The sequence below is a fragment of the Eulemur rufifrons genome, chromosome 20, assembly GCF_041146395.1.
Source record: "Eulemur rufifrons isolate Redbay chromosome 20, OSU_ERuf_1, whole genome shotgun sequence".
NCBI lineage: Eukaryota > Metazoa > Chordata > Mammalia > Primates > Lemuridae > Eulemur > Eulemur rufifrons.
Window position 1 is genome coordinate 31,330,511 of NC_091002.1, and position 1,104,766 is coordinate 32,435,276.

At 38.2% G+C, this 1,104,766-nt stretch overlaps 3 protein-coding genes and 1 non-coding gene across 5 annotated transcripts; 2 read left to right on the plus strand and 2 right to left on the minus strand.

Annotated features, from left to right (window-relative positions):
* Positions 1-389: 389 nt before the first annotated feature.
* HAO1 (hydroxyacid oxidase 1) lies at positions 390-50,590 on the minus strand. The gene is made up of 8 exons (XM_069496674.1): positions 50,413-50,590; positions 44,555-44,706; positions 29,680-29,935; positions 21,975-22,150; positions 10,538-10,629; positions 3,124-3,282; positions 2,944-3,013; positions 390-1,083 (listed from the first exon to the last, which is right to left on the minus strand). Exons 1-8 carry the CDS (start codon positions 50,547-50,549, stop codon positions 1,013-1,015), a joined length of 1,113 nt encoding a protein of 370 aa, XP_069352775.1. The 5' UTR covers positions 50,550-50,590; the 3' UTR covers positions 390-1,012.
* A 12,434-nt stretch (positions 50,591-63,024) lies between these two features.
* Positions 63,025-97,643, minus strand: TMX4 (thioredoxin related transmembrane protein 4). The gene is made up of 8 exons (XM_069495925.1): positions 97,395-97,643; positions 86,243-86,358; positions 79,317-79,362; positions 77,582-77,710; positions 74,704-74,749; positions 68,779-68,880; positions 66,869-66,932; positions 63,025-65,714 (listed from the first exon to the last, which is right to left on the minus strand). The coding sequence occupies exons 1-8, from the start codon at positions 97,568-97,570 to the stop codon at positions 65,344-65,346; spliced, it is 1,050 nt and encodes a 349-aa protein (XP_069352026.1). The 5' UTR covers positions 97,571-97,643; the 3' UTR covers positions 63,025-65,343.
* An 81,624-nt stretch (positions 97,644-179,267) lies between these two features.
* On the plus strand, positions 179,268-831,750 carry PLCB1 (phospholipase C beta 1). 2 transcript variants are annotated; one of them, XM_069495451.1, is made up of 33 exons: positions 179,268-179,739; positions 198,336-198,413; positions 387,946-388,014; positions 600,613-600,750; positions 618,006-618,085; positions 619,857-619,910; positions 621,157-621,232; positions 629,119-629,219; positions 630,455-630,621; positions 657,170-657,316; positions 667,771-667,928; positions 679,355-679,437; positions 685,770-685,854; positions 687,204-687,381; positions 691,740-691,807; positions 693,556-693,652; positions 695,887-695,971; positions 697,558-697,682; positions 701,256-701,410; positions 703,981-704,145; positions 705,516-705,615; positions 706,648-706,752; positions 707,738-707,847; positions 717,384-717,516; positions 719,810-719,863; positions 723,739-723,958; positions 730,921-731,101; positions 742,953-743,029; positions 743,140-743,229; positions 743,716-743,773; positions 744,275-744,361; positions 751,940-752,057; positions 828,481-831,750. In XM_069495451.1, the coding sequence occupies exons 1-32, from the start codon at positions 179,641-179,643 to the stop codon at positions 752,036-752,038; spliced, it is 3,522 nt and encodes a 1,173-aa protein (XP_069351552.1). In that variant the 5' UTR covers positions 179,268-179,640; the 3' UTR covers positions 752,039-752,057; positions 828,481-831,750. The 2 variants fall into 2 exon arrangements, with proteins under 2 accessions (XP_069351552.1, XP_069351551.1); XM_069495450.1 differs by lacking the exon at positions 751,940-752,057.
* LOC138401309 (small nucleolar RNA SNORA25) lies at positions 548,332-548,460 on the plus strand. Its single transcript, XR_011236468.1, has one exon. It is a non-coding gene; the product is annotated as a small nucleolar RNA SNORA25 (small nucleolar RNA).
* Positions 831,751-1,104,766: the final 273,016 nt, after the last annotated feature.

The following is a 1,104,766-nucleotide window of genomic DNA, read 5'->3' on the forward strand; positions in this document are numbered from 1 at the left end:
TGAGGCAAGTCACAGGGCAATACACCAGGCACCTGGGAGGGTGCACTCTTGCCCTCTGGCTATCCCCATACCCACAGAAGCGTGGCATGAAATAGCAAGTAAAAGACATCATGACAGGTTAAGAGAAAAACTGTGAAAAGAAGGAAAAGGGTTGGTTTTGTCTGCTTTCTGAACAAGGGGCCCACATTTTCACGTGGCATAGCCCTCACACATTACATAGCTGTCCCTGCATGTGCTACCAGCTAGAAAGAAACAAAAAAGAAAAGAAAAGGAACAAGGAGGTATAGGAGAATTAATGGGATATGCAGAAGGAGACTGGGGAGGTAATTAGGATTTAGAGATTAAATGGTTGAATTTCATATTTTTACAAATGGATCAGATATAGTCTTTTCAAAAAAATCCTTTATTTCTTTCTGATTAAGAAGTAATATACATCATAAAACATTCTGATATAGTCAGACATTGAAGATGTGATTGGAAAGCTACATTCAAAGAAGTATCACAAATCACCACCATCCATTCCAGTTCCATCCAGTGATACCTTCTCAGTGGTGTGAATCAGGCACTTCCAACCCTTTGAACTTGATCTTACAATTTAAGAACCGCTGCTTTAAAGATGTTTAAACACAATGCCAGTTAACACACAGTGAGATCGTTATCTTTTTACCTGGGCATTCACTACTTCCAGTTTTACCAAAGGCTATCTTTTGTTTTCCAGCACTTTAGCCTGCCAGGGGATGACGCTGTCTAAACACATTTTCAATGTTTTCTTTTTAACAGTTAATATATTTCCAGGATGCAAGTCCATTTCTTTCTAAAAGGTTCCTAGGACACCCATTGAAAAGTCAAAAGCAATGAACTAAAAGGGATTGCTATTTTGTCGGAGAAGAACGACACCCTTTGTATTGAAGTGGGGAATTACAGACTGTGGTCACCCTCTGCACAGTGTCTCTTTGTCAAGTAATACATGCTGAAAAAAAAAATAATACAGATGGGAAAATATTGTGCACTGTCAGATCTTGGAAAGGGCCAAAGGATTTTTCCTCACCAATGTCTTGTCGATGACTTTCACATTCTGGCACCCTGAAAAAATAATGCATACATTTAATATGAAATGAATGCAATAATAATCAGGCAGGTAATCGTTTTCCCAAGGAATGTAAAATTTGACAAATGTAAGGTTTATGATTCAAGGTAGGCTTGCCAAATCTTATGTGGCATGAGACCATTTTTATTACCTAAACAGCCCTTAACACAAAATGACTGGCACATATTTTTATTAACACAAAGAGTATATTCTTTCTGCCACATTTAATAGAGAGTCAGTGGCTGAAAGCTCTCTTTTAGGATATGTCTGTAGCAAATTAAAATGCGTAGTGAGGATTCACAGAATGGCATTCTTCTCATTGAGGCTCTGTCTGCACAGACCCGGCACAGTAGTGAGTAGACCATTTATCTCAGGAGTTCTATCTACGCGGACAATCCGGATCATAGGGATTACAGAAAAGGAAACCCTCTTTACCTTCAAAAATGGGGCAGCTGATAGTTAACTCAAGGCCATTCTTTGCAGCTAGAGGTTCATTGTGAGTAAAATTCAAACTAGTCACTAGTAATAATGGCACAGCTGATTGACTTATTTATTTATTCTTTCAACAAATATTCATTGTGTGTGTGCCAGGCACTGCTCTAGGCACTGGAAATACTGCAGTGAGGGCAACAAAGACCCCTGCCTCATGCATGTTACATTTTAAAGCAGAGACAGATAATACATAATGCATATAATTTAAAAGATAAATTATATGATAGATGATATATAGAAGATGATAGGTGCTATGGACAAAGAATGAAATAAAATAGAGAAAGAAAACTGAAAGTTGAATAGCTGAGGGGAGGAAGGATTGCTATATTAGATAGTCAGTGTGAGCCCCTTTGAGAAAGTACCTACAATGCACGCGAAAGCTTGAAGGACATGAGGAAGTTATTCACGTAGCTATGAAGCTTGGGGAAGGGCATCCAGGCAGAGGGAACAGCGAATGCAAAAGCCCCAAGGCTGAAACATGTCTGATATAGCCATGGGAGTTCAAGGAGGCACATGGGGCCCGGGGGGAGTACAGAAGGGTGACAGTAGCAGGAGCTGCAATCAGAAAAATAACGGGGGTCAAACCACAGGTGGCCTTGTAAACCACTGCAAGGACTTTGGCATTTACTCCAAATAAACCAAGAGCCACGGGAGGGCTCTGATCAGAAGAGTAACATGATCTGAATTCATGTTTAAAAGGATCATTCTGGCTGCCATGATCAGAATAGACCCGGGAGAGAGGAGGCAGGCAAGAAGAGAGGTGCAGACGCACAACATCCACAGGTAGAGAGCTAATGATGGCTCCAGTGGGGCCAGATTCTGATTATATTTTGAAGACAAAGCCCCTGTGGATGTGAGGGTGTGAGAGAAAAGAAGAGTCAAAATGACTCAAGATCCTCCACCTGAATGACTGAAACTATGGGCTTCACCTGATCGGAGACTGGAGAGACTACAGGTGGAGCAGGTTGAATGGAGAACGTTAGCAGCTTAGGTTTGAACAGGTCGAGTTCGAGACGCCACTTAGACATCCAAGTGAGGTGTTGACTACCAGTAAGATTCATGTGTTATGAGATGAGAAAGAGCATGATGTAGCATCTACCCTTAAGTACTTCTACTCACCAAAAGATTCCTAATGAGGCTGTCAAAGATAGAGGCTAAGTGACTGCCATAGATGTGCACACTGTAGAGCTTCTTAGTTCAAAGAGAGCTCTGCACTGGAGCTATAAATACAGACTTGACTCCAATTTAATATGCCCCAAAGGATTCCACCTTCTTCCCTTTCCAATTCACTTCTCTCCACCAAGGAGCCTGACTTACAGACCACAGTAAAAAAAGAAAGTTGTAAATGAGAATGGCGAGCTTACCACTCAGAGCCATGGCCAGCCGAAATTCTTCCTTTAGTATCTCAAGGACATCTTGGACACCTTTCTCCCCCTAACCAAGTAAAAGATAAAGAACTACTGGGTAAGTCAGCCTGACTTGTTTCATTCATTTGTTTCACTGTCCAATCATCCTGTTTTATACATTTATCTTTGTCTAATTACCTGGAAAGCCAAGCCCCATATGATCGGTCTCCCCACAAACACAGCCCTGGCACCCAGGGCCAGAGCTTTCAGAACATCAGTGCCTTTCCGCACACCCCCATCCAGGAAGACTTCCACCTTCCCTTCCACAGCCTCCACAATTTCTGGCAGAGCATCAATCTGGGGAGAGAAGAAGTCAATAATGTAACACTATTAACATTGAATTGTTATTCAGCTACACCTCCAAAACCACAGATGCATCCAACTAGGACTTAGAGTTGAAGCTAAGTAGGTTTGGGGTCTGCAATAAAATTATTTCCCTCTGAAAGAAAAGAGGTACAAAGGCTAGCACATCAACAACAACAACAAAAACCAGCTAAATTTGAAAATGGGTGGTTTGCTTCTTTCAAAGTCCAAGGCTTTTATTTCTGTTCCTGATATGTAAATTCAAAGATCATAACCAAAAAAATTAGAAACATAATTTTAAAATATTCTTTTACAGCAATTTTTTATAAAATTCATATAAGTAAATGAAGTATCTTGTTGATATAAATTATTCTTAACATTACTCATTGCAAATCAATTGTTAAAATTCATACTCAGATAATAGTGCAAGCAGTGGTGTATAAAAAATGCAAACACAGCTAGAAATAAAAAATTTAGTCTCTGATTTCCTCATCCAATCTACTTTGTATCCAGTCATATGTTAGAGAACTCTTTGTGAAAATATTTTTCTTGCTTTTATTTTTGTTTCATCTCAAAGTATTAAGGGGGTACAAATGTTTTTGGTTCCACGGATCACTTTTATAATGCCTTGAGTCACAGCTGTAAGTGTGCTCATCACCCAAATAGTGTTCACTGTACCCATTAGGTAGGTTTTTGCCCCTTTCCTCCTCACCCCTCCCCCCGACTTGATTTCTTCTAAGTTTGACATTCCTCTGTGCACATGTAGGCTCATCGGTTAGTTCCAGTTTAATAGCAAGTACATGCGATATTTATTTTTCCCTTCTTGTGATACTTCACTTAGAATAATGGTCTCTGGTTCCATCCAAACTGTTGTGAAAGGCATTACTTTATCCCTTTTTATAGCTCAGTAGTACTTCACGGTATATATATATATATATATATATATATATACCACATTTTGTTAATCCACTCATGAATTGATGGGCACAGGTTGATTCCACATCTTTGCAATTGTGATGTGATAAACATTTGGATGCAGGTGTCTTTTTTATAAAATGATTTTTTTTTTCCTTTGGGTAGATACCCAGTAGTGAATTGATGGATTGAATGGTAGGTCTATTTTTAGTTCTCTGAGGATTCTTCATCCTGTTTTCCACAAAGGTACTAATTTGCAGTCCCACCAACAGTGTGACCACATGTACCTTGAAGCTCTTGGTCTTCATTGACAATTGATGATGGGCTCAGGTTAGCACTAGAGAATCAAGATCCTCATAGAGGTTGATTTGGTGGATTGCATTATTGTTCCTGATCCTTCACACATCTCAAAATCCACTCCCTTTCCAAGGCAACTTCACAGTTTCTCCCACTAAAAGGAACAGAGCACATTTGCCCATTCCTTGTCTTTGACCTTGGCTATGTCACCCACTTTGGCTAACAATACGTGAGCAGAGATGGCAGAATGCCATTTCTGAGCATGGGCCCTAAGCAACCTCATATATTTCTACTTACTCTTTTGCAACTTGCCACTTGCCATGAGAAGAGCATCCTCCAGGTACTGTTTCCCCTCCAGCTTGGGCCCCAGGATAAATATTTAGGAAACAGAGCTATCAAAGCCAAATGCAGCTGGACTTAAAACTTGGAGCACAGCCACCTAGCTAGTACCAAGCCTAGATCAGTAGACACTAGTTGACAAAAACTTTCCTGGGAATAAATGATTATTGATTTAAATCACTGAATTTGGGATCATTTGTTTCATAGCATAATATCGCAGTAGGTGACACAATTGGCTACTTTGATGTAGATCTTTGCATTTGAGAACAGAAACAATTCACAAGGCAACCTATATATAAATCAAAATCTGTAGAAATGATCCACATTCATCCCAAAATGTTAAAATATAAAATTAAGTCCAGTTCCCATTTAAAATGTATGCTGAAGAAGCTACCATACACTCGAGCACACTTTTTCCAGAACTAATTATGCTGAAATCACTCAAAGGCTTTCCCACTTCTCCTCTAAAATTTTAGAGGCTAAACTTAAAGAGAGTTTTATGTAAAAGGCTAAAGACCAAACACAAGTACAGATTTAGAGGAAGCGAAGGCAGCACTTGGCATGTGCCCCTCAATGTTTGGCAGGTAATGTGATTTTCCCCTTTTCCTTTGGCTTCTCTGCCTTGCCAAACGTGCTGTGGATCCACTTACATATGTCCCTTTACCTATACATAGTCCTCCTTTTACATTCAGGCAAGTTACATCAACATATAAATGCTACAATTTCCAAGCGATGATGCAAGCTATAATTAAGCATATTTCCCCATTTGAAACCAGAGCCAAAGAAAAATATTAGCTAGCTTGGGTTCAATACACGTTTTCAAAGTCAGGCAAATCAAATCTGTTCAGGTTATTTCCAGTGCCTCACCTGGCCTAAAAGTAGACTAATAAGGATACTTACAATGTGAATCCTGGGTTAAAACACAGAGCCTAGATTGGTGTTTCATGTGTCCATGAACAAGAACTTTTATCCACTGCTGAGCATTTCTATCCTCCCCTTTTTCTTTCAGTGGCTGCAGTGTTAGTAGGCATATATTATGCAAAATAATTCTGATCAGAACAGATTAAATAAATAAATATAGTAGACAAACCCATCACTTTAGGGCCCTGTTTCTGTTTCCTTCTTTTCAGTTTGCTACAAGTCTGTGAGATCATTTATTTCGCTTGTTATTTCTTTCTTTGGTGCTTCTTTAGAAAACTAATGAAACTCCACTGGAGTTAATCTCCAGAAAACATGGTGAGATCCTTACCTAGGGTGGCTCCTCTGTCCCTCTATTCACTGATTTATCAAAAACTTGGTTGAGGACCTGGTATATTCAAGGCACTAATGTCAGGCAGGGTAAGGGACATGAAAAGAATCCCACAGCGATCTGACTCTCAAAGGGAATCCTCTTTCTCCTTCTTGCCGAAGTCACCCTCTTCCAGGATGCTCCCTGCCCAACCTCACCCTGCCCCCACCCCTAAACAAAATTTATACTCACAGGGAATTCTCACCTTTCCACCGTCCCATAGCATCCATTGTTATACTACTCTTGATTTCTGACATTTTAGGTATGCAAACCTTTGTGTAAATTAAAGCAGTTAAACATAAACAAAAGCAGATAAAAAACAGAGCTGCTTAGTGAAGAATGAAGGAGACAGAGTCCAAGCCACCGTCCATAAATCCTCCCCGACTCTATCCCACCCCACCCATCGCACTGCACTAGGCAGCCCTGGCAGGGTTTCTACTAAGCACACTTAGAAAACTCACAGGTTCATATGCATTTAGCAGATTGTTTGCAATCGCAAAAATGGTAGTGATGATTTCCCACTCTATCTACATTTCCTCGTGGCATCATGGGGGAGGGGTGTGTAGTACAAGGGAGGAGGGTTCTGTTCCCCGTTCCTGGAAGCTGAATTGGCCTTGCCTTGCTTTCAGCAATAGAATGTGAGAGAAGTGACAGTGCCAGTCCCAAGCTTAGCTCTCAAGAGGCCTTGCATACTTCCGCTGATGCTCTAGGAAACGTGCCACCTAAGAGAACAGACCCACCTACATGCTGGGAGACATGTGATAATGCAGAATTGTCCCTGCTGAGCTCATCCAGCCCTAGCCTGTCCCAGTGGACGCAGCAGCTGACCACAGGCAGGTACCAGTGAGCCCAGCCAAGACCAGAAAAGCCCCCCCACCAAAAGATCTCAGCCCAAATTGCCAATGCACAAAATTGCAAAATGGATAAATGGATATTGTTTTTCAGCCAGTAAGGTTCAGAGTAGTTTGTTACACAGCGAAAGGCAACTGATAGATTAAATGTTTCTCAAAGATGGAATTGCATTGAACTCTTTTTAAGAGGAAAAATAAAATCTCTTAGAGTTCACAGAACATGCCCAAGGGCTCAACTTGAGAAACATTGACTGACTTAACAACCCAAATGCTTATTCTCTGAAAATGTTTTGCCATTGGAAATATTCACTGGAAAAGAACATCACATTTTTAAGCTTGAGGTAGTTTAGGTCCAGTTAGCATCCAAGTAAAAATGTGAAATTGAAAAAAAAAAATGCTCCTAGGATTCAAACACTCTGGAGAATGTCTTTAAACCCCAGTTTGAGAAGATCTAGTGCTACGGATTTTAGAAATCAATTTGATTCTATCCCATTACTTTCTAATTACTTCAAGGCCAATCTGGATCACATTATCACCATGAGGACAAGGACCTTGACATGACCTTATTTTTTAATTCCTTTTGGTTAAAGCAGAGGCCCGGCAGCAGTTTTCAGAAACTATGTATTAAGATGAACTGAAGTTAAATTCCTGTTCTAAAACTCTGAATGATAAGTACTTCCCCATACAATGGAACTCAGTGATTTATAGAAATGGAGAAATCTTATAGTTCACTTTCTTTTTGAAACCAACACACCACTTTGAAAATGCTCAAGCTGAAAAGTCTGACTTGCTCACCCAGCTCTGACCCCTTAAGAGAGGCGAGACAAGGGCTCGACACCAAGACTCCCATTTCAGTGCTCTTCCCATGACATCATGCTGCCTCTGTGGCTCTGACTTATGATGTAACAGAATCTGCAGGACAGCGAGTCCTTCTGTGCATCTACTGAAAAGCTTCACACTGCAGCTGCCTGCAAGCCTTTTGCCACCCACTGCAAAACCCACACACTGAGGCAAAGACACCCTTCACCATAAACCAAATCTGTTCTCACATTGCTCTCGCCATTGCGAGCCTAAAATTTGCTCTTAAGTGGGAGGCAAAATTCAAGGCAGTATCTCCTCCCGTGCATACAGCACGCAAAGGGGAGGGTTATTGTTTTTTTAAAAACAGTCTCGGAGACCACAACTCAAAAAGCCCTTTTAGATGTTTCCATATCCCCTCAGCCAGAGGGAAATAAACCACACCATTTAGATATTTTTCCCTTAGAATTTAGTTAGATTTGATTTCAGTAGATTTATATTTTATTTTTAGAAAACAAACTTAATTTGGCCTGCACACTAAGTCTATGTCTTCATACACAAGTGAGGCATAAATTTGAGAAAGAGCCTTGAGCTGTGACCAACTTCTCCACCCTCCTCGGAGGAGGGCTTCACTTTCCACCTCTGTTTACCTGCAGGCAACATTTAATATCTTCTAAAAAGACGTGTCTCTGGGCGTAAAGCTGAGTTGGAAAGGGCGGACAACTTCCAGGTTCATGATTTTAAATTCTTGACTATATAACCCTACAGTGTATAAAGACTTGGTTCGTTCTCACCCTTAGTGTTTTAGAAAAAACTGCAAATGTAATATGCATACACAACATTCCCTGCCTTCCTTTGATTTACCATAAGACCTACAAAACTGATCTATGAATGTGGCTAAATCAACCTGCTAGTGAGTTCAATGAAACAATAATCCACTACTGCTTGGCTGAATTACTTGTTCTACTCTTCTTCCAGTGGTTTGGATAAATTCAATTGGTCATTCCAATTACAGTCATCCATATAATAACTAGGACTGAATGGTTCTAATAAAAGGGAGAAACATATTAATATATATATACATATATATATGATGATTCAGTTCAGAGAGAGGTGGAGGTCTGGAAAGTTCATCTACATTATTTAGTAAATATTTTTTTAAGCTTTGTTATATGATGCTAGTTGACTTTGCCTATGTAACTCAAATTATAAAACATCACAGTTTAAAGGCACCAAAGAAATCATCAAATTGATATTTAAACTTTAAAAGATGAGGAAACCAAGGTTCAGAGTGGCTATCAATTCCCCCGTTCTTCAGTGGTCCAGGCACCCCTTCTCTGTTTCCTTGATGGCTAAATTATGATAACCACTAAGGCCCCCTAATTGGTCTTCCTGCCTCTTGTCATGCCAAAATCTAATTTATGAGACTCACTGCAAGTAAATCAAGGCTCTTCTGTTGCATAGCCAACAACTCATAGTATTCAGGAATCTCCTCTCTTATCTCCAGAGAGATATATTTCCCAGGACTCCCCCACTCCCACCAGATTCTGCAAACAAAATGGATTGCTCGGTATTCCCCAAGCACATCTCACTCTTTCCTGTTTCACATTTTCTGTTCACAACCCTAAAAACAGAGGTCCACATAGAGACAGAGCAGAGATTAAAAGTAGCTGCAGCATCATTGCCTCCTCTACAAAAAATCTTGGCTAAATCCCCACAAGGGGAGAGCATGTAAGGGAACCACTTTTAATATCCACTTATGCTCCTGGCCCCATCCTGGACCCTGGATCCATAAAATCTGTGTCTGTCTTCATGGCTTTTTATGCACTTCTGTCCATCAATTCTTGATCTTAAAATCTACCCCAGTGCCTCTGCTGGCTTCCTTAGATTTAGGCCTTTTGGGGGGGCTAATTGCTTGCTCTACACCACAGTTCTAACTCAGTCTCACATCTTTAGGCCAGTTTAGTTCCCTTTTATATCTAGATTCTGGATCCTGATTTTCCCAGCACAATGTATGCAGTGTCCAAAAACCACAGGTGCATGTTGGAATCCCCTGGATAGCTTTAAAAAATATTGGTGCCTGTGCACCCCACCTCCCTGCCAGAGATCCTGACGAATTCATCTAGGGTATAGCCTGAGCATCAGAATTCTTGAAAGTTCCCCAGGGAATTCCAATGCACAGCCCAGAAGGTTCACAACTCAACCAGAGTGGCCTAGTGCAGCCCACTGCCCCTCCTCTAGGCCATGGGACTCCTTTCCCCATCCCCGCCACCCTCTCTCTGCAGCTTTGCAACCCCCACCTCCACAGGAAATTCCGAACTGTCCCTCCTCCTGACTTCTTGTCACAATTGTACCCTGATCCTAAACTCCACCAAAGCCTTTGGTAAGCCCCACGATTCTCTCTTAGCTCATCTTCTTTGGACTGTCATGGCATAATTTTTTTTTCATACTCCAGTTTATATTATATCTATCAGTGTACCTGTGAATACAAGAATAATCCCAGCCCACAAATACCTTATTATTTAACAGGGACTTTCATATGTTTACAATCAAATGTATTGGGCTAATTAAACATAAATGTAGTAGATATTTTAGGTGGTTATGACCCACCAAACTCAAAATCTAAGATCTCACATATTCACACATATTGCAGCCTGAGTGATCACACAAAAATACACACACACATAAGGCAGACACAGAGAGAGAACGGCGATTGAAATGGGAACCCCAAAGAGAAATCCCAGCATTTGCCAAAACTCACAGTGGCTGGTACCCCATCGAGTTGTCGAGCCCCGTGATTCGACACCAAGATCCCATCCAAACCGTGTTTAACTGCCTCCCTGGCGTCATCCCCTGGAAAGAGCAAAATAACAAGACAAACGCCTTATAGGAACTGCATCTTGACAGAAGACTTGAGTTCAGAGGCCTCAGCATCCCAGTTAAAGGGAGGCTGACCCCCACACACACATATACATCTTGCTCAATATTCTTAAGCATAAATATATACCCCAGGGTTAGATCTAGAATATTAGTGGTAGTTTATTTGGCCAAAAAATGTTAGCACTTGTAGCGATTTAATTATGAAATAAAATTATCAACAAATAGTAAATTGACATGAAGTTTAAAAATTTATTTATCTTTATAAAGTTGCTAAATTTTTTTTAATTAATATGATCATATCAATTTATCAGTTAGCAGAATCATTCCTCTGCAATACAGAGAGCATAAAACAATATATGAATGGCAAGTACTTTAAGTGTAACAGGCAATGAACAAATCTATTTCAAAAACATTCTTTAGTACAAATTTGTTATAACTTCAGTAGCTATTTTAAGTTATATTATTCTATAATTGTACTTTGCTCATTGAAATATATAAAAATAATATTCAAATTCTACACTACATCTATAATCATGCTCCAAAATATATTGATTTCCAAAAGTTCAATTTTAATATAGATTAATGTTCTCTTAAATCAATGTCCAAAATCGTAAAAAATATTTTATATTCTAAAGTATTATTTTCAGCATGCTCCTAGTAACAAACCATTTGCTAACAGAATCATGAAAACAACACTGGGTCTCAAGTTTAGCACTCAAAATGCAATACTATATAAAACCAATTGGTTCAAGGTCACAGTAAAAATCAGACTTTGGAAACTTAAGAAAATGCATACAGAATATTGTAAATATCTATAAATTCAGCAATGGAGATCAAGGCAGACTTGAGGAAGAATAATTTAGAAATTGGCCGGGCGCGGTGGCTCACGCCTGTAATCCTAGCACTCTGGGAGGCCGAGGCGGGTGGATTGCTCAAGGTCAGGAGTTCGAGACCAGCCTGAGCGAGACCCCGTCTCTACTAAAAATAGAACGACATTATATGGACAACTAAAAATCTATATAGAAAAAAATTAGCCAGACATAGTGGCGCATGCCTGTAGTCCCAGCTACTCGGGAGGCTGAGGCAGTAGGATCGCTTAAGCCGAGGAGTCTGAGGTTGCTGTGAGCTAGGCTGACGCCACGGCACTCACTCTAGCCTGGGCAACAAAGTGAGACTCTGTCTCAACAAAAAAAAAAAAAAATAGAAATATACAGAGGAGAATCTGTAATTCTTATTGTTTTTAAAATTTTATGTTAAGATACCATTTTCCAAACTGTGTTTCATGGAATATTAGTTTTGAAATATTCCCATTTAAAAAAAACGATGGCGACTTCTCAGGCCTTTCTCTCTCTCTCAGGGCCTGAGAACCTCGCCAAAATAAAAAAATTAAAAAAAAAAAAAAAAACAATGATAGTAATACTTTTCTTCTAAACTAATTGCTTTATGAAAATGTTAAACCTACGTGTTATGGACTGACTATCTGTGTCTTCCCAAGATTCCTATGTTGAAGCCCTAACCACCAACACGATGGTATTTGGAAATGGGGTCTTTGAGAGGTAATTAGAATTAGATGAGTTCATGAGGGTGAGCCCCTCATGGTGGGATTCATGCCCTTTTAAGAAGAGATATCACAGAACACTCTGTCTCTCTCTCTCTCTCTCTCTGTGCTTGCACAAAGAAATCATGGGAGCACACAGAGAGAAGATAGCAGTCTGCAATCTAAGAGGAAAGCCCTCACCAGACACTGTCTCTCCTGGCACCGTGAGCCCAAACTTCCAGCCTCCAGAACAGTGAGAAAACACATTTCGGTTGTTTAAGCCACCCAGTCTATGGTTATTTTGTTATGGCAGCCTGAACTAATTAAGACACCATATTATATTATTATCTGTACTACTATTTGAGAATCTACCTTTAAGAAATGCCACAACAAATTCTAAAATGCAATGAAATAGTATGAAAGATCATCTGATACATGAATTGTCAGTGTTTACCAACTATTTAGTATTGTATCTATTCACTTGCAGCCTGGTGTTTTGTCATATATTTTGTTACAGGTTCCATATGTAGTTGGCAATCTATATTTATTTTATATTAAATATAAGGGCTAATGTTCCCATGAGACTGTTTTGGCTGTCGGTTTTAATCCAAGCATGCATTACATTTTGTGAAATCTCATTGGTAACTTCTGAGCCATTCATGGGGAAAAGGCCCAAGATTGAAAGATGACTTTTTTCCCCACCCCATTAATTGCTTAATATTTTATATTTTATTGCTATTTCACATTTTATAACACATGTTTTATAATACAGCTTTCTTTTCCTGGATTTCTAATTGCCTTTTGTTTTCTTTTGTTTTCTTTTTTTTTTTTCTTTTCTTTTCCTTTTCCCTTATCATGAGACTTTTGAATATCCTCAAGTTCTTAAAATCTTTCTATCTTATTCCATATAACCTATTTAAGTTGGCATATTTTCCTCCTAGGGGCAAGCCCTGAAGCCCTCTCCCCTCCTGCTCTGCTCTCCTGCAGCAACTCTCAATACCTACTGTCTACCTTCATCCTATAGGATTGCTCCTGTTCTCTCTGGGTTGAATATCTTGTAGCCTGATGCATGTGCTCATTTGGTTTCTGTTCCCATTTATTTGTAGTACATTCCTTTGTAACTTCCTAGAAAAGGATCCCAAAGAGGTAAACTTAGAGAGCACTTGAATAGCTCCTCTTGTGTTTGAAGGATAACTGGATTGGACAGAACACCCTGTTGTCCTCAGAACCTTAGAGATGTTACTCCATTGTCTTCTCGTACCCACTGATGATGTGAAGACTGCTGCCAGTGTGACTCACATTCCTTTATAAGTAAAATGTTTTATGTTGATTTTTTTCTCTTTAGACACATTATATTTCTAAAATTTCATAAGGAATGTGATAAATTGTGATTCGTTTTCTCATTCTAATAACTTGTATCAGCAGTATTTATAAATTTCTAGTCTTTAACAATTGCCTGCCCCCCTGCCTCTTTCTTTTGTTTTTCTGTCTGAAACCCTATCAGTTGGATCCTGGACATGTTACAGTGGTCTTCGTGTTCCTCATTCATTTAATCATATTTTCTTTCATTTATCTTGTTGTTGTTTTACATTTGGGGAAATGTCATTAACTTTATTGTTCAACCATTCAATCATTTCATTTTTTACTTCAGAAATCATGTTTTTAATCTTTTAGAGCTCTTTTTTATCCTCCAATTTTCCTATTTTTAAAGAAATCAGAAGTCGTATTTTCCCAATGTTAATCATTGGGATCTTTTTTTATATTCCAATTTTCTTTTCATGGCAGACTCTTTTTATTTACATATAATATATTTTCTACATCTTTGGGACAATCATTTGGTTTTTTTAAAGTTCTTTTCTCTTTTTTTGTCTCTTTCTTTTGGGATCAGCTTTTCTATAGATTTGTCTTGGTGTTTTATATTTTGGTGTTTCTGATATGACTTGTGATGCTAAATTTTCCATTTATATTTAAGGAAGAAAAGGTTTGAGAAGCTGCAATAGGATTCCTGGGCTGTTTTGTAAATCAGTTTCATTCCTGCCAACTCTTTGCTGGAGTGGAAATGCCTTGTGGGAAAAGGCAGGAAATGTCAACTAAGAGGGAATTGGACTGTGAGGTACTGAAGTGTCAGAATGAGGACAGCATCATGTCATATTAGAAATGCCACCCACCCACATGTCATCCCAGCCATCCATTCATTTCTTTAGAAAGGATCATGCTGCTTCCTTATTGAGCGGTGAACACCAGGTTGCCCCTTGTTTCCAAAGCAGTGGGGCGGGGAAGGATTGCTGGCTTGTAGACAAATTTCCCAAACAGATTTTCCATTAATCCTACTGCTTTCATTCTCCATTCCCAACCCTCTTCTACTTGCAGATTACACCCCGAGCCTCTCAGGCACTCCATCACATAATCTGCCCTTGTCTCCTCTATGGTTCTCCAATAGCCCATCTTAAAATGCAGTTTTCTTTGCATTTTCTTCCTACCAACATACTCCCATGCATTTTGTTTCTTTCATAAATTCCTTAAAACTTCTCTCCTGGTTGTGCCCCTTATCTTCCTTTGCTTTGCTGTCATTGGCTTAAATAAATTTGAATTTCTGTGCTTTAATTTTAGTGTGGTCTTCAGTTTGATAAGAGGATATGCATGAATTCAGCCCATCATTTTGAACCAAAAGCCTGATACACTATCATGCCCAACATATTTGAAGAATGTCTCTCTAAATCTATGGCCTTAATGCACTGCTGTCCAGTAGAAATTTCTGTGATGATAAAAATGTTCTAGATCTGTACAGTTCCACACAGTGGCTACTAGCCTCATGTAGCCATTGAGCAATTGAAAAGTGGTGGTATTACTAAGAAACTGGAATTTTGCCTTTATTTAATTTTAATTAACTTATATAGCCACATGTGGCTAGTGGCTGCCATATTGTACAGCTCAGCTTTAAAGTTTACATGATCTTACCTATTCTAATAAAGACATGTAGTATGACATTTTTTAAATATCTAAATGTACCCATAAATAACCTTAGTAAACAGTATAAAATTATATTCTGAATTGGTGTTGTTTTCTCTGGTTATCTAGTTGCATGCATGATACTAAACATCAAGTCAAATGTTAAAAAAAAAAAGAAACAAAAAAAATGTTTAACATGGTATTTTTGAACCCCATAACTGAGCATGTGTGCAGTCCTCCAATTTATATTCAGATGTCTGCCATATATAGCAATTATATAGCTACAATTCGCATTTTGAGAAATCAAATATTATCAATAAATAGATCCTATACAGTATGAAGAAGTGATTAACTGCTTAGGGTAAGTCATCAGACCACCTGGACTTAAATCCCACATCTGCTATTCGTTTAACTTGTGCATCATTGTCCTAAACCGTAAAATGAAGACAATATTACTAATACACATAAAATAAGCTTCTGGATTAAATAAGTTGAATGATTGTTTAGAAAGTGCCTGACACATGTGGAGCACTCAGGTAAATATTAACTATGATTATTATTATTTTCCTCTGATTGTTGCAAGTAGTATAAACTAAGAAGAGGAGTAGGTGAAAGAAGATTCATTTGCAGTATGATTTTGGAAAATCCATTTGAGTTCTGTTTGTAACAATAATATTTCATCCTAGTCAGGATTTCAATTATAAAGGGCCTTCCGTTTGAAGTAATTGCTACTTAAGTAATAGTTTGTTATCCTCCATCATTTCAAGTGGTTTTCGTGTTTTCCAGGCAGTGCTGGGAATACAGAGGGCAATAACTGAATGACAGAATGGTTTACTTAAAGGATAGGATCATGAGTATCTAGAAAAGCAAACACAGTAAGGATAATTTGTGAACAGATATAAGTCCCTTTCATTAGCTGCTTATGAAACCTTGTCCACAGTTTTTCATTTTATTTCAACCCAGAGAGAAAAGCAATTTTGCATTAATGAGAGAGCCAAAATGTTCTTACACAGCACAATGTTCATGAATCTTTAATATTTTCATTATTCCTTAGTGTTTACTGGTGTGGCATTCCATATTTGTTGATTTGCCATTAAATATGTTGACCATTTGAGAAAGTCAGTAGTCAACAGGCAATAGTACCTGTTTGCTCTCCTATTAATATATTATCTCCATATTTAATTTAAAAGAACAAAGAAAAATGTAAGTACTCATGATTTATCCTCAAGTTCTTGGAGCTTTTGGCCTAGGACTCTGTTTTGACTTATAGGAGTTTAGTGACTAAATCCTAGATACACGGCAGCAGGTTTGAATACAACCATTGAGTGAATATTCAACGACAGTATCCTGAACAAATGTATACAGACATTCCTTGTTGTATTGTGCTTTGCTTCAAAGAACTTCAAAGATATTGTTATTTTTACAAATTGAAGGTTTGTGGCAACCATGAATCCAGCAAGTCTATCGGTGCCATTTTTCCAACAGCATGTGTTCATTTTGTGTCTCTGTGCCACATTTTGGTAATTCTCACAGTATTTCAAACTTTTTCTTTATTATTATATCTGTTAGGCTTGATGTTATTATTGCAATAGTTTTGGGGTGCCACAGACCATGCCCACATAACATAGTGAAATTAACTGATAAATGTGCATGTTCTCACTGCTCCATTGGCCATTCCCCCATCTCTCTTTCCTTCCTCAGGGCTTCCTATTCCCTGAGACACAACAATATTGAAATCAGGCCAACTAAGGACCCCACAAAGGCCTCTAAGTGTTTAAGTGAAAGGAAGAGTCACACATCTCTCACTTTAAATCAAAAGCTAAACATGATTAAGCTTACTGAGGAAGGCATGTCGAAAGCCAAGATAGGCTGAAAGCTGGGCCTTTTGTGCCAAACAGCCAAGTGTGAATGCAAAGGAAAAGTTCTTGAAGGAAGTTAAAAGTGCTATTCCAGTAAACACATAAATGATAAGGAAGCAAAACAGCCTTATTGTTGATATGGAAAAAGTTTTAGTGGTCTGGATAGATCAAACCAGCCACAACATTCCCTCAAGCCAAAGCCTAACTCAGAGCAAGGCCCTAAATCTCTTCAATTCTATGAAAGCTGAGAGAGATGAGGAAGCTGCAGATGAAAAGTTTGAAGCTAGTAGAGGTTGGTTCATGAGGTTTAAGGAAAGAAGCCTTCTCATCTCTAAAATAGAAAGTGCAAGGTAGAGCAGCAATTGGTGCTGGAGAAGCTGTAGCAAGTTATCTAGAAGATCTAGCTAAGATAATTGATGAAGGTAGCTACACTTAAACAACATATTTTTCAGTGTAGCTAAAACAGCCTTATATTGGAAGAAGATGCCATCTAGGACTTTCATAGCCAGAGAAGATAAGTCAATGCCTGGCTTCAAAGCTTCAAAGGACAGGCTGACTTCACTCTTTTTAAGAGCTATACAGCTGGTGATTTTAAGTGGAAGCCAATGCTCATTTACTATTCCAAAAATTCCAGGGCCCTTAAGAATTATCCTAAATCTATTCTGCCCGTGCTCTATAAATGGAACGATAAAGCCTGGATGACAGCACATCTGTTTACAGCATGGTTTACTGAATATGTTAAGCCCACTGTTGAGACTTACTGCTCAGGAAAAAAAAAAAAAAAAAGATTGCTTTCAAAATATTACTGCTCATTGACCATGCACCTAGTCACCCAAGAGCTCTGATGGAGATATATAAGGAGTAACGTTGTTTTCATGCTGTGAATACAACCTCTACTCTACAGCCCATAGATCAAAAAATAATTATGAATTTTAAGTCTTATTATTTAAGAAATACACGTTGTAAGGCTATAGCTGCCATAAATTGTGATTTTTCTGATGGACCTGGGCAAAGTAAATTGAAAACCTTCTAGAAAGAATTCACCATTCTAGATGCCATTAAGGACACTTATAATTCATGGGAAGAGGTCAAAATATCAACATTTATAGGAGTTTGGAAGAAGTTGATTCCAACCCTCATGGATGACATTGAGGGGTTCAGGAATTCAATGGAGGAAGTCACTACAGACATGGTGGAAATAACGAGAGAACTAGAATTAGAAGTGGAGCCAGGAGATGTGACTAAATTGCTGCAATCTTACGATAAGACAGATGAAGAGTTGCTTTTTATGGATGAGCAAAGAAAGTGGTTTCCTGAGAGAGAGTCTACTCCTGGTGAAGAGGCCGTGAACATTGTTGAAATGACAACACAGAAGTTAATATGTATTACATTAACTTAGTTAATAAAACAGGGAAGAGTCTGAGAAAAGTAAATCAATGCAGCAAACTTCCTTGCTGTCTTATTTCAAGAAATTTCCACAGCTACCCCAGCTTTCAGAAACCACCACACTGATCAATCAGCAGTCATCAACATTGAGGCAAGATCCTCCACTAGCAAAAAGATTAGGACTCATTGAAGTCTCAGATGATTGTTAGCATTTTCTTAGCAATAAAAGATTTTTTAAATTAAGGCATGTATCTTGTTTTTTAGCCATAATGCTATTGCACACTTAACAGAGTACAGTATAGTGCAAACATAACTTTCATATGTACTGGGAAACCAAAACATTTGTGTGACTCGCTTTATTGAGGTTGTCTGGAACTGAACCCACAATATCTTCAATACTAAGAATCTGTATGCCTGTATATGAAAACAGCCAATTAGAGAACAATGTCTCAGCACCAGAAAGCCACAATGGAAGTGAGACAGTGTAGTTTTAAAATTAAAAAAAAAAAAAATTAAAAGAAAAAGAAAAAAGAAACTCTAAAAAGCATTATGCCTTTGCTCATAAAAGCCATTTGTTTGTTAGCATTTGAGTTCTGAGGAAGACCAAATCCTGACTCATGTTTGAAGCTTGTGTCAAAAGCTCTTCAAGGGCAGTTTAACCACAGAGAGAGATTACATCTTGCATTCCCATTTGCATCCATTAAAATTTCAGTTCTTAAAATAGTGGTGAAGATGGGATGTTTCATCTAGGTCTTTCCAGGTGCTCATGATTTTATGTTTCTGCAAACACAATCTGCACTTTTCTGGTAAAACAAAACTGAGAGAGGATGAATGACTCTCAGTCAGTGCATGGGACTTCTGCATGAAGACCTGTGGAATGGATTTCCTAGGACTTGCCATGTCACCCCTGCCCCCATATCCACATAGAGCATATGTGTTACTTGATGCAATTGTTGTCATAGAGATGATTCTTGTTTGTTAAATAAATGAAACAAATAGTTACAGAAAACTACACAATGTAAACTGTACGTGTATAAATAAGCGATTTCCTTTCAAATTGCAAATGTCTTTCTTTCTCTTGCATTTTGCCTTTCTATCTAATTATATAGACTTAACATAGTTTTCACTGAGAATTTTAGTCAGTAAACATTTGGTCTGTCTACTATGTGCAAAACATATGAAAACATACAGAAACAAGCCCTATGTTCCATTTGGATGAAAAGAAAAGGGAGGTGGTGGTGATGGTGGTGGTGGTTCTACGTAAGGTGATCACAGAATGAAGTTCTAGAAGCCAAAATATTCGTGACATAACCCATGATAGTAAATCTAATTCAATGGATCTGCTTCATATCCTAAAGGACAAAGTTACAGGAAATGATATGAATCGGAAATCCTAAATTGAAAAGTTGGTTAAAAATGAAATCACTCCCTCCTTACATGTGTTCTCTGTTAACTGAGATAATTATGGGACCACACTATTGTTACCCTTCCTTAGTGTTTCAAGCTAGTCCACCTGGGCCATCTCTGTCATTAACTGTCTCAGTGTTCTAATTTAATTAGAGCTTCTCAGTCCCCTCCTTGCCATTCCTCTAGGGCAGCCTACAATCAGCTCTTTCCTGAGCAACATTTCCTAAATGTCTTCCCACACCACAATTTTGCCACCTTCATCTTTTATTCCGAAATGAAAACTTTTCTAACCCACTCCTTCTTTTTTTTTTTTTTTCATAGAGTGCCGTGGCATCATCATAGCTCACTGCAACCTCAAACTCCTGGGCTCAAGCAGTCCTCCCACCTCAGCCTCCTGAGTACCTGAGACTATAGGTGTGCATCTCTACATCTGGCTAATTTTTCTATTTTTTTGTAGAAATGGTGTCTCACTCTTGCTCAGGCTGGTCTGGAACTCCTGGCCTCAAGTGATCCTCCCATCTCAGCCTCCCAAAGTGCTAGGATTACAGGTATGAGCCACCACACCCAGCTTAACCAACTCTTGTAATTGTCTACACCCCCTTTTTTAGGCTACACCCTTATATAGATTTCTATCTCAGTGCCTTTAACATTGTATTGCACCCAAAATGCTTATTTATATGTCTGTGTCCTACTAGACTCACCTTTTGGCCAAGGATTTCAAATTATTTTATTTCATAAAGCAATTTTAGCATGCAGTGTGATGAATGTTTATGGAATAAATGAGTGAATAAAAAGATGGATGAATGAATGGCTGGCACAGAACTTACAGGTTAATGTTTTTTAGTATATATGGCTGGATGTGGCCACAAAAAATAGCATTAATAACCATGGATGATCGTATGGATGAAAGGAAGGTAAGTGAAACCATTGCTTAAAGGTGTCTGTAAACCAAGATATACTCACTGAAGTTATAATCCACAGAATTTTGAACTAAGACAATGATCAATAGGAAACAGTATAACAATATTTTCTTAAAAGCACAGAATAATGTTTGAGATGGTAGATATGCTAATTACTCTAATCTGATCACTATACATTATATGTTATCAAAATATCACTATGTGTCCCATAAATGTGTACAATTATTATATGTCAACTGAAAAATTAAATTTAAAAAAATCACAGAATAAGATAGTTCTGGATTTAAACACATCTCCACTACTTAAAAACTTGCACTAGGTCCATTCTTTTACTTTTATGAGCTCATTCCTGCATACATAAGATTAAATAGTCAAAATAGGCAGCATGCCTAGAACTATATAAATAGAGGCCACGTGACTCACACATATTCAAGAAAAACCTATGAAAAAAGTTTTGATTCAAAGTTGTTGTTAGACCCTGAGATAAGTTAATAGACTCTCATCCCAGAGTCACTCACTCAAACACTTCAGTTTTAAAAAAAAATGTTTTGGCAGTTATCTATATAACCATATTTATTGAAAAAAAAAAAAGGTTTTTCTAAGGCAAGAAAACATTTTTGTGGGTAAACACATTCACACTCCAAAATTATTATAGTCATTGGTACCTCCCTGAGGGATTCGAATACATATGGATGCTGGGGAAACAGTCAAGTTTCTTATTATCCATGGCTTGATAATTGAGGATTTTACGATCCTAGTCAGCCATTCTCTACATTGAGGTGATGTGGGTTTGATCACACTCAAAAATTAGTCCTAGCCATTGGTACTTGGAAGGAGCACAAGATAAAGAGAAAATGTTGTTAAAACAGGTTGACTGTCCTAATACCATCCTTGGGGCATCTCTTTGATCTGAAAGCGTCTGTCGTAGCTTTCAGGTAAAGCAACGAACTCAGGACATTCTACCAAGATCTTGCCAAGCTCCACGATTCAGTAACAGCTATAAAATAAAGCAATGGCATCACAATACTTTGAAAAAGCTCACTTTCTAAAATTCACGAAAGTCATTCTATTTCAGAATATTGCCTAAGAACAAGGAGGTATTTATGCAATAACATGAAAAGACAGAATTGAGAGTTGGAATGTCTCTTTTGATTTCCATGTTAATATTTCCTGATTAGTTATTTTCCCTTAAAAATATCATGACCATAACCACAAAGGATCATAAAATCAGTATGGCTTCAAGTAGAAAAATAAACAAACCTCTCAAAATTCCCTTTGCAACAATAGGCAGTGACGTCAGTCTTCTCAGCCATTTGATATCTTCCCAGCTGATAGATGGGTCTATTTCCTTAGATACATATGCAGCAAGTCCACTGTTGTCTCCAAAATTTTTCTTAGGAGAAAATGCTAAATCGCTGGTTTCAAAATTTTTCATCCTGAGATAAAGAGATGCATAAAATGAGGAATTTCCCAAAGTTAGAGATATCTTTACAATGATTCACTCAATGAAAAAAGAAGTTACACTTTTTGAATCAATTGGCTGTTCACTCCTCAACCATTGTTAAGTTGATTGCATGCATATTTTCCATATTTTTGATACAGAATTCTAGTCTAACTGTAACAATATATAGTGGTCTTAATTGGTCACCCACAGTTTATTTTGCAACTCAGGCTGCGTTTATACAAACAAATCAATTCCAAGGAAAAATATGTGGCTAGGTACAAATATCTCCTTTTTAAGCCATTTGTGAATATAGACAATAGACTTGATGCTATTTTCTGCCATCATTGCAAATTAATCACTATGAAAAACATTTGTATGGTGCTTTATAATTTACAAACGGCTTTCATATACCAAAATCATTATAAATTTTTCTTTAAAAAACTTGTAAAAAGTAAAATTGATACTCCACAATTCCCATTCTAAATAGAAAATAAAAACAGACTTGCACCACAAGTTGCCCTAACTATAAAGCTCACGAATGGCAGCATTTGGGCTCCAACCTGGGTCTCTTGACTTGACTCCTAATTATATTCTCTTCGCTCAGATCTAAGTTGCATCAGCTATTGCCCCTAACCTCAAGCAACTTCCAATGCCCTTGTAGAAAATTCTAGAGGAGATTGAAACTTCAGTAACATGTGTTAACACCTTCTGTCTGTTGCTGCTGCAGACGCTTTCCTGTCTTGCTCTTGTGGTGGTGGTGGTGGTGGCCATGTTGTTTTTTCTTGCTCCTGGAGCCTGAGTCAACTCCCCCACAGCAGACTGGAAGCACCAGGGATGTTGAAGTGCAAATACCCCAGCTCGCTCGCCCCCATGTAGACTAACTCTGAGATGAATTCTACATAAACACCCAGAATCTTCTAGCAGGATCAAGCTGCAGTAGCCCCCACAGCTGTAGCTGTCTTGATAACATGCCCTTTGATTGATGTTTTCCCTCCCTTGTTCCATTTTTCTGCTCCTTTGCCTTTCAAATGAATTACTTACACTTAAATCATAAGCTCACAGTCTGCTTCTAGGGAGACCCAAACCCAGACACAACACCACTGAGTTGCTGCCTTCCCCTGTGTTTAATTTTGTTGACCCAGGTTAGCCCAGTATTTCGCTAACTCACCTCTAAGATTCTGCTGGTGGCTGGCTCACCCTATGCCAGAAGTCTTTTCTCTTGGCCTAACATCCTGACTCGATTTTGGCAGTTCCCCCAACTAGGGCAAACACTTTTCTACCTGCACCTCTGACCACTAGCTAGATGGATGGCTACCTTGATACACAATGGCATCATCCCTATGACTTAGCTGCCCATAGCCCCAAATCCAGTTGAGAACTCTGTTCCTGAAATGCTGTCTTTGAATGACAACAATGACCTGGATTTGCCTTGCTCTTCTGCATATTACAAATTACCCTGCCAGCCAGTCTCTGTTCTGGGTAAAAGTAGGGCTCTATATAGATGTCTGACTTGGTCCTAGTTCTTTCTTCCCCGCCACCAGCTCTGCCATTGAACATGGAAAAGATCTTGGAGCCATGACTATAAAAATTTATGTATAAACCGACAAGTATCTAGGCATGCTAATTTTTTTATAGATGGAAGTCTCCCTATGTTGCCCAGGCTGGCCTCAAACTCACAACCTCAAGCAATCCTCCCACCTCAGCCTCCTGAGTGGCTGAGACTATCTACAGGCATGTGCCACTGCGCCTGGTTTAGGCATGTTATTTTTAAAAATTTTTTAAAGCAATCGTGACTTCCTTTGATAGAAAACTGTTTGATGTTTTTACATTTTAGTGTATTTCAGCTAATGTAACAGATTGTAGTTTGGGTGGCATATATTATCATAAGGACATGAACATTCATATCCCATATTACATAATTAGAGCTGTTGACAAAGTTTTCTTAATAAGGATTGAATAGTTAGTCCTAGAGTTTCATGGACTCAGCGGGCCACTAAAGATCATAGAAAGTTCCAGTGAGAGGCATATGGATACCCATCTAATTTGGGGGCCTTGGTAGGGATTTCAGCTGAAATGCTTGGGCATTTTTTTTTCCAATCAAGTCACTTAGGGTTATACATTTTATCACAGGCCTTGGTCTTCTGTGGTCACTCTAACTTAAAGTGAATTAAGCTAATCTTCTGGTCAATAAATATATTCTCATTATGGAGACCTATTTCATTACTTACAGATAATATTAAATGATATTAAATTCCAAACTTTTAAATGATAGTCTTAATAAGAAGAAGTCCAATCTGTCTACCCATAGCAAGACCAGAAAAAGAAAAAGAAAAACATCTGTATGTGTATATACTCTGCGTGGCACCCCACCCCCATCCCAAACAAGCTACAGTGTTTCAGCAGGGGTGGGGTGAAAGGGTGAAATGGATAGGAAAAAACAGAAACATGGATAAAATTATATAAATAACTGTTGTTATTCTTGGACGGTGAAATGCAGATCAACACTTGAATGAATGTTGCCTTACAGAAATTTCAGTGCACAATGAAGCCTTGTTGTGACTCTCAAACTTTGTTCAAAGCCAGAAGCCAAGAAAAAGTTTTCAGATATCTTGACAGAGACCCACGATGGAGTGTTTTACCAATGGCTCCGAAGGAAACCTCCATGAATGCTATTTTTATTCGGATTATGACATATATATATGTATAAAACATTTAAAGCGGCTTCTGATAACCTAAGTATTCCATTTCGTAAGGAAGGAAAGGGGAGACATCAAAATAATAACGTACTTAAGGTTTCATTCCCCGAATCCTGATCTGTTTCATGCTGCAAAGGCAAGGGACAAAATTTCTTCCTTGTAGGGTACTTATGTAGACCTTGAATGGCCTTCAAATATGCTTTTTAATCAAATGTAGAAATTGGTTTAGCTTTTAGTAAGTTATCATCAAAAAAATAAAACAATAGTACAACCACTAAATAAAGTTTAACATTATTAAACAACCAATAGTAACAGTAATAATGAGTATTGAGTAATACCCAATATTATTTATTATAAATACTGATAACCTGACGTTAAATGTAAAGCCACATGTCTCTATATTGGGTAACTAAAAAATAAAACAACCAGTAGAACCCACAATATCAACACATTATGAAAAGAAAGAGAAATTCAGAGAGATGTTCATAATCCATATAGGAGTTGATGCGGGCCTCCAGACTTTAATTCTGTGGTTAATTCTTGTATTGAGAACACAGACCTGGTGATTTCTTCCTCGACGTGGCTAGGCAGTTAGAAGAAAGATTCAGGGCATGAACTTTAAATACAAATCCTTGTCAAACTTCTTACTGGTCATGTTATATTAGGAAAATCTCATATGTTCCAGTACATTTTTATTGATTGATTCAATAATTACTCATTGAATACCTACTACATGTCAGTATTTCAGATATTTAGGATATACTAGTAAATAAAGCAGTCAAAAATCTCCAACCCCAAGAAACACAATCAATAAGTAAATTATGACGCATGATAGAACATAAGTACTATACCAATGGTACTTTTCTTTATATAAGAAAAAGAAATAAAGAATAAAAAAATAAAGAAAAATTATGACAGAGTAAGAGGAATGTTGAGTTGCCAGAGCATCAAGTTGAAATTTCAAATATGGTAACCAGGGTTGGCTTCATTGGGAAGCTACCTGGAGGAGGAAATAAGGAGAGTGGTGTTATTATATTTGTTTTTTAGTGCTGCTTTAACAAATGACTCCAAATGTGGAAGCTTAAAATGACACAAATGTATTATATTATAGTTCTGCAGCTCAGAAATCCAAAATGGTTCTCGTTGGACTAAACTCAAGGTGTCAACAGGGCCGCATTCCTTTTAGAGAATCCAGGGCAAGACCTATCCCCTTGTCTTTTCCAGCTTCTAGAGACCATCTGCTTTTTCTGGCTTCTGGCCGTCCCTCCAACCTCTACTTCTACCCTCTCATCTCTCTCCGACTCTGCCACTCATGCCTCCCTCTTATAAGGACTCTTTTAATTACATTAAGCCTACTGGGATAAAACAGGACAATCGCCTCATCGCAAGGTCCTTAACTTAATCACATCTGCATAGTCTGTTTTGCCATGTAAAGTAACAAGTTCCAGAGATTAGGACATGGACATTTTTGTCCTACCACAATTATCAATGTGAACGTTTTCCTAACCAAAGTGTTGCAAGGCTGCTGGGCTACATACCAAGTCCTCCACTAAGCTCTCTCTTCCCCACCCCCAGTCATATTATGTCCCTGTCCTGGTCTCTACCATTGATTTTTATTGTGGTTCCCAGTAGAGAGACAAGTAGATCCCTCTCTAACGTCTAGCCTTAAAGGAATTGAGGATGTTATTCATGCAATGATTTGGGACAAGAATGTTACAGGCAGAGGAAACAGCAAAGGCTAAGGCCCTGGGGCTCGAGCAGGCCTGGCATGTGGCAAGCACTGAATGGCAGCCAGAGTGGAAGAGCGAGGATGGGAGTGCCAGGCAATAAGGCAGAGAGACAATGGGGCCCACCCACATCGCACCCAGCAGGCCTCTTTTACCCTCAGAGATTTTGGAAGACAGTGGCAGCCTGATGTGCTTTGGGGTGATCTCTTAATAAATCACTTCCGGTCTTAGGAAAACAGGTCACTGGGCAAATCGTAGAAAGGGGAAGCACTGTAGTTTACCTTGATCTTAGTCAATGATCGGAAATTACTTTTCTCCTCTTTAAACCGTCCTGGCACTGAACTAAAGAGCCGAACTTCAACCCTGAGAAAGGAGCCATCTCCATGGGGAATGGGAAAAGCAAAGACCCCTGGCTCAAAGGCTCAGGAATCAGTCTGGCAAACTGGCTTCATTCCTTGCTCCTTCCGAGAGCAGATGAGAACTCTCCTCACTCCCTCTCAGTTTCGGGAACCTCCATGTCATTAACAACGTACACACACGCATGTGTTTTGCATATGGGCCAAGCAGAGACTACAGAAACTCTGAACTCTTGCTGGTCGCAGATGCCAGGAGTCGGGCAGGAGGAAGTAGCAAGAGCTGGAAGGAGCCACTGCGTTACAGACTCATTCTCCTCTGGATTTCCTGCCTCTCTCGCCTGCCAAACCTCACTTCTGAAAAGCCAGGCTTCACCTTCCATGAGTCAGGTCGGTTGCGGAAAGAAACCAATTTCATATCAGAGTGTAACAGATGAGCTTTTTGGGTGTATGTGGCCTCAAGCGGAAGCCTGGACCTGCCATGAGAGCGCTCTGCCTTCGAGAGCTGAATGCGGGCTGCTGAGGAACTGACCAGAAGGTGCTGGCCTGCTCTGGAGTCCACTAGCACAAACAGCGCCTGTGTGTGCTCCGGAGGGCTGGGGTGCACCCAGCTGCAGGGTGTTTCCCGTGTTCCCTGTAACCTGGATATGTTGCTCATGATTTGATCATCTTCAGACCGGACATGTGACAAGCCGGGAGGCCGCAGCCAGTCCTGTGCACACCGACAGCTGAAAGGGGTCTTTGTTTTATGGCCCTTCACGTCATCTGGGCAGGAGCCCAGGAGCAAAAGAAAAGGGGAAAAGCAACTCAACCTTCCCGCCACTCACCGAGTGACCTTGGCACCGAAGGGACAGGAGGTACCAGTCAGGATTAACAGCAGCGCCATCTCCCCCACCTGAGTAGATACCTCTCAAAACACATTTTGCCGTCCCAAACAAGAAAGTGCTTCTTAGGTTTCAAAAAAACCAAACCAACCAAAAAAACCTCCCTGTATTTATTATTATTATTGTTAGTAGTAGTAAAAGGACAAGGAAAAGGAAGACCAAATTCCTTTTCAAATGGCCAAGGGGAAACAATGAGGAATGTTTCCTGTAAGAAGCCTAGATAGTGGGAAAATAATTATTTTAGAAAGTCGAAAAAAAGGTGAGGTAGTCAAAATAGAGAAATAATGTAAATACAGATTTCTTATTAGGGAAATTTAAAGTCATCAGCTTTCTGATGAATTTGGCAAGGCATAAGACTATGTCAGGGGCTTTCAAAAGCAGTTTATGTAACCTAATCATTTGTACCCCCATAATATTCTGAAATAAATTAAAAAAAGAAAGAAAAATACCAGCATCAACAAATTAAACTTTTATATACTAAAAAAATAAATAAATAAAAATTTAAGAAATAAAGACAGGGCATTTGGGTGACCCTGTGTCTGGGATATGTGGGGCTGTGTTGGCAGGTCTGGCAGGAAGAACACTTCCCCTGTTTTGTCATTGCCCCACTGCAGGTATAGACATGGAGGAACTAATATGACAATTACATGACATGCATACAAGACTGTATACAAACTTCTATGGCAGTTGAGATGAACCTCAAGCTGAATATAATACATATGAAATTCCTGGCATCCACTACTCTTCTTGTCCTCATGTGGAATGCTGATCTGATTTTGAATCTTTTAGTTTTTGAAGCTTTTAGAAGAGTACACACAGTATGTTTACATGTGGCTTCTTTCATCTCTTCTCTTTTATCTTTTTTCAATCTTCTTAGCCCTAGTTTTTACAAGTACAATTAAAACACAGACAGAGTAAGTAATGGCCTATGGAGAATGAGGGCTAGATGCCCAAGAAGGGATCTGTCATACTCTGATGGGTGTTTTGGGGGTTCCATCACAAAAATGTCCTTCCTTAAAACTAAGAGTTCTATCGCTATTCAAATACATATAGCCCTGAGGGCTATTACACATCAAATCTGAATTGATTTGAAAACCCCAAGAGCACACTTGGGAAATGGAAGAAGAAAAAAGTGATGGGGAAAAGAGATGTATAGCTTAGGGAGTTTGAGATCTTTCCCAGCAAAGTACACTGACTTCCCAGATTTGACTCAAGATGATTCTAATCATAAAATAATACAAGGAAAGAGACAATTCACTACTGATGTACAGTATGGATGAATGACCTGATAAAACTATCATAGTTTAATTTAAGATTATTCAATACATTGTTTTTGCTAAGATGAATGAGTGAGTGAATGAAGGAATCTTGATCCATGGATCAACGACAATGAAAGAAGAATATTGCTGAACGCAGAAGTAGAAGACCAGGCATCAAAGTTGTGGCTTCTTTCACCTCCACTCTTTTCTCTTTTTTCAATTTCTTTAGCCTTAGTTGTTCCAAATGCAATTAAAAATAAAATTTAAAGGTGGATATTTGACTTCAACAAAGAAATAGAGTATCAGGATCGCAATAACAAATTGTTGCTTGGGTAAATATCTTCCATCTGTATGGCAACTCATCCTTCCCAAAGCCCTTAATGCACTCTGGTACAAAAATTTACTTGACTTTTTCAAGGGTATGCACAATTGCTGTCTTTGCTTTTTGCTTCAAATAAGTGTCACCCACAAAAGAAGTGTAATTTGCCAGAGATTACCTGGATATTTAGCAATGACGCCATCTGTAAGAACCAGATACTCTCATTCCTAGACAAGATCCCTTTCAACCCAAACCAGCTCAGGGCCAACGTGATCATGGTTACCTGAGTTGTGGCGGCAGCTTGAATCTGTTGCGCACATCGTCGAAGCGGTTGCCCAGGTAAGGGGTGTCCACTGTCAGGAATATGGCCTTGTAGCCCATCCGCTCTGCCCGCCGCACTAGCTGCTTCGTGACCTCACGGTCCTTGTAGATGTACAGTTGCAGCCAGCGAAGTGCCTCGGGACCAGCCTCTGCCACTTCTTCAATGGAGGAGGTGGCCCAGGTACTCAACATCATGCCAGTTCCCAGGGACCGACAGGCTGAGAAGGAGAGGAGATGATCAAGGCAGACCCGGCATTGCTCCCCCTCCCAAGCCTTCAGGTTGCAGGTCAAAGGGTAAAGACTCGATGGGTAATTTGGCAATATGAGGTTAAATCTTTTAAAAGTTAGAAATACGCATTCCTTTCCACACACTGTGTATTGCTCCTGAAGGAAAAAATGAGTCAAATAGGCAAAGATAGGCTATATGTATGTAAAAAAATTGGGAACAACCTGAATGTTCAGCCTTCAAGGAATGATTAAACTATGGCTCATCTATAAAATGAAATATGTATACCCATTAAAGGTAATGTTATTGTGATGCTTAATTTTATGGATCAACTTGGCTAGGTTATGGTACCCAGATATTTGGTCAAACACATCTGGATGTTGCTGTGAAGGTATTTCTTAGATGGGCTTAATATTTAAATCAGTAGACTTTGAGTAAATCAGATTATCCTCATAATGTAGACTGTCCTCATCCAATCAATTGAAGCCCTCAAGAATAAGACTGGCCTCCCCTGAGGAAGAGGAAGAGGGAATTATGCTGCAGATTGTGTTCAGACAGGAGCTGTAACATCAGCTTTTCCCTGGGATTCTAGCCTGCATACCTACCCTGCAGATTTCGAACTTTTCACCCTTCACAACTGGGTGAGCTAATTCCTGAAAATAAATACCTACCTATCTATGGAGAAATATGTAAAGATAGGTAGATAAATGTAGATATGTAGGTATAGACATAGACATATGTGTGTGTGTGTATAGATATAGATATCTCCAGAGAGAGAGAAAAAGAGACGGGAGAGAGAGAGAGAAAGAGATATCCTATTGCTTCTTTTTCTCTGTAAAACCCTGACTATTACAATTATAAAGCAATATTTACAGACATAGAAAGATGTATAAGATATATAGATATATTAAGGAATGAAAAATTCTGCAAAATGACAGGTATAACATGATTCCATGTTTGTACAAACGTAATTATTAGTATATGAATATAAACAAACAAAATGCCAATGATGGGTGGGAGAATTATGGGTAAGTTTAATTTTTTCTTCTTTTAATTTTTCTATTTTATCTTTATTAAAGATAAAAGCTTTATTAAAGATATAGTCTACCATTTATGTTGTCTTTCAAAATTTCATAAAATGTGCATGCTATAAATATCACAAGTAGATTCACATTCTTTTGAGCAAGGTAGCAGTTACAGCCTTTTGATAAAGGTAGCAAGAAATGAGCAAATAAATGAAAAATTAAATAGAGTCATCTAACCAATATAGTTTTCCAGAATATTTGAAAAACATGGGTGATAGGCTTTCCTTCAAAAATAAGTGGTAAAATTGGAGTCAGCTTTAGTGGAAGAGAAACCGATACAGCATTTATAGGCCATGTGCAGAACACACCAAGAGATAAATTATCAGTGTATATAACTGTCTATGTGACTCCAGATAATTTAACATATCTGAGTGCTCACCATGTATCCAATGGGAGTAAACACAGTTGTCTAAGTGACACTCTTATAATAAAGGTGAAAATCAAATTAGTCACTGTTTATAAAGTTACACTGAGATGTTAAAAAGCTTCCATGATGCTTGAACTTTAGAGGACAAACTCCCCTGGAGGGAGAATTCTCCTGGAGGGTTTGTGAAATCACAGATGTCTGGGTCCCACCCGCAGAGTTTTCTGGTTCAGTAGGTCTGAGATAAGGCTCAAGAATTTGCCCTTCTAACCAGCTCCCAGATTTTGCTGATACTGCCAGTGTTGGATCACACTCTGACATTTAAAGAACATCATAACCATTTCATAGTAAAAGTCTACGTTCAAATAGTAATAAAATGAATTTCTTTTTGAAAAATGTAACTTTTCCTATGCCTTTCAAGGTGTTTTTCATCCATATTCTCCAGGTCACATACAGAGAACCACTCAAGATGACAGGACATCTTATTGTAGTTAATACGAAGGCCTCATATAAGCCAGCAGCAGCTCTGCCAATAGGATATCAAAATCCACAAAAAAAATCTTGACTTCATAAGAAATATCTACAGGCATTCCACACAGATTGCAAAAATGCCACAAAACAATGCACACATAATATCTACTTCACCTAAACTGTCTAAAGTTGCAGGAATTGTCAACCCTCACAAATATTCTACCCAAATCACTGGGATATGCATGTCCAGAGAGAAGCAAGGTCAACCCATGCCACCTATTTCCTGAATCTACCTGCTCTGATACAAATAGCTCCAGGAGTTATTGCTGCTCAATGTTTACTTTCCAATGATTAAATCATATGTGGCTGAAATTTTGAATTGGAGTTCCCAAAATTCTAAGTTACCACTGTTTCCAGTTATAGGCATCTAATAAATCTTTGGTGATATAATAAATTATCCCAAGAGAATTCTCCTGGATATAGGGAGAATATCAGAGTCTGTGCTGACATATTATCATTTGAGGCTAAGATATTACTCCTAGGACAATTCAGAGGAGCAAAACTTAGAAGGCTCCCTGCTCTCTGGAAGAAATATCAGTGATCACTGTGATCTCAATTCACTTGGGATTATTTGCTGTGATAATGAAAATTGTTGATGAATTATATCCCTTATTTTCAACACAGTTTTATGCTAAAATAAGCTAAGGGAGTCTGGGATTTTACGAATTTTATGAATAAGATAGCATGGTCAGACTTCCTTTCAAAGTTCTAATTATAGTTATCCTAGTCTAACTATAATTAGTGCTTGAAAGCACAAATGTTTAAGTCCTTTTACTCTCCCTATCCATTTTCCACAATGCAACTCTCCTCCTGCTCTCAAAAGTAGGAACTGACCAGGTTCATTTTACAAAGGACAGGGATTAGCTTTTATTTCTGTTCCCAACTTGTGGCTGCTAATTGTACTGTAAATGAGAACTTCAATGACGTGTGTTGCATTTTTACAACATCTGGCAAAATGGAGCTCAGAGCTGAGGTGATGTTATTATAAAGGCAAGGCCTGGCTCTTGCATGATTAAGGTCCTTAATGTTGATCTAAGTCAAAAAATCTTGGCTTTTGTAATAGTTAGCACAGTTTAGAGATAACATATCCAGGAGCTTATCCCATCCAGTAAACATTGATTCCATATGGCATCCCAGGACTCTATGTCCTATAAGGAGATAATTTCTGCATTCCCAAGGTGTACCTTCCTTTGGAGATCCAGGAACAAGATAATAGCACATAATCCAGGAAGTACAACAAAAATATACCTTTCCTCACCCCCCACCTTCCCACCTGTTTACAGATTTCTATGGAGGGAAATGCAGAGTAAGTCTAAGAGGCTGTCAGCATTTCCATGGTCCAGCCCTCAATCAATAACACTGGAAGAAAAATTCAGAATTTCTCAGTATATATTTTCTTGTTTTTTACTCTTCCATTTGTAATCAACTATAAATATAATTATATGGAAATGAATGAAAGTAATATCATTGTTTACTGCTACCCCTACCTCCCCCTCAAAAAAAATGGGCTATGGGCTAATGGAAAACATAATTCTTTCTGTATTAGAGAATAAAAGTTACACTCAGACCCATCCACAATAAAGTTCTTATTAGAGTTAAATCACATGCCCTAGGGTGGGAAAATGCTACAAGGGTCTGCAATAACCTAGTATAAGTGTGGTTCTGACTCCCCAAACTGCCATTCAGTAGAGGGTTAGCTGAATTTCCTATACTAGAGAACCTGTAATCAACTCTTGAGGTTTGTATCAACTCATATTAAACATGAATGCAGTTACCTTTGGAACTGACACAAATCCTAAACTCTAATGTGCAGTCATTTATTAATAAATGGGCTAGAACAGGCAAATGGCTTTGCAAACCAGCACGATTTGGTAATGCCTTCTCTGTGGCTGAGAAATGCAATTGTGCTTTCAGAGTCTGGCAGAATTTTTTGTTTTGTTTCATTTTTGTTTTTGTCTTTGGCATTGAGCCTTAATGAAAACATTTATTTCTGATCCAGGTAATCTGGATGTGAAGGAGCAAAGATAAAAAAACCTATTGAGTACTTAAATGTTAAAGACCTGGATGCTAAGTCTGCCCTAGGTTTTTAAACGAAACCTACTCTGAACACACCACTCTCATTTGTCTAGAGTCTTCATCTGACTTCCTGTTCATTTCAGACGGTCATTCTGAAATGGACAAGGTCTTCAGAAGGGGATTGATTGTATTCAGGCTACATCCAATACTGTTTCATGTTTGAGGATTTAAACTAACCTTTGACTGGTAACCAACAGGCCCTTTCATACCATGCTCTGTCCAGGGCTTCTCAAGATTTGGTGAGCACAGGGATCATGTGGGGATGTTAACAAATTTCAGACACTGACCCAGTAGGTCTCAGTAGTGGGACCTGAGATCTGCATTTACTACAAGCCCCCTAATGATGCTGATGCTGTTGTTGTTCCCTGGACCATACTTTAGAACGATGAGATAGATATTTTCTTTCATGAGAAAATGGGCTACATGTGATGGCGTAAGCAAAGACAGGGCCTCATAGAAAATGGGAGGGAGCATCTAAGCAGTGGTGGTGGAGTGGGCCGAGGTGGTCACGTGGCTTGCCACTTGCCAGCCATACCCCGCTGATGCATCTGTCTGTCTTCTCTGTTGGTTCCCCTCCAGAGAGGGCACAGGTACTATGCCACATTTGCTCATACATTCATCCCTAATTAAAGTCAAAGAATTAAACTGTGTTAGAGTGGCAGCCCCTTAGCACACTTAACCATCATCATATGTATTTTATAAGCTTTTATAAGGATTTGTCCAGCTTTCAGATTTCAGATTAGAAACAAAAAATAAATGAAAAAATAAAAATAAAAATGGCAGAAGATAAGATGAAGAGAGAGGTTACTCAGAGATGAGAAGGCACAATTTACCAATTACAAAATAGCTTCCAAATGTTTCATGTAATTTCCAACAATCTTACACAAAGAAATAAGATGATGGATCATCCAGTAGAACTAAAGTCCATCATGCTAAGCTTGACAAGGAAGGGAATTATAACACATTTGAGAAGGACGTTCATCTATTGCCACCATCATCCCCACCAAACAACGATAAAGAAAAATATAAAATATTAGTTATCATTGGCAGTAAATGTCCATTATTTGGAATATTAATTCATGTGGGACAAATCATATGCCCAGATTCCAGCTGAACAATTAAGCTGCATGTTACCTTAGGTCCAAATGATTTCTTTGAAAATAATTCTCTTTTATGGAAAAGGAGAGTTGAGTTTCCAAAATTATGGTTTCAAAGGAAAAAGGTGAAGGAAGAGAAAAGAGGTAATATGTTCAAAGGGCCTAAAATTGTTGTTGTTGTTTTTAGGTGCATTTGATTAAAAAGCTCCTGCATAACTTAGTCACCAAAACAGCTGCACTGAAAATAATTTTGTTGAGTAAACTCATTTTGTCATCTGCACAGGAAGCCATTACATAATGCGGAAAATATTCAATGACCACGTACCAAGCAGTTGTGTGGTTCTAAACTCAGGGTCTGACATACTGAAGTGTTTGCATAACTGCACACCATTGCGTGTGTCAGGCTTTCTTCACAGAGGTACTACCTTTATACAGGTTTGTTAAATACACAATTAACAGTGTTGTGTAAATGTCTAAAATTACAGTTGAGATTCCCCAGAAAAATAAGGTTCTGCAGTCAGTGATGTAAGAGAAGAACAAAACTTCCACTATAATTATGCTTGAAATACTTAGAAGTGGTCAAACAAATCTTAATTTACAATTTATGCAAGTTAACCAATTTAAACGTTGCCAAGAAAGGTCAGGAAACTAGACTTAATCTTCCCAGTGCTTTCATGTTGGTCCATAATCTGAATCTGGAGTGGTATAATCTTGAGTGATCACACTGCTATACCTCTAGACCTCTTTCCTACTGTATGCAAATATTTGCAAGAAAAAAATCAGTCCCAGTGACATCTTAGCTCTCCCTTCCTTGCTTCTACTTTATCTCTGGGGCAGAACTCTGCAATGGACTAAAACTTTAGCTCTACTGTAATGATTCCAGGGTTACTATTCTGTCCTCTTTTTTGAATTGTCAATTTCTGGCATAATTGGCAGATCACATGGAGACCACAACACAGTGATAGAACTTTTAATGATGGTTTCAAGAAGTATCATGTTTGCACACAACTTCAATCAACATCCCAGAATTTAGCAGCTTTGATGTTGGGATACACATGTGAGCCTCGGAATTCCCACTATCACATTTTAATGTCATCAGGTACACTAACAATTCAGAGAAGAAGCGATCTCATGCTCTTAAGAAAGCCACCCAATAGCTTAACTTTTGGTGCAAAATCCTAGAAATCATACTATTTGATAATGGTCTTTATGTATTTGTTTATTTATCTTTTTTTTTTCTTTCCTGAGACAGAGTCTCTCTCTGTTGCCCAGGCTAGAGTGCCATGGCATCAGCCTAGCTCACAGCAACCTCAAACTCCTAGGCTCAAGCAATCCTCTTGCCTCAGCCTTCTGAGTAGCTGGGACTACAGGCACGCCACCACACTCGGCTATTTTTTTCCATTTTTGCTCAGGCTGGTCTCGAATTCCTGACCTCAAGCAATCCTCCCATCTTGGCCTCCCACAGTGCTAGGATTACAGGCATGAGCCACTGCCGACCCAATAACCATCTTTAATATAGCTAGATTCTAATTTTTGGATAGGTATTTTTGATTAACAATGTTTATCTCACTGAAGAGTAATCTCTACACTGAAGCTACCATTTTAATGAAAATACTTTAGAGATAAATTATGTATTTTATAGACACACAATATAGTATATATGCATGTATATAAAGGAGGTCCATAATCTTTTAATGCAGATATATGTATATGGACTGAGTGTGCATGCACACAGAAAGAGTATGACCACTGGCTTTTTATTGTTGTTGGAAAAGCAAGTCCCAAACAAAAAATTGAGCTGAAATTGGTTGGAATAAAGGTGAAACAAAATATGAACTGATTTTTTTTTTTTACTACAATGACACCAAGAGGTATTCCCTTGCAAATATTTTTCTAATGTAATTTGGAAAAAACTTTAGTGAATCTTTTCTCCTGTATTCCTCCCTACTTTTGTTTCTTCTTAGTAAAAATGGACAAAATAATAGATGAGACAAATAACTTGGTCACACTGTAGCGTAAAATAGACCTAAGTTCGAAACTGGCACCAGGCATTGTTCAAGGTCTTCCTTCTCCTCCACTGTCAAATGAGAATGAGAATTTCCTCACAGGTCTATTGTAAGGATTAATCACAGGGACATAAAGTCCAAGCATTACACCTGGTACATAAAAGGCACTCCACTTCAGAGAGAGTAAAAAAAAAAAAAAAAAAAAAAATTAAAGCAAGCTTTGCCTTGATTAGGTAAAATTGAGAGTCATGGGGATATTTTCCTAGTAGGTAGACTGAAATGTGTATCTACTTGGTCACCTAGTACAACACATAAATATATAAATCAATAAAGCTTTCAAAAGTACATCGTTTGAGTTTGGAGCAAAGGAAATGACAATTTTTCCTGTTGAATGGTCTTTCACTCAGTGTTAAGGTTGATCACTTAATCTTGGAAAATCCAGAAAATTCAACAGCTAAAGATCTCACCTACACCCTAATTCAGTTCTTTGGGGTCTGTGTGGCTCTTTGTGTTACTCTGCAGTCTGCTCCACCTGCACCTTAATAGGTGGTCAAGGCAGAGCTGAGTCCCAAAACTTCACTTTGGAATGTTCTGCCCTTTTAGGCTCAAAAAGAAAGTGTTTAGATTTAATGGTTTTATGGCCCATCAAATCCTGTGTGGTAGCTTCTAATTGCATCCAGGGGCTGGAATTTCTTTTAAACTTTTTTTTTTTTTTTGACAGTTTAATAAGAATTTGCTAATATGCTGAGCATTCCTGGAACGCATTAAGTAGGTTTTAATTTTTCTCTATATGAGGTCCCAGCACTCCCTCATGTGGTATTTGTCTACATAACAAGTCAGAAGCCAAAGGATAAATGAATATTTAATCTCTTTTTCTCTTTATTTTTGATTTCCCGTGTTTAAAAGTAGAAAAAAGAAGCTCATGTAGATCCATGGAAAAATGAAGTAAAATTTTACTATAGCCATTGTGCAAAAAACATGAGAGATTTCTATGACAGTGTTCTTAAAGCATCAAGTGTCAGAGTAAAGTGTTTTATTAATTGGTTTTTTGAGAAGTCAGAGATCCTATACTAGTCTTGCAAGACTGAAATTTAACATGATACCACTTATGTTATATGCTTCTAGCATTTATGTTTATCTTACCATTTCCTTCAATATGTTAAATATTTGTAGAAATGATTCTATAGTCTCCCCCTGAAGAATATAAAGGACAAAACTCAAAAAAATCAAAACAAAAAAATAATCTATTAGAGTTTCAAATGGATATTCCATTATAAGTAGAGGCACTAAATATTATAGCAATTGACAATTATTAAAATGTTGATTAATCTACAGCAACAAATCTTTTATTCATAACATGATGCATGAAAAACTGTCCTTCATCCGGTGTTTTCCAGTTATTTTCCTTCCACTTTAAAAGAGTTTTAGGAATTTTAATTCTTGCTTGTTTGTAACTCAAGACTTTTTTAATGCTCCCAAATTTTCTAAACAGCTCAGATTTCCTAATAATTTCATTTTCTGTAACTTATTTCATCTTCTCAAAGTTAAAAGGGTAAAACTATTAAAACATAGATGTTTGCAATTAATATTCTAAGACGATAGCATAGGGCTTCCCTTAGGGTTCTTGCTGCAGTTAATGACTTTTGGAACTATCAGTAACTGTCATATTATAGACAGTATTGCCTAAGTGATTAATAATATGAGCAAGGTATTTAACCTCTCCAAGCCTTAGTTTCCACACCCACAAGGCTTAGCGAAAGATCCTCAGGGCTCTGGGCTCATTTTAAGTTGGTAGTAAGGGACAGATGAGATGAAAAAGTCAAATTTCCTGGTGCACATTAACTGCTCAATAAATGTTGGTTATCATTGTTTTTCACAAGACTTTGAAGTATCATTTTCTAAGTTTATGCAGCATTTATTAAACACCTATTTGTGTTTTCAGCAAGATCCAGAGATAATGACATATCTCCTTCCTCTCCTGTATTCCAAGATTGCAGCATGAGAAATGGAAATCAAATGAAGACAAGGGCTGACATAAAGTGTGGTGGAAAGAAGTGTGATTTCAGAAATATAAGAAAGGGCAGCTCAGTACTTAGAATCGTTTGCCTCTCTTTCTGTATTTGACAAAATATTAAATGGGAACAAAAATAGTATATTTATTTACATACTAAAAAAATTGTAAAGGTCATCCACTCCTGTTGGGAATTTTCTGGTTTTGTTTTTGGAGTTGCTTTCTCATCGTGGAGGGTTTTTTTTTGTTTGTTTGTTTTTAACTTAGTAGAAGAACTCTTTCTTTAAAGACCTCTTCATCTGAAACCCAACACTAGCAGCTGTATGCACAGTGTCACACCTAAATTCCCTAATATCCCTGGAAACAACCACAGCCCCTCTGGGACATGGTATGCAAACCAATGGTCTTGCTTAAGCAGCTCACTTTATCAATGAGGAAGCATAATCCCAGAGAGTGACAATATCCTGCCATAAGAAGTGAAACCAGTCAGTGGTGAATTACCACATAAATCAGATGTCCCAGCTGGACAGCCCAGGGGACACTCGGAGCCCACAGAAGTGTTTGCTTTGGCCCACACATTGCTGCCCCAAACAATGTTTTAGGGAATTTTGATTTATTGGCCAACATTTAAAAACCAGAAGATTGTACATAAAAATCAAGACTTCTGGCTTCTCTTAAAATTTGTGAAGTTTTGGAAACCTCACTCCCTTGGGCCAGCAAGAGCTAAGATGTGGCCGCCCCCGGTAGATGGAACATGCAATCTCAGGCTTGCTGTAGTGTCCACCCGGAGCCTGCACTGTTATTTTCTTAACTTCATCCCTCTTTGCACATTCGCATTACAAGCCTGGCCCTCAAAGGCATTTTTGAGATTCCTGCATAAAGCTGAAAACAAAAATATTTTTAGCAAAAAAAAAAAAAATAAATAACTTTTACTTCCACTTAGGTGTAAATGGAGTGTCCTTTTCTGAAGATGAGTTTTTATGTGAGAAAGCGATTTGGGGACTTTGGGTTCGGAGGGGGCTAATAAAAGTGTGTATGTCCTATTTCTATAAGCTTCTCTAGCATGTATTTCATGAATCCTCACAAGAAACCCTGGAGGTGAGAGTCCTTATTCATCTAGGGTTACCAGATTGAGCAGACAGACAGAACACTGAGTTACAAATGATTTGTTGTTTATCGGAAATCCAACTATCACTGACCCCTTGTGTTTGATTTGGCAACCTGATATCCATCACCATTTTCAAATGAAAATAGTGTGGCTTCATTGGTCACTCTGCAACCACACAGCAGTGTGGAAGAGAGGAGTTCTGTCCTCGGACCCAGTTCGTATGGGGCTTGTGCCCCACGGTGGTGAGAGGAAAGGCAGATGCTCCCATGACGTCAGGCTCTGGGAGGAAGTCGGGACAGTCAACTGGGACTAGGTGAGACTAGGTGAGATAGAGTGAGACTATGGTGGTGTGGCAACTCTCAGAACTTTCTGGAGGCCCATTCTAATTACTCAGGCCAGATCATTGTCTGTGGACTCAAATGCCTTTCACTTACTCTCACTGACCATGCTGACACGGGGAACACTTTTCCAGAGAGATTGCTAACCAACTTCTGTCTCTGAACTTGGCCTCAACTTGCCTTCCCACCAAGGGGCTAAGTCCCTAGAAACAGGAAAACGTAGGTGCCAGATAATTAGGAGGGTAACAACAACAACAACAAGAAAATCCTCCAGAACATCTTCCCTAGATTTTCCAAGGATCAGACTTGCTTGAGAAGATTTCCATGTTCTTTCTGGGAATGATGAAATCAATCAATACCTTCATTTTCTGAAAGAAAAGTAATGTTTTTGTGCTCTTGCTTAATGTTGCCTGTGGCTACCTATATAGTCTTCAGCGAGCTATTACCCTGGTTTGCACACCTCCAGAAGCCAACAGTGACACAAAGAGGTGAGAGCAAGTCATCTTATTTGGAAATGATCTCAAGATGAGTGGAAGGAGTGAGGAAGTGAGAGAGGCAGGAGAAGGCAGCCAATAAAGGAGCACGTGTCAATGGGCAGGTAAATTCTGTGGGCAACTGGGGCTCAACCCTTTGAGAAAACACTGGGTGATGCTACTGGAAAAGGTTTCAGTTACCCTGATCAAAGTGAGTTGAGGTATTTATCCACCAACTGCTGCACATCACTGGCTGAGGGACCCACTCCCAACCCACCTATACATGGGCTCCTGTTGCCAGAGAAACTGTCAGGGAAAAAGCAGCAGGTTCTGACAGCAAGGGGAAGTAGCAAAGGGATACATCCAGGGCACCAACAGCATCTGGTACAGCCATTTCTTCTTTCTTTCCACGTAACCCATTATTCCCCAAACCCACCAACCAAGGACTACTCTTTGTTACAAGCTAATGGCCATTGGCTCGCAGGATACACCTAGATATTAAATAGGCAACAACTCGTAGGTGGTCATTGGAACATAGACGAAAACCTCGAGTGTTGAAATCCTTGAGGGATGTTTCCAGTACAAATGCAGAATATAAACTGATGTTGCTGCCGTGAGCAGAACATGATGGAGGATTTTAGATGCTTGAGGGCAACGTGTGTAAACTTTCATTGCCATCCCCAGTTCCTCTGTCACCTCAATGTCACTACACCCTCCTTGTTCTGCCAGTTCTACGTTATCTATTATGCATTTCACTTTCTGGGGGGCCTGCTTTGCCTGGACCTAAAACTATAAATTAATTACTTCTAGGGGGGTGTCATGGGCTTCTCTTCATGACACTTTAGAGGATTTGCTGGAAATTAAGGACAACACAAAGTGGTTGAGAGCCCAGATTCTAGAGACGAATGACTGGATCTCTGTCATTTATGAATCGCGTGACCCTGGGCAAGCTACTTGTCTGGCATGTGCCTCAGTGTCTCATGTGTAAAATAGGCTTAATAATATGACCTGTCCCTTTGGGCCGCTCCGAGGATTCAATGCTTGTAATGTACATAGAATGGTTCCCGGAACACAGTCATTGCTTTATAAGTGTTTGTTAAATAAATCTAAATGGATAAGCTTCTAACAGGCATTTAATATTCCCCCATGGTTAGTGCTGGGGGAAACAATGCTGTATAAATGACTCCTTCCTGGGCTATCACATCATAATTTCAAAGTAAGCTTCCTTCTCCTCTTTCTGCTCAGCCCAACACCACCAAGAATAAGCACCAGTGGTCTTCAAAACCATCAAAAGTGAGTTGGGGAGTAAAGCTGGTCATTGACTAGCTAAGGAAACCAGCTTTCTCTGGAATGCTAGCTATTTGCCCACATAATGAGGATCTGTAAAATATAAAATAAACTAATATATGTATAAATAATTTGCTTGCTGCATGGTGTCCTACCAGGTGAGCTCTGCTTACTGCCTTCTCTGCTTCCTTCTCTCATTTCCATTCAAACAATAGTTTGTAAGTATGGACCAAAAATCAGAAGAATATAAAGCCAGGATTAATCTCATCGCTCATAAAGAAACTGTGGTCAGCATCTTGGTCTTTAAAACTAAGTATATTTTAGGATCTATTAATAACTATTGTTCGTAACTGCTTTTTAAAAATATTATTGTAAAATCTTTCTATGCCATTACACTCTTTCTATGATATAGTTTTTTAAATTGTATGCTATATTTAATGTACCCTACTTTTTGCAACCTATCTCCAATAATAGGACATTTGGTTGTTTTTTTTTTTTTTCCCCTAATGTTTCTCCTATTAAAAATAACAAAGGCATGAAAATCCTTGCAGAAATGTCTTTCCTCAAAAATCATAATTATTTCCTTGGAAATTTTAGAGGAGAATTTATGGCATCACATGAAATTCATAGTTTTAGAGCTTTGATATCGAGTGCCAAGTTATTTTTTAAAAATATTGTTTCACTTTATACTTTTCCCATCAGTGTTTGAAAATGCACATTTTCCCCAATCTAATCATACTGTATAATCTTAAAATAATAAATTTCTATCCATAAAATAAAATATATGGTTATAATTTACATTTCTTTGCTTATTAATGAAATTTAATATTTTTCTTATGTTTATTGGCCATTTTTATGTATCCATTTGTGAATTTTCTATTTATATCTTTTTCTCACATCTTTTTGTCCCTTTTGGGTCATACATTATTTTTTATTCAAATAAAGGATTTTACATAGAAAGGACATTAACCCTTTTCAGTCTCATATTTTTTCAATTTTTTTCAGTTTGTCATTTGCTTTCAATTTTTATAGAAATGTGAGAGCACTGACGTTTTAGTTTTTTTATGTCCATTTGTTTGCTTTTATTTTAATGGTTGTTGCCCTATAGCATCATGCCTGTAAAGGCCTTTCTTATCCCAACTTTAAATAGACATATACACACTTAGTATTTTCCTTTTCTTTTTTTTCTTCTCCCTGCCTATGTTTCAGAATTACCATAGAGAGATAGCTGAAAACCCAGAGCTATGTATCTGTGTATGGTCCTGCAATTAAAGAAGCTGCCAGCCTCTGACCTAAGTCTATCGAGCAAAACTTCATTGTACCATTCTGATATCCCTGGCAAAATTTTGTGTTAGACATTTCAAGAAGGAAGGCAAATTCATAAAATCCTTAATTCTTAAAACCGAAATGCTTTAAAATAGTATTTGGTTCATGCTCTTTTGATCTGCATTTCCTGCCTTGCTTAGCATGCAAAGAATTCATTACTAACTGTAATATGAGTTTCTGAAGCAGAATTTGGGGAGAGTTATTACTATGCATAGCCTTTCAAATGCTCATAGTTGCCAGGGAACTGGAAAGTTAATAAATTAGCCCTAATAAGAGATTTCTTTCCATCATATTTGATTTTCTCATCGCTCCGTACTAAGGCAGCTGGAAATGCTCTATTGGGAATATAACTCATCCATAAAAAGGAGTCATAATCCAAAACCATGGAAGAAAACAACCAACCAGGTTGCTGCATTTGTTCTTTCACTGTGGGAACACTTTGGCTTAGTAGAAGCAGAAAGGCTTCGAGATACAAGGTGGTCATAAGGTTGAATCCAGTTTCTGTGACTACCTGGCTACCTTGGGTGCGTCCATTTCTCAGATCTCCATTTCCTGAGATGCTGATATTAACACTCAGAATATAACAGTTACTGAGCCACTACTCTGTGCCAGGCATTTTGTTTGTGTGAACTCATTCAATCCTAACAGTAACCCAATGAGGTAAGTACTATTTTTAATCCCCAATTTACAGCTGAGGAAACTAAGGCACAGAGAGAGTACCTTATCCAGAGTCCCACAGCTAGAAAGTAGACGAGCAGGAATGCAACAGGCATTTCAACAGTAGAATTAATGAGCTTAATTTTTCTGAGAGTAAAAACATCCAGGGAAGCATTTGCTCGGTGCATACAGAGAAGGAAGTTGCTAAATGTTAGCTCCCTTCTGTCCCTATGGTGAGGACCCTCTTCCTACCTCGCACAGTTGCAAGTTCCCCATCCTCGTGAGCCATGCGCTGCATGGCAGTGGCCCCCACACATATGGGCATGCTGACCCTCTGTCCTAGAACGGAAGTGGACAGGTCTATTTCAGCAACATTCCGGAGCATCCGTGGATACAGCTTCCATCTAGAATAAAAAAAAAAAAAATTTTAGAATTTCAAAAACATAATCAAAGTTTTGACATTATATTTTAGTTAAAAAGAAAAAAATATTGTTATTTTTTCCCATCAAGCAAATTTTTTTATAAAGCTAAAGAAAAAGAGCCAATTTTAATGTTTGTTAGGATAGAAAGTTAACAATAAGATGATAATGAAATTCCCAAGGAATGTATTTTATTAAAGTACGATTAACATACAGTAGAATTCACCCATTTTAGTGTACAGTTTTGTAAATTTTGACAAATGCATAAAATGATTTAACTGTCACAACAATCAAGAAAGATCTAGAAAGTTTCAATTATACTCAAAAATGTCTTCATTTGCTTTTGTAGTGAAACTCTCCAATTCAATCCCCTGACAACCACTGATATGTTTTTTTTTTTGTTTTTTTTTTTTGTCCTGATAACTTTGCTTTGCAAGAATATTGTAGAAACAGAAACATGCAGTATGCAACCTTTTGAGTCTGGCTTCTTTCACTTAGCTTAATCCGTTGCATATTGTTGCGTGTATCAGTAGTTTGTTTCCTTTGGTTGATAAATTGTTTCCATTGCACAAGGGTACAACCATTTGTTTATCCATTCCCAGGCTAAAGGACATTTGGAATATTTCCAATTTGGAGTAATTGTTAATAAAGCTACTACACACATTCACTTACAGGTTTTTGTGTGAACATAGTTTTCATTTCACTTCCAAAAGCCATTTTGAAGATGGTACACAAACGCATAGAGGTTAGATTATAGTTGAAGAAGATAGGCTATGTCTACTTTGTCTTCTTTTTGTATGACAGGCAGTAGCTTCAGGCAATTACTTTGAAAATTACAATTTGGTTTCTTCAAAATTCTTGAGTTCTATGCTGTATTCATTGAAGTATGATAATAAATGAAGATTTTTTTTAGTTTAATTGAACATTTTCCTCAAAAATGTTATTTGACAGGAACTGAAATTTTTAAAGAGTTTTTGACTTCTCAAAATTATTCTAAATTACTTTTTCTGTGACTCTTCTGTGTTGAAATGAAAAGTACCAATAAACCAACAACCAAAAATGCACTAGTAAAATTTATTGGAGAACTAATTCTCTTTCCTCCCAGGAAAATTTACATCTCCTATTTGTTGGGGTTTATTATTCTCCTCATTAGTGCTGTTTAAAACTGCAGAAAATACAGCCCTATTTCTAACATGCATCAGTATAATAAACGTGTTGTATAGACACACATAACATCCCTAACCAGGACTCACCTTTCACTACCTAGATTTAACTCTGTTTCCAGAGAGATCAAGATTTTTTAGTAAATATAGTGTTATATGATTTAGTAATGGAGTAACCCCCAAAAAGTCCTTAACTGAAGCATACTTCCTGGAGCGGAAGAAGAAATTCTGCCTTCATGTTGCTTTGTGGAGTAGCTGCGGGTCTGTAATCTAACCCTTCCTCACATAATAAAGTAAAAACATCCAGTCCTTGAAAAGCATAATAAAGAAGTTTTACTGTGTGATTTCTATGCTATTCCTTTGAACATCATAATTGTCATTATTTTATGTCACACCACATGCTCTGTTGCTGGAAGTCTTTTCTTCTCGACTGACCCTCACAGCATGATTCTTTGATCTCCATTTTGAAGGGAGAGAAGCAGAAGCCTTGAAGAGAGTTTTTATTACCAATCATCTCTAAGTGTGTTATTAGAATGAGAGAAAACGATTTTAATAGCAGCGATCGGCATGCCAGCCTTGGAAGGCATTAATATTTACTTAGAACTGGAGAAACAATGAAAGCTTTTATGAAGAGAACACACAAGGCCTCAGGCCCCAGCTCTGTGTGTGTGTGTGTGTGTGTGTGTGTGTGTGTGTGCGTTTGTGCAACAACAGAGACGTTTTTAAACGGCAAACTCCCATTTATGAGGCAAGGCTGCATCGCTTTAGCCCCAGACAGTAGTTTGACATTTGTCCACGTGGTGGCGCAGTCACTTTACTATTAATAACTGCGATCTTGCTTCCCCATAAAACACTATTTTCTGCTCCAAGGATATTACAGAGACTTATCAACTAATGCACAAAATGAAATTCCTAGGCAAAATTAGATAAAACTCAATGGAATTACAAAACGTATGTTCTCTAAAGAGTCCTCCATGTTTTGAAATTTTTCAAATAGCAATTACAGCAACTTTATCAGATAGTTCAATAGCAGCTTTTTACTCCAAATTTAAGTAACTTTCCCACAATGATACATAAAATAGTACCTCACCTTAATATTGGACTGTGCTCTAAGGGAGTCTCCACTTTGTAAAAAGGATATGAAGATTGTCAAACAGTTGAACCAATTAAATAATACATCTCAAATTTAACTTATCAAAAAATCAGGTGATATGCACACTCCCTGTGAGGTAGCTACTCTGTTGAAGGCAGACATTCACGCATCAGCCAGCTTTAAAGCTTTGTGTTGTTTTTTAATCACACCAACACAGTTAATTAAAGTTTTGTAAGTTTTTGTCCTGTCCCGAAGTTACTCAGTACACATGTAGGATGGGAATACTCACGCAAGTACCATGTAATTCACATAACGCATGCGGTACTTTGCAGTTCACAACTTGGAAGTCACCAAGCCTTCCACATCTCACAAAGTTTCTAGAATTTCTAGGGCTGCAGAGGTGGTCAGTCTGCTTTGGCTCCAAATTGCATTCCAGTATTCTCTACATTGATTTTTTTATTCTAAATATTTAAAACATATAAACCAAAAAGCACCTTAGTCACCTGTTATGTATACTAGCTGAATGATTTTGTGACATTTATGCCTATGAGACGAATACTGAAAATGTCACTAAAAGTTGATATTGTTTCTCAAATGTTAAAGTGAGAGAATAATATCACTTTTACCCGTTGGTTATTTAAAAGAAAACAACACAATTTTCAGTGTCAATGGGTGATGTGGCAGAAAAGAGATGAACTTCCTTTTTTGAAATCATGGGGCTTCTAAATACCTAAATTGTAGAATATTTTTCAGTAATAATTTCAGAAAAAAAAAAAAAAAACCCAAAACATGTGCAGACCATAGTTGAGAAGGCTACTTTGAATTAATGTGTAAGAGAAACAAAATACTGTTCCTTTTCAAATTAGCCTCAATCAGTTCAGGCCATTGCAAAATGTAGCAAGCAGACATTTGCCCTATCTTGTCATATTTGAAGTGAGAAATTTTGGTCTTCTGGGTGGTTCCATGTATTCATCTTTTTGTAATTTTTTTCTTTTGCCACAATAATATTAGAGTCTTTAGTCTTATTCAGAAATGTTTCCGAGCAATTTCTGGGTCATATGACTGGCCCATATCCCCAGAAGTCTGAAATGTTGTTGTCAGAGCTGAGCACAGAGATAAAAGCTGTCACTGTGAATGACCTTTTGTTGTACTTGTGGGAAGGAGAGGTGTACATATTTCATAAATGTCTTTGAAATACCCCGACCTTGTGCCACAATGGGTTAGCTGAAGTTTGGTCAAACTGTTCTTTTCATTTGGATCAGAATGAGAAATTTCAGGTTGATTTGCTTCATGCCAGAAACCCAAAACCAACACAACCCTGGCAGAAAGTCTATTCTTAGTTGCACGTGACCGGCTAGATGATATGGGGTGAGGAATCAAGGGTCAAGTAGCAAGTTACACAGCAAAAGAGGAATTGAGATGTTAGCTAGGTAACAGCCCCTAACATCTGTTGCCATAAAATCTCAGGTAGTTGATAATAAAAAAAAAAGCATCAGCTGTCTGCCAAAGAAAGTTGATTAATACATTTTTTTTCTTTTAAACTTAAACAAAAGGGAATGATCAAAGTTCATGGAAAAGGTAGTATTGCAAACTCATTCTCATTATCTGTGTCCTGTCCCTGAGTTATTCAGTACACACATAGGACGGGAATACTCACTGCAGTGCCGTGTTATTTACATAGGCATGAGGCACTTTGCCAGTTCACTACTTGAAATTCATCAAGCCTTCTATATCTCACAAAGTTTCTATTATAGAATTTCTAGGGCTGCAGAGGTGGCTCATCTGTTTTGCTGCACCCCTTTGCTCCCTCTCTGAGACCTCCACTGGGACAAGTGTTTTGGGTCCATTTTGCATCAGGTCCGTCCAACAGCATTATGGAGGTCAGTGTGCATCCAGTGGAATGTAAGCTCCTGTGGATAGGAACTTTGTCTGGTTCATGGTGCTATCCTCAGCATGTAGTACAGAGTCCAGCCTGTAAGACCCCTAATCATCCTGAGTTAATTAACTAGAAGGGAGTGGAGGGGGCGCAGGAGTGAGGAAGGCTCTATGTAAATGAAATAGTCACTTGAGCACTGTGACCTGAGCAATGTGGAGACACCAACTCGTAAATCTGTCGAGGGTCTGGAATTTCCTTCTTTCAAATGACCTATTTGGGTTAAGGAGACCACTCAGAGGCAAACCACATCACTTGGTGAGTACAGCTGAAGTTGACCCAAGAAAGGGGTATCTCTCAAGAGCAGAAACTTTTAAATGAGTCCAAAATATTAAATAATGATTGGAAAAGATCATGCAGAATCTGACACCCCTCTCCTCTTAGCCAACTCTCCCTTCTCATGATTCACCCAGCATGCGATGAGCTCATTTGGGTTCCAGGGAAAAACCTAAGACAAAGTCAAGGCTTGAAGAGTTGAGAGAGGCCCAGCCCTTCACCCTGTCTCCATTCTCTGATGTGTGAGTGAATCAGTGCTGTCTACGAGGACTTGCCTTAGTTAGAACAATTTCATTCCTCCTAATTTACACATAGAAAAGTGATTTTGAGTAATTTTATTATAGTCTAAAGAAGAAATCAGGAAGGAAAGCCAATCCTCTCCTCCTGCATATTTTCTGCCTTTTTAAAATTTTGCACCATCAATGAGCACCCACAATATTTATTGCCTTTACTAAGAGCTATAATGTTAGATGGTTAAAACTGCAAGAGGGTGGTATAGTGAAGATACTCCTCCCCTACTCCAGCAAATAAACCATTTTTATCACTGCTGAAAGAAAAACATCCCTTAAAAGTTATTTTATTTCTTGTTTTTATTACAAACAGAAAACATAAACCATGACACCCACCATCTTGTGCTTTGAAGTATGAAAGTCAAGGGAAAACTAATTTAGGAAGAGAAATGAAGCGCTCTGGAGGAGGGATGAAACAGCAAGGTTGAGAGATTAATGCTACATAGACAAATTGAAATCTAAAGTGAAAGTTTAGACAACGGTAATCAAAATGAATGATAACATGGAAAGCCAGCAGGATGGGAACATTTGAAGCAACAATCCATTCTGGTTCAACCAGATAAGATAGTTATCTTGTGTTTAATGCTGTTTCCTACACCATGAACATAAACACTCACTGCTGTACTCAGAGAAAAAGAAAATGGAGTCATCAGAATTTATCACTATTTTTCTATATGTAGTTAAATTAATTATCATCATACTTCCAAGTGAGGTAACATAGGGTCAACTTTTACAGTCAATTGTTTAAGATTCCCAGGTTGGAATATTTTTAAACAACCTAAAAGCCAAGATTTCTCGTAGCCCCAAGAATTTTTCTTCTCTCTACCAAGCACAAAGATAGACAAATAATTCTTCATCAACATAAAACTAGATTTTATTTTGGTATAATGTCTTTGTGTAATTTTAAACGTAACTTTAAAAAATAGATTTTCTTACCTGGAAAATGCTGCCATATTATCAGCCAAGGTTTCCTGATCATTTGCCCCAGACCTATAATAGTCATATATAGACTTTTGAAGTGTGGATTTAGCATGTTGTTCATAATCATTGATACAAAGTAGTCGGGGGAGCATTTTCGGTTTGTTGCAACCCCAGATGTTGTTTTGGCTATTCTTCTTCATGCATTGCCTTCTACACCCTGACTGTTCCGTTATTTGTCAATTATTAATAGACTTTTGCCAAAGTTCAGGTTTAGTTCTTTGTTGATTATGTCAAGTAGACAAGCATTATATGCCTAGACTTTTACATTTCATTTTGCAGACTGTCTGCCAAAGAACAAACAAGTCCCAAGAAGTTGGGGTTGGAGAGACAGTAGGTGGGGATATTCCTACCCCTCATGGGTGCTTCCTTCACCTCCCAAATAATCCCTTGTATTAGAGTGCTTGTCTCACAGTTTTCTTTTGGTGAAACTCAAACCAAGACAAGGAGAGAAATATTAACAACTGCCCAGACGAGTGACTGTGAGGACCAAAAGATGTATCAGTGAAACGCTCAGCACATAGTAGGTAGAGTTGACCCTTGAACAACACAGGTTTGACCTGCATGAGTCCACTTATATGTGGATTTTCATTTGCCTCTGCCACCCCTGAGACACCAAGAGCAATGCCTCCTCTTCCTCCTCCTCCTCAGCCTTCTCAATAGGAAGACTACAAGCATGAAGACCTTTATGATCCACTTCCACTTAATAAATAGTAAATACATTTTCTCTTCCTTGTGATTTCTTAATATTTTCTTTTTTTTAGCTTATTTTATTGTAAGACTACAGTGTATAATACATATACAAATATGTGTTAATCAACTGTTATCAGTAAGCCTTCTGGTCAACAATGGGATATTAGTAGTTAAGTTATGGGGGAGTCAAAAGTTATACACAGGGGACCAGCACCCCTAACCCCCACAGTATTCGAGGGTCAACTGTATTCGGTAAATATCACCCACCATCACCTTCATAATATATTTTGCCAACAAATTTTTCCAAAAGTCTTTTGCTTAGCCAATTATGTAAGTACAAACCCCTAACATGCAAAAAATTGGGATATTTGGACTTCTGGAAGGCCACTGCTGTTCTTCAAGTTGATCCTTTTCAATATTTTTTTGCTAGATTTGCAGGTAGTTCAATTTTTTTTCCTATGCTTTCAAGAGAAATGCCTTCCCGAAATAATGTATATTTATATAGCCAAATCTTTTAAACAACTCCCTTATCTGTACTTTACAAATCTTCATAGAATACAAAGGATAGGGTGCAAGATCATAATATAAGGGTCCTCTAAATTTATTTTGGAAAAGGAAAATAGTCTAAGGTGAAGAAGAATACTAGGGGCCAGTATGTAATCTGTGACTTGGTTTAGACCTGTGGCTACAGAGTATACACAGAGCCCAGTCAACTATCCTATAAAATTCCCATGCCGTGTATCACAAAAAGGAGCAAGAAAGAGACTATCAATCAAATCCATTTCCACTACTGACAAAGCAACTAGAAACCAAAGATTTTAGTTCCATAGCGGTCCATTGGGAAAACTGGGAATGAAACCACAACCAAAACTATAAGCTACGCTTTCCCAACAATAATGATATACACAGTATCTAAAGAGTAGACAGTTTTAAATTAATCAAAATAGCTTTATGCTGTTAGGAATGACATTGAATTATACAATACATAGGTTTGTTCTTAAAATTCACAAATGCTTACCTTTTGCATCAGTGTAGTGATAGGTCAAATGACATAATTGCTATCGGGATGTGAAAACTCCGTTAATAAGATAAACAACATCTAGGCCGGGCGGAGTGGCTCACGCCTGTAATCCTAGCACTCTGGGAGGCCGAGGCGGGTGGATCCTTTGAGCTCAGGAGTTTGAGACCACCCTGAGCAAGAGCGAGACCCTGTCTCTACTAAAAAGTAGAAAGAAATTAGCTGGACAACTAAAGATAGATGGAAAAACTTAGCCGGGCATGGTGGCGTGTGCCTGTAGTCCCAGCTACTTGGGAAGCTGAGGCAGGAGGATTGCTTGAGCCCAGGAGTTTGAGGTTGCTGTGAACTAGGCTGATGGCCGCAGCACTCTAGCCCGGGCAACAGAGTGAGACTCTATCTAAAAAAAAAAAAAAAGAGATAAACAACGTCTAAATAACTCAGTTTCACAATTAACAAAATCATTATGAAAAGTTGATCTAAGGGATCTTAACTCCTGCTGAGAACTGATTCAAATTTTGCAGATTAAAGCAAGACCTTTTGCTTACATATTTATTCACTTGCAATTTTAGCCATTATTAAAACTATTAGCACCTTACAACTAATATAATTGGGATGAAGAGGTAAGTTAACATTCTCTAATGAACCTTAAGCAAACCAAGTCCTGGTGAAACTAAAGAAAACACATAAAGGCCAATGGTTCTCAAAGTGGGTCCCAGACCAGCAGCATCAGCATCACCTGGGAACTTGTTAGAGATGCAAATTCTCAGGCTCCACCCTAGTCCTACCAAATCAGAAACTCTACAGCCATTTGTGCTGTAAGGCCTTCCAGGTTATTTGACGCACAATATTGCCTGAGAACCATGGTTTTGGCAAGATGGAGAATAAAGAAGGATTTTTTAAAAAGAGCTGTCAATTTAAAAAAAAATTCCACTCTCCTTATGAACTATTATAACCCAGCAGTTTATTTGAAGTACCATCTTAGTGGGCAAACTCTGAAATGTGGTCCCCACTTGGCTTAATTTATCTCTTGGTAGATAGGACTAAAAGAAGAGATTGGCGTTTAGAACAGCTTTTGTTAATTTGTGATCATTACATTGTTTAAATGGCTCACCATTCTTTTAGAGACAACACATTCTATAAAACTCCTCTCTAGGTCCCTGTGAAGTGAGATGCTGAAGAGGCACATCATAGCAAAAAAAGTTCAGGGTTTGTTCAAGTCACTAAAGGCTGCATTTGCACACCCCTCCACCTCGCCACAACCACCACCAAGTGTGGGGATCAATCCGGGTGGTAAAATGCCAATGTGGATGGTATCCGCAGGGTTTAGGGCCCTCCTGCACAATGGCCAAAAGAATAGGGTTTGGGGTTTTTGTTTCAATTAATGCAATCTTAACTCCGACCCTCCCTAATATCCCAATAAATATTATCCTCTGCAGAATAATGCTCCAACATCTCCACAACCTTTGGATTTTTTTTTCAAACCATCTTGAGGAACTCTCTCCTGCTTATTTATTGCAAGGGAAACTCAAACATGAACTAGAAGGAAGCAATGAGAACTCCACATCCTTAACTGAATGTTCATCATCATTTGTCTTAAGATGCAATATAGGCTATTGCTTTGAGAATTTCCTATTTTCTGATTTTGTCTTTTTAGGAGGCTTTGATTTTAAATGAGGGATAGGGTTTGGTTGAATCTTAATTATTTCCATGAGTGTAGGCACTAGAAGAGGCTAAGTTTTACAATGTCTCAAGTACCAATGGATAGCGAGATGCCAGGGTATCCTAAACTGCTGGAGAGAGTGCCTCTTACAAAGGTAAAAACTATTTGATTGCAGTCTTACTATACATCTTTATATACGTTTTTTATTTTTGGTAGAGATGGGGTCTCACTTTTGCTCAGACTGGTCTCAAACTCATGACCTCAAGCAATCCTCCCATCTAGGTCTCCCAGAGTGCTAGGATTACAATTGTGAGCCACCACGCCCAGCCTCCATTACTTTCCTGACATTTCAGGAACACATTGTAAAATATGCTTATAATATTTTATCTCACATCTGCAGGTGCTTTGTAAAAGACTTTTTATTAAAACTAGTCCACATATTTCCAAATGCTTTAATTATGGTTCTTTAATTTAATTATGGCCCTTTTATTGTATAGAAATGTAAAAGTTTAATTTAGTCAAATGTATCAATAATGTTACTGATGGTTTGTTTGGGCTTTTTAGTCTCATTTAGAAAAATCCCTCAAAGGTCTTAAAAACATTCTCCCATATTTTCTTCCATATGGAACTGATCTTTGTGCACTACGGTGGTTGCTATTTTGTATCTGTAAGCAAAATGAGCCAAATATTTGGTTAAAAAAATATATCCAACTCCTTGTTTCAAGGCACATAGTGATATTGCATGTTCTGTTCCCTTATGTATGGGGACATGCTGGTTCTGGCCCATATGAACAGTTCTGAATGAATTATTAGTGTCTGGTAGCCATCAAATTGGGGTTGAAGCATTTGATTGCCAATGCGAGACCCTTCCTATCTCTCCTCTCCTTGGCAGATCAGCAAGCTCTGTCCTCACGGTGGCTGCTTCGTCAGCATGGGTGGTGATGAGAAGAGCCCTAGGCAACATATGACTGGCACATAGTGTGATCACACATTATATCTTTGTCATTCTAAGTCACATAATGTATCCCAATCTAACTGATCCATACAAGGCCCAAGGTAGAAATTAATTTATTTTTCCAAATAAATAACCAATGGTCTAACCATCACTGACTGAATAAACCAGATTTCCAAACTCGTTCAATAATATTCATTAGGACAGAAATATTTCATATTATGAATGTAACCAATATAAGCTAAACCATGTTCTTTTGATTAACAAAAAACTAACTTTAAAAAAAAAACTAACTTTATGCCACACTATTTCCTATGTAGATGTAGGATATTCCCAAAGTTAATAATGAAAAAAGATAAATAATGGATGCTATAAAGTATGTCCTCTGTGAGCAGTGTATAGAAATCTCCAAAGGGGGCTATTCTTAAAACACAGTTGTACTTGGAATCAGTGAGCAAGAGCAGATTGGTTAATAATTGGATGCCATGCTCTCTGATTTTAGAGATTAGGAATCAAAATGAAATGATCTTAAAGAGTGTTTTGTTTGAACTATTGTCTTCTGCTAGGAGGAAAAGCTCTTCATATTTAAAACAACACAATTTCTTCAGGTAGATAATTTGAATCTACACAGGAAAGACAGCTCTACCCGAAAGGTGATGCTGAAAGGAAATCAGTGCACGTGGGTGCACATCCCAGAATAGATTCTCATTCTGCAGGCACCTTGTCTGAGAGGGTGAGACACAGACACGTGTATTCTTCTGAAAGGCATTCAACTATTTGATCCTCGTACAAGTGTTATAGATGATTAATAGTATGTTTCTTGAAAATCAAATCTGACAGCCAAATAGCCATGTCAAATGAAAACTCCTTTTAGCATATTTGAAAACTAGAAAATTTGGGGGACCAACATATTTTGGAAATTAGTAAAATATGAGACTATTTATGTGAAATGTACTTAGAAACCACGCAAATTTATTAAAAGCAAACGGACTTAGAAAAAGGAGCAGACTGGATAAATTTCTATCCTTCCTTTCCTTATTTTGTTGCTAAATATAAAAAAAAATAAAAGTCAGTCTTTTCAGATATGTAAAAACGCTTTTTTATATTCTGATACTTCAACTCAATTGCTGGGAATATCATTTGTGACAAGCAAAGGTAGCCGCCCATTCATAAAGGACAGCTTAAGAGGAAAGAAGTGTTTATCTTCTAACTTATTACCATTGAGGGAACTGTTTGGCAGGAATGGTGTTTCTTTTATCTGCTCTGGGACCATTGGTAGTGAATGTTCCCTATGAGATTTCAGACCAACATAAGTCAGTTTTGTGTGGATTGATATTCAATTTTATAAACTCTTAATGAAATCGTGTAGGCCTTATAACATGCCGATAGCCTCAACATAATCAGGAAGACAAAGACTTCTTTTCAACTTCTGTGCAGCACCTAAACGAAGCGTATCAGTTGGCTAATTAAGGAAGATAAAAGCAGATCATTTTTCAGGTGTCTCAGGGTTATATACCTCTGTACAGCCCCGGCACCAGGCAATCCCTTTAGTAAAAAGAGAAATCACAGGTTTTGCATGGCTGCCTTTCTTTGGTTAGGTGGAGACAATATTATTATATAATGAAACCTTGTAGCTCTTTTCCTTTCTAAGCCATGCTTTATCTACTGTAGAATAACTCTTGAAAGTTAAGTACACATGTATTTAAGAGTCCTATTTTACTCTTCCTTGTTTAAGAGGAGAGAAGTCACCGAAAAAAGGATAGGTTGAAATGTTGACAAGAACATGGTAAATTTGCAACAGAAAGACACTTGGAAAAAAATTTCATTTTAATATGCTTTGTATCAAGTGGCTGTCAAGTTATTATCTAAGGCAATTGTCCCCTCTCAGCTGTTAGGTCACTTGAAAAAACAAAAACGATGCATTAGCCTTGTTTTCTCACAAGTACTCAGCCCACACCCACTTCTACCTTTTCTGCTCTCTTAGTATCTACGTTCATCTCTCCAGTTCCACAGTAGTCAGACAGCAGCGGGAAGCAGGCCAGCTCACAGCTCTTAGCCCTTTTACCTTAATGGGATTTTCCAGAAATCATGTGAATAGGGATCATACAAATTGTTCTTCCCCTTCAGCTTGGAGTAACAGGAAAGTGTCTGCTAATGAGATTTCAGCATTGATAGACATCAGTATTATCCAGAAAGGAGATGGCATCATTTGCAATGCTCAGGAAACAATTTCTTAATGGATAATCAGGTTGGAAAACCAAAGGACTTAAAAATTATAATCACACGGGCAGGTTTTTATTTTAACTGATTTTTCTAAGCATAAATAAAATGTGTTTTTTTGGTTCTTTCAGTCTGGAGTCAGTACTGACTGCTGCAAAAATCAACATTGAATAATGTTAAATAGCTCCTGCCCATAAAGGATACATAAGTTCTCAAAATGTTTAGATACATAGAAAATGAGCAGTACCTGGAATTCAAATTTGACTAGTGAGACACATAATCTTTATATCTGCCTCTTTTCATTTCCCTTGATTGGCACAATTAGAGAAAAGCAGTCCTAAAGTAGCTTCCCAAACTGGGTTCCATGGATAACTAACAAATATTCCTTCACAGAAAGTGCCTATATGTAGGAAAAAAATATGTGGTTCAATGGAAAACTATGATTGTTTAGATCACAACAGGTTATCTGATGCTAGTTGTCACTATCTTTGAGCTATTTTAGAACTGTGTAAGTTGTAGATGTCTGATGGAAATGCAAAATAACACAAACATTCAATCCATAACAGCAGTTTAACCCCATTAATTTCATCTTTCATGATCATTTACCCCTCGTGCTCTGGCCAAAACCTAGGAAACCTTACTAATTCTTTTTCCCTTTTACCATCTACATCTAATCCAGAAACAAGTCCTACTGACTTTGACATTAAATTATATCCCAATTCCTACCATTAAACAAAACATGTATTCCAACTGCTCTGGTCCACGCCACCAACCTCTCTCACTTGAACTGTGGACCACAATGAAACTTAAAAACTTAAGTCAATCCATGTTACTTCCTGGCTTTCAAGCCTCAAGTGGCTTTTCATCACACTTAGAATAAAACCCATGTTCTTACTAGGTAAACGTCACAGTGTTAAATAATCTGCCTCTCCCATCATATACATTTTTGCTTGAAGATATCAAACCTATTCTAGCTCCAGAGCTTTTTATCTCTAAGAAACTCTTATTGTGTAGACTTTTCTAGGGCTGACTCCTTCTCCTTCCAAAATTCTGGGCAAGTGGCACTTTTTCAGAGAAGCCTTCCTTGATTACCTTATTTAAAATTGCATCCTCCTTCCCTAGCTCTGCTCCTTATCCTGCTTTATTTTCTTCATAGTACGTATAAGTATAAAAACATCTGAAATTATATTATCAATTTATGTGTTTATTTATTATCATTGTCCCCTACAAAAATATGAGCTCCTTGAAGTCATAGGTTTATTTCTCTTTTCCACAGCTGAATCCCCAGTGTCCAGAACTGAGTGAGGTATACAGGCTGCCATGGCAGCCCGAATAATGCTCCCACACTCCTGCCACCATCTGTTCACATTCTAATCCCTAGAACCTGTGAATATGTCAGCTTAAATGGCCAAGAGACTTTGCAGACGTGATTAAATGAAGGACCTTAAAATGAAGAGATTATCCTGAATTGGGCCCTCAATGTATTCACAAGGCTTTTGTAAGAGGGAGGCAACAAGGTGTATGTGGGGGAAGGCAGCGATGGGATGATGAAAGCAGAGATTGGAGTGATAAGACAGGAGCCAAAGAATGCTGGCAGGCTCCAGAAGCTGGAAGAGGAAAGGAACAGATTCTCCCTGAAGCCTCCAGAAGGAATGCAATCTGCTGACACTTTGGAGTTTAGCCTCTTCAGACTCATAACTTCTGGCCTCCAGAAATGGAAGATCATAAATTTGTGTAGTTTAAGCCACTAACTTTGTGAAAATTTGTTACAGTAGTATAATTGCAAACTAATATAGATGTATTCCACAGATATTTGCTTAAGGAACTGGTTCCTTAACAGAGGCAATATACAGTCAGGTACTGAATAACAATGTCTCGGTCAACACATGTACGGATAGACTGCACATTCAATGGTGGTCCCATGAGATTATAATATCATATTTTTACTGTACCTTTAATATGTTTGGATATATTTAGATACAGGAATACTTGCCACCATGTTACAAATGCCTGCAGTGTTGATCATAGTGACATGCAGTCCAGGTTTGCAGCCTAGGAGCTATAGGCCACATATAGCCTAGGTGTATAGCAGGTTATCCACCTAGGTTTATGTGAATTCACTTTATGATGTTCACAGAGCGATGAACTTGCCTAATAATGAATTTCTCAGACTGTATGTCTGTCATTGAGCAACACATGACTGTAACAATGATTTAGAACACAGACTATGAACTAAGATTTATTGGCTTCAAATCTTACCTTTTAGATTAACAAGATAGTACCTGTGAAGCACTTTATACAATCACACAATAAATGCCAGCTATGTTGTGTCTCATAGTTCAAAGAGAAGTTCTAGCCCTGTGTTTCTTAATCCCGGCTGCACATTCAAACCACTTGAAGAGGTATAAAATGCTCATGCTTTACCTCACAAAGGCGGAGCCAGCGACATAATTTGCAGGGCTCCATGCAAAATGAAAATGCAGGGCTCTTACTCACAAGCTATTAGTAATTTCAAAACTATAACAGCAGCATAGCATTTAAACCCAGCATTCGGCCCTTTCTAGGCATGGGGCCCTGAGGGACTGCACAGGTCATATTCCTGAAGCCCACGTTGCTCAAACGATTGTGAAATCAGGGTAGTGTCCCAGTATCTGTAATGTTTAAAAGCAGAGCTATTCTAGTATAGAACCACAGGTGAGAGTCACTGATATCGTCCAACAGTATCATTTAATAAATCAAAAACACCGAGGCCCATGTTCAATGCTGGCTTCCCACAATAGCTCCAAAACCACCTGTCAAGAAGACCAAGTTGAGCTTATTGTTTACTTGGTAACAGAGTCCTACCTCAACAGAGTCTTAATTGCATCTTACTGGGGGGATTGGCAAACTTGGGATATTTGTCAAAAACTGGAAATCTCAAATGTGAAACCTGCTATAAGTAAATGTTAGACAGCAAAGCCTTCCTTGACCCAGACCCCAGAAAAACCTGCAGGAAGCAGAGCCACGGCTGCCTGGGATGCCCGACCTGGACTCTGTGAAACAGTAATAACATTCTTGTTCTTAAAGACCCTAAGATCTGGGGGTCTATTAGCACAGCCTAGACTAGCCTAATACAGTTATCAATTTCAAGAAGTTCACATGTTCTAAGAAAAGAATTCCTATTATAATAAAACATATCTCTTAAAGAGCCTTCAAGATTAAAGCAAAGTAGAGAGTTGAATTTTATAAGTCAGCACTGTTGGTTTCAAAGCTGCAGGCTTTGCTCCCACCAAGGATGGATAATCAAGGTCATGTAGGCGGATCCAGCATAACAGATAACAGATTTCTCTGCATAGACAAAGAAGCATTCTGAGCTAGTTCCTCTGAGGGAGGAACTTGGTGGCATGCAAGTTTAATAACTGTCTTCTTACTACACATCCTCCTATATCTTCCAAAAGGAAAAATCAAATCTGCGCTTTTTCATTCTCTGAGGGTGTTTAAAGAAGTCACCTCACCTCCTTTCTGCTTTTCCACTGTGCTAGTGGTTGGGAGGGTTAGATGTAGAATGTTTCCTGAAAGCCCTAGGAGACCAGGTCAGCCCACAGTGTCTTGGAGGATTAGCAGCATCCCTTGCCATCTGCTGCAGCCCTGGCCTCCCCTAAGACCTCAGGACAGAGGGAGACCAAGAGGTCAGGACAAAGAGTTTCTACAGGTGACACAATGGGCTGTGATCCTTGAACTCGTCTTCAGTTTAGTGCACTTTCCAGAGCAGCTAAAGGGCACATGGTTTGGGTTTCACCAAGCCAGGCAGGGACAAAGACAGAGAGAGAGTACGAACAGACTGATGGACACAGAGGAAAATTATTTTAACAAAGTAATATTTTTTACTGCCCAGGCAAATGGCTTTTGTGAAAATACTTATATGAAAAGCAATATGCCACTGTTTTTACTTATTCATCACTTTCATTAAGTTTTGATGCAAATGGGAATTTACAATAAAATGAAAACATTTAGGATCAAGGATTATGTACAATACTGAGATCAAATGATTCGTGATTCAGGCAATGTACTTGAAACACATTATCTTGATTTCTCATTCCAGTTGCTGCAGATGCTGTCTGAGGAAGCAGAGAATACACGAAGAGAAAAATAAATACACTGGGCTAAATAAATCAAGACTATTACAAAGAATATAAATAACAAATTTATAACACATTGCAGTACACATAAGCAATGTTTTTAGTATAAAAATTGTATTTCCACGAAGCTGCCTAATAAAAAATATGATTAAACTACTTTGGAAACATGTCAAAGTTGTATGAGTCACACATACAGAGTGTCACAGTCTACGTAAACCTTTACTGAGGAGAAGCCATCTGAAGGCCACTTCCTAGGCTGAAGCTATCAGAACCCTTGCAAGTGACCTTTCTGCTTCAGGACAGCTATTCAGAAAGCTGCCCCATCAGGGTTCATCAGACTTGACACCACATTTGGCTTTTTCAAGACAAGCTATAATCTTCTCAAGGGAATCAAAACATAGGACTGAGGTAAAGAGATATTACAGAAAAAGGAACCTTTCTGTTGGCACAAAAGATTGCAGGAGTACTTTCCAAAATGTTGGTGTATTTGACAGGATGGGTCAACCACACATTTGTAATACTGGCAGACATAACACGCAACACCAAGATGAAGGACATAGATAACCTACTGATAGACACTAGCCAAGCACGAGTCTCCCCCTTCTTTCTCACTTCACACCAAAGATTTTATGCTGAAATATAAGTTTACCCTATCTTCTCCACCTTTCTATTTTTTTAAATTTTTCTTTAGATTCTTCCATGTTTCCCATCCTGTAAAACAACATATTAATACAAGCTCCACTCCTGAGGGACTCGGTAATAAAAAGTCACATGGTAAGTACTCGTGTTAAAAATCATTTTTATCATCTACCCTGAAGGTGTTACAAGAATCAGATTCTGCAGACTTAAATATACCCAAATCATGTTGCAAAATCATAGCTAGCAACAAAGGTTTTGGCCATAAAAAGTCAAAATTTGCCTTTCTCCACTGTCAAAAGCCAACCCAGTTGAAGCTTATTTACTTTTTACTACAGTAGTTATTTTGAAGTTATGCAGTTCAAGAGGCCTGTGGCTAACAGACAGGGCTCCTGTGCGCAAGATGAGACTGTATGTGCCCATGCAGTGCAAGACCCTGTGAACTCTCCAACCCCACCCAATGATTATACTTCAAAGGGAAAGAAAGAAGTGGGATTGCTGGCATGTTGCTTCAATATGAGATCTCTAAGTAAGCTGAATTGGTTTAGCAGATATAGCAAGAGATGAATAATCAAAAAATAAAAAGGTAATCAGAACTTGCAAATTTTCCTTCTAATCAAAGAAAAGGCATCTGCTCCAACTACCCACACATAAAGCACTGCACATCCCCACTCCAAAATCCAGTTACTTTCATTTCATTCTCTTAATTTTAATTCATACAAACTACCATACTGTAATTAAATATCTGGCATTGCAATAGAGGGAAGCCTGATTTTTAATTTTTTTTTTAAATCACAAGCATGTTTCCAAGCACTTGACTTCTAGATTAAATATATTATCTACAGGAAAAATCTCCAAAGTCTTATTGAAATGTTGATCTAATTTCAAGTTTAAATTATTTTAGGTTGATTTTTTTTCCTTCAGTTTTATATTTGTTAAGTATTGAAAACAAATCTAAAGCCTTCAAGTGGAAAGAAATTAAATCAGATGTGTACTTATCAGGCTGATTGGTAAAAAATAACCCATCATTTGCCAGGATGTTAAAAAAGGGAAAATCAGGAGAAAATGGTTCCAATGGATACATACTTAAACTTTTAACGGGTCCTCTTCTCTAAGATGTTTTGTGTCTCACCCTCCATTTTTTTTTTAAAGTATTGCTGAAAAAGAAAATGCATTTTTCTTATTACATAATTAGATACAGGTCGAGCATCTCTTAACCGAAATGCTTCGAACCAGAGATGTTTCAGATTTTTTTGGATTTTGGAATGTGTGTATATACATAATGAGATATCTTGAGCATAGGATCCATGTCTAAACATGAAATTCATATACACCTTACTCCTATAGCCTGAAGGTAATAGAAGATTTTAATCTTGCACATGAAACAAAATTTTGACTGTGTTTTTACTGCAACTGGTCACATGAGGTCAGATGTGAAATTTTCCACTTGAGCCATCACAGCACTCAAAAAGTTCCATATTTTGGAATATTTGGGATGTCAGATTTTCAGATTCAGAATACTCATACTATTTGGAGACTAGTTGGAAACTGACCTTACATTTAGCAAATCCAAGGTAGATTGTATTTCTGCATGCCTTCTCCTCTAGTCAAATACTCCACTAAAAAAAATATAAGAATAATTCAATTTTGGAGGAGAGAATTATACAGAAAAACTAAACTATAAAACTTACTCTGTATCTTGGACCTTGAACTTACTGTTCTCTGAAAACTTTGTTTCAGGTGATTAAGAGAGAAAGAAATCCAGGGACAGGAGGGAAGGCCCAGCTCAGCTCTGATCCAGAGAAGATTCCTGGCATCAGGGAGACGGAAGTGCCATGACCAGAACTGTGGCACTTTGGGTGAGGATGTGTCAGAGACCGACATGGCAGGAGGGGCAGAAATGGGTCCCTGTCAAGGTTCTCCCAGGCCATCAGTTCTGTGATGTACTCAACCTTGAGGCTGAACTGCTGAATGAACAGCACGATAACTGGTGACTCTTAACAAACTTCACTGTGCTGGGCAAGGAGGCTATTAAGTAACTGAGTTGGAAAGATGAAAAATAACTGTTTCTAAAAATCGATACTGTCAGAAGAATAACCTCCTTTGTGCAAGGTTTGCAATAGTCTCATTCAACCACAGGAGGGCAGAGAGTTTCAGAACCTCTCCTCACCAGTGAGCCCCATGTTCACGGTTAATACAAGGAAAGGGTTATCTAAACAGCCAGATAGAAATATACTGCATGTTCCTTTTTAAAGATGACAGAAACTTTTAGAATTTCATATACCTGTACTCATTATTTTTCCTGGACCCAAGGGGCATAGAATCAACTTTAGGCATCTTTCATATGCCTGGAATCTAATTTCATGAATTTATTCTGAGACATAAATCAGGTAAGAGAGAAGTAGACGGATGGATTTTTAAAGGAAACTGGGCTCCCTAGATACATATAGTTGATTGAGTATTGAGACATTTATAAAGATATAATTCTTTAGATTATGAAAGATGGAAACAAAATCAAATCTTTCATTTCCAGATACTGACTTTCATTAATTCTTTCACCAAAAGCACATCACCGAAGGAAAACCAGAAATGGTTTTCCAGTTATTATTAAAGTGGTTCAAGAGCCAGGGAACCCCTTGAGATGGAAACAAAACAACACAGTATTCGAGTTTTCTTCACAAGACTACCTTGTGCTGGCAATACTTAGAGGGCTTCTGGCTTCAAAAAGAATATTGCTAAAGAAACTTCTTGGAAAAAACTACTACATTTTGGCCAAAAAATATAAAAGATCTGTCCTGTAAAATCCCTACTTCCTTTTGAATCTCTTATGGTTACAACATTTCGTTCGAGATGTTTGGCAGTCACAACTTCTTGGGTTGTGGTTGCTGATTATCTAAACCCTTAAGTCAGAATAAACATGGTTGATGTAAACCTGGCTGCTAAGTCCTCTCACCAAGGAACAACTGTGCAGAGTGTGGGGAGCCTGTAGGCGCAGGGGGAAAGAGTTGAAAAAAAATTAAAGGTAAGGAAAAAAACACCACAAAGGAGACTTAGAGGTTTGGGATGATTTCAGAGCCCTTTTCTAAATCCAGGGCCCTGTCAATCTCTGTCTCTAAAAGTGTTCATGCACTATGGTGCCTGATGTTTCCCGCAATTTGACGAAAATAAAAACACAAGACAAGGAAGCAAGACTTCTGCTGCACAGTGAGGATGCTCAGAGCCAAGGCTCCTTTGTTTTCATTTTATGGGGCCTGTGGCCTTGTCTCTAGAAGGGGCTAAGGAGGGCTGGGGGTGGCCTCCTCTGGTCAAGACTCGCTAGCCCCAAGTGAGTGAACTTATCCCCATCCCAAGTCCGTGAACAGATCCTAACATCACCATCATGTTTGTCTTTCCATATCATGATTGTCATACCTGAAAGATTCTCCTTAGCATACATGACGCTTACTGGCATGAGACCACATGACAAGAGATCATCTTTTAAGCAAGAAGCTTGCTTATTTAGAAAAAAATTAAGGGTTTGGTTTAAACTGCAGACCAGAGGGAAGCTGACATATTCTTTTGGTCTGTATTCTTAGAAACAACGTCATTAACCCTATGGTCCCTTATCAGCATGCTGACTTTTGCGCTGCCTCAATGAGTCCTCCCCCTGCTCTGCGTCAGCTGAGCGGGGCTGCTCAGTGGTGTCTTCTTCAGGCTCCTCAGGTTCCACCTCCCCCTGGGCCGCGCTGCCCTCTCTCTGCGGTCCCTGGTCATTGGCATCACTCCTCTCCTCATACACCCCAGAAGCCGGGTTGTCTTCTTCCTCTTCTTCCTCTACTTCGTCATCATCACCAAGGTCTTCTTTCTCTTCTTCATCATCTACAAGGCTGTCCTTGTTTTCTTCTTCATTCGAGTCATCTTTTTCCTCCTCTGCATCCTGCAACTGTTCAGCCCTTTGAGCCTCCTCTGACCTCTGATTCTGCTCTGTGGAGGGAAGAGAGAGGAACAGCCTCTGAATAAACAATGGTAATTCCGTAATCAGCTGAGTGTGTTCAGCTATGAAATGAAAAAATGGAGGAAGTGAAAGTTTTTCCACACTGGAGCTGTGCTATCACACAGGACAACTGGCATCTGCCTAGCCCCATTCAGGGCTTCTCCGTCCCTCTCTGGAAATTTCACTGACCACGTGGACTTTGGCAGAGCATGTAGGCAGGGACAGCAAAAGTTCCTTCATGCTCTGTATTTTGTACCTTGTGGAAGGCTCATTGACCCCCACTGGTCATGGCAATGGGTTCAGAAATGAGACAAGCTGAGCCAATCCAAGTACTCCCCAGGCGTTCTAGGCCAGAGTAAGGAGGAAAAGCCTCTCTTTCTTCAAGGACTGTTAAATAGAGAAAATGTGAGCTGGGACTGTGGACAGCCACTGAATGAGCCACCGGGGGCAGAACCCCAACATCACTTGGGCTGTGCGTGAAGCTAGAACATCTCTGGACTTTTCAGGGATGTGAGCTAATACATTTTCATTTTTTTCCCGAAGATGCTTTATACTGGATTTCTGTCACTTTTAAGAATTCTAAGGATCATAATATATTTTCTAATAATCTATGGAAATCTCAAAGCCTCAAAAACTTCAAGAACTAAAAAGAAATATGAGAACTCCCACATAAAATTCAATAATTACAAAGTCTCATAAAAGTCCTTATGCAGTCTCAAAGAGTCAGGAAGAACGACATGAGAATCCAGGGCCGCTTGGTCCCAGAAACAGTGTGGACCAGTGTGAGGATTTGGGGAAACTGCTTTTAAAGGACTCAGGAGAGGAACTGGCACATGTGGGTTTCCCTCCCTCCCTTCTAGGTCTAGTTTGAATGAAGGAAATGATGTCCCTGATTAATGAAGAGCACAGGCCTAAAGGGAAAAAACAATTGCCAGAATGAAATATTCCTTAATTTAAGAGAGGAAAAAAATATTTTTGTTCAAATCTACCTACTAATTATAGAACATATTTTAAGGAATTTGGTAGTGGTGATGGTTTGGTCAGCTAGCAAATCAGAGGGAAAATCCACTGTCTATGTGAGCACAAAAGGGCACATCACAGAATTCCAAAAATACTCTATGTCGCATGAGCTTATTGTACTTACCGGAACGTTCGGATGAATGCCTTGGAAGTGGCACATAGAAACATTCTGATATTATCACCAAGATCTGAAGGGAAAAAAATGATTTTACGGTGAGTAGATAGGACATTTATTACCAAAGGGCCTCAAAATTAGGCCTTGCTTCTATAACCAGATATTCTCAGACAAATAATTAGCAGCTGGTCAAAAATCTTCAGCATAGACAAAGATATAATTAAGAATTTCCTACTTTTCAAATGTGGCAGAATACAGAAAAATATTAATTTAGAATGGGGGTCACAAAGTCAAAAGTCCACAGAGAGCTCTTTATAAATAGATGAATCAATCAGCTATGAGAAAATAGACATTATCAGCCAAGTCTAAAACAAGTCTTTTTAAAAAAAAACACTATTCTGGACAAACACAACTCTTCTGTACATGAGGTGCTCCTCACCAACGGGCAACCCTCACTGAGTGGAAGGACATTTCGGGAATGTTACAACCAGCGGTGGGGTGGGGAAGGATCCAGTGTGGCAGTTTGTTTGAAGGAGGGGACATGTAAGGCCCTGCGCCACACAGGCAGGAGAGGACGGGTGGCACCAGCTGCCTGGCTGCTAAAGCTACACCAAGCTGGATCACCACGGGGGCTCTTGGATCCAGAGAAAGCCCTAAATGCCAGGCTGAGGAGATCAGGAGGTGGAGCAATGAGATGCAGGGAGCTTCTGTGGGTTGGGGAAAAACAGGCTGTAATTTGAGCAGCAAAGAGAAAAACATTTCCATCTGAAAAGGCTGAGGTTGAAAACCTTACATTTTTAATGTGACAGTCACGGATTTACCAGCTATTCGCAGGACATAATGTTTTTTACAATTTTTGTTATTTTTTATTTATAACTGACACATAATAACTATATATTTATGTAAGTGCATATATTTATGGGATACAATGTGACGCTTCAATGCATGTATGCCCAGTATAACAATCAAATCGGGGTAATTACCATACCCATCACATTAAACTTATTATTGTTTTGCTAAATAAAGTTATCTTCCAGCTTCTTATAAAAGAACTTTAAGATAATCTTACTTAAAAGTTTGTTCTTTTATATAAATTTTTAGTAATCATCAATTATTCCTATCATATAGTGTTTAGGAGCTCTGCGATTAGTAACTTCTTATCCTAATACTAGTTTAAAATATATTCAAACTGATCAAGAGAAGGTTAAGAGAAAGACAAAAATTATTTATAACAAAAAATAAAATATGCTAAAACATTTATAGTTGCCTATATAGTTACGTAACCAAATATATTATTCCAACTCTCATCTAAAACAACTAGGGATAAAATGGACAGACACATACTAGATACTGATTTTCATTCCCAAAGAAGACATGATGATGTGCTTTGATTCTTAAATGTTTTTTCCACAGCAATGATTATGTTGTTTTATCTACATTATCTTACAAAACCCACCTCGAGAAAACCAGAGTGTATGTATAAGCAGCTGGTCAGGATTAGAAGTTCAATTGGAGGCTATGAACAAGAAAAATATCTTGCATCTACCCAAAGGAACAAATTCAAAACTTCAGCCTTGTCACCACAGTGTTCTGATCAAGTAGGCAAGGTATGAAATCACAGCTGATTTGGTTGTCTTGGAAACTATCAATTCAAATAGTGTCTATTTATCTTTTCATCACTACATTATGAATCTTCAGAATAGGCAAGGACCGTATTAGGGGACAATAATTTAATGAATTTTCCATTATATCTCACATTACAATTGAAAGCAGTATCAAAAAAGCAAACATGATTTAACTGCTTAGATTACACGCAAAAGAATATTTGTTCATGTGCTTTTCCTTTCTTGGCTGCCTTTTAGTTTTACATGAAATCCATTTTGCTTTAAAGACAGGAAAAAACATTGGTTATCTCTTACCAGACCCATGAAAAGGCCCAAAACCAAGGTAGCTATGACGAAAAAGACATAAGAACACCAAGCAGGAATTCCAAGGGTCCCTATGAAATAGTTGTGAAGATGCTGTAATCGGAAGAAAACAAAAATATTTACTTGTCATGAAATTCACATGTAACATTTGAATCTCCTTTTCTAGCTATAACTCAAATCTGCAAATCATCTGTACATATATAAGTTCCCCAAAAGGTTTATATATCTAAAATGATTCCTAAAAAATAAGTCAAATTTTATTATACTGGAAACTGAGACTAATAATCAAGGTCATATCTAGTAAGAGTTACTTCCTTATAGTTCATGATCTGGACAGAAATCTAACAGATTTGCTAGTTCTCTTTTCCATTATGACAGATTTTTTTTGGTCTCCTTCCCCTAATAATTATATATATCTCAATGTTTATTCATAATATGGCATGCATAAAAAAATTAAATTTCTTTGGCCTTTATCAATTTTCAACTAAAACCGAATTCCGATTCACAGAACACCAACAATTTAGAATGCCTCTTTTTTCTAATCAGATTCTCTTGGCTCTACATCTATCCATCCTTAAAAAGGTTTATTAAATTATCAGAAAACATAAAATGTAACATTAGACAGCAGAAATATTTTTTCTGGCTAATGTATTATGAGCAAATGAAATCTCATCAGTCTTTGAGGAGAGTGAACATCCCTTCGTGCTTACTGCTCACTGTTCCTCTGGACTCCATTTGATGACAAGCACTTTCAAAATGAGTGAAGAGGAACAATCTTAGCTAGAAAGTATTCACATACTAAATCAAACAGCAATTATATATATGAACCTGCTAGTTCAAAGTCAAAGCCACTTAGACAGAGTTGCAGGAGCCATGCTTCCCCATGAGGAAGGATTTAGTGAGCTGTTTTAGACTCACACAACTTCAAAAAATAGCCATTAACTATAATCCAAACAATTACTAGACACAGGACAAAATGGCTCCAAGTTAAATATCACCAGCAAGAAGAGATAATGACTGAATTCCTTGCCTAAAACCAATAAGGTTAATGAAAATGAGTCCAAGTGTTTATGTTATTTTCATATTTCTCAAAATCTAAATAATTCTCACTGGTTTCTTAGTTTATGTAATTTATACAGTTAAATAATATATTTTATTCTGGCTCAATTCTTGAGGCAGGGTCTTCCTATATCTCCAGGCTGGTCTCACACTCCTGGGCTTGAGAGATCCTCCTGGCTCAGCCTCCCAAGTGGCTTAGACTACAGGTCTGAGTCACTGTGCCTAGCTATTCTGGCTTAATTTTGAACGATAAATAAATAAGCAAAAAAGCTTGGTAACTGATCTAGAATAATCTGTGTTCTCTCTCTACAATTTCTTACTTAGCAAAAGAGATAACTCTAAAGACTCAGCAAGTATTTTCAACACTGACACACATAATCCAAGTATTCAGTATTTGTTGAATGAAGAAAAGATGTATCAAATACTTGGACTATTCATAGGAAATACAAACTCTTGATTTGCAAAACTGTCATCTGTCCTCTGCTGATAGCATTAATATTAGTCTGTGCTCAGCCAGGAAATTGTTTTTGTTAAGCGTAACCTAGTATTTTACAACCCAGTAGGTAAAAAGGGTATTTGAGATGTCAAAAGATTGTTTCATTCAAACTCTTTTCAATAGAAGTTCTAAATCTATTGTACAATTCCCTACTTTGGAAAACACTGTGTATTAAACACAGTTTATGCTTTTCTTGATGACTCAGTGACATCATCAGGATTAAACCCTGAAATATGCCAAAGAATTAGATGTTGAAAGCCAGTCTGTCTCAGTGCATTCTGGAACTTACTTTATAAGGATCTGGTGATTTACCTTACTCAAATGGTTGGCATGAATAATGTACAGTTTGGGGATGAATAATGCGCAGTTTTAAGTGTTCATCTGCACAGTGTCTTATACACTTTCTGTAAAATCATTAAAGCAACCTTCAAGAAACTTTCTATTTTTAAGTTTTCATTAAATTATTTGCTTTTGAATCATTGTATTCTGAGTCAAACACTTCTTAGTACTTTCAAAACAACCTCTTATTTTAATACACTCTACTTCAATTTTCTTGTATCAACTTAACTCTTTAGGGGATTTAATTGAGTTTCTTAAAGAAACCCTGCCATCTTGTGGTCTTTTAGGTAATTATTACTAAAGACCCATTAGTCAAGCTCTATTTTCAAAACTGCAGACATAAATCTTTATCTGTTCACTTTGTCTGAGTCCGCAATGGCTTTGGAGCCATTTAGAATGTTAGTATTTGTGGTACTTGAAGTTTTGTTTTATACACACACACACACACACACACACACGTTTCCAAAGGAATAACTGATTAAAACAAATCTAATTCAGTTTTAGATTTTTGTGTTTCTGTTTCTTTGATTGCCAGGCAAATTGACAGTTTTTACTTGTAGAAAATACTGATTCTTGTTCAGTATTATATGTGTTCATTACAAGGAATTATCCTATTCTGTTTACTGAAAATGCACTAAAATGTCACCCGATATGCATGATACCTTAGACCAAACATAACTCCTGAGTTCAAAGCAATTCAGCTATGTGGGTGTACCATCACTGGAAGATCCAAGATTACTAAGGACCAGCTTTTACCTCCAGAATGTCAGACCTGGCAAGTTAGCTTCACTCCTAAGGCAGAAACTCAAGGACTTTAAGGAATCACTAGTTCAGTAGGCTCTGATCTTCTAGATACTGCTATTGTTTTAATTGTTGTCATCACAGAAAAATTAGAAATTATAGAAAAAGATAAAAGGTTTTTTAAAAATCAGCCATAATTCCAATATCAGAGAAAACTACTATTGATCTCTCTCTACTCATTTTCCTATATATTAATATATAGGAAAACTCCACACAAACATTAACACTATACGTACTTGTTTTATCTTTTCCTGTGGAAATACTTGTATGTACCTGGTTACCCATGCAGCGGAAACTATTGCTGAAGACTGACTGTCTTCTATCTGTCTACGTATCCACAAAATCTCAAGGGTAAAATAGACTGTGGATAGGTATCAAAAATCCTGCCTCACTGGCATTAGCCAGTCTACATCCTCCATTCATCTCTTTATCTTCTTTCCCTGAGACTTTATACTCTTTTGGTTCTATCCCCACCCCCACCCCCCAGTATCTGTCTGTCTATCTGTCTCTCTCTCACCATGTGCAGTGTTTCTTCTGTTCATTGTTAATAAAGTTGCACTGCAGTTTTATATTATCTAGGCATGAGTTAAAAACAGATTATATGCCCCACAGCTATATAGTCAACACCGATTTGAGGATCCCAGACAAAAGGAAGAACCAGCTAAATGAGCGAACTGAGCAAGCAGGGTAGTTAGCGAGGAGGATTGGGTAAGCGGCTCCATAAGGACAACAAAGCAAGACTGTATGTAGAGACTGAAGTAGGAACCGGAGACCTGATGGGTAGCCAGGGACTGGGTCTCACCAGGCCAGAAACCATAGACTTTATGAATAAGAGGACAAGAGCCAGATTCTAGAAACACAGGTGGTAAGAGCCCTATCAATGTATTTGATAAAAGGATGAGGACTTATTTGTAGGAATAAAAGAAACCACAACAGTTGTCAAGAGGTTTGGGGAGGCTGGATGCTGAGATAGAGGGCAACAGCAGATTTCTACTACAGACTATTAAGGTAATGTACATACATACAAGGAGATCAAAATAACCTACAAATCTACCATTTATGTTCTTTTATGTACACCTCTCCCGTGCCTTCCTTAACACCCACACCCATACACAAACACTGTCTACAATCAGAACAAATGTATTAGTTAGTGGTTCCAATAAATATAAATGGATTAAATTCATCAGTTGAAAGAATTACTTCTTGCTATATGCTTTTCACAAAATTCTATTAAAACATAACTAAAACATAATGACAACAAGAAGGTTTAACATGGAAAAAAATATTCTAGACAAATGCTAAATAAAACTAAAAAATATGGTATTAATACTAGACAAAACTGACCTTATAAAATATAAAATGTAATTATTTGTATATCAAATTTTATAGTTTATCTTATAAAATGATCTATATTTGGTTCCCTTTGGAAATATCTGGAAATAAATTATAAATCTATATTTACATACCATATATATTCTACTTGTCATCACTAAAAAGAACATCTTAATTAGTTGTTCAGAAATGGGTCATATTCTATTCTCCAAATCCGTATGTGCTACTCATGGCTGGGCACTGTGTGTACAAAGATAAAACACTCACTCCTGGCCCTGACACACCCTAAATGTCACACATTGTACTCATTTGCATAACATAATGAAAAACTATAACTTCTAATTTAAACTCTTATTTATCTAAATGCTAAATGACAAGCTATATGAGGTCAGAGCAATGATATATCTTCCGTAATACTGTCTTTGAAAGTAAAACTTCTCTTTCACAACCAATGAAGGCCATGATCAATTTCCATCTAGGCTTTTCTTAACCTGAAGAACAAATTCATCTCTTGATCTGCACTTATCATAGGTTCTACGCTAAGATCTTGCTGTCAATGCTGCCTGATTTCCCTCTATTACAATCATCCTGTTGAAGCAGACATTATAATGCGACAAGGCTCAGACAGCTCTCAGGCTACATGACTTTGACAACCTTGATTGTCAACATAATGCGGAAGGCAGAATCCTTTACTCTCAATTCCCAATTTCTAATTCACAATTCTCAGCCCTTGATTAAAATTCTCACAAATGTACGAAAATAGAAGAAAACCACATGAAATTCAAACTATCCTGAAAAAGGGAAAATGCTAGTTCTTATTTAATGTGATAAACAAATGCCAACAAAACATTAAATTTTAGCCAAAAAAAGACTGCATCCAAGTATCCCATTAGCCACTGTTGTAAAAAACAAAACCACCAACCAAAAAAAACCTATAGTGTATATTCTATCTCACAAAGTAGAACATATACTACAACTGAGAAAGTGGGACATAAAAGCTTGTTCTTAAATGTCCCTCCACATGTATCACTGTACCTGAGAAAAACAGTCTTCATGAACTCCCTGAATATTAAGTTTCAAACATGACACCATAAGCTACAAGGCATAGCTTAGAAAACATATATAGGAAAACCCATTTCTAAGATTTTTTTTAATATTTTGAGCTATATTTAATTCCAGAGCAATTTTATTAAATCTGGTTGTATTTAGCCCCCCTCCACAGAGGAAGAACAAAAAAAATATGGGATATATTCAACATTATATAATAGCTCAACATTTTTATCTGAATAATGGTTTGAACCCACTGAAATAACTCAGTGAAATTACACGATCACACGTAGTGGGAGTCTACAAACTTCTTCTTAAAGGCCACGTTGTAAATATTTTAGGCTTGTAGGCCACAGCTCTGTGTCTCTGTCACAACTAACCGATTCTACCATCATAGCACAAAAGCAGTCCTAGACAATAGGTAATGAATGAATGTGGCTGTGTTCCAATAAAACCTTATTTACAAAAATAGGCAGCACACCCACAGGCTGTAGTTTGCCAACTCATGATACACAGAACCACTTTCAGGCATAAACAATCTTTGATCTGTGTGGAGATATGCCAATGGGAAAATAAGACGAAGTGAAACCACACAGCCCTTTTGCTTTGATGGAAGGATTTCATCACTGGTCTAAGAAAATATGACTTTGACACAGTAGTTACAGGTCCTTATTCAATTACCACTGCGAACCCCACATGAGAGTAGCTGTGTGGCTTAAGAAGAAAAGGGAGTCTATAAAAGCATTTATAAAGGCTTGTTCTCCAAAGCTTAAAAGCTACATTTTTATTCTTAAAAACCTCTCTGCAAATATAACTATAAAGTTTTATTTAAGATTACTCACCCATATCTTCCCAGAGATGCTAAAAAGGCCAGCCATTCCAGACATCCTAAAAAAAGAAAAGAAAGAGTACCACTGATCATGTATACTATGAAAAAACAAAACAAAACAAACAAAATTCAGGTCAGGAGGACTGCACCTCCACTGAGCCCTCCACTTCTTGCTATATGTTGTCCTCGTTCCTGGATTTCACTTCTGTTCTTACAGAGCTTAGCTTCCATGGCCATCATTTGAATCATGCTGCTGCAAATACATTCCAATTCCTTGGCACTTTCTCCCTCCATTGTACCTACCTGGCAAAAACTTCAACCCTAAGCAGCTAAATGTCCCTGGGGGAAAAAAAAAATAATCACATGACCGGTGACTGTTCTCACTGCTTCACAGTCCCAAACCGAAACAAACTGTCAATACTGCCCAGCTCTACTGCATTTTCCAGGCTCTGTGATAACAGCTCACATCCTTTTCTTCAAAACTTACACATCCTCTCCTCCTCCTATACCCTCAGCTAACAAACACTCCTCATATGTCACTGTGAAATCAGAAGCCATTATGTGATCTTGCTTATCTTCCCACCCCCAAATCTGAGCCTGGTGTACATCTGCATCCACCTTCTCTTGTAACCACAGAGAAAGTCTATCTGCCCTACCACAGTCCAGTTCCTCCCCTGTGTGCCTTGCATCCCATCCCTTTTGTCTTGTTAATGACTTGGTTCTTCCTCTCAACCCCTCTTCCTGCATGAACAATTGCTCCCTCTCTGCTGGTTCAATCTCATTGGCATATGTGCTCTTTTCCATCTTTTAAAAAGAGCATCCTTGGACCTCACATGGTCCTCCAGCTTCATAGACAAATTTCTCCAAAGAGTAGTCTACACTTGCTGTTTCTTCTTCTTCACCATATCTTCAACCCATTCAAATCTGCCTTCCATCCTCACCACTGCACTAGCACTACTTGTCAAGGTCATGATGACCTCACCTTGTTTCATTCAATGTCTATGTCTGATATCTGATCTCCCTTCACTTCTTGGTAACATGGAACACAAGGGATCACTCCCTCCTTCTTGAACACCTACTGGGCTTCTGGAAAATGGCACATCCCAGGTGTCCATGCTGCCTCACCAGTACTCATTTTCAGTTTCCTCCTTCTGACCCCTTCTTAACCTAACTGCTTAATTTGGGAGTGGCTCGTGGCTCAGTCCCAAGCACTCTTCTCTTTTTCCTTCTTTCTAGGTGTTCCCCTTACTTCTAAGGCTTTCAATGCTGCCCATATGTTTTGTATTTGTGTTCCTGAATTTTCCATGGAGACCCACCTCCATACATTCATTCTGGCAGCATTATATAATCTGCATCTCAAACTCAACATATCCAACACAGAACCCTGGATCTTCTCTTGCCCACATCAGTAACTGGTACCAAGATCTACCAAACCAGACACCAAGAAGATTTTACTTGTGAATCCTTCCTATCCTCCACCTTGGCCAAGTCTACCTTCAAAACGTATTTTAGATCTACTCATTCTCTCCTTCTCCACTGCTGCCACCTGATACACCTGATACAAGCTACAGTCCTGAGGTTGGACACTACAACAGCCTTCTAACTCACCTCATCCATCCTTGCCCTCTCCAATCCTTTCTTCTGAGAGTCAACTTTTCCATATACTGATAACCTCCAAGCTCCTCACCATGGCCCCAGGCCCTACATGATCGGGCTTCAGGCCTGCCTCTCTTATTCAGTTTAGACTACTCCCCCTCCCTTTCACTGTGCTCAACCCTGGCCACCACTCTGCTCCCCAAACACACCAAGCTCTTTGCCGAGTTGGGGCTTATGCGCATGCTATAGCCATTCCTGGGAATATTCTTCCCCCCGCTCTTGACCTGGGCTAGTTCCTTCTACTCTTCAGATGATACCTAGAGGCCTCTCCTCAGAGCAACCTCTCCTAACCCCTCCATCTAGAGCAGGTCTATGACCCCACAGTTATTCCCTGTCTTGGTAAAGTATGTTGTTTTGTTAACTGTCCTTGTCCAGACTATGATTCTTTGTATCCTCAGTTTTTTGCTTAATCTGTCTTACTTTAAGTTACCAGAGGAGAATGGAAGGACCAGGTCTGTCTTATTCACTGTTGAATACCTAACATCTAGAACAATATCTGGTATAAAATCAGTGCTCAAACATTTTTAGAATGAAATGCCAGAAGTAAGCTGCTTTTAGAGTAAGCCATGAGTTTCCTAGGTATTAACACAGATGCCTATGTGATTTATTCCTAAAATATTGTACAATTTGTTCTCATTTTAGTAGTACCTTTATAGATAAGAATATAAAATTAATTACAAATATGACAGTTCATTTAAAATTAAAACTGTGGAAAAAGTTATTATGGTTTGGCCTTATCTACCTCACCAAGTGTTAGACAGTTTGCCGTCACGGTCCGAGGTCACCCCCAGCAGTATTCTTCTAGGCACCAAAGACACCATAGGTTTTATTTTCTACATAAGATGCAACAGCAATTCTATCATGAACTATATTCAAGTTACGCCTCCATCTTATCAATAATTATAGGAAGGAAAGAATGGTAAATGATATCCAATACCATCTTCTATAAAGACAAAATAGTCAGCATGGCTTAGTGTAAAAGCTGGAGGAGAGGATCTCTATATAACCCACCCAAATCTGGCTACTTAATTCCCAGTAAACTAAAAACTAACTGAAACAAATGTGCTGTGCGTCACAAAACCAGAAATACCACATGGTCCAAGAGAGGCCCATGTGTGGTCCGGGTAATTAGAACTGATGTGAAGAAAAATATAGACTTTCAAGGCCCATAGGCAGTTTACTTGATACCTCTTTTTTATTAATAATGCCATGCTGTTAAAAAATTAACAAGTTACGTTAGAGAAGCTGGGGATTTCCATCCAGTCAGAGGTTCAACTGATTGCCATTTCTTCTCTAAGATATAATTTTGCAGGTCTTCAAAGATTCCTGGGCCACGGTAACGGCGGAATATCCCATCCTTTGCACTATAAATTATAAAAACAAGTAGAAAATAAATTAATTAAAATAACAGGTGTTACAGATAGTAAAAACAAAAATAACTATTGGTCAGACACATGAACTGCACTTGAATTTTAAATTGGCTCAAATGAAGAAAAAAGTATAGTTAGGCATACATCAGAGAGCATGCATACTACAAATCAGAAATTCTTAAACAGAAAGCATTAAACAATTTATTTTATCATTGCATAATGTGTGACTAAAAGCAAAGTTCTTGGTAGTGTTTACTTTTCTAAGTTACTTTTCATTATTTTTGCTAACAATTATTTTAGTTTTTCTCTCATAATAACAAAATAGCCATTGTTATCAAGGTAAAAAGTTGTATCCACATTTCCAAATTCATGTTATTCACGTCCCTCCCCTCAAAAATCAACAAAAACCTCTTGGTCTCATCCACCTTCAGCCTTCCCTCCCTCTTGCCTTCTTGCCACAATCAAGTTTCCCAGAAGAGTCTACACTTGCCATTTTCTCCTCTTTGTTACTCATTCACTACTCAGTGTGGTCAGAGGTTCTGCTCCAATGACTCCACTGAAACTGCTTGTATTGGAGTCTCTAATGACCATCAGTGCCATAATCCACAGAGCACTCTCCTGCCATTTTCCCTTCACCTGTCATTGGCATTATCCACTACTGAACACCACTTTCTTCCCCCTTTGAGTTGGCTTTTATGACACGAGCTCTCTGGACTTCCTCCTACTACTATGATCATTCCAACTCAGGTTCCCTCACTAACTGTCTCCTTAATTTTAGTCAACCCCAGGTTCAATCCTTGACCTGCTTCTCTTCCCAGGATATGTGTTTTCTCTAGATACAATTCAACCATTATCTATCTCAATACTGAAGAATTTCCAGTATGTACCGCCAATCTAGATCTTTGTTCTGAGCTCTAGATCCTGACATCAAACTGTCACCTAAACTTTTCCATTTGGAATTAGCATAGGTACTTCACACTATCTCTTCCATTTCTGCCTCTATCTTCCAAACTTTATCTTATCCTAATGGCTCCTTATCTTGAAGGCCAGCAAGAGCTTTTACTAGTTATACCTGGCCTGCTGGTAGTCACCACAGACTTTTCCTTCCCATGGCTAATCAGTCAGCAAGTCCCAGTGATCCCACCTCCTAAGTATCTCTGAAATCCATCCCTTCCTTTCTCTCTCGGCTGCCACTTCCTGAGCCTAACTATACCCGTAGACCAGCCAAACAGAATCAGTTATAGTTCTCAAAAAACATCTCATTTTCTCTTGGGCTTTTGTATGCTGTCTCCTTTACCTGGAAAGACCTACTCAGTTTGTTGGCTTAACCCATTCCTACTTATCTATTAAGAATCATCCTACCTTTGATATCATCGGAGAAATTTTCTCTGACCACTGCTCCCCACTACACCCTGCTGAAATCATGTCCTCCTTTACCATAACACTCCAGGCATCCTTCTCGTATCCTCAGAGCAGACCGGTCTTTCCCCTCTCAAACATTAAGCTGAATGAGTGGCGGCCGTGGAAAACAACTTAGACTTCCTGGCACACATCTACTCATTTCTAACCTTTGCAAGAGCAGAAGATTATTTAAACTTACTGAAAAAAGGCTGGGAGGGTGGTGACAAAGAAGCGGCCACTCAAACCTACAAGAAGCATAAACAAAACAAAAGATCACAAGTCAAGTCCAAGCACTTAAGTTCCAAGAAAAAGCATCTTTGAGATTGCTTTCATAATCACATGAAAATCACTGCAATTATTGAGTCAAATACACTATTTTTTGTATTAAAGAAAGTTCATTTCTTACTCATTTTTATTAACACTTTCTAATCACTGACACAACTTGGTTATCTTCAATGTGTTACTCTGGAATTTCCTGGTTTGTGCATCACTTTGGAAGTGTATGGAGGGTAAAAGGATAGGATTTAGAGTCATACAATATGGGTTAAATATTAACTTCCCCATTTAATTATTTAATCTTTCTGAGTCTCAGTCAACTCATCTGGAAAATAAGTATATTAAAGCCTAAATGTTCTGAAGTTAGATTAGGTCTAGTATAATAGAGCTTAGCACAGTGCCTGGCACATAGTGAAGGACTCAATAAACTATCGGTATTATTACATCAGTTGTCAGTTTCAAAAGAATAAAGAATGCAAAATACTAAAGATCACATACAGTCTTTGCATACTTACAAAATTTCCAAGTACAATATATTCCATCTATTGTACTTGGAAATTTTATATGTACGTGAACTATATTTTTTTCAAGTTGTCTTAACAAACTTTTACTGAACACAAAGTACTTACCAAATGCTATGTTACATGCATGTAAAGACAAATAAAACCCTTGGTTACTTAGCAAATATTAACTAAGCACCTACTTTGTTCCAGGGACTGTGACAACTGCTCAGGACTCATAGATGAGCAAAAACATGTACAGTTTTTATTCTCACAGAGCTTATAGTCTAGTGGCAGAGGGAAATAATTTAATCAAATAATCACAATCAGAACTATAAACAGAGAACAATGATATCAGGAAAAAGCGGCATGCAACAAAAACCTGAATGAGACTAGGAGTTAAGAACAGATCCCTGCCCTTTAAATGTTTATAAATAAATAATATTTACAAATAAATATATTTATGTAGGCACCAAAAATGAGTAAAGAGAAGGACAGGTAAAGGATCCTCCTGGCCAGCATGGAAAAATGACATTTTAACATTTCTCATCACTCTGCCTTTTCCATGGAAGAACAGCCCAGACAAATCAAATATCTTATCAAACCAAGTTGCTCAAATTTTACTTTGAACAATTCTTTGGTAACTTGCAATTCAAAACACTGAAGCTGTACTTTTAATGACATGGAAATTTGCTTTTACCCATTTTATAAATTAAATCCATATTCAGTATAATAATTTATTAATTAATGATAAGTTTTCTCAAAAAAGGGTTCTCTATTTTATTTCGTATCAGACCAAGTGGACTCTAAAAACATCCCTATGATACTTAAAAGGAAACACAGTACTCAGAGTTAACTAAAGTCAATGTCATGAAAAGAAACATTTACTATATAAATTTGTCATTGTACATAGAAAAAAATAGTTGTATTTGCAGTAACAAAAACACAAGTGACCTGAAATGAGGTTAACTGAGGATTGCAACAAGAACCTCTGTCTAAGGACATTTTCACCTCTGATGATGCTTGGAATTCCACTCTAGTGGGGAACAAGGGATCCCACAGTATACTTCTAACTACAAATTACCAGGGAAAAAAATATTGATATTCCTAAGTGATTAAAAATTATTACGTCTTTGGTTTAAAATAATTTTTACAAACAGTTTCATATCTCACTTCTTTCCTAGCTATAGATTCTTATGACTACCCAAAATTTTTATTTCAGGAGAGTTATGATTTTAGGGAAGTATTTTATTTGTATTGCCTTTTAAAATGGAATGAACAAAATAAATAACTCATCACTTCTGGAAGTGTTCTACTTAGATTTTATTTTTATTGAAATAAACAGAGTTTCTAATAAATGTTAAATAACACAAAGCATATTTTTAAATTTTCTCTCTAAAATCCTTCATATATTCTTAGTCATCATTGGCTATGGCAATAAATAAAAAAGCAAAAAAAAAAGTGGAAAACATATTTCACTGCAAGAACTTCAAAAAGGGTGGAAAAACCAAGTATACTTCTAAGCTTATAAATAAAAAAGACAAAAGTCTGATCACAAAGCCTCCTAAAATTTCTGCAAGTCTTTTTTACTTTAAGGGTCATTTCCACTTTAAAATGAAGACTGTAATGCAACATGGGAAAGGTATAAATCCGGAATGTAAAAGAAAATTTAATTTTTTTTTATCAGAAAACATACTTTAAACATACGTAGCAAAAGAGAATTAAAAGCTTAGAGAAAGTAAAGAAATTATGGTAGGAAATTATATTTTGATATGTAAAAAACACAACAGAAATTGTTTAATGACTAAGAAGACAGAGATAGCTAATACTGTGTGTTCTACTATTTATTAGCTGTGTTACCTTGGGTATGTTGCTAAACATCTCTGAGCCTCAATTTTCTAAAACAGAGATAAACAGTTTGTTCTTCATATGGTTGTTATGAAGCTAAAACATATGGAGGTGTATAATATAATTATAGGCTGAAGTAAATGTTCACTAGATGTTAGTTATCATCACCAAAGACTAGCAGAAGGAAAACCATGAAAAGAAAGTATAACTAAACTTATTTTGAGATTGAAATAAAGTTGGCAATAGAATACAAAAGAAAGACTATTTTTATAATTATAAAATTAAAAATGTAACACTAACTGAAGTATACCACACTAAATTGGATTCTGTATTAAATTGGAGGTTTTAAACAGAATGCTTATTCTTGACTGTGGTAGGGGTCTAGTTTACCTCTAATCTACCGAAATAGCCATCACCAACAGGTGATCTATAAGCAGATGCTGTTTTCCTGCCCTTGACAACTAAGCCCTTCTGTATGGAACAGAAGGTTCAAGTACATACTCATTAAATTTAATTTCCTAAATTCAACTCAACTGAAACATCACCTGATCTATGCAATATTAAACAGGCAATGTAATGTAACCTAATCTAAGGCCTGCCCTTTCCTTGACTTGTACATCTCAGCTGAAAAAAGCAAATTGCATATAATCTCTTGATAATTCTGAAATTTTATTTTCTGTTTAAAATACCTAAAAGGATCTCTTATTAGACATACTGATGGAAGAGTTAATATACTCTTACTGATACCTAAAGAGTATGCATGAACACTTCAAAAATTCTTGTATTTTCCTCTTTTTAAATTTTACTTGCACGGAAAAGTATTCAAATTATTCCTTACTAGCACTCCTGTAGCAAGGCTATAAAGAATATACTTATGGAGATCTGTAATGGAAATTTGAATACAGAAATATCAAGTAAAGGACTTAATCATGGAGAACATAATGTTATTTCAATGGTTTTCTGCTGCTCATTTAGGACATTAGATTTTGTAAAAATGAAGTAAATACTCAGATTGTTTCCAAGATGGGGCAAGCTGCCCTGGTGGCTTGCCAGTGAGTTAGTACAACATAAGATACCTCTCTTCACTTGGCTTCCATATGCTCCTACTTCTCCCTGTCCTCCTTCCTCACTGGCTACTCCTTTTCCTCTGCAGCAACTTCTTTTCTTCTTCTGAACAGAGTGCCCAGTTCTCACTTCTCTAGCACACAGCCCCTAGGTAATCTCAATTCTTCCCCTAGCTTCAAACACCATCTACACTGAAGACCGTCAAATTTATATCACTAATTCATCTCTACCTGGATGTCTAGTCAACATCCCAAACTTAACCCCTGTCCCAAACCTGCTCCTCCTCAGTCTTTTCCATTTCCTGTCTTTCCACTATATCCTACAACCAATCCAGCGGGAAATCTAGTATCTCAAAGCCATCCACTTACCATTACTGCTACAAGTCCAAGCCACCATCTTCTCACTCTGGACTACCTGCTTCCATTTCTGCCTTCCTGCAGTCAATGTTTTCACAGAGTAGCCAAAGGAATTATTTTAAAACATAAATCATATTATGTTATTCTCCCTGCTCAAACCTTCCAGTAGCTTCCTTTCAATCACACCTCATATAAAATCTAAACCCCTTGCTATGGCCAGTAAGACCCTACACAGTCTGGTCCCTAGCTACCTCTCCATTCCCATTTATCTTGAGTACCCTACTAGTTGTCATATTGTTCCTCAATTACACCAAGGACACTCCCACCTGCACCTGGTGTTTGCTCTGCCTGGAATGCTCTTCCCCCAAGACTTGCTAAAGTTCAATTTATCAAGAACTCTAGTTAAACAGTCCTTACCTAGCCATCATATTTTTAAAATTAGCTCCAATCATTTTCTACATTTTTACCCTATTTTATTTTTCTCCATAGCTCTTGCCGCAATCTCACATTATTTGCCTATTTATTTCCATTACTATTTATCTCCTTCACTAGAAAGTAAGCTTAATAAGGAGCCAGGCCTCTGTCTCCCTCATTCACCTCTGTATCACTGGCATCTAGAACAGGGCCTGGTGTGTGGTAGGAACTCATATATTTGTTAAATAAACATGTTATTTCTAATTCCTATTAAAAGATTAATTGAAAGCATTAGATTTGTAATTCAAAGCAAAATTATAAACTTGAAACAAATATAATCTGAAGTGAAAAATTCTCTAGGCCATTCCAACAATTATGCATGTAGAAGAATTTTGCCTCCTAATCTTTATTTATGAGTTGCATTTTTTAAGTTTTTATCATTTAAAAGAATTCTAAAGCCTCTGCCTTTAAAAAAACTTGTTCTAGTACATAAAATAATTAATAACTTTTATTTTATTGGATTCCTACAGAATACTGGACAGAAGTTTTTTCCTTCTTCAATGAGTATTTCAAGTATATATAGTTTAGATTTATATAAATTATGAGTCAAAACAATGTTTTTAAAATATTTCTTTAATTTCTCTCTTACTTCATTATCAAAAATCATCTATTCCCAATGGAAAAAATAGTTACATATATATTTTTAGATGAAAAGACTATATTTAATTCAACATCAGATTTGTGAACCCATCACAAAGCTGCTTAATCCTTTAAATTCAAATCATGCTGTAAATTCATGGCAGGTATACAAAATGACTGAAATGTGAATAGGCCAGCTGCATTTTTAAGAAACCCATCATAAAATGTGCCTGGTACCCACTAATTTACAAGTCTTCCACCTGATTTTATTGGACTCAAAGTACTAAAAGATGAAAACAAGTTTTTAGCAAAAATGTAATTGCAATGATTTGGTGTCCAAACAGAATAACTCACTATGACAGCCAAAACCATGAACTAATAACTATAATTGTCCATCTCTAAATAGAGGATGGGCAGAGGTGGCTTTGTTTCAAATGCTTACAAATATGGAGGCTCAAGGACTCATGCCTTTTAATAGAAATCTCTCCCCAATTTTTTTTGATTTTTTAAAAATTATTTTTGAGACAGGATCTTGCTCTGTCACCCAGACTAGACGATTACAGTGACGTGATCATAGATCACTGTACCCTCAAACTCCTAGGCTCAAGTGATCCTCCTGCCTCAGCCTCCTGAGTAGCTGGGACTACAGGTGGGTACCACCATGCCCGGCTAATTTTTCCTTATTTTTCATAGAGACAAGGTCTCACTATGTTGCCCAGGCTAATCTCAGTGATCCTCTCACCTGGGCCTCCCACAGTGCTGGGATTATAGGCATGAGCCACCGTGACCAGATGACACATCAATTTTAACATACACCATCCATTTTGTTATCCAAGTAATTGGTCTTCATTACTTTGTGATTTTTGAACTCACAGTAATTATAGAAAGGTGAATAATTATATTTTTATGTCTATCTTCTTTTTTCCCCGGTAAAGGATACAGTAGGTAAAAATTGAATGTCAATAAGAAAAGATGACCATTAAAATTTGATAATAGCCATATTTTAGAGATTTAGATCATAGAAGGCCAACTTTTCTTCTCAATTTATACATAATACACAAAGTTATTTTAAAACTACAAATTTATTGTATGTATTTTTTTCAGAATTTAAAACAGTTTCTCCTATCTCTCTCCACTCTTCGGGGTAAAAGCAATTCTTTCTTTCTCCTAAAAAATTAAATCATTGGCAGATGATAAGTGTAAATGGAATGACAGAATTAGAAATTCATCATTCTGGAACCCATAATGGAATATCTGCTTCAGGCAAGATCATCATGGATCTTAAAACCCCAAAGTATCACCTTACACATTACTTGCTAATCACAAACTGGGATTATTTCTTCATACTCAAGATATTTAGTGTCACCATCTTAACCAAGTACTCAAATTAACATCATTAATGTGACAGCATGTGTCATCTGATGAGATGCAATATGAAATCACAGTATCATCTATGAAGGATTCTTGCCATACATGTTTGGCCTGAATCATACCTCTAGATTTGAACTTCCAGTTTATATAGAAAATGCAGAGAATACTGTATATATTCTTGTAAGTTAAATGTCACCATAAGGAAACACCTAAGAAAATGTTGGCTCGTTCTCTTCAGAATATCAATGTTATGAAAAAAAATGGGGGATTATCTAGATTGAGAGAAACTAAAAAGACGTAATAACCAAATGCAATTTATGAACCCTGACTGGATCCTGGTTCAAAAAACTATAAAAAGACACATGGGAAATAATTAGGAAGATTTTAACATGCTAAAGAATTGAAGGATAAATTATCATGATGTCTACAACTTTCAAATGGCTCAGCAAAATAAAAATATAAACATATATGCACATATGTATGTGCAAACTCACTCATAGACAGACCCAGGTATGCCAAAATGTAATCCACTGATTAAAGGTAATCAGTTCACAGATAATCAGTTATCCTAGTCTTTCAACTTTTCTATATACTTCAAAAAATTCAAACTAAAAATCTGTTAAACTTTCACATTTAATGTTGAACATTTACAGTACCTGGCTCCTGAATGACATCTACCTTCCCCACACTGATCTGAAGTATTTCACCATTCTTTGCAAAAGCCTCCCATTCTGAATCAGTCTGCTGGCAGGATGGACACCACGGGGCGTAACTATAAGAGAAGAATAGCTAATCAATATAAACATATGGAAAAATATGTAAAATAAAGAGAGTATTTAAATTAAAAAAATAAACTCTTAACTAAAGAGAACTATAAAAGCAAGCTTTTCCAAAGTCATTTGATATAAAGAAACAGAAGCACATCCCTCCCCCTAGGATTTAATGTATAAATGTAAGTTCCATAGGAAAAATTTAGTCAAAGTTTGAAAATATGTTCAAGAATTATTGTAATACATAAAACAGTTTATTTCAATGTTATTCTTACAATTTTGTCACTCTCCAGATAGCTTTTGATCTTTGAGGGTAAGCAGTTTTTATTCCTCCACTGAGTGGGACAATTTTTGCAAGGCTGTCCCTAAACTAGCCAAACCAGTTTCAGATCTACCCAAACTAGAGATCTGATGGGCAGAGACCAGATGTAGTGCTTGAGAGTCATCAAGAATGTTTCCAAACATCAGATTTGTGGCACTTCAGAAACATTCTGAAAAGGAAAGTAGAAACTACAGGCTAACTCAGTTCTACCCAACACCTTCTTAAATAGAAGGGGCGTTAGAAATACCTGGGCCTTCAAGCTAGAACCCTATTTTTCAGTTATTTTTCATTCAATAAACATTAAGCATTATGCTAGAAGCTGAAGATACAATTAGGAATGACACAGACTTGGTGCCTCCTCACTTTGTGGATCATCGATTCCAAAGATGAATAGAGATAAGCACAGGGATAAACACAATCCAGGTGGCAAATGCTACGACTGAGCGTGTGGAACGGATGCTATGGAGATGCTGAGAAGCTGGTGTATCTCAGGAGGGCCCAGAGAGAGAAACCTCTGTGCTGAGATCTCAAGTAGGAGTTAACAGCCAGAGAGGGTCAAGGAATGTTCTAATCTAAGCACAGAGAAAAGGACGTGTAAAGGCTCAGAGCACTAAGAGAGCAGGGTGAAGACATCATCCATGGTCTTTAAAAAAGTTGTATAAGGAGGTAAGATCTCATTCAAAGCTCCAAGAATTATGATCAGATTTACATTTTGGAAAAATCTCTCCTATAGCCCTGTGGATAACCAATCAAGGAAGGACAAGATGGAAGCAAAGAGAACTAGAAGCCTGGACAGTAATCCTGGCAATATGTCAGTGGCCTCACTTTGCCCTCCCATGTCCTGGAAAACTTCACAAATAAACCATAAAGCTCTGAAGTTCTCCAGGATTTAATCTGTACATGTTAAAATGATCCAGAGAAGTCTGCTGCTTAGAAAGTGCAGTGAACAGTAGTCCCTAAAAAGATTAGTCCAAGCCCTGGTACCTGTGAATGTGACCTTACTTGGAATAAGAGTCATTGCAGGTATGATTAAATTAAGGATCTCAGGATGAGATCATCCTGGATTTAAAGTGGGCCCTATATCCAATAACGGCTGTTCTCATAAGAGGAAGAAGAGGAAGATTTGACAGAGAGATACAAGGAAAGGCCATGTAAAACTGGAGGCTGAGACTGGAGTTATACAGTTACAAGCCAAGGATTGCCAACAGCCACCAGAAGCCAGGGGAGGGGCATGGAGTGAACACTTCCATAAAGCCTCCAGAGGGAACCAACTCTGCCAACACCCTGAGTTTGGACTTCTGACCTCCAGAATTGTGAGAGAATAAATTGAAGTTGTTTCAAGCCATCAGATTTGTAGTAATTTGTTATAGCAGCCTGAGGAAACTAGTATAGAAAGGAAGACATCATTTGAAATTAGAAGAAATCGAGATCGCATAAGCCTTATAGAGATTTAAAGAGCTGGCAAGGCTATGCTTAACATGAAATATCACCAACAAACAACAACATATGCTGGAAATCCATTTTATAACACTAACATGACATGATTGAAAGGAAAATTAACATTTACAGAACAATGTCACAAAAATACATTAGTACAAGCAGAAAAACATTTTGTTTTGCTTAATAATACCCAGAAGATTAAAACAACAGATAAAATAAATCTATCAATGCTCATAAAATAGAACAGAAAAAAAAATCATCAGGCACTTTGAATAGTATTTCAGGATGCCACCAACAACTAGACATATTTTTTAAATCTGTTTAAAATTTTTAAAAATCTGTTAACTCAAGTCAAAATATTGAGGGAATAAATAAACCAGACATTTGAAAAAGACTTGATATTACTAAATTGTTCATGTACAACGGGTAAATGTTAAAGCGTATAATATAAATTATACCACCAAGGGAAAGAGGGCAAGAGGTAGAGATGAAACAAGATTGGGAATTTACTGATAACCATGGAAACTGGATGATGGGTAATGGCGATTCACTATATTACTCCTATTTTTGTGTCCATTTAAAATTTTTCATAATAAGATGTGATTAAATAGAGAAATATACTAACTTGTGGATGAGTAGGCTGAGCAATGTAAAATGGCACTTTCCTCCTATTTATTTGCCACTTTTTCCATTCCTAAACTGCTTTTTATAAAATGTGGCACCTATTATTTCTACATTAATGGAGGAAAGGGATAGCAGAAAACGACAGAAAAGAATGCCTGCCAACAACACCATACACACACACACACACACACACACACACACACAATGCCTTAGGAAAGGAAACAAAGTAAGGCAGAAGGGTATGAAACTAAGGAAATACTGTAACAAGATTTAGGCTCAAAGGTGCCTTTCAGGTCATCACTCACAAAATTTTTTATAATAAAATCTTGAACTGTGCAGAAACATGTTTATAAGTACCATTCAAATATCGATGCAATGATACACATAAACCAACTTTGCTAAATAACAAAACAAATATAAAGAACTGAAATCAGGCAAGATTTTGATCTTTCACATTATCTAAGGTAATGGAGGGAGGAATTAAAAAGCCAAGACTAGGGAAACGAAGGCATTTATTTTAGGCTAAGTATTGAAAATTAGGCAGAACCCAGAAGAGAAAGGGCTGCCCAAAGCCAAAGCATTCATTTCTCTCTCCAGCTAAGCACCAGAAGCAGCAACACATAGGAAGCACAGTTGTTCACCGTCTCTAACTGCACCTTTAGAAAAGACTATTATATAGCCAATCCCAAGATCATTCTAAAAGCTCATAATCTTCCCATTACAGCTCACTGCCCAAGACCTGGGATCCAGGAGACATGCACCAGAGAATAATCTGTTGGCATCTTTGAACATAGATTTTTTTTTAAACATTTATGTCTCTACATTTCCAAGGCAAAGTATATTCTTGGTTTACAGTGAGTGCTCAATAAATTTTGGCTAAATAAACAACTATATAAACTTCAATGAAAATTATATTTCTTAATCTGAGAAAATAGTTATTTTCTACATATTTTCTAAATATCCAAATGGCAATGAGGTTCTGTCAGATAGCTGTCAAACTTTAGGAATAAAAAAAAGGGAAGCATTGAATTAAGTACATTTCAAGAGGTATTTTAGAATATGGGATAAGAGTTATGCCAGACGAATCAGAAAGACCAACCAGGAATTAACCATGTGACTTTGGCTTGATTTGGCTTCCTCAACTGTAGCTACCTTAGAAGATTGGATGACACATGCAAAACAGGCACATATTAGACCAGTAATTAACACAAATTAAATCTGCAGTATTCTGTTTGGTATCCAAGACACTTTTAGGATGGATTAGTTCATCTGATTTTGCAACATCACTGCCAAACAGACAAAGGTTTAGAGACTTGCTTAAGGTCATCTAAGACCACTCAGAGAGCAAGAACCCAGACAAAGGTATTTCTGTGATAAAACTCTTCAAGGAAAATAAGACTCCACACCAACAACCAGAGGGAGGGAGGGAGTGAGAGGGAGGGGGAGGAAGAGAGAGAGAGGGAGAGAGAGAGAATAAGAGAGAAAGTAACAAAAATAAGGAAGAAATCTTGAAGTACAAAATAATGAACTTTAGATCTTCTTTATTTCCCGAGGACTCTGTTTTACAAATAAGTCTTGGACACATTTGCTACATCAGTAATTATCAAATCATGCAAATTTCATAATTTTGAAAACTCCCAATCCCTAATATCTAGATAGGTTATTATATAAATTGGGTTTTTGGTGAAATTGACCTTCAGATATACAATTATGATACACCCTCAGATATGCCATTGAGGTAATTTTAGATATGCCATTTTCTATGTAGCTGCTACCTGCTGGTATGCAGCATTGTTAATGCCATTATTTCAGAGATTTAATCAGAGCTGATAGTGTTGGCATGTACCAAGATGTTCTTTCAGTGGTGGAGATAAGCCAGCTCTGAGTCTTTGGTGTGGGAGCTGGTCCATTGTTGCTGCAGCTTTTTAAATTATTAGTATTATTTTGTATCTAAAGGGTGGTAATTTAGATAGGAATTTAGAATCTACTGTAAGTAAAATACCTCCAGGAGTGAAATAAATGCAAGGATAAGTCATGAGACCTTCATGCTCTTCTCTTTCTCTCTCTCTCCACTCTGTGAGGGTGTAGACATATATATGTGTGTGTATTTAATTTATGTGCACATATATAATTTACATATGCATGCATGTGTGTATGAATAAAACTCATCAGAAAGAACTGAACATGATCTTCATTTATATTACTTAAAACTAATTCACAGTAGCAGTCTTCTCCTAAGAACTGTTGATATAAAAGATCTGACTGCCATAACTTTGTCTCCTATAAATAGTCTTTCTTTGATTTAAGAGCCTTCAGCCTTCAGCTCCATTATCATCATAGAAACTATAAACCAGTATCTTTTCTATTTAAATTTTTTGCAAGGTCACAGTGGTATATAAAATTAGAAACTTCATAAAGACATTTGAAATATATTCTAGACAGCCAAAATACTGTTAAATTATACCAACTTAGATATCAGTCCAAGGTTTTTAACCATTTCTGAGAAAGCAAATTCACGAGGAAGCTTTTGTTGTCCTTGTTAGTATTCACGCACAAAGTACACTGAGGTTCTGCTAGATGTAAGGTGGCTGAACGACCTTGAATCCTTTATTGTAAGAACTCACTGAATTTGGTAGGCTATTATATAAATTGGTGTACTAAACATTTCAAAGGAAGGACTTACTTAAATATATTGGGTAGAAAGAAACTTTTACTAAAAATAAATTTTTATTGACCAGTGATGCCAATTTTTCTTCTTCTGTCTTGGCTGTAATTTTACCAGTGTTTCTCAGTACATTCTCTTTTCTCAGTACATTGCCCTGACTTCTTATCCTTGCAGAAATGAGATGGTCAATGATAGATAGTCAATTTTCACTTAGTAAAACTTACTTTGATCAAAGTGCTCAAAATACTCTGTGACAATGAAGAGGGAAAAGGTACACTAGGTTCATCTTTCTACAACTTAATAAATAAACCTAAATCAAAATGTCAACAAAAGATGCCCCAACTACATCAAGTGTTATTCTTTCTTCCGGAAAATATGGAATGACTCAGGAATTGAAAGCTTTATGCCTGCGGTCCCCAACCTCCAGTGCCTGTTAGGAAGCAGGCAGCACAGCAGGAGGTGAGCAGCAGGTGAGTGAGCAAAGCTTCATCTGTGTTTACAGCCAGTCCCCAGCACTCACATCACCCCCTGAGCGCCACCTCCTGTCACATAAGCAGCAACATTAGATTTCCATAGGAGTGTGAACCTGACTCTAAACTCCACATGCGAGGGATCTAGGATGCACACTCCTTATGAGAATCTAATGCCTGATGATCTGAGGTGGAGCTGAGGCGGTGACGCTAGCCCTGGGGAGCGGCTACAAATCAAGATTATCATTAGCAGAGAGGTCTGACTGCACAATAAATGTAATGTGCTTCAATCATCCCAAAACCATCCCCCCACCCTACCCCCCATCAGTGTGGAAAAATTGTCTTCCATGAAACCAGTCCCTGGTGCCAAAAAGGTTGAGGACTGCTGCTTTATGTGCAAATGTATTTCTTTAGAAAATCATTGCTGGACCATGTCATCACAAAAGGTAGAGAAAAAATAAAAATTGACAGCTCTGTGAAAATCATGACACCTGCTAGAGGAAGTGGAATTCACTACTTTCACTAGAATGAACGTTCCATGAAGGCAGTAACCACTGCATCGCTTGTACCTAGAACAGAGCCTGGTGGGTCCTACGCCACAATAAATGTTACTGCAATGAGCAGATGGGAGACGATAGTGATTATACTTAAAACTTAAGAAAATACATACAGATGTTCCTTCTAGGGATATACTTGTAAAATCTCTTGATTAAAGAAACAATTGAAGTCTATTATTCACTCATTCCTTCAGTTAAAAAGTATTTATTGAACACCTACTACTTGTTATTAATAGGTATTAAGACTTCGAAAATAAACAGGGAAGAAGAAAAACCTTGTTCCTCTACTTAAAAGCTTGTAATGGAAGAGTCAAAGAAAAACTTAGCACTAAAGCATATAAATAAATTTAAAATTACTAGTTGTGGTAAGGACCATGTTAGATACAACCAAGGCATAGTGAAAAGGAATATTCTTGGGGTATAGGGAAGGCAGGGTGCCTATCTATGTGGTGAGCAGCATCAGGAATAAGCATGTAGTAAAAAGGCTCTTCATTAACAGAAACTAGAGAGATGGTAAAGCATGGATGGGCTTCTGAATCCTACAGGAACAAGGCCTCCTGTCGTGGGTCAGGGTGCTGGCCAGCTGAGACCTAAGCAAGGCTTCCTCTAGGCTCTCCTATGACCCTCCCAGGATTGAATCCGGGCCTGCAAACCTCAGGCCTGCATTCTAGTTCTGGCCTTGTCCACTTACTGAGGATTTGACCTTGGCCAAAGCTTTAACCTTTTCAAGTTTTCATCTCCTCTAGTCTGAATGCGAATGATAATACTGCACCACATTTTTAAGATGAGCAAATAAGGTAACATTTGAAATATGTGATGTAAGCAATGTAACTGTTTAATATGATTGTGATGGTGATGATGGTGATGATGATGATGATGACAGAGGTGATGTGGATGACAAGTTTTAATGAGGCTTTACACCCTTTGTGGAAACTATCTAAAATCAAATATTTGCATCTTTTTAAATACCCGTCACAGTGCCTAGAGAGCAGTGGCTTTCAATTAGAGGTATTTGGAAGTATGCACAGGGAATGGGGGTTGTAATATTTTTGCTGTCACAGTACTACTGGAATGTAATGGGCTGGGATGCCTAAGGTTCTGCAATGTGTGGGCCATCCTCATACACCAAGGAACTGTCCAACCCAAAATGCCAATAGTGCCCTGGTGAGAACCACTGTTGAATGTCAAACACAGAGGAAGCATTTAGTAAACATTTGCTAGGTCAATTAGCATGACTTATACTATTTATTTCCTTCAGAGCACCCTTGAAATCAAGGCTGCAGCTCATTCACCCTCACTTTCCCAGATCCCCAACCCACATAACCAGCATTTAATGACTCTGAAACATTCAATCAATAAATCAAGACAATCTATTAAACTATGAGAAATTATAACTATTTGACATGGGCAAATTAAGGTAATCATGTTCAACACATTCTCTTCAGGTATAAGAAGGATACTGGGAAGGCAATACTAAAACCTAGATGTCCTAGGAAAATAAATGAGGCTTTGCTCCATCACCAGGTTTTTAATTTCAATTTTGAAACATGAGTATCCTAAGAACAAAGAGAGAAAAAGCAGTGCTTTAAAAAGATCTATATGCTTTACAGAGGTAAATTAATTTAACTCAAAGATACAATTTTCCTCTGGATGTCAGTTTGAAAGTAGGTGGGTCAAAATTAAGCCACTTGGATTTCTACTTATTTCTTTTGGGGGGGGGGGGAAGCCAACAGAACAGTACACAGAATGTATCATACTGCATACTTTTGTGTTTCAAAAGAACAAAAGTAGTATTCTCAAGGAGATATATCACGAGCCGAGCCAAGCAAGGGTTTAAAATAGCAAAAGGTTGCAAAGTAACTGAAGCAGAGTATAAACAATGGAAATAGAGACAAGTAAGCATCAAAAGGTATTTTAAAGATTAGATCATTTTTCCTAATTCAGATAAAGGGCAAACTTTGCATTCAGAAGTTAAGGGAGTGGAAAAACACAGCAAGCCAAATTATAGGGACATGGCAGAAATACGGATAAACACTATAAAACAATCTATGAAAGGAAACAACAGGAAAAGTGAGTATACAATAAGGTCATAACATTAAAAAAATGTAAGTAGCAATAGGAGAATTTTTCAGATTTTTAAAGGTTTCAGAATATTAATAGAAATGGAGAATTACTGCATACATATGTTTAACTGATACTGAACTGACTCCTTAATACAGAAGTGCTTTTCTAAAACTGAAAATTCAATTGCAAGAATCTAAATTATTGACTGTTTGAAAGACAAAGAAAATATAACCAAATAAATCTCCTAATAGGAGATTTTCATGTCTCAGAGCTGCCAAACACTGCTAAGTCCTTAAAAATAAATTAAATTCTCTATACCAATATAACCAGAAATTGCAATACAGGGGCTTTATATGACATAGGATATAAAAGAAAAAAAAATTCCCAGAAGGTAGCGTGTAAGCAAATGAACAAATAAAGAACTGTCTTTCAAAGTAAAGTCAATTTTTTCATATCAGAAAGCTTCCTAAATACTTTCCCCTGCGCAGGGCCGTTTGCATCCTGCCTAGCTGCGTTATATTCTGTACTGTGTACAATAAAGAAGTTTGCTTTTCGTTTAAAAAAAAAAAAAAAAAAAAGAAAGCTTCCTAACTTGCTTCTTTGGAGAAAGAAATACATCCTCTGCAGACTCCTAAAAGTTTCCATTTATTATGAGCAGTTCACCTGAACAATGTGTTAACATGGAGCTAGTATCAACATACTTTGTTTTTCTGTTATATACATCAGGAAAAGAAATCTGTTAACTTATTGTCGGTTTAATGAATTCTTACAGACTTATAGTAGGCCTACAATGGTAGGCCTACAATGGTAGAGAATATAACGAATTTTGTATTTTTTTAAAGTTTTGGATTTTTTCAGAGGGAGGAGAGGGAATAATGCAAAAAAATAGAAAAATAGATCACAAATAGACAAGACCCATAATATTTCTTCAGGATGAGCACTTAGATTCTTAGGTACAAAGAAATTGGATGTAATGGTTTAAAGCATCTTTCCTTTACAGGTTGCTTCCTATCTACCTATCCTAAAGTATACTTGATGAAAAAAGAACTTCAACTAAAATGACCTCAAGTGTCTACAGAGGTTATTTCCAGATTGTAAGACTCACTTTGCATCACAGCTCAAGTATATTCCATACAATGGGACACAGAGCAAGCTTGGAGCAATTGATTACTATGCCTAGGCTTGTGTATTTATAAAAAAGTAAAATTTGAACCATCAACATAGCCAAACATAGGAGTTGGTGGTGGTCACTCATTTATAAACTTATTGCAGCCTTAGTGTTCTTAATTCTTTTACTTTAGAAAAAAATAGCGATTCTAAAAGGAACCATAAAAAAGTTGACATCATGAAATATAAGGAAAACTTTCTGATTTGATTGTCAGCATGTATAGACACAAACTCTGTTTTAACCAGAAAACTGACATATAGGAAAAGTCCACTCTGTAAGGATCTACTGGAAAAAAGAACTTTCTGTAGTATTGGATGACAAAATGCATAGTTTCTCTAAAACTCTTACAATTACAAACATGGCAGTCCTAATATAAAGCTCCACTTACTTACAAAGTTTCTGTCTTAAATGGAATATGACCTCCTTATTTCCATCCAGAGTATTAATAGTTAAGTGGAGTATTTTAATAAGTTGTTCATGTCTATACCTCTAATAATTTCATTGGTTTATTATGAAGACAAGGGTATCTCATTCTGAGGTCTTAACTATCTGCTTTGTGACCAAAAGGTAAATGTACATTTTAAGGGATACTATGCGTTAAATTCTGTAAGCAATGTAATCTGCTAAGTGACACAACTTTTGGCCCTGATCTTACATTGAGGTTTTCACTCCATAGGCAACTGCTTGAAATCTAAACTGAAAGAATAGAAATTTGTTCTTGGATAAATAAAGGAAAGATATAATTTTGTGAGTGTCTGTGTCCTCAATGTAAAATTAATTATAAAATAGTAGTGATCAAGTATACATATTGCCTGAGACCACAGGCTAAAGATAATCTCAGTGATTATTTCTCCATTCTTCATTTTCCCTGCAAGCTCACTATGATGGTCTCTCAAGTCTATTCAGACACCTGCCCATTGTCAACATCAAGCCTCCTTTCAAATGATCATTTCCTTACCATAAGAAGTTTAATTTTAAGCTACAATCAACAAATCCCTGTCCTTCACCTAACATAAAAATATAGTTTCCCATCTCCTTCAAACAAAGACACTACCCACCATTTACCTTCTATTGTTCAAAAGGGACAAATTTTTAATGTCCATTTTTATGACATCAGCACAATTATGATAATCTACCCAGAAAGTCCTACCTCTAAAAATGAGAACACATATCAACATTTATTTGAAATCTCATTTTAAAACTTAAAAGGCACCCATGTGTATGTTTTATTTTCACAATGACATCTCAAGGTCTTCAAAAGGGAGACTACGATATTTTATATTATACAAATGGCCTGCCTTCACTGTGCTGTAATTATTCACTGAACTAATAACTTGCCTAGCCTCTGCTACGTATTCATACTGTACACAAATGTCATTGATTGACTGCGCTTTCTCTTCCGCATACCTATAAAAGCACACATTTTCTTGCAGATCTTCTCCCTTCCCCCCTTCCCCTGGCAAGTTGCTCCATCCCTAAAACACTTTTCCTCAAAGCAAGGGGCCAGCAAGGCAGGAGATACTTTGCACCCAAAGCTGTCAGAGAAAAGGCTGGGTGCGCATGCGCAGCGCGAGAGGCCCAACCCCGGCGCCGCAGGTCGTTTGCAAGGCGGGTCCGGGGCCCCAGGTCGAGTCAAGCGGCAGCGCGGGATCTGGAGCTGCCCCCTCGGGTTTGCGGGGTGGCGCCCGCGAGGACAGTGTGGCGTGCGGGGCGGGCGGGCACACTCACAATTTTAGCATCCACTCGCCCTCCATCACAAGCGTCCAGTTGGAGGCGGTCATGGGCTGGACCCGACTCTGCTCCGCCGGCAGCGCGGCCTGCTCGGGGCTCGCAGTGGCCGCCACCGCCGCGACCCAGGCGGCCAGGAGCGCCCTCAGCCGCGGGCCGCAGCGCCCGCCCGCCATGTTAGGGCGCTGGCCGAGGCTCCTCGGCACGGGCTGTGAAGAAGGGGAGCGGCTGGGACCGCAGCCTCGCTCGGCCGCCCTTCGAAGTCTTTCCAGGCAGTCGGAGACGCCCGGGCCGCCCCGCCTCCGCCCAGCAGCGTAGACTGACCCCACTCACAACGCTACAGCGAGCGCCGCCTCTTATCGGCCCGTGCCGGTCGAGGCCACGCCCCCTCCCGCCTCGACTTGCCGTTGCCCTGGGTGTCGGTTGCCCTGGCAACGGCCACCCTTTATTCCTGACCGCTAAACCCACAATAAACAGATGACCCAATGTTGCTTAAGTTAGAACATGCACCACTGGTGCTCAGGCTCCAGTCGGCGGAGGGTTGGCGCGTGTGGGCCTCTCTACAGAGAAACGTGGCCAGTAATTTAAAAATCCATCGCCTCGTCAACAGCAGCACAAACAACAGCAGCGGACTGCAGGGTAGACTTATGTTTGATGAAAAATGGAGGGACGTGGTGAGCATCTCTTGCTCGAAGGAAGAGGAAAATTTAAGTACTCTTTGCATGTGTATGTTGAAACATCGGTGCCTGATTGGGGATAATGAAGAAATTAGGCTATGCAATTGCATTGTTTTACAAAATAATAATTTTAATTTGATAGAAACTTTTAGTACATGGGCACTAACAGATAAAATGAATCAGTTAAGAATATTGCCACTTGCAATAAAATGGACCTCGCATTTCTCTCAGCTACAGTTTTGTCAGATTTAAAATGAGAGTGGCCTTAAATGATTTCCACATTTCTTTCCAGGTACACATTAGATGAATCCATACCTTGAGACCACTGCACCATTAGTATGTAATACTGGATTACCATTAGACCTCGGCAAAGCTTTTGGAAAGGATGCTTTACATTCCTTTACTAGGTGTGCAAACCCATGAAACTGGGTAATGTGGTTAATAGACCATGAAAAAGATGTAATTTCTCTCTTGGACTTAAAACAGAGACAGCAATCTGAGAGTACTTTAGGGCACATAAGATCGATCTTCAACCAGTACTTATAAGAGAGGAAGATTAATTTTGCCTGCAGAGAAGATCTAGCCTGAATTAGGTGTTAATTAGCAGTAGCTAAAAACTGTGGGCCCAGCCCTTGTCATCAACATATAACACTCAAGGGTTTACAGACTATTATAAATTAGGAAAATGTCTTTGTAATGAATGCTACTAAGATTCACTGTTATTATGTATAAACACATCAATCCTATAGACTCAATGGGAAACATTTTACTGTGCCTATAAGAAGAAATGGTTCACAAACAGGAATTCTATCATTCTTTCCAGTGGAGCTTTTTTTGCGTGTGTAAAATTTGTGACTTTTAAAAAATTCTTAAAAATAGCATGTGATATTAAGTAATTATGTTAATTTTTAACTATGATAAACGTGTGATAACTATATTTTTAAAATTCTTTATTGGTTACAAATAGTGAAATATTTATGGGTGAAATAACATGCTGTCTAGAATTTGTTTTAAAATACTCCAAAAATAAAATGTGGGGACTGGAGGGAAGATGGATGAAACAAGTGTGGCACAACATCAGTCAGTGTTGAAACTAAGTTCCGTTTGCTCTCTTATCTACTTTTGTGTGTGTTTGGGAAATTTACAAAATGAAAAGTTAAAAAGAAAGAGAGCATCTGAGATGCAAAAGAAATTTCTTGCTGAAGGGCTTCCTATTTCTAACACAAATTGTGTGTTTGAGGATTGCATTCTTGGCCTTCAGACTGAGGTTAAGAAATATAGAAAGAATGTGTGGGAGAGTTTGTGGTGAGGAGGCACAGACCAGGATAAGGAAACGGTTGTTGTCAGACCATGATAGGCATCTCAGCCCTGACATTTCCTAGCCATGTGACTTGAGGATAAAATTAGTTAACACCAAGGTTCTGTTGAAAAGCAAATAATAAACGAACCTGCTCTAAAAGGCAGCTGTAAAGTTTATATGAGGTAACCATAATGCTTAGCACATGGTATGGCTCAAAAGAGCTTATTTATTATTATTTAGAGGCAACAATATGCTGTAATGTTCCCAAGCCTATTTTTCCTATACTGAAGTCAAATTCAGTTAGCATGATACACAGTGTCCTTCACAATCCAGCTTCAGTTTTGCCCACCTTACGTTCCACCATTTCACAATCCCCTGTGCTCCAAAAAGCTACTTGCCATTTCCTAAGCATGCTATGAGCTTTTATGCTTCCTTGCCTCTTTGTTCTGCTTAGAACGCTAGTTGCCTAGTGAATTTAGCCTCTCTCATGTAGCTCACATTGTACCTCTTACAGCACATGTAGAATGAGCTGCTGTCTCTTCTCAGATTTTCTATATAACTCTTCTGTATAACTCTAACATAACATAGTGTAATTCAATTACGTGTAGTTATCACGCTCTCTCTTCACTTCTCCAGCCCCTACTAGGAACTCTTCAAGGTTAAGGGCACTACCTTGTATATCTTTGTGTCTCCTGCTTGGCAGTACTTGGGGTAAGCAGCTTCTGACGTGGTGTTCATGCCCTTGTGCCATCCTCTTTTCTTGAATGCGAGTGGGGCCTAGTGATTCACTTCTAATAGAATATGGCAAAAGTCACAGGTTATCACTTCTGAGATAAGATTACAAAAAGCTGCGACTTCCACCTTGCTGGAACCCTTTTTCCTTCTTGCATGCTCACTCTGAGACTCTGTATGGAGAGCTCCATATGACAGGGAACTAAGGGCATCCTCCAGCCCATGTCCTAAGAACCGAGGCCTCAGTCCAACAGCCCTCAAAAAACTGAATCCTGCAAACAACCACATGAATGACCTTCTAGAAGCAGATCTTTCCCCAGTGCTCTTGAGTGAGCCTTATGAATGACACAGAATGAGGGCACACAGCTTAGCTGAATCCTCTGCTCACAGAAATTGTGAGATAATCAACGTTGATTACCCACTAAGATTTGGGATGTTTTGTTATGCAACAATAGGTCAGTGTGCAATCATTTTCATGTTTGAAGCATGGATTTATAGTTTCAAGAAGATTGGTACCTGGTACTTAGAAAAAGAGCTTTTGTCCTGAAAGTAGTTTGCAATAGTACCACTGCAGTGCAGCCATGGTTACTCGAAAATACACAGATCCTAGTACGATAAGGAATTCCTTGAACTCTGATGAGGTAACAACATAGCAGGAGAGAGGGGAGGAGTTTGGTCGATGCATATTTAGTTCCCCTCTCTTTCTCTACCCTGCAGAGGAATGTGCTTCTACACATACACCACCACCCCCCTCCTTTTTTTAAGAGACAGGGTCTAGCTGTGTCACCCAGGCTAGAATGTAATGGAGTGACCATAGCTCACTGCAACCTTGAATTCCTGGGCTCAAGTGATCCTCTTGTCTCAGCTTCACCTGTAGCTAGGACTACAGGTGTGTGCCACCATACCCATCTAATTTTTTTATTATTATTATTATTATTTGTAGAGTTGGGGCCTCACTATGTTGCCCAGGCTGGTCTCCAACTCTTGGCCCCGAAGCGATCCTCCCACTTCAGCCTCCCATTCCACACCCCTTTGAAGTTAGGCATACCAATATAAGTAGTTCTGGAAAATAGGCTACAAACAAAAGCAGAGGGTGTGTATCTCTTCCCTGGTTGAAGTATTTAATCACTGGTGAAAGATACCCCAGTGTTCCCTTGTCCTGCTGTGGAAATTTTAGAGAAAAGAGTATGATCTAGGGGTCTACAAGACCAAAGTTGCCTGAATTGCTGAACTGCCCTATGAAGAACAGTTGCACTGGGTGGTCCCCTGGATTCTCAATGGACTTCACATAGGCAAGAGATAAATTTTCAGTGGGATAGCCTATTCAGGTCAGCTACTGCTGCATAGACAACCACCCCAAAACACATTATACATGGTTCTGGGGTTAACAAGCTCAGCTAGGCTGTATTTGCTTATATTCCTTCATAGGGTGGCAGGCACCTGGAGGCTAAGGCTAAAGTTAGTTGAAGTCGTTTGCATTCACGTCTGGCACCTGGCATAGGCTGGCCAGAACAGATGGGGACTGATCAGGCAACTCTCTTATCCATACGGTCTCTCCGTGTGGCCAGCTTGGGCTTCCTTACAAAATGGCAGTTTCAGGGCTGTCATGCTTTGTCTAGAGCAGGAGTTCCAAGAAGCCCAGGTGGAGCCTGCATTGTTTCAGAAGTCTGAGAATGTCACCTCTATGGGATTCAGTTGATCAAACAAGGCACTAAAGGCCAGCCCAGACTAAAGGGGAGAGGAATTCTATTACTCCTTAACAAAAAGTAGCAAAATAAATTGCAGCCATATTTAATCTATCAAAAAAGCCACTCTGAAAGTTTGGAATTGTTTGTCATTGAAACATAATCCAGTCTATTCTGACTAACCCACTGTCTTTCGTTGACAACTTATTCAGAAGTAGCTGAAAGGGATTATTTTGGTTTTTTTCTTTTCTTTTCTTTTCTTTTTTTTTTTTTTTTTTTGGTTTTTTCCTTTAAGGGAGTAATATTTCCAGAGAGCAGAGTAGGAGCTACCACTCCCCCTTTGCCTTCTGTAAGCAGGGCCTGTGAGATGCATGTGTGGGCAAAAGGTATTGCAGAGAAAGATTTTCAAGCCCTTGGCAGACAGATGGTCTGATGCCTTGGTACTTAAATACTCATGGGACTTCTCAGAATTTTTGTTAAACTTATTCAAAAAAGTGTTTAGATTTGTGTAAATAGATCTATAAAGATCAGATAACTATCTTTTAAACTCCTTTTAGCCTTGAAGATTTGATATAAGAAAACAATTTACCAAGGGAGATAAGAATTTATTTTCTAAGGGTAGAAACTTTTAATGCATAGTTATTATTAGCAAAGACTTTGATAAAATTGGCAACTCAGGACTTGATATTAAGAAGATAATCAATGAGAGATAAGGAGAGTGTATTCAGATTACAAACTCTATAATAATAGGGTATAGAAATAATATACAATGATTTTCTTATTAAGGATGGTGAAACTGGTATGGAAATATTAAATAACCTAAGCAATGCTGTAAAATTAGTCCATAAAGTAATAATAGTACAGGAATTTAATTACACAAACAGATTTGCTAAATGCCTTACAGGAACAAGAGGTGGAAGAGAGAATTTAAATAGGACACAGTAATATTTCCTAGAACAGATGGCAGAAGAAACCATGAAGAATGGAAATACACTGAATTATACTCAGGCTTGTGACTGGAAATGAATTCAGAAAGAGACTTGAGAAAACTCTAAGAAAACAACCCCAGGACCATGTCGTGGTGAAAGAAAATCAACTGATTATTTTCAGAACTAACAAGTGAGCTCAGGAAAAGAGTGACTGCCTGCAAGAGAAGCATATACACATCAGTTCTCTTCCTACACACCAGTTGGAATTAATTTTAAAATCTAATAAAGTCAAAAAGTGAATTCAATAGTTAAAAAAAAAAAAACTATTTTTTAAAAAAATCCTAATAGAAATATTCAAGGCATAGGAAAAAAGCCAGAAGACTTTATATGGCATGGATGTCATTTACTCCAAATTAGTCTGTGAATTTAATGCAAAAATTATTGAAATCCCACCAAGGTCTTTTTTATAGAGGTCTAAAACATCTATCCTAAAACGTTAATGCTTAAGAATAACCAACAGGATTTTGAAAAGGAGCAATGATGTAGGTCTTGGTCCACTTAGGACCAAAATCTGCTATAAAGTTACAATGAAAGAGGGAGGTACTGGCATAAGAAGCAGCACATAGATAACTGGATCAGAGTAAAAACTGAAGAAACAAAGCCATGTATATAGGTATTTATACATCTTAAAGGTGGTAAATTAGTAAGAATGAGGTAGACTTAGACCATAGTAACAAACAACCCCTAAAATCTGAGAGGCTTAATTTACAAAGCTCATTTCTCTGTCATGAAAATTGCACCTTGGATCCAAGAGACTCTCCAGGGAAGCTGTACATTGGGCAGTGTCTACACACACACACACACACACACACACACACACTGCTTCCATCTTACAGTTCTGCTGTCTCAACATGAGACCTCTTCCATGACCATATCAGGAAAAGAAATGTAAAGAGCTACAAGGAGCTTTTTTGTTTCTTTATTCCACAGGTATAAGTTCAGTTCAGTTCAGAGTCCATTGGCCAGAATGAATCATAAGACCTTGCCTAGGTGAAAAGAAAGGGGGTCTTCCATGGAAACTAAATATTGATGAACATAATAATGTGCGCAAATGACATTTCATATCAACGGGGGAAACTGGACTAATACACAGCAGTGTTAGGACAATTTTCTCTTTGCCAAAAAGAAAAACTATATCTCTACCTCAAGCTATATCCAAAATAAATTCTAAATCTACTCAAGCTATCTCCAAAATAAGTTCTAGATCTACTAATAAAAAAGCATAGAATTTAAAATGCTCTTGAAAAAGGTTTTGGAGAATAATTTTATAATCATCTAGTGGGCAAAGCCTTCTTAAGTAACACATGAAACACAGAAGTCATGAAAAAACTGTGAAATTTTCCACACAATGAGAAAAAAATTTATGCAAAACCAAACTGGGTGAAATGATCTAAAATGCATACAGCACAGAAAGGTTTAATATATCTGAAAAATTCAAGAATTTCTACAAATAATTAAGAAAAAGACATACAACACAATGGGAAAATAGAGACGATTATCAATACCTACAGAAGAAGAAATAACAAAAGGCAGATGACTATGAAAAGCAGCTTGTGTAAATTGCTACTCAAGAATGTATATTTTGTAGTTACTGACACAGTTTATTTGATGATTGTCTTTGACTCTCCTTAAGGTTAAACCAATTGTGATTAGGACTAGCTACTCCAATATTGTAAAATCATCAGTGGACTAAAATTACGACAGCTTCCATTTTGTAACTACTTCTCCCCGCCATCACTTTTTATATTATGCACCTTGATTACATGATATTTGGGAACACAGCTTATGTGTGTAGATTTTAAAGTAAGACTAAATGGAAACTGGAACAAAAGGAGCATAACTTTTACTCTATAGCAATTGTGTGCCTCAAATATGGCAAACTTTACAAAAGGGGGAAAAACTCAACTTCAATGTATAAAGATTCCTTATAATGTTTGGTGCTCTCTAATAATCAGTAGGCCCTGTGGTAGGCTCTGTGAGATCAGGAAATATAGGAATCTCCACTCTTAATTAGGCAAGACAACTGATAACATGTTAAATAATAAAAGTTAAATAATGTTTGGAAAATTGCAACACAAGAGATGTTATGAAGGACATATGAAAATTGCTAAACAAATTTATTCATATACTATGTGTTTAGTGATTTAGAGCACTTCAGAATAAGAAAACGGATATATCATGGAAGATGTTGAACTTCAGAACTACTCAGTTATGTAAGTAGGAATAGAACAGATGAAGAAAAGTGGCAGAGAAAGTTTCAAGTGGGGAAAATGGCATGATAACAAGAAAGTGTAAAAACCTGAAAAAAAAAAAAAAAAAGAAAACTAAAAAAATCTAAACCATGTTTATTATGAACAAACATCTGTTCTCGTCTTTTGGCATTTGAGGGTTCAGAAATCAGGAACTGTATTTATGCACTTACCACATTTAGTCAAGATTTATTTTTACTGAAGAGAAGAAACTGGAATGGAACAAAGATGTCCATTGAGTTTATTGCTTTGCTCCAAGGCAATAAAACAGGTTAACTAAACCATCAGTTCTTGTATGTCTACCAAGAATTCACTTTACTTTACAGATCTCATTTTAGGAAATATTTCTTGATATTTGAACCAAATATCTTTCAACGTACTTAAATCATGTTAAATCATTTTTTAGACTTTGTTTTGTTTACACTTCAGTGAAGGTAGAAAACAACTGTTCACCATTTACTGAACATAATTTTATAATCCTGACATAATCTTTGCCCTATTTGAAGCTCCTCTCCATTTGTCTTCAAGTAAAATTTTGAAATCCAAAAGTAAAGATAAGCATTAAAATATTAGATAATGTGAGCCCTAAATTCGACATCTTGTATTTATCTAATAAAATAATTGGGATCATTGCTAGGCAGTAATTTGTATGTTAAGATATACTCTGTAAGAGAAAACATAACTAAAATGTAACTAAAACAAAAGTCCATATTTCATATAAATCAGTAGTACAATTTACTACCAAAGCATAAACATAATACTTGAAAATTTTAAATGTAGTGGGATAGAGTCTATGTAACACCATTTAGCCTAAACGCCAGTGAGTAGCATGTTGGTAAATGTTTAACAACCCTCCCTGAGGCCAAGCAGCCCTGATTGGTTGAGTTTGCCGATTTCCATGGTGTTAAGTACACTCCTGCTATGGCTGATTTCAAATGACCCATTCGATAACCATCAGCTAGTAAAATTTCTGAAATTTATCAATTAGTTCTTGCAGCATCCTACAAGGTGACTCCAGAACCACACTGTGAACACTTATAGTAATATACTATCACTTAACAAAGGCTTACCCTGTACTTGCTATACATATTAATGGGATGGATTAAAAACTCTAAAATACATTTATAAAATATATGAATATAAGGGTGTGTGTATGTGCTGCATATTTATGAACTTAAAAAATAGCACACTTGGCTCAATCTCTATGCTTTTAGGCACTTATTCAATTTCGTTTTAAAATATTTTTTAAAACATGACCAAAGAGCACATATGTTGTTAAGTGAATTTTTGTATTGTGTATGAATGTTACTGGTGTTGAATTACTGCTTGCGTCTGTTGCTACACACACACACACACACACACACACACACCCTTGACTTTTTAAATGACTCGATTTAGTACAGGTGGTTGGGCTGTGGCAATGATATCCTTTCCAACGTAACTAAATGACGCTTTTCCTATGTTCCATGGCAGATTTATGGCACTGCCTAAACTCTAATGAATCACAACATTAATTTTTTTCTCTAAATGCACTTACATAAAAGACAACATGTACTTTAAGACATCTGTAATGTAAAACATGCCCTGTGTTGTCAAGTTTTCAGCTCTTACCTTTTTTTTTTACCAATAAAAATGAGAATAAATCTAACTAACTTAAAAGTACTTGTTTTCCCAGATCAAAGGGCCAGAAATATTAGGCTAATTTTAAGATGTTTAATTTGAAAATAGAAGTGTTTTCAATTTCCATTGATCATATTTTATGCTAGGCAAAAGGGAAAATTTTCATCAGCTCATTGAAGGTGACTGAAAATCCTCCTTCTATAAAGTAGTGGCCTCTAAAACTCTCACCGAATAAAGGAACTAGGGAATAAAAGCAAACCCAAACCCAGGATTTGGGTGAGCATCAGAAAATGCTCCTGGGAGAAGGGACACAAATGTCCCATCATTTTTCACTTACGTAAAAGGTGGTAGGTTCAAGTAAACATTGTGTTGCCTGTTGTGACACTAATTCTTGTAGAAGTGGAGGTTTTCCTAAGAGAACTACTACACCAGAGGTTCTCAGGGGAGGGTGGCAGGTGTCTTTGCTCCCCAGGGAACATTTGGCAATGTGTGGAGACATTTTGATTGTCAGACCTTGGGGTGGATAGTGTTACTGTCATCTAGTGGGTAGAGACCAAGGATGCTGCCAAATGTCCTGCAATGCACAGGACAGCACTCCACAATAAAAAGCCAAAATGCCAACAGAAACTTTGCACTATACCCAAACATTTGCACACGTGTAAATTACACAAGTGAAGACGTGGAGCTCCACCAGCACCACTGAAGCCCTTCACAAGGTCCTCCCCAATCATACTACCCTCCATCCCCTCTGGAGGTGATCTCTGTCTCAACTTATGTGACAATTAGTTCCCTGCCTACCGTTACAGTTTTTTCTATCTATGCACATATTACTAAATATTAGAGAAGAATATTGCCTGTCTTGAATTTTATATGAATATAATTTTTAGATGAATGTTATATTTTCATTGAGTATTCTTTAGCATCTTACTTCTTTCACCCAACCTTATGTCTCTGAGGCTTACACATATTGTTGAATGCAGCTGTGGTCTCTTTTTTTAAATTGTTGCATACTTTTGCACTGTATGAACAGAATACAATTTATGCATTCAATTTAATGTAGATAGATGTTTAGATTGTTTCTGTTTTGAGACTACCAAAGACAATGCTGCTGTGACCATTCCTGTACATTCCTGAACCTTGGGACAGATGTGTACCAGTTACTCTACATTATACACGTAGCTTTGGGATACTAAATCCCAGGGCATTTGCATTTTCAACTTTACTAGATAGTACCAAATTCTTTTCCAAAATGGTTATACCAATTTATACTTCTACAAGCAGTATATGAGAATCCTTGTTAAATGATATCTTCTCCAATATTTGCTATTATCAGATCTTTAAATCTACCAGGCTGGTAGGTCTGTAATGATATCTTATTGGGATGTTTATCTATTTATCTGATTCCTGAAAAGATTGGTAATCTTTACAAATATTTATTAGCCAGTTCTCCTCGTTAATGAACGGCCAGGTCTGTCTTTTGTTCATTTTCTTCTACTGGGTTGTCTAATGTTTTCTTATTGATTTGTAGGAGTTCTTTATATAGTCTGGAAATTAGTTCTTTGCCAGTTACATGTAGTTTGTTCTTCACTAATTTCATGCTGTCATTTTGATTAATAGATTTTCTTAAAGTCTTTCGTGTATTTACCTACACTTTCCTTTTTGTTATTATCTTTTGTGTCATATTTAAGAGATTTTTTCCTAATGTAAGGCCACAAAGCTATTTCTCTTATACTACACCAAAAGCTTTCCAATTGTGCCTTTAATTTTTAGGCCTTTACATTCCTTAAATTTTTTCTGACATGGTGTGAGATATGAGTTTAACATAATTTTTTCTTACATCGGTCCCTAATTATCCCAGAAACACTTCATGAACTCTCATAACTTTCCCTAGTGATCTACCACTCTTCCCTATTGTCATTGAGCAAGTATTTGTACATGTATAATTCAATTTCTGACATGTCTATTCTGTGTCGTTGAATTATTTATCTTTCTAGTATTAATGCCATACTGTTTAATTAGTATATTTTATGACACATCTTCATATCTGTTAGAGAAACCCCTTCGAACCCCTTTGTCTATCTTTTTCATGAGTTCTTCCAGTATTCTTGTTTTTCTATTTTGTCATATACATTTTATTATAGAATTATTTGATTTTAGCCAATCCTAAAATCAACCAAGCACACAAACAAAAACTGCTAGGATTTTTTTAATTGAGATTATGTTGGGTCTATGAATGAATTTACAAGAACCGACATTTAAATAATATGGAGTTTTTCAATCAATCAACAAGGTAGAACACTTCCTTAAATACACTTTATTTACTGTCTCTCATTAAAGCTTTATGATTTTCTCCATGGAGATAATGCAATTTTTTGTCCTATTTACTACCAATGAATCCATTTTTAAATGCTATTTTAAATGGTCTCCGTGTAATTTTTTTTTTTTCTAACTCTGTTTCTGGTACATAAAAATACAGATGTTTTTGTATGTCAGTTTTGCATATACTTAACTTGCTAAGCTCTTGTTAAACAAACAAACAAAAATGTCTGAGGTTTTGTGGCAGGAAGAGTTCTAAGACGGTCCCCAAGATTTCTGCCCTCTGGTGTACGCTCCCTTTGCATGTGGGCAGGGCCTGTGAGATGACGGGATCTGGTTTAGTCGTGTGGCAAAGTTGAAGGGATTTTGCAGATGTTATTAAGTTCTTCGATCACTTGATTCTGAGCTAACCAAAATGGAGCTTATTCTGGATGGGCCTGAAAGGTCTTAAGGAGAGACCAAGCACTTTCTGAAAGAAAAAGACTCTCCTACTAACCTTGAAGAAGCAAAGCAGCTGCCCTGTGAACCGCCTATGGAAAGAGGTGCCCTCTAGCAGCTGAGAACCTCGGTCCTACAACCACAAGAAGCTGATTTCTGCCAACAGTTTGTATGAGCTTAAAGAAGAGCCCTGAGCTGCAGATGGGAACACCTAGGTCAACGGAGGAAATGAGCAGAGAACCCTGCTACATCCTGCCTTGGCTCCTGGCCCGAGGAAACAATGAGAAAATAAATGTGCATTTTTTAAGCCAGTAGATTTGTGGTAATTTGTTACACAAGCTTCTTTCTTTTAGGGTTTTTGATACACACAAATGTAAATGAATAATGAGATTTTTATGCCTTCCTTTCCCATCTTTATTCTATTTATGTCTTACTCTTTTCTTACTGCTTTAAGACTCTAACACAAAGTTGGCTAGAAATGGTAGTGCATTATTGTCTAGTTCTTTATAACGAAGGGAAAGTTTTAAATGTTGTGATGTTAAGTGTAATATTTACTGTAGGTTTTTCTGTAGATGCTTTTTAACCAGACTGAGCAATTCTTATCTATTTGCAATTTGCTAAGAATTTTTGTCAGGAATGAATATTGACTTTTATCAAACACTTCTTCTGGACCTTCTAAATATAGCATGTAATTTTCTTCCTTCAAATAGTTAGTGTGTTTAATTATATTATCAGACAATCTAATGTTAAAGCAGACTTTCATTCCAGGAGAAGGGAGGTGGGAGAAGTAGTTTAGTCATAGTGCTGTGTCCTTTTTATAAATTTCTGCATTCAGCTTACTAATATTTGGTTTAAGATTTTTGCATCTATGTTAATGACTAAGAATGATTCTTAATTTTCTTTTATTTTTCTGTCTTTTTTTGTGTTTTGTTATCAAGAATATGCTAGTCTCATGGAATGAATTCTATGGAAGAGTTGTGTAAGATTGCAATATTTTTTTTCTCACATTTGTTATGGAAATGAGTGGTAAAATATCTAAATCTGGAGGACTCCTGAAGAATTGGATGTAGTGTCTTCAGGTTGTAAGAATAGATGTGTTGAATATGCTAACACATAGAGACACCCAAATATAGCAGCTAAAGATGTTTAATCAGTTGATCACTGTTGTAGAAACATATTTGCAGAAATTGAATGAAACTATAAATTAATGCTTCCTGAACATATTTGAATACTAAACACTTCATCAAGTTTAATTTGTGAAATAGCATTTATTTTGTTAATTTAAAACTTTCTTCTTTCATTCAAAGATCCAAGAGAAAGAATTTGTTTATTATAGTGTTTCATAAACACTAAATCCTGAATGATGTATCAAATACATGCTGAACTTAAATATTGAATTGGCATACATCAGTTAGTTAATAAATGCTACTTATGTAATAAAGCTCCAGATTTTGCATTCATGACCATAGAAAAGTATAAGCCATGTGGTTCAGTTATGAAGCAAGTAGAGTGCAATGCCATACTCAGAAGTAATGTCAAAATACTTGTATTTTTCAAGTCTTTAGAAAGTGACACTTAAGCCACATAGTGCTTCTTACAAAAAACCATAAAAATAAAATTCTATTTCTTCTCCTATTCAATACCTTCTACATCAAAGCTGTTCTTAAGTCTCTCTCTGGCACACATACACACACACATGCACACCTGAAAAACATAACCATTTTTCTTAGACCTTGGCCTCCTGCTCCTTTGTTGCTTCAAAAAGAGCCCCCCCAAGTTATAAACTCACTCAAGAATAGGACAGGAGGCCTGGCAAGGTGGCTCATGCCTGTAATCTTATTACTTTGGGAGGCCAAGGCAGGAGGATTGCTTGAAGCCAGGAGTTCGAGACCAGCCTGAGCAAAAGCGAGACCCAGTCTATACAAAAAATGGGAAAAATTAGCCATGGTGGCATGCGCCTCTACGCCCCCATACTCAGGAGGCTGAGGCAGGTTGAGCCCAGAAGTTTGAGGATGCAGTTAGCTATGATCATGCCACTGCACTCTAGCCCATGCAACAGAAAAAGAGTCTGTCTCAAAACAACAACAGCAACAACAACAAAAACCAATGGGAGAGGAGAAGAAACTACTGGAGGAGACAAGGCTGACGTTACTTCAGCAGCCAAGGAGAAGGCTGGAAACTAACTCATTCACATGAGCCTCGTGGATTTCTTGTCATACATTGATAGACCACACCATTTATAAAGGCAAATTATGGCATGCTAACAGAAGCAATTATATATACATATTTGGTAATTTTAACTTATATTTCTGAAGATTTTTCTAAGAAAAATGTTTTCATTTGATTGATTTTTTTTCTTCAGTGGAACACCTACCAATTTTCTATAGAATACTTGGTTTCTGAGAAACACAATTTTCAGAAAATTTACTGTTTATAAAGCATCATTTAGTATTTAGACACCATTCTTAATGACTTCTTCCAAATCACCATCTTTAAGGTGACTTACAAATGTCCTTGTTGAAAATTTACTAAAAAACAAAATTTTTAGGTGGGCATGTAGTCCAGTGTCAAACATATAGAACATTTTTGAAATGTTTTCTGGCTTTAATTCATTACAGGTCTTTATGACCTTTAGTCATGTGAGTTGAAATGGATAATTTCAGCTTTACATATATCAAGCCATAAGCTCAGATCTGCAAATGATCAGCTGAGGTTTTAGTGAGAAGAGCTTAGTAAAAGAAGTTGCAGTTGATTATTTGTCAGAAATTAAAGTCATAACTTTATATATTACTGGTGGAAAATATTTTGCAATCTCTAAAATACAAAATTTAGAATATATGTAGAGCACTTCCATTTGTTAGTATGGAATTCTGTTTTCAAAGAGGACTGATTATGGATTCATGAACAAATCAGAAGAGAGTAGTAGAGGTTGCCATGGGTGCTCTGAAGTAGATTTGCTTACTTTGTGGTACGTCGTCGAGCTATATATCCTTGTGGTTTATACACTTTTCAGTATTTGTATGTTAACTTTAAAGCATTTGAAAATTCATGTTGTTGAAGTTTATTAACATGAGATTAATGTTGATCCTATTGGAGAATATAACAAATTAAGTTACAAAATAACATGTTTAGTATGATATGATGTTTGAAAAATATGTGTGTTTGATCACAAAGAAAAAAATCCTTGAAAGATATACACCAACAATTTCATAGTGGTTAATAAAAAGTGTTATAGTGTGTGCTATATAGCTAATATAGTTTGTAGATGTTACTATATTAGTACATAGAGAACTTCTTTAATGCTTTATGTATTTATGAATAATTAATCAATTTTCCATTGATGGCATTTAGGTTATTTCTAAACTTCTACTCTTACAAACAAGGTTGCAATCAATAACCTTGTACATACACTGCATTGCGTATATGTAAATACATCTATAGAATAGTTTTCTAGAAGTAGAATTTCTGACTTAAAGGAAATATGCATTTCTAACTTTGACAGCCTTGGCTCTCCATAGCAATGGCCCTCCATAGAGACTGTCTCCACTTATGTTCCCATGAGCAATGTATGACAGTGCCTGTTTCCACGCATCCCTGCCAATGCAAATTGTATTTATTTCATTTCCCCCACCCCACAAATTTTTGCTTAATGCAAGAAATGTAAAAACCACAAAAAACAAATATTGGGGGTATTATAAGTGATTCCTTCCCCCTTTGTCTTTTTTTGGCTTTGTTTAGATTTTCAAATTAACAGGAAAAAATCAAGTTACAGAACAGTATGCATAACATACATTGGTATAAAAACGTTGGAAAAAGAATAGAAGTATGTATTTACGTATAAGCATAGATGTCCTTTAGAAGTTGAGATAACACAGACACTGTCATGAACCAGAGAGGTATTTCCCAACATCAAGCGTTATTAAGAATGGCAAGGGCCTACAGGATCCAAATGCTCAGAGGATGGAGAGAAAGGCCTGCAAAGTCCCGGTGGCTCCACAGGTACCATTACCTAGACAGGCAGTCTCTGGGTCAAGTTCACAGCAATGTGAAGGGTTTCCATTTTACACCCAGGTATAGCCCAAGCCTAGCCTACCTGAACATGCTGCTGAGAGCCCCACCTCAATGGTTCAGGACTCTGTTTACTACAGGCTATCCTTAGCCAGGAACGGCCTCCTAATAGCCTTTCAGAGACAATGCCTCTTCCTCCTACAAATATTCATAAGTCTATTTATCTTGAAGTCCAGATGACTTGAAGGTTAGATCAGATCCCCTGGGGACATACCCCTTTGTGAAGGAAGAATTGAGTAGATCTCAGGCAGCTAACTTAACTCCTTCCTCCTAGAAGGATATGTGACAGTATTCTGGGGAAACTGAAGAGGTGGGATCAGGGTAAAATGGAGATTTTAAACTGAATATCCTTCTGTTCCATAGGAGTGGACTAATTCAAAACAGATTAAATACATGCAATTAGCAAAAGTAATAAAGTGGAAGCATGCAATTTATAACCAATACAACACGATATTTCTGGATGCTAATTTTGTCCATATTCGTGGAAAATTATTCTATGTTATGCTTAACCATTGCCAATTTAATTTTGGTAATGGAATATTTGGCACAGGGAAGATTGGAATCGAGCAGGAGAATGTGACAAGATTAAAATCCTTTGGCTAAGAACATTACAGATTCTTGTTTGGTTTTGGAGACCTGCCTAATAAAAGCCTCCCCCCGCCAACCTCCAGAAATATATTAGTGGATTTTATAATTTTATGTGCTTTCTGAATGAATTAATGACATTACCATTTTTAAGTTGACCATTTGTATTTTATCGTGCTTCCTGAATTAAAGCAGAGGCTTCAGGACAAAACCATCCTGTCTTTGTTACTTTATTGCCTTAAGCAAGACATCACTTTTTTGTCTTGGGTGCAGGTACAGTATGGTACAGTGAAGAAAGCCAGACAGACCTAGGGTTTGGACTGGATTTGGCCTGTCATTGCTATTTATGTGACTCAGCTTCTCTGATTTTCACTAATATTATCCCCATCTGCAAAATGAGGATATCAATACCAACTGTTTTAGTCCAGGTTCCCCAGAAAACAAAACCTATGGCCAGGTTGAAAGCACTACTGGTACTTAATTTGAGGCATGGGGATGAAAATATGGAGCAGCAAGAGCAAGGGAAAGAGAAGTGAGGCACAAGAGGTCTAGAGCCATGACAATCAGCAGATGTGTCCACCTGGCACAAGATTTCCTGGATCACTGAAAAATCCTGAATCCATGCATCAGATCAGTTCATCAGAAGGAGGAGGAACAGGGAACACAGCTGGCTGAGCTTCACATGTCTCCTCTTTGCTGCTGGCCAAAGTTTGCCTCAATGGACTTTAACTCCACACACTGCCTACAGGTGTCCTTTGGCCCCTTCCACTGCCTCTTGGAATGCCGTATGCCAAGTCCTGGGTGTGATGTTTCACTGAAGTCCTCAAGTGGCTGGAGGAGTCCGAACTCCAGATGGATCTGCCTGGCTACTTTGTGGTGGCCACGGGGGAGGTTCCAGCACTCATGGGACAAGTAACTGTCAGCCCCAGGAGGTGAGCATGAGCCAAAGCAGAATTGGCATGGCATGGGGGTGACTGAGATATGGCAGGTAGCTGAGCTTCTGGAAGGTGGCTCCCAGGGAATTGAGGACATGTATAATAACATTTGCATCCCATATGCTAATCTGGCCTTTTTTGTGTGTGTGATGGCAAAAAAAAAAAAAAAAAACTGTTTCATGCCTGATACATAGAGGTGCTCAACAATGCTAGTTCTCACAAATGGATATAACAGCTATTCTATTTACCTCTTAGGGATATGATTAAAATTAAGAATACGTTAGGTATATTTATTCTTTGAACACTTAAAAATCTCCTTTAGTAATCACCTAGCTTTAATAATCAGCAATATTTTACACATCCCATATTTATTGCAGGACAATTCACAGTAGCCAAGTTATGGACTTCCCCTAAATGTCCATCAGCATATGAATGGGTAAAGAAAATGTGACATATATACACAATGGAATGCTATTCAGCCTTAAAAAACAGTAAATTCCTGTCATTTGTGGCAACACTGATAACCCGGAGGGATATTATGTTAAATGAAACATTAAGAAGTCAGGCACAGAAAGATAAATATTACTTCTTGCTTATATGTGGAAGCTAAAAACCATTGAGGTCATAGAAGTAGAGCGTAGAATTGTTATTAGAGGCTGAAAAGGGTAGGGGAGAGAGGAGGATGGGAGAGGTTGGTTAATGGATACAAAATTAACAATATTGTGAATATAACTAACGACTCTGAGTTGTACACCTAAAAACTATACAAGTGGCAAATTTTATGTTATATATATTTTACCACAATTAAAAATATGATTTTAAAAACTTAAAAAATAGGTTACTGAGATAAATTTTGATCTCTTTTAGGAAAAGAATGAATAGAAAGAATTGTTCATGGACTGTGAGACTGTACTACCAAGATAGAGCAGAGAGGAAAAAGAGGAAGACGATTATGACAAGAAGTGGGAGAATAGTCATTGGGTTTTGATGACATCGAGTTTGAGATGATCACAGGCTATTGGTACTGTGATTCCAAACAATGGAGAAATATGTTCGGAAATCCTTAGCATTTAGCTGTAGTTGAAAAAATAGTATAATGATAATTAAAAATTGAGATGATTTTAGGAAAGCCTAAGTTCCTCTTAGGCTAATTTGGTTACATTATAATTTTAAAAAAAAGATGGAAAACAGCTTACTTATTAACAGCATTAATAATTCTTTTTGTGACTTTTCTCAAAATAGAAAAATTAGAGTGAACATTGTTGTGCCACTTCATAGCAACAATCTACTTTAGTCTTCTTTTGTTTACTGCCAAAAATTTAATTAGCTACATAATCAAGGGTCGTCAATGTTGAGTCTATTTACTCCAGAGGACAATGGGCTTTTGTAGGGTGGTTCTGAGAATTAACTTACTTATGTGCCCTTTGCCTTCTGTGGGAGAAGGGATTGTTGCTGGGACCCCTAGATACGTGAATTTGGATATTACCAGAAAAGATTAATTGGCTTTACCCTGGAATGAACTCACTGTGATGGTGTCCCAAGCCAAAGTTCAAATGAGGTAATACATGAGAAAATCCTGATATCATTTAAAGCTCTATGTAAATATTATTTACTGTTATTATTATTGTTATGACAAAGCAAGGCTGGGTCATTGGATCAGCTTGCATCACTAGCACAAACTTGTTAAAAGGGACCTTAGCTGTGTGTTATTTTTTTTTCTTTTTGTGATACTAACAGGTTTCTGTAAGGATTAGGGGACTCTGATACAGTTTATTAACAATACAAAAAAAAAAAAAAACCAAACAAAAAAAACTGTGTCATTAGTGTATTTGGGGAATCTCAACCTCAGTAGTAATAGCATTTTGGACCTGATATTTCCTTTTGTGGGGGGTTGTCCTGTGCATTTTAAGATGTTTCTAGCATCCTTGGCCTCTACCCACTAGATGCCAGGTCCATCTCCCCAGTACTGACAGTCAAAAATATCTCCAAATGTTGTCAAATGTTCCCGGGGCAGGAGACATGGGGTAAAATTGAGTCCTGTTGAAATACTCCTGCAGGTATTTATATCTTTACTCTTTTATAACAGAGATAAACAGTGTTCAAGAGCAATGTTCTAATTGTCACCCAATTGGACTACTGTCCTCCAGAGATGGTTGTTTTCTTTTTTATTCATTTTGGATGCTGGTGCTAAATTTCCAAGTGTCGTGATTTAAAAAGAAATTTTATGCCCTTCTTATTTATTTCTAGGATGAGGGGAGGATAACATTTTTGCTTTCCTATGTAACTCTTTTTGAAAATGTGCAGTAAGAATTTCCTCAAAAATAAAATTATTACCCTTCAAAGGAAAAAAAAGAAAATATAATAGAAATTATTTCTGAAGCAACAATTACCCTTGATGTGCTAAGAGGAAAATGAAAATTGTTCCTCAAGTGATAATAAATTAGGTTTTTCACCAAGTGAAATGATGCATAAACACATTTTTATATTCCATTGATGTGATTTCTTTCCACACCCTTCTTCTAGAGTTTAAATAAGGAATTCATAACTAACATATTAAAATGAACTCCCACACCATTCACTCTACTGTATACTGGCCAAAAATAAAGAGAGAAAATTGCATCCATGGCATCCAATTCCTGAGAGTAAGATTGAATGCTCCTAGGCAGATGGGGTTCTGAAACTTCCTGATTGGTTTTAGCTGCTTTTTATGACTTTTGCCACTAGATGGCAATAGAGTTTATAAATAGGCAGTCAATTCTTGCATGTTGTGGGCTCTTTTGAGTATTCCATTATTCACGCGTTGATTTGTATACTTTTAAATTATCCTTTACTATGCAAATACAGTCATGAGTCAGATAACTGCAAGGTACTATGAATTCCTAGAAGACAGAAACCTTTTTCTCTATTTTTGTGTAATCTTTAATACCTCTATGTAGATTTAAAGCACTATAAACACACATTAAATATATGAATTTTAAGGAATATAAAAGGCAAGTGTTAAACAGCAACATATTTAACTTTGTTCACTGTCTTATAAATAAAAGTCAATTCCAGAACTCGCTGACATTCCCACTTGGAGAAGAAACTTTTTGTTTACCCATGCAGTATAGAGTCTGACAAACAACAAGAACTCAATAAATATTTGATTGTCAAATGGAACTAATGTATTTAGTTGGCTCTCATTTCTCCTTCGTTCTTCTTAAGCTAATCATTAGCTCAATAATATGCTATGTCTTTAAAGTCAAAATTAAATGACTATTGAATTTGCCACTTGTAACAGGGTACCAGATTCAATCATTACACTGAACTGAGTCTTTGTTGCATCTCACTCACTCCCAGCCTCTGACAACTACCATAGTCTAAAATATTCCGGAAGGCCATATCTATGTAATCAAACAATATGCAGCTGTTCATGTTTGGCATCTTTCATTTATCACAGTACGTTTGAGAGCCATTCATGTTGCTGCATTCCCTTTTATTCCCAAGTAGTATTCCATTGCATGAATGCACCAATATTCTTTTATCTGTTCACTCACCAAGGGAAATTTGGGTTGATTTCAACAGAGAACATTTTAAAAATAGCAGAATAAGGTAAAAATGAATCTTGGTATAGAGTCTTTAATTTCCTAACTTCACATTTTCAGGTCACTCTGAGTTTCTTGTAGTAAAATTGAGAAATCATCAATCTGAAGGGAATGATGCAAGTTTTGGGGGAGCAATGAACTCTTTCTAATCAATCCTTTTCCCACTGAATTCCCTCTGGTTTGATACAATTGCTCGTTTCTCAACGAGCATGACTATGGAAAGCGGAGTGTGGAAAGAGGAGTATGTTCTCATCGGTGACAGGTGGCTTCATAACAGTTGGGTAAACAAAGGATTATCCAAGAGCATAACTTTAAAAATTGGGGGCAGGGGCTGGGTCAGAGGATGGAACAAACACCCTCTTGGGCTGACTTTTAAGCTTCAGTTCCTTAAATGATGCTGTTGATTAGACAATCGCGGACGTGCTGCAGGACAGAGAGTGAAGAGGGAAGGGCAGTGGGAGGCACCATAGAGAAAGAACCTGGAAATTTCCGTTTTTTCCATTATCCATCTCCCTCTCTGCAATAATCTGAGCAAGTCATTGCACATGCTGTGCATGATTTCAATAGGTTAGAAACTTATTTTTAAACCCATTAAAAATAAGCCTGTGTCAGCATTGTCTCCATGACCCCTGGCCTTTAAAACAACTGAGAACAATGCTGCCTTGCTCATTTTTCTCATGCTGTTGTAGCATTTGACATAACACAGGTGTGCCGCAGACGTTTCATTGTCAGCTCAACATAATGCACCTGCACAATTCCCTAATTTCACTGTCAATGCAGAAATCGTTTCTTCTTTGTTAAAAAGCTCTCGATACCATTGTAAGTAATGCGAATGCATACTGAATTTGAGTCAAATAATACATGTGCCTTTCCCACTAACTTTGAGTCCTTAAAAAGCAAGATCTGAAAAATAAGAGATGTGCCCTGCAGTGAGTCTTTCTATACTAAGTTTTGTGACAGCCAATATTTCTAAAAAGAAAAAAATAAGAAGAAAAGAAAAAAAATGTTCTCTATTATGCTTGAAGCCTCAAGTTGTATGTCTTTTATTTATATCTAGTCGTTTTCATTTTGTAATAGTTCTTTCCTTAAAGGAGTTTCCATCGAAAAATGAAACGACTATACATTTAGATACATATGCTGAACATCTGCTGTCTTTTTTCCTTTCCCACCTAGCTCCCCACTAATGCTGGGGCTTCATTAATAACTCTCATCAGCAGTGTCTTGGTTAGCTACACAGTGAGACACTTACAGAGTTATTCATAGTTACCTGAATCAGGATCACAAAATACATACTTATTTGTCTACGCTGATCATTTGTGTGCAAGAACTGGGAATGAAAACAGATTCCCTTATTTTCATTACCTGTTAAACTGGTATGTATAAATAAATGCATATAAATAAAATAAATACATATCTACTTTATAAACTATATATCTATTAAATACACACATAAACACAGACATAAATACATGTGTATGTATAATGTGTGTGTATCTATTAAAATGCATATCATGCCTGGAATTCCCATGGTTGAACCCTGAGTGGCTTCTCTCCCATGACAGTACCTGTCCCAGCTCCTCTACCTGTCTGACTACATCCCTTACCTTCCTTTCTTGCTTCCTTCACTCTGGCCCACCAAGCCTTCTCTTAGCTTCTTGAACACGCCAACATAATTTCTGCATCCTGGTCTTTGCCCTAGAAGTTCTCTTGGCCCCAGAAAGCTCTTCCTCTGATGTGAGCAATACCAAGTGCCTCTTGTCTTGCACATCTCAGCTTAATATCACACACTTAGAATGGCTTTTGTTGGCCAATTTAACATAGCTACCCAGTCATTCCCATTCTCTTACATTTTTCTCAGTTTTCACTGTGTTAATCACTGGCATATCATCTGCCTTCCTGTAACAGAGTTGTAGATGCCTCTCTCATTTCTTCTCATTCCACGTGGTTCCCTCACCATGTGGAATAAGGCCCGTGACTTCCCGGCCTAAGTGAGCACCTGCTCCTCCCTGCCTGGGGGCTTTCTCTGCCCACAGGGACATACTTGACCTGCACAAGGGGGCAGGCCAATCGCCAGCAAGTTCATGTCCCAGGAGCAGCTCTCGATCAATGATGGTTAGAAGGTGAGGGGCCCCAGGGCAGGACGACTCCGAGGTGTCATTTGTGAAATATCCCAGAGATCCACAGCAGCCGTGGGCCCCAACTGTCATAGCAGTAATAGCTCTTTAACACACTTTTATTGTCTTCCTTCCCTTCCTTACTTGCCCTCTCCTCTCCCCATCCCCATCACCTCCTGAGTAAACCATTTGTGCCCACAGACTTATTTCAGGATCTGCTTCTGAAACCATCTGACCTAAGACACTCCCTCAACTAGAATATAAGAAGCTCCTCTAAGAGCAGAAACATCGAACCTACTCATCATTAACCACCCCCTCCCCCAGAGCTGGGCACATGCTGAGCACAAGATAGACACTGAATAAGGAATAAGTGAATAGTAATAAATTGAATAAGTGATCACATGGGTATACATACATGTGTGGTAGGATATAATATGGATATCATTTTTTCTTTTCCTTTTTTTTTTTTGAGACAAAGTCTCATTCTGTTGCCCGGGCTAGAGTGCCGTGGCATCACCCTAGCTCACAGCAACCTCAAACTCCTGGGCTCAAGCAATCCCCCTGCCTCAGCCACCCGAGTAGGTGGGACTACAGGCATGCGCCACCATGCCTGGCTAATTTTTTCTATATATTTTTAGTTGTCCAGATAATTTCTTTCTATTTTTTTTTTTTCCAGTAGAGACAGGGCTCTCGCTCTTGCTCAGGCTGGTCTCGAACTCCTGAGCTCAAACAATCCACCTGGCTCAGCCTCCCAGAGTGCTAGGATTACAGGTGTGAGCCACCATGCCTGGCCTAATATGGATATCTTAAGAGATCCTTTCCCTGAGTCATTGTAGTTTCTCTGTTCGTCTTAAAACCTGCCTATCTCCCAATATAGGAAAGCTTTTTATTGCCGTGGGTCCCAAGTGGCAAAGAGAAAACAAAAGCCTCCAGAGGACATGGAAAAAAAAAAAACTATTTGAAACTTTGGGAATACTAAATTGACTTAAACTGTGTCTGAAAGTTGAGGATTTGATTTCTGAGAGGGGGATTTTTTGAATGAGAAAAGCCTGTTGGAACATTCACATTGTGAGAGAGGCCCTGAGTGAAGTTGCAGAGAGTGAGGAAGACAGGTTGGGGGACCTGATAAGTTCCCATGAACTGCATTCTTCCAGGAATATTTCTCCACCTACCTTTCTCTGCTTCAACTTCGCAGAAAAGAGAGACACTTGGATTCCTGGAGATTTTCAGTGGCTTTAATAAAGTCCTTTGTTAATATCATTCAATCGAAAATAGTTATCAAACATCCATGATATATTTCCAGGGACTATTTTAGCATGGGGGTTGTCATTATGAGCTATTGAATAGCACAAAATCCCTATCTCTATGGAGTTTACATTTGAGTGGTCAGAGGAAATTTAATGAGCAAATTTTTAAAATGACACAGACAATAATATCACTGGTGAAAATAAGAGAAAGAGGTAGAATGAAATGATACTATTTTATATAGGGAGGTGAGGGCAGGTCTCTCTGATGAGATGATACTTGAGCAAAGGCCTAAAGGAAATGAAGAAGTAAGCTCTGTAGATATCTCTGGAAGGAGAGCATTTGAAGCAGATGAAATAGGTCAGGGCCGAGGATCTGAGGCTGGATGGTGGTTGGCATGTTTGAGCAGCTGCAAGGGGATTCTGAGGCTGAGCTGGGTGAGGGAGAGCAAGAGTGAAAGATGGGACCAGAGACATAGCCAGGGCTTCTTGGTGTGGAGTTTAAACTCTCCATTATTTCCAAACCATCTTTATTTTACCTCACGTCAATTAATCTGACAATCGTGCATTAAGTGAAGAGCTACTTTGTGATGAAGTCGCTTCATGGCCACAAGATGGCTGCTGTGCTCCAGCCTCAGGTTGCAATGTTGAGTAAGACAGCAAATATTACTTTTATATATATCATTTCAATTGAAGAACAACATGCATATTGAAAAGTGCAAAAATCTTAAGCGTGAAGCTTGATAAATTTTTGCAAACTGAACACATCAATATAACCAATATCCAGATCAAGAAATAAAACACTATTCTGTCTCAAAAGGGTGCCCACTATTCTAACTTCAACCATCATGCATTATATTTACCTCTTTTTGAACTCTATATAAATGGGATCAAATATGTATTGTTTAGCTCACCTGACTTCTTTTGCTTAACATTTTGTTTGTAAGATCCATCTATGTTATTGCACACAGTTATATTTTGTTCCTTCTCTTTGCTGTGTATGAATTATGTTAAATATACCACAATTTTTTTTTTATCAATTCTGATATTGGTGGGCATTAGTATTTTTTCAGTTTGGGCTACCACAAATAGCGCTGCTATGAATATCCTTGTCCACATTTTTTGGTGAACTTATATGCACATTTAACTAGGAGTAAAATTGATGAGTTAAAAGATATGGATTTGTTTAGCTTTCATAGAATTTGCTGAAAGTTTTTCTAAAGTCATTTACCAATTTTTGCTCCCATTATGAGTGTACAAAATTTCTATTGGTCCATCTTAGACAACTGGTATTGTGTGTTCTATGTAGAGATATAGGATTGTGGTTTAGTTTATAATGTCTTGATGAATAATAAAGTTGGCACCTTATTTTTTGCTGGCAATTAAATATTTATACTTGAAAAACAGCTTAAAAATCATTATAAAAGAGGTTTTGAGACTACTAATAGTACCCACCTCACAGGGTGGGAAAGGACTGCATAAAAATGTCCATGTGAGAACACTTAATATGATGCCAATCAGAGAGTATGAGATTAATTAATATTATATATTATGTACTATTATCCTTATTTTATGAGAAAAAAGAAAGAATAGCCTCAAAAATGTGGTGATAATATTTGGTGCTAAATATTCCATTTGAAGATGAGCTCCAGAAGCACTGCTGAGTGAAAACAAAGGTGAGTCACTTCCATAGAAGTAATAGAAAAAAATATAGCACTGGAACAGAAATAAACTGATCAAAATAACTTCAGAGGCTGCACGATTTTTATTTCAAATTATAAATACAGTCTTAAACGTCAAAGTGAGAGTCAAAATAATGACATTAAATAAAGCTTCATCTTTAACAGCTTACATGCATTTTGTTAACATATCTTATTGAGCTAGATATTTTCATCTTTGGCTTATGAATTCATGTTCTTTGAGGACATATAATATGGATTTGGCTATATTGAATGCAATTCATGTGAGGCTTATTTTCACAATTATCACCATTATGTACGAGTTGAGTCATTACGTGAAGTATGGACTGAAGTAGGCAAACCCAATGCATAGGTAGAAGAAAGGGAAATCAACACGGTGGAATGCTAATACCAGAACTTTGCATCTGATCTCTACCTTAAAGGGTGAGTAGGATTTATTGGAATCAAGGTCAAAAAGGACATATCAAACCATTAAAATAATAGCCACAAAAGAACTGACAAAATATTGCACATGTGATGTTCAGGGGATCATGAAGTCTGGAAGTACAGATATCCAATAGGTAAGTAGAGGGATGTAGTCTGCAAGGACATAAGGGAGCTAGATTATGATGGATCTTGACATGGGCTGGATTTGGTTCTGTAGCCTTTAGGGGCTTGTAAAATAATTCTGAATTGAGAAATGAGAAATGATATATACATATTATGGGAAGGTGACCCTAGGAATCTTGCACATAATAAATTTAGTGGCATTAGAGTTTGGAGTGACAAAGCTTTAAAGAGTTTGCAAGAGAAGAGGTGGTATATGACAAGAGCCTGACTGTAGGTGATAATCGAGAAAAGGCAAAAGAGAAGATTAATTTGAAATATATATATTTGAAATAGACTTGATGAACCCTGACAAAACCTGTTGGATGAGAAGAGTTGAAGAGTGGTCAAAGAGGGCATGGAGGATTCTAGGCTAATTCTAGTACTTTCTAATTCTATCAAGTATGAACAAAACTGGATGGAGACCAAATTCAGGAAGAAAATGATGAGTTTAGTTTGGAATATTTTGATGTTGATAGTTTAATTCTTTGACATTTGTTAACATAATGGAGATAGTAATTAAAACTAATGGAAAATCAAAGGTGGAAGCAATTTTGACTATGCCTGAAGCATTTGTAGGGCAAAAGATAAATTAGAGGAGGGGTCAAAAAGATAAACAGTAACAAGTGTGGGATAAATTTATGAGGCAAACATGTTTGGACAATGAAATGACAAATTAACATTATGTAAAGATGACATGATGTATCGTAGAGGATGAAAACATAATTTAATGCATAGGTTTTTCTATGTATACGTAGATTCTCCTTCCTGGTGTCTTCATTTCAACCTAATCAATGAAGAATGATAAACACCGTAACAAGAGAGTAATTAAGAAAAAACATAATAATTAACTATATCCATATTTTTAATAATCTCAAAATTGAAAAAAGAGATCTTCCTAATGAGTTGTTATTCTTTTGTCAGTTTTTTGTATTACTATGATTCATTCATTCAAAATTTTTTTTTAAATTTCTTACTATTTTTCCAGGAACTATTTTAAGCACTGGTATCAGTGCACACAACAGACTCCAAATCTCAGTCCTCCCCAAGAACGTTTTGATGGTTATCCAGAAAGTAATTTCTCCAAAATTCACAGCAACTTCTCTATTTGTTTACCTTCTCCCTCGCCTTGTGAAAGCCACCTATGGCTAAACATACTCATGATTATAATATACAACCTGCATTAGGCTTGGCAATTACCATGGCCAAGAGACACCTGTCTAATAGAGATAAGTGGGTATTAGGATTTCAGCACAACGCTGCTAATTGTAAAATGCTAAATAAACATTTAATGTGCCTCACGTAATTCAGTAAGTGAGGCCTGTATTTTATGAATAGAATTTAATTCACATTCATAACTGTTCTAATTTTTCACGTCATGAGAGCTTTTGACATTGCACAGTTCATTTTCCCAGAAAGGACAGTGAGTCCTTAAAATAATTATATAACTAAACTTGGAGTGAACCAGCTCTTCTGTCCCTGCTAAAATTTAGATGTACTCATCGTATTAATAGGTTTTGGCTCATTTCTGCTTCTTTACTTCCATCTTTTAAGAATAGATCTTGTTCTCAGTGGTGTACATTGTGAAAAGATAAAAGACGTATTTTAAATAAATCCTACTGTTGCTTTTAACTATTATTTCCTCTTAGAATTTGGTTCTGAGATCTCACACAGTTAAATCATAAAATAGATGACATTGAGGATACTTCATCATTATGAGAAACTCCCTGATATAATGTTGGCTCACACTGTCAAAACTGGCTGATATTTTATTATAATTTAGTCCCAGAAAAGTTCCCAGGATTAAAAATAAATACAACATATCCTTTTCCTCAACTGGTCATTAAAACCTGAAATGTTTACTATCAACATATTAGTAAATACTTATTTGAAAATCAAATTTGGACATGTTATGATCTTATTTGAACTATGGTCTCTATGTATAATATTTTAACTCTTGCTTTGAAAATTCATTGTTATTGTTACTTATTTTCTGCTGGCTTAACTCAGTTCTTCACTTCAGTAAGATAAATTCCTGTCAGAATATCGGGATTCACAGAAATACAAGTTGCTTGAAATACAAAATTTCACTGAAATAAAATAAAGCACTTCAAAATAGGCATCTGGATGAAGTCCAGAATTTAAAAAGATATTCTCACCTTAAATGAGCATCATTTCTGTTCAATAAAATTCTGTTCCTTTGTATTTATAGATTTTACAGATGCCTTGAAATATGTACTTTTCCTCTGAGAGAACATGAAGAAAGCTAAATATCTACAGGAATTCCTGAGAAAGTATTTCTTAAACAAAACTATCTATGTGGAGAGGGGGAAAAAAACAGAAAGAGAATAAATATATTTTTGTTATTCTCAACACTGATTAGTTTCTCTTGAAAAGGTTCCAGTAGAGGAAATCATAAAATAAAATTACAAATAAGGTAGCTTGATAAAATTATTATGCATGAAAAACTTCCTCTGCAGTGTGTTCCAGATGAAAGGAATTTATATCCATATTTCAATGTTGATCATACATGCACTACATAATCTGTTCCATTTCATTATGCATTCCACAACCTCAGATTAGATCTTGAATCTTTTTATACACTATTCCTCCAAGATTTTGTTTGTAGTATTGGATTATTTTTTTTAAAAAAATATATGATTAAGATGCTTTGTAGCCCCTTTAATTTTTAACTCCACACTCTAAATTATAGGTGCACCATGTCTATATTTGATGGTTGCATAAAAAACATTACATGGTCATGCTTAAAAGAAATGAAGTGCAGAGTATTTTTCTCACTCTACTGAAGGTCAAAGTTTATTTCTCACTCTACTGTAGTTCAAAGTTTATTTCTCACTTTGCTGAAGTTCTAAATTTACTTCTCACTTTACTGAACACTGCAAGATATAAACAACTCTCTTTAAAAATAAACCACCAAGAGTGTAGTGGAGATGAGCTGTGCTGTGATATTTCTTTGAGTGAAAGTCTATCATGTGACTAGAGCTTCCACAGTCTTCAAAACAAGTTGATTGCATGTGTTGTTTAAAATATCTGAAAAATATTGAGGCATGCACATTTTAACCTTGGCTTTGGATTTTAAGAGTGAGCTGAAACCATCCTAATTGTGCAAACAATCACATGCTTCACTGAGGCTATCGGGAAGGTACTCAATAGTTTATGTCTCCTGCTACCCTACCATATTTCCAGGCTGCAAGGTCTAGGTGAGCAACAATCCAGTTACTTGTTCCCACAGCACCCATTGTTGGAGAAGGTCATAGGCTTTTAGCTGGAGGTGAGAGACAGGGGTCTTATATCACTTTCTTCTGAGAGCTACAATGTCACATGTTTAACTGTATCACATGAGATGGAGACATTCAGACTTCTTGTTTTGGAAACCAAAGCAAGAAAACCATCAAATGATACTGTAACTAAGGAGAATGACTTTAAAGAAAATGATTTCCTTTCAATGGGATGTAAAATTTCAGAGACAATAATAAGACTTAAGTATAAAGACAATTTCTGTTTTTAACTGGCTACATACACAAAAAAATTCAGCAAGTAGATTGCAGATGCATTATTTTAGAAGCTTTAAATAGACAATGCATAGCTCAAAAACATATTTACGAATTCTTAATTTTTGAAAAGTATCTTCTTTTCATAGTAAAATTCATAAAGCTACTTGATGTTCATTTTATAATGGCTTCCTTCTTATTTTCTAAAGACTCAAACTGTATAAAAATTAAAGACAAGTAAATGTGTAATTATTATATGTTAAAGTTTAGAAAACAACTATTTTCTTTATTTACAGTAAGATATGCAAAATGCTTTTGCATGTCCACTAAGTGCTAGGTATTTGGTTGTAGAAATCTATATCAAAATTTCTTCATTAAAGTGAGAAAATGGATGCCAAATATATAAGTAATATCATAAGGTAGGATGTGCTTTTTGCAGATAGCTAGTATAGACAGTAAATACAATGTGAATTTAAAGTAGAGAAATTTCTTGAGATCAGGGAATCAGAGAAGGTTTTATGAGAAAGTAAAGAAGGAGATAGTATGCTAAAGTGAAAAATTAGTCATTTATTCGTTCAACAGACTTTTTATTTTTTAAAATTTTACTTGTGCAAATTTATGGAGCACATGAGAAATTTTGTTACATGTATATAATGCATAGTGATCAAGTCAGGTATTCGGGGTGTTCATCACCCTAGTACAATACATTTTTGTTAAGTATAGTTGCCCTACTCTGCTATCAAACACTGAATTGATTCCTTTTATTTTACTGTATGTTTGTACCCTTTAACCCACTTTTATTCATCCTTCCGCCTTCCCCCAATACAGCCTTTCCAGTCTCTGTTATCTATTTTTCCACTCTGTAACTGCATGTCTTCAAATCCTTTAGCTCCCACATATAAGTGAGAATATACAATAGTTGTCTTTTTGTTCCTGGCTTATTTCACTTAAGATAATGACCTCCAGTTTTATTCTTATTGCTGCAAATGACATGATTTCATTTTTTTTTATAGCTAAATAGTATTGTACTGTGTGTATATACACCACATTTTCTTTATTCGTTTATTGATAGACCTTTAGGTTGATTCCATATCTCTGCTATTTGAGCGTTTGAGTGCAGGTATTCTTTTGATATATTGATTTCTTTCCCTTTGAGTAGATACCCAGTATAGGATTACTGGATAGAATGGCAATTCTATTTTTAGTTTTTTGAGAACTCTCCATACTGTTTTCCATAGTGGTTATACTAGTTTATGTTCCCAACAACAGTGTATAAGAGTTCCCTTTTCTCTGTAACCCTGTCAACATCATTTATTTTTTGTCTTTTTAATGAGAGATTGACTGGGGTAAGATGCTTCCTCATATCGTTTCGATTTGCCTGTCTCTGGTGATTAGTCATGTTGAGGGTTTTTTCATATTCTTGTTGGTTATTTGTATGTCTTCTTTTGAGAATAGTCTATTCATATCCTTTGCCCACATTTTAATAAGATTATTTGTTTTTTTTCCTGTTTAGTTGTTTGAGCTCCTTGTATATTATGGATATTAGTCCTGTCAGATGAATAGTTTGCAAATATTTTACCTTATTCAACAGGTTGTCTCTTCGCTCTGTTGATTGTTTCTTTTGCTGTGCAGAAGACTGTAGGAACAATACTAAATGAGGTATGGTTGTGGCATGACAACACTTAGAGTTTGGTAGTTTCACAAATCATTTATTGCCACAATAATGCTGCATAATGATGATAATAAAACTTTGGCAACATACAGCAATAAATATTCATTTAGTTTATAAATTTATGGTTTCAATTGATCTGGGCTGGGCTCAGTTGTTCTCACCTGGTCTTGTTCATGTGTCTGAGGTCATCTATGTATTGTTTCGGCTGCTCTGTTGATCTTGGTGGAGCTCACTCCTATGGATTGAGGTAAGGGGGAGCTGGATGTTCGCTGATGCCTTCAGCTAATATGATTGGGACATATTTCATTCTTCAGCATGCGAGTTTCTGCTACGTCATTTTGACTAATATCCCATTGGTCAAAACAAGTCACATGGTCAAGCCTGGAGTCAGACTAGGAGGACACAACAAGATTACAAGGCAGGGAGCATGGAAACCAAAATGGGCAAAGCTTTGGGGCCACTGATGCAATCCCTCTACCAAAGTGACTGAAATAAGAACTACAAGGTTTGAATGCTTAAGGAAGAGACACAACACATTCCTTTGGGAATTAAGAGCAGAAACAGGATAAATTCAAGCTGTGATGGGCTCGTGAAAATTTTTCAAGGTAAATAGTATTTAAGTAGCATCTCAAAGAAAGAGTGAGGTGAGGGAGAATTTCAATAGGAGATTTAGTGAAGCAGAGACACAGAAGTAGAGAAGCAGTCAGCTGAGCTAGCAGACAAAATGGGGACCAACTTGACTCCAGCCTAGTTTAGGGTAGGGAAGTACTGAGAAGCAAGATTTCCAAAGTGGGCTCAGGTGGGAGCCTGAATGGTTTGTCACACTTAGCTAAGTGGTCTGGATTTCATCCTGTAGGCAATAGGAGCCTTAAAGTTTGCAAACAAAGGCACACATTTTCTCAGGATAGCTGACTTCCAAAGTGGAACACGTGTCCCCCTATATAGATTTGCTACTGCTTATGCCCAAACTATTTATTAGACCTAACCAGAGCACGCACTCTGCATGGATTTTTAGAATAATAATATAGACGGAGGTAGAACGAGTTAAGATATTAAAGGAAACTAATGTGTGCAATTCTGAAAATGACTTCTCAAGTAAGTTGTGGCTCATTATTATTTCAGACACTGATTTCTCAAAGTCTTAACATTTTCTACTTAAGACAAATAGGAAAAATAAAGACGATTCCAGATACATAGGACTTGTGACTACTAGTTGGAAAGTAGAAACTGGAATAAAATACAAAGGAATTTTAAAACAAGATATACTTTCCTACATAATATACAATATAACGAGAGGGAACTGAAGAGAAAATGAATAGTTGTGATAATTGTATGTGAAAGAGGTATATGTGAGAGTTTTGGGATTACTAGCAAGAGGGGCCGAAGTCTTGTGGGATTGAATTTTTAGTGAACCACATTGTAATTTCATTTTTACTTATTCTAGGACAGCATAGGACAGGGTTGTTTGTATTATAGAGTAAATGCCATCAGTACTCTGTCTACAGCCCTCAGGTCTTATCCCTTCTGTGCCTGCTGGCTGCTTGCAACTGCAAGTATCCACATCACTTGGCTGGAGAGCATTCTCCAAACTGCTGATGTCCTTTCTGCTTCACTGCCCATGCTCATGGCTGGCTGAAAACGACAAGGAATTAACACCCTTTGGGAGCAGCCCTCAGCCAATGACTGAAAGAACTGGTCTTCCTTGCCCCTCAATTGGGGTAACTGTTGGGTGTGTGTTCCTCACTGTCTCCTAGAGTTCCCCAGCAAGACTGAGTTTCAATAAATTCACAGTGGTGGCTTGCTTGTTAGCACACTGTTTATTGGAGTCCTTCTCCTCCTTGTCTCACTTCTCTACTCCCCTACTTCTCTCCTAGATCACCTCCCAGATGAACTTCTTGCACTCAAATGCTTGTCTTGGAGTCTGCTCATGCAGGAACCCAAATGAAGGCAGATGGGATATGTGTAATTGATTTAATGTTGGCCAATGCACTCATGTTTGACTAGCATGTGTGTACATGGAAGTGACAGGAATAACTAGAGAACACCTGACTGAAATGCAAAAACTCTACCGAGCCACATTTTTACTAATTTTCTCTCTTAAGATGCTGAAGGCCCCCCTTTATCTGCATCGATAGATTCAGAAGAGTATGTTTTATGGTCAATGATATTCCTTTCTAGCTTATTCTAATAAAATTGAAGGCTACTGAAAGTGATTTTATAATAAAAGGTAGAAAATTTTATTCTGAAAAAACAGAGTTCACTTTGCATTGCTTTTGTTGTCCAGGCATTACCAAACTTAAGATGAAATATAACAACTTAAGGAGCTATATTCCATAATTGGTAATGAGAGAGAGCCATTAGCTTAAGTGAAAGACAATTTTACAGGCATTGGACTCATTTTGTAGTCTTTCTTTTTCAGCCACTAAATTTCCAGAGAGCATCACAAATTTGATTTTATAAGAATGATCTCAGAGTACACTATTATTTTTACACTTTCTTGTGAACTAATTCTCCCATCTCATGTTAAAATTAGCAGACATAGAAATCAAGGCAATCACTATTACAGAGGCATATATGAGAAAGTGTATTCACTGGTCATAGTTAATTATACCTCATGGATTCCAGATTATATAACTGCCAGAAAATAGCCTTTTAATCCAAGAATCAAATCTGCTTATTTTATTTTATTTGTTTATTTCAGAATATTATGGGGGTGCAAATGTTTAGGTTGTATATATTGCCTTTGCACCACCCGAGTCAGAGCTACATGTATGCCCATCCCCCAGACAGTGCACATCACCCATTAGGTGTGAATGTACCCATCTTCTCCTCTCCCCACCACCTGACCGACACCCAATGAATGTTACTTCCATATGTGCACATAAGTGTTGATCAATTAGTATGAATTTGATGGTGAGTATATGTGGTGCTTGTTTTTCCATTCTTGTGATACTTCACTTTGGAGAATGGGCTCCAGCTCCATCCAGGATAATACAAGAAGTTAGTTACCATTGTTTTTTGTGGCTGAGTAGTACTCCATGGTATACATATAGAACATGTTACTAATCCACTCATGTATTGATGGGCACTTGGGTTGTTTCCACATCTTTGCAGTTGTGAATTGGGCTGCTATAATAAACATTCTAGTGCAGATGTCATGTTTATATAATGCCTTTTTTTCCTTAAGGTACATGCCCAGTAGTGGGATTGCTGGATCAAATGGTAGTTCTCCTTTTAGTTCTTTGTGGTATCTCCATTTCACTTTCCATAGAAGCTTTACTAGTTTGCAGTCCCACCAGCAGTGTATGAGTATTCCTATCTCTCTGTACCCTTGCCAACATTTGTTGTTTTGGTAATTTTTGATAAAAGCTATTCTCACTGGAATTAAGTGATATCTCATTGTTGTTTTGATTTGCATTTCCCTGATGATTAGAGATGCTGAGCCTTTTTTCATATGTTTTTTGGCCATTAGTCTATCTTCTTTTGAAAAGTTTCTGTCCATGTCCTTTGCCCATTTTTTAATGGGGTTGTTTGATTTTTTTCTTGCTGATTTTCCTAAGTTCTATATAGATTCTAGTCATCAGCCCTTTATCAGATGTGTAATGTGCAAATATTTTCTCCCATTCGGTACATTGTCTATTCACTCTAGTGATAGTTTCTTTGGCTGTGCAGAAGCTTTTTAATTTGATCAGGTCCCATTTACTTATTTTTGTTGATGCTGTGATTCCTTTTGGAGCCTTCTTCAAATGGTTTTCTCAAAATGAATGACCTTTTAAAAAGCAATAAATGAATTAAAAATTTTCCCTATTTTAACCTCATAAAATTACATTTTAAATTATATTTACTTGCTAAAGAAATTTCCCACACTTTTCAAGTCACTTTGTTACCAACACATTGCAGCTTCCTTCCCACAAGCACACAGAAGAGTAACAAGTAAAGAAAAGACCTAGAAAGTGCTGGAAAATGGACCTCTATTAAAATGACCAGGACAAATAAAAAAGTATGACCCTGTCCTCAAAGGAAGGAGTGGAGAGACAACCCGTAAAAAGTGTAATGACTTCCTTCCTATCCCTAGAACATCAAGAGTATGCCTGTCAAAAATTAGATTGATGTCTTCCTTAGCTGTAAAATATAATGGCTACATTAAATCAAGATTTGAAGAAACAATTTTCAAATATTAGTAATTCTTATGTAGCATAACCCAATTAAACAAATCCCTTTGAAAAGTGAGCAGTGTCTGTCAGAGATCCAATTTTCAAAGTTGCTATTATGAGTTATATTTTACAGATAACAAAATTGAGAAGTTAAGAAACTCTCCCAAAGCTGATAATTCTGGATCTAGAAAATGTGCCCCTTACCATTATGCAATAACTAAGGAGAAGCAGGACCCAGGAAGAATGTGGCATGCCATCTGCTAATTTGGAAAGGAGATGGAGAGATTGGGAACATAAGGTACTGCCTGCCTGGGCTGTGGCAACTCTTCTGAACAGAGAAGAAATCAGTCTTAATTTCATTAGATTAGTTTCAATTATTCATAATTTATGGTCCATTCTCAAATTTATGAAAAGAATAAAAATTCAAAACAGATATTGCCTTTGAAAATATAAAAAGTATTTTTACATCATTTGTTATATCTTTGTTCTGTGGCCACTTTTATATATTTAGGAGGAAACACAAACAAGTGAGGGAAATCTCATTTCAGAAACTATTCAGTATTAATACTTTCCAACCTTCCATTACTTTAGGTCAACCTTGAAAGCAAAATATCTGATTTCATGGGAGTTTTTATGTTAATGAAATGACTGTGATAATATCTAACTAATCATCAAAAGGGACAGTAATTCATAATTTTATTGAGTTCCATTATTATTATTCCCATTGTTTGTTTGGCTATATCTTTGAAAGATAAATAACTGGGAAAAAACATAAGCCATGAACATATTGTAAATCCTTTAGTGGTATTATTTACTTCCTATAAAAAGCAACATGCTGTCGTTGTGCCAAATCTACTGATTAAACAGCATCAAAATTTTAAGAAATTCTGGTACTTTATCTAGTGGTAGCTATACACTCATCAAAGAATGAAAAACATTAGGAAAAAAATTCATAGGACTTCTATGCTGGTACCATTTTTTTTCCTAGTGACAGGAAGACCGGTCACAAAGATAAGGAATATATGCCTAAGATTAAGTCAGAAAGTCATCAAATGATCCAGGACAAACCAACTGGACAGTTAATCAGATTCATGATACAACTATAATAATTGAGAGACTTTTTTTTTTAAAAGATAGAGTAATAAGGGTATCCAAATAGAGAAATAGACCAAAAGGGAAAATAAAGGTAATAAAATCATGCATGAGGCAATGATATATGAAAATAATGGTACTGCAATTTTGCACGAGCAGGTATTGGGATTTTTTTGTATAAAAAGGTAATTTGTATTTCACATCATAAAATAAAATAAAACCAGATGAAGGCTAGCTTTAAAACAAAACTACAAGATAAAAGCCTAGCCTATTATCTTTACTACTTCAGAATATAGAATGACTTTTGAACAAAGAGATAAAGCAACATTTAAAACAATAATCAGAGGTTATTATCATAAGTAAAAGACTGATACATTGAATTGCATGATAATTAAAAACATCAGTATAAATAAGACACTGCAATAGGCAGGTTCTAAGACAGTCACCTACTATCCCTCTCTGTCTTGACATTCATGACTTTGAATAGGCCCCTCCCCTGGAGTAACTTGCTTCTAATCAACAGAATACCTCCACATTGAGGCCCTATCTTTGTGGTGATTAGATCACAAAGGATTCTAACTACCACCTGGCTAGCCCACTCTCTTCCTTGCTTGCTTTGATGAAGCAAGTTACCACGTTGACTTGTTAACAGCCAGGTAGGAACTAAAGCCCTCACTCAGTTCAGCACTCAATACTACCCGAACCACATAAATGAGCTTGGAAGCTGATCCTCCCTCAGTTAATCCTTCAGTGAGCTTCAGTCCTGAGTGACACCCTGATTGCAGCCTCCTGAGACACCCTGAAGCAGAGAACTCAGTGAAGTCATGTCCAGATTCCTGAGCCACAGGAACTGCGAAATAATAAATCTGTGTAGTTTTAAGCTGTTAAATTTGTGGTAATTTGCTTCACTGTGATGGATAAGCTAATACAGAGACCGTGAGGGGATAAATGTAGTGGAACAAGGAATTGCAACACATGTTACACTCAAAGGCTTACTAGTATCAGGATTACATAAGAAACTCTAACACGTTAACATAAAATGACAATATAAAAATGGGCAAATGAAATGATTAGGCAACTCATAACAGAAACTTGCACTGACAATAAACATGAAACAATGGTTATTTTCCTAGCATTCAAGGGAACAAAACCTAAATAACAAATAATGTATTGTTTTTATTTAATTTACTTTGATAAGGTTCAATGTGACCTAAGTATATGGAAATAAGAACTCACATACACTGCTGGTAAAAGTATAAATTGTCACAACTGCTCTTCAGTGCAATTTAGCAGCATTTTGTAAAAATTAAAAGATGCATGCTGATGACCCAGCATTTCCATTTCTAGGTATACGCTCAAGAAGATATGAGCGAGAATATTTATTTTGACTTTTTTTCCAATAGCAAAAAACAGGAAACGGCCTGAGTGTCCATCAGTATTGGAATGGCATAGTCAGGGTTTGAAGATGGATAAAGCAATTAAAATAAATAAATTGTGTCTATGGTATTTAAATAGATCTCAAAAAAGAACATTGAAAGGAAGAAGAAAAATGAAGAACATGATTCATTGCATGATATTATGTAATTTTAAAAACCCTTCAAAATTATTAGGTATTATTTGATAATATGTAATAATAATTTTATTATTATTATTAAAATCAACCATATTTATCATAGCCATGGCCTTAAGAAAAGAAAGAGAAGAGCGGTTCTGGGGAAAATCTAAATGTTAGTATTTTATTTTTATATCTATTTTTATTTTATTCTTTCAAGTGAATCATATAATCTATACAAAATGTCAACATGTTGAAATATTGGTGGTCACAAAGATGTTTGTTATCCTTACCTTTTTGGAGGGGTATTATTTTTCAAAATAAATATATTAAAGATAAAAATGATTGTGTGTGGCAATTATTTCCTCGCTATATGAGTGATACCCAAGAGAGCCACTGATAGGAGATTTCCAGAAAACTGCCTAAATTGATACATGACATTTCTGAGTGCTGTCAGTGAAAATTGCTATGAAGAAATGTCTTTGATTGAAGGCCTAATCACATACTATCACATGTCAGACAGGAAAGGTGGTATATGAATATGTGCTTTTAACATTAATACAGTCATTTTCTTCACGCTAACAGATTCAAAGACAAATAATCCTCACTATCAACTCTAACTCACAATTCACATTTCATTGCTCTAATTTGATTACAAGCTTTATCACATGGTTCTGTTGATCTTGGCCAGGCTCACTGGTGTACCTAATGTCAAGTTTGGGGTTGGCTAGGGACTAGATGATCTAGCATGGCTTCAATAGGACCATTTGGATCCAGTCCACATGTCTCTCATCCTCCCCCAGCTTAATCGAAACGTGTTATTATGACAGTGGCAAGGGTCCAAGAAAGAAAGTGAAAATACTCAAGGGCTTTTCCAAAGCTCGCTTAAGTTAAGCCACCTGTCCAAGGCCAGAATCAGTGCAGAAGAGCACTACCAAAGTGAGTAGATACCAGGAGGTGTGAAAAATTTGGGACATTAACACAACCAATCACCATACATGCTTAAAAATAGTCATGGCTTTTCTTGTAGTTCTTATAATAAGACTTACTAAGTTGGCCAACTTTGGAAATCACCACACTATTATTATTAGATAGGTAACACTATTATTTGTTGTACAAATAACACTCTTCATTCAGGCCCCAGATTATTGTATTTTATTTCCCACTTATCAATACTAGAAATTCTGAAAGTGAGTTTACTCCTCTCTACAATTGTAAGTCCACTCCATTAGAGACTAGGAATATATGAGTGCTCATAAATATAAGCAAAAACAATCCAGTCCATGTTGGCCTTAGAGCATTGTAGGGGTTCCAGCTGCCAGTAAAGGTTGCCATCTCCTAATTTTGAAGCAAATTGTGGATGGTGGGATGGCACTTTGCCTGGTGCTAGATTTTCCTCAAGGTTAAACTGACCCAGTGAGCGGAAGGTTTGCATTCTTTTAGACCCTTACCTAGACATTTTCCAGGTGCTACTGGGCTCCAGAATGATGAAGAGAGCCCCAATTTGCTGTCAGTTACCCTTTAATGGAAATTAAGACCACAGTGGAAGAGAGTTTCTAGGGGCTATGATACCTTTCGTTGATACTATTCTGCAGAAGTATGTCCTACAGGCAGGTGAGTTGCTATCCACACTAGTGAAAGGATGCTTGCTGGTCAGAGAAAAACGTGGTGAGGAGAGACAAAAGCTACCATCAAATCCATAGCTGAAAATATTCTCGGCTATTTTAGGATCAATTGAGAAGAGACATAAATCATGGCTAATATAATTCTCAGTGTCCATCCTTTTTAGTTCATACACAGTGACTTCTCTGCCTTCAGGCAGACATCGCTTTACTATTTAAATAATTCTTAGGTTCTCTATTAGCTCTGTTGAATGTTTCCTTGGCTGTGCAGAAGCTTTTTAATTTAATCAAGTCCCATTTATTTATTTTTGTTGTTGCTATGATTGCCTTTGGGACCTCCTTCACAAATTATTTGCCTAGGCCAATATCTAGAAGAGTTTTTCTAATATTTTCTTCTAGAATTCTTATGGTTTCATGTCTTAGATTTAAGTCTGTTATCCATCCTAAATTAATTTTTGTGAGTGGTGAGAGATATGGATTTTGTTTCAATCTTCTACATGTGGCTATCCAATTTACCTAGCACCATTTATTGAATAGGGATTCTTTTCCCCAGTGAATATTGCTGTCTACTTTGTCAAAAATCAGATGGCAATATGTGTGTGCTTTGTTATCTAGGTCTTCTGTTCTGTTCCGTTAGTCTACGGTTCTATTTTTGTGCCAGTACCATGCTGTTTTGGTTACTATAGCCTTGTAGTATAGCTTAAAGTCTGGTAAAGTGATGCCTCCAGATTTGTTCCTTTTGAGCATTACAAATTTGCCTAAATGATAAGCATTTAAACACACTTTAAAATTTCTTTTAATTTATTATATCAGAATATTATGGGGGTACAAATGTTTTGGTTACATAAATTGCTTTTGTATCACTTGATACAAATGTATAAGTTTATAAGTGTGCCCATCCCCCAGATAGTGAGCACTGTACCCTTTAGATGTGAATTTACCCATTTCCTCCTCCCCCCTCCCACCTGCTTGATTTCCAACGAATGTTATTTCCCTATGTGCACATAGGTGTTGATTGATTATGTCCAATTTAATGGTGAGTATATATGGTGTTTGTTTCTCCATTCTTGTGATACTTCACTTAGAAGAATAGTCTCCAGTTCCATCCAGGTTAATACAAGAGGTATTAGTTCACCATTTTCTTTATGGTTGAGTAGTAGTACTCCACGGTATACATATACCACATTTTATTAATCTACTCATGTATTGATGGGCACTTGGGTTGTTTCTTCAGCTTTGCAATTGTGAATTGTTCTGCTATATACATTCAAGTGCAGGGGTCTTTTTTATAGAATGTCTTTTTTTTTCCCATTGGATAAATACCCAGTAGTGGGATTGCTGGATCAAATGGAAGTTCTACTTTTGGTTCTTTGAGGTATCTCCACACTACTTTCCACAGAGGTTGTACTAGGTTGCAGCCCCACCAGCAGTGTATGAGTATTCCTATCTCTCCATAACCACATCAACATTTTTTTTTTTTTGGACTTTTTGATATAAGCCATTCTCAGTAGAGTTACGTGTTATCTCATTGTGGTTTTGATTTGCATTTCCCTGATGATTAGATATGTTGAGCATTTTTTCATGTTTGTTGACCATTAGTCTATCTTCTTCGAAAAGTTTCTGTTCATATAAAATACACTTTCAAAAAACATTTTGATCACCCCAGTCATTGGATAAGCAGAGAAAAAATAAGTAGCGGGCTCTTTGAGTTTAGCTGTACAACCTTCAGAGGATTGAAAGGGCTTCATTCAGGATCCCAAGTTAGTCTCCCACATTCCCACACATAAATCTCAGTCCAAAGCACATTCACTACAAATTCACACATGACAAATAATAATAGATCTATATGAATACATATGAATAATATATATTCAGTATTAATCCATCCAGGATAGTCATTTGCTCAGCACCTACCTTATGCCAGATATAGTACCAAGGACCAGACACAGGATGACAAATACATCATAATTGCTGTTCTTGAGCTCCTGTATGGTTTTTAGATAGGAATAGCTGTAGAAAAAAATGAGCATCTTGCCATTGTTTGTAATTTTGCAGAAATATAAACACATATTGTTCATTATCAGAGTTCAGAGTAAGAACATGGATAATTTGTGGACAATGCACAAAGCTAAAGCAGTTTTTAGGCCTGCAGAGGTTCTTTAAATGGAAGTTTCAGTGTGGAATTTATCAGAGGCAGGGCCATTGTGTACTTGGAAGTGATAACTAAGAGTTAGTCAGCTCCTGGCTTTTTCTTTTGAGATAACTCAGATGACTGTGATTTTGCCAAAGTTATAAATGGCCTGAAGGCCCTTTGCGGAAACATATTTTATTTACCATGAAGTGTAAGTTTCATATTTTCTATTTTGGTAAATTTTATGAATGTCAACTAGAAGCAGCCATTTTGGAGAAGAAAGATGGGCACATGTTGAGGAGTGATAGCTGTCTCTTTGGATCTTCTTTGGTGGTGCCTTTTCTAAACTACATTTTTGGAAATTCTCCATATGGCCAATTATTAACTGATAGAATATTCTTTCAATTGATGTCTACATTCAGTAATAAAATGATTATTAAATTATCCCACATTTTTGTGCAATAATTTCACTTTGAGTCAGCCTTGAAAACTATAGCAATGAGCATTAGCATATTATTTCACTTTCAGTAATTTGAAACATAAAGTGATACCAATTTCAATGATTTATACTGAGACCTAAAATTAAAGAGACAGGCAGAGATGGGGAGAGAAAGAGATAGTGAGAGAGAGAGACAAAGAGACATGGGGCGGGGGTAGAAGGAAGGGAGCGGGGAGAGAGAGAGAGAGAAGAAATGAATTTCCTATCTAGATTCCAGAGATATAAAAGGGCTTAATTCTTTAATGATATTAGAAGGAAATAACTTTTCTTCCCACTCACTAGAGTGACCCTTGAAATATGGAAAGAATCTATTATCATTATTTTAAAGGCCTGAAGCACAACAGTATATTTAAAAGCATATGCCTGACACTTTTAGAAAGTATGAGACATTACAAAAGAATGCAAGTCATAAAGCAGAATCATTTTTCAACATTTAAGGAGTGGATTTCATACACTTAGGGAACTGGGAACTGGTATAAATCAGTCCCCAATAATTAATAGTACACTTGGCAAAAGTGATAAAAATAAAAAAAAATTCCTGAAGACAGCCAACCATGGGGAATCTTATATGGTCAGAAAAAGCAATAACTTTTAGGAAGCCAACCGGTAGGTCCGGTCTACATTTTTAGAGAGCCTTTGTACACATGGTTTAGTATTTCATGTAAAAGTCTTCAAAAATTAATATGGTCATTTTCCAGGATGAAAATAAAGCTAATCCTCCACTATGTAAACATTTGTTTTTATATGTTTATTCTGATAAACAATAGGAACATTGGGAGTTGAGTCACCACACAGAATAAATTTTTGCCATTGATTGAAAGGACATTTGTTTATTTTGCAAAGTTTTTAAAAATAGATCTTCAATTAAAAGGACAGCATTCCCAGCCTATTTCTGAAAATGGTCAATTTTCTAGTTAATTACTGGATAAGATGTGTTCTGCTAGAGGGCATTGGTCATGAACTCCCTTTGACTCTCAGAGAAGTCAAGCAGCCACATTCCTCTGTCTGCCTCTCCACTGAAAATCACCACTGAAGTCAGAATGCTGAACAGTCAGTTATCCGGAGTCTTAAATGCTGAGAATGAAAAAATCTAATGTGGTGAGCATTTACATCTTTCCTGCCTTCTGGAAATGCCTGTCTGATCTTCCATGAGCATGCCTAGGAGGAATATGAGCAACAGGGATTTTTAAATTTGTTAGGTAGAAGTAATGCTTCCACTTAATTATTCATTTATAGTTCCCCCATGGCTTTTAAATAATTTTTATTTTATTTATTTTAATTTCATGGACTCATTTACGAATTCTATTGTGAAATTTTGTTTCTAAAATAGCAAATAAAACTAAAGTGCTTTTGAATGGTCACCAATCCCAGCCCCTTCATACCGTGTGTTTTTAATTCCTTTCGCTGTGTGAGTCTGTGTGGATGTGTGTATGCATTCACATATTATAAAAATATAAGTAACAAGTATAGTTAAACATATTTTCCATATAGTTTGGCCATTTGCATTTCCTCTCCATGAATTTATTATCTGTGAAATTCAAATAAAGAACTTATACAGAAATATAAATACGTAGCGATTTTTGATACATGAATGGTTTCATATGGTGTATCACTGTATAAGTTACTTAGAAAAATTTTAGAGATCTTTCCTTGTCAGAATTACAGAGAACTACCAATTTCTTTTTAACTGCTGGATATATTCCATGAAGGAGATTTAACAGGTTTTATTTCAACGTTCCCTTTTTGTGCCTCTTTGCACACGTGTCAGATTTTTCTAGCATAACCAGAAGTAGAATTGTTTAGTCAAAGGGGATACATATTTTAATTCTAATTTTAAAGGAATTCTGCCAAATTCTCCTTCAAAATGGCAGAGCCAAATTATTTTCACCAGTCATGCATGAAAGTTAATGTTTCTCCCACCTTTGCCAACACTTGAGGCTGACAAATTTTTAAATTTTTGTCCAACTGATGCAAATTATTGCATCAAATTTGTTAAAATGAACATATTTTCCATGGTTATTTACCAGTTGAATTTCCTACCTTGAATTTCCTATTTATAAAATTCAAGTGAAAAAATGTAATGATTATGTTGATGGATATTATAATATTATTTTTGTCTAACTTTTAGCTATATTTTGTGAAAGTATTTTCTTGTCAAATTGCAGAAGTCATTTATAGACCCTGAATATCATTTAATTTGTGCTACATATGATTTCTTCTATTTTAAGACTTGTCTTTTAACTTTAATAATAGCATTGTAAATGCTAATAATAGCATTTGTAAAATTTTACAAAATTTTAAAATTATATGATTTAAATTTATAAACTTTTTATTTATAGCATCATCAGTCCTTTTCCAAAATCATACACACACTCTCACTTTTGTTAAGATTTTGTATATATATATATATATATATATGTTGATTTTAATCCATCTGGAATTAATTTTTGTGAGTGGTGGGTGGGAGACAGGGTTTGAATGTTATTTTTTCCAGATGGAAAATCTGTTGTCCCAATGTCATTTAGTGAATATTTCATTCCCTTGCTGATAGTAGACGCTACCTCACTTACATAGGAAATTCTCATAGAGATGCTTGTATTCATGATTCTTTCATTTGTCCCATCTAATTTCTTAAATTATACCACTTACAAATATTAGAAATTTAAGTATTATTGGTAACAATTAATTATGCTCTTCACTCATTTAACAATGTATTGAGTATTTATTATGTGCCTGTCACACTATTCTAAGCCCTGAGAGAGCAATGAACAAAACAGGCCCCGTCCCTGCACTCACGGCTGTTATGGTCTGTAGGGGCAGGGAGGGCCAGAGGGCACCACACAACCAGCAGGTGTGAGACAGCTGAACCGCAAAACGTCAAGTGTAAAAATTGTTCACCTTCTCTTACACAGTGTTAGAGAATATAAATCCATTTTAATTCCACCAAATCTTTGGAAGGTATTTTTTGTTTTGTTTTTGTTTGTTTTGACTGACTAACATTTCTAAATTCCACATCAGAGACAATCAATATGCAAAACTTTGAAACTAGAGGTAAAGTAATGGCAGGTCCTTTTCCCTCAAAAAATTTAAAATGGATCTGAGGAAATGAGATATCCATAATCAAAAAGACATGATGTAAATAGACAAATGGAATAGTAAATGAGAGACTTTGTGATAGTATAGCACTATTTTCAAGTTAATAGAATAACTATAAAAACCATGCCAATCTTAGGTACCAGGTCATTGTGATGTGGAAAGGCTGAGACTCTGACTCTAGTTATGAACATGCAAATAAGTGGACATAAAGGGCATGGCATTCTTCTTGATCAGGGGAATGTCCCAATTCCTTTTATTTGTTTTATTAAAATGAAAAAAAGGACATGTGTCATCAGAAGATAGGCTTAAAAAAGTAGTATAGAGAGAGCTATGAGAGGGTCTTCAACAGCCAAAAAGTTTGATTGTATCTTATAAACACCAAGGGAAATCAAATGAAAACTTTTCAGCAGAAGGTCATGGTCAATGTGTGGTTTCAATGAACCAATGGTCCTGGAAAGGCAGGACTGTTCAACAGTCCTTGAAGGCAAGACTGTTCTAGACGACAAAAATCTGTCTTCTTCACCTCAACTTTCCTTTTATATTTTTCTCTTCTTCCCAAGGTGCTAAGTAACCTTGGGCTGATCTTTTTCTCTGTGGTAGCACCCTTTGGTATTTTGAACACTCCAGAAATACTAAATGCTCTTCTCTACTTCTCAACCCCCATGGAAATATTAAATAACCTCTGCCAAATGTATAATAAATCTAAAGAAAATCCATATGCCTGGATTATCATGGCTGTCCTTGAACATTCCTGGCTTGTAAAATACATTGGCATTTAACATAATTTGCTGAAGAAGGTCAGGAGACGAAGATCCCTTTACTTGAAAGTATGTAAGAATTTCAGTTTCTGGGGTAGTCTGGGAGGAGAGGAGCTTTGGTCTCAGGGAAAGCTTCAGGTCCTGTGGTAGCATCTATAACAGCTCCCAGTGATCCGCACCTCTGGGTTTTCATTTGTTTATGTCATCCCCTTAAGTGTAGGCTGGACTTAGTGACTTGCCTCCAACAAACAGAATATGGCAAAGGGGATGGGCTATCACTTCCAAGATTAGGCTATAAAAGACTGGTTTCCATCTTGCTCATTCTCTCTGGCTCTCTCTCTTTCAATTAATGCAAGCCCACTGCCATGTTATAAACTGAGCTACAGAGAGGACCAGATGAGAAGGAACTCGAGAAGGACTCAGTCCAAACGCCAATGAGGAAATGACACCTGTCAACCACCACCTGAGTGAATTCTCCCCCAGTGAGCCGACTGCAGAGTTAGCTTGATTGTCAGCCTTGTAAGAAACCTTGAGACAACACTCGGCTAAGCCACTCCCAAATTTTAACCCACAGAATCTGTAAGATAATAAATAATTAGCTGTTTTGAGCCACTATGTTTTGGGTGATTTTTTTATCCAGCCTACATAACTAATAGAGGCTACCTCACAGCAGAACATTCTGTGGGTATTGCAGGAATCATAGAATCTTGGGATAGAAAGAAACTTTAAAATCAGCTAGATCCATGCCCCATTAGATGTTTGGAGACCCTTATGATATTTCTGCTCATGATGGTCAAGTTGCACTTGAACACTTCCCATGTTGTGAACATTTTAACACAATTTTCAGTTAGGTTTTCGAATTTCCCCTATAATAGTCACATGACAATGATGAACTTTCATGTCTTTAGGATCAGCTATCATTAATGTTGGCTTTTCATTTGGGATACAGAAAATTAAATTATTGGTTCAGACTGATGGGAAAGAAAAAGTGTGTTATTTAGGAGAAAGTCATCATTGGGCTTGGTCTAATGAGTCTATAGTCAAGTTTCCTGTGTAAAACATGTAAGCTCAGGAAATTGAAATGGAAAATGTCAACATAATTGTGCTCTGTGACCATGATAGAGAGTGAAAAATGAATTGTCATTGCAGTTGAATAAATAACCACAAGTATTTAAATAAAAAAGATAAAACATATCTGACTAATTGCATAGACACGTCAGTGATTTGGCTTCTTTGGGAAGAAAACCTGCACAATGTAATCCAGCTCATAAAATTACATAAAATTCTAAAGCCAGTTCATAAACTGCTCTTCATTAATAACAAGGCTGGGACAGCTGCAGTGCATCTTGGAATCCCCACAGCATTTCCCAACTACGTTGCTAACAAATTGAAGTCATACACCCAAATGTGGTGAGGCAATCCACTCAATAAATAGCAGCTGTGAAAGACCGGTCAGCCTAAACAGACTCTAAAGATAATTTAACTTGCAAAGACAATTGAAAAACAATATGGCATTCCTGGATGATTTATGTATCCGAGGCTATTGATAGCCTGCTCTTACCCCCTTGGGACTTACCCCTACACTAGGAAGGCTGCTTATTGCAAACACCTGCTACTCTTTGCCTGCGAGCTTTAATTCTGACTCATGCTCAGGGCAAATCAGACGTGCCAGAGGGAGGATAATGTTCTGGATGCAAGCTTCAACCAACATTGGAGCAGAAGGTAGGAGATAGATATACTATCTTCATTGCAGTTCTGTTGGCATAACTCTAATGCATGTTCTACATTTCTCCCAGAGCTGCCCCCCTCCAATCCCGCCCCCCGCATTTAAGCAGCAGTTGCCCACAATGGTAACTGCTTGATAATGTGACCTTTACTGCCTAAATATCCTTCCTTTTCTTATTTTCCTACTCCACTACCAGTGTTTCCAGAGATCACTTCTAGTAATTACTGCTGCTCCTGAGATCACCCAAATAAATCATTTGGACTCAAATCCATGTCTTGGGTTCAGTTCCTGAGGGAACCAAACCTAAAACCACTTACTTGGCCATTGCATATTTAAATCAGGTGTCACACTTTGGAAGAATTAAGGAAGGCTTATACCCACTGAAATGCTCACTATTAGACCACACAAAATGCAACAAGTTTTCCTGAATGAGGAACAAAAACCAGGCTTGGAATGTTACCCTATGAATTATTGTTCCATTTCCTCTTTCCTATCTTCAACTGGAGGTAGTGCCAGAAGTCCTCGAGTGTTTTTATTGCAACAGAGATTTCCAATATAGACTTCAAACCTTCACGAAACAGGTTAAAATATAGTATTCTTCAACCCAAGAAGACTGTGGATTTATAAAGAAAGGTTCACATTAACAGTAATCATAACTTATGGAATACTTATTATGGGACAGGAAACGTGCCATGTGCCCCTTTTATATACTTATCCATTCTCTGTTCAAAATAACCTTAGGCTTTCAATACGGTTCTTACTGTATTTTTTTTTTTTTTGTCTTTTTGTAACAGCTTTATTGTTGACATAAAATCTTCACATATGTAAAGTACAATTTGGTAAGTCTAGACATATGTATATACCCATAAAACCATTATCGCAATCAGGATAGTGAATATATCTATGACTCCTAGATATGGGAGTTTCCTCATGATCTTTTGTATTAATTCCTGTCTGTGATTTAACACTTCTCCCCACCTTCCTCAAGCAACAGCGGTGTAGATTAGCTTATATTTTCTAGCATCTAACAAAAATGAAATAATACAGAATGTACTCTTTTATTGCTTGACTTCTTTCATTCATAAGTATTTTGAAATGCATCCATATCATACATATCTATAATTCATTGATTTTTATTGCTGAATTTATTCTGTTGTATGGGCATATTACAATTTGTTTTTCCATTCATCTGTTGAAAGACTGCAATTTACTTACTCATATACCTGTTGACTTATTCTTTCTAGCTTTTTATTACTGCAAATGGGAACATTAATGTATAAGATTTTGTATGTATATATGATTTCATTTTGGGGGTATAAATATTGAAAAGTTAAATGTCTGTATTGTATGGTAAGTGTATGTGTAAAATTTTAAGAAATTGTCATTGTACTATCTTATGTTCCCACCATCAATATATGACAATTTCAGTTCTTCCACATCCTCACCAACACTTGATATGGTTAGACCTACTATTTTTAGCAATTGTTATAGGTGTGTAGTAGTCTCATTTATTTTAATTTGCATTTCTCTCATGATTGATGTTGAGCATCTTTTCAGCTGTTTATTTTCCCTCTGTACTTTTTCTTTGGTGAAATTCCTGTTCAAATAATTTCCCCATTTTTATTTGGTTGGGTGCTTTTTTTTAATCATTTGAGTTTGAGAGTAATTTATTTATTTTAGATACAAATCCTTTATCTGATCTATGATTGGCAAATATTTTCTCACCGTCTGAGGTTGTTTTTCATTCTTTTGTCACTGTTTTTTGAAGAGAAGAATTTTTTAATTTTAATGAAGTCCAATTTGTCAATATTTTATTTTATGGATTATGTTTTAGGCATCTTATCTAAGAACTTTTTGCCTAACCAAAGTTCACAAAGATTTTCTCCTATGTTTTCTCCTAGTTGTTTTAAAGTTTTACATTTAACATTGAGATCTATAATTCATTTTGAGTTAATCTTCATATATGGTAAGAGATATGGATCAAAGTTTATTGTTTTGTTTAGATATCCAGTTTATCCAGCACCATTTGTTAGAGACCATCCTTTCTTCACTGAGATGCCTTTGCACCTGTTCCTAAAATCAGTTCTTGAGATATGTGTGGGTCTATTTATAAAATGTATATTCTGATCTATTGATATCTTTATCTATCTTAACACAAATGTTACACTGCCTTGATCATTATAGCTTTACAAGTATTGAAATACAGTAGTACTAGTGCTCCAAATGTGTTCTTCTTTTTGAATTATTTTGGCTATTTTGGGTCCTTAGAATTTTCATATGAATTTTTGAATAATCTTGTCAATTTCTACTAAAAATTCCTACTGAGATTTTCGTCAGGACTGCATTGAATCTACTTATCAAATTAAAGAGAGTTGCCATCTTAACAATACTGATAATTTTGATACACAAGTACAAGGTGTCTTTCTATTTATTTAGGACTTCTTTAATTTATCTCAGGAATATGTTGTACTAGCTAAAACTTTAGTTTTCAGGAGCAGGACTTCCACATCTTTTTTCAGACCCATCCTTAATATTTCACATTTTTGGTGCTATTATAAATGGTCTTATTTCAATTACTGAATATTTATTACTCATATATAGAAATATGATTGATTTTTGTGTATTGATCCTTTATCCTGCAACCTTGATAAACTCACTTATTAGTTCTGGAAGATTTTTTTGTATATTTCTTTGGATTTGCAATATATTTAGCTAGTTGTCTTTCAGTGAAGATAGTTTTGCTTCTTCCTGTCCAATTTGAACAATTTTAATTTCTTTTTCTTGCTTTATTCAGTAGATGAAACCTTCAGTATAAGAGTGAATAGAGGTGGTGGTAGTGGACATCCTTACTTGCTTCTGATCTTAGGAAGAAAGCATTTAGTCTTTCAACATTAACTATGATGTTAGCTGTAGGTTTGTGGTAGTTGTCCTTTATCAGGTTAGGTAACTTCCCTTATATTTCTAGTTTGCTGAGAATTCATATTAGATGTTAGATTTTATCAAGTCCTTTGCATCCATAGAAAAGATCATGGGGTTCTTCTTTTTCATTCTATTAATATGATGGATTAAGTTATTTATTTATTTATTTATTTTGAGACAGGATCTCCCTCTGTTACCAGGGACTAGAGTGCAGTGGCATCATCCTAGCTCCCTGCAACCTCAAACTCCTGGGCTCAAGCAATCCTCCTGCCTCAACCTCCCCAGTAGCTGGAACTATAGGTGCATGCCAGGATCAAATCATTTGCTAAATAAAAAACATAATACATCATGACCAATTAGGGTTTAGCACATGAATGCAGGGTTTATTTAACATTAAAAAGATCAATCAGGTGGGAGTCCAAGGCGGGAGGATCACTTGAGGCCAGGAGTTGGAGACCAGACTGAGCAAGACTCTGTGTCTACAAAAAATAGAAAAATTAGCTGGGGATGGTGGTGCGGACCTGTAGTCCCAGCTTCCCAGGAGGCATGATGCCACTGCACTCTACCCAGGGCCACAGTGTGAGACTGTCTCAAAAAAAAAAAAAAAAAAAAATTTTCTTGTTGGAGATGAATTCTCTCAGCTTCTATATATCTGAAAAAAATATCATTATTTCACCTTTGTTTTTGGAAGATATTTTCTCTAAGTATGGAACTCTGGGTTAATAAGTTTGGGGAAGATGGGGCAGGTTTCATTATTTTCAAGACATTGCTCCATTATCTTCTCTCTTGCATTGCTTCTGAGAAGAAATATGCTGCTATACTCACCTTTGTTCATCTACACTGATATGGCATTTCTCTTCTGCTACTTTTAAGATTTTCTGTTTATTATTGATTTTGAACAATTTGATTATGTTATACACAGGTATACATTCTTCATTTTTCTTATATTTGGTGTTCATTGAACTTCTTGCATCTGTGGGTTTTTAGTATTTGTCAAATTCGGGAAAATATCAGTTTTATTGTTTTAAAAAACTCTCTCCGTTTCAGTCTCTTTTTACATGTATAAGTAAGCCACTTGAAGTTGTTCCTTAGCTCTTGGTATTTCCTTTTGGCAGTTCCTATTGCTATGTCTTCAATTCTCCAACAATTTATTCTGTAATGCTCAATCTGCTGTTAATCCTATCCAATGTATTTTTTGTCTTAGACATTATTGTTTTCATTTCTTGTTGTTTAATTTGCACTTTTAAAAATTTTTCACTTCTCTACTTATCTTTTTGAATGTATGGGAATTGCCTTAATGTCCTTATCTGCTGATTCTAATTTCTGGGTCAGTTCTGGATTTTTCTTCTCATTATACTCTTATTTCCTGTTTCTTTTCATGTCTAGTAATTTTTGATTGGATGGCAGGCATTGATTGCAAATATTACCTTTTTGTGTGTAAATGTTTTTATATTGCTGTAAATATTCTTCACCTGTTTTCTGGAAGAGAGTTAAATTACTTGGAAACAGTGTAATCCTTTAAATTCTTGCATTATAATTTATTAGATGGCTCCATAGAATATTTAGTGTAGGGTTAATTATTCCCCACTACTGAGGCTCACTATTGAGTACTTTCAAGGTACTGTAGCTAATGTTCCATAAATTTTGATGCTCTTTTTGTCTGGCTACAGCCACTATTCCCAGCCCTGTGTTAGTTACTGATAATGTTCTTTCTAATTCTTTCAGATGATTCCTTTTCTGTTCTCAGGCAATTTCTTTATATGCATGTGTGCTGATCTGTGCTCTGCTGGATACTTAAGGGAAGCCCTCTGCATATCTCTAAAGTTCACTTTCAATTTAGCTCTCTGTTTTCAACACTATGTCAAGAGAACTCTAGCCAACTTGTTTTCTCCAGACACAGTTCCCTCTCCTCAACTCATGGAATCCTCTAGGCTCTCCCTGGGATTCCCCTTCTCTGTGTCCTTGGTTTCATGTCTTCCATTCTTGAGTGTCTCAAACCAGTGTCTTAAAAACCATAGTTTATATGTTTTGCACAGTTGTTTTATTATTTCAGTTGGGGAGATAAAGCTGTTACCTGTTATTCCATTATAGCTAGAATCAGAAGTTCCCTATAATTCTTATTGCAATTTAACTAATGAGTAAACTAAAATACAAGAAGTATCTTGCTTAAGTTCACACACTATTAAGTGGCAAAGTCAGAATTCAAACATAGATTTTCAGATTCCAGAGCATTCATTCTTGACTGGTACACTCTACGGTTTATGTAAATCATATGCCACTCCTTGCTACCTAGTTAGTAGTCAACAAATATTACTCATTTTAATATTATTGGTAATAACAAGAGAGCTATTAAAGTAAAAAAAAAATTACATGGAACTAAATTTTTTTTTTAAAGATCAGATTACTTACACACAGGCAAGGGACTCTAGCTCACATAAACTAATTACGTAAAGGATAAAAGTAATTCCAGTATAGACATTAAAGAGTTGTTTTCAAATAGCTAAAGTTGAGCAAGCAAAAATGGACCTAAATCTTAACAAAGTGAATTCAGATCAGGCTCTAAGAAGTTCTAACTGTGAAACATTTTAGAACCCTTTTCTTGGGTTACCCAAAAGTTGTGAATCAGATAAAGACATGCACATCAGTAAAGGTGTTCTCCAATAAGAGCTCCCCTGACAGTCAGTGACTTAGACCTTATCAAGGCTGATTCATGGAAAATGTAATTAGCTCACTTTCTGGAGATCACGTGAATGAGAGGCCCAGATGATTATGTAAAAATTGTATCAGAGTTAAGAGGCGAAAACAAGGTAGATACTGCCAATAGTCTATTGTCACATTTGTTTTATTTTTTAAAATGGGTCATCATCATCATTTTGTTTCTGATGAATATACAAAAGTATGTATTAGACTAGTCTATACATATATACACACCCACACATACAAAAACACACACATATACACACATATATAAGGCTGAGAAACTCATAATTGACACCTTTCAATCTCTCTTCTAGTCGTGTGATTCTGATTGATTCTAACCCTTTCTCATAGATTGTCTTAGCTGGCAGGTACTACTCCTCATTTGGCAGCTGAGAAAGTGATGTTTATTGCAAACCTTGACATAAGAAAAAAATACTAAAACAGTTCCTCTTCTTCCCAATCTGCCTCCATGCAGCTAGAGATTAGAATTAATTTGTGTAAAACATCTGGCACAATACCTAGTACAGAGTAGGGACCTAACAACTGGCACCTTACATTTCCATAAATGAAAACTTTAGGAGAATAAATATATTATTTAGAGAGAGAATAAAGTATATTTAGAAAGAAAGAGAAAGAAAGAATGGGGGAGGATAGTGTAGCATGGCAGTCAGTAATTTTACTTCCACTCAGAAAAAGGAAAATGGGTAGAAGGTATAGATCAGACAGTGAAGAACATAAGCAATCCATTCTTCTGTTTGATCGAGAACAAATTAACAACTTATCCAAAGGCCCTAAAAGTGACAAGATATTCAATAAACATGTCTAACCACTATCTCAATGGATTCCTGGGGCAATCTTTATTTTCAAGAGGATTGTGAGGCTGCTGAATCAAAAAAGTGAAATGCAAAAGTAAAAGTTTCAATAGGATTTGGGGGAGGAGAGAGGGAAGAATTAAATTTTAAAGTAGATATTTCCAGATAAATGATGTCAGGCTTGGAGGACAAGTGCCTTTCTCATTATAATATTTCCCATGCTGACTTTCAGGGCTTTATTCTAATTTTCTTAATAATGCTTCACATTTTAAAAAATGTTTTGTCGAATTATCATCACGACAGGTATTGAGTATTTAAAAGGTTACAAGTATTTAATGGAATACTCACATAATTTTACCAGATAATTTTATATAGTAAATATAAACTTCCTATTACTTTTTCCTTTAAAAAAACTACCTTCAAATATCTTGTATCATATCTCATATCACCATCACCATGCAATTTTTTGACTGAGATTTGCTCTCTTTTTCTGCAATCGATTAGTAGTTTTGTTTCCAAGTCTACACACTGAGCCACTCACATCTGTAGTGCCCTTGTGTTTTTTCCTCACCTTTTCAGACAATAGAAATATGATCATTACAGGGGATGGGCTGTTATCTGCAACTCCCAGGAGATACAGTTCCATAGATATTCTAAATATTTCATCACAGGCCACAGCATTGTACATTTAGGAAAGAACTGGAGAGAATCGAGTGCCCACCTGTGCAAGACAGTTTTGTAACTGCAAAAATTATTCTGGAGAAATTACATTTTTCCTCCTCTTTCTTATCATTTAATAGCATGCTTTGAAGTGCCTACACCCGCTGGGGAGATATGTTCTCTGTCCAATGGGGTTACTGCTGAGAAAGGGCCCTCGCTGACCCTTTCATCAAACCCACATCAACTCTTTTTTAGACCTCGTTTTTAATCATATATGTATTTAGCTCTGAATTGAAAAATAATGGTATCCGGGACTGAGTGACTTAGCAAACAAATGATGCGTGGAAATTACACAGCCATGTACTGTCTTGAATTTTCTCACAAAATTGGCTTAATGAGATGGAGATGACAATTAACTTTTTCCAATTATCATTTCTCTAATTCAACATCCAGTTCCTGAGTGTCAAAGAAAGCACCACACATCATTCAGGGGTCAACAAATAAATGCTACGACCAGAGTTTTAATGGTCTCACTTTCTCTTTTTAAAATGAATTTTAATATTTCCCTTTCAAAATATTAAGCCGGTGGGCACTGCTTTGCCTTTGCTCCAAAAAATGCAGGGAAAACAGTATCTTTCAGACATCTGAGGACTTCAAAGAACATCTTTATTTTTATCTAGATGAGAAGAACCACAACAGTCTAAACCCCTGGCATTTGGGGTCGAGGGAACTGTATTTGAATCTTGACTCTTCCCTTCCTAGCTGAGGGGCACTCAGCAAATTGCATAGTCTCTGGTTCATTTTCTATAAAATGAGAGTAATATTAGCTGTTTTTTACAGAGCTGTAATGAGGGTCAGTTGCATGAACATATGTAAAATGCCTGACAATGAATATTAATTCCTTTTATTTTCATGGTAAACATAATACTGTGAGTTCAAATCGTATTCACTGCCACAGTTAGAGCATCAGGGTGGTATTAATATTTACCTGCCGGGATATATGGGTTCTAGTGACATGCAGGTTAATTTACTATTATGAGGAATCTTGTCCTCTCTGAGCAGATTTTCTCCAAGGAACTTTCATAATTCATCTTAGTATTTCTCAAGCCATTACAGTCTTGAAGGCATCTAACTTCCATGGGATATACAGAAAAAAAAAAAAAAAAAACAACAGAGAAATACTTGATGGTTTAGCCAAAGCTTAGCAGATTCTTTGACTCCACTAAACTACCCCCATGGAATGCTCTGATTCAACCCTACTTTTAGTTTCTGGATGCCCTAAAACCATGCCTTATCCTCTAAGTCTGTGAAATCTAACATTTTAAACTAAATGTACTTTAGTAAAAAATAACTTGTACATACCATCTTTAAAACATATTTATTTATAAATGATGTATATACATGTCTATGCTAATGCAGTTCACCTATTTTAAAACATAGATTAAAAAAACATAGAAATAAAAGTCCTAATATTTTCTTGATATGTTACAATAGATCATCTTGCACATTCCTTGGTGAGCATTTTCTTTGATACAGGGTGTTTTTCCTGTTGAAACGTGTGATGGTGGGGAACGAATTAGGCAGAGCAGTTTAATGCTAGAGACTAGCATTGCTTTGTTATAAGTTGTGATAATGTTATAAGGCTATATGTTGGCCATATTTGTAGAGTAACAGATTCTTCTATTCTCATTTTATAGACAGCCAAGTCAGGCTTCTTTACTTTGCCAACAAGAACTGGAGGAAACTGGGCTCTTGGCTAAATGCCAGCCAAGGCTTTTACCAGCTTTATACTTTTGTAACCAAACATTACATCGTGTCCTTTGAGATTTACAAAATTGGCTTGAATCCCTACACTGAGTCCTGTGCAAATTTTCCTGCCCTCTCTAAGATTTCCGCAAGTTCCATGGAGAGTTTACATCCCCATGGTTGCCTCTCCCTTCACTTTCTTATTCTTGTGAAATTCTCTGTCTTGTTTACTTCTTGTTACCCTGCAGGAGTTTTCTCCTCTCTCCTTGTACCCACTCAGGGGAGGAACATGGGGCATCAGTATAGGAGAGGATGATAACAGCTGGGGGAGGGGGAGGTGTTACATTACAGCACAGAAGAGCAGATATTTACAGATAAATATTACTTATGCTGTGATCCCCCCACCCAACATACACGTATTTATTTGTCTCTCTACTGAATTTTCCTGCACTGAATTTTTTCTTAAATTTCTTTGGCCTTCCTACACAGTGATATGTCAATCCTTCCCAAGATTACCCATCCATCGCTCACTACCTTGGGCAAACCTCTTCAACGAGGTGAATTCCAGGACAAAGGGCACTAGCATCTGAGTTTGCAACAGTACTTCAAATAACAATTGTTGATCCTGTGTCATTGCACACAGATGTGTTACAATCAGTTGTGAAGTATGATGCAAGTAATTTATTCCTAGCAGACTGTGAATAATATTTATTATTACTAATGAGAATGCATTCAAGGTTACTCCCACAAAAAATGTCATTTTTATTCTTTTGAATTGTAATATAAATTTATAGAGTAGGAAACAAAGGGGTAGAGTTCCAACAAGCATGCCAGAAATTGTGCATAAAATGGGTATATCCCTGAGAATGTATCTGATATGTGAACATCAACCACCATTAAAGGTTCAGCAGGGAAATGTTAAGTCTCACTTATTGGGACCAATGGGTCTCCAGTATGGGGTCCATAATAAAGTGAGAGGATTCAGTGGGGCAAAAAGAAAATATTACAACTTACATTGATACTTATTTTTATCTCATGCTTTAAAATCTTTACAGTTTATTTTTGTATGTATGTAATGTACATATGCAGAGGTTTTAAAATACAGCCATAAGTTCTATAACACTTCCCTCATCAAGAGGTGAATCTATGTCTCCTAATTTTACTTGAATCAATAGAGCATGACAGAAGGAAAGCTATGTGATAGCCTTCCAAAGCTAGGTCATAAAAAGCCATGCAGGCTTCACCTTGTTTGCTGGAACATTTGCCCTTGCAACCCTGAGACACTATGTAAGGCGTCCAAGTACCCCGAGATCACCATGCCATGAGAAAGCACAACCTACAAGAAAAGTGCTCATGTAGGCACTCTGGTCCATCAGAAATCCCACGTACTAACTGATGAGCACACATGTGCATAGAGGGAAGTAAATCTCAATGGAAATCAAGCAGGGGTGAGGGGGAGGAGGGAATAGGCAAAAACCTACCTAATGGGTACAATGAACACTATCTGGGTGATGGGCACACTTTTAACCCTGACTCAAGCATGACAAAAGCAATCCATGTAACCAAAAACATTTGTACTCCTGTAATACTCTGAAAAAAAAAATCCCAAATGAACCTAGTCTAGGCACCAGACATGTGAGTGAAGGCAAGCCTTCAGATGATTCCAGACATCAGCCTTTTGAGTTTCTTCCAACAGGTATTACAGAGCCCAGACAAACCATCCCCTGTCCAAATTTCTGACTCAAAGGCTACATGAGCATAAGAAAAGTCTGTTGTTTCATACTATTAAGGTTTGTGGTGGTTTTCAATGCAACAAAAGATAATCTGAAATCTAAACAATACAATATATTCATATATTAGTATGTGTAAATAATGTATAGATAGATCTATGTTGGGATGGTATATAAAAAATAATTTTACTGACGAGGTACAGGGTCAAGAGGTTTGGAGAGCACTGAGCTAGACAGTAGATACTGAACACAGGGCATTCAGAAACGAAATGTACAGACAGGAGGGTTATGAAACTAGATAGGCTAATAGATGCAAGTCTAGGGCTGAACAGCAGAGAGAAAATACTGTTTTCAAGCCAGTGGTCATAAATCAAACTTGGCAAAATGCAAGAATCAAAGACTCCAGAGCAATCAGGTGAAACAAATCCAATTGCATATGTGGAGAATTAGGTGAAAGGTCTCAGAGACTTTGAGGTGACCTAGAGACGAAGGCAAATTTTCAGTGCTGTCAAGAGCTCTCATGTGCTTCCTATTAGAGTAGAAATAAACTTCAGGCCAGTGAAGCAGTGGAAGCAGGTGAGTGAATGCACCAAACTGCAAAGCAGAACAAGAGAGACCTGTCACTTTCTCTTAGGACTCTGCATATTTCCTTCAAGGTACTGAGACATAATTCACATATCACAAAATGTTACCCATTAAAGTGTGCAGTTCAGTGGAGTTTTTTTTTAGCATATTCATAAAGTAATACAACTTTCGCCACTAATTCCAGAATATTTCATCACTCCCAAAAGAAACTCTGTACCCACTAGCAGTCATTCCACATTCCCTCCTCCTCCCAGATGCCAGAAATCACTAATCTACTTTGTCTCTAATGATTTTCCTATTCTGGATATTTCCTATAAATGGAATCATACAGCATGTGGCCTTTTGTGTCTGTCTTGCTTCACTTAGCATAAAGTTTTCAAGTTTTACCCATGCAATCGTGGGTATCAGTATTTCATTCATTTGTATAGCTGCATAATATTCCATTGCATGTATATACCACATTTTGTTTATCTACTCGTTGATTGATGAACATTTTGGTTATTTCCACTTTTGGCTATTATGAATAATACTACTATGAATATTTATGTTCAAATATTTGCATGAACATATGTTTTCATTCATCCTGGCTATATACCTAACAGCAGAATCACAGGATTCTACATATAGTAACTTAATTTTTAACTTTTTGAGAAAGTTTTTGTTTTCCAGAAAGGTTGAAAATTTTACATTCCCACCAGTAATGTATGTAGGTTCTAATTTATACACATTCTCACAAACATTTGTCACTTGTTATTATCTGTTTTTTTATTATTGTCATTCTAGAGTTTGTGAGGTACTATCTCTTTGTGGTTTTGATTTGCATTTCTCTGATTGGCTAACGATATTGAGCATCTTCTTATGTGCTTATTGGGCATGATTAAGTTAAGTTTAATTTATCTTCTTAAATGCATCTCTTCTGCAGTACATGGTAAAACTCATGAAGGCAAAGACCATGTCTGTTTTGTTCACCTTTTTACCCTAGTGCCTGCCGTACAGAAAGAGAGCTTTGTCTATTCAATGACTGAGAGATTGATTAGGCAAATGAGTGAATGGGAAAGACCTGGATGGCATATTCTCTGCTACTGCTAAAAGGATTCAAAGTTGCTCAACATTAATGGTATGGGGAAAAAAACAATAGGTTTCATCAGTCTGCCTAGATTCACTTTGTCTTGAAATTCTAGCTCAGGATTTCCTTCCAGTACCATGGATTCAACCAATAGTAATTCCACAATGCTGTGTCAGTACTTAGGCTGGTCAGTTTTTCCCAACATATTTCAGCAAGGGGGGAGAAATTCATCTCATCCATCATCAAATCTGACAGTGATGTTTGTTTGCTGTGGGAAATGACTCCCAGATGCAACACTATCATTGTGTGTTCACTCCAGGATCTGCCACACTTGGTCATAGAGCCTAGAGATGGTGATAGTCAAAGACTTATCTATGTGATGCTTGTTCAGCCAACATCGTCCATGTAGCTGAAGCTGGATGATCTGCCACAGAAGATGCTTAATGTCACTGGGAGACCGCTGATTTAAGTTTATGGCTGATCTGTCTCTGTTACAGATCTCTTGCTTTTATTTCATAGCATGGATAATCCACAGCATTTGTAATTTTAGCATGCCACTTAATAACTCAGGAATATTGAGGGTGATTCAGCCAAAATGGATGACCCATTCTTACCAGATGACCACTTTCCTTTCACTATGACTATTATAATAGATGAAATTCCTATATACTCTTGGAGACAGAGGATTAGAAATAAGCTGTTCTTCGTTCCCAAAAGCACCAAGAGTTACCTGCTTGCCTTGCACTAAAACAACAATAATGGATGAGACCAGAGTGTTCACTCTTTTACTTTTAAAATTTACTGCAGCTGACAAAAGCTTTTTACTGCCAGCTCTTCGATAGACTCTCTCACTGTCTGTAATCATAACGGCTACCTTGCTTTGTGATAAAGTTCAGGCCTTGTCTTTCAAGATGTAGACCCAGCAGGATGGTAAAGTTAGATGATGATAGTTCTATTTTTGAAGAATTTAATGGGTGACTTTGTTTTTCCATTGAGCAGTTGTGATATAAATCTACTTGACTCCGTCAGGAGCACTGGAAATACTGGTTTGTTTTTTGACTTTTGGACATTGGAGAAGTCCCAGTTCCCCACAACTTTTAAATTTTCTATATAGCAGATTTGTAGGAAGTCAAGTTGTTCCATTGCCACTCACAATATTATTATCTACAGATGATGAACCTGACTCCTCCAAACATTGCTTTTTAAAAGGATGCCAGCATATTTAATATGAGGTTGAACTGGCTACCTCTTATGTTGTTTTCCTCAATAAACACAAGGAAAAGTCGATGTCCATGCATTTTCCAACACTGCCTAGTGAACTGCAGGGCGTCCTTTATACCATCTACCAGCAGTAAAACTTTCTGAAATATGCAGTTATCACTTAGGTCAAAGAATGTAATACATGTTTGATGTGCTGAAAGAACCAATGAAGCATCCTAACTTTTTAGAGATACTTTTTAGAAATACATTTCCACAAACTACTGTTGAGGCCATATATGAATGAGTTCACCTGTTGAGGAGATTGAGCTGTATACCATATATGTTGAGAAAAACGTGAAGGTGTTGACTACTACTACTGTTACACGAACTACTAAATCTTTTTCCAGGGGACTGTCATTGGAAAATCTCATGCTCACATTATCTTGTAGGGGGACCTAGCACTGGATTGAATCAATCTCTTTACTAGCCAAGAGATTTTGGATGATAAAAAGGCTTGTCCCCAAAGAAATAGTTTTCTATTATGCATAGAGTGGCTAGGAAATTGCATTTGACTGTGAGAGTTTCTGTTTTTATATTCTATAAAGTCAGCTGGCACTCAATAATATTTTGGAACAATGACTGGATATTCTTTGATGAAGTACTAGAGTTAGAACATCCTGAAATTCCTTTGTTGTTTGGGATTCATCTTAAAACTTCATCAATCATTGTGCAAAAAAAAAAAAAAAAACCTGGAAATTCACATTCAGTGCCACATAATAGCTTAATTTCAACTGATTTATACTAGTGTCTGTTGGAATTTTTCAGTGGTGTCTTATATCATCTCTCAAGAAGTGCTTATGTCAACAGTATGCTTGAAACAACTCACACAGACTTGCAAGGGCCAATTGGGTGCATCTCTTCATGACTCAGCATTCAGTTGGTTCACATTGGTAACTTGCAATCAGTAATGGGGAGAGTATTTCCACCACAGAAACTAGCAAAGGAGTGCTGGTTGTTTTTTGATATTGATTTCAGGTACAAATCTCTTCATTTATTCAGATCTCAGTGAGCCTTTTGGGCAGAAGACTTGTGTTCTCATCTGACAGTGGGAAAATTTCTTATATGGCAGTGGCAATTATTGTGATCGTTTCTGTATTTCACCAGTCCTCAACTCTCCCTCCCCAATTTCTGTTTTCTCTCTCTGGAACTTATACTATGTGTCTGCTGTGCTTCCTCAACTGACCCTTGATTATTTTTACCATTTTTTTAAAACAATCTTCCTTTTTTATTCTTTATATTTGTGCTATTAGTCTCAGCATTTCGTAGTCTGTGCTTACCTAACACAATAGGCAGAGTGTATTGAGTTTAACATAAGTCAGATCATAACATTCTTCACTTGAATCCCATTTCTCCCCATTTTTCTGAGAACAAAACCGAAAGTCCTTGCAATTGATACAGAAACATACATGATCTGCCTCTGGAACCTCTCTGGCTTCACTTCCCACCACTCTCACTGTCACGCATCCCACTGCAGGTTCACAGCCTCCTTGCTCGAGTTCCCCAGGTCACTCCTGCCTTATAGATTTTGCACAAGCTATTCCCTCTCCCTGCAACACTGTTGCCCCTGGATACTCTCTTAAGCCCACTCCATCATCGCTCTCAAGTCTTTGCTTATATCTTAATTTCACAATGACATTGACATTATATTCCCATTTAATTCCAAACCCTGCCCGTTCCCCTAGTATTTCCCATGTCCATTTCCCTGCTTTCTTATTGTTGCCTAACATACTCCGATTTTCACTTGTTTATGTATTTATTGTCTATCTCTTGAAGCTAGAAGGTCAGCTCTGCAAGGATACCATTCTGTGTCTGTTTTGTTTGCTAGTATAACCCAAGTACCAGAACCCAAGACCAGAACCAGGTACATAGTAGGTATTGAATTAAAATTCCTTGAATGAATGAGTACCTTTATGGCCTTGAAAATTAAATGATTTGGTTTTCTTTCAGCTTTTCAATTAAATATTTTATTCAGTAATTCTATTTAAAATTTATATGAACACTTTCTTTTTTCGTAAATTATTCCTTAATTGTAGCTTCTTGTTTTTGTTTTACAGTTGCAAAATCATCTCATATTACTCTGAAAATAGTAATTTGAATATTTCAAAGTTCTTTTTTTGAATTTTCTTAAGAGAAAAGGTGAATGCTAATTTCTAATTTTTTCAGTCATTTTCATTTCAAGTTATATGGCAATATGCAATAATCAAGACTTGATTGTCAGTGCCAGGTACTTATTAATAAATCAAATTAGCTTAAGCAAAGCAACAATTCTTTCTTTTCCTGCTGTTGTAATTGAAAAGTCCTTGAGTATATCTGTCTTCATTCATGGCTGAATCATGTATCTCACTGTCCAATTTGGGATGGGCTCCATCCTCATGGTTGACAAGATGGCTACCAGCAGCCTAAGGTTTTCATCTGTCAGTTTACCAACTCCAATGGTACACAGAGTCTTTGGTAGTTGCAGCAAAACAGTTTCAATGAAGACCTTGATTGGCCTGGCTTGAATCACACTACTAATCTTAAGCCAAACCTTGTGGCCAAGTACTTGGGATTCTCTGATTTTTCAGACCTGAGTCTCATGTTCCCAAGGCAGAGAGAAATAAAGATGAACAACTAAACAACCTCACTTAAACTACATGGATTAAGTTCCCCAAAAGGAAGAGAGATTTTTACTACTATAAGAAAAAAAGGAAGCAAAACTGTGTATCAGACACGATCTTTATGCAGTTTGAGAATTGAAAATGATTCTTATTTTTTGATCAGATTATCTTCAGCTGTAATGTCAGATAAAGATATAGAAGATCTTACCTTTAGGGATAGAATACACCTCGTTAACTATTTTATTAATTGCTTTTTGAAGTAGTAGAAGCAGAACATTATCTTCAATCCCCTATCTGGGCCGTTATTTATGATGCAATGGAATCACCAATATTCCATTGACTCTATGACTTAACTTTTATAGTCTATCATAAATACTGCTTGCTGAACATGAGATTAAATTCATATGATTAGATGTTCAAGATACTTGTTTTTATTTCTATAAACCCATGCTAGGCAACATTTTGCCTGGAGAGCAATAGTATCTAAGTTTCTGATATTGCCAGAAAAGCACTATAATTAATTTGTTTTAAAGTATGAGATTTAAAGCAAGTAACAAAATAACAAAATATTAACATTATAGTAACACTTCTACTAATAATAACTTTGCAGTTGAATATTAAGTATTTCCAAATATTTTCACCTAAATTATCTAATCACTTGGTATCTCATCTCATAAAGTTGCCAGGATCGATATCATTGTACTTATTTACAAAACAGGAAAAGTGAAGGTCACTGTAGGTAAATATAATACTTAGGCTTACCACCACATAGCTTTTATCATATTGTATTAGGGATCTTTGTTTATGTTTCCATCTTACCTATTAGGATTAAGAGCTACATGAGGGAAGATAACTTCTATTATTTATATTTGTATTTCCAGGTCCTAGCTGGTGCCTGACATATATCTATGACAAAAAAAAAAAAATCTTCTAAATAGAATTTAGCTGCCTATGGTCACAAAGCTAAGTCACATATGGCAGGGACTAAAAACAAGTTCTTGTACTTTTCAGGACAGCATGTAGACTGTTCATTGAAATGCAGTCAACACATCACATGTGATTTTAAATAAGTGAACACAAAAACCTTGAGTCTAGGGAGATGCTGTCCAACAGAGTATGAGTCAAGGGTTCTGGCAGGAAGTAGATGACACATGCAAGCTGGGTAATTGATGCAGCTGATAAAGGGATTATTACAAAAGTTAGGAAGGAAAACAACGGATCATGCATGTCCCTGGGCCTAGTAATACATCAGGGAGCTGCTATCACTCCTAACCCTGAAGCAGTAAGGAGGAGTGGTTCTCAGAACCTCTGGAGAGAGCTGTGAGGGCAACTTGATAGGAGTTTGACAGTAGGTGGAACCAGCAACTGTACTGGGATCTGACTGGCAGGAAGCCAGGAGAGTAAATACTCTGACAGCACTCTCCTTCCTTCCTCCTGTCTCATCCTGATGCACCTTCTATCCGAAGCCAATCAGAAGACAGAAAGCAAGGAACCCCTGTTGAGAAATCAATCCAGGTTAGCATCCCAGAGGCCAGGGCGGAGAGCAGGGTAGACAAGGATAGGCATTGGATCCAGACGGGTCAACAGAAGACCCCCTACATGGAGAGTTTGCTAACTCTAGCCTTTATTGATAGAAGTGAAAATTCACTTGACTACTTAGCCTACGCTTGATTGGAGACTAAGGAAGCTGATGTACTTGGAAGGACCTGGTGTGCTAATCGGGCTGCTGCCAGTCTTTGGAAGAGTAACTTGTTCTCGTGAAGAGGCATAAACAGATGGGGTCCACAGTTTAACTCACCACTTACACTGCATGCAGCTGTCAGTTGTGGCTACAGTCCTGGGTTCCAGAGGGTTGCAAGCTGTAATTTGTATCCAAGATCTTCCGGAGAACAACTGGCATTCTATTTGCACAATAAGTACAGGCTCAATCCTTCCACACTGTTAGTATCAAAGCATATTCTTCATTAATTGAATGTGACAGTACATTTACCCCTTCTTTTCCAGAGAACAAAATACTGATTCAAGGATTGTTCTGACTATGAACTCCAAACAACACACAGAAGCCAATGAATCAGTTTGGTCTATTTCTTCATGAATAGATTCTTCTGTGCAGTTCGTCACAGTGAGTACTAACTTGCAAAGTCTCAACTCTTCTCACCCGGGCTAAGACAGGAGTAGTCTTCCCTTTAACTTACTTGGCATGGCTTTTCCTCTTGGGCCATGATGATCTCAGCTGCATTAGTGTGCAACTTGTGCACATAGAATATTAAGGAAATGACCTGAATAAGTCCCTTTCAAGTAAAGGGTCGAACTTAGGCTTCTGGTATTGGCATCTGAAAACTGGGATGAACCACATCTGGTTCCATCATTGAATGACCCTGTGAACTCATTAATCCCTCTAAACTTTGGCATTTCCATCTATGGAAAAAAATATTTAACTTCCCTTCCTATATCCTCAGAGTTTTGAAATCTCTGACGTGCTACATAATTATGAGCTGTTATAACCATATAATATATAGTTATCAAACATATACATTAATATTAAATATCTGGAAGGGTACACATTTGCCTTTTGTTTTCTGCAGAATAGTTCATGGGGCTCTTGATGTAGTGTGTCTTAACCAGACTAACGGAAAGGTATTTTTATTTCAACATATCATGAAAAGTTGCATGAAAATGGAAAAGTCCCTTACTGGTATTAAGATTCAGAATTCTTATGTGAGAAATGGGGATGATGAGAACATTTGCCTCCAGAATTTCTATGGAGCTAAAAGAAAAGAATAAACACTTAAAAAAAAAAATCAAGTCACAAAAATGAAAGTTACTCCTGAGGTTAGTGTAAGTGATGAGTCATAACATTTGATATGTCAATTTATTTTCATGTTACGTAAATAGTGTTTGGTTACCCTTGACTAATATTAGAGTCAGAATCCTAGTCTGTGAAAATGGAATGTTTTAAGATTTCTGAAAGGAACATACAAAAGTCATGACCTGAATAACTCTGGTAAAGTGGAAGCAAACCCTGGATTTGCAAAAAGGAAGAACACAAAGAACTGATTAAAAACAAACAAAAAAGCTTCTATAAGTTTAGTAAGATTTCAGTTCAATAGTTAGGGATATCCATACTCCTATCATTCATCTACTGCTGTAACAATGCTGTGTTGTAAACTACCCCAAAACTCAGTAGTTTAAAACAGCAGACATTTATTTCTGCTAATGAGTATGTAGGTCAGCCGGACAGGTCATTTGGCATTGGCTGGACACACTCATATGTCTGCAGTCAGATGTGGATTGGGAAAGGCAGCTCCATTGACCTTGGCTGGGCTGTCTCATGTTTGGGGGTGGGCTGGCTCTAAGCTGGTCTAGAATGGGCTCAGCTAGAGTGACTGAGCTTTTCTCCATTGATTTCTCACATCCCTCCAGCAGGCTAACCCGGGCTTATCCTCATGGTGCCTGGGCATGGCTGAGGCTTAGGCTCAGAGCTGGCATATTTCACTTCGGCACGATGCTTCTGAACTAATCAAGTCACAAAACCAGTCCAGATGAAAGAGGTGGGCAAAGAGACTGCACTGCTGGATGGGAGAAGCTAAAAATTACATTGAAAGGGCATAGACACTGGGAAAGGTGGAGAATTGGGGCCATTTTTATATTCAGTCTACAACACTACTTGAATTTCCTTATGAGCAAGACTCAAAGGCTTATAAACATCCCGAAAGCTTCAGAAATTTAGACATTGCTATGCTAGCATTGTACTACAACATACAGGCTGTGTAGAGCAACCCAAATTTGTACTTAGAGGGATCTATAAGATATGCCAACAATTTTTATGAATGTATGAGTTTAGCTGACGTACATATTCTAGTATCTGAGACATCCCATTTGTGTCACTTGAGCAAATAGATCAGATGCAATAACTGGTGGTATGACCCCCTTCTTAGCCATCCTTGTAACAGAATTAAGTTGCTATTTATTTTACATATTGGATTTGATTTAGGAATAAACTTACATCAATTTCTTAAAACTTTCATCTTATTGCTTATATTTTTAGGGGGAGGAAAGTTATTTTTACTTACTATATTTGGAAACATGGGCGTAATACAAAGGGCAGTTGTATAGCACATTTGCTTGTATCTCTAAACACCAAAAAGTGTCTGTGGGGATATATTTACAACTCTTTGCTTCTGCAGCTGCAGACATTTTCTTCACTTAAACGTGGAGCTCTAAAGGGGAATTCAGATCAATGATAGTAATATTTTATTGCTTGGCCTTGTTAATAACAAAGATTTCGCTTGCCTAAGTTGAATATGGAGAAAATAGAATTAAATGATACTATTGGATAAGTAAACTAAAAGCATTACAATGAAATCACTTAAATCACTACAGAAAATGTAAAATTATATAATTAAGAAAACTATCACCACTCTCGCCGATGGTTTTAGATATTTCAGAATACAGCTGAGGCAGTTTCTCAGCCAGAGTCACTCCCAAGACAAGATTTGTAGTTATTAATATAAAAAGTAGCAGTCATGCATTTAGAGGAGGTGACAGCTTTCTAACCAGTCATGAAGTGGGAAAATGATCTTACATATTATGCTTCAACTTGCAATGTTTTTACTGGTTCTATCTCGTCAGACTTTAAAAGGTGAGAGTATTATATGTGTTCTGTATATAGGAGTTACATGGGGAAACTGCTAGTACTCCAATACTTCACTGTCCAAAGTTCTAGTTAGAATTCTTGTTTCTCTCACGTGTTCATTCTCTTCAGACTGATGAACTACTTTTGAACCCAAAGGCCTGTGCCAATCTGCATGTCATGTGTGGAGATTAAAATCTTGTGCAGCCTTAGGTTTAAAATTCCATTTTGGCTTTTATTAGCCCAACATTACTGATTGTCTATCTTAACCTCTTGTTCATTGAATTTATATATTTATTTAAGTGGGATATTTATAACACTTGAAAATAATAATCATTTTTAAATCCCATGTTGGAGAAAGCCAAGATTTGGGTTCAAATTCTGGCTCCTACATTACTAATTATATGACATTGGTAAGGGGTTAGTTCACCTCTGAGCTTCATTTTTCTCACCTTTAAATTGGAGATAATCACTTTACTTATAAGATAGTTGTGATGGTACAGTGAGGTAATGTGCATAAATTAAACATGTGGTAAGAATTTTGTAAATAATGATAGCCATATGTCACAATTGAAAATATACCAATATCCTAATCCATGGAAGAATATTGCTGGGGAGTAGACCAATATAAGAGAAAAAAAAACTAAAAAATATTGATATTGAGGTTCCCCACCCAGTAGCCCAGTCTGGTGACTTTACAGTATGAGCCACACTTCGTAAGCCTGCCTGTGCACTTACAACTTTCAATTAGAGTTTTTTTTCTTGCCCATTCTTTAAAATACACTGGCAGCCAAAGATCATGAGATATTTGTGAGAAGAGTCTGAAATGAAGAACAGAGACAAAGCAAGCAGGAGGAAGCAACGAGGTGGAACAGAGACTGCCATTGGAAGAGAACATTTAAAATAAAAAAAGCAGACTAACCTTGTGGAGAGAACTGGAAATGAGACCAGGATGCTATAAAAATGATCATCCAGAGAACAAAAAGAGCTCTTTAAAATAAAAAATGATAGCAGATAGGAAAACTGAAGCAGAAGAGTTGGGAGGTAAATGTAGAAAATTCCATAGAAAGCAGAGCAAAAATATAAAAACATGGAAGACAGGAAAGAAAAGATAAGGAAATTAGGGGACCAATCTAGGAGGCCCAAGATCCAAAACACAAGGCATTCTGGAAAGAGAGAAAATGGAAGAGAGGAAGGAATCAATGAAATAATTCTAGAACACTTCGCAGAACTCTAAGACATGATTTTCTAAATTAAAAGAGCCCAATTAAATTAAATGAGTTTAGCACAGTGAATAAAAATAACCCAGACCACAGTCCAAAAGTCATATAAATTCAGAACACCGGGCACAAAGAGGAGTTTCAACAAATGTCCAGAAAGGAAAACAAACAAATAAAAAAAAAGCAGGTTTCACATGGAAGATCAAGAAAGACAATCAGATGTCTCCAAAGCAACACTGCTAAAAGACAAGGTGAGAAAGAAAGCCTTTCCAATTCTGAGAGAAGAGGATTTCTAAACTAGAATTTTTCTGTTCAATTAATCAAGCAGGGCAGAGCAAAGGCGTTTAAGCACATGATAGCTATTAAATAATTTACCTCCTTTGCATAATTTCTTAGGAAGCTACATACAGATAAAATCCTTGAAAACAAGAGGGTTAAGCAAAAATGCAGAAGACTAGAATGAGAAGTTCTAACACAGCAAGGAGGCGAGGGGGACTCTCAGCCTGACGGTGACGGGGACGTGCAGACGACGTGGTGCGGAGACTCGGAGGGCACAGAATCCAGACTGGAGCAGGGCAGAAGTCTCCAGAAAAGATGTCTTCAAAAAGAGATTGAGAGAATATATTCAACTTGTTTGCACGTATCACAAGGAGCTTTCGACAACTGAGGCTCTGTCTGTCTTGAAACAGCAGTGAGTACAGAACAAATTGATCAAATGATAAAACGAGGCCACAGAACAAAACATTGTACAGGAAATGAAAAGTAATTATGGCAGTTGCATAACTCAGACTCAGCTGTGTATACATATATATGCATTTTTATAATACTATATAATTATTACATTAGTATGTAAATAATCATAATTATGTATCATATACTATATATCATGTGTATAATATATAATAACAACCATGTCAACATGAAATATTGAGCTAACCAAAATTTAGATAAATTCATGTTTATGATGGGATAACGAGAGGAGGGCAAAGATGGGGAGAGGATGGTGAACAAAAAGCAATTTCCTCATTTTCTGTATTGAGAAGTCAATAAATAGTGAACAGAGTGAATCAGTAAGTAGTAATATAAACATATCATTTAATGAGATGGAGCTAAATGCCAAAAGACTCAACTGAAATGAAAGTACTTACATGGGAAGAGAAGGAAGTTGGGTGGGGGTAGGACAGCAGACCACTTCTATTTATGAGTCTTTGTAGATTTATTTGATCCTTAAAAATTAAATGCTGTACTATTTAATGAAAAAAATCTAAGGGTCAAACCAATGTATCTATGGCATTACTCTCATTTGTTCCCATTTTGAAAAATAAAGCCAAATATTTCCCAAAATAAACAGATTTGTAGGAACTTTTAAACATGAACACATTCACATACACACACACACACACACTTTTCATTATCACCATACTCAAGCAACTATTTTCTAGATGTGACACATATTATTCTGTGTGAGTATTGTAATTCTTTGTCTAACCTTTATCTGTAGATTTTATCACACATTCTTGAGAATCCAAACCTGTTAAGCAACCTTACAGCAGAGGCTAGTTAACAAGAAAACAGTGACTAACCTTTTCCTTCTGCAGCCTCCCCCTGGAATAAAAAACAGAGTACAAACATAGGATATATCCTATTATTTTAAAAAAAAATGCTTCCAAAAATGGACCAAAATAATAATTGGTTTCATCAAAATTTATAAAAGCCTTTGATTAAATAAAGGATCAAAAATTAAATACATACAGAGGAGGCAAATAATTATGTAAATAGTTAATTTCAATATTTAAAAGTTCAAATATCAAGTATTAGCAATTTATAATCCTGTAGTTTCCTTCTTCTGAGTAGCACTGGTCATTGTACTATGATGATAAAAATCAATTTTCTCAATGTCTAGGGATGAAAGAGGGGAAAGCATTAGGACAAATTAATTCTCTGAGTATAGAAATTAAGTCATTTGTTAGCTTTTCTCATGTGGTTCAATCTTGATTTTCTACCACAGCACATAAAATCATATTCTAACATGAATGATTGGGTGATCAGTGTGTTTCCTGTAGAATATGGTATCAACATGGATTTTTTTGCCCAACTTCAGTAATCTGTCAAAGCGCAGCATGTTACTCCATTATAGAGAGCTGACCTCAGCTACTCTGTAAAGAATATACATCTCAGGAAATGAGGCTTAAGATAGATGCCTAAATGGCACTGTGATTATTTTATGCATAATAAAATAGTGAAATTCTCTACAATGCCAAGATATTCCTTGATAAGAAATGAGTTACTAAGGAAACTGGAACTAGGACTCCAGAACACTAGAGAATCACTTACCTGACTGTGGCACTAACAGATTGCACAGGTGTTTAACAACTCCAATGTGCACAGCGATCTTTGGGGGCTTGTGGCTAAAATGTACCCTCTGATATAGCAGGCCTGGGGTGGGACCCAAGATTCTGTACCTCCAAGAAGGTCCCAAGAAATGCTCATGCTGCTGGCCTGTCAAGGACACATTGAGTACCATAAACTTCTCATTAACTAGATTGCTAGTTTTCATATGTTGGCACAGAAGAGAGAAATCTACTTATTGGGTCCAATAAATTGCCTACCTATCATAGGAACTCAAATAACATATTCTGGGTAACTAAGTTATCCTTGGAAATATGTGAGACAGAAGAGAAACCCCAGAGAACAGGCCTTAGCATGTTTAATGAGAGCTAGACTATTATCTATATATTTCATTTATATAAATAATGCTTATGAGAAGTGCTATTTTAATAACTGACTTTCTCAAATATTTGCAGATAAGATTAATTTGCATAGTTTTAAATCAGAGACTCCAAACATTATTTTATCAGGGACATATATTTTGCAAGGTGAGTACCTTAGATTTTTCTTTATTGTGGGTTTTGCTGTTGCCAGGCTACTTTTGTTGCTATGAGGTTGTTATGGGCCAGAATTTTATATTCACTTATCTTTACCTAGTTCAGTCTGTTGTCTGTCTTCATATTTAAAACATATTCAGCTTCCTCTACTGTATCATGTGGGTTTATTTGTTTATGGTATTATAGTGGAATTAATTAAAGCTACATATTATATACCATAGGGAAATAAATGATACATTCATAAGGCAATAAATGCACAATTATTTTAAAGAAGACAGTGAAAATTTTAAGAAATCTTGAAATTATTTCTTCCTGTAGAACAGGAGTTTTCAAACTATAGCCCATGGGCCAAAGCCAGCTTACCACCTGTTTTTGTAAATAAAGTTTTATTGGAACACAGACACTTTCATTTACATGTCAGTTTTCAGTCTACAATGGTCTAGAGTTGAGTAGTTGTGACAGAGATGACATGGCCCACAAAACCTAAAATATTTACTCTCTGACCTTTACTGAAAATGTTTACCCACCCTGCCACGCAACTAAAGACTACATTCTAGTATATTAATATGAAAAAGTAATAGGAGACAGCATTATAATCTTCACTCGGTAAGATCAGAATTAGACTAGAGGATGATCACAAATCTTACCTTGTTTTACTCTTTGGAAGATGCAGTGGCAACATAGCTCAAATAACAGCATATAATTTGGTAGGGAAGGGGGAGATACTCTTTATTCTTTATTTACAATTTAATATTTCTTTTTTTAACCTGCTCTCCCAAAAAGGGACTACTTGCTATTAAAGTTTTTTAAATTTTTTTCTCTGTAGTCAAGTAAAAGGAAGTGTTTCATTCATCTTCATATCTATGATTTAAAATTTTACTACAATTTTAAGTAAACCATTTTCCAAGTTATTTTTCTTTGTCTATTTGTAACATAATCATTGCCATCTGTTGCTTGGCTTAGCTGTTCTTTCCTGCTCTTTGTACATGTTTGCATCTGTGCAACCTGATATTTAATATGTACCAGTGGGGGTAATATATAGTAGGGAAATGCATATACATTTATAAACTATCTGTATTTACCCACCATACAGATACATGTACACGTCGAATTCAATTTAATCGATTCAAAAGTCGAGTGCGTTAAACTGCTAACCTGGCACCTCTTTGTGTGAACGCAAAATCCCAGCTCAACATTATTCTTTATCTATATGATTCAGTGTGGCTTTGCAAAACTGGGTCAACCACGAATGCGGGATTATTTATTTATTTCAGTCTTTAAAATATGAGAAAAACTGGAATATATTTCTTCCTTTTGAGTCGTGCTATTTAGTTCGATAAAAAATGAAATTGTCCAAAGCCTTGTTCTGTCAATTCCCTAACAAATAGCAACATTAATGGAAAAGATGGTATTCCAGTTAGGAAAAAGTAAAAATTTATAATATAGTATCTCTAAATCACCATCAATTGGCATTCATGGTGACATCCACTCTAATTATGTAGCTGCTATAGTCACATTGGGACCAATTTTTAATAAAACACATCACTATGCTAGCTCCCTTATTACCTACTCTTTCAAATACTTTGAGTACAACTCTTCTCCATGAAAACCAATGTTTCTATCCTGATCCTGGGGAGACCAGGGCAAAATTATTTCAAATTTTGGTGGAATGAATGAGAACCAGTAATTTCTTTAGGATCAGAACCCTGGGGAAATACACACACACACACACACACACACACACACACACACAAAATAAATAAATAAAAGGGACATTTTTCCCAACTTGCTGGTGCAGAGCCTTGAAAGGCAATTAGAGAACTGATGTGGAACGAAGCAATAGCACTGGAAGCTGCCAGTGTTTGGTGTTTGCTTCTACATCAGTGAGGGTAGGGTGTGGCTGCATAGGATGAAAAACCCTGAATTATAGGGGCTTAAACAAGATAGAAGCTTATTTTTTCTCTCATTTAAAAATCTAGGTGATCCAGGGCAGTGTGGTGGTTGGGAGGCCCAGAGACATCTTTCTGCTCTACTAGTCTAGCACCTTGGCTTTCATTCTCAAGGTCACCTCATGGCTGGTGCTTCAGGCTTCAAGTGGGCATGCCAGGCACCAGGAAGGAGGAAGAGGGGAAGTGAACGAAGCGCATTGCTAGTCCAAGTTAGATTGGAGTCCTGCTACTAACGGACACTAGGAGAATGGACACTGAACAGCATCTAGAAATCTCTTAACAGAGCCTCTTCGAAAAGTCACTCTCACCCCCCTCCTTTGTATGTATGTTTTAAAGAATAATGTGGATAATATAACCAACAATTCTGTGGAAGGGTTTGCTTTCAGTTCCCTAAGGGGGGCCAACTGTAATGGAATGAGATAAAGTCAGAAAGAGAAGTCCTGGTCATGCTGTTGTTTGCAAAGTCATATTGTTTGTTAAATTTCCTGGACAACTGTGATAGGATGGCTGTCGATATTTTATAGCTGTCACTGTATCGGTAATAGTAATTGAAATCTTTGTATAAGAAGGGGAGGCATGGAAATGTAAATTTTAACTTCAGCTTAATTTGGAAGAGGATGATTACCCCCAAACCAACCAAAAGGCAAAAAGATTTAAAAAAAAAAAATGAGAATTTGTTCATAGTGCTCAAAATTGTGAAAATATCGCTTCTGGGCTTGTTTATCCTACATGTATCTTTGACTTTATATCCTTCAAACTACCATCTCTCTATTTCAAATAAATTTCCTATAGATTCTGTTGCCTACAACCATAGATATCACCAGACCCAAAGCTCAGTGGTTTTATTTGAAGTGAGAAAGAATTGGGGGTGTGCTGATGTTTATTTTTATAGAACAGGGAAGATACATATCTGGAAGATAAACTGACTCGTGGAGATTATATTTTGATATTTGTGTATCTCAGTCACTCTGTCTGAGAGTCTAGAGATGTCAGGGAGGGAAATGGGGTGAGGGGAATGCTTCTTTCGAGTCCTGAGGGATTATTTTGCAGTCCTCCCTTCCTAACATCTGCATTTTCTGTGAAATCCAAATTCTGCTGAGAGTGTCTCTCCTTAACCATTTTTGGATCTGAGATTCCAAATTCTTTTTTTTCTCAAAATTGCCTTTAAGGCAATCAGCCAGATTTCAATGAAAGCCTTTTGCTTTAAATGAAGAATAACTTAGAGCTTAAATGAATATAAGGTCATTTTTCTTGTTTTTCAGGAAGAGAAAAAAACTGTTTTTGTAATGTAACTACAGCAATCTGAAAGCTTTTTTTCTTTGGTGTGATAAAATTTAGAGAAATGTATTGTTCTATTAAGAAAGGGTTCAAATAAGAGCCTCCAGGAAGGAAAGCATGGCTCTTTTCCATGTGTGGGTGATAATTTTAAATCATCTTCCTTTGAGTCTCTGCCCATTTCAGTGTTTGTCTTGATAACAGACCTCCCTGATAAGAACTTGGCTGTTTCATCATGGTGCAGTTTCGTATTTACCACGTAAGATGTATAAACCTTATGTCTTATATGAATGTGAAATGTAATGATAATTATGATGCCAAGGACATTTAAATTCTTGGCTCAAATACCTTATAAATGTGTTTCTTTTTCCCATAATTGTACTGGGCAGGTGGACAAGTCATCAGAGTGACCTCCTTCCATAGAGTGATTCAGGGCCTCAGGCTAACAGAAGCTCAGCCTTCTTCAACATGTGGCTTCCAAAGTCACTCCTTCCAAGGAGCATCTTTATCCTAGCCAGCCGGCCAGGGAGAGAGCATGGATCTGCACACATGGGGTGGGGTGGGTATGTGTCAAAGACTCTTTACTGTAACCCAGACGTGGTTATTAATATAAAGCTGGTTCTGGGCAGTTTTTCTCTGTATCTCTCTGTTATTTCAGAAAAGACAGAGTTAAAGGAACCCTGATGCTTAGATGCAATTAGAACTCATTTAGTCATGATGGAAAAGAGCTTTTCAATTCTAGAAGGTTAGAGATGAAAATGAATGTGATTAAAGTTTATAGAATCAATGCAGCCACAAAGAATTTGACTAAATCACAGACCACAGAATTAGGATGCTATCTTTGAAGACTTAAAGAGTTATTCTAGGGCACATAAAGGCACTGTAGTACAATTCTAGAATAACTGTAAGTGTGTTAACTGCTATTAATTAACACTATGTGATAAGGACTTGAATATGTGATTTCATTTAAGCTTTATAATAACTCTTTAAGATAGTTTAGTGTTGTGGTTAAATATACAGGCTCTAAGGCAAAACTAACTGATTTGAATTCTGGTTCTTTTACTTACTAGCTGGAAAATTTTGGACAATTTAACCCTTCTCTGACTCAATTTCCCCAACTATAAAATGGAGATAAGAATAGTAACCCAGTTCATAGGGTTAATGTGAGGATGAATGTATTAAATGTGTAAAATTCTTAGAACAGTGCCTGGCCATAATAAGCTTTCATCATGTTTATTATCTCCTCATTTACATAGTAAGATATTGTATTCCCAGGGTCACATAGCTAGTGGTCAGTTGAACTGGCTATTAAAAGGTATATCTATTCAAATCAAAATACCTAGTTTTCCCACTGTGGCAGGCCTCAAGTGAGTTATAAACTGATATGAGACTGGACTACATTTAGTTTCTAGGGGGACTGGGACTATTTATAATAATATAGTGTGGTTAAAAGTGGAGAGAAACTAACTCAGATCTGCCTTGTAAGTTCTAGAAGTGCCAAGAGTCAACATCCTAAAGTCAGACTTTCTAGATCTCAATCTCAGTTCCAAGTTGCGTGACCTTGAGGATGTTAATTCATCTCTCCAAGCCTCAGCTTTATATTAAGTAAAACAAGGGACACTAATATTATCTGCCAGATCAGCTGAGGGTAACAATAAGGCTTAAAGAATGAAGACATTTATTATATCACTTATCAAAAAGTCTAGAGATAGTACAAACGGTTAGAAATCTCATGAAGGACCACTGTTTTTTGTACCTTTCTACTCAGTGTCCTCTTTACATAACAGTATACCAGAGAGATTGAGAGAGAGACAGAGAGAGAGAGAGAGAGAGAGATTTCCCTGAAGCCTTCCCCCAATCCATTGATCAGAGCTGGGTCCTTTATGTATCTCTCAAGCCAGTCACAAAGGAGAATGGAATTATTGTAATTGGTTTATACCAATCATAGTTCATTCCCCAGAAAGAGAGAAGGATCACCTTTCCTAAGCATGGTTGCCACCTAAATTAAATCAGAGTTTGCTTACAAGAGAAAGAGGGTGGAGAGTGCTATTGATTAGTAAGGATTATGTTATTGAGTGTCCTGGAAGTGCTTAGCTTAGTGCTCTGGCCTCCAGTGAGTGCTCAATAAAGGTTAGCTTTGCCAACTCCCCGAGGCTGACATTCCAGAGGGGGCAATTCTGTGCTCTCCCAAAACACAGACTTTCCTATTGTTTCAAAAAACAGAACATAACACTGAACTTGATGGATCGCAGGCCTGGCTCACACAATTTTGGATATTCTTACAGGTCCTTTTGCATGGCAAAAATCCCTACCCTTTAAAAACATTTCTGTCTTGTATCCTTAACAAATGATGTGGAAAATAAGGGAGTTAAACCAAGCTGCTTCAGGCCTCATCCTTCCTGGTGAAGGGATTTATCCCCTAGTACTCCTGTATCAAGCTGCATTATTTTGCTGGCAGAAGAAGCTTCTGCCACCCATGTTTGTCTTGAAGACAAACCCTAGTCAGAATTCTACAGCTTCAGTCTCCTTTTAACATTCATATTCACAGCAACATCTGGGAGGACTCAAAAATGCTAGATGAAATACTCAACCATCCATTGCCACAATAATGGTGCATAACAAATGACCCCAATATCAACTCAGTGGCATTCAACAATGAGCTTTTATTGTCATCCTTATGGGTTTGCAAATTGGCAGGGTTCTGGAGGATCTGGGATGGTTTCCATTGGATTTGTCTCCAAGCTGCAAATTGGGCTTAGGTCTGTCCTGTATGTCTCCTTAGACCAGAGGTTCCCTGAGGCATGTTTATCTCATGGCAATGATAAGATACCCAAGAGGGCAAGCCCAACCTCCCAAGCATATTTTGAGCATTTGCTCATGTCACATCTTCAAACGTTCCATTGACCAAAGCAAGTCACATTATCCAACATCAATGGGGTGGATAAATACACAGGTTGTCTAATTGAAAACTACAAGGTCATAAGGCAAAATGTGTGGACATAGGGAGGGGCAAGGAGCAGGGAACAATAATGCAATAAGTCACCACAAGGAGGCGCAATCTCCCTTCTCATTTTGCTTAGAGTCCATTTCTAACCCTCCCAACTCTTCTTTCAGTGGGCAGAGCCCTGGTCTGTCTTATCTTCTGAAACCACTCTGATAAATACACCCTATTTGCCCAATAATCTTTCTAGTGGATAACAAAGAGATTGAGAGAAAAAAGAAAAGGAAAAGAAAGGAGAAGACAATCTGGTAGGATCACTTGTAAGGACAGCTGAGCCCTTTAAGCCAAGTTTTTTTTTGCAGTCCTCCAAGTAAGGAAAATCAGTGTGAGAATGTGATGTAACTAGCAAGAAGGACTATGAGTAGCATATTCAGGTTTAGGGACATGTGATCAAAATGAAACAAGTCTGTCTTTCATGAAATTTTTTGTGGCAATTGGCTTCCAAGGACAGGGCAAGGATCCCCAAAGAGAGTTGGAGGTCTTGTTCACCAGGTTATCCATGGTGATATAACAGTGCCTAGCACATAGTTGGTGATAAATAAATATATTTTAAGAGCAGCTATTAATGCAAATTTACTCATCAGATTTTTGGTATCTTTGGACCAAGTTTATAAACACTGGGCCTTGGAGACCCTGGGGGGCAGAAGGCAGGGAGAATAAAGACTTAAGAGACAGCCATGTTTCTCTCCTTTTTTCCCCCTTCATATTATGTTCATTGTTTTAAAAATCAACTTTTTTTGAGATACAATTTAGTTACAATAAAATTTACTCATTTTAGGTGTACAGTTCTATGAGTTTTGACATATGTATACACACATGATATGGAATATTTCCAACACCCCCAGAGCTCCCTTGTACATCCTCCCTATCAATATCTGCCATAGGCAGATCCATGTTGGCCATAGGCAACCATGGATCTTCTTTCTGTCGACATAGAATATCTTGCCTATTCCAGAATTCCTACAAGTGGAATCATGCGGCATACAGTCTATTGTATCTGGCTTCTTTCACTAAGCTTAAAGTCTATACAATTCGTCCATGTCCTTGCAAGCCCCTTCCTTTTTATTGTGGAATGGTATTTGTGGAATTGTTTATCCATTCACCTGCTGATTGTCATTTGTGGTTTCCAGTTTGGGGCTATTAGGAAGAAAGGGATTAACATTGTTAGACAAGTCTGTGTGGGATATGTTTTCATGTCTCTTGAGCAAGTATCTAGGAGTGAATTTTCTGGGTTGTATCATAAGTAAATGTTTACCTTTATGAGAAATTCTCCGAAGTGGCTTTACTATTTTATATTCCCTCCGGCAGTGGATGAGAGTTCCAGCTACTCCACAACCTCTCAAACACTTGGTATTACCAGTCTTTCAAATTTTATCCATTCCGGTCTGGTCTTGGTCTTCTTTCTTTCCTTCCTTCCCTCCCTCTTCCTTTCTTGAAATGAGAAATGTTTGCTGAATGAGTGAATACAAACATTTCTGGACCTATGTTCCTAAATGAGCAAGTTTCTATCGCTAAGACAGCTCTCTCTCTCTCTCACACACACACACATACACACACACTGTGCACTTAAGGAGACGATGGGGCGAGGGGACCTTCTCTCTTCCTTAGGAAATAAAACCTTTGCTTCCCTTAGGATCTCCTTTCTATCTCAAAAGCACAACTCAACCCTTTTCCCAGACTGACTTGAAGATCAGCGCGCTGCAAACTCTCAGGCGCGGCGAGGTTTCTCCAAAGAGCTCTTACTCCAAGCCTCTCACCTGCGCTCTTCTCTGCTGCTAAATAGTAATTGTCTTTTCGAGAAGCTGGTTTGTGGCCGGCGCTGGAGAGCTCCGGCTAGAGCGGAAAGCTGTGGGTTGTCTCTCTGATCCCTCCGGACGGCCCCGTTTTCCCACCCGGTTAAGATCCAAAGACGCTCCCGGGCTCGCGCCCAAGTTCACGGCTCCCGGACACCCCTGGCACCCCTGCAACCAGGGCACCGGGCATGCTCAGAGGGCGAGCGGGAGGCAGGCGTTGCCTGCAGTGGGGCCCAGGAGCCAGCAGGTGCCGCTGCGTCCCCGCTTCCAGGCGCCTGACCCAGCGCGCAAAGTTGGGCTGGGAACCGCGGGGGGAAGGAAGGACCGAGCGAGCGAGGGTGGCGGGGAAGAGAGGGCGGGAGGAGGAGGGAGGAGGGGAAGGAGCGGGGGCGGGGGGCCGCCGGGCGTGTGTCACTCGCTCTCTCCCTCTGTGTATAGAGGATGTGCTGAATGGTGCGCTTTGAGGCGGCGGCAGAGGAGGAGCAGGATCTGGCGGCGGCTGCCAGCCTAGGCTGCCCGGCTCGGCTTCCCTTAGCCTTCCGAGGCTCCTCATCCACCGCGGGCTCCCGATCCCACGTCCCGCCCGGGGCATGGACCTGCGCTGCGCCCCGGAGCGCCCCGCCTGCTGAGCGGCGCCCGAGGGAGGTGCGGAGGCCGGGAGGCCAGGGAGGCCGGCCAGGGATCAGAGTCGAGCGCCTTCGGAGCAGAGAAAGGAGCCCGCGCCCCGCGCCCAGTCCCTGCCGCACTCGCCCGGGCTGCCCGGAGCCCCGATGAGCCCAGATGGCCGGGGCTCAACCCGGAGTGCACGCCTTGCAACTCAAGCCCGTGTGCGTGTCCGACAGCCTCAAGAAGGGCATCAAATTCGTCAAGTGGGATGATGTAAGTATTGGGGCGGCCCGGATCGGGGCGCTGGCCCGGGCACTGGGCAGGGCGGGCGGCGTGGGGGTGGGGCGAGGGGCGCGTTATGCAATTGCCGCCCTGGGAGCGGGCAGGGGCGGCCTCGGGGCGCACAGGTTGGCATATGCCAAGGGAGATGGCAAAGGACAGGAGCTTTGCGCGCGCTCCTGTATCCTCGGGGTTTAGTAATTGACATCCTTTCTGGGGCTGGCAAGCGCCCCCTGAGGGTCTTAAATCTTTTGGGCCACTGGATCAAGAGGGCAGGCTTTACTTGGTGATGGGTCCTGAGAGTTTGGAAAGTGGGGAATGTGAAGTTGGGACCCGCTGGAAAGCTCCGGGTGTGAACAAGACGCGCCCTTTCTCCGCCTGCGATGGCACCCCCTCGCCTCGTTACTTCTTTTGCCCCCTTTCAAGAAGGAACGGCCTGGAAGTCCGAAAGTGTTTAGTGACTGCTAACCCTCTTAGCGCTTTTGTGGGAGCCCACGCGCCAGAGGGCACAGTAGTCCAGCCGACAGGTGGTCGCTGATACCAAACTTCAGCGCCTAGCTCCAGAGTGAGGGTCCCTGAGAAGGGCTGTGGGGGGGGGGGGGACACTTGAGGAGGCTAGTGAGCAAAAGGTGGGGGCCTGGAGGGGTCGTAGAGGGCTCAATGGACCTGTAGGCAGATGTGGAGGGCTAGTTTTTGAGAACTGAGCTGGCTGGAGTCTTTTGCTTGAAACAAACACCAGATGTTCCCTCTAGATTTACCTTCACCTTTGGCCAGGTCAGAGCCTAGCCCAGTGCCAGGGTCTCCAGTGAGTGCTTCACGTGCAGTCCAGACCCAAGAACTTCAAATGACTTCTCCCTCCCCCCTACTCCAGTTGCCTTCAAAACACTTAAATTCAGGGGGGATTACTATCCCCCTGAAAACATTCGATTCTTGGGATGGAGAACATTATGGTATCAATTTTATGTCCTAGGTGTCATTCAAAAGGTTTGATAAGAACATCCCACTGAAATAAACCCGAGCTGCCAGGCTCCAAGGAAATTTAGGTCCAAATGACTAATACATCTCTTAATCAGGAGGAATTAGAGGAGAATGAGGCGTTCTTCTTGCTGAAAAGATTTTCCACCTAGTAAATTATAGCCTGTTATCCTCTAGGGTATTTTTCTTTAATCTTCTTAAGCCATTTTCCAGTGTCTGAAAACAATTTAAATATTCCAGGTAGCGAATCCAATTACTTAGCTGAGTGCGTCTGTGTCTATATTTTGTCCAGCTGGAAGTGCAAACGGAACTTGGAGTATGAGCTACAGCTTCCTTGAAAGCGAATGCCAGTTATTAAATGCTGTAGGCAAGGATGTAGACATGCATCTTTTTACCATGGACTTCAGATTTTCCTTCTTTCAGTCCTGGTCTAATTGGACTGGATGTTTTTGTAAATGGAAGAGAATCTAAACAATAAATTCAGACACAGATGACATGCTTTGTGTCAAGGCGGAAAAAAAAAAAAAAAAAGAAAAGACAAATCAACAATAAATATAACAGTCTTACCCATCTTGAGATCCTTGACTAGAGAGCTAATGTGATGATGAATTGACCAAGAAAGAGAAGGAAGGGCAGAGGGAAAAGAGAGAAAGAGATTTCACAGAATAAAAAAACAGGGAGTTTCAGCCCAAGCTTTGGATTTCTATACACTGATGATTTTTAAACCATGTTTTAAATAATTCTCCATAATTTCTTGTTTGGGAGAAAATAGCCAATGTCATTTTGAGAGGAAGGCCTTCTATGAAAACACATTTTGATATATCAAGGTAGATTGTTTTTATTATGTGCATTTATGTAATAAATATTTCTTGCTCACCTATTAGTGCCAGCCCTAAACTAGATCCTGGGATGGTGAAGAACGTAGACAAAATCCATTCTGTAATGGACCTTACGTGCTGGGTGGAGGAGACAAAAATGATCAAAATCCCTAATGAATGGTGCATTGAGACTAATGGAGAGGGCCCTGGTCAATACCATCCGATGAAGAAGGTGAAAAGAACTCCCTGTGAGCACTGCAGCAGTGAGTTTCTGAGGAAGCCCCTATGGGCAGGATGTAGGGCAGGCATTAAGGAGAAGGCCAGTAGAATCACAGCTCTTTTAAAAAAGAAACGTAGGCTGCACCCAGGAGTCAAGTTATCTGGCATATGATGAGCTGTCCTGCAAGTTCTTTGCCTCTCTTGGTCTCCACTGTGAACTGTGGGCTGCAGGGGACCCAGACTTTCTCCAAATTGCCTTTATCCTCCTCAGATATCACCTCCTTTGCTCTTCCTAGCTCATCTGTGCCCTTCCAGAATCAAGCAGTTCAGGTTATCTGCCTATTGACATTGCATCACAATGAGAGTGTGACAGAAGGAACTAGATCTTGAGTCAAAGGCTTGTGTCTACCTGCTAGTTCTCTCACCAGTAAGCTATGTGACTTTAGGTGAATCACTTACCCTCTCTGAAACTGTGCTGCTTCTTGTGCAAAACTGTGTTGAGGCCACATTCCCTGTTTCATCTAATAGTTGGGAGGAGCTATCAGGATAAGGCAGCACTTTATTCACATTGGAGCATGCATCAGAGCCATCTGGAGGGCTTGGTGACTCTTAGATTGCTGGGTCCCACCCTTTGTTTCTGATTGGGAAGGTTTGGGGTAGGGCCTGAGAATCTACATTTCTCATATAACCTGGTGATGTTTATGCTGCTGGTTGGGGAAACCACACTGTGAAAACCACTGGGATATGACTTATAAACAAACTTGGAAGGTACAACAGACAAATAGCATAATCTCCTCGTCCTGCCTAAATTTTCCCTGGTTTGTGGATTTAATTTTATTTCTCTGTTTGCATTTTGAGAAATTCATCCAATTTACCACCTAAGAGGTAGAAAGACCTCAATGGCGTAATCATGGACGATCTTTTTAGATCGTCTAGAATGTTTTATGAAGTATCCCTGATACCCAGATTGGCTTAAATCACATTCATACATTTCTTCTGAATTGTTTATATGCAATGAAAAAATTATTATCATTTTTTAATTTTTCACCTGCTTCTAGTTGGATTGTTAAACAGGGAAAGGAAAGAGAGAAGCTTTTTGAGAGGCCACCTAGTCTGACTTTGTATCTTTGGGCAGGGAGGCTGCTGTGTCCTTCCTCTTGGCACTTGCATTGGGAAATACCTGCTGTCTCCTGCCCCAGGGGTACATCCCCATCTGCTTGTGTAGAGGAAAAGTAAATGCTACAAACAACTTAAAAATCTCTCAAATATCTAATCTCATTTATAAACTGTAGAACCCGCTTTCTGTTCTGTAAGAAGGCTAGGCAAACTCATAAAACATTCTCCATATCCCTTCAGAAAGCATAACACATAGCAGGGTATTCAAAAATGATGAGTTTGGGGTTACTTAGGATTGTGAAGAGATCATCTCTTGTACTTTAATCAATTAAAGCACCATAATCACTGGTCCTGTTGTCCTGACCACCATGTGGAATGGAAGATGTCACCCAGACAGTGCAGTGCCATGCATAATTTGTTGGCCACCCACCAACAAGTCATACTGAGGCTGCGAATGCTGCAAGGGTGATAGTCAAAAGCTTTGACATAGGCACTGACCGATCACAGCAGACAGCAGGTGTGTAATAGAGTAGGGCCCTGGAGACATCCTCTTGCACCCTTTTAACCCTTTTGCTGCCTGATCATGGGGATGTATGGGGGTCCCCAGGGTCTGTAGGCGGATGGGTGGGAGATCTGGAATATTTCAATGTTTTAAAACTAGTGTTGGTGTATATAGTCTGAACATGAAGGCTAAAACTGTCCTCCTGAACTTGGCAAGGAGATAAAGGACTGACCTATTAGCGGGACCTCTTTTATTAATGATATTAAAAATGCCACTTTATACCCTTGCTTTTGTTTTGCATTTGTGTATTATCAGGCTCTGGTGATGGGAGGTGGGTGTTATTGGAGAATTCTGGTGAGATAAGCAGTAAAAGGAGTTACTTTCTCCATCTAGCCAGGGAGCTTGGGAGATTTTGAGACTGGTCCCTTTCTCTTCTGGACCCTTGACCTTGCTCCATATGAGACAGGACATGGAGGGAGAAAGAGGAAGAAGGAAAAACTGTACAGTAGGCCCCCTAACCCCTGAGTCACCTCTGTTTTCCACAGCTAAGGACCCTGTCTATTTGTTCTACAACTTCTGGGGAATGGAAAGGTATTCGTTTTTTTGTTCTTTCTTTTTTTTTACTCTCACCTTCCAAATTCAGATCTTACTGTGGGCAAGTTGCTTACTGCATCCCATCTCAGTTTCTTCAACTGTAACTTACAAATTGTAATGTTTCCTACCTCACAGAACAGCTGTTAAGGTGAAATGAGCAAATGCATATTCTTTGCTTTGTATAGTGCCCAACACACAGGCGACCCTCAGTAAAACATTTTTAATAAGTTATTGTCTCGTAGTAGTAAAAGGGATGTGAATTTTATCAAGGTGGTCAGTATGTGTTACATGACTCTTATTCTAAAAGTGGAACGGTCCAGAGCTTACTCCCATTCCCTTTAATGTGTGTGTTGATTTTATAATTTGGAGGGGGAAAACAAGTCAGGTTTATTTGCCCCTTTTAAAAATTTTAGGTATTTCAGAGCAAATGAATCTTCTTAATTCAAAGCAGGACCCACTCTCTCTAAAGCAATTCAGTTTACAAATCATCTCAAAGTTTTATTTCTCCTTAAATTCCAAATGTACATGTATAGTCTCATATTGTACATCTGTCTTTCAGGCATAATCTAACATTCAAAAGTCGTAATTACTAGGCTAAGTGGTTTGAGAAGTCTGAGGAAACTCAGAGGTTTGAATTTGCATTAATGTCCTGTGGATTTGAAACAAGTAACTCCCTTCTTTACCACCACAACCCCCCCCCCCACACACAGAAAAACCCCACAGCTAAAACAGGTAATTAAAAAAAACCACTAGTATATATTGTACATTTCTCAGCATCCTATACAAAAACTTAGAACTTTTGCATTATGTGGAATCTGCAGTTCCAGTTTCCAAAATGATGACATGATGACACTTTGAAGATGGATGAGGGAGCAGAGCGGAAGGGTTATGAAGTGGGGATGTAGTAACATTCACCTGGGAAAGGGTATGGGAAGCAGGGAGAAAACAACCCTGAGTTGGTAGCCATTGGATACAGATTGGGACACCACAGAGTGCAAGGCAGATTCTAGACTGGAGGGTTAGCAGGTCCCCTCTAAAGTGCCTCTTAAATATACCCAGATATGTCCACTCTTCATATCCAAAGAGCTTTGTGAATTTCTCATTGACAGTCAGTAATTACTATAATCTAAATGTAAGATTATAACTTTTTCCAGGTGAGTCAATAAAGCTATCTTAAGGTTTTTCTTTATTAGTGTGTAACATGCATACAGCAAAACATGCAAATCGTATGTCCAGCTGGGTCAGTTTTCACAAAGTGAACACTCCTGTGTCACCGGCACCAGATCAAAATAGAGCATCACTGGCCCAGGAGTCCTGAGCACTCTCTTCCTGTCCCTACATCTCCTCCCAAGAGTATCCCTTATCCTGACTTTTAACTCCATAGATTGGTTTTACTTGTTTTTGATCTAATAAAGCTATTTTTATTTTCAGTGAAAACTAAACAAAACCTCTTCAGCCTAAAGCACTTTTATTATTGCTGAATTGACCTTCTAGAATACTAACAACAGAAGTGACTTATCTTTAGTTTAGATGGCCCTTGATTAGGTCCTTATCTGTCCTAAGTTGAAATCTGGCAAGTGTAGTAGGTATAGAAAATGCCCCCAGGGAGGAAACAGTTAAACAAAGCTCTAGTAATTTAGAGAGGAAATGTAATGCCTACAGGCTGTTATTGACATTGCAAAGCAGACTAGTATAGTGCTACTGTTGCTAGAATATATTTTTCCCTCACAGGTTTTCTCTCTTATCTTGCCTGACACTGATACTTCGTACCTATGGTCCATTAGGATAATTTGCTCTGGCTATTAGCCTCCCTTGAAAGTTTAGCCTATCAATAAATAGCTTCAAATTATATTTACCTGCAGTGATATTTAAATGGGACAGGAACATTTTACTTTTTTAGGTTGAACTTGGTAACCCATAGTTAAATGTTTCCTTATCAGAATTGTTTCATGTTATCATGAACAAGAAGTGCCAGCAGAAAATAGAATGAGATTGATTGTGCATTGTTGACTACGGCTGTGGGTCCCCACTTAAATAACAAATCCTTGGTAACTGAAAATGTTAGTGTTCCTGTTACCCAAGTTAATATTAGGTTCATGCAACCTTTCAGATCTTATCATAAATCCTATGTGCTCAGACAAATGTCACAATCTATTCCGTCTAATCCTTTCCCCATCTACTCTGTGTCCCATCCCCTCATCAGAGCCATGTGCATCAGTAGCCAAAGGAACTAGAGACATATTTCTCACATCATTTGCATATACAACCCTAAAAATCAGCCATTGATTTTTGTAAAAATCTAGCAGAAATAGGATATTAAGAGTGCTTAGGGTCTTTAAGAGTCTTTCTGGTTCCCCTCTGATATGTTTAAGGTCTAATATTCAATTTTATTATTTTTACTATGTGTTAACTTAAATTTTGGAAATTTTTACTTTAATTTTATTCTGAAAAAATGTTTTGGTATATGTATTATTCACTCACTAAATCTGTATATTTATCAGGAAACTAAATTATTATAAATTGGGAAACAGACTATGATAATTAGGAAAACCTAGGTATTTAGTATTAGCATTAACAGCATCCTACGTCTGTTTTTTTTATTTCAAGGGCTTTGTTAGTTCACATTGTTTGGTTAATGTTTCATATTTTTTTATTGCATTGGTATTTCATAAACAAGTTCAGGAAAAATGGATTACTTAGCAAAGGAAACAGCTGAACTAGTCATGGTGGCTATCAATGCATAACATTTGGTATCTAGAAGATCAAGAGATTGTTTTGCCATTTTTAAAAAACCCCAATTTTTTTTTTTTTTTGGCACTTGTGTATGAAATAGGTAAAGGAAAGCTAATTTTGATTAATTTTATAGAAGAGGCCATAGGGGCACAAAACTCTGGAAAACCACAGAGCAAATCAGTAATTGGTATGCTGGATTGAAAAAAAAAACACAATTAAAGATGCTGACCATGATGCTCCTCAGGTGTGCTGTGTTGGAGATGGTTGAGTCTCACTTAGCATCCATTCCTACATCCTCTTAGTAGGACTTCCTATAATACAAAGTTTGGACATCTAAAGCTACATTTACCAGACTCCTTTGAGGCTAACATTCTGGCTGGAAATTAAGTTCCACCAAATAGGTGCACACACATGAGATTTGGAGGGTGGAAATGTTAAGGAGGCCACCTTACTGCATCTTTTGGGTAGTTTCTACAGATACACGAGATGTTAAAAGAGGTGACGTCTCCTGTAATAGTTCTCCAATGTCTCCAAAAAGCAATGGTGGCAGTGGCCACTCCTGTTCTCACTTCATGCTTCATTGTCTTCCACTAAGCTGGCTTGTTTGAGACCCCTGCAGTTCTTTCTTGACTTCTCACCTTCCTGCATATGGTGGAGATCATAGCTCTCCTCAAGGGTTAGTGCTACAGTGTTCTGGGGTCATTGATGCCAACCCAGCCTGAAGCCTGCTTCTCCGACCCTTGCAGTGATTTTGTCAAGTGTTTAACTACCTGCATTAAGTCCCTTTATCTTCAAAGTCCCAGAGAAGTTTTTGTTTCCTGCATTAAACGCTGCCTGATATGGTCTTTCATGGCTCCAGGATCTGAACATCCTGTGTAACTTTCTCCTTCAATGCTACAGTTGAGTAAAATGGAGTTTTGCTATAATATTGCCCGTGGAATTCAATATCAAGAGTGAGACCTAGTAGCAGGCGCTTATTCTTGTAAAGCACTGTTATGTATTTACATTTACCCCTATTCAATTATGAAGTCCACCTTGGGTGGTAGGAAAAGAGCAAGTGTTCTTTTCCATTTTACATAGAAGTAAATCGAGGTTAGTCACTTGTGATTTGTCCAAGGACATACGACTAGTTAGAGCCAGAATCAGAATTTAAAATAAGATCTTCTGGTTCAGTCTAGGGTCCTTTCCAGTCTACAATGACATCCCCAAACAGGATCCTTTTTCTAACAAAAAAAGCTTTTAATAAAGTCCAAATGATTACAAGTTGAAAGAGATTCATTGACTTTTCCAAATAATCTTTCTGATTTTAGGATTCATACAAATGAAGCTTAGATCTCTATAAACTCGTCCCTTTTGCCTAGTGTCTTCAAAATAGCTGTTTTATAGTGTATATACAAAATCCATTTTTGTCTACACTATGCAAGATGTGTAAACATGGGAAAATGTCACCTCTGCTTTGAGGTGCAGAGGCCAGTGTGTGCTCTAGAATCTTTACAGATGTTCTACATCAGTTGGGCAATGTAGAAACATGCATATGGAAAGATAGCTATTCTGGAATGGTGTTAAAACAAAGATCATTTTTTTACACTGCTTAATAAGTGATACTTTTGTTTCTAGCAGGACTCATTGCATCTGCTACTCTACCTTTTTTCTCTTCCCCAAATACTGGCAAATGTTGTATTTTGCTGGACTCCTATTAACACTAGTCTAATGACTTCTCATGGACATCAAGGTGTGTCACCTGCTCCCAAGTAAGATGTAGAATGGCTTGGAATGCAAGCTAACATCAACTTGAGAGGCTAGATCTAGATTATCTGTGCAGGGAGGTGGATATCTCTTGCTTATATTATAACTAGACCAAGGCTTCTGGAGGGCTATAGCTTTATATTATTTGTCTTCTTTCCCTAGGGGAGAGCATAGGCCTGACACTGTGGCACAGGTAGGTGCTGGTGCTCAGAGAATATTTGTGGGATGAGACGTGTCTGGCTCACAGTGACTTCACCCAGAGGAGTGTGCAGCCTTGAGGCAGACCCTGAGGGTGGTCAGGCTCCCACTAGACCTTGTAACCTTTGCAGTGATGTGTGGTGTGGATGGGAAAGCCCTGCTTTGTGTCCTTCCAGTTCATCTGAAATCTCCTGGAGCCCTAAGGGACTCTGTGGCCTTCTTAGATGGGGTTTCTCCATGTGAGTTTGTGAAGGAAAATGTCATTGGTAATGTAGAGCTGACTGTTGTCAGAGTATTGATTTCATTTAAGGTCTAAATATGGCTTAAGGTTGAGTGTGTACTCCATTGCAATTCACTGTTGGGTGAAAATGAGGATGCTTGATGTATTTACATGTTATACTCTGAATGTTACCCTTGGTTCCTGTTTTCTGAAAAAGATGCTTATACATACGCTTATACATACATACACATATTGCAGTGAATATGGCCATTAAAGAAATTCAGGAGTGTTAAAAGTGACAGAACAAAAGAATGATTGTTGCGAAGACACTCTATCCGATGATGATTCATAGAAAGAAAAATGAATAGATGCACTTTATTGCTAAAGGGAGAAATTAGCAAGTAAAAGATATGGTGCTAAAATGTTATTTATAATAAAACTTCTGCCCACATTATTCCCTCTGTACAGAGACAATGGGAGTCACTAGGACAGTATTCTTAACTTTCTCCCTTCCCTACTCCTAGTTTGATGTACTTGAGCCACTTCCATTCTTCTAGCTGCCCTCCTGCCCTTGGGAAAGCACCTCTCCATTTATATTCTGGAGCCCATCCTTCCTGGCCTCTCTGAATCCTGGCTTCATTATTGTCTACCACCACCCCTTCTCTTCTGACATATCTGTGTACATTTACCCTCTGTTTAGGCTCTTCTAAGAACATATCAATATGCCTCTACTCATAAAAATCCCAACATAAACACCAACACAATGCCACTCAGCTCTTTAGTTACTGCACCCACCCTCATCGTCTTCCCTCCACTAGGAAAGTGCAAATTATACTCATCATCTCCCTGTCCTCACCTCCCACCAGCTCCCTCTCAGCCCAGCGCTCCATAGGGTTTCCTGCCCTCACCACTGCTCTGGAAATTCTCTTGCTGTGGCTACTCACAACTTGCCAAGTGCTAGCCCCCATTGGTATTTTTCAGAATCTACCTTTTCTTTTTCCCCTGCAGTATCCTTCCACCCATCTATCTATTCATTCATTATTTATACTTTAAAAATGTATTGATGCCTCTTCAAATCCAGACTTTGTACTAGTGTTGTGGATGTATGATGATAAGTGATTCAGTAGCTACCTTCATGGAGTTTGTGTTCTATTTGGGGAGATTGATGCTAAACAAAAAGAAATATAATTATTTCATTAGAACTGTGGTAAGTGCTACAGGAAAAAAAAAAAAGTACAAGCGAATATAAGAAGCATGGAAGGTTCCCTGAAAAATTCTATTTATGAAAAGACCTGAGTTGTAGGTAGTTCTTAGGCCAACATGAGTAGGGGGAGTATTTTGGGCAGAGGGACACCAGGTGTGGGCATTGCAAAGAGGCAAGGAACACGGGACCTTGAAAGACAGAACTGGAATATGCAAGTAGAGAGTGTGGCTCCCATAATGCCGGATGGATGGCAAGGGCCTGCAATATATTGCTTAGGTCCCTGCAAGATTTTAGATTTATGAAGTCAACAGGAAACCATTAAAGCCATGTTCTCATCCTTGGCAGTATTGACATTTGTGTCCAGTAATTCTTTGTTGTGGGGTCTGGCCTGTGTATTGTAGGATATTTAATAGCATCCTTGGCCTCTACACACTGGATATCAGTAGCAATCCCTGGTGATGATTACCAAAATTGTCTCCAGACATTGCCAAATGTCCCCTGGTGTATAAAATTGCCCCCACTTGAGAACCACTAGTTAAAATGAAATGCTGTGCTCTTAATTGATTTTAAAAGTATAAGGCCACTTCACACACACACACACACACACACACAAACACACATGGCCAGTAAGCACATGAAAAGATGTTTGATGCCATTAGTCATCAGGGAAATGCAAACTAAAATCACAATGAGATGTCACTGCATACTCACCTGAGCTATGTCTTGCTGAAATTATCGATTTTCTCATCTGATGCCCCTACTAAGCAATGAGCAACTGGTTTGATCGGGGATCTGAGCTTTCATTTTGTTTCCTAATAGACTATCCAAAGTAGCTAGCATGGTGTTTGAAGAACCATGCTTCCTACTTTTCACTACATTGTGTCAAAAAGGTCTTTTGTACTTGTTCATAAAAGGCAAGTGTCTTAATGGTGTGTCTCTCCCCTGTTTTGCCTCCTCTATTCTGGACCTTTTTAACCTCCTCTGCTTGTCTTTATTTGGGGGAATTTCAGACTGGACACACCGCTGGAGGAAAATTCTTACTAATGCTGATGCACGTGGAAGTTTTACTTCGCTGTCTTTAATCCAACACTCTAGATCCAAGACTACCCTTACTGTGTTTTTATTTCATAGTCAGGGCTGCATTGCTCATGTTTGAGGGGCATCACATCTGATTTCCTGTGACCCTTAGATTTCATCTTCCCTCATGCAGCTGTTTTCTCCCCATCCTATATATCTACTGTATTTGGCTCTATTGCTTCCTGTTGCAAGTCTTGGGCAACATCGGTTATTCTTTTTCCTGGTTGACTCTGTAATATTGATTAGGTTAGAGGTGCATGTCCTGTTCATGTAATAGCATAAGAACCTGAGAATCATGGTGCACTCATAATTGTGGTTAAGCCTTGGCTAATAGACTTTCTGACAGTGGTGCTGAGGAATGTGCTGTGGGTCTGTACATGGGTCCTTGACGTTAGCCTTGGGAGTTTAGGGTTCTACTTTGTTGTAGTTTACTGGGGCTGCCATAACAAAGTGCCACAGATTGGATGCCTTCAACAGCAGAAATGAATTTTCTCACAGTTCTAGAGGCTACAAGTTGCAGATCAAGGTGTTAGCAGGGTTGCTTCTTTCTGAGGGCCGTGAGAGAAGGGTCTGTTCCAGGCCTCTTTTCTTGGATGGTCAGATGGCTGACTTCTCCCTGTGTCTTCACATCATCTTCCTTCTGTGCATGTCTGTGTCCAAATGTCCTCTTCTTATAAGGACACCAGTTATATTGGTTTAGGGCCCATCCTTAAGACCTTCTTTTGATTTAATCACATCTTTAATGACCCTATCTCCACATAAGGTCACATTTTGAGGTATTAGGGATTAGGACTTCAGCATATAAATTGGTGGGGGGGAAACAATTAAATCTGTAACATACCTCAACCTGGTAAAGTGTAGCTCAGGAGGTGGCTCTGTTAGCTATTTGGCTCTATTAGCTCTATTAGCTCTATTAGCTCTATTTAGCTATTTGAAGAATTGACACTTAGAGAAGCAACTAGATTTATTTTGCACTACCTCGATGTTAAAAATTAGATGGTAGCTGCATACCATGGAGAAAAACTAAAAATATATAATAGGAATTGTCTGGCAAAAGAACCAAGATTGTTTCGTGAGAAAGATTTGCCTGTTAAGGTGTATCCACATAAAGGTTTGGAGCTGCACTGTCTAACAGAAATATACTGTGAGCCACATAGGACACTTTTGAATTTTTCTAGTAGCCACATTAAACCAAGTAAAGAAAGAAGCAGATGGAATTCATTTTAATAATGTATTTTATTTAATCCAGTATATGCATTTTGACATGTAATTAATATCCAAAAATTATTAGTGAGCTATTTTATATTCTTGTTTTCATTCTTAATCTTTGAAATCTTGTAGCACATCTTGGTCATGGTAAGATGTACCCACATTTCAAGTTCTCAGTAGCCACGGAGAGCCACAGTGGCTCTTGTATTGGATTGTGCAAGTGTAGAATATGCATTCTCAGCAGGGTCATATCACCTCCAAGAAAATTAAAAGTGGTTCTTGGGGAACAAAAATCTCTGCTTAATCTATTTTTCTTTTGTATAAAGCACAGATATACATACACCATGTAAACAGATATTTAGGATATTTATAATATTAGGTCATTAAATATGGAATGTCATATTTTGAATAAAAAATTTAGTTTATTGTATCTCAGACAAGAAGCAGTACAATTAATCAAAATATGTGCCTAAATTATTGACACAGTTTTGCCTTCTTAACGGTATTGTTTATATCCAGCAGTAAAGAAGCCTGGAGAGCAAGTGGCGATGAAATTGCAAAAGGCATTTTCCACAGCTTGTTAGAGAATTGAATATTTTTCCTTTCAAGAAGTGGTCCAAAGCCTGGAAGAAGTGGTGGTAGTCAGTTGGTGCAAGGTCTGGTGAATATGGTAGATGACAGAGAATTTCCAAGTCCAGCCTTTGCAATTTGAGCAGCATTGTTTGTGCAACATGTGGTCCAGCATTGTCTTGCAAGAGGATTGGCCTGTCTCTATTGACCCATCTTGGCTGCTTAATTGCAAGCATCCTCCTCATTTCATCCAGTAGACATACACTGTAATGGATTGACCATGTTTCGTGAAGCTGTAGTGGATAATACCAGCAATGGACCACCAAACAGACACCATTAGCTTTTTTTGATGAATATCTGGGTTTGGACTGTGTTTTGGCACTTCATCTGTATCCAACCATTATGCCAAACACTTGCAATTATCAGAAAGAATCTATTTTTCATCACACAGAACAATATGGTATAGAAATGGTTTGCCTTTATGTCAGACAGCAAAGAAAGGCAAGCTTCGAGCTGACTTCTGTTCTGATGTTTAATTCATGTGGAACCCATCTATCCAGCTTCTTTACCTTGTGAATTTGTTTCAAATTGTCCAGTATTGTTGGAATAGTAACGTCAAACCTTGCTGTTAATTCACACATAGGTTGAGATGGATTCACTTCCACTACAGCTTTCAGCTCATCATTATCCACCTTGGTCTCAGGTCACCCATGTGGCTCATTTTCAAGATTAAAATCACCAGAACAGAACTTCTCAAACCATCGATGCACTGTGCCACATCCTTCCTGAACACTTTGTTGATATTTCGAGCTGTCTGTGCTGCATTGGTTCCACGATGGAACTCATATTCAAAAATAACATGAATTTTTGATGTATCCATGGTTTCACAAAAATTGCTCTAAAAAAAATTTGAAAGATAATCCCAAGACAAGCCATGTGTTTGAAAGAATAAGGATATACCTTCACAATAAACATAAAACAAGAAGTGTCAAAGTGAAATGTCAAAGATACCAACTGTCAAACTTAGTACTTAACGAAATTAGACATTTCATACTTAATATTAAAATTTCATGGTAGATGACTAGGAATATAAAGGTCTACAAAGGTTCCTTAGTAGGGCAATAATGGAAAAATATTGAGAACCACTGCTAGAGAGCATGTTCTTAAAGGTTTAATTTCCAATGCTGGGATTCCTTGGGCAAGTTAGTTAGCTGGGATTCTTTGGGCAAGCTAGTTAGTAGAAGCCTTGATCTATTTATCAATAAAATTGGAATAATTGCAATGTTTACGTCTTACATTATTATAAGTATTAAAGGAAAAAATACAAGTGAAGTTCCCCACAGTGATCAGCTCAGAGCAAATGTTGAGAATGTATCAGTTATTTTTTTGCCAGGGATTCTGGTATTAGAAGGGAGTTTGGAATACTAGTACCTTTGTCATTTCCTCTCAGGTTTTTTTAGGGTTTATTATTCGTTTATATCAGTGAATTGCTGAGCAAATCATTATAGTAAAGAGTTATAGGATTTTAGTGTTAATGTTGATCCCAGTGACACTTTTTTCTTAATGAAATGTTTCTCATTGTTTTGGATGTTGAGGTTTTGTTAAGGCCCTTCACTTTGTGCCTTGACTGTTCTTTATTTGGCCTATAGACTGTTTAGAGATTCGCGTAAATTGCAAAACAATAGCTTCTTAATTATTGTATTAGTCTTCACTATTGATGATATAGGGATGAGAGTAAAATGGTTTCTATCAAATAAAGGGGAATAAATGGAAATTTACTCTGCATCATCTGCTATTACTAACTCAAAATCGGTATGTTTATTGTTCTCTCTTTTTTTTTTTTAAAGGCAAATGTTCTTTGGGAAAAATCTCTTGTAACTTTAAGTAAATGAAAGTTGAATTCTTAGTTTGAGGCAATGTACTTACAGGTTTACCTACACTCTAAGCTCACGGGTGCTTCTTGGAGCTTTACATCATTCTATTCCTCACCCAAAGCCTCTCCCAGTGTAGGCAGGCCCACATCAATGATTTTCAAAGTGTGGTCCCTGGACCAGCGGCATTAGCATCACTGTGAAAGTATTAGAAGTGCAGATTCTTAGAGTCTCTCCCAGACCTACTGAATGAGAGACTCCAGGGAAAGGGCCCAGCAATCTATGTTTTAACAAGAACTGTCAGTGAATCTAATGTACCCAAGAGTTTCAAAACAACCATCTTATGGAACACACATCTTAAAGATATTGTTGGAGATATAAAGAATAAAAAATAGTGTTGTCTTTATCATTCTACAGTAATATGTTCCAAGAGTCACAACCTGTCTGCAGTTCCCTTGGAAATGAAGAATGAACATATATATCAAACTCCAAACCTACACATATGTTCTGACAATTTAAGAATATTTATGATCTGGGTTGAGTGGCTACTTTGGTATGGGGAGAATATAGACACTTGCAGCTGTGTAGGAGGTGGGAAAAAAAGCAGGTGGAATTGAAAATGGAGATTCATGTATTTCTGGGTCAAATCCTACTTTGCATGGCAAGAATGCCAAGTTCCAGCTGATCTTGGAATGTTTGAGGTGATTATGGAGGAAGCAGGCAGGGAGCCTAGATAAATGATCACTTAACAGAGGAACTGTAGCCGGAAGAGTGAAGTCAAGAAAATATTGAACAAAGGAGCTTTAATTTTGAAGGAGTAGAAGGAGTAAGCTAGAAATAGCAGTATGTGAAACAAACTAGGCAGCCCACTACAGTGTTCCAAAATATAAATTTTGAGTAGTTTTGTTCTACTCACTTAAATGTTTGATGACCTGGGATCCTTGCAGGGAACTGCCACCAAGATTTTGATTAGACTCTTGTCAGATGCTCTGATAAGAAGAGGAGAAACTAACCTGAAAGTAATCAGTTACAACCTACAGTTAATTCCAAAATCATCTGGAAGTGGGAATGTGTGCTGTGTACAGTCTGTCAGAAACTTTTTATTTTGCCCACCTCTAGAAGAGTAGGTAACAAAACAGGATTGAAAATATTGCTATGATTTATTGGAAATATTGCTGTGAACTGTTATGCATATAATCTGATAGAAAAAGCCTAATTTTTAAAATATTCTTTCATTATATTATCAGCTTGTTTCCAAATGTCTTCTTTTGACATTTAAAAGTAATTTTGAAATTTTAAAGTCTAGCTGAAGTTCCATGCAACAACACAATTCTTATAAAAGATATTTTTCAAACTGCATGTTAAGAATGTATGTTAAGAATATCAAGATAAAACAGGATGGCAGTTTCTCAAAAAATTAAACATTGTACTACTGTATGATACAGCAATTCCACTCCTGGGTGTATACCGAAAAGAATCGAAAGCAGAGACTTAGAGATATTTGCATCACCTATGTTCATAGGGGCATTATTCACAATAGCCAAAGGATGGAAACAACCCAAATCAATGGATAGATGGATGGATAAACAAAACATGGTATACATAAATGGAATATTATTCAGCCTTAAGAAGGAAGGAGATCTGACACATGCTACAATATGGATGAAATTTGATAACAATATGCTAAATAAAATAAAGGAAAAGGGACAAATATTGTATGATTCCATTTACATGACTACCTGGAGTAGTCAAATTCACAGACACAGAAAGTAAGAATGAGGTCTTTGTGGCTGAATTGAGGAGAGAATGGGTGTGGAGTTTTAGTTTGGGAAGATGAAAAATTTCTGGGGATGGATGGCGATGATGATAGTGTAACATCGTGAATGTATTTAATACCATTGAACTGTATACTTAAAAATGGTAAATTCTATGCTATGTATATTTTATCACAATAAAAGAAGAATATCAAGATTTAATTTTTGATAATTTTTTGATACAAAAATTTAATATTTTGATACATCTTTTTTTGTTGTTTTTTTGAGACAGAATCTCACTCTGTTGCCCAGGCTAGAGTGCTGTGGCATCAGCCTAGCTCACAGCAACCTCAAACTGCTGGGCTCAAGCAATCCTCCTGCCTCAGCCTCCTAAGTAGCTGGGACTACAGGCATGTGCCACCATGCCCGGCTAATTTTTTCTATATATTTTTAGTTATTCTGCTAATTTCTTTCTATTTTTAGTAGAGACGGGGTCTCGCTCTTGCTCAGGCTGGTCTTGAACTCCCTGAGCTCAAACGATTCACCTGCCTCGGCCTCCCAGAGTGCTAGGATTACAGGCGTGAGCCACCGTGCCTGGCCTGATACATCTGTTTTTAAATATAATCCACTAGATTAATAATAAACATTTTTGGGTGGCAAACATTTGTCCAGGTTCTTTACCCAAGTTATCCTATTTAATTCTCACAACAATCCTTTAAGATGGGTATTGTGATTGTCCCTCACCTTTTCTTTCAGTTGTGTAAAATGATGTGTTGAGAAAGGACAGGCAGGAATTTGAACCCAAGAGGAGACAGGCTCCTTAGCCAGGGCTACAGTAGAACTTAACATGTAGATGAAAATCATTAATACAACTCTACCCAGTAGGAAAATTTCCCAAATTCGAAAATTTTCTCTGCAAGTTCTAATTTTCATTATAAGTTCTTTTGATCAGATAGGAAATATGACATATGATAGTTATAATGTATATGAAAAAGTTGAAAAAAGCTAGCAATTTATGTTTCTACAAAATGTAATTCCTGCAAAGGCCTGAGTATTTCAGTATAAAAATCTATATCCAGTGACATGTATTGTCTTGTGCAGATGGTATGTCTTTATGAAAATTGCTGAAAGAAAAGAACACATATTTTAGAAATGTTTAATATTATTGTTATAGTGCATGCAATTTTTGATTTATGCTATGTATGCTTTAAACTCAGAAGACTATGATGTTTTATTTTAGCATGTGAAATTTAAATTTGCAACAAGTTTGTGTATATCTTTCTGAGTATGTAGAAGTTGGCCTTATTTACTGTTACCTTGGAAACGATGCCCAAATGCTATGCTTACTCTCTTTAGTACAATTAAAAATCATTTTATGGAGCAAATGTAATTTAAAATATTATCCTTAGGCATGAATTTTAATTAATATTAATCATATAATGTATGTAATGATATTTAGTGTTAAAATTATTTCGAAAGTTAAATATAGGTTTTTAATAGAAAACATGTCAATGCCTTTAAAAACTTGCCTTAATCAATAAATGCATCACTGACTTTTTCCTTTATAAGTTATGTACAAATATTCTGATTATTGGGAAATTGCCTCAGTTAAATAATTAATAATCTGTGAAGTTAAAAATGCCATGTCTAATTTTTTGGAAATCTTTCTTAGTAATAGACAACCTTGGAGAATCTCTTAGCAATTATTAATTTTTAAATAACTCCTGGGTAGATTTTTTGACAGCGATATATGTTGATATGCATGTTTTTTCTTACATTTCTAGGACTCAACTATTGTTACTCCAATTATTTTGAGGACTGACCCTCAGGGATTTTTCTTTTACTGGACAGATCAAAATAAGGTAAGAAATGAAATATATCTTTCTTACATTTTATGGTTGGTTACTGCTTGGCAAAGTATTTATGTGTTTTATTTGTATAAGTATATCCATTTCACAGATGGCCCTTTGCAATTTAAAGGTTCTACTTTAAAAGAATATGTAAGGCCAAAGGTCTTAGAATTTTTCAAGGACAATTACTTTGAAATAGTAGATTTTTAAAATCCTAGGACACTTGATATTTCTCAGTTCTGTATATGTTATTTGTTAGGACAAGAACACGGAAATGTGAATTACATTTGACATAGAACATAATTAGCTGGCGTTACTAATTTAAGTCCTCACCCATAAAGAATGAATAAAAATGATAAGAAAATGACATTTGATCCCAATAACCATACACTTTGCTTTTCCTTTCTCTCCCTTCTCCCCTGTGCCGTTCATTAAGGGCTCTCCCAGCATCAGCAGGAATTTGGCCTTGTTAATTTGTTCATGTCAGAAAACCAAGAATAAAATTTCTTTAGCTTATTCCTGCAGTTTTCAGGAATTTCTTCCTAAATTAGCTTTCTGCCCACAATACCATGAATTTGGTATCTCATTTATTATGAAACCAATTGATGATTCTGTGTTGAATTATTAAAAAGTAGAATGTCTGCCGATCATAAGATTTATTTGGAGTTTAATGGGCAGTTAAACAAGAATATTCATAGAAAGTGGTTATTATTTCAAGAACCATTGACACAGTTCTACACTTGAACCTCAGAGGCCACGGAATATAGAATATTTTTATCTCCTAAGTTCTGATCTATAGAGAGATGGGATAGGGTTTATTAAGAGTGCAAAATACATGTTGATACCAATAGAATAGCAATAGTATTATACCATTAGATTACCTGGGACCTCCACAGTTACTAATGAAGGGAGAGTGAATTGTTAGCTCTTTCAAAAATCTGCATTAGTCCTTATGTCCAAAGTTCCCTTGGCCAGGTGCAGTGGCTCACACCTGTAAACTCAACAGAGGAGTTTGAGCTAGGATCGCGTGCCACTGCACTCCAGCTTAGGTGACAGAATGAGATCCTATCCCTGGAGTGTTCAGCCTCTCCTGCTGCTGCCTTTGAGACAACCTCAGTTAGACCTGCAAGGAGTAGTTTGGAAGTGGCCTTGTGCAATGGTGTGGAGAGGGCAGTGTGGATCCTAGGGGAAGCTCTTAGGGTGTTGGAAAGTAATATCTGGTCCCAGGGTTAGTCCTGAGTGGGCCTGTTTACACATCATCCAAAAGGCAAATTTCAGCCTTGTGGTTCTGGAGTTACTTTCTGCATATGTGTGCCCTGAAGCCATCTGTGGACACAGATGTGGGGGGGTAAACCATAGACCCTATGCTAATGTCAAAAATTGTATTTGAGTAAGAGTTCATACTTAATGTTCATGTTTATTATTGGGTGTGTTAATCACTTGGCTTAGACATTCTGTTGGGTTTCCTGCTGTTATGTGTAGAACAATGGCTTACAAGAGGTTTTGTTTTTTGTTTTTTTCCTCCTCCTAAAGGCTATTTTTAGCATTGTTGAAGCTTTATTCATGAAAGATGTATTTATAATGCCTAGAGCATTTCTAAAGGTTGAGTATTTGTACAAGAGACCAAACTGTCAGTTTGATTTTTCAACTTGTAAATCAAGTTTCTATAAAAGCAGCAGAAGATATTTTGGGGTTTTTAAATAATTCATGGCAACTCAGTTAAGCTCCCCTCTAAGACCAATCATAAATATTTCTTTGCTTAAGAAACAGAGTGTAGGACTGAGGCCTGTTTGTCGTATCTCTATTGTGGACCCAATATTTCCAACCATGCTTATGTTCAAATCAAGGATAATATGTTTCGAGTTCTTATACCAACCTTTTTCTCTTAGTTGTAATGCTATTTATGACCAATTGAAACAGATAATTTGGTGGCAGTTCCTTTTATCTCCTTGTGACTTTTCTTTTCATGGATATTAATCTTACAGTGCTAGCCAAGAGATGGTAAATTTTACTTTTCACTTTTTAAATACCTAAGTCATCCCTCAGTCATTTATCAGAGTTTGGAGACTTATTTTCTAGTCAATGATCATGTATCTTAGAATCCAAAAGACGAGAAGATTTAAGCAAAAAAAAAAAAAAAAAATTAAACTTACTGTGCTTTCAAGTTTGTCATTTTCCTTCTGGCTTTAAGCCTAGTCCTGGAACCAAAATGAGTGATTCATCTGCTTTTAGAAGATGGATGACTGTAAGTGAGAGAGTAAGTGTATGATAGAAGAAATGACTAGAAGAAATGGCGCATGTAAATGGAGGATGGCACACCAAGCTTTAGTCGCTGTTTTTGCATAAAATCATTTGAAGGTACATGGCTGTATCTACATACAATCGTGATGTTATTGAGAGGATTACATTCTTTAAAATGTTTTTTCTGGCGATTAGTTTTAAGACTCTGCCACATGTATAATAGAGACCGTGTTTCAGAGAAAAATATATAATAACCTTTAAGTTTATCCCTTGAATGTTGCACACTGTGTTTTGCACTGGTGGGGAAGCGTGCATTGGTATTTATGGTAATATGCTTTTCTTCTCCCTTGAGGCTTCCTCCCAACATGTTCTCCCTTTGTTGCATGAAGCTTATACCAAAACATTTTGATCAGCAACCACCTGAAACCTAATCTGCTCACGGGCAAGCTGAGTGGCTCTAAGAAGCCCTTTGTAAAGAGCATTATTACAAGAGTTTTTGTTTTGTTTTTAACAGCATAGGAGGAAAAGCGTCATGTTTTACAGTGTCTTACATGTGTCTTTCTCTTGTCATGGCTACATCAGACCTTGTACCAGAGCCGCTAGTTTCAAGCCACTGCCTTTCCCTTCTGTAAACAATGACATGCTGCCTTCCCCTCCTTTGATTTGTCACCATAGAAATGATAGGTGACAAAGAAGACAGAAAGCACAGCTGATGGATTTAGGAATTAAACACCAAAACTAGCAAGTAATTTTTAGGTAGCAGAAATGTGCTTTAGTGAAACACGGACAGAGAGTTTGGAGTTGGTGGAAGCAGATATGTATGAATATCATTTTTAGGGATATGTGTTCATACTCTGTACCAGCTCTGGTCTTATTTTAATAATTCTTTCCTCTTTAGTGTTGGCTCTGTAAATCTTATTGAATATAATTGGCAAAAACAAGTTTCTGAACATGACTATTTTAAGCACGGTGGTTTTTCTTGTCTAAATGTTGATTATGTGAAGAGGATGAGTTTGTAAATCGTGGGTGAGAAGGGACTTTAGCACGGTCTGTGTATTTGAGAGGGTGCCTGCATTAGGCTGTGACTTTTTGTTGGATCTGTGCCACGGGGGCACCAGAAGCCACACAGGAAGCATTAGCCCTGAAAACCATGTGAACCGTAAGAATCTGAGCACAATTTTGAAAGAAAGGCTAAAGAAGAGAAAAGGGTCAATGTTGAAGCGTTAACAAGAACCTATCCTGCTAGAATATGAAACAAAATAGGCCTTTGCCTTGAAACTCGATGCCTGGCTTGTGTGCCAAAGTTGGTGTAAAAATAAAACTAGTTGCTACTAGTTCGGATCCAAGAAGTTCAATTTAGTTCAGTAAACCCTTCCTTGTATCCCGAAAACAGGAGCTTGGGGGAAGGGAGGAGGAAAAAAACATAATTAAATTCAAAAAGGAACGAGAGGAAAAAACACATTTTAAATGAAAGACTCCTACAACTTTTTTTTTTTTTGTTACAGATTTTATTTTTTTTTTTAATTTTGCAGATAATGTACAAATATCTCCTTTTTGTAAAAGGGTAAAGTGCTATAAATATCTTTAAACTAGACTCTCCCATTAACCCCAATCCTACTCCTTTTTCCAGAGTCAACTGCTGGTGACAGCGTCATGGTTTCTTCCTAAGTCTCTTTGTAATGAATTGGTGCACGTGTGACTATGGAAACATTTCATTTTGTTTTGTTTATATCCATTTTTATCCCAAGTCACATCATATTATTTTTATTGTTCTACAACTTCCCTTTCACTTTATGGTATATCTTAGAGAACTTTTCAAGTTAGTGCCTGTGTATGTATCTACCTCATTCTTTTAAATTGCTCTGTCGTATCTCAAATAATGGATTACCAATTTTATTTGATAATAAAAAAATTCTCATTGATGGATTCTTGGTGTTTGTTTATGATTTTGAGCAACAGCAAACAATCCTATAATATAGAGTAACAGCGAGGTGTATCCCTCTCTGGGTATACGGCCAGGTAGGGGTTCCCTAAGGAGAATGCTCAGAAGTGCAATTGCTGATTGAGGCTATACCTATCCAAAATTTTGTTTAATGGCTTTGCCATTTTATAACCCCATCTGTCTTATATGAAAGGAACTTATCTGAAAGGGTTTTCTCAAGCTCAACCAACACCGTTAGGAAACATTTTCATTTTTCCAATTTGATGTGACCATTGTATCTCTCTTTGTTTTAATCTGTCCTTGCTTGATTTGCTAATAAACTGTGTGCATTCCTATACATTTTTGTCCATTTCTGTTTTTCTTACATGGATTGCCTATTTATATCCTTTGTCCTTGTGTTGAGAGCTCTCTATGTATTCTAGATGTTACTCCTTTAGCTGTTATAAATGTTGCAAATACTTTCTTACTGTGGCTTGTTTTTGACTTTTTTAACATCTAACTTACATAACAAAAGACTACTTAAAGCCTTAAACTTTGATGCAGTCCCATTTCAACCTCCCTCACCCCACCTTTTTGCTTTATTTAAGGTCTCATTCAGCCTCCTTATCACCATCCTTGTTATTAATATAGGATTTTATTCCACGTATAATGTATTTTGAGGACTGGTGTGAGGTGGAGCTCTAATTTCAATTTCCTTAAATGGGTAGCCCTATGCTAGGTGGCTCCCTGTTCTTTCAAGTGACATGATGGTATTAAATATTAGCTGTGATCGCACCCTCCCTCTTGTGGCTTTCTTCCGGGGTCAGAGTGTGAAGGGTGTAGGAGGTGGGAGCTGCAATGGTAGGTCCCTCAATGTTGATACTCTCACATGTCCCCCACTGCTGACATCTGCTCCGTATGGTTTGGAGGGCCTGCAGGCCCCTTCCTATGTTTTAATTCCTTTGGACTTCTGGGTCATCATTTCCTTCTTCATTCATATCCCATTTATCTTCTGCCTTTCATATGTTTTGGTTCAACAAGTGCAACCCTTTTTGTTTACCCGTGATCCTTGATTATAGACATAAATTTATACCTGCATACTTAGTCATTTCTAGGGATGTAGGACAGGAGAGATTGGCTCTACCATCTACTCCATTTGCCATCTTGTCCTGGCTTGTGATTTTTGCATGAGACACCATTCGGGATCTTTGTAAAGAGTGATGATTAAGTTTCTATTAACAGCAACCATAGATAGTTTTCTCTTATAATCTTAAATTTCTATACAGAGTTCAAAACAAAGTTTAAAAGTTAAATATTTACATAAGCCACAGTGACATTTTTCAGCATGAGTCCAGCGTTCAAAAATATTTTGAACAATGCATCATAAACCTCAACAAGAAAATCAAGTAATTTACTGTTAAAAAATAGTCCGGCCTCCATAAAGAACCACTGGGCACCACACGTTTCATTGATGATTGTTTAGCAGTGGAGCTTCTTTTTGGGACACACTTCTGTCGTGTATCCTAGAAACATCAACGTTGACCTTTCTTGTGTATGGTAAATGGGATCTGTTATTCAAGAGTCCACTTAGTGATTGAGTGCAGTGATGTGGTTATAAATTTAGAAGATAGACTTTGTTCATTTTTATTTGGTAGCTTCCCCTAATGGCTGAAACCATTACCCTAAAAACAGCAAAATTCATGTGGGAATTGCTTTGTGAGGGCTAAGATTATTGCTTGGCTTGGAACAGCACACCAGTCATTGCTGACTAACCAGCAGAATTTATGAAATAAGTCTTTTCCTTCACCTTCCCAGAACTGCCTTTGTGATTACTGATGATATTAATAGCTAGAGTAGACAGTGCCCTGTCCCAACCTTCCCCCTCACCACTCCATGGGATGCTAACTGGACTCCAACAGCTGGCCAACACCTATGTTCTTTTGCTTTTTCTGGCCACTAGAACTCCCTTTGCCACCCATGCGGCTGCCCAGAAGTTCCTAGCTATTAACACACACCCTGACCAATGGGATTTGGTGGATAAACACCACAGCTTCCTCATCTCTTGGGGGGCGGATAACTCAAAGATGCATGTTTTGTATTATTTTCCAGAGCTCTCCAGTGGGATTAAGCCCAGTTAACTGGCTTGAAAACACACCCTTTATGGTCTTCCTTCCTTCTCTGTCTAACTTCTCCACTCATAATATGTCCTAGAACCACCTCTAAAATAAACTACTTTTACTAGAATCCTCATCTGGGAACTGCTTAATACAGATGTGTAATGTTTAACAACTTAATATAGATGCCCCCTAATGGGGTGTTAAAAGGATTCCTTAGTTAAGAGACATTCACTGGAACATATTAGGTGTGAATACTTTTAAGCCAGGGCTGGTTTTCCCAAAACAGTCCTAATTTGGGAAGCCCAAAACTGGTCAAGAAAACCAGCTTTGAAGTTGTTGTGATAGATGTGGGTTTGAGTTCTGGCTCTGCTGTGTATTTAATGAGTCACCTCCAGTGAATCGCTTCAACAATCTAAGCCTCAGCTTCCTCATCTATAAGATGGGTATTACTTTCTTAGAGTTATTTTGAACATTGAATGTGAAAAATGAAGTGTATAGCATAATGCCTAACTTCTCAATCCTTTGTGGTGGCTTTTATTCCTGCTATATTATAAATAAACAGTAAATCTCTGACCAAACAATTGTCCCTAACAGTTAAGGGACTAGAAATGTGCTGTTTTGAAATCCAAGTGACCATTTATTTTTGTGTATATACATATATGTTTTATGCCTTTCTTCTTTAAGGCAACAGTGACTTGTTTTCTGTTTAGACTCTGCTGTGGTCTGTTGATCTAAAGCATTGAAGCTTAGGTCTGTTTGGGCAAACAAGATGTTTATTTATGTATCTGATAATGTTTTGGGAACAGAGCCATAGAAAGCAAAAGAAGGGATTTATTGTTTAAAAGACTTTTCCTCTGTGGATAATTCGCTAATAAATACTTCATCATAGGTGAAATTTTCTTGGACCATTGGGAATTTGAACCATCTGATGGAGTAAACTTTAAGATGATTTAAAGGACTTCGATAGAAGAAAATGATATTATACACAAGAAGAATTGGATACTACCATATTTATCTGTGTCCTTTTTCCTAAAATAATTACTTTAGAGTTATTACAACTACATTGGCATCAGGCAGCTCCTTCTCCTCCATACTGACCAGGTCCTTAGAAATTAAACTTTTGGTGTTTTTGAGCATAGTTTAGATAGTCAGAGATGGGTCAAAGTGCTGAGGAACTAGACTATCCTCACCAAGTCAACTTTCAGGTTAAGTTCCATTTTTCTCAACATTATCTTCTTTTCTCTGTCATGATCCCAAAGGTTTTAATTCAATGAACTCTGGCCAATATGGGATAGCCAAATGTTATGATTGCTTACTCTATGTGGACACTTACATAAGAATAAATGTTATTGGAATGGAATCTTTTACAAATTCTTCTAGGAGGATGTGATTCATGATTTTTTGGTAGAATTTTTAACCAAAGTATAGCCTCTTGAAAGTGTATTTTAAAATCAGGTTAGTCATTATGAGATGGCATCATTGCAGTTTCTTCGGAATCATTTTTTAAAGTGTTAATGCGTTAATATTACTTTTATGTCCCCATCACCGCACTTCATCATGTGATGAATAACAACAATGCTCATTTTAATACATTGTAACCAGAGTTGAGAAACATACACTACTACCTTGGCTTTAATTCAAAATTCATTACTCCTAATATAATTTAATTATAAAATTATGCCTCCATTTTATGAGTTGCTTATATTTAGCTCTTCCCAGTATTGTAGGAGAAATTAAAGTGGATATTTTCCATGCTATGAAGCTATATATAATTATGATATTGGACTTTTTGATACCAAAAATGGTCTGAGATGTTGGATTGAAAGAATATGTAGAGAAATGCATTTTGTATATTGTTCATAATTTTATTTCCTGTCATGGAGAAAATCCATTTGCCTTTGTTGTGAATAGCATTCCCAGATATTTGGTATTAACATAATGCTGTGCTCCTTTGTTTGAATTACAGATGTGTAGACAGAGTGAGTGTTTTGGTTGTTCTCTAGTTCATTTTCTTGCCAGTTCAAGATCGTTTGGTCCTACCGATGGGGCTCTTGTCAAGCTTTTCCTATATTTACTCAGCAAGACAAGGTTCTTTTTGCCTTTGGTAAAATAAATTTAGATTACCAGTTTAGTTATTTAAGCATTTACCACACAGGCAAAAAGACTAAAAGAAATACTACAATCAATTATTTTCTTCTATTTTTCATATTTTATCATTGTTTACTTAAATAATTTTAAAAGGCAAAAATGTAAGCCTTGATCTATTCATTTATTAGGAAATTGATACTCACATATTATAAACGAGTTTCTCAAGTCTAGGGAAATATTTAATATTCAGTAATTCAGTCTGCACATCCCTCTTCATTATTGTTACTTTAGTCGTTGTCATCAGCACCAAAAACAGCAAACACATATGTTGTGTTTTCCACATGTGAGGACTATTCTAATACATACATATGTATAGTATTAATATGTATATTTATTGTATACATAATTTACTATATATATTTATATAGTCTATATGTAGAATATATGGTGTATATACTTGTATATATATAGTATGTATATAAGCGGTGTATATATACTACATACTATGTAGTATATACTACATACTATGTAGTATACTACTACATAGTATATACTACATAGTATATACATAGTATGTATATACTGCATATACACATACATAGTGTGTTTATATACGCATATATATGGTGTGTGTATATACACAAACACACTAATCATTTCTACAAGCCTATGAAGAACAGTGCCACTGTTATCCACATTTAAAAGTGAGTAACTTGAAGCACACACAGAGGTTAAGTAATAATCCCCCCAGTTGTACAGCTGGTTAATGGCAGAGTTAGGGCAGTTCTATATATCCCAGCTCTTAACTTTCTGTTTTTAAAGAAACTGTGTAATGTGTAAAGTTAAGTTTACCTGCAGGATTTTTCTCTTAGGTTTGTTTGAGAAACAAACCTCAATAGACACGGTACATTTGCCAGGAAGAGGCAAACAGCTTGAAGAAGAGATTAAGCTGCTGCACATTGAAATCAATGGGGAGTTTCAAGAAAATGCTGCTGCCTGGGCCCCACCCCCAGAGGGTCTGACTTCATTGTTCATTGGTCTGGGGTGTAGTCAGGGGCATTGGGCTTGGTTTTTTTTTTTTTTTTTTTAAACTCCTCATTTGATTCTAATGTGCAGTCAAGGTGAACACAGGGATAGAAACCAAGCTGACATTACAAATTAATTCAGTAAACTTCCTGAAAGGATGTGCTCACTCTGCCTTTCCTGTCTGTGGTGTGGCCTACTTTCTATCACGAGTAATACTCCACGTGAGCACCTACAGGCCCTACAAGATTCTGAATTATTTTACTATGATCCGATCATATTCCCTGTACTGTACTTAGTAAGGCAGGAAATTACTAGCATTTCTTAGAATGATTCTCAATATTGAAGATTCAATCAAAACAGATATTTTTTGTTATATTCTGTTGATTAAAATTCATTTAGCTTCCCATTCCCTGAATATTCAGGTATTAGCCATTTGTTTGATTCTTACCAAAAGTGTCCTCAGCATTCAAGCCCTGTTTATTACCTTTTGTGTTTTTCTAGATCCTCAATTAGATCAATGTGTTGTTTAAATTCCATACTCAAATTAGCTGCACCCTTGAATAAGTGAATCTGGTTGTAAGAATTATTTTATGTAATTACTGCATTTTATGTCAAAATTTTTATTTATGGATACAGAAGCAGATGTTATCTTATTAAATTGCAACATTATGTCATTGTTTATCAATTAATAGAACTCCTTCTTTTATTGACATATACACCTAACAAGGGAAACCAGACAGAGCCAGATAATTCCAGGTGTGACAGGAAGCTTGCCATTTAATCACCTCCACATAATACATTTAACGGTAGTAAAATTCACATTTCTCCCTTTATTATGTTCAGTTTTTACATGCTGCCTTCTGTAGAGAAGGACTGTGGTGAGAATGATTTTCTATGAGATTTTTCTCCAACATTGTGCAAAATTCCCCACTTACTTAGAGACTGTGGTCCAGAAATTATACTGTGTCCTGGCAAACAATGCACCTGTTTGAAATGAATGCTTCATTGAAAAGTTTTATGGGGCAGAACTAGTTGTTATGCTAAGAAACTAATGACTGTGCTCGTATACATAATGGAATCTATTTTTAGATGAACATTTGTTCCTATAGCAGGGCTTCATTATGCAAGAGGACAGCAGTTTCAGCACTATATTGTGAATATTTAGATGTTAGCATACCAGAGTAGGTGCGTCCTTAGATATGCTGTGACTTTTTCATATACTTTAGCCCCGGCATAGTTCATAACTAGAGGGAAAAAATGAAAGCAAAAACAAAATCAAAATTCCAAAATAGTGTCAGGTTGCTGGTGTTTGTAAGTTGAGTTCTTCAAGCAGCTGACTACAAGGCATGGATTCAAGCTCAAGTGGTTTACTCAGGAGGTGGCCCCAGGAAACATGGACAGGGTAGTGGGGAAGTGTATAAGGGAAGGCAGCCAATAAAGGGTGAGTTATCAGGTAAGTTACCAGGGTAGACAAGTGAGGCTACATTGCCCTGGGGAGCTCTGGGAGACAGAGCACAGGGGTGAGGGAGCTGCGGTACCAGTTCCTACCAGCGGGTGATTAAGGGCAGCTCTCCCATGAGTTATCTCCTCTGCTCTTCTGCCACCCTCTCCTGGTGGCTAAAGAGCCACTAGGTGAGCAGGCCCCAAGAGGCTATCAGCAGGCCTGCATGGGAACGCAAGCATGGCACACCACCAGCAGTAGCCGCTCTGGTGGCTTTAATTTCCAGTAAGTCAGACTTTATAAATCTATATCACAGCATGCAAACTGGAGGCTAAACCCATTTGCAGACAGACCTTGCTTAGCCTGTGAAGTACATTAAACACATAAACATGAATTACCAGCATGTAAAAGTCTGGGGATTTCACATACACATCTGGATTTCTCAACAAATCCAAGGCACGGCAACACTGGCCAACATACCCCCATGGCAACATTTGGCTGGAACAGAGCAGCAGCTGTCTGCTTTAGACAGGGCATGTGGTGTGCAATCTGCCACAGTCCCCACCAGGCCAGCCTACCCTAATTTGCATGACCTTTTAGGCTCATTTAGACATTTGAGTGTACATATCATGACTCTCTATGGTAACATCCTATATCAGAAGCTTCAGTGAGCTAACAATGATAAAGCTTCATATGGAATGAAGTTAATTCTGTCACAGTGGGCCTATTGCAGTGCTGGGGCCTAGAGCTGAGTTTTACGGTGTAGCGACGGCTGAAGGTCAGTGTATCCACGTCCTGCTCAGAATTGCCGTAAGCAAAGCAATGATGCCCCGAACCTGCTTCTTCTCTGTGAAATATGGACCTGAGCCCTGGGATCCCTCTCTGCTTTAAAAGGCTATTATTCTAAAATGACTTTCACGTGGCATTGTGCTAGGTAAGATTTATACATATGACTCTTTGGCAAAGGATTTCATGTTGAAATGGGCCATTAATCTAGGGGAAATTAAGAATGGTGGGTTCCAAGACACCAGATAGCATGACTTTCCTTTGTGGAATGGATGGGATTAACCTCACTTCCAGCTCAAGGCAGTGAGCATTGACTTGTTTAGCCCACCAGCGTAGCCCACTCTTCCCTCACATACAGCTGTAGTGTCGGACATGGTAGCCTCTACACATGTGTCCCTGTTGACATTTCAGTTTTAATAAATTAAATTAAATTAAAAATTCAGTTCCTCAATCCCACCACTCACATGTCAATGGTTTCATAGCCACCTCTGCACAGGTGCAGTTATATAACATTACCATCATTGCAGAAAATTTTATTGGGCATCACTGCACAGAGGTCAGATCAGGAATGGCTCTTAGGAGTCAAGGCAAAGTTTCTGTGCAATGAGAAGTTTCCTTGAACTTATTATGGAGAAAGGATCTTTCTCTCTCTTCTGCTGGATTATGTGCTACAAGGATATAATATCTGAACCTGCTTTTGCTATTTATTTATTTATTGATTGATTGATTTTACTCATGGAAGAAGATATTGGGGAAGCTCAGATACCACTTTGGGAGCTGAAGGGGGAAGCTAACCCTGCAGAAGACAAACCAGTGAAGAATCAAGTACTTAGTGATGTCATCTGGGCCCCCGGATCAGTCCATTTCAATTCCCTTCGTTGTCTAAGCCAGTTTCAGATGGAGTGTCTGTCCCTTTGCAGTCAAGATTACGAGCCGATACACAGGACACTCATTTATTTGAAGGAAGGCAGGCACTCAGATATTAAGGATCCAGCTACATCTGGTCCATAAACATGAAAGAGAAATAAAAGAGGGAAATAGAATTTGTGAAATCTTTATATACTCATTGGCTACAATTCCATGAACATTATTGTTTTGTATATTTTTCTCATTTGGGTGTTAGCTATCAAGGATAATTTTAGTGACTTCTAGCCATCACGAGGGAAGAGTATGTCTTTTTTTTTTTTTTTTTTTTGAGACAGAGTCTCGCTGTGTTCCCCGGGCTAGAGTGCCGTGGCGTCAGCCTAGCTCACAGCAACCTCAAACTCCCGGGCTCAAGCAATCCTTCTGCCTCAGCCTCCCAAGTAGCTGGGACTACAGGCATGCACCACCATGCCTGGCTAATTTTTTTCTATATATATAATTTTAGCTGTCCAGATCATTTCTTTCTATTTTTTGTAGAGATGGGGTCTCGCTCTTGCTCAGGCTGGTCTCGAACTCCTGAGCTCAAATGATCCGCCCACCTCGGCCTCCCAGAGTGCTAGGATTACAGGCGTGAGCCACCACGCCCGGCCATGGAAGAGTATGTCTTGAGAAACATGGGGAAGAGTGAAAATTGTACAAAGAACATAAAAGTTTCTGGCAATTTTGTATATTAACCTAATAGTCTTAATTGTACTAGGATGATTTTTAGGGAGGAAGAGTAGAATTTATTGATACACTGTTGCGTTGCATACATTGTGCCAATGTACCTTATGTGAGCTATTGTATTAATTCATCATTTGATTTTTCCCATTTTGCACTGATGAAACTGAAGCTATGGGTAGGGTGGTTCTTTCCCTGGAAGGCTCTCTCTAACTTTACAAGTTTGGAATGAAAACACCTCTTGCACTCTGAGAATACCTCATGCTTTCTTTCACTTTAGCACTTTTAATGCTGTGTTCATTCTGTGAGGCTCCTTTTACTTGCCCAACAGATGATGGAGCCCTGGAATTCAGGGACCTTACCCCATTTGTTTGGCATTTCTAGGACACTGCTAGTATACAGTCATTGCTCAATCAGTGTTTGTCAAAGGAATGAGACTTACAAAGGCTCTGCATCTTGTCTAGGGTTACAGGTCACTAAGTGGTGGAAAGCCAGCTCTGTCAGCGTCCAAAGCCAATGCCCTTTCCTACTACCGCTCATTCACTAAAACCCTCTCCTTGTTTACATCTCCAGCTGCCTTGCTCTTAGCAGTTTTTGTGACCTTTTCCTCCTGGAGAAGAGAGAAAGCATGGTAGGCTATCTCTGCCTACTTCCTGCCTCCGGCCCCGGAGGCCCAACCTCGTCTTCAGCTTCCCTCTTCTGCTGTCTCCCTCCTCCCTTCCCAGGCCATCCCTACTTTTTTGGCCCTGGACCCTGGCTTCTCAGTGATTTTACACTCACATTTATCCCTTCTCTTTCCTGTGTTCTCAATATATCCCCTGTAGCTAGACCTATGCATCAATCAATATTTAAACATGACATGCCTCTCCTATCTTAGAAGAAAACCCTGTACCCCTGTCAGCCCTCACTGGCTGCTTCCTTATTTTCTCCTTTTCATTCACGGCACATTTTTGGAAGGCGTACCTATACTCTGTCCACTATTTTCACTTTTCATCCATTCTTCAATCCATATCAACCTCCATTCTGTACTCTTCACTCCTCCAAATTACTCTTTTTAAAGTCACCAATGATCTTCACATTTCAAAACATATGGGCCATTGTTTGCTCTCTTGGTGCTTGATCTTTTGTCAGAATATTATGTTGTTGATCACCCTGTTTTCCTTGAAACATTTTATCTTCTTGACTTTCTTGCTCTTATACTTTTTCCAACCTCCCTGGCCACTCATCCTCATTCTACTTTGCTGGCTCTAAGTTTTGGTCCTTTTCTATTTACTTTTGAGGGAATCTCACCTGCACTTACAGCTTCATTTACCATCTGGACACATTGGTTCCTAGTTTTACACCACCGTCCAATACCCTGTTCCAAGTGCTTCCAAGATTAGTACTGTGCTCTTCCCTCCCTTCATCCCTGACCTGGTCTTGCTATCTTATTGAACCCTTCACAGAGTTGCACAGTTCTGAACCCTAGAAGTCTTCCTCCACCTTCCCATGAAGCTCTTGGCCCCTTGCCTTTTGTGCTCCAGTCTCTCCAGCCCCTCTTCCATTTCCTAGATGTGGCATATTCCTTTCTGCTTGAAGTCTTCACATTGCTTTCACTCTGCTTGGAATATATGTTGTCTCCCCAGGGCATGACCCCCTCCCCTGCTTCACCACACTTCTCACAGTTGTAATCAAATATTTTTTTACATAGTTATGTATTATCCAGCTCCCCTATTAGGATATTGATTCAATGAGAGCAGAGTCCAGTGTTGTCCTGGTCAATGTTTAACTGTTTCCCAGTGTTCCAGTGGGAGAAATGATTTGTAGCATTTGCTGATTCCCCTGGTGTAAATACTCCCACCAGGTCTGATTTCAAGCTGCCAACATATGGTCACTGAACACATATCTGGGAAGTGCAGGGCACTATTGGCTCTCATAAGCTTACACGCTCGCCCCAGCACAGGGCAGATGTGTGTCTGTCTTTACTGCTATATTCTCAGTACTTGGGGCAGTGCTTGACACATTGCAGATACTCAATAACTATTAGTGGGTGGGATAAATGCAGTGTTTTTATTCCAACTAGATGTATGATAAAAAAAATGCTAATGTTTCAGACAAAAATAACAAAAAATCCTTCATTTTAGAATTGGACCAAGCCTTAAGGTTTATCACATTCAGTCCCGTCATTTTTCTCTGTTGGAATTGAGGGGTCAGGAAGCGGGATCTACCACAGTCCCATAAAAGAGCTCAAGGTAAAATGTACCTCTCTTCATAGCCAACCAATACTCCTTCCACTGTACTACAATGTCATTTCTTTTTTTTTTTTATTTCATCTTATTGTTATGGGGGATACAGAATTGCAGGTTATATACGTTGCCCATGTACCGCCTTTCCCCCCAAGTCAGAGCTCCAGGTGTGTCTGTTCCCCAGGTAGTGCACGTTGCACCATCATGTAGGTATATATCCCTCCCTTCCCCACCGCCCCTTCCCGAGTCAGCACCTTCCAGCGTTACCATTCCCCAAACGGTGCGCAATGCACTCATTGTGTAGGCATACATCCATCCCCTCCCCCACCCCCCACCTCAGTCTGATATCCGATTGGTGTCGTTTCCAGATGTGTATTTAGGTGATGATCAGGGAAACCAATTTTCTGGTGAGTACATGTGATGCTTGTTTTTCCATTCTTGGGATACCCCATTACAATGTCATTTCTAAAAGGAAAGTAATTTCTTTTCTGCTAGTGATTTAGTTCTGGTTGTATTATTTGATAATGATGTACATACAATTAAATAAATTTGCTTTATAAAACAAAAAGCAATATGTGATCATTTCAGTTAAAATTATGAATTATCTGTCAAGAGGGATATTTCTCTTTATCTCTCCCCTCCCCTTAATATTCTGATATAGTTGTTTATAGAACAAAGGTATTAGTCAGCTTTCACTATGTGGCAAACCACCCTAAAACTTAGTGTCTTAAAACAACCACCATTTATTTAGGTCATCATTCTATGGGTTTACCATCTGGTATGGGCTCCAGGGGATGATTTTTCTGGTCTTAGCTGGGCTCCTTCTGGCTTCTTCAGTTACCTGTGGGATGGATTATGGTTCTGCTGTTATGTCTGGCCTCCCCTGTCTGGGGCTGTGGCTGGGATGGTTGCGCTGACTTGGTCTGGTCCATGTGGTCTCTCATCCTCCAGCAGGCTAATCCAGATTTTTCTTGTAGTGTGCTGGCAGAATTCTGACAAAGAGTGGAACTGCAAGGCCCTAGAAACAGAATTGCCATACTGGCAATTGTGCCACATTTTCTATACCAAAGCAGATCATTCAAAAGGTGGGAGATAGATATCACCTATTGATGACAAGGTCTGCATAGTCACCTTGCAAAGAGACATGTATACATGGAGGGGAATAATTTTGTGGATGTTTTTGCAATCAATACAAAAAAGTTTTTTTTTCTTCAAATCAGTGGAAGATTCTCTATAATAGTAGAGTGTTTCAGTGGGAAAGTATGGATCAATGGCTTCCTCCTCTTTCTGAAATATCGAGGCAATATGAAATACCTCACCCAGGGAACTGAGTACACCCAACATTAGAGCCCTTACATTGCTGTGAGGTAGAGTTCTCTCCGTATGCTAGAGTTGGAGGTCTTCGATTGATGTTCTAATAGGAAAAGATCCCTGTGAGGTTACAGGGAAGTAAAGCCGCTTTCCAACCCAGTGCTCAGCAGGCTGCATGCTCCTAGCAATAGTTCTTAAAACAAGATAGTGTTTTCAGACATACTGAGGAATGAGGCAGGGTAGAGGCAATTGCAACAAGAGAGGGAACACTGAAGTCATCTTTGAGGCTACCGATTCGTTGTTATCAATCTCTCACTTTGTTGTGTATTTTTTTTTCTATTCCTAAATGATTTTGAGGTGATTTTTCTTTGCCTGATATATTTTTTTCCCCTGGTATCCTGTTGGGAACATGGAAATAATTCAAAATCTATAAAAACATTAGGAGATGGAAATTAAACCTCAGGATTCTTCACTGTTGAAAAATGATCATGGGCAATTTTCCATGGTAGAGAGGTAGAAATCATTTCAGACCTCTTTTTCTCGCTTGGGCCCACAACATGCATTTTTCTGGGATGAGAAACATGAGTGTGACCGAGGGAGAGTTTGGTAGGTTTTGTCAGTGAAGCATGGCGAGGGATCAGTCCTTACCCTGAGCTCATCTTTTTTTAAGCTGAGTGTGCTCTGGGAAGATGCAGGCATCAGCATACTTATATCCCACGGAGCCAACAGGACATGCGGTGAAAGGGAAGGAAAGCCATTATCTAGAGAATGTATATTGGATGGGGAGCCACTGGGGTTAAAAAAATTCAGTTTATTGCCATCTCCTCACTTTGTGCTGTATGGACGTGGTTCATGACCTCTACAATTGTTCTTTTGTAAGATACTCTGTGTAAGATCATAGTCTCTGAAATCCAACTCTCTGGGCTCAAAACCTGGCTCCAACATGATATGTATCTCTGAGGAAGACATTTAATCACTCCGAGCTTCAGTTTTCCCTTTTGCAAAACAGGAATGATAAATGGGAATCTTTTATTAAATGAAGAACACATCTGAAATACCTGGCACAGCATGTAAGTGCTTCATACTTGCTATCTGTTTTCAGTAGAAATTTTAGTAAATTTGAATATATATTGTGTGAATTTGAACTAGGACTGGTATTCAGAGACTTCTGATTTGTATTCTGAGTCTCTTTGTACCCAATTTGATTGAAAAATTAGGGCCCCCAAGGAATGTTGATTCTCAGGTTCCATATATACTGAGAAGTTACAGATATAGTCCTTGATTGGAGGATTATCTAAGAGTATATCCACCCAAACTCCCAGGAAATCTGGAATACAGATTTTGGTGCCTGAACTTAGAGAGACCATGGTGCTTGTGACCTATATCTGCAGTTACTCCTGGCCCATTGAACCTTAGGAGTGGAAAGCTGCAGGGGAGAAAATAGTTTGTCATCCAAACCAAGGTTCCGGAGAAAGCTGGAGGGCCTGACTGCCGGGCTGGCCCTAGAGAATTAGAGTAAATTCTCTGACTTTTTGAGAACAGGTGCCAGGACTGATTTCTCTTTGTGTCAGCAAGGCATCTTCTATTAAAAGACTGGCGTTAGGGTCTTCATCAAGATGGCCTGAGACTATCAATTCAAGGGACACTGATTTTGTCCCTCTGTTGGCCAATGTCAAGGTTCTGTTCAGGTTCCCTTTGATTCCTATGCACCCAGCCTGTGTATTTTTGAGTGCCAGTGTTGTGCTCTTCCTTGCTGTATCTGAGAACTTTAGCTGGGGAGATCTGCTCAAAGTAACATATTATTTTATCTATCATAAGGACAAATGGAAAATCTTACTCTGGCAAAAAAATGGCATATATTTCTTTTTTTTTTTTTAAGCTTTTTTCAAAGCTTAAAGTAGCTACACATGGATATTTACAGAGCACATGCAACAAACTCTGTTTAAAAACAGAGGTAAGAAAAGAGGAGCACATGAAAATATAACTGGAATAATCACAGTTTCATTCAAAATTTAAGTGGGAGAATTAAAATAGGAAATAATGTCATTTGCAGATTTATTTTAAATCATATCTGAATTTTTAGGTTTGCAAGATCTGGGTAGAATAAAAAAAGCGTCATTGCATAGGACTTCTTAGGAAAATAAATCAATAAATCACTAGGAAATAGGCCATGCAGTGAGCATTATTTGGTTTCTGCTGTTTGACCTAGAAGAAGCAGATTATATTATAAGGCTATGTACTTGGTACATACAATCAAGGTGACCTTTAATCTCTGACTTTATATAAACATAAAAACCATGAATATAAAAGACTGAGTTAAAGAAGAAAAAAATAAAAAAAGGAGGCCTGAATCTATTAGGTTCAGCCATTTGAAATTGCCATAATTATAGGTCAAAAATGGTCCAACATGGACAATTTCATATTGTCCAACAATACAGTCATTCTGAAAGAGCATTAGTATTACTTTTGCCAAAATGACCATCTAATGATGACAGTTTAGAACCTGACATTGATGTGGCAACCATGAGTTAACTTCTCTACTTAATGGATATGATTTTATTCTAATACATTAGTATATTGTGCAACATTTTATAAATAATGGGAGAGAGTATGCTACTTTCAAGAATATGCATAGGCTTCTCACATTTAATTATATACATTTAAGTGAGTGCAAATATAACTTTTGCTTAAGAGTTCAGTTTTGAATTGGAGTTTTGGGAAAATAACCTTCAAAAATTTCTCATATATCATTTTATTTGTTCATGATTTATGTTCTTTTTTTGTTGTGTGGAAGAGGAACTGATTTAGGTTGCTTCTTTTGCAGTATAGGGTGGTAGTTAAAAGTCCAGACTTTGAACCCTATCTGACTGGGTTTGAATCCCAGCTCTATGACTTGTGAGTTGTGTGACTTTGAGCAAGTGACTTAACCTCTCTGCACCTTAGTTTTCACAAATATAAAAAGAGGATAATAATAGTACTCCCTTGAAAAGTTGGGATGGGGATTATATGAATTAATACAATGGGCTTGGATCAGTGCTTGTCATGTTGGCAGCACTATGTAGGTGTTATGATCATTATTTTTCATTGTAGTCTCCTTTATGAAATTTGTGTACATGGGCTGTCTGGAGGATGACTCTTTGTCTTTTAAAATGAGAAGCTGTGCTACTTCTCCTACAGTACCAGAAATTCATCTGTGGGAGTGTCGCTTTGTCATTAGAAAGGCCACACAAGCCAGGTGAACTGACACGGTGGATCTTCCTTAATCAGTTCCCATTTTGTGTGGATTGGTTGGTGGAAATAAACTACCTCTAACTGTTCACTTAGCTGGGAACTATCTCATCTGTTACTGCCTTTTGTGTGTTCTATCGCGGTTTCTTTTCAGGTGTGTTCTTTCCCACAAAGCAGTTTGACATAACCATTCTAAACCACAGTAAGTGATGATTGGGTCTGTGTATATGAATGTGCACCCTAGGATCCATTCATTTATTCAGCACAGTTTTACTGAGCATCTATAAGTGTCAAACACTCTTCTGTGTCAGATGTATTGCAGGTAATAACCAGCCACCCAAATGCATAGTGAGTTAGCTGGCCTGCTATTGAGAGTGGTGACAGTGATGGTGTGAGTTCATGGAGGGAATAGTAGTAAGTATTTCACATAGGTGCTCAAGGAAGTCATCTCTGATCAGCTGATCTTTGAGCAGAGAGTTAAAGGCTCTGGGGGGTCAGCCATGTGGCTATCTGGAGGGAGAATGGTCCAGGCAAAGGATTTAGTAGGTGTGAAAATGTGTGATTCAGGGATAGTTTGATGAACAGCAGAGGCCAGTTGGCTGGAACAGAGTAAATGGGGTTTGGTAGCAGTAATAGGAGAGGAGGTCAGAGAGATCGCTGGAAGGCAAGGGCAGATTATGTTGGGTTTTTACAACCATTGTAAGGACTTTGGCTTTGCTCTGAATGAAATTTGAAGCTGTTGTAAGGTTTTGAACAAAGGTGTGTTGTGATTAGACTTGTGTTTTTTAAAAAAAGATAACTCAGACTTCTGATCTAGACAAGATGGCATAGACACATTTCTTTTTGTTCTTCTCCGCTAAGTACAACTGTAAATCTTGGAAGTAAGTCCAAGAGACAGCCAGCAGAGAACTATGAAAGGTGCTAAGAGGAAGGCAGACTGGTTATGGCATCAGGACTAGAAAGACAACAGAGTGGCTGGGTGTCTTATGTTTTCCCCAACTAATAGAAGAAGGTGATCCAAGTCCAGCATTTCACACCTTGACCTAGCAACAGAAGGTGGCCCAGGGAAGCTCCTTTCTGCTATGGATTTCATGGATGTCTTACTAATGTCACCAGGGGAGCCCCACACCACTGGCGAGGGGATCCATCGGGACCTCAGCTAACAGTAAGTAGCCAGGGTGAATGCTCTCCTTTCTGGCCATGCCTGAAACTTCTTTCTTCATCAAGAGGCACAACATGGAGGTGGCTGGCCAGGTTGTGCCAGAAAAGGAGAGGCCACCGCAACACACAGCCTGACCTGGGCCACCTCTTGTCCCCAAGGGCCTGAGATGCCTATCCCATATCCTGAGACACTAGGACTTCTGGGTGGCAACAATAAGAGGGATTTTACTGGAACAAGCACTTGGCCCAGGGAGCCTACTTGTTTCCCTATACCTGAGACTCCCCTCCCTCACCGAGAAACACTGGAGGGCCAGACTGAAGAAACCCCTCTGCCCCCCTCTGCCACAGGGACCTGTAGAAGACCCACCAGTATCATACAAACCAAGCAGATCAAAATAACACAGCACAGGCTCTGAAAATTAAACAGTAATTGTAATGACAGCCCACAAAAGTAGATGAGGACTCGTGTGATGAGCTTAACTAGGGTTGACCGCCTGCTAAAATAAAAGATTTAAATGGGATTCAAAGTCTTTTAACATAATAAACAAAATGTCATGGGTACTACTGAAAATTGCCAAGAACCAGGAAAACCCTACTTGAATGAGAAAAGTCAGTCAACTGATGCCAACACCAGTATGAATCAGATGGAATTATCTGACAAGGATTTTCAAGTAGCTGGGAAAATCAGCATATTTAAGCAGCTGCATAAAAATGATTCAACAATCAGTTTACAAATTCTTTAGAAACAAATGCAAAAATAGAAAACCTCAGCAAAGAAACAAATGTTTGGAAGGACCACCAAATGAAAAGGATAAAACTGAAAAATACAGTGGCCAAAATAAAAGCTGAACAGGCTCAACAGTAGAGTGGAGATGGCAGAAGATAAGGTCAGTGGTTGGAGGAAAAATTAATAGAATTTACCCAATCTGCAGAACAGAAATAAAATAGATTAAAAAACTGAACTAAAGCCCAAGGACCTGTGAGACAATAACAAAGTATCTAAAATTTCTATCAATGAAATCTCAAAAGAGTCCCAAAAGAATTAGGCTGAAGATGATTCAAAGAAACAATGGCTGAAAATGTCCCAAATTTGGTGGAAGACATAAATTTGCAGATTCAAGAATCTGAGCAAATCTCAAAAGGATAAACCTAAGGAAATCTATACCAAGATACATCATATTTAAAGTTTTGAAGGCAAAAACAAAGAAAAAGTCTTGGAAGCAACCTAAGAAATAATGCATTACCTATGGAGAAACACCAATTTAAATGACAGCAGATTTCTCATCAGAAAACATGGAGACCAGAAGGCAGTGGCGCATCTTTCAATTGCAAAAAAAAAAAAAAAAAAAATCTGTCAACAGTGATATCCATGCCTGGTAAAAATATCCTTCTGGAGTGAAGTGGCAATAAAGACATTATCAGATGAAGAAAAACTAAAAGAATTTATCACTTGCAGACCTACCCTTAAAGATTGACTAATGGAATTTCATGAAACAGAAAGGAAATGATCAAGCAAGTTAACTTGGAGAATCAGAAAGCAAAAACAATGGAAAGAGCAGAAATATGCATGCACGCAGTAGGTCATCCTTTGCTTTGTCAGTTTTGTAAATTGTATTTTATGGTTGAAAAAAAATTATGTCACCATCTGATACCCAGTATGGGGCTATTTTGAAAGCCGAGGAGGAAAAGGGGACCCAAATTTGAACTGAGATGATTTCCACACTTTAACTAAAGTGGTTAAAATGTTGATACCCATAGACTGTGGGAAGTCCATAATGTATATTGCAGTAGCCAGAGCAACCACTATGAAAATTATATTTAAAATGCTTTAAAAAACTACAAAGAAATCAAGACAGGATCTTAAAAAAACGTTCCAGTAACCCCCAAGAAGGCAAGAAAAGGAAAACAGTGGAATAAGAACCAGAGTAAACAAACAGAAAACAAATGATAAAAAGGCAGAGTTAAACTCTAACATATCAATGCTTATCTTAAAGGTAATAGCAGAGAGAACCCAGAAATAGACTCACACAAATCCACTCAACTGATTTTTGAAAAATGTGCAAAATCAAGTCAGCAGGGGAAAGGATAGTATTTTCAACAGATGCTGCTGGAGAAATTGGATATCTGTAGACAAAAAATAAGAACAAATAAAAATAAACAAATAAGTAAATAAAACAAAATCTCTGCATAAACCTTACACTTTATATAAAAATGAATTCAAGTGGATTATGGGTATTCAGGTAAAACATAAAAGACTATAAAACTTTTAGGAAAACACATAGGAAAATCTTTGGAATGTAGAACTAGGCATAGTTCTTAGACTTGACATCAAAACCATGATCGATACAAAGAAAAATTGAATCTCATTAAAATTAAAATCTTTTCCTTGTGTAAGACCCTGATAAGAGGATTAAAAGATAAGCTACAGACTGAGAGAAAGTATTCGTAAACCACGTATCTTACAAAGGACTTGTACCTAGAATACATGAAGAACCTTAAACTCCAAAGCAAAGCAAAACAAAACAAAACAAAACATGCCGAAAACAAAAACAAAAAACTTAAACTAAATGATTCATCCATTCATTCATTGTCAAAATGGGCAAAAGGTCTAGGTAGACAATCCACCAAAGAGCATATACAGATGGCACATAAGCATATGAAAAGATGTCAATATCATTAGCCATTAGGGAAATGCAAGTTAAAAAACCAGTGAGATATCACTGTACACCTGTCAGAATGGCTAAAATTAAAATTGTGATATTACCAAATGTTGGCAAGGATGTGGAAGAACCAGAGCACTGGTGCATTGCAGGTGGGGATGTGAAATGGTACAGAATTCTGGAAAACAGTTTTAAAGTTGCTTATAAAACTAAACATGCAGTTACCATATGACACAACAATTGTACTCTTGAGCATTTATTCCAGAAAAATTAAAAAGTACGTTCACACAAAAATAGGTACACAAATGTTCAAAGCAGCTGGAGTATATTATTTTTTACAACTGCATGTGAATCTATAATTATTTCACTAAAAAATTCAATGAAATAAAAAGGACCCTGAAGGTAGCACCTGGGGGTTCTCATTAATATTTTTGACTTCAGAACATCTCTAGACAGAAATGATAATGTATCGCTTTCCTAGAAATGTTTCACAATGTGATATCATCACTACTCCCTTCTCAGTAATTGGTAGAATTACATGTATAGGAAAAAATCTTAGGGTATATCAATGTTAGTTGGTGTTATAATGAAATTAAAATAATTTCACAGTAATGTGCAAATGCCTGGCATATTTAACTCTTTGGGGGATGCATAAATAGGACTTTTAGAACAACTGGAATATATGATGCATGCTAATTTAATTAACATTTTTTATTTAACTTTACTTGAAATTAAGCATAGAAAAAGAAGCTGAATTTAATCTAAAGGGCTGAATTCCAGTAACAGTTTCATTGTAGAATAAAGTTGTTTCTAAAGGATCCCACTAAAGTTAAGAAAAAACGATTATGAAGAAATTGAAGTTCAAATCATTACTTAATGTAACTAGAATTTTTCTCTTTAGCCATATCTAATTCTTGCTAAGAAAGATGAAGAAATTAGATCATGTAGGCTTCTTGTACACTTTACCCTCTGTGCCCCTAAATTATTAGTTATAATATTTTTACATTTTTAAGGCTTCTACTATGCCAAGATGCTCTGTGGTAATAATTCCTGAAATTGTTTAAGGTCAATTTTGTCACAAATACTGCAATTCAATTAAAATATAAAATGCAAAAAGTCATTAAACTATAAAAAAGGAAACCCAAACCCATTTATAAAAGTAGAAATGCAGATTAAAACCACACTGATTTTCTATTTCTTACCTATCAGATTGTCAACAATCTAAAAGTTTGACAACGCCTTTTAATGGTAGGACTGTGGGGAAACAGGCCTTATCATGCATTGCTGGGAAAAGTACAATTAACACCGCTCTTATGGAGGGTAATTTAGTAATCTCTACCAGAACTATAAATACATTTAGCTTTGGACCCAGTCATTTCTCTTCTGGATATCTGTCTTTTTATGTATATATGCACATGTACAAAAATAACACTTGTACAAGCTTAGTCATCTTAGAGTTGCTTATAAAATCCTAATTTAGAAACAACCTAAGTGTCCATCAATAGGGGACTGGCTAATACATTATGGAACATTCATATTCAATGGAATATTTTGCAGCCAGGGAAGCAGGGGAAACAGTTGGGGAAGGGATAAAGGAGAGATCATTGTATAGATGGAGAAAGTTCTCTAAAGCATATTGATCAGTAAAATGTTCATGTCCAAAAAGTGTGACTACAGGAGATAAGAATGTATTTGTTTGTGTTTGCATAGATAGGAGGACAGATATTACATTAAGGAAAAGTGTTTACTTGGTGTGGGAGGGGATAGGACTGAAAGGGCACTGGTAGACTGGTCACTCTACCTCTTTAAATTGTTTCGATTTATTAATCAGTGACCATTACTTATAAAAAAGAATGCTATTAAAATTTAGATAACAAAATCAGTAAATGCATAGGACCACTACTTATTTTTTGGTGGTGGTGGTGCTGTGTGTGCCTTTGTACATATACGTATGTTGAAACTAGATGTGCTAAAGCCTTACATAGTTCATTACTGTATGAATCAGTTATTTATGTAACCAACAGCCACAGAATCTCTGTGGCACTGAACAGTGATCATTATGACTAGCACTCTTGTTTGTGGCTTGGCTGGGATTTGGCTGATTTAGACTGGGCTCACATGGCTTCAGATCAAGCTTTGTATTAGGCCTGTTTTGCTGCAGGCTCTGGGTGTGGAGTAGGCTCTCATCTTCCCAACATGTGTTTGTGGTGGGGCCCAGGCTTAAGGGCTAGCAGCCAACTGAAGAAGGATCTTCTTATGGATGGCAAAACACAAGAAAACAAGACCAACTGCACAAGCACATTTGAAGTCTTTGCTTGCATTAATGCACACCTGCCTTTGGCCAAAGCAACTTACGTGGCCAAGCCCAACGTCAAATGGTCCAGTGGGGGGAACTGCAAAGGACATGGACACAGGGAGGGGAACAATAATGCAATCTAACACAATCACAATTGTTGCTTTCCATAAAAATAAAATAAATATAAAAAAACTTGGGCTGTGTTTATACGCCTTTCATGTTTTATGTTTAATTTTAACTAGGAGGGAAGATGCATTTTCCTGTTAAAATTAAATTGGAAATGAAAAGAAGGGTAATGTGGATATCTAGACAAAAGGAAATGTATAGCATGGTAATTCTCTGATAAGAGTTGCCACCAACTGGTAAACAACTTCCAAAGTTTTTTCTGGAAGCATCCTGGGAATTGTCCATTTTCATTCACATTTGTAACCTCTAACCTATTAAGAGGGAAGTATACTTTGATGTTTTTCACTTTCAAAGATAGGCTTAACCAACTATGTTTGAGTCTTATAACATGAGCTAAATAGTCATAACATTAACACATCAGCCAGGAGTATATCAGGAAATGGAATCTCAGGAAGAAAATTTATAATTTATAATTCTTAAAGTATTGTGTAGTTGACTGCTACAATTAGTATATGATGAACCAACTTGTGATTTGATTGGTAATTCAAATATTTTGTAAGTGTTTCAGAGGAAAAGAATTCTGTAAAGCAAATGATTTAGAAATTAAAATGAGAAGTGTCCCAAGAGGTGAGTAGTTGTAATATGTATTTAAAAGTAACGTTGCCTACTCTTCCTGGTAACCACTATTTTATTCTCCATCTCTGTAAATTTGAATATATTTTTTTAGGATTCCACATGTGAGATAATGTAATACTTTTTTCTATGTCTGGCTTATTTTACTTAGCATAATGTCTTCCAGATATTTTATTGGGGATTTTTGCTAAATGAGTAGATTATAGCTGCACTTGCCAAAGGCGGGGCGTGGGAATGGGTACCTGTATGAGATGATGGCTATGTTAATTTGTTTCAGTATAGTAACCATTTCACTATATATATGCAATATTATAGCATCTTTTTGTATACCTTAAATATACACAATAAAATTTTTTTTAAATGTTGCCTAGATGGACATGATGTAAGATTTCCTTTATTAGTATTAGAAAGGATTTTAATTGTACATGTAGACACAAGACATTTCCATTTGAATTTTATGTAGAAGCAAAGATATTACACAGGAACATGTGTCTCTATTACTTCTACACCCTAGAGGTTGGCAGGCACACTTTTATCCAGTCATAGGAAACACAATGAACTTGTGGTTGAACATACTAGAATCTTCTATCAAATAGTAAAATTTGTCAACACCGTAACGTTTATCATCCATATCTTCTTAAGAAGCATGACTATGACAATGTCTTTAATTTTCAATCACCCATATTTTCTCCAGTCATATTATTCATGGTGAGATCCATCCAACAAACATATCTATTTTAACTTGGAAGAATTTAAGGACTGACAACTTCCCACTTCTTTGGTATTTGTCATACTTAGAGTCCCTTAGAAACCTCAACACTTAGCCATTTCCCATGCTTCAAGGGAATGTTTTGCTAGGAGAAAAAGTTTCCACAAGTATAAAAGAGAAGGAAAAAGAAGTGTAGTTTTAATAGAATGTTCAAGATTCAAGGTCATATAATGTGAAAACTAGGTAGCATGTTCCTAGCATGTCCTGAATTGGTAGTGAACATGTGGCCTCACTGATTTTCTTTTCCCCATATACTGATATATATATAAATATATGAGAAATATAGATTCCACACTCACTACTAAAGTCAGAGTTCTCATGTAAGTTTCAATCACAGAAAACTGAAATTCAAATGACAGGTGAAACCAATAGTAGCATGTTTCGGAAGTGTGGTCTGCGTTCTCCTGTTTTGTTCATAGTATATGTTCCTATGCCCTTTTCGTGAACCTGGTTGATCATTAAGCTGGTCAGAGTGTATGAACTACCTGAAATTCTCAGATAAGTAGTTTCTTAATAATCTCCTTTTGTATTCGCTGTTAAAAGCAGTTAGTGTTATTTTTGCTTGATTACGTGGAACTGTTCAATTATATACTTTCTTTTTAAACTAATTGTTCCTAAATACCCTACTGTGATTTTGAACTTTGAAATGCCTTAACCTTCCCCATCAGGGACAAGTAATATTTTGCAGTTAGTGAGCTTGATACTTGCATATAACTTTGTGTTTATGATGGCAGAACAAAGTGAAGATTTCAGACAGTTATCTTGACGGTTAGGCCTCCAGATGGGCTGGCTGCTCTGTTTACAGGCAAAGCAAGCCGGACGTTGAGATGTCTACAGACAACCTGTTAAGTACATAATGGTCCGGATTGCCTTCTATTCTCAGCACCCAAGCCACTTGCTGGTGTAAGTTGGCTATTTAAGGGTGAGCATTAACTCTCATAGGTCACCAGGGAACCATTTAATAAGTAACCAGAGGCCTGGAGATGTTCATGTATTCCTCTAAATGCCCTGGTTTTGTTACTGGTGCAGTTCACTCAAGGTCACTCTGTGGTTTCAAATATTTAATGTCCTTCCCAAGTGACCTGGGTCCAGTGGAGAAGCCGGCTGATTTATTTGTAGTCGGCTAGTACATAGTAAGCTAATCGAGTTCGTAATAATTATATTCTGGCAAGAAAAAGCTGATCAACAGAGGTAATGGGAGTTCAGAGAAGCCAAAATAAATCTGAATTATGATAAAACAACCTCATTAGATAAGCATGTATACATTATATATTCATAAGGATTTTGAACTGAATACCTTTGTGGGTATTTTTTTGATAATTTTTATTTTGATATAATTTGGTGACTTTTATTTTGATATAATTTCAAACTTGCAAAAAATTTGTAATACAAGGAACAACTATACATCCTTCACACAGATTCACTGTTTGTTTCTAATTTTTCCCATCTGTTTCATTATTCTATTTACCAAGATATAATTCTACATAAAAAGTTATTTTTCATGAACCATTTGAGGATAAGTTGCAGACATGATACCTCTTAACCTCTAAATAATTTAGTGTTTATATATTCTAAAAGCAAGGACATTTTTTTACATAACCGCAATGCATAATAATCAAACTGAGGAAATTTATAATGATACATACAATTATCTAATTTTAGTTATGCTTTTAATAAATTATATGGAGAAAAGACAGGGAGATGAAAATGAATGACCACAATTCCAAAATGCCATAGTGTCAATTGCATTGAGACAGATTATTATGCTACGTAATGGTGAAATAAAGCTGACTTAATTATTTGACAATCACACATTAGGCTAACGGAGAACTATTAACAACACACTTAGCAAGAGAGTCTGTGTAATAATGTAAGCAATGTGGATAAGGCATATTATTTGAATTTTGGATTTCAAAAAATATCCATTTTTTCAGACTTTCTAATGGTCCACTTTTGTAGCAATAATTAAGAAGGTTAAATCCCTCTTCCAGAAGACTTTAGGGATGTGCCTGTCCATTAGAATTATCTGTTCTCACCTACCTTGTGTGTGTTTGTATAGTCTGTTTCAAGAGGAGATATTAGGTCTGGTAGAGTTCTCTTGCCCAAGAAGCTAATTCAGAAAACGTATTCACTGGGCGAACTGCAGACTGTTACATGGTGGGGTTAGGACGAACACTAAAGAACAACATAAAGGATAGGTGAACCAGTAGCACCACCCACTACTGAGGATGGTTAGAGATGTGGGAAGAGAGCCCTCCTTTATTTCCACCTCCTGAGTATCTTAACATCAGCATCTCTATAGTGGCATTGGGAATTTTTTAAAAAAGAATGCAACATCACCTGCACCCTCAAGTCAGTTATAGAGGTAGGACATGCATCATTCCTAAGGCAATAATGGAGGCAAGACTGCACTCATGTCACTTACAAGGCGTAAATGGTATTTTAGTGGCACCAGTGTATGTCCCTAAGAATTTAGGGGACGGACAGTGTATCTGAAAGACAGATAGAGAAGACTTATGGGAAATTGGATATGTAGAAAGGAAGGAAGAGAACATTCTAAGAAATGGTATAAATAAAAATATATAGCTGCTGGGAAGCAGATAACTGCTGAGTGGTGGCCGAATATGATGGGGGTGGTAATGTGTATATCAGAGATTTCCAGTTTGTTGCCAGTTCTCATGAAGGGAGGATGCCTGTTAAGGAAATCATCTCTAATATCTAATTAGTAGAACAGGATATATCTAAGGAGTAGATGCTGCTTTTCAGATATCTGATTACACCTAAGACTTTGCTAAGACATTTGTTCATGCACATCTTACCATAGTGAAGTCCAGCCCAATAATTTCTGCCTTTGCAGGTAATGTTTATGGCATATGTAATAGTATATAATATGAGGCTGATAGGGAACATTCAGAACAAAGAGGACTGTTAACTTGACACATATTTTGTAGGAGATGTCATGGGAAAACAGGCATGTTCCCATATTGCCAGTGGGAGTATAAATCATTACAATACCCATGGAGGGCAACTTGGTGATATTTATCAAGGTTACAAATACACCTTTTGCCCTGGAAGTCCAGCTTCTGTAATTTATCTTCTAGAGTCACTTATGCACAATGCAATAAAAAGCAGAAGATTAAAACCCAAACCAAATATTTGAAAATGGGAACTGGTCACATAAACCCTGGTAGATCAGCCATGGAATACTATGCAGCTGTAAAAGAAAAATTTAAGGAAAGAGAAGGAGTAGGAGGAAGAGGAAAATGTGCTCTACGTGCTGTTTTAGAAACATCTCCTGGAACAAAGGCAGGAATAATCTCATTTGCGTATATTTGCATAAAGAAGCTAGAAGGAGATATAAAAAACTGAATAAAAGTGTTTTGTGGTGGGTGGAAACTGGCAGATGGGGATGGGGTGGGTGTGAAAGTCTTCCCTGTGGCAACTTTTTTGTACTTTAAAATTTTTGTACTGTGTTTATGTCCTAGTTAATGAAAAAAAAACTGAAAGAACTCTATTGTGTTCTTATAGGGTTTGAAAGGACTACTAGTTTTCCACCCGAACAGCTAATCTCCCAATTGTTTTGATTTTAAACCAGGATGTTATCCTCTAGACTTAAAATAATGTTTTCCTAGCTTCCCTTGCAGCTAGGTGAGGTTTCCAGATCAATGAGATATAATGAGAAGTGTGGTGTAGTACATCTCAGTGCTTTCTAAATGGATCTATTCAGCCATGAGGTTCTTTCTGTCTTGCTTTCTTCTTCCTGAATATGGATTTGATGTCTAGAACCTCAGCAAACATCTTGGACAATGAGGGGAACTTGATATTGGAAACCATGTGGTAAGAGGGCAGAGAAAGACCCATGAGTCCCTGGTGACACTATGGAGCCACCACACTGGCTGCTTCCTGGGTTCTCTCACATCAAAGCTCCTATCTTGTGTGCACCACTTTATTTTGATCTTTGTGGTGTTGATTAGACATTGAAATCTGATCCAGCATTTGCCCCCAGTGGAGGAGAATAACATTTTCCTTTAAGATCTTTTCTTTCATGAACTTTGCTGGGACACTCTAACCTTCTGCCTTTATTGGAAATCTAGTTCCTCTTTGGGATGATATAATTATGGCTTGTGATAAGTGTTTCATGAAATATGATTATTATCTGTCCATGTGTTTTGCAGTCCAAAGAGCCAATGTTAGAAAAACTCCCATAAGTGGATCCTCTCATTTTTCTTTTTAATGTAGATATACAGCTGAATTTTCAATATTTCATATGCAGTTAAAATAACCATACTTGTGTCAAAGTAAATGTTCAGATTCTCAATCATGGATTTAAAGATGTGGAAATACATCCATTTTTAGGGATGGTACATGTCTGTTTTTGGTTTGTTTTGTTTTGTTTTTTGAGACAGAGTCTCACTCTGTTCCCTGGGGCTTAGAGTGCAGTGGCACAGCAAACTCAGACTCCTGGGCTCAAGCAATCTTCATGCCTCAGCCTCCTGAGTATTTGGGAATACAGGCACAGGCCACCACACCTGGCTTTTTTTTTTTTCTATTTTTAGTATACACAGGGTCTCGCTCTTGCTCAGGCTGATCTCAGGCTCCTGACCTCAAGAGATTCTCCTGCCTCAACCTCCCAGAGTGCTAGGATTACAGGTGTGAGCCACTGCACCTGGCCTACATGTCTGTTTTATTACCACATCTATTAAGGCAAAAAAGTATGAAAAGTAAGTAATAGGGAAAAAATATGGAAACATGAATGAAATTTATTTTTTAGATTTATGGGATGTTTGCTCAGATGATAGTGAGGAGGACTGATATATTTTCAGCCAGACATCTATTGATGTGACTATAATAAATAAACTATAGCTACCAAGTAAACATTAACCTTTTTATCAAAAATATTTGGTAGTAAAAAGATATGTCATTGTCTCATTGCTGAAAGACTTGTACTTTCTCATAATAGAATGGGAAAGGAATTTCCATCAGCTGGTTGCACAAGTACCTCTGTCTTACATTAGATATCTGTCTAAACCAGCTTTGCTTACTTAAAAGCAATGTATAAACACCATTAAAGTGCAATCTTAATAGTCTAAGGAGGCTAACAAATTCAACTGGTATTTCATAATACCTAATTTCTTTTAGACCTGGGATCACTTCTTTGGGGCCCCTTACACAGATTCTAAATTGCATACCTGATTCAGCAGCCTCTTTCTCTGCTTCAGTAGAAATAATATTCCAGACTAATTTTTACATGATTACTCTACATTAAGGAGATGGGCTTTCTTACATGCTATTAGTAGAAAACATTTTAGAAAAGTGAAGAAGAAACCATGCAAAATGAAGATGATTTTTTTGAAAGAGGCTTAGAAGATATAGCAATAATTTGTCTTTATGTTATTCAAAATAAAGTGCTGCTGTAGACTGAATGTTTGTGTCTCCTTTGCATCCAAATTCATACATTGAAACCTAATTCTTGACATGAGGGTATTTGGAGTTGGGACTTTTGGGAGATGGGTCATGAAGGCAGAGCGCCAACGAATGAGAAGAACTCTTTGAAAAGAAACCCCAGAGAACTTACTAGCCCCCTCTATCATGTGAAGTCATAGCAAAAGGGTGGCCTTGTATGAACCAGACAGAAGTCTGTACCAGACACTGAATCTGCCAAGGCACCTTGCTTTTGAACTTCCCAGCCTCCAGAAGCATGCAGAATAAATTTATGTTGTTTATAAGTTGCCAAGTCTATGATATTTTTATTATGGCAGCCCAAACAGACTGAGACTGGCTCCTTTTCCTCATCATAGGTCTAACTATAATACATTAATAATTAAAACACTAAGATAGAGGTAATATGGCCTTTATACTGTACATATTCTTTATCTATTATGTATTCATAATTCAAAAGATATTGATCATCTACTTTGTGTTAGAACCTTGGAGCTTGACATAATAGAGTTGGTCCCTGATGTCATAGAGCTTTGTAAGGGAGTCTTGTAATGAATGAATTCCTCAACAAATCCTGTTAATTGCAAACTGAGATAGGTACTAGGGAGGGAAAGCAGGCCATTCTGTGAGTGTGTTACAGAACAGCCTGATCCAAGCTGTGGGCTCAGAGAGCCCCAGGGAAATGGGAGCTGAGGTCTAGGAAAATGGGGGTGCAGATGGGGTGCACCTTGGGTTTTAAGTATATGAGTCCTTTAGTGCTTTGCAATGTGAGGGAGCTTTATCTTGTTCATCTGTAGAGCTTTACAGTGTGAGGTCAATGAAGGTGGAGCTTAGAGAGCAAGAGGAAGGGACAGGTGAGTTAAGAGGCAGAGCTAGGTGGGGCAAGACCACTTAAGGCCTTAGGGATTTCATTCTTTGTTATTTATCCTTCAGTCAAAGGGAAATCATTGAAAAGTTTTGGAAAGACAGTGAGTAGGAGAAAGAAGGTTCAAAGCAGTTAGAGTGGATGCCAGAGCTAGTAGCCAGAACAGACAGCTCCTTCAGAAGAAACTAGATATTTGACAGTGTTGCTAACACCAGGTGCCTCAGCTAATCCTTCACATCTCGTTCACATCTGAAGAACTGAATGATAGTCTTTGTATTTTCCAAATGCAATTACAAATCACATTAAGTGAAAGCAACAGTGTTTTCTTTTATAATTATATGGCAAACGTGTGTGTGTGTGTGTGTGTGTGTGTGTGTAGTATATACTTGTTTTTAATAAGAAGAATATTTTCTTGACAATGAACATGGAGCAATATTATAGTTTTAAAAAATTGAACAATATCCCCTTTTGTGGATGATCCACACTTCATTTAATAGGTCCCATATTGATGAAAATTTTGCCATCGTCAACAATATAGCAGTGAATATCCTTGTATGTTGATATTGCATTTTTTTTTATTTCAATAGGTTTAGGGCATACAAGAAATTGTATAGTGGTGAAATCAGGGCTTTTAGTGTACCCATCACCTAAATGGCGCACATTGTACTCAGTCCGCCCAGATGTTTCCCCTTGGATAAAAGTCTAAAATTGGAATGATTAAATCATATATATAAACGTTTGAGTCTTTGGTTACATATAGTTAAATTGACGTAATTGACATACAGAATAAGACTGCTTTAATTTCAGCTTCCACTTCTAATGCATGAAAATGTTCATTGCCACGAATGTTTGCCAAAATAAGAAATTTTTGACAATATGAAAATATATCATTGCCTCAATTTTATTTCTTTGATTATTTTGAAGTTGAACCTCCTCATATAAGTTGTTTTTCCTTTTATTTCATCATTTTTGGTGATTTTTTTGTTACATTTTACTTATTTTTCTATTAGGTTGTATGTCCTATTCTTACTGATTTTATATATTAAGGATATTAATGATTTGTCAGGCATATTGCAAATAGTTTTTCTAGTTTGTAATTTATCTTTTAACTTTAAAACATTACTTATGAAATAATTAAAAATAAATAACATAATGGAGATCTTTGTACTTACTATTCATATTTAATATATAATAATGAAACAAATACTTGTAAGTGATTAATGTGGTAGGTAATATCCTAAGCATTTACACATATTAATTCATAAAAATTATTTATAGTATGTCCTGTTATCATCTCTGTTCTGCAAATGAGCATACCCAGGCACAGAGAGGTTGAATATATCACCTAAGCTCATATAACTATTGAGTGGAGAAACTGCAATTCAAAGCTAGGCAATTGGCTTTAGAATTTATGTTGTTGGCACTGCATTTTATTATAAGTTACAAAAATGTTTTTATTCTGGGTATTAATTATTTGTCAGATCATTTACATTGCAAATATTTTCTCCCTCTTGGAAGTCTCTCCTTTAATTTTGTTTATGTTGTCTTTTGATATGCAGAAGTATGTCATAACCATTATATGGCCGTAATAATGTGGTCAATCATCAATCTTCTCCTTCCTGGCTTATGTTTTTTGTAGCACACTTAAGAAATCCATTCTTATGCTTATGCCATAAATATTGGCTCCAATATTTTCTTCTAAAAATCTTGAATTTTTACCTATAACATCTAGAGCATTAATCTATATATAATTAATTTCTATGTATGATATGAGATAGGAACTTAATTTTACCTCTTTTGTTATAGAAAGCTTATAACTTCAGTAATATTTATTAAGGCTTTGAACTCCTCAGTTTATTTATTTCTAGATGTTTTTAAAATGTTATTGTTACAGAAAATGAAATTGTTTTGTTTATTACCTTGCCAAGATTGGTTATTCTAGTGTGTAGAAATGCTATTGGATCTTAGAATATTGATCTAGTAACCAGTAATCTTGCTCAACTATCTTTTGAATTTTAGTAGTTTTTCTGAAGATTCTCTTGGATTTCCTATGTAGAAAAGTAATCTATCTTTAATCTATATACAATCATGTATTTTCTCAAACCTTTTTATCATTTAGTTTTTTTTCTTGTCTGCTTGAATCATCTTGGGCCTCTGATAAAATACTGAATAAAAGCAGAGCTGTCTGGGCCTGTATATTTCCCCCGATCTTAGAGGGTGAAAATATCTTAAGATATTAATATTAGGATCTCAATGTTAGATTTTCAAAATATATTCTTTAACACATTAAAGAACTTATTTTTATACTTGATTTGCTAAAGTCTTTGGGAAAATTATAAATAGGTTAAGTTTTGTCAAATGACTTCTGCGTATATTGAAAGGAGCTTTTCTCTTCTCAGATTTTAGATTAGACCCTACTTGCTCGTTGCTGAAAGCTGCTGGCTAATATTTTATTTTGCATCTATATTCATAAATGATACAGGCCTGGGATTATTTTTTCTTGCACTTTCCTTATTCAATATCAAGATAATATAGCTTCATAAAATGAGCTGGATAAATTGTCTTGTTTCTTTATTAGTTATTTAATATTTTTTATGTTCACAATGCTTCTCCATCATTTATATTTAGTTCCTGTCTTGTGTGTTGTACTCATCAAGAAGAGGATCCCCCTCCCTCAATATTATAAAAATAGTCACCTTTCTTTTTGTATATTTTAGATATTGTGGGTTTCTCTTTAACCTTTAAATCTTAGATAACATAGAGTCGGTTCTTCCACATCCATGATCAAGATGGGGTTATACAATCCTTATTTTAAAACCAGTGGAAAAAAATCCAGAGATCTTTTTAGAGGAAGCCTCAAATGTATTCTTCATGATACCAGCTGGGGTGCCCAGGAGAATTGCTGTAGGTTTCAGGCTTAAAATAAACCTGAGTCTCTACCTAATTCAACAATATGATTCGCTACTTAATGCAGAAGTAAGTCTTCATCTCAAAATATAACTAGAGAAGAAAAAATTAATTCCAGAAGCTTTCTAACTCATATAGGCTTTCTAACTCATAACTCAGTCAGAACTAAGGACTTACTTTAGCAAGCAGTTGGAATTCCCAAGCATACCAAAGCAAGGTATAGATAGGTAGCCTGAAAAGCAATGTGTGATGTTTTTTAAAGCAGCATCCACCTCTGGAGCAAAATTTCCTCTTTCAGGTTTACAATCAATGATGCTATTAATGACATGATTTTTAAACAAATGTTGAATAAACTTAAAGGAAAATGCTACTTACTTTTAAATGAACAGAGACATGAAGAATACAGTTTACCTACAGCATGAATGAAGAAGTATAGAGTTTTTGCCTGTGTTGTGTTTTGTAGGTCCTTCTTGATTCTTGCCTATTTTGAATATGTATGTTAGAATGAAGGTTTCCGACATAGCTAACCTTACTATTAATTTTATTCTCAGCTACTATATTAAAAAGTCAGTATTTGGAAATGTTGTTCTTTTCTTGTTGGCACTTACTTATCTTTTTGTTTTTATTAATGTTGCTATTATACTGTTTGGAACTTTAGCCATTGTTTATGTGTTGTGTGTGCATGCCTGTGTGTATACTTTCTGCATGGTCTGTTTCTACAATGATATCTCTCTGTCTGTGGATACCTGTAGCAGAAATGCAGACATGCAAATGCAGAAGACATCATGGTATTTGTTGGACTAGATAATATTGATGCCACATATAGAAGGTTGCTTGTTTGTCTATTTAATTCAATAACATATATTAGGAGTACAGTGTGTGCCAGGATATCATTATGTTCTGGGATATCACACAGGGATAAAGACCTCACGATGGAGAGAAGAAGATGATTTGTCTACAAAAATCACATCAGACAATATGGTGACTGATATTCCAGTATCATAAATGATGAGTTGAGGGAGCACAGAGAAGGAAAGAATTTGTTTTTCAGGTGTTTGGGTGTGAATGCAGGAGCAGAGATGAGGAAGAACACACGGAGAAAGTAGAATTTGATCTAGGCTTTGAAGGGAGGTATATTTCAGATAGAAGGGGACCAAAGCACTGAGTCATGAGGGCCCTTTGCTTCTCTGGGGAATGGAAATAATAGAGGATGTGTGGTGAGCAGTGAGCGGTGATTATGGAGCAGGAAAGGTTAGGCTGGAAGGGCTGGGACCTGGAGAAAGTAAGTATGTCTACAGAGTTGAGGATACATTCGGAATCTGAACAATGGCTGCAATAACAGGAATATGGGAGAGGCACAAGAAAGACATGAGATCGATGACAAATTTAATATGCAATGTAAGGAAGAGGAAGAAGCAAAGAAGAGGTGGAAGGGTCTGGTTTGGGTAACCAGATGGAAGGTGACTCATGAGTGGAATGGAGAATTAGGATGGAGAAATGGCTTGTTCTGTTTGTTTTTTAAAATGATTTCGAGTATGGTGATAAAAAGAAAAAGATAGTGAATTGGGCTTTGATCATACTGAGTTTGAGGAGCCTGCAGAACTCTTTAGGTGGAAATGTCATAAATGTGGAGAAAATGAGTTTGGGTTCTGACAGAGTGAGAAATAAATGTCCCCAGGACAGGGGTGATGATTAAAGATGAGGGACAGAATGAGCTTGTATAGACAGAGATGCACACAAACCAGTTTCCTGACATGTAGAAACTTTTAAGGTGTACCATGGGAAGAGTCTAGCCTCTTGCTGATGAATGATCAATGAGAGATGAAAGGAGGAAACTTAAAGAATATACCATAACTTACTGTATCAAAATATCACATGTACCCTATAAATATATACAACTATTATGTACCCATAATCATTAAAAATAAAACATTAAAAAAACTTAAAGAACATTTTCTTGAAAATTGAAGGACATGTGTTCCTATAGGGAATTGCCCACAAATTAGATTGGGATTATTTAATAAAGGCCCTAACCCCCTTGCCCTTTAATTGGCATAGCCTGAGAGCAAGTTCCGCACAGTCTTCCAGAATTCCCCGGCAGGACTGAGCCCCATGTGCCCATAGTGGGTCACTCGTGCATTGTAACGCTTTTCATTGCCTTCCTTCCCCTCTCTGTCTCACTTCTCACCTCCCCTCTGAGTGCTTTCTTGGATCACTTCAAGATAATGTATTCATAATCAAATCCTTGCATCAGGGTCTACTTCTGGGGGGAAACAAACCAAAGACAAAATAGAAGGTTTTTTTTTTTTTATCCCCAAGAATGTAAGAGTGGAATGGGTTAGAAGGAAGATGAACTGTGGAAAGAACTTTTGAAGTGATGGGGTGGAGAAATAATTGAGTGAATAATAAATAGTAAGAAACACTAAAGCAGTTGAAGTTAGAACAGTAGGGGCCCTTCATCCCTGAACCACAAAGGAAGAGATTGGAATGGATGCACATAACGTTTGAGGTGTGATCATTCTTGATCATTTCATCCTATCATTTCTCATAAAAGGTGATAGACTTGATTATTGAGCATACACCTCCTCGTAAGCACCCTGGGAAAGACCATTCATCCTAAGTCTGCTGTCATTATTCATTCAACAACTATTTATAAAGCACATACTATGTGTCATACTTACGATTTTCTGTCTTAGAGGATAGGGTCCCCTTCCATCATTTTTTTCCCCTTGCCACTTATTTGACAACACTGGTTGCTTGTACTTTTCTGACATTGAACTCAGTTAATCTCACTCTGCTTTTGCCAGCTGTGGTAATAAATTATTATTCTACAAATCTGTTTTGAATTTAAACTGAATATCCATCTTGAAGTTGCCTTAAATTCTTTATGGTAAAATTTGTTGTGCATAATAATCAGGTAAGGCAGAGTAAAATATGAATAAATAAATTAGTCGGTTGAATAATGTTGCTGTGAAATATAGCAGGGCTCTTGAGAAGGTAATTAATGTTCTTACACTTGCTGAGATAGAGCAAAATGAGTTTTTTTGTTGTCTGATTTTCTTATCCTGTTCTTCTCTGGCTTCTAACTTTATTAGCATGCACATATTACATTTATAGAATTATAAGTCTTCTTGGTATCCATCCTATGAAGTAGTCTTGCCCCCTCCCCCAAAAAAAATCAAACCTGAAATTTATCAAGCCTCTGGATTCAGCTACTGATTTATTGGAAATACTGAGAAGAAAAGCATGTGACTAAATGATGGAGGTGGAAATCAAACTGCACTATACTATTGGAAATAGGAAACTACAGGACAGTGAACCTGGTTTAGTCAACAAATCACAAGGAAGAAAAGTGAAAAAAAAAAAAAAACATTAGATGAAGGGGGAAATTGTAGTTTAGAATACTTACAGGTGATTTCGTTCAATTTCAATGTGTAGCTTTCATTTAGATTGGGATTTTTAAAGAGAATTATGGTACAAATGAGACAGTTTGAATATTGAGTGTTAGGCGATACCGAGAAATTAACATCAATTTATTTTAGGTATTTTGGTTATGATAAAAAGAGGGAAACCACATCTTTAGAAATATGTTCTAAATTATTTACAGGTACAATTATATGATGTCTAGGACTTGATTAATATAGAATAGGGGAGTGGGAGACGGGGGTGGGGTAGGTATCGGAGGGCCATGGGTGGCTGGTTTTTGAATCTGGTTTATGGATCTGGGCATTCGTTATTTTTGTGTATTTTAAAAAGTATGATAAAAACAGAAAATAATAATACATAGATCACCCTTAGTGTGTTAACAGAACATGATTTATTTTTCTATTAAAAACTTTTGTTATGTAATAGCACGGTTTGTTAAATTCATCTATTTGGTAGAAATAAGGTTAACCAAGTGCAAGAATCAATTAAAATCATCCTACAATAAGCTTCATTGCAAATCCAGTTTTAACCTTTGCTTAAAGAAAAGAATATGAAAAGGACACATTTGTGCATGTTCTTTTCCTCACCTATGAACTGTATAGATGTTAGCACAGTGAATTTCTTTTTAAGGTGACGGTTCTTCCAACAGTTCTCATCCTTCTCCCATCTTGCTATTATCCTTCTTTATATTTTAATCATTAATGCATATTGCTAACATTTTAAATAAGCTATCTATATCTAAGTCTTCTATAGTGCCCCTCAATTAAGTTTTCTTAGTTTCAGAACTGCAGGATTCAATAAAATGAGGCAGGAATGATGAGTAACTTAATAATGGAGTATAAAAGCATTGTCAGTATTGTTATATTTTTTTTTTTTTTTTTTTTTTTTTTTTTTTTTGAGACAGAGTCTCACTTTGTTGCCCAGGCTAGAGTGAGTGCCGTGGCGTCAGCTTAGCTCACAGCAACCTCAGACTCCTCGGCTTAAGCGATCCTCCTGCCTCAGCCTCCCAAGTAGCTGGGACTACAGGCATGCGCCACTATGCCCGACTAATTTTTTTATATAGATTTTTAGTTGTCCATATAATGTCTTTCTATTTTTTAGTAGAGACGGGGTCTCGCTCAGGCTGGTCTCGAACTCCTGACCTTGAGCGATCCACCCGCCTCGGCCTCCCAGAGTGCTAGGATTACAGGCGTGAGCCACCGCGCCCGGCCAGTATTGTTATATTTTTAAAGGAAATGTCCTCAGTCTAACTGTGAAATCATTACAGTTTCTCATATAATAATTTAAATTTAATAAAATTCATTTTTGGAGCTGCATCTAGATCTGCTTCTGTCAAACTAATATGAAATATAAAATAAATAATTACTATGCCTTAGCTAACACACTGAGTTTTTAATTATTTTTATTCCAATGGGTGGTAAGTATTAAGAATTATCAGAATTGCTATGCTGAATCATATAAAGGTATTCCAAGAAAATATTTCAAAAAAGGGAAAAAAAAGTAAATGTGCACAAAGATATTCACTATAGTATTTTCAGGACTAAAACAATTAGACATGAGTTGAATGAAATATAAAAAGTAAATACATAAATCATGATATTTCAGCAACATGAATAATTGAACTACTGTGAGAAATAAATTTTAAAATTGCTGCAATGTGGAAGTATTGAGATATGAAATTAGGGGAAAATACAAACAGAATAAAAAATTATGCCTTTACTCTGATAATAAATATGTAAAATATGCTAGTTTATAGATAAAAGACTGGAAGAGGATAGTCAAAAATTAAGCCATCTGTTGCATTATAGTGTTGGTATTAAGGGTGATTTATTTTCTCTTTAAAATCCCCTTCTGCTGTTATAATGATATTTATAAAATGTTTAAAAAAAAACCGCTGAAAACAAAAAATTAATTCTGCCATGAAAAACTCTAATTATATTGAAAATACAGTCCTACAGGGAAGAAATTGCAAGATTACTTTTAAGTTAGCCCTAATAAGTACAATGAATAATTTGCAATGAACTGCCACATATTTTAAAGTCTAGTTTGTATTATAAGAGACAATGCAGGGCATCTCATGGTTCTGTCCTCTTTAAATGGAAAGGACAAATGGTGCCATCAATCTTATTTCTTTTTCTTCTTCTTTTTTTTTTTTTTTTTTGAGGCAGTGCCTCACTCTGACACCTCTGACACCCAGGCTAGAGTGCAGTGGTGTCATCACAGCTCACTGCAACCTCAAACTCCTGGACTGAAGCCATCCTCCTGTCTCAGCCTCCCAAGCAGCTGGGACTAGAGGTGTGGGCCACCATACCAGGCTAATCTTTTTACCATTATTACTTTCTGTAGAGTTGGGATCTTGCCACATTGCTTAGGCTAGTCTTGAACTTGTGGTTTCAAGTGATCCTCCAGCCTTGGCCTTCCAATCTGTTAGGATTACCTGGCCATCATATATTCTTAATGAATCATTGTATCACTAAGAAGATGAGCTATACCCAGTGTCCAGTATAGTGCTGGCCCCATGTGGGCGCTTGCTAAAAAACACTTATGGCAACCCTGAAAGGAAGTTGTGGAGTCCCTTTTTCACACATTCAGTGCCTCCCAGAAAGCAGTATTTTCTTTTACAGTGTCACATTTTATTTCTCTATAATATTGGGTTCTTTTTCAGTAACTTCCTCCTTTCTCCACCTGCATTACAACTTTTAAATTGTATGTAAATGTTAATATTTAGAGGTGCTAACATTGAATCTTACTGTTCCTATATTCTTGTGGAAGATTTGCATGCTGAAGGAAGGAGGGGGTAGAGAAAGGAGTTGGCTTTTTGTTTAGAGTTAGTGCACTGGGAGGCATTTTCAAAACATCTGAGTATTTGCTTCCTATTTTCAGGATCCCAAAGAGTAGACAGGTATTTGAATCAAACTGTAGATAACTGTTTTATTTTGTTTTTTCTTTTTCTCTCTTTTTTTTTAGAGACGTTTGAGGTCCTATTAATGGGTCCCAGTGATTTGTTCCATAGACTTAATGAAATTCTTGGGATATGGGACCATAAAGCGAAATCATGGGACCGGATGGAGTATTTCTTTAGCTTATTCCTTTATACTCCATAGTTAAGCTAAAATTAGAAACTCTGAAAAGCTGGCTGCTTTTTAAAAAGCGATAAGGGACACAATCTTTGATGAAGGCTGGCACTGAAAGGGGAGGGGAGGATATAGTCATTTTTCTATATCAATAAACCCTAGACATGTTTGACTCATTCCACCACTAGGATATTGCTGCTGGGAAGCAAATGTTACCCTGTCTCTTGTTTATAGAGTGCATTTTTTTCAAGTTAATTAAAGGGTTTATTATCTCACTAAACACACAGAAATCTTAATAAAATGTAGTGCTATGTTTAGTATCATTACATCTGTTTCATAGATAACATGTGGAGTGCTCTTGGAATATAAAAATACGGTCCTTGCCCCAAGGAGTTTATATACACTTTTTGATGCATATGCACAAATATAAGGAAATTTGCAAATCAAGTGATAGATGAGGACCAGAGCAATGTTTTTCACTCCTTTCATGAGATTATTAAAAACAATTTAATAAAAATGAGCATTTTTTTCAGATGACATAGTGTGCAGAATAAGTATAATATTTTAGTGAAGAATTTAAAATTTTTTAATCGGAACAGCAGATCATTTAGTTAAGTAAAACAGAGAAGAAAAGAAATTTTGGTTGTGAATGATATTAAAATTTTGCTCAGTTTTTGTCTGGCTCTCTTAGTGAAGATTAGGATCAGATAGTCAAGATAGTATTAATGTGTTTGTTTCTAAAAATGCTTTGCTGGCAGTTATCTTTGAAGAGGATGATTAATAGCAGCAGAGATAACAGTGAAGAAAAACCGGTTCTGCAGTCTGTACAGACGGTCTTCAAGGGAAGGTCTCAGTGACCAAAGGAACTCTGGCTGCTATTTTAATTAAACTTGAAGGCAGAAGAAAAGAGACTTTCCGCGCCCCCTCCCCCACCTCCCACTCCCCACCCCCCAAATAAGTATTGAGATTACACAATGTGTTTAACTTTGGGATTTGTCAACAGTTATAGAATGAAATGACAGTTTAGAGGAACAAACCAGTATGCAGTTGTTCAGTTTAGTGACCTTATGACTTTTCCATTGTAAGTGAAAGTGGGAAACAACTTTTTTTGGCAAATGTAGAATTTGTTCTCAGAGGAGTTAGTTATTGTCTTCACACAATGGGCATATGTAAAATGTAATTTAGGGAAAGAAAAGGAGTGTGTAATCTTCTGTTAATTTTATGGTGTTATGTTATATTGTTTTAAAAAGTTATTTTACTTCCCTAAACTTAAATTCTTTGCTTTGTTTCTTTCAATTACAAAAGCAGTACTTGCTTGTTGAAAGTATTTGGTAATTTTCAATTCCAATGCCATAAGCTTTGCTGGAAAAAAAGAGCTAAATGATACAAAAGTATGTGAAATAGAAAATATAGTTCTCTCTCCATTCCCTGACCGACCAGGAGGTCGTCGTTGTGATCTATTTGATGTGTTGCCATACAGAACGTTTTATTCTAAGCAGAGGCAGACATGCAGACGTAGATACTCATCACAGCTAACATTCAGGAGTGTTCATCTCAGCCCTGCCCCCGTTTAATTGCTTTTATGCACATTAGCCATTTCAACTATACAACCCTCTAATATAGACGCTATTATCAAACCCCAATTTATATGTAGATGAGGAAACAAGACAAGGAAGAGTTTAAAGTAATTTCTGCAATGTTACACAGTTAGTAACTGTTAGCCTGAGTTGACATTTGAACACAGGAGTATAGACTCTAAGCTAAAGCTCTTCATGACCACACGTATCACTATATACACGAACTGAATATCTTTATCTGTCTCGATGTGTGATTTTGGCTTATTTGTAAAAAATAGGGTCATTCTGTGCATCATTTGCATTTTCCTTCTTTTTATTTAACAAGAAATCAAGCCCATCTTTCCATGTCTTTGGGTATAGTTGTATCTTAGTGTTACTAAAAGCTCTATCTTATTGTTACTTATGGCTTTTAATATTCTATAATTTATATACGCTATCATTTGTTTTAGAGATCTCTTCACTGAAGGCATTTTGCTTGTTTCTCTTTTATTCCTATGAAAACAGTGCTACGATGGTCATTCTTTTACGCACATCTTTGTGCTCATGTTGAGTTATTGTGCTCATGTTGAGTTATTGCTTAGATATACAGTTGTTGGGTTAAAAACCGTTGATTTAAAATTAGTGGAAGGTACTGCTAAATACTGTACCAGTTTACATTGGCACCAAAAGGGCAGTTTGTAGTAAGTAAGACAACTCAGGAGAAATAGAAGCACTTACTCAATAAGGAATTGAGTTATATGCTGTGCATTTAGGAGTATTATCAAAGAAGGACAAAACATGATCTCAACTTCCTTAAGCTTTTAATTCAGTTATGTGGGCCAGGAATTCATAGTCAAAGGGACACAGGCAATTTCCACAAGGTCATAGTTACTGATGTTTTATGTTCTCTTAACTTTGACCTTCTTCTCCCAGGATCACATATCTTATGTAGCAGAGACTTGAATCCCACTTAGCCATATCTTTTAGGTCCAGGGAGTTCAAATGTTTTTTACTAATGTGCCCCAAATAATTTCTTTAAAAATCTATGTATCCCTTCATAAATGTTTAAGTTAGCATCTACATTTTTTATCTGAAGTTTAGGTAGCCACGAAAGAGGTTAATTCTGGTTATATTTTAAAAATGAACATTAAAAAAAGTAACTAGTTGATCACTCTTAATACATCTGATGGAATGCAAGCACCACAACTATGTTATGCTAACATTATTCAATTAGAAAACAAATAAGTCCTTCAACAACAGACTTATAATTGTTTTTGCTTTGACTTGAACTTTTGTACTACTTCTACCAGAGAATAATTTATTTTGTGCTTGAAATTCTTGCATTGGTTATTTTATCATACTTTTCTGCAACAAAAGTATATATGTGTGTATGTTTAGTTTATATGTGAATTAAAAAAGAAATCTATGACCATAAGGGTTGAAGGGTTAACATTATTCTGGATAGAGTATTTCTATTATTAATTCACAATTGATCAAAACATCTATTTCTTAATAAATAATTATTAAATATTATATAATGTACTTATAAATATTTTAATATAAAATGTATGACTTCATTGGAAATATATCTCTTAATGAGATGAATGAGGCTATCCTTTAAAGATTAATTCATGTGCCTGGGGTGAGAATTATTATTACTGAAATGAAATAAGCTTCAACATCACTGTTGTTCCTCTTCTTCCTTTTTATAAATGAACATGCTAAAAAGTATGTTCACATAAGTAAATGGATGGTAATGGAAGTGTATTTTATAGTCATGCCTCTCAAATCATTGAACTTACTAAGTTATATGCCAAAAAATATCATCATTGCTCTATCACCAAAAACTATTTTATTAATTGATTGGTAGACAACTTATAAATAATTAGGCTTTCCTTCCATTTTGTTAAATCTAAAGAATTGAGAACAGTTTGACTTGTAAAAGAATTTGTTTACCAATATTGAGGTCTTTCACTTTCTTGATTTCTGGGAAAGGCATCAAAGGATCATTCTCTATGGACATTACTCTTTCACATAAAGCCATCCTGTATAACTTATTAAAGTTCAGACAATCAGAATATTGGTTATTTCAGTATACTTTTGCCCATGTAATATTTTCTTTGGGAAAAGCTTTTTATCATAAATTTATGTCTATCCAAACTATGGAGCTGTATTTTTAACTCATTCAATTTATGGGAAATGTTCTTCACATAATCTCATTGGAGAACCCATCCCTCGTTGTCAGAAAAAGTCTGATTTCATTTTTCCATTCAAACAAACACGTTAATACATACTGTGATGATCTCCATTTCATTTCTGGATTCAGAATGTGAGATACAAGAGGCACAATGCTCTGCCAGGTGTTTGTGCATTGGTGAAGTGATGCTCTGCTTCTGTTGAGATGTCTTCCAATTTGTTCCTATTTGTCCTCGTGGGATGATCCCTCAGGATAGACACATTTATTCTCAATAGTGGGGGTAGAAGGGGCAACTTTGTTAAAATAGCCCTCCCAATGAGCTCTACAACCTGTCTGAACTCTGAGCATAGGTATGATATAGGGAAGACCCAATGCACCACTATAAGCTTAGGGTGCCTTGGATGAAAGAGGCTTATTACACCCCTTCCTTTGGTGCCCCAAGAGATTCTACTCCCTGAGATAATGCCCTTTAACAAGATTCTGGTTGGATGAGAGGCATAACTTTTCCTCTATAAGGGGTGAGAAGGAGAAGGAGCAACTGGCAGTCTCATAACATCTCTGGCTGATCAGACTGGGAAATTGAAAGCCTATTGGAATCCTATTCCCTTAAAACTTTCCGTGCCCATGTTTCTCTTCAGAAATATTGATGTACACTCCTATCTCCTTTTGAATAACACCATTTTAGATCATTTCCTTGAAAGAATTAGTTGGCTGACTATGAGAAAAATGCCAGCAATGAGCATTTACAAATTTTACCAAATTTGGGCTTTTAGATTCTTTACACATTATTATATTCCAATGAACTTGTAAGGGGTATGGATTGGTCTATAAAAGTCTTCAAGAAAAGGAAAAGATGCAGAACTATGAGTATTAATAATGAAATAAAATAGGAAAATAGTAACCTTGTTGTTTTTGGTTGCCGAGAGTCTTCAAATTTTACTTGGGTTTGTATTTTAGAGTGGAAGATGTGTTCATTCCAATTCCTGTTGACATCTATCACTATTCTTTTGTGAATTATGATTGGAACAGATTGCAAAATCTCCTGGTGTATCAGTTTTCCTAAAATAAATCTTTAAAAGCAGTTCATTATCTATAATTCTATCCTAGGTTAAAATAAAAATCTACTTTCTAGGTCACTCTTCATTAAGCTATTAATATCCTTTTCATATTATAAAACTTTTAATTTCCTTTATTAGCAACGGCAAGTAGCTGAAATATGAATGTCACTGTTTTGAGTCTTAATTGATATTTTAATTCTTCTTAGTGATTTAATGATTCTTTGTTCTGATGCCAGCAACCTTCACCCTGGCACACACAGGTACAAGGAACTTCCCCAACACATCTGTATTTACTGAGCCATATTTATATTTTTATTTTACTTCTGGTGATGGATGTGCCTACTTTGTGTGATTTTCATTGCAGCAAAATTCAAGAATTGTCACAGGGACACTTAGCGGTACCTTTAGAAAAGCTTGAATTTTATCCTGCTTTCTTTTTAAGAAAAGAAAAACCTCTTCAGCATAAATAAATGAGAACTCAGTTTCCTAAGTTCAGAACAGCATCTGAATTTTTGGTTCATTTTATTAATCGATATATAGTACCATCAAAAATATTTAAGCATTTTAGATGCATTTTATTCTAGATAAAATTTACATCAAGGAAAATTAGATTAGCAGAAAGAGCTCTGGAGTAAGAATCTTACAACACTTTTTCTTTCTGCTTTATGCCTTTTGCCAAATAAACATGTCTGTGAGTCACTTTGTTACCTTTTATAACATGAAAGGATTGAATCATGGTTATTATTCTTAATTATTACTGAGTTTTAGGATTATAAAAGTAATATAAAATTATAGAAAACATAAACCGTGTAGATATACATAACACACAAACCTTGGCCAAAAGCACTGTGCACTGTTTCCTGGTGCCTGACTGATACACCCTTGCATGAGTGTACCATTGCTCATTTACCTATTCAAGGACATTTGGTGCACTTTGAAGTTTCAGCTGCATTCCACCTGCAGAAACTACTAAAGAACATTCTTGTACACATTTTAGAATTTATATGTGAAAATGTCACATCAAAGTTTGTCAACATTTAAATTTTCACTTTTGCTACCATAAAAGCTATACCAAAAAATGAACATGTAGATTTTAAAATTTCTTTGCAAATCTGTTTGTTGATAAACAAGGCCTCTCCCTTCTTGTGTCCCTTCCTCCACCCATGTCTTTGTGAAATAGCTCATCCATTAAAGCCTCTCCAGGTTCCTTTTAGATTGCACCTCATGTTTCCTGCTGGGATTCTACAACTCTGTGGTCTCCAAGTTTGATGGTGATAAAAGTGAATTCACTAATTTATCCAAGAATTTTGGGGGAGTGGTATTATACCACAGCCTGAGGCTACAAGGATAAACAAGAGCATTATCTTTCCTAGTTGCCTTTATGGAGCATAACATCTAGTGGCTCAGGGACAAAATGTTAATTAGATAATGGCAGGAATGCATGTGTACTTCCAAACTGAGAAGACAGTTTTGTGAATACAGAAGGACCTGATGGTGGTGGCTGGCAGGGACAGGGGCTTCGGAGAAGGGCTCACTGGGATGTGATTTTAGCTCTGAAGATGATTAAGAGCTAAAGGCCCATGGAGGTGGGGATAGGAAGTAGGCTGGGAAGCAGAGTTTTGTAATCAGAGGAGACTGAATGTGCAAAGGCCTTGTGGCAGGAGGTAGCAAAGCAGGTCTGATTTGCGGAAATAAATCCATGTGGGTAAGCCCAGAACACAAGGTGAAGTTTGGTCAAAGGTAAAAGCAGGACAAGGACTAGAGTAAAGTCTGACCTGCTGGCCAGATTTGATTACATTTGAAATGCAATAGGAAGCCAGAGAAGAATTTAAGTAAAGGTGGGAATAGGGGTGGTGACAGTATATATGTGTATGTTTGGGGGGGTGGTGTGCACACATGTATTTATGTGTCCACAGGACAATAACATGATTAAATTTGCATGAACACACCTTGTAATGAAACATGAAAAGAATGCTTAGATTTTAAAACATTATGATCTTGCTTATCTTGTACCAGTGCCCATGTAAGCAGGTAGTTCATAATTCTTTTGGAGATAATCCTCATCAATACTGTAGTTATTTCCTAGCTTTTAGCAAGGAAACACTAATAAAGTTATTTTCCTACAGGGAAGAGAGTCCCACTCCAATTTAGCATCCACAACTAACAGTTTCCATATAACTTAATCCTTAACTACTTAACCAAAGCAGGGACATTATTAAATGTGTTTTAAAAAAATCCTTCTGATTAAGGTGACTAAAAAGCAAAAGTTAAACAGAGGAGTTTGAAGTAAATAATAGTCTTACGTGTAAGGTTTTAGCTTTAGGAACAATTTACAAATAATAACTTAGTAGAAATGGAACCAGTATATGCTGATGGAAGTAGCTGTGTCTTCATTCATTAAAAGGCTACTGAAATATGCCTAGTAATGCCTTTTGTAGACTTGCATTTTCTCCATTTGGGAGCAATGTCTTTATTTTAAGGACTAAGGGCACCTCATTCCTTTTTCATGTGATAACATCCTCTGATGTGGCCTTTGATTTGGCCATTAAGCAATCATGGGCTTTGGGTTGGTGGTTTTGGGGCGGGTGTGCTATTTCACTTTCTTTTTTCACTCTCAAATATAAACAGGATCCAGTCTCTACTCCCGAGTTATTTGGGAGACTGTTTGCACTTTCTTGTTTGAGAAGTTGTGTCTGTGGGACAGCTAAGATAAAGGAAAAAAAAAAAAAAAAACAACAAGCTAAATTGAAAATGGCATAGTGATTGCTGAAAAATGTCTCCCACCATTTAATTCCTTCGAGTGCTACTGGCTGAAAAGTCTTTTTCCTTCCCAGTTCCACGCCAGTTTTTTCAGGACTCAGTCCGATTTACATAGCTGGGCAGACTGCAGGAGCTGTGTGTTTACCATGCGAATGTGAGGCCACTGAGAAGATTATTTTGTTTTTCTGATCTCTTGACCTCCTGGAAGCTCTCACCAACCCATTTGCCTCCCACCTTCCACCACACTATAAATAAAAGCCAAGCCATAGGCACTCTCTTGGACGTAGCTGCTTCTTAAATCTCTGAATCAATTTCTTAATCTCAAATGGCCGTAAAAAAAAAAAAAAAAATGAAAAGTAGCTAACAGAGGGGAAAAAGAAAAAACTGAAACAAATTCTTGGATGACTTTGAAGCTAGAATGCTTGGGGAACATTGTTGTTTGTTGAGGGATTAGAGTCAGCAACATCATGTCCCCCAGCAAGACAGAGGACAGCTTTGAATTATAGCCAGGAAGGAGCCATAGCGTGTTTTTGGAAGGTGGTGAAGGCCAGTTTTTTCCCTTTAAATAGCTGACAGTTCAGAGCCCCCACCCCCTTAGAGCACTAGGGCCAGAAATTATGCAATTTGTTTGGAATTCTCGCTCAACAGTCCTAGTTTGAGGGTAAGGTTAGGTTGTGGACATTTAGAGCTTTCTGTGTTGTCTTGACAAAATTGAATTCATTGGGTGTTCTGTGACCATCAACATTGTTTTGGTTATATAGACCAAGTGTTCTGGGCACAGATCCAAAACTTGTACAAGGAGATCAGCCTCAGAAGGCAGCCTGAGGATCTTTGAAAAGTAATGAAATAGGGCAAAATATTAGACAATCTGCCATATTTGAAATGTTATATGTCCTTATATAGTATATATATTTACCTATGTATTTAATTCACAGAAAGGAATGGCACATACGCCATAAATAAGATAGAAATCTACTTTATGCAGAGTTAACTGGATGATACCATAATTTAATGATACACACACCACTCAATAATTCTGTTTGGGGCTTTCTCTACTTCTTTTTATTCTTTTCATTTAAAAAAAAAGCTATTTATATGATTTTGAGGAATTTGTTAAAATTAGCTGATATTTTCAGATCCTTTTGACATTTTACATGATTATAGGACGTGAGGACATAAGTTCAGAAAAACTGGAAGGCTCTCACAGTTGAAGAACTGCCATATTTGGGAGTTCTTGGCAGGGTTTTATGTAAACTGTATGTTTTTTACTTAGGAAGTCTTTATAATAGAATTAAAAGCACCCACTCTACTTTGTACATGGACTTCTATTCACACAATGAATTTAGCAAAGCTGTTGAGCAATATAAAATTTTAGGTTAGAGAAAAAACTGAGAGCATAAATACAGACCTAAGGTCATTGTGAACTCAGACTGAGCACATGGCAGTAGCCTCTACTCGTGAAGAGAGACGCAAACCCAAATCTGGGACTATGCTAGAATCTGCAAATTGTCTTCCAAGGAGCTAAAGCAGAGTTTGTTGTGTTCTGTTTTGGTCTCCACAGTTTGAGAGGGGCTGCTAAAACAGAGACAGAGATGAATTTCAGTTTAAAAATATGATTCTAAGTAAAGATAGAAAGTGGGTATAGTTAAGTGGAAATAGAAATTGGATTGTGATTCTTGGTGATCGCTCAGCTAAAGGTAGTTTTCTGAGCCACAGAAGATCCTTGCCCTCAAAGAGGGTAGAGAAAGGGCTCCACAAATGCTCATATTTAAATATACGTTATAGAGCCACACAAAATTGATGCCCCATAAGAGAGAAATTCAGAGTATTTCCCTCACTACACATGAACACACACAAAAAAATTGGCATCTGCAAAGGCTACATAGAAACCCAAGTACTTAGAGTTCCAAGTCTACTACTTATGGAGCATTCGGAGCCTTGAACAAACCAAAATGGTAATGCCAACCCATTTCCCTGACATGACCCAATTAGTAGCAGAGCCCCCTGGTTCTCCCCTTGCCCAGAGACACTCTTGCAAATGTGCCCTCTTGTGCACAGCTCACCAATGAGGTGCCGTGTCACTTCCCTTCTCTGTGTGATTTCAGTCTATCTGAGGGTTAGTGTCTGCTGTGCAGCCTTCATACACCTTTTCAAAACCTTGTTTTAAACACACTTTACTGAAGGTGACATTATTCCCAGTTATTCCTTACCCACATCTTCTTTGTAAAGCAGCTGGAACCTTGGCATAGCAGCCAAAGTGTGTGACAATTCCAAGTAAAGATCCTTTTAAGTATGAAGGGCAGGTTAGTGTCCAGATAGAGTGTCCACAACAAGTGTGGCAAAGAGGCAGGGTCAGAGTCTTGGGAGATGGTAGAGTTGAAGGGGAGATCATCTGATTGATTAATTGACAGGGAAGAAAGCTCAAGAGGAAAGCAAGAGACTGAGTGAAGAAGAAAGAAAAGAGACGAGATGGAGCACCACATCTGTCTCTGAGGATGGAGGGAGGGAGGACAGAGGGAGAATGGTACAGAGGAATGTCCAGGTGGAGAGAACAGTGGCACTGTACAACAATCTGATGGGAGAGAACTTGTGGGAATTTGTTATCAATGACCTTAAACTTCTTAGCAAAGTAATAAATGCAGTGATCTGACAACAGCATGGTGCCTAGAGCTGAGGATCTTGAGGAGAGTTGGGAAGGGATGGTGCTATGGGTTGACTATGTTTCCCAAAGTTCATTGTTGGAAACTTAAACCCCAGTGCAACAGTATTGACCTTTCAGATGTGATTAGATCAGGGGGGCTTTGCCCTTAAGAATGGGTTAAAGCCATCATCATGGGAGTGGGTTAGTTATCGCAGGTGTGGGTTCCTGATAAAAAGGATGAGTTTGGCCCCCTTCCTCTTTTGCTCTCTCTTCCCTGTTTTCTTGCCTTTTGGCCTCCCATCATGGGATGATGCAGCAAGAAGGCCCTTGCCAGTTGCGGTCCCCTCAACCTTGGACTTCCCAGCCTCCAGAACTATAAGAGATAAATCTAAGTTCATTATAAATTACCCAGTCTGTGGTACACTATAATGGCAACACAAAGTGGACTAAGACAGATGGACTAACTATTGAAGTGAATTTTTAGTTAACATTTATTCATCCATCGATCCAATAATATTTATATTGGTCTTCATTATATATGGAAGGCTGTATTAGGGACACGTACAGTGAGCATGGTAAATATGGTCCTTTTTTTCAGCAAGAATGTAGTGTGTGTCTTGCTCTTCTGAGGGAGGTTCCTAAAGGTGCAGCATTGTATCCCCCGGGAGAATGTTAGGGATGGCAGTCTCTATGGAGATTAAAAGCGAGAGGGATTGGTACATGGAAGAGTGTTGATTCTGGAGCGAGACTGCCTAGTTCCAATTCTAGCTTCCACCACTTACCAGCTCTGTGGCTTTGGACGAGTGATTTAATCTCTCAATTTCCTCTTGTGTAAACTGGGAATAATAATACTACCTACTTCAAAGAGCTATTTGAAGATTAGATAAGTTAATATTTATAAAATGTATTGGCACATAGTAAATATTCTGTACGTATTGCTAAATAAAAATAGGCACTTAGACAAAATTCAGAATGCAATAAGGAAGAGAAAACATGAACTAGTGAGTCTTAAGGGGGAGTAGTAACACTACATAGAATATATTTTAGAATTTTGTGGGGGATGGTTGTTCCATTGATTGGGAAATATGGTAGGAAAGGTCTATTTCATTCCTGTACACATTTCAAATTTTCTAACAGGCATTTATGTAGTTGAAAATAACAAAAAAATTATCTGAAGCTATGTATAACTCCATCTTACACATGATTAGTTGTTTTAGAGTTTTACTGAGTCGTCGGATAAGTCTTTCAGAGTTTTGTTATACATTGGATTTCCAGACCCACAACTGCCTTGTGAATTGAAGGATGATTATACTTTGTTTTGTTCAAAATGTTACTAAGAATTGCTCACCATTTCAGAATGTCACTGATACAACATTAACCCTAGCATTTGATTCCTGATGTAACGCACCCCCATCAGTGTGTGGCATTCACTCTGGTTTTCCTTATTTGTACAAGCATCCAAAGACTTTGCTGTGTCTTCTAGTGAAACTATGGCCAAGCACTAATATATTGAGATGCATATGCTGTTAGAATAATTTGCTTTCCTTTTATTTCTTTAGATTTCAATGACGGCATTATATTGATTTTTTAAGAAGTATCACTGGCTGGATAGATTATGGAAAATCTATCCAAAAATTGGCTGGAAAATCAATGAATTTTATTTTATTTTATTTTATTTTATTTTATGTAAATTTGTTAGTGGCAGTATTGGGACTGATGTGAGTGAGAACTACTGGGATAAGCAAAGGCCCTGGGGCAGGTGCCAGTCAGTCAGTCAGAGATGTGGAACTTGGACAGTTGTTAGAGGTTGGCTGTTGGCTGCTCTCTACAAGGTAAGTACTTGTTAAATGGTCACAAACTGTCACCTGAGGAATTTAGTGTAGTCTTAGCTTCCTAAGCTCTGGTTTATGGATGTAAAATATTGACAATTTTCTTTAAACTTTTATATACAAGGTAGAAGTTAATGTCTTTCCAATGGAGAGCAGTCACTACACCAAAACCAGCAGTTCAGATTTATGTCCAGACCCAATCACATACTCACACACGTCTGGAGTTAGCTCACTTGCTAACACAAGAGTGTTTATTCCGTGACCCCTTCCTCTCACAGATGACAGTAACATTATTAGAGGGATAGACAAGAATTTGAAGTTAGGTATATATTAGAAGCTTATTCTTTCACATTGATACATGGACACATTGTTATTCATAATTTGTATCTATGGCCCACAAACAATGTGAGGATTTCTAAGTGATTTTTCTATTCTAGGTTGCAAACTGCTGGCAGACAGAGAGTCAGATTTGAATATCTTTGTGCCTCTGGTAACTAAAACAGAGTCTGGCATAGAATAAGAATACAATACGTCTTTAATAAATGAATGAACCCTTATGTATGGGGCTGATGGATATGGGAAAGTAAGCTGAGTTCTAGGTTCCACTTCCAGATCTGTCACTTAACTGAGTTTTGAACTTGGATAAGTGACTTAAAATCCTGGTTTTGGGATCATCCAAAAACTGAGATGAATAATATATGCCTAGATTATGTATAACATTGTTTTTAAGATCACAAGAGAGAAGACAGAAAAAACCATTGGAAATTCACATAGTGCTAATCAAATGCAAGGTTTAATAACTTCTACAAGAAGTGTAGAACCGGATTTGGGTTTATTCAGAGAAGGAGTATAGTGAGTTGAATACTGTTCCCCCAAAATTCATGTTCACCTGGAATCTCAGAGTGTAACCTTATTTAGACATATGTGTTTTTATAGATGTAATTAATTAAGATGGGTCATACTGGATTAGACTGGATCTGAAATTCAATGACTGGTATCCTCATCAGAAAAGGAGAAGACACACGGGGGGAGACAGAGAAGACACATGGGGGGAGACAGAGAAGAAGGTCACGTGATGACAGAGGCAGAGATGGCATGATGCAGCTACAGGCCAGGGAATGTCACGAACTGCCAGGAGCTACCCAAAGTTTGGCAGAGGCAAGAAAGGATTCTTTCTTAGACCCTAGAGAAGGAGCAAGGTCCTGCTCACAACTTAATTTTGGACATCTAGATTCCAAAACTGTGAGAGAATAAATTTCTGTTGTTCAAAGTCACTCAGTTTGTAGCACTTTGTTATCACAGCCCTGGGAACCTGATACAAGGGGTCTTTATTTTTTCCTCTTATGAAAAAAGGGACAGGATCAGAGGTGAAATAATGCTTTTAGAAATTTGCCTGGTGTCCTGGCATCATTACCACTGGCCAGACCTTCTTTATGGAAAGAGAAGCAGCTAACATAAGGTTTAACAGCTGTGGCTTTTGAGACAAGCATAGATAGGATCTAGGTTCCACCACTGGCAGCACTTTGAGAGTTTGGGCATACTCCACTTCCCACCTGTAAACTCCAGATGATAAAAGCCATATCTAGCCCATTGATTGACTTGAAGATTCAATGACATAATATATGTAGCTTAAATATATAGATACATGTAACTTGGAATAACACCTTCTAAAAGTGACTGATTATAACCATAGACTGGGTAACTCAAGGCAACCGTAGTCCAATTCCTGATGGCTCTACTTTATAAGACTATGAGCCAAGAACTTAAAAAAGAAAAATAAAAAACAGGCATTTTCCATTTTGATTCAGGACTCTTGATCACCTCTTTGTCAGAGCATCTGAATTTGCCTTTGTTATGATGACAATAACTAACACTGGTCAATTAACTTCACTTGGCTGACTTGCATTCTAATTGTAGATGTCTTATATATTTTTTAAAGTAACTGCAATTTTTTGAAACTATTTAGTAAGAAGCAAGAAATGGAAAGTTATGAGGAGCTCAAGCCCTTGAGTCCTGGAGTTGTTTTACAGACGCTGTGTATGTTTCAAGATAAAGGCAAGGTTTTAAACGTCAGTTATCATGGGAAGATTCCAGATTGGCTCTTTGCCAGTGTGTTTCATTGAGAGATGAATACACCAGATTGTCCTCACACACTGTCACTACTCTCTCTGAGCTCAGGCTGGCCTCTCCTGTCCCTGATCAATAAGTATTCTTCATAAGGTTTAACATCTCAAATAGCCATTAATGAAATAGGTATTATGAGAAATTTTCAGAGAAGAGTTGTTCAAGGTCAAAGTTAGAATTTACACAGTTTCAGTGTTTAAGATCAGAAAACTTCATTTTCCATACATAGGCTAGTACATTTAACTATACTTCTCAAATGTCTCCTTGCATATTTTCTTGGATTGAATTGAATCAAAAATATCAAAATATCTGGAAATTTAGGTTTAGCTTTCCATTATTTTTCAACAGTTTATTACGAAAGTTTTCAAAGCAGCATTGATACTGTACCCCATGTAGAAATCATGCAAACATGTAGGCTCATTTACTTATTCTTGGTTCCATGATAGTTGTATGTTAGTTACATCTACATACGTTCTGAACCTCACAAGAGAGTGTTATAATTTTGCTTTAAATACTAATGTGTATTTTAAAGAAATGAAGAGAAAAATTACCTTTAAAAAAATTATCCACATATTTTCCACTTTTGGTGGTTGATATTTATTCCTGAAAATCCAAGTTTCATTTCCCTTTGGCCTGAATAACTTCCTTTAGCATTTGTAATACCACAGATCTGCTGGAGAAAAATTCTCTTTAAATTTTATTCTGTTTGAAAATCTCTCTATTTTGTCTTCATTTCTGAATTATATATCTCCTGGATAAAGAACTCCAGGGTGACATATTTGTTTTCTTTCAACACTCTAAAGATACCTGTCTGCTTCTTGTGCCCGTTGTCAGCAGTCATTCACATTCATGGTTCACGGGTAGGTAATATCTTGTTTTACTTTAGTGGCTTTCAAGATATTCTCTTCGTCTTTCCTTTTCAGAACTCATACTATGATGAGTCTAGACAACTTTCTTTGTATTTGTTCTACTTGGGTTTTGCTGAGCTTCTTCAATCTGTAAATTCATGTCTCCTCCCAAATTTCAGAAAATTTTGGCTATTTCTTCAAATATCCTGTCCCACTCTCTTTCATCTCTCCTTTTGGGACTTCAATTACATGTATGTTAGAGTTTTTTATATTGCCTCACTTTACATTATTTTTAATAAATTTATTAAATATGCATCTTCACTGTTGTAATCAAATGCAAATTTGGCTTTCTCGCACTTGATTTCTTTGGCAGTCCCTGTGAAATAAATCCAATCCTTCACTACATTCTTTTCATATAGGTTATTATTTGTTTTTATGTTAAAGAATACTATTCAACTATCCAAAAAGTATGTATGTCATCCTTTATATAAATCTGCTATGGCTACGGTATTTGATTAGCTAAATTACCATTTTATTTATGAGTGATGTACTAATTTCCATATATCTATTGACTATCCTAAATCAAACAGCTTTGTCCAGTTACAATGATCAAGCTTCCATGGATAAGTAAATCTTCCAACCTTACTGTAGCTCTTGGCAATGCTTCTTTTAAGTGGAATTCTATTTCTGCCACAGCATCATTAGGCTTTCCTGTTTATGTCCCATATAAAGACTTGATTGCATTTCTATTATAGAAACCATAGTGTAGTGCTAAGGGGTCTTAGCACATTCCTTTCAGGGTATATGTGCCTCAAATAAATTGCCAAAATCCAGGCCTTTTTGAATGTTTATATTGTCTAACTGCTCTGTTTAGAACAGGCTGTAAGACCTCTCATTCTTACCATCACATTGGCAAATACACTGCAGACCAGCCATTTGAAGGAACCAAAATTGAACAATCAAGTCTGAAGCCTTGATAGAGTTCTAAATTTGACCTTTTAGTCAGTTTCTTTCTTTCTTCCTTAGAAAATAGAAGAATGGCTGTTTACTATTGATTGTAATGTGTATCAACTTTTGAAATTCAGCATTAAACTTGTTTTACTGTGCACATTTGCTTTTGTTGAATTAAGTCCAGGTCTTTTCATTTCCCAGGGCATAAAATCTTGGTTAAATTCCATGGGAAAGGATTGTGTTCTGGGTATATAAACATCTAGCCAAATACTTGTAGAATTCAGAAAGAACATGCATTCTTAACAGTGACTCAGTTCATACACACGCATGTAGATTAAACCTCTTCTTCAAGAAGGCATATTATGTTAATAGTTTAGAAAATGAATTTTCCCAATCTAATTCAAATAGCTCCAATTTTTCCAGAATAAAATATAACTTAAGTTCAAGTGGGAGAATTGGCATCACTCCTAAAGTGTTTGCTTGGGGAGAGGAAATTGTGCCCTAGAATACAAAGGGGAATAAAATCAGTAACTGGATTATAGTGAGATTTGGCATATGTGAGGTTAATGGAATTTTTCAAAGTTGCTTACAGTTTCAAATTGTTTTCATTTTGAGTTATTTTGGTTAAAAACTGAGACCAAAATTTAAGCAAACAGTCTGCTTAATGTAAAATAAACATGTAACTTAATTTGTACATTTGTTGGATGCTTATTTTGGAAATTATTGTGGTAAAATGGAACTAGTCACAGAGATTTCTTAGCCAGGTAGATGTGGATTTGAGTCCTGGCTGACTAGCACTGTGGCTTTGGGTAAGTCCCTTAACTCTTTTGAGCTATGATTTCCTTTTCTATAAATTAGAAATGATTGTATTTATCTTTAAGTGTGGGTTTAGGGGATTTAGCAATTCAACCAGCACCCAGGAGGTCTTCAACAAATACTTTGACTTCTGAGAGTAGACAAGACCAAAAACATTAATGTGTTTTTTTATGACTAATAAACTTTTAGGTTATGTTGTTTGCATTGTGATCTTGCTGGGTTGAGACAATTGAGACTGTATTTCAAAATCTTTGTTTTCTGAAACAAAGCACCATGCGTGTAGTGCACAGACCCTAAATGTATAAGTTAATGAGTTTAATATTAATAAACACCTGTGTAACCATCAGTTTATCAGCTTTTATAAAAACTTCAAAAGAACTTTCTGATGGTTTTATAACATGCATCTGGAAAATTGAACAAATTATAAGTGTACAATTCAAAATAATTTTCACAAACTGAACAAACCCTTCTAACCATTGCCCAGATCAAGAAATAAGACATTTTCTGGCCCCACCCACTGGAATCCCCATTTCTCCATGTGCTTACTTCATTCCCTAGCCATCCTCACCAAGGAGGAACACTCTCCTGACTTCCATACATGGGTGAGTTTTGCCTGGTTTTGAACTTTATATACATGGAATCACATAGTGTGTGCTCTTTTATGTCTAACTTCTTCAGCTCAGTATGAAGTTTGTGATATTCATTTTTTAAAACGTATTTATTATGGAAAATTTCAAGAATGCACAAAGAATGAGAAAGTACATGAACCTATGTCCATCACCCCTTTCAAACCATCCTTAATTCATAAATACTTTGCTTGTTCTAAACACCGACCTAATTCTCTGGTGTCCCCAGAGCAATGGATTGTTTTTTCTTAAACATCCTATCATTTCATCCATAAATATTTTAGTGTATAGCTCAACTAGAAAAGGATTCTTTTTGTCACATCTAAAAACTTAACAGTAATTGCATGTTTTCAATATCCTGTCAGGGATCAACATTTCCCTTTTGTCTCATGAGGGATTTTTTTTTTTTTTTTTTTTTTTTGCTGTTGGATTATTTACAACAGGGTCTGAATAAAGTGTGCATATACCTTTTTTTAAATGCCTAATTGTAAAGTTGGGTACTATGTTCTGCTTATATAAACTGAATATTTGAATGGGATTGCAGTTCTTCCTGGCTCATATGAAGAGAGAAAAATTCTGCATATTTTCCAACTAAATCTGTTGAGGTTTACAATATTTTAGAGTATTAAAATTTGAGATAATCTTTTAGTTTCCTGATAGCTTGTGTCTTGGCATATTTCAGATCCCTTTTGTACTTTGGAAGTGAACTTTTGGCCTGATGTATTTTTTTTTTTTTTTTTTGCCTTTGGTATTATAGAATCCAATTTTTGCTATTTTGCTCCTTTGATTTGGCTCCAAGTGACAAGCCCAATGGGCTATATTAACTCAGCTTTTCTGCAGAATTCATCACTGAGACCTGTGAAATTTCTTTGAAAGAAACTGTATAGAGAAAGCCAAAGTGTTCTCACCTTCAAGTTCTCACTCTTGCAGTGGGGCTGGAGAGAGTGATCTTAAGGGTATAACAGTAAATCTGACACAATCAAGTGTTTGTTTAAATGATTTTCCTTGTCAATTTTATCTTACTTTCAAGCTGACCACAGAGAACGTTTGAGGATTCCAGTCCAATATCTCTCAGTCGTTTCTGGTTTGAAAATTTTCGAGTCTGAAAATTTTCTGCTTCCTTACCTGTCACCTGCATGGGAATTTTTCTCTCTGTCCCTTCCATCACAAGATGGTACCTGGGTGTGTGGGGAGGTCACACACATTGTCCCTGCAATGTCACGGGTTGACTGAGGGCTCTCACATTGTTTGAAGTCAGGCCATGTGTCGGAGGTCATGAAGAATCACATGTCTTTTAGAGGTCATTCTGGCATCCCTGTTGATGGCTTTCACCATAGCTTCTAGTCCTAAGCTCTCCTCTCACTGTGGATTCTGCCCCAACTCCAGAACACCAATCCTATAGCTTCCCTAGGTACTTGTGCACTCCTAGCTGCTTTTCCTTAACTCTGTAGGATCCCAGACTCGGCCACCCTCTGCCTGGTCATCTCCCTCACCTTTGCCATTCTATCATGCCCGGGTCACATGGTGCACACTGTCATGGAGAAGATTGAGCTTAGCCTACACACACAGGGAGAAGCAGGGGGCCAGTAGCAATGGTTTTGGAATGCTTGATCCATGCTGTGATACTTTCCCCATATCTTCTGGGTATTCCCTGAAGGGATTACCAGAACCCTTTGAGCTCTATCCTCTTATCTCCTTTATACAATAACCTACTTCCTTCTTCTTGGCTTGTTTTGGTCTTCTAGGATTGATGCAATGATTTCCTTTAAATTACTTAGGTAATGTTAAATATTCTAGTGGCCAAATTAAGGAGAAATAAAAAGAAGCAAGTGAAATGAACTTAAAAACCATTTTTATTTAACCTAATAAATCTAAAAGTATTATCATTTCAACATGGAATCAATATATAAAAATGTGGAGATATTTTACATTGTCTTTTTCCTTTCTTTTTGGGGGCAGTGGGTACTGAGTCTTTGAATTCCATTGTGTGTATTTTTCACCAACAGCACATCTCAATTTGGACCAGCCACATTTCAGACTAGTGGCTGCCTTATTAGACAGCACAGGTGTAAGCAATCCAAAGTCATAAATGAGGAAGCCTCTAGATAATTTTAAAAGAACCAAAAACAAACAAACAAAAAAACCCCTGAACTCTTAGAATGGTGCAGCTTTGCCTGCCTACCTGAGAATTCATTAATTCCAGGTATCTAATGACCAAGTCACTTGATGTATATAAAATTTTACTTCCACTGAAACAGTCAGCCTTTTGATCACAGGAATCAAGTCTCTAGTTTCTTTTCAATCCACCCAAACACCTGCCACAGTGCTGACCTCACAGCAGGTATTCAGCCAACTAACTTTGTGATTTAAGAAAACACTACCGGCAGGCTGCCTTGGTGCCTGTGCGGCTTCCATTCTCAATAAGTCCATTTTAGTTGTCTGACAGAAAAACCCCAGTTCTGTCTTTCCCCAGCCCACCCAGCCCACCCATTTCCCCAGCACACCCGTTTTCCAATTGATTTTTAGTTTTAGGTCAATGCAACCACACTTTAAAAACATGATTTCATTTTGCAGGGTTTGGCAATCAAGAAAGAAAACTGGGAACTGTCTGTTAAAAGTGGAAAGTATAGGATGCAAATGAAGCTTATCTGAAAATTCAGGAATGAGTCTCAGAAATGGTTATCTGACTTTAATGCTCTCAATCATCCACATAAAATATGTGGCGTTAGCAAAGTTCCTTGAAAAAACCCACTCAAAGAGATGACTTATCAGTAATATGGATGAGCTAGAATGACTCCCAAATCTTATCTAATGATATATGAAAATGATCATTCTAATTAAATATATTCTGATCAGTTAAACAGACCTAAGTAAGTCTGCTATATGTCTCATGAACTCTAACGACAAACTTTGGAGACTTAAAATATATGAAAAATTACAGATGAATAACTATTGGCCCACATTTTGCTCCAGCAAGAGGATGTTTGGTTTAAGGACCAGCGCTGATAAAAGCATGCACCTACCCTCCCACCCACACATCCAGTCACCAAACTTTGTAGATTATATTTCTTAAATTCCTCTCAAAGCTGCACTTTCCCCTCCATCCCCATTGTCCCCCTGGATTGCTGGGATGGCTTCCTAGCAGGTCTCCTTGCCTTCTCTGTGAATCGCCATCTTCATGTTTGTCTTCTAGGCTGGTGATTCAAATTCTCAATGGAGAAGACCAATTTTTTTTGATTTTTTAAATTTTTTAAATGACACATAATCATTGTACATGTTTATGGGGTACATAGTAAGTTTCAGTACACACAATGTATAGTCATCAGATCAGTAACTAGCATATCCATCACCCCAAACATTTATTGTTTGCTTTGTTGGGAACATTCAAAATTGTCTCTTCTATCTATTTGAAAATAAATAATAAGTTATTAGTACTTATAGTCATCCTCCAGTGCTATAGAACACTAGAATTTATTCCTCCTATCTAGCTGTAACTTTGTATCCTTTAACCAATCTCTCCCTCTCCCCTCTCACCCCTATCCTTCCCAGCCTCGAGTAACCACTATTCTACATTCTACTGTTGTGAGAACTTTTTTAGCTTCCACAGATGAATGAGAACATGCAGTATTTATTTTTCTGTTTTCCTAGAGAAGACCATTTATTTTCCTTGGTCTATTACAGTCCAATATTATTATAATACATAAGACAAATGAATTCCTAGAAAAATTAAATGAGAAAAAAACCCAGACATGCAAAACTAAATCCACTTAAAAAATTATTATTAGGTTAAATAAACCTAAGACTGTTCTCTCAATTTGCTATGAAAGTTCCCAAATATTTACCCTCAGTTTCTGTATTTATTCTTGTGAATTGGTTCACAGACCACACTTTGGGTAGCAATGATACAGATCTGCAGGGTCCCATTATATAGCCAGTACCGTGTGTGACTTTTAAAACTAAAATTTTAATTAGTCTAAATTAAATTGATTAATAACTCAATTCCTCAAGTGTATTAGCCGCATTTCAGGTATTCAGTGGCCACATGTGGCAGGTGGTTACTGTACCGGACATTGCAGATGCAGAACATATCTGTCATCACAGAAGGTTCAGTTGCACAGTGCTGCTGTAAATCCTTGCTACTCACGATGGTTTCCATGGACCAGTAGCACTTGTTTCACATGGGAGCTTGTTAGAAATATTCAGTCCTGAGCCTAAACCTGTTGGAACAGAATGTACATTTTAATAAGTTTCTTAGGTGATTCCTATGTCCTTAAAACTTAGCCCTACTATCCCACTAATCTTGTTTTTATTGATACATAATATTTGTACATTTTTATGGGGTAGATGTAGTATTTTGATACATGAATACAATGTGAAATGGTCAAATCAGGGTATTTAGGATATTCATCACCTTGAACAATTATCATTTGTGTGTGTGTGTGTGTTGGGAACATTTCAAATCTTGTCTTCTAGCTATTTCAAAATATACACTATATTGGTGTTAACTACAGTCACCCTATATTGTGCTATGGAACACTAGAACTTATTCCTTCTATGTAACTGTGTGTTTGTACCCACTGCTAATACCTCCGTAGCTGTCTAGATTAACTCTGTCTAAAATGGTAAGCACTAAGCTGCATGTTGCTATTTAAAAAGTTAATTAAAATTAAATAAAATTGAAAATCATTTTCGTAGTTCTCTGAGCCATATTTCAAGGACTCCATTGTCACATGTGGCTAGTGGCTACCATATTAGGCAGTGAAGATAGAGAAAATTTTCTTCATTGCAGAAATTTGGTTGGAGATTACTGATCTAGAAGCTAGGTATAGCACCCAGAGCTCTGTGTCATCTAGCTCCTGCCTGCCTCTCAAGCCTGCAGTCCCGTGGTGCCCCAGGTTGACCCTTGTCTCCAACATGAATGAGTTATGAAATTTAGCTCCTTTGCAACTTCATATACATTGTTCCTTTGCCTTGACCTATTTTTTCCCTTTTCTCCTCCCCACACACTTCCCCATCTAACCTCTATGTCAAAATTTACCTCATGAATCAGCTACTCCAAGAAGCTTTTCTAGAAACCATACCATACATCACACACACACACACACACACACACACACACTTTAGATTGCCTTCTTTTATTTCTTAGGTAGAAGCCTATATACACATGTATCACACTCTTTTGTTATTGAATTATTCTCTCCGTTTAGATCAGAGTTTCTCAGCCTCAGCACAGTTGACATTTTGGGCCAGATAATTCTTTGTTGGAAAAGTAAATAGCTGACCTGTGTGTTGTAGACTGTTTAGCCCAGCCCTGACCTCTACCTACTGGATGTTGGCAACCCCCCAGTTGTAACCTTCAAAAATATACATTGTCAAATGTTCCCTGGGGGACAGAATCACCAATGGGTGAGAACCACTACTTTAGACCTATAAGTTCAGTAAGGAGAGAGCCTCTCGAGGGCTGTGAGACACTTCAAATCCCAAGCACTTTGCAGTGACTGCACACAGTTGGCACTGTGTTGGCACAAATGCTGAATGAATGATTGACTGGAAAATCTGTCATCGGTAGGTGTTTCCTTTCCTTCTTTCCTTGCTTCCTTCCTTTGTTCCTTTCTTCCTTCTTTCTTTGATTCTGCTTCTTTGCACAGTGAGCAACACATTAGTCTGTCTAAATCTCTTTCCAGAGTGAACCCTCTGACGAAGAGGGAGGGCCCTACAGAAAGAACAATTGTTGGTCAGATATGTCTCCCATGACCAGTTGGTTCAGTTGGCTGATTTTCAGTAGATAGATGGACAAAATCATCAGTCTCTTAAGCTGAAGACTGGTACTGGGAATGAATTGAAAGTAACAACCACCCTATGACCTTCAGTTTTATTTTAACTATGAGCTAGAGTTGTCAGATCTATCAGCTTTCCAACCAGCTATCCATACAGGATTTCAGAATTTTGATGAAATCTCAAATATTATGCATTCCAGCCAGGCTTGGTGGTGTGAACCTCTAGTCCTAGCTACTCCCGCTTCTCATGAAGCTGAGGCAGGAGGATCATTTGAGCCTAGGAGTTCAAGGCTGTAGTGTGCTATGATTGTGCCTGTTAATAGACCCTGCTATAGTGAGACCCAGTCTCTTAAAAAAATGATCATGCATTCCAGACTCCTCATTTTATCTATATATGGACACATTTGTTAGGTCCTACTCCAGCCATCGTTAACATCCTAGATGAATATTGAATTTTGAGGCTCCATCATTTACAGCCAATCAAATGCAGAATTATAAGACAGTCACACTCTTGATTTGAAAGCTCTACACTTTGATGTCTGCTTCTTTCCTCCCCACCAGTAAGCCCCTGGCACTAGAGCAATGTTCTGAGATGGTGACCCAGCTTAGTTCTACTCTACTCCTCCAGCCAAAAATTGAAGACCCAGAATTTGTCTACCATCTGGGTCTGCAATAGCTTTGGAGTCTCCTTTTTTGCTGTGGTCTTCCTTTGTCTAGAATCCTTTCAGAAGACTGACCCTTCACTTTCTGCATTCTGAAAACTTGTGCCGCATAATATTTGTCCTTCTAATGGCTTTTATTACAAATATTGGTGTGGATGCAGAGAGATAGGAATACTCATACACTGCTGGTGGGACTGCAAACTAGTACAGTCTCTATGGAAAGTAATATGGAGATACATTAAAGAACTATAAGTAGAATTACCATTTGATCCAGCAATCCCACTACTTGGTATTTACCCAAAGGATAAGAAAACATTCTATAAAAACAACATCTGAATTTGAATGTTTGTAGCAGCAAAATTCACAATTACAAAGATGTGGAAACAACCCAAGTGCCCATCAATAGATGAGTGGATTAATAAAATGTGGTATATGTATACCATGGAGTTCTACTCAGCCATAGAAAAAAATGGTGAGCTAATACCTCTTGTTTTATCCTGGATGGAACTAGAGCCCATTCTTCTAAGTGAGGCATCACAAGAATGGAAAAACAAATACCACATGTACTCACCATTAAATTGGTAGGAGTAGATCAACACTTATGTACACATATGGAAGTAACATTCATTGGGGATTGGGCAGGTGGGAGGCAGGAAGAGAGGAGGGGTAAATTCACACTTAATTGGTGTGGTGCATGCTGTCTGGGGGATAGACATGCTTGTAGCTTTGACTCAGGTGGTGCAAAGGCAATTTATGTGACTAAACCATTTGTATCCCTGTAATATTCTGAAATTAATAATAATAATAATATTTGTCCTTCTTGCTGGGCACCATTTCTGCCCGGATGTTCTGGACATGTCTTTCTAAGCCTGACTCTAATTGCCATGATATTGCTACTGTCTTGTTTTGAACTGGAGGGAAGATGGTTAAGTCTTCTCTCCTGTCTTGGTTTAGCACTTGTTCTAATGCTTTTTTAGAGCACGATCCATCTTTGATCCCAGCAGGCATGGTTTGATATCTTTCCAGCAGCTAGTGTTGGCATTTCAATGTGACACTGCCTTTATGCTGCAGGCTAGGTTTTAAATGGAAATGGGTATTATACGTTTCTTCACTGCAGAGGGTCAGCTCCCTCTCCTACTCTAGAAGATGCCTGCCTCAGCCCTGCTATGCTCTCAGCCCTGGGCAGCTTTTAGCTTCCTTCATAATTCAACCACATGGTCAGATAGATGGCCTGGGAGAATGACCACCAAAATCACTTGGGATCCTACTAATCCCAAAGTCATGAAGCTTTGTTACAGTCATTTATTCAGTCTCGTCTAATATTTATCAAATACCCACTCTGGGATAGCTCCTGTGGATACAACTAAGATGTCATGTTATTCAAGCTGCTGGTCATCTAATGAGAATGGAAATGAAGCAAAAACATGGTTATAGTACAGTGGGGAATGAATGTACAAAGTGATATGGTAACACAGATAAGGAGAGAGTCAGAGAATGACGATAAGAATAAATCCTTTTTTAGTAACGGAGTACTCTGTGCCAGGCAAAATATTGGTCATTTTTTATATGGTTTACATTTCTATTTAAAGTCTCACAACCACTTGGCGAGGCGGACATGTATCCAAGACAGGGGAAGCCCCCTTTAGAAATTGACACTTGGTTGACCTAATTTTTTTCTTTCTTTTACTTTTTATTGAAGTATAGCATACAGTTAGAAAAGTATACAGTTTCAAATAGTACAGCTCAGTACATTTTTACAACCTGCGCACATTCATATAACTAGCACTCTGGTACTTAGATTGAGAAACAGGACATACCGAGCATCCCAGAAGTCCTCACATCCCCCCAAATGTCCCATCTTCCTACCATCCAGCCTCCTTCCAGATGATGCTGCCTCTCCACCCAAGGCTAGTCTTCTGGCTTTAACAGCATAAATTAACTACGAATGTTGTGTTCTTTACATGAATGGAAACATACGCATGTACTGTGTGTGTGTGTATGTGTGTATTTTTTCACTCAACATAGTGTAAGATTCATCCACATTGTTCCATGTAGTTGTAATTCTTGTTACTGTATAATATTCCACCGTGTGAACATTCCAACAGTTATTTATCTATTCTACTGTTTTGTGCGCTTGAATAGTTTCAATTTGGGGTCACTATTAATAGTGTTGTTATGCATATTCTAGTGCACATCTTTTTTTTGCACATATGTAAGTATTTCTGCTGGACATGTGCTTCAGAGTGAAATTGCTGAGTGATAGGCAGTTGTGTGCTTGAATATGGAGTGAGGAAGAGATGCACACAGTCAGCTTACAAGATGTTGCAAACTAGCTCAGAACAATGTTGGGTAAAGGGAGTGCATGTGTCCAGCTTTTTTAGATGCTGCCAAACAGTTTTCCAAAGTAGTTTGATGGAGTGCTGAGTTTTGAGGAGCAGACGGGAGTTAACTAGAGGGTTAAAAATAAATAATAATGATGATGATGATGGTAATAATAATAATAATAATGAAGAAGCCAGGAAAGGCATTCCAAAAGTGTGCAGTGTATGATTGTCAGAATTGGTTGTTACTGGCTTAGTCGGGTGCATGAATTTGAAATCCTGTCCTGTGTTTGCCTTGCTTATTCTTGCCTGAAATTTCCAGCCACTAATGGAATGTAACACTTTACCCTTTTTGAACTTCTTCCATCACAACGCAGTACCACATTAAAGGTCAACTGTAAAATTTCCACATCCTATTAAATACCATTCCTAGAATGGGATTTAATACTTCAAAATGCTTCTCCTATTCAAAGACATATTCGTACTAGTTGTCCTGGAAGGATCTAGTGAACGTGAAATTCTTTGTTTGAATATCCAGTTGGTTTTTTTTTTTTTTTTTTTTTTTTTGCCTCCATTGTCTTTCCTTTGACTTTGTGGATTTGGCACTGGTTGATAAATTGTTTTGGAATAGAGGATCACTAGATTAAAAACAGTATTTTACTAAAAATAGACCTCTTGGCTGATTATCAGTGTCTCAAGAGACAATGTGAGTGAGTGTCTGTTTCTTTTTACCACGATGTTAAATATCACCCAGAACATAAAGCCAACTGATTTAACTCCTTTTTCTTTTAATGATACTATGTTTAGAATTCATTTGTCCCTTTGTAAGAAGCTAATTTGGGGGGTTCAGCATGACATAGTGAATGTGCCTGATGAGTATTGATTTTGACATAATCATTTTCAAAAAGTTATTTCTCCTGAAAGGTAATAATAGAGTACCATTTTGCCCAAATTCATGTAACGTCTTTTAGGAGTATGGTGTTGTTTATTGGACATTTCTGAATTTATACTCTATATGTGATTTTCTTGGAAAACATGCATCTGAGATAATTTCAGAGCCTTTGTTCCAACCATGTAGAAATATATGTGGAACTTGGAGAGAATGAAAATGTGATATGCGTTATTTACTAGTAATTCACATAATATATTCCATTTCTAAGCCATGCTGCAGAATTATTCTACTGAGTGATTAAGATTGAAGGTGTCTATAGATAAAATCTAGCAGTATAATAAAAATAAAACATAATAAAGTAGAGATTGATCCTGAAATGTTAGAATATTTTAATACTAGAAAACATATCCATATAATCATTACCTCTACAGATAAAAGGATGAAACCACATGATCATACTGATAAAGTGACAAAAAGGCATGTGATAAAATTATACTCCTAATAATTTTTAAAATATCTTACAAACTAGAAATAATAGAATCCTATCTCAAACCAACAACATCATACAAGATAGGAACATTCTGGGACTAAATTGAGAAGGAGCCAAGTTTATTCACTATCAACTCTATTATTGAACACTGTTCAATATAATGAAATAAGCACTATAAATATTAGAAAAGAGAAGTCATTTTATAATTTGCTTATGACCCGATTGTCTACCCAGAAAACATAAGATCAACTAAAATACTTATAAAAAGTTTAATAAGATTATTTCCCAAATAAATTTATGAAATGAGAAGTTTATTTATGTAATCAAGATTTCATGAAGTTGGCATTCAAAACCTCAACCCCAAATATAATATACCTACTTTTGTTTGTTTATTTTTGAGACAGGGTCTCCCTCTCTTCTTCAGGATAGAGTGCAGTGGTATGATCATAGCTTACTGCAACCTCAAACTCCTAGGCTAAAGTGACCATCCCACCTCAGTCTCCCTGTAGCTGGGACTACAGGAGAACACCCTCATATCATACACCTGGCTAATTTTTAAAAATTTTTTGCAAAAGGAGTTCTCCCTATGTTGTCCAGACTGGTCTAGAACTTATGGCCTCAAATGACTCTCCCACCTCAACCTCCCAAAGTACTCGGATTATAGGAATGAGCCACCATGCCTGACCATTATCTACATTTTAAAATATCTTAAGGACTGTATAGGATCCATGTATTTTAAAAAATTGAAACATTCTCAAGGCAATCAAAAATAATTTTAAATAAATAAAAATATCATATTTCTGGAAGGAATAATAATCATATTTTAAAGATACACATTCATTCCAAATTAAATTAATGCAAATTCAGCCATAGTTAGAAATTTATATTTCAAATTTGGAAAATGACTCAAGTTAATCTGAAAAATTTTGAAGCTATGTGAGGAACACTAAGAGGGATTTATTTATATCAACCAGAATTCAAACATAATGTTAAGACAACTGATATAGTATTTTATTGATATGGAAACCAACTCAGTAAAACAGAACAGAAAGTTCATAAATACACCTAACTACTAGAAAAATTAATATTGAAAGGTACTAAATCAGTTGAATAAGGGTGGATTATTCAATGAGAGGCAGAATGTACAAAAGGAAAGACACATCTGACAGCAGTATTTAAAAACACTTCTACATAAAACAATTCACAAATTAAAAGACAAAATGCAAAGGCAAAATAAAACAAACTGTGAATATGTTTTGCAAAATAGATGACATAATTTAGAAGCTTTTAATCCTTATTCCATAGCTAGTCTTTATAAATTAAATATAAGAAAAACAGAAAAATGAATAAAGGATAACAACAACAACAAAATGAAACAGAAAGAAAAGAAATACACATGTAAGTAAATATATAAAAAAATTAACTCTGTAGATAACCAAAGAAATACAAATTACATAATAGCAATAATTATTTTCCCCCATAAAATTTCGATTTTTTCCCAACACTAGGAGATCCAGTTGTTGGCAATGGGGAGGTGAGTGGTTGGCAATACCACACTAAGCTATTTTGCAGGGAATTTAAATTGGTTCAGCTTTTTTGGTAGCTTTTGGCATATTTATCCAAAGCATAAAAGTTCTTGAGCCCTTTGGTTCAACAATTTCATTTTTAATGCATTTTTCTAAAGAAATTATTATGTAAGTGGGCCGATGTTACAAGGAAATTTATTGTAATACTGATCAATAGTATAACAAATTGAAAAATAAGCTATAAATATTCAGCAATAAGAAATAAATAATTATGATATATGTCTACAATGGAATCTTAGGCAGACATTAAAAATGCTGTTGCTGAATTAAATAATACATAAATATATATTCATGCTCTACTGCCAAGGGAATTATGAAGATTACAAAAGAAAATAAAAAATAATATCTGATTTTTTTAAAAAGAGAAAATGCCTAGAAGCTATATGGATAAGCACCAAAGTAACAGTGGTTTTCTCTGTCTGGTTGGATTATAAATGATTTTAATTTACTTGTAAGCACTTGCCTCACATTTGCAATTTTTTCTACACTGAGCATACATTAATTTCATGGCTTATCATGATAAAATCATTGTATTGTATTTTACAACAGATATATTTTGTTTTCTAAAAACAGAAAACAGAAATTGAATGATTAGAACCATTTATTACTTCTAAGTTTGAAGGAGGAATCTCTATCCACCGGTTTCTCCATTACTACTTAATTGGAAAATCTAGCTTTTCATTTACCCTGATGTAGATGCAGATAGAATCTGCAGTATAATCAGGCACCAACCATGGGATTAATTAGCTAACTAATTACATGAATCAGATCTCAGTTTTAACAACCATACCTCTGCAAAGAATGTCTCTTTCTTTGTAAAAACGATAAAGTACCAATTTTTAAAAATTCATCCTGTCAATTTGTTGTAAAAAGATGTGTAATGTCCTCAGAAAAGATTTAGAATGTACAAGTCAAAGATGACTTTTAATGATGGACAGATTTAGATTAAGTATTTAGTTTTTCTCTAAGGATTTAAAATTATTCTCCAAAAAAGAAAATTAATGGTCCGAAGACTCAACAAAATCTCTTTCATGTGAGTTACGCCATCTTGGTGGCCCCACAGAAGTCAGAAAAGTGAATAAGTTGAATAAGTAATGATTTGTACTCTTGAGGAACTTACTGGAAGGAGAGGTGGTTTGGAGGGTGTTGGTGGGAATGGGCCAGGTAAGACTGTAATTTTAGGTAAGATAATTGAGGAGCTGGCAAGTTACCCAGGTGGAAACATCCAGTAGGCAATTGGGAATATGAAATTGGCCCTTGAATCATACATAAAATGGGGATGATACTGATGTAGGAGTCAGTTACCTACAAGTGACAGCTGAGGCACTGTGCAGACATGAATTCCAGGTGAGTTCAGAGTCCCCTCATTGTGCAACTCCAGATCCAGAACATGCTTTTCTCATTCTGTTGTCTGGTGTTATGCGCCAGGGCATATCGCTCGCATAAACTACATCATGAATAATGCCCTTCTATCCCCGCATAATGCAAGGTAGCATATACTAGATGAGGTCTTTCAGGAAAGCTAAACAGAAGAAGTACAAGGCCTCACATTTATATGTACAAAGTGAGGAGCATGACAGAAGATGTACGAAGACTCACATTAACATGGCCAAGATGAAAGGGGAAAAAGGAGTCAGCCAACTGGTAAAAAGAGGGTGGATGAAATAGGGTAGCCTCAAGAAAAAAATGATATGGGGTAAAATTTCAGGAAGTGTTTGGCCCATGGTGTCAAATATTATAGACAAATCTGAGGCAGTGAGCACTGAGACAGGCCACCGAGCCTGAAAGTCAGTAGACGTGGACAACCTTGGAGACGGTGGAGTCCATTGAGCGAATGCATGGGAGGAAGACATCAAGGCACCTGAAAGCAGAAGCAGGTGCCTGGGAAGGAACGGAGGACTGTAGGCTCAGAGTGTAGCATCATTGATTGAAAGACTTTTATTTTTATTTGGGGAAACCTAAGCAAGTTTCTGTGTAGAGAGAAAGGAACCAGAGGAGAAGGGAACATTGCAAGTATAGGAAAAAGAAAGGATGATTGATTAAACAGAGAGAGATAGAGCCCTAAGGAAAGCAGTACGGGGTTGGAGCAATATTCCAGGGCCAGGATCAGCCCTTGAAAAGAGAAGGAACACCCATTTCTCAGAGCAAGGATGAGACTGAGGTGGACAACAAACCAACTCCTTCCAGAAGAGAAATGGGTGGTCTGACAAGTCACTGAATCCAACAATCTGGGTGGAATGTGACATAAAAGGAGAGACCCAAAGTCATCAATGAGCCTTCTAATGAGCTTACAGAGTCATTAACCTTCCTGTGGATGGAAAGAAATAGTTTTAAGCCATCTTAGGCAAGGCAGTACTAACAATACGCCTTATTAAAGTCCCCATCAGATGTAATGAATACAGGCCAACTTAGAGATGTTTGCAAAAAGACCAATGATGGGCTCGGATAAATTGGAGATAGCGCCAAATGCAGTTTACAAAAGTATTAAGTTTTGTCTCTGGTAAATTTGGTTTAGTTTTGCCAAATAGTGCTTCAGTGTTCTGTGTTTCCTCTTTCTGGTGCTTTTTTTTTTTTTTTTTTTTTTTTTTTTTAGGTAAAATCAGTTCATCACACTTTTATTATAGATAAATCCTGAGAAAAGAATACTAAGTAGAATACTGAATTTATTGGTTAACACTTTAGACAGATATGATGCTTGATAGGAGATCCTTTTTATTAAACACAGAGAATAGCGTTTTATTCTAGACTTAGAATTCTGTGGTAGAATTTGCAAGAATTTAGCTCACAAAAAACCACAGGGCTGTAGCCACTAATGCACTGTAAAATGAGTTCTTTGTTGATGTTGACTTGGAGGCTGTGTTAAATACCCTGCCCACAGCTGTGAGGATCTGGGTACAAATCTATAAAGCTATTTCATATTTTTGTTAATTCCTTTTGAGATAATAGTTAAATCCCAATGATTTGCTTATAAATGAGATATGGTTTTACAAAATAGTAGACTAATGGGTATTAAGATTTCCAAATAACAAATCATTCGTAGTTTCCAATAAACATTGAGCTGGGAAAGAACTTGAAGATTATCCAGACTATGCCTCTAATTTTTAAAATTAATTGTAATTACAAAGGGAATTCATGAATACCTTCTTCATGTAAAAACCAAAAGCAGTGTAAGTAAGGTCAATATCCTCTTTGACACTTCTCAGCCTCCTAAAAAAACCACACAGGTTAGCTGTTAGCAGTTTGCTGTTCAATCTTCCAAACTTTTCATGTATAATTGACATGCAAATATATATATGAAAATATGCAATATTATATGGTGTATGTTCAATAAATAGAACCATGTTTTCCTGCAAGTTGCTTTTAATACTTAGTGTAATGTCTTAGAGTTCTTTGCATATTAGTAGGCATGGAGCTACTTCACAATTTTTATCTGATGCACAGTATTTCATCATATGGGTGCCCCAGAGTTTGTTTCCTTTCATATGGATATTCAGCTTATTTCAAAATTTTCCCTATTACAAATAATAATGGAATGCACACACCTCCTTGTGCATATGCACTGGCTTTCTTTGGGATACATAGAGAAATATATATGCATTTTATGTTTTAATAGGCATTGCCAAATTATCCTCCAAAGTCATTGTACTAATTTTCTCTCCCACTAGCAACCTTTTAATTTTAGGAATCAGGAAGTTAAGGCATGGAGATTTTATAGTCTGCCAAATATAAAAATTCAAGAACTAGAAATCAAGTATCTTGGCTCCCTTATAAATTTCTAGTGCCTACCCCAAATTATTTCCAAATTTATAAAAGAGGAAAACAATATTAAATTAACCCCAGAAAACTTTACTTTATACTTTTCCTATCCTTTATGAGCTTTGCATAACTACTTCTAATTGGTCACCTAAATCAATCCGTTGAAAAATAGCAGAAGTATATCTGTCAAATTATGGGTTAGAGGAAACTATTGTGAACACAAGATTCTTTACTTGTCTGTTTTAAGTTATTTTTCCTGAGAACACACATCTGCTAACGTTTTCATGGTTGAGATATTTCCTATTATAATTGAAATTCTCCTGGTTTAGAAATCACATTTTCATAAACTTATCGACAGAATCATCTTTATTTTCTCTCTTCATGTATTTCCAAATGTAAGAAAATATGCACAGTGAGCTGATAAAAAATACAAGTAATCTACCTGAAAAATTGAGCCTTTACTTTCTAGAAAAATAATTTTAATGGGGTTTGAGTTCATGCTCCATGAGTCCTTCCATACCCTGGGGCAAGGTTGGGTCACAGTTGTCTGACGATCCCAGCTAAACATTTGATTAACTTCATTTGGGCCCTCTTGCCTTCTTCACTTGGAAAAACACATCACTTGGACTCCCTCATGTTTGAAGAGAACTGGGCTGGCATAGTATGCATTTTTGGGTAACTAATGTCTTTGTAGCCACTTAATGTCAACTTAAATTCGAAGCAAAGTTCTGTAGGAGTTAAAAAATACAAGAAATGCAATAAATATTGTTTGGGCTCCAAGTAGAGGCAAGGAACTAAGGTAGGTATTTTCATGTAAGTTATCTAATATATGCTCACCAGAAACCCACGTGCTAAGTCTTATTTTACTTGATTTCTGTATTGGGAAATGGAGGCTGAGAGAGGGAAAGATAACACAACTAGTAAATACAGAGGTTCCCTAGTTTTCTCTAATTCTTTCCACCACCCTGCCTCCCATTTTGGCAGAATTAGTGAAAGCTGGATCAAAGAGACCCTCTTGGAAGAAGTGGAGTTTGAGCTAAATCCAAAAAGGTGGCCAAGATTTAGATGAAGACAGAGGAGAGGCTCACATTTAAGGAGGAGGAGTTTGTGCAAAGGCACGGGGGAAGACTCAAATGAGGTTTACTTGGATTGACTACAAAGAGCAGAGCCCTGACCAATTGGCTTTTCGTAGTAAAATTGTGGAAGATAAAAGGCTTTGGCAAGAAACTCATTGGGGTGTCGTGGAGAACAGCAGCCAGTTATTAGGAGTCAGGGGCTAAGGTGATTTCCTGTGTCTCCCTAGAGAACTTGGTGTGTCTTCTCTCCTTCTCTTGACCTTCTCACTCTAAGCTTGTTTTGTCTCTCTGCAGAAGGGCTTGTTTGCTCTGCCCAGTGTGTGGTCACAGCAGCTACAGCAGAGATTCTAGCTACTAGCATCACTGAGCCTCAGTGCCAGATTCCACAGGCCAGGTGCCTGTCCCTGGTTCAGCCAGCTGCGATGAGGAGAATGGCCCCAAGTGCTCACTTACCTTGGCCTGGGGGCAGGTTCTTTGATAGCATGGCACAGGCAGCTTCTCTGAGAAGCAAATGATTGGTATTTGAATCCCAAGGAGCAAGAGAAGTGAGAAGTCAATGCAGTCAGACTTACTGTGGAGTATCTTGAAAGCCAGTGGCAACACAGGCACTCAATCCTCTAATTGAGAGGGAAGGTTTGCAAAGGGAAGGGATTTGGTGCAGGGCAAGTTGCAAGGGTGGAGAGACTGAGGCAGAGAACAGAGGTGAGCTAAGAGGTAATGACAATAATATAGTCATAGAGAAGAATGACTAGACTTACAGAGATGGGAGAGAGATGGCGATTGCTGAGATCACAAGAGTTACTTTGAAAGAAGGACAGGAGGCAGGATTTATTGACTGGTTAATAAAGAAAAGGCAGCTTTCAGCTCCAGAAATGGGGACAAGATTGTGTGCCCTTGGAAGATAAATAAAGGAGGAGAGGGAACCTGGTTTTCAGAAGAGAGAGAATGCATCTGGTTCGGGGACTGTTTTCTCAGGTTCATTTGTGGTATGGAAATATTGGCCATAAGGCTGCAAGTGGGGTGGGCAGAATGAATTGCATAAGATATGTAGCTATGTGCATTGGAAGTTAATGAGATGGGGGGAAACAGGAAGTCAGTGGCCAGTAGCCTTGCATCCAAATTTGCATCATTGCGGGACATTTTATCTCCACGTTCGTGACAGAATTTCACTCAACTTCCAGATGGCTTGGTCACATGATTAGATGGTAAAACACTTGAACAATACCATAACCTAAGATAAAATTTTTGGACTTGCTGAAAGCATAGTGCTAATATATGAGCTCCCTCTAGTAGGGAAAACTCTAGCAGCGAGTTCAGTGCTTACTGTGGATAAGATTGATGCTAGAACCTGCTTAAAGCTTGTGCTGGGCTGTTGGCCTGTGATTTCCCAAGCATGCCTTAGACTACACATGCAAACAGGAAAATGTTAAATTTTCAAACACAAGGCTAAATATTTCTTCCTCTTGTACTAATAGGACCTAGCCATTCCCGAATGCAGGCAACATTGGTCTGAAAGAATGGTTGTGTTTTGGCCAAACCACGAACTCCTTTTTGAGTCCCTGCCAGTTCCTGGTGGAAGCCAGGAAATATATTTTTAGGCCTCTATAACTCTAGCTAAGGGAACTATGTACCTCCTAATGGTTGTCATCCAATAGATATAAATAGAACCTTTATAGAGACAAGCCATATGCTTTGTGGTGGTTACTTTATTTAACTCCAGATCTGATTTACAAGCACTTTAATTCCTAAAAACCACTCTATTTTATTCATTAAGAATATGCAATGCACAAAGGAATGCTTTGTAACTTGGCTGTGGAATCACAAATCAAGAATACTTTCCTCTCCAAAACTTGTGATAAGGTCAAATGCTAAAGGCCTATGGTAATTGTTTTTAGTTTTTCTCTCAGAATTGAAAACAAATGTTTTCTAATACCCAAAAAGATTTGTTCTGTTAGTAAAATATTTGTATATTTCGGCTTCCTTATCATTTCTATGCAAAATTAAGTGTGGTTCTCTAATTTTCAAGGAATTAAAAAAATTTGTTTTTACTAATTAAGATAAGATTTATACTTTTTTATAGCAGAAAGTGCTACAGTAAAAATTAATATAACAGGTTTATAATGACATACACATCAGACCAAATACATGCCCACCAGAAAGGCAAACATTGAAAACACTAGCAACACCAAATTTGGCACAGATGGAGATACTGGAACTCTCCTGCATTGCTGGTGGCAGTGTAAATTGGTTACAACCACTCTGCAAGACTGTTTATTAATGTTTATTAAAGCTGTACAACGTCTTCCTTATAAGCCTAAGAGAAATGAGCATGTATGTCCATCAGAAGACAGTAACAAGAAAGATCATAACAGCTTTCTTTGTAATAGTCCCAAACTACAAACAACACAGTTGTCTATCAACAAGAAAAGGGATAAACAAATTATGGTATATTCACAAAATGTTATGGAATATTATTCAGCAGTAAAAAAATAATGAACTATTGGATGCATATTACACTATGGATGAAATCTCATAAATGTAATGTTGAATGAAAGAAATGGAACACAAAAGATAAATATGATTCTCTTTATATGAAATTCAAGAAAGGCAAAACTAATTGATGATGATAGATATCAGACTAGTAATCGGCTCTCTTCCTGGGGAGGATAATACCTGGAAAGGGGCACCTGACAATTTTGGGGTGATGTGGAAATGATCTACATCTTGGTCTGAGTGGTGGTTCCATGAGTGTGTGTGTGTGTGTGTGTGTGTGTGTGTATATATATATATATATATATACACATATATGGAAAAATTCATCCCAATGTGTATTTGAGGTTAGAGTGCTTCATCATGTTTGTGCCATATTTCAGTAAAAGTATGAAATATGTGTTATATCCCTCAAAATGATTCACAACAAATTATTTTCTCCTTTCCAATTCCACAGAGAAGGGAGAGGCTAAATCTAAATCTAGTACAAAAGGTTGATTCTGGGCCAAACTGGGGAAGAGATGACGTAATTTAAGTATCTAAGCAAATACAAAAGGACTTTAACTTCCCTGTATTTATTGCAAAGAAGTAAATTTGGTCTATTTGTGATAGTAGTAAAATAGTATGGTTTGGGAGAGGTCCTATTTTGGGAAGGGGTCTGTACAGCAAGTAATAATATTTTTATATTTTCTACCACATCATATCAGATACCTTAAAAAAGAAAGAACACTAATTTTAATTTTAAGCAGATTTTTTTTCACTCTTTAAATTTTTATGACCATATAACTGTATAACCACTCATGTAAATAGGATCATATGCATGCTTGTGGGATTTTTTAGTGCAGTCTTTTTTTTAGTATTTTTCCTGCTGTTTCTACCTCCTTTACTTTAGTTGTCTATTGTCACAACCTATGTGTGCCTTACATTATTTTTTAAGCTCATATAATAAGGCATAATTATTATATAAAGCATGCATGTGTGTTTGGGTGTCTATGTGTTCACACTCCCACATTCACATCCATAGATAAATACAGCTTTCTTTGTCTTTGTGCTATAAAAATGGCATTATATTATGCAAACTGTCCTGTATCTTGCTTTTATTCACCCAGTGAAACTTCATTGAAATCTCTGTAAGTCAACTGGTATGTTACGGTGGCCCAATGGTCCATGGTATGGATATATCCTAATTTATTCAGCCAGTCCTTTGTTGATGGGTTTTGGTTGGGCAAGGTCTTTAGTGTACGGCAGTGAGAAAGCTTTGGACTTAGAAGCAGCAATCAGGGCTTGTCACTTAAATTGTTCGAGCCCTTGTCTTCTTATCCATCAAAGGAGGATAAATTTTTACCTGCTCACTCCCATTACAGGGCAGTTATAAGAACAAAAAGATGACATGTAATAGTTTATGTGTTTAATTCTATGGGAAGAGCTTTGCCATGTTTACAATCAAAGTTTACTTGTGTTTAATGCTTGCAGTGTATGAGGCACTGTTCTTAGGGCTTTTAATATATTCATTTAATCCTCACAATAATGAAATGAGTAACTGTGTATCATTATTTTTCCTTTTTCCCACTGAGGGAATCATGGAAAATTGAAACAACTTGTGTGAATTAAGTAGGAAATCTCAGATTCAGATCCTGGATTTCCCACTTGAGTGTCTGTGATTTTATCTACCATGTAATATTAATCTCTCAAATATGGTGTTCACTGCATCTTTTATTTTATACATAAGTATTCATTGGTAACATGAAATGGAGTGGTTCTCTTGGAAAAATGATGTAATTCCATTGTCAATCATAAACAATACTGAAATTTAAAAATAAAAGAAGGGATGTGTATCAGATAGTTATTTTTGTATAAGAAACTCTCCCAAAATGTAGTGGCTTTAAATGACAACCACATATTTAGGCCTTGATTCTGCAAATCATCAATCTGATCTGGGCTCAGCTGGATGGTTCTTCTGTCTCCTCTGGGCTCACTCAAGCATCTGTGATTAGCTGCTGAGTCAGGTAGGCAGCTCTGCTCTGGAAATTAACTGTTGTCTAGGATAATAGGGGCAATGAGTCACGAAGCTCTTATTCAGTAGGCTTTTTCAGGCTTGTGCAAATGGTGGTGGTATGGTTTCAAGAGGAAGAATAGAAATATCTAAGAATTTTTGAGGTCTACTGTTAAAACTGATAAAGCACGGCTCCCACCACATTCTTCAAGTTAAAGCAAGTCACAAGGCTATTTCAGATTCAGCCACTTAGTGGAAACTACTACCAAAGACACATGGCAGAGGGCAAAAGATAGAGAGTGATGAATAATTGCAGCCATTTAAATCAGGGTGGGAAGTGAAGATAAGCATTTGGTTTTTACTACTTTATTTAATCCATCCCATAGAACTCTGACACTGATTTCTCATTATTACTATTCATGTATGTGTGTGCATGTGTGTGTGTTTTGCTGAGAATGCCTGCTATATATTTTTTATCCTTTAGTTTACAAACAGCCAGTTTTCTTAACTTGGGACATGTCTTTCTTATATAGTGGTTTTCTTTCTCTGAATGTCTAAGATGAATTAAATCCACACTTTTGAGCTACCCTCACGATCTTGAAGTCCCTTTGCAATGATTTTAATATCTATTTCTCAGGTAGCCAGAGGAAAGAACATTAGGTTTTGGCTTTTCAAAGCAGCAGTTCTTTTTGCCTATATAATCAAAGTATCAAAACCAAATTCTCTAACTCAGATGGTTTACAACATATGCAAGTTGTGCATATTCCAAGGAACACTATCATACTTTCTTTCTAAGTATACCTCCTACACCTTCAGCATCCTCTCTCAGTACTATCAGTTCCCAAAATCCTTGCTACATCATGCTGAAAAAGGACACATATTTATCAGATGAATAAACTGGGGCACAGGAAAATATCTATCAGTTCCATACAGGGTTAATTGACTTAGATGCATAGGCTTCTCATTTCATGGCCCTTAGCCATATAAATTATATGATTTGATTTTCAGGTTGTTCAAGGTTTTTCTAGGAACCACCTCTTTTTTTTCTTGAAAGTTTAAAATGATACATTCTTTAACTCATCTATTCAACCTGACTTTTCTAGGAGGCCTAGTGGCATAGAAATGATGGTGTCTTTGTATAAGGAGCTTTAGAAAACCATGTTAAATTAGGGGCTTAGTGAATCTTCCTTTTTTTTTTTTTCTAGTCACATGGTATAGTAGATGCTTCTAGAAATTGGCTATCCTGGGACTCAAAGTCTAGTTCTACCATTTATAACATGTATGAACTTAGATGATTTAATACCGTATACACACACACACATAAATGAGCCTCATACCTGTAGTATTTAACACCGTAGTAAACGTGCAATAAATATTTATTATCATCATTATTATTGTTACTCTTGAAAACAAGGGACAGCATAGGAAATGACCTTAAGTCAGATCAGGGGTGGCGACTACATGACAGAAGACCACTTGTGCGGATGTTCTAGTGTTTCTCCACCTTAGCTTTAGGGTGATCTTTCAAATGTCAGATGGCACTTGTGTTACCCTTGGATAAGAGCCCATGAGATAAGACATGCAAAGTTCAGGGTCTGGAAAGAGTAAGTATTCTGTATTTCTTAGCTTTCTTCCTCTTCTGCTTTCTCTCCTTCTGGGCACTAAACCACTCATAAATTAGCCCCCTGTCTTAGGTTGGGTTCTCCCAAAACAGACCCTGAGGTGAAGATTGTACATAGGTGATGTACTAGGGAAAGATTTCAGGAGAGACTGGCAAAGAAGTGGTGGAAGCAGGGCAAGGAAGGGGAAGAACTCAGACACAGGTTGCATTTCAGGTAAAGTCCTGGCCATGGCATGACCCTATGGGATGCTCTGGAACATAAATGCCACCTCGGAATATGCCCCGTCTGGAGACAAGGGAGTTGGCCTTCCACACTCCTGCACCAGTCTCTGCTATGAACCCTCCTGGGCAGCTATACCTTTCCAGGCACTTCAGCTCTCCATACTGTTAGGACAACTGCAATAGCCCAGTGGAAATTCCTGGAAAAGGCTGCAGGTGCAGTCAGTTGAAAACAAAGCATGTAGGATGCACAGAACCTGCGAAAGGGATGGAGGTGGCAGATCTGAGTGGCAACAGTGATGTCTTAGGGTTTATAGGGACTGGGTAAACACATCTCTTTCCAATGGAAAGGGCAAGACTACTAATTAGGTCAATGTCACACATTATTTTTGTGAGCAGCTACTGAAGCAATCTCAATCAACAGAAACAAGTCCATCTTTGAAGGCCAAATACCCCCCAAATTTGTTTCAATCTTTATCCTCCTAGTCAATCTTCTGCCAGGCATGATCTGAATGTGCCTGTGAGTATTTGATTAGAGCATTAGTGAGTGAAGGAAGATGGTGTGCAAGAATTAGCTTTAATATTATCCCTATAGAAGGAAATAAGTAATGATTAATTTTCAGCTATATAGGATTGTTCCTACTAAATGAATGGATAGACTGAGAGATTTACTTTTGAAACAGTATAGTCTTTTCATGTTAACTAGACCTTTTAGGAAAGAGCAACTCAGAAAGAAAGCAAAGAAAGTTTCAGAAAGATTTCAGAATCCAGAGAAAATTCTGAAATTCATCTTTTGGGAAATGAAATACTAATAATTTCATGGATATTTGTTAAAATAAAAATGAAATGTCTTGGTTGCATGGATCCTCAATTGTAGTTTTTAACTGAGGAAATGCAGTGACAAAAAAAATCTGAAGATTCAATTTAAATAAAAAATAGAGTTATTGGAAATAGCAAATTTCCAAAAAGCTGTTAATGGTTTTTGACATATTTAAAAAGGCATTTATATTTGTGAAAGGATAATCTATTTTAATGCATAATTATTTCTAATGTGCCTCATCTTAGGGTCTCTTGAGAAATTAGAAATTGCTGAGAAGTACTTTTGAATATTTTGGAGGTAAGTCAATAAAACACTTGATCTGTGATTCATGTCTTGTTATTCTTATATTATTCTCGTCTGGGTTAAGGACCTGTCCATCATTGGAAGTAATTGGAAAGAAAACTTTGCCTGAAGCTACATGAGAACTGGAACCAGAAATCCTAAATAGTGAATAGTGGCAAGATTCCAAAATTAATTATGAAGGCTATTGAAATGATATAGCATCTTTTAACCTATTTTGATTGACAGGAAGTATCATAAATGGACGACTCACTCTCCCTTTGCTCTGTGCTTCCCTGTGATTTTAGGTCAGGTCTACTCTGAAATCTGAGCCTCCATCAAAGCCAGGTCTTCACGTCTGTCTGTCTGAAGCAGCAAAGACAAGACAGCCTGTCTGTGTGTATGACTTCATAGTCAGAAGGCCTGGAGCCTCAATTTGTTTCTTTTGATTATTGGCAGTTCACTGTCTGGGCTGTTTCTCTGATGTGACTGTTTGAGCATATTAGCTATGCCCTCCCCTAATTATCCATGCTTCCAATGTTACCCATTTGGAATTTATGACCGTAAGGATGGTGGATTAGAAGCCTGAGGAACTGAGGCTTAAGTCTGCTGCCAGAGATTTACTGCCATTGTTTTAGGTGCAAAGCATTTACAGAGGCAGGCCAACTCACTTCAATTCCTGGCCTTGTACATTGAGTGGAGAATTATCTGAGAGAGAGTACGTTTTCTTTGACACAGCTGCAAAGTCAAACACACAGGGAGTTGTTGAAAACTGGGATTTGAGCTTAAACCTATCATTTCCATATCTGATGGGCATGATTCCCTATCTTTGAAAATCTGACACTGAGGATGTGAAATGCAGGCTTAGAAGAATGCTCTCAAAGTGTGTAGCACAGGCAGTCTTATTTATTTAACGTCTCCCATTTAATACTTTTCAATTTTTAGTTAGTCAATTAAAGAGAAAATCAACCAAATAATCATACAACTTAGATTGCTATTATAAATACCTATATCATCTATTACGATATCTCACTTATTTTACTTTATTATTTGTGATCTGTTGAGTTTTGTGACCTTGTGCTTCACATGATTTTGCTTCTGTCAGGTATTTGGTAGTTAGATACCCGTCATCAAGTTTTTTGACATCTTTGAGTGGCTTTTTAAAACTTTTCTTTTTTTTTTTTTTTAGGTCCTTTAATCTACAGTCTAATAGAGTAGGAAAAAACTATGAATAAAGTATACTTACAAATGATCCATTTAAACTTTTAATGAACTGATGTATTTATTTTTCCTTTCTGTCTGTCAGTCAACAAATATTTATTAAGCCCAACAATATGCTGGGGACATTACTGGCTGCTGGGTCAGGGGGGCAAGAGCCATGATGCATTTCATCTTAATTTGAAGCTGTCAGTCCACAAATATTTATTGAGCCCAACAATATGCGAGGGGCATTGCTAGCTGCTGGGGATTCAGAGGTGGAAGGACATACATAGTTCAATTTATTTACAGAATTTCCATAAGTGATACAAATAAAAACAATGTAGGAGACCTAAGATATATACTCTGATTGTCTTAATCTGTTCAGGTTGCTATTGCAAAAATACCCTAGACTGGGTAATTTATAAAAAAAAAGAAAAATATTGCTCACAGTTTTGGAGGCTGGAAAGTCTGACATCAGGGCACCAGCAGATTCAGTGTCTGGTGAAGACTCATTCTTCATAGATGACACCTTTGAACTATGTCTGTATGTGGCAGAAGGGCAAAGGGACAAACAGCCCCCCTCAAGCCTTTTATATAAGGCCACTAATCCCATTCATGAGGGGATACCCTCATGACTTAATCACCTCCCAAAGGCCTCATTTCTTATTAGTATCACATTGGGAACGAAGTTTCAACATAGGGATTTGGGGAGACACAACCTTCAGACCACAGCGCTGATGGAGGGTTAGACCAAGTACAAGGAAATCCTCAAGGAGAAAAGCTTTTTATCTTCCAAGAGGGTAGGGAGGGTAGCCTTAAGCTGAGGCTTGGTGCAGAGAGGAGTTTGCTAGGAGCATAAGAGCAGGAGGTCATTCAAAGCAGGGGAAACAACATGGTCAAAAGCACAAAGGCCTGCCAGAGCTTCCAGAATCTATAAACGACTCTGAGTTATCAGAGAATGAAGTGTAAGGCAAGGAGTGGCTGCAGCTGAGGCATGATTGGATGAGAGTTAGATCCTAAAGAAACTGTACATGCTGTTCAAAATGCTGCCTAGATTTTCTGCCAGCCAGTTTTTAGAAGGGCATATGCCCTTCTAGGAGGCATCTGCTATGGTTAAGAAAATAGGAAAGGGACTTTTCCAACAACACAGATTACATAGTTGTAAGAGAGACACAAACTCAGGTCTGATTGCCTCAGAAGCCTTCAGAGTTGGGTAGACTTTGTGATGATAAAGTTTGTGGTGACATCATTTGTTTGCTGCTACAAAGACAACTGAAATTGAGAATGCCCGTGGATGAAAGATACTTATTGCCATGGACTTAGGAATCTGGGTGTGAATATTTTCTCATTGGTGGGGTAATACTGACAGCTGCCTTTCTCTTTGAAAGGCTGGGTAATTCTGAAGGGCCTGGGTGATGTTATTGTTTGAGGGTTCAAGCAGATCTCCAGATTTGCAAGACATGAAATATAGGTAGTAAGAAATATGAGTGATGGAGGAGCAAGGTTAGAGTGGTACATCCATCGTAGACTGGATAGGAAAGAGAGACACCCTGGGGGAGGGGGAACCTTGGCAGGTTCCAGATCCAGCTGCCCAAACAAGCATGGAGGTCCTTTGCCAAGCTCGACTCCCAAGGGGCATTGATTGGCATCAGGCAGCTGCTAGTTTCAGTGTCCACTGAGAGCGCGGCTCTTCCATTCTGTAATGAACAACCACCCATCTCTCTTAGATGGTGTGAAACTGCTGACTTCAGTTGGGAAAAGGAAGGCTCAATGTTGGTGAATTGTCAGTCCTGTGTTGGGGCCACACAGGGTCACACAGGAAAACTTGGTATTGCACTTCCTTTCTCTTATATCTGCAGAGTGTTGGGATTGAAGAAGAAGGGATGAAAAGCAGTTATATGAATTGGCAATGGCTAATTCTAGTCCAGTGATCTCATCTAACATTAGAATAAATTAGAATAAATTTTGATGAAAACTTCCATTTTGTTAAGTAGCTGTTTCATGCATAAGGAATGCATCTGGACCACACTGTTCCTAAGATTATTTTTAATAATACCCCATTAGCTCACCAAGGCAAATTGAATTCTTACTTGCTTAACCCACCAGCCCTCATTCACTGCCGCATTAGAGCATAGAGTTTCACCATCCAGTCCACTTACTATTGGATAGGGAAGTATGTGGAGGGAACGACCTTTTATGTCTTCCTCTCAAGGCCATAATTAGCATAGTTTGATAAGCTTGAGTTTCTATGGTGCCATGATAGTTTGTTTTACTGTACCTATATTTAGGCAGCCACATGTCTTGGTTTGTCTGGGATGGTCCCATTTTCTGTCAAATTTCTCTGAATAATTCTTAATATTGCCCATTTTCATTTTCTAAAATATTCCAATTTGGACAAAAAATTATAGCAGAAGCTGTAGTGTTCTACTCATATCCCTCAGACCTAACCATTCCAGAATATGCCTGTTGATACTGTGTGAGGACTGCCCTACTGAAACAACAGAAACTCTTGGCCTGCTCATCTGGCAGACTAGAATTTTGGGTTATTAACTCCCCTAAGAGCACTCTTCAACCAACAACTAACAGGAACTGGTGGTCAAAACTCGTTTGTTTTTTTCTTAGGGATGTCCAGGTGCTCTAGCACTATTTATTTAGAAAATTTCCCTTTCCTATTACATTTCATTATCACCTTTGTCAAAAATAAAATGACTTTATATGTGTCAGTCTATTTCTAGACTCTCTTCTGATCCATTGATCTACCTGTGCGCCAATACCAGACGGCCATAATTATCCCCAGGTGACTTTAATTTGCCATCAGGGCTGAGACTCAACAGTGTAGACTAATCGTGATTCATTGCTTGGAGCTGAATGCATTACTGGTATAACTGATTTGGGGGGTTTCTTCACAGAGGAGAGGATGAATATTGAGTTGACAGCTAACAGTGTTTGCCATATATATGTTTAAATCATATATTATATTATATTACTATTAAGCAATATGTTTATTATAAATAGTTCTTTATTCTACTCATGTCATAGAACCTTTTTTTTCCCCCAAAAAATCTTCACATGACATTGGATACATTGTCTTTAGGGCCACTGGAGTATATTTTGAGGCATCTAATAGAGTTTTCCAGAACAGATATTTTTCACTTCTATTTATTTTGTTTGAGATGCTGCAATTTGAGAATCCATATATGATGCAACCACTGGAAATTTTAGCCCAAGCCACAAGTATCATTTGCATAAATTAGGATAGATTTGGGTCTTTTGCCATTAATCCTACATGTATTAGGGCGGCTCTGAAAACACTTACTGTATTGATTTTTAAAGTGATCCTTAAAAGGCCTCTTTAAAGTATATACAACACTTGAGATTGTTAGGTTATGCCCATCTGGGAATAATTACTAAGTCTATGTTAATTTTTGTTTAACTTGCTGATATACTTGTTCTATTTAAGTTAAACCTCTAAAAGCATCCAAACTTGGATTAATGGAGGTAATTTCAGGATAATGTATCTTTCCTAAACATCATTCAGTTCAGAATAAAGTAATTACAGAGACACTGGTAACATGAGTGACTTGACTATAAATCGGGCCTCCTCTTTCTTGAGAGATGCTTATCAAGGGGAAAAAAAGTCTCTACTTACATACAGGCTTATATAATTGTTTTCTGACTACCAATTTGGGGCTGTGTAACTGCTTTTGACTATGGCTCAAAGTGGTAAGTTTTAAATAATTTGAAAACTGCAATCTAATATGGTTATTTTATATGGCTATGAGCCACTTTTTGGTTCAAATAATGTGTGCCTCTTCCAGAAGATCCTTGCGTATCACACATTCAAAACTAACTAAATTACCAGGACACGGGAAAATGGTGTCATATGTCTTAGTTTCTGAAAGTTCACTTTATCTTGAATAATAAAATTACAGATCTACCTAGAATTGAAGTTAATTGCACAATATTGTATTTCCTTTGCCAATTAACCCAATGGAAGTTTGAGGTAATATATATGAAAAATGCTTTGTAATCTGAAAAGCATTAGGCAGTTGTTAATCGTTGTCATTACTATATTGGAAAAACTACCTGTAGCTACTCACAATGGAGAAAAAAATCTTAACAGTGAGCAAAGAACAGCTCAACCCCTAGGCAAATACTTTATCATCAAAACATTTTCCAATGACTGTGATTCATAGCAGGTGAAAACTAACTCCACTGTTTTTCAAACTTGAGGTCTTGACCATGAACAGGTGGTGAAATCAGCATATAGATTGGAAATTGGCATTTTTAAAAAATGAACAGTAGAATACAACAGAATATACTAGAAAATATTGGAGATGGTAAAGATAAATGTTTTGAGAAGATTTCTACATACACATATATGCACATATGCAAACACTGGATGAAAATATAAAATATTCTAATTGTGAATCACTGCTCAAAATCAAAACAAATTAAATAACAGTGTCATTACCCTAATCCTTACTTAAAAATTTTAAGATGTTACAGTTGTCCTTCAGCTTAGGAGTTATTATAGTATTTAAATTGTGACATAAAATGTTAAAGCTTTTATACATCATATGCATCTCATTCCTGAATCCATATAGAGTTTAAAGATTTTACCATTAATATTCTTCTCATAAAGGATTGAATTATTAAAGACAACCAGCTGTCCAGTTAAATCTAATACATTTATTGAGAATTGAGAATATATAAAAATATATCAAGGAAAATAAATTAAGACTATATAATTACACTTTATGTTAAATGCCAGTTTAGTTTCTTCTATGGGGTCTAAATATTTCATAAATAGTTGATTTTTATTGGGTTATTAAATATGAAATGTCCAATCTTGAATCAAAAGTTTAGTTTATTATATCTCAAACAAGAAACAGTACAATTAATCAAAGTGTGTGCCTAAAATATCAACACAGTTTTGCCATCGTTGCCAGCAGCAAAGAGGCCTAGAGAGTGAGTGGTGATCAAATCATGAAAGATGTTTTCCACAGCTTGTTGAGAATTGAATATTTTTCCTTTTAAGAAGTGGTCCAAAGCCTGGAAGAAGTGGGAGTTGGTGCAAGGTGGTGAATATGGTGAATGACAGAGAGTTTCTAAGTCCAGCTGCTGTAGTTTGAGCAGTAATTGTTTTATGCAACATGTGGTCTTGCAAGAGGATTAGCCTATCTCTGTTGGCCTATCTTGGCTGCTTAATTGCAAGCATCCTCATTAGTTCATCCAACTGGTTGCAGTGGACATTTGCCATGATGGATTGACCAGGTTTCATGAAGCTGTAGTGGATAACACCAGCGCAGGACCACCAGACAGACACCATTAGCTTTTTTTGATGAATATTCGGTTTTGGACTGTGTTTCAGCACTTCATCTTTATCCAGCCATTGTGCCTAACGCTTGTGATTGTCAAAAAGAATCCGTTTTTTCATTACATGTAACAATTTGGGGTAGAAATGGTTCAGCTTTATGTCGTGACAGCAAAGAAAGGCAAAGCTTCAAGACGATTTCTCTTCTGAAGCTTCTTTAATTGATGCAGAACCCATCTGTCCAGCTTCTTTACCTTGCCGATTTGTTTCAAATGGTCCAATATTGTTGGAATAGTAATGTCAAACCTTGCTGGTAATTCACACATAGGTTGAGATGGGTTCACTTCCACTACAGCTTTCAGCTCATCATTATCCACCTTGGTCTTAGGTCAGCCACGTGGCTCATTTTCAAGATTAAAATCACCAGAATGGAACTTCTCAAACCATTGATGTACAGTGCATTCATTAGCCATATCCTTCCCAAACACTTTATTGATATTTTGAGCTGTCTGTGCTTCATTAGTTTCATGACCAAACTCATATTCAAAACTATCACGAATTTTTGACTTGTCCATGGTTTCACCAAAATCTCTCTAAAAAAAAAAATCTGACAGATAATCACAAGCCAAAACACACATGTGAAAGAATGAGGATGCACCTTCACAATAAACAAAACAAATAAACAAGAAATGTTAAAGTGAAATGTCAGAGATATTAACTGTCAAACTTAGTACTTAAGGAAATTGGCTAGTCCATACTTAATAACCTAATAAAATGCAAATATATATTTAAAAATATTTTGGGGTTATTTTTACCTATATAGTCATGCACTCCATAATGACATTTCAGTCAGTGATGGACCTCATATAAAATGGTGGTCCCATAAGATTGTAATACTATTTTTACTGTATTTAGATATATAAATACTTACCATTGTTTTACAGTTGCTTACAGTATTTAGTACAGTAACATGCTGTACAGGTTTGTAGCCTAGGAGCAATAGGCTAGACCATAGAGCCTAGGTGTGTGGTAGGCTATACCATCTAGATTTGTGTAAGTATAATACATTCAATGACGTTTGCACAATGAAGAAATCACCTAAGGACACATTTCTGAGAATATATCTCCTTTGTTAAGTGATGCATGACTGTATTTCCTGTAACAGAGACTGTATCTGTTAACTATTGATGCATAACAAATCACCCCAAATATAGTGACCTAAAAAACAACATTTACTTCTTGTGGATCAGCAATTTAAGCTGGCCTCTCCTGGGTGGTTCTTCCTGACTCCCTTGTGTATATGGTCTGCCATTCTGCAAAGCCACTCTGGTTCTGAGAGTTGTGTGACTGTTGGCTGGGATACTTCAGCTCTCCTCTAATCTGATCATTTCTCATCGCCAACAGACTAGCCCAGACCTGTTCAAAGGGCAGAGACGGGGCTCCAAAAGACAGTGGTAGGATGAAAGGGATGTTGAGGCCTAAACTGGAATGGTCTAGTGTCACTTTGGCTGCATCCTACTGGCTATAGCAAGTCACAGGCCAGCCCAGATTTAAGGGAAGAATAGATTCTACCTCTTGATGGTAGAAATGGCAAAGTCACAAGGCGAATGGTTGACATATACGGAGGCTATTAATTGGGGCCATTAATTCAATCAACCTACCAGATGCTCTTCTCCTTCCTACCCTTTTCACTGGGTAGGAGTACAAAGAAATCCTTTAGTTCGACGTCCACAAAGTCCCTCTTTCCTGCTTCTGACTGAGCTCATAGTAAAAAGAAGATTAATGTGGAAATTAATCTAATTCATGCATTAATAAGTAGAACACTTACTTAAACTGGGCAATTTTTGTCTCAATTTGATTGTAATAAATATTTTGCTTTTAAGATTCTAATTTTACTGACAGAAGGATTGTGTTTGCTCTGAGAACACAGTGAATTGTCTTAGTGAACAAATGCTTTCCTAAAAGGGTGTGGGTAAATAGAATTGAAAATCAAACCAATTTTTGTATTTTGAGTCCACAATTTAAGGGGATCTTTTTACATGTGTTCTCTCTCCATGGATCTCTCTAAAAGTCCTGGTTTTTAAGTGGAGTATTCCCCCAAGCAACCTTTACCTGTAGAACATAATTCCCATGTTTAGCTCAATACTTGGGCCAGAAAGGCTAACATAGCATTTAAAGCTTGCAGATAAAAATGAATATAATCTGCTAAGAATAGTTTCATCAACTAAGTCTAAAAATAACCAAGTACTAAAGTAATTTTTCTATTATCATTTGTTTCTTACTGAACAAGTTCAAAAGAAAATTAGAAAGGAGAGTGTTAAATATCTACTCACATGATAATAGTTTTATGAGGAAAAATTAAGCAAAATATGCGTCTGTGTATACCTGCCTGCCCTGTGAATTTTTTAGTCTACTATAATTAGGGAGGTAATGTTACCAAGTAGTGAGGATGGTTGACTCAAAAGACAGACTACTTGGGTTTGAATTTAAGCTCCATCATGTGGTACCTGCATGTCCTATGTTAATCTTTTTACATCTCCTAGTAGAGCAGGGATACTAATGGTTCCTACTTGATAAGGTTGTTGTGAAGATTCAGTAAGTCAGTATGTGTGGAATACACAGCACAGTGACCAGTGCATGGTAAGCACCGAGTGTTAATTCTCACTATCAATACGGCGGTTGGGTTTTATTACAACCTCATGCAATTTCTCGGATTCATTCCACACTTGTTTAAACATGCATGCTGTGTACCTGTGCCAGGGGCCTGGAAGACATAGATAAAAGACAAAGTCACTGTCCCCAAGTAGCTCCTAGTATTGGATGAGTACCCCCAACACACTCTGATCCACAGGTGATGGTGCCACCCATGAGGGGGATATCAGACTTGAAAGTCATTCAGAATGTTCATAGGACTTGTTTTTTTTTAAAGATAGCTTGCTGTATATCATTTCCTGAGCTAAGGGACCTTCTTTTTAAGCTGTTAACTAAAATGTATTGAATTAGCAGGATTTACTCAAGTTTACATTCAACTTCCATGTTTCTCTAATACAGAAATTTCCCGACATTATGTAAGGCATGTTTTTTAAAAAGAAACATTGTGTACAAAGAGTACACTAAGCCTAAGAAAAAAGTCATGTTCTTCACTATTGTAATATCCAAGTATTTTAATCTTATTTTGGTGGTTTTTAATTGTCCTCCTGAAAATGTGCCAACTGTAATATTGACTGAATTCTGCCACAAAGCAAAGAAAGTGATTATAATTCTCTTCATAGATCCTTGGACCCCATAAAAGGCATTGATTGGTTGTGGACCCTGCCTGGAGAACCGGCTGTGTCGGTACCATCAAATCTTTACTATGAACTTGGCTCTTCTTGAGTTGGTCCCATCCCTTTTCCTGCCATGGATTTACATTTGTTCTGTAAGTGGTGAACAAGGTGGTAGGAAAAAAATTTAGTATATGAATTTCATTCACTCATTGAAGAAGTGGGACTTGACTTTAGCCTTTCCCTGCGAAGTGCTAGACTCTAACAATCTCATTGCATAGATTGAAATTAATTATGAAGAGAAATTTATGATAGATTAAAATTAATTACTTTGAAGTGAAAATAACATCAGGATTCTAATACTTATAAGTTAAAATAGACAAGAATTTCACTGTTATCAACAAATACATTAATTATGTTTTTAAAACTTTAATGTTATTTTTGGCTGAGATTATAATATGTTCATTGCTAAGCCACGAATTATTTTTTTCTGTTTTTAAAATGTAGGTATACTTTGTGTAAAGTAAAATTTAGCTATATAAATCTATAGTCATGCAAGTTTTTAACAATTGTGTACAGTCATGTAGACATCCTCATACTCAAAATATGCAACAGATCTATCACCCGGCCTCCCAAATTCCATGTATTACTTTGTGAGATGGAACCTAACAGGGCCATTTGCAGGATGGCCTGAGGCCAGTGTCGGGTATCCTTAGATCCTGTCCAAGGGGATACCAGGAGGGACAACCAAATCCTAGCAGAGATAAACTAGAGCTGTCTATGTCTAGGGCTAAAGAGGGAATAAGCAATGAGCTAGAGGGAAGTGCATCATCCTCATCAAAAGAGCTGCAGGCAAAAGAACTCTGGTCATGGGACTGGAGTTAGCAGATGCTGTTAGTGCTCTGTGTGTATCTCCTTTACCCAGGGGAGGTGCATCCGTCCTCAAGCTGCTGTGGGTACCAGCTGCTAGAAACTCAGAGCCGCCCCCACTCTCTGGCAGACTGCCTTTGGGGTGACAGTAGCCCCCTTGCCCAGAGATGCCTTGTAGTTTATGCCTTCTAGCAATCTGGAGACTGCCCATGGTCAGTGACTGGAAAATGCAGGAGTATTGGTTGCCTCGAGGCCTGACGACCTTTGTGTTACAATTTATGCTCCAGAGCTCTCCATGGGATCAGACTGAGACTAAACTTCAGCTGAAACAACATCTTAGCCAAGTTCCTTCTCCTGTAACATCCTACTTTTCTTAGTCCCTTACAGGTTTCTCCTGAGAGCTCTTCTTCAAAAATTTGCACAAGAAACCCTGTCTCTGGCACTACATTTAGTGAACCTAACCTGAAATAGGGGTCTCTGAGCAACCCACAAAAGCATGAAAGAAAGGAAGGCGGGGTGGAGAGAGAGAAAGAGAAAGAGAGAGAGAGAGAGAAGCTGCTACACTTGCCAAGCATAGGGAATGTAATGCCATCTTACTATTACTACTGTATCAATCATGTAAGGACTTCCCTGCCTCCCTTACCTCTTTGCTAAGCTCCTCTAAGTGTTAGCAACCATGTTAGCAAGGTAAGGAAGGAGATGTCTAACCAAGCTATTTAGGGAAAGAAACTAAGACAATCACATTGTTTTCCTTCTTCTAAGATTGCAGCTTTGTCATTGGACTTGAACCCTATGGAGAGAAGCCTTTACGTGAACCACAAAATGACTTTCCCATGAGATGTTAATTGCTGGCCAGGGTACCTAGGAGAGTATAATCAGAAAATTCATGAAGACTTTCATGTAGGAGCCAGAGAATAACCAACCCACCCAATCCATTTAAGGTGATAGTGTAGAAAAGTGCTTAATGATGTTATTTCATGAGTCTTACTTGTTTGGTTACTTGTAATTGTAAAATAATTGAAAGGATAAAAATATAATAAAATGCTGGATCATGACAAATAAAGATAGAAACTTGCTTTTCTTCTTAAACCAAGGGCACCAGTAATAATTGTACTAATTAGAATACTAATTCTAATTAGTATTGAGGTTAATTCTCAATAAGAGACACAGTCTCTATGTGATGGCCATCCTAGCCGCCCCACAGACATCTCGGACAGGGCACTCTTAGCTGCTTTATTCTTGATAGCAGCTGGATCTTGTCCTTCCCATCTCAGTACAAGAAATTCCCAGATATCTGGAGGCAAGGAAGAGTGGGGAATGTATAATCCATGAAGTCCTGGTTTTATGAAAACCCCAATGAAGAAAGAGAAACAGGAAGACATGGCTTAGAGCATGGGGCTAAGCAGAAAATAATTGAACTTAGAGTTACCTTTGATCTCTGGAAAGCCCTCAGTGTAACTGACTCTTTTAAATATAAAAATGCCCAGTTTCATTTTTTTTAATTTCTTATGCTCCCCCAAATTTGTGGTTTCATGTTTTAGGACTGGCTGCTATAACAAAACACCTTGCACTGTGCAGCTTAAACAACAGACATGTTTCTCACAGTTCTGGAAGCTGGGAAGTCTAAGATCAAGGTCCCAGCAGACTCACTTCCTGGTGAGGGTCTACTTGATGACTTGCAGACAGCTGCCTTCTTGCTGTGTGCTCGCCTGACCTTCCTTTTGTTTGTGTATCAGGGGGGAGAGAGAGAGAGAGAGAGAGAGAGGTTTTCCTCTTCTTAGAAGGGCTCTCATCCCACCATGAGGGTCCCACCCTCATGACCTAGTCTAAACCTAATTACCACCCAAAGGCCCCACCTCCACATATCATCACATTGGGGTGTAGGGCTTCAGAGTATGAATCTTGGGGAGATACTAATATTCGCCCTGCGGTCCTAATGCAGTATGGAGGTAACACAGTCAGCATTGGAAATTCACTAGGGTCCATTTCAGCTCGGCCACTGAGTGCCAGAGTCACCACGGACAAGTTACTTAACTTCCTAAGCCTCAGTTCCCTCATCTGTTAAGTAAGGATTAGTTAACGTCTACAACTCCAAAAAATGTGATAAGCACAGAGTAAATGTCCAGTAAGTGTTAATCATGAGCTTGGGCTAGACTCTGGAGTAGTTAAGGAATGAGATGATTATTCATTATTGGATGAGAAATCAAAATGACCTTATTAAGAAGGAGATGCTGAGCATTGTATCATCAACAAAGTTCGCAACTGGTCTAATATTATTTCACATTGTGACATTAAACAATCATCAGTTTCAAGTGCTAAGATTATTTCCTCAAATATGACAACACCAAGTGACTCAATTCAATTCAGCAGAAATTTGCGTGCCTTCACTGTGTACATAAAAGTTACATATTCAATTCTCATTATATGTATAGTCATGTGTCACTTAACAACGGAGATACGTTCTGAGAAATATGCTGTTAGGTGATTTCATTGTTGTGTGAACGGCATAGAGTGCATTTTCACAAACCTAGATGGTACAGCCTCCTACACACCTAGGCTATATGGTCTAGCCTATTTCTCCTAGGCTACAAACCTGTATACCATGTTACTGTACTGAATACTGGAGGTGATTGTAACATAATGGTAAGTATTTTTGTATCTAAACATATCTAAATATAGAAAAGGTACAGTAAAATATGTTATAAAAGATAAAAGTAACAGATACAGTAAAATATAAAAAGTGGGCCACCAGTATGGGGCATTTACCATGAATGGAGCTTGCAGGACTGGAAATTGCTCTGGGTGAGTCAGTGAGTGAGTGGTGAGTGAATGTGAAGGCCTAGGACATTACTGTGCACTGCTGTAGACTGTATAAACACTGCACACTTAGGCCACACTAAATTTATAAAAAAGATTTTTCCTTCTTCAATGATAAATTAACCTTAGCTTACTGTAATGTTTTTACTTTATAAACTTTCTATTTTTTAACTTTTTGACTCCTTTGTAATAACACTTAGCTTAAAACATAAACCCATTGTGTCACTGTAAAAATATTTTCTTTATTTATACCATTATTCTATAAGATTTTTTCTTTTTTAAAATTTTTATTTATCTATTTTTACTTTTTAAATTTTTTTTGTTAAAAACTAAGATACAAATACATTATTCTAGGCCTACACAGGGCCAGGATCATCAATATCACTGTCTTCCACCTCCACATCTTGTCCCACTGGAATGTCTTTAAGGGTCAGTAACACACGTGGAGTGTCATCTCCTATGATAACAGTGACTTCTGGAATACCTCCTGAAGGACTTGCCTGAGACTGTTTACAGTTAATTTAAAACAATAATAAATAGAAGGAATACATTCTAAAATAATAAAAAGTATAGCAAATACATTAACTAATAACATAATTACTTGTCATTTGTTTGTCATTGTACATAATTCTCATGTTTAGGAGCATAGGCTCTGGTGGCAGGCATACTTGGGTTCAATCCTAGCTCCACCAGTTATACCAGTTATTAGCTGTGTGAATTTTGAACAATCTCAGTTTTCTCATCCATAAAGTGGGAATAACAGTATCTATTCTTAAGGGCAGTTGTGAGGATTAAACGAGCGAATACATATGAAAACCCTTGGTCCTGAATCTGGCACATGGTAGCACCAGGGTAATTATTATTGTTGGAGTTGTCTAATTCAAAGCATTTTCATTCCACGAGGGAATGACGAAAGTATCATTTGAGGCTTGCCAAAGGGTGGGAGAGCTATTTAATATCTAAATAATGACATCACTGATAATTTCTAACTGAGTTGAGATGGTTACATATTTTTAGCTAGAAGGAAACTTTGATACAATGTAAAAGCCGAAATTTCACAAGAATTTCAATTCTTTCATTTATGCTTTGAATAAAAAAATGTTGCAGCCCCTTCTATTATGGGTGCCTATCTCAAATTTATCCTAATGTTGTCTTATACTCAACCTTACTTTTGATTCTGCACTGCATGAACTTCAGAAATTTCTAAAATAGAGAATTGTGGAACATGAATACATATCTTCAGTCCCAATCAAGTTGGCTAAGTCATAATAATATTGTTAACAAAATCATAGCCTTTCTACTGGCAACAGTCACTTGACAATAAAAGCAGGTGCCAATATAGTAGGAACAGTATTTAGTGATTTGTGAACCATTGTTTCATTTTATTTTAAGTTTTTTCTACCATCACCCTTAGAAAATCATACAAGTGTCATTACAGAAATCAGAATTCTTATTATAATAATAACCATTTTGACCTGGATATTTATTTAGAGTCTAAGTAAGATCTTGCCTGTGTTCTTGAGTCTCTTCCTTTATTTAGACAATGCTGTGTTAACTTGCTGCATCTGTGTTCTTCCTGGTCAGTCAATGCCAAAGCTGAGGCTTTATGTGTTGGCAGCTTTGAACTATGTATCCATTAACTATTGCCACAATAATGCTATGATAACAAGCCACTCCAAAACTTCAGGCTTAAAACCACTACTTATTATTTCTAGCAATACGGTTGCATTGGTTCTGCTAATCTGTGCATGTCTCAGCAGGGCTCATTCACCCCTCTGCAGTCAGCTCTGTCATTGAACTTGGATGGGCCTCACATGGCTGGGCCCTCAGCTGAGAGGATTGGGTTCTGCTCCACATGGAACCTCATTCTCTGCCAGGCTAGCCCTGGCTTTTTCTCAGGCCAGCCCAGTCATGGTCTCGTGGCAGTCACGTAGCAGAAAAAAAGGAGGCAGAAAAGCTCAGACGTGATTTCTTCTTGCATCAAGTCAGCTAACATCATACTGCACAAAGCAAGTCCGTGGTCAAGCCAAGAGCCAGAGTGGGAAGGAGCCATAAAGTTACAGGGAAAAAAGTATGGCTACAGGGAGCTATTAAGTGGGCTATTAATAAAACCAGTCTACCGCAGATAGGATGGACCCACTTCACGTGGAAGCCACCCCTTTTCAGGGAGATTTCTCCAACTGGACTTCTTTAATAGCCTCTCTCTCCAGATGCCCTGCCTATCTGACTAAAATATAGTGTAAAAATGGGTCCATTTGAGATGAGTGCGTAGGTATCCTGCTACTGCTACCTTTAAAAGGCGTGACTTGTTGCCACTGCCAAAAAGAATCCAGGATACTGATGTTTGAGCCACCTCCGTTTACCCAGAAATGCTTCAGAGGTCATTTCTAATGGCTGGGGAGAGGTGACCTGTCAGTGCTCAGCAAGCAATAATCATGCCTTAGGGATGGTGTTGGTGCTGTGCCCAGATCCTCTTGGGCTGATGCTTCCCTGTTTGCTGCTAAAGTTGCCCTTTTTTGGCCCAGCACTGACTTGGTCTTTGGACAATTGTTCTTACTTAGCTCAAGGGTCGCTTCCCAACCCCTGCCCCATCTGAGGGGTGCCCTGTCTGACGCAGTGCAGACATCCCAGCTACTTTGCCTCAAGATGGGGCTGTCCCTGTGTACAGTCCATGCTCCAGAGCTCCCTTGGAATCAGCTCCGGGTAGACTCCAGCTGCAGCCACAGCCTGACTTAGCCCCGTCCCTTCCTACTTCTGCTTCCCTCACTCCTGTGAGTCACCCTAAATAAATCACATGCATCCAAATCCCTATCTCAGACGTAAGACACATGTTAAAATGTTATTTTTTGATCATTTTCTTTATGTGTCTTTAAACTTCTCATTGACTCAAAAAAAAAAAAGAGAAGATCTCCTAGATACAAAATGAGATTAAACTCAAAAATTTATGAGATATGGATTTTTAAAGGCCTTTTTCAAAATTGTCACTGTGTATATATGTGTTGAGGCAGTCCTTGGGGAAAGGGACATCAACTTAGTTTCAGAGAGAGTGAACTTATACCCTTGTTCTGCCTGGTTCTGGCCACTTACTGGTCCTCAGAACTTAGGAAGATCTTTTCATTTTCATTTTATAGACAGGATCTTGCTCTGTCACCTATGCTTGATTGTGCTGGCATGATCATAGCTATCTGTAACCTCGAATTCCTGGAATCGAGGTATTCTCCCACCTCGGCCACTTGAGTAGCTAATACTACAAATTTGTGCCACCATGCCTAGGCAATTTTTGTTTTATTTTCATTTTTGGTAGAGACAAGGTCTTGCTATGTTGCCCAGGCTGGTCTTGAACGCCTGGCCTCATGCAGTCCTCCTGCGTGGGCCTCCCAAAATGCTGGGATTATAGACATGCGCCACGATGCCCAGTTTAGGAAGATGTTTTTAAGCTTAATTTTCAATATCCTCATTGGCAAAATGGAAATAATATTTACAATTGCAAGGTATTATTCTGAGAATTAAATTAAATGAGATAATGCAGGTTAAAGGACTTTGTTAAGAGGCTACAGATATGTTAATTTTTTATTTGTAGACTGTATTTTCTTATAATTCAGAGCTTTAGAAAATAAAATATAACTACCTAATGCTGGCAAAATAGAGTTGAGAAATAATAAAGGAAACTGATTTTCTTGCTTACTACTTTTTTCAAAGACTGATTTTCTTACTTCCTTTTCCCCCCCTCCCCAAAACTGGTTTTGTTGCTTCCTGTTTTTATCATTTGGTCAAATTGAAACATAAGTTTTGTATCTCTATCCAGGGGATAAGAAGACAGATTTTTGGCTTTCATCACATAAGCACAGTAAGATAAAAGAATGTTCACTTTATTTTAACATCATATTTTGACATCAGCATCTTCTGAATGCTACTTCAGGCATATGGCAAAACAAACTTTCAAAATCAGTAAACTTTGAGGAATAAATAATGATTTAAACATTCTTTATTTGTGAAATGTAGATAATTTTCTTTAAAAAACACTCAGCTAACTTCATTTAATTCTACTGGGTTTTAGCAACTTTTGGATATTATGATTGGCAGATTGTAGATTCAAGCTGAAAAATAACACTTTTCTTGGTATCTTGTCAACGGTAAAATTCACCGGTATTTTGGGTCAGTTTAGGGTTAAATTGAAAATAATGTTCTTTAGCATTTGTGGCCAGAATGATTACAAACAATCTTTACCAAAACAACCATTTTTTCCTAATGAATATCAAATCCTGGGGATTCTACATAGTAGTGTGATCCAGATTCTCACATTTGTGCTCTGAGGACCAGTGTGTGCAGCTCCTCTTGTAATCACTTTTCTAATCCCATTACATTGACTTTCTTCATTTCTTTGTCCTTCCTCTCCACCCTGCCCCCCTTCAACTTGCTGGGAAACACACTTCGTATTTCCTTTCTTAAAGACATATTTTTGTGGTTCAAATACATTTTCTCCATGAATTTGAAAAATTCAAGGGAAGGCAAAAGAATTAGCAGATTTAGATTCAAGTGAAGGTTGATGCTGATTATTATGTAATGTGGGCATGTATTAAATGGAAACGAAAATCTGCAAGATTGTTGATACTGGTCAAGGTTTTGGAGAATTTTGGGCACAGATGTTCACATATGTGGTGGCATCTTCATTTAATGAGGAAAAAAATATATGTTTAGATTGATAGGTAGCTTGATTGATCAATCAACAGACTGGTTAATCTAAGGGAAAAAAATAGAAGAGAAAGGAGTTCTACAAATAAAATCCAACGATGAGAATTCTTAAGATTAAGATTCCTAAATTTCTGTTCCTTGAGATTTAACCCTCTAGTGTGTGTTGATTCTGATGTCTGTGATTAAAATCCATTTCTGTTCTTCTTCTTTTTGAAAGTGAAAACTGGCAGAAATTTTTTGTTCATTTCTGTCAATAGTGTTTAAAATAATTGATCTGACTTTTGATTAAATGCCTCTGTCCTATAGCAGCATTTAAAAATTATACAGCTGCTGTTACATAATTGGCCTCAATCTCACTTGTACCCCTTTTGCTGATATAGCAAAACAAACCTACACAAATATGGAAGAAATTACAGTTACCAACCCCCGTGCTGCTTAGTAGAATTCATTGTTGTACATAAACTCAAGCTGAAAATACTGAACATTCTTCAACCAGAGCTGTCTTTTAATTGCCATGCCATTGTGTTTTGTTTGCTATTTTTAAACTTTTCTTTACAATAGGTTTCACTGAAAGTGGTAAGACGTCATTCCCTTAGATGCTTTTGGTGTGCCTAGAAGAAATGTGCAAATAAAAGGGAGATGACTACACTCTGGTTTCCTCCAGTTTTTCTCCCTGGGGTTTAGTATAATCTCATATTCTTTTGTTGTTTTTATAATATGAGAATTTAAGGCTTTCAACAGTAGGTTATATGATTGAAACTGCTGGCCATCTGTAATTTCATGAAGTTTGTGTCCACACTCCTCTTCGGTATTATCTCAAAATCCCACTGTCTCATTTTTGCCCCTGATAGAATTAAGCGTCTATGTTGTAAAACTAAAAAAAACTTTAAAATCAGATTAAATTTATTTTATGCAAGACAATTCATATTACTTTAAATTCATGGTTATTCTTTGTTCCTTTCATTGTTTTTCCTTTCTGATTCTCTTTTGATCTCAAGTGGAAAAATGTCTGCATAAGTTCATCCAAGAAGTGCTGGGGCAGAAGAGAGCGGAAGTTTGACTTTTAAAATGTTTGATTAATAGAGAGAAGAGACAAGGCAAAGAGTCTTGTCTTCAAAAGTAAAGTTGTCCTTAAAAGTATGTAAAATTATAGCCTGAATGTCTTGGAATCAAACAAGACAGAAATAAAATTAATATTTATGTAGGTGTATGGGCTTAAGCATCCTACAATCCAATTACATAACAGAGACAAAATAAGGTAACCCTGGTATAACATCTTGTAAAAGAAGAAGCAAGCTTATATAATTAGACTGCATTTATCAAGTAGCACATTCCACCTACACAGGCTCTGAAGAGAGGAGGAGGAAGTGGGGAGGGAAAGATTTCTAAGGAATAATGACTGAGAACAGTTTGATATGTGCAGTGGTGTATCCTTCCAAACTTTATTTTTTTGTACTATCATGTATAACATCACTCAAGTGCCTAATCCCCTACAGTTTTATCCTTCAAAGACCTTGATCAAGCCAGCCTTTGGGGCAAAAGTAAGAGCTCATTTATTTGGGAAAGAACCTATACTTGCTTGTTAAGAATTACATCTAAGGAAAGAGGGCCAGAACAGCTAACTGAGATTGTGTTTATTTGGAAAGATTGTTTTCAGTATTGGTGAGTAGAGTTACTAGGTGTACAGAGAGCATGTCTTTTGTGCCTTGAGATATATGAGTGGGAGGATTAGACAAATGTAATATTATCACTGTTACAGATAATGCAGATAACGCAGTATGTTTGTTCTGCTAGTCCAACAGTGTCGTGGGAAGGTACAAAAAGGAGAAAGAAAAAGCAAAGTGGTAATAAGGAGTTTTATTATGGTGCTCCATGGTTATAGGAGGGGTAATAGGGCAGAATCATTCCAACCACCACCCTGACAGTGGTTTAGGTTTCACTTGTTCAACCACAGTCTTGATAAGGCATTTCTAACTCCTGTGCTATTTAAATCTGAAACAACAGCAATTCCTGCTGAAGAAGCGTATTTTGCTAACTGTCCTTCAGTACACCCACATTGGAAAATTAAACTCCAAACCAATTTCCCAGATTGTTTTCTGCTATTTTCTTCAATGTTGGAGTTTGTTGAAACAGCTTAGGGAAATGTCCTTATACCAATTCTATCAGACATCAGAAGTATAGTACCTTTTGCTTGTCTCAAATGTGGGATGGCAACTTCTGGTTAAAGAAATAAAAAAAATTAAAGTCTCTCCTAAATTAAATGTAATGGCTGAAACTGCCAACATTGTGATCAACATGTGGCTACGCTGCTACTGTTTGTGTTTGTGCTCCCTCTGAGAGCCACACGTCTGGTGATGAACATACAGTGTATGTGTGACTTCCGGGTGTTCAGTGGGAGGATTCCCAAATGATACATAGGAGAGCAGGTGAAAGTGACAATAAATGCGTAATAATTCCCCAAACCCAGGCTGAACCCAGTTAAAAGAGACAGCAATGAATGGGAAACAAAGATTGTCAAATAGATGAGGAAAATGGTCTCAAATTCTACTCTTTGGAAATAACCATCATTAATGTTGGATAAACTAGATTTTAACAGAAGTTGGCAAATAACCAAATACATATTTAAAGACAGTTGGTGGGGAAAAAAATCGTTTCATAGTATTTATCTCTCATTTTATGACTTGGCTTTTTATTTCATTAATATTAACCAACAATGACTTACTTTTGGCTCTGATGGACTTTAATCAAAATGTCTCAAGATTGAAATTGGCAGGAATGAATTGCTATTTAAACTCTGCTCTGGGATTGTTAATTTTACTTGTTTTAAGATAGAGGCTATATTTTACATATACGTCATTTGGCAACAGTATTTCGCTTCTAAACTTTTACCGTGGAAAGCAATCGCCAGTTTGGTGATAACGTAGGCAGGCGCTAAATCAGTGAAATGGTGCTGATTTGCTGCTTCAAATCATCAGCCTGAGAACCTTCGTAACAGGAAACCTGACCCCACGGGCTGAGCTGACGTAAAGAAGAGCCTCTCATGTGCTCCCTTCGATTTGCATTTTGCAAAGCTCCTTCAACATGTTAGCTTTTAGGGGCAGTAACAATTTTCATTTATTTTGAGAAATTGATTCTCAGTAGACTTCAGAGGCATTATTCTTCTGCCTGGATTCATTTTAAAAACCAGCATGAGAAAATAAATTGTTCCTAAAATGTCACAGTGTAAACATCACAGTCACTGACATGAGCTGGAGCTATAATATAGATGGAAGTGCAGGAAAATAATGTTAATTTTCATATTTTTAATTTTAATTTTTATATTTTTGATTTTGATAAAAATCATTCTATAGACACTATTTTAACATAAAGACTGAAAATTTTGCTTTAGTAACTATTGCCTCTCTATAAGGCATGAGAACATTCACTGCCTAGTGTGTTCCCCCTACTCTGCCTGATTCCGTATCTTGATGTTTGTTACTGGTGTCATTAGTTTTACATTTTGCATCCTTAAAGCATTCATGGTGTCCTGGAACCATGATTTCCATATTTGATTAGTACTAGCACTATGTTTAAATGAGGTCAGTGTTCTCCATCCACCATTTACCATGGCTTTGTATGTCTAAATCATTTATCTTGCTCCTCTAAGTTAGCTCTATTTCATTGCCAAGGTTTATTTAAAAAAATATTTTTAGGAAGGGATCACAGGTGTGTACATTTTATGAGTTTTCCCATGTTTGCCAATGTCAGTCTTTTGCCTTAAAAATGAATAATACTTTATCTCAATGTAATATTCTTGGGTCACATTTGTAGCCATTGCTCTCTGACCACTGAGCATTAAATATTGTTGTGCAGAAGTCTAAGGAGAATCTGTTCTTTCCCTGCAGTGAGTTATTTGCTTTTTATGCCTTGATGCTTGAAAAATTCTTTCCTTTATTTTCCTCTGGATGAGGATATCTTGCATAGTTGTTTTGCCCTTTTTTCATCTTGCTTGGATGGCCTTTTTCAAATATTCTCTCTTTTCTAATGAAGTATTGGTGACTTCTTGACTTTTCCTGCTTCATCTGAGACTGGAGTGTTTTCCTCTCACAGGCTATGGTTTGAGAGCTGGGTATTTCAAGTTTTTTTCTGTTTCATTTGAGAAGGGAGGCTGGAGGGGGTACTGATGCCATATACATTCTTTCTTAGAATGCCATGTCTATTTTCTCTCCTGACATTTTGATAAATGTCTTGTACCAGGTTTACATTATCCTGTATGTGTGGGAGGGGGAGCAGGGGTGGGTGTAGGGGGAAGGGGTTTGCCTTCAGACTTTATTAGCTTTCCCAGTTCATTCTGAAGCACTGGATGAATTTGTCCCTTGCTGCAAAGAAATCATTGTCTGCTATTTTCCTTACTCAGAAGCATTTTTGCTATTTCTCAGACAAGGGAAACTATTAAAACACCTATTCAACTCGTTTCTCTCTCAATTTGTGGTTACTAACAAGACTTCTCATTAAATTTGGACTCAACCATTGGCTTGGAGGAGGGACGAGTGTTGGGAGTCAAACAGTGACTCCTTCTGCCCCAGAAACTTCTATTATTTTCCTAGCTGTCTGAGTTATTGCATTGGGTCAAGCTTTGTTTCTTGTTTGTTTTACGTTGTTTATAACTGTTTTGCCCTTTTTAAAATGTATTCTGCAAGGTAGTTTTTATCCTCTGTCTTAACCTAAAAATCGGTACAGGATTTTGACTTGAGCCCAGAAAGTTGCTCCTTTGCCTTTGAAGATGGTGTGTTTTCCCTGTAGGGAAGCTGTCTAGAAGGCATAACCGCCTATGTGAGCTAGGCTTATCGAAGGGTATTTAACTGAACACCCACTGGCTTTTTTTTTTTTCTTTATCTCTTGTCAGTGTCAAACATACCACATTTTTCCCCCTTTTTCTGTTTTTTTGGTCACCACTGACAAGCTGCATAAGAAAGAACATTCACACCTCACTGACTTTCTTTTTATTGGAAAATTCTGATTTTTCTTCTTGATTTATTTTTCCTCTCTCTGAGGAGGTTTACAAAACTAAAGAGAGCAGGGACCATCCAGATATGATGCACTATCAAGATTATTTAAAAAACCCAGCATCTTTAATGTTTTGAAATAAAAATTTAAAAAGCAAAAAAGAGTAAAATAAAATAGTCTTAAAATTTCAAAGTATTTTCCTTTCCAAAATGTGTTTCTGCATGAATTTTCACGGATTTGAAAGATAAGATTGTATCAGATCAACCTGCCTAGATAAAGAGTTAGTTTTCCATGTTTGGCTTCCAAATGCTATTAATTGAATAAGATTGAAAATTATATTCTGTACATACATACTGTTCACATGTGAGGATAGCGAAGTATTACAGTAGACTTTTCTGTTGTATCCTTCACTGCATGTAAAGTGCTGCTTGGGAAATGTGCCATAGTGTGATTGTGAGAATTTAATGGAAAAATATATAGGAAGCACTTGATAAGCACTTAATAAATAGTATATGTGGATGTTGCTGCTATTATTGTTATATTATCCAACAGAAATTTCCTCATGTGAGTTTCTCACTGAATGTGCTCTTTGAAGTCATTAATGCCTTAAAGGAGATTTTTGCATAATACAAACTTGATTGGTTTTACATTTGAACTTTTCCATCAGAACGTGTTGTTTTGTTGGTTAAAATGGGGTGTAAGTGAAGCCAATGGGCTGTGATGGGCACAGGTCTCAAATGCATCTTTTGTATCAGTCTCCAGCAACACTCTTCTCAGCCTGTGTCAGCAGAGTGGTAGTAAGGAAAGCATATACACAACAGCACATCTATAGCCCCTGCATGAGAAATGCCACTGGAATTAAGGATTTAGATTGTTGTATCCTTGATTTCAATCTTGACTCCACTCCTGTGTAGCTCATTATTTTTACATTGCATTTCTCTGAGAATCTGATTCGCTTTGTACATACAAAAAATATGTGTGGAGTCATTTTTATATAAAGATACCATCATACCAAGCCACCCACAAAAAGAAGGTATTTTGAGCATAGCATCCTATATCTGGATTATTCTAAATAAATGGTTATTTCACTTGCTGATTTGTTTCAAATTTCTTCTTTAAGTTGCTGCAGATGTTTCATACCATTGATTCTATTCAAGTATATTCCTTAGGCTTGCAGCTTTGGCACTCTCTGAGAGTTTGTTAGAAATACAGATTCTCAGGCCCCAGCTCAGAACTAATGAATCAGAATTTGTATTTTACCAAGATCCCCTGGAAAGTCGTTTGCAGGTTAATGTTTAATGTTACAGTATTGATGTAGCTGAGCTCTTATTTGATAGGGGAAACCGTAATGCTCAAGAGAAACATGGATTTAAAAGGCCTTTATACATATGAAACAGAAGCTCCCCATTCATAATTAAAAAATTGCAGTTTTATACTACAATTAAATGCCAATTTTCTCCTCATAGATTGGTAAAAATGCACAGGGATGACAGTATGCTGTGGTTTGTTGAGAAATAGGCATGGGCATTGCTGGGAGTCGGGGGATGGGTTTTGGCATATCTATCCAAAGTCTATGTTTTAACACAGCAATCCTACTTCTGGGAATTTATCCTACAGATATGCTTGCAAAATGATATATGTTCAGAGATATTCATTGCAGCATTATTTATAAATGAGGGGTCATATAAAGTTCAGTTAGCCACTAATGCAATAAACACTACAATGGAATATTATGCAGCTATGCAAAAGAATGAGAAAGTACACCTTGTACTGACTGGGAAAACTCTTCAAAATACATTGGTAAGGGAAAGTGCAAGGTGCAGACAAATGTGTACAAGATTGTTTTCTGTGTGAACAAAAACGCAAAACCAAAAATGTATATTTGAAAATGTCTATATGGACATTAACTCTGCAAACACACATAAGAAACAAAGTAGCAGGGGGTGGGGATGGAAAAAAAAAAAAGAAAAAAAAAGAAAAAAAAAGAAAAAAAGAAACAAAGTAGGTATTTCCAATACATGTAACTAATAAAGAGCTCACCAGGACATAAATGGAACTTCTAAAACCTTATAAGAAAATGACAGATAACACACTAGGAAAAAAAGGAGATAAAGATTTTCCACCAACCAGTTCATTATTGAACAGGCTGTTCATAAAGGAGGATCAAACAGCCAATAAATGTTGAAAAAGTGTTCAATGTCATTAATAATAATGCAAATTCATAACAAGAGAAGCTATCATTATGCACCTACCAGATGGCCAATATTAAAATTCCTTACAATACCAAGGACATCATGCTGGTGGGGTGAAAATTGGTGCAAACACTCTGAAATAGTGTTTGATGTTTTCCGCTAAAGTTAAACGTGCACGTCCCATGACTGAGGAATCCTGATTCGAGGTAGGTGTCCATTGGAAGTGTGTTCTCCTATGCACTAGGGAACAGGCACAAGAGTGTTCTTATTGGCATTATTTGCAATAGTTCCAAACTAGAAAGAATCCAAATATCCGACAACAGTAAAATAAACATACATGTTAAACAACCAAACAAACAAAAAACAAAAAATAGCAAGTGTTGATGAGAATTTGGAGAAATTAGCAACTGTACATTGCTGGTGGGAATGTAAAATGGTGTAGCTGCTATGGAAAAAGAGTTTGGCCATTCCTCAAAAAGTTAAACATAGAATTGCTACAGGATCCAGCAATTCCACCTTTACATATATTTGCGAAATAATTGAAAGCAGAGACTCTAACAAATACTTGTATGCCAGTGTTCCTATTCAAACTATTTACAATAGATAAAATGTGGAAACTCAAGTGTCCATTCACAGATAAATAGATAAGCAAAATATAGTGTATACATATAATGAAATATTATTCAGTCTTAAAAAGCAATGAAGTTCTGATATTTGCTAGAATGTAGATGATCTTTGAAAACATTATACTAAGTGAAATAAGCCAGTCAAAAAGACAAATATTATTTGATTCCACTTATATGAGATACCTAGCATGGGCAAATTTATAGAGACAGAAAGTAGAGTTTATTAGAGACTGGGGGGAAGGAAGCTTAGGAAATGATTATTTAATGGGTGCAGAATTTCTGTTTGGGAGATGAAAATGTTCTGGAAATAGATAATGGTGATGGGTATATAACATGATGAGTCTACTTAATGCCACTGAATTGTACACTTAAAATGATTAAAATAGTAGATTTTATGTTCTTTATACTTTACCATGATAAAAAAAATCAAATTATTATATGTAAAAAAGAATATTATGTAGTGATGGAAATGAATATACTGTAGGTACACACCACAGGATAAATCTCTCAAACATAGTGTTGAGTGAAGGAAGCCATATACAAAATAATTCATGCTGTTAGTAATCGTGTGCAAGTTCACTTATATGAAGGACACAGAGGCAAAACTAAACTATAGTGTATAGGGATGCAACAAAGCAATTAAAGTAAAAAGGAAAGCAAGGAAGGACTTGCTCCAGAAAGTAGGCTAATGATTATCTTTAATGAGGAGCAGGAAAGGACCAAGAGGACACAAGAAGGGTCTTCTGGGTGCTGGCAGTATTCTGTCTCTTGATCTGGGTAGTCACTTTATGGTGATTTGTTCAGCTATACATTTCTTAATGCATTTTTGTGTATGTGTGTTATATATCATTGTAAAATATTTTTTAAAAAGAAATGAAAAAAGTGGTCCTGTGGTGAGGATGGTAATGGGAGAATTGGAGGGGGTAGGCTAGAGTCCTTAATCATACCATTTCCTGTTTGGGTTATAAGGCTTATGGCATTTAATTGTTTCAATTTGAATTACTGAATCAGTAAACAATCAAATGACCTGGATTAGATAACTGCAAGAAATTTTGGTTTTGCATATTCAACCTATATAACCTTCTAAAACATACAAATCCTTGTTTTATAGAAATATAAAAACAAATATATCTTAAATGTATTAATAATAAATTTCATTTATCTTCAGAATCTGACATATCTATCAGAATAAACATTATATTAAGTACCACTCTGAAACCCCACTTTTTGACTTAACTCATTGAATAGTAAGCATTTAATTATTACAAATAAAAAAAGAACATATAAAGGAAGATGGATTTATGTGTTCCTTTTTTAGACTGAAAACTGTTTGGCCGAGGCCTGATCAGGGTAGCAGTTCTCCCCAAAGAGGGGCCTCGCAGCAAGCCAAATTAACTTTGTCATTTGGATCACACATTAAATTTCTGAATAAAGCCATTTCCCCAGGAGGTATAGGGAAGCATTAGTGCACAAGAACATTAAGCTTCCATATTGACAATATCACTGGTATCATTGGCCCATTGGACAACTAGTTCTTTCCTGGTCTGTGTGTCTTGTTCAGGTGTCCCTTTTCATGGCTACAAAAAAATAAGTACCCTTTCTAAAACTAAGAATCCTATTTGGGGGTAAGATGGCATTTCAAATTGAGTAAGAATCAAACTAAACAACTTCAGCATGTCTCTTTCAAAACTATGCATTCAGCACTCAAAGCAATGTCAAGTTGGGGATCTTTACAATAGCTTATCAAGCATTTGCAGCTTGGGAAAAAGCTGCACGTTTTGGGAATGTCATGGTTTATATTTAGGTAGTCGTTCTTCATGTAAAATTACTTGGAATTTTTATTTGTGAAAAAAAATCAAGTAAACTTAGTGCTCTTTTTAAAGCAATCTGTCTTATTTTTTTTTCCTCTTTTGCTATTGTCTAAGTTATTTTAAAAATCTTTTTAATGTAGACACCATGGACTCTGTTCAGGAAATAATTCAGCAGCAGAGATCAGAATTTTTTAAGGTGCATAGAAAATGAAGTCATTTGTCTACCAGAGCCCTTTAAACTTTCAGACTTATTTTAACAGTAATCCTTTACATACCAAAGAACAAAGATCTACACGAGTAGTTCCATTAGGTAGCCCTTCTCTCTGCTCCTTAATTTGTTTCCAAAAAGATTTTGTGACTTTGGCCTCAAAAAATTCTCCAAAATATAGGTAGAGTTTATATGAAGATGTTTTCAAGTGTTATTTTCTTGATACAGTACTGTTGTCTTTTACCTTTTTCCTAATTTTTCTTTAAATTAACAAATAATAACTGATATGTTCATCGTTCAACAAATATATGCTCCCATTTAGAAATCTATTTTCCTTTTATTCTGTAAGGTTCCAGTATAGTAAGAAATAACATGTCTACTACAACAACAGGGACTATGCTAACTACTGTCTACCTAATAACTCAAATTTAGGGATGCAACTTTTTATTTTATTTTTGTACAATCCTAATATATTTTGCAACTACCATTACTTTTATTAAAAGGAAGACTTTAGATAAATTATACAAAAATCTGATCTGGAGTATTTTTTTAAAAATTTAAGATCAGCCTTGTTGATTTTTATATATACATAAATTTACCAACATACTTATGTAAATATTTATATGTGTGCATATAATATTGTGTTAAAGTGTCCAAGTTATTCATTTCATAGTCCATATTTTGTAACTGTCATATACATTGTAGCAACGCCACGTTGTTTGTATGTAGTGCAGTTTCTCCAACAGCGTGAGTAATACCTACTATGGGGATCAGCTGTATGTCAAACATTAGTGTTCTACTGCCTGCTGATTTTAGTTTTTAATAAAAAGGAGAAGAGCACAAAGAAGAAAGAAAATCAATCCAAAATGTATAAATCATGCTTCTTTCCCTTATGATCCTAATTGTGACTTTTATTACCTCATTGGGGGACAAAGTTTACACCCACAATATTAAACCTGGGTTAGGTCAGCTGGCCATGTTGAGTAAAAGATAGCCCTTTGGTTTTCAGATTTTAAGTCATCTGACATTTTAAATGTGCATTTGGAAGCAATGAAGGAATATAACCAATATTCTCGGTTCCTTTAGCTCTTGAGAAGGAAGCTGATTTAAGTCAACTCTTTGTTCAGGTTTTTGGTCATTTTGTGTTATATCCAGCAGACAAAAATGACCGCAGCAATATGGAGCCAGGATATAAATAGATTTAGTTGCTTCAAATCCACTTGTATAAAAAATAAGCATGTGAAACAAGGGGAAATAATCAAAAGAGTTGTAGTTTTTTTGGTGGTGGTGGTTTTTTTGGTAATTTTTTTTTTGACCATGGGCCTCCAAGTTGGATCTTATCCCAACTGCTTTCAATTAAACCCCTACTTCTTTTTCGTTTAATGCTATTTTCTCCCATAAAATTAATAAGGGATAATGGTAGAACTTTTGGAAAGTATGAGTATTAGTTAGGATATGAGTCTAGCTACTGTAATAAAGATCCATGTGTCTTATGATTTGAGTTTATTTCTATCCCACATTACTCTGAGACAAGCAGTTGAGAGCTGACATAGTGCTCCATGGTGTCCCAGACCCCTAACCTGCACTTCTTCCACATTATTATGCTTCCATCCTCCAACATTGCTAATGCCTCCTGCTCTAAAATGGCTGCTTCAACTCCAGCCTTCACAGTCACCTTCCAGTAAGGAGGAGGAAAGAGAAAAGGATGCTCTGGAAAGTCCCAGAAGTTGCACATATCACCTGTATTTAAATTCCACCAGTCTGTCCTCAGTCACACAAAGAGAGACTGGGAAATTTTGTTTTAATTCTAGGTAGTTATGGGCCCATGTAAAATTGGCAGTTCTGTTACTAAAGGAAGAAAGGAAGACTGCATGTTGGCAGACACCTGGCAACCTTTGCCAGAATACAAAAAAAGTATAAAGAAGAAAATAAGTATTACCCATAAACTCATCACCTAAATATGATGGTTACCTTTAACTTTTGGTATATTACCTTTCACTACATTAATTCATTAAATATTTTTTTAAATTATACTATATGTTATGCTATTTTTGTTTAATTTAATAATATACCCTGAACATTTTCTCCAACATTTAACATCCTTCAAAACATCATTTTAATGGCTGTGAATAGTATTACATATTATGGATGAATCACAATATATTTAACTGAATTCATACTTTTCAGTATTTAGATTTTTTTCTAATTATGTTCTAAAGACATCAGTAGTTATAATTATTTTGTTGCTGTCTATGATACTTAGCTTGGAGGTACAGTGAATATTTTAAAGTTTTTATTATATTTTTAATAATTGCCTCTCAGAAATGTGGTACAAAATTATACTCTCAGAGTTATATCTAAGAGTACTCATTGCAGCACATCTTTCCCATTACTGAGTAGTATAAATGGTAAGATGATTACTAAATTGACAGTTAACAAATGGTGTCCCATTATTATTTTAATATATTTTACTTTGATTATGAGCAACATAGAACCTTTTAAAAAGATTCTTGGTGATTTGCGCATCTGGTTTAAATTTCCTCCATATAACTTTTGTCTGGTTTTCTACTTTTATAATAAATTTATAAAAACTCATCCTATAATAAGGGTATAATTTGTCTTTAAATATGTTCAAATACTTTCCCAGCTTGGAGTTAGCCTTTTGTTTCAGTAGGTATTTATATTCTTGGAAATTTGTTCGGTTACTACCATAGTTAGAACCAGCATTTATTTATGTCTAGTAAGCAATCAATAAATGTTTGTTGAATGAGAGAGTGAACAATTAGTTTTATTAACCACATCTTACTGTTTTTAATGCTTACTGCTTGCCTTTTCTTCTTTTAATCAGGTCTCCCCCATTCTGAAGCCTTTAATTTTAGTTTGTATCTTGGCTGACTAGAACATGTATTTTAGTAATACTTTTGAGAAAACATTTGTGCATATTATGCATGCTGTACTTGTGCATATCAAAATATTCTATTGGGTTTAACCAAGGACTTGGGTGATAGAATGAAGTATAGAATTCTTCATTATACCACTTTCCCTTCAAAACTTTCCTATCTTCTGGCACGTGATACAAAGTGTAAGAGTAGCCTGATTTTTATTTCTTTGTAATAAATTATTACTGTTTTTGTTTTATCTTCCTAGCAGCTCTAAGGACTTTTTTCTTTCCACTTAAAATATTTTTAAAAAATCAACTCAATATGAGTGGACATTGATAACATTTCATAACTTCCCCCCAGGAATTTTGGGAACTATTTTAAATAGATTTGGAAATGTTTTCTTTCACTCTGCCCTTAATTCTTATTTCTCTTGGGTCTTTCTGTCCTCTTCCTCTGGACCATTAGTTTATACTATTCAGGTTTGCATTTCATATCTATTGTCTTCTTTCTCATTTCTAAAAATATATTTGTCTGTTTTGCCTTTTCATTCTGGGAGAGTGTAAAAGGCTTGCTCCCATACCAGGGGCTTGCTGCTTCTGCTCTGACAATTATATGCCTGTTTTTTAATAAAGATTTTAATTTTGTAACGGTATTTTTTTCTTTCTCAATGTTCTCTTCTTAGCCTACCCTGCTTTTATTTTGTTTCTGCATGTGTCTTAACTCCTGTTTTGTCTCATTCTCTGGCCTCATCTTTTCACTGTTTATAGAGTTCTTATTTCAAGGAATTTTATTGATCCTATAAAACAATGCTATAAAGCAGATGTTTCACTTGTGTTTGCTCTAGTATTTCCCCAAATATATGCTTCCTCTTTTTGCTTTGCTTTTCATATATATATGTACACATTACATATACATATATGTACACATGCACATATATATGCTTTTCATATATATTGCTTTTTGTGTGTGTGTATGTATAAAACATGGTATCTTCAGAGTTCAAGCTTTAAAAAATTTTTTATTCCTTTTCATATTTAAACATTATCCATATTTGAACAAAGAGATATCTATGAAGTAGGTCTTATTTGACCATAAACATGAAATAATGGTGGTTGGATTCTTGGATCTTTTCAAATCCGAATGTTTATTTATTTATTTATTTTTTTTCTATTTTTAAAGAATCCTCCCTCGTTTCCTAACCTGGATGATTGAATGTTATCATCGTACGTTCATGTTGCTGGTTCATTGATCCAGATGCTTGAAGGGCATGGCCATTTTCTGTATTGAACTTTCTGTTTCAACTGGCCTCCATGTCAGTTACATGGCGTGGCTGTGCCTGACCTTCTCCCTTGAGCAGCTACCTGCTGCATCCTTGAAATGAAGCTCCAGGTCAGGAAGATGGTCCAAAGTTTGCTTGGGTAGCTGCGTCATAAGATCAGGGCAACCTACTCTCGTGGCCTCCTCACCGGTACTCACCAACTGGGGGGTTTCCGAGGATCCTGCAAAGATTGTTTCTAACTGTGCTGTGTTTATTTCTCAAGGTGGAGACTTGCAAGATAGTTCTTGGTGTTTCTCTTCAAACAATGTCTCTTCTCACTAATATTTAGCTGCAGCTTTATGTTTCTGAAATTGTTGGTATTGTTTCAGGGCCAATATATTATTCCCTGCATGTTGTAGTCCTTTGGTCATTTTAAATGAATTTGGGAGGCAAAGCATAAGAGGAAAAGATACATTTTCTCAGGCTGCCATCATATGTGATAGTGCCAAGTTTATATTAAATATTAATGCCATTAACCTAGAATATGTATATTGTTCTGATTCCTGGTTTCTCATAGTATATGATGATTGTATTTTCATATTATTTGATATTCTGGCAAAAAATTGTTTAAAACATTCCCTACTATTTCATCATGAAATTATCATACGTGTATTCCTGTACGCCTCCCACCCATGAGCGTTAGTAATTTGCTGAGGTTGGCCCCCAAAGTGGAAGTGTAGTTGCCCAGTAGGTTCCCGTGAGCTGTTAGCAGCCAATATCCCAGGAAATGGAGGCCAGTAAAGCTTGTCTGGGCAGGGCACCAGTGACATCCAGTATATTAATCCTTTATGGCTCCTTACGTGTGAATTGTGTGTGCTCTTTGCCCATTTTCCCTTTTGTTAATTAATTATTCATTAATTCAACAAATATTTATTGTCCATCATGTGTTAGAGCCCTTGACTCTTTCTAAGAGATGTCCTTCAGTGAAACCCAGGAATTCCTTTGACAGTTTTTTCTAGTAAGGTAAATATCCTTTTATCTATTGCATTTGTAATAAAATACTTTCCTAGTTTCCTGTCTCCTTGTAATTGTATATCATGGTTTTGGCCTAGAGAGGATATTAAGTCTCATACTGTTGAAATTATCAGTGGGCTTTTTGTGCTTCTTCTTTACTTCTTCCACTTGTTTTATGTGTAAAAAGACCACCCAAGTCATCATAAGGCTGATAAATAGTCAGATCCATATTTTTGTCTCTTAATTATTTCAGTATTCAACTTTTTAATCTAATAGGAATTTATTTTGAATTTTTGTGATATGTGGGATTCAAATGAATGTATTTTCCTCTGAAAACAAGCCAATTTTTAGTGTCTATTCAGTATTCCTTCCCTGTTCATATGTGGATTTCTTAACCCTATACCACAAGAGATTACACCTCAATATTCAACATTAACATTTAATATATATTTATGTTCCTGTACAAATATACATTGGCATAATATTTAATGCCGTGTTATATAATACATATGATAATATATGATATACTGTATAAATATAAATTTATATATTTGTATATAGATATTCAGCACTATGTTTCCAGTGTCAGGGATATTTAATAATATAAAATCTCTGATTAAAATGAAGAAGGAGACAAGATTTCACCAGCTTATTGATGATAACTTCCACCCCCAGTACCTCATCTTGTCCCCAGGAGGCTTGCTGAGGGCTGGGGAGCCAGATGGTGCCTGTGGCTCCATGTCGATGATTCTTACAGGGTTGGAAAGCAATTACTCAGTACCAGTCCCCTGGGAGGCAGCTGACAAGGCAAGCATGTTCCCTGCATTCATCTTTACAAGGTGTAATAATTAAGCCAACAGAATCATAGCATCCACCTGATGGATGTACAAAGAATCAGCATGGACCCTCTTGACTTGTTCATTACCTCATCACCCACACAGACTAGCAATTACTCATGGCAGTTATGGCATTTACATGTGACAATGATCTTTGCTGCATTAATGCCTCAGACACGTAAGGTATAGTGGACAGTTAAAAACCTGATTATAAGCAGTGAAGCTTAAGCATTGAGGGTTTAAGTAGCCTTTATTGGCATCACCCTCAAGAAAGATTTTAGATGTCTTCTTCGAGAAGAGGAAGGAGGTATGTGCTGAATATAGACATTTTGATGTTTATAGTTGGCAGCAGCTTATTAAATGCCCTAAAACTAGAAGACTTCTCTATTTGAGGTGTACCTGTCTATTAATGTCCCCCACTGACTTAGGCTAGTTTCAGAGACTAAGCAGCAGGGGGCCCTCCCAACTAGTACATTGGGGATTCTTGGCTCATGGTGAAGGCTGAGTTTTAGGTCTGTCCTTCTCTAGCTCATGTTCCCATCTGGAGCCCAGTGCAAACTGCAAGGAGGGCTTTTGTTACCCAGCTTCCCTCCTTGAGGGGCCCAGAGACTACAAAGAAATGAGATCTTAAGATCTGTAATTCTTGTGTTCTGATGCTGGCAGACAAAGAGAATTCATGAGAAAAGAGAAGTTACCATCTTATGTTGGGTTCCCTAGAAACAGAGCTTGAGATGGGGATGCTTATGCAAGTGATTTATTAAAGGAATGCTCAGAGGAGAGAGAGCAAGCAGAGCAAAACAGAGTAGGGCTAGAAGCTAAGTATAGATGGGGCAGGAGGCCTAGCCCCAGCCTGCACCCACAGGGAGCTGTGGAGCATGAATTGCACCATGGAGATGTCCTGCAAACAGGCAAGGGTACTGGACCATTATACTCCTGTGCCAGTCATTGGTTACGAGCAAAGCCCCTCCCAGGGCTGGGTGCAGAACCTTCCAGGCATTGCCAGCAAGATGGTATTCCCCAGCCAAGGACAATCCTCTAGAGAGGAACAGAAGTGCCAGCTGTCATCAGCCAGCACCGACATCATTTATAGAATGGGTGCAACAGCCCGGTGGAGGGAACCTTAGTAGGGCACTGAGGTACCAACTACAGTAACTGACTGTATCTTCCTTCCCCTTGCCCCTGGCAGTCATTCTGTCTATTCCTCTGTTTTGTATAATCATAGCACTTACCGCTATCTGAACATGGCTGGAATGTTTATATATTTCCTGCTCATCTGTCTCTCCTGCACTGGACCCCGTAAGTGCCATAGCTCATCAGTGCTGCATCACCGATTTCGGAAACAGTGCCTGGCATATAGGAGGTGGCCCGGGACACAATTCCTTGAATGCATGAGTGGATGAGTAGGGGTAGGGGGAGAGAGGACAACTGCACATCTGTGTAGGGCCCCATGTGAGTGGACACTATCAGCATGCACCCATTTCCCCTCAGATCCCAGCTTCTTAGTCCTGGGTCACATTCTCCAGCTTCTTTATGCTTCGCTCCTAATAGGCCTTCTCTGCTGATTAGTCTGTGTTTTGTTAGTTGACATCTTATTGGTTGAGATAATAATAGCTAAATTGATTGGGCCCTTTCAGCCTGTCAAGCTCTGCTTTACGCACTTGACACGTGTGAAGTCAGTGCCTCAATGCCTCTCAGGCTTTAATGGGCACAGAAGTCCCCTGGGAATCTTGCTAAAATGCAGTATCTGTGTCAGTGAGTCTGACGTGGGGCCTGAGGGACTGCATTTGTGCCCAGGTCCCCAGGGAAGCGGATGCTTCTGGGCTCCAGACCACCCTGTGGGTAGTGAGGGGTTCACTCATTAATCCTTGTAACAGGTCTATGAAGTCGGTTTTATTAATATTTCCATTTTTCCATTGAGGAAAGTGAAGCACAGAGACATTAAGCAATTTGCTCAAAATTACACAGCTGGTAAGAAGTGGAACCAGAATTTGAACCCCAGGCAGCCTGACTCCCAAATGCATCCTCTGCAATGCTCCAAAAAAAAAAAAAAAAAGGTTTCTATTGAAAGATGAAGTTATTATAAATTAAGTTGACCAGGCTAACAAGTGATGACAATGTGAGATCTCTGTGATGGATCTTAAGGTTAATAAAGCCTAGACATTGCCCTCGGACACTCAGAATGAATCATTGAACGAACATGACTCAAAGAGAGATGGTTCCACTGTCAGTTTCTCTTCCAGCCTCCCATGACTCCAAACCATTAGGCTGCGGTTTTGACAGTGTTTCCCAGTGGCTTAGAAGTAACTAATGAGTGAGTGCCAGTGCCTAAGAAAGTTGAATGACAGCAGTTATAATTTCTCAAAGATCATTTGATTTGTCTTCCGCGATATTTCAACATGGAATGTAAAACAGCAGGGAACTGGAGATTTATAATCTGATTCACTCTAATTGAGTTCTTGGCTTCCTTAGGTCTAATTAATTTTTTTTCTGTGTACCCTAAAATGGTGCAGTAGGCTTCCTAAAAGCTGTTAGAAGGCATCTGTATCACAGTTTATGAAAAATTGAGACTCAGCTTTTATTTGGTAGGTAAATAGGCATTGATTTTGCTGTTGAGGTCCAGACATAAAGGAGGGACATTGACTCCAGAACTCAACAGAAGATCCTGGATTACTCTGTCTTGGTTTGGATTCCCTTAGGAGAAGGCTCTGAGACAAGGATTTCGGTGCAAGTAGATTTTGGGGAGGTAGTGCCAGGAAACCCCTGTCAGGAATGGGAAAGTGAAACAGAGAGAGGACGAATTCACTAGAGGGTGCATTGTAAGTTACCATTGTGGGCGGCTGGTGCTCTATCTCTGAAGTTGTCTAGAAGACTGGGCAGGTCTTATGCTTCTGTGTTATTCCAACCAATGAACAAGTCAACTGGGGTATTTATTGATCAATCTCATCAGTCATGGGTTGAGGGCTGCTCCTTGAAGCGTGTGGCATTAACCCCCAGCACTTCTGGGCATATGCCTTGGCAGGCTTTGACAGCCAGAGAAAACTCTCAGTCAAAGACGTAGAAGTGCTTGCATTTGGAGCTATAGGTTTGGGCCCACATGGGAATGGTATATGCAATAGGACTGTGGACAGGGAACCTACAGCATCTGTTACGGTAGCCAAATATGTTAAGTATGATGCTTTGACCTTCTTTTGTGCACCAGTGATTTCCCATCAGTTCCCAGCCTCTTGCCTCCAACCTTGTGTGGAGCCCATAACTTAGACCACCTATGTTACTGACTCGGAGACCCTTAACTAAGGCAGTTGTCCATCTTACATTTTATAATACAATGCTGTATCCCAGTTTAGAAGGATATAAATCACATTGTAACTATAAATTATAACTATTGATGAGATTGTGCAAACTATAAAGTGCTTTAGGATTTTATTCATCCATTTACTCAGAATGCCTCTCATGGTGATTTAGCTTTGAGTGGAGCCTTGGTAACCTTTTTTTTTTTTTCTTTTTGGTGAAAAAAAGAAAAGGAAAAAAGAATGCCCTGCCAAACTGAAAACTGAATGGAAACTTCTGTGGTGCAGTAGTTTTTAGTGGGCTTAAAATTTAATCTTGAAAGTGCAACATTTGTGTTTAGCATTGTCAGAGGCGAAGGAGGAATAACAAAGTGCATTCCAGGCCCACGAGACATAAATCTGATTCTTTCCCAGGCTCTGCTGCCTGCAGGGTGTCCTTACCTCCGTCTCCTGACCGGTGCTCCACAGGCTGTCTTGCCACTTCCCAGGCCAGCACATGTGTGCCTTATTCCTGCCCCAAAAAAGGAAAACCAAGCACAAACAGTGTAGTCACTATAGTCACTGAGACTGGGCTTACGGTTGAAGAAGGGCTTTCTCCTTGGGTTCTGAGTAACGAGTTATTAACCTGTTACACTCAACCATTTCCTTGGGAACCGTGTGCATTTGTAGATACTGCAGACCAGGAGGAAGAGTTTAAGATCAAGTCCTGATTTACTTTTTGCTGTTTGGAAATGTACATTTATCTTCCTGTGCTTTGTTATGCAACTTGATGACACATTTTCACTTTTGTTTTATTTTAATTAATTAAGTGTCATGCTCACCATGTGCCAGGCCATATCCTAAGCCCTGGGCAGATTAAACTCATTTAGTCATGATAACTTCACCCGTGAGGTAGGTGCTGTTTTTGCTCCCATTTTACAGATGTGAAAATTGAAGTGCTGAGAAGTTATCATAGTGGTATTATCGTGCAAATAACCTTGAGATTGTTGAAATATATGTAACCATTAATCCTTCTGCCCCTCCTTGCTCCTCTCCCCAGTGGTTTTAAGAATATTTTTCAATAGATTTTAAATGGTTTATTTGTGTTCTTTCTGGACTATTATTTAAAAAATTGAGGATAAGATGGTCCTGGTACACAACCGTACCACTTAATTTTCTTCTCTACATTGAAAACTATCAATCTTTCCCCTTTTCTGCAGGAAAGATGAATTTACATACAAAAAAGGGTGATTAGCCATGTTAGTAGTAATAATGTTCAATATCCAGAAATTAGCTGAGTACTTTGATGTCCAAAATAGTCAAGACGAAAGTACTATAGAAAAAAGCCACTAAATAACATGGCCTCTTTAATTGTTTATTGATAAAAAATTCCCAAAAGGAACTGGAGAAAATGGGGAGAGGCAATTGAATGCCAAGTAATAATCATTACAACCACTGAGGGATGGCTGAGAGTGGCTGGTATTGATTAGCAAAAGAAAGCTTTCTTGGGATTCTGAGGAGGTCGGTAACATTAATGCACAACCACCATGAAAGATTTTAAAAGATGAGGCATAGACGCCACTGTTAGAAATAAAAGCAAAACATTTTTCAGGAAGGGTCGTGGCAGTTTGGTCAGTCCAGAGCTATTCATTCCAGTGAATTCTGCCTGCATAATAGTGCAGCCTCCTAGAGCAGCCACCTTCGTTTGGTCCCAAACCTGCACATGCACTTGTTGTCTTAACAAGCTGAGTAGCTTTTTCTTTGCTTTTTTTGCTGAAGTCTGCACTGCATGGTTTTGCAGGATCACATGCTCCTTGTTTTCCATCTTAAATCACAGGCCCACCAAATGCCTGCTCTCTTTAATAAGAGGAAACAAGAACTCGAATCAAGATGATAAAGCTGCAAACCCAGAAGAGTCATTGATAGGGTTTGCATTATCCTTTTAAGAGTTCTTGTGACTAACAGGTGCTGAGAGAAAAACCAATACCATTTGCATTCTTATTTCCTCAAGCAACTCACTATGTTAAGAAATAATTACCTCGATCATATTTCTAATATTTATTTTTTAAGCTGACATACATTTAAGTAAATGTATTGAAAAAGGCCTTATTCATGAACTGAACAAAGTATTCCATTTAGAAGTGTGGAACTGGGTCTTTTTAAAATTTTCTTAACATGGAATGCGCCGGTGTGGAATACTGATTCTTTATTCATTTGAGTACTGAAGTCTTGTTTTGGGTTTTGTTTGTATGTGTTACAATTTTCTTTGCTCTGAAAAAATAAATAATTGCATGTAAAAGCCATCAATTCTTTAATTTCAGAAGTATGTATTCAGCACTTCTTGTATTCAAAGCTCTAATGGTATTACACAGCACATGGGAGTTTAAATGCAGTGGGACATCCAAAACATAACCAAACAGCTGTGAGGGGCATGTGTTATGCTAATGGGAAAGGCTAGCTACAGCACCATTTTGACTACGAACATGTTTCTTTAAGATACAGAGAGAGAGAGAGAGAGAGAGAAACAGACTAGAATAGCTTCCTTCATTTATTTATTTATTTACTGGAAAAGTAGCAAAAGAGAGACTGCAGAATTTCCCCAAATCCTCTTCAGGCAAAGCCCCACTCATGACAGCAGCTGCTTTGGACATGCTGCATCTGCATCCCATAACTCCTGCTTTCTGAATCTCTTTTCTTCCAGGAGTGTCTCCATGTCTTTTCTGATGGAATTCAACTTAAACTCTCAGACCGTTCTCTGGACCCATTAACCCGACTGACACGTAATGGCTTACAAGCCAAGCAACCCAATAACTATGCCTTAAAACGGCGTTTTTGAGTTTTTGGTTTGTTAGTGTTTTCAATGAAGTCCGAAAAAATCCTACATTTTATAATGTGCCTTGGCATACAAGTAAACATCACTCACTTTCTCTCTTTCTCTCTCTCTCTCTCTCTCTCTCCCACCCTTCCCCCTTTTAGGTCCAGGCTCTCTTCCATTCTCAATCAGCATTCTTGTTCACGGGCATGCCATTCAATCTCATGGGTGCGATATACATGCTGTCCACTCCCAAATTCACATCACCTTTCCTTCTATATGCCCCTTTTGAGTTTAAGGCTGTCTGTCTGACATCTCCACTTACATGTCTATCACGCACCTGATTCCTCATCTGCAACCAAACTTTTAATTTTCATATATCCCCAAAACTATTCCTCCCATTTTCCTTTTTAATAAATTCCATAGCTATCTTCTTAGTTACCCAGACTGGGTGCCTTAGGAGTCACCTTTGGCTACCACTTGGATTCTCAACTCACATGTAATCTATCATCATGTCCTATTGATTGTATATATCCAAAATACATCTAGAATCCAGACATTTCTCTGTGTTTCCACTTCTTTTCTCAAGGCTCAAGGACTTCCCCTTGCTTTACTTGGCTGACTCTTTCTCAGTTCTCAGCTTGAACGTTGCCTTAATTTATCAGTTATCTCTTGTCATAATAATGCAGTGTGACAAACAAAAAAACCTCACTGGCATATAATACAGTGGGCATTTTTTGCTCACACATTTGAGGGGGTGGGGTTCACCTTGATGACTGTATCGATCTTGGCTGAGCTTGCTCATGTGTTTGGGGGGTGGGGCAGCAAGCTGCTGGCTGATTTAGGATGGCTTCAGCTAGGAAGATGGGGTGATGTCATTCTGCTCAATGTGTCTTGTCCTCCAGTGTGCTAGCTAGGGAATGTTCTCATGGGAATGGCACAAGAGCACAAGTAGAGACATCAAGTGTTTGTTCAAGGCTCTGGTATGTTACATTTCCTAATATCCCATTGGCTAAAACAAAGCACATTTCTTAACTTGAGATCAAGGCACAGAGAATTATACGCTGCTTCCCGAGTAGAGATCTTCTAATTCTATGGTAAGGGACATGGATTATAGGGAGGACGACGAATTGGGACCATTAAAGCCATCAACCTACCACACTAGGTCAGAAAGGCCTTTCCACCCAAATTAGAGTCTCACCTCTCCCATTAACACCCTCTCACAGGGTGCTGTTTACATCTGCAGGTAAAGATAAGGACTCTAGTCAATAAATTGGCCCATCCATCACCAGGTCTTTGGTATCAGTGAGCCTTTTGAGAGATGCCAAGTTTCCAAGCCCATGGCTGCATTGTACCTCTCACCTTGAACCAGAATTAGGGGCAGGAGTCAGTACTACAACACTGTATCTAACTCCCTGTTAGCCTCCTGCCTGGAATTACAGGACCCACTCAAAGGAGCTGGAGAAACCCTATCCCTTCCCTGGAAATTCACCTCTCCTCCCAGGAATGTAAGCAAAGGCAATGTATACCCTGCTAATGGCGTGGGCCACAGTATTCTCTTTCATGCAAAGGGCAGCATTTTTGTTAGTAAAACTTTCTTGTAGTTCAAAGAAAACTGACCCCTTTCAAAGAGCTGAGGTTGGTACCTCACAAATTAATAGTCAAATCATTTGCTTTCTACTGTAAAAGATTTCCAGGATAATTTATGAAGAACTAGGATGCACCGAGAGATACCTAATGCTTTTTTTTCCTACCAAATAATGAATGTGAACCTCATTAGCATGGGTTCAAGGGGAATATATTATCTTTTGAGATAAAAGGCAGCCAGGATGCTGATGAGAGAGCCCCATCCTCAGCCCCACCAAGACCTGCCATTGCGCATCCCATCCTACTCTCCACGCACTAGACACATGAAACACCCGCTGCCGCCGGATCAAAATCCCCGTTGCCCTTCTGGTCATGCTGTTTCCACCATCTGGAATACCCTCCCTCACCATTCCTGACAGGCCAGGCTCTACTCAACATCTAGGCACTAGGTATTAATTTAAAATGTGCACCTTCTTTGACCCAGTATTCTTGTTTTAAAGGATTTATTCTAAGGAAATAATTGAAGCTGTGACATGAGATTGTGCGGCAGCATGCCCAGAACATTAGCAGTACTTGTGTCATCTCCAAGAGTTGGGATCTGGTGGTCAAGAATGTGGCTTTAGTGTCAGACTGGCAGGATTCAAATCCCGTTTTCACCATTTGCTGGCTGTCTGACCTTGGACAAATCACTTAACATTTTTGTCGCAACTGCTTCCTATCTAAAATAGAATGAATATTAGCAACTACCTCCTGGGCTTGTTGGGTAGATTAAAAGTGTCAGTAAATGTGATATACTTTGAACAGTGCCTGCTGCCCAGTAAGAACTCAGCACATGTAAGAGCTTGTTATGCTTTCAGATGGGTTTTCATTATTTGGGGATTTTTCTTCTTTTTTCTTGCTGCAGTTGCTACCAGTGGAAGGGTTAGACCCCTTCTCTTTGTATTCTCTGCAACATTTAACCTAGTGCTTTAGCTAGATATGATGTTCAGTGAGCAAATATTAACTTGTCAAGAAAAACAATGAACATTCTTAAACTAAACTAATTTCCTTTATGGAGGAACACAAGCCAATTTGCTAATTTGGGGAGCTACTCCTCTTTCATGGTAGCATCTGCAGATGTCATGACAGTTATTCAAGACCCTGGCAACTTGATAATATGGCCCCAATACGGGGCCAATTTAACTCAGCTATGAGCCCAATTTAAACAGGCTCGATTGGGTCAAAATTAGACTTTTAATTATACTTTATCTAATGTCAGGAGCCAGTGTTGTGCTATAGCTATTTAAAACTTTGGCTTTCAATTAGAAATTTAATAGCAATGCATTGAGGTCTTTTCATCATGTCTTCAGAATATAAATATCTAGCTTTTTTCCTCTGATTAAAGTGCATTCTAATCACTGACATTTGTATAAGTTGTAAGTTGCGTGCTCTAATGTTCCCCTCCAATTTTTAACTTTTTGAATTTTAGTTTTTGAACATCCCCTTTTACAAAGTGTGTCAGAAGAGAAATTGTTTCTATCACTTTTTATTTCTAGTTGAAAACTAGGGTCCTTTTTATTTTCCAAGGAATAATTTCATTTACCAAATATTATATTTTACTATAATATAGCATGTGGACATTGAGATGGAGTTTTGAAGATAGCAAGAGACAGTTTTGATATAATAATATTAACAGTAAAAACAGACAAATAGAATTACAACAGATTACATGGGCTGCACCCACTGCTAAGCTATAAGGTAGGGATCAATGACAAAGCTTGGTATACTTTAAGACAGCAGCAGTCTTGGCCAGGAGGACAAATACAGGTGAGAAGTAGCCTTTCCTTGTAAAGGCAGAATTGATTCCATCATTGCTATTATCTGTGATAGAAGGTCTGCTCTTATGAGCAGCTCCTGAAAATACGAGAAGAGCATCTGGGTTGAAAGGTTTCCTTTTCTCTCTTTGTTACCTTATTCCTTGTATAGGGCTGCGGTTTCAAAGCAAAGGTCATAATTTTATCTCCTTAGTTGTTTTGTCTCTGGGCCCCTTTTGCCTTTATAGAAAAGGTGGTTGCTAGTTCTTAAAACTACCAGAAGAGCTATACTTACCCTCCTGAGCAGATGGAAGCTAGAAGAATGCCATGAAGACAGACACAGATTCTTAAAAGGGATTTAGGTGAGAAATGAGGGAAATTCGTGGGTGATAAATCATGGGCTTCTGTTAAACAGAAGACTCATTAACTAGAAGAGTTTATTCTAGTTAAGTGACCCTACAATCCTTCTTATACATAGTACATTACTTCTTTCATAAAAGGACTAGAGAAGAACAATATGAATTTTTAAAATCTCCAAACAGTGAAAACACTAGTTTTTTTCCCCCCCTTCAAATTGGCCTTTTATGTCCAGTCCTAGCTACACTTTTTTTTTTTCCCTTGGTAAAATCAGCAGGAACTTCCAGGTGGCTGAAATCCATCCTGTGCATTGTTGCCGAGAACATTTATAGCACATTGTTCAGAACAGAATAGCTGAGAGCGACAGGGGGCTCTTCAAATGTGCCTCATCGAGCCCCAAATTGGAGACGTGTTTTTGTCATTTCAGAGTTTCAGCAGTAGGATCCAGGATTCAAAGCAAATACCAGCTCCCGCTGAACACAAGCCTTAATTAATTTCCAGCAGGAGATGAGCGATTGCCAATAACCCATGATTTAAAATGGAACAGTGCACCCAAGACCAGGTTCTCATCTCAAATGAATAGCATTTCTTGCTGTTTTCTTGAAAGATCATCTCAGACTGAGAGGTGAGCAAGCTCCCACGACAGCTGTCTGTCTGTAAGGGAGTGGACAGTAGCCTGGGCAAACACAAAGCACTAAGTCCCGGCGCAGTAGAAGATGGGGACAAGATCTGATGGACTCAAAGGCATTTTGTCAGTGTTCTCATCATACAGCCTGAAATTTTCATGGAGCATCTATTTATCTGGCATCATTATTTCTCCTATTACCATTAAAACTCAGTCTTGGGAGGGTTCTTATATAGGTCAGCTGTTTCCATCACTCAGTCAATGCTTATAGTGCATTGGGGCTACTTCTGCCAAAGGGGTGTCCAGGTGCTGCTTGAACTCCTCTTGTGACCAGAAACTCCCTCCCTCCAGGTGCAGCCTGTTTCATGTCTGAGCAGCTCAGCCAGTTTCCATTTCTTCTTAAAATTGAGCAAAAATGAATCCCCTGCTGCTTTGATCCATTGAGCCTGGTTTATCCCTGAGGGCCAAACACAATGAATCAAAAACCTTCTTGTGCTTGATAGCTCTTTAATAAAAAAGGGAAGGCAGGTCTCACACTCCCCCGAGGGGCCTCTTCTATGGGCAAAGTATCTCTGAGCCTTCCATGCCTGCTACATCAGGCACGATTGGTGTGTGTGTCTTCACTTCATCTTATGTAAATGATAATTATTATTATAATGGCAAATAGCCAGTACTTACAGAGTGCTGGCAGTGGGCCTGGCAATGCTCTATGTGCTGCTCACATAATCCTCAACAACCATAGGAACTGGTTCTAGGATTTTTCCCATTTTACAGATGAGAAAAAATGAGGCACAGAGAGATTCAGTAACTTGCCCAGCAGGGTCTGAATCCAGTCTAAACACTCTTAGCCACAACCTTCTAATGCTTCTCATGTCCTTATTTGTTTATTTCAACCATACATGTCCCAAAGACCTGAACAATTTTTGATTTCCTGTGGAAAACTGACATTTCTGTCATCTACTCCACCCTGAGGTAGATGCTAGGAACTTTAGATATATTTTCCTGATTAAGTTTCTCAACACTCAACCCTGTTATCAACCCTGTTTTCCTGGTGAGGAATGGGTTGGAAGTGGTTAAAGATAGTGGTGAACAGCAGAATCAGGATTTGAACCTATGTACTTCTGGGTCAAAAAACAGTGGAGTTTTCATTCTACCAACCAGCCTTAAGGTCTGTAACCACATCAGGTTCCTTGTAGGCACCAAACACCTGTGAAGGAGTAAGGCACCAATTTCCTGTAAAGCACAGCGCTGCTGTCTACGACTAGTGCCCTCCAGTGGTGTGAGAGAAGGGGTGGGGTGAATTCTGGTTAATGGTTTGACTTCAGGTATTCAGCAGCCAAATATCCACAAAGTTGATTCCCTGAAACTCCATAAGCCTTGCTGTGCATATCTAGTCCTCAATTCTAAGGCCCTCACCTTATACTTGCTGTAATATAGATTCAGCCTTTAGCGACAGTTAGAATTATGTACTGAAATGCTCATTTCTGTGCTCATGCAGCGATTAGCTTGGATTTTTATAGAGATGCATGCAAAGAAGGTGACGTCCTAGAGTAAGTAGAGAGCTTGAAGTGTGTGGGCTTCTAAGGTAAATTGAGCCCATGGGTGTGGCACCCTCATGATTGGGGTGGGCTGGGATGCTCCCAGGAATGAGCTCCAGGAACATAATGGAGGAACTGTTCTTTTCTTTCCAGCTCTCATCGGATGTTTAAAGATTTGTTGGGATTAATGGCATTTCTCCTTTGAAGTTTAAACACTCTCAGAGGATGTTTAGCTGGTGGACAATTCTCATTATAGAATGAATTGCTTCATTGGGTTGCACTTTCCAAAGAACGGCTGCAGGGAATAAGTGAATTGTTGGAAAAGAAGGAGCAAAGAAGGGTGGGAAGAGCAAAAGCTCGGTGTCTCAGACAGGTCTTCTCTCCAGCTCTTTCCTCTCCATCTAAAATGAATTCATTATGACTGAGAGGTTCCAGCTGGACTCCTGGAGACATTTAGAAGGGGTGCCTCAGAAATGCCACTGCAGTTCACTAATCAAGTGAAACTTGTGGAATCTTCTACACCGGTCAAATATGAGAAAGATGGTCAGATTTACTCGAGTTTTGGATTGAATCCTAGCTTTGCTTCTCAATGTGGGCAAAGCCCTTAATGTCTGCAATCTTCAGTCTTTTCACCTGTAAAGTGGGGCTTACTAATTCTTACTTTTTGAGACTACCTTAGGGATCACCTGAGGTAACGTCTATAGCATGATCAACCTAGTGCTGGATACATAATATATGCTCAAGAAAATGTGATTACGTTAAAATTACCATTGTTTTAATATTCGCTTATGGATTTATTGAAAAGTGAAGAGTCTCTTCTTACATACAATTTTCATCAATTTTGTAGGTGAACAGTTTAAGGAGTCTTTTAATGAGATTTTTGTAATGCTTGATTTGGAAGCAGTGAATCTTTAAAAGCTGAACTATGAAACGTTACCATCAGGGAAGAGCTGCTGCTGCAATTTACAAGCATTAACCAAATCCCCGAGAATTAAACTAGAACCGAGTGCTGTTTTTAACAAGGCAGTTTGGAGTTCTCAGACACATCTTTATTTCTTCAGCTCATTTGCAAATACTTATCTATGATTTAAGTCATTCAAATGACTTCAGAAACACAATGGAAGCAGAACAGAACTAAGTGTTTCCAACTGTCAGGTCTGGTGAGGGATGATGTAAAATGGGACATTTAGCTGGCATCCTGCATGGTCTCTAAATAGAATTAACAAAAGATTCCACATTTCAATGGCTAAAAATAGTGTTTATTGTAAAGGCAGCATGCGTGGAGACTAAGGGTGGGGGTGGGCACATGTGGGTGCAGGCAGGGTGTTCTGGGGGGTCATTTAAAAGGCCCTTAGTTTTTGGATTCATTTTTAATTGATTTCATAAAAATGAAGCAGAAATGACTTTCCTTCTCTCACTGGTATCAGCTTCAAATATATTATGGGCACTGAATCTGCAGAGGCAAAACTGGTTGAAAGATTGAACAATCCATTGATTTACTACAGATTATCAATTGGAATAGTCTGTCAAAGGCCTGACTGCTCCCCTTTTGCATTTGGACAGAATTTCAATGTTAATACGATTTTGAATTTTTTGTCTGTTTTTGGTTTGGGACTTTCTTTTCTTCTCTCTCTCTCTCTCTCTCTTTTTTTTTTAGTTCAGCACTTCCTCTCTCCCCATCCCCATTAATCTTTAATTATGTTGTTAGTTAAGAACACGTGTATTTGACTCATGGTTTCTTTTCTAGAGCTATTTATTGTCTGTATTATAGAGAACTTTAAATATCAAAGTGGTTAACCCAGAAACTTTTTACTTGGGTTGCACAAGCAAATTGCATTACTGCTTTATGCAGAAGCCTTCTTTTTATATGGGGACAGTTTTTCATAGCCAGCAAATAAAACCATTTGAGATGGGAAGATCTTACTCAAATGCTTCCTGAGTAAAACACTTTCTCTTATTATTTAATAAATGCATATATATCACTCACTATCTGCCAGAAGATTTATATTACTTGCAAATATCAACTAATTTAATACTCATAGTGACTTTATGAGTGAAGTGCTATTAATATTCCCATTTTACAGACGAGAAAACTAAAATACAGAGAGGTTACATAACTTGCCCAAGATCACATAGTTCGTAAGTGTTAGGGGTCCGATTTGAACCTGGGTAGTGTCTATGAGTTTAACCAGTGCACTATCAGTACTTTTTTGCAAGAGAATTCCTATGCCCATATAATGTCTCACGTAGAAAAGCATTTTTCTTGTTGTTTGACTAAGAAAACATAACATTCTAAAGATTTCTATAAAGATATTCCTTAGAACTGGCAATGGTAACTAAAACAATGTCATCTTTGGACACCTGCATTCTAACTGGCTAACAGTTTTGTTAATTGGGACTACAAATGAGAAATGGAGGCCCCGTGATGATCTACTCCATTGAAGTGTCAAGTTTAAGTCCCCTACTTCAGAATTAAAGGGAGCTGTAGGGTGAGAGGCAATCTGTGTCCATAATCCCGTTGACAGCAGTTTTCCTCAGGCTTTGATTCATAGCTCATCTGCTCCCTGCCGATTGCCATGAGCTCAGCAATGCCATGCTGGTTTCCATGGTGCTGATTTGCATACCAAACCGGGATTTGTATTTTTGTGTTTGCCTCACACATTTCCAGTGCTAAGTGTTCTTCTAAGAAAGGGATTAGCATGCTAGCCAATTAAGGCAGTTTGCCAGAAATAAAGTACCCAGGGAATTATTCTGCAGGTTATATTACTGCTGCTGTGCCTAAGAATTGACAACATGGTTGATTGGTTTTCTTATGCCAGCAAAGAGTCTTAAAGATAAAATGTCTACAGTGAAATCTGTAGTGGTTTTTTTGTTTTGTGGTTTTTTTTTTTTTGTTGTTGTTGTTGTTGTTTCCAATGATTAATACAGAGATGTTTTGTGATTTTCTTGTGGAGTCGGACTCGATTTCTGGGAGTTTACCTTTAGAAGTTTTGTTTGTTTTTGTTACTCTGGGTCACTCTGGTGGAAAAAATTCACCCCATTAATTTAGGAATATTTTCTTTAAAAAAAAAAATCTTTTTTTTTTTGGTTTAGAAATTATCCAAATTATCTAAATCAGCATTTTAATCAGTTTGAATCATCAGAACAAAAGCTGGAAAATGTGTAGTTCTAAATTTCTCCAATCAATACTTCCTTAGCAACACAAAGGAATGAAGTACTGATAGTCCCAAACTTTTGGATCAATCTCAAAAACATGATCTGAGTGAAAGAAGCCTTTTACAAAAGAGTATGTACTACTGTTTGATTCCATTCAGATGAATTTCTAGAACAAACAAAATTAATCCATGGTGAAAAAAGGAACAGTGGTTGTCTCTGGGTAGTGGGGGCAGAGATTGCCTGTGAAGGGACATAAGGGGTTGTCTGGGGTGATGAAAATGGTCCATACTTTGTTAGAAGTTGGGGTTCCTTGTGGATGCATTCATCAAAACTCGTGAATGTACACCTAAGATAAATACATTTCACCATATGTAAATTTCACCTCAAAAGGGAAAAGAACTGCAAAAATAATGTTCTCTATTGCAAAACCTAGAGCGAGTGTATCAGATATTTAGTAAAAATAGAAACTGAGAAAAAGTGGTATGATGTGTGGCAGTTCAAGCAGCAGAACTTAGAAATTACGTGTGGGTATGTCTGTTCTTTCAAATATTTATCTGCATCTCTAGAGCCCTGTGGGAAGATGTCTGCTTCCAGAAACTTTTATGAAAGTATAGACTTCATTTATAGTTTTATGTGGTCAGCAGAAGATTCGATTGAGTTGGAAAGCAGGTCCTATGGACTTCACTTTGATCCATCTTTCCTTTTAGAAATGAGAGGAAAGGCCTCTGTGATTGTGCCTTTGACTGAGTGGTGTTCAGTAATCCTGGTTCTCAGGGGTGAGCTTCTGGTTTATCTCTGTTAAACTCATGATCCCTTTGGAAAGCCCTTGGGGTAGCACAGAAATGGCACCATGACCCCAGAGTGGTCTTTTGCCCTTACCAGTGCCTTGGCTCTTCTACATTGCCACTTGTACTTGGTTAGGAAGCTGAGGAGGTGGTGGCTGAGGCAGTCAGACTTGTGGAAGGTGGCTGTCGAATCCTGCCCTGACCTTATGGTTGGCTCTTGTTAAACAATTGGCAGAAACACACGTGCACGGATGTGGGCTTACAATCTGAACAATGGAGAAGACCTTAAATAACGTCTACACAGGAAGAGAATGAGTCCTTGGACTCCATCTGCCCTGTGAATTATTGATGTCCCCACTCTCCTCTCCCCCCTCAACCTCTGAGTCCTCGCAGCTTGTGTGAGTAGTTACAGTGAGTTGTAGAGGCCATTGTGGGCAGCCCATCCAGACTCCCTTCACCTGGCCCGTGTGCTTAGAGACCAGCTGCTGTGAGGATTGTTTCTGAAGGCCCACAGTTGCCTCCCTTCGCAGAGAATTGCCCTCAGCTGATGGCAGTTATCTAATCAGAGGGGCTATAAATATGGCCCCTGCCTCTCCGTCCTCACACACGCTGCTCTCCTCTCCCCGAGAGACCTGCCCTGTGCCCACAAGTAGGAATGACTCGTGGTGCGTTTCACGCTCCTGAGCTCTCTGTGGGATCAGGTCAGGGACTGCATTCGGATACGTACATGTCCTCCTGTTTATCTTCCCCATGAAGATGGTAAAGACCCCCAACAGACCTTCAAAGACACCAAGTTGCCCATCTTCAGACAGGATCAATGACTGCCTCTAGGAAGAATTTCCATGTGAGTATTTGGGTACCTGTAATTAGGTACTGGCTATTTTTGTGTTTTGCCTGTTCTGAAACCATTACGTGTTGTGCTTGGGGGTGCTGCTCTTCTTGTATGAGACAGAACCAAGAGTAATTACCCTCTCATACATTAATAGGGGAGAGGAAATTTTTTTTTTTATTTTTTATTTTTTACATTTACTCCTCTTAAAAGGGCGTAGTTTACATTCATTTTATCTATAGAACTTTCAACAGGAGGGACACATACGGAAGGAATATAAATCCTGACTTTGAGTCATTAGAGCTCAAATTAAATTCCAGAGATTTTATAGCTCCTGGGAGCCAAGGGCTTCTATATTTTCTCTCTTGGAAACAAACAAAGGCTTCAGCCATTGGTTAGGCTCTCCTGAGTTTGAAAGAGTCACTGTTTGAAGAGTGGCTGTTCTCTTCAAAGTATCTGGGATTATAGAGTCACAGAAAGAGTGTAACTCTTTACTTTGTGTACTTGCTTATATTAAAGGATGTTTATATTTGTATTTAATAAAATGTGAAAGGAAGGGAAAATGATTTTTCTCATTAGAGTAAAATTTTGGTGCCCTCAAGGGCTTCTCAGCCTCTCTGCAGGATGAATTTTATTTAAAGCAAAAATCACCATAAATTTTTTTAAAATAAGGGGATGCAGTAGAAGAGAATTGTGTCAGTCATCTCTTTATAAAATGGTGCTGTGTAACTAACCACCTCAAATTAAATCAATTTAATTAGCTTAGGAATCTATGGTCACCAGTAAGACAGTTCTCCACTTGCAGTTCTTCTGGTCCTGGCTGGGCTCATTCATGTGCCTGGCAGCTGGGTATTGTTTGGAATAATGGGAACAACTGAGTCACACGTGCCTCTCATTCTCCAGCAGGTTCACCTGAGCGCGTTCTCGTGGTAGTGGCAGAAAAGCAAAGATGAGAGCAAGCGAGGTGACTTACGCAAACCTTTTCAAGCCTCCACTTGTGTCACATTTGCTAAGATCTTACTGACTAAAGAATGTCACATAGTCCAGCATAAGGTCACTGTAGGAGGATACTACAAGATTAATGTCAAAGGTATGAATACTAAAGGAGCAAAGATTTGGAGACATTGTGTCACTCTACCGTACAAAAGAATATACATCTATACAAAATTGTATCTGGTGAAATATGAAACTCACTAGCTCAAACCCTAAAGCTCCAACTGTAAATTCATATTTTCTCTCTGTCTTTCCAGACTCTTGCCCCTATTAATTCTCCTTGATTTTTCTCACATCATTTCTCTTTCTTGGAATATCTTTGTCTTTCCTATCCAAATCCTAAATATTTCCCAATGCCCAGCTCAAATTCACACTCTCCTGAAAACCTAGCATCTGTGTCATTGTTCAACATTTATATACTACTTAATATTAATTATATTTGTATAACAATGTTTTGTTACTTCAATGAAGTATAAGCTCCTTAAAGTCGGGGACCATGTCTTATACTTATTTTTATTCCCCATATGGGCTTATTATATAGTAAGAGGTTAATAGTACGTGGATTGACTAGTGGTTTCTCTATATTCTATGCTAATCTCTTTTTCCTTGCTTCTGCCAACATTATCTTTGCTTTATATGGAGATACATGGAGATAGTGTCATGAATGTCATCTTCAATCCATCAGTCACAGCTGCCTCAGAGTACTGTTTTGGGACCAACTCTAACCATAACTAGCAAGAGTTGGGATGAGTGCCACCACAGGTGAGCAGTGTCTGCCATGGATGCAGGAAGGGGATAGGCCGTTTGTATTTGGTACCAAAACAGTTCTTAACTTTTTTTCTTTTTTTTTTTTTTGAGTGGAAGTACATCTTCTAAGCTCTGGGGAGAAGTCATAGTAATATTAATTAAAGAGGAACAATACCAATGATGGCAAAATATTATAAGATATGTGAGAAACCATATATTCAGGCAAAAATCTCTCCATAAGAGGCAGTATAGTGTTAAGAATAGGGCCTCAGTCAGGCAACCTGACTTCAAATTCCAGCTCTGCTGATTACTAACTCCGTGACTTTGGGCAAGGTATATATCCTTTTTTTGCCTCTGTTCCCCTAGGTGCGAAAAATGGCACCATATGAGGGTGGGTTTGAGTATTCAATAAATTAATACGCACAAAATGCTTAGAATTGTTCTTGGCACATAGTAAGCACTGAATAAATACTAGCTACTATTTTAGTATTAAGGAGTGGTAAAAATTATAAACATACTTAAAATTAAAATAAAATACAACTCACCCATTTGGAAATCTTAGATGGGGGCAGTTGATGAGAAGAATGGGAGGTTAGGGACCCTGGGTCTAACAGTGGGGTAGGCCATTCCCAAGACACCAGGAACCACTTTGAGCAATGATTTTTACCAATTATTGGCACCTCCTGTGAGTCAGTTCAATCAGAGACGCAGAACCACTACTAAGGATACGTTACAGGGATTTGACCTTCATGTAGTTGTGGGAGCTGTTGTCTTTGTAAGTCTGTAGCCTTCACATCTGAGGCTGAACTGTAAGGTATTCAGGAAAGGCAAATGGATGTAAAGTGGGGGACATCAAAGACAAGGTGGAACTTGTGAGCGTGAGTGAGACCCCAGGAGAACAAACCGGAACTCGTGTCAGTTTTCACTTCCTCGAACCTTGGACTAAACAGGTATCCTGCAAGAGAAGCTGGCACCCTTTGTCAAGGAGCTGAACGCGTGTCTGACCGAAAAGGTGAAGAATGTGAAAGGGCAGAAACAGGTGGAGCAATTGCATGCCAAATAAGCGAGCCATCAATTAAGTGACGACAGGCACCTGCCCTGGCTTTCTGTGTGTGAAGAGGAATATGGCCACCATTTCACTTCCTTCTAGCTCTCCTGATAATGTCTCTGTGGCCCACCCTAATCAAAAATTCTGGGAAATCTTGTCCACCCAACCTAAGTTGACATACTAAAGATTCATCACACACCTCTAGTGACCATGTGGCACAACAGAAGAAGTGGCTTTTGAGTTGAGAGATCTGGCTGTGTAACCTTGGGTAAAACAACTTAACCTTTTCCTCTGGGTTTTAGGTCTCAGTTTTCTTACGGATAAAATGGAGAAGAGTAGACTTTTCCATCCTTAAGGTCCATTTCACTTCTTAGTCCATAATTTTGTCACCTTAAACTTCCTATCTTCATTAAGTTTCTTGGGTCTTGCTTACATATTTCCTGTGATTCTGCCCCAAGGCAGCCAGCTAAGCCAAACTGAGTACTAGGCAGATGAAAGGAGCCCTGAGTGTTTGCCTAAGCTCTCAGAGCTGCTGAAGTTAAATGCTGGGGGCAAAGGGCAACCTTAAGTGATGGAATTAAGTATTTATCGTGTTAACCATGACCACTCTTGGATTTCAGAGAGAGCTGACCATATTGACTGGAGTTTTCACTCTAGTTTTTCTAATGATAGGCAATCTTAACTAAATTTGCCAGCTCTCAGGGGGTTGAACACTATTCAGCAACATTAATTTCTTTGCCTACTTCCAGTTACAAGCAATTATAATCTTGGCAGTTTTACTCGCCTTGAATAAGCACTTGTATACTGTATTGATATCTGGCAGAACTGACTCCCTCCGTGCAAAGACTCATATATGGTTTTTGACACTGCTAACTCTACAAAGCGTCCGAACCACAGATGAACATTTGCTGGGTGTTCTGGGGGAAAATGTATGTCATTACTGAATGCTCTGGGACAGGGGATTCCATGCAAGCTTAAAGAAGTTGGTTTTTGAGCTCTAACCCACATCTTTTTTACCTCCCCACCCCCACCCTGTAAATCAGTGAGTTAATCCTATAAGGTACTAGGTACAGGTTCAACATCCCCTATTGACAGTTCTGTCTCTGGAAATTGACCACGCCTGGGGAAAGATACCTTGCATAGAGTCATGCCCCCTTCCTACAGCGCACGTTCAGTGTGTGTTGATTTGTGTGTTGATTCCAGTATATAAGACCCAGCCCCCTTACCTGATTCAGGACAACTCCGTAGGACAGTCTCAACTCGGAGCTCACATGAGGTTGGCTGAGACATCATAAGCAACTGTAGCATAGTCTGACTTCTCCTTTTGCCCTAACTGCTCCCTTCCCTTCCCTTCCTTCTTCCCTCTGCTTCCTTCTTCCCTCCGTTTCCTTCTTCCCTTCCCTTCTATAGTTATTGATCCTACCACTAATCAATAAATGCCTGCATACAAATCTCTATCTTAGACTTTACTTTCCCAAGTAATCAAAGCTGTAACTACAGTGATACAGAGAGAGACTGAAGGTTGGGAGGCAGAAAGACCTGGATAGACTATGAGCTACTTACTCTTAGATGTTGGGAAGTTGAGTTTCTTTCCTCATGTATAAAATTGTCTTGTTGGGAAGATTAGAGGCAGCTCAGTTGGTACAGATCCTCGGTCTCTGTTGGAGACATAAGCACTATCTTTTTATCCCCCATTTATCATCTTCTCTCCTAATTTGTTTATTATGTTTTTATGTCTTTTACTTACTTTCTGTCTATACCAGTGCTCCTGCCCACATATCCAAAAGCAAGAAAGAGATTTTGTTTTGTTCATTCATGCATTTCAAACGCATACTAGGTGTCAGTAAATGATGAATGAATGAATGAAAGGGCAAAAAGGCAGGCTGTGACAACAATATAGGTGAACAGCATTAGATGCTGAATGACATCAAAGAATGGGAATGAGAAAAAGTGAATAGATTCTAAGGGTTTGGGGAAAGTCGAATGCACTTAAGTGATTTAGAAACACGAAGTTCTCTGTCTTGAGGGTGCATCAGATTCCATTGGAGGGCTTATTAAAACAAAAATTCCCAGGCCCCACCCCAAGAGTGTCTGATTCTAGAGGTCTGTAATCAGAGTTTCATTTGGGAAATTACTTCTTTTAGCAACATCCACCATCATAGACTGTGAGCTCCATGGTGAGAGACGGGCTGTGTCACTCTGATCACACAAGCCGGCTCCCGTCACTAGCGGAGCACTTGGCACAAGTTAGTACTCGGCAAGGATTTGTTGTTGAGTGAGTAATTTTAACCCCCACCACAAACCCCATGCAATTCTGTGAAATCAGAGAACTTACAAATCCTTAATATTATAAAATGAAAATACACATTATTAGGCATTCTTGTGTCCCAATTTTGACCAAATCTGAGGTGTAAAGTTGGGCTCAACATGCAACCCAGATTATTGTTAATGCTGTTCAGAGTGAGACGATCTTCAGCTTCTGTTGTGTGTGCTCTCATTAATCATTATCTAGTCTTCCTGTTTCACTTTAATAAGATTTTTGGTTATTTTGTTCATTGTAGAAATAAAAAAATGCTAGCGATCACTTTGTAACAGTAAAACTTGATGAATTTAAAGACGATAATTAAATGACCCATTCATCTGTCTTTTTGTTGGTTTGGTTTGGTTTTGTGTGGGGTGTTTTTTTTTTTTTTTTTTTTTGACAGTCTTGCTCTGTTGCCCAGGCTAGAGTGAGTGCCGTGGCATCAGCCTAGCTCACAGCAACCTCAAACTCCTGGGCTCAAGCGGTCCTTCTGCCTCAGCCTCCCAAGTAGCTGGGACTACAGGCATGAGCCACCATGCCTGGCTAATTTTTTCTATATATATTTTTAGTTGGCCAGATACTTTCTTTCTATTTTTAGTAGAGACGGGGTCTCGCTCTTGCTCATCTGTCTTGTAGTTTGTTTGAAACTCTCCTTATTATTTCTTATTTTCTCTTGGATAGTAGCAATATTTTCCTTCTATTGAGAATTCATTAAGAATTGTTTTCTTTTTTTTAAAAAAATGTATCTAACATCTCAACTTCTATATTAGAATGCAGAGACCAACACTGAACTTGGAATTCATAAATAAAATGTCAGTTATAACCAGACATTATTTATCTAAAGCCTTATCTCTATGATGCATTTTGGTATTCATACTAGGTCTTTAATCAAAAAAACATTTTGTAAATTTTTATGTAGTTTGTGGTATTACATGACTTCCAGGATTTGAGTCCTTGAACCACATCAGAGATATGTATTTTTTCCTTTTGATCTTATAATATGTCAAATTCATTATTAACTGCTGTCTTGATTTTTCTGGCAGGGTGGGGAGGAATATAACTTCCTTTTAATATGATGCACCTGAATTAAGACCATTTTGACTAGTCAAATACAGACATGCTGATATTTTAGGTCTACTGAACCTTTCAGAACATTCTGAATATACTAAGCTAAATGTTATTTTATAGAAACTGCGCACTATTTTTTTTTTTTTTTTTAATAGCCGTCATCCAGGTTGTTTCGCAGTTATACAGATAAACCAGAAACCAGGAAAGGTCTGAGGCTGTTTTATTCATGTTTGGGTTCCCAGAGATTAGCACAATGTCTTCCACATAGCAGATGCACATCCGGGCTTGGTGGCTCACGCCTGTAATCCTAGCACTTCGAGAGGTCGAGGTGGGAGGATTGCTTGAAACAAGGAGTGTGAGACTAGCCTGAGCAAGACGGAGATCGCATCTCTACAAAAAATAGAAAAATTAGCCAGGCATGGTGGTGTGTGCCTGTAGGCCCAGCTACTTGGGAGGCTGAGTCAGGAGGATCACTTGAACCCAAGAGTTTGAGGCTACATTGAGCTGTGATCACACCACTGCACTCTACCCAGGGCAATAAGGAAGACCCTGCCTCAAAAACAACCAAACAAAACCAAAACAACCAAACAAAAGCATACTATTAATAGATACACAGTAAATGTTTGTTGAATAATTGCCATTAACAAAGTTTTATTATTTTTATCCAAGAGAATAGTATTTTCTTCTGTGTTGATTTTTTTTTTTTTTTGTGTGTGTGTGTCCATGTGGCTATGTTACTTGAAAATTAGATAAGAAAAACTTGGAAAAACATATTTTCAGTGGATCAATAAGATGTCAACCATCATGCATATTTTATGGTCTGCTTTTTCAAGTATGAGAGAGAATAAAATCCTTAAAAATAATGATTTATAATCTGTTAAGTGTTAAAAGTGAGAATAGCGTTCCCTCCTTGTTTTTATAAAATCATCACTCTTTTGTTTGATGAAAGTGATACATTTTTTACCATCCCTTCCTACAGCTAATACCTTCCACTTAAAGTAGTCTATGTTTAGCTGTATTGCGTCTACACTTGGTCAATGTATCTTTTACAGTGTAAACGTATATTACACAGGCATACATATATTTTTTAATTATGCAATGACTGCTTTGTTACAGATTCCAAACATGGGTCTTGGAGTCGCAAAACCTAGTGTTGAAATTTTATCTCTATTGTATCAGTTATCTATTGCCAAATAATATTGTATAACTAATGACCCCAAAACTCAGTAGCTTAAGATGATGAGCATTTATTTAGCTCATGTATCTGTAGGTGGGAGAATTGAGCCAGGAGTAAGCTGAGCAGTTCTTCTGGTCTTCTGGTCTGTCGCATTCATATGTCTGGCAGTCAGCTGACTTCAGTGAGAGGGGTGACTGGGTCATGTGTCTAGCCAGGCATATTCACACAGTGGCTGGGCAGGACTCCAAGGGAAAGAGTGAAAGGGCACAAGGCCCTTTGAGGTCTAAGCTCAACATGACGCACTGTTGTTTCTGGTGCATTCTGCTGGCCAAAAAAAAAAAAAAAAAAAAATCATAAAGCTAGCTAGAATCAAGAGGTGGGGGAATAGTCTACTTCTGGAAGGCAAAGAGTGTGGGTGCAGAGGGGTGGTTCACTGGGGCTGTCCTCACAGTCCACTACAGCTATTCACAAGGCGACTTTGAGCAGTAACTCAAACCTCAGCTAGATAAGGAAGGAGGGTTAACTCTTCTTTTCCTTACTGTGACCCCATGGATGGTGCATTACTCTGGTGAAACAAAGATGCTCCTCATTTACCACCAAGGCATGGGAATGAACGAGTTTAGTGTCGCTATGCTATGCCATGACGACAGTAGAAACCTCATTGAAAATGTTAGCACCAGGTTTGGGGTGAAGAAGATGACACGTGAATGAAGTCCAAGGGTATGGCATTTGGCTGCCTGGATATCCTAGGATGTAGCATAATGCATGGAACTTTTTCAATAAGTATACGATGGATGTATAAATGTGCTTCTCTATATGTTGCTATTGTATTGTCATTAATAAAGTAAGTGTTTTTTCACACTAGGATCTTTCATAGCTACATGGAATCACATATGAAACTGAGGACTCTAGGTATGAACTATAAAATATCTGAGAGTCCGTGTAACAGGAGTTAATACTTGCTGAGTATGTGTTACATGCTGACTGTTCTAGGAGATCCCTTCTATTAATGCATTTAATTTTTAGGGGGTAGGTATTAGGCATTGTAAAATTCCCCATTTTGCAGAGGAAATTAGGTTCATAGACATTAATGGAGTGGCTCAAAGTCAGAGAGCTAATAAATGACAACGGCAAAATTTTCCCTCAGGCAGGACAGCTTCAGGCTTAGCCCTAAACCATTTGTGCTGTGGCTTCAGTTAGGGCTTCCCTAAGTGGTCATCCTTGTAACTCTAGCTTCCTACCCTTGAGCCAGCTCTCGGGGAAACCAAATCATGACTTGCATGTCCTTCCATGGGTGTTTTTTATCCAACTCTGGCTTTTTCCTGACACCTATGCAGTTCACGTCTGATAGGACTTTCTTTTGCCCTTCACTCGTGTGTTGTCAAGGAATGCAAAACAATTTTAATGAAAAATAGTTTTAATATTAGCCAAAAAAGAAAGGAATGAAACAAAGAAAAACAGGAAAGAACGAAGAAAAGAGAAGGGAAGGAAGGGAGGGAGAAAGAGAAGGGACAAAGAGAATGAAGAGGAGAAAAAGAGTAATAGATTGCAATATTTGTCTATCATCCTACACTTCTGCCTCAGCAAACAAAATTGAAAGAAACTGTTTAGGCTGTAAGCTAATTCTGCAGTGTTCAAGAAAAAATGATAATAATAACTCACAAAATGTTCTCCTTGGTGGTTTTTATCTGTATGAGTATGTATATGTTCCCCTTTTATAGCAAAATGTAAACACGTGTGAGAAAAATTCTGATTCAAAACAGATTCTAACCCAGGCAGCCCTTTAGCCGGCTCCTAATTGGTACTCATCAAACTCCTTGTCATCATGTTCCAAGTGCTTCATAAATTTGTTTTCTAGTCCCATTTACTCTTATAAACTTCCATGTTCTGCTGCCTATGTGTTTGGTATATGTTAACAGAAATCAACTTTTAAAATAAGCGTTCTTACTGCCCGGGAGGTTAGGAGAAACTTTGAAGAAACTGGAGGGGTGATGGGGGTCCTGGGATGGGAACAGTAGGCTTCTGATAACATGCCAGAGAAGGCATAGAGTCCTTTAAATATTTATCAGTGCTCCATAGTTCTCAAAAATCACATATACAAAACTTCATGGGTACAGGATCAACAACAAAATTAGACGGGCTTTGATAATAGCACATGGTCTACAACTGTGTTACCAAATCATCAAAATGTTTCCAAATAAGTAAAAACCTCAAATCAAAGGCCACTGTCACATGCCTGCTGTGTCCTGAGCATCCTGTGCAGGAGGACTTTGGTCAGCATAGCAGACGTGTCAGTGTCTCTTTGATACTCCTTTGGCATATACGCTGCTAGGTTCTTGTTACAAGTACTTGTGACTTTTTGTCTAAGATTTTTCAGGCCTCTGGAATGTTCCTGGCCATGTGCTAAACAGGCTGAAAGTGTCAGGGAATTAAAGCCTGTGGAAGCAGCCTTCCACCAATTACTAATGGGTAGAAAATACCCCAAGTCCCTCAGCTTTTAGTTGGGGCAGATCTGAGGCATATTCTCCTTGGTGTTCTAGAGCTCCCCAGCAGGAATGAGCCCCTGTTGCCAGCAACAGTGACCCATTTATTAACATACCCTCTTTTGGCTTCCTTTACTTCCCTGCCTCGCATTCCCACTCACCTGTCACTGCTTCCTGGGATTGCTTTTTTTTTTTTTTTTTAAAACTTTGAGACAGGGTCTCACTCTGTCACCCAGGCTGGAGTGCAGTGCTGTGATAATAGCTCACTGCAGCCTCAAACTCCTAGGCTCAAGCAATCCTCAGGCCTCAGCCTTCCAAAGTAATCCCAAAGGATTACAGCATTGAGCCGCTGCACCCGGCCCTGGAATTACATTTCACAGATAAACTTCTTGTACGGTAGCCCTGCGCCCCCAACCCTTGGGCCACAGACCAGTACAGGTCGGGGCCTGTTATGAACTGGGCACACAGCAAGAGGTGACTGGTGGGTAAGTGATCAATGCTTCAGGTGTATTTACAGCCGCTCTGCATCACCTGCATCACTGCTTAAGCTCTGCCTCCTGTCAGATCAGAGGCATTAGTCTCTCATTGGAGGGTGAAACCTACCGTAAACTGCATATTCGAGGGATCTAGGTTGCACACTTCTTATGAGAATCTAATGCCTGATGATCTGATGTGGAGCTGAGGGAGTGATGCTAGCACTGGGGAGCACTGCAAATACAGATGATCATTAGCAGTGAGGTTTGACTGCACAATAAATGTAATGTGCTCCAATCATCTTGAAACCATTCCCCCAGCCCCTTTCTGTGGAAAAATTGTCTTCAGTGTAACCAGTCCCTGGTGCCCAAAAGGCTGGAGACCACTGCCCTAGCCCTTAACTCGGAGTGTTTTGCTTGGGTGACCCTTCTGAAGACATCTACCATAATATTCCAAAAATTAGATTGCTAAAGCTATCCTAACTATTTTATTACATTTTCATTCTGTCCTTTTCTTTCCTCTATCAATCCTTCAATCCTTCTCCGTTTCTCTCTTTCCCTTGCATTCCAAGTTCATTTAGCCCCACCCTTACAAAGTCAAGTTTTTTGTACACTGGATAAGGAATAATGTATAAAATAAGGAAAAAATCGGTAGAGTACAACACCAAAATCTTAATAGTTCTTGCTGAGGTTGCCCTTAAGAAAAAAAAAAAAAAACTCATTAAATTCCAAGATAGAAGATGGTTATAAAAATAGAATGAAAAGATAGGATTTATTCTACAAGTATTTTTTAAATTAGTTTTTTAAGTAAGAGCCTTAGGTCATCAGACATAAAGTAGAAAAACACGTATCCAAATCAACAGAAGATATTTCTCAGAAAGTGAAAGAGCCCAAAAATTTACTTCCAAAGTTTTGAATTAAAGATGACAAAGGAAAGTGTACATTTGGTAAGCTTTTTCAGAACTTTCCTTCACTTGGTGGAGTGGGCAGCCTACCTGGCCTGTCAAAGGAAAGCAAATAGCTGCTACTGACCAGACATGTGGAATTGTTTGGGGCTGTACTGCATGTCAGGGTTTGACAGAACTGACATAAAAAAAATACACCTTGTGTTAGAATCGAAAGGAACAGCTCTTGTTCATTAGAAAGGCGAGGCTCCTCAGAGAAACTGCCTAGTGCAGGCCGATCTCCACCTCACAGAGTGAAAAGGGTTTCCAGTCAAACCCCAGTAGCTGATTGTTTTGGAAACACAGTCCCAACAGAGATTTGAAGCCAGCATAAACTTGGTTCCATGCACACTTGCAGAATCTGGTCATTCTTTCTTTCTGATATGTTTTCTGTCCTTTCTGAAATACATTCATGGATTCCTTATAATGTATAAGGTATTCCTAGGAAAATGTATTTAAAAAGTACATAATGTACCTGTTATCAATTTCTGTGTAACATACCACTCCAAACTTAGTGCCGTAAAACAGTAACAATCATTTGTCATTATTATCTATTATGGTTCTGGGGGTCAACTAGGCCCATCGAGGTGGTAATCTCTCGAGGTCCCTCAGGAATGTGCCCTCAGAAGTTCCCTGAGGCTAGAGGCTTCCCCACTCATGTACCTGTTGTCTTTACTGGGCAGACCCATACAGCTGGGGTCTGTATCAATTGGGGCTCTGGGACATCAGTCTCTATCCCTATATACTCTCTCCATGTGGTCTCTCTAGCAGGATGGATTCAGGATAGTTGGGCTTCTCACGTGGTGGTTCAAAGCTCCAAAGATTCATATCCTTAGAGGGAGAACCAGGCAATGGCTGCTCTCTATGATCTAGGCTTCTGTTAAGATGGAAGCAAGTTGCTTATTCAAAGCAGTCCATATTCAAGGAAGGGACGTTAACTCCACCTCTCGATGGAAGGATTGATTCTCAAGAAATTGGCAGATTTTTTAAGCTATATTTAATAATGATTTCCTTTAATCATCACAGGGACTTAGGCTAAGTACACTGGACTTACAAACTTTGCTAATACCATACTCGGTGATTGCTGAAAAAAAATATTTGCCTAATTTAATGTATCAAAGATCATAAAGCAGCGATACTTTTGCTAATTTTTGTGTTCTATCTAAATACTTTCTAAAATAGATTTATCTAGAGGGAAGAGTGAAGTGAGAAAACTGAAGATGTTGACTTCTAAATCAAGAAAAAAAATACGTACTATTGCTTTTTTCCTTGAATTCAACTGATTTCTACAAAGTGACTGCTATAAGCATAACACTGTGCTAGGTTACTGTGATTAGTACAGCTAAGTACAGGAGCTTTTAAAATTATGGACAGAACTTAGTCCTAGGTCACAGTCTCTAAAAAGGGGTGGGTGGGTGTGTGTGTGTATGTCTGAAATTCATTGACAAAGATTATTTATACACCATTATAGAAGTCACCCTAATGAAATATAACTGAAAGACCAGTATTCAGTTTTGATATTTTCTGGAAGAGTCGGGCAACAGTCCCTCCCAACGTTCTTCTAAAATCATAATCGACCCAAAGGAAATTATAAACAATAAACTTTGAATATAGGAAGTGTAAAAATGGTTGATCATATTAGGGAATAATCACAGAGTTGATTTTCTTACTATAAATTATCATTTTTATATCATAAATATCATGTGGCATTATGAAGTATCACTGGGTAAAACTACAATTGTCAGATCTTCTCTGATTTGGGGACTCCAAGGGCAGGAATTTAGGGATTGGACCTTCCTGAAATATTTTGAAGTGGAAGTGTGAGGGTTATAGTTGAGAGAAAATTAATTTTTTCTCACTTTATTTTATAATAGTGTAAACCATGCCAAGAGGCACTTTTCCTTGGCCTTCAGTGCTATTTTTGCTCTCATGAATTCATAAACATCAGTGTGTCTATGTATTTCCAAAAAAAATAAAACATGACTTGTGCTTAAATCCTTGTCACAGCCGCTGTTTTTTGGCAAACACAAACCAACACACTGACTGGGATGCTGGCTATCTAGTAGGTGATCTTATGGGCTTTCCATGTGGGAAAGATTTCTAAACAATTTTCAAAGAATAAAACTATTACAGAAAAGTTTTTTGATAACATTAGGTACTGACACAGGCAAGACACAAACAGGTTTTTAGGTACTTTTCTTGTGAAATTTGGCATGTAAACTGAAGTTTTCTTGTAACAATCATGATACAAGCATTTAGAAGGCTCCAATGATTTACAGGAATGGGAATAGTAGGAGTTAACAGGGGAGGCTGAAAAGAAGGGACATTTGGGAGATGCTCTGTAATAAGTAAGTGACTTAAAACTACAGAGGCAGTTTTCTTGGTTAGATAGATTAATGCATATTCTTAAAAGAAGTGTTTTAGATACTGAGTTCCAGATCTTCAAAGAAAGGGCTGCTATTCTGGGGTAAGATTGATGTACTTTAGACTATTGTTCTAGAATCTTCTCTGGTAAGCCTTTGAGATAATTTTGTGGGGCTGTGACCATCCCAGTATTTCAGTGAAGTTATATTTTCACTGAAAAAGTTTTAAATATCTTAATAAGTAACACTTACTTGTAAGATTCATACCACCTGTGAACTTGGCCTACTATGGTGTTAATCTACCTTTCTGTTCAAAGAAGATACCTATGGAGTCAGGAAATGACTTGACAACTTCTGCGGGACTTACTATGTTCCAGATACTAGGCTGAGAAATTTGTCATGTGGTAACTCATTTAATCTTCAGTCACCCATTTAATCATCTCATCTGTTTTAGAGATAATGCTTAGGAGGATAAGCTAATAGACCCAAGGTCACATGCATGTGATTTAGTGGAGCTTGGATTTGAGCCCTATCTGTCTGCAGTGTTCATGCTCTTGTGAGGTTCCATGCCTGGTTGTTCTCCAGGAGTTCCTAGTTAAGCAGCAATGAGGGTGGACAAACCAACAATAGGGTTAGGTAGTGTAGAACGTTCAGGAAGCTGAAAGGCTTGACTGCCTGGGGGATTTGAAAGCTCCACAGAGGAAAACACCCTTGACCTGAATTGGAGAGGTCATAGCTCATTGGAAAAGTTGTTTCCAGGGAACAACATACTTTAGAGTATTTTGAAAATCTGAATGAAGCTACAAATACTTGTACCTACTTTTCCAATCTAGGTTAGAGTAATTAAAAGTTTATTCTTTTAAAAGAGATTTGCCCTTCAAGGTTGTCTAAGTAAATATTTTGCTCTCTGCTAAGTGTTTCTCCTTGGAAGCGTAAATATCTGCTAATGTGTTTACATGGGTCTCCTTAACTTTGGAAGATTCTTAACCTGTTTTCTTCCAGCTCTTCATACTAAATATTAATTCTCTGGGAAATCATGTAGTGATGTATTAACCTCTACAGAGTAAAATTTTAATAGAAAGTAACTTATGTGATATTAATTTTGTGTTGTTGCTCATTTGTCTAGCTTGTAATTGTTCACCCACGTACTGAGTGTAAGATTCTGGAGGTAAAATATTTGCATTCCAGCCCAGCTCCTCTTGCACCACAGAATGACGCTGAAAGCCAAAGAATAGACAATTTTCAATTGTTTTTAAGCTTTCCAGGAATGATGGATTATGATTTCCCTTGCCCTATGATTTACCTAGTCTTAAAAAAAAAAAAATGCATTTCTTTTTCATGACTTACAAAATTGTTCTGGGTATAAGTTATGCACTTTCTCAGAAAGTTTTGCTAGTGATTTAGTTCAGCTATTTGAAATCTCTGAAGCAACAAAATGTCTATCATCAATCATATCTTCTATCTAGGTAACCCCCTAATGTCTTTTGCTTTAAAAAAAATTGTATTTTGCTTTTTTTAAGGAAAAAAAGGGGATGTCTTTTTTTTTTTTTTTTTTTTTTTTTTTAAATCAGAGCCAGATTGTATCCTTATTTTTATTTTAATTCTATGACACTCTGGAAGTTTCTCAAAAGTGTACCTGCTTATCAAGATTGAAACATAACACTGAAACAGATGCTGATATTTGCCAGAATTGATATGTCTGCTTTAACAGGGCCCACAAAAGTGACCTAAAGAAAATGGAAGGTTTATTTTTCATATTAAGGTCTGAACAAGTGGGTAGTTTGAGGTGGCCTTACTCCATGTGGTTTTCCAGGTATCTAGGTGTGTTTTATGTTCTTCCACCATATGCTAAAGTATTTATATGGCTGAACATGGATCACAGTACCATGTCCTCATTCCACTTGTGGGAAGGGAGAAGAATGTAGAGGGAAATAGCAGCCTTTTAAAAATAGAATGCAGATCTTTCGTAAGTGACTGATGCTCACATCCTGTTGGCCAGAACTGAGTCGGATGCCCATGCTTGGCTGCAAGGGAAGGTGGGAAATGAAGCTTAGTGGCCAAGAGTTCAACCAACACTCAGAGGTTGCTCTTGCCAAAAGGCAGAAAAGAAACATGGATGTTGGAGGACAGTTGGCAGTCTTTGCCCTGGAAGGCCTGCTCATCATAGTTCAGTTCAGTAAATATCAGAGTATTCCTCAGTTTACTTCATGACAAACTCTATATTCTCATTTTTAAATTAATTTGTGGTTCTCTTAGGCCCCCGGGTATTTCTCTGAGGCTTTTCTGGCTGGTGATTTATTTCACACATTGTTTAAAAATTATATTGTCTTCCAGTTGCCACCTTATAAAACTGATTGTCTTTAATTCATTTTGCTAACTGCAAATATATACTATATATGTACATGTGTATAGTTATAGTGTTTCAGATTTTGGACAGATTAGGGATGATCAAACTGTACATGAAAATATGAGTAGGGGTCATTTTTTAAATATTGTTCACCACATATTTTTTTCCTCTCATTTATCTTGCTGAACTCTTTTATAATAGTTTAAATTTGAATTCTGCTTCTGCAGGGTGCTTAAAATGGAAAGAGGAGGCAGATGCAGGAACTGCTGGTGTCCACAGCCAGCTTCCCTTGTCACTATGTCAACTTTTCTTATCTTAATTTTTAAACATATGACACATGACTAGTTTTTTTTCCTTGTTTTAAGTACATGGCCTAAGTGTGGCCCTAATGATTCCATTTTAATTTCATTACTCTGCATCATTTCTATTGGTGTTTTATTTGTTATTTCTTTATTCCTGGATAACTAATAAATATATACTTAATATATTTCTATATATGTTTTACAAACTAAGCATGTATACATATAAAATAATAGCTTGCTGCTACTCTAATATGGTACTTTTGCCATATCAAAGTTGATTCTGTTTTGAGTTTTCATATCCTCTGAGATACATGCCTTGAAATAAAATATCTAAGAGATTTGCTGCTCCAGGGTTCCTAGAAGACTCCCTGGGGTGGGAGATTGCTCAGGAAGGAAACATGGACCATAAGCATGATATTATGTTATGGCCAACTAATCACGGACTTCTTGTCAATTGATTGACCAGATGTGTGTGCAACATCACACTGGGTACAGAATCAAGAAGCTATCCATCTCAATCCCAGTATCTACAGAATCAATATTTGACTCTGACAGTATCTTCCAGTGTCAGATAAGAATGCAAGATTCAAGCGATGATTCTAACTCATTACTGCCATTCAACTGGTTAGCTTTGGGGATCTTAAATGACAAAATTTAATTCTATATTCCTGTATTTATATCCAGTATTCTATAAAGGGAGAAGTTTGATGAAATGGTTTTACATGTGTTCCGATAAATGGAAATGAATCTCGGCCTCTTTCACAGAAGACTTTTAAAATCCTTACTTGCTTTTCTACCAGATGTGCTTGGATAGTGGTTGAACAACTCTCAACTAGAGCTGCCAGGACTTTGAGTACAGGAAGCATTTTGTCCTATCGGCCTAAAACTAGGACTTGTTTTGATCCACCACATTTGCAGCCATTGTTTCCTTTTCACTCCTGCATGCAGACAACGGAAATGTTTCCTCCTTTCAGCTGCCAGGAAATTTCAATGATCCAGGTTCCTCTCTGAGGCTACCATATTTTGTTCCGTGTGCGATGATAATGTCACCCATAACATGACATCTTCCTCTGCTAGTAGGAGCCCAAAGCCAGGTATACAATGAAGCTTTTCAGCATTGCGCTCTTATTGAAGTCATCACTTGATCTGGGCTGTGGTTTACTTCTAGAGTTTGCTTCAAAGGCCACTGGGTGCAATCTCCAGAGCTATGCCCCACCGTGTTCTGAAATTAAAGTTGGGTCTTTCTAGTCTAGAACTTCATGAGGACTCGTCTTACAAATTTCATGAAATCTCCCACACAGATGAAACATATATTTCAATAAGAATTACTTAAATATTTGTAAGGGAGCTATATTTCAGATTTCCCTCTTAGAATTAAATGCTGACATATTTTATAATTGAAAATAAGAAAAAATAGGTAGATGTTCAGGAATAATTCTTTCCTGGGGTGAAAATCACTAAGGTAAAGACGCCTTCTCCTGCTTAAAAAAAAAAAAAAAAAGGTAGTATAAAACTTAGGGGGCCTTCAAATTATGAGAATAATGACATTGAATTAATATTAATAGACATCATTTATTAACTGTTTAGCAAGTACTGGGCCTATTCTTAACACTTTAGTAACTCATTTAATCATTGTAGAAAATGTAGGGGGCAGATACTACTCTTTTTCCTTTTTAGATGGGAAGCAGAAGCACAGAGAGCTTAAGAAACTTGCATCAAGCCTCACAGTTATACCTGCTAGAGCTGAGATTTGAACCCAGGTAGTCCGATTTCAGAGCCTGCATGCTTAACCATTGTAACAAAGACGCTGTCCTTCCAGGTGTTGCATGTAAATACTTAAGAAGCTGCATTTTATAGCCATAGAGAAGCCATGCTGCATTAATAAAGAGGGCTCCCTAGAAGGCTTTGAAATCCACTGGATTGGATTAACTCTCCTCCTTTCACTGGTTCAGTTGCATTGGACCAGTGCTCATTTCTCATATCCAGCAGGATGTTGGTATTTTGAGACAGGAGTCTGCCAACCTCCTCATTTGCTGGCAAATTGATAAACTTTTCTTTCCTTCTCAAAAAGCAAACAAAAAAACAGGTTGGCTTGGGATTCCTGTTTTCTTGATAGCATTCACAGGATCCTATAAAGGCCACAGTGTTCTGCAGGTCTATCTGGGGGACAAACTCATCGACAGGTAACAGATTCTGAAAGACAGTTTCTGGATATTTTGATGGCATTTTTCACTGGTTGAGTTGAAGGAATATTATGTTATTAGCACCCATGATAATGGCATCTAGGTCCTTTCCTGTGTCATAAAGGATGGATGTAAAATAGAATGAACTATGAAGGAGGGAGGTAGGAAGGAAGTCATATTTTCTCAGGGCATAAAGTAGATTTTCAGTGTACAGTGCACGTTTAATATACATGAGGCACTTGTGGTATACATGAGGTTGAACTATATAAAATATCATCATAGATCAAAAATGGTAGACTAGCAGAAATTTTATCCACATACATACACAAACTCATGTGTACACACATGTGTAAAATATTTATGTTGCTACCCCAGTCAATAAAACAAATAGACCAAGTTCAAAATTACTCAGTGGAATTTTACTCAACAGCATCCAGAGAATATTAAAATCTTGTATAGCTGAAATTAGGAAGTGGCTCTGAGGACACATTCTATCAGAAAATAATGTTTTCTAGACAAAGACTTGCTTTGGGAACATTATGCCTGCCACTGTATTCTTAAAGCAAAATTTATACACTGAAGGAATGAGACCCAATGCATGTGACTTTTTTTCCTATATAAAAATTGGGAGAAGGGGGTTATCCAAAGCTGACATTTTGAAGTTGTTGTTTTGTGGGTTTTGGTGTTGTGGTTTTTTTTTTGTTTTTTTTTTTTTTACACTGGTCTGCTGAAAGCGAAGCCTCTTCTCTTGGCAGGCTGATGACTTTTGCAACGTTTTGTGGTTAGGGGCATGCCTGTGCCGCAGTAACGTGAGCAGTTTTTCACGCACCATCTTTTTGACAGCAGTTACTGAGGCATGGTGTCTGAGACCACCAAACCAATACAGCTTCAGTTATTCAGCATCTCACTGAAAGAGGGGCTTTGGGATATTTTGATCCTTAACAAAGAGATTGTTGTTGGGGTAAAGCGGTGTTGTTTTGTTTTGTTTTACTAAATAAATGAAGCCCAATGCTCATAGAGGGTGGAAACTCGCCTTCAGTTTGGGGGGAATTTCCCTTAAACGTAAAGAGGTGTTTGTGTATGGGAAAACTTGGCACCCTGCTGAAAGATACTCTGTGGACTTTTTGTGTTTACCTCACATAGCTTCATATCACTTCACTCTGTAGAATGATGGAATATAAAGTGACAGACATAAAAGCAGCCCAGGTAAGACAATTGGCCCAGGAAATTAGCAAATATGAGGTTTTGGACTCATGTCTCCCATGTAACCACTGACCTTTGTGTCAACTGTAAAGCCAGGTGATTCAAGATCATGACCTGGAAGGTGAGGTTGGGTGCGGGTTTCTGTTCTTAGCCCTAGAATTTCTGGCTGCTGAACTGGCAGAAGAACACACAAGGCATTTGACCTTGCTTCCTTCTTTCGTCATGCTCCCTGCTGCCCTTGGTATTTAAATGAACATGATTCCACTGACTTGCTGTCAGTGGGGCTTGCACTCTGGGCTGCTTTCCAGCTGTGGGGAAGGATTTATGCTGATTCATTGACACTTCCTTTCCCAGTTGCCTTCTCTCCCACTTTCTACTGTAGCATTAAGCAAACCTGCCAAAGTCAATGTTCTTTGTAAACAGGCTAAGGTGGAGAAAACAAAATAGATGTCAAAACAGAACTTGAGTGTGATACATAGTAGCCAGAAAATTCTGTAAATTTATGGATCATGTGTTATCTCTTGTGGCATAATATCAATTACCAAAATTTACTGGACACTGTTTTAAGTGCTTTACATGTAGTATCTCATTTAAACTTCATGACTATCCTATGTATGGTAACGACGATTTTTCCTATTTGAGAAAATGGAGGTGCTGAGAAACTAAATTACTTGCCTAAGTCCACATGAAACCACTCAGTGGCAAAGCCAAGGTTTGAACCCAGTCAGACTCCAGTGAAAGTGCCTGTAACTGCTCCATTGTTCGTCTCTTTGGCTAATGGTATTCCCTGCCTGTTCTGAATATGCATTGCTGCCTTCTGAGGGAGGAAATCTCAACTCATGAGTCAAACTCTGAAGTTCTAGCCCTGGGATATCAACCCTAACTCAGAAACGATTTGTGTCCAAGCTTTACCATGTATAAAATGTGAAAATAACACATGTGATTAGAATCATATTTGCCTCACTAACAACATTCTTATTTGACTGAAATATTTATGTAGTCACTTTGAAAGATGCATAGCTGGGCACAGATGGGTGGAAGATCGCTAAAAATACATATGCCTTTCCATGGTGTAGGGTTATTGCCAGCAAAAGCCGCCTCAGTGAAGGGCCACATGATCATGTCTCACTAGTCCGATGTGAGAAGAGTGATGTGTGTCACATCCAGGCTGATACGATTACAGAGAGGATGTGACTTGCTCACCACCTTTTCCCCACCCCCGACTGAATGGAGGGAATTCCAGTCATGTGTTGAAGGTGGTGCAGCCAAGGACATTGGAGCCCATGTTCCTGAATGGTCACCTGCAGGAAAGCCATCTGACCAGGAATGCCCACATTGGATTGTAACATGAGTTAAGGAATAATCTTGCAGTGAATTAAGGCAATGGATTTTGAGGATTATCTGGTAGAGCAGCTAGACTTACTTAGCCTAACTACTACGAAATGCACAGTACAAAGATGTTGGTTTAATCTAGGTCCAGAGTAAGAAATGGGGATTATGTTAATGTCCAGACTTTAAGTTGCTGAGTAAGATCTGAAACTTAATGATGCCTTTTATATTACTTTTTGATAAAGAAAACATTTATTTCATGGCCTCAGAGCAATGTTTCTTAACTGGGGGCAATTGTGTCCCTCATTCCCAGGGAACATTTGGTAATGTCTAGAGACATTTTTGGTTGTCACAACTTGAGGGAGAGGATGCTACTGGCATCTACTGAGTAGAGGCCGGGGATACTACTAAATTTCCTACAATGCACAAGGTGTCCCCTACAACAAACAAACAAAACATCTGACCCAAAATGTTGATGGTGCTGAGATAGAGAAACCCTGTCTTAGAAGTATGTTTGAAGCCACAGGTATGAACACTGTCACTGTGTTCTTTGTGACATGCACTTGAACTGGTAGAGACCCTGTCTGGCCCCTGCTCTGTATTGGGTCCTATTTACTAGATGCATTGTTTAGGGCATATACTCTTGACAACAAGACCCTTAGTTTTCAGATAGCATGTTGCGGTTGAATAAACACTGGAGTCGAAAACGAGCTACGTTTTTCTGTTAAGAACTGTATGATTTGGGACAAGTTAATAAACCTCCCGAAGCTTCACTACTTTCACTTGCAAATAGGAATAATACCATCTACCTCATAAGTTTATAAGCATTAAATAGAATGATATACATAAAACATTTACTATAATCACTGGCATATAACAGGCATTCTGTATAAATACTCTTTTCCTTCCCAAGGCTTCATAAATGTGACAAAAATAACTTGTTAACAAGATTTGGAACTATACAGTGGAATATATTAGAAATAATTTACTGAGTTGTATAACACACTGACCCATATATTTATATATTCTTGGTTTATTGGCTGAATAAATAACTGGTTCCAAAATAAAACACTGAAGTGAATATTGAGCTCTAACTCCTATAGTTCCCGTTTTAATGCTAGTCCCTTCTTGACAAACAATTGGTGAACACTTTGCCGGCATTGACTTAGAGAAATGTTACTATCCTGAAACAGGCCCAAGTTCTTCTGTGCTCATTCCAGTTCTATGTGGTCTTTTGTTCCTCTTTCATATCCTAGGCTAGTCTGTGGCCCTAACTTACCTCCGCCCCAAGCTTTTCCATGCATGGCTGCCTGTGTCCTTGTATCAAGGTTAACATGCCCATTGCAGAACATTCTCGGGTGCTCTTGGCAATGGCTCAAAATTCAGACATTGACTTTCAGAGACTTCTTCAACTTTCCTATAACCGTGGCTATTAATATTTCTGGACCAAATGCAATCTGCACAGATTCATTAAGGCTTAGCATTTCATTAATGGGAGTCTACCCATCAATGCTTGTGCTATAAATGTCTTTTTCTTTTGCCTGGAGGATGGTTTTTTTGCTCAACTGCTATGATACATGTTTTCAAAACGGTCCTGGAAGTTGATGGAAAAAGAATATTTTTTATACCAGTGCTTATTTTGGGGGGAGGTGACATGGCATACGTAGGAAAAATATTAATATAAGGCATATGCAGACCCTGTGATGCTGGAGGTGACCAGCTGGGACCTTGTACTGCTCAGGTCTCACGCAGGCAGATCTGTCACAACCATTCATGACATGCTGACTTGTTGGGGAGCTCTGCTCTAGACTGCCTTGGTACTGAACCATAAAAGAGACAATCTTAGCACAAAATTCTGCCCACCTTACTAAATAGTTCCCACTCAAGCCTTATCCTTTATTTTCATTTTCTGGCTTGTTATATCATTTGTCACCTTCTCTTTAGAAGCTCGATTCATATGTCATGATTTGCCCCTGTTGGCTACATTTGAGTGTCTCTGCATGTGCACAAGCAGATCTGAGCCCCGTCAATGCTTGTTCTTCTGTCTTGGGGGTTGCTTGGTGCCCCGGCATTATCTTCCTGCAAGCATGATGCACATTATCATTATTCTCTTCTGCTTCAGGAATGAGTATTGAGTTCTGTGCAATTAATGCCGTTACAAGGCAGATACGGGGCTCTTCCTGGCATCTCCAGTGCTTTTGGAAAATTGCAGAAGAGAAGCATTATAGTAATTTATGTGACTTAGGAACTAATTTTTTTCTAAGACTGTTAAAATGACATTTTAAAAATGGAGAAATTATTAGCCAAGACGAAAGGACTCCTGGAGAACAACTGATTGCCTACAGTAATGCTGATCAGGGAGAATGGGATTCTGGGGCTCCTTGTAAGAGGCCTGTTGATAGCGGGGAGGGTTCAGAAGGGTAAGGTAGAGCAGCAGGATCCACTGGGAACATTTGGGGCCTTTAGCCTGGAGGAAAGAAAATCCAAAGGGAGGCAGGCAGCTATTTTCAGCTCTCTGAGGAAGAATTCTTAGAACTGGTCTTGAATTCTCCAATCCACAAAATTAAGACTAAAGGGTAAAAAAGGTAATTGCAGAAAGAAATGGTGAAAAAAAAAAAAAACAAACCACATTTAAAACTTAGTTGCTAGTGTTATTCTTTCAGAAGTGTTCCTATGTAAACTTAAATCTAAACCTATATACATACATGCATATTTTATATCATGCACATATATTTACTTATGGGATTATGGCCTATATATTTTTCTTAAACTGGGAGGCAAATTTGGATTCTATAGAGGAAAGATATTCTAAGAATTGGGAATATCTAGTGGTGGAACAGACTGCCTCATGGGTAGTGAGCTTGTCATGAGAACAATAGCATAGGCCAGCAGTTCTCTAAATTTAGTATCCATGCACATCTCCTGGAGATCTTGCTAAAATGCAGGTTCTGATGCAGTAGGTCTGGGGTGGTGTGGGAGATTCTGCAGTTCTAACAAGATACCAGATGATCGCAGTCCTGGGACCACACTTTGAGATTACATAGATACATAGATATCTGTGGAAAAGAATATTGATTATATACAGGTTATTTTTATTTGCTGTCTCACCACTACTCATCAGTTCTTTTTATTTTTCTTTTTTGTAACACTATGATAATTATGATCATAACCTTTTCTGTTTTAATACTTAAAGCAAATATTATATTAACTTCTAGTTTCATATATTTTTATTTAGAAAAATATATAACTGTATATTTTAAGATCATTTCAACATGTCTAAGTTCCGCTACTAAGTATTACATTCAAATTATGCCCCTAGTAATTCTAATAGAAGGAACCAGAATAAAAATAATCACGGCTAAAAACAATAAAATGCAACTTGTATGCTAGGCACTGCTTTAAGGGGTTTATATACCTTAAAGTATTTAATCCAAAATATGACCCATGGAATAGGCATTATTATCACATTTTATCCGTAAGGAAAGTGAGTTACAGGGAAATTAAGTATTTGGCCCAAAGTCACCTAGCTAGTAAGTGGTAGAATTGAGATTCGAACCTAGGTAGTTAGTCTAATTTCTGAGTTGGTGATCTCAACTATTACAACCATATTAGAATAATTCATTGGGATGATGCCAAATAAAATATTACCTTACACTTATATCAAAATAGTGGGTTTTCAATTTAGTCCCATTAAGGTACCATTTTTTGTTGATAATTTAGTCTTTTAAATACTTCTTGGCCTTTGAGAGCATAAACACTGCACTGTGTAATTTCTAACTTATTTGTTCAATTGCCTTAGACAAGGAACCAATTTGAATTTTATGAAATAAAACTTGCAAAAGTACTTGTGAGATGCATATGAGACTTTTGTAAGTTCAGAATGATAATTTGCTGACACTTCCTAAAATGAAAGGATGCCTGAGTTTCAATCTTGGTTTGGGTAATTTTTTTTTTTTTTTGGTTTGAGTAATTTAAAATTTTTTTTGCAAAATTACACCTGGTGCCCCAAGTAGTCTCTCTTAAGAAAGAAATTGAGATAAGTTATTTCTTTTCCAAAAAGGCATATTTTCTTGGTAATTTAACTATGCTTAAGACTTCATATTCACTCTTTGAAATATTTTTCTATAAGGAAAATGAGAAAGAGAAATGAAAGGAGTAAGAGTAAGCCCCAGATCTGTCCATGGCTAGGACAGGTGCCGTTTGGGGCACATGGTGACCATTGCTAGAAGTTGCAGAGGAGGATGAACAGTGAAGGATGGATGATGCCTAAGAAGGTGACTGTGACCAAGACCATGGTTCTTAAGAAGCCAGACATCCAAGACTCAGAGATACAGGGGACAGTGATGCTCCTTCTAGAGTGACTAACAGTTCTAAGAATTAGCAGGGAATGTTTGTTTCTATTTTCTGAATACTTAAATTTATTAAACTTTAACAATAGATAATACATTGCAATGGTTGAGAAAATATTATAAAGGGCAGGATTGTAACAAAGAGAGGCATGTTAATTATTCCCGGAGCTAAGTGCATTCATAAGCAAAGCTCAAATACTGTCCTGTTTCTCTGTGAGAGTATATTCCACCAATGGGGCCCCAGCATTATAATTATTTTGTTACTATTCATGGATATATGTCTTTTCATCAATACCCTTTTGCAGGAAGAAAGCATTAATATGACTCGGTATCAGATTAACTGTTGGGTAGAAAGTGCAGCTCTGGTGAGGGTTCTGTTTCTTTGATTCTCTTTACATCTTGTGATGTGTGGTGATAGTCGAGTGTAACTAGCAGAGCTGGGACAAGGGTGACAAACTTGGAAGTCATCAATGAAGAGATTCTCTTTACCCAGCTATCAGCAAGGACATTTTTAAAAATTTATCTTGCATATTAATGATTCTTCTTTGAGATATAATGTATATACAGTAAAATGTACAAAGCTCAAATGTATCACTCAATGAATTTTGATAGATTTATACACCTGTATAACCACAGTACAAATGAATATAGAACATTTTTGCACGATCCCAGAAAGTTCTCTTGTGCCCTCTTCTATTCAATACTCCCCCTTTTACCCCTGCACACACAAAATACCCAGAGATAACTATTACCCTGTCACCTAGCTTAGTTATACATGTTCTTGCCTTCATCTAAGTGGAATCGCATGCTATGTTTTTGTGTGTCTGGCTTCTTTCATTCAACATACTATTTTTGAGATTCCTCCATGTTGTTGCATGTTGCATTGCTCTGTTTTATTGCTGTCAAGTATTTCTTTGACTTTTCCACAGTCTGTGTAACCAGTCTCCAGCTGATAGATGTCTGGGTTGTTTCCAGTTCTGAGCTATTCTGAGTAAAGCTGCCATGACCCATCTTGTACAGGTCTTTTCATGGACATGAGTTTTCATTTCTCTTGGGCAATTACCTAGGAAGGGACTGACTAACTTGACTCATAGGGTAGGTGTCTGTTTTACTTTATTAGAAGCTCCCAGTTTTCTGAAGTGTCTGTGTCACTTTACACTCTCACCAGGGGTGTACGAGAGAACAGGGATGGTCCTGATTACAATGGTGCGCTGTCATCTGTACCTCCTGTGGGCACTTCTGCAATCTTAGATATCACTGCGCTGGAAAGAGTGGGAGAGAGTGACAAGCTGGGGATGGGAGGCAGTGGAATGACAGAGTTAGCAAGCTGGAGAGGGCTTTGATCCCGCCCCTGCCAGCAGGCTGGGCTCATTTATTCCCAGAACCACTCCTCAGCCCGGCAATGCCTGCCAACCTTCCATTAAGAGTTACACCATGCAGACTGGTTGTGTTACAGAATTAATTCCGGGACTGGCTTTCAGCCCACCTGCACCTTGACCTCATCTCTGCTTGTTCTCTCTCACACCCACACTGTATTCATCCAGCTTCACAAAATCTCCTTCTTCTGTTTTTGGTGATTTGCTTTGGTTGATCCTCTCATTGCTGAAGCTTCGGAGTCATGAGTTCTCTCCCTTAATAGGTGTGTCAGTTTGGGCCAGTTACGTAAGGTCTCCAAGTTTCTGTTTCCTTGCCTGTAAAATGGGGGTAAGAATGCTGTATTAAAAAGTTAATGCAACTGCTAATGCCAATAAAGAGCTTGGCACAGGGGCTGGCACATAGCATATGCTCAGTAAATGCTGACTTCCAGCACAACCCCTCCTGTTGTACTTCTCACATAGGATTGGCTCTCCTGCCCCGCCTCAGGGGTGGGAGAGCCCTTAATTGAAAATTAAGGAATTCCTGCCCAGGTCCCTCCCTTTCCGAGGCTCTGCCCTGATCTGTTACTCTGAGACACAGTTGAGATGACACAGGTATCATTTCTACTGCGGACTTTCAAGTTCCTGCCAGTTTGATCTGGGGTTATTTGGATTTCCTGTTTCATATTTCTAAGGATAAGGATTAAAATTTAAGGATTATATGCTAAAAATAGCTTTCCATAATGCATTTTCAAAGACCTTAATATTTTGTTAAACTCTAGTCTTAACACATAAAGACTATCCCCCCTTTAAAAATGAGTTGTTACTGCATGCCTAGTATCGGAACACTATTATCCCATGGTCCTGATGTTCCTGTGATCTCATGGATGCCCAGGGAGCCTTTCCCAGTCACAATATACAGGACTTCCTGAGGCCTGGGAACAGAATGGTCATTGGTTTTTATCTTAAAAGATGTCAGCCACCAGCTGCCCACTTTCTTCCAGACTGTTCCTTCATCTTGTAGTTTTCAGGCATGATGCCTGTGAACCAGCCTAGCTCTTCATACTCATCGCTCTGCTCCTGGCTTCAGTATCATCACCCTTGGGTATTCCGAGGCTGCATGTGGACCTCCCTCCTTTCCCCTGTCCCACCTTGACCAGGCCCCAGCACACACACCTGGTTGCAGCTCTTCTCCATGCCTTTACTTATGTCAGCCTTCTCTCTAGTTAGCACTTCCTCTTCACCAGCTTGAAATCACTGTCTACTACTCATTCTCTGACTTTGCTGCTCTCGTCACTGCCAAGCTCTTTAGAGAGTGGTCTTCACCCATAGTCTCTGCTTTCCACCCTCCCATTCTCACCCTAACACATTCCATTATGGCTGTTGTCCCCACCACTCTGCCAAAAAAGTTGCCAATGTCCAACATTGTGTCATTTGTTTTCGTCTCACCTGACCCCTTAGCATCACTGTATGTGGCTGGTGGCCCTACCCCTTCCTTGAAAGGCCCTCTTCTCCTGGCTTCTGGGGCACTGGGCTTGCTGCTCTTCCTGCCTGGACTCTCTTCTTTCAGGTCTTCACGGTGTTACTCCTTGGGATTCTCCTACTACTTCTCATGGAAATAACCTCCTTGGAGAGCCCGTCCCAATCCCAGACCATCCTAACCAAATCAGCTTCCTTCAACCTTTGACCTCACTCTCTACCCACTTTTTATTTTTAACAGCACTATCGACATCTGACACTCTTATTTATTTACATATATGTTCACCTTCCATGAGGCAGTTGGTAACAATCAAATTGCACATTTGGCAATAATGATAGCTGATATTGATGACCTGCTGTGGTGCCAGTTACTGTCCTAAGCACTTTGCCTGCATTAGCCCATTTGATATCCATGATAATCTTATGAAGCAGGAACTAGTATCTTCATTTTGCATATGTAGAAACTGAGGAACAGAGGGGTTAGATAACTTGCCCTTGGTCCCAAAGCTGTAAGTAGCATAACAGGGATTCAGACCTATCCACTCTGATGCCAAGATCTGTGCTAAAAATCATTGCAGGGAAAACCGCTGAATTAAGCTGCTGCTTCATGCTTCCCGAGTGCACAAAGGGAGATGTGGTAGGACAGAACATCTTCGATGACACCAACTGAGAGAACTAACATTTTGTTTTCTATGGAGAGAGTTTAAAGGTCTGGCTTTGTGACAGCTCAGTCATACATAGGTCATGGGCAGTGAGGTGCTCGTCTCACTCTGCATGGGGTGTGACAATCAGTCATAAATGATAAGCACAGCAGGGGCCTTGTATAGTCTTAGAGTAAGAATATAAAATTTTAAAACTTGACATTTACAAATGACAAGATACATGTTAGTTAACTCATTAATGAATCAGTAATCTGGGATGAACTAAAACGAGTTCCTAACTAAAACAAAAAAAGGAAAATGAGCTGGTCTGTGTTTTCTTACTTTAGTTTCTCTGCTTAATCATTAAAGCCGTAGCCTTCACCGATTATTGGCAAGGAAAAGCAGGTTGTAAAGCATTTTGCAGCTAAAGAGAGCAGGTGTTCCCCACCTGTTCTGTTCCGTCTCTGGGCTGAACTTTGCCTTCATTACACGGATCCACAGCACGCTCTCCAGCTTGTTAGCGCTCCTGTGAACTGCTGATCTGGTGCTGGCAAGCTGAGCAGCCTTGAGGGAGAGCCAACCTGCCCACAAACCCTGAACTGGGTCTAACCTGTTCTCATCAAATTCCATCTCTGCCTGAGTGGTGGGTCCTTGGGGAACGCTCATCACCTGCCTGTTATTTCTCCAACCCCCCAAAAAGAGACCCCAAACTCACTGGAAGTGTTATACTAATTGCGTTATGTACAGCCTCTCTTGTTCTGGAAGAGAACAATCAGACAGGCTGATATGTAGCCTCACAGGAGGAAGCGTATTCAGCTATAGTAGATGCCAGAGCGCTTGAATCCTAACAGGCTAGTAAATCTACATGAATATCCAAGAAGTAGTTTTATACAAGTGGATTATAAATCAAGTATTTGAGTGAGGTGTTCACTAATTAGCCCAGACGTTTCTGTAGTCTGCACTTGCCTCTCATTCCCACAGCTATTCTCAATTTTTGGGATTTTATTCACTTTGTAGTCAGCTTTTCAAACTGAATGCACCTACCAGGCACCTGGGGCTCTGGATAACATACAGCTCCTGACTCAGCAGGTGAGGGATGGTGCCTGGGATTCTGCATTTCTAACCTGCTCCCAAGGGATGCTGATGCCTCTGGTCAGGGAGCACACATTGCATAGCAAGACCCTAGACCACCACTTTTCAAACCAGACCCTGCACCCAAATCCCCTGGGGGCGTGTTAAAACAGATTTCTGGGCCCTATGGCAAGAGATTCTGATTCAGTGGGCCTCAGAGGGGGCCCGAGAATTTGCATTTCTGACAAGTTCCGTGGTGATGCTGATGCTGCTGGTCTGGGACCCACACTTGGATAACCACCCTGCTAGATTCTGGGAGTAGCCTCTGACTTGTCTTTCTGCCACCTCTACATCGTTATTTCACCATCACCAGATGTATCCTTTAAAATTCTAAACATTATTATTTTATGCACATCTTATCTTGTTTATAAAATGGCTAATGATCCTCAGTGGATCATTTTGTACACTTCCAGACCCTTTGGCATGCTGTAACACACAGAAGTAGGCACCCCTGGGTTATCTTAATAGAAACTATGAGATATAGCCCACCCAGTTCACATCCCCGTATTTATAAGTGATTTATTGATTCTCTATTTCAGGGACTTGTGCAGACCACAAAAGCAGTTGTTGAAAATGAATAAACATACACTATAGAAAGACATCTACAAACTGTTAAGTAATCTATAACTAAAATGTAATATCAACTACAAAGTCGTCATACTTTGTAGGACATCAGGTTTGGCTGACATACTGGTTGACATCAGGATTCCGCTGCCATCCTCCATGTCCAATGTCTTGAGATCAATGTCAGGCAAGAGAAGCTGCTCCGTTCTGCTCTGACCTGACCTTCACATTGCTCTGCCCTATTTTTGTTAATTCTCTTCTCTGAGACCCCCACACCATTTCTTTTCCAGGCTGCTGCTAGCTGCAAGGGTTATTTGTTGTTGCTGATGTTTGTTTTGTTGCAGGGATCTTGGTCCTAATTCCTTTTCTTTGAAGCTGTAAATACTCCAAGTGCAGTCCATAAAGAGGCTTGACTTGCCTCCAGAATGCGCTGCCAGATGCTAGCTTCCAGCGTTACTAGCCAACCCGAGAGTTGGATTTTGTGGGTTTGTTTGGTCTCGCAGTTTGCGCCAACTGGGCATCGTGTCCTTAGTCCACCTTCTTCTTTGCACACAAGTACAAAAGGGAACATTTTATTCTGCTTCTTTGGGTGGGAACAGTCATTTTATTTACGGGGTCTGAGCTAAAATTTGATCTCTCTATTGCATGATGCACTAGCTTTATCTGTGTACATCCACATCCCTTATCATCTAGCCATTTCATGCCCAAATTCTTCTAGGTTTCTGATGGCATTTGAGTCCTCTGTAGCTTCAGTCTTCTCTGCCAGCTTCACCTCCTAGTATTGTGACACATCTACTCCAGCCATCTGCCAAAGAAGTCATGTCATCTTCTGTGCATCCTCTCCGGGTGCCCACACCAAATGGGTTAAGCCCACACATGGAGGCCTACTCAAATCTTAAACTAAATCTTGTTAAGCCCAATGAAAATCAGGTGATATGTCCCCCAAAGGTGATTGAATCAAACTCATCTCAGTTTTCCTTTTGTCTGTTTTTCCTAGGAATGTGCGTGTGAGGGAGAGGGGAGGTGTTTGCTGCAGGCAAATGTTTGAACTTTCAGAATAGTTAGGGGAAGAAAGGATATAAGTGTTGGTAAAACTGAGCACGGTTGATGCAGACTGGGCATGCTCTAAGGAATTTTTGCCCCTTAATGATCTCTATTTTCTTCTTGCAAGTATGACCTAAGGCAATTGAAAGCAGAATACTTCTCTAACCAAACTGGCAATTATTTTTTAGTAGATTTGGTACACCGTATACTAATCTTCCATATTTTTGGAGTCTTTAAAAAGTAAAGAAGCTTCAAAACTGTCAAAGTTGGCTCTTCGTTTGCTCTTCATGATGCCTTCGTAGGAAGAAAAAGGAAAGAGCTGGGCTGTTGGCTCTGGGTTTTTTATGTTCTGACACAGACACATTTGAAGGATTTGAAATGGATTGCACGTTGACACTTGGGTTACTTTTTCCTTTTGTGTTTTGTGTTTTCCCCATTTGGTATCCTTGACTGATACTGTTGATGTCAGGGGACAAACCACAGGTTTAGAACGTTGATATTCTCCATCAATACTACTGAATGACCCTAATCCTAAAAGCAAGGCAAAAATTCATCAGGCCTGATGTTTAAAAAGAGTTTAGTTTTGATTATGTCCATGTTAATGAGCCACAGCCCCACTCCTCAGGTCTGTGGAATTGGAAGCCTTGAGTAGCAAATGGTGTCGTTGCCTGGCCGGACCCCCTTTCTGCTCCAGGCACTGTCCTCCAGCTGTCAGAAGTGCTGCCCTGGGCACAGGAGGGTGTTCAGAAGCACCCCTGCCCTCTATCCACTAGATGCCAGTAGTAGGCACCACTAAATGTCACCCCACCAGAGGGACAACCACAATGTCTCCAGACTTTGCCAAATGTCTGGGCTGGGGGCTGGGGGCCGGGGAGATAGGGGGAAATGGGCATCAAAAGTGCACCCTACTGGGGACCATTAGTCTGTAGGGACCTGAAAGTGTGGTGGGCAAAAGCTAGGTCTCTCCTTAAACTTACCCAAGCACAAAGGAGAGTAGAGGTATTCTGCAAAATGGAGACTACGTTCTTTGCATGATGTCACTATTTCCTCTCTGCCCAATTTTAGCCAGATTTTTAAAATGACATCTTCCTCAAGCATCTAAACTGACAGAAGAGAAGATGTCATGGTTTATACTTTGAGGAGTCCAGTGAAGGTTGGGTTTGGTCCTGGCATAAAGTAGGGAGGTCAAAGATATTCTTGTTTTATGTTAGATCGTGGCAAGATCCAAATTATACAAGGGGTTTCATAGTGTCCCAGACTTTTTTTAATTACATTTTTTAAAAGAAAATAACTTATTGAATATAACTTCCTGACATTATAAAGATGGAGGTAGTAAAATTATTCAGAACATCCCCTAAACTAGCCCTGACTAAACTAATTGCAACCTTTTTCTGCTAACAAATTTCCCTCTTCCATATTCTCCCTCCCTCAGTTTTGCCTGTCCGTGCAGTTCAATCCTTTGTATTTACCCATGATGGAAGGTCTGCACATGATAAAGATAATTCAGGAAACCTGATTTTCAAGGCTTGCATAATTAATAACGATGATTTTTGACATTTTAAGAATGGTATATTGACCTTGTTCTTGATCAGTCATGAGAATTAAATGTAAGAGATGGGCACCAGAGCAAGGCCCCTGGCCTAATAAGAATTTAATTTATACTGTTTGCTAACATTTCTTCTTTTTAGTTTATACAGCCCGCATTGTACCTTTTCTCAAAGCAATCATGAGTTATAATTTAAACTATTAAACACACACCACCTTAATCTTGCCATTTGTTGTTACATTATTCAAGGCAGTGACCAGCAAAATTCTGTCCCAGGACTCTTAACCTTCTTTAAAACAAAAGTAATGTTCACTTTTCCAATGCATCTTTAAATAAATCCATTGAAGTTTTGTTTGAAAAAGCTTCCCTGTGTGAAGAGTTCAAATTGCCTTCGGCAGTCACCTTTGGAATCCCAAAGAGAGCAACAGTGAGAGTTGTGTCCCTGGAAGACTTCTTTGGTTCCAAAAGGCAATTGCCTTCCTCTCCCGAAAGAAATCAAAGAGGAAAGACAGGAATCATCTGAAAGAGTGCTCAAGAAGTAAACTTGGTGGAAAGCTAGTTAGCTAGAAAGATAGAAGGAGGATATAGACTTTTGAAATAAACGGGAATTTTAAAGGATTTGGGGGGCGGAAGAGAGATGACTATAAACAAAGCCAAGTGCTAAATATAGAAACTGTGGAAATAAATAGCCCATGCTCCCAGGATAGCCTTGGCTTTGATGTTAAGCAGCAAAGCAGCTGCAAAGGGTTCCTGTGTAAAGCCACAAACAGGAAAGGATTAAGAATATGCTGATTAAGAGAAACACACTTGTTTTACCTCAGGAATTACCTCTGGATTTTGCTACTTACGGAATAAAAGACAAGCATGTCAGAGCAAGCACTTTGAATGATTAAAATTCTAGAGTTTATAGTGGGAAACAGACATAGGAATGTTTCTATTTCATAATTTGTTGCAAGGGAGCTTTAAAAAGGCAGGTGTGTTACTCTGATAATTCTAGCTAACTAGTATAGAAACCATGGACATGGACTCTGAGTGAAGAGTCTAATTGGAGCTAAATGATGTGTCTAAAATAAACTTCATGTGTGTCTTTCTTATACATGTCCTTGGATTGGTCTTACTAGAAATTTCCACTAGTTGGGTGATACTGGGTAAGTAATGGATAGAGGTACTCAGTTTATTTGCCGGTGAGTTGAGAATGTAGCTATATTAGAGAAATTGGAATCACCAAAAAATATGAATAGTTGCCCATCAAAATATTGCTATACCCCATTTCTTTTAGGGCTACTTACAAAGTTACTATTAAAATGGATGGATTTAAGCCTTAAAGGTAAGATGAAACATAAGAATGATGAATTTTGTGAGTTAAATTTCAGCTTAATTCTTTGGGGGGGGGGAAAAAAAACCTATGAAATCTCAGGGTTGCTTTAGTTTCAAGCAAGATAGCAAATGCAAGATCAATGTACAAAAGTCAGTTTTTTCTGGATTTCAGAAATGAACAATTGGAACTTAACATTTAAAAAATAATTAAAATAGCACCAAAACATGAAATACTAGGCATAAGTTTAACAAAATATGTTCAAGGATCTGTATGTGGAATACTAAAAAACTGACAAATAAAGTCTCTCCAAAGAGATCGGGACATATTTCATGTCCATACTTGGAAAGATTTAACATTGTAAAGATGTCAATTCTTCCGAATTCAACTATAGATTCAAAGCAATCACAATCAAAATCCCAGAAAATATTTTTTAGATGTTAACACACTTGTTTTAAAATTTATATGTAATGCAAAGCACCGAGAATAGCCAGCGCAATGCTAAAATGGAAGAACCATTGGAGAACTCACATTATTTGATTTTAATACTTATTGTAAAGCTATAGGGATCAAGAAAGCATGCTGTTGATGAAAGAATAGACACACACAGGTCAATGAAACATAATAGATAGCCCTAAAATATACCCAAATTAGTATAGTAAATTGATATTTTTACAAAGGCATAAGAATAATTCAATGGAGTAAAGGACAGTCTTTGCAACAAATGGTGCTGGAACAATTGGGTGTCCATATGCAAAAGCATGAACTTATACAGAGAGCTCATACCTTACACAAAAATTAACTCAAAATGTAAATAAACTCTAAATGTAAAATGCAAATGCATAAAACTTCTAGTAGAAAAATAGGAGAAATTTTGTGTGATCTTGGACTTCTGAATGAGTTTTTAGACATAACCTCCATAGCATAATCCATGAAAGAAAAATCTGATCAACTAGAGGTCACCTAAAAACTATTGCTATGAAAAAGACATTAAGACAATAAAAGGAAAAGACATAGCCAGGAGAAAATATTTGAAAATCACTATTCTGATAAAAGAATTGTATTCGGAATATACAAAGGATCCTTAAAACCTAGCAATAAGAAAACAATGTAGTTAAAAATTTGGCAAAACGTGAACAAACATCTCACAGAAGAAAATACAGATGATAAATACACATATGAAAAGACACTCATTTGTCATAAGAGAAATGCAAATTAAAATTTCAATGAAGTATCACTACAGATTATCAAAATGACTAAAATTTTAAAAAAATTACAATAACAATTGCTGGCATGGATGCACAGCCAGCAATAGGCTCTCTTATTACTAGTGAGGATGCAAAATGGCATTATAGTCACTTTGGAAGACAGTTTGGTAATTTCTTACAAAACTAAACATATTCTTGCCACACGATTTAGCGATTGTGCTCCTATGTATTTACCCAACTGATTTGAAAATTTATATCCCCACAAAAAACTGCATGCAAATGTTTATAGAAACTTTATTCATAATAAACCCAAATGGAAAGCAACAAAGATATCCTTCAGTAGGTGAAAGAATAGAGACAAACTATGACATATACAATGGAATATCATTGAATGATAAAAATGAATTAGCTATTGAGCCAATCCAAAAACATGGTTGAACCTCAAGTGCGTATTCCTAAGTGAAATGTCTGTCTGAAAAGGCTACATCTTGTATGGTTCCATTTATAAAACACTCTGAAATAGACAAAGCCATAGAGATGGTAAACAGATCAGTGATTGCTAGGGATTGAAGAGGGGATTGAAAAGGGGAACTACAGTGGATTTTTTTAGGGTGGTGAAACCATTCTATATGATACTATAACAGTTGAGTACATGTACTGTACATTTGTAAAAATCTATAGAACTTTTCAGCACCAAGAATGAACCTGAGGTCTATTCAGATTTTAAAAAATCATTTAGGATGTCAAGGGCATCCCATAATGGAATGCAGATGATGAATAAAAGGATCCAACTATATTATCAATGTATAAAACAACCTTACTGAAGGCAGTGGGGGAAGAGAGTTGCTGATTTAAGTAACTTTGGAAATGAATGGAATCTGTGAAACTAAAAGCACCAAGAACTGTACATCAGCACTGTGCTCTAGTTGGCAAAATTGTTTCCCATGGGGGTACAGGTTAACGATTCTGAGTCCACCATACATATCCACTGCAAGTGAGTAATTAGGTAGATAGCAGATGGTAGGAGCAAGAGTTCTCACTGTTGGAGTAGGTGATTATAGAGCAAAGGGAGGGAGCTAGAATGATCCATTGGTCATGGACTAGAGTTGGAGACATCAGGGTGAATCAGGTTTAGCTTAATATATATACAGATGAATAAATATAGGAAGAGTTATGGATATGTGTATGCATATATGGGTTTGGACACACATCTATATTTCCAAACTTACTTCACTAAGAGAATCTAGAGTATCACTGAGCATAACCAGCCCCCAATCTTGGTTTCTAACACCGTTCCTCCATAAAAGGAACCGGGGTCCTTGGAGAAATGTCTGATTCTAGAGCTGGGGAAGGGAATTTAAAAGATGAGCCTGGAGCATCTAACAGTTCCAGGAAGTAAGGGAATGCTCAGAAAACACAAATAAGGAGGGTATGTCAAAGGAACACAGGGAACCAACTAAAAGAACTCTGAAGGGTCAGAGCTGGAACAATTTAAGCAACAAAATAAAAAATGTAATATTGGATTGTAACCCAAAGTATAAAATAAATGTCCATGAGGTCATACTATTACCAATCGGCAATTAAACAAATAAATAATTAGGAAGAATACACAAGTCTCTTTTATAGGAGAATTCTGTATAATTGATGTGGATGATGGCTCCTTAAGGAGGTGAAGCATAACTGCCTCCTCTTAAGTGATTCACACAGCAACTTTGTCTCACAAAGCATAGTATGGAAAGTGGGGTGGTTGGGGGTGGTAAAGAGTAACTCTGCAGCGTGAAAACCTGATCAACACTACCTCACTCAGGTGACCAAGGGTGATCTCATCAGGATTGTGCCATGTTGGTAGTATGTCTCTCCTTTATCTCTGTAGTCTTTCTCCTCAGCCCATAACCCTAGTCTAATCATGAGAAAAACATCATATACCAATTTTGAGGGCTATTCTACAAAATGCCTGACCAGTACTCTTGAAAACTTTCAAAGTAATCAAAAACAAGAAAACCCTAAGAGATACTCACAGAATGGAGACCCTAAAAATGCAATGTGGTGTCCCAGATGAGCTCCTGGTGCAGAAAAAGGACAGTTTGGTCAAAACTAAGGAAATGGTAATAAAAGTGTGGACTTCAGTTAATATTAAAGTATCAATATTATTTATTATATGAAAAGTATCGTACTGTGATAAGATGTTAACCATAGAGGGAACTGCATGTGACATATCTGGAAATTCTCTGTTCAACTTTTCTGTAAATCTGGAAACCATTTTGGAACAAAAGATTATTTTTTTAAAAGGACTAAGACAAAGAGTAGAATGGTAGTTGCCAGGGGCTGGGGTGAAGGTGGAGAATAGAGAGTCATTGCTTAATATGTACAGAATTTCTGTTTGAGACGATGAAAAAAGTTCCTGAGATGGATGATGGTAATGGTTACGCAATGGTGTGAAGGTACTTACTGCCACTAAGTTGTACACTTAAAAATGATTAAAGTGGTAATTTGTGTTATGTATACTTTATTATAATAACAATCTATAAAGAAAAAACCCAAAGATAGAAAATTAGAGAAGGGAAACATCGGAAGGACTAACAACAAAATTAAAAAATAGACAAAAGAGAAAACAGTAGGGTAGGAAAGAGAAATGAATTAAGATTCCCCAGGGGACTATATCCCCATTGCTAGAACACTAGAAAAGTAAACACATATTTAGGAATCACAGAGTATAAAGTGGTGCTTGGGATTTTTTCTTGCCTTAAGTTATAAGTTGTACACACTCAGTCCAGAAAAATCCTATGACAGAAGGCAAAAAAAAATAACTTTTTGTTTATTAGTAAATTAAATTTGGTACCGAGTATGGATAGAACAAAAAGCGGAGGCTATGATACACTTTGGACCCGAATATGGGCTCTCTGGGAGAAGGAGAGTGAGAGTAACCAGATGTTACATTTATGGACTGTCATCTAGGTATTGTACTATATCTATTTTATATATTGTTAGTAACCCTCACAACAGCACTATATGCTAGTACTATTATTTCCCACTACAGAGCTGGCATTTAAGATCATAGTTTTTTGTCACTGATGTCAGTTAATTAGTAGCAGTGACAATTCCCATAGACCTAGGAATATAACAGAATTTTTCAGGACAAGTGTAACATTTAAGTGAACTTAGCTGATCTTGTATTAGGGAATGTTTGCTATAAATTCAATGGGATTCCATCTACCAAGTCAGAGAAGTTAGTTAAGCCAGGTGTGTTGGCATATTTGGGGTATTAGAGTCTATAGTTATGAAATGGAACCCTAGTTGTATAACCCATTAACTGTGTGATCTCAAATTACTTAAAATAGAGGGGTCTCAGTTTCACCATCTACCATCTACAAAATGGGGATAGAATTGGTTCTTTGCTTATAATGGTCTTTTTCCTTTTCTAACATTCTTTGTGCCCATGATGGTTGATCTGAGATAGTGGTATTTGTCTTTAGAGGGGAAAAAAGGTCATATAATCCCTGTATTAACTGGAGTATCCTAGCTACAGTAAAAAATAAAACTCTAGATTTTCAATGGCTTAACACAATTGAAAGTATTTCTCATTCTCTTAGGAGTCCAGTGTGGGTGTTTTTGACACAAAAGTGGCTTTCTTATACCTGGTGATTCAGGAATCTAGGCTCTGTCCAATCTAGTAGTTGCAGTATTCCCCTAGGGTCTCCTTGTCTTCTGTGTAAAGAAGCAGGGGAAAAAGAAACCTGAAATGACCCTCATCTCTTCCATTTACATTCCCTTTGTGAGAACTCATCACATGGCCCTCTTTAAATGCAAGGAAGGGGTACTGTAAAATGCGGCTCATGGTTAGGCAGTAATTTCCCTGCTATTCTCTAAACTATGGTAAGGCAAAGGACAAATTTGTGTGAAGAATCGGCCACCTCTGCCTTAAGCTCTACACGGGCCCATTAATGCTGATCTATGCAAATCCACTCACCTGTATGGAATGAAGCTTGGCACCATTATAAAAAGCCTCCTTCAGTAATCACCAAGTGTAACGGGGACAGTTAACCCTCAGATTTCTATGTCCTTTAAATGGTTGAATAATAATTCCATCAGAAAATATTTATAAACCATTTGGGAATGCTTGTATAGGACTAAAATAACATTGAAGAAATCACTAACTTGAGTCTCAGCACTAAATGACCTTTTAATGCAACAAAACCCTCATCATATTGTATTTTTCTTCTTAACTTTAAAAATAGACTTGCAGAATGAATGTGATATTATGTGAGACTCCTTAGTGCCTAGAATTTACTTTTCTTTGTATTTGAGGTGATATTTTCTCTCTCGCTGTCTCTTCCTCTCTTCCAGCATATAAATTTTTACTTACTGACATATTTTGTTAAAAATAGCAACTGATCATCATATAAACATCAGGTATTTTACTTAAATAAGATAACATGCTTTTTCCTGAGTGTGTTAAAGTAAATATGAGTGTTTATAAGTAAGGGAGTTATTAAGAATGAAAAACCCTGGTATATCCACATGATATTTGTTGCCAATCTGTAAGTGTCCATTCCAGTGGTTGTTGAACTTGAGAGAATACTGGAATCACCTGTAGGATTTATTATGCCACAGATTGCTGGGCCCCACCCCCTGGAGTTTCCAGTTCCAGAGGTCTGGGAATGGGTCCCAGGAATCTGTGTTTCTAACGGTTCCTATATGATGGTGCAGCTGCTGACCTAGGGACCTTACCTTGCAACCTGCTGATCTTTCTACCAGATAATGCCAAAATCACAGAGAAAGGTAGCCAATCTATGCCATCTCTCTGAGGGTGGACTGCTTGATATGTCCCAGGTTTTGTATTAAAAAAAATAATAATGCCGAAAGACATACAGTGCTTAACACTCAGGTTAATTTAATTCCATAATCATAAAGCAGAATAGTACCAATTTTGGTACGTGGAGACTTCTGTACTTAATTTTGACTGACCCACATAAAGAAAATGTGATTCATCTGACTTGAAACTGAAAACCCAAATACCCAAGGTTGTGAAACATAGTAGATTTTTATAGTGGGGCCTGCAAGAAAACAAATGATTATTAGAGTGATAGGAGTGCTCAGGCCAAAGGTGCACAGAGAGTAAGTCACTCAGGTATTAGGGAAATGAGCAACAAAATCATGGAAAACGTTAATGAAATGCAAGGTAGAATATTTTTACTAAATATGAGTTCAGGGTCTGAGCTAAATGGATTTAAAAATTTTTTGCCTGGGTTTTTACTTTCTTAATTCAGGGGAAGTAATTCTGAGGGAGGTTTATTTTTAGGTTTTACTTTCATCTGAGCAAGAAGAAATGTATTGTATAATAATGAAAAAGTAATCTGTCCTCTTGGATGCTCAAAGCCTATGATAAGAATTCATGAGCTATTTATTTAGAAAAATTATAACTCATGGACAGTAACCCTGGTCAATATTTAGGCTTCAAAAGGGATTATGAAACTCGGTTGTTCTAAACTCTAGAGGATAAAGTGTTTTATCATAACATAAATTGTGGAATGAATGAATAAAAGTCACAGTGAGTCCTTTTGTGAAAGTCTGGGGCTGCCTGGAATCAGCATATAGGACTCAGGTTCAAAAGGTGAATGATATTAATCAATAATATGATTATTTAGGGAAATGATCTGGAACAAAAAGATATCTCGCAGACCAGGCAGGTAATATTCAAGCAACTAAAAAAGCTAATGACTATTTCTTACGACTATCTTGCCCTTGGTGAAAAATTCTAATACAATTACTATTTTTTCTCAACTATATTTATAAAGAGGCATTGAAAAGGAGAATGTCTTGATTTGAAGGAAGGAGAGGATGCAAAGAAATTCTGCCCTGCTTTCTGCCCATGGCACTTTTATTTGGGCACAGTGCCACTGTCAAATGCTTCTTGGTTCATCACCCAATTTAATATTTCAGAAAAGTCATCCAAGGGCCTTTTTTTTTTTTTTTTTTTGTGGTGGTTGTTCTGGCAGCATTCTATGGCTTCTCTGTTCTCAGAGTGCTCTTCTGCCTGGACAAAGTCAAGTTCATGCCTACGCATGTGTAGAAACCCAAGGTCGAATGCACCTCTCGGCACCTGCAGAGTGAGTTTTCAGGGGACTGTGTTGTCACAACTGCTGTCGTCTTCAAACAGCAAGTCTTCATGAGAGACGTGTCAGAGAGGCTTCCCTACTGTCTGGCTGCCTTTTTCCTTTACCCAACTTACGCTATCTTATTTTCTCCATTCTGCCCTGACTTTTGGCTAAGACGGGCCGGCCTGTGGGTTCACCAGCTTGTCTGCTTTGGTTGTACTCCATTGCCATAGGCTTGCAAAACAACCAGCAGTGGCATACCCCATGGTTTGTTCTTTCCCACCTTGCTCCTTCCTCCTTCCCTCCTTTTATTCCTTCCTTCCTTTCTTTGCAAAAATATTTATGATATATAACAGAAAAGTACATGGTATAATAGAAAAAAAATTCTCTTAAATATTTTTCCTTTAATTTTTTGCATTATCGTAAGAACCTGTTTCATTCATGTACTTTGTCTTCAGGGTGTAATTTCATTCAGTGTCGTCTTTGGACTGTCACTTGCACTACCATTCTTTCTCAACACTGTCTCTTCTTACCGTCTCATTTCCAATTTCCTATCCTTTAATTTTTTTAAAGATTCTATGCTTCTCGCCAATTTATAGAGATAAACTGCACTGTGTTGCCACATTTCAACCTTTTTAACAAAGGGAGTAAATGCAAGAATTCCTCAGGGAATTTCTCATGAAGGTCAAATCAAGTGTGTGTTGGAAGAAGACAAATGATTTTTATTAGTTATTTTTCTTTGTTTTGATTTTACCCTACTCTTCGGAAGGAACCAGTAATTGTAGTAAACATAAGGCCTTGTAAAAGAGTTTTTACACAATATTTCCTTTCTCAGTGTTATGGAGTGCAAACACGAAGCATACAGGCATATTGCTCCATCGCTTCCTGTTCAGAAGCTAAAGAATTCCAACAGGATTATTTACTTAAACTTCCTCTTGACGATTAATCCACTGCCCACCTCTCAAATCTGTCCACATCTTACTGTGATAACTTAAATTCCTCCACCCTCTCTTTAAAACATTTCAATTTTTCATTAACTTACAGAGAGGTCATAAAAATTCCCTCCTTTCCACATTAGCTGCTAAAGTTTATTCCTATAAATTGTACATCCTGATTTCATCTGTCGCTTCTAAATCTGTGCCATCTCTGAGCTATGCCAAGATTTCTGGTGAGTAACCTTTATGTGGACACTTCCTTTGTCCTTGAATTTTATCCTTGCAGTAAATATTTACTTTGATTTCTTAATGATTATTAGGTCTTTTTTTTTTTTTTTTTTTTTTTTTTTTCTTTTCTTTTCTTTTCTTTTCAATCTTCCTACAGGGTGTCTGCTCAAGAACAGGACCTCTTTAACGTCTAGGTCTTCCCATGCATTTTCTTTGAGATCTGTCCCTATCCCGCTCGGGGTCTGACTGTGACTTCTTTTTACTTCCTCCTTTGCTTGTCTCCAAAGAGGTGGTAATACTAAATTAACAGCATTTGTGAAAATGCCTAGAAAAATATTGTTACTGACATAAAACCTTTTTTAAAAATCATCTTCATTTTGTAAGTAAAAAGTTTTAATGAAATGAATCATTTTTATTCATCTTTGGAGTAAAGTTTTATATGTTCCGTCATGGATAGATTTTTCTTTTTTTATTGTTTAAGCACAAGAAGCCAGAGTAGGTAGTGGAAAACAGAATAAATTTTTACCAAGAAGAAATTAAAATACAGTTGGATATGAACATATTCGTTTTTAGCTCTATGGCAAAAATGAACTCTGATTTGGTGATAAGGTAAACTGATGCTTTATTCCTCTTTTAAAATCAGGTACTGTCTCAGATTATGTGACAAAGCTTTTGGGAAAGCTATTTGTGCATTAGCTTAGATGGTATGTACCCATATGTTTTCCCAGGAAATGGTCAATATATTTTAAAATTTGATTAAGGATAATACAAAATAAAATATGACTGCAACTCACCGTCTCAAAGAATGCTTGTTTAGTGGTCATATCATAATGATTGAAACTATTGGTAAAGATACTTTTTTAATTCCAAAAACCTACAGAAAGAAATCTATCAAAAGCCAAAAACGTAATTAATATAAAAATAAATGCAATTTTAAAAATAGTTTGATTCAGAATAATTTCAAATTTGGCATTATTTTCTAAGTTTATTATTTACAAATGATAGCTCTCTCGGATCACGTTCTCTGAACAGACTCAGTTGTGAGGGATTGTGTGCAAGTGATTTATTAAGGAGATGCTCCCAGGAGGTCACAGTGAGAGAGCGGAAGAGGCAGGACAGAGAAGGGAAAGAGCCAAGTGAGGGTGAGGTTTCAGGTGAAGTCCAGCCTGAACCTAACCTGCAGAGAGCTCCAAAGCATAAATTACACCTGGATGTCATTCTGCCCCAAGGCAAGGTTGCTGGGCTTTCACACTCCTGCACCTGTCAAACTTGAGCTGTGAGCTCTCTGGGGGTATATAGGCTTCCAGGCACCTCCTGCCCTCTGCACAGCTGGGTGAAGTGGCTCCGAGAAGTCAAAGGTAGTCCAAAGACCACAGGTGTCAATTGTTAGGAATAAAGCAGGTAGACACCGGGGATGCCTGTCTGATCAGTAAAGGAGCCCAGCAGGGATCCAGGTGAGTTTCCTACAGGAGCTTTATGCAAATTTCCTGGCTAACTGGAAAATGGCCTTGGATTTAGTTAACTTTTTCAATCATTGGTAGTTCTTGATATGAACAGCTAGCCTCATTTTGTGTACTTGCATTAGTGTTGAGATTGATCAACAAATGAATGAAAAGGAGAGTTTACTTCTGGTGAATTTACAGCACTTGGGCAAAACCTTGGGGCTGATTTATTGGTTGACTCGGTGAATGTTCTTCTTGTGAAAATTCAATTAAGCATGATACTCCACATTACACATGTCTAGTCCTTACCCCTACAAATTAGCATTAGAAAAGACTCAATTGGATTCTTTCTGTCTTGCCAGAAAATCGAAAGTGAGAAAAAGTCAAGCAAGTTTTCTTTGAAAGGGGGTTGGGGAAAGAAATATTACTACACACTTGACAACTTAAAATATCTCATTTTGGAAAATAGATTAATTCTTTGTGTATTCAGGATATCACCTGAGATGAAAAGGTCATCAAAATGCAAACCTTTGGGTGGTAGAAAAATTTGTGATACATTTTGGAATAAATAGCTTCAGAAAATTCAGACTACCCAGGTAGATACAACAAACTGGCTATGAAGGTAAGGAAAGGATAAATGCCATTTACCTATACTTCAGAAAATAGGGAAATCACCAGACATGCCATGACGGTGTAATTAGAGAGAAAAGGAAATACATCGGTTGCCAGCCCAGATGTATCTATCTTGCACAAGGCTGAATCAGAACATGGAAATCAGCCAAGCCTCTTGAGAACCTCTCCTTGACATTGTCTGGCCTCCAGGGCTCAATGTGGAAATGGCTGCTTTAATCTGCAGTGATGTTGGAGTTACTCATGAACACAGTAGTCTGAAGAAGACTTTTCCCAAATAGATTTATTAGCAGCTCTCTCATTGCTATTGGGACTCTGATGCAGTTATTTTACAGATGGACCTAGATACGCTGTCCAAGTGTCAGAATGTCCTACAAGTTCTAGCCCTAGTTAATATCTAGGGCAATTAATATCAGGTTGCATCTGAATCATGCTGAGATGAATCACCCAACACATACTGTTGGACCCTCCCAGAGGTTCTGATTTAGTAGGTCTAGGGTTCTCATGTGATATTCATGCAGTTGGTCAAAGGACCACACTTTGAGGACCACTGGACTGGAGAAATTAAAGAATTTAAGTCATAGAAACAGATAAATGGTGTGTTCAAATATTATATTAAGGTAGGGTTGAGGGAATAGGAGCAGCTTGCATTGCCAGATAAAAAAAACTTGGATGTCTATTCAGCTATAGTAAAATAGGTGTAAACCAGAGGATAACATTTTGGATGATTCAAAGGGAAAATCTGGCTACGTTTATATCATCTGGGCTTTTCAAGTGGAAACAGCTTGTTTGCCTGATGAATCTATATCATTTTCATATTTCTTTTCAAAAGACCTTTTATGAAAATCGGATTCTATGCTCACCCAAAATATTCATGAAGATGGTTTTTAGCATTTATGAAACTATTTGCAAAATGATGGGTGTTTCTAGTTAATCTGATTAGCCCAAAATGAGGACTTTTGCTTACCACAGGTAGTGATAGAAAATTGTGACAATGAAATCTTTGTCACCACAGTTTTGATCATTTTTCTTTAAAAAGCCTTTGATTACTTACAAATGCAGTATTATAATTTGTCCACAAAAATGTGGTGAATCCCTTCAAGAAATGCCTGGTAATAAATAGGTACTAGGAAAATAAAACATATTATTCATAAAGACCCAATATATTCCTGATATTATTTATCTTTAGAATATATATAGATTTTCATGGTGATTATGGAGGTTTTTTTCTTCCATTTTTTATAAGAAGGTTAAAATGAAGCCAGTTACTATCATATTAAATTTCACCTGTTTTCATTCATCATTTGAAAAAAAAATTGCGAAAGATATTTCCTAACGTGTCCTAGAATCTTGGAAGCAAGTGTGGCAGTTTTCTTCCTTTGAAGTCACAAATGCATCTACCTCTACCATTAATGCTGTTAAAATTAAGTTTTATTAATTTTATGTCTTACTAAAGCTTTGGTGCTATCAATGTAATTTTATGTTAAGCTGCATTTAACTTTCAGCTTAAGAAATATTTTATTCTTAGATGGGTATATAAAAGTTTGTCAGGTTGCTGAAGAAAGAAGTAAGAAGGAGAAAACTTGGCTTTTGCACAACCAGAAGCTAAACTATCTCAGCAGATAATCTACAAAAAACAAATTAGCCAGATATCTGCCAATGTATCTCACATTGCCTTGTTATAGACGTAGCTTCTGAAAATGAGCATTACATTCTATTTATTATGATAATTTTCTTATACATGAGCAAAGACTTAAGTCGTTTATTTTTTTTATTTGGATTACTCAATATTCCTTTTACTTTATCAATATTGAAAAATAAATCTTTAGAGAAAAAAGTAGATTTGGGTACATATGAACTCTTTTTCTGGCCTCTACCCAGTCTCGGTGCTCTTGGGCAATTGACATTTTTTCTGGAATTCAGTTTTCTCATTTGAGATCTCTTCCAGCTTCAACAGTCTGTGGTTCTATTATAGTAATTGTTTCTGGTTAGGCATATTCAATAATGGTGACAGCATTGCAATCATTTTTATGCTGGATAGGGTGCCAAGGGGGCTGGGGGAAACTGCAGCCTTATGATTTCAAGCTTGTTCTTTTTTAAGCACCAAAGGGGCGGGGGGTGGGGGGGGAAGCTTCATCTTTCTCTGCTGCACCCCTTTTAATAGAACGATTTGTTCTGTAAAATGTGGATTCAGTCAAAAGGCTGCCTTGAAGGACCTAGAAGACCACAGGTTTCCCACTCGTACAGGTGGGCTGTGTTCTCGCCTAGAGCTCAAGTTCCTCTTCCAAGTACATTCATGCTGTTGCCAGAATTCTGTTCCTTGCAGTTGTGGAGCCGGTGCTGTTACCCGGAGGCCTTCCTTTTCATAGGCAATACACAACATAGTTGCTTCTTCGTCTCTCACTCCTAGACCTTCTTCAGAAAGGCTCACCCAGGATCTCTTTTGATTATCTTTAAGTCATCTGATTGGGGAAACTTCGTTACTCCTGCAAAATCCCCTCACGTCTGCCATATTCTATAGTATAATCATGGGAGTGATAACCCATCACCTTTGCTATAGTTTGTTGCTTAGAAGCAAGTTGCAAGTTGCTTGGCATGGATACAAAGGCATGGATACCAGACCAGAATTATGGTGGCCATCTTAGAATTCTGCCTACCACAGGTAAGCAAATATGTTGACATTTGTGATTAAGTTGTGTGGTCGACCAACAGTAGTCATTTAACTTCTCTGTTGGTTTTCCCATCTGCAAAATGGAGAATGACAGAACAAACAGTTCTTACTTGCCAGTATTATTGCAAAGACTAATGAGATAATACATGCAGATTATCTCTTAAAATTCCTAGGACATTATTGGTTTTTTATTGTTAGTAGTTATGATGACTAGTACAGTCATTGATTATATTACTTGACTTAGCTGTTTTTAGTGGTAGGAACTTTTAATCTCATCTAAATAATTTTTCAGTTTTTATTGTATTTGCACCTCTCTGAGAAGTCCCTTTGGATTACAAAATGTGTTAAGAGAAATTGGCTTTTTGGTCTAGTATCTTCCTATATTCTGTCCTTGACTCCTGGAAGAATGCATGAACTCCAGACCTTGGTGAATTCTTCATCTCCCTAGGAAAGGCAATGGGACAATGAAAGAAGCAAGGAAAGAAAAAATATGAAAAAATATCTTCCACATTATCTGCCATTCATATACCTGCCAATACTATTGGGCCAAAGAATTTCAAAGTAGGGCCAGGGATAACATTCATACTCAAGAATAGAACAGATAACATCCACAGGCATTGGATCCCCTACTTTTTTTCCCCATTATTTGGTGATATTTAAGAGAACATGAAAGCATGGAAGGTAGTTCACACTATTGTATTAATTTTCTGTGTCCCTAGGTTTCTTGTAACAATTAGGCATCTGGTTGGTTTTCTGGATAAAGGTGAGTCTGACTCACATTTTATGTACTGTGTTCCTGTTAGTGCTAGAGTCTGACAACACCTAAATCTTCAGCAGGGTGTCACTCATTCAGTAAACCAGGATAAAATACAGCCTCTGTGCTGGACTCCATGTCAAGCACAGTACAAAGAGAGATGAAAGAACAAGGTCTTTTTGTCAAGGGATTCACACCAAGTGGGAAAGCCCCATGTCAATAGGTAGTTACAGTACTACCCATAACACATAAATGATCTCATTGCTTTTTCCCCACTTCAAATATTAATCCTATTTTACATTTAACTGTGACACATCAAAGTGAAAATAAGTTTTCTCTATAAGTTGCTCCTTTTATTTAGGTTTTAAGTTTTTGTGAAATTCCATAGACTACTAGGTTTTCAGATCTTTTTTCTTTTGTTTAGTTGCATTCCACGTTTTTCTTCTAGATGCTTTATAGCAACTTTCAACTTTTCTCCTAGGATCTTTTCCTTTTCATTTGGAATGGGAAATGTTGCACGTGTAAGAATTTATTATGTATGCAGTATTCCCCACTTGCTAAGTGAAAATCTAAGTTTAATATCTCAGTTGATGTAGCAGCAGCCAGCCCTATGAGGAAGATGTTGCTGGCATCTACATCTGTGTTTGACAGATGAGGATACAAGGTATGCATGAACATCTGCAGTAATTTGCTTGCTATTGCATTGCTAATAAGTGATAATTCCAAGGGAGAAATGTACATTTTTCTGCCTCCTAGTTCTATGGAATTTGCACTGTGTAAAACCTAACCGTGTTTGCATAAAGCGAGCCAGATGTGTCGTCTTTCTCTTTTCTCTGCGTTGGTTGTTATTGATGACCTGGGCATCTCGTTTCCATTGGTGTTTCCTACACTGCATCTCCTTTGCAGGCTGTGGAAATAAAGACAGAAGTCCATGCCTAGGGAACAAAGAAGACAAGAGACCAGGTGGCAGACAGTGTAGGGATTTCTTTGAGAGGTGCACTGCACAGATTTTTCACTCCCTCACACAGGGAATAAAGTTAAAGAACAAAGAGTTGAGTCTAAGTCCATCTGCTTCTCTTCAAATTAAAACCATTCATTAAAGGACTCTAAAATAGATCTTTTTTTTTTTTTTTATAAAAGAAAGTACTGTGCATTTTAAGGATGTTTGGCAGTCAATAAAATATTCTAATGTATTCTACTTTTGGTAAATCGAGGTTGAACTACTTCATGAATATGCCGCATGTGGAGGTATACATAATCACACCACACACACCCGGCCATTAATATCTTCTCTGTGAAATGTTTGTGACTGTAATTGCTGCTCTGATTATATATTGTGTGAACTTTGAAGCACGTTATTATATTGGGTGACTAATGGAATTTGGTAACAATGCACAGAAATTGGTATTCTGGAAAGAGTCGAGTTTTAAATTGTATTCTTTCCTGAGTTTGAAGTGGATTTCATGGCTCATCTACCTCACAGTATGTTTGTGGCTGATGGATTGAAATCTTCCTGCTGAATAGTAAACATCAAAGACAATTTAGGCTTCCCTTAGCTTGCTTGTCTCCCTTTTTCTCGTCACTCATTCAAAAAACAAAAACAAAACAAACAAAAAAAAATAATATTGTTAATTCACTTTTATTCATACTGACAAGAGGAGAAGGCATCTGTCAACACTTCAGTGGGTATAGCAGGGGTCCTGGGAGTGTGGTCTGTAAGCTTTGCAGGGTATCATTGTGGGCCTTGGAAGTAAAGGGGGCTGTTAGTGCATTCCTTTATTGATCCAGGTAGGTTACACATCTCTGGACACCCTAAACCCCTTTTCATTGTTGGATGGGCTTAGGGGTTAGAGAGAACAAATTTCTTCCACTTTTCTAAAGCTGTCTCTAATGTTGGGGAGTGTAATGCGAAGGTTAGATAGTAGAACATTTTTGGCAAACACAAAACAATTCCAATGATCGCTTGGGTTTCTCAACACTTAGAGACATTTCCTTGTGTAGGGTAAAATTTAGTCCTAAGGGAACTTATTAAAATAGAAGTCGATGGCATTTGTCATTCAATAGTTTTTCTTCAATTAAGTCAAATTGAAGCCTAGATTATTCACCATTAGGCATTCAGTGGGTGTAATATTTTTATTTGACAGTTCCCTATATAAAGAAATGACAGTTATAGATTTTTCGTATAATGTAAGTAATATATAGTTTCATCAATCATGTTCACATAATAAGCCTTAGAAACACAACCGTATGAGTAAGAATGTATCAGTGGTTCCCAAAGTGAGGTCCTTGGACCAGCAGCATCAGCCTCACCTGGAAGTTATTAGAGTTGCATGTTCTCAGTTCTACGTCAGACCCACTGAACCAGAAGCTCTGATGGGTGATGCCCTGCTAATCAGTGTTTCACCAAGCCTCCTTAAGTGACTCTGATGTAGGAAGTCATTGTCAAGTTATTATCATACTCAGCCTTTTTTCTTTTTCCTTCTTATCTCTCTCCTTTCTTTCTTTCCCTTTCTTTTTTTAGAGAAAGGGTCTTGCTATGTTGCTCAGGCTGGTCTGGAATTCCCGGCCTCCAGCGATCCTCCTGCCTCGGCCTCCCAAATTGCTGAGATTACAGGCATGAGCCACCATGCCCAGCCTGTAGTTATTAATAGATGATAAAATTGACACTCAGTGTGTTAGAATGATTGACCAATTGACCAAATACATGACTAATTAATTTTAAGGCTCTTACTCAAACCCAATTTTCCTGCTTATGTATGATGTGACCTCCCTCTCAAAGAAAGGAGCAAAGGAATAGGGAATTCCACAAAGCTGGAAAACAGTGACTCTTAAATGAGCTGAGAAAGGGATCATTTGACTGCATTATTATAATGAAAGTGGGTTGTGAAATCTATAAACATGAGAAAATTAACCTAGAAAAAGTTTTAATGACACGAGCAACACTTTTCTGGTCCTGTGGATTGGGTTCCTCATTTTCTTCGTAGTGGAGAAGAGAAATGCATGTAGTTAAACTCCAGCGGGGTGGCTGTGGAGTGTTAATAGAAATGGGAGAGACTATTTTAGTCATGGCTTTCTAGCCGAACGAATCCATCGACAGCTTTTCTACCGGGTCTTTCCCATGCCACATTACCCCCGCTGATAATGCCCTGTGGTGATTTTCCTGCACACACAATTTTACACACGGGTGAGAGAAGTGTCTTCGGGGCTGTGGTATCAGAATGAATCCCTAAGGCAGCAGGCGGTAACTACCCCTCCGGGGCTTGGGGAATGAACATTTTCCTCTTGAGCTGAAAGTAGAAAACTGTGTTCATTAAATGTAATATAAAAGTCTATAAAATGACGCCTGTTAAGATCTAGTTCTTTGTGAACTCAATTTGGGCTTTGTATATATAATCAAACAAGTAAAGTTTAAGTCTATTATTTGTTCAACTGGGAGGAATTTCCTTTGAATAGACAATGTTGCTATTAAATTATGTAAACAGATTGTCTGATATTTTTGTTACGTGTATATATAAAAATCATACAGCATATATATGGAAATGTACATCAAACATAAATGTTAGTGTTTTATGAATAATTATAAATAGGACACCCATGTACTGACCACTAAATCCGAAAGTAATTATTGCTGATGCTCCATATACCTCTGCTGCATATCCCAAGTCTAGTAGTTAGTTCACCGCACACAATTCCTCTATGCACTTTCATCTGCTGTTTTCTCTCTCTGAAACTACCCCCTCAGCACACAAACACACACACACACACACACACACACAATTATTAGGCTGGCAAACTCCTTCTCATCCTTGTGTATTGGCTGTAAAGATGCCATAGCTCTCTGTAGCCCATGTCTGCAGGGCACTTTGAAATGTCTCTTTTAGAGGATAATAATTGGTTTGAGAGCTTTTCAAAACTGGGATCTCATCTTTGTATGTTTTGGTTAACGCTCAGTACTGGCCTATACCTGACACATTCAATAAATAATGTTCAAGTATATTAATGACTGGCATTTCCACTTGGATAAACCACTCTAACCAACATCTCCCAATCCTGAGGATTTCGATAGGGTCATATACAGCATGGAATGAGCTAAGGAGTCCTCTAAAATGGGGAAAAAGAAATTGATAAGATCAGGATGAACAAGAGAAGAGAAGTACTGGTTGCTGTCATCCCTTTATCCCACAGAGAGGTGTTCCGTTGGACCTGCCGTGTGGGTTTTCATTCCAGCGGAGGGACTCCACCTCCGATTTGACCCTTTTTACGCTGAAACTGTACGTGCAGGAAAATAAGCAGACCATTTGGAACCTGACACTTGGAATGGGTGCAGCTGTTTAAAGAAGTTGCCTGAGAACACCAGCTGCTCATACTTAGGGACCTCAGGGCTGTGAATAGTTACAGTCACTCCTGTCCAGAGGATCTCTTGGCAGCTGAATCATGATGCTGTGCCTTCTGCTGGGAGAAGGGGACTAGATGCCTCCACCCACCTGGCTTATTGTCTAGGAAACATAGGTTTGGACATCTGGAGTCACTTTGAGACAACTCTGCTCACTGTACCACAGCTGTGTCTGGCTGGTGGTAGAGTCTACTGTCTAACTTGGTGATGTGTTCATCTTAAACCTCAAGGCTCAATGTCCTTAGTCTGACTTGCAGGGTTTCCATACTTTGGCCCATATTCCTTTCTGGTATTATCTCCCATGACTTCTCATCATGAGTTCTATGCTCCAGCCAAATGGAATACTGAATGTCCTCCCTCATGAGTCCCCTTCCGCACTGCTGCTGTGCCTGTACTTATGCTATTCTCTGCTCCTAGATGCTTCTTTGTCCTTCTCCCTATCCCTTTCCCTGTAAAGTTCTTGATCTCTAAGTGACTCAAGGCCATGAATACCTCAAGGTTCAGCCCAAACCTGTGGTCCTTTCTTGTCTGTGTATTTGCACATGTAGTCCTTTCCAGCTGGGATGAGCCCTCTTCCTCCCTACTTCTGTTCTCCAAGTTTAATGACTCCTCCAGGAACTTTTTTCTGAGCCTGTAGTGGAAAAACTATCTTTTCTCTGCTGACCCCCCATAAACTTTAAATTTGGCATTAACATACTCCCCCTTGTCTTACACATACATGTTTCTTCACATCCCTACTTGATGTCAAGTCCATTCAAAGAGGCAATCGCAACTTTTGTGTCATATACCCTAGAGTAACTTGCATATTATAGGTGTTCAATAATGGATAATGAATAAATGCAAAGATCAGGGCATGAGGTAGGTGTGTAAAAGGTAAGGAGTGGGGGCATTGCAGGACGCAGATTTGTGCCTTTGCCTTGGCCAGACGAGCTGAGTGTGTGTGAGCTGATGACAGTATCTCCCCCCACCCTCCTGCCTAATCCTCCACCCCCACTGAGATACCCTCATACCCTTGCTTACACGCAGAGTGACTCCAAGGATTACTTTTCAACCGTGAAACACGAAGGCCCGATTCATCATGATTTAGGAATGACTTGTAGGATAGACTAGGGACCCATACCACATGCTTTATGCTTTCAAAGTGTATTAGAATATATATTAAAGTGAGCAGTTAGCAGTTAGCTATCTTTTTCTTTCCATGCCGATTCAATTGAGAGGTGATGTAAGAGGAAAAATATATCCCAACTGCAGAGAAATCGGCAGGCAAGTCTCAAGATAATATTATTATTTTTAAAGTGATGTCAATGACATAAAACAAAGAAAGAAAGATCCGTGTGGTTGCTTAACACTTTCATATTTTTGCCTTCCAGGAGACAGAGCTGTTGGATCTCAGCCTTGTCAAGGATGCCAGATGTGGGAGACACGCCAAAGCTCCCAAGGTAGGAGGCAGAGCAGTGTGCATGCACCAGATGCTGCCTTGATTATTTAGCTGTGCCATGATATCAACTAATTGCCCCAATTAAAAGTTTCTCTGTTGTAGATGTTGTAAAACACAACAGCCAGTACAGTCTAAATACTTACACTCTTACGAAAAGATGAAAACAATATATGGGCAGTTGGACATAGGGGCTTACTTTATTCTCTCTAATTTTATTTTTATTTGAAACAAACAAACAAAAAAAAAACAATGCCAAAGTTACTGGGTCATTGTAAATGGTTAAGACGGGCTTAAAATTATTTGAAAAAATCGTTGGACCTCATAAGCATAAGGGAAACTAACCTTTAGACATGATGAACAGAGATTCCATGTAGCTCAAATGCTTTGCAATTGAAATAATTTCATCCCTGAAGCCAAAAGGTGTATAGTCTTATTCTGTGAATGTTACTAGTGAAGACCCAAAGGTCAGTTGTATGCAGTGTCATTTGTTTTTGTTTGAAAAACTTGCCAAAGAAATAATTTGAAGAAGTATTTGCAGTTTATTTTTTGAGAATTGTTTCTGCATGTTGGATGAAGAACATACATATTTTTTAAACTTAGATTATCTGGTAGTGTATAGTAGCAGAAAGTGTTAGCTCAACATCAAAGTTGAAAACTATTTGTATTATATTTAAAATTTAGTACTTTGAATACTTCATTTCTAGCAGAGAGGTTATTGGAAAATAAAGAGTACACTTAAGAGCTCAATGCCTATTTCCATAATTGATTTAAAAAGTAGTGATTTTCTATTTGAGTGTTTTCCCACAACTTTTATTTTATCTTTTAAAAGTCAAAATACTTTCTTCAACATTCAAAATGATCTGTTGCTTTGGAGATGCCACAAAAAAAAAAAAAAAAATTACCTGGAATGATGATTCTTCAGGGACATAACAAGGCGCAGTAGGTGCTAACAAATTCTACCATAGAGCAAACACACAGCTGTTGCTTTTTTTTATAAAAAGGGTTAAAATGAGTACAGTGAAATGTCAAAAATAAAATTAGTACTGTTTTCAAGAAGGCTGCTTCTATAAGTGTTTCTTGTGAAACGGTTGCATTCATTACACTCATCTCCTTAGTAATAAGGGATTTCAGTAGTGTGGTCTTTCAATGTGGTATCAGGCTTATCGTAATTGGTGCTTTGTTAATGATTCAAAATTGTTCACAGTTCTCAGTGTAGGAAAGAACCTTTTTTTCTTCTCCCAACAATATTTCAGCCAAGTTTCAAGTATGCCTGTTAGTTCCAAGAACTATATCGATAACGTAGCTATAAAGTTTCCTTTTTAATGCAAGTTTATTGGCCCAATTTAAAATTTCAATATCAATATTGGTTAAAGATAGTGGCCTACAATGTATCAGACGCTGCTTTGTCTCCACACATTGGGAGTCAACATCAATTCTTCTGCGTTATGGAGAATTTCTTTCAGGCTTGAATCTGTCTCTTTTATTGCAGTACACAGCTTGCTTATCAGTTAAGTGTTTCCTTTATGGATGTGGTTTGATAAATGTCTACTGAATGTTGACAAATGAACAGAAGTAGGGTCCATATTGTGCTCAGCTGATAAACCGCTATTAGGTCCTGAAATACTTGAGGATGGGTTTTTAACGCTCAGAATACTCTTGGCTTTGACTGTTTTTCCCTTCTTTTTCCTTGCTGGTGTTCAAGAACCTCACTCTCCTTTAATACGGTATTTCCAAAGCCTAGTTCTGTTGAATATTACCTGTGTGGCCTTCCTGAAACACATACTTCTTCCTCATTTGCTAAGAGGTGATAATAATAATAAGTACTTCAAATGATTGCTGTAAGGATGAAATCAAATAATTCATTAGCAAACCTTTAGCACAGGAGTTCTCAAATTTAACTGTTCATGGACTCACCTGGGAAACTTTAAAAAAAATTCTGGTACCTGTTTTCCACTCCCAAATACTCTATAGTGCCACAAGAATCAAATTGTTTACATGTGTGACATGTGACGTGGGCATCCTGGTTTTGAGAAAAACTTGCAGCAAAATTTCAGCACTGCTGCCTTAACTTATTGCTGGTATATAATAAGCACTCGCTAAATATGAGCCACTATTGTTGGTATTAGCATCATTATTTTTTGTTGATATTATTAAAAATTTCAAGTCAGATTTGCAGGAAGCCAATTCTCATTTCACTCACTTAATTTAGAAAAGTTTATATTAGCAAGAGGGATCGGAGGGGAGGGGTTTGGCTGAAAGGGGCTTTGTGGATTGACAGGCAGGAAAGAAGTTGACATTCATATCTGGCAAGCTTCAAGTTGCCAAAGAAAACCCTGGCTCAAACTGGAGAAATCAAAAGATCGTTTATTTAAAACGATTGGAATGTATTGAAAATTTCAGTGGAAGTGCTCAGTTCAGGCGAAGTCTCATGCAGCTGCTCAATTAATGTCACCAAGGATGAGGTGGCCCATTTTCCACAGATGTGGCTTCCAAGGCGCTGGCAGGAGTCCCTTTTCCATCTTAGGGTTTCCCAGGGTGGCTGTCCTCTGTATGCCACCCTTGGCAGCTCCTGGCTTCCCTACAGCTTCCCTACACGACAACAGTTCTATATAATGTGGGCCAAGAGAGAGCGTAGCTGTTCACTAGAGTACCCCAGAATGATTACAGTATAATTACCTTGTAGAAGAAGGTGTATGGCCTGGAGGAGGAAAACTAAATAGACCATTGAGTTGTTCAGGATAAAAGCAGCAGCAGGACTTAACAGGAAAAGATTATAAAGTGTAAAGATCACTATGAAGTGAGGAAAGCTTCAAAACTTGGGACAAAAAGGCAGTGTAACATGAAGACAGATTGAGTGCAAGACTTTCTGCGGGGGCTTATAGACCGTAAAGGATGTAAGAACATTTGTGGAGCAGATGTTTATCAAAATACCCAGGCACCCTACAAATATTTATCTGTATATTCATATTATTTTTTTGTATTTCACAGCAACTCATTATATAAAAATTCAAGATCGAGTTGAAAATGAACTATATTCTGTGCCTGCTGTGATTTGAAATAACATTTCTAGGAAATGGAAAAGTGTCCATGTGTTGGCCTGTTGATAAATTTAAATGTCAACTCCCAGTATAATGCATACAATTCCAGATCTACTTTTCTGCATATAACCTTTGTTCAAGTTACCAGTTTCGAAATTTCTCATCAGAAAGAAATTAGGAGATTTTTATCCAAATGTAAAAACGAAAAGAAAATATCTTTGAAATCTAAAATGTATTTATTTTTCCTTTCTTGCTCCCAGGCTTATGAAGTACATAGAAGGGCTAGGTGCTTTGGTATATACATCTTGTACTTTCTGGGTGGTCATTTCAAAAGGATTTTTGCTTTTAAAGGGTGTTTATCACTGTGGCTTCTGACCTATTAGTAGTTCCTGACCCAGAAGATCAGTTTGGTGGCTCATGTGCAGCATTCATAAAATGAAAAAGACTTGACTAGAAAATATCAGTGTCTCGTGCAGAGCAAAGTTGTTTCATGAAACTTTTTTCATGTATGTGTTTATATGTTCTTGGTCACAACATAAAGTGTAATTTTTACTGTGGGCATATATATATATCAGAAAGATTTTTTAAATGATACTGAAAAAGATTATTGCTTCATCCTCAGGGATTCTAAGGAAGTATTAAGTCCTTAGGTATATTGAAAAGTAGCTGAAACTAGGAAAGTAGATGTTTGGTTTCAGGTGCCAGCTCTGCTATTAAAGAGCTTTAGGAAGTTGCATCTTCTGCCTATACCTCCACTTCCTCATCTGTGAAATGGGGGCATGGGGCACATGGTTATAGGTGTGTAAGTTCTGTTAGCCCTTGATTCTGCCTTTTAAATTGGGAAGTTAATCAAGCCAAGGCTCTCCATCTTACAGATCTAAAACTGATGTTGAACAAGTTTACAAAACATAAAACTCCTTTCCTTGGTCAAGCAAATCAGGTGAACTTAAAAAAAAAAAAAATCAGGTCACACTCTAGGCAAAGTAAGGTTTTTTGCAAGCAAAACGGATTTAAGACTTATGTTAACCTTCACGCATGGCTTCTTGAAAGCAATTCTAGTATTGCTTTTGGGCTCCATAAGGATCGATCTCATGGTTACAGAGGCCCCTCCAACTTTAGTACATGAAAACTCCATGCTGCTGACATTGACCTCTCAATGTTGTATGTGACAGTATCACTGAAAAATATTTCCATAGTTTTATTTTCAAACTGTTTCATGCAAAGGAAACTGCTTTGCATGTTTATCTGACGACCAGTTCATTCTATTGGTAAAGGGCAGTTATTTCAGATATGTAATGGTAATGGTAATATGGATTCTTTGTAGATATCTAGGTCACAGTTAAATTCTAGGTGGTACATAGCATAATTGTCTCTCTCAGTAGTCATAGCATTGAAGGGAGAATAGGGCCTTGCTTAGGATTAGGGTTTAGCTTAAGTGAATGTTGTGGCTGGTTTGATCTTCTATCCAGACCACTCAAACTTTCTCCATTATGAGCAATAAGACTGTGTTGCTTTCTTATGATTCGTGTGTTCAGTATAATAGCACTTTTAATTAACTTCCAGAACTTTTCCTTTGCATTCACAACTTGGGTGACTGGCACAGAGGACTCGCTTTTGAACTATCTCAGCTTTTGACACGCCTTCCTAAGCTTATCTTTTCTAGCTTTTGGTTTAAAGTGAGAGATGTGTGACTCTTCCTATCACTTGAACACTTAGAGGCTATTGTAAGGTTATTGGCCTAATTCCAATCTTGTTGTGTCTCAGGGAATAAGAAGGCCCCAAAAGAAGAAGAGAGATACGGGCACAGCCAGTCAGTGGAGCAGTCAGGCGACACACAACATTTCTCAATTAAGTTCACTGTCTTATATGGGCACGGTTCATGGTACCCCATAGCAATTCCAGGGGTAACATAAAAGATCACTGATCACCGATCATCATAACACATTTAATAATAATGAAAAAGTTTGAAATACTGAGATAATTACCAAAATGTGACACAGAGCCAAGAAGTGAACACATGCTATTGGAAAAATGGTTGCTACAACTTTTTCATTTGTAAAAAACACGGTATCTGCAAAGCACAATAAAGCAAAGTGCAATCAAATGAGGTGTGCCTGTATCTATAGAAGTCAAATGCATAGAGATAGAAAGTAGAATGGTGGTTGCCAGGTGCCAGGGGAAACCTGGGGAAAATGGGGAGTTATTGTTTAATGGATACAGAGTTTCAGTTTGAGAAGATGACAAATTTCAAGAAATGGATGGTGGTGGAGGTTGCATAACAAGATGAATCTATTAAATGTGATTGAACTATGCACTTAACAATGGTAAATCTGATGTATATTTTACCACAATAATAAAAAACAAAAGGAAGAGTCTGAAAAGGAGCAACCAATGAGGAGAGTGAAGGACCAGAGAGAGCATATCCTGGATGCCTAAAAAAAGTACTTCAAGTATTTCAAGAAAGAGAGAGTTAAATGGTGAATTTGGATCAAATGAATTTTCTTCTAGTAGATTTTTTTTTCTACTAAGACTTCACTTTTGCACACTTACAATTTTACTGAAGATGCCATTTTGCATACGCTTTAAATTTTTTCCCTTTATTATGAGCATTTCCTGTTAATATTCCAACATAGGCTATTTAGGGGTTGTTGAATCTCAAAAAGCTCATCATAGAATCTGGATGCCAATATATAAATCTCATAATGAGCTGATATTTGGATGTTATACAACAGTGGTTTTAATGAATCATCCATGAGGCCTGGAGTTGAAAAGAATGCTTTATTTATTGTCTCCCTTTGCTGATTATGTGCTATTTCCCTGACTTTGTACCAATTTTACCATTGTGTGAAACCGCAATCATAAAATTGGATGTAGATGTTTGAGGTTTAGGCAAGAAGAAAACTCTTTATACAACCAAATAAAGATTTCTGCCTTTTTCACTCAGTTGCTAAGATCAATCTTTGAGGCTTATTCTTGGCTCCAGCTGTTTCTTAATTTACCTAACATGTTGGAATTGTTTGTTTGTTTTGTCATTCTGTTTCTGTAAATGTGTGTTTATTTACATCTTTAATAAATGGGCAAAATAGGGCTAAAAATTTACAAAATGATCTGTGTGTGTGTGTGTGATGATTTTGACAACTATTCACATTTATCTTTAGATGTAAATTATATGGCATAGTTCCTTTTTTATGTTCATTAAATTCCATAGATGTCAGTGGTTTCCTTGGAAACAAAAACCTTTATATAACTAGTCAGAGATTTGGTAGCAGAAATATCAGGATGCTGGCGGGGGCGCGGGGGGTGTTTAAGGAATGGTTCCCTTGGTAGACATTTGCATTTAAAACTCTTCTGGCCTTTATACCTGTCCCTTACCCTCATGGCCATTCAGTGGTGAACAAGAGAAGATTTTTCAAGGTACCATTAAAGTATAGGATGTCTTCTCTAATGGTTAAATGCTTTTTACTTTTTTTTTTTTTTCCCCTAAAAGCAATCACAGATATACTAAGTCTTTTCTGGGATATTAATATAATTTCTCAAATTTTAGAAGATGTTGGTTTGTCTCTTATCAACAGGTAAATCTGTGTATTTGACCAATGCCTACATTACTCAGTATGCGTGTATGTCTATCTGTAAAATACAGTAAACTGAATATGTGTGTGGTTGAATCAAGATTCCATGTTATTAGGCCGGGCGCGGTGCTCACGCCTGTAATCCTAGCATTCTGGGAGGCCGAGGCGGATGGATCACTTGAGGTCAGGAGTTTGAGACCAGCCTGAGCAAGAGCGAGACCCTGTCTCTACTAAAAATAGAAAGAAATGATCTGGCCAACCAAAAATATATATAGAAAAAATTAGCCGGGCATGGTGGTGCATGCCTGTAGTCCCAGCTACTCAGGAGGCTGAGGCAGGAGGATCGCTTAAGCCCAGGAGTTTGAGGTTGCTGTGAGCTAGGATGATGCCACGGCACTCACTCTAGCCCGGGCAACAGAGTGAGACTCTGTCTCAAAAATAATAATAATAATAATAATTCCATGTTGTTTATAACAAGAAGGACTGGTATTAGGACCCTACCACCAAAGAGTTCAAAAGGACCTTAAAGGTTTGTAGAGAGGGTAGGGGGAGACCACAGTTACGACCAGAGTTAATTGTAGATAAAAGTCATGCCAGCCAAGAGTATTCTTACTGTGAGGAGATCCCTTATTGAAGACAGGATTAGTACCCAGGAGTTAAGTAAAGCCCAGGTCTTTTTTTTTTGTTTGTTTTTTGAGACAGAGTCTCACTCTGTTGCCCGGGCTAGAGTTCCATGGCGTCAACCTAGCTCACAGCAACCTCAAACTCCTGGGCTCAAGCGATCCTCCTGCCTCAGCCTCCTGAGTAGCTGGGACTACAGGCAAGCGCCACCATGCCCGGCTAATTTTTCTAAGTTTGCAACTCATTTTATCATTGCTTTTATCTGGTATAATTTCAATCTAAATCCAATTTGTTGTACATGCAATGATACAGAATTGCATTTTGGAAACATTTCTCAATTTTAATTCTTTCAAATGCAACAATACGCCATCTTGTGGATGTATCTGATATTCATTTCTTAAATTAATACTACAGAGTGAACCGCTTTCTAAGCCAGGGTTTTTAATCTTGAGTTCACATACAGAGATATGAGAAGCACTTGGGGACCTTTTATTAATAAAATCTTGATGTGAAGGCTACACCCAGATCAATTATATTAAAATGTCTGATGTGGGGCTGAAACACTGATATTTTCTTTAAAGTTCCTCAGAGATTCCAGTGTTCAGCCAAGTTTCAGAACCATAACTCTATGTAAAAAGAGTACCAACTTCAATGGATGGTTTCTTTTTAAAAATAGGGATTTTTATGTAGAAAAGCATTGAGAATTTTCCTGCAAAATTTCTCGTCAAAAGGACCATTTTTAAATCTAGTCTGTCTTAAACTTGACTGCTACATTTAATACAGAGAAATGGACCATAGTACTCATACTAGTCCTTTCTGACTGCCATAGCAAAGCACCACAGTACAATTCAACCCATAACAGTATTCCCTCATTACATGACAAAGCCAAGTTTATTTACTTATTTATAAGGAGTAGCACTGTAAGATTATTTCGCTCTTGGTTTAATATAGATAAGCAGATTTTTTTCTTTATAATCAATACAATTGACGAAGTAGATAGAACTTTGTAGTCAGATTGCTTTTGTGGAGTGCCTCTATTGAGGAATGTGTTGCTTTCATATCATCAGCACTCGTTTTTATATGACCTGGAGCATTCACCATGTGTCATTGTGCATGTTAAGTGCCTGCAAGAGTGTAGTGATCAAGGGTACAAGCTCTTGGGTCAGATAGCCAAGCCTCCAAGGCCGTTGCAAGCTTTATAACCTAGCAAGTTTTGTCACATCTCTGAGATTGAGTTTCCCCATCTGAATTATAGGAATAATCTCCTTGTTTATCTAATCTGGTTGGAGTCATTGAGTCCTATTGAGGACTCAGTGGCCAGGAATCAGTGATAACATGCATGTAAAACACTTAATGCAATTGTCACATACATTGTTATGTGCCACATACATTTTAGCTATCATTAATGAACTTTATTAAGTAAATATAAAGTATCACTGATTTTCATGTGATGTATTGCAGCAGGTAAAAGCAAATCCAAGTTGCATAATTTATCTATTTATAATAGAATTCCATGTACTACCATGGATTGCTTCACACAGAGATTTATACTTTTGTAGCTCTGGTGTTTAAACCTACCTATGAAAACCTAATTTTTATATGTTAACTGTAGAAAAATGAACTTCAGGCATATTTATCTTTGCAGCAAGCACCTACCCCGAGAGAACTAGCACAGCAGTGTTGTTGTACCAAGATGTACAGTTCTTATTTAGAAAACTGTCTAGATTTGCTAACGGTTAAATGGATTTTCCCAACAAGCAAAATAATTTTAGGGCAATGGACCATCAGTTAAGAACATGTTGGTATCTTTTTCTGCACAATGAAGCCACTGAAGCAAAATCCGAAGCACTGTTTTAAAATGGGAATAACAAGGTTTGGGGTCAAAGAGACCCAGATTCAAATCCCAGTGCACATATTAGCTGAGAGATGCCAGGAAACTTTCTTAGTTCTTCTGAATAATACTTGCTGTATTGAGTTGTCTGGTTATTTGTATTATGACTGACTACAAGATGCAAATCATAATGTTTGACAGATTGTAGGAGCTCACTCATTGCTACTTAACCTGCCTACCTGCCTACCTGCCTTAAGTTCACTTTGTGGTTTAGTCTTTTTTGTGTTCACTGAGACTGATAGATAATTATGCTTATATATTACTTGAACTGCATCCATTTGGGATATTAGGTTCTAAAGTAATTTGGCATGTAATATGACACATGGTCCAACAGGGGGAAATACTGGGATGTAATTTGACACATGACTGAACAGAGGAAAAAGTTTTCAATGGGAATATTGTCTGAAAATATGGGGCATGTCATTATAATTCCTTTTCAAGCTTAGGACTTGAAGTAGACTGGGCGCTATGCTTGTCTTCAGGTGACCTGGGTGCTATGGTTTGAATGTTTGTGTCCTCTCCAAATTTATGTTGAAACTTTATCTCCAGTGCAATAGTATTAAAAGTTAGGGGGGTGATTAGGTCAGGAGGGCTCCTCCCTCCTGAGTTGGGATTAAGGCCCAAAGAAGCTTCATACAGTGCTCAGCCCGTTTTGCTTTTCCTCCTTTGCCAGATGAGGACACGGCATTCAAGGAGCCATCTGGCAACAGAGGTGCAGCCCTCACCAGACACCAAACCTGCCTGCACCTTCATTTAGAACTTCCTACCCTCCAGGACGATGAGCAATAAATTTCTATTGTTTACAAATTGCTCAGTCTCAGGTATTTTGCGGTAACAGCACAAACAGAGTAAGAACACTGGGTTTTTAATTTGGGCTCTGCAGCTGGTAGAATGACCTTGGTAGAGTCATATTACCTTTTAGGAACCTCACTTTCTTCAACATAAAATGAAGGAAATGAGCAAGATAATCCCTGGAGACTAAAGATAATATTCATAAGCACCATAGAACTCTTGTGAGAATTAACTGACGCACATACCTGAAATGGATTTGCCAGACTTAATGTGTGATATGTTAATTTGTGAGGCAGATGGGTAGAGTGGAAAGATCTTAAGAGCGTATACCAATATATTCTGAGAAATTCTTTCTTTACCATCTTTGAATGGGAAATGGCTAAAAAATTGTTAAATTCTTTCCATTTATCATAAAAATGTGAACTACTACATCATGGCTTTTGGATGTGAAATGTGACACATAGTAGGTATTTTCGTGGATGAAAGAGTTCTTTGACTGTCGTTTTCCTTTCCTATCAGCATAGTCAACATTGTTAGCTGTCTAAACTGAAATTTCACATAGAGAAAGAATAAGCATTTATCTTATGTAAAAAGAGGCAATTCAGAGTTAAAATAAAGTAGTAGAATACTTGCCACTTGACAGATCTTTGTTAATAGCAGAAATAAAATTTTCCAAGACTACTGAAATGATGTCTATAGAGGTTTTGAGGAGACGGAATAACCTAATTAAACAGTATGCTTGGTGGTGGTTGCAAAACAGGATCATGGGGACTAGCGGACCAGAAAATTCTACTCACTCACCTAACACATTTTCTCCATGCCTTTTGGTACTTCTGTAGGCAGATGCTTCTGGATTCTTTAAATTTATATCCAAGCATTACCTATTTCAGTTAAGACCAGTGGGGTTAGGAGAAAAATTTGCTCATCACTATTGGCCATACATGGGCATAACTCTGTGAACAGTTATTGCATCTTTTCTCAGGGACGGAGAATACTTTTTAAAAACCGGAACTCAATATTTGTCCAAGTAAGTTCCTTGGAATGCTAATAGGTGTTACAAGATAAGGGTGTTGTCTAGGCAAATAAGTTTGGGAAATGCTAGAGGTTCCTTTATTGAAAAAAATTCTCATAGCCTTTGATGTGTTGGGCAGAGATTGGGGTCAGGTTTTTTCTTTTATTTTTAAACTGTGAATCACTTTGTTATAAGCATCTCCTAGGATTAACATTCTGCTGCATTCACATAAGTGCCCTGATAGCTGGAGATTATGAAGTTAATCTCACACTCTGTATGGGGATCGGAACACCAGTGTAGGAGGAGTCTGTCCGCAAAATGGTACGGATACCCAATTAAAGAAGTTTGAAGATGAAGTTCTTAGGTGATCTCTTGATAATACACAGTTGAATTTTGTCTTGTATCATATCATGAGTTGTTTTTAATTTTAAACTTTATTAGAATTAGTCTTACCTATTTTTTTTCCACATCATAGACCTTGGTTTATGACAGAAAGCCATCAGCATTGCCCAAATATTATTCAAGACACAAATATTTTCATAGTATCTGGAAACTAGTTTGGCATTTAGACCAGCCTAAAGCCTGATGTACCACTAGCGTGGGATTCCGTGTCTACTGATTATTATTTCTGGAGATCAATTTTCTATGGCTTCACATCTTATTGCTTATATTAAATTGTTACCATGTGGCCTTCTTGGAAGATCTTAAATCAAGGTAAAGCTTGAATTGAGTTTAGATTAAAAGTGTGTAGAAGTTACTTAGGGAACAATTTCTAAAAGCCATAGCTTCTCCCCGGTTCCTGGTATGGGTGTCTCTGTATAAGAGAGAGAGAGAAGTTTCATTGTTCTCTGGTTCATGTGAGTTGACTTTAATGCCCTGAAAATGAAGCTTTGGCTCTGTTTCTGAAGCTTTGGTACTGCAGGGACAGCTGTGGTTAAAATACTCTACCAGTATTACCCATGTGGCCATGATTAAGTTGCTTAACTTCTTGTCTTGATTTCCTCATCCATAAAATAAAGCTAATAATACTGTTTCTCAAGGTTGTTGTGAGGATTAAAGGCCTTCTTACATGTTTTATAGCAGGGGCTCCCTAAGTGGTAGCTATTACTATCCTTAAAACTATAGATCACAGTACATATGTTTAATAGACTCAACGTTGGTGTCATTATTTGACAAATTAGACTCTTTGCTGCCACAGCCATATCATCAATTTTTTTCTTTAGATATTTGCATTTGCCATCCATATTATGTAGAGTTCTTAGTATCTGGCAAAATTTTCACTTTAGTGATACATTTAAAAACAAAAGCTTTTCTCATCATTCATATATAGTAGGGTAACGTTTAAATTTTTACATTAAACACTTCCTAAGATATTTCAAGATTTGTAATATCTGGTTAAAAATCATTTCTTGAACATAATTTTTCTTTTTATGAATGTTAATTAAAAATTAAATTTTACTATCTTTAGTTGAAATGAAATAAGTAAATCATTTTGTATCTGTGAATGAATTGCAATGTCTTACATTCTTACAGTACCTTAGGGCAAATTTAACAAGAGTTAAAAAAGAATTTTCATGAATTGAGACACATACAAATGATCTGGGAAATTAAACAACTATCAACTTTATTTTTGCCATAGGTAAATCTCTACTGTCTAAAACAGGAGTTAATGAGAGAGTTATTTTATTTTATGGGACTCTGAAACACACGTCTGTTATTAATCAATTTCCTTGCAGTTTTGTTTGAAGATTAAAGATTGTTCATAAGGCATTATCTACATATTATTACTTGCAAATATGAATACCAGATAAAAAGTCTAAATAAAATTAATTTTAAGTCCTAATATTAGTTTTGTCCCACACATACACCAAAGAGTGTGGAATGGCTGAATAAGGAAAACTAAATTTTATGTTTACACAATTTTAAAGTCAATAATACTTTCAAATCAGTTATCTATACATAATCTTGAAAAGAAACATCTTTTAGAATATCTAAAATAAAAACAGATGATTAAGTGGGATATTTCACATGAGTTAATGGTTGACAGAGCCTTTGGAAACTATATTAAAAAATAAATCATGTATATAATAGCAAACTAGACTCGATATTTAATTTTATGGTTAGCTGCTCAAAATTTCATGGTTTGAGCTGGTAGTCCTTAAATAATGTATTTGAAGGATATGAGCATTTGAAATACTGTGTGTGAGTAGAAAACTATTTTTTCTGTTCTTAAAAGAGAAAACAAAGTAAATTTTTATTCTAGGGTATAAAATATGCAAAGTCATAATAGATCAATTCTCTGCTCTGTAAATAGTTTCCCCCGATACTTAACTGCACCACGTTATTCTAAAATCTTTGAGGTAAATTCATAGAAATTGTTCCAAATGTCTAGAAGTTCATGAAGCTTCTTTTAATCATGACTCTGAAATGCTCTGCTTTTAATTTACCAATATTCATGCCCAATGCAAGATTGTAAATTGAGAAACTACCAAGTTGCAACAAAAATAATATATTGAGCTGAACCATGCCTTTGTTTGGTAAGTTGAGCTTGTTTCTCTGGCAACAAGATGTTAGACAATAAATTATGTATCTAAAACCACATAGCTATGGAGGAAGTGGGGAGCATAAATTTCAGGAGTGTCACCTTGACTCTTTTGATGGCATCTTTGCCCCCATTAATAAGGTGTGGCATTGTTGACAGGAGGGCAAAAATTCAAGCTGTGATGAATCCAAGTCCATTCAAAATATTTCTTTTAATACTAACAAAACATATTGCTTTAATAGCATTAGTTGGTATTAGTTGCACGTGGCAAAAATTTCATGCACTGTTAATTCTAGCACTACATTGGAACACTGAAATTATGTATCCTTGGAACTAAGTAAATCCTTTTGGCTGTATGACTGAGAAGAGAAAAACCAATTATTTTAGGAACCAGTCCTGAATTATTGCCTTAATAAAGGCTCAGTGTCCGAAAATGAGAAGTTGTATAAAGCTGTGGTCCCAACCCCCAGGCCATGGACTGGTATCCGTCAATGACATCACCGCATAAGCTCCGCCTCCTGTCTGATCAGCATTGGCATTAGATTCTTACAGGAGCAGGAGCCCTACTGTAAACTGCGAATGCGAGGGATCTAGGTTGCGTGCTCCTCATGAGAATCTAATGCCTGATGATCTGAGGTGGAGCTGAGGCAGTGATGCTAGCACTGAGGAGCAGCTGCAAATACAGATTGTCATTAGCAGAGAGGTTTGACTGCACAAGAAATGTACTACTCTTGAATCATCCTGAAACCATGCCCTCCACCTGGTGCTTGGAAAAATTGTCCTGCATGAAACCACTTGCTGGTGCCAAAAAGGTTGGGGACCACTGATATAAAGGACAGTTGAAGCACAAGGTGAGGAGAATAATGGAAAGGGATATCTGTCTTTAATTTTCTCAACATCTAAAGCTATTACAAAAAATTTATTTGAAAAAAATATATAAACTAATTGCCTTAGAGTTTGAAGAATTCCAGCTTATAGCCAGAATGTATACAATGTAGACATGGTCATTAGTCTAATTTTTTTTTTATATTTATCAGTTTTATGGCTGAATAACAATCCATTGATTTAAAATTATATTAACTATTTGCCTTCCGTTTACTATTGAGTATTTTTTTTCGCCCCCACCCCCACTATTGAGTATTTAGATAATTTTCATTTTATTTTTGCTATTATAAGTAACTGTGAAGCAAATATGTCTTCACTGAGCATTTTTATTCTTTAGTGTTATCTCCTGAAATTAAAATTCTAGGAGTAGGATTATAGATCTAAATAGATCCAGTTTAATCCATTATCATAGGGTTCTTCATTTTCTCTCCTTCCATGTATATATTTGTCTTTTCTCATAGTGGCAGTTCTGATTCCCTATTGCACTGATACATTTACTTCTTTGTTATAGTTTACACAAAATAATTCTAGAATAAAAATACTGGTGTTACTAGTAATAAGTCCACTAGAGAAAAATCCAACATTTCTTTGCAGTTTTAGTTATTCATTAGACTATTTCTTACTAAGAATATATGTTCCAAGATTATTATTAATTTGATTATTAAAATTTTCTGTAGAGTTATTAATTTGCCTTACAGTTTTATTCATTTATTTATAGTTACATTCAATTTCACAGATTCCAATTCTCTATTCCTTTTATTAATTTCACATTTTGAAAGTATAAAATATTCACATGGTTCAGAATTCAAAATTATATAAGTGAGAATACTCAAAGAAGTCTCATTCCCATCCTTATTCTTTTTGTCAGGTTTTCGTCATGACTGAATAATGAACAGACACACCAAAGTTAGGCAAGCATGAAAATGAAGTTTACTGAGGAGAGAACGATAGGATTATAGAGCAAGATACAGGTTTACAGAGCATGCTACATACACCACAGATAAGGACTGGACCCATTGTTGTAACAAAGGGAGGGCAGAAGGAAGGGGCCAAGAAAAGGGCTTAGTTATGGTCCGCGTCTTGTTTTATAGTGCCCGCATTAGAATCTCCATAGTGGCTCAGCCTTCACCATGGAACCACTTTAATTGGACAGTTGGGAGGTGCATGACCTGTCTTACTGTGCATGTGGGTTGTTCCGGTCAATTTCTGGACTCTATGGTATCTGTGCTCCTTGGCCCATGGGGTGGGCTAGAGAGTCCTCTGCATTCTTTTGCAGCTGGCATGCTAAATGATAATTGGTAGATTCATAGAGTATGGCCTCCTCCCAGGTATGGCAGTCACTTGGGAGGTTAGAGTGGGGCGGGGCAAAGATGGGGGGCCTTCTTCCCAGGTGGGGCAACTACACCAAAGCAACAGCACCCACTTTTGTCCTGAGGCAACCCGGAATCCCTCACCATCTACGTAACACCTTCACCCCATTCCTATTCACCTTCTGGTTTTCTCTTTACCTTCTGGTTTCTTTTTGCAAAAATAAGGAAACACACACACACACACACACACACACACATCCAGTCCCTCTCATATCATTTAATGAAAAGCCTGTCTTTTCTCAGTGATTTGAGATGCCAGTTTTTTCAAAATATATATAAAATGTCCCTGTCTGTCTTATACAAAATGTAGCATTCTGTGCATATCCTCTTATAGGTTTGCCCGTTTCACTTAATATAACCTCAGTACCACTCTGGATATATCATGGGGATCTTTCTTATTCTTTTGTACAGCTGCATCTTTCTTTACCTCATGGAGATACTGTAGCTTTTTTTCCAATCAGTCTCCTGTGGATGAGCATTTAGGTTGTTTGCAACATTTTGTTATGATGTATAAACCTGCAATTAGAATAAAATTATGTTTTCCTTAACATATGCAGAGGTCTGGTTTCAGGGTAAATTCCTAGAATTGTTTTGCCAACATCTCCTTCACAGAATTTTTTGCTTTGCTTTGTTTTATTTTTATCATTTTCTACTCTTCCTGCAATATTATGAGAGAATCTTTGTCTTCTCCCTCCCAGTCTCACCACAAATATTATGGTTAAGTTTTTTTTTTTTATTATTTTTCCAATTTGGTAAGAAATGTTAATATAGTTTTAACTTTCATTTCTCTTACTATGCGTGACACTTAGCATCCTTTCATATGTTTAAAAGCTGTGTGTCTGTGTGTGTGTGTGTGTGTGCATGCGCACGTGTATGTGTGTACTTTTTTTATGAATGTGTTTTAGTTTGGGCTGCTGTAACAAATTACAGGAATATTTCTCACAGTTTTGGAGGCTGGGGAGTCCATTGTCAAGGTGCTGGCAGATCTAGTGTCTGGTGAGGGATTACTTCCTGGTGTGCAAATGGGTGCCTTCTCTTTGAATTTTCACATAGTGGAGAATAAAGACAGGAAGAGTTAGCTCTCTAGTGTCCTCTTCTGAGGGTACTAATACCATCATGAGGGCTTCACCCTCATGACCTAATTACCTCCCAAAGGCTCCACCTCCATACACTATCACACTGGGGATTAGGCTGCAACATGTGAATTTTGAGGGGACACATTCAGCCCATAGGGAAGTGTTTGCTTGTATATTTTGCACATTTTTCCATACAGAGTTTGGTCATTTTTTCTTGATGTTTTTAGAGCTCTTTATATATTAGGAGAATAAGTTTTATCATAGAGGTATAAAAATGTTCTCCCAGTTTGCTTTTTGCCATTTGATTTTGCTTATGATGCTTTTTTGCCATGGAGGTTTTTATTTTTATGTTGTCAATTTATCAATATTTTCTTTTATTGCTTTTGGATTTTGAGTCATAGGTGATGGTCTTTTTCCATAGCTAGTTTGTAAAGAAATTCACCCAGAGATTTTTTTCTAGGAGAGTTTCATGTTTTTATATTTAGATCTTACAAATCTTGGAGTTTTTAATCTGTTGTTTTTCAAAGTATGAACCCAGTTTTATGTTTATAACTTGCCATTCTTTTGTCCTATTGCTATTTAAGTCGACTTTTTCCCCTAATGTGGTATTTAGTTGTTCCAATATCATTTGTTTGTTTATTTTTTATTTCAGCATATTATAGGTATACAAATGTTTAGGTTACATATATTGCCTTTGCCCCAATATCATTTATTTAAAAATCCAATTGTATCTATTTTTATATACTATTCGGTTGTGTCAACATCATTTATTAAAAAATCTGTCTTTTGCACTACTTATTAAAAAGTCCAACTTCTATACAAGTGGGGTAAGATACCACCTTTTTCATATATGATGTTCTCATACATACATGGGTCTATTTCTTAACTGTTCTACTTCATTTTTCAGTCTGTCTATTAATGTCTACTGTAATACTTTAAATTCAGGTTGTATGAAAGAAAAGTGGATTCTTATTCTGCAATAACAAAAAATCAGAAATTATCATTTTTTATCAACCCACTATATCTATTAAATTTTACTCTCAATCTGTTCTCTTCTTTCCTTGTAACAACCATTTCTCATGGAAAAATCTATTGTTTGTTCATTTAATATATTTCATGTAGCTGCAGAATGCCATTTTCTAGTTTAAAAAATTAATTTTTTCATTTTTTTTCAAATCCTTAAGAAATTACAAACAAAATCGTTACTAATTAAATAATAGAAGAATGATTGGATGATCTCATAGATTTGATAACAAAGTTCAGGAAATAAAAATAACAAAAGAACACTTGTGGTTCATGTGTCTTGTAAATTGCACTTTTGGAAATCTGTGCCATCATAAAGTTGTTCATTCTAAAATTTCTGAGTGCATTTTATGTAAAAATAACTCCTGTGCATTATTCATGTTGACAGGCCCTTTAAATAGCCATAAAGCATGTGGGAGCAGATTAATGCTGCATATGCCCTGTGCTTTTTAAATCTATCAATTTTATGTAATGGCAGTCTTGCATAGTGTCAGAAGTTTTCTGACATTCTCAACTGCCTGTGGTGGCATAGGGAAGTACCTTAGCTGCATTATGTGGGTGAAAATGTCACGTTTCCTGATTGAATTTTTATCTGAGGAGGGTGAGAGCTGTCAGTTTCACTTCCTAACTGTGTTAGAAGGATGTTCTAAGTTGAGTAAGTTTTCCTTTAAATGAATGTCATGAGTAGCAACTGTCTGCGACCTGTGTGTGTGCCAGAATTTTTCTTAACAGTGATTAGCAGGCACATAACTAGTCTCACCATTTAGCTGAGAAACAACTGTTTTTTGCTGCGCCAGACAATGCTTCAGTGTATGTTTATTAAATGTCTCTTTGGGAATAATGTGTATATTTGAATTTCCTATAAGTGAAATTGCTGGATCCAAATGTATGCACATTTCAAATTATGAAATATGTTGCCAGATTACTCAACAAAAGAGGTTGTATCAATCACACGTCAACAAACAACATTGGAGATTACCTGTTTCTTCACAGTCTTACCAACACCGTGCTTGATTTTTAAATGGATGGGTGAAAAATTGGTAGATTTTTATTATTTAAATTTGCATTTCTTCAATTATGAGTGGAAAGGAAACTTTTCTTATGTGCTATTTGTATTTCTAATCATATCCTTTGCCCATTTTCCAACACATTTTTTTCTTACTGTTTTAGATATTTTGATATATTGAGTTGTCATGTATTAGAAACGTTTCCAGCTTTTAATTTTAATTTGACCTTGTAGAATTTTTGATTTTCATAATTAGGTTTTGTAGCCAAGTTTATTAGTTATTTTCTTTATGTGTTTCCAACCGCTAGTGGTACTTAGAAGACCTATTTATTCTAAAATAATAAAGACCATTTTTTGATTTATTCCAGTGTTTTCATAATTTTAATTTTTAGGGTTATATCTTTGAGCCATCTGGACCTTATTCTATGATAGTGACAAGGGAATCTTTATGAGTCAGGATAGACTAAGGTAGTCCATGATAACAAACAACCCTCGAGTGTCAATGGAATAACACATGGAAAATATATCTCTTGCTCAAACAGTCTGCTGAAGAGCTGAAAAATATTACAAGGTAGCAATGAGGAAAATATTCCTCAGTGATATAGGCTGTTTCTTTCTTGGGCTCTGCCATCTCAACAAGAGGCCTTTGCATTTGGTAGATGACAGGAAATGAGAAGTAGCTGGAGACTCAAGAGGGGCTTATCAATGATCCAGCCTGGAAGTGACACACATCACTTCTGCTCATGTCTCGTTGGCCATATCTAGTCTCATGGCACAACCTAATTGTGAGAGGGCTGGGAAATATAGACTCCAATATGCCCAGGGAAGAAAGGAAAACCAAATGATTAGTGAGCTAGTAATATCTACCACAGAATTAATTTTATTTTACTCTAGATGGCTGCTCAGTTGTCCAACATTAATTATTTCATAATCCATTTTTTCTCACTGATTTGAAATGCTCTCTTGGTTATGTACTGAAAGCCGCTATGTCTTTCCATGCTTCCGCCTTGGTGTCATTGACTTTTCAATATATTTTGGACCAGTAATAAAGTGTTTTAATTATTATAGACTTACAATATATATTATTATTTGGTAGGGATAGTCCTACTTCCTGAGTTTTTATTTACATTTATTTTACTTTTCTTATGAATTTCAGAATCAATTTGTATTGTTCTCCTAAAAACCCTGTTGATTTTTTACCAGTATTCCTTTAAATGATGAGATTAATGTAGTAACAGTTTTTGTCTTTAGCATACTGACTATTTTTATCAAGTAGAAAGTATACCTTCATTTATATTCAGGTTGTTTTTTATGTCTCTTATTAATGTTTTAAGGTCTTTATCATAAAGATCTTACACAGTTAGTGTTAAGTTTTTCCTGAGTATTCCATCACTTTAATGTTCTAAGTAGTGCTTTCATTTATATTTCTAATTGCTTTTTATTAAGTAAAGGAAAACTAATTTTAAGCATATCATTGTGTATCTAGGTACTTCACTGGATTTCTTTTTAGTATTTTCCATTTGATTATCCTCATTCTAACAGGTATATAACCATACTCTCTGTAACAAATACGATGTTCCCATCTCATTTCCAAATTTTATATTTATTTTTTCTTTGTCTTTGAACTTAGTATATTTTGATGATTTGGTAAAATTCTCATCCTTTTGCACTTAGGCAAACAGTCAATATGGTATATGATATCGTTTTATTAGATTCTTAACTCTTTGTGAATTAGAACTATTCAATAAAAATATTAAGCATCTCCCATAGGAAAATCCCTGTGTTAGGTCCCAAAAGATATAAAAAGAGAAAAAACAGTCTTTGTTGTCACGGTTGTTACACTTAAAACTGGGAAGCAACAGAAAGTATACAAAGGGTTGCAATATGAAGTCAAATGTGGTAAATGATATAATTCGGATGCAAAAGAAGTGTTTTAGGATAACAGGATTTTAATTTTGAATAGTGGGCTTGGAGTTAGGATGGAGGGAATGGGGAAAGATGAGCAAGGCTTCACTGAGAAGGTAGCATTTAAATGAAATCTTGATGTTCAGAAACGAGACGGCATGTGGACTGCAGAAATGGCCACTGCAGACCTCAGGGTACAAGCTGGATTCATTTTTGAATCTTAATTTTATTCAGCACCTAGAATAGGTATACTCATGAAATTCAATGTCTTTGGGAGACTACACATATGTGGGAATGGTTCACTCGTAATTCATTCATATGTATCTTACTTTGAAATTTGAGTGTCCATTCTATTCATAACTAGGACTATTTCTGTCTCATTAATTGAGAATCATGGGTTGTTGATGATTTCCTTTATTCAGAATTTGTATTAGACTTTGTATTAAATCAGGCTTGTTTTATGGCTGATAAATTTTTATATATGGATAGAAATTGCTTTTAATCAAATTTTATTAAGTAAAAATATGACATTAATTTTGTAGTAAAATAAAATGGGTGTTTCTTAGCAGATAAGTTTTAATTCAAGGACTATTGGCAGTCAACATTGAAATCAATGGGATTTGTGATTTCATAGAATGAATATTCTATACTAAAGAGTTAACTAAGTTTTTGTTTCCGGGTTTCAGCCAAATAGTTGCATGTCTGTGGCACAAAATCAGTTCTCTTTAATTTTCTATCATGTACAGTCAACATATGGGATCACAAAATTCCTAGGTTTCTTCCATTCTGAAACTTTTTTTTAACCAATCCCAGTTTTGCCTTGCATGTCAAATGATTTGCATTTCTCTGGGTAAAACACAACAACTGGCACTGAACTGAAAACAAAAGATTAAAAGCATCTAGCACAGGGGAAGAAAGGTATAATTCCTAAGCTTATTTTGCATTCCCTTCATTCCTTCCTTTTTCCCTTACTTTCCTGAGAAGAAGGATATCAAGCTCCTTGGAAAACTAATAATTCAGGGGAAATACCAGTTTGCTATTGAAGTATGGAATCAAATGGCTTCACTGTCTCAAAATGCTGTGATGGCCAGGGTGGCATTTTGTGATTTGAAGAGTCTAAATTTAAAAATATGAAGATCGTTTTAATAATTCTTTTTCAGAAATATTAGTATTTACTAATAGAACTTTTCAAAAAGTGTTAATTCTTTGAAAGATATATTCAGTATTGAATCCCTAAAACATAGTAAGAATATTTTGGAAATATGATTTAAACACTTCAAATGGCAGAATTATTGCTGATTATGACTATAGTTTTGGGTTAGAATATATGCCAAACTACCATTCTTGATTTGCATGTCTCCAGATTAGTAAAAAGAGCAGTATTTCTCTTTCAACCCCTAAATCCTACCTGTCAACTCCATTTCCTCTGATATTTGCAGGAATTCTCTTTGTTCCTAGTAAATACTCAAATGGTGGTTCTTTTAGTTCTTCATACAGAAGCAGAAATCAGTCTTACACTCAAACTCTAACAAATCTCTGCAAAGCTCAGTGGCATATATTGTTACTAGTGACTCTGTAGGTCAGCTGAGTGGTTCTGGCATAGCTGGATTCGCTTATGTATCTCTGTTCAGTGTGGGTTGATGAAGTGACTCTGCTTATTTTGACTGGGCTCTCTGACATGTTTGGGGGTTGTCTGGCTCCAGACTATTCTAAGGTGGTGTCTACTTACTTCCGTGTGTTTTGCACTCCCTGGGAACTAGCACTCTTCTGGTTTCACCAACCTGGGGATGTCTTCATGGTGAAAGCAGACGAGTGAGAGGCAGTGTGCAAGCACACAAGGGCTCTTGAGGCCTAGACTCCAACAGCACTCCTTCAATTACGCCACATTCTTTAACCCAAAGCAGGTTTCAAGTTCAACCCAGATTTAAGGGTGGGGAAATAGACTACCCCTTAATAGAAGGAGCTGTAGTCATGTTGCAAAAGGGTATGGATTCAGGGAAAGTGGAGAATTCGGACCATTTTTGCAATCAATCTACCCCAGTTTCCTTCTGAGAAGGTGATCGCTTCCACTGAAATCAAAGCCATCTGAAACCTGGACAATCTCGTAACCAAAAACCTTCCCTGTAGGCTTTAGTGAATTGGATTTGGCTTGTACCAGTTTACAGAGTCAGTTGTTAAACACAGCCATTAAACTATGTAAACTTTAAACTAAATATATTACATTAAAAAGTGTAACAATACTAAAAACTCATCCCTTCCTCATTATTTTTTATTATCTATGCTCTCAGGGTTATTTATAACTGTTATATCCAAGTGGTGGGAATACTGTGTAATGATGCTGCTGACATCTCTGCCCACATCTGTGCTCAGTGACATCATGTTGATAGCTTGAAATTGGCCCTGGGGGTATTTATATCCCAGAAATTGACAAACACTACTAATCAGGGCTCTTTTTATTCTTTTTTGATAGATGCTCATTAACACTTACCAGCACATCAGTGCCTGTATATGTGATGAAGGATTTAGAGGCCCAAGTCAAGTCAAGTCATGCTGCATTTTTGTAGCATGAATTACAGATTCACCTTACATACTCTTCTATGTTCTATTGCTTTGATTTAAGAAGGAAAAGATGTGGATATAGAGTAATCGAAGAAACTAAATTGCCTGGGCCTACATTTTTAAAGCAATGAAAACTGTACTGGTAAAAGCTATTTCTTTCTTTCTTTAGTAAGCTCTTCTGCTTGCAATGAAAACATAAACTTATTCAACTTACTAGTGTCAAGGTACAAGCCCAACCTTAAGGAAAAATGAAGGGACAAGTAGACAATGCTTTAAATTTTAACCTCAGTTATCAAAAAAGGGTGTATGCATTTTAGAGAAAATTGTCTTATGTGAAGTGTTTTCAACACAATAATTTCAGGATGAGTTTTATGTATTGAAAAGCAACAAAAGGCATATGAGGTTGCACTATGCTTTATCTCTTTGCTAATGGAGACCTGAGCTTTTTTTGTTTTTGTTTTTCTGAGTCAAAGGGGTTGACGTTTGCCTTCCAGGACTGCAGTGCAGCGAAACGTCGTTCTGTTTGCACAATAGCCTGACAAGCAGAGAGCCCTTTCAGAAAGAAAATTCATTGAAGAAGCCGTAGAAAATAGACAAAATACAAAAAAAGAGTAAGGCTCTGTTCAAATTCTATTCTTTAGTTTTACCAACTTCACAGTGAATTCCGAGAAAAAGCAAGAATTGTAATAATGCCATGTGAGGGATCCACTTAGCAAGGCCGTTTCTGGTTTTTAGAATCCATTTTTTAGGGCTGTTTTAATGCATGGTTAGGATGTGGTATTGTTTCAGAGTAGGAAAACTTAGACTGGTAACTAAGTAAAGAATCGGGACTCTATTTCTAAGCCCCTGAAAATGCTATGAAAATCGTTTTAACTTTCAGTGTAACTTCTGAAGCTGTGGAGTCCACTGCCTCCTCATATTTTAATTATTACAGACAACCAAGGTGGGGAGGCTAGAATGAATTATGTGATACTAGAATGAGACATCCATATGAGCCTATGTTTAACTAAATACAGACACAGATCGATAAATATAGAAGTAAAAATATGTTTCAAATGTGAGAGAGAGAGACAAATCTCTCATACAGAAAGGTCCCAAATAATTTGTGTAGCTAATGCCCCCTCAACAGGGTGGAAGAAAACTGCCCAGTGCTTAAGTGAGGGCTTTGGTTACTGACTATCTTACAAATAGTAAGGAAAGGAGGAAAAAAGTAACTTTCTCAGTGGAGGAATCTGACCAACACTCCCTCAGCCAGGTGGACAAGGTCAACCTTTTCAGTGTTAAGTCAGGCTGACGGTACGTCACTTTGATATGACTGAAGGCCGACACTGCCATGTGGTCTTCTTCCCCCAAACTGATAATTCCGTAATCATGATAGAAACATCAGACAAATCCAAATTAAGAGATATTTTACAAAATACCTTGAACAGGACTCCTTAAAAATATCAAGGTCTTCAGAAACGAAGCAAGTTTGAGAAACGCTCATGGAACAGATGACCCTAAGAAGACGTGACAGCTAAATGCACTGTGGTGACCTACAAAGGGGTCCTGGGACATAAAAAGGACATTAAGTCAAAACTAAGGAAATATGAATAAAGTATAAATTTTAGTAAAAAAAAAATGTATCGATTGGTTCATTAGTTGTGACACATTTATCATACATTTATAAGATATTACCAACAGGGGAAACTGGATAATGAGGTATAGGAGAATTGTCTCTATTCTTTTTGCTACTTTTCTATAAATCTATTTACAGAAATCTAACATAATTGCGGTAGCCAGGCATGGTGGTGCATGCCTGTATTCCCAGCTACTTGGGAGGCTGAGGTGGGAGGATCACTTGAGCCCAGGAGTTTGAGGCTGCAGTGCATGAAGATCGCTCTTGTGAACTGCAATCTAGCCTGGGCAACATAGGGAGACCCCCATCTCTAAAAAAAATAAATAAATAGAAGAAAAATTAAAATAGTTACTGTAAAACTATTCTGAATTGGAATTTTATTTTTTAAAAGAGATTACATTGATTTTGTTGCCTGAGACTTTGCTGAATTTCTTTATCAATTCCAGCAGTCTCATGGCAGAATCTTTGGGGTTTTCTAGATATAAATCGTATCATCAACAAAGAGTGATAAGACCTCTTCTGCCCCCATTTGGATGCCTGTGATTTCCCCCTCTTGTCTGATTGCCCTGGCTAGGACTTCCAGCGCTGTGTTGAATAGAAGTAGTGATAGAGGGCAACCTTGTCTGGTTCTGGTTCTGGTTCTAAGTAGGAATGCTTTCAATTTTTCCCCATTCGGTATGATGTTGGCTATGGGTTTGTCACATATGGCTTGTGCCATTTTTAGGTAAGTTCCATCTATGCCTATTTTATTAAGCATTCTTATCATAAAAGAGTGTTGAATTTTGTTGAAAGCAATGACATAAATATTAGATTTCCTTTATCAGATATTTTAAATCAGATGCTTGGATATGTTATGGTGTTCAGTTTTAAAGTTAAGTGTCTATAATAGAAAGCAGTAGATAGTTGAATACAACACATGTTTAATACAATTATTCTTAACTCTAGATAGCTTTACACCTTTAATCACGTTAGCAGTTTTGTCTAAGTAGCTGAAATCACACTGTAAAAAAAAATTCAATTCTGTTACGGTTTATTACTAGCTGTGCCACTACCCAGCTGTGGCATCTAAGACAAACTGCTTCGTATCACATTCTTCAGCCTTTCTGCCCATGCCACGAATATATTGCTTTCTGTTCAGGACACTTAAAGTCGTGCATATCTAGTAGTAATAATTATTGTTCTATTGCTAATAGCTTTGTGATTGCATTACTAATATTAATCCTTCAGGTTCTATTTGAATAAGGGCTCTAGATTCCAAAGTATAGTTGATTTACTATCTACTACATCTAATTTTTATTATTTTATGTAGTGTTGAACATGAAAATTTAATTTTTTTTAAAAAAATAAGTAGCGTTTTAGTGGGTTATAGATTGATAGAGATCAACTCACATCCACCCACCATATGGTCCCAACTAAATTAGCTGAGGATGCAAGAACCTGAAGTCAGAGCTAGGAAAGAAGCAGTGCACATTGGGTGGGCTTCACATTGGTAGGGAAAGGACTCTTCTGTGATGGCATGCAGCTGCTTATGACCCTCTTTCCACAAGTAGGCTAGAACAGAATGAAAGATGATAACCAGAACTTGCTATGCTATGGGACTTTTATATGGGGGGCTTATATTCCATTCCACATAAACTAATTAGCAATCAGAGAGGTCTACAAATATTATATTCTTGAGCTACAATTGACATCTGCAAGGATAGACAAGTACTGCTCATGTGGAACTTATATTCTGTTAACAGTAGGGGTTGGTAATCGGAGACAATGAACAAACAAATGAGATCATTTAAAACAGTGATAGGAACTATGAAGAAAAATAAAGCAAAATAATGAAAAAGAGGGGATTGAGTCCACTCCTTGAAACTGATTTAGTATACTTTTATTTGGGTGGTCCTGATAATGAGTTAGGTCTGAGGAAAATGATCGTGGATCCATTCCCATGATGGCTAAAAAAAATTAGAATAAAAACTGAAATTTTATATAAATCAATTCATACTGTGTGTACTTTTCATCTGTCGTTGTTCGCTCAACATTATATTTAGGACATTGAGCCATACTGTTGTGTGTAACTGTAGATTGCTCACTCTCTTTGCTGTGGAGAGCATGTCATTGTATGAATACATGACAGTGTATTTACCTATCATAGAGTCGACAGTCATTTGTGTAGTTTCCAGTTTGATGCTGTGACAGATAGTATTGATTTCAACATCCTAACATATGTGTCCTGGTGAACACAAACACCCCAGGGTGGAATTACTGAGTCGTAGGGTACGGGTATGTTCAAGTGGGCCAAAGATTTTTCCAAAGTGGTTGCCCTAATCTATGTTCTCACTAAGAGCTTAAAAGAGATTTTCTTCTCCACATCCTCAGTAAAAGTAGATAATGTTCCTTTTTTTTCATTCACACCCTTCTGGTTGTTGTGCCATGGAAATACATAATATACTATTTATCCTTTTATTGTTATTTATTTGATTAAATAATTTACTTATTCTATTTATTGAATTTGATGTTCATATTATGAACAGTTATAAGTCTTGGTTCATGACTCACACTCCCTATTAGCCCATGCAGTCTGCCCTTATTTCTTAGCTAATTTGTTATTTTTAATAGTAGTGGGTTGAATGGTAGTTCCAAAAAAGACATATCCATATCCTAATTCCAAGAATCAGTGACTGTTACCTTATTGGAAACCATGTCTTTGCAGATGTAATTAGGTATCTTGAGGTGAAAATACCCTCCTGGATTTTCTAGGTGGGCCCTAAATCCAGTGACAAGTGTCCTTGTAAGAGACACATAGGTGAGATTTGACACAGAAAAGGAGGCAGCAATGTGAAGATGGAGGCAGAGATTAGGGTGATCAGCCACAAGCCAAGAAATGCCTGGAACCACCAAAGGCTGGAATAGGCAAGGAATAAATCTCCCCTAGGTCCTTCAGAGGAAGGATGACACTGCTGGTGCTTTAATTTTGGATGACTGACTCCTGAAATTGTGAGAATAAATTTGTTGTTTTAAGCCACTGAATGTGTGGCAATTTGTTACAGCAGCCACAGGCAACTAATACATTGAAATAGATAATTTATCAGATCATCTAAAACTGCACCATCCATTATGGTAAACGCCAACCAAATTTTAAAGGTGGCTAGTCCAAATTCAGTGTATTGTAAATGTAAAATACACACTGAATTTTGAAGTCTTAGTATGAAAAAAGGAATGAAAAATATATCATTAGTAGCTTCATGTATTAATAACAGGTTCAAATAATATTTTGGAAATATTAGGTTAAATAAAATGTAGTAGTAAAATTAATTTCCACTGGTGCCTTTTTACCTTTTTTTTTTTTTTTTTCAATGTGGCTACTAGAAATTCAAGAGTATATATACGGTTCACATTATAGTTCTATTGGCTAGTGCTATGCTAAAACAACAGTGAAACATTTAGAGGTTTGTCTGTAAGAATTACAGCCTGTTGTCAGCTTATCATAAATTCATCCTTTTAGTCTTTATTGACCTAATAAAAGAATAAAGACTTCTATTGTGCTGCTATTTTCCAGTCCTGTTATGCAGGCTCTTTGGGGTACAATTCCGAAATCCTGTTTTCCATTTCTAGAGTTAAACTATCTGAGTCTATAACAAAAGTGCATGTGGATTTGCTACCCAAAAATCCAGAGGCATTTTCCTTCTTGACCTTGTCAAGTAGAATGACAATTTCTTCATTAAAGAAATTGACAAATATAAATTAGAAAATTATAGGTCAGCTTACCCTAGTTATTGCATGGTAATGAATACGTTGCAAGGTATATTACTCAGTTATTGCTGTAATAAAGCTTCCTAACAAAACTCCTCAAACTCAGTAGTTTATAACAACATGCATGTATTTTCTTGTTCGGGCATGTATGATATGCTTTGTTATGTCAGCTATGTTATGCTGTGTGCTAGCTGAGTTTGACTCCAGATTTCAAAATGGGTTCAGATTTTCTCTTATGGTTTCCATAATCTTGAGCCAGTCCCTACTTGAGGCTGTTCTTCCCATGGCAATGCCAGGGAGTACAAAAGGTGTACAAAATCTTCCCTGTCTGTTAAGGCCCTTGGTCAGAGCTGGCACACTCCTCCTTTCACCACATCCTGTTGGCTAACACCACATGGCCAGATACAAAGTGAGTGGGGTAGGGATGTACACACCACTTATCTGACCCCACTGTGGGGTTCGAGTGAAGGAGTGAAAAATTGAAAATGCTAATCTCATTCACCACTCAAGAAGACACTGCTTTCTTCTAACTGACTTTTATTGCAATAACAGGTCTATATTAATTGATTATCTAAGATGTGATCAAATTACACAGTGAGAGAAGTGGGAAGTCAGAGATGAGTAACCATCCAGGCCCTGCTCTATAGGATTTTATAGTCTAACAGAGGACACAGGCCCACTATTTAACCTCCGGTGCTTCCTCATCTGTAAAACAGACATAACACTACTGACGGTTTTACACGTTTATCGTGAAGATTCATGAGGTAGCACATATGAAGGGCAATGCATAAAGATGATAAGATTATAAAGATTATAGCTGCTATCTGTATGTGTCTATCTGGTTGTCCCTGTAGCTATTCAGTTTGACCTTGATTTTTAAAAACCAGATACATCTATATTTGCATGTACTTTGTAAAAAAAAAAAAAAAAAAAAAAAAAGAGGAAACACATTAGTTTGTTATATTTGAGTTTTGACATCATGAGGGATTTTTTTTTCTTATGCATTTCAGTGTTTTCTAACATTTTTACAGTGATCATCTGTGACCAAAAAATGAAAAAAAATCAATATACATATTAAAGGGTAAATTACCTAGTGAATTGGATTAAATTGGGTAATTCCAGCTCCAGTATTTGTTTTATTTGCTAAATACTTAGACCAACTTCTGTAGATAATTATGGAAACATTAAAGTTTATTTTGTTTCATAGGTACTATTTTGGTATGTATGAAATAAAACATTTCTATAAAGTGTTTGATTTTTCATATATTTATGAATTTGATTTCTAATAATTTGCATCATTTTAATATTATATCTGTTTAAACTCTGTAAACAATAAACCATAAAGTCTTGCCTTATCCTACTGTTGTTTAAATGGTCAAGTATCACTTGATTTCCTCCCATTTGCAAAGATAGAGGAGTGTACTGCCACTATAAACCTTCAAAAAATAGAGGGTCTTCCAGATTTATTTTAACTGTACAAACTTAAAAATAAGAACATAGAACACTGAGCTGTCTGGATTTTTCTTTTTCAAGTTGTCAGTGTGAGGAAGGAAAGGCACTTTAAAATCTGAAGATCTTCTTCCACTAGCAGTTTTGATAATTAATGTGCACAAGGTTTAGCCAACATTTGAAATAGGCCAAGTATTCTGTTGAATTTGTTACAGATCTTGGAGTTGACTCCATCAGTAAATGCCACTTCTCAGAGACCCTTTCAAGGTGCCCTAGTTACATAGGAAAGGAGTAACATCAGAAGGCTTCCGTCACTGCTGTTTACCACAAAGGTGAAGAACACCCAACAGACAGTTCAATTCTAGATTCTTCTCTCTTTGCAGAATCAGAAATGTTTTAACATATTCTGAATCTTACATATTTTTTGCAACTTTCCCTGTCTCAAATTAAATTTAAAATCTCAACAGCTAGAGTGATTGAACTAGTGCCATCTCTATTCCCTTCCACTAAAGTGTTGCCTGCAGTGTATTCTGTCAACTGTAGTTTTGTAAATTGAATTGCATTTAATTATAATCAATTCATGCTGTATTTAATCTTTGGGTATATCTTTATTTTCCATAAAGATTGTTGTCATATAGCCAGCCCTGACTTCCTGAGACTCTAACAGATTAATTGGAAAGAAAACAAATATTATATTTCTGAGGCATTTTCATCTATTGGAAAGATCAATGATTGCGTGAGTCAATAAAATATATCATTTTCATGCAAAGTTAGCTTGGAAGAGCACTATCAGGACAAAAAACCAGAAGTCTGTTTTTCATTATAAAGAAGAGTCCTGTTTTCTCAATCTTGATATTAAGATTGCACATATTTTTATTTTAGTTAATAAAATTGAGAAAGATTATTGCTATAGTTAGTACACTAAGCAAAGAGGACATTCAAGCCATATCAAATTTAATGTATTTTCCCCAACTATATTACTGAATGTTTATTTACCAAATCTACAAAAACCAGACAAGAAACAAGGAGAGTTAGGAAGGGCACATTGTTTTGATGACCCATGGAACTTCAACTATTTTAGAAGAAATGTACCCACAGGATGTCTTAGAGTGCCCCCCACCCCATTTCATAATCCTATATGAATGTATTAGAGAAGAGAAAACTCCACATAGTGTGAGTTCTTGCAGGGGGGCAGGGAATGAGGAAAGTAGAAAGGAAGGATTAAAATAACCAAAAATCAAAGAAAAGTAAAATACTATTTGAGAACATTTCCCCAATGTTTAAAACAATTCCATCCAATAAAACTTCTGGCACTGCTAGAAATATCCTATATCTATGTTGTCCCATATGATAGCCACTAGCCACATGTGGCTACTGAGCGCTTGAAACATGATTAGTGTGGCTGAGGAACTGAATTTCTAATTTTATTTAATTTTAGATTTAAATAGCCATACGTGGATAGTGGCTGCCTTACGGGACAGCACGTGATCACAGCTTTACCTCTCTGAAAGTGTGTTCCTTGCATTAGTAGCATCAGCATCATCTGAGAGTTTAGTAGAAATGTGGAATCTTGGATCTCGCCCCCTAGACCTACAGACTCAGAATATGCATTTTAAGGAGATCCCCAGGCAAGTGGTATGTTCCTGAAAGTTCCAAGGGCACAGCCCTAGAGCAATTTTCACTTGCTAATTAATCACCTATTCAGAAAAGCCGGGGATTCCCTATTTTCATCATGGGCTAGTGAACATTAGCAGTGTCTTCATTTTATCCACTGAAGAGTATTTGATGCAACAACAGTGAGTTATAATAATGCTTTAACTTCTTACTTTAAATCTTTTCCAAAGGTATACAAAAGGTACCCTATTGATTGAACTATTGATTCCTCCATTCATGAAACAAACACAGTCCTTATGCCGTAGGTGCTGTCTGAGGTTTACGGAGCATCTTTAGTTGAATTCTGGTATGTGCTTTATTTCTCTGTGGTGAGGGGAAAGGAAGGAAATTAACAGAATATTGGGTTCTGTCTTGGCACCTGAATTAAAAAATTATCATTAAAAAGTTTTAGAGGAAAGAAGTGTTGTAAGAGCTAGAATTGGAGAATGACATTGTTAGACAGTTGATTGCATTTGGCCCCTTTCCGTAGGTCTTGATTTGGAATCCTGCAAAAGCTGATGCTGAGACAAGGCCTTGGATACAGGAGCTTTATTTGGAAGGGATCCCAGGAACCATAGTGAGTGGAGTAAGAAGAGTGAAGCAGAAATGGGGGGAAGGTCAATAAAGGGTGTATTGGTGAGTGGGCCCTTTATGTGGGCAACGGGGGCTCGATCCCTTTTGGGGCCATCTGAGAGACTGTGGCTGTTTAAGGGAAGAAGATGTCAGCACGTGTGGGAGCTGTCCAGCTAAACTGCAGGAGTCCTCTTAGGTGGTGGACATGGTATGTGGCACCAACAGGATGTCCTAAACCATAACAAATCTCTTACGTGGTGGAAAACTACCCTTAGTGTGGGGCAGAATGATATCAAGGGCTGTTGGAGAGTGAGAACTAAGAACCAGGGCACCAAGAATCTTGTCAGGGTGTCCTATTGGTCAACTATTTGGCTTAGGGAGATTGCTCTGGGCCACAGAGTACAAAAGAGACATTGAACTTTGTAATCACTGAGGTTATTACCTGTTCTAATGCCAGTATCCTTCTGCACCTTTACTTAACCAGCGTCTATATTTCTATTTCTTTATTTTTGAAACTTGTGTTCTCTGTCTCTCTCCCCCTTTTCCTCTAAAGAATACTTAAAGAATACTAAAAATAACGTGTAGGTTGAAGAACATCCAAAACACAGATATGAGTTGTTTGAAATTCCATTTGACTCATGTGTTTAGCTACTTCTAAATCTAGGTATTGTGAGTACTGAATGGTAGTTGTACAAACAAAATAATGAGAACAGGTGGTGTGACAAGGGAGATTTTTGATCTTTTTATGCATTTATTTATGTTTATTTCAAACATGATGTAAAACAACCTACATACATGCACAGTACAGTGAGTTTTGGATGGAGAGAAAATAAGGCTAAGAATTTATTTATAGAGAAAGTCTTTTGGATGTAAAATATTACATTAAATTAGATTTAGTTCTATATGATCAAATTGCCTTTCCTAAATAAACAAAATTCTAAAGACTCTACTACAAAATCCAAAAGATGTAATCATACTAACTATGGATTATACAAAGGTACGTTTATTATCCTTAAGCAACTTTAGTGTTCTTTTGGGAGGCAACATATATTCCCAAAAACAGGTTAAATAAATTTCCAAGGGAAGCATGGTTTACACATAGCCACATGAGTAGGGCTGAAGGAGACAGAGTCTGTAGGTATTCAGGAGGATGTATATGTGAGACAGAGCATAGGATTTAACATGGTTAGTAATGACTTGCTCAGAGATGGAAGCATTTGAGCCAGCCTTCAAAGTACAAGGGCTTTGTGTAGAGACTCTTGGAGGGGAGTATTGCATCATGTATAGATAGCCTGACTGAAGATTATTTAGCAAATAAGAAGATGCATTTGCAAATGCCAGGGAAGAACATGAATGCTATTCATGGGACTTTAGGAAAATAGTCCTTAATGGTACCTCTTTTACAGCTGAACAGATTGGAATACATATATGTCAAACCAGAATTGATCTTAGTACTAGGACTCCATTGCCCCAGTAGTTCATTTTCTTTTTAGTTCCATATAAAAACAGTGTATTTAATTCATTAATAAATTCTTACATTTATTTGCATTTGTTGAGTGCCTTGGACTAAAATTACAACAGTGACCAGAACATGTTCTCTTTTCGAGGAGCCCATCCTACAGGTAAACAAATGGTTACACTTCAAATCAATAATGTCATAATCAAAGTGGCATGAAATTATATACAGTCTAATTGTAATCATATTCTCTAAGTGATGTGCAATTTAAATCCTATTCTCGATGGAGTCCTGCATACTTTGTGAGGAGACAGAATATTTGAGCAGAAAGTCTTAGGAAAGAAAGCCCAGTGTGTCAAATACTAGAATTGCATTTTTTGTTCGTGAATAATAATTCAGTCTAGCAGGACACGCCAGTGTAAACTGAAATGGGCCTGAAGATTCCTCTGTAGGAAAACCAGACCCCTCCTGGGCATTATACACAGGATGTCGCTGATCTGGGGTCACCTTGCTGGCATGGGGCAGTCCTCCACCTCTGGCTGCATCTCCTCCTTCAGTGTCTAGGAGTCCAAGGCCTGGGGACAGTTCCCCAGTGAAGGGCACCAGCATCTTCTGCAGGTCAACTGAATTGCTGAGGTTAGAGGTGGTGAGCGTCAGACTTACGGTCATTTGTCCTCCCTCTCGCCCCCTGTGTGTCCAGCTTTCTTTCCCAACTGTTGGTCCTAACCTTCAGGCAGTTGAGTGCCACCGGTACCTGCAATGGCAACAATCTTCCATAGACTTCTTCACCAGTTCCCACAGTTTTGTAAGATGGAATCACTCTAATAGACCCCGATTCCATGTCACTCTGCGTGGCTTTGCTTCCCTGATCATGTGCCAGCGGCATTGGAACCTGTCGCCCACCCAACCGTCAGCCCACTTCCCAGCATCAATCACTAGGTGACGTGCCCTGTGCTTGAATGTTTTCAGAAGGTGCAGATCTGTCCTAAATAGATAGGCTTTAGAACTGAATGCACAATTAAATGTGAATTCTTATTTTATTGAAATTTGCTTTGAGTAAAATGCCAGTCTCTTATCTGCTGACAGAGTACCTTCTGACAGCTTTCTTTGTTCTTTCTTTTTCTTTATTACATTATTTATTCAACATAAATTACTTACATCTTTCTTTTTGTTTATTTTTCAAAGGTGATCATGTGGGTTTTAAAAAATTACAATGAAAAAATCAAAATCTTTTTTTTTTTTCATGCTTACACTTCAACTTCTAAGGGGCAATAATTTCCTTTTTTTTACTTCAGAATATTACGGGAGCACAAACATTTTGGTTACATGTATTGTTTTTGTATGAGGATAACTACTTTGCCTGTAAATTTCTTAACTAATGATAGTCTAATTTTCATAAAATCACTAAGTACTGTAGAGGCATGGGTTGGCTTGAACACACTGGTGATTTTGTTTACTGTCACTCAGCCATTCTGGGAAGGGACTGGCCCCTTTGCATGAAATGTTCCCCCTTCTCCAGTGTCTCTGGTTCCCCATTTTATCACCTGCCTACACAGAGGGGAAAAGGCAATGTTTCTCTTAGAGTCCCAAGAGAAACGTTTTTTAAACTCCATCTGTATAAAATATTTCTTGTATGTTTCCATCATTAATATCATTAATATAATTTCCACATGATTATTGCAGCTAATGATTGTGTAAGCATTCCCGATCATGTGGAAAATTAAAGATGCTAAATTAAAATATTCGCACTGATGTTAGTAAGTAATGATCATTTACAAGATGTGTGCATTTTAGAAGTCTTTGTTTACTTAATCTTTTAAAAATTGAACTTTACATATCTTTGCTGTATAAAATGAAGCATATGACACTGACTTTGAACTTTGTACAGTACTTAATGACTTTTATTATACAATACTTTTATGAGGCAAATACATAGGTCGTGGAGCAGTCTTCTTACTGAATCTGCTTATACTTTCAGAAACACACCTTTAGTCAGAGGCCTAGGACAGTGCCTGACCAATAAAAAGCATCCCAAAATGTTAACAATTACAGATGGTCCCCAACTTATGAAGGTTCAACTTAACAATTTTTCAAGTTTACAATGGTGCAAGAGCGATACACATTCAGTAGAAACGGTACTGTGAGTACCCACACAACCATTCTGTTTTTCACTTTTCGGCACAGTATTCAATACATTACATGGGATAATCAACACTTTATTATAAAATAGGCCTTGTGTTAGATGACCAACTGTAGGCTAATGTAAGTGTTCTGAGCACATTTAAAGTAGGCCAGGCTAAGCCATGCTGTGCAGTAGGTTAGGTGTATTAACCGCATTTTGACTTACGATATTTCCAACTTAGGATGGGACACAACCCCATTGTAAGCAGAGGAGCATCTTTGTTATGGTGATTTTACACGGAAGCAATGGTAGGAAATGGAAGCAGCTATTCAAAATTATAGTTTGTTTGTGACTTAGTTAATGTGTCTAATCTGCTTATAAAATTTGAAATTTTTAGAATAACTATATTAGGTGTCTTAATGTTATTGTAGGTTTGTCCTTGATTCATAGGCCTTAAGTATCTACAGCAGCAGCAGTTTGTATCTGAAATTATTTTAAAGGGGTTTGCATGTTAGAAATATGCCTGTCAAGGTTCCATTATTCAATAAGGTCACAGCAGCAATTCTGATTAATGGAAGCTGATTCCTGACAGCTCTGAGGATACTTCCAGGGCATATCATTGTAACAGTTTTACAACAAAGAAAACCCTTATTTTCCTTACTTGTAAAATGCGGGTAAAAATCTCTGCCCTCTGGATTGTAATGAAGATGAGAGAAGCTCCTGACTTACCTAGATGAGAATGGCCACATAGAGATAAGATCCAGATGCCAGGAGGTCAGCTAGCCACTGTCACTATTCTAAGCCACCTGCTGCTGCCTGCAATCCTTGCAAGAGACAGGACTCAAATTTGCCATTTTTAAACATTCTGTGAGCCACAGGCTCATTCAGGATTATTTGAAAGCATAAATATTAAATCTAAGACTAATAAGAATCTATTGAATAGCTATAGTGGCATTTTCTTAAAGTTATCTTTTTAAAAATAAATACAATTTTGAAAGCTTCAGCCCTGTACATCAGATCAGTACACTTACGTAGCTAAACAAGAGTGGTGGAACGTGATGCAGGGCTGTAGTTCAGAAATTCCAAGTGTGTCTGTGAGAGTAACAGAAAGTTCCAAATCAGAAAGAAAAAAATTTGCCATCACCATTCAGAATTTCTCAAGCTTATTGGAAGTGCATAGGTTTAAAGTCTATTTTTGGTTTAAATACCCTGATCGAATAGACCAGTTTGGCAGTCTAAAAAAGAAATTTAAAAACTCAGCTGTCAGACCAGTATGTCCCCAGGAAGAGACATACTGAGGGAAGGATGTAACTGAGAGAAATAAGACACAGGCTTCAGTTTTCCCTCTTGGGCTACTGAGAAGAATGAACAGCACTGTTACGTGGAGAAAATGAATTACAGAGCAGTATAATTATTTGTGAGGCTCATTGATATAATGAATTCGCTTACACAGTTTGTTTGTATGTTACAAGATTTTATAGGTGCCCACCTCTCCTTGTCCTTAGGCTATAAATTACCAAGATTGTACAAACTTGGCCTTCTTGTTCAGAAAGTTTGTAGAATTTGTTATTTCAGAAAAACAGAAGCAAAAATGAGTATAAACCATTGGGAAGGGTTTGGTTTTGTTTTGTTTTGCCTGGGGTTTTGTTGTTGTTTTGTTTTGTTTTAAAGACAGTCAAACCCCTGAGAGAGCTCTTGAAGATAATAGAAGTTTAGGATTGGGAAGGACCTCCAAGGTCTGCTTGCTCTATTGGAGGAGCACCCAGACCCATCAAATGTTCTGCAGAGAAAGCTTTCTGTGACGTAACAAATTGGGAAACTCTCATTGTCTCTTAGAGAGTAAGAATTCATATTAGTGTGGTAAAGGCTCTGATAAGTTCTGCACTGAAGAAATCATTTTAAGTTTAACCCAGTGATTCCCAAACTTTTTTGGCCAGATATCCCTTTTATGCCCTAAAACCTTGGCACATTTGTAACTGTTTAATCCATATGTGAATTTGTCCTTCGTACCTTCCTACCCAACCTGAGTCCTTAGACGAACAGCATCAGCATCACCAGGGGCCTGTTGGAAAGGCAGAGTCTAGGCCCACTCCCAAACTTATCAAATCAGAACCTGCATGTTAACAAGATTCTCAGGTGATTCACATGCATGTTGAAGTTTGAGAAGCACAGCTCCAGTGTTGATTCTGATCTAACACCTTACCTCCTTGAAGTTAGCAGCCTGCTGAGGAAATACCTCATGCACAGCATGTAACACACTCACTACCACATTAGGAATAAAGTTTCCTCAGAGCCACAGTGTTTTATTAGGAAAATGGAAAAATAAAACACTTCGAAAACAAAACGATCCTTTTTAATTTAATGAAAAATGTGTTATTTTTTATTGTTTTCTGTGTGTGAGTTACATGCAACTTGCAAAATAGTTCTTGTGGCTCCCAAGGTGAAGAGATGTGTGAGTTACATATGCTTTACAAGGCTCTGGACTCAAAACTAGCATGAGGTAAATACAACTCACGTAGCAGTCATTGATGTGTGAAGCAATCTGGGAACTGAGGCAAGTTGTGTCTGCAAAGAGTATCTGCACGTGGCGCTTCTCTCATTTCTGTGATGCTCGGAGATGTCTTTCAGAGGCCCGAGTGAGTCTTTACAACCTGTTCCATTTGTTTAGTGAGTTGTGAGTGATGAAATTGTAGATTACAAATAGCAGACAGACAAAGGAGCCTGTGCCTCTTCCCAAGCACAGCATCAGCTGGTGGAGTTTAGAGAACCAGCTGTATTGAGCAGAAATCAGAGCACGACTAACACTTCAACAAGATTTGCATATGCACAAAAAGGGCAAGGGAGTCCAGAATTGCAGCTTGCTTTTCAAATATGATTATTGGTTTGTTCTGACAGGTGAGACATTTATGATGAATCAAAACACTACTCACCATGCAAAATGCCCATAGAAATATCTCTGTCAGAAACACCCAACATGTATGCAATTGACCCAGAACAGGTACAAGGGCCCTTTCTTAGATACTGGAAATGGTCTGTATCTTGATAGGGGTTACACAGGTTATATGCATTTGTTGAACTCAGCAAATTATTAACATAAGGTCTGTATACTATTTCACTGTATAATAATTATACCTTAGTAAAAAAGTAAAGCATTTGTCTTATGAAATTTGAGTACAGCTAATATTAGGTGCAGCAATGTGGGCTGTCAAGGATACTTTGATGGAAACATGCATTTGGAAATAAATACCCTTCACTTGGTATATGGACAGTTTTTTATTGGCGAGAATAGCTATTTTGTAGACTGGTTGACATTGACCTCATGGGCGTGTCAGTCAGCAATGCCAGCTCTCCAGAGAAGCCACGCTCATGGCACACAGGGTTGTAGCATAGGCTCTGGAGAAAGGCAGTCTGGCTTCACATCTAGCGCCAATTCCCGGTGATCTAGGGCATGTGACTTGACCTCTTTGTGCCTTAGTTTCTTTATCTGCAAAGTGACAATGATAAAAATATTTCCTTCACAGAGATGTTTTGAAGGCTAAATTATTTAATATTTTTGAAGACTCTAGAATAGTTCTGCATGCAGCAAACACTATATACCTGCCTATTAGATAAATACAATGGCTCCCATAAACTAGCTACAACCACTGTTATTGTCATCTGAAACTTACTTATCACTATTTCAGAGGATCCTATTTTGAATCATTTCTGTGCATGTTATTGCCAGTTACCCACCCACCTACCTCATGAGCCCCAAGACATAAGGAACTGATCTGGTTTGTTCCTCATTGTACTCCCGAGGCCCTACACCAGTGTCTCCCACACAGTAGATGAACAGTAACACATTGAATGAATCAATAAATGAAATGAGGTTTAAACAAAACCAGTTCTTAAAGAAATGAGTCCCATGATATAATCTCATTTCCTTAAATGCCACCTAAATTCTTGTGTACTTATCCTGTGCACTGAATGACAAGTAAATACCTTACTGGGGCTGAGGATTAAGGATGTCTCCTGAATAAATGAGGAGGCTCCAATAACTGGAAAACCCAAGACATGAGCTTTACAGGTAGAGGGAACTGCCAGTGCACAGCTTTCAGACCCAAATGCTTGTAGCATGTCCCAGGATCTGAAGAAGATTCATGTATCAATATTTAGACTAAGGTTTTATTTGTTCCTAGAGACACAAAAATGTCTACTTTTAAGAATACTCAAAATCTTAGCAAAGACATTAATTATACCATCTAATCAGGCAAAATTTACCTTTTTTCCCTTTAGGATGGTATATTAGCTAAGATTAAGCAGTTTATACTATGATCGGTAGGAAAGTCAAATTAACAACAGAAAAGTTTTGACCTTCAAATTTGGCAAATGCTACATTTCCATTAACCCCTGCACCTGGCTTCAAATTGCATGAGGTAGGGTCTTTATCATATTTATCTATGCATCATTTAGGGTTTCCCAGAGTATCTTGTACTTAATAAGTACAATATATTTATAGCCAAGCTAAAGGAATTGAATTTGAAAGTGTAGATGCATGCACAAGAGTTTGAGACTCAGGATTTAAAGTAAGGCTTAGATTTTTACCAAGACTCTGCCTGCTGGAAGGACAGAGTGGTCTCTCCCACGCAATCTGAAAGTTCAGCTCACTCCTTGTATCTCACAATTCCTTATTGGCCTTCCCAGGGCTGCAGTTGATCTTTACAAAACTCTCTGTCTCTCTCTCTCTCTCTCTCTCTCTCACACACACACACATACACACACACACAAACTGTAGTAATAAACAGTAGGGCTCACTTTGAGTACCATGAGTTATAAGACAAGCCACTGAGGGCAAGAGTGTACAACACTGCAAAATATATATTGGTGAAGATTCATGTTTGAATCATAGGACAGGAATTCAAATGTTTATTTCTAATGGAGCTCAGATAACACACATTTACTTTTGAAAGGCAACAAGGTATTTCTTCAGTTACACACTAAGTATTTATTATTTTGTTGAGACTAAATTACTCTTTTTGATTTCCATCATGCAGCTCTGTTTTAGTATGAAGTGGCTCAATGTTAGCATTTGTTATGGTTTTGAGTGGAAAAAAATTTTGATGCAAGACCCAATGATGAGTATCTCTTTCTTTTCACAGTCTGTGACCCGAGTTGTTTTTTTTTTTCTTACTTAAGATACATTAGTTCTCTGTCCTGCCTTCTGCCTTCCCCAACACCATTTGCATAGACCGAGTTGAGCAAAGACTGTATAGCATTAGTAGGTAGCAAGCGCATTCCACCAAAATCCTTACCTATGTCTAGAGAGACGTAATCAAATCATGTATGATAGTACTTCTCAAACTATAAGGTGCATCCATATTCCCTGGGGAGCCTTTTAAAGGCCAATGTGGATTCAGCAGTTCTGGATGGGCCTGAGATTCTGTATCTCTAAGTAGGCCCCAGGTATTGCCCCGAACACACTTGAAGTAGCAAAAGTCTAAAGTGAATTTATCAGCCTTCGGAAAACTAATTCCACTTCTTAAAAAAGAAATCTTTTTCTTGTCCTTAGAATATAATTGCATATCCTTTGGCTCAGAGATGGTTGACTATAAACCCCCTAGGCAATGCGAAGATTTCCCAGCTACGCTGCTCTAAGTGCAGAACAAACTATTCTTATACGCTGTCTGCATGGATGTCCATGGTAACTAAGGCCTTAATTTCTAGATGTGCCTTTGCAGTGGGCTGGGGTGTTAGGTTTCTACTGCATTCAATTTTAAAAAGAAAAAAAGTTTTGAGAAAAGTTATCTGGGAGAGAGCATTTCTGTGCTGTTTTTAAAACTTCCTTCTCATTTTTCTGGTATCTTCCAGCAGGCAGTGGGGAAACCTGCTTAAGCTCACCCCTCTTTCACTCTGAATTACTGTGACACTTTTCTGGCACAGACATCAGCAGAATCTGCTCTTGTGCCGAGCTGAAAGGAGCAGGGGAAGCACTGCTTCATTTCTGCCTGGAAAAGATGGGACATGATGAAATGTGATTTCTTTCCCCAAAACATGGAAGGATGATTGGTGAAAAGTGAAACATAGCCCTGGGATCGCTCTTCACTGAGGGCCAGCTCCTTGAGCAATGTGTTACTTACTTTAATTCTCAGTAGTTTCTGGACAAGGCCTAAAATAAATCATAATCCTCAAGGAAGAAAATGTTCTATTTCTTTGCAGTGGTATTTGAGAAAATAGGAAATCCATTGCAATTTGATTTTTACTCTATTTGTGGAAAACCAAACAAGCTAACTAGTTTTGCTTATCTGTTTGTTTGCATACATATGTTGATACGCATGCACAGACAACAAATCTGAAGCTCAGGATGGAAAATCTATGAGCGAAATGGCATTTAAATGTAAGTACTTCTTCTGCAGTCTGAGCTCCAGACCTTCAAAAAGTGGGAGGATGTAGGTCAAAGTATACAAAGCCACAGATAAGGAGGATGAACAAGTCTAGAGATCTGATGGACAACAGGAGGAATATGGTTAATAAAAACTGTATAATATTTGGGATTTTTGTTAAGTAGATTTTAGGCTGCTGTTGTCACACACATGTAACCATGTGAGATGATAGATATGTTAATTTGCTTTCAAATAGTAACCATTTTATTATCTATGTCTATCCCATAACATTATGTTGTAAACCTCGAATATATACAATAAAAAATCATATATACCTATTGGCTGAGAACTTCAGAAGACAGAGGAAAAATAAATGAACTGGATGAGGATGAGAAACTGCCAAAAACTGGAAGGAGATTATTATAGAAAGATGGCTTTATAATAATTAAGAATAGAAATCTGGATATACCCAGGTATGTAGCTTAGACTCATGGAAGATAAAAGTCCAGTTTACTTTCCCAAAGAGAACGTCTCAAAGGAAACCTGGCATCTGAAGATTTGAAACTTTAAACCTTGAAATCTTATTTTCTAATCACAAGTGGCCTTAGATGAGTTAGAAAATACAGCTGGAGCTTGAATGGAGGGTGGAGGTGGCTACGCAGGGAGCTGTCTGCTGAGGGAGACATTTTAAGAAGACTGTCTGAAAAAAACGAAGGAAGGAAGATAAAACCGGATGGGGCCAAATGATTCAGGATATCCTCAGCACAAGCCTCCATGCCTTGAACCTCCAAAAAAAATTAAAAAAATAAAAAATCTGAGGACAACTGTAAGGGTTTTTATAGCTATGTTTAGATAACATAGCACAGGAAAAAATATGCAATATCAATAGCTTGGGCAGGATTATTCACTCCTGGTTTGAATTCTCCATCTCCAAAGGAACCACTATTAAACTGCAAAGGCATATCAGGAACCATGAAGAAGGAATTGTGGCCGATTGAATAGGAAACGCTGTTGTTTTGAGTGTAGATATTGCAGGGAAGCAGGTGACTGTGGATTCCGGTAGTCCATATTGCCTTTGCCAAATGTTGGAGAACAAAAGTGGTGTCCAGAAGTGAGGAGCTTCTGTGGCCTCCATCTAGATGTTTGCTTGGCATCTCAGAGAAATACTTCTCAGAAACATGAGAAGAAGGGAAAACAGAGGTTGAATTTTATCTCGTTGCAATTAATATGGAACTTGTTGTGGGTTGTGGATTAGTTGTGTGATTCAGGTGCCATTGGGGGGGTTCCTGGAAGAGAAAGTCATCTTAAAAGCCTCTGGGAGACTAATATCATCCCTACACGGAATAGAGGAGGTTTCCTGCATCTGCCCAAGCGATGTGTATGTATCCCTTCCCTCACCTGCACCTTCCCCTGGGAACATGCTCTGGGTAGACGTGACCTGGCCCCACCTTCCTGCCCGTCTTGGGAATTTTAGGTGTTGGCCACCAGTGGCTGACACAAGTGCCTACTCATTCTATTTTAATTTGCAGAGTAGGAACAACTGGCTTGGATTTTTTGCTTAACTTCTCTAACTCTTTAATAGCTAAATGAAATAACTCATGCTGGGAACGCAAGAGAATTTCTTTTGGAATGAGAGCTCATAGATTTCAGTGCCATTGGTGCTAGCTAAGGTGATACAGTGATGTTGTTACCTATTATTCTTTTCAGGTTGTGACCCATTTGTGGGTTGTGAATTCAAGTTTTTTGATTGGGACCTACAATTAAAAAAAAAAAGAATATAATAAAGTACCATAGAGTAGAAAATGTCAGAGCGTATCACAGCTTATAAGATTAAATGCTGGTTTGTGAAACTTCAATTATATATGTATATATGTATGAGTGATGATGTAAAATTCATTTCTTTTTGAAGGGCATAATCAGAAAAATGTCAAAGCTCTGATCAACATTAATGTATTTATGTTAGGAAAATTTTTCAATGAAGCTTTTTATGATGAAAGGAAGGAAGAACACTAAAATATTTGAAGATCTACTCTGTACAGGCATTTTAATCCTTTCAGCCTCCAATTGAGGTAGGCATTATGTTTTACCAAGTGTATGGATGAACCTTCAATGGCCTAAAAAGGTGAATTAACTCTCGGTGGCTTTAAAAGATACATTGACTTGAACCTGCCCAGTTGTTTGTGTCACAGCCTGAGTTCACACGTGGATCCGCTTTAACCACAGTAAGTATGCGTGTTTGTCAAAGTTCAGGGTTAGGTAACAGAAGGGCCCATGAGATTGGAGACAGCTGAAAGTGAATTCCAGGTAGATACATGCTGCATGATGAAGGCCGAGGGTCTGAGAACTGGAGTAAAGCCAGGGATTATTTATGTTGTTACCAAAAGTCAATGTGAAGGTAGGTCTGAAACTAGAAGGTGAGACCCTGGGGGAAATGGGAAACTGTGCCATGAATTTGAATTACATTTGCAAAACAATGGAAGCCCAGTCCCAGATGCAAGAATGTGTGAGGGTGGAGTTGATCACAGAGGGTTAGGGGACAGGGAAGGAACTAGGTTCTTCCCGGTCAGTGTTAAGGCTGAGATGTTTCAGGAAAACTGGGTATAAGACATGGTTGGAAATGGCAGACTGAGCTGACGTATCAGGAGACGAGTGATCTTAGCATTGCCTCCCCTGGGAATAGGATGAGCTGAGAAAGTGAGTCTCACAAGTGCGAGTAAATGCATCTAGTTGAGAGGATGTTAGAACTCAGAGACTGGTTGGGATGCGAAGTTTCCTTTCAAAGAATAGGCCGATAGAACTATAGTAGTGCTGACTATGATGGAAATTTCCTATTTGTATTTTTCATCAAAAGAGAAAATGGAATTAAAGAGAAAAATGTTCTCTTACCGTTTATCTTTATTGGTCTGACATATAAAAAGAGTTTATATTATTACATATTATGTATTGATATATGATTATATATAATTAAATATGCATTGTTAAATTATACATTGATAAACATATTGCTATCTCCTTCAATTAATTCTGAGCTCCAAATGACATGGGAAACAAAACCAAACAATCAAAAATTTACTCAGCTTCAGGCACTATTCCAAATGTTGCAGTTCTCTATGTAAATTAACAAAATCTCTAAAATTAACACCAAGAGACTATTTTCACTGTTGCCTGCTGGACACAGCCTTAATTATGGTAGTGATCTGAACAGCCAGGCTGGCTTTACTGTGAGGATGGTTCCCTGAATGGAAACATCACCTTTTTGCTTTTTTTTTGAAAAAGGAGAAACAGAAGTAGAGGGAGAGGGAGAAGGAGAATTCTTTCCAGCAAAATGCAACAACAGTTTGAGGATTTCAGAATTGTGGGTAAGGGATTGTAGATCATATTGGGAATGTATGATATTAAGGGACTTGAATATTCAGTCTGATAGGCCACATCTATGCGTTGCTGCATGGGTGGACACATTCTGCACAATGGTATAAAGTTATCCAGCTAATTTAGAGTGTCGACAAAAATTCCTTTGGAGTCTGAGTTTTCATGTGGGGGTCTTATGAATAACAAAATATTAGCTGAAATTTAATTTAAAAATTGAAGTTGAAAGGATTTGGATGCTGTATTAGTCTACCTGGTCTGCCATAACAAAATACAATAGATTAGTTCACTTAAACAACCAAATTTCAGTTTTGGAGGCTGGTAATTCCAAGACCAGGATGCTGGTGAGGTAGGTTTCATTCTGAAGTCCTGTCTCTTGGCTTGCAGGAGGTACCATCTCTCTGAGTGCTCACCCCACCTCTTATTTTAATATGAGGGCTGGGCTGGGGCCGTGGGGAGGAGGTGTACTGTCTGGTACCCCTTCTTATAAGGACACTAATCCTATCATATCAGAGCCCCACGCTTATGACCTTAGTTACCTCTTTATTGACCATATCCCCAAATACATTGGGGATTAGGGCTTCAACATACGAATTTGTGGGATGACACAGTCAAGTCCTTAGCAGATGATAAAATTCAAATCTTTACGGCTTTACCAAATGACTATGTACTTTGGTTTATAGCGGTTGTTTTTTTTTTTTTTTTTTTTTTTTTTTTCCCCTGAACCACTTTTTTCAATTCCATGTTTGTTTCTTTTCTAAAAAAGTCTTTCCTTTATGATCAAAGTGACAGAAACTTAGAAGTGGCCATCCAGGTTGCCAACATTAAACCTTTGATGGATCCAGCCCAGCTGTCAGCCAAAGGTGGAGAGAGATCACTGCTCGTCCATTTGAATGCACAACTTGGAGGTGTGGAAATCCAGCGGGAGGGGAAAATATTTCCTGTCCTGAGTCAAATTTAACACTGCACTCACCACACCTGGGTGATTTCTCCCGGGGGCACCCATGGGGGAAGGACAGTGTGACCGCCCCACCCCCAGCTTTATTATCTGTAGGTTTCCTGATCACATGTGGAATCCATTCATCAGCTCTGGCTGAAACCAATTTCCCAGAATGAACAGAATCAGCGTGTTGGGCACAATAGGCAGAGGTTAACCAGAGTCCTAATTAGAGCCAGGAAGGTGTATTAACACAATTAGCTTTAGAGAGGATAGTTACAACAGGAAACAAATTCCTTGCAGCATCCGGTCCTTTCCTGGCCATGTTAGTTGTTGAAGAGGAAAACCTCAGACCTCAGAATCAGGGGCATAATAGTAAACGTCTGAGAATTTAACTTTCTAATAACTGTAGAGCAAGAAAGCATTCTAGAAAAAAATCTCGGGGAAATTATTAATGATGTACTGAAGGTTTTAAGTTTGGGGAGAATATGGCTATTTTGATCCACAATGTGGGAGCTGCCTTTGTCCATGCTTTCTGAAAGTCTCCTGTCAAGAGGGGAACTGTGAATTGCAAAGTGAAACACGGGCTGTGGAGTGAGATTGCTGGTGTCGTGTTCTATCTGTGTGACCTTTGGCAAGTTCTCCAATCTCCTGTGCCTATTTTCTCTGCTGTGGATGTAAGTAATAAAAATAACTGCCTCAAGGGGTTGTTGCAAGGATTAAATGAGAAAACATTAATATATAAAGAAAATAAAAAGGGAACTGGCACAGAGTGAATATTCAGTAAATGATGGGTATATCATCATCATCATCATCATCATGGTCAATTGGTTTTATCCATTTGATACTGAACCACTGTGAATTGGCCCCGGGAGTGGTGTAAATGATGTCTGTTTGTACGTAGATACTCAGATGCTCAAAAGTGTTTTTTTGTAACTCAGGCCACAGCAATAAGAGTATCAAATCCTAACCACTGGACCAGCAGGGGTCAAAGTGTTTAATTCTATCAGTATGACGTCTAGAATAGTTGTGGGTAGCACCAGGGAATAACCTCTTCCTCTGGTACACTGCTTTCTATTAAAAAACATGAATTAGTCAGCCCATCATATTTTGGTTTTGCCCTTACTACCAGAAAATTACAAGATGATTTTCAGCCACAATGACTATTACTTTCTATGACTAACGTGTTTCTTTCTTTCCTGTTCTTTTGAATTTGATTTTCTATTCTTAAGCTAAAAACACAATAGGTGTGATTTTGTGTGCCAGTTTTTCCAATGAGGCAGGAAGTGAGTTGACAGTTGTTTAATTCATGAATTAATTCTAGTTATAATAGTTTTGTGTCTGTACTTCCTTCTAGAATTTAAACATTTTTGAAGGTATGGTCTCTATTTTGTTATTTTTCACTTTTTCATTCATTTAAAACTTTACTGATTGTCTACATGGGTCCAACACACCAGGCACTAAAGTTTCATAGAAAAGTAACACCTAGTTTCTTTCTTTAATGATGTTAGCATATAGCAGAAGACACAATTATAAAGTAATCCTATGTATGTAAACATGTAAGATAAGGAAGGTGGAAATTTCTAATGTCTTGCTCACTGCTTTATCCCTAAGGCAGGGCCTAGAACAGATTAGATGAACAATTAATATTTGTTAAATGAATTGCTATGCTAGGTATTTATATATATTTATTAAAAATATTAGAACTAATGTTTATGGAGCAACTCATATCTATATGCCATGTACTCCACTGAATGTTTCAACAACATGAACTAGAAACGATTATTCATGTTGTGAAAAATAAGTGAACATTGAGGTCTAGAGAGGTTATACGATTTGCTTATGGTCACACAGCGAGTAAGAGCCAGACAGAGGTCTGCTCCAGGGCCCATACTCTTGACCAAGACCTCTATCCATGGCATTGCCTTCCCTAATACTGCAGGGGTTGAGGAATAGTTTCCTCTACTCATGGATAATGAAACTGAGATTTCCTATGGGAGGACCTGGTTAGTGGAAGCCACTTTCAAATTGGCACCCTCATGAATCCAAAGTGTGCACAGTTTCCAGTATACCACACAGCCTCTCCTGTGTATAGGCATGTTCTAACAAAAGTTTATACCAGTTGTGCTGGGACCCTGTTATGCAATCCATGAATCCATGACATATAACATACCTGCAGTAGGATATCTGTTGAAATAAATTGAGCTACAAAGTCAACCTATTAGGGGTGGAATTTAGCATGATACCTACAAGCTACCCAGTAGCTTAGGTCTCGTGTAGATATACTGTAAGTATTAAGATAGTTTTTATCCTTACTGTGCACAATTATAGAGCATAGATGTAGTCGATAGAATTCAGGATGACTCACACCATCCCCCACCCCATAGTGTTCATACAGTCTATAATCCCTGCCCTTCCAGTATGGGCAGAATCTAGGACTCGCTTCTAACCAATAGAACATGACAAAAGTGAAAGGATTTTTTCAGATATAAAGTCCCACATCAGTTGATTTTGAGTTTATCAAAATGGAGATGATCCTGGATACACCTGACTTACTTAGGTAAATGCCCTTAAAAAAGGGACTGGGCCCTTCTGGTGGTGATAGACTGTCCTTGCAGACTTGATGAAGTTAGTGGCCCTGTTAGAGAAACCCACATAACAAGGAATTACAGCAACCTCTAGGTAGTGTAGGTAGCTCTTGTTTCTAAGGCCCCAACAAAAAGCCAGGGTCATCCTAGTCGTACAGCTCAAGAAATTGAATTTTACCAACAACTGTAATGAGCTTGGAAGTGGATTGTTCCCCAGTCAAGCCTCCTGATGTTAACACAGTCTTGCTGACACCTTTATTATAGCCGTATGAGACACTGACAAAAGACTCAGCTATGTATGCCAAGATGTCCAAACCATGGAAACAGTGAGATAAGGTGTGTTCTTTTAAGCTGCTAAATTTGTGGTAATTTATTACACAGCAGTAGAAATCTAACATGCGTGCCTGAGTGACACAGCAGTTGTGATCCCCACAGGTCAGCAAGCCTCATGATGTACTAACCATTGTTCTTGTTCCTGTGGCCCCATTTCTCACACGTAAACTTTTGGATTCTTTTAAAAGTCAATATCCCATTTCCCAATATCAGATATAATGGAAAGGCAAAGGTAGTTTTTTTCAAAGAGGTGGTGACTAGTTTAAGCACCTTTTGAAATACCATTATTGTGGTTGACGAACCCCAGATGGAAAGATGAGTGCTAATGAGGTTTCGAGCATCTTTAAGAATAGATTAGAATGATTCTAAGTGATTCTTAGATGAGATACACTAAAATTCCCCTCCACACAAGGAAAATAATGGTGTATTCTCTACTTCTTTTGGAAATTCCACGTTTAAGAATATTGAATACAATATGGATTTATGGACATTCATCTTGTTTGAACAGTGACTATTTCTGTTTCATTAACTCTGGAATTCTCACTTTGTTTTCAAAAAAACCAACAAACACTTCAAGTTAGTGCTTTTATATTGTGACTACATGGAAAGAGATTTTTAATTTAAAAAATGTGTTCAGGCCGGGCGTGGTGGCTCACGCCTGTAATCCTAGCACTCTGGGAGGCCGAGGCGGGTGGATTGCTCAAGGTCAGGAGTTCGAGACCAGCCTGAGCGAGACCCCGTCTCTACTAAAAAAATGGAAAGACATTATATGGACAACTAAAAATCTATATAGAAAAAATTAGCCGGGCATAGTGGCGCATGCCTGTAGTCCCAGCTACTCGGGAGGCTGAGGCAGTAGGATCGCTTAAGCCGAGGAGTCTGAGGTTGCTGTGAGCTAAGCTGACGCCACGGCACTCACTCTAGCCTGGGCAACAAAGTGAGACTCTGTCTCAACAAAAAAAAAAAAAAAAAAAAAAAAAAAAAAATGTGTTCACACCAAACAACTATCCTTTCTCCCTCTCTCTTTTGTCCCTACTCTCTCTCTCTCTCTGACCATTTCCTGGGTTTGGTATCTGTTGATTTCTCTCCATGTGCTGCCCTGTGCTCTAGGCTCCAAATCCAGGAAAGATCCCTAGTTCCATTTGTTCCCATAAAAACCATGGTATACTTTTTGTTTGACTAACTCAGTGCATGTGCCAACACTGGAGATACTCACTGTAGCCATGGACTTTGATGATATGTTAGGCCAGGCCCGGAAGGCATGTCTTTCCCTATAGGTAGAAGTAAAGTCAGCCCATCGGAGCCATGTGAACTGCAGTTCTGTTTTCAAAAAGGGGCCGGGCGTGGTGGCTCACGCCTGTAATCCTAGCACTCTGGGAGGCCGAGGTGGGCGGATCGTTTGAGCTCAGGAGTTCGAGACCAGCCTGAGCAAGAGCGAGACCCCATCTCTACTAAAAATAGAAAGAAATTATACGGACAGCTAAAAATATATAGAAAAAAAATTAGCCGGGCATGGTGGTGCATGCCTGTAGTCCCAGCTACTCGGGAGGCTGAGACAGGAGGATCGCTTGAGCTCAGGAGTTTGAGGTTGCTGTGAGCTAGGCTGACGCCACGGCACTCACTCTAGCCTGGGCAACAGAGTGAGACTCTGTCTCAAAAAAAAAAAAAAAAAAAAAAAAGGGAAAATGGATAAAAATTTTCCATTTCTAAGACCTCAGTAAAGGGGAGCTTTCTTGGGAGTGGAAGTCAGGATGAAACTTAGAATCATCCTAAGATTAGGGGGACTTCAGGCTAGAAGAGAAAATATTCTAAAGCCACTATATACTAAAATATCACCTAGTAGTACAGGAAGAGACAACTAGGTCAATGGAATAAAAGAGATTAGAAACTCTTCAAAAGACAAGCAAAACTCATTTGGAATGGCTGCATGAAATGCTATTTTATTTTATTATGGTACCATGGTTTTAGAAATGTTTTCATTAAACTATACACAAACACATGAACATAAATCCATTGTACTACCAAGCAGTACAGGTCATATGTATTTCTCAAATAGCCATCCCTTGTGTTAATAGTAGACTGACATCTCACTGATTTTACCACCTATTTGTTCTCTCTAGTGTGGTGTATATTTCTACCAGTAATTTTACTATCATGAACATTTTGGGGTCAAGATGACTATCAAAAATGTGCATAGGTAAGCTCTGGCAGTGTCCACAGGAGTGGCAAAGAAAAATTTCCTATTTGATGTTAAAACATCACTTTTACTGGGTCTTCGTGAATCTCAAGACAGTACTCAAGGAAATATCAGGTCAAATTACCAATTATATAGCTAATTTGGTATTGGGGGAAATCTTTGAAAACTTAGTGGGCCACATACACATCATTGCAGCCTATAAAGATTGACAAGTGGAGGAAAAGAAATTGTCAGTAAATGATACTGAGAATATGTCACCATACAAACTATGCCATTATGAGGCAATCACTCCCTCAAAAAATAAATGAATATATTTTATAAATTGTATATGCTTATAAATATATTTTCTGTATTTATGTAATTTTATTTATCTTTGTTATAAATTTTATTTTTATTTTGTACTGTTTTATATATTTATACATAATTTCATATGTTTGTTTTTTGATAATTACACATCTAGTATAAGTGACATTTCCAATTAATAGTGAAATGGTCTTTTCTATAAACATGTTGAGACAATGGATATCCACATGTAAAAGTAATTTTGGCACCCTACCTCACACCATATAGGCAAATAAATTCCATGTGGAATAAATATCTAAACATCGAAGGACATCCAATATCACTAGAACATGCAAAAAATACTTTTTATAACTGTGGGATAGGAAAAGACATTTTTAGACATGACACAAAAGCCAGAAACCATAAAAGAAAACAGTGGCAAATCGTCTACTTAACATTGTTAAACTTCTGATTGGCAAAAGATGGACAAAGATAAAAGACAAGTTACGGGTTGGAAGAAAGCGTTCGTAAGATACATCAGAAAAAAAGGAAATGGATGTTGTTTCTAACATACAAATGATTCTTATAAACCAACGCAAGGTTCTCAGGCATCTGGGGATGTGAGCCACAGCTGTGTCTGAGCCACAAGGTCTAGGGTGCTTCAGGAGTCAAATGACTGCAGTACCCAGCCAGATCTCCCAGCCCTGCTGGATGAGGTGCCTCTCTAGGGTTATGGACAACAATCATGGGGTCCAACCGATTGCCCCCCCCTTTCTGGCCCAGATAGCCAGAAAATCCTCAGTCCTCACCCCAGGCCACAAGATGTGCATCTGCTTAGAAACTGGCCACTGGCCCTGGGATGAAGGAAGCCATCCACTCTGCTCTTCCATGGTGATTGGGAACACACTTGGCCTTGCACGTGACCTCTGGGCACTGCCTATTTGCTCTTTGATTGTTGACTTTACTCCAGAAAGGAAATTGGGAGGGAAAAGGGAGTCAAGGACATGATCTCATAAGGCCATCTTCTCAGAATACCGCTCTCTCCAGTTATTTTAAGCATCTCTTTAGAGCCTTCTGCACTGTAAGCTTCCCTGAGTCTACCTTTGCATCCCCAGTGCTTTCTGCAGAGTGGGCATTCAGTAAGTGTTTTGGCAAGAGTGAGTGAATGATTTAACAGTCAAAACGGTGCACATTGCCTACTTACTGTATCATTTCCATCCACAGAGTTCAGGGTCAATGGCTAAAGTTGTCACAATAAAGATGCCAAACTTTAAGGCATCTAGAGGGCATTGGCACCGTGAAGCATTTAAGACTGAGGACTACATTCTTTTATTAGCCCATTTCAAACAATACCTAAAAAAGAAACAACTTCTTTTAAAGGCATCAAAAGATGGCAGGATGTATTTTTTCCTACGGCCCATAAAAACAAGTAGCATAAACTGTTATTATTTCATAGGAAAAACTTAGGTACAGAAATATGTAGACATTTAACCAAGGGAGCTGGAATTTATGTCAAAATTTTTTAAAGAATTATACGGCTCATAATACATCACATCCTAAATAGGTATTTAATCTTTAAAGTTGTGTGATATTTAGATTTATAATATTTAGATATTTAGATAGATGATATTTGAATATTTACATGATATGTGCATATCAGATCTGTAAATAAAACTTGGATTTTCTCCTGCTACATTTTCTAAAGTGTACCTTATATTTGATTTAAATCTTTTTCCCCCTTCTTTTGACTGGTTAGATTTTTCTTTTTTTCATTGCTTTTTTTCCCCCTAGATTATTGGCCTTTTTACAGGCACCAAAAACTCTTCTTACCATGCACCAAAATTCTTAAATTTTCAAAAGCTTCCTTTACGTAAGTCATCTCTTGTCCTCTTTTGAAACTACTGTGACCTCTACTTTCTATTTTATTTTAATTCACAATATCTCAGATTGGCAGGCTTATTTGTGGATACATATGTATTACCTTGTTAAGGGTACAGAAGGAGTCACATGAAAGATTTTGTTTCAAAGAGCATTAAACTACAGGAATGAGAAGATTCCTAAATAATAGAATTTTATTTATTTGGAGCTTCTGTCTTAAGGGCATTTGAAATGTAAACTGATCATAGAAAGATCACCATGAAATGAGATGATTTAAACTAGTTGTATTTGGACAGAAATACCTTGGAGCTTGAAAGTCAGCCATCAGTGCCTGGAAAATACATCTCTAAGGCTGAAAAATTGTCTTAATGATAGCCAATATTTTGATGACAAAAAATGTTTAAACATTTGTGAATCCCAAAACTAATACAGATCTGGATGATGGGAAATAAGGATATGTTCTTTTTATTGTTTTGTTTTCATTCTTAAAAAACCTTTGGATTTTTATTCATTTTTTATTGTCTAAGAAAACTACTTAACTGTTATGGCTGGAACATTGAAGGGAGAAGAGAAACAGATCAAATGGGTCCCTAGCAAGTTCCTGTGGTAACTGGACTTTCTGTAGGAATTGATTGCTACATACTATTTCATCACACACCTTCTAACCAATAAAATACTTGTCTATGGATCCATACAATTTAGTCTCTTCAGGGCTTACATGTGTTTACATATATCTGGAAAGTTTGTATATTATGGCTGGAAAGCATGTAAGAAATTAACCCAGCCTTAAAGGTTAGGAAGAACGGAGGGGTAGAAGAGAAATTCGACAAAAGTATAGCTAGATAGAAGGAATAAGTTCTAGTGTTCTGTAGTACTGAAGATGACTAAAATTAACAGTAATATATTATGTAGTTTCAAATAGCTAGGAGGATAATAAATGTTCTCAACACAAAGATATGATAAATTTTGGGGATTATGGATATGCTAATTACCCTGCTATAATCAATGTACGATATATGTATGGGAACATCACTATGTACCCCATTAATATGTGTAATTATTATGCATCAATTTTACAAATGTAATTTAATTTAAAAAAGAAAAAGAAACTAACTCATCCTTACCATTTTACAGTAGAGGGTCTTGAGGAGCCTTTGCTCCTATCATTTAATGGAGTAACATTTTTGCAGAAGGTATAATCACAAGAAATCTGATATATACCTGCAAATAAGTGGCCACATTTCTTGACAGTGTTGCAGTTTTTATTGTTGTAGATAATTAGAGTTAAATCATTGTTTCTAACTGGTAGCATTACAAATTAAAGTAGTATCATCATTTATTCATTGGCATCAAGCATCTATGCTTAGCTCTACATGATTTGAATGAGGATTTTACCCATGTGATTCTCTTTAATTTTAAAGTCAAGAATTATGTGGTTATAGTTGAAATCTATGTGAAAGTATCAATTTTCAAACATATAGACCATAATTGGACAATTACAGTAAAGTCTGATAACAACCATCTGCCAAGACTGCCTAAATATGATCTAAATTTGTGAAAGGTAGAGTGATTTGCTACAGGAAAGAATTGCTGTGAGGACATTTTCCAGCCCAGGGCTTTGATACTTTGCAATGTACTAGTTGAAATGTACTGATCACGAAGTAAGAAATTTGACCATTGTCCAATTTTATGTTAATAAAGTTGTCAATACATACTCTTTATTCTGGAGATTTCCTGAGTGACTTAATATTTATCTAGATACAGATGGTTTTCCATGAACACTAGGGACCGAATGAAACATTGTTTGCGCTTACTAATGAACCAGGCAGATAGGAAACATGAGCAATGACTGACCACAACAAAAGATATGTCTGATATTATTTGCTCTTTCAATAGAAGAATTCTTATAGGAAGATAGAGGAGGAGGAGGGAGCAGGATTCTCTTGAGATTATCTTTGGGAAGATCAACCATCCGGCCTGGCTTGTGCAACTATGAAACTCTTTGTATCTGAAAAAATTTTTAAATCATCTAAGTATCAATCCAGGAGCATTAACTAAGCAGCAACAATAAGGCACCTTATCATAGAACTGTTATATAATCAATATAAAGAAGCATTATATCAAGATAAATGAATATCCAAAACAAGGACTCCATTTTCAAGAAATATACTTTGTTCTAGTTCTGACTTCAGATAAAACAGCACAGGAGGAAGCACACTGAATATAATTGAATCTAGAATATTTGTAGAAATAAAATAATTGAGTACATTCAGTTTATTTCTGTATGTGCGTAGAAGATACGGTTTATGATTCTATAGGTTTTTTTCTTATTTTTGAGAATTTTTTTAGGAAAAAACTATATGTGTTTTAAATACTTAATTTTTACCTCTTTATCTGTCTTGGTTCATTTGTACTACTGTAACAGAGGGTACTTGGGACTGGATAATTTATGAAAAAGAGAAATATATTTTCTCAGAATTCTGTAAGCTGAGAAGTCCAAGATCAAGGGGTTGGCAGGTTTGGTTTTCTGCTGAGGGCTGCTGTCTGCTTCCTAGGTGCTTCTTCCAGAGGGGGAGAAACGCTGTGTCCTCCATTGGTAGAATGTAAGCTCAAACCTTCTGTGAAGCCTCTTTCATAAGAGCCTTAACTACATTTTTTTAAGGGCAGAGAACTCATGGCTTAATGACCTCTTAAAAGTTCCACCTCTAAATACTATCACATTGGCCATTAATGTCAACATCTGAATTTTGGAGACGACAGATACCTAAGCCATAACATTATCTTTTAAAAAAATTCCCAACTTCTTAAAATTTAAAGCACAGTTCAATGAATATCTGCACTAAAAGTTTAGTGAAACCCCCAAACCAAAATTATCTTCTTTTAAAAGTAATTCAGACGGACCTTTCTTGAATTATCAAGATTTGCAATATTATCTATTCCAATCTTTTGTATTTTATTGATAATACTCGGGAGATTAAAGTACCATATCATAGAACCTGTAAAACCAGTAAAACAGCCAAATATGAGAACCAAACATGCTGGGAAAATACTAATAATTATGAAATATAGCTACTGAATCATCTTTGTTTTCTCAGACAGTAGTACAACTTGGAAAGACTTAGCAAAGCCCAGTTTTCTGCAGGGTACAAAACTTGCACTTAATGTTTTGATTCTAAAAATATCTTAAGAGGTTTAATGCATGTGGCACTTGCCTGTGGATCCTGACCTTGGACTCTATTTTTCTCAAACGTAAAATTATTGGGTGGTGTGGAAGATGCCAGTTCCTTCATGTGGATAGGATGAGACCTCTGATTTTCATAAGGTAATGGAAGGGCATGCTGTTCAATATCAATTTAAAAATAACTTCTTACTAATATGGAAAAGAAGTTGTCAGGGGAATTGTCCACTAGCCAAACTAGAGAAGGGATATCTGCTTATTTTCTGTTTGCTGCCACCCCTTAACTCATCCCTACTCTATCCAGTCTCCATTGTTTTCTCACCTGCTCCTTGCCCTAGACAGCTGCATTATGCAGACTCCCTGACCAGCTCACTTGAGTTTGGGTTTAGCCAATGGGAGGTACTGCCAGCTGCTGGAGGGCAGGAGATGAGGGACATTTGGTGTGTTTATTTACTATTCCCCTCTGCTTCAGCAGCACATTTCTGGGGTGTCTGAGTATCTCCCCACTACATCTCCCAACAGGCAACCTGTCTTGCACGACTCAACATCTCACCGTTTGTAGTAACTCCATTTGTATCACACCTCCTCCTCCTCCCACGCCAACCCCATCTTCTCAGGTCCAAGGCTCATAATAGCTTCTCATGTGCCTAATTTTTGGGTGTACTAACTTTTCTTGTTGGTTCCCCTAACCTGCCTATGCCTCAAATTTTTTCCTTCATTAAAGTGTCTTCACTTAATTATCTGATTTGAATTTTTTTTTTTTTTTGGGCTGGGATCTTGACTGATACATGATATTTAAGTCCCTGGTTTGGCACCCTTAGGAAAAAACAAGGTGAGCATTGGGAATCAGCAGGAATAGGCCATTTAGTCCAGCAAATCAGTGGCTCTTTGTCCTGCCATCCCCAATGAACAGGTGCTTATGATGGATGCTTTCTCAGTGTTTTATCCTTCCTCCCCTTCTAATCAATTGTTTTTGTTAAGAAATTCTATGAAGCCATCACAGAAGATGTTATTTTCTAATTTTACTTGATGCATAATTTGGGGTTATGATTAATTTGTTGAATAATATCAGTGTTCAAAGAGGTCTCAATGATCTGGACTCCTGGATATATAGAACTAGAGTTTCTGAAATTTCACATAAATCATACATATATATGCATGTATAAATGTACATATAACAAGTGACTGGCTTTGGTCATAGATTCAGTATGAGGCAATATAGAGACTTGGCTCTTTAGAAATATTACTAACATTTTGGGCATCATTCAAAGAAGTCAAAGCCAGTTACACCCAGTACCCATCAGACTGTATATGGAGACATGCTTTCATTTTGGGACACCACCCTGAGATGATAAACAACCGGGAAGGATGGCTGCTTGGCAACTGGTTTCAAGGTCAATTCTTCATTACAACGTGCTTGATTTCAGTGCCTGGGTTTTGCTGTCCTCTTTCTCCCTTGTTAGTTGTGAAATTTGAGCAAGCAGCATACTTCGTGCTCCCCGTCTCGGAAATGGGAGACCTTGGGAGTGTTCATTGAGAGAATGTGCATAAAGTGATGCCTGGCACATTCCAGAAACTCTCAAAACAAGATCTAGAATACTACTAATGATTATAAGAATGGGACGAGTCTGTAAACCACATTATGTGAGTAACAGCCCAGGGAACTGGGGGCAATTTAGCTTGTGGGAAAATGTGCTGAAGGATAGAACAGACTTCCTAAGAACTGTGAAAGCTTGTCTAGAAGGAGAGAGAATTGTCATAGGAAGTCAGAATGAGACACTTGGTGGAAGTTACAGGGAAATATAATTTGGCCCAATATCAGAAATACCTTTCTTATTTCTAGAGCTGTCCAACAAGGAAACAGGCTGATGAGCAATGCCTTTTTGAGCTGTTTGTCAACAAAGGCTGGATAATCATTATGTGGAATATGATTTTAGCAGGAACTCCTATAACAAGGGCTGGAGTAGGGGAGGAGAAGGACAAGGGAAAAGCTGACAAAATGACCTTTAAATTCCCTTTGGACTTTACAATTAAAAATTCTATGTGTATGTTGGAGAGAAAATCAGGGAAATGGCTCAGCCTTTGTTTGTATTCATGTTGCCCTCTTTTAAGTCAGCCCTTTGGCAAAAGTCCTGAGACATCTTGTCCTGACTTGTATTGACAAGACCACATATATTTTCCTGTTCAGATGGTTTTCCAGCCAGAGACTTGTTGGGTGGCACACAATGGCTTCTATGTTGCCAGCTTTGCAGATTTCTTCAAGAAACTGTTTGTTGGGTAGGAGCTTACTAACTGGAACAAATCCCTTTGAAGAGGTGTACCTTCCTTTTCTGGACCGGAATAAAAAATGTGTTGAGTAGGGAAAGAAACCTCACAGTGTTTGTGTTTTTCTTTTGACCCTGTCAGGTATTTTTACCCTAATTGAGCAAGCTCTGGAAACCTTGAACACACATCAGTCTTGTGTCTTTTCTGCTTCTACCACTAGTAGTTGATAATTACGGCTTTTCAAAGATACTCAGCACATGCCACATTTTTGGTGGGAGCAAAGCCTTTGTATGGCAAAGTGGCTGATATACTTCTAACTAAATTTGTAGATGTGTTCTGTTTAGTAGGCAGCGGAAGAAGTCTGGGCTGGCAGAATAATTGCTATGTTAGGGTGCTGCTGAAGACAAATGGTGTGCCCAAGATTGTGAAAACCCTGTCTTATAAAAAACTTTTTCAACATCAGGGTTGCTACTGGGACAGAAATAATGATGTGTACTATTTGTGAGCAAATTTGGAGAGAATGTCAATGTAATGTCTTGGGGATAATTCATTTTTGAATAAGGAGAAAATCCTTTCTACTGAATACTTTCTTCGAAGGGATGTTTTTTAGCTTTTCAAACTGTGTTTCCTCCCCTGTCTGGACGTTTGCTGTTTGTATAAGTGGTGATGACAAAAAGTAAAGAAATGGTCCCACACAAATCAGTCTCGATTGTTTAAGGTCACCCACATGGCTTGAAGGTAGAAAAGGAAATTACATCTGCTGAAAGGCAATGCACACACTATTGAATAGGATGCACTTGGAGGTCCTTTTTTAGTCCTGAGGTTCTATGATTCCAAGAGCACAGAAACTACCAGTGACTATGACACTTCATAACTCATCCACTGGCTATGTCAAATGCCAGATAAAGTAAGAAGAGAAATGGGATATCCTTAAAGGCTAATTCAGGCTAACAGAAACTAGATATCATTTCTTTAGGTTGATGAGCATTGTTGGTGGTAAAAGAGACATTAAAAATAAAATAAAAACAATTTAGACATACTGAATGCTTATTACATGCCAGGTCCTGTATCAAGCATTTTATATGTGATACGGATTCCATTATTGTCATCATTTTATGGAGAAGGAAACTGAGGATTATAGATACTCTGAAGTAGTGTCATGAAGCTGACACTAAACAGACCCTCTCTCAGCTACCATAGCATCCTGCTTCTCTATAGCAGACACTAGTGATTCATCACACCACATTCCTCCAGCATCCCCTCCCCCAGATTTCAGTACAACTGTGATGGACAGTTCATTGCATATCGCCAGTGTCTCCTTTCCTTCAAGTGTAGATGGGAGAGGGAAGAGAAGGTGGAAGAGTGCTCGGCAGGTGAGTGCAACTTAGAATGAAGGGCGTGGGGGGGGGGGGGCGGGAGGGGCGCTAACATACTCCATCTAAGGACAGCCCTCAATGCAATGACGGGGGTAGTTTCTGGGTAAATTACCAGCCTCTCTGTCCCCTTGGAGAAGAGTTCTGAGGCACATACGACCTAGTTTCTCAGAGTATCCCTTATAGGACTGAGCCCCCTACTCAATACAAAGTGGCAAGGAACTCATTCCTGCAACCTTTATTAATTTATCTTCCTTCCCCATCTCATTGTCTCTACTCCTCATTTCTACATCCCAGGACCACCTGCCAAATAAAGTTCCTGCACTCAAGTCCTTGACTAAGGTGCTATTTGGGGGAGGAGTCAAGCTAAGACATTCCCTAAGAATACACATATAATTGCTATGTTTGTTATAAGCATAATCTCACTAATGGACTACAATACCCATCATACCATGGCATTGACTGGCATAAAACCTAGGTTTATTTGAGAATATTTCTGTGGCATCAAATCTCTGATTATGTAATGGAAGTTAATGGTTATATATTGAAACTCGCTCTTTGAAATTCAATTATTCAATAAAATAAAAGAGAATCTCCACCACACATGAGCATGACCCCTCTGAAGTCTTCAAAAAGCCTAATGATTTAGCATGAATATTTCAGGATCATTTTTCCTAGGCTTCCTCCCACCCGACTCCCGGAAGTCCTTTGCTGTTAATTTCCTTTGTGGTCTTAGATGAGTCAGAGATTGTAGGTGGAATTAATTATGTTCTCATTCCTTTTGAAAAATTTCACACCAGATCTTTCGATCTACTCCAATACTTGATATTTAACTTGAATGGATTGTGATGACTACATTAATTTGGGGAAGAGTTTTATAAAATTTTCCTTTCAATTTTTTGTCAGTCTCTGAAATTAATGGATGTATAGAGACATCCATCAGTTGGGCCATTTTTGGTGGCATTTTACATATGAGAACAGTGCAGTTCTGGAGCATGGAATTAACGCACAATTCTCATGTGAGAATTTTACAGTGAGCTGCTATTTTCTTCTTGTCTCTGATTTATTCAGTCTCAAACATCTGGGTGGTACCTTCCTAACGTCTCTGTATTTAGTGGTGCATCTACTAGTGATTCCATACTTGGTAGATTTTATTTGAGAGATTTTATCCATTCATGACATATGACCAACTCAATAAAATCAGGGTGAAAATAAGAACTGGTTTCTAAAAGTTAATGGTAACCTGGACAGTTAGCAACATTTTTGTGAAAGGATTGTGTCAGAACACACACCAGATAGTTCAATTCTCCACACTAGACCTCATCACTTTAGTGCGAAGTTGTCAAGAGTGGGCTTGTAACTGAGGAAAACATTTGGCAATTATGTGTGGGGTGGCAGAGGGAGATAAGCACCAACTGGCAAAATAAGACATGATTCTAACTGCTGCCATATTCAAGAACTATAACAGCAGTAAGATGAATGCTACATCTTTACAACAATATAGAAACTGTACACGTGTCTTCAATTGGTTATAATACATTTTTTCATTTTTGACCACGTGGGTTCATTCATCATTCAGCTATGCCGAAATATGTCCATATCACAAAGTTATTTTCCTATTAAAAATTCATTCTGTCCTTGTGATAAGAAATATATAAGAGTTAGTTCAAAGGAAAAATTCACAGTTTGCATTTGGATAGAAATTGTAAATGAATTTGTTTATTTTGTTACTCATCCTGTAAATCTTTTTCAGACTGCCTTTTTTAAATATGTATTTTAAATTACTCCTTATGAGCAACTTTTTTCTTGCTTCGCTCCCTTTCTCTCCTTTTTGTTCCTTTTTCCCCTTTCATGTCCCTCTATTTATTTTCTTTCCCCTTTTTACTTCCTTCCTTCTTTCTTTCCTCCTTCTCTGCTTTCCTCCCTTCCTGCCTCTGTGCCTTTCTTTCTTCCTTCTGTCTTCCTTCTTCCCTTCCTCCTCCTCTCTCTCCTTCTTCCTTTTTTCCCTCCCTCCCTTCCTTCCTTCCTTCCTTCTTTCTTTCTACTCATCTAAAAAAATCTGTAACATAGATGTTTGAGGGAATTATTTTCATTTTGCTATTCATTGCAGGGTTCCCTGCAACCCAGTCCTGGACTTCTGTGCTATTTTTAAAATTGAAAACAACTAAGATTTATTAGGAAAATTTGAAATGATTTTCATTATGAATATTTTATTGAATTGCTAATACTTATGAAATGACTGTAGTTCAGATGATGCTCAATTTGCAAAGCATCATTCTATTTTCATTTTTAACTCTCTATTCTAATGCCTCTGCTAGGAAATAAACTTTTTCCTGGCAGGAAGAAATTATTCCTTTTTTCCTTTTTTATTCCTATTAATATTTTAATTTTTACTTCATCTCTTAGCCTTTTTGTTAAAACCAAAAGTTCAAGAGAAGGATGATCAGGGCACCCCCCGGAGTTTGTTAGCCAACTGAAACCATATAGTAAAATGACTTAAAGAGAGGCAGCATGGTCTATTGGAAAAGCACTGAGATTTTGAGGATAAAATTTAGATTGATATCTCATCTCTGCCATTAGTTAATTGCCTTGGGCAAGCGTCAAGATCCTCCCTTGAAAACTGAAGATCAGTTTCCAAACATTTATGCTGTTCCTCCAAATCGCTAAGCATATGCTGGAAAGCTGGAGATGAAAGATGAGTAACATATAGGTGGTGTCTTTGACAAACATCATGGAAGACAGGATAAGCTAAAACAAATTTTGATTTGTGTGTGACAATAGAGTCGGCGGTACGGTGGGAGGCTCTATTAATAGAGTTCAGTGATCCCTGGAAGAGCGTTTGTTTCTGTCCAAACAGATGGAGACACAAAGAGCCAAAGAGAAGAAATGTTATTTGATTTGGATTTTAGAGGATACATAGGATTTTGCCAGATGAATACGTTGGAGGAAAGACACCCTGGTAGGAACAGCATGAGTAAACAACTGTAGGACTTGGGGAGGGTTTGTGAGTAGAGGATTGGAGATGGAAAGGATGTTGGCATAATGACAATCTGTGATCGACAACGTCACGTTCTCTTGCCTGGTTAAGTGTCCCTGAGTATACCAGCTGTCAGGGATGCCGGAATTCCAGTTAGAAGGATTTCTCCTCTATTCATTTCAAACCTGGTACAAATCAGCCTTCCTTGAACCCTGCCCGACTTTGCATCATGGTTTCTTCTACTTGTCTATTCCTTTGAGTGTGAGAGCTCAACTTTGGAATGGTAACTCTGTCTCTGGCATTGCATCTTTCCTGGGGTGCTCATTCCTGAAACTACCCTTCGGCTCCAATACTTGGGCAGGAAGTCGTCTGGCCATAAGCCTCAAAGTTCCCAGCATAGAACCTACAGGCTCCTGTAGCCACCTCACAGAGCTGTTGTGAAGAATATGATGATAATAGATGGACCATGTGTTCACTTTTGAGGTGAATAGGCTTGGGTTTAAATCCTTACTATGACTGAATAAGCCAAGTCAACTTATTTAACTTCTCTGGGCCTCAGTTTCCTCAATTTCCTATGATGGGGTTAATAATAGTACCTACTTAGTAGAATTGCTGTGAGAATTGTCATTCAATAAATGTGGATTGAACGCTGGTATACACAGGTTACTATGCTAGGGCCTAGAGATATAACAGAGAACAAAGTCCCTGCCTCCTGGGATTTCGACAGGAAACAAACAATTAAGTACGAGATGTAATGTCAAGTAGGGATTGGTGGCTGGAAGAATAAAAAAGGGTAAAAGGGGGGAGAGAGAGAGAGAGAGAGAAACAGAATGAGGGTAGTGATAATATTGCATAGGTTTGTCAAGGAAGCCATCACACCTGCATGAAATAGGAACAAACTCTGTAGAAATCTGGAAGAAGAGTGTTTCAGGCAGAAGGAACGGCACATACGAAGGCTCTGTTGTGGACTGAATTGTTGAAGCCCCAGCCCTCAATGTGACTGTATTTGGAAATAGGGCCTCTAAGGAGGTAATTAAGGTTAAATCGGGTCATAAGGGTGGGCCCTAATCTGATGGGCTGGCTGGAGTCCTTACAATAAGAGGAAGAGATACCAGAGCTCCCTCTCCCAGTGCACACAGAGGAAAGGTTGTGTGAGGACACAGGGAGAAGGTGGCCGTCTACAAGCCAGGAAGAGAGGCCTCACCAGAAACCATCCTTGAAGCCACCTTGATCTCAGACTTCTAGCCTCCAGAATTGTAAGAAAATAGATTCCTATTGTTTAAGCCATCCAATCTCTGGTGCTTTGTTGTGGTAGCCTGAGCTGACGAACACAGGCTCTGAGGTTGAAACAACCTTGTTGGCATGTGGCTGTCTAGAGTAAGTGATGGGAAAGAGGGCTGGAAAATCCGGTGGAGAAGTAGCCAGGATCCAGGACACCTCTGCCATGAGGAGGAGTCGGGATTTTGTGCAAGGGGAATGATAGATATCTTTTGGAGGATGTGTGCTTCAAGAGAGTGAAACGATATGGTATGTGTTTTCCAAGTATCCATCTGGCTGCTGTGTGGAGAATTGACTCTGGGCCAGAAAGCATGGCCTTGAGAGCCGTGAGGTAGGACCGGGGCATGAGCCTAGAATGGAGATGTCGAGAAGAGGTTGGGATAAATTTTGGAGATGGAGCTGACAGACTTCGGTGATGGATTAGATGTGAAGTGGGAAGAAACGAGTCAGAGTCAGGATGACTCAGAGGCTATTGGACTGAGCCACCGAGTGAATGATGGTGCTTGTGTGGGGACTGCTGTTCTTAACGTCTGCAGTGCTATTCTCCAGACACCAGCATGGCTCACCCTCTTCCCTCCTGCATGCCTTTACTTAAATGTCACCCTGGGATCCAGACCTTCTCTGAGCAGCCTATTAAAAACCACATTGTTTCTCTGTATTCCTTTCATACTTTACTTTTCTCTATAGCACTTATTCCCATCTAACACCTTATATATTTTATGTACCAGTTTTGCTTATTGTATTCTAGAATGCACACTTTGTGAGAGCATGCACTATATTTTCGTCTGTTTTGTTCACTGCTTTTTGGTTCATCATGCCTAGAACACTGTCTGGCACATAACAGGTGATCAGTGAAATTTGTAGACTATAAGCATAAATGAATGAATGAATGAATGGGTAAAACCTGGGGAAGGGAAATCAAGAACTTTGTCAAGATGCCTGCTAGACAGTCAAATGGAAAGCTCTAATAGGTCATTGGCTATATGATTAAATAAAGTAAGGCACATGCAATGACTAGAATCTTGCCTACCTCTTAGTAACAATTATTACAAGTATTATTATTCCATTTCTAAGCCTGCTGCACCCCAACTCTTAACTGCACTTCGGTTGAAATTATCTGAGACCTGTAATTCTTAGTTCTGTCACTGTATGAGTATGTGGTTGGAAGAATGTGAGGAGGGAAGTGCCTGCAGCCCAACTTTCTCCTTTTGCAGCCTCCCACTCCCCACGATCACACAAATGGAAGCTTGTGCAGATTTTCCATTTCCTTCATAGGCTCCTGTCTTTGTGCAGAGTATTAATTCCCATCTGTGTTCAAGGACCGTAATCAAGCAGGGGCAGTAATCAAAATGATGTGTACAGCAAAATCAGAGCTTTTTACATCATAATCAAACCATGCAGTAAATTATAGGAATACGTGTTAGGGTTTAATCAATGACTCTGATCTTTCTTGAATGCTGGATGCAGAGAGAATTAAAGATTTGGTTTAAAAGTGGTCAGGGGAACATACTGCAAATTTATCCCATATAGACTTAGCATGCTCTTGCTGTACTTGTTTTTTAAATAATAAGATTTTGCTGTATTTCTCGCCATACTACTACTTTTAGCACATGAGAACCAAAAAAAAAAAAAAAAAAAATCTCTTTTACTATTAGTCTTTATACAGTGTCTCAAAGAATGAGACCTCCATAAAGTTCTTTACTAGTGAGATGAAGTAAGCATGAGCAAAAATGGCTAATGTGCTTGTACCCAATAGTGTTAAGTAGATTCCTGTATTTGCTGTGAATTGTGAGTGAAAGGTTTGGGTAATTATTTTGTTTCTCACTGATAAATGAAATAATTGTTAGTTGCTTTAGGGGCATTGGTTTTGTGATTTTTTTGTTTTTCTTTTTTTGTCTTAACAAGTTACAGAGTAGAAGTAAAGGAGTAGGTTGGTAGATTGGTCTTTTAAGGCAGGCAGCCGTCCCCAACCTTTTTGGCACCAGGGAACCGTTTCTTGGAAGATAGGTTTTCCAGAGACAGAGGGTTGGGGGGTGGGTGGAGCTCAGGTAGTGATGCCAGCCGTGGGGAGCAGCTCTAAATAGAGAAGAAGCTTCCTTCGCTCCCCACTGCTCACTGACCTCCTACTGTGCACCCCCTCCCTTTTCCCCTTTCCTAAGTTTCATGGAAGACAGTTTTTCCACAGGGGGTGGAGCAATGGGGCTCTGCGGACCAGTACCAGTCCCCAGCCTGGGGGTTGGGGACCACCGTTTTAAGGGATGCATTTTTTACTTTTAATAAACACACAAGCTTCATGAGGAAAAGTAAATGAATTTTAATGTAAAGTTAACATATATAGAATATAGACTTAGGCATAGAAGAGGAAAAAATCCTTTTACCTTTGCCTTGGTCTGGGCTGCTATAACAAAATAACATAAACTAGGTAGTTTGTAAATACCAGAATTTTTTCTCACAGCTCTGGAGGCTGAGAAATCCAAGATCAAGGGGCTGGCAGGCTTGGTGTTTGGTAAACTCCTGCTTCCTCATAGACAGTTGTCTTCTCACTGTAACCTCACATGGGGTAAGGCACAAGGGATCTCCCTGGGGTCGCTTTTATAAAAGCACTAATCCCATTCATGGGGGCTCCACCCTCATGACCTAATCACCTCCCAGAGGCCCCACCTCCACATACCATCACATTGGGAGTTAGCATTTCAACAGATGAATTTTGCAGGGACATTAACATTCACTTAATTGCAACTTTCTTTATGTTAGGCACATTTTATCCAAAATTATCATCTTTCAACTTTTGTGGAGGTAGTTATATTTGTTATCCTACCACTCTTTTATACAATAGCATAACTTCTGGGCATATAATCTCCACCTGCAAAAGGGCCTTCCAATGAGGCCATATTTTTGCAAGTGTAAGAGGCCCAGCTGAGAGAAAGTTCTAGTGTGAAGAAGCACTGCCCACTGTCATGCAGTGTCTGTGTCTACCTGGGAAGTGGCACATGCAGTGGGAGTGACGTGAGCTTTGCAGGCATCGTCTTGGCTTCCTGTCCCATCTCCGCCACTTACCAGTTGTTGTTATTTACTTCCTAACCGGTTCTTCTCCATGAACAACGCCACCCAGATATCTGGTAGATATCTCTGTTCTTCTCTTGTCTTCACCACACACCATGTCCATTGTGTATCCTTAACTTCTTTTTTATCTCACTATTGTGTCCTTATATCCTTCCCCACTGCCGATGTTTAGGTCTCTGGCATCTTTCATCTGTTCCACAGCATTGATTTCATTAAATCTCCTCCCTTCCAAACAGCTTCCATCATGCTGCTAAAGTAACATTCCAAAAATCCGAGTCCGATCCTATTAGTCTTCTATTTAAATCTCTTTTACCATGGTCCATTATTGGAGTATAAACTTACAGACTTGCAGATTTGTCATTTAATGCCCTTCATGATATTCCTGGTCTCTTTATTTAAAATCATCTCACGCTTACACCCCTAACACACACACAGACACACACACACACACACACATGCCCCACACGCCCCACACACTGTCCTCCAGGCACCTTCAGCCGCCTGCACTACTGTTGTCTTGCTATCTCTTGCATAACTCTCAGTGCTTTTGATCTTTGTGAAATATCCCTTTTCATCCTCCTACTGGATCACTTTATCAAGTTTGTAATAAGAGCTTGTGAAAATACATGAAGACCACACAAAAGAAAACAAACACAGGTTATTTGTTTAGAGTTTACAAGGGAGTCAGCCACCATCACTTGCTTTTGACAGAGACTCAAAGACAGGCAGAGAAGTAGGAACCCTTGACAATAAAACGAAGGGTAGGCGTCAGATGTGCTCTGATGGGAGGTTGCTGGAAGGTGGAGCTGAGCTAACTAGATGTGGGCATCTGATGTGGTTGGTCTGGGCAGTAGCTTTGGCTTTCTCTGGTTGATGTTGAGTTGAAAGGAAGGGGTCAAAAATAGGGAAGCTGGCAGTGATCAACCAAATCATGACTGTTTGGACTGATAGTGGCAGAGATTGTGATTTGGCTTCCCGTTGGCTACTGCAGAGGTTGTGGTCAGAGATTCGTTGTCATATATTGTCTGGCCATTGTCCATTTATACTTTCAATCTCGCATGCTCAATCAATATTTGTTGAATGAGATGAATGTTTCACTTTAGCCAGTATTCATTCCCTCTCCTTCCATCTTAATGATAAAATTCTAATGTCTCAATTTCTTTATCTTCAAACAAATTACATTTCTCTTTCATCATGTACAGAAAAGGCAGCTTTCAAACAGGTCTAAATGAATGGACTTCTAGAAAGAGCTCTTTCCTTGTCCCAAGGAGTTTCCCGAGCCTTCACCCCTAACCACTCTGCATACTACCATCTTTAGATGAAATAGAAACTTGGCACATATTTCCTCATTCTCCACAGTCCATTTCTATTGCATATACAATCTGACCTGCTTACCTTACTTACAGTACCTGCCTGGGATGAAAGGCATTTGAGGTCATTCCGGACTCCGATGTAATTTGTTCCTTAACGGGCAAAAAAGCTGACCTTTCGCAGCTAACTTTTCCCACTTAACAACAGTCATAATAACACACCACCCACTCCAGAAGGGAAATCATGCAGATGAATGAAATAATGTTTGTACAGAGCTTGACACTCCACAAAATATTCTAATAACATGGTGTCTACTTTTGAAATGTTCAGATATTATTTCAATAGAAATAAAAGCCAATGTAAAATAAAATGCGAATTGCTTGTCATACTTCTACATGGAGGCATAGGGTGACATTTTGGTGCCCTTAGACAATTTAAAAGCTGGATTTTACCAAAGTTTCTAAGGAATCTGATTTGGTTGGAGGAGAAAAGGTGATGGTGCTATTTATTCATATCTATTTTTTGTAGAAAAACAATGCGCTACAACATGAATCAAAAACACTTATGCAGCTAAATTCACGGAAATCTGTCTACTCATCTCTGGGGGAGAGATTTGGCTAAGCAAGTTAATTTTGTCGTTAGACATTTGCATAGTAATTGTATCGGGTCTGAATGTGCATCTGCATGGAAATCATTCTTTTTTTTTTTTTTTTTTTTTTCCAAACCTATTCTTTGGACAGGGATTAATATAGATCCTGGCAAGTCCTTAAATAATAAATTATTGATGTTGAATGCTTAATTACTTTATGTTTGGGTCTTTTATCACTTGGTGCTTGAGCCCCTATCACTTGATGCTTGCTGCTGCCTATGTTGTTGTTACCAGGTAATAGTCACTTGAGTTTTATGTATGAGCTTGAGCTTGGTTTAGGGGTTACTGAACTAAAGAATGCCTGCATATAGTATAGTGTCTCAAATATTATTAGAAAATGACAATTAAATATACTTGATGCATAAGAGACGTGTGATGTTGTTGAACTAACACTTTATTGTGACTGCTGTGATGGTCATGAAAAATGGGATTATGTGAATTATCTAATGGGATTGATTGTTCCAGGAAACCTCAAGTGACCTCAGGTCATTGAAACCATTGCATGAGGTGGTCAGCCATGGAGGAGGCCACAACATTCTTCATTTGCCCATTATGTCCAAGGTCATTTCACAAATCACCACTTTGCATGACACAACTATCAAGGTTTCCAGAGATTGCCTGGGGTGATAAATAAGACTATTTTCACCAATAAGATTTCCGACAATTAGTTTGGTCTCTGTGGACGGAAAAGGCTTATTTGTGCAGATGTGAGAAATGGTAAAAATGATTCTAGTAAACTTTGGATGGGAATGAGGTGGTGATAGAGAAATTAACCAGGTGAGTTCTGGTTTTTTGGTGCTTGCTTGAATCTTTCTTAGCAATTCACAGCATTTTTCTAAACCACTTGGCTACAGTTACATATTGACATCATCCAGTATCACTCTAAATGGACGACAATAAGGCTACTTTCCCAGCATTCACCTAAGAGCCGGGAAGCCATCTGCTTACACATGACTTAGAATATCATTTTCAGATACATGACCATAGGCCTGCCAACACTCAAGCACATACCTTAGTGCATCCCATTCAGAGATTTGTGAGCTCTTTTTGTAAATTCTGCTTCCTATTCGAGGTTCACTGGAAATACTACCTCTTCCCAAACATTTATCAAAATACAAGGTGAATGTATTGTCAACATTAATCACTGTTCAAAAATTTCTTTCCAAAAGAAGTTTTATTTTAATAAATGCTAAGTCACTGTGTGATGCCTGCCATCTGACCATCTATAGATGATGACCATTATCTTTACTGTGCACTTTTTAGTGTTTATTTTGAATGTAAAATTCTCTACATTCTCCTAAATGTTCCTCATTCTTTGCCTCACCCACTCGACAGCCTGAGTATTTACCTTGGTCGTGAGTATTTGGAGAAAGCCCTTGAAGCTTTTCTCTAGAGTACCCCATTTAAGATTTTAAAGGACATAGAAATGACTGAGGGCTCTTGTTTGTCATTGTTCCCATTCAATAGGTCCAGGTTAGGGCCTAGGATTCTTCATTTCTAACTAGTTCCTAGATGGTGAGGGTGATGCTGAGAGCACACTTTGATTGGAAAGGCTCTAGAGCAATGCTTTCTAATATAACTTTCTATGACAATGGAAATGTCCACACATCTACACTGTCCAAACCAGTGGCTACTTGCTGCGTGTGGCTATTGAGCACTTGACATGTGACTAATGCAACTGAGGAACTGAAATGTAATTTTATTTAGTTTAATTAATTTAAATTTAATAGCTTCCTACCATATGTGACCATGCTAAAGGACTTAAAGTCTTTATAACAAATTGGCTTTCCCCAGTCTCAGAAGGGGAATCTCTAGATCAAGGGCTTCTTCTTACTTATCTCTGAATATCTAGAATGTTGCACAAGGCTAAGAACATTATGTGCTTATAGTACATGGAATTTCTATTAAGAGATCTAGTCTACAGTTCCGGGGGCAGATTCACAGATCTGTCAGATGATAAAAAGGTTTGACTTTGAGGCTGCAAGATATGGCGGGTGGGTAGTTCTGCTTCCACCAATTACAGGATAATTTCTGACAAGTCACTTAATCCCTCTGAGCATCAATTTCCTCATCTCAAAATAGCAATCATGATTATGGTAATGTAATACCTATCTCACAGGGTTGCTGTGTTGTTCATGTGGAATTTTTGGCAAACCATTTTATCAAATGATACTTACTCTATGAATGCTAGTTTTTGTGGTTCTATTGGTGTGCGTTCCTTCCCTTCTTAATTATTTATATTCATGGTGAAAAAATACAGAAAGATGCCTTATATGGACACAACTGCAGTCTAATTAGGAGGTTAAATAACAACACAAAACTATATGCAGTTTTGTATCTTTCCTCATGTGAAGAAAGCAGTTCTGATAGTCAAGGAGGAAGACTTTACCAAATTTCTTGGATATCCTTGTATTTTATTTTATGTGGAAATAAATACAATATTTTTGGTCTGGAATTTTGTATTGTTTGATTTAATTCCCTCATAAATGCCTTGCTAAGTGTGATTGAAATTTTATAACTTCATCTCATCTTAAAAATACCCCATTCCAATCTGCCAAATATGTAATTTTCCCCTTGTGGAGTGGTAAAACAGACATTTTTTTCCTTTCATTTTTCTTCAGCAGATTTTCTTTGGGAAAGGCTTTTTTGGTTTTCATACCCTCTATTTATGTATATAAACATATATACATATGCATTTAAGTCAAAAGAATTGTTCTCTTCATGGAAATAAGAAAAATCACAACAGTTAACATTTAGCAAGTGTGCAAAGCACTATTCTAAACACTTTACATGCATAAACTCACTGAGTTGTCATTCAGGGTAAATAAACCTGTAAGCTCTTTTACTGTTTGCAGTGGTGTTAAGTTCTGAAAATATTCATAGTCTTCTTATTACTATAATGGCATGAAGCCACCATCCAATGACCTTTGTACAATCATGATTTATGTATAGGTTGAACTGGGAGCTTCACCATTTAAGAATGATTGATTAAGACAAATCAAGACATTTCTGAAAGAGAACAGATTGACTTTGTTTCTTAAAATATTTATAGCTTGTAATGCAGCTTTCTTCTCTTATATATTCTTAAACAAGCACCATAGACCTTATTAAATAATTTAAATGTTTTGTTTAAGACTTAGTTTTGCAATGAACTGAACTTCCTATTTGCATTTCATGGGTAAGTTTTCTTTATAGACATTTTACCTTCATTTTAGATTACATTTTGAAGTAAATCAACAAATCTGGATAAATGTAAAAACCAGCAGGCTATGTCAACAGTCTCCTGAGACTGAATTAGTGCAGTGTGAGTTGTGAGTTTCTACGGCAGGAACTATTCGGAGTTCAGGTTGATTCTCTCCGCACCCGAGTTCCATGCCTTCTCCCTTGCCTCCCTCCACAGTAAGGCTTGGATAAAAAACACTTGATTTTCCTAATCACCTCTCAGGCATGAGAGACCAGGTGACCTATGTCTGGCTAATAAGCGAGAAACAACTAGGGAGGACCTCCTCACATAAATAAAAAGGCAGAAAATTCTGAAGAGAACACCTAAGTTATTCCAAACTTGAGTAAATAAGAATTTACCTGTTTGTTTTATTACAGTTTGTTAATATCCTTTTTTTTTTTTTTTTTTTTTTTTGAGACAGAGTCTTTCTCTGTCACCCTGGCTAGAGTGCAATGGTGTCATCATAGCTCACTGCAACCTCAAACTCCTGGGCTCAAGCAATCTTCCTACCTCAGCCTCCTGAGTAGCCAGGACTACAGGCATGCACCTCTGCGCCCAGCTAATTTTTCTACTTTTAGCAGAGACAGGGGTCTTGCTCTTGCTCAGGCTGGTCTCGAACTCCTGACCTCAAGCGATTCTCTGACCTCAGCTTCCCAGAGTGCTAGGATTACAGGCGTGAGCCACCACGCCGGCCCTGTTCATTTATTTCTTATGCACTCTGATTCCTAGGCATATCGCTATGATGATTTTTTTTTTCAGATCCATGCTCATTTTTCTTCTTAAAGTGGGGTTTCTACAAATTAATGCATTTCTCCAAAACCAATCTGACCTGGCACAGAGCAGTGTGTGTGTGTGTGTGTGTGTGTGTGTGTTGTGCGCGCATGCATGCTTTTAATTGTGTATTGAAGATATACTAAAAATATTTATAATGCTTGGAAAGATATAAAGAATAACAATAAAATGAGCATGTGTATAACTATCACCAGCTTCTCCTACTTCAGAAACCTTCTGTGTGCCCCTCCCTGATCCCTTCATTCTGTTCCCCACCAACATAAACACTGTTCTGAATTTTGTGTCTACCTTTCTCATCCTTCTCTTTTTAGTCATATTATATACCAAAAAGTCCTAAAAATACATTGTTTAATTTTACACATTTTGGTCTTCTTAAAAAAAGAGTCATACTGAATATAAATGGAATCATATTGTATGTATTGTTATGAAACTTGATTTTTCATTCAATTATGCTGCTTGAAATTTAGTTATGTTGATGCAATTAGCTACAGTAATTCATTTTTCACTGCGTTATATTTGTCTCAATTCTGCAAGATTTAATTTTTCCACTCTTCTCCTTTGAACTAGTTTGAAATTACAGACTTTACTTTTTTCCTAACCTCTTGGTTAACCCAGAAATTTTGACAGGTATGATTAACTTCAGTTTAATCAAATCTTTATGCTTCTCTTGAATGGTAAAATGTTGAGCATTTTAGCTTCAGCTACAGTTGTCTAGTATTTAATTATATCTTCCTTAAGCACACATGTTAGATCTTTTTAATATAATCAATGCTTGATTAAATTCACTCATATATTTATCAGTTTTTGGTTTACTTCTCCTTCTTTCATCCCTGACTTTGCATTTGGGATTATTTTCCTTCTGGCTGAAGTTCATTCTGTAAGAATTCCTCTAGTGAGGATTATTAAACATTTTTAATTTTTTGTTTGAATGAAAACGGCCTTGTTTTGTCTTTGATATTAAGAGTTAGATTCCCTGGGTGTTTAGTTCCAGTTGACACTTGTTCTTTCTTGGCACACTGGCAACAGTATCATACAGTCTGGTGCCCACTGTTGCTGTTGATAAATCAGAACAATTGTTATGCCTTTGAAGTTATCTTTTCCTTTAGTTGCTTTTAATATTTCATGTTGTATTCGGTGTTTCTATAATGTATCTAGGTGTGGGTTTCTTTTTAGGTATCCTCCTCGGGATTTGTTGTGCTTCCTAAATCTGAGGATTGTGGTAATCAGTTCTCAAGCATTTACAGCTCATTGCTTCATTCCTCTCTCCCATTCATTCTTTTTTCCCCTTTCTCAGGACACCTTCTCGCTCTGTCCTCTACCTCCACATCTCCCAACAACCCCCTCATGATTCCTACCTTCTTGTCTCAATGCACTGCCTTCTCAATCATTTTTTCATACCTCTTTCTAGTTCAACAACCTTCCCTTCACCTGGTCTGATGATAAAGACATCCTTGGACTTTTCAATTTCTAGAAGGTCTGTTTGGTTTATTTGCAAATGGGTTTGGTTATTTTTTATTGTTTCTTCTTCCACAATCATATTTTCATCTTCTCATTTATTCCCTTAAGTGAGTGAAACATTCTTGGATAATTCTTGTATTTAATAGATTTACAGATTAAAGTTGCCATTCATTTTTTCCGCTAGTTCTTGTTCATGTTGGCTTGTTACCTTAAATGTTATGTTTTCCTGGGACTTTCTTGTAAGTATTCTCTAAGGCCCGGGTCCACACTAAGAAAGATTTTTTGTTTGCTTCAACTAGGTGTCCAAGGAGACAGAGGTGGGCAACCGACCAGTGACTGATAAATTCATACCTCTTGAGGTTGTTGCCCAGCACTCCACAAAAGCAGTGTTGAGTGCAAGCCATAAACACAAATGCAGACCACTATGCAGTTATGAAATCTCAAAGGAGATGTTTTTTCCCTTCCCTTGGTGCTAATGTCAAGTCAGGCAGCTTTCGTTGTCTTCTGAAAGGATTTATTTCCAGTCCAGTTTGCACTGTTGTGCCAATTGTATAAGGGATCTCCAGTTGGACTCCCCACAATGGGAAGTCCCTATACATTGTCTCTTAATTGTTCCGACCCCCACATCTAAACTCATGCAAATAGAAGCTCAGATTCACCAAGATTTAGCAGATACCCTCAGGATAAAACCTGGTTTCAATGTTAATGTCTCTTAAGATTTGTTAGTTTGCTTTCGTCTTCCTTCAGCAAAGGAGCTATACAGGGAATCTAGGAGGTAATACTGTGAGAAATAGAAATCAGGTGGCAGCTCTTTTTGCCACGCACAACAAAACATTAATGCTTGAGTTTACAATGAGCTAAACTAAACCCAAAGCCAATGTAGTGTTTCTTTGCTGTCTTGCACTTGTGCCATTGTATTTTGGAACCAGAGTAAAGACTTTGAATTTAGTGCTATTAAATTTCTTATTTGTAGATTTGCTTTGCTTAGTAAACCTTTTTGGATCATAATTCTATCACTTAGTCACAGTTTCCTCCAGTTTAATGTCATGGATACATTTGATTGTTACAACTTGAATGTTTTTATCTACTTCATTGTAAAAATGTTGAGTAGGATCAGATTAAAGACAGAGCCTTGTTTTTCCCCCTGGATAGAGACTCATATACAAGATGACAGTGATCAGATCTGCTGGCTACTGTTATTCCAGCTGTTATGAATACTCCTGGTTGCGTTATCATTTAGCTCATATTTCTTTATTATATCTTCAAGAACATATTCTGCCAAATGCCTTCCTGAAGTCAGCACACATAATACTCATGATTCTAAATCAGTAACGTGAATTTGACTTCTCAATGCAATTCTGAACTAATCAAAGGGCTCTATGGACAGCCACGCCAGGTCATCATTTACCATCTCCCTTTATTCCTCACTGGGGTCATTTGAAGATTGATTCTGACTCAGAATTACAGCCTTGATATGTTCCTAACAGTCAAGTTAGCCTTTTTTCCTAAAGCCTGTATTAAAGACCTTTATGGACTGTCACGAACTCTGTGGACAGTAGATGTACAGTCTTAGCATTACTTTCCTTCTCTTTTCCCCACATGTCCGGGTAATCTGTACTTTATTCCCATAATGGTGTAGCATCCGTCCTTTTCTCCTTTTATCTTTTTGAGTGGTTGCCAGGCTGCTTTCATCGTCTTAGTTTTGGATTTTCAGTAGAACATATGTCCTTGAACTTGCACACAAGAAAGACTTTCGGTGATTGACACATCCAAGGCTTCTTATTTAGGTTTTCTTTGACTCAACCATAGTGCCTTGGAGGGAAACCATCCAACCTCTGCTGTCTGCAACATTAGGGTGATGACAAAATGAATTTGACTACTGGAGTTTAACGATTTGTTTCAAATATATAGGCTTCTTCCTAGGAATATGACAAAATAAACTTCTGCTACATGCAAAATGTGGGAAAATCTCACAAGGATCACACGGAATAAATGAAATCAGGCACAAAAGATTGTTAACTCTGTGGTTCCATTTATAGGCAGTTCAAGAACAGGCAATAGTAATCAATGGTTCAGAATAGAGTTTACCTGTTGGGTTGAAAGATACTGACCAGAAATTAGTATGAGAGAGCCTTCATGGGGTAACATTCTATATCTTGATCTAAGTGGTAGTTACATGGCTGTATACATATATAAAAATTCATAAAGTTGTACATTTAATATTTGTGTACTTGACTATATGCACATTATACCTTAATAAAGAAGAAAAACTCACTAAGGTTACAAGTGGGAATCGATTTCAGTGTGTACTCTTGAGTCTTGGCTGTGTAATCAGATGATACCACTAACCAGTGGATGATTTGGGGGAAACTGAGTTTTTTCATCTGTATGGATTATTTTATGTAATAAATATACATATTTACTTCTTCCGTGAGGCTTAAATGGAGCTATGGGTATAAGACATTTAGCATCATACCTGGTACAATACATGTAAATTTTAGTATAATTTCTTCCTGATTCAAAACATTTCCTCCTCCTAAAACCTCTTGCTCTTTAGACACATGGCTGCCATCATTCAATACATTAAATAGTATGTTTTTATTACTTACCTATTTGTGAATTGCTTAGTAATTGTAATGACAGTGACATTTCTCTAGCTCTTTATATTTAAAATCTCCTTTCATACACATTATCTAATTTAATTATCCACAACAATGCTATGAAATTGATATTCATTTTATCCTCATCTTACCAACACAGAGCCTGAGATGCACATACCTAAGGTAACTTGCCTAGTTGACTTAGTCAGGAAATAGCACATGGAGCCACAACTCAGCCAATTGTCTTCCCCTCCTCACATTGAAGGGTTCTTAAGAATCACCTGGAAAACTGGTGCTTAAACATTCCAATCCATAGTGGCTAATTAAGCAGGTTGGAGGTAGGGCCTGAGATCACAGCATTTCCCAGGTGATACTGATGCTGCTCACCTTTGGACCATACTTTGAGTAGCAAAGCTCTGCAGGTGAATAAAACATAAGTGTCAGACATGAGTTCTGCCTTTAGAGAGAACCAAAGGCATTTTTTCCCCAGGAAACAAGACTGAAGTATGAAATAAGAGAAACCTCCTTAAAGTGGTTGATATTCTGAAGACACACTCCTGGCTGGAAAGAAAGTTTCATAGAGGAATAGAACTTAAGGACATTCAAATTATATGCAGGAGAAAAATGTATAATTTTATAAGCTCATTTTAATGGTGCTCAATGATTTCTTATATGTCAAAATGGTGGGAGGACCCTAAATTAAGATTCTAATTCAAGAATCTTAGTCTTGTTATTTCCACAAATTGTCATTTCATTATGTCAGGTAATATTTTTAAGTGTTTTAGCCATTATTATTTAGGACTTTGATTGATGTGAAAATTAGTCTCAGTGCTGTAACCCCAGGTTTTTGTCAGTATAACTTTACTTAGTTCCAGCTTCTTCTTTTTAAAGTATCTATATGTATCCATGAGCATTGTTAGCAATTGAAAGGGCTTGAAGGAAAGAGAGGGCAAGAGAGAGGTGGAGAGAGAGAGAGAACACAGTGACTAAAATCCAAAATAAAGAGCTTTCAACGTTTCTCCAGCTTCCCTTTGAGACCAGCTCTTTACCAGAGTGGTAAGGAGTAGCAAGTCATCTGTTTTGTAAACACAGCATTATTAAGATGTAATTCACATATCATCCAATTCCCTCATGTAAAGTGGTGCCATTCAGTGAGTTTAATTGTGTTCATGAAATTGTGCTATCATTGTGTTATCACTACAGTGTAATTTTAGAACATTTCTGTTATTTCTCAAAGTAACCCTGTACCCATTAATAAGTCACTCCTCATTTCTATTACTCTACGCATTTCATATGTATGAAGTGAGAAAATATGTGGTCTTCTGAGACTGACTTCTTTCACATAAAGTTTTTTTTTTTTTTTTTTTTTTTTTTTTTTTTTTTGAGACAGAGTCTCTCTCTGTTGCCCAGGCTAGAGTGAGTGCCGTGGCGTCAGCCTAGCTCACAGCAACCTCAAACTCCTGAGCTCAAGCGATCCTCCTGTCTCAGCCTCCCGAGTAGCTGGGACTACAGGCATGCACCACCATGCCCGGCTAATTTTTTCTATATATATTTTTTAGCTGTCCATATAATTTCTTTCTATTTTTAGTAGAGATGGGGTCTCGTTCTTGCTCAGGCTGGTCTCGAACTCCTGAGCTCAAACGATCCGCCCACCTCGGCCTCCCAGAGTGCTAGGATTACAGGCGTGAGCCACCGCGCCCGGCCCACATAAAGTTTTTGTGGTTCATCCATGTTACGGAATGTGTCAGTTATTATATTCCATTTTATGGTTAGATAATCCACTGTATGGATATGCCACATTTTATCTATCCATCAGTTGATAGAAGTTTAAGCTGTTTCTGCTTTTTGGCTAATATGAATAATATATTCATGTATAAGCTTCTGTGTGGATATATGCTTTCGTTCGTTTTGGATATATACCCAGGAATGGAATTCCTGAGTCACATGGAGACTCTCCATCAGCAGTGTATGATGGTTCCAGTTTCTGCACATCCCCAACAGCTCTTGCTATTATTTCTTTTTGTTAATTAGCCATTCCCATGGGCATAAAGTGATATCTCATTGTGGTTTTATTTGCATTTACTTAATTCTAGTGATGCTGAACATCTTTTCATGTGCTTATTGGCCATTTGTTTATCTCTTTTGGAGAAATGTTTATTCAGATCCTTTGCCCATTCTTTAAATTGGGATTTTTGTCCTTTTAAAAATTTAATTGTAAAATGTGAGTCACATTTTTATTAGGTTTGTTTGTTTTGGTTTTCTTTTGTTTTATTAACCTAATGGTTACTAGTGGGTGGCTATTGATTGAAAGTGAGTGATTACTGAAAAAACTACAAAGTGAAAAAAGTGGGGGATTGGATGGGAGGAAGGAGAGAGAGAGAGAAAGAGAAAGAATAGAGAGAGACAGACAGAATCAAATAGCATGGAACACTTGCAAACATAACTAAGTTTCAGCAATTATAAACAGGTTAACATTTGGTTTGCTAGTTAGAAAGTTATCGTGTACAACCTACATATTGGTTTTAATAGAGTATTTAATCTGTATCTTCTGTATCGTATTTAACATCACCATTTTTCCCATATTGTTCCATGGAATGTTAATAGGTTTTATATCAAAAAGTAGCCTGTGGCTTAATAGGTCTGGAGACTCTTAGGCTCAGTAAATAGAATGCAATGTCTTCACTAAAGGGCTTCTTTGAGGCTTTAGTATGCAAACAGTCATTATAAGTATTAAAAAACTGAGCTGGGCATGAATATGAAACCCTTTTTCTTTCCCTAATAATCCTCTTTTGGGACTTGTGTTTTGTAGAACACACTCAGGGAAGCATTGCTTTAAAGATGCCAATTTCCCTAAACGGAAATGTATTGACATAGAGAGCTCAGATTGGGACACCAGGACAAGTATGAAGGGCTAGAGGAAGAAGTAGCGATTGTTACTAAGTCAGAATTAATATGGGAAAGATCTTGACATTTTTACCAAATGAAAATTAATATTAATTAAACAGAAAGAGAAAAAAAACTGGGATGACTTGAGACAGTTTGTGATTCCTGTCAGCTAGCTGGCATGTTTATTTTTCATTAGCGTGCATAATTGACCCCCTGCTAGGTGGATTGGATTTTGCAGGCTTGCTTTGTTATGTATTTCAAAGAGCTCTAAATTTAACACATGCTGCTCCTCAAGGTGCAAGCTTTGAATAGCCCTCCTTTTATGGGCTGTGTTTTAGCTGAGTAAGTTTCCCTCTATTAAAAAACAGTAACTTCTTCCATGGAGCGAATTTAATTCTGGAGATATCATTTATGCAATATTTTGGTGAATCTCCTATTTTCTCATAAATTTAGGAAGAATGGAGCTATTTCTGGAAATAGGAATCAATAGTTTAATTGTTACTGACTCTCTTATTGCCCTCTCCAGAACCACAGAAAGTAGACTTTGCCAATTCTTACTGCTTTGGGTTGAAGGTATAAAAGATTTAAAAATCGTTAATGTGTTCATACTAAATGCAAAAATGATAATTTTTACTTTTTCCCATAAGGTCCTAGCAATGTGTCCATAAGGAAATTTAGCTCTTATTTTTAGGAAAGTAACAGAACTTTTCTTTCATGGAGGCAAATTAAGCAGAGATAACTTGACTGCAAAGATATTATTGTTTGCAAACCTTGTGGAATGTTTTTGGGTCAAATTAAACCACTAACTCAAAAGAATGGTCCTCTTCTTTCATTGTTACTTACTTTGATTTTACTTATTTTATTTTATATATTTTATTCTATGATTCATTTTATATTTTTTGCTCATATTGGCTGTTCTGGTGGTCACGAAATTTTACTGTCAAGTAGATGTCAGATGAATGGGCAAGCCAAGCCACAATATAATACTTAAAGCTATTTCAACTAGCTAAACTGATGCACTAAAACTTAGGTCTGACCCCAGATACACCATCACATTACAGAATGACACTCTCTGGAATAGAAAGTTCAAGCCAGGCATGGTAACACATGCCTGTATTCTCAGCTCCCAAGGAGCCTGAGGCAGGAGCATCCCTTGAGCCTAGGAGTTTGAGGCCAGCCTGGGCAACAGGGCAACATAGCAAGACACTGCCTCTAAATAGAAAAGTTTTCTTCATCATTGAGATCTTGTATTGACCATTCATGTATTTTGGAGAATTGAAGAATAGCAAATTGAAGTGTTTGATGATGAAGACATGATGTAAGGTAGAAACTAGAAAGGTCACCATAGTCCTCTCTGGTGCTATTAATAGATCCTGTAAAACAGAAACCCCAAATCTCAGTGGCTTTACACTACAGAAGTTTTTGTTGATAAAATTGTTTTTCTGGTGGACTGTTTCCCTTCAAGCCATAATTCAACAGAGCCGGGATCCTTCCATCTTGTATGCCCAGCATCTGTAAAGAGAGACTTCCAACTTGGGGAAGGAGCACAGAGAATCACCAATGGAGGGTGTCTGTGAACACTTTCACTCTTACCCCGTGGACCAGAAGTCAGTCACGTGACTCAAGTCAGTCACATGACCCCACCTTACCACAAGAGACACTGGGACATGCATTCCAACCTTACGACCAAGAAGATGAAATGGGTTTTGGTGAACATGCAGCTATCTGTGACACATACAGCTGGATATTTGCTTTTTTATGTTTATGATGTTGAAATTAATCTGAGTAATGAAATGGAGTTAATCGCTAAAGGAAAAAGATTACACATGAACACACACATTAATTATACATTTAAGTCTTAGCCTAATAATTAATATATCAACATATTAAGTGCTTCCTTAATAAGTTGTCTTCAAATTAGTTCAAAGATGTCTTTGGCATTCCTGGAAGGCACATTTGATTGAGCAAAGGATCTGTTCTCAATTTACAAAACAAATAACTGGCTCATATTTGTATATCCCGAATCCCCTTCGAACGTCAGACTGAGTAGCTCAGCATCACACATAGCTAGAAAATGGATTTTGACAGCCCAGTCTTGTTAGTTATCATTTCAACAGGTACCGTTAGTGTGAAGATCGAGCTGCCTGCCATAACTCTAGTACAATAATGGGAAGTAAATAACTATCCAAGCACCCTGGCCTCCTTTCCGAAATAGAAAATGACATCATGTAATTGGTTTTGTCTGAACTGCTCAGTGAGCGAAAATGTGATTCAGAAGAGTTAAGGCATGATGTCATTATTCCCGAAGTGAGTTCTTGCAAAGACTGGGCACTCGGCAGCAGTACATAGACCTGGTACAGAACTATAATCTCATTTGTATGATGTAGTGACTTTTTACTCAAATGGAAACATGGTAGGTTATCTTTAAAAACAAAAAATTATCATGTGCTCTGGAACACCACTGATGTCTCTACGAAAACTTAAGACAATCAATTCATTGTCTTGACTCCCACCAGTCTCTCACCTGAGCACGTGTTGTAAATTAGGTAGGTATATCATCGGGGGCCTCAGCTCATCCCCAAGCCACAGTGGTAAAGAGAGGCGGAACATGGAGATGATTTTTATTCATTTAACAAATTCTGATCACCTGTGGTGTGCCTGGTAATGACCTTGGTGCCGGAGATCTAGCCATAAATAAAATAAAATTCCTCTTCTTATAGATAATAATAAAAATATAGTCCAGTGCCAGGGAAAGCTATGTGCCAGGAAGACAGATAAAGCAGGGTGCTGGGGAGGGGTACAGTGGTGTGGCCCAGAAAGGGGGCTATGAGAATATGACATCTGAGCAGAGGCCTGAATGAACTGAGCCCTTGCTAGTTCACAGGGTTATTAGGGGGGGAAAGGATTATAGGTGTGAGTGTTAGGAACAGCAGGAGCAAAGTCCCTGGGTCAGGAGTGTGCTCAGCAAGATTAAAGATGAGTCAACATGAACGAGAGGGCAGTGAATGAGATGGAGAGTAGAGGGGAATAGGGTGACAGAGTGGGGGGCAGAAGCAAAACATGCCAGACACTGCCATCCACCTTCATAAGGGACTGTCTATGGAGCTATAAAGAGCCCTGTTGGAGGCTTCCCATTCATGCTTGAGCACCAAGAAGGTGTGATGCTTTGTAGTCTGTGGGCTCTGCATTTAGACCAGGAACTAAGATTTGCCATTTCTGAGCCTTGGGTGATTGGTGAAGGTTGGGAAAGGTGAACAGTCCATAAGGAATTTTAAAACAGCTATAAGCGTAACCAAAACTGGGCTGCTTTTTCTCATCACCATGCTTTAACAATTCTGGACAATTTCAGTGATAAAATATTTTCTCTCCCCTCATCCCTCAATACTCTGCTGCACTCACCTGAAGTTCACCAGGCACAATTAAACACTGACTAATTCAAAGAAAGCTTCCAAGTATCTAGTAACAATATACAGTTGTCAAAAAAGATCGTAACATATATACACATAACATACACACACACACACATATTCTTTAGTATATTTAGTAAGGAGAAATCATTGAGTATATGGATTTAAAATGGGACAGTATATTTGTAATCAAAGGTCCTACATGAAAAATATTAAGATAAAAGAAGGGAAAAATTAATATTTCTGAGTACCCATGATATGCCAGGAAGTTTTTTTCATACATTTTATTCATTTGTTCAAAAATTATTCAGGTATTCATTCATTTTGGGGGACTTAGCCTGTGCTACTGAAGATATAATGAAGATCAAGAGATGTCCTTGCAACAAACCACAAAGTAAGGCAGGACTAGTCCAATTTTACAAACGAGAAAACTGAGATATGGAGGCCAAAGGCCTATGCTCAAAGTCACACAGCTGGTAGCAAGAAGTTGGAATTCAAATGTGATTTTTTTTTTTCTACACCTTGTCTCTTTTTTGGAAAAAAAAAAAAAAAAGGATAAACCAAAAACAACATTTAGATACTTGCACAATTCTTCTTCAGATAATTGGCATATGTAAAGTAGTCCACTTCACATGAGCTATGTAGGTGAGCACATATCATCTAAGACATAATTATTGTGTGCAGGAGCAATGTTTGTATACAGTATGGGAAACAATAGGCTAATCCACTGCAAGTTAGAACGTGGTAACACAGGACTATTAATATTGGGATAACTGGTGGAGAATATATGAACTTTTCTTTAAGAACAAGTCTTTATCCCATCTGTGGCCCCTGTATTAATAATTCTGTGTCTTCCAGTCATGCACATGGCTGCTTCTCCACACCTCTGCAAGGACAATACCTAACACAATGTCATACACCACTGCTTCTCATCTTGTTAAAACACAGATTCTGACTCACAGGTCTGACACGGGACCGGAGATTCTGATTTGCTAACAGGCACCAGGGGATGCAGATGCTGATTGTCTGTGGGCCACACTTTGAGTTTAGGGCTGTTACAGTCCTTTCTGGCACCAACCACGAAGCTGTACCTTGGGCTCCACCCCTACTGTTGTTACTTTTGCAAGAGTGTTTCCTGGGCAGACCTAGGAGAGCAGTTTACAGCATTTGAAGAAGGTATGGAGTTGACGGCAGAAGGGATAATAGGAGAGAAGTAAAAGTGTTAACTATGGATTCTGTACCTCGTCCCTGAAAAAAACCACAGACCAATCACTCCTTGTTCAAGCGCATCAGCCTGATTCAGCACAGTGGATTTGATGAAGCATGATCTCATGCAGCAAAGCTGTTGATCACCTTGAAGAATGCATATTTTGCTCCTTGGTGTCACCTCGGCTTTACCTTGCTTAAAACAAAACAAAAACAATCCAATATTCTACTCTCACATATTATTCATGCTGGCTGGCTGCTAACATTAATTTTCTTAAGTGCTTTGGACACTATATTAAAACGATCACTTTTATCAAATGTTTTAATGTGAAGCTTTTCAAAACAGGCAAGAGAATTTCTTCATTAGAGCAGTGCTTCCCGGGTTTTAATGACTGCACAAACCACCTTAGAATCTTATAAAAAATATAAATTTTGACTCAGTGAGTCTGGGTGAGGATTGAAATCTTGCATTTCTTAAAAGATCCTAGGTAAGGTGGATACAGAGAACCCTTACAGCACTCTGAGTAGACAGGCCTCAGAATGTCTGGTTTTGCCTTGAATTAAGATGGTTTTTTGTGTGTGTAATGTTCAAAGTGATGAGGAAGTTAGATATTTACATACCACAGAAAGCTTGAAATAATGGAAAAGAGGCACCGTCCCCATCATAGAGGCCAGTGATCAAAGATTCTGCAATCACATTATTTCCTTACCATGACAGATTATTCAAACACCAGCTGTAGAGAAAGGACTTTTGTCAGAAAGATGACGGTCTGTTGTAGTTTTTCTGAAATTAGGCAATACTTGAGGATTACTCAGCAGGTTCTAAAAAGTACAGATGTTCAAGATCCACCCAGACCAACTAAATTCTTTGGGCATGAGCCTAATGAGTAGTCTCTATACCAGCAGCATCAGCAGCACCTGCAAGCTTATGAGACATCTAGAATCTCAGGCCCCATCTGGATCTACTGAATTAGAATTAGAATTTAAAAGGATTCCCAAACAATTCCAATGCATGTTCAATTTTGAGAGACACTGCTAAGTGGGAAGTAAACCTGGAAGGTTGTCACAGCAACTTAATTATAAGGTACTAAAAGTCTCCTTTCCTGTCTAGTAGTTTGGGTCTCGCCTGGTGTTAAGACCCAAAAGAAGACAGGCAGACATAATGCGCCCATTCAAAGCCTGGTACATTGATTGAACCGTAGGCATCTGGAATGGTATAAAATAACAGGGAGAAAACACAAAACGTATAGAGTTCCATGTAACTAGATAAGCTGTTCCATCTATCTTTAGCTCCTCTTTGTCATGGTTTTTCCTCAACTTTCTCCCAGAAAGACTCACCACTTGCTTCCAGCTTTAAATCTTTTGAGTAAAAGTTCATCCGAAGGAAATTGAATCAATAATTCAAGTCGGGAATAGCTCACCCATAGAGACAGCTGTGCTCATGTTTTTCTGTTAATTTTGCAGTGCTAGCATTCCTTATCCCTGGGCTAAAATTCAAGTGAAGGAGTGAAAGATGGAGTATTTATTGAGGAACTATTTTGTGCCTAGTATCATGCTAAAGTTTAATGGTGGCAAATACAAAAGGTTAGTTGCTTGGCACTTGTTGAAGATGCATGTATTTAACTTATAAGTAAATACACAACTAGTGTGTTATTAACTTCCGAAATCACAGAAAAGCATAAAATAAGGGCTTAACAATGTCTTTCTCAGACAGTCTGAGAAAAAAAATATTAGTGAAGTGAGGTGTCAGTTTGAGTTGAGGCTTCACAGAGCAAATGGAACTTGAGCAGATTTAAGATATGGGACATTCCATTTAGAGTCAACCGTTCGAGCTTTTTATATATATATAAAAAGGCACAAGGATGACAAGGAACACATAATGTGAGAGCTTACTCTTAAACACGGCGTTGTTTTTATAGCTTGTATTTTACCTTTGGGCACAAAATTTTACATATGTTAGAAAAATTGTAGAAATCCTTCTAATTCTTATTAAGGAAACTAGTTCTGAAAATAAGTATATTTTATATTTTTTCATTATTTTTTCCTCAAGGATATATATTGTGATGTTTCCTTATAATTTTTGCCAACTTCAAAATATAAAGCATAAATGTTTTATGAAATGTTAATTTTGAAAAAAAATTTTTCTGTAACTTATGATCTAGAAACTGATAATTTGAACAAGCTCTTTCCATAAATTAAAAATGCTCAAGGTTACGTGGATCATATATACTGGTATTCATAAACTTAATTCTATTATATTTGTAAAAATCTTCACTATGTGGTTTATAAGCCAATTTTACAGTGTGGCAGTTACACCTAATTCTTTAGAAAATTACTATTTGGAATTTCTGTTGTCATTAATCCTTTGATGTGAAAATTGGATTTATAATTCCAATCAAAGTTAGTATTTCTCTATTTTGGAGTAATATGTTCGTAAGAAGAGCATTTATACAAAATAGTACAGAATGATTTGCCTAAAAAATTTACATGTTTATTTAATATCTTTACTTTTTATTATCAATTTTACTTGTTTATTTTATTTTATCTGCTTTAGACTGCTAATTGGTAACAAATTACATCATAATAGAATAAATATAGGCTTATCAAATTGTACATTTTATGTAAACATTCTTATTTATATTCTAGAAAGAGTAACCTAAAGATAAACACAGTGCATTCTCAGCAATAAGATATTGCTGAAATGTATTTCAGAAAATCCAACATTTCTAAAACTCACAAGAGTTTGTAAAATATTAGCTTACATGAAATAATCTCCATGCTATATAAGCTATAATTTTGCAAAATCTGTGGCTACTAACTGACCCTGGAAAGTTGTATGAGGAAAATAGCTGGATGCTATACCTTTGATTCCACTAACAGGAAACATTATGGAATGTACAATTCTTAACAGACTGCAGGCTCCTTCACAACATAGCCATGTATTATTCACTTTTATATCCCTAGCATCTGCGATAGATAATATTTATTCCCAGTTCTTTTTTTGCTCTTCATCTTTGCCATGCAAGTGGGTGGAGTTGACAGTCTACCCCATTGACCTGGCCCTGTGACTTGCTTTGGCCAGTCAAATGTTAGTAGCTGGTAATGCCCCAAAGACTTCATATGTGCTTGAGTTGTATGACTTGCTCTCTTGCATTTCTACCATCTACCCTGACAAAAACTGGCGTCCCTTGAGCTGACCTCTAGCATATAATGGTGGTGGTGACATATCTAAACATTGGTTTCTAGAAGTTTTCTAAGTAGTGGGTTAAATGCCAAGAAATACAAGCAAAGTTGTCGAGGCTAGGAACCTTCTCTATTTCTGGGGTTTCCAAGCAGTAGTTCAGCACAGTTCAGAGAATCAAAGGTGCAACAACATTAGGACATGGGTTCCCAGGTCAGCAGGGTCAAGCAATTACCAAAAGATGACACAAGCATGACTCGGTGCCTAAGTGGGTGGCAAGCCAGGGGTCCCTGTCCAGTACACAAGCTGGGCAGAGGGTAAAAATCAGGAGTATTGATTAATCTCATATCCAACACTACAAAATGAGCAAAAAAACCCACCAACACAAGTTTGGTTAACAACCAGTAGTTCAAGGAATGAAAAAAGTGGTAGGAAACAAACTTGAAGCATTGGAAAAACATGTCAGGTCCTGAAACTGGGGGTGGGAGGAGTGGGAAGGAGCTGTTCTAAAGGATGTCACTGTGAAAGGCATATTTGTCCTTGAATAGGTGCTCTCCAATCTGTCTGTAATTTTTAGATAGTTTTCCTAACGTGGGCAGATTACAGCCTTTGAGTGCAAAAATGGGGGAAGTTCCATAGCTGTTGATAGCTGCCATAGAAGGGTGGGTTTCCTATCAATTCCTCCATGTTCTAACCAGATGATCCTGGGGAATCCGCCAGCGGCTGGATTGACAGAGCCTTCTTGAAGAATAGGGTAGTGCGCAGATTGAGAACCACAATGTAGACTGAGCTTGAAGATGGCCTCAACAAATGTAATAACAGACTTATAAAACTACCTCTCCGCCTGTAATCCTAGCACTCTGGGAGGCCGAAGTGGGAGGATCGCTTGAGGTCAGGAGCTTGAAACCAGCCTCAGCAAGAGCAAGACCCCGTCTCTATGAAAAATAGAAAGAAGTTAGCCGGGCAACTAAAAATAGAAAAAAAAAAAATTAACCAGGTGTGATGGCGTATGCCTGTAGTCCCAGCTGTTCGGGATGCTGAAGCAGGAGGATCACTTGAGCCCAGGAGTTTGAGGTTGCCGTGAGCTAGGCTGATGCCACGGTACTCTAGTTCAGGCAACAGAGCAAGACTCTGTTTCAAAAAAAAAAAAAAAAAAAAAAGATCTACAACCAAAGTTTACTATCACATATAGAAAAATTTTGAATGTATTTTATTGAAAAGATTAAATTATGTGGTATTATCCTATTGTAATAAGTGTTTATAATATATTATCATAATACCAGGGAAGGAGACACCAGCGTCTTCAGTTATTTACTTTCAAAGTGTCTCAAGGTGTCTTCTGAAAAAATTGCTAACAAGCAAGGTTAGTGCTAGTTAAATAGCAGGAATTTGATAAGAGTAATTATTGTGAGTTGTTTGGATGACTTTCTGATACATGTATTTTATTTTGAATATTGTTTTTTTTTCCTGGGAATACTAATAACTAATATCCATTATATCTGTTATTCATTGATGATTATTAAGTGTACTATTTGTTTTGTATTTATAAGGTAAGACATTAAGAATTCCAGTTGCTAAACGACACCAATTGGACATCAGACTGAGGTGGGGGGTGGGGGAGAGGATGGGGGTATGCCTACACAATGAGTGCATTGCGCACCGTTTGGGGAGTGGTAACACTTGAAGGTGCTGACTCGGGAAAGGGGGGGTGGGGAAAAAAATATGAAACTATTTTTAACTTGCACTGTTCACTTAATAATTTATCATGAATATTTCCCATATTATTTCATATCATTGTACAAGAAATAATGTATACATTATGAGGACATACTGTATCTAACAAGATATACTGTTAGACTCTTTGATTCTGTAAAATTAAATTAAAAAAAAAAAAAAAAAGAATTCCAGTTGCTATTAGTTGATGGTTGCATTTAGTTTTACAAAACTGAATGCTAATAAACATTTTATGTTTGTTCTTGCTTGGCTGTAAATTTAATTTAGTTAATTTTCTCAAAATTAATTATAAGCTAGTTTATCTATAATAACCTTTAATTACCATTTTGAAGGGGAATTATTTTATATACTAGTTGTTTCCCCCCCACTAGATTATACATGCCTTCTCTGTCCTCTGTCCCTCACCTGAATATATAACGTGAACATCATAGAGTAAGCACTGAACAAATAAATAATCTGAATTTGATGTTTTGATCTAAAATTCACAGGTAATGAATGCAATTGAAAGTCAATGCTTTCTGTGAATAATCATTTTTTTTTTTTTTTTTTTACCAAATTGGACTTGGTTTCTACTTACATATCCCTCCCCTATGAAAGAGGAAAAATTAAATATCGTGATAAATTTCAGTCTTAGAATCAAAAAACACTTAATAGTGGTGTGAATCTTCATGAACATCATCCGCAGCTTAAAGAATTATTTTAGCATGTCATTTATTCATAGTTTAATAAGACCCATGTTTCTCTGTAGCTGAATTTATTACTATTTTATGCTTGAAGGAAATTATTTTAAAACTGGTTCTGTAATCCAGTATAAAATTTGTGCCTTTTGTCCAGTTGCACAAATTGGTATATCCATTTATCTATAGCAATGAATAAAAAGGATATTTCTTTAAAAATATATTTGTATAAAATCCTATAGTATCCCCCTTATTGAAAGTCATGATAGCAATATTTTCAAAATTACTTAATTTTGAAATTAAGTGCCAAACAGTCCCAATTACAGGAAAATGTGTTCCATTTTTGAAAATGATACTTGCAGTTCTCATTTTCACTCAGAAAAGTAAAAGGTAATTTAATTACAAAGGATGCAATTTTATAGATTGGAAAAAAAATGTAGACACACAGAGCGCTTGCCAAGTGGGACTATGTGTAATAAAGTGGGTTTGGAAAACTTACGCTGAAAACATAATGAGAAAGTCACACGGCAAAGAGATGTTTGGCTAATGGAATCAGGGCAGGCAGGTCTTCATTCTTTTTTACCTCTTCTTCTACATGTCCTCTACTGAATTAAGGGTAGTTAGTTAGGGTTGGAGAAGTGGGGAAGATGTGGGAGAGATTTTGCTCTCTACTTACCTGACACCTTTAACATCTCTCTCTTTATGTATGGAAACAATAAGAAATGACACAAGCCAAAGCCTTCGTTGATTGACCAGGCCAGTATTACTTGAGATTCTATGGTAAGCATATCGAGACAAAACCCGAGTGTTCTATTTTGTCCTCCTAACGAACAACTGGTACAATTTACTATCCACAGAAGACCCTCCATAAATGTTTCTGATGAGTTTGGCTGATCTAACTCTTCCTAAAGGTGGCACTCACATATACTTTATAAATGGATGCATGCCTTATAAATACACATACATTTCCATAGCTCCATGAATCACAAGCTAACATATCAGCTTCAGGTTTGTTTTTTTAATAAAACCATTACAGTTAACGTTAGTTATATGAAGTTGGTTCTCAAAAGTCAATGGATAGAACACACTTTAACAGTGACTTATATTGTTCCAGAAGGTCCTCCTAAATGTTAGCCAAGTGATTTGCCTGATTAGACCTTCTCTGCCTGAAATCATACATACCTGAACAAAGAATTCTTTTCTGGGGTCCTTCTAATTAAAAATACTGAGTTCACATTTTGTACCCCATAAATATGTACAACTATTATGTATACATAATAAAAAATTGAAAAATTGAAAAGATAATACAACTTAATACGTTAAGTTTATGACTGACTTTATGACATTTGATTTGAGTTTGGGCTAGAACAGTGCTGCACCATAGAAATGTAATTCTGGCCACATATATAATTTAAAATTTTCTAGGTAAAAAATGTTGCAGAATGCTATCACACTGCAAATGAAGAACAGTCTCCTGTTAAAACCATTTAATGCTTTCCGCTATCTTGCTTTATTTCATAATGGATCAAAGACAGCAGAGACAAAGAATACACAATAAAATCATGGTAAAATAAGAGTTGCAACCTAAAAATAGGAAACCAAGAGCAAGGAAAACAAAACACAAATGCACAGATTTAACAGTTAAGCTGGCTCATATCTTTGGGGCCTTTGTTCTTCCCTGTTGGACCAGTCACTTTCCTAGATCTTTTGATAGCTTCTTCTTTCTCCTTGTGTGTCTCCCTTGATGTCCTATTTTTTAAAGATGCTCTCGCCACTTTGTCTCAACTAGCTTTGTAGTCACCTTCTGTTGCCTCTCTTTGGTTTCTTCAGCTCATTTAACAAAATCAAGTAGTTTCTCATTCCCTTACATGTTTAAGTGTTGTCTGTCTTCCCCAATTCAAATACCAACTCAAGGAGAGCTTGCTTACTGCTCTATCACCCAGTTTTGAATGTGGGTACAAGGGGGCACTTTATAAATAGTTTGAAATGAAAAATTGTTCTTAGGAAGTTTTTATGTGGTCCTAAGCTTTCTAGTAGTCAAAACGAAGAGAGAGGAATTAGAAAGGAGGATGCTTCCCAGGGAAGAACAATCTAAAAACCAACCTTTAATGATAATAGACTTACATTACAAGGCACCGCCTTCAGTGGGCACTGAACTGATGCAGTGAGCAAAGCTCCCTGTAGCCCTACAGCCAGCTTGGGAACAGAAGCTTCCTAGCTGCTTCCTAAAGTTTTCTTCAACTAAAAAAAAAAAAAAAATGAAACACATAATTGTCAAACACAACTTTGACAAACAGGAGACAAACTCACATGGTCCAAATCTGGAGGTTTCTATTACACAGGTTACATTCAAACATAGAACTTGGAGTAAAGGAGTAGATATTTGTATATTCCGCAGTCAATCCTCCACAAATCTCATTTCTCTCCATTGGGCTTTTTTATAGGATCTGGAAAACAAACAAAAAAGAGTTTATTTAATAAAATTTTTAATTTTTTTAAGTTCCCTTTGTTCTTGTGATGATGATTACTTTTAAGTCTTCAAATCGATCATAAGCCAATTAAAGTCAAACTGTAACATATTTAAACATTTCTTATTCTTAGCACATGAGAAGGTCCCTGTGCATGGCAGAGGTTTATTGAGAATCAGAGTTTAGTGGTGATAATGCTATCATATGGATTCGTTAGTCACATAGAAGTTCTTTATGTGCTGGACCCTTTTAAGGAAAGTTCCGAGAAACAGCATTAGACAGAACGGGCACAGAACATCAGACTAGAGGGCCTCATTTGGTGAATTTGGGCCTGAATGAGCACAGCTAATTGGCGGCAGAGCCCAGGGCTCATTCTGCTAACACAGTCGATTCCAGTGTTGGTGTGCGACCACATGGGGCAACGTGATATATATGTCAATAACATAGGGACAGCATTAAAAATGTAAATGCTTGGGTTTTACTCCAAACTCATAGATTCCACGTCTACTACAGAGGTGTTATTGAAACTGTCCCCAGATGTGGGAATGATAGGCTGAGATGCAGGGAGTGTACATGACCTATCTGGGAGAAGTCGGGAAACCAGGACAGAGTGAGGGATCAAGTTATCTATTGCACATGACAAACTTCTCCTAAACTTATGATAAGAGGTTTAAAACAACCACTTCATTATTGTTACTGCCATGACTCTGGACAGAGCATGATGGGGAATGCTACTAGCCTCAGCTCCACAATGTCTGTTCCATACTGAGCCAGGGACTGGGAGAGCCTGGGGGTGGTCAAGCACCTCTGTCCTTTGTCCTGTAGCCTCAGACCTCTCTAGGGAGGCTCTCTCGGATGACCTTTCCAACATGGCGACCTCAGGGTAGTTGAACTTACAGTAGCTCAGAGTGTTTCAGGAGCCTTGAAATGGAAGTTGTCAGTCTCCTAAAGCCTGGGCCCATAAACTAGCGGAGAATCTCTTCTTCTGTATTCTATTGGTCAAGTACTCACAGAGCCCACCCAGAATAGAGGGGAGGAGACATAAATCCCTTCTCTCAGAGGGAAGTGTGCTGAGAAACTCGTGACCGTGCTCAACACACTACAGTAAACCAAAGTAGTTTTAGGAAATGTCTGACTTCATAACTTTAGCAGCATTTTTTTCCCCCAGCTTACAAAATCAAGAGTGAGAGTTGGAAAGTCTCCTAAAAATTGATTCTGTGCCATAAACCCTAGACTATGTGAAATGGTTTGGAAGTGTTTCTAAAATTAGTGTTGGAAAAGTTTGTTTAAATTTTTTTTGTTTGTAAATGTATTTAAAATAGGATCGGCAGGATAATTAGCTCTATGTTAATTTATTATTGATTTATTTTTGTTTGCATTTGCAAGAGGGAAAGAAAATGGCGAATAAAGTAATGTCTCAGTGTTGTGTTAGGAAATGGAGATTTTATGTAAAGTAGCTATTTTAGGAGTTGTTGTTAAAGCCAAAAAAAAAATGTTACATTGTTATGAGGAAAGAAAATATAAAATTAAACTTTACTGAATTGAATGCAAATGTCAATAGGCTCAATGTTTATAAGTGTCAAGTGGAAAAATAAACGGGGTGGAGTTAGAAAAATTAATTTCAGTGTCGACATAAAAATCTCTGGAGCATTTTATACTGAAAATAAAATGCCTGAAGCATTTCCAGGCCAGTGGAAATGCCATTGTTGCTGGCATTTGTTTTCTGTTCTAATTCCATAACTGCCCCTTAAACCTGCACTCTCAGAGTTTTCACAGGCTTGAAATGATCACCTATTGTGGTAAATTACACAGCATCCTATTGGGCGTGGATTCCCCTATGCCATTGCATTTTAGCTAGTTGAAAATTCTTCCCCTTTTCAGACACTTTGATCTGTTATCAGATTCATCAATAATGGAGATGTTTCATTTTGATTTTTGTTGTTGCTATTTCAGTTCCTTTGTTAAGAACATAATTTAGAGCACTTTTGAATTCCCATTAACTGCCTGAGTCACCATTTTAGTTACCTTTAGGTGACTTGGGTACTGTATTGTTGTTTTGTTTTATATTGAATAAAATAGTTTGGTAACTGGCAGCAACTCACTGTGTTGTTTTGAGATTAAAAACCAGATAAGAAGCAATGAAGTGGGTAAGACCAAAACAATCATTGTTTCCACTAGAAATCCAATTAGGTGTAGACTTTTATAAGAAGTTTCCACGTACACTGTTATTTATTTCTTAAAAGTGGCTATTATAAGCACTGTTTCCAAATGTGTGCCAGGTAGGTTAAAATGACATTGTAAAATATTTTTTGATGCAGATGGCTTTTTAAATGAGGACGTATGACTTGATTTAAGAAACATCAATGTAAACCCACTCACTAGGAAATAGGTACCAAATGTGAGATCTTGATTGTTCAGACTCAAATTCTTACTATGATCCACACAAATCCCTCTTCTCTAACTCATTTCCTCATACTACTCAAAACCTTTCATGGGACCCATTAGTCCATCAGCTGCTGTGTAATAAGCAAGTAAACTAATTTATTACCCACTTCAATAGGATAAACTAAGAGTGTTCTTGATAGGTGTCCTTTCTCTCCCAAGCAAATGGTAACAGATTGGGATCACGGTTAATTGGCTGATCAAATCCAGTGCCAAGAGCACTTGAAAGGCAATCAGATTATGCTTATTATAGTCCTATCAAAGACTTTCTATCTGAAATATTAAAGGAACTACAAGCTTTCAGTCCTGAAGTTTTTCAGTAGTGAGATATTTAGAAGGACCGTTCTTTTGATGAATAACAACAGTGAAACTTCTGTTTTCCATAGGAATGAATAAAAGGGAAATAGCCTGACAGTGTCTATACAAGCATTACTTAGAGGTTCTGAATGGTTTTCTAGGAGCACAGAAAGTTTGTTATGAAATTAAACAGTATGTCTGCTGTGGTTTGAATGTTTGTCCTCTCCAAAACTCACCTTGAAAATTAATCCCCAATGTGACAGTATTGAAAGGTAGGGCCTTTAAGAGGTGATTGATCATGAAGGCTCTGCCCTCATGAATGGATTAATTCACTCATGGATTAATGGGTTATCACAGGAGTGACACTGGTGGCTTTATCAGAAGAGGAATAGGGACCTGAACACATTAACATGCTCAGCTCCTTTGTCATGTGATTCTCTCACTAGATGCCGCCCCTTTGACCTTGGACTTCTCAGTCTCCATAACTATAAGAAATAAATTCATTTTATTTATAAATTGCCTAGTTGGAGATATTCTGTTATAAGCTACAGAAAATGGACTAAGATAATTTCCTAACCTGTTTTGAACAAACTACCATAGCATACACTCTATAAAAGTGGGATCCTTATTTTGTTCCCTGTGATATTGCCAGAACCTAAACCAATGCCTGGTACATCAGTGCTCAATATTTGATGGATAAATGAATGAAACTCAATGCTATAATGGTGGCAAAATCCAAACATTAATATTCTAACTATGTAATTTAGCCACCACATGATGAAGCATGGTAAGCTGATCAAGCTGTCCTGGGCCACTAAGTAAAAAACTCTTAATCTATATAAGACAGATCAAGCAGACACAAATGCAAACTCCGATCAATGGAGTTTCTCATACATCTTTTATTCTAACCTATTCAGATACATAAATTTGTCAAATGCCAGTTACTTTTCCCACTTTCCGCTTTCAAGTTATCTTTCTGATAGCCAGAAAGATAAAATATCAGCCATGTATTAAATGCATTTTAAATTTTTTTCTCTCAGTTGCTTTTATTATAAAATCTTTTCTTAAGAGTTGCTGACACTCCTGCATGAATGTAAAAGATAAACCGTATGTGTTTATTGGCTTTCTCTATCAGAGTAGATTCTAAGCACTTTTGTTATATCTAATGTGAGTAAAAGAAATATGTTATTGAATGCTAATCAAGACTGGATGCAGGTGACGTAGGCTTGCAATTTCATTAGACTCTAGCCCTTCAGAACTGCACTGTGGAAAGGAATGTGAATATTTCAACTGCCTTATGTTCACAAACCATTCATTATATTTCTCTCTTGTTCTTATTACAAAGTATGAGCCATGTGAGTTTGTGTGTGCATATGTGTGCGTGTGTGTGTTTCTTTGTGTGTGAATTCAAAGGCTTATTCAGTTACAAGATAGAAGATGGAGTCCTTGCTATTCCCAGGTTATTTTTTCTTTGGTCACATTTTTTTTTAACATTTGAATAAACTACTTCTGCAAAACATGTTGGAGGAGTTCTGAAAATAAATCCTAGCATTTGCAGATAGGTGATGTGCAATGTGTATATATATATATATACATATATATATATTTTTTCCCCCCTTTGGGTACTAGTTTGCCCACAGTTGGTTGGCTGGCCTTCTGCCAAGTATGGAGTGATGCTACCCCAGCAATACCTGTAACAAGTGCTTCTGGGGGACATAGAAGTGACACCAAATTCTCTTAACTGGGTTTCATCCTGGAGACCTGCATTACTTTGCAATAATCATCTCTGGTGATTGCCTGGGTATAGAAAGGGCTTCAAAAACTGTTTTTTAGTGTGTAATTAGTTGTCCTGTACTTGTCCTGGAATGGCTGGGATTCCTCAACAACAGGAGAGACACTAAGTCTTTCTTAATTGGCTTGAATCAGAGAGGAAGGAAATGTGTGAAGCTTCCAGGTCCAATTTGTTCTTCAGTTCCTCAGAGAACTTCTGCAGCTACTCTAGGTCTGTTTAGATAAAAGCAGTGCTTTGATGAAATTATTCATAACATAGCCCACTTCAGAGGTCTTCCTGAAGAAGATGGAGTATTTGCAATAGCAGATGTGTGGGTGCTCCACCCATATCCCTTTTACTAGGCTGGTGCACCCAGCCTTCAGCTGCTGTGTGTGTTGGCTGCCAGTGATTCATCCTTGAGAAGCCTGGTAGGTTATGTCACATTTCTCCCAGGGGTGGCACAAACAGGCAATGACTGACTTACATAGGGTGTAAATGTACAGCTTCCTTGCCTTTAGGTGGGACTTTTGCTCCAGAGCTCCCCAGGGATCAGGCTGATCTCAATTCCAAATCTTTGCTAGCTTCTTCCCTTGTCCTACCCTGCTTCTTTCACTCCCTTTCAGGTTTCTCCTGAGTGCCCTCCCTCAATAAATCACAAGCCCAAGAATCTCCATCTCAGCCTCTGATTCTAGGAAACCCCAACTAAGATAAAATAACTCATGGATGCATCAGACCTCTGAATACAACCAGGGCTTCCTCTTGCTTAAAGGGGCATGCTTGAAATGACCTGAAGTGCTCAGAATAATCTACCTTTTTGACTAATGAAAGTTTCTCTAAAGAAGCTTTAATTCACTTCAGCAGTGGTTAGGATTTACATTTCTGGACCCACTTAGATCATTTAAAACTTAATTGTTCTATAATTGACAAATTGGCATTTTTAGAATTTTTATGTCTCCTTAGCATAATACAGTATCAGAAATTACTGAACTGCATTTAGCGACTATTTTTTTTTTTTGGTATTAAATATAGTAAAACTCCAGATACAGGAATTCAGTGAATTTATGTGAATTTTCTAGATTTAATGACTTTATTCTGGGCAGTGGTGAAATAGAGATCACCATTTAATTGATAGCTTTTATTATGAAAAATAAAACATGGCAAAGGTTTACAGGCCTGTTTAATCTCAGCAGTGGCATGTTGAGAAGACAAATGGAGATTAGGAAACATTTTCCTAAATAAAATACCTCATTTTATGTGGTACTGATAAGCAGTGTTTATGACATCAAATAATTTATACCTAGTACATTTATTGAATACCTTAAAAGTATGTGCAACTCTGGTAGGGGCTGGGAACACAGAGGAGTAGACTATGGATCCTGCTCCCAAGAGGATACCATGGTCTATTGCGAGGAGGTAAGAGGGGGTTGAGGGTGAACGCAGACCTGTAAATAGCATACAAGTAAATGTCTATACACCAGACTTGTCTATAGCATGGCAGAATATTGGATATGGCTTTAGCAGTGGAATGAACAAAGTACTAAGAGAACTCAGAAAAAAGCTCCACTGAGAGCTTGAATATTATTATTTTCATTAAAGGTATTACATAACTAATATATTTCAGCTGAATTACCCGAGAAATAAACAGTCATAGTAAAAGAAAATGTCTTTATATAACTGCTCATTTTGTAAAATGCATAACTTGGCTTACACACCTTTTCTTTTTTTTCCCCTTCCCTCCACTAGATGCTTGGAGTCTGAAAGGTATCTATGATTTAGCAGATTTTTCAAAATGTTTATATTGTAGCAAGTTCTGGTTTGGGTCAAGCAGGTGATGAAAATCATCACTGCCTCCAGGAATCAGGTGGGCCCAAGCCACGGAAGCAGCACAGGACTTGGCAGGGTCCTGGTGGCCTAAGGTCGGCCAGAGTGCAGATGCATCGCAGCCAACCACAGTACCAGGGATAGCTCTCAAACGTTCTTAGGGTTCCAAAGTATGGATGTGAAAGAGAACTTTTTAATCTGATCATTTTCACCTTGCAGCTTTCCATATCTGCATCTAAAGAGCAGCTGTATTCTTCTTGCAAATTTGGGATTCTCTAGGAAGTTCTGGGCCCCCAGTGGTTCTATTGGGTTAGACCTTTCATTTATTTAATGAAGAGCCCTTCCTCTTGTTGATAAATCTGGTGACCTGTTCACAGTGATCCAGTCATTTCTGGGGGCAAGATAGAAGGAATCCAGGTGGAAGACAATATAAAAATATCTTGAACAAGGCAAGGGAAGATTCTAGTACTGTGGTAGGTTGTATTACTGTCAAAATATTTGCTGCTCCTTTCTACCTGGCTTTCCTTCAAAAAGAATATCCTTCCTACCCCATCAATGTGAGGCTCAAACACCTGTCTTGCTTTGAGCAATGAAATGTAAGGGAAACAATGTGCTCCACTTCTGAGCAAAAAAATTTGAGAGCCATTGAGTGGTTCTGCCAGGCAATCTACTAGGTCATTCAGCCAGAGTCTGGAGTAAAGAGCTGAATATCATGTAAGCAAGAAATAAACACTTGTTGTTCCTAAGCTACTGGTATTTGGGGGCTGTTTGTTACTGAAACATTGACCTATTGATGGAAACAACTCAGTTTTCAGTTTATGGGATATTATTTTATCACATACAGGATAAAATTTATTCCATAAGCTGAAATGGGATATTATTTTATCCCATAAATGCTATGTACATCTATGTAAGTCTTTGTGTATAGACATATGCTTTCATTTCCTGTACAAAAATAATACCAGGCAGTGCTAAAGCTGGATTATATGGCAGGTGTGTTTTTAACTTTTTAAGAAACTGACAAACCGTTTTACAAAGCAGTTATATGAGTTTACACTCCCACCAGCATTGTATGGCACTTCCAGTTACTTTGCATCCTTACTGACACTTGATATGATATGATCTTTTTAATGTTAGCCATTCTAATATATGGGTAGTGGTATTTCACTATGGTTTTAATTTGTATTTCTGTAATGACTAATGATGTGAAGCATCTTTTCTAGGGCTTATTTGCCATCCACATTTTTTGTTTGGTAAAATGTCTGTTTAAATCTTCTGCCAATATTGGGAAGATGGTGTGTTTTCTTATTTTCAAATTTTGAAAGTTCTTTACATATATATGTGTGTGTGTGTGTGTGTGTGTGTGTGTATATATAACTGGATACAAATCCTTTTTTAGATGTATGATTTGCAAATATTTTCTCCAAGTCTGTGACTTACCTTTTCATTCTTGTAACACTATCATTCAAAGAGCAGAAATATTTAACTTTTATGAAGTCCAGTTATCAATTTGTTCTTTTATATATTATGCTTTTGGTGTCATATGTAAAAAATCTTTGCCTAAATAAAAGTTTGTAACCTCTATTTTCTTTAATAATTTACTTTTTAGTTTAGGTTTTGTGCTTAGGTCTATGATTTATTGTGAGTTAGTGTTTGTGTATGGTGTGAGGTACAGATTGGACTGAAGATTTTTTTTTTTCTTTTTTGCGTGTGTATATCTAATTGTTCCTGCACTATTTGTTAGAAAGACTAGCCTTTCCCTACTGAATTGTCTCTTCTTCTCTGTTAAAAATCAGTTGCTCATATAGATATGAGTATATTCATGGACTCTCTCTTCTGTTCCATTGATCTATTTGTCTGTCTTTATGCCAATCCTACACTGTCTAGATTATTGTGACTTTATAAAAATTTTTATAAAAATTCTTAAAATCAGGTAATCTTAGTTCTACATTTGTCGTCTTTTTCAAAGTTCTGTTGAGTTTAGATTCATTCCATTTCCATATGAGTTTTAGAACCCATTTGCCAATATTTACAAAGAATCTGGGATTTTTGATTGGAATTGCATGAATATATAGATGAATTTGGAGAAAAATTAATTTTTAAAAATACTGAGTCATTCAATCCATGAACATTATCTCTCTCCATCTATTTCTTTAATTTCTTTCAGCATCGTTTTTTAATTTTCAATCTATAAGTCTTTCACATATCTTTTTAGATTTATTCCTAAATAATTCATATTTTTATGCTATTGTTTTTAATTTCAATTCCCAGTTGTTTTTGCCACTACATAGAAATACAATTGATTTTTATATATTGATCTTGAATCCTACAATTTGCTAAAATTGTTCATTATTTGTAATAGCTTTTACTGGATTCCACTGGACTTTCTACAAGATCATTATGCTATTTTTTCTTTCTAATCTAGTTGTCTTGCCTTATTACACTGGCTAGAACTTCCAGTGCAATGCTGAACAGTAGTGACAAGATTGGACACATTTTTCTCGTTCCTGATCTTAAGCAGAAAGCATTCATTCTTTCATCATTAAATATTATACTAGCTGTAGGCTTCTCATTGATGTCCTTTATCAGATTGAGAAAGTTCCTAGTTTCCTGAGAGTTTTTTCAGGAATATGTGTTGGATTTCCTTAAATGTATTTTCTGCCTCCATTGAGATGACAATATGATTTTTCATTTTATTTTGTTATTATGGTGAATTACGTTGATTAATTTTTTTTTTTTTTTTTGAGACAGAGTCTCTCTCTGTTGCCCAGGCTAGAGTGAATGCCGTGGCGTCAGCCTAGCTCACAGCAACCTCAAACTCCTGATCTCAAGCGATCCTCCTGTCTCAGCCTCCCTAGTAGCTGGGACTACAGGCATGTGCCACCATGCCCGGCTAATTTTTTCTATATATATTTTTAGCTGTCCATATAATTTCTTTCTATTTTTAGTAGAGATGGGGTCTCGCTCTTGCTCAGGCTGGTCTCGAACTCCTGAGCTCAAACGATCTGCCCACCTCGGCCTCCCAGAGTGCTAGGATTACAGGCGTGAGCCACAGCGCCCGGCCGTGGTTGATTAATTTTTAAATGATAAAACCACCCTTGCCTTCCTGGGTTCATACCATCACTCAGTTATGTTGTAATAATCTTTGCATATATTACTGGATTCAGTTTGTAAAATTTTGCTTCCAATTTGGCATTTATGTTGATGGAAGGATATTGATTTGTAGTTTTCTTTTCTCATGATTTTGTCTGGTTTGGGTATTGAGGAGTTTGGTATTGGGGTAAAATGCATTTGGAATATTTCCTCCTTTCCAATTTTCTAGAAGAGCTTGTGGAGACCAGAGGTATAATTCACCAGTGAATCCATCTGGGTTTGGAGTGTTCTTTATGAGAAGATTTTTAACTACCAAATTAAATTTTTTCATGGATATAATGTTCTTCAAGTTACCTATTTTTTTCTTACGTGAGCTTTGGTTGTCTGTGTCTTTCGAGGAATTTCTCCATTTCTTAAGGTTTCTTTTTCTCTGGTTTAAGATTTTCCCTTTATCACTGATTTCAACAATCTTACTATGATATCCCTTGATATAGTTTTCTTTGTGTTTCTTGTATTTGGGATGCATTGAGCTCCTTGGATCTATTATATTTTCTAAGACAGCTATTCTTAGCTCCTGACGTATGTTTACATTATCATTTGGGCACAGAGGAAATGCATCTGCAGGGTTTAAATTTATTCTCATCAAATTTGAAAAATTTTCAGACATTTTTGCAAATATTTTTCTGCCCCTCCATCTCTTTCAGGGACTCCGGTGACTTTTATACTAGACCACTTTTCCTGGCTGGCTGGTGGCAGCAGGTACCTACTAGCTGACTCTTGTCACCTCTCATTCTTGTGGGTAGTTTTTCCCTCAGCCTTGGGTAGTCGATACTCAGGTGAACACTCAGTGAGCCCTGTCCACATGTCCAGAGTTCTTTCTCTCTGAAGCTCTCTTTTCTAGTATTCTTTTTTTGTGGACTCAATTGCCTTAGTCTTCCTGGAGAACCAGCTGTATCCCCTCAACTCAGGGAATGCTTGGGGTCTGCCTGGGTTCTTCCTTTCTGTTCCATAAGCTGCCAACTCTCTCAAGACAGCAAGTTGGGTTGTGCAAACGACTCATCTCACTTGTTTACCTTAACCCAAGGATCACTGTCCTTTGTTATCTGATGTTCTGTGTCTTAAAACTTGTTGTTTCATATATTTTGGCTATTTGTTGTTGTTGTTTCAGGTGGGAGGGTAATTCTGGTACCTGTTACTCCATTTCAACTGAAAGTGGAAATAACTAAATTGATTTAAAAATCAATACATATTCTTGATTCAAGGTGTGATGTGCTAAAGTAATTGTCTCCAAATTGTGTTATTTGTCTTGGCCACATCATTTACAAGCAGACCTATTCACTTTTAATAAAAGGTTGTTTTGTCAACCATCTTTTTCCAATCAGCGCTTCTCTGTTTAAAAAAAAAAAAAAAAAGGAAAAAAGAAAATTAAGCTACCCACGTCCTGTTTACTTACATAGAGTTCCATTATTTAGGCTTTTGAAAATAACTCTTTTGACTTGTAAAGAAGTTCTTTGACTGCATGTGTGAGTCACTCACTTTTATGTAGTTTACATTGTTAACTGCATCTTCCAAATGAAATTCTGGTGATGCTGATAAACTGTTGGAACAGTTCTTTTGTAAGTTTGCATCAAAGAAAATTTTAAGGAAATGTTTGACATAATTGCCTTTTCTTGTTTGTTTGTTTTTTAGATAACATGGGGGACATAATAAATAATTTAAGCAGGAAATACTTGTTTTTGTTGGGTCGGATTTCCTCCTGTACCTATGTTGAGGAGGTTATTTAGTGAGTTACAGTTTCAGTGTGATAAAGTGGGAAAAAATGATGCATTTCCTCTGTGCCCAAATGATAATGTAAACATATGTCAGGAACTAAGAATATGTCTTAGAATATGTAGTAGAATCAAACATCAGCACAGATATTCCCAGAGGTAGATTTCTTAAAATGACTTAGTTTTGAATTTGGAAATTTGTTTTCATGTATCAATTTCTCTAAAGCAAAGGTTTATATATATATATGCATACATATGGAATATAAAAATATATATACTATATAAAATATATGTTTATTTTTATATATGTTCATTTTTCTATTTTAGAAATTATTTTTAATCATATAAGTCCATAAAAAATAGCATTCCCATTGTAAAGAGATCAAACAGTTCAGATAAAATAAAATTCCCCCAATATTACCTTTTTATCCCCAATCTCTTTCTCTCCCATGAGGTAATCACTGAAATGAGTTTGGTGTACCTCTCAATGGTGACATCAAGATCCACTTCTGCACCCTATACTTGCCATCTTTGAGGTTTTGAATATTCATGGTAGCTGTCCTCTTCTGCGCAAGTTTACCCCTGCACCATGAGTTTCTGTTTCAATCAATCCTTATACGTCAGCCATCTTTCATTGATTTCTCAAACTTCTAGTAGTCAAGGGCACCCCTCCTGTTTTATTATTTGGATGAGAAAGTGGCAAAAATGAACACTGACACTGACTTAAAAACTTACGCTAAAACCAGTTTGAGTTTAGAACAAAAGCAAAATACATTGTTGTTTAAATTTTCTTGTTTAGGTTGTATAATGAATTTAATTTTCATCTAATTCCAAGACTGTGATTATACAACATTTGATTTTAGCTAGTGGCTTAATTTTATGGCAGGTTCCAAAGATAGTACTATTTAGGGTAGATAAAAGGCTTTGGTTTGCTTTGTGTCTCTAGAAAATTTATCAAATCTCTGTAGTTTTCAGAAAGTAGCAAATGGTAAGATTATGCTACTTTGTTTCCCATGATGTTTTCAGAGTGCTGTGTGCTGTGGCATGATTGGAACTGGTAGTCCTTACCTTGGAGTATGAGTCTGCATTTTCATTTTAGAAGATTCTGAAAAGGAATTAAAATGTGATATCTTGAGTATTTGATAAACAAGAAGATTATAAGAAAACATTATGGAACATTGTTTCCTTTTGCTTTTACATTTTCCATTTCTCTTTCTCTAGATTGTTCTGTAGATGTTCAGGGGTATTTTAGGTTGAATTGTTATGTTTTTAAGGAATTCTAAGACAGTAATTACCAGGAAATTAACTCAAATTACATAAGAGTGTATTCTAGACAAGATGGGTCTTGTATTGTTGTGGTAGTGAATAATGCCATGATCCATCACAGTATTTTAAAATTAGTAATATATGTTAACTACTTGAACGTTCTCTTTCATTTCAGAAGCTAGCTCGTGCTTAAGTCAGAAGAGGAAAAAAAAAACAGCTGCCAGAGTGAAAGAAATCTTTCAGGAAGTAAAAGAGGAGAGAAAAATAAGCTTTTTCTCAGTCTGTAATTCTGGATGTTCTTTAAATGTGTCACAATATTCCCTTTGTCAGTTTTCTGGGTAAATTTTTACTTCTTATTGCTCAAAAAGTTCTATAATTCTCTTCCCTCAGTCACAATTAAGTCACTTACCCCTCCCTCCCTTCCTTCCTTCCTTCCTTCCTTCCTTCTCTGCCACCTCTCATTTACATAGTAGCTCTAGCACAGGATTCTTTTGGACCTTGGGTGGTAACTTAATCATTAACCTTCAGTTTCATGGTCTATAAAATGCAGATGATACTTACGTATTTCACAGGGTTGTTGATGATGACTGAGCCACAATATGTGAGAAGACCAAACACCATGCCCTTAATACTCAATACCTGTTCTTTTTCCATTTTCTTTCCTCTTTGTTGTCTTACTTTGAGATTTCTTTCCTCCCACTCTGACATTTAGTTTAAAATCTTCTTTCTAAAAATAATCTTGCGGAGAAAAGGAAGAGAAATGAATCCACGAGTAGGAGGAGAATAACAACAATGAACTGAGAGCATTAACATTTATTTATTTATTCAGTGCTCACCATGGCTAGTCACCACTTTAATCCCTTCACTTGCATAAATTCATCTAATTTTATTACAATCCTTTGAGATAATGTCTATCACTATATCTATTTTACAATTAAGGAAGCAAAATCTTACAGACAGTAAGGCAAGATACCACAGTCAGTAAGAAACAGGGCCAAAATGGAGACCTCAACATTTTGGCTTCAGACCCTGCAATCTGAGCTCAGCTGGTGTTTGAAACAGGACTAATATTCACAAAATGAGAATCTGACTCTCCTGGACTCGGCCTTACCTGTCTTTCTTAACCAATCATGCCACTGACCTGGATCAGCCTCAATACCCAACATTTTCCTGCCTCAGTGCCTTTGTCTTCGCCATTTCATCCTCTCTGCCTTTTTTCCAGATCTTCCCAGCTCAGCAAAATTATCACCTCCTCATAGTGCCTGCTTCACCCTCTTCAAAGTAACGCAGGGTCCTTCCCCCAAAGGACCTTGCACTCTTATGGTAACATGGTTTGCTCTATTCAAAAGACTTATCACAATAGAATGTTATCTTCTATATTTGTTAGGTTTTCTTCCTTGTTTTCTGGCTGCCCCATGAAGGATGAAAACCATAAGAGAGCATGAACATTGCTTTCGTGTTTGCAGCTTTATCCTCAGTGTCTAGTATTGTTCCCAGCACGTAAGTGTTCACTGTAAAATGAATGAGAAGACTAAATGACAGGCTTGTGTTTTATACAGCAGTGAGGGTGTGTCCCCAACTTACAACATTTAAAGAGAACTTACTCTCTAAAAATGCGGAATAATTCATTTGTATTCCTACTTTGAAATGATTAATAATTAGAGAGTTTTCTCAGTTCTTTCTCTTTCTTGTGGTCCGCTTAAGGAAATGCTGATGGACAAGATCAATGGGCCATACCTTAAAGCCACTGATGGTGGTAGGTTTTCTTCCCAGAGTACTTTTTAGCATGGGATTGGCTGAGGGTGTTCTTGGATGCCATCTTCTGTGCGTGTAACATAGAAATAAGGCCAGGGAAATTCTGTGGCTGAGCAGACAGTAAGTCAATACATGCATTAAGTTGACCTGAATCCTACGAAATATTCAGTGGCGAATCTAGTACCATACCTTCATATTCCTAATGACACTTTAAAAATTAACCTTCACACTCATTTTTATAATCCTAAAAGTTGGGCAAGGAAAATTATCCTTATTTTATAAGCAGAGTCAAAGAAGTAAAGGGCTTGCATAAATAAAAGCTAGCCTATATCCTATCTCTGTATGCTGGGTCTGAACTACTTTGATGATATTAGAAGCTTACGTGACATAAAATTTTAAAAGACTGTTATAATTACAGTGAATGTCATTTAAAATACATGCATCTAAGGAATTTGATAAGTAATCATATGTTAGATGTGCTAATGAATTCAATCACTTTGAAATGAAAAAATGTACAAAATTTTAATTTAGGCTTATGCTTTTTATGTAGAAAAACTTTGAAGTTTGGAAGTAAAAAGCATCTTATGTGTAGTATAATTGCTGCCCATATATATTAATAGCAATATGTTTAACTTTTAATTTATTAAATGCATTGTTGAATATTTGAAATATCCATCTGATATTTGTTATTGAACTTAAAAATCATATATGAGGATTTTTGTAAATACCATCTGTCTAAAATTAATTTTGGAAAGTAATTCAGAAGATAATATTTTGGATACAATTCTGCCAGCAATTGTTAAATGTATTTTGGGGAGAAAATTGCTATTCAAATTACCCATCTCATCCTTGGCACTTTTGGAAAAACAAGACAAATATTTTTTAGTTTGTGAAGGCTGCTCACAACGGTTACAAGCCAATCAATTATAAAAGATTTAGCCATGCATTTGACCATAAAATAGATTGGTTGTGGCTGCTAGATTATAGTTTTAGATGATTTTCTGTAGATCCAAAAATTGCTTTGACTTATTGATGAGTTCAATTATTATCTGTGGGAATCATTTAAAAAAAAAAGTAAGATTAATGAAATTATTTTTTTTAAAAGTACAGAATGTTTTGAATGAAGTATGGAAAAATAGGTGAATTCTCATGCATTTTTAAAATTAGTTGATAAATAGTAAACATGCAAGAAGCTCATTAACTACAGAAATTTAGCCTTCTTTATTAGGTAGTGTTTATTTTTAATCACTATATTCATTTGCTGGTTTAGTGCATAATATTTTCCCAAGTACTTCAGATCCTCATTTCTTTTTATATGATAATGACTTTCCAAATATTTTTTTCATTTCTTGGTCTTTATCTTTTAGGAAGATAATAAGTAAACAACAAAAATTTATTCCTACAGTTAACTAAATAGCTAAGAAATTGAAACATGAAAAATTTGTTATTTAACCTTCAAAATAGTTCTATGAAATAGATTTACTTATTTACTCAACAAATACTTGTTGAGCACCTAATTACTATGAACTCTTCTTCTTAGAGCTTGAGATATGGTGGCAAAATAACTTGTTAAAGAAAGATCCTTGTCCTCATAGAGGTACATTGTCAAGGAGAGGAACATCCAGTGAAGAGGTGTTTATAGTTTGTGATTCATTCTCAGAGACATGCGATGCTATAATAGTGCCCAACACATGAACAATGGGTTAGCGTTTGCTGTATAACAAACTACCCCAAAATTTAGTGACTTAAGAAACCCTTTATTTAGGCTCATGTTTCTGCTGTTTGCAATTTGGACTAGGCTCAGCTGGGCGGTTCTGCTAATGTAGGTCATGCTAAGCTGATCTCGGTTGGAATGACTAATGAGAGTGCTATCAACTTCCAGATGAGTTAGTTGAAGGCCTGCTGAGTGTGTCTTCAACTGAAATGTCTTGTTTCTGTATCATATGGTCTCTCATGTTCTAGCAGTTGAACCCAGATTTTTCACATGGTGGTAGTGGTAGGGGTCCCAAGTGCTTCAGGGGTCATTGGAAAACCAGACATTCTGGCCTTTGTTTAGTTATTTTATGTGCATGCCATATAAAAATTGACCAAATTATCCACAAATCTTCCTGTATCACGTGTCAGGGTTGAAAACTCAAGGGAAAAAGAAAACTCATTCTATTGTTGAAATGATAATTACTGAGTTTCTCAGAGTCTGCCCTCATGTCAACACATTTATCTAAGTCCGAACCAGTATGTGATTTTCATTCAAAGATAAGTATTTTATGATGACCTCCCTAGTGAGTAATAACTACAATAGATTATGTATTTATGGGACATATTTCAGGTAAGAATGAAAAAAATAATAATTCTGAGAAAAATATAAGTATTGCTTTTTTCATAGCACTCCCCTGTTTTCTTCTTTTATTTATTTCATGGAGAAATGCCTTCTCATATATTCCTCTGGCCTACTGAACATCAATACAATATTAAATAACACAAAACACCATGCAGGAGTTACACTGGAGAAAGTCAAACAACTGTATAATTGTTCCTGAAATTAGGAAGCCAGAAATATATACAGAATCAGTTCCAAATGCTTTATATCACATGTTCAATGAATAGAAGATAAAGAGTTCATACAGCAGATATCCATATTTATGTACTCTGATATATAAAATATAGGGTGCTTTTGGTTGTTATTTAAAATCACATAAGCTTATTGTATTCTTGGTTTGTGTGCCAATATCTACCCTTCAAAATCTATTTCACTGAAGTATTTCAAAGGATGTACTCAATTCTCTCACATTTGTAATAAGAGAATAGATTTAGTAATTTGCTACATTTGAATAAAAATAAAAGGACACAAAAAGTTAAATATTTGTTGATATTTGGGTTTGATTCATAAAGTTTTTAGTGTTATTTTTTATTACTTCACTGAACAAATGTATATTAAGTGCTTAGTACTTGGTAGGCACTGTTTTGGGTGCTGGGGACACATTAGTAAATGAGACACATGTCACTGCTCTTTTTAAGCTTCCAGTCTATTAGATCATAGGTGAACAAGTTGATCTTTCTACTTCTTTAATAACCTGCTGATATTTTTTTAAAAAAAATCGTAATGTAAGAAATTTATTAAAGGAATTCAGAAAAGATTACTTTTTAGATTACATAATGTGAGGAATTTACTAAAAGATTATAGAAAAGATTATGACTGAGCTGGATCCAATATTTCAGTGATTTTTTTAAAGCAGATTATTAATTTAGGAAAAGGTCATTTTGATTGGAACCGTCTATAAAATCAGTTCATGAGGTACAAAGAAGCTAAAGAAAGCAGAGTCTAACAAAGTAGAAAGAACATTTTAAATACTCTTAAATTCTCTTTTGTAGCATACACATTGTTCGCATTGTTTGAGAATTCAAATATTTTATAGCCAGTACAACACATGTTTTGGTTTGGGTTCTATGGAGTCTTCTAGTCTCTAGGGACGTACAGATACTTAAGACATCTAAGAAACCTGTCCTGTCTCAAATGCTAGCATCTTTGCTGGCAGTATAGAGCATGGTGTGATCCACTGTGATGTGAGCAATGATGGTAGTGTACCTGAGAGTTCAGTATGTGTACAAATAGTTCACACTGTCTCGAAGTGTTGTTTTTTTCTGCAAGTAGGAAAGTAAACTTTTACCAGATCTTTCTTCCTTATCTTTATTTATACCTCCTTTATTAGTGATTGTGAGCCCCTGCTCAAATGTCAGCTTGCCCGGATCCGAATACTGGAGTCACTCTTAACTATTTTTATGGTCGTGGGCAAGTGTCTGCACCTGCTTAAGACTTAGTTTCCTCCTGTGCAACATGGGAGTCATGAGATAGATCCTAACTTGCTGCTAGAGTTGTCATGAGACTTAAATGAGGTCATGCCTAAACACGGTTAACAACAGTGCTTCGAGCCACACATACACTCTGGCAATCTTCACTATTGGCATTTGTATTCATATTTGTGTTCATGATACACAGTTTTGAGATACTCTAATCGTTCACAAATATATACACCAATTGGCACACGTGAGACTGATACCCGGTCATTCTCCCTCCTTCTCACACTGCCAGCTGCACTACAGAAACCCACTGTAGTAGCCAGAGCAACCAGACTACATGTTTCATTCAAGGCCTGGGACTGATGATGCCTTTTCCATAACAAAGACCAATGTCTGCCAAACCAAATCACTTGGCACAATTTCTAACTCCAAATTCATTTATTCACTTACTTGCTTAGTAACTCCCTCCATCCTCAGTTGTCAGGACAGGCTGGGAGAGACTCTGTTGCACAGGCAGTAGATTGTGCCTAGCACAGTGCCTGATGCACAGTGAGTTCTCAGTGTGTGCTTGTTGAAGAAACAAAGACCCAGACATGCCCTGTGCATTGAAAGCAGTGGCTCAGGGCAGCAGGTCCTATCCAGGTCACCTCCATTGTGCCTTCCCATGAGGGCTTCTGAACTCTGTCCCACCCACCTCCTGAGGCCAAGTATGCAGAAAAGCCTCTGCCAGCTTGCTGTACTGTCTGCCCTGGACTACTGGATGGCAACTCTGGCCCTTCTGAATTTTCAGGATGGGGAAGCAAAATGTCAATCTATAAATTCCATGCAATTCCATGCACCTATAAATTCCATGCAATAGGTGGTAGGAAACATTCCCAAGCCATAATCCTGGCCGGAGGCATAATTCTTCTGTGGAGTAGAGATTCTCCTGAATTAGTGGCTTTTGCTTGTTAGTGTGCAGTCTTAAGGTCTTAACATATATTTACAAATAGTCAATCTTTTAAAAGATACTAAAAAGTGCAGCAGCAGTGTATATGGTATGCCACCATTTTTTTTCAATATATATGTGTATATATGATTATTTTTTCTTGCTTATATTATTCCTGTGTTTTTACTTTTCCAAGATTAATATTTTCTTCTAAGGCATGCAATCCCCCCCCCAAAAAAATAATCAAACTAATAAAGAAATAAAATTTATGGTTAGCAGCTTCACTTCATTTGTTAACTATATTTAACATATATCTTTTTATTACTACGATTATTTACCATTTTAATATATGATGACTACTGAATCATATTTCATTTAAAATGTTTTGTAAACTCAAAACTAAAATTAACAGTGCCCTGTGGGTTGGCTCTAAAGATAGCATAATTATTAAAAATATATATTCTTAAAGCATGCTAGGAAGGAAAAATACTTAACATGAACTATTCTGACATTTAAATCTTCTTCTCATTCTTATCAGCACTGTCACAGTCAATGATAAGTCTGGTATTACATATACCATACAATTTTCTGCGAATAAATTGTTTAGCATTGACAAAGAAGATGGACATGTTTACAGTTGGAAATCTTTTGTTGTATTATTTGCAGAGATGGTAATATACGCATGTCCTTTTTTGAAGGAAATGAAATGCATAATTATTTTCTGGCACATTGACTTACATTTAATTAAATGCAGTATTTCCTACCTAAATGCATTTGTTCATTGAACATTTTCATGTTCTAGTTATTCTTGGAGCAACTGCATTGTCATAGATAAGAAAATTTTTTAAGTTTTGCTAGTTGGTAAATTGGTAATTACTACATTTTTGGTTCTAAGTTTTCTAATTGCTAGTCTCCAACTCTTGAAGACAATATTTTGTTCTGTATGCATTTTTGCAGAGTTCTTAGAAAATTTGCTGGTAGAATAGTTGTACGAGATCCCAATTTCATATAATACTTTTGCCATTTTGCTGATAATCCCTAGAGAGGAATAAACTTGCACAATTAGTTTAATTTTATTTTATTCCTGTGTCTCCTGTTTTCTTATTTCCTTTCCCCAAGTTACAGAAAATACATAAGCCTGGGACAGATTCAATATTCTCTTCTACTCTCTTCTGGCTAATCAGCTTTCTTCATCAATCCTGGGGATAACTGACGGCAAGAGGGAGTATGTGTTGTTTCACTGACCAGCTATGTGCTGTGACATTTTGGCACCTGAGTTGACCATTATCTGGACAATGATAGAATGAGACCCACCTTAGAGGTTAATGTGAAGATCAAATTAGTTAATAGAGGGGAAGACACTTTGGAAAGTGAACCACAAAAGTCACCAATAGTAGTAGAATACTAGGAACTGATCTTTCAGACACCAATCTGATCATGTGTTTCCTCCACCACACCTCCAACAGTATAAATTCTCCAAACTCCTTAGAGCAGCATTCAGATCTCTAACTATGGCTGATGGTGCTTGGACCTGCCATTTCTTCTGTTCCTTAGAGATACTGCACCTGTTTTTTTTTTTTTTCCTTTTCCTGGAATTCCTGGCAAACATGTCTCTGTTCTCTCTCAGTTAGACTTTAACACCTGCACCTACCCTGCAAGCCCCTGCATCTGGTCTCAGCCCTGTCTCCTAATCTCCTACTCCTGCATTTCCATTTCTTTCTTACCTGCAGGGTTAGGAGGAAACCTCCTATCTGCTAAGTGAATGTACATGAACTATACTTCACAGAGAAGTCTCAGAAAATACCAGCTTTCATCCCTTATCCTTTCCTTCCCATTGAACCTCTTATAGTCACATGTGCAATTTATTGAATGAATATGGCAAGAAATGAAAGTGGTATATTTGTATTCTTATACAGTCATCTAAAAATCTCTGAAAGCAGATATGACTGGGATTAAAAAAAAAAAAAGTTTAGGAATTGGGGGTTAGGACCTCGGCTGGCAGGTTCAAGGTTAAGATGGGGACTTTTCATTGTATACATTGATTTTACCTTTTGAATTTTGAATCATGGAAGTATATTTCTCATCTAAATATTAAAGAACTTCAATAAAAATTTAATATAAAATTTTGAGTATAGGAAATTTGTATGTAAAATTTTCATTTACTCACATATTTAGATTACCTGACTCATAAACTTATAAGGAAGAAAAGAATGTGGCCAGTGTGGTCACTCTTTCCCCTGTGTCCTTCTGTTCTTCCTCCGTCACTCAGTGTGATTCTTCTGACATCTCTAGGGTTGGGCAGGGATGGGGAGAAGAGTCAAGGGGCATAAAGACTTTGCTTGAAAGGCATTCTTTTAATCAGATTTTGGCAGAGGAGCTGGACAGAGAAAAGTGTATTTGTCAGTCTGGCTACAGTCCCATTCTAGATTGGCAGGGTCTGTGCGCTGTGTCACTTCCATTCTGAGGCCCAGTGATGGAGCAGCCACCATTTATTACATCACCAATTGCTGCAGCAGAAGGACAAAGCAAGTGACGAACCATGTCCTGGCTCTTCAAATGTGTGCCCAGAAGTGGCACAGACCCCTTCAGCTAACGTGCCCTTGGTGAAAACAAACCACATGGCCACGACTAATTCAAAGTGAGCAGAGACATGCAACACCCCATGTGTCTAGAAATACTAAAAAAAAAATAATAATAATGGTAAATAGCACTGAAAAATATTTTCTGAGAAATATAAGTCAAGAGTGGAATCCTTTTACTGTTTCATTTAGTTATAATCTGGGTCACAGGGTATTTGGGTTACACGGAAAATTCCCATAATTAAAAAAACAGTAGGTGAGTGGGCCCCAACCCCCTTGCCCCAACTTCCTCCTCTTTCTTTGTTCTTTTTTCTTCCCTTCCTCTTTCTCTAATGTTTTCCTCTGACCACACCCTAAAAACACAGTTTAATCTACAAGTCACCAGAAAACCAACCAAACCAAAACAAACAAATAAACAAAAACCCAGCTGGTGACCTTTGAAATATTTGATTCCTAAAAAATATTGAAATACACAGCATCACCGAGTGGTCTAATATTACCAGTGTGGCATTAAGCATTGGGCAGTTGTGTTCTTTTGTAGCGTTTTTCTCCAGAGGGAAGACATTGGGTAGTTCTTACTGTGACAAACAGGTAATAAGCCTTTTTTCAAGGAGGACCACTGCCACTGCCGACAGTGGTTCCACCAGGGCCATTTCTGTTTCTTCAGTCTGTTGCCTCTTCTCTGATTGAGCAGGAAACACACTTGAGACTCAGCAGTTGGCCCCATCTCAATCCACTGTGACTGCTAGGGAAATGTGGGCTGGGATGTAGGGAATGGATAATGGATATTGGTTTCAGTTACCCAGCCAGAGATATTTTGAATTAATGCAATTGGTGAGTAAAGTAACAATCCAACAATTGAATATTTATGGTTTTCCTCCCACCAAGGGAAGCAAGGAGTAGAAAGAATAGCTTACTATTCAGCTTGGTGTTTGTTTAAAAAATAAAAAAATAAAAATCTTAAAATCTTTGTAGTGACAAATTTCTCATTACTGTACTATCAAGTGAAATGCTCCATAAAATAACATCCCATTTTGCTAGATGTGTTGTGGACAATTGTCTGAAATTGTTAAATTGCTCAGTGATATTAACTCTCCTCCTAGAGACCAGTGGAAATTTTAGCATTTAATAGAGAGAGGAGGAAAATACAGTTGGCTCAGTTGAGAAGCAGTCTCTTGGAGCTGGTAATTATGTCACATCTGTTTGGAGAAACAAGTTAGCCTTTAAGAGAGTGAATGAGGTAACAATTTAATTAAAGGCAGGTTAGATTGCATGCAAATTACTTGCTATTATTATTGGATGAATCTGTCAAAATGGACCACTGGGAAAGCACTGTTTTCCATGTTTCTTGAGGGAATAGCTCTTGGCATAGCTGGAGAATTTAACTTGCTTTTTTGGATGTAAGTTTTAGCCCTGGTGTGTGGAGTAAGGTCACTGCATGGGGTCTGTGTGCTTCCCCAGTGTAATTTTCTTGTTTCTTTCTTACTCAGGTGCTGCTCATTTACAACTTGGTTTAACATAACAGTCCAGCCAGCATGGTATTATTTATTGGGGAGTGGTTCTCCTTGGTTTGCAAGAATTTTATAAACAATTATCTGCCTTAAAAAAAACTTGATTTAAATAAATTGTTTGTTTATTAGCCTCTGGCCAGTAATTAATTCTAACCTAGTATTTTTAGCTCTGTGGACTTGAACCTATCTCAACTAAACTTCCTCATCTAATAATAAATCTACCCCCCCAATACTGTCTGTGGGGTAGTAGAAGGTTTTATAAGCAACTCATTCTTTCTCAATGTGAAATTATCTGTATCAGTCTTTTTGATGGTGTACCCTATATTGAACATGAAAATTCCACATTTTAACGTGCTAAACAGCTAGCAAAGAACTACTCCATGAATACTGAACTTGAAAATTACACATTTTAATGAGCCAAAGTACATCACAGGAAAAATTAGAGCTTTAATGAAGCTACAATTGTATACGTTTAAAAGGACACCGGGTCCATTGTAAATGAGTTTCCGTTTGTCGGTTGGCTGTTTATAGGGTGAATTGCCAAAAAAGACAGGATTTCAAATAACAATCCATCTACTTGATCATAACTAATCTAAAAATACTTTCTGTAAGCCAAGGGAAGTTATGAAAAGAGTGGTCCTGTACCCCAGTTTCTCTGATATAATCTCAGATGATATCTGTTGGTTAGTTCATTATTTGCCCCAGGTTTTCAATTTTTAATAGGAGATTATTATTGGAATTTTATTTTTAAAAGTAATTTTAATAGATATGTAGGTCTAGTTGTATCTTAAAAGTACAGTAGACCCTTGAATATTGCAAGGGTTAGGGGTGCTGGCCAGCCTCTCCCATGCAGTCAAAAATCTAAATACAACTTTCAAGTCTCCAAAAACCTAACTACTAATAGCCTACTGTCGACTAGAAGGCTTACCAATAACATAAATAGTTCCATTAACACATATTTTGTATGTTATATGTATTATGGTACTGTATTCTTACAATAAAGTAAGTTAGAGAAAAGAAAATGTTATTAAGAAAATCATGAGGCAGAGAAAATATATTTACTATTCACCAAGTGGAAAGAGATCTTCATAAAGGTCTTCATCCTCATCATCTTTATGTTGAGTGGGCTGAGGAGGAAGAGGAAGAGGAAGGGTTGGTCTTGCTGTCTCCAGGGTAAGAGAGGTGGAAGAAAATCCATGTATAAGTGAATCTCACAGTTCAAACCCATGATTTTCAAGGGTCAACTGTAAATTCGTAGTCAAAAACCTTTCAGTTTCACAAGTGGCATGCTAAATTGTATGGTCACATTGGTCACCCTAGGCAGAAATTTGATTTCAGTAAATTGGAGGTTACTACATGGCTGTCAGGATCTGAGGAAGCAACTGAGATACAACAGTTGCCAAAGATCAGAGTAAGCAACAAGTTACAAACCCTTTAAAATAGTGAAAGTTTTAAGGAATATGTTTTCCCATGTGCCACAATCAACAGTAAGCAAAGATCAAAATCAAGGTAGAATAGGAAATAGCCGAGGTCAGTAGCCATCAATGGGACCAGAAATCACCAATTTAAGATTCAAGTCAAGAATCATTAATGTAAATGATTGAATATTTGCATCTTAGACCTATTAATATTTTGCAAATCTCTCCATCCGTCAGTGGGGCTAGAATAGATTTACGAGGACTATCTTACCAAACAATAGGATAAACAGAGAAATTCCAGATTTGAAATGCAGGACAATAAAAAATTTGCAATGAGTAAGTGGTAAGCTAGAGCTGTTTCATTCAGGTTGATGATGAAGATGGTGATATATTTACTATTAAGGATGGAATTGGAGATATTAGTGTCAGAAAGTTGAATAGAGAAGTTAATGCAGCAATTATAAAGAGGTTAAGAATGCAACGTTTTGAAAATAAATGGTTTAACAAGATGCATTGATAAATATAATACAAAAGGAATGGAATAAGAAAAATACATTATTATCAGATATTACTTATTGAGTTTTAGAATTTTATGTGTCTCCCTTTCTAATGCCACAATTTTGTTGTTCATTTCTAGTAGTAATTTTGGGGTCTGCCTATCCAAAGTAGACTTTTGGATCACCTAACACCTTCTACCCTAATGGCTACTCTAGTCTCTGTATTATTTTATCAACAATTAAGTTCAAGAGGAAAGGATTATAATTATGCCAGACATAGTTTGATAGCTCTGTACTGTGGTGTCCAGGATAACTTAATTTTTTTTCTTCTTTTTTTGAGACAGAGTCTCGCTCTATTGCCCAGGCTATAGTGCAGTGGTGTGATCATAGCTCACTGCAGCCCCAAACTCCTGGGCTCAAGCAATCCTGCTTCAGCCTCCCAAGTTGCTGAGCCTGCAGGGCACACTACCACATCTGTATAATTTTTATATTTTTTATAGAGATGAGGTCTTGGTATTTGCTCAGGCTGGTGTCAAATGCCTGGCCTCAAGTGATCCTCCCGCCTTGGCCTCCCAAAGTGCTAGGATTACAGGTATGAACCACCTCACCCAGCCAATTTTAAAGTTTTTTAATTAGTTTCACTTAAAAATATCCCAGAAAAGTAATTCGGAAAATTATAAAATTCACCAAAAAATCCCTTTACATAATTTAAAGAAACTGTATGTAAATGATTAGATGTTTGCATCTCAAACCCATTCTGAAAATAGCTCCATCCATCAGTGGGGCTAGAATAGATTTATGAACGCTATCTTACCAAACAACAGGATAATTTTGAGAGTGTTACAAGTAAAACAGTATGTGGATTTGAGTTTAAATAGCAAAATGAAATGCAACAAATATATTCATACATGAACTAAAAGTTTGCCTTCCAAGAAAAATATAACACCTTGAAGTTCATACTTTGTTTCACTGTTTCAGATTTTAAACATAAATAAAAGACCAAGTGATCATATCAAATACAGACATGAAGTGACTCAAGTTCTGGTTGTTCATTTTTACCATGATTGTAGTATCCTTGCTTATATCCAATCTACTGTTTAAACTCTGGCATATGTAATACCATGGAGGCTGCACATATCACCTTTGACCAAAGTGATTGAATTCAAACTAAACCTTTGCTTACCTGTGGTGGTTTTTGTCTGTATATGTCAGCTATATATTGGGGGATAACTATAAGTAGGAATTCTTTAAAAGAACTTCCTTGTAGAATGCAATAGTTATTTAAAAAAAAAAAGAAAGGTATGATAATTTAAAAAATGTATATGCTTTAAATTTTATACATATATCATTATATTTCATTATATATATATGATGAAAAAACATCACAGATATAATGAAAACTCATTGGTTTCCCCAGCAATTGTTTAAAAGTGAAAGCAACAAAAGATATTTATGGAGTCAGGAGGATTATTTTACTGCTGATATTAAGAATTTCCAAGGAAGGATGATACTAAAAAACAACCAACTTTTAGTTGTAATTTTTTAAAAATTATTTCAGGTAATGAAACTACCTGCACCCAGGGCCAACCACTCCCTCCATTCCACCCTTGGTAAACCTCACTGCCTAAACCATCTTACTGTTTTAATTATATTTTCTCTTTTCATATCAGTGTAAAAACTATAATCCAGTGCCTATCAACACCTAGCCCTTTTGAAGTAGTAACAATTCAACATTAAACCTTGACTGTTGTCCAATAATATTTTGGATCTTTGCACTGTGTACTGAAGAGCGATCACCCAAGTCCCCTGCCTGTGTCTGGCTACACGGTAGAAATGATGCCTGGCTTCAGAGTACTCCCCAAACACATTCTACATGAGAAAGCATCAGAGCATCAGTTTTTGGAAGACAACTGGGAAATGAAGTCATAACTTTGAGCTGCAGGAGGGAAGGTTATGGAACATATTTTCCATGTGCTTTGAAAATACAGGCAAATTCACATGAAAAATCCCTTCAATGAGACTAATGAATCTGGGCTAGTAAAGCAAAGGCAGTTGATGTTTGCCAATTGGTTTGTATTCTAAAAGAAAGCTAGCTAGCTAAGATGATTCATCAAGCTATATTCTTCTCAGGCTTATGAAATACAAGGAAGGAAAGTAAAGAGGGGGAACTTACAAAGCTATGTTAGTGTTTAGACTAGAGTACCCTCTAGTACAGACATTAGCATGAGAAAAACCATTAAAAATGAGAGGTCAGTAAATAAAAAAAAAATACTTTGACAGTATGAAATCTGTTGAGGTGACTACAACCTAGGTTTCCTTCCGAAGTCTCGGGAATAATTGTCTATTTTCCAAATGACTGCTCAATACAACATTGCTCCATTGGGCCATTTAAGGACTGGTGTAGGTATTACAAAGAAACATTGCCATCTGCTTTCTTTCTTGTGGGCTTGCTTATATTGTTGCTTTCTTCTTGGGGGCTGCATTATAGAACACTTATTCCCTATCATTTCTGGCAGTGCTTATAATTTATGGCATACTGTATATGTCTTGATTGATTGATTATTGTAGATTTTGTAGATAACAAGGGACCAAGAGCCTGAGATTTTCTGGAAATGTAAAAGTAATCATATTGTCAACTATGTATGGGACCCAAAGATCACTGTATTGATAATTTTAGAGTGAATTAATGTCAAATACAATGAGGAACTTGTTTATTCTATCAACCAAATGATTTCAGAACTGAGGACACCTTGCTTCCACCTTTGAAATTTTCCACTAGTCAAATCTAATCCTCTATATTCATAACAAAATTAATTGTCTGAGTGATGTTTTTTTAGGATAACTGATCTTTTTAAAACTGCAATTTAAAATTTACTGATCTCACAGAAGACATGAATTGATTTTTAATTACCATTCTGAGGAAGTAATTAAACTTCAGCTGGGCTACTTCTGAAAGAGAGTTTTACCATGACTATTTCAAATAGGACAACCATTATTTCATTTTATTTTTTAAAAAATGTTTATTTCTAATTGCAAAATAATTGTATATATTTATGGGGTACAATGTGATGTTAGGATATATGTATACATTGTGAAATGATTATATCAAGTAGTTCTATCTGTCACCTCAAACTGATCATTTTTCTACAGTGAAAACACTTAAAATCTATGCTTTTATCAGTTTTGAAATATACGATGGATTATTAACGATGGTCATCATGCTATCCAATAGATCTCAAATTTTATTCCTTCTGTCTGACTGAAACTTTGTACCTTTTGATCAACATCTTCCCATCAGCCTCTGGTAACCACCACTCTGCTCTTTACTTCTGACATTTTTTATATTCTACATATAAGTGAGATCATGTAGTATTTGTCTTTTTGGGTCCAGCTTATTTCACTTAGCGTAATGTCCTCCAGGTTAATCCATGTTGTCCAAAATGACAGAATTTCTTTCTTTACTTAAGACATTTAATGAGTAACATTTCATTGTATGTATGTACCATATTTCTTTATCCATTGATGGATACTTAGGTTGGTTCCATATCTTGACTGTTGTGAATAATACTGCAGTGAACGTAGGAGGGAAGATATTTCTTTAACATTTGATTTCAATTCCTTTGGATATAAACCCAGAAGTGAGATTGGTGGATTATACGGTAATTCTATTTTTAGTTTTTTAAGGCACCACCATCTTGTTTTTCATAATGGCTATACTAATTTATCTTCCCACCAACAGTGTGCACATACAAGGGTTTTGTTTTCTTCACATCCTCGCCAACATTTGTAACCTTTCATCTTTTTGATAATGGCCATTCTAACAAGTATGTGGTTATATCTTATTGTGGTTTTAATTTGTATTTCCCTGATGATTAGTGATATTGATCATTACTTCATAAACTGGTGGGCCATTTGTACATCTTTTTTTCAGGAAATGTCTAAATCCTTTGCCCATTTTTAAAATGCAGTTATTTGTTTCCTTGCGTTCCTTATATACTTTGGATATTAACCCCATATCAGATGTATGGTTTGGAAATATTTTCTCTCACTCTGTGGGTTGTCTCTTTAGTGCAGAAATGCACAGTTTCAGGTTACCTCCTGGGAGATCATTTTAAATAGGAGCAGGAAAAAGTTTTGTGTTCCAAAATTTCAGTCCGTCTGATTGAAAAACTGCCAAACTGGAATTGAAACATTTATTGGATTTGGGGTTAAGTGATCAGTTCCTTTGGCATTAAAACAATAATGTAGTTTTAATCAGAAATCTATAATGTTACGTCCATAATCCTCACTTTTAGTACATTTTTGATTCATTGAGATCCTGTGAGAATTTATGGGAAAACGTATGTAAATAAGGCAATATTCTAATATCAAATATCCAGATTTAGGCATATGTGTTATATTTACAATTTTTTAAGTTCTTTTCATCTATTTTATATATTTTTAAAACTAGAATTACAGAATAGTTCCATTTTCTCTGTGAGAGAAAAATCGAAACTTTATAATATAAACCTCTCGGCCGGGCGAGGTGGCTCACGCCTGTAATCCTAGCACTCTGGGAGGCCGAGGCGGGTGGATCGCTCAAGGTCAGGAGTTCGAGACCAGCCTGAGCAAGAGCGAGACCCCGTCTCTACTAAAAATAGAAAGAAATTATATGGACAACTAAAATATATATAGAAAAAATTAGCCGGGCATGGTGGCGCGTGCCTGTAGTCCCAGCTACTCGGGAGGCTGAGGCAGTAGGATCGCTTGAGCCCAGGAGTTTGAGGTTGCTGTGAGCTAGGCTGACGCCATGGCACTCACTCTAGCCCGGGCAACAAAGTGAGACTCTGTCTCAAAAAAATAAATAAATAAAAAATAAATAAATAAATAAATAAAAATATATAATATAAACCTCTCAAAAGATCTCCAAAATATTTTTTAAATGAACTGTTTTAGATTCTTAGAGAACTTATAAAATGTCAATTTTTCTCTCTTTAAAAAAAGTTGTGGATTTAGTTTTTAATTTTTCTATTATTGACAATAATCACATATATTTATGGGTACAGTGTGACATTTTGATACATATATACATTGTGGAATGAGCAAATGAGGCTAATGAACATATCCATAGCCTTACATACTTATTTCTTTGTAATAAAAACATTTAAAATCCTCTTTTTTAGCAATTTTGAAATATACAATACATTATTAACTATAGTCACCTTGCTATGCAATAGATCACCAGAACCTGTTCCTTCTGTCTAGCTGCAACTTTCTACCCTTTGAACAACATTTTCCCTTTCTCCTTCCACCCTCTCTCAATCTCTGGTAACTACCATTCTACTTTCTACTGCTATGACATTTGAAGTTTTAGACTTCATATATAAGTGAGATCATGCAGTATTTGTCTTTCGGTGCCTGGCTTATTCCACTCAGCCTAATGTCTTCATTTTTTTAAATGTTTAAACCAAATGGTTCAATATATAATCTAGACACACACAAGTGCATACTATGTGGTTCCATTTATATGAATATCAACAACAGGCAAAATTAATCAAAGAGAAGAGACAAGAAGAAACCTTCAATAGTGTTGGACATACTCTTTTATCTGGGTGGAGGTCAGCCAAGGCACAAAGTATTTCTGTGTCGAAAGTGTTAGAATTTTCAGTATATTCATCCCTGGAGGGAGAGCTTCATACATTTAATAGTACTACCACCACTTATTTACTGTTTCTGTTCAAAAGTCACTACAACAGCCCTTCAATTATAGAGCAGTTTCAGTAATGGTGTCTGCTTTTTTATAGCAGCAGTTTTATTAAACTAATAACTGTTTGCATGAAGATACCATTACTGTAAATTACATTTATAATTATGGCACTAAATATACTCGGTTGCATACAATTACTAAAAATTTCTGCCCTAATCGTTTACATTTCCCATAGCTTTCCTCCTGTCACACAGACTCTCTGAATTTATGTTAGTGTATGCAAGCTTTTATATGTAGCTGTTTTCCTCTATCCCATACAATTTCTCAAACTGATGCAGGGTCTGGGTCTGTCTAGAGACTTGTGTTACTAGCTCAGAGAGTAGTTAGTTAGAACTTCCTTCTCAATCTCTACTTCCCACAGTCTGGGTTGATTCAATGTTTAGTGCTTCAATCAGAAATAATGTATTGTCAAGTTGTGCATGGCTTTGAGGGAGGCATGGTATAAAGAAAAGTTGATGTATAAGAAAGGTACACATTAAACATGGATGCATAACAAACACCCCAAAGTGCAGTGGCTTAAACTAAAAGTGTTTATTATCACTCCAGTTGCTTCAGCTGGTGGTGCTTAGCCAGAGTCAGCTCAGCTGGATGGCTTAGCTGAGACAGCTCTGCTCTACCATATCTCGTGTGCCTCCTCTGAGCCCATGTCCTCCTGACAATGGTGCAAGCACATGAGGGCACATTCAACTATGACAACACACTTCAAGCCTCCACTTACATTGATCAAAGCCAGTCACATAGTTGAGGCCAACCTCTATCCACTCTCCTCATCACAAGGCCAAAGCAAGTCACATGGTCGAGACCATCATAAATGGAGCAGAGAAGTGTCTTCACATGGAAGTGAAAGGGAATGAGTGATTATTTTGCAAGAACGATCTAATCTATCAGAGATAGTTTCTCTTTTATTTGTGTAAGTACAAGTAATGTCTACAGCCTGTGAGTCAGCTATTTCCATAACATGCTAAACAGCCACAGCTATATTTAGCCAAATTGGAAACATTGGGATTGCTTTGTGTCTTTTAGAATACTAGGTTTTTATAGAAAGTGAGAAAGTGTGGTGCTAACATCCAATTATGTTATTGTTTCTTTTTCATTTTAGTGCTGTATGGTACTGGTCACATGTAAGGGTTTTAAATCCTAAAACATATGGTGGCTAAAGCCATAGGCAAGATAGGTATAGTTGAGTCTCAGTCAAGGTGGCAATGATACTAATTCAACTCAAAAACCATTCATCAAAGATTTTCCATATGCCCTTTGTTATAACTTTACAGTTCTTAGAATATTTACAGACAAATGAATTAGACCCTCACCACATGGCATTATCCTATATGCCCCGTTCTCACAGGAGTGAGTGTAACCATGAGACAGAAGAGGGGATGCCAGAACTAAATCTTGAAGGATGAGAAAAAATGTACCAGAATAGAGGGGTTAGGCATTCTGCATAGACAGGTGACGTCATGCTGCATTCAGGGAGCCACAAGTAAGGGCGTAGAAGCGTTGTTTGTATCTGACACCTTCTGCCTGACATCCCACAACCGAGGGTACTAGGCCCTGAGGAGGGCTATGTAGCAAGCCTAGAGCCTAGTCAAGATGTAGGAAAAAGACAGAATTTATTGAAACATGGAAAGATTTTAAACAAAAGCAGTTGTTCAGAGGAGCATTGTCTACGTTTGAAATTGCCAGGCTGATGTTACAGCAGGATCATCAATCACAACCACTCAAGCCTGACAGCCATTGAAAGTTTATCTCCCTAGTAGTGGTGTTAGTCTGTTTTACAGCAGAGGGAAATGGAGAAAGAGGGTCCAAGGACCCCTGTATAGTGGAAACACTTGCACCAACATTCGTGTTCTCTCCTTTTCTTTTTGGAAGTACAATAAACTGCATCACCTAGCCTCCCTTGTAGTTAGGGGGACATATAAATAAGCCCAGGTCAATGCAATGTGAGTGGGAGTACTGTATCCCACGTCTAATCCCAGCCCAGCTGCTGATCAAATACAGAGCAGTCCAGATCTAGAGGAGACCACAGGGACAAGATAGAAAGAATCTGGGTCTTTGGCTGACTGTGTGGGAAAGAAAACCATTCCCTTCTCAACTCATTGGACTATAATGTGAAATTAATTTTTCCTGTGCTGCTAAGATTTGGGGGTTATTTCTTGGCATCATTAGCCGACATTAATAAATCCAGAAGTCCTGAGTTTGATTGTCTCCTTATTCTCTCCCCCAGCTTCAGAAATATTATATGAGTACATGTGGTGTTTTTTTTTTTTTTCTTCTTACAATACTCTTCATCCTTTGTAATCTCCCCACCATGGTGACTGAAAATTTAAGGAAGGGATTATTTTAGGAATCTAAATGTTTTTGTATAAATGCTTCCATTTTGTATAATTGTCTAGTTTGGTCAACGTACACAAAGGCAGTAGACAAACTAGGAGTCAAATACAGAACTCTACAACCCCATCCCAGACATACCCACCAAAATGATATGCAAATATTATTATAAAGTTTTTATGTCTTGATTTTTTCCCATAAAATCCCCATATGAAAATAAATTTTCTATGTCCATACTTGCATTTAGCTTAATAATTTTAAAGCAATATTAGGACATCATTTATTAAATCCTGGAGAATTCTTAGCTTTCAGATTTCTTGTTGGATATTTCCTGGTCCATAATGTATAAAAGGAAGTGATATTTGACCAGAACCATCTCTGTATGATGCAGCTATGTATCATAAGACAGACTGACTCAGGCTATTTAATGTAGGTTCCCTTCTATAGCATAAATGCTTTAGAATTTATGTTTTAGTCAAGAAAGAATTGCATTTTCTCAACCCTGGCAGGCACATGAGAAATGCTACTTAGAAAATCACACATAGGTAACAGAGTGATAAGACAAGTCCCTTTAGGGGCCATTAGCACTTTGCCTGAAGAAAAACTGTTAGTGGTTCTTTTTAACTTTTTAATTTACAGAGGCAACACTGTTGAAAAGTGCTTGGTAAGACTAAGATGGGTGAAAGAATTTATTTTGGAGTCTCATTTTAGGAATTTCAGGATATCCCATTGGATAATTTAAAGTTAGCATCCTTATTATTTCAATTTCCACCATAATTGATATCTAAAGTGTGTACTAGGTCACAGGACTAAGACTGGAATTTGGATAAATCAAATAAATCTATATACTAAACTTTTATCTATTTTTCCAGTTACCCATACCCAACTGGGTTTTTCTGTGTTAATCTCCTCCCTCTAAAGTTGGATCTAAGATTGAAGTAACACCTATATATTTTTTCCTAATAGTAGTTTATTAAAGTATAATTTACCTTCAGGAAAATGCAGAAATGTTAAATGTAGACCGCAAAGTACTTTGACAAATATGCAAACTCATTTAATAATCAAACAGGTCAAGATATGGAATATCACCCAAAATTTTCATCTCGCCCTATTTTAGCTAACCACCCCAGCACCAAAGACAACTATTACCCAATTTCTATGGCCATAAATAATTTCTTATCTCTTCTTGAACTTCATATCAGTAAGACTGTATGATATTCAGTCTTCTGGATCGGGCTTCTTTTACTTGTGCATTTTGAGGATTTCTGAAGTCTTAAGGATAGCCTGGGGATTCTTCAAATATTAGATGCATGCACAACTTTATTTATATAAACACTGTCAGAATTAAGCTAATACTTATTAATCTGAAAGTTTCTGATTACCTTGAAGTGTTACTCTGGGCAGGGACTATATTAAGTTAGATGCATAATATCTACGAAGACTATCCTGACACAAATTAAAAATAGAAATAAAATTGCAGGCAATAGCAGATATGTCTAACCTTCTTTATAGATAAGCTCATCCTAAATACTTTTCAAGTGCAAAAAAGAAAAGGCTAATTATAAATTATTCTTATCCATTTATTAAGGCTGCTCCCTTAAGGGCCAATTCTAGGTAATGCTTCATTAACCTTGTGTCAGTTACTTGTTCTTGAATTTCAAAAATTCATTTTTTTCATAATTTTTATTAATTCAGTCAGGCTTTCCTTATCATTTGTACAAATTAGTAAGGTGTCAACTTATATGTGGAGTTCTGTAGATTCCTCTTAAGACTTATGAAAGGGAAGAAAGAAAAAGGAAAAGTAAAGGTATTAAAAGCCTACTATGTGCTGATGTTCTAAGGCACATTCTCCTACATTTATAAATTAAATCCCTTCAACCTTCCAATAAATTGTGATACACAGAATTGAACACATCCAGTAGAGTACTAGTTCAAATACGTTAGTACTTAATCATGGACTACTTTCTAAAAGTTCACCTCTAAATCAGTTATTTTATCACCGAAATACAGATATATAACTAAAGATTCCATTTATAGAATAATTCACATAAGCCTGTTATGTGTATAAGGTGCCATATTTCGTCAAATCTAAAAAAGTCATTTATCATAAGAGGCTTATGTATTCATGTAATCGATAGTAAAGGAGAGAAAAAAGACTACCAACTGTTATGGCATATGGCAATTCAATTCCTGAGATGTTAAAATATGAAAAGATATGTCTTAGAATTAATGAAATACGGTACGTGTGTAGTACTGGAAATCTGGCTATCAAGACTATAACCAAGAATCAATAATCGGGGAGGGGAGGAGAAGCCAAGGGCCCAGTACAACTAAAATATTTATTCAAAACTATTTGCAGCAGATTTTGGAAAATAAAAAGATACTCAGAGACTCGACTACCATTGACCATTACCAACAACCCAAAGGAAGTGGAAACACACAAACCTTCAGGAAAGGTGAAATTTCGTTTCAACTATACATGAATCAAACAAAGTTCAGGAGTGAAAAATGTATCCTCTTTCTTTCTTAACATAGTACTTCTCCATTGTACCAACTGTGGTTGGTGCCCTGCCTAAGTCACCAGTACTGTGGGTGCTAGTGCTAATGTTCAAACCCAAAAATGTGTCTGGAAGATTGTCCTTGAGAGATTGGAGTCACCTTCTTCCAAGGTGGTAGGGAGTGCCCTACTACCTTCATGCATCTAAATAAATAAGCAAAGACTCTCTGATTCTGTGTTAGGAAAACCCAGCCCCCTTTCCCCAAGACTAGACAGATACTGAGATGCCATTTTGGTTCCAGAGCTCCCCTTGGGACTCATGTCTTACTTCTGTTCCTCCCATAAAGGTGTCTTCTGAGAGCCCTTCCTCAATAAATTACTTTTTAGGGATCCCCACCTCAGGCTTTGCTTCTAGGGAATTCAATCTAATTCACCATTTTATGTATGATACCATCCTCATGCCGGCCTGAGAGATTACACTAACAGTTGTGCTCTCCCAGAGTCCCACTGAGGAGGACAAAACCCGTTCAGCATGGACGGATAAAATCCAAAGCCTGTTCTTATTCCAACATCCCATGCTCCACACTTCCTCTTCCACTGGACATACATGGTCAAAGCAGAACGCAATGCTCTTGTCTTAGGACCCAGAAAAGTCAAATTAAGGAAATTGATTTTGCAATGATAAAACAGTCTCCTGTGCACAGAAAGCAGACATTGCCATTTTAAGTATGAATAATTGAAAAGGCATTAAATATTCTTAACCACAATAAATATAAATTTTTAAAAATAAGTATTCTAAGCTACAAAAAAGTAAAAATTCCTTGCTTGTACATTAATCCAAACATAGGATAATTAAGATAAGAATATGAAATGAAGGCTTATCTTTGAGAGTAATTTACTATGGCAAGAAAGGGGGGGGTGCTGCCTGTGCATCTCAAATAAGGAAATCTCAAATTAAATCAATGCCAATCAATCAGTCATGTTGGCATTTTAGTCAAACTGTCTGAAATGTGCAAACCAAGCTATCAAATAAAATTTGGGTGATAGAGCATGGTTCAGGGTCCTCCATGGGATAGGCAGATGAGATTACTGTGGATTGTCATCACTTTCTACCAAAAGTGATATACTGACAGCTTATATCTTTGAAAGGGTCATATGAACCTTGGACAAAGGGGGCAGTCCTGGTTATCTCTGTTGTTTCAATCATCCACCTGTCTAAGCAGCCTTCCACTTGATGTTTATTGAATGCTTACTCTGTGCCAGGCACGAGTGTAGATACTAGGGATATGGCAGGAAGAGGATGGCTTAGGCTGGGGAAGCTTGTGATTTAGTGAGGATTGAAAAGAAAGGTAAGCAAGTCTGTGGAATGAAAATTAGATTCAAGAGGAAATTTTATAAATGATCCTGATCATACTGAAATATATATATATAGAGAGAGAGAGAGAGGGAGAGCGAGAGAGAGACAACTTCCGTACAAAAAGGAAAGGCAAAGCACATGGTCGTGAACAAATAGAATAAAATAGTGTGAAGATTTTATTGACAGTCTCAGGAACACCTGTGATATAGCATATGGTTGGCTACAGAGATGGTTATCAGTGGGCATCATGTGGGTTATTAAACTACAGTTTTAAATCCACTGAAAGGACAAATGGAATTTGCTCAGAACCCAGTGAATCAAGATGGCTTTTGGATCGATGTGCAGTGGGAGGGAAGGAGATGCTTGTGCATTATGAGAGTTTGTGGTGAGACCTAGAGATTGTGAGTGCCTGAGCGATGCCCAGTGAGACACAGAGGAAGCAACTCAAGGAGGGTCTGAAAACCATGTCTCTCAGGGGCCCCCATGCAGAGCCTGAATTGTATGGAATCCACAGGGCAGTGTCAGAACTCAAGATCTCACAATCATTAATTACTTGGTTAATTCATTCATTCATTTTAAAAATGCTAAAAAACTTCCAACATACATTTCAAAGTGTGATATAAAATTTGAAAAATAAAAATGACAGCAGCAAAATGAAAGTATCAAATAAAAATCCCCATTCATTTCAATGCTATGTATTAAAAGCCTTCATATCGAAAAAGTGGAAAGATTGTTATATTCATATACTTTAGTCACAGCTATAACAGTCTATAAACTAACAGAGAAGACAAAGAAAAGTAAATATGTAAATACAACTACATGGCTTTGGCAGTGCAGAAAATTCAATAAATCATGAGAAAAATGAATTCCTTGGGTTTTTCTTGGAAGGGAGGGAATGAACACCACTAGACTTTTTGTTTGTTTTGATGTCATTTTGCTAAAGTCATGGCACTTGTTTCCCTCCATTACATGAAAATTAGGATGAGAGTAACATTGTAAATGTGTCTTTGTCTTTTCAAGGTCATGTTTGGCTAAGAGTATCAGTCTGGGTTTCTTTTTCCATTTTTAAGCAGGCAGCCATGATCTGATTAAATATTTATAAGTCTGGTTGGGTAAAGTTAAACGGAGCAGAAGGTGCAATTAAGAAGTAAAACCAAGTATCAGACTGCAGGGTCTCCTCAAAGGATGCAAGACGTTGGACTCTTAAAACTTGTCTTTGACACTCTCTATAAGCCAGAGTTGGTTTGTTCAGTATGAGAGGTGACAGTGCTTTTTAAGATTTACCGATCGATGTTCAGAAGTCATCTAATTCATGGCCTCTCCATTTTCTCTAGAAATAGTATTACTTATAGGGGTGAGATGTAGGAGAGGGAGGTGGTGACTGGGTGAAGTTTGACTGCCGTTGCTGTGAGCATTGCAGCGCCCGCTTCCAGAGCGCCATCGCAGGCACCTTGGAGCTTGCTAAGAACATTTGGAGAGGTGGGAGTAGAGGTTAAATGTTCAGCCATTTACTTTCAGGAAAAAAAAAAGAGTAAACATTAAAAAAAAATCACCATTAACAACCTACATCCCTTCCATTGCTTTTACAAAGCCTTCCAATGGCTGGAAGGACACTGTTGACAATGACATTTAGATAAAGGAAAAAATAAAAAGTAAACTTTTAGTCTTGGATTAAAGGGTGGTAGATGGAGAAGGGAACATAGATTCATTATAAAATATCCTTTTGACCCATATATAGATAGGAAAAAAACTAATTGCAGACCAGTTATGGGAAAGGCTTACCCTTGGCAGAAAGGTGTGTTATTCATTTATAATTAGCATTAAGAATTTATAAGCATTTTCAAGGTTTACATTTATTTGGGGTTGAAATGCCATAAGTATTTGTCTGCATGGTAATATTCTAGTTAATTTGATTTGGGGTTGATAAGGCCAAGTTCAGGTAATCGATCTCAATTAGGCCAGTTAGTTTCACAGTGAAAAACTGTACTTAGGGGACACAATTTACTCCAACCCTTATTGACCATGTTATGCCTTTAGGCGTAGAGAGATCTTAAAAAGCAGGGAAATCACTCTGCGGAGACACTGAAGAAACTAACTCAATTCTCAGGTCTTTACCAACAACCACTTGTGTTGCTGGCAAGTGGATAAAGTAAGACTTTAAAGAAAAATCAATTCTATGCTATCCATTAATAATACCTGGATTAAATGAAGTGAAATTCAGAAAATTCTATCAAAAAATGAGGAAGAATGAGCTTTTCTTTTTGCTTGGGGGCTAGAGGATGATATTTCGTTTTCTTGCAGTAGCTCTATCTTGTTAAATTGTTATGACACTTGTTCAGCTCCTCAAATGCAAATTGGGATTGGACATTCATGTTGTATTATTTTTTTCTTAAAGCATCAATATGTTTACTTGAAGCCTTGCCTTGCTATGAATGGTTACCCTTAAAATGAAAGTCAGGATACTGGTTACTTTTGGAGTGGGAGAGTAACCAGGATAGAGCATGTGGGTGGCTTATAATACACCATAAATGTTCTATATTGTGATCTGGGTAGAGGTACACAGGTGTGTTCACTTTGGGAAACTTCATTGACTCTTGCACTTATGAATTATGCACATACAGTTCTACTTCTTTTACACTTTAATTTTTAAATGTTTTAAAAAGAAATTTATTTTTAAAAACTGTTGGAGCCCTATATTCATTCCTATAAGTAAAGTTGTCACACAGACTTGAAATTTTATTTGAGCGCTAGCTCTATCATTTTCTTTCTTGCATGCATTTTTATCAAATATATCTAATTTGATATTTCTTTGATACGCTTTTACATTCCTTTTTACTGGGACCTTGTTACTATAGTGTAAAATCTGCAGGGCATCTCAAAAGTCTCCATACAAAGGAAAAATTATGTAATGAATATTTTGTAAATAAAGGTACATTTAGCTACAATTTCCCATTTTCCCTTTCTATGTCAACTTTTGGGACATCCTGTATTTGCAATTTCCAATATCTTCTTTCTAGTTGGGATTAGAAAATTGCTTGGGTTAAGTGGTGTCCTGTGCTTCCAGCTGCCTTCAGATATAAGCCCTGGCTTTGACTTATCTTTCCATTGGCCTTTCCTGGGCAATAAACATCCTTATTGTCCTCCCATATGGTAAAATGTTCAGTGTAAGAGTCGCCTTGACTCGCAGTATACTTTTTGAATCCATGCTATTTTTCAGGCATTGACTGCTCCATTCATTACATTCTATGCAATTTTTTTATACTGATGTCTTAGGGTTTTAATTGCATTTTAATGAAAAAAAATGGCCTTGATTAGTGGTAATATGGCCGTCTGTGGGCTCCAATGTTAATATACACCTACTGTTTCAATTTGCTGGTAAAGCTGATAATGACTGAAGACCACAGTTGATTCAGAAAACTGTGCCAGTCAATTGCATTTGTCATCAAGGCAGCTTTTGACCACTCACCTCTAGCTGCTTGCTTTCAGCTTTCATTAAAGAGCAGAGGAAAACCAGGGCGAGTACAAGCATCCTCTGATGCTTGTTTAGATTTTTAATTGGTGATTGAGCATTTGCAATTTTAAAGGACTAGTCTCCAGCATAGTTATGGGCGGTAGTGTCAGATACATGTGGATGGTGTTAGGCACACCTGAACTATGTCAGACACACCTGGATGATGTTAGACACACCTGAGTATATGCATTCTTGTTCAGCAATACTAGCCTTGTGAGGTTTGGCAAGGTAATTTTATCTCGTTTAGCCTCAGATTTCTTATACAGAACACAGGTGTCATTTTATCATTAGGTTATTAAAAAGATAAAATGAAATTATATATAGGTGTAAATTTCTTGGATAGCACCCTGGTGTGCATTCCTGAGTTCAAGAAATGGTAGACATTGTTTCTATTAAATATGCTGCAGCTTATTCCCATCAATATCAGAAATTAAGATTGGACTTGGAAGAAAAGTTCTACTTTGTCTTTTAAAACTTACATATGAAAATAAATAAGTAAACTGTATGATAAGTATAAACTATTAGTATAAACTTATGAAGGTTAAACACAAGTACAACCATTTCATGGTATCAACATCAAAACAGTGGTTCCCTCTGTGAAGCATGGTATGGTCTGGAAGAGGCATGAGGGTTTCTAAGATGTTGAAAATGTATTTCTTGATCTGGGCCATAGCTGTTGAATTTTATATACGTAAAAATTAATCAGGCTCTACACTTAAGGTCTATGTACATTATTATAATTATGTTATAACTCAATAAAAAAGAAAGAAGGGGCCTAACAGCAATAACATGTTTCAAATTTACTGAGAAAATAGAAACTAGTACAGATCTTTGGGAAATTAAAAAGTCATGACAAAACCTAGTAATCCCACCCAAGTTTATTAATTAAATATTCCAATAGCAGAAATATTCCAGTAACAGAGAAAAAGTATTTGCTTGAAGACGTTCATTACAGCATTTCCTGTTTTAAAAGAAAAAAAAGCAATATTGAAAACAATATAAATTAAATGTCCAATAATCTGGAAACAATGACATCATTGGTGATGCATCAATTCCACAAGTATGCATTTATCAAAAATAACTACATTTTATAAAGTGGAGCAGTCATTTTAGAGGACTCTTTGGCAGTATTTTAGGAAGGTATACATACATCAGCCCTATGACTCAGCAATTCCACTTCTGGGTTTCTATCAATACAAATGAAGATGTAGGAGTCCACACAAAGACTTTGTACATCAGTGTTCACAGCAGCCTTATTCACAGCCAAGAACTGGAAATAATTCAAATATATGTAAATAAGAGAATGAGTAAAGAAATGGTGGTATATACATATAATGCAATACTACTCAACCATTACCACAACATGAATAAATCTCAAAAAAAAACATGTTGAATGAAAGAAGCCAGACACAAAAGATTACATAATGGGTGAACCATTCATATGAAGTCCCAGAAGAGGCAAAATTAGTCTATGGTGCTAGATAATAGAACAATGGTTACCTCTAGTGGGAAGGTGAAAAATTGGTCGTGGAAATAGTTTTTATCTTATTTGGCAGGATCTACAGCAGCCATGTTGTGACCTTGAGGGTCTACCCAGTAGAAATGTAAAAATAACAATCCTAAAATTGTTGAGCTGGGAAACCTATGCCAGGATCCATCTAATTCCATAATTTTTATGTAAAAGAGAGTAAAGCCCTATTTGTTCAACTCACTATACCTGAAAACATCCTATAAAAGAGAATTCAAAGAAAGGCTGATATAATTTATATGTGTAGAGAGGAGTTATTAAGGAGAACTAAAGGATTTCCAGAAGCCTTCTGGCCCTCACTGTGACATTACAGAATGATAGGCCTGGAAGTGACATTAGCATTTATAGGAAATGACACTAAGCCTAGAGATGTTATGTGTCTAACCCAAGGACACACGTGGCCAATTCTCAGCCTCTTCTATGAGAAAAAGGAGGCTGAAAGAGCTATGCTATGACAATTCCCAGAGGAATTGAAAGGGCTATTTTCAATACAATGCTAAAAGAGCATAAAATATGAGTTAAGAAGATGTGCGATGTGAGGAGAAGCTGGTAACGATATGATGCTTCCACAGGGAAAAACCAGTTCTACACAATAGCCGCCTAATGATTTCTGGTTGTGGATGTGTTGGTGGTTTGCACTTCCCATCCCTTCAATATCAAATGTTTATCATATCTCAAAATTACACACTTGATGTTTTTCTTTTTCCTGAATTTTTTTTTTTTACTTATTTGTTCTTGTACTATTTCAAGAAATGTCAATGAAGCATTCTGAATTGTGCTCTCATTAAGAAACATATGTAAATCTATAGTAATGTCATGACTGTATTTAATTATGTGGCCATTTATCATCTTACAGAAGAGTAAAACATACACAGAAATGCCCCTCTGTGTTCTTTATGGCTTTCATAGATCTATGAGATATTATTATTTAAAGTTTCATATATCTGCGAGAAAAAGACAATTTTAATTTTCTCTCATGTTACTTTAAATGTATTTTATTTCTCCTTCTCAAGGAGGGTATGAAAAGCAACACTTTTTCCACCGCCTCCAGCATATATGCCCAAGAAACATTTGTCAGGATTTAATATAGCCCTGTTGCTTCTTGGGGTATGTTTTTACAAACAAAGAAAAGTTCCATCTTTTAATGAAGTGCTGTTTCTAGGGCATTCAACTAGTTATTGACAGATTTTTGGTTTAGCCTCTTAACAGTGTCTGAATGAATGAGAACTGGGTGGGTGTGTTGTCGGTTGTTTCAACATTATTTTATCTATAGTTAATAGAAGCATTGTATTGCAGTCACAAAATGCAGGAAGAACAAACAACAAATAAGCTAGTCTCCCTCACGCCCTCGTTCCTCAGCCATTTTAATCCCTTCCCCAGAAGTAATATTTTTAAATAGTTCAACATATTTTTGTGCTGGTTTTTTTTTTTTTTTTTTTTTTTTTGCTATTTCAACTCTATTACTATGAATGTTCTTGTCAGTGTCTCCCAACGCACTGATTTTAACAGTTCTATAACTCTTGGAGTAGAACAGAGAGTAGAATCTCTGCATTGTTTGCTGTGGTTATTTTCAGGCTAGCTATGTTAAAATTATTAACTTTTTTCCAGATAGTACTAATTTATCTTCCCATGAGGAGTGGATGAGAGTTATGTCACTCCACGTCCTTGCTAATAACTGACAGTGTCAAGCTTTTCAATCCAGTGAGTATGAAATCATATCTCACTGTGCTTACAATGTGCATGTTCTGGATTACTAATAAAGTTGAGTATCTTTTCAGATGTTTATTGGAGTTTTCACTCCTATGCATTATCTGTTCAAGTGTCCCGCCCATTTTTTCTTTGTTGGGTTTTTTGAATTTTTTTTCTTACTGATTCATACAGCATCTCTTATGCACTTTGGCTTTAGATATTTGTCAGTTGTATTTTTTAAAATGCCTAAATTAGATGCAGCGGTCCCTAATTTCAAGCCTGTCTTATTCTCTGATGTAAATATTTAAGACCATTCTTCTTAAGTCTTGTTTTAACTTCATCTTACAAATGTTGAAGTATACTATGTTTGCTGTAATTCATTTTTAATATAGTTTGATTTCCATTATTTATTTTTTGATCCAGGAATTGTGTCTTTGTATGTCGAAAAGAATAGAGAATTTCTTACAATTTTTTTAAATTAAATTGCATTGTCATCAGAGAATGTATTCAGTATGATACCAGTACTTTGAAATTTGGTAAGATTAGCTTTATTGCAAAGATGTGGTCAGCTTTTACAAATGCCCACATATACTTGAACATGATGTATTTTTTTCCACTAAATCAAAATTGTGAATTGTACTCTTCTATGTCTTTACCATTTGACCAATCAATTACAAAAGAGTCTGATTTGTCTATTAATACAGTGAACACTTTTAGTTTTTATATTTAAATATTTGGTTTGTTCTGGGTTCATTTTGATATAATGTGTAAAGTTGAGATTCAACTTTGTTTCCCCCAAATCCCAGGTATAACAATAGCTTTTATTGAATAAATATCTTTTTCACTACCAATTTTTTATGTCTACTCTATGCCAAATTATTTTGGTTTTGGTTTGCATGTAGATTTCTATTCTGTTCCACTAATCTGTCTATTCATACAAGGATGGGACTTTTTTTATTAGGTGACAATCAGTAACGAAAATTAGAACTGGGTCCTGATGTAATCATATGCTGATGAACCCAAATCAGAAAATTAAAGCAGATCTACGGAGAAAGATTTTAGAAAAATGGATAGGGTGCTGGTCTTTTTGCAAAACTGAATGCAAAACAAATCTCAAACAGGGAAGTACATATTATTAGCAATTTATTTAAAACCATGTAACAAAAGACTGTAATTCTTTGCACTGTAAAAGACATCATATTAAAAAAGGTAAACGTCACACTAAATTATGCTTGCAGTACTTACCTGTATCTCCAGAGAAAAGAATGAATATAATTAACACATGTGTTATACTGTTTTGACTGTTGTGCAAACCAACTAGATTAAAGAAATTTACTTATGGAACAAAAATTGTGAGACATAATAGTTGCGATCAGACCGTGACAGTAAAGTACGTGCATATATTCCTTGTGCCTATAGCACTCCCTGCTAGTAAATTAAGCCAATCTTCTATTTGTACTTAGAATCTATTCTCCAAGATATGTGGAGTTCATACAAATTAACGCTCACCTCTAAAATGACAGCAATGCTTTTTCCCACCTCTCTACCTCCTCTCTTTATGCATTTGAAAAATTAATCCTGACTACCTTAGAAGGCAGAAGGGAAAAAGCGGTAAAATAAATAGTTCACTGAGATTTTACAAATTCTTCCAGATTAAAGTATATATCTTGAAAATATTGTGATGATATTATATCAGAAACAAAATTATTTCAACTCTTCTAAGAGTTTAGGACCCATGAATTTTAAAAAACATTTTGTTTTATAACTTTTGGTTTAATTTTCCTTGATTATATAGAGAACTAGAAATGGAAATTGATATATACAGCAATGTAAAAATAATATTATATGGTGAGTTTACTGATGAAATCTGATCTCCTAGGCTTATGCTTAACCTAATACTCAATACCCAAGTAATAGGTAAGTTGGGGCATAACGAGGCCTATTACCTTCTTCAGGACATTAATATTTTGTTTCCTACCTTAGCCAAAAATTAGTATCTTATTCTTATGCATCAATTCTATGTTGCTGGTATTTTGAAAGTATTTTTATTTAAATAAAACAAAATGAACATTTAAGTTTGGGGACCTACTGAATTCTTCTGAGCTATTGGTAATATTAGATCTGATCCTTCAGCAAGAAAGCTGTTTTATCAGTTGCTAAGTACATAGGCAATGCATAATCTTGCCCATTAAAAGCAAGGTCAGGTACACATTTTGGTTGCCAGGCAGCCACTGGGGAAGCAATCCCTTCCAGACCTGTGGTTTATGCCACCTGCATTTCACACCAACCTTTGCAAATTTCCCAGGGAGTTGCTAGAGAGGTTCTCATGTTCCATTCTTTGCTTTTCATTTCCCTGTCATAAGCACTTCCTTTGTTTTTTATCAGGGACATTTCTGGGAGCTAAATAGGGTAGATTTATATTAACTGATTCTGAAGATTCACATTAAACAAAAATTGAGCAAAGCCATAAAGCCATCTATAGAATTTGAGAGTGTGAATGAGGATATGTATAAATTAAAAAAAAAAAAAATCCCTGTAACACTTCCATTTCCATGAAATTTGGTAAAAACACTTTGGAGGAAGTAGAAGAAATGGGACAGTGAGAGGGAGGGGAAGAAAGGGATGAAGAGAAGTATCTGGGGAGGAAGAGAGGGAGGGGAGAAAGAAGGAAGAAAGAGAGAGAGGGAGATGGAAAGAGAGGGCTGGATGGAAGTAGGAAATACACTTTTTTAATCATCTTTGAGAAATACTATATATAGATGTGAACTATCATGGAATATTCCTGGTGTGGCAGACGTTTTATACCATTGTATTTACCTCTTCATCTGCCTGTACTGTGTCAACTCCTCCAGCAGCTACAAAGCCTGCCTTCGAAGTGATTTAGTGGTTTATAGCTTTGGCCATCACACCCTGGAGAGGAAGTGGAATGAAGGAGGCAGTCCTACAGGAGGGGCTTGTGGACCCCTTAAGGCCAAAGCCTGTTGGAGTCTCTGCTGAGAGACTTCTGCCCAACTGCCCCGAACTTTGTGGAGCTGGAGCAAAACAACAAGAGCCAATGTTTTCAACCCTGTGGGAGAGAGGGTCCAGAGCCTTCCCTCAAAGAGCAAGGACGCTCGCTGATAGCGGACATTAGAGAGACCACAAAGGCAATTTTTCTCAATTCTATTCCTGACACAAAACAAGATCTTTGTTTCCTCTTTGGAAGGGAGGAGGGGACAATAATGGGGTTTCTGTGGTGATGGTAAGGGGAAAAGTGGGTTACAGTTAATCATCCATCCTGACAGGTGTAGACACAGGCTGGGAAGTCTGGTGCATCTTCTGTCCTACTCATGAACCTCCACCAAGAGCAGGAAGCCGACCATTTCCTTACACCAGCAAGGTGACTATGTTGTGAAATTGTTTTACCACTTGCTTTCTGAATTCAAATGTAGACTTTTCCCTGTGAAGGGCTGAGCTGTGTAGATGGTAAGAAAAACAACAGTCTAGAAAGATATCTTCAAGTCCCTCCTCCTGGCTGGTGGAAATAGAGCAATTCTTTTCTCAAATATAATTTTTAAAATTGTACAGTAAAAAATGGTAAAGGATGGGATCAATCCAGAATTTCTTTGCTGACCATTCATAGTGTAGGAAGGCAGATTCTCAGACAATAGAGTTTATAAGCAAAAAAAAAAAAAAAAAAAAAATTGCTTTAACTATAACATCTTAAGTTATAAATATAGAGTTAAGATATACTGTTTTGTTATAATATAATTATAATATTTAATTATATTACCTATATCTAAATCTGTAGTAAAACATGTTGCCCTGTATTTCAGATAACTATAAGCCTTTGGGGAAGGGGAATTTAGCAGTATACATCAAAAGCCACGTCAATGCCATTCCCTTTAACACAGTAATTCCATTTCTAAGGGGAAAAATTAAAAATTGAAATAAAATCATATGCATGAAAATATATTTTACTTACAATTATGACAAAAGGAAATAATATAAGTAAGCAGGGTAGGGGATTGATTAGGGCAGTTGCTCTCACGTGGAGAGACAATTTTCCCCCCAGGGGACATTTGGCAAAGGACAGTGCCCTACAACAAAGAATTACTCAGCTTAAAATAGTTCCAAGGTTGAAAAACTGTACATTAGGATAATTAAAGTGTACTGACTCAACAGGAAAATGTGCAGTCTTTAGAGCTCATATTATAAAGGCTAGGCTTCAACATGGAAAATTATTTTGATATAATAAAAGAAAATAGCAGGATGCAATTTTATAATATATTATGATCAATTTCAGATTTACCATGAAACTAGTGAAACTTAAGTTGCAGTATCGATCGCTTACACAAGCCCCTTCAAAAGCCCTTAGAGAGGCTTTAGCAATGTGTTTCATATAGTTATAGTCTTTTGTAAAACTTTCTAAATCAAGATTCTTTTAATTTTTTCTTGATGTAAGATTTTTTCCTTTTCCTCCCTGAAGTTATACAAGCTTCAGGCACTGCTAAACATGATCTGCCTTTGATTATAATTTTAATGAAGTGAAACATAATGCAAAATGAAATGCAATAATGCAATGAAAAAGTGATGGAAAATTGCCAAATGGTGAACAGCAATAATGTAAAGATACTGGGGTCTCTGAGAATCTTTTCTTCATCTATAGTTTACAACAGTTTTGCAGAGCTGTTATATTAATTTATAATAGAAGAAATCATTTTTTAGAGAAAGTTCATACATTTACAAGAAGGAAAAAATGTGGAGAAAAACCATTGTATTAGATATGAGTTTGTCGTAGTTTAAGTTTTTATCTTCTCCTGCTGATCTTTCTGGCTTTGTAGTTCACCCTCCTGTCATAGCTGTCTGTCACTCATACTCGTGTTCAACTACAGTATTTTACTAAGGGAGCATGTGTTCTAGTGCCCTAGTGCTGATTTTCAAACCACTCCCCAAACCTAGTTGGGTTGACTGGCTTCGGCTCGGTGGTTCTCATTTGGAGCCTCTCATATGGTTGCAGTAAGATGGTGGTTGGAACTGAGGTCACCCTAAGTGTCCACTGGGCTAGACATCCTAGATGATCATCACTCACATGTGTGGTGTCTTAGTGCTCTTATCTGTGGGTGTCTCTTGACAGCAGAGTACTCTAGACTCCCTACATAGCAAATTGGTGCTCCAAGAGTCAAGAAGCAGAAAGTGCCAGTCCTCTTAACAACTAGATCTACACCTGGAAGATCATTCCTTTTTACTGTATTCAATGGTTCAACCCAGTCCAAAGCCTGCCCAGATTGAAGGGGATGGAGGAATAGACTCCTTCTCTCCATGGGGGAGCATCATGTAATACAGGGAAGGAAGGGCTTTTTGGTGGCCATTGAACACAAGCTACCACAGCAAGGAACATTTGATTGCCACAAGGTAGAAAGGGGTCTGCAATATAGAGCCAGGCACCTTTTGTAGAAATATGGATGTGATGAAAATGCCTCCCTATGGGGACATGGTTATGTACAGAAACAACCATACGCTCATGAAGTTCAAACTTCTCTTCCTAAGTGCAAGCAAAATTTCTTAAGAAAGGTACTCAAGATTGGGAATAACCTCAACAGATATCAGACTTCCATTTCTATTTCTCAGTAAGTTTAAATGGTCTGGATTCTGAAAATATCATTTGTCATAGTAATCTTAAGCACACCCATTTCACCTTTCTGAAAGTAAGGCCCTTAGAGCTAGAAAATGACTTCCACACCTGGCCATAATTTACGCCTGTATTCTTGTCAGCTGTGTCAATTCTGTTCTTAAGCTTGTGTTATGCTTTCAAATGAGAAAATTTTTTGAAGTTGTTGCGTCTTTAGAAAGAATGATGGGAGAGCCTTAAACAGAAATCTACAATGCCCCTTTCCCCCAGGTGTTTGGTAATGCAACAATGTGAAGAATTTTGACTAATGAGTATTGCAATTCGCCTGGGCATGCAGAGTAAATATTTATATGTGGGATTGAATTGCATTCTCAGAAAGCAGTATTAAAACGTGTCTGTATCTATGACATGTAGAACATCTGGCTACCAAATGAATATTTCTGACAATTAGCTGTAGAATGTAAAAGCGCTCAAGTAGCACTTTGCCAATTAGAATGCTCTAAAAATGGATACTCCTAAAATTCTTTAGTATAATTTTCTGTGGAAATCTATCAGAACAGAACAGTGAAACTCAGATGAAATTTTGAAATATTTACTATTATATATATATATGTGTATTTTTTTTTTAAATGCACAATAACTAATGTTTGGATTGGAATTTTTTTAAAAGAAAAGACACAATCTACTTTCGGCTAAAGAAAGGTGTCCTGGCCGGGCGCGGTGGCTCACACCTGTAATCCTAGCACTCTGGGAGGCCGAGGCGGGTGGATTGTTTGAGCTCAGGAGTTTGAGACCAGCCTGAGCAAGAGTGAGACCCTGTCTCTACTAAAAATAGAAAGAAATTATATGGACAGCTAAAAATACATACAGAAAAAATTAGCCGGGCATGGTGGTGCATGCCTGTAGTCTCAGCTACTCAGGAGGCTGAGGCAGGAGGATCACTTGAGCCCAGGAGTTTGAGGTTGCTGTGAGCTAGGCTGATGCCATGGCACTCTAGCCCAGGCAACAGAGTGAGACTCTCTCTCAAAAAAAAAAAAAAAAAAAAAAAAGAAAGGTGTCCCAAGCTAAGAAGACTACCTTTTCGTGATCATGGAGTGCTTGCTAAAGCAACTTAGAAAGTAAATGAAGCAGAACTCACCAAAGGCCACCTAAATCATCACCAGATTAACCAGAACTGTTGACTAGTGCCTTCTTTGCTGGATAACAAAATTCTTACTCTGTTTCCAAATGTGAGAGTAAATGCTCAGGGCTGTTACTTGCATTTAGGGAAGTAATATTATGTGGATTCAGTTGATCTTATGATTAATGAGCAAATAGTCAAGATAATTTAAAATATGCACGTATATTAATATATTAAAGAGATATTTGCAAATATAAATGAAGAAGGACATTCTCAAAAAATCCACCTACTAGAAGCATGCCAGGAGGCCACAAACTAACCAGTACTTAGCATTATTTTACTTACTTTGTGCCACGTTCGTCGGACACAGTACAATGCTCCAATTCTGTGACCAGAAATGAGACTATAAATCAAGACTATCTAAAACTTTCCATGCCCCATTTCATTTTTAGTGCTAACTTCTTAACCACCCCTCTCCTAAAAAAAGCCTTCAAATATTTTCACCATACCCTTAATTCTCATTTTTAGTTTATCACAGCTATATAGAAATATAGAATTTAGGATTAATAAAGTAACTTAGTTATTTACTGTGTAGGGTAAATGGCACCATTTAAAAGAATGCTAGGACCTGATGTCTTGAAGACTCTAAAGACATGCTCTGGGGAAAATAATTTAAAACTATTTGTCTTTATTTTTGGACACAGTTCAAACAAACTTGTACCATATATTTCCCAGCCTGGACATATTCATTCAAGGACCGAATCAGTCACCCGGTGGACACATATTTAGTGACTATTTTATGTACAATGCTGATACTGGGAACATAGAATTAAAGATGATTAATGAGTTAAAATCCCTCCCTTAGAGAGAGGGAAGATCTCACTTGATTGGTTTGCTGTTATATTGTTATATCCCTCAGTGACTAAGAGTATGCTTAGCACATAGTAACAACTTCCTCTCTCTTTCTCTCTCTCCTTCTTTCCTTCCTTCCTTCCTTCCTTACCGTCTTTCCATCTGTTGTTCTTTTTTTTGTTGTTTAAATGAATTACGTTAATAAAACATAAAAATTGTTGGAAATAAACAGAAGTGAGAATATAAACAGCTTAGCTGAGTGGGGTATGAGCACATGGCTTTCCACATCTTGGCAACCCTCAGGGGGGTTGCAGGTTATGTAAGTCTTAGTCCCCAGTGAACTTCCAGCATTAGCCCAATGGCTTGACAAAAGTAGCAATCAATAACTGATATTAAAATGAATGATTCAATATAGGACAACACAGTCATTGAAGCTCATAAGAATGATATGAATTTTTCAAGAAAGTGTTAAATGATGCACACTATACAAAAAAAAACCACTAAGAATGGACTGGGCATAGTGGCTTATGCCTGTAATCTTAGTACTTTGCCATGTTGAGACAGGAGGATCACTTAAGGCCAGGAGTTCACAACCAGCTGAGCAACATAGTGTGAAACTGTGTCTCTACCAAAAAATAAAAGTAAAAAAAGAAAAGCAAGAATGTTTGCAGCTTTTTAAAATTTATCTGGAATATTTATTCATATAGAAGTCCTCATTTAGTTTTGGTGCCTGATGAATGAGCTATTACTTGATATTCTCTTGCTTTCTCAATAACCATCTCATCTAGAAAGCAGTGTGGGACCTCCCATTTCTCTAGCTCTTTTGACACAGTGAAGCTTCTATCAAAACATCTCTCCTCTTGTTGGCAACTCACTATGCAGTTTGCAGAGGCTTACAGGTGGATGAAACCTAACCCAGTCGTAAATGACAACATGGGCACTTCCTGCATGTTTAAGAAGCCAGAAAAGAAAATACCTTGTCAGCCAGCAATCAGAGGCACATTATATCTCAGGAAGTCTGCCCCTGTACCTGTCAGCCTCAACAGGTCCTTTCACACAAACCTTCCTGCCAGTTCATTTGGAGCAGCCAGACCTCTCCCTCCTTCCTGTCTTTCAAACGACAGCGTATGTCTTAGTTTTCCTTTGAAATGTTTTCAAACCACTGGAGCACACCTCATCATAAACCCCCACGGATGAAAGGCAGGATTGAGGTTGTGTCAGATATAACTAATGATTAGAGTCATTCCCACCTTTCCCACTTTGTTGACAGACAGTGAATAAAGGCAACGTTGTTATACCTACAATTGATCTACTGAAGTCAGGGCTTGTTTTTGACTCATGAAAATACCACCTTCTTCCAGGGCTATTCTAAGCCAATGATTGAGAGCCCAGATGCCCTATATTTATTTTTTTTACTAATTCTTCCACTGCTCATGCAATGAAGCATATTATTATTATTATTATTATTATTACAACTGCCTGGCTTCTCACAGTGCATATGTGGCACATGCACAAACCCACGGAAAGAAAAGGCAGACAGAATCCTCCACTCAAGTTGGGAAGGGAAAGACACCATAATTGTTTTCCACTGTCCCTTCTACTTTAAGTAGTGAGGATTTTTACCTGGGTTAAGCATTTCTGGATTAAGCAGAGATTGTATGCATGGCTGTATAAATAGAAATTAGGAATTTAGGTTTCAGAGCCAAGCCCATCTGGGTTGATATGTGGGCTCCACCATTTAGTAGCTCTGTGAATGCTGGGAAGCCCCTAACCTTCACCACATGGCTTTGAATGCCATTCCGAGACGTTTAGGCTTTCTTCCACAGGCAGAAGAGAGCCTTTGAATGTTTTGGAGCAGAGGAGTAAGATGGTAGGAGAGATACTTCAGGATAACTTGCAAAGGGGAGATGTCCATGGCAAGGAATCGCTCAGCTACATTCTGCTTCCAGGCACACAGACGTGCTCTGTGTCCAGCACCACCTCAATTCTCCTCGTCTCAACAAACACTGCTCCAAATGACTGTGGTGATTGAATGATTGACCAAAAAACCCAGGTCAAGAAAGAAAGACGATGTGATGAGGGCATGTTGATTCACAGATGAGACTTCCTCAGAGTGTGTATTTACTTTTCTTTTGGATAATTTCTATTTATTTTTTGAGTATTAGCTGAGCAAAATACATAACTTGCTCCATGCCTCACTTAATGATATGATAATCAAGATGTATTGAACTAACACCGACCTTCAAGCAATGTCTCAAATTCAGAAGCTACCAAGAGGTCTGAGGTGCGCCTTTTCTTTCGAACTTCTCTCCTGTTTGTATTTGCAGAAGATTTTGAAATAGCAGTACAATTTGGATCAGATAAAGAGGGATGAGGTGGTTTGGGCTAACTGCAGAACACAGATGCAACTTTATTACCCAGCTGTGAGTAATTTTCCTCCCAATCGGAGGTAGAATTTTGAATAGACTGAAAGCATGTTCTGTGCAGGAGCCAAGGGACCTCCGTCAATTCAGATGCTCATGTATTAATTCATGCAATGGCCTCAGATAGAGATCCTTCCTCTCTCACTACATTGTGTCTATGCTCTCTCTGAATAGCCAGGTAAATGGCCCAGAAGTGAATTGTTCCTGGGCTCCCGGGATTCCATGACCTGTTCTTTCATCATGCAAACTTGGCCATGCGACAATCTCCTAGTGCCGCAGGCACTCCCATGGCCTTTGCCTAAGCAGAAAGGGCATAATTTCCGGAATTCCAACAAGTGAAAAGGAAAAGTAGGGGTCAGTGGGAAGACTGGCAATGGGCTGGCGAAACTACAGCCACTATTGATCATTTTAAACAGTACGTGTGTTGCTCCCACATTCTCCACGTTAACTGCCCGCTCTTGTCAAAAGTCTCCCTGGGTATTATGTCAACTTGCTTAAGGTCCCTTGTGGCTGTGAATAGGCTCTAGAAGCTTGCTTTCCTTTTTATAAGCATCAGCACACAAGTGTTCTAAAATCACATGTTGGAAGCTCTTGACTAGGAATTGTTGAAAGCAGGGGGAGAAAAGAATAGCACTTAAAGAAAAAATAGAAGAGCTTCAGTGACATTTGCAAAAATTGCCTTCCCTTATAATGTAGTTGGAAAAATTATTTTTCGGATTCTAGGAAATTGTTTCTCACACACTTCATAAGAATATACTCTGAGCCAGAAAGGACCTTAGAGGTGGCAATCAGTGTCCTTTGGGCAGATCAGGAAACTGAGGCCCAGAGCAGTTACTTGACTTGCCTAAGTTGTGGCTGCAGAGTCAACCAGCGAAAACAAAAATTTTCTGGCAAGCCATGCTTTGTTCCCTTATATTTAAAATTTGTGCATTCATTGGGCCGCCAACTGTTCACTAAACAGCTACTGGGTGGCAGACATTATTATCAAGGCGCTGAGAATACAATGGTAAACAGAACAGATCAAGTCTCTGCCCTTATGTTGGTGATAGATGCTCTCGCCCCTTCCAAAATACATCAGTATCAGCAGTTTGTTAGAAATGCAAAATCTGCCCTGGGGTTTCATGTGCATTCAAGTTGAGAAGGCAAAGAGAAAATAAATTCAAGAAGGGAAATAGGAAGTGTTGGCAAAGTATAGCAGGGCAATGTGATAGAGACATCTGAAGGCCCAGTGAGCAGGGTTCTGTGGGACATTGGAAGGACCTGGGCTTTCGCTGGGAGTGGGAAGAGAAAACTGGAGAGGGCTTTGAGAAGAGGCATGGCATGATCCGAATTAAATATAAATTAGATGTAGCACGGAGCTTTAAACATTAGACAGACAAAAAGCAGATCCATAGTAGCCTGGCAACAGGGGGTAGGCCACAAAGAGGCACAAGGAGCTTTTGGGGGTGACAGAAATATTCCATATCTTGGCTGTGGTGGGATTACGCCAATGTATACATTTGTCCAAACTGATCTGTTGGTGCACTTAGAACGAGTGCATTCTATATGTCAATTACTTCAAAAAGTTAGGGAAAAAAATGTTGAGCACATTGTAACCAGGATATAACTTAAATTGTGTAAAAGAAAAAAGCAGGTAAGAGAACAGCTGTTGCAAAATGTAATGACTGAAAACAAACTTCTCTCCAAACCAGGGGAGAAGTGGGGAAGGGTGGGCATGTGCAAGATTGTGCAGTGCAAAAGATCATTCCAGGACCCCAAACACCAGAGGGGTTTCACGATAAGAGTGGAGAATTCAAAGTGATACAGACATGATAAAGCACACTAGGTCAGGAGCTGGAAGGCAAGATTCTATTTTTGCCTCCACTTCTACTACTGTCCAGTTTTGTGACTGTAGATAAGTCACGTATCCATCCGTGGAAGGCAATTGTTTTTCTATTTCAGGTAGCAATCTAGCAATTGGAGCAAGCACCTGTTCCCACAAACCGAACTAAAGTGTTTCCCGAACAGGTCCAGCACCTGCACGTCTAATATATCCCTTAGGTAAAGCCATTCTTCCCAATAGAAGACAAAACTCTGAAAGACAAAAATGTCTGTTTTGTAAAGAGACAGTATATGTAACAAAATCAAAAGTCTCAAAATAGATTCAATGCATCTTTCTACATTCATGCACCCAATAACATTTTATTTTGTGTCTGGGACTGGCATGGAAGGATATACAAAGATGAATAAGACACAGTCTTCATGGTTAGGGAGATGACAATCTAGAAGGATGTTGGTAAGATACGTCTAAAAATATCTTGATTGCAAAACCATATGTGGAAAATATTATAGGAAAAAAATTAGTGGAATGGAGCTGGAAAGGGGGAAAAATATACACCTGTCTCTTGGCAACTGTCCTGAGAGAAGTGGGATTTGAAGTGAGCATTAAGGAATGAGTAGGAATGTGCTGAGAACAAGAGGGAATGTCAGAGGGAGGAATAGAGTAAGCCATGTTATACAATCAGGAAAATACGAGGCATTTCTGGAATAATGTGCTGGCCCATTTGGTTGGGAGAGAGCTTATATTTGAGGCACTAGTGTGACATGGGAGACCAGAATGGAGAAGGTGAATTGAGGGACAAGATCATGGAAGGCTTTCCCCAGCAGCCTTTCTTGGTTAGGAATGGAAAACCACTAGAGGTTTCTGAGCGGGAGTGTGGTATGACTCAAAGTATGTCAATGGAAGAAGACTTTGGCAGCTCTGTTGAGAATGCACTCATGTTGCGGCAGACCAATGCAAAGGAGGCCAATTAGACAACAAATGCAATGGTTGATGGGGGAGAAAATGAGAAACTATGAGTATGGTAGGTGTAGGGTTGGGCGGGTCTGTCCCAATACAAGTGACATTGATATCATCACATTGGCTAGACCTTAAAACCAGCTGGATGTGAGTGGTGAGAAAGAAGAAAATATCAAAGATGACTCTCAGATTTCCAGCCAGCATGAAAAGTCTTGGAAGGAAGAGTACATTGGGTGAAAGAGAGTGGATTTATTTTTAAGACATGCTGAGTTAGGGATGCCAGCGGGACAGCTAATATTATTGGATATTTCTTCTATCCTGCACACATTTACATATATTATCCTATTTATTCTTCAAAACAAGTTTGCGAGAAGAGTATAACCATGCCAGTTCTACAGATAGAGAGCTTGAGGCTGAAGAGGTAAAGTAACCTGCCTTAGGTAGCAGAATCACCATTCAAGAAGAAATTTTTATGCCATAATAAATGAGTTCCTTTGAATTCAGCTGTGTTTTTCTGAATAGTGTCTTCTGGCTATGGCTTTGCCTTATCTCTACTCTGCTGTTTTCAGATAGCATATTTTGCTACACATGTCTGAAGATTTATTACATAATTGCACCTCCCAATTAGAAATCAAGGCTTGGCATTAATTAACAGTGAGTGGTGAAATGGCCCACTGATAAAACAGGTGCATACGTTTCTAGACTAATAATTTTAATTCTTTTCTGAAGAATCCAAAGTGGCAGACTGTCACTTCACAGAACTTTCTCATTTCCCTAAATTTGTAATAAAGGCAGCTCATTGTTTCTTCAGGCTACTAATGTCAGGACGTTTGTTTTCTGTGCTCATTCTGTCTACTCATGGCTTGCTCTTGAGTTCACTGAAGCCCTATGGCAGACTCCAGGACCGTTCTTGAAAAATAAACAATTATAGCACCTACAAATACAGATGCTATCATAGAAATGATCTAATTGTCCATCACAGCATTAGACCGAGCACTTATTTCTCATCATACCTCAGAATGAGACACAGAAAATGAGTCCTGCATGGGGACATATGCCAACTGCATTATAAAAGCATCGCCGCCTTGGTTTAAATGGTGTCACCTCCATCCATCCAGTTATGCAATCTGGGAACTTAGAAGTCATCCTTTATACCTCCCTCTTCTTCTTTGCCCTTGTCAAACCCATTTTATGTCTTTGAAATATTACTTCTGGGTTCATTCTGGCCTATTGTCCATTTTGCTCTTTTTCATCTGCACCCACTTGTCAGTCTACCTTGACCTTTTATTTTGCAGTAGCCCCCTAACTGGGAGGAAGAGATCATCTCCCTTGAGACCACTTCTCCTCTCCCATCTCATCCCTTGGTTAATTGTTTTTCTCTGCCTTCACTTCTCAACCAAAGTGCCTGTTCCTCAGAGCAGCTTTGCTGACCTCCCCACATTCCTGCCCCCAGGATCTTCTTTCCTTCCCTCCTTCTTTTCTTTTCTTCTTTATTCCTTTCTTCCTTCTATTACCTACTCTCTATCTTTTTCTCTCGTTTTCCTTCCGTCATCTATCTCTCTATATATCTTTATATATCTTTTTATCCACACACACACACACACACACACACACACACACAATAGGACTGAATCTTGGCACTTCAGACCACTTATTTCTGTTTGTCATCTTATATTCATTTGTGTTCAGTCTCTACCACTAGGCTGTAAACTCCATGAGAACAGTGGTCCTATCTGGTATTGCTTAATTTTATATGCTCCACACCTGAATTAGTGTTTGGCATGGGTGAGCTTTCAGTAAATATTAATAGGATAAATTAAAGAGTTTTACCGAGCTCTGGATGTTGATCAAGAAGAAATAACCACTGGCAAAATATTAGATGCCAAGAAAATGAGATATTTTAACATTTCCCAGCAAACAGTTTTCAGTGAAGCAGGGAGGAAAGGGAAGGCATAATTCCTGAAGACTAAAAGAAAGAAAAAAAAGAAAATGGGAAGGCAAATGAAAAGCACATAAACAAACGTCTTCCATCAGCAATTGTTATCTTGTAACTGAAACAGATTAAGAGGAATCTATGAAGAATGTCTAAGCCCAAGTTGCTAGTGCTTGCTTTTGATGATTTTCATGTTTTTTTTTTTTTTCCTAGCCTATTACTAATTAGCTAGCAGAGGACCAGTTCTGGGCCCATTGGGATGTCCAGATGGCTAAATGGCTATCGATGTTCACTTTTGATTAATTACTAAAACAAGCCATAGCTCATGCACTTCCCTAAGCCCCCTTTTCATTGTTGGACCATCACAGTGCCTTGAACACAGTCTTAAAAATCAAGCTTTACACCAGTTATTTGCTTTTCAGTTTTTTCTATGGTTTCTTGTGCACCTTACATCAAATTCACCATGTATAGTGAAGTAAAAGAACAACTCCCAGAAGTTAAGAGGTTGGAGAATTCCAGCTGATGACACATTATCTCTCTCTCTCTCTCTCTCTCTCTCTCTCCTTCTTTCACTCTCCTCTCTCTGTCTCTGAGTAATGACAATTTCTGCCAGGAGCAGATTAAAAGATACACATCTATCAGTGTGGGGATTTAGATTCCGTAATGGAATGACAGACATTAAGACATTGTATCAAATAAGGTCTGGGGCTAATTTTCCTTTGTTCCCACGTCCCTTTCCACTGGTTAATAGGAATAACTGAATTGAGTGTAATTTCATAAAATATTAGTGACTGCATTTCATCACAAATCACTTATAATTTCCTCTTGCTAAATTGTGGGTTTTCAATTTAGTATAACTGAAGGGTAGGAATTTTACCTTTAGGTTGACTGTAACCAAAAATATGAAGGAAAAAAATTTCTTTCTACTGGAAAGTCACTCGAAGGGCTATACTGTAAGACCTCTCTACATGGGAAGATCAGAGCAATACAGACTGGTTTGGAGAGAGTAAATATTCTCACGCTTTTATGCTAATTTATAAGGAATGGTTTTTGTGCATTGTGTTCATTGCTACTTATTCTCCTTCTTGGCTTCAGCCAGAATATACACTCAGCTTTCCTCGTGGTCATCATGGCCAACATTTCTTCTAAAGGCATGGCAGAGGAATGTTCTTTGGAGAGGGTGGCCTTCACTGTCCTGTGCACATCATCTGTCTCCCAGCCACTATACCTGTGTCCCTTTTCCTGAGGGCTTTCTCTGGTGGACCATCCTTTTGGGTGCTGGGGACTGGGCACTTCCAGAAGCATCGCCAAAGCCATGATCTATAGGAGCTGATGGAGCTTCAGCTCTGTCGTCCCCTAAGTGACCAACTATGCCATCCCTCCAGAGTACCCTGAATGGTTAAACCCTGTTGTCCACAGTATTGGGCTGCTCAACCATGCAGCCTTTATAGGCTCCCTTCCAGGCCCGCCCTTACCCTTTCTCACTTCCCCACTCTTCCACCAGTATTTTCACCTCCCAAATAAACTACTTTCTCTAGAATCCCTGTTTAAGGCTTTATATTTTTCTGTAAAAGGGAATGACTTTGGATTTCTCTCAAAAGGTCTTCTTCAAGGGGAAGCCAACCTAAGACAGAGGGCCTTGGTATTTGTGAAAGGCTGTAGTAAAAAATGAGATTGCAGGATTGTAAGACTCTTAGGTGTTACCAGTTATTAAAATATTGAATGCTTTTAGCCCAGATATTTAATAGCTGCTTCTCCAGACATAGTAGAGGGCATGGCCACTTCCCTGGTCATTTATCCTTCCCATGGTTCAGCAACTACAGGTTAATACTTACTGCAAATTTTTTTTTTTTTTTTTTTTTTTTTAAAGAGAAAGGGTCTCTCTCTGTTGCTCAGGCTGGAGTGTGATGGCATGATCATAGCTCACTGCAGCCTAATCCTGCCACCTTAGACTGCCAAATACCTGGGACTACAAGTGCATGCCACTATGCCCGGCAAATTTTTTCTTTATTTTTCAGAGACATGGGTCTCGCTATGTTGCCCAAGCTGGTCTCAAACTCCTGGCCTCAAGACATCCTCCCACCTCAACCTCCCAGAGTGCCGGGATTACAGTGTCAGCCACTGTGCCCTCCCTATTTTTAATATTTGGTACCCACTGGACTCAGATTTAAAGTAGAGCTTTTCTTTTGATTATTGTGCAGAGAAGAGCTTGAAGTTATTAATATATTCTTTCTTTTAACTTGGCCTTTATAACTTCTTTGTACAGACATCCTTCAGCTCTAGGTGTCCAACCACTTGGTGGTAGATTTTTAGGGAAGTGGATGGATGAAAGAGCTAGGAGAAGGAAGAGTGGAAAGAACAATCAATACTTGATGATGAACTTCGGGGAAATGGTGTGAGCATTTCAGTCTGAGCAGAGTGCTTCCTATATGGTAGCCCCGCTGCACTTAAAAACAATGGAATGCCTGCTAGTACACAATGGATTGGACTTCCCTGATGTTATACTTACATTCCTGTCTTTGCTTTTTTTCTGGATTCAAAATATTAATGAGGAACAAAATATAGGACCAGAAGTCATACATACATCCATACAGGTACATTTCATACTGGATATTTGCTGTTTGGCTCAGATATAGATAGTAGATTAAATTCCCAGGCCCAGCGCCAGGTGCCAGGTGCCAGAGCCACTGCCCACATTTAGACCCCTGGATATCAGACATTTAGCATATGGTCCTGCACACCCAGCTCCCCATCCAGGTTGTAAGTTTTATAGCTTGGAAAGCTTTTTCAGGCTGATTTCATGGTAATTACATGTTAATCACTTCAGGGAGTTCTTCAGAAATCAGGATAAACTTGGGTAGGTGAACAAGGAACATGTTTCTAAATTATAGCTATTCCTGAGCTGTATCTTTGATATATTTGACAATGCCTTAAAACAGTCTACTCTATGTAACTGCATCATGAACAATAGGGCTAAAGCTTTGTAAGTTGAGTTTTGTTGCAAATGCCGAAGTGTTGTCTACAGATAAATCAGTTATCAGAATAGGGGTGAATTCATAACCTGCATGCATTTTATACTTTCAATAAAGCAACCACATGATAAGCACAAAATTCAAAAGGCACACTCTTACAAGTGTGAAAAAGGCAATTTTAGGGTTGCTTTTGGTTTCAGCTGTTCCAAGGCAGGATTCAGAAACAGTTTCTCACTATTTAGATTTGCTATTGAAATTTTAGTGAAATGCCAAAGATTTCAGTTAGCAAGTGTCAGTAAATGATGTCAACACAGCTCCAAGTTCAAGGTGGAATAATTTCTTGAAATAAAGCAAGCATTGGTGCCCAGAAATCTTGTTTTAAGATCCACCAACTTCTCAGCCCTTGGAGGCTTTTTATTTTTTAAAAAACAGATTCTTGGATTCTTGTTATGTAAGCAGACAACTCTTCCCCTGTGTTCCTGTTTCTGAGATATTTGTGTATGTACACAGTGAAAGATTTTTTTTTAAATCTTTTATTCTTATCTATAGCTGCTGAAAGCATTTGGGGTGTGGAAATTTTTAAGATGGAAAAATCAAGTAAAGAAAAATTCAAGCATGTGGCTATCCAGTTTTCCCAGCACCATTTATTAAATAAGGACTCTTTTCCCCAGAGTGTGTTTTTGTTTGCTTTGTCAAAGATTAGATGGCTATATGAGGATAGTTTTATATTTGGATTTTCTGTTCTGTTCCACTGGTCTGTGTCTCTGCAGTTGTGCCAATACCAAGCAGTTTTTATAATCACAGCCTTGTAGTATAGTTTGAAGTCTGGCAAATTAATACCTCCCATTTTGTTTTTGTTGCTTAAAATTGCTTTTGCTAAACAGGGTCTTCTCTGGTTCCATACAAAGCGTAAAATTATTTTTTCTATATCTGTGAAAAATGATGTTGGTAATTTAATAGGGATTGCATTGAAAGCAAATGAATCCATAAAAACATTACTATTAGCAGCCTTAACAAAATTATTTCTTAACCCCAGGAAAAGCAGTTATACCGCATACACTCACTAAAATGGCTAAAATTAAAAAAAAAAATACTAACGAGACTAAGTGTTGGCAAGATTGTAGTATAGTTGAAACTCTCATACAGTGGGAATATAAATGGTACAACTACTTTGGAAACTCTTTGGCAGTTTTTAATAAAGTTAAATGTAACCTATCTATCCTATGTTCCAGCAATTCCACTCCTAGGTATTTACTCAAAAGAGATGAAACATATATCCACAATAACAACCTGTGAAAAAATGTTCGTAGTACTTTTATTCATAATAATCCCAAAATGGAAACAACCCAAAAGTCCTCCAACTGGTAAATGAATAAACAAATCATGCTATAGTCATATAACGGAGTCTCACTCAGCTATAAATATGAATAAATTACTGATAAATTCAACCTTCTGGATGGATCTCAAAATCATGATGTTTTTGAAGAGAGTTGAAGAGACACAAAAGAGAATATACCTAACAATTCCATTTACAATAAATTTAAGGACAAGTAAAATAACTTATAGTGATAGAAACCAAAATAGTAGCTGACTCTGGAGTACAAGGGGATTGATTAGGAAGGAGCACAGGCAGAACTTTCTGGAGAGACGAAATGTTTTAGATCTTGGCCTGGGTGATGATTACATGGTCATATACAGTTGCCAAATTGCATTGATCCATATCTTAATATTTGCATTATTGATATAAATTATACCTCAATAAAGTGCTGTTAACATAAAAGCCATCATTCATCTTCTGAGTTTCTGCTTGGTGATGTTAATATCATCTGTTTTTTTCATGTTAGCTCAGAAGCTCAATTCAAATCCAACATATGACAGGATCTTATTCATGTGAAATTAGTGGGGCGTGTACTTTTCCATTTAAGAAAATGCTCCAGAAATATTGAAGCTTCCGCCTTTAAGTGCCAAACCAAAAAAAAAAAAAAAAAAAAAAAAAACAGTTACCCAGTTTTGTGAGAAAAATCTTTGTTTCAGCAAGGTCTCCTATTAGTAGTGTTCTCTATTCTTGCAGGGTAGCCAGACAAGTATATTTTAAACAATGAGACATTTAATACTTTAGAAAGATTTTCACTATGTGGCATGTCCCACAATTACTCTTTTTTGTTTCTTTCTCCAGCCTTGTTGCTTAATGTCAGCTAACAGGTAGAACTCTTTGGGGAGTTGAGAGCAGCAAAATGATCAAACTGCAGGAAGAAGACCTGGCTATGACGGATGTGATTGCAGGGTCAGCTTGCAGCAAGCTGAGGGACACCCAAGTGATCAGACCCGTTAACGCTGAAAGAATCTAAATCCTGAGATTAACCTAGATATTTTGACTATTGCTGGATAAATCTTTGTCCAAGCAAAGATGGGCTGCCCAGCACATCAACGTTCATTCATTCATAGTCATTTATTAAATTTCTCTTTGTGTAAAAATCATTTCTATGGCTCAATGTCTCTCTCATGTAATTTCAGTCAGGTCTAAAATGATTTAAAAATTTCTTTCTGAAAATAATCTACTTGTTTTATGGAACAGAGAAAATTGGCTCCATCTTTATTGATAAGAATTTTCTAAGTTGTCAGTGACTGATTATTTGGGGCAGACATGGAAATTATAGTCTCTTCCCCTTCAACTCGAGCAGTTTTCAGACGCTTTGATGAAGCCCTGACAACCAAATAGCTCCTGTAACATTTATGATAAGAGCACATGCCATATTCTACCCTGGCATACACAGTGGGCTCTACTTTATCATTAAAACAAAATATTTCCACTTGCTTTTTATTTTGTCACATTGGAATGTAACACTTAATAAGAATTAGAGAGAGCCGGAGATTTATAGAAAATAGATGGAGATACACGACCTTTACAGAGAAGACTTAAGACCAACCAGGAAGGAGAAAGTGTGTCTTCAGAGGTGCTTGAATCATAAAATTCTAAGCCCTGCCCATGTTGAGTGATGTGCAGCATTCTTTGCAGTGGATGGCCATAGTCTGTGAGTTGGTGTTTTCCTTATGCTTCTAGATTGTATAATATAAGATGGGGAGAGGGGCAGAGGGAGAGAGTGTGTGTCTAGATTGTGTCAAAACTTCCTTTTACACTTCAAAGTTCCTAGAATTGGCTTGGCATCATGATCCTTTGCCTGCCCTGGCATTTGAAACCCATTCTGCCCTAGTAAGGGACGTTTGAAGTCCATTCAACCCTATTAAGTATTTAGGGTTAAGAGCATTGAGGTTTGGTGGTCAAGTCAGCAAAAATAGCATGGTAGGGAGATCCAAGGGCCCATTCCTACACAGAAACACTGATAAAACAAGCAAAAATTGTCCAAGTCAACAATGTTGGGACTCTGAAAAATAGCCAGTTTTAAGGCACCCAAACACATGCTAAATCAAGAAAAAAGGTGACTTTGCTGTGTTAGAAGAGCTTTGTGGCATTTTAATTTAACCTTGCCACACACCTTCCTCAGCATGGCAGCAGTCTCAGTGTGGGTACCTGGTTCTAGAAGGAGCAGAGCAAATGCTCTGTTTTATAAAAGAGGAATTCCTTATTTTCTTCCTTTAGCAGGCAAGTTTTGAGTGCCTACTTTTTGCAGGGTCCTGTTGCTAAGTTATGGAGATATATAGAGATATATATATTCTAAAATTTTAATGCACGTCAGAATCCCCTAGAGGGCTGGTAAAAATGGATTTCTGGGCTTCACCCCTGTATGTCTGATTCAGTAGGCCTGGAGTGAGACCCTAGAATCTGCATTTCTAACAGGCGTCCAGGTGATGCTCATACTGCTGTCTCGTGGACCAAATTTTGAGAACCACAGGTCTAAGTCATGGGGTCTTCACTTTGCACATTGGCATCACCTGTGAGCTTTAATAATACTGATGCCTGGGTCTCATCCTCAGATATCTTAATTTAAATTGTCTGGATATTGCCTGGCATCTTTAAAAGCTTTTTAAAGCTTTTCTTATGTTTCTAATATAGAAGTAAAGCTGCAAACCACTGTCGTAAGTCACTGTTTCTCATCCCTGGCTACCTATTACAACCATCTGGGTACGGTTTTTTGTTTTTGTTTTTGTTTTTTAATACTCATGTCCATGCAGCATTATGGACTAGTTTAATTAGAATTTCTGAGGCTGGAGCTTGAGCAGTAGTATTTTTTTAAAGGCTCTCAAATGATTTGAATGTTTAACCAGAGTTGGTTGAAAAATACTGATCTAAGCAAAAATAGCATACAAAGTGTGAAGGAGAGAGGTACTTAAAAATAACATCTTTTCTCTTGTGTTCTTTTAAACTATTACAAAAACATATAGGAACATAAGTGGAAAAACAAATCTCCCATAACCTACCACTATGCTATGCCTTTTATAATCATACATTTTTTCTATCCAGTCTTTGGCCATATGTGTATACTAGATCATATGTGTGCATTTGAGATTCTGCCAAAAAATTTCTTTAAGTCAAAGAATGATCTTCTAAAAAAAGAATAATAACTATAAGACAGTGGCATAGTGAGATTTTTCTTTGTGTTCACTGAGGAAAGACAACAAGAATAAACTTGTATCTCAGCAGGATAATTTAGGCTTGTCACTGAAAGGAACTTCCTGGTGAATAGACTTAGACTGTTGAAGGAGAGAATGTGGCGATAAATCAGGGTAGGGAAGAAGTAAGCAAAGTCCCATCTAAAGGCCAGATAATGGGAAAATGGTCAGGTAGAGATGACCTAGGATTTGGCAAGGACTGTTCCAGACAGAATGCTGAAGACCATTAGAAAAGAGGTTTACCTACTCATCTATCATTCACTTAGAATCTCTTGTGTGTGGCTAACCATTTTGCTGTGGTTTGTGGATTTATCTTCTAGCTTAAGGAAATGAAACTAGATGGATATGGTTCTCATTATAAAATTTGATACATTTAACTTAGAACATAACTATAAATCATGTAAAAAAATCTGCTACTTGTTCAGGGAAATGATATGTAAAACTAAGGCCTTCATTTTTAGTATGTTCTAGGACAGTTGGGACATGAGCAGCTTGAAAACACTTCTCTTAGTTAACTCAACTGGGTGCCAAGGCCCAAGCATGGGAGACCTGAAGTACAGTGGATTTGATGTTTCAAGCAGAAGTTTAAGACTCCCTTTCTATTCTGTCTTGATATATTATATTAAAATGTAAATGTAATAGGTTTTAATTCTATCAATAAAAGTAAAAGGTTTTTTTTTTTTTTGTATTTGTTCCCTTCTACATTACCTTTCCTCATTTGTGTTCAGTAAATTAGCTTCAACTGCTCAGTTTGCATAAGGATTAAATTTCATTAGCAGATGCAATTAGAAAGTGAAGTTTATGGAATAAAACTGCTTTATACCCTTACCAAATTGACATAAAGATCATCAATGGAATTGATTAGAAATCCCTTAAAGAAAGTCAAGCCTTAGGTCATTTCAAAGGGAGCCTGTGGGACTGTGAAACCCAGCGCTTTTAACACCACGACCAAATACTGAAGTTCTCTATAAGGCACCAGAGTCACTCAATAATGCTGTGTTTTCCTGAGAAGGTATAAGACTTAGCCGTTCATAATCCTGATGCAATAATCCATGAATGGTGATGTGGGAAAGTAAATGAATGTCTCAAAGCTGAAAGCAAAAAGAAAGTCAAGCCTACAGTTAAATCAGCGTGTATGAACTAATAAGTCTAGTCCCTCTCCACCCCATCACCTGAAATTATAGAGCTAAGTCAATTAGATATTCTTGCAGCAAGAAATTCTCCCTGGCCTGAGACAGAACATAGTCTGGTTAAGCCTGCTTGCCTTTTTCCTTTTAGCAGATCTTCCCTTGGGTTAAGAAAGATAGAGGAGAGCCAAGGGTCTTTGTTATATTCACCCTTAGCTTAGTCACAATCTTCCAGAGCTAAGCACAGAGGGGCTGCCTTGGTGGGAAGCAGAAATTAAGACCAGCTCCATCATGCATCCTACTCACCTCCTGAACCCTGTGTCTTTACAGCAGTGGTTCTCAACCTTGCCTGCACAGGGAAATCACCCTGGGGTGCCTTAAAAATTCTAATGGCCAGGCCCCACTGTAGGATTCTGATATACTTGGGCTGAGATGCAGTCTGGGCCCTGACATTGTGGAAAGCTGCCCCGTGATCCTAATGTCTGGCCACAGTTGAGAGCTGCTTTGCAGGAAGCAGTGCTTTGCCTGTGGCCAGGCAAATCAAGGCTGTGCCTGGGGACTTTGGGAACGCGAAGGAGGTTCTCTCGATCGGAGCCACGCTCTGGCAAAAAGCAGGTTAAGTGTCCCTTGTTGCCTATTTAAGCCACAACTGTGCCAAGGCAATCTTGTCCACTCCGGCCGCATGCTAATTAATAATTAATATTTGTATGAAGCCAGCCTAACAGAATGATGTGTTTCAGCCAGACAGTACGCTAACTCCTCTGTGGACTTAAAATTGCCTTTTAAAAAAGAGGATGTCAATTTTAATAAGTAAAACCCCAATTTAAATACAACCAACTGAAATTCTAAGTAATTTGGCAACATCACGTCACATGGGGGTAATCTTAACATTAAAAATACCTGAAATGAAGTAATTTCTAAAATATTTCTAACCTCAAATTACTACGTTTGGTAACATATTGGGTGATATACTATTTTTACAAGTTAGAATAAATTCTAAACTAGGAAAAGTACATAATTGAGGTCTGGCTTTTTGAAGTAAACAGTCTCTCATTATGTTATGAAATACATGTTGCTGACCAATCTGTAGGCCATTAATGTCATTCCCTCTATCACTTGTATGAAATTGCACCTTTTTGGTGGCTTACAGAATGTGAACCTATGAGACATATAGGCTGACAGCCAAGAAAAAAGTATGCATATTATGTTAAATCACAGGGTATGAAGGTAGCCAATTTGTAAATAATTCTCAGTAGGAAAAATTCTTTTGTGAATTGGCAAATAAGACTTGCATTCATACAATGAACTGAAAAGTTTGCTTAAGAATTAGAAGCAAGTAATTGATTTTTTTTTTAAATGGTGTGTGTAGGGGTGGGAGTCGTATAGCTCAACCAAGTGGAAAAAAACAAATCAATTAAGTTAAAAGGTCTCATTTGAAAAATAATTTAGTCCCCATCTATAAGGGCTCTGGCTTTAACTAGAGCAGGAGGAGTCAAGGCCCCATCACCTCCCTCCTCCCACCTCTCAGTCTCTTGGTGTGTTTCACTGCCCAACCTCAAAGGGAAGCCAGAGGATGGAGGCTGGATGATGCAGTTAATAGAATGTTGTCTCCTGTGCCCAGCACAGGTGGAGAAGGCTGGACAGTAGGTCTTAAGGGGAAAACAGAAAATATACAGTATATTTGCTCAATCAATAGCTTTTGTCTCCTTTTTCTAGCAATGTAACCAGCTAAAAGACTGGGGCTAGGCACCTGACCAATTTTTCACCAATGTGATGTAAGCACGATTGATAAGGTGGAACTTTAAGGAAGTTCCTTTTTTTTTTTTTTTTTTCAAGAGAATATAGGCAGCTGGTACTTGCATTTCTGCCTCCCACCCCTCCTCCTTCCTAATACTGCTATTTTGGACCATGAAGAAACTTTGCAGTTGGAAATCATTGCTAAGATGGAAGAGCAGAAATTTACAAGGAGTTTGGATCCCTAGTGACTGAAGCCCCAACACCAGTCCTGGATTCCTGATCTGAGCTTGTTTCGTATGAAGGAAAATTAATCCTTATGTGTTTAAAACAAAAACAAAAAAAATAGTTAAAAAGTTTCATCTCATTTATTTACTATCAATTATATAAGTAAAGTATGATGAAGGTAGTTTTAAATCATTACTTTTAAATTTTTTAAATTAATTTTAAGCCCTCAACCTATTCGTAATTTCAGGATGTTATATGACTGCTCTATAATAGGCCATTATCTGATTATGAACTATACTTATTTGAGATGAAGTTTGTGCCTTACCAAGAGATGGAAAACAATTTTGTCTGTTTAATGTATCAAGTGAATGGATGGACAAAACATCCCAATTTATATTGTTTTTTCAGCATGTGAACCAAGTGCACAGTTCATCAAAAGATTGATTATTTCTAACGGACATAACAATAGATACTCTAACGATGTGGTCCCCAGCCCCCAGGCCATGGACTGGTACCAGTCTGTGGCCTGTTAGGAACCTGGCTGCACAGCAGGAGGTGTGCAGTGGGTGAGGTAGCTAGGGAAGCTTCATCTGTATTTACAACTGCTCCCCAGCACTCACATCACAGCATAAGCTCTATCTCCTGTCAGTGGTGACATTAGATTCTCATAGGAATGTGAATCCTACTGTCAACTGCATATGTGAGGGATCTAGGTTGCAAGCTCCTTGTGAGAATCTAATGCTTGGCGATCTGAGGTGGAGCTGAGGCAGTGATGCTAGCCCTGGGGAACGGCTGCAAATACAGATTATCGTTAGCAGAGAGGTTTGTATAATTGTTTCATTATATATTACAATGTAATAATAATACAAATAAGATGCACAGTAAATGTGCATGAATCATCCTGAAACCATTCCCTCTACCCCCCCCCCACCTCCATTTCCATGGAAAAATTGTCTTCCATGAAACCAGTCCCTGGTGCCAAAAAGGTTGGGGACCGCTGCTCTAACACATCCTAAATTAAACAAAGCTGTGAAATGATGTGTGACTTATCCTTGAGAATACGAAAGACTATGATTCTTAGGAAGCATGTGAATACGAATGAGGTAGTGATCGTTATTTAAATATCACCAAGTAAACATAACATTCTGTTGGGCACCTTTCAAGCAGTTAGATTTTCCATGGAATATATTTCAGGTTTGCTTTGCTTGGTTGGTAATCATAGCATTGAATTTAATAAATAGACATTATTGAATTTCCTTGGAATGTTCCTGGGGATGTAACATAAATTTAATGCGCAATTGGCTGTGATGTATGGCTACCTATCTATAGTACCTACAGGTGGTGAAGTCTGTTTTAGATTTTCTGCACATCAGTTACCTAGCTTGAGCTATTTCAAGAATATAAATCACTTCTGTTTTTTGAAACTATACATTTGGTATGTAATAGACAGTTAATTCAGAATTTCAAGGTGGAAAGGAAATATCACAGAACTTTCATTCTGGTCCTGAGGCAGTTAGGTAGATAATTTGATCAGACCACCTCTGGCTTTTCTCGGTGAGGGCACTATTGGCATTTTGGGCCATTGTGTGTTATTAACGTGGGTGTTGGTCTCATAACCAGTGGAAAGGAGTAGCACTTGCAGCCAGAGAAAGTGTCAGGAACTTCCAGAGCAGCCTCTTTATTTGTGTGTTCTTGACCTTGAGCTCCAGGGAAGATGGGCCAAGTCTGGAAGCAAATACTAGAGTTTGAGAAAGGAATTGCAGTTTAAGTTAAAAGGGCAGAGATGCTAAATGGTGACCCTGATATAGGTCTGTATTGACTTAATTCCATTTCCCCATCTGTCCTGAACCCTTTTTACTCATGACGAACTGTTTTAGCCTACATTATCCAGACACTTTAGACTCTACTTCATTTTTCCCTTGTAGACAGCCTGACGCCTAAGTACATGATGTTCTTAAGTAAATTCAGTATGCTGCAATAACATAAAGATCTTAATGGAAGATCTCCCTAAATTGTGATGGAAAAATCTTTTCTCCAGATTCCAAATATTTTGAGTGAACATCATGATGCCCATAAGACCAACTTTGCTGGCATACATCAGAAACTACTTTATGGTACTTTAATTTAAAATAGGTTAGCAATAATCATTGGTGATATGTTTCTACTCTGCTTCAAAGCGATCAGTGTTGAAATGTTCATTTGAAGTTGTTAAAAAATTTTAAAAGACGTGATTTAGAAGTTGTGACTTAGCAACTAAAGCTGTAATTTTGAAGTAAATTTATACTATAAAGGGAATTTATGACCAGTTGAATGTTTAGATCTCATACTCAAATTGGAAATCTGAAGAAGTTCTAAAATGCAATGTTTTGAAAGGGCATGGATGTATAGCTGTGATACTGTCTTAGCAACAAACTTTCTTTTAAGAGAAGAATTTCTTATATTTTCAATCTTAAAACAGGTCATGTATACTTAGAAAACAGGATGTTAGTGCGATAGATCTATAAAATACCATCTAAACTCCAGGTGAACTTCAAATAGCCCAAACCAAATATATGCTGGATAAAGTGTATTGTGGTTGTTGGAAAACTTTAAAATATGAAACATTCCCATTACTCGTGGTATTTTACCTCTGAGAATTTTCTAGCCAAAGTTCTATTTGAACTGAGGTCAAAAATCAGTTACTGCGTGGGCTTTTCTTAAGAGATGAATTTAATGAAAGGGCCTAGTTATTGCAACATATGCTGCCTTCCTTTCAAACGATTTCCTTAAAGCATGATGATTAAATCCTAGGAAGAAAGAAATTTGTACTTTTCAAAAGCTATATGATGTACCCCATGGGGGGGGTGGCGGGGCGGAAATCACCAAAGTTCTGAAACCACACATATAATGAATAAATATTCCTTTTAGCTTAAAAATCATAAAAAATCATTAATTATTTTCACTCCTTTTGCTTGGGAGGGTTTTAAGAATTTTAAAAGACCAGTATACATTGTATTAAACATTCCTGCTTATTTCCAAAGAAAAGTGAACTGCTTTATTTTGACTTTTCTTTTTACATGCAGTAAGGAAGGTTTCAAATGTTCAATAAATATTGTTAAAAGCTTATGTCATTACACTATAGTAAATATCATTTGGTGGATGTCTTAAGTTGGATTCTCTAGAGGCAGAGCTTAAGAGGAGGTTCAGGGTACAAAGAGTTTATCTGGAAGGGGGTGTCAACAAGGCCTAGTATATGAGTGGGGAGAGTTAAAGGGACGGAAAGGCAGCCAACACAGTGTCAGTTAACAAGCAAGTTACCACTATGGACAACTAGAATATAATCCCACTGGGATACTCGGGGCAAGAGCTTAAAACACAGACCTTTGTGTTATTCCAAGTGAGGGACAAGGGAGCTGAGGCATTTGTCTACCAACTCATATCAGTTTTTGAGGGATGCATCTGGTTTGTAAGGGAGGCCATTTCATTCAACCACTTGCTGCTCATCCCACACTTAGGCTTACTGGACACCAGCACGAATGCCCTTACAGATACTCAGTTGTTTGCTTTGAAAGTCATTGCTCTGAGTTCATAGAAATGATGAGAGCCTAGAAAATATCACCAGGACACTGACTACATCATCTGCCACAATGAAAAGCTACCTACAAAGTGGACAAATATTTCCCCAAAGGATACATATCAATAGTGAAATACATACTGGAAATTATCCAAACCCTCTAGTAATCAGAGAGATGCAAATGAAAACATAAGATGAAACCAATTTTGGATGTATTGAATTACCAAAGGTTTGTAAGAAGTCAAATTGTGATAAAGCCTAACATGGCAAGGTGCTGTTGGTATTAAAAATATTAGAATCTTTTTAAAAAGCCATTTGGCATGGTGTTCCAAGAGGTAAAACAATTTTCACACACCTGGACTTAATAATCCAGGAAATCAATAGAAAAGAAATGAAACAAAAGATGAGGAGAATGATAATAATACTCTGTCCACAAAATACAGAAATGCTTAAGTAAATTATAGTATGTGTAATCACTAGATAGTTATATTAACAATATTATGGTTGTAAGGATAATAATTACCAGAAAAATATAATGCTTATATTATAACAATAGGTAGAAAAATGATACACAAAAATATACCTGCATTCTAGTTGCAACTATGTTACTTTTTAACAGCTTTAAAAACTGCAAGAAGAAAATACGTCCAAAGGCCAACAATGATTAAAATTTACTACCAGTGTCAATTACAATGGTTTATTTGCAAGTAACAGAAAATCCAGCTCCTACTGGCTTAAACAATGAAATTTGTTGCCTTGTTTAACTGGAAAGTCCAGCAGTCAGGCTTCAGGTTTGATCCAGCCAGCAGCTCAGCTAGGTCATTATGGGTCTAGTTGTTTTCATGCTCTTCACTCTTTCTTCCATAATATTTGCTTCCTGCTAAAGCAGACTTTCCTCCCAGTTGTCATTCTGATGACAGCAGAAACTAAAACTAGAAACTAGATGCTTCCTTGGTCACACCGAGGGTCAGAATATGAGGGCTTCTCTTCCCCAATCGTTGAACAAAAATCTCAAAGTTCATTTTTATTATCTAGGTTATGTGCCCATCACTGAACCCAAAACTATGGCTGGGGGATGAGCTTGGGTTTGGCACCCCTCTGCAACAGTGGTGGTGTCAATTTCACTCTAAATTTATGGCTGGTAGACAGTGAGGGAGGCACAGAATGAGTGCTGAGGAAGCAGTGCCAAAATCTATAGTGTATACACACATATATGTGTGTATATATATATGTATGTACATATGTGTTTTTGCATGTGGGTGCATTTATGTACAGATACATGTATACATAAACACCCATCAACAGAGAAAACACAACTGTACTTACAAAGCTGATTCATTTGTTCATTTACACATTCAGTCCACAGCTACCTTGTTACAGACACTATCCTAGGCACTCCAGACACATTAAATGAGACAGATATGATCCCTGATCTCATAGAGCTGACATCCCAGTGGAGGAAGACAAGCAATAAACAAACAAATGGATAAGCAAGAAAAATGATAAAAAAAAAAAAAAAAAAAAGAACTAAAGCAAGATGCCAGTTGGAGTAACCAGATGAATTCCCCCCACCCTGAGTGGTTAGAGTAGAACTCTCTAAGGAGGAAACTTTTATGCTGAGATCTGAATGAAAAGAAGAGCCGCTCAGGCAAAGATCAGGGTCCAGGGCACGCTGAGAAGAAAGCTCATTAGTACAAAAGGGCTCTCAAGGTAAAAGCAATTCTGGGATTTTGGAGAAATTACAAGAAGTCTTGTGAAGCAGAACTATGATGTATGAAAAGGAGATTGAGGTGAGAGGAGTCTGGAATGGTGTATAGATGCCAGATCATGTAGAACTTTGGAAACTGTGGTTAGAGATTTAGGTTTCATGAAAAAAGAAAGGAGGCTCAGTAGAGAAAATTTATTAGGGAAGGGAAAATATTTATCTATGTCTTTAAAAGATCTGTTTAGGGGCTGTTTATAAAATGGATTGTGAAAGAGAAGAAAAACTAACTCAGTTTTTTTACTTGAGCAACTGGTGGATTTACGGGCTGTGATTAAGATAAGAAAGAGAAGGGAAGGAGATTTGCAGAGGAAGGAAAGGAAAATTAAGAATACTTTACAAACATTTGAAGTTTAAGATGTCTGTCAGTCATCCACACTCGTCTCTCTCTACCACTTGTCATAATTTTTTTTAAATTTGCTATTTAATGACATTCTAAGTAAAGAAAAATTAAAATTTTATATTAGTAGCATGACTTTTACGATTCATCTTTACATTGTGCAATGCCATCGTTAAAGCAAATTATGAAGGCATTTACTTCGTATACAGAATCACCAAAGTTATAGAATTTCTATTTCATTGTTTGTACATGCGTATGTATTTTATTCTTACCTGAAAATATTGCACAAAACTAACACCGTTGTTTTTACTTCACTTCTTGATACGTGCACATTCTACCAACACTCTCTACCTTCATCTTGCTGATGAGTAAGGGAAGATGGAAAGGAAAAGGAACTTTGGGTTTCTCCATATTTTTCATTTTTTTCTATGTCACCATTTTCAGTGTAACAGTTGTCTAATATAGGGAAATGACACAAACAAGATTGGGCTTATTGGTGGTTCGGGTTTTTAGAATGCTATTGCTTTCTTTATGCATTTGCAGCAAGTTCTGATTATAAAGGAAAGCATGGCTTCTCACAGCTGTCAGAGCCTTGATATGTAACACTGTTACCTCACACTACCTTTGAGTCTCACTGAACTCTCAAGCATCGTGGATCCATGGAAATTCTGTGCTTGTGAGTATTGCAAATCCTATATGTGAATGGGGCAGCAAGGAACAATGGACATGCATCTTGCATGTACCTCCTCTTTTTGTGTACATTCTTCATTGTCCCTTCGCACTTTAGTTACAAAACACAAGTTCAAAGATAAAATGATTAAGAATTTCAGGACAGTAACTGCAGAACATTCAACCACGCATGTGCCCTTCCGAGTGTAGGTCCCTGTGTGACTGCACAGGACTCACATTCATGAAGCTGACCCTGCATTCATGTGAAATATGTAGGAAGTAGGTATTTGAGTCTGGAGTTCTGGGGAGAGGACAATTATTGGAGACGTAGGCTTGGAAATAGTTAGTATTTATGTATTAAATATTTTAGGTCGTAGACAGGATGAGAGCATCTGGAGGAAGTGTGCAGATGAAGAGAATGACCCAGAAAAGAACTTTAGACATTCCAGTAACATAAAAGGGCATGGACCAGCAAAGTATGTTGAGAAGGAATGGCTGGTAAAGTAGGAGGAAAATAGGAGAGTGCAAAATTCCAGAAACCACCAGAAGACAGTATGGAAGGTAGGGTGACATGGTCACTTATGTTGAAAGCAGCTGAGCAGTCAAGATGAGAACAGAAATGTCATCATTGATTTGGCAACGTGGAAGTCACTGGTGACCTTGATGGAAGCAATCTCTCTAGGGAAGTGGGGACAGGCATTCATGTGAACATTCAGGAGATGATGTGTGGTGAGAAAAGAGCAGTGCTGATACCATTTTCAAGAACATTTGATAGGAAATGGGACATAGAAATAGGGCTATGTTTGCAGAAGGGTGGGGTATCAAGAGAGTGATATTGATACATTTGGCAGCAGTTCATTTTAATACTATATAGTATTCCATTCTCCTGAACCTATTATAAGTTTTATGTATCCTTTCTATATTTTTGGACATTTGGACTATTTCTAAAGACTTTTTTCATATTTTATAAAAATACTTTTATAAATGTTCATAAATATACAGCTGTGGGGTCCAACGTGGCTTGCCACTATACTCCCATCAACAGGGATGAGAGTTCCTAGTTACTCACATCCCAGTTTCTAAGTGTGAGACTCCAACCAAATGATCCTTCTGACTCTTCTGTAAAAAGCCCAAGTTCTAAATGGTTTGGCGTTTTACTTTCGGTTTCACTTTGATCTCTGCTAATCAAGATTTACACTAAAATCCCAGAGGCATACAAAGCTTTTTTTTCTTTTTGTTTGTTGTTTCTCTCTGAGCAGGACTCTGTAGTATCAACGGGTGATTACAGTTATAGTTTCCTTCATGGCTTTCAGGCCATGATCAAATGAAAACAAAACAAAAAGCCAAGAATTTCCATGCCTCTTTAAGCCTGTTATTTCAGGGTAATTAAGCTGTTACGGTTTTGCAGTTAGGGGCTGATGGACACCATTTCATGGACAAAAGGGAAGGAGATGAATGTAGATCTTTTTAGAGTTTCCTCTAAGACTTTGTTTTTAAAGACTGATTCATGTTTGAAGCGTATATAGATTAGATCTCGAAAGTTTCCAGAAATCAGTTTGCACAGCAAAAGAGAAGGAATCAAGACCGGAGAACAATCTCATTTAAAATGCTAAGTTTAAGAATAGGCTATTCTAGGATCATAGAATTTTAGAATCATTAGAAAAAGACAGAAATAATAAGTGTTTGATTCTTTTTATTTTAAAATTTCTTCCTTTATTTGTTTTGATTTCAAAATATTACGGAGGTACAAATGTTTTTGTTACATGGACATCAGGGCTTTTGTGCGTTCATCACCAAAATAGCATTCATGTACCCAATAAGTAAGTTTTTATCCCACACCTCCCCTCCCACTCTCCCCCCTTCTTTGTTTCCATTATCCTTTATATCTTTTTGTGCCCATGTGTACCCATTGTTTAGCTTCCACTTATTAGTGAGAACATACGGTGTTTAGTTTTCCGTTCCTAAGATATGTCACTTAGGATGATGTTCTCCAGTTCAATCCAAGTTGCTACAAACGTTATTTCATTCCTTTTTATGGCTGAGTAGTACTCCATGATATATATATATATATATGTATATATATACATATATATATATATATATCATGATTTCACATCTTTGCACCTGTGACTTGTGCTATGATAAACATTTGCATATGGGTGTCTTTTTTATAAAATGACTTCCTTTCCTTTGAGTAGATACCCAGCAGTGGGATTGCTGATTTGGATGGTGGTCTACATTTATTTCTTTAAGGAATTTCCATACTGTTTTCCACAGAGGTTGTACTAATTTGCAGTCTCACCAACAGTGTACAAGTGTTCCTTTCTCTCTGCATGCACGCCAGCATCTATTGTTTTTTTGACTTTTTATTAATGGCAATTCTGATAGGGGTAGTTTTAATATGCATTTCCCTGATGATTAGTGATGTTGAACATTTTTTCATATGTTTATAGACCATTTCTCTATCCTTTTGAAAAACTTCTGTTCATGTATTTTGCCCAAGTTTTGATAGGGTTGTTTGCTTTCTTCTTGCTGGTTTGTTTGAGTTCTTTGCAGATTCTGGTTATTAGTTCTTTGTCGAATGCACAATTTGCAAATATATTCTCCTGTTCTGTTGTCTGTTCACTCTGTTGCTTATTTCCTTTGCTGTGCAGATGTTTTTGATTTAATTAAGTCCTATTTATTTATTTTTGCTGTTGCTCTATTTACCTTTGAGGTCTTAGTCAAAAATTGTTTGCTTAGGCCAATGTCTAGATGAGTTTTTCCTATGTTTTCTTCCAGAATTTTTATGGTTTCATGACTTACATTTAAGTCTTTTATCTAGGTTGAATTAATTTTGTATATGGTGAGAAATAGAGATCCTATTTCATTCTTCTGCATGTGGCTATCCAATTTTCTCAGCATCATTTATTTAATAGGGCTTCCTTTTCCCAGTGTATATTGTTGTCTGCTTTGTCAAAAATCAGTTGGTTGTAGATAGGTGGTTTTATTTCTGGGGTCTCTATTCTGTTCCATTGGTCTATGTGTCTACCTTTATGTCAGTACCATGTTGTTTTTGTTACTATACCCTTATAGGATAATTTGAAGTCAGGTAATATGATGCCTCCAGATTTGTTCTTTTTGCTTAGGATTGCTTTGGCTATTTGAAGTCTTTTTTGATTCCAAATGAAGCTTATGATTATTATTTTTTTCTAGGTCTGTGAAATAAAACATTGGTATTTTGATGGAAATTAGATTGAATCTGTAAGTCACTTTAGGCAGTATGGACATTTTAACTATATTGATTCTGCCAATCTATGAGCAAGGGATGTTTTTCCATTGTTTGTGTCATCTCCTATTTCTTTCATTAGTATGTTATACTTCTCCTTGTGGAGATCTTTCGCCTCCTTGGTTAAGTGTATTTCTAAGTATTTTATTTTCTTTGTGGCTATTGTGAATGGTATTGAGTTCTTTATTTGACTCTCAGCTTGACTGTTACTAGTATATAGAAATGCTACTGATTTGTGTACATTAATTTTATAACATGAGACTTTGTTGAATTTATTTATCAATTCCAGGAGTCTCTTGGTGGAGTCTTTGGAGTTTTCTATGTATAAGATCATATCATCAACATAAAGTGATAGTTTTTGACTCCTCTTTCCTGAAATGGATGCCCTTTATTTCTTTATTTTGCCTGATTGCTCTGCTAGGACTTCTAAAACTATGTTGAATAGAAGTGGTGACAGTGGTCACACTTGTCTTGTTCCAGTTCTTAGGGGTAACACTTTCAACTTTTCCCTATTTGGTATGATGTTGGTTGTGGGTTTGTCACATATGGTTTTTATAATTTTGAGATATGTTCCTTCTATGCCTAGTTTGTTGAGGGTTTGTTTTTTTGTTTTTTTAATCACGAAAGGGTGCTGAATTTTGTTGAAAGCTTCTGCATCTATTGAGATGATCAGATGGTTCTTGTTTTTGCTTTTGTTTATGTAATGAATCACATTTATTGCTTTGTGTATGTTGAACCATCCTTGCATCCCTGGGATGAAACCCACTTCATCATGATGAATTATCTTTTTGATGTGTCGTTGAATTTGGTTTCCTAGTAGTTTGTTGAGAATTTTTGCATCTGTATTCATAAGGGATATTGGTCTGTAGTTTTCTTTTTTGTTCTTGTGTCCTTTCCCAGCTTTGGTATCAAGGTCATACTGGCTTCATAGAATGAGTTAGTGAGGATACCCTCTTTCTCGATGTTATGGAATAATTTCTGGAGGATGGGATCCAGTTCTCCTTTTTAAGTCTGGTAGAATTTGGCTGTGAATCTGTCTGGTCCAGGGCTTTTGTTCTTGTTGTTTTGGGGCAGTTTTTTTAGTACTGCTTCAATCTCATTGCTTACTATTGGTCTGTTCAGAATTTCTATTTCTTCCTGATTCAAGCTTGGGAGGTAGTGTTTTTCTAGGAATTTGTCCATTTCCTCTAGATTTGCTATTTTTTTTTTTTTTTTGCATAGAGGTTTTTATTGTATTCTCAGATGATATTTTGTATTTCCATGGTATCAGTTGTAATGTCTCTTTTTTAATTTCTGATTGAGGTAATCTGAGTCCATTCTCTTCTATTCCTGGTTAATCTGGCTAGTGGTCTATCAATTTTGTTTATCTTTTCAAAGAACTAACTTTTTGTTTAATTTATCCTTTATACTTTTTTTGTATTATATCTCATTTAGTGCTGCTCTGAGCTTCGTTATTTCTTTTCTTCTGCTGGCATTGAGTTTGGCTTGTTCTTCTTTATCTAGTTCCTTGAGATGTGACACTAGTTTATTAATTTGTGATCTTTCTATCTTTTTCATGAAAACATTTAAGGATATGAATTTTCCCCTTAGAACTGCTTTTGCTACATCCCATGGATTTTGAAAGCTTGTGTTCCGTTTGTCATTTAGTTCATGTACTCTTTCGATTTCCATCTTAATTTCCTCATTAATCCAAGGATCATTCAGAAGCAGGTTGTTTAATTTCTATGACTTTATGTAGAATTGACTGTTTCTCTTGGAATGTGCTGATGAGAAGAATGATGTTCAATAGTTTTGGGGTAGAATATTCTATAAATGTCTGTTAGGTCCATTTGTTTTAGAGTCTCATTTAAGTCCAGCTTTTTTAATTCGTTTTCTGCTTTGATGATCTATCCATTCTGTCAGTGGGGTTTTGAAGTCCTCAGCAATTAAGATGCTACTGTTTATTTCTTTGCTTAGATCTTGTAATATTAGCTTTATGAATTTGTGAGCTCCTGTATTAGGTGCATATATATGTAGGATTATTATGCCTTCTTTTTGAATTGCTCCGTATACCATTATATAATGAATATCTTTGTCTTTTTTGATCTCTATTGATTTAAAGTCAGTTTTATCTGATAATGGGAATGGCTACACTTGCTCACTTTTGGTTTCCATTTGCATGAAAAATTTTTTTCTATTTCTTCACCTTTAGTCTGTGTGAGTCTTTGTAGGGTAGATGTGTTTCCTGGCGAGAGCAAATACTTGGGTTGTGTTTTCAGACATAAATTTGGTAAAGAAGAATCATGGGAACTGAACAGAGCCTTCCCTTTTTTCCTTTGAACTAGACCAGAATCAAGCAGTAACCCTGTCTTAGCATTTTATCTAGAGATGAATCCTCCAGCTCTGGGGTTTTGGTTATCCCCTTTCATGGAAAGGTTTGATACACCATAAGAGGAAAATTCCTGGCTGTTTCACAGTTCACCCAAGAGTACTAACACAATGATCTGACTTGTTTGTACAGTAAGGATGGTTCAGATTTCAAAGTGAAATCATCTTCCAAACTAAATCATCTTGATTTGATTTCCCTTTGGCCCAACATCACATAAGAGTTGATCTCCACCCTACTTTCAGAGACTGTAGTCTATGCTAATTGTTTTTCCCCTTTATTTTGTACAAGTAATAAGTTTGAATATGTACAGCAGTCACCATTTGAAACTGATTGATCAAATTGAGTAAGAAATAAAACCTCCTGCTTCATGGAGTTCAACCAGCCTTCAATCATTTGCAAATTAATTAAGTCACAAGTACTATAGGTTAATTTATAAAATAGAATAAAAATATCTCAGTTAAAATTACACCTACTTACATTTATGCAAATAAAGTACAATAGGCTATTTAAAAAATTGCCCAGAGAATTTAATTTCTCCTTAAACTTTGTAAATTACTTCCCAATTGATCAAATTAATAATTGAAAAATACCTTTACATAATTGGTGGGAATTTCTGCCTACTTTTCGATCAAAGTAGTAGTTTAGCCTGTCTTCCTGAAGCACTTAACTTGATTTCGTATTTTAATAAAGCAATGCTATTTAGGAGTTCAGGGACTGTGCTAAGCTGTTAAAGGCATTCCTAAAAGCCTATTTTTGATATTGATGAAATTTCTCCAATCTGGGATGAATAAACTATAATGAAACAAATAAGAGACCAAGGAGAAGAAAAGAACTCTGGCCAGACATTCCTAATTCTAAATATAGTTTGTACATCTCTCTTGCTTTAGCAAAAGGTTTGAAGATGACACTTCATACTAATACTTCCCAACAATATTTTAGATAATTAAATTTATGATTTCCAGTTTTTAATATAAGTACATATATGCATATACTCTCTCTAAATATAATTACTAAAAGTTACAAGCTCATTTTAGAAATATTAGAGAAGTATATAACTTTCAAAGAAGCAGAATATAATTCATTACTCTTCTCTTCTCCCAAAGGCAACCCAAATTAACTTTCTGTCATCTCTTCTTCTGTTAATAGTATAATAGCATTTTTAAATATTTTAATAGTATAATAGTATTTTATTTGATTTTTATTTTATTTAGCTGAAATAAAGTTAAATATGGGATTGTGTTTTATGCTATTATTTTTTGTTTTAATATTTTAAAAGTTGTAGTGATCAGTTTAATGATTAACTGCACAATAATGTGTACATCACCTAAATTTCTGAGTTTTTCAAGGCTATGTGATGGTGAGTGAGACCCACACTTGAGAATAAAGAGCAAACCAAGTGTAATGTAGATAGTACAGAAGGAATGTTGGAGAACTGACCTTAATTCTGTAGAGCCCAGGTCATGGAAAGGGAGTGGAGAACCCCAAAAGAGGAGTTGGCGCTGAAAGAACAAGAGTGTGAGGATAAATGATACTAACGAGAAACCAACAATCACATCATGTATTATTTGTACACACACAAGAGACAGATATTAATACTTTTTAAAGTCTTGGAAAATAAAGTTGTTGAGTCATAGACCATTTCACATTTTCCTTGATGACCTTCTAACTTAGGCAATCTTAACTGGCAAAAATAAAAATATTAAACATTCCCCCATGATGTGTGTCCTAGTTTAGTTTATAAGTCTTCATACTTAAGGGGTCTGAAGAGAAATAACATTTAAAAATTTTTAAAACTAAGTTTAAAAGGCTAAAGCTAAATGCATGGGCAATAAACCATGCTAATTCTCTTCTCTTAGCTAATTATTGGATTGTCAAATTACTTTTAGTTTTGTTGCCCCTTTGTCTTCCTTGTTTGATTGTTTTCAGTGTTAAAATGTCAAGGAGTTCATTACTGCTTCTCATATTTGGTTATCTTGTGAAAATCATTTGTGTTTTTATATATACCAGATTCTCATTAAACTGGGTCCATGTGTGTGAGCTGTGGAGCCCCTGCCTTTGTTAACACGCCTTAAAAAATTGCTCCAATAACTAATAAGCCTGACCTCTTCAGCCCATGGGGATCTCTTTCATCTCTGTTCTAATAAACAGAGATGTTCTAACTTACTAACAATTAAATCTTAATGCTAACCTTTGTATGCCTTTGTCATTTATTTTTAGTGTACTTATTTCTTTGTCTTCACTGATTAATAGTTTAGTAAGGGCAAAGGCTATGCAAATTTTATGTGTGTTTTCCAGGCACCAACTCAGTGTTTGGCACATATTATATCTGCCATTAATATTTTTGTTGAATGAGCCAACTTCCTTTGGATGGGTATGAGATAGCCACTTATGTATAATAAATTAATAAGTTCTCTCCAGGGCAATTAAAGCAATATTTCAGTGTGTGAAGGTCATAAGTGATCAGATCTCAACAGTCCTTGACTTGTTAAAGCACAATGAGAGAAGAGAACACAGCTGTTGACCCACAAAAATGAATTAATACAAAATAACCTCTCCTAAATAAGAAATGAAATATGAAGGATAAGTGTTGATTGGCCACAAGGATCATAATTAGAAGTTATAGGCTGGGTGCAGTGGCTCACGCCTGTAATCCCAGCACTTTGGGAGGCTGAGCCAGGAGGATCATTTGAGACCAGGAGTTCGAGACCAGCCTGAGCAACATAGTGAGTCTTTGTCTCTACAAAAAATAAAAAAATTAGCTGGGCATGGTGGTGCCCACCTGTAGTCCTAGCTACTCATGAGGCAGAGGAGGTAGGATCACTTGAGCCCAGGAGTTTGAGGATATAGTGAGGTGTGATGATGCCATTGCACTCCAGCCTGGGCAATAGAGCAAAATCCTGTCTCCAAAAACAACAACAACAACAAAAAACAAAGTTATGATGGAAAACACATGTAAGTTACTTGTCAGAGGAGTCAATATATTAAAAATAAAAAGTTCTATGCAAAGAATAGTTTCCAACCAATACAGTTGGACTCTGACTATCCTTAATATAGAAATTAGATGAAGTTCTTAGGGGAAACTGCCTTTGTTTGTTCCCCCAGTTATTTTTCTGGGCTTTTTAAACATTTAGTCCTTGTCCATTACCACTCAGGGTCATTAAAAAAGAAATCAACTATGACCTGGGTTCCTAAGAAATAAATCACATTCTTTCTTAGTACCTTCCAGTACAACTTGAAACAATGATTCAAACTCTTCTTTAAGCCTATCATATATAATCCCAAGTATGTAGATCAATAATAAGATGGATATTCATTTACAGACCTGAGAAAATTTCTGATAGCAGTCACATTTTGATAGGAATAAATATTGATTCAATAGAAATTATTTAATGAATGTTCATCTGAATTCCCAAGCATTATGACAAATCATAGAATATTAATCTTGTTTGGTTTCAGAGTCCCTCTTTTCCTTTATGTACACTTGCTGGTATTTACTTTGCTGAAAGATTGATCGCGTTATTGGATCTAATTCTTCATCATCACCACCTCCCTGTATCCAGGCCCTTAAACATGTAACTTTATAATTGCTTTCTACTCTGGCTCAGTAACGTGACACATTGCAAATGAGATGTTGGCAAATGTGACATGCACAGAGAAATGAAAAGCACGTTTGCCATTGTGCTTGCCCTTAGGACTATTCTCTGACACTGCCGTGAGAAGGATATGCCAAGTCCAGCCGGAGGGGGAAACACATGGCGCAGAGCTGAGTACCCATAGTGGTCTCAGCCAATGCCCCCTGAAGGCAACAGCAAGTCTCCCTCCCCATGTGTGAGCAGGCTTGGTCAAGGCCAGAAAAACCATGTATCCAACCCGGAGAAGTGTAAAACCTACTGTTTTAAGCCACTATGCATTGGGGCAATTAGTTACATGGCATTAATATGGCAATACCTGCCTGATACACCTTGATTTTTCAATATTCAAATATTGCTTCTTGTTAATTGTACATATAGAAGCATATGGCCAATGAATAGCAAGTTCTGGAATATGTCCATGATTCTATTCTTAGAATGTGGTATCAAATTAAATTAAAAACACAATGGATTTTTTCCACAAAATGCTGAGAAAGTTTGAACTAGTATCTTTTTTCCCACAACAAAGAACTAAGCAAACATAGAAGAGTCCAGCTGGCCTATATATTGAGTTTTCTAGGATTATGTATGAGTTTTCCAACCAATAATATGGCAGTGGGCCTTAGGGAATTTCTAGAAGGTGGTCTCCTTAGCTCCATAAAACAGAATGAAACAATAAAAGCGTGTTCTTTTTAACTATTCTGTGCGTTGACTAGGCAGAACTGGTCTGGGGTGGCTCAGCAGTGGTTGCAAGGTCTAGGACAGCCTCGCTTACACGCTTCGGGCCCAACTGGGTTAGCTGAGGTCTCTCTCCAAGAGGTCCTTTGTCTTCCAAGTAGACAGGCCTGAGCTTGTTCACAAGGTAGCAAAAGGGTTCCCAGCAGCAAGAGAGGAGAAGCTCCCAATGAGCAAACACTTTTCAAACCTCTGCTTGCATCACATTTGCTGCTGTCCCATGGGCCAAAGCAAGTCATAGGGCCAAGCCTAACCCATGTATGTGTGTCAGAGAGCGAGGAGGAGGAGGAGAACCAAGGCTTTTGTTCCAAAGAGCAGAATTTTGGTGGCCATTTTGCAAACACTGTATCTCATATGGCACGCTTATATCTTCTTGGTGGGGAACCAGAACCCTTCCATGTCTGTCTCTCCAAGCTATTTAATAAGGCCTACAGCCTGATCCATGGAAGACAATTCCACCCCTGTTTTTAAGTATAGGTTTTCTCAGTATTAAGGTATGATGAGGCCAAAAGATCAAGATATCACTACCACTGCACATTGATGTGGGGAGATGGTGAGGAGGAGGTGTGAGATGGTGGGCAGGAGGTGGGAGATGGTTACTCACAGTTCTCAATAGGAGAGAGCATTCCATGCCACAGGGGGCCACACAGGGAAGCACCAGGGTCAGGAAGCAGAGGAAACAGGGGGAAAATGTGTACAAGGTCCATTACTGTGGTTTCCACAGGAAGGAATGGGCAAGGCAATGTAAGCAGGCTTAGCATTGGTTTGTTTAAGTAATTTCAGCAGACTCTGGGGTATAGGAGCTGCCTCTAATTGTCTGGTATCTGACTCTGGGTAATAGGGAAGGAGACAATGGGCCTTGAATATGAGAGCCTGATGAGTAGGTGGTGGGTATGTGGGCTCTGGATTGGTTAGTTTGTATATGAAAGGTACCTTGTTGTTTACCATCTCTAGGAATTACCCACCCCTCAATGAGGCAATCCCTCCACGGTCAGCAAAATCTGGTCTGGGGTGTCCCCACATGTCAAAGAATCAGAAATACAAAAAATAAAAAGGCATGATTAACACAACCCACCTTAAAAAATATATTCGTAAGGCAATAATGTATTACTGTTCTGCGAGAGAAGTTCGTGGGGTATGAACATTGCATTATAAAATCATGTAGATAGGCCCTGATAATGATACAATGACCTCAACATTCCAAAATGTTTTTTAAAGGATTTGTCAGTCTTATGTAAGGTTTGCAGCATTAACTTCTTGCTATACTGTCCTCTTTCTAGGATTTTCTTTCCAGTGATCGACGTTAATATAGGACCTTTTTAGCATTCTCCTAAGTACTCACTCTAAACACGTGTGAAAAATATATGGCATGTTCCCTGAATTCGTGGAATTTTTTTCAGGGGAAGCAATAAGAGAGAAATAGAAGGCAATGTGAACTTCATGTGCTTTAATATTGATTTATTGAGCACTACTATATGCTAAATGCTATGATAGGTACTGGGGGATTTCAGTCAAATGCTGTTTATGCCTCCAGGCGCTCACTGTTTAACCTGAGCACAAATTATAGGGAAAAAAATGGGTGAGCTACAGAGAGAAGTCATCTCTTTTTTTTAGTCACAGATAGCTTCAGAGGGGAGACTGTCAAGGTAGGACTTCAAGGATGAATTTGGCACGTGGCTTTAGGTAGCATTTCAGGCACAGGGAACTGTATGTGCAAAGGCACAGAGTGGGGAATTAAAGTGTCATGAAGAACTAAAAGCACTTCCTGAATAACCAGAACCTGGTGTGCATGTAGAAAAATGGTGAGAAATTAGGCTAAACAGGAAGTAGGTCATGATTAAGGAGGATCTTAAATGCCACATTAGGGAGTTGGGGCTTTACCCCACCAACAGTGAGGAACAATTTACCAGTTTTAAGCAGGGAAATAGTATGAACAACCTGCATGCTTAAAAGGTTATTCAGGCTCTACTGTGGAGGACTGCAAGCTCTCTGAGGATAGGAATCCTATCAGTGTTTTTCATGGTCTATAGCCCAGTACCTGCTAAAGGGCCAGGCACACAGGATGTATTCATGTGGCTGAGACCGTTGTGCTCCCCTGCACTTCCCAGTTCTCCTTGCAGTTAGATTGGAGTGACTAGTTCTGGCCATTAGCTATAACCAGAAGTGGCTTTGTAACCATTTGGATATGGGAGGTGAAGATGAGAGATGAACCTAGGATGACTCTCTAAATCTTGCTTGGTTCAGAAATGGTTATAAGGAACAAGTATGAGAAGCAAGGTAATTGACTCAATTATGGATATCCTGAGTTCAAGAGGATGACTATGAGATGAAATTTTAATTGTAATACAGTTAAATGCTATAGGGTGACATAGGGAGAATTACTACGGGCAGTGAGGAAGAAAAAGTACTAAGACAATGCAGCACTTTATGGGGTCTGCTAGAATTACCCACTATCCAGTTTTGCCCAGGACTGAGGAGTTTCCTGGATGTGGGAGGGACCAACAGCACCAATACCAAGATACTTGGAGGCAAACCAGGATGGTTGGGCAGCCTAGGTCTACTGCACCATATCACCTTCAAAGAATAGCTATTGAGTATTTCTCCTCTAAACTCACAAATTTGGCTTAGAGAGATCTGGACTCCTCCAAACTTCTGTATCTCAACTGACAGTCAGTTATATTGATGATGAATCCTGATTAGCCAGAGCAGGCAAGAAAGTGTGAATCCTGTAAACCAGTATCACGTTTTGCTCATTTCTTCCCAACTTTACACTTACTGAGTCACACCAATAGATTAAATATGGCCATGGTGGGAGAATTTACATGATAGAAACCAACAAATGCTATAAATCAGGGCTTCTCTTCCCCATTCCCAACTCCAGAACTGGTGGTTGTTAGACACCACCACACCATTGCCATAAGCTGAGTTGGAAAGGTTGGAAGACATTGTATCATGTTGAAAGCCCAATGGAGATGCTAATAGTGCACTGCCCCACCCCTTTTCCTGGGCAGCACACCTGTCTCCAGGTGCTGGCAGTGTTGGCTGCTAGCAATTCATGGCCACCCCCTTCTTGTGAGAACTGTCCTCAGCCCACAGGAGCTGCCTTGGGTGGAAATACCCAGGAAGTAATCCCTCCACCCAGTAGTGGCCTGTAGCCAATGACCGACCCATAGAGTGGTATCAAAAGTCAGTTCCTTTACCCCAAGTTGGGCCACCGCGAGGGTATCATTCATACTCTAGAACTCTTCCTAGAGTCAGACTGAGACTAGTCTCCAGCTGAAACTACATCCTTGCTTAGTTGTTTCTGCTTCCCTATCTTGCTTCTCTTATTCCCTTATATGTTTCCCCTGAGAGCCTCCTTCAATAAATCACCACCTCAGGGATCCTCATCTTAGGCTTTGCTTCTAGGGAACATAACATACCCAGCCCAGGAGAATCTCTATGGAATGAACATATAATCTCTAGTATATATCTCACATACTAACAAGCAAACTCTTCAGAGAACTTTACGATCTGCGTGCTTACATTGAGCAAAGAACATCCCTTTGATTCCTGAGCTTACTGGAATGTCATGATGTAAATTCTCCCCCATTTTCTTCTGCATACCTAGTAGTAACCTCAAAAATGCTTTCAAGGAGGGATTTCAATTTTGCATTTTGAACTTTGGATCCGCTTTTATTTACTTAAGTGAGAGAAGGAGAAACGAAATTCCAGTGTATTAGTATGACATTTAAGGTGGAGAAATTTAGCAGCAGTAGGCAATCACGTGGAGCGACCGTTTAGGGCTGAATTATACTATTTGTAGCTACTTAACATGCTGAACCATTCCTCTCTGTCTGGAAAAATCATAAAAAGGGGTCCGTCAGCACTCTGAGTCACTGCTAAGAAGCTTATGCATCCTCACACCTGCATTTAAATGAGTGTTTCCGGGGCAAAAATGAAGGACCTCAGAGAAATGAAATGAAGCACTCTAGCAGAGAAAAACAATATTGGTTTCAGTCTGCATTTGTAAATTAACTGCAGGAAGAACACTTCTAGAATTTGTTTAATTGTTAATAGCAATCATTTGTGAACAATTTTTTTTTTTTTTACTTCACGTTTTTTAAAATGAGGAAAGATTGTAAAAGAAGGATTATAATCAAATGGCAAAATTTGATGATACCGACATGTATACAAAGAATAGCAAAGGATATCAGGGTATGGTGCTTGCCTTGCACCATGTATGAATTCAGTAAATATATGGAAAAATACATAAATCATGTTAAACATAGGATTTAGAACCAGGACTATGAAGACCTCATCTTCAGATTCTTTTTTCTTAAATTTTACTTCTTGGTAAGGTATAACTTGGAGTATCATGAGTAAATCTTAGGTGTACGCCTTGATGAATTTACACACACACACACACACACACACACACAGAATCATCACTCATACTCAAGTAGAGAATTTTTAATACCTCCGCAAGTCTCCTCAGTTATGTCCCCACCAAAATGTAGCCACCTTCCACCATAGATATTCCTGAATTTTCATGTTTCTGTGGAATAATTGTTCCTATGAATGGCAGCAGGAGTAACCTAGTCATAGCATCTCTTGCTTCTTATTTCAAGACTGTCTTTATCCCACCATTGATCCCAAGAAATCATTAGTCTTTTTCTACTTATACTCAAAAGAGCTCACCCTTGCATTGCCCCCATTGGGTACTCTTGCCCATGCCAGGGCCAGATTCTCAATTTGATAGTTGTATCTCCTGCTCACTTTCTGGGGTCAAAATGCTTCCAAGACTCTCAGCACTGTGATTCTAGGTGCATATCTAGATACATATTCTAGAACCAGTACTAGGTCTTTTCAGATATCCCTGCCCTTCCAGAGGTAAGGCGCTCTCTCTGCATGTCGTGGAGCCAGTGCTGGCAGCCATGCTGTCCCAGGAGCTAGGGCTCTATGGCAGAGTCAGACTCCATTGCCAAGTCGTCGGTTTATTGACCCTTAATTATGCACAGCTCAGAAGATGTCACAGTTTGGCTCATCCTTCTGGAACAGCCTCTTGCAGAATTGTTTGAGATGAGATGGGATTGGGAAGAACTACACCTCTTCTCCTTCCGTGATATGTTCTACATACATTTCACTCCAATAATATTAAACAACTTCTAGTTCCTGGTAATACCATGTTGGTTCGTGCCCCCTTGTCTTTGATCATATTATTACTTCTTTTTAGGATTATCAAGTTTTTACCTTTCTTAACCTGGATGCTGTTTTGTTTTGTTTTGTTTTGTTTGAGGTGTCATATTCCAGAATCTCAAGTTCAGCTGAGTTCCTCTCCTCTGGGTCCTCATGCTAACATGCATCTTTAGCATTGCCTTCACTAGTTCCTAAATTTGAGGTGCTCCCTGTTCCTTGTCAGCTCCAAGTGTCCAAACACTATTTGTTTCTTAAATTTAAATTTAGATATTATCTCCATGAAATCTTTCCACCTCTTCTCTAATGAAGTGCATTGCTTCCTTTCTACACAAATTTGACAGTTTGTTAATATCTCTCAGTGGTTTTCTCATTTTTATATTTCCTGCTGGATTGTAAAAACTGTTTTCAGAAGTGGAACCCTGTCTTATTCAACATTGGATTCCAATCTACTCCAATGTCCGGCTGAGTACCCCAGATTCAATAAATGCTTGCTGAATGCATGCCTGCAGACCTGAATAGTTAAGCGAGTTCTGTTGATTAATCACATCAGTTAAACTGGGTCAAAGATGTTTTGTTATATTGGTTCCATTATCTGACTTCTGGAAAAGCAATGTGACCTATAGAGTTGACATGCCCTCGATGTCACAGCGGAGGAGTCTTATCCTCAAATATCCCATTAGCATTTCATTTTCTCTGCTTAGAGTATATGGCTGACTTATTCCTGTCAACAGAGCTAAGAAGCTGCCAACTTAAGATATTCTCTCTAATTCTTCTGAAACTTTTTTTTTCTGCCTAAAAAAAGCATCATCTTTCTGGATCACATCACCAACTCTAGCCTTTGGCTTTCTTTCCAGGGACATTTTTCACAAAGAAAAATATTGTTCAGTGATGGTAGTGGAGTTATTACTAACATGATAAGTAGAGAAAAACAAATTTGCATTTAAAAGCAGATACTGGGCCCTTGGCAGAGCCAGGCTTGCTAATTACCTCACTCCCTTACATTGGTAGCCTTACAAACGTCTGATATTCCCAGTGACAAGTAACAACCTGCTATAGACCTTAGTGGTCACTCACAAATAGAAAACAAACGTGTCTTAGAATATTAAATTTGCAAATTAAAGAATCTCTTCACAATTTCTGCAAATTCCATTTTGATGTAAACTAGATCAGAGAGTTTAATATTCCCATAAATGTAGACCATAGTCTGTAAATAATGTAAATATAAAGGCATCACTACCCTCATCCCCTCCACATCTTTGTGTTTAGCTCACAGGTTAAATTCCAAAATCCAGAACTATGAAATTAACTCCAAAGTTGGAGCTACAAAAGCTGGGGTCCTCATATGAGCACACTATGGAATCTTTGAGGTACAGATTTCTGGCCTCAGATGATATGTTTTAGTTTGAGAGTGTAGACGGTGAGTCTGTGGTGTAAGTTATATAACAATAATGTTTTATTAAATTTGCAGGCCTAAAAATATCTTTTACTGGATGAAATTATTTTACCTACCAGAAGGGTCATTAAGTTTGTGTAATTGTGCCAAAATTTTAAGAACGATATATATATATATATATATATATATATACACACACACACACATTTTTTTTTTTTTTGCTATTATGTAAGACTAATGTCAGAGCTATCAAATACAAAAACCATATAAGAACTCAAAAAGGGAGATGATGTAGGGATCTACTTAGCTTTGAGCAGTACCAACAGAGAATTCTCCTAGGACTCATACTAAATGAGTTGGATTATTGTTAATTAGTAAAAATTAAAACAATTATCAGATCATGCACGGCAATGTTCTTAATGTAGTCTGCCTAGGGACCCTCTTAGGAGGGTGTGTGGCTGTTTGACTCTTGGCTATCTTATATAATAATTTCATAACAGTCCAAGCGAGGGGGATTCAAACAGGAATATATACCAGCCTATCTAAAAGGAGCCTCTATGGTATTCCAAAAAGCGAAAGAAAAAGAGGAAAGCAGTAGTGAGAGCAGAGCCATTCCTTATTGAAAGACATCATGAGTCTTTTGTTTTTCCTTTCCTATTTTGTATTTTTTTTTTCTATTTCCAAGAGTACTTAGATTCATCCCTGCATGGGAAAAAAATATCACAGCTATACGTTTGTCGCCATTGTGCGTCCCTGTCTTAGTCCGTTTGGGCTGGTAACAAAATACCATAGACCAAGTGGCTTAGAAACAATAGAAATTTATTTCTCACTGTTCTGGACGCTGGGGAATCTAAGATCAAGGCAGCAGCAGATTCAGTCTCTGATGAGGGCCAACTTCCATGTTCATAGCTGGAAGGCTGTCTTCTCACTATGTGCTCACGTGGTGGAAGGGGTGAGGGATCTCTGGGGTCTCTTGTATGAGGGCACTAATCCCATTCAGGAGGGCTCTGCCTTTATGACCTAATAGCTCCAAAGAGCCCCACTTGCTAATACTGCCACTTTGGGGGTCAGGATTTCAACATAGGAATTTTGGATGGGGACATAAGCATTCAGTTCATTGTGGTCCTACTTAAATTGATTTCAATAAAATAATAAGTGTAGAGAAAGGGAAGCCTGAACAAGAAACTTTAGGAGGGCCTAGTAGGAGCCTAGAGCAGACTGAACTGAGACATCCTTGAAGAATTCCTTTTTTCTGTCCAGAGAGTACCAAGGAAAACTCCAACCCAGGGTGCCTATCACAAATTCTAATATAGTATCTTCTGAATTTATTCAGCTTTATTTTCAATCCATATAAATGTAAAATATACACGAAATATCAGCTGGGATAATTTTGGCTCCTTTAGTTATACGATAACTAAATTTAATTCATTAGAAGATAAAATCCATAATAACATCTTTCTTCGCTCATTGGTATTTATTTTTTCTTGTTACTATTCCTACTGCTGCTGTGACAAATTACCACACACTTCATGGCTTAACACAACACAAACTTACTGTTTTACTGTTCCATAGGTCAGAAATCTGGCATGGATGTTACCGGGCTAAGATCAAGGTGCCAGCAGGTGCAGTCCATCTTGGAGGCCCCAGGGGGAAATCTGTTACCTTGCCTTTTCCAGCTTGTCCTTGGACCGTGAAGCCCTTCCTCCATCTTACAAACCAGCAAGGTTGGGCTGAGTCCTTCTCACACTGACATCTCTCTGGTTCTTCTGATTCTCTTGTCCACTCTTAAAGATCCTCTCAATTACTTTGGGCCTATCTGAATAAACCAGGCTGACTGTCACAAATTCTAATATAGTATCACTCTATTTTAAGATCAGCTGACTAGCATCCTGAATTCCATCTACAACCTTAGTACCCCTTTGCCACATAATCTAACATACCTACAGGTTCTAATGAGTAGGACAGAGACAACTTTGGGGAACTGTTATTCTACCTACCACACTATTTAATATGTTCTGGTCATGGGGCGGGCGAATTAAATATAAGCGTAAAATAAGCCCACTAAAAGAAAACAAATTTTGTCTGTCCTGCAACGCTAGAGAACATGGAGACTCAGAGCTTTATTTTTCATCTTAATTATTTTGACATGATACCAATTTAGAAGGTAAGGTAAAGGACAACTGACTTTTGAAGGTTCAATTTAAATTCAGTGAATGTCCAGCTGTGGATATGGAGGGAAGATGTCAGTGGACTGTACTTAAACCTCCAGGGGTGCACAATGAGATATTAGATTTTGAGACTTGCTACAGATATGTGCTGCACCATACAGGCCACATGGGAATTCCAACCTGAGAAGTATTGTTTTTTAAGCACTTTTCTTTCCTGTCTTTGTCTCAGACTGTACACCCTTCAGGGACAGGTATTGATATCATCATACCTAGCTCTTTATATGTTTTGGAGGGGGGTGATGAGAGACACATTTCATTATATGTAATTTGCTGGCAACCCCAAATATTATGGTAACAATGACTGTGCTGCGGGGTTATTGTCCCTTATTGAAAATGCTTGGGATCAAATTTCAGGTTCTTTTAGATTTTTGGATATTTGCATATAATGAGATATCTTGGGGATAGGACCCAAGTCTAAACAGCAAAGTCATTTATGTTTCATATATAACTTATACACATAGGCCGAAGGTAATTTTATACAGTATGTTTCATAATTTTGTGCATAAAACAAAGGTTGTGTGCACTGAACCATCAGAAAGCAAAGGTGTTACTATCTCAGCCAGCCATGTGGACCATCTGTAGCTGTTTGGCATCACTGTCATTGTGACTCTGAATTTATATGTTACTGATATGAAATCATTTCTTACCCTTATTCATACATAAGTACTTAATGAAAAATATTCCATGCTGTTAATACAATGAAAAAATAGTGTGTTCAAAGTAACTAAGCAGCACAGTAACATCACTAGAATGCCTGTATCTTATCACTGTTACCCATAGGGGTATCTGCGGACCTTTTTGACATTTCCAATGATATCTTTATACAACAGAGCAGAGAATAAGCAAAAAGTAATGCAAGTAAGTCTTGGCACCATGAGGGCCATCGTGGGAAACGTACTGTTGGTGCATCGGGCCTGCACACGTGCCATCTTCTCACCCTTTGTGTGCATGCCTGGGGGGGGCGCTCTGACTGTGTGTGGAAAAGATACATCGCAGCTGAAGGGGGCTGAGATGGTATTTTTCCCTTTGGGGAGGCTGAATAAACTTTGTTGTGCACATGCATTTTGAACGTGACCCATCGCATGAAGTCAGGTGTGGAATTTTCCACTTGTGGCATGATGTTGATACTCAAAAGTTTCGGATTTTGGAGCATTTTGGATTTTCAGATTAGGGATGCTCAACCTGCATTTCTTTATTGAGCAGTTACTGAGGGCCAAGACTCAGTGCTAAGTTCTGGCCATATATTATCTCATTTAAAGACCACAGCAGCACTGCAAGGAAGACACTGCAGTGACTATTCTCAACTTTGACTGCATGTGAGAACCACCTGAGCAGGCTGTAAGCCTCCCAAAGCCCAGGCTGCACCCAGACCAACTAATCAGAATCACTGAGGGTGGGATGCTACAGGCATCTTATTTTTTAAAGTTTCCAGGAGATTCCAACACACAGCCAGGGTTAAGCCTATATCCAATCCCAAGTCCAGATATTTTTGTCTGCTGAGTAAGCAGAATTGCCCAGCCCTTTCCCCATCTCCTGCCTCCACCTCCCCACTCACTCACTCCAATCTCTTCCATGTATCCTTTCACTCCCAGTTAGATTTTGGTCCCTAAATGAAAACAAAAAATCCTTGAAGTCTATAGTTCTCCCATTGATCATCTGGCATTGTTTCTACCTGAAATGAACTTTACTGTTATTAGTGTTTTGTTTAGTTTTGGGGTTTTCTTTGGGGAGGGGGGAAGAAGAGAGGTATCTTTAGTTAACAGTGCTAGTAATTTTGCCATATTAATTGTGGTAGCTAAGAATGCATCACGTTGTTTTGTATACCAGGAATTTTGATGGACTTTATATGCTTTGTGGCAATCTTTTTGGGAAGGTTCTATCATTATTAGGAAATGGAGGCTTATGGCCTCCAGAGGGGCAGCCCTGACTTTCAAGCCCAGATCCATGTTATTTTAGAACATCAGCTTATACCCTCCATTTGGTGTTTTCCAAAAATGATGGGAAATAAAACTCTCTTGAGCAAGAGAGTTGGCCTCCTGAAAATTCTAATGAGTCTGGAATGGGACTCAGGAATACGGGGTTTTAAGTCTGGTCCCTGGTATTCCTAGGCTAGTTTGCCACGCTACAAAATACGGCCTTAGATCAGGGCTTTTCAAACATTCATGTGCATACAAGTCACCTGCAATCTTGTTAAAATGCAGAATGTGATGAGTAGGTCCAGGATGGGCCTGAGATTCTGCATGCCTACCTACCTAGCTCCCAGGAGAGACAATGCTGGTGGTCCCCAAACCACATTTTGAGGAGCATGTTGGTGCCTGCTAACTAAAGTTTTTGGAAAGCAGAGTTCTAAGAGTATGGTCAGTTCTTCACTCATCATAGTCTCCTTTTCATCCATTGATTTGCAAGAAGCCCTTAGTATGTCTTTGAGGAAACAAACAAAAGAAAAAAATAGCACTTTTAAGATAGTGACATCAGTATGAACTCAGTGCTTTAAATGCATTTTATAAATAGTGCAGCAGATAAAATTACCTCTTTTAGAAATAAAACATTTCACCAACTGTGTCCCTTGTCTCCATTAAACATTAAGCACATATCTAATTCATTCTTAGATAACAGTTCCTCACCCAAATTAGGTGCTTAAAAAGACATTTGTTAAATAAATTATTATATTAATATTTGAGTTGTTTTTAGAGTAGGTTTTAGATTTTATATTCCATACCCTAGCACCTATGTACCTTTTTAAATGTGTCTGTGAATGTACATCCAAAAGTATATATAGGGCTGGGTGTGGTGGATCACGCCTGTAATCCTAGCACTCTGGGAGGCTGAGGCTGGAGGATCACTGGAGGCCAGGAGTTCAAGACGAGTCTGAGCAAGAGCAGGATCCCCCCCAACACCCCCCTCAGTCTCTACAAAAAAATAGAAAAATAAGCCCCGTATGGTGGCTTGTACCTGTAGTCCCAGCTACTCAGGAGGCTGAGTCAGGAAAATTGCTCAAGGCCAGGAGTTTGACGTTACAGTGAGCTATAATGACACCACTGCACTCTAGCCCAGGTGACAGAGTGAGACTCTATATATACTTTTTTTTTTATTTTGAGATAGACTACATAATATATACCCCTGAGATGCAACATAAAGACATATATTTTTAAAAAGGCAATTAATATGCCTCTATATAAAATACAAGGAGGAAAAGAAGACTTTTAATGAAGCTAAAACTAACCTAAACATAGCAAAGGTATAAAAAGAAAATAGAGAAAATTGAATTGGCTTCTAATTCATTTCCCAAAGTTGTGATGCCCAGTGTGAAAATGTATATTACAGATTTAAAAATGATAATGGTAATAGCAGCATTGAAAGTTGACATTTATGGAGTAATTCCTATGTATTAGTTTGCACTGATCACTGTGCTAAGCAATTACCCTCTAGGGGAGGCTGTCTGACCCTTTGCGTCGATGAGGAAATACAGAAGTTCAGTGACTGCCCACACTTAACATGGCTGGTATGTGCAAAACCCAGGACTCACCCAGGTTGTTCATCCCTAAACTAGAATGCCTTTGAGCAGGTTTTCTGTGTACCCGAGGAGAGTGGAAGCACTAATATCTGTTGGAAAGCTTTCAGACATTGATACAGAGCCAGGTTTGAAATGTAAAAGTTATCTCAACCTGCTAGTGTTAACTGGTACAAGCTCCCGTTGCTTTGAGACCAGGCTTGTTTTGGAAGCATAGCAGCTGTTACCTCCCATACTTCTGTCTGTCAGTTCAGCTCTCCGTCCCCCTCCCACCACCACCACTATTTTATCTCCTAGGTCTGTCTGACCTCCCAGGTAACACATTTTCCGTGGGGCACCACATTTTCTAGCCTCAGATAAGAATTAAAGTTCCCCAATGAGGCCAGTTTGAAAAGCTGATCATATGAGACAAGGTATAATTTTCAATACCCATGAGTATGTGACACTAAGCTGTTTGTTTTTATTTTTTAATCAAAAGCAAGATTGACTCTTGGTATTCCCAGAATAGAGGCTTTTATGACAGACCTTAAGCTGCCTTAATTTAAAGCAGGTGTATAAAATATAAAATGGTATTTAAGGAGGTGTAGAGATATTAATTAAAATGGGCTTGCTGAAATGCCAGGGATACCATCGCTCTGAAAATTGAATTAAGCCCTGAATGTCAACGGTGAATTAACATGAATAGACTTATCTATCCCTGTCCAAATGTATTTTATCCATAAACTGTGTAATACATGGTGATTAACTAGAGGTTACGAATTCTAGCAGAAGCCCAATCAAATGTTTCAGAATTCTAATTCAGGAATGCATTCAGGTCAAAGAATATTAACAGAAAAGCTCCTGTCCCTTAAAGGGCAAGTAGAGTGAGTGTTTAAAAAGCTGTTTGAAATTTTGCTTAATTGTTCTCTTCTTGATCTATTGTTCTTGATGATTTGGAAAACCTGTGTGCTGCAAGTTAAGCTGCTTTAATTACAGTCATGTCAAATACGTAGGCTCTTTTTTAAAAGGGAGTTTAACTTCTGTGACTTATGAAAGTTAGAGAAACTGGAAGCACAGTAAAAAGCCAATATCTTAGTTGAGAACATTCCTGAATATCGTAAGAATAGAATTTTCCTAAATGCATGCTTGAAGGAGAGTTGGAGTCCAGAGGCATGGCGTAGTGGAAGCTCCTCTGTTAGGAGCCCAGCATTGTGGGTTGTTTTTTGTTTGTCCTCAGCATGTCTTGCTTTTGAAAAGCTCCAAGTATTTAAAACTCATTGTTAAAAGTATCATATTGTGTGTATAGCAGGACCATTTGCACTATATTAAGGACACGGAAACTACAGAAAATGAAAGATCTAGTGTGTATGAAAAACAGGACAAATACTCTAGCGAAAATCAATTTGATTTTCTCACAAATTTACTGCACTTGTTATTTAAAGAAATGCTCCAGAATGTTATTTTTCCTTTTTTTGCCTTTTCCTCATTGGCTTTAACTCCCTATGAATGGAACCTGTCACTAAAAATACATTTCAGGAACCAAGTGCCCCTCTTTTGTATACATCCCTCTAAATCTATGGCTAAGCCCAATGTTTAAGGTTGTCAAAGTGGCTCCAGTCCAAACTCGGGTTAACATTTGCACTTTCCCTGAAGTAGGACTCCGGAGAGGCAATTCAAACAACCTTTCGGGTAATCCCAGTTGGTGGGTTTTAGCATTACCAGCTGGCTCTGAATGGGCCACTGCTCTCTCTGCAAAGAGGAGGGAGCCTTAACCGCAGAGTCCGTGCTTGTCAATCCAGCTGTGTCTAAATCCATAGATCAGTGGTCCTCAGATTGTGTTCCCTAGACCAGCAACATTAGGATGCTAATGTTAGAAATGCAGATTTTCAGGCCTCGCCTCAGTGAATCAGCTCCTCTGGGGTTGGGCCCAGCAATGGTTTAACAAGCCCTTCAGGTGATTCCGATGCACCATTAAGTTTGAGAACCACTTCCGTAAATCATTGTTTCAACCTCATGTTAACCAGTAATTCCACCACTTAAATTAGCAGCTTTCATTTTTGTGATCCTTTGTGTTGGACAGGTAAAAGTGGATGATTTCAACTGCTTAATGGATACAGAATTTTATTTTGGGGCATCACTAATATTTTGTAACTAGATAGAAGTTATGACTATACAGCATTATGAATGTACTAAGTGCTGCTGGATTCTTCACTTTAAAAATGGTTAGTTTTATGTTACACAAATATCACTTCAAGTTTTAAAAAAGGTATAAATTAAAGCACTTTGAAACTTCAGTGCTGTAGACATGCCAATCTAAACAATAAACCTGCAAATTAAAAATTATCTATTCCTTAATCATTGTTATTTTGAGTACATTCTAATTTTTTTGATACATAGGAGGATATGATGTATTTTCATTGCACAATTACTAAAGTTTCCCAAGTATGCATGAAAAATGGAGTATACCTAAAACTGTGACTTGAATGATACTCATGGAAAGTTTCTCATTGGAATTTCTTGATGAGGCAAACAATAATTTTCAAATACAAATAAGGAACAATATATTTGAATGTCTATTATTGTTAGGCTGAGGATTATAAAAGAGGCAGAAAGAGTAAAAACCAGGCTTTTAAAATTAAATTTCAGGCAATATCTTAAAATACCTCCACCCTCATATTACACAATTCAAGAGGATCTGGTCCATTTATGTTGTACTGTATGAGAATTTCATTTCTTATGAAATATCACATAGCATATTTTAGGTTATAATATGATCTGAGGTTGTCCCCTGGAATTGTACAACAGGTTTTGACCTTTCTTACTATAGGATTTGTTAGCTACTGAACCTAAATTTCACTGGGGAACATTTTTTTAAGTAAATTTAACAGAAAAAAAATTCTACTAAGTTCCGTTACATGTAGAAAACATAAATCAATTAAGGGTTAAAGTAACATTATATTTCATTATAAAACCCTATAAACCCTATAAACAGATTTTAGGTATAATATATTACAACACAGAACATTGGAAAATATAAGAAAATATACAAAAAGAAACAATTTCCTCACACTGTCAGAACTGAGAAATGAAATCTGTTGTATTTTGAGAGTGTATGTATGTGTGTGTGAACATACATCACACATGCATAAACCGTAATCAATAACATAACAGCACATTCTATTTGACTACTTTACCATATCATATTTTCCATTGACCAGAAGTGTTCTCCTACAGGATCAATACCATTTTAAGGGCCGCATAGTATGCCAACCTATGGACTTATTTCGCTTGATTGATTAATTCCTCATAACCAAATATGCTGATTGCTTTCAGTTTGTCATTAAGGTATACATCACTACAACTGAAATCCTTGTACCTATATTTTTGTACTTTTGTGGATTATTTTTCCAATATATTTTGTAACACCTGTTTATACTAAAAACATCAACATTTCTCTTTCTCTGTCAAATTTTTTTCCAGCTTATTGTATTCTTTTTAATTTTGGTTTTAACATCTATTGTATGTTCATTGTTTTCATTCACAGTATCACCTTTCTGTGGCAATATTATGTATAAAATTTCCTACAGTTTCATCATCATGGTTTTGTTACTTCCATTTAACTATTTGAACATTGTTATGATCTGTGAGATAGTACAAAGATCTAAATTAATTTTTCCAAATAGTTAAAAAATTATTTCCTCATCATTGATTGATCAGTACAATGCTCTCTTCACAGCTTTGAAAAATAAGTTTATCAGACTAGGTGTGTAAAATAGTGTAAGTTATTTAACCTCTCTGCCTTCATTTCCTGACAAAAGAAATACAGCAATAGCAGGGCCCTCAAAAAACTAATATATGGAAAGCATTGACAAGGTGCCTGACACAGAGCAAACACTTAATCAACATTAGATTACTGCTACTTATAAAATGAAAGAGTTCTACCTCTTTTTATTTCTTTGTTATTAAATGTAGAATTTATCCCTGTTAAGATAGATTGACAGAATTCCTCCCAAAGCTTTAACACCAGACTTTGAAAACCATTTCAAGGGTCTTTCTTGATTTTTGATCTATCAAGAATTTCCCTTTCTTTTGGATCAGTTCTGGTAATTGATACTATTCTAAAATGAACGGTTGGGGAACAGGCCTGAAGGTGGATATCAATAAGGAAGTTGTTCTAACAGTGTAGGCGGGAAATGGTTCCCAGTCCTAAATCCATCACTTTCCCTGTAATCTCTGGCTCGGTAAATAGCAACACCATTTCCCCCATTTGTAAAGCCAAAGCCTGAGAGTCTTTAATTCCTCCCTTTCCCTCAACATTACCTGCCACCGTCCCCAAGTCCCATTCCTCTTCAAGGCCTGTTGCCTCTGCATCCAAATGACATCCGAATGCCTTCATTTCTCTCCACCTCTGTAGATCCCATGTTATTCAACCACCATAAGTAGATTTTGAAGTAGTCTCTTAATTGACCTCTGTGTCTCCAATTTTGTTCATGGCAGACAAAGTGATCTTCCAAAAATATAAATTAAACTACATCACTCCCCTGCGTTAAACCTAATGGATTTCCATTAAAAATTCAAACTCTGTCCCTGCAAGAGCACACATGACTTGGCCTAGAATTTGCCCCTGCCCCAACTACCTCATCGCAGATCACTGTCCCCCTCTCTAGCTGTGTTCCAGCCTCCCTGGACTTTATGTTACTGGGGCAAGCCACTCCATTCCCACCTCAGGGCATCAGCACGGCCTGGAACGTTCTCCAAACTTCTTTGTGGCTCCTTCTGTTACGTGTGTTTTGCTACCCGGGTCCCTCCTTCACCACCACATCTAAAGTTGTCCCTACCCTCAATCCACTCACTGTTTCACCTTATCCCATTTTATTCTCTTCATAGAGTTATTCTCTGACATGTTCTTATTCATTATAGTTGTTTGTTTATTGCTCTTCTGCATGTGCCTGGCACATGTTTTGCCTTCATTAAATATGTATTGAATGAATGAATGGATGATTTTAAAAAGTGGATAAATTTGAGAGATTTAAGGCTGAGAATTTTTTAAACTTAGATATTAAAAATGACCCAAAAAAGTAATAAGTATGTGAGGTAATACGTGCGTTAAATAGCTTGATTTAGCCATTCTACAATGTATGTAAATATCAAAACATCACGTAGTGTATCATAAATGTATACAATTTTTACTTGTCAAATAAATAATTTTTAAATGACTAGAATATAAGGGGAAATGGGAATATCCTAACCTGGGTGTGTTACAGGATGTGAACAAATGTAAAGGTCATCAGCTGTACACTTAAAATTAATGCACTCTGTGCTCTATAATTACATGTATATTATCCCTTAAAAGTAAATACATAAATGTATTTTTAAAATAGCTAGAGAGAGCACCAAAGTTAATTCATATGCCCGACTCAAAAGCTTCCTTTTTCACATAGTCTAGGACCTAATATCACATGCAAATTTAAAATTTCTTTGAGAATGAGCTTTGGGATTCTGTAAAGATTTTGGGCTCTATGGCTTGGTTGATAAACAAGATTGTTCTCTTTACTCAATGTACTAAATGGACTTTAAAATGAGCTGGTAATGAACTCGGGCTTAAAGGAAAAGGGTATGCCCACAGGGCAAACTTGTTTCAGCTCAAAAAACACTGTATCATGTGATATTCCATTGCTCACCCAAATTAGGTAGCTTTACATTATCATGTGACATTTGTTAAATAATCTGAGAAAGAAAATATTTCCCGATGTTTAGATAATGATAGTTAGATTTATAGGGTGGTTTCTTGCATCAGACACTAATGACTTTTATAAAATATTTCATAAATTCATTTTATGAAAGCACAAATGTGAGTCATTTGGCCTAGTGATATGCACAATGTAGCAACTCGAATATTTTCTGAATAAATGAATGAAATAGGATAAAAAAATAAAAATATTAGAGGTAATTATTTGGGTTCCAAACGAAGCTTTATTTTAATTACAGTTCCTAATACTTGCATGAATTCACTATTTATTTTACTATAATCAGAAGACTGCAACAATTACCACTTGTACAACAGTCACAGCCTCTAATTTATTACTATTAGCTCCTGAAATGTTTTGAGTTGTATAAATATAAACACTTTGATCTTACAAGTGTACCCTGGAAAACTGGTCCTAGCATTCCTGGGACTTTTTGAGCTAACGGGAAGTGAAATGCCCTTCTCATATTCCCTGCTGAAATAAGGAAAACTTTATTGGTTTGAAAGTGTTATTTTCCTCCAACTTTTTCCTCACTGACCTCCACTCATTTATGCAGTAGGCAGGTCAGTTGAGCAAAAACAGTGTTGGTTATTGAAGATTAAGCTACTGATTTTAGATAAACTTATGTTGTAACTATACATTTCCCAAAGATGCTACAACCGGTTGAAACATTTATATTTGTGACTTAGAGCATCAGAATGAAGGTATTAAAAGTTTGAAATCTCCCCAGCATTTGGATGAAGCAGGAATAATGTGGTACAGCTCAAGAGAGTTAAGAATTACAAGTCATTATGCCAAGCCAAATGTATCCTTCTAACGCTGTGCATATTATAAATGCTGACTCCAAGGCATCTATCTAGTCAGCTCTGCTATTTAACCATCTTCTTTCCTTTCAATTCACCACTTATCACTAGGCCAAAAAAAACTTGATCATCTACCAAGAGGAAAAATATTTTAAAGTTATTTTCATACACACTGAATTCTAAGATTCACACGTTTTCTGAAGCAACTTTTTTCAAAGCATGGTATGAATGTCAGAAAGGGTAAACAGGTACTTTAGGATGAACATCTGTGTTCACACACCAATACATTAACCCTTCTAAAGTGAACAATTCAGTGATTTTTAGTATATTGAGTATATTTATTCAGAGTTATATAATCACCACCAATATATAATTTTAGAATATTTTCGTCACTCTAAAAAGAAACCTCATACTCATTAACAAGCACTCTTCCTTCCTCCCTCCCTCAAGACCCTGGCAATGATTAATCTTTCTGTCTCCATATATTTGACTATTCTAAGAATTTCATATAAATGGAATCATGCAATGCATGATCTTTAGTGACTGGCTTCTTTCACTTAGCGTAGTATTTTCAAGGTTCATACATGTCGTGGTATATAGCAGTACTTCATTGCTTTTAATTGATGAGTAATATTCAATTGCATGGATATACATGTGCAAGTTTTTATGTGGACACATTTTCATTTCTTTTGGGTATATACCTAGGAGTGGAATTACTGGGTCATATGATGACTATGTTTAACATCTTAACGAATGGCAAACTGTTTTCCAAAGTGGCTGCACCATTTTACATTCCCATCAGCAGTTTATTTGATAAGTTCCTTATCAGATAGAATTTGCAAATATTTTCTCCCATTCTGTTGGTTGTCTTTTCACTTTCTTGATAGTGTATCCTTTGTGGCACAAAGTTTTTATTTTGGATGAAGTTTAACTTATCCATATTTTCTTTTGTTACTCATGCTCTAACCATTGCCTAACCTAAAGTCTCAAAGATTTGCACCTATGTTTTCTTCTAAGGTCTTTTATAGTTTTAGCTCTTACATTTAGGTCTGTGGAACATTTCAAGTTAATTTTTTTATCTAGTTTAAGGTAAGGGTCCAACTTCATTGTGATAGTGATAAGAAGTTTTATTTTAACTAAGTATATTTTAATTTTTTAAAAAATTTCCAATTTAGAGAAAAGGTTTAAATAAATAGTAAACTATATAAGTGTCTAAGAAATGTATCACTCTTTGGGCTTCCTGGAAAAATTAATCTAGGATCCATATTACTGAGGAAATTTATACTTAAATTTTTACTTTTATTTATTTTAATTTTTACTTATCGAAGGTATGGATGAAACACAGGAGTGGGATAGAACTTGGCACCCACATACACATATATGCTAAGCTCTATGAGATTGTGTAATTTTATTTTAAAGTAAAAACCCTCATGTTTTAAAGGTAAAGAAAACATATGCAAGAAACTAAAATGGTGCCATTCAGCTAATTTTCTTGAATTCTTAGTTATGAAATATAGGGAAATAGTTTGGTTTTGATAAGTTTAAGCCTAAGTGATAAAAATTCTGGTATAAGGTTAAAATTAAAAATACAAAAAAAAAAAAATACATCAATATCTTTTAACTAAAGGATCACCAAGAAAAGTTTCCACTACAATTAGTTCATTCACATCAAGTTACCTAGTCAGCTTGGATTGGTTACCTTAAAGTGGTAGAAGCCTCTTGTGACTTTTTTTAATAGTAAAAAATTATTTATAACTTCCTTAATCCCTAAAAACATGACTTCCACATGTTTTCCACTTTTTAAACCTATAAAAACAACTTGTTCTTAAGAGCTAAGATTACCAGGAAAGCTAGTAACATTAACTAGAAAAGATTTTATTGGTCAAACATAGTTTATGGAATTTTATTGACTGAATGTGTAAGAAATAGTCAGTGACTCTTAGTATTTCCAATGGCATTTTGAGGACATTCCTTTAGCACTATTCATATATCTGCCCACTCTTAAGAGATGTATTCACCTCAAGTTTTCTCTGTTGAAAAATCAACCAGTTTTAACTTCCTTACCCTTTTTAACTTCCTTAAACACAGTTAGGTGGCTGCCTTCTGTGCTCCAAAAGCACTTATCCCATTATGCTAAAAGGATCTATGTATTTTTTTTTCCTTTACCAGATCATTAGAAGCTTGAGAGCAAAGACTATGCCACATTTATAAACATAACTCTAGCACAGAGAATAGCAATAAAGGCATAAAGTTTGTTGAATGAATGGGGGGGAAAAGCATAAATGTGAGAACAGATGAAAGAAATATGTTTGTTGTTATTTGTAGAGCTCCTGGAACATTTAGGTGAATCAATTCTTGTAGGAAAGGTCACTCAAGTAAACATTCAGAGTTTTCCTTGGATTCTATGATATAAAGATCCAAAAGGCAGTTTTGAAGAAGGCAGCTCTCAAGCCCTTGTCTTTACCAGTCATCAGATGGGCAAGATGGGGAAAGGGTGGTGCTCCCTGTAGCATTTCAGGTCTCATCTCCTCGTGGCCTTATTTTGCCACCCTACACCCTAAAGCCCTGTTTTCTACCATGACCTTAGTAGAATTCCAGAGATTTCACTAGGAACTCCAGTTATCCTCTGGCTTAGCTATCCCAGAGGCATTAAATATCCTGTGTCCCGTTGGTGCATTGCGTTATTGTGGATCAACTAAACCCCACAGATCTGTAGGTTACCCCAGACCCTTCTGTCCCAGTCACTGACTGAGCCACATGTACCAGGTGATTTAGGTTCCAGTAGCCTCCCCTGTGCCCTAGAGGGCTTAAACCCCTTTCCCCAGCACAGCTTCATTACACAAAAATGAAACTACCAACCTAATTAATGAAACAACCATACTTGTTTCTGTATGAAGAGCATTTTCTGAGACAATCTGGAGAAAGTCACTGTCTTTTTAATGACTTTTGAGGAAGAATTTTAGGTTCTAACTGGATAGACAGATTTAATGTTACCCCCAGACATGACCCAGCTAAACACTTAAGTGAAGCATGGGTGGAGCAGAGCTGGATGTGACATGTGTGGATGCCAGGCTGTTCTGATTGCTTTATTTTTAACCATGAAGCAATAGCACTAGGAATTGTGGGTGTCGGCCCTATTGCATACATTAAATGTCTAAATATGTGCCTCTATTTCTCTAGAAGAAAAAGGAAGATGTTGAAAGGCTCTACAAGAAGTATCCAATTACTGTCCAATACTATGCTGAATTTGTAAATTTCTTCTATGCATAAGGAGCTGTGTGCCACACACTTAGCCAAAACAGCAATCATATAAAATGACACCAATGACTACCATCAATTATGGCATTTTTATTCAGGTGTTCAGATATTAGAGCATGACAATTGCAGGACCATTTCAAGGTTGTCTTGGAGTGATGAGTTCAACAATGGACAACACTTGAGTGCTGAACTTCAGGGACATTAGCTATGCCCACTAAGCATACCTGTGAGTGTTGTAATAACCTCATAAGGTGAAATTCAGAATATGGTCTAGTAGCTGGCTCCCATCTCTGCTGGTATGTAACTTTCAATCAGTATCATAAGATTCTTATAAAAAGTCTAGCATTTGTAAATCCTCATGTAGAGACTGAAAAGAAACTATTAGCACAAGTTCTCATTTAGAAGAAAATTTGATTCTTCATTGCTTTGAAAAATGATTTCCTCTTTATATTTTTCTCGATATTACAGTCATGCATTGAGTGCATGGTTTTTGTAAACATTTGTGAAGTACATCAAAGGATGAAGATAAAATAAAAGTCTATAAATTGAATATTTTTGAAATGTCAAAATAAGGAAGCCCTTATATGACAATAAATCAGAAAACTTATAGTAAAAAAAATTGATAGATTTAAATTGAATTAAATCAAATTAAAAATTGCACTAACCACATTTCAAGTATTCAATAGCCACATGTGGGCTAGTTGCTACCATATTGGATAGCACAGACATGGAACAGTTCCATCCTCACCAAAAAGTGTATTAGATAGCACTGGTGTAGAAAAATGTTCTTCATCATTTTTTCAGTGGCTGCTTCTGGCTGGTGGGATTTGAGTTAATTTCATTTCATTTTATTTTTCTATTAATAAATTGCTTGAGTTCTTATGAGTATAAAATATATTCATATTTGGAAGCCTCTTTCATCTGAAAAAAATCACCTATGATTCCTCTATGTAGAAATAGGCACTGCTAATACTATGTTATATTTTCTTGCAGTCTTTGCTCTATATACTCACGATTGCACAGAATTAACATCATATGTACAAGTTATTAATGTTGCTTTTACATCTAATATATCAGAACCAGTTTACCTTATTCTATAAAATTCTTCATAAATACCACTTTAAAAATCTGCATACTATTCTGTCCTATGTGTTTAAATGATTTTTGTTATATATGTTGCCTTGACTATACTACTAAAATATTTAAGAATCTTACAAATCACTTGGATTGGGGGAAATCAAATTCATAAGGAAGACAGTGATTTTTAGTCCATTTGTTATATATAGAGAAACAGCTAATACATTAGACTTCGAAGATGCTTTTTTCATTATAAATCACCATTCAGAATGACCCCCCAAAACACAATAGCCTTAGAAATGAACGATTTTGGTAAAGTGCCTTTATTATTCAAGTGTTCCCTTTCTACTACTGAATGCAACGATGCACAGAAATCTTTGCTACCATCTGTCTTCTGGGGAGATTTATCCAAAATGTGTCACCTTTCTTTGAGTTCCTTTAGAATCTGTTCTTTAGGTAGACATACATCCTTTGGCTTTCCTGGGCTACATTTTGATAAATACTACATGACATTAATGTGGGAATCCAAGGAAAAAAATATTTCTAGGACTAAAGAACAATGACCTGATATCCATGGAAGAGAAGAAAGTATAAGAAATCTACTTACATCTTGCTCTACAAGTTGCTTTTGTAGTATTTAGAGATGTGGGGAAATGCTGTTTAAACTAAGGACTTTCCCTGTTTCTCAGTAGCATTGAGTCTTTCTTAAATTGACCTTTTTCAAACCACATCTGAATGTACCCAGTGGTGTCTGGAGCCAACTGGTACCAGTTCATGATAGCCAATCGTCATGTGTTTGCTAAATTTCTACTGGTTGTTACAGCCGTTATAAATTAAATAATATAAATTTACAACTAAATAAATTACATTAAAAACACTAGTAATATATACTCAAAACTGATCGCTTTCTAATTATTTTATTAAATGTTATGGTTCTCTATGATCTTGAGGCTATTTATGCTTCTTATACCCGTATGGTGAAATACTATGTAATACTGTGCTACTGCTGATCTCTTTCCAACTCTGAATTCATTTATATCATTAGGGTAGCTTGAAATTGGCTACAGTGGGAGTATTTACATCATGGGAATCAGTAAATGCTAGAATTCAGGACTGGGGGGGAAATTTTTTGTTCATTAGGGATTTTGGTTTGGGCATTTTTTGTTTTTGTTTGTTGGTTTTTGAAAGTCTGTTGTTAAACATTTACCACAAGAGGCTACCACTTCGCCCAATGCAATCCTCTTTTGTACTTAATTGTTGAAATTAACCTACAATACTAGGAAATCACCAGATTGAAGTGGTATAGTGAATCAATTTTACAATCTTTTAAACTACATTTTTTTCTAAACTACATTTCACAAAAAGGCATTGCGTTGGAATCATTAAAGAAAAAAGGAGAGTATATAATATATATATATATATTCTTCTAATCCCACATTAAATACTGATATTTCTTAGTACCTAAGACAGTGTTTGCTGTAAATTAAATAATTAATATTAATATTAGAATAAAATAATAAAAGAAATCAAGAAGTAGAATAATTTGAGTTAGTCCCTGACAATAGGATGGTTTGAATTCTCTTGATGTGAAACTGGGTGACATTACAGTTCATCTCAAAATATTTCATGCATTAAATGTCTTCTTAGGAGGACATAAGAACATTTGACTTCCCAGTTTCCAAAGGATTTACAAATTCTTCTGGGGAAAATTTTGATAGGAGAGAGAAAAAATGGCTGAAAATAAGGGGAAAGAGAGAGGAAAAAAAAGGTGAAAAGAGGTTGAATGAGATTTGAGAACAAAAGGAAAAAAACAATTGCCTAAAAATTAATCAGTGCAGGCCAGCAAGTAAAATGCAAAGAAGTGACTCATAATGTCCTGGGGATATTTACTGTTTTTTGCAAAATTTTTGTAAAATTAAGAGGGCTTCACACTCCTTAAATTCCCTTTTCATTCCCTGTTTAGAATTGTACTGGCAAGTCTGGTGAGAGCTTTGTGGCATGGAGATATTATTAAGCTGCCTCATCTTACTGAATAGACACAATCACGTAACTCTCAAGGTGATTTTTTTTCTCATTGAAAGTTGAGGTTTTAGAGATGACAACTTTGGTCTTCATGCATGATGAAGACCATACTTTTGATGGATCAAAAGTAAGTGATTTTAAAAGAAATTTTCTTATATTCAAAGAGAAGACATGTACAAAAAGGCATATTTAAGATAGGGCTTATTCAGATGCAACTAGTTATTCCTTATAAAAGTAGACATCACACCTTGTCAAGACTTTCACTTGTTAAGAGCTTTATATCCTTGTGTTTCTGAAGGTGTAATACATTATTGATCTTCATGGTTATGGAGCATGGTTGACTCATGTATATCTAGAGTAATGGAAAAGAAAAGCGAGACAAATAAAACAGGAAATAAATCTGAAAATCAAATAATATTTAATCTTGAAATATCTTTAGAGCCTTCAACAAACACATATTCACATCTATATTTAGACACTTATGGATAAGTTATCCACTTACTTCAGACTCCTTCAGTTACCTGTAGTGAACTGGTGGGAAAATTTCTCCCCTTTTCATTCCTACAAACATTATTTTAATAAGAAAGAGAGAAGTAACAGCTAACATTTATTTCACTGCTATTTTTCAAGGCGTACTTAAAATAGGTAATCATGTCAGTCACCACAAAAATGTATTAATTCTTTCTGTGCATGTGACAGGTTACAGTGTGCAGATTTGATCTTGATCACTACATGAATTTTTTAAGGTGAACGGCATTATTAGTATCATCTACTTTGTGTGGAAACTACGCTGAAGCTCAGAAAAAAACACGTTGCCTGATTTTCGAAGTTGGTTAAATGGAGGAGCCAGAAACTGAAAAGTTCTAGAGATGACTTGCCCCTTGGAATTCTTTAAATTAAGTTTCCTGTGAAAGAGTGAATTAAGAGGAAAAATTGAAATGCATGTGTTTAGAATATAGTCGGTCAAATATACACAAACCAAAAACATACACATAGATGCAAATACATGTGTCCTGATAAGTCTCAAAGTAAGTAAATGTATATAAATATATATAGTAAAAATGTTCTGGTTTCTATAAGAGATTAAATGTGTTCAGTATGTGCCCCCATATTGTCTTTTATTTTCAAGTTATCGATTTATTTTTCAAGTACTCACAGCTTGTGTTATGTACTGCTCTGAACACCTAACATATGATGATTTATTTATTTCCCATAACTGTTCTAAAGGGACACTACTGTTATCATCATGCCACAGATGAGAACACTGAGGCACAGAATGGTTAACAAAACTTTTCAAGGTCACATTGCTCTACATGGGAGAGCCCAAACTCAAACCCAGGCAGAATGCAGGCTCTCTGCTGTCCACTTCCAAATGTCCAAAGCTCTTAACATAGACATGTGGATTTTCCAAACAAAGGGAGTATTATTTGTGTTTGTCATTATTAAGGAAATGTCTGGGCTTCTTTTTTGATATGTTTGATTTTAAGTTGTGTTCTGAGGTTCTAGAAGCTCCTGTGGTAACATGTAACCAGTACAAAGTACCATGGAAGGATGCAGCTATCACTACAAAATAGGAAAAAATACATATATTATCTCATCAGTGAAGAACTCAGCAACCAAGTAGATGAGGCAAACTAAGTGAAAGTATCAGTGCTTTCTTTTCTAACAAATCATTATTCTAAAACTTGTGCACATCTATACCTAGAAGCATTGCCCTCCCCTGGAAGTTGAAAGGGAATGTAAAGCTTTTCAGTCTTTGTTGGGGTTTAAAGCAGAAGGCATGTAAGTTGCCTAATTGTCTGCTTTGCACACACCATTACCCCAGGTGGCATGGGGATTTTATGCACTGCAGTGGTAACAGCTGTGCGTAGAAATTTTGCTGGAAGTTAGGTGGTTGCTTATGTCAAAAAAAGCTGGGGTGTAGTTTGAAACATGAGTGACAAGCTGTCTATACTTAAGAATTTTTAAGTTTAACAAATACTGATTAGATGAGGAGGAAGCTAACTACTTTTTCCATTGACTGTTTTTCAAATTGCGACATATTTCATGCACTTTTATTTTCAGTAAGTAAGGATGAGTGTACAAATGATTAATCTTGACCATTTGCCTTCCATTATTTCCTATTTTAACTTCATATATGGATTATGTTATATTTTTAACAAACTGCCTCTAAAATATCACTACCGGAGATGACATGGGTGACTGCTGATTTATTCAAGTTTATTCTGCCAATTGTACTATTTTTATGTAAATCCCATCAAATTGGATATGCTTTGTAACACGATGCAATATGGAGAGGGCTTAGAGTTTACAGTCAAAAGTACTTGGATTCAAATCTCCCTTTGCCCCATTTTATAAAACTGAGCAAATTACTTCACCTTGCCGTACCTCATAGGAAATTGGCAATAAGAATAGCTATCTCCTCGTGTGTTAGTTTGCAGATTAAATGGGAGGGGAGGGAAAGCATACAGAAGAGTTAGAATGGTACTTGACACATAGTTACTAATTAGAAGGACTTATTGCAGTTATATTTATTATTTTTACAGAGAACTGAACAGTTAGGGATCTAGTTGCCTATCTGATGAAATTCCTTCAACTGTGGATCCCACAGAACAGCGGTCCCCCACCTTTTTGGCATCAGGGATCAGTTTAATGGACGACAGTTTTTCCACGGGGGGGGGGGGGCGGGGGGCGGTGAGAGGGGGGGAAGGAGGGAGGAGCTCTTCAGCCTGGGGCTTGGGGACCCCAGCTATAGAATACATGAACATTAATCAGTATCAGGACAAAATTCTTCTTGTTTCTTATAGTCATTCCTTCAACACTGTAACACACATTTTCAATCCACTCATATTCCATTGGCCCGCCACCAGAGATTACTTGATGAGGGTTCCCCCTATAGTTCTGAGAATGTTTTCTGGCCATGGAAATGCAAGGGAGTTAGCGCCTTAGAAATGATGATCCACCAATGATGGGACCAGAGTGGGTAGATAAACACTCCAGTTTCCAGGCTGCCTGGGGACATCTTGAGGTGTGTTCTTCACAATGTCTCCAAGTGGATTGAGCCTCAGTTGCCCAAACCGGTAAACCTGACTTGACTTCTCCAGCCCTTACTGTGCCTCCTGTAACCACCTCCAAAATAAACACTTGTCCCCAGATCTTTGACTTGAATCTGCTTCCAAGGCTCCCAAACAAACATCCTGTATGCCAAGCGTGCGTCTTGCAACATGGGAACCTAGCTCAGACACTTAAACTTCTTGAAACACATAGTCACAATGCTTGCCCAGCTCTGAAGCTGTCTTTCCTTTGAACCTCTCCAAAACCCTGGGCCTAATTTACTTGGTCCAAGGGATGTGGGCACTTTATTTCAACCCATCTTTCTGCTTTTTCTATGGACAGCCTGCCTGAATGCCACCAGTATCCTCTTCCTCTTTCCTTCCTAGCTGTTAAATCTGCATGAAACCAGACCCTGGGTTTGTTCATGGAGATGAGGAAAACCTAGAATGCTACTTCTTAGGGGTTCTCCTTTAATTTTATTTATCTCTTTTCTGTGGCCACTGCCAAGGATAACTGAATTTTTAGCTCCATAGAGATGCCTGTGACCAAGGGGAATATTTTTCTGGATGGTTGCTCTCACATTTCTTCTAATTTTTTTTTTCTTTCTTTTAGGTTTGAATAGTGTGTTCATTTTAGCTTAATCAACTCATGCCTGATAGCTTCAATTTTGGATGAAGTTGCATGGCCAGGATAGCTGGTTTCTCTTCTCCACCAACAGATTTCAATACTTACACGTGGAGGCTCCCCATGAATGGAGTGGAGACTGCCTTCACGAGTTCATCGCCACTCCTTCTCAAAGCAAATATGAATGATCTTATTATGATAATGCCACTGTGAGATATGAAGGGCAGTATTCTACCATATTTTCTTCTTTCTAGTACTTACCCATAGTTGCTTTTTTTTGCCGTAGTCAGTTTTTCCTCCACTCCCTGTATCTAAAGAAATAGCTGGAAAATATTTAAAGATGCCCCACCCCACCTCTGTCACTTGCAGAAAAAAAAAAAAAAATACACAAACAAGCGAAGTTCTCCCAGTCTTTGGCTTTATGTGGGAAAATATTTGCAGCACCGTATTTCAGAGTCATCATCAATGTAAGTGGATAGTGTTTTATCCATAAAGGCTTTCTGGCTATGTGAGCTGCCTAAGCCACTGGTAACACCTTGGTGAGCAGAATGACATCCCTCATCACATCATATAAAAGACAGAGAAACCTTGAAAATGAGAAGTGTGAGGATAAGCACTGATTGAAAGGGAATTTGTTACTCTATGTTTTTATTTTTTGAGATGCAAATGTTCAATTCAAGGGCTAGCGATGGAGAAGCAGCCTGGACATAAATTTATATCTTTCCTTTACAATGAAATTTGAATAAAATATAGCAAGAGTCTACTCTGCCTTCAAAGAAAAGGTAGCTTTATTGCCGTGAAGCTCAACCATATGAATCGCACTTAAGTACAATGTGGAATCCATCTCTTTAATTTCCAGCTGTTGTACAGGAATGGAAAGACTTTCATAGGCTTGATCTTTCATAGGAATGATAGATTAGAGTTACATCTATATAACTAATTCAAATTGAGAATATTGCATTAAAATCTGGAAAGAAAATTAACCTAATATACAAATTGTTGAATAAGCCTAAAATCCAATAAAGATATATTCCATGAGGATGAAAAATGAGCAAGCTATATTTTCTGCACCGAAAATGCTACTGGTGTCAAAAATAAAATCTAGAGATCCTGAAAAGATACCTTATTTTGTGTATATCTGACATACAAATAAAATAGCTTTTCTTTAAAAGTCTTATTAAGGAGCAAAGGTTCAAACTGGCTTTTAACTCTTTTTTTAAAAAATCATCCTTTAGCGTGTGTTAATTCCTTCCATTAATTTCTAATATTTTAAATGATATAATTACAGTAACACATGCTGTAATTGAGTCCTTGTTTCTTAGGTGTAGAACAGTCTTTCTTCAGTGGCCAATTACCTGGAAATTGGAATCATTAACTTGAGCTTTCACAGGAACAAAACTCAACTTTCTTTGCAACGGACATGAAGTAGTTTAATCACAAATCCTGATGATTGAAAGAAAATGAATTTACTTATTCAGACAGTCTCTATTTTGTAACTCTTAGGGGAACAGATGATCTAGGACTTAACTTTAAAAGTGGAATTAAATTACAGCTGCCAGGATTCTGAGCTGGTCTGGTTAATTCCAGCTGTGGACACACATCTAGGATATTCTCTGCCAAAAGCAGGCCTTGAGTGACAGCTTAGCAAAAATAGGAAATTCCAAGTTCACCTCACCTCTTACTTTTTTCTGAGCTATATTCTTTAATGTTCTCCAACCGAGAAATTGAACAGTTTTACAGAGTTGTGGAAATAGCTTATTTTCTTTGTAAAAAAAAAAAAAAAAAAAAAAATGTTCAAGAAAACTATATCAAGTGCAGGGATGGAGAAATGTGTTTGAATCTGGTAGTTAACTCAGGTAGGTAAATCCTTCTCAGGAAACTTCTCAGGAGGTTCAGTTAATGAGAAACACTAAGACATAAAATTCCTTGATCGAATAGGTTTGGGGGGCGGGGGTTGCATGCAAACTGTCTACAGGTTTTTGTTATTGTTACTATTTTGATTTTATTCGTTTGTTTTTGAAATGCAGCCACTCATTTCCCCAGACCTGAGAGTGCCATACCCCAGAAACAGTCATTTTTAGACATCTGTTTCTGTTAAATTCCTTCCACCTATAAGGTCCTCTGAAACCTTGGTGCCTTTGCAGTTTGTCCTTCCAGATAATCCCCCCTTTGTGTGTTCTTTGAAGGGAATATCTTTTTCAGTGTAACCCCTCGCATATCAATAATGACTTGTGTTCAAAAAAAGAGAAAAGTTAGAGTGCAGGTTAAAGGAAAAGGGAAATTGTTTTTACAAGGAGAACTCTGACATAACCAAGTTTGGTATTAATAAAAATAAAATAGATGAAGAAAAGATACAGTTTTAGAGATAAACAAAATGATCAGTGGTGGAAAAGAAAGTAAAATATAGTTTAAATCAGTGTATTCCTCCACCAAAACAAAGGACATTAGTAAGGAACTTGCTTATTATGTACTTCAAATTATTTCTCCATTTACATCCAGAACTACATGGTTTTAAAATACTGTGGTTTCTTCTGAGTAAATATTTTGCAAAACTATTCCTTCAGTTCATGCTCAATAACCTTTTAAAATTTTTTTTGAAATGTTAACCATCCCAGATGTAGAGACATAATAAATCCTTAAATACCCACCCCTCAGATTCAATCATCATCCTTATTTTAGCAGCCTACGTCATCCACCCAATCCCAGACATCACCCCAAAAACGTTATTATAAATTTCTAATTAGATAAAGGCCAGTAGTCTTTTTAAATATATGTAAACAATGATTAGTGGGAAAACTTTTCAAAGATGCCACAAAAAGTTGAACATCTTTCTTATAAATTCTTCTTCTTAACTGTCCCTAACTGTATTGTGGGAATCCCAGAAGCTCTTTTCCAGAATTATTTTCTATTCTGAGCACCTCCTCTGGGTGGTCTCTACTTGCCTTGAGTTCCTATATCTTAAGGACAATTCCAGTGAATCCTTGACCCCAACACCTTGTCCCTGTAATTCTGAGAGGTGGCACTCTTTAACCAATCAACTATTTAATAAGTAAGCAAAAGTGTTTTGAAAGGACGTGAGAATTAGGCAGTAAAGTACTATAGACTGAACAGAAAATGCTTGGGAGAGAAAAAAGGCAGAAGATGGGTTTTGTGCCCATCACTGGGAGGAAAAAAAGGGCCTAAAGTATAGAGTCAATTCATTCCCAAATATTTTCCTATTCAGCGTTGTAGAAGTAAAAAATATTGATGGACTTTGTAATCACTGATTGAAAACTTGTGATTAATAATTACAGGTTCCATGTGGTTTATGAGAATTCTTTTTCTCTTCTGAAGATACAAAAAGCAAAATGACAAGTCACTGATCAAATATATTTTCTCTTTTAACCTTGTCTCAATGGTGTTCAAAACCTTCCATGCAATTAATCATTTCACGGAACAGCTGGTAATCATTGTTTAATTAGCCTTCACAAAACATTCATTCTTCCTGAATGGTCTCCTTTAATCTTTCATTAATGCTAGAGTGCTAAGTGGTTTCCTTTTTGTCCTATTATTGTTTATTTTACAAAATTTTTACTATGTGTCTTGCCTTTTCTGGGTCATGCAAATTGATGCTTTTGTGGTAGCATTTGATCTTTCTAGGAATCTTGATGTACTTGATAAGCTCTCAACTTGTTAGTGAAGTTGAACTTTCAGTTATATGAGGCAAAGCCTTGAAAGGGGATTTTTCTGTCTTCATGATTTACCTGGAAAACGTTTCTCTTCATGCAGCCAAACAGAGGAGAAAGTTTTATTAACGAAAGAGAGAATTAATGGCACCAAATAAAGTAACTCGGCTAAAAGGTTTTGTTTGTTTTCTTTCCTGTTTTTTTTTTTTTTTTTTACATCCACTCTTTCCTTTGTAAGGCTGATGTATATAAAAACTTCACAAGAGAGGTCAACATAACCAACCTAAGTAATCGGGACTTGTTGGCCCAGCATTTAGCTAAATAAATAAGAACGTAAGTTTATTTTTTGCTCAGAAGCTGGCTGCAAGTTTGCTAAGTGATTGATTCGATGCTAATTGTCCATGTGGAATTCTCATTTCTTTCGGGGCCTGTCCTTATGGGAGGAAAATAAATTCAGCCAAGCTGACTGAGCCTTGTTTTAAGTTTTAAGTTCTGAAGGTTTAAAAAACTCCTTATCTCTAAGGGATTCTCATTTATGATGTCCCAAAGAGCGCAACTTGCTCTGAAAAGACTTAAGGTCTTCAGTCAATTGCTCTTTCTGTCACACATTTGTATGTGCCACAGTTCTCCCTTTATTTTCTGCAGTCATCCCATGAATTGCACATGGAAATGAAAAATCGCCATCCCTCTCTTTAATTCCTTATGTCCAAATCCCAGTACATTCTAGGATAGAAATGAAATCAACATATGCACGGCCAGCATTGCCTTTTTGCTCACTCTAACATCCTACCGTGCTGGGACCTTTGGCTGTGATTCTGCCCCAGCCCTGGGGCAGTGACACTGTCATATTCTGATTCCACAATAACTACCTTCTTTGTTTTAATTTATCCATGAATTAAAAAGAAGGATAGAGATTTCTCATTTCCATATGCAATTCATGGGATGGTTAATTGTTGCACATAAGAATGAACGGCATGAAAGAGTATACTTGACTGACATCCTTAAGTCTTGAGCCAGAAATTCTCTCTCCACAGCCTTTGGGAAAGATGCTTCACCTCTCTAGGCCATCGTGGGGTGGGAGGCTTCAATTCATACAATTTTCTAGTAAGAATAAAAGGCAACTTTGTTTTGAAGTCATTCTAACTCTAGTTATTTTGAAGTTATGATATCATGTTAACATCTCTAGCGATAAACTAATTGTTTCAATGTTTATTTTCCAGGATCCCAAATTACGTGAACTTCTGGATGTGGGGAACATCGGGCGACTAGAGCACCGCATGATCACCGTGGTGTACGGGCCTGACCTCGTTAACATCTCCCATTTGAATCTCGTGGCTTTCCAAGAAGAAGTGGCCAAGGTATGATGGATGGAAACTTCTAAAGGTTGTCAAGTTGACCTGAATCCTTGTGATATTATTGTACTGAGGCCTGTGAGAGACTTTGAATTTTTCTCATATTTAGCATATGTTAAAATTTCATCTAAAAATATTTCAGCTGCCAAGTGTAAGTGTAATTCAAACAGTTCCAAATAATGGTGTACATTTAGAATTATGGTGTTTTTTTTTTGTTAGGAATAAAGCATTTGATATAATTCCTTTGCAAAACAAAATGTAGATAAAACCACATTCCAGTTCATCTACCTTACCCCAAGTCATTCTTTGTAAGCCTCATCCCTATGCTACTTCCAGCCTCATCGTCTTTCCAACTGTCTCCTGGAGACACACATCTTCAGCACCTTCTTAACTTTTTTCCCTGCAGCGCACTTTGCCCACCACATTCATGTAGTAGTTGCTCAATAAATATGTAAAAGATTGAAAAAATAAAAATTTAAATAAAAATATAAAATAATAACAAGTAAAAATAATAAATAATATTTATTCAACCTTGAACTAAGAGATGTGGCACCTCTATTTCACTGAGTGAACCTTTCAGATACATACCGGAATAACTAGACTATAGATACAATATGGTAAGCAAGAGGTTGTGAGCATCTAGGACCCCTGGGCTCAATCAAGTGTGGTGCTTTCTCTGGAAATATCCAGTTGCCATTACAAGAATACTGAAATGAACATATTTAAAGAAGAGCTTTCTTTTTCCATGTTTATAATTTATAGAATACTAGTGAGGATTCTTATCCTTCATATAATTTCTTTCAAGAGTTAATATGAATCTAAGAATAATTTGAAGTCTACATATCATACATGTTCCCTTAGAGAGCATCTCATGTCACAAATCACAACTCCAGGGTTACTTCAGGTCAGTTTGTATTGTCTGAGCATTTTGATCTATATTTTTTAACCCTCAGTGTTCTGACAATTTTCTAAGCTACACCAGATATACTGGCCTGTTTTCTAATCCATTACTGATTATTGGCAAGAGTTTATTTCTAACATTTACATAACATCGTCTTCAATTCTTATAAAGAAACTAATTCAATGCCAACCAGTTTTAATACCCTAAGGTCTTTAGAAAATTCTCTCTCCAAGTGTGTTACAAACCTAATCTATTTCTCTCTTTATGAAATAGAGAGCTACCCATTTATTTCTGTAGAACAATTTGCACTTGAAGAGATTTCAGTTCAGTGAAACATTGTCTACGTGACAGCATTGTACTTGCCCTGCAACAGTTATTCTGGTATCCTGCTAGTAAACTTCCGAATTATATATACTTCATTTCTCAGTATGTGGTTAGATGGTTGGATAGATGGATAAATATAGAAAAACAAATTTTAAATTATTTGCAAAATATCTTTCCCCAAATGTAACTCTATTCCCTTTTAAAAAATAACCAATTCATGAGATTCACTAAATCTCTATTAAAAACATACAATACATTACAGTGACTTACAGGGAGGTTTCACTAAGAGTAAATATAGATTTTACATATCCATCTGCATATCTTAAATTGCATTAAACTTTTGTACAGTCATATTTAAAATATATTTAATTTCCTCCTCTCTGTGGGTTCCTACCCAGTAATTTTCCTTAGGGATTTTGACTTCTGAACCCTGTAATATTCCCCATCAGGAGTGCATCTATAGAGATTTTTCCAGCAGCTACTTGATGTTCCCGGTACAATTAATGAAGTTATGGAGAATATTTTTGCCTTTCCTGGCCGTGATGTTCTGTAGAGTATTTTTTTCCCCCACAGAAATTGCTCAGCAAGAAAGTTATGACTTCCAAATACCATTTTACTCAGAAAACTTACTTTTCGTACTTCTAGTTGTCAGTATTGTCTCATAACATCACACCCTCTATTTAATCTCTGCGACTAATGTGCATAATACCTCATGTTAGTGCCAGCACCCAAGGAGACAGCTTCTCTTGTTATGCAGCATGCCTGGCAGAAACCAGAGCTTCTTTGAAAGTCAAATGTCTCCAGAAGAAATTATTTGCCAAAAAAAAAAAAAAATCATTTACAAATGGATTCCAGCTCATTCATTCATTCAACACTCATTTTTTGGATGCCTTCTCTGTGCCAGCCACAATTCCAGTGCTAGGGATATGGCAATGAACAAAGGCCTTCCCTCTGAGAGCCAGCATTCTAGAAGAAATAAACAGATAAATTAAGATAAAATGGTAAACATATCTTATGTCAGATGGAGATCTGTGTGGAAGAAGAAAGCAGGAGGAAAGGAGATGAGTGTGTGTGTCAGAGAAGGGAATTACCTTCCAATGGGCTGGTGGTCATGACACAGGAAAGTGATTCCCAATGCTGGGAGCCACTTGAAATCCAAGGTGGTCCTTGGCTTCGCTCAAGAAAGGATTCAGGAGCGAGCAGACAGTAGAAAGTAAAGGGAAGTTTCATCAGAAACTACAGAAAGTCTACTCCACAGACCAAGCAGAGAGGCTAGCTCTCCCTGCAGAAGAGAACTGGCTCCCCAGTTCCTGCTGCCTTTCTGTAGAGAGGAATATTCATGGCAGGGGCGGTGTTTCACCATCTTTGTTCTAAGGGGTTGGAACTTGTCCTGCCCCCATCCTGTTTTGACCAGGCTAATTTGAAACTTTGTTTTGAGACTTCCCGATGCAGTTAGGCAATACTGCAGCAGTGCCCAAAGCAGTACTTGCCGGTTCCTTGTCTCAGTCCGAAAAGGCGAAAGTTTTGAAGGAAGTTGGCCAGTTACAACAATATCATTGATTTCTGAGAAATCTCTTGGATCAATTAGAAATTTAAAATTAGAACTAGGACTTAAACTTCCCTAAAGATACTATTCCAGATTTGCATGCTTTTTAAAATTCTTACCTAAATCACTTGAAATTGAATTTGTAATTTATTCCTTAAGGCAAGTGAATCCTTTAAGAGGTGGACATGGGGAGAAAACTGTGTCTTTCAACGTCTTCCTCCATAGTTGGACTAAAAATGTGCCTGAGTGCCCCAACATCAGCAGATCAGCACCCCACCCCCTTCCCTTGAAGGGTGCCTGTCTTGATGCCTCTAGGAAATAGGTGGTTTGTTTCACACTTGTTCTGAGTTGCACGATTCTCCCAGCACCTCCTGCTGCCCTGAAGACCAATGGACTGTCCATGTTTGCTACCGCTTGGAACTTCTAGACCATAGTCCACCTCCCTGGGAGGGCCTGGCCTCTGCAGAGATATAGGGAGGTGGTGAATGTCACCATCCTTCCCGTTACTCTACGGCCCTTAATTGCCAGCAGTACTCCACTCATGACTTGTGGTAAGGCTGGAGGTATCAGCAGAGGAAATGTAAACAGAGGAAGAGAGAAGAAACAACCAGGATGATAAATATGGCTGCCTCATGGCCCAGAGAAACAGAATAGAAGTAAAATGCAGAGAAGACGTCCCCGCAGGGATCCAGTTCACTTGCTAGATTGCTTCCCAATTCTCTCCATGGCTGAGGCGTCCTTGAAAATCTCCACCATGCCAACCTCTGGCCCCGTTCAGGGGAGTGTCTCTCTACCCACTCTGGTCACTTTCATCTTCACTCTAGCCCCTTTCATCCCTACTGCAGACCCTGGACCTGAACGCCCACTTGAGCACAACTCTCACACCTCACTTGTTCAGTCTTGAGTATCAGGAAAACCAAACATTGACTCTGGCCCTCAACTATCTTCAAACAGTCTGGAAAAGCCTTTAGCTCTGCAGGTCTTGGTCTAGTCTCCCCCGAGATCCCCTACAATGAGAAGTGCTCATGTACTTCTTCACTCGCCCCTGCTGTTCATCCAGCAGTTAACTCTTGAAACAGACATGAACACAAGGTCACCCACTGTGAGAGACAGCATAGGCTGGTTTGAGGGCTACAGGCATAAAGCTTGTTAAAACATGGATTGTTGGGCCTCACCCCTGCAGGTCTACTAAGAGTGCTGGTCCAGGCACCACACTTTGAGAATCTCTTTCTTAGAGAGATTTGGGCTCAGTGTTGCCAGATCTTTGGGTTTTCTTGCAAAAGGTGCTAGAGAATCCATGTAAGATGTTAAATACTGGCAAGAGTTGTTTTAAAGCATCACATGAGCCAACAAAACACAACTACTGGCTGAATAAGACTTGGGGGCTTCCATTTGGCAGCTTTTTGGTCTACAGTCACAGTAAGTAAGAAAAACATTGTGATAAATATAAACCTCAGGTCCTGACCACTGAGCACAATGTGGAAAGCACACAATATTATTTCGCAGAGCAGAATCATTGCTCCCCATCACATTTGTTCATTCTCTAATTTCCAAACCATTCCCAGGACCCTTCGGCTGGGGGGCAGGGGGCTAAGAAATGCGACCTCTCAGCATGACATTTTTTAAGACACAGAGAGCTATCTGCCCCCTTAATGACCATTGTGGGAATTTTTCAAAAGTTTTATGATAAAGCCACTTTTCTGTGCTTTACATTAGAGCATATTCTTAACCAGAGCATCTCCATACCCTATAAAGGGAAAGAAAATCTTATGGACGTCTCTAGTTTCCACTTTTAAACATGTAACTTGAAAATTAAAGAATAAGGGAGACAAATCATGATTTAGGCAGGCCAAATTGAAAAGTCAAGAAGAACACAAACACTCCACAGTGTTCTGTGAGCTCACCTTACCACATTCAACACATTAATTAAATGAATACAAACCAAGCAATTGAGAAATTATTGCTGGAGGAGACAAATATGGGCTATTTGCTTGCTGCAGAAAATAAGACTCTGCTGCAAATGAAATATGTCCCCCTGCAAGGTCACAGTTTTGACTTTTTGTGGGGAGGAACTAAGCAGTAGCAGAACTGATTCTCACACGAGTCCTGAGATTGGGCTCCAGGAAGGAGCACAGTAAAGGGGAAAAAGCACTGAAGGAAGGAGTCTGTAAGTCAGAAATCTCAGCTTCACTCTTCTGCCCAAGTGGATTATGAGCCTTGAAGCCTCTCAACAATTTAGGTACATTCTTCATCCATAAAATGAAGACCTTGGATTCAATCACTCATTTATTTTTCCAACAAAATTTGCTAAGCCCTTTGCAGTATTCTGTTCTAGATGCTGGGGATAAAGCAATGAAGAAACCAGATGAAGACCTTTGCCCATGGGAAGCATACCTTTTAGTGAGGGAGAGATGATAAGTAAACATATGGTGTATTAGAAAGAGACAGTGATATTGACAAAAATGAAGTAGAGAATAGGGAGTGCTGGAGAAGAGAACATTAAATAGGGTGGCCAATTCAGGCATCTCTGCGAAGGTGACACTTGGGAAAAGACTTGAAGATGGTGATGGAGAAAGCCATGGAGATATCTGGGGAAAACAGCATTTCACATAAAGGGAACAGCAGGTACAAAGGCCCTGAGCCAAGACATTGTCTGGCAAGGCTAGCAGGAGGAGCTTGAGCAAGATCGAGAGAAGGTAGTAGCAGAAGGGATTGAGGAGGCAACTGCAGTTGATTTTGTTGTAGGGTGGTGCAGGCTTTTGAAGAACTTGGGCTGTTACTGTGAGTCTGATGGAAGCCATGAGAGGATTTTCAGCTGAAAGCAGACAAAGTGATCTTATGTAACATTTAGCCAATAATGGACTACAGATAGAGGGACAATAATGGAAGCAAGCAGATCAATTAGGAAACTATTGAAATATTTTAGGTGAGTTTCTAGTTACTTAGACCAAGATGGATCTATGAAGGAGATAACAAGGAATCCATACACACACACACACGTGCACGCACACATTTAGAGGAGGAACCGACAGCATATGCTTATGAATCATATGTTGCATGTGAGATAAAGAAGAATCAAGGATGATACTAAGTCTTGGCCCAAGAGATAAGGATGGAAATATCACTGACACAGGGAAAATTTAAGCTAGTATGTCAATTATTATTTGGGGGCATATAGCAGGGGTTCAAGTTTGGTCACATTCAGTTTAACTTATTCAATACCCAAGTAGAGATGTTGAGAAGGCAGTTGGATATACAAGCCTGGAGTTGAGTGTTAATGGTATTAAAAAGTTATCATAGTATTTAATGAAACTGTATGAGATCGGCCAGGGAATGACTATAGATAGAGAAGATGTCCAAGGCCTGAGTCTTTAACACTCCAACATGAAGAGATAAGAAAGAATCAGAAAAAAAAGAATCCAAAAAGGAGAAGCCAATAAGGCAGCAATCAGGCAAGTGTGTGCCATTGGAAGCCAGGTAGAGAAAGTGTTTCAAGGAAAGGAGAAGAGAATGATAAGTTGGGTCAAATATTGTTCATAGTTCAATTAAGATGAAGCTCAAGAATTGACAATTGTATTTAACAATGCAGAAGTCATCAGTAGCCTTGATTAGAGCAACTTCAGTGGAGTGGTGAGGTCAAAAGCCTGACTGGAGTGAGTTCTGGGAAATACTGCAGAAAACAAATTAAGAAGTCAAAGTAGATCATCCTTTGAGAAGTTTTAATGTAAAGGGCAGCAGAGAAATGGGAAACCTGCTAGAAGGGAAGTGAAGTCAACAGATGGTTTTATAAGATGGGAGAAACAACATGTTTGTGTATCGGGGGGAATGATTCTGTGGAGGGAAACCAAGTACTGGTGTAGGAGAGTAGAATTTCTAGAGCTTGTCGAGCAGGCAAGAGCAGTAGGATTTAGTGCAGGGCTTGGAAAAATATAGCCTGGGGGCCAAGTGTGGCCCACCATCTGTTTCCATAAATAAAGTTTTATTGGAACACAGCAGCACCCATTTGTTCACTTGTCTATGGCTGCTTTTACATGACAGAATTGAGTAGTTATGACACAGACCACATGGCCCACAAAGCCTAAAATATTAACTATCTGATCCTTAACGAAAAACAGTTGACCCTGTTCTAGTGCACAAATAGAAGGGCTGAGCTTAGACAGGAGCAAGGGCCTTTCATCCAAAGAGGAGGAAAAGTGGATTACATCGATAGAAATGCCTGTAAGTGGTTCATGTGGTGGAGGCAGTCATAGTTGTTTTCTTCTAATCACCTCTGTTTTCCCAGGGACAAATGAGACAGAAGCTAAGAGTAAGGATTATTTGATTTTTCAAGACCTTTTCAGGACTAGCTGGTGAATTTTCTTTAAAGATCTGACTGGTAAGGTTAAAATGGACTGCAAAAGACAGATCATTTACATCTGCCCACAAAAATAGTGTTATTTTTAGCAAGTTAATCGATTCATTGGATCAAATTTTCAGTTGGTCAATGAATTTGAAGGTAAAATAGTTTGCCCAGTTCTAGTCTTTTCCCCAATATTCTGTTTTTCTTTGGGAGATGGTGGGGGACCTGCATAGAAATAAATTCCATTTGTTCCTAACAGCAAAAAGAAAGGAGCACCTGTATCAGGAAACCACATTTTCCCAGAACCCCCAAAGACTTCTGCTTCCATGTGATTGGCCATGTGCCCTATGGGGCCAACCTAGCTGCTGAGGCTTGGAAAATGTTGATTTTTTCAATTGGGCATATTGCTGGCCTGAATGATGCTGGGTTTTGGTTAGGCAAGGAGGAGAAAATGGATATTAAATAGCGTTTAGCAGTGGGTCCTACAACTGGAAAATGGTAGAATGGGATTCTGAAATCTAATAAATTGTATTTTTAAATAAGCTAGAAAAAGGATCAATAATATGAAAGTCAGGAATAACATTAAATAAATGTACACCAGTATTTTCATTTTAAATTAGAAGATAAAAAACAAACTCTGTTTAAGATTCACTCTTCCATGACCTCCACAGGCAATGAGGAATGATGGAAGGTGAAGAAGTCAAGGCCAAGGCCAAAGAGTAGTTCTCATTGTAGAGGAAAGACTAACGTGATCAATTTATTTATCAAGAGTCAAATAGCCCTTCATTCAAGGAGAAAGATCCAGCTTGCAAAATGGTTTAAAATAAAGTTGGGAGGTATAATTAAAGTAATTTAATACAAATTGATTTCCAAATGAGAAAATTATATTTTAGCAGAATTCTATCATTAAGTTATAAGTTTAATGAAGAAGTACCTGTGCATAATTTACTCATCAATTTTCAAGGATTACAGTTTTAATTGTGTCAAACATATTTTGTTTGACAGGTAAGCAACACTACTTAACTCCCAAGAAACTATGATTGGTCCTCTTTTTCTGCTTGGCGCACATCTTATTAAGGGACATAGCCATGTTGCTTTTTCCTTTTAAAATCTTTTTTATTTGATCTCTTCAAATAGAATTATTTTTAAAAATGAACAATGATATCAATTTTAATTACAGACCCTGCTTACATGCATTTATTATCTATAGTACCCAGCACGCAGGTAAATGCAACCAAAGTAATAATTAACATTGAGACTGCTGGGATTAAAAGACATAATAAATAGCAAGTGTTTTGATAAAAGTGACATGAGACTGTTGGAGGAACCATTTTAAGAATGTGGTGGATTGACACGAAATCCATAGAAAGAAAGCTTTGAGGGGGAGTGTCCCTATATGAACACTCAATTAACATTTTCTCACTTGTAGAAATGAGCAGTGACTCAGGAAACCAGCTGGAGGCAGAGGAGGTCTCCCTGGCTGATGTTAAAAATAAACTTGGGACTCACAATGATATAGCTGCAAACCTCTCATTGTGAAAACTTCAATTGAAGCAAACATCTTTCTGCTTTCTTCTACTCTGTGCCAGGGATGTTGCTCTTTGGGGGAAGTTTTATTTTTTTTTTCCCTTTGAAGGATTCTCTTAAAGTTCATCTGAGTTTGATTTTACCATATTAAACTTTTCCCATTTGGCAAAAGAATGTCAAGGGGACTAGAATGTACTGAACCTGGCACCTCTCAAAATAGCACATCCTCTACACTGCATTTTCAGTAAGTGTGAACACTTCCTTAGACCATCATGGTACCATTTAGTACAATACTACTTCACTTATCTGGGGGAAGACAGATGGGCAAGGATTCTTTAAAATACAGCCCCAAAACTTAAAACATAAAGCATGTCTATGTAGCCAACATCTATGCCCTAAACTCTAACACTAAAGCTCCTGTGCTTTAATTAGTTGGAGAGCTCCCTCAGCTCCATGTTACCTTCAGTACTTATCGTTTTTATAACCTATTCCAGCATAGTTCACTTTATAATGAATTACTTTCCAAAGACTTAAATTGTAAAACATGGCAGTAGGTCTCTTTCATTTACACATTCATTTATACAGTCAACTCAATGAGTATCAATTTATTTCCTATTTTATAAAAAAAAAAAAAAAAAGACACAGAACTATGAGATTCCATGCCAGTTGTGGAATGACACACATCCTATTCTTCTGTCTGCTTTCCCACAAGGCTCCAAGGTAATGGGCGTATGGCTTCGCCTGTCTTCTCTACTTTCTGTACTCACCCACCCTTCTGCTCGCTGCTGCTTCCCCTAGCTCCAATGATTAAGTTGACATGGACACTCCTAGGTTCTTACCTGAATTGATTGTTCTAGGTCTAATCAGACCTTTCCCAGGCTGCTTCATACCGGAAGTGAGGGAATCAATCAGACTCTCTGGTGGTGGGAGGTGCCATATGTGACAAGTCCTGGTGCAGCTGTTGGCCATGGGGAAGAATCGCTCAGTAGGGAAAAGAATAATGTCCTCAGGAAGAGAGAGCAGGGCAAAAGCAATGAAGAAAACCCACCTGACATTCAGTCTCCAGATTCCTGATAATCTTGTACTATAAATACATTCTTTGGTTTGTAGTTTATCCATTTTTCCTTCAATCATAGGAAGTAACCCAATAATTCTTGATAAATTCTCCTATTTCCTAAGTTAGTTTGAGTTGCGTGTTTGTCAGCTGTAGTCTAAAGGCATTTAAATCGCATAATCTGAAAATAATTATGCACCTTTCCTTGATTTGAGTAATGTGACATGCTTAGTGTCCCAGTAGTGATAGTATTGGACCCTAATATGTTTTCTTGGTTTTTGGTTTGTTTTTGTAACTATGTGTGGTTGTCGATCATTTCTATTTGAGTATGGGATGAAAATGAGAATGTTTTGACTATAAAATAGAAAACCTTCACTACCACCTAATACAGAGAATCTGTACAGAAATTTGTCTAAAATTCTAGCTTTTCTATACAGTATCACAAATGCAGTGACCTCTCAGACAGTCCTTTCTGATTTTAACAAAAGGCTTTACAGCTCATGTACCATCTTTCAGCATGAAAAGATTCTTCTCTGCATCAGGACAAATGCTCAGCAGGATGGGCGCTGATGCATGCCAGGAGGTGAGAGAAATGTGCTCAGCCAGTTGAGGATACTCTGAGTGAGTCTCACAGTGTTCATCCTTACTCACGTCCTAAACTGCTACCCACTATTGAGTAGGGGTAATCAGGATACAACCATTTTCAGTGACAGCAACGGTTTTCCAACAAATAAAAAATAAATATAAAGCAATACAAGAATTAGGTATGTTTCCCAAATATTAAAATATCTTGTTTTAAATTATTGCATACCTTGAAAACTCTTAAAAATTAATTAAACAGGAGGAAGGATAAATAGTGGAACACAGAGAACTTTTAGAAAGTGAAACTACTCTGTATGGCACAATAATTATGGATACATGTCATCATAAATGTGTCCAAACCCACAGAATGTGCAACACCACAAGTGTATGTTAACATTACCTGTGGATTCTGGGTGATTAATGATGTGTCAGTGTAGGTTCATCAGTTGTAACAAACATACCACTCTGATGGGGGATGTTGATAATGGGGGAAGCTATGTGTGTGTGTGTACGGGGGTGGTAAATAGGAAATCTCTGTAGATTACACTCAGTTTTGCTGTGAATCTGAAACTACTCTAAAAAATTCAAGTGTATTTAAAAATTAAGTACAATAATTAGAGGTTTCTGAATCAGGCACTTTGGAAATACATTTAGCCCCCTTCCCCCCTTATCTGAGGTTTCACTTTCCTTGGTTTCAGTTACCCATGGTCAACCTTAGTCCAAAAATATTAAATGGAAAATTACAGAAATAAATGATTGGTCAGTTTTAAGTTGCACACTGTTCTGAATAGTGTGATGTGATTTCGCACCAGCCTGCTTTATCCCGCCCAGGTGTGACAAATCCCTTTGTCTAGAGTATCCACGCTGCATATGCTACCCACCTACTAGTCACTTAGTAGCCCTCTCCACTATCATGGACTTCCATGGTATTGCTGCGCTTCTGTTCAAGCCTCTCTTATTTTGCTTATTAATAGCCCCAAGTACAAGAGTAGTGAAGCCAGCATATTACAATTGTTCTATTTTATGATTAGTTATTGTTAAGCTCTTACTGTGCCTAATTTATAAATTAAACCTTACCATAGGTTTGTATGTATAGAAAAAACTTAGTACATAGGGTTTGGTACCATGAGCAGTTTCAGGCATCCACTGGCAGTATTGGACTGTATCCCCCACAGATAAGGGGAGACTACTGTACCTGCTTTCAGGGTATTATCATTTGTCATTTCTTTTCCTTCATTAGAGTAACCATTGGCCACAATTACATAAATATATGAAAATATATATGTATGCATGTCTATGTATATACATATAGATAGAGAGAGCACACACGCGCTACATACATTGATTCAGTAGTCCTTTTAGAATGTGTTCATTTCCCCAAAGAACTCTTTAAATGCATTTATGTTTTTGAAAGAAAAAAGGATACACTCTGCCTTTTTTTGTGACTCCAGCTGGTTGGTTTCGGGTCACAGCCATAGCCTGGGGGTCTTGCATGCCCCAATGCTATTGATAACATGCAGCCATTGTGTGGCACTTTGTTGCTACCAACAGGACCAATCCTGACACTGGTCTGTGTTTGAGCTCAAACCTTAAAGAAACAAACAAAACCCCTCTCCTCTTTTAAAGACAATGAACACAAATACCCTAAAAGAAAAATGGTTTAAGAATATGAACAGGAATTTGTGGAAAAAGTAGAACAGCCTCCCAAAATATAAAATGATGCTTAATTACGCCGGTCAGTCAGGATGCTAATTAAGACCACTGCAGGATTCCACATTGCATCTCTCAGATTTGCAAAAATGTTCGGAATGCCTAATAATAGCAACTGTTTTGAGAATGTGGGAAAATGCTCTCATACACTGCCCAAAGAGTGTCCTTATCCCTGATGTCCAGGACCACCAAAGCTCATGGTGCTTTGGGTGAGTACTGTGAAAACGCATGCATCCTAAAAATTCGTTATGGTATTCACTGTAGAACTGTGGTCCCCAATCCCTGGGCCACGGACCAGTACTGGTCTATGGCCTGTTAAGAACCAAGCCACAGAGCTCCACTTCCCCATCCCACCAGTTCCACCTCTCCCGTCTTGCCCTCGATCCGTAGAAAAATTGTCTTCCATGAAACTGGTCCCTGGTGCCAAAAAGGTTGGGGACCACTGTCCTAGAGAATTTCTCAGATGTGGCCTAAGGCAACATGAAGCATATTTATCAAACAAATATTTTTGGAAAAAAAAGTCCATCAATAAAGAATAGATTAATAAATTATACATTCCGACAGTGGAATAATATAGTAGTTACAAAGGAATGAACTTGATCTACATGCAGTAGCAGTACTCATTTTATAAGACATAATATTGATTGCAAATATCCAATGGCCAGAGAATACCTACCATAGGATACAGCTTATCTAATATTTTAAACATACAGGGGTCCATACCAGGGACAAGCAAACTTTTTTCTGTAAAGGACCGAATAGTAAGTTTTTTGCTTTTTTTGAACCTCTGTTGCAAACCAAACAAAGGAAAGATAAAATAAATACATTAAAATATTAAAGATCACATGAATCAGAACAATGGCAAACACAAACATCTGCAAGAATGATATTTCTTCCAGAAGATGCTGTCCTTCTCTGTATACCCCTTTTAGGCATAAGTTGAATTGCCAATGGGAGAAATTTTCCTCTGTTCTCAGAACTAGGAACAGTTGTTGAGCTACTGCAAGACTGACTGGTATTTGGATCTAGGACAACTGGGAACCGTGTTACGATTGAATCTCCCCCTTTACACCGGGTAAAGCAAGTTTGAGTTGAACTGGTGACCTACCTCCATCAAAACCCTAGTATTTAGACCCGCGTTTTGTTGCTTATCTCAAACCCTCTCTCCATCTTATCCATTCTTCTCTCATTTCTCCACTTTTTTTTACTTCATCATCATAACACAGTGGTAAGGTGTTTTGACTCTAGAGGCAAACTTTCCAAGTTCAAATCCCCACTGTGCCTGTAACAAACTGTGGGGCCCCATGCCAGTTATTGAATGTCTCTGTGCCTCCACTCTCTCATCTGTCAAATGGGATGGTAATAATAGAATATATTTCATAGGGTGGCTGTGAAGATTCAATGAGTTAATTATTTGCAAAATTCTTAAAACAGCATCTGACTCATCATAAGTGCTAAATCAGTGTTTGATACAGAATACAGTTAAGTGGATTTATTTGCCTTTTTTTTTTATCTTGTTTAATTGTATGTATCAGTCAACTCAAAATTTTCTAGAGCAAAATGACAGAGAGCACAGTGTCCAAGATTACAGGTTTAGAAGTCCAAGAGGCCAGTCATCTAATCCCAAACTGTGACTTTGATTAGCTCTGAGGACGTAAATAAGTTTTATAAGTGCTTTTAAACTTTGAATCCTCATATGTAAAATGAGGATAGTAATGGTACAAACTTCCTGGAGAAAGGTCATGAGAATTAGCTAGGTTATTGGGTACAAAGAACTTAATTCAGTGCATAGTAAGTCGCAGCTATAGCTGTAAGACTAATTGATTGTTGTGAAACAATTGTTAATAGTGTTAGGCAAACACAGAAAACCTTGTGTCAAGAATGATGGACTTAAGTAGCCTTAGAAATAAAAGTACATCAACTTTGTGGCACGGTAGAGAAACTTGGTATCTCTGATGGTGCCATGACTGGCATTTCAGCAACTGCAAGGGAACCTGTGGGGTGAGGGAATTGCAGAAATACTCTCACAGATGTAATATACAAAAAGTACATTGTAAACTCCAGCATAAACTCCATGGAAGTTGATCTTTAGAGCCATTTTCTCTAACTAGGGTGTCAGTCGTCCCCTTCATGGGAAGATATTGATCATAAGCATAAAATGTCACTTAAGAAGCTTCAGGGTTTAAATATCAGGGGTGGAACCAAGTTGAGAGGCAATCATCAGAACTTTGACAGTAGAAAGGCAAATCCTCCAGGTTAAATAAAAAGTTGTCCTTCCAGTGCCGTAGTAGCCAAGGCCCAGCACTGGCTTTGTGAAAACACTGCCGGGCTAGGATCTGTCTAGCCTTAGGCAAAGGATATTTCAGAATCTCAAAATGAGTGGAGGCTGCTTTACGCCTCTCTGGCCATATCTCTTTCATTGTGTTATGCTGTGCTTAAACTTTAAATAGGCATGACAAATGATGGGGTTTCTTGAAAAATAAAAATGTAGATTTTGAATCAAAAGATGTGGTGTGGAGGCTAAAATCCTACATTTCTAACAGGAGGCTTTTGGTCAATGTTGTAAGTCCTCTCTAGAACATTGTTATTCCTGGCAGTGTACATCATAGACCCCACCTGGGAGCTCCTAGGGAATACACAATCTCTGTCCCCTCTCCAGACTACTGAGTGGGCATTGACATTTCAGCAGGACCCCCAGTGATTCATATGCACATGAAAGTTTGAGAAGTACTTCTCTAAAATATATGTAGACCAGTTTTCCCCAGGCTTTGGTTGCATATCCCTTACTTGCATAGGGAAGCAAGTTTTGGTACCCAAAAGTCCTGAGCTGTAAATTATCTTGCTGCAGCAGACTCTAGTGATGCTCTGCCTGTATTGCCTGGGGAACTGGGGAACTCAAAGTCAGACACATGCTGTTTTAGCCCAACGCGTTATAGCCTGAGACCAGCACCAAACCAAGAGTTTAGGTTGTTTGTAAAGTTCCTTTGATCACTGCTTTCATCCCTGAATCTTTGATTTAGACTGGGTCAGGTCTTACGAGTATCGCTAAAGGCTGCAGGAAGCCATTGGATTCTAGGAATTCCACACTTGGGAATTCAGATGCTCACAGTCTGAGAGTGTGATGAAAATAAATTCTGCTTTGCTTTCTGAATGAGCTGACTGTGGCTGTGAGGTGAGGGTGGTGATGATGCTGTCCTTCAGCTGGCTTTATGAAGGACGCTTGGAAAGAGTGAAGCATCTAGAAGACCTGCACTGACCAACATGGCAGCCATAGCCATGTGTGGCTACTGAGCACTTGAAACATGGTTAGTACAAATTGAGATGTTCCATAAAGTGTAAAATCCACACCTCATTTCACAGACTTAGCATGTCAAAAGAAGGTAAAAAGATTTCATTAATAATGTTTATGTTGATTACATGATTAATATGTCTGAAATATTGGGTTAATTAAAATATATTATTAAAATTAATTTCACCTGCTGCTTTTTACTTTTGTTAGTGTGTCTATTAAAAAATTTTAAGTTACACATATGGCTTTCCACATTTTATTTCTATTGAACTGGATATAATGAAAGCCTTAGCTTTCAACCTAAAAGGTCAGACCAAGTTAAATCTCCCCAATGGTTCCTGATGCCTTTACTGTACCTATTTCCAGTGTGGAATTGGCCCCAGTAAACATAAAAAGTGGTGCCTTGCCCTCAATTATAAATACTTTTACCAATGCATAAAGTTGCCATGGAGCTAGAAATGTCTAAAGTTTGACCCTTAGCCCAGAAAAACATTAAACCAGAAACATATTTTAAAAACCAGTGCCAGTAGTTATTACTCTTAGCTTAAAATTATGTAATTTGAGGAAAACTGATTTTCAACCTATTAAAAAATTACTCTGATGCTTTTCTCTGTCTATGTACATCATATTTGGTGGTCAATAATTTTGCTTGTGTCTCACAGCTTGTCTTTGCTGTCTTTTCTAAGTCCTCTGACAAAATATAGAGGTCAAGGCCTCAGTATTTCTCATCTGGACAATTGCAGCTTCCTAATTGAGTCCCTCCTCTTTGGATTCTCAGCCTCAAATCCATCCTCAACTTGGCTGCCGCATTATCTTAGCACCTCCCATTATTAAAAAAAAAAAAAAAAAAAAAAGGCCTGTAGTAGTATCACATATTTTTGCTAACATATTTCCAGACACATAAACGCTCTCCATACTCTGACCCCAACTCCACTTTTTTGTTGCAACTTCCTCTTTCTTTTCTAATTCCTATGAGTCTACTTATTGTTCCCTCTGAGTTCTGACATGTTTACTCACCTCTGGTTCTTTTCCCAGACAGTTTTCTCCACTTAGACCCCCTCTTCTCTTTCCCATCATGCTATGTCCCCCTGTTCCTACAGTCCCATCTCAAATGTCACTGTGTCACGTGACAGTGTATTATCAGTGCCTTAGGTCAAACAAAAGTAAAAATAACAAAAAAAAGTACGTGGCAAAGTTGTTGAACTAAAAGATGTTATTTCATTAAAGAGGGAACCAAGTGAGCTACAGCAATATCAGATAGATGTGTACTTAGCTCTCGTGACATTTCCTCTTGGAGAATTTTGTAGGGTTCGGGGCCCAGAATGTTTACTGTGTGTTCAAAATCATCACCCAGAACAAGCTTCAACTTTGTTTTGTAGACCCTTCCCCTTTTCTTGGAAGGAAAGTGAGATCACTGCTGAGTGGTATGAGGTACAGATTAGGAGAGTAGGGAGGGACAGGCAGAGTTGGGGGGAGGCAGAATCCTGTAAATCGTGTGACATCCTGACTATGACTCCTTTAGAGAACTTCTGGAACTGTACTTATCATTGAAAGATCTCCGATATAACTGCTTTGGCATGAGTAGCAAAGCAAGAAGATGATGTCTGCAGTTCTGTTGTAAATTTGTTTGACCATATTTTAAACTTTTCTATAACTCTTTATCTGTTTATAATTCAAGGAAAATAGTAAAAAAGTATGTAGTTATTAAAAGGCAAGATAGCAATTACCTCCCTTTTTAAATAGGGATTTTAAAAAGAAAAAATTGTTGTTTATGTATAAAGAACATTTCCTTAGGAAAAGAGTAGTCACTCAGGGATTTGTATTTAATTATGTCATTTTTACCCTCCCTCTCTTCAAAATAAAGGAAAAAAAAAAAAACCTTTGGTATTCAAATTGAACTAATTTGTCTTCCTGGAAGCTGAGCTAAAAGCATGCATCTAATGACAGTGCAGTATTTAAGCTAATGCAAATGTGATTTACATTTTTCAGGAATGGACAAATGAAGTTTTCAGTCTGGCAACAAACCTGTTGGCCCAAAACATGTCCAGGGATGCATTTCTGGAAAAAGCGTAAGTCGCTCTAATTTTATTGCTAAGGGTGTTGCTCCTTCTGAGTCAGTTTCCTTTCTCCTTGGTGAGTCTTTTGTTTGTGCTGCATTGACTTCTCACATGGGTAAACATAAATTTCCCTTTGAGATTTGTTAGGGAACTGATACCTCCCATGTCCAGAATTGGAAGACTTCCAGGAAAGATCGTCCAAGCTGCACATCCGTGTTTCACCTGGGCTGAGCTCCCCTGAATGCCAATGCCTTTGACACATAACAAGGAGACATTTCCAAATCCTGGCAGCTGTACTCAGAACTAAAAATTATTAATTTCAAAGATTCTTCTGCTTCTGCCTCTGCCTGTGTCTTCTCAATTATTAATCTGAGGAATAGCATATGTTCCTTATTTCTCTGGAGTCCTAGATCTCTGATAGATGCTTCAGTAACTTCCCTGCCACCTTAAATCAATAGACTGATGTCCTAATTCCAGCCCGTATAGACCATCCCAGGAAATGTTAGTAAGAAAAGAGAAGAAAAAATGTAAAAGAAAGAGCACAGGGAAAAGAAGAAAAGAAAAGCAAAACAGATTACCAGGTCACTCTGGAATTGCAGCAGTCTTTTGAAAAATTGTTTGACCAAGGAAAATAATGACTTATGCCAGATGAGCAGGGAGGAAAGCTGGTTGTGATCATTTTGGAAGCTGTGGCTGTTCAGGAGGTTGAGAAGCCTTTAAATCAAAACCACAAGTGGAAACATTAATAGGTGGCCCTCTGTTTTATTTAACAGCGTTTCTCTCTTCCCTCTTGTTACGTAAGACAGACCCGTAGTTCCAGACCTAATATTTAAGCCACATTTCTCTTTTACTCTTCTATGAATTACTTTTACTTTTAGTCAGTACCTCACAGATCTTCATTTAAATGCTTTTTGATGGGGTCACATCCTCTCCCGAGTGGGCTACCTTAAGGACCCTTCTACATACCTCCCGCTTCTCCCTTTCTTTTTTCCTCCTTTTTTTTTTTTTTAACCGTGCCTTTGATTTTTATCATCCTTCTTTTAACAAACATTTCTAGAACATCTGCTATTCCAGGTAATGTTAGTGGAAGGGGATATAGAGATATATAAGATGTTTTACCTGAAACCATGGGTTGTCTAATTGCAAATGTCTATAGGCTCCTCCTATGGACATTCTAGAACCAGTCTTTTGGTGAACACATAGTAAACATTTTTGTTGCATACACACCTAGATGTCGGTTTCTGGGTCACAGTGCGTGCAGTTTCCTGAAGCAGTATTCCCAGTTTACATGTCCCTCAGCAGTGAAGGGGAGTTCTGTTGCTCCATCTCTTACCTACATGTTCACAGGCAGTTGAAGAGATAAATACAGTTGTTATATTCATACAGTGAAATAGCATGCAGTGATGAGAATGAGCAATCTACAACCATAAACAAAATATGGGTGGATCTCAAAAACATATTATTGAAAGAAGTGAGAACACAAAAGAATGTGATTAGTTTATATAAGGTACAAAAAGAGGCAAAAATAACCTATGTTATTTAAAGTCAGGATAACGGTTCCCTTTGGGGGGTAGAGCCTGGCAGGGAGTATGGGAGGAGCTTCCGGAATGCTACTCAAGTGACAATATTCTATTTCTTGATCTGAGTGCCAAGTGGAGACTTGGGCAGTTTATGAACATTCAGCAAACTCTACATAGGCATGGGTCTTTTTCTATGTATTTTGTTTTAAAATAAAAAACTTTTTTAAAAAAATGAAACTCTTGTTTTTCTGCTTCTCCAACAGCTATACTAAACTTAAGCTGCAAGTCACTCCAGAAGGGCGTATTCCTCTCAAAAAGTAAGCTTCGTGAGCATTTCCCATTATTCATTTTCTTTTTCTCAAAGATTTGAATCTGTGCCACGGCTCTGTTTTGTTTCTCCACCGGCCTAAGTGGGAGCATGCCTGTGTCACCTCTTGCGTGTCTCACGTCAGTGCAGCCTGTTTCCTCACAGACAGGTCCCTGGAGTCCCCGTTTCCTGTGGCATCGTTTTCAAGAAACACCAAAGCAGGAAGGGGGTGGAGGGAGTGGGGGAGGGAACCTTGTTACTAAATCCAAATGGCTGTCTGAGATTTAGATCTCTTCTAAGGGTTGAAACTGGGTGACCTTAGTACCTCTTTCTAGCAAAATAACTCCAGCCCTAAAATGGGGGTTATCAGTTCAGATGCCAACAGGAGCCAGGCAGGGAACTGAAATGATGAAGCAGGAAGTAGGAAGGAAAACTAAAGAGCAAAACCTGTCTAAAGGAGACAGCCACAACTGCCCCCACCATATACCCTGTGGGATTGGTCAGTGCCAGACACTAGCTTTTCTAATGTCTCAATAGAAACCGTAAATCCAAATTAGTATATTAAATTGTCCAGTACTTAAGTTATGTTTTTTTAAAAACCAGATTAATGGGTGAGGGATAAAAACTTACGTATCAGGTACCATGTACACTATTCTGGTGACAGGCACACTAAAAGCCCTGACTTCAGTATTATAAGAATCATCCATGTAACAAAACCACTTGTACCCCCTTAATATTTTGAAATTTAAAAAAAAAAATAAAAAATAAAGAGCAAAACCAAATTAGTGACCAAAGAAAATACATCTCTAGACCATATTTAGCCAAAAGTCTTTAACCTTTGCCTCACAAGCTCCCAGTAAGCTTCTGTTAATAAACAAATTAGTAATTATGCAACATATATTTTTGGGGCAATGGGTAGCAGGAGCAAGGGGACACAGTTGGTATGGATGTCTGTTTTGTTGCTTAATATTAGAAGTTATTTAATTTTTTAATTAAATGCAATATTTTTTAATCAAGTTGTCACTGTTTCTCTCAAAATATTGACTTCATATTAGGCACTTTAATTTTAAAAGCACATACATCAATCTTTCAGAATACAGGTACAGATGCACGGAGAAATAGTTACTTTTCATTCTTTACAGATGAATCATAAATAGGTCTGATTCAATGGGATATTTTGAGTTGGTGTCATCTGTTAGTATTATGATCCGTGTGCCTTTTAAACCTCTCTTCTTTGTTGTGTTTTCAATTTGCAGCATATATCGCTTGTTTTCAGCAGACCGGAAGCGAGTTGAAACTGCTTTAGAAGCTTGTAGTCTTCCATCTTCAAGGGTGAGCATGTTGCCTTATAGTACTATGGTTTGAATGTTTCCTCCAAAACTCCTGTTGCAACTTAATCTCCAATGTGTCAATATTGAGAGATGGGGCCTTTAAGAGGTATAGGGTCATGAGGGCTCTTCCCTCATGAATGGATTAATGCATTACTGGATTAATGGGCTAATGGGTTATCATGGGAGGAGAACTAGTAGCTTTATAAGAAGAGGAAGAGAGACCTGAGTTAGCATGTTAGCGTGTTCAGCCCATTGTCATGTCATGCCCTGCACCGCCTGACGTTGTAGCATTGAGTCCCCACCAGCAAGAAGGCCCTTACCCAAATGTGTCTCCTTGACCTTGGACTTCCCAGCATCCATAACTATAAGAAATAAAAGTAGCTTTGGAACTGGATAATGGACAGAGGCCGAAAGAATTTGGAGGAGCAGGCTCGAAAATGCCTAGATTCTGGTGAAGGCTTAGAAGGCAAAAGACTAGGGAGAGCTTGGAACTCCTTAGAGATTGGCTATTTTAATAGCTCTTCATAATTCTTACTAAATGTATATTGCCCCAATGTTACCTAAACATAATTTTTAATTATTAAGCCCATAACTTATTTGTTATGATTTGCAATGTGTGAAATCACTGTTACTATATTCTTTCACCCCCTTAACCCCAATAATTCAATCTAGAATGACCCTTGTTTTTGGTAGATTAAAAAAAAAAAAGTAATCACCTAATCAGGTAATATAAAAAAAAATTACCCAAAAAGGTCAATGTTATCAAAAAGACCACTTGAAATATGGATTCAAACTTATCATTAACAATGAAACCCTTTCTTGGTATCTCTTGAGATGTTAGTGATATTGTAAAGCCATTATATTTAGGAAGACACTTAAAATATTAATTTCATTGTATCTCATCCTTTTAAAAATTTCTACTTTTAAGATTTATAAGTTACATAAGCAATTAGTATGGAGGTACATATTTATAAATAAATAAATATATTTACATACTCTGCAGGATCTGTGCTCAGAAGGTTTTTACTGAAAGGGATGCAGGATCAAAACAGTTTGCAGAATGCTTACTCTGCTCATATTGTGGGAAAGTAGTTGAGAGGACAAGCATGTAACATGCTTTTTGTTTTATGCCTGACATATACAGGGCACTTCATATAGATTAACCACCTAGAAAAAAGTAATTTGCCTTCATTTCAATTCATTTCTACATAACTGGCTCTAAAATGATTTGTTACCATTGTTTCTGGGAGTCTAGTGCATAAAACTCTTTTCTCAGCTGTATGCAGAACTCTCCTTTCTATTACAAATAGTTTTTACCTTAGTATCTAAGCAACCAGTAAACACTTAAGGATAACACTGACTTTATAGGAAGAAATTTTGAGCCTCTTGAAGCATGCTCGCAATGTTCAAGTTGCACTGAATGAAGTGGCAAAGCCATTCTTAAACTTATGATTGAATTTTTTAAAAAGGATTGAGTGAGCTATTATTAAATTCATCAGCCAATTCTTCTTGTGAATACTTTGCAAAAAGTGAAGATTTTTTTTTTTTAACAACTTCAGTAGATCACAGGAAAAAAAGAATGCCTCTCCACAATCACTTTTCTTCTATAGGTGGAAAAAGCTAATGATGTTGCAAGACTGAGCAGAGCTGTGGAAAGTCTCCCAAAACAGTTCACTTCACTTCATTAAGCAAAATCAGATGCTTGAGACACTTGCTAGAGGGTGGATTAAAAGAGAAAAAAAAATGATGCTGAAACTTGCTTACCGTTGCTTTTTGTTAGATGCTTTGGATTAGAAAAGATACAACAAGATCCTGTCCTTGACTCAACAAATATTTCTTGAGCTCTTACCATGTGCCCTTGGGCCCTGATAATATGGTGGTGAACAAAATGAAGCCCAGGGTTTCAAGGACCATGGAGTCTTCTGGGAGAACTAGGCAATAAACACAGCAACAAATGCATTTGTAAATTGGGGGAAGTGCTATTAAAAAAAAAAAAAAAAAAAAAAAAAAGGAGTGGTGCCATTGAGAATAAAGGAAAGCTCCTTCCAGTAAAAGAAAATAGTACGTGTAAATCCCTGAGGCTGGGAAGAAGTTACTGAATTGGAGCAACTAGGAAAAGACCATTGCATTCAAACATAAAGAGAAAAGCATGAGAGATGGATTTGCACAGACGTGCAAAGAATTTTTTTTCTTTGCAATCATTTCTGGTTTTACCTTTCCTGGATAACATCTTGTAAAATATAATGATCAAAATCTTTAATTTAGCGTGATAGATCTAGCTAAGGGAAAGAAGGAATAGAAAATGAAGCTGAATAGAAAACCAAATCCATCAACCAATCTGTAAATTGCAATTTTCTTAACAATTGTATTCTGAAAATTCAGCCAATAAACATAAATTGAGTCTTTATAATCCACTATGTCTATTATAGGTTCAAACTTTCAGACCAATATCACCTGGAGCCACTTTAAAAGGAAAATGTGATTCAATAGCAGGAGTTATGTTTAAATTGGAAAAAATATATATTTATTTTTAGCAAATTAAATGTAATGACAATTTTCTGAAAACAAACTGGGGATAATTTTAAAAATATGTAATCAACATCTCCATCACAAACTTTTGAAAGATCATTAGTCATAGTAAAGGATAATTTACTTGGAAGGCTTGTAGAATTAAAATGCTTTTTAAAAAATCTAAAAACCAAAGACAGTTTCAGTGCTAAGAAATAAATGTTCCTGTGAAGTGACTGTGGCACATCACAACGATATTTTAAGTCTTCGTGGTAATTTCATATCTATAGAACAGTGGCTCTAGAAAATATCCACTAGTTAGCAAAAAGATTCTGGATATATTAACAGGAGGTATTTTAAACACACCACTGAAGAAAAAGATTGTAGAAATGGTAGATTGTCCTGCAAAATTGGGAACTTATTTCATAGCCAGCAGTCATTCAAACCAGATTTAATTATGTTCTGTAAATAGATACATTACCAGAAACACAGTGGATATCCTGTTGAGATTTTTTAAACATTATCTTTGTGCACATTGTTAGAGATAATTAATGCAGTTGAACTTGTATCCTGGCTGACATGAACCATTGGAATAACACATTCCTTTAGAGGACACTCCTTTAGAGATTATAGTTGCTAGCATAAAGTTACTCTAATTGTTAAAAAGTAGTACTGTATCTAAAAAGAGAGACAAGGCAATTACTGTCCTTCTATTAATAATCCAAACATGCTTTCCAGTGAGACCTTTGAAAACCTTTTCATATTCAGAAAATTACTTTACCCACAAACTTTTTACTACTGAAAATAGTTTATTTGTGCTAAATTCTCTCGATTTAAGGCTTAGTAACTTGAAGAGAGCTCGGTGACATTTGGAATTGTGTTTTAGTCTTGCCATAGCATTGGCATATGGAGTTGCACTTTAATGAAGTAGATATAGAATACATTAATGTACTTGTTTTAAATAATAAAGTTTACTGTAGTTAATGGACATAAATGCAGTACAAAGGGAAACTAATTATTTTGGATTTTTTAAAGTTTTACTAAAGAATACTATGGATAAAATTTATAAAAGAACATGGCTGTATAACTTTAGAATGTTGCCTTTCTCCTATTCCTTACATCCCAAATATAAATCAGAAACATAATCATTTTTGCAGTTTGTGATTCTAAAAATCACTAATATCAAAGGTCTTTTTTAAAACCACATGAAGTATTAAGTTCATTATGAGTGATTTACTTGTAATTGTTTCACGTATCTACTATGGCTAGTATAACTTTTGATTTATAGTTTTAGAACAAAAATATTTAGGATAGGCTGACTTTCTGAATTTTCTGGAACAAAGTCAAGAAAAAAATCTATGTGGATTCTATTCACTAGAGTCCACTTCAGTAAATTAGTATATTTTAAAATACCATTTTACTGAATGTTAAGCGCCTGTTATCATAGAATTATTTTTTAAATCTAGAAATATATAATGAAGGAAATACAAACCACCATCCCAAAACTAATAGGAATATTTAGTTTACTGGTTTACAGTGTGAGTTAGAGAGTCAGGAGACCTAGATTCAAACTGTAGCCTCTGCCACTACTGCCACCACCCTATTTGCTCACCAAGGACCTTGGCAAAATTTTGTAACCTGCTAGAACCTGAGTGTTTGTGTCTATAAAAATGGGACACTAGGGATGCCAACTTCATAGAGGTGACGGGGATTAAATGAAAACATCCAAGTTAAACTCATGGAACTATACACATGGCATATAGTAAGTGCTCAATAAATATTAATTCTTATTATCCTTTTGAGTAATTTTTCATGTGTGTGTGTGTATGTATCTGGGATTTTTGATTTTTTTTTTAATTTTTAATTTGGCACATGGATGTGACATTACCAGGTCTATGGAAGCTGGAACTGCAAATGCCACCAGTACTACCAAGAAGATTTTAAAAAAATATTTTTCCTTTTGAGATTCCTTGTATACAAGTATCGAACTGAAACAATTTCATATTTCAAGTTTGCTGGCACTTTGCATTTTCTGAAATAAATGTGCTTCATTCTGTTAACATTGATTTAGATTACACTGGCCTTCTTAATTCACCTTCAAAAAGTTCCATTAACAGTAGCAACAAATAATCACTGACAATCTGTTTTGTATTGAGTATCTGACGGGATGGACCAAGTCCTGAATTACAAAACGAGACCTAAGGCCTGGTACTATCTCCTCGGTTCATCCAGCAAACATTGTTTAGATGTCTATTGTACACCAGGCACATGCTGAGAACACACAGGAATTCAATAAGAGATTATCACTCAAAAACTCACGGTCCAGTAGAAAATCAGAAATATAAAAAAATGAACAGGTGTATGATGAATGCAATAATAAAGGTATATAAAGGGAGATTGTGTACACAAAGAAAAAATGTGTCATCTTTAGCCATTGTGGTTGGGAAGTTTTCACAGACAAATGTTTGAATGTTAGGCATTATCTTTAGAGTATTGGACCTTGGATTTCCTCCTAGTCAAACAGGAAAAATGAATCTGTGCCATTTACTTCACCAAATTGTGAGATCCAGAAAGGGAAAGTATGTGAATGAGCTTTGTAAATTTCAGCCTTGTTTAAAATGCAAGGAATTAGGAATTGTCTGTGGCTTTTTCCTAAATATCTTCCCTATGTCCTTTCATTTTAGCTTTCAATGATGCCCATTCATTTTAACTCTTCTCTACAAAATATTTTTCTCCCATTTTCACCCACTGACCCCAGAGACTTGAGGATATCTTTATCAGTTGAGTTGGGCAAAGTGAGATAAAGAAAATGAGCTGTATTGAAAGTTTTCTTTTTCCTATGTGCTAACATCCAACTGGCAATAAAAATAATGTTGTGTTTATTCAGGTTATCTCATTAATTTGACCCCTTTATAGAAAGTCCTACTTCACAGCTGGTAAAGAATAATTAGATTTTAGTGAAGCATATTGTTCTATAAAATTCTTATGTAAATGATTTTAGTTAAATCTGATATTCCACGGCAGATATAACACCAGGAGTCCTCTTGATCAGTTTCCACCTTTCTCATAAATTACATTCATACATTTAGCAAATGTTTACTGTATACCTACTCCATGTTACACACTGAAAATAGAGCAGTTACCAAGCAACACACATGTTCTAGCTTGTGCACATCTGCAGGTTAGCAATGGTACGCTAAAATGAGTGTTGAAATATGAGACAAGCAAGGTGTGATGGGTGCACAAATGGAAGACAGCCCAGTTCAGGAGGAAGGCAAGGTTTTCCAGAGGGTGAGATTCTAAACTAAGACAAGACAGAAGAAAAGAGGAGGTTAGTAAGAGAAGGAAGACAATTATTGATATCCTTAGATAAAATCAATTTATCTGTGTGCTGGGTGAGGTTGGGGGAGGGGGAATTGGAGCGAACTCTATTTAACAGAGAGAGAGAATGGGAGAGCACACTTGGGCTTCATAAAATCCCAAAACACTGGATGCACTTGAGTCGGCCAGCAGAGCCATTGAGCATTTTCTTGCACTTGATTTTAAATCTTTCTTTTCCCTGTGTCTCAGCAAAGTATTGAAGTAGGCAGGGTCATTTTCAGCCACTAGCAAAACTATTTAAAGAGCTGTAGGTGTCTAACTCAGAGAGAGAGCTGCACTGAAAAATATGCATCTTCCAGCCAAAGGGATTTCTCTCTTTTTGTAAATGAAGTGAACTTTTAGAAACCTGTTTACAGGTTGTACTTGTCTCTATTTTATGACTGGCAGAATACCAATAAAACAATCCATGAGAATTTCCCATTGGTCTTGGATTTGACCTCTTGTGCTCATGATTTCAAAGTTTGTGTCCAAGGAGACCTAAGTCTAATCATGCATCTCTCTACGTATAATGATTCACATGTTGTCTGGTTGTCTCGAAATTCTATTTTGCAAGATAGATTTTTTCCCATCTCATTTTATAAATGGATTTAGCAAAGGAAATATTACTTCATTCATTCATTCTACAAACATGGACATCCTGCTATCTGCCAAATGATGAGCTAAGTTATCTGTTTGCAAGCAGTGAGCAATTTCAGACAATAATTTTTAGACATTTCTGTAAAAGTACGTTTCCAAGCATATGAATATGGTGAAAGAAGGGTGTTTTCTTTGGTTTCAGGACTTGAAAATAAAAATAGTCATATAAACACATACCTGAAATAGTAAAACTGTATGAAAAATGTCCTTCCTGTTAACAAAGGATAGAATACATGCTTCCGGTTTCCATGGCAGCACAACAAAACAGAAAAATAAGTCACAGAAGTGGTCTTTTGTATCAATGTCTTGCCTCCCAAACAATAGGACCAGGAGCAATCAGTGAAAAATGACTGGTGCTATCCTACTGACGAAAACTATTTTACAACTTATCAGATTATGTAAACCAGAGGGAACATTATTTGAAAAAATAACACAAAATTGGAATTTATGTTTTCATTTTGACTGTGTCTGTCGCCAAGGTCATTACTTTAAAAAAAAAAAAAATTCCTTCAAAAATCCAATACACAGCACAACAATGTGCGTGTACTTCATGCCACTGATCTATACACTTAAAAATGGTTAAAATGGTAGATTTTATGTTGTGTGTATTTTACTACAATAAAAAAAAAAACTCAAGCGAAACAAAACAAAACAATCTTTTTTTTTTTTTTTTTTTTTTTTTGAGACAGAGTCTCGCTTTGTTGCCCGGGCTAGAGTGAGTGCCGTGGCATCAGTCTAGCTCACAGCAACCTCAAACTCCTGGGCTTAAGCGATCCTACTGCCTCAGCCTCCCGAGTAGCTGGGACTACAGGCATGCGCCACCATGCCCGGCTAATTTTTTTTTTGTATATATATATTTTAGTTGTCCATATAATTTCTTTCTATTTTTAGTAGAGACGGGGTCTCGTTCTTGCTCAGGCTGGTCTCGAACTCCTGACCTTGAGCGATCCACCCGCCTCGGCCTCCCACAGTGCTAGGATTACAGGCGTGAGCCACCGCGCCCGGCCTACAAAACAATCTTCTAAACAGACCCCGTCTTTCCTAGGACTAACTTATTGTGGTAAATGCACGTAGGAAATTGCTTTAATGTCCTTTTAGCAGAAGAAAGTTCTTAAGCTTAAATTAAAATGAAAAAACAACAGAAAATAAGGGTTTTGACACGTAAAGCCAGTGTCCAAATGAACTCTACAGTTGACCTCCTAGATATGTTTTGAACATTTACCCTGACCTCCTAAAAGATAAGGGAAAGGAAGCAGGGAGGGAGGGGAAAGAGAGAGGTAAAAGACAAAAAGAAAAAAACAGGAGGGAGCAAGCTAGGAAAAGAAAAAGACCATTTGTTGACCCTGTCGTTTTATTTCCCAGAATGATTCGATACCTCAAGAAGATTTCACTCCAGATGTGTACAGAGTTTTCCTGAACAACCTTTGCCCTCGACCTGAAATTGATAACATCTTTTCGGAATTGTAAGAGGACACATTTTAACCCACTCTTTTTGGCTTGCATTGATACTCAGGGTGGCTAGGACAGGATGTCGAGCAGCAGTTGGAGATGGAAGAACACGACACACCATTTCTAAAAGCCATGCTCCTGTGTGATCTGTCGGGCAGGGTCATATGTTCTTGCCCCTGAGGTGCAACCACTGCTTTTCATGGGTAGAAGTTTGCTGTGATTTATTGCCGGGTGTAGTTGTTTTAGTATGCTCAGATGGTTCTCTGTGGTTTGAGGATTATGAGTAGAACAGGGGGGCATCTTGGCTTAGTGGACAGACCGGTAAAGCAGAAAGAACTTGGGACTGGGAACGAGTCATTTTACCTCTCTGAGCCACATTAGTGAAATGAGAACTTGGCGTTACTAAGAACCTGCCCAGCTGAAAAATTAGTTGCTTTTATGTTAAAAAAATATAAATTTATATAGGCATCACCTTTTTTAAAACACTGAATAAAAGCAAATATAGGGGAAGTAGCAATTTACCTTTCTTAATACACTGAAATCTACATGACAGAAAATCAATCTAAAATGTGGTAAAACAAAAATAAGTATGTCTTCATTATAGAAGAGAGGAAAACAGTGCTGCTGAGAATGACCCTGGGTATTCTTGTTTTGTGATGTTCGTTGCCATCAAATATTTATTTGTACCATTGAACTTGTCTTTTGGTTGTCAACAAGATTGAAATGGGAAGTTTGAATCATAGTACATTGAGAAATTATAGGCTCTTTTAGAAGCGTAACTTTAATGAGAAAAAAATGTCCAAATGGGTTGTTTACTCTTTTAAGATGTAACAGTAATAAGTACATCTTTAAATGATTATGTGGGATATGGGAGTTTGGTGATTAAACCAAAAGTCCAATGTCATAATCAAAAAATTATCTCTATCTCTGTGTTCAATTTAGAGTGGTGCATCCCTATGCACACAATGCAGGGTTTTTTCCTACTGTGGGTTTTCTTACACATTTGATATTTTTCAAGAGCATGGGGTTTTAGAGATGGTGACTGCAATAGATATTTGTATCCTACAGAAGTACAGCAATTATGGTGGAGCAGCACAGTGTTTTCAGGGCGAGACAGGAATTTTAATACAGCATGCTTTAATTGGGTATAGCAGGATTTTATTAAATATTTTTCTATAGTTAAATGCAAATATATGAATGAAATTTGGTAGAAAAATACTCTTATTTCTTGGTTTTTAATTGTTTATAGTGGTGCCAAAAGCAAACCATACCTTACCGTTGATCAGATGATGGATTTTATCAACCTTAAGCAGCGAGATCCCCGGCTAAATGAAATACTTTACCCACCTCTAAAACAAGAGCAAGTCCAAGTATTGATTGAGAAGTATGAACCCAATGATAGCCTCGCCAAAAAAGGTCAGTACTTTGTCCCACAGCATGGGAAAGCTCTTGCTTCCAATGGTAAGTGGTCACACCCTGGTAATTTAGGGACTTCAAGGATTGGTTAGCTTAGTTCCCTCATTTGTATACCTGCTTTCCTTTCTGCCTGAAATCATTGGTGGTTCAGCCTCAAGTTGATTTTTTTAAAACTTTGGTGTGTTTTTGTTGTTGTTGTTGTTGGTATTAGGTTGTTAAATATGCAATGCCCAATTTTGAATCAAAAGTAGTTTAGTTTATTATATCTCTAACAAGAAGCAGTGCAATTAATCAAAATCTACACCTAAACTATTGACACAGTTTTGCCATCTTAAGGGTAGCTTGTTTATTCCAGCAGCAGAGACGCCTGGAGAGAGGGTGGTGATGAAATGGTGAAAGCTGTTTTTCACAGCTTGTTGAGAATTGAATATTTTTCCTTGCAAAGTAGTCCAAAGCCTGGAAGAAGTGGTAGTCAGTTGGTGCAAGGTCTGGTGAATACCGTGGATGACAAAGAGTCTCCAAGTCCAGCTTCTGTAGTTTGAGTAGCATTGTTTTGGGGGACATGTGGTCTTGCAAGAGGATTAGCTTGTCTCAATTGACCAATCTCAGCTGCTTAATCGCAAGCATCCTCATCATTTCATCCAGTTGGTTGCAGTAGACATCCGCTGTGATCGACTGAACAGGTTTTATGAAGTTTAGCAGATAATACCAGTGCTGGCCCACCAAACAGATACCATTAACTTTTTTGGATGAATATTTGGTTTTGGATGTGTTTTGGCACTTCATCTTTATCCAACCATTGTGTTGAATGCTTGCAATTTGTCAAAAAGAATCTATTTTTCATCACACGTAACAAAACAGTGTAGAAATGGTTTGCCTTTATGTCGTGACAGCAAAGAAAGGCAAGCTTTGAAACAATTTCTCTTCTGACACTCGTTTAATCCATGCAGTACCCATCTGTCCAGCCTCTTTACCTTGCCAATTCATTTCAAATGGTCCAATGTTGTTGGAATAGTAACATCAAACCTTGCTGCTAATTCATGCATAGTTTTAAATGGATTCATTTCCACTACAGCTTTCAGCTCATCATTTTCCACCTTGGTCTCAGGTCACCCACATGGCTCACTTTCAAAATTAAAATCACCAGAATGGAACTTCTCAAACCATCAGTGTACTGTGCATTCATTAGCCACATCTTTCCCAAACACTTCAATGATATTTCAAGCTGTCTGCACTTTATTGGTTCGGTGATAGAACTCATATTCAAAAATAACACAAATTTTTGATATATTCATGGTTTCAAAAAAATTGCTCTTAAAAAATGTGAAAGATAATCACAAGCCAAAACATGCATTTGAAAGACTGAGGCTGTAACTTCACAAGTGGAAAAAAAATAAAAAGTGTCAAAGTGAAATGTCAGAGATATCAACTGTCAAACTTATTACTTAAGGAAACCAGACATTTCACACTTAATGACCTTAATGATATATATAGATATATATAGATATATATATATGTAACTTTTTTTTAAAAATGTCTAATCATTTGTTTTGTTTCAAATTTACCCAGTGACTACATGAATTGTTCTCATACAGGAAATTCACTACCTTAAAATTTATCCTTTTGGGTTTTTTCTAGAGAGTTCTGTGAAGTGGCCCACAGATTTTTCTAAATCTCTAAAACTGAAGAAAATACTCAGTCTATTAGACACTTATCTTATTCCAGTTTACACTATCTGATGAATTTCCCCAGTTGGGTAAATATTCTAAAGTTTGGACTACTATGTGAAAAAAATTAGTGTTATGGATAGAAAAAATTAATTAGTCCCCAAGTTGATACCAGCGCTGAGTTGGCTGGAAGTTAAGAAATTTATGTTTTTGATTTTGGAAAAATGAATTGCCAAAATAATATCATGATGATTTAACTACTGTAAGTTTTCAATTATATGTGGCAACACTGTCCCTGAATAAGTTCCTCTACTGCTAAGACCAAGTTTCATCTGGATGGAAATACTTTCACTGAGAAAATTGGTGTGTCATCACTGATGGTATTGCAGATTGCCTAGATATTCCATAGGGAGGAAAATAAAGTACAATTAACCAAGTATTAAGAAGAAATAAATTGTATGTTAATATACAGGCAATTTATAAAGTAACAGAAATAGCTCTAGCAAGAGCTAGATAATAAGAATTTATAAGTCATTAATAAGAATGCTTATTATAAAAGTAGATTAAAAAGTCTTTTAGTCCATTGTATTTATTCTGAAAATGGTCCTCTAAATAGCAAATAAAAGTATGTTTTAATTATAAAAGTAAAATCTTATTAATTTTATTCTACATGTTATGAGTTGGGAATTTTTAGATGCAATTTTTTCATTTTTGTTTATGTTCTTGGTCAAGCCTTTGTTCTTGTCATTATTCTTCTTATTGCCATGAAGGTGAGATCAGTCACAGGAAACAACAAACCCAACAGTATGTCTTGGCATGGCCAGGCCTGCCCCTCCAAACCTACTTACATATGATGCCTTTTCTTCCCTAATGCCACACAAAATGGGATTTCTCCTTGTCCTTAAGCAGGGAGCACTTCTTGGAGATTTTGCCCACATGGCTTGGCAGTTCTCTTATGAAATCCAAACTTCTCCAAAAATAGCTAACATACTATTACAACAAATCCAGAGACTTCTAAGAACTGGTTAGCCCATGACAGTAGGAAAACAAAAAGCTTTTGTGAAACCAGTGAAGCACTCCAAGGCATAAACTTTGTCCTTTTCTCCTTCCTTCACACCACGTCGCTGATGGGCCATGCCTCAGCTGGTAGCTGATGCCTCCATATATCATCCTCTGATGACTTAGACTAAGGAGAGAGGATACAAAGAGAAAAAAATGGTGATAGGTTACTGTAAACCGCTCTAATCGTGGGGGAACCAATTTTGATTCTAATGGAAATTAAGACGATGTCTCCTATCATTTGGAAGATTATTTAGTAACCCTCGCTTACTTTTATTAGTGTACTAGGTATGAATTCTGTAATCACAGCAGGCTTACAAAATTCAGGTATATTTTTAAGAGCAAGTTTATTTATTTTTCTTTGCCTTAATATGATATTGATCATAAAGCCTCTGTAATTAGCCTTGATAGCAGTATAGAGAGGCAACATAGAATAGTGGTTCCACTCATAGAGTTTCAAAGCTGACAGCCCCTTCACTAGCTACATGGTCTTACTACTTAACCTCTCTGTGCTTTAGTTACTTCAAAATTGAGGAGAGAAGAGTTCTTGATTGGCTTGTAAATTTGAATTAAATAATACCTGCAAAGAATTTGGAAAGAAGATTGCATGGTTCATTTGATGGTATGAATAAATGTTAACTTTCTCCTCAACATATTGAAGTGTAGTGTGCTGGTTTCAATTCTTTGGGTGTTTTCATCTATTTTTCTAGGCAGTGACAAGATTTCTGGGCCTTAGACTTTTTTTTTTCCCTCCCAGCACCTAGAAGATGGACCTGTTCATAGTGAAATACTCAATGTAGACTTGTATGTGTGACCTAATCATTGGTAGAAAGCATTTGTGCCCCAACTTATCACTTGAGAATGTCCCCTGATGGTCTCTGTATGGAGGAATTTAGACTGGTGCCATCTCCACCAAAAGTCTCATCTAGCACGCAGGAGGGACAAGGGCTTTGGAGTCCAACAGCCAGAATGTATCTAGAGGGCCAACCACCTACTAGCATACGAGATGCACCCTCTGTCACCCCAGGGGAACTCAGTGCCAATTCAGCAGGTCTTGCTGGCTCTAGATCTATGGCCCTTTCCCCTCCGCATTCCATATGGGAGAAATTCAACTCTTCAAGGAGTCAATAGTAAAATTACAAAGACTTCAGTAGTGTCACTCCAACTCTAAGGCATGTACACAAAAAGTGATAACAGCCTTGTATTAAGGATAAAGTAAAATCGTGCACATTAATGTTCAGCACATGATAGTCATTCAATAAATGGCATGTATTATTAGTATTATCACTATTTAAAGCAGGACAAATAGTGCTGAAGGAAGCACACAATCTCTGGTATTCTAACCTTGCAAATTCAAACTTATTTAATACAAGCAAACCTGTGTCCGTTCATTCATAATTTTGGCATTCAGTAAATCGTCAGTGAAAAGCAAGAGGCTATGGACTGTGATAGATCCAAAGATAAAACTGATGGCTCTAGGGACTTACATTCTTTTTTAAAAAATAAGATATAAATATAAATAACTAAATGGCACTACTCGAATTCTAATGTGCACATGAATCACCTGGAACCTTGTGCAAATGCAGATTCTAGATCTCGCCTTTCTGACAAGTCACTGGGCACTTAACCTCTCTGCTGGATAGGACCATAGGTTATGCTGATACTGCTGGGTTAAGGACCACACTGAGTATCAAGGCTGTAAAAAGTACAGAAAAAGTGCAGTAAGCGTGAAGAGGGACAGATTTCTTCCTGTAGGGAAGAATGTGGAAGAGATAATATTTGGGCTGAATCGATTTTAACAGCAATGAACTAGAGGCTTTTTAGGGACAGAGAATATCAATCTCTTATTCATTTGCTCACTCATTCAACAAACGTTTCTTGAGCACTCATCTATTAAGCATCAAGAAAACTGAAGACAGAACCTTGAAGAGCTTCACAAGCTACATTTGAAGAGGTCTAAGGACGGGCAACTACATTTGGATAATATAGGGACAAGACAATTATTTTTTTAAGTTTCCCATTAGCTACCCAGAGTAAATCTTACTTTTCCATCACAGCATCCATTTCTTTTTTTTTTTTTTTTGAGACAGAGTCTCGCTCTGTTGCCCAGGCTAGAGTGAGTGCCGTGGCGTCAGCCTAGCTCACAGCAACCTCAAACTCCTGGGCTTAAGCGATCCTCCTGCCTCAGCCTCCCAAGTAGCTAGGACTACAGGCATGCGCCACCATGCCCGGCTAATTTTTTCTATATATATTTTTAGTTGTCCATATAATTTCTTTCTATTTTTAGTAGAGACGGGGTCTCACTCTTGCTCAGGCTGGTCTCGAACTCCTGACCTTGAGCAATCCACCCGCCTCGGCCTCCCAGAGGGCTAGGATTACAGGCGTGAGCCACCACGCCCGGCCACAGCATCCATTTCTTAACCCTAAAACTCTAGATGTTTGAACTTGAAAATGATGTTGAACTTGAGCTATCTCATAGAAAGTCATTTTGTTTGATGCTTTTTGGTCTATTTGTGTGAACAAAGAAAACTAGAGAAGATTGTTTTATTTTGTCATCTGTTATTTCATTGTCAAAAGCATAATGATTTTGAAATCTTTGTTTGTAGAACTAAGAAATTAGTGGGGTAAACCTCAATTCTTTAGTAACTAAGAGTTTGAAATATTTTTTTCTAAAGTTGAAAATTAATTTTTTAATTTGATTTTGCAGTTCATAACATTTGATGTTTGACCTCGAGATTTTTTTAGAAACTCCTTTTTGTGTCTTCCTGATTTATTAGATAATTGCTAGTAAACTCCAACAAAACAAAATTTAAGAAAGTATTGTTTGACTTCAATGTGATAATTGGTATGCACCTGCAAGAAAATTAGCTTTCCTTCATAATGTGTGACTTCCAAAACACACATTAACATTTTGCAAAAAAGCAAACCAAAGCTTTGAGATCAAGCATCTCACCTAAGATTTCAGAACAATATGCTTGCTCTTTGAGAAAGCAGACTTTTAAACTTTTAGTCAAGTAGTTAATATGTTTTTATCAATAAACACATAAGAAAATAAATAGGGAAATTTAATATTACATTTTTTTTCTCCTATTGCTTTCATATTAACTAGTTCCTCAAATGTGCTCAAAGCATTAAATTCACGTTGATCTCAGTGCTGATCCAGTAACTCAGTCTCATTTATCTGAGAAAGACACTTCCATATTGCCTGTATTTGTTATAAAATGCTAGGCATAAGATACACACAAAATATATATAACATAACATAAACATGTATACTCTATGATATCAAGAAACTTTTATTTAAAGTAGGTGTTAAATAAAATAAAAACCTAACATGCTAATGTTTAGTTTTGACGTGTATTTTGTATAATTTTTACATAAAAGATAGATTAAAATTAAATTAAAATTTTTCAGTGTGACCAAAGGTCTAAACATCATAGCTAACCATAGGTTAGCTGACTAAAAAGCCCAACATGTGGAAGTGTGAAATGAAAATCCAGAAGAGATGACGTCCTTGGCTGCTTTGTAGGTCTGCTGTAATTGGCATGTCAGCCACATTCTCAGACTGGAATTTCTGTTTCAGGAGATGGGTATATTGGTTATAAATCATCAAGGAGTTTCTGTGTAGTCTGAGGCCAAATGGTTATATGTTTGTCTTCCACACAGGGAGAGTTTGAATCCTGTCACAGAGGGTACTATTCTTAAGGGAATTTGGTTTATTTTTATAATTTAAAATCACACGTCGAAAAATGCTATGACCACTCGTCAGCAATGTTTCTTTGTCGCCATGTTGTTTGCACTGGAGACCTAAATATGCTTGGCACAGGAATACACAATGACTCTTCCAAACGAAAGGGTCATGAATATCATAGTTTCAAGACTAATGTCTCATGAACAGAGTTATTTTTTTTTAATCACTCAAACTCTTCAGAAGAAAATAAGTAAAATTAGCGTGAAAGATAAAATAGCTATATTGGTGCCTTTGGTAACAGAATGCAGACCTTTAGACTCAACTGACAAGTCTGTAAATGAAGGCCAAATTTTGTGTAAATGAACTGCCAAGCAGTTTATTTAACTGGAAACAGTTGAATGAGTTCATTCATTCTTTTGTTCTTCTGTGAAGAGCAGGTGTTTATGAGTATTTGCTAAATAACTGAATTCATGTAGCAGATTATAATATTATTAACTGATGTTTCAAGCTGTATTTATTTCTCATCAGTTCTTCCTCTTAAATTTTTATAAGGTACACTATACAAAAGTCTCCCCGCTTTGTTGTAATTAAATCATAAAATGAAGCTATATAATCCTTTTTGGTACTGGGTCACTACCCATTGAGTTAATAGGTTAATAGTTTAAATGAACTCAAAATTATAATGGCAGAGCAATTTGGTTTTAAGTAAAGCAGTTAGAAGTTCAGGCATCGCGAGCATTTTTACTTCTAGTAGACCTAAGCTAATAACAATCGTATCAGTAGAAATAACCTTATTATATTTTCATTATTTTTTTTAAATGCTAATAGAGTTGAATTATATTGTCTCATTATTGTCAACATCAAGAAGCAGGCAGAGCGTGACAGAAAGAGCACTTGACTTGGGAATCTTGAACCTGCAGTATTAGGCAGCACTCCTTCAAATGAAAAATGACAGACACTGAACTCAAACTGAAGCACAGGAAGGAATTTACTGGTGCACATAAGCAGAAAGTCAAGATGTTAATGACTTCAGGCATAACTATATCCAGGAGCTCAAGTGATGTCATCCAGAATTGTCTTTCTCTCGTCGTTTTCTCTGTGCTGGCTATAGTTCTCGGGCAGATTCTCCTGAGTGACAAGACAGCCACCAGCATACACAGAAATTCTTTTTACTACTTTCCAGTGAAAGTTCCAGAATCTGGAGCATGGCTTAGGTCACCCAAGGCCACTCCTGGACTAAAATCACTGTGACCTGGAGGATGAAATAAAAATAAATGGAAAGGCTTAGGTCACATGACTCTCACCAGAGCCAATAAGGGGTCAACTCTCTAAACCACAGAGCATGTGAACTAATAATGGGAGTGAGGTGGCTCCCCAAGATTCCGTTGGGGTGCACTTCCTAGAAGAAGGAAGAATGGTCTCTGGGCAGATAAAAACAATAGATTCCACTAAAATTCCAGAAATCAACAATTCCTTATGACTCTTTGTCTTACCTTAGGAAGCCATTTAACCTAGCCCTGGCCCCAAGTCTTCCCATCTTTGAAATGATTTCCTGAGAGAATTGCTGGGAGAATTAAATTAGATGGTCTTGGTAAGAAAGTTGCATATATTAATTATTACCCACCAAACTTTTGCTGACCTGAACTAATGAAAAGTGATAACTGGTATTTAACACCAAATTATTCTGAACCATTTAAGGGTCTCGAAGTGAGACTCAGAGCACGGTGCTGAGACATTCCTGAACATTGTTGTCTCTCAGCCAAAGGGGTTATTTAATGCACTACAATTAAGGATAAGTTATAGTTGACTGTTAATGAAACCAGAAAATGTGGGATGTCATCTCTGTGCACTAATATTCCATTCTAAATCACTCTTTTTTGTATATTTGTATTAGGATGGAATTATGATCATAGTTATACATACAGGCATTTACACTTCACTCTTATTATTTTATTATCACTTCATTTTCCTAGTAGATTTTTTGAATCATATTTTCCCAGTAACATTTTTCTTTGTTAGGTGGAAGTTATAAAAACTAATGATTATAATCTCTATTGTGCATCCTTGAGAGATCAAATATGCCAAAATTAAAGAGATAGGTTGGCAAAGTGTCGTCATTAAGCCAGTAAACCCCAGGCAGGAGACTTGACTCGCTTGTGCTTCAGGTTCTTCATCTGTAAAATGGGGTGAGACCAATACTGTAGCAGACATTGGCCTTGATCCCATATCCCTTGGTACTCGCTGTTCAAACCCAGCCAGCAACACTTTCAGCAACCCTCCAGGACTTTGTCTCAGGCCAACCACAGACAGCCTACAATTCCCCAGGATTTCATGACTCCACGAGTAGTTGTTGGAGGACAAATCATCTTCCTTGCCTCTTGCGTGGCACAGTTCTGATGCACGTTCTCCAGTTTCTCCTAGAGTTCCTCAGTCGGGGGGAGCCCTGGTTCCCTACAGCTGTAACTTGCTTGATAACCTTCTCTTTAGTAGCTGCCTTTTCTTCCCTTCTCACGTGTCTTCTCTGCTGTTATTTCCTGGGGTCACCTCCCAAATAAGCTACTCGCACTCAAATCCTTGTCTCAGAGCCTGCTTTTGGAAGAACCCAAACTAAGACAAGCACTTACAGCAAATAAATGGCCCTCATGGAATCAAACATGAAAAATGGGTAAGGTCAGAGTAGCTGAGCACTGAGAGAAAAAAATAGAAAAGGGTTATGCCTGTGGCTCATTCCTTCCAACCTGTCACATAATTAATTGTCTTAATTGTTATTCATGAAGCCCTGGCCAGTGGCCTCAAATCATGGGATTTCCTGTCTACAGGGACTCACCCATTTAGTCCTAACTCTCAAATCATTAGAAGAGGCAGCTACGGAAGTGGCAATGTTGGGAACAGGACTCTAGGTTCTTTGTCCCATTGCAGAATCCTTCCCACTATTCCAGACTTCAACTTGGGCCCTCCATCAGGATTAGAAAAAAGATGCAAGGTGAACTAATTAGAAGTTAGTGACTAACATTTGTAGCGGTAGCTTTCAAACGTGTTCTGAACACAGCATCCTTTTATTTGTGTTTGTTTCTCCTAATGAAGTTTTATAAGGTCAATATAAAGGAAAAACCTTTAAAAGCACTTTTGGTTGAAGAGAGGGGGGAGCCTGGACTCTAGCTAACGATGGCTGCCTGACCGCTGGTTCCCATCTGCAGGCACTTCTGCCTAAACCCCAGGACATTCGGGATGCTCAGTTTAAAAAGCACTCCTCTGAAGGAGATATCGACTGCTTTAAAGATTTGCCTCACAATTAAGGTGGCATCCATTGAAGTGATTTTATATAGATTACCTACATAGTCATCGAGGAAATAAAAGAAGCAAAAGGAATCCACAAAGCCAACTCAAATGAGATAGATTTTCTTCCCAAAAGACAAAGACAGATGAAAACTATATGATGTAGCCAATTCTTTTCATGCCTTAATTAAATTACTACACTGAGAAACCTGCTGAAAACCCACTCTACTACTTTATTGATTGAGATCCCATTTAAATTCCACCTATTGACTTTCTAGTCCCTGTGGAAGGTTATAGAAAAGTGGCACTGTCATCCCTGCACACAATCCAAGCTTTCTTAACTCCACATCTGGTACGTTCATAGACTTCTCTGAAGTATTTCAGACTGCTGAGAACGAAAAAAGATTGTTTTTCGAGGTAGCCATTATGGGCCCATTGTTCATTGGTTGACTTGGCAACTTCCTTCCTTTTTCTTTCCTTTATTGCCTTTCCTCTGTTCCCAGGAGGCAGGGACTGGGCGTCAGGAGGGGCAAATGCCTGGCCTAGGAATCCTGGATTTATTCTCCTCCAGCCTTTTTTTTACAGTGATCTCAGCATCTGCTCAGCAGCATGGCTCTGGTCAAAAAGTCACAGCCATGTCCACTCACAGCTGAGATGTCCTTTGTTCAGGAAATAACCAGACGGGAAAAAGATAAACAGTAAAAGGCAAAGTCAAATGCCAGTCCCAAGGGGTAGAGAAGAGAGCTCAGTAGTCTAATCCACCTCACAGTCTGCTGAGCTTTGTTAAAGCATCGTTACCTCATCAGACCTTCCTGAGGTGCTTTGCCATGTCGTGTCCCATTTGCTATTGGGACAAAGCAGGTAATGGCTGCTTTTCCCCTAGATGCGACCTCGCAGCAGAACATGGTGTTAACAAGTGCTGATTAGTACACCTTTCCCCTCGCCAGTAGCGGTCAGGAAAGACTGGCTCAGTCGAAACAGCTGGGCAGGTAGAAACTGTGCCCCGAGGGAGAGAGGCCACAGGGCCACAGACTTTTGACCCTCAACATCTGCTTTATCCAGAGTCTTATTTTGTTAATAGTCAGCTTTACAACAAACAACAAACTTTCCCTGTGGGAGGGAAACAGCTCAAATGTAGAGAGAAAATAAACCATGACCACAAGGAAACCAGATAAGTGAGTTGTGGACTGTGCACCCTAACACTTAACAGAAAGGTTGAAAAGACCTGGCATGGTGGCTCACACCTGTAATCCCAGTACTCTGGGAGGCCAAGATGGGAGGATCTCTTGAGCTCAGGAGTTCGAGACCAGCCTGAGCAAGATCAAGACCTTGTCTCTACTAAAAATAGAAAAATTAGCCAGGCATAGTGGCACATGCCTGTAGTCCTAGCTACTTGGGAGGCTGAGGCAGGAGATTGCTTGAGCCCAAGAGTTTGAGATTGCAGTGAGCTATAATGACACCACTGCACTCTATCCAGTGCAACAGAGTGAGACTCTATCTCAAAAAAAAAAAAAAAAAAAAAAAAAAACGGCTGAAATATGTGCCATGGCAGGGCATACTGTCAGGAAGCTGATTGATGAAGGATGTCACTAATCTATGGTGGAGAGTCTGAGAGGTCTGTCTTAACTGAGTCACTACAGTCTCTCAGACTCCAGCTGTAAGAGGAAAGATTATCTTGAGGCTAGGGAGAGCATTATTTTAAGAGAAGACTTGATGGAGAATGATGGAAAAAATTAAATTTCTTACCTAACACTCTATCTTACATGTAAAAAATGAGCCAAAAAATGCTTCTCATTAATGTTGCTGTATGTCTTTGTTGGAGTTCCCCCAGAAGCCAACTCTGAAAGAAAAATTCAAGTATACAGAGTTTGAGAGGTGACCACAGAAAGCACTAGTAGGTTAGCAGGAAGTGAGAATGAGGAAGAGAAGGCAGCCGATAAAGTATGTGTGGTCAAACCAGTTATTCCCAACCACAGCCTCTGTCTGAGGATGCTCTTAGGAAGTTAATGCTCAGGTACTTCCAGCCTACTCCACATAAAGGAAGCCATCAGATAAAGAGATGTAGGTGGAAGTCCAGCCCAACCATATCTCCTGAAGCATGAATAGAGTCTGGTACAATGTCATTTCCAGCAAAATAACATTCACCATGATCACAGTAGTATAAGAAGGATTTTTCTATCCAGCTCTACAGCTCTAACAAGAATCTCCAGCATGTCAAAGGAGAGATGCTCCAAAATACCTGGTGCTTACTGAACTCTTTTCTTTATTCTAACACAGACCTGAAGCACTTGCACGGACAATTTAATCTAATAATCGTGTATTGCCCATCCAACTTAAGGACTACTAGGAAGTGGAACAAAATGAAGATAAAGTCTTTGCTCTCAAGGAAGCTGTAATTCCAAGGGGAGATTATAGTATAAATAAGTACAATACAAGATATACTGTGCTACACCTCCATTCATTCATCTATAATAGCAAATATTTCTTGAGTATCCTTTATGTGCTAGGGAAGCTAAAAGGAAAAGAGAAGTTTTGTTTATTGAGGTTGTGGGGAGTTTCAGGAATTTCTGCAAGCTCTTTACCTGCTAATTATGCTGTATAAACCTCAGAACAAGGCTGCAAGTCTATATAATTATCTCCATTTTATGATGAGGAAACTGAGTCTTTGGAGGGGCAAGTAACTTGACTTATTTATGCTGTTTGAGAAGGAATTAGCCAGAAGTAAGTCAAAGAGCAGCATTTTTGACCTGAAGGGAAGCCTTCATGCTACTCCTGACTCATTCATTCATTATATTTACTCAACGCAGTTTTTTGAGTCTTGCTACCTGTGCCAAGCCTTGGGCTACACAATGGAAAGGTGCCATTTCTCACCTCATGGGACTGTCAATGCAGTAGAGCCTCCTCTGTGGTCAGTACAGTGGGCAAGGATGCGCTGAAGGCTTCTGAAGACGAAAGTGGCATTTCCTGCTGCACTTCAGGAGTGCTTTAGAGCAGACGGCCAGATGAGAGACAGACCAGTATCTTGTGGCATTTAAGACACTGAAAGAGTGTAGAATGTTCTAAGTAGTTCATTATAGAGCATTAGTGAGCACATGATATTCTGGGCCTGCCTTTATGCTAGATAATGGAAGAGCTGTAAACAAAGTGAAGGTCATGGTCCTTGTCCTTAGAAAGCCAATGTCCAGTTTGACCAACGAACATGACCTTTTGGTTAAGGATCTAGAACATTTTTGCCTTCTTTGCATTATGGTCAGGAACCATTGTGGAGGGTCTTGTCTCACAAAGCAATGTGACACAGTGCATTAATAAAATGCAATGGAACTTGTCTCCTACCCTCTGAGAACTTCTAAGTGCTAACACAGTACTTACACACGCACACACACACACACACACACACACTGCAAATGCAGCTCTGAGGCTGTATTTCAGAGAGAAGGGTACAAATCTGGATTCTGTCCTTTTCTCTCCATGTCAATTTAACGGGACAATTTAATCTCTCTTGGGATAAAGTTTGTTTATCTGTCATGTTAAATAATAAAACTCTGTTCTACCTACTAAACAGAATAGTGAGAAGTAAATAGACTCACAGATGTGAGAATATTTTGAAAAAGAGAAAGTGCTAAATCAAAGGTGTTATTAACTTTCACACAAAACCACATCAAATGGTACAACCTAATACAGGGAAAAACTGCAGGGACCCAAAAAGCCGGGAGCCTGGGTGAGGGGCTAATCTGAAAAAGCTTTTGAGAAGAGCACACAGCCCTTTAGGGGACATTATCATACCGTATCTTAGAGTTGTATTTGTAAATAGCGATGGTAATAGAACAGTTTTTACAATCCAGATGGAGTAAGAATATATGATGCTTTTCAACCTAAGATAACAAGGCAAGAGAACAGGTATAGAACATAGTGACTCGAGGGTTTGGGAAAAAATGATAAAATATATAAAGAAACCAGCCAAGTCTATATACTATACAAAAACACATTTGGCAAATGCGATAGGAAAGTTTGTGCCCACACAAAGATAATTAAGAAGGGAGCGTTTAATAGATTATTTCTGAAAGCAAGCAAATAGATTTTGGTGAGCCATGAGAAATTAATGCCATCTGCACTTACTCTGAGCTGGTCTAGCAGAATTCACAAGGGTCACAGCCCCAGCAATAGACATGAGCCAAGAAAGAGCTTCTCAGTGCTGTGCTTAGAAGTGATTTAAGGAGGTGCAAAACCATGGGGCTGGTAGCATTCCAGTATGCTCTGGTATTATTACATTGAGTGAGAACTGAGCCATGATGAATGGATTCTCAACCACTTAATCTCAGTGACATCCAAACATACGAGTGCCAGATTCTGCCTAATTGGCATTTGGCTCAATGAAAGGAGGCTGGTGGCCATCCTAGCTGGCGGACACATTGCCCGGTTTGCCCATCTCGACTGTGTGATGATTCTGTGTGGATTTATAGGCCATCTGTCTTCCAGAGCAAAATTTGTAGAAATTTCTCTGGGCCTTGAAGATGTTATTTGCATGTGTTTGGCAGTTTTAACTTTTTAAAAAGCTAACCTGCACATTTTTTTTTTTTTTTCAAAATCCACAAAACAATGTCACCTCTTCTGTTTAGCATTTCTTTTGTCCTCCTGTTGGCATGACAAGTTTTCAATTGTGATTTATTTTTCTTTGGGGAAGAAAAATAAAACGCAACAGAAAGGGTTGGAGCGTAAAAAATGCTAGAGGACATCTTTAAATGACTTGCGGAGATTAGAATGTAAATTAAGTCTGGAAAAGAATTTTGGACCTTGATAGGCAAATTCAAATCAAAGAGCTAATCCTCACGCCTCTGCCAGATGGGTCATTTGTCCGCAGGATCTCAGCTTCTTTAAACAGGAAGATTAAAGTAACACATTTTAGAGAGATAAGTAAATCATGAGGGAACTCGTCCTTGGTTCCATTCAGGGCTATTTTTAGGATTCATGCCCAGATTGAAGCCAAATGCCCAGGAGGCGAGGCTGTCTCCTCCCCAGAGTCCGCGGACCCACCCAGGCCAGTGCTGGGACTTGTGCGGACAGACGTCATCCGTCACAGCCACCACCATCTGTCTTTCTGTCACCTGGGTATGGGCTCCAGACGCAGCTGTCACACTGTGGACCCCTGTGTCCTCAGGCATCGCCTACCTCTCTAAGCTTACGTTTATTCAACTGAAAATGGGAATTAAAAAGTCCTGTCTCACAGGATTCCTGTGCCTGGCACATGGTCAGTGCTGAGTAATAGCAGTTCCTGTTATTATTATTGTATTTATTATTATTATTTACCTTCTCCTATGACTACAGGATATATGGTGTCTGGTACAGCAGCATCGTGTGGAGTTAAAGGCATGGGACACAAAGCCTGACTTCCCAGGCTCAAATCCGAATTTATTCACTTAGGAGTTGTGCAACCTTGAGCAAGCTCCTTGCCTCAGGTTTCTCATCTGTAAAATAGTCACAAAAGTCCCCACCGAGAGAGTTTCTAAGAGGATGAAATGAGTTAATATCTGTGTGCTGTCAGCAGCACATCCGTACAGTTTTGTTAAACAATATACTGGACACAGAGCAAATTTGCCAAACTCTTCAAAGGCGCTCTGTCTCCTTTTCCTCCTTGCGCTTTCCTTTCAAGTCAGAATCTTTTTTTTTTTTTTTCCTTAAGTACGGTGTACATAACCATGGCCCACCACATTCTCTTTCCTTGAACTTCTGCAGCATTTTTTCTTTAGCACTTTGCTGCTGCTGCCTCACAGCTGCTTTCAGGACTAGCTCAGGGGCAGCTCGGTGTGCTGTGATGGGGTCATTTCCTAGGTAACCATCCTGGTAAAAGAAAAAAAAAAAAAAACAAAAACACAGAGCAAGAAAGAGCCTGACTGCGGGCCTTTCCAGGTACCTTAGTAATGTGCCGTGAAATCTATTTAGGGATTAACTTTCAACCACACCTTATGTGCTTTCCCTTCCTGTGGGTGGTGGAACTCGTAGGGAGTATAATGAGACTATGGTGCTAAGGACCCATCCCTGGGCTCAGAAATTTCTGTATAAATACCTACAAGCCAGGCACTGTCCTGAGTTCTGAAGATCAACAGTAAACTGCAGAAACTTCCCACTGGCTGGGCTTCCCACGGAGTGGCTGCATCTCTTTGCTAAAGGCTTTCTTTGGCTGCCAGAACCCCCCTGACCAAGGGTGTGGTAGTAGCATCAGCTTGTGCTACCTGACCTTACTGAAAGTCATGTTCATGAACTTCTGGGTAGAAGGTGAAGAACTAGGGATTTTTTTTTTTTATATACAATTTTTACTCATAAATGTGGTAGGAAATTCTGCCAGGGCTGAGCAAGGGAAGCTGAGAAGAAAGGATGTTGATAGAGCAGGTAGCTTGCCATGTGCAATGGAATGAAGTACAGTCAACTCTGCTATTATTTAAGGATTGATTCACCCTATTCTGACTTATCCTAGTCCCCTTGTTCTGGTCTATTTCAATGGCTTTTGACATTTAATGCTTTCTGATTAGTACTTCTGCCAGGGGCTAGGCAGAGGTAGGGAATAGAGATAAAACTTTCGATGTCTCTAAGACTCTTGGTTGGGACTCAGCTCCCTAAGTCCTCCCAGTCCTGCAAGAACATTTGTTGACGTTCAAGGTATCACCATTAGTCACTGCCGGCCAGGCTTCTTGGTTCTGGTCTGTAAGCTGTCATTGTATTTCTTTTATGTTTTTTCTTAGGCCGTCCTTTGCAGTATCATTGACAGCTGAACTCCCAATTGCCACTTTTATGATACAATTCAGTTTGAGAGATTTAGTTGCCAAGATGAAACACGAATCGACTCATATGAATCAATGTATGAGTGTGAATATTTATGGACTCAAACAATCATTCTTTCAACTAATATTTATGGAATACTTACAAGCCAGGCACTGTTCTGAGCACTGAAGCAAACTGAGGAAAGCCTGCCTGCTGCCTGGACTTTCCACTGAGTGCATCTCTTTGCTAAAGGCTATCTTTGGCTGCCAGAACCCCCCTTACCAAGAGTGCAGTGGGCCAAAGGTACTGGGAATTATCCCCCTGGAAGCAGCCCTCAACAAGTGCCTGACGTAACTTGTGTATAAATACACGCTCCCTTTTTCCTTAGATGGGATCACCTTCAAGTACATGTCCTATCTCATTTTCTAGTGGTTCCCCAATGGATTAAACTCCAGTTACCCATGGTGGTGAGTTGCCTGCTAACTCATTCATTATTGGCTGCCTTCTTCAATCCCCCATCCGTGTTTCTAAGAGCTCACCTCCCAAATAAACTAGTACCCAAGTTCTGGTCTCAGAGTCTGATTCAAGGGAAACCCAAACTAAGACATTGTGTCCTCAGAAAACTTACAGTCTTATAGGAGGAGACCAAAACTAACAAACCAGTAAACATCTAGTATGACAGATGATGATAAATGTTATTGAGAAATATTAAGCAGCCATAGGACATAGAGTACAAAAGTGATTACTATTTGTATGGGGTGATCAGGGAAGTCTCCATGTTAGGGTGACATTTGAGGATATTTTCAGTGCACTCAAAATAAACCTTTCCCTTTCTCTCTCTCTCTATCTTGAAATAACATAGAATGATATCTATGTACTAAGAGCTTACGTAGGACCTGGGCATCAGAAGGGAATCTGGCATTTGGTATAAGCTGGCAGTCCTGAGAAATCTCATTCTTTTCTGGTCTGAGTAGTTGATCATCGTTTTCACAACCACAGGTTCAGTCAAATCCTTGTCAGTCTTCGGGGGACCAAGGAGGACCCCTGTAAGGCTCAGGATCAGGTCTATCTTCTGAGAACATGTAGACACTTCTGCTTCTGTTGGTTTTGGTTGCTTGGGAATCCCAAGGCTGGTGACTATCGGGAGCACCTCTGGGAAAGGAGCTTTGTTGCTGCCTGTTTTGGAGAAAAGTAAGAGGGACTTGGGAAGGATGAGGGAGGAAATAGCTCATCTGTTAAATAGTACCAACTATGACAGAATTGAACATGCAATTTATTTCACTCCTTTAGAAATTAGTTCTTGAAGTCTCCTTTTTTTATTTAATCAATCAATGCCTCTAGCAGTGTTTTGAACTCAAATTGCAATTTTCATGAGAGACTTAGGAAACAGAGTTACAAATATGAATGTAATTTTCTGCCTATTGAATCAAGTCATGAAGAAAACATCCTATGAACACTATGAGGGGAGTTGGACAAGTCACCAGCACTCAAAAAAAATCAAAGGTTGGCTTGGCTCAGTTATTGCTCCTTTAGAAACTCAGGGAATTGACAACTTCTCACACATACTACTACCTGTTCCATGCAAGCAGGCTTGTTAGGTTAGCAAGAAAAGCCAAGGAGTCTAAGCATCTTCGTACCTGATAAGTACCCTGAGAGCTTAGTCTGCCTCCGCAACTCTGATTACACTCTGCTTAGGAAAAGATATAGCAAGGAAAACCTGGCTGACAAATTATCCATACAGTGCCATCTGTGGTGAGATATTTGTCACTGCATACTTTATTAGAAAAATGTAAATAAAAGAAGGCCAGGGAACCCCACAATAAGTCTAGGCAAAGCAAAAGACCTCATGTTCCTCCAATCTGATTCAATTTTACCTAAAAATACTGGAATCAAAGAATGTGGAATCTGACTTTTTTTTTTCTTTTTTTTTTTTTCTGGGCTTTTCCTCAAAGCAAGGAATCTGACTTTTTAAACTTAAAAAAAAAAGTTGCAGTATGGTATAGTAGAAAAATCATGGAATTCAGGATAAATATGGTGCATTGGACATAGTCATCTCATTGAACTTTCTTGAGACCATACTGAAACTACATTAAATTTTTTGAAGGCATAATCTGGCAAGCATAGTAAGATAAGAGACAACAATTGCATAATTTAAGCACCTGGCTATATGTTTACACCTGTTAGCAGATCTGAGAAACTGATTGTAGATCAGTCATATGAAAAGATGGGAACCAAATTGAGTTATTCCATAAAAACCTTAAAAGTCTCAGGAATTGATGGTGCTAGGTTCCTCTGGAAGTGGGATTGGAGGTACAGCATAAAATGAAGAGGATTGGATGATAGCTGCTTGAGTTGAGTAATAGTAAGAATTCCCACCAGCAAGACTAAAGGTTTACTCTCTAGAGACAGGAAAACAAAGGGTCCGAGGATGACACAAGGCCCAGGTGAAGGCAGGGCTACCATTTTGAAAACAAGGAGATAAAGTGATCATAAGTATACTAAATGCTGAGACCTCCAGCCTTCTTTCCCCAATTGGCTCTGCAATGCTGGCATCCAGGCCTTTACTCTCCTGCTAAGAGATGAGGCAGAACTTCTCTCAAGACTCTGATCAGCCCGAGAAAAAAGACCTAAAGATATTGATTACTCTGAAAGAGATGAAGACAGATTCCTCTTCAATGTTACCTTATCAACTCTGATACTTTTCAAGGCCACCAAAGGCATTCAAAAAGCCAATCAGCTTTTTAGTCTGCCAATTTGAAATATGAACAGCTAATTCAAAGTTATTAGACATACGAAGAAAACTTCTTTTAAAAAAGCCAAAATAAGAAGAAAAACAGTAACTTTGTAGTAAATGACTATGTAGTGAGACGAATTTTTTAAATTTGCATATATCATGTACATCCTTAGAAAAATAACCAAATATATTGCATCCATGACAAATGAACACAATGCTCATTTTTAAAATAAATGTCAAAGATCATAAACTGGTTGTTGACATGAAAAAGAGAGCAGCAGGAAAAAAGCACTCAAAGAAGACTTGGAAATAAAATTGAGGAAGTCTTTTAGAGGTTAGAACAAAAAGAGTAGATGAAAAATGAGAGAGGAAGTATATAAAAAATTAAAGTCTGACCAAATAATATTCCAGAAAGGAAAAAAACAGAGGAAGTTACCATAGTAATAATTCATAAAAATTTTCCCAAATGAGACAATCGCTTTCAGACTGAACTGTCCCAAAGGGTGCCCAGCACAGGGCATCAATATAAACCCATACCAAAGTGCATCATTGTGAAATTTTAAGAAACTAAGACCAAAGATGCTAGAAATTTCCAGAGGGACCAAAAAAAACAAACAAACAAACAAACCAACCAACCAACCACATACCTGTTTTTAGAATGGTGAGTCAGAAAGTCTTCAAACCTCTTAAGAACCACACAGGAAGTTAAAAACAATGGAGCAAATTTTCCCACAAAAAAATCTAAAAAAAAAAAAAAATTCCAATTCAAAATGCTATATCCTGCTAAACTAGCAATCAAGTGTGCAAGTTTAATGAAGCCAGTTTTAGACATGCAAGCCTCAAGAAATTTAATATTCATAAGCCTGTTTTCAGGAAGCTACTGTCAAATGTGCTCCAACTAAAATGAAAAAGCTAATCATGAAAGAGGAAGACATGGTACACAAAAAATAAAAGAGACTCAGAACAGAAGTGAAGAAAATGGAAATTAATCTAGATTGGAGCTGATCTAAAGGCTCTAGAAAAGACTTCTTCAAGAGAACATAGTTGGGAAAACACTTGTGCTTAAACATAGTGCAAAGAGGTTGAGATAACTGACGGAGAGTTTGGAGCTGAACTAGAGCTATGTGTAAAAAAAAAAAAAAATGACAATCTAAGACAATTTTTAACTACAGGGAAAATAAAAAAGTGTGAATGAAAATAAAAATAATTGTTAGGTTATTATACAACTCAGCCCCGAATAGAATGCATAGGCATGATAACATAAACATTGAACACATTAACTAAATTATAATATAACTGTTGCTAAAGGATGGGAAGAATGTGTGTATGTGCTGTGGGAGTAGAGATAAGAAAGAGCAATATCCTCATCTTTCATGTTGATAACTAAAAAACTAGTAATACAAGCATATCATTTTGAGATACAGAAGTAAATACGAAAAGCTAAAAGAAAAGTGTTTGCTTCTAATCAAGGGGAAATAAGGGAGCTTCTTTCTATTAACTGTCCCATAACAGTAGCACTGGATAGCAGCTATAAAAATAGTTTCAAATTCAGAAAACAGCCCTTGGCTTCTGGCTGCATGTTGTTTTCCTTGTAGTTGTCCCCTGCAGTAGTATCTGTGCATTAAGAGCAAATTACACAGGTGGCTTCTTAGCTCACCATGGTGACTCAACTCACTGGCCGCACTCAGTACTCTGCCCCCTCCCCGATCCCGCTCCCCTCCCCCCAATCCTTCCTTCCAAACTCAGCCCATCAGTGATAAAAACTGGCTGCTTTTCTTCCATCTTCTGCCAGACCTGAGCAGCAGAGTGGTGAAAGAGAAACTAGAACAGAACTAGATCAAAATGAGTTAGTCCTTTCAGAAGATTTCTAAAATTTACGTCCCCAAGAATCCAGAAGGTTCCTGTGTGGCCAACATGAAGTTAGCATGTTTTTCCACTAACTGGGTGTGTGGGCTCCAGCTCCAAACTCTATGTCTCCGTGTACATTAGGACACTACACTCAATGAATAGAAACCTGAACTGAGCATCAAAATGAATCGAGTAGGAATTTTACAATTTTACATGCCATATTTTAAATTTCTTGAAAGTCTCTAATGGACACACCCTTGGTTATTTTCAACCCTTGGCACATAAAGATGGACCCTCAATAAAAATTTGTCCATTGATAACCATCAGCACGGATGCCCCAGCTCCAGGGTGAATGCAAGACATCTTGCTCTTCCTGGACCAGAGGCCTGGAACCACAGGGTCAACCCAGAAATTTCTATTAAAAGTAGGTTTTTAGAAGCCAATAGATAAAAGTGTTGGAACTGAGAGGACCAAAGCTCTTCTAGACCATTATTCTGTTCCATTCTCCAGAGCTCTCTTTTCTGGACACAGATTCTCCTCGGTCTTCATTGTCTTCAAAGCCCATGCATGGCCCTGGGTTTAGTGAAGGCTTCAGAGCAGCCCCTGCCCCAGTAAATACTCAAGTGCATGCACTTGTAAGCATGAGTTGTCACTGGATACAATGCACAGTTTTAAAGGATGATTTTTAAAGCATCCCTGGAAGGTATCGTTAAGTCACAGCAGAATTTGAATTACTGTCTTCCTGACATCTGTTGGAGCAGTGATTTTTTTCTTATAAAGACCTTTCTTTAGGTGCCATTATATGCGTGAGTGCTCAATTGGAAGCATACCCACCTTTCATTAAGAAAATATGTAAGTGAATTTATTTTTAGCCTTTGTCAGCTGGCCTTATCCTTCTCAACTTCGTTTCCTGTTGATTTTATTTCAGAAAATTATAACATTGCTTTTCATTGTGGTTTGATGTTTCATAGTCTCATTCTAATAGGGGACATTTTGTTTTCATTTAACTAGTAATGATCCCTAATCATTAACCCACTTGAATTCATAGACGTGTAGAGCCAGAGGAGACTTAAGTGTCCACATAACTGACTCATCCTATGGTCAAGGAATTCGTCCCTGACCAGTTACCACTGGCGGGAGTGGAACGGGATTTCTTGTGCTGTTACTAATTTGTTTAGAAAAGCAGTATGTTTTCTATGCTAATTCTAAAGCTTTTTCATCCTTCTATGTGCCTCAGTGAACCAGAAAAAAAAAATTGTAAGCAATTTTTCACAAACAGTTCAAGCTTGATAGAAAAGGACCGATGGTTTTAAGTCAACAGTCACAGCAGTATTCCAGCTGCAGATTATATGGAGAAAGGAAAATCCTCTGAGAGTCTGTTCTCTGTCCTTAAGATTTTACTACTCAGAACTATTTTTAGGCTCATTCATTATGCTGAAACATATCCATCTTTGTAAATGAACTTCTGACCCCTTAGCTGATGCCTAGATTACAAACTCACTACTCTTCATGTTTACTTTTTCATTGGCTATTCTTGACTTTGACCTATCTCTGCCTAGTCATTTGATGCATCAGAAATCTTGAGCATTTGCTCCTTTTGTTAGCAAGGAAAAGCTTTGGGGTTGAAAAGTTGATCCTCCAGTCTACTCACCTGTAATCTACTATGGTAATCTCTCTGAACTTCCCTTCAAACTCATTATTTGTTCTAATTCAAAGTTAGGGAAATTCCTTCATTAGGGGTTTTTTAAATTATTTAATATAATTATAAATAATCCTCATAAATAGTGATTCATCTATTATTTTTTACTGATTTTAATCTATGCTAAAAATTGTGTTAAAATCTTTGATTTCTATAAAATAATAAAGGCAGAGAAGATAAGCCAAAAGGTTATGGTTCAATGAACCTGTAGGACATTAACTAGCTTTATATTCATTTTAGCAATATCTGTATAGGTTATGGCTTTTGGTTTGTCTGTTTTCTGCTGACCAAAAAAATATATACATATACACATATGTGTATATATCAGTGTCTCATTGCCTTTTTTTGAACAGGCATTGCCATCTTCCTGGCTTCCTTATTAATGAATTTAATAAAACTGGCATGTTCCAAATTATACCTTGACCTTTGTCACAATATCTTGTCATAATATTCAACTTTGTCATTTGAGGATGACAAATATATGGTGTCTATACCCTCACCTTTCTGTCCTGCACTTATGACAGTCATCCAATTTAATCACAAGTGTGGTTCAGAATCTCCCTCAACACAAGCACCCAGAAGGCACCAACAGTGGGCTCCCTAAAGTAAAAATTAATTTGTCATCCCTGCCCTATTGGCATATTTTTTATGATTTTAAAAGTTACTGATCAGACCAAAGAACATTTATTCCTGCAAGATAACAGTTACAGACTGACAGCCTCAGGACCAAATTCAGCACCATCGTGTTGGCTCACACAGTACTTTGTTGCTGTAACATGCATGCCTTTAGAAGGACCGTACACTTGCCGGTTTTCCACACCGCATGACTCCCTGAGTATGCACATTCAGTGTGCACGTTCATCCAGCAGTCATGTTACTTTCCTGGCCCCTGAAGACACTTAACATTTACTGCCTGTCCTCTAAGGAACAGCTGTAGTTGGAGACTGAGTTGTATGAAATTGCCATTTGTGTAGGTTAGAAACATCAAATCTTAGCAATTTCATATTATTTGACCTAAGCCGAACGCAAGAATCAAACAAGATTATTCTGCCTTTGGTGATATTCCAGGTTCAAAACAATTATTTTCTGTTTTGAATCACAACAGTCATCCAAAAGAAGTGATGATTTAGCACCTACTGTTCACAAAGCATCGTAGTAGATTCCAGGGAGAACACCCTGTTTGGAGTTGCTTATGCCTGGTTTTTAAGAGGTGAATGGTCTTATTTTTCTATTAGATTATGAGCTCTTTGAAGGCACATGCTGAGTTTTACGCAGGCTTTATTTTTCTTTATATTTAGCACATGTGGGTGTTTGATAAATCTTTGTGAAAAGAATGGAAGGTAAAGAGAGAGGGAAGAAGGAAAGGAAAAAAGGAGGGAGGGAGGAACTACTTTACAAGCTGGCCCTGTCACAGAAATAAGAAAGACTACAAAGAAATTAGACTTTTTTTAAAATAAGATTTTACCTCTAAATGAGTTTTATACTCCAAAATATTTTTTAAACCATCTATTGAAATAGCTTTGGCTCTCAGTTGACTCTAATTTGTTTCCAAAAAATGAAATCAGTTTAAAGGGATATATGCATTCAACTGTAGATGAATTTTAAAAAGAATTCTACGTGGCAGTAACCAAAGTGTTATTATCAATGGCACCATGATCAGAAAGATCACTTTGTTAAGTAATGGTTATTTAGAGGTATAAACTATGGAATCTATTAAAAATTGGTCTCACACAAACATACCAATAAAAAGATCTTTATGTCATATTTCTCATTTCTAATGCAAGAGAACTTCTTAGCACTTTTTTTCCTTATATCGTTACTGAAATTATCAAAGTATGTGTTAGAGTTAATTTTCAAGCAGTTCATATTACAAGTATTGTTTCCATTTAAAAGTTCGTTTAGGAAGATTTTTCTTTTATGAAATAGATTCTCTCTTTAAAAGAGCCAATATCAAATTTCTTTCTTTTAATTTATTTATATTAGATAATAATATTAAAGGTGAATTAGCTATAATGTTTCCAGAATTTGGGAAAAGTAGTCATCAGTCACCTTGAGAAATTTATTGGATATGAAAAGATTTTTACTGTGGTCAATAGTCAGTGTTAGCTTTGCCATTTAGATGACACACCTCATACCATTCAAGAGTAAGTGATGCTCAAATCAATAAAAATTAGAATTGTTAGATAGCACATTTTTACCTGTAAGTTTGGTAGAAAGGGTGAAAAGAAGAAAAGCAGGTACTTTTATATTGGTGAAAGTTAACTGCTAGAACTTTAACAGCAAGGAAATTGGTTATGTGTATTAAAAGCCTTAAAAATATTCATATTATTTGAATCAGCAATTCTATTTCTGGGAATTCATCCTAAAGAAATAATTAAGGACTTGTACAAAGGTTTAACTATCAGAATATTCAATGCAATGTCATTTATACTAGTGAAAAAATTAGAAACAACTTTAACAACCAATGGTAATAGAATATTACTTCATATTATAGTGTTATATTTTCTAATATATTCAATGTAAGTATATATTTTATATGTTGTAGTTAAATATTTATATGCATGGAATTTATTCTCACATGAAAATGTTAATATATTTTTTAATTAATACAAACAAAGGAGGTTACTAAATTATATATATGTAATTATATATATGTGTGTGTATATATGATTACAGCTTCATAAAAGAATTACACACACACTTTTTTCTGGAAGCTTACATACCAAAATTGTTAAAGGTGGTTGCCTCTGAAATAAGAGTCTTCAGAAAAGGTTTTGTTTTTCCTCTGTTTATCTCATTTCCTAACTTTTTTCAATGAATATACCACTTTTATAGTAACAAAAAAATTTCAAAAAGAAAAAAAGAAATGCTGTCCACCAACATTTATTGGCAACATTTTTACTACCCACAAATGTGCTGTTTTAAGGCTTTGATTGTTAAGGTTGAAGAAACAAACTGTGGTGATGGACCAAAATAGTTAAGATGATTCTATGTATCTATAAAGCTTACTATAATAAAGAATTGTCTCAATACATGTACCAAAGCATCAAATTGTACACCTTAAATATAAATAATTTTTGTCAATTATATCTCAATAAAATTGAAAAAAAGAATTATCTCAATAGCATTAGTCAACTCAGAAAGGTTTCAACAAAGGAAAAATTTCTAAATAGAATCTGCATAAACTATAAAGTGTAAGTCATATTTCTTCTATTTGAAGTAAAAACATTCTAAATGTGAAATTTAAATACTTCCTTTTTATGAGCAGTCAGCTTTTTATTCCTAGGAATGACTCATTTGTGGTCATTTTTATTTTCTGTTTCAGAGAAAAAGATCATTATTTGAAAACACTTTCACTTCATCTTAAATAATAAAACCACTTGTGCATAACTTCACTGATTATAAAAGTAACGTGTATTTATAACAGAAAATTTAGAAATTTGCCCCAAAATCTATCATCCAGAGAAAGCACTGACAGCATTTTGGTGTCCATCCATAAAGTTGATGTCCAGTCTTATATTTGAAAACAGGAAGTTGGTGTTTGGCTATTTAAATTCTCTGAAAGGTCAGTGAGGATCATATATTAATAACTATTATCTGTGACATTTGGAGATAAATGTAATGAAATGGCATAATCCTACACTTTTGTTTATCCATGCTATTAATAAAATGCAATTGTGGCTACTGTCTTCTGCCTTGGACACTACCAGAGTTTTTTGTCCCCCACCCAAAAAAAAAAAAAAAAAAATAAAGCAACTTGATATCAGTACCCCCTAAAAAAGAATACATTCACATTCTTCTTAACTCTTCATTTCCTCTAGGACAGATATCTGTGGATGGATTTATGCGCTATCTGAGCGGAGAAGAAAATGGAGTTGTTTCACCTGAGAAACTGGATTTGAATGAAGACATGTCTCAGCCCCTTTCTCACTATTTCATTAATTCCTCGCACAACACCTACCTCACAGGTACAAGTTTATAGTTCTCTGTTATGTTAGCCAGTCTCACCAAATTGCACCAATCTCTACTTTCTGTTGTTCCCAAGTTAAGGTGAATTTGTGAAACAATGTCATCGTTTCTCTATATCCTATCTAAGTTTTCAAATCTTCTAAAATGTATACATATATGATATCTTCAGACCAGTGAAATTTTTGTGTAACTGAACTGATTCTTCAGTGAAGTTCAAGCCATGTACAATCCTACCTAGTTCTCTGGGCTGTGTTCAACTACAGGAGGGCTCTGAAGTCCTAAATAACTTTTGCTGAAGGCAAATTGCTTTTTGCTCAAGGTGGAATAGGACTTTAGACAAGAACAAATTGACCTGTGAACAACAATTTATACTTCACTGTACGTGTTATAATGAAGTAGGAAAAAACAAAATTTTCTAAGTTAAGCATTGCCATGATTTTGGTAGATTATTAAACAGAAAAATATTAAAACATATACACATGCATATATGTTACATACTTACACATATATAAACTGTAGTTTAGAATTAAAATTTTAATAAATATGTATTTTAAGAAGCTGAAAATGTTTGTATAATCAAAATACATTTCTTCCAGAATAATTTCTGTATGGCAGATCCCTTACCCCAAACCTTAATAAGTCTTTGTAGGAAATCTGCTGTTAGTTCACATAAAAAAAGAGCTTTTTAGAAACCATATCACTCTCTTGCTTCACACAGTTCGTCATCCAAACGTAAATAAAGTAGCCAGGCTTAATACCCACAGCACAACCCTAGTCTGGGGTCTTGTTTGGTATTTACATGCTGTAGACACTCTGCATGGCTTGTGGGTGGTTTTGATGTACTTGTGACTCATTGTCCTGGGGTGTATGGTTTCTGTTGCAGGGTAGACCCTCAATGATGTGCACGTAAAGACTAGGGAGATCCAGGCACTGGATAGCCATGGAGGTGTTCAATAAAATTTCACAGGATTCTGTCATCTGACAACTAAGCAGTTATTTCTTTAGAATTCCTTAGGGAATTCCTTCATGGCTCAGATGCATGTTGTGTTGGCATCAAGTACAGCATTGGCCTGGTTTCTCACACTAGGTGAAAAAGAGCTTAGAATAGAAATGAGTTAGGGACAGAAATCACAATGTAGCCTGCAGACAGCCAGGATGGGCTATCTCAAGAGGATTCCATAGTTTCTGAAACCAACTTGTCAGAATCATAATATTCCAAGTTCTATCATCAGTTGAATTACAACTTACGTTGTTCTTTATGAAAATTGCAAGACTCTCAGGACATTTGTGGCCTGTTTTGTTTCAACTTATATTATGTACTGAGAAAGATTTGTGCCTCAAAACTATGTTCTTGTCTGGTTCATCCTAAACCCTATTCTAGTCATCTACTGCTGCATAATAAATCACTCCAAAACTCGATGGCATAAAACAGCCACCATTTTATATTTATCCATAGTCTGTGGGTCAAGAATTCAGACAATGACTAGAAGGAATGGCCTGAGTTCCATGATGTCTTACTCCTCAGCTGGGAACTGAATGTGGGGAGATGGTAACCCAAACAGCTTGGGTGCTGGAATCATCTGGAGAGTTCTCCAACATGTCTGTCACCTAGGTTGGGATGACCCTACAGCTGTGCTCAGTTAATGCTATTGACCTAATTGCCTGCAAGAGGCCTTATCATATAGCTTGGACTTCCTCATAGTATGGCAGCCCCAAGGTAGGTGAACTTCTTACATGGCAGCTCAGGGCTACAAGAACAAGTGTCCCAGAGAGAAAGAAGGAAGCTTAATTGCTTTTTTGTTCTTAACTTCTGAAGCTCTGTAGTGACACTTCTTTCTTTCTTTATCAAAGCAGTCACAAGTTTACCCAGATTCATAGAAAGGGGACATGAACCACAGCTCTTGATGGAAGAGTGTCAAAGAATTTTCTGTCCTGTTTTAAAACCACTGTACAGGTTCTATGAGTTCAGAAGGAGAGTGTCCACTTAGCCCACTTTCTTGGATTCAGTTCCTTAGGCCTATGACAAAAATTTTGCAGCTCCCAACCAAGTTCATAAGACTTTATAAAGGATTCTTTTTCCTCCTTAATGGTTTTTAATCTTATTTGGTACCATTGACCCTTTTGTCAGTCCAATGAGGCCTATGGACCCTTCTCAGAATGTTAAATGCATAAAATAAAGTACCTAGGACTAAAGAGGAAATAAATTCCATTGACATATTGTTATCAAATATTATAATATATATCTCTTAGCACAATTAAAAATGAATATAAGCAATATGTTGTGATGTTTGAAAAAATTGGAATATATGAAAATATCTGTATTTTCCATTGGTGTCAAAGTCATAGATCTTGCTAGTACTACTGTGACTTTTGACCTACATTCATAAACTGAAGAGAATGTTAAATTTTGTGTAGATGTTAAAATTAAAGCTGCAACCTTTTTTCTCATTCCAATTCAAGGAGGTGTATGGTAGGTCAAGTTGAGTTTAAATCTTTAACTTGATAAGATCCAAAGAAGTATAACTTTAAAAACCTGAGAACATTATAGAATCTTGGATTTATCATATACTTAGGACCAGAAGACTTTTAGAAATATTTAAATGTATGTCCAGTTGAATTTTGTATACTACATGTGATTTTTTTCTTCTTGGAAGTCACAATACAGAGTAATTTTACCAATAATTTTTTCAGTCCAAAATGCCTTTCAGCTGATGTATTTATGTTCATTACTTTCATATTATTTGTCATATAATAAATGAGTCAGCAATATTAAAATAATTCAGTGACAAGACTGCTTGGATATCCATTCCACTCTTTTCACCTTCTTTCAGAATATATTACTTTTTCTCTTTATGTAAAATTATGGACTTAACGTTTTCAGATTTTATGTATGTTCATTCAGTCACAGCCACTGTTCTCCTTTTGATGCTCAAATTGTCTCAACTATTGTGAGTGGGAGCCCTTTTTAGGCTTTCATCTATGTCCTCTTGACATGACCCATTGATTTTCAAAAATGTCCTTGGTTTCTGGGACATAAAGATCTTCCAGGCTCACCTTGGCCCTTTCTGCTCCAGACACAAAATCAGACTTTTCCTCAATGAGCCCTGTATCAGCAGTTTGGACCCTGTGCTTTGGAACATTGTTTCTGGACCACTTCAGTGAACAAAGCAAGAAAAGATTTTTTTTTTTCTCTTTTTAAGACATGAATTCACATATTTACATTCCTATCTACCATCTAAATTCTTGATTCTACAGCCATGCTTCCTTTACAATTTTGATACTTAAAAAATTATACATACCGGCCGGGCGCGGTGGCTCACGCCTGTAATCCTAGCACTCTGGGAGGCCGAGGTGGGCGGATCGTTTGAGCTCAGGAGTTCGAGACCAGCCTGAGCAAGAGCGAGACCCCACCTCTACTAAAAAAAAAAATAGAAAGAAATTATATGGACAGCTAAAAATATATATAGAAAAAATTAGCCGGGCATGGTGGCGCCTGCCTGTAGTCCCAGCTACTCGGGAGGCTGAGACAGGAGGATCGCTTGAGCTCAGGAGTTTGAGGTTGCTGTGAGCTAGGCTGACGCCACGGCACTCACTCTAGCCTGGGCAACAGAGTGAGACTCTGTCTCAAAAAAAAAAAAAAAAAAAAAAAAAAAAAATTATACATACCTACTCATTTGCTGTACTGGCAACAAAAAATGGCTTTAATAATTGCTCAATGGTATTAGTAATACACATAATAAAACTACAGAATATAGTTCAAGTTTTTATCTGCAGGTTTCTTTTAATTGCATTTCACTAGGGATTTTCAGTCAGATCAATTTCTTCTAGAGTCACTCATATGCACACCCTCTGTATAACTTGCTAAGCACAAATGTGGTAGAGAATTTGGCTCCATTGTGTCAGTTTGGTTTAAATTTGAGGGTGTTAGCATATTAACAAGTGATAGTTGTTAGAAGGTGGAGCTTTTAGCCATTAGGAAAGAAAAGGATTCACATTATTTTGTGATGAAGAAAGAACTCAAATAGCTCTGTCCAGATTTCTGTACAATAGTTTCATATCAAAACCGTATGATTCATATACATGATTTCTGATCAATTCTCTCTCCAGTTATTTAATTTCTAGGACTATTAGAATCTACACATTTTTAAATATTCAGCTTTTAAAGCTGTGCTATGTTAAATCCCATCCTGATCTAAAGGATTTTGTTGTTGTTATTTTTTATCTTGCTCTCTTTTCTAAGCTATGTATAATTATACCAAGATTTGCATTAGATAAATCCACATTCTCACAATATTACCTTGTCCCAGTACCAAAGTTTTATTTTCTTGCAGGGGAATTAAGGAGAATTCCATATAATTGACACAAAAGAAAACCTCCAAAAAAATATTAATACAAGCTCTTGAGGTATTGTCTGAAATCCTCTTTTGACTTATGGGTCAAAATTTGGTTTTACTTTATATGTTAATTGTAGTATCATTGTTTTAATTATATAGAAAAAACTGATGTAGAACTCCTATTTCTCAGAGGCCTTTGGATAACTCAAACATCTATGTTATAAACATTCAAATTCCCCCAAATCAATTAAGAATGTTATAAAATAGGCTGGATGTGGTGGCTCATGCCTGTAATCCTACCACTTCGGGAGGCCAAGGTGGGAGGATCGCTTGAGGACCAGCCTGAGCAACATAGTGAGACCCCATCTCTACAAAAAACAGAAAAATTAGCCAGGCATGGTGGTGCATACCTGTAGTTTCAGCTTCTCGGGAGGCTGAGGCAGGAGAATCACTGGAGTCCCAGAGTTTGAGGTTGCAGTGAGCTTTAATGACACCACTACACTCCAGCCTGGGCAACAGACTAAGACCCTGTATGAAAACAAAAATGTTATAAAATAAAAATATAGCCAATACCTAACCCAATAGAATCCAATTAAATTTTAAAATTATACCTAAAATAAGTAGATTTTATATTTTTATGCCATTTCCAGAACAGTAGAAACATTATCTCATATAAGGTGTGTTTATTGCAAAAAAAAGGGAAGGTTTCTTATTAAATGAGTTTAAGAAATTCTGGGTAAAAACAAAAATTAACACCTATTGTGGTGTGTGTTGAATACGGGAAAAACAGATTAGAGATTCTCAATCATTAAGGTAATGACCAACTCTTCATTCTCTTTTGTCACCTGCCCGCTTATTTCCTTGGAACATTTTAAGAATTAGTATTCCTGAAAACTTTCAATATTTGGAATGTTTTCTTTTGAACACTCAAAGAGACTGTAAAAATTAAATATACAGTATGAAAACAAATTAATTTAGCAATGCATTATTATTATGTCTATTTCTCTACTCATTCTTGCCCCTTTGTTGACTATCAAGATGCCCGGAAGGAAAAATAAATTGGATCATTGAAAGAAATACATGCACGGAATGAGTTGTTTTTAATTACAGTGGTCATTTTCTAGGATTTTGGTGTTGGCAGTATACCCAGTTGTGATTATTGTTTAAATTATTGTTTTTCCTTGAGGGAATCCATCCTTATGACTCAGGAAAAAAATCCTGCCAAGACAGAAAAGCATGCGATCTATTCCATCTATACTTTTGCAGTTCTTCATAAACCTTCCTGTACTCCAAACCATTGGGAGATAATGGCTCCATATCCACAGACAAGGCAAAGCAGTATATCTCAGGATAATTAACATCCTTATTCAGCTTTACTGAATTAAAAAAAATTAGATTTGAGAGTTTAATTGCCCGATAATCTGATGATTTAGATTATCTTACTGAACATATCCAATAATTTTTCAACTCCTCTCCTCATGTATATATTCTTGGCTGCAGAAAAGTTCTAAAAATGATCCAAGGCCTACTTGTACCCTTGCCAGTCATCCACTATGAACCAAGACTTTCTGAGTGTCACTCCCATCTCACACATCTCTCCCGCTCACTTAGCCCTTAGCATATGCCACCTTTTATCATTTATTTTTGGTTTAAAGGACACACAGACCTAAGAGAGTTGGGTGGGAGAATGGAAAGAAGATGAATTTAGGAAATAAATAGGCCCAGTTTAAACTGGCCTTTAAGTAAGTTACATGCTTAACTCTTCAGAGCCTTGGTTTCTTCATTTGTAAAATGTAGATATATTAAAATATCCAGGGTTCTTGTTGTTGAAGGTAATATCATACTATTACTGAGTGGCTTGAAGATTAAGGAATTTATTACTTCACACAGCAAGGTGTTTAGAGGCAAAGTGGTTGAGGGTTGGTTAAATTGGAAATTCATTGATGTCATTGGAGACCCAGATGCTTTCTATCTTTTTGGTCCCCTTATCGTTTCAAGATGACTTGAAACCAAACTCGGGTGCACCCTAAGTATCACCTCCATAGGAATCAAGATCCACATATGGCATGAGGAAAGTCCTTGTCTCGTGATCCTTTTTTAAGACTTTCTAAGAGTGAAGAAAATGTTCCTAGGGCTTCCCTAACACCCCCTCGGACCCCAGCCACAACGTGTAGGCTTCTTCCCTTTATGCCTGTTATATATAGCCTGGAGTTATACCACACAGAAATGCCCACATTATTCACTAGTATGCACCATGAAACTACCATGATTTGCTGAAAAGAATCAAGATTTACCCCAGGGCTGGGGAGGAGACCCGGAAGCATATCAGAACCTAAAGAAAATATTCTCCTGGCAAAGAAAAAGAGCAAGAAGAAAAAGACAGGATGACCAGAAGTATGTGAATGAGGTGAGATTTATAGTCTTCCCCCTTCCTAGACAGGAAGGGTAAGAAATATGTCCCATGTTGTGACGAACGTTACCTTCTCTGCATATTGGGCGGTTTCCTCAGCTACGGCTATGAGATTATAAGCCCTGAATGGTTGTCACAGCCTTGACAGCAAGGAAAAATAGTCCCTGTCTCCATTTATTGAAGGAGACAGGGTTTATTAAAGAAGGCCTCTGAGTTAACAAATGCATCACATTCTGGAAACTTCTTTCCCTGGAGTTTGAAGGGAAGACAATAAATAATGATAAATACAAAAATAGGCAATTAATCCTCAGCCTTTGCATGATGAGAAATGCTTCAAAAGCGTATGTTAATAGAAGGATTACTATTTTCCGATGTTCTGGTCTCGTCTGTCTTTGGATGCCTTGGGTAGTCTGAGACAAAGCTCAAGTGAATGTAATCAGCCACCCGAAATGAATGCTGTCAAGTGAGAAGTTCCAGAACTATGACTTGAGGCAGTATTATGAATTAATCTGAGAAGGAGCTTCAGCTCCCAAGTTCAATCATGGGCTTGGAATGTAATCCAGAGGGTGTTCACAGCCAGGCAGAGATGATGTCAATTACTAGTTTCAGAAATACCAAGGGTTGAATGACTCATGACATATCAGCAGTTATGACCTCCAGTGATCCCCTAACCCCACAAGCTATATTTATTGGATCTAATCAAATGGAAATATAATGGGTGGATGGGATGTAATGATGAGTTTAAAATTTTAGGGAAGAAAAATCAATCAGCTTTAAGGCTTTAGGCAGAAAAGGAGAGAGGAACAGAGAATATTAATACATGTGTTTGAAAAATATCTCCATAAATGAAGTAAAACATGCAGGGAAACTAGTATGTATTCCAAAAAATAAAACAATTATCAATTATAGATAAATGTAGGGTTTTTTTCAAAATATGCTTTCTTTGGGAGACTTTCATTTCTAATAAAAATTATTCATTTTAAGAATGAACAGTGAATTTACCTTAGAGAGATTCTTTTTGTCTTAGATACTGCATAACAAACACACACACTCTCTCTCTTGCTCTTTCTCATTCTTTCTCTCACTCTCTCTCTCTCTCTGTCTTCCATTCTTTAGTTTTTTCCAGATTCCTTTGCATCTCACAAACCCAACCCCATACCTTATTATGCATTTCAAAAAATTAACTGATCAACATTCAAAAAGCACATCAAATTCCTTCTAATTGTTCTTTGGATGATAAATTTGCAAAAAAAAAAAAAAAAACACCACCAAAGAAATGTTTCTTGAAACTCTGAATCTTCTATGACAGAACACTCTAGTATCAGTTAGGTGTTTATCTACTTTGCTACACCATTAAACCTTATTAAACCCATGGCAATATACCTACCAAAGCTAATAATACTCAACAAAGTATTAAGGAAATAGACTCAGAAATTGCACAATATGTAATTTTGTTGATATAGTTAGTAATGGATTTAAATAATTCCCTAAACAGTACACATACAAAAAAAAAAAATCTGCTCTATTCTTTAATACCAGTGCAGTTGTCTGTAGGAACAAGCATTTTTAATTAATTAACATGATTATTCTTTGATTTCTTTACTTTAGCTAAAGTAACCCTCCCTTAAGTTTGGGAATAACACATATAAGTTTATCTACTGTTTCCTTGTCCTTTATGGAGCAAAGACCTTTGTAAATCTTAGTCATTACAATGAACTTTGAGGCAGTTATAAATGGTAATTTATTATCCAGCATCAGGAACTTTCTAGATTGTTTTGTTAGCATTTCTGCTTTTGCAAATACATCTATATGTTTAGAAAAACAACCTATTTTTCCAGTAGAGAAAAGTGATTGTGCAAACCTACTTAATCAACCTTCCAGTGCATTTTACTAGGGCTTTGTAGAACTTAAGGATGTCATACTTTTGTTATGCTGATGTTGGGTGTTATGACATGCATATAAAAATAAAATTAAGCCAGTAGGCTTAATCCTATTTTCTTTGTCTTGAGTGTCTCCAAAGGGCAGATCTTGTTCATTTCAAAGTCATTTTGACAGTTTTCATCAACATGCCATCTTTTAACTGGCCATAAAAAACATGATGAAGGCTTATAGAGAATAAATCAAAGGAAATCTTTAATTTTCTTTAACTTTCCAAAGACTTCAATTTGTATGTTAATAATGGGCTTGTCTCAAAAGTTATTTTTAATCTTTTAAAAATAATTTATCAAGAAATAAGTGACTTCCATTGACTTCTTGAGTATAATAGAAGTAATTTGGTTTCCATGCCCTGTGTATTATTGCCCTCAGACTTCTCAGCTGCCTTGATGATTACAATTCTCATCACTCCACTAGGGTATTTTAGTTCTGTTCATAAAGGTTTCTAAATTTTCGTGAAGTTTAGGTGTTTTCTCTTTTGTTGCCTGTGCTTTTGGTGCCATAGCTATAAAACCATTGCCTAATCCAAGTCACAAAGATTTACCTGTATGTTTTCTCCTAAAAGTATTTTGTAGTTTTAACTCTTATATTTAGGAGCTTGATCCATTTTGAGTTAATTATTTGTATATGGTGTGAGGTAGGGATTCAATTTCATTTTTTACATGTGGCTATCCATTTGTCCTAGCATCATTTATTGAAAAGACTATTCTTTCTGCACTGAATTGTCTCAGCAATTCTTAAAAGTCAGTTGAACATAAATTGAGGGTTTACTTTTGGAATCTCAATTCTATTTCATTCATCTATATGTCTGTCCTTATGCCAATACCATATTGTCTTGATTACTATAGCTTTCTTGTAAGTTTTGAAATTGGGAAGTGTGATTTTTCAAAATCTGTGCTTATTTTTTAAGACAGTTTTGGCTATTTAGGTTAACTTACATTTTGATATAAAGTTTGAGTCAGCTTGTCAATTGCTGGAAAAAAAAAAGGTGGGAATTTGAAAAGAATTAAATTTGTAGATCAAGAAGATACTATTTGAAGAATAGTATCATCTTAACAATATCAAGTCTTCTGCTCCATGAACATGGTATGTCTTTCCATTTATTTAAGTCTCCTTTAATTTCTTCTAACAATGTTTTATAATTATTAAAGAATAAGTTTTGTACTTCTCTTGTTAAATTTATTTTTTTACATAAAGAGCACTTTTGAAAGGAGAGTGTTTAGCTTTTTTAAGCATTTGTGCCTTGAGCAAACATGATAGAGGGGCTAACTTATATAATAGGACAGTCTTTCAACAATATTCTCCCATAAGAACACAGTCAGAATTAAAAGACTGAGTTTCGATGTTAAAATCCTGGATGATCTTCTTAGCTTTGGAAACTTGGGCAACTGAACTGCTTTGTGCCATTTTCATTATCTGAAATGGTTATTTAAAAAAAAAATAGTTATGTCAGAGAGATTTTTGTGAAGATTAAATGTTTAATACATGTAAAGTTCAAAGACCTGTAATTAGCATGTGCTAAGCAGATAATAAACATGCATCATTGTTACTGTTACAATGCCCTGTCTTCTCCCAAACCACTGCTAGGGAGCCATGATTATATTTGGATTATTCCATTACCTTCTGGTATGTTGAGGCAGAAGAAAAGCTTGAGAATGACTGCTCTAGCTCTTAGAGCCTTTGTTTTCCCATTGTTGAAGAGCCTTTCTAAGAAAACACCACTGTCTTCCTTGCTTCATGGGATTTGGGGGTTGGTTTTGTTGGTGTTTTGCAGCTGGCCAGCTGGCTGGAAACTCCTCCGTTGAGATGTATCGCCAAGTGCTCCTGTCTGGTTGTCGCTGTGTGGAGCTAGACTGCTGGAAAGGACGGACTGCAGAAGAGGAACCTGTTATCACCCATGGATTCACCATGACAACTGAAATATCCTTCAAGGTAGAGTGAATGAATGTTGCTAAGAGAGGCAGCTGGGGAGACCTGACCTCTTTAGGGTAAAGCCTCCTAAGGTAGAAAGTCCCAACTGTCATAATTAAGTGCAAAGACTATTGATCATCTTTGCAATTCCAGAGGCTAAAATTTAGCAGTTTATCCATGGTAATTGGCATCAGGTGAATTAATTCATGATAACCAAATTGTAAGGAAACTGTCTTATGACAGAAAATATCAATTTATTTGTCTCATCCTGTTTAGCGCTCTTATTCTTGTTTTCTTGTATTTAATTATTATGAAATATAACATACATAAAGAATATATACAACTTATTTGTACAGTTTAATGGATATAAAGTATACACCCCCATAACTACCACCTAAATCAAGAAATAGAAACTTATTGGCACCCCAAAAACACTCCCATGTACCCATTCCCATCAGAATGATCCCTAACCCCCAGAGGTAGCCACTGTCCTATTACAGTGAACTTTACTTTGCACTTCTTAAGAGCACAGAGCACAAAGCACAAATTCATGTGCAGCCCAAAACAATGCAGCTTCGCTGTTTTTTTAACTTGCTGTAAATTGATTCACACTTTAGCATGCATTATTTTGTGTCTCGCTTTTTTCACTCCACAGTGAATAGAAGATTCAACAATATTGTTGCATCTATCTCTGACTTGTTTGTTTTCTTTACCATGATCATGATGATTGATGATGATGATATTAATTACTAATACTAATTATTATGTAATATTCCATTCTGTGATGCTAGCCTTGGGCACATTGATGCCTATCAGTCAAAGATCCCTAGGAATACACCTATAGTCAACATCAGATTTATTTGCTCATACAATGAAGAACACATGTTAAGGGCAGCTGGGATGCCTCAGTAAAAGTGTGTTAGAGAGGACTTACAGGATTTGGGCTTATATTAAGTGATTTGGGGGATGGTTCAAGACAGCAGGGTTTTGCTATGGATTGGGTGCGGTCAGGAAGCAGAAACAATCCTATGATTGCATATCTTAATAAATCCTATCTAGGAGGCAGGGCTAAAGCTGTTATTGATAAGATGTATCAGGCATTCTTATTAGCCAGGAATGTGGAGTATGTTTGCTCCCCCTTTAATTTCCACCTGTGACTCCATCTTATACCATAAAGGGCTTCACATTCATATGCATGGACACCGAAGCCCAACTATCCCAGTTCTGTCCACATCTCTTGCAAAGAGTCATCCCCAGGGGATTGGGACCATTGGGGTGGGGAAATCTGGCAGCCTAGGTACTTGGGGAGTGACTGGAAGGGGAATGTGAAGGCTTCAGTGGGCATGTTCTCTTGGCTGACTCAAGCTTCTCACCACTTTGGAAGGGAATCAGAAGAGAAGGACCAGAGGACAACCTCTAGAACTAGGTCCCATGGCATGAACCCCATTACCTGGAATGCCTGAGTCTCAGGGAAGAATTCAGGCTTCCTGAGCAACCAAGAAAACAGACTCCAAGTGTATGGGTAACTAAGGTGCATACTGAGAGGCCAGAATATTGGATGAATTAGATGTTATCCTTACCAAGATTGGTAACAAAGCTTTGGGTGAAGATGACCATGAGCCACTTGCCAAATCTTTGCTGACCAAGGGGGAGCTCAATAGATGGCAGAAGTGAGGAAGGAGTAAAAACTGATTTGGCTGCCTCACTGGAACTGGGATTTAAAAAAAAAAAAAAGTTTGAGAGGTAGTATTTCAGAAGTAGCTTTGGGAGCTAAAAGGTCTCAAACCCCAGCTTTTAACCCTGGAGCACTTGGAATATGAGAAAATAAACAGCAATCACTGGAGAGAATAGCAAAAGAGAAGCAAGATTTTCAAGGGACAGCCAAGTTTCAGTTTAGACAAAAGGATTTTTCTGATCAAAGGTTGCTATATTGAGCAATTACAAAAATGTGTTCAAAAGTAATATAATTAGCACCTTAAAATGTTTACCGTGTTGTGTCTAAGGAATTTGACTTTTCATGATTTCTTAAACTTAGGCTACAATGCAATAATTAAAGAAAAATAACACCCTTAAATTAAATTTATAACAAAGTTTAATGTGGGGTTGACATTAATTCTGACAAAAACCTTTAAAAGTTGTATCTGCTCCTGAAATTGAGCCCTTTTAAGGTCTTTGGATTTTTTCAGTTGGAAAATCAGTGGGTTTTTGTTTTATTTCTAGTATCTCTCCCTCCCTTCCAGACCTTGCCATTGTCCTTTGCCAACCACAGTGGTCCCCAACCTTTTTGGCACGAGGGAATGTTTTTATGGAAGACAGTTTTTCCACGGCAGGGCAGGGGAGGGGAGACAGAGCTCAGGCAGTGATGTGAGCAATGGGGAGTGGCTGTAAATACAGAAGGTTTCCCTCCTTGCCCTCCACTCATCTCCTGCTGTTGGACCCCAGGATTCCTAAGTTTCATGGAAGACAATTTTTCCATGGGGGAAGTGGAGCTCAGACGGTGATGAGCCCCCGGTTCCTAACAGGTCGCAGATCAGTGCTGGGCCGCAGGCCAGAGGTTGGGGACTGCGGGTCTAAGATACTGGTCTAACCTGGTTGGACTCCTTAAAAAAAAGTGGGGATAGATGCCCCTGTTATGGGGCCAGTGAGTTTTGGGCCCATCTGTCTATTGATGGATGGAGACAATCCTGGAAAGGCCCACAGCGCCCCCTGGTGGAGCCGAGGGCTGACTGCACTGCGCACTGACGCGCTGCCAGGAAGACCACCCACCCCACCCCACTCCCCCCGCCCCCACCCCGCCACCTGCCTCCTGCCCTGTCACCCCTCAGAGTCCTTGTGAGGAGCAATTATATTTTCTTAAAAACTTAAAACCCTCCAAGTTCTTTGAGCTCCTTGCAGGAGAATAAGCACAAAGCATATCCAAAGACATATTTATTTTATGTGGAGCGTTCGTTTCTTGGCCTCTGCCTGCCCTCAAGTCAGCCTGGAGTGACTCTCCTTATGCACTCCACTGTGCGAGTGGTTCTTCAATCGCATCTGTAGTCCCAGAGCTACGGGCTGATGGAACATCTCTCCCTGGGCTCCGGAGCCGCTTCTCAGCCACGCCCACACACTTGCTGGCAGGGCCAGAGGCTCTAAGACTGCAGCTAGCCCAGAACGCTGCTTCCTCTCTGTCTGCCGGAGTTGGCTGAGAGCCGGGAGGTGACCAGGATGGTGTGGCTGGTGTGTCCAGCCATTCCTCCTGCTCATGTGCATTGGTGGGATAGATAGGTCTGGGTGCGCTGTGGGTGGGTGGTGTGGTGGGTGGGGATGGGCATGGGGAGTAGAAATGCCAACCTGTTTTGTGGACACATATTTAGTAGTAGGGATTCTTTGTGTCAGGACTGAGACTAGGGTTAGGCAAGTGAGGCACCTAGGATGCAAAATTTAAGGAGGTCTTTGCTCTCAGGGTCACATAAGACCAGAGTTGGTGCCTGAAAGTGAGAGGCTCTTGAAATTTTGCACTAAGACACTTTTCGTGCCTCACTGTAGCCCCAGCCCTGCTTGTGTGATTATCAGCAGGCAGCCTGCTTTCCCCAACCCTGGTATGTGTGATGGGTGCACTAATAAGCCTGACTTCACCAACTATGCAATATGCATGTGTAATGAAATTCAACTTGTACCCCGTAAATCTATTAAAAAACAGTGCATAAGGTGACTTTGTAAGAAAGGGTAAGAAGAGGAACAAGGCCCTTCGTGATCTACACCCTGCCCATGACCTCATTTCTTACTACTTTTCCCCTCTCCCACTGGGCTTCAGCTACACTGGTCTCCTTGCTGTCCCTTGGAAGGTGCCAGGCAGTTCCGTCCTGAGAGCCTTTGCACAGGCTGTTCCCTCTGCCTGGAATGCAATTCCCACTGGGTATCTGCATGGCTCTCCCTTTTCCTCCTTGAAGCCTTTCTCAAATATCACCTTCTCAATGAGGCCTCCTGGAACCTCTCTGTCTGTTTTATACTCTCACCAGCCGTGGCTCCCACTCCCCACAGTACTGACACACACTCCCTCACCCCACATCATTTTTTTAATTAATAAGTTTCCATAAGGCACTCACTTTCTAACGTTCTGCTTAACTTGTTTAATTCTTATGTTCCCTGTTTATGGTCTCTCCTTCTACTAGCATGTAAATGCCACAGAGACAGCGGTCTTTATTTCGTCCTCTGATCTGTCCCGAGCACTTTGAACAAAATCTGGCATATCATAGGTGCTCAGTAAATGTTTTTTGGAATGAATTTTCCCTTCTCAAAGCAAGTAGGCAAAATATAGCATAGCCTTAACTTTTAATCTTTCTAGCCTCTGTTCATCAGACAAGTGAATTTTGTCTTTTCTATTTTTGTGCATGGAATTCCACGTATGATATATTAGTAGGCAATGAACACATTCTCCCAACATTTGCCAGTTTGGGGAAACATCTCACATATTTGGGCTTGACCTTCACAGTATAATTAGACTCTAGGCTATAGCTATAGTGTGTATTGCTGCAGCGAAAGAAACTGATTGCAAAGTTCATCATTTTTATATCACACAGTTTATCTGCTTTCAGCATATATGATCCGGAAAGCTTCTGTGTGATATATCCTAAAAAGCAAGAGTTCCTATTGGCACTTACTGCTTATTTATTGTATGGGCCAATATAAAAGGTTATGGTCTAGGAAAGGGCACATGCTATCATTCAGACTCTTTATAGAGGGCATTTTGTTTTACAGCCTGGCTCTATTTATTATACTATTTCTCCCAAGTATCTGCTCTGTTTCTATGCCCCATTGCCTTAGCCTTTCTGATGCCCGGGACATAGTATTTCGCCATTTGGTCTTCACTCTCTCTGCTCCCCCTCAATCTCCCTCCTCCTCACACTAGACACCACCGGCCCCTCCATTCCCAGGCTGGTCCTTCTCCCCTCAGGCAGCTTCCTTTCAATCAGTGATTGTACCGGATGGAAAACTGGATACTGTGATAAAATATATGATGAAGGCCGGGCGCGGTGGCTCACGCCTGTAATCCTAGCACTCTGGGAGGCCGAGGCGGGTAGATCGCTAGAGGTCAGGAGTTCGAGACCAGCCTGAGCAAGAGTGAGACCTCATCTCTACTAAAAATAGAAAGAAATTATCTGGCCAACTAAAAATATATATAGAAAAAATTAGCCGGGCATGGTGGTGCATGCCTGTAGTCCCAGCTACTCGGGAGGCTGAGGCAGGAGGATTGCTCAAGTCCAGGAGTTAGAGGTTGCTGTGAGCTAGGCTGATGCCACGGCACTCACTCTAGCCCAGGCAATAGAGCGATACTCTGTCTTAAAATATGTATATATATATATATATATATATATGATGAAAATGTGTAAATTTTTAGTATGTTGTTAAACAGAGCATTTCCGAAAATAAGGCTTCATTACCTGAGAGAAATAATCATAATTTAGGATGCAATTTCATTGTTACATAAAGTGGATGTCCAAATATACCTGACTATCAAGGAAAAAGGATTTCCAGGGCAATTTTTCCCACTCGAGTTTAGTCATTGAACCATATGGTTTATAGATTATTGAATCCAGCATTAGAAGTCTCTGAAAAACAGCTTGGGCTTGATGAGGAGCAATTTAGCATGAAGGTACATTCACATCCAATGTCCACCAATTATAGCATTTATGAAAGAATGAAACTTACAAGCTATAACTAGTTTTCCCATCCCGAATCATCACATGTACCATACAAAATATTTCAAAGACACTAAAGAACGGAAGTCCTCCTGTGGAACTTCTAGAGTTTTCAGTTGTTCCCAGCTGAAATTATTAGATGATATTCAATAAGCATTTTCATCAGTTTGAAGGTTTAGAAAAGGTTTCTTAAGCTGCTGGCTGAAGTTATGGTAGGGATGGGGAGAGACGGACAGAGGGGGAGGGAGGTGGGTGGGCAGAGCAGAGGGAAAGGAGGACATAGAAGTTAAGGATGATGCTGCTCTGGAGCTCACTGCCAGGGTTCCGGCACCAGCTCTTCCATTTAGTTGCTATGAGACCTTGGAGAAGATTCCTTCCCAGTCCAAGCCTCCTTTGTTATCAGCAAAATGGAGATGATAATAGTGTTTACCTCCTGGGGTTATTGTAAGTAAGTATTCAATAACCCTATTTAATATACTAGCATCACTTAGAATAATACATTACATGCAGTGAATACTCTATAAATGTTAGCTACTGACATTATCATTGAAATACATAAAAACCAAATGTTGGCTTTCTTTCTATAAATAGAATGGCTATGGTATTACATATGCAAGTACTTACTAAGCCAGATTGGGGGAGGGGAGCTGTTGAATTAAGTCATTTGTAAGGCTGCCGTGGTAGAGGCTGTGGGTGACTTCTGTGCCCAACTCATGGCATCCACTTCACCTCTAGGAAGGTGCCAGAAGTTCAGACTATGTGGTAAATTAAACACAGCCCAGGCCTTTGTCAGGGGCCCAGTGAGATTTGAGAAGAGAGTGACAGGTGAGCTTGGAGGCTCCTTTGCAAACATGAATCCTGAGTCAAGTGCTCAAGATCAGAAATGTACAGTTCCAGAGGCAGGAAAAGGGGAGAAGTAGGAGAAGCAAGAAGGGAAGGACTAGGAGCCCCAGTGGCCCAGCTGTAGTTCAGACCACACCAGCCTCCCAGCGGTGGGAAGAGCAAAGCAGACCCAGGGAGCTAGGAAGATGGAGCATGAACTCTCTACAAGCCTGGGAGCAGGCCCACAGGAGCAGCCCCACAGGAGCCGGCATGTTTCATTGGCCAAAGACAAAGAGAGATAGACCTTTGGCCTAGAGCCAAACATCCACTTTCTAAGGGAGAGGCATGACTCTCTTTGGCCCAAACACCAATAAGGCAAGTCTGTAATCAACCTTCATTATTAAACGTAGCTAGAGAAGTTCTCAAACAGACAAGGAAGGCAGCCATCATCAAAAAGTTAGTTAGCAAAGACCACTTACACTTTTATTTACATACACATTTGAAGGACTTTCTTTTTAATGTAAGATTCATTCTTGATTGGAAATTTCAGCCACGAAGGTGTTCAAGTTAACCTGACTATTGAGTATGGAATCAATATTCAAACTTCGGTAATACAAAATTACATTTACCTTCAATTACTGTCAATTTTTAAGGTTTGCTTAAGCCAATGATCAGACTAATCTAGGGGTAAACAAACTCTTCTACAGGCCACATTTATCCCGCCATCTGTTTTTGTGAATTCAGTTTTGTTGGAACATAGCCACACCTACTTGTTTACATATTATCTGGGCTGCTTTGGGGCTATGTATTAGCCTGGACTCTCCAGACTAATTGGCTCACGTGGCCTCACATGGCTGTGGAGGCTGAGAAATCCCAAGATCTGCATTTGTCAAGCTAGGGGCCCAGGAGAATGATGGTGTAACACCATTCCCTGCCTGAAGGCCTGAGAACAAGGAGAGCCAATGGTGTAAGCTCCAGTCCAAGTCTAAGTCTGAAGGCAGGAGATCAGTGTCCCAGCTCAAAGACAGTCAGGCAGAAACAGCAAATTCTCTTTTACTCTGCATTTTTGTTCTATTCAGGCTTCCAATGGATTGGATAAGGCCACCCATATTGAGAAAGGCAATCGGCTTAACTCAGACTGCTGATTCAGATGTTAATCTCATCCAGAAGTACCCTCACAGAGACACTCAGAATAATGTTTTGCCAAATATCTGGGTACCCCATGGCCCAGTCAAGTTGACACATACAGTTAACCATCCCAGGCTACAAAGACAGAGGTGAATAGTTGCTATAAGAAACCGTGTGGTCAGCAAAGCCTGAAATACTACCTGGCCCATTATGAGAAAAAGTGTGCTGCCCTCTGAACCAGTCAATACAAGAATAAATGAGAACATAACTAGATAAATTGGGCTTCTCTTCTACATAGCATTTTAGGAGTTCATTCATTCATTCAAAATATTTAGTGAGCATCTAGAATGTGCCTCAGCAGAATAGTAAAGAAAACAAGCCCTTACCCTCAAGGATCTTACACTCTAGTGGGGAAAGATAGCCCCAAATAAACACACTGATATGGTACATGGAGACATACCCTTTAAAACAACCTAAAAAAAGTGGACAAGGGCCAGAGTTACCCTGTTTTCAACTGGATGATGGGGGAAGGCCTATGGTACTGTGACCTTTGAACACAGACCCTGCTTTCTCAAATTAAGGAAATCAGTCATGATTTCAAGTAAGAGTATTTCTGACCAAAGGAGCTAAATTCAAAGATGGTGAGATAAAAGCATGCTTGGTATATTCAAAGAAAATCAATAAGGTCGATGGATTGTATCCAGGTACTTGAGGGGGAGAGGAAAAGGAGGTGAATTTAGAGAAATAGCAGGTGCCAGATCAAGTTAGACTTTATAGATTATGATGATGAACTTGGATTTTACTCTGTGTGAAATGGGAGGTCATTGAAAAGCATATAGCAAAGGAGTGGAACGATCTACTCAGGTTCAGGAGCAATCACTGTGGTTATGGTGTAGAATACAGGGGGCAAGTGACAGAAGGCAGGAAAGCAGTTAAGGCTGTATCAGTTAGCTTCTGCCAGGCTTTGCTGCAATAACAAGAAACCCCAGGATCACGGTGATTTATTTCTCACTCAGGTTAGATGTTGACTGTCACCCCAACCAGTATTGTTTGGAATTCATACCGAAAGCACATCCACTTATCTGTGATATCACTGGGCTCCAGGCAGAGGACAAAGAAAAATGACAGAACCATGTCATGTGTCTTGAAGACTCTGCAAAGCAGTGGCACATGTCATTTTCACACACATGCCACTGGCCAACACAAAACATGCGGCAAAGACTATAGTAAACAGAGTGTGGAGATACTGTCCTCTCCCAGGAAAGGGTAGTGAATATGTGGTAACAATGGTAAAACCTACTGTGGCAGTTATTGCAGTGGTTTTTGGATCAGGACAATAGCAGTGGAGGTGCTGACACGTGGTTGTGTTCTGGATATATGTTGGACAAGACTGCTGATGCATTGAAAGGTATGAGAGAGAAAGAGGCGACAGAATGGCTCTAATGTATTTGGACTTTACCTAACACACTAGGGCCAAATTTATGAAATCAACAAAATCTAGCCCTTTTTTTCCACACTTACCATCTACTTCCTTGATGGCATCTATTCCCGAGTCTTTTGAGGGCTTTGCTCTTAGCCGCCTAAGGTTATTAGCTGAACGAGAGTTACCGCAATGGTTGAGAGCATGGGCTCTGGAGTCACACAAACCTCCCTGGGGCTTAATCTTGGATTCTCTTCCCTGTGGCTTAGGGTAAGTCAGTTAATATCTCTGTGCCTCAATTTTATAATCTGTAAAATGATGGATAATGTTTTCCTTATGGATTGTTTGTACCATGAGATAACTGTCCGGAACATAATCAATGGTCATTTAATGGTAGCTCTTGTTTTTATTAGTTAAGATTCTAAAAGGGAAGGTTTAGGGTGAATGGGGAGAGAAGCCCCAGCAAGGTAAGCAACCTTAGTTGATTTGAGAATATGTGCTCAACATGAGCTGAGTCCTTTACCTTCTCCCACTGCATCTTCACAACAGATCCGGGAAATGAGGTTTATGACCCCCACATTACACATCAGGAAACCAATGCACAGAGGCTTGGACTGATTTTTCCCAAAGTCACAGAGCTTGTAAAATCTGAGAAGTAGGATTCAAATGTAAGTCTGTTTGAATCCAAAGCCTATTCTCAAATAAATCAAATAAAGCCTTTAAAATCTTGATGTTGCTTGCTTTTTATGGTGCTTATTTATTTTATTTTATTTTATTTTTTGATGGACTCAGGGATGGTAAAAGTTAAACCGATTATGTATGAAAGGCAATCTGTGAATTCACTTCTAAGAAACAGTAAGAGCGATTCTTCTTGCTCTGTGCAGGCAAACCCTTCTAAGAGGATACATGCAAATGTGGTCCAGAATTAGAAAGCCTTATTTATACTCTGGGGCCAGGGAAATAGCTTTTAGGGAATGGATATAAAGAAAGCTATGTATTGAATAAGGAAGGTGGAGAAGGTACAGGAGATAGTGGAAAGGGCTTAGGCATAAAAAATGGGAGTGGAAATCTCTACTTAGAAGGAGAATATGAAAAAAATAAATGTAACTAAAAAAAACAAATGTATGGGAACATGCAACCCAGTAGTATTGACAGTGATATAATTAAACAATGTATGAGATTATACTTTAATACTAGTTAAATAAGAAGACCATTTAGAAAAAGTAATGCCCAAAGATGGTAAATATGCATTGAAATCTGGTCTTTCATGCATTACTCTGTGCAATCTACAATGAAAAGTAATTTGGAGATACGTGAGAGAAAGTAAAAGTATTCATATTCTTTAATTCAATAATTCCCCTTCAGAGGATCCATTCCTAGAAATCATTCAAAATATTAGGAAAAATGAAGATGTTCTTTGTATTAATAGAATTATGTGAATGACAATACTTAAAATATACCTGTCCAACATTTGGGAAATAGTTAAATCAACTATGATACCTTTACTTTCTAGAATTTTATAAAGATATTTCTGCCTATGACATACATACACATTTTTTAAAAATACACATTGAGGATTGAAGCACTGATACATGTTACAACATGGATGAACATTGAAACATGCTAAATGAAAGGTGCCAGGCACAAAAAGTCATGTATTGTACGATGCCATTTACAAGTAATGTTTGGAACAGGCACATCTATAGAGATGTAAAGTAGGTTAGTGGTTGCCTGGGGCTAGTGTGTGGGGGTGGGGTGCAGGAATGATGAGTGACTGCTAGTGGGTACATGGCTACTTTGTGGTGTGACAAAAATTCCCAACTTAGATTGGGATGAAGTTGCAGAACTCTGCGATCCTATTAAAAACCATTTAACTATACAATTGAAGTGGGCAAATTGTATCTCAGTAAAGTTACATCTCAATAACAGTGTTTTTAAAAAATACAAATTGAATATATACTGTAATTGAAACTCAGTTACATAAATACATGAAAAACAGGCTATAAGTGAATACAACCATATGCTAACAGTGGTTTGGTTCAGAAAGTGAATTTATGGGTGAAAATTTTTGCCTTCTCTTATTGTCCAAAATTTTTGTAATGTGATTAGATTTCTTTCCTTATTAAAAAGAAGTAGGTGTAATTAACAAATAGAAGAATCATTCTTCTTCACAGTTCTGTTTCACTCCATTCTTCTTTCTTTTTACCTTGTAGAATCAAGAGTCAGAAATGTCACAGCCCAGTAGCTATCACAGCCCAATCTCGCCATTTCAGGCCATTTGATACAATTCTCTCAATGAAAAGGGAAACCATAGTAATGGGTTTAACACCCCTCCAAAAAATATATACACATTGAAAATTCTGGCATATTGAATATAAATGTGTTCTCATTTTTAGGAAGTGATAGAAGCGATCGCGGAGTGTGCATTTAAGACTTCACCTTTTCCAATTCTCCTTTCATTTGAGAACCATGTGGATTCGTAAGTATTCAACACATTAGCAAGGGGTCTTTCTCCCAAATAAGGCGTTATATAATAATTGTTTATCAGATTTAAGATTATTTGATATTATTAACGGTGTTCTCCAATCACTTGAGATATTAGGTGGCATGTTTTCATCTGTATGTGATGACACTCATTCATTTAAATCTCATGAACGTTAAAATAACCCATTAGACCTGTGGAATCTATTTTCATGCCATAATATGATTTTTAAATTAAGGACTCTTCTTTCTACAATGCAGTGGAACACATTTTCTTATATAGTACCTGTCTCTATTACAGATTTGGGTTGCATTAGGCCACTTTTATAAACCCCCTTCATTAGCTCCTTCCATTTCATGCAAATTTACAATCAGTTTTGCAAACTCAAAATTGCCAGTTCCCTTCGATGCGTTGTGACTGGGGGAAGGAGAGCTGTAAGTTCTATTCTGCCACTTTGCGCCTACACAGAAGTCTGTCCATGAAATGCTCCGTCTTTCCCCTTCCCATTGGTTTCCCCTGTTTGTTAATATTTGTAAATATTTTCCTGTTTCACGATATCCTGAACTTATTGCTGAGCTACATAAAAAAAAGTTACTTTTGACTTAACTATTTTAGATTCATTTGATCACAAAGCACCAAAGAGAGACACGTTTAAATCTAATACATATATTTAGCTTATCATAGAGTTACTCACTTTAAAGAGCTTCAGAATGAAAGATTATTTTCTATATTGAATCAAAGTTCATGGAAATAACATTCTAGTCCATGGAATCAATGTCTGGAGAATTTATAGTGCTAAATATTATTGCCCAAAAGAGCTATGTGAAGCCCTCTCTTTCATCTCAGCGAACCTAAGGCAGATTTCCCAACTAGAAGCCAGCAGCCCCTGTCCTAATTTGGCCCACAAGTCATTTTTTACCCCTTTTCCTATTGAGTCTTTCCCAGGTCACTGATCCTCTTTGTCCACATAATTTGCAACACAGGCTTCAATTCACTAATTCTTAAAGAATGTACTAAATCTTAAAGAAGCAGTATGGTTGTGATCAAATTTCAGCTTGAAGAGTCTCTAAGTAGTTAAATGTGATAATTTGTTAATATATACGTGGAGAGACCTTATTTCAAAGTAATCAATTTTATAATTATCCGTATTTCTAGTTTGCCCTCCGGAAATCCATATTACATTTTCTGGCTTTTGGTTCTGTTTCATTATGAAACAATCATCCAATGAATGATGTAATCATTTGGCACAGAGTTTGCCCAACACCCCTGGGGGTCAAGTGAAGAAAAAGGAATTTATTCTGCCCCCTGGCTATTTCTGTTCTTACTAAAAGGGGCGCTTCCTTAGTGGCTGTATTTAATACCTCCTTTGCTGTGACAGCTCTGATTTGCAAGTGACTTTTTGGGGAGCACTTTCTCCTCTCTGTCCATCTGTTTGTAATTGGGCTCTAATACGACTTTAGCACTTTTCTTTCAGGCACTATAGCGTGCAGACTTGTTGGTGTGCTGTTTTCTTTTTGGAAGAAAAGGCAGCTAGCTTACTTATTTTCTTAAAAAAAAAGAATGTTTCTATTGAAGTTAGACAAAATGAAAGGCTATGGTTTTATTCGGGATGGTCCCACCTGCTCCAATGAACTCTCCTTTGAGGTGGCGACAATCACCACCATCACAAACATTGCCGCAAACACGTAATGAACATGGATTTTGTGCCAAATAGCTTTCCAAATATTTCACGTGCCTCAGCTCATGGAAGCCTCACCACAAACCTAGGTGCTTCTAAGAGTAAATATTAAATATTATCTCTATTCGACAGATTATAAAACTGAGTCCCAAAGAGGGTACCTTGCCCAAGTCCATGCAGCTAAAACGTGACAGAGATGGGATTCAGATCCAGCTAGTCTGGCTTCGGAACTCACACTTTCAGTCCACGCCATCCCCTACACCTAAACAGAAGCATCATGAGCCTTTGGTTGAGACAACAGAGCATCTGCAAGGCAACTGCCTGCAAATGTTCACATTCGTGGGGCTTGTAGCCCTCAACCAAAGGATGTTTTTTGCAGTCTTCCACACCGATAATCCCCAACCGGGCATGAAAATGAATTCCTACGTTGTGCACAAAAGCAACGAGGCTAGTGCCTTAATACTGCCCTTTCTGGTTTAAAAGATGGTAAATTTAGCTATTAAAAGTTCATTAATAATTCATATGTGACAAAAGAAAACAGGAAAACAACATTCCTAGGATGCCATGATCGTATCCCAAACCACAGATAAAGTAATGGCAGTGAAATACTGAGAGACTGAGTTCTATCTCGGAGGAAGTGGGAGGAAGTTGTTTGCTTTGTATTTCCTTTGTCCTTCACCTCCAGATATCAGAACTGCTTAGCCACAGTTCTTTCCTGGGAGGGCTGTCACACACCCAAAGCAAACTGATAAGGTTTCCTGTTGCTGGACAAACCCTATACTTGATTTGGGGCCACCTTGCCTGGTTCCTGAGCCCGTGCCGTGCAGTCAGAACGCTCTTCGCCCTTAAACCTAGATCGAACCTCAGAATCCTTCTCAACAGTGACTCAGGAACACTCACTAAAATATCTGGAACTTACCCCTGGTGAACCATTCTATTCTCCTGCGTGCTGCATATACAAAAAGTCAGATTCAGAACTCAGTCCCACCTAATCTGGGCCACACTTCCAAAACAAACTCACACTGGAAAAAGGGAAGAAAGCCATTGAATTTTCTGGTTTTCTCTCCTGATATCTGAAATCACCTACCCATGAACAACAAAGAGGAATCTGCCATTACTTGCTTTCAACCTATCCACTTGCTACATCAGATTTCCATAATAAAGTGCTTTTCAAAAATGCAGATTCCTGAGCTGCACCCCTCCCTCTGAATTAGAATTTCTAGAAATAAGACTTGAAAATCCTTTAAGGAAAAAAAAAAAAAAAAAAAGCCCTAATTGACCCTAATGTTCCACTTAACTTGTGAACTAGCACTTCCAGAAAAAGAATTGTACACCGAATTCAAGTGAAGTAACCTCTAGCTCTGTTTAGCCACAGACAACTGTGAGATTTTGGACAAGGTCCTTAATCTCCGTGGGTTGCAGATTCCTTCTCTATAGAGAATGAGGTTGATTTATTAATAGTTCCACTTGGAGGATTTACCCCATGAAATGAGACCAGTTCCTTGGTCACAAAACTGACCACTTTGCCTGATGCCTACACTTTTGGAGTATTTAACATATTCAGAAATGTCTGCTATGGCCCGAAGCTCAAAATGCATTTGTGAATTTTTTCCTCTCACTTCATCTCCATGGTAGCTGATATTGATGCTCTAAACACTTTAGGATTTTTTTTTTTTTTTTTGGTGCTAATTGCAATTTTAATGCCTTTTATTTCTGCAGTTCTGACCTGCAATTAAAAAGTCGCTTTATTTTCCTCTGACTTTTTCTATTCGATTTGCTCTCTGCTCTGATTTAGTTCCCTGTCAGGTGGGCATGTGTATTTATTGAGAATATGAATAGCTTGATTACGTAAATAGTTCGTTTTATTTTTTTCCTGGACACCTACCTCTTGCTCTCTTCACCTCTGTTGGTTTTGAGGCAGATCTTTAAAAGTCCAAGTTAGACATAGATTCTTGTTCTTCAAAGTGTAGTCCTCAGACGGAAGCATCTGCACCACATTAGAGCTTGTTAGAGATGCGCAGAGTTGGGCCCCACCCTGGAATCTGTCAGAATCTCCTTTTTTTAATACCCCCAGGTGATTGATTTGAGTGAAGTGGGTGGTAGAGCTCAGCTCTAAACACTGTGGTTCATTAACCATCAGAATTACCTGCACGTTTGTTTAAAATGCACGTTTCAGGATTTCGGTCCTCCCTACATGAATCAAGGGACTGGGGAGTTGGCCCTGTCACCCACAGCCTTAACAGCTCAGGTGATTCTTTCGTGTAATTAAGTAAAAATCATGGCTCCAGCAAAATCCCCAGGGCCCGACTTGGGAACCTCCTGAAAGAGGACATCTGCTTAGGGATACTTGGAACATCTCCCCCAAATCTTTCCACTGGTGAGAATATGGTTCCCTGGGAAATCCCGAAAGCAGGGCATTAGGGTGAACTCTTCCCTTTCACTCCAGGTCTCTAATCAAAGAGACGCTGGGGCTCCCGAGTTCCAACACTCAAGGAAAATGTCATCTACTTCAGCACTTGTTGGCTTATTTTAATCTATCACAGCGGTTTTCAGACTTGAACCTGCATCAGCATCATCAAAAGGGCTTCCTGGATGTCACTGCCTGAGATTCTCTGGTTCAGAATCTACATTTCCAATAAGCTACAAGTGCTATTGATGCTGCTGCTCGAGGGACCACGCGTGGAGCAGTCAAGCTCCATGATATTTAACAGAGTTATTCTGTGAAAGAAAAATGGAGGGTTTGGCCAGTTTCTGTAGTGCAACCTGGAACAGGTAGGCCCAGCACCAATGGGCTTGTTCTCAGCTGCAGCCAGACAGTGGGCTGACTTGACTGAACCCTGGTGCAAGTTATCCGGGAAGGCGGAGTACCTGAATTGGAGGATGCCAGGGGCTGCCAGTTCTCTGCCTGCTCCCAAAGGTCTCATCGACACAGTTTCTAATGAGTTGTCCTTAAACGACCACCTCCAGTGCTTTTCAGGGTCAATTCTCTGATGAACAGTTGTTCTTTCTCCCTGATACTGCGGAGGAAGGTTGCAGTCTATTCTCACGGCTGCGTAAGCCATGTAGTAAACTCTCACACAAGCCAAGAAAGACTAGTGAGAAGGTGCAAGATTGGAGGGCTTTGCAAGCTCTTCTAATCTTGCCTTTCCTCTCCCTGCAGTTCCAAGAAAGCAGTGACCTTGGGGGTTTATATTTGAACTCCAAAGAACTCACATGACCCCCAAAAGCACATAGTTTGGTTGTTTTTGAAGGGATATAAAGAGTGTTTTTCCCTATGAATCATTTGAACTCCCAATACTCCCACTCCCAGGGGGGGAAAAAAAAAAGCCCAGGATCCAGGCTTAATATTCATGGAAGAGGGAATGAAAATAAGGATGACATTTTACAATCAATTTGAGTTGTTGTAAAAAAGCCTTTTCATTACTGTTACTTATTCTTAGAACAGTTGCAGTTCTGCTAAAATGTATTATCCTTGCAGCATGCAAAGAAAACTATTGAGAAATCAAGTTCAACAGCCTGTAGATCAAAATCAGAGTCCATAAACCCAGTGGAATTGGATACCTTTATAATGATATTTAACATTCCACAAAATGAGAAAAAAAAATTATTGCTCTTTAAAAGGTCGAGGAAAGCAGGAGCATCAAAAGAATGTGAATGTTCCCCTCTATCAACTGTGTTTACAAGTTGCTGGGTGCACGATTTGTCTAGTCTAGCTGGCAGAGGCTGCCTCCTAACAGTGGAATCATCTTACATTTGCCCTGCTCTTTTAACGTCTCAGAGACGTTTGCATCCATTACTTCATTTCATCTTCTCGGCATCCTCTGTCCCTTTCCAAGAACAGTTGTTATCCTCCTCGTTTTATAGATCCAGAGTGGTTCACAGCCTGGAGCTCAGCTCAGCAAACCCTGCAGCTCCGGCCTTTCCCATCTGACCAGGTTCCTACTGGCCACACACTCAGGCTGATGCCACCTTTGCTTCCCTGTTATGGACATAAGAGTTACACACACCTTTCCCCAAGGTGCCTGCTACTCTTGTCTTTCTTCCAGGGCCCCCTCCCCAAGTGGACACATTGTCTGCCTGCTGGCTCTTTTTATACGTTTTGAGATTCTGTGTGTGTGTGTGTGTGTGTATGCGTGTCTGTGTGTGTCTCTCTGTCTCTCCCACCTTCCCACCCTTTCTATTCATCTCCCTTCCTGCCTTCCTCTTCTCTCCTCCCCCACCTCCTTATAAACACTCTGTATGCAGCTCTGTCCATCTGACAAATTCCACCCAAAAATTCACATGGAATCATGAAACAGTGTCCCCTCCAGGTGTCTACTGACTGAGAAACAGGGAATTAAATAAAAGGGACTGAGTCTCTTAACTCTGAGAATTTCAGGAATCCAGTGACAGGCAAAGGACCCGCCGTCTTCTCCACCTGTGTCTGTGCAGCTCAGCCTTAGAAACAGCCTCTCCCAGCCGGTGCCTCTGCCGTCCACCTGTGTGTGTCATTCCAGTTCACATAAGTCAGGATAATGATATAGAATGATAAAGGCCGATCCAGAATGGTGGGATTAGGGAATTACCTCTTTTTGTAGTTAACAACACAACGTGATCCTGTTCAGCTCTCTGCATAAGCCTCCCTGCTTTCCTCCTCCTTGTTCCCCCGCAGCCCAAAGCAGCAGGCCAAGATGGCGGAGTACTGCCGACTGATCTTTGGGGACGCTCTTCTCATGGAGCCGCTGGAAAAATACCCAGTAAGCAGTTTTGATGTTTGCCCCTGCAGGAGCACGTGTATTATTTAGGAATGGGGTTGGGAGACTTATTCACTTCCTTTCCATGTTTACGTGTCTTGGTAAGATCAATGCACTTGATAACAAACTCATTGACCAGGAAGACACCAGCAGTGGGCGCAGCCGAGGGTGGGAGACTGCAGACATGCATCTGTTCCCTTCCTCTTCCCACGGTCTCTTCCCTCCCTGGCTGCCTGAGGAGACTCAGTCGGGAGTGCAGAATTCCCCACAGTTGCAGTCGGCCCACGGGGACAGTCCGAGAGGACAGGCCTCCGATCCCTCCCAGGGAAACTCATCATGCCCCTTTGGGATGAGAGGGTTGGTGAAAGAGGGCACCACGAGTGGCACAGTGGCTTTTTGGCTGTCCTTGCTGGTTGTTGCCCACTTCCTTGCATGCACCTTTTGTTGTGGCACAACTCAGGCATCCGATTGTCGTGGTAACAGCCCTGCTTTGAAAAGAGAAGCAGCAGAAATATCCTAAAGTAGCCTCTTCCCTCTGGAACCCTTTTGCCCAATCTCCTCATACCCTTAGATGAGTTCATACCCTGGAGTCATTGCAAGCAAAGAGTAGAGGACTATCTGAGGAGTTCGATAGACTTGCTAAAAATAACCCATCCTGTGGCTTGCATACATGCTCTCTGATACAATATCTAATAACCCTCTCATGGGAAATTGATTTTCCCATTAAATGCGCAAGCTTGAAACACTAGAAATGAGGCTTGCAAATGTGGTACCTTCAATCTCAGGACTGGGAGGAAATCTGAAGTCACCTAGTTCACCTCTACTGGTGCCGCAGAGATGTGCGGCTAAACTGCCTCTTACCAGGATGAGGGGATTTGCTGTTTTTAAGCTGTATCTGAAAAGTGGATTCTACAGGCTCACCTAGAAGCTTCTGCCCCTCCTCACTAACTCCTCCTGGCAGGTGCCTGGCTTCCCGCCTTCGAAAACTCAGGCCAAGTCTTTCCTATCTGTCCTAAATCAAGGTGGTTGGATTTATATGGTCTGTTGGAAAACTCATAAAAGTTCAGATTTAGTACATCAAATCTACCAGTGCTGTGGTCATATTGGTGTAGATTTTGTTGTGAAAAAATAAAAGTATAGTAATTAAAATATATTTTTAAGTAAAAAAAAAAAAGAAAGCTATGAACCAGCCCCCATGCAAGACCCCCTTAGAGCACTTTAGTGAGCAGTATTGGGCGTGATAAAGAATAGTCTAGACACTCTTGGTAACCAAAGTTCTGCTGGGGGTCTGGGGACAGGATCTGAAAGGAAGGGGTAGTGTTTTTAAAGAAGGTGCTTTTCTCTTCTGTTAGCTGGACTCTGGAGTTCCCCTTCCAAGCCCTATGGATTTAATGTATAAAATTTTGGTGAAAAATAAGAAGAAATCACACAAGTCCTCAGAAGGAAGTGGCAAAAAGAAGCTCTCGGAACAAGCTTCCAACACGTACAGCGACTCTTCCAGCGTGTTCGAGCCTTCATCCCCAGGAGCTGGTGAGGGGCTGGCGGGCTTCTCCTCCTTACGTTGTGTGTGGGTTTAAGAGTCGCTGCTCTGGGATTAGTTTAGATGGACTTTTTTTTTAACATTCCTATTTCAGCAGTTTTCAACTATATTGTGGGTTTTCTATTGCTGCTACAAACCTGGCGGCTTAAAAGTGCACAAATACATTATCTTCCAGTTCTGTAGGTCAGAAGGCCCACAGGATCTCATGGGGCTACCCTCCAGGTGTGGGCAGGGCTGCGCTTCTTTCTGGAGGCTCTAAGGGAAAAGCCGTTTCTTTGCTTCTTCCAGCTTTTTGAGGCCACCCACATTCACTGGCGCGGGGCTCCACCCTCCAGCTTCAAAGCCCGCAGTGCTACATTTCACTAACCCTTCTTTAGTTGCATCTCCCTCGACCACAGGCGAGAACTGTCTCCTGCTTTTAAGGACTCGAGTGATTACAATGGACCCATCTAGATAATCTGGGGTTCTCTCCCCAATCACAAGGTCCTTAACTTAATGTCATCTGCGAAGCCCCTTTTGTCATGCAAAGTGACATACTCACTGGGCATAGACTGTGTCTTGGCCATTATTCTGGCTACCACATAAACCAAATAATCTTTGGAGTGACCACATGATCTTAAGCTTCATAATGGGAAGCATTAACCATGAGACTGGGCACTGAGTACATTCTCCCCGAGGATATGCTGAAGAGTTCTGGGCATTTCAATTTATCCATATTTTACAGAGCTTTTGAAAAATGTGCCATGGCAAAATTACTTGAATTCTCTAACAAAGCCACTAGGAAATAGTTAATATCATTCCTTCTCTTTTTAAATTTGGATTGAAATAGATTTTTGTGATTGATGAGAAAAAAATTCAAAGTGATCACTCATTTCCTTTGGATTATTTGTCTTGTAGTCTAATTCATTTTCCACGTTCAGTGTTCAGTCGGGATCTTGGGAATCTGAAATCTGCATTACAAAGATTGCCTGACTGGAGGGTGATTATACGGAGGAAACTTTAAGCTTAACTTTAGGAAGTTCTTCAATTCAAAATTTAACTAACATGGGAACAATCGCTTTGGAAAACTATTTAGCAGTACCTACAAAAGCTGACCATAGGCACTCCCTGGACCCCAGGAATTCCATTCCTAGGTAGATACCCAACAGAAACACATATTTAGGTTTACCCAGAGACATGTACAAGAATTGCTTAAAGCAGCACTATTCACAATAGCCAAACACTGGAAACCAACAAAATGCCCATCAACAGATAAATAAATCATGGTATATTCACACAAAGGAATAATATGCAGCAATGAGAACGATCTACAACTACCCCTAAAAATATGTATGAATCGTTATAAATAAACATAATGTTAAGCAAAAGAGGTCAAATACAAAGAAATATATGCTATGTGATTCCATCTATATAAAGTACAAAAACAGGCAAAACTAATCTATACTGTTGTAAGTCGGGATAATCGTTACCCTTGGAAAAGAAGTAACTGGAAATGAACCCCAGCGGGCTTCTAGAGACTGGTTTTATATTTTGTTTCTAGATCTGGATGCTGGTTACACAGACACGTTCATTTGGCAAAAATTCATTTCACTGACTTATGATGTGTACTTTTCTGTACATAGAAAAGTTATATGTTAAAATATTTTAAAATAGTTAAAAATTTAAAATATAAACTCTAGGTCAATTTGAAAAAAGGTGGTCTGAGACTCTGATTTATCTGCTCTCCTATTTTTCTGTCTCAGTTGCCAATTCCTTTTATTGGTTAGACCAAAATCCTTATCCACAGACATCATATAATTCTTTGGAAGGGTTTTGTTTTGTAGCTTTTGAATGTGTATTTTAAACATTATCATACAGTTCTTTCAAAAATTTTTTTCAAAAGTAACTGTTGTTTTCAGTGTGAATGTTCCTTTTGAAGTTTTGAAGTGAATACCATTAACAGGCCTGTCATTAACACCTATTTCCTGGACACAGCTCTGTCCTTTGAATGCTAGCAAGTAAACCTTGTGTTCCTTTGCATGTGGGTGCTTGTTGTTGTTGTTGTTTTACCATCTGCCTTTCCCACTACCAGTTCCCTCCTTCTTATTAACTGGATGCATAACACAAATGACGGTTTTTACAGGCAATGAACATGATTGCTTAATACAGAGAAAGAGCAGCAATCTGTTAGCTATTCGGTAGATTTCCTAAGCTAGCCCCATAGTCTGTTATGCAATCATTATTTATTTCAATGGAAATTTTTGGACATTTTACTATGTAGGTAGTCCCCTGAATAAAGAGCACTGCTAATTTACCATTTGGTTTGTAGACGTTCACAGTACTGGGAACTCAAGTAACTTGAAAAACATGAAATGGATCTCATTCCAAAGCTGTTGTACTTATCATGGCCCCTGCTGGGCACATACCTTTTCCAGGATTTAGCCCTTTGCTGGTACACTGGCCCTAACGAAATAGGGAACAGGAAAAAAAAAAAAATTTATAGCTCAGTAAGATTCCCCCAACCTCCCTCCAAAGACTTAGAGGAAAATCAGGTCTCTGCTTTTGTTGTGAAGAAAGAGAAATTCTTTCCTTCCCACATAAACCAAAGAATGACCTGACTGCCATTTGAAATGACTGGTGTATTATTGTGTCCCATGAAGCATTTCATAGAAGGCTCTGCTAAACTACTGTTTAAATTACTTGATTAAAAGAATCTTCTCTCTGATTAAAAAAAAAAAAAAAGTAGTAATAACTTGGGGCAAAAATTTGGTTATCACAAATATTTAGTGGCAACATCCTAAAATAATGTCTCTAATATAATATGTTTTCTATCCAAAGTATCCAAAATATAAGACTCACTTTCTTAACTAACACAATATCAGCATCATAGAGTGGTTGTCTGTGGCTTTGTTTAGTAAATAAGCCATAAATAATAACCCTTAGTGGTCCCAGAAATCTTTTCTCTGAAGATACTTCTCACTGCTGTCATTTAGTAATTGATTGAACTTTGTTAGCCAGATGGTAACATTGATAGTCTTCCTGGAGGACAGTACTCTGGGCACTGTGTCATTTATAAAGATGAGGTAGGACGGCTAACTTTCAGAGGGCTGGCAAGGGGAGGGTGGGCACACTTGCCAGCCCAAGTTGCTTCATTGTTAGGCCAATATTGCCATCTACTGGCATGAAAGTGCTAGTGCAGTGTGTGAAACCCAAAAGATAAGTAAACAATCTGGCACTATGACTTCTTTACTTTTAACTTGAAAATCTTTTTACATAACTGATATTACTGGGTCTGACAGAAGCCCAGAGCTGTGGAAGAATATAATGTTTCATACTAGTGTGAATATTTAACAGCAGAAATGACCACTAAATCGTCGGGGGTGGAGGAGTAAGTTCATTGAAATGATTGTATTACTACTGGGTAAATGCGAAGCTGAATTATTCCTGATAGAGTTAGATTTTCATAATGATTTTTAAGAGTTCATCCATTTTATCTCACCCGTTTCAACAGAATGCCACCATTTTCTAAGATATGTGCGTTGTTTAGATAATAATGCATCCATCAAATCAGCTTGCAGACAAATCGCAGGATATGGTGGGCACTTCACAAGTTTTGTGCAGTGAGTTGTGCTACCAAAGCCCCACAGGTCCTGCCCCAGCCCCTGACTTCATCCTGGACTTCTATGAGGCCCGCGTAGCCTTAGGAAAGGTTGACACGAGGTCACTGAGCCATGTGCTGGCCACGCATTGAATTGAAGAGTCAGGGCTTAGGAAAGGAGGAAAAGATGAAAGATAGATAGTTTATCTGTTCTAGGGTCATAGAAACCCCGAGAGAGAACGTATACATCCAAATAAGACACATGTACCATAGAAAGTGAACTGTGTATGATGCCATGTTTTTAAAAACATATGGAGAAAAAAATGTTAAGTTCTTTTTATAGGATTTGGAAATTTTAAATGGTATTTATTATAACAGCAATCAAATTTAGAAAAAAATATATTCAAAATGTCAGTATGATTTTTCTGTAACTGATCCTAGCGCATTGGGGCGTACCTATAGTCCCAGCTACTCGGGGGGCTGAAGCAGGAAGATAACTTGAGTCCAGGAGTTCAAGAGTAAGTTTGGGCAACATGCTAAGATTCCCATTCTCAATATGAAATAAAATAGAGCTATCAGATTAAATTATTCTAAGGCTCACATGAAGCAATGGCTTAGAAAATACTTTAAAAAAATTTTTCCTATAACAAATAAAATCTAAATCCCTGAAAACTAGTTTTAAAACAAAGAGTCAAGTTTTTGGTAACACATGTGTTACAAGTGTTTTAAAGCTGTAAATGTTGACATCACAATCTGTTGTTAATTTGACAGGGGAAGCTGATACAGAGAGTGATGATGATGACGATGATGATGACTGTAAAAAATCTTCCATGGATGAGGTGGGTACCTAGGGCTTCCAGCGTCAGGGGCGCTCTACCAACTTGCCAGGCTCGGTAAAACCGCCTGGGTGTATCCCACGGTCACCTGCTGCCACCTAGTGGCAAAAAGAGTAAATGTGCGGCATCCAACTGCCAACTTCAATTTTTGAGGCAATTAAATTTGGAGAAATGTTCAGCACTGTGACATTCATAGCATTACTGTAATTTTGGAATCACTAGAGCCACCTATTAATAAAATCTCAAGCATTCCAAGTGATTTGATGAGCTCAGAAATATTAATAGCACAGAACCTGGAAGCAAATCAGGGACAGGTCAGATGGAATTTTAGAATTTTGTCCTAGCTGGAGTCCTCCTCGAAAAGTCTATACTGAATCTGCTTTCAGGTATGTTGGAGATTCTCTGTCTCAGTACTTACAGCTTTATCGTTTAGCTAAAAATAAAACCAACAGTAAATTGTTCTTACTTGATGTTCTTCCTCTTTCAGTTTCTTTTTAATGTCTAAAATTTTGCTTCATTATGTTCCCCCACTCAATTTCAACATAATTTCCAGAAGGAAAACCGCTTACAATGCCTGGCGACGTATATATGTACCTGAGAATGATTTGAATTGTGTGTAATTTTTGATCAGTGATTCTTGATCATTCTAGAACTGTCTTACTAATTGGTAGTCCCTTTGCAAATGAATATTTCCCAGTTGACATTTAACCAAAATATTGCTACCAGAGTTTAAGAAACCTTGTCTCCGTGCATTCTCTCTTCTCAAACTGGGAGAAATATAGGTAGAGGCCTGTCTTTTGCCAATCCTACAGCATTGTTTTTCTTCTTTATTAAAAACTTTATCGAAGTAATGTGTAATAGCTAATAATAGCTAAAGTGACATGAGGTTTTACTATTCTAAAGTACTGTTCTAAGCCCTTTCACATAAATTGACTCATTTCATAATCACAAAACCCTTATATACTATAGGGGATGTTTTTATCTTCACTCTAGAGATGAGTAAACAGAGGCGTGGAGCACTTAAGTAACTGGCCCAAGGTTGCACCGCGTCTCACTAGTGGGTTTGGGATGTAAAATCAGGCGATCTGGCTCTAGAACCTGAGCTATTAACCTTTGCACTGTCCTGTATTGCTTGTCTGATAGGCACACAAGGAACCAAGAAGGGAGGGAGGGAAGAAAAATTATAAAGAAAAGCAAGAGTAGTTTATTGGCTATCCCAACCCATTTCTACGAGGCAACTTATTATTATTTTTACTAAAAATTTTTAGTACATTCAGCAGTCACCTACATAATTTTCTTATTGTACAGTGAGTCCTTTATTTATTAACCTCAGACATCGTCTATGGACTCTCCGCCATGGAAGATGAGCTATACAAACTATTATGCATTCATGCATTTGAATTACCTTATTAAGACGCAGATTCTGACTCAGAGACCTGCAGGGGGCTGAGACCCTGCATTTCTGTAAAACCAGGAGGCTGTCTTCACAGGGGGTGCCAGTGCCTTTGGGCTCACACTGCCAGCCACCACTCAACCTCCCTCCTCCCACCCCTCACTTTTGTAAAATGAAGTATCCCTTTTGTTTTCTCATATAAGGAATTTTCTATTGGTGATAATCATTTTCAGAAGAGGGATGTTTTTCTGCTGGCTTGAGCCAGGTGATAATTTTCCTGGGAAAATAACCCTTGATAATATAATGCTAACTCTGGAAATGCTTTTTTTGTTTTCTTGTTTTTTATTCCTGCTTCCAGGGGACCGCTGGGAGTGAGGCCATGGCCACGGAAGAGATGTCCAACCTGGTGAACTATATTCAGCCGGTCAAGTTCGAGTCATTTGAAATTTCAAAAAGTAAGTTTTCCCTGGAGAAAAACCCCTCATGTAGCATATCATGAATATATTTTACATACAGGGTAATTAGACCTAAAAATGTTACCGTTCATAGAGCCATTCTGTGCTGGTGAAGTCTTGAATATACGTACAAGTTCACTATCTTGTTATCTTTACACACATAAATATACATTTATTTTGATATATTAACATAAAAAATAATCATATGAGAAAGTATTCTATGATATTCCCCCAAAATATTTAATGGGCCTACAGGCTATACAGGATTATCTGAAAGACATATGACCAGAGTACAGCTAATTGAGAATTTTACATTTGTTTTTTGTTTGCAACAACATAGTGGGATCCATCCATGGTATATGTACTAGTGTTAAAATAAACTACCCGTTCTCCAAAAGGGAAGGAGGCAAAAACTTGGCCAACCCTGATAAGTAGAACTAGGACCAATTCACTCACATTCCATTTGTCCAGCACATTTTATATATTTAGGAGAATAAATCAACTTCCCATCACTTTGTGCTTTCCCTTTATACAACTATACATCTGCAATGGATGCAAAGAAAAATATTATCTTTATCTAGAGAAAAGGGCCCTTTTATAAAAGTGCCCCTTGTATTTCCATGAAGTGTAAGATGCTATCAGATTAAGAGAATCCTTGAAACTTAGTAGCTGCTCATAAACATGTGCTCTTGCAAACAAAGTTTGCTTAAACACAGCAGCCTCATGTAAAAGATAGCTTTACAGATGTATTAAAATTCAAGCCTCTACATAACATGCATTTATTTATATTTGTATTATTTTGTCCAAAGAGTCTTAACTTAGTGGCATATAGAATCTAGATCTCTACAACAAAGAATTCAACTTCCAAAAACTGTTTATAGATGAAGATTCCAACATTTTCTTTAATGTCATAATTACTGATGCTTCTGACCACAAGTTGTTCAATGTGAAGCATCCTAAAGTAGTTATTTTTAGATTACTGTGACTTTCATTGGCTGCAAAATGACTTCTCCTAATTCATTAGCTAAAAGCTCTTAGACAAGTAGCCAAGTATTAGAAAAAGCTTATGCATCTAAGTCCTTCAGAACCTGCTAAAGACAGCACCAGCCAGACAAGCACTTTTCTCCTTGTGTTTTATATCGTATTATCACCTTCTTATAAAAAGGATACTGAACATGTTTTACAAAGTACCCATTAATGTTGACTTAACTTTAATTAACAGTCATGCTTTAAATTAATAAGCCATATGAAAGTAGATTTAGGATGGACCAAAATAAGAAAAGTCAGGGTTTACCTTAGAATAAATTGGAGAGGGTGAGGAGGTAGAGAAAGAAGGGGTCTGGGGATGTTTAGGCAGAAGAATGGGGTTTTCATTTTGGAAGGGAGCGGGGTGAAAGATGGGAAAAATGTCTGAAAGGTAACTCAGTTTTAAAAACTTAGAGCTATCTAACCACTGTCTGTGACACTTGTCTGAATACCATACATAACAGCTGATGTTTAGTTGGGAAGAGGGTAGAGACATTGTTTTACTCTGTCTTTTTAAACTGAGATAACTTTGTTTTGTTTTTCACACTCTATTTAGAGGTGTGAATTCACTTTCAAAATGTTTCTCTCATGTTCCAGAATATTGAGACCTTTAGCACATTCACCTCCCTGACCTCTATTTTATTTCTCATCTAGTATGAAAATGAGGCCATCAGAGTGGAAAATTTTCAAGGATCCTTCTGTTTTGAAATACCATAATTCTAATGTCTCATTAGTTGTTTGAACCAAAAGAGCACACACAAACTGAGAAGGCCACAACATAGGCATGAAAGAGATAGTCAGCATCTAGCACAAACATTCCCATGGCCTCTTTTGTTACTCCCCAACAATAGCCCCCAAGAAACCAATCTGGATGGATTTAGAACAAAAGATTCCCACAGGGTCCCTGCTCTTTTGACAAAAAGTTTTCATTTCCACACTATACTGGTCTGAAATACATTTGTGTCCCTAAATTGCACAACCGTAAGTAGATGTGACTCAAGTAGTAAATTTTAGAAAAGACAACTAACAAGACTCAACTTGTGTTACGAGGAAGTAATTCACTGAAAAAAATTGAATGTGAAAGTTATGTTGAAGATTAATTGCCCTCAACTTTACTGAACATTTGCCTACTTCTTTTGTGATTTTATATTATATAGCATTCAATTTTATTTCTCACTTTCCTTTTTCGTTGTTGTTGTTGAACTCAGAAAGAAATAAAAGTTTTGAAATGTCTTCCTTCGTGGAAACCAAAGGACTTGAACAACTTACGAAGTCCCCGGTGGAATTTGTAGAGTATCCTTGATTTGACGGATGGTTACTGAATTAACGTAACTGAAGTCATGTGCTATTTGTTTGATTTTTTTTTTTTTTTTTTTTTTTTTTTTTTTTTTTTTTAGTAAGGAGGAAGATGTGTAAAATGGCTTAAGTTCTATCACCTGGGAGTGATAAATAGTCCCAGGTGTCATATAAATGTTGAGTGGGATAACCTTGCTCGTGGGAAAGAGAACTGGCCTTGGAGTGTAGGAATCCCAGATTTCAAGGTTGCTGTGACACCATCAGGCTATGTCCTTTGACAGTTTGCTTAATCCTGACTTTCCTTGTGTGTAAAACAGAAATGATGATACTAGCTTTGTGGTTTGCTCTTTCGATTAGGTACAACATATGTCACGTAAGTGTATACTTTATACATATGTAAGATATAAGTATCATGTCTATACATACACATGCACATGTACCTCACATAGTTACATGTACTATATGTCCAATTAAAAAATAATTGTGATAATGATGATGAGAATTTAAAATATATTACTAAGAGTGGCTTTGTCGATACTACTGACAACAAAAACCCATGAACCGGTATAAAATGAAACAGGCCTTTAAATTTTTTTCACAAAATTAATATTAATACCCCAAGGTGCTCAATTTCATGCAGTAAGTTCTAGAATAAAACTCACCATTAAAATTCACCAAGAGAGGAAACAAATGTAGACTCCCGGAAAAAAAATCACGCTAAAAAAAAAAGCATTATCATTAGTATTTATTATTAACTATGTGATACATCTTTTGCTATATGTCTTATGTAATTTAATCCTCATAATAGTCCTGTGATATAGGATTCGTTAAATCTATTTTATAAATGAGGAAACTGCAGCACAGAAAGGGGGAATAACTTGCCCAAAATCATACAGCTAGCAAGTTCCAGAGTTAGCATTCAACTCCATTTTACCCAGCTCAGAACCTTAGCTAACCTCTACTTAACTTGGTAATAGGAACTAGACAATCTTGTTTTAAAGATACAGCATTTTCCAATAACTACAAGGTTCTTAGGATGGAAGACTGATGATGGTAAGAACAAAAATGAGAAACAAGATCAGAAACTTGTGTGCTATATTGGCCTTGTTATCAATCAAAAAGAGCACACAGTCTTGGCAAATAGAATTCCCAGAGAAGGTGAACAAAATGAGCAGAGAACATTTCAAAAACAGCTGTACAGGTCATATTATCTACTTCTGCCAAACACAATCTCATCTTCTCACACAGCTTTAACACACTCCAGCCTCCTCGTGTGTCCTTAGTCATTAAGTCTGCCCTTAACACTCTCTACAAAAATCACATTGAATTTGACTCATCCATATTTGCTACCTCATTGGTTTTCACCCACAAAGCTCTGCAAAGGTGGTGCTATGTTTATAGGGTAATAACACATTTATTCTCTTTGCTTAGAAAACTTTTCTAGTATTTCACCCAGTAGCTCAGTGAGATCAGCAATATGCATTTCACTTCCCCAGCAGAGAAAAGCAGAAGGTAGCCTCTCAGTGAATACTGTTGACTAATTATTTTTATAATTGTATTCACTACTTAACGTGATGGTCCAGATATAACAAAATGCAGCTCAGCAGGATATATCCAAAAGGCACACGTGTGGATTCATCCAACTATATGCCTCAGCTCTTCTGGAATGCAGGCTGTCAGATGGTGGCACTTAATTTCCAGACAATGGGTAAGTAGCACAGTCATGTTCATGCCCCTTCTGTTACAAAGTCATGCTGCCAAGTGTCCCCATGTTATTGGGGGAGGAAAAAAAAAGTTGTCAGACTTGATTGAAAAAGTAAATAAAAGCAGATTTCAATGAAGGAAATAACAATGAGAAAAAAAATTTTTGAAAATTGAGACATTTTCTTTAATAATTTATAAATGAGTCTTTATTCCTACTGGTTTTGCACTATTTTTCAAACAAAACTTTTTATGCTTTTTAAAGTAATATGTGTGTGTTTTGAAAACAAAAATTGAAAATTCAAAAAAAGGATAAAGAGAAAATAAAACTGCCAGGAATGCTACTGCTCAGAGATCCAATAGTGTTGACTTTTGGCTTTGTAATGGGTTGTTTTTGCCTATAGAGACAGACTTTTTCATGTACTCTTTGTTTAAAATAAATATATATATTTACATACAAATGTAAATACACACCTAAGTGCTGTTCATGAATAGTTCTATATTAACCATATTTCACAGTTCATTAAAAACCCATTTCCTATCACTAAACAGTAAGGAATTTTTTTCTACTATAATGCACTGAGAACAGTCCTAAATATAAATTATCAAGACTAACTTCTTAAGTTCTTTTAGAAAAGTGCCTTAAAAACAGAATTACTGTGTTAAAAGACATGAGACTTTTAAGCACCTCTGTGAATATTGCCAAATTCCCCTTTGAAAACGTTGCACTGGGTTCGTCCTCCAACCCCAATGTACGGTATGAGGCGGCCTCTCTCATTTGAGATCTTGATTAAGTATTACCATTAAATAGTAATTAAATTTCAGACAAAATGTGTTATCTCACTGCTGTTTTAATTCATTTCTTTAATTATGATTGAGGTTGAACATTTTAAAATGTGTTTCTTGGTTTTTATATTTCTGCTTTTATGAATCGCCTATTCAGGACTATTGTCAATTTTCCTATTTATTTATAATAGCACTTTTTATATAGAGGGCACAGTGTCTTTTGTTTTATAAAACATAAAAATCCATTTTATGAGATCAGCTTGATTAATGTTTTGCTTTATAGCTCTTGGTTTACTTTTATGAGTACAGACTTCCCACCCCAGGTTCAGCTCCCTGCACCCCTGTTTCTCTCATGAGCTCTTTTTTAATTTGTAATTTAACCCTTTCAACAATCCAAATTTAATTTTGATATATACTGTCAGTGAGATCAATCTATTTTTGCCTAAAGAATCATCCCACTGAACTGGAAATACACCTTAATAGATGTAACCTTTTCTGTTAATTTAGATCCATTTTTTTTGCTTTATATCTTTTCCATTAATAAATTTGTCTGCCTTCCTGGATGCAATAACTCACTGTTTTTTATGTTTTGTAATATAGCTTAATGCCTGGAAATGGCATAATAAATAAATTCTCCTTCATTGCCGTTAATTTTCAGTTCTTTTTTTTGTCATTGCTAGTGGAATTCCTGTTCCAAATGAATTTAGTTTAATTGTATTATATCTCCCTCTTGTCTACTAAAAATTTGTTTATTAAAATCACCTACATTTGTAAATTTCTCTGAAGAAATTTTTAGTTTTTCTATCACAGGAAAAAATTTTTTTCTCTTCACTTTAAAAATTCTTATGCTAAGTCCCTTAGCAAAATCATTCATCTTCCTTTCATTAGAGATCTAGTTTTCTAGTTTTCTTAGATAAAATCTTTCTTTTCATTTATTTTATATTTTAAGTGATTATGTTATATTATTTTATAAATGATCATCTTCCCAAGCTTCTTATTTTTTTTTGAGACAGAGTCTCACTCTGTTGCCTGGGCAAGTGCCATAGCGTCAGCCTAGCCAAACTCAAACTCCTCCTGGGCTCAAGCAATTCTCCTGCCTCAGCCTCCTGAGTAGCTGGGACTATAGGTGGTGCCACACGCCCGGGTAATTTTTCTATTATTAGTACAGATGGGGTCTTGCTCTTCCTCAGGCTGGTCTCCAACTCTTGAGTTCAAGCAATACCCCTGCCTCGGCCTCTCCGAGTGTTAGGATCGCAGGCATGAGCCACTGCACCCAGCCCCTAAGCTCTTACAATAGTCCATTTTTAGCAGTAGATTCTATTGGATTTTTCAGACACATAAAGATAGTAATTTTATTAAATCTAATTGCCCCACAAATTATTTATGGCTTTGGACTGATAATATTAAATAATAGTGTTATGAGTGGGCATCTTTTTTTTAATTTGAGAGGTTCACTGTTATACTTTTTATTTATTATCCCAGTTGGCTAACAGTATTTTAGTCAATGTTATTAAATGTCTTTTGGACATCTATTAGGATGAGCATATGTTCATTTCATCTTTCATGCATAAATGTGATAAATTATATTAATAGATCTCCTAATATGTCATTATCCTTTTGTTCCCAAGATAAATTTTATTTGCTTGCTATATATTATTTTTTAGAACATATGACTTGCTCATGTAATTTTTTAGGCTTTAAAGTCAATTTTTTTTTAGTATGATAGGTCTATCATTTTCTTTTCTTTTTATGGTACTTTGTTCCATTTTGGTATCATAGTTAAAATAGTTTAATAAAATGAGAGTGAAAAGTTCACTTAGTTTCCATGCTCTAAAAATTATTTGTTACAGGGAGCTTTGCAATAATTCTGTCATCACTTCTTTATTATCTACATAAATAGAGATGAGAAGTGACATAGAAAATCTGGAACAGCTGACAGTTTCCCAGATTCCTTACAACTTTAAAATGTATTTTTTAACCCTGGCAATTGCCATATTGCAATAAGTGTGAACATTCATTTGATATACTGAGACTTAGAAAAATTTTGATCAGTAACTTTTGTCTATTGGAAAAGAGTCAATGTATAATTAGATATTGGTTGTATTAATAAATAATTATAGAAATGCAAATTTTTTAAAGGAAATTTTTCCCTATAAATTAAAAAACAAGAAAAGGAATTATGGCATCCACTATTACACAGATATGGGGAAGTCTATCCTCAAAAACATGGCTTAGGATAAATTGGTTTAAGCTTTTTGAAGGGCATTTTAGCAAAACTTATCAAAACAGCTTTTCCAATATGCACATTTTTTGGCCCAGAAATTTCACTCCTAGAAAAATCATTGATAATATCTTCAAAGATTTCACCACAATGACTTTCATCAAAATATTATATATAACGGTCAAAAATTAGAAGAGCATAAATATACCCAAAGAAGAGACTGGTTAAATACATTTATTCAAATATGTCTATTGAAAGGAACTTTATACAGCTGTTATAATTAAGGCAGAGAAATATTTAATGAAATGGACATACTGCATGTCACAAATATATTTGAAGTGGAAAAACAGACTATACACCAACCTCTTGGCAGTGGTTCTCTCTGGATTTGGAGCTTGCAGGTGATTTTGTTTTCCTTATCTGTGTTCCCTACATTTCTGCAACAAATAGCCATTTCCTTTGTAAAGCAGAACAGTCACAAAAGTGGACTGTAGTATAGTTTTACTTTACAGTCTTACTTTCTTGCTCCAAGCATAAATGCATTCATAAAGGGTTTGTGTTTTTTATATTTAGACCTGGCTATGCAAATAAATATGGGGATGTATGAATACAACGGGAAAAGTGGCTACAGACTAAAGCCAGAGTTCATGCGGAGGCCTGACAAGCATTTTGATCCATTTACTGAAGGCATCGTAGATGGGATAGTGGCCAACACTTTATCTGTTAAGGTATGTGCACCCCATCACAAAATTGTGTCTAACAAAAGTCTTCTATATTATCTACTTTGCATAAATAAATAGCTTAGTCATTAAAAATTTAGTAGCTAGCAAAGGTTCTACTTCCCTCGTACATTGTTTTCCTTTAGGGAAGAAATCTGCATTAAAAGTTTTCACAGGTCACATGGATGAGATAAAGAGGCTGAACCACATTCTTAACATGTAAAAATCAGACCCTAAATCAACAAATTGAGTTGGTGAGACTCACCATAGCCAGTCCTCTCTTTTGTTGTAAATATTCCACCGTGAAATTTACATGAAAACTAGTGACTCATGTTGGAAAGACCTTCTAGATCTTTCCCCCCATTAGTTCTGAGCAAAATTATAGGAAAAAAATATTCTCTCAATAAGTTATTACTATTGAACAAAAGCTTTCAAGTTATGATAGCATGGTTTTTGAAAATGTACCGGCATATTCAGGAATTTTAAAACATGTATTAATGATCTTAAATAAAAGAGTTGCTTTATTAAATATATATATGACCGTAAAAAATTATTTTCTCCAGTCTTTGAAATTGATGTTACAGAATATATAAATTTTTTTAGCCATCAGAAAATATTTTTAATCCTATGAAGGGGAAATTCATTTTCATAAAGAGTTTTTGCATGGATTTTGTAAGCCCTTGACCGTTAAAGCTTTTGTAAAGTATCGTTTCTTTTCTATTTAACTGAATAACTATAGAACTAAGAAACTTTTTCACTGGACATAAATGGAATTTTCAGATTGACCTTTAACAAAGACATTGGAAAAACTATATATTTTCTGTAATAGTTTCACTAATTGCTATCTACCCTAAGCAATTGAGCCTGTTTCTTACTTTAAAACTTACGTGACTTTATAGCAAAGATTTAAAAATAAAATTTCAATAATGTGTCTCATAATTATATATTTTGAAATTATTTTAGGCTACATCTATAAAGAGTGAAGTTGGCAGAATTAGACCTTCATGATTATATTTATTTTAGGAAATATTTTTCAGAAAAGGATATTTAATTCCTGTCAAGTGTGATTAAGATAAACTCATAATCATCATGTGCTGATGGGATGCTATTTTCAGAGTCTTTGCCCATTGTTGTTATAGTTGGGCCAAATTAATAAAATTTTTGCCTTGTTTGCAGATTCATCTTGTTTTGAACATATTGTTTGCTTATTTATTTTGTCATGAAAATTCTACTGTGAACAGTGTAAGCCATTACAAAACAATGACATAGAGGCAGGAAAGTAAGTTGAGTTGTGGAGGGGAAATAGCTGAATCCCAGACAAGTGTAACCTGCTGCTTCCTTCCAGACTAGAGAGGCTGTTCCAGGCTATGAGTGTGCCCTGAATGGACAGGCCACACTGCAGTAGAATCCTGCCTTTAACATTACAGCTAGAGCCAAGATTCAGCTCACATCTGTCCAGTTGTGCCTTTATCTTGATCTTCTGGCATAGACATCACAGTGCCAGAATGGACTTACGAGCTCACAGATGCCGTGTCATCCTGTTTTATGGATGAGAACATTGCAGTTTAGTGTCATTACTTTAGTGTAGGACTCTACTTTGATCAAACATCTTAAGCATACAAAATCCATAGTGAATCTGAATTCCCAATGGGACTCAAACAACTTGTATGTTCCAAACATGTTGTGAAATGCCTGCTACACGGTTCTCAGGTTAAACAAAGAGATCATTTCTAGCAGATCCCATGAAAGCCAAACAGAACATCTAGAACAAACAGAAATGGGTTGTCCCAGGACAAATTCAGAGAGGCTTCCTGATGACTTTCTCTCTGACTTGTTCAGAATTTCTAATGGCATCAACATGTAGCTGCCTTTGACTTCTCTAGGCCTCTGATGGCTGTTCTCAGGCCACCATGGTGTCTGATTTCTGGTCCAGCCATAGTCTTGGAAATTCTGTCCCCTTTCATGGACTTGAGCTCAGAAAGCTCTTGACCAGCAGGCAACTTTATTCTGACTACACAACCCAGATTCATTCACCAGGTTTGCTATCTCAGCACTTGATGTCTGATGTTCCTCTCTCTGCCATAAAGCAGAGCAGGAGATCTGTTTGCCTCCATCGGCCTTTACGATGGCTGGCGGATCCCTCGGATTTTGAAAATAGGGTTCGAAAAAGAGACAGACTTGGAAGACATTTTACAAATATGTAATTTTAATGTCTCTTTTATCTCCACAATATCCATTAGTTCTGTAGCTACACAAAGGATCCCCACAATTGTGGAGAGAGCTAACCAGGTGAGGTTAGGAGTAATGGTAAACAGGTGCCGATGGCTTAAAGTGGGCATGTGCTCATTTATCCCTCCTGAACTGCTCCGTCTTATTAATTGATTCTTTTCAACCTCTCCATTTTCTATATTCCTCTACCAACTCAAGTGAAAGAGAAATCATATTTCTACTCTTGCTTCCATCTTATTTTGCTGATAATTCAACATTCACCAGCAGCATTTTTACCTCTTTAAAGTATTCTCTTATGTCTTTGTTACTCATATATCAAGACTTTCTTCATTTATTTATTTATTTTCTAGATTATTTCAGGTCAATTTCTCTCTGATAAGAAAGTGGGGACTTATGTGGAAGTGGATATGTTTGGTTTGCCCGTGGACACAAGGAGGAAGGCATTTAAGACCAAAACATCCCAAGGAAATGCTGTAAATCCTATCTGGGAAGAAGAACCTATTGTGTTCAAAAAGGTTGGTCTCGTGTTCTTGACATAACACGTAACTGCATTTTCCAGGTGTTTTACACTGAGAAAATAATGAAATGAGGAATTATTTGTTGTTTCATTTGGAAATTTACACATTTGTAAAGCAGTAACATTTTGAAAGCCATCCTGAAAATTCTTCAAGATCTCTATTAAACACTTGTTTGGATTTTCAGAATCATGTTATAAATCAATTTATTCTAGTATGCCTCATTTGGAAGACTAGCAAAACATATAAATTTAATTCATAGTGTCTCATCATACAAGTGAAAAATGAAACAGTTTCATTAGAACTCCAGTGAAGTAGAGAGGTAAAAAGGGAATAACATGGTGGCTGAGAGAAACGAAGTCCATACTTCCTTTAAAAAGAATAGTAATTAAACTCCCTCGAATTTTTAACCACTGGCAGCTGGTCCTTCTATCCTGTCTGGTTTCTGTCTGATAAAGTTAAAACCTATCATGCTCAACTGAACCTTTCTCTCTGTCTTCACGAAAAAGCAAATCTTCATGCATTGTTTATCAAATAAAGGAAGTACATAAGCCCAGGAGAAAGTAGAGTAGCCATTCTTATCCTACCCTTTGCTTTTATCTGACCAAAATATCTACAAAGGCAGTCTTCTGCAAAGAGAATATCTATATGAAAGCTCTCTGTGCTCTGAGATTTTTTTTTTATATGTTAACTGGGTTTAGTAATAGTGTCTACTTCATGAGGTTATTATGAATATTCCACTAGTGAATACATTAGCAACAGTTTCAAAATATCTGGAGCAATGTTTGCTGCTGTTATTAAATTTTTAGACATAGTTGATCTCATGTTCTTGACATGATCTATAACTGCATACTCCAGATATTTCACACTGAGCAAAGAAATGAGTAATTACTATTGCTTAATGTGGGAATTTACAAATTTATAAAGCAATCATATTTTGAAAGCTATCCTGAAAGTTACATTTTTGTGTTTATTTTTGCTGTGAAGGTACAAAAGTCATTTGCTTTGAAAACCTAAAACTAAGTGTTTACATGGTGATAAGCCCACTAACTCTTTGTGTTTAAACATAGAACTTTTATCATTTCCATGTTGAAAATGTTCATGTACAAATAAAATGGCCTACATTTTGAACAATGGCCTCATTGGGGCAAGGTGATAAAATATAGACAAAGCCCTGTCTCTGGTGACCCATGTCTTCTCCTTCTGAAAATTTAACTTACAGAGCAACAGCTTAACTTTTTGTCTAAATTGGCATAGTAGAAACTTCTACTAGGATTTGGAAAAGCGGGGCCTGATTGCATAATACCTTCCTAATTCTTTCTTAGAATTGCTCATTCTTGTAACCAGGTGTGTCCTTAATGTCCTCACAGGTGGTTCTTCCTTCTCTGGCCTGCTTGAGGATAGCAGTTTATGAAGAAGGAGGTAAATTTATCGGCCACCGGATCTTGCCAGTGCAAGCCATTCGGCCAGGTATGGATAGTGTGGTGAGAAACTTTTTATCAAAGTTGCAAAGGAAATCATTGCTGCCATACATGATTATTAAAGAATGACTTATACAGCCGGTGCAGTGGCACACATCTGTAGTCCCAGCTACTTGGGAGGCTGGGGCAGGAGGATTGCTCGAGCCCAGGAGTTCAAGGCTGTAGTGTGCTATGATCACTCCAGCCTGGCCAACATAGTGAGACTCTGTCGCAAAAAAAAAAAAAAAAGAAAGAAAAGAAAAAGGAAAAAGAATAATTTAGGAAACTATTTGCTGCTTTGTAATTTCGTTATGTAACAAGGGCTATGGCATCATTAAAATGACAGTTACATGTTTTTGTGACATGCTATGGGATATTCGTCAACTCTTGCGTTAATAATTATGTGTAACAATCTGGAAACTTACATACAAGTATTTACGTTCATGCTCACAGGTCTCTGGGTGGGCAGGGCCTGGCTGATCTAGCCTGAGCTCAGCAGCACAGCTGTGCGTCAAGCTGTGGGTTGGGTTTAGGTCTGTTCTACATGTGCTCATTCTGCGGCACAGGCTGAAGGGATAGTGGCACCCACAATATGGACTTCTCTTGGCAGACCACTGGAATGCGAAGGGCAAGCTCAACTCTGCACCTGCATTTTAAGCTTCTGCTTGTGCCATGTCACTAACATCCCATTGGCCAAAGCAAAGGATATGCTAAGTCCAAGTCAAGAAATCATGTCAAGTATAACTCTATTAGAGGGGGTGAATTTGGGCCAATCATTCAATCTGTGGCATACAATTTTGAATTGTCTTTCGGGAGGAAGGTATCGTTGGAAAGGAAAAAAATCAGAATCAACAGTGGTTTCCTGTCTGATGAGAAAAATAAGATCTTATCACTCAAAACCATGTGATTAAAATGAAAAAGAAGAAGGCTGTTTGTCATCCAAAGTCACCTAAAATAAATCCTTCCATCACATCCATGTTCATGGTTATAACTAACATTGTGAAGAAGGCATGTGATACACAGTATTATTGTCACCCTCTAGGCTATCACTATATCTGTCTGAGGAATGAAAGAAACCAGCCCCTGACGCTGCCAGCTGTGTTTGTCTACATAGAAGTGAAAGACTATGTGCCAGATACATATGCAGGTAAACAACCTAACGCAAGGGACATTTCCATCTGGATCGTCCATATGTTTGTACCTTAGTGGAAGGAAAACTGGACCAAACAAAAGCAGGAGATTCTGGTCCCAGAATCACCTCTATTTTTGTATGTATGTTTAGAGATAAATTGCTGAAGCTTTTGTGAATAAATTTTAATTTGATTTATTTTAATGTATATCTTAATGCCTCAGTTTTGAACATATCTATTTACAGGTAGTCTTATTCTCATGGGCCTAACCCATGCTACCTGGTACTACAGTTGTCTAGATCTGTACAATAAATTTGCCTTCAGCCAGTTTTAGAACCCTGATCCTTTTCATGGGCAGAGTCCTAAGTTTAGAAAAATTAACTTACAGTGATGTCATCCTGGAATGATAAATGTAAATGCTTGTGGTGCCAAGTGGCCTCGGTGTAAGACACTGAAGAGTGGTGGGGACTATGACAAACTTGGAGCACAAGCCCCATCCAAAGATGGCAGCCATAATGTACTCCAGCTAGCCAGGCCATGCGAGTGAACCCACATTGCCAAATCTTTGGGTTGTTCTTGCGGGCTTTTTATGCAAAATATCTCCATTCATGAAACATCATTTGAGCCAAATAAGACAAGTGCATGGGCCATTGCTGGAATGGATGGAACTCTGAAAAAGAAGCTAAAGAATCAAGAGTGTTGATGGACTAGAGTTGGAGCCTTTCCAGTTTGGCTCTCAGGGCTGAACTCTTGAGATTTCTCTCTTCCTGAGGTTTCAGCAGAGTTCTGACTCTCATCCATTTCCAAAATGTTGGATAGACGAGTACATACTTATGTGCGTAGATGGAAGCGTGAAAGATGGATGATGAATGGGTGGATGGATGGTTTGGTAGATGGATAATGAATGAATGCATGAATAGAGGGCTGGATGTATGGACAGATAATGGATTGGTCATTGGTACCTCTAGGACCTTTGACCTAAAATGTCTCATTCCCATTTAGATGTGATTGAAGCTTTGTCAAACCCAATCCGATATGTGAATCTGATGGAGCAGAGAGCTAAGCAACTGGCTGCTTTGACACTGGAAGATGAAGAAGAAGTAAAGAAAGAGGTGAGAGAGTGATCTAATCGTATGCATGTCATGAAGCTTGATTTCCACACCTACTTGCTGGCTTTTCCTAACTAACATCACATCTCAGGAGAAGAAATAGCACATTGGAACAACACTTTCACAGAGTTCAGCACCATGTTACAAAACATCTATCTGATGGACTAAATTCTTCATATTTCATTCTCTTTTGTCATTCTGTGGAGACCAACATCTTATATTTTGATCACTTTAAACACTATATATATATCATGGTGTTCCAGGTGAAAGTTTCTATATGAATTCATGCTAATGAAAGGCAATTAAGGCAGTTAAAGAAGATAATCACTAAGTCATTTAGTGTTTCCCTTTTTCATCAAATGGGATAATAATCACACTCTGTGTTTTAACCTTTTATTTTTACTTAATACAAATATTTACCCTGTCATTAAGTATTCTTCTACTACATGACTTTTAATGACCCAACCCCCAATTACTGGATATTTGCAGTGCTTCACTATTTTGAACAGGTCTTCAATGAACATCATGTAAATACATATTTTAGCATCATCTATGATTATTTCCTTGGGTTGTTTTTATATAGAATTTTAGAAATTTTTGATAAATGAAACTGAAATCACTTCAGGCCCCTGCTTGAATTTAATGAGGGATTAGTCTAAGCAATCACTGATTACAGAGAGTCTACAGAAGGAGGAGTGTTTATATGCTGGAAGCAGAAGCTGTTGCTGCCCTGCTCAGATTGCCTTCTGGAGGCGGCTGCACCCTCTGCTGCAGGGCTGCTGTAGGAGTTGACTAAAACCACTCTCTGAAGGCTGGCCTGGGCTGATGGGAACCACCTTGCCTGGAGATGCCTGGCATGTTACTCCTTAGAGGGGGTGAACCATGCCCGGTGATTGGCAGATCCAGGAGAGTAACAGCTCAGGTCCTGGCTTCTGGGCGGACAACTTCTGTGTTGCAGTTCGTGCTCCAGAGCTCCCCAGGGGATCAGGCTAAGGCTAGAGTTTCCCTGAGACCACATTTCCCCTTATCTTTTTCTTGTCTCTTCCCGTGCTTCCTCATTCCCCTACAGTTTTCTCCCGAGAACATTCTCTCAATAAATTGTTTGCCCAAGAATCCCCAGGTCCAATTTTGCTTCTAGGGAAACCAACAATGCTAAATAGCTTGCGTTCAAGAATGAGTGCCCTTTCTGAATTTTTTTCCTTGCCAACTAGAATTTAAAGATTTGACAATAGTTGTATCTTTAATTCTGGTGTCTCTTCAGTGCTAATAGTGCTTTTTTCTTTCCCATGGCCTTTAAAAAGATTAAGACTAGAGAATTCTATGAATTTCTCACTTTGCTCGTACGGACATCAGTATGATGTTAGAACCTCTCCTTGAAAACCAGAAAGCTCTGCAACTCTTCCCTCATTTTCCTGCTTTACTAATAGCATATTTAATAAAATATAATTTAAGGTCAAGATAATTTATGTAGATATAAATAAATCACTATTAATAGCATTCTTTTCTAACTAGAAAACAGAATCTCTCTTTTTTTAATTGTAATTTATTTATTTATTTTTTTGCCATTGGGTCTCACTATGATACCCAGGCTAACCTTGAGCTCCTGGGCTCAAGTAATCCTCCTGCCTCAGTCTCCCTGGTAGCTGGGATTATAGGCAAGCACCACTGCCCCTGGCTTAGAAAACAAGAATATCCTTTTAATCAACTGGATGTATTTTATTTTCTAAAAAATGGAAGTTAAAAGAAAGCATTTTTAAGTAAATTACATGTATTTTCACTATTTAGAAACATTACTTCTTATATTATCAACTTCTGTTAGCCATCGTCTGTAAGGACTAAGCACCCACTTCAAGAGAATGTTTTGACACTACCATGTTTCAGCTTATATAGTACAGCAATTGAGCTACACGTCTCATAATGGAATATTTTGCTGATGGTGCTTTAGAGAGACCATTTCTCCAATGAGTGGGGGAAAAAGTCACTCTAAGAAGTGGGTAACCTAGGGCCTTTGAGATTGCAGGGATCTTTTCACAGATTGGTGTCCTTTGAAAGCCTTACTTTTGTATCAGACATCACTTGTCAAAATGCTATTTGGGGAGAATAGAACATTAAGGGGTATAGAAATACAGAAGTAGAGTTTTAGGTCAATCTTATTTTTGTTGCTCCTTTTGAAAAGGCGATCAGAAAGGATTTTCAGAAATCTATGATGTTGGCTAAACTTAGAGAATATTTGGACATTTTTAGATTTAGAAATAATTTTAGAGGCATTGAATCACATAGACTCCATTTTGGTCTAATAGAGAAAATATGGGTTTTTTTTTTTTTTCCTTTGAAATACCTAAATCCTTAACTGGCCTCATTTTTGAAACTCAAGGAAAAAAATCATTTTTCCTTACCATGTAATGCTAGGAAAGAAAAGTCACTTCACACCTCTGAACCCCAGTATACCTTTTATCTTGCCTTGGAATAATGTAAGTTTGTTTGAATGAGGCCACTGAAAATAAGTAGCTGTGGTTTTCTCACAAGAAAATTCTATCTAGGACATGACAGGCACTGGAGACGCTATTTTAGCATCACAGACTTTTTTAGTATAATCCTTTTAATGTGATCCTTCTAAAGGTCATTTCTATTTGAAAATTAAAGACTTCATTGGACTGCAAAATTATGACCAGATTTTTAATAGTCTTAATAAGTTATCTTCATAGAATAATTTGCAAAGCAAATAAATAGGAAAGTTGAATTTTTCCCCCATGATTTAAACAATAGACATTTATTTCAGATAAAGTGAAAAGAGATTATTCAGATTATATATATAATATGTATATGATCTGAATGTATTATATATTTAGATTATACATAATTCAGAGTATTATATTTAGGTTTTATATATATATACAATCTGAATAATGGTTGGAAGTGGGAATAGTAGGGATTTAAATTGCTAGATTTATTTTGTCTTTTTTAAAGTCATAATTCAGGGTAGTGGGTTAGTAAAGGTCCAAGAGTCTGACATGAATTCTAACAAAGTATAGCATTTATAGTTATTCTTCTAAATAGTCATTTAGAAAAATTTTAAAACATAGCAAACTAAAGAAACAAACCAAAAAAAAAAAAAACCCTTAGTAATCCTGCAAATATTGTGAACATTTTTGATATATGTCCTTCTATCATGTTTTCTATGTACATATTTTTTTATAGATTTTAAAAAAATATTTCACAGGCTGAATACTTTAATGTAATTACAGAAATGCTTAACGAAATATCCGTAACACATTTTTTTTCTATTTTTAAAATACACCTGTAAAAGGGAAAAGTAAATATCCAATATATTGATTAGAAAATATTATATGATAGCATTATTGTCAAAATGCAATATCTGAACGTGATGTGTATCAGCATGTCAGAGGAGTGGGAAAAAAAAATAAATGTAACATTTACTGAGCGCTTGCTATGTACTTGGCACCGTATTGAGCCCTTTACTGTATTCACTCACTGAAGTCTTAAAACATCCACATGTCCTAATGACTATTATTTCCATTTAACAAATGAGAAAACTGAGGCACTGAGGGGGTGAAATTCCTTGCCCAATGCCACACACTTAGTAAGGCACAGAGTTGGGATTGAAACCCAGACAGTCTGACTCCACAATTCATGTACTACACGAGCACTTCTCGAATTTAGCATGCAGACCAGGGTATCATGTCAAAATGCTGATCCTGATTCAGTGGGTCTTGGGTGGGGCCTGAGACTCTAGTCAGCCTCCTGGTGATGGGACACTGCTGGTCTTTGGAGCACACTTTGTGTAACAAGCATCTACACCACACTGTATACACTACCTCTGTAACAAAACCAATTTCTGGTAGCCTTTAGCAAGGGCTGGCCCTTCATTCATCTTTCTGTCCTCTGTTACCTGGGAGTGAGCGCAGAATATAAGACCTTTACCTTAAATAGTAACATCCTTTGAATTTTTAGTTGAATAGAATGTCAGGAATTTTCCTCCTTTTTTTTGTTTTGAAAAATCACTGGATATTGTCAGAACTTGTTTTTCAGTAAGATAGGTTTTTCTTTGTGGGTTCTATTTGATTAGTTTGCGCGTTACCTGGCCAACTTACAAGTTACAAAAGCTGTATTCATTTGCCAAGCATTCATTTCCAGACTTAGAAAAGTGATCTAAGACAGAGTACCTGATCCTCCAAACCTTACTCAGTCCTCAAGGCCAAAATGTCTGTGCCCCAGAATTCCCAATGTCATCTATGTCTGCATAGTACAAGTAAAGATGTGTGAGTGGTCTTCGCATAATGTTGTTGTTGAAAAAGGAGAGCTTTGGTAACACTAAAATGTCATTTATTGCAAGAGACCTACGTTTTACATTGTCTGACTCATGTTCTTATTATGAGTGAGCTGAAGTTTACCTAAAATAACTTGAAAATATTTCCTAATTCAGTGTATGGCCTCCTGGCTTCTTCAATGGGATTTGATTATTTGAATTAATGATGTGAATTTCACCAATAAAATAACCCAACAGCAAAAACAAGCCAAAGTGATACTCTTAAGGGTATAGTGTTTCCTTCAATAAGGTCTTGGGTACCATTTAATTTCTCCAAGACAAAAGCTTGATACTTCATCCACAGTTTAAGAACTTGGCACTAAATTCAACGATGAGGTTTACTGCTCATTTTGGACTCTTCTTTAAATGAAAATCTTCTTCCTTAAATCTTCTTCCTTAAATAAAAAATTAGGAAAATATCAACTTATAGAAACAATACTTTATCCAAATCCCTGTACTTTAAGACATTTGAAAAGTAGGAAGAAAAAGTTTGCCTTTTAGGAAATAGCCTTTAAATATTTCTTTCATTTCTATACTATACAGCTATTTACTGTATTTACAGCTACTATACACTATTTCTTTCATTTCTATACTATGCAGCTTTGAAGCTGACAAAGGACTTTTATAGGATGCCCTGGATAAAATATAGTAATCCCCATTTTCAGAAGAGAGAACCATTGCTCATAATGGTGCAGTGCTTTGCTGCATATCAATGGCCAACAAATTGGAGAACTAGGCTCTTTTTAAATAAGGTATCAAGAGAAGACTTGACAAGAGTCACCTGAGTTGAAACTCGTCAATCATTGGCTCAATTCACCTGCTTTTACAAATCTTCTCCATAAAAAGTTTTAAAATTCCAGCGGATTTTAATGAGAGACTTTGAGTTCATCTACCTAAAATAGGGATGGAATCCAGAAATTTAAATATTGTAATCCATGCCCGTGCCCAATGCCATAGAGATTATAAAATATGACTCAATTAATGATGAAGTTTTTCATTCTGCTTTAGAGCAGGGCTTCTCAAATTTGAATGTGTGTACAGGGGAGGAAATGGGGAGACGTAGGTCAAAGGATACACAATAGCAAATATGTAGGATAAACAAGTCAAAAGATCTAATGTACAACATGAGGATTCTATTTAACAATAGTGTATTGTATTTATGATTTTTGCTAAATGAATAGATTATAGCTGCTCTTGCCACAGGAGGACAAAATGGGTAACTTACGTGAGATGATGGACATGTTCATTTGTTCCTTTATGGTAACAATTTTCCTACATATAAGTGTCTTATAACATCATATTGTGTGCCTTAAATATACACAATAAAATTTATTTTTTAAATGTGCATACAAATCACCTGGGGATCTTGTTACAATGCAGTTTCGGATTCAATAAGTCTGGCATAGGTCACAGAATTTTGCAATTCTGACAAGCTTCCAGGTGATGATGATGATGCTGGCCCATGGACTATAGTTTGGGTAGCAAGGCTCTCAAACTTCAGCAGGTATCTCATTCACCTGGATAGCTTCTTAAACCACAAATTGATAGGCTCCATCCCTAGAGTTTCTGATTCAGTAGGTCTGGGGTGGACCCAAGAATTTACATCTCCAACAATTCGCAGTGAGGCTGATGCTGATCCAGGGACTACACATTGAGAACCACTGCTTTGGAGTCCTACATCGGTCTCGTGCAAGTGCATGGTTCTCCCCAGATGAAATCCATTACTTGCATCCACGCCAAAATGTCGGCTTAATCACACACATCTGGGAAAGGCTCCAGGAGACACTCTTTTCTGGGATTTATCCAGAATTTTTTCAGTGACTGATTGGCCATAGTCTTTGCCAAATGATTTGGCTTAATTAATTTCAAAGCTAATTCCCACAGAGTAAATGTAAAGGGTGGTTGGTCTACATTCTCTGGGAATTTATGATTTCTATCTAACTGCAAAGAATTTATTCTTTCTGATTTTCTTTGGAAACTGTATCAAAGCATTTCTAATAAAGATGTTAGGAACTTTAATATATATAACACATATATAAAATACTGCATAGAGCTATGTTCTTTCACCCTTTAATAGCTTTCTAAATAACCTGCTGAAATTATGAGTTGAATACAGATTTTCTAACTATAAACAAAAGAACAGCAGCTTCATTCTTTTCATTCATTGATTTATCCATTCATTAAAAATATTTTTCTTATTTTAGCATAACATTTAGGTAGTTCTTTAGTTTCAGGACTTTGCCAGTAATATCTATTGATTGTGCACAAGCAGGAAACTAAATATGGACTCATTCATTCAGTAAATTTTTTTTAACACAACCATGTGTCAGTCACTGTACTGGGCATTATATGTACAATGATGAGAAAAGTCAGATGCTCTCATAGACCTTACAACCTGGAAGAAGGAAGAGACTGACAGTAATAAAAATTCATACATCTACATGTAAATTTACAGCTGTCACTCATTTTTCAACAAAGAGATTCCACATAAATGTATATGATGACACAGTCTTGCTATGTCAAAAAACAGTTGCATACATGTTCCAGTTACTGCTGGAAGAACTTGCTGGACATTGCAAAAGAAAACCACCAAAATCACTTTACTTGGTAAGTGTTAATTAAAAAGCTGAAAAACCTGAAGTCCAGCTGTCTTTTGCTTCTAACTCACCCAGGTAGACTCTTCCAACTATAGGAGTTTTGCCATATTTTAATTAGAAAATTTTCAAACATACGTAAATGTTAGAATTGTGCAATGAACACCAATATATCAATCACCTAAATTCCACAATTAAAATTTTGATGCATTCACTTAATTGTACATAAATCCCTCTTTCCATATATTAATCCATCTTTTTGGATGCATTTTAAAGTAGGTTGCAAATATCAGTGTATTTCTCCCCTAAACACTTGAGAAAGCATACTTCAAAACACAGTTTTTAGGAATGATTCTGAATTTCTTAGAAATAGGAGGCAGGTACATTATCTAATTTCATTCAGGTCCAAATTGTACACATGTTTGAGGAAGCCCTTTCTTGTTATTAGTAGGCTGGCTCTAACAAAGCCATGCTCATTGCCTATGTTTGTCCTGAGTGGACTGGATTTCTGCATGATGAAATTATGAGCCTTGCCCATAATATTCTGGAAAAACTGGTGACCTTGCCCCTTACCCATCTTGTGTCCACGTCAAGGTGCTGTCATTCTAACCAGCTGCCCAGAAGGGACTGCACTCTTTAGATGACTCGGGCAAGGAGGGCATGATCCAAAACCTCTAATAGCGCAGTCACACACCTGATATTTGAAAGACCCTTTACTTACCATGTTAACCACTCAACTATGTTCTCCAAATCCTAATTCTCTACTGCTTGATTGTCAGATCCAAATTTTCAATGCCCAGGGTGGAAATCTTTTCAACCAGCATAACATATGGCTTTTCCTCCTTCTATAAAACTTATAAAAATGGGCTTTTCAATTACCCTTTTACTGATCTGTATATGTATTATACTTTATAGGTACTTTTGTTCATTTGGAACTAGGAAGGGCATAAATTCTTTTTATAGAATCCTAATTTTTAAAATTCAATTTTGGCATGTTTTGAGGGAAAAACATTGCAATGATTTAATTTGGCCACAAGAGGGCAGGCATTTACTTCTGTGGTTCATTCTGTCATTCTGTGCTTTTTTTTTTTCCCCCACTCTACCAGCTAAGCGGCATCTAGTTAGTGCAACTGAAGTATTACTATCTTCTGAAACTTCTTTATTTATTGTACAAACCTTTATTAAGGTTTACTCCACATAGGGTACAGTGGACGAGCTGCTGGAGATGTGGACTGGAGATTTCATAAATTTCAATGCATTTATTATTCACTGGTTGTATTGCACAAGCGTAACTGTTTTATTGGATATGATTTATTTTATGTCAACCTAAATAACAGAGAGATGCTCTCTAAAAGAAAATAATATTTACTCAGGAATAGGGTATTGCAATGGGAAGACATGCGCCATAGTAAACCATATGCATATTCAGGGAGGTAAAGGAAAGCAAAGGTTTATAAAGGAAAAATGGGGAGGATTGCATGATATTTTTTGAGAGAATTATCCTTGACTATCAGGATCAATAACAAAGGTGACACCAGTGTGAAGGTGGACAGGCAGTTGCAGGCAAATATCCTCACAGTAATATTTTTCTGTGTCAGTTTGCAAGAGCTGTTGTGTGAGATTGTGGTTTTTGCACAGTCTTTTCAACAGTTTTTGTTATTGGGCATTTATATGTGAGACCCTCTCTTTATGGCCTTCCCTTGCTCTATTTGTCAAGTCTTTCTTTTGTTAAAAGCACAAATGACTCCCTGTTCTGATAACTTGCATATTATTTAACACCCAGTTATTTACTCTCTGCAGGGAACAATTCTAAGCATTTTATTAATATTAACTTACTTGATCCTCTAAACAATGTAGCAAGATAGATAATATTATGGTCCCCAGCACATACATATCCTCATCTATAAAGATAAGGCAACTGAGGCACAAAAGTTAAGTGACTTGCCCAACATCATACTGCTAGTTAAGTGGCAGGGCCAGAATTTGAACCCAGACCAGGTCTGGCTCCAATACCTGTGCTCTTATCCACCACATCCATTAGTTCTTGCTGTAAAACCACCCCCAAATTTAGTGGCATATAACACCAACTACTTATTATTTTTCATGAGTTATCTGCCCAGCTGGGCAGTTTTAGACCAGGTTCAGCTCATCTTAGCTGGGATCACTCATGGGTATGTGCTCAGCTGGGGCTGGCTGGTCTAGGATGTCCTTGGCCAAGATGACTCAATTCTCCTCCACAAGGTCTCTCATCCTCCATTGCTAGAACAGGGTTCTAGAAAGAGTAGAAAAATTCACAAGTGCCTTTTGCATCAAGTTTGCTACTCTCTCATTTGATCAAAGCGAATCACAGGGTCAGGTCCAGAGTCAGTGTGGGAGGACACTACCAAAGGGCATAGACATGGGTTGGTGTAAAAATCTGAGCCTTTAATACAACAGCCTACCACAGTCATGGTTCAACCCTGTGCTGTTTTTACCCTACTTTCCAGACAGTTTCAAATTTGAGATTTCAGACAACAAATGAGTTGTGAAAATGCTATAAAATGTAGCCTTGTTGGTTTAGGAAGACAATAAAAGAACAATAAGAAATGTGAAATCTGAAAGGATATTTATGATTTTAGGCTGATCCTGGGGAAACACCATCAGAGGCTCCAAGTGAAGCTAGGACGACTCCAGCAGAAAACGGGGTGAATCACACTACGTCTCTGGCACCCAAACCACCCTCCCAGGCTCTCCACAGCCAGCCAGCTCCAGGTAAATAATCTGAACACAGAGCTGTACAGCATGAGTAAGAGCCTTCAGTTTTCTTCATGCCACTGATGCAGGTGGTATGATTCAGTTAGCTAAAGCATCAATTGAGAAAAGATGTGTGGGCTTAGGAAGTGCTCCATGACTGTGTGATAAATGAATGAATGCATGGCAAGGGAACATCGTAAGTGCTCATCCGGCTCTGCTGGTAACTTATGAAGCCACAGCAAAAAAATCACTGAGGATTCCTGTGTCTTTATTTAGTGATGGATTATGGTCCGTCTCCTGGCAGGGTTTGTGAAGAGTTCTTCAAGCAGCTTATGAACAACTACGCTTTCGAAGCATGGCCTTAGTCTTTATTATCTCTCTGCTAAGAGCTCCTTTCCCTCTTTCTCCGACTTTCTTTTCAATAACCTTGAGTGACTGCCATGTGCAGGACACTCTGCTAAGCCCTTCACGTGAATAATTTCATTCCACCCTCAGACCAGGCCCACGAGAGTACATTCTATTATTGTCCCCACCGTGCAGATGAAAGAACTGCAATTTTGAGTTGCTAAAGTACTTCCTGAAGGCCACATAGCCAGTGAAGAGTGAAGTCAGGCGCCCGACCCAGTTCCCTGTGATATTAACATTCTTGCTTTCGGCTTCTGTACTCCAATCGAAGCTACACTGAGTGTCTTGTTTCTCAGAAAAATCTTCAATTTCTATGCAACTAATGTTGACATTTAATGTTATGCTGTTTTATGTAATTATCGCTTATGTGTATGTTCTGTTTCCCCCGAGAGATGGTAGGCTTCCTAGCATAGGTTTCAGTTTGATGCTTCCTTTGTACATCACGCAGTGCTGAAGATTGGCATGTACTTGATAACGTTTTGTAGAATTGGTTAATAACATAACTAAAAGGGAAAAGAATTTTCTTCCATGAAGGTCTGTTTTCATGTTCCCTCCCTTCCTTGTCACGCTAGGTCAGGGCAGCAATAAGATCCAGACCTTTGATGTGAGGTGGAAGGCTATTTCTCATGGGGCAGAGTGAGATTTTACAAAGAACAAATCCTATTTAATTTATATCAGACATGAATGAACGGAGAGGACTACACTTTTAAAAAGGTTGCTGAAATCAATAACAGTAAGAATAGTTATGTTAATCATAAGCAACAATATCTTCAAATAAAGTTTTATAAACCAAATAAACATTTTGAGTGCTTCTGAAATATAAATAAGTCATTTAAATATGTGAGTAAATATTGTGTTTCTGAGAGTAAAAGAGAATTTAGCATTTTAGCATTTGAGCTTTTTTAAACTTGCTATTTTGGAATAATTTGACTTACAGAAAACATTTTTTTCAATGGGACAGAATGCACTGCAAAAATGGCCGCCTCTTCCCCTAAACCAGGAAATTGACTCTGGCACCCTACTCTGAACTGAACCGCAGACTTTGAAAGTCACCTGTTTGCCACTGATGTCCTCTTATTGTTCCAGATTCCAACTCACGGTCCCACGTTGTATTTCATTGTCATGTCTCCTTATTCTCCTTTAATCTGTGACAGTCCCTCAGCCTCTCCTGTCTTCCATAACCTTGATACTTTTGAAGAATTCTTGTCAGTTATTTTGTATTAATGGAGTGTCCCTCAGTGTGGGTTGGCCAGATGTTTTCTTATGATTAGACTGAGGTGGTGCATTTTTGGCAAGAACACCACAGAAGTGACACCGTGCCCTGCTCAGGGCATTCTAGCAGGGGCGTATATGATGTCTACGGTGGTGTCGATGACTTGGTTAAGATGGTTTCTCCACTGAAAGTTATTATTTTCCCCTCTTAGATATATTGGGGGAGATACTTTGAGACTGTACAAATAACCTGTTTCTCCTTGAATTTTTGCTCCCTGATTTTAACATCCACGGGTGGATCACGCCCGCAACAATCACTACCGCCTAGTGGTCAGCATTTGCTTTTGAAATGACCACACGTCATTCCTGATTTTGCCAGAAGGTGGCAATAGCATCGCCTGAACGGAATTTCTTGTTTTAATTTCAAGTGGAGGGATGTCCTTTCTCTTCCTATAAATGAAGTGTATAATTTCGCATTTAATTAGGTTTGTCTCAAAGTTACAAAATAAAGACTTTCTTTAGAATGATTTTTATAAGAAATTTTCTCCCACAATTTATAATTTCTCTGTAAAGAGACTTAGATTCAAGGGTCAAACATGGTTTTTTGATTGTTTTTTGTTTTTTATTTTTTGTTTTTACAGAAGAATAAAAACTTAAAAGTTAAAGAGGCTATTTGTTTTATCCCTTTTTTCAGGTTCTGTAAAGGCACCTGCCAAAACAGAAGACCTTATTCAGAGTGTCTTAACAGGTAAATACCACCCTTGTCCCCCATGGAATTAGGCAGCTGCGTATCATACAGTGTAAGTATACAGAGGAAAGATTTCCATTCACGTCTGAACAGTGACATCGTTAATATTTCTTCTTTAAAACATCTACAGACATACAGACCTAATTTAGGCTACATTACATGATATAATCACAGACAAGTAACCATACTTGGCAGACAGGACCCTACCGGCATAAAAATAATATAGTTTCACGAGACAGCTATTTCAGAGTCAAAGAAGAGTTTTATGCTGGGACTGTGACCCAGGAATGCATGTTTTCTTAAAATATGAACAATAAACCATATTTTAGATTTGCAGAAATATCCATTTGTGATATAATTTGGAAGTATTTTATATTTGGTTAGTTACATAAACTAATGGAACTAAAATTGGTACAAGCTTTCTACAGTACAATTCGCAGTATGAAATAGAGTCCTGGAAGTGTTTATAATACTTGGCCCAATACACAACAGAAATATACACACATGTTCACCAAAAGCAACACCATTGGTAAGAGCCAAAATCTGTAAGCAAACCAAGTGTCTATCAGCAGTAGGCAGATAAGTATTTAATAAATTGTGATATATTCACAGGATAGAATAGGATACAGCTGCAGGAATAGACTACAATCACACAAAAACATGGACAAAACTCACGAGCATAATGTTGAGGAAAAGAAGCCAGACACAAAAGAGTACATTCTATAGGATTCCATCTACACAAAGTTCAAAGACAGGCAAAATGAATTCGTGCTGTTAGAAACCAGATTTGGATTATACGTGGTGGGCAGCATAAACCCCAAAAGGGATGCTTCTGGGGTGCTGGCAATGTTCTGATTTTTGACCTGGGTGATTGCTACTGAAGCATGTTAACTTTGTGAAAGGGCTATACATGTATGATTGATGTACTTTTTACGTGTGCATTTATATTTTGCCAAAAAACACGTAAACATATGAATAGAAAAATTTTTTGAGGAATGTATTAAAATAAAATGAAACATGTTTCAAAAGATTTAGTTCCATAGAAAACAATATGACATTAATGCATAAAACAAGAGACAAAAGTGTTCATAGAATGTGATTCCAGTGTTATTTAAAAGTATGCAAATGAATAGATACAAAGCAATGGTCTGTACCGATGTATTAGCTGTGATTATCTCTGGGTGGCTTATTTATAAGTGATATTTGTGTCTTCATGTAAATTAGCATTATTTTAATACTTTAGAGCATATTCTAAGTAACAGCCTTTCACCTATAGACTTTTTAAAAACACTGCTTTATGTGGAATTATTTTTATCATGGATTAGAACACCCAGAACTCTATTTCTTTTTTTTTTTTTTTTTTTTGTTGAGACAGAGTCTCACTTTGTTGCCCAGGCTAGAGTGAGTGCCGTGGCGTCAGCTTAGCTCACAGCAACCTCAGACTCCTCGGCTTAAGCGATCCTACTGCCTCAGCCTCCCGAGTAGCTGGGACTACAGGCATGCGCCACTATGCCCGGCTAATTTTTTCTATATAGATTTTTAGTTGTCCATATAATGTCTTTCTATTTTTAGTAGAGACGGGGTCTCGCTCAGGCTGGTCTCGAACTCCTGACCTTGAGCAATCCACCCGCCTCGGCCTCCCAGAGTGCTAGGATTACAGGCGTGAGCCACCGCGCCCGGCCCAGAACTCTATTTCTAAACTGCTCATAGCTGATTATACTGTAAACCATTTTTAAAGAAGTAGAATTGAATCTGTCACCAAGAATGCAGGCATTCCTTGGGATTATAAATTTTTAATGTAGTAACTTATTATGCAACCATAATGAGTCAATTTAGGCCTGAGGGAAACCATTAAATAATGTACCTGGTTCTCTCTGTGGCCTCATTCTCCAAAGAAATCGAATGTCAGGAGAATAGACACATTATAAGAAAAGGAAACATATTTCTATTGCTTAAAGACCTTAGCATTTAAGAACATGAGTTATTATTTCTGATTTCAATGGTTATTCAATAGACATCTCATTTTCTATTCAGTTCTATTATTATTCATGTTGTGTATTATTTCTGAATCGCTTGACAGTTCTAAATATTTATGGTAACATATTTTTGTTCCCAGAAGCAGAAAGTTCAAATAAAAGGATGGGAACATGTGAACTATAACTTAATCTAGGTCCCAATAAGTGATAATTCATGGACATTAAGACACCAGCAGTTGTAAGGCACCCCAAAATTCATGTATTGCTAAGAAAGCCAAGCACTGACTAACTGTGACACCCATCAACTGTAAGATACATCTTAATTTCAGAAATGTTAACATATTTTTAAAATGCGTATTCTAAAATTCATGAAATATGTCAGTAAAATACAGAATGGTTTAAAGTCAAGCTCTGTCCCATTAAAAGTTTTCTCAGCATTGGATAGAATACTGTGTAGTAATGTAGGCTGCCACTAACCCTTCTGGTGCCTTTGCACAAATTAGATTAAGGGCTCTTCTCTCAAGACACTTTACTGCTATATAAATGTACAAACTTACACTGTCTGTAATGTGAGTGGAACCCCTTAGAGAAGGTGCTGTAGAATCTGCATCGTCATTTGCTAAGCCCCTATAGGCACACTGCCAGAAGCTATGTTAAATACTTTCCATGCATTCTTTTATTTCATCATTGTAACAGCCCTCTGAAGTTGTAGAAGCGTTATAATCCTCACAGTGAGTACTGTTGGTGCCCTGCCAGAATTTTCTGTACATCTAGTGTACCCTTCTCCCCACTGTGGTGAGAGTTGCCTGCTAACAGCTCAGAGCTTCCCATATTCTGCAAAATTGCTCCCAGCCAAGAAAGCCCCTGATTTTCCCACATATGCTTGTTGCCTCAAGATGAGACCAACTCATTGGTACAATTCACACTCCAGAGCTCCCCACAAGATCAGGCAGAAGCCAGACTCCACTTTTCTGAGACCACATCCGTGTTCAGCTCTTTCGCCAGCCCCATCTGTTTCCCTCACTCCCCTACTCCAAGAGGCAGTCAGGAAATCACATGCACCTCAATCCCTCTTTTGTGCTCTGCATCTAGAGAACCCCCAAACTTCAACAAAAACAGCAAGAAAAAATACAAATGAAGAAATCGGGTCTTTGAGAAGTTTGGTAACATAATTACAAAGTTAGCAAGTGATAGAGCCAAACTGGAACCCAGGTACGTCTGACATCAAAGCTATGCTCTGAAGCTCCAGTTGGCCAAGATCAGACAGATGTCACTCAATAAGCCAGAGGCTTTGAGATAGGCAAATGTCAGACCCTGCTTGATAAAGAGTTACAAGACCCAAACCAGCCAAAATCAGCTATAATAGAACCCAGGTGGCCTAGAAAAACCATCTCAGGTTACCCTCACTGTTCATTACACCCTGCTTATAATGTATTTTCATACTAAAAGAAACTCCCAACGGCACCATGACAGTTCACAAATGCCGTGACAACTCCTGGAGGTTGTCCTATATGGTTTAAAAGGGGGAGGGACCCTTGCCTCTGGGAACTTCTCACCCCTTTCCCAGAAATCTTATGAATAATCCTCCCTCCATTTAACATAAAACTAAATAGAAGGTATAGAATAAGACCCTGGAAACTCACCAAGTGCTACTCTCTGTTGCTCTGAGAGATAGCCGCTGCCGTGTCTCGGGGGTAGCCTCTTGTTTCTCTTTTCTTCAGTAAACTGGCTTTTGCCTTACTCTATCGGCCCGCTCTTTAATTCTTTCCTGTGTGAAGCCAAGAACCCACTTGGCCTTCAGGACCCCAAAACTGGAGTCCGCGTTCCTGTAATATCTTCTCTTTACATCTGGACTTTCAGTCTTTCCATTCCCTTAGCTCTCCTACTCATTTGTTGCAGAAGTGGAGGCGCAGACCATCGAAGAGCTAAAGCAACAGAAATCGTTTGTGAAACTTCAAAAGAAACACTACAAAGAAATGAAAGACTTAGTTAAGAGGCACCACAAGAAAACCACTGACCTTATCAAAGAACACACTACAAAATACAATGAAATTCAGAATGACTACTTGAGAAGGAGAGCGGCTTTGGAAAAGACTGCCAAAAAAGACAGTAAGAAAAAGTAAGTTCCATGAGTGTTTTTGGTTTCTGTCACAGTATAAAGCAAAGAGTCATTAGCGTGAATTTTTGATGTTTGGACCTGTACCACTGCAAGAAGGAAAGCCACCTCACCTCCTCTGTTTGCTACAGCTCTTGAGTGACCTCAGCTCAGTTTTGCTTATGGACTGAATGTTTTTATTTGACCAAATTCTGAGAATAGATATGCAGGAAACCCTCCCTGAGTTCTAGCCTGTGGCCCCAATGTCAATCGGCAGAATCCCCATATTACAGCTGCCAACCTGGCAGGTATGAGATTCTGCCTTATGTACCTAGAACCTAGTAGAAGAGGCAACTGATCTTATAGAAAAGAGAAATCTCAAGGTAGGAGTTCAAGACCAGCCTGGGAAACTGTCTCTACACAAAATTTAAAAATTAGCCAGGTGTGGTGGCGCATGCCTGTAGTCCCAGCTACTCAGGAGGCTGAGGCAGGAGGATCCCTTGAGCCCAGGAGTTCAGGGCTTCAGTGAGTGCACCACTGCCCTCTAGACTGGGCAATAGAGTGAGACTCTGTGCCTCCCCACCGGAAAAAAAGAGAAGTCTCAATTATTCTTTGCTGCCCTGTCTAAAACCTATAATGCCCTGCACAGGTGACCCCTGTGTTGAGACGTGGCATCTCAGCAGCCCCATGTACCCAGACCTTGAAGCATCTCTCACACATTCATTCAACTAATACTTATTGAGTGCCTACTTTGCCCTGGGGACACAGCCATGAACATGACCTACACAATTATCAGTCACAAATAGCCACCATGGTAATGCAGAGAAGAAGAACAGTAAATAACAAGCAAAAACACGTCATAACTTCAGATAGTGATGAGGACTATCCAGGTTAAGAAATAAGCAGGATGCCGTGATAGAGAATGATTAGGGATGGGAGAGCCCTGCTGTGACAAGTCAATCTGGAATGAGGTGACACATAAAGAATAAAGCATAGTTGGCCATGCAAAGAACTAGAGAGATTTATTTATTCCAGGCTGAAGGAACAGCAAGTGCAAAGGCCCTGAGGCAGGAAAAACTGGACTTGTTCCAGGAACAGGAAAGTTAACAAAGTGAGTGAGACATAGTAAACCATGGGTGGAGTGAAACAAGATGAGGTCAGAGAAACAGGAGGGAGAACCATATCAGTAGGTTCTTTAGAGCTGGAACAAGTGACAAACGGTTCAGAATTTATTGTAAGTGCAATAGGAATCCACTGAAGAAAGAAATTTAAGTAGAATTGACCTGGTCCAATTAATATTCTCAGAAAATAATTCTAGCTGCTGAGTGGAAAAGGGACCCATGAGCTGTGTTTTTCAAACAGACATGAGTCCTTGGGGGTCCTGTTAGATGCAGGTTCTGAGTCCGCCATTCTGAGCTGGAGCAGCAACAGGTGCTGCTGGTGCTGTAGGTGCATGGACAACACTCTGCGCAGTGAGCATGGAGGAGTCAGGGTGGAAGCAGGGAGACCAGCTGAGTGATGATGGTGGTTTGGTCTAGGATGATGGTGGCAGAGATGGAGAGAAGGGGATGGATTTTTGATTTATTTTAAAGAGAGCATAATGTGTGGGGTCAGAAACCTGGAAGAGAGAAGACACCTGCTTCTAGGACTCTGCACCTCCCAGGTGTCCTTGTGGAGAAGGAAACTCCTGCTGTCACCCCAGGCCAAATCTGTCTAGACTAGACCAGCACATCTCGCAGTTTAGTGTGCATATGAATCTCTTGGAGAGCTTGCTAAGACACAGACTCCTGGGCCTTGACCCCAGAGTTTCTGACTCGGGGGCCTGGGATGGGGACTGAGCTTCTGCATTTCTAACAAGCTCCCAGGGCTTGCCGATGCTGCCGATCCCTGGCAGACACTGGTCTAGAATCCTTCAGGGGCGTATCAGAAATTGAAGGTGGCTGAAAGGCTTTCTTTGGTGTAATCCCTGCTTGCCTCCCCAGCCACATGTCCCAGCACCCCACATGAAAACCAGGACCGTCTGCTTACATCCCACATGATGAGATGCAGCAGTTGGGATTCTCTGAGCTCATGGGCACTTCTGAGTTTAAAAATCTCTTGCATGAGCATTGCAGTGCTGCCTCGCCTCTAAACTCCAACAAAGGCCTGCTGCCAAATATGAGCATCCCAGCTTTCTGATTTCAAGGTGGATTTCAGAATATCACCTGCTATTAGAACCCTAGCTGAGCCCTTGACTTTGTGGACACAGGGTCTAGCTGACCACATTAGACCTCCTCTTTTGCCCCCTACTGGCTGTTCCCAGTCCTGGAATAGCCACTCCATCAAATGGCAATGATGTGCCAGGTATACATGCCATATCAGTTTCTTAGGTTGCTAGGAAACCTAGGAAGGTGTCAGCAGGGCCATGCTCTCTCTGAAAAATCTAGGGGAGGAATCTTTCTTTCTCTCTTCTCACTTCTGGTGGTTGCCGGCAATCCTTGGCATTCCTTGGCTTGTAGACACATCACTCCAGTCTCTGCCTCCATCATCACATGGCATTCCTCCTGCACAGGTCTGTCCATGTCCAAATTTCCCCTTTCTTAAAAGGATACTAGTCTTTAGATTAGGGCCCACCCTAATCCACTATGACCTCATCTTAACTATTATATTTGCAGCAATCCTATTTCCAAATAATGTCACAGGGTGAGGTTCCAGGAAGGACATGAAGGTTGGGAGGACACTATTCAACCCAGTACATGTGCTAAGCACTTACATGCACTATTCTATGTATTTCCTGAAGCAGCACTGTGAAGTCGTTACAGGTATCATCTGCCTTGGACGAGTGAGGACCCAAAGCGCAGTGAGGCCATGTAACCTGGCCAGGGGCACATGCAACACGTGAGGCTGTAGTTACAGTGGAGTCACAGTAGGGTACCCGTCCCGAGACCCCATCTGTGTCCTATGACATAGTAGGTCGGAACCTGCATCTCTATAGACGTGTGACTGATTCCTGGATGTGGTGCCTGTAGTCCCACAAAGGACTTAGAATCTTTTAACTGCCTCTTTGAGTATCTTTACACAGTGAATGGATACATAAAATAGCAATGTCCAAAGAAATTTACTCATCAACTATGCCAAATGTTATGAGATTCTTCTTCTAAGTGTAGATTTCTGGAATTTCTTCAAATCTCCTTTGTAGATTTATAGTGTGAACTTGCTGACAATGAAAAAAAAAATTGCAACATGAAGCTCTCTAATCAACAGTAATAATTTTTATATAAAAATATCTTCTTCAAAGTTTAATAATTCAAGAAATGGAAGTAAAATGCAATCATTTTCAATTTTGTTACACAGACAATTTTGTCTTCCTTGGGGCCTAGTTAGTTAGCTGTCAAAAATATTTTTAATTTTTAATTTTAGTTATTTAGTGAGCACCACTGTTCTGAAATCTTTATAAACATCAACGCACACCATTTTAAAAATAAAATGTTGTTTATCTGTGGTATTAAAAATGTATAGTTTAGGAGATTTATAATTTTCAAATACAAAAGTATCCTTTAGTTCTATTTCAGTATATGTACAGTATTTTAATGAATTGTACCGTAAGAGATATAAGAAAAATCTTTTAAGACATTCAGTTAAAATCATCATTCCACTTAATTTTCCATAGCTACAGTATACAAAATACTCTTACCAGATATCTTTTCATATGTTGGCTAACCAATGGGCAAAGTATGGTCAAATATCATCCAATGATCTTCACAGATCTAGGAAATCATGTGAAGTTAACTGTGCAGTTACTCAAAGCTTTTTTGGAAACAGTGTCATAAGCTTTCTCAATAAGGAATCTCTCAAAAACTTGACTTATAATAATTGCCACTGAGAAAGTTGCATTTTCTAACTGGAAATTTTATAAATCACCCTGAAATGATGTGAGCATGTAAGCGACCTGTCACTGAGCTAAGGATAAGACAGGCTGTATTACATCCTGCTTTTACTGAATAGTATTATTTTGATGCCAGGTTATAGAGAAAGGTAAGATACAGTGTTCAGATCCATATGGTGACATATGATTTAACATGTGCTTAACTTAAAAGCACAATCCAAACCTAATAGTTGAGTTTTGAAAAGCAACAAAATCATCGTTTCTTAGAGCTGGAGCAGTCTTACAAGCCATCTAGGTGATATTTGTCACTTCCTCAAAGAGGAAGCAGAGTCTAAAGGCATTGCCATTTCTATGTAGTTACACAGCCAGTTCAGGCAAAGCTTGGCCTAAAACTTCTGCTGAATTCCTGCTTTAGTGTTATGTATGTATTCATTTGTTTATTCATTTATTTATTTACTTATAAGTCATATCTTGCAAATTTCCAATAGAGTATTGAAGTAACATCATAGAAGCCATGTATATAAAAATCCTATGAAAATAGAAAAAGGCAAACAACACACACACACACACACACACATACACACATGCACAGACTGAGCTATGGACCAGTTATCCAGACCTGCTGCCCAACATGGGGACCACTAGCCACATGTGACTATCGAGCTCTTGAAGTGTGCTTGTCCACATTGAGATGTGCTGTAACTATAAAAAACATGCTAGATTCTAAGACTTCTTTTAAAAGAGAAAAGAATGTAAAATAGCTGCAATATATCTATTGATTTTATTTTAATTACATGTTGAAATGAAATGATAATATTTTGGATTTATTAGGTTACATGAAATATTAATGTATTATTAAAATTAATTCCACTCATTTCTTTTTACTTTTGAAGGTGGCTACTAAAAGTTTTAAATTACATATGTGGGAAAAAACCACATATGGAGTTCACGTTTTATTCCTACTTGACAGCACCAACCATATAATGTCATTTCTGTCCTTGAATACTGCATTCAGCTCTTAGCTTCTGGGAAAAAAAAAATATGGGTTTGATAATTCTCCTTATCTAATTAAAGGAAACTTGATTGCTCTTCCAAGAGAGAAAAACATTTTCCTGGTATTAAATTACCAAAGATTTTATTTTGAATCTCATACGAGCAGCATTAGGTGACAGAAGGGGTAAAGCTTTCAACCTCGTTTTTACGGAAGATGCAGAAACATCATTCACTTGGTTATTTTTTATACTGTCCCTCAAAAACAAAACAAAACAAAACAAAAATCTCTAAGCACCTAGTATCTAAAGATACACCAGAGGGAGCTTTTCCTCGAGTGTCAAAGCCAGTGAAGTCTGGTTATGTCCATCTGCCATCCCTCCATCTGCCTTGATATACAGTAAAATTCTGAAAATACTTCAGAGTAATGAATGGATGGGTGTCAAACCCATTAGATTATTTCTTACTCAAATAGCCATCATCTCAACTGTACTTTCCACGTAATATGAAGAACCATTCACTCAAAAACAGTCTGTGTCCAGACATGGCGTGCAATGATGCTGTGTTGCTTTAGGAGCACACGTTTTCCCTGCTAGATCTCAGGGATCTCTGTCCTTGGGCAAGTCGCACCACTGTGCCCCTATGCTGTGTCCTTGGACAAATTGTCTCTCTGGGCCCAAGTTCCTCTAATGTAAACTGGAGACGGTCAAACTTACTTGTTGGGTTGTTGTGAGTGTGCCTGGCACACGTGGAGTGGTCAGTAAATGAGAGTTGCCTCTCTAGGGCGGTTGTAGCTGATTGAAGAAATGCCTTGCTTGATGTTCTGGCTACACTGACTTCCTGTGGTAACAGATGGTCCCTGTAACTTGTGTTCATGCCAAGGAAGGGCCACCTCAACACTGCAGTGACAAGCCTTGTAGAATGTTCTCCTTTGGCATTGCAAATAAAATTGCAAAAAGAAACTTTTGAGAGAATTCTGCATCCCTTTTTTGACAAAATAAGATCTTAACACCAGTTTCAACCAACTCCCTTCTCCATGAGATGCCATTCATGGTGGCTTAATTCAAAGAAAAAGCAACTGGAATTAGTGATAGCGGATTCTAAGAAACTTCCTCTACCTGGTTCGTTTGACTGCAAGTGAAATATATGGAGGCAGAGTCTGATGCGCTGCTTGTCTTAGGTGGTGGCTTAGTCTTCTTTCTGGAAAAGGTTCCATACAAATGAAAAGAGCCTACCTGCTCTTTGCACCCTGTTGCCAGTACTCTGTCTCCCTTTCTGTTGTTTCCTGCAGGTGATAATACAGAGTACGAAATCTGAAGAAATCACAACATAAGTTAGTGAGACTTGCTTTAATTTATTCCAAGATCACTCCTGACCTTCTAAATATCTGTATAGTTCCCTAAGAACAATGCAGAGAAAGTCATTCTGCTCAGAGGAAACACTAAATATTTTAGAATGGACTAATGCCATCTCTTTTTCCTTGTTAAGCTTTTTGAGGAAAGTGTCATTTGGATAAAGATATTGATGAAGTTGGTTCATCCCCTACAGAGCCTTATTTTCATTATGTGTCTTTGCTATTAAAGGTCTTAAGGAACTAGAACTCACATGTCAGGTGGGAGGGAGGGTTATCTGCACCTGGCATCTACATGTGCTCTCTCTTTTTAATCCACATCACCCCAGATGCAAAATATGACGCATCTTCAATTTCCCCTGATGGAATCCACTCAATGCAGAATCCTTGGGCTAAAGTTTTCATGAGGGAAATGTAGCTGGCAATGACATTATACAGGCCACATTCAAAAATAATAAAAAGAAAAAACCTTTAATTTTTTATTAGATATCATTTTTCCCAAAGGGGAGTTATTCTTGCCACCATGATGAGGGCCCCCCACGTTCCTGGCTTGTTTTTCTGCCCCTGACTCTCTCTAGAGCAGCAAAAATTTCATTCACTCTCTGTGATTGGAGACCCCCGTTGCTAAACTTGTCCTTCGGATCTCACCCTCCACTCCAAGTGGCTTATCAAAATGTTTCCAAACACAGTATTCTCTCTAGGCAGAACTCCAGTGAATAATCTTCCTTCCACGTTGCTATCACCTGCATGTTTTGTGAGTCAAGCTCTGTGTCTTTGCAGATCAGAACCCAGTAGCCCTGACCATGGTTCATCAACAATTGAACAAGACCTTGCTGCCTTGGATGCAGAAATGACCCAAAAGTTAATAGATCTGAAGGACAAACAACAGCAGCAGCTGCTTAATCTTCGTCAAGAACAGTATTATAGTGAAAAATACCAGAAGCGGGAACATATTAAACTGGTAAGCCCAAGAAACGTGATTTATGTTTGTACTACTAAAACCCTCTTTCCTAAAGAAATGTTGATATTCTTGGATAACTTAAAAGAGACAACAGCAGGTGTGACTGGCACCAACTTGAGAGATTGTACAGGCCATACAGTGTCCACCACACTGGTATTTTATAAGCCCCACTATTTTAGCATCTTTACAAACTCCTCTCTCATTCCCCAGTGAGTCTATGTTTTATTGTTTTTATTTTTACAAATTATTTTGGAGTTATAATCATTTTAGGGAATCTTTGCAATCTCACAAGGAAGAAGAAGACATTTATCTGTGTTTAAGAAAATTAAGAACTTGCTACAAATAAATTTTCACTTTTTTTTGGTATCACTGGGATTTGCAAGAACTGAAAAAAGATTATACAGTCCACTCATTTATATTTAGAAAAGGCAATATCTAAATGGCCAGTATGGAATGTTCCTGAGGCTCTTTATGAAAGGAAATGCCATCCTTTCCATCAATGATCAGTTGTTTTCCTCCAGGATGTTTTCTCATGAATTGTAACATTCTCTGCATGGTTGTTGATGCCTGACACATAGTAGTGGCACAATAAATATTTGGCAAAGATTAAATGAATTTAGCAATAAAGTAGCTTTGAAAACAAGCTTAGGCCAAAACAAAATAAATGAGTAAGCTTGAGAGAAATTACAGTGGTGGATTCTAAGAGGTATTTGTATGCCCTATCCATTTCTTTGCTGAGGGTCTGTGCATATAAGAGAATTTTGAGGCTGTTTCTGCTTGTAGGGTTGAAATCTGCAGATGATGTAGCCATTACTCTGTGATAGGTGATTCAGTGATGCTGCTATTCTAGCACTGGCTCCTCAATGACAATATGAGTGAGTCATTTGACCCACTCCGCAATGAGTGGGTCAAAATCACATGAATTGCTTATCAAAAATCAAATTCTCCCTGATAAGTTCTTCTCAACTTGAGCATGCATCAGAATCACCTGGAGAGCTTGTTGAAATACGGATTGGTAGGCGCTTCCCTAAATTTCCAACAGGTCTCTTGTAGAGCTGGCGTAAATAATGCTTCTGCTCCCAGGACCACACTTGGAGAACCACTGCCCAGTACCTAAGTGTGAGGCTCAGGATTTGTTTTTCATAAGCTCCCCATGATTTTGATTACCTGTTTATGAACGACTGACATAAGGTTGAAGCAGTAAAAGAACAGTTGGGCAGGGGTTGGGTTGGGTGTAAGGCGCGATTGCCTTGATAGTCAAAGTAAATTTTAATGAGTCATAATGGCTTTGAGACCCAGCTACAACCACTGCCGTGTGACTTTCTCCAATGACCCACCCCTCGTGCTCCAGGAGATAATAATAACAAAAACTAAAAGAGCAACCCTGTATTGAACACTCACCATGGAGCCATGCACTGTGCTAAGCCTAATTGGGTGCTATTGTCAGCCCCATTTTGCAGGTATAGGAACTTATAGAGAAATTTAGTGGCTTTCCCAGGGTTCCACAACTTAGGAAGTAGTGCCTCTGGGATTTGAACCTGGGCCCTCAGACTCTAGAGCCCTGGCTTTATCACTGCTGTGTAGATGCCTCTGCTAATTCTGATTTCAAGCCAATGCCACGAGAAGGAAGTGACTGTTCTGCATGTCACACACACAGTGACCTCCTTAATTACAACAACTGGGGTACTATGCCTCTCTCTCTTTTTAACAGCTTTTTTCACATACTGTATAATTCACTCATTTAAAATGTATAGTTCAATAGTTTTTAGTCGAATCACAGAGATGTACAATCATCACCGTACTCAATTTCAGAACATTTTCATCACCTCAAAAAGAAACCTTCATTCATTCATTTATTCAACAAATACTTATTAGACACCTGCTCAGTAAATATTTTTAAACAGTGGTAGATAAAAATGACGTTTTTTCCCCCTCGTCTTTAGGGAGCTTACTTTCTAGAAGGGGGAATCAGACCATAAACACAGAAAGCTGGTAAAATAGGTAGGATGTTAGGTAGTGAAGAGGGCTTAAAAGAAGAATAACAACATCAGAAATGAGGAAATAGGGAGTAGGATTTGAGGGAAGGAAGCTGAACATGCTTGGTAATTTTAAATAGAATAGGCAAGGAAGGACTTACTGAGAAGGCAACGTCTGAGTTAGGAGGTGAAGAACTGACTTGTGCAAACATATGGAGGAGGATTTTTCTGGGCAGAAGGATTGACATGCAAAGACTCTGGGCTGAGAATAGGCCTAGGTGTTGGAGGAACAGCCGGGTAGCTCTGTCTAAGGAGGATTATACTGTATCAGGTCAGGAGATGGAACTTTTTGGGGTGGGAGACACATCTTTTAGGGTTTTCAGGCCTCTGTAAGGCCTCTTTGTTTCACTAGGAGTGAGGTGGGAGCTATTGGAAAGTTTTCAGCAGAGGACTGATATGATGTGGAAAAACTTTCCACGAGGACCACTCTGGGGATAGGTTGCCCAGAAGTGTGTCCCAGAAACGGGCATTCCTGAAGCACGATTCAGACCAGCGGTGACCCAAGGGGCTAAGAACTCCTGGGGTCTCCAACACATGACTCAAGTTGACTAACAGAATGAATATTACTTAGAAGTCTAGACATCCCAGCCATAATCATCTGGGGTTTCCCCAGGGCCCCAACTCCTAGGGAAGACCACATTCCCCAAGGAAAGAGACATGGCAATTCAGAAGAGATGTAGCAGAATAACAAGGAAACCCAATACTTACAGGAGATTCCTGAAACAAGAATTCAGAGGATGGATGAAAACAGAAGCCCAGAGATGCCAGGAAGATCTCTTGGAGAGAAAGAGATTTGAGCTAAAGAAATAGGTGCAGACATCACACGAAAGAGCTGCAAAATCTCACCATCCTAGGAACAATACCCAAGCACAAGGCGCCGTATGAAGTCCGATGGATTAGAGTGTAGAAAGCAGTTTGGTAGCTTTTCTCCTGGAGGAGGGAAGACCCAGCTGAGCTCGTAGGTGGGAAAATCCCACTCGAGGAGCTGAGGAAGGGGGCAAATCCTGCTGGAGGTGGCAACTCCACCATATGCCCTTCTAATTCCTCCCTAAGAAGGAGTGTGAGTGCACATTGGAAAAGTTTGGAAGAGTTTTCAGAAAAACACAAACACACGTCCCAACCAGCCTGGCCCTTTCAGACCAAATGTGAGCAACCTACTCAGAGTGTTCACCCCTTTACCACTGTGACTGTGGATTTGGGTTTCAGATTAAGCTCCAGTGCCTTTTGAACACACCTGTATAGGACTTTATTAAGAAGGCGAAAGCCCAAACACCTTTGATATGGAACCACACACAGTTTATTTTACGGCCATTTGGGGCATTTACCATTTATGCTGCGTGCTTTTTGCTGTGACACGTGTACCAGCTTCCCATCAGCTATATTTGTAATAACCAGAAATTGTTCTTCCAGGAAATCTTGTGACTGCAAGGCACCCAGAAGAGTTAGCTCTGTCTTTGGTGGCAGTTCTGAATGAGGAACGGGCCTCCCAAGCTAAATTAGACAAACAGAAGTGTAATTAAAAATCGAGTTAAGCCCCAGGTTAAAAGGAGTATTTGGGTGATGAGGAAAATTAAGCAGAAGATATTTCATCTCCCAGAATTGCTTTGGGGATTAAATACCAACGTGCTTTGGTTAAGGATCACACATTTCAAATGCACATCCACAGTTGAAGGTTGGAGAAAGAACCCACGGCATCAATAACCACCCCTGTGCATTGTTTATTGGAAACTTAATATTTGCATAATGTTCTGATGGGCACTGGAGATAAAAATGGATAAAACATGGTCACCACACACACACTCAGGGAATGTGTATAACAAACAGTTCTAATACTGTGTTATAAACGAAATAATAAAGTCATCAGCAAGTTGACATGAAAGCACAGATGTGGGAACAATTTACCTAACTCTATAAATTGATTAGCCTAAAATTCCTTTTGGTTGAAATGTGTGCTCTTTAGAGCTTGATCATCAAACTGGATGGATATCTATTGGTGACAAAGTCACCACTGCAGCGGAAATTGCTGCTGTGGTTCCCTGCCTATATTTACAATAGAAGGAGATGGTTACTTCAGTTAGAAATTAGTAAAAATTAACTGGCAGTTCCCCCACCCCAAAGAGTTCTTGCACCCCCTGAAATCTCTCCATGAAGAGCCTGGGGGGTCTGTGGACCCCAGTTAAGTATCCCTGCTCCTGGGAGGATTGCAGGATTGAGGGGTCTGTTCTAACTTGTTTATCTGTTGTTCATCAGCTGCCATAGGTTGACCCTGTGTTTTATCTGTATCATTAAGGTTAGGTTTTAATTTTAAAAGTGACTTTGGGCCAGGCGCGGTGGCTCACATCTGTAATCCTAGCACTCTGGGAGGCCGAGGCAGGTGGATCGTTTGAGCTCAAGAGTTGGAGACCAGCCTGAGCAAGAGTGAGACCCTGTCTCTACTAAAAAATAGAAAGAAATAATTTGGACAGCTAAAAATATATATAGAAAAAATTAGCCAGGCATGGTGGCGCATGCCTGTAGTCCCAGCTACTCGGGAGGCTGAGGCAGGAGGATCGCTTGAGCCCAGGAGTTTGAGGTTGCAGTGAGCGAGGCTGATGCCACGGCACTCTAGCCGAGGCAACAGAGTGAGACTCTGCCTCAAAAAATAAATAAATAAATAAAAGTGACTTTGGTAAGTGATGGAAATTCTTAAGTGTCCACCTGAGGGTTCCCTCAGCCCTGGCATTGCATTCAGGACTGAACACCCACGGCTGAGCGAGAGGGATTTTGTAGTGATGTTGATGGGTTTGCTTCTCAGTCACAGGATTGCTCGTCCCACCATTTGGTCTTCTTCCTTCTTCCTCCTTTTAGGGGCTTCACAAAGAGATTTGCTCATGTCCTTTCAGTCACCATACACTTTATCCTCTGCGGAGCCTTGCTTTGCTTCGCTTCCTGCCTTTTCTCTTCGTCCTCATGTTTTAAGTCTCCCATCTATTTCTACCTTCCTTCACATTGACCTTAATGGCTCACGTTCTCCTTAACACATCCTCCTTTCTGTCCCACCAGCAGTCATTTCAGGACCTCAAACCAGCATTAGTACCCGTCAACCTGAGTTTAATCCCAGGGCATCGAAAGTCGCGTTTCAGACTGAAGCTCTGGCTGGATACTGATCCGCTACAATAGACTGGCCCATCTGGATGTGAATGGGGGTGTTTGGGGGGCTTGAGTCAAATGTCCTCATTTCAAGCCTCTGCCCCCTCACTGAGTAACTGTGTGACCACTCTGAACTTCAGTTTTCTCATCTGTCCAATGTAGATAAGAATAATTCTCACCTCATTGAACTATAAGGTGGGATGATAAGACAATGGATGTAAAACATCGTTTTTACTGAAAGTCTTTTTTTGTACCCTACATTAATTAACTAAAAAATCTATAGGTACTCAAAATGTAAATGTCTATTACAGTTTTTGATATCCTGCTACAGCTTGAGGGAACTCATCATCTTTCTTTGGATGATTTCTGGCAGTACCATGTGCTATTCCAGCTGTCTGGGAGCCAAGCTTGAATTTTCTCCCCTCTGTGGTCGCCCAGCTGAAATAGATGTGCCAGGACTAGTTGCAGTGTCAGGAAGTATCTCTACTGTTGCAGTAGTGTTATCTGTCTTCCTCCAGTATTCTGACTTTAACATAGGATCATTTTTCTTGAGAAGTAAATGATTTAGCTTTCCCCCAAATTTTGCATTTTCTTTTTTTTTTTCTTTTTTGTGAAATCTTCGAGACACATGCATTTTCCACTAAACAGGAAATGACAAGTAAGTAAGATTTTAGTAGTGAAATAAGGAATTAAATATCAAAATGTAAGGTGTTTTTTGTCAATTTTCCTGATTATTACTGTAATGGAGTTGGTTATATACACACATACACACATGTTCCTACATACATATGCATACACATTTATACAAATAAGATCCAAATCTATATACTGTCCTTTTTTTTTTTTTTTTTTTGAGACAAAGTCTCACTCTATCACCTGGGCTAGAGTGCAGTGGCATCATCATAGCTCACAGCAACCTCAAACTCCTGAGATCAAGGGATCCTCCTGCCTCAGCCTCCCAAGTAGCTGGGACTACAGACATGCACCACCATGCCTAGCTAACTTTTCGATTTTTTGTAGATATAGGGTCTCTCTCTTTCTCAGGCTGGTCTTGAACTCCTGACCTCTAGCGATTCTCCCGCCTCAACCTCCCAGAGTGCTTGGATTATAAGCATGAGCTATCATGCCTGGTCCTATTTACTGTCTTAAATTTGCTTTTTTCGCTTATCATTATGTCATGGGCAATTTTTCATGAAAGCTTTTTAGTGCTTTTTAATGGCTTCATATTATTTCATTGTACAAATGTAGCTTAATTTATTTATCCAGTTCCCTGTTGATGTACGATGTTTTCAGTTTCTTTTACTGTTGATGTTATTACAATAATGCTGTGGAGAACGTTGTTCAAGAATTGCTGACAAATTGCCCTCCACAGAGGTTATGCCAACACGTGCTACCACCAACAGTGTCTGACATCCATGTTCTTTCCACTGTGGGGTTTTATCTTTTTTTTTTTTTTTAATAATTTCTGCCAGAGCAAATGGTTAGAAATATTGATCTTAAATCCTTTTACTTTAATTATAAGCCAGGATGAACATATTTCTCTGTGTGTATCGGCCATTTGTGTTCCTTTTTGCTACAAACTGCCTATTCACATCCATTCCCTATTTTTCTATATTCACCTGTCCTTTTGACTCACGGAATTCATGTTGTACTTTTTCATTTGTTATTATTAGGAGGTTGAGCAAATTAGAGAGTATTAAGTATGATACTTAATACTTAATAATGTAATCATTCGCCAAAAGTTACTGAAGACTTGCTGTGTTCTACATACTAGTAGAGGGATTCAGTGTGGAAGAGACCTAATCATTGTTCCTGCCCTTAGGGGCTTAAAGTGGTTAAGAGCACAGGTTGTGGACATATTAATAACTACTAGTAGTATGCCCATCTTTATCAGTTGGTTTGGTTACATACAAACACCCCAAAATTTATTGGCTTGAAACAACAACCATTTATTGAGCTCATGATTCTGTGTATCAGAAATGTGGACTTGAGTCAACTAGATGGTTCGTCTAGTCTTGGCTGGGCTCACTGGTGCATCTCCGGTTCAGCTGCCAGTTACCTAGGGGCTCTGCTCCTGGAGGTTGGCTGACTATAGCTGTGTCAATGCAGGTGACTGATCCACTGTCTGTCCCCATCGAGCAGGCTGGCCTGGGCTGCTTCAAGTGGAAGTTGGAAAGGATTTAACCGAGAGCAAGTGGAACTATGCAAGGTCTCTTGAGCAGTCCTGTAACTTCTTTCTCATTCTGTCTCCCATTCACATGGGAATATCATTGAGATAGAAGAATAACATGAGAAAAAGTATAAAAAACATGTGTGGGCATGGATGGTTCTGAGAGCAAAATACTGCCTAGTTTATTGAGTACGATTATTGCTAATCCAGGGAAGGAAACTTAGAGCTGGAGCATACATAACATATTTGGGGGCAGAGGGCCATTTAAGTCTTTGGGGCATACAAAAAGGAAGAATGTCCGGGATTGAGTGGAAGGGGTGAGGAGAGGCTGAGGTCAGGGAAGGAATTCTTGCCTAGTCCAGACTGAAGTTAATAAGAATCTACACTGGAGTGCTGTTAACCCAAAGCCATGAGATCCGTGATAACTGGGAGAAATTAACAAATCTCCACGACTAACTAGATATGGAAAGTAAACAAAAGGGAAGTCAAAGGTAATACACATTTTTGAGCTGAATGATGGTGCATGATAAAAATGAGAAAATACAATGGCTGCCTTCTGTGAGAGACTAACCCTAAACTTGCTTGTAGAAGTGTGACATAGACGTGGTGGCAGGTCATCCTGCACTGGAGTTGGCCAACAGGAAGTTGAAGATGCTGAACTGAATTGAAGCCCCTAAAAGAGTAGAAAACAGAGTGACTGTGGTAATTCCTGTTGACACTGAAAATTAAGGAAAGAGAGTTTTGTATGGGAATGGTTGGCAACGGGCACCCTACCAAGACAATAAAGTCATTATTCCCAAACTGTGTGCCAGGGCACCCTCAGGTACCACGTAGAACTCACGGAGGCAGAGTGGACATTTTACATTTTTGAAGGAAACAGAGCAACGTCTGTTGGATATCGTGTGAACTATTAATATTAAGTTGGTTGCACCTTCTTGTTTAATAAATAGAATTGTTCTTTTATTTATTTTAGCCTAAGGACACGATAAAAAATGACCAAAATCCTATGGGTGCTATGAACTGGGAAAATTTAGGAATCTCTGGAATAAAAGTTAAGTCCTGAGAAATAGCCAATAGGTTTAGTAACAAGAAGGTTTTTATAATCGTAAAGCAAAATCAGGTGAACTCCAGTGGTTGGAGCAGAAGTGAGATGGTGACGTTGAATGATGTGGGGTTGGGGCTCAGCAGCTTTGGAGGCACCAATTTTTCTTCCATTTTAGGAATAGAAGTAAAGGAAAGTTCAAAGGTGGAACAAGAGTTCAAGATTCTGGGACCATAAGGAACATGAAAATGTATTTTTATGCAGAGGGAATTTATCCAGTGCAGACAGGAAGTGTGAGAGGGGAAAATGAGATGGTGGACAGACTGGGTCCTGCTGCAGGGGGAAGAAGGGTGGAAGGCAAGGCAAGAACCTTTCTCTTGGCAGGAAGGGAAAGTAAACCAAGTTAAGGACATACGACTAGGTCTATTAGAAATTGCACATGTGTTTTCCCTGAAACATTCACAACTAGCCCAAGAGAGAAACATCATCCCTGTTACAGAGATGAGGAAGCTGAGTTTGGGGTAATGAAGAGAAGGCAGATAAAGGTCTAAAGATCTTTTGAGACAGAAAAGAGAGAAGTTGAGATGGTTTCTTCTAGATTCTCTCCATCTTCCTCAATCATCTGACAATGCTCCTCAAACTGTAATGTGCACGTGCATCTCCTGGGAATCTTGTTGAAATACAGATTCGGATTTAGTTGATCTGAGGTAGGGCCTGAGAATGTGCATTTCTACTGTGCTCCCTGGTGGTACCCGTGCTGCTGTCCATGGACCACACTTTGGGTAGCAAGATCTGGAAAGCCAGGACATCAGCTCAGAGTCTCTAGAACAGGGCCAGGTCTCAGTAGGTGCTTGACAAATATTCATTGGATTGTGGCTGAACTGAATAGTTTAGACAAGATGTATGTGCTGGAAACAAAGGGGGAGGGAGCTAGTTCTACAGAGGGTAAGAATTAGTACAGCAGCAGGTCTGAGGGAGGGCAGAGAGCTTCCGGGAACCTGGAGGGAATGCAGTGCTGACACTTATGTGTGGGCTGACACTGAATCCAAAAAGTCAGAACTGAGTGGGCAGAAGGACTAAACTCAAGTTTAGTCTCTTCACTGCCTGGATGTCGATGTTGCTAAGGATGAGGACAGTAGGTGGAACGGAAGCAGTAAATGTGAACAGATGCTGGCATAGTCGAGAAAATATGAAAATATTCTGGAGTCGGGTGAATGATGGAGATGAGAACATGGAAACAGAAGCATGAATGTTATTGAATTCAAAAGAGTTCCTGGGAGACTTAAAAGTAGCCTGTAGAGTGAGGGAGGGTTCACCAAGGACCCCTCCCAGCTAACGCCAATGCCAAGTGTGGCAAAGCACCCAAATCACCAGGAGAGATTTTGAGGATGCTGATTCCCAGGCTCTGCCCTTAGACATTTGGAGTCCCCAGGCCCTGGAATCTGTATTTTTAAGACGTTCCTCCAAGTGGCTAGATGTTGCAGCCAAGGTGAAGGATTCCTGGATCACCTTCTATTGTTCCCTGGGGTGAATGAAAGAGGAGAATGGCCCTCTGGGGAAGGGAGGATGCTGGCAAGAGGACCCTTTCCATTAGAGTAGAGGCATTGTATTGTAAGACTCCCCGAGGAAATGGCCAGAGCCTTTGCATACTGGAATTTTTACATCTAGGCAGTTTGATAAATGGCACTACTACAAAGTAATATCTTATGATTTCTTTAATTGTTATGGTCATGCAGGCAATCTCTGTTGAATGATCAAATAGGCTTTCTGCTGGCCCAAGCCCAAGTTAATATTTGTTCAGATTTAATCCACTTCACAGATGAATGCCTCAGATTTCATGTTAATTTTAAATGAATGTGGATTCTTTATTATAATTCTCTCACGAGCTGTGGAGCCTGACTTGTCTGGGTTTGTGCCCAGCTCTGCCACTTACCAGCTCTGTGGCCCTGAGCCTAGAACCTAAGCCACGTGTGTCAGTGTGTCCATATGTAAAACAAAGATAACAACATCGACCTCAGAGGGCAACTCTCAGAATTAAATACATTAGTATCAATACATGTGAACTCTTTAAACTGTGCCCAGCATATGTAAATTATCAAGGACATTTTGCTAAATTATGATGATATTGCCTTGTCACTATTACAGCTACCACTTAATCGTATAAGACTAGTCAACTCATCTTGCTTTGTATGTTTTTGGGAAAGAGACTCTCCATCTATGGGAACCAGAAGTGAGGCCTTTCAAAGAAATCCACATCATCTATTCTGTGTTTCGGTAGGAAGGGTTGAGTCTAGTTGCTACAGCGGCCTGAGCAACGACAGAAGGTCCTTTTCTTCATGTGGTATAAAGAAGAAGTTGGCAGGCAAAATTACCTTCATGTAATTGCAACTATTTATTGGGCATCTATTGAATGTTAGGAATTGTCTGGAGTGCCAAGGATATGAAAACACAGTTGATGCTCTCTGGAAGCTTGGTTTGATAAGAAAATAAATGCAAGACAATGAATAATTGTGTTCACAGTGAAGTAATCAAAGTTCGATGGCAAGGCTGGGCACGGTGGCTCACCCCTATAATCCAAGCACTTTGGGAAGCCAAGGCAGGAGGATCACTTGAGGCCAGGAGTTTGAGACCAGGCTGGGCAACATAGCAAGACCCCATCTCTACAAAAAAAATTAAAAAAAAAAAACCTATTTGGGCATGGTGGTGCATGCCTGTAGTCCCAGCAACTCAGGAGGCTGAGGTAGGAGGATTGCTTGAATCCAGGACTTGAGCTTGCCAGGGAGCTATAATGATGCCACTGCACTCTAGCCTGGGCAACAGAGCGAGATCCTGTCTCAAAAAGAATAAAAGTTCCAGGACAGCACAAAAGAAAATTTCTGATGTTCTTTGTATCAACTAGAAGTTACCCACACAAGGACACAAACATCAGTTCCTAAGATGGGTAACTCATGGCATCTTTGAAGCAATTCAACAATAAAGAATTGTAACTCACTGTTGATTATAACTTACATTTGTATCATACTCATTTTTATTTTAAGCTTCATGGTACCTCAAAGAGATAAAGGCAGTAATAATCCCATTTACAACCGAGAAAATGTAGGTTCAGGAAATATAGGCCCTTACCCCAAATCCCACTTGTAATAAGACATAGAGTAGAGATTGGAACCTGGGTCCACACTGTTAGTTGTCTTCGCACTGAGCCAAGTTGTAGGAACTGCCCCAACAATCTATGAATTCTCTTTAACTCAAAAGAGATAATAAGAATTTCATATTAAAACATATAAACCTAGAAGATGTCATGGTTCTGAATTATGTCCTCATTGCTAGTATTAGATGTCTGGTAATTTTAACTATTGCTAAACATCCATTATACATTTTCTAACTGCAGATACTATTGTGTGGGGATGGGGATGGGAGGGAGGAGGCCCTGTTTGTGATCATGTAAAACAGCAATCTGGCATTTTGTTTCCCCAGCTTATTCAAAAGTTGACAGATGTTGCTGAAGAGTGTCAGAACAATCAGCTAAAGAAGCTCAAAGAAATCTGTGAGAAGTAAGCTTTCATTCCTGTAACAATCCACATGTATATCTACATTTATTAAACTCGAATTCCTGTTTGATTTTCCTTTTTTCCCCCCCATTTTACTTCCATTTCGACTTCAGAGAGAAGAAGGAATTAAAGAAGAAAATGGATAAAAAGAGGCAGGAAAAGATTACAGAAGCTAAATCCAAAGACAAAAGTCAGATGGAAGAGTAAGTAGAAAGCACCCCCCCCCCCCCGACATTTTACCTGGAAATTATTTTATTCTGTGTATCAGAACAACAGGTTCTTAACCATACAAAGACCCCCCTGAAGGTTCTCCTGTAATTAACCTTTCAAAATATCCCTTTCATAAGGTTTTTATAGTGAACTATCAAACAAAGGGCAGATCAGTAAAGGTTGGAGGCTTACCCAGGGTCTTTTGGATGAAGAGTAAGCAAAGAGCTTCCCTGGGGCCAGGCTAAATCCTCACCTCCCACACCATCGGATAACTGTCCTGGCATTTAGAGAAAACAGAGCTTGTGCCTTGGGAGGGACCTGACCTTTGTCCAGAGGCTGGAGGATTGCTTCTTCCTTGTAATGGTATCAATAATAAGAATGTTAAGAGTTGTGTAAACTTTCATCTAGAAGACTGACATTCCCATGTTTGTCGATTCCAGATGAGATGGTGTAATGATCTCTTGGTCGTTTGCTTTTAGGGAGAAGACAGAAATGATCCGGTCATACATCCAGGAGGTGGTGCAGTACATCAAGAGGGTATGTGGGTTTGCCACTCTCTCTCCTTTGCAATCCATGTGTGAATATTTTGGGGAGCTCATTGTGAGCTTCTGGAAGGAAATGCCATTTTGCCTTGTTGTGTTTCTTTATCACTAGTGCCCAGCAGAGCTGCTCCACAGCGTGGGCACTCCATAGTCAGTGTTTTTGCAAGTTGAATGGCAAACCGCTATACAAAAGGATTCATCTAAAGGTAGAATCATTTCCAAAGTCAGAAGCCTAGAAACATGGTGTGAAGGGGAATTTTCCCAAAAGAAACTTCAGTTGTCATCAATGATAAAGAAGACGGCAACTTCCAAGGGCCGTCTTTCTTATTTTTTTTTTTTTTAATTTGATGTTATGGCAATGTTCAAACATTTACAAAAATGTAAGAATAGTGCAGTCCGCTGATCACCACCCCCTCTGGAAAGCTTTCCATTCTTTCTGAAAACGTGCGCTTGAACATTTAGATGAAAATGATTTTCCCTATACCTTTTCTTATAGTTAGAAGAGGCACAAAGTAAACGGCAAGAAAAACTTGTAGAGAAACACAAGGAGATACGTCAGCAGATCCTGGATGAAAGTCCCAAGGTAAGCGGAATTAAATAATAATGTTCAATTATTTTATTTTATTTCCATTCAGGAAGAATAAAACCTTCCTAGTTCATGTAAGTACCTCAGATCAGTTCCCACATATGAAACTCACATATCTTTCTCAATGAAGGTAAAAATGCAGCAATATTCAGTAAGCATTTATCATCCACTGGTGAGCTTTTAAAAACTGCAAGTGCACAGAATCCACCTCCAGAGATCTGGCTTAGACTGGTCTGGAGGGTGGCTCAGGCACTGGTATTTTTAAAGCCACCACTCCCGCCTCCAGCTGATTCTAGTGTGCAAGATGCAGAATCAGAGACTAAGTAAGCTTCATCTTTACTTCAGTTCTAAATACCTGATGCAATGTTGCAATGCCAGATTCTGTCCAGCAGAGGATGCTCTGCACCAAAATTGCCCTGATTTTTCTCCAACAAAATATTCTCATAAATCAGGAATAAAAAAAAAAAAAAAACAGACCTTTTTTGCCCCCCACAGTAATAGTTTATTGGGGCTTTGCGTTAAAATTATCTTGTGCTCATTGTTTGGTTAAAATTGTCTCATGAATGTTAACTTTAAATGAACTGAATATAAATCAGATATTTTCAGGTTAGCAAATATTAATAGCATCTCAGTTTTAGAACATTTCATCCATTTTGATTCACCGCTGAATATTTTTCTGTTTGTGAAAAATGGGTTTTTCCATTTTCCTGCCCTTCTATCTGCTGTTTAAAATATCTACTCTAAAAAATACTGCCATTCCACACAAGTATTTTTTGAGTCCTCACAGCTCAAAAGTATTAGTTTTATTTCATTGTATCTTCCATTCACTGATTTAGTTCTTACACATTTCTTGTGGCTAGTTCTAAATATATTTTCATGGTGATTTCTCCTCTTCTGCTTTCATATATTTATCGTACAGGACATTTATTTAATATTTTTGATTTCTAAAGTTTTTAGGCTTGGCAATATAGATTCTCAAGTAAGAATTTATAATTACTTAGATATGTTGTTAATTCTTACGCTTCTCATATAAATATACAGTTCAGATATTCTTAGCCACCCTAGCAGTGAGATATTGAATCCAGTCCTTAAGTGTATGCAGTTTATAGTTTTGTTGGGGATGTCTTTTTATGAAAACCATAGCTGTAGAATTCTTAAGGTGGACACAATAAACACTGGCCAGTCTTCTGACTCAATGATATAATTGGATTCCTTGGGATTTCCATACCTAGATTTGCCAGAGCCAATAGGAAAAAGTTTATGTGTATAACAGGTGTTAGAAACAACTCGAGAACCCAACTGCCAGTGCAAAGAAACCATGCCTTTGTGGTCCTGCTCAACTCTGAATTGATCCATTATAAAAATGGATCTTCTGCCTTTTTCCTGGACACTTCAACAAGATTTATTTTAACATGGTGAAACATTGTTAATCATGAGCTGCCTTGAATCTGCTGCAAACATCCCAATGTATATTGATCACTTTGTATCTACTGACTCTGATTACAAGAAGAATCACCTTTTGAGGGGACTTTTTAATGAACTGTCTCCATAACCTCATAAAACAGTTGATAAATGTGTAATTCACTTTTTCTCTGATGCTTAATTTGTCTTTGTTGCTTCTTAGAACACAAGGTTTCTGTTTTAATTTCGCTCATCATCAAGAGAGAATTCCAGGAAGCTTTAGGGCATTTTAATTCATTCCCAGAGAACATTTCACCATGTAGCTACTGGCTCTTTTTTTTTTTTTTCCTCCACCAGGGAAATATAGACTGATTTTCCTCATTTCCCCTCTGACATCTTTGTAACAGGGTGAGTGACTCATCTCCCTGCATGAAGTTAGTCTTGTCAGACCCACCGCTGGGCTCTGAGACAGACTCCTGAATGCGGCTGGTATTTCCCCCAGTGTTCAGGAGAGAAAAGACTAACTTGGGGATTGAAAGTAGATTTTTTTTTTTCTTAAATGATTTATATGTGTCTCTAATCTTTGGCTACTGATGGGGAAATGTGGATTCTCCCTGCCAGCACCTATTGGGTCTCCCAGAAGCCAGACCACAGAGTGGGGACTGGCTTCCTGTAGACTGTGTTTTGCTCACTGTCAAGTCTTGATTGACTGACAGTTGTTTGTTTATGTTTGTTCTATGGAAGAAATCTATTTTTAATTTTTATCAATTTAAAGAATTCCCTTTTTAGAAAATATAGCTTCCATTGTTGAATATAAAATGTATACTATATTTTCCTTCTGGCAGTACCAGGACATGGGAACCATTTTAATTCCCTTTGTCCACTCTCCATTTTTTTTTTGAAATTTATTTTAATCCTACAGACTTTTAAACACGTAAGACATTTTTATTCTATGTTATACAATCAGTGTTCGTTTAGATTTGTCTGTCTATTTTCACAACCTTCTTTGTTAAACATTGTTTCTTGTGTCCCAGACGGTCCATTTGGGGTCATCCCCTTGTACTTCCTCTGGAAGTTCCTTGCATGTAGTCTACTGGTGATAAACTCTTTGGGGTTTTGATTTTTGTTTCTGTCCAAAAATGTCTTTCTTTTAAAGTGGATGAGAATCTACATTTCCTTCATTCTGGAATGATATTTTCACTGAGTATAGAATATTATGTTGGCCATTATTTTCTTTTGGCACATTGACAATAAAATTCCACTGTCCTCTGGCTTCCATTGTTGCTGATGAGAAGTTAATTGTGAGTCTTAATGTGGTTCTTTTGATAATAATTTGTGTTTTCCCCTGTTTAACTTAATTTAGATTTTTTTCTTGTATTTTATGCAGTTTTTAAATAACGTATCTAAACATATGTTTGGGGTGGCTGAATAGATAACTTTCATCACTTCTGTAAAAACTCTCAATTATCGTGTAAGCAAATATGGCTTCTGTTGACTTTTTTCCTTTCCTTCTAGGATTCCATACATATATTTGGGTATAAAATAAAATGGACCTTCTTACTCCATCTTCTCTGTCTCTTAACTCTTTTTAGTATTTTTCACTTTTTTGTCTATCTCTGCTGCCCTGTGGACAATTTTTTTCTGACCCTTTTTCTAATGCACTAATTCCTTGTTTAACCTGCTGTTTTACTCATCCACCGAGTTTTTAATTTCAGGTTTTATATTTCATTTTATTTCTATTTGGTTTATTTTCAGATCTACAATCTGTATATCCTAGTTTATAACAGAGAAGCTTCCTGGGAGATTCCTCCCTCTGGGCAGGCCTCAGGTTTTGAATGTAGGCTCCTCACCCTTCAAGGTTGTCAAAAGATAAACTCAAAAATTCCAGCATTGGCAAAAAAGCGTCAGGGCAAAAGTAGCTTCCAAGCTTATTACCTGTCTAGGTTCAATGTTCCCTTCAGTTTGGGTCTGATCACTCTTTAAGTTTTTGTGGTTCTGAGGGTGTCTAAAGATAGCTTAATATCATACCCAGCTTTTTAGGTTATTTTCAGTGGGAAGCATGATTCAAATAACCTAACCAGCCATTACCAGAAATAGAAAGTCCCCACGTAGTGTTTATAAATTTTTTGAATTCATTAACATCCGTACCAGTCTGGATTCAACTGGAGAAGCAGAGCCAGGAGGAGATGGCATGTGTGTGAGTTACAGGGAATTGGCTTATGCCATCGTGGTGGCTGGCTCTGTGCAGTCATCACAAGGCTGCGCCCACGTTCAATGCTGACCCCTGACAGCCAGACAGTCCAGGAGGTAAGATTACAAGCAGGGTCGGTGAGAGTAACAGAAGCTGAAACTTTTTGTCACAGAGTTGAGCACACACACATACCTGGCCCCAGGAGTCAGGCAACTAAAAGGAGAGCCACGGGGAAAGGGAAACGATTGCAGACCCAGCTGCTGCTTCACACCAACCAGACGAATCAACAGGTCAGCAACAATGCCTGTGTGTTACAAAATGGCTGCTGCCTCCCTCCTTAGCCCTCACTCTCAGGAGAATCCCTCACGTCACCCACCATAAGCCAAAGCACACAGATAGGGAACTCTGGGAAATGTAGTTCATCTGAGCCAAGTGGGCACATTAAAAACCATCACTGTTACGTAGAAATTGGAAATTTTTTTTTAAAACATTTCATTTCTTTTGAAAAAATAGGTTATAGGATTATAATATAAACATGCAAACAAATCTCTAGAGCTGAGAAGAGGCTGCCCCTTAGGCCCGATGGTACTCCGTAGGCTGCTTGGTGGATTTCTGTTGTCTGTTGGCCCCCACAAGGCAACTGAGTTTGAAACTTAAACAAAATTATAACTTAGATTGACTTGCATACCATTGATTCCTCCCCCTTCTCTTTGCCACATCAACTTTCTTTCTCCTTCCTTTGTCCATATTTTTCTTTCCTAAGGAGGAGAAAATATGGGAGTATGGCAATGGATGTACTGGATGGAGGGCAGGACCAGAGGAGAATTCTCACCACCTGCTAGAGTAGAGGGTTATGTGCTGGTAGGGTTCGGAGTGGCCCCAGCAAACACAGTTTAACGCTAGGAATAGGATGAGATGGGGTTTCATTCCATTGGCTTTTACCTGCCCACCTGCCATACACAAAAAAAATCCACACAATCATAAATGGAAAACCCTTTGGTTTTACTTCCACCTCTCCTGTGTGCCTGTCATCGTGCATGATTTGTATGAATTTTGCTAATACTAATTAGATTTTTTATTCCCAATATATCTCTAGTTTTTGTTGTTGTTATTTTAAGTCTGGCTTTGGTATAACTAGGATAATGAAAATAGTACAACATACACACACCCCAAACCCTTTTTAAAAAAAAAGAATGTAAAAATTTAATTGATTTCCAGAAACTCTTACCTGATTTATCTGTGGCCTTCAACATTTTGAGGAAAAGGATGGCCAACCTCAAACCAACAGAAATATAGTCATCCCTCCTGTATCTGAGGGGGATCGCTTCCAGGATCCCCTACAGGTACCAAAATCCACAGATGATCGGGTCCTTAACATAAAATGGCATAATATCTGCATATAACCCACACACACCCTCCCATATACTTTAAATCATTTCTAGATTATTTATAATACCTAATACAATGTAAATGCTATGTAAATAGTTGTTGTACTATATTGTTTAGGGGATAATGACAAAGAGCAAAAGTTTGTACATGTTTGTTACAGACACAACATCTTTTTTTTTTTTTTTTTTTTTTGCTGAAAGTGTTGATCCAAGTCTGGTTAAATCCATGGATGTGGGTATGGAGGACTGACTGTATTTACCTACAGAAAATCCAAAGAGGAAATCTATTAAGTGCTCTGAAATATTTGATGGAGCAGTACGTGGAGACCAGAGACAAGGCTGTTGCTAAAGGGGAAATGTAGGACCACTGAGCTGAAAAAACACTGAAGAAAGTTTCAGTTCCAAATAGGAAAACAGTTGCTAAGAATAAGAACTATATTCTCTAGTTTCTATGTATGATCCCTAAGGCCATATTAGTGGAACAAATCAACCCCTTGGAGTTTTATTTATACATTTTCTATCACCAAAAATCAATTGACTTGTGGCTACATTTATTATAATCATTAATTGAGGTTAATTTTTGAATTGAATAAGGAGGTCTTTGAATTTAAACCTGAAACCAAACCTCAAATAATATTTCCATATTTCAAAGAGTCACACACACATATATACACTAATACACACATTTATACCCCCCCACACATACACACTATACAACTGGGGTGGGGGGAAGCTTAGCAGGTTTAACCATTTGGCATCAAAATGGATTGTACCCTAGCTAATGATGCTAGTAGTATAACTCTCATGTCAAAGAGAGTACCCAGCAGCATGTATATGGTTTGGGTGCATATAAAAAAATAGGAAATAAGTTTTCTTCTATCTTTGGTTGAAAAGGATTTGTTTCCATTGCACCTTACATATTATCAAAAAAAAAATTAACTCTTAGATTTTGGGAAATGCATAATGAGCTGTTACAATTCTTAAGTTTCTTATTGGGTCCTTGTTTTAGGTATACTTGAAAAATATTATAAAGCAGTTAAGACATCTTTATAATTGTTAAGGTACCAACTGCAGCACAACCACCTTAACCAAGGCCACCTTTGTCTCTCACCTGGGTGTCTAAATAGTCTCCTAACTGGTATTCCTGCTACTGCTTATATCCACTCACAATCTATTCCCAACGTGACAGCCAGAGTCATCCTTTTAGAACATAAATTAAATCAGGTCACTCCTCTGTTCAAGACCCTCCAACGGCTCCCATCTCTCTTAGAACAAAAGCTTAGGAAGTCCCACATGCTCTCATTTCACTTTGCTGCATCCCTTCCTTTCCTCACTGACCCACTCTCTGCTCAGGCCATACTGGGCTCCTTGCAGGGTCTCAACAAGCCGGTCTATTCCCACCTTGGGCTGTTGTAGGGACTGTTTCCTTATCCCCCAAGTGTCTGCTTGGGCAACTCCCTCCTGTCTTTCAAGTCTTCGCCTGCATCCGTCTTCTCAAATAGGCTTTCTAGGACCATTTTATTTTAAGTTTGCAAGTCTCCTCCGCCACTCTCCCACCCCCGCCATCCTCCCTCCTTTTTACTTCGCTCTACTTTCTGTTTTTCATGGCATCTATCACCTTCTCTCATTAGGTCATATACTTCTTTCCTAAGTGGTCAGCGTTGGTCCCTCCCCATTAGAATGGAAGCTCCACAAGGGCAGGGGCTTTGTCTATTTTGTTCACTGATGCTGGCTGATGCTCCTGAGTTCCAGGCACTCACAAACAATGCCTGGCATGGGGTTGGTGTCCAATAGATACTTTTTGAATGAATGATTTATGTAGAGGGCTAACAAAATGAACATTGTATATTAAAAAATAATTCTCTCTCTTTGGGGGAGATAAGTAGAGCCATTAAGCCCAGACTGATGGGGCTGCACTGTTCAACTGAACAAACAGCTGTCAATAATTCAACACTGGCCAAGGGTGGTGCCTCACGCCTGTAATCCTAGCACTTTGGGAGGCCAAGGCGGGAGGATTTGCTTGAGCTCAGCAGTTCAAGACCAGCCTGAGCAAAACCAAGACCCCATCTCTATAAGAAATAGAAAAATTAGCCAGGCTTAGTGGTATGTGCCTGTAGTCCCAGCTACTCGGGAGGCAAAGGCAGGAGGATCCCTTGAGCCCAGGAGTTTGAGGTTGCTGTGAGCTACCATGATGCCATTGCACACTACCTGGAGCAATGGAGCAAGACTCTGTCTCAAAATAATAATGATGATAATAATAATTCAACACCATCTTTTCTCAAGTTTCTTGATTGTAGTGAGATTTTGTAGAGGATTTTTCAAAAGTAGTAGTTGTGATCATGTTTAACATCTAATCCTTACAGAAAGTGGGGAAGAGCCAAGGAGAATGCAACGCCAGTTCCATTGCATTTGTGGTAGGCCGGGTGCCTCACCACACGGGCGCTGTCGGGGTAGATGAAAGCAGTTGGAGGTGCTACATCTCTGTTCTAGAAGGAACTCAAGAGCCCTCCCAGACAAATAATTGGAAACACCGGGTGACTTAGAAATCACTTTCATTGCCACAAAAATGACAGCCTCCCTTTTTTTCCCACACAGGGGGACGGTTCCTCCTCATTCTTGTCGGAAACTTGCCATGAGGATCCCTCTGTTTCCCCCAACTTTACTCCCCCCAACCCTCAAGCTCTCAAGTGGTGACCACCGCCCCTCTGGCCAGGTAGGACTGGATGGGAGGGCTCGCTTTTGAGAGAAGGGTGGTGTGTGACCATCCGGTTTTCAGGCATCATGGACTTGCTCCTTCGTTCTTCATTCTTCTCTCTATATTCCCATTTTTTTTCCTGCTAAAATTCCCAGCCACACCCATGATGCCTTCCTCATCCTTTCCTGGCTTCCTCTAGTATTTCTTTCTTCATCATCATGCTCTCTCTTCCTGATATAAATTTCATTCTTCCATATCGTCTTCTTTCTCTTTCTTCTTTTTGTTCCTCTATCTGCAAAATTGGCTTCTTTTTTAATCTTGATCTTTCTGTCTTGTACTCAAACTATTATTCTCACTTTTGAAACTTTTTTTTTCATTCTTACTTCTCACTGCACTGTTTATCCATGGTCCTATTTTCTTAAAATCCAGTGGGATCAAATTAAATTCTCAGGGCGTCTTCTCAACCCGCTCCTCACAACTTACAACACCCCTCCTTTTGAAAGTTTAGCAAAATTCATTTTATTCCCACATGGAATTTTGAGTTAAGGGGACAGCTCAGGATTTCCTGATTCTGTAGAAGCAAGAGCTTTTGGAAATACCTCACTAATAAGGATGCTTGGGACAGGGGCTATTGGTTGCTGAGCAACTTCACCTTGAAAATTAGAAAGAACTTTGACTTGCCAGAGGAGATGCATCATGAAAACTATTGTATTCCTTTCACTAATAAGAAAATTGGCCTATGCCATCCTAAAGGCTGTGCATTTCATGGAGAAAAGAGGCATTACTACGATTATAGAGAAAACAAACTTCTATTCTGATGTAATGAACTAGAGTTTTACAGTGGGGCTTATAGTGTGTTTGTCTTCAAACTTCGTTGATCTTTCTATAATTTAGAAACACATCAAAGAATTACTGAAAACAACTCTTTACTGAGAAAGAGGTATAAGTTCTTCTTCTTCTTCTGCATCGGTTACTCTAGCTCAGTGCTTTGCAAATCATAATGGGTATATGAATTACTTGGACGTCCTGTATAATTGCAGATACTGGTCCAGAACATCTGGGTGGGGTGGGAGATCCTGAATTCTAACTATCTCCCGGGAAATGCCAACGCTACCACATTTCCAATGGGCCGCATTTCAACTGACAAGGATCTAGTACGTTCCTACCTCCTGTCTTAAGCACCTGGAAGAAGCTTTAAGCTGCCTTCATGGTGTTTTATTGTATTTGAACTTCCTGATTCTATCACAAGCCTGGCCCTTTGACATCTTTTTATTTTCTACTGACTGTAACGTTAGAAAGAGAGACACAGGGAATGCCATTTGAGAACATAGCTGGAGCTTGGCTCTGAATTCTGGTCATGTCCTCTTAATAGAGACAATTTTGTTTCTGTGTGACCTTGTTATGTTACATATTGGAAGGTGGGGCAGAGGAGAGGCATGTAATATTGATTTCCAGCTTCTACAGGAAGGCATCAGGGAGACCTTGAAAATGCCTTTCTCATTTGGATATAAATGTTAAGACTATTTTTGAAATGAATTATAAGCAGCATTGGATTTTGTTGTTGTTGTTGCACTTGTTACTGGCCTGGTAGTTTTGAGAGCTATTGTGAAGTATCTGATACCCCGAGTAGACCATAAGATTTTCTCAGAGGATGCAAATGACAGCAGAGCTAAGAACACGTGACTTGGGTGGTGTTTTTCAAAATAAATGCAATGGGGACACAAATGTTACATTTTTGTTGATGTGCTCTATCAGGCTTGTGATAGCCTGTTTACAACTTGCATTTTCTCCAGAATGTCAGCTGAGCTTCCCACTGAGCAAAAATATTTATTTTTAAAAAAGATAACAAGTATTCCCACAATACCTGGAATTTAAAAAAAAAAAATTGTTATATTGTTCATTTTTTGGTCCTCTTAGCTTTCCACATGTAAGAGGTTACCTAGGTTACATAAAAATGAACCACTTTCCCACTTTTCATGGTTAGGTCTCATTGCTAAAACAGGGAAAAAAAATCCCATTGTACCATTTTATATTTGAAAAAAGAACAAAAAGTTCTTTTATAGAAGTGTATACAAAATACATTTCTGTACCAATTTCAACGTTTCCCCAAATGTGTTTTGTGTTCTTGCTCTTTCCTTAAACATTTTCATTCATACACTACAGCTTAAAACAAAGTAAATGAATAAAAAGTAGTAGTACAAAAAGCTATCACACATTTGCCAAAAAAATTATTTTTTATTATGATAAAAGATTGATCCCAAGAATACTCATCACATAAATAGTTGGAATTTCACATTTTTTTTATTTGTGAGTACAAACCTGCATTGATGAAAAAAAATATATTCCTTGTTATCAGCTGGCCACTAATATGTGAAGTTGAATATGTGAGTTATACTCTATTTGGTAACTTCTGTTTTTTAGTAGCTACAATCACTGTAGAACAGGGTTTAAAATAAACAAACAAACAAAAAGACGTTTGCTCGTTTTGGGTGTATATGATCCTTTAGATAAAGAGCTATAGAATGACCAATTTCTAAAATTTCCAAGGACGTAGTATTGAAAAATTATAAATGTATGCCAGATATTTATTAAGTGCCTGCTTTATTCGAGGATATGCCAGTTTCAATAGAGAGTGCTGAAGAACAGAAAACATGGTTCCTATATGCTTTAAAATAATAAAAGTCAGTTTCAGACCACAGAAGGGCATTAAAAATTTTTTTCTGAAAAATAATAAAAACAATAATAATTAGCATTTATTGAGCACCTCCTGCATTATCAAGGATCTTTAAAACACATCACGTATATTATGTTCTTATTCCTGCCATTGTATACTTGAGGAAACTAAGGTTCAGAAAGTGAGTGAACTTTACAAACGTCATACAAGAGGGGCCAAACCTAGGACACGCCATGTGTATTGTGTCCTTCACTTTTTCAGTAAATATCTGAAGTTATGATTCTTTAGGATCCAGATGTCAATGTGTGTGACATCTCTTTCTCGTGTTGACATGGATAGGCAAACAGTAAGGGCATACCATGTGTGCCCCAGTATACGCACCTGGAGAATGGAGAGACCACCAGCCTCTTTGTTAAAAGAAGCATGTCTCTGTGAGTGGCCAGAAGGCATAGCGACCAAACAAATATCCCAAATGCTGTTTCCTATGCCGATGGCATCCTCCATCCTCCATAGTATCTCAGCCAAACCCTGCCAGGGATTTAGCCCCCAAACTGATCACAACAGCAAGTGCGGTTAAACATCACAAACCGCGTGTTCCCATTGCTCAAAATCGCTTGTTTTTAACAAGTGTCTTGGAGAAGGACATCTCTGAGCACTAGATTTTAGAAAACCTCCAGCCCTATGAAAACAGGACTCACCTCCAGGAAACCACAATTGGCCACAGCTTCTATCAGCGGCAAGGCAGGCCGCTGTTTTCTGCGTTTGTCACATCCGGTGGGGAAGCAATGCCACGCCGAGGGGAAGGGGACTCCCAGGAAGGCTTTGGCATAACCTTCCCTGTCCATGGCTGCTGAGGAGTTGCAGCCCCCCTCTCTACAGCAGCAGGATTGAGGAAGGGCCCCCCCACCCTCACCTCCTCCCAAACTTGGCTTCCCTCCCTCCTCCGTTCTTCCCTGCTTACATGCCATTCGGCTTATATATGTCAGTGCTTAGTTCAAACCCAGGAACCCAGTGGGTTTGCATCCTTTGAGATCATCTTGTCCTCTCTTCTGGCCCCACTCTCCCTCTTACATCCTTCTTTCCGCCCCAGCCCCGGAACAGCACTCTTGTCCACTAAGCCTACTTCTGAATTATACAAGAAAGGGGTTAGGGTATGCATTGGAGTTTGCAAGGAGCCTTTTTTTATTTGTTAAGTAATTGTTTTCCATTTGGATTGCATCGATTCATTCAAATAATATTTACTAGACCCTAGTGTGTACCCCAGAGGATACTAAAAATTTAAAGGAACATCCTAAGAAGAGAAACATCTGCTTTTAGATTGTATTTAAGTCTCAGCCATAGCACAGGAAGGGGCTTCTCTGGAGCATGTGACAAATGATCCTACTCTCCTTTATCTCTGGAGCTAGAGTCATGGGGACGGCTTTGGACTAAATTATGAAAGATTTAAACAAGGCATGAAGAAAGTTTTCTGAGAGTAAGGATATCTAAATACCTAAATAGATTCTCGAGGGTTGTCTGTGTGTGTGTGTGTGTGTGTGTGTGTGTGTGTCTCTAAAGATCTTTATACGTGGAGACAAAGAAGCCATCCACCAGCAGAGGGTTGTATACGACCGAGTGACCTTTTTATGATCTCCTCGGAGTCTGTGAAGGATACGATTAATTAAAGTCAGAAATTTGTCACTAAAATAATAGTTATGAGATCCAGAGAATTCAAGGTGTTGAAGGACTCATTAAATAGGGTTGCATAAATATCATGCTGAAAGATTTAATGAGTCCATAGGGTCACTTACAGAACAATGGAGCAGAGATGGCCTAGAAAAATAAATTAAAATCGATATTGTGCTTCCGAATTAACAACTATAGATTGCTATATTAACACCTGCGAGATGAATTCTATAATTATACTTTAATGATGCATGTTGGTGTTCTCACCATGAGGAAAATGAAAATTGCTCACTTTCAGTTTTTTACTTGTCAGTAATAAATTTACATGGGTGTATTTATTTCTGTGGCCTCTGAGAACCATGAATGCTTTAAGTGGCTGCAGTTGAGTAGTGGGGTTTTTGCCTTTATTAATTCAACCAATAATTATTGCATGCCTGCCACATAGTAGGTGCTAGGAAAAGAAAAAGATGCACTCCCCCACCTTCAGTTCATTACAACCTAGTAGAGCGCTGTCCAATAGAACTTTCTCCAGGGATGAAAATTTTCCATGTCTGAGTGTCCAGTATAGTAGCCACTAGCCACAGGTGGTTATTAACCATCTGAAATGTGGCTAATGCAACTGAGGAATTGAACCTTCAATTTTATTTTAATTTTATTTAAATGTAAATATAAATAGCCACATGCATAATCTTAATTTCTAAGGTGTAATCCACCATTCTGTAAAGGATTGCACTGGGACCAAACAGCTATGATCATCATTATCATAGACCTGTTTACCTGGGAGGAAGGGCTCACACAGGCTTGGGGAAACCAAGGAAAGCTTCCCGGAGGTGGCAACCCTTAACTGAGACCTACAGGAGCAGACAGGAAGGAATTCCTCATGACATGATGAAAAAGTCTGAGATGCAAGGAGCCTATTACTCTTGTGGAACTGTCTAGAACTGCCATTATTTACATGTTGTGTTAGTTCTGCTCAGCTTCCGTAACAAAATACCACAGCCTGGGCGGCATAAACAATAGAAATTTATTTTCTCACAGATCTGGAGTCTGGAAGGTTAAGAGCTAGGTGCCTACGAGATTGGTTTCTGGTGAGGCCTCTCTGCTAGACTTGCAGGCAGTGCCTTTTTGCTGTGTCCTCACATGGCCCCCCCCTCTGTGTACACGGGAGGTGGGGGTGGGGGGGTTGGAGAGGTCTGGTGTCTCTTCCTTTTCTTATACGGACACCAGTCCTATCAGATCAGGGATCCACTCTTATGACCTCATTTAGCCTTAATTACCTCCTTCAAGGCCCTATCTCCAAATATAGTCACGTTGGGAGTGTTAGTGCTCCAACATGTGAATTTTGGGGCCACACAATCTAGTCCATCACACACACCATTCAATAAGCAAATATCTTTTCTTAGATTGTTTTTCTGAGAAAAGGAAATATACATCACACACACAACTCACACAAATTATATAGAAAACCATCTTCTGTTTATCTAGCATCAGATGATTTTAATCACCACTTTTGACTTATGTATATTGATAGATGACAACATAGGGTTCGGTTAATAGAATATTAACAAGTATAAAAAACACCTAGACCAAAGTGTTCACCTCACAGAACTCAAATGTAATTAAATATTGCTTAAGCAAATATTAATTTTTCTTTATTCTTTGAGGACAAATATGTGGTGAGCTGGAGCTGGTTATATTAGCTCACCAGAGCCTGTTTTTAAATTTTTTAGGTATTTAATGAGCTGGTTGTTAAACAGCCATTATTAAACATTAAGTTATATAAACTTGCAATTAAATAAATTATATTAAAAATAAAGGTAAAAAATACTCAAAATTCATCCCTTACTAATAATTTAATACCGTTCACTATTATCTGTGTCTCGAGGTACTTTGCGTCTGTGTATTACTACACGCGGTCTGTTAGTGGTGGCTTTAACAGTCTGTTTCTGAGCACCTCTTCCCAACTTCTTGTTCAAGATCATCCATTTGGTAGTTTGAAATTGGCCCTGGTGAAAATATTTACACTGTGAAAATCAGCTAAGTCTAAAATTGGGCTTTTTTTTTTTCCCCCTAGGAGAGCCACGTTTTAACCATTTACCCTCACACCAATGGCATAAACCTTACCCTGCTTCATGGCGTAAGGTTTTCCCAGGATTTATATAGAGTTTCCGTTGCAGCTTGCCATGGTTGAAACACTATTACCCATCCTTTAAAATCAAAACAAACTTTCTGCCAAAATACATTAAATTTTTTAAACCTTTTTTCTCTTTCCTGTACCAGAAAGAGGCGTCACTGCCTTGTTGATCAATGAACTCTCAGGCCCTCAGTATAAAGTATTTGAGGGACAACAGAAAAGTCCTCTAAAACATAAACTTAGCATTGACATTTTTCTAACCTCCTCAGCATTGTCTTCTACCTGAAAATTGCCCCAGCTGTAACATAACGTCCCTCCCACTTACTAACACCTGCTTTGACCTAGTACTAAACTAACACTTGCCTCATTCGTTCTACAGGGGCTGCACTTTTTTCCCCTCTAAAAGTTTTAAGTAGCAATAAATGAAATAGAATAGACTCCAGGGTAAACAGCAGTTTTGGGATTAAATTTTGTTATCTGTAGGAAACATTTCTCTCCAATGTTGTCCTTTTATACCATCTCCAGACAAGTAAGGAGTTACGCAGGCTTTGAAAATGTAATACCATTTGGCAGAATTCACATTCAACCTTTTATTAAAACTACAATTAAGTCATATCTGTGGGCTCTAAAATTTTGAGGCCCAGGAAGTTAAAGCAGCTTGTCCCATCAAAGTCACATGGAGAATAAGAGACAGCACCTACTTTCCCGACCTGGCCTTTCAGATTTATACCACAGTACATGTGTTTTCTGGTAAACCCCCGTTCATTTATGATTTCTTTTATCATGATAGCATTTTACAAGGCTGTTATGCAGGTGAATATAGAAGAAGGAATTCAAGTAGAAAAGGTCAAGTGATTTAAAGTTTCTACACTTTGTCCAAGTGAAATACATATGCAGAAAAATTTGAGAATCATGAATCTAGAGTGAATTTAAGCATAGGAATGAATAAAATCCTTGGCGTATCTACAACATAGGTCCCAGGAGGTGGTTCTGGATAACTCTCAACTTTGAGAGGTCTGGTAGAGGAGAAAAAGCAAGAGAGAGACAGAAAAGGGGCAACCTATGCCATGGAAGGAAAACCAGGAGTGTTTAGGAAAGCCCAGGGGAAATTCCATGCACTGATAAGGGAATGATCCACATTGTCTAAAGCCAGTGAGTGGTACAGGAAAGCGTTCTTTGGCTTCAGTAACCAGGAGGTTATTATTGGCCTTGGTATTAGTGCGGGGGTCAGTGGAAAAGTGAAAGTGGGAAGCAGATAAGAGTGGGATAAACAGGAGGCAGGGAATAGGAGACAGCTTGTCTGATACCCATCTGCAAATTTAGCCTTGAGGAGCAGGAGAAATCTAGAAGAGCAATAGAGGGAATTCAGGGAAAACCCAGTGAAGAGATTAATGAGTTCTTCTAATTTATGGTTCAGTCTAGTTTATCATGAAATGCTAAATAAAATGAATGCCAGGGAAGAATAGGGAAAAAGATATTTCACCTACCCTGATGGTTGGCATGGTGGTTTTTCCCTCTGATGAGTGAATATTCAACAGAAGAATAATATTTTCATGGGTGTGCAATCTAAATTATCAAGGGCAATAATAATAAGGGATTTCTGCAGATGCTGTTTAAATGTTATGTTCTTGTGCTATTGAGCTCATGAGTGATAATACTTATGCAACTTACATGGTGAATATAGAAGCTGAATATATTCAGAGCTGACAGAGAAGACCACGGGCCTGCACGGCTGCTATACTGAGAGGCATCTACTGATCAGGAGACTTTCATGTTTGCTTTCCTGTAATTACAACTTGCTCAGCCTCGTGTAGCAGGGAAAATATTTTGCACATAATGAGCTCCTGTATTTTCTTTACTCCTTAAGCTCATAGTGCTGCAGGGTTTTTACCCCCAAGGCTGAGTAGCAGCTCCAGGAAAGGAAAGGATGGGGCTTCATAAAAGAGGAAATCCTCATTAGCAAGACAGAAATCTTGAAAAACAGGGATTGCAAGAGAAAGGGTTTCCCCAAAGTTCTTTAGCTTCTTTTAACACAGAAACCAGGCCTGAGGGGCTAGAGTCTTACTATGTACCCAGCGATGATAGAACTCAGGATAAGACAGCCATGAAATTGTTGGAAGAAGAAGGGGAGAAAGAAAATAGAGCAGCAGGAGGTGAGACTTTTTATGTACCTTTCTGAATTCTACTTTCTGGGCCAAAATTTGGAAGATTCTGGACCAGGCTCATGGCTCCCCATATCCCCTGTGTCTTAGAAAGGACAGGAAAGTCCCTACATGTCCCAGTGATGGGAAATGGTGGATGGGTGATAAGAAGGCTGATGAGAGCCCAGGAACAAGACAAAGAGGCTGAAGTCAACTGAACTCCAGTAGTGAGTGGACCCTGCAGACTCCACCAGAGCATCCGTCACCCCTACGTGCCCAGCAGTCATGAGTCCATGGAAAAGCTAGAGCAGTTATTTAACAACAGAGACCTGTAAGGATACAGAGGGTAGCGTTGTAGGTCTGAGCCTGCCGCCCTTCTCCCCCTTGGAAGACATACTGAGTTGGTAAATAGATTTACCCACCATTTGGTGAAGCTGAAAATGAGAAGGATAGCTTTAAAAGCCTGAACTATTCATCCAGGGAACTTTAAACACCAATCCTATGGGGAGCGGAATTTTGAAGAAACTGTAAAGAAAATTGTTTATTTCCTCTAACAGCTGGAAAGGCTTGGGCAGCTTCCCTTCCTGTCACTGGAAGTGCGACTTCTATGCCTTCAGGGAGAGCGGTCTGGGAGGCATTTCCGCTCTGATGTAAATTACAGCCATTTCACGGGCAGGCAGCTCAGGGGTGCGGCAGTGCCAGCTCCACGCAGTCGATTGAAAGGGAGTTGGTCGCCTGGGAGTTTTCTAACCTGATTTCAGGTTTCCTGGACACCGTGTCCTCTCCCGACCCGACACCTGCTGTGACAGAGAGATGTTTGTAATGAGGTGAATAACAAACAGTTTCATGAACATTAGGTCACACAGGCACAAAAGGCACACTGGCTTAGGTGGGGCCAGCGTTTTCCTGTTTACTCTTATAATTTTCTCTACCAAATTTACACACTTGTAGAAAGTATTGGCAAGATTTTTAGACAAAGCCTTTAAACTCACACTTTCAGAAGAAGAAATGTTTGCTGTTTCATGGCTGAAAGAGAGGCACAGTTGTGCTGAGTTATAGACAGAAATTTGGCTTTTTTAAATGTCTGTTTCATACTTAAGAGCTAATAACACCAGCTCTAAAATAAAATATTCTACCACATATACAAAAAAACCCTATCATAATGATAAAAGAGGCAGGAGGAGACATTGGGAGGTGATAGATATGTTTTAAAAATTAACAAATAAAATTAAATATTCCTAACGGGAAAATTAGACTGGCTCCTGACTTTGCTGGTGGCATTTCAATAGATTTCTCCTATAGAGGTGTAAGTAGGTGAATGTATGCTCGTGTGCGGGCCGAGTGTCCCAGAGCTTTCCATGTGATCTGTAGGTTTTCCCTCTGCCCTGATATGACCGCCAGAACTGGGGCTCAGCTGGGAGTTTTAGAAATGATTTTTTATCTTTCTTTATACTTTGTGCCTAAATATATTGCTTGATGTGTTGGTTAGAGCTTTATCTTGATCATTTATATTTCTACAGTTCCTCAGTATTTAAGTCTTACTGGCAAAACTAAAATTTGAAAAAATTATCGTGTGTGATTTTGCAAGAGCCCAAGCTGAAGAGTTAAGGTCTATGGTGTCCACTGACTGCATTGCACTGCTGTCATCATTCCGACCGGGGTGTGGCCTTTTAGAACATGCTATCTAAGAATTAAAGCTAATTTAGTTGGAAAACCTGAAGCCTGCGTTTTGAGAACCATTTTAACACCTAGATTTCCAATCTTGAAATGACTGTACTCACTTATCAAAGAATAGGAAATAGATCTTTCCTTTTGACATCTTTTATCTCTTGAAATTGGAGGACAGTGGGTTTAAAAGTAGCACTCCATCCATCAATGATATGTACTTGAGTGTGCGTGTGTGTGCGCACGTGTGCACGTGTAAACATATTTAAAAGGCAGGTTTACGTTTTGGTTGGTACCAATTTCTAAAGAAGCCTGTATTAGTACTTGGAAGTTTATTGTAAATAAAATTGTATTATACCAAGGCAGGAGGATCACTTGAGGACAGGAGTGTTCAAGACCAGTCTGAGCAAGGGCATGACCCCATCTCAACAAAAAATAGAAAAATTAGCCGGGCATGGTGGCGCATACCTGTAGTCCCAGCTACTCAGGAAGCTGAGGCAGGAGGATCGCTTGAGCCCAGAAGTTTGAGGTTGCAGTGAGCTGTGATGTTGCCACTGCACTCTAAGCCGGGGTGACAGAGCGAGACTCTGTCTCAAAAAAAAAAAAATGTTGTAATATAACATGATTATAGAGAGGGGGGATGAGTGCCCCTAAATATCCTCTTGGTATCTTTGAATTTTGTGCCATGTATATTACCTAACGCTTAAATTTTTTAATCCACTGCTTGGACACCAGCAAGCAGATTCCCAAATGAGCATACCACACTATGCCTTGCTGCACAGCAGCCTCCACACTAGCTATCCAAGTGTAGTGTCCATCATTTTAAAAATCCAGTCCCCTTCAGTTTCAGATCGTGTGCTTCCCTTCTTTATTGTGCAGATGTCAGGTAAAGGGGTGATTTCTGTTCTGTTGCATTGTTTGTTCCAGTCTGCTTTCCTCTGTGTTTCTTCCCTTATTCATTTTCAGCTGCTAAGTATTTATACACAATTAAAGGGGGAAAGAAGCTTATTAATTGAAAAATTGATTGCATAAACTTGAAGGCTTGCTTTAATTACCTCGTGTCCAGGAATGGCATTTCCCCAGTTGTATCCTCCCTTCCTAAGTACAGGATTTTTTCCACTGGACTTCTGGCAACATCTGGTGTTCCGACTATGGTGCCATCCATGCTCTGCTGTTTTTATTTTTCACACAAACATGTGTTGATGGGCCATGGGCAGGTAAATTTATAATCATCCAATCGTGGGGTAAAAGAGCCGTTGCTAACCTTGGCAAACCTAATGTTAGAGAATTCCAGAAAATGACATAAACAATAAGAGATGCAAAGGGTTTTGACGTAAGTTGGGCTGACATCTTCATTTAGCAGATATGGAAAGAGGCCCAGAGAGGGCCACTGACAGGCAGTGGTAGGGCCAGGCCAGAAATCTGATCTCCGGCCTCCCTGCTTTGTCCCCCTGCCTCAGCCCAACCACTCTCTTCCCCAACATATTCCATGTTAGTGGATTCCAATGCAACACAAGGGAAGAAATAAGATCTCGAAGTATTTAGCTATTCAAAAATTATCTGCTAATCATAAAATAATCGAAAATATATAATAAAAAAGAATTCAGTTGCTGTGCGCAATCTAAATTTTGAAAGTCAACAATTTTTCTCTATAGCAGTGATATCAATCTCTATATATATTAATATATCCTGGTGTACATGTATGTATAATATATAACAACAGAAACCATAAAATATAGAACATATACTGTATAGCCAATGTGTGTGTGCATATACGGATATATATATATTCTTAAGGAGTCTTGCATATTTCTGTTGGACAGATTTCTGAAAGTGACATTTAATGATTTCTTATAAAATGATAGTGGAAAAAAATAAGAGTGAGAGAATACAAAAGAGGAGACAACAGTGTACAAAGGATCAATACATAATTAGAAAATAGAAAGCAAATGGATGGAAGATAACTGATTTTTCAGAAAACAGAAGGGATATAGCTAAGTGCCCAGACCACAGGACCCCAGCTGAGAGGGGTGCCAGAAAGAGAAAACCCAGCAGAGCAAATTGTCAAAGAAATATGGTAAGAAGTGTGTTCACAACTGAAGAGTGTTGATTACCAGATTGAGGTCAAACTGAGTGCCCAGCAACAAGAAAGAAGGAAAACAAAAACAAAAACAAAACAAAACAAAAAAAAAACCACACTAAATCTTCAAAATGGGAAATTTTAGAATTCTCAAAACAAAGAGAAACTTTTAAACATTTCCAGGAAAAAGAAAAAATATATAGGTCACAAACTGAAAATCAGAATGGGATCAGGCTTCTCTGTAGAAAATCTGAAAGTCTGAAGAGGGAAGCAAAGCCTTCAAAGTTTAATAAATGATTTAATGGAGAATTCTATAGCCAGACTATTAAGCCAGAGAGTAGAACAAAAACATATTCAGACATATAAAATACCATATCACCTACATATTAATACTATTCTAAAATGTGAAACAAACTGTAGGTTTCTTTGTATGAGCATTTGTGAATCTCAATATGAATAAATAGAGAAGTCGTTGACGTTTACACACCAAACTTAAACCATGGCTAACACAGGGAGGGGACTAAGATTGGGGAGCTGGTCAAAAGGTGCTTCCCAGCAATCTGTATTGTTTGTTGGCATGCGTTTCCTGGAATAATGTATTTATGTGTTATCTGGGTAATTGAAACTATTCTTAATTTTAATGTAAAAGAATCCATTACTGGTAAAAACTAGTTTTAAAGGGGAGATTGTTTGGAATTCTAAGCTTTTCTTTAACTGTTCATCTGGATCCACTTCTTTCAAGTGCCCTCTTTCTTTCTATTTCTAGCTTTTAAAAAAAAAAATCCAATTCAGACTAAAAGGAGCCATTATGGTTCCTTGATATCATCACATTTCTGTTAATGAGCCTTTTGAACTTGATTGGTTTTTAGTAGAATGGCGGTGATTCTGAAGCAATCCTGAAGTCACCTGTTTCCCTCTGCCATATAAATTCCCACATCTGTTGCTCATACGATCTAAGATATAAAAATATTAAAAAGGCAAAGTAGAGACCTGAATTTCCAATAAAAACCCTGTGTAACTTTAAAAAGTATGTTTAATGCAGCAATGAACGAGAAAGAAGTAAGAAGTTCTCAGAGGACAGGGTCCAAGTGAAAGCAGGTACACAGAGAGATAGGCAGGGCAATAAAGCTGTCTTTCACCTTGAAGGTGTCTACGAAGTTGACATTGAGCTTAGGTTTTTTTGATGGTATATGGACAGTAGGAGAACAGGAAATGAAGCCAAAATGATGAGTCTAATAAAAGGCCCCCAAAGGGCCACATATCCTCAGGGTATGAATGAATAAAAAATAAGCCTGCTATCACATCAAATTGCAAGAAAAGTGTTAGTCTCAAAACCTGGTATTGAATAGAGGAGGAAAAAATTTTCCCTGAGAATTCATAGTTTGGTTATAAGCTGGCCCTCATGAGGGTTTGAAGCCTGAATTCCCATCACCTGATAAACTCAGGATTTATTTCAAATCTGTCTCATCCTAGAAATCCTCTGGGCTCCTGGAATAATTCATCAGTTTATTTGTGAAGGAACCCATCTTTAAACCAGGCCTTAAACAGATAGTGTTCCAAGAAGTTCATCAAAACAATCACAATGAATACAAAGAAAATTCATGAGTGAGAACCAGCAGAAACAACAGAGAGCAGAATGAGCCCTAAAAAAACTTGAGATTTTGGAATTACGAGAAACAGAATATTAAGTGAGTGCTTTTAAGATTGACAATATAAATAAAGAGCAATTGACTAAAAAAGTGATGACACATATTTGAAAACAATCTGGAGATCAAGTTACCAAAGTGCTAGGGGTAGGATTCTGGACCTGTCTCTTCAGTAATTTATAGTGATGCATAAAGCCAGTGTGGAAATGAAAGGATGAGAATATCAGAGATAAAAAAAAAAAAAAAAAAAAAAAAAAGGCAGCAAAACATGAGTTCCTGGATCAGTTGGTTAAACAATAGTTATACATCTTCCTAAACACTTCTTCAGAAATGTCATTGAAAACCCCAGTTGAGAAAGCCCTTCTGAATTCCAAGAATGATTGATGAAATGATGTTTCTACCATTGATCTGTTGCAATAAAATTAAGATGTGAACTGGGAGAACAGAGATGACTCTGTAAGAGTCCCTGATACGGTTCGGTCTGCCACGCATATCTGTGGGTTCTGCACCAGTGGATTCAACCAACTGCAGATCAGAAATGTTTGGGGGGGAAAAAAAACTGTGTCTGTACTGAACATGTACAGACTTTTTTTCTTGTCATTATTCCCTAAATAATGCAGTATAACAACTATTTACAGAGCATTTATATTTTATTAGGTATTATAAGTAATCTAGAGAAAATTTAAAGTATACAGGAGGATGTGTGGAAGTTATTTGCAAATATTACACCATGAGGGACTTGAGCACCCAGGAATTTTTGGTATCCATGGTGCAGGGGAGGGGCGTCCTAGAACCAATTCACCATGGATACCTATGGACAATTGTATTACAATAGCCTACTAATCAATTCTTATACACTTTACCTAGTGTTATGCCCTGTTGAAATATTGATATTTGATATGACATATCTGTGGTCATTTTTGAACAAGGCTATTCTGAACCAATTATGTCTTGACGTGAGGGCATATTTGCTAATTGCATCTGTGTTTCTGTGGGATGCACGTATTCCATTTATATCCCTTTGATTTATACCCTGTTTCCATGAGGGAACAAGCTCTATCCACAAAAGCCTTCTATGCAGGAATGCCTCTTAGATAGTTCAGAAGGCCCTTGAGGATTTTGTACATTCTAAATACGCTAGGACACTTCCCACCATGTCATGAGGTCATCACAGTTGTCTGCCAGTGACCATTTTGTTCTTTAGGTTCCTAAACATGCACTTTTGGTTCTCAGTGGCTTTGTCAGCATCTCACTGGGCTGGCAATGACACCCACCATGCATCTTCCTATCCAGCCTTGGGGAACTGGTTTAGCATCTTAGCTCCTTGCTTGTTGGAACCGATGTATCCGGCATTCAGACTGTCTGTGCCACATGTGACATAACCAACAAACAAAATTGCATTTTTCTAACTCAAAGGCTCGATACTTTTATTTAGTATTAAACCCCAGATTGTTGGGTCTGTAAGTAGGTCACACATTGTGTTGAGGGATCCAGCTCCGTCCTTTGCCATCTGGCTACATGAATCAATGTCAGACGGTTACAAATATATCTCTGGAAAGGAGACCTTGGGAAAAAAGTGTTGACACACCAAGCCACAGACCCCAGGACCTGCTCCCAGAAGAATATTTTCACAGTACATTCAAAGCTATCACGGTGTGGGTTTAAATGCTGGCTATATGGTCCTCTGTCTTTCATTTTCATTGGATGCTAGAATCTGAATGGGTTCTGTCTCTGCTTCATTAATCTGTATCTTACTGCATGCCAAGAAATTCAGGGGAACTCAGGGATGGCAGGAAGTGGATGAGGAAGAGGGAAGAGTATATCATAGAAACAGCAAGCAGCCCTAAGGGCAAAAAAAGAATAATAATGTTAAGACAATGAGGCTTGTGTATCCAGCCAACTACTGGAAGCTGGAAGGAAGGTGTACAAATGTGAATGAGGTTCCCAAGGGAAAGAATACAGCAAGAGAAAGAAAAGAAGGCCTCAGATGGAGCCCTGAAGAGCTTTCAAGGAGCATCTTGGCCTGGGGTTATTCTGAACACAGCGCTAAGATTGTAAGGGCAAGTCTTTATTTTCTCACCATGAATGTGAACTTCTTCCCTATTGTTTTGTTTTACCCATGACAGACAACTGTCATCCATCTCTCACCGTAGAATTGCCTTAATTCACCCCAAATCATCATTGCCAGTGATGACAAAGTTTCACCATAAACGGATTTAATCAAGATGAAGAATATAATTGTGTCAGTTTTTAATGAATAAGACCTCATAGGTGTGCTAAATGATGCTTATTACCAAAACCATTTAAATGCTAGTGATTTCATGCTTTTGTGTTTCACTGGTCAGTTTCTCTGGCTTTGACCTGTGAGCTCAGCGTGAGGTGCTGAGATTTGATCTGAGATGATGACCTGGAGTTTGTGTACTGTCATTGACTTGGAAATGATCACTTTGCATATCTCAGAAGATGACATCTCTTAGGTCGATTTTGAAAATCCATTATTGCAAGCTGTCTAAAGGAGGTATAGGATTTTTTTTTTTTTAAGGAAGTATAGGATTTTGTAACAATTAATTGAGGTAACCAACAGAAAAGTTGAAATTTATACTATTCAGTAGTTTTCATTCTCCAGTATTGTATTTTTATAGTAGACATTGAATGGGGTGGAAAATTCTTTTTAATTATTTGATAGGCATTTTTCCACCATGATTACTTGTTGTCTGAATTTGGTACTAATGGAATCCTAACGAGGAGCTGCTTTGCGATCATGTGTGCATTTGTGCATGTGCCCTGTGGGTATTGGCGTGTGCTAGGTGTGTTTACCTGTGTTTGCTATGATATAGGAAACAAAAACCTCAACAGTTCCAGAGGGAGCCCTAACAATATAACTTAAGCATCAAGGGGAAGGAATTTTGTTAATTTTAGTGTAGGCAAGAGATAAGAATGTTTTTTTAAGTTAGTAGGAAAGATGATTATGGAACTGCATTGCCCAGTGCAGTAACTAACCACACATAGCTATTCAAATCTAAATTATAAAATTAAAAATTCAGTTTCTCAGCCACACTAGCCACCCTTCATGGGCTTAATATTCCCCTGTAGCCTGTGTCTACAGAGTTGGACAGTGCCAATAGTCAACTTTTCCACCATCACAGTAAGTTCTATTGAACAGTGCTAACCAAGAATAGGGATCAAATCCAGGCTGCTCCCTTTTTTTTTTTTTTTTTTTTGCACAGCCCATGCACTAAGAATGATTTTGACATCTTGGAATGACCAAAAGAAGAAGAATATTTCAGAACACATGAAAATCATTTGAAATTCACATTTTAGTGTCCTTAAAGCTTTATGGAGCACAGCCGTGCCCATTCGTTCATGCATTGTCTACGTCTTCACACTACAACAGCTGAACTGAGTAGTTGTGACAAAGACTGTATAGCCTGCAAAGTCTAAATTCTGTGGCTCTTTACAGGAAACTTTACCAACCCTTGAGATAAAGGAAGGAAAAGAGCAGTGTCACAAATCACTTTAATAAAGAATACTCTGGGCCGGGCGCGGTGGCTCACGCCTGTAATCCTAGCACTCTGGGAGGCCGAGGTGGGCGGATCGTTTGAGCTCAGGAGTTCGAGACCAGCCTGAGCAAGAGCGAGACCCCACCTCTACTAAAAATAGAAAGAAATTATATGGACAGCTAAAAATATATATAGAAAAAATTAGCCGGGCATGGTGGCGCATGCCTGTAGTCCCAGCTACTCGGGAGGCTGAGACAGGAGGATCGCTTGAGCTCAGGAGTTTGAGGTTGCTGTGAGCTAGGCTGACGCCACGGCACTCACTCTAGCCTGGGCAACAGAGTGAGACTCTGTCTCAAAAAAAAAAAAGAATACTCTGCATAGTTTTGGAAAATGAAATCAATGCAGAAAAGGGAAAGTGTATCCAGAGCTCATACTCTGATTTCATTGCTGTAGGATAACCCTGCGTTTCAGGATTTGATGGTTGATTGAGGTGAAGACCCCAGAAACATTGGAGGTGGCCTTTAATGTATATCCAAAGGGCTTCATTGAACCCTCAGTTTCCTCAATGTCTTTGTAATTTTTTTAGAATACTCTCCAAAGCTCACTTGTCTCTATAATCCACCATCTTCCCCATTGTCAAAAGGAAGATTAAGTTCTCTCAAAGGTTTGACAATATGAAACAAGGAAATTCACTTACCCTCTTGACAGAAATGCCAATTATCTTTTTAACATTCTCTTAGGCAAATGTCTGAGACAATGAAAAATTATTTTGCAGTGGGACCCGAGCCAACCCATCATCAATCTCCTCTCATTACTACCATCTCTTCCCGTCTCTTGAGGATGAGCCTACTAATAAGAATATGTCATCTCATATTGGGCAAGGCTTAAATACATGCAAGAACTTCATTAAGTCATTCCCTATCAGAAGCACCGCAAAGCTATTGAGAATTTCTGCAGGGCTAAGAATGCGTCTTCTCTACCTGTGAATTGACAAAGCACCCTACAGAACGCGGCCAACCCATTCGATAATGTTGATGGACAAGATTGTATGAAGAGTAGGGAGGGGAACACCTTTTTTTTTTCCTTCTCTGGTATACTTATAAATAGTTCTTTAGGAAAAGAGGAAATGCATGGGTTTGTCCTAATAGAGTCTCACTTTAGGGACACCCAGGGAATTCCTAGGCCCAGGGGAATTAGTGTTTGAGAAGGAGAATCATGCTTCTCTTACAGAGATCCCTTCTTAACCCTCACGAATCTTAGTTTAATGACTCATATGCTGAAATATTTTTATTAATGTCTGCAAATCCCTTTGAAATGCATCCAAAAAATAAATGAGGTAGACATATGATAAAGCAAGTATGTTAAAGTGTTAATGGTAGAATCTATTTCTGGGTATACTGGTATCCACTATGAACTTCTTTCAACTGTTCTATATGTTTAGAGATTTTCATAATAAAATGTGGCAGAAAAAATCCTCCAGGAATACATTTTTGTTTAAGCCTCTAATTTCTCAGTATTAGTCTTAAGTGTAACTGACTTCAAAGGAGCCAGTCATCAGGAAAAGTCCGTGACCCAAAGCGTTGTTGTCCAAGTTTTCTCGGGCGTAGCGGAGGTTCAGGCACAAATGCAAATCCCCACTGACCTCACTGTGGCAGTCCCACCCCTTGGCCAATAAGGGGTAATTCAGCCATGGTGCAATTTAGACTTATAGTCTTTAAAACGATTTCTGGGCCTGATCCTTACATACCTACTTTAGCTTGTACTGTCTTCTTGTACATCCTCCATTAAAAGATGCTTTCAGGAATGTTCTGTGAATTTGAGGATTTCTACTTAGTGCAGTACGGAATGCCCTGCTGATGCAGGCCTGGAAGGAGTCCATGGACCGATAGGAGCTAACAACCAGCCATTTTGACATTTCGATTTCTCACTGATGTGTCTTGTTTATTTAATTCAATTTAATATTAAAGAATAGGGAAGGTAAAACAAACTGTTCAGCAATGTGTACACCATTAGGTTTTAAAATGAAACAAAACTAAAAGATATCCAGAGTAAAAATGTGCATTCATTTTGAAATTATTCTTAAAAGCCCTGAAGCACACAGGGGCAGCTTTGGATGTGCTAGATATTTTTTCAGCACGTAGAGTATCCAATACCAAGTAGAGGGTTCTGTCAGAAACTATCATGAAGCCAATATATTATTGATAATTGCTTGAATTGTCTACATATATGATCCTAAATCTCTTTTTTAAATGCTTATACTACCAATGGTCCCTGATTTATAGCTGCTGGGCCAGGAAACGGCCCATTAATGAAACGGTCATAGCTTCACTTCATATCACATCCAGAGGATGTGAAATTTAAGGCAATAACAGACATGTGAGTAGGAGTGAGAACTCCGGAAGTCGTGGGAGGGGGTTCCAGTCAGAGGGAGCAGCAGGTGCAGCTGCCCTGAAGCAAAAGGATGAATTTAGGATCTAAAAAAAGTCAATTCCAAGAAAAAGAGATGAGACAGGGGGAGAGAATGGGGCCAGAGCATGCAAGACCATTGCAAGAAGCATAAAAAACTTGGGGCTTTATTCAGAAGACAATAGCAGGCATTGAAGGGCATGATCCAATCTCTGTTGTAGCAGAATCTCTTTGATTGTGCTGTGGAGAATAAATTGGAGAGGGAAACCAGTTAGGAGGCTACTCTTATAATCCATAAAATGGTGATATTCTGCCTTTTATGTCTTTGAGAAGAAAGCATAGGTAAAGTCCACCCAATTCACTTTTGGTACAATAAGCATATTCCCAGCCAAGGATTAAGGAAGATAAAATGATCGGTACCAAGAACTCATTACTTCATTTTCTTTTATGTATCAGATCAAGTACCCTTTCTAAAGAAAGCTAAACTTTACAGTTGTTAAAAAAAAAAAAAAAATTGAGTTCCTGAGAACCTACTGAATGTGAGTCTCCACGTAGTAATTGTAGTAAAATCTGTCCAAAGGCTGGCATCAGTATATCTAGGCAGGATATATATTCTAGCCCAGATTTTGCATGGATGATGCAGGGAAGCCCAGAATCCCCCAGTGTCAGACATTAGAACCCTTAGGAGCAGCTCCTCTTCACAAGTAGAGGCCTCCACTGCCATCAGAGTCTCCTCCAGCTGCTCCCAGCATCCCGGGCAAGAGAGGAGGGCAGCCCTGCTGGGAAACCCCTGCCCACACATCTCTCTGCTACGTGAGGGACAGCCACATCAGGTGTTCTTAGCATATTGACCACACGTTAAACAGTGACCCTTCTTTCCCTCATTTACTTATTTAAAAATGTTTCTAAACGTCCTGCTTTTAGGTCTAATTGGATTATGTGGCCTTGGCTTACAGTGTCTTAGGGTCATGAATATGAAGGTCTGGTCATTATAAAAGAGTAAGGTCTGAGTCTGTGAATACTCTCCAAGAGGTCACTCCCCCCAGGCTCTGTGCTAGTGGCACGGGGATGGGGGGGGGGGGGGGCACAGGGCTCTGCCCTTCAACGTTCAGTCTCTTTCTACGACATTGGAGATGAAGCTGGACTTCCAGCCTGTGCCTGCATATTCCTGCAACTTCTCAGGGTCTTGTTGACTGAGGAGGCAAGCACGCAGGAAAAGGCCCTCTAGAGCACCCAATCTGGATTAAAGTTTGTCTTATGTATTTAAGAAAAATTTGCTTTTATATGGTTTTACTGTATAGATAGATTAGGTTTTTAAAAAGAGTGGCGTCCATCACTAAGACCCCAGGTCATTACCTTAGATATTGACACGTTGAATAAATCCCACCAGTTTCTTTTATTGTAATGTGCCTCCTTTTACTGAAAGCTAATCCCCCAAATAAAAAAGTTCAAATGGTCATTTTTTTTATAATTTTTTGAAATAAATTTTACAAATACTTCCCCATTTTTTCCAGTTAATGTTTAATTTTCAAGGGGGTTTTAAAGTCAGGATCAGACTGATGTACTTACTCAGTAGATATTACTTGCCACTGGTATATGACGGTTTAATAGAAATTTTATTGGTTTAGGGATGTTAAAGACTGAGACTTAAGTGGTTCCACTTTTAACAGCAAAAAAAAAAAAAAAAACTATTACTGGCTGTAATAAAATTTAGTAGTCTTAAAATTTAAGTAGAATAGTTGTTTATACTTACTCAGGGAAATGGGGAGTTATATAGCATATTTAAATAAATCGCAGAACACTTGGTCCTGAATACTGCCCATTATAATACTTTAAACAAATTAAATTTAATTTAAAAGTTTCAGGCCTCCTGAATGTCAGGGGAAGGTGAAAATGCAGTCATGGAATGCAGAGACTAGTATGAGAAAAAAAAAAAAAACCAGCCAGAAATTCTGAACTTGGATCTCTTCTCATGTCCTTGTGCTGCGTCATTGCTTGAAAGATGACCTTGATGACCGCTGATGTTTTTAAAAACTTGAGTGCCAAGTGCAGGGTATTTCCTTTCCATGGATTAGAGCACATGATAGCTCTTGAGGCAGATTATAAGAATCCCTGTGATAAGATTATGGCAAATGAGACGAAAGAATCAGAATCGAAAGCCTGACCCGCAGATGACTCCCTTGTCTAAAGAAAACATTTGATCTTGCTTTCAGAGCACGGCCTCCTGAGAAAAGATTTTTGCTAGAATAAGTAACTGTTTCATACTTTGCCAGACGGATTCATTCGAGTCCTTGGGGAACCCCAAGCAGGTTTAGTTATCTTGATGACAAAGGCCCACATTGCTCAGAAAGTACCCCATGTTGGCAGCTGTACGACACTATCAAGGGCTGTCATTGTGGAATCATAGAAAACTCCAACTTTTTAACCTAACTGTAATGGATTGAGTGATGGTCCCCCCCAAAATATGTCCTTATCCTAATTCCCAGTATCTGTGAATGTTACCTTATTTGGGGGGGGGGAGGGAAGCCTTTAAAGATGCAACTAAGGTAAGGATTTTGCAATGAGGAGATCATCCCAGTTTATTCAGGTGGGCTTTAAATCCAACCATGTGTCCTTCCCTGAGGGAGGCAGCGAGCCACTTCACACAGACAGAAGAGGAGGCACTGTGACCACGGAGGCACAGATTGGAGTGGTGGCAGCCCGGGTCAGGGAATACCAGCAGCTACTAGAAGCTGGAAGAAGCAAGGAGCCGATTCTCCCGAGGGAGTGTGTCCTGCTGCTGCCTTGATTTCAGACTTCTGGCCTCTAGAACTGTGAGAAAATAAATTTTCTGTTGTTTTAAGCCACTCAATTTTCAGTAAGTTGTTACAGCAACCACAGCAAACTAATACGTTAACAAGAGATTCTATTTCCTGCATTTATTGATTGATTGGTACCCTCCCTAATGACTGCTTTTCCAGGTGAGGTGTCTGAAAGGGCTTTTTCCCTTCCATGCTCTTGCACATCCTTCTGGAATAGTCTCCGTGGCAGTTAGTACTGATTATTGCAACCACATTTCCTGTGGGCTGTGTGTGTGAAATTTGTGGAGCTCAGAAGAAAATATATGATTAAAAGCAGCTCTTCAACTAGCAAATTTCTTTCTTCTCAAGTTCATTCATTTGAAAAGTATTTATTGAGCATCTACTATGTGCCAGGCATTGTTCTGCGTGTTGGGGATAGAGTGAAGGGGCAGGGGAATGGACAAAAATCCATATTCCCATGGAGTTTTCATAGGCAAGCAATAAGTGAAATAAAGAAGTAAAATTATAGCATGTTGGATGGTAGCAAAAACTACATAGAAAATTAAAGGAAGAAAAAGGAATAGGAAGTAGAAGTTTTCTATTCTTAATAGGATGGTTAGGGAAGGCTTTACTGAGAGGGTGATCTTCAGGAGGAAGGTGTCAAGTCAGCACATAGAATTAACCACCACAGGAGATCAGTTGAGCAAACCATAATATATCTGTGGAGAGAGCTTCCTAGGCAGAGTGAGTTTCAAGAGCTAAAGACCTGGCTAGTTGAATGACAAGGCAGCAAGTGCAGGAGGGACAGAGACCCAGCAGAGATGAGTAGCAGATAAGTTCAGAGGAGTCTTAGGGTGAGGCTGGTGGCAGACCTGGCTGTCCATGGCAGTGGCTTTTGCCTGCTTTTTTTATACTTTGTTAGATTTATTTCAGAGTCTCTGCCTTTGTCATCTTCTTTTCTTTTCATGGGTATTTCTTCCAGTCATATCCATGAAAACCTTATTTTAAGTCCCTAACCATAGGCTTTAGAGATCTATGCTATGCAAAAAGTGCTTCATCAAATTCTATTATGACTTATTTATGGAGATCTGCTCACTCACAGACACAGAGAATTCCGTGCATGTCTTGTGTGACTAGCCTGTCCTGAGTATTCATGGGTTGAATTCATTCAAGGACTCTTGAGTTGGGCTGTCTGTCTGCAATGGTCCTGTACCTGCATGCAGGCTTGCTGTGGAACCAGCTTATGAGTGTTTATGTTTTATAAACTGCATAATAGGTTTAATACCTTCTCCGTAAATATTTAACAATTCCCACCTCAGAGGGCACAGGAAATAGTCCAGAGCACACGCCTCGAACTTAAAATGACTAACAAGGCACTGGGTCAGTCAGCTTTCACTGTACAACAAACCACCTCAACACTTAGTAACTCAAAACAATAACCATATGTTTTTGCTCACAAGTCTGTGGGTCAGCTGGGCCTCTCTGAGGATCTGGGATGGGCTCAGCAGATCTCAGCTGGGCTTAGTCAGGTGTCTGCGTGCAGCTGGCAGACGAGCTGAAGTCTGGCTGGTTGAGGATGGCCTCGCCCACCTGTCTGGCAGCTGGCTGTCTGGCAGTTGGGATGGTGGGATTGATTGGGCCTTGTGTCCCTCATCTTCCAGGCTTGCCCAAAAGCAGAAGCGTACAAATGTCTTGAGGTCTAATCTCAATCCTGGCATATTGTCATTTCTCTCACATTCTACTGTCCAAAGCAAATCCCAAGCCCAGCCCAGGTTCAAGAGGCAGAAGATAGATTCTAAGTCTTCGTGGGAGGAGCTGAAAAACAATTGTAGCCGTCTTTTCAATCTCTATATAGTATGATAATTAATTTTATGTGTCAACTTGACTGAGACACAAGGTGCCCAGACATTCAGTCTGAGACTGAAGGCCTGAGAACCAGGAGAACCAATGAAGTAAGTACACACACACACACACACACACACACATATACACACACCCTATTGGTTCTGTCTCTCTGGAAAACCATGACTAATACAGATTTTTGTACCAAAAGTGGTTCTAGAGGAACAGAATTTTAAGGATGTGTTTTCTGAATTGATTCTGAGGTTTTGGCATTGGCTCTCTCATCTGATTAGATTTAAAGATGCTAATGACTTTATTTCTATTAGTAAAGAGAGCACTCACCATCCATGGTGCTCCAGCAATAGAGATACACAAAATGTCACCATTGGATACACCTAACCAGCCACTTACAAGAAGAGAAGATCTGGATGACTATGTATATAACGATTTTTTAACATGTTTGGTGAAATAACAAATACAGTGAGACTGGCCTGTAGCTCCTATCGCCATTGAACAAAGTGGAGAAAGAAAAGGACAAGCTCAGGGATTTGAATTCCCAGGCCAAGCACCACATCAGTGATATGAGAGGTGGCATGCAGGTGTGTGCCCTCAAGGAGACCCTTATCTCCCATAGCCCGAGGGCTGAGATCACTAAAAATCCAATGCAGAGTCTCACCTTGCAACTGGCTAAATTCCAACACAAATTGAACTCCCAAGCTCACGCGGTGTCTACCTAAGTGAGGGCATTGATGATGAAGGACTAGGATCCTGAATGTTGGAACGGGGATGTGTGGGAAGACCCTGATGTAGGTGGGGACATTGAGCCCCTATATTATCATAAGAGTTCATTGCCAGTTGAAGAGGCCTCTCCACTCCTTTCAAAGGTGATTAACCCCGCATCAGCTGAGGAGACTGTCAGGGCCTCCCTGGAGGCAGCTGCCTTTCAAGATGATGTGGAGTCTCCTCAGGACCCACTCGTACCACCCTTCTTTGTTTCTAGACCCATGACATTCAAGTCCCAGCAGGCCCCTAAAGATGAGGTGGTATAAAGTATAACCCATGAGGAGGTATGCTGTACTCCAAAAGAACTACTTAAGTTTTCTAATTTATACAGAGAAAAATCTGGGAGATATGTGAGGGAATGGATATTAACAGTATGAGATAATGGTAGAAGGAACATAAAGTTGAATCAGGCTGAATTTATTGATATAGGCTCATTAAGCAGAGAGCCTACATTTTATTTTGCAGCTCAGGGATTTAGAAAGGGCTGTAATAATTTGTCAGTTGGATGAAACATGGACCAAAAGGTGGCCCACAGTGGACAAGCCAGAAATGCCAGACCTGCCTTTGTTTAATGTAGAGGAAGGGATTAAATGACGTAGGAAGACTGGAATGTTAGAATGGATTTGTCATTTAAGACTGACTCACCCACACCGGGAAGTTCTAGAAGACATAACTTTCACCTCAATTGTAAGAAATAAATTTTTGAGGGATTCTTGGCGTCTTTGAAGAGCTCTGTATCACTCTTCTCTGTAGGCCAGACCTGACGGCGGGAACTGTAGTCACTGAATTGGGAAACCGGAATGCAGTGGGAATAACTAGATCCTGGCATGGCAAGGGCCAAGTGGCAGAATGTGACCACCGCGGCAAGGTGGGCATGGGTACCATGATGAGCAGCAGAGTCATACAGCTATCAAAATAGTCTGACTCCTGCAGAATCCTGGTATGGGCTAGTTGATCGTGGTGTTCCTAGAAGTGAAATAGATAGGAAGCCTCCTAAGTTCTTAATTGTTCTGTATAAGAAGAAAAGTTCTAAGTTAAATTTTAAAAATGTCTTACCTGAATCATAAAAACAGAATCACTGCCCCTCAAATGATTCCTGCCCTTGAGCCAGTTTGCAGACCTAGCACCTCTTCAATGAAGGGGAGGCTGAGTTTCTTTGAGGAGAAAGTCCTGTGCACTACTGAAAATCTGTACGATTAATCTTTCTCCCAGCCTTCTCCAAATGGACCTAGGGCCTTTTACCAGGGTAACTGTGCTTTGAGGAAAAGGAAATCATCAGATCTTTGGGGGCCTATTGAACACTGGCTCTAAACTGACGCCAATTCCAGAAGACTCAAAACATCTCTGTGGTCCACCAGTCAGAGTAGGGGCTCATAGAGGTCAGGTGATCAATAGAGTTTTAGCACACGTCCATCTCATAATCGACCCAGTGGGTCCCCAAACCTGTGGTTATGCATGAGATTGGAGACCCAGTTCTGGAATGTATACTTGGAATAGATCTAGTCTATAGCTGGCAGAATCCCAACATTGCTTCCCTGACTTGTGGGGTGAGGGCTATTATGGTGGGAAAGGCCAAGTGGAAGCCACTAGAACCATTTCTTCCTAGGAAAATTGTAAACCAAAAGCAATACCACATTCCTGCAGGATAGCAGAGATTAGTGCTAAGAACTTGAAAGATGTAGGAGTGGTGATTCCCACTACATTCCCATTCAACTCACTTGGCCCGTACAGAAGACAGAAGGATCTTGGAGAGTAAGAGTAGAAAGTTTAACCAGGTGATAATTCCCATTGCAGCTGCTGTACTAGATGTGGTTTCATTGCTCGAGTAAATTAGCACATCCTGGTACCTGGTACGCAGCTATTGGTCCTGCAAATGCCTTTCTCCCCACTCTTGTCAATAAGTACCCCCCAGAAACAATTTGCTTTCAGCTGGCAGGGCCAGCAATATACCTCAGGGGCATATCAGCTCTCCAGCACCGTGTTACAATTTAGTTCACAGGGTCTTGATTGCCTTTGATCACACTGGTCCATTACATCAATGACAGTACGTGATTAGACCTAGTGAGCAAGAAGAAACTACTCTGGACTTACTGGTAAGACATTTGCATGTCAGAGGGTGGGAAATAAATCTGATGAAAGTTCAGGGACCTTCTACCTCAGTGAAATTTCTAGGAATCCAGTGGTATGGGACAAGTTGAGATACCCCTTCTAAGGTGAAGGGTAAGTTGTTGCATCTGGCCACTCCTACAACCAAAGAAGTGGCACAATGCCTAGTGGCCTCTTTGGATTTTGGAGGCAACATACTCCTCCTTTGGGTGTGTTATTCTCGCCTATTTACTGAGTGACCCAAAAAGCTGCTAGTTTTGAGTGGAGCCCAGAACAAGTGAAGGTTCTATAACAGGTCCAGGCTACTGTGCAAGTTGCTCTGCCACTTGGGCCATGTGACCCAGCAGATGCAGTGATATCTACGTTTAATATCATGTGTCATATCTCAGTAAACCCAGAAAGTAGATATTAACATAACCTCCATCACCCTCCACACACACCCCCCTGCAAATGAAGACCTCAAAGCAGTTAAGTGACTGGTCACACAACACACAGGTAATAGAACCAGGAATCAAACATAATTACAACAGACTCCAAAGCCTACCTACCTGCTTTTAATCTTTCAATTAGATTTCTTTAGTACTTGTGTTGTGGACTGCAAAATATTCAGGGCTAATTCATGTGTTGTTGGTTTTTTATTTTTACATATTTTCCCCCACGTTCTATTCGCATGTCATAGAACCACTGAGAATTCTTCTCTGGCATTTGCTGTGGGGCTGACAGGGCCCTTGAATCCTGTCTCATGGACTGCACTGAAGCAGCACTAATGGGTGTCCTGGATGAGCCAAGCCTTAGCACCATCCTTCACCTTGATCAGCCAGCCTGGAAATAGAACAGGGCGAGCTTCTAAAGACAGAAGGGCACAGTCCCTGCTTTTAGTTCACTGGTAATCTCAGTAGGGTGATATAACCAAGTGGAATGAAGAGATGAAATGAGATGAGATGAGATAAGGCCTAGGCCATGTGGGATGGGCCATAGGTAGACAAACTACAGGGAAAGAGTGATTGCTCTAAGGAGGCTACACAAGGGAAAGGACAAGGTGAGTTGGGTGGAAAAGGATGAGTTAGGTCTTGTAAGAGGCCTGGAAAAGGTGGAATGTCCACAGAGGGACCAGCTTGAGCAAATTGTCCCAGACAAGCCATGAACTCCTTCTTTGAAAGTTCCAAGCTTTCATAACTTCACTAAGACTTTGACTAGTATGCCTTTTTTGGAGGCAATGGCTTCACAAATTCTCTAAGAGTAAATTCAACACAGAACCCTACACTGATTCCATTTCTCTTATAATTTGGTAGCGACCCCTTTCAGACTGAATTTCATCCAGAATAATGTGACCTGAGCCACCCATTGTACTGAACAACTTCCCCTCTCTTTTTAAGTTTGAAATCAGCTTTTATTTTATAGGTAAGCATAGCATCCTGCCACATTTAAAAGTGAAAAAAAAAAACTAATAAAATGTACTTCATCAGCATTTTCTATGATTGCAACCTACATGTACAAGTAGCCTGCTGTTATCTCGTAAGGCAGTTTCCTTAAAATGTGTGAGTAGTGGCTATTAAGTCATTTTATGGAGTCATTTCTAAAACAAGATGCTTTGTCACTGTTACCTTAATTACCTTTAGCTATGGCTGTATTTTAAAGAACAGAACCCTTTATGGTGACTATTGTAAATACAGACAGATTATTTTTTTCCGTTGTGGGAATGATGAGGCTAATTTGTTTGTCTTTTTCCTTCTAAAACAGATCTTGATGAAAATGAAACCAGTACAATCATAGTAATTGAGATCAACAGTTCTCTTAATTCCAGGTTGAGTTGGATCCCAAGTTTTATGTCCCTTTCTACCTCTATCCTCCCGTAAGACAAATCCTTTTGCTGGCAGGGGTAAACGTTGCATTAAACTCCTGACTTATAATCTCCACTCTTAGCATTTGTGATAATTGATATTAAAATTAGAATCCCAGGGTAAGTGCCAATGAAGGAAATAAACTCTGAACCATGCAGGCCACGATTTCTGTCAGTTGTGTTTGGGGGCGGGGGGCTTGTCGGACCCTGGAGTTCCGAATTCAAGTTCTCAACTGACTCTGAGCTCATGGCCTTGCTGTGTGGGTCACACTTGTGGTAACATCCTGGAGTCATTTCATAGAAATGCGGAACTTATTTGGAGGGGCCTTACCTTAATTCTTTAATTTTGTGTAAAGAAGCTAGATATTTGATGTGTTCTCTGTTTGGAGGTAATAAGGAAGAAAATGGGAATAAGACATTAACATTGTCTAATTTCTATCATCGTATTGATATTCTTTGTCTGTAGTTTTGAAAGCAACTTGGCTTATGTGGCCACTGTTGCAAATGGTAAAAAAATTGGGGTAAAACAAAGAAATGATGTCATCAGCATAAAATAGAATGAGATTTAACTACAGCAAATGCCATGTTTTGCATTTTCTAAAAGCCTGGCAGAATGGTCAGGACTAGCTTACTCAAGCACAGGGGTAAGCAGTCAATAAAAATGCTTACATGGAAGGTGCATGAATATATCTTTAATATGGATTTTTAATATTTGATCAAGTTTGGTGGCTTTTGTCAACCTTATATCAAACAGTCAGAATTATTTATTGTTACTGTTTCCTGCTATTGATTACTGGTCTTGACCTTTTGTAGGCCCAGCCTTACAATTTATTCAGAAGTGTGGTTTTGAACCACATAAAGTATTTCATGGCAATGCAAAGTCTTTTCCTGAAGTGTTTTGTTTTATTTCATTTTGAACTGAAGAGATTATGGGGATTCAGTACTTAACAGGTTTTATTCATGGACTTGATAGTTAAAATGACGTGAGGATAACAGCAGGCCAAAATATAAAAGAGAAGAAATCATATATTCTGAATATATATTCTTTAGTTAATGTTAACACCTTGAGTTTAAAAACCATCAGGAAATATACAAAATCTACTGAAATGAAACTGAGTATTTGAACTTGGAGAACAACAATATTTCAACCATTTGTGTTTTACCAAGTTATGAATAATCATGACCTTGTGGCATCATCTAGACAAATTTTGAGGAATTTCTATAAGTATACAGAACTCCTGTAAGGTCGTATTTAGGATAGACCTTGCTTTGGCAAATTTCACTTTTGTGAAAATTAGAGTTAGACACTGGCAACCCAATGGCTTTTACTTTCATGCTAGGACAAAATTAAATATAAGGCCAGTCGTTTAGGGCAGTGGTATCTAAACTTTTCAATTTTATGCTCCTAAAAAATTGAGCACCACCCCCTTACCATAGGCAAATTCATTTATTCACTCATTTATACATTATAGGTCTTAAACTAACACATACATTCATTAAAAGTGAATGTATAATATATAAGTATATTTATAAATTATGATGAAATAAAAAGGATAAAGATGAAAATAATGTTTTATGTTATTTGCTAATGATTCAAACAACTCTCTGCTCTCAAATGAGAGCACATGTGTTTGAATAGACTTCATAATTTTCAAAACTTTTTTTTTTTTTCTTTGAGATAGAGTCTCACTCTGTTGCCCAGGCTAGAGTACTGTGACATCAGCCTGGCTCACAGCAACCTCAAACTCCCGGGCTCAAGCAATCCTTCTGCCTCAGCCTCCCGAGTAGCTGGGACTACAGGCATGTGCCACCATGCCTGGCTAATTTTTTCTACATATATTTTTAGTTGTCCAGCTAATTTCTTTCTATTTTTAGTAGAGACAGGGGTCTCGCTCTTGCTCAGGCTGGTCTCGAACTCCTGACCTCCAGCGATCCACCTGTCTTGGCCTCCCAGAGTGTTAGGATTACAGGTGTGAGCCACTGCGCCCGGCCTCAACACTCTTGGTTTAACACTTTGATACAGAAATCTAAAAAGCTGATGCTAAGTTTAGAATTTTTTTTTTCCAATACTTGGTTTTAATGGCTTTCCCTGCTAGGGAAAAAAAAGATTCGTCACGGAGATTTGATGGTTGAAATGGAAGAAGTTCATCCTTTGTGGTGGTTACTGTGTCATTATGCTCCTTTTATTCAATCCCATCAAAGGTTCGACTTTTTGATGGATGCTTAATTTTTAAGTGCCCTGCTAATTACAATGATTTTCCACTTTCATTAACATGCTATACACTTAAGACAAGGTTCATTGTTAGCTGTAAAGGAAGGTAAATCCATACTTCAAATAGTCTTCTTAATGATATTACTTTTTCAGCTGATTCTCCTGTGATATCTGATTGTTCATTCACCTCAACATGTAGGAAAGGGGGAAATGTCAACTCTGCCAGTCTCCTTTTGTTTACCGCTGGCATAATTGTTAATATGGCTGGTTTCCATGTCTTTGAAGAAATTTAGTCTATTTGGTGAGGGTTTGTTTGGCTAAAGTAGATAAAGTAGCCTGTAAAAGCCACTTAACCTGGGCTTGTATGAACTGAATATGTTGCAGCAAGCTGAAAGTCACTGTATAAACAAAGGCACCAGTGTCCCAAGCCCTGAAGGTGTTTCACTCATGTCTTTCCTCCAAGGCCTGGAGCACTATAAGGCACTCATAACCATCTAACACACTAATGTGGCACCAGTGTCAAAATTTATAATAGGTGTGAGTAAAGCTAATTGCTCTTACACGTGGAAATTCTAGAACCCTTTTCTTATATTCCTAGATTCCCATACTAGATCACCTTTCCAGTTATCCCCTGATTGTATACATTGCCTCTTTGGAGACTATAGATTTAGGGCACTAGATCACTTTTTTCCCCTAATTAAACAGATCGTGAGTACTTTCGGTAACTAGTGAATTCTGGTATTTTGGAGGCAGGAAAGATACAGGGAGTCCCCATGCTGTAAGCATTATCTCTTTGAACATATTTCAGCATATTAAATCTGTCAATTTTTGTTTCATGTAGTTTGAAGATACAATTATCGGGTGCATATATGTTTAGTATTGTTATGTTTCTCAGTTAAATTGATCTTTTTATCATTATGAAATGTCCTTCCTTTATCTTCTTGCCTTAAAGTAATGCTGTCTGATACAGTAGCCACTAGCCATGTGCCTATTGAAATTTAAGTTAATTAAAGAAAAATTAAACAATTCAGTCTCTTCTTTGTACTAGTCACATTTCATTTGCTCAACAGCTGCATGTGGCTAGTGGCTACACCATGGGATCACACAGAGAACATTTCCATCATCACAGAAAGTTCTGTTGGGCAGGGCTGCCTTCAAACTACTTTATCTGATATTAAAATGACCACATCAGGGTTTTTGTTTTTTTGTTTTTCTGTTTTTTGTGGCGAGGGGAGTTTACAATTGTATGGAGAATTAAATAAATCCATAGTCAAAGATAAATATTTTATTTTTATTTTTATTTTTTGTTTGTTTTTCAGCTCATTAAGGGAGTACAAAAGATCAGGCTATATACATTGCCCATGCCTCCCCATCCCCCGAGTCTGAGCTTTAGTTGTGTCCATTCCCTAGACAGTGCACATCACTCTCATCATGTAGGTGTGCACTCCTCCCCTCCCCCCACCCCATCCCCCCAGTCAGAACTTCAATCGTGTCCATTCCCCAGGCAGTGCGCATCGCACTCATCAAGTAGGTATACACCCATCCCTTCCACCCAGCCCCGACCTCTATCCAATACCCAATTGGTGTGAATCCCAAATGTGCACTCAGGGAAACCAGTTTGCTGGTGAGTACATGTGGTGCTTATTTTTCCATTCTTGGGATACTTCACTTAATAGAATGGATTCCAGCTCACTCCAGGAGAACCAAAGAGATGCCATAGTGCCGTCATTTCTAATAGCTGAGTAATATTCCATGGTATACATATACCACATTTTGCTAATCCATTCATGAATCGATGGGCATTTGGGTTGTTTCCACATCTTTGCGATTGTGAATTGTGCTGCTATAAACATTCTGGTGCAGGTGTCTTTTTTATAGAATGACTTTTGTTCTTCTGGGTAGATGCCCAGTAATGGGATTGCTGGATCGAATGGTAGGTCTACTTGAATCTGTTTAAGGTATCTCCACATTGCTTTCCACAGGGGCTGCATTAGTTTACAGTCCCACCAGCAGTGTATGAGTGTACCTGTCTCTCCACACCCACGCCAACATGTATAGTTTTGGGACTTTTTGATAAAGGCCGTTCTCACTGGAGTTAAGTGATATCTCATTGTGGTTTTGATTTGCATTTCCCTGATGATTAGAGATGTTGAACACTTTTTCACATGTTCGTTAGCCATTTTTATATCTTCTTTTGAAAAATTTCTATTCATGTCCTTTGCCCACTTTTTGATAGGGTTGTTCGATTTTTTCTTACTGATTTTCCTGAGTTCTAAATAGATTCTTGTTACCAATCCTTTATCTGATGTGTAGTATGCGAAAATTTTTTCCCATTCTGTAGGCTGTCTGTTTACTCTCGTGACTGTTTCTTTGGCTGTGCAGAAGCTTTTTAATTTGATCACGTCCCATTTATTTATTTTTGTTGTTGCTGTGATTGCCTTAGGGGTCTTCCTCATAAATTCTTTGCCTAGGCCAATGTCTGTAAGAGTCTTTCCTACGTTTTCTTCTAGAATTCTAATAGTTTCTGACCTAAGGTGTAAGTCTGTTAACCACCGTGATTTGATTTTTGTGAGAGGTGAAAGCTGTGTGTCCTGTTTTAGTCTTCTACATGTGGATATCCAGCTTTCCCAGCACCATTTATTAATTTTTTAACACAACCCTTTCTGTTACTAAAAGAACAAGCAGGAGGAAAAAAAGAAAAGCGATCACTAAGATCACAGAGGATTTGAATAACACAATTAATCAATATAAAATAATTCATGAAATTAATATATTACATCTAACAATTATACAGTACAGATTCATGTAAGTATGCACTGAAAATTTACCAACATAAACTATGTGCGAGGTCATAAAGCAAGTCTCAAGACTTCAAATTACTGAAATCATGCAGCGTATGTATGTTCTTTGGTCATAGTGGAATTAAGTTAGATATCAGTAACAGGAAAATAACTAGAAAACCCCGAAATATTTAGAAAATAAGCAATAGGCTTCTAAATAACCCATGGGTCAAAAAAAAAGGTTAAAACAAGAACATATTTTGAAGTGAACAACAATGAAAATACAACATACCAAAACAACATACAATGTGCAAAACTTACGCAGTGTTGGAAGGAAAGTGCATAGCTTTAAATGCATGTATCAAAAAAGAAGAAAGGCGAAGGTCAATGCTCTAAGCTTTCATCTCAAGAAACTAGAAGAGAAACCATATATTAAACTCAAAAAAAGTAGAAAGAAGGAAATAAAAATGAGAGCAGAAATCAGCAAAATAGAAAGCAGACAATAATAGGGAAAATCCACAAGGCTAAAAGTTTGGTTTATTCATCTGAAAAGATTAATAAAATTTATAAACCCCCCTACAAGATTGATTCCTTTTTCATGAATTTAATTGCATGTGTTGTCCAGATAAAAGTTTACTTTGGAACTATAATTTGCTAAATTTCCATCCAAGTCAATTTTCTTTCCATTATACCAGGGTTTTTAAAGTCCGCTTTTCATCAGTTTAATTGAATTTCAATGACAAGAGCATAATCAAGATAACAAAAGTGCGAAGGAAAAGCAAATCTGAGAATATGTGGAGCACAGGGACATTACATTTAAAAGGAGTCTTTCTAAGGGCCTCAGTGGACAATGTGGAGAGACAAGAACATTTTAATAATTTTTTTTTAAAAAATGAAAAAGAGCTTCTCTTTTATTTCACTTTTCAGAAAGATAGGAGGATATGACTGACAGAGCAGAAGGCACACCTGGCTGCCAAAACTTCCCATGGGGGAGGCATTGATTGTTGAAGACACAGAGCAGGGACTGTGCAATTCCATAATCATGAAACTCAACAAAACTGGGCATACACAAAGGACTCGCACCGATGGTTTGGATTTTGCTAACACCATCCTGGTGCAACTCCTACTCAGTAAGTCTCAAACTTTAATGTGCATGCAAATCAACTGGAGGTCCTATTAAAATTCACATGCTAATTCAGTAGATCTGTGTGCACTTTATAACAAGTCCACCTTTAGAGTCAGACTTTATAACAAGCTCCCAGGTGACATTGATATTGCTGGTCCATGGACCACACTTAGGGTAGGAACATTCTAACTCAGAAGCCCATACTAGCAGCCTAAACATCAGATCATGGCAGTAGCTGTTTCACCTGGCTTGTGTCATGTTGATGAGCACTGTGAAGAATTAGTTGCTAACATTTACAAAGTGTGAAATTTCACATAAGCATCTGAAACCTCTCTTGAAAACTGGGAAGATCTGGCCAGGGCAGGTCTGCTTCCATACCTGGCAACAGTCAGCTGGAGCAAGGTGGAGACTGTCAGCTTTAGGGAATCCACACTTTATCCTTTGCTGTAAGCCCCACCTCCATGACAAGGACACCATGCCCATGACCCATCTCACTTGTTTATTTGCTTTCCTAATCTCCTTAGGCCAAGGCTCTCAACCTTAGCTAAATATTGGAATCTGAGGAGCTTTGAGAAATACTGATATCTGGGTCCCACTCCAAGAGATCCTCAGCTAATCAGTTTGGGTGGCCGAGGGTGCCCAAGCATTTGAAAAGCTCCCCAGATAATTGTAATATGCAGCCAAGGTTGAGGTCTTCGTTTAAATCAATTTACTGGCACCAGCAAGATTCTCAGCCACCATCCTCAGAGATTCTGATTCAGAAGGTTAGGACCACCCACTTCCTAATATTTGCAGGATCTGAAGAAAAAGATAACTCTCAGCCCGTGGCCTTCCATCTTCTCTTCCCACCCCACATCCCAATCCTGTTCTTTCTTGCACCATGAAGGATCTTCTGTGCATAGGCATGAACACACATCCAAGATCTGTCCTTACTTCCCTTCAAACACCTACCTGTCAGTCACCCTTGAACTTAGCCCTGTGTGAAATGACTGCCAGGACTTCTCTCAGGAGCACTGCCCAGGGGAAGAAGACTGAGAGGGCCCGGAAAGGTGCCTTGGAGCTTGTTGGTTGGAAAGGGAATTTTTGGTGTCCTTATGGAGTGTTTTCTGACACCAATCACTTCAACATCAGCTGGCTGTCCAACTATTTAATTCAATGTTAATTCTACCTGAAGTTAGCACAGACCACACAGCTTAAGGGTGCGGTCCCACAAGACTGCCCCCACTTCAGATGCTAGTTGCAAGTCTTGGACTACTTGTACTTCTGACCAACCAGCTATAAGTTGAGGGTTTCCACAACACTCTCCTCAGCTTGGATAATTGCTAGAACAGCTCACAGAACTCCAGAAGTCACTTTGCTTACATTTGCATTTACAGTTTATTATGAAGGATACAATTGAACAGCCAGATGAAGAGATGCATAGGGTCTCTTCGTCCAGTTTGTGCTGCTATAACAAAATAACTGAGACCAGACAATTTATAAAGAACAGAAATTTATTTTCTCATAGTTCTGGAGGCTGGAAAGTCCAAGAGCAAGGCACTGGTAGGTTTGATTCTCTTCCAGGAAGAAGTAATGCTGTGCCTTACATGACAGAAGACAGAAGGGCAAGAGAGCTAAATGCTGCATAAAGCCTCTTTCTCAAGGGCCTTAATCCCATTCATGAAGGAAGAGCCCTCATGGCCTAATCACTTCTTAAAGGCCCACCTCTTAATACCATCACATTGGCCATTAAGTTTCAACATCTGAATTTTGGCAGGGACATATTCAAATTTATAGATAAGGCAAGGTCTGGAAGAGTCGCCAGAGCATGAACTCCATAGTGTTGGGTGTGCTACCTTCCCGGCTCATAGATGTGTTCACCAGACTGGAAGCTTTACATAATGATGTAAACTCTTGTTTAAGATTTTTTATAGCCCAATCTCTAGCTCCCACACTGGGCCAGTGAGTGGGACTATAAGTTCCAATCCTTTAACCACTAGATCTTTATGGTGACCAGCCCCCTCCTGAGGCTGTCTCGGGGGCCCTATGCTAATTCCCTTTTTTAGCATAAACTCAGATATGATTGAAAGGGGCTCACTATGAATAACAAAAGATACTCTTATCACTCTGGAATTCCAAGGGTTTTAGAAGCTCTATGCCAGGAACGGACAGAGACTAAATATATTTCTTATTATACAACAGCTGGGACCCCAGCACTGGGGAGGCCATGTCTCTAGATGTGCAGGAGTCATAGTCTTGTGGACTAGCCTTCTTGCCCCATTAGGAGTATGTGGGTGAAGGAGGGCCAAGGGATGGGCCCTCATCTGGAGGTCTGGGATGGGGCCTGGGAGTCTCATTCTAACAGTTTCCCCCAGTGATTCTGATACAGATTGTCCACAGCATACACTTAGAAAGACAAACTCTGCAAGAGAATCAGAGCTAAAGAAGAACACCTTCCCCTCTTTTCTCTTTTCTGCTTAACAGTTCTCAGTACTAATCAGAGCCTAGAAGTCACAGTTGGAATGTCAAACCAGGAATTTGTCATGCTTTTGCAGATGGATCATGTTTTGGGGACTTGGAAGCCAAACACTTAGAATCTGCAAACACTTCGTCCCAGGAGAGAATGGCTGCCGGCTTTGAGAAAATGAGAGAGAAATTTAGGCTGGCTGCACCCTCTGCTCTCGAGCTCTTCCTGCTGGAACGCTGTTGTCTTATGTGATCTTAGAAATAGAAGATAAGCCAAACACTCAAGTGGGCACTGCCTCAATCTGGGTTTACCCCCCGAAAGTAAATCCTGCCTTAGCGTTGGGATTTTGAAATAATGAAAGATTGCATTGATTGAGTTCTTACTACCTGCCCAAGCACTGAACTGTCTCCTGTAATCTCCCTCAGTACCTCTGAGTCCAATTCCACCATCCTCCTTTTATGCAAGGAAACTGGGATACAGAGACTGGCCACTGACCCAAGCTCATACAACTATCCACTGGCAGAGTTAAGACGTGAATCAGGCAGCCTGGTCCTAGAACTCATATTCTCTAAGCCACACCTTAAAGTGCCTCTTCATAAACCCATAGGTATAAGTGTGCCAAAGATTTCAAATAAGAGCTGTGTGACACCCAGCAGATTTTCTTTTCCCTGAGCATGGGAGATGACACTATGAATGTTAATGTTTGTCATAGCCAGAGCAGACCTCCTTAAGCTTCTGGGCAAACCAAGATGCTCAAAAATATACACAGGGGCAACATTTTCTATTTGTGCTTACAGATCCAGGATGTGTGCTCAGGCCTTTAAGAAACTGTGTAATGTCTCTAGTTGTACCAATACTGCTCATGAATTATGGATGTACAGGAACTTCCAGAGGCAAACATTCTTGAGAAACCAGACCAGACTCCTTTTACTTGGTCAGGAAAAGATAAAAGACTAAACATCCCAGGGAAGTGGACTAGTGATTCTTATCCTAAACATCTGAAAAAATAGGAATAAAAATTCCCCAGTTGCCATGGTTTGAATGTTTGTGTCCCTCCAAAATTCATATTGAAACTTAATCCACAGTATGATAGTATTAAGAGGTGAGGGCTTTAGGAGATGATTAGGTCATGAGGGGTCTGCTCTCATGAATGGGATTAGTGCCCTTATAGGAGGGCTTGGGGGAGCCTGTTTGGCCTTTTTTGCCCATGGGCCATGTGAGGATATAGCATTTACGCCTTCTGCCACATGAAGACACAGCAAGAGGGAGCCATCTTGGGAGCAGAGAGTCAGCCCTCACTAAACACCAAATTTTCTGGCACCTAGATCTTGGACTTCCCAGCCTCCAGAACTGTGAGAAATAAGTTTCTATCATTTATAAATTACCCAGTCTAAGGTATTTTGTTACAGCAACAAGAACAAACTGAGGCAGCAGCCTATTCCAGGAGCCTGTCTCTGATGTTCCTATTCCAACCAAAATCCATAAGCCAGAGATTACAAACTGGTAACTTAGCTGAAATAAGTAGAAGACACAATTTACTTGGCTCATAGGCTGTTATAATGCTTTTTCTCTATTATTCTTTTATTTTCTTTTTAAATTGGTTGCCAACTTTAAAAATCAGGAGATTTCTCCTTTAAAAAAATGTTTTCTTCCTTCTTTGGAAATATTGGAAGAACTAACTACACTGGGTCTATGTTCCAGTGGACTTGGCAGCAATGAGCTGGACCCGAGGAGTGAGTTCTCCCTTTAGATGGGTTTATGTGCTCCATTTAGCCACAATCACCATCACTCATTGTTGCCTTATAGCCACATACTCGCACTGCCACCAATGGTTTTTACTGTTATTCTTTACTTCTCTTCCTCTTATAGGCATTTGCATTTAATAACTGTTGATTTCATGTTGTTCCAGGTCCCTTGTAATTTATAATGTATGCTTTTTTTTATATAAACTTTGTTTAACAGGCTGCACTAGTCTAGGAGATAGTCATTGATTGAAGATCTATATTGGGCTGCAAAATAAGTCTGAGTGCCCACCCAACCTTCAGTCCATGAGCGCCTTATTCTGGATGGCGACAGTTGATTTTTGCATGCCAACCCTGCCATATAGTGGTTGATGCCTGGAACTTTACATTGATGAGGATTCCAAGGCCATCTAGGCTCACTAGAAGTACTGCCATGATCTATTAGTGATGCCTGCCATGGTGACCCTGATGCTGCTGTATGTCAGAAGTCTACAGCCCTCGCTTCCATCTCCACTTCTCTTTTTCTCTATTTTGGGCTTCCTCTCTGCCTCCTCATTATTCTGCCATTTCAGCCACATCTGAGGTTGCTAAGTGTCATTTCTAAAGTATAGCTACTGACATTAGTGAATACCGCCTCGTTAGGTCTCCCAAAAGAAAGCCCAATCATTTTTCTAACCCCTGATTGAAGAACTTGAGAAAATCGCGCTGTTACAAGGTGTTCCTCTTCATCAACCACAAAGCAATCCTTCAGGAAAGAGTCCAGGAAACCCAGTTCGCTCTAACACAGCCCGAGTCTAATGACATCCTTGGGCTCTTCCCTAGGAGTGAGAGCAGCTGCCCTGCCCACCTTGTTCAGGTACCTTATCCTGCTACTCTGGGACTGACATCAGGCGCCCAGTCCCAGGAAGTGGAGGAGGTCCTCACATGTGCAGAACTGCCACTGACTGAACCCTAGCATGCTCAGGATGGGCCTATGGTCCTAGGGATACTGCTGTCCTCACCTTTCCCTTGTCCACAGAAGTCACATCAGTGGAGGGTCAGTCACAGACAAAGAGCAAGCAGTGAGTAAGGAGGCACTTACTTCTTGGATTAGTTAAGTATGAGAAGGCTCACTTTGACATTCTAAAATTGGAAAGTGCCAGAGGTCACCACAAACCTCCCAAAGCATTGTTTGTTCTTTGATTTTCTCATCTCTTTCCCCTCTCTGTAATGTTTATTATTTTCTTATATTCACCAGCCATTTCCCACCACCCCCCCCCCAGAGCTAGATGTTACAGGCAATGGAAGCACAGAACAACACAATGATCATATCCAACAGCCCCTGGCCCACCCCAGGTATCATGGCAGTGACCTCTGATTTTGTCACTGCTGCTGGGAGGTAGCTAGAAGTTACATTGTGTCAGTTTACAGTGTGACAGTCACTATGACCAGTAGGGGAGGCAAGAGCCAGGCAGGTAAGGTGAGCTTCACCCTGCTGGTGAGTGAAAGTATCATAAACTGCTTGAGTTTACAGACCATATGAAAACATATATGCATATTGAATTTTCTGAAAAATTACTTATCCTGGAAAAAAAAAGCATTTATTAAAGGTACAATGGGCACATAAGGACATAAATCCAATTGTCTGCTCATGACAAGTAGTTATAAATAAAGTAGGCTACTAGTCCATATGTGATAGCCCAGGAAAAACAACTAAATGCCCAAATCATAAGTGTATAGCTTGATAAGAGTTTTACAAAATTTATGAAATTACCATTTGCATCAAGTTCCAGAATATTATCAACACCCCAGTAGGTCCCCTCATGCTGCAGTTCGATCGATACCACCTTCATCCTGAAGTGACAACTATCCTGACTTCAGTCAATATAGAGATTCGTTTTTCTGTTTCGGAACTTTGTATATTAATGGAGTCATACAGTCTGTAGCCTTTTGCATCTGGCTTCATCTCTTTGTTGTATATAGCTGTAGTTGGTGGTTTTTTGGAGTTTCTTTTTTTTGCATTGATATAGAGTATTTGAATACATCACAATTTATTTATCCATTCTGCTGTTGATGGGCATTTGGGTTGTTTCCTGCTTTTGACTATTACAAGTAGTGCTGCTATGAACACTTGTACCGGGGAGAAAAATGTCAGGGTTAAGGCCACCGCCGCAGGTAACTGCCTCTGAATTGTAACTGCCATACAAGCAAGGAAAAGAGAACATTTCCCTAGAAAGATTCTCTTACTTCTATATGAATCTCCTAAATGATGACACTCAGAATGAGATGCTTTGTATCTCTTCAACAGTCTCCTGTGCTGAGGCATTTTATATGATTGGGTGGACGCTGGTTGAAGTGTTGTTCTGCAAAGAAGTGTTTTTCTCCCAAGCTCTGCAAGGCAGAAAGCATTCCTAGAGCGGTTCTTTAATGTACCATTTCACCACTAGAGGGCAAGAACGACCCCACAATGCTTGGCTTTGCCAGATCTGCAGTCAAAATGATTTATCATCAGGCAAAAACAAGAAGCTGGAGAGAAAAAAAGGAAGAACATGCAGAGGCCAAATAAACATCCATAAACTTAAACTTTCCCGGGTAGGGAGGATATGAAAAATGTCACCCACGAGTCACTTTCTAACACTCTTTCCGTCTTTCCTTTCTCTTTCCAGTTTTTTTCCTTTTTTTTTTTTTTTTTTTTAAATCAATGCCACAGTCCTCAGTTGCTGAAACTACCACCCAGTAGGGTGGGACTAGGTCAGAAAGATTTTAGAGGGCATTTTTCAGCACAGCCTAGAGCCCTGGTTATTTGGAAGACAAAACAATCCTGCAAAGCCCCAAAGCCCCAGGGACTCTGTCCAAGCAACAGGGAGTTCTGTGACTATTGGAAGTAATATTTCTTCCAACAAAACCATGGTGTTTACTCATATCAAGGCACTGATGGGCAAGGCTGCCAGCTGCAACACCTCTGCTCTCTCCTCCTCTCCCCTGGTCCAGCCCTCCCATCTCCCAAAAACTCATCCAAGACTACAGAATGAACATGTATTGTTGTTTCTTTCTTTCTTTTCTTTTCTTTCTTTTTTTTTTTTTTTTTTTTTTTTGCAGGGGGGAGAGAGGTAGGGAAATTAAATATGAAGCCAAGTAGCCTTTAAACTATTTATAATAAATTTCTGCTAGAAAAGGACCTTTGGCTGACAATCGTTCTCTGCCTCGGCATGACCAAATACAGTAAGAATTCAAAAGGAAAACTGGAAAGCAAGGAAGAAGAGCCTACAGCTGGAGTGGTTCTGTTTTCACATCTCCAGCTGGCGAATGACGAACCAGGAAAGGAGCCTCCTGTGTATTCCTTGTCCTCGTTATCTCATCGCTGCTCTGAAGGGCTAAGAAGCCTTCGCTGTTAGCCAAGACTCTTCCGTGCTTCAGCTTAATTTTCCTTGCATAATTTTAAATACAGATCATGTCTACAGTGCAGCAATTAATGGATAGCCTAAAGACTTATTATTTCAAACTAATTGATATGTAGGAAAAGTTTAAATAACATAACAGGGATAGGGGAAATTTTAAATGATGTGCACACAGTGAATTTAGAATTTCTCTCTGTTGCGGATGGTAGCAAAAAACATCTGATTAATAAGAGGATGTGAGCAAAATGCAGAATCGATTTGGAAATCTTTCCCCTTGGATATTCTTGAGCATAGGAGTGGAAGGAAGAAAAATTCAGACATTTCAGAAATGGGGGAAGCGGTGGAGGGGGGAGCAGGTTCTCCCCCCACCCACGCCTGCCAATTCTAGGAGATGAACTCACAAGAGAAAGGAAAGCCTGTGAATATTTTGAGCTGGGCTCTTAAGTAAGCAGTAAGAAATGGGAAAACTATGCTAGTGTTTTCATTCTCGTTGGCCAAATCCTCCTCTTGACATAAACTTGACAGAGAAGTCAATAAAGACCAAGTTCACCCAACTGCAACAGAACCTATTCTGAATCACCAGCACTTCACAACCCAGGATTTCCTCTGACTTCCAAGAAATGTGATGTGATTAATCACATTACCAGCAAAAAATAAATAAATCTTTCTAATTTCTCCATTTCTCAATCCAACAAGTTTAATAGGAAAGTTCACAAAACTTACCTGAAAAAAAGGATACTCTTCCAACAAGAGAACACAGGAATGTTTTAAGAAGCAATTGAGACCTATGATGCTGACAGTGTTTTAAACATCAGAATGCGCAGCATTTGTAAAGGAATAGAATTCACTCCAAGCATAAACCAGAGAGGGGAAAAAAACTACCCTTAAAATGTATTTTTTCTGCTGAGTGCGGTGACTCACGCCCGTTATCCCAGCATTTTGGGAGGCTGAGGCAGGAGGATCACTTGAGGCAAGGAGTTTGAGACCAGCCTGGGCAACACAGCGAGACCCTATCTCTACAAAAACATTTTTTAGAACATTAGCCAGGCACAGTGGTGCACACCTGTAGTCCTAGCTGCTGGGGAGGCTGAGGCAGGAGGATCTCTTGAGCCCAGGGTTTAGAGGCTACAGTGAGCTATGATCATGCCACTGCACTCCAGTTTGGGCAACAGAGCAAGACCCCTGTCTCTATTTTTAAAAGCAAATAAATAAATAAATAAATACGAGGTACTTTTTTATGCCAAATTCACATCGTAAGAATTTCTGAAGGACTTCTGGCCAAGTCACTTTAACTTCATGGTCTTCAGTCTTCTCAAATGTAAAATCTGCCACGTGGACTGGTGACTTCTCAGAGGCCTTCCTTCAGTTCTAATCTCCTGCTTTATTTAGGTAGCTCTCAAGTGTTTTAAAAATTGGAAAGCTAATAATCCTTAGTTCATGACTCATCTTTCTCATTGGTCCACACAAGATCATATTAGTATATTTATAATATAATACATAACCATGAAATAATTATGCCACACAAAATCTAGGATACTGCTTTCTCCCCATCTGGTACTCTTTCTTTTCCCACCTTCCCACCTCCAGGGTAACAACAAACCAGAATCTTGCATGTGTAATTCTTGTACTTTTATATTTACATAGGCATAGAGGTACATGTGCATATATACCATATGCATGTGTATTCCTATCACATTTTATTTTTTGGTTTTAGTTTTTAACTTTATAAAAATGGTATCATACACAGTTAAAAGTATCATAGGGAAGTATGATAATGTATGTAAAAGAATCATGCTGAAGCATCATACCATATATAATCTTTTGGGACCTATATTTTTTTCTTAAAAATAGATTGCTAAACCCAACATAAATGTGCACATATATTCACCAAAAGGCACTTACTAGGATGTTCATAGTTGCACTGTTTATAATAGCCCCATGTCTATCAACTTATACATAAATAAATTATCTAGTCACACAATTGAATCTAGTGCATCAATGATAGTGAACAATCCACAGTGGCACACAACAAAATGGATGGTTTTCACAAATGAAATATTGAGTGAAAGGAGCCAGACACAAAAAAGAGTATAGCAATATCATTCCATTTATATGAATTTAAAAGGACAGCTATCACGGATAGGGGACAGGTGGCTAGTGATTGGCAGGTGGCAAGAGGAGGACTTCTCGAGGGCTGGTAATATTCTCTTTCTGGGTGCTCATCTGGGTGCTAAATGGGTGTGTTCACTTTGTGAAAAAAAAATCATTAAGTTCATGAATTTGTTGTGTCAGTTAGCTATTGCTGTATAACAAATACCACCTCAAAACTCAGTGGCCTAAAACATAAGCATTCTTTGTCACTCCCAAGTTGGTGGGCTGGGAAGTTCTTCTGGTCTTAGTTGGTCTCACTCATGTGTCTACAGTCAGAGGGTTGGGGGATGACTCTGCTGCTGATATTGACTGCACCCTCTTTCATTATTTGGGGGTCAGCTGGCTATAGGCTGCTCTAAGTTGGCCTCAGCTGTTACAACTGGATCTCTCCATATCCTCTCTCATCTGCCAATAGGCAAGGCCAGGCCTGTTCACGTGCTGACGTCAGGGTTCCAAGATCAAGAGTGGAAGCATATGAAGCCTTTTGAGAAACAAACTCAGAACTGGAACAGTGCCACTTTTGTCATATTCTATTGACAAAAATGGTTACAAATGAGGAGTAAAGAATTAGGTGTTTTTTTTAATTAATCTAGAATACTCATGATATATGCACTTTTCTCTACGTGCACTAATGAATACAATTTAAATAAAATTGAATATATCTCTGTATGATTTAATCTATATTGTTAAATATGACTCTAGTTTGTTTCAACTTCTATAGAACAGTTTGTTCCATGAATATATTACAGTTTATCCATTCTCCTGTCAATGGGCATTTTAGTGATTTGCGGTTTATTGCTGTTACAAACAGAACTGCTATGAACATTCTGGCACATATCTCCTAGTATGCAAACTCTATGCAAGAGTTTTTCTTGGCTTTAAATCAAAATGGGGAGTTACTGTACCACAGAGAATATGAATCTTCAGTTTTACAAGATGATGCTAAGTTGTCTTCCAAAGTAACTGTACACTTTTCCACTTCCTCCAGCAGAATATGGGAGGCTCTATTGATCCAGACATTTGCCAGCAGTTGATGTTGAAGTCAGACTTCCTAATATTTCCCACTAAGATGGATATAAAATGGCATCTCTTCATGGCCTAGGTTTGTCTTTTCCTTATCCATGAAGAGAATGATCATCCCTTCTTTTTTGATTGTTTTTGTTTTGCCTTTGGCCACGTGTTCTTTTGAAGCAAAATACCTGTTTGTGTCATTTGCTTATTTTTAAAAATTGAGTTGTCTTGTCTTATTGCTTTATAACAATTCTTTATATATTTTTCTATACTATTCTTTTGTTAGATGTGTTTGTTGTTAACATCTTTGCCCAGGTTGTAACTTGCTTTTCACTTTATTGAAGTTACCATTTGACTAACAGATTCTTAATTTTAAGTGTTTGACTCGTTTTAATTTTTAATGTTAGCTTTACATGAGGCCTGCTTAAGCAATCCTTGATCACCCCAAGGTCTGAAATATATTTATTCTTATTGTCTTTTAAAAGTACCAAAGTTTTTGGCTTTGGCTTTTAAATCTTTATCTGGAGTTTATCTTTGTTCATGGTATGTGGTGGAGATCTGATTTCATATTTACCTATATAAATAACCATCTTTTTAAGCTTTACCTATTAAATAATTTCTCTTTTCACACCAATCTGCTATGCCACCATGGTCATATATGAAAGATCTATAAATGAAAAGACCAGTTTCTGGGCTCCTTGTTCTGTTCCATTGGTTAACTTGTCTATCCTTGTATCTGCACCAATCTCTTGATTACTATGACTCTATAACACAACCTATATCTGGTAGGCTATGCCCCCCTATTCTTCTTTAGAAATATCTTGGCTATTCTTGGGCTCTTTATTCTTTCATGGGAGTTTTAGAATTCTTTTTCCCATATAAGAACAGTTTCAAGCCCTTAATACCCTGCTTTCTGCAAATTTCTGTTTAAACAGAGTTAAGGTATCATTTTTAGTTTTTCCCATTTTGGAACTGTCCATTGACCCTTTTTGCAAATTCAGTGCAGCCACACCTGTAATTTTCATTTCTGAAGTGCTCATGCATGCACACAACACACACACACACACACACACACGCACACACACACACATACACACCCATGGCCTGCTCTTGCATACAAGAAGTTTTGGTAGTGCTGCTCATGTGTTCACTATGAAATATTTAGTTATGGACTTGTCCTCAGTGTCTCAGTATAACAGACTCAGGGAATCTAAATCATTCTGACAAATTATAAGAATAATTCCAAAGAACATTTACTTTTGGTGCCAGACCCTGGAGTTGTATAGTAATGGAAGTGATGGTGTCAGCTAGAACAATGCAAGAATCATTCAAATCTGAATGGTATAAGAACGTAGAAGCCCAAGTGAGACACCCTTCCCCCACCCGGGGAGTGTGGATCTTTTCCAAGATTTAGGCTGTCTTCAGTGTGAGTGTCCAAAGATGGCATGATTCCACTGTGATCACTTCCACCTGATGGGCTCAATGGACTATAGCTGTAACCTTCAAAGGGCTTCTTTCCATAGCTTAGAGTCCTCAAGTGGGGTCAGGTCATGGGAATATTTCAATAGTATAAATGAGGTGACCAGATGAATTAAACCTGAGGTCTTAAAATAGGATCTTGTTTTAAAAAGGGGTTCAGTAGACAAAGATGGCTATTTTCCTTTTCCCCAATTCTTGGTCTCAGAGTAGTGTGCTCTGACAGTTTGCGTGTCCCAAAAAGATCACTGTAGCTGGTAGTGGAAGTAGGATGAATAGTTTCTCTTCTGCCTCCTGGTGTGCCACCTCTTCGAAGGGCTAAGGTAATGTCTCAGATTGTGACATGGGCAAGGCAACTGGGCAAAGCACTGTTAACTCAGAAGCCCTGATGATGGCGGCCTGTTACTCATTTACTGGTTCATCTTCCCTAAGGTTTCTGCTTTGGAAATGAGGACTGATTCTTAATCGGTTCATCCACTTCCAATGCTAGCACGTAGGAAGAGTGAGCTTGTTCTCGATTGGCCCCATAACTCGAGTTCCTCTCAAAGAAGCATCAAATCTGGAACAATCTTACAAGTAACATCTGCTGGCAAATAGAAAATAGTTCAAAATAGTACAGCCTAAACCTTTTCAGCGTAACCTTTCATATCCACATTAAGGAAATCATAACAATTATCTTTAAACTCATGCTTCCAAAATTTAATGTGTATATGAATTATCTGGGGATCCTGTTAAAATTTAAATTCTGATTAAGTAGATCCAAGGTGGGCCTGAAGTGATATTGTGGGTCACAAGACCGCACTTTGAGTAGCGAGACTTTATGAAGTTCTCTTCCCCCACACAGCTGAATTGAAGAACTTTTCCTTATAGAGAGGGCATCTGGTTATCTTTTGAAAATCTTTTGAATTTTTTTTTACCTGTCTTCTATTAATTCAAGAAACCTTTTTTTTCTTTTTTTCAATCTCTCTGGATATTTTAAGAATCTCTTCCTAATTCTGTGGTGGTGTTCAGGTATTTCTTGTTGAAGTCTGTTCCACAGTGTAGACTCTAGCTTGGGGGCTGTTAGAGCAAGTTAAATATCTTCAAAGGCAATGGGTTATTCAGCTAAATAAATGCACACTAGAATGTGGTAAAATCTGGAAAAGACAGTGGGAATAGGAGAGGGAAGGGGAAAAAAAAAGATGTAATATCTTTTTCTCCACTCTGACTACCATGATATAATAATATATATCAATTTTGCTTTCATTCTTCATTTATTGTGTATAAACACTTCTAACTTTCCATCCTAGTGAGTCATTGAAGGAATACAAATATGTAGGCTTCTTGCTAAAGCCTGGTAGGAGAGGAGGTTATTGTATTACATATAATTGAAGACTGTGGAGTTGCAATAACTGAGTTTGAATTCTGACTTCATCATTTACCAGCTGTGTTACTTAATCATAAAATGCTAATACTATTTACCCCAGAGAATAATGTGCAAATTCAAAGAGGTAATTCATGCAGATAATCCATGCCAATCACTTAACCTAGTTCTCAGCATATAGGAAATGCTCAATATATATCCATAGTAGTAGTCATTGTTATTTGATAACTATTATAGAATAGCACCTCAGGGCCTAGTGGAAGAAAACCTTTGTGCTTAGGACACTGGCAATAAGCTCATTTTCGTGTGTGGTAACTCGAGGCTTTGGTTTTGTGGATTAACTCAGAGGCAAATCTCACCACAGGGATTCACAGTTTCTGAATTCATATACTGTATATATCACTGATTCGGCAATTCATCTTATATGACTAGTTCATGTTATTAACTTTGCTTTGGATCGCCAATTATATTATAAGTTTCTAACCTTTAAGAGAGAACATTTTTATACCACTCAGGATTCCCCAAACCAAATACCACAGAGACATTTATTTACATCAGTAGGTACTCAGTCAATATCTGCTAATCATTTGAATGATTAACAGAAGTAATCCATATATCTCTGCAGGGACTCAGGCTGTCTGAATCAGGAGAGGCATCCTAAGACCTATTCCTCTTTCAAGAAATTAGTATATTATCAGTGCATTCTCATTTGTTCTTGAATTATGCTCTCTCTGATGTCTGAAGAGGACTCAAAGGGAGGTGAATAGAAATTATGGGTGAGTAAAGGGGAGGGAAAGCCAAATCACCATTTCTCCTTCTGATTATATTTTAATCCAAAAGCCCATATTTTAAATCAGGCTATGTGTCTTGATTCATGGCATTTTTACTTGAAAATATTGGTTGCATTTAGCTCCCAAATAGGAAATGCAAACATACTTGTATGAAGCAAACAAGGTTAACTTGTGTTATTTGTATTAATGACATGTTATCAAGGCACAGGAAATATTAGTAAAGAATCATATACTTATTATGTTTATGTGAGGCAGAAGCAAAGGGTAATTCATTAGTTGGTGAGTTGGGTCACTTTTTTTAAGAACAAAACATTTAGTTAAAAGGCAAGCAAAAGAGAAAAAATGTTAATGAACTTTTGATTTATTAGAAAAACATTGAAAATATACATTGTGACAATTGGATATTAAATGTTTATTATAATGCAGAAAAATTTTCCTTTAAAAATACATTGTATCTCTTAAATTATGATTTGATTATTTCAGTGCAAAAGCTATTTTCTTAAAGAAACTATGACACCTCCACTTGAATACACTGCAGTCACATATTTCCTCTTATAGAATACATTTGGTCTTGTTTTGATGGGATAAACTGCTTTTGAATATACTCACTATGTTATGCATGGTTTATTTATTTAAATGTTCAGCATAATTTTTCTTGACAGCCTTTTCTTTCTCTTGAAATGTTATGTAACAAAAACACCAGGACCAATTGGTATTTTAGCTTATCCATCTATTCCATATGCTGCTAGATGAAGTGGAAAAATGTGCGTCATCACTATGCTGGGCACATTTCAGTCTCAGCCTATCTTTTCTCCTGTACATCAATTTTTTTTCTTCATGGAAATAATTTCACAGCAGGTTAGATTCCTGTTACATTATCTGTGACCACTGATGTTAAGGTCTATATGGTAGAGGCCACAAGATATCCAAATTCAAATTTACTTGGATTGCTGCTTGAATTTAATCTGCTTCAAGGCCAGTTAGATCTGTGTAGATTCAAAAAGGAATGAATGTTTTTCAATCTAAATTTGGTCACTGGACAATTTATGATAGATCTCCAACACGAGTATTTTATGAGCAAGTCAAATGATATCACCCTGCATCAGAGACTAGGAAGCAGCAACAACAAAAAAAAAACTGTAAGAAAAGTTGGCAATTTTCATACCCACTATATGGGAGCCAATAAATTCAAACTAAGTACTAAGTTAATGTCTTAGTTTGGAATCCTCCAGAAGCAGACCCTGAGACACGGATTTGAATACAATTAGTGTTTCTGAGCAGTGATCCCAGGGAACCAGTAGGGCAGGAGAGACATGAGGTAGAAAAGGGAAGACAACCACTAAAAGATGTGATTTTTCTCAAGCAAGTTACAAAGAGTTTTCAAAACGCATGAGGGAATTCTGGGGGACTGTGTAGAATATGCATTTTAGAGTTATTCCATGCAAAGGGTAAGGGAGCTATGATCGATATACACCAACTTCTGAGTGGCACTTTTAGCCAGTTACGCACGTTGCAAGAAAAAGCAGGCAGTTGGAATTAGGGCAGTCTGCACTACCATGGTTTCAGGCCAAAGGGCTATAAACTTGGCATTGACAATCCCCACCATAGTTAGCTTCAGAATTGGATGAAAAGCCTCCCACGATTATAATGCCACAGCCTCAGTAATTCAAATTCCAGTGGCATTAAACTCAGTACCTTGTATCTGACAGTAATCAAGTGTGTTTGGGTTTAGAAAAATATTTTCCAAATGTGACACTACTCTTTTGGCAAGACTTAATGATTAAATACATGAGTGATTTCTCAACAATTCATGTAAATGAGCATCACCAGCAAGGCTTCTTCAAGTTCTAAATTAGTGGTTCTCACACTTTGAGATTCATCAGAATCAGCTAGAGGGCTTAATAAAACACAGATGACTGGGCTCCCACCCCCAGAGTTTCTGATTTAGTAAGTGTGGGTGGGCCTGAGAACTCGCATTTATAACAAGATCCCAAGTGATGCTAATGCTGCTGTTCTAGGGACCACAGCTCCAGAGCCTCTGCTCTGCACAATCTCACATACTTTGCGTGCCCCTGCCCTAATCATTTCTACCATTATTAACAAAAGAAGTACGTTATATTCTTCAGATAAAGGAAATGTTAAGAGGCCTTGGTTTTCAATACACTTCTAACTAGACGAGTTAAGCAAAGGAAGTTTTTTTTCTGCCTCTGATGAAGGCCGACAACTCAAGGTTGGTATCGTCTATCTACAGTTGAAAATTCTATCATATTTATAATCATTTTGATTAATATATATTGAAAGATGGTCATTCATAGCAAGAATTCATAGGTAGGGATTCGGTTGATAAGTTTTCTGAGTGGTCTTTTATTAACATTAATATAAAGCACTAAATAATTATGCATGTCATGTTTTTATTATTGACAGGTCATTGATCTCTGATGTGTCAAGTCATAGTTCCAACTTTTAGGATGTTTTATTCTCCTTAGCATAAAATTAGACAAAATATTCAGGTTTAAGAAAACAATTCAGAGTTCTTGTTATTTTTCCTCTTTTAGTCATTTTAAAACTTCATTGGATGTGCTACAAAAAGAAAGGGGGGAGTAATATGGGGTAGGCTCTGGATGAAGTTCAGTGGCAGTCAGCTGGACAAGTGTGCAAAAGGACTGGCATTTAAGGGTGTCCAGCAACATTTTGGGTCTTAGGTAATTGCTATTCTGTCAAGCCAGTGAGAGATAATCACTCCTTCCTTTGTGCTCACATTTTATAATTTTACCATGGTACTTATCTCAGCATATCACATTATTGTTTTGTGTTTCACATTCTCCCACTAGTCTGGGGACTTCTTGAAGCTAGGGCTGTGTCTCACTCATGTCTCTGACCCTAACACCTGCCACAGTGCCAGGTACACAGAAGTACACTCAATAAATTTTAGATAAATGGATAAATAAATCAATGCATGTGTAGGGAGTGAAGGCCAAAAACAAAGTAAATGTAAGTAGAGAATGAGCCATGCATCAGTGGCATTTGCCATCCAATCCAGTATTCCAAGTATAGAAATATGTTCCTAGATTTGAGATTAGGATGGCTCTCTGGCTGACACTGTCAACTGAGCACCAGAACAGGCTTGGTAGAACCTACTAGATTTTCCTGTCACAGGTAAGGTCGGTTGTAGCTTTCCCTAAAGCTATTTATCCTTGTGTAAGTAAGAATGACCACGATTCATCAGAAAGGCTTCTAATCCCTCAGATTGAGTAATTTGAAGGAATCCCCCAAATTTTTGGAAGCAGCCCCAGGATTGAATATGCCAGAATGTGGTTACATGATGGGAAGCTGGGAAATAAGATTTAATTGACCAGCTCTTTCTTGTTATCCAAAGGAATAATGTTTTAAAATTGATTTACAACAGTATCGAACTGAAGTCACCCATTCCTGCCCTTGCTAGGTTCACTTCACTATAGCCATACGCTATAGGTTCTGAACATACTTTAACCCAGTGATAACAATGGAAGAAAAGGTTTTATTTTTATCTTTGCATTTTTCTTGTAGAAGAGAAAGAGATAAAGATTGATTGAAAGTAAAAAGGCCCCTGGGTTTCATACTAGCTCTTTCTCTCTTATGGCTATAAAGTACTCAAGATTGATCATTAGGATTTATTCTCTAATTTTAGTTTAAATTCATAATAGCCAAAAAAGCCCCTAGCAACTTTAAGAGGCCATCCTTATGGTGTAAAAATTGGCTAAAAAAGATGAATCATAAGTAAGAGAAACCTTCACATCTATACGTATATTCATCACTCTCCTAACCTCAATGTAAATCATGCAACACACATTACATATGTAAGAATGTTTTTGTTAGCATGACACTAGCTGTTGTGACAAACAGCACCAAAATGTCAGTGGCTTCAAACAATAGAATTTTATTTCTCTTTCATACAACAGTCCAACATAGATGTTCCTGGTTGATGGACAGCTTATTTCCACGTGGTGATTCAGAGAACTAGGTTCCCTCCATAATTCCCTACGACCTTGCTGGAGACAGGAAAAAGACAGTAGAGAAGTCCCATATGTTTCTAAAAAGCCCTGCCTGGACATTCTATTGGCAAGAACTAGTCAAATGGTCATCCCTGGATACAAAGATAGTGGGGAAGGCTTGTACACATCATCCCTGGCTTAGGCAGCTGCACCTAGGTGCAGTAGACACCATGAAAATGTGAATGCAAATTTTGAGGATAACTAGTTATTTTCTGCAATTAAATCAAGATAATGGAATTCAGATCTGCCCAATGTAGAATTACTCTAAGTTAACTGCCATTCACATAACGGTAAAGCCAGTAAAGTGACCACTTTGTATTCCAAATCACCTCTATAGACCTCTTGAAGAAATGGATTCATCAGCAGAAGGATGTGGGCTAGAAGACTTACAAAAGAGCATTTCTATAGAAACACTTTGCACTTCAGTTTATTAGATTTCCAATTCCAACCCCGCTGGATCTAGCACAGTTACATCATCATTCTTATCTGATAAAAGAAAAAACTGGGGAAAAAAGGGAGATGTCCCAAATTCTTTAGCAAATGCCTTTTATTCTAGAAGTGGATCAAAAGCTTACCCAGGGATAAGGAACGTGTTTTCCTCTTCTCAGTAATAGTTGCCTTGTTAAGGTCTCAGGACACCAGCAGAATGTGGCTATGTCTCCACTCATGTAATAAAGGGTGGAAGCCAGCCCCGAGTGGGGAGGCCCCAGCTGGCTTTAGGGTAGTTATCCATCAAGTCCAAAGACAAACACATGGAACACATTAACTCAGATATTCCAGAAGTTACAAAGTGACCTATGTGGTGTTTTGTAAATTTCAAATTTAGATGCTAACTCTGACCAATCAGGAGATTTAACATGAAATCCAGATTTCTGGCTTTTTTTTTTTTTTTTTTATTTCAGCGTATTATGGCGGTACAAAAGCTTAGGTTACATATATTGCACTTGCCCCCCCCTCCCCGAGTCAGAGCTTCAAGTGTGTCCATTCCCCAGACAGTGCGCATCACACTCATTACATAGGTATACCCCCATCCTCTCCCCACCAACACCTAATTAGTGTTATTCCCAAATATGCACTTGGGTGATGATCAGGGAAACCAATTTGATGGTGAGTACATGTGGTGCTTATTTTTCCATTCTTGAGATACTTCATTTCGTAGAATGGGTTCCAACTCTATCCAGGAGAACATAAGAGATTCTATATCACCATTATTTCTTATAGCTGAGTAATATTCCATGGTATACATATACCACATTTTATTAATCCACTCATGTATCGATGGGCACTTGGGTTGTTTCCACATCTTTGCAATTGTGAATTGTGCTGCTATAAACATTCAGGTGCAGATGTCTTTTTTATAGAATGACTTTTGTTCTTTTGGGTAGATGCCCAATAATGGGATTGCTGGATCAAATAGTAGGTCTACTTGAATCTGTTTAAGGTATCTCCATATTGCTTTCCACAGAGGTTGCACTAGTTTGCAGTCCCACCAGCAATGTATGAGTGTTCCTGTTTCTCCACATCCACACCAACATTTATTGTTATGGGACTTTTTGATAAAGGCCATTCTCACTGGAGTTAAGTGATATCTCCTTGTGGTTTTTATTTGCATTTCCCTGATGATTAGAGATGTTGAACACTTTTTCATGTTTGTTGGCCATTCTTATATCTTCTTTTGAAAATTTTCTATTCATGTCCTTTGCCCACTTTTTGATAGGGTTGTTTGATTTTTTCTTGCTGATTTTCCTGAATTCTAAATAAATTCTTGTTATCAGTCCTTTACCAGATGTGTAGCATGTGAAAATTTTTCTTATTCTGTAGGTTGTCTGTCTGCTCTCATGACTGTTTCTTTGGCTGTGCAGACGCTTTTTAATTTAATCAGGTCCCATTCATTTATTTTTGTTGTTGCTGTGATTGCCTTTGGGGTCTCCATAAATTCTTTGCCTAGGCCAATGTCTATAAAAGTCTTTCCCACATTTTGTTCTAGAATTCTAATAGTTTCACACCTACAGTTTAAGTCTGTTATCCATCGTGATTTGATTTTTGTGAGAGGTGAAAGATGTGGGTTCTGTTTCAGTCCTCTACATGTGGCTATCCAGTTTTCCCAGCACCATTTATCGAATAAGGATTCTTTTCCCCAGAGTATGTTTTTGTCTGCTTTGTCAAAGATTAGATGGCTACATGAGGATGGTTTTATATCTGGATTTTCTGTTCTGTTCCACTGGTCTGTGTCCCTGCCCTTGTGCCCATACCATGCAGTTTTAATAACCACAGCCTTGTAGTATAGTTTGAAGTCTGGTAAATTAATACCTCCCATTTTGTTTTTATTGCCTGAAATTGCTTTTGCTAAACGGGGTCTTCTCTGGTTCCATACAAAACATAAAATTATTTTTTCTATCTCTGTGAAAAATGATGTTGGTAATTTAATAGGGATTGCATTGAATCTGTAGATCACTTTGGGCAGTATAGACATTTTAACAATGTTGATTCTTCTGATCCATGAGCATGGTATGGTTTTCCACCTGTTTGCATGCTCTGTGATTTCCTTCCTCAAGGTTTCATAGTTCTCCCTGTAGAGGTCCTTTACCTCCTTAAATATATTCCTAGGTATTTTATTTTCTTTGTTGCTATTGTGAAGAGTATTGAGTCCTTAATTCAGTTCTCCCTTTGACTATTATTGGCATATATGAATGCCTCTGATTTGCGTGTATTGATTTTGTATCCTGAGACTTTACTGAATTCATTGATCAATTCCAGGAGTCTCTTGGTTGAATCCTTGGGGTTTTCTAGATATAATATCATATCATCAGCAAAGAGTGAGAGTTTGATCTCTTCTGTCCTATTTGGACACCCTTGATTCTGCTCTCTTGCCTGATAGCTCTCTCAAGGACTTCCAGTACTATGTTGAAAAATAATGGGAACAGTGGGCACCCTTATCTGGTTCCAGTTCTAAGTGAGAATGCTTTCAGTTTTTTCCCATTCAGTATGATGTTGGCTGTCAGTTTGTCATATATGGCTTGTATCATTTTTAGATAGGCCCCGTGTATGCCTATTTTGTTAAGCATTCTTATCATAAAAGGGTGGTGAATTTCGTCAAATGCTTTTTCTGCATCTATTGAGAGGATCATATGGTCTTTATTTTTGCTTCTATTTATGTGATGAATTACATTGATAGATTTGCGTATGTTGAACCATCCCTGCATCTCTGGGATGAAGCCCACTTGGTCGTGATGGATTATTTTTTGATAAGCACTTGGATTCGATTTGCTAGGATTTTATTGAGAATTTTTGCATCTATATTCATAAGGGATAGTGGTCTGTAATTTTCTTTTTTGTTGCATCCTTTCCTGGTTTGGTATCAAAGTTATGTTGGCTTGATAAAATGTGTTGGGGAGAATTCCGTCCTTCTCGATGTTGGAGAATAACTTTTGTAGGATGGGCACCAGTTCTTCTTTGTAGGTGTGGTAAAATTAGGGTGTGAACCCATCTGGTCCAGGGCTTTTCTTTTTGGGAAGGTTTTTTATTGCTGTTTCTATTTCAGTTCTTGATATTGGTCTATTCAGGCTGCAGTTCCTACAGGCGATGGTCTGCCCCACTGCAATGTCTGCAAGGTCCATGCGCTAATCTCTCCCGACTGAGGGAGCACTCAGAGTTCACACATCAAAACAGGACCGTTGGCCATAGGTCGCACAAGGGTGGGGAGCTCATAGCGAGAGTCTCTGGCTTCTTTTGAAAAATCAAATGTGGCAAACCTGAGCATACACTTCCACATGGCAGTAATCCAGTTGGCAAGATGGGGGGACCGCTGTTTGTAACCAAGGCTCACCCTCGCGCTGCATTCACCACAGGTGCCACCCGGCCCTTGTCACTCATTTGCCTTTTGACCTGGCTCTACTTCAGTTTGCTCTTCCTAAGAAATCCCATCATAGTTTTCAGCTTCACCTTGGGTGGAGAATTCAGCCAGGACAAATAGCCTTCTCAAAATGCCTATGAGGCCAGGAAACAAATGTCTAGTTTCTTTTCAGATCGAGTTGTAAATGGTCAACCTAAAACCACAGCAATTTAAGCAGGGGACATAAACATCATGTTTAGAAGGAGTGACTATATAATTAGGACACACTCACTCCCTAAGCATCAAAATCAATTACCCTGATAAAACCCTAGGACAGCTAACCACTCTTGAAATATACATTTATAAAAAGAAAAAGAAAAACCAAAACTAATTTTAGGTGATCAGGAGAAGGGTGTTCTCCAGGGACATGGCTGAGTTCATTCTAGGACATTGGACACAGCCTGTCTCTTGTTTTTTAAATGCTATGTGCAGGCTTTGAGTTGAGAGAGGGGTTGTAGCTAGGGCTCAAGTTGGGTAATTATTAATCCTTGGGGAGTCTCAAAAGGAGTTAGCATAAAGGTATGTGCATATGAGCAAACACAAGGGTGGGATTCTCCATGGGAAAAAGCCTTTGGAGCCCCGAGACATCCAGAGGAGGATGTTTCACGGGACTCCAGCTTATCTGAGATGGTTGCATTTGTTTCTACCGTGTCTCAGTGTAAGAGTTGAATTCATAAGTTCATTTCTTCCCTGTCGGTAACATTCCACCTGATTGAAAAGAAATACACACTTCATCTAAAAACAATTGGCTTTCGAATGGCCTTTTATTTCAATTGACTTGAGGCCTCTTATTGATTTTTGCAGGGTTTATCTGGCTGAAGGAATGGGATTCTTCTGGTGCTTTCTTAGCCTCTCTTGAGAGGGCCCTCATGCCAATGCTCCTACTGGTGCAGCTAAACTGGAAGGCACAAACTAGTGACTTGCAGACTAGATTGAGCCTATCATTTGACTCTGGGTATATGTTAAAATTTCTGAATTTAAGTGCTTTATACAAGAAAAAAAATTCTAATTGGCCACAGGTCCTGCTACTGCTCTGTTGCCTTATACCAGATCTAATTCACATATTTACATTGTTTCTTGGATCCCATAGATGCTTGAGTTCAGAGGTTCTGAAATTAATATACATGTATTAAGTTGGCTAATACATGTAAGGTCTTAAGAACAGTGCCTGCCATGCAATAAACACTTAGTAACTTGTAATTATTGCTATGATTATATTGCCAGCATTATTTTTATGGTTCTATATTTCCCTGTTTATCAGCAATATTTACTAGATTGGAATAAAGAAAAAAAAAATCATAGATTAAAAGAAAAAAGGAAAGTCTCTTGGGGCATAACCAGTTTTCCATTTGCTTGTCCTTTCTTATAATATCAGACTCTTTACAGAAATACTCTAATTAGACTGCACTTAATAACAAACAGAAAAACAGCCAGCTGACCAAATGAACATCCTAGACTGAAGAATTACGTGGGAGTAAAAGCCAGTCTCTTCCAAGTATGACAAACACAAACAGAACAGTCTAGTGAAGGTTTAAAAATGGCTGGGCTAATCACAGCTGGTTGAGAGTTCTTATTATTTTCCACGAAAATCATACTTTATTATTAACAAGACAACATTTCCATAAGACACTGCGCCATGAGACCCCGCGCCATGAGACCCCTCGTCAACATCACTTTTCAGTAAAAGACGTTTATCAATTGTTTTGTGAAAGCAACTTTAAAATCGTAGACGTGAAAGGAAAACACATTGGAATTATTTGTCATTCTTACCTTAACACACAGATCTTCACACATCCTGCTTTTCCATAGTAAGGGGTTAGCCTGGAATGGTGGGGATGAAGCCTTGGACTAGGGGTGAGAGTTTAGTGTTCAGACCTTGATTCTGCCCTAAACCACTTGGGTGGAGGCTTTCATTTTGTCACCTCATGAATGATAGGATTTGATAAATAATGTGCTGAATATTTATTTCCTCAAAATTATAAAACAAGTCTCTTAAGGTTCCTTAGCCCAGAGCATAGGTTTTCAAAGATTTCTTTTGGTATTTCAAGTACCATCGTAACTTTCTGTTTGACAAGGTTATTTCTGGACTATTATCTAGATTATTAATTATTTTAGTAAAATCAAAATGACTCATTCACAGTCATTTTTATTCCCAGCTATAATGGACCCCAGTTGAGTCTTCCCACAGACAGCACCTAACTAGAAATAGGAAATTCCTAGGCCTTGATAGCAGGCCCCATTAGGGGAAAGTACTCCGGTGCTGACACAAAACTTTCAAGGCCTGGAACCCACCCGTTAGCTGGGGTGAAATTGCTTGCTGAGTAGCTTATTTATTGCTTTAAATTGTAATATAAGTTGCTGTTAGGTGATGAGTGGCTAGGGTATGCATGTGTATAAGGCAACAAGAAACTCACTCCTGAAACATGGTAAACAACTCGATCTATGTCAAAGCCATAGAATTTAATGAACATTTTTAAGAGAAATGATGAGCACCATGGGAGCATGATATAATAATGCTACACAATAAAGATAACATTTCACTGCCATACAATAATAAACATTTATTTAGCTCACAGGCTTGTGGCGTTCAGCTGTGGCAGAGCTTAGCTGGGCTTGTTCATGCATCTGTGGTCCGTTACAGGTCAGATAGGTGGCTCCACTGCTCTTGGCTGCACTTGCTCACATCTCCAGATGCAGAGTGATCTAGGATGATTTGGGCTGTGTAGCTGGGATGATTGGGGTGACTCAGCTCTGTTCCATCCTCTGGTAGAGGATATGTCTCATCCTCTACCAGACTAGTCCAAGCATGTTCCCATGGCAGAGGAACAGGAGTGAAAGCTAAACAAGTGCTTTATCAAGCCTCTGCTTGGGCCCTGTTTGCTAACATACTGTTGGCCAAAGTCAGTCACATGACCACCTGATAGTCAAGGGATGGAGAAATGGACTCTACATCTTTAGTAAGAGGAACTTAGAGTCATAAGGTAAAGGCTGTGGATACAGGACAGGGGCATTAATCTAGTCCATATACCATAGAGAAGACTTGGCTCGGTTCTGGTCCTAGTTTTGCTATTAGAGAGTCATATCCTTCTATGAGCAATAGGGTTGTATTAAGTAAAAGGAAAGGATTTGACTATATAATTGCTAAAGTCCCTTTCCAAGACTTCTAAGTCTTGGAGGGTTTGACTGTATAATTGCTAACTTTCCTTTCCAAGGTTTCTACAGTAATCTCTAGATGCCTGTGAGATGATTACAAAAGAAATTTTAAAGTACATTTCAAGATTCAGAGGTATAACATATGGGTTATGCTAAGAATTGTAACATTTCAGACGTATATTAGAAAAGACACAGAAAAAAAGGAATGGGGATGGAGCCAGGGAAAAAGTCACAAAAATTTGATTATGTACTTCACTGTTTTAAGAGCAAATTTCCTCAGTGTCAGTTTCATGGAGTATATAGAGGGGTTTACATAGAAGACCTATGTCAGAATGCATTTGGCTTTTGACTTGAAATAAAATTTAAAAAGAAAATGTATGTTAGAAACTGTGCTTGGTAAATTACGTGATCTCTAGCTTCTGTCTTTCCTCTGTTACTGATTCTATATTTGGATCTACTTAGTATTTTGCCTACGTTGCTCTTGAATCCTCCATCTTCCTCTTCCCGCACACTTAGCCACCCCCATTCTGCCCTTCACCAGTAGCCTCCCAGGAACACTTTGAATCCAAACCTGAACATCAGCAACTCTGGAGGTCTGGATAGACAAGATCTGCAAAAAGAATCCTTTAATGTGTATCTAGACCCTGAAATAATGCTGTTAAGGAGAAAAGAGGATGCACAAAACGAGAAAATTGTTGGAAGACCTTTGTCTAATGGAATGCTTTCAATGTTCCCTAGACCAGCAACATCAGCATCACCTGGGAGCTTGTTACGGATGCAGACTCTCTTGCTTCATCCCAGATCTACTGAATCAGAATCTGCATCTTAACAAAATCCCCAGGTGCTCTGTACATTAACTATTGAGAAGCACTGATCTAAATCTTGTTCATCTTGCCACTTTCAATGTGCATCCTATCTTTTAAAGGAGTGTGCCCCCATTGTAATCTGTGGCTAATTATAATGAAATGTGATAATGATATAATTTCTGTATATTAGAGAAGATTCAAAGATTGAGATTCATATTCTAATCACTTGTACATATGTGGACTGTATACCTTTACATTGAGCAAAGAAGAGGGAAGTCACAGCTTGAGAACTCTGTCTCCTAGTCAATGTCATCTGTTAAAGGTCCTATGGGGGGAAGGTTGAGAGCTTCTTCCTAGAATAAAGCTAGTATCAAGGGTACTGGCCAATCCTACAAGGGCCAATTTCTTAAGTTTACTCTCCTCCATAAAGAATGTCCCATATCACTTTAAGGCTACTAACCAGTCTTCATTTTTAACATCCACATCCCATCTGGTCTGTAGTGACCATTCATCCCAACATGCTATTTTCCCCATACACATTCCTTGTCACCTTGGAAAAATTTCAAGTTCTTCAATCCCTACAGTACCAAACACAGGGCCTTTCATCAGTTAGGGTATTTAGAAATATTATTTTTTGGTAAATGCATCAAAATCAACAACAAACCAGAATGTAGTCCAAAAGAGAGATCCAACAAGTACCATGATTGTGTTGCATTGACCAAATAATGACTCAAATGATATAACTGGAAAGGACAAGGACCTGTTAATGGACAGGGTTCAGATGTTTTTGGCTGCAATGCAAATCCTTTTTTCTCTCTCTCTCTTTAGAAATAAGAGCATACAATGTTAATTACTAAACAATCACAATATGCTAAGCATTTAACATGCATGATCTCATTTAAACCTTTTAACGCCTGGAGAAATTGGTATTATCTCTATATATGAGACATTCAAATCCAAAAAGATTAAATAAGTTGCCCAAGGACATATTGAGTAAAATGCAGGCATTCTAGACCCTATGTGGAGAAAGAATCATGTCTATCCTTAAATGAATTATCCACTTTGTGTAGATCTATGGCAACAGTTTAATTTATGGTTGCCTTCTTAACCCTTTGCAAGAGGTCCTATTGCTAATTGGTATTTGTTCACAAAATAAAAATTAATTTTAATATTACTTTCAAGTAAATGTAATTATTAAGGAAAATCTGTCAAAAATATAGGCATGCACTATATTGCAGCACATGATAAAAAGCAACAGGAATTTATACCCAGTGTGAATTGACTATATTCTTCCACAATGGCATGAACTATCTAATTCATTTCTGTTTAAATCTGGAGTATTTTCCACAGTGACCTAGAAATACACTGATCACCATTTTAATCCTTTTCTTTGTATTTCAGTTGCCAGTGGAAACCTTGAATTACTAGGATGAACAAATGCTGCATTTTTTTTGAGTGGTTTATAACTTTGAACTCGAGTTCATGTTTACTAGGAATTGTTTGTCTATAGGTGTCACTCCTGCCCTGGGTTATGGAGGAATTCAAACAGTCTGAATTTCCTCTGCCTCTTCTGAGACTCAACGGGTCTTATCAATTTTTGAAGAGTCTGTGCTATAATTTGTGGGGACTGGGTACTCAATTCACAGGAATAACGTGAGTTTGGAAACTGTGCTCACTGATGGCGCTGGTTTGGGTTTCTGATTCCCTTTTCCTCCAAAGGGTCCTATGATTCATTCACTTCCTTGCCTCATCCCCAAGATTATGGACTGAGTTTTCCTAGTTGCCATTTCAAGAGTGGAGTCCCCTAGCTTCCTACAGAGACTTCAGTTTCAGCACTCCAACACCCAACATTCCCAGGCCTACTCTCCCATCCTCTTAGAATGTCAAAGCTCCAGCCCTCCAAGATGGAGAACTACTCTGCTACCCCTTGAGCCTTTTAACTTTGAGTCCCTTCATTATTTCTATAACTCAGGGATTTCCTTTTCTTATATTCAAACTCAGCTCTAGAGTAGAATAAATGTGTGTGTTCTGTTTTATTCAGCATTTACCTGTGTTTGGAATAGAAAATGAATTTCTCACGCAATCAGCCATGCTGACCCAAAGTCCCACTGCAATTTATTCTAAGGAAACTTAAGGAAAACACACAAACAAACAAACAAAAACTGAAATGGTTAGGATATATAATGTAGTCCCATTTGCCTAGATGCCACCTTCCAATAATCCTTGTCTAACTTGGCAGACCTTACTCTGTAATTTTTATATGATCCTATTACTTCCATTTTGAGTAAAATTCATGAGATTATTCCAAAAATAAGATGAGGCCTTGCAAGGTGGTTCAGGCTATGAAACCACCCATGCTACGATTTTATTTTTTTTATTTTTATTTTTATTTTGCTTTATCCATTGTTTTTAATATCCTCAGCTAACTGATGATGATGTTGAGGTTAAAATACTATAGTCCCTGTAGTAATTCTTCATAAAATTTTCCTGGTTACTGTATCCCACATTCAGAGTTCTGTATTTTTCTTTTTTACATTTAAAAATATATTAGATTATGATTTCATTTTAGAATGCTATTTTCATGCTAAAAATAAAATAATCACATCACCATAAAAAAAAATAGAAAAAATAAAAATACTCATAATCCAAACACCATTTATATCTTAATGTTTCCTTTACAGTGTTTTATATTTTCAAAAAATATTCTCATAGTTAATCACAATATATATACAACTATAGATAGGTTTTTTTCATTTATCACAATAACAAAATTATTTCTTCCTATTTTCAAACCCATTTATTAGTTTATATTTGTTTGGCTGTATCATATTTCCTTAAGTGGGAGCATTATGATTTTACAGAAATGCTTAAGTTTTATTGAGGTTTTTGTTGTTTCTTTGGTAGTTTTACTATTTTCCCTAATCTTTAGCAGTAAATTTCAAAATATTTTGAGCAAGATAATTACAGTATCAGATTATCATACCTATGTCCCAAAGGCCATAAAAGATCGCAAGGGGCTGGGGGCGGGGGGTCAAGGGACAGGTAAAGAAAAAGAAATAAAATAAAAAACTTCAAGAAATTAAATTTTAAATATACATAGCCTCTATTATACATCTCAAAATTTCTGAGAGTAAATTTGGAATGTTATCACAAAAAATGATAAGTATTTGAGGTGATGGATATGGATACTTAGCTTGATTTAATTCCACATTATGAATCATAATATCACTTTGTACCCATAAATATATACAATTTTAAATTAATTTACAATAAAAATATACATATATATATGCACAATAGATGCTCCTGGAGAAGGGAAAAAAAGTAATCTAAACTGTCCAATGAGAAATGAAACTGAAACAGAATGACCCTATGTGTATATCAAAAGTAACATAATCATGCAAAGAATATAATTATGTCAAGTCAATTTTAGCAAAGTAATGTAATTGTGTGCCTTTAGTGGGATATATTCTGTGAATAAAAAGAACCTCAAAAAAGTCTTAAGCTTCACTTGATCAGTTTATTGCTTGCTTATATTATTGAAACCATTTAATATTCCTGTATATTCTAATGTTATCAGAAAGCAAACTTTTTTTGTTGTATGAGAAATTATATACAAATATAAAATCAAACAAGCTAAGAAAATAACTCTGTAACATTGCATTTAAATTTGAAATATCAATTTGTATGAGAATTTTTCACAATGTGTTTCCTAACTGTCCACTGAGATGATGTAGAAGCAATGATACTCCAGTAGCAATGAGCACTCTTAGGATCCAAAGTTTGCTTTATGAATGTCTTCCCCAAGGAACTGGAGATCCTTGAGAAAGTGTCTGGCTGATTTCAGGTGCAGAGAAAATAAATACAAGAGAGTTTGGGAAATTTTGCTGTACCTAGAAAAGTAAACAAATGCTTACAAACCAATGAGGTTATATCAAAAGGACGCAGGAGCTGGCCTGAAAGTGCTCCCACTGGTCAAACATGGGATAATTTGAGCATCAAAAAGAGTAATAATTGCAACTAACCTCAATCCAAGGAATAAATTTTAAAAAATGTTGTGTAGTTATTTTCAGAGACAGAAAGAAAACTCATTTTTTGGCTTTCAAAATGATAATTATCCCAATTCTTTACTCAGAAAATGTATACTTAAAGGAAAATGATGAAACACTAACCCTTCCTTTTTATGAGGAACTCTAGTTCATCTCCATAAATGAAGGCAGGTGCTTCCTTCTTCTTCTGTAGAAGAATACCAGATAAATAAAAAAGAATTAGAAAATTACCATTTACCTCCAATGAGACAGCCAAGAAAAATCAATTACATGAAAGAGCACTAAGGAAATTTTATACAGATCCAGAGTTTGACCCCACAGAATAATTGCCAATTACAAGGAGAAAAACATGCCTTGACAAAATTGAGGTCTGCTGTTCACCACTTTTATCCAGGTGATCAAAGAGCATCATTGATAATAGGACAAGTAGATACTATGCATCCACTGACATGTTGCAATATGAGTTATAATGGAATACCTATTGAAACATTCTTGCAAAAACAAACATTTAACCTCCATCTAATCAAGCCTAGAGACTTGGCTTTTATTTACAGGAAATGCAAGGTTTCAAGGACCAACTTAAATGACAACACAAGCAAATAATCAGAGAAGTACAAAATGTAGGCATCCAAAAGAAAATAGGACAACACTCTTCAACAAATTCAAGTTATAAAAAATTTTACAGCAATAAATAATTCAAGGGAAAATGAGAAAGACATAACAGCCAAATTGAATACATGAACTTTGAATTCTGGTAAAAAAAAAAAAAAAAAGCCAAAAGAGATTTTGGAGGGGTAATATTAGGAAAATTTGAACATGGATAGGTGTTAGATAACATTAAGGAATTATTACTAATTTCCTTAAAATGATACAGACACTGCCACTATGTAGGAAACTATCCTTATTTTTAGATGTGTGCTACAGTATTTGTGGGTGAAATATCATGTCTGTAACATTTTCAAATGATTCAGCAAAAATATAGAGACAGATAAAAGATAAAGTATATGTGACAAAAACTTGAAATTAAGGTTGTTTTCATAGGTTGTTTTTGTTTTGTTTTGTTTGTTTGTTTTGCCTATACAAACAATGCTGAAGTGAATACCCTATTGCATCAATTCTTAAAAGTGGAGTTGCTGGGTCAAAAGCTTGCATACTGTCTTCTTATAGATACTGTCAGATAATTGCCCAATGTTTGAAAGTGTCAGTTTCTCACCATGTATTATTGCATCTTTAAAGGAATTGTTTACCAATATAATGTTCCTTGAAAAGGTGTTGTGCACAAAAAAAACTATAGGCCAATATCTCTGATGAATATAGATGCAAAAATCCTCAACAAAATACTAGCAAATCAAATACAACAACACATTAAAAAAATATTCATCATGATCAAGGGGGCCCATCCAAGAGATACAAGGATATTCAACATATACAAATCCATCAATGTGACACATCAAATCAACAGAATGAAGAAGAAAATCCATATGATAATTTCAACTGATGCTGAAAAAGCATTTAACAAAATTCAACACCTCTTCATGATAAAAAAAAATCAAAATGCTGGGCATAGAAAGAACATACCTCAACATGATAAAAGCCATATATAACAGACCCATAGCTAGTATCATACTGAATGGAGAAAAACTGAATGCCTCTCCTCTAAGATCTGGAAGAAGATAAGAATGCCCACTTTCACCACTGTTATTCAACATAGTACTGGAAGTTCTAGCTAGAGCAATCAGACAAGAGAAAGAAATAAAGGGCATACACATTGGAAATGAAAAAGTCAAATTATCCTTGTTTGCAGATGATATGATCTTATACCTAGAGAAACCTAAAAATGCCACAAAATAACCTATTATAACTGATTAACAAATTCAGTAACGTTGCAGGGATACGGTCAACATACAAAAATCAGTAGCATTTCTATATGCCAATAGCAAACAATCTGAAAAAGAAACAAAGTAATCCCATTTACGATAGCTAGAAATAAAATAAAATACATAGGAATAAGCTTAACCAGAGAAGTGAAAGATCTCTATAATGAAAACTATGAAACATTGACGAAAGAAATGGAAGAGGTCACAAAAAAAAAAATGGAAAAATATTCCATGCTCATGGATCAGAAGAATCAATATTGTTAAAATGTTCATACTACCCAAAGCAATCTACAGATTCAATGCAATCCCCATCAAAATACCAATGACATCCTTCACAGAAATAGAAAAAAATAATCCTAAAATTTATACAGAACCACAAAAGACCAAGAATAGCCAACGCCATCTTGAGCAAAATGAACAAAAGTGGAGGAATCACATTACCTGACTTCAAATTATACTACAGAGCTGTGGTAACCAAAACAGCATGGTACATGATCTACAGACGCATAGATCAATGGAACAGAATAGAAAACCCAGAAGTAGATCCACACATTTATAGTGAACTTACTTTTGACAAAGATGCCAAGAACATACAGTGGGGAAAGGACAGTCTCTTCAATAAATAGTGCTGGGAAAACTGGATATCTATATGCAGAAGAATGGACCTAGACCCCTGTCTCTTACCATATGTAGAAATCAAATCAAAATGGATTAAAAACTTAAATCTAAGATGTGAAACCATGAAACTACTAAAAGAAAACATTGGTGAAACACTTCAGAATATTGGTCTGGGCAATGATATCTTGAGTAATACTCCCAAAGGACAGGCAACCAAAGCAAAATTGAACAAATAGGATCACATCAAGCAAACTAAATCTTCAACAAGATATCATCTCACCCTAGTTAAAATAGCTTTTACCAAAAAGATAGGCACTAATTAATGCTAGTGAGGATGTGGAGAAAGGGGAACCCTCATACACTGTTGGTGGTAATGTATATTAGTGAAACCATTATGGAGAACAGTATGGAAATTCCTCAAAAAACTAAAAATAGAACTACTGTATGACCAGCAACCCTACTGCTAGGTATATATCCAAAAGAAAGGAAATCAGTATGTCAAAAAAATACCTGCACTCCCATGTTTATTGCAGTACTATTCACAATAGCCAAGATTTGGAATCAACTTAAGTATCCATCATTGGATGAATGGATAAAGAAAATGTGTTACATGTACACAATGGAATACTATTCAGCCATAAAAAAGAAATCCTGCCATTTGCAACAATAGGGATGGAGCATTATGTTAAGTGAAATAAGCCAAGCACAGAAAGAACAGATCTCACGTGATCTCACTCAGATGTGGGAGCTAAACATTAAAACAATTGATCTCATAGAGAAAGAGTAGAATGATGGTTACCAGGGGCTGGGAAGGGTAGTGCAGAGGTGGGGATAAAGGCCAGTAGTTTATGGGTACAAAATATAGTTAGATAGTAATATTTCATAGCACAATAAAGTTACTATAGTCAACAATAAGTTATGGTATACTGTAAAATAACTAAGAGTAGAATTGGAATGTTCCTAACATAAAGAAATGATACATTCTTGTGGTGATGGGTTCCCCAGTTATCCTGATTTGATTAATACACATTGTATTCCTGTATCAAACATCACATGTACCTTATTAATATATTTAATAGAACTATTATGTACCCATAATACTTTTTTAAAAAGTGTTGTGCTATTGTATTTCCCTGATTGCTAATGAGGCTCATATATGCATGCATATATATATATACACACTTATATACATATATACACTGTATATATGTATATATTTGTATTTCTTTCCTTATGAATTACTTGGTTTGTGCTAATTTTGCACAGAAATAGATAATTTTCATTAGATAAATATACCTCTATTTTTTTCTTTATGGTTTTAGTCTTGTTTATGAAAGTCTCTGTACCCCATGATTATATAATCCACCAGTAAGATTTTCTCCCAAGATTTTTATTGCTTTGCATTTTATATTAAGATCTTTAATACACTTCATTGGACAAAATGGCCTGAGTTGGACCTGAGTTCCAAATTGTGAAAACCTTGCAAATATTTGTCTGTGCATTCTCTAGTCACATTTTTAAAAAGTTTTATCAGTTCTTGTTATTCCACTATAGTTTATTGTTCTCTGGTTTCAATTTGTTTCCTTGGAAATTGGTTTTGATTGTCTCTGGCTAATAACTCAGTAACCTGGCTTATTTTATATTTATGCCACATTTGTGTTATGCTGGGTTTTGTGTGTTTGTGTGTTTTCTGTTGTAAGCTAACCTTCATGAGTAATTTTGGTTACTCTTTGGTCTTCACCTACATTTTTGCCTGTAAAAACTTCCCCTAACTAGATCGAATCCCTGCTTTTGTTCTTTAGACAAATGAAAAGAATTTCAGAGGCAGAATAGTATCCTGTATGCTAAAATCTTTGACACCATAGTCAGACAGGACTAAACTCATTTAAGTTATTAATAACTGTATTGACTTTTCCTACTTAACTACCCAGAGTTCACAGAAGCGATGAGTGGGCAATGTCTTTTGAAAATCAGGTTAGCTGAGAAATTTAATAAATGAGTCTGGCTAATCAACTTAGGAACTCGGCCTATAATTAAAAAAAAATCCCTGACAATGGTCTTATTTATTAATTTCTGAGTATAACAGCTCAACTTAGAGGTTAAATTCAACCATGTTCTTTCCTCTTTTTTGCACACTTCCCAAAGATTTTATAAATTTAGATCAAGCAAATTCCTGTTTGCTAATGTTGTACTAGAAAATCGACAAGGCATAGCCTACAAAATCAGATTTCTCTTTAAAATCTATCTGTCCTATAGTGATTTTTCCCCCCAAGAATGTGTTTTGAGGCCACAGCAATGAGCATATGGAGTCAGCTGAATTAAATTAATTAAACCGAGTGTTTCCTGAGACTCCTTTGTATTCTCCATACTTGAAGTTATTGCCATAATATTGCTGCCTAACAACCAACCACAAACTCAGTGTCATAAAACAGTAAGCGTTTACTAAGTTCACAAGCTTATGAGCTGGCCAGGCGTCTCTGGTCTGGACCAGGCTGAGCTGACCTCAGGAGGCTCGCTCATGCCTATGTTTAGCCGGTGGATCGGCTAGGGACTAGCTGCCTTAGAACAGCTTCACTTTCGTGTCTGAGAGTCAATGGAAGTGATGGGGGGTGATGTAACTGGGCCACGTGTCTCCTCCTCCAGCAAGCTAGGCTGAGCTCATTCACATAAGCCTGCAGCAGGTTTGAGAGCGGAAGCACACAAGGCCTTTTGAGGTCCAGGCTCAGAACTGCAAACACTTCTGGCACATTCTCCTGGCCAGAACAAACCACAAGGCTTCCCCAGATTCTAGGAGTTGGGATGAGCTGCGAAGTCATACTGCAAAGCCTGTCTCTGCCAGGAGGGGTGGAAAATTACTGCCATTTGTGCAATCCATGTACCATTTCCGCCTAACATACAGTTTGAGTTGCACAGAGTAGAAACGCAACATGTTTTGAGTACAAGAACCAGAACGTGGCAATTAGGTAGGATGACACTGAACCCGAGAGCAGGAGCAATCAAGAGGAAGCCCTAGTGATCCAGGGAGAACCATTTAAGCTCAGGATTGTAGGAAGGGAAAATGAAAGGCGGTCCAAACTGGAATTCTACAGTTGACCCGAGTCCTCTGGTCTGAGCCCTATTTAAATCTGCTAGGACAGAGAATACAAACTCTCCACAAGCCCAGTAGGGCTCTCACATCTGACTCGAATTGATTGCCAACAATGAAAAATCAGGAACACTGAACATGAAGATTTGAATTTCTGACATCTATTGAAAAACAAGAATCTGACAAGTATCAGGTAGAACTGAGTTGTTGGCACCCCCAGTAGATGGGGCCTGGTCTCTCTAGCTCCTCAGAGTCCCCACTACTTTCTTACACACAGCCTGCTGCTTGTATTTTCATGACTTGCCTGGGCCCCTGTATACATCCGAGTTTGTAACCCTTGGGCTAGAATAGCTCTAGGCTACTGATGGATGGGCTAGTGGGAATGAAGCCAGACATTGCCCTCTATACCATTCATATTTTCTTACAGTGATCAAGTCCTTAAGTTTATAAGAAGAAAAGGAAAAAGCTCTAACTTGAAATTTAATAAGAAATACAATTTTGAAATCAATTCATTAATAATTGTATGACTTTTTAAGAAGAGTGAAATATATGGCATTTAATATAAGTAATGAAGCAGTGACTTAGTTTAGAATGCAATAAAATCTACTATTATTCCATAATAAAAGGAAGAGTCTCCTAAAGTTATAACTTAGCCACAATTGGGTCAATGATTATAAATTATTAAAAATCGTTATTAAAATTGAATTACTAAAATTTAAGTTCTTATTAGAATTAAATAATTTAAACTGTTAAAAAGTGTTGGTTTAAGTATTTGGCATTTTTCTTACATTTTATTTTTCTTTTCTTTTCTTTTTTAATAATTAAGAAAAGAAACAGATCTATGGCCATACCACCTTGAATGCGCCCATCTCATCTGATCTTGGAAGCTAAGCAGGGTTGGTCCCGGTTAGTACTTGGATGGGAGAACAGCACTTATCAAGAGTGATAGGTTAATTGTCATTGGTGAATAAGACCCTAACAAATTGTCTGCTAGGTCAGATACAATAATATATCCACAGTGGAAGGTCCTCAAGTCCCACCCAAATGAAAATAGGAATCTGCTGTTTCCTCCAAACAGGATCACTTACTTTTCTCCCTTCCCCTACCTTCCCCGGAAACGAAACTTTAATCACATACATCACTGAATGAAAATTGAGTTGAATTCATGATGAAGCCTGATGACAGTAAATGGAACCTGTTGAACACCAAGCTAAGATTTTACTCATGTAAAAGAGTGTGACATTGTAAAAGTCCCACTTCCTTCTAAATTGTTGGTACAGCAGAGAAAGAAGTGGCAATTTTCCTCTTGACTTTTTTTGGTGTGAATGTAAGGGAGTACAAGTGCAGTTTCATTACATGGATATATTGCATAGTGGTGAAGTCTGGGCTTATAACCATCACCTGAATAGTGTACATTGTACCCATAGGTAATTTCTCATCCCTCACCCTCTTCTACCCCCCATGCTTCCGAGTCTCTCAGGCCTATTATTACACGCACTCTAGGTCCACGTGTATACATTGTTTAGCTCCCACTTATAAGTGGTCCTCTTGACTTTGATGCTCCAGTGATTTCCTTGCCCTGATGCTGGGGGCAGGGTTCAAGGTGCTCCATTTTATCAATGTGAATCTCAGGGCCCTGAGTGCCCCTCTCACCGCATTTCCTCTGTGGCTTGTTAGAATTTGTATGCTGGCACAACAAATTCGTAAATACCCCACATTTTATAGTTGGGGCGAAGAGTTGACTTTCAACACTCAGCCTAAACCATTTTTATCAGACACCTTTTGATGTGGGAAAAAAAAAAAAAAAAAACATTCAAACAAGATCCACAATCCATTGTCTGAATGTCTTACGGCCTGTTGGTTTTCAGAATAACGTTCCTGATTTTGGAAAGGTGATATGATGCATAATACTTCAGAGAAGCCTGGGTAATTTGATCAAACAAATTAATATGTCAGCAGTAAAGTGCAGGGATAGTCACATGAAGGGGAATAAATAAAATTATAAATGGCCCAATATCACTTACTGTTGACGTGTTTGCCACAAATTTACAAAAAAAAAAAAAAAAAACTTTTGGATTTCAAAACTTTGGGGATTTTACAATTATTATACAAACAAGAGATTATTTAATATAGAAAACTTTGGGGATTTTACAATTATTATACAAACAAGAGATTATTTAATATAGGTTAAATAACTAAGTGTTGATAAAATGTATAGGGTGTAGAAGCAAGAGTGAAAGGAGTTAAACTAAAAAGGATGTTGTCAAGCAGCTGACACTGTTCAAAAGGAGGTCACAGGAGACACAGAGGGGATGCCCTGGGGACTGGTTTCACCCTGGAGGGCCCTGGGTTTGGGCAAACCCCAGAGGCTGCACTGAAAGCTGCAGTTGGAGGACGTACAGCCAGCGTCCAGACAAAAAGTAGAATCAGGAACTCAGAGTAGAACCCAGACAGGGGGCTATCAGAGTGGCCAAAGTCGACCAGCCTCATTGCAATTTAGAATCACCCCTGAGTTACTGAGAAATGCAGGATCTCAGGCTCCACCCAGACCTCCTGAATTAGAAATGAGATCAAGATTCCAGATGATTTGTGTGTACCTTAAAGCAGCGGTCCCCAAGCTATGGTGAGTTGTATAATTATTCCATTATATATTACAATGTAATAATAATAGAAATAAAGTGCATAATAAATATAATGCATTTGAATCATCCTAAAACCATCCCCCGACCCCTCCCCAGTCCATGGAAAAATTGTCTTCCATGAAAATGGTCCCTGGTGCCAAAAAGTTTGGGGACCGCTGCTTTAAAGTTTGAAAAGCACAAAAAGAAATTACTTACAGGTTTGAAGGACTCATCTTAAGAAAAGTTGCCTCAAGGCTAATAAGAGAAGTAAGAAGCACTTAGTCTGGCCTGGCGTTTCAAAGATCCTGCTTCCTCCTTCCCATTCAATAAGGGGAGAGAATTTTATTTACAATTCTGGGTTTTCAGCTGGGCTCAGCAAGGCAGAGCTTTCCAGCAGACAACTCTCCCTGCCCTTCCCACCTTCTCCCTGTTTCTACCGGAGAATCCTGGCGTTTACAACTGTTTTATGACCAGGGCCTCCATGTAAGCCTTCATTTAAAGTAAGTTTTCCATGACTTTAAAAAGTCTGAAAATTCTCCAGGGCATAAAGTAGGCACATTAAAAGACAGTTTTAAAGGTAGCTAAAACAGTTTACAAGGCAAATAAAAACGAGAATGAAAACGGAATCAAATAAAGAGGTGATAAAAGAAGTCAAAATAAAAGTTAGAGTTGGTTACATGAGTGAGGTTACTTTGTAAAAATGCACCCAGCATCGGCTTCCTGGGCTCTGGCTCAGGCTGCACGTTATGAAGCCCACTCCACGTGCCTCTATCTACTCCAGTTGGCTTCTTTTCTTTTTCTTTTTCTTAAGTACCAATAACTTTTTATTTATTCACTGTATTTTCCCAGGGAAAGTAGAAGGGAAAGGAAAAGAGGAAGCACGTGTGCTACAAAATGATTAAAAAATGAGAAAGAAAGTGCCCAGTGCAGCAAAATCAGACATCAGATAAACACACCCCAGCATGGGGTCACCAAAGCCCAGGGGGCTCAGTGTCCTGCAGTGGAAGAATGAGGGGAAGAGATCAAGAAAAGAACAAACAAATACAAGCTTTCCTACCCTACCCTCCCCCTCCCCATACATTCAAGATTTCGCACAAACCTTCGGTTTCTAGCAGTAAACATAGAGTTACATTCATTAGTCTGTCTCCTATTAAACAATCTTTTGGCCACTTTGACATAAGTTTCTTGCAGCTGTATAAAAGTTCGTGAGTTACTTGGATTTACATTCATGATCCCTGTCTTGGTTTCCTGCCCCCACTTTCTACATGGAAGGACCCAAGTTGCTTCTCTCTGCTTGAGGATTACAGACTAAGTGCGTTTCATCCACCCAGAATACAGCAGTGTTTCAGGGGTTTGGCGTGAATCACCATCCAGAAATGGTCTTGACTTAGGAGGTTGGGATCAAGGAACGGAGGGTTCCTAGCTTCTTTGGGATGTTTGCATAAATTATTTAAGAGCTGTGGAGACACCCCAAGACGTAAATGCATATGTGTGTGGGTGTGTAGGTTTTTTTGGGGAACGTGGGGGGAATGGGAAATAGGGTAGGGTAGGAGACAAGTTTTTAGGACAGAAGATCTGGTCAAAGATAGGAAACAGGGGAAGGGGAACCTAAAGGTTGGGGTTCAAGATCCCCACTTCAAGAGGAGGGTCTCCCCAAGCTAATGTTTCAGATCCTTTTGCCTGGTGCAGAAGCTTCCGTCAAAGATGCGTTGGCTATTTTTCTCTCAATAAAACCCCAAAAAGCACATGAAAACCAACCCATTATATTTACACAAACTAAGCCACCTAGCAATCACCAACTCAGTAAAGTCCTACACAGTCCAGACACATACAGTAACTAGGGTGGGGGCAGCATTTAGGAAAGACAAGAGCCCAGAATCAGACACACACCAACCAATGCATTCTATTGCGTTTGTCCCATTTCAGCACAATGCGGTAGGTTTGTGGTGATCTCACAGCACACAGACAAAATTCCCTTTTTTTCCTTTAGCTGCCACGACACTATTACTATTGCAGCAGGACAGGACACTGGCTCTGGGCACCACAAAAGGCCCTCGCTTATGGGCCTCCCCAGAACCTAAGAACTTTGAAAGGCTAAGATTTTAGTCCTCAATTCATATTATCCATCCCTCCACAGCACAGGATGCCTGTCAGCTTCTTGGCTCCCCCAGCCAGACTCGTGGCTGACCTTGGCATGTTCAGCTATGAATAGCTTTCAACCCCTAAATACGAGAACTTCAGATCATTGTTTATAACTTCTGTAAACATTTTCAAAAGACCCATCTCTCTCTCTCCTCTCTCTCTCTCTCTCTCTCTCTCTCTGTGGTTTGTAGATATACTTATTCATCTTATTCCAAGTCTATAGCACCATTATGCTATACATAACCTGAACTTGACTTTCAGCTATGGATAAATGATGTGTCCAACTAAACCGTTTTACGTCTTCTCTACAGGTGACGAGTGAATGATATTTTAAATTAATTTATTCATCTCTTTCAAAGAGTTTCTCTACATGGGTGGGTATGGAAACCTGAATGACCTCAAATCATTCTCCTCTCTTGATGTCTCCCAGCTGCAGGTGGAGCTGGAGCAAGAATACCAAGACAAGTTCAAAAGACTGCCCCTAGAGATTTTGGAGTTTGTGCAGGAAGCCATGAAAGGGAAGATCAGTGAAGACAGCAATCACGGTTCAGCCTCTCTATCCTTGTCCTCAGACCCTGGAAAAGTGAACCACAAGCCTCCTTCCAGTGAGGAGCTGGGAGGAGACATCCCAGGAAAAGAGTTTGATACTCCTCTGTAATTGATCCTGCCAGGCCTTCAGAATATGCATGGCCACTCAGGCACCATCGGACTCCCTCTTATTGCAAAGATCACTGCCCAAGACCATCTTCCTGAGAAGCATCCCTTAGCCTAAAATCCACACGAAAGGGAGGGTTTCGGAAGATTCCATGCAGGAGTCCCCTGCCCTGGCTCCATGTGTCATGTGGAAGCTACTGCAGGTCCACTAGTGAAGAGTGCATGTTATGTGAGATTTTTGTTTTTTTCCAATAATAAATTCAAAGCAAGCAACTTGCAGGCTCCATGGAACATTTAATGAAGGACATATCTTCTTTGAAAAAAAAAAATCTAGCTCATGTTTATATTTGAAGCTCTGGTGTAAAGTATTTCAAAGTAATAGAAATAGTTTAAGAAATGCATAGCATTATTTAACACTATCGAACAGCCGACTTTGAGCATTTTTTTTTCTAACTGCCCCTCAACTACCGTATCTTCAAGATAACGTGCATCTTAAATGGTTTCATCTTTTGCTTTGCAAGCACTGATGGCTTGCATTCTGCTAATTTATTTATCGTAGAGGCATCCGTGTATTTGTTGCTGACATGGTTTTATTAAATACCTTAGTGATTCAAATAAGCTGGCTTTCTTTTTGGGAAAAAAAATTGATTGTATCCTTGCTCAGTGAAGCCATCCCAAGACTTAGCAATATGGATTGTACATTCGGCTGCATGAGCAAGTCGGCTGCACACCTCCAGGCAGTGTGCCATCTGAATTGACTATGTGCACTCAAAGGCTGGGTATTCATTGGTTGTTAGCCTGAAATGATCAAATAACTACAGAGGGTCTGTTCTGTTGAATAAGAATAGTTGAGCTGATATATGTTAAGCAGAAATTCAATCAGAGTGAACAGGTTCCAATGGTTATTTTGCTGTCTGACATTTTTTATGGTTCATTTATTTTTAATATAGAGAGGAAGATTGAATATTTATCTAGAGAATACAAAGACCCACATATAAATTATATATATTATCTCCCTGTATATATATATGTAGGCACTCAGCTGTATAAGTGCATACACACACACACACATGCAAGTGTAAATGTGTATTTATTAATTGGCAATGACCCAAATCTCTTCCACAAGATTTAAAACCAAATTCAGGGATAAATGGATAGAGAAGAAAAGGGTCAAACATCTAGATTATATGGATATTAAATTACGTGGAAATACTAAGAGGTAATTGATGGAGCCATTGATGCAAGTTGACATAGATTTAGAATTTAGAATATAAATTTGATTTATATTTTGCAAGATCAAAACTTGGATTTTAATATCAGATTTTAAGCTTGTTTTAATGGTCAGAATATTAGGACAGTAATATGAAAATTTATTAGTATCTTCCATAATTTTTAAATCTGACAGATTTCAATTTTATTTTAACATTAAAAAAACTTTCATTATATATTTAATAAGTACATTTAATTCATTTTAATGTGTCTTTATAAGTTCTTATTTTAGGTGGCATAAGAGAAATTATATCATGGGAAAATTGATCAAAAATATTATTGAAAGATCTTAAATAAGAAAGAATAATTAGAGAAAAATATAATTTAGAGAGTAACACAAAGAGCATTAAAGTTGAAGCCCAGAGGCAAGATGCTCACAGCTTTATTTTACTTTAAAATAAATCCGTCTGATGGTAGCTTAGCAAAATATTTTAAAAATGCAAAAGCCAGTTGTGTCCTGAATATTGTTTCAAGAATTTAATATTTTTATGGAAATTATTTTATTTAACTTTAAGCAATAACTAGGAATGACAATTAAATTTTAATCAAAATGAAGGCTTAGTTCAAACATTAGGAAAGTGTGTTTGATTAAAAAAACACATCTAGGGAGACACGAGGGGAAAATCACATCCTCTTTGAGATGATTATATTTTGATCTGAAGGATTTGGGGTGTTAATTAGACCCTTAATAAAACTTAACTTCCACTGAAAGAGACATCTTTTGTAAATTATTCTACTTTTGCACTTTGAAAGAAAGGCATTAATCATACAGAAGCAAGAATGGTCAAAATTGAATGCTGCATTTTTATAAACAAAATTACAGACTGTCTAAAATTGCAGAAGAATGAACTGATAATAGCATTCATAACCAAACACAATGGTGATTATTACAAAACATTGTATAACATTTTAGTCCAGAGATAGACTAAGGTTGAATAACCTTAACTTACACAAAACTGTTTTGGTAGTTGGATTTCATTATCTTAGTGACTCTAGTCATTTTACAATATGTTTGTATTTGGCCATTTACTGTAATCACATTTTTATATCTGTACAATGACACTTTTTGCAGTTGTGGGGTAGTAAGTAACAATGTCCATCTTGCATCATTGAAACTACTACAGTGATATTATCATTTAATAATATTAATATTACTTGAAATAGACTAAGATAAAGAAAAGGGTCTATATGATGTGCGGTTTTGTGCCTTTATGTATCTGCCTTGTTCTTTGTTGAATGTGTGAGATTCTGTACTGTGGTTTTTCCTATAATAGAGAGTAGAATTGTGTATTAAATTAGACTGTGTCCCTCTGATACACTACTGAGAATAGCGTGGTTTTGGCCGTGTAAACCAATTTTCAAAGTTCTAATGACATGCCATGTGGTTTTGGTTTTTAACATTTCATTTTAACATTTCAGTACCACCATACATTAATTAATACTCCTTTAATAGATAAGCAGTTAAATAAATTCCGAAAGAAAGGGCCATTGCTTGCATTACTTTGAATTTAATGTTGCGCTTGTGCACTGTATTAATATTGTTCGTGACGGATTGAACATTGTGACTTTTGCCTTTTAAGAAGAAAAGATAGGACAAAGCATTTGAAGCTCTTAAAATGTACATATTTTGGTTCTTCTATCTCAAATTATTTAAAATGCATAATTCACATTTTTGTAATAATTCTATGCAATTTTGTGGCATGATGTTTCTTCCACTTGTAATTTTATGTGCTTTCATCACAAATCCAAAGGAAACAATAAAAATTTCTTAACACAACCCAGCTGTTGTTTCTTGGTGTCAGAGCCAACCTTCTTTTGACAGGGAGGATGGTGGGGGCGGACATAATGCCAGTCTTCAGGGCCATCATGCCCACCCTGACAGAGCACATCTGCCTGTGCAGGAAATCTGGATGCTGCCAAACGTGTGCCAAAAGGCACAGTTGTCATTGCTGTCATCCCACCACCCTCCATCCAGGAGTGACACGTGCACTTGCCATTGCTCCCAAAATGGAGAGCCTCCCTTCCCTTTGCCCTTCCTTCCTTTCTCTCTTTCTTCCTTGACCAAAGATATTGGAAGGCAACACAGTCAAGGGTGTTTGACAAATAATGGAAATGGCAAGAACTGACAGAGCATGTGATGTAAATTTTCTTATAAAACAGATTTTAAAAAACAGTCTGCAATGCTGATAGGAAAAGAAATATACGTGTGAGTTCTACATGACTGTCCCAGGGGTACCCCACATGTAATGTGTTAGTTATTTTTTGCTGTGTTGTGAATTAATCCAAAATCTTGGGGCTTAAAATCATAAGAATGATCTCTGATCTGGCATAGCTTTCTTGCATCAGGAATCCCAACAGGATGGCTTGCCTGTGTGCTGCAATGTCTGAGTCCTCAGCTGAAAGATTAGAAGGCTCGGGGCTGGAGCCCACTCCCACAGTGGATGGTTGATGATATGTCAAGTGGGGGACTAGCTGGGGTGCTGGGCTGGAATTCCCCTGAGTGCCCTATCTGTGGAGCCCTGGACTTTTTCACAGTATCATAGCTGCATTCCAAGGGTGAGCCTCCAGAGAGCCAGACAAAAACTGTCAACATTTTTGCAACCAAGCCTTAAAGTTAGATACATCCTTTATGCCAGACTCTATCCATTGGCGCTATCACAAGCCCCTCCCCAGATTCAAGGTGAGGGAGCAAGCACAGACCCCATCTCACCTTGGGAGTAGTGTTGGTCACACTGAAGAGGAATGGGAAGGATGGAATAAATACACAGGCACGGCCATTGGAAAATACAATCTGCTACATAACACTATGCACCAAACTGAATTTTTGTTTTACCCTCAAAGTAGCTCCATCTCCTTTGTTTTCTACATCAGTGAACAAAACCAATATCACACTTCACACTCCAGCCTTACGGACCATCTCACTTTGTGGGCTTTTTAAATGATGCTTCCCTTTCTGTTTCTCTCTCTCTTAACCCCTTTCCCAATGCACGCACGTAAACACACACACACACACACACACACACACACACAGATGACCTCGGTTCCCTCCTTTCCCTGGCTGACTCCTGTTCATCTTCTGGTTGATAACATAAATGTCACTTCCTCTAGGATCATTCTTTGATCCACCCCAGCTCTATCAGACCCCTCCTTCTGTGCTCCCATTGTACCTGCATCCACTGTCTATTGCTGCATAACAAACAACAACAACACTTGGTGTTTGAAAGAGCCACCAGTTCCCGTGGGTGGTGGGTCTATGGTGGATGGGCGGGCCAGTCTGGGCTGCGTGTGGCTCATCTGCCTGTCTGCTGTAAGCTGTGTGTTGGTGGGTGGCTGCTCCTGACTGTGCTAGCTCACTGTCTGGGATTTTGATTGGAACAACTGGGCTGAACTGACTCTGTTCCATATGACTTCGCATCCTCCAGGAGGCTAACTATGGCTTCTTCACATGTCGGAGGCAAGATCTAGAGAACACATGAAAGTGTTCAAGGCCTCTGGAAGTCCAAGAGCAGAAGCATTACTTCTGCCACATTCTATCATTGAAAGTAAGCCAAGAGGCCAGCCAAAAAGGACAAAAGGAGCTTCCAGTGTCACAAGGGAGAAGATGTGGGTTCAGGGTGTTTATTAATAGTGGCCATCAAGACAGTCAATCTGTCAAACTCCGAGCTTTTTTCCACATATAAAGTCCATGCCAACTCCAACGTCACAGCCCTCCTACTGCAATACATCCTCCACCTCCACTGACAGCTTCAATGACAGATGTCGTGTCTCATTACGATTGAATCCCCACACTCACCCTAATATAACTGCTTGATAAATATTGCATTTATGGTGAATAAATTCAATTTCTCATCTAGCTATTAATGCTAAGGTAGATTAAAAATAAACACTTGATATCAAAACAATAAATGTCATTACCTCAAAGCTAAGGTATGGTTTAGGTACTTCCTGAGTCAGCGACACTACAATAGTAAGGCTGGACCACAGACAACCCACACTCTTTGCCTTTGACTTTTGGTACCAGTCCCAAAACACAGAACAGCTAGTGACTGAAGAAAAGAAGTCACTCAACAAATATTAGGTTCTGAGAAAGTAAGGCTCACTTGCATCCCAGGGGTACAAAGCAACCAGCCTTTTTTTTTTTTTTTTTTGCCCACAGGGGAAAACTCAGGAACTATCCTTGCCCCTGGAATTCATGTACCGTCCAGTTGTCTCTTGGAACACTCTAGATATTTATTTTTCTTAATAACAGCTTTATTGACCTGCAATCTAAGTACTCTAAAGATTACTGTTTTAAAAGGAGAGATCCAGTTTTGTTTCTTTTCTAAGTGGCTAATCAATTGAAATAACATCATTCAATGAATGCCTTCTTTGCCTGCTGCTTTGAAATGCTGCCTTTATCATATACTAAATTACAAAGTAGTCTTTTATTATCATTTTTGAATGACTGCATTCCACTTGTGGAAGATGTTTGCAGGGAGTTAGCTACACTCCCAGCAAAAAATCAGATTCCTTTGTCAGGGGTCATCTCAAGAGATAAGGAAAATAATAGAAAATAGAAAATAATAGAATATAGAAATACAAGAATACACAGAGACGAAAGTGCAGGTTTATAAAGTATAGATTTTATAAAAGTTGGGGAAATTGGGAGACCCCCAGCATTCCCATGAGCTGTGAGGCCCCTAGTGAAGTTTCACATCAGTATTTACTGGCACAGTGATCGGTTGCCAGGGGTAACAGATTTACATAATAACAGGTAATTCGTTTTAGCTGAAAAGTCTCCCAAAAAGCTTCTAGAGGCCAGGTGTGGTGGCTCACGTCTGTAATCCTAACACTCTGGGAGGCCGAGGCGGGTGGATCGCTCGAAGTCAGGAGTTCAAGACCAGCCTGAGCAAGAGGGAGACCCTGTCTCTACTAAAAATAGAAAGAAATTAGCTGGACAACTAAAACTATATAGAAAAAAAATTAGCCAGGCATGGTGGCACACGCCTGTAGTCCCAGCTACTCGGGAGGCTGAGGCAGAAGAATTGCTTGAGCCTGGGAGTTTGAGGTTGCTGTGAGCTAGGCTGACGCCACGGCACTCTAGCCCAGGCAACAGAGTGAGACTCTGTCTCAAAAAAAGCTTCTAGAGATCCGTTAATTAGCTCTATCTACATGAGCAAATGGTTACAAAATCTTTCTAAGACAAACTTCTAAGTTCCAAGATAAAACTATCACTTAGCAGAAAGGTTAAACAGAAATATAGTGGCTCTATATTTCTTTATCTACTTTTTGTGGATTGAGACAGGTAGTCAGGAGTGAAACAGGAACTGTCCCTTAGGCTAATTGCTTTTAGCAGCAGGTGTCTGTCTGTCGGGCGGGCACTCTTTGATCAGTTCTTATCCCGTGGCCTCATGGATGCCAAGCGTTGTCGTACAGAAGCAGGAGAAAGCCGACAGGTTTGAGACACAGCGTCACCTTGGAAAGTGCTGCCACTGACCTGTGAGACGCCCTCCTGAGGCGAGGAAGCTTTTGATACATATGTGAACTAACACGTTCACAGATTCCTTCAGAGCAAAGCCCTGCAAAACTGCTGAAATCATTTCTATCTCTATAGGAGACAGCCCTTATAGAGCAACAGATGTTCCTTAAGGTTCTGTTATGATGACCTAACTTATGGGTTGATATGAAGAAAGGTAAGTAGGTTTCAGCCTGGTGTTATGAGAATTTTCCCTTATAGATTATTTTTTTCCTTAAAAAAAATAAAGGCCAAGGATTTAGTTGATCATAAAAAAAAACAGTTTTAGAGCACAGACTTCAGTGATTTTGAGTATAATCAGAGTTACTCATCAATCATCACTCTCTAATTCCAGAATGTTTTCATCACCCCAAAGAGGAACCGCACACCCACTAGCAGACACTTCTCATTCCATCCCTTCGGCATCCTCTCCCAGCCCGTGGGAACCACTAATCCTTTTTCTGTCTCTGTGGATTTATCTATTCTGGACATCTCCTACAATTTGATTTTACAATATGTGGCCTTTTGTATTCAGCTTCTTTCACTTGGCAAAAGTTTTCAAAGTTGATTGTGTTTTAGTATGTATCCATACTTAATTGTTTTTAATAGTTGAAGAATATTTCACTGGATATACGTATTATTTATTCATTCACACTTGATAGACATTTGGTTTGCTTCCAGTTTTTGGTTATTACGAATAATGCTGCTATGAACATTTGTATATAAGTTTTTCTGTAGAAATACGTTTTTGGCTCTCTTGGGGTTTATACCTAGGCATGAGATTTTAGGTCAGATGGTAACTCTACATTTAACTTTTGGGGGAACTGCCAAACTGCTCTCCAAAGTGGCTGTACCACTTTGCATTCTCAGCAGTGCGTGAAGCTTTCAATCCCTCCACAGGCTTGCTCACACTTGTCATTTTCTGTTTTTTCGATTATTGACATTTTATTGAGTGTGAAGCAGTATCTCATTGTGGTTTTGATTTGCATTTTCCTAGTGACTAACGATGTCGTTTATCTTGACCCTATGTGTATCTTCTTTGGAGAAAGGTCTATTCAAATCCTTTGCCCATTTTTGATTGGCTGGATATTTATTTTAAAATCTGGGTCTCCTTTCTTGATTTTTGGCCTCTGGTGCATTTTGTGCCTATCTGTCCCAAAACCCTGTCTTAGGAAGTCTCTCTCAATTACCATTTTTCCTGAGGCTACTGAATAGCTAGCTGCAGGTTGCTTAGGAAATGGTCTCAGTTATTTTCAATATGAATCCAGAAAGTCATTTGCCTGCTTATTTTTTACTAAATGTCAAATATTTTTTTGTTTCCCCAGATTTCTCTCCTCTTCCTAAAAACAGGGCGCACAACAAGTCTAATAAATGTGAGTTGAATTCACCGGGATCTGGCAAATTTACTATGGATGAAAATTTATTACAGACAAATGAAAATTTGAATATCATAATGAAAATGTTTGTCACAAAGCTTTTAAAAGTTGAAGTGAATTACATAACATGTTATCTAACTTATATTGTTAAGAATTTTTTTTTTTTTTGAGATAGGCTCTTCCTCTGTCACCAACCCAGAGTGCAGTGAAGGGACTCATAGCTCACTGGGCCTCAAACTCCAGGGTTCAAGCAATCGTTCCAGCTTAGCCTCCCAAGTAGCTAGAACTACAGAAATGCACTATCACACCTGGCTAATTTTTTTTAGTTTCATTTTTTATAGAGACAAAGTCTCACTATGTTGCCCAGGCTGGTCTCAAACTCCTGGCCACAGGGAAGGCTCCTCCCTCAGCCTCTCAAAGTGCTGAGATTACAGATGTGAGCCACTATGACCAACCAAGAAATTTAATGTGTCAACAAGAAAGGTACCAATAACAACGGGAAAAAAAACCTTGCTGATTAAACTGTGACTCCTTATCAAACATAAAGGCATCTAATACAATTTCAGAAAGTTTAAAACCAAAAGTATATTTTAGAATGAATGAAATATCATAATATTTTTCCTTTTCTTCTTTCCAAGAACTACCTGCTCTATAAGAACCTATGGTTGTACACTAATTTATTTAAAACCAATAGAAAGCCCAATCTCCAGGCAGCATTGTATTCAAAGTAAAAATAGTCCAAGACCAGAAAAAGTTGAAAAGTGGATATAAATTTGTTCTGAAATCTCATAAAAAGTACCAGAGTAGGATTTGATTCAGGACATACCACAAAGTCTCTTAAAACTGTTTTTCCTTCTCATTCTCTCTCTGCATGCGATTGTGTGCCCAAACCTCCCTCAAAACACAGTCTATGCAGCTGTTGTCCTTTTCCCCCTCATCCCTGGATTTACTCTATTTTCTTTACCTTTCTTTAACCTTTTCGGCAATCCTGTAACTTTTCCGATGTGAATCATTTGACTCTTCCTGAACAGTTTAGTGTAGCCTAATTCAGCCCCTTAAAGGCTCACGAATTAAGCAAGCGAAACTAGATTTATCCTGCCACTGGGAGAGGCTATAAATAATGCTTATATTAACATTTTTCCAGTAATATATTCAGTCTACGTATATGTAATAAACACCTGCCACATTCCAGGTACTGATTCTGCCACGGACTCAGTCAGGTTAAAATTTTAAGGTGCTAATCATGCCCAGATAAGTTTATCTTTAAGGCTACCTGCTCAGAAGAATCACACTATGTGTCTCTACCCCAACACAGACAGAAGGGTATACTTCCCTTTTATCATGGCAATGCTAATGCTCGGCAAGTGTACACATGTGCACGTGCCCACCCACACACACACACACACACACACACACACTCTCCAGGCTGCGGCAAAATGTCTTTCAGCATCAAATGGCCATTTAACATCTTCTTTATACTCACTCCCAACTTACATGCAGCAAAGGGCAACCCCAAGTTTTTGAACCTAGCATATAGCCAATATCTGACTGAGAGCAGTTTATGAGTTCAAGTAGTTTATTTGGGAGATAAATTTGTACTGAAATTTCTATATAAAATGCCAAGGTAACATTGATTCACAATGCACTACAAAGTCTCTTAGCACCACTTCCCCTATCTTTTTATCTCCCTGTATATGATTATCACAAATTAAATATCTGCCCCTAAAATATCTCTCAACTCCCAGTTGATTTATTCTATTTTCCTCCTTTCTTTACTTCTTTCTTTTTTCTATCTTCTCCAAAGGAGGCAAGGATGTAAGGAAAGCCAAGGAAAGTTATTTTGATAAACAAGTATCACTGTGAGCAATAGAGCTCAGTCCCACTGGGCACCCTCAAAAAGACTCGTGGTACACCCCTCGCAGTGAACCTACCAAGACCTGAAGAATCCGGAATATTTACCCAGCAATCCCCATTTGCTCATTGGTTGAGGCTTTCTTCTGGGGCATTGGCCCCCTAACATTTCTGAGCTGTCTCATCCATTGGGTGGGCATATTCCCAAATTTGCCCTTATCCTACTTCTAAGACCTAGGCATACCTGAATTTTCACCTGAATATGCTTAATGCCATATACCACCCTTTCTATTCTAATGGCCCACAGTGGTCTGTGGTCCAGTATATTGGATTAATGTATATTATCATATAATGCATTGTAATTCTGGGGAAAGAGGGCCATTGTCTATAGCATTTATCTTATTTACTGCCTGCCTAAGCCCCAAATAACCCCAGGGGAAATCAGATAACCACATGTTAAATTAGCTATTACAGCGGTCCCATGGCCCCTGAAATCCTCTCTGTTCTTCCCAAGTTCCTTCTTGTCCCATTGAACACATTGACTTTATAATGGCCTCTGAGTAAACTATCATTTTCAGCTCACTTCCTATTAATAGTTCCCAGTCCTTCTGACTTATCTTTTAATTCATTGATTCTCTTCTCAGCTGTGTCTAATCTGTTGTTAAATTCATGAGTTATTTGTTTTTTTGGTTTTTTTTATTTCAGCTATTGCACATTTTTATTTCTAGATGTTTTATTTAGTATTCTTCTGAAACTATTAGGTCACTTTTCATAGTTTTCTGTTCACTGATGATTACTTCTACTTGTCTTTTTTTTTATTTATGTATGGTCAGTTGTTTTATATATGTCAGCCTCACAGGTTGGTTTCTGCTGGCTCTTGCTTACAATGCTTTATTTCTTTGTGTGCCTAAGTTTTACTGTATAACACTTATTTTCTTTGAAAAATTATTTATGACCATTATCTGAGACCTAGGATGGAAGTAGTATACTTTCTGACAGAATGAATTGGTGTTTTTTTCTATATGGTGCCTAGAGGAATATACAACCCAGATCCCTTTAGTATTTGGGGTTTTTGTTTTGGTTGTTTTTTTTTTTTTTTTTTAATGTTTCTAAACTACTAATATATGTGATAGTCCATTCTACAGAGGAAAATTCTTATGAGGCCAGTTTGTAGATACGATCTCTTTGGGAAAACTTTTCCCCCAGCTGAGAATCAAACAAACTTTCTTTGCAGGCCCTATAACAAAGACAGTGTTAAGATTACTTATGGTTTTTCTTTATTCTAATTTTGAACACTTCGGTGTACCAGTTTAATGGTCCAAGGGCCTTTTGTTAGACTTTCTGATTTAAAGGAACTCTTAAACTTTCATTTTTATTGGTTACAAGAGGCCATCAAAATTGAAGTTCCAATTTGTCTGGATAGGTAAGCAATCTCAGGACAAATTGGCTTCATTATTCTATTTACCTCTTGATTTCTCTTTTTGGATTCTTGCTTACCCCCTTAGATTTTGGCCTGATAGTTACTTGCTATCTTCTTGTCCCTTCATTATCTTTAAGAAAAGCTCTTGTTTTCTATTTTATCTAGCATTTTGGCTGTTCTCTCAGAAGAGTTACTCAGTTTCTATTGGGTATATTTTGAAAAATGTTAACTATTTTCCTAAAGAACACAGTTAATGTTACCCAGACGAGGCCTTGCATCTGGATAATCTGAACATTTTACTGTCAGTCTCCTGGTGAAAGTTGCTGATCAAACTCTAGAAATGAAGTGGCTCATTTGTTGTTTGGGGATACTCTATTGCCTCACTCTCATAGCAATTAGATAGAAAAATATCAGGTAGAGGTGGCCAAAACTCCCTCCATAATCTAAAGACCTTCAAGTTGTCAAATGTATATATGATATCCTTGTAAGCTAAATTTAGCACTCAGAGCTCTCATTTCTCTCTAAGATGTGTAAAAACTCATCTAGCCTGACAGTTCCCTGTTGGCTGCACCTCTGAGAAGTCAATTATTCTCACCAAAGCCAATTTTAATTTATGCATCCTAAATTACTCCTCAATTTCTATGTCCTTTTTTTATAGAATGTATCATATCAATTTTAAGGACTAATGGCTTTCTGGACCATGATATAAAATCTGACCCTTAGTCACCAAATTGCCTAAGGAAACAGACATTTTGATTACATATTTTTTACTAAGAAGTAAGTATAAGATCAATTATTATTCTTTATTTTAGCCCCAGGTCTTATAGTAGCACTGGACCAGGCACAATGCATGACAATTAATAAAGGTTGAATGAATTAATTAACCTGTGGTAGACTGATTACAAAAATGGCACTAATTCTTTATAGCCTCCCTGTATTTTTGTAATATGACTTTACAGATCCTGACACCAAGAGGTGATGTCTCTTCCCTACCTAACCCTGAATCTGGGTGGCCTCAAGACAGGCTTTGACTAATATAGTGAGATTCCTACATTATTCCAGTTCCCAGACTAGGACTCTATCTTTTGGAATCCTGACACCACCATTAGAACAGACCTCTGCTAGTCTGCTGGAGACTGAGAAACCTCATGAAAACAGAGTTGATCTCATTTTCCCAGTTGAGGCACCAGGCAAATGGTAGAGCCCAACCTTAGCCCACCAGGCAAATGTCTAAGCCATTTAGCCACCAGCAGCTGACCATAGATGCATGAGTGAGCCCAGCTAAGGTTGCAGAGCTGGCCCAAAGCAGCAGAACTACCTCGTCAATCTGCAAACTTATAAACACTAATACATGCTTTTGCTTTTAGCCACAAAATTTTGGGGTTGTTTGTTACATAGCAGTAACTAACTGATACAAAGTCTTTGTTACAAGCCTTCTTGAGGGTGTTTTAGAGGAAAGGACACAAGAGTGGGAATCAGAAGTCCTCAATTCCAACTCATTCACTGCTATGAGTTTGCTTTTCTGGCACAAAAGACTCTCTCTCTCTCTCTCTGTGCCTTAGATTTGAGATTCTTTTAAGTTCCATTCCTATCTGTTATATGGAATTTCCCAAAATGCTTTACTCTACATTCCTGCCATCTCTCATAACATAGTGAGAAAAGTTTATTTTTTTTATAGTCAAGCATTTATTGAGTCTCCAAGGAATGTGCTTGTATATCAACTATTAGAAATTCTAGAAAGTTAGCTGATATGTGTTTACTCTAAACTATCCCTAAAATTTTTTAGAACATTTTCATGTTTTTAGAACAAATCCTTATTATCCTTATTGGGAACTTTCTATGACTTTTGTTTGTTATTTTATTCTCAAAGCAGAAGTCAAACAAACAAAAGCTATTAAAATCAATATCCTTGTTAATCAAGGCTTTAGTGAACTATGTCCTTTACCATCATCCCAAAGAGGAACACAAAACAGATTTAACAATGGAACAAAAATGCCACTCAAAAAAAAAAAAACACAACAACAAAAAACCCCACTCCACTCCAATATTTGTCTATTTTTTACTAATTGATTACATTATTAAAATAGAGATAATTGGACCTCACATTTCTTAATTCTGAAAAGTAGATTTATATATACAAATGGACTCAAACACACAGATTTGTGTTTATACAAGGGGAGTCCTTGTGATAGTAATTCTCCATATGTGGGGATTCAGGACCTCTTTGACATTCTGATGAAAACTGGAAGCCCATGATTCAGAAAATCACACATATGTACACATTCACATACTTGACTTCTTCATGCTTTTTGCCTTCCAGCACCTTATAAACACTGTTCTTACGTTTGAGGATTCTTTTCCCACCTTATTAATCTGCACGTCCCCCAAGTAGATTCTAGAAATTCACTTCCCAGAGTTGCAGCTATGGATGGTTTAGGATCAACTATTGAGATACATACACATAAGACATCTATTTGGAAGCAAATGATATTCAGAAGCAGGCACTGCCCAGACCCATCCTGGCTAGGATGGAGGCAAAGACACTGATAATTTCAGAGACAGCAGTGGGCAGAGGTTCTGGTACATCATCCTGTGTGGCAGCTGGATGAGGAACAGTGGCTCTGGCCAGGAGTAGAGGCAGCAGGGTCTTCCCTGAGACACTTTTCAGTGTAACTGTGGAGTTATTCCTAGCTGTGCAGCTTCCAAGCCTGATTCTTAGGACCTTTCAGAGATGCTGTGAGCTATTTAATGCCCCTTAATAAATGCTTAAACTATGTCTGCACAGAGAACTCTTACTAGTACACACAAAAAAACAGATTTTGCACATAATTCCAAGATTTTATAAGACCTTCTAAAAACCATGCATGGCTTGGCTCTCTTAGAATACATAGATTCTCACAGATTATATTGTCAGGTGGAGAGGTGATGGGAAACTGAGTCATCTAGGGCTTCTTTGTATGGAAGAATTATTAATGACATTGAGTAGAGTAAGCAGTCTTGGCTCTAGTCTTAGCTTTGCCACTCCCTACCTAGTCTGAGAGCACTAGGTGATGTCTATGTCCCCCCCTTTGAGTGTGGGCAGGATTATGACCAACAGAATAAGGCAGTAGTGATGCTGTGTGACTCCCAAGGTTAAATCGAACAAGGCTATAGACACAGCTTCTGCCTTGCATCCTGGGACACCCTGAGCCCCTACATAAGAATTCTGACTACCCAGAGGCCACCACACTGTGAGAAATCCCAGATCATATAGAGAAATCATGTGAGGTGCTCCAGTTGACAGACCCAGCTGAAAGCCAGTGTCAACTGCCAAACACAACCCTATAATTTACATATTAGCCTAGGACATCAGGCATGAACCAGGACTATCCCGGGCAAAATTAATGTCTGGTCACCCTTTTGAGCATCTACTCTGAGCAAAGCACTTGAGCCTTTTTCTACCTCTGTGAGTTTCCTTAAAATGGGATGAAGGGCTCTTGGGTCAGTAGATGTCACAAATCTCAGTGCCAGCAAGGATAAGGCAAGTAACAAAAACACGCAAGACAGCTGAATATGAAAACAGCAGGGACTTCAACAAACTGAAAAGCAAGCAGTGTGGAGGGAGCAAATACCCAGCTCCCGTATATATTATCAGAGAGCAATGCAGGCGCAATATTTCCCGATATTCTGATTTTTTTTTTTTCAAAATAAGTTGAAAGTCTAAATTTTTAAATTTAAGTTTAAAACTTTTTAGACAATGTTCAAGGTATTCTTTATGGGCTGGAAGATTTCAATGGACTTTCCAGGCTCATGAGCCAGAATCAATTAATTTAAATACCCTGCTGCCACCATGGGTGTCTGTTGATTCTGGCTCTCCAGTAGGTTCACTTTGGAGACAGCCATCATTTTTGTTAGAGGGTGGCCCACTGTATCACAAGCCACTCTTTTCTCTAGTTTCAGAATTCCAGATTGAAGCTGATTAAAACTCCCTTTCTATCCCTTGTGTAAAGGAGTTTTAAACTATCATGTTAATTTACCTAAGAGTCCACCCAGGTGCAGGGAAAAAAAAAAAAAAACATGCAAATCATGAACTCCATGTGTTAGACAGCATTTGCTATAATAATGCTACATAACAAATATCTAAATAATTCCCAACAATAAGCATTAAAATTACAATCACAGATCTGGGGGTTGGCTAATCTAGGCTGTGCTCAGCTGGATGGATCTGCTGTAGTCTGTGAGACAGCTAAACTGTGGACTGGATTCAGGTCTTCTCACCGTGTGTTTCTTTTGAACGTAAGCGGAAGGAATAGCATCTGCCCAGCAGCAGCTCCCCTCACGGCAGACCCCCAGAGTGCAAGAGCCAGACCTAACTGCACAAGTTCAATTCGGGCCTCTGTTCGCCTCACACCTACTAATATATTATTGGCCAAAGCAAGTCACTCACACAGCCAAGCCCGAACACAAAAGGTCAGGAAGGACATTCCACTGACAACAGAAAGGGGAAATAAGTGACTACTTACTGAAATTAATCTAAACAGATGTCTTTTTAAAAGGCTGAGATCCTTTCTAAATCATGCCCCAAACAACCTCTCTCCCAGGCCTTGCTGGCTCCCCACTGAGCTGCCGGGCTCTTTGGCCCGCTGTGAGCGAAACACGTGGTGGGTGGCAGCAGATGCCGAAGACTTGGAACTCTCAGGACAAGTGCTCTAAATTAGGAACAAAGCATTCCATGGGCTACGTCAAAACTTTAAAAATAAGCTTTTGCTCCCTACACAGCTAATGACCTTGCTGAAGACATCCAAAACGCCTCATTTGAGATGTTTAAGCAATTACTCGGGAGCAGTGATCATATGGTTTTTCCATCCCATCTGTGGCCCTGCCTCTGAGGCCTCTCTTTCCCCTTGTTGTCTTGGGTCCTGGTTCCCATGCAGGCTGTTCTGCGTAGGACACAATCCTCGGGCCAGTTCTGCAGTCGTAATACCCACAGGCAAATTTCTCAGGCACGAGAACAGGTCAGCTAAGGTAAGAAATCTGTAAGTGGATGATGCCTTTGAATGATTTCTTTGCTACGTGTATTGTGTGTTTACTCAGCTCTTTTGATGCCTTCTAAGGAGAGAGAAGTCAACCCCTGTCACAGTGAGTATTTCATTAAGGCTGAGTCATAGGGGAGGGTGAGGGGGATCGGGGATATCCTAACATGCTCTCTGACCACAAACTCCTCTTAAATATCCTTTTCGGAAGGAACCATGAAGCCTGTTGCCAATTCAAGCCTGAGTGAAAAAATAGCCCCACATATTCCCTAACGTTCTGTAGGACCTCCAAGAACCAGGGTGCATGAAAAACATGGAAAGTAGATACTAGTCAGAAGTGGACCGAGATAGGATGGACCCACTCAGGCTCTCCGATTCCTTCTTTACTGTGGAACCCAAGACAATTGGGCTACCTCACGGTCTAACTTGGTACATGGTTACACTCCAAAGAAATACAAGTGCCTCATCAAACAAGCAAACAAAAATTAAGATCTTCCAAGAAGACTCAGAGATGTCCAAGGTAGAGGCAAATTTTACCCCATAACATGACACACTCCTTTTCCATATCTTCTCGAAGTCCTACATATCACAGCAACTATTTAACCAGATTGGTTCCTTCCAACTCTTCCCATTTGTTTCTCCAAACATCATTTAAAAAAAAAAAAAAAAAGACCTGAACAGATAAACAAGGGATGCCCTGAAAGGTAGAGAGTGAATATGTAGCAGTAGAATGTATGCCCTGGTCACACTTGCTTGGGTTGGGTTCCAACACCTCAGACAGGCATTGGCTCTTACATTGGTCCCCAAGCTTCTCTGGGCAAGCATTGTATTCAAAGCCACACTCTATGGTTAAGAAAATAGAACTGAAGCCTAAGGACGTTGGTTCAAATCTCAGTTCCATCACTTACCTAGCTGTTTGAATTTAGACAAGTTACTTTGTTTTTATGAACCTATTTTCTCAACTATAAAACAGGGATTTAAAAAAATCCTGCTTCAAAGTATCATTGTCAGGATTAAATGATATAATGGAAATGAAATCTGGACACAAGTGGGTACTCAACATGCCTGTGCCAATTCTGAAAAATAGTCAGCATCGGAAAGGACTTGGATCACCTAGGTAGGCCATGTTTCAAATTTATTTTCTCATTTATACCCTGTCCCCCCAAAATGTATTAAAGCTTCCTGACTGCTATAGACTAAATGTTTACCCTCCTGCCCCAAATGCACACATTGAAATGTTAATCCCCAATGTGATAGTATTTGGAGGTGGGGCATCTGGGAGGTAAGTAGGTCACAAGGGTGGCAACCCCATGATAGGATTAGTGTCCTTATGAGAAGAAACAGGAGAGAGATGATCTCTCTCAGCCATGTGAGGGTACAGCAAGAAGGCGGCCATCTGCAAACCAGGAAGAGAGCTCTCACCAGACATCAAATCTGCTGGCACCTTGATCTTAAACTCCAGCCTCCAGAACTGTGAGAAATATATGTTTGTTGTTTAAGCCCCTCAGTCTATGGCATTTTGTTATAAAATCCTGACCTAAGACACTGACTCATATAGTGTCAGTCCACTGAAGTGTCCTTGGGAAATTATGTAATTTCTATAGGCAGAATATCCAGTGTTGGAGATCTTTCTCATATACAATGAGGACAAGTTAGTTAAAAAGATAATGGAGGTTGAGTTGGACTACCCTAGACTACCCAAATCCCAAGAAACCAGGTGCCTGCTCTCTGGGACACATCCTTCACCCCTCATTCCCATTCACAGGTTTGCCCTATTGGTAGCATTTATAAATTTAATTGAGTTTCAGTTTGTTTCTGCTTACTTTTATTGACGATCTAAACAGTGCCTAAAATGTCTGGTCCCCTGAGAGCCTTCACCAAGCCATTCAGAGTACATATTAGGTTGTCATTTATCCAACTTGGTATCACATCTAGGGGTAGGTCTTCTAAACTGAGGGAATTCGGGATGATTACATGGGCTTGTCCAGTCTGTTTGGAGGATAAAATTAAGCCCCGACACCTTGCAGATCGGCAAAAGGGATGTCTTCTTTGTAACTGCCTGAAGGAAATGGGGGTTTTGCGGGGAAGGGGGGGCTGCCTAATTCTCACAAAGGTTCTGTAGGTGCTGGAAGCAGTCCTGAGGAGTTTGATAAACCTGGTTATTGACCTAAGAAAATTAGAGAGCAACTGAAACTTATCAGAACTCCTTAGAGGAAACATGCTATTATGTGAACAAGATCTATAATTACTTTCAAGACTTTTCACAGAAGCTATTGCTTAACCCAAGAGAGAAAAAAACTCAACTAATGTCCACAGTTCAAACTAACATATAGAATAAAGGGCCTCAGAAAAATCAAAAGAAGTATATGACATTTAAAAACAACCAAAATTAGTTTTCACAGGACATTCAACCTGGTACGTTGTCAAGAATTGGTGGGTTTGTTAAGCTGTTCAACAAAACAGGAGTTCTGACTGCTTCTCACTGTTAGACATTCCCCTCCTATTAAGACAACCATCTGTTGGAGTCATACGCTTACCAGGACAAGAATTCTTTCTTACTGTGTACCTGCATTGTTGACCATTTCAAAATGTGTTTGTAAATCAAAATGTCTTCTCAGGCTTGATAATGGGTCAAGACTCTTCTTCAATGTGGAAAGAGAACTTCAGTAAAGACATCTGCTATCAAAGTTTCCATGCCACTTAGAAATTTATGACTGTTTCTTGTTTCTAGACTCTGAATCCTCATCCCTCACCCCAGGGTAGGGACATTATCTTCTTTCTTTTCCAATATCTGAGCTGTAATGGACACTGAATAAATGCTTGTTGATTTAATGAATGAATGAACTAAAGTTATGTCATTACATTGTCTTTTTCTTCAAACTTCAATGTGAAATTTGTTCTACATTAGTCTAGCAGGAAAGTTTTTTAATGGTGGAATTCTCACATAATACATTATAGTGTATTCTATAAACTATATAATATTGCATACTGTATATAATTATACTATATAACAATATAGAATTATATTAGAATATAATAAGAAAGAGCATATTCTTGCTGGATGAAAATTATTTTTATATAAATATACATGAATGTTTTGATGTGTATTATACTCTGTATATATTATATACTTGATAACACATGCACACATACAAGGTTTTCTGTTATTTACCACCATCCATAACAAATAGCCTTGTCTAGCCGTTGTTAGGAACTATGAGATAAAATTTGTCATAGCTTCCAGTTGATGAGACAAATGTCTTCACATATCATCCAGGTAGACGTAGCCTGATAAATGCATACCTTCTGTCACAGTAAGGATGTTTCTCTAGGCCTTTTCTTCTCAAAGTGTGGCCCAAGGACATCACCTGGTGGCTTGTTAGAAATGTAGAATATTGTTCCTGCCCTAGACCTAATGAACCAGAATCTGCCTTTTAACAACATTGTGGGCTAGAAGACCATGGTTAAACAAAAGTTTGCAGGCCTGGCTGACTTCTCAGCTATACCTGAGTAGGCAGCCAATGCTTAAGACAAGAAAGTCTCTACCAGTGTCTCCCAGCTCCTGCGTCTTTCTCCTTGACTTTGTAATAGATGGGAGCCAGCCATTCCTAAAGCCATTCCCTTCTCTAGAACTACAGACTAGGGCGAAGTAAATATTTTAGATAGAATAGATTTTTTAAAAATGACCCTTCATGAATTTGTGAGATTATTTTCATCCTGTGTTTGTTTTCTGTGCCTTGTCAGCCTGGGCTCTCTTAGAATGAAGTGACTATTTATCTTACTCTATGCTTAACTTTGTGCAGAGTGCTTATGACCATTTAGTTTTTAGTGTTTTCTAAAGATGATGATGATAATAATGACGGTGATGGTAATGATATGCTGAGAGTGCTTCAAATGCCTCCTCCTGATCATTCTCCACAATCTGCTCAGAATTCTAAGTAACCAGTGATTTTCAAACCAGGATCTGCAGAACCCTAGGTCCTGGGGCAATGCAGGGGGAGAGGAAGGCGGGAGAGTAGGCAGTTGAGTGGCATGGTAGACCCACAGGAGTTGAGGTTAAGATCCAGAAAACGGACAACACAAACTAGGACATCTTTGCTTTGATCTGCTTTTACATATTAAAGACTGATGAAGTCTTTAATGTCATTTTTTTGAACATAAATTTTCTTTCCCTATTAAAGCAACCTAGATTATTACTGCAGTCCTACAATTACTAGATCCTGGAATATTTACTATTGTGATTTTTCTGGGAAGGAAAGAGAAACATTTAAGAGAATAAAAACTAGTACTTTGGCTTGAAGCATAGTTTTCAGTCCATGGAGTTGAATAGAATTTGTTTGCATATTTCAGATTCAGACCTAGGTTTTAGCAATACTGTGAAATGTTATGATGAGGGAAATATCAATACCGATAACATTGAAGAAGTTTTAAAGGCCCTGAATTCTTTGGAAGAACATGGAACACACAACTGAAAAATGATATAAAAGAGTCTCCTTGTATGGGTACATTCTGGGTAGGATGATGAAAAAAAAATCTCCTTGGAATGTGTTAAATTCAGTTTTGTCTGGAGTTAAAGGAATGTGGTAGATACTCCCTAGTGACCTGATCCATTACAATAATTCTACAAATTTGAGTCTACTTTTCTGTTTCTGAGGTAGAAAAGCCCTTTCGGTTCAGAATCATAAAGCTGGCAAGTTAAACTGTATCGACAAAAAGCCCAAATTTCCAATCCTTCCCACAATCCATTCCTTTTGTTCTCACACACATTCATGATCTTGTCAATCCTTAGAACCAGGATAAAAGAAATAGGAATTATATTCATTTTTAATTGCTCCTAGGATATATGTGTAGCAGATTATATTTTCCAAAGATGACCAGCAAATCCCATTCCATATGCTCTTATTTTTTATTTATCTATTTATTTGGATGCAGGAACTTGCTCTGCCACCAGGGTATCATCATAGCTCACTGCAACCTCAACTCCTGGGCTCCAGCAATCCTCCTGCCTCAGCCTCCCAAGTAGCTAGGACTATAGGCTCACTCCACCACACCCAGTTAAGTTTTCTATTTTTTACAGAGACAGGGTCTCACTATATTGTGCATGCTGCTCTTGAACTCCTGGCCTCAAGCAATCCTTCCCCCTCAGCCTCCCAAAATGCTAGGGTTTCAGCCATGAGCCACCACACCCAGCCTCATATGCTCTTCTTACAGAGTGATGGTGACACAGTTCCCATCAAGTGGGGGATCTATGTCCTTCCCCCTTGAATCTGGGCAGACCCTTTGTGACTGACTTGATCAACAGAGCATGAAACCAGTTAAAAAAATGGCATTTGCTTCTGCCTTGGTCTCTTGGGACATTTTCTCTTGGAACCTAGCTGCCATATTGTGAGGAAGCCCAAGCCATAAGGGTAGACCACAGGTAGGTGTTCAAGCTGACAACCCCAGTGGAGCTTCCAGCCAACAACCAGTATCAACCACCAGACATGTGCCTTGGGAAGCCTTCACATGACTCTAGCCTCAGCCACAGTTTGACTGCAGCCTACAGAGGAGGAAAAATATCACTTCCTTCCATCTGTCTTAGGTTCATTGGCTGAAGCCCCTGTAACAAAAGACAGATTAACAAGAGAAAAGCATGCAATTTAATGTATGTAAGTTTTACATAACACTGGAACCTTCATTAGGAAATGAAGACTAGGGGAGGCGGTTAAACCTGGGTGTTTGTGTAGTAGGTTTGCTGAAGAATGGAAAATTGTAGAGAAATATGATAGAGCGAAAAGATGAGTTTGAGGTAAGGGTAATAAAATGGGGAAAATTTGGCAAGGCCTGTTTGTTCTGTTCTTCTCAGCATCCCTTGTCTTGGGGATACTGATGTTTCTTTCCCCTGGGTATAGGAAAGGCACTTCTCAAATGAGAGTTTTATGACTTGCTTCAGGGGAGAAGGGCAGGGAAAAATCAGAGAGACCTTCCCGCATATGCTGTTTCTCAAATTCTTTCAGCTTAAAATGTTCAATATGCCAAGGTGCCATATTTTGGGGTAGCATGTCCTGAACTCCATCAAGCCCTAGGAGATACCCCACCGAGCTGAGCCCAGCTGAGCCCTCAGAACATGAGAGATATAATAACAAAATGCTTATAGTTGTTTTAAGCCACTAATTTTGGAATTATTTATTACACAGTGATGGATAAGATACTCCACATTCTGTGTTAACTAGGGTGGAAGACCTTGTGATCAGCTACATTTTCTGCCCTGAATAATTAACTCATTATTAGAAGGAGATGCTATTAATTTTAGGTTATACAGTAATAGCCTTCATTTCCTAAGTGTGCCTTTGGGCTTAGTTTATAAACCAAACACATCATTCTACTCTCAAAACTAGATTCTCTTTCCAACTTTGCAATTTCTGTGAATGATGTCAAGTTTTCAGCCACTTCAGGATCATCTCTGAATAATTTCTCCATTTTCATCATAACTGACCATCCAGTTATCAAGATCTTCTGATACTTTATATTTGCAACGTCTTCTAAATTCGCTTATGCCAAAATTTCTCTAGCAACTTTCAGCCTCTTAGCTTCCTGCCTCCATATCCCCAGTCCTACACTCTACCACCAGAATAGCCTTTTTAAGATTACATTCATAATGTCATTCTATTCTCCCAAAACCCACCCCCCCCCAAAAAAAAATATATATTCCCACTCTTTAAACTAGAGTTGCAAAGTAATATGCTGATAGGGGCCAGTCAAGTAATGCAAATGAGTGAATTTGAACAGGTATGAGACAATAGGGAGTGGTGGGGATTGTAGCAAATTAGATTATGCGGTTTTCATGTAAGAGAATTACATCCACCCAGGTCACAATTGTCGTCAAGCAGAAATGCAGGCCCAATATTTCCATATCATAAGACTTTTTTCAAGGAAAGATGTTGTTCCAGATTTTTATGAGAAATCACCCATTTTCAGGGTTGGCATCTGAATCAGTTTATTTTTACTATGTCGTACACTATTCTAAAGCTTAGTAGCTTAAAGCAATAATCTTTTACTTAGCTGACGACTCTGCAGAACAGCAATTTGGGCTACTCTCAAGTGGGTAATTTTTCTAATCTTAGCAGGGCTCCCTTTTGGATCTGTGGCCTGCTGCCAGGTTGGACTGGGGGAAGGGTGATGGGCAATTGCTCCAGGAATGGATCAGCTGTGAGGGCCCATCTTTGCTCCCTGTGTCTCTCATGCACCAGCATGGCTAGTCTGGGCTTATTCATTCAGTGGAGCCAGGGTTCCAAAAGTAGGTGGAAACATGAGGCCCTTTGAAGCCTAAGCTTGAAACTGGCATACCATAGTCTCCTCTGCACTCTATCATGCAAAGTAAATCACAAGGCTAGCTCTGATTCACCACTGAGGAAACTGACTACATCCTACGTCTATGGATGGGAAGAAATAAAAAGTTACAGTGTAGAGGGAATAGATACAGAAAGGAGAAAAGGATTAGGGCCCTTTCTACATTCTGCCCATATATATATATATATATATATATATATATATATTTTTTTTTTTTTTTTTTTTATTTCAGCTCATTATGGGGGTACAAAAGTTCAGGTTATATATATTGCCCATGCCCCCCCATCCCCCTGAGTCTGAGCTTCTTATTTTTAATTTTAAAATGTTCATGCTAAAAAGAATATGAGTCAAAATTGTACATCTCCATTTGGCTTCCTGTGCTTCCCTCTTCTGCCCTCACTCACAGAGCCACACTTTTTTCCTGGAATTTCTTCCTCTTTCTTCCTGCTGTTAACCCATTGGCTCCATGCACAGTTACATGCAGGTCTCTTTTTTGTCTCCATACCTGGCCTGCTCATTTCCCTATTTGAACATGAATTCTTTGCTCACTCATCAGGAATGGTTTTCATTACCTCTTCTGTACTTCATGTTCTCATTTCCTCAAAGGCTTCTTCAAATCGTTCTCTCTCCATGAGGCTTTCTTTGAGCACATATTTAACCTCATCACACTCATCATATTCACTATATTCTTTTTTGCACTTTTCTTTATTTATACTTTGGTTGACAACTTTATATTGGTTTTTAATATTTTCAGTTGCGCACACTTTATTTTCTTACCAAAATTATAAGTTTGTGGAATAAAAAAATTATGCTATTTTCTTGTATAGTAATCACAAATTGGGGTATGCATTATTATTATAGTTAGCTATTGCTATGTAACAAACAATCCCAAAATTTCGTGACTTAACAATAACCATATATTAACTCACAGTTCCGTGGGCTGGCAATCTAGGCTAGACATTAGCTGGGTAATTCTTCTTGTCTTGGCCAGGTTCCTTCACATGAATTGACTTTACTGATCCTAACTATACTTTTTCACATGTCTGAAGCCTCAGCTGGGACAGATAGACAGATGTGTCTATACCCCACATGATCTCTCTTCCTCCTGCCTGCATGCTCATGTTGCAGCTGGAAAGAGTAGCAAAAGAATGAGTAAAAGCCCACAAGTCTTCTTGAGCCTAGGCTCAGAATTGGCCCATTGTTACTTCTTTGAATTCTGTTGATTAAAGGAAGTCAAAAGGCCAGCCATATTTCAAGGACTGAGAATATAGACACCATCTCTTAAGAAGAAGAGCTACAATGGCACACTGCAAAGAGGTATTGATATAGAGAGGAGAATAGTTGCAGCCATTTTTAAAAATAATCTACCAAATAATGCTGGCCTGCCTCCTAAGGATTCTTCAAGGAACTACATCTTTTTATCCTTCTCATTATGTGGAACTGCTCCTTCTTTAATTCTAGTTACATCATTAGAATAGGATTAGTATATTCTTCCATAATCAATGTCTCCCTGGGCAAAATAATCAGATAAAGGTTGGGTTCTTGGCCCAAATGTGTCAATCACAGTAACGTATCTGCCATCTTCCCTCCTAATTCCTCCAACAATGACCTCCATGAGTGGTCCAGGGATGGGCACACAACCCAAGGTTTTCCACGGGGAATACTCCTTCAAGGCTTTTATTATCATTAGAACTGACTATAAGGAGCTACTTTTCTCTTTTCTTGTTCTTAAACGAAGAGCCCAGTTCTACTGTCACCCATATGCCCACCCATGTGGAGAAGCCTGCCTTCAGTAGGAAAAGTAAAACTCAGAGATAGCAGAGATGAAAGACCAAGAGAGTCTTGATGGTGTTCAGGTTCCTGCCTCAGCTTCCTTTCTACAGCTTAGTTATATGGACAGTAAATCTGTTTTAGCTTATGTCAGTTCACATTGAGTTTCTCTTGCCTGCAAGCAGAGAGACCTGACAAATACATTAGGGATATCCTTCAGAATCTAGCACAGTGCTAGGTCCACAGTGGTTATTCAATAAATACATGTTAAATTCAATAGAAAATTTTAATAATGCAATGTGATACTACACAACCCAAAAATGACTAAATTTTTAAAAGACAGACGATACCAATGTTGACAAAGATATTACAGAACAATTGGGACTCTCATATTGTGCTGGTAAGAATAAAAAGTAACACAATCATTTTGGAAACATCTTTGGCAGCATATAGTAAAGCCGAATATATATGTATACCCTGGGACTCAGCAATTCTAACTCTAGATATATATGCAACAGAAATATAAATATATCTTCAATAAAAACATGTATAAGAAAACACTATCCATACAAGCCCCAAAGTAGAAACAACCCAAATGTCCATCAAAAAGTAGGATGGATACATAAATTGAAGTCCATTCACACAATGAAATATTATACAGCAATCAGAATGAATGAACCACAGTTAATGTAACAAACATAGCCGAATCTCAAAAACAATGTTGAGCAAAAGAAGTTAAATACAAAGGGTACATACTGTATGATTTTATTTATAAAGTGCAAACTCATTTTCACTGCTAGAAATTAGAAGAGTCATTATCCTTGTGGGGGAGTTATTTCTGGAAGGGGAACAAGGACCTTCTAGAATGGCTCCATGGATGTGTAAACTTGTGATTTGTGCACTTTTATATATGTATGTTAAACTTTAATAAAAAGTTTACTGAAAGAAATTGAAGTAGAAATGGTTTTGTGGTTCTTTGGACAGTTGTATGCTGGCCAATTTCTTCCTTTCCCTCTGAGTGCTGTGCCTGACGCCTCCTTTCTCTGTAGTAGAGGGGAGAGGAGGTGAGAACTGCAAGAAGCACAGCTATCCCCATAAAAGAGCAAAGCCATCAAGAGAAAACACTTCTGTGACAAGGGAAAAACATGTTCCTCGACTTTCCCCATCTGTCACACCATATGCCGTAGCATCTATCAACACCCGATTTGCTGTATGTAGTTGAGGACATTCCTTCCACGTAGGAGAATAACTTACCCCAATTAGATCTCAAGATTAAAATTGTTTTGAATCTTGATGCTCTGTGACTCAAGTCATTATCATTTCAGGCAGCCTTAAGTGAACAAAATTGGATCCTGGATTTGTCAAAAACCCAGAACTCCTCACCCAAAATCTTAAATTCCAAAAATCCCATCACAGGCCACAATCTTTCAACATTCATTTCTTTCTTCTGATTTTTCTACATTTGTAGTTCATTCAGATCTTGACTCCATAGGTCATTCTACTTTCGGGCATTATAGGAGCACCTTCTAAATGTCGTAATTTCCCTAACTCATCCTTGGGGATCTATTAGTTCAAATTAGTCTAATCACTAATGTTAATTCCTTTGTTCCTTTAATTTTCAATCACAGTTGCCCAGAAAAAACTTGTATTTACCAACCCAACTGTTTTAAGCTCTCTATTTAGTCTTTTGACAGCCAATGGTGAAAAATCACAATTTATTATGACAAATGCATGCCCTCTGATCCACCCCTGGCTTTCCTCCTCGCCTAGTTAGAATTTTCTTTCAAGTCCACAGTCAGTTCTTTCTCCAATTCCCCTCAAGGACAGTTCCAAATTTCTCTCATTTCTCATTCTTTCATTGTAGCTGCTCCAGTACCTCCTCTCACTTCTGATTTCCATAGGAAAACCCATCTGGTGAGCTTTCCCTCCTGCAGGGCCAGTTCATGGCTGTGCAAAACCTGTGCAGTGACACAGGCCCCACACTTATAAGAGCCCCATGTTTGGTTTAACGCTCTGTTGTTGCTATCTTGAAATTCTTAATAGTTGTGAACAAGGCACCCTACATTTGCATTTTTCGCAGAGACCTACACATCATGCAGCTAGTCCTTTCTCCTGCCAATAGAAACCTGCCATTTACACTCCTCTTAGCCTTCCTGCCTCAGAGATTAAGAGGTCTCTCCTCCAACTAAGTTGAATATTTTTAAGTTTTTTTTAATTGAGATACAATTCCCATACCATAATATTCATCCATTTAAAAAAGTATGATTCAGTGATTTTTATTATATTCATAAAGATGTGCAACCATCCCCACTACCTAGATCCCAAAAACAAAAACCCTGTACAATGCAGTCACTCCCGATTTTCCCCTCCCAGCAGGTCCTGACAACCACTAACCTACTTTCTGCCTCTTTGGATTTGCCCATCATAGATATTTTATATAAATAGAATCGTACAATATGTGGCCTTTTGTACCTGGCTTCCTACACTTCGCATAATGCTTTCAAAGCCAAGGTGAATTCTTGTATCCCTTCTGTAGACTCCAGTTCCTCCTACCTCCACACAGCCTCTGTCCCAGAGTTGTTCCCACTCCCTGTCATTTCTTCTACAGAGCCTGTTGGTGAGTCAGTGTCCTTAAATCCCTTCCAATATTTACAACAAAATCCTTTCCTTCAATCCCACCATCTCGCCCACTAGTCCATGCTCTTTCCTTCCCTTCCTAGCCAAGCTTCTTAGCTCTCTGCTTTCTCATCTCTCCAACCTTCCCCAGTCTGGCTTTTGCTCCCACCAGACCAAAGAAAACGTTTCTGCTGAGTGACCAGTGGATTAGCTATCTAACACAATGACTTTTCTGCCCTTGGCTTTCTCGACTTCACTGCAAGGTTTGACATGGCTGGCCACTGCCTTGCGGAAATCCTTTTTCTTACTGGCCTCTTGGTCCCGCCCTCCATCTCTCTGGCTTTCCTTCTCACTATTTTTGCCCCGGAATCTTCATGTTTCCCTCAGTCCCTAAATTGCAACACTCCTCAGAAATCTCTATTTGGTTACTTCTTATTCTGGTTCGATAGGTTTTCATTAAGCCCTTCATCAAAACTGAACTATCACAAATATGCTAAAAATTCCCAAGTCTGTGTTTCTAGATCTGCCTTGTGTCCTGGGTTTCAGACCTTTATGCAAAGGTCTATCGACTATCTTCCCACTATAATAAACAGACATAAATTCTGGTCTCTCCAGTTAGGCAGAAGGCCAGAGTCCATCCCAGATACAGAGAAAAAAAAAACCATCTCATGATTATTAACTGTGTTGATAATTATCTGCTAACATAGTACAATGGGTAAATAATCAAAGTAACCTAAGGCAGGTCCTAGGTCCAAGGGAAGGGGGAGTCAACAAATACTGGCCAGCTATATGAAATTAAATTTTACAATACTTATATAGGTTGTAAAAAATTATACTTTGTTCTAATACTATCTACTTCTATAAACCTACTTACTTTTTACTCACTTATTTAAAATAATTAATCAGATAGGACCAGAGGGTCTTTAAATGATCTCATAACCTTAAAACTAAAAATTATTGCCTAAGATGTCCCAAGGTATATATATTTAATATTCCATATAGTGCAATAGTGAAGGGCATATAAATTGTCACAAAACCTGTGCTCAGGGCCACACTCCGAGCTCAGTGAGATTTCCTGCCGGAGAACGTGCCACTGGCCAGCTAATAAAGACTCACTAAATTTCAATCAGTCTTTCGTGGTTGACTTTCTCACTCTGGTCCATAACACCACCAGCTCCTCAACCTCCTTAGATGTGTTGTTTATAATTAAACTCACAATGTTTTTCCAAACCTGTTTAAGTGAATGAGATTTTTGTCTATCATCCAAACTATTCTACATAGAAACTACATTGGTCACCGTGGACCAATAACTTCCTCCTACCCACACACATTTAATCTCCTAGTCCATTCCTCCTTCTCTATCAACATCTCCCAAGCATTGTGTCCCTTCTCCAGTCTCTTCCTCTCCACCCCCACATCACCACTGGTAAAGACCTCAGCCCCACCCTACCCCAACCAATCCATCCAACAGTCTTTGCAGAATGAGTTTTATGAAATACATATCTTATTATTCCTTTCTCTGCTAAACTCTAAGCTTTGTAAATAAGGTTCAAACTACCTCTATGATGGTATTGCCCACTGCTCTAGTCAGAACACATCATATCATTTCACAGCTTTATCTTTAAATACATATTTTTTCTCTATCAGAATTACCTTTGTTCTTCACCCCCATTTCTCAGACTAAATAATGTTCTATAATTCTGTGAAAGATTTCCCAAGAGTTTGTTCTTCCTAGAAGTCTTCCCTGATGACTTGGTATAAGTTACATTCTCCTTTTTGCACCCAACATGCTCATCTCTCTAATTCCAACAACTATTAATTTACTTGCCTTTCTCCCCTCCCTGAGTTCAAGTCCTTGATCTATCATACCATTTTGGCTTTCATACCCTAGTGCCTAGTAATGTGGATGTATATACATTAATAATAGGAGGTTGATTAACTTCTAGGGATTCTGTGTGATTCTTTGGCTCTTACTTTATCTGATTCTTAAAGAATATTTTACATAGGAGGCAGTACCATATACCAGATGGTTTGGAGACTATATAGAAAGGAACAGAATCCTGTAAATTTAACTGGTTTGTGGTCATTGACCCTTTTAAGATTCTGATTAAATCTGGACTCTGTCCTTAAAGAAATGCTCTCACAAATCAGGATTTGCATACAATTTTGGTAAGTTTCTAAAACTTATTCATAGGCTTTACTTGAGATTTTAAACCTGAGTTCTACTTTCTCCTGTGCATTTCTGGGCAGAGGTAGCTCCCAGGAGGAAATTCCTTCTTACTGGCTGAGTCTAAATGAATAGACTAGCTTGAGGGCATGAGGACTCAATTAAATGTATGAACATAACAAAAGAGTGATGTGCAAACCAGAAGGGAAGTAGCTTAGCCCAGGAAACACACACAAAAAATAGCCTTATAAGAACAAAACTTAGCAGTGCTCACCTTAGCACCATTGGATCAAAGTGATGGTGGACACTGGGTTGAGGACCATGGAGAGTGTATCCAATCCCCCTGGCCAGGAACTTCCCCAGTGAGAGACAGAGGCATTGGGCTCTTCCAGACTTGGGCAATTAATTCTAATCTCCCTTGATCACTCAGTTACACTGAAACCATCTATATTAAAATAATATAGAGCCATAAGGCATAAATAATAATCAAAGTCTGATTTTTATAAAAGTCTAGATATAGCCCAAAGTTAACCAGCCATTGTTCCCTAACTTCCCTACCACTGTAACTGGTTACTGCTTAATGACACTATCCTTCCTGTTTAGATTTCTGTGCCTCTTAAATTAACAAACCCTGCTAAATTAAGCCCACCCCTGGGTGATAGGATACATCCTCACTGGTGTTTGAGCTTCAGAGACCAGAACCATTTTGAATTCTGCAAACTAAGCAATGCTTCACATGTAAGACCCTTGGGAATGGCCCGATTTTCTTGCTTGCTGGTAGTATAGCATTGCCAGCACTATTGGTTTGTCTTCTTGTGGAGGCAGTGCTTCTGGTATAGTATGAGGAGAGAAAATGAGAGATTGGACTCAGGCGATACGGTGCTAAATCTCAACCCAGTCTCTAATTTTGAGAGCCATTTTTCCCCATCTTAACTCCATCACCTTCTATCATGGATTCCAGCATATGGCCCTGTTAACTCACAGAGCATTGCAAGGCTCTCATAAGAGCATGGGAGAAAATGCTCTGCATAAAGGAGGATTCTGATTCTTATATCAAATTATTTAGGATGTGCTACAACTTCAGCTTTCTCATTTTTAAAATACACATAGAGTGTCTAAGCATTCAATAGACAAGGTTACTACCCATGCCTTTGCTCTTTCTGTTGTTTTAGAAGAGTTCTCCATCTCACCCTATTTTAGCACAATCATAAAAAGGTTCTGGGGTGCAGGCCAAGTTAACACCTAGTCTGACGCCAAGACTAGTTTACGGCCAGTAGCCATCACCAGTAACCAGCTGCTGAGCCTACTCTGAATGAAAAAACCACAGCCCACCAGACAGTTCACTGGATCAGTTGGCTTAGAAAAGCAGGACATCATTTGCTTCATTTATTCATCTGTCCTTGAAACAAACAATTATTTATTATTGCCTGCTATTTGTCAGGTGTCAAGAATATTTTCTAAAATCTCTTTTTTTGTGTGCTGTGGAGGGTCTAGGCATAAAGAAATTAATTTTTTTAAAAGAACTGCCATTTACAGCTTATCTTAATTTTTACCTCAATACTTGAGTATGCCCTCCTTCCTTCTTCATTCATTCAACAAGTTTTAAGTGAGTTCCTACTATATGCAGAACCATTCACAGGAGTGAATAGAACTTGCATTCCAGTGTGGCTATGAGCTATGGAATGAAAATGTAAGTGTATAGTATTCAGATGGTGATGAGTGCTACAGAAAAAAAGCGAGCAGGAAGATGGGAATGCCAGAGATGGGGGAAGGCTTGCTCTTTCATAAAAGACAGCCAAGGAAGACTGCACAGATATTCAGGCCAAGATCCGAGGGAAATGAGAGAATAAGCCACACAGATGTAGGCAAGAAATGCAGAGAGGAGGCTGCGACATGGTTTGCAAAATCAGGAGAGATCCAGGAAGCCAGGTGGCTAGGACAGAGCAACACTGGGGTGGAGGAAGTGATGTTGGGGTCATACAGGTGAGGGTGCACAGGGCCATCATCTGGCACCTCAGAGTTTTATGCTGAGTAGACTGAACCCACAAGACAGTTTGAGAGAAGAGCAACATCCTCTCTTTATTGGCTGACTACTGTGTGGAAGACAAACTGTAGAGAGAGAAGGGTGAACATAGGAGTCTCTCGACAAACCCAGGGAGAAGAAATTGAGCTTTACAATAAGGGATCAGTGGATATAGTGAGAGTTGGTAGATTCTAAATATGCTTTGAATAACAGTTGCCAGAATTTTCTGACTGGATTTGGATGGAGCCAATCCAATTTGATGGACTGGATGCCAGGTTTGACAAAGAAAGAGAAGTCAGATGACTTCAAGGTCGCACAAACATAAGGTAAGCAGGTACACATTGCTCCAGAATAGCACTTCTCCAATGTCAATGTACTCACAAACCACCTGAGAATCTTGTTAAAATTCAGGTTCTGATTCAGCAGGCCTGTGAGAGGCCTGAAAGTCTACATTTCTAACAAGCTCCCGGGGCTACTGATTAGGCTGGTACACAGACCACACTTTGAGAACCACTGTTAGAGGAATGCAGTGCATCTTAGTAGTTAACAAACTAGACTTTGATCCCAATCAGAAAGAATTCTTCATAATGGCAGATAAAGAATCCCAAATATTGATTCTAAAGAAGCTCAATGAGATAAAAGAGAAATCTAAAAACCAACACAAAGGAATCAGAAAACCAATTCAGGATCCGAAAGAGAAATTTACCAAGGAGACAGCTATCATTAAAAACAAACAAACAAACAAACAAAAAAAGCAGAAATTCTGGAGCTGAAAATTCAATGAAGGAAATATAAAACATATTCAATATCTTCAAGAATATACTAGATTAAGCAGAAGAAAGAATCTCAGAACTTGAAGACAGGTCTTTTGAAATAATCCAGTTAGACAAAAACTAAGGAAAAAAGAATGAACAAACTCTGAGACATCTGGAACTACATAAAGTGACTGAATTAACAAATTGTCAGTATTACTGAAGGGGAAGAAAGATCAAAAAGTTTCAAAAACCTATTTAAGAAATTAAGCAATGATAACTTCCCGGGACTACCAAGAGAGTTAGACATTCAGATATAGGAGGCCCAACGATCCCCAGGGAAATACATTACAAAAATGACTTCACCATGGCATATTATAATCAGAATGACTAAAGTCAAAGTCAAGCCATCCTCCTGCCTCAGCCTCCCAGAGTGCTAGGATTACAGGTACCATCCACCCTCCCTGGCTCTATATCCCTATTTCTCACCATATACAAAAATTAACTCAGAATGGATTAAAGATTTAAATCTAAGACCTGAAATCATAAAAATCCTAGGAGAAAACCTAGGAAAAACTTCTGGATATTAGCCTAGGCCAAGAATTTATGACTAAGACCCCAAAAGTATATGCAACAAAACCAAAAATAGACAAATGGGACCTAATTAAACCAAAAAGCTTCTGCACAGCAAAAGAAACAATCTACAGAATGGGAGAAAATATTTGCAAACTGTGTGTCAGACAAAGGACTAATATCCAGAATCTACAAGGAACTCCAACAACTCGGCAAGGAACAAACAACCCCATTAAAAAGTAGGCAAATGACATAAACAGGCATTTTTCAAAAGAAGATATACAAACAGTCAGCTAGCAGATGAAAAAATTCTCAACATCGCTACTCATCAGGGAAATGCCAGTTAAGATCACATGAGATACCACCTTACCTCTGTCAGAATGGCCACTATTAAAAAGTCAAAAACCAATAAATGTGTACGCAGTGAAAAGGGAACACATACACTGCTGGTAGGAACGTAAATTAGTACAACCTCTACGGAGATCAGTATGGAGATTTCTCAAAGAACTAAAAGTCGATCTACCATTCAATCCTGCAATCCCACTACTGGGTATCTACCCAAAGAAAAAGAAATCAGTATGTCAAAAAGATACCTGCACTCATATATTTATTGCAGCACAATTCACAATCACAAAGTGCTGCTCAGCCATAAGAAAGAATGAAATAATATCTTTTGCAGCAACTTGGATGGAACTGGAGGCCATTATCCTGGGTGAAGTAACTCAGGAACAGAAAAATAAATGCTACATGTTCTCACTTATAGGTAGGAGCTAAACTATGGCTACACAAGGACACACAGAGTGTATAATGGACATTGGAGACTCAAAAGTGGTCAGTGTGGGAAGGGGTGAGGGATGAAATATTACCCACGAAGTACAACATACACTATTCAGGTGATGGGTATACTAAAAGCCCAGACTTCACCACTATACAATATATACATGTAATGGAATTCAACGAGTACCCCCTAACTCTATTAAAATTTAAAAAAAAAAAAAATGTATATTGGCCGGGCACGGTGGCTCAAGCCTGTAATCCTAGCACTCTGGGAGGCTGAGGGGGGTGGATCACTCAAGATCAAGAGTTCGAGACCAGCCTGAGCAAGAGCGAGACCTCATCTCTACTAAAAATAGAAAGAAATTATTTGGCCAACTAAAATATATATAGAAAAAATTAGCCGGGCATGGTGGCACATGCCTGTAGTCCCAGCTACTCGGGAGGCTGAGGTGGTAGGATTACTTAAGCCCAGGCGTTTGAGGTTGCTGGGAGCTAGGCTGATGCCACGGCACTCACTCTAGCCCAGGCAACAAAGCGAGACTCTGTCTCAAAAAGAAAAGAAAAGAAAAAAAAAAAAAACAAGAAAAATTTGAAGCAAACAAAAAAAAAAAATGAATAAACTAACTGGCTATTTTAGGCTGCTATAATTTGTGTTGTTATGGAATTATTGAGACAAAACAAAATTATGATGATTAATGAGCTAATAGTAACAGGAACAACCATTTGCTCTGCAAGGACACAACCCTGTAAGCTCTGTGAGGGCAAAACCACACCTGTTATGCTCCTCCTTTATCCTCAGGGTCTGGCCCATACGAGGAAGCCAAACTGAGTTTATAAGCAAACAATGCTCCATACGAAATTTGAATACTATTTTATCACCCTTGTATGTCCAAATAAATCATCATTGATTTTTAAAAAAATCACAGAATTAAAATTTTACTAAGATTCCCTGACTGGCTTCATGTGGTAATGTTTAGTGCTTTTTCTAACTACAGAGACCTCAGAGCACAAAAATACATTTAAGAACCAACTGTGGCTAATTCGTAAAAATAGAAACTATGCTATCCTAGCAAATCCACTGATTAGAGTCAGGTTTACGCTTCTGCTTTCAGCTATACACATTTGTTTATTTGGACAACAGATACCTTTTTATCCAGATTAAGGGCCACAATGTCAATGTGTATCTCCTCACATCTCACACTGGGGAGCACACACACATACACATACATACAATTAAAATTGGAGTCAACACTTACAAAGATGCCTTACAAAGAGGCAGTTTGCAAAATGAAACACATTGACACAAAATAGCACAATTAGAAGGGCAGAGGCCACTTAAAGGGAGCAAGGGGTGATGTTTCTACATGCAAAGATGGGCTAATGAGCCCCGCTGGCCAGGTTACTGGCAGCTCAGACAAAAAAAAAAAAAATAAAGCATGTCAGTTTTAGGATCTGACGCCAGTTTTGTCTCTTCAGGCAAACTCTTCCCAGAAACTAAACTCCAATATTGATTGTCTGGGTATTTGTAGAGTAGACAATGTCTCCAGCCACAGCTTTGGACAAGACATAGAAATATATGTCCATTTAGAACTGCAGTCCCCCCTCCCTGGGCTGCGGACCGATACCATCCATGGCCTGTTAGGAAGCAGGTAGCACAGCGGGAGGTGAGCAGCAGGCAGGCAAGTGAGTGAAGTTTCATCTATATTTATAGCCACTCCCGATCATGCACATCACTGCCTGAGCTCTGCTTCCTGTCAGGTCAGCAGTGGCATTAGATTCTCACCGGAGCACGAACCCTACTGTAGACTGCACATGCACATCTAAGGGCTCTAGCTTGCTCACTCCTTATGAGAATCTAATGCCTGATGATCTCAGGTGGAGCTGAGGCGATGATGCTAGCACTGTGGAGCGGGTAGAAATACAGATTATCATTAGCAGAGAGGTTTGACTGCACAGAGATCATAATAAATCAATTGTTGACTCATATCAAAACTCTATCAGTGAGTGGCAAGTTATGATGTATTATAATAATAACAATAGAAATAAAGTGTGCAATAAATGTACTGCACTTGAATTATCCTATACCCAACCCTCCTGCATCCCCACCCCAGTCTGTGAAAGATTGTCTTCCATGAAACTAGTCCCCGGTGCCAAAAATGTTTGGGACTGCTGTTACAGGAAAGATGGAGAGTGCAACCAGACCTGGCCCAAATCATTTTAAATACAATACCTGTCTCTTAGGCTAATTTAATTTGCAAAGAGAATCATTAAGTCAATCTGTTTTCCCCCCCTCCTTCATTCTCACAAGTATCTATTCATCCTCTTTACTAAGCATTTATTGCCCCTAAACAGAATTACCTCTATTCCTCATGTCTCCCTCCCCTCTAAAATGAGGGTATATAAATTTTTGGACCCCACTGGGATATTAAGTAATTATTCTGTGATTCTCCCAGTGTGCATGGTAAATAAATATCTTTTTCTTAATAATCTACCTTATTGTGAGTTGATCTTTCTTTCAGTGAACCTTCCAGGGTGAAGGGGAAGTATTCCCTCAGTTATCCGACACTTTCTGTAGAAGAGACAGCTAGGTCTCCACCGAAATGTGTGCTCTCTATTGCATAATATGATACTGAGCTAGAAAGCAGCTGCCCGGCAAGAGATCATGTTTCCCAGGACCATTACAGCTAGGCAGGGCCATGGAATTAATTTCCACCAATAAACTGTGCATAGAAGTGATATGTGTCCTTTCCAGACTGAGATGTCTTCTGTATTATCTCTTTCCTCATTGTCATCTACATTGCAGAGGACTCTGAGGCTCTGAGGAGGCAGAAACACAAAATGGAGGAAATTCAGCTCGAGAAGTTTCCTGGAAGGCCCACCTTCTGACTAGGAATACCAGCACTGCACTGTTACGTAAGTGAGAAACAAATGTCTCTTGTATTGAATCACTGATATTTGGAGGCTTATTTGTAACAGCAGTTGACATTACCCCAATTAACACAAAATCACCCCCACAAATCACAAAATGACCCCAAGCAAGAAACGATGTCTAGGTTTTAAGAAATTAACTCCTAAAAGAATTGATTCACCTTGGGGCAATGTGTAGAGTTCATGCTTGATTAATTAGAGGTTGTTGGAACAAAATTCTTTCTGAAGTAACACTGCACAAAGGTGTGTGTTAAGGACGCTGGGTAAAGAATCATGTAGAGAGAATCTTCAGGTTTAACACAAAGGCCCCAAGTTTTAAACAAACAATGGGTAAACTAATCATGTGGAGATCTAAGTTGTAGCCTGATGTCACAGCCTGCTCCTGTCCCAAATTCTTACTGATACCAGAAGACTTGCTTTGTTTATTGCAGTCCTTGTTGCTGTTGAAAAGTGTTAATAAGCTTGCTTTTATTCAAGCAGGTGTGAATTGCATGGATTCTACTTCCTGATATGAGTCTAATGTCACTTGATATTTTCTCATGAAGAGAGTTGCCTTGTGCCATGGCTTCTGAAGCTAACATGAGCTTATCCTTCACAAGCCCACAGAAACTGCAAACTATAATTCAGAAATTTGATCTGGTTGCTCTGTTAAACCTCATGAGCTTAATGTTTTCCACAGCTCAATGTTTTCCTTGCCATAAATTTACCCTCAACAGGAAACACTGACCTTTCTTTGGCAGGATCCCAGTGGAGGCTGAGGCTCAAAGGACTTCAGTGACTCGCCCAAGGTCATTCGTGTGGAAGAGAGGTAGCACCGAGTCTCCATTTTGGGCTTTTAAAAAAAAAAAATCCATCAAACACAGTGTTTGCCAATCAGAGATTCTTCACGGTGAGAGACCAATAATGAGATCACAGTCAGCCCCTATTCCAATCTAAAGCTACCACACTGGATGCGCAAGGTTTTCGACGGGGCTGATTCCAATTAGAGCTTCAAATTCTTCATTAAGCTCTGTGAAGCATTATAAAGCCCCTTAAAGGAAATCAAAATATTTTACCCCAAAATATATTCCTTCGACATAGTTTGAGATGGCTGTCAGAGAGCCAGCAAACAGAAGTAGCCCTGCAAAGCTGTCTTTTGTGCGAGAAGTTTGTGTCCGTACAGAATCTGCACTGTTGCAGCCAGTACTTCCCTTGTCTGCATCTAGGAAATATTAACTGAGAGTCTGACGCCTTTAAAGGTCTGCAGTCTATTCTCCCTGAGGGTTGCCACCTGGGAGGTTTCATCTACATATTAATAATGAGACCACCTTTGCTAATCAAGCCTCCTCTTCTCTCCCTCCCATAACCCGTTTTGCCACTGTATCTTGTTTTGCTATGACCCAAGCCCCTATTATTTCTGTAACCCCTAGATGGTATATAAGCTTCTGCACCCCACTGTGGGGTGGGGTAATCACTCTATGATGCTCCTCATGTACATGTTAATAAATTTTTTATGCCTTTTCTCTAATTAGTATGCCTTTTGTGAGTTAACTTTTCAACAAACCTTCAGTGGGTGAGGTTTTTCCCTTGGCATCTACACCATCAATAGAAGAATGGATATGTACATTGTGGTAGATTGGTGCAATGGGATACTATACTGCAACGAGGATGAACAAACAGTTGCCTCTGACCACACGTATGAATTTCACAAACATAATTGTGAGCAAAAGAAGCCAGGTAAGAGAACATATGACGTATGAGTCTCTTTATATAAAGATCAAAAACAGGCCAAATTAATCTACCGTATTAGAAGTCAGAAAGATGATTACCTTTGAAGATTGTGTAGTAAGTTGAGGAAGTCATAAAGTAGCTCCTGGAGAACTGTTAATGTTCTGTTTTCAGATGGGCTCTGGTTCCTCAAGTGTTTTCAGCTGGTAAAAAACTCGCCAAGCTGTGCACTAATGCTTAGCACGCTTTCCTATATAGGTTATACTTCAATAAAATGTTTACATAAAAAACAAGCAAAAAGAACTTAAAACCCCTGGAGAAGTTTAGGAATCCCAGGTAATGAATCATTGCCTTATGCCTCATATACTTCGGGAAAAAACCAAAATTCCACCTTGGATTTTGTCATATGTTTTCAATTAAAGTTAATCCGGTTAAAACAGTTTAACAAAAGTGGAGTTTGGACAGATATATTATGATTGTACTCCTGTCCCCCCTTCTTTTCCTACCACTTTCACTTTTTTATTATAAGCAAATATACATATTTCAAAGTGAGGGCTAAGGTTCAGGTGTGGCCTGTGCTCCTACCAAGAGACAAAGTTTCAACAAATTTAGTTTAAAGATCTAATTGGCTTTCATTAATGATTCATGAATTTGGGAGCATCTCATCTAAAGATTTCGAAAAGGCACTCCAATGACCTGAGCAGAAGAGTTTGGCTTTATAGGCAGAAAAGGCTAAAGAAAGCAGAAACAAAGGACAAAAAGATTTGTTAGCATCAGGTTACTCTCCCTGTAAGGGTTAAAGCAGAGAGGACTTTCTCATCATGTAGGCTAAAACTTGCCTGTTTGGGGCTTTGGCTATTATCTCTCCCTGTCCCGATTTCTTAGAACATCAGATAAATAACTTAGTTTGGGCTCGATGATGTGCAACGTTAGCATGACTGACTCAATTTTGGTTTGATCTGCTAGAGCCAACTGCAGGAACTCGGTGCAAATCAATGGCCTTTTATAAATGTGATTTAACACCCCATAGATAAGGCATGGAAGTAAAACCAGACCTTGCCTGACAGTTAAGCAGTCATGGCTATTAGATATTCCAGAAGGTCAATGTCGCACTTAAAAAGTTATCTCCAACACTCCAATGGGAATGAAATGCGACAAAGGCTTGTACTTCAACTCATTGCTTTATTATGCTTCTCTTTTTGATTCTGTCCTAGTGACACAAAGAAGTCACAATCGATATGTATACATCTAACATTTTTAAGCCATGTTGTTTCACCACTACCATCAGCATCTCCACCATCACCCTGATACGGTTAGAGTAATAATATTCACTTGCTCTAACTGTAGGTTCTGGTTATTATTGCTGATATTATTGCTACATAACAAATTACCCCCAAACTTAGCAGCTTTGAGTATCTTATTTTGCTCTTGGTTTTGCGGGTCATGCAATTGCAATCAGATGTTGTCTGGGCTGCACTCACATGAAGGCTCCACTAGGCTGGACATCCAAGACGGGTCATTCAGACGGCTGGCAGGGCATGCAGGCTGTCAGCTGGGCTCAGCTGGGGCTGCTGACTAGAGCACCTACAGGTGAGTCCCCAGCATGGTGCTCTCAGGGTAGTCAATTTTCTTACATGGTGCCTAACTTCCAGCTTCCTACAGCGAGTGTTCCCTGGGAACCCAGGGGAACTGACTTTGCCTGAGAAGTCACACAGCATTGCTTCCATTGCAATCTGTTAATTATAAGCAAGTCATAAGCCTAAACGAATTCAAATGGAGGGGATTAGACCCCTACCTATGAATGGGAAGAATATCCAAGGATTTTCAGCCATTTTTTGAAACTGCCACACTACATAACCAGTGCAATAACCAAATCAAATTTGATTGATTGCCTTCCTTATGCTGCTGTTCTCCGGGGTCTTCACCCAGAATGTTACATGTAGTCATGGAAATGCACATCAATTAATCAAATTACTCCACTGGATCTATTATCAAAGAAGCCACAAGATACTTTCATTAAATGAAAACAGATTTTTGTAGACCTTGCTCCTCTAATTCTGTGGGAAGAGGCCTTGTTATGCACGGTTCCATCTGAAGAAACTGAAACCTAGAAGGGCTCACAGTCACCTATCTATTAAGTTGCAGGCCCAAAATCTAAACTTATATTTTCTGACTCTAAGTCCGATATTTACAAATATGTCTCTGGGAGTTTAGAGTTTAAATGAGTTTCAGTCCTTTCAGTGACATATTCTGCACAAGTACCTGGATGCTTTGGGGACAGGTGTATCTTACATCCCAGCGCTGTATCCTGGGATAGTTTGACCCATTTGTTTAAGCTGGGGATTGTGCGAGCACCAACGGAATGAAGTATTTGCTGCTTTTACAAGCAAAGAAAATGGAATAAACAATCTTTAGAACTTTAACAGAACCATGCACTCAGGAGGGAAAGAAATTTTTCTGGGTGCAGAATATCTTTATCAATTGCCTGGCTGAAAGAACTGAGGATTAATAAGGATTAGAATGGCAAGCAAAATGAAGCTAGATGGAGTTGCTCTGGGCTCAAGGGACCAGACCAGAATTCAATATGATCCTGGACAAATTAAAAAGGCAGCTTGTTAGAAATGAGATAAAATTCAGTGGGAACAAATGTAAGACAGCTCATCTCAATGAAAACCCACATAGCTGCAAATGGGGGCAAGACCGGTTAGACACAACCGCAGTAGAGCACCATGTGATGGGTGGAAGTTAGCAATATTAATTTCAGGTGTGGGAGCTCATGGAAGGAACTCCTGGAAAATATTAGCTCAATGCATAGGGAATTTCTCTGACCCTACCCTCAAACTAGATCAATTCTTCTTGCAATACATACTCAAAGCTCCTTTATCTTTTCTTTCATGGACTTTATTACTGTTGTGATTTTTAAAGTTTTGGTGTGATTGTGGGGTTACTATTGCTTTCTCTCTAGATGGTCAGTTCCATGAAAGCAGGGTCTGGATCTGAATCCATCATACTCGCAGTGCCTGCCATATACCGAATACATAGCTAGTATCTTCTCAATATTTATTGAGTGATAAAATTAATATTAGGGTGAAACTAATGTATACCATGAGTTGGTAAACTATGGCCCACTGACCAAATTCGGCCTATAACCTGTTTTTGTATGGCCTGAAAACTAAGAATGGTTTTACATATTTAAATGGTTGGAAAAAAATCAAAAGAACAAATGTATTTCATGGTGTGAAAATTATATGAAATACAAGTTTCAGTGTCCATAAAGAAAATTTTACTGGAGCACAGCCCATTGGTATACCTATTGTCTATGGCTGCTTTTGTGCTAAAATGGCAGTGATGAGTAGATGCAATGGAGACCATACAGCCCACGCAGTCTAGAATATTTACTCTCTGGCCTGTTACAGAAAAAGTTAGCTGGCTCCTGATGTAGACAATCTGGTCCCCATCATCCTGGGGTCCCTTCAAGTCATGAGGGGGGCACATACTCCTAAGCTTTTATCTGAAACCTAGTGGTTAAAGTGATTTTTGTGGCCCCCACTCCCTCAGTGAAACATAGAAATAGCCACTTTCTATTTTATAAAAGCATGAAGTTTGTAAAAACAAACAAACAAACAAACAAACAAACTGCCCAGGTCTCCAGAATGGAGGCAGCAGTTAGTGAATGAACAAATCAATATTAAGATGAGAATAATGTAGACTGGGGATTGGCAAGAGCATGAGCTTTGGAGTCATGTGCAACTGGATTCAAATCCTGGTTCTGCCATTCAGGTGTGTAATCCTAAGCAAAATTGTCTAAGTCTCAACTAACCTTTCTGTCAAATGGGAATAAAATTACCTTACTCATAGGATGCTGTGGCTGCTAAATTTAGGTGTGCTTGCCCATCCAAAATTTCTTTGTCTGAGAAGTGTTTGCCCAACTCTGTAGGCATCCTATACAGCCCTTTCTACCTTCTCTCCTTTGGCCACAATTGATTGGACAAAGCATGGACAACTGATGCAAAATCCATCCTAGGCCAGCTACACTGTTTTCCCCTGGAATTTTGAAAGTGAAACATAGAAACTCATTAGTCCATCTGAGGCACCTGGACTGGAGCAACTTGTTTGGGCCAGAAGCAAGGGTAGAAGAAACTGGTTTGCAGTCAGAGAGGAACCAACACATTGCAAGGTATCTGTGTAGAGAGAATGAAAGTGGTCCCTCCCCGTGGGGATGGGAGTCCTCCTGCACCTGTTCCGCGCGGCAGCAGATATTGCATTCCCAGCCCATGGGTACAGGTCATAGTCCTGCAGGTGCAGCCTGGCCCACCTCCATCTCCAAGCTGCCTACACACAGTCCCTCAAGCATCCACATCCCCTTATGCATAAGCTATAGAAACAGGGGGGATCAGACATACCTTGTATTCCACTATTTGTGCCAAATATTTGCCCCAGATCCCTTTATTCTGAATCCCCCTCATCAGAGGGATGCGACTGGGAAAGCAAACAACTCCACGCAGAGGTGAGTCATCCCATCCCATAAAAGCAGAACTTTAGAACTTGAGCATCAAGTCTGTCAACTCTCCGATATAACCATGACGTTGCTAACAACATATTGTGAAAAACTGAGCTTCAGATCCAAATTGACATAGCAACTCCCTGATTGCCTACCCTCAGAAGTCTGAGCTCCTCCTGCAGCTGCATCCAAGCTGGATACATGCAGAATTTATAAGAGAACAGCAGCCAAAGGGCCAGAGATTTCTCTTGCTACAGATTTGTCAAGGAAATACCCCAGCAGCCAGGGAAAGCCCCTAACCCTAATGACTTTCCATTTCCTAGTTTCATTCCCTTGGGTGCAACCCGGCTACCCCTTGCCCATGGTTCAGGGAGACAGTCATGCAAAAATCTTACTTAAACTAGCTCGAATGGACTGCAGTTTCTTCTCACAAACATGCCGACCAAAATAATACAGAAAGTTCCAGGTGCACAGTTGTTGCTCAGCAATGTAGTGGTTGCTATTATTCTAAAAATATTATTAATTGGTGTGATTACTATAGAATAATGGATTATTGTTATGGAATATCCTATGGAAGCCAATAACTATAGTTTTTATAGTTGCATACTTCTGTATGTAGGCATAAAGTTACATAGTATCTGGGATTTGCCTCAGAACAATTCCACAATAAGATTTTCAAAAACAGAAAAAGAAAATGAGGAAAAAAAGAAATAGATAAAGCAATTTTGGCAAACTCTTGGCTATTGTTGAGTCTGGATGATGGGTATTCATTCTACTTTGTATATATTGGAACATTTTCATAAGAAAAAAATTAGATTAAAATAATTTTTCAGAGTTAAAATAATTAGATTTTAAATGTATTAAGTTGCTTAAATAAAGGTCTAAAAAGCCAGTTCATCATGCAGGCTGTAAAGAAAGCTTTAGAACTATTTATCCCTTTAAAAGATAAAAAATACCTATGTTGGAAAATGTGCAGTGGCCCTGAGACAGGGAAATGCACCAAGTGCTGTTTTAAGACACCCCCCTCAACACACATTTCTTTTTTTTTTTTTTTTACTCAATTCAAGAATAATTTATTCTCAAGTTTTGCCAACACAGACATACTTTCCTTGAAGTACATCAAATCTTTCAATTCACTTTGACATCTCTTGCTTAAAATTTCAGCTGTAATGCCCGTATTCCTAATGCTAATTCTTAACCTCATCTTGTATTTTATTTCATTTTATCTTATCTTATAGACAAGTTTTCACTCTGTTGCCCAGGCTAGAGTAGAGTGGCATCATCACAGCTCACTGCAACCTAAAATTCCTGGGCTCAAGTGATCCTCCTGCCTTAGCCTCTCCAGTAGCTAGGACCACCACTCCTGGCTAACTTTTTTATTTTTTTGTAGAGATGGGGTCTCATTATGTTGCTCAGGCTGCTCTCGAACTTCTGGCCTCAAGTGATCCTCAAGGCCAGGTTTTAAAAGAGGTGATGAAAGTAAATTGAAGTCTGACACGCATACTTTTTAGCCTCTATTATTCCATATTAGAAATTGAAGCATTTTTTGAGACCAGCCTATACAACATAGAGAGACCCCATCTCCCCCAAAAAAAATTTTTTTTTTAAATTAGCCAGGCTGTGGTGGCGCACTCCTGTGGTCCCAGCTACTCAGGAGGCTGAGGCAGGAGGATCACTTGAGCCCAGGAGTTCGAGGCAGCAGTGAGCTATGATCATGCCACTGTACTCCAGCTGGGGTGACGGAGTGAGACTCCACCTCTAAAAAGGAAGGAAGGAAGGAAGGAGGGAAGGAAGGAGAGGAAAGAAAGAAAGAAAGAGAAAAAGAGAGAGAGAGAGAGAGAGAAAGCGAGAGAGAGAGAGAAAGCGAGAGAGAGAAAGGAAGGAAGGAAGGAAGGAAACGAAACTAAATTGAAGCATTTCTTTCTAAACAAAGGGCAAAGTATTCTCCTTCCCAAGAATATTTAGAAAACCATCAACAATGCAAAATGTGTCAAAGAACTGCAAAATTTCCTTAAATCTCAGAGGAGGCAAAAAGCAAATTACAAATTTCTTTTTTTCCCAATACATCATGGCAACGGCAATGAGTTATTTGGTGCTCTCTATTCTCATGGGACAAACGAGGTCAAGGGTTCTGCTCTTCTGTGGTCAATAAATCAGCCCCTGGAAACTGTCTCCCTGGCCACTTCCTTCACATACAACAAACTGGCAACTAGTCCTGGGTAAATAAAGTTCAATTACTCAATAAGCTGGGGTTTATCCAGTTTGTATAAATAGCAGAAATAAAGACTAGATATAGCCTGGGCCAAGTCAGATATATGCCTTTGCAGTGCAGATTTGAGCCAAGAAAGGGAAACACTGGGAAGGAAGAGGCAGAAAACCAAGGATACAGAAAACCCAGCACAGACCTTGGAAAGGTCTAAGTTAAAGGGGCTCTCTGCTGAGGAGGAGCTGCTCAGTCCACCCCTGAGAGGAAGAGGTGGCCCAGGTTTGGCTGAAAGGGCATGCAAGCGACAAGAGAGACTTAGGTGCCTCCTGGGTCCCTTTATTCCCCCACCTCATGGCCATAGCCTGAAACTCCAAACTCCTGCACATTCAGGTTGGAGAATTGAGAACAACTTCTACTTGAAGAAAAGGTGATTCCTGGAGGCAAGTCACAGAACTAGATGACTGAAAACCATCCTAAAGAAAGGAGCAAAGCAGCACCTAGCACAGAACTTGACACATGGGTGATTCTCCATAAATTCATAAAAAAAAAAAAAAAAAAAGGAAATGCCAAGTGATGCCTGCTATGTGCTCTGTGTTGAGAAATTCAGCCCTGAAAGAAATAGACATAAAGTCCTTGACCTCTTGAAACATAGAGCCTGTTGACAAGACTGGTAGTTGTGCAGATAAACATACAATTGCTCAGTGTGATAATCAGAAAACACCAAACTAGTGGGGCTCTGGGAGCCTCTAAGTGTTTTGTGCCCAGAGGCACCCAATGGCAGGACAGCTTGGTAACTAGGAGTCCAGGCTCTAGAAAGAGGCTTCCTGGGTTCAAATCCCAGTTCTACCACTTCCTTTCTGGGTGACCCTAGGCTGGTTAGAAGCCTCTCTGTTTCTCTGTAAAACAGTAATGATAACAATAAAGAGAATATGGGATTTAGCCTCAGCCGAGAAGAGGAAGTTGGTCTCTAATGGCTCTACCACCTGGCTCCCTTGCCCTCTGGCTTCCAGTTGGATTTGACCAATGGGAAGCACATCCAAGAGATTGGAAGGCCATGGTTTGGCACTTGCCAAATTCTCCTGTCCGGTGGCCCTCTCCTGGAACTTTCACTCCCTTTGAAACCCACCCCCTTCCAGGCCAGTGACTGGTAAAGGGAAAAGCTCTCTGCTATTGCCAGCACAGCAACACCTCCTTTCGGTTTCCTAAAACAATCCCTTCACTAAACACCCTTCGACCACTCGTTTTGAATGTACCATGTGCTTTCCAGTGGACAAAGGCACCTGACCATGGCACCTGAAAATAGTGCGTGACCCTTGATAAGCACTTGATAAACAAAATTGTATCATCCAAGCAAACACGGTTTTGGAGTTGTGCTATTTCACAGACAGTGCCTATGATCCCCACATTGAACATATATTGAGAAGAAGTTACTGGACTTTTCCCAAACTCTCTAGGGGCACATGGAAAGAGGATAAGGAAAGTAGGACCCAGCAAAACACTAACCTAAAGTGGCCATAACGTAATGTGTGAAACGCTAATAATTTTGATCACTAGCAACCTTTGCCTTGTGCACAAAGGTCATAATGCCAATGTAAGAAATAAAAACCCTTTGACAATGAGGAGGAAGGGGAGATTTTTCCAGTGAAAGAACCTCAGCCAAATTTGAGGCTGTTATTTACCCACTTAAGACAGAAACTATCCTCTCTGGGTTCCTTGTGATCTAATCCTTTAAGCCTCCTGCTGGCACTGGAAACCGTGTTAAGCTTTGGGATCAGGCCCTTTGATTTTTATAATCCATGGGAATTTGAAGATGATAAATTTGAAAACAGCCTGAAAGTTCATAACATGTAATGGAGCCCAAGGGGGAAATAATTAGGATACAGTCATGTAACTCCATCAGCTCTTCTGGAAGGCTCTGAATTATATAAGTCCCTAGCTGCAGCCTCTCTCGTCTGCATGCCCCATTTTGCCTTGGGACAAGAAAAAAGGCAGGGGCCATGAAAGGGAAAAGAAAGATCTGTCCGATATGACTATTTATTAGCATTTTCTGTGAGAGATCTGGTGGGAAAAGAATTCAAACTGATGACACAAGCATGGGGCAGGAATCAGCATTAGACTGAACTCAGCCAATCCTGGCCACACGCACACAACTCCCACCCCCACCCCCCAGCCCATCCTTGCTAAGGATGACTGACAGCTATAGACAACAAAAAGCACATCTGATCTGTTCTTATTAATAAGATTAGTGGGGGCAAGATAGTCCTGATTTTTGGTGGCGTGGGCTTCGCTATTGAAAGTAAGAGGATGAATAAGAAGTCTCTTTTGTTTCAACTATAACTGTCACTATAAATAGAGCTTCTATTAAGAGGATGGACATTTAGGAGTTGTTCAAGCAATGGCTGTGAAAGATTTTAGCAAAACCTCAAAAAATCAATTCTTATTTGTCTAGTTGTCAGAGGGAGTAACTCACGCCATCACACTCATGCCAAAAAGAGAAGCTGCAGAGACCCAGTGGGAACTGCTGCATAGGCACAGGCACCACTGAGGGGCCAGTGGCCGGGAATATTGGCTGGTCAGAAGAAAGGGACCCCTTTGACACTTGGACCATACCATGTTCTGCTTTGTCTCTTTTGTGCCTGCAGTCTGATAAGACATTATCTGACTCATGTATATTACAGTTGATTTGGTAGAAGCTTAAATGGAGCCATAAAGGAAAGATCATTGAGAGTGACCCCTAACTTTCAAGCACAAATAGCTCTGAACAATAACTGGCACACAGTGAATGCTTAATAAGTGTTTGTCAGACTCAAATGAAGTTGGCGTGCAAGATTCTGTTGTGGAGCAGACCAACACATGCTGGCGTGGCTGGGGGGTTGCCATACCTTAAGATACCCAGCATCCAAGTAGGCTTTTAAGCCATGAGGACAACAGACCTCGCCATAAGCAAAGGCAGAACAGGTAAATTGAGGTATATGGCACAATCTGAAGAATTGTTGGGAATACTTTATTTCTAGGCTTTTATAATTCCACTGTTAGTGAATCACTTTGCAGGGAAAAAGGTGCCTTCCCAAAAGAACTCCTTTGAAGAGCAATTCCATAAGATCTCATACTTTTACAGCACTTCGGACTTTTCTGTTTGTTTTCACATCCTTCAATCTGCTTAATTCTCAAATTCATATTTTTTTAAATCTAGGTGGGATCTTTACTGGTAACTACTATACAAGTGAGGAAACTGCCATCTTGATTTCGAGGAAAACGCTTCTTAGAAACTTGACTTGGGCATTCCAGGACAGGTAGCATGCACAGTGCAGACTTATTTTGCAGACCAATTTCTTTCACTGGAGAGATAGAGCCATAGGAGGCCTCAGAGGGTTGGGAACTGGAAGCAGAATCCATCCAAAAGCTCCAAAGAACTTTGCACTCTGCATATAGTGCATTCTGAGCAAGTTAGTACATTATTCTTAAATTTAAAGCAGAGCTTAGACCCTGAAATAGTGAATGGATCTTAAGAATACCTCATGTGGGCAATGTCTATGTACTTTCGCAGAAATGCTTCAAATGCAGCTTTTTTTCCAATCTGTTGGCAACAGATGTCTGTGTCTGCAGACTCATCGGGGAGGCTAACACTTGTTCCTTCCTGCTGATCCAGCCACTGCGCAGACACACTTCATTGACAGGCTTGGTTGAACGATCTGATTGGGAAGTTTCCCAGAAAGGTCCTGTGCAGAACATGTGGATACTGCCTTGCTTTCAAAACATTTATCTACACATAGGCAGAAACCAGTGGGCTTAGAAGAAAGAATTGTTGCCAAGGCTAAGTTCTTGAAATAAGGCAGCACAGCTGTAGGCGACAGCACCTAAGTATGCTAAGGAGGCATCCCTTGGGCAACATCAGCTCAGCAAGAATTCATCTTCTGATCTGTGCCTTCAAGGGCCCTTCATTACATTTCACCTCTTGGGTTGACCTGGGCTCCCAGTTTCCTCTGTTGACATCACGTCTTCAACTTCCTCCACCTGGACCTGCTTCCCTATTTACCTCTTCCTAACACTCAGAATACCCCAGCTGTGGCATCTGGAGGAAATTCTGTACCCCATGCTAACCCAGATCTACCCCACTGTTCTCTTCACCTGAGAGTCCAGAAAGAGTTCTCAGAATCTCTCCGAATCCTCCTGATGGAGAACACTATGCTCTACAAAAAAAGCAAAACATAAAGGGGAAATACTGCTCAGAAGCTTTTAGTTTCCTGACTACATCAGATAGCTATTATGCAAAACAACCATCCAAAAACTTAATGGCTTAAAATGACAACCATTTTAGCTCCTGATTTTATGAGTTGACAGTTGGGCTTGGCTCAGCTGGGTGGTTCTTCTGGTGTCTGCTGGGTTGGCTCAGGGATCTATATCAGGATGCTGATCAACTGGCAAGTCCTATCTAAGGGGACTGGCTGGTCTAAGATAATCTCACTCAAATATCTCATGGTTGGCTCTCTGTTACCTGGGGTCATGGGGATGAATGAACCATGTGTTTCTCATCCTTCAGCAGAATAACCTGGACTCATTCATACTGTAGCTCTATACAATTCTGAAAGAGTAGAAGCATGTAAGACCTCTCAAAGCCTTGTTCTGAACTAGCATGTCACTTCCATTCTATAAGCCAAAGAAAGTCAAGAGGACAGCCCAGAATTAAGAGTTGGGGAAGTAGATCTCTTGATGGGAGTTGCTGCAAAGAAAGGTGGATACAGGGAAGAATGAAGAATTGAGGACATTTTTTTCATGACTCAGAGATGAAGTGCACTGGCTATAGAACAGAGCCTATTGATCTAAATACAGTCTTGTTTTCTGGACCCATGGGCCTCATACTTTGCCCTTTGAACTTCCAGGAGAATTTCAGAGAAGTCAGGGCATTTAACACAATTCCATCTGCATAAATCAGCAAAATGGGTGTCAGAGATAATTGATTTTTTTCAAAAGGTGGAGTTTCTCATTAATGATCTCACAGGGCACAGAGAGCTGTAAACCGTACCATGCCATATAAGAGTAAACAAAACCCCTGATCCAGTCTTTCTTTCTTTCTTTCTTTTCTTTCTTTCTTTTTTCCTTCCTTCCTTTCTTCCTTCCTTTCTTTTTGAGATGGGATCTTGCCATGTTGCCCAGGCTGATCCTAAACTTCTGGGTTCAAGTAATTCTCCTGCCTCAGCCTTCCAAGTAGCTGGGACTAGTGGCTTTTTGATCAGATTCCTGTGCTAAGTTTTTTTCTCAGACAGGTCTCATTCTGTTGCCAGGCTACAGTACGGTAGCATCATTATAGCTCACTACAACCTGAAACTCCTGAGCTTAAGAGACCATCTTGCCACAGCTTCTTGAGTATCTGGGACTACTACAGACTACCACAGGCACATGCCACCACATCTGGCTAATTTTTCTTTCTTTCTTTTTCTTTCTTTTTTTCTCAGAGAGATGAGGTCTCACTGTGTTACTCAGGCTGATCTCAAGCTCTGGGCCTCAAGCAATCCTCCTGCCTTGGCCTCCCAAAGTGCTGGGATTACAGGTGTGAGCCACTGCATCTTGATCCCTGCCCTTCAGGGTCAGTTCTGGGATGCCCAGAAGTTTAACCAAATTGGATATATTGGGTCTATCATCCAGTGTGAATAGAGAGGTGGATGAAACAAAGACAAACTTACAGGCCTGTCGAGGTTTTGTGTATATTTTTTGTGCTCCAAGGTACAACCAATTGTGCTTCCAAGACTGATGAATGATATTTTCCACAATCATCTAGATTGAAAAAGGTGGGGGAGAGTATAATCAATTTCTATAACATCCTCATCTATTCCAGCGACTCTGCTTCTTCAACACACTGGTTCAGATGGGCTTCGCCCTCCTTCATCAGAACTAGAACTCTATACGTACAATCTCTCAAACAGCAGCCTTCATCCCACGGCTGGGTCTCCCTATCCTGACAGTTCTGTGACTGTTTACTGCATTGCTACTTGGTTTGCCTGGCTGTACAAACCACTGGACCAAATAATATTAGATTGAGGCCCCCAGTTTGGTTTTCATTATGAACAGTGCTACATCTAACTCTTCTCTACATACTGTCTCCTGTCAGGTGAACAGGAATCATCAGACACTAGGACATTCCTCACAATTACAGGCTATAAACCTCTGTTACTTTTCTGTGAAATAACTGTAATCCCACCTCCGCACAGAATACCCCCTCACTCTATTTGGAGGTTTACCCCTAATCACCTCATCCCACAGATTTTTCCTGAAGCCAGCCTCAATTTCTACCCTTTTTGTTGAAAGGCATTTAGCTGCGCTTTGTTTCAAAACAGTCAGTTTTATTATTATTCAGATACGGTAAGACCAAGTTCAAGGCCACATCAGAAGATGAGGACATGTGGTTTGAGGAGAAGGAAAGAGGGGTTTATCATTTTGCTGGCAAATGAGGAGGATGGAGACTCCTGTCTGAAATGCCATTGTTTAATTATAAGCAGAAATACAGAGCTTTTAAAGGGAGGCCATTCAGCTTCAGGCAATTGCTGTTCAACTACAGTTGATGATTCTCACGGTCCCATCTCTGTCCCATCTCTGCCAAAGACAACCTTGTGACCTCCTCCCAGGACCTCTATCCTCCAGGTACAGGCGGCCAAGCAGTTCCACTGAGTCATCTCCTGTAGCAAGACATTCCCTGCCCCTCCAAATCACTGGCCTGAGACAGGGATGAAGGTTTCTGTTCCCAAAAAGAGTGAATGAGGTTTCAAAGAGACAGAAAACATCCTTGTCTGTTTTCTTGTTGTTGTTTGTTTGTTTGTTTGTTTGTTTTTAGGTCTCTGTTCCCTCTGTAACAAGATCAGGACACAACTGCCATTGAAAAGACAGTTTGTTATTCACAATTCTTGAAAGGAGGGAGAACAACAGGCCCTGCAGGGCCGCACCAGCAAGCCTCAGGCAGCAGACAGAGGGAGTGAGGGACAGAGCGGCTGAGAGCCTTGCCGGGTTTCCATGGGAAGGACAGGCGAGTCAGGGAAAGCAGGGTTAGGATTTGCCAGTGTGTATAATTTTCAGTGGGCTCTGAACAGTCCGGGATGTCCTGTGTTGTCTGGTACCTGGCTCTGGAATGATCAGGGCTGGAGCATATTGGCCGGGAGTGTAGGTACTAAAGGAGATACTTGGAGGTATGGGCTTTGCATTGGTTGATGTGTGTATGAAAGGCATGCTCACAGACACTGTGGGAGGGAAAGTCTCAGCTAACATTCTTATTAGAATATAAGAAAATATAGTTAACACAAGCTTCCAGCCCTTTCCAATAGGCCATCTTCAGAATAAAGGGGCTACTTACTATTGGTGGCCCCCGGGGAGCCCCTGCACGTAGGGTACTAGGCACTTTTAAGACAAAGACCTGGGACCCTTCCAGAGTCAGGTGTAGCTTCCCTGCTCCACCTCCCACTGTCCTTCCCTTTGGCTTCTGTGTGCTTTGTCTCAAATGGCCGCACCGGGACTGTTTGTAGAACTGCCTTTGGGCTGTGGAGGCACTTGGCCCACTGGTCCTGAGAGCTGTAAGTGCTTGGGGTCTGTGCATTCGCCCCTCTCCTGGGCTCCTGTGACCATCAGCCTAAGACTGACTTATAGGAAATACGGAAGTCCAGCTCCTTTGCCTATAATGGGGATAAACTCTGAGGGGTGTATAGTTTTTGCCCCCAAGCTGCCCTGCAGGGTCAGGCTGCAGCTGAGGCCTTGCCTGAAATCATAGCCTGGCTTGGCTTTTTCTCCTTCCCTGTCATGCCTGCCTATCCTAGTTCCCTTTCTGGTTTCTCCTAGGCACACTTCCTTTTGGGAAAAAAAAATCACTACACACAAGTCCCTATCTCAGGATCTGCTTCTGGGAACCAACCTAAGACAGAGAGGAAACCAGATGAATCCATTTGGGCCATGGTAGAATAGTGGAACTATAACCATCTGCAGTCCCTTGTACATAGAGAGGGGTAAGTGTCCCAAGATACCCATTCCAATACCAGCTGTTAGGAATCAGCTTTCTATACCATCTCCCCACCAAAACCAGTTTCCTAAATGAGTCTTGCGGTGTTTGACTTCTTGGGGAAACATCCCTGCCCTCCTTGGACCTGTTCCCCCAAACCATAGCTTGTTGCACCCAACCTGACCCAAAGTAACCCATCCGTCAGCATTTCAGCAGCCAGTGTGACCCAGCCTGATAACAGAGGGCACCAATGAGATGCGTTTCTTGGGAATCTGAATTTGCAAACAGAGGGACTAAAGCAGTGAGCAGCAAGGGTAGACACTGAGCGCATAAGCCCGTATTTCACAGATGAACAGACTTAGGGATGTCATCACAGGTGACCAGTGAGCCCGTTTCATCGACGATACATCACATAATGTTTTTGACTCCATCCTTCCTGAGTCCATGACTTATAGAAGAAATGCAATGGAATCATTCACACCTTTCTGCAATTCTCTCGCAAGACAGTCTAGACAACCCTCTGCCCTTTCCTGTTTTCCTGGCTACATTTCCTGTGGGAAAGACTTTGAACATCGCCTTAGGGAACATTAACATGTTCAGATGCTTTGTTTCAAGAAAATGTTAGGGCAGCTTGACAGAAACTGAGAGCCGTGAAACTGAGAGAGAACAAGATAAAACTTCCAGATGCTTAATTGTAAAATGGCATAAACTTGGCTCCACCTTCGGTGAAAGGGGACTGCAGGCTGAGGTCAGAAGAAGCTCCCAGGCATGACTCCTCTTGCACAGTCCTCTTTTGTTCCTTTGCTCCTGCAGGGCAGCGGGGAGGCCCCTGGGAAGGAGAATAGGGCAAGGTGGATGGAATGCTCTCATTTTGCATTTTGACCTTTCAATCTTCTGCCCTTTTCCTCAGGGCTTGCAGTAGGCTTTGTGGGTGGTAGAATACAAAGCCTAAGCATGTACTTATTTGAAACACCAGGTACAAGAATATTTTCCCTAGTTTCCTAATCCATGCAGGCTTCTATAACAAAATACCACAGACTGGGTGACTTATAAACAGTAGGAATTTTCTTCTCATCATTCTGGAGGTGAGGAAGTCCAAGATCAAGGCACTGGCAGATTTGGTGTCTGGTAAGGGCCTACTTTCTGGTACACAGACACCCTCTTTTTGCTATGACCTCACATGGCAGGAGGGGCAAGGAATCTCTCTGGGGTCTCTTTTATAAGGGCTCTAATCCGATTCATGAGGGCTCTCTCCTCATGATCTAATCACCTCCCAGAGGCCCTACCTTCTAATACCATCAATTTATGGGGTTAGGATTTCAACATAAGAATTTGGGGAGACATATACTTTCAGTTCATTGCACCTAGTTACATCCATTCTGGGTCTAAATAAATAACTTGTTATCACAGCCGCTGTCTAGAGTCTATCCCATGACTCCTCAATCTACCCCTGACTCCTCTGCAGCTGTTCAGATGAGTTCCCTGAAGCCCCTGCTTTTCTCTTTTTCACGGCTTGAGGGCTTTCTCCAGATACTTGGAAGTTTGCTCAACCTACCTTTGATACAGCCAGAAAGTAGAGGATTTAATACCCCCAGGAGCAGCTCTCAGCCAATGAGAAAGGGGAGTCAGTAGATAAAGACCTCAGCTTCTTCATTTCCCAGGGAACAAATCTGAAGTGTGTTCTAGGCAATACCACAGAGTCCCCAGTGAAGTGAGCACCAGTTGCCCACAGCAGTAACCTGCTCTTCAACAAATCCTGTGTTGGCTTCTCTCCTTTTCCTGCTTCCCTTTCCAACTCCCTTACTTGTGCTTTCCTGGAGTCACCTCCCAAATAAACTACTTGTACCCAAGTCCTTTTCTCAGGGTCTGCCTTTGGGGGAATCCTAATTAAGACACATGTGGTTAAGTGGAAAAATATGACCCTTCTCTCAAAATCCATTGACTTTGTCCTGGATTGATTTTGTCCTGGATGCACCAAGTGAAAATTAGGAGAGAACAAAAATTCTAGGCCGAGTGCAGTGGCTCATGCCTGCAATCCCAGCACTTTGGGAGACCAAGGCAGGAGGATCACTTGAGGCTGGTAGTTCAAGACCAGCCTGGGCAACATAGTGAGACCCCATCTGTACAAAAAAATACAAAATTAGTCCAGCATAGTGGTGCACACATGTAGCCCCAATTACTTGCGAGGCTGCAGTGAGCTATGATTACTGTCACTGTACGCCAGCTGGGAGACAGAGCAAGACCCTAAAAAAAAAAAAAAAAAAAAAAAAGCACCACCAACAAAAAATTCTGAGTAACCTGAGAAAGCTAGTTGATAGAAGAGATAGGGAGAGAAGTTGCCACAACCACTACAAGTTTATATGATACCTTTTACAAATTTCAAAAAGGTTTCACTTGCTCAAGACATTTTATTTTCACCTATTAAAAAAAGTTGTAATATAGGACAAGGCACTTTATTGTCATCTGCCAGAAAATTGTTATAAAAATTATATATTAAAAAAAAGTCCCTGCTTAGGCATTGCCCATGTCAAATCTACTCGAACTTCATTGGCCAAAGAATATCCGTGGACTAAGTCCCTTATTGGACAAGGAGAGATGTATCAGCGCCAAGCAAGGCAGGAGGCACTGCACAAACAGCAAAGGGTGGGCATATGTAATTCTATTACTTTGGAAAGTGAAGAATTGGAAATCAACCACAATATAAAAATTTTTACATATACGCTAAAGTAGACAGACCGTCATAATGAACTGCAATGTACCCATCACACAGCCATGACAATCACCTTACTAGTAATCTTGGTGCACTCCCCCACACTCCCAAATTATTTGGAAGCAAATCCTGGATATTATGGGTGTCTTTTAAGGAAAGTAAATCAGTCTGTATTTTTGTAGGAAATGGGAGATTATTTAGACCTCAAAGAGTTTACAAAATAACAAAAGGGATTTACTGGTAAATTAACTTGACGTGAAATAAAGCACAAGTAGATATTCAACAACATTGAGAAACACTCAATTCCAAGATGCTGCACATGGGTGAGTTTTATATTTAACTGCTTGGTCTAGCTGGAGTAATGAACACCACTAAAAAATAAATGTAAACACACACTCTTTATCTAGTTCATTAATCTTAGTGACAGAAGGAGAGAAAAAAGAAAAAAAGAAAATTTATAGTGACAGAATTTTAAGATGCAAACCAAAGTTACTTGATCTGTGGATTAGATTTATTGTTTTTGGCCAAAGCCAAAACAAAGACACTTTATTTGGATGTATGGAAACATACTATAGGACAATTACAAAAACAAACTTCAAGTGAGTTACAAATGCCAAAGAAGAACAAAACTATAAAAAATACAAAAATAAGAAATATTTCAGTGTTTTTAGTAAAAGGAATCATCAGATCAATTTATTATAATATCAACACTCACTTTTAATTCATATTTAAAATAACATCTCAATTTCTAAAGTGGCCAATAGGAATATTTTTTTTTTTGTTTTACTTTTCTTTCTTTTTTTTTTTTTCTTTGTTGTGGAGACAGTGTCTCACTCTGTTACCCACACTAGAGTGTAATGGCATGATCAAAGCTCACTGTAGCCTCAAACTCCTGGGCTCAAGTGATCCTCCAACCTCAGCCACCTAAGTAGCTAAGACTACAGGTGTGTGCCACCGAGTCTGGCTTATTTTTTTACTTTTTGTAGAGACAAGTTCTCACCATGTTGCCCAGGCTGGTCCTGAACTCCTGGCCTTCAAAAGTGATCCCCTGCTTTGGAGTCCCAAAGTGCTAGGATTATAGGTTCAAGCCACTGCACCCAGTCAGAAATACGTTTTTAAAGTCTTATATGTGATTACTGTATTAAGTTGCTACAGCTGCCACAACAAAATACCACAGAATGTGTGGCTTAAACAAAGGAAATTCATTTTCTCACAGTTCTGGAGGCTAAAAGTTGAAATCAATTTGTGAGCAGGTTTGGTTTCTCTGGAGACCTCTTTCCTTGTCTTGCAAATGACTGACTTCTTCCTGTGTATTCACATGGCTTTTTTTCAATTCTCATGAGTCCCTGGTGTCTCGCTCTTTTCTTGCAAGGATAGGAGTCATATTGGATGAGGGCCCCACCCTTATGACCTCATTTAACCTTAATTATTTCTTTATAGTCACACTGAGGGTTAAGACATCAACATGTAAATTTAGGGGACACAATTCAGTCCCTAAGAATTATATTAGTAAGCATTTATTATAACCACTCACCACAACTGCTACTACTGCTAGTTAATTAGCTAATAACTTAATTAATAGTAGTTGACAGGTAGTAATATAGCACTCACTATGTGCCAGGATCTCTTCTATGGGCTTTACAAATATTAACCTCTTTAAAACTTGAAACAATTCTCTTATATAGGCACTATCATTTCCCCCATTTTGCAGATGAGAAAACTGAGGCCAGGAGAAGCTAAATAAGGAAGTTGAAGTAGGGTAGCCAGTCAAATGATAGATGTCTAGTTAAATTTGAATTTCAGATCAATAATAAGTTTTTAGTAAAAGTATGTTCCAAATATTGCATATGACATGTTTATAATACTAAAGAAGTTCAAGTTGCTAATCTGAAATTCAAATTTAACTGAGCATCTTGTATTTTTACTTGCTAAATCTTGTAAGCTTAATTAGAGGCAAGGTACATTTATCTGCTATACCAGAGGAGTGGATTTTAAATTGCTCAAGACACCCTGGAATTTTCAAGACATACATTAGGAGGTTGCCAAGAGGGCAAAAGAGAAGATGAACAATGAGGTTCCCCCTTTAAATAGGTATCTCCTTTATAATCTCTTTTACACACTGAGATTTCCTGTAGGTGTACACTTGAAAAAAATAAATATATTCCTTTGACTTAAAAAAAAATAAGTTTTCAAAACCACTGTTTTTCAAGTAAAATTAACATAACTTCTGGGTGTTTTTTTTTTTTTTACAAAAAAAATTTGCCTTTGTCTTTTCCAAATTTGATATTCTCTAACTCTCCTTCTCTCCCTAAAAAAATCCCCCAAGACTGGCTCATTTACTTGGAAAACTCTAAAAAGGGTCTGTGAACTCTGGCCAGTGGCCTATAGGCTGCCCCAGATTTTGTAAATAAAGCTGTATTGGAACACAGCGTCCCCAATAATTTATATATTAGCTGGAGCTGTTTACGCTGTTCACTCTACAAAGGCAGAATTAGTAGGTGCAACAGAGACCACATGGCCCAGAAAGCCAAAACTATTTACTATATTATTTACAAAAAAATTTGCTGACTCCTAATCTATAAGAATCTGCTTCTGATGACTGATAGCATGGCTTAGAAACAAATTGTCATGAAGATTTTTTTGAGTTGAGAAGAGGGGAGATTAACTGGGCAGATTGATTTTCTGTGATAACTTTTAATTACTTTATGTCACTCGGAAAAATTGTCTCATAAAATAGCCAAGCTATCAGACAAAGTGTTTCTATTGAAGATTCGGTCACATGGATTGTTGCTGGTAATGACCTTTAATTCTGGAAAGATGAAAAAGAGATGAAGCTTTTACTGAGGCCAAGTCTATCAATATTTGCTGCACTGATTACAGCTCTTTTTGAAAGTGAACGATGAAGCAGAAGCCCGATAATTTCTCCCCTGATTCCAGATCATTCTCTGAGTCAGTTCTCTAACAAGTTACGATGATATGCAGTGTTAGAATTCCAGATAAGGCATGTAAGGCCATCTGACTCTTACAATAATCTAGAAGGGTTTAGGTTGATAATCCCAGGATCATCCCTGGAAATTTTAATAGAGCTGCCATGTCTTTGAAGTCACATCTTAGTGACATGTTAGTCTTCCTTCATGAAAAGTTGTCTGTAAATACATTATCCACCTCTTGGCCCTGGAGAATTGGTTCATCATTGCTGCCTCATTTTGCATTTTAAGCAGTGACTTTCTTCCTGAATCATCAATACCCACAATTCTTCCGGGGCCATGAAAAACTCAGAAGGAGTAAAGCCACTTAGAAAAATGTTTCTCTCTGAAAGTTGAACTCTCCATACTTAATACCATAAAAATCAGACTGTTGAGCTAGCTGGCACATATATCCGTAATATTACTTTTTCTTGCCTTTTTCTTATTTGAACTTTCTTGTGATATGGATTATTTGTTTTAAAAAAAATTAAGTGTCAAAAAAATTAAGAAAATATTTTAAAGATGTTGTGATATAATTTTTTTTTTTTTTTGAGACAGAATCTCGCTCTGTTGCCTGGGCTAGATGAGTGCCGTGGTGTCAGCCTAGCTCACAGCAACCTCAAACTCCTGGGCTTAAGTGATCCTACTGCCTCAGCCTCCCAAGTAGCTGGGACTACAGGCATGTGCCACCATGCCCGGCTAATTTTTTCTATATATATTTTTAGTTGGCCAGATAATTTCCTTCTATTTTTAGTAGAGATGGGGGTCTCACTCTTGCTCAGGCTGGTCTCGAACTCCTGACCTTGAGCGATCCACCCGCCTCGGCCTCCCAGAGTGCTAGGATTACAGGCATAAGCCACCGTGCCCGGCTGTTATGATATAATTTAAAGAAACACATGAAAAGACAGACATACAGTCATATTCATTGAAACATCAACTTTTGCACTTTTATCACGGTTCAGATTTCCCTTCCTTTGAAGCCTTAAAAAGAGCCACATTAATAGTATGTTTCAAAAACATATTTATTATAAATAAGAAGATAAGACAATCCCTTTACATCACTTATAATGTCCATGTCATTTATGAAGCCTATTTATGACAATACAAACATGTTAAAAACCACCTTCCTAGGAATGAGACATCCCTCTGGTTCAAACAAGGATCAGTCATTTTTGAGACTTTTTGAAAGTGTGAAAAATGTTTTAAACAGATCTGGTGGTTGGGGAGGCCAGCGTGCACCATCTGATTTAATTGGTGTTATCTATATTAACCCTGGCAGTGTCTGGTGTTTGGTGATTCATTGGTACTGGTGCTGGTCCAGAGATGCTTCCTTAAAATGAGGCAATTGATCTATGTCTACGGCTTAACAAATAATTTCCCCTAAGGACCACGATGGGATGCACATGAATTTCCAGGTAGAAGTTGAGAGGAAGTCACTCCAGGAGATTTTAGGAGGCTGAGTGTTTTCCAGACAGAATGAATCTTCATTTTCTTCCGCTAATAGACAGGGCAAGAAATAAGGGGCTTGTGAGAATCAACACTGAAAATGGAAAGATGAGGGCATCCAAACAACCAGACAGAGACCTAGTCAAGCCAATAATGCACTAAAGACAGAAAAGAAAGGCTGAAATTTGTCCTAAGGTGTGAGTGCCCAGGACTGTTGCATACAGTTGTGTGGTTTGTGTACTGCACAATAGCACCCAGATGAGAAAGTGGGTGTGGCCTGGGCTCTAACATGAGCTGTTGTCTGCCCAGAAGGACCGCATTTTCCTAATTTTACATATTATTTCAAGGGTTTTCCAACCTCTGAAAACCATCCAGAAACCCCTAGATTAAAAATCCTTCATTTGGATAACAGTATAACAACTATTTATGCCTGGGCTTTTTTGTTTGTTTGTTAATATTAATTGTTATTTTTCTTTTGTTCTTTGTGAAAGAATAATTTCTTCATTCATTAAACAAAATGTGGACTTAGTGCCTTTTATGTAGCAAGGACTGGGAATACCATATTGAGGTAAATTGATTACATTACTGGCCTCAATACTATACCCTCTCCTGTGTCCACATCGTTGGCTGTGTAACTTTCTAGTGCCCACCTGCTCTCAAGCTTGGCCAGTGGGATATTAGCAACCATGACATAAGCAGAGGCTTGTCAAGTGCCTGCTCAGGGGGTTTGCACCCCGTTACCACTGCCTTGTGGGCAAGCCCACACTACCCCAGTCATCTGCATGACCCCAGCTGACAACCAGCCAACAGCCAGATGTGAGAGCCCAACCAAGGTCAGAAGAACCGTGCCATCAAGCATAATCTACATTGCTAACATGCAAATGCATGATAAATAAATGCTATTTGTTTATGACAATGAAGTTTTTTTGGTTATTTGCTACAGAGCTTTATTGTGACAATAGATAAGTGATTTACATAGTGAGCGGCAACAGATAAGGTCTGTGTTCTCCCAGACTTACATTTTAGTGGGGGAACAAGATAATGAATGAATAACGGAAGTAAGAAACAAATGGACTAGAAGTAAGTGATATCAGAGAATTGTAGCAGGAGGGGAGAAGGGTGGTGAAATTAGTTAGGTCCTACATAGTGGCTTAACTTTGGATGGTGAAGGATGATCTCGCTCACTAGGTGAGATTCAGGTTAAGATCTGAATGAAAAGAAAGAGTCAGCCAGGCAAAGGCCAGGGAAAATAGTAATGTAGACAAAAGGACTAGCTACTGTAGACGCCCTCAACTGGGAATTAACTTGGAGAATTCAAGGAACAGAGAAAAAGCCACTAGGCTTGAAGTGTGGGGAGTGAGCGGAAGAGAAGCACAAGATAAGATCAGAGAGAGAGACAGGCCAAATCACATGAGGCTTTGTAAGCCAAACAAGGAGATTAGAGTAGCCAGCAGAGATGGCCCGTGTGTGCCCAGCAGAGATGGCCCGTGAGTGCCCACCAGAGTTGGCCTGTGTATTCCTTTGTCTCAGTCCTAGCTAGGCCAGGCCATAAAGAAGTTGCTGGAAGAAAATGATCCCATTCCTGGCTTTTGTAAAAGGAAGGGGAGAAGACAGAGGGTCAGGTTCCTGGGGTTGGGAGAATGGGAAGGAGGGCGAGAGGGCGGAGATTCCCCTAGACTGGGCAGCAAATGGTGGTCTAGAGGCCCAGGTCTGAGGAGCCAGGCAGAGCCTCCAAGAGGGCCAGGTGCTCCGGGGGCAGCTGCAAGCACACCTAGGAGGCCTTCTCTGGGCACTGCGGCCCTGGCCTCAGCAAAGCCACCTTGCCTAGGAACTGCAGGAAGCCCCAGGGGTTTTGGTTTCCAAGCACTGTGCAGGCTCAGACGACGGGCATACTAGGGCCGACCAGTGTGGAATGAGGCAAGGAGAGGCCTCCCCAAGTGTTTCTGTGCCTGAGACGGCCCCTCCTCCACGTCCAGCTTTCCATGACCTTGCAGCTGAGGCTGGGGTGGGAGCCCTAACACTGACTCAGAAGGATATCCGGCAGCCCGGTGCCACAGGGGCTCAAGGACAGGTCATTTGATTTTTAAAAAAATCAAGAAAGGTGCCATCTGGATCTCAAAAACACAATGCTGTGTGAAAGAAGTCACACACAGGAAATCCAAGAACAGGAAAAACTATGGTGATAAAAATCATAACAGTGGTTTCCTCTGAGGGTTGGGGTCAGGGGACAAGTGACTGATAGCGGCATGAAGGAACTTTTAGGGGGGTAGAAATGTCACGCTCTTGGTCAGCGTGATGGTTTTGTCACCACCGAACTGTATACTCAAGATCTGTCCATTTCACTGGGTGTAAATTGTGCCTCCATGAAATATTGACTCAGGGCTCCCTTGGCATCCCAGGAATGAAGGAAGGAAGAGAGGAGGAGGAAGGAGGAAGGCAGAAGAAGAGGACAGAGGTGCCAACACCTGTCGTGGAGCCCAGGCTGTCATCGCTGACTCGTGCCCATTGCACATTTTCCATGCATTTGTTGCACAAAATGAGCACCTACTTTGTGACAGGTTTGTGGCCAAGCACTTAGTCTATGCCAAGTAGCTAGAGAGAAAAATAAATGAAAGCAAATAGGTAAGCACAGAGCTCAGACCTAGGCGGGATTAGTTCTGCCCGAGGGGGCAGGAGCGGAGCTCTCTGGAAAGATTTGAAGAGAAAGAAAAAAAACCAGGGATGCTCTGAGGTCCGCATCTGCCTGTGCTTGTGCTTCTCCTTCTCCTTAGGAACCTGAGCGCAGCATGGCCGTCTTAAAGCCCAGGACTGACCTGCCGCTGTCTCTGTGAAAGGTGCTTATGACCAACAGTGATGTAACCGCAAAGCCCAGGAAATGATTTACGGGGAAATGGGCTGTTCTGAGTCCCCACGGCAGTGCCCCAGCGGGTCATTCTGACAGATTTCTGCAGGTCCTGCCCACAGGTCACTGAGTGTCCCAGGTGTCGCTGGTGAACGGGAGCACAGGGAGAGGAAACCCTCTCAGACGCAGTGCTCCTTCAGGAAATGAGGGACAGAGAGCCGCCCTGAGGAGACTTGGGAAAGTGACATTTCCTCAGGCCCAAGGACATCAGGAGGTGACTTTCCAAAACACTGGGTTAAATTGGCCTGATTGTTTATCTTCTTCAGCTGTCTCGAGAAAAAAAAAATATGTCCATCCGGCCCTTGATATCAGCAAAGAGAGCACTTGAGGCTGTTATAAACACTGAGGGACGATTGTTTGGGATGACGGAAAACGGCAGCACACACGACCTTCCACGCAGCCCTTTCCCTGCCTGAGTACCTGCGGCTGAACGACCTGGCGACTCCACTTTGCTCTCAGAGGAAACACTCAGGAACTATCCGATGCTATGTGTTTAAATGAAAACTTCCCAAGGTGCCATTCATCATGAGTCCGGAAGCAAAATTTAAATGTGTTTTGAAAGGCAGCATTTTGTTGACACCTTATGATCTAGGTTATGACACTGTTTTGTCAAGAGGCAAAGGTTGCTTCTCCCCTTTCCAAATGAATTGGACGTGTTCTGAGTCAGTGGCCCTCGAAAAGTGCTCGCTTAACCAGCAGCGTCAGCTCCCCCCGGGGGCTTGTTAGAAGCGCAAATTCTCCGACTCCACCCCAGACCTAATTGTTAATAATAAGAAACTCTGAGGGTACATTCAGTAATTTGTGTTTTGTTTGTTTGTTTGAGACAGTCTCACTCTATTGCCCCGGCTAGAGCGCAGTGGCATCATCAATCATAGCTCACAGTAACCTCAAACTCCTGGGCTCAAGCAATCCTCCTGTCTCAGCCTCCTGAGTAGCTGGGACTATAGGCATGTGCCACTATGCCTGGATAATTTTTTTTTTTATTTTTTGTAGAGACAGGGGTCTCACTATGTTGCTCAGGCTGGTCTCAAACTCCTGGCCTCAAGCGATCCTCCTGCCTGGATTCCCAAAGGGCTAAGATTACAGGAGTGAGCCACTGCCCCCAGCCAGTAATCTGTGCTTTAACAAGCTCTCTGATGCATGCTGAAGTTTGAGAAATACTGTTTTAAGGAAATCGGAAGCTAAGCTCTCTTTGATATCAGTTAGGAATTGAATTCAGCTTCTATTAAATATTTTCAAAATAATGACTTTTACACAATGACTTAATGTAAAAGTTCATTTCTCTAACACATAAAAAAACTTCAGTTGTCGATGTTCAGAGCTAATACTAAGGCTCCGTGATGTCAGATGAACCCTAAATTCTTTGTTTTTCTGCTCTGCCATCCTTAATGTATGGTTTTTAATCTCAAATGGCTCCATGACTACCACACAACCCAGTAGTCTCACTACTGGGTATTTATCCAAAGGAAAAGAAATCAGTATATCAAAGGGATACCGCACCCTCATGTTCACTGTGGCACTATTCACAACAGCAAAAATACGGAATCACCCTAAGTGCCCATCAACGGCTGAATGGGTAAAGAAAAGGTAGTTTTATATACACAATGGAATACTATTTGGCTATAAAAAAGAGTGAAATCCTGTCATTGACAGCAACATGGATAGAACTGAAGGTTGTTAAGTGAAATAAACCAGTCACAGAAAGACAAATAATGCATGTTCTCACCCATATGTGGGAGCTAAAAATGTTAATCTTAGGAGTTGTATTTTAGGAGCATAGAATTCCTGTAGAGGGATGCAAACCGCTAGAATGGACACTATTTTCTTTCTCCCTTCTTCTTCCTTTCTCCTTCCTGAAACAGGGATGTAATTTTTGGAAAATACATTCCTAAAATGTATTCTGAAGCAGCAATCTCATGAGAGACTCCATAGAAAAAGAACTCCATGTCAAGTGTTACCAGTCAACGTTACAAAGAACCTGGAATCCATGATGACTTAAAAAACAAACAAACAAACAAAAAACAGGCTATTCTTCATATTTAATACACATACTGTTCATCACTTAGAGTGAGTCCTTAGAACAATAAAAAGAAAATAGTTGCATTGGGAATAAATTGTATTGCTATTTCTCAGAACTTATTTCAGAACTGCTAAGGCCTGCTTAGACTATTTCAGGTTGCACTCATGAAACATGGGCAACCAGTTATGGCACCTGCATTCTCTACCTGGGAGGAACGGAAAAGGTACAGGAGGAAAACAGAGTGAGAAGGATGAAAAAGAGGTGAAGAAAAGCAAATGTGCCCACCTCCAGGTGATTTTTGCCTTCAGAATCCTGATTAACTTATGCACTAAGTAAACCATTTCCAGATTGTATACAGTCTGCAAGTGGGCCACCTTCCCCAACACCAGGTTGCTCAAGGTGATTACAAGAAGATTGTAATCTCCACGTCTAAAAGCCACTGGACACTGAATGATGTTTCCCCGCCTGGTCCCTGCAGTGACTGTGCTCGTCAGATGTTGGTTCACTCCCTTCCTTGCTGTGGACTCCTGCCAAGGCAGCTGCAGCTCTTTGGCAGCTGTTTAAATAATCAGCTACAACGATAAGACCAGGGCCGCCCTTTTATTATTTCCGTGAGACTCCGTGCTCAGGAAAAAGCCCCCCTGAACCGATGGGTGTGGCCAGGGTAGGACCACAATGGAAATCAAAAGTGGGAAGGAAGGGAACCCCCTCAGGAACTTCACCTGAATGAGGTGCCAAGTTAGCCAGGCATTGGGCGGGAATCGCCGGGGTCCTCAGGGAATTTTGTTTTCAAGAGCAGAAACCAGTGGTCACGTCCAGCAACAGTTTAAAAAAGAAAATGACATCAATACATATTGAAAGGATTATCATTGTCAAAGTGGAACGTGGTATTATGGGAATGTCAAAGTTAGACACTCTTACAGAGGCTGCTGTTACCTGCCCAGGTCTCCTCACCAGGCTGCTATGGGGATTTGCTGCTAATGAGAAAAGGTCCCTTTCTCCAGAAAATTTCCCTGGAATGAACGCCTTGCCCAGATTCGCCATCCTTTCTGCCAGGGCTGCATAGTCAACGACTCTCTGACAGGGATACAGGATGCTGGTCCTCTTGCCTCAAGGTGAGACAGCTGGAGGGTATGATTCATGCTCCAGTGCTCTCTGTAAATCAGGCCAGGTATAGACTTTACCTAAGGCCACAACCTTGCTCAGCTGCCAGCTCCATCCTGCTTCCCTCCCTTCTCTTCTCTTGAGAGTCCTCCTCAATAAATCACACCCACCCAAAGCTTTGTCTCAGGCTCTGCTTCCAGAGGACCCAACCTAAGACAGTCCCTGACCCCAGAAATCTTTTCTATAGCTACTCTAAGTCCCTCCTGCTTTGGTTGAAGACCTGGCTTGAATTTTTGCTCCATTCTGTGGTTAGTACCCAGTGTTAAGAATTCATAGAAACGTTTTCTACTCTAATCATATTTCTACATTCTCATGTTTACCCTCATCATTGGGGCCTGAGTTGGTCAGTGGTTTCCCCATTGAATCACTAACTTCCTGAGTCACTTTGTCACTTTGTATCTGTTTTAGTGTGTGCAGAACCCTGGGGGCATGGGGAGAGGGATAAAAGTCTCAAGTTATTTCAAAGATTTTGGAGGTAAAAAGAAAACTATTTTATATTAAGGTATACATCAATATACCATGGAATTGAGAGCAAAATGCACATGAATTTCTAAGATGAAACAAACAAGTGACTTTAAAGAAATCATGGGCTGTCTGTAAGCTGCTTTTGGTTCTTCCCAGAAAAGCCCTGGACAGCATAAAGATCTAAGTTCTTTCTGAATCCTGGCAGTAAGACAACTGCAAGGAAGAGAGACATAAGCCTATGTTTTAGAGACAAAATAGTAAGAGGCCCTAAGGCATTGTTTTCCAAAGCTGAACTTCTGAAATTATGCATAGAAATCCCTCAGGCGTTGTGATTCATCAGGGCCAGGGCAACTTCCAGATTTCTGCATTTCTAACAAGCTCCTGGGTGATAACCCAAGTTGCTGGTCCCAGACTACCCTTTGACTAGCAAGGCTGTAGAGCCCAGCCTCCCACCTGTGCTTCCATTAGGTTTCAACATATGGATTTCTTTAGGCTTTAGGGTGAGGATGAGGAACGGAGGCGTAAACCTCCTGCTCCAGAGTATCTATGTTTATGGCACCAGGCCCTAGTGGCAGCCAGGTGAGTCACCAGTGGGATCCCTGGCCCAAGCCCTGCCCCTCCCTCGGCACAGCCAGGCTATACCCATACCCTTATTTTGGACCATGCGGCTGGGAGGAGAAATGATTCTTGGACAAAGATCCCACTGAGTAAACACAGAGGTCAGTCCCTAATAGTCCCCTATGGGCAGAACTGCTGTTTAGCCAGTATAGCTCAGAAAGACTGTCCAGTTTTTAAGATCTTGAAATACTTTCCTTCCTGACCTCCCACCCAACCCTCCCCCCACTCCCCCCTCAGGGCCCCAACTGTCCAGACCAGGCCCCTCTGGCCCAGCGATAGAAGACCTGCCACTCTGGGCCTCCCCCAGGGCCCCCCTCCAGCACCATGGCCGATCCACGTTAAGGTTGCTAAACAGTTTGAGTATCATTCCTGCCTGCAGAAAAGCGAGAAAAAAATCCCATCTGGGTGACACATCATTTCTGGGGTTTTTTGCACTTTTTAACTGAGGTAGTTAATGTAACATCAAATTAACCATTAACCACTTTAAAGTATACAATTCAGTGGCATTTGGTACATTCATAACATTATACAACCATCACCCCTATCTAATTCCAAGGCATTTTCATCCTCCCAAAAATGAACCCTGTAACCCATGAGCAATCATTCTCCATTTCCCCCTCTACCCACTCCCGGGCAGCCACGAATCTGCTTTCTTTCTCTACAGACTTACCTCTTTGAGAGGTTTCATATAAAGGAAATCCTACAGTACCTGACCTTTTATCTCTGGCTTTTTAAATTTAACATGTTTTTGATGTTCATTCATACCGTAGCATGTATCAATATGTTCTTCTTTTTTATGGCCGAATAACCTTCCACTGTATGGATATTCCACATTTGTTTATCCAATCCTCACTTGGGGGGCATTTGGATTGTTTCCACCTTCTGGATGTTATGAAGTGGGTGACACCTTCTTGTCTCAGAGCCATTTTTGATCCACAGGAGGAAAAAGAGTTCTGTCACCTACCCCAAATCAACCTCGATTTTTAGTCTTGGCCCGAACTAACTTTTGGCAATTTAAAACAATTCACTTAATAATGCTCAGCAAATGAAAATTTCATACCACTGGAGATCTCAATCCAATATTACGGGTACTGAAGGCAGTTTGAAAAGAGGAGCTCCCCAAACGTTTAAGCGATGGCAGACTTAGTGCAGCAAGAAGCCGGCATCCCAGCGGAGCTTACTTGGCCCTGGGCTTGTGCTGAACAGGGTCCTCTGCCATCCATCAAACTTAAAGACCTGCTCTACGTATTTCTCATGCATGCTCACCTAAATTGGGGTCTCCCTAAATTGGGTCCTGAGACAAGAACTTGGGTGCAAGTAGTTTATTTGGGAGATGACCTCAACAAGCACAAGTGAGGGGCAGTGAAGCAACACAGGGGAGGAAGAAAAGGTGATGGAGACTGTGTTTGTGAGAAGATTACCACTTGGACACCTGGGGCTCAGTCTTCTTGGGGACATGCAGCAGAATAAATCCCCCAAGGAGTGAAGGCCGTGGAGTGTTTATCCTCTACGTCCTGTGCTTCGTTGGTTGCCAGTTGCTCCTGGGATCATTAAATGTCTGGCTAGTCCTGCCCCCTTCTCTGGCCAAGGAAGCCCTCAGGCTGGTAGAGAGGCAGGTGTTTGACATAGGAGCTATCAGCACGTGTAGAAACTGCCCCCTAAAGCTGCGGGGCACCTGGGGCAGGGCACCAGCAGGGTCTGTTGCAACGATGAACTGTGAAGCACAGCAGGGCTGAGAGACAGGCGCTGAGGGAGGAGAGGGTGACACCATTGATTCCATGGCAGGCTGAACTGGCTCATCAGGGCAGTCTTTTTGGAGAGGGTGAGGCCCCTGCTGGGCCTTCCAGGGTGAGGAGGAGAGAAGGAGGGTTTCCCCAGGGAGCTACATGAAGCAAAGACACCTAGAAACCAATTCTTTCCCGTTCAGGGCTCCCCGCCAATCATACAAGCCTCGAGAGTGAATACTTTGCCCTCAGAGGTGATAGCTCCATGAAAAGGCAGAAGAAGACTTACTCTGCACTGAGCACAGAGGCGTTTTTGTGGGGTAAGAATGGAGGAAAAGGAAAGTCAGTCCCCGTTTCCTGCCCCAGGAGCTTCCTAAGGAGCAGCAGGCTTCACTGGAACAGTGGAAGGAAATCTGATATATCCGCTAAGGAGCAATGGGTCCAACAGACTCCAACCTCTTGTTTTGTTACTTTAGTCTTCCTAAAGAGTTTCAGGACATTTTCCCTAATATTCACATTCCATCCTGTCAGTTCTATCATATTGGTTTATTTCATGATACAAAGTCAGTTACTTAAACCCACAGTAGTTAGCAGTGGTAGTACTTTTTAAAAAAAAAAAAATTTAAATCAGAACTTCTCCAGGTATTTACCAAAGCACAGCCATAGGCAGTTCTAAACTTTGTGTCCGTGTCCTTGGGAGCCCAGTAGCAGTCTGGGGAAGCCTAGGAACCCCTTCTCAGAATAATGCTGTCATGGTTGCTTTTAACAATTTTATTGAGATATAATTTCCATGTCATAAAGTTCGCCCAGTGAAAACATACAAGTCAATGGGTTTTAGGATATTTACAGTTATATAACAATCACCAGGATCTAATTTGACAACATTCTTTTCACCCCTCCCAAAATAACCCATACCCATTAGTGGTCACTTCCCAACTCCATTTCCCCAGCCCCTGGCAACCACTAATCTCTATGGATTTGGCTGTTCTGGAGGCTGCATATAAATGGAATCCTGCAATATGTGGTCCTTTGTGGTAGGCATCTTCCATTTAACATCATACTTTTGAGGTTTATCCATGTTGTAGCATATATCAATGCTTCATTGAGAATAATGTTTCAGATGCATAAAACAAAAAGCATAGGACCTCAAACGAAAACAACGTATTGAAATACAGTTAAGGCCGGGCGCGGTGGCTCACGCCTGTAATCCTAGCACTCTGGGAGGCCGAGGTGGGGCGGATCCTTTGAGCTCAGGAGTTCGAGACCAGCCTGAGCAAGAGCGAGACCCCACCTCTACTAAAAGTACAAAGAAATTATATGGACAGCTAAAAATATATATAGAAAAAAAAAAATTAGCCGGGCATGGTGGCGCATGCCTGTAGTCCCAGCTACTCGGGAGGCTGAGACAGGGGATCGCTTGAGCTCAGGAGTTTGAGGTTGCTGTGAGCTAGGCTGACGCCACGGCACTCACTCTAGCCTGGGCAACAGAGTGAGACTCTGTCTCAAAAAAAAAAAAAAAAAAGAAATACAGTTAAAATATGTTTTAAAACAAATTTAGAATATGTAATTTATTAATGCTTTAAACAACAACATGTGGTGGTGGGTCTAATAACTGCTATAATTACTACATCATAAAGAATATAAACAATATTTTGAGAGAGCAGCCATAACTATCACGTGATAAGAAAATAGCTGTGATATTTACTTGTGGCGAAGTCATAGGTTCTGCAGGAAATGCTACAGTTCAGTTAAAAATTGCTAAAAGATGGCATTTTTTTGCATCCCCTATATAAGGGCCCCACTAACTTCTATCCATGGACTCCTTGGGGGTCTGTGGATGCCAGGTGAGGAAGCCCTGATAAGATTAAGAGCTAGACTTGGAAGCCACACCAAATCCTCTGCCTTGTTTGAAAACTGCCTTAGCTGTTTCCTCACTGTGTGAACTCAGGTAAGTTACTTAACCTCCCTGGGCATTATTCCTCATTTGCAAAATAGGGATCATAAAGTGTTTTGGAAGGTATAAAGGTATAAAGGAAGGTATAATGTTCTTGGAACAGTATGTAATCTGTAGTAAGTATTCAATAAATATTATCTGTTATCATTATTATTTGAGTTTCTACACTCTACGCTGATCTTCGCCCTCAAGAAGCTCCTAGCATATTTGTAGGGTCAGACACATAACAAAGAAAAACTCCTGGAGATGTCACAAAGTATGGTATGTTCACCTAGCAGAGTTGAGGACACTTCTCAAAGTGAACACTATTCGCACAGGATGAGTAATATAAAAAAGAATAGAAAAGAAACTCCCAGCAGCAGAATGCACGACCAAAGACACTGCCATTTATACAGAACATTTGAGATGCTACTAAAAAAAAAATAACAACAACAAAACAAAAAACAAAAACCCACTGCCATTTCAAAGAACACATGTTGATAAAAATCCTAAGTTCAGCATGCAATTTTAAAATGTTAAATCAAAAAGGTTATACTTGTACACTACTTGTATATTCTTACATAGTTTGCAAAATTCTTACTGCTGTCACAAGTGAGGATTGCAGGTGAGGGAGGGTGCTGTGAGCCCAGGCATAGACTGTGATCTGCATAGAACTATAGAGCCCCTACCACACAACTCGGGTCCTTCCCCTTGGAAGCCATTATTTCAATGGTAATTTTAAAAATAATTTTGTGATATTTAAACTAAGATATCTTTGCCTCAACAGACTGTAACTTTGACACAGTTCAAGGCCAGGCTGGGTTCACAGCTACATCACCAGTACTGAACAAAATGATATACCCGGAAGGTGCTCTATAAATTTTTCTGGGAAATGGCAGAGAAGATGTAGTGGATCCCTTTCTGGCCTGCTTAGATGCCAGTGAGGGACTGGTTTTCAGAATATATTTGAGAAAATTAGAGCCCACCAAGGCAGGATAATAGAAGCCTCTCGGGTGGAGCCTCTTGGCCTCGAAGTGTGAAACCCACTAATGGCCAAATCATTTCCGGCTTTGCTGCGGTGAAACTGCCCATTAGATGATCAGACAGGACCACCCTTCCCAGCCCTGCGTTCAATCTTCTGAAAGCCACCTTTCTTTGGTGGCAGTGGCTGAAATATTGCCATAAGAATAGTGAAGGGGTAATCTAGCAGGCATCCATCACTTTGCATGTTCCCAGCCCACTTTACCCTGAAAATTTCACAAAATGAGTACTTTTCACCATAAAGATTATCATGGCCATGGAGACAGCAAGACTACTGGGAAGCAAGGAGGACTTGGGGTTTGGAAGGTGAAGTGTCTTAGTCTTGTGTTCCTATCATCAGAGCCTGAGACATGGATTCAGGAGCTCTGATCCTAGGGTGTTCTTAGAGGGTCACCACACAGGGTAGAGGAGAGAACTGGGGCCAGGCTATGACGCAGCTGGAGTTCAGCATCAGCCTGAGCCCCCAGGAGCTCTGGAGCAGGAATGGTGCCACAGAGCCGATCTACTCCTGTCTCCCTGTGTCGGTTGGTCACTGGGTGCAGACTGGGGGGTGGGCGGGGTGAGACCACTTCCATTAGTTCCAGAGCAGATCTCTAGAGCAATGAGTCACTGCCAGTGGAGGAGTATGCACAGTCTGGTGACGGAGATACAGGCAGAGCACCAGCAGTCTCCAGGACTGGCTCCTCCAGCTTTGCTGAAGTGAAACTGCCAGTCAGATGAGCTAATATAACCACCCTTCCTCCTTTCTCATCTCTACTCTTCTTTACATATAGAGAAATAGATATAGATACAGTAGTGACCAAAGAAGTGGATTCATATGTGTTAGAGATCTTTGGTTATAAGCACATAAATAACTCTTTCTGACTTACTAAAAGAGTGAAATGAGGCAGCTCACAGAGTAGTCTGGACTCTGGAAAATCAGGCTGTGAAACAACAGCAATATTGGGCATCTGAGCTGCAAAAACTACTCAATTACCTAGTATAGGTACTATCAGTGGAATAAATGTGGGGTTTTGCCGTTGTAGTAGTTGTTGTTGTGACTGTTGTGTTTTTGTTTAGGGTTTTGGAGTTTTACTTTTCTCCTCCAATTATATCTGTGCCGTGAGCCATATAGGTTCTGAGACTATGTTTTGGGACCTTACATTGGTCAGATTTTACCACAATAAAGCTGTGTAACAAATATCCTCCCAATTTCAATGGCCTTCAAAAGCAAAGCTTTATTTCTCATTCATGGGTTTAGGAATTGACTGCCTGGGACATACTTTTGTCACAACAGAGATCGGGAATGCACGATGCCAAGCCATCTTAATTATTCAAACTCATTTTGAATGTGAAGAATGACATGTTTGCTTCTATTCCATTGGCCAAAACAAGCAAGCCCAACATCAGTGAGGTGGTAAAGTACACTCTCCCACAGAAGGGGCATGGGGAGAGGGGGAATTTACCCAATAATAATGCAAGATAGCACAAGACTCCTCTGGGATGAGAGTGAGATCAGAGCTCTGGCTCCCACCTAGATTTCAACCAAAGCAATGTGACTTTAATCTGTTTTCTATCTTGGGCTTGAGTAACATTTTATTTATTTATTTTTATTTTTATTTATTTATTTTATTGAGAGATGGATTCTCACTCTGTCACCCGGGCTGGAATGCAGTGGTGCGATCATAGCCCACTGTGACCTTGAACTCCTGAGTCAAGCAATCCTCCTGCCTCAGTCTCCCAAAGTGCTGGAATTATAGGCGTGAGCCACCACACCTGGCCTTGAGTAATATTTTATTTGAAAGAAGTGTTCCATTGCTTTAAAAAAAAAAAAAAAAAAAAAAAAGCTTTAAAACCACTATTTTCAAATCTCTTATCTTGCCAATGAAAAATCTGGGGTCAGAGGGCAAATGCTTTGCAGATTTGTATCTGTGCTAGGACAAGGATTATGAGATTTGAAATCAACCAGATCTGGATTTTTAATTCCAGCTCACCATTTCCTAGCAGAGACACCTTGGACATGTTCTGTCCTCCCATCATCATAGGCAAGGGTCTGTCCAGTGCCCTAAGTCCTAAGGCTCTTCAGTTGCTGACCACATTGAAGGGATGAAATATATGAGTGAACTCTCCACTGGAGTAATCTGTACTTACTCAGACTGGGAAGGGCTCTCTGTACTCAGCTATGTCCATGGAATAAGTTGTAAAAGTACCCTCATCTTGGTGCTAATGTTCCTATCTGAAATACTGCTGAACTGTTGGGTTTCTCTCCTTGCCCTTTTCCCCCACTCCCCTTTCTTTGGCAAAGTCCTGTGCATGACTTAGGTATATATCTGTCTCCCTAGTGGAGCACAGGCTTTTTGGAAGGGGAGGGTCCCTCTTTCCCTGTTTATTTCTCCCCATGCCTGCATCTCACACCTTATCCCCACTCCACAACACAAAAACCATCCTACTTCACAGCAGCAGAGTGTCTGTCAATGGTTCTAAATTAAATAATGCCTTTTCTTCTCCATGACTCTATGCAGGTTTTTGGAGAAGACACAACTTCAGAAATAATTTCCCCAAAATTCCGAAGGTTCTTAAAACTAAAGAAAGTCCTGTGTTCTCTGCAAAGGCTCGTTTGCAGAAGCTGGCACAGCCCAAGTGTACAGAAACAAAGAAACACTTCAAGCCAGTCAAAACCATTAGGCTCATTGGCTCTGATTTCAAATCAGTAGAATAAACAAACTCCAGTCCAAGTAAGAACTGGTTCTGTTGCCCTCTTCTTTTAAGCTTTCCAAAGCCAAGTTATAATGTTTTCATGTTTCAAAAGTTTCCTTCTAATGGGTTTCCTTTTATTGTGTGTTCCAGATGGCCAAAGGATCCTAGCATAGTAAAAATCAACATGTCCATTTTAAACTTTGACTTCATTTGTTTAGCACTTTTCTGGCATCACTTGTGCATATTAGAGGAAGAAAGGTGTGGCTATTATATTGTTCTATAATAAATCCAGCTGTGTTTCACTCATATTGCTACTGCAAACATTGTGACTTCTGGTTATGCACAGGTTGACAATGAGGGCAGGATGTAAGCAGACACACATCCCCCTCCACCCAGCACTCCTGGTAAGTAACCAAATCCATCCTCCACCCTGAAATTCAACAACCTGGTGGTTGAGATGAATGCTTTGAGGCACAGTGGAAAGATTCATGTCAACCACTCTGGTTCTTAGAATTCATGAGCTCAGGCTCATTTTACTTTTCTATACCCAATACTCATATCTGCTTTTCTAAAACCAGGACAGTTGGTAAAACTACATAGTAATGAAAGAGCTCTTTTTACTCTGTACATTTAAATTTCACAGTGTAAACAAGAGAGGAGTCAAATTGCCAGTGAGTGCTGCCACTGCAAGTGTGGAGTTGCTCATCTGGCCTGCTCACGATGGCCTGAAGTTGGACAGCACAGCGATGCCATCCAAGAGCGCCTCATGGCCGAACAAGTGGTATTTTTAAGTAGTCAAGGAAAAGGCCTAATCCATAGGAGTGAATTTTAATACTTCAGCCATCAGAAAAGCAGGACACATATAAATGCCCACAACTTAATCCTAGGCAGCTAAGAAGGAAGAAAACCGAAGGGCCCTGAATAAGTGAGCCCTCTGCTCCCCCAGGGAAGGGTTACCTAGTAGCTCTTCCTACAGATTCATGATGGTGGACTGAGGGTTGATCCTGCAGGAAGAATCATCTTAGAATGTTTCACCTCCAAACTTGGCCTTCCAATTCCAGCCCAGATGTCCCTTCCTTTTTGAACCTTTCTCCTCCTACCTCCCTAGACATAGCTAATCATTTCCTCTTATGTTGGACCTATGTACTCTGCATATGGCCCCATTGCAGCTCTGGTCAAATGGCATTGCCATTTTTCATATGTGTATCTGTCTCTTCTACTAGGTTCTAATCTCCATAAGAGTAAGGGTAATGCCAGCCTACCCAAGGAGCATGCTTGCCCCTTAGTATAAAATCCTGGGGCATTCAAGTAACTCATATCACTTAGTGTCAGTAGGTTATTTTTTCCCTATACAGCAGTGAAAACCAGGAATTGGCAATTGTAACCTCTTGTGAGGGTTTAGAATCAAGAACATAAGGACAAAATTCATCAATGATTGATTTTATGGAACTGAGATACTAGTTTGTCTGCCTCTTCTTAGCTTAGCTTGACCCCACTGTCCCCCACCCACCCTGTAGCCCTAGGTAACAGGTAGGCTCCTGTTACTAGGGGTATTGTATGCTCCAGTCTCTCAGTGGTCACAGCACATTGGACTAGCATGTCATTTAACCCACAAGATAGGGGAAATTGGATTATATGATTCATGATTTTGAATGAAGAAGACTAGAAGTTGAAAATCACCCTATATCTGAGGTCATGTAGCTTCAAGAAAAAGCAGCCATTTACTATTTTATGGTCACATGGGACCAGGACTGGTTACAGACAGAAGCAGGATAACGGAGCAGACACACAGAAAGAAGCACAAAATCATCTGCTTCATGAGTCTCCAGAGAGAAAGAGAGACAGATAAAACAGAGAGACATATATAGAGAGGAATGCCTGGAGTTGTTGTTGTTTTTTTTTTTTTTTTTTTCTCAATTCTTGTCCCATGGGAAGCCTGCTATTTTCCTAACTTTCCATTTCCTATCCAACTCCTCCACCATATATTCAATATTTATTTTAGCTAACTTGTATAGGTTTTAGTTTCTCATACAAACTATGAATATATTATTCCTAACCAAGCCATCATGCAAGAGAGAATTCAACCTTGACCTAATATATTCATTATTGGTATGTACCCATAAATTGGGACTTGGTTTATTGTGTTCAGAGCAATAAAAAAAAAAATTCTCTGCAGGGCCCACCCATGAATACAACCTTAACAACTAAAGATTATTTATTTTGCACCATACTCTTTGTAATAATATAAAGGTCACTGATTTTTTTAGTCAAACTCATCTGGATTCTGATCCCAGCTCTGCTCACTTAATAACTAAGTCCATTTAAAGAAGTTATACAACCTCACCACCCTGCCTTATTTTTAAAAAATAATTTTACTTCTACTATGGAAATTTTCAAACATACTCAAAAGTACAGGGTATCCCAAAAGTCGCCATACACTGGGAAAATGGGAAAGTGTAGCTAAATGTGCCTTCATTTACAAAATATTCATTACAAAATTTTATGGAATTTTTCATTTGTATGGAGACTTTTGGGACACCCTGCAGAGAGAATAATATCATGAAAATCTAGATAGACATTACTCAGCCATAATAATTATCAACATAGCCTCAATCTAATTATGAGAAAACATCAAGCAAGCCTAAATTGAAAGACATTCTACAAAATGAGTATTCTGCAAAAGTGTCAAGGGCACAGAAGTCAGGAAAGATGGAGAGAATGACAAATAAATGCAACGTGGGACCCTGGGTTGGATTCTAGAAAACAAAAATGACATTAGTAAGAAAAAAAGGTGAAATTAGAATAAAATCTCTAGGTCAGTTAATAGTGCTATATTATTGTTAATTTCCTGGTTTTGATCCTTGCAGCATGTTTACACAAGATATTACATTAGGGGAAACCAGGCAATATTGTATTTGGGCACTCTATTACAAAAAAAAATGAAATACACAATTTTTCTGGAATTTTAAAATTGTTTCAAAATTTTGAAATAAAAACTTTTAAAAATAATATTTACAAACATTCTGCCATTCTTGTTTCATCTACTCCTTCCCACTTCCACATCCCCCCTTATCTTTTTCCTGAAGTATTTTAAAGCAAATACAGACAGGACATAATGTCATCATTCGGTCTCTCAGTGATAAGAACTCTGTTTTATAGCACAATAACATGACCACACATAACAAAATTAGCAACAATTCCTTAATACCTAATTCCCAGTTTATACTCCACCAAATGTCTCAAAAATGTCTATTTGTGGGGTTTTTGGTCAAATCAGGTTTCAAACAAGATATGATATTGCATTGTTTGATACGTCCCTTATGTCTCTTCATCCATAATGGTTCCTGTTCCTCCTCTTTTCACACCATTTACTTTTGAAGAAACTGGGTCATTTTTCCTGTAGAATTTCCTACATTTTGTTTTGGATGGTTGTAAGCCTGTGGTTCAGTATTTTATTATATAAAATTGGGATAATAACTCTCACCTAAGAGAGCTTTCACAAGGCTTAAATGAGAAAATATATAGGAAAAAAAGCGTCCAGAGTTTAGTAAATGTTCATTGCCAACCCCAATTCTGCACTTCCTCCTCCAGGCCGTTCTGGGGGCTTATAATGTATTTGGTTTTGAGTGGCCACCATTTATTTAATGTTAAATCATCGTTAGGCTCCTTCATAGAGAGCACTCATGAGGGGTAACAGATGAGTTTTTGCAAATGGTGTATAATAAAGACCTGATTCTAGAAGGAGACAGATAAAATTCTATCCGACCTCTGAAACTGACCTCGCTACTCAAAGTGTGGTCTATGGACCAGCAACAGCACATCCTCTGGAAGCTTCTTAGAAATGCAGAATCTCAGGCCCCAGCACAGAACTGCCCGTTATGCATTGTAAGCAGATCCCAGGATATCTGTGTACACACAATAGATTGAGAAGCACTGGTCTTTAGAGCATTAAAATATGGGGTTTGGTGCAGAAATTAGAGATTTCCTTTCTTCTTCCTGACAGAGAAGGTTCTGGTCTTCCCTCCCCTTAGAAGGTCTTGTCTCTCTGCCCTCAGCTCCTGTCTCTCTCTAAATTCCAACCAGGAGCTGGCCAGCTATTCTCCCGTGGGCAGAGGAAGTGAGCCACTTCTTTCCTTCCTTTCTCCACTGATGCCTCAGAAGGAGTTTGAAGAAAGAGATGGGGTTTCTTAAGGTCTGTAGGCAGCACTGGCTAAATGAGCCATAAGTCCTCACATTCTTCAGCTATATACACAAGGAAGGGCTTTTCAAAATCCCTGAAAATAGCTGTCATTTTTGTCTATAGTGTTTACTGACTTCAGAGCTTCTGCCCACTCTGTAGAATGGAGATGTCCTTGTTTTGGTTTGAAGAGAGACCTCCAAATGGGACATCTAGATAACTTGGAGGGTTTGCAGTGAGCATGGGCCACACTGACCCCACCAGGTCAGTTACCTTCCAGGGAAGGAGTGCAGTGTTTCTACTATACCTGAGCTTATCAGTCTGCATACATTTTTTTTTTAGTTTAGAGAAATTTAATTTTGTTTTAACATGCAGTCATATTAAACATATATGAGGAATTTTTATCTTGCCTCAGACTCCAGGATAAAACTGATGTCTGAACTTTAAGCCAAACAAAATTAATGGCTTTGAGCACTATGGCTTAAAAAAAAAAATTATAAAACCCTTTTAATTGCACAACGAGAAGATGAAAGCATTGGAGTGTTTTTAGGTAAATCCCAGACATCACATCTTTCTACCCATAATTGCTTAAATATGTATCTCTAACATGGAAGACTTCTTAAAACATAACCAAAATATTAATAGTTTCAGACCAAAAAGAATTCATAACCCTCCTTAATATCATCTAATAATAGTTCATGTTCAATTTCTCCAGTTTTCTCAAATTTTTCTTTTTACAGTTGACTCATAAATCAGGATCCAAGGTCCGTATGTTTCATTTGGTTAATATGTCTCCTAAGTCACCTATTATATAATAGTCCCTATCCATTTTTTAATGCCACTTATGTGTCAAATAAACAGGGCCATTTGCCCTTTAGGGTTCCCCAATTCTGGATATGGCTGATGGTTTCCTTGTGATCCCATGTAACAGATTTCTCTATCTCTGTATTTCTTGTAAAGGGTTAGTTAGATATTGGGTGGTTTTTAAGTTAATATCAGGCAATGCAAAGTTATAGTACTTAGGGGTTGTTATGGACTGAATGTCTGTGTTCCCCCCACTCAAAAGCCATTTGTTGAAATCCTAACCCCCAGTGAGGTGGTATTTACACGGTGGGGCCTTTGGGAGGTGTTCAGGTCATGAGAGTGGAACCCTTATGAATGGGATTAGGGTCCTGATAAAAGAGACATCAGAGAGCTCCCTCTTTCTGCCAAGTGAGGACACAAGGAGAGGTCAGCAATCCGCAACCCAGAAGAGGGCTCTCTCCAGAACCTGACCACGCTGGCACTCTGATCTCAGACTTCCAGCCTCTAGAACTGTGAGAAATAAATTTCTGTTGCATTTAAGCCACCCAGTCTGTGGTACCTTGATCCAGCAGCCAAACTGACTAAGACAGGGACTGCCTGGGCAGGGTGTGAGGGAGTGAGCATGGCTTTGAAGCTCCACAGAACCAGCTCTGCTCAGGCTCTGTAAACTTGACCCTGTCCCTTGAAGTCTGTCATCCATGATTTCTCACATTATGCTTCTATTTCTCATCCCAAATAATGAGTATACAAGAGGTTGCCATGAATTTCTATATTTGCAAAGCACTGATCTAGTATACAGTTGATATTGAATAAATGCTTATTTCTCTTTTCCTCTCTTAACCTCACACTTCTTGACAGTCAACTAAGATGACCGGACTGTATGGTCTGAGTTTTCTCTCCAGCTATGAAATTCCATGACCTCTATTACATTTTAGTATCAGAGACGGGGTCAGTTAAATTGGCATGAAACAGAATCCACTGTTTACTTACACTTTCTTTCTGATATGAGGAGCTTACAAGTCATTTGTAATCATTTGTTCATTTGACAAATTTTCATTTGTCCCTGACTGTGTGCGGAGACACTACCCTGGGGGAAAATGTAACAGTTCTTCCACCCAGGCAGTTCACAGCTTGGGAACAGGGGAGGAAATGAACACACAAGGTGAAGAAGCTACACTGGAGGTTTCTGAGGGAGATTCTTTCTCTAGAATGGCAGTATAAGAAACAAAGATGGCATCAACATTTGGCTTGTGTTTGAGAAACTCTTGTCAGTGGGGGTGGGTTTAGGCTGGTCTCACTGTCTCTTTCTCTCTCTGGCTGTTCACTTTCTTCCCTCCTTGTGACTAAGGACAAACTGATTATGATTTATCAAAGAATAGTCAACAGATAGAAATAAGGGGCCAAGAGACACTGAGTTTGTGAGGAAGCCTGAATTCTCTCTTCTCCAACCAGAAGAATTCATCATAATGCTGCCTCCAAGGTTAGCAGCGGAGGAGACGCCATTGAAAACATTGGGAAGGAATGATTGGGATTGGGGGTGATATATAATACTTTAGACAAAGGGAAAAGTCAAAAACAAAATTCAGAAGAAAGGAAGAAATCCACCTCTAAAATGTAAAAGCAGATAGTCATGAAGAATGTTTCATTTTACACAATCAGCATTTTTTAAGCTGCACAAAGATAGCAGAGTCAGTATAACCAAGTTCAAATACATCAAGAGAGAAACATCTGACCCTGACAAGCAGTTTCCTACTTCAAGGTCTTAACCCCAACTTCATTTGTAGATTATTACTTTTCACACATTGTACAACACACACATACCTTCACATATCTATAAGCACATAGAGTTTATACACATTCACACACATACACACACATATACTAGGGCTACTTAATATTATATTACATACTATAATACTGATAGTGTGATATATAAAATATTTAGTACACTAGCACCATATGACTATGATATATAAGTACTACATAATATATATTTTTAAGTAGGCTAGGGCCCTAAGATTTTTTAGAATTCTTAAGTGTTCTCTACAGTTCTTAACTCCTTTTCAAGCACAGTATTCATAAACTATTATGGATGACTTGAGACAAACATAAATGCACAGTGGCATCATAATAGAATTCTATCACCAACGTTCCCTGAATCAGAGAAGAAAAATCAGAATCTAAAAATGTCATAACAGGACAATCACCTCAGTGACAAAACAAATGGTGGCCTCAGATCAGCCACCTGCCCTCCTTCCACATGAGCACACCAAAGAACCCACCTGAAAGTATTTCTTGGTATTAAGCTGAAAATATGAGCAATGTGCAAATATCAAGAGCTTTAAAGAGAAAAAGAGAAAGGGAATTGCATATTCCAAAGTCCCTTTCAATGCTTGATAGGTTTTTTAACATATCATTTAAGGAGGTATAATTGGATGTGAGATAATTTTATCAGAATGCAATGATATATTTAATCAAGATCCCCCTGGGAAAACCATCTAGGACACAAAGAACCTAGATTCATCCATTGAGAAATACAACATACTACTCCTCAACCAATGGGTCAGTGCCCAAGTAGCTGAAACAAAATCACATCACTCCCATTATGGCATGTCCTGAAAATTATCAAACATCACTACAACTCTCATGGACATGAAATGATGACTTGAGTGTACAGTTGGTAAAGGGGTTTGAGGCTTGATGTAGTCTAAGCATGAATTTAAATATTTGGAAGCCCTCTGAAGTGACACCCTACATCTCTGAATCTCCTGTATCAGGGGTCAAAAAATATTTCAAGTAAAGGGCAAATGGCAAATATTTTCATCTTTGTGAGTTGTACAGTCTAAGTTGATCACAACTACTCAAGTCTGTTGTTATGCTATGAAAGTAGGCATAGAAAAATATGTAAATGAATGTATATAACTGTGTTCCAACAAAACTTTATTTCCAAAGCAGGGGGCTGGCTGGATTTGGCCCATGGACCATAGTTGGTTAACTGTTGTCCTATGTAATTGTCTATATTTTGCTGCCTAATTGAAATGAAATTTCTTCTTTAACATGGACCTTCACACAAAAAAGCAAGCAAAAAAAGAAAAAACAAGAAAATCTCAGCAATATAAATTTGATTAGTTTGGATTAAGTAGGTGCCTTGTTAATCATTTTTATACTATTTTATTTGGGGGATTATAAAAACATGATTTCAAGACTCTAGTCTCTAGAAGTTAGCTACGTGTTGAAACTGGGATTGAATATAACGTCCATTACTCTTGATATTAATATATTTTGGTGGAGAACATTTCTATTGTGAGTATTTGCATTCCATCTGCAACTTTGGATTTATAACACCAAGTAGATTCTCTTCTGAGTTGAAGGAATCAAAAGTCTATGGTTTCATTGTATGCATTTGATAGAATCAGTGCATGAGATGATAATTTTTCTTGGATGTTTGATTCTGAGTAAGCAGTCAATGGTGTGATGAATTTGGCCCTAAAACCAGAATGATGAAATCTGAGAGCACAGATTTCTGACTTTGATTTCCATCATGATTGTGAACAAACTCTCACAAGGCTAGTAACCACCGTTATGCCCAAGGATGATACAGGATATAATATAAAGGGGCTGCCTCACTTTGTATTTTGTTCTTATTTTAAAAGCCCAGTGAAGGAGGATCCAGTTCTGAGTCAACAAGTGAAGCAGACACATGCTGGGACCAAGTGCATCCAGTGTAGAACAGTGGTTCTCGGCTTGGGCAGTGTTGCCCTCCAGGGGACATTTGGCCATGTTTGCCAAATGTTGTCTAGAGAAATGTGTGGTTGTCATGCTAGGGGGGTGCTACTGGCATCTAGTGGGTAGAGGCCAGGAATGCTGCTAAACATCCTACAACACACAGGACAGCTCCCACTACAAAAAATTATCTGGCCCCAAATGTCAATGGTGATAAAGTTGAGAAATCTTATCCAGATCCACTCTTAGATTTGGTCACTGTGGGCCCCAGTCCTGATCCCCAAGCTTCACAGGGATCTAAACCTCCTCCAATTAGTGTCTTCCCATGGAGCAAGAAGTCTGCAGGCCAATAGGACATGCCCACCTAGAGCCCACATCTCTTATAAAACACACTCAGGGCACCTAGAAGCCCAGAAATATCTGAACAGGGTTTGTGTGGGCCTCTTCCTGCATCTGTCCTCCTTAGGGAGACCTCTCTGGTAGTATTTATACCTTTCTGCCTAACAAGTGGCACACCAGCTAGGGAGAAGGTCCATATGCACGAAGTCCATTACAATGGGGAGAATAAATTTGTTATTTTGGCCCAACCATGCAATTATTTGAAGTGGGCCTTATCCATTTAACCTATGCAGAGTATACAGCACCATCATACATCCCCACAGGTTTTGGGGACCCCCTGCATGGTGGTCTATGATCACTTCAGGTTCCAAATGCCCAAGTGCTTCCATGCTGATGTGTGTATATGTGTGTATTTGGTGGGCAAGAATGGGGTTAGCAAGGTATGTCAGCCCAGATACTGTCTTAAACCAAACTGGATTAACAGCAACCCAGATTTGGGCAAGACCGAGGGCTGCAGAAATCCTCAGATACCCAGAAAACACAGGGAATTTTCAGAGCATCTTGGACCCAACTGATCTGGCCCTGGGCTTCCCCTAAGATAGTTCTGGGGATCCTGTTATGGGCCTAAGTACCAGGGCAGAGATTTGCAGAAAGAAATCTGAAGACCCAGCATCAATAGGCTTTGGGCCCAATTCCCAAGACCAGTATTCTGTTTTGGCCCTATTGTACATACCACTAAAGAGTCAACACTCTCTATCCTTCTGATAGATGAGCAGTGGGCCACTGTTTATTACTTGCTAGTTTACATTTAAGCATGCACTTGCCAGTTATGAACTGGCTAGCCTACAGGCATGCCTTGCTGAAAGCAACAAAAGGTTCTAAAAACATGACTTACAATGAATTGTTGTCAGTGGAATTCTATTTAGGCACAAGAGGGGAGATTAATATTTCAAGTAAATTACTTGTTGAATATCGTGGGCCCCTGGGCTAATATATCTGGTTTAAATTTTCATATATAATGTTTGCTTAAAGCATGGTACAGCAGGGTTGCATTAAGGATATTTTAAATATAAATTTTTATATTCCTCTACTGAATCTATTTTAAAGATATTTATCTCACTTGAAGAAAAAGGTATTACATACACACAAACATATGCACATACACACATGCCTTATATTCAGAGGTATTGTGCAACCTAAGGGAACATTTTCAAGCTGGAAATGCCTTTTGAGACCACCCTGAATTACAACATAAAATGTGATCAAATGGTCAATTTTATTATTATAAAATAGTCTCTAAGATTGACAAGAAATTCATTCTGGATGAAAATCATCATTGATCTGACCAAATGAGCTTTTAAAATATAACTCAAATTATGTCCTGCCCCAGACTGTGATCCTTGGTGATCCCATAGGAAGCCAGCCCTGGCCTGCAGACGAGTATCTTTGGCACCTGCAATCCATTGGCAACACCTGGTCGGATGCTGTGTACCAGGTGAGTCTCAAACTTGAGCATGCACCAGACTTACCCTGGAGGGCTCACTCAAACACAGATCTCTGGGCTCCCACTCCCAGACATTTTTATTTCTTGGGTCTAGGATGGGGCCAGAGAATTTGCATTCTGACAAGTTCCTAGGTGATCCTGAATCTGCTGGTCTGGACCCCTTTGAGAAATAATGCTTTGGCTTTTGGGGGAGGTCAGCATATGTTTTCCTTACCTTGTCAGAGAATAAATCTTTTTGCTATTGTAAATAGTACTTCAATGAACACAGTAAGTGCTAAATTATCTTTGAGGTCCTAATTTCAATTCTTTTGGATAAATAGCCAGAAGTGGGATTGCTGGATCATACGTTAGTTCTATTTTTAATTGTGTGTGTGTATGTGTGGCACCTCCATACTGTTTTCCATAGCTGCTGCACCATTTTGCATTCCCACCAACAATGCGCAAGAGTTCTGATTTCTCCACATCCTCAGCAATACTTGTTGTCTTTTATTTATTTATTTTTTTGATAATAGCCATCCTGACAGGTGTGAGATGATACCTCATTGTGGTTTTGATTCATTGCAGCATTATTCACAATAGCCAAGATGTAGAAACAGTTTAAGTGTGTATCAACAGATGAATGGATAAAGAAAATATGGTATGTACATGTAATAGAATACTATTCAGCTTTTAAAAAAGAAAGAAATTATGACTGGGCATGGTGGCTCACACCTGTAATTCCAGCACTTTGGGAGGCTGAGGCAGGAGGCTCACTTGAGACCAGGAGTTTGAGACCAGCCTGAGCAACATAGCCCAAGACCCCATCTCTACATAAAATACAAAAATTAGCCAGACGTGGTGGCATGTGTCTGTAGTCCCAGCTACATGGGAGGCTGAGGCAGGAGGATCACTTGAATCCAAGAGTTTGAGGCTGCAGGCTGCAGTGAGCTATGATGACACCACTGCACTCTAGCCTGGCAACAGAGTGAGACCCTGAAAAGAAAGAGGAAAAAAGAAAGAAGAAGAAGGAAATTCTGCAATATGTGACAATATGGATGAAATTTAAGGACAGTATGCTAAGTGAAATAAGCCAGTCACAGAAAGCAAGTCAAGTGCATGATTTCACTCATATGAATGGAATCTAAAATAGTCTAATTCATAGAATCAAAGAGTGGAATGGTGGTTGCCAGGGCCTGGGGGGAGAGGGAAAAAAGGAGTATCTAATCAATGGGCATAAAATTTTAATCATGCAAGATGAGTAAGCTCTAGAGATCTGCTGTACAACACTGTACCTAGAGTCAACAATAATGTATTGCACACGTAGAAATTTATTGAGAATAGATTTCATGTTAAATGTTCTTACCACAATTTAAAAAAAGACGATGAATAAGTTCTACAAACTATTGTACAACATTGTGCCTAAATCTGCTTAGAGGGCAGATCTCATGTTAAGTGTTCTTATCCTAATAAAAAAATTTTTTTGAGAGCTTGAAATAAAATTAAAATAAATAATTTTTTTAGGCTTTTCAGGCTTTATGTCTGTCACAACAGTCCAACTCTGCCATTGTGCCCTATAAGAAGCTATAGGTAATATGTAAATAAGTGGGTGTAGATGTGTTTCCAATACACCTTTGCTTTCAAAAGAAAGGTGAGGTGGGGATTTGGCCAGTGGGCTGTGGTCTGCCAAACCTTGGCCTATGGGATAAAGGGTGTTCAGGAGGGATTCTTAATCTTATTTTCCCATTATGACTCTACACTGGACCCTGGCCACAATGGTCACCATGCAATACCAACCAGGACCATCTCTTTCACCAGGGCGTGTGTGTGTGTGTGTGTGTGTGTGTGTGTGTATTATTTTGCTATTAGTGTCAATATAATATAGTATCATATGGCAGGTAGGGAAGAGAGGAAAGGTTAATGAGAAAAGTATAAAGAGAATTAGCAAGGAAGGAAGAAAGTATTTTAATTTACCAAAGTGAGTCCCATGAGTCCCAAACTGAGGTTTTAAAACATCTTTTAAATCTTTCCCCTCTCCTCCAACTCTTTTTCCTATTCTTAATTCAGGAATCATACATTCTTTCCAGAAGTGCAGTCTTTTGGGTTTTACTGCATTGAACACCTTCCTAAAGCTTCCGTTTTCAAACATCATGGAAAAGCTTATTCTGAGTTATATGCTGCTGCTTTAACAGGAAGAAAAGTGATTCTAAAAATAAAACAAGAAGAACATTTAATGGGAAATGAAGGGAAGCTGTGGAGTTTGTGTTATTGATGTTATCTTTGCAATATATCTGAAACCCTTCAATGTATCCGAGCTTCATCTCTGACCTCTCAAGAAAAAAAAGGCAATTTCAGTTCCTCCCTTGTCTTTATCCTTCCATTCGAACAGACAAACCAAAAATATTTTATAGACAACTTGTATTTTTAGTTCACTCAAAGGTGCGAACTCTGCCGATCAAGAAGTTATATTTCAGTTTCTACACTGCCATTCCAATTATAAAGGGAAGGACAGGAATGAGGTAATCAAATGAATCATCCATTTACGTGACCACAGAGTCACCTGCATGCATGCACTTCCCCCACAAGTACGTGTCACACATTAAAAAATGTTAAATTGTTGTGAATGATTTCCCTATTTTCCATTTATTTTTATTTTTTTCCTATTTTCCATTTAAATATAAAATACCAACATTATCTTCCTATTAGAGAGCCAACTCAACGGTAAAATAAAGGGTCAAAAAGACTAATAAGTACACCTGAAGCAACAACCCTATAATTCCTTTTTATGATACTATCTCATGTTAAATTACACATTCTACAAACATACGTTACATAGCATCTTCTCTGTAGTTTTAGCCAAAATGAATAATGATGTCCTCTTAGCGTCTATGAACAGCAGTTTCTGTCCCTCCTTTGATCTTGAATGCTGCACCGATTACTGAGAAGGTTTGCATTTCTCTGAATCCGGCAGACACTTTGAGAATTCGGTTCCTGACATTAGCACCAGCAATTGCAACAAATACTGAGGCACTCAATGCAGATAGAGTCTTAAGTAATCAATATACTTTTAAAACAAAGTTGAAACGTTCTGAAATTAGACATACTTATAATGCATTTATCATAATGTAATTAAGATAGTACAATGGGCTAAGGGGTAAGGGAGAAATATTTTAAATGTTCAGACATCACCGGTGTCTGAAAAATTACATGAGAAACACTTTGGAGCTCACTATTACTCAAAGACAGGAGTGAATGCTTGATTCTCTCTAATCACATTATGCGAGACTTACACACAACGCTTACAGAGCAAATAAGGAAATTCAACACTTCAAGGCTTACAGAATAAATATAACTTATCTGTTGTCCTCAACGGCAGCCAATTCCTGGTTCCGGGTCCATTAACCTGTAGGAGTCCAGAGATTAAGCAGCTCTGACAGCTCTTTGTCTTGCTTATCCATTTTGGTTTCATGTTTGTCTCTCATTTTGCTCTGAAAATCAAAATCCTTCAGGGGAAACCTTTCTGCAGACTGTTCCTCAATGACATGACAATTGAGCTTTGGTTCAACTGGAACATACTCAATGGCAAAGCCCAGGGAGCTGGACTGCTATATATAAACGGAGCTTACCTTCTGAGCTTTGGATACTGGAACTGTTTTTAATCAGTAATACCTTTCTTTTTCATTATAACTGGGATTTTAGTTCTAAGGGGAAATCACATAAAAAGTAGGTTACTATATATCATTGTTCATGCAAACTATATAGAATCACCCATCTTATTCTAAGTTTATTTAGAGAAATCACCATCTTATTCTCAGATTTTTTTAATTTTAGCATTAAAAAAATCACTTTCTTGATACAATTTTAATATTACATATTGCCATAAGTTTTATTTTTAGGTGAATCTTCTTAGGGTAAGTTATTGAGGTAATTGGTCTGCGGAAGTGTGCAAATCCCCGTGGTCTGCATTTCGCAATAGACCATTGATTCCTAACTGCAGTTTTGTGGCACCAAAGGGTTGACCCCAATTATATCAGAGAGTGTCTCAAAGCCCTGAATTCATTTATTTTCTCCTAATTTAACTATATATATATATATATACACACACACACACATATGGCACAGTACGTTGAAGGCAAAGGGATGAGGGAGTTTTGCAAAATTCAAGCCACATCTAAAGAAACTGCAATCATGTCTATAGATCTGAGGTACAGTCATCCCTTGGTATGTGTGGGGAATTGGTACCAAAATCCGAGAATGCTCAAGTTCCTTATATAAAATGGCATAGCATTTGCATATAATCTATGCCCATTCTTTGTATACTTTAAATCACCTCTAGATTACTTATAATTTTTAATACAATGTAAATGCCACGTAAATAGTTGTTAGACTCTATTGGTTTTTTATTTGTATTATTTTTATTGTTGTATTGTTATTTTTATTGGGGTTTTTTCCCCTAATATTTTTTTGTCCATGGTTGGTTGAATCCATTTATACAAAACCATGAATATATCACATCAGCTATTTTAAAAGTTCCTTTTACAAATGTCAGCATATTATATAAACAATTGGCCTGTACTCTTCAAAAATATCAATGTCATGAAAGACAAAAAGAAAAAGGTTGATGGACTTTTTCAAATTAAAGGAGACTAAAAAGATTTAAAAAGTAAACAAAATCCCTGCTCCTATAGTAGATTCCCGGATGGGGGAAAATGTTGCTATTAAAGATATTATTTAAGCAATTAGTAAAATTTGAATATGTATTCAGGATAAGAACATTGTATTAACATTGCAAGGTTAAACTGCCTGATTTTGATCATTATACTGTGGCAATAGAGGAAACATACACTTGTCTGTGTAGATACATGCAGAAGAATTTAGGGAAAATTTAGCAACTTATTTAGCAAGTGGTTCAGCAAATAAATACATATACTTATGTGTGTGTGTGTGTGTGTGTGTGTGTATACACACATATGTACATATAGAGACAGAGACAAGGAGAGGTACAGAGTGAGACAGAAAGAGGAAGGAAATGTGGCAAAACGTTAACAATTGGTTAATCTAGGTGAAAGATGTATGACAGCTCATTGTACTATTCTTTGAACATTTTAATTTTTTCAAAATAAAATGTTTTATATGTCAGCACAATTGATAGTTAATTTTGATGATAGAGCAATGTTAAGGTGTTTTCTCCTGTTTTGTGTCACTATCTTCCATATCCTTTGCCTTTAAAGAAATGTTTTATCCTCTAACTGAGCTTGTTGGCAGCTTTCCATAAATCCTATCACCATTGCACCATGACACCCACTGGGGATCTTGAGAGGAAAGTTTCCTGAATTGAGAAAGAGTCTGAGACCGCAGCCTACATTCAGCAGGTCCTGAATACAGAAAATGGAAGTGGTCCGAGTTTAGTGGTTATGCCTGCAGACTCTGCAGGCAGGAAATTTGGAAACCTAGAAGTCTCTCTGTGTTGTTTCCTCATGTGTAAAATGGGCATAGTCATCTCTAACTATTAGACTAATCATACTAATTCAACATAAAGCATGACAACCAGTAAGAATTCATTATCGTGTTTCCTAATGATAATTATTTTTAGAATAATAATTACCATTGTTACATTAATGTGTACTTGAACCAGTGCCCCTGGGGTATTCCTATATGCACATGGATGGAGAAGCTATATTGTAAACCTGAAATAATCAAACTAATTCAGGTCCCTACATCTCTGCTGTAGGACCTTATTCTCGAAAGATAAGGAGTTTAGAGAGAGAAAGCTTTTCCTAACTGGCCAGAGAAACAAACACATGTAATTTAGGGGCACATGTAATAAGAAAACTCAGAAGCCCCAAGGAGAAGAAATGATTCTGGGGCAGGGGTGGATCAGAATCACCCCAGTGGCCCAGGCTACGTGCTGAATAGATTGAGGTTAGAGTTAAGGTGTCCAGCTCTGGCAAAGCTGGCAATGTCACTATGAGCATGAAAACAGGGTAACTAGGTAAGTGGAGTGGGCCTGTAGTCCCAGCTACTCAGGAGGCTGAAGCAAGAGGATCACTTGAGGCCAGGAGTTTGAGTCCAGCCTGGGCAATATGGTGAGACCTCATCTCTAAAAAAATTAACTAATTAATTTTTTAAAAAAGGAAAATGAAGGAAAAACAGTATCAGGCAATGGCACACGCTGTATAAAACCAATCTTCTCTCCTCTGGAAATTCCCATAGAGAGTGAGCTGCCTATCTGTCAAATTATTGAAGTCCTCTTACCTAATGGATGGGAATACTTAGATGAAGTGTATCTTTTACAGAGAGATTCCTGATTACATTAAAGAATAGAAAATAATTTTCTGGCCAGTGCTGATAAGAGCCCCTTTATTTTCCATTACAATTATCAGGGTAAACCAGAGTATTTTGTTCCTTATGATCAAGGCTTGAGCTGCAAATACTGCACGTAAAAAGCATTTGCTTTTATCTAAGAAGGAGCAAGTAGTTTGCCTGTATTCTTACTAGTTCCCAATTGGTAGAAGGGCAGGTTCCCAGACTCCCCAGGGATTCATCTGGGATCTTTTGTGCATTACGGTTGATATTGTTAACTGGATGACCGAGTTCGCCCTAACAGCTCTGACTTTCATTGTTGGGTACTGAAGACTTCAGGTTTCTTTGCTGCAGCTACTTCAAATCCTTATCTCTTCTGATCATTTAACAGGAAGTTGGGAGGGAAGGCAAAGAATGGAATTGTTAGCAAAGTGGGAGTCCTGTGGAGGTTTTTAATGGTCTCAGGCAATTGGAACAGTCTCTGGTCCCAGAAGAGGGCCCTTCCCCTGTGGTAGTGATCACTTACTCTCTAGCTATCTCCCAATGCCCTAGGGTTAAAGATTTTGAGAACTACTGCAAAAGTCACTTTAGCTCAGAGTGATAACCACAGCCCTTCTACAGGGCAATGCAGCCAAGCTGCTTATACACCATGTCTAATTGAGGGAGTATCTACATGAGTAGCTTCTGGAAAATGTCATTCCCAGTGAGCACGAGGAGCATCATTTGACAACTTGTTAGAAATTCACATTCTCCGACCCCACCCCAGACTGAACCTCTGGGGATGGGCTCAGGAAGCAATCTATTTTAACAAGTCCTCCAGGTGATTACGATGCACACTAAAGTATGAAGAAACTTAATCTACGGACGCCAACCCATTTTGATTATTCTAACTGAGTTGATGCGCTAAGTCAACTGGACTCAAATCGTGTTTGCATATCAAAAAATTCTGAACTATCAAAAAAGGTATCAACTATAAAGGAAGTTTCTAAAAGGGCCTAACTCTCTTCTATACACTGGTGCCCCAGGCTGGAGGAAGAACTCTAGGCCATTAGCAAAAATAAATAAAAAATAAACAAATACTGATACCCAGTCTAGCACCCAGAAATTCCAATGTAGTTGGTTCGCTGTGCTGCCTGAGCATCAGCCGTCATCCCTGTTGACTGTGACATGCAGCTGTGGTTGGCTGCTTGCCAAAAGTGATCACAAACTACTCCCCTCCTAATATCCATGCCCTTTGCCATGTGCCTTTGTCATTTCTCCTATTAAGAGGAGTGTTTCTCCACTCTCTTGAAGATGATGTTGGCTGTGTGACTTGCTTTAGCCAATGGGACAGTAGCAAAACATGACACGAGCAGAGATTTGGTGCTTTGCTTTGGATGTTTGTCCCCTATGAATCTCATGTTGAAGTTTGATCCCCCATGTTGGGGGTGGGGCTTAATGGGAGGTGTTTGGGTCATAGGGGTGAACCGTCATGAATAGATTAATGCCCTTCCTGGGGTCATGGGGAGTGAGTGAGTTCTTGCTGTCTCAGTGCCTGCGAGAGCTGGTTGTTAAAAAGAGCCTGGCGCCTCCCCTCTCTTGCTTCCTATCTCGCCATATGATCTCTGCATATGCCAGCCCTACTTCACCTTCTGTCACTAGTGGAAATAGCCTGAGGCCCTCGCCAGAAGCAGATGCTGGTGCCATGCTTCTTGTACAGCCTGCAGAACCATGAGCCAAATAAACTTTTCTTAATAAGTTACCCAGCCTCTGGTATTCCTTTAAAGCAACGTTAAATGGACTAAGACACTTGGAGAGTGCTTACGCATTGGAGCTTGCTCTTTTGTTGCTTTTGGAACCTGAGACTACAATGTGAACCAGCTTAGAGGATGAGAGACCACATGAAAGAGGCCCACATTGGCCCATTTGTAACAACCCCAATCATCAAAAATGCAGATGGTTCCAACCCACTTGCTGACCACAAATGCATGAGCAGGCCCAGCTGAGATAAGCCAAACCTGAACCAAGAACCCACCTGCCCTATTACAAGCTAAATAAATGGTGACAGTGTTAAGTCACTAAATTTGGGGGAGGTTTGTTAAGCAATCATGGGCAGTGGAAGCTAATGTTTGCTGTCAATGAAATGGTGACCCCTGAAAGGAGAATCATGAAGCCCAGGAGATCATTCCAGATATCCCTCACTTTAGGGTTGCTTGGCTCAGCTCACCGGGCCACTCTCAGCTTCCACCTGCTCTCCTCCCAGGCAGGAATACCCAGTTACCAGCAGCTTCCACGAGTCTTGTAATTTACTCAACCATCACTAAAGGCAAAAGGAGAACCCGCCCATGAAAGCAGAAAGAGTTTGAAAACCTTCAAAAAAGATATAACATAATAACCTGTTTTTAAAGCAGAATATTGAATAGAATATGTATTATTCAGCATCTGAGACAAAGCTGGTTTCAGGATTACCCTCAGAAGGGATTATGGAAGTTTATGAGATTTGTATGTTAAATCATCACAAACATTTTTCAGTATGTATAAGAAGGTATAGTTTTTGACAGAAAGGAGACCAGTAGGAAATAAAGATTGAACCTAATTTATTTGCAATGTTTGATGGTTCCAATACCCCTCTGCCACTCCACATAGAATGACAGATAGATATTTTCAGTACAGCGTCTGATGGGGGATAGGTTTGATTGCACTTACATCTGGTCCTTGGGTACCTTTCATCGCTTTGTCCTCATGTGGCTTTACTCCCAGTCCCCTTCTAACTCTATTGTCCTGTTGCTATCTTTTCCAGCTGGGTCTCTAGTTCCCTTAACCCTTTCTCTAACTAAATCCTTTTTACCTTCAGGATTCATCTTGGATTTAACTCTTCCAAAAAGCACAGCCTAGAAAAAGTTTGTGGTCCATTTTCTATTTTTAGCCTTCCTGTATTTATCCTTATCATAATGCTTTCACCTATATTGAGGGGATGCTACCCTCTGGGTGCCTGCAGAATACAACAATGTCTTATCCATTGTTGCATGTTGTATATTAGAAACACATTTGACTGCAAGCGCCAAAACCTGATAGCAGAGCCTCAATAAAGAAAAGTTTATTCCCTGGCCCCTCTAAGTAAAAAGGGATCTGGATGTGGGCAGTTGGTGGCTTTGATTAACATACTTTAAATTGCAAATAGGAATTCCAAGTTTTTCTATCTTGCTGCTTCAATATCCTTAGCTCATGATTGGTTTCATTTCATCCTTATTATTATTAATAATCTCGTGGGTGCAGGACGGCTACTGTGCTTCCAGGTATCTATCATGCTTACAGTCAAGTAAGGAAAAGAAGAAAAGGAAACACCAGCCAGGTTTATGCTTTTTTCCATGAAAGCAAAAGTTTTTCCAGAGGTTGCACAGCAGAAGTCTGTTTAGATTTTGCAATTTAGAAATGAGTCTTATGGGCCACGCTTTCCACAGGAGAGCATAAGGTACCAAGTAAAAGCAGAGTCTGCTGGGCACAGTGGCTCACACCTGTAAACTAGCATTTTGGGAGGCTGAGGCAGGAGGATCGCTTGAGTTCAGGAATTTGAGACCAATCTGGGCAATAGCAAAACCCCGTCTGTACCTAAAATAAAATAAAAATTTAAAAAATTAGCTATGTGTGGTGGCAAGCACCTGAAGTCCCAGCTACTTGGGAGGCTGAGGAAGGAGGATCACTTGAGCCCAGGGGTTTGAGGTTGCAGCGAGCTATTATGATGTCCCTGAACTCTAACTCTGGCAACAGGGTGAGACCCTGCCTCAAAACAAAACAAAACAAACAAAAACAAAAAAGCAGAGTCTATGTTAGGTATGCTGCATGCACATTTGTTGAATAACTATATGAAGGAATTGCACTGAAGGTAAGAGAAGATAATCCTGGACTTCTCCCTTTAAAAGTCCTTGACTCTACATCATGAACACAACAGAGATATTTAGCCAAAAGTTCTCACAGGGCAGGAATTGAGCTTTTTCTCCTGAATTCACCTATCAATTGAGTCTTTTCTCCTCTTCTGTGGAGGAACAGGTAAGGGAATGAAGAAAGGCCGGAAGTGTTACTCTAGTAAAAATCCGTTTACATGGAAACTGGGAATGAGGGGAGAGAGGTTCCCTCCCCAGCAGACCACAATATGAAAAAGCTTTCTTGCCTCCTTATCTAGGTACACTGATGAACTGTTTTCTTCACACCTGCTGCTAAACTACCCAGGTGTAAGAGACTTGTAGCTTCAGGGACTCCATGGCAACAAGATAGATAACTCTGTAGCAGATGGAATCTATTTACCTAGAGAGAGAGTTTGCTAGTGGCACCTTAGAAAGAGCATATAATTAATGATGGTGACGATGATAAATATGTTAGTAACAATTCTAGTCTGGACGTTGTTCCAGAAATGGAGAGAGATGGATTTTCTTTTAAGTGAAAAATGGAAATTGGAAACCAATAGCATCAAAAGAGATAAATTAAGAGAAAAATAAACAGTGTAAGAAGAATATGGCAAAGAAACTATTAGCCATGACAATTTGGTGCTAGCCTCTGTTTAGAACAGTGTTTTTCAAACTTGTCTTCATTACTGTCCCTCCCAAAGAGATTTTTTTGGACTTTTTATACCAATCTCCTCACCACTCCCCCCCAATCCATGAAATTTTAAGACCATGGGTATCCTGTATATCTGTTTATGTACTGTGTTTTGGAGAGCCATAGGCCATTGTAACTCTAAAATTCCCCCTTCCAAGAACCCATTTTCTTCCTTTTGGGAGCAATATTGCCCCATTGAGAATACATGCCTTAGGATAATAGCAAATATTCTACTCTGTATTCTAGGCTCATTCATATAGGCCTTTTGGATTTCTTTGACTCCTTATAAGGAGACCTGAAACTCATGATCTGGGAAGAAATCAAAAGTTGTTTTAGTGAAATGACCAGGTATTTTTAAAACAATCCACTGCTGTGAATCAACATACTAGCAGCCAGGTGGGTTTTACGACCTAATTCATACACCCCGCCCTAGCAACCAATACTTCTTCCTACAATCATCGTACACAGAGCTACACAGTCCATCAGTCAGGCAGGCAAGTAGGCTTGTAGATTTTAAAAAACATTTCAGAATTTTGTTTGGAAGCTCATATTCCACATTTATCATTCTTTACAACCAACTGAGCAGTTGGTAGAATCTATGGTGGTTTGTCTACGTTAAATCCGTAACACAGACCACTAAAATAAGGCATTGTATCAGTTAGCTACTGCCGCACAACAACCTTAAAATTCAATATCTTAAAGTAGTAAACACTTATTATTGCTCACATGTCCCCAGGTCAGCTGCTTGTGGTCTTGACTGGGCTCATTCATGCTTCTGTAGTCAGCTGTACATCGAGGAGGTGCCTCTGGTGTTCTTGCGAGTCTGACTCACATATCTGGGGGTCAGCTGGCAAATGGCTGATCTAGGATGGCCCTGGCTGATACAATCGGGCTGTCCGCCACGTAATCGTTCTTTGTCCAGCGAGCTATCCTGGACTTGGTCACATGCTGGTATCAAGGATCCAAAACAGAAAATTTACTTATACTAAGTAAACTAAGTAGCTTTTATGATCATAAAACAAATTAGCAAATTACAAGTAAAACAAACAGGTGAGCAGCATTCATGGCCATAATACTGATTTACTGCCTGTAAGTATTAATAAAACAGAGAAACAGAGTGGCAGAGTGGAAAGGACATTAAATTAAAGGTTAGAAACTGGATTTATGATCCTAACTTTTCTAGGATATAACTTTAGAAAAATAACCCATGCTCTCTCAGTCTCAGTTTGCCCGTCTGTAAAGTGGGAATAATATATTTTCTTCCCATCTCTTAAGCTTATTGTGATGAGCAAATGAGATGATTTTTAGATGGTGAAGCTCTGTATAAACATGACACATTGCCCTTTCCCCCATATATATTCACAATCTCTAAACCATTCCTTTTCCTAATGGTTATGAATAATAAGCAGAAATTTTCTGTGTTACCTGACTAAAAGGATAGAAGAAATTATTCTGCAGGAAGAATGAGGAAACTTAGCTTCAACATTTGGCTATGCCAGTGAAAAGCCAAATGACTTTGGGAAATCCACATGACCTTGGGAAATTCATATGACTTCAGGAAAGCTATGTGACACCTGGCCCTTACTTCCTTTGAGGATAAAGTCACAGTACTGGGTTTCATTATTCCTGAGATTTCTTGCATCACTCAGATTCTAAATGAATCGGGCTATTATTGCAACGAGTTAAAAATCCATGTTTATGTTTGTAAAGTTAAAAACCAAAGCAGACAGAATATTAACTGGCCCAGGCATTCTGGTGGGTTAGAGAGAATAAAAGAATTTTCTTAATTATAATGAACTTTTGGAGATGAGAAGTAAGAGAGAGAGACAAAAGAGAGAAACAACTGGGAGAGGACAACACAGAGGGAGGGTATTGCCAGGCAAGAATGGCAGGAATAGACAAAGATTAGCAGCGTTATCCACAGGTCTCAAACTAAAGTTCTATCAGCTGCCATCCAGAATGGTTTTGTGAAACCAGCACAGGACTTAAACCTTTTACAAAGTGAAATGCAAACATGTTCATATTCCATTTGGCTATAGTTTCCAACCATGCGTGCCTCCTTTAGGAGTTTATAATCCCTGGTTGTAACTGAGAAGTAATTAAAACTCATTAGTGCCCCAGCCATATATTGGACAAACAAGTTACCCTCTATTTCCTCTAAACGATAAGCAGTAACATCCAATTTAGGGGATTTTGTGGCAATTCAGGGGGCTAGCAAGTCTAAAGTGCATAGGAAAGTGCCCAGCACACAGAAGGTGTTCAATCAGCCTTAGTTCCTTTTTCCCATCTCTGTCTCTCTCGCTTCTACCTTCTGTTCTTTTCTCTTTTGTCCTTTTTTTCCTGTGTCTGTCCTTTTTCTTTCTCCCAATCTTTCTCCCCTCTTCTCTGCCCCAGGGGCTCACATCTCAGGAACTTCTGAGCTCAGCTTCTACTCCTTGGGAAGGACATTGATTTTCCCACCTTTGGCAGAAAGTTAGTGTGGGGTTCATACCACAGGGACAAGCAGAGAAAGACAGTGTCTCAAACTACCTTAGACTGCGTGGCTGATAAACAACAGAAATTTATTCCCCCCAGTTCTGGAGACTGGGATGTCCAAGATCAATGCACCAGAAGATTCTGTGTCTGGTGAGGGCCCATTCTCTGGTTTATAGATGACAACTTTTCTCTGTCCTCACTTGGTAAAAGGGACAAGAAAGCTCTCCAGCTCTTTCATAAAGGTGCTAATCCTGTTCATGATGTTTCTGATCTCATGACCCAGTCACCTTCTAGAGGCTTTACCTCTTAATACCACCACCTTAGAGGTTAGGATTTTCAATATGTGAATTTGGGGAGGGGTAGAAGACACAAACATTCAGACCACAGCAGAGGGGGCTCCCTTTTCTGGACTTGGGGCTTCTGGAATCAGTTTCACATCCACGGACCAAAATTGCATCAGAAAATCAGAATTCCAAGTACCAGAAGTGAGAACAAGAAGTGATTTGATAAAAAAAAAAAAAAAAAAAAAAAACAACAAGAACAACAACAAAAACACCAGCCAGCAGCTGCACCCACTTACCTACAATATCAAAAGAAGTCATTTTAATTACTCTTTCTTCTTTTGGCTGAAATCGTTTGATATGGCCAATACCAAAATACAAATGGAAAAGCATCCAGGGCTTTTCTTTTTAAGTGGTGATTTTCTTGAATAATCCTACACTCAACGCCAGTCGAAATGTTTCATTTATTTCTTGATGGTGCTGCTCTTTATGTAAAGTTAATGATGTGAAATGCACTAAAGAAATACAACTTGGATTTCTGTTAATAGTTTCTGAAACAATCTAGAAGACTGCTGTAATCGTTAATGAGATTCCTTTTAATTTTTTATTGTAATGGGTTATCTATTCTCTCTACATGGGATTTTTCTGGGTAATTGATTACGTTATTTTCATTCCACTTTACGACTGTGAGATTTATGCTTGTTCATACCATTTGGCAACCGCTTATGTTTATGTCTCTGTCATTGTCCCCTTACCACTTTGATGCGTATGTGTTGTGTGCTCTCTTTAAAGAGCAAAATTAAAAATAATGTTTTCTCAAAGTGTGCGGTGCTAAGATGTCTTCCCTCAACTCTATCTGATTGGCCTTGAAATCATAAGGTGACTTTGATGTCTTCAGGGGCTAGAGCCCTTGCTACCCAGGGATCCAACCTCAGCATAGGACTCTGCATAGAGTACTAAGAAAGTGAAAAATGACTCTCTTGACAACTAGGCCACGATGTTCCTCACTGAACATAAACAATGCTCACAGCATATAAACAGGACAGAGACAAGGCCACTTGGCACCCAGAACAAATGATTAACTACGGCCTTCTTCTGACTAACAAGTGACGGCTGCGTCTTTACCAACCATACATCTGGCCCTGTTTTCCTCCGCCTGCCTCCTAGAGAAAAATTATTGAGATACCCCAGCTTCTGGACAACATCCAATCCAGCACTGGCCCCTGTTTCTTAAACTCTCCTTAGAATCATCTGCCATGGCCTGAATGTTTGTGTGCCCCCCAAATTCATATGCTGATTCCTAACCACCAAGGAGATGGTATTAGGAGGTGGGGCCTTTGGGAAGGTGATTAGGTCGTAAGGGCAAAGGTCTTGTGAATGAGATTAGTTCTCCTATAAAAGAGGCCCAGGGGAGCTCATTTGCCCTTCCACTGAGCAAGGACACAGCCAGAAGGCGCCAGCTATGGGGAGCAGTCCTCACCAGACACCACATCTGCTAGCACCTTGACCTTGGACTTCCCAGCCTCCCATACTGTGATAAATACATTTCTGTGATTTTATAAGCTACCCAGTCTATAGTATTGGGTTATAGCAGCCCAACCAGACTAAGAAATTATCTAATATAAGCCCAAATCCTGTAAGAAGTGCCTTCTAACTCGTTTACCAAGAACACCTACAACTCCTCCAGGAGATGTTCTTTCTTTGCTACAAGCTAAATAAATCTCACTTTGATTTAAGGTGTGTTCCTGATAGTCAGTGGGCTTTAACAGTAGGTTCTTTTTTTTTTTTTTTTTTTTGAGACAGAGTCTCACTCTGTTGCCCCATCTAGAGTGCCGTGGTGTCAGCCTAGCTCACAGCAACCTCAAATTCCTGGGCTCAAGCAATCCTCCTGCCTCAGCCTCCCAAATAGCTGGGACTATAGAAGTGCACCACCACATCCAGCTAATTTTTTTTTTTTTCGATTTTAAGTCTTCCGGCTAATTTTTTTCTATTTTTAGCTGAGACAGGGCCTCATGCTTGCTCAGGCTGGTCTGTAACTCCTGACCTCAAGCAATCCTCCCACCTCGTCCTCCCAGAATGCTAGGATTACAGGCGTGAGTCACCACACCTGGCCAACAGTAGGTTCTTAATAAGTGCTTGATTAATGAATTTTCTGTTTTTTTAAAAAATCAACTAATTGTGTGAGATTCTTCCTTTCCAAACTGCCTCTATTTTAATTTCTATGGCATCATTCTCTCCTGATCTTCCTACTGGCCCCTCATCTTCTCTGCCTCCTTCTCTTTCCTTTTCCTCAGTCTACCCCTTACAGGTTGCTATTGCCTAGCATTCCACCCTTTTCTCTTTTCTAAGTCACAGTTTTTTCATTGATAAATGGACATAAATGATTATACATACTGTGATCAAGATTTCTAGTTTCCATCAATATTCATTCTATCTTCCATAGAAATTAAAGTCTTTTAATATTGAAAATTTTAAACATATACTAAAAAATAGTAGTATAAAGTCCCCATGCATCTATCACACATTATCAACAATTATCAACTCATGACAAATCTAGTTTTTTCTGTATCCCTTGCCCCAACCTCACCGTATTATTTTGAAGCCAATCACAGAGACATCAGACATGATATCATTTTATTCATAAATATATCAGTGTGTATTTGTAAAATATAAGTACTTTTCTCCAATGTGTCACAATTAAAAAGTAATAATAGTTAATATAATCCAATACTGTGTCAGTGTTTTCCTTTCCCACAGTGTTTCCTAACTTTCCTTGTTTAAATAAAGTTCCAAATAAGGTTTATATGCTGTATTTGGTTGACACAACCTACACCTTGAATATTTTTGTCCTTGAAACTTTTTGTTGAGTAAAGCAGTTCTGTTGTCCTGTTTTGTTTCCCACAGTCTTGATTTTGACAAATAGCATCACCTGGTGTTGTTTAACATGTTCCTTTGTTCACCACATTTCCTATGAACTGGTAGAGACAAAGGGTTGACAAAAATAGATTTGTTCCTTTAGAAAGGTTACTTCACTGTGGCAGCATGTACTTCAGTTAGGAAGGACATAATGTCTGGCTTTTGTGATGATGTCGCAGGTCTTGTGACCATTGCCTAGATCTGTCTATCCATCTATCTTGTCATGTTCAGGGGTGGCAAAATGGCAATATGCTGATTGTATTATTTCTTCTCCATTTGTTAATAAGAATATGTTTGTAAGAATACATCTAAAAAGAGAAAATGTGTACCTTCTTTAAGCCAGTGTTGTTTTTGGTCTTAGTTACACATGGCTGAAACCGTGTTCTAACTAATACCTGTAATTTAAGGGTTTCTATGACTATTAATTAAAATGACACAGGTAGCGTGCGTAGTAAAGGAGCGCTGTGTCCTGAGGCCACCTCGTCTGACACAGTGGTTTCCTCCACTGTCAGTCAGCTAACAATTCCAAACGTCAATCATCAGCCTAAACCTTTCCAGACACATAACACCCAAGTCTTTAGTAATATCGCTGCCTCAGAAGAAACAAAGTGTCCCCAACTGAACTTCTCTCCCTTCTTCCTTTATTTGTATCTAAGGGGAATAATCGCCATCCAGTCAGTTGTCCAAGGCAGTGACCTAAAGCTACCTTCTAGGCCTTCATCACTTTTGCCTCCTACATCCAATCAGTTTCCATGTCTCATTATTCTGATTCCTAAAAAACTCATCAATCTATCCTCTCTTCTGCCCCATTAAGCCTGCACTTTCTTATCCATTGTTTTAGTTCAGATCTCTGGCATTTCTCTCTTTGATTCTTGCCATACACACTTCCAGTCTTACCAGTATCTTATGAAAACACTTCTTGTCATTGTTGCCATGACTGGAAGACATTTGAGGACAGTAACATTGTTTTTCTTTTTTATATACCTCATGCTTAACAGATTCATTGGCACATAGTAGTTACTCAATAATTAATAAGAATCTGGAACACTTACAAGCAAGTATCAAACATGAGTCTAAGAGATGCAAGTGTGTTAACTTAATTCACACTCAACATAGCCCTATGAAATAAGTACTATTACCCCCATTTTACAGAAAAGGAAACTGAGGCATTAAGTGTTTACATAATTATTAAATTTATTCAACTGGGAAGGGATGGAATCAAAAATGGATCCTAGATGTTTGCTAAATAAGTGAAAAATATGAAAGGGTGAATGAATCAATAAAGAGAGATTATTCTCTATTTTATGAACATCTTGCAAGCCTCTTCTTTCACAACACCAGAGAGATATCTGGAAAATTTCACTGGACCCCAAAATATGTCTTCCATCTTTTCACTAATGCCAGGCATTTCACCATCAGAACCCATTGCCCTATCTTGAAGCTCTGCTCTCCTGAGTCACCAATGCACTTTGGAAGATATTAATAAATATAATGAATATAATAAATACTTTTGGTTACTCATCATGTGTTCTTTAATGTGGACTAGTGAAAGTCAGGATGGGCGGAGTTGAGGTGGGAAGAATCATGAAGGCAGTGGTCTTCTAATTTGGGGAAAAGAAGAAAGACTAGCAATAATGGATGCTAACTTTCCTCACGTCTGGATTCTTTGTGAGTTTTTATTGCTGAATGTTTATTGGCTTTTATGTTCGTTTTGATTTTTTTTGACAGAAAGGCTTGGATCACCAGAACTGGAAATGAAAGGTGATAACGTGGAAATCTACTGTGTCCCCAAATTCACTACAAGGATGGAGGAAATATTATAACACCAGAATTTATGAGATCAGACCAGCCCTGGCTACCCACCAGGAACTTTTCATCCTCGTGCCTGAGTGATAAATTACTCTATCATTTTCAGGGACCATTTGCTATAGAAAAGCAAATTAACCCAGTAATTTTTAAATTATACCTCCGAGGCTTCTTGAAGACACATCCAATCTGGTTACGTTTTGGTCCTGAGGCCTTGGCTTCCCGATTCTTCTGTGATTGTACTAACTCTGGTTGCCCTTTGATTTGGAAGGGAGTTCCATTATTTTTACAGGCTTGAAGCCTAAAATGGTGGAAAGCTAGGAATGGTGAATGTTTTAACTACCTCTTAATTTTCTCAGGACTCTGCATTCTACCTGTCAATACTGAGTTTCTTTAAACCAAGTTGACCCTAAAACTTGTATGTATTTTACGAGTTTGGGATATTTGGTTTTATTAGCTAAGTGGTTATGTTTTATTAGCCTTGTTCATGTGGAAGAAAAATTACAGCTTCTTTCATGATTGAATGTTTTATGCTACTAATTGATGACTATTTATTGATAAGGCAGTATTTGAATCAATACTAGATAGTTCTAAAAAGTTAATGTCTTTTTACATATGAAAATGCCAAAATATTTCCTGACTCTTCAGCTTAGTTAAACATTCATTCTCTGTATTTAGAAAGAGAAAAGCAAATTTACTCTGTGTGGTTCTTTTCTTTATATTTCCCAAGTCATTCATTCCATCATACACTCATCCCTTCATTCATTTATTCAATGGATATATATACTCATTGGACACCAAGTATGTCCCAGGCACTCTATCAGGGGATAGGGATAAACTGGTGGGCAACAGCAGCCCGGTCCCAAATTCACATTGGAGTGGGTTTTGCAGAAAGGCTGATGGCCTATGGAATTAAATGTAGGTGCTCTGGGCAATGCAGTGATTCTATGCAATTCAAACCAGGATCAGTGAGTGTTATCTGTTCCCTCTCTATCTTCTTTCTCCTCCTCCTTTCTTCTCCTGTCCTGTCTTCTGCTCTCCCCTTCCCCACCCCACATGTCTTCCTTCCCTCTCTGTGTCAGCATCATTTTATCTTTGGCCACATAGGCTTCCTCCATATGCCCACATACTGACTGACCCACGTGCATGTTCTCCCAGCGTGGCAACCCCGACAGAGAGAAAACTTCTTTTTCCTCTGAGAATACGTGAATTCCAGGAAGGATTCTAATGGGCCTTTCTGGAATCATATACCCATTTCTTGGACCTTTCACTGTAGCCAGTGCACTAGGACACTAGCTTTGGCCTGGCCTGAGCTATATTATTTTCCGTGTGTGGGTAGGTGAGCTAATATGATTGTCAATTCCAATCAATTCCACCTGGAATGAGGAACAGCCATCCTAAATTTCATCATACCCTTTATTCCCCTTCTGAGTACCTATTATAATTTGTAAAACATTGTTAAGTCTTGGTTATCTGTTAAGCGTCAGTTTCTTTAAACACTAAAACCTATGAGAATAGGAACTGTGAACAATACTGACACTGATACATCCACCCAAAAGTTTATATCCTTATTCTGCTTGGATTCTATTTGTACATCCCTGTGTCCCTGGCACCTGGCATATGGGAGGTATTAAATATATATTTGTTGAGTGAATGATGAATTGGTACTATTGACTCACTCTGCTCCCCTGAAATCGTCCTGCTTTTTATCCCTAAATTTTCTGTTTTAATTCTGCTGGAAACTTCATATCTTTTTGGACTCAGGTACTAAGAGTTCAGTTGAAAAGAGAATGGGATTGCATCATGGATTCAGGCAGATGTGAGTTTAAATCCAAGTGCTGTCACTTCCTACCTGAGAGTCTGCTTCCTCCACTGTCCTGTGAAGATAATGTCTACTTTGCAATGATAATTTGATAATTAAATGGAACAGTGTATGCAAAGTGCTTATGATTGTGCCTTTAGTGGTTTTAGTGGTTTTAGTGGTTTAGTGGTTTAGTGGTTTTAACAACCAATTTGCAGATCATGTCTGCAAATTGGTCACTCTGCTGTAACAAGATGGAGTGCAATTTGTCTCCCCTTGAAGATGATCTGGCCTAATGAATAGAATAGATGCTGTATGACTTCAAGGCTCTTTCAGGCCATGTGCCTTTGGAGCTCTGGACCACCATGTAAGAAATCTGGCTACCTGAAGCTGCCATTCTAAAGAGACCACATAGATACAGAGCCCCAGCTGCTACAGCCTACAACTGTTTGTATCTTCCTGAACTAGGCACCAGGCATGACAGCAAAGCAGCTTTCAAAATGATCCAGCTCTGTTCTTGGCCTGACTACCCAGCCACCATAGGCTGCAACTGCAGGAGAGACTGCAACCAAGAACCACCCAGCAGAGCCCATTCGGCCTCCAGAACCAGGGGAGACAGTGATAATCAATGGTGGCTGTTTTATGACACTAAGGTTGAATTGGTGTGAGACAGAGCAATTTGCAGATAATCAGAATAGTGACTTACATAGTAGGTGGTCAGTAAATGGCAATTGCCACAAACTATCATCTCAGAACATACTATATACCAGGTATCAAACAAAGGAGGCAAATGATATCAGGATTAGCTGTCTTTTGTAAACACCTCAATTGTTGTAAATAAACTAGAATTGACTTAATATTATGGATATTTGATTTAAAATCACATGAGAGACAATATAGCCCAGTGGTTAAGGACACCGGTTTTGGAGACAGACCACTCTATTTCCTAAGTGCAAGACATTAGATAAGTTGCTTGTCCTCTACAATATTCGGTTTTTTCATAAAATAGGAATTTTAAGAATACTTTCATAGTAAGCATAAAATGGAATAATTCACATAAACTTTGCCCACTGCTTAGAAAACAGTGCCTGATAAATGATAGCAAGTATTATACTGGGAATGTGCATCCAAGCACATGCAAACTACTGGGCCAAATGGCCATGGATTTCCAAACCATGAGATATGTTCATGAAAGAGCCGTTGAATTAATTCAGAGAGCCTTACTTGGAGACAACAGTCCAAAATGTATGTTTTGTTAAATTGGCCTGCAGGTGCTATCTAAAGATGCCTAAATTATCCTGTTGTAATAACTGACATTCTGTAAAATGTTTTCATTGTGCTTTTTATTAGATAATATTGTTGTTGCCCAAACTGGAAATCTCATTGTATCACATTTCTTTTGGCAGTAAATTTTCTTCCCACACTTCATAAACTCTTTGAGAATTACATTAAAATTTGCATTTTCCTGGGGCAAAATGTATGTCCATGGAAGAATTCTTTCATTTAAATTAATGAAATCAGAGCAGTAGCACATTAGGATTCTGTCCTGCAAGCATAGATTATAAAGCCTTGTCCACTCAAGTGATCCTAAAGATTTTAAGTGGTTTTCTCTTACATGTTGTACATAAGTTTTCTCAGACATTCATGGTAGAAGGGAGGAGGACAGACATAATAACGGTACAATTGCTGAATGTTCATTCAATGTTTTGACCCTGGGGCTATACACAGAAAATTGGTAAAGTTAGAGCTTCATATTTCTAAGTGGAATCCATTTTTAAGTGATTTTTTAAAATCAATGTTCAAGGTTTGCTTTTTTTTTTTTTTTGGCTGAAGATTTTTCCGCTTGTACAGACAATAACAATACTACTATTGAAAACTGACAGAGTAGATGAACAAAGGAGGTTGCTTAACAAAGGGCAGCCCCAGAAACTTCCCTCCCCTTCTCTCCAAGTCTTTCTGTGGCTTTAAAAAAATAACCCTCCATCCCTGTTTTCTGCCTCTTTCTTGTTTCTTAGTGTATCAGATAGGAACAATGGCTTCTCTATAGTGAATGGATAAACATCGGTAGACCTGGGTGTAAGCTTTACAAAGGTGGATGTTTCTGCAATTATTTTGTGGACAATATGTTCAGACATATGCCATGTTCCTTATTGCAGGAACCATATTTCAGCTATGAAAGGATACAGAAGAGTGGTTGTTTTATATTTGCCTGTAAAAGGAGACAGTTTTTTTGATCGCTTGTCAATGGGTAATCTGTAAAAGGTGAATAAAATAAAAGCTTAAGTTCAAAGCTATTGAGGTCTCTATATTTTTCAGGATGGGCATACATATAGGGAAATTTTAAAGGTGGATGTATTTGACAATTGAACCATCCCAGATTGCCCCATATGAATATCAAGCCAAAGAGAGTGCAGAGAAATGTCTTACTCATGGATGGCATGCATTGAGTAGATACCACGTGTGTGCAAAATACTCTGTTCATACTTTATTCAGCATAATATTATAATAATAGGCCTCATTCTCACAATTCTGGACTTAAAGGACACATATATTTGGTTTGAAAATTTGGTACAAGGAATGTCTTCTTTCATCAGAGCCCACAGTGCTCTGTCTCAACAAAATAACAGTGGAAACTGTGTCATGTTTGAATCTCAAATTGTGTCAAACCATGAAATTCTTTTCAGTGCACAGAGAATTGCAAGGAAGGGCTTAGATTTTATGGTTGTGGAAAATTAAGGAAAAATATCTTTGGAAGATAAGAAATATAAATATGATCACAAATTTGACTTCAGAGTCTATATTTTCACATCCTAATTGACATAGAATAAAAACCATAAAGAAAATAAATGGATTAATATATATTTAGAGGACTGGTTTATCAAAATATATCCAATTGTCTTATTAGTCACTGAGTTGTTTTATAAATATTAATAATAGTAAAAATAAACAACAAACTTATGTAGAACTTACTGTGTGGCAGGCACTGTTCTAATTGCTGCATACATATGAATTAATTAAATCCTCATAATAAACGTTTACTGATGAGGCAACAAGACATGAAGAGTTCAAGCAAATTTTTCAAAGTCTCACGGAGCTGTAGATTGAATCCCAGCATTCTGGTTCCAGAGCTTGTTCTCTGAACCACTATATGTGTATTGCCAAAGCTTTAGTTCATATCTGTGAACCAAATGAGTCAAATATTATGAACTGCCACATTCAGTTGATTGTGGATTTTTTTTTCAATGTCTGGATATACTGACCAGAGTATAAAAAGTACTGATAATATAGGAATTCCCCCATTTGACAATTAAGTCCTTCTTCAACAACTGTGCCAGGCCCTGGGAACACCACAGCAAATGAGTCTTCCTTCGAACTCCTAAAGGGGTTCAGTCTTCTAGGGAGATACGTCAACTGGAAATGAAAATACAGAGTTATAAGTGCTAAGATGGGAGGACACCATGGGCATGTAGAGGAAAGGCTCTTGATTTATACTTTTTGATGGAAGGAAATCAGGGAATATTTCTTAAAGGAGGTGACATCCAACCAGAGATCCTGGGAGAACAAGATGGTAGTCCATTTAAGGGAAGCTGAGGGGTTGCAGGTTTTGGAAGAGTGAAAGAGTCTAGATAAAGAGAGCAGCACATGAGTGAGTTACTTCGCTTAACATTCTAAAAACACCTTGAATATGTATGCCCATTACTTTAAATTGGATTTAATAAAATTAGTGACTATTATTTTCTCATTTGGGGGAAGGAAAATAGAAATATTAAAGATGGTGAATATTATCCTCTTTTTCTCCTTATTTTTGGCACATAGCACTTTAAGATGTAAAATAGATCTGGGAATGTGTATGTGTATGTGTGTGTGTTTATGCCCCTGAGTGAAGTATTCAAAATCTATGGGAATTTTAACACCATATCAACCCATAAGGCCAAAACCCAGGCTCTCTCTATAAATATATATATATTTTTTCCTACCGAGTATTCTGTCCCAACATCACTCATAGAAATATTCTTTTTTACATTATAAAAGGAACATCCATCGTAACTCTCTGTAACCTCATATGAAAAGCACAATTTTCTTATCCCTGAAAGGTTATATAACAATCACGAAACAAAAATTTCCAGTAATGTGTTTTTCATTTGTTTCAGTTACATAAGTGGGTGTCCTATTTTGCAATAAACAAAAGACCACCATTGATAATAAAACTGCAGAGAACATTTTGTAAATTTTTAAGGAATGTTTTTTGAAGTATTAGCAAAGGCCATCAAATGCAACCCGTGTCTCTCTGTTCTGTTGTAAGAAGATCTGTACCAATGAGAACGGAAATACATTGAAACTGTGCTAGTCATCAGAGCTGGCATCTCTCTCTGTATTAAGTCAGCGGTATCAAGACACTTAGTCACCCCAAGAGCTTCATTTAATGAGCATAAAAGTACAGGCTCTCCAACTCGGGCAGGGTAGGTGTTCCTTTATCCTAGAAGCAATCTACCTTGAATTAACACGACCATCTTAAAATAATGTGATTCCCTCTGATGCTGGGGTGTAAAGGAGACATCTTAGCTTCCTGAAGCCAGTAAGATATTACCTAGTTTTTTTTTTTTTCCAACTGCTTGATAATTTAAACATAAAGCACCAAGCAGTGCGGCTACTGAATAATGTTCAAAGAATTATACATTTTAATGTATCCACTGTATTTCTCCATTTTAAAGAATGTTTTGGACATTTTATTTTAGTATCATCGCCCAGCTCCAGACTTGGCAGAGCAACATGGTGTATAATTTTGTGTCAGTCTACATAATACATCAAAAACAAACAAAAAAAAATTTAAGAAAATGAAAGAAAATCATAATCAGTAACTAATCAGTGTATCACATAGGCTGAATTTCACTGTAGTTTGTATAAATATTTAAACTGTGGTTTGATCTTTTTTTTTTTCCGAGACAGGGTTTCAGCAATATCACTAAGGCTGGAGTGTAGTGGTGTGCTCATAGCTCACTGCAGTCTCAAACTCCTGAGCTCAAGTGATCCTCCTGCCTCAGCCTCCTTGAATAGCTGGATCTACAGGCGTACGCCACTGTGTTCGCTAATTTAAAAAAAATTTTTTGTAGAGATGGTGTCTTGCTATGTTGCCCAGGCTAGTTTGAACTCTTGGCCTCAAGTGGTCCTCCCATGTCGGCCTCCCAAAGTGCTGGGTGGCATGAGCCTCCATGCCTGGACATAGTTTCATATTTTTTTTAAAAAAAAAATTATACCTATTTAAACATTAATTGCACTTAATTAGAGGGTGACTATAGCCTGTATACCTAGATAAAAGCACACAAATGTGAAGGGAATGTGGGTAATCAAACTGTATATCATGGCAATATTGTTAGAACAAAATAGAAAAGAGACATTTGAAGAACAGTTGTGTGATATAACATGGAGAGGCAGTGCCTGAAATGTTAACATGACCATTTTCATTTTCTTTTTTTTTTTTTGAGACAGAGTCTCACTCTGTTGCCCAGGCTAGAGTGAGTGCTGTGGCGTCAGCCTAGCTCACAGCAACCTCAAACTCCTGAGCTCAAGCGATCCTCCTGTCTCAGCCTCCCAAGTAGCTGGGACTACAGGCATGCACCACCATGCCCGGCTAATTTTTTCTATATATATTTAGCTGTCCATATAATTTCTTTCTATTTTTAGTAGAGATGGGGTCTCGCTCTTGCTCAGGCTTGTCTCGAACTCCTGAGCTCAAACGATCCGCCCACCTCGGCCTCCCAGAGTGCTAGGATTACAGGCATGAGCCACCACGCCCGGCCCATTTTCATTTTCTATGAAGATTTCTAAGTCAAAATGAAGTCCCAGGTACACCATAACTGGTATGACCACATCCTGTTACAGTAGAACTTTATGACTTCCGGGTTATCTACATGACACTATTCATGATGTAACTGAATATAATAGCACTGCATTTATTCAGCATCACTGGATAAATTTAACCTTTAGACAATGAAATCCTCCCCCTTTAAGTTATAAAACTTTTTTTTAACCATGTTAATGGCTTACAGATTAATGGCTTCACAATACTTGGAAGTACAAAAGCCAAACTCCTTGAATAGCCTGCAATGACCCCCTCATTGCTGTTGTAGCATCTTCTCTACTTTACTTTAAAATCTATGCCCCAGCCATGCAATTAAGTGTTTCATGACTCTGTTTACTAATACTGGCCCCTTTTACTAAGATCTATCCCAACTCACTCCCTTAATCAAGCCAAAAGGATCCTAAGATCTTTCTGCCTGGTCAGTACCTCTGTTCATCTGTTTTCCCCTATCTTTTCCCTTGTCATCAGTTTTGCTTCCTCCAGGACAGTGGAAGCAAAATTTGACCATGCATCAGAATTGCCCGGAGGACTTGTTGAACCACAGATGGTTGGACCACACCCCTGGAGCTAATTCAGTAGGTCAAATGTGGACCCAAGCTTTGCACTTTGAACAAATCCCCAGGGTGTGCTGACGCTGCTGGGTCCAAATTAATACTTTGAGAACTCCAGGAAACCACTTCCCCCCTTTTAATTGCTCTTTCAAACTTCCAGAAGACTTTAAAACCAGATAACTAATCTTATTAGCCGTGAACACACAGCTAAAAAGAGTCACCAACTAAGAGAGGGTCTGAGATTTCCTGTAAGACAAGTGAGTTTGGGTTGTGAACTTCGTGACATCTATTTTGGTTTCTTGGAGATCTTTTGTATATCCCCAGTTCTAGCCTCTGTCCTGAGTGATTGATTCAAAGTTACAGAATAAATGACCTCCAGATGATGGAATTGTTATTCTACCTTGAGTGATAGTTTTTGTGGATTCTGTCACTTTCAAATTGTTGCGTGATTATCACTTTGAGGCGGGGAAAAAGGCATCAGGCTCCTGGTTTTGGTGAACTCCTCCCAGACTACCTTTTGACTTAGTTAAAAAATAAGACATCATGGAGAAACTTAGTGGACACCTAAAAAAGTTGAAACTTCTGCAGGTTAAAATTGTCTTTTGTGACATCCTTGTGATTGCAGGGTATGTTACTCACTCATGTTGTAGTCATAATTAGGTAGCACTTATCCACACATCCAGCCATGCAGGAATCTGTGGCATTCAGGTGAGTGTCAAACACCAGCAAGCATCTTTTTGAGGGACAACAGACAGTTGCCAATGGTCTTCCATAGGCTCACACTACACGTTGCTTTTGTACACACCAAGGGAATCTGTTTGCCAGGACCAAAAATAGCAAGGTTGGGTTTTGTGTGTGTGTGTTTTTCCTCCCAGGTTAAGATGTCATAGTATGTGCTCCTCACTCTGGGATCAGGAGACCATTGTCTTGGGTTCCTAGAAGCAGAGGCTGAACCAAGCATGTGTGTGCACATAATTTATTAAAGGAATGTTCTCAGAAGACCTAGAGAGAGAAACGGAAGGATAGAGAAGGGGAGGGCACCATGTAAGGATGGAGTCTCAAGGATGGTAGCCTAACCTGTTCAGCGGAGGACTTGAGGACTCGAGCACTAATAGCACCACAAGTTGTCTGGCTTTGGGGCAAAGGGACCAGGCTTCTGTGCCCTTTTATTTATGAGTCATGTCCACTTGGCGATAGGAGAGTTAACCTGCCAGGCATCTCCAGGCCAGGTGATTCCCATCAGCCAAGGGCAATTCTCCAGGGAAGGGCGCAACTATTAACAGCAGGCAGCTCTCACTGAAGCTGAGAGAAGAGTGTACAAGACAGTAAACAGGATCTAAGCAGAGAACCAGCAGTGCCCACTGGGAGTGAGAATGGGTATTCCAGTGGACACAGATTACTCACAGTGAGGACTCCTCTCCATGGGTGGTGAAACAAACCTTCCTTCCCTACAAGGTATTTAGCAGGGACATGAAAGTTAAAGGCAGGCTCAGATACAGAGAGGTGATGTGAGAGAAGCAAACAGCTAGCCTGAGTTCCATGACACAAAAAATATGGGCACACTTAGGTCCCAGAAGCAAATCCCTGGGCCCTAAATGAGGTCCCAGCCAGGAACTCAACAGAGGGGACACAAAGAGAGACATCCTGGGTAGCTTTTTGGCCTAACAATGCAGTTCCTGTTTTGCAAATCCTCCTCCAAGGGAAAGCTTGGCAGGCCTGTGGGCATTCTATGGGGTTTTTCCTTCCAGTTACCTTTCTGCAGGCTTCACATTCTCCAAGTTTGTGCTCTCCCAGGAAATCAAAGAGGCCTTCTGTCCTATCAGATGACAAACATCTCGTTTCCTTGGCATGCCTCCAAGAAAGAGCAAATGCCATACCTCTAGACTTTCAGAAATGAAAGATTCCAAAACCTAGAAAATTCTTCTCAGGGATGAAGGAGGGAGTGGAGAAAGAAACTTTCGGCTATTTTTTTCTTTTTACCCAAGTGTCTATGCCTTTCAGAGTTAGTGGCATTTATTTTCTATACCATATCTTTCTGATTTTAAACAAACTAATATAAAACAAAGGCAAATTTATTTTTAAGTGTCCTAACCAATAAGCAATATTTTATCCCCAAGGTATACATTCTGAACATATCTTTTGTGCTAAAATTGTGTAATGTTTTCTAGTTGTGGAAGGTGACATTGGGGAACAAACACAAAGGATTCTATCTATTCACCACCTTAAAATTAAAATTTTTTTTAAAAAAGTGGAAACTTTATTAGCAAGGAATGAAAGACATTGTCTAGACAGCTTCCTTCCTTGGGGAGAATGAACAGCCAGCAGCCGGGGGTGGCACAGCAGGATGCTTTGCCCTTTGGGACAGGGGCAGCCACAGAGAGCTGAGGCTCCAGGGAGGAGGGGGTTAGAAAGACTGTCCACATCTTGATCGAGCATGCCATCTCAGGTGATTAACTTCTGTTCTTCCAGGTAGAAGGGAAAGGGGGACACCTTTATAAATTAATGTCCTGCAAATAGGCAAAGGGCAGAGAATTTTTCCTGTATCTGCTTTTTCTCAATTGCCTTCAGCACAAAATAATTCTTATGCCAAAATGATATATTTTGGTGTGGCATATTCTGCTACCTTTCAACTTTAAATGAATGTTTCCTGGTGTTTTTATTTATATTCATTGAACCTTGGACATCAGGCCATCATTCTGGCTTATATGGAAAATATAGCTCATAGCTGAACACAAGCAGTAGAAGATAGATTGACTGCACAGACCCTTGAACTTCTATTTGTTTAGAGGAATTAGCTGATTCAATTGATTGTGCATTCACTGATTAAGAAGAGCAAAATGTAAATATTTCTATTAATAGGTTTGTGGATTCCTCTAGCTTTGAATAGCCCTTCAAGGAAATTCCTGAAAATCTGAGGTTTAAAGTGCTATGATACTTCAGAAGCTCTAATAATAAATATTTCTTTGTGGTTTGTATAAAGTTAGGCACCAATAACTATGTCCAGTCATTCTCATCTACCCAGGAAATTTGTCGGAAAGGAAAACGCAGTGAGCCATGTTAAACTAGTGAGAGAATTTTCCAAGTCTGAGAATGTCAACGGAGTAAAATCCTTCATAAGGACTTAGCAATAAAATAGTCTTGTACATGAATTTACCATATTTAATTTCTATTCCCCAAATGATTAGACATTTAATTTTTTTTCCTAAAACTAAAGAGTCTATATTAGCCACCTTGACCCAATTGATATTTATAGACCATCTTACCCAATAACTGCAAAATACACATTCTTTTCAAGTGCAAGCAGTAGGAGCAGTAGGTTCACAAAGATAGACCAAATGCTGGGGTATTTAAAAAGAAAACTCCCAATAAATTTCAAGTGATCGAAATCATACACAGTGTGTTTTCTGACCATGATGGAATTAGCCTGGGCCACAGGGCGAGACCCTGTCTCAAAAAAAGGAAACGAAAAAAAAAAAAAAAAGAAACATTCAATATAGAAGAAAAGTGTGTTTTAATTAAATGTTATGTCATTAAATGAGTGCCATCTCAGGAGTTATGCAAGGGGGACATATTATGGACAAGACTGCTTTTGCTCACTGATGTCCACATTCTCCTCTTTTTCTTAGGCAAACAGCTTGACTGCTCTCCCAACCCTCTTCCAGTTTGGTGGAGCCATATGAGTTCTCCCAGTGGGATGTGAGCAGAGTGATATGGGTCACTTCCAGGCTAAGGTAGAGAAGAACTGGTGAGTATTGTCCAGTGTTGCCTCGCTTCCCTGTCAGTGAAATACAAAGGCTTCGATGGAGGACGCCAAGACTCCAGGGAGGTACTACTCATATTGTGAGGAGCTACTCACCATAAAAAAAATGATGAACTAATATCTTTTGTAACAACCTGGATGGAACTGGTGACCATCCTTCTAAGTGAAGTATCACAAGAATGGAAAAACAAACACATGTACCCGATACTAAATTGGAACTAGTCAATCAACACTTAGGTGTACCTATGGAAGTAAAACGCAACAGAAATCAGGCAAGTGGGAGGGGGTCAGAGGGGGTGGGTAAATTCACCTCTAATGGGTACAGTGCACACACTATCTTGGAGATGGGCACACTTATAACTTTGACTCAAACAGTACAAAAGGAATTCATGTAACCAAAATGTTTGCACCCCCGTAATATTCTGAAATTAAAGAAAAAAGATAGGAACTTAAAACAGAAAAAAAAAAATATATCTCCATTGGGTTAAGACAATGAGATTTTAGATTTTTTTTTTGTGATAGCAATTAATCTACCTTGAATAGTGTCCTGAGTGAGTGCATGCACTTAATTAGTGTGTCTACGTGGGATTAGTGTTGAATGGAGCACCCTGGGAGTGAGGGGACTTCCTTGCCAGATGCTGATTCTACTCCCAGGGAGCAACTTCCTTGTCCTTTTCCCCCAGATCTGCCCCCCAGGAGTTTCCTTCTGGCCATAAACTTCCATGGCCAGATCTGGGGAGTGCAGTGGAGACTATACCATCCTTGGGGAATATACAGCTTTTATAGCCAGATTCTAGCTGCGAGTCTCAGATCTCTCAGTATTGTGTTTTGGTCTTTTTTCTCAGCACGTTTATTAAGCTTCCACTGTGTGTGGGGCCCTGTCTAGGCACAGGCTTCGGTGGTTTAAGAACACAAACAAGGTCCCTCTTCTCACGTGTCTTACATTCTAGTGAACAACACAGACTGAAGGTTGTTTTAAAGTTCAAACAATCCAAACTTTTTCAGTCCTGGCTCACGCACAGTTTCTTTGGCAATGCAAGTGCTTCAAAAATTTAGTGCACTCACGTCATTACATAGTTCTGATCCTAAACATAGTTCTCAAATCTGTTTTTTATTAGTTTGTGTCCTAGCTCCAACATCTTTCTTTTTAGCCTTTGAGGGTAATTACTTCAAGGACACGTGAAACGGTAGGCTCAGGTGGGAAGAAGGTAAGGTATGTCTGATCTTTGTATCTGGCTGAATTACTTTGTTCAATTATGAAGACTTCCTGGCACTTTGTCAATCAAAGTCCCTTCAGTTTTATCTATTACTATATGAAGGTACAACCCTGTAACAGGGATTCTTTTGATTTCCTTTGATATTTGCCTTAAAATCAGCCATTTCTTGTCTAAGCCAGTGTGATCTTCTAATGTCCTGCTAACAGCCATCTGCAGTTGCCAACACCCAAATTTTCCACCCACTTTCCCTAGAGCAGTGGCTCTCAGAATTTGGTCCCCAAACCAGCAGCATCTGCATCACCTGGAAAGCTATTGGAAATGCAAATGCTCGCTCAGACCTACTGAATCAAACACTCCGGATGTGGTGCCCAGGAATGTGTGTTTTCACAGGCCCTTCATGTGAGGCTGCGGCACACTGACGCTGAGAACCACAGCTCCAGAACTACAAGAATGGGCCTGTATTGTGGGCTGTATTATGACAGGTAGAAGCATATCTGGCTACAGCAGGGAGTACCTGTTGGAGGTAGAATAACACAAAACCATACAGAGGAAGAGGGGCAACCAACCATTAGGTTAAGGTGATTATTGTCGGACATTGAGAAAGTCAGCATGGTTTTTCCTGACCAAATTTTCTAGGTAAGAGTTACAGGCTCTTTGAAGATAACCCTATTCTTCTGTGGTTACTGTGCATGCTGTTGGCATCATGGTTTCACTCTAGATAATGTCATTACAGTGTCCTTATCTGCAGAGTGCCCCTATTTTCTTTGGGGATCAGTTCCTTCTCCATTCTGTGAGGACCCAGGGCTACTGGCAATCATGGTGTCCCATGCCTTTAGTGACAAGAGAAGGTGTACGACTCAGGCCCAGCTGAAACTGGTAATCTACCCCAGTGACATTAGCAATTATTATAGCAAGGGCAGGTGACTGAAGCACAGTCAACCAGAATCCAATCAGAGCCAATGACTAACTGATGTTTGGCACTAAGGACTGCAGTTTTCTGTTCACCTGTGCACAAGGCCAGTCTGGCTCTTCATAGTGCCCTGTGTTAGCGCAAGAAATGCTGGCTGTTGTCACATACACACCCCCAATTGTAGTGCCTTAACACAAACAAAAGTTATTTCTTGCCAATGTAGGAGGCAAGGTGGATGTATTTGGATGGCAGGCAGTCTTCTCCACCAGCATTCAGGGACCTAAGCTCCTTCCATCTTTACCTTCATCATCTCCTTCACCGAAGAGTCTTCAGACTGACCCACTGCCTGTGTCCAGCACACAGGGAAAGAGAAAGCTTGTGAATGACTGGGTGTGAGAGGTATTTGTGGGCCAGACCTAGAAGTGACACACGCCACTTCCTTCCACATTCCATTGGTCGGAACACAGTCACGTGGCTACATCAAACTGCAAGGGAGGTGGGATAGGAGACTTGGATATATGCCAGGAGGCAAAGGAAAAAGATATTTGTCGGGTTATAGTAGTCTGTGCCACATGCCCCACTCACAGTGATTGGTCCAAGATGTGGACATGTGATCCAAGGCCACCAATCTGAGTTCTTCCCTGGGATTTACTTATGCTGAAATGGAGTGTAAGAAGTCCTGTCATAATTCTAAGGTCATTAGCTAGCATAAGCCTGAAACTGTCCAATATTGTTCCCTTCCACTCCATCCACAGACTAAGAGAAAGAGCCTAACACATAAGGAGAACAAGTGCCAAAGTACCAAGTGAGTCCTGACCACTTTGTTTTGAGTCTTGCATCAATCATGTCACAGATTAGGTCCAAACTCCCCCTTGCTAGTCACCTGAGCCAGTAAGGTCCCTCCTCTTCCAAGCAAGTTTGAGTTGAGTCCTGACATAGACAGCCTTGGTCAAATGCTTGACTTCTTTCCTGATGTAGCTTACCATTAAGGCCTAGATATTCTTTTACATCTCTGCTAGAGTGGAAAGAGAGAGGGAAGACAGATTTCTTTCAGTATGAGGCAAGTAAGTCTCATTCCCTTTTCCTGTTGTTGTTGCTTTATAGTTTTAAAAACATGAATTTGCAATGTAGATAAATAAAAACAAAAAAGGAAAACATGAGAAACTCAGTTTAAAAAAATCAACATCTAGTGCATCACTAGTCTTGTAAAAATCCTTCTGCTGTTGATTTTGGTGGCCTACCCAGACACCCAGATGATGTAAGTGCTGGCTGCTCCCAGTTCAAAGATACACCCTTCTCTGGAGAATTGCCCTTAGCCTATGGGAGCCACCTTGCCTGGGATGGCCTGGGAAGCTGTGCCTTCTCCTAGAGAGAGCCCCCATTTGGTGGCGGTTAAGGTGGAAAGAAAATAAAATCCAAACCCAGTTCCTTTGCTGTAACGGCAAACTCGGTGGTACTGTTCATGCTCCAGAGCTCCTGTAGGATCAGGCTGAGGCTAGAGTTTAGCTGAAAGTGATTCTATTTAGCTTCTTTCCAGGTGCTATCCTGAGAGTTTCTCCTGAGAAAAATATCTCAGATTCTGCTTCTGTGGAGTCCTAAGTCATCATCATTAGCCCTTTCATATTTCATACTCACCTCTTCCTTTTTATTCCTGCTGAAACTACCCTGAGCATTCTCTCTTTCAAAGTGTCCATCTCTAGCCTTTCTAATATAGAATGATCAGTTTGAGCATATTACACCCCTACTAAAAATGCCTTTGAAGAACTTGCCTCTGTTTAAAGGCATCTATAAAGCCCTCCTGAATACTCGCTTCCCCACAACCCACTCCCAGGGTTCTAAAGCATTTTGCTTTGACCCTTACAGAGTTCTGCTTTTATTGTCATTAGGTGTTTGCATGCCTGTCTTGCTTGAGAAGAGACTTTATGTTTCTTTCATCCATGTGTCCCTAAAGTGCTTTTCGTATTTTTTCCCCCAAGGATGCACACCAATAAAATGCACTGGTGAAGATGGCTTAGTTGCAGCCTTAGGGCCCTTTAAATTTTCCCAGTTTATAGCAGGGCTGGCATAAGATCTTAGAGCAGAGCAGAAGGATCAGGAAAGATTAATTTACCCCAAGCAGCTATGGAGATTGTGGGAACAAAGGGGCCAGGGAAGCGGTAAATTAGAGGGAGGCCCTGATTTGCATGAGTGTAACAAGATATTCTTGGGGAGAGAAGGCTTTGATTGTATAGGAAGATGGGATCCAGATCTTCTCCTGGGCCATGGTGGTGGCAGTGGGTGGGGGTGCTGGTGTACTCATTATATGGTCAGAATGCACTAAGATCCTGATCAGGATTAGGTTCTATATAAAAGGTACCATGGTCTCAAGACAGGTGAGGCCAGCTGGGGACAGCAGGACCTGGCATGGCTACCTGTCTTCTTCTCTCATGGGTTTTCAAGGTTACAGTATAAAGAAGGAGACAACCACCCATGAGAGGGTGTCATTTTAGGTTGGAGCTAATAAAAGGAAGAATATGTCATTAGGATATATAACTTTGACTTATGCCTGGACCTCCCCACACCCCATCAACCAGAGGCAAGAAGCAAACCAAAGAAGGTCCTTCCACGTATCCCCAGTAGTGATTAATCAGGGCACTGGTATTTTGGATACATGGGCTGGGTAATTTAGCATCACTTCTTAAAACCCTACCTTGATCTGGAGATCTAATATTTCTTCATAGCTATATCTTTGATTGCAATCATCATTGCATTATTTTATATAGGTTTCAGGAAAAAGAAATGCTGATGGTGAGACTTTAAGACCTCATTGCTTGTTAATTGCATTCTAATTTCAAAGATATTTAAAATGTGAAAAGACATATATCTTACAGCCAACATAATGCAGGAATATCTAGGCTTTGGTTAAGAATTCTGGCTTTGGAAGCTAATCTTGATCCACGGTTCAAATTTTGGCTCCATCATTTATTTATTAGTTGAGTGATCTTGGAAAATTTGCTTCAATTTTTGGAGTGAAATTTAAAATTTGAGACTAATAACAGCCTTTAAATCACAGAGTCATGGGGAGTATCCGATGAGTTGATGTAGGCAAGATGCTTATCACAGAAGCTGGCACATAGAAGAGATCATGGCAGACATTGTGGTTGTCCACCCAACAGCCTTTCTTCCCCATTAACAGAAGCCCAGTTTTATTTACTTGTCTCAGAGGACCATGTGTGTTAAAAAGATCAGAACACTCCTAAACCCAAAGGTAGCGAATCATAATTTGTCTAAGCCAAAAGTTGTTTACCTTTCATCAAGTGATTCCTTTGCACATCAATATGTAACATAATTCTGGCCAATGGAATATGAGGGGAAGTGTCCACTGAGAGCTTTAATAATGAGATGTCTGGTAGGAATTTTTGGAAGTTGTCACCTACACGTGAAGCCTGGAATTGCCGCAGCCATTGGTACCATGAGGTGTGCAACACCAACATGCTGAGGATGGCAGGACAGAAGCAAGGAAGCCCTTGGGTCTTTGGAGGATACTAATGAACCACTGGAAATGAAACCTGGAATCACCTCTCTCTAGACTTCTTGCATAGTAAGTAATTAAAGTCATGATTAAAGAAACTTCCATTCAATTTTGTATTATTTGTAACAGAAAAGGCCTGGTATTGACATAATGTCCAATAACTAAGAGCTCATAACTATATTTGTTGCTGTGTTTCTTGCTCACTTTACCTCTCTGTTCCTAAGTTTTCTCATTTGTCAAATGAGGGTTAAAAGGACATTTGCTTTTGAGATCTCTTGATACGATGGATGAGATAATGCATATAGAGTGCTTAGTCCCAGGATAGCCCAAAGGAAGTACTCAATGAAGTGTTGCTCCTCCTCCTCCTCTTCTTCTTTCTTCTCTTCCTCTTCCTCCTAATACTATTTTATTGTTATATGATCACTATTTAGGCCAGTGTTGTAGATTGTATTTTTTTCATAATCCTATCTTTGCTCCGAGGTTGTGCCATGGTTCACTATGAATGGGGTATACTATTCTATACCCTAGTCACTTTGGGCTTGGCCATGTATTTTGCTTTGGTCAATGGAATGTGAGAAGATATAATCTGTACCATGTCTGTCCAAAGGTTTTGAATCTGTTCATACAGTTCAGCTTGCTCTCTTATATTCCTGCCATTTGCCATGAGAAGAACATGTCCCAAGTAGTTTCTGTGTCTTCAGCCTGGGTCCTAGAATGAGAGACAAGTGGAGCATATGTAAACCCAGTCTGTAGTCTGAAGCAGAGCTGGTCTAGCCAACCTGCAGTTGCTGGTTCAGCAAGATACAGGAAAGGAATCTGAGTGAAATATAAATGTTCCTCTAAGTCACTGAGATTTGGGGACTGTTTGTTATACAGCCATGCAAAGAACTTACGAAGACAGCCAAAAAAAGAGAAAAGACAAACAGAGCCTCAGAGTCTTCACCAAATTTGTTGCATGGTTCAGAGAGACTTGTGACATCTGGGATAGGCCCTAAAACAGTGGAAGGGCTGATTGGACCAGTGGATTCTGGGCTCTACTGATGATCTTCTAAGAGGTGAAAGGCTCAAGCTACTAGGCAGACCTCTCCACATCATTCAGCTGACGTATATATGGACCAGGTTCTTCCTATAGCAAGGTTCCTCAGGACTTCCTGTGTTGGTCATTCATTGAGACACAGTTGGCTAAATTGGTTCAGGAGGAGGAAAATGGTTTGGATGCTGTCAGAGACATCTCTTGATTACTCTGCATAGAACAAAAATTACTCCAAGGGAAATATGTCTGAGAAGCTGGAACAAGGGCCAGATGTGGAGAATAGGAGGAAGTCAGCTGGTGAGGAACAGGAATGGGAGACTGGAACAATAAGAACCAAAGGCACAGAGCACAGAAAGGACAGTCAGAAGAGCAGGCAGCTCTTCTAAAACCACAGCTCTGGCTGAGAACTGAGTGGAGGTCAGTCTGGGAGAAAAGGTGAGCGTGGCAAAGGAGACAAGTAAGTGTCTGTCAGTATCAAAGCCATGGCCCACTTGTTCTAAACCGTTCAGTCTGGATACAACCTGCTTTGAAGTAAGCACTGGATCCAAGACCTTGGGAGGATATATTACCAATGTCCCAGGTGTCACAAGGGCAATGTGACTCCTAACTCTGTTTTTCTGGCTGGCACCCTCATGCCTCTGGGACTCAGCTTCAGAATGTCTCATCCTGTTTCCCTGAAAAACTGAGCCCTCTTTAAACCTCAAACCGTCAGTGGAGTCTGTGCTACCTGGCACTGCTGTCTCCTTGTGTGGATGCCTGCATATTACCTGTCGCCAGATTCCCCTCCTGTCTGCCAGGACTCCTGGTGGCTTCCCCTTGCTGGGCCTCCCCAGGCTGATCCCTGGAGGAACTGGAACCCTGACTTCCACCTGCCACCAAGCCTTCCCATCCCGTGCTCCACCTCCCACTTCACCCTGGCTCACCCAGGAGCACCCGCAATGTTCTACCTGGTCCTCAGCTTCTGGCTGTTCCTCTCAGAACTTTCTGTGCTCCACTGCCCAGGATCTGGCACACATTTAGGCTTGGGAAGTGCCTATAGCCTCCTTGAGTGACCTTCTCTACTTAACTTTCCAATTCCTGAAATTATACTTTTATAGATGTGGTCCTTTAGTTCACATTAAAATATAAATTCCCCGTGAGAGAGACCCTATTAAGCCTTGCGGGGAATCGCTAATTTACATCTTAATGTGAATGAGGTTATTGGATTTTTTTCCCCCCTTAAAGCAATCTTTGATGGGGGTAGGGGACAGGTGGAGAAAGCATGATCATCAGTTAATGAAGTAAGAGGGTTGATGGTTATGGAGTCAGAAAAAGGAAACAAGTGGGGAAAGTTTTATTCACAGTTTTGTGTGAGGCATTTGGCATAGCAAATGGTTCCACGTGCTTCTTTTGACCTTGATGGGTAAAGTTTTTTGTTTTGCTTTGTCTTGTTTGAGATTTAACTCTCACTGCGTTATTTCTGTGATGGAGTGATATAAAGCATTTTGAAAGCAAAACGATTAATGGTAAATAGGGATGCATTTTTAAGATGAAAATCAGCCAGCATATGGAAGACACCAGCATATAGGATGATGGATATAAATGAATCACAAATCTGGCTATTGTGTAGGTTGTGGCTAAAGCAACTTAAGAGAGTGGATTTCTCTAGGGAGGCTCTCTCTGCTGTGATAGTACAGTGAGTGTTCTATTTGGCCATCCCATTTTAGGGGCTGATCCTAAGTGTGCATTTTCAGAAACTCAGTTCTGCTGGTGCATGCGATAGATCAGCCTCAAAGGACTGACTCATAGCTCTCAAACTCGCAAGACTATGATGAGAGATAAACCTTTCTAGAGTGCATAATATTTTACACGCTGGCAGTGCATCTGCTTCCTAGTTTTAGAATCATTGGGACGCTGAAGCAGTAGCAAGCCAGTAGCCTGGTGGAAATGAGTGGTGTGGAAAGGCTTATCCGCACAGCTTCAGATGGAGGTTTTAGGTGCCAGGAATTTATTTCTCATTTAGTTCTCAAAACAACCCACAAGCAAGGTGCTTTCATTATCTCCCTGTTACAGATGAGTAAATGAGGCTCCAGGAATCTCTGTTTATCCCAGTTTATCAGCCTGGAAAGAGCCTGAGCCAATTCAAACCCAGGTAAGGGAGTCAGTCAAACCAAACTAAGTGGTCTTGGGCTACATGGAAGAACTGGAGGTGGATCTGGATGTGGAAGGATGGACAAGATACGAGTGGACATGTTGCACATTTATGTTGATTTCAGGTTTTTATTTTTCAGAACTCATTATTCATTGAAATGAAAATTTTAATATATTCATATATCATTGTCCCCACAACTAGTTATATATTTTGAAGAGACTACTCTAAGTGAACTAATAGTGACAGAGTATGTAAGTATTGCAAATTATTTTTAGGAATATTTATACTCTCCCCCACCAACCCGGTCAGAGAGTACGTTTTTATCTGCAGTAAGTGTGGTCATTTAAGGATACCTTTGCCAATTCAATGAGTGAAACATACTACATTATCTTGTTTTAAATTTTATATTTGTTTAATTACCACAAGTGAGGCAGAACATTTTTCTCTTCTTTATTTCTCCTGTAAATTGTCTGTTCCTGCCCCATTTTAATACCGTAACATTTCCCCCCGATCCCTCCTAGACTATAGACCTTCAGAAGCTATAAACTGTTGGAAATGTGTATTCAAAAGAAGTCAGACCAAAAAAAAATTTTTTTTTCTAAGATCTGGGCACAGTGGCATGCTTCTATAGTCCCAGCTACTTGGGAGGCTGAGAAAGGAGGATCTTTTGAGCCCAAGAGTTTGAGTCCAGCCCAGGCAACACAGTGAGATCCTTGTTTCAAAAAAAAGAAGTCAGACCTTTATTGAGGCTTTTTCTCTTTTGCATTCAGAGGGCGTAACTTTAAAAAAGGAATTGCTTTGGATTGTTGCACAGGCAGCTGCCCAAATGTATAGGAACCATCACCAATTTTTCTATTTCTGGGCTTCTAAGAATGAAGAGGTTCTTACAAAGTTTGTAGGTATAGAAAATGAAAACTAAATAATAATAATAAGCCAGTGATCAGTGTTTCTGCTACATAATGATTAAAAAGAACTATCATAGTACATTTAAAGTTGTTTTTAAATCCTTAACTCCTTGGCAGTTAACCTGGGGATAGAGAAATTTATTACCTTAAAAATAAGATGCTGCCCCTTGACAATGAATAAGAGAGAACAAAAAAACAGCTCTTAAATATAAATATGATTTGACAGTAAAAAATTCAAATTTTATAATACATCAGGAATACATCACTAAGTAAAGTGAGTTACACTTACGGATTGAAATTTGATGATGATGATGGGGTTAACCTCACACTATCATATCATGGGGCTAATTAATGAACCTGAAGTGATAATTATCTATAAAATGAAAAGCAACGAGAAATTCAGAAAATCAGCCTTTCTCCACTTACTTCTCAATCATCTCAACATGAAATAATATGCTGGGTCCCCTGGCCATCACCTTGCTCAAACTCAAACTAGGATTCGTTAAGAGAGATAGTTTTGTATTTTTTTTTAAATTTTTTTAAATAACATGGTTTTTTGTTTGTTTGTTTGTTTCTTTTTGAGACAAAGTCTTACTCTGTTGCTCTGGGTAGAGTATAGTGGCATCATTGTAGCTCACTCGCAACCTCTAACTCCTGGGCTCAAGCGATTCTCCTGCCTCAGCCTCCCAAGTAGCTGTGACTATAGGTGTGCACCCCCACACCTGGCTAATTTTTCTATTTTTAGTAGAGATGGGGTCTCACTCTTGCTCAGGCTAGTCTCAAACTCCTGAGCTCAAGCAGTCCTCCCACCTTGGCCTCCCAGAGTGCAGATAGTTCATTTTATAACTAATTAAAGGGCTGGTATTTGGCAATACCTTACTTGATTTACTCGCAAGGAAACTTCACTGTATTTAAGTCCCAGTGGTTCACAAGGGGAGTGTATCTTCTTCCATTTTATTTCTTCAGCACCATTGTATTTTTTAACCATTAAATAATAAGTCCAAATGTTCATATTTATGAAGTTTTTCCTCTGAGTCTCTTGAAAATATATACATGGAGCAATAAGAACTCTCATTCATCATTGGTGGGAAGGCAAAATGGTATAGCATTTTGAAAGACAGTTTGGCAATTTCTTGCAAAACTAAACATACTTTCATCATATAACCCAGCAAATAGTCTCCTTAGTATTTACCCAAATGAGTTGAAAACATGTCCACACAAAAACCTGTACATGGATGTTTTTAGCAGCTTTACTAATCATTGCCCAAACTTGGACGCGAACAGATGTCCTTTAGTAGATGAATGGATAAATAAACTGTGGTACATTCAGACAATGGAATATTACACAGCACTAAAAAGAAATGAGCTATCAAGCCATGAAAAGACATGGAGGAAATTTAAATGCATATTACTAAGTGAAAGAAGCCAATCTGAAAAGGCTACATACTGTATGATTCCAACTATATGACATTCTGGAAGAGGCAACCCTTGGAGACAGTAAAAAGATTACTGATTGGTTGCCAGGGGTTAGTGGGGAGGGAGGGATGAATACGTGGAGCACAGAGGATTTTTTTAGGGCAGTGAAAATACTCTATATGATACTACCATTGTGGATACATATCGTTATAGATTTATCCAAATCCATAGAATGTGCAACACCAAGTGTGAGCTCTAATATCAACTGTGGACTTTGGGTGATAATGATGTGTCAGTGTAGGTTCATTACTTATAACAGATGTGCCACTCTGGTGGAGGATGTTGATAATGGGGAACGCATGTGTAGGGATAACGGGTATGTGGGAAATCTCTGTGCCTTCCTCTCAACTTTGCAGTGAACCTAAAGCTGCTCTAAAAAAATAGCCCCCCAAAAATATACATTTATAAGTAACATGAATATATATCTTTTATATTGCTATTATATATGTATATATGCATATAACTGAACAGTCTCAAGTAGAAGTACAAACATGAAATGATTTCCATTTTTTTTTCCAGTTACTACTTCAAATGTTCTGGGCTGATTTGCTCCCCCTACTCTTAATGGCATTCTGGATAGATTCTGAAACTTACTAGCCACTTTCTGATTAGTCAGGATAGGCTATGTTAAGCTAATGTAACAAAATGAGCCTTAAAATCTCAGTGGCTTAGCACATCACAGGTGTATTTTTCACTTATGCAATATCTGTTGATGTGCTGGTGGCTCTTCAGGGCAGCTCATGTCTAAGTGATGGCTCAAAAATCTATCTGCTTCCACATTGTGGCTCCAAGCCTCTTGACGTGGCTCCCAACGGGGAAGTGAGACCTCGCTTGCATGGCTTCATCTTGCACTTTTACGTTACGGAGCCGGCTTCTTTCCTTAAACCTCATGAACCAACTTCTGCTGGCTTCAAACTTTTCTTCTGCAGCTTCCTCACCACTCTCAACCTCCCTAGAATTGAAGAGTTAGGGTCTTGCTCTAGATCAGGCTTTGGCTTAAGGGAATGTTGTGGCTGGTTTGATCTTCTGTCCAAACCATTCAAACTTTCTCCATATCAGCAATGAGGCTGTTTCACTTTCTTGTCATTCATGTGTTCACTGGAGTAGCATTTTAATTTCCCTCAAGAGCTTTTCCTTTTCATTCACAACTTGGCTTTTTGGTACACGAGTCCTAACTTTTGGCTTATTTTGGATTTTGATATGCCTTCCTCCCTAAGCTTAATCATTTCTAGCTTTTGACTTAAAGTGAGAGACGTGCGACTCTTTGTTTCACTTGAACACTTAGAGGCGGTTGTAGGGTTATTAGTTGGTAATTAATTGATTTCAGTATTGTTTGTCTCAGGGAAGAGGGAGGCCTGAGGAGAGGGAGAGAGACCGGGGAATGGCCAGTCAGTGGAGCAGTCAGAACACATACAACATTTATTCATTACGTTTGCCGTCTTATATGGGTGCAGTTTGTGGCGATCCGTAACAACTACAACAGTAACATCAAAGATCACTGATCACAGATCACCAGAACAGATCTAATAGTCATGGAAAAGTCTGAAATATTGCAAGAATTACCAACATTTGACACAGAGACATGAAGTGAGCACATGTTGTTGGAAAAAGGGTGCCCATAGACTTGCTCGACATACGATTGCCATAAACCTTCAATTTTTTAAAAAACACAATATCTGGGAAGCACAGTAAAGTGAAGCGCAATAAAATGAGGTGTGTCCATATCTTCCTTTTATGGCCTTGGTGATGGAGGAAAGGAGCAAGAAGTCAAGGAATGTGGTGGCCTCTAGAAGCTGGAACAGCTCTCGGTTTACAGCCAGCAAGGAAATGTAAACCTCAATCCTATAATTACAAGGAATTGATTCTGCCAATAATCCAACTGTGCAAGAAAACGGATTCTCCCTTGGAACCTGCAGAGAGAAATTCAGCCTGCTGACACCTTGATTTTAGTCCTGTAGGACTCTCGCCCTACAGAAGTTTAAGATCATAAACTTGTGTTATTTTAAGCCTAGGTTTGTGGCAACTTGTCGCAGCAATAATGAAAAGCTAACACATGCCCCAAGTTATCTCTGACACCATTTTAAGAAATATTTTCCTCCTGTTTACGTCCATCACTGTCCTTCAGATCCTGTTACCCTGTTGCCCACCACCTGACTGATAAGCCTCTAGAAAACATTGTAGGTTTCTGTTATGGTAGCCCCCCCACTGCCAGTATTAATTTCTACATTAGTTGGAATAGATTAAATTATCCTCTGGTTACAAATTTACCATGAAACCAAGTGACTTAATAAAAGTTTGTTTCTTACTCGTGGAAAATCTGCTGTGAGCCCAGGAGAACTCCAGGGCATCTCCCTTCCAAGAGGTGACTCAGAGATCCAGCCTGCTTATGACTCTGTTTAATCTAATATGTATGTTTCAGGCAGCCACAACAGGGAAAGAAAACACTGGAGGCTCTCCAAGGATTTTTACTTCTTCAGACCAAAAATAACACTTGTCACTTTTACTCATAGTCCATTGGCCACAGTTAAAACACGGCTCCGCCCAAGTCCAAGAGGGATGAGAACTATAGGTTTTTATGTGTGTCCTGATAGAACTCAATATTGGTGGCAACTAGTGATATCTTTCTACACTTTGTTATTTAGAGAAAAAATTCAGACTGGTCCCATTTAAAGTTCCAGTTTAAGTTGGTTTTCATTTAAACCTGGTTTAGAGATCTTCTTACCTCCTGACTTGGAAATTTGGAGACTTCAGGGAAAGAAGCAGCGTGGGCAGCATTTTTATTTCTCTTCCCACGCTAGCATCCTGAAGTGGAGGAAATTAGGTGTCTTTTATGGGAATATTTCTTTTCCCTCCTTCCAGGTTGGAAATCCGTTGTTTTATAGGGTTGATAAGGAAATAGGAGAAATGGGAATAGAAATGGTGTCTACTAGGGGTGGGATGGCCCCAGTCTTGCTCTGGCTGGGTAGGCTGCTGGTGGCCTCCATCAAGGTGCTCTCCATGAAGATGGTGATGCATTGTTTCTTGGGCTGACGCTCAGTGTCATTCTGCCTGTGCCTCAGTGAGGACCTTGTGGAGAGCAGCAGTCAAGTCTCCCTCCATTACAAAGAATCACAAAGCTTGACGTGGCCACGGGGTTTACTTCCTTTTCTATCCTTTATGCTTCTTCATGCATGGGAATTGCTGAAGCCCTTTGATGTGCACTCTAAACATCTCAGAGACATGGGATATGATGAAGTTTGCCCCCATCTTCGTACCAGCATACTATACACCACAGTCCCTTACTACCTGGCTCTTCTCCCCAACCCACCCCACGTTCCTACCATTGATATCCATCTCCATGTGAGAATCAGGCATTAATTGCACTTAATGTCCATTCACTCTCCCAAACCCTGGGGCCGCGCATTCCCAAGCTCTCTCAAGAACTTTCTCTGCAAGCTCCAGTTAGCTGTAATAGCACAAAGAGGGCCAACATGTTTCATAGCCCAGTTGTTGCCCAATAGATGCCCAGTGAGATTCCAATCTTCCTTCAAATGGGCAAATCCAGATCTTCAGGAATGGTTTACTCAGAGCATCTTCCTCTCTTTGGCATGGTGTGGGACAGGAATCCCTCTCCTTTCTCTCAGGAGCAGGCAGAGAAAAGCTACAGTTCTCCTTACTAATTTAGCAACTGAAAATGCCAATGATTTCCTTTTGATCTCCCTAATCTCTCTAGGAAAACAAAATGGACATCAGCAATCAATAAAATGCATTACGGTGTTGTAAATGCTATATAAAGTAGTCCCTTTATAGTACTACCACTAATACATTATAGAAGTTCAGAGAAACATAGGGACTAATGAGAATTAGAAGTGACCTGAAAAGGCTCCTGAGTTAGCATTCACTGAATTCTTAAAGATGCCAGGTACTATGCTAAACATTCATGATTGTTAATTTTATGTGCCAATTTGCCTGGGCCATGGGGGGAGCCAGGTCACTTGGCCAAGTATTTTTCTGAGTGTGTCTGTGAGTGTGTTTTTGGATGAAATTAACACTGGAATTAGTAGTAGACTGAGTAAAGCAGATTACCCTGCTTAATGTGGATGGGCCTCTTCTAGTCAACTGGAGACGTGAATAGAACAAAAAGTCTGAGTAAGAGGGAACACAGCCTACCTGACTGTTTAAGCTGGGATATTGGTCTTTTCTGACCTTCAGACTTGAACTGAAATATTGGCTTTTGTTGGCTCTCAAGCCTGCTCGCTTTCAGACTAGAACTTAACACATTGGCTCTCCTGGGTCTCTAGTTTGCCAATTGCAAATCATGGGACTTCTAAGCTTCCATAATCATGATCATGTGAGCCAATTCCTTATGTTTTCTTTCTTTCTCTCTCTCTCTCTCTCTCTGAACACACACACACACACACACACACACACACTGGTTCTGTTTTTCTGGAGAATCCTAACTAATACAGAACTTTATAGCATTTAATCCTCAAATCAGCCTAATAAGTGATTTTAATACTCCTCTTTTACAGATAAGTAAACTTGAGGTTTAGGTCCCCTACTAGAAGAGGTCCAGATGAGCCTGTCTCTAGAACTCCCTGGGCAGAAGCCTCTGGCTATATGAAAGCAGAAAGAAAGACCTGGAAGAATGTGAAAGGGCAATGGGGAGGAGAGACGGCATTCCCTTGAGAGACCCTCAATAGGATGGAGTTGGAGGCCAGCCTTCTGGGAGCCAGCCATTCCAGGATAATGCCATGCCTGAGATCCCTGTGGAGCCTACAATGAGGCCTACTAGGGGGAAAGCTTGTATAAGTGGAGTAAAGACATGCTGTGATCTTCTGCAGGAGAATTACAAGAAGAAAAAATGTCCAACAATGTTATATGTAAATAAGGTTCTCTTGAGGATAAAATCTTGTTGAGGCATATTCTGTATAGCCCACATAAAGCTCAGTACCAGTCTAGACATATAATAAACAACAAATATTTTTCCAGACATTAATAAAATTGTGAAGAAGCTAGAGTAACAGAAGCCACCTTGGTGATCCTTACCTAGATTCACCAAAACTGCACCTGGAAAACTCCACTGCACTCATGAGTCCCTCATCTGTACCTACATTGAATTCTACTTTAAATCATTTCTGCTTCTATTTATTTTTATTTTTCTAAATTTAGCCCAAAGGCTGAGTCAACACAGCCTTAATGTCCATAATCAGTTGTGCCTGGCTCACTGAAAAAGTATCACTGTGGCCTCATAGAAATGACATTAAAGTAGGCAAAGGAAAAATGCACCCGAAGTCATTAAGCAGATGAAACTAGAGTCATGCTTCCTTGGAAAAACATTAGTGCATTATTAAAAATTAGTGAGGAACAGTGGGCAACAGATGCTATCTATCCAGATGCCACCCCCAGGGTTCTAGATCTGCATTTTGGAGCAATAGGGCCACCTTAAAGAGCATCACAGAAGCTTCTGACATTTTGAATAGGATTTAAAAACACAAAGACCTTCTCCACATGCTGTAAGCAGTTTCCAAAAAATGATTTGCCCTGAGATTTTTGGTAGTCTATATGGTAATTCCCAGAACGATTCTTCATTCTCTTTTTTAAAATAATAAATTTATTTATTTCTTCAAGATGCCAGAAAGTTAATTCAAGTTGTAATCAGTAGTTTACCTCTTTAAATACATTTTTCAACTAGATTCTAAATGTTTTCATTTGCATAATTTCTGAATATCAGTTTTGTTAATATTTTTGTATAGTCTCTCTGTTATCAAAAGTTTTTCATATATTGTATCTTATTCCCCATGATAAATTCAGATTTCAAAAGATAATTTTAGACATGTCTCTTTTCATTATCATCAATTTGAAATACTTCCTCAATTATTGTCAAGGTTTGGAGTTTATTACTTTTTTACATCCATCTGGTGTCTTTCTATCTATTATATGATATATTTCAATTTATATTTCATATCTATATTTAAACTACATATACTATTTTATATTTATATTTACATTTGATCTCTTATAGTATATACCGGCATCTGGATAGACAGCATCTGGTAAGAAATGCTTTAACAGGCTTTTCAAATAATATGTTTTAAATTATATAACTTATTCTTCCTAAAAATGGGATTAGTCAAGAAATCTCTTTATTTGAGCCATAATGTCATGTTCAACCTCACTCTGTAAGGCGTAAGATTTTACTTATCTCACAGAGAAGCCAAGTACTTGAGCACTGAGAAACTTTACAGCTCTTATTAATATCAAATTGAATCTCACTATTGCAGGCTAGAATTAAATTTGCATAATAACAAGTAACTTACTTTTTCCTTCACTTCCATTGTCCCTCTGTGATAGAATAATGCACCCGGCTCCCAAGATGTCCATGTCCTAATACCCAGAGTCTACGAATATGTTTCCTTACATGACAAAAGGGATTTTGCAGATGTGATTAAATTCAGGATTTTGAGATGCTGAGGATTCTCCTGGATTATCTAGCTGAGCCAAATGTAATCACACATTTCTTTGTAAGTGGAAAGGGAGGAAGACAAAGAGGTCAGAGTGATGCCATGTGAGAAGTACTTGACCTGCGACCAGCCTTGCTGCATTGAAGATGGAGGAAGGAGCCAGGAGCCCAGGGATGTGGGCAGCTCCAGAGGTTGGAAAACGCAAGGGAATGGATTCTTTCCCAGATAGTCCAGAAAGGAATGCAGCCCTGCTGGCACTTGTATTTTACCCAGTGAGACTCACGTGAGATAATAAATGTGGGTTGTCTTAGTCACTAAGTTTATAGGTAATTTGTTATAGCAGCGATAGAAAACGAATACACCTCTCTCCTTTCTTTTCCTTTTATTTTTTTAAATTTCAGAATATTACAGGGGTACAAAGGTTTTGGTTGCATGAATTGCTTTTGTACCATTTGAGTCAAAGTTATAAGTGTGCCCATCACCCAGATAGCATGCATTGTCACCCACTAGGTGTGAATTTAGCCATCTGCTCCCTGCCACCTGATTGATTTCTGATGAATGTTATTTCCATATCCTCCTTTATTTTTCTTTTAGCAAGTATTAACTAAGTATATATCATATTAGATCCTGGAAATGAAAAGAAAAATGAGCTAGAAGGTGGAAAATATTGCTGTTCTTTTCTTATTTAGAATTTCCTAGTAAAGAAATATGTCCCATTCCCCCTTGCAAAGCACCTTAAAAGAAAAAAGAAAATGAGAAAAGGAAATGTGACTTCATGAGCCTTAACAAATATCTAAGTAAGGGCTGCAGCATTCGATGAAGCTCAAATAGGGATGCAGGAAGATGCTGAGAGAGGATACTCATTGCAGTAGGTCTGAGACTGAGACAGTAGAGTACAATTCTTCACGGCACATGGCCTACTCTTAGGGTAGTTTTTAAAATTTGAGATATAATTTATACATGATTGCTTTGAACAGTAGGAAGGAGGATTGTCAGGTGGTAGTGAGAGCTGCCCTAGAAAAAATTTTTTGTCCAAAGAGTCAGGGTTAATGACGATTTACATAGACATCATATTTTAGGAAGCATTCTCTCAATGCAGCAGAGGGGAAGAGAGAGACCTTGCTTTGGGAGTAGCCCTGAAGTTGCCTTTTTGTGGGCTGAAAAGAGAGAAATGCAAACCTATTTCACAAAAAGACTTCAGAGAAGATGACATGAGACATAAAGAGGAGACTAGTTAGCACAGGTAAGGGAAAAAATGGAAAATAAAAGTAAAACCACAAAAATAAAAGCTACACAGAGAAGTACAAAGACAAAAAGATCTTGCTAAATAACACAGTAGTGGACATGGAAGATAGGATTAAGAAAAGTGAGTAAAATAAAATGTAAAAGAACAAAGAGTTAAGAAGGATTAGAGAGAAAATTATATATACAGCACCAACAAAGGCAATCTAATACACATATAATCAGTCTCTAAAATAGAGAACTGAAATAATAGAACATATTAATAAAATATTTAAAAATGTAATCTGAGAAAATATTAGAGTCATAGTAACTTTGAATCTAAAATTTGAAAAAGCATTCTATCTCTCACCATTAAATATTACCACTGATGTAAAAATATTCTAATAAAATGATTTTATTTCAAAGATAAAGAAAAATCCTTTGGGAATTTTGGTTAAAAAAAAAAAAAAGTTAATCATCTTTCAGGGGAAAACCATCAGGCCAGCTTCAGACTTCCTCACAGCCACATTATATGCTAGAAGTAATGTCTACAAAGTCCTCAAGGAAACAAAAAGGTAAAACAAAAATTTTATACAAAGCCAAGCAATTATTTAAGTACACAGTGAACAGATATCTTGACATTCAATCATTAAAGTATATGGATCCCATAATCCCTTAAAAAGAAATTATTATAGGCCAAATGTCAGCAAACCAAAAAATGGAGAAAATAAAGCAAATGAACTATCAGTGAAACTAATTAATTGTTAGATTAAGATTAAATCAAATGCCAATTAAATCCAGAAAATGTAAAAATAACACAAGGAATATTTGGGAAAGGAAGGAAGAGGAAAGATGAAAAGTAGTACAAGTACACGGACTACCTTCAGAGCCAGATGTCAACGATATTATTATAAACCAAATATAGCAGTCATAGAAGATATATTTAAAGCTACAAAAATAAACACTAAGACAAATTATGCTGTACACAACTAAAATTTTGGATGGTGAAGAGGAGAAAGGAGTGGGAAGGAAGTGGAAATATATTACTTTCATTATTGCTCATAGTAAGGAGTAGTCATTAATACTGCAGATATAATAAATTATGGTGCACCCATACAATGGAATGATAGGAAGCTATTAAAAAGATTGAGGTTGCTCTACATGTATAGATGTACATGTAGAGTTTCCAAAATAGAGTATCATTTCCAAAATAGATTAAATTTTAAAAGAAGAATAGCATATAAGAAGAACAAAGAACATACGTATATAAGTTTGCATACACACACTGATACAGGTTTATAGGAAGGCTAAGTAAGGCACAGAAATATAATGATTTCCTCTTGGTACTCAAATGCTTAGGGGGAGGCAGTCTTTTTCACTATATACCCTTTTTTACTGATACATAATGATTGTACATATTTATGGGGTACATGTGATATTTTGACATATACATACAGTGTATAATGGTCAAAGCAGGGCAATTGGGATATCCACCACCTCAAACATTTATCATTTCTTTGTGTTGAGAACATTCCAAATCATCTCTTCTAGCTGTTTTGAAGTATACTCTGTTAATGCCTTTTAATTTTATATCTTGGGCAGGTATTACCTATTTTAAAATACATATTGTTATTTCTTTTGCAAGGAAGAAAATGAGTTAGAATGCTGATTTTACCCTCTAGAGTTTCACACTCCTTTGAGATAAGACAGATAAACAGATAACTCTACAACAATGAGGCAAGTGCTTATGAAATAGGAATATACCAGGTGCTTTGGGGAAACAGAAGAGGCTTAATTCCTCCTGGAGGTGTTCGAGAAGCTGAGTTTTGACTCTTAAGAATGATTTAGGAGATATTTATAAAATAATATCAATCAATACTACTTAATGATTGACTCAAGGAATAATGTGAGGCTGCAGAAAAAGGCAAATACTGAAACATCACATTGTACCCCATAGATATACACAATTGTTATCTGTCAATTAAAAATAATATAAAACTAAAAAAAGACTCACTGCTTCTGGTCCCAGCCGCTCAGTGGATTGCAGGGCCATGTATTTTGAGTTCAACAAACATTTTTTACCACCTCACTATATTCCAAACACCACGTTGAGCCCTAGGGATTAGAAATTAAATAAGAAATGGTCCCTGTCCTCAAGGAATGTGCAGTCCAATAATGTAGCGTGGTAGATGGAAACGATGACCTCAATTATGCACTGCTTTCTGTAGCCATGTGCTTTGCAGCACCCTCCCACTATGGGCAGCTCACTTTGCCCTATACCAAACACTGAGCCCAAACTCGTGACTTGCTTTGGGCAATGAGATGTCAGCAGGCATGATGCAAACAGAGCTGTGAAATGGGATTGTGCATTGGTACTTGCTCTCTCTAGCACTTCAGCCATCACCATGAAGTTAAGAAGGAATAAAGCCCTTCATGAACCAACTAAAACGGACACAGTCACTTCTGGTTGCATTAACATTATTTTGAAAGGAAGGAAAAGAAGCATAAACCACACAGATCCTTTGCTGCTAATTATTTGTCTGCAAATCTGCTACATTTAACAGACTATTATATAGATGAGGCAAGTCTGGTGGCTGCATCTGTTCCATTGAGTCAGGCCTATGCCACAAATTTGTCCAAATTGGAAAGAGTTACCCCTTCTTTGGGGCTGATTCAGCCCAGTGCCAGGCAAAAGGCTTGGCCAGGGGAGAATCTCAGTCAACACTTGCCCCATTGGCTGTGTGTCCTTGTGCAGTGGACAACATGTCCTACCACACGTGGTAGCCCTGCCTAAATCCTAGATGGGAATTTCTTTAGTGTCAAAAGCTTATATGGGTGCCAGAAACTCAGTCTTCTCATTGGTGAAGTGCCAGCGCATTTATCAGCTCATTTATAAAGTCTAGAAAAGGAAACTTGTTTGAGAAAACTTCTATAAAATACAAGGAGAAATTTGTTTTTGATTATGAGCTAAAATATATGCTTTATAGAATTCTGACAATATTCAATTAATCTTCTTTGTTCTGGATTGATGTTGAACTGATGTGAGTACAGTTTCTAAAAAGGAAGCTAGAGTTTCTGCATGCCATTAGCTGGGCATGCAACCTGAGCAAGCCACACAGCCTCTCTGAGACTTTAAATGTTCATTAATTAGTTGAAGTGATTGGATAACATGATCCTCTAAGTCACTTCTAGGTGGAAAGCTGTAAAAAATATATATATTATTTTATCTCGGTCAGCACGAATCACAATGACAAAACTGACTGGAAAAAAATAAGGTAAAAAATTTATTTGATGTGTGGGTGAAAATTTTGGGCTTCCTGAGGCACAGAGGAATAATAAATTTAACTGAATTGTACTTTTGTTGTGATTCCAACCACATGGAGTCAGTGAAGGAAAGAAAAGAACATTGAGTCTTGTTGAGTGTGCAATTGATATTTATATTGTAAGTTAATGTATTTTTCTAATCTTGTTACAGTATAACAGAAATGGTGGGAACGAATCATTGTATTTACAAAACTGATTTGTTCACATTTAAAGAATGGAGAGAAACATAAAACCATGCAATTAGGCCGGCAGTTGAGCAGCCTCATTAAGTAGTGAGTATATTTTCCATATGCTCTCATTTCATTTTACGTAATCTTGTCATAAACATCAGGTAAGTAGGAACAGTGCACTCATTTGTAAATCATACCCTGTAGGTTAAATGCTGACATTCACTTTTGAGGCTTTCCGACTTAAATCTAACAGCACATATTCCTCACATTTCAAGGGAATGATTACAAATATTTTGGCATCAGAAAAATAATTTGTCCTTTGGCTTATTTGGAAAAAATCCTTTTATTTTTTTCTCCAGAAATATGTCATAATTTTATTTGTGTTTTTTGCATAAACTACTTAGGAATTCACTTTACCATGACACAGAATAATCTTTAGTCTCACAGAAGAACTCATTAACACAAGTATTGAGCACTTAGTATACTACATTGTGTTAGGAATAGGGAATATACAAAGAAATAATGCAGGAGTTCACAACCAGCTTTCAAGGACTGTCAAGTGCACTTTTAAAAAACCCCATAATTTTTTTTATCATCACAATAGTTGGATAAACCCTTTTTATTATATTCATGCAATGATATTACACAACAGTAAAAAGGAGGAAACTACAGATACAAGTTACAACATGGATGAATCTCACAGACGTAATGACGAATGAAAGAAGCCAGACCCCAAAGCATGCATTCTGCATGATTCCATTTATGTGAAGTTCACAGACAAGGGAAAGCAATTCTATGGTGTTTGAGCAGTGATTACCTGTGGTGTGGTGGTTGCAATGGGGTGTGTGTGTATGTGGGAGACGTGGGAGGGGTATTGACTGGGAAAGAACATGAAGGAACTTTCTGGGGTGCTGAAAAGGTTCTATTATATATCTTGATCCAGGTGGTGGCCACATAGGTGTTCATATAAGTGTAAATTCCTCAAGCTCTCACTTAAGATGTTCATGTTTTATAGGATATATGTTATACCTCCATAGTAACAATCATCATCATTACACAATATATTTGAACATCTGCAGTCTAGTCATATCCTAAGCCTGGCTCACACGTAGAAAATCCTCTTCTTAAGCAAGTACTTCGGGATGGAATTAAACTATGTGCTCTATTTTACTTTTCTTTTTATTCTACCTTCAAACTCCAATCAAGAATTGATTTAACAGAAAGTTTAGTGTTTTCAGTGCTTTTTTTTTTTTTCCATCTGCCATTACATTGTACATAAACTTAATCTTTGGGCAATTTTCCTTCATTATCGTTTTCTTTGTTTTTCAGCACCCTATGAGTTGTTTTAGTTGCTGAGCACACAGTGGAAGAAGACACAAGGTTAGGGAAAGGATACCCTGGGCAGAGAGGGCTCACATCAGGCCAATCTGTATGCTGTCCAATTTTCAAAGATATATGTCTCTGATTAAGGCAACCTGGGGCCAGTGGTGATCTCTTTCTTTCCAAAGGACAGCACACAAAGAGCTAGGTGGAAATTGTGATTAATGTGTCACTTTAAATTGGGACAAGAGATGTACTGCCCTTTCTCTAACAGAGATACAATGTGGTCTTTTGTTAATACAATTGAGACTATTAACATAAAGGTCCTTATTGTTGCTACTCTCCTTTCATCTTAAGCGACGACAACATGTAAGACTTTATAAAAATCAAAGCAGCAACTGGTTGCATTGGTGGTTTGCTTCTGCTTTTCTTGTGGTGAATGTTGATTCCTACAACAAGCAAGATGTTGCCTAGTAATTGATCACTAGAGTCTGTAGATGAGCACAAAGGTGTTCAGGGATCCATTTTCTAGAAAAAGCCTTCATAATTGGGTCCAGGCATCCTCTGTGTGGCAGAAACAGCTCCATCTCAGCTGCCTTCCTCCCAGCCAATCCTTTAGCCTGGACTCAGGATGGGCAATTTTCTCCATTTTCTCTGGGCTTCCAGTGGATACTGTGGAAGGCTGCTGAGCTTAACTTTCCTGCAGATACCCCCTCCAATAGGGTGGCCCAACTGGTGTGTGAGCCCCAGCATTGAGATGCTCTGAACTGGACCACCACAAAGAGAACTGTGAAGCTTGGGGAGAAAAGGAGAAACTGGGGGTGGGAGTTCCAGAAGGATCCTCTGAGGGCCTCCCTTATGTCCTCTGTGGCAGAGAGCTGGCATTGGATGCCTGCCATGGAGTGTGTCACTGGTCTCCTAGCCAGAGAAGCAGCCACCGTGAACCAAGGGAGGACCACAATGCTGTATCTGTGACCCTCATTCTGCTCACTCCATGTCCTGCTCTGCCACTCTGGCCTCCTTTCTTTGCCTTGGACGTGCCAAGCACATTCTCATCTCAGGGCTTTTGCTGGTTGCTCTGCTGGAAACGCTGTTCCCCAGATATTCTCATTTCTTTTTACATTCAGGTTCCACTCAAATGTTGCATCCTTAGAGAGGCCATCTCTGATCCCTATCTAAAATAGCTGTCCTCCCACCCCACCTCAGGAAGCCTTTTCGCCATGTTAGCACTACTCAATGTTATATATTTTTATATGCTATTGTCTGTCTCCTGATAGCAACCAAGTTTCACAGGGGCAATAATTTTATCTCTTTCTTACTTCAGGATCCTGGGCAAAGAATAGTGCCTGACATATAAAAGGTTTCAAAAATATTTGTTGAATGAATCAATGACTAGGATGTCATCAAAGGAAAGGGAGCTTCAACAGAAACAAAGTGAATTTAGAACTTGGAAAAAAAAAAAAACTATTTAAGGTTTATACCCCACTGAGTTGAGATTCCTTAATAAACTCAGTTGTAGATGGAAGACTTAACAGGAATAACAAAAGTTTGTTGTGATTTGGTTTACCAACATGTAAAATGAAAGATGGGATTAATCTATAAAACTTTGAATTCTAAGGCAGGAGGGCTGGTTTTACAGAAGTTGAAGTATGTGGTAGATTAAAAAAAAAAATAAAGAGCACTCTTTTTTGCATCTCCTTTCATCAAAAGTGAAGTTTATTTCTCCATGTTTTGAATCTGAGCATGGCCTTGTGGCTTTCTTTGGTCAGCAGGACATTAGCAAATGGAGGGGTTGCCCTCCCTTGCTGCTGGGAGCTACGAGCTCACCATATGATGAAACCATACAGGAACACCTGTCATCCTTGCCATCTAGTTGGGGTGCTAAGCTCCACATGTCTGCAGCTGCATGAATGGGCCCAGGATAAATGCCAACACTCCTCAGCTGATTCCAGCCCAAATTGCTGACTCACAGAATTGTGAACTAATCAATACTTTTTACTCTAGGATACTAAGTTTTGGTGTGATTGTGTGATTTGCTACACAGCAAAGGCTAACTGATACAGTATGTTTGGGTGCATTATCTACTAAATTAAGTTCCACTGTTAAAACTGCCAAGACACATAGATGATAGCTTCCAGTACATCTACCTACGAGTTTTACCTGGGGAATATAGAAACATACATAGGAAGCCCTGGAGAACTGGTTTTGAATTTAAGTTAGACTACTAATTGGCTGTGTGACCTAAGGCAAATTGCTTAACCTTTCTGAACTTTAGTTTTCTCATATATAAAAATAGAGAACAGGCCCAAAATACTGCCCTAAGCTCACTCTACTCAGAGTCTGATCTAAAGACACAACATGTGCATGTCTCAGGAACTTGTTAGAAAGGCAGAATCTCAGATCCCACCACAGACTTGCTGAATCAAAATCTGCACTTTAATAAGATCCCCAGGCAATCTGCATGCCCGTTACAATTTGAGAAGCACTGCCTTACCCAGATGGTATCACTCAAAATCACCACATCTTGAAGACCCCCCTAACAGTGAAAAGCAACCCAGCTTTTGCCTGGGACCTGTCTTTCCTTTCTAGTCTTGCAGGGAAAGTTGGTCTAGGATATTTTTCTTGGCTTCTTCACAGGCAGACAGGCTCAGCAGCTGAAGAGTTTTTTTCAGGGCTCAGCTAAAATTGCAGCATAGTAGTTTAGCTGGGAAATGGTCAGTGGACCCTCAGGGCGCCCCGCCCCCGCTTAAGGATGTCCAGTTGGTAAACTTTTGATGATCATCCTCCACTCCTAGCCTTGCCTGGACACGGCCAGGATGTGCCAGCGGAATGAGCCTTTTGCATCTGCAATTGCCCCTGCCCCTCAGAGCCAGGACTATTGTTTGCACACGTATTCCCCTTCCATTTCTTACTCTAGACAGTCCCTTTCTTTCCTCTTGGCCAGCCGGACTTGCTCAGGCGGCTGAGCATGCCCAGTTCAGCTGCGAGCGTGGCCCCAGTCCCCAGTGCGCAGGTGCCACGTCTCCGGGTTTTGGTGGCCGCCGGCTGGGAGGAGGAGGAGGAGGAGGCGGCGGAGTGGCCGCGGGGAGGAGGGAGCCCTCCGGGAGTCCTGGAGTAGCACGTTGTGAGGGTCCACACAAAGGGTGATGCTAGGCTGAACTCCATTAGGGCCTGAGTGTGAGTGTGGCTCAGAGGCACCTGGGGGCCGTTACAGGGCGCGGGGAAGACAGGAGCTGGCTGGAGCAGCGCCCCAGCATCCCAGGGACCAAAGTCTAGGGGGGTTGTGTGTCTCAGGTTGCACTTTGGGGGAAGACTTTTTGGAACCACTTAATCTCTCTGTAGCTCAGTGTAAGCCTCGCGAAAAAAAGATAATAGTAGTACTTGCTTTGGAAGATTGTTTTACGGATTAAACGAATAAAAGGCGTTTAGAGCAGTGCCTGACGCACTGTATGCGCTGCATGTGTTTATTAGATAAAATATCATATAAACAAATAAGCACTCCCCCGACCCGGCCATGGCTTTGGGGCACCAGTTTTCTCCAGTCCCGAACCCCCTTCACGCTTTGCTCCCACCACGGCCCACAGCGGGCTGCGGTCTCCCATCCAAGGAGGGTGTCACTCCCCACCCCCATCACCCGATTCTGCACCCCGCGCCACCCAGTGCGCACCGCGACCCCCAGGCATGGGGCACATGTCGCGAGGGGCAGCTGCGGAGACCCCAGACGAGCGCTCAGCGGCCGGGCTTCCCCGGACGCCCCACCCACCTACCCCAGCGCTGCCCTCCACCCGCTCGGCCGCCCGGCCCCCGGCCCGCGACGCGGCGCCCCCGGGCCGCCTGGCGTCCCCTCCCCGCCCCGCGGGCTCGCGGCAGCCGGGCGGCCGGCCCGGCCCCTGCCCACCCCCAGCCCAGCCCGGGCGCGCCGCACTGGGCATGCTCCGTAGCCTGGGCAGGTTGGGGCTGCGAGGCGACAGCTCGGGCTCTGGAGCCGAGAGGCAAGAACGAGGAGGGAGACTCGGGGGCAGGGGAGGAGGGAGCGGCGGGCCACGGAGGGGCCGCGGGGCCCGGCGGCGGGCGGGCGGGCCGGCGCTGTCCCGTGTGCTCATCGGGGAGACGGCGGAGACCCCGGGTCCTCGGAGGAGGTAAGGACCGCGCGGCGGGGAGGCGGGGAGGCGGGGAGGCCGGGGGGCGGGGGGGCGGAGGCAGGCGGGAGGGCGGGACTGGGGCGCGCCGGGAGGGGGCTTGGCGGCGGCTCTTTATGGCGGGGAGGGGGTTGGTGTTGCCGGGAGCAATAAGTGAGCTGCACCGCCAACAAGACCTCTCTCGCACACACACGCGCGCGCACACACACGCGCGTACACACTGGGTCTCCAGGCAGCGGCAGTCGCCGCATCCCCGGCTGCAGCTCCAAGCAAAGTGACAGGTAGGAGAAGGCTTTTCGGGTCCCGCCCGAGGATGCTCCCGCCCGCCCGGGCCTGTGGGGCTTGTTTGCTTTCCGCGGGTGCGTCCTCGACGCGCGCGCGCGCTCCCGGATGCCCAGCGGGGACCCAGTGCAGGTGCCGGGTGCGAGGCGCCCTGTGCGCGCGGGAGGCAGGGGACCCAGCCGCCACCCCCCTTCCCCTGTAGTCATCGCCTACTGGGTTTCCTCAGACTCTCTCCAGACGTTCACCGCTTCTGGGCTAGAAATAGCTCGGCTCGACGTGTATATGATTATTTTGGTTGGAAATAGTTGGCACCGTGCAACGCATGTAAATGTGTGTGCGTGTGGAGCTTCTTACCTCTTCAGGGGAAATCATAGACATGATTGACCATTTCCACTTAAAACAACACAGACAGGCTCAGCACTCGTTGGGGGCAGTGTTCCGGCCTCCTAAAAGCATAAAAATGAAGGAGAGAATTTTAAAGTTGCTTTTTCCTTAACCAGTTAGACCCTGTCTATATAGTACAATACTTCTGAGTGTAGACTTTGTTTCTACACAGTACTGAAGTATAGAAATATGAAATTCTCCAATTTCCAAGTGTGTCTAAGTGCAACTTTATCTAGAATCATAAAACTATCATAAAACTGTCACTTTTTTCTAGAGAGAAATGCACATGCCCATTATATTTCCATAAATATGGATATATTTGAGAAATGTCCCTACTCTTCTAACTTTTTAAAAAAACTCTTCTAGCTATTGTTGTAAAACACGTGTTTGAAATTTAATTTTGGCCAAAACATTTATGGAAGATTGCCTTTTTTTTTTTTTTTTTTTTTTTTTACCATAAATGTGATACGTGGTGGTCTGTAAATTTAAGTTATGGGTGTGTGGAGATAGCTGTTTAATAATTCTGTGTGGTTGGCAATAATGTCATCCAAACGTAGGCAGCCATATAACATCTTAAATGGAATTGAATTTCCCCTTTAAAGAGAAATCAGATTCATAAAATAAACATGACCAGGAAAAGCAACTGGTGACTTTACCTAGGCATTCTCTGAGAATGTAAGAAAGTATCTGAAGAATTGTGCTTTTCAGAATACAAAAATTGTGTGTGTGTGTGTGTGTAAAATTTTAACTTTATCCTTTTAGTGTGTTTAGATTGTTAGTTTCAGAAATGTATGGTTGAACTGAGAACCTGATGGTTTATATTCTTCAACCTTCAGTGGCCTAAGTTATAGAATCATACAGAAGATCAGAAATCTAGCTCACCAGGGGTATGTGGTGTAATCCCTCTCTGTGTTATGTAATCTAGGATGCTGTGTTTTTCATAGGACAGTCTTACATATTTTTCAGCTAGTGTATTGATCTGTTATGTCATCTTCCTTTTGAACTGTAGAAGTTTAATAAATGATTGCCATCTTGAGAGAATACCTGTTTTCATTAAAATTCACTTTTTAAATGGCAAAGCATTTTTTGTTGGCATTTTTACGTACATGAGACTTTTGCTGCCAGAACTAGTAACATATCATAACACATCTAAAGGTACCATGTATTAGATTACTGATTACACTTCCCTCCAACTATATTATTACTCAACCATCAGAACTTAGTTTTGATTTAGTTTTGATGATATCACTACCCAGCTCTGAATTAATCACTCATGAATATGCTGTTCTACAACTGTCAAAACAGAATTTCTAAGACTCCATTTGATCACTGGGTGCACATTTACATCTGTCGGAATAATTCTACCTTTATTTTGCAAATGCACACCCACGCAGAAAGCTTTGTTCTAAAATATTCTTCTGGAAGTTTTATATTTGTGTGCCTGAAAATGTGAATGATGTTCAACTACTTACATACATGCCTGGAATCCTGAGACGGTGTGTTTTTGCCTTATGAGATAGAGAAATATGGAAGCTTAAAAAGTGTTAAGGGTTACCAGAAAGCTTTTGCAGAAATGGATTTTTAAAACCTTTATTTATCTCTGAAATATTTCGCCTTACAGCAGAGACCGGTCACTGCTTGGAGCGCTGCTAGCTTGTCTTTCCCAAGAACATAACCAATTGTTTTTGGATTAATGTATACTGCTAATTTTGACAACATGGGACAGTTATATTTGGCAATCCCTATGAACAGGATATTTTCCCATGATACCACTAAATCCATTTTAGGGTTTGATTTATTAAGAATTGAAATGGTGACTAAGGTAAATTGAGGTGAAATTGAGTTTCAATGCTGCTAAGCTGTTTTCCTTTAATCAGTTATATTGGCATGCTAATTTGTTAGAGGGTGTGATATAGGTGAAGTTAGTTTCTGAGTTCAGCGTCTGTATTTCTATCCCTAGTTTTTCAGATGTAACTGGCAAACTCAAATAATGGAATCAATGAACAATTTTGCAGATTATTAAAAAAAATATGTTAGTAATTAGCTGCCAAATTTAAATTTTTAATTTCAAAATCCTATGTTGAGAGTAAATTGTATCCTTTTGGACCAGAGCACTTAGGTAATACAGGCATGGGAAAGAAAGATTATGTATTTCTCATGTTCTCCACCAATATCCTTAATAGTGAACTCAAATAATTTTTGGGAAGTAGAAATTTTCTTTGAAACTTAAAATCATGTAGCAGAATGTGACTGAATTATTGTTTGTGATCACTTAAAAAGAGTGAAACAGCATGTTTATTAGCACTGATGACCCAGGTTTTTCATAAACTGTCTGTTACAGTGAATCTCTGTAAAACCAAGAACTTCTGCATTTGATATGCAGAATGAGGTCAAGGACTAATGGAGACGTTTTAATGATCACAGTTGGTATTTCATGTCCAGACTGAAGTTTCTGAAATAGTTGCTTTTCACCTTGTAATATATGAAATTGTAGGCCATATTAGTGACTGTCAAACAGACTTATCCCCCTATTGAGAAATAAATAAAGCTTTTCATCACTGATGGGTGGCAGCAACGACTTTCTGTGGTTTTGCTGTTGATGTTCAGATGTTAACTGTGTTTGTGAGGACACTGCTTAATTCTCAGTGTTGTCCATTCCACATTTTCCTATTTCCCAATCATATTGGGGAAATAGAATAACCTTGCATAGGTCTTTCTCGCCTTCCTTAGTATTTGTTTTTCTGTTTAATAGTTTTTCTTTTGATAAAGCCTCACCCTTTAAAGTAGAAATGCTTTTTCAAGTTGTAATATTACTTATCTAGTTATGCCTTAGAATGATATAAAGGTTTTGCAAGTTCCTAGGCTATGATTCTTCAGCTAACCAAATACAAAAATGGGTTTACTTCACCCCCAGTGGAAGTAGACCCAGGTGTGTTGATGCATTACTGAGTGGATGAATGAGAAGTTTGTGTTATCTTGTTGGAATTAAGCCTGCTTTTAAAATATCACCCCAGAATGACTTTTATTTGCAAGGTCCGTTTCACTCGATTGCAGCAATCACTCCAAAACCCCACTTTCTAAGAGTCTGGCTGGAAACTTGTGCCTTTGGATGGTTTTCCTATGCTGAAGGTGTAACCTGAGTTTCTAGAGAAGATGAAAGTAATAATGTCCTACCTTTCAAATCTCAACAAGGAGCTCATTATGTTCCAGGGAATGAATGACCAGCAGAGTTTTTATTTTCCCTGCATGGACACCATCTAATTTTTCTTTTCTTTACTTTATGGAATCAAAATAGTTGAAAGGGACATAGATCAGAGGAAGATTTTTCTCTGAACACCTCTCTCACCTACTACTTATAAAACCTTCAATGAGAATGTCACACACCATGTGACCACAAGATATTGTTATCTTCTCCCCATGACTAGGAGTCTCCTTCACAGCTCAAAGGATTCCATCATCCTTTGGGGTGCCCAGGATTGGGAAATTCCACCTCCAGCTACTGAAATACCATTGGTAAAAGGCAAAAGATTTATATGATCTGAAGAGAAACCAGAGTATAATGAAACACCATTGGGCCAGGCAAATCATTGCTTTAAGATACATTGCCCTCCTAAAGCATTCTTTTCCTCCTGAACAATTTAAGGATGTTTTTGGCTCTCTAACATTAATGAATTGAAATAGCTAGCCATTTCCTCAGAAACAGGAAGAAAAAAAGTATTTCAAATGAATTAATTATAAACAGCTCATCAAGTTAGAAGAGATCAGAGACCCCTGATTTTACATTTGACATCTCCTGTTCTTTCTCCCAGAACAGGAGTTCTACACCTTAGGTACACCCCATCCATAAATGCAGCTGGCAAATGAATTACAACTTTATTTCACTTACTTCCAAGTGATAATTAGGGCAAGTGTTAGAGCCACTGCTACATCTTGGCAATTAATGGGTTGAAAAGAAGAACATATATTGCTATGCATGTCCATTTAAAAAAACATTATTTTGATAAGTATTTTCAAATATGACTGCTTTCCATTGTACTTTAAGTATTTAATTTTATGCATTTAAAAATATCATGCTGAGAAGTTTCTCTAGGATTCACCAGATTGCAGAGGGCATCCATGACCCACACAAGGTGAAGGAACATCTGCTCTGGAAATGCTTCCTCTCAGAGGCAGCTAGGTGGGTGGATGTGTGTTTTCACTGCAGGTTTGCTTTTAGCAATGTAATGTTGCTGAGGCCTTCAGGCATTGGAAACAGGCATACCGGAGCTCAAATCCTGATGGATGTCCTGTGTTGGCTAGCTGTGTGATGCTGGGCATCCACATTGAGCCTCACTTGCTCCATCTGTAAAATGAGAAGAATAACCCTATAGGGCAAAAGTGCCTGACACTGCACTATGAATAACAACGCAGGGTACTATGTTACTGCTGCTTCCACAACAGCTGCTGCCCCTCCTCCTAATACTATGGCTAGTATTACTGCTCACACCTCTTGTTCTCCTTCATAGCGGCAGATGGCATTGAACTATCCATACAAAGCAGGCTGAGAAAATTCCTATAAAACTTACAAGAGACATTTGCTCTGCTACCCTGCAAGGACAGAAAGTTCTAGTCACCCCACAGGGCCACCATGAAGTGCCAGATAGTCCTTTGGACTCGCCTAGCCCAGTGACTGCATTTGGACAGAGGGACCTAACATTAGCTCAGCCCTAACAGCCTCAGAATTCTGTGACTGTGAGGTTTGGAAATATAACTCAGTGAACCAGATGCTATCCCCAGGGTATCTGTGTCTCCCAGCTAGGCTTTTAAAAAGACTGTATTAAGCTATTTAGGCCTGGTAGGAGAGAGGCATCCATTAGAAGAATTTGGTGATCCCTGATATTTAGGGGGAGTCATCCTGGCTCCTGTTTCCCCAGGGAGCTTCAGTGGGAGCACTCATCTCTCCACTTTACATAGGAATAACAACAAAACAAAATGAAGCAACAGACATTTTTTGAGCCCTTAAAATGTGCCACTTCATTTAATCCTTCCAGCAGCCTTTTTGGGTGGATATTCATAGTATCTCCAGTTTACATTTGGGGAAACTGAGACTAAGAGAGGTTAAGTTAATCACTCCAGGAAGTTAGAGCTGGGGTTGAAACACAGGTAAGCTAACACCAGAATGCCAACTTCTAACCACTGTACTGTGTTGCCTGCCATTAAGTTGGTACATGCTCCAGAAAGGTGGTTACGATAAAAAGTTTGTGACAGTTATTTTAAGTGACTGGGCTGAGATGTGACAGATCAGCTTCCAGCAACCCTGTTGTGAATATGGAATTGAAATAGGAAGTTGAGGATAAGGCCATGGTTCCTCGTCTAATTCTAGGTGCCTTTGTTTCTGCAGTTGCATGGGCCAGAAGTCTGAGATAGGGAGGTTACCGATGCTATGCGGGGGTAACCTAAAAAATTGATTTGAGTTTTCTGGAGGGCCAGTTTTGAACTGGTGAAGTTCCTCATGGTTTCAGTGAGGGTGTTGTGTACTCTGATTCCTCCAAAGGCCAAGTATGTGACATGCTTGCGTGTGGCTGACCAGGTGTCGGAGACCTTAGGGAGTACTGAGGCTTGCAGCCTGCCCAGAGCCTGGTTCTGTCCCTCCCTGGGAGCAGCTGCCATGAGGGTCTGACAGATTTCTGCCAGCTTGGCCTGGGCCTCAGGGTTGCCAGTGCCTCTACATTTTCCAGAGAAGCATGAAATCCAGATTTATTTGAGTCTCAAATCTCCTCATTTTAAAATGTTTGGAAATAATTAAAATAAAAACAAATGTATCAGCCCATGGTGTGGCCAAACAAGATGCTTTGTGGAACTAATTCGGCCCCAAAGCTCCCATTTTGAGCCTTTTGTCAATTGTAAGGGCTTGGAAACACCATGTACTGGAAAATTAGAAAATATCAGTCGTTTTCTTTTGCTCTTTTGTTTTTTGGCTGTAAAATTTCTTACAAAGGTTGTTACGGCTATGTGTTAATATTTCCAGTGTGCATAAATTTCAGGTTCTGAATTTCTGCCCATTCTTTCTCTCCCTGTCCCCCAGTTTTCAAAGATGTTAGCAAATATACAGAGTTGAGGGAGGCAGGAAGTGGTTTTCTCTCCCATTTCATCCCATTTCATGGTGCTCCTTTAAAATAAGAACACCTTAAGTGTCGGGAAATGGGTGACTTCACTTATGGAGACATGGAGGTTGTCTTGCCTGCGTCACTGATTTGAACTCTAACCAGTCACAAGATGTCTCTCCTGCTATTTGGTAGTAGCTATATTTGTCCTGAACATATAGAATGTAGATCTGTTTCTGCAGGTTAGTGTTTTAAGGTGCAATCCACTTCACGGCCCTCATTTTCCTTTTCACTCTTAAGTGAGAGACCACAATGGATCAAATGAAAGGGCAGTTCCTTTGTGATGGGTTTCTCTCATATCTGCTGATGTACTGTCATTGGACAAATCACAGAAACCCTTTCTGGAGTTTCTTTTAATCTTTTTTCATTGGTTTTTAAAATGATGTAAGTGATACATTAATATGTTCCAGTTGAAATGATAACGCAGAAATAAAGAAGCAAAATGTAAAGTACCCTTTTCCACCTAAACCCATCCCCAGATATAACCATAGGCAACAGTTTACAGTGTTTCTTTCCCCTCTGTTTTCTATGCATTTACATATATAAGTACATATACATGTCTTTTTCTTATTATATAAACTGGATCATACTGTGTACATTTTTCTGTGACTTACTTTAGTCTACTTTAACTGTACATCACGGAGATCTTTCGATGCCAGTATACTAGTTATCTTGTTCTTTCTAACATTGCATAAAATTTAATAGTATGGATGTATCATACTTTATTTAACTATTCTTCTGTTTTCACTATTGCAAACTAAAAAATCGAAGATTTTTGTTTTTAGGTCTTTGTGCAAGTGTAAGAATTTTTTGTAGCTAAATTCCTAGAAATAGAACCATTTGGTCAAAAGGGTATGCACATTTTACATTTTGACAGGGCGCTGCTGAATTGCCTTGAAAAAGAGTCCCCATGAAATTTGTATCTCGTGGAACCTCAAATTATGCAGCTGAACGTATTCTCTAATTAAAGCATGCCCCACATTGTGAACATTGCTTTACTAATTTGGTTAGATTTCAGCTATATACAATGTATCAGGAAATGACTTTAGAAATAGCCTATGTCCTTAAAATTCCTTGAAAATACAATACTTATTTAAAAAGAATTTACCAGTTAAGGGGGTAATGTAAAAACTCTTTAATAAAAAGATATTTTATAGAATTAGAGGGTTGAAAATTTGTTTTCTGATCAGTTTGGCTAACTGTGAAACTCTAGACCCCTCCCAGCAGGGATATGTCATAAGTGCCGTTGGATTTGTGGTCAGAGAAGTGAGGTTTTGCACAGCCAACCCTGAGAGGCCAGAGGATGATATTGTCCTGGGAAGATTAAGTTAACTTCATTGCTAAAAATCCTGTCCAGATGTATTTGTAGCTTTAGACTTTCAAATACTTAATTATTTAAGAATCTCTTTTACCTTCTAGAATACTTAGCGAATTAGAAAATTCAGAGATAATGCTCTTTTATTGAGTTTTATTTAATGGATACCTGAGGTTGATTTCCATGATTTTTAGAACTAGAAAATTCAGAGATAATGCTATTTTATTGAGTTTTATTTAATAGATACCTGAAGCTAATTTCCATGATTTTTAGAAATATAGACAAAGGACTATATAAATTGGAAACTATTCCATATTTTCATTTACAGAAATATTGGGGAAAGTACTACGGAAAATGTAGGTCACTGATTCCCAACTTTTTTTAGCAGTGACAACTTTGATTAACTGTAATTGTTATCAATAATATGAAGTGAATTATTAGTTAATTTTCAGAATTTTACAACATCCCCTGGAAGACTTGGAATCACCTTAAAGTATCGCAATATCAGGGTTAGTAAATCTTGATGTGTATAAATGGCAAAAAAGATGAAATGTTGTTTCTGTCTTCCAAAGATAGATTCAGTTCTTTCATCTGTTTCTCCAGATCCATTTTTAAGACAAATTCTGGTTAGGTTGGCAGTGACATTCGGATTCTGATTGTATGCCTTCTGCATGTTTATTTTTACAGCACACTGTGAATTGTAGAAATATGGTAGGACTCAATCATTATTTCCTTGGCATTGAAACCTTGCATATTCAAGAAAGTCTGTGCGAGGTTTTGCTCATGGAAATGTTATAGTGTTTCACAGTTTTCAGACAATTTCCTTTGGTAATGTCTGTGAAAGCACAATGGAGGGCACCACCTGGTCACTTTTTCAATCTGTGTCATTCCGAGCCCTGCTGGGGAGCAGATGGCACGTGTAAACCAAGTTTTTTGAGGAGGGCTTTAATAAAGGGACCCTTTAGAGGGAGTGGACAGGTGTAGGGAACACACCAGGGGATTGATAAAGAGGGACCTAGCAACGATGGGGAACTGTTCGTACCCTAAGGGAAGGGACAAGAAGGGTTGTCTGGCAAGTGCTGTGTCCCTTTGTAGAGGACACCTGTAATATCCCTGCAGGAAAACAGCAGGGGAATCCATATACCTACCTCGGTCTCCTCCTGCCCCCAGACTCTGACTGGGGTGCGTTCCAGTAGCTGAACCCAGACAGAAGCCAGAGGGCAAGACAGAAGGGGTGAAGGTGGAAAGGGTTGGCAAAGGGTCTGGGGAGGCCAGTGGCAGATCCCCCCTCCCCTGCCCTTGCCCTCCTAGAGCAAAGGCTTGCACAGGTGAGAGGTCAGGCCAGGGTAGAAAGCCTATGGTCTGGTTTTGTGGGCAAAGAAAGTAAAACTGCTGCTACAATGACTAAATTTAAATTAAAGTTAGGAATGTTCCACAGTGCCACAGGCTGGTATCAGTAAGATTTGTGGTGGGTCTTAGGGTAACATTTTTTTTTTTTTTTTGGTAAATTTTTGCTTTCATTTGGAATGAATTGTACATCTTAGGACATGCATAGAATGGGAAACTTTATGTATTTATCTGATGAACCAAAAATGTAGGCTTATAGATAGGAAAGACAGAAGGGAGTCATAAAGTCTGTCAACATGGAATTGGGTACCTAATATATAATTCCTTTGCTCTTAATATTTTATGAAAATATTTTATTTAAAATGTCAGGTACCTGGGGGAAGAGACTAGGAGGAAATTAAGGTTATTAACAGTAATTTTCCTTCAAAGAAGTCAATTTAACTGAATCATTAGCATCACTGAGTAGAAACGAACAAGCTGTATTTTCACATTTGTTCAGCATGGCAGTAAGACTTGGAGGTTTCAGGTTCATTTATTCTCTCATTTTCTTGGCCCTGTTGTTTGAAAAGGTGGAGACTGCTCTGTTTGGTTTGTGTACTTGTCCTGAATGAACAAGCAATGAAACTTGATTAGAATCATAAAATCATACTGCTGGAAGGAACATCAGAGTCCGTTTCTTCTTACCTCCAAATTTTATGGCATAAGAAACCAAGATACTAGCTATGAGCAGCTGCTGTTGTGCAGGTCTTTGGAGTTGGTTAATCTGGGGAAGTCACGTCACCTCTCCAGCTGGAAGGAATTGCACTAGATTAATTCAATTTTGCTATTACCCTTATAGACTCCCAAAGTCCCCGATTCTGAGGGCTTACTTGTCCATTGTACACTATTTCCATGTATTAGAGGTGGAGCTTCTTGAATACCTTTTCCATCACCCACTCCTTAAAGTGGTATTCTCTGGAGGGCTCTATGTTGCTTTTGACTTTTCACTCTATAAACTCTTTCTCTGTGAAAGAACATTAATTTCTACCATTTTTATAACTATTCACTGAAGACTCCTCTATCTCTGACCTCTTGTCTGAGCTCCAGCTATATCCTGTTGTCTGCTAGAGATCTTGACATTGAAGTCCTATGGGTACTTTCAAATCAAAATGTCCAAAACAGAAGCCTTCAACTTCACTCCAAACCTGTGTCTCATATCCCAAGTTCTAAATCTTCATGAAACAAGTCACCCATCTGTTGCGTCTACCCCACTAATATCCCTCATTTTTGTTCACTTCTCTCCATTGTTACTTCCACTGCCTAAATTTATGTCCTCATCATTTCATGCCTTGATTATTCCAAGAACCTTCCAATCAGTCTCCTTACACTCTTTCTTTCCCATTCATGCCATCATTCGCGCATATTCTATTGGCTATTAAGTGAGCGTCAGGTACTCTAACAGTGAGCTCTTGCTTTCAGGGGTTTACAGTTTACTGGAGGAGACAGACAAATAAACAGCTGCTTTATAAGTTTACATCTTTGCCCCTTCACTCCGTTCTTCACACTCAGCTAAAGTAATTTGCACAAAATAAATCTTATTATAGCATTACCTCTAAAATACTTCAACAGCTCCCTATTGCTTTCAGGATTAATTTGTTTCCCTAATTTGCCAAATGCAAGCCATCTATGGCCTGACCTCTACAATGAAGTTTTAACTCCTTTATTTGCATCACCTATGCCATGCTAGCTATATTAAAATCCAGGAGCATAAAGGCTATGGCCACTGTGCCTTTGCTGACTTTGCACTCAATTCCCTTCTTTAGCTGGCTAATCCTACGGGCTTTCATAGACCCTACACAGTTGTTGCCTTCTCCACAAAGTCTTCCTTGATTTCAACTCCAGTTCAGGTTGGGTGCCCCAGTTGAGTCCTCCTGTTGAAAGGTTTGCAAATTTTAGCCACAGCATGGCTCTCTGGGAGTATGGAACAATCTGGCGCATATTAGTGACTAAGTAAATGTCTCCTAAAATGAATGAATAACTAAATGCCATTATTGCAAAATCTGCAGATTGGGCAAATTAGGAAAGTAATTTGATGGATAAATAAAAGCGGTGCCATGTGTAATAAACTGAAGCCATCTATAGACTTATAACAGAGGAAAGAAGTATTCCAGGATTATTTACACAGTCACAAAAAGTAGCAGAATGATCAATTTGGAAAGATGGTCAGTAATTTGAAAATTTTATATTTATTATTTCTGGTAACAGAAATCCTGATATTGTAATATATTAGTATACTAGATCCGGAAGGGACGTTTCCTTGAAGATAATTTGTCATTTATTTCTGGTGGGCATACATTCACTCACATTGTTTTTCCTTTGAGTTCGATTTGAATCAAGTTATGCTTATTTTTCTTATAGTGTGTTACAACCCTGAATCAAAGAAATTTCTTTACTTAAAACTTGGCTGGAAATTTAGGGGAGAAAAGCATTTATTTAATCAGATTATTTTATTAAGTGAGACACTTGGTAATCTAAAATGCTTTGTATTTATTTTCTTGTAGCATTTTATTTTTAAGATGACCTGGGAATACATCAATGCCAAATAGGGAAAGCAAGAAAGCTATTAATTAATTGAAAGGAAATATTCTGCTGAATATTGTTTTTGAAAGAGCATCTTTTATAGTTACAAAATCAGGAGGGAGCATTTTATTCACAGCGGTTTGAATCTTGTGTAAAGAGTGGCTTTGACAGTCTTAACCAGGGCCCCCTCCCCAAGCGTGGGGCATTAATAGGGTTTAAGAGGTTTCTTCTTTGCAATTGGCATCTTTCTGATTTTGCAGATTTCTTCTAGCTTTGTGTTGAAAAAGTGCTGGCTAAGTATGTTAATTATTAGATATATCATTATTCAAATTTCAATGGAGACAACATTTAGGAGGATTATAGCTTAGTTATTGCAGCTGCTCAGAAGATACTTCACAATAGCACTTGGAAATACAGATAGAGAATATTTCCTTTTATTTAGAACATTTTTGGACCTGTGAGGCCCTTTGAGAATCCTGAGCCTGGCCTCATTCTGTCCATTTTTCCTTCTCTTTGAAAGAATTTCAAAGTAACTGGTTAAAGTTCCTCTCCAAATGTCATAAGTAACATACAGGGATTTCTTGTGCAGGTACCAAAGGGAAAGGAGGCTGTTTAAAAGCACAGATGATTTGGGTATTAATCCATATCCTGGCAATGACTCTGCTAGAATCATACACTGAACCATTCTGTTACATGTTAATTTTCATTTTCTCAGCTTGAATTTTATAAATGTGGCAGACCAACAGGTTTTCCATAAAGATTGATAACCAGGAGGAATCTACTCTTTGATTAAGAGCAGCAGATGCCTTTTGAAAACCTTCTGGAAGTGCTCCACTTTCCGCCAAACCATGGTGCTCCCAGCTTTGCTGGAAAGCTGACAGAAATAATTACCTGGAAGGTATACCTCATTTGTCAACAGGGTTTTTGGCTGAGCATATCTTGACAGAAATTCCTGTCCATTTCCTCCTAGAGGTGAGAGCAGCCTTTTTACTGCAGAAGGACTGTGACACAGTGAACACAAGTACTAGTCAGTTACTGCTTCTTACCCTCACACAAGGTGTGAGACCCCCAGAAAGGAAGTTTCTCTCTCTTTCTTTCTAACACACACACACACACACACACACACACACTCACATGAGCATGAATGACAGCTGGAGACTGCAGGTGCTTGAGCCATGCTATGGAATAGGATGCATGAAAAGCCACGTTATAAAGAAGTGGAGTCAGTTCTTTGATATTTTTGAGGCTTTACAGGGTGGCTTTGTAATATTTTAGAATGTTAAGATTTCCTGGGATACTTTAAGACCAGGCCAAAAACCCAGCATCCGTTATACTTAAGCAGTATGCCCTGGGCCTTGCAAATGCAACCTTATTTCATTCTCTGAGCAATTCTTTAGGTTAGGTATAATTACCACCATTGGATACTAAGAAAACTGGGTGATTAAAGCACTCACTCCCATCAACCGGGGTCACGTGGTTGATCAGTGGGACAGACAGGCTTCAGAATAACGTTGACCTGAATCTGTATGGCTACACCTGAGGCTGTCTGTGCACAGGGGAAAGGCCGCGTGAGGACACGGTGAGAAGACGGCAGTCTTCAAGCCAAGGAGGGAGGCCTCGGGAGAAACCAAGCTGGCTGGCACCTTGATCTTAGACTTCCAGCCTCCAGAACTGTAAGAAGACGCATCTCTGCTGTTGAAGCCACCCCAGTCTGTGGTATTTTGGTTTGGCAAGTCCTAGAAAGCTAAGATAGGGGGGCTTCTTTCACATGCAGCTGAAAGCAGTCCTACCGATAAGGAAACCACAACAAATAAAAGTATTATAGACCAAAATAACATACATGATTTGAATTATTAGTTCTTTTGTTTCTTTCTTTATGAATGCTGTTTCCATAGCAGTTATGACCTTATACTTTACTTTTTCTGTTTATTTGTCTAACTTTTAGTGCCCTGCCACTACATACACACACACACACACACACACACTCTCTCTCTCTCAGCTCCCTCAGTCTCAGGTTGTCTCTTTTTTCTTTTTTTTCCTTAACTTTGAGTTAAAAACTTTGAGTTGCTGTTTTAAGGTTGCCTATTTCTATTTCCTCCATTCATCTACTACAATATTTAGCATGTATCAGGCACTTTAACCTTGCTTGTTAAATTAAGGCAATGTAGTTAGCAATTTAGGAAAACGGAATGGTCAAATTAGACTAATGATAAATAATAAATAAAAACGTGTGATCTTTTTATCATTTCAAAATAACAATTTTGGTGTTTGACCACATATTCCTAATTTCAGAAGGTGATTTTTGTCATGAGTTGGCTTAGTTTACAAGGTATTTGCTTTCATTAAGTTTTCATGGGAGTTAATTTGTTTATAGGCAGAGATTAAATAAATCATGTATTTCTTAGTCTGTTTCTTTATTTATTGATTGTTCCTATGTGAGTTTCAGTTACTTTTTAAGGAGTCTTAGTATTGAAACATTTCATGTGAAATGAGCTTATTTTTCCATAATTAGGAACTTGAATCATTGACTGATTTATAATTTGATACGTATTGTGTACTTGTAGAATTTCTCTATCAACCTAAGTCCTGGGGGTAATTTTCTAAAACAAAATAAAAATGATTTGGGCTCTTTTTTGTTTCCTTAACATACTAACAGTAATCCAGGAAATATTTTAATTTCTTTTTAGTTAGTGCTTTCTCTTTGTAATATTTTTTGTGCGGAGAATAAATTATCATAAGACTTTCATTAACTGCAGTGTAGTGTTTTGCTTAATTTGGTGCCCGTCAGGGAAAAAAAAAACAACAGCATAATTGAGGTGTTATGAGTGAGTTATTTTATTTATTAATTCCAATGTAAATTTATCACTGATTTAGAAATAAAGTATTTCTGGAATTGAGGTTATAAAACAGGGAACATACCTGCTGAATGATTTATATTCAGGACATTTTGAATATAAAGATTGGATATAAGGATATTTTGAATAGAAAGCATTACACTGATGTGCTTTAAATGACAAATGAATAAGTTAATTTATCTTTTTCAAAATATTATTATTTGAGTGAGCTTTTTAAGCAATACAGTGCTATTTTATTAGGTAAATCATTTAGAAATTTCTGTGTAGGTATGATATATTTTGTTTAAAACATTCTACCCCAAATCTGACATTGCTGTGATGTAGAATGGGGTCAAGTAATAAAATGTCTGGACTCCTTTATGTATATGCATGAAATTTCAGTGATTCACATGAGCTGATATGGTCATTTGGGTTTATTTGAATTAATTAATTATAAGATGTTTAGCTCTTTCAAGTGGTCATAACTTATTCTCAATTTTTAAATCAAATTTGTATAGTAGTTAGCACATAGTAGGTTCTTCAGTGTGTCCTAAAATTAATATGTAAGATGGGAAAAGTGGCCGCATGTTGTTATTCTACTTTCTTCCTTATTTCATGGTTTTGTATATCCTATTTTGGATTTGTAATGCATTCTGCTGTTTCTAAAATTGGTATCTAAGCAATGCATTTTTTAACATTAATTATCAAGTTTTGTCTTACTCTTAAATTCCATGTAGTTATGTAAGGCAGTTTAAATGGGCATTATCTACCTTGCTAACACCTACTTTCCTGGGTCTAAAATATATTGACCTTGACTGTAACCTTGACATTCAGGATAGTTCACTAGACTCTGAAAAGATAAAGCCCAGTGTGTGATTGTAAATGCCTATTTGTATGACATCCTCAATTACATAATACAAATAATTCAGAAAATTGTCAAGATACTTGAACATTTTATATAGGGATTGGTCTTAGCACAGACTTACCCATGGGAAATAGTTTATTTTCTGAAGAATCCTTCACCAAACTGAAGGCTGGGTGTACAGTCTTGAGGATATGATGACTCTTTGGTTATTATAACCACAAAACACAGGAATGGCTATTTCTTCCTTTGAACAAAATGATACATTTAAACTTTTTTTTTTTTTTTTGAGGGATGTTTTAAAATGTGTTTGTTGTGTGACTCAGTTTGGAGTATAGGTGATATTAAGAATTAAATTTTTGAAATGTTTACCCTGTCTGCTTTGTTCACTTTGACCTTACAACCTTATGAAGAGGGAGGTGAAACCATCAGGACAGGAAAAAGTGATCTTCTGAAACTCATTACCTAGATGGAAAAGGACATATGTTTCCATGGAAAAGGATTCCACATAGAAAATATCTTTTAAAAGTTACTCTCAAGTGCAGCATTGGTGAATAGGGAAAGAAAGCAATGATTTTCAATGTCTTGTAAAGGTCAGGAACTCCATCGGGCACTCTGATTTGGGAGGAAGTTTAGCAAAATGTATTATGTGTATTGTGGGATCCTGACTTTGCCACTGACAAGCCAAGAGACCTTGGACAAGTAATTGACCTCTTCCTCCTCCTCATCATTTTTTACATCTGTCTTGTGAGATAGGTGGTGATATCCTCATTCTACAGATAAGGAAACTGAGGCTCATTTACGTAATTTGTTAAGGGCCACATAACTAGAGCACTGCAGAACTTGAATCTGGAGTCAGCCCTTACTCAATATCCCACCCTCTTCCTCCCCTTCCACGTGGCCTTCTCCAAGGCTGTCTTGTCCTGGCTACCTAGTTGATGGTTTTAACCAAACAGGCTTGTAGCTTTCATGTTGAATGAGCTCAGAATCAGGGCATGGATGATACCAAAAAGGCGATGAGAGAAGTGACTAATAGCTGGCCATTGTCCTAGCTGACTGTGTGTCCTTGAGCAAGTCATCTCGCCTCACCTGTCTCAGTTGCCTTATCTTGTAAGGATTTAGGCTTGTAGAACTCTTTCAGATTTACCCTTTTATCAGCATGAAGTATTCCTCTTTGTCTCTGGTAACACTCTGTTAAAGTCTGTTTTGTCTTATTACTATAGCCAGTTCAGCTTTCTTTAGCTTACTGTTTGCGTGGTATAACTTTTTCTATTGTTCCAAACTATTTGTTTTTCTATTTAAAGCATGTCTCTTAGCCAGGTGTGGTAGTGTGCACCTGTAGGCCCAGTGACTCAGAAGACTGGGGCAGGAGGATTGCTTGTGCCCAGCAGTTAGAGGTTACAGTGAGCTATGATTATGCCACTGCATTCCAGCCTGGGTGACAGAGCGAGACCTTGTCACTAAATATATGTGTGTGTGTGTGTGTGTGTGTGTATATGTGTGTGTGTGTGTATATATATATATATATTTATATGTAAAGTGTGTCTCTTTGTAGAGAGCATACAGTTGATCCTTTTAAAAAAAATCTATTCTGACAGTTTATGCCATTTGGATGGAGTGTTTAGTCCATTTACATTTAAAGTAGTTGTTGATATATTTAACAGTTGTGTTCTGTAAAGTTGTATGAGGTATATTAAATTTGCACTTTGATTTTCTGTGTCTTCTCAGTTTTCTTTCAGACTTAACTTTATGAAAAAACAATCTTATGCAGGTTGGTACTTACTATAACTAGTTTATTGAATGGGTCACACTTAAGACACAAACAGAACATATCTTTATTCTCTACTTTGGATGATATTTTTGGCAGATCCTATAGCTTTTGAATCATTCTAAAGTATTGGAACAACCTCATTTTCAAATACCAGAAAAATGTGGTACAATGTTAATCAAAACTTCCATTCTCTCATCTAGTTTATAGCTTCACCCCTTTTCCATCCTCAGGGCTGAGCCCAGGCTTAGTGATCAGCAGTAAGGAAGGCAGGTAATTTTTAGTTTAATTCTTCTCTCTGCACCTCCTTCTACCCCATTTCTGATTCTTCCAGAATTGGCAGTTGGGACAATTCTGTTTGTTTTTACTTTTGGCCAGTTCTTTCTCATACACACCCTGCTGGATTCTTTGGAGACCCCTTGCCGAGTCCACTGGCATCATGCCATTATTTTGTGTGGGCAGTGCAATCCCTGGGTGACCGACCTTTAGTTCCTGTCCTTCAGTGGAACATCACTGGAGTGTCCCTGTGCCCCTGTCTAGGCAGGCTACTTGGGTGGAGACCTTTCAGGATCACTCAAACCTGACTGCTACATTCCATGGTATTCACTTGGTCCACAGGAAAACTCACAGCTTAGTACCATCAGATCCGAGGCATAGACTGTTTCCACTTTTATTGAAGCTCTTTCGCCTTGTTCTGCTATTGCAGATGGCATTAGTCAGGCTTGTGGGCTCCAGCCTCACACATGTCCCACACAGTTTCTACACCAAGGCAAGCATCCAGCCCAGGGACAGAATGTCAGCCTCTCTTGGTGCAGATAGCCCCAGTTTATCTTATTTATTTATTTATTGGGTACTTCCTCTGAGCTGCTAGAGAGGGAAGGAAAGGGAATTGTTGCAGTTTCTTTGAAAAAGGATCTCCTGCAATGCAAGTTCTTCTCATAGGTGGACTCTGGGGTGACCTCTGGGCTGGTTTGGCCGTGCATAGCAAGTCCTGTGGGCCTTGTGAAGGGAACTCATCACACTGTCTTCAGCATTGAGACTTTAGGTGAAAATTTGAAACAATAGGAGAATTCTTACTCTACTTATCGTCAGAAGAATTTAGAGATTATTGGCGTAATAGTAAGTCAATAATCAACACAGTAAGTATCAGACCTTTAGCTGCATTTGTAATTTGCGAACTGCCACACTCTATAATCTTTTCCCTTCACAGTAATGAGAAATAATAAGTACCAAATAAATGCTTAATGAATCAGCTCGTGGTGATTGCAGCGTATTGGTCCCCAGGGAAGGTAAGGGTGACCAATATAATAGGAGGAATGAGGTTTCTAATCTGCAACATTCCTTACTGATTTGGTTAGACAATTGGTCACTTAAGTGGAAAAAAATATAATTTCAAACTGTTGTTAGCTTAGTCAAACTAGTTGGTCAGGTTGGCCTAGGTAGATAAACTGGATTGACAGGCACCTCTGCTGGAAATCTCTAAAGAGTTCAGATGACATATATATATATATATATTTTATATATATTATATAAATATATGTATGTATATATATATAGAAGTATATATGTATGTTTACATGGGGAATATGTATATATACTTCTGTGTGTGTACATATGTACACATAAATATATGTTTTATAGTTCCAATATTGCTGTCAGAGAAAGAAATGACATGATGTAATATAATATAAAAATATATTTTAAGATTTGGCAAACAATAAATAGAACAGATAAAGGAGAATGGTTTGGAACAAGAAACAGGTAATTTTCCTTAATTTTTGGAGCAAATACAGATGAATATAAAATGTATGTATTGGTTTATCAGTTAGCTTATTTTGAAGTAGAAAATAACCTTAAAACATTAAATATGATTTTGCACCAGAATCTGTAGGTGACAATATCATAAGAAGTCATTTTAAAGTTATAAATTTAATTTTGACTAGAGTTAATTATCAGTATATTTAAAAAATATGTTAGCATGTATAATTTATTATACAGAAGTGCTTTATGTGGATAAGAAGATTATATTTCAGTGCTGTCTAACATTTTAAAAAATAATTTTTGTGCTTATTAAAGTAATATAGGATCATTCTAAAAATACAAAGAAGGAAAAGCACAAAGAAGAAGGCAAAAGGACCCTTAATCTAATCATAATAGGTAAATATTTAGAGACCAGAGAATCACCAGATTGGTTTTTGTTTATTAATACATTTTTTTCATGAGTGATGAAAAATTAGTCTTTTCATGGTAGAACTTCCTTTGATCTACATTTAATCAGCTCACTTATTTTTCTGTTAAAAACTAATAAGAATTCCTTTCATGGCTAGACTTTGTATGTAGAAAGCTGTACTAAGATTGTGTCCAGTATAATCAGAAACCTGCTAAATATAACTCCTTAAACTTTATTTGTAGACTAGAATTTTGTATAATTTTTTGAGCCTTAGTTGTTAAGAATTACTTTAAGATGCAGAAAAAGAAATAAAGTTAACTGGTGAATAATAAAGAGGTATTTTGACCCTTCAACCCTGTTTTTTGTTCTAGCCCTGGAATTGTCTACGGCAGTTAATTTAATGTGGACCTCAATATTTCATTTTGTAAATGGGCCAGTGTCTGTCTGATTGTGGGGTCAAATGCAAGGGGGAATATAAATACTTTTGGCCTATTTTTCAGGGTATACTTTAAGCAGGGTGCAAGGTAAGCATTCATAAAGGAGTCCTAATTTGCTAGAAAGCTTGGAGTTTTAAGTCAGAGATTTAAAAAGAAGTTGTATACAGAGTTCTACTTTGAATATTGCCAGATACTGTCTTTGTGAAAATATCTTCTTCCTGTTTCTTTATGAAGCCTGTCTTTTAAAATCATTGGCCTTTGGTGAAGATTGAACACTTTGAAAAATAACTTTATAGAAGAAAAATTGTAAGTGTTGTAGTATGATTTAATTGAGAATACCATTTATGTGTGTGTGTGTGTGTGTGTGTGTGTGCGCGCGCGCCATGGGAAAGTGTTGAAATGGGTTACTGACGAAAAACGATATGTTTACTTTCTTCAGAGAATTGAGCCATTATTTGGAAAAAGACTCAACATCCTTATACTAAGTCATAATTTTTTTCTAAGATTTGTGTGTGGAAAATTTTAAAATAATAGATAACTAATAGAAAGGATGAGAAAAACATGAAAGTATGCTTTATCACCTAATAAAGATCCCAAAACTGGTTGGCTTTCAATACATTTTCATTTTTTTTTTTTTTTCAAATGGGATAGCTTTCATAATAGAAATGATGACTTAGAAAATATTCTGTGTTACAAAATTGCTGGAAAGGTTAACTTGCAATGGCAGTGCAAGGAAGCTCATGTTACGCTAATACACGGCAGTTAACTTTTTCATCTGTGTACGCACATCATAAACTGCACATATTGTGTAAAAATAATTACCACATGTTTCGGGGGTGGTGAGTCTATTCTCCGTGAGAATTTATGAAGTTGTTAAATTAGGTTTCTTTGGAGTCATAACAGTTTATTTCGCTAAGATGTTTACTGGATAAATATTTTCATGAAGGTTTTCATCAACTTCAAAGAAGTATTATTTATTCAGTGAAAAGTGTTAGGAATCTATTGCAATATGGAATATGCATTCATTTTTTTTTCTTTCTACAGTAGATTTTTTTTTCCACTTTCTGGTTCAAATGAATCTAAAATTTTAAGCTGCTTGTATTGATCTGGTATGTTATATGCATAGAAGCAGTGGGTTTTATTTGTAGGCCCCCCAGGGAACAGGATCTTGGTGCCACATATTCTTTAAACATGGCAGGAGAGCTGTACTGTTTGTGTAGACCCAAACTGAAACCATAGACTCATAGGTTTCTTTTCAGCATGTCTAGGTTGTACAAGTACATGGTACCTTTTTTCAAAAACCTGCCATGGGTATGTAGAACCTTTGCAAATCCTTACAGCTCTACGATGAGCTAGAGAAAGTCAGTATCTGGGTCATGCCAAACCATATATGGCTTATGATACGGGCATACAGTATTTGTGTTTGATGTTACAATGGAACCCCACCTTGCATATGCTTTTGAGGCCTTAGACTGAAAGTTCCTGTGAATATTCCCTTGGCTAATGTATGTGTGTGGCTTATAAATAATATTTTAAGAAATACCAAAGTGAGAAGCAGCGTAGTGTAGCAGAAAACTGAGAGCTGACCTTCCTGGGTTTGAATAGCAAGTCTGCCTTTTACCAGACAGATGACCTTAGGTGAGCTCTTTAGTGCCCTCTAAACTTATTCTCATCTGAAAGGGAGACACTAGTGACTAACTGGAGAGCTGTAAAGACTAAATGAAATACTAGGTGTAAAGTGCACAACACATCACCTGGCTTATAATAGCTGCTTCTTAAGTGTCTTTTTTGTCTGTAGACATTTGATCATTACATATGCCATGCTGGGTCAGTTGAACAGTTCATACAGGTCATTATTATATTTCTAGAAGTGCTGCTCACAGATTTTCTTATTCTGAGGACTGTGTACTTTTCATAAAGTCTCTTGGAACAGTAATTTCTGTGTGGTTTTTCTCATTCATTTATTCAGCATTCATTAGTACTTGTTACATGCCAACTTCCTGACCTCTAGTAGTTTATGTTGTATCAAGAGAGAGCAACAGATAAAAGAGAAATTACTGTAGAATTTCACGTTCCACGGAAGGGGCAGTCCTGAGGCCTTATAGAAGCAGAGTAGCAGCATTTGAATCAGGCGAGCCCTTACGACCTCAAGAGGTATATCTTTGTGTTCTTTTCTGTTTTTTAGTGATGTTTCATTTCTGATGCTTAATCTAACCATGCTGCTAAATACTTACTTTTCTTTATTGAGACATACAGGTTTTGAAGACTATCTTAAATTAGAAGATTCTCCATTTCTTTGATTATTGGAATAGTGTTGCTCTCTTTTTTGTCATCATTCTCCTTTGTGTCCTTCCTGGGAGAGTGTAGGAGTCCTTAGGAGGGCACAGTGTGACTTGGTAGAGTGATGTGGGATGTTGCTTCCGATGGTTTTCCTATTCTCCCATAAGCCTGTTGGCCTTTTAGTGTGAGACATCCTCATGTTGACAAGTGGAAACTGTTGATGAGGTCAGCAGTGGTGATGTAATGGACAGTTATATGGAGTATCACAGTTTGTTGAAATAGGAGCAATTTCTGGGAACACAACCAGGGGAAAAATAAATTATATCTGGTGTTTATTAGAATATTTTTGGCTGTGAATACTAGAAAACAGCAGCTTAAACTTACAGAAGTGTGTCACACCTAACATGAAATGCAGGCTTAGAAATCTAAGCATCTAAGATTGCTTAGATGCTACATCTAAGCAGATGTAGCGTCTTAGTGATGCCGTCAGAGAACCAGGTTCTTTCTGTCATTCTTTTCACTACTTATTGTCTGGCATTTGACTTCATGGTTGTGAGATGGCTCTGTACCTCCCAGCAGCTATTCCCAGGAAAGAGGGAAGGGGATGTCTTTGTATCTTGAGAATGTACTTTCTCAGAGTCCTCTCTTTTGCATGTCATTGGTCAAAACTTTATCACATGGCTACCCCTAGCTGCAAGAGAGTGTGGGGAAACAAATCATTTTACCGTGGTATATTTTGCCTTCCATAAGAAAGTCAAGGTTATGAACACTGGATAGACAACTAGCTATAACTGCCATACCTGGGAGTTTTATTTTTGTCACTTCAAATGGCTTTAGTCTTAGATTTCATGATTTGGTGTGTATCAATTTACTACTTCATTCACTCATTTATTTGACAAATATTTATTAAAATGCATAAGGCCTTATTATATACCATTCCCAATTTAATAAAACTAGACCTCAAAGTGTGACTGCATGAATGAAGATATACAAGTATGGACGTAAGCTAATGGAAGTTTTTCTTAGCTCATGTAGTAAATTATTGGAACTGTGATTTATTTTAAAATTGAAATCAACTGAATTTTGTTTAGCTGACCTTCGTCATGTAGCTCATTCATAATTGTTATCCACACACTCCATCCTTTGGCCCTCATCCTTTCACCAATAAATCTGGAAGCCTGCCTCATAAGGCTGAGTTTCTCTGGTTTTCCCATAATACTCCCTTTCCTAGCTTTTATATGCTTACCCATTAAGTCACACAAATTTCCTTTTCAGAGTTTGGCATTGTCTCTTTATTGGAAAGGAAACAGATTTGTTTTAGGCCAGGAAAACTTGAGAAAGAAAATAGAAAACCATGAACTACTTTTTTTCTTTTTTTGTTTTTAATCATCGCATCTCATGTTAGGATTCAGCATTGGGTCGTGGTGTGTATTCTGTTCAGAGGAAACCTGAGTTTGTTCTTCCACCTGGTTTGTCTTTGATATAGGCTTAGCCCAGCTTTACACATGGTTTTTCCATGAACTGTGACATAAATCCTGCCTTTTATTTTATGTCCAGGGTCAGGTTTCCAGTAGTGGTGTCTGCCAGGGTCAATAAGTCAAATTCCGAGGCTGTGAGGATGATTTTACTCGGTGTGTGACTTTCCCTGCTTATTGTGAAAGCTGAGCTCTAGCCTCATATGACCCCTTTTGTCTCTTTCACATTTTAACAAAATTCAGTGGTATAATCTGTGGAGCACCCATATATTGGCTATTTCTCAGTAACAGACCACTCAGCTAGCATAAGCAGGTAGAAGATCTGATAGTTTATATCTGTGGTCCCAAAGCTTGTCATCAGTAAAGGATCTTTTTTTTTTTTAATTGTTCCTTCTCCAGTCTCTTATTTAGGAAGATTTTTGTTCATGAAACAGATCACATTGATATTAATTATAAGTTATCCATTTCCCCAGTTACATTAATCAAAGGTGTACTTAACTGCCAACAATTTCTGGCAAGCACGAGGTAAGCAGTGTTCCTATGTTGATATCACTTAATTGAAAGCAGAGATACTTGAAATAATAAAAAAATACAGAAGCTTTATTGTAAGTAAGTATATACTTGTTATTTGCCTTTTAAAATACTGAAATAAAGCTTCAAAGCCATTATTATGATGTTTATAAAACCATACCTAGAAGCTGTTCATTTTTCCTAGTGTGATGTATGATTTAAAAAATTTTTCTTAAAGTATTTCCTTAGTCTTTTTGGAGGGGGAGGTATTTGAAAACTATCAAAGTTGTGATATTTATGATATGGGGATTTCTGTCTTTCTGTATTTTCACTCATCATTTTCATTGTATGACCATTTTAAAACTTTTTATTGTGGAAAAGTTTGACCACACATAAAGTAGAGTGAATATCACAATGAACCTTCAGGGCCCCAGATGCTGGCCCACTTTGGGGAGTCCATGTGGAGCACTGGTGTTGCTTTGAAGGAAAGAGGTTCTGCTGCTAAGTGTGACCAAGAAGGGTGGAGATTACACTTGGCTATTTGCAAATGTGGAAGTGGTTACAGGGTCCATGCTCCTTTCAGTAGGATGTTGTGAACATTTCTTATTTAAAGCTGAAAAAGGATTTTTGTTTTCTGAAAGGAAGGTGGCATCTGAAGCAAGCACAAGCTAGTAGAGGAGTGAGTCCCCATTTGATGTGTGTGGGAGATTCTTCTGGAAGGCGGTCTCCTTGCATTTATACATCGGCAGTCATTTCAAATCCTTAGAGCTCTCTGGGTTAGAATCTTGATCTTTGTTTCTGAATCTATGGGCCATTATCCTCCTGGGAAGTTAAATTACAGATGGAACATGACAGAGTCAGAATTACATTCTTGTGGACATTGTCCCCTTTGCCATGTTTAAGTAGATTTGACTGGAAACAGTTTATAGTAATGGGTGATTAACTTATATTAAACTAAACTATTTACTTTATTATTTGGGCTTGCATATACAAAGTTAAAAATGTTAAAATCATTTGTCTACATCAACGAGTGATTTTGAATAGAAAAGTCATATTTAGTATTTATTAGTGACTTGTAGGTTTCTATGTCTGTGATTTATTGAAAATAATAAATGTAAAATAAAATCAGAGGGATCCTATTGATTTAATTTTTTAATGTATTTTTCTTGATCCAAAAGCCTTAGCTAAGCAAAATAGAGTACATAAATATAGTTTATTGGCTTGGACCGTTAAAAAAATTTGAACAGATGGAAGTAGCAGCTTATAGTTCTGTTGCTTCTGTTACTTGCATAGCCCATTACAATCTCTTCACCTCGTTTTCCCACTGGAAAAGTAGAGACAGGAGTGGAATTTTTATACTTTACGACTTCCATTTACTTTATGGAATTAAGATGTTTGAAAATATGTCATTGGATATATATTATAATTTTTTAAAATTTCCATTTACTTTTATCTGTTTTCCATTTCATTTTATCCATTTGCTAATTAGAAAACAAATCATTATAATCAAAATCTTTAAAATGTCTCATTTAGATAGAAATGGAGAAATACTTTAAGTCTAATTTAAAGATTTCTATTTGTTTAATATTGTAAATGAAGCCACAACATGATGAGATTATAGCAGGTCTTAAAAATTCGCCTTTGCTATTTTCTGTTCCTACTGGATAGTTTTTCTTCTATTTTTTCCCCCCACAGGGAAAGATGGTTTCTCTATGATACAGAATGCTGAACTGTGATCTCTCTTAAAAAGGTAGGTGTTGGTGCTTTTTAAAATTAATTTGTTCCTTTAAAAAAATGTTGTTAACTTGAATAAATTACAGCCCAAATGATTGAATCAAGAAGCGATAGATAGATAGATAGATAGATAGATAGATAGATATAGATAGATATGTTTTTTTTCATGCTGCTAACACATGCCATTGTGAATTGAATTAAAACCTCAGATTCAGCTTTATAAATTCAATATTTGAGTTTGCCAGGCTTTTTTAAGAATGACTATTTTGAGAGAATAGTTGATGTCTACAGCAGTCAATGCATGTGATGTGTAATAAGTGAATGCCTCTCGGTAGATACATTTTTTATTGGAATAGATTCATTTCAGCCCATCTTGATGAAATATGTTCCTCTCTTTTCAGTGGATGACATCTTTCTAGGAAGCCCAGAGAGTTTGAAAGTATAAAATGGTCTGTGGCTTGTAAAAATTGTCCTATCTTTGATTTTCTCTGGAAGACTTTTTTTTTCCCCAAAGTGTGGATTGTGATTTGCTTGAGAACTTTATCAGCTGTAACAAGGTTATGGGCATTTTGGGGTATATTGTGTCTTTTTGTAATCTATACAGAGTCTCCAAGAGGTTTCTAAATTTCACAGAGTGAGCTCCTACTAGCCTAGGAGTTGCTTTTGTTTTCATCTGAGACCTTTTATTCCATAATATGGACCAACATCTGCCAGCTCTCCTGAGAGGCATACTCAGGGACTTTGGTTCTGATCAGAGCTGTGCATCCAAGGTAGAACATATGGAGACTGAGAAAGCTATAGTGACAAGTGCTCTGGAGGGTCTAATGGGGATGTCACCGCAAACCACAGGATCCCTCAAAGATTTTGGGGGTGTTCCAAGATTACAGTAGTCAAACCTGAGCTTGTGCCATTATCCTTCAATGTTATCCTCTAGTTTGCTCTTGGACTATAAGATTTTAGCTCATATATGATGTGGAAATGTGCCTTTCCCCTTTCATTTATAATCACAGATTTGTGATCCTGATGGTGTCTTTCTTCCTCCTTCTGTCAGCCTCACAAAAGTGACCTTTCACATCCAGCTTTTAATTACTTGTCCAGCTCCCGGCCGTCCCCACCCTGGGAGTGGCTCGGTTCTCCTCCCTGACACAATTCCCAAAGTAGTTGCCTACACATTGTTTATAAATCACCCACCTCTAGGTAGCAAAAAGGAAAGATTATGACACGTACTAGATCATTGGAAATCTAGTGTGGAGAGCAAACATATGTTCTACTTTTTGAACTGGAAATAGAGGATTTGAAGTTGAAATGAAGTATTTGGCTTATTTAGGATAAATTGAGCTACCAGTGTAAACTCAGCACTTGGACATAAACACTACAAGAGTTTGCTACAAGAATGTACTTGTAGAGACACCAAACAGAGAGATTGCTGCTAATTTGCTTCAAAATTGGACTTCAGAATCTGTTGTGTGCAGATTACCTACAGTGAAATGACTGCATAATTATTAAGTAGATGTTTGCTTTTTTCCTCATATTATTTCTTCAGATTTCGGCTTCAAAGATGGCCTAGAGAAACATAAGTTAATCATAGGCAGAGAAGGAGGATAATTTTTTGATAAAATCATGATTAGAAAGGAGCTGATGAGCATGTTATAAATATTGAATTATAAAAATACAATTTTCAGAAATCCAGATGATTAGATGTTGATCTTTTTTGAAGTTGTGATGATCATCGGACTTAACTGCAATATCAATCATTTATGTTATATGTCTACTAGTAGATATACATTGAAAAATTTTGACTTCGAAGCACTAGGAAAGTTGCTTTTTCTTATTTCTCCAACATTAATCCAAAACGTCTCTTGGGAGTAAAGACCCACATATCTGCAAGATGACTGGGCATTGAGGGGCACAGTCTTGAGAAGAGGGCTCCTCACCTGTGTGGGTGACAAAGCCTCGGAGGCTGTGGAGTGTTGTAAAAGTCCTCGAGTCCACGGTAATTAATACTAAATAGGATGGCTTACGTGTTAAATAAATAGTGTCTGCCAGATTTATTTCCTATTTTACAACTCTGAATAGCTGCTGCTATCAGGAAATATACATGAATATAAAGTGTTACTGAATTAAGAGGAACTTTTTACTGTAATATTTTTTTTTAATCAACAGGAATTAAAGCACAACTATTATAAATGGCCAGTAATTCATTTTGACATTAAAAATTGGTCTTCATGATCAAAGGAGTCAAGAATTGTTGGTCTAGGACATAGTGAACATATCTGAATCAGATTAGGACGGGATCCATGACTCAACCAAGACAGGGCCAGAATGTTTTTAAACAGAAGAGAGAAATACCCACAAGATGTTTGTTTTACTAGGTATTAGATTGGCTTACTAGGGGCAATGGAGGAAATTCCTTCTAAAAGAAATTTAAACAGCTGATTTTCTTATGTGCTGGATTGTTTAGATGTATTCTTTATTGTGATAGCCAGGGGCCACATGTGGTAATTTAAAATTCACCTCATGTGGTTATTTAAATTTAAATTGAGAAAATTAAAAATTGAGTTCGTCATTCATACTGGCTACAGTTCAAATGCTCAGTAACTCCATGTGACTAGAGGCTACAAGCTGCACAGCACAAAGACCATTCCCATTGTCACAGAAAGTTCTTTTAGTGCTGGGGACAGTTGTCATCACTAGGACTCCTCCTGCCACCAGTAGTACCACTGTTACAAAGCTGTCCCTAGTGGCTTTGTCCCGGGGGTCCTGGCACTGAAGGGAGAAGACAGAACCTGGTTTGCCGTGTAGGATCCTGAGAGATGTTGTGGACAGGAGTCCTTAGTGCACGCGTGGGAAAGAAAATGCTTTTCCCCACAGTCTTCCAGTTCTCCTTCTTCTTGTGACAGCCCATCTCCTATGACAAGCAGCAGGCGTCCACATTGCCAGTTTGAGTCGTTAACATTTTATTGTGTGTATAGTAGACATTTATTCCAGTTTGGGCTGCTTGCCCACATTGAATCGTTTCTCTGAATTTGGGGGCATCCATCACTGTGTGAAGCTGAGTGGGTGAGAGTGCCCTGTTCCCCTTAACTTCCCAAACAGAAATGACCACGTTTGTGTATTTCCTGACCTCTGCCAGCTGGTGGGCACACTAACGGGATTTCGGGTTTGCCTCACCTGGGCCCTGGACTCTGGAGTGATGACTCAGAAAGGCAGAGGACGGTTTGGGATTCTGCCCGTCACTGGTGCAGGCAGCAGCGTGGTGGCAGGTCCAGGGCCAGCACCAACAGTACAGCAGGTGTAACAGAGTCAACTACTGAGAACAAAAAAGAAATACTAGGGAAAACGGCTTTTCCGTGTGTGCAAGGAGCCCAGACTAGCATCTCCTATTCCAACAAACATCCTCTCTACATGCAATAATAATAGGATATTTTAAAAAAACATCAAGAGAAACCACACTTCATTGATTCTTTAAATTAGTTATAATCCAAATAAGACATGCTGATTTTTTTTTTTTTATTTTATGGAAAGCAAGATCCTTTCATGAAAAGAATACATGCATCAAAATTTCAAGCATCCTACATGGGTTTAATCATGAAACAACTCTTTCTTTCTTTCCTTTTTTTTTTTTTTTTTTTGGTGGAAAGTCATGTATATCAATCTCTTTGTTACACTTAGAATCTAATCTAAACTGTTGCCTGTGAACAGTCACTGTATTTCTGATTCCTACCAGCTAGGTCAATCTGCCTGTTTTATTTGTTTTCCGGAACAAATGGACTTGCAGATTGTTTTGAGTTATGTTCTGAGTCCTTAAACATACCGTCTGTTCCTCTTGTGTGCCGACTCGCCACCCTGGTACACAGCAGCTGTGTGACCGTCTGTGTCATCTCAGCAGCGCCACAGCTTTCTCCGTGGAACGCCACGTGTGTCGCCCATTGAGGGATTCCTCAGCCCAAGCATGATTTTGACGTGGGCGGGTTGCCCATTCTTGAGGGGAAATCTCTTGTGGCCTATTCACATTCCATGGTAAGTGTCAGAGGCTTGCCTGTCGGCAGGGGGACCGTCACCCCAGGGACAGAGATTGCCAGTGCCCGTCACCACTTGTACTCAGCCTTCTATAAAAAGAGGCATGGGTGTGATGCAGCTGCCCAACCAGGGAGACCGTGGTACAGCCTCCAATTGTATCTGGGTGAACCACATGACGGGTTCTTCCCAACAGTGTTAGCGCAGTCATGGGGGCCAGATCTGGGACAAGGCTTCTAAACCCCGGGCTCTATCCTTCTTCCTCTAGTTGGTTGCAGATTACTACGAGGACTTTGTGGATGGTGGGAGACAGAATGGAGGGAACCTGGGTCTAAGTCGTTGTGTCACAGAGGGTTTTTCACTAATGAGGAACAACACATGTTCCTGAATAGAAAATTCTTGATGGTCATATTTGCAGTCTTTCCTAGCAATAACTCGGTGCAACAGAAGATAGAGGATATATTATGTGAGCAAGAAAGAGAGACAGAAATAAACTTCTATTGTGTTGACCCTTTATATATTTTCAGATCTGCTTGTTACAGAAGCTGACGTTATCCTTATACACCCTCATTCAGACAATTAGTTATTAGTTGACATTTTTCTTTTTTATAGTTGCCCACTATCTGAAATCTTCTTCCTGCGTTGAATAGTAGTGTGGCTTGTATGTGATTGTGCTGAGACTATTGAAGAAGTGATGACATGCATTTCCCAATGTAAATCGCCCATGTTGTTTACTAAGAGTTAGAGGAGAGCCTAATGTCTCAGGGGTAAAACAATTTGTTGGTTTTGTAAAATTCAGCATTTAGAGTGAATTTGTAATCCTCTTATATCACCATGAAGATTGTGGTACCTGAGTATCCAAGTTCAGTGACTAATTTTGCTTCATAAATGTACAAAAAATCTTTGATAGTTTTATTAGAAAACATTTCCCAGGCTTAAGGGTTTTATGTAGGCTGTAGAGGCAAACAATGAAGATGGAAAGAAGGTAATGTGTATATGAAATCATCTTAGATTAAAACAGGGAGAAAGTATTTGATTCTCATTCAAAAGTCTCAAATGGAGTAGTTTAAGATATTATCCATTTTACTTCTGCTATGACATATAAATGATTGCTTGGCAGAGAGGAAGAATTAGGGATTTAATGTTTTTTGCTTTTTAGTTTACTGTGTATTAATTAGTAACATTTTTCTCTTCTAAAATGTGGAGATAGCAGCTGTGTACATGTAAAGTTATTAACAGAGGTTTTATGCATGCTGATATATTTGAAATGTTTTGAGTCCTTGGGGGGAAAAGTACTTAATAAACACAAATAACTACTTAGGTTAACAGTTTATTTCTGTTGACTTAGTTAGTACGCCTCCTTTTTATCTTTAATAATGCCAGAGCATTTTTTAAGGGCTATGAAGCAACTTGAATAAAAGTTAGACACTTTTAGTATCAGCACTATGTAAACTGAGACAGAAGATTTAATCTTCCCTGCCATATTCTCTGTGGTTCAAAGGCACCATTCAGCAAGACTATTATGATGAACATGGAAAAAAAGTTTGTACAAGGGATCTGTATGGCTATCACTTCCACCTGAACTGTGAAGGTGATGTTGATATTTAAGTCTAGGACTTATGGGGCCCCCACATACTCATCCCTCCCATATCCATTCTTCTTCACAGCTACTCTGCCATTGTATTTTTTAACTCTTTGGTGAATACTCTGTGCCCCAGTAGAGAGTGCATCTCAAACTTTTTGGTTTCAGACCCCTCAGTGCTTTTCAAAAATTGTTCAGGATCCCGAACAGCTTTTGTTTGTGTGGCTTATATCATACATATTTACCATATTAACAAGAAAATTTTCGACATTAAAAAATAATTATTAATTAATTATTTTAGGTAAGAATAAACCCATGACATGTTAACATAAATAACATTTTTTTAAAAGAAGAATTACTATATTTTTAAAACAATATAAGTTTGGCAGCCAGGCATGGTGGCTCACACCTGTAATCCCAGCACGTTGGAAGACTGGGGCAGGAGGATCACTTGAAGCCAAGAGTTTGAGACCAGTCTGAGCAACATAATGAGACCCCATCACTACAAAAAAAAAAAAAAATAGAAAAATTAGCTGGGCATGCTGGCATGTGCCATATATATGTATATACATAGTTTGGTGAGAAGAGTGGCACCATGTTATATGTTTGCAAATCTCTAACTTGTGAGAGAATGAGAAGGAAAAAAGGCAAATAATGTACCATTATGAAGACAGTTCTGACCTCTTAGGCCCCTGAAATAGTCTTGGGCACCAGCACTTTGAGAACTGCTGTTCTACACTAAAGCCCCAAAGGTTGTTTTTAGAGTATCTCCAGTTTTTCCACATTTACTACTTTGTACCAGAAAATCCCCTTCCTAATCCAAAATATTTGTAAATAACTGTTTCTGTGTAGTTAATTTTTATTCAGGGAAATAACTAAGAGGCTAAATTGTAATTTTAATTTTAGGCTGCAGTTTTCCTGTTGATTGCACCTTCAGAATATCGTTGGCATCTGACCCGTTTCCCCCATTCCCACAGCTGCTTTTCAAGTCATTTCTTGCATTGATATGAACTATTGTGAGAGCATCTAAATTGGTCTCTGTCCCAGTTACTATTGCTGTGCAACAAACCACCCTGAAACTAAGTGCTTAAAACGGTAACAGTCACAAATCTCTAGTTAGGGCAGGGTTCGGCAGAGAGAGGATTTCTGTGGCATCAGCTGGGGCATTTACTGGGTGCCAAAGGATCCACTTTTGAGATGATTTACTCACATCCCTGACGAGTTGGTAAGTAGCTGACTGGGAGCTAAATGCTAGGAACCTCAGTTCATCACCGCGTGAGCTCTCAGTGGACTGCCTGGGCTTCCTTACAGCAAGGTGGCTGAGTTACAAGAGTAAGTATCCCGAGAGATAGGATGTGAAAGTTGCCTTTTTCTTAAGATCTGGACCTGAGAACTTGCCCCTTGTCACTTTTGCAGCATTATATTAGTGAAGCAGTCACAAAGCCCAGGTTCAAGGGGTGGGGCCATAGAACCCCACCTGTCAATTGGAGAAGTATCAAAGAATTTGGGGGTCATGTTTTAAAGCTCGTACTCTCTCTGCCTCAGTTCTTACCCCCAAATTGTCCTGTGTTTGAATTCAGCCACCAGATTTGTTTTCTTAAAGCATAGCTCTGTCCATCCCATAGCTCCTCATTTTCTACCTGACAGGAGCCAAGTTAATCTTGCGTTCAGAATGATCCGTGTATTATTTCACCCTGATCCTGCTTTAGCATACCCTGTGCTTCAGCCCCTTTGTCTGGGTTTTTTCTCCTTTTTCCTTTGATCATACATTTTTTTTTTCTTTTCCTAGAATATTGTTGCTTTGATCTCTTGACATCCCTCATTCAAAATAAATGGTACCTCTCACATGAAGCTTAAGCTCTATTTTTTCTGTAATATGTTCTTCTGTTATCTCCCATCATACAGTTTAACTGTGTTCCTTTAAAGTCCTCCCAATTTCCAAATTCTGTCTTATACAATAATATATGTATGTGTATGTGTTTTATATACTCCACTAGATTTAATGTTCCTTGTAGGGGATCCATATTTTTAATATAATATTAATTTCAATTGTACTGATATCTTAAAATACATATAATAAGTACTTAATTTTTTTAAAAAATGAGTGAGGATATGAATAGCATTAACAGTATGTTTTCCTTGTTCTTGGAAAGTCAGATTCAGTCTAGGAAGATAAAAAATATCAGTTTTATTCAATTAAATTAATATATTCAATATAATTTCTATCAAAACTGGGGAGCTTGACAAAATGATTCTGAACTTCATCTGGAAGAATGAACCTATCAGTTCTCTTAGAATTACAAGAAATATTTGTCGAGGTACTTGCCATCATAAAGAATATTATTAATATAAGTTGAAGAGTGAACAGTGGTGTTGATAGAAGGATTCACCAGTGAATAAAATATAGGGAATCTATATTTAGATATGTATGTATGGTAATGTAGCATATGATAAAGTTGATATATTAGATTGGTAAGAACAGTCTTACTTGAACATCTTAATAGACTGTTGGGGAAAATATAAACAGGTAATTCATAAAATAATTAATATGGGGCCAGCAACTTATGAAAAGATAGGCAAACTTGGTAGCAATCAAAAGTGCAAATTAAACCAACAGTGGTATATTATTTCTCAGTAATTGAAATGGCAAATAAAATGAAAACAAATAAGAAGTCTCTGCAATTGGTAATGGTATGGGGAAACAAAAATGTAGTTTTTTGCAAACAAACAGTGAAGGGCCATCTTTTCACACTTTGTTTTTGATGTAAAAATAAGTAGCCAGAAAATGAAAATGAAAAATATTCAAAATGAAACTTAAATATTACATACACATATATAAAACATATCCATCAGACATAAAATTACTCTGTCAAATTGCCACAAATGTTTCTAAATGTTTACTCTCAATTTCTGGAGTGACATCATTGTAGACCAGTGACAAACAGTTTACAGTCTGGCATCTTTCTATGGACCACTCTTAGAATAGTGCTGCTTTAATGTGCTAATGGGAATATTTTAATTGGTTCAGAATTTCTAAAGGGAAAATTGGCAAATATGTATAACATTTAAAATGTGCAAACCCTTCTGTTTCTAGTAATTTATGGCAAGGTGATAATCAGAGGGTTGAATAAGATTATTTAAGCACTTTTGGTGATAGAGAAAAAGATGGAAGCTAAGTATCCTGTGGTAGGGCAATGGTTAAACAGTTTTGGTAGAGTCAGACTGTGAAATATAATACTATGTAATCATTGCAAATAGTTAAACAAATGTATATTACATTTTTTTTATGATAGAAAATTTCGTATCTACACAGATGTAGAAAGAACAGTATGAAGAATCCTCATACGACCATCACCCAGCTTCAACTATTACCCACTCATGGCCGATCTTGTCCCTCCCCCCTTGTGTTAGATGTGCATTTATTTATGTGCAAAGATTATCATGACCTTTTGTAAAGAAAAAAGCACTGGTTACAAAGGAGCATTTATTCACTTGTTCAACACTCATAGACGGTACTACCGCAGGTAAGGCACTGTTCAGGAGCTGGGGCTTCAGACGTGAAGGAAAAAAGTTAAAAACTCAGCTTGATCCCTATATTCTAGTGGGTTAGACAAAACAATAAACGATCAAAATTTTAGTATATAGTTACTGATAATTACTACAGAGAAAAGGGGAATAGGGAGCATAGGGTACGTTACCATTTTAGAAAGGATGGATAGGGAAGGCCTCCCTGAGATGGTCTTTGAGTCAAGGCCCTAAGTTGCTAAGGAAGGACCGTGTGTCATCTTGGGGGAGACCTCCCGAGGCTGTTGGGGGTTGGGAGGGTGGCAAATGCAAATACTCTAAGGTGGAAGTGAGCCTAATGTGTCCGAGGAAGAGCAGGGAAGCCCTGAATTGAGCAAGGGTGAGAGCACTGGGAGATGGGACAGGTGTGTGTGCGTGGGGAAGGAGGGTCTCATAGGCTACTGTGCAGACTTTGGCTGCTACTCTGAGTGACATAGGGAACCACTGGAGAATTGGAACCCCAGAGTGAGAGGGTGTTACTTATATTTGAGAAGACTCACAGCTGCTGAGTTCAGAATGGACTATACGGGAATAATTCCAGAAGCAGGAGCAGCAGGAGGTTATATTGTTGGGTAATCAGGGAAGACATAGAGGACGTTGATTTGAGCAAGGGTGGAGGTGGTTTAAAGGGGTCAGATTCGCCATCTGTTTAGAAGGTGCAATTGATAGCATTTGATCATGGATTCCATGTAGGGTATGAGGAATGGAGAGGTGGTGAGGGGTATTCCAGAGTTTTGTGTCCAGGCAACTGAAAGGATGGAGTTGCTATTTACTAACCCCGGGAAGACTTGCATTGCAAGAGGTTTGAACGCAAGAAGTTCAGGAGTTGGTTTTGGATCTGTAACATTTGAGATTGTCATTATATGTCCAAATGAAGATAGATGTAACCAGTAGTTGGTTGGATGTAAGAGTCTGGAATTGAGAGAGAGGTCTAGGCTGAAGATGTGGGAGTTGAGTTGGGATGAAGTCACTAGAGGAGTGAATGCAGATGGGAAGCGAGGAGCTCTGAGGACTGAGTCCAAGGGCACTTACTCTTAGAGGGTGGGAAGGTTGGGAGGAATCAATATTAGAGATCAGGGATAAGACAGAGCTAATGAAGTAGGAGGAAAACCAAGGGCATATGGTGTCTTGGAAGCCAAGTGATGGGTGTTTCAAGGTGAGGACCAAGACTTGACTGACCAGGGCACCGGTGTGAACGCTGGACCAACACAGCACATCAGCTTGAATTACTGGTTGAGGTGTGCATTGTGAAGCATGGAAATGGTGAGGATGCTAATCGTTGTTATTTTAAGATTTCAAAAGGAACAGTGTCTTCTTATTTTGTTGTCAGGGATGCCAAATACATACCCTACCATTAAAATTGGATATAGCAGCCAAAAAACTAAGAAAGAAATAAACTCAAATTACTGAAAGACAATCTTTACATGTCCTGTCAGATTGTTTAATTTAATTATAAGCTGGTTGTTGCAGATGCAGCTGCCCAAACTTGGAATGATGTGGGGGGAAGCTCACTGAGAAAATAGTCAACGGCAGGGGAAAAGAGAGAGAGAGAAAGGAGGAGAGAGAGCACCAGGTGTTCTCTCAATAAACTTTATTGAGTCTTAGAAATGTAAGATGCCAAAAAAACCAAAAAAAAAAAAAAAAAAAAAAACAAACCCAGATTTACCTACTTTTAACAATAGCTTTAGTCTGAATGGATTCGAAACACACACATTCTTTGTAGATGAATAGTTTCCCTGATACTGAAAACACTGTACTGTGACCTTCATAGAGCAAAGGTATGAATTCTTATCTCTGGGTCTAAAGCAATATATGTTCATAAAATGCTGGTGATACAAGAGTACCACAGTTGTGCCAGGGTTTCAGAGTTTCTTCTCTGGGCATTTGATCTGATTAAACAAAACAAAACAAAACAACTATCACACTTTTAGTCCTTTCTCTAGAAATTATTAATAAAAATAAAACTTTAAAACAGAATTTTAGCAATTTCTCTGTTTGGAAAGGAAAATCTCACCATTTTCACGGGTAGGGAATTCATGTGGGGTTTTAATGTGCAAGTTTGGGAAATAAAATGATTTTTTTTTTTAATAAACCTTGGTCTCCCTGCCCCTGCCCCACCCCCCCAACATACACACAATACAGACATTCTAGTACTTATCAAATTGTGAAAGCTGGGCTCAGATAAAATAACAGGAGGATTTTTTCTGGCATCAGTCAAGAGTTACTTGGAAAACAGGCAGAGCAAGTTAAAGCGCAAGTCTAACACAGCGAAGGGAAAGATTCATGTGCCAGGCACAGATGGAGTAAGTTCATTCTCACATAAATATTATCTCTTTGTTCTTGCCAGGGCTGAAATGCAGTCATTGTCTTATTAACTTAGGGAGTTTTCAGTTATGGCTTCAAAATCTTGGTCTTCTGGAAATTGTCAACTGGCTTTGTGTTGTCCCTAAGTAGCGGTGTGACTCTGAATGGGCCACTTAACCAATGTAGGCCTTAATAGCGGGAATGATGGGTGTGGAAGGCGAGTTCAGCTTTCTTCCAGCCCTTGTGTTGTGTGTATCCATTCAAGTTTATGGACAAGTTTCAACAGAAAAGGTTAGCAGCTTTTTTATTACAAAGAAGTGGCTATTTTACCAAACAGCACTCAACAATTTTTTGCAAGTGTGTTAACTGATAGAATTGAAACTCAGCATAGAAAATGCATGCACTGTTCAAGGCTAACATTCAGCCTTTCAGCCATTGTGTTTGGAATTGTAGTATTTTCAAAAGACACATGTAATAGATATTAAAGTTGAAGATATGCTAAAGTATATTTTTGATTAAAAAGAACATTGACACTGATTAGCATTTATTTCAGTGAAATTCGAATCTTTAAAACATAGGATGTGAACATCTTTGAATTGACATATATTAATACATTATTGTCTCAGATTCATAGGAATGTCTTTCAAGCTATGATTTCTCCTCTATTTACACTATCTGTTGTGGGGGAAAATAAAGAGACGAAACAGTGTTTAGATTATCTCTACACATTTTACATTTCTCCCAAAGGCTGCCTGTAATTGTTGGCATCTGAGAGAATAAACAGGAAATTAGCCAGGCTGGGGTTCTCCTTCATCTTTTGCCAGGGCTGGACTCCTTGCTTCATTTATTTTCATAGGACACCAGAAAGCTGAGAATGGTATTTAAGCTGACTACATTTCTTTTATAGCTGGTCTTTTATAGCAAGTCTACATGTGACAATCTACAGATTACCAGATCTTTCTGCTTTTCTCCAGTTTAGTGCATTGGCATTTGAAGGACCAAAAATGTACTTTGCACCAATGAATGGTTTACAATAAAGTCAAACAGTGTGGCACTTTCATCATTCTAAAATATTCCATTTTTTTCTACTGATGAAGGTAATACATGTTTATTGTAGAAAATTTGGAAAATTAATATAATCAGAAATCCCACAACCCACAGATCACCACTTTTGATATTTTACTGTTCTTTCTGATCTTTCATCAGCCTCTATATCTACCTATATTCATTAAGCAATTATACAATTTATGTTTAACAGACTGTTTCCAAGGGAAGCTGCTAAGAATGTCAATGGGTGTCCTGAGGGTGGGGAGATTTCATGGCATGTATGTTTGAAAAATGCTAAGTTGAATGATGTTACACTTAGCTTTGTCACAGACACCCTCCTCAGTGCTGAACCTCCTCACAGTGCTCTGTGACTCTTTCCTCTGCGTGGAAAAGGTATGTTGGGCATAGCCCCAGAAGAATTGGACGCAGAACCAGCGCTGGCAGTGCACCTACTGATGTTGTGCTGGAATGTTCTGCAGACAGCAGTGTTAGCTTCCTTTGGTTTTTGTTTGTTTTATGAAACTAAGATCTCATGCTTTTGTAATCTCCTTTTGTACTTAATATGTTAGGAACGTTTTCCACTTTAAAAAATATTTTTTCGGCCGGGCGCGGTGGCTCACGCCTGTAATCCTAGCACTCTGGGAGGCCGAGGTGGGCGGATCATTTGAGCTCAGGAGTTCGAGACCAGCCTGAGCAAGAGCGAGACCCCATCTCTACTAAAAATAGAAAGAAATTATATGGACAGCTAAAAATATATATAGAAAAAATTAGCCGGGCATGGTGGTGCATGCCTGTAGTCCCAGCTACTTGGGAGGCTGAGACAGGAGGATCGCTTGAGCTCAGGAGTTTGAGGTTGCTGTGAGCTAGGCTGACGCCACGGCACTCACTCTAGCCTGGACAACAGAGTGAGACTCTGTCTCAAAAAAAAAAAAAAAAAAAATGTTTTTCAAAAAATTGCTTTCCTTCCTTGTTATTTTTGAAAATATTCCATTTATAAAAGTTCCATTTATAAAGCTGGGGCCTAGCCCAGGTGATAGATCATTTCAGCCCTTGAGGATAATCTTGAAAGGTTCTGTCTGAGGTATAAAATGTTTATACTTACTTAGTTTCCGCCTTCCACCTACCCGTTCTGACAAACCTTTAATTTTGGACAATTGCTGTTGAAGCTTGTGGGTTCACAATTCCCAAAGCCACTGCTAACTTGTTTGCTTTGGAAAGGCCTGACAAAAATAGGATTCTTTTAATGCAAATGGATAATTTTCTCCTGTTGATGGGCAGCTCATTTAAGAATATTTTATGTATTATATTGTAAAAATAGCCCCTTTGAGAAGAATGGCCTGCTCCAAGTAGCTCTCTTAGAAACTTACGGATTTCATCTGTACAGAAATAGTGACTTTGATTTAAAATTGTATATTGCCTCCTCAAAGGGGCAAGTGTATCACTTTTAAAGACTGGAGCTGAAAAGCATAATATGTACTTTTGGCCTGGGGATTCCTTATAAAAAGTATGCAGATTTCCCCAAGGAAAACTGAATTTGCATTCAAAGGCTCTCTCTCTAACATTTTCCTCTTCCTTTTTATTTATTTATTTATTTATTTATTTTTAAATTCAGCTCCTCAGTGTGCTAAGTAAAAGTTTTCCCCTTTCCACAAAGGCAGGCCTTGCTGAAGGCATTGACTACTGAAAAACCTCATGCCAGCTTTCCTAAGGCAGCTAAAAGGAGACATTATAAGGTTTGAAACGCAGTGGCGTGGTGGGGGAGTGGGGAGTGGCGGTCCCGTGTGCCTTGACATCAATTTATGTGAGTGTGCAAGGCACCATCCAATGGCTTATCCTTAGAAGAAAAATGGGCTCATTAAAGGAAAAGTAAAGTTTGGTAACCAAGTTTTTCTTTTTCTGAGGGCTGTCCTTACATGATTTAAATTGCAATAAAAATTAAAATGCCTGAAATGTTTTAGAGTTGGAACCCTCTGCTGCTTTAGCTCATGGGCACCTCCCAGAATGCTTCCTCAGATAGCAACACAAAACACTGGCAGCCTCCCAAGAGAACATTCTTTGAGGACCTCACTGGCATTTGGGAAAGAGAACTTCTCATTCTAATTGTGCAAAAGTACAGGCAGGCTGTGTAGTCTGCATTCTAAAGTTGTTTGTTGTCTTCCATGAAAAGTGTTATCATTTTGTTATTTTTTTCCCCCACATATGTTACAGGTGGGAACATCCAAATAAACAGCTGTTATCTTGGTCAGGAAATACAGGGAATTGGTGTACTGGGGACAAATCATGTATTACTAGAGACACTTTAATCACCTTTGTGGATTATTAGTTTTCTAATAACCAAAACTGTTAAAATGTTAAATTTTATTTGCTTTTTAATAACCCAAATTGCTAAATTGCTAAATAATCTAATATTCTAAATTGCTAAAATAATACTAAACACAATTAAACTTCTGTTTGATTGTGAACAGTTTTCAGTGTCCCCGAGAGTCATTTATCAATATTGCATTAATGTGGAATTCTAGTCATTTGGTGTCCCTGTTAATAGAATGCCAAACAAATTGAGTCAGGCATATATACCTAGCATCGTTTTTAGGGCCACAGGGTAGGAAGGGGAGTGCCTGAATCAAGCTGACAATACGATTTTTTGCTCAAGATGTGGTATCCCCAAGGGTCTTATACCTGTCGGAGGCACACATTTCTAATGAGATAATTTGGGATTGACAGAGGGCCATTGCTTAATAAAGTGTTCATATGGGTGATGCAGATGCTAGGAAGACAGTGAAGACAAAGGAAGATAATGGCAAATGTTGAGTTTGGAGCTGGGCAGTGACCTGATCTGTGTAGCATTTGAAGAAGTCAGAAAAGGAAAGCAACAGCACAGGTAGAGGATTAGAGGTGAGTATGAATATTGAGTATGTGAGGGAGCTCACTGCATTAAAAGGAAGTGTTAAATACTAATGTGGAAGCTTATTCCAAGCTCCCAGCCTTCCCCTTTCTCCTGCTACTTGCTATTCAGCAAGCAAGGAAATGAGTGATGACTCTAATGAGGGATTAACTGGGGGAGAAAGAGTATCAGGTTCTGTTCTGTTTGTGCATCCAGGGGAGAAGCAGCTCAGAGCGGTGGCCCGTTGTCAGCACCCCTCACCGCCCCCCCAGTTAAAGGCAGATTTCTGGAACCATTTTGTGGCAGCCGCGGAGAATTAACATAGCTGCCTAAGATGCCTGGGTAATGACATTTCTTCCTGTCTGAGCACGCTGCTGTAAAAGGACATGCTTCCTTCTGATGGCCTTGGCCAACCTCACGTTTAAGGGCCTGTGCATAGTTCTGTTGCCAGGAGAAGGTGAGCTGTGACACAAGCCTTTGGTTGCTAATGTTTGGCTTCGAATCCACCCTAAGGACTATGGACTTCACGGGTTATCTGGCCACGATGTCCCCTCCCTTACTGTCATACTTGCTGAGGTATTAGTTCTGCAGATAGTATCCTTTGTGGATCTTGTTTTGTTTGAACACAGATGAAGAACTTTTTATATTTTTTTCCCTCTAGTGACTGTCTTATTTTAAGAAGTGAACCTTATTTATTCTAAGGTTAGTTCCTATGCTGAGGACAGTAAGTCCATAGACTATTTTAAAATTTTCATAAATCTTATTTTATTCATTTTGTAAATGCCCAATAAATTGAAACCAGAACAGTGCTGATGGTTCTCATAGAAATTAAAGTGAAATGTGAACAGATTTTTTTATTTAGGCAATGGAGGCATTTCTAGGTGTAACACATATACAACTCTCCCCAAATTACATCTTATTTAATAAGAGAGATGCCTCTGCACTATAGTGCTTTATGAATAATAGATTTTAAGGATTTTTTATCGTATAATCAAAGTGTAAATTTAGTGTAATTAATATCAATTTATTCAGTTATTTTGAATTAGTGACAGACTTGATTCTCCTTAATCTTAGTGAATACTTGCAGGTCACAAGTTGTTCTTTAGCATTAATAAAATTTATCCTAAAATATATATTTTAGGTATGATTTCAGGCTCTAAATTCTGTCTTTTACAGATTTATAATATGCTTTCTTTATCAAATATTAAATACCACTTTTAAAGTAATATAACAGGAGTTTGGAAAAAATAAAAAATAAAATTATCTTCATAGTCTCCATGCTCTAATATAATAACCAGTACCATATTTGTGCCTTTCCACTCCCCCATATGGACCACACATAATTATAGTTAAAAATGTGAATATACGTATACAATTTTGTGTTATTCTTCACTTATACTTATAAAATTAGCATTTCTAGTGTTGTGCTCCAGGTGTGTGTATGTGTGCTTGTGTATGGCTTCAAATCTTTATGAAAGAAAATTTAAAATTATGAACACATGAGTGCCCAATTCAATTCCCTTCACTCTGTTTTTCATTCGCCAGAAGTAACTCCTCTTCTTAGGGTTCTTTTTTTCTTTCCTGTTTATATTTTAATACTCTTGCCTCATGTATATGTCCATTGTACATGGATATGTATAAGATATATGTGTATGTACATATGTATACACATAGCGTGTGTATGTAGATACATAGTATTATTGTGTATTTTAAAAATGTACATATGTGGGTCCATTTTGGCTGCTCTGTTCTATTGCATTAGTTTTGTTTCACCTACTTTTAAGTCAGTATCACAGAGCTAAGACTATAATAGGCAGGCACGGTGCCCAGGGCACAGGATTGGTGCAGGCATCTGTCCTTAGGCCTTACTAGCCTTACCCTAGTCTTAGCCCAGACTGTAGCTTTATAGAAACTTCGGGTATTTAATAGGCTAAAGTCTTGGCTATTCTTGGCCCCTTTACTCTTCAAATGAATTTTAAAAAACAAGTTGTCAAGTTCTATAAAAAAAATTTCAGTGGAAATTTGACTTGAATGATATGAAATTTATAGATTAAATGGTGGGAGATGGACTTCTTTAGCATATTCAGTCTACCCACCTATGGATATGTTGATTTAGGTCATCTAACTATTGATTTAGGTCATCTTTAATGTCTCTCAAAATTATTTATTCTTTCTATAACATCTTGCATATTTTTTATTTCTGCCTGCCTTAGAGTTTTTGTTGTAGCCAATATGAATTTTTTAAACTATATTTTCTAATTGGTTGTAGTTGGTATATATGAAAGTGTTGATTTTTGAGCATCCCATCTTTTTCTGCAATCTTGCTGAACTCTCCCATTAGTTTCAATAGTTTGTCTACAGATTCTTTTGTATTTCTTATGTCAAGAATTCTATTATCTGCGGTTACTTGGTTTTCATACTTATAATTTAATGATTATGTGATATTTCATCCTTTATTTAATTTGCTGTTGAACACATGGGAAGTTCCTGGTTCTATTTTAAATACAATTGTAGTACATACCTTTGTACATGTTATTTTTGCCATCTTTCCAATTATTTTATTAGGACTCATTTTTGTAATTTCTGTGAAAAGGTGTGAACATGTCTTCACAGCTCAGGATATATGTTGCCATATTGCTTTGCAGAAAGTTTTAAATCCTTTCAGACTGCTACCAATGGTATATGCGAACATCAGTTCGACCACACTGCTTCTGAATTATGGAAATTGTACCTGCAATGCTGTGGGAATAAGTTCCTGCATCTGTTCTTATCCCTGTTTAATCAGCCCTCCACACAGCAGCCAGGATTATCTTCAAACATTTAAATCAGATCATGTGATCCCCCTGCTGAAAATCCTCCAGTGGTTTTCCTTTAGGTGTAGAATTTAGCCTGAATTTTCCCCACCCTTCTGTATCCTGGCCCTCTTCTGCCTTCTAAACTTCTCTCCTTTTGCTCTCATTGTGCCTCAGCTGGCCTGCTTGCTGTTGTTCAGTCTTGCCTACCTCATTTCTACCTCAGGGCCTATGCACTTGTAGTTTCCCCTGCTTATAAAACTCTCCAGGTCCTTATATGACTATCTTTTCTTATCATTCATGTTTCTTGCTCAGATTATCACCTCCCTAGAACAGACTTTCATGGCTTCCCTTTCTAAAATATCCCTTTTTGGTTACTCTCTTTTCTCTTACCCTACCGTATTTTCTTTACATTAATTTTTCATTATCTGAAATTATATAATCTTGCTTATTACTTATTTGTTTACCATTGGCTTCTTCTAGTAGCACGTAAGGTCCTTGAAAAAAGGGCTTTGTTTAAAGTATTATCATCATATACCAGATTTTCTAGTAGCACATAAAAAAGTTAAAAGAAAAAGGACAAATTAATGTTTTTTAACCTGATATATCTAAATTATTTCCAATGTAATCAATAGAAACATTATTAATTAGTGATTTTACATTCTTTTTTTTTATTTTCTTTAAAATCTGGTGTGTAATTTACATATATAGTACATCTCAGTTGGGATGTGCCACATTTCAAACGCTCAGTAGCCACATGTGACTGGCGCCTACCATAGGGGACAGTGGAGGGCCAGAGCAATGCCCAAGACATAGGAAGAAATGAATAGATACTTGCTAAATGGATGAACAAGTGAGTGAATGAATTTTACTTCAGCATGTATCAGTAATGAAAACCTGAGTCAAATAAGAGTAAAATCAAGATCCCATAAAAGGTGATTTAGTGTTAGAGAAAAGCAGGGCAATCACACATGTCCTTTACTGAAACACGATTGTGGTATTTGAATGGTTTCAGTTAAGTATCACCTTTATTAAGGCCCTCATGCACGGAGCATCATACTAGGCACTGAGAATATGAGAAAAATAAGACAAAGTCCTCATCATGTGTGAAGTCTGGTGAGTTGGTAAGAACTTGATCCCTAACTGTATTGTAGGTTGTCTTATTGAAACAGCTGTACCATGGATTAATTTTCCCCATTTATTTATATTTAAGAACTTAGACTAATAGTTGCAGATGCAGTTGTGGACTATCTAGTCACATTTTATTAAACCCATTTTCTGGGCACTTAGTATCAAGGGAGCAAGTATCAAGTATCAAGTTCCAAGGGAGCACATATTTGCCCTGGCACTGTTTTAATGTATATTTCTCTAGGTTAGATTCTTAACTCACCTGAACTATCCTCCAAACATGATTGTTAAATTTTTCAGCTGTATTTTAGGTGCATTGAGATTCTAAATGGGTATCCGGTATGGTCTTTCCTTCGTTTTCAACTTATAATTGGCAAGTTCCCATAGGAAAAAATCATTATTGTTGCTATAAAAGCACTTCTTATCTGTCACATTTGGGAAATGAAAGTTTTGCAAAGGTCAAAAGAAAGAGTGCCCCCAATTATGATGATGACTTGTACATCACAAATAGTTTAATAGCTTAGAACCTATCTTAGTCTGTCTTACGGTGTAAAAAGAGAAAGGGGTGGAAAAAACAAAACTTAGTCACTCCACAGCAATTTTACCGTATAGTTTTAAGAAGGATGAAAAGGAGTCCATTTAAATGATTTTATCAACATCTGTCTATATACCTTCTCTGTGATTTGGAACTATTTAAATTATGTAAGCCCACAAGTTTATCAGTTCACCTTTATTGATTTGTCAAGGTTAATGTCTGCATAATGAGTTGAAGATAATTAAAGATTTGTTGGCAACCATCTGCTAGTGTTTACTCAGTACAGTAAGTTTTATAACTCATCTTCTAATGTTTCCTAAGGAGATTTCTTTGCCACCGTGAACTAATTTTAAAAACACAAACCATGCTGTTGCCTTAGGCGATGTAAGAATTCTTCTTCTTAATCTTTTAGCACATGACAGCCTATTAGGGAGATCAGGTGATGGACCTCTGAGAAGCCCAGAGTGTGTCTGCAGACACTGTTGGGAGTGGGGTGATGCCAGCCGGTCAGACACATGACCTGGCAGTTCCCCTTTCTTTAAGCAATCTGCTTTGGCAGGCGGTCTGCCGCCGGCATCTGTGCTAATTATGCTGCTCCAGCAGCAGAGCCGTGGGCGCTGCCCTAAGAAGGATGCCCTCTTTGCTCTCCTTATGTGTCAGCCGATCTGCATTACAGGAGTAAGCTGACTGAGTGCCTACTGTGTGCAGCCTCCATTACTGATCGTTAATGCCGACAGCCACTTCAGATTAAGGAAGGGATTCAAAGGCCTCTGTGAATGTCTTAATCAAATTCCTCTTTTATCTGATCTCCTTTGACATGCTCCCTTTCTAAACCTCTCTCTTCGTCCTTTCTCTTTCTCAGCAACATCTTGCCATCTTCCTCTCTTCTTCTTCACAGTGAGCAGTTACCAGGTGCACCCCAGCCCCTTGCCTGCTTTGCCAGATCAGTATTCTCACCTGCGTAGTTTCATCTGCCTCCTAACTGGCTTCCCCGTGTTCTCCTGCCCTCCCTGGTGCAAACCCACTTCCACTGTTCCGTCTTCTAGAGGCACAGCTCTGATACCACAGCCCCCGCTGCAGTCTTCCATGGTCTGTCACTGCCTGGGGAACAAAGTCAGCACTGCTTAGCTGGGCTGTCAGGAGGCTCCTGCTCCATGCTGTGAGGCCTCCTCCTCCCTCCTATCCTTATCTGCCTTCTCCAAAGCGCGTGGTCCCTAGACAAAACGAGCTGCTCTGTAATGGACATTTCCGCCCCTCTCCTGTCCCACCTGACCTGCCCTCTAGGCCATGCGCGTGGACCCATCGAGGCTCCCGGTCCAGGCTGTCTCCCTGAAGCCCGGCTCACCCTGCCCCTAACCGGGATGAAGTGCCCGTCTTGACTGTCTCCTGGCTCTTTAGACCTCTCTGGAAGTTCTCAAAACCTTTCCCGTGGTAGATTTACCCACATGCCTCGGAGACCCCGCCCGTCCATTTCCAGAAGGCATCGAGGCATCAACCCACTTTCATGGCCCCCACAGTATCCAGAGAGCCTTGGCATTCTCCCAAGGCGCGTGGACTTAATGCTGCTTGAACTTCCATAGTCCCTGGTGTGGAATGTCCCCAGCTCTCTATTTTTTTTAACTTTTTTTTTTTTTTTTTTTTTGCTCAATAACCGCTACCTGCAACAACCAGAATCTTCTCTCCTCACTTCTGGCTGCGTCACAGGGCTCTGAGCGCCTCTTAACGTGTGGCTCCACCTGTTCCCTATTTTTTGCCCTAATTTCTCATCATTTCCGTGAACTGTTTCTTCTGAGCTGTCAGTTCTTTTCCCTTTTACTTTGGCAGTGTGGGTCATGAATACTTGTTCCCGAGCCTGGAGCAGTTTATATCTGGTCTGCATGTAGGAGGTGGCTTGTTTAGAATTTCTTAGTACAAGTAGGCCAGTTACTGAACACACTGTTAGAAAGTGTGCTCCCAGAATATTAGGAAATCCTTTGGGAAGAGTTGTTTTGTTTTCCTGGGAAAGGCAAAGATGAGTCTTCAGTGGAAACAGCACCTTAATGCACAGTTTTAGATGAAATGTGTCCGATGCAGGGAGCTCTGACAAATGTGGGTAAAGGACATTAGTCTTAGAAATGCAATATGATGTTCATAATTATGGAAATAATTTCAGTTTTTTTCCAGTTATATTAAGTGAATCATATTTAAGGTTTATTCCTTATATCAGATTTATGTCTTTTAGGTCTAAAACTTGAGATTAATAGGTACAAAATATTATAGTTTTCAATTTTAATTATTACCAGCAGCGAGCATTCCTGTCAACTTTATTTTCCTCAACACTTTTGAATAGAAATATTATTTATTAAATGTTTCCCTTTTGTGTTTGCACTTGAAGGTAAAATTAAACATGAAGTATGTTCTTTGATTTCCCTGATGGTGGATCAACTAACTAGTTTAATATTTAGTAGTAAGTTTTGATATACACCAACAGGAATAGAGACAAAGGAACATTATTTGTATTTAAATATTTTTTTCTGATTGCAAAAATGGTGCTTATTTTAGATAACTTTGAACATTCAGGAAAAAAAAATAAAGATCACTGTTGTTTCACCACCCACAGAAAGAAATTACTTTAACTTAATGTTACATACATTACATATAATATATTTTGTAATTTTAAAAATAAAATTGGGATTAATTAGGCATAGTTTTTATCCTGCTTTTTTTCTCTTAACATTATATTGTGATTACTTCCTACATAGTTTTGTTTTAAATATGGCTTTTAATGGTTCCAAACTTTTAAATCATGAAGGACTAGGACTTATTTAAAGAATCTTATGTCACTGGATATTTAGGTGTTTTTTGTTCCATTGTTTTAAAACCATTTCTGCTCCTTTTCAAGATGTGGATACCTAGAAATTGTCACGTCACGTTGTAGTGAGTTTCACAAGAAAACACCAATTAATTAGTCATGCAACCTTGATTTAAATATGTAGTATTTCAGACATTAGAATTAGGGAGATCAATTTTGTTCGATGCAGGCATTTAAAAATCAAATGCATGTAAAGAAAGGAGGAATTTTACTTGCTTTAATGTTGGCCCAAGAATGGAGTCTAAAGCATCTACAGACCATTAGCTCTAATACTTCACTCTTGAGACCACTTGTTGTAATGAGCTGTCAATTATTGTGCATCTAAGTGTAGTTAGAGGGACCACTGGGCTTGCAGTTTAAAAGCCAACATTTATAAACGTGCAGGAATTAAATTATAAATGTGGTGGTTCGATGAGGATGGACTGCCTCATGTCCCTGTCTGGATGCAGTGTCTGGTCTCTAAAAGATTTTAGTGTCTGTTAAAAAAATAAGAAACAGTAAAAATGTTATACACTTGAGCATATGACTACCCAGTTTTTATGTTCTTAAAATGTAGTTTGGGAAAAATCTTTTTTTTTTAAATGAGGTATGGATCAGTATTTCTTTATTAAATGTGCAATGAATTAGTTTCAACTAACATGTTGAAGTGAGAAGAATGGAAATTGGAGATATTTAAATGTACCTTGTCTTTTATACATGGCTTACCGAAGTTATCTATTGAGTGTATATTCTTTTTTATCTGTTTATCATTAGTTTCTGAACAATGTTTGCCTTTTCAAAATCTGTGTACTTTAAAAACACTTTACTACACCTTGTTAGTATGGCATAACTGAGTAATATTTTACGTTTTTTCATAAAGATTCCTTTTGCTTTGACTTTGCCAGTTCTAAATGATCACTCTGTTAAGATTTCCACTCCTGGAAATCTAGGTTTCTTTTCTTTTTTTTTTTTTTTTTGACATTTCAGCTGTTTAATTTTATCTTGTTCTGAAGGCCAATATTTAATATGTGAAAAGTTCCCCTTAAATTTCATTACTCTATTTTTTTAACACAAATAACTGCTTGCTGGAATAACAATGTAGATGAATAAAAAAGTAAAGATTATATTTAATTCCACCCTCTTTCTTCATTCTCATAGCCTTCCCTAGAGGCAGTCACCATTGACAGCTTGGTGAATATTTCTCCAGATCTGTCATCCAAACTTTTACAAAGACAGGTAGGTAGGTAGATGGTGATACACAGATGAGAGCTGGATTTTCCTATATAAACGACCTCATTTCTTTCAACTAGGATACATAAAACAGTATGACACAGAAATCTACAGGTATGTAGCTCTCACATTGCATGTAGCTATCACAAGCAGGAGTTGGCAAACTTTGTCTGTAAAAGGCCAGAAAGTATTTTTGCCTTTGTGGGCTATACAGTTTGTTGTGACCATAGCTGCACCAAAGCAGCCATAGACAATACCTAAATGAATGAGTGAGGCTGAGTTCCAACAAATCTGTGTTTATGAACACTAAAATTTGAATTTCATATAATTATTATGTGTCATGAAATAGTCTTCTTTTGATTTTTTCCAACTATTTAAATATGTAAAAACCAGTCTTCGCTCATGGGCTCTTACAAAAGCAGATGGCAGGCTGGATGTGGCCCATGGGCTATAGTTTGCCAACTTCTGGTCTAGAGTATATAAAAAAAAAAATCATGTGCAAAACTACATCTTACATTTTTAAGAGGTTAATATCACAGTGGTTTGGTGAATTAAGGCAAATAAACAAAACACCTCTTTTAAAATTTTATTTGAAAAAATCTGTAGGGTATGATTGTAATTTTGTTATGTGGATGTATTATGTAGTGGTAAAGTCAGGGCTTTCAGGGTGTCCATCACCCAGATAACGTGCGCTGTATCCATTAAGTGATTTCTCATCATCTAGCCCCCTCTGCCCACTCATCTTCGGAGTCCCATTGTCCATCATCCCATACTCTACGTCCGTGTGTGCACATTATTTAGCTCCCACTTGTACATGAGAACATGCAGTATTTGTCTTTCCATATCTGAGTTGTTTCATGTAAGATAATGGCCTTCCGTTCCATCCATGTTGCTGCAAAAGACACAATTCCCTTCTTTTTTATGGCTGAATAGTATTCCATTGTGTACATATACCACATTTTCTTTATCCAGTCATCCACCGATGGTCACTTAGGTTGATTCCATATTTTTGCTATTGTGAATAGTGCTGCAATATACATACAAGTGCAGGTATCTTTTCAATATAATGATTTCTTTTCCTTTGGGAAGATACACAGTAGTAGGATTGCTGGATCAAATGGTAGTTCTATTTTTAGTTCTATGAGAAATCTCCATACTATTTTCCATAAAGGTTTTACTAATTTACATTCCCACCAACTGTGTGTACGTATTCCCTTTTCTCCATATCCTTGCCAACGTCTTATTTTTTTTTTTGTCAGAAAACACCTCTTCTATAGAATAGTCATTTGATACTTTACAGACAGTGAATGAAAAGGAAGTATTTATGAAGCAACCAGGCTGGGTGTGATGTTTCACACCTGTAATCCTAGCACTTTGGGAGGCCGAGGCAGGAGGATCACTTGAGGTTAGGAGTTCGAGATCAGCCTGAGCAAGAGCGAGACCCAGTCTCCACAAAAAAATAGGAAAATTAGCTGGGTGTGTGCACCTGTAGTCCCAGCTACTCAGAAGGCTAAGGCAGGAGGATCACTTGAACTCAGGAGTGTGAGGTTGCAGTGAGCGATGATGACAGATGATACCACTGCACTCTATCCCAGGCAGCAGAACAAGACCCTGTCTCAAAAAAAAAAAAAAAAAAAAAGGAGAAGCAACCAAAGTTAAGAGAAAAATGGCAGAGAGTGAGCTGATTTGGGGTCTCAAATACTGGAGCATCAAAGGGGGTCTTGGTGTTATGTCCATTTCATAAACTCCCTTGGCCATTCCCCAGGGAGAAATATTCCCGATCCTTTTTAACATTCTACTTTATGTGGAGACTTATGTTTGCGTGTATTATCTTACAGGAACTTTGTTTTACAGTGTTAGTTGACAAGTATCATCTTCATAGTGGACAATTTATATATCCCCTGTATTGGATTTTTAAAAGTTTATTATTTATGAAGTATTTATATTACTTATAAGCACATAAAAAAGAAACATTGAAGATTGCCTAGGAAATACATTATAGTATAAGCCTCCCCAAATAGATGCTTTCTAATGTGAAGGCCAGCCCCATTGATTTATTTCACAGGATGCTCTCTGGATGCCTCTGATGCGCTTGACTCCATCAACTCACCAGGTGTGTCTCTTGATGGCAATTCTGCTTTCAGACCACTGAGAACACTGTGATCCAGTTTTGCTGCCTTCTGGAGCAATTGCTAGTTTTAATGTAATAAAAATAAAACAATAGAATATCTATCTGTGAAATTGTCATTTCCCATGATAATTTCAAAATGCAACATCAACATATAATTCATAAAACTAAAACTTATTTTTCATGACATTAGGAACAGTTTACTAAGGATTATACTGTCTGATTTTATGTTTGGTATGTGTGTGATAAGAAGCAAAAATGGATTCATTGTGTTTTTTTTAAACTACTTGTCCCATATTTTATTTCATTTTGTTCACCTGAGGTGAGGAATAAAATAGTGTTTCATTTTTTCCAATGTATAACTGGGCAATTTGGGGAGTGAGGAATATTTCTATTAGATAACCAAATATGAAGGTCTCTTTCTATATGTATATATGCACACAAATGCACACATGTGAATTATGAAAAAGGGTTACATATTTTATTTTATTCCGTTTAGGAGAGGTTCATGATGTAAAATTTAGAAACTATAGAACAGCATAATAAGAAAATAAAAACGTGTATTTTCATCACCCAGCCATAACAGCTATTGATATTTGGGTAATACCTACCGGTGTCTTGTGTCTGTTTCTGTATGCATATGCACATATAATTATTAACATATTCAGCCTTTAATTTATTTCTCAGGTCAAATTTGTTTCTTGTCTGCTGTGTGCAGGCACAATGTGAGGCAATGGGGACACGGCAGTGAACAGAACAATTCCCTGTTTTCCTGACGTTACTTTGTTCTAGTTGGGAAGATAGGCATTAACCTAGAGGTCACTGCATGTCTGGTGGTGATGAATGCCGTGGAGAAAATTAGGAACAGGAAAAGGGACAGAACGTGTGTGCATGTGAAAGTGAAGATAGTAATGGGATGATGCCGTCCACACTTCTTGTAACCTGCATTTTTAAATTAAAAAATATAGTCTGAACATTTTCTATGTCATTAAACATACCAAACAAGCATTATTTGTAATGATATACTCTACTTTCCTGACAATGAATGAGATTTATTTAACTAGTTATCCAGTGTTATAAACTCATTTTTTCTTTTTTAAAATTGCTATTATAAGCATTACTGTGAGGAATATCATTTATTGAAGATACACGTTTTTTCACATGCTAGGATAAATTCCTCGTAGCCGAATTATTGGATCAAAGAATAATCATGTTAAGACTCTTGATACGTGCTGATAAGCTTAAAATATTAATAAACTTCACAACTCAATTTGTTTTCCTTTTCCCAGCCACCTTCATTCTCCATCCATATTTTCAAAGTTTCAAATCTAACTTAAAGTAGTTAGTATTCTCTGTATTTAAAGACCTCTGTACTGAGGGAAATAACATATTATTTTAACACACATTACTTTAAATAACGTATTATTTTAGTGATGAATTTTATTTTTCTGTTTCTGAAGTCGGATTCTTATTGTGGTTGAGAGGGCTGATGTACTTATAATTGCATCATTGCACCAGCTAACAAAGTCTTATTGTTGCTTGCAAAGTTGGTATGAAACAAAGAAAAAAAGACATTAAGCACAACAAACCAGCAGCCTTGGAAATGCAAGAAGGTCAGAACAAGTTTCAACATGTCATTTCATTTGCTTTTTTTTTGTCTGAAAAAAGTCTAAGAATATTGAACTGCATTACAAAAGAAGCATTCAGTCTTGGGAGAAAATTATTTTATTCTTTTTAGCTTGCCTTATGATAGATTTTTATATTCCAGCAAAATAAAATAAAATTTATTATTTTAGGTGAAAATTTGCTACTTTGCTGTCACCTTCCACTGGTTTTCTTTCAGGTGACATTATCTGTAATACTAATGCTAACAGTATTGATGCACACTTACATAGCATCTCCCCTGTGCTGGATACTGGATTTCTTCATTTTAAAGCTAGACAGGGGAATTGTTTTCCATGAGAGAAAGCGGACATTTTAACACCAAGGCACTAGAGGTTTAATAGCTCTAGCCCTTTGCAGAAATCATAGAAGTAGAAAGGCTATGTTAGGGCAGTGCTTCTTAAATCTAAGGTATGCACGAGGGGGTGGGGAACCTGTGGCCTCCGGGGCGACATGTAGCCTTCTGGATCCTTGAGTCTAGCCTTTTGACTGAATCCAAATTTGGAGGTTTGGGTTCAACTGGGGGGCCACACTTGGGGATCTGGAGGGCCACATGTGGCCTGAGGCTGCAGGTTCTCCACTCCTGCCTAAAACTCTGCATTTCTAACAGGCTCCCAGGGAATGCTCTTGTTGCTGGTCCATGGAACACACCTTGAGTATCAAGGTGTTCAGAGGCGTGGGCACAAAGCCCGCCATTGACTTGTGCAGAGCGTGAGATCCAGGGGGTCCAGCTCTGCCAGCTGCATGTCCTCTGGCTGGCCGCTGCAGCTGGGGAGCCCTCCAATTCCCACAGGTGTTCTCTCTGCGCTTGGTACTCCGTGCTACTCATCCTGGGAAGGCCACCCCTGTGATGAGATTATACATGATTTAAACTTTCTCTTTTTTTAATGTTTGTGTATCTTCTAAGTTTTCACCAGTGATCATATATTATAATCAGAAAAAAGTAAACAAAATTTTTTTAAAGTAGAATAGTCCCCCTCTCCAAATCTCTATTAGGTGGTTCTTGTTGGGCCTCTTTGAAGATCTTTTGATCAAAACCTGATCTCTTTGAAGATCTTTGAGGTAGGTAGGTCTTTGAGTGTGTTGTTAGAGTGGACACTTTAGGTGCCCTGCCCTTATTATGTGGCATTTACCTTTTGTTGTGGTGGTGGTAAAATACACATCATATAATATTTTTCATCTTAATCATTTTTAAGTGAACAGTTCAGTGGCTTAAGTACATTCACATTGTTGTGCAACCATCACCACCATTCATCCCTAGAACTTTTTAATTTGCAAACCTGAAACTCTATATCCACTAAACAATTAACTCCCCATTTCTTCCTCCCCCAGCCCTTGGCAACCACTAATCTCTTTTCTGTCTCTATGACATTGACTGCTCTAGGTTCCTCATATAAGTGTAATAATATAGTTTTTGTTCTTTGGTGACTGGCTCATTTCACTTAGCATGATGTCCTCAAGGTTCATCCATAGTGTGGTATGTGTCAGAATTTCCTTCCTTTTTAAGGCTGAATAATGTTCTGTTATATGTATATAGCACATTTTGTTTATCCATTCATCCGTCGATGGACACTTGGGTTGCTTCCACCTTTTGGCTATTGTGAATAATGCTGCTATGAACGTGGATGTGCAGATCTCTTTTTGCATCCTAGCTTTAGTACTTAGTGTTTTTATGCTCAAATAGCCTGTATCTATGTCTCCTTACCTGAGTGCTTTCTCCGGCTACCTGCCCCACTCGTATAGGCTGAAAAGTCAGTGCCCTTCCCCTCAACTGAGGTAGGAACCAGTGTATAACTATACCAGATCCCCTGCCTCTGGGGTGGGATAACTGGAGAAGTGTACTCTGCACGTCTTCCAGAGATCCCCAATGGGATCCGACCACAGTCAACCACAGTGGTAACTTTATATCACACCCTGTACTGGCTTCCTTCCCTGGTCCATTTCTCTACTCTCCTGCTGTTTCCTGGAGTCACCTCCCAAATAAACTCCTTGTTCTCGAATCCTAACTTAGGATGTGCCTAAGATAGTTGAGAAGGTGCATACCTGTTTACACCTAGGGGTATTCTCTTGTTGGAGAGCAACAGTGAGATTTGGATATTTGTGATGGATTCTTAGTTGTGTGTATATCTGCCTTCCTACCCCATGCAGCTGGATGTTCAAGAAGAAAAGTAAACCTGTGAATGTCAGCATTTAAACCTTGTTGCAACATTTTATTCGTGAAATGTATTTTCAAAGTTCTCTTTTTGCTTCTTTACTATCTCAATGACATATTCTTCTAATTTAATTACCATACATGGAGCTAGATCCCAAAGAAAGAAGAAAAACAGTTCTGCAAACAGATAGATCTTTTGGTTAAGATAGTCATTTTCTATATATAGATGCTTGTTTTTTGCTTTTGCTACCATGTTTAGCCTCTGGGACTTCTCTTGGTTGTATCTAGTTTGTAGTTCTTGGCTCACTTGGACATTCTCTGTGTATTGTATTTTTAATATAAAATTATGTATTTAGTAACAAGCTTGGAAACAGATGAAGTGTCTTGTACTACTTTGCTGCTACTCAAAATGAAAATGCAAAGCAGCCGGCAATGTTAAGTCAGAGCTCTGCTTCAGTGTCTTTAGGGGAGTCTGGCTTCTAGCAAGGTGTGAACTTCCATTGATCTTTGGGAGTTGTTAATGTAGTACCTAGTTAGAGCATTTACATGCCAACCCTATTTAAGGCAGCTACTGCAAAACTTGCAGAGGAAGCCTTGCCATTCCAAAAGGAAAATGCATGCCTTTCTGAAGTCTGCAGCCAGCTACCACCCTCCCCACACCAAAAATAAATCTTTAACTATCTGTATGACAACGTAGTAGATGCATACGTACTTCAACATGTCTGCTTAGATCTTTCTCTTTTGAGTTTAAAAGATAAATTACTATAATTTGATGTGTCGTCTAGCTGGTTTGTAGGAAATGAATAACTTTCAAAGTAGAAAGCGGTTTCAGCTACAGAAAATAGACAGTAATGTCACTGCAAGTGTTTCTTCCTTAAAGTCATTGAAAGAGTATCATAGCAGATGTTTTCTGTGTTTGGATCATTTTCCCAGGAAACCCATGGATGACGTTTGTATGTAATAGTTTAGTTCCTAATTTAGGAGCAAACTTATCTGATCTCGCATGTTGGAGGTTGGAAATCTTTTTTGTTAACTTTGTGCACAATGGTAACTGTTTGGAAAAAATTCCTTTTTTTAAGGTAGGATGAACTGAAGTTGTGATCAGATATGCAAGAAATTAATATGAAGCTCAAGTAAAGCAAAGTTAGTCATTGTTTCTCGGTACTAACACGGACCATCATGTTCATTATGTCCCTCGGAATATAGGAGGGTTAATTTAGACTGAGAAAATAAAGTCACCTCTTCGTTGTGAAAGGAATCTCTGAGACTTTCCTGGGAAGGCAGCTCACCCTAAGTCTCTTGCCTTTTCATCAACTGTGGGCCTCTTGGCTGGCACTTAATAACCTTGTGTGAAATTACATTAAATTAGAACATGCTTAGGAGTGGTATCTACAGGCTGTCTGGGCACTTTTTTCATGGTTCAAGGAGCAATAACTGATTTTCTACTGTGGCTCAATCTGTTTTGTGCTGGAGATAGCTGAGAATGAACAGTTATTTTGATCTAGCTGTTAATCTTTCTGTCCGTCTACTGACCAATCAATCTGTTAACCAATTGACTAACTGATCTATCAACCAACCTACCTACCTTCCTTCCTTCCTTCCTGTCTCCCTTCTTCTCCCCACTTCTTCTTTCCTCCCTCCCTCCTTTCTTCCTTCCTTTCTCCTCTTCTCTCCTCTCCTTTCCTCTCTTCTCCCCTCTCTTCCCCTCCCATTCTCTCCCCTCCCTTCCCCTTCCTTCCTCCCTGCCTCCCTCCCTCCCTCCCTTCCTTCCTTTCTTCCCTCCTTGTGAACTAAAATCTTAAACTACAGCTAGAGTCAGGCAGCCTCCTGGAAGCTGAGCTCTGAATCTTACCTTAGGTTCTCATTAATAAGAAATCACTGAATCTCTGTGACCTGTAACTTTTTCTCCTGTTGAATGAAGGAGTGAGATCAGCTCCTTCCTTCCAGTGCAGTCAGCAGGTAAGGGCACAGCTTCTAGATCAAAGTGCCTCTGTTTGGATCCCAGCTCTGCTACTCCTGTGTTGGTGACCTTGGACAACTTATTTAACCTCACTGTGCCTGTATTTCCTCATCTCTGAAATAAGGTTCATAATTGTACCTACCACCTGTTTGAAAGATCAAATGAGGTAACATGGATGAATTGCTTAGTACAATGTCAGGCACATATTAAATTCTCAATAAATTTAACTTTGTAATTATTACTGTAATTATCTTATCTGTGCACAGTAGATGCCCAACCTCCTTTTCTCTCTCCCTGCTCTCTTCCTGTCCTCTTACAAAGCTCAACAGTTTAGTATTGAGACAAGCATAATGATGTTGCAAAATAGAGAAAGAAGGTGACACATAACTGGGTATTAATGGATAAGAAGGTATTTGCCAGACAGAGAAGGCAGGAAGGCCGTGGTATGCAGAGAGAACTGGGTGAGGAGGCAGGAAGGAGCTTGGCAGGCTTGGTGTACACAGTTAATTTGTTGTGGCTAGTGTGCAGGAGGCTTGCAGAATGATGGAGAGAAATGCTGATGCTACACCTCTTTTTTGCACCAACACACATGAGCAACACACAGTCGCTCCAGAGACATTGACTCTCTACCATGGCGATTTCTCTTCTTGGGAGGCTATGAGGGACTCATGTATGCATTGTAAAATCTTCACTGTTTACCCCCCCAGGGATATATGCTTCTCTCTTTATATTGATGTTATTTACTCTCAGGGCTCATGTATCCATTGACCAGGGGGTTGGTGGTGCCCCAGTTTTTCTGCTTATAATTTAATAGGTAGGCAGCTTGATGTTCCCACATTGCCTACTCTGAGGCATCTAACTGGGTTTGCTTCCAGCTGGTCGCGGGGCCGCCAACAAGCCACTTTCCTTCTCTGGGTTGTGTTTCTTTATCTGTAAAACAAAAGAGGTGGTTCAGGGTGTTCTTATGGATCCCTTTGGCAGTCTGGTGAAGCTCCTATGGATCCCTTCTCTAAGTAACTTTTTTTGAAATGTAAAAAATAAAATACACAGGACTACAAAGGAAGCCATTATATTGAAATTCAGTTATAAAAATAGTAAATAAATTTGTGCTATGGTAATATATGTACATCTTATTAACACATGAAATGACATAATAACTATCATAATTTTAAATTATTCACAAACACAATGTTATTTTCCGGGATCTGTAACAATTCTAATGTGACATGAAAATACATGAAATTTCCAAATGAAAACCAAGTCACAAATGCTGCTAATACTTTGGTGGTTTGTGATTTATATTCATAATTGGATAAAAAGCTAGATTTCAGTTAGAGGTTAGTGAATACAATCATGTAATTATTTTTCCCCTCAGAGTTTATGGAACCCCTTTATTATATCCGTGGACCTCTTTGGTGATCTATGGAACTGAGGTTATTACTGTTTGGACTAGGTGACTTAATAGGATTTTTCCTTTGCTGATTCTATGGCTATCAAATTAGGCAACATTCTCCATACTACTAAAAGATTTCCAAGTAAATGAAAAATGCTAAAATCTCTATATAATTGGTAAAGCTTGTGTCATTGGCTGTGAGAAAAACCAAGGTGTTCAGGGAACATGGGAGGCACTTTTAGCTAAGGTATTTAACACATGTGTTTTCTCAGTAAGGCACAGCACAGTCTTCTTGCACTTACGAACACTAGACAGAACTTTTAGCACTGATCTGGGAAGACATTTTAAACAGCAAAATCACCAAAAAAAAAAAAAAAAGCACAAAATTGTGGAAAGCATGGCACTAAATAGACCACAAAAAGGACACTTGTTTATAGCATGAGAGCTGAAATAAGAAAGCATAGCAGAACCTTGCTTGACCTCAGCTGGGACTGTGTACATCAGGCGACTCAAAATTTTTGCCTCTCTGTTTAGGTCTGCTATAGATCATGAAAGTGCTGTGAATATTGATTTTTTTGGTTAGAAATAAATTTTAGCAAGTAGGTGAATTTGCAAGTAAGGGAATCATGAATAATGAAGTTCGACTACATTTGCTAGTATTTCTCTCTGGACCTGAGGTCTAGTGGTGACACTGCCATTCTTTGCATATGACTTTGGTTTAATTATTTAACTAATTGGAGTCTCTGTTTTCTTATTCATGAAAAGAAGGTAAAAGGATAGATCAATAACAGTATATTTTTCTTAAACTAGCAGAAGTAACTTTTATTTATGTGACAGCCCAAGGTATAAAGCAGAAGTCAGCTCCCACCTCTCCTGTACCTCCTGTGCCCCACCATTTCTTACCAGGAATGCACAGAAAACCATTCATTGAGCTAAATCTCCAAGGGCCACTTTCCCCTGGCTGATTAGGTTATATTTTATACATTTGACAAATATTTATTGAGCCCAGCACAGTTCTAGATGCCATTATTGCACTTCATTTACCCAAAATATTTATTGGAAGCATTTTGAAAAATGGACTACAAATGCATTTTGTTTGTAATTCTTAGTAAAAATGTCCTCTGCTAGTCCCTAGTCTTCTGACTTTTCTCTGAATGTTGAGTAGCCCAGATTAATCTTTCAAACTCACTGTTGTTTGAAACACGTCATATTCATTTAGGAGCTCATTCCAAGCTTAGCTCACCTTGGTCTGGGCATCCTTCATCTATGAGGTTGTAACCAGGAAGGATCTCCCCATTGGTCAGGCCTGAGGGTAGCTCCATTGGAAGACAGTGCACCCACCCACAAGACTAACCCATTCAAATGGACACCCAGTATTTTCCTAGACATCCCTATCTCTCTGGGGGTTGTGTCTACTATTATGTTAGAATCTTGTCATAATCACGATACCTTTCCACTTTGAGGAATGTATTTTCATATTCTACATGTGCAAAAATAGTAAAATAATAAACAGTATGCATTAAAACAATCTTGAAGTGAACTTCTATTAGTTTAAGGAAAGCAAATTATAATTTTACATGCGACAATTGGGTGTGATTGTTCTCAGTCTTCAATGCATGAAAACTAAAAGCACAGTTTGTTAAGATCGTACCTAGTTCTTCAAAGAAAATTCTTTCCTCTAAGAAGAAAATTGGGAAGAAGGGAATTGACAATAGATTTGGATCACTGTATTTTAATCCAGTGAGTATAATCATGAAATCTTCAAATTTATCTTAAAAATAGTATGTCATCTTTAGTGAGTGAATTTTTCATCATTGGTACTTCTTTAGGGAAAAAATATTTTTCTTCGAAATGCCTTTTTCTTTAGGTAATGGTGAGATTGAATTATTTCTACTTCTGTACAAAGAGCTGGCCTAAGGAAGGCACTGAGGTGGTTTCAGGTAGGATTGTTTCCTATCTGTAGTCACTGATTTTTAATAAATCTTTTGATTCCTGGTTCAAAAGTTCTGAGCAAAAGAATCTATTAATAGTTTATGAAGAAACCTTGTCCCAACTGTGGTAGACATTGAATTTGGTGACCCCAGGGAACTCTGCCTCACATCACTCCTGCCCTTGTACATTCTTCTCCTCATTGACTCTACACTTGGCCATATAACTTGGTTTGGTCAGTGGGACGTTGGCAACCGTGATGCAAGCACTGGCTTGATAAGCACTCGGCTTGTTCTTTTAGAATACCTTGATGCTATAAAAAAGTTTAGTCTAGACTATTAAATAATTGGCCATGTGGAGAGGACCCTGGGGGATGAGAGGCCATCTGGAATGTTCCAACCCCAGTCAAGCTCCCAGCTGAATGCAGCCTATTGAGTGGTCTCAGCTATACCATGTGGAACAGAAGAACTGCTCAGCTGAGCCCAGCCAACCCGGTGAATTGTGAGAAATAATAAATCATTATTGTTTTAAGCCACTAAGTTTTACAGTGATTAGATACACAGCAATAGATAACTAACACTGTGCTTTAAAAGGTCTGTGCAAAAGGACACGTTTTGCAGAGATACCCTGTGCATGTTTTGGTTCATAGTAGCTCCATACTGCCTCCCAGGCAGTGGTTCTCAACTAGGGACAATTTTTGCTTCTGCGGCGTCTGGCAATGTCTGGAGACATGATTGACTGTCTGGGGGTGCTACTATTATCTAGTGAGTATAGACCAGAAATGCTACTAAACATCCTTCAATATTGAGAACCATCCACTACAACAAGGAATTATCCATCCCGACATGTCAGTAGTGCCTCTCTTGAGAAACCTTGCTGTGGGGTTAGGCCCAAACTCCTAGCTGATGCTGCCCTTTCTAATCTCAGACCTCTAACCTCTGACTGATACTTGTCATGCCTGTTTCTGATACAATGCCAAACAGCTTCTTATTTTCATATGTTCTCACCCTTGTGGGTTTTTTTTATGGAATATCCTGGAATATCCTTTCCCCAGAGGTAATTGTTCCCTGTGGATTTTGTCACTGTGCTTTGTGCATACTTCCACTTCTCTGATTACACTGAGTTGAAATGACTTTTTAAAATCTGTAGTCCCTACAAGCTTGTGAGTTCAAGGTGAGCTAGGACTATGCCACGTGGCTAGTAAATAAAATCTGAGTGAAGGAATGAATGTTTGCATGAGATTGCTACTGGAAAGGGGGCTGAGGCTGCATGAGTTGATGGCAATGGGTGGCCCACCCTCAGTGAGTTTTCTTTCCAGTGGGGGAATCATTCCTGCAAAGGCACGTTGGACACCAGCTCTCTCTGCTGCACACAATTTGAATGTCACTGCACTTCATGGTGGTTCTTCCTCAGTCTTCTTTGCCTCTAAACCCTTTAGCAGGCATCGGTACCAACTTCCAGTGGACTTGATGGTACTCCAGGTGGCTCGAGAGACAGCCTATGACACACAAAGAGTGGAGAGAAAAAACTTGGTGCCTCAGATGTCCAATGGTAAAGACCAGGGCAGAGGAGGATTTTTGAGAATTGAAGGTCTGGGTCAAAGCACTGTCTTTTGCCCCAAGCCACATTAACATTAATTTAGCATATTATAGACTGGTTGTTCTCAATTGTGTCTGCACATCAGTATCACCTGGACAGCTCCTCGAACAATACTGTTGTTTGTGCCCAACCTCCAGAGATGTTGGTATAACTGGTCTTGGGTATGTTCTGGGCTTCCAAATTTCTAAAAGTTTCCCAGGCACTATAGGTTGGGTTTCTATTAATATTAGGCACCCAACTTTGAGAACCATTTCAGTATAAGTAATAAATTAGTACTTATAACTTTGTACAAATTTATAATTGCAATAAAATAATTTAGCATTAATGTCTTTTTGGTAAATGACATTGCATAACCTCATTTTTTTTTAATCTTTCTCCCGTTTGACCCTGACACTCAGAAGAAATATCATAGAGAAGCAGCTGACCAGTCTTCATGTTGGAGGAAGTTGAAAGGAAACCATCTTTTAGATAATGTACCATAAAGATACAAAATTAGAACTTTCCTTTGGTTCCTGTTTTTCAATGTCCATAGTATTGTTTGCCTAGAGAAACAGAAAAAGTAGGAACAGCCCTGATAGTTCCAAATAGTCTTTCCAAGAGGCTCATTGTTACTTTCAGGTTTTTTATTTTATTACTTACTGATGATACATTTGTTATTAATATGAATGCGCTAGTTGGGAAGAAAATTGAAAGAACTGTTGAAACCCTTCTAATCGTCGGCTTCACTCCTGTGCCCCTTCCCACCTGTTTCCATGTGGTTTTGTTTTGTTTGTCATATATTTCCAAATGTTACTAAGAAGAGGTCTTGACCACCAGTTAGAATGGTTTTGCTCATGACTGGTGGCTAGAATGACTGTTGCCATTATTTTAAATACGTGAACTAGAAATAGGTGTCTCATTCATTCTATGGCACTGCATGTCAAGCACCAACTTTTTTTTTTTTTTTTTTTTTTCTTAAGAATCAGTTTATGAAAGTTCAGGATCCAATGACTTTTGCTACGGAGTAGATAAGCACTGTTGTAGAACGCTGTAGTCATTGAAGCTCTAGAATTTTAGGTTATAATATTCTGCTTCATTTCGAGAGGGAATGTTAGAGTAGGAAGAAATTGTCAAAAGGATATAGATTATGCAACCCTTCCACTTCCTCACGATATATGCATATCTCAAAACATTTTTTATTTGTCAAGCATACCTCATTAAAGCTGAAAAAATAAACAAATACCCCCAAACAAAAACCATCAATTTTTATACCTTAAAAAAAGAAACTCAGACTCAGGGCAACTCTTTAATTCATCAGTTGATCATTGTTTATGGAGTATCCTAGTTCTGTCTCTCTCGGAGGTGCTGTGCTGGGTTAGGGGGTGAGGGAGAAATGATTTGCACAAGGAGACGTATGAGGTTACAGCAGAACTGTAACTACAAAGCAGGACTCTATTTGTCTCTTGAGGGTATTAATTTACCAAGAATTTCCAGTCTTGATTTTTGTTTTTTCGTTTTCAGTCTTGATTTTTTGGTAAGTGTACTCTATAATGGATTAAGAGGGTTGTCAACAGCTGTTTATACAAGGTTTATGAGTTATATATTCATTGTATTTATGCTTTCCAATCTAGGAAATTTGATTGAAAATAATATCTAATAGCCATTTGGTTACTAGGTTAAATCCTTAATTTCTAAGAGTTATTTTTTTTATGATGCTATGAAAGTGCTTGTTGCTTTTCCTGCATTACTTAAGTTTAATAAAATATTGTGAAGAATGCAGTTTTATGTCAGTCCTAGTACTGGAATGCATGATTTGTGTCCCTTTTACTTCTGTAAATGTTTAGAAAACTTTAAAGCTGGACAAGAGACTTAGAGGACCTCTTATCTAAGTTCATTTGACAGATGAGAAAATTGAGGCCTGGGGAGGTTGAATTACTTGCTGAAGTTCATAGAGCTAATCCAAGGCCAAGCTGGGGACAGCCAAGCCAGGGACTAGAAGTTAAAAACTTTTCAATCCCAAGGTCAATACATTTTTACTTTGGTGCAGAGTAAAAACTATAGGCAGAGTTTGTTGCACCCCAGCCCCTGCCCACACACTCTCTATGATGAGTCTGTTTTTAGAGATGTGGGTTATTATTTATGCATTGTTTTAGGTGGGCTTCTCCCAAAGCTGGTTTGAGTAAAGAACTGGAATTCAAGTAGCTTACTCGGGAAGTGGTCCCAGGAAGCACCAGCAGGGACTTGGGGAAGTGAGATAAGGAAGGAAAGCCAGCTAATACAGCATGTGCTGATAAGCAGATTCCACCACGGGCAACTGAGGCTCCTCTGTGCTGGGGCCCTTTTGGAGAGTGGGTAGAATATGCTTCAGAGTTGTCCCACTGGAGAGGTGAGGAGCTGGGCTGTTTATGTACCAACTCCTGTGTCACGGTTTGGAGGCTTTTCCTGGAAACGTTACTCCTAGCACTTGTAGCTGTTAAGCCTACATGTCAAGGGGGTTTTGGTTCCTGGAGGAAGGCCTCTTCAGTGTGCTCAGGAACTGAGTCAGTGGGAATCTAGAAGGATTGGGGCAGATCACTGGCAACTCCTGCATGCGCTCACTCAGGAAGAAATGGAAATGGGTATACGTGGGGCGCCTGCACCCAGCGTGATTCCAATACGATAAACACTTTGTCTTGGCTCTTTCTTGTTCTTTCTATCCATACACCTACTGCTGTCCTATGGGAAGGATGGAGCTGAGAAATAAGTATTGAGTCTGATGCCATTGGTGTTGGATAGTCTCTATTTGCCCCTCCAGAGCCACTCTTCAGCCTGCTCTCTTCCTAACTGCTACATTGGTGGGCTTCCTGGCCCTCTGGCTTCTGGATGGATTCAGGCAATGGGAGGCTCTGGAGAAGACTGGAAGGAGGAGAACCATGAGGTCAAGTGTTTGTTCTTTGAGGTCTCCTCTTGCCAACATGCTGATGGTTGTCTCTATCCCCCTCCTGGGAGCTGCAGAGTCTGCCAGGATGCCCTTTGCTAGAGCTCAGCTGCTTTTTCTGAGGTTACATAGTTCTGTCCTTTTACCCCTTCAGGCCTAGGACACTTGACATTCCCTGGTTGGATTCCCTAATCCCTGCCCACACCTGGTAAATAACCCCTTATTAAACTCCCTCAGTTGCCCCTTTCGAGTGCTTCATCTGTTTCCTGCTGGGACCCTGACTGTGGCACCATCTTTGAGGCATTTGCTCTCTAGACAGGATTGGATGAAAGGAAACAGCTAGAGACATTATGAAGATATAAGGTAATGAGGCATAAATCGTACTTGAGCCCTAAGGACACTCAGCATGTAGGATGCATTAACAAAAGAAGGGGTACTTATTAGAGAAGATATTTTTGGAGGGTGCCTTAGGTTGTAATTGGTAATCTATTTTTTCCTGCTCTATGGGTAGCTCTGTTTGAGTAGTGAATTGAAAATTAGAAGTTTTGCCTTATTATGACCATGTATGCAGTTAATTATAATGTATTTAACTCTATAAGGTGAAATAATATATAATCCAGAGAAACGGAAGGGTGAAATGGATCTATCCATTTGGAAATTTCACAGACTTCTCTCATGTATTCTAGTTTTATATGAGTATTTTCCTCTTAATTCTTTATATTTCTTCTCCCTTTAATGCCTTTAATGGGTTATAATTTATTTTTTGAGAACTTTTTTTTTGTTTAGCTGGTGTGAAAGGCATTTCAGGCTGTTTACAATAAGACGCTAGAGCAACAGAGAACACTTATTCTGTGTGTGTTTATGGAGGGCCCATTGTGATTCAGGCACTTTGCTAAGGATCATGGACTCAATAATGAATAGTATTTGATCACTGCTTTCAAGGAAATCACAGTGTATTTGGGAAAATAGAAGTTTACACAAATAATTATAAATATTTTAAAATACAGGTATATAGAGTTTTATGTGTATCTAAATAAGGGTGTAGGTAAGTCTGTCAAGAAAAGGCAGAGAGGTTGGTAAATGACAGAAATGCTTCTGTCATTTACCAACCAATAGAGAAAGTGACATTGATTTGGGTCTTGAAGGATGATAATGAACTTACCAAGGTAAGAAGAGGAGGAATGGCATGAAAAAAGGTATGCAATTTCCTGGTGGTTTGGAAAGTCAGTGAGGCGTATGATTTAGGTAAAATGCTGGTGGCCTTTGGAGGAATGAATGCCTAGACCTCAATGTCATGGGATAGAAAGTTAATCTGATCCTTAGTACTTATGTATAGAATTAATACAGACTGCACATATGCTCTAAAAACATTAGAGGAGTGTAAACAAAACAAAAACAATGTCTAAATCTCTAGAGATTTAATGGGAAACATATTTCTAGATGTCATATAGCAAATATTCTAAATACTGAGCAATGCATGTTATTAATTCACGAGCATCTCAAAGTAGGGAGATAGACTCATTGGTGTCTTCTGTCAATACATTTCTTTGCTCAGATTTGTTGGCACTTACGCCAAACATATCATTATATAGTTACCTTGTATTACTGTAGAATTACCTAAAATATGAAAATAGAATGGATTGCTTGGAAATATGATGGATTCCCTTTTCATTTACCAAGGATTATGTTGGCATCCATACTTCACAATTACCTGGCTGGCAGAACATATCTGATACCCCTACCATAAGAGATATGTGTGCCTTTTCCCTTCTAGTTATTCTAGTTCCTAAAGTTTTAGGGATCAATAATCTTGGTATCATAAGGCAGGGTAATTGGTGAATACCACAGTTGTAGACACAATGAAGTTCTGAGTGCTGCTTATTAATTAGGCCACTGATAAACAAGAATTACACTGCAGAGGCGTGAGCAAGATGGTGACTATAATACATGGGTGTTATAGTCACAGCCTTTGTAAACAGAAACCTCTTAAGCTGGTCATGTTAAAGGTCATTTTATTGTCAAGAAGCTTGTGGGTCTTTTGAATTACAGGGACAGGAACAAAGTCCAGCCAGGTCTCATGGAACTAGAGTGCCAAAGCCAGAATTAAGCTTCTACTCTTTGTCATGCAGGGAGTCTCTGTCTCTTTTGTTTCATTCTTTCCTTATCTTATTTGCTACTCTTCTCTATTTCTGTTTTAATTATCTCTTGCTTTGTAGTAAACCACTCTAAAACATACTAACTTAAAACAGAAACCACCATTTAGTATCTTTCATGAGTCTGTGGGCTGACTGGGCTCGGCTGGGCAGTTCTTCTGCTCCACGTGGGTTGCCTGGGACTACAATTCTCTGGGGGTTCAAATGAGCTGGAATTTGAGGCTCACTCACATGGTGGGCAGTTGATATGGCTGTAGGATGGGAGTTCAGCTAGGATGTCTACTGGAGCACCTCAGTTCTCTTCCGTGTAGCCCTTTTCCATGTGGCTTGGGCTTCTCACAGCAAGAGGGCTATGTTCCACGAGGGAGCATTACAAATGTGCCAGAGTGGAAGTTGCCAGTTCCCTTCAGGCAGGGGCTCAGGGGCTCAGAAGTCTCAGGGATGACTGCTCCCACTGCATTCTACAGATCAATGCAGTCACAGGGCCAGCTTGCAGGAGAGGGAAATAGGCTTGACTTCTCAACAGGAAGAGTGACAATTTACAACCAACTTTTTTTTTTTTTTTTGCACATGGCCTAACATGTCCAACATGTCCCTCAGCCCCCACTATTTGTGCAAACTTTTAAATAGGTACTCATCACCAATTGCCTATAGCCTCTGTGTTTCTTAATTTAAATGCTCCCATGGGGCTCATATTGATTGCTGGCCATCCAGTCATTTGTACTTGATAGGACCAAGTCTCGTGCTGGGGATTTTCTTTGAGGGGCTGATATGGGATGTGTTATATCAAGAGATCTGTGGTCAGAATTGGCAATGGCAGAGGCGTAGAGAGCATTAGTACACTGAGGGTTATTTGAAGGAACTCTCAGTGCCTGCCTGTTCGTCTGAGGCTAGAGATGACCTTTCTTTCCATGGTCCAGAAAGCTCTGCCTGACTTAACTTTCTGCCTTCTAACTTTTTCTTGAGCCATTCTCTCCTTCATTCATTCTCTGGCTTCACCTTTTTTTTTTTTTTTTTTTTTTTTTTTAAGTTTCTCCAATGTTTTTCTCCTCTTTCTCTCCATGTGTCCTTCCATGTCCCTGAGACAGGAAGGCTCTCTTCTCTCTCCCAGCCCTTGTCTGTCGGGTAACTGCTAACATACTCTTTGGATCTCAGCTCAAATATCACTTCCTGAGGGGAACGTGGAATGCTCTGGATTAAGTCTCATCCTCTGTTCCATCTCCCTTTTCCTTCATCACGCTTTGTAACTTGATGCCTATGTGGCTACTTGATCACTATCTGCCTCCCACCGAAGGCCTAGGAATAGAGGCCCAGGAAAGACAGAAGGCAGAGGAATGCGTCTGTCTTCCTCAGGGTCGTAGTGGCTGTGCTCATGTTAGGTACTAGCAAATATATGTTATTTGCATGAGTGAAAAACTGTAGGTAGTTGCCTTAAAGAAGAAGGGACTAAGGGGAGAGAATATATATTTTGATGAGAGAAGTTAAGGGGAATATAAGGACATAGTTTCTTGGGGACGCCTCCACTCCATTGGTGATAGCTGTGTGTCAGAGAAATCCTATCATTAAGAACATGATGATAGAGGCTGCATGGTAGTTTGACACGTAGCAGGAATTCCGCCTGGAGATGGACAATAAGTACCTGATTAAAAGCCAACTGTTTTTTTTTTTGTTTCTTCTACCGCCATGTGACTCCAGATCTAAACCCAGAGATCTCAGTGATGTCTGAACTTTGTGGCTGTAGGGCCAGAACTGCTCATTCCATTCCCATTTACTCTCCCGTGAAGCCAGTATCTTGTCTGACTGTGAGCCAGAGATTACAACTTGGGATATGATGTGCCTGTGAACATAATCTCCAAGAGATAACCCTCACCAAAACTTTTTGTCCAGTTCTTCTGTGGCATGCTATGTATCTAAACAGAAAGTTAGTGGTAGAATCAAAATGACAGAAAGGGAAACAGAAAGATGAAATAGGAAATCAGCAAGATTCTTTTTTAGTCAAAGATTCTATATCCTTTGCATTCTAGAGTTTTTCATGCCCCACTTTCAGAGATTGAGATAAAGACGGTAGCAATATTGTTTCGGTTCATTTATTTCACTGGAATAATTTAATGCGGTAAATATGTTTTGAATATTATATATGTGACTCAGTGGAGGGTATATAAAAACAGATTGGAGTTGGTATATGTTTATATCTACCCAGGAAATATGGCATGCACATATGACATGAGGTTCCAGGGAAAGAATCAGATAAAGAGGTCATAACAGGACCTGAATGAGGGCTGGAGTAGTCAGCGATATTTTTATAGAGGGGCCAGAATTTTAGCTGAGTCTCCATGGACGAGTAGATTTAGAAGTTGCCCAAAGGGGAGAAGGAGAGTGCATTCTAGGCTGGGAAAGACCATGTGTGAAAGTTGAAAGTGTGAGAATGAGCAGGAATGCCCTTTCACACTCCAGAGGCAGTGAAGGAGTGCAGAGGAGGGATGGGAGGGTGGAGAGTGGAGGGCTGTGGCATGCTGCTGGGTGAGATCCTTGAGGGCCGGGGTGCAGGGATGGAGTGCTTGCAAGAAGGGGAAGTGCTGTCATAGAAGTGTGATTTGGGACATTATTTCCTTGGCAGTTGGCAAGGTAGTTTTGATGGGGGAGAGGCTGGAGCCAGTGAGACCACCTGGGAGGTTGTTGTGGTCAGCGCCACAGGGTTGGTGACAGAAACTAGGGAAGTGCACAAAGTAGGGTTCAGAAGAATAACTTGTGGATTTTGATGTCTGGATTCACAGTGGGGAAGACAGAGAAGGAGAAAAACAAAGGGATCTTGGACCCGGGTAAGTGGAAAATTATTTCCACGATCACCAATACCAAAGTTGGAAAAGGATGGTCATGCTAAGGTTGAGTGGACCAGAGGAATGAAATATCATATAAAACGGCAGGTTAACTGTGGTTTGGTTGAAAGATAAAGGCTGAAGGTGTAAACGAGTGCATAATCAGATGCCACTGGACTAAATAAATCCACTGAACACAAACTTGGGAGTTTTACTAGACATTTTAAGAGGGAAAAAAGAATGTCTACTTCAAATACTGACATATAGTTCATCAGTAAATGCTCTTTGTTCTATGTTCAAAACATTTCCCAAATTTCCCAGTTTGTATTATCTGCCTCACTACCTCTGGTCATCATCCTCCTTCACCTGGATTCTGCAATAGCCTCTGAACTGGTCTCTGCTTATACTCTCCCCGCCTACAGTCTGTTCACATGGTAGCTTGAGTGATCCTTTGAAAATATAAGCCATGTCACGCTGTTCCTAGCCTACAGTGGCTTCCCACCTTATTCAGAGCACAAGAAAGAGCCCTTACAAGGGCCCTCAGGGCCTGGCACGATCCCTTCCTTTTTATCTTTGACTTCATCAGTTACTACTCGCTTTCTTGTTCACTCCGTGCTAGCCTCCCTTGCCAACTGCTATTTGTCACAGGCCCCTAGGGTCTTTGTGTGTTCTCTCTTTGCCTGGAAATCTTTCTTCCCAACATCTGTAGGATTTGTTCCCTCACCTGCTTAGAATCTTGGCCAACTGGGGTCTCCCTTTACCCTCCTGTTATAGCATTGCTATCTCTGTGACTTGTACTTCTGTTCTTTTCCTTACTTAAATTTTTCCTCCATAACCTTTAATATCTTCCAATATCCAGACCATTGACTGACTTGTTTGTTGTCAATCCCCCCGTCCAGAAGGAAGTTCCATGAGAACAGAAATCTCTGCGATATCGTGCACTATGGCATCCTCAATGCCTGGAATAGTGCCAGGTACTTATTAGTACACATTTGTTGAATGAATAGAACAAATTCTTTTAGAAGAATAGAACAAATTCTTTCTTGAGTGGTCTTGTGACGTCTTTGAGATCAGCTATCAATAATTTTTATCTTTACATTCAGGCCAAGTCAGTGCTCAATAAATGTTGAATAAGTGAATAGAACTTGCAATATAAAATCCTAACCTTTCTCATGATCTAGTTCCAGAAAGTTCCAGTACTAAATGGAATGTTAAAAAATGATGGGCGTGGGAAGGACGGTGGAAGAATAGTTTTGGTTCATTTAGCTGAGCCTCCACTTTGGGTTTTGGAATTCACACGGCAGTTTGGCAATTCTTTCATTATTATTATGATTATTAATTGGATGCTATTTAAAAAGTTGGCCTTTAAACTCTCAGCTGATGTTTTAGGAGATTATACTATACAGGGTACAAAAATTGCCGGGGCCAACTGTACTGTTCATGGCCAAGTAAGGAACAGCATTGGCAAGAGACACAGGATGGATGCGGTTATGCTTTTGGGAGCCTGGTGGCTGGTGCATACTGTCGGGGATTAGCTGACTGGGCTTTTTTCCGCAAAAGGGATCTTGATTTGGTTACTCGGTGGGGGCTTTTAGAAATGAAGAGGATAAACAACCTTGAGGGATTTAACTTTGTAGGAGAGTGAAAGAGAGATAAGAAAGAACAAAGTGGAGAAATTACTCTTTATTTGGGAGCATTTATTTGAGAAGTCCCTCTGAGGTTTGGTTTTGGTTTTATTTGGTATCACTTTTATCTCTTCCCAGGGGATGCAGATGTCTTTTGAAAGAATGCACACAGAAAAACAGGCTGTAGGAGGCAGAAATGAATTCTTGAAAGTTTAACAAGTTTCCAAAGGACAGAACTGCTCAGAGGCTCAGAGAAGTTGGGCTGTACCACGTCTTTGTCTTTAAGGTTGATATTTGGGAGAACCAACTACTGTGTGTCCTACTACTACCATTGAGGTGTTTGCTGGTAACACAACTAATGGTCAGGTTCTTACTAGTATTTTTAGGTGGGGCTTTTGAAAGGAGTTCAGACAGCAGGGAAATATCACACAAAGACACCTGAAATTCAGCATTAGCAGATTATGCCTTTGCTTAACTTTAGGGATAAAACAATCCATAGAAAATTGTTTTGCATTTTTCTAGCTTGTGAAAATACTAATAACAAACCTTGTTTTCAGATATAGTATCTAAGGGGTTAAAGGAAAGTTCAAATAAAATTATATCCCAGAGAACAAGGCTGTACACATACACAGCCAAAAAATCATCCATGTGACATTTCCTAAGGCTACGCATGGTGTCAATCAGTCGGATGTTTAAATCAATGGCAGAGCTATTTTCTGAGCTCTGACCTAAAAGGGCCAGAGGTATATTTTGTGTTTAGTCTGAGGTCAAAAGGTACGTGAGAAGAAACATCAGAGACTTTTTTGGTTTTAAAACATCTTAGCTGTGTTTGCACTCCTCTCTGTCCTTATTAAAGAGGACAACTCAGGGGGTAACTGAGATAGTGAACTTAGTGTCCAAGGTGAAAGTGAATGAGAACAAAAATATTTCTCTGGTGAGTTTTGTGATGGGAAGCAGGAAATCTGAACCCCTGAGCTCTAAAGAAAGTCCTTCACTATCTCTTTGCTTGCTGCATCAAAGAGGTCACATTCGTTACATAGCACAAGTCTTGGAGTGAATCTTTCACTCTCAACAAATGAGTTACAATGTTTATCTCTAAAAAGTAAAAGATGCATCTTCAGTATGTTTTTTTCTGATTAGGAAATGAAAGACACTACTGCGTCCTACTTTTTTTTTTTTTTCCTGGTCGTCTTTTATATTTTTGACAATGGCCTTACTTCAAAAAATGTGTGTCTACATTAATTATAAATTCATAATAGTTACCCTTATCCAGCTGCTATAATTATCAGGTTCTTTTTTCTTTTTTTCTTTTTTTGGTCATCTTTCCCCTGCTGTTGCCTAGTGTTTGTAATTATCTTTCTTTGAGGTTGGGCAGGGGAGAGGACAGGGGGAGAATGTACAGCAGACATTAGTCATGTTGTATTCAGTGGTGCATCCTGATTATTCATTTCACCTTCCATCTATCCATTTATCCTTCCACCGATGCACTCACCTGCTAGTATTCACTGATCATCTATGAGCCACCTGAAATGGAATAATAGATCTCTCCTATCAAGGAGTTTAGACTAAGTGATAGGCATTTATAGAAGAAAAATGTTAATATCAGGTAAATCCTATCATGATGGGGTCTTGCAGCCTGTTCTTGGAGATGTCAGAAAACGGTTCTAGGAAGAACTATCTCAGCTGATACATGAAGGGTGAATTGAAGTTAGCTGGACAAACTCTGTGTGTGTTTGTGCTTGGGTGTGGTTAAGGAGTGAGGAGGAGTTTCCATTACAAGTAACTCCATGTTCAGAGGTCACATTTTATGTGAGGGTTGCATTTCTGAAGTTTTTTTAAATTCAGAATTCCCACAATTCAAGAATAATTCTGTCAAAAAATGGTGGCTGTTTCCATTTACCAGCTAATATGGTGCCACCCTGTGGTCACTCTGTAAACAGAGTGTACAGTTGCCTTAGCCCAGCCAGCATTGAAACCGCAATTCTTGAAGAACTTTAATGTTTTGGGGGCCTTACATTGATTCAAATGCATGCGAGACCATATTATTGCTTTTATATCATATTATTTCAAAGCTGCGTTATTCAGGTTTACTTCAAATATGACCAAACTCTGGAGTGTTTCAGAGCAGCGGCTAATAGCCATTGGATGGAATTGAAAATGGTTCAGGATGGATAGTATGGATGCTTAGGAGGGACGTGGGTAGAGAGGAGATGGAATGTGTAAAGAATCAGGGCCCACGTCACAAAAGGCTTGTAAACCATGTTAAGAGATAGACATTTTAAAAATGTAAAGAGTTTATTTGAGCTGACAACCAGCAATTCATGAATTGGGCAGCACCAGGCTGTAAGTGGTTCAGGGCTCCACTGAGAGACGCACACGGGGAAAACTTGTATGAGGTGTTCCAGGAAGCAAGGCAAAGAAAATACTTGGTTAAAGTGGAAAGTCCCTAGTTAGAGGTTAGTGGACAGTTTCTGATTGGTTAAGCTTAAGTTTCATTTTACTGTTTACATTGAGCTGGGTTTTGGTTTGGTTACCTAGGAACCTAAGGTGCCATCTCAGCCTAATGCGTCTTAATTTTTTTTTACAAAAACAATTATAATAAGATGATGGCAGTGGGGAGCCTCTGAAGAATGTTGAGGAGGGAAATGGCAAGGTCAGCATCACACTTTTGTTAAAGTTTAAATAGGAGAGAAAGTTGAAATTAGACTATGTATGGATTTCAGGTATTTGTGGAACATTTATCTTTCATGTCTAATTAGACTTTGCTTATATACAGTATAAAGTTTTTTGATGTCAGAGTGCTTTTAAGGTGTTTTTTTTGTTTGTTTGTTTTTGAAGAATCCATTAACCATTTTGGAGGAGAAAATAAATACATGGCCTGATAAGCAAAAAGACTGGATAGAGGTTTAAACCAGTCTTGAGGTCTGAGGCTAGTGGAGAATTTGAATAGGGAATCATACCTGGGGGGGTCTGTGGGAAAATGGATTAGACAAAGTTAAATAGACTTCCTCATCGTGGGAATTCTAGATCCCTAAAAGCACTGATGTATGTTAAGGCATGCAGGATATCCTAAACTTGTTTCGCCACTAAGAAATCTTTGTTTTAGAAATAGTCATTACAACCTGGCTGAGGACTAGTGTTCTAAGGAACATGTATTAGTTATCTGGTGCTGCCATAATGCTGCGTAATAAGCACCCACAAAACTTCAGTGAGATACAATATTAAAAATGTATTTAGCTTATAAATTTGGGGGGTTAACTGCTCTTGATCTGGGCTTGACTGATTTCAGCTAATCTCATGTGTCTGTGGTCAGCTGTGGGATGGGCAGGCCACTCTTGCCTGGGTTTGCTCATGTGTCTGGGGCCTCAGCTAGCTGTTGGCTGATGTAGGATGGCTTCAGCTAGAAAGACCAGGACGACTCATCTCTGCTATATGTGTCTTTCATTCTCAGGTGTGCTAGAGCTAGCATGTTCTTCTGGCTATGGTAGAGGTAGCTGCAAGAACGAGAGCTATCCTAGTTGTGCAGGCACTTTTCAAGCCTTTGCTTGCATCATATTTGCTAATAAACATCCCATTGGCCAAAGGAAGTCACATGGCCAACACCAGTGTGGAGGGTATTACCAGGTTACAGGGCAGAGGGTATGGATACAGGGAGGGAGAAAAATTGTGCTCTTCTTGCAGTCATACTACCCTGGATCCCACCTTAGGAATTGCTGGGTGAGATCACAGTCAACTGAGCAAGGGATGAGATCAGAATTTTCACTATGCTGTGGCCATTCTGATAAGCAGCTTCAAAAATAGATGCTTGGGCCATGTCAAGGAAGAGAGAGTTCATCTGGCTCTGCATAGGCCTTATTGCCTTTCTATGGGATCGTTCCATTCTGGGTTGAAAGGATTATGGCCATCATCTAGTTGTAGCTGTATCATGTTGGAAATGAGGGAGCGGGCCCAGAGAGGTTAGTTGACCCGCTTAAATCCACACAGCTGGAGCAAAGCTGAGTCTCAAACCCAGATCCTCTCTCAAGCCATTTGGGTTGTAATTACCTCAGTTACCTTGTTTAGGGGGTGGACAGGAGTGAAATGTATTCGCAACCTTTATATATGAACAGACCACATTCCTCCTGGGTATAGATAATTTAATGTATATAACATACTGCAATATAAATAGTTCATAAAATAGGAAGACTAGAGAGTAGTCATGCTTTGTTAGATGTCTTTGGAAGGGCAAAGGGTGAGGATTGTTAAACACTGATTGCTGAATACTGTGACTGGAGATCCTTGGTAATACACTTTTGTGTTCAGAGTTTTTCTCTGCTCTGCCCCTTCCCTTCCCCCAAGAATTTCTGCTGCATCAGAGGAGTCAGCAGAGGACTTCTAAGAAGAGAAGAAAGAATTTGTGTTGTGGCTCCTACCTTGTCAAACAGAAGATAAAATTGTCAAGGCAGATCTAGCCTTCTAGAATAGCAGGTACAAATTAACACCTAATTTAGCTGACAGTGGCAAGGAACAATTTGTGCTATGTAAGTAAAATTTTGATAGTGAAATTCTACCCATTTAGGCACTATCAAATAAACTAGCTATTTTCATGATGGAAATACTTCCAGAATATTACCTGTATTTTCGTGATTTGCTAAAACTGAATAATAGAAACTTCTCAGCCTCATCCTTTTACATATCAGCTATTGAACTGTGCAGTAATATATTAATAGTACCATGCCTTATACAGAGCTGTATAGGTGGAAGGCGTTACTATTACTGTGTGCTTAGGATTGCTGGTGTATGTAGGGTTACTTGCCACTAAATGAAATTGCTTGAGACGGATTTGCTGTTTCAGTTCTTGTATTCTATCCTCAGAGTGCTTCTCTGTCCTTCCTCATTGTCAGTTGATGAGCTGTATTTTTGGGCTGCTCAGATACAGATTTGTTCTTAGATCCATTCCATGACCTTTTCCGGCTCTGCTGCATATTTCAGGGAATCACATTCCCCAGGCTCCCAGGCTTTCTGGCCTCCAGATAAGTTTGGCCAACAGGAAGCACTGGTGGGAAACTGGAAGGCCAGAGGAGGGAGAGGCCGGGGAGTCTCTCCCTATGTCTTAGCTTTCTTTGGTATCTCTAGAAACAGCTGTGTCTCTTCCATGGCTTCTGCTTTCACCGGGTGTTCTGTTTCTCAACAGCATCCTGTGCTGTTGTCCTAGTCTCTGGCAGTTGGTTGCACCCTCTGGGCTCTGATGACACCACATCCTTCCATTACCCCTCTGGTTAGGGAAGCTTGTGGCTCCCCACAGTTGCTAGTCTCTGGGCTGCCTCATTGTCTCTCTGTGGTCTCTCAGCCATCTGTCACCTCTGTAACCAGTGCCCTGGTTTGGAAGACCTGGAGTAGTTTCTGTTTTCTGGTTGGCTTTGACTGATAACAGTTCATTAAGGTTGCCTTCTCTTGCACCTCCATCTCCCCTCCTAATTTGCTTCTTGCAATCTACTGTGAGGACAACATCCAGGTTACCAAGTGTGTTGGACATAACTCATCCAATGAACTTGTCTGAGCAATAGAGTGGTTTTGAGCCTAGGCTCTGATATCAGAATGCTTGGGTCCCAGTCCCAGCTAGACCACTCATTGGCTGTGTGACTCTGGGTAAGTTTCTTAACCCATGACTGACTTTTTTTTTTTTTTTTTTTATCTAAAATTGAAAGTCATTTCAGTACCTGTGTTGTCTCACTTTGGGTTTCCTGGGAAGCAAACTGGAGATTTGTGTGCAGAGGTTTATTCTTGGGTACTTTTGAGATCAACATCCGTGGAGGGAAAAGGACAGATTCAGGACTGGGCTGAGGGAGAGGTTGAGCTGAGATGCATCCTAAGCCTTCGTCAGCCTTCCCTGGGGAGCTTTGAAGCAGGTTGGATCTTTGTTCACTGATGTTGACCATTGGAGGTGCTTGACTTTGAGTGGCTCAGCTTTCTCCAGCTGAAGGCAGTTTTCCAGAGAGGGCTGACAGCGGGGGACATTCTGCCTTCATCTCTCACAGTAGCAGAGGAATCGGTTCTTCAGTCCAGAAGTGGGGTTTGGGCGTCGCATTGTAGTGTCTATGACACACCTCCAGGAGTGTAGTGTGAAGGATAAATACAGCAGTTAATTTATGAGAAATATGTCGCTCATTGCCTAGCACTTAGTAAATGCTCAACAGTATTATCATTATTCATGAATTAAATATAGAGTTCCAGTAAATGGACTTTATGACACCTAGTTTTAGCTATTCTGAGAGTTTTTACTGACTTCCTCTTCATAACCCTGTCCTAGAGAAAACCAGAGTAAGTGGTCTGTGGATAAATAAGGTTCTGTGGCTTTTACACATACACTGTTAAGCACATTTGTACTTTTATGTGACTGTTAATGTGATGTCTTTAAATATGGCTTATCCATAGGTTCTTATATCTTTATTCCCCAATGTATTCAAGGTATTGATCATCAAATTTGGTACAGATTGATATAGCTTCCATATTTTGAACACTTATGTAGCCACGGTGCTAAACATGCATTGTCTTATCAGTTCTCAGGATGGCTCTCTAAGGTGCAAGGTTCTGTTTTTACCATGCGGCCTGAAGTCAGTAAGGTTAAGTGATCTGCCCCCGGGTCACCCAGCCAAGAAGTGGCAGAGAAGCTCTCCCGGTGGGGCTGCCAGACTCACTGCAAGCCTATGCTTTCAACTACACATTTGGACCATTTAAACAGCAGTAGGGGAAACCTTCTCCTCTGAAAATAACTCTAGCAAAGTGTAGGTGTTGTTTTGGTAGAAACATTTCAGCTGTTGCCATAAAAATCTTCCCCCAAATGGCTTTGTGAGAGCAAAGCTGTGCAGGCTCTGCTTGTGTTTATGATGGGAGCCTTATGGCTTAGCCACAACACAAATGATTGTTTTCCTGGCCTTCTTGGCAAAGTGATTTATTTGCTGCATTTCTCTGAGGAAAAAAATTTAAACAAATATGGTTGGCCCTCCATGCTGGCTAGTTCCGTATCCATAGATTCCACCAACTGCACATTGAAAATACTTGGAAAAAATGTAAAATATAACAATACAACAACAAAAATAATACAAATAAAAAACAATACAGTATGGCAAATACTGTATTGGCATAGCATTTACATTGTGTTAGGTATTATAAGTACTCTAGAGGTAATTTAACATATACTGGAGGATGTGCATAGGTTACATACAAACACTATGCCATTTTATATAATGGGCTTGAGCATCCCTGAATTTTGGTATCTATGGGGGGTCCTGGAACCAGTCCCCCATGGATACCAAGGGACGTCCGTAAATGTCTTTACAATTGGATAAAGAGGAGCCACAAGGAAAAGTCAAAATGGGAAGCCCAGGTACGTTTTCATCCAGTGAATGGTGCAGTAAGGGGAGAAATAGAGACATAAATAGAATACACTCAGAATTTTTTCTTCCTAATATTTGGCTCTCTGTTCTTCATCAGGAAATGGTTGTTATAATCAACTAAAGCCCCACAAGTGAGGCAGGTATTTAGATAAGTAGGTGTTCAGCATTGTTTCTGAAGAACAGAACAAATATGGTCACTATTTCTTTATGTAGAAATAAAAGCAACATCTCCTTTTTTTGTAGGAATAATGATTTTTCAAAATTGGCTACATGGTACTTATGAGAAATCTAGTCAGGGATTCCTAAAGGTGTGTTCTGAGGAGCCCCCTCACCTGTTTTTGGTGTGTTAGGGTTAGTTTTGGCTGTTTATAACAACAACAACAAAAAGTAAAATAACAGTGACTTACACAAGATAGGAGTTCATGGAAAAGAAATTCAGGGGTAGCCACTCCATAATTTCATAATCTGGGGAGCAGCCCAGGTTCCTGTGTTTCTGTCTCACCATCCTAGTCATGAGCCTTCCACTTTCCACTGGTCGTGTGAACCGGGTTAGTTTAGGCCACCATTTCCACAATCCGGATGTCCAGTGGAAAAGTATTAGAAGAAAGGAACTCTCTTACTTGAGGCCTCTCCTTCAGTTTCTTCAGTCTTCCTGTAAGTTCTATAGAACACTTCTGTTTTATATTTTACTAACCAGTATTTGGTCACATGATCATACCTAGCTGCAAGAGAGTCTGGGAAATGTAGTCCTTAGTTGGGCGTACTATCCCAATAAAATTGAGGCTCTCTTACTAATGATGAAGAGTAGAATGTATTTTGAGTGATAACTGGCAGTTTCTCTTACATTTGGGACTATAATATTGATACTAATTGCCCCAACCAAAACTTTAGAAATATTGGAGTTAACATTAAAAGGTGAACTTTGTTGATGTATGTTACCCTAACAATGCTCAGAATCTTCAGTGGGCTAATTAATGTGCATGGTGAACATATAGAGCTCCCAAATGTGCGTCACTTTGGCCCCCTATACTGGAGGAAATGATATTTGGAGAATCATACTTTCTTCATATCATTCAACACATATTGATCAACTACCATGTGCTATGAACTGTGCCACATCTTAGCAGAGACTAGGAGCATTTCCGACATTTATTTGATGCCCTCCCCCCACGTAAAGCCTATTAACACTTCAAAGAAGTAGTGCCTTAAGGAACCTGATTTGGTAAGTATTAACCCGTAGAGTGCTTATCAGTAGGGAGACCTCACATGCTTAGATAGGGATTGAGAGAGAAAAATGTCTGTATTAGTTCTCTGTCGCTACATTAAAACCACCTCAAAGTTTAATACTCTAAAACAATAAGCTTTTATCATTGCTCACAAGTCCATAGGTTGGCTTGTGGCCTTGGCTGGGTCACTCTGACCACTTTTGTGGTCAGCTATGGGTTGGGAGGTGACTCTGCTGATTTTGGCCGGGTGTGCTCACTCGTGTGGGTGTAGCAGGGGCTGGCTGGTCTGGAATGATACCGGTTGGGACCTGGGATTTTCTCCACGTATGGTGTCTTATCCTCCAGCAGGCTAGCCAAGGCTTCTCTTGATGGTCACCTGATCTGAAAGAAAGAGCCGAAGTGCTTGCGGCCCCTTGAGGCCAAGGCCCAGAATTAACACAGCCTACCTTCTGCCAAAGAAGTCTCAAGGTCAGCCCAGAGTCCAGCTGGGGATACACACTCATCCTTTGTTGAACGGAGCTGCAAAGTCACATCTCCACGTTGTTTTAGGCAGTGCTTTCAGGGTGTGGAAAGCTGAAGCCATTGAGAATTGAGGCCATTTTCACAGTTGATGTACTACAGTGTTTCAGGAAGGAAAAGCTTACCCTGTGTGAGTGCATAATCCTTTCTCAATCTTTTCTCCTTCTCTCTTTCCACAAACATATTCGGTCAAAATTTCTATTCATTGAATATGATGGCAGCTATGCTTTGGAATGAATCAGTTGTCTTTCCCCACCTCTGTGTGTTGGAATCCCCAAAGCACATTGAGATCACCAGCTGGTGGATAACACTTTTAGTAGGTGGACTCCTTGGTATCACTTGCTGTTCTCTGGGACAACAATTGCACCATTTCCTTTGTACTCTATAGCTAAACTGCCAGGGAGTAAAATATGTATAGACTCTACGCAAAGCTCACTCTGGCTCTTGCTCACTTTTGTCAGGTACCTTCAGAACATGCAAGACTAACAAATACAATATCAACAATAAGTTACTAATAAGGAGAGAGTGCTATGAGCCAGCCAATAGCAAACATCATACATGGAGACTCTCTGTTCATGGGTACATTTCCCTTACCTCAGTCTGTTAAATTGTTCTATTCATACAAACTATGCAATATCAGCATAAGTTATCAGCACTTTAAAAAACTATGATAGTCATTAGGAAGACCTTTTCCTATATGTTTTCAGTGCTCCTTCAGTCATCTGCCATGGGTCCTTTTGTTCTTAATCTCCACATTGTTTCAGGTGGTGCAAGTGGGCAGCTCTGGTACCACATCTTGTCTGATGAGCTCTTTAAGCTTGGGCGTGTTGCAACCTTCAGAAACATGCAGTCTCCTCATCTGTAGAATGGTCACATGCCAATACCTATCTCAGTATATTGAAGAAGTCATGTAAAGGTCCCATATGACCATGATTTAAATACCTAACACTGGCATGGCACTAAGCAAGTGCTGGATACAGTTCTCAACAACCCTGTAAGGTGGGTTCTATGACATTCCCATGTTTAGATGATGGAATTGAGGCACAAAAAGGTTAAGTACCATGCCAGTGTTGCACAGACCTGAGGTTTGCACCCAGGCATCCGGCACCTTGATCCTGTTTCAGACTCATGCTGAAGAACTCCCTCTGCAGGTGTGAGTACTGTACATGGTCATTTAAGATATGGGAGAAGTAAAGGTCTAATTTTTTTCAGAATTGAGAGGAGTGGGGACAATCCATCACTTAGGGTTTAGAAATTAACTTACAGACTTTTAGTACATGGCTTGCTGTGGCAATTTGCGTAGCTATTTCTTGCAGGCCCATTTGACATTCAGAAGCAATCAGATTGTATTATCTGTTCTTTGAAGGATTACTGGGCTCTGTGCATCTTGAAGGTTACATTTGCAATCAGCATTAATTTCATTGTTAACCATTTTCCTTCATGTTAGTTATGGGGTTGTTTCTTTTTATTTCTTCCTTTCTTTTTTTTGGTCTTATTGAGGTCTAGAGGAGCTGATAGCTCATGGGACTATATGGATCAATTCAAGTTTATTTTTCAGGAGGCTGTATTAGTCCACAAAGAGAAGACATGGAGCTTGGCTGGACCTTAAGGATCCCTAGTCCATGTCACCACACAATGTTCCTCCCCTATCTTTCCCTATTTTCAGTCCAAAATGCCCATTAAATAGAGTGAAGAGAGGATACCATATTAATATGAAGTGACTTTCCCCAGTGCATGTTATGATTCATCAGCTGTATGAACAAATGGAGGAATTCCCCTGGAGGCCAAGGACACAGAAAAACCATATGAAGAAAAGATAAATAAGAGATGCTCATTTGCCTTTTATATTCAAGCAGATTTTACAAAACTCATTTCATGGAAAGTGGCTATCATTTAAACAAAAAGTCATTTACTGTGCTAACACTCAAGAAAACAGCAATTCTTGAGTTGCTGCATGAATTGGGTAGAATGATAAAATGTGGAAGGAACCAAAATGACTCGTTGTAAATACATTTTGATTGGTATCATATGAGTAAGGAATGGCAGCCTTATTTTTAATTCTTAGTAATAAAAATATTGGATCTTTAAGCAGGGAGGGAAGGAAATGATAATATGGACTTCAAGATATAGTGCATTTTATTTTCTGCTTCCTGGGGAGTCACAAGGGTTTAAAAGACTCCTCAATTGGTTGAAGTTTAATTAATAAAAGCAAAACACAATGAGCTTTCCTCTTTACCTACACAAATTCCATGAGCAAGCTTCCTTACCTTATGCTGCAATTCACTGGCAAGAGAGTTGAGTTTGAATGTGTAATTATTAACCTAGACATATTTATAAAGTACTAGTATTTTTACTGGTAATAGCTAATTTATACTGAATTCTTGCTATATGCCAGGTACCATTTTAGCACTTTTCCTATAATAACCCATTTATCCTCATCATAACCCTTTGAAGTAAGTACCATCATTATCTCCATTTTACAAGCACTGGGACCTCAGGTACCTTACCTAGTCATACAGCAAGGAAGTCATAAACCTGGTATTCAAACCCAGTAGTTAGAATCCATATGCTACAAGTATTTTCAAACAGTGTTTCCCAAATATCAGTCATTCAGATACCATCTGCATGCTTTTTGCCATGATTGTATTCCACTACTTCTATTATTATTTAGTATTTCTCACCTTTTTTTAAACCATACATAAATATATTTAAAAAGAAAACCTTATATTCCTCTACATTAAATGGAAAACTATTATGTGCCACAAATAGTAGATATCCAATAAAAATTAAAAAGTAAAAACCAAGGAGTGTTATTCAATCCTAGGTAGATGTCACTGGCTGCCAAAAACCCTGAGTCAGAGGCCTGCCTTTTCTTTTCCTTTCTTTTTTTGTGGGGTGGTGGTTTGAAGACATGATCTTACAAAGCGGAGACTCTGTTCGATGTGATCAGGTCAGAGTGAGGGGTTTAACTCTCCTGCCAGGGGATTCTGTGTTATTCCATGCTGAATCTGTAAACCACCTAAAATCATCTTGTAGTTCATCAGCATAGTTTACTCTCTGGGAATCACCAGTCTAAAATTTGATGATGTACTATCTTCAGAATTATCTTAGAGAAAATGAAGCAGAGAGATGTTTAAATGAATTCAGGCCTGTAGTATCAGCCGATCCAAGTATGCAGCCCAAGTATGCAGCCTCGAACTCCTGAGCTCAAGCAATCCTCTCGCCTCAGCCTCTCGAGTAGCTCTGACTACAGGCACATGCAACCATGCCTGGCGTTTTTCTTATTTTTTGTAGAAATGTGGTCTTACTGTGTTTCCCAGGCTGGTCTTGAATTCCTGGCCTCAAGTGATCCTCCTGCCTCAGCCTCCCAGAATGCTAGGATTATAGGCATGAGACACTGCACCCAGCCTATTGTCTAAATTATTAACCCCAAAGTCACTCACCACTTCATCTGGTTCCTAGAAGACCCTTTTAGGTTGCTTTCTGGAAAGGACTGTGGGTGATTTTTATCCAAGTTATTATCTAAGAAGGTGTGGTTACTCCTGAATTTTAAGACTGACTACTTAGAAAATGGACTTAAATTGATCCTTGCTTGTCCTTGACACATACCTATTGAAACGTCAAAGAACTTTAAGCTCTTTGAATACATGTTGGAGATTATTGGGACTATGTCCCTTTCTTTGTTGATAAGATTATCATATTCTGTGTGTGTGTGTGTGTGTGTGTGTGTGTATGATATCCATGGTAAATATAGGGTTATTATATATTTATTATGGTACAAAAAGCAAAAGGTATCTTTTCGTCTTTCAGTTTAAAAGAAATGAGATTTAACGTGTTTTTGTGTGATAAAAGGGATCTTCCTCCTAATTCCTAGGCCTCTGTAAAAGCAATTCATGGACACAATTAAGACTCATCATTGTGAACAATAAGTTAATCTGCATCTGAAGGTTTTACTGATTATCTGATCATATATTTTCCTGTATTCTGATTACATTTTTCTGATGCCTTTTACATTATATAAATTCTTAATCAAGATGATTCTGTTCTCAATGGCTGCTCTATACCCGGTGAGCTTAGGAATGGAGAGACCTGGCTAGACAAGTTTTAACAGACTTAAAGATGGTGAATGAAACTGGCTTCATCTTGCTTGGTATCTATTTTTAAATATTATAATGTTAATATTAAACATGAATATTGTAGTTGCAAATAGGTAGAAAGATATTAAACATGGCTTGCATGGCTAGTGAAGTTATTATAGCCATCTACTGTTCCATGTGCTGGTGAACTTCAGAAAGCTTCTGGCAGATTTTAGGCCTGTGTAGTTGCCCATGGTCAGGGAGAAGAGGTAGGTGTGTTGCAGGAAGACAAGTGGGATGTCTCTCCACACTAAAGCTGCCACAGGACCTGTGTCTCCAGGAGGCTATGCGCCATTCTAGCCAGGACGGCATGGTGAGCTGGCTCCACCACTGTTTGGTGGCATAATTGAGACCACCTCTGTTTACAGGTTTCATCTGGTGGTGCCATGATGCATTTCATCTGATTGGCAGAGAATTGCGATCAGGGTAAGTCTCTAACAGTTTTGCTGTGGCTTGTTTAGATGCAGCTTTGAGTTGTCCTACCCTGGCCTCGGCTAGATTTTGGGAACTGGAACTAGCTGGAAATGTGTCCTGGATTTGGGAATAAGGTTACAGAAGGTTGGGATAGTTAGATCCTCAAGGGCACGGACCATGTCTGTTTAGTCACCCATGTACACCTGGTGCCTGACCTAGCGCTGGGCATGGCAGGTACTTAGTAAATATGTGTTGAATAAATGAGAGCACAGAGTTATATTGGGCAACTGATTTTTTTGGCATTTTATAATTTTTGCTTGGTAACAGGAAACCACAACAAAATGTATATGTGTGTACATTTTATAGCTTCCTTAAGAAATAGAATCAATTTCAGTTTTTGCAACTAAAAAAGAACAACAAAGAGTTATGTTGGCGTGCATGGCTGGTTTCCCATAATGAAAAAGATAGTTGCAGACTCTTTTATAGACAGAGACAAAAGATGGAGACGGCTTCTGCCACTTTCATTTGTGTATCTCTGTGAGAAGACAGAGCCTGTGGGTTTAGAAAAGAGAGAAGCCATGTGGAAAACAGTTTCCTTCCAGACTCCAGGCAGAAGGATTAGCAGAACATGCGAGGAAACAAGGTTCTTTCTCTGGGGAAATGACTGATGCTGGTGGCTTGAAATAATATGAAAAGGACTTTCAGTAGTGGCAATTGTGCAGATAGTTTGCTAGAGAGAAGAAGGGCCTCGAAGTTAAGTGAAAGCAGAAAGCAAGCCAGCCAGCGCTACATTAGCCAAGGGATCAAAACAGTGAGGTCCGAAGCGGAGAGGCAGCTGACGTCTTTGCAGCACCTATTCTGTGTCAGGCTGCCGGATAGACAGATAAATGTTAATTATTTTTGAGACAGCTGTTGTTTGAGATATCTAAATTTTTTTAAGATAGCTACTATTATCCTCATTTTACAAATAAGGAAACTGAAGTTTGTAAGGTTTGTAATTAATCCAAAGCCATAATAAACATCTAGGACCTAATGAGGCTAGGGTTTGAACCCAGGCCAATTTGATTCAAAAACCTAAGTTCTTTCCACAGGTTAAGCATATTCCTTACCTTTCTTAGAACTGTATTTTGTATTTAGCAGTGATCTTGAGTGGTTCATAGTTTTTACCATTTTTAAAGGGAGAGTTCTCATTTTATAGGGAAGATAATGTTGGATTGTGAACTCAAATGTTTTGAATTTTAGCGAGTACACGTGGGCACCTGTATGAGTTGGGGAGGTGATGATGGGAATGATGGATAGTGTCCAGGTGGTTCAGATTCTCGATATTCCAAGTGTGGTTCTTAGACCAGCAGCATTAGCATCAGCTGGGAGCCTGTTAGACGTGCAGAGCCTCAGCCCTCACAGCAAGCCTCGGGAATCACAGTGGGCGTTTTTAACAACATCCCCAGGTGATCCATGTGCCCATGAAAATTCGAGAAGCTCTGGTCTAAACTGCTGTGATTAGACACCACCAGTGAACTCACCGAATGGCATAGGGTGCAACAGCGATAATACTTGATAATGACAGTAAGTTATTATCCCAGTTTATTGAGTGCTTACTGTGCACCAGATCATGTGTTAAGTGCTTTACATAGATTTTCTTAGTTTAATATTTTCAGTAATCCTGTGAGGTGGGTGTTTTTGTTGTGATTTTAGAGATGAGGAAACTGAATGTAGAGAGTCTAAGTAACTTGTTCAAGATCACCTAGCTGCGATGCTGACCCAGGTATGTCTGATTCCAGTCTGATGCTCTTAAGTACTATGTTATGCTGTCCGGCTTACTTTACAAATCGGGAGCGCTGATTACTGATGTCTGAATGGAAATCATAGGAAAGTTTGACTTGCAGCACAAAACATTGCCTGTTCATGAATCAGAGTCTGTGAAATAAATTTTATTGATGCTAAATGAGACAAAAATGAAGTTCTGTTTTCTGAATAATATGCAGCATTGGTTATATTGGGCTTTGTATATATTTTTTTAGTAGAATAAAATACTTAGACAAACTTAGGAAGCATTTTTATTCTATGAATTCTGTTCTAACTTTACCGTTTTTCATTTTTTATTGGTAATTATTAATACAATCCAGTACTGATAATATTGATAGGATACATTAACACTGATAATCAGTGATACAATAAAAGGCATTTGATGCAACCAATATGAAGAGTTAGAGGAACATTGATGAGCATACTAGTTCATAAGATATTTAATTTTTTGTTTCTTCAGCGTGTTCTTTTTTCTTTTTGTCAAATTGTTTTGTTTCATGATTCATTAGGTGGATGATCCAGGCAGACTGAACTGGCAGTGTTTATTAGAATGTCATTACCATGCTGTAAAATATTGTTCTCTGTTAATTTGTCCTTTGTTGTCTGCAACAATGATTTGACTTTACCCTGAATATACCAGGTTGTCAGCTTTTAAATCAATCTTTTGCAAGGTTGAAAGGATCAAGGGCACTATTAAACAACTGTTTTGGTCTTTAATCCATAGACTTTTGGGGAAAAAGGAAGCAAGAAGCGTGGTGATTTTTGTGTGTGTTGGGGTTTTGGGGAAGAGGAAGGAGAAGAGGAGGAGGCAGAGATCTGCCTGTATCTGAAAAGTTTTCTTGTTTGTCATGTCACAGTTGAATGAATATGCTGATAATTTCTTAAATTCCCTGATAATGAGAGTCAAAAAATAGATTCAATATACCATTTAAAGTTACTAGGGGAAGAGACGCTATGTAAGTATATTAAAGGGAATTGAAAAGACTGGTATTTACTCTGGAAACAAAACCTTCATTCATGTTTTCTGGTCCAATAGTATTTAACTTCAGTAATACCAGTGCATCTTTGTGGAAGTGCAGTGTCAAATATATGGAGCCATTTACACCAACTAATAAAAAAAGCCTAAGAGCATTTTCTTGTTATCAGTAAATATTTTTATATTTTTTATACACTGGTCTAAAAAGCTGGGGTAATAAATTATTGTAAATGTGAATAATATAATAAAATCTTATATTTATAGATCTATTAGCTTTAGATAGTATCTACTGACTCCTATATATGAAAAATTTAAAAAACAGCACCTTCGTACTTTTTCTAATCCTCTCCAATCTCTTATGTTACTTATTTTTTATATTAAGATTTATAACATTTTCACTACATTTTGTATACCATAATTTTTTGGCTTCCATATCATATTTAGATGAATTATGTTGCCAAAACCGGAAGAAAATAAAATATCAACTCAGGAACTGTAACAAAATGAAATAACAGAATTAAGATGAACCACCTGGTTATTAGAAACCATAATATAAATGGGATAAACTCATTTATGAGAAGGAGACTATATTTTGAATGAGTCATCTAAAACAAAGCGATTATAGGCAAATATAACCTAAAACTCAGCAGTGGTTATAATTAGTATGAAAGATGGAAGAAGTTTTTACTTTTAATTTTATGCCTTTTGTCATCTGAATTTTTTCAATAAACTTGTGTTAGTTTCACAATTAATTTTTAAGACATCCCAGACTGTATCCATTTATTATAATGAGGCACAGCTACATCTTCTTCGTATTAAACAGTGACTGTGTTTTCTCTGTTTTTTGTCACATGACAGGCTCTCAGTAAATAGTGGCTGAAAGACAATCTCGTCAAGATATCACAGTATTATGATATATATTGATATGTATTATGATATATATTCGCCCCAAGCTTTGGAGTTTGTATTTTTCTTGTTTGATTTTCCCTTGTGAGGGAAGTGATTTTTATTGCTGTTTTACAGATGAAGAAACTAGGGTTCAGGGAAATTAAGTGGCTTGCCGAACATTAAATCATTTTATGTTTTCTGAATCATTTTTTAAGTAAAACATTTTCTCAACATGTGATAGTGGTATCTTCAATAGAATATTTATTTTTGATTCTACTTATTGATTAGAATCTATATTTATGAACTAAAGACATTTTAAAATTAAATATTTTCTTATTAGAAACATTAGAAGAGCATCACTCATTTTAGAAAGATTTCAATCTTTAAGGGACGTGATTGGGAAAAATACCTTGTGTGGTGTAGTTTGTTCTGGAGTACTCTCAGGTGGATGATGTGGGTGTAGGAGTAACTGAGAACCACCCGTCTGTTCTGGTGGTTCTATCCTAAAGACTCAGTTTTCAGTACAAGTGAGGATGGTAGACTGTCTAGGGATTGCTGGGGATGTTTGGGGACTGCAGAGACTGTCTTAAGTCTCTGGGACTTGAGACAAATGGAAGTGTTTGAGGTGGGAGTCAGGTTTTACACGTGGTTTGCTGGACGTGCCATGACTTGTTTTCTTCCTCTTGAGTCTACCTGTGTAGAAGTGGTTGAAATGTGCACACATGGATGCCATTTCTATCTAATTTGGGTGGTGTTTTTGATGGTTACTCCTGGCCTGGTGTCAGTATTCTGGCTCAGGTGCCAGTATTCTGGATCAGGTGCCCACTCTGTAGGATACATTGGCTGAATAGTCATCTTGTGAGTCTGACCTTTAGAACTTGGTGAAAAATGGATAACCACAGTACAGCTGCATGTCCACTCTAGCAACTGTAGAGGTTCAGAACAAAATGTCCAGCATCTTAAGGGTTGACACCGTGCTCTCTCTCGTATTTCCTAATGTAATGTCAGGAATATAGTAGATAGCCATTAAATATCTACATGCTTCCATTTGGAAAAACAGTTTAGCTTTATAATATTGAGAGGTCTAGAAATTGATCACACTGTAATTTTAGAGACCTTGGTGCAAGTTGGGACAGATGGTGGGGGACCTGATAATTTAACGACTTTTTAAAGTGCTTTGAAAACTTGTCACAACGTCAGGTTGGTGGATTAAATTTGGCAAATGGAATCTTGAGCTATTAGCATTTCCCAAATCTGTCTCACAAGATACAGTTCACTCTGGATGTCCCTCAGCTACAGGGTCCCGTGATTAAGTAAGTGTGGGAGACAAAGCATAAAATCTCTTTTAATAGATTCTTGATGAATATGGACATATTAAGAACTTAGAGAAATCCTATGGTTTAGAATTCCATTTACATTTGTGTAGGGTGACCATCCTATAACTTCACCCTGGAACCTTGTTTTGCAGGACATTTTATTCTCTGGCAACTTTTGGGAAACGCTGAATTTTTTGTTGTAATGCTATCACTCGTGTGTGGGTAAACCTGGACACGTGTGTGTGTGTGTGGGGGGGTAGCATGTTAATTTGATGTAGAATTAAAACCTCTTGAGATATATTTATAGGACAAAAGTCAACATTTTACTATGCAAGGGAGATAATCTCCAGACCTCACTTTAGACATTAGTTCTTATTTATTTTTCTTTGTATCAATGTCATTTGTAACTTAAAAGTTTAAAAAGTTTTATTTCCCTTCTTGAACTCTAAAGGTATCATAAAGGAGGAAAGATAGGCAAAAGGTGGCAGCCAGATTGGAGAGGTTGAAACAAAGATTCTTAAACAGTTTATAACCAAGTCCTTACATTTCCTGAATTATGGGCAATCAGTTGTGCTTTCCTTTAGGTTGCTATCTTGAATTTTTTTGGTAGCCTTCCGTATAGAAAAACTAAAGATTTGTTTTAAGCAGGAGTTCAGGTGTAGGTTTCCAATTTTGCTTTTCCTGTTATAAACGCTCAACCTCTGATCAGGTGGCGCTCCTTGTTATGTTTGGGGCCTCTTACTCATTCCCGGGCAGTGTTACTCGGCAATATGCCTGTTAAAAACATTTGCTATATTTGTTGTTCTGCTTAGAATAGTGGAGAGGGTGTCCCTCGGCTACTCTGTCTGGATATTTTGTTGTGGCTGTGAGCACTGTTTGCCCAGCCTCTCACTTCGTGGCTGAGGGGTGGGACTTTGCGTGAGAGGACCAGTGTTACAGTTGCCGGCTGTGTGGGCTTGTTCATCCTGAGTCTCTTGCCTCCTCTCCTTCTGGAAGGAGTGAGCTTATCCAAGAACAGTGATTGTCCCTGAAGTTCTCCACCTGCCTCAGGCGTGCTCTCAAGAGCCTAGCTGGGGGAAGTTTAAACCCTGCTGACTCCTTTTCAGGTAAGAAAACATACTGAAAAATGACTTTATGAGTAAAAATTAAGATTTACAGAGGGGAGCAGTCTTCATAAGTTTACAATTTCTATAGCTTGTAGAAGGGCTATCACAGTTTTATTTTCATGGTCTTTGAAGGGAAGCAGGTATAGCTGTATGTAGTGGTAGAAAAGAAAATACTTCTCTGTCTTTAAATTGCTTGAACCATCCAAATCTTTTTATGAAGACTGTTATATTTATTGATTGTTGACTTTTTTCTTTAGATTTTCTTCAAAGAGAGAAATTTAAGACAAAATTAAGCCAACAAAGTATATTAGATACTATAATTTTATGGTAACTTTGGCATTAATGACATACAGATTTATTTTAAAGTATCTTGTTATAAAATTTCCCTAAACCTAACTGTAACTCAAATAGATTTTTCAATATGACATTTTTATGTATGATGTGCTTGGCCGGTAGGGTTTTTTGGTATATGTCATTTAGCACTTTCCATATTTTAAAAATTAGCTGTGTGTGAGGGTAGGGGTATATGGGAAATCTCTGTACCTTCTGCTCAATTTTTCTGTGAATATAAAACTGCTCTAAAAAATAAGATTTAAAAAACTAAGCAGTCTCTTTATAACACTTCCTATGAATTCTTAAATATAATGCAGTGAAGCACAGATGATATTAAACATTTTTCCATCATACATGAATTATTGCAAAAAGCTGATTCATTTTTGTTTTTCATAATTAGTGGTGAAAGTATAGGACATATTTCAAGATTTTGTTTTCATTGCCACTTTTTTGTTCAATTATATTATGATAGACAAATTATTTTTAAAACATCTCTTTTCCTAAGTGAATGAGAATGAAAATAATACTTTGTAGTTATTGTCTTGGAAATGTACTTATTTCTTATCTTGGAAAGTTGATCAGCCAATATGTAAAATTCCTTCCTGAAATAAGGGAGTGAAAGTTAATAATTTAGGAAGTCTGTGTATTTGGTAACCATGTTTCTAAAAACCATTTTTCATATAATACTGCACATATTCATGGACAAAAAAGTGATGCTGGTATATGAAACTTGCAGTGAGTACAGAATAATTGGTTTCAAATGGCTTTAGAAAATATTTTACATTTGCATACTTTTATTTTTTCAGTTAGGAATGTCTTTTAAAACATGTAATTTTGAAAGAAAAGGTAAAAGCTTTAGCTTTGTGTGAACCATGACAGTTACTTGAGCATAAAACAGTCTTAATTATGACGACTGAAGTCAATAAAACATCACTAAAATAAATTTTAGATGTATACATGAATATTTGCAACATTCCGTGGCTATTTTTAAGGGTGAGTGAAGAACTTTTGCAGCTGTTACAGGGAACAGGGACAGTGTTCCTCATAGCCCGAAACAGGGACAGTGGCCTGAGAACTCCTTTGGTAGTCACCTGTTAGGAAAAACATTTTACACTTTTTACATTAAACAGCAATCCCATGCTGTTTAATGAAATCCTCACTCCAAAGAGATACAGAATATTTTCAGACACATTAGGGAATATGAAACTTGCCAGAATGTTCAAAACAAGTTCAACTGTGTTTTATTTTTATAGACTCACCAGGGGCTTCAGGGCTGAGTTCCTTACACAGGTGGAGGCTAGGACAGAAGCAGTTGTCAGGGGAAGGTGCTTCCGGGAGACAAGGCGTGCAAGGCTTAACGTTGCTTACCTGTTTACCTGTCCTGTCTGAAGATAAAGTTATTGATGAAGCTGCTATTAGAAGACTTAAGTTATTGAACCTCTTGTCTACAGGCTTGTAGCCAGGCCACTCCACTGCTGCTCACACTCGAATATGTATGTGACTCATTCGTGATTTTGTTAACTGCATATTCTACCACAGCAGGTGTGGGTGAGGCCTGAGATTCTGCCTTGCTAACAAGTCCCCAGGTGCTGCTGGTGCTGCTGGTGCTTCTGGTTCAGGGATGGCGTTTTGACTAGCAAGGAGCTACGCCATCAGATACCAAATAACTGCTCAGACCATTGTTTTTCATATAGTGGACATTGTCTATCCATACCAGGCAGTCAGTACTCAAAGCACATGACTGAGAACGTGATGGAGGTGCATTGACTAGCTGTAGACACAGGCCCCTTCCTGGCTGATGTAAGTTTCCTCTGGAAGGAGTGTGTGGGATTGTAACCTCTGATGAGCTTCCGTAACCGTGTTTTACAGTGCTCCTTACCCTTGGCAGTCCCGCCTCTTAACCTTTCAGCACAAGACCCCCTCTGCCATTGCCACCGCCACCAAGGGCTCATCCTCTCCTCCCGTCTCCCGTCACTTCCCACCCATCAGGAGCCTTTCTGTGTTTAATTTGTGTCCTGTACCTGAGTCTTCTATGGCAGCTTCCTCCCTGCCTGGCTTGCAGGTGCCCCATTTCAGCTCCTGGTGAATTTAAATATAGAAACTTTATCTGTGGGGAGCTATGTCTTTCCTCTCACTTAACACACAATTTTCCAATGTAATCAACCAGTTTCAGGCAGTTGATTTTTTTTTTTTTTTTTTTTTTTTAAACCTCCAAGTCTCAGCTTGTTGGATTCGTGCCTGGAGTTTGCAACTTAAGTGTTCTGCCAGGGTCCTGGATACTATGTGAACTCTTGAAGGAAGGCAAGGAGGTGGGCAGCGGGGTGGTGGTGTGATACTCCAAACTCTTCAGTGATTCCTTTCACATTATATTTTTTTCCCCAGCACTGTTTATGAAAATGTCAAACACATCGTAATTTGAAAGAGTTTTACGGTGAACAGTATTCAGCACCTCGATTCTACCATTAACACTTTAGTTCATTTATCACCTTTCTGCTGACTCATCATCCTTTTATAAATCTCTGGTCATTTAATTTTTGATGCATTTTAAAATAAGCTGCAAGCATCAGTTCATATACTTCAGCATGCTTATTCTTAACTAGAGTTCAATATTTTTTTTTTTTTTTTTTTTGAGACAGAGTCTCACTCTGTTGCCCGGGCTAGAGTGAGTGCCGTGGCGTCAGTCTAACTCACAGCAACCTCAAACTCCTGGGCTTAAGCGATCCTACTGCCTCAGCCTCCCGAGTAGCTGGGACTACAGGCATGCACCACCATGCCTGGCTAATTTTTTGTATATATATATTTTAATTGTCCATATAATTTCTTTCTATTTTTAGTAGAGACGGGGTCTCACTCTTGCTCAGGCTGGTCTCGAACTCCTGACCTCGAGCGATCCACCCGCCTCAGCCTCCCAGAGTGCTAGGATTACAGGCGTGAGCCACCACGCCCGGCCAATATTTCTTGATAGTTTTTCATCACACATCCTTACTTAAGTTGAACTTTGACAAATGATCGTACTTAAGTAAATCAGTACCTGGTAAGATAGAGAACATTACCATCACCTGAGAAAGTTCCCTCATTCACTTTTCCAACCTTTATGTTCTTTTGTGAGTATCTCCAAAGAAGGACTTCTGATCACAGGTTAGTTAAGATTAGTTTATTTCTTCAAAATTGATGCTTTGACCAATTTTATTTCATGCAAGTTAGTTTCATACTTAGGAATACATATTGTACAACATTTTCTCCATTAATATTTAGTTTGCTTGGACTAATTCATGGTGTTTTCTGTCTGACAAAACTAAAGTTTTAGTGACAGTAGCTTAGAATATCCAGTTTTTATTTGGTATAAATGCTTGCCAATGATTCTCATAACATTTTATAAGATGTAGCCCAGTACAATATAAATAGAGATGCAGAGGCCTGGGGGTAACCCTGTTCTAGGAGGTTCTTTGGGCTGACACACTTGGTTTCTCTGGATACAAGGGAAAATCTGTCTTTCGGGCAGCTGTTTCCTGGGAAGATTGTCTTTGCAGATGTATTTACCTCGTAATGCAGCCTGAAATATAAATTGGCTCATGCTGCTGCTTCTGAAACGGAAAGCTTCATTCCTGTGATAATCTTAAATTATGACATTTCACATATACGGGCAGTGATATCTGTCAACTTTACCTTCAAGTACCTCCAGCAGGATGGGGATTGATTTGGGTCTGCCCCGATGAGGGTGCACAGAACTGTGTAAAACCTTGACTCTCCAGAAAGTTCCTTGTTTGAAATGCCAGGCTCTCAGAATGACCTGTATGTGGAAAGTAAAAATGTCCCATAATTTCTTTGATCACAAAGAAGCAGTTTTTGAATATCTAGCAATAAACTAGAATAGCAGAAAGAGGATGGTCAAAACAAATGAGATCTGTCAGCACCATGAAGTTGTTCAGGGGCTATAAAGTGCTCAGATTGAGTTCTTTGGAGATGCCATAAAAGTCCCATTTTTGGTTCACTACTTTGCACAAGTCACTACTTTAATGGAACATGAGAGTCATCTCTGAAAACCCACGCAGCTCCTTCAGCTGTGTTTTATACATAGAGACGTATTTGGCTTTTTTTTAGTGGATACCGATTTATAAACAGTGGGTTTATTCAGTTATTTTCAGTGAGAAAAATCCATATAGTATTAATATAACTTGGAGGTAGATATTATATGGTAGGTGTTCTGAAGCTTTTTTTACAGTCTTCCTCCAGAATATTACATGGAAATTCATAGTGATTTTCAAAGGTACATCATTTAATAGAAAGTTAATGTTTTCTTGTTCATCAAGGAATTCAAGGAAACATCCCAGTAGTTTTTAAAAGCACAGTGTGTAATTCTTAGAACCAAACTGCATACATATTCAACAGTTACTTATTCAAAAATTAAAACCAGAGACTCACTATATTTTGTTAGGGCTAATATATAGTAACTACCTATAGGTCAAAAAAAAAAATTTCTACATGCATATTCACTGTATTCTTGTTTTCCGAGCTACTTGATTTATAGTTGCTTTTCTTTGAGAGGAAAGGACAGAGCAATTTTTTCAAATACTTGCTGAAGTCAGTTCTGATAAAAATAACTCAGAGAACCATGTTTTAAGAAAAATAAATTCAGGTTATAAATCTAAATATCTTTCTACTGGGTTACAACCAGTATCTGAGACTTATTTAAATATTTCATCTGATGATGTAATTGGAGACAGCAAAAGCATGCATCGGCTTTTATTTGTAAAATTGTGTATCACGTGACATAAAGTAGAAAATTATGGGAAATAGTGACTATTTCTCCCTGTCTCATAATTTCAGGCCCCACTGGAATAGAAAGAGATATCAATTGATCTTCTCCCATATCTTATGGAATCCTTGCATTGGTTATAAATTCATCATATAACAAAGGGGCACCATTTATACAGGTTTTGTTATGTTTCCAGCTTTAACTAAAAATGCAAGATTCCAGGACAAGAGAGATATCACTAAGCCAATTCTCTGTCGAGTGGAATATCTTACCCTTTTTCTACATACATCCTGCCTATCCTTGAAGGTTCAGCATAACACCTGACCTTCCAGAAGCTTTTCTGACCTCTGTAAGTCAAATCCATGTCCATCTCTCTCTTTCCTGAGTACGTATTGCATTGGCTTATGAGTCTTTTGGTATCATTCTTCAGTGCAGACAGTTAATTACTCTCTAATTTTATATATTAGCCCTCCCACATCTTCCCAGTGACAATGTAAAATCATCTGTGCAAGAACCCTATCTTATACTTCTCTTGCATTTCCCAACCTTTCCTTGTTTAATGTTTTGGAGAGTCGTCATTCAATAAATATTGTTGGCTGAGTGCCTGAACAGTAAGAGAGGCTACTGTCTCTGCAAACGTGATAAACTTCATTTTCCCCTTCCTCTGTCAACTTGCCCCAAGAATAGAATTAACAGAAGGATTATGTTAAGACAAAACAATTTGGAGTTTTCTGTTTCTTTTTGTCTTCATTTAGAAAAGTTATTTTCATATGCCTGGCCATGTTTCAGTAACAGTCTTAACATTTAGCACTTTAATAATTCCTTTCATCTGCAAAGGGAAAATTGTTTTTCTAAAATCATTTAATTTTCCAGAATGACTCCATAAAGCAGGTTGGCCCCTTTGATGATCTAACACTGTGAAGTTCAGCTTCCAAATGACTTGGGAGCAGATGATGGACTACACTTTGCTGGTAATGCATCCTGGCCAGAAATGTAGGAGCTCTGTCGATGGTTGAGCACTTGGCCTTGGCAAGCTTTGATGTGGTTTGTGGTCTGGGTGGAGCATGAAGTCAGAAGAAATCATTCCATTGGTTTATCCATCCTTCTTCCTTAGTTCAGATGCTTCACATGATTGGAACTGTCTAATAAAGAAAATAGAGAACAGCAGTCAATGTTGTGGTCATACTTTGTTGGTCCTTAACAGTGTTAGTATTAATAGTTGGCAACTTTATTCAAACAGATTTTTCTCATCTCCTAACAAATTGGAAGATCTGGCAAAATCCAGACCTGTGTTCTCTCATTAGAGGAGGCAAATGATGTCCAGTTCAATGCAGCATCCCTAAGACCTCTGTATTAGTATCTTGTTGCTGCTGTAACAAATTGCCATAAACTTAGTGGCTTAAACCAACACAATGGTATTACCTTACAGTTCAGTTCTGGAGGTTGCTAGTCTAAAATAGGTCTGTAGGGCGGTGTTTTTCCCGTAGGTTCGAGGGGAGAATCTGTTCCTTGCCTTGTCTACCTTCTGGAAATTGCCTGTATTTTGTAGCTATGACTACATTACTGTGACCTCTGTTTCCATTGTCACATTTCTTTCTTTGATCCTTGTGCCTTTCTCATTTTTTAAGAATCTTTGTGATTATATTGGGCCCACCCAGATAATCCAGAGCATCTCCTTTTATCAAGATCCTTAATTTAATCATGTGTGCAGAGTCCCTTTGGCCATGTAAGGTGACATAGTCACAGGTTCCAGAGATTAAGATATAAACATCTCTGGAGGGGATGGGCATTATTTTGCCTACCACACCCCAGATCCCATGCCCTACCCCCACCTCTGGTGAAGCGTCTGACTCCTTCAGGCTGTGACCTCTGTAGTGCTGAACAACTGAAATTGATTTCTCTTTCCCTGGGGTTGGATATCTTTTCAACAAATACGATGGGAATGTTTTAAAAACTGATCCTTTTCCCTTCTCTTTTCACAAATCACCATATATTGGTATATCTTATTTTAAAAATGCTATATTAAGTAATTACAGAAAAACATAACTCATCTTTCTTTCTTGGCTTGGTTTTTCTTCTTTTTCTCAATTTTACCTGACAATATTTTATATTTCAAGACCTTTTTTACATTGTAGTTTTCTTTTCATCTGTAAACTTCCTACTTATTAAGCCACTTCCCTTGATCCCTTGACTGTTAATCTCTTCAAATCCTAATTCCTTTCCCCTGGGGAATTTCTGGTTCTTTTGTGATTTGTGGTTTTCTTCTTTGTTTTTCCAACTTTTAATGTAATTTCCTCTTTTTACCCTCTAGTTTTTCCCTCACAATTGTCTCATCTTTATCTTTGTCATTGACAATAGAAAATGATGTACCTTTTGAACTTGTGACTCTGTCATTTATCAGCAGAGCATAGTATAATATTCACGTTTACTGATAAGAGAATGGCACAGTTAACGTCAGAAATAGAGAAGCTACTCAGTAACCTAATGATGGAGAAAAACTCATTTATACACAAAGGTGTCTGAATCAGGAAGTGTTTGTCTATCTTCTTTTCCAAAGATCATGAAAATTTCTCTTTTAACTTTTTTAATTGTTGTTAGTACTGATACTATAGTTAGTGAGATAAATTAATTAGACTTCTTTTTAGTTAATTCATAGCTATGGCCATTTCAGAGCTATTTGAGGGGATGATGGGTATAGAAGACCAGGGTATAGGGTAGTGGTTCTCAAAGTGAGGCCCCCAGGCCATCAGCATCAGCATCATGGGGACAGCTTGTTAGAAATGCAGATTATCAGGCCCCACCCAGACCTACTGCATCCGAAGCTCTGGGGATGGGGCCCAGAAATCTACCTTCTGACAAGCTGTCCATGAGATTCTGATGCATAATCAAGTTGAAGAACCACTGGTGTATTGTATTGTCAAACTAAGGGACTAAGGAGAGGGGGTAACTCTTCCAGGTCTCTTTCTCCAGAACAGTTATGCATTCACTAGCCTGGTCTCCGGGGATGGCACTTCCAATAAACTACATTCTCCAGATATTTTCAATGCCAATAAATGGTGCTCTCAAAGATTCTCAATCCCAGTAAACCTCCCAGAGTTTCCTTATTTCACCTGGGAAATGGTAATCTGAGGACTGCCATCCTGAAGAAATAGTCTTTCTTAGCTGGAGAGCCTAAAGCCCAAGTTGTGCCAAACTAAACACAAATCTCATCCCAGAATGCACCAATTTATTCCTATCTCAGGCCCATGTCTCATCCATAAAATGATGGCATTTTCAATAAATGTTGATGTATCAACTCACCGAAATCTCTACAATGAATCATAAACTTACCTCATAGAAAAAATTCTTCTCCCTTTGGGTATCTGCCCCCTGTAGAGTGATTCAAAGTTCATACCTACCATGTAAGCCTGTGTTCATGGCAAATCAGATTATCTCTGGCATTGTCTCTACATTTAGCAAAAAGTCCACTGGGCCACTTAAACATTATTAACTTTATTGAACTAAATTTTTGTGCAATAATATGCATCCATTTTTAGTGTTCATTTTGCATTTCATGAGTCTCAACAAATGTGTGCACCACCAGCCCAATCACAATATAGGACCTTTCCGTCAGCCCAGAAAGCTTGTTCGAGCCCCTCTGTCGTCTGGCCCTCCCAGCCTCCTGGCCCCAGGCAACCAATAGTGTATTTTCTGTCACTTTTTGATTCTTTTCACTTTTTCTCAGATTTTATACAAATGGGACCATGTATTCTTTCTATCTGGCTTTTTTCTCTCAGCATTATGTTTTCAAAATTCCTCCATTTTTTTTTATAGTTTGTATGTTTTTAATTGCTGAGCAATATTCAATTGTATGTATATACCACAATTTATTTACCTATTGATAAGCACGTGTATATTTCCAGTGTCAGGCTAAGAGTAAAGTTCCTATGAGCATTTATGTACAAATCTTTGTGTGGACATGTTTTTATTTCTGTTGGGTAAATATCTGAGAATGGAATGGCTGGATCATGTGGTAGAAGTATGTTCAGATGCATAAGAAACTGTCCAATTGGTTTCAAAAATAGTTGAACTATTTTTCATTCCCTCCAGCAATATCTGAGTGTTTCCACTGGGCCATTTTTACATATTGTCTTATCAGACAAATAGAAAAACAACTTAATTTTAATGTTGATATATAATGCATACATATTTACATTATATACATCTCTGTAACTGTACATATACACACAGAAGGAGATATGGATATATCTCATATCGTATGAAGAAGCACCAATTTTGCTAGTAAAATATAAGATCTTATTTTATATATAATATAAAATTCCAACCCCTGAGCATATACACAAATGCTTAAATTACAAATAAGTGATTTCTGTATTTTTTTCTCAATATTTGTTTACTGTAGTAATTTGTTGGCATTACTAACAGTCAAGTAGCAAACTTTTAAGAAAAATAATACAAACTATTAGGAAATTATTAATAACTTTTTTCTCTCTGATTTGGGAAAAGATAACTCATTATTTGGGGCCTGTGAGCTCGGGTATTGCATCATGCAAAGTTTAAGAACCTGAGATAACTGGTATGCAAAGGAGAAACAAATGGAGGAAACTGAGGAAGAATGGTCATATAAGGAGCGACAGAGGTGGGATGGGGGTGAGGGAGGAGAGATTTCCAAGGAGGGGTGGTCAGGACCCAGGAATCAAATGAGGACAGAACCAATGGATGTGGCCACATGGAGACAGGAAGTCAGACTTGCACATCATTGTGACACCAGCATGTGAAAAACATCCCAATAGCATTTGTAAAAGCAACATGCTGTAGAGGAAGAGATTGACTAATTCTATACCTGGGTTGGGGATGGAAAAATTGGGAAAAGCAAAATGAGCAGATAGATAGTAGGCATCAGGACAGCAGAGTCACAAAAAGACCCTCATCTTTAGATATGAAATGCTGGGATTGTTAAACAGTGTGTTTCTAAAGTGTGGGAGTAAAATGTATGGTTGAGTGATTTATTTTACAGATTTTTATCCTAAAGGTATGATGACCAGTTCAACTGCTGCTGTTAATTTATGTCATATAGCAGGCAGAGCCCCTGGGGCTGGACTGAGACAGGGGCAGGGTGCCGGTATAAATTTCAGTGACTCATCTCTTGTGTCTAAAATAGCAGCAGGCTAGGGGTCAATGTGTCATCAAGGGAGGAAGTCGTTTCGACACATGTTCCCCTTGAAAGCAAATTTAGAATGGTATAAGTAATTCAATTTCTCAAGCTAATGTCCGGAAAGGGGTATAGATGGGTATGGATGGGAAAAAGAAAGTGAACTGGCATCAAATAATGAAAGGTGTTGTGTTATATGTTTAAAAAAAAAAAAAAAATTGATTTTATCTTAAATGTTTTCAAAATGACTTTAGGCATACCCTTGCCCTGGGGTATAAAACATTCCAAGTGCTAATAATTTTGATGTTGGATCACTATCTATGTTGGCATAAAACTGAGAAAAGGAGTTCAGAGATTTGAGTGATGTGTGGCCACAGCTAAATTCTTACACACTCATCTGCTTATTAAAGGCAAAAAGCTTTAAGGGCACTCTTGGATAGAAAAATGAAAGATTGGAATCAAATTGATGCTAAAACTTTATTATGTTAGCATTAAGTAATATTTTTCCCACAGATCTATGGGTTAATTTTTTAAAAGCCTTATTCATCTTATTAAGAGCTACATTTCAAATGAAGTTTTATATTTAATAATTATTTGCCAAATTATATCATATTTATGTGGTTTTGTCTTCTAGTAAAAAGGATAATTTAATTAGAAGAAATTATTTCACCCTTAGGGGCTAAATTCAAAGTAAATTAAAATTCTAAATTATATACAGATTTTTGTTTTATATAGGGATATATGATAAATTCTAGATACGGTTAACAGCCTTCTTATTTAAAATGTCAACATTTTTACGACATCCTAGAAATTATATTTTTAACAACCCTTTTGAACTTATGATGAAAAAATTAAGGTAACTTAAAGTTGACTTTTGTTTGCACAGTTTTTCTAGATTTGTCTAGAGGGATATATAAGCACAGAGTTTTGATAACTACAGTTAAGGGTGATGGGATATCACTGAAGGATTTTGAATTGGAGGCTATTTGATAAGATTGGTGGCTTTGTAAAGGTATTCTTCCATTCTACGGATGGATGGGGTATCACATAGAAGTTGGGGGAGATGGGAAACTAGGAGCAAGTAGAATAGTGAGTAGAATTTTGTGGTCATTTTAATAAGCATTGTACCATTTAGGATGTTTTTAGCAGCAAGTAACAGAAACCCTGAACCCAGTTTGGCTTAAATAACAAGATAATTTATCTCACCTGACAAGAAATATCAAGGCAGAGTGATGCCATCATTAGTTAAATCAATGGCTCAATGAATTCTTTAAAGACCCTGTATTTCCCTAATGTTGAAAATGACCAGCAAGGGGCATAGGGGCCACCATGACTGGCATAGACTAGTCAAAGCTCATCCCCTAGAACTGCAGCTGGAGCACACCTTGCCTGAAGTACATGGCCTCAGATGGACAGTGAGGATAACTGAAAAAAATCGGGGCTGGAGCCAAAAGAAGAGAATGGAGTGAAGAATTTTGTGGAGGCAATTGAAAGCATCTACTGTAGGAGGGGACGAGGCCCTGACCTTGGTCGTAGCAAAGAGGGTAGAGAAGTCGGGGACGGTATATGACAAAGTTAGGATTTGGAGTTGATGGTGTTTAGCCACTGACTGGATATGGGGAATAAGTAGATGTGATAAATTCGGGGACATCCCTCAGGTTTCTGACTTGGTCGCAAGGTGGACTGTGGGGCTATTTAATGAGGTAAGGGTCACCAGGGTGGGCAGCTGTGGTAGGCAGAATGATGTGCCCTCCGAGTCCTGTTGTAAATGTTACCTAACATGGGAACAAGGACTTTGCAGATATGATTAAGATCAAGGACCTTAAGACGGTGAGATTATCCTGGATAAGCCAGATGGGATATCTGAGTGGGATATACCTAATCATATGAGTCATTAAAAGTGGAGAACATTAACTGTTGCGTGTTGTGTCGAGGGGAGACAGAGAGCGAGAGTGATTGAGACACACACTACACAAGCGTGCATGTGCTTACTCCGGCAAGTCAACTGAAACGTCAGGAGAAATAGCAGGAGGAACCCAAAGCATGAAAGACTCTTGCAGAGTTGACTCACCGTTGCTGGCTTTGAAGATGAAGGAAGGAGCCATGAGCCCAGGAACATAGGTGGCTTCTAGAAGCTGTGAATGACAGGGAAGCAGATGATCTCCTAGAGCCTCCAAAAAGGAACAAAAAAACCCTGCTGCCACGTGATTTTATCCTGGTGAGGCTCATGTTGCATTTCTGACCTACAGAACTTTAAGATGATGAATTTGTGTTGTTTAAAGCCACTAGTTTATGGGGTTTGTTATAAGAGCAATAGAAAACTAACATAGCAGGTTTGCCAGTGAGGAAGGAGATAAATGTTTCTTCACTTGATTTTGAGTTAGATGTGCCAAAGATTAGCAATCTAGTGTTGTGAGCATTTTAGTCTCTTTGAGACTGCTTGCTTTAGTGAATGAGAGAAAGCTGTTATGAAGGAGCATTGTATTTCAGAGTTACTCATTTTCAGTTCTCTACACTTTGCTGTCCTCTTCCTCAAAATGAGGGGTTGGAATAGATGATCTCAGGTTCCCTTCAGCTTGAAAATTCTAAGATTATTTGCCTTAGATAAAACAAAACAAACAGAACACACCACTATCCCGTACAATTTCTTCTGTAGTGAAGCTAAGGAAAACCACCTACAAGAATTAGTGGTAAAAACACAAATATAGCATTTACTATAAAACATCAGAGTGTGCTGTGCTTCAAGTGCTTTGTTTAGGAATGTAGAGTCATAAATGTTAGACATAAGTCCACACATACCGTGAGATTTCCATGCTGAAATCTCTTTGCTGGATTAAAAAACAAAACAAAACAACAGTAACAAAAAGAAGTTTCTGTACAGGAGCATGTATTGTCCTAACAGTCTTGTGACCTAATTATTCATCGTAATGAAAATTCCTCTATCTTGGTATCACTGTGGTTTATAACATAAAATATTCTGTAGTTTTGTTGCGAGCCTATTCTTCTCATAAGCACTAGTATTTATTCAGACATTTAAATCTTACACGTGGAATCAGCCATTTGATGGAGAATTTTTCCATTATAAAGCTGGTGCTACAGTTTGAATTCTGAGAATCGGGGTATTTGTTAGGTAGTGATATGGAAGGATGCATGCTGACGGCAGTTCTTCAGGGCTACGTCTTGCCTAATTTAGCATGAGTAGTAGAGTAGTGCTCCAACCAAAAACCCCATTCTGTACAGGGCAAAATGCAATTTCTAATGTAATTGCTGCCTTTAACCCAAAGGTGGGCCCTCTTGCTAACAGAGGGGTAGACTGCAGTCAGTCATGCCATATGGACTATGCAGATCACTTCAGTGTTCTGTCTGAAGATCACATTCACGCCCATTCTCCATTCAAGGACTTTCAGGTGCAAATTTTGCAGGGAAAAAGGTCTACAGATTTCCTAAGAATGAGCTCATTAAGAGGGAGTTTGGAATATGATTCCATTGGATCAGCTGTTGCTGTAATACTGTGAAAAACTTTGTTCCAACAAAATTATTTAAGCACTTGAGCAATAATTGAACAAATGTCCTTGGACTTGTTATCCCACACGGGCTTGCCACATGCTACAGGGAGACTTGTGGACTTGGTAAGTCCACTGTGAGTGAGGCACTTAAGCCGTAGGGCCCATATGTTGTGCCTGATTGTACAGAGGGGAAAGTTCTTTGGAAATTATGACCTTGATCAAGCTTTGAATAGCTACCCAAAATGAGGCCACCAGGGATGTCGTAAGTGTTGCCGTTTATTGAGGGCCATCAAGTCTTTGGCTTCATGCACTGTGGGCCTCTCTCCCGCACTAACATGCTATTCAAAATATTAGTCTCTTCAAGAGAGGCTGGTGCTGATCCAGTTAATTTCTGCGAACAGACTGCAAGTGTCATGTGGTATCTGTTAGATGAGACTCAGGATGCCAAGCGTTGTCTCCTCTTGCCATGTTAATCACCATTCAAGGCGTGTCCTCTCATGAGAGGACATAATAAGCAAACTGCTGTCTGGTCTGTAAACCAGGAAGAGAACCCTCACAAGACACTGAATCTGCAGGCACCTTGACCTTGGACTTCCAGCCTCCAGAAGTGTAAGAAATAAATATTTGCTGTTTAAGACACCCAGTCTGTGGTATTTTGTTATGGAGGCTGAACTAAGGCAGAGACCCAGAAGGTATGAGGGTCTTAGAGGAAATATTTTTGCTTGTGGCACATTATTAAGGCTCACTCTCAGACACACCTAGAGATACTTATTTAGATAACAATGCTGATCTAATCTAATTTATCATTCTTTTTAACTTTTGTTTGTAATTGCCATTAGAGAGTGATGAATAATGTTTTGAGAGTTTTGAATGGTTTTTGGAAATTCTGTATGTAGATGTTTAAAGTTATATGCAAATTGAATTAGGGAAAATGGAATCTCACTTTCTTGTTCATGTGTGTTATTGAAAAACATCTTAATTTCAAATTGGATGTCATGATACATTATTGCTAAGTCTCAGGTTGAACCATATGAAATTGCTATTTTTATTGGCCGAAATGATTGAATGTAAACCATTTCCTATGGTTCATTGTCATATAGTTATACCCTTGGTCTTTCTAACTAGAGATGAATGGATTCATCTGTGAAGCTATTAAAAAAACCAAACTGTAGTAAATGTATTTGTAAACTGAGGAATCTGCTTTAACATGAACTACCTTCCCTGTTCTATTAATTTTTGCAAGTTCAGATTTTTTTTTCCTTGTGTTGCCTTGAATAGAGGCAAAATTAATTAAAAAAAATCTCAAGCTACTAGAATGTACCAGAATATGAGAAGTTTGAAAGAAGGAACAAAAGGCATCTTATTCTGTGCATGACTCTTAAACTCCTAGCACCTTCTGCAATGATTCTGAAGGTAATTCATGGTCAAAGATGATCACCCTATGCCCATGGAGAAAAGTGGAAAAGGAATCAGCATCCTCCCAGCCCAGAGCCCTCTAGGGGGTCTTCATCTTACTCCGAGTGACAGCCAGAGCCTTTCCCATGGCCCACCAGGGCAGTGTGAGATGACCCCTCGTTACCCGCGTGCCCTGGCCTCTGGCTCATGGGGCTTAGTCACATCAGCTTCCTTGCTGTCCTGCACTCGCCTCTGGGTCTTTGCCGTGGCTCTTTCCTCTTCCCATAATGCATTTCCCCCCATTTAGCCACAGGGCTAATTCCTTCCTCTTCTTGAGTCTTTGCTTAATTATAAACCTGAACTTCTTATTAACCCCTACCCTGTTCTCTATTTTTTTTCCATAGCACTTCCCATTTTCGACTTACAATATAATTTAACTATATATTGTGTTGAGCATTTACTTTCTCTATTGCCGCCTCTAAGCCTTGTGGTGGTGGCGGCGGTGGTTTGCCCCAGACACCCAGGAAAGTTTCTGATGTCTGGGGGAGGAGACTCAGTAAATATTTATTGGATAAATGAATGTGCTCATGCCAGGGTGATGGATGGACCCTTACTGTCCCTTGCCCACAGATGCTTGCTTTAAAAAAATGAGATTTAACAAGTCTTAAAGCTATTTCTTCTTGATTGGTTTCAGACTTCACGTTTTACATATCCACCCATGAGATAAGAGTCAAAAGAAAGTTAAAAAAAAGTAGTATTTGTCAAAACCCATTCTGGCTGTTGTGTTCTGCTAATGAGAGATTAGTCTCTGCCAACCCATTCTAGAAACTTCCATTTAATTTTTAGAGGTTTTTAATTGGGGTGAGGCTTTTTTCAGGAAAGGGCCACTTTCACATCTGTGGAAAAATAATCGTGTACTTTTGATTCCAAGTCTCTGAAACCAACTGATAAACCCAGTAAAAACACGGGGCATTGTAAGTTTTATGAAGTGGTTTGAATAGTCCCTGAGATCATGGCGTCCAGTGAACTCACTTCTCTGGCCTTCCTGTCTGACCTTTTTGTGCCTTCTGGGTGTGGGACATCTGGGGTGGTTTGCCCCATGTCAGATGAATGGCTGCCTCTCTCCTGCTTCCCGTGGGATGGCCCAGGCCCTCTTTGCAGACCATGCTCTCCTCTCTCTCGGCAGGTCCCTTCTTTGTCTAGCTAAAATTATGTAGTTATCTCATCTTCTCTTCCCAGCCTGCTTATCTAAATCAGTTATTTTCCTTCTAGCCAAGCTCCCTCCTGGGAAGGCACAGGAAAACCCAGAGAAATAAAACCATGACTGCTGCCTCCAAGCTTTGTGTTTCTGCCTCTGCCTGTCCTTTCAAATAAAACCCGAGCCAGTTGCCTCTACTCTGTGCTATGGCCACGGTGACCTTTTTACTTGCTTCCTGCCTCTTCCCTGCTTCCCACTTCTAAACACAGCCATGTCCCTTACGCCCTGCTATGCTCTCTCTTCAAGAAATAGCTGTCTCTGTTTTGATACAAAACAGGTTATAAATATGGCCCTGGTAATGAGGTTCTTGCTCAGACTAGAAGCGTTCTCCCAGCTGTATTTTAGGAACATCTCGAAGATAACATTCCCATATTCCTTCATTTGTTTCAACAAATGTTTATGGAGTGCCTGCTGTGTGCCAGGCATATAAATATGAAGTAATCAGACACAAGTCCCTGCCTTCATGGAGCTTACATTCCAGGGGCTGGAGGCAGATGATCCACAAGTAAAAAGACAAGTGTGCCAGAGGGTAATATGTATGATGCAGAAAAATTAAGCAGGGGAAGAAGGATGGAGGATGTGGGGGCAGGAGTAAGGGGAATTTGCAATTAAAAATCAGGTGATTGGCAGAGGCCTGAAGGTGGTGAAATAATGAACCCTATGGAAATCTACAGGAAGAATATTATGTCAGAAGGAACAATAGCCCTTCTGGGAGTCACTTTTCATGCACAAGGAACAGCAGGGACACCATTTTTCCAACTCAGAGAGGGTCGGGGAATAGGACTAGATGATTCCGAGAGGTGGAGGGAATCCAGACCACTTCAGTTGTTTCTGGGTGCCTTGGCACTAGCGACATTTTGGGCTGGATCATTGTGCGTTGTGGGGAGCCATCCTGTGCATCATAGGATGTTCAGCCGCAGCGTCCCTGGACTCTACCGCTAGATGCCAGTAGTATAGTGTCTTGGTCCGTTTGTGCTGCTATGACAAAATACCACAGACTGGGTAATTTATAGGCAACAGAAATTTATTTCTCATGGTCTAGAGGCTGGGATGTCCAAGATCCAGGCGCTGGCAGACTCAGTGTCTGGTGAAGACTCTTCTGTTTCAATGACGGTGCCTGGGTGCTACGTCCTTCCATGGCAGAGTGTGGAAGAGCAAAAGGGTGTGGGATGGAAGGGCAAACTGGGCTAGCTCGTTATCTCCAGCCCTTTCATAAGGTACTAATCTCATTTATGAGAGCCTTTATGGCCCAGTTACCTCCTAAAGGCTCCACCTCTTGGTACCCTCTTAATACTATTGCATTGGGGGATTGAGTTTCAGCACAAGTTTGGACACAAACATCCTCACCACAGCACACACCTCCCCTATCCCCACAGCTGTGACAACGAACCCTGTCTCCAGACATTGCCAAATGCCCTCTGAGTTGCAAAATCACATTTAGAAGCACTGCTTTAGATCAAAGTAAGGACTGTGTTACTCTGAGTGGTTCTTTCATTTTAATAAGCGTCCTCTGACTGCTGGGTTGAGAATAAACTGAAGAGGAACAAAGGCAGGAAGAGGGAAGAAAATTAGCAGAAGTCCAGGGGGGAGGTGAGGGTGCCTAGAAGCAGACTCAGGCTGGCTGGGGTTTGTGAGGAATGATCAGATTTTGGATATTTTGAAGGATGAGCCATGAGGATTCGCTGACAGACTAGATAGTGGATATAAAAGAGGAGTAGAAAAATACCTACAAGGATGTGAATCAAGGCAGAAAGGATTTAAGTGAGGGGCAGGTGTCTTAGGGACATCAAGAGTTTGGTTTGAACATGGTATAACTGAGAACATTGACCCTTCTCTGTTCCCCCCGCACAGCAATAAAGACACTGATGCTCATGGAAGTCAGTTAAGTGCCCAAAGTCACACAACCTGTAAAGAACATAACCAGGATTTTAATCTAGAAATGTCTGACTACTAACCCTCTGCTCCTCAGTATACTTTAAAGTGATTTTTGTATGGTTCCAGAAGCCTCCAATGTAAGGTAGTAGTGTAGTATCTGTAGAGGTTAATTCTGTAGGGTAATTTTTCATGAAATGTAATTCTGCTAAATACTAACATTTCAACCAGAGACAGCCATTTCTTTTGCATTTTTTAGCAGGATTGAATACAAACATAAACCTTAGGAAGTATTCTGTATACAGCAGGAAAACAAATCATCTGGAATATTAGTGCTATGGTTTGAATGTATGTGTCCCTCCAAAATTCACATGTTGGAACACAGACCCTAGTGTGATGGTATTAAGACGTGGGGCATTTAGGAGGTGATTAGTGACCTTATAAAAGAGCTGGGGAAAACTAACTAGGTCCCCTTTTGCCCTTTCACCATGTGAGGACACAGTGTTGAAGGTGTCATCTTGGAAGCAGAGATGGGCCCTCCCCAGACACTGAATATGCTGATGCCTTCCTCCTGGACATCCCAGCCTCCAGAACTATGAGAAATAAATTTCTATTCTTCATAAAGTACCCAATCTGTGGTATTTTGTTATAGCAGCATGAACAGAATAAGATAACCAGTAAATAGGGTTTGTAGTTACCTGGATTTCAAGTGAGCTCAAGTTGTTATGTCTCAGTCTATCCTGTTGATACCTAGCCCTGCCAATTACCTGGAAAATCAGTGGTCAGTTTTGTTTGGAAATGCAGCCTGGGTCCCTCTCTTGGGGACCTACAATATACAGATTGCTTCTTCCCACCTCCACCCCCAACACACACACACATATTAAGCATCTCACAGGTACGGGTGGCACTAACCATTTTCCCATCTTGGATATATTTCTACAGGTCTGCTCTGGTCACTTCAGTTTATATAATTCCTCAAACATAGACATCCTTGGAGCTCAGGCATGACACTAGCAGGACATTTTGTTCCTTTTTCATTTTTCTGCCAAACCCTTCCAAACTCTTTGGCTGTGCCACCACCAGACCGCTGCGTGATTAACCTAAATGGATTTTCTTGAAACAGATCCTGAGACCTTTTGCATCCTCTGGCATCTAAAAGTAGGTTCTCTGTCTCTTTCAGTTATATAATTGTGTGTTTAAACAGTGGGACTCAACAAGGTAATTTCAACCTTAGCAGAGTGAACCATCGAGCAGGCAGCAGGAGCTGTGTGCCACGATTGATTCCGCGGGGGGTTGGGAAGTCTGAAGGTGAGGTGAGCACAACTACTTTGAACAGCTGCCCACGGGCCTCTCTGGTGTTACACATCGTGTAGTTTTGTGATGGCTTAACCTAAAATAAAAGAGAACACTGTTATTTCTTTTTTTGCTGAGAATAATCAATGCGAAGAGAGGTGTCTTAGGAGGTCTTCAACAATTTATCCGTGATGAGTTCTTGGCAGGGTCAGTTTCATGGGCATGTGACCTGGCATTGGGCCCTGCAAAGTAGATAGCTGGTCTGGATCCTGAGAGCTGGCCCTAGTTCTCGACTTCAGAGTGCCTAGGGGAAGCCACATGGAAAAGATTTGAGTGCAAGCGATGTATTGGAGAAATGATCCCAGGAAATACTAGGAGGGGAGTAGGAAAGAGAGACAAAGAAATGAAGGAAACCAATAAATGGTGGGTTTTCACAGAGGTTACTACTACTATGTGCAGCAGGGGCCCAATCCCACTGGGGACCTCCAGGAATCAGTGTAGAAACCTGCCTCAGAATTGTCCCATAGAAGGACATGGAGGCTGGTTCCTTATCCACTAACTCTGATCTGTCTTTGGCATTTCCAGCCTGCCCCTCTGTGCAGAAATAAACACAGCTTTTGGGCCAGAAAAAGCTGTTAGGCAAAGCATTACAGCACTTGCACTAGAAAGGTGTGGGTGAGTCTGAGATTAGTGTGTGCCAAGGGCAAGGGGATGAAGAGTGACAGAAGTTGGGGCTACCGTTTGGGATAGATTGGTAGGAGAGGCCTTTCTGAAGAGCTGACACTTGAGCAAAGACCTTTGTGTTCTTTTTTTCTTCTTTCAAGAATGGGAGACATCCATCAAGAAAAATAGAATTCTAAAATGATAGAGTACATAATAGACAAAAGATGAAGATATATTGTGACCTTTGGGAGTGTTGTTTGTATTCTTGACAACATTGTAATTTTGAGATAGTATTTGGTCACTTTGTTGCTGATGTTCTTGACAATCTCTTTTTGAATACTGTGGCATCTTTTTAATCTATATTTTAGGTTTTCTCAGTCATAGACCTCTAATAACCAGAATATTAAAAGCAAAGACATTATCTTCTTTAAAGTGTGGGATAGAGTATCCTTAAAACATGAATGGCTTTTTGTAAAAGTGGAAGGTATCTATTACTTTTTATGCATGTACATTGTTAACTTGGTATTTGTTCATATTTTTAAACAACTGAATGATTATAAGTAAATAACTGCCTGAGTAAGATTCTGAAGTAATAAATTTTCACATTAGAAAAAAAATTTATTGGAATAACAATTTGTTATTTATGTTGTTGTTTATGATAAAATGATTCCAAAATGATTCACTTTGTCTAATCAATATGTAGGCATTGCTATTTAAATGTTTGTATTTTACCAATGTATTTTCCAGCACAAAATTGCTGGAGGGTGAATTCCAGTAATTTTAGCTACATTTTTTTTTCCTGTAAAACACAGTTTCAGAAATCTTTAAAATCAACCTGTTTTCTTATTTCCTTACTTCAGTTCAAATTGATGCAGTTATTTAATAAAATTGTATCTCTCATAAGTCATTCTAATAGAATTTGCAGTGATCATAATAGGAAAACACATGGGGCATGTTAATTATAAGACATTTGTTTGCTTGCTTGTTTGTTATTTATTTTGTGCATTGTCCTCCTGTTCATTTGCAAATATCTTTTAGTGGTGAGTGTTGTTCTCTGTACAGTAAGCAGTGGGTCACAGATAGTAAACTTTTACTTCACTTAAGTACAGAGATGGCAGGATTGTAGGACCACATTAAGCAGCTTGTTTTTTCTCTGGAAACTATTTTATCTTTAGTTTTAGGTTAAAAAAATAGACTTAAAAACAAAGCCCGACAATTCCTAGCATAACAAGAGTTAAATGAAAAATTACAGTTAGCATCAACTGCCTGGTTATTTATGAAATCACCCGTGAGATTCTCTTCAGCTGTCTCAGATGGGAGTTTAGCACACTTTAAGGTTGATTTGAATCCCTTGGAGATGGTGTTAAAATGTAGATTTTGCATTTCTGATGAACTTTCCAGATGATTCAGATGTTGCTGGTCTGTGGTCACCGTTTGAGGAGCAAGGTCTCTGTGATGGTTGGTTTTATCTGTCAACCTGACTGGGCTTAGGGTTGCCCACATAGCTGGTAAAACATTATTTCTTAGCATGTCCATGAGGGTGTTTCTGGAAGATTTAGCATTTGAATTGGTAGACTGAGTGAAAGAAGAGTGTCCTCACCAATGCAGATGTGCATCATCGACAATTTGCTAGACTAGAACAAGGATGAATTTTTCTCTCTCTACTTGAGCTGAGACATCCATCTTCTGCTCTTGGACTTTGGTGCTCCTGGTGCTTGGGCTTTCTGACTCAGACTGGGACATCAACAGGCCTTTCTGCCCCCACCCCATGCCCTGCCCCCTTCTCAGGCCTTTGGACTCATACTGAATTATATTACCAAGTTTTCTGGTCCTCCACCTTGCAGCCAGCAGATTGTGGGACTTCGTGGTCTTCATAACTGCATGAGCCAATTCTTAGAATAAATCTCTTCGTATATACATCTCTATATATCCTATTGGTTCTGTTTCTCTGGAGAACTTTGACTAATACAGTCTCAGACATCTTGCTTGACTATGGGGACAAAACTATGCCTGGGGAAGGGGTTGACTGCTTTGGGGAAAAAAGGTGATTTTGTAGATAAAGTTAGCCCGAAGATTTTTGTGATGCAGACAGCCATTTCATTCTGACTTGGTTACTGGGAGGCTATCTTCTCAGAATCATAAGAAATGGAGAGTTGTGGGGAAGGAAGAAGTTCTTGGCATTTCTAGTCTGGTTTGATGACATCTAAGTTGCTGCTTCCCTTCCAAACCCACAGTTATCCAGGAAGGGTTCCTTAAAGCTTGGAGGCCCCTGAAAATCTGAATTTGCAATTGTAGTAGAGGGCATCAATTGTTTATGACTTGAAATGGAATCGGCTGAGCTTTGCTTAAGGATGCAAAGAGCAGAGATTACAGTTTTAAGCAGAAAGAAGCTTTTGATGTCAAGGAAAAGACTGGTAGAGCTTACAGAAGAATTTCAGGTACTATAGTAATTACAGAGGCAGAACTCTCTTCTCCTTAGCAACAGTCTATGTGTGGGGAGCAGAAGCTCGTTATAGCAGAGGTCCCTACAGAGAAATCTCTGTGCAGGCAGAGTCAAAAGCAATTGAAACAAGTTTGCACTAATGACTTTGGGGACCAGAGTGCTCTGAGGATGGAATAGGAGGGCCACATTATCAGGGATGACCTCTAATTTGCAATTAAAATGACAGTTGGGCATGTAAATGGGCACCTGGGTGGGAGGATTGTGTAATGTGGGTGGTGCTCAGTGAATTTCTTTATCTTGGACTTTAGATAAAAGTTTTTTCCTCTGCTCCTTGCAAGCTCTGTAGTGACAGATGGTGGTTGCTTTCTTGCTGGTTTCTGTTCCCAGAGGAATAAAGTAGAAATTGGTGTTCAGAATTCAGCCTATGCAAAGATGCTGGCATTTGGGAATACAAGGATGTTGGCCGTTGCTATTCAACCAAGGCAAAGAAGGAAAGTTCTGGAGGTGAGGACTACAGTCAGAACTACTTCTGTGACCTCAAATGGGTTTTTAACCTTTCCCAAGATCTGTTTAGTCCACTGTAATGAGGGCAATAATGCCCATCTTTGGTGGGTTAGAGATGATGATTATGAAGTGCCCAGCAGAATATTTACTACATAGATTTTCAGCAAGTGGAGGTGTTACTTGAGAAAATATCTTGAGAGGTAGCTCATGATTAGATTTCAAGATGAGAGCTCGACTTCCGAATTGAATTTAAACTTGAATTTCATCAATGGAGTATAGCAACAAAACACAGAGGTTGTAGGGAATATAAGATGTTAAGAAAGCAAGATGCTCAGAGTAGTAAGCAAACTAGTAAATTAATAGTTTTTCACAAATGTGAGAAAATAAGAATTTATTTTACAGAGCTCTTGGCACACTGAAGTGATAATGAGTGAAATACCTGGGGCTGTAATGATTGCTGGAGAGTTAAGTTCTTATAATAACCCAAACTTATAGAATTCCTAGATGCTTACAGGTCAAGGACTGTGGGGTCCTCTCCAGTTCTCTTTCTTCCAGTCACCTTGTAACGGAGAGACTTTGCTATGGCCAACCCGCAACTCACTGATTACTCATTAATCAATTCCACAGACTCTCTCTAGGTCCTGCACTAGAGCCTGTGCTAATATGGGCACCGCTTGCCCCATGTGGCTACTTTGCACTTAACATGTGGTCACCCAAGTTGTGTCTGCAAGTGTAAAATATATATCAGATTTCAAAGATTTAGTATGAATAAAAGAATGTAAGATAATCTCGTTAATAGTTTTTGTATGTAGAATACTTATCAAAATAATATTTTAGATATAGTAGGTTAATGAACAGATATTAAAATTGAATTATTTGTTTTTACTTTTTTCTAATGTGGCAACTAAAAAAAATTTAAAATTATACACTAGGCTCACCTTTTATTTCTATTGGACAGAAATATTCTATTGGACAGGCTGGTGGAAACCACCCCGAGACCTCTATAGGAATTTCCTAGAGAGGTTTAAATCAAACTCCCCTGTCCCCAAATGGAAATAAAATGAAACCTTGTGTTGGGTTAGGGGAATTTCCTGATCTGAGAACTGTTGTCATTTCTCAGCAAAAGGATTCTGCATGAGAAGTTAACTGAATTCCCATAGCAAACATGTTAGATCTCTCCAGGTAGAGTCTCAGGGACATGATTAAGGTAAAATTTTTATATCATTTAAACTCAGCTTTCTCTTAACTTTTGTCCTAAGTCAGCACTTACTATTATCTAAAAAGCAATGTTTTTACTAAGAAGCATCTTTCTCTTAAAACACATTCCCCCCCTCTCAAAACAAATACAATAAAAAAAAAAACCACACTGAAACCAAAGAAAAATCCCATATTGTACTTTTGGTCAACATTTATCTTGCTGTAAAATTAAAAGGAAAAGAAGAAGGTAGGTTTGTATCTGTTAAATGGTATCACATGACTGGATTTCTTTTTGCCTGGAATACAGAAAATCAACAAAGTAAATTTATTCTTTCTAGTTCTAAGTTGTCAGGGATTTGTTAAAAAGGAATTGCAGTCCTATTTCTGCGGCAGAATTAATGTGAAAGGAGAATGGTAAATTAAATAAGGTCAAGATGAGCTGCTTCAGTCTCCTGAATGATCTCTTGTAAGATGCAAATAAATGTAGGGCTTTGTGCTGTTATATAGAGTTATGGTTCTTCACTTGGAATGCATACTGTGATGTGGCTGAGTAGTCATATTAATGGGATATTTTTGGCCACTCACTCGTCCTTAGATTATCTCAGTTCCAGAGATGGGGATGAGTAACATTGCACTCTAATCATGAGGAACAGAGGAGACAGCGTGTCAATACACAGGAATTGAACAATGGGCAATGAACTCTTTTACCGGCATATCGCTATACTCCCAAATTCCGATTCAATATTATAGTTCTCTCTCTGGAAGGCCATCTGTGAAAATCGTACAAGGCGATTTTGACCCCCCTCATTTAATCTTTGGTGAATCTTCAAAGTTGAGAGCGGCATTACATGGCTGGTGATTTCATGGGAGAGTATTTCAAAAGTGCTTAGGTATGGTGGGTCTATGCTGTCATGTGGTTTGGGAGGCAGGAAGATACATGACTGATGGAAAAGTGTCACTAAATATTAAAGTGCTTTAGTTTTCCCAAGAAATTCCAAAATAGTCTCTGCTCTTTTTATTTATTTGTTTGTTTTAATGCTATAGGTTTCAGGATTATAACACCAAGTCACCCTGACAAGTCCACAAAATTATAAGTAGGGTAGTACATCTGGCTTTCCTTGGGAAAAGAAGGATGTAAAAACGGAGGTGTGTTTTGCCTTCTTCCCCAGTCCCATCCCAACAGTGGTGGAGAGTTTCATTCATTCATCTGTTCAATATGCATTTATTAAACACTGTAAGTGGTGGAAACACTGTGTAAGGTAACTTTGAGAGTAAACCTCAAAGGCAATATGTTGAATACTTGATTCCAAGTTGGCTTTTTCAATGTCTCCATCTCTGATGGAGTCCTGGGAACCACGTTAGCATAGCACAGACTGTTTCTTTCACCTGTGGATCTTCTGTGATGAGGACACTGAAATCTAGGGGAAAGTTGTCTAGTGCCATTTATAATTCCAGTCTTTCTGGTTCTTCAAAATTATCTTGAATTTCTTTAAAATTGTTATTCTCCGTCTTGAAACACTAGGTTATCTTCATAACAAATGGTTTTGATCTTGACAGCATCCTTAACTTTCTGAGAGAAATGAATAAAAATTTATATTCTAAACCCCAGGTTGTCCAGATTTTTATTATTTTAGGCAGTTGATACACTATATGAAAATTTTGAAATTATATTCTGCTTATTTTGAGTCTTATCTCTTCTGCATGTTGGTTCACGCTCTCTACTGCATTAATCTTCATCTATTTACATTTCAATCAACCTGTTTATCTGTTGTTAATCCATTCATCTGGCTGATTCCTGTCAAACTCAGCCTGCTGTAGCTGAAGGGGAATATATTACATCAGAGTCATTAAGGGTAGAAGAAAGAGAATGGTATTCTGATTTTGATCTTTATTCAGAATTCTCAATGACTTTCCTTTAGTGATAGCAGCAGATGTCCCCAGAGTTAGTTATTGAAAATGACAGTCTCAGTTTCCTGTCTTCACTCTTGACTCTCAAAAATTGGAGACCAGCTAGTCAATATATCACTGTTTTAGATTCTTAATGATCTTTGTTAAAACTTATTTGTTATTTTTTAAATTAAGTAATTGTTTTCTTTAACCTTTCCAGTGCTAGTAGTTTTCAACTTTGAAGTCATTTCCCTTTCTTACACACCATATGCAGTCCGTCAGCCAATGCTGTTGTCTCTGTGTTCAGAATGTGTCCTGAATCCAATAGCTTTTCCCAGTGTTATCTGTTACCGGCACTGACCAAGCCACTGTCATCACTCATCTGGACGTTTGCAGTAGCCTGTAACTGGTTTCTCTGTTTCACTCTCGGCCTGCTACAGTCATTCTCCAGGCAGCAAAGTATTCCTTTAAAACTTAGGTCAGACCGTGTAACTCTGTACTTAAAACATTCTAATAGCTTCCCCTTAAATATGAAAATCAGATCGAATCAATGGCTTTGCATAATCTGATTCCCTTTTACCTTTCTGATTTCATCCCCTTCTAGTGTCTTCCTGGCTCACTTGCAGTGTTCCAGCTATGTTGGTCTCTTCAACCTCGCAAACCGCACACTCCCCTCAGGGCCTTTGCACCTGTTGGTCCCACTTCCTGGAATCTTCTTCCTTCCCATCTTCATAAGGCCAATTCCCTCACTTCTCTCAGCTCTGTGCTCATACGTCACTTCGTTAGAGATACCCTTCCTGAGGCCATTTGTCTAACATAGTAAACCACTACCCCTCCCTCCAGCTTGCTAGGAATGCAATAAATATTTGTTGAATGGGTGAAATAACTATTTTTCACGGAAAGACATTTAATTTCCTGTTCCATCTATGGCACTAGATAAGGAATGCATAAAATGATCCTCAGCAGCAGAGGACAGGTAAATAAGACAACAAAGTGGTAAGAAATCAGGCATGGTAAAAATTCTAAACCATATATTTAGTTTTCCTAATTTAAAGTACAAAGAGTAACAATAAAAAGTCAATAAATTGTTGAAAAATGGAGATCTTCTTTGGAACAGCTAATATTTGTAATCATATCATTAAATTAGGTAAACATGTAATGATGCTGGTATAATTTTGAGTATCACTTTTCTAAAATAGTAGATACTCTTCCTTTTGTGATTAAATTTAACCTGTCAATGTGCTTGGCAAACTGCCTGTATCTGTATGTGCAGTACTGTGTATATACAACTCCATATGCATGTTTGAATTATCAATAATATATGATTTTTACACTAATGAATGTTATGATGTATTAGAATTATTTCCTATTAAATGGGAATCTATTGTGATTATTATTAGTGACACATTATTACATGTAGGTATTAGGTATTAATACATATATGCAAACTTGTAAAGGGAACACTTCTAGAAATGTTCTAGAAGATCTTCTGCATGTTGTTTATTAACTATGTGAACTTACTTAACTGTCTGAGCTTGGAAGGAAAAAAATTGGACAGTGCTAAGTGGGTGAGGATGCAGAGCAGCTATGCTTCTCATGCATGGCTGGTGGAAATGCAAAATGGTGCAGTCACGTTGGAAAATAGTCTGGCAGTTTTTCATTGTGTTACACATACACTTACATATAAGCACAGCACCTTCTCTGCTACTTGTGGGTATTTACCTAAGTGAAATGGAAACTTATATTTAAACTAAAATCTATACACTAATATTTATAGTATTCTTATTTGTAGTCACCAGAAAGTAGAGACAACCTAGATGTCTTTCCGCTAGGGAATGAAAATATGATGTGGTACATCCATACGGTGAAATACTATGCAGCAGTAAAAAGGAATGAACTATTGATGTATGCATTAACATAGATGAATGCTAAAATGCATTCTGCTAAGTGAAGGAAGCTGGAGTCAGACTTGAAAGGCTACATACTATATGATTGCACAGTAAGGGCAACATTACAGGAACAGACCACAGATCAGTGGTGGTGTGGATTGGGAGGAGGGGCTGACTACAAAGCAGGGGGCAGTGTTGGGGGTAATAGAACTGTTTTATGTCTTGATTGTGTGTAGTTACATAACTGTATGCATTTGTCAAACTCATTGAACTATACATCAGAAAGGATGAATTTTACTGCATGTGAATTAAAACAATAAAAATAAAGAACTAATTCTCTTGATCACTAAAACCAGTTATACCTCTGAGTCCAGGCATTGGTGAGTGTCCTACGTGGGTGAGCACATCCAAGTCTTAGTTATCCGTTTCATTTTACTTTAGTTGCTTTGGTTTCCTAAAGTGACTTTGCCCTGCTTCAGATACCACTCGTAGCACGATGGTCCTTGACTCTGATGTCAGAAGTAGCAGTGGTGGAAAGCTTGCCCTCGTTCTCCCAGAAGCTGTTTCATACTGTCCGAGGGACCTTCCTAGATGGCTACCCTAGCTCAGTGGTAGTGATGTTGACATAAGGCTGGGATCTTGTCCTGCATGTTCCAACTGTAGATAAATCAGCTGCCTTAGTTTCTTTATAAAAACAAATAGAAATGAATAGGAAATAGAATTAGAGCAGGCTGTTTTCTGTACAGATTACTCCAGGCTGTGCATTTAGAGCCCTTCTTTTCAATACGGTACCTGACTCAGGGCTCTGGCATCAACAGCTGTGTTCTGGGCCTTGGAGAGTTTGCAGAGTTCAGTTCCATCAATAAAAGCCAAGTGATTGCTGTACCTGCCCTAGTGGGCCAGCTCATGAGGTCATGTCTCATGGAACAGATGGTGGATCAGTTGTCTGTGGTGGAAAAAAAAAAAAAAAAAGTCTGACAAACATAAATACCAATCCAGACTTATATAATTCATAACAAAAGAACTAGGCATTGGGAGGTTCTTGTAGACTGTACCATTTTCTTTTTCTGTTCTCACTTGCTGACTGGAAGATACATTTTATGTTTGTGAATATGAAAAGGTTCTTGAGGTCATGATTTTAGACTAGTTTGAGTCCTCTACCTTGTGTGTATCACTCTGATGTCTTAAGAGTGCTATAAACCTAGATTAGTCATGAGACCAGCTTCCTCCCAGCAGATTAGGAGTGAATCACAACAGATTAAAAATGAAATATTTCTCTCTCCGGCGTTATTCTAGAGCAGCAGCTCTTGAGTGTCCCACGTTACTATTCTTAGTTTAATTTGCACAGATCATTTTCTCTATATGCATAGTTGTTTGGATGCAGAAATAAAGGAGTAGGTGAGGATTGTGATTGAATACCCACTCTGGGTTGCAGGAATGTGATAGGCGCTTTCTGTGTATTATTCCATTTAACTTCACAACAAGGAGTGAGGTAGATAATTTTGCCACTTGACAAACAAGGAAACTAGGTCCAGGAGAGGTTAATTGACTTTTATTCTCAAAGATAGGTCTCTCTCACTCCCAAACCCTCTCATATAAAGATATGCCCAAGGCTCTATTTGGGAATAGTGGGTTTTTTTTTTTTTTTTTTTTTTTCCCCCATCTCCTTGTCACTTGGAATGGGGGATGGAGATGGCACTGGTTTTTTGAGATTGAGCCCTGGAGATTCTTCTCAGACCTGGTCTAAGAACCAGGTCTTGCCCCCTGGTTTTACTTTTCAGAATCCCAAGACATTTGGCCTCATTTAATGTATTTTTTAAAATCTGCCATCACATACTTGATCACTTGTTTCTTTCTCCCCCATGACTGCCGTTAGGGGAAAATTGAGTCTCACAGTTGCATGGCTCTGAACAGCAAACCCACAAGGCTTTCTTATTTTAATAATTCTACTTATAATCACCATACCGAATTAGGAAAGCAAAGAGGGAAAAGAAAACTCAAATTGCAAAGGTTCAAATATAGTTAAAATGTCTTTTAGCTCAGTTTGTACCCTATAGTCTGTAGTTCCTGAAACTCTACTTAAGTGTTATTTCTTAGAAGATACTAAAAGTCTCTTTAATAGAAATTAGCTATTTTTTATCACTGGAACTCTAGTTCAAAGTAGGTTCAAGTTGGCACCACTCGTGAAATTCTCTCTGCAAGCCAGATCATATTTTCTGGTGACCATCCAGGCCCTAAGGCTTTCATTATGAAACAGTTGTATAAGAGACTTGCAGAAAGTAAAGATGTGTCGTGTTCGAGAGAATGTGTCACTGGACGGGATTGGGGAATTAGCCCCTTGAAATGTGGCTAATTCGAATTGTGATGTGCTGTAGTAAACTACACATTGGATTCGAAAGACTTAAATGAAAGAAACAATTGAAAATATCTCAATAATTTTATATTGATTACATGTATTAATATATCGAGTATATGAGAAAATTTTATATATACTGAGTTAAATAAAATACAGATGGTCCCTCACTTACGATGTTTCTACTTACGACTTTTTGACTTCCCCATGGTGTGAAAGTGGTATGCATTTCGTAGAATCCATGTTTGAAATTTTGGATTTTGATAGTTTCCCAGGCTAGCATTTGGGGTAAGTTGCTCTTGAGATAGATGCTGAGCAGCGGCAGTGAGCCACAGCTCCCAGTCAGCCGCATGACCATAATCACGAGGGAAATAACCATGAGTTATTCACCACTATATTGTAAAATAGGCTTTGTGTTAGATGATTTTGCCCAACTATGGCTAATGTCAGTGTTCTGAGCACATTTAAGGCAGGCTAGGCTAAGCTATGGTATCAGTAGGTTAAGTGTGTTTTCAACTTGTGGTGTTTTCAACTTGTGATATTTTCAGCTTAACAACGGGTTTGTTCAGATGTAACCCTCTTGTAAGTCGAAGAGCACCTGTATATTATCAAGATTAAAATTTTCCTTTTTTAGCTTTTAATTTTGAGATTACTATAGATTCATATGCTTTTGTAAAATATAATACAGAGAAATCTCCTATGCCCTTTACTCAATTTTTTCGACTGGTAACATCTTACAAAACTGTGGCACAATAGCACAACCACAAAATTGACATTGATGTAATCCACTCACCTTATTCTTTACCAGTTTTATAACACATATTTGTGTATGTGTGTGTATGTATGCTTAGTTCTATGCAGTTTAATCACCTATGTAGATTCATACGACACCACCACAGTCAAAAAATTCAAAGAGTTCCCAAGGATCCCTGTGCTACCCTTCTGTAGCCACAGCCATCCCTATTCCTCTTCTCTTCCCTAACCCCTGGGAGGCACCAGTCTGTTCTCCATCTGTATAATTTCCATGAATGTCATATAAATGGAATTGTTTAGTATGTAACTTTTGTCACTGAGCGAAATTCCCTTGAGAGTCATCCAGGTTATTGTGTTATCAATAGTTCTTTCCTTTGGATTGTTGAGTAGTATTCCATGTTTCTTTTTACCTCTTTAATGGTGCTAATAGAAAGTATAAAATTATATATATATTTTTTTATTTGAGGCTTTCATTGTATGTGTATTGGATAGCAGGAGTTTAAGGGCATGTTTGTTGGGAGTAACGAAAAAAACATAATTCTTTTGCATGTTTGTTGAACTTTATATATTCCTATGTTCATTGGTGTATTTTGTTCTCTTAACTCGAAATCAGGTTATTTGGAAATGAGCAAGGGACCAGTGCCTTTAAAAAAAAATCATTTCAGGAGAGTAAAATTATCTCAGAGTCCCTCTCTCACTCCCTCCTCCTGACTTTTTTTTTTTTTTTCCTTCAATTTTTTGGTCAGTTTTTGCAGTAAGAAAACCTTTGTATTTCTCTCCACAAAAGAAACTTTTCATAAGGTTAGGCAGCAGGGAGGGGGGTATCTTGCAAGCACTGCCAATGGTATTCAGCACACTGGTTTGAGACTAATTAAATGTCTCATATTTATCTGATATTTCCCCCCTTGGGAGCTTCAGAAACTATCTTTCTTTCAACTTAAGCTTCAAAAAGAAACCAGCTCAGTTAGCTTATGATGGAGGGAAGAAACAGGACACAGGGACACTTCAGAGCAGATTAGAACTGAGGTAAAGGATAATACCATTTTCAATTAAAATTGCCTGGGGAAATTAGGCAGGCAGAGAATAATTACCTGGGTTGGCATACTTCCAGGTTTCTGAAACTAAGACCCTGCTTGAATGTTCTGAGGGGTCATTGACAACGACAGTGGTCAAGGCCCATGAGGTTTATGTCTCCTCTCAAACGTATTGGAGTGTTCTGGCTTCAGTGCATGGCTAAGTCTAATTATGTAGCCTGAGATGGTCTAACAAATAAAACCCTGTAAAAATCAAGACCCCAAACAAGCGATATCACAGAGCATCCGACTTAAGGGTGGTTTTTCTGACAAAATAAATTTACATTTCTGTGATCTCTGCTATGTGACCAGCAGAACGCTGAAGCTGAGATTGACCTGTAGGAGAACATAAAGAGGCCTGATTAAAGTTTAGTTCTAGTCTGTCACCTCCTTAGGCAGAGGGCCCTGGCATGCTAATAGTCCTTGGTCAGTGTCTTGCAAGTACCAGGAAAAATCACCGTGAAAATGTCATCCAACCTAGTTGTGCAAATGAGTCATTGAAAGCAACTCTGCCTTTAATGCAAATGTCAAGATTTACTATTGTGTTCCACGCCAGCTCTACCTCCAGTGACCTGTGACGACCACTGCTAAGCATGGGTTTCTTGGAGTCTGTGCTGTCTGTGGCTGGTGACACCTGTGCCATGCTGCTGCTGCTATGGTCAGGTGGAATGGATGGAAAAGGCTCGAGGTCATTTCTCGTTACTTAGAGGAAGGTCCACCTTCTTCTCTACGATAGGAAAGAGAGCCAGTGGTGTTTCTTCTCTGCTTCTAGTATTAGCTTTTGCTGTGTTCCCATTTTTTCCATAATATCTCAATTTCAAAATGGAACATGACAGAAGAAGGTTTGGAAGGAGTGGAAAAGAAAAAGAAGGAATCAATTATATTTTTCCTCTCTCTTGTTCCAAAAGAAGACATATGGGGTGGAGGAATGCCTGTATTCTTTTCCTTTTTTTTTTTTTTAGAGGTTTACCTAGACTTGCTTGAACAAGGCTACTGCTGGTCTATAAGGTATTTTTATACAAATTACAGAAATATACCCCTTTGCAAGGCTGTAGGCCCCACTCACCCCTTGGCTGTGGACTTGAGCCAGATCTGTTTGAGTGCAGTGCATATGTGCTTGGCTATCACCTTGTGCTGTGTAATAGATGCAGAACTAGCCCCTGTTTTACAACGTGGAAGAACGGATGGGTGCACAGGCCATCTGTTTGTAAGAGGAAGGGTCCCAGAGCCATCATCTCAGGGTTGGAATTCATGCTCCTTTGCTTACTTGCTGCAGATAAGTGATATAACCACTCTGTGCCTCAGTCTCCTCATCTGTAAAAAGTTTCTGTTTCATGGAGTTCAATGAGCTAAAAGGAATGAATGTACATAAAACAGTGAGAGTAGTACCTGGGTTTAATAATTGCTCATTAATTGGTAGTTGTGTTTATTATTTACTTTGCTTCTTCTGAACCTGTCTGACAGTTTTGCTCTCTAACCAAACGTGTTTTCGAAGGGAGATTTCTTAAGGATTCTAATTTTTTTTCCCTTTAGAAAAATCTTAACTAATATGCCATGTGCTAATGGATGTGTTAAGCAGGATTTTAATTATCTTTATAGCTTTACTTTAAATATTAATGTGGTTATTTATGTGTTGCCTCTGTGTAAATTCCAAATAGCCAAGTCAGTTGAGAGAAAGAGCAGTTAAATTGGTTGACACCATGTAGAAAACATAACCTAATTGAATTAATAAATTTTACCGCATGGTGTTCATTGGATACTCTGTCTTAAAACACCCCAAATTTTTTATCCTTTTAGGTACTGGGTTTGTGTTTGATTCTTCCTCTGTTAAAGAATATCAGTTTCCTAGACATCTAGTTTCATAAGGTTTAGTTTAAGGTAAAGGAGAGAGACATCTCACGTAGATTTAGAATTTGGTAGAGTATATGTCTTCTTAGGGTTAGATAATGGAATCCCAAGAACATTAACTACTCTAGTGATGAATTGGAGAATTGTTAAAAATATACTGTCTGGTTTTAATTTTTGTTTAGCCTCTCTGCTGGTCATTTAGCTTTTTTTGTGACGTAACCTCAGATCTAAGCCTGAGCTACAAATGCATGCTGAACTAGGTATAGCAGGCAGAATTCTGAGCCGGCCCCCAAGATTCCTGCCCCCAATGTACACCCCCTGTATAATCCCAGGATGTGACTCTGATGGCATGTCACTCCTACGATTAGGTTATGTTACATGGCACAGTTGATTTTAAGAATGAGAGTTTTGTCTTTGGTGGACCCTAAAAGGGACTGGAGAGAGATTCAGAGAGAGATTCCACGCAAAGGAGAATCTTCATCACTGGCTTTGAAGATGATGGGGGCCATGTGACAAGGAGTGTGGGTGGCATCTAGGAACTGAGAGTGGCCCCCAGATGACAGCCAGCAAGGAAAGGTTGTATAACCACAAGGAAGCACAATTGGCCACCAATCTGACTGAACTTGGAAACAGGTTATTCCTCCGAGCCTCCAGAAATGAGTGAAGAGTTGCCGACACCTTGGACACCTTGATTTTAGCCTTGTAAGATACTGAACGGAGAACCCAGCAACTGTGTTTGGACTTCTGACCTATGGAATTATGAGCTAATAAATGTGTAAATCACCACGTCTGTGGCAATTTGTTATGCAGCTGTGGAAAATGAATACATGAAAGAAACCAGATAAAAGAATGTAGGCTGGTAATTGCAAAGCCATTATTGTTATTTACAGAAAAAATAATATCCATAAAATAACTCATAATCTCCCTATAAAGAGCCTTCAGTGTTACATTTTAGAGCTGGTTAGCCACATTAAATGACAGATACAGGAGCTGTAAGGTTTCTGGGCAGAGTTTAGAATGGTTTCTCAGACTGGTAGTTTTAGACTTAGGTAAGGGTGAACGAGTGGCTAAATAGTTCTCTTGCTGGGCATTCAACTGCATTATGGCAAAAAAAAAAAAAAAATGAATATAAAATAGGAAGTTGGAATCCCCTTCCTTCCATGCTTACAAATGTTGCTGATGTGACCTTTCATTTGGGGATCACTAACTTGAGGGGTGGGTGAGAGGAGAACCCAGGTGCAGGAGTTGGCTGGGTGGAAGTGTTTGGGAGGGTGGGGCTGTGGGGATTTGAAGAACCTACGCTTTCTCTGAAGGGACAACTGCCTCTCAGCTGTGGCTGAGTTACCTGCAGCATTCTGTTGCTACATGGTCCAGATTTCCAAGAGAAGCTGGGATTCCAGATGACATCTCCCATTTTTTAAAAAATGTTAACAACCAACTTAAACTTGAAAAGGTCACCATGGAGTCATGGAAACACGCATGTGCCCAGAGCAGGCCCAGGGGCAGCCTCTCCTAGAGGAGTGAGTATAAAGGAAAAGTTTGGGAAACAGAGAATTGGAGGGTGTGAGCTCTGTGAGTTCTGGGATTTTTGTCTGTTTTGTTCGCTGCCCATATCCCCAAAGCTGTTAATAGTGTTTGGCATACAGTGGGGGCTCAATAAATACCTGTAGAGTGAATCTGGGGAGATATAAACATATGAATACCTATGTGAAAACCCAACGCAATTGTATTGGTGAAACTTGTTGCTAGGATTCGATTACTTTTAATGTTGAGACATGATACTATTCAGGCTCACATGATGTTCTCTTGGCCCATTCATTTTTCTTTTTTAACCTATTCTGTAATTCCATTTGAGGACTTTTGTGGAAGTCATTAACTGTGAAAGAGAACAAAGCAGGAATGGATCCCTTCTGTGTTGCCCCGATGCCTTGCTTCTCTCATCTCACTTCACTCTGACCCAGACTTCTGAGATGAGTCCTAACATCACCTGCATTTTACAGATAAGGTGATTTCAGAGAGGTGAAGTCAGTTGCTTGAGACCGCACAGCTGGTCAAAGATTGTGCTCGGCTTTTCTGGTGATGTGTATGCGTGTTAAAGTTTGAGAAGCATTGTCCTCTGCCACTGGGTTCTTGGATTGTTCCTGAGTCACTTTTATAGATTTGGCCAAACCTGTGTTTGACCTGAACTCATGACTCGTCTTTTCCACTTAAATATATTTCCTTCAAAGGAAAATACAACTGTGGTAAATAACTATGGTAATGTGATAATATTACTACAGTAAATAGCTATTCATAATTATAGTTATAAATCTATGATCAGTAGAAGAATGATACCATTTTTTATAAATAGAAGGTTAAGTGCTAAGGTACATGCACCATAGGCATTACCTCTCCAGGTGCCATCCTGCAGGGCTTCCATTAAGGGGTGGGATAATTTCTCCATCCTTTGAATGTGGGCTCGACCACGTGTCTTGCTTTGCCCAGTGGTATATTCACAAGTGCAACACAGCAGAGGTTTGGGAAATGCTTGTATGTTGGGTCTTGCTCTCTTGCTGTTTTTGCAAACTTGAGACCACCATGTGAGCCAAAATAAAAAGTTATTGATTTAAGCTCCAAAGGTTGGAGGTGGTTCGTTACGCTGTACAAACTCACAGACACAACTGTTTTCTAATATTCTGTTTGCTTGCAAAACAATAATTTCCATGTTCAGTAGTAGGTCAGAGTGAAATGATCTGTTTTGGTTCAATCTTAATCAATTATTCTTCACTTGAAAACAGAATCTAAATATTGAATATCTTGGGGAGAGCATTCCATGCTACTCTTTTTGTGTCCAATACACATATAGACTCCCTAAAACAGACCTGGCACTGTCACTGTCAAACATTTTTTGATTTTTTTCCCCCACTGAGACATAAAAAGTTCACCCTTGGCTAAAGTTCCCTGTTGCATTGAAATAAGGCTATCTCAAACATTGTGGCATCGTTAATGATGGTTTGCAGTAAGATATTGATGTTTTCTCATGGGTTAGAGGTAGTTTTGTACATATGCTCTTCTTTGGGAAGAGTAAAATAAAATTGTGTATTTTCCATCACAAGGAATCCCATGGAGAATCACAATAATAAATTTTTTAAAAATGTAAATATTTACCACTTACTGTGTTTTCTTGAAGAATGTGAATAAGTGTTTTGTCATATTTGAAAAAAGCCGACTAATATTTACTGGCAAACTCGCTGAAATGCAGCCTTTCTTAAAACAGCTTTAATGAAATGTAATTTACATAGCATAAAATCCACTTACTTAAAATGTATGATTCTGTGATTTTCAGTGTATTTACAGCATTGTGCAACCATCACCACAATCTAATCCTAGAATATTTTCATTACCCCAAAAAGAAATTCTGTACCCATTAGCAGTCAGTCTCTATCTTCCCTGATCCTCTATCCTTGAGAGCCACTAGTCTTCTTTCTGTCTCTGTGGATTTGCCTGTTCTGGACATGTCATATACATGGGATCATACAAAATGTGGTCTTTGTGCCTGGCTTTTGCTTAGTATAATGTTTTTTGAAGTTCATCCATGTTGTCTTGTGTATCTGTGTTATATTTTTAAATTTCTGAATACTATTCCATTATATTAGATATACTACCATAGTTTGTTAATCTGTTCATCAGTTAATGGATATTGGGATTGTTTTTACTTGGGCTGTTATGAATAATGCTGCTATAAAAATTTATATACAGTTTCTTATATGGACATAAGTTTTTGTTTCTCTTGGGTACCTACCTGAGAGTGGAATTACTGGATCACATGGCAAGTTTATGTTTAACCATCTGACCAGCTGCCAGACTGTTTAACAAAGTGACTGCATCATCTTACATTCCCACCAGCAGTGTATGAGGGTTCTAGTTTCTTCAAGTTCTTGTCAACACTTGTTATTATCTGTCTTATGATTATAGCTTTCCTAGTGGTTGTGAAATAGTATCTCATTGTGCTTTTGATTTGCATTTCCCTGATAGTTCAGCATCTTTTCATGTATTTGTGTATCTTTTTTTTTTTTTTTTTTGAGAAATGGCTATTCAGATCATTTGCCTATTTTAAAATTAGGTTGTCTTTTTATTGTCGAGTTGTAAGAGTTCTTACATTTGAGTTAAAAGTTTCTTATCAGATAAAAGATTTGCAAAAAATATTTTTCTCGTTCTGTGAATCATCTTTTCACTTTCTTGATGGTATACTTTGAAGCACAAAAGTTTTTAAAGGGATCCAATTTATCTATGTTTTTCTTTTGTTCTTTGTGCTTTTGGTGTCGTATCTAAAAATCATTTTCTAACCCAAGGTCACAAAGATTTACTCCTATGTTATACTTACTTTTAAGAATTTTATAGTTTGATGTCTGTGATCCACTTTGAGCTAATTTTTATGTGTGATTTGAGTTAGGAGTCTACCTTTGTTGTTTTGTATATGAATATCCGGTTGTCCCAGCACCATGCGTTGAATAGAGCATCTTTCCCCATTGAATGGTCTAGGTATGCTTGTTGAATGAAAAACAGCTTTTGTTTACATGAGCACCATTACGACTTTTAGATGTTGGGATTTTATTTAACTATTAGGTTTCCTTCTATCTTATGGGAAAATATTAATATCTTTCTTTTTTTGAAAGACCAAAACACAGAGAGACACATAAACACTCCAGATATTCTCTCTCTCTCTGTCTCTGTCTCTCTCATGCACCCAGTTTCTCCTTTACCAAAGCACCATTCAAGGCCTTAAATACCCAGAATAATAGTATTTGAAAGAAAAAGTTGATAAGATGGGGGGCTTTCATTCACATACTACTATGTGAATGTGGTAATATTACATATTACCAAGTCAGTTACAGTAGTTTGCCTATGATATTCCAGTAGCTAAGTAGTTTATGACAAATTACTTATACTCCTTAACTTTGTAGTTAAGTATTTTAATATTGGCCTTCCCAAGTGTTGCAATATCTGAGCTATGGACAGAACTAGAAAGGTTTTTGGAACAATGCAACAGTTTTATGCCAGATGGTCACTAGGGAGTTAGAGAAGGGAAAGGAAAAATGTGTCTAGTCTTTAAGTCTTTGATTACAAAAAGACTTGGGCAGTAAGTGGTTTCTTAAAATGAGGAGCATGGTATGGCAGGGTCATTAATCAATGAGCTTTTTCTGGATCGCAGCCTGTTTCATAGCCCCAAGAGGCATCAAAGAGTTATATAGTATACGTTCCAGCTCTTGGTGGGCCACTTAATTATTCATCTGGTCAACAAAGATTTATTGAGCATTTACTACGTGCCAGACATGCTAGGTGCTAAGGAGATACTGAGTGGCTTTCAATACACACATAATCACTGTCTTCACGGAATTTAAATTCTTACATTAATATACATTTAGCTACAATTTCCCATTTTCCCTATGTATGTCAACTTTTGGGACATCCTGCATAATTAAAAATATAAATGTAATATTGAAAATAAGGTGAATGCCATGGAAGAGTTGGTACCGTAGGGGCTAAACGTGGGCCAGCGTGCCTGGATTTGAATGCCAGCTCCATGTGATTCTTGAATATTCACTCAACTTTTCAGTTTCCTCTTCTATAAAATGAGAGTAATCACAGTACATACATTTTAGAGTTTTTGTGTGGATTATTTATGATGATGCAATCTACGCTTAGAGTCTGGGTCTTAGTAAATATTCACTACATCAGTAAATCAGTGTACATGATGTTATA

Coding starts and splice junctions, on each gene's coding strand:
- HAO1 (XM_069496674.1), bottom strand. CDS start 50,549: ATGCTCCCCCGACTACTTTGTATCAATGATTATGAACAACATGCTAAA. Junction 22,151..29,679: donor AAGCTGCCGCCACAACTCAG/GTAACCATGATC, acceptor TCTTTATCTCAG/GATGAAAAATTTTGAAACCA. Junction 3,014..3,123: donor TATGGGGCTTGGCTTTCCAG/GTAATTAGACAA, acceptor TTACTTGGTTAG/GGGGAGAAAGGTGTCCAAGA.
- PLCB1 (XM_069495450.1), top strand. CDS start 179,641: ATGGCCGGGGCTCAACCCGGAGTGCACGCCTTGCAACTCAAGCCCGTG. Junction 630,622..657,169: donor TGATAGCCTCGCCAAAAAAG/GTCAGTACTTTG, acceptor CATTTCCTCTAG/GACAGATATCTGTGGATGGA. Junction 743,774..744,274: donor TGGTGCAGTACATCAAGAGG/GTATGTGGGTTT, acceptor CTTTTCTTATAG/TTAGAAGAGGCACAAAGTAA.
- TMX4 (XM_069495925.1), bottom strand. CDS start 97,570: ATGGCGGGCGGGCGCTGCGGCCCGCGGCTGAGGGCGCTCCTGGCCGCC. Junction 68,881..74,703: donor GCATCTCTGGGAAGATATGG/GTGAGTAATCTT, acceptor TTCCGATTACAG/CATCTTCACAACTATTTCAT. Junction 66,933..68,778: donor TGGGCCTTTTCATGGGTCTG/GTAAGAGATAAC, acceptor TTTTCCCTTCAG/ATCTTGGTGATAATATCAGA.